A 1,153,433-nucleotide genomic window follows, 5' to 3' on the forward strand; every position below is an offset into this window, starting at 1 on the left:
TTTTAGTGAGCTAATGAAAGAACAAACAAAAGAACATCTGAAAGTCTGGCTTGTGAGAGGCCAGTGTTTAGTGCACGCACTGGGCAACAAGTGAGTCCCAGCACCCATCGTAGACAGTTTTTGTGGAAGTGGGTGGATGATATCAATCACCTCAGTTGGCAAGTAAAAGCATTGAATTGCTGCAGCTGAATATGTAGGCACAGAGGTGTAGGGGTTGTGGAGATTCAGATGTGGGACCCTGACCTTTTGCTGAGTCAGGAGGTTGGCCCAAAGTGGCATCCACATGTGACTTGCAAGAAGATGTTTGCTAAGCTCGTATGCTCTGGCATTCAGGGACCCTACTTGGTGATTGTCTCCATGAACATATCCTGCTAGACCAGCCGTTTCCTGGCAAGCACCTAACTCCCTCATGGTGTTCCAGCACTACATGGCTTTCGTGTTGTGCTGGAGGACCTGCACAAGCCTTCTTTCAATGTGAGGCAGGAAGGCTTAAAGGGCCAGAGGAAGGTCCAGGAGATTGATATCTAGCAGGTTTTCCACCAGAGCCCTTTGATCGTCACCTCTCCCAGGTGAACACCCATCTAACCCAGCAGTGACCAATTGTCACAACTGCACTATTGCAGATCTTGACCCACCTCCTGCAAGAAGTTGATGGAGTCAGGCAGGCAGCCTTGATACCGGGCCCACTGAAACCTGAGGTTTCACTGCAGAGTCCTTATATACCATCTGGCATTGAGGACAAAGAGGATGCACAAGGCTGTGAGTCCAGGTAGTCTCACAAAGACCAAGGATTGAGCCTGAAACATCAGGATCATGTCATGAATGTCCCAGACTCGTTATGCCAGTGGAAAGGCCTTGAACACCACCAAGTCCAGAAAAGCCCCAATGCAGAGAATTGTCTGCATGGGGCACAGGTGAGACTTTGGCTCATTGATGAAAAATCCCAAAGATGTCCGGAGTTTGACCATTGCCTGGAGGTTGTATACGACTGTGGCAAGGTCACCTTGAGCAGCAAATCACCAAAGCATGGGAACTCATGTATTCCCTGCCTTTGAAGGTGAGTGGCGGCCACTACTATTGTTGTCGTAAACACTCTAGGGGCAGGGGTGTTTCCATCATGAATCACAGATAATGCCTTATGGATTGCAGGACGAGTATATGGAAATAAGCAGGAACACCATCCAATCTCCTGGATCCAGAGCTGAAAAGGTCTGAGCAAAAGTGAGCATTTCAAACTTGCCCTTCCTCAGAAAAGTGTTTAGCTTGTGAAGGTCCAAGCTTGGCCTCAGGCTTCCATGTTTTTTTTGGAACAAGGACGTAGGACGAATAGCACCCTTTCCCCTCTCTGAGTCCAGCACCCCCTCAGTGACACCTTTGGACAATAGAAAAATTACCTCCTGCAGTCGCTTTGGCACAGTAGGAAGGCAGGATAGGAAGAAATGAAAGACATGGTGCAGACTCTTAACAATTTGTAGGACCCACCTGTCTGACGTAATGGATCTCTAGCCAGGGAGGAAATGCTATATTTTACCTTCTACCGACCAGGCATGGGCATGTTAGGGCAAAGTAAAGCGCCTTTTCAGATGATCCCCCAGAGAAAGTCTGCAATCTTTATCCTAATACCCCTGCGCCTGTTCGCTAGACTTTGAGTTGGGGGATGGAGTTGAGTCTCACTTGGTCTTATTGTGTTATGTCTAGACTTTGACTTAATGGAAGAGGACCTTTTGCTGAAGCAGTATTGTGACTGGGTCCATGACTGGGAGCATGATCTGAGTGCTAACTGAGACCTTTTCTTATGTTTCGTGGTATAGGGCTTTCCCTTTTACTCCCAAATCACATTTTGGTATATATGGACACACTTGTCGTATGCCTTTGAGTCCAAGCCAGAACAGAAGCTCCACAAAGGCACCTTGTCTGGGTTCATGAACAACATGTGCTTCCTGCAGTCATGACACTGTTCGAATCCCATTATATTTGAGGGGGGGTATTGTCATAGCCTAGCACAGTGTCACAGAAATTTAGAAGGTGTCAGAAGACATCATCAGAGCTCTGGATGCACATCAAAGGGCATAGACTAAAAGAACTGACATCAGTGCGCAAAGGTGGTGTTCCTGTGCTGCTCTCCTCTGTCACTTTGGAGGGCAGTACAGAGCTACCGTGCATTCACACAACACCACCTACTGGAATAAAATCTTCAAGATCATCAAAGAGTTCTGCCCATCAGCCACTGAAAACACAATCCAACCCAATAAGACCCTCTGCAATTCACTAGCCAACTACTTCCACAACATAATTACAGCCATCTAGAAAAACTTTCACCCCCAACCCACTAGCATCTAACACCTACTGACCCCATGTGAAGACTCCCCCAGCCACCACATCACGGACTGGAAGCCATTATTCATCAAGGAAACAACCAACCTCATGACTTCAAACAACTCCAGCTCCCCCAACGACCCATGACCACATTACATCTTCAGCTTGGGCCAGAAGGAAATCGGCAGCATCCTCTCTCCCATCTTCAACACCTCCGTCAGGACTACCACCATCCCTGAAGTATGGAAACACACAGAGGTCAAGCTGCTCCTGAAGAAACCTTCCACCTCAATCGTGGAAATAAAGCAGCCCTGATCCTCCTAGACCTTTCAGCCACTTCAACACCATCTTCCACTTCACCCTCAATGCCAGACTCCATCACATGAGTATCTGATGGTACGCCCTTAAATGGATCCATGCCTTCATTATAGGCTGCACTCAGAGGATCCCCGCCTTCTACCTTTCACCTCAGAACCTAAGAGCAACATATGTGTCGTCCCCCAAGGATCCTCTCTGAGCCCCACCCTCTTCAACATTTACGTGATGCCACTGACCGAGATTGTACGTTCCCATGGACTCAAAATCGTCTTTTATGCCGACAACACCCAACTAATACTCTCCCTTTCTGAAGACCACCCCACCCCCAGGGACAGCTTCAGCAGCACCATGACACATGTTGCCAATTGGATGAAATCCAACTGCTTGACATTGAACACGGACAAGTCAGAAGTGATCATCTTCGGAAGCAACCATTCCCCTTAGGACGTCTCCTGGTGGCCCTCAACGCTTGACAACCCCAGTCACCGACTGACCACACCAGCAACATTGGCATCATCATCGACAGAAAACTCACCTTCAAACAGCAGATAAGCGCAGTGGCCTCTAGCTTCACAACCTCCGCATGCTATGGAAGATCTTTAAATGGATACCCATCAAAACCAGAAAAACGGTCATCCAAGCCATCATCACCAGCAGACTAGACTATGGAAACGTCCTCTACATCGGACTCCCTGCCCAGCTGCTCCACCGCCTCCACACCGTCCAGGACACACCAGTGAGACTCATCCTAGACATTCCCAGAAGAACCAACATCACCCCCCACCTTAGAGGTCTAAACTGGCTGCTGGTGCCCAAGAGGTGCATATTCAAAGTTCTCACCATAGCCTACAAAGTCCTCCCCAACATCAGACCCAAGCTAATCAACCACAGACTCTCCTTCCACCAGCCAACCAGGGAGCTCCGCTCGACAACTCTTGCCCTCGCACATGTCTGGAGAATCATAGGAAGCTGGATTCTGGCTGTCCTTCCTCAAAGGATGATGCCGACCCCAACACCGCCACCCCCCCACCCGCCCCAGTGCCCATCTGGCAGCAGGAAAGTTAACTATGCAGGAGGCATGTTGCATTTCTGGGCTGGACACACCCCTTGGGTGACCAGCCTGAAATTAACACAGCCTTAGGAATTCCGCCATCTTGTGTGTGGTGGAATTAGGAATATTCTGGGAAAGGGTGATGCCCACTCCCCACAGGAAGAGGTCATCTAGTGGGTGTAGTGGCCTCAAGGGTAAAGAGCCCACCAGCTACTACCTTTCACTCCCTTTAACACTCCCTGGATTGAGTATTAAGGGGACCTCCTGATACCAGGATCTCAGGTCTTTGCTAGACACAAAAGAAGGAGTGAACAAGAAGCCTGCAGAACCTGAGAACCTAGAAGCACAACAGACTTGGCGTCAACCCTGCTGGGCTGCCTGCCGCACCTGATCCTCGAGGAGCAACTGACCTGTTCTGCCGCTGCAGCCTCCAAGTAACCACGAGAGCTGCCAGTGCTTCGCAAATCTCCAAGAAGAACTCCCTTGGAGCAAAGGAGCTACTTCCGTGCATCTACAAGCAACCCAAGAAAGAACTGTGAGGATCGGGACTGCTAAAAACCCGATGGCAGACTTCACCATTGAACCAGAGTCCCCTAGCCTGAACTAAAGTGGGCTAATGGTGTCAATGTGGTTCCCAGGTTTTCCAGAGACGAAGCCCACCTTGAGTTTGCCCACTGTGGTCTTCCAAGCAGCGTCTGCAGCCTGTTTCTGCAGAGCTCCCTTCACTGGGACTGCCTCCGGTGACAGAGACCCGACGGCCCACTGGACCTCTGCACTCAGATGCCCCAGACCGAGGAGAAGAAGACTAGTGGTGTCCCTACATCCCCAAGGCTCGTAAGACCCGAGCCCACTTGTTGGTTTGCCCAGACTGGACCCCCAGTCCATGCTTGAAGCCTGTTTCTGTGGGCCCCCCTCTACTGAGATCTTCCACAGTGACGATAAACTCAATTGTACAAACCACCTCTGCACCCAGCCGCCCCAGACCGAGGAGAACAGGACAAATGGTTGCCCTACGCCCCTGAGCATTGCAAGGCTTGAACCAGCTGGGTGGTTTGCCCGGACTGGACTCTCAGCCCACCCCTACAGCAACTGTGTGACCGGTCCGATCCCCATAGACTTACACGGGGCACCCGATGTTGAACTGCATCCCTGCACCTGGCTGTCCCAGTGCGGCCTGAGGTGACCTGTTGTTGTGATCTCGCCCCATACCTACCTTAAGTCCAGGAGATTGGTCCTGTAAATTGCTGTACAATATCTGTATGCAGTGCTTGTTCTTCCTCCTTAGGATAACATTGCCACATCTGAAAAATGCACTGTTAACTTTTGCAAACTCTAAAAATTCGTAACTCGAAAAGTACTCACCTGATTCTGGTGAACTTAGTATCTAAGTTTATATAAAAGTACATGTAATTTTTATAACTTGGTGTTGGATTTCTTTATTGAATGTCTCACTTACTGCCTATGTGTGTGCTTACATACTTAGCACTACCCCCTGACTGCTGGCCGACACTACCACAAAAGAGAGCATTTGGATTGTCATCTGTGCCTATGTGATACCTTTGGGGTGTGCCTGGACTCTTTGCACAGTATACCTCTTTTTGGTCCACTATATAAAGAGCCAGCTTCCTATAGTGCATGCATGTGTTTTCTTGCTCTGACCCTGTGTGCTTCTTCACCCTCACATCCCTGCACCACTGTTCTCCATGTTGCTTTCCCCCTTACCTGACAACACATCCTTTGCTTTACAATTTTTTTGTTTGGATGACTTGTATCCTTTCACTGTTTACATTCAGAGAAATACTTTTTTCTTTTTTTCAGAACTCCAGGGGGTGCAGGTGTTTTCTTGCTCTGCCCGTTTGCTTCTTTCCACTCACATCCCTGCCCCAGTGCTTCTCCATGTTGCTCTTTCCTCTCCCTGACAACACATTCTTTCCTTCCCTTGCCCTCCCATTTGCAAAAGCTTGTTGCAACCCCATTTAATCCTTTGTTTCCTCGCCCCTCCCTGCTTTATGTGGCTGCTCCATTGAGTTGCTCACCCCCGCCTCCTTCCACTTCTCCATTGGTCCTGTCTTTCCCTTATACTGCTCTTCTACTTAGTTAGGGTACACTTTTGTGATAGGTTAGCAGCCGCAAGTTCCTACTGGGGCTCTTCTTTCTTTATAATGCACTTATGTAACCTTTTCTTGTGTTATATAATCTACTGCTATAGATGGGTGTCTGCCGTCTAGGAATTGTAAATTAAAACTAGCCAAAATGGCTGCTACAAGGTCATAACAAGGGGTTCCAAATGAACGGCGATGCATTTGTGCATAGACATGTTTACGTTGCGGCTAGCATTTTGGCTTTTTTTTTTGTCAATGATTGGCAAGCATCTTGCCAATGCTTGTTTTATAATGCTCATATCTACACAGTGTATGCTTTCAGACAATCTCCTCTCTTAGCCATAAATGTCTGGGTTCCGTACATCACAGTCTTTTTATGAATCCTATTGTACCACTTTTAGCACGTTTTCCCCCCAAAAAACATAATAATTTACCTTCTTAGCAGTGCTGTGCTCCCTACATGACGCCACTCATAAGCTATTAAATATCACAAGTATACAAAAGTCCTTCCTCTTACTGAAATGAAAGGCCCCTTGCCTTCTGTCTTTGAAAATAAACAACGGAATGATGTGTACAGTGAAACATATCTCATCTTGGTAAGGTATGATTACTAAGAATTCACACTGTACAACCTACTGCCATTCAGCGGAAAAGTGCAGCCCCCCGCCAGCAGCAAACCTTTTACAACGAAAGGATAATAAACTAGGTTTATTATCCTTTTTTTGTTAAAGGAGCGGGCCCATGGGGGATGATGGAGACGAGGGGAGTGCACTATGTACTCCCCTCAGTGCGCATGTATGTTTGGCCGGTCAAACACACATGCGCACTGTGCTCTCTCCAGGCCGGCACTGCGTTTCCAGGATGGCGAGAGCAGGCACAGGATCCCAGTCTGCATGGGAGCGCCCTGGCTGGGTCTCCTGTCACTCCAGGGCAGGCTAGGAGCCTGTGCCTGGAGTGATGAGGGAAAGAGGAGGGGCGTGGCAGCAACTGAGCAGGTAAGTTTTTATTAATTTATTTTTTATTAAATGTTCCCCCACCACCCCTCCTGCCCTCCCCGTGCATCGCACCTGCCTCGCCCCTTCAGAGCGCAGCGAGCCACGACTGCACTCACCCACCCAAGAGAAAAAAATGTAAGAGAAGCGAAAATACACTCTTGAGCTATGTACTATTTTCCAGAGCCTTACAAGATATTAATCTAATATCTAATTGTGCGGCAATTTTCTCATTTTGCTGACGCACCTGACCTGCTTCCAGGAGGCACGAATGTAGTGCGTCTAGCTGACTAATCTTGGTAACAGAATACCCAAATTAATGCTCCGTTTAAAATCAAGACGTAAAAGCAGTTCAGAGAACACACAGATTATTATTTTTTATGTTTAATAAGCAGTAAACAAGTCACGATGTAAAACAGACCTACTGTAAAGAGTACATCAGGTCACACTGACCATTTCTTAAAATGCAACGATTGCCATCATAATATTGCCGCGCCCCAAAACATAAATGTACCGCAAGGTGCCAGTAACTTAACAATGCAGTGCTTTTATCTTTTTTTTTTTACAAATAGGGTTTTAATAAATATGAAAAAGACTTAAAAAAATACACCAGCACTTATATTCGTGCACAACTCTCCAAAAACACCTGCTAACAGAGAAGCAAGAAAGGGCGTTTCTGTTGTTAATTTACCGACAGCACAAGCACTTGAACCCGACTTCTGCTGCCCCCTGCTCTGTAACACAGCAAGGTGTGTTTACTTATGTAAGCGATCCGCCATGCTGGTGAAGACAGTGAAAAACGTGCAAGGTCGGCCTGGGAACGCCCAAACGTTTCAAAAGACTACATGTCATGCATCTCAGTTTGGTAAATGAATGAGATATACATTTAAAGGGGTGGCTGCAGTGATAATGCCGTAAATGACTGTATTCAAAAAACGGCTGAGATTCATTTTCATATACTCTCATTCTCTCTCTTTTCCAGATGACAGTAATAAACTGGCCTCTATGAAAAATGCGTATTAATTTCCGACACAGGGTGGAAATTATGGTTTATCGTTATTTTCTGATATGATAATGTACTGTAGAATTCACTGTGTAATTAAAGGTGCCCTCATCTTACAAAAGTGTACTACAATAAAATATTTTACGTAAAATATATTCTATTCCCAGACATCTACAAAAACTGAACGTTCGAACTGGGTGGAGTGGGGGTGGCAGTCTAGTGGGTGTGGGCACAGGAGGTGTTCTAAATGTTTTTTACTTGTGGCTTGGGATTTCACTGATGCCATGTCAAATAGGGAGGCTTCACTATTTGTACACTGCTGCCCATCGAGCAAAATATGATTGTGTTCAATACTCCACTAACAACTGATGTATATTTGATGAAAAATAATATCATGCAGATATAATCAACCAATCTGGGAAACTTAAAGCAAACATACACTGCATCACTTCCAGAAAACTATGACGTGGCCATATACCCTTTAAATCCAGTTGTAACCAGTACCCCCCACCTTGTTTCACAATTTTATATAACCAGGTTTAAAACATTTATTTGTTCATATAATTAGATATCTTAAGCATAACTTCAACACCTACTTATGCAGTTGGAGTATGACAAATCTATTTTGATGTGACACTATAAGCCCTACTATAGAGGGTATTTACAGCCCGATATGGAAATTCGAAGTCCTATTTTACATTGCATCTGTACACTTTTTTTCTCAGTTGCAAAGAAGGCAACAGTTTCATGGATTTCTACATTTTGCAGTCTTTGTGTTGTAAAACTACAGGAGTTCTTTGCTCTACTCCTATTTTCAACCAGAATCCATCGTAAAGAGCTGGATGTCCTGCTGGTTCCAGTGCAGACCTACTCCAAAATTGAACACCAATGACCAGACATAGGGGATGAAGAACTCTTCCGGCTGCTCCTCCTCCACGTACTTAAACTTCAACTCAGGAAATTTCTGAAACGAAAAAATATGTATTGGTCTGATTGCACTTGAAGCTTACACGTTTTTCTGTAGTAAAATGATATTTTAATAGGGTAAGTGCTCTAGTTTCAAGTTTGTTTTATTTAAAGTTTTGGCATAAGTCTTTAAAAAAGATAACGATGCACATCATCTTAAACTTGCACATAAAACAAAATGGAGCAAAGATTATATGTTCGAAAATGTCTTACAAACATATGACCTGTGTAGCACTCTGTAGTCGCTTGCAGCAAAAGTGGTGCCTGTGATGTTGCTGTCCTTCTGGCCTGCATAAAACGTCACCATAACTATCTGGCTCGATCTAATCAGAGCACAGGGCTTATAGAAACATGGATGTTACACAGCTTGCCTCCCTTAGTGGACCCTGGTTACATATTCGTTTTCAAAAGCTATGTTGTGCTATCTGCTTTGCTTGTTAGGTCGAGCGTGCAATCGCTCTGACGTGTTGTAATCTATCTGTGGGCTTATAAGCACGCCCACCGCTATCACTCGTTCATGGACTTGCCTTTCAAAAATCCTTTGTTATCATTGGTAAATGCTTTCCATTTGTCCCTCCTTGGGGCGGTTTTGTTACCGCCTTGGACATCAACCCTGTTACATGCTAATAGCACGTTTGCCAATATGATTGACTGCGAGTGAAGTTGTTTTTCCTTTTGTGTCTCTCCTTTGCACTCATGCTCATGGCGGTCGTGGTGCTTTGAATCAGCTCACTTATGTCAACTGTTTTACTTTTCATTTTCAATTTATATGGCAAGAAAAGTCCAGTTAGGAATTTACAATGCTAATAGCTCTAACTAGAGCAAACGAGAGACCCACTGCATTGCAAATGCTTGTTTTTCAAGGCAGGCATTGAATCTCTACTGATCTTACTTTATAGCGGTTTTCTGATGTGGTTATCCCTGGGCTTCACCATTACAATGCGTGAGCGTGACACAAACAATGCATTTCTATATTACAGGAGTCAGCATGATACCCTTGTAAGTGACTGATAGGACATAGTCGACAGAGGCCAAGAACATGCGATGCATACCGTTGCATAACTTTACTTTTTAAAGATCTTATAAAGTTTAACACAACTCAGTGATGGCATAATTTGTATTCTATTAGAAATGCGGATGAGGAGGAAAGTTTGGCAGTTATCTTTAGAACTATTTTACCTGCATTTACGGCTATAGCCAGATAAACAAATTATCATTATGAGCCAAGTGGACAATTTACCTTAAAACATTGGCATTGGCCGTCTGCTTAAAAAAACATGTCTAGTCAACAACTTGTTAGTCCCGTTTCCCAAAGTTAATGCAACCGCCACTAATATGTTCCTCCACTCTCACCACCTATGCAGGGTTCTGCCTTTGTTACGCCTTCTTGGTAATAAGACTCAATACCTGTAGGGTTGATGACACACCACTAACCAAGGTCTCTCCAAAAATGTTACAAACACCACAAAGCAGAGAATTGTGCCCCGGCTCACTTTTGGTTTGAGATGCTTCAGGAACATCATACCATCCTTAAATGCCTTTCACTGGCTTCTTACTAATGGAATAATGTAGCACATAATAATACTCAGGATGCTCTGTTTGTGTGTCTTCCAGTACAGCTCTACAAGGTTTTTCAGCTCTGCCAGTAACCTGAGGACGAACTAACTCATTTACCAACGCAGATTCCAACGATTTGTAAGAAGGGTGCTTCGCCTACACACGCCTTCTCATTGTAAGAAAACAGTGGTGCTGAGGCACTTAATAGGTATATACCTTGCACTAGAGTGCTGTAAACACCAGGCTCCAACGCTCCCTTACCAGTAGATTACTACTCTCTCACCACAGTGCAATTTTCAGAACAAAAGACAAAGTGCTATTTCTTGGTAGTTCCAGAATGCTGCTTTGCCTCTCAAGTAACATATAACAAAATGATGAAAATATGCCATGAATTATTCTCAGGCACTAGTGACTGCTCGGGACACATACCAGTGCATCGTTTGTCACTCACTGTGCACTCCAAATAGAACCAAGCCCTCCAGACAGGAACACAGGCAACCTCAGATCGATTTGTTGATTGACTTAAGCCTAGAAGTGAGGTATAGCTTAAGTCAGGTGGCACAGGAATGGGCATCCACCTTTTACTTTGGGCACTTACTGTAACAAACAAACTGCTGGAAGGAATGCTTGAATTAATCTTAGCTACTGGAGAACAAGGCGGGGAGGAAGACATTTCAGTCCATCGTTTTTTCAACCACTATGCTGCTCTAGACAGAGACCAGCAGTCTAAAAAACAGTCTTGGTCTTTCCACACAGTAATAGTCCACCCCAAACTACCAAACCAGATCCCTTCCAGACATGAACACAAGTAGCCCCTGACTAGTTTTAGCCTACTTAAGCCTCCTCAATGAGGTACACAGCATATAGCACATGCCATATAGCACAAAAGTGAAGCCGTGGCTCACCCAAATGAATGAAAGGTAACGATAGAAACACCGCCTTAAATGGGCAAGACGGTTGTGAGGTGTACATACAGGTGCCATCAACCCCCAGAATCTGCAAAGATTTCTATAAAATGGCACATGCTGGGCCCTGGCAACTACAATGAAGGCCCCCAAGTGAGGAAGAGATTTTTGACAGGGAGAGAAAACAATTTAAAGAGGTAAGTGGGGAACTGGGAAGAACATCCAGTGCAGTGGCCATCTGGGTAATGTCCTGGGTGCACATGGAGGTTCAGGGGTATATAAACGAGTCATAAAGAGGGGGTCGATACCCTGGGTCAGCATGAATCAGTGAACACTTCCCCAGAGGCGCTGGAGAAGCTGGTGAGCACGCAAAATTGAACACAAGCAGCAATCCAGCAGCCGAGATCATAACACAGTTGTGCAATAATAAAGCCACAAGTTATATAGGAGGGCTGACAACAAAGGCTGTGCAGCAGTAAGCAATATATCTGAATCAGCTGACCAGGCCCTTCCAGTGATCGCTGCACCACTTAAAAATCACAGAGCAAATTGCGTTTTAGGCCCTAGACACAGCAGAGATGCATACTTGAGATTCGGGCAGAGGCCAAAGACGTTTTAAGACATGGGCAAAGTGGGCGTTGGCCCAGGGCCCCAACCTTTCAGGGGGCCCTGATAGAACTAACCCTGTTCTGCAGAGAATGTTGCCCGGATGACCATGAATCATTTTTAAATAGATTGTTTTAAATATAGTTTTCCTTTCATTTATTTTGAATTTGGGTGAAGTGTGAGATTCTACTGCAGACATTCTGTAGAGAAATGTTGTGTCTATTTTCATAGAACATTTATAAAAAAAAGTATCTTTTCAATCAAAACAGGACCTTGAGTATGATAAATTTGAGGGTGTCACGGAGATTAATATCAGTCAGCTGCTGCTCTGTGACAATACTGAAAACACACATCACTGTCCCTGAATATTAGAAGTAAACACATTTAGAATGTGGCCCAGTCTGCCTATGCCTTGCCAGTGACTTGACCAAAGAGGGTTTGCAACAAATTAAAAGCTGATCCGAACAGGGGCCCCCAAAATACGCCTCATCCAGGGCTCCTAAAATCCTTAAGATGTCCGTGCAAGAGCTTTTGTATCAATGCTTCACTTGCAGCAAGAGGAAAACACAAAATGCATAAAAGGAAGGTGGTATCTAAATTTGAAATGGAGCAACCCCTGAAATTAGTTGAGAGTGCACCACAACTTTCAGCAGCTGCATGGAAGTAGAACTCTTACAGAAGAGGTACATTTGGTGGACTACACGACTGAATGTTAAAAAAACAAACTTTCTATATGCTATTGCAAATAGACAAATTTGACAGATAACGTTATATGATTGGTCAGCCTGTGCCCAGGACATTATGAATGAGGTATAAACCCAAAGAAACAATCTGCCCTATGGAATCTCTTGGTCTGGGGACTGCTAAAAAGACTGTTGGGTGTGCCAATGTTAATTGCTATACGAGTAAGTGGCGCAAGTGTAATGATGTGTTTTGACCACTGCCTCCACGTTGCACTTAGCCTATCAGCACACCATCATATTAGTGACCACCAGCTTCATTTTGCCTATTGACTTTATTTTAGCATGAGCCACTGCCACGTTAAAAGCTGCAAGTATTTTTCCATGCCCACGTTATATAATGTGCTTCTTGCTCATGTTTTAATTATGTGTGTTCTTTCTCACCAAGGGCTTAGGCTGATAAAGTACTAGGATGATGTTAATGATATGCAGGGAATGGTTTTGTTTTGAGAGAGGACACCTTAGGATCTTGGCCAATTCCTGACGTGTTCTTTTCAAAACTGACCTGAAGTAGCCAGCATTTTTAAATAATAAACTTACGGAGTGGGAGGAGGTTTCTAGAATTCTCCTCTCCGGTTTGTTTAAAGTATATAAGAGGCCGCGACTGGATGGACCGGGGAGTGACTCAGATCTCGGACATGCTCAGGACGCTGAGGTGTGTCATCCTTCCTGTGAGGATAATTGGTTTCTCTCTCCACAATCGATTCTGGGATCTGGCAGTCTGATGCTGATAAGGAGGGAGATGACGCAGATTTAACCGTGCCTCATGGTGATGCATTTTTAATTCTTGTTATCTGCTTTGCATTGTGACATATATACATACATATATATGTACATTTGCTGTGCATATTGCAGTGGATAATCATTTGTACATGTTTTTATTTCATTGCTGTGACCATTTTTAAACGTGTGCTTTCAGCATGCTAATCTTCCTCTACGAACCTTGCAGCATGATTTAATAAATGTCTTCTTTAGACTAAGAAGTGCATTCCAAAGATTTTTTGTCAGTGCACAAGGGTTTCATCTCGGTCATTAATGAAGCAAAACAGCAGGTTGATAAGGTTATTTAAAATTCAGTTAGTTGATCTAACCCATAGTATTTCAGGGGCGGCTCCTTCGCAGTGGCGAAGGAGCGTCACGCCCTGGCTAAGCTAAGAGCTGTAAAATAAAATTATATATCACTATCCTTTTATTTTTCAGCTCCTGGCTCAGCCAGGAGCATGTGAAGGGAGGGGCTGGGCCATGGGAGGGGCAGGGAGAAGTGGGGAGGGGGAGTGGAGGCTGTGCATTTCTAAGTGTGCATGTATGTTTGGACGGACGGCCAAGAGCACATGCGCACTTAGGTTTCTCCAACCATTGGAAAAACTGCAGAGGCTCCAGTGCACTGTCTGAGATGCAGAAAAAGCTGCTCAAACCAATCCTGATGATGCTCTCAGGCTAGGTTTAGTATGAGAGCAGCACCAGGATTGCTGGCGAGTCTGTGCTGGTGTCCCAGTCAATGCTGGGACACCAGAAGAAGAGCAGAGGAGCGAGGCATCAGGCAACGGCAACAGTTAACATTTTTTTTTAATTCATTTTTTATTCTACCCCCTCGTTCCCGTCCCTCCCCTACCCTTGAGATTTGCGGCAGCCACCACTGTAGTTTATCTCCACTGCAGCTACTCAGGGGTTAAAAACTGCCAAACATGCACTAATATACAGAAGCAAATGATAAACTGAAAGGCATACAACAAACACGGAGTAATCTATGATGGTGACAGCTGAAACTAGTGTTGCCTCTTACCCTTTCCTTGAATGTGTGTTCCAAACTTTATAGAAATATGTTTCAAATACCTTAAGAAGAAGACAAACATCTAATATATTAATGATGTTTGGCAAACTGGAACAAATCTGTAGTTCAGAGACAAAGCAAAACCAACAGAATAGAGACTGTGGATCTAACGTGGCATTCTCAACATATGCCAAGTAATGAAAAATAACAAAATCACGTCTTTTGGAGCATTGCATGTAAGCCATGTGTTGTACACTAGAAGAACATGGACCCACCCCTCCATTGTGGATAATTACTGAAAATGTTTTTGCTACTTACAAATTAGAATGCTGAAATAATTCTATGATTAAGAAACAAAGGGATGAACGATCTATAAACCTACACCAGTTAAGATGTCCAGAAATGTTATCTGCCTTCGCGGGCACCTCTTCCTTTCAAGCCACTCCACTCACTATCTGCATTGTACAAGGGATGTTGCTTGATTTCTTAATGTTCTGCACTGCTTAAGTCATTACAAAAGCCTTTCCATTTGCTCCGAAATGCTGGCTATGTCAACAGTCTGTCACAAGACGCGAATAAAAGCTACATTGCAATAATCGTGGGAGAAGATAAAACATGACGGCTTCCATTATTTATCAGGATGTGGCTGGGACGAAGAATGAACGGCCACAGTGCAACTTGATTAGGGCAGGGATGACAAGAACTGGGAAGCTTCCCTCTCCATTAATAATGAAAAGACGGCCTACCAGCTTCGCGCACTCCACTGAGTCGATGTTTCCTTGTGTTGAGCCAACAGCCGGCTCCTAGTGGAATTATTTATGATATCTGGAGTGAGGTTTACATGTACTTGGACATCCACTTCAACCGCTGCCCTCATGAGCCAACACAAAACCCGCAGGCCACACTCTCTGGATGATCATTGTTGTGACTAGGTCCAGTGTGATACATGTAAACCTCCTGGTCTGTCAAACTACACAAGAATCATATTATAGTTCCACACCAAAGCAAACAAATAAACACACCATGCGCACATGAAACAGAGCACTATTCGAACAAGCGAAACAAATGTGTACTGTAAAAAAAAAAAAAGACTACAGGCCTTCCTAAAAGATACAATTGGCTGCCAATAAGTTATATGTTGTGGGTTTTAGCTACTTAACAATTAATGCAGTGCCTCTTTTGGTTAAAAACAGGAAATCAAATTCTAGCCATCTAAATTGGTCTATTGTCTTGGTGATGAGCCTGCTTGTAACTGATGCTAGGTACATATCCTATTTAATCCCCTGTGTGTTGTTCTTGCATGCAAACCCCTTGTGGTGTATTACTGAATTAAAAGCCCTACAACCATGTATAGCAGACCACCCGAAGTCAATCAGGGAGCAATTACAGACACCTGCACTAGATAAAACTGTATCACAGAAATAGGGAAACCAGTAAACAAATCTTCTAGAAACAAAAAAAATTCTGACAAAAAAACAGCTGCTCTGAAAAGTACTGCTCCCCCCTTCAACATCAACCCTGCTGACAGCATCCACTCAAGGTTTCTGACATGGCAGACTTATATGAAGCCAGAAAGAATCAATATATGGATATATCAAATGACAATTCAAGTTAAGCTGACTGTTTGTTAAAAGAAGGGTGGTTCAATAATGAAGGCTAATTCCAGCATCGATTTTATTACAATATTTTTGTAGCAAATAAATGAGCACCAGAGGTTAGGTGCACTATACCATCAAAGGTTTTTATCTTCGGCTTACTACCAGAAATAAGACTCCTGCAGCTGAGCATGTGGAACACGTGTTCCTAGGTAATCGTTTCTGCTCTGATTTCTGTCTCGTCCAATACTTAGAAGGTGACAGCACCAACCATCTCCTCCAAAGTCTCCTGAATTATTTGTTGGAAAATGGAAGCAGCACTTGTCAGCAAGCAAGACTGACCGCAATTGCCTTATACTGACACATAACTTCTGTGGTCGTAAATGTTCTCAAATGTTTGGGTCCTTCTCCTTTAAAAACACTACTGATGCCTAGATCGGCGAAGAACTCAGTCTAAAACCAACCACACAAGATTAGATTTTGTCCTGGGCACATGTCAAATCCACCAAGTAGGAGTTTGATCAAGCTTCAGGCTGGCTTCAACAGCAATTTCCCTATCAGTCTGCCCAGGTATTATGTCAACTGTTAACATCTAGAAAAGAGGGGTATGTCTTGTAGCCCTGAAAAATACAGTAAATACCCACTGTTAAAAAAATGTATTCTACAACTTTCAATACCAAGTGCTATAGACTTCTCAACGGTCATCCAGTATTACATGCAATTTACATAGATGCAAGATTTTGGATATCAACCAATCAAGTTTCTGCTTCTGCTGTGGAACTAAGACCATCTTCCTGAATGCAGTAGAAAACGTACTGAATACACTGAATGCTATAGAAGAAGGGTATTGCTATATTAGTATTCAACTTTCTATGGCATCTGATACGATGGCAAATGCTTTGTTTTTCCGTCCCCTCACTTCAGTTGATGGTGTATACAATCGTCCCCTCACTTCAGTTGATGGTGTGAACAATCTCTGCACTCATCCACCTCTTTTCTCCACTGCCGTTTAAGACCATTAGAGTATGTGTTATCCTTCCATTACCCAAACATCTCAGCTCTGCAGTACATCATGAATATTCATTATCTCCTCAACATGCAGGTAAAACCCCTACTTGTTGCAAGGAATAAACATGAGCTGTAATGTCAATCATTAGAGGATATCACTGTGATTATGCTGATATTAGAAAGAGCATCTGATCAGCACAACACTATGCGTCATGGATGATCAATAGTTGCCACCAGTTAAATTAGGGCACAATGTACAAAAGCTAAAATCTTTATCATTTCCTAAACTCTTCAGTCAGCAGCTAACACAATTTTCATAAGCCTTGATATGGTCAGGATGAGTACGTCTATCAGGCTCATTTTTGGATCCAATGGAGTTTAGCAAGATACTTTGTGGTGGTCTTTATATATAGTTTGCAGAACGCCAGTCAAGAGGGGACCAAGGAGAGAACCAATATAATATGTTGAGGAGGCATTGGCATAAGGAACCATGTAAACAGTAATAATAGATGGAAAATGCATTCTTGGAGCACCATTGACTGGTGGTGTGAAAAAGAGCTCAGTGTCATACGAGACTCCGACATTTTGTATCTTTGGTACTGGAGTAGGAGGACAGTTCATTATATAGTTGAACCAATTAAAAGGTAACTGTGAGGGATTCAATGGGCCTCACAGTAGGAACTGTGTTGGGGAGAGCCAACAGAACCTCATTGATTCTTTGACACCTTTTAGACAGTGTCACCCTCTGCAAGTGTCATCAGATTCCCTGCTCTAGTATGAGGTAGATGGGGATGTTGTCTGCATAACAGTGACAGCTAATGTGATGCGCTTTCAGAGCGCGAGTTAGTAGGACCATGTAGATACTGGACAGGACAAATGAGAGGGCTAATACCAGCGGTACTGTATGGTCAATGAAACTTTTGTCAAGAGGAAGGAGCCAAGCTTGGCTGCTAGCTGTGGCTGCTTGAGAAGGATGTGAAGCGGACTAGAACAGTTGTGAATTTAAAATAACAGCATGTTAAACTCAAGAGCTGCAGAGAGAACATCACTGGCCATGGTCTTGAGCAACTGAGAGTTCCTCTTTGATACTTAGGAGAATTATATCTAATTCTCTTTGAAGGTGGAAAACTGGTTGTATATCACCAAGGAGGCTGTTGTTCTCAAGATGCAAAGTGACGTGTGAAGTTGCAACTAATTCTAAAGGTTTTGAAAGGCATGGATGGTCGCAGATATGGTGGAAGCTTAAACAATCTCAAAATTGATGTTCAGGTTATATAAAAGTGGCATGATAGAGGCATACCCGAGCATTTTATTTTTTGGTGGGGGAGGAGTTTGGGTGAGGGGGGGTGTATTTGTTGATGGAAAGCGAAATAATATGGGGGTTAGTCATGTTGGAAGCTAAAACAGCAAAACAAAAAATGTATACGTTTTACATTGCAGATGTATGTGGATGGGGAGGTATTTAAAACAATTGAGTATTGGTAATAGCACGTTCTTGTACAAGGGTTAAACTTGTCAGAAGAGGTTGGTAAGGCAGCACTGTTTTAGGAGCCTCAAGGGGTCTTACAGGCAGCGTAATCTGGTCTTTTTTCAAAGAAGAAGATTATGTTTATTTGTGAAGAAAACATTGAAAATTCTTGCTTGAAAAATATATCTTTTTGGTCTGGGGCAATCAGCCTTTTATCCTATGGAGTGAACCTGTGCATTGAGAGTAAGAGTAAGATGTGTTCACTGTCGCTAAGGCGCTATGCTTTCATTTCACCTGCAGAAGACGGAGGTGTTCCTATTGCCATGAATGATTCTGTGAAATTACTGGTTTAGCTCACCATCGGACTTTACACTCTAGATGAGCTAAACCTTTGGAAGAGGTAGGTAACAAGAGGCGGGCCCTCTATACCTTTGAAGATGCTGTTACTTTACCTCAGACAGAGATAATGCAAACATAACAATAATCTTTTAGACTGATGAAATGGACAAAAACTTTAATACACTGAAAAACACTGTGTGACCCAAAAACAGAAGTAGGAGTCTGTGGTTCAGACAGAGGTAGAGGCTTAGACAGAGCAAAAAAAAACTGCCAGACTGTCTGCAGTGTCAGTTACGTGACTTGCTAAGCCACAGAAAGTCATTTAACAGATGTGTAACCCTTAGTGGAAGACTTTCGCACCACGATTTGAATGTGGTTGTCTTTTTTCAATGCATGCAAAATGTACAGGTAACATTACTGGTGATAAATAGGTTGGGGAATTCACAAGCATTTACATCAAAAAGCTAGCCAATGCACTTGCAGCATATTCATGATATGTGGCTTCAAGTGAAGACAGCTTCAGATGTTGGAATAACATAGTTGAATTCCCTTCAGTGGAAGCCATCAGAGTTGATCATTGGAGCTTCGTCTGGAATGAGAGAGTTAATACAAGTTCTGTCTTGGCACTGGTGTTTACCAAATGAACAGAGAAACATCAATAGCAAGGGTATGGCATGCCATCGAAAGGCCAGATAAGATGAATCATTGTTGTATAGTATATTGCATTTTTTGGAAATATTAAAGGAAGGAACATAAAGAAACACCTTTGTCTGTTGTATAGGCACACACTGTAAAATAAGCACTGCCCATACTTTGTAAACATGAGAAAGAGTTTAAACTGGACACCGAGAGCAACTGGGCTTTCCTAGCAAGAGAGCCACGATTTCTCTTTTTTTAATCCATAGTTAGACTTCGGAAGCATGGAGAAGGTCATCACAAATGTTCCACACTCCAAGTGCAAGGGCTGTGTGTACTGTGAGCCTCAAGGCCTTTAGAGCTTTGAAGGTAGTTTTCCTGGTAAAAAGAACTGATAATTATGGAAAATGGTATGTTGGCTAGCTATATGCTGTAATCTATTACAAAGCTCAGAATCTTCAGTTGGTGGTCAAGAAGGGACTTTTCTGACAGGGAGAAATGCAACTAAGTGAAGAGTGACATTCAAGGCCAAAGTAAATCCACTCTGTTCTGGCTTCATTCAGCTAATGCCATCTCATTAGCCTGGGTTTATGATGCAATCTAAGAAGGTCACAGGGAGACAAATGCAGTTGACTCTATTGTCCCTTTGATCCATATATAATTATCACAAAGAGTTAACTTTGATTCAGCAACATAGGAACTCTCAGTTTGTCAAATCTACTTACAAAACCTCAAAGCCTCATTTCAACCCTACACTGAATGGCTGTCCTCTACCATCCACCCTCACCTCTCATAGCACACCAGAACATCCCATGCAGCCACTCTTCTTATGACGTGCTTCACCCTTCTCCTACTGAAACACCCCTAAGCCGTACACACGTGCAGACACCGCTTCCTCCTTCCTACTGTGCCCAACTCATATATTTTTTGTATTAAAAACTTTGTGTTCTGTCAGATCAACTTAACTACCCAAACCATAAGGCTCCTGACACTCCTCCAGAAATGTATTACGCCTTACCACTCTATCAGCCACGCCGCGTGTCTGGTACCTAGCCACACTTTAGTTTAAACACCAGCACTCTCAACAGTAGCCAGGAGGCTTACAGCTGAACTCTCTGCTTTGTAACATATACCCTATCTCTCAAGCCCTACTCTTTCACCAAAAGGCAATGTTACTGCCAGTACTCTATTGCTCTGTCAGTGCATCATGCTTCACTTTGGCTGGTACTTCCTACTGCCCCGCTGACACGCTCTCCTCCCTTTTACTGGTGATTGTGGGAGGGTGCAGCATCCATCATGTCATTTCCTATTCCAAGATTTCCAATCCACAAGACATAATGAAAGAGGGCAGTAGGGTAGTTTTCCACAGTCAAGCATTTACTGAAATCAGGAACCGTCGCATGATTCTATGAAGGTCGAAATTTAAGAGTAATTGGCATAGCACTGGTAATGCTGGAACATTTGACAGTGACTCCCTTAGCTGCTAAGTTTCCCATCTCCCTGAGTGATGTGCTGCTACAGTCCAGGATTTATCATTTAAGTTATGGGGCTTATAATCTTGTGTATTCCATTATAAAACAGAACTACATGTCCCACAATCCAAAGGAAAAAAGCCAGACTGGAGCAGCACATTATGCACGGACCAGGGAAACGTGGCAGCTAAGGATTCTGTATTTTTGAGTGGTAGTGAGTGCTATTGCAGAAAAAGCTGTTGTGTACGCCAGCTCTGGTGGTGTCAGCAATCAAATGTTGGTGAAAGTATAAGTGCCAGGTGAGGAGCAAAAAAGGATAAAGGCCAGGAGCCACAATTTATATACATGCAACCAGATTAAAGTCTTTGTACAGGTAGCACCTGGATTAACTCAGCTTTAGATGGTTACATGAGGAGACCAATTGTTTTATCAGGTTTAACTGGTTTGACCTAACAGTGATTCCTTTACTCCAGGAAATAAAGAATGTAAAGGGGAGCTGGAGAGTTAACCTGCAATGGGCCGTTTATCTTGTATAGATTCCAGGTTTTGTCTCTCTCTCTCTCTATAGATATAAATATATATCTTGAGAGAGAGAGAGAGAGAGAGAGAGAGAGAGAGATAGAAAACCTGGAATCTATACAAGATAAACGTCTCATTGCAGGTTAACTCTCTCACACACTTTTCAAAGAGGCAAGCGGGGCACTACCTAATTATTTTTTAATATTATCAAATTAAGAGACACATTCACATGTATAATTGTTCTGTTTTGTTCAGCGACAACGCCACCGAAAAAGGTTAATTTCCTCTTTGGGAGCCTTAAAGAAAGTGAAATGTCCTGATGTCAGGCGAGAATCACAGTAAGAAAGGGTTTAGCCATATAAAACGCTGTAGGACGTGTTTCGGCCCTGCAGTTTAATCCCCAGATCTCTTGCACACGGATGCGCTAAAATTGTCATCATAGGTTCTACACTTCTTTTGCTCACTAAGGCTTTGCATTTGCACCTCCATTCAGAAGTGTGGAGCCATCAGGCAGCTGCGAAAATTCCTGTATTTGCTTGCTATCACACTGCAAAGAATTAGAGACTAAGCACAGTCTCAAAAAGAGGCAGCTATTCTTTACCTCAGTCTATGCCCCGCACAAGCTTGTGTAAGGAAGCTGTAGGTTTGCTTATTAAGTGCATTTTATTATATCTTACCTTGAATGTACCTTTAACTTTAAATGTTATTAAGAATGTGTAATGCTCTCAAAACCAAAATGCTCGGTGACACATACTTATTATCATAGACCATCAAGGCAGGTAAGACAGGCCAGATCCAAAGAGTCTGGCTGTGTGTGTGTGTTTTTAAGTCTAGGTTTTGACAGTACAGCTGTCAAATAGACCTGTTTCTTAGAATATACATTGAGTGGGCTTTAGCTTGTTCGGTTCAACTATTAGCTTTCTTTCATCAGTCGCTTTTTCAGCCATTGGCTTCAGACTTTTGTCAATCACGCCTTGGCTCAGCCCAGTGGAGTATTCATCTGTCATCTAATACTAACTCTATTTGTGTGTACGTCTGCCTCCGCTCAAGTGTTTGCACTGTACTGTATGAGGGACACATATACATCTGCAGTGCACTCTATCTGGCTCCTGAGGCTCCCTTTCATGTGTACTGCTTTAATGTGCTAACTCTGAATGTGGTACCACATAAAATCCAGACCTATTGACTTTGCCAAAACTTGTTTCCCTATTGAAACAACATTTGAGGCATCTAGACCTCCAACCACTTATCCCATCACAAACGATCCTCTGTATTTATCTCAATGTTATTTCCCACCCACCACCTTTCCTGTGGGTGACTAGCAGTGCTTAATTTGTAAATAAAAATGTGCTGGTGCCCAAAGCCCTCCTCATAAACAAGTGGCTTCTGCAATTAAATCTGAGAACACGGAATACTGAGGTGGCGTAATCCTGAAAAAATCTCGGGGGTGGGGGGGGTTCAATCCATTTACAGCCACACCCCTGCCCCTTCAGCTCACTCTTGCAGTTTTCTACTTTGTCCCTTTTTTACGCTTTTTCGTTTTTCCTTTCCTCTGTCTTTCCCATATGTGTCGTTTGCTCACAGCAAATGCTTGAGGCATAAGAATAAGCCCTGGCCCTCAAAAATAAGGGTCGGTGCTCAGCACCGGAAACAACAAGCACAAATTAAGCACTGGTGACTAGCCATTATGGTAAGAAATATATTCTAAACCCTCTCCTATTTCATCTCATGTTAGAACATCTGTCTTTTGTACTACTTGCTCTACTTCTATGAGGAAGGACATTGTCTGCAATACCACTGCTTATCTCGCTACTCAAATATTTATTTTTTTCTCAAGCTGTTGATCCCTCTTGGTAGATTTGGTAGCAAATCTATATTTTTCAGCTGGCTACACTTCTGTCCATGTAAAATACTTTTTTCCACGGATGCTCAGTCGCATTGCTTATTCACATTTAAGTATATGCTCCTGACTCGACTGTTGGGTGAACCTCACTAATTCTCCCACGATTCTGTTGAATTTTCTTATTTTTAGTACTCATAAGGCACGATTTTATAGTTGCTTGCATATAGCCCCAATGGTCTCTATCCGGACTCCTACTTCATTAAGTGTGCTCTAATCTTGCATGTGTCACTGCTATGCCCACAAGCTGGCACAACTTGGCACTCAGGGCAAACAGATCTAAGCCAAATTCACTGTAGTGTATGAAAAACAATTGACTGCATTGTTCAAATTCTTGTCATTACCTTCAACTCCAAACACAGTACCATTGGTTCAACGTTCCTGCTCAGCAAAATTAACTAACGTTGAAAGCCTGTGGCCCAAGATGCACCGTGTGATTGTTAATACAAAGAAGTAAACAGTGTCAACAGACTAACCAAAATAAAAGTACAATAAATTCATCTATTTCCAACCCTTAATCGGTTTAAAAGTATTTTGTTTCCCATTGACTTTGTGTTTCAGCTCCAAGCTAGCTTGGATTCTGCAGTCAACTTAACGCAGATGGGTATACAATATTTTATAACATTTAATAAGCGCTTCCCTGTTACAGATAACCTAGCTGATGGTTCTGCAGCCACCAGCTACAGCCTTTCTTTAAATTTTGTGATGCGGGAACAAGAGAGATACATGAAACTTCTCCAGGGCCCTGTGGGCAGTGTTGACAAGGCCCACCTGGTTCCTGCACAAAAACAATTCTTGATGCAATGCAGGCACCCTTGCACCATGGTGCAAAGGGGTGCCTACGTTGGCGCTAGGCTGCCAAAATGGCGCCAGCGCATGGGGAAAAGAACAGGAATGCACTGTACTGGATAATTATGGCGCATTCCTGTCCTTTACCTGTGACTTGCTGTGCTGCCCTGTGCTACAAAGCCCAGAAATATGGGGCTTGTTTTGTAAAATCTTTGCCACAAAAAAATTTGCAACAAGGAGAAACAGGACAGTAAATCTGTTCTACTTAATTGGTTGCAAAGGTTGAATTTTAAAATATCTTATGGGGTTACAGCACCTGCTGGAAAGGTGGGTCCCTAATAAATCTGAGGGCATAATAATACTGGTAAGATAACTTTGTTTGCTAGGGTATTTGCTGGAAAGATCTGTGTTTTGTCTAGAGCCTGTTTTGACCCACAGTAACAAAACTGTAACAGTAACATAGAGGGTTAATGTTCTCCTGCAAAGCACATTGTGTAACATACAGATTATAGATTTTTATTTTATGTAGATAGGTGGATGGGTTACTGTTTTTAACACAGAGATACTTTTGTTACTTGCAGTCCATAAATTATATCCTTCCAATTTAGAGCATTGAGCTATGAAGGACCATTTGTGAATCCTACACCTTGTAACCCCCACTGTCTTATGTGACAATTCCTGGACATTTTTCTACAAAGTTGTATGATTTATTGTCAATGTAATAAGTATGTATGATCTAAAGCACTCTGAAGTGCTGAAGAGCGCTATAACAGAAAAAAAAAAATAGCAGTATTTGAATATTTATTTTGTGTAAATACTGGGACAGACCAACATCTGAGATATATATATATATATATATATATATATATATATATATATATATTTTTTTTTTTTGTTTTTGTTTACCAGTGCATGAGTACCTCTCATTTGCAGGTACTGAACAAAGTCAAAAGCATCCCTCTATTAAGTAGTGTGCAGTGCTGACAAGCTGTGTGCCTTTGTTTACCCCGCACTGCACTTGCATCTAGGTCTGAGGGCTCCAGATACCTTCCAGCCAAGGGCCCTCCAACAAAAGGAGGCCTGGTGGCCCCTTAAATGCCGCCTTTTTAAGGGCCCAGCTGCAGTCTTGAATCAGAAAGACGTCCTCCCCGTCTGCACGTTGTCGGCTCGGACTGAAAGCAGATAACGTGCCGACGCTGCTGAATGTGTCTCGGTGTCTGAAAATTACACCGATACAAATTCAGCGTTTTGCAGCGGGGCCAAACTTCCGGGAAGGGTGGACGGCGCCCATCCGCGTCTATCCCCGACTTGTGCCCTGATTACATATCAATACAGTGCGCCTAAACCTAGCACAATGACGATGTGTTCGTAAAACAACCGCAATGCTTCTGACAAAAGATGGCCACATTGTGTTCAGAATCACGTTCACTCTAGGGGAATAATACTGAACTTCTAAGAATTGCCATTCTTTCTCCATATTACCTGTCCTCTCTATTGTATGTTTCCATTTATCGACTGCCATGCTTTCGCTTCCAAGCGCTTTTAGTGACCCAGGTTTACTCCACGTAGAGTGCAGTAATGTCGCTATAAAAAGATGCAAGAGGACAGTCCACAAACAGAACCCGTTTGGCCCCCAAGACGCGCAAAACAACATGTTCTCCCAGGGCACTTCAAGCTACTCCGAACGGAGGAAGAAGCCTTGTTTTCTTGTTGTATTTAGTCCATCCAAACGCTTGCCAGACTTGTAAATAACCCAGAATGATAACAATGACTTGAGAGCAGAGGCAGACTTGCTGTCACCAGCCTTTAACTCTGTGATCAGGGCAGCCTAGGAAGCGGACCCTTATCTGCCTCTCGAGTTCAGGACATGCTGACTAACCCCTATTTAGTCTACAGGCTCTTGGCTCTGCTATCGGCCAGATAACATGCTGGCCTCTTTTCAGTCCCAACAGCGCTAAGGACTCTTCCTGAAAATAGTTAAAGGATCAGCAGGCAAATGTAATGGGCTAGGTTTGTCCTTCCTCAAATGCTTTCATTTCGAAATCTCAAGAAGTATATGGTCTGTTAAACATCTTACCCTTCTCGCTCAACCCTACACATGCTTGTGACTGTGCAGAAGGCAGCATTATGCATCTCTGTGCCTGGAGTATAATTATGCACAGAGAGGGATGTTTATGTGGAACGTGGCTCCTGTCTATACTTTGTAAATGAGAAACTCTCTATTATCATCAAATTGTAAGTAAGCACTACCATTTAAATGCTTCACTGATGCAGTGAGTGGGCCACGGCATCACAAACAAGCATTGGCAAGGCTAATAGGTTTCGCCTTTGAGCAATGTTTTTGTATATATAATAAAAAAAATTAAAAAAAGAAGACACCTGTGGCATTTTTATGGCCCCATGTATGCATATGTCTACATAATTACGTGAGCTGGACAGCCTCAAGCAAATAAAGCTAGTAAACAGAAAGCCTGAAAATGTTAGATACAAACCAGAAAGCCAATGGTAAACAATGGACGGAATGTATTCCTAGGTTAACGTTCTGAATGTCCCTGAGATGTCTTCAGCAAACCAGAAAGATGTGTTGTCTGGTAGGATGTGACCTAAAAAGCGCTAGGCCACTTTTAGAATTGACTACTTCATAGGGCTTTCATATTTTGAAAGTTAAGAAAGTAAAAGAGTTCTGATGCGGCCTTAGCACCTTTTGTGGCAGGGAGGGGCTATGGTGGTTAAAGGATGACTGGAGCGAGGGGAGGCAAGCAACGATGGGGAAAACACATTAAGGATGAACAGCTGAGTTCAAATGAGCCAAACCTGGAAATGATCCAGGTCCATGCTGGAATATTCAGTGGACGATTGCTAATCTGCTAAACTTCCAGGTGTGTAAGAAAAATAAAAGGTGTTGCACAAATATACTCTTTGCCCATAGACCCACCACCCCACCATACCCCAATGAAGCAGGTGGTGCTCCCAAAGATCCAGTTAAAATGTCAATAGTGATATTGCTCCTGAAACTTTTATTGGATTAAGGGCCCAGTCCCAAATTCCAAACAGAAGTTAGGACCCAACTGATTATGATATTTTACTGACTGTGTGGTCAGCACCCACTATGGAGTCATATGGACAACTAAAACATTAATGCATGCTTCTTGGGATCTACAACATTGTCAGGGGCACACACTGGAGTCACTAATTTCACCGGTTCCTACTGAAATTATGCCTTTACGATTTGACGGTGGTGAAAAACGTACAGAATAGAAGGATGGTTCTCAGGGTTTTGGAATTGGGGCAACCTCACCAGGATAATTAAGTTGTTCCCCACACTTGTTGCAATGATGGACAGACTCCTGGCCCCCCTTTGGTGACTCTGAGCCCTCTACAGGTATAGGGTGGGCGATGGTATTGAAGCTCTATGAAGCTTTTCAGATCTTTCTTTTCCTGATCAGTTGGGCAGCAGTAAACTTGTTACTTTTGGGTAACCTCAGACACTTGAGAAGTCCTCAAAACATATCTATTAAATAGTTGGACAGTTGAGGCATTTGGACCTTGTGAATGTCTTCCTGGGATAAGGTTTATGATTTCCGGCAGGTGCAGTGCAACTTCTAGTAAAAGTAAATTCTGCCTTTCTTCTCAGATAATGTTGTTTTCCAAATCTAGGCAAAGACACCAACAGAGAGTGAGAGGGCTCCAGTTTCCTTCCTTTATGAAGAACAATATATGCATTTTAATTACGAATCATCTGCTGGTTTGCTTCATTCTAGTTTTATAGATCAACATTCTCTTATATCATTTTGTCCGCTTTGTTGTTCACTTACACATTAGCAGCAAACATGGTTCAATATTTCTTATTTAGGATGAAATTGAACTATCATGTGAATATACTACTCAGTTTTATTGAAATAAGTGTGCTAATTTAACACTTGAAAAACAACTATGCCCAAAGCATGGTCCTCTCTTGCAAGCCCGGAAACAGGACAACAAAGGCACTGGCTATAGCTGCCTAAGCCCTATGTATGGTATGCCCAGATGTAGGCCCCTTGCTCACTGTGCTACTGGATTCAAGCTAGCCTGGCTGATGAAGGGTGATACCCTGAAACCTGCCCCAGGATGCTTGTTTCCGGTACAGGGAGGACCTGGTCTGGCAGTTAAGGCTAGACTGTTCCCATGGGGTGGCATGGTGAGCAAAAGAACAATGGATTAAACCCAGATCTGTGACTGGGGGTGAGTGTTTCAAACTTTTCAGCACTCCGTCCATCCTCCTTTTGTGTTGCTATCTCTGCTTAACCCTACTTTGTTTAAAGATGGCCGGCTATCCTGTAAGGAATGAATAAAACACCTATGTAATGCAAAACAGGTGAAGTGAAAGCTCAACTATGACTAGAATTTTTAATGCTGAACCGTCTAGAAATGCAGACCAGCTTGTAAACTATACAACGATTAACTAATAGCGGACATGAGACATCCCATCACTTGGGTGATGTAATTGTGCGTAATCACGTCACCTCGATGCACTGATGTAAAAACACAGGTATTGTTATGCATCCATTACCCCCACACAAAAAGCAAATCCACTCTGTTGCTTATGCCAGTCCCAAATACATGGCAGAAAATGAGTGGAGTCTCCATTCTCCGGTATCCCTTGTCCAGGACAGAACCTCTGGGTAAAAGCATGCCCCACCCTCACCTTTCCGGTGCACTATTCCTGCTCACATCCTGTTTCTTGTTTTCCTACTGACTCTCCAGTCGTACAACAAGCCCAAACTTTCCTTTTTTGTAAATGGCTGTTATAAAAGAGAGCCATTCAGGTTGCAAAATCATGAAGAAGGGGTAAGGCTGGTGTCATGGAGCTAGAAGGACATCATCCTCTCCTTTCGGGTTTTCGCTGCCAAAGAACCCACAGCCTCCGAAGAAGTGCATGCACCAAGAACTTGAAAAGGCTGGAGTTTCGAAGGATAAATAGTTTGGTAACTGAACATGTGGGAGTGGTATACAATTACTTAAATTATGCAGACTAAAACATAGAAGGCGGAAAATATGCTTTAGGAACCGAATGGGTGTGTCCACAGCATAGTTTTTGCTTTAATACAATTAAACATGTATGATGTAGCAACAAAGAGGCACATTGTTTACAACGTTTTACAATTAATCTTCATTAACCGTTTAATGACAACTCAGAAAATAAAACTACATATTACTGTTATTACAGAGTTACAAATTAACGTACATTTATTATTTAGGAGAAGCAGAGAATATAGTTCTGCACGTATCTCGGCATCTGACAGAAAATAACTGAAGCATGGGCTATTTTCAATAAATTGTGAAACTCAGATGCAGCTCTCTTAAAGTATTTAATGACTCAGAAGACGCAAAACGGATATAATCTCGACCACTCCTGGGAGTGGTTTTGTGGAAGCCTGACTCAGCATCCTTCAACATGGCAGCCAACATGGCTGCCGCTGTCCTGTGATATATGTGGGGCTTAATGCTGTTGTCTTTCTTATATGTCTACACCTCAGAACCGTTAGGGCCCGGACAACCGGACAGTTTAGAGGTCAAGGGGAAGGTTGAGTTTTTGGGGTGCAAAGTGGGGTGTTTTGTATAAATGCAGGTCCCAGTGATCAATACAGCACCAAAAGGCTGCACCCCCAACTTGCCGTAGTACTATACCCTTCTGATTAGGGAGTACCGCAAGTGGAATGACGTAGGATGCAGCAGCAGACAATCAATAGCAACAGTACCCTGGGTTGTGATAGTTTGGAACACCCTGGACTGGGAGTGAGTGGTCCAGCAGCAGGACAGTCGTGCTAGAAAGCACACTGCAGAGAGTGAGCGTGGCAAAAAAAGGAAAATAAAAGTGTACAATAGTGACACATGAAAGCAGCGCCATGACAAGATTTACAGGCCTGTGTTCAATTGTGCTCGAAATCGAAAGGTAGGGGGACAGCTGTGTGACCAGAGAGTCTTCTCATGCCGCTGTCCAGAAACGAAAGAAAAAAACAGTGTGCAGGAACAAGCCTTACTGCACACAAGTGAAAGGGTACGAGTCCTGGGGGCATGCTCCATGGGAGGGAACAAACAACGAAAAGGAGGGACAAATGGGAACAAATATCCATTTGAAAGCAAGGATTTTCAAAGAGCACTGAAGCAAACAAATAAAAAGCAGTGAGCAGGCTGTAAGCCCCCAAAGAACATACAACATGTTTTGAAGAGATGGCAGAAATACTGTTGAGGCTCAACCTAAAAAGAAAGGCTGTTGTATTCCCCCAGCTTCTACAGGTTTCTCCACATGGTGCAAGTTATTTTAAAGTGTCTTACTTGGAGAATTTCTTCCAGCAGTCAAAACCTCTCAGCAAAATCCTAGTTAGATATATTGGCTAATGAGTGTACTATATAGTTTACATAACTCTGAATTCAGCACTCTGTTTCACAGCAGCTGCAATCAGATCCTTGTAGAAGGCAACTAAGGCATTTTACTGTGCTTCACTTTGCGCTTCTATTTAACAAGCTAGGGATCAACTCATCTCACTATAAATGCATTTAAACAGCATACGAGTGCAGAACATAAATTTGGGATGTTATTTTTTCTTCAGAGTACAACACAGAGTGATTGCACCACGGAATAGCAAGCATAGGAATATTGTGATATCATAACATTATAGACAAAATTTCAACATGTAAGTGCATAAAGAGGAATTACAGCTTTACCATTCTTAACTTTATATTTACGTACCTTGAGGATATATATATTTTGTTAAGGTACATATATGTGGTGTTAAAATCTTTACATACTTATCTTTTGATATTATGTCAACGTTATTAAGGTCTCACAAAATTCCCTACTCAATATTTAGGAAGAACACAACACAAATTAAAGTCAATAACCATTTATGAAGGACAGTCATTTAGCTAGATCAAAGGCTTTTGAATTTGGCCCTCTCTGCTGTTTTTCGTTCACCTCACCCTATTTTTCTGAATTTGTTTTTGTCGACTTTAGGACCCTGTGCTCTTTACCACTGCTAATCAGTGTTAATATGCATGTGCTCTCTCCCGAAAACATGGTAGAACTGACTTACACCTGATTGGGAATATTTAATTCACAAATACCCTTCAAGAGTGGTATACCATATGCCCAGAGCCTGTAAATTAAATGCTACTAGTGGGTCTTCAGCACTTATTCTACTACTCACTTATGTAGCTCCTTAAAACATGTTCAAGGCCTGTCATTGCAGCCTTAATTCAGTTTTAAACTGCCAATTCGACATGGCAATGTAACCCCATTGCCAACCCTTAACCTCCCCTTTAATTGCATATACGACACCCCTAAGACAGGCCCTAGGTAGCACACAGGAAAGGGTGCATTGTAATAAAAAAGCTGGGCATGTACTTTTTAAGTTTTACATGTCCTTGTAATGGAAGCTCCTAAATGTGTTTTTCTCTACTGTGAGACCTCCCTCTCGCATAGGATAATATTGAGTTGCCTTATTACATTTAATAGGTGTTAACGTTTGATTGGGAAAAGGCAAACATTTCATGTGGTATCTGAGAAATTGTAATTTAATATCTTGAATGGTAAAGTTGGATTTCAAGCTACAATTCTGAAAATGCCAAGTTTTGAAAGTTGGCATTTTTCTGCCCTATTTGTTACCTGCAGTCTGTTCCTAAGTCACGCGACTGGGTGTAGTTAATAGTTGGACTTTGTATATTCCTCCCAGACAGCCACACAATGGAGGAATTAGGTGTGACTCGATGGGCCATTAGTGACAGGATTGGGGTGGGGGGTGAGGGGGGTGGAGCTGGGCACAGCCCTACTTGCACCTGAATAGACTGTGCCCTGCCTTAACACAAAGGATTTGTCACCACTGTATTGTTCAAACAGCCAGCTTGGAGCCACAGCAGGGGTGACAGGAAACTTCTCCTACTTCTAAGAAGGCACCAGGTGTAAAAATAGGACCCTCAGACCTACCCCTCGGTTCTCTTTCTGGATCCGCGAAAGGACCCTCAGAGAACTGCCTGCTGTGTACTTCAGAGGAATGCTTTGCTGCACCTAGGACTGATCTGCTGCCTAAAGTCTTCCTTGAACCCTCAGAGGGATGCACTGCAGCTTGAGCCCAGTTCCACTGCTTCAACCCCAGACTACCAGAGTGGCTCCAACGGCTAGTTGGATGGCCTCCTGATCAGAGCCTAAGGGACAGAAAAGGTTTTAATCATCTTGAATCTGTAGCAGGACCCAGCCTTATTGAGTTCTAACACCCCAAGTGGCACCCCTCCAGTCCTGGACTCTTGGTGGCAGTGGTAGTAAAGGTGCCCAGATAGCCAAACTCCAAAAAACTGCTCAGAGAACCGAGAGGGGACCAGGACCAACCTGCTCAGCTATCCACCCAATGTGCATTTCTAGCCTGACTTCACGCCAGCTCCCGCTATGTTCTTCTTTGCAGCAGCAAATCCTGTCCAGCGGTCCTTCGCCAAAGGGATATTCAGCCACCTGGAACTCTCGTCGACTAAATCCTCACCCTGCTGGAGATTTCTGACTTCCAAAAAAAAGAGACTACATCTGAACGTAGAACTCTTTACCACAATTTCGTCCAGTGGCCCGCGATGATGACGCCTTCTCCGAGAATTTTCGCTGAAATTTCTTTTAAGTCCAAAGGCAAACACCGACCAAGCCCAATCCACTTATTGGACCAGACTTGTGCTCCATTGCATCAGCCATATTTTTCGGCATTGACCCGGTCTCGCATGACTAGGTGTCCATGGTTAGTGCTTTGATCTCTTAGGCGCTAGATTTTACCTTTAAGAATTCATAACTCCAGTTCTACTAATTGGATTTTTGTAGTTTTGGTGTCAAATAATATATTAAAATGTACTCTATTGTTCTAAATTGGTGTAGGAATTATCTTGTGTTGTGTTTACTTTATTACTGTTTGTGTGCTGCATAATTACACATTCCCTCTATGTTGAGCCTGACTGCTTTTGTGCCAATCTACCAGAAGAACGAGTTACTTACCTTCGGTAACGACTTTTCTGGTGGATACATTAGCTACCTGTGGATTCCTCACCTCATGAATACTCCCATGGCGCCAGCATTCTACGGAAATCTTCTTACTAGTCTCTGCACGTCGACGAGGACGTCACGGTCTCGCACGCGACGCCGTCTGACGTCATACAGGCAATAAGAGGTCCTCGACGACGTGCGGACGTCAGTACCAATCATTTTTTACGTGCATGAGAACAACCAGGCAATGCAATGAAAGAACAAAGCAACATCCATTATATTGTAAAAATACACCACATTGTATGAATAACTGTAAATCTTTTTATGTACATATATATATATATATATATATATATATATAAAACTCTCTCTTTTAAAATATATACACACACCAAGTATATACATAAAGATATATACACATATACCTATATATATATAAATATATTATATATATACATCTATTGCACCCTCAAAGACCAAGAGGAGCACACTCAAGGATTACTTGGCAAGACCATAAAGGCAACGGGGAGGCGGGTGGGACCGTGAGGAATCCACAGGTAGCTAATGTATCCACCAGAAAAGTCGTTACCGAAGGTAAGTAACTCGTTCTTCTGATGGATACAACTACCTGTGGATTCCTCACCTCATGAATAGAGTCCCAAAGCAGTACCACGCCCGGCGGTGGGTGCCTAAATGGTCAAACCAAGAAATCCTGCAGCACTGACCGTGCAAAATGGCCGTCCCTTCTAACCTCAGAATCTAAACAGTAATGTTTTGCAAAAGTGTGAAGGGACGACCAAGTTGCGGCCTTGCAGATGTCGACCACAGGAACACCTCTGGCTAAGGCCGAAGTGGCCGACTTAGCTCTGGTGGAATGAGCTCTAATGCCCTCAGGAGGATCCTTCTTTGCCAAAGAGTAACATATTTTAATGCAAAGAACAACCCACCTGGATAGTGTTCTCTTGTGGACTGCCTTTCCTCTCCTCTTGCCCACGTATCCAATAAACAGCTGATCCTCCAGCCTGAAATCCTTTGTTCTATCGATAAAGAAGCTCAACGCTCTCTTTGGGTCCAGACGGTGCAGTCTTTCTTCCTCTTTGGAAGGATGAGGCGGAGGATAGAACGTGGACAAAGTAATGGCCTGAGCCAAATGGAAGGGTGAAACAACCTTCGGGAGGAAAGCAGCCTTGGTCCTCAACACCACCTTATCCCCATAAAAAGTTGTATAAGGGGGTTTTACTGATAAGGCCTGCAACTCACTCACTCTCCTTGCTGATGTTATAGCTATCAGGAAGACTGTTTTTTAAAAAACCAAATACCTCAAGGGGCAAGAATGCATAGGTTCAAAAGGGGACCCCATAAGGAAAGTCAGGACTAAGGACAAATCCCATTGCGGCATAACGAATGGCTTTGGAGGATATTGATTTAGAAGACCTTTCAAGAATCTGATAACAATAGGGGATTTAAATAAAGATGGTTGGTCTGGAAGACATATGAAGGCTGACAAGGCCGATAAATAACCTTTAATGGTAGCCACTGCACAACCTTTCTGCGCCAGAGATAGAGCAAAAGACAAAACGTCCGATAGATGAGCATGTAAAGGATCAATCTGCCTCTCTCCACACCACGCAACAAATTTAGACCACCTATTAGCGTAGATAGATTTAGTGGAGTGTCGCCTGGCCGCTAATATAACATCCACTACCTCAGGCGGGAGAGAGAAGGAACTCAGGTTGCCCCGTTCAATCTCCAGGCATGTAGGTGCAGACTCTGGAGGTTGGGGTGTAGAACCTGCCCCTGCGACTGTGAGAGGAGGTCTGCCCTGAAAGGGAGACGGAGCGGCGGGCACGTTGAGAGTTGGAGAAGGTCGGAGTACCACACCCTCCTTGGCCAATCCGGAGCTATTAAGATTACTAGAGCCCGGTCTTGGCGAATCTTCCTCAATACTCGAGGAATCAAGGGTATGGGAGGAAACGCGTAAAGCAACTGGCCGCACCAGGTCATTTGAAACGCGTCCCCCAACGCTTCCTGCATCGGATACTGAAGGCTGCAGAACAACGGACAATGCGCGTTCTCTCGAGTGGCGAACAGATCTACCCGAGGAAACCCCCACTTCTGGAAGATTAAACGGACTTGATCTGGATGGAGACGCCACTGTTGGTCTGCCGAGAAGTGGCGACTGAGACTGTCCGCACGCACGTTCAAGACTCCGGCCAGATGGTTTGCTATCAAGCAAATCCGATGGTCCTTTGCCCAGGACCATAGTCGAAGAGCTTCTCTGCAGAGAAGGTACGACCCCACTCCTCCCTGCTTGTTTATGTACCACATCGTGGTAGTATTGTCCGTTAGGACCTGTACCGACTGACCACGAAGGGAAGGGAGGAAGGCCTTGAGAGCCAGACGTACAGCCCGTAACTCTAACAGATTGATGTGAAAAATCTGTTCCTCTGGAGACCAAAGACCTTTGATCTCCAGATCCCCCAGATGAGCTCCCCACCCTAGAGTGGAAGCATCCGTTATGACTGTGGCCACTGGTGGCGACTGCTGGAACGGCTTTCCTTGTGAAAGATTGTTGCTTGCAATCCACCACTTCAAATCCACAGCAGCATCTCCGGAGATCTTGACAGTACCCTCTAGATCCCCTCTGTGTTGAGACCACTGCCTTCGGAGGCACCACTGAAGAGCCCTCATGTGCCAGCGAGCATGCGTGACCAACAGAATGCAGGAGGCAAAAAGACCGAGCAGACGAAGGACCTTGAGGACTGGAACTACCGCTCCATTTCGAAACATTGGAACCAAATCCTGAATATCTTGAATCCGCTGAGGCGGAGGAAAGGCCCGACCCAATGTTGTATCCAGTACTGCCCCTATGAACAGGAGGCGCTGAGAGGGCTCCAGGTGAGATTTGGGCTCGTTCACCGAAAAGCCCAGGTCGAACAACAACTGGGTTGTTGACTGCAGATGACGCAACACAAGCTCCGGGGACTTGGCTTTGATCAACCAATCGTCCAAGTAAGGGAATACTGCTATCCCCTTCCTTCTGAGCTCTGCCGCAACCACCGACATCACCTTCGTGAAGACTCGAGGTGCTGAAGTAAGACCAAACGGAAGGACCGCAAACTGGTAGTGTTGCGATCCCACCACAAACCGGAGATACTTCCTGTGTGACTTGAGTATCGGGATATGAAAGTAAGCATCCTGCAAGTCGACAGACACCATCCAGTCTTCCATGTTCAACGCCAAAAGCACCTGTGCTAGGGTCAGCATCTTGAACTTTTCCTGCTTGAGGAACCAATTCAAGATCCTCAGGTCCAGAATTGGTCTCAAACGACCATCCTTCTTGGGAATCAGGAAATACCTTGAGTAAACTCCTTGACCCCTTTCCTGCTCCGGGACCAACTCCACCGCGCCCTTTAAAAGGAGGACTTCTACCTCCTGTTCTAGCAACAGGAGGTGTTCTTGTGAACAATACGAAGGGCAGGGCGGGATGAGGGGCGGAAACTCCCGAAAGGGAAGGGTGTAGCCTTTTCCCACAACACTGAGAACCCAAGTGTCCGACGTAACAGTCTCCCATTTGGTGAGAAAATGCTGTAATCTTCCCCCTACAGGAGAGGAGTGAGTGGGAAATGGTGGAAGCCTAAGGCTGCTTCCCCTGCTGCACCCCGCCAGAGGATGAGGAAGAGGCAGAGTGCTGCTGAGAGGCTCCCCTGGTGCGGACCCTACCCCTCCCCCTAAAAGATCTATAGGGGTGGGAAGAGGCAGGTTGCTGATATCTTCCCCGAAAGGAAGAGGAGGAAGAGCCACGCCCAAATCCACGAAACCTCCTGAAGAATCTGGAAGAGGCCGTGGAAGAAGGAGCTTGGAGTCCCAACGACTTAGCCGTGGCCCTGCTCTCCTTAAAACGTTCCAAGGCCGAATCAGCCTTAGCCCCAAACAGTTTGTCCCCATCAAACGGGAGATCCAACAATGTGGACTGTACATCTGCCGAAAAGCCCGAGTTACGGAGCCAGGCCTGTCTCCTTTCCACCACAGTTGTGCCCATTGCTCTGGCTACCGAGTCGGTGGTATCCAGTCCCGTCTGGATAATTTGGGTCGCAGCAGCCTGGGCATCAGAGACAAGATCCAAAAGACCCTGGGGAAGCTCTGTAAACGAAGAGGAGATGTCATCCATCAGAGCATGAATATACCTCCCCAGGATACAGGTCGCATTAGTGGCCTTTAACGCCAGACTGCAGGACGAAAAAATCTTCTTCGACTGCGCCTCTAGCTTTTTTGAGTCTCTGTCCCCAGGCACCGTCGGGAAAGAACCAGGCGCTGACTTGGACGAACAGGAGGCCTGCACTACCAAGCTCTCCGGCGTAGGGTGCCTAGATAGGAAACCAGGATCAGTTGGAGCCGTCCGATACCTCCTGGCCACGGCTCTGTGAACTGCTGGGGAAGATGCCGGCCTCTTCCACACCTCTAAAACCGGATCCAGCAGAGCGTCATTAAAAGGTAACAGAGGCTCCGCCGCGGCTGAGGCCGGATGCAACACCTCCGTCAAAAGGTTTTGTTTTGCCTCCACCACCGGCAAAGGCAGGTCCAAAAAACTAGCTGCCTTCCGTACCACTGTATGAAAGGAAGCAGCTTCCTCAGTATATTCCCCCGGGGACGAAAGGTCCCACTCAGGGGAAGTGTCCAGCCCACTGGCCGACTCCAGTCCACGCAGCCCATCACCCGAGTCCTCTAGCTCTCCTTCCTCTAGGGCTCGTTGGTACTCCTGCTCTTCTAGTACCCGGAGAGCACGCCTCCTTGAATGCAGTCGTTGCTCAATCCGCGGAGTCGACAATGCCTCCGCCGAAGTCGGAGATCGGCGCCGATCTTCCGAAGCCACCGACGCCGCATCCGGCGCCACGGGTAACTTCGGCGCCGACTGAAGAGCAGCTGAAACAGATGGACCCACCGGAGTCACAGGCCGAAATCTCGACGTCGACGGGATGGAAATCCCTGGGGCCAATCCCTCCGAAGCCACCGGAGCGGCCACTGGCGCCGACACTGGCGCCGAGCCCACGTTCCCAAACGGGAGAAAGGGCATAAAGGGTGCCGGCCGAAGAGGCGCAGGATCACCCAAAGAAAAGGCCAAAGGCCCAGCCGGAGCACCCCCTGGAGCCATCTGTTGGAAGATGGCATACATCGCATTCAAGAATGCGGAACTATCGGCTCCAGGGGTGGGAAAAGCCGGATACTGGGGTGCCTGTCTCGGAGGCGACCCCGACTCCGGCCTCGGCGTCTGCGCCGGAGAAAACACTTGAGGCTCCAATACCTCAATCACCGACGCCTGTCCAGGCGAAGTTGGTGACGCCGGAGAGGGCAACGGCGTCGAAGGATGCGGCGTCACCGTGGGGCTGACCTCCCATGTCTTTCGGCGCCGATCCGGAGACCTGGAACGAGCCTCCCTTGAATGACGCCGAGATTCTCTACGGCGCCGGGAGTCTCGATGACGCCGATGTTTTGGAGAAGACTTCTTGTGATGCTTCTCCTTTGACTTGGCCATAAACAGCTTCGCCTCACGTTCTTTAAGGGCCTTCGGATTCATGTGCTGACATGAATCACAAGTCGAGACGTCGTGGTCGGAGCTCAAACACCAAAGGCAATCGGAATGAGGATCCGTCACCGACATCTTGCCTCCACACTCACGACAAGGCTTAAATCCAGACTTTCTCTGCGACATTATTTCCACAGAGAAAGAGTACGCAGCAAGATATACACTGTAACCGCAAGAGTAACAGTTGCTCCCTCGAAGATAACCGTTTCGAATGCACGGAAAAAAGGGAACTGACGTCCGCACGTCGTCGAGGACCTCTTATTGCCTGTATGACGTCAGACGGCGTCGCGTGCGAGACAGTGACGTCCTCGTCGACGTGCAGAGACTAGTAAGAAGATTTCTGTAGAATGCTGGCGCCATGGGAGTATTCATGAGGTGAGGAATCCACAGGTAGTTGTATCCATCAGAATGTTAAGCACAGGTTAATTTAGTGACTTTTGTGGTTCACCCTAGCAGAAATTGTGGTACTTGCATGAGCAGGTTTAACACCCACTCAGCCAACAACCCAATTTCTCACATAAGTAGAATGCCTTCAGCCAGCAAATCAATGAAGAATATGAAGAATATGAAGAGTGGCCTCTTTGGACTTCGGGCTCCAGATATCACTGACCATGCAAAAGAGCAAGATCCCACTATCAAGCTCTACTCCTCTCACACTCAGAAAAAGGTAGTATTTACATTGAGATATAACCATCTTGAAATGACATTTTTAAAGATGTGTTCAGCTCTACCTTTCAGAAGCTCATTTGCACATCCTCACTGAATTCTTGGCTGCACTATAAAATAAGGTAACCCTGTATTACCCCCTAACAAACAAGACTTGGCTGGATCCCAAAGATCCAGGGTCAATGAAAAAATCAGCCATCATGGTTGTTTTGAAAGTCTGCTCCAGGCGCATCTCTGACTGTTGCAGAGGTACCCAGTATATTCATTCAGAATGGGTGAATGATACTCATGCTGCTCATTAATACAAACAACGCCAGCAATTATTTCAAACAAGTACATCGGGTATGGCTTTGTTCCATGTCCTCACAATGACTCTTTAATTCACAAGTCCAAAAACCATCAATATTTAAGGCAATTGGACCTATTCTTGAAATAGCTTTGTTTGCTGTATTAACAGTAAAGACTTTGACAGAGCAAACAGCAACACAAACATTTATTGTATCATTGTCTTTTCTGTGTTACACACACCTATATGTTACTTTTAATTTTCCCACACGGTGTGATCACTTGAACATGAACACAGTCGTACAAGTTACTTACCTTCGTTAACTAAATATCTGGTAGAGACATATTCTATTTGCAGATTCCTAACCTTAGAATATCCCCCAGGCGTCAGACTGGATCCGGAGATTTTTCTTTGAGCAATACCCTTGCGCGTTGGTAGGTGGCGTCGGTCGACACCGCGGGTGTCGTAGTCGCCATGATGACGTCGGGAGTAGTACATAGATGCTGCCTCAGCACAGTGACATCGGTTTTGTTTAACAACTTTACACGCCAAAGCACAGAGCCGCTAAGAACACTGAGATTGGTGAGCCAGAGCTAAGGACCTGAAGGGGGAATCCCTGTCGCTAGAAATCAGTTCGCAAGCATTCGGTAAGGAATCTGCAACTAGAAAATGTCTCTACGAGATATTTAGTTACCAAAGGTAAGTAACTTGTACATCTGATAGAGACTTCTAGTTACAGATTCCTTACCTTAGAATAGATACCCAAACAATTCCATCCTTGGAGGTGGGCTGCGAACCAAGATCATACTAGAAAGTCCTGTAGGACCGAACGACTAAAGTAGCCGTCCCGACGGACCTGACTGTCCATGCAGTAGTGTTTAGCAAACGTGTGCAGGGATGGCCACGTAGATGCCTGGCAGGACAGGACAGGAACTCCGCGTGCTAACGCAGTGGAAGCAGCAGTCGCTCTGGTGGAATGAGCGCGCAAGCCCTCAAGGGGTTGCTTCTTGGCCAAAGCGTAGCACATCTTGATGCAAATAAGCACCCATCGAGAGATGGTACGTTTTTGCACCGCCTTCCCTTTCTTCGCACTCGCATACCCGACAAAGAGTTGATCGTCCACCCGGAAATCTTTAGTACGCTTAAGATAGAACGCCAATGCTCTTTTTGGGTCTAGACAGTGGAGTCTCTCCTCCTCATGGGAAGGATGTAGGGGTGCGTAAAAAGTAGGCAGGGTGATGGACTGGCCTACATGAAAAGGTGTAACCACCTTGGGACGGAAGGAAGCCTTAGTGCGCAACACCACTTTGTCAGGGTGCACAGACAAGAATGGAGGTTTGGACAAAAGGGCCTGAAGCTCACTCACCCTGCGAGCAGAAGTGATGGCAACAAGAAAAACAGTCTTGAAGGTGAGGAGCCGCAAGGGACAATTGTGTATTGGCTCAAAGGGAGTACACATTAAATAAGTAAGGACAAGACTGAGGTCCTACTGAGGCATGATAAATGGAGTGGGAGGAAATAAGTGGGTGAGATCTTTTAGGAAAGTACTCACAATAGGAGATTTAAAGAGTGAGGGCTGATTAGGTAACCTAAGAAAGACTGAAACGGCAGGAAAATACCCTTTAAGGGTGCCCAAAGCAGAGCCCTGCTGGGCCAAAGAAAGAATTAACAAAAGAACCTCAGATAGAGTGGCAGAGAGGGGATCAACAGATTTGTTGGTGCACCATGCCACAAATTTATGCCAACGACAGGCGTATACCGTTTTGGTGGGGGATGCCTGGCTGCCAAGATAACATCACAGACTTCGGTGGAAGGTCAAAAGTCGTCTACTGGCGCTGCTCAATCTCCACGCATGAAGGCGGAGACAAGTTCAGGTGAAGAACTGTCCCCTGCTGCTGCAACAGAAGATCCACCCGAAGAGGCAGTCTGAAATGGAGGCTTGATAGCCATACTCAATAGCTCTGGATACCATACTCTCCGTGCCCAGTCCAGAGTCACCAAGATGACTTGCGCCCGGACGTTCCTGATCTTCTTGAGAACTCTGGGCAGAAGTGGTATAGGTGGAAACACGTAAAGGAGGCCAGAGTTCCACTCGCGACGAAAAGCTTATCCAAGTGAGTGCCACCTTGGAAACTCCAACGCACAAAACAGCTGACATTGCGCGTTCTCTGCAGAGGCAAACAGATCTAGCCAAGGCTCTCCCCACTACTGAAAGAGACCTTGAGCCACCTCTGGATGGAGATACCATTCGTGATCGGCTGTGCATCGACGGCTGAGTTTGTCCGTTCCGCCGTCGAGAGAACCCACCAGATGTTGAACCACCAGGGTAATGCCCTGATGTTCCAGCCTTGTCCAGAGACGTACTGCCTCCTGACAAAGGGTCCAGGACCCTACTCCACCTTGTTTGTTGCAGTACCACATGGCAGTAGTATTATCCGTGAACACCTGCACTACCTTCCCTTTGAGAGAGGGAAGAAATGCTTTCAATGCAAGCCTGACCGCCCTGAGCTCCAAAAGACTGATATGGAGCCCAGACTCCGCCGCAGACCAGAGGCCTCTGATCTCCGCCTCTCCCATGTGGCCGCCTGAACCCAAAAGCGACGCATCTGTCGCTATAGATAGATCTGGTTGGGGAAGGGAGAGGGATCTGCCATGGACCCAATGCGGATTCGAAAGCCACCACTGCAGGTCTTTCGCAGTCCACTCTGAGATCTGGACCATGTCGGAAAGATTCCCCTGATGCTGCACCCACTGGAACATCAAGTCCCACTGCAGAGCCCGCATATGCCATCTGGCATGTGTCACTAGCAAGATGCAGGAGGCCATGAGGCCCAGCAGCCTCAGAATCAGTCTCACCGAAGCCTAAGACGGAGGCTGAAAGATCGTAATCATAGCCTGAATATCTTGGACTTGCTTTTCAGGAGGATAAGCCTGAAACTGCACTGTGTCCAGAACAGCTCCGATGAAAGGGAGCGTCTGAGAGGGAGTCAGGTGTGACTTCAGCACGTTTATAGTGAACCCCAGCGTGTGCAGGTGGCTCGCCGTAGTCTGAAGGTGGGAGACAACTTCCTGGGGCGAGTTCACCTTCAACAGCCAGCCGTCGAGGTAGGAGGCCCCTAACCTGTGCAGATGAGCTGCAACCACCACCATCACTTTCGTGAACACACGAGGGGCGCTGACCTGCTTCACACTGCGACCCTGGTCTCACCGATTCAGTCATCAGACGACTTCACCGAGCCGCATCTCGCAACGCGAACTGTGGGCCCGCACTCCGGTATCACCTGCTCACATTGCAGCCTTGGCCTCCCTGACGACGCGTTGTTTCTGGTGACACCTGCGCCGCTGCTTGCAACATGGCCTGTGGACACCGCTTGTGAGGAGCACGAAGCACTGTCCCGACCCGTCCCGCACCGCAGCCCCGGTCCACCGACGCCAGCATCATCGACTCCAGTGTCGTCACCAGGCATCCCTGCCTGCACCGTGGCTTGTGGACACTGCTCGTGAGGGTCACAGAGGACCGTCCCCTTTTGCACCGCTGGCTTGGGCCTACCGACGACAGCACTTCCGCAACGACGCCGCCGCTGCCTGCACCGTGACCTGTGGACACTGCACATTGCACCGCCCCGCTTCACACTGAAGCCCTGGTCTCACTGATGCCGCTGGACGCAGTCACTGAGCCGCTGCCTGCACCGTGACCTGTGAGCAACGCACGTCGCATCATCCAGCTTCGCACCGCAGCCCCGACGCCACCATCGCCGGTGCACCTGAGTTCTTCAACCCGGAGTTCGATCCGCAAGGTGTGTGATTTCAGGGGCCCGACTCCCACACCGACTCCGGAACAGACACTGCGACACCAGCGACGCCGCTCTCCGGAGCTCACCGCGAGGATCACTGCAAAACCAAGGTACTGTTTGCAGGTCTTCCCGACACCGTAGCTGGCCCGCGATGCCATGACCGGCCTTAACTGATGGTTTTGTTGATCACAACGCCGTGATAGCCCCAGATGGAGCTATCGACTTCAAGGAACTGTATTTTTGAGTAAATCTTGCATAATTCATATTTTTATTACTGTGTGTTGGATTTTCATCGTATTGGGTCATGTTTTACATAGATAAATAATGGCTATTTATTCTAAAACTGGTGTGGTGTCCTTTTGTAGTGTTTTCATTTATTTATTACTGTGTGCTATGTGAAACTGCTTTACACATTGCTTCAGAGATAAGCCTAACTGCTCGTGCCGAGGTACCAAGGGGGTGAGCCGGGATATCTCCCTTATCCTGACTAGAGCGAGGGTCCCTACTTGGGCAGGGTGCAAACCGACTGCCAACTGGAGACCCCATTTCTAACACTGGTTGTTAGCGGTGAGGATAGGACTTGCATTTGCACTTGACCCACAGTGATTGGTGTACACTTCTACCAGATCAACGACCACTAAGTGCCACATACAGATTTTTGTTTTTGATTTTCTTTCCTCTTGACCTATTTTGGATCTCAAGTTCAAGTGAACCCCAACAACACCATGTCTCAGACAAGAGCATCATAAGTTGCATCCCAGGATGTGGTCTTTGAGGTGGATACGGTGGAAACCTATACTTTGAAGGAACTAAAAGCAGTTAGCAAAAACCTCAAAGTTCAGGACATAGGCCTCACCAAGGAGGAGAAACTACAAAAGGCGCTGAGGGACTGGGTAGCAGCCAGAGCTGCCAGTGGGCACTCTGAGAAGCCAATTAAGGAGGCCAGGGAGCTGAGTCCCAGGGAGAATGTGCTGAGGGTACAGGTGTTGCTGTGGTTCAAGATACCCCCTGGGTCAGGCAGCAGTGGTGGTTCTAAGGGCCTGACTCCAGAGGAGCTGGAGGACAGGAGGGAATAACCCTTTCGAACGATCTGCAAAACCCACCTGCTGTAGTGATGGATTCCCAGTGGGGCAGGTGATGGTGAATCCTGCCGCCAACTGGATCGGAGTGAGGGGACAGACTAGGAGGGTTTGGAGGCTGCAGCATGGGCAGAGGTGGACTGGGCAGACCTCTGGTTCCCTGTCCCATGCTCAATTGGGATTCTGCGTCCCCGGCCACGCAGCAGCTGAACTGCATGGGTCGCACGGTGGCTGGGTGGGGGACGCGACAGAGAGCCCATTCTGTGGCCGTGAAAGGGGAGAAAAGCGGACTGCTGGCGGTGAGGGGCAGCAGAAAGACCAAGGGACTGAGCCGTAGCCCGGGAATCCTTGAATCTCTCCAAGGCCGAGTCCGCTTTGTCTCCAAAGAGACGGGAGTCATCAAAGGGTATGTCCATGAGAGACTGTTGGACATCCCCTGAAAAAACAGAAGTACACAACCAGGCGTGGCGTCTCAAGGCCATCGTCGTAGCACCTGATCTGCCCAGAGAGTCGGTCGTGTCCAGCCCACATCGGATTGTGAACTTTGCAGCATCTCTACCATCGTTGATAGCTTGGGAGATGGTAGCATGGGCCTCCTCCGGTATCTGCAGCAGAACTTGCGCAACGTATCCCACAAAGAGTGGGTATAGCGGCCCAACAGGCATGCAGTGGTCACAGACCGCAGTGCGAGACTGGAGGAAGAAATCGTCTTTTTCCAAAATTGTTCCAGCCTTTTTGATTCCCTATCCGGGGGTGAGGAAGGGAAAGTGCCTGAGAAAAAGGAAGCGTGGATGACAAGACTCTGAAGCGTGGGGTGTTGGAACAGGAATGTAGGGCCCTTCGGAGTAGGCCGATGGCGGTGTGCGATAGTCCTATTCACAGGAGCCCCTGTGTTGGGTTTGGACGAAGTAGCCAAAAGGACATCGGTGGGGGCTTCATTGAATGGTAAAAGGGCCTCAGATGTGGAAGTCCCTGGTTTAAGCACCTCTGTCAGGAGGTTGGACGTGACCTCTACAGGTAGCTCAAGGCCAAGGACCACGGGCGTCCTACTGACCACCACAGCATAAGTTGCTCTCTCCGTTGTAGCCACGGTAGGAGGAGACAGCATGCCAGCGTCTCGAGAAGTCTCCAGTCCACTGGCCTCGCCCAATTCCTGTGCCAAGTCCGAAGATGGGTCATCCTGGTATTCATAAGGATCCAGAGACCCCTCCAACCCTTCCCCAAATTTGTACCCATGGGAAAAAGGGTCCAAATCCGACCTGGGTGAGTAGGCCCCATCGAAGACAGAGGCAGCATCGGCCGACGCTGCTCCAACTTGTCAGGGATAAGGATCGGTTCGACGACGATAGTGGGCACAACTGATGTCGGGAGCATCAACAATTGAACCGGCACCAGGAAAGGTCTCAGTGGTGCGACCGGCGTCGGTGCGGATCTGTGAACAGAGGGGACCTCTGTGGCCGGAGCCGAAGCCGCCAGTGCGGAACCCGAAGGCCCCTCAATGGAACACCTTGGGCTCAAAGGCGCCGTATCATGGTCGTTCACCCAAAAATGAGGTGCATGGCCTCATAGAACTCTAAGTTGGGCGGGGGTCGCTCTGGCTCCCGGAAATTCGGGGAAGCGCAGAGTGAACCCAGAAGCAGGCTCCGGGGTCGGAGGCCTTGAGCACTGACACTCCTCCTGCGTTGCATCAGCCGACGCTCCTCCTGCGTTGCATCAGCCGAGCGACGGGGCAAAGTTGAAGTGCGATGGGACCGCTTTGACGACTTCTTTTTCTTACCTGTACCCGAAGAATTGGAGGAAGACGAGTGGTGGTGGCTCCGTGAACGGTCTTGAGACCTTCATCTCGAGCGAGACCGGGACCTAAGCAGAGTCGAGCGCCGGGCCGCCATGAGCTTGAGAGAACGCTCCCTCAAGGACTTCGGGTGCATGGCCCAGCACTCGGGAGAACAAATTTGGGTTGTGGTCACGCTCCAGGCACCACAAACAAACCCGATGCAGATCTGTCACCTACATCATTCAGTGACAGTCTTCACAGGGCTTGAACCCGGTCTTTGGGGACATCTTCGACGCACCAAAAAACTCACACAAAATTCAAAAAAGGGTCGAAATCGGTCAAAAAGAGACCAGGGTAGCTCTCTCCGGATCAGCGCGTGGTGCGGTAAAAATAGAACTGACGTCACTGCGCTGAGGCGGTGACTATGTACTACTGCCGACGTCATCACAGCAACTACGACACCAACGACGCCCGTGGAGTCGACTGACCCCACTTACCGACGTGCAAGGGTTTTGTTCGAAGAAAAATGTCCAGATCCAGTCTGAGGCCTGGGGGAAATTCTAAGGTAAGGAATCTGCAACTAGAAGTCTCTATCAGATAATATGTATTATACATTATGAAAATATTACAAAAAACTATTATGGTTGATGTCTGTCTTCACTCAATTAATTTGTTATACCATAATGAATAATAAGTAATGTTTATTTGCAATTGATTACCCCACAAATGACCACTGTTTCATATGTGCTTATAATTCTGGAAACATTAGGCAAGACAATCATCCTCCGTTGTTTTCTTGAATGTGCAGTTTCTGGGCTGTTAGAGGTACTCTTAGTACAGAGGTCAAGGATTAAATGGTCATAGTCATATCTACACTACTACCTATCCTACACAGTCCTGTTTTGAAAACTGGAATACTCATGGATACTCACAGCAGAGGTGTGTTGATTAACCTTGTGTCGGGCACCAGTACGCTCTGTGCAGGATTCAATATGACAATATTCTAGTATTGATGTCTTTAGAACCCTGCATATGATACAATATCCAGCCATGTGCAGAGCCATCCCCATTCCCAGGAGAAAGGTTTCAGGCAGAGGTATGTATCAGCTCTGGAGATCGTAAGTCTACAAGTAGAAATGGTTCACATCATTTTATCAAAGAGGGGGTGCTTACAGAACGTTTCTTTATGTTGTGATATTGTGGGGTTTTGATCCTTTTTAAAAATATCTGTTACACTAAAGTTTTACTGCAGCGCCCTTATAAGATTGTGTAGGGTGTTGTGTATCATGTGTGCACACCAATATCTTACTTGTGACAGAGTCTACTGGTATTCAACGATTGCTGGCGCCAGTCAAATCTAGTAAGCCAGCTTTTACAGTGCAATGGTGAATTGCAATGGGGGTGAGAAGACATTTAAGTCTAGTTCCTCTCCCCCAGTGAAAGGGGAATGTGATGTTCTCTATGCTCCCTGTTGAGTGGCATAGAGGACTGTTATCCAGAATATAAAGTGAGCTATGAAACTAAATTCCATTGGTGCTCACAGGACATAACGCCATTCCACCATATAGAAAGCCTTTGTAGCATGCATAGGTGCCTGGGTCTGGCCCAGGCCCACATCCTGCTCCTGGGCTCTCTGGGTGACATGTGTTGTATGAGTGGTCTGCTGAACATGTTCAGGCAACGAATCAAATCTGATCTGGATGCATTATTCAAAACATACAGTTTGACTGCTGATAATCGTAAATCCGACGTTCAAAGATGGATTGGATGGTAACTTCAGTTCTTCAGATGGTGTATCATCATAGTCCACAGGATTAGTACAGCAACTAAATCAACAGGTATTAAGGTGCTATGTAGTGAAAACCAAAGGCCAATCAATTCAAACGCAAAGTACAGATTTACAGATCAGGGTGATGCTTGGTCCATAATTAATTAGACAAAATGGTCTATTGAACTATGATGTAAGGGAACTTTCAAACTGTTTGGAAAATTTGTTAACAGAACCATCAGATGCAGGGACCTTTATATTTGTCAAGGATCCGATAGCTCCAGAACTCTCCTTCTCTGTGATTTGCACAGCAACCACAGTAGCACTCTCCCAGTACAGTTTTGGTAGAACCACGTTTTTTAAAATGTTGTAATACTTGCTGTGTTCTCTTTGACATTCTGATTTGTGTAGTTTGCGAAAGTATGCCAGAAATGTCTCTGGGATGAGTATTTGATCAGTAGTATTGTCCAGTCCTCTGATTAACCGCTGCCATGTTTTCCTTGCATCTTTTTTACTAAGTGGATCAAGAGCTGGCTGGTCTGATTTACTTGTCCATAAAAGGTACAATCAACGTTTGAATGGAGAAAGAGATCCCTGGCTGTAAAGCTTCTGTTTTACCTGCTCTTCAGGCAATACATCATCAGCTTGTAATCTCATAGCATTTTGTCTTATTTGAAACTGTTTCTATCTCCTCTTCTCGTTCTGGATTCTCCATATTACCCAGCAGTTCCCACCTTTCAACCTCCCTTTCACAAGCTCCCTCACTACACCTTGCACAGCTTCACGCTCCTGCTGCCTTAGCACTGTAGTCCCTTTCTATGTACTGTGCTCTGCTGCTTTAAAGCTAGGTACATGATCTCTAAATCCACAAAAAGAACTAGAATTCACTGTATGAAACTGAGGCAGTAGTTGCTGTCACATGGCACTATTTCGGGTTATTCAACGAAATATTTACGTAGGGTAAATTTTTTCAGTATACAATAGTTGCTCTGAAGGTTTAAGTAGTTCAAAAATCCAGGCCACTTACATGGGGAAGGGTGGGGATTCAAATATCTTGGCATACATGTGAAGTGAAGCAATGGCATGTTTATGACGGTAACGCAGTTGTGACGCTGTTGTGGCATTGGTAGAATTTAAGATGATGCTCAGCATTGAAGGTGCATACCACTTTAGGTTCTAGGTTGGGCCACTAACCCGTCTGCCCCGGGTGGCTGTGTCCAAGCAAAGTAGGGGATAGTACAAAAGAGGAATCAGACTATCTGATCTCTCAAAATACTTGGTGTCCAAACTGCTAAAAGGGAATAAATGGGTACTTAGTCCTTGGCAGGAGCAGTCTACAAGAATGGATCAACATACCTTGGGTTGTGGGATTATCTGGGGACACTGTACAAAAACTAGGTGCCCCTGACTTGCCCAAATACGTGTAGCAACAATATGGCATGATGTTATGGTTTAACTGGGCGGAAAAAAAAATGAATATGTACACCACCCTGTAGCTAAGTGATGGACTGAGGTACCTAAAAAATCTTTTGGGCTTTGTTATGTGCGGCTTCAAAGAAATACATATGTTGGGGGATGTGTGGGGTTCAACAGGTTTAAAGAGTTTTGAGCACTTGATGAGCGACTTAAGGGAGTTGAAGAATTACAGACCCATCTCTTTGCTCCCTTTCCCAGCCAAGGTAACTGAAAAGGTCATCAACATGCAACTCCTCAAAGCAAACCAGGCCCTAGATCCTTCCTAATCCAGATTCAGGAGCAACCACAGCACCAAAATGGCCCTCCTCACAGCCACCGACAACATCTGCAACATACTGGACTACGGAGACACGGCCGCCCTCATCCTCCTTGACCTCTCCACCGACTTGGACACAGTATCCCACTTCACCTTCTGCACTAGACTCCACGATGCCGACATCCGTGGTAAAGCATTGGAATGGATTTGATCCTTCCTAATAGGAAGAAGCCAGAGGGTCAGACTCCCACCGTTCAGCTCGGCACCCATAGAAGCTTGCTGTGGAGTACCCAAGGGATCCTCACTAAGTCCGACTCTTTTCAACATCTACATGGCTCCGCTGGCTAAAATCGTCAAACAGCACCGCCTAAACATTGTATCCTACGCCGATGACAACCAAATGATCCTCTCCTTGACCAATCACCCATCAACAGCCAAGAGAAATTTCCATGATGGAATGAGAGCAGTTGTTGTGTAGCCATTTTAGATATAGCTCCATGTATGTTATTTTAACACACTAGGCCGCTGTGCACTTTAACCTAGATATATTTTATTCAGCTTCGCTTTATTATTATTACAATAACCATTTTTACGTTCTTGTTTTTTTTCACCTAACTGTTTTTGCCTAGGCCAGCGCTGTTCTTAAACAAGACATTCTTGATCACTCTGTGCTTCATTCAAGGCTGCAGTTCGGCACATTGCCGGTGAACGTGGTAGAAGTTTAGTCTCCAACATTCGTAGAAAATACACATCCTTACGTAGGGACATTTTCTCAAAACATCAGCTGTGTTATTATATAAACACTTCCTTGTCCCTTACACGTTAGAGGGAGATTCCAGCCTGGGAACCACAACTGTATGCTGATTGTTGAATGTTTCGCTACAGATGCTAACGCAGACCACAGGCCTTTGCTCAGGTATGGGGGTTGATGTCTTCCCAGGGGAACCTGAAAGGCAGAATTAGAGCTTAACATGCTGTGCTCAAATTATAACCTAGATAGGAAATAGTCCTTTGATTATAGTGACAATATGATAGCGTTGTTTTTATGTTTCACTCTTCTCGTCACAATTCTAATACTGTCATGTTGTGTCATCCTGGTTATTACAGCTCACGCTTTGCTATCTAAGATGCAGTTGTTTTATTAAACTCATCATTGAAACATATACTGCTTCTGTTTGTCATTTATATATGAGACTAAGTTGTAAATGAGAGAACCGGATGCGACCTGAGTGACCACGACTTCCCTGAGAAGCCTAGTATGTCATGCGCTCGGCTGCCCAATCATCACTATCATGTGAGCACTGCTAGTTAGCCTGAGCAAAAACCCGGATTAGAGCGACAGGTGCCACCTGCAGTGGGTTAGACTCAGTCTCCTACACCGCAGGCGATTCTGCTGCTCAAAATCCAGTAGTCTCATTAGAATAATGACAGCCTGAGCGACACAGTCACAGCGCCTGGATGGAAACCAGCTGTCTGAAACTCAACTCGGACAAGACAGAGATCCTCGTAATCGGCTCTACCCCCTGGGCCTGGGATGACTCCTGATGGCCAACCGCCCTAGGAAACGCCGCCACAGACCAGGGAAGCAACCTGGGCATCATTCTAGACTCCACGCTCTGCATGACACACCAAGTCTACGCCGTCTCATCGTCTTGCTTCCACACCCTGCGCCTAGCTCGGAAGATTTTCAAGTGGATCCCCACCGAGACAAGATGGACAGTCACCCACCCGCTTGTCAGCAACAAACTAGACTAAGGCAACGCCCTCTACACCGGCATCACAAAGAAGCTCCAAACAAGACTACAGAGAATCCAGAATGCAGCAGCCAGACTCATCCTGGACATCACCCGCCACAACTACATCGCCACCCACCTCAGAGACATGCACTGGCTCCCGGTCGACAAAAGCATCACTTACAAGCTACTGACACACACCTACAAGGCACTGCACAACATAGGACCAACCTATCTCAACCACCGCCTGACCTTCTACACCCCCACCAGGCAGCTCCGACCCTTCCAAATCGCCCTAGCCGCCATAATCAGAATCAGGAAGAGGCCAGCTGGAGGCAGATCCTTCTCATACCTTGCAGCCCAGACATGGAACATGCTCCCACTCAACCGCAGACAGGCCATCTCACTTAAGCAGTTCACAAAGGATCTCAAGACCTGGCTTTTTGAGTGAGCAGCATGCCCGCAACAGCTCCTTGAGACCCCATAAGTAATTGTAATTGTAATCGTATTTATATAGCGCTTACTACCCCTGACGAGGCGTCGAATCGCTTTTCGATGAGTAGCACGCTACTCCGGTACCCAACAAGAATTAGTGATGGATTAGTATAATTTAATAAGGAGTACAGTTTTAGTATTATTATGAGTTAATTTGAGTTGCAGATATGAGAGTTTGTTAGTTAGATTGACTGGAGTAATGGAGGGTGGAGGAGGAAAGAAATCCAGAAGTGTTAATTGGGAGTTTATCCTTCATTTACTCAATCCAAAGGCTTGAGATGAATAATAGGGGAGCGGAGGGGAAAGAGGATGTGGATGGGTTAGGGAGAGCATAGAAGTAGGGTGAGAAGAATGCAGGAGAATTTAGTAGGGTTGTTTGGGAGGTCACAGAGGCAGAGTGAGGTTTGGTGAGTTAGATGTGGAGGTGGAGGGGAAGAGCTTAGGCAGAGATATTTAGGAGATGAAAGTGGTCGAAGGGATTTGGGATGAGTCCGAGTGAGAATGGAGGATAGTTTGATAGAGACATGACATAAGAGTGATGGGTAGATAAGTGTGATAAAAAGAGAGCAGAAATTCATAGATATCAGGAGCCATGCAATGATCCACAAACATGCCAGGCACAGAAACAACATATACACATGCATACACATATATATATATATTTATACACACACACACACATGAATAAAACACACATATGCACATACAATACATAATTAGAATCATGGGTAAAAAATACTTAGTCAGACAGGTTTAAAAGAGTGTGCGTGTATTTTATTGTTATTGGTTTAGTTTCTGTAAAATGAGCATCGTGGCCTACCCAACCGGAGTATTTTCTACGAGTATGTCCGTAAGCGTTACCTAGCATGTTTTATACGCCCCGTTTATATTGTACAGTAAGAGTACGTGATGGGCCACGGGGTAAAAAACGTCTCCAGCAAACCTTGTGTGCCATTGGCAATGTGATTGTTACTAGTGCGTCTTTGTGGATATGTCCTCGTGCTTCTGAGCATCAACAATGCACCACCGGAATCGGCGGTAAACGCAGTGGGGTCGTTTGGAAAGCTGTCCATCATCGTGGTAAAAGGCGGGGAATTCCTTTACCTACTTCGAGGGTGGGCGGGGCGTGGCTCAGCGGGCGGAGCTTACAGGTGCTTTATAAAGGGAGAAACCTTCTACTCTGTGTCTCCAGCAGAGGAAGATAGAACCTGCGCGTCACAGTCAGATACAGATTACGCTCTAGTACATCATCAGTTCACCTCCAGGATGGATTCTAGATCTTTTTCTGCTATGGGATCTCTGAGCGCACAGCCTTGCTTTATCTTTGCCAAGCCCAAGAGTTAGGGTGGCTTGTCCTTTCCAGAAGCTGAGCTTCAACTGCGGCACCTGCTACGATTATATTTGTAAGTGCTTCTTTTGAGGTTTAGTTTCTGTAAAATTGAGCATCGTGGCCTACCCAACCGGAGTATTTTCTACGAGTATGTCAGTAAGCGTAACTTAGCATGTTTTATGCGCCCCGTTTATATTGTACACTAAGGTAACGTGATGGGCCACGGGGTAAAACGTCTCCAGCAACCTTGTGTTCCTTTGGCAATATGATTGTTACTAGTGCGTCTTTGTGGAGATGTCCTCGTGCTTCTGAGCATCAACAACGCACCACCGGAATCGGCGGTAAACGCATTGGGGTCGTTTTGGAAAGCTGTCCATCATCCTGGTAAAAAAGGCGGGAGTTCCTTTACCTACTTCGAGGGTGGACGGGGCGTGGCTCAGCGGGTGGAGCTTACAGGTGCTTTATAAAGGGAGAACCTACTACAAAAACGATTTTGTGTTTATATTGTACACTAGGGGTACGTGATGGGCCACGGGGTAAACGTCTCCAGCAACCTTGTGTGCCTTTGGGAATGTTATTGTTACTAGTGCGTCTTTGTGGAGATGTCCTCGTGCTTCTGCGCATCAACAACGCACCACTTGAATCGGCGGTAAAACGCAGTGGGGTCATTTTGGAAAGCTGTCCATCATCCTGGTAAAAAGGTAAAAGGCGGGAATTCCTTTACCTACTTCGAGGGTGGACGGGGCGTGGCTCAGCGGGCGGAGCTTACAGGTGCTTTATAAAGGGAGAACCTTCAACTCTGTTTCTCCAGGAGAGGAAGATAGAAACCGCGCGTCACAGTCAGATACAGATTACGCTCCAGTACATCATCAGTTCACCTCCAGGAAGGATTCTAGATTGTTTTCTGCTTTGGAATCTCTGAGCGCACAGCCTTGCTTTATCTTTGCCAAGCCCAGGAGTTAGGGTGGCTTGTCCTTTCCAGAAGCTGAGCTTCAACTGGGGCACCTGCTACGTTTATATTTGTAAGTGCTTCCTGTTGAGGTTTAGTGTCTGTAAAATGAGCATCGTGGCCTACCCAACCGGATTATTTTCTACGAGTAATTCAGTAAGCGTTACCTAGCATGTTTTATATGCCCCGTTTATGTTGTACACTGAGGCTACGTGATGGACCAAGGGAGAAAGTCTCTAGCAACCTTGTGTGCCTTTGGCAATGTGATTGTTACTAGTGCGTCTTTGTGGATATGTCCTCGTGCTCCTGCGCATCAACAACGCACCACCGGAATCGTCGGTAAAACGCAATGGGGTCGTTTTGGAAAGCTGTCCATCATCCTGGTAAAAGGCGGGAATTCTTTTACCTACTACGAGTGTAGACGGGGCGTGGCTCAGCGGGCGGAGCTTACAGGTGCTTTATAAAGGGAGAACCTTCAACTCTGTGTCTCCAGGAGAGGAAGATAGGACCCGCGCGTCACAGTCAGATACAGATTACGCTCCAGTACATCATTAGTTCACCTCCAGGAAGGATTCTAGATTGTTTTCTGCTTTGGAATCTCTGAGCGCACAGCCTTGCTTTATCTTTGCCAAGCCCAAGACTTAGGTTGGCATGTCCTTTCCAGAAGCTGAGCTTCAACTGGGGCACCTGCTACGTTTATATTTGTAAGTGCTTCCTTTGAGGTTTAGTGTCTGTAAAATGAGCATCGTGGCCTACCCAACCGGATTATTTTCTACAAGTAATTCAGTAAGCGTTACCTAGCATGTTTTATATGCCCCGTTTATGTTGTACACTGAGGCTACGTGATGGACCAAGGGAGAAACGTTTCCAGCAACCTTGTGTGCCTTCGGCAATGTGATTGTTACTAGTGCGTCTTTGTGGATATGTGCTCCTGCGCATCAACCACGCACCACCGGAATCGTCGGTAAACGCAGTGGGGTCGTTTTGGAAAGCTGTCCATCATCCTGGTAAGAGGCGGGAATTCCAATACCTACTACGAGTGTAGACGGGGGCGTGGTTCAGCGGGCGGAGCTTACAGGTGCTTTATAAAGGGAGAACCTTCAACTCTGTGTCTTCAGGAGAGGAAGATAGAAACCGCGCGTCACAGTCAGATACAGATTACGCTCCAGTACATCATCAATTCACCTCCAGGTAGGATTCTAGATTGTTTTCTGCTTTGGAATCTCTGAGCGCACAGCCTTGCTTTATCTTTGCCAAGCCCAAGAGTTAGGGTGGCTTGTCCTTTCCAGAAGCTGAGCTTCAACTGGGGCACCTGCTACGTTTATATTTGTAAGTGCTTCCTTTAAGGTTTAGTGTCTGTACAATGAGCATCGTGGCCTACCCAACCGGAGTATTTTCTACGAGTAATTCAGTAAGCGTTACCTAGCATGTTTTATATGCCCCGTTTATATTGTACACTGAGGCTACGTGATGGACCAAGGGAGAAACGTCTCTAGCAACCTTGTGTGCCTTTGGCAATGTGATTGTTACTAGTGCGTCTTTGTGGATATGTGCTCCTGCGCATCAACAGCGCACCACCTGAAACGGCGGTAAACGCAGTGGGGTCGTTTTGGAAAGTTGTCCATCATCCTGGTAAAAGGTGGGAATTCTTTTACCTACTACGAGTGTAGACGGGCGTGGCTCAGCGGGCGGAGCTTACAGGTGTTTTATAAAGGGAGAAACCTTCAACTCTGTTTCTCCAGGAGAGGAGGATAGAAACCGCGCGTCACAGTCAGATACAGATTACGCTCCAGTACATCATCAATTCACCTCCAGGTAGGATTCTAGATTGTTTTCTGCTTTGGAATCTCTGAGCGCACAGCCTTGCTTTATCTTTGCCAAGCCCAAGAGTTAGGGTGGCTTGTCCTTTCCAGAAGCTGAGCTTCAACTGGGGCACCTGCTACGTTTATATTTGTAAGTGGCTCCTTTAAGGTTTAGTGTCTGTAAAATGAGCATCGTGGCCTACCCAACCGGAGTATTTTCTACGAGTAATTCAGTAAGCGTTACCTAGCATGTTTTATATGCCCCGTTTATATTGTACACTGAGGCTACGTGATGGACCAAGGGAGAAACGTCTCTAGCAACCTTGTGTGCCTTTGGCAATGTGATTGTTACTAGTGCGTCTTTGTGGATATGTGCTCCTGCGCATCAACAGCGCACCACCTGAAACGGCGGTAAACGCAGTGGGGTCGTTTTGGAAAGTTGTCCATCATCCTGGTAAAAGGCGGGAATTCTTTTACCTACTACGAGTGTAGACGGGGCGTGGCTCAGCGGGCGGAGCTTACAGGTGTTTTATAAAGGGAGAAACCTTCAACTCTGTTTCTCCAGGAGAGGAGGATAGAAACCGCGCGTCACAGTCAGATACAGATTACGCTCCAGTACATCATCAATTCACCTCCAGGAAGGATTCTAGATTGTTTTCTGCTTTGGAATCTCTGAGCGCACAGCCTTGCTTTATCTTTGCCAAGCCCAAGAATTAGGGTGGCTTGTCCTTTCCAGCAGCTGGGCTTCAACTGGGGCACCTGCTACGTTTATATTTGTAAGTGCTTCCTGTTGAGGTTTAGTGTCTGGAAAATGAGCATCGTGGCCTACCCAACCGGAGTATTTTCTACGAGTAAGTCAGTAAGCGTTACCGAGCATGTTTTATATGCCCTGTTTATATTGATAAGTGATATATTGATAAGTATTTTCTACGAGTAAGTCAGTAAGCGTTACCGAGCATGTTTTATATGCCCTGTTTATATTGATAAGTGATATATTGATAAGTGATAAGTTGTGCTTTAGAAGTGATTGATTGATATTGAAGACATCACTGAAACCGGTGTGTTTAGATACTTGCAATTTCCAGATGCAGTAAGGAAACACAAAAAAATACCCAAGCAGACACATGATTGTTCCTCTTTTGAAAAACACTTGATTTAGCTATCACAAAACATTACTCAACAGCTCTCCCAAATCACAGGATAGGCTAAAGGCCCAGTGGGATAAACACTTGGAGTCTTTGGATTACTTAGAATAGTAAGAGGACGTACAGTATGAGAAAAAGGTCAGAGTATGAGAGTAATCATTGATGTTTTATTTGCTACTCCAGAGGATGCAGTCATTCCCTGGCTGTATCCACACTTACGAAGATTTTGCAATGTTAGTGGCTGGCTGCTGCTTGTGCGCTGTCAATCACCACAGAAAGTATGATTTTGGGTATCTGGGATGAGCATGCACCTCCGAAATGTACCCGAGTCTTCTATGACATAAATCTTATGCTGGCTTGCAGAAATGTTGCCAGACAATGGGTTTCCCAGTGACCCATGTGACTGTGAAATGGGATTAAAATATGGATTGGTGCATGGCAGTGGAAAGGGCTGTCCATGAGGGCTTGCCAGATGAAATTACAAAAAATTGTGGGGACCCTGTGCAGAACATTGGGATCTTGGCTTCGGGTTGCAGGTGGGAGCAAGGAACACTGTTGCAAAGGTCATTTGAATTAATGATGGTTTGTTGGTTGGTCAAAAATATAAAAAGCAACTCTAGTTATTTATCTACAAAAGTACTGCTATGCTATGGAGTATTTAACATGACTGTGATTAACATTGTCTGTAGCTGTTTGTTTAAACCAGCACTAGCTATATGTTATTTTACTTACGTATGTTAAAAACCAGAACAATCAGAACTATTATTTTTTTTCATCTTGAAAGTAGTTTCCACTGTCTTAACGCCAGCCAAAAACTTTGTTTCGCATTCCCTTCTGGTTATGCCTCTACAATTTGTTTACCACATTTCAGTGTACCCATAAGACGGTATGTCATCGTCATTCAGCTATATGTAGTTTATCTTGGTTAGGCAGCATTCTGGTGTCTTTAATGCTGTGGCACAGGGGAAGCGTTTTATTTCCAAGCCTTCTGCCCCCTTCATATTGAATGTTACTACTGTTTACAGTGATACAGACATGAAATCCGAGATACTTGTATTCGGGGTCTAGAAGTCCATTAGGTATTTCCTCTGAAAGGTGAGGATTATTATACTACCCATGAGGTGGCTTGTCTTCAGTCTTGGAGAATGAAGAGAGTAACCATGGTCTTCAGAGTATAAAAGTCTCTAAGCATCAACCAAGTCGTATTATATTAGCATTTGACGGAGGGATGCCCAGTGACCTCTTTTCAGCCCACAGCTGCTATTATTTAACACTGTCAGTCGTGACAGAATCGCATTTATGTGGCTGAGCCAAAGGCCAACAATAGAACTCTACCACTGTCGCCAATCTTGCCAGATGCCGCCTCTGACCAATTTTCTCAAATATTTACACCTGGAAGTTAATTGAAAGGTGCACAAAGACTGTTTCATCTCTTTTCTCTCTGCCTGTTGCAAACTATGGCCCACTATTGCTTAAAATGTTCACCTTGCTTCTGGTCCCGATGGGTCTTTTGGACAACATCAGTTTTCTCTTTCTAAACTTCTATGCGTTTCATGGAGTTTCGATATGTTGAAATTCTACATGAGAACATTTAACCCTTGGATCCACATGTAGGCTCTTCTGTCAGTGAAATGAATCTCTCTGTATGGTAACTGAAAGGGCCTAAAGTTCGCTGACCCTTTAAGCAGAAGCAATCACCACCAAAAGAACTGTTTAGGTCGAGTGTGCAAACGCTTTGACCTGTTGTAAGTATTGTGGGCTTTTAACCATGGCCATCTCATGCACATCACTTTCATTAGTTCCTGGGCTTGCCTTTAAAAAAATCACTTAGTGTCATTGGTAAATGCTTTACATTTGTCCCGACTTGAGGCTGTTTTTGTCATGCCTTGTAGACTGCCCCTGTTACATGTATTATTGCGCAATTGGCGATATACTTCAGCATGGGTGAACTATTTTTTTCTTTTGTCTCTCCCCATCTTGCTGCATGGCGCTAACAGCGCGAACAGGTACAACAGCGTGAACTCGACCAGCGATATTGGAGTTCTGGTCACACTGTTCACAGCTATCTAATCAGAGTAATTTCTTGTGGCTCTCCCCTTAAAACACTTGAAATTGGTAAATGCTTTATGTAAAACAGAAATCCGCAAAGTGAAAGTGGCTCTCCCAGAACACCAGGAGGGCCGATACTACAATATTCACTGTACTCGAGAAACTCGTCCCATAATGCTTTGCAGTGCATTACTTTCACAAACCATTTTTGCTTATAACTCAGGCTGTGGTGGTCCTAGGACAATGGGACCACCTATAAAACGTTCCGCACGATGTGCTCTTTCTGTCTACATTATCTCTGGGTCCCCATATTAGGTTAGTGGGGAACCTCAAAATAATAACCAAGATGGTGGGGTGGTAAAAGTAGTATTCTATTTAAATTAGGATGCTTAATGGCAACATTTTCATTTTTGGCTGCAGATAGAGGAATAAGGTAAATTGAAGTGCTTCAGTTATATGCACAGCCACTGGAATTATATGGCAGGAAAAAACGAAATTATGAGGCAGAGTTGACCAATTTATGTGGCAAGAAAAGTCCAGTTATGAATTTACAATGCCTACAGCTCTAACTCAAGCAAATGCAAGACCTATTGCATTGAAAATGCTTGTTTTAGAGTTAGAATCTGAACTGGATAACTGTGCATCTGCTCAGACGGAGATGTCATCAAGAAGGTCAAAACGGGGTTCAAATCCTAGTGAGGTACAGCAAACGGAGTGGCAGACAACAGAGTAAACAAACCTTTTTGGAAGATGCAGCACTACATTAAGTAGTGACTTAAACAAGGAAGGGTGATCAAGAAAGCACAAACACAGACAGAGCTTGCTAGGTAACCATCGCTGCACCCAACTGTGCAACACAGAATGCAAACCTGAAGACTTAGGATAGATTAGACTTAAAAAGATTGATATCTTTCAACTCACACCACTGTAAAATCTATTCTAGTAGCCTTGAACGGATGGATCTTACAGCAGGTTTCCAGGATGATGTCTGCAGCTTAATCAAGAAGCAAAAGGATTCTAGTTGGAACTGTTTAATCTTTAAGTGTGCACCTGCAGCATTTGGGGATTTGGGCTGGGGACCTGATCATTATACTGTGAGAGGAGGTTCGCTCTGTGTGGGAGTGGAAGTGGTGGCTATACGCTGAGTGCCAACAGACTAGCATACCAAATTTCTCTCACCCAGTCTGGAGTGATCAGAATCAGCTGTGCTTGATCCACCTCCATCTTCCACAATACTTTGAAAGAAAGTGGGATAGCAAGAAACACTTATAACAGGTCTTGAGAACAAATGAACCTGAAGGAATGGAGGTGTAGGGAACAAACCTGAGGGCACTTCCTGCTCAGGGTTGTGGTGAAAGAGGTTCATGAACAGAAACCACAATCTGGAGATGGTTTATTGGGAAGCTCAACACACTTCATAGAGTTGCCAGCACTCAGCACCAATAATGTTGGCGCGCAGGACAAGACATCAGTGGCGGCCGGCAGCTTTGGGAGGGAGGGGGGCGGGCGTGAAATACACACATGCACACACACACACACACTCAATTCTTTCACACAGACGAGCACATCCATTAACAACACTCATAACATTCAAACATGCACGCACCAAACATTCATTTTAAAACATCACACACACACTCATTCTTTCACACATGCACGTACACCCATTAACAACACTCATAACATTCAAACATGCACGCACCAAACATTCATTTTAAAACATCACACACACTCATTCTTTCACACCCACGCATGCATGCACATCCATGAACAACACTCATAACATTCAAACATGCACACATGCACCAAACATTCATTTTAAAACATACACATACACACACTTACCTTCGGCCTCGGAGGTCCTAGGATGGTTGGGACTGCTGCCTTCCCTCATTGGCCGACCTTGGGTCAGCCAATGAGGGAAGGCAGCAGTCCGAGCCTCGTCACAAAGTGGAATGGGGTCAGTGAGACTGCTGACCCCAACCCCACTCTGTGATGAAGTGTCACTGATTGACACTCACCCTGGGAGCTTCAGGGCTTAAACCAGAAGCGCCCAGGTCGAAGTCAATGGGTGACGCTTTCCTCGTCACCCAGGGGAGGGCCTCAAGGCACCTTTGCTGAGCCGAGGAGGTCACGCCCATAGGAGCTGTGACCTCCTCGGCCTAGCAAAGTTCAGCTCAGGCAGCCAGGAGTCTGCGCAAATCAGGCATGTCCTGGTTGCCTGGCCTGAACATGAAGAGTGTCTGTCAGGCTGCCCTTTGTTCAGCCTGACAGACACTCTTCATGAGGGGAAAAAGGTGTGGCGGGGGTGGCCCTCCGCCCTAAAGGGCGGGCCGCGCCTGCAAGACATATACAGGGAGTGCAGAATTATTAGGCAAGTTGTATTTTTGAGGATTAATTTTATTATTGAACAACAACCATGTTCTCAATGAACCCAAAAAACTCATTAATATCAAAGCTGAATATTTTTGGAAGTAGTTTTTAGTTTGTTTTTAGTTTTAGCTATGTTAGGAGGATATCTGTGTGTGCAGGTGACTATTACTGTGCATAATTATTAGGCAACTTAACAAAAAAATATATATACCCATTTCAATTATTTATTATTACCAGTGAAACCAATATAACATCTCAACATTCACAAATATACATTTCTGACATTCAAAAACAAAACAAAAACAAATCAGTGACCAATATAGCCACCTTTCTTTGCAAGGACACTCAAAAGCCTGCCATCCATGGATTCTGTCAGTGTTTTGATCTGTTCACCATCAACATTGCGTGCAGCAGCAACCACAGCCTCCCAGACACTGTTCAGAGAGGTGTACTGTTTTCCCTCTTTGTACATCTCACATTTGATGATGGACCACAGGTTCTCAATGGGGTTCAGATCAGGTGAACAAGGAGGCCATGTCATTAGATTTCCTTCTTTTATACCCTTTCTTGCCAGCCACGCTGTGGAGTACTTGGATGCGTGTGATGGAGCATTGTCCTGCATGAAAATCATGTTTTTCTTGAAGGATGCAGACTTCTTCCTGTACCACTGCTTGAAGAAGGTGTCTTCCAGCAACTGGCAGTAGGACTGGGAGTTGAGCTTGACTCCATCCTCAACCCAAAAAGGCCCCACAAACTCATCTTTGATGATACCAGCCCAAACCAGTACTCCACCTCCACCTTGCTGGCGTCTGAGTCGGACTGGAGCTCTCTGCCCTTTACCAATCCAGCCACGGGCCCATCCATCTGGCCCATCAAGACTCACTCTCATTTCATCAGTCCATAAAACCTTAGAAAAATCAGTCTTGAGATATTTCTTGGCCCAGTCTTGACGTTTCAGCTTGTGTGTCTTGTTCAGTGGTGGTCGTCTTTCAGCCTTTCTTACCTTGGCCATGTCTCTAAGTATTGCACAACTTGTGCTTTTGGGCACTCCAGTGATGTTGCAGCTCTGAAATATGGCCAAACTGGTGGCAAGTGGCATCGTGGCAGCTGCACGCTTGACTTTTCTCAGTTCATGGGCAGTTATTTTGCGCCTTGGTTTTTCCACACGCTTCTTGCGACCCTGTTGACTATTTTGAATGAAACGCTTGATTGTTCGATGATCACGCTTCAGAAGCTTTGCAATTTTAAGAGTGCTGCATCCCTCTGCAAGATATCTCACTATTTTTGACTTTTCTGAGCCTGTCAAGTCCTTCTTTTGACCCATTTTGCCAAAGGAAAGGAAGTTGCCTAATAATTATGCACACCTGATATAGGGTGTGGATGTCATTAGACCACACCCCTTCTCATTACAGAGATGCACATCACCTAATATGCTTAATTGGTAGTAGGCTTTCGAGCCTATACAGCTTGGAGTAAGACAACATGCATAAAGAGGATGATGTGGTCAAAATACTAATTTGCCTAATAATTCTGCACTCCCTGTATTATGGAGAACGTCACCCATTCTATTCTTCCATCTAAGACTGTAAGGGGAGGAGGCCCTGCCAAAGTTCCAGTGTTTAACACGTCTCCTCCAACAGCAATCGAGCTTCTAGGGAGAGTATGTTAAAAAAAAGTCAGCCTTTGAGTTGGGGACAGATAAAACTTTTGAAAGCCAGGTTATGGAGAAGAGTCACCCACCTCCGGAGATGTACCCAGACCAGCGTTTAAGGAGAAACAGTCCTGCAGGTTGGATAGGAAGAGACGGGTATATTTCTGGCGGGTCACCTAGATGACCCAGTAGTCTTTTGTGATCCCCTTCCAATAGGTAATTAAATTGGAAACCATGCCTCACCCGGAAGTCAGAAGTGCGAGGGGGTGAAGTCAAAGGGTTTAGAGGTGGCAGAGCCCTCAAAGGACAGTGGGGATTGGATCTACTGCTGCTGCCGCCTTTTAGCCCCGAAAGGAGAAATACATCTGGTGAGGAGGTTGGACAGGCTGCAGTGGTTACTGTTGCTGGAACTGCACAGGTATTGAGTAACCAAGGAGAAATTCCAATATTGCTGGCAGATTTGCCATGCAGAGTAGGCCAAGTCCAAGGTGTAAGCCATTGCTGTGCTGTTCTTAAATTGTTATTTCTTTTATTTCTTCTATTAATTTTTTTACACGGACGTACATAATAATTTTATAGTCCGCTTTCTAGCTTTAGTGCTACCACTGAAAACAGGCATTTATACAAGAAGTTAAGTGCGTTTTCTATTTCCTTGACACAGACGCACAAAATTCTGTAGTCAGTTTTCTATTTTCACAAAACAAAAATGTAGTCCGTTTTCTATTTCTACTATTTAATCGGGGCTTTTAAATAGGACGTGAAGAGAGGGACTCGGTTTAGATTGTGGCATGGTGGCGTTCTCACTGAGAGGTCATAACTTCACACAGGTAAGATACAAGACCCAGTATTAGCTATATAGTATATTGGACTTTTTGAGACTTGGGAGATAACTTATTTGGAGTTTATCTCATGGCAGATACCACAGGAGGCAAAGTCGTGGATACAAGATATATGTGATATATGAAATAATCATGTTGAAATAGGTGAGCATTTTGGGAAATCAAAATAACACTATAATATACATCTGTGGAAGAATGTGAGGTATATTAAATAATTACATATTCCCCATTTATTATTTTTTTCGCCACATATGTAGATATATTGTAATTTTCCAAAAAAAAGAAAGAGTTTTCAAGATAATGAAGAAGCGAGCAATATTGAAAATATAAAGGTATATAGCATATATCTGATCTTAATGTACATTATGGTTCAAAGCTTAATGGACATGAGGGGTTTAATTTTGGATATATAGCATCTTTGGGGTGGCTTTTCTAAACTTTTATGAGCATGCTTTACACGAGGGACACCTTAATAATATTATCTTACTGTAATATGTATTGGATCTAATTTCACCTAATATTTTATACTTTAATTAAGCAATTTAATCTTCTTACTCTGCTTCATAATTAATGAGATTGTGTCATAAAGGGACATTATGTACCACTAAAGATTAATAACTTGCATGGTTCCCACTACATGATTGGGGTATGTAGGTACACTATTAACAATAAGACCAAGGGAGTAAAATAGATGTTGAAAAATGATCTATTATGTATAGAAATATTATTTTAGGAGGTCCTGAAGAAATCCTAGGGGCACTCCCCGGATGAAACACGTGTTGACGGACAAGCAGGTTGAAGGTTTTGGTTTTTTGGATATGTATATTGAATGTTGGATAAGCCATTCGAATATGAAGATTTACAAGTGTTTTTGTGAAACTCTGGACGAACTATTGAGTTTGGACTGTTGAAATTAATTTTGAATAAACGCTATTTGAAACGCAAGGAAGGACTTTATATATATGATATCATTATAATCAATGGTTTACTATGTTGTTTGATACATCTATGTACTAGTTCATGGATACTATAATGTTAAATGTGTGCCATTACTTATTATTGTGTTGGATAACCGTTAGGGTTATCGTATAGGGTTTTTGGGGGTTGAAACCTTGGTTTTGGGCACCGTGTATATGTATATACACTTAGGGGGTCATTCTGACCCTGGCGGTAATTACCGCCATGGCCGAGGTTGGCGGTAGCACCGCCAACAGGCTGGCGGTGCACCGCCGGGCATTCTGACCGCGGCGGTACAGCCGCGGCCAGAAGCGGAAAGCCGGCGGGGTACCGCCGACTTTCCGCTGCCCATGGGAATCCGCCATGGCGGCGCAGCTTGCTGCGCCGCCATGGGGATTCTGACACCGCTTACCGCCATCCTGTTCCTGGCGGTTCGCCCGCCAGGGAACAGGATGGCGGTATGGGGTGCCGTGGGGCCCCTGGGGGCCCCTGCAGTGCCCATGCCAATGGCATGGGCACTGCAGGGGCCCCCGTAAGAGGGACCCACAAAGAATTTCAGTGTCTGCTTTGCAGACACTGAAATTCACGACGGGTGCAACTGCACCCATCGCACCTTCCCACTCCGCCGGCTCCATTCGGAGCCGGCTTCCTCGTGGGAAGGGTGTTTCCCGCTGGGCTGGCGGGCGGACTTTCGGCGGTCGCCCGCCAGCCCAGTGGGAAAGCCAGAATGACCGCCGCGGTCTTTTGACCGCGGAGCGGTCTTTCGGCGGGAACCGCTTGGCGGGCGGCGACCGCCGTCCGCCGCGGTCAGAATCACCCCCTTAGTCTGAATTGGGAATAGGAGCGCCATTCACTCACTACATCACCCTCCTTTTCATATTCAACCCCACACCAGTTTCGGTTTCATAAATGAGGTTTTGCTTGATTCCTGCCATACAACGAGCAAAGGACCAATGTTTGGTCATATCCGCTGCACTTAGGGTATCACAATGAAAACCACAAGAAATCTGGAATGACACTGAAGAGCTATAAAGGACATACTCGAATGCGGTCCACCGTGATTACCAGTGTCCAATGTCGGAGTATCGGAGAATAACTGAAGAACACTGCCCATCATATATTTGTGGTCTGTTAGTGAGCAAGCAAGAGTAGGAAAGATGGCTATGATAACACAAGGGCCTAAACAATTCAAGGCTAAGATGCACCCTGGATCGCATGTTCTTCAATTCAATAACAAGGCAGGGTTAAGGCTCTGTACTCCCAGGAATCTGCCTTAGAATCTTGCTGAATGACCACTAGGAGATCAAGTGAGATGGTTTCCATCAGGAATATTACATGGGCTAGGTTCTACATGCATTTTGGGCCTGTGCACCAACATGCTTTACAAATGGCACAGAGAACCTTGAATTCTGGCTTCTACTGAGGGGCAGTAGAACGTTTTCAGGACTGGGTCGATGTTGTCAAGTTTGCATAGATTTCCACACATTTAGGGGTCATGGTTCTGGAGCTGTTGTAACCTAGCAACAAACTTTCTACAGAGGTCAATATATATGATGTTGCAACACTACAGCTGTGACATAACAAGGGATCTTGTCAACCACACCATGGCTGGGTTTGGTGCATTGGGAGGATATTTCAAAATTGGAAAGAACTGAAGAGTGACACCCTTGACCACTGCATTGACTTGTAGAATAAACGAAAGTTCAGAATCATAAAGTACCCCAAGAATACTATCTTTTTAGATGGTTGAAGGAGAGGGTTCCAGTACCTGAGGCCAATTACAGGATAGTAAGTAGGTCATATGTCTCACAATCAAGAATCTCAGTCTTAACTTTATTAATGCAGAGGAATCTCTCATGTGTTGAGTAGAGATTTTGGTCCAAGGACGAGGTAATGTTGGTGTTGTTTGGACAGTTACCAACCCACACATGGGTTTGCTTATCATCTGCATTTATGTGGAAATTTACCTGGTACTGCTTCAGTGCTAGAGGATGAATGCAGATGTTAAACAGGAGGCAGGAGGGGAATGATTGTTGGGGAACAGGATGGTGAGCAAGTGCCTCCATCCATGTGGATGCCTCAACAGGACCAATCCTGATATTTTGGCTTTTATGATGTTGTTAAATAAACCATATAATTGAGTCCGCCACATTTGTGATGAAGTATCTCATCTACTAAATAAGACCACTGCATTGAGTGAATTGTACCTTACCTTGTCTAACCATGCGTGCTACAAACCCAGAACTCTGGGAATCAAAGTAGCTAACTGAGATATCAAGCCTTCATCAGAGCCCTGGCTCCCAGAGTGATATTTGCTGAATGTCAAAACTCAATTGCTATTGTTTAACAACACACTTGTAAAAGCCAGTGTGAATTTCAGAACACTGGTGCATAATATTTGTAAAATAACACTAGCAGTAGCCCAGAAACTATCCCAGACCGTAACGCTTCTTATTGCCCCACTAAATTTGTCCCCTCATCAAATGAAATGTTTCATCATTTGTGGGTTGGAAAAGGTGATATTAAACAAAGCCACTTGATCAGAGCTAATGGAGGACTGATTATAGAAACAAGCGTGGCCAAAGCAAATAGGTTGCGCTTTAATAATGTGAGAGTCAAGCTATTGGCTCTGCCAATTCTTCTTAGTAAAACAATTCCTCTTACTCGTGGAAACGGAAACACATATCTTAAGGTATTTCAAAAGTTAAAAAATGTAAATGTAATATTTTCAATGTTTATAAATTGCAGGTTTTGTTTTTAAAATACTCACTCGCAGTAGCTCAGAGAGCAGATTTATGAGCATTTGGGAGAATAGACATCTCCTTTTCAATCAAGGAGGGGATACAATTTAAAAAAAAAACTTATAGTATGCTCCTTAGTTACAAACTGGCAAAAATATACGTGCGGCCTTTTACCGGCAACCTAGGAAGGGTGAAAAGCAACACAGAGAACGTGGAGAGACTATTTGGGAGGAGAAAAGGGAGAGAGCGAAAAATAGTTTGCACTAATAATGCTGGATAAAAATGAAAAAGTTAGTACTGTAAATGTAAGATGTGGTAGGACTCAAATCATCCAATCAAAAGGATTATAAAGAATCTATTCTCCATGTGAGGGACAAACACTGCAAAAGAAATGAAAACCACTGAATTAGCAAGCTAGCAAACGAGTGACAAGAAAGCCAACCATTCGTAGCCATTGGACTAGCACAAAACCCTCTGCAACTTTTTGCTATGGTACACAGAAGGTCTTTTGACAACAGATTTTGAACAAAACCCCCAATAGAGAATGCCCCAGGATTCAATGTAAAAAAAATCTGTACTAAAATAATACCTTCTCTGATGACAACTCAAAAGCAAAGACATCAGGTTCGCTGAACATAAAAGTAAAATGTCAAAAAAATATGTTTTTGTGCAACACTTATCAAACACGCCTGCTGATTTCACTAAAGTACGAAAGAACATTGAAAGATTCTGTGGAGAATCTGAATTATTAAATGTTTTCATAGAAACAGTTAGGTCATCTACATTTGGCTCATATCATTAGCAGAGAACACCCAAGTAATGGCAGAGCTTATGATAATGTAAATGCTTTGCTCTTACTCCACATATAGGGGATGATTACGACCTTGGAGGAGGGGATTACACCGTCCCAAATGGTACAGATATCATGCCCGCCGTGTCACAAGTTCCATAGGATATAATGGAACTTGCAATACGGTGGGCGGGATATCCGTCACATTTGGGATGGAGTAATCCCGTCAGCCAAGGTCGTAGTCAGGCCCACAGTACTTGTTTCCTAAGCTTAGATTTTCTTCAATGTAACACCATGCTTTCACTCGCACTAGGCAAAATAAAACACCTAAACATGAATAGGGAAAATGCTAAATTTAAACACTTTAATGTTTACATATTTGGAACTATGATTGCCAAAATGTAATTTATTCGCAATCAGAGCATCAAAAAAATTAAATACACTAATCTAAAGTATGACCAATTAGTATTTTTCCTTTTAATACACGTTTAATAGCTTTGGGTAGCATCTAAAATACCTTTCTCCAGTCTGGGCTGCAAGAGATAGCCTTAATGTCAGGGTGAAAATAAGAGAAATTTCTTATGTCTTATAAAAATGTTTTTTTAAGCAACTCCACTTTTGCCCTATAACAACATAAACAGCAGCAAACTAAGTATCAGCAAAAATGTATTTGATAGCAAACCTCCTTCCAGCCATTTAAAGCTGAAACGAGTTGCAATAGTCACACTAGCTTTTGTAGCCCATAACATACATTCAGCTCTTTAAGTTTAATGTGCTTGATTGCCTTCTAATTCTCAACCATTTTTTGACCAGCCCACCAACCTCTTTCCCCCCTTGTTGGTACCAGTCATATGGCATTACTTTCTTGTTTAATATTTGTTTAATTCCTGACCTGTCACGTATATCTGAATTATGAAGGAAGAAAGGGAAGAAGAGAAGATGCCTTAATAAACTATTTGCAACGTAACCCCCAGTTTTAATCATGTTCTGTCCAGTAGGAGTCCTATTGCTGAAGGGACCACTCACTCGCTTCCAGAAACAAAAGTGCATCTCAGAGTTTCCCCCCAGGGAAATGCCCCAAGCAAAAGGACTAACAAAGCGGTGACAAAGATGATGGGGGCATCCACTATACTATGTCTTACCTTCATGAACAGCAACTAAGCCTACCAGACCTTGATGATGTGGAAAAAAACCTTTTGCCCAAGCCAAGGGATCCTTGGGGAAAGCATGTTAATCCCCATGCACACCGAAGAGAAGCTACCACCTCTGCGTTACAGAGAGACAGTACAGACTTCCATAGCATCAGGGGTGACAATATCATGATCTGCAGTCGATAACTATCCAAAAGAGGCAGAGAGATCATTTGAATTCCCACTAAGGGTCAAACCTACACAGTCCATTTAAACCATCCTGCAGAGGACCCAATTGTGAAAAAAATGTTGGCAACTGAGAGAGCTAAGTAGAAGGAAAGCATTCTGGAAAGAATCCCACATTTTCATTCAATTCAAACCTTGTTTCTACATTCCCTCCCTTCTCTGTTTGGAGAAAATACTCCAAAATAAGCAAGTTAAAAGGACGGACAGGAATTAGTCCAGTTGACCGTTAAGATTTGATAGCTGATTCTCGACTCGACATGTATTTAAGCTCTAAACAAGCATGAACTGTCCCCCCATTTAAAAAAATAAAAATAAAATGTTAATTAACTTTTTGGGGTTTGCTCATAACACTGCACAAGTGCATGAGAATTCAGCACAATATTTTACGTTTTTTCTATTGTGTGGCCTCACAAGTTGTCCAACAGGTGCTTACAAGATACAACTGCATGTGACAATACTCTTAGGTCTCCCTACCCATTCCAAAAGTCTCAACGATTTACAATCCAGAAGAGGAAACGGCCTTTACCCCGCAGCGCCTTAAGAACGCAGTCTACTTTTGCGCAGACTGGAACTGGAAGAGTAAATTATACTATTCCAAAACACAGTGCTTCCCTAAAACACATAGTTGAAATGACTTGCTTGGTAATGACGTGTTTGTTGTTTAGACTACGTTATAAAGGCATGTGTGATAAATGCATGCACAGTTTGGTCATACAACCATCTAGAAGTAGCCACTAGGGACAGCATTCAAATATACAGTGTATAAGGATTAGAACACCAAGGGAACTGTTAGCGCAAAAAATAAAGTAAACAATGGGTTCCGAGTGAGGTGGTCTCCACCATCTAAGTCAGGAGTGTAATGGGGTGGGAAGGCGGTTAAGGGGCCCACCTTCCATCGAGCCTCATCTTCCAATAAGCAGGTCACAGCCATAAACCATGCATCATACCGTAAAATGAACCATACACTCATAAACAAAACACAATACAGAAAGTGACCTACCCTTCGAAGGACGTGGGGAAAAGAGACTATTTTGAGCTTAACAGTTACTCAGTAGCACAATGGCATGAACCTCGGGAAAGTCTGCAGGCAAGAGATCCAAGGTAGGATTTTAAACTGGTGAAAACGGTGTCTGGAAAGTGGGCTGTTTTCTTATTGGGTGAAGGTAGGCGAACTCACCAGAGACAGGAGAAGGTGGGAATTGACAAATGTTTTTATCTCACTGCAAATTACAACTGCATTTAGCCCACTTGCTCCTTAGCCGCACTTTATCAGATCATCAAGTAGACATGGCGCTTAGCTTGTAAGAGAGATTCATTTGAAGAAAACGTTTTAGAAAAGCTTAAATTGTACTTTAAACTTAAATTGTTCCCAATAAACTAATTTGCTCCACTAATCTCTTGCCAGACAATGGCTAATCAAGCTCGTAATGCCAATGACATCCTCTATGCTGAAAGGAAGGAATACCTATTAGAACAGCCTCCCCCATATCGTGGCCCGAACCTTGACACAACTTTTAATGATTTCGTATAATTCTTATGCCGTTGCTTTTTTCGCTAGCTACACTGATTTTGTTTGTAAATAGTTTTTATTAATTGTACTGCAAGAAAGGCAATTACAAGAACCATTAATAAAGAAAAGAACAAAACAAAATTACCAAAACGTATTTGTTCAGAATTTATGACCATTTGCTAAAGTTCAATACTGTTGCTTTCTTTAAAAATGTGCATCTTCTTCCACCTAGAGACGCAGTCCGCTGTCAAGCATTCATATATACAACGATCAAATGCAATACTGAAGTTTGCTTACTGAGAAGGCATTCCATTGATCACTGCGGTACTCATTTTACAACCACAAGTCAGCTGTACATTGTATTTCATAACCACTGCATCTTTAGTGTAAACTGAAGCACAGGTTAGACACGAGTCATGGTGGTTGTGAGAAATGACCACATTTTTATAGTCCCCAACTTTTCCCATTTTCCCCCGTCCGATTTTGCTCGCTTTAGGACTTTGAGCGCTTTACCACTGCTAAACAGCAGTCAAATGCCTGTGATTCTGCGCCCCTCCACACACACACACCAAAAAAGCATGTGCTGTACAGACTGGAACTTTTTATTTGGCATATTTAACCAATGACCAATAGGTTAAGCACAATTACAATACAATAAAATACAATGCGAGGGGCTGCAGTGCACCATCCACAAAAATACATGTCTGACAGGAGCACCTCTGTACTTCTTCTGGTCAACAGTTTAAGTGTGCTGCAGTGACACATGGCATGGGAAAGTATATTGGCCATGTCCGAAAAGCATATTTTCTTTACATTTTCTTAAATTAACCCTAAATTGTGCCTTGTACAACAAACAGAGAGGAGTGCTAATATATAAAAATAGGTCCCACTAAATATTGGCCTTAGTGTGCCCTCACAGTGAAATAAGGACCAAACGCAGTGTGTAGGTTTTGCTAAACTTCTCCCTGAACAGATTTAAAGTCTTTGTTTCCGGACTACCGTAGTGACAGTGCTAGAAACATGCTTCAACATTATGTCATACTTGATTTTGAAAATCTGATTAAATAGTTAAATCAGATTTTTGATAACTTAAGTGGAATGTAAAAATGTATTTTAGGTTGCCTGCACCAACTGGTTTAGAACAACTTTTACCATGCATCAAACCTCCAGAGCTAGATAGAATACACATCCTTGGCTGGGAAAGTTAACAACACTGGCTCAGAGAACAATAGCCCGCCTGCTAGCTCAGGAAGGGCAAATGGGTGACGCTTAGCAGGGACCAGCCATCTAGGAGTGGACATGAACAAAGGGCAGCTTTAGCACTACCTCATTTGACTTGGAAATGCCAAGGAGGGCTTCTCCTATTCATTCCCATGGCTCTCCCAGACAGCCAGGCTCCAATCACAGTGCAGGGAAGAGACATTTCTGCCCCTCTGAGATGGGAGTAGAGCCCATCTAAACAGAGTAGTGGCTATGGAGGCTGCCTGGCAGCAGCAGGGGTCTGCCATCTTGAAAGAGTGGGGTCCAGCGTAATTTGACCACAAGGCAAAACTAAAGTGCTGCAGAAGAAAGACTGTGAGAAAATTGGTAGGATTTTGTAGTAAAAGTTCTCCAATCAAAGGCTAGGGCACAAAATAAATCTGACACCTCCAGCAGCTCCAGCAGCTCCTCCTCAGAACATTCCTGGACCACAGAAGATTCTATCTTAAAGAGAAGGCCCTACTGGAAGATAGACCCTGCTGGAAGAGGGCAGCTCACTAAAGGGCTCAAGGACTCCTGCCAACACGCAGGGAATGGAACTTCTCAAAGGGTCAAATGGCTGTCCTCTTGTTTTCCAGCTTCAGGGACTCACAGAGTAAAAGGACTTGCCTATGTCCAAGAGGGAAACACTCATTACAGAGGCCTTGACCCTGCAGGAGACCTGGCTAGGACGAGACATGAGGCCATAAAGGCTGCCCTGAATAACTATGGCTGCAGGACCGACCAGAAGGAACTTCCCCAGCAGCTGGAAACTAAGGGCCTGATTTAGAACTTGACAGATGGAATAGTCCATCACAAACGTGGTGGATATCCTGTCCGCTGTATTACGATCCCCATAGGATATAATGGGATCATTATATAGCGGATGGGATATCCGTCCTGTTTGTGATGGAGTATTTCCCTCCGCCAATTTCTAAATCAAGCCCTACCTCTGAAGGTAAAATCTTTGACTGGGGGAACCTTTTGGTGTATCTGACCTCTGCTCCATTAATGTAAGCCTGAAAACGAAGGCAATGATCCAGTCAACTGCCAACAGTAACATCTGATTGGCGCTTTACTTTTTCTTGGTGTTTATTGCCCTAAAACGTTAAAAACGTATACCTCCAGGTCCCATTATCATATGTTAATGATCTTGATATTGGTTTACTCATTATATTTTCTCTATTTTTTTGGTTAGGAATTTTATTGTGTTGGGTTATTTACTCTGCAATTGTTGGTACTACTTGAACTTAACCCATTTAGGGATTGCCTTCTTCTGTCATGGCTACCACAGAATGAGCAGAGATTTTGTTCAAGTTGTATTTTAACCTAACCAGAGTGGGATTATTGATTTGGGTAGGCTATTCCCCTCCCAAATTAATAACCCCTAATTGGTGTAAACTGGTTGGAATAAGACACTGTCCACCAATTACTATTTAGTTTTATAGGCCAAACATTTTGCATCTCATTTTAGATTAAGAGGCAAAATGTGCTATTTTTTTTTAATTGAGAAGAAGTTTATTTGACTCATTTTTCATTTAGTCCTGTTGAGTGACCCTTTCATTTATGATCAAATTTTTGCACCTTGGTATTTTTCTTTTGGAAACCTTATAAGGGGAGTTATTTACTCTGGTTCTCCTTACTGTAGTGGAGATGAAAGCCAATGTGCGCGAAATTTGCCTTGGAGGAGGCCTGGCAAGTAAGGATCACCTAACAGGTGAATAAGGATGAAGATGAAGGGGTTTGCTTATCATCTGCATTTATGTGGAAATTTACCTGGTACTGCTTCAGTGCTAGAGGATGAATGCAGATGTTAAACAGGAGGCAGGAGGGGAATGATTGTTGGGGAACAGGATGGTGAGCAAGTGCCTCCATCCATGTGGATGCCTCAACAGGACCAATCCTGATATTTTGGCTTTTATGATGTTGTTAAATAAACCATATAATTGAGTCCGCCACATTTGTGATGAAGTATCTCATCTACTAAATAAGACTACTGCATTGAGTGAATTGTACCTTACCTTGTCTAACCATGCGTGCTACAAACCCAGAACTCTGGGAATCAAAGTAGCTAACTGAGATATCAAGCCTTCATCAGAGCCCTGGCTCCCAGAGTGATATTTGCTGAATGTCAAAACTCAATTGCTATTGTTTAACAACACACTTGTAAAAGCCAGTGTGAATTTCAGAACACTGGTGCATAATATTTGTAAAATAACACTAGCAGTAGCCCAGAAACTATCCCAGACCGTAACGCTTCTTATTGCCCCACTAAATTTGTCCCCTCATCAAATGAAATGTTTCATCATTTGTGGGTTGGAAAAGGTGATATTAAACAAAGCCACTTGATCAGAGCTAATGGAGGACTGATTATAGAAACAAGCGTGGCCAAAGCAAAATAGGTTGCGCTTTTATAATGTGAGAGTCAAGCTATTGGCTCTGCCAATTCTTCTTAGTAAAACAATTCCTCTTACTCGTGGAAACGGAAACACATATCTTAAGGTATTTCAAAAGTTTAAAAATTTAAATGTAATATTTTCAATGTTTATAAATTGCAGGTTTTGTTTTTAAAATACTCACTTAGGAAACGCTGAACAGAATTTATAAAGAATAAGATAGTACTAGAATTCACAGAAAAACATTCGCCAATGCCTTATTTAGTTTCTATAGGACTCAGAATTGAAAACAATGCTCTAGCCGCTTGTCCCTCAGCAGTAGCTCAGAGAGCAGATTTATGAGCATTTGGGGGAATAGACATCTCCTTTTCAATCAAGGAGGGGATACAATTTAAAAAAAAACCTTATAGTATGATCCTTAGTTACAAACTGGCAAAAATATACGTGCGGCCTTTTACCGGCAACCTAGGAAGGGTGGAAAGCAACACAGAGAACGTGGAGAGACTATTTGGGAGGAGAAAAGGGAGAGAGCGAAAAATAGTTTGCACTAATAATGCTGGATAAAAATGAAAAAGTTAGTACTGTAAATGTAAGATGTGGTAGGACTCAAATCATCCAATCAAAAGGATTATAAAGAATCTATTCTCCATGTGAGGGACAAACACTGCAACAGAAATGAAAACCACTGAATTAGCAAGCTAGCAAACGAGTGACAAGAAAGCCAACCATTCGTAGCCATTGGACTAGCACAAAACCCTCTGCAACTTTTTGCTATGGTACACAGAAGGTCTTTTGACAACAGATTTTGAACAAAACCCCCAATAGAGAATGCCCCAGGATTCAATGTAAAAAAAATCTGTACTAAAATAATACCTTCTCTGATGACAACTCAAAAGCAAAGACATCAGGTTCGCTGAACATAAAAGTAAAATGTCAAAAAAATATGTTTTTGTGCAACACTTATCAAACACGCCTGCTGATTTCACTAAAGTACGAAAGAACATTGAAAGATTCTGTGGAGAATCTGAATTATTAAATGTTTTCATAGAAACAGTTAGGTCATCTACATTTGGCTCATATCATTAGCAGAGAACACCCAAGTAATGGCAGAGCTTATGATAATGTAAATGCTTTGCTCTTACTCCACATATAGGGGATGATTACGACCTTGGAGGAGGGGATTACACCGTCCCAAATGGTACAGATATCATGCCCGCCGTGTCACAAGTTCCATAGGATATAATGGAACTTGCAATACGGTGGGCGGGATATCCGTCACATTTGGGATGGAGTAATCCCGTCAGCCAAGGTCGTAGTCAGGCCCACAGTACTTGTTTCCTAAGCTTAGATTTTCTTCAATGTAACACCATGCTTTCACTCGCACTAGGCAAAATAAAACACCTAAACATGAATAGGGAAAATGCTAAATTTAAACACTTTAATGTTTACATATTTGGAACTATGATTGCCAAAATGTAATTTATTCGCAATCAGAGCATCAAAAAAATTAAATACACTAATCTAAAGTATGACCAATTAGTATTTTTCCTTTTAATACACGTTTAATAGCTTTGGGTAGCATCTAAAATACCTTTCTCCAGTCTGGGCTGCAAGAGATAGCCTTAATGTCAGGGTGAAAATAAGAGAAATTTCTTATGACTTATAAAAATGTTTTTTTAAGCAACTCCACTTTTGCCCTATAACAACATAAACAGCAGCAAACTAAGTATCAGCAAAAATGTATTTGATAGCAAACCTCCTTCCAGCCATTTAAAGCTGAAACGAGTTGCAATAGTCACACTAGCTTCTGTAGCCCATAACATACATTTAGCTCTTTAAGTTTAATGTGCTTGATTGCCTTCTAATTCTCAACCATTTTTTGACCAGCCCACCAACCTCTTTCCCCCCTTGTTGGTACCAGTCATATGGCATTACTTTCTTGTTTAATATTTGTTTAATTCCTGACCTGTCACGTATATCTGAATTATGAAGGAAGAAAGGGAAGAAGAGAAGATGCCTTAATAAACTATTTGCAACGTAACCCCCAGTTTTAATCATGTTCTGTCCAGTAGGAGTCCTATTGCTGAAGGGACCACTCACTCGCTTCCAGAAACAAAAGTGCATCTCAGAGTTTCCCCCCAGGGAAATGCCCCAAGCAAAAGGACTAACAAAGCGGTGACAAAGATGATGGGGGCATCCACTATACTATGTCTTACCTTCATGAACAGCAACTAAGCCTACCAGACCTTGATGATGTGGAAAAAAACCTTTTGCCCAAGCCAAGGGATCCTTGGGGAAAGCATGTTACTCCCCATGCACACCGAAGAGAAGCTACCACCTCTGCGTTACAGAGAGACAGTACAGACTTCCATAGCATCAGGGGTGACAATATCATGATCTGCAGTCGATAACTATCCAAAAGAGGCAGAGAGATCATTTGAATTCCCACTAAGGGTCAAACCTACACAGTCCATTTAAACCATCCTGCAGAGGACCCAATTGTGAAAAAAATGTTGGCAACTGAGAGAGCTAAGTAGAAGGAAAGCATTCTGGAAAGAATCCCACATTTTCATTCAATTCAAACCTTGTTTCTACATTCCCTCCCTTCTCTGTTTGGAGAAAATACTCCAAAATAAGCAAGTTAAAAGGACGGACAGGAATTAGTCCAGTTGACCGTTAAGATTTGATAGCTGATTCTCGACTCGACATGTATTTAAGCTCTAAACAAGCATGAACTGTCGCCCCATTTAAAAAAATAAAAATAAAATGTTAATTAACTTTTTGGGGTTTGCTCATAACACTGCACAAGTGCATGAGAATTCAGCACAATAGTTTACGTTTTTTCTATTGTGTGGCCTCACAAGTTGTCCAACAGGTGCTTACAAGATACAACTGCATGTGACAATACTCTTAGGTCTCCCTACCCATTCCAAAAGTCTCAACGATTTACAATCCAGAAGAGGAAACGGCCTTTACCCCGCAGCGCCTTAAGAACGCAGTCTACTTTTGCGCAGACTGGAACTGGAAGAGTAAATTATACTATTCCAAAACACAGTGCTTCCCTAAAACACATAGTTGAAATGACTTGCTTGGTAATGACGTGTTTGTTGTTTAGACTACGTTATAAAGGCATGTGTGATAAATGCATGCACAGTTTGGTCATACAACCATCTAGAAGTAGCCACTAGGGACAGCATTCAAATATACAGTGTATAAGGATTAGAACACCAAGGGAACTGTTAGCGCAAAAAATAAAGTAAACAATGGGTTCCGAGTGAGGTGGTCTCCACCATCTCAGTCAGGAGTGTAATGGGGTGGGAAGGCGGTTAAGGGGCCCACCTTCCATCGAGCCTCATCTTCCAATAAGCAGGTCACAGCCATAAACCATGCATCATACCGTAAAATGAACCATACACTCATAAACAAAACACAATACAGAAAGTGACCTACCCTTCGAAGGACGTGGGGAAAAGAGACTATTTTGAGCTTAACAGTTACTCAGTAGCACAATGGCATGAACCTCGGGAAAGTCTGCAGGCAAGAGATCCAAGGTAGGATTTTAAACTGGTGAAAACGGTGTCTGGAAAGTGGGCTGTTTTCTTATTGGGTGAAGGTAGGTGAACTCACCAGAGACAGGAGAAGGTGGGAATTGACAAATGTTTTTATCTCACTGCAAATTACAACTGCATTTAGCCCACTTGCTCCTTAGCCGCACTTTATCAGATCATCAAGTAGACATGGCGCTTAGCTTGTAAGAGAGATTCATTTGAAGAAAACGTTTTAGAAAAGCTTAAATTGTACTTTAAACTTAAATTGTTCCCAATAAACTAATTTGCTCCACTAATCTCTTGCCAGACAATGGCTAATCAAGCTCGTAATGCCAATGACATCCTCTATGCTGAAAGGAAGGAATACCTATTAGAACAGCCTCCCCCATATCGTGGCCCGAACCTTGACACAACTTTTAATGATTTCGTATAATTCTTATGCCGTTGCTTTTTTCGCTAGCTACACTGATTTTGTTTGTAAATAGTTTTTATTAATTGTACTGCAAGAAAGGCAATTACAAGAACCATTAATAAAGAAAAGAACAAAACAAAATTACCAAAACGTATTTGTTCAGAATTTATGACCATTTGCTAAAGTTCAATACTGTTGCTTTCTTTAAAAATGTGCATCTTCTTCCACCTAGAGACGCAGTCCGCTGTCAAGCATTCATATATACAACGATCAAATGCAATACTGAAGTTTGCTTACTGAGAAGGCATTCCATTGATCACTGCGGTACTCATTTTACAACCACAAGTCAGCTGTACATTGTATTTCATAACCACTGCATCTTTAGTGTAAACTGAAGCACAGGTTAGACACGAGTCATGGTGGTTGTGAGAAATGACCACATTTTTATAGTCCCCAACTTTTCCCATTTTCCCCCGTCCGATTTTGCTCGCTTTAGGACTTTGAGCGCTTTACCACTGCTAAACAGCAGTCAAATGCCTGTGATTCTGCGCCCCTCCACACACACACACCAAAAAAGCATGTGCTGTACAGACTGGAACTTTTTATTTGGCATATTTAACCAATGACCAATAGGTTAAGCACAATTACAATACAATAAAATACAATGCGAGGGGCTGCAGTGCACCATCCACAAAAATACATGTCTGACAGGAGCACCTCTGTACTTCTTCTGGTCAACAGTTTAAGTGTGCTGCAGTGACACATGGCATGGGAAAGTATATTGGCCATGTCCGAAAAGCATATTTTCTTTACATTTTCTTAAATTAACCCTAAATTGTGCCTTGTACAACAAACAGAGAGGAGTGCTAATATATAAAAATAGGTCCCACTAAATATTGGCCTTAGTGTGCCCTCACAGTGAAATAAGGACCAAACGCAGTGTGTAGGTTTTGCTAAACTTCTCCCTGAACAGATTTAAAGTCTTTGTTTCCGGACTACCGTAGTGACAGTGCTAGAAACATGCTTCAACATTATGTCATACTTGATTTTGAAAATCTGATTAAATAGTTAAATCAGATTTTTGATAACTTAAGTGGAATGTAAAAATGTATTTTAGGTTGCCTGCACCAACTGGTTTAGAACAACTTTTACCATGCATCAAACCTCCAGAGCTAGATAGAATACACATCCTTGGCTGGGAAAGTTAACAACACTGGCTCAGAGAACAATAGCCCGCCTGCTAGCTCAGGAAGGGCAAATGGGTGACGCTTAGCAGGGACCAGACATCTAGGAGTGGACATGAACAAAGGGCAGCTTTAGCACTACCTCATTTGACTTGGAAATGCCAAGGAGGGCTTCTCCTATTCATTCCCATGGCTCTCCCAGACAGCCAGGCTCCAATCACAGTGCAGGGAAGAGACATTTCTGCCCCTCTGAGATGGGAGTAGAGCCCATCTAAACAGAGTAGTGGCTATGGAGGCTGCCTGGCAGCAGCAGGGGTCTGCCATCTTGAAAGAGTGGGGTCCAGCGTAATTTGACCACAAGGCAAAAATAAAGTGCTGCAGAAGAAAGACTGTGAGAAAATTGGTAGGATTGTGTAGTAAAAGTTCTCCAATCAAAGGCTAGGGCACAAAATAAATCTGACACCTCCAGCAGCTCCAGCAGCTCCTCCTCAGAACATTCCTGGACCACAGAAGATTCTATCTTAAGGAGAAGGCCCTACTGGAAGATAGACCCTGCTGGAAGAGGGCAGCTCACTAAAGGGCTCAAGGACTCCTGCCAACACGCAGGGAATGGAACTTCTCAAAGGGTCAAATGGCTGTCCTCTTGTTTTCCAGCTTCAGGGACTCACAGAGTAAAAGGACTTGCCTATGTCCAAGAGGGAAACACTCATTACAGAGGCCTTGACCCTGCAGGAGACCTGGCTAGGACGAGACATGAGGCCATAAAGGCTGCCCTGAATAACTATGGCTGCAGGACCGACCAGAAGGAACTTCCCCAGCAGCTGGAAACTAAGGGCCTGATTTAGAACTTGACAGATGGAATAGTCCATCACAAACGTGGTGGATATCCTGTCCGCTGTATTACGATCCCCATAGGATATAATGGGATCATTATATAGTGGATGGGATATCCGTCCTGTTTGTGATGGAGTATTTCCCTCCGCCAATTTCTAAATCAAGCCCTACCTCTGAAGGTAAAATCTTTGACTGGGGGAACCTTTTGGTGTATCTGACCTCTGCTCCATTAATGTAAGCCTGAAAATGAAGGCAATGATCCAGTCAACTGCCAACAGTAACATCTGATTGGCGCTTTACTTTTTCTTGGTGTTTATTGCCCTAAAACGTTAAAAACGTATACCTCCAGGTCCCATTATCACATGTTAATGATCTTGATATTGGTTTACTCATTATATTTTCTCTATTTTTTTGGTTAGGAATTTTATTGTGTTGGGTTATTTACTCTGCAATTGTTGGTACTACTTGAACTTAACCCATTTAGGGATTGCCTTCTTCTGTCATGGCTACCACAGAATGAGCAGAGATTTTGTTCAAGTTGTATTTTAACCTAACCAGAGTGGGATTATTGATTTGGGTAGGCTATTCCCCTCCCAAATTAATAACCCCTAATTGGTGTAAACTGGTTGGAATAAGACACTGTCCACCAATTACTATTTAGTTTTATAGGCCAAACATTTTGCATCTCATTTTAGATTAAGAGGCAAAATGTGCTATTTTTTTTTAATTGAGAAGAAGTTTATTTGACTCATTTTTCATTTAGTCCTGTTGAGTGACCCTTTCATTTATGATCAAATTTTTGCACCTTGGTATTTTTCTTTTGGAAACCTTATAAGGGGAGTTATTTACTCTGGTTCTCCTTACTGTAGTGGAGATGAAAGCCAATGTGCGCGAAATTTGCCTTGGAGGAGGCCTGGCAAGTAAGGATCACCTAACAGGTGAATAAGGATGAAGATGAAGGGGCACCAGCGCGCAGGGAGTATTTTCTATGAAGAGCAGCATTGCTTGTGCTGTCCAGGTCTGGAACAAGAGTGCCCTTCTGCATTTGTCTCCATTAGAGCTGCAGGCTTCTAAGGTGGAGGTGGCACACAGAGTGGCTGAGAGGGACCTATAGTTGAAACTGGCCATTCTAACCCAAAGGTGAAAGTCTGCCTAGGCAGCTGAGAAGAAAAATTTTGCTATGGTTGGCAAGTAGTAAAAGACTGCCATGGTTGCTGAGAAGAAAAAGGTTGTCTTGGCAGCTGAGGAGTGAAAGGCAGATACAGCCTTGGCTACTGAGCAGAAACAGGCTGCGAAAGCACTTGCACTGAAAGACAAAAAGTTTGTCTTGGAAGAGAAGGCTGTTACCAGGTCCATGAGAGGAAGCAGCGCAAGATGGACTAGAGGTCCAGGAGGGCCTCAGATTTCAACGATGATGGTGACAGAAATACTGAGGTACACAGGAAGGGTAATTCCAAAGTTCACATTCCTAAAGATCTTGTGCCTAACAAACAAATTACTTACTCAGTAACAAGTTATCTGGTAGAGACTATGGGTCTCATTACGACCCTGGCGGTCATGAGACCGCCAGGGCAGGGGTGGAGGTTGGACCGCCGCCAAAGCAGCGGTCCGGCCTCCACATTACGACAGTGGCTGGGCCACCACAGTTGGACCGCCGACACCGCCAGCCTGGCGGTGCTGGCGATCTCAATCCAGCAGGACAGCACTGCCCTGAGGATTAGGAGTCCCCTTTCCGCCAGCCTTTGCATGGTGGTAGCCCCGCCACGCAAAGGCTGGCAGAAAAGGGATGCCGGGGGCCCCATGGGAGCCCCTGCACTTGGCATGGGCAGTGCAGGGGCCCCCATGGACAGCCCCGTTGCGCTTTCCACTGCCCGAATTACGGTCAGTGGAAAGTGTGGCGGGTGCTGCTGCACCCGCCCTACCGCCACATTGCCGCCGGATCGATTATGAGCCGGCGTCAATGTTAAGGCCCTGTTCACCGCAGGGCCGGCAGGCAGAAACGCTGTTTCCCCCCTCCTGCCCAGGGGTGAACTCGTAATAGAGCCGGTGGTGTTCTGGCTGCTATGGTCCGCTAAATTCGTAATGAAGGCCTATATCTAGCTGCAGATTCTTTCTCTTTGTATTTCACAGGCATCAGACTAAATCTGAAAACCTTTGGTGAGCAGTACCCCTGCGTGCTATTGGGTGGCTTCATTAAGTTATGCACGGCTGTGGTGGCGGAATTGACGTCTGTCACCTATCTAGGCAACACGCAGGCGTATGGACATCAGTTACTTTTCACGGCTTTCCACGCTAGGAGCGCAGAGCCATTAAGTGAAATGATGACTGTGTATCCAAACTAGGGGCCTAAAAAGGGATCAACCCCAACCCTAGAAATCTGTACGCCGAGCAGGGAGGCATGGGTGGGTGAAAGGAATCTGCAGGTAGATGTAGTCTTTACCAGATAATGCGTTACTGAAGGTAAGTAACTTGTTCATCTGATAGAGACTTTCAGCTGCCGATTCCTTACCTTTGAATAGATGCTCAAGCCATATCCTCCTGACGGAAGGCTGCAGATAATTTTCTAAACTAGAAAGTCCTGCGGGATGGAACAGGTAAAATAACCATCCTTGTGGACCTGACTGTCCAGGCAGTAGTGTTTGGCAAACATGTGCAAGGACGCCCACGTTGCTGCCTAGCAGATGCCCAGGACCGGGACTCCACGAGCTAACGCAGAGGTCACAGCTTTCCACCAGTGGAATGGGCCCTTACGCCCCCAGGGGGTTGCATCTTAGAAAGGCGGTAGCAGGTCTTGATACAGAGAACAACCCAGCAGGAAATAGCCCGATTCTGTACTGCCAGACCTGTTTTTAGCTGCGACATACCACACAAAGGGCCGGACATCCACCCGGAGCTCTTTTGTGCAGTCAAGGTAGAACGACAATGCTCTTTTTGGGTCCAGACTGTAGAGTTGCTTCTCTACAGTAGAGGGATGTGGAGGTGCGTAAAAGGTGGGCAGGGTGACAGATTGTTTCAAAATGGAATGGGGTCACCACTTTCGAGAGGAAAGATGCTCGGGTGCAAAGCACCACTTTGTCAGGTAACACAGTAAGAAAGGGAGTGCTGGATGATAAAGCCTGCAGCTCACTCACCTTCCGGGTGGGTGTTATTGCCAGCAGAAAAGCTGTCTTGATGGTAAGCAGCCGGAGGGGACAACTGTGCAGCGGCTTGAAGGGAGCACACATGAGGTAGGTGAGAACTAAACTAAGATCCCACTGAGGCATGATAAAGGGAGTAGGGGGAACTTAAGTACAAGCCCTTCGAGAAACCAATTTTCAATAGGAGACTTAAATAAAAAGGGTTAGTGAGGCAGCCACAGGAAGGCGGACAGAAAATACCTTATCATCTTTAAACCAATGGGCTTATAACGAAATTCATATAGACCCTGGAAGGCAGGATTATGGGTTTGGAGGCACCCTTGAGGAGTGAGATGCTATTCTGCCTTTTGTTTGCCTACAGGGAGGTTGCACAAACCAAAGTGAGCTTCAGTCCCTTTGCGCTTTTGTGTAGGCATCCTGTTTGGGGAACCCTCAGCCTTATGAAAAATAGATAGAGGAAACTTTTCCCAAAAAATCTGCAGAAAATGCGATGGAACATGTACTGGTCTTGAGATACAAGATGGCCAAGTACATAAAGACCCCAGTCAGGGAATGATCAAACAATGGTATTATTAGAAGGCAATTCTGGTAGAGCACTGCCAACATGTTTTGGTCATGTAACATATACACCCTTGGGTACTCTAAGACAGACTGCCCGGGCCTTAAGTGGTGGAAGTGACATACCTTATTGATATGGAGTCCGCAGAAACTCTTTGTAAGTATTGCATGTAAAGCAAATAAAACCCCACTTTGACCGGTCTGAAATTACCATACTCATGATGACTTATGGTGGTGAAGAGGTGAAGAAGAGGATGAGAGTGAGTCCCTCACAGATCACCTGTGACATAATGAGATGGGCTGGTTAGTGGAGGAGGAGTTGTATTGTCTCCCAGCTTGACTGAAGGAACAGTAAAGGGAGTGTCACCAGCTGCTGGGACAGATTGCCTCTGTGTTCTCACTGGTTTCGGGGTTCATCATTTGGAATACCCATGACCGGTCTGAAATTACCATACTCATGATGACTTATGGTGGTGAAGAGGTGGAGAAGAGGATGAGAGTGAGTCCCTCACAGATCACCTGTGACATAATGAGATGGGCTGGTTAGTGGAGGAGGAGTTGTATTGTCTCCCAGCTTGACTGAGGAACAGTAAAGGGAGTGTCACCAGCTGCTGGGACAGATTGCCTCTGTGTTCTCACTGGTTTCGGGGTTCATCATTTGGAATACCCATGGCAGTGACACAGGTGTAGCAGTATGCTTGTCAAGAATACAATCTACCTGCTGTCAGACATGAGGGCAAGCATCAAAGAAGAAGTATTCAATGTGCTGAACCTTACAGTGATTGAACCTTCCAGTAGCCCATGGTGTACTTCAGTGGTTCTTGTGGCGAAGGCCACCCAATAGGGTGGTAACCCAGAGCCGAGGTTCTGTGTGGACTAAAGAGGGCTCAATGCACTCACAAAGACTAATGCATGCTTGATATCAAGAACTAATGAGCTCACTGATCGCAACCTTCAACTTTCTGAGCACAATTTGACTTCAGTGTTCTGGCAGATCACCCTGACAGAGAGTTTAAGGGAGACGTCCTCATCTCCACTCCTGAACCGCACTTTTAGTTCAAAGTGATGCCATTTGGGTTGAAGGATGCCCCTTCCACCTTCAAAAGGTTGGTCAACAGGGTCCTATCTGGGCTAGAGGATTTTAGTACTGCCTATGTGGGTGACTGTGATGTCTTCAGCTGATCTTGAAGATTAAGTATGAATCTTGGTAGCTGCCACTGTGAAAAGAGAACTCCAGTACCAGTGGCACACAATTAGTCTATTTCTTGATTGAATACCTGAAATGATGCCACAAATGGCCATGGAGGGTCTCTGTGGCCCGTTCAGCCACATCCTAAATGGCAGCATGAGGGAGAAGCAATAACCTTGTGGCACTTCCTGGGGGTCCACAGTCTGCACAGCCATAAGGGAAAAGGCAGCACAAAAATGTATAGCAAGCCTACTTCTCATTGGGCATAGCTGATTTTGCAACTCTACAATAAGTACTACAAATTTTTTTTAGTTTCTTCTGTAATATTGAAGAGACCTTGGAGTGCTAAAATTTTAAAAGATGACCATTGTAATCCCGGTGAATTTTTGATGCTACGTCCATTGGAATGTACAGAAACCTCTTATGTCACTTTGTTTAATAGGGAATTTTATAAATGTGTTTAGTACCAGAATTTAAAGACAGATAAGGACTGCCATAGGCCCATTCAGTTTAGTCACTTTCAGGCTGACCTGTGTGCACAGATTACACACAAAGAAAGGCACTGAAGCAAGTTTAGAGATACCCTAGCTACTGGATAACCTCGAATGTAGAACAAACTGTACAAATCATAACTAGTAACTGTGGAGACACAAAGAATGGACATGAGCAATGCAAAAACTGAGATTTAGGACAGAAAGTTTAACAGCGGTGCTCCACTTTGAGAACTCTGTAACTACTGAGAGACACTGAACCTCATTGTGTCACTGGGAGCTGTCAGCTCCAGGAGCTACATCTGTCTCTTCCTTACTACTGAAGTTGAACTGTGTTCAATTGGTTTTGTCACTATATCACTACTGAAATTTAGACCTACAAAAATATTTAATGCACCATAAAGACTACCAATGTATCTTTAAGGTAAGTATAGGGCTGCAGACAAAAGGTGGGTCTGTCGGTGCCAGCAGCCCCATATTAATGCTCACTATCCCATAAAGTAATTGTCAGCAAGTCAGAGAGACTGCTTTCAAAACAAAAGCCTAGCTCCCATTAAAAATAGCCTGAATAAGTTCATCTGGCAGACTAAAATTAAAGACATGCACTGCACTGTGAAATAAACGTCAAACCATTTCTCTAATTTACAATCATTGAATCTACTCCTTCGTAGTCATTGGCAATAATTAGTGTGATGTGAGAGATAATGATAGCATGGCATGAGGCACTGCAAAGGACAGATTAATGAAATGCATGTTTTATTTGACTTCTCTCCCTTGGTAGGTCTTGCCTACCAAACAGGGAATGCACTGTCTGTTGTGAGATGTACTGTAAGGTGACTGCGAGCTTAAGAGTCCACCCATTGCTTATCATTGGTTGGCTTCATTGTCACTCATTTGCTTGCTTCAATTTCGCTACTCTGTGAGGGCTATCCTTCCTCTCTTGTGTTTGTTTCTCACCAGGAGCATGGATGTATTCCTGCTTCCTTACAATGCTCACCTTTTCAGGCGCTATTTTTTTCTTAAGGGATCTACAACAGTGCATGTGTCTTCCACTGACCTCCCCAGTGTGAGTCTCTGCTCCGCTCCGGGTATTGTGTTGAGCTTGCCCTTCTGTGCGCCACCGCCCACGTTTCTTTCTTTCCCGTGTGCTTCAAGACCGCCTAGCTCCAAATGCTTTTTGACTCTCTTTGTTTGCTTCTCTACTTCTCCCTCCAAGCTTGACACTGCTTTTCCTCTTGCCTGCTTGCTCCTCCCTCTGCCTGTGTTGCATTCCCCACTCACTTTAAGAAAGGGAAAAAAATCCATGTTCATGTGTTTCTTTCTTTTTATTTATCAACATAAATTGGATTAATAAATAAAAAGAAAAAAAGCAGCTGAGTCATTTTGTAGGAGTGCACATGCGTGGTGTGCGTGCCTACAAATTGATCCATTTTGCTTTTTTTTTCTAAATTTAGCCATGCTGCACAACATTGGAAATGTTGTACAACAGTGCTAAAAACCATTGACAAAGCCAATATTTCCCAAACACGAGGCCTATTGACTCTACCAATGCGAGTTGTAAGTGGGTCTCGCTCTCGCTAACCAAAATGTTATTTCACAGCGGTTTTTAAATTATCTTTCCTAAAACTAACCTGCACAAACATGGTTCGACTCCTCAAGCCTACCTGACTTTAAACCATTCATAGAAGGCTTAGTAAAATCCTTGCACTTTAAAAAGGATAAATGCATTAATCTATATGTCCACTTTAACATAGTAGCTAAAGATGTCCAATTCTAAATTAGGCTCCACAGAGAGAGGGCTCAAGCTGTTACTTCCTGCAGATGACTTCAAAATTGTAGTTTAATCTATGCTACTCTCTAAATTAGATAACTGAAATTCACTACTAACTTGCATTCACAGAATACCCCTAGTACCTCTAAAGGTGGCCCTCAACTCTGCAGCCCTTTAGGCAAGGAGCACATACCAATTGGCTTGCATAATTCGGACTCTTTACAAGGGCTCAACTAAATATCTAACACACAAGCTAATCATTTCAAGAGGCTCCTGCTCTCTTTAAAGAACTGACTCTGCGACTGGAAACCCCTACTTAAAAAAACCTAACTCTGAAGCAAGCTTCCTATGGGAATGCTCTCAAAACCTGGAATGCCATCCGACCCCATTTTAGGACCATCCCCTACACTAAGGGGGTCATTCCGACCCTGGCGGCCGGCGGTATGTTGGCGGTAACACCGCCAACAGGCTGGCGGTGTTCTGCCAGCAATTCTGACCGTGGCGGAAAAGCCACGGTCATACCGCCGGCCCCTCCACTTTCCCGCCAGGCTTCCGCCTGGCGGGCATAATCCCCAGGGCAGCGGTGCAGGCACCGCTGCCCTGGGGATTATGAGTCCCCGACCGCCAGCCTGTCCGTGGCGGTAAACACCGCCATTGAAAGGCTGGCGGTAAGGGGACTGGGGGCGCCCCTGGGGGCCCCTGCACTGCCCATGCACTTGGCATGGGCAGTGCAGGGGCCCCCAGGCATAGCCCCATCGCGCATTTCACTGCCCGAATTTCGGGCAGTGAAATGCGCGACGGGTGCTACTGCACCCGCTGCACATCAACATTGCCGCCGGCTCTATTACGAGCCGGTGGCAATGTTGATGTGCCATTTCCGCTGGGCCAGCGGATGGTAACGCTGTTACCGTCCGCTGGGCCAGCGGAAATGTCGGAATAGGGAGGCATGAATACTGCCGGCAATGGCGGTATTCTGTCTCCCCCGGCCCCGGCGGTCTGGAGAAAAGACCGCTGAGGTCGGAATGACCACCTATGTCCTCAAAAAGAGACCTAAAATCATTTTTCATTTTCACGTCTTAGGAACTGCTTGTCAGATAATCAGTAACATGTGGACTATCTCTGTGTTTCCCTTAGGGAATCTACACATCTCCTAACTGTACTGTTTTTTTGTTAGTCAGATATAATTTTGTTTGATACCCTTGAGGGTCTGGTTCGCACTTTATAAGACTGCAAATAAATAAATAAATAAATAAAATAAAACATTCATCATCATTAATCCATTTTATAGATCACCAGATATCTCGTCCATCTTTAACCCCCGTGCTCAGGGCTCTTCCATGCCCTTTTTGCGTCCAAAGGGACTTAGAAAGTTATAAATCGTTTACATGAAAACAATTGCGCTGTATAGCTGGTGAAGGCTGGTGCACTGATATAGAGGGTCTCACCAACACTAGGAAGCTGCCACAGCGACAACGACAAAGGGACACCAACACTGGCACAATGCTTCAGGAATAGCACCATTGTCATGGAGGCATTGATCAAGGGGCAAGGACACCACAAAAGGGACATCCAGGCACTACCAAATGGGGATTGTTTTTAGGGTAAAGATACAGGTAATCAACACTGACACAGGGAGCATTAAAATGGAAGAACAAATATTAAAATGGCAGCAGTGACATTGGAATGCTGAAATAGGACACAAACACTAATGAGGGGATATTGGCATGGGGCAATTAATTGAAACATTGACACAGGGACACAATAAAAGACACTGAGAAAACGCCTGGACATTAACTCCGGGATACAACACAAGTTTACTGATATGTGATATACTGACGGAAGAAGCTGACACAAGGACACTGACATGGAGGTATTGCTGCTGGGTCACTGCTACAGAGGCACGAACATGGGAATAATGACAGTGTAAGATTGACATTAGTCCCAAACATGAACACTAGTCACTGACACAGGGGCATTACCGCTAACAGCAGGAAAGAGATAAAGCAGCATCAGCAATCACAGAGTGATACAGAGACAAGGGCACATACACTGGAACACTGAGAAAGGGCCACTAAAAGTAACATGGGGTTATTGACTTAGGGACAGTGATGATGGAACAGTGAAAAACATGGTATAGGGCAATGAGAATGGGAGATACTGGGACACTGATGCTTGGACACAAAACCAGGACAATGGCATGAAAAATGAACGCTGGGGGACACAACATCTGGATGATGGATACTGGGATACCGAGACACTCTCAAGGAAACAATGATCTGGGGGCACTGGTATACAAAATGAAACTGGAACAACAACATGGACACATAGTACTGCAACACAGCAAAGGTTACTGTCTCAGTGACACACCCTTGGTACATATACTCTGACAGCAGGAGAAGAGGTCACTGACACGGCGGCACAGGAACTAAGATGGTGACATTGACATTTGGATGCTTACACTGGCACGTGGACAATGATAAAGAAGAATTATAGGGACAGCAATAGTGGAACACTGACAATGGGGCACTGGCCACTGGACATGGGCAGATGGCGCAATACTAACACTGACAATGAAACTGGAGCACTTACAGGGAGATTAACAGAGAGGCACTGACACATATGGACTGATATTGACATGGGAACACTGACTGAAGAACACTAACAAGTTCATAAACACTGATGCTCAGAGACTGACGCAAGGGCGTCAGCACTGGGACACTGACAGTGAGATACTGGCACTAGACAGCCAACATTGGCACATGAAAGCTACCAAGCTGAGGCGGACGTACACAAATACCGAACAGTAATATCTGCAGATGAATTCTGACTGGGGGCACTTGCACAGGGCTGCGGATACTGGGACACACACATGATCACTGAGAGGGAATTAGTGACACGGGACCCCTGGGATATTAATACTGATATTAAACACTAGCAAAGACATTGGGCAGTCCAGCTCTGCTACTGGGACACAGCCACAGATACTGTGATACGTTCATACTGGAACAGTTACACTTACATGGGAACACTATTATTGGAATGGGTACACTGGGCCAATGACACAGACACTGAGATGGAGAGAAAGGAAGGTCCCCTGCATGGCTTACCCAGCATACATTATTGACCTTTTCTCAGCATAGCCAACTAGATTTTTGAGCCTCACCGTAGCACACGATTATCGTACACGTACCAGACGTATGCGTGTAACACTGATTGAGAGACACAGGGGAGTTCTGTTGTCTGGAGAGGCACACCATATGCACACCTTTATCAAGCATAACTACTGTCAGCTCACTGGATATTGTTAGGGGCGATAACAAATACAGTGGAAGAGAAGGACGTTTTATCTATCTTTGTGAGGAACAATAGCCTAATGGCCTCAAACCGCTTATTTAATTTGTCAGCTAGTTCTCTGCATCATGGTCCTCCACGACCTTTTAAGATACTTTGAAGTGGAGAAGACTTTTGGTTGTGGAGGACAGAAGACAGACAGTGCTTTAGAAGCTTAGGGAGATTCCCCTGCCCTTTCTTGGCTCACTGTTTACTGGAAGGATACCCTCTACAGGCTGTAAGGTAGTTATTGGGTCAGCCTTCCATTCGTTTGTATAATTGTTACTGATTTCTCCTGACAGAAGACTCTCAGCTCCACCCCACCTTCCTGCTAGCAGCTTGTAACAAAGACCTTGATCTGAACAGTCGATGTGAAAAAAGAAAAAGGGACAGAACTGCCCAGAACCATTCTCAGGACTGACTGCTGGAATACATGGATACTGTCTAACACTTTGGTTTAAAGACGGGACAAACACTTCGAGCCAGGGTGCCATGATTTCTTTACTGAAGCTCGAGGTGATATACCAGTAGCAACTGAGGAACTCTTGTTTTCCTTGGTTGGGGTAACCACCACCAACTCCCCTTACCAGATTTAGGATCAGTACCCGAAGAAAGAAGTCTGGCAGCCTGCTAGGAGAAGCTGTCTTGGAGCATGCCTTAAAGTAGACATCTCCAAACGTTTTTGCCCTGAGCATCCCTAAGCAAAATGTTATGAACTCGTGCAGCCTTCCTAAAGCTTCTTGCAAGGATTAAGGGAGCTGGAGGGGCAGTGCGGAGTGCAGGGGCTGTAGCTCACAATCCGCACTAAATGTGAAACCGATAAAAAAGCCAATGCATCAAACAAAATCAATAATCAGCCCATAAGTACTTCTCCCCATAATTACGGTGTAGTGAGTTCCTCACACTCTTCGGTCCCAATGCAACTGCTGCACTAATGAGAACTGTGGCACAAGTAGTAGGCTGCCTCCTCTGTCCTTTTCTTCCCTTTTCCATCACATCTGAACATCACTCGACGACAATGGTCGAGGTCCAGGCGAACTGAGTGCTCCTGCCGCATATGGTGTCCCATGGAAATGGCCGAGATCTAGATGTATTCCTGAAGATCAAGGAAGTGCTAATGAACAAACCCACTACTTGAAGCTAGTGGGTAGAAGCGTGAGGCAATCATTAACTTACGATCTCAGTAAGTGGCAGCACTGGACTGAACTGTGCCAAGGACAAAGACAATGCCTGGTCACAAAAGGGGACATTAATCGTCGCCTGACTCCTCATTGTAACCGGGATGGGGTCCCAGTTTGCTTGTGGAAGGGACTTCTATCTGGGCCCAGAAGAACATGTGGAGCACGACTCGCCTGACCATGGACAGCGTGACCACCTTACAGCTACTGTTCTTCCAGTACTGGTGCTGCCTTCATTTGCCTTGGTGAGCGTATGCCAGCAGATCTACTGGAGAACTCAATAAATGTAGGATGGGCCAGAGAGAAGAGCAGGAATGTGTGGGGTGGTGGGTCATGTGCAGCACACACTGGCAACGAACTGCAGCTCCAGCCTGCATGAATTACAACAAAGGACTGAAAGGTGTCACTGTTACCCTAAAGATTGGGGGTACAAACACTGTATTTGTGGACTGAAATGATAACTCTAGGGATGTTGAACTAGGCTGCCAATGGACTACTCCCCTTAGATTCCCCTAAAGCACCAAAGGCCAACAAACATTATCTGATAGGATCAGTCCACAAGCAATAGTTTAGACTATTTCTCACATTACCGTGGTTAGTAGTTACAATCAGTATATCAACTGCAAAGCCCTCTCTTAATTATGTACAGTAAATATGATAGTGTTAGTAATAAAGAAGTTTCCTTTTACAAACTAAACTGGCTGGAATATGAATTATTACTTGTTATTATTTAGTGAGTTCCGAGTCTGTTACTTCACACTAGATCTGGACATGCCTTCCTGCAAGGCTTGTATGTGGCAGTAGTTGGTGCCCTATGGCCCCTCAGTGACTGTGTCCCAATTGGGATGTGACAGAGTAGAGCCACATATAAGCACCATCCTGCAAGCTGACGTCGGCTTCTCACTCTTTCTCCTTCTGTGCTGTCAGACATGGAGCACTTCAAATAAACTGGCGATGAGAGTGTGTTGGTCTCTAACTTGGGAGCTTACTAAGATGTTAAGAAGACCACTCCACAGAACGGGGAAGAGTTTGGAGAGTAGAAATCAGCAGTTAAATAAAAGTATTCACCCGAAAAAGTGTTACCAAAGTTAATAAACATATTCTTCTGATGTATACATCTAAACACACATTCCTCACTTTGGAATAGATAACCTAGCATCACCTTCCAAAGGTGTGGAGTCTGGACTAAGACGAAAAAGTCCTGCAAAACTGAGCAGGGAAACTGGCCATCCTGCTAGATCTGACTCTCAAGGAAGTAGTGCTTCATGAATATGTGCACTTAAGCCCACATTGAAGCCTGGCAGATGTCCAAAGCCATTATCCCTTGCTCCGAAGCTGTTATAGTGGCCTTGGCTCACAGTTATAGGAGCTTCTGATGCAGAGAACTATTCACCTTGACCGAAATGTCTTCTGCACCACCTTTCCCTTCTTCACTCCAAAAAACATCTACTCCTGGCTTCAGGACAAGGAAACTGCATGTTTACTATTCTCAACTTTACAGCCACTTACATTATCAATGTAGCGGTACTTGGTAAAGTGAATGGGATATTTTTGTGGGTTGATATTTCGACCGTGCTACAGTTTCCATATATGTAATATAATTTATTAAAGTCAGACAGAATAAATATTAAGCCCGCGGTTTGCATGTTGTGTTCAGGATGCAGAAAAGACTAAACCCTGTTAGTGGGTTGTGGCTGACTGCAAAGCATTTTATAGACACACCAGACAGGAAATAAAATGGTAAATGTATGAGCTGTGCTAAAATAATACAAAATATACTTATCTAAAAAACCAAAATGGATATTGTTGATTCATGACCACGAGACGTTCTCATTATTGATGTGGGCTGGGCTGTGGTAGAAGCAATATGACTCAGCGACATGAAAGTCTAGACTGTAGCAGGTCGCAGCCAGGTGGAGACAAGCATGCCTTGCCTCCAGCGGCATAACTGCAAACATCATCAGAGCACATTTCCTCTTCTCAGCATTAGCTACACATTGCCCAACTCTTAGGAGATGAAGGTCAGCACGATGCATCTGACCAGCTACTGATGGAAGCAAAGCAACATGCTTAAATCACCAGAAAAAGATGCATCCCAGCTATCTACTGGGGAAAGCAAAGCAACATGCATCTACTGGTGAAAGCAAAGCAACATGCTTAAATCAATCGAAAACTATGCATCTCAACATCTACTAGTGAAAATAAAGTAACCTGCTTATATCATTAGAAAAGACTGCATCTCAGCAGCTCCCGAAGGAAGCAAACAACAGGCTCAAAATAATCAGAAAACAATGCATCCATGCATTTACTGGTGAAAGTGCCATAGGACTCATTATTAGAACGAGACTGCTGTATTCAGGGCGGCAGCACCATCGCTTATGGATGACTGAGTAAATCCCACACCGTCTTGGCATCTGCCAGCTCAACCCTTTTGGCTATCTAGCAGCACGTCACCCAAACATAGGAAACAAAGGTGATTTGTGATAGCCTGACATTTGACACTCAGTGACTTCTCAAGGAAGTCATGGTCGGCAAATCTCACCCCTTTCTCACATTAGCATAGGTCTTTTACACACACACACACACACAGGCCAAAGAAAAGATGCAGGATTGTTTTCAATAGATTTATTGAAAAGACTGTAATCTATGACAAAATATATAAACTGAAATTACTAGGGCAATGAGACATAACAAGATTAGGATTGTTGCGTTCAGTGAGAAGAAAATGAAAAACCCATGCATGTTGGAATAAACATGTGCATAAGAATCCTACCTAACTCCTAGCGAGAGCATAGCAGCAATAGCCCAATCCGCCTGTACTTGATCAATCAATCAATCAAGGTTATTGTAAAGCACAGCTAATCACCCATTTGGATCTCAATGCGCCGGAGCGTAGGGGGTTACTGCTGCTCAGTTGAAAAGCTAGTTGGCCGGTTCAGTTGAAGAGCCAGGTCTTGAGGTCCTTCCTGAATTGAGGAAGAGAGAGAGAATGCCTGAGATGAAGAGGAAGAGAGTTCCACATCTTCGCTGTGAGGTAGGAGAAGGATCTTCCTCTGGCTGTGATCTTGTGGATCCGTGGGATGGTGCCAGCGCCAGGTGAGCGGAACGGAGTTGTCTGGTGGGAGTGTGGAAGGCGAGGCGTTGGTTGAGGTATGAAGGTCCGATGTTGTGGAGGGCTTTGTAGGCGTGCATGAGGAGCCTGAAGGCGATTCTATTGTTGATCAGGAGTTAGCGTAGGTCGATCAGGTGCCCAGAGATGTGACTGTGGTAAGGGATGTCCAGGATAAGTCTAGAGGCCGTTTTCTGGATTCTTTGCATCCTTTTGGAGCTTCTAGGTGGTACCTACGTAGAGTGCATTTCCATAGTCAAGCAGGCTGGTGACGAGTGCCTGGGTGATTGTTCTTCTTAGTCCATGAGAGGAGCACCCGCTCCGATTACCTGAAAACAGGGGTCTGCTCACTGTCTCCTTGGCTGGTTGTAAAGACAGGGCTGAGGTCAGCTGTGAAATGGCATATAATGTGGATGGGTATCCTGGCCGGAATGACCTACCTCTTTTCCCTTGGCCTGTACAATGTTTCTATAAGAAACATGTTTAGGTTCGGTGAAATAGGCCTGACGTGGGCATGTGCCTAAGTATCAGACCGTTTACGTACTCATGTAGCGACAATACTAGATGGATTATCATGTACTGTTCTGGACAGCCTTAGGCAGAGGTACATGGTGACATACCGGGCACAAAAATAATAACAATGCTTTCAGAGAATCATAGTTACAGATGATTAGAAAAATAAAATATCCTCACTAAAAAGCAGGCTAAGATAAAATGAATACATCAAAATAGAGCGTATATCTGAGTAAAAGGGCACATACCTCAGGCCTAATCTAAGCTAAAATAGATGTGCCCAAATAAGGTGTCAAAACAGAACACATGACAAAAGCAAAGAAACCTAGGTGTAAATCACTAGAAAACGATGCATCTCAGCATCTTCAGGTGAAGACAAAGCAACACGCTTAATTCCCCAGAAACAGGTGCAACTCCGCATCTACTGATGGAAGCAAAGCAACATGATTAACTCATAAGTAGAGCGGTCACAAAGTTGTGGACTGAAAACAACTTCAAACAGCAATCACAGATTGCTTTTAATCGAATGTTGCCAAAAAACACTAACATAAACAGAAAGATCTCACACCTGTAAAGGCCAAATGAGCTGTACAAGCTGGCCTGAGAAGCATAAATGTTACGCCATATTGATTTAATATACGTAATGAATTAATGCCTCTGAACAGTTCACATCAACACCCACTTTGAAGGCCCGGCTACGGCGGCCTCAGCTTTGGGAGTACAACAGTGCGGTACATACAAGAAGAGTGTGTCCGCGGGAGGCTGGCAGGTACCAGACACCGCTACTGCATCACCCTGTGGCACACAAGGGGCCCTCTCATCCTCTCTACATAAGCACGTGCTCAGAAGTCAAGGCGCTCAAACACTCATTTTAAAATTAGGTAAAACCTGAGCGGCCTTTAGTCGCTTTTAAAAAAAAATCAACAGCTTAAGAATGGAAGCACAATTCAGGGGACAAAAGAACCTGGCAGTTCTCGTAGAATTACGCAGCTCCGTAATTAGCAGGCCCATTTATACTCTGCATGCTTACACCCGAGCCCATTTAAGCCCTGCATGACCCCCTTACGATAAGAGAAGAGAAGGGAGCTTTTTCCCCCGAAAGATGCTTCAATGAGTGAGCAACACAAGGCGCTTCCAGAAGAGTGGGTGCTACGAGGACCGAGAACTGCTTTTTCTTGTCGAGGGACGGGGGCGGGTTAAGCCGGGTGCATCTGTGGGTACATCGATGTAATCTGTTACTTGTCTGGGAAAGGTACAGGGCGTATCTTTGAGGGAGGAGATCAGATCGGGAAAGGACCACCCTCCCCCCCCACATATCTGCATTCTTGAGTCAATGGTTGGGTCTGGAGTGCCAGAGTTCAGTGTTGCACTGTCAGTGTTCGGGGCCACCAAAAGGTCAGCGGCACTCCAGGCATACAGATGCTTGTCCCCCAGAAGCTTTAAAATGTTCAGCTTGGAAACTTTCTCATACTTTGGGGAAATCTTTGACAGTTATAACTCATGTTGTCATCATTTAGGTTCACAGAAACACAATGTATATAACAAAATCTCTTCCGTGTTGAGATCGGGCAGAACATGGGGAACAATAAAGTATTCAACATATCTTGGAAATCAAGATCCTATATTTTTATATGGGAGAGTGGAACATTTACTGCAGTCCCCCAACTGCTCTGCTTGAGCATGTTGGTCCTAAAAAATCTAACCTGACAAACGCTTGCCGGTACCTTCTTAGGGTCAAGCCTGCAAGTGCATGCACTATCGCATGCGTCTCACATGCGAGACTCTGTTGTATTCAGTAAAGGGCTTGTTGCCTGCCTGTCGCTCACTCTTTGATGGTTTGCGTGGCACTCTTAATTTCTGCCTCGTAATTCGTCCACTTCAGGCCTGGCATCATTTCCGTTCCTTTCTGTGTGAGACCAAGCACTGATTGATTCAACTTAATCAGTGCCCGTCCGCTGCTCCCGCAGATTGAGGTACTATTTTTTTATTTATTTTTTACTTCTAGTGCCCTGCAAACAGAAGGCTTGTGACTGGTAAAAATGTGCCAAGCAGGGCAAACAAAATTGCAAAGTTTTCTTTTTTTATAGTTAACTTTATTTTATTTTGCCAAGTTGTCTTTTCTCACTTTCCACTCATGTTTTATTTTGTTTTTGCTCATGGGCGCTCTTCTCAAAAGATGACAATCAACTTGTTCAAAATATTGCAATGCAACATTGTTTCTTTATTACAATAATGCTTTAACACATAATCGTGCAGTATACCCCAGTCCACTCCAGTACAGCCCCACTACAATTCACCCCTCTTTACCCCACACCAATCCAAATCACCCACCCTAATCCAGTCCAAACCACTCAGTCCGATCCAATCTGCCCCACTCATTTTCACCTCACTCCAATCTGCCCCACTTTAACCCAAAACTCCAATCCGCCCCACTCCAATCCGAAACAATCTGTCCAACTCCAATCCGCCCCACTCCAATCCAAACTAATATACCTCACTCCAATCCAATCCAATCCAATCCACTTTACCCCAATAAAGTCCACCCAACTCCACCCCAGTTCACCCCACTCCCATCCAATCCACACACACCAACTCAATCCACCCCACTTGCATTCACCCTAATACAACCTGCTACAATCAACTCCAATCCAAGACAATCTTCCCCACTCTAGTCTTCCCACTCCAATTCAAAGCAAACTGTCCTGCTCCAATCCATCCCACTCCAATCTGCCCCATTCCAATCCAAAAAATCTTCCCCACTCCAATCCAAAAAATCTGCCCCACTCCAATCCAAAAAATCTGCCCCACTCCAATCCAAAATAATTTGCCCCACTCCAATCCAAAACAACCTGCCCCACTCCAATCTGCCCCACTCTACCCTGTCCCACTCCAATTCCAAACAAAGCACTCTAATCCAAAATAATCAGCCCACTCCAATTCAATCCACTCCACACTAATCTAATTTAATCCACCGCACTCCACCCCACCCCAATAACCCTACCTCAATGCAATCCACCTGAATCCAATTCAACAAGCTCCACCCAGTCCAATCTACCCTACCCCAATTCAATCCAATCCAATCCACCCCAATCTACCCCACTCACTCCAATCCACCACACTCTACTCCAATCCACCTACTCTATCCCAATCTAATCCACCACAATCCAATCCATCCAGCACACCCTACTCCATTCCACACCACCCACTCCAATTCACACCACCCCAATCCAATCTACCCCACTTCAATACAGTGAATCTAATCCACACCAATCTAATCCACCCCACTCCAATACAGTGAATCCAATCCACACCAATCTAATCCACCCCACTCCAGTCCAATCTAATCCACCCAACCCCAACCCACCCCAGCCGTATCACTTCAATACAAACCAAACCACCCACCACAATCCAATCTAATCCATCTCACTTGAATCGACACCAATACCATCCACCTTATTCCATTTCAATCCACCATACTCCAATCCACCCATCAATCCACCCCACTCAACCCCAATTCAATCCAGCCCACTCTACTCCAATCCACCCCAATACCTCAACCCACTCCAACCCACTCCACCCTATTCAACCCCTCTCCAACTCTACGCCACTGAACTCTACTCCCCTCTACTCAACAACACTCTACTCCTCCTACCCCACTTTACGACATTCAAATAAATCCACTCTACAACACTGTACTCCCCCACTTCACTCTGACACTCCATGGCACTAACATTTAGTCATGCTGAACAGCAGCCACACTGGTGTACAACATTGCAAAACATGCTGCCAAAGCCAATAGCTTTAGTATAGGCGAGGCTTATTGGCTTTTTCAACTTTTGGTGAGTGGACAAGGGGGCCAGGTAGTTTATATCATATATATGCAGAGACTGCTAAATCCTTCTGCCCAGCTTGAGTAATAGCTGCTATTTGTACCATACTAACAGTTGCTCATTTTGTTGATCAAAAAAGGACGAAAAGCTAAGCTGGCCGTGCTTCACCCACAGATTTCTGCAGCAAGCTAAGCTCCTGATATATGTTACTGGGGTAGTTTCTTGTGACCTGGCGGTAGAGAGCAACATAGGGGGCAAGGAAAAAAAGCACACAATGGAGAGAACAACATGGAGCTGGGTGGGGGGGGGGGGGCGAGTTTGTTGGGAGTACAAGCAGACAAGAGAGAGGGAGAGAGAGCAACACAAGGGGCAAGGAAGAAGAAGGGAAATAGCCACATGGGGCACAGGGAGTCTGGGGAAAGGAGCACACAAGATAAAGAGAGCAAGCAACACATGAAAGAAACAACAACACAGAGTGCAGTGGTGGGTCATTGGCAGGGGAGAAGCATATGTGGGAGAGAGCTGGAAAACACACAGTCTCATGGAGTCCTTAACCAAAAAGAAAACAGTAGTTTCCTAATATTGAGCAGTGGAAGGATCCAAGTCTGCCAATCAAAAGGCTAGTAAAGAAGATATGTTCCAGGTGAGAGACAAACACAAGAAGAGAAATATAAGTAATCGAATAAGGAAGAAGCAAATGGGAGTAAGAATAAAGCCAACCAATGATAAGTAATTGTATTTAAATAGAGCTTACTATCCCTGACAAGGCATCAAAGTGCTTTTTGGCAAGTAGCATGCTACTTAGGAACCCAAAAGGATTAGTGGTGGATTTGCATAGGGAATTATGAATATAGTATTAGTATAAGGAAATATAAGTCAATTTGAGGGTGGACATGCAAGTCTGTTAGCTGGACTGAATAGAATAATAGAGGGATAGAAGAGGGAAGAATCCAGAAAGTGTTAATTGAGAGATCACAGTGGTAAGATGGGGTTTGGGATGAGTAAAGGAAAGATGGAGGAGAGGTAAGAGTCTGTAGAAAGGTACTGGGGATATCACAGAGGTAAAAGAGGTTCGGGATGTGTAAGGAAATGCCTCCTTGGCATAGTTACCCCTTGACCTTTTGCCTTTTGCTGATGCCAAGTTATGATTGAAAGTGTGCTGGGACCCCGCTAACCAGGCCTAGCACCAGTGTTTTTTTCCCCAAACTGTACCTTTGTTTCCACAATTGGGACAGCCCTGGCACTCAGATAAGTCCCTTGTAAATGGTACCCCTGGTACCAAGGGCCCTGATGCCAGGGAAGGTCTCCAAGAGCTGCAGCATGTCTTATGCTACCCTAGGGACTCCTCACTCAGCACATGCACACTGCCTCACAGCTTGTGTGTGCTGGTGGGGCGAAAATGACTAAGTCGACATGGCACTCCCCTCGGAGTGCCATGCCAACCTCACACTGCTTATGGCATAGGTAAGTCACCCCTCTAGCAGGCCTTACAGTCCTAAGGCAGGGTGCACTATACCACAGGTGAGGGGATATGTGCATGAGCAGTATGCCCCTACAGTGTCTAAGCAGAACCTTAGACATTGTAAGTGCAGGGTAGCCATAAAGAGTATATGGTCTGGGAGTTTGTCAAACACGAACTCCACCGTTCCATAATGGCTACAATGAAATCTGGGAAGTTTGGTATCAAACTTCTCAGCACAATAAATGCACACTGATGCCAGTGTGGAATGTATTGTAAAATGCACCCAGAGGGCATCTTAGAGATGCCCCCTGAATACCAATCCGACTTCTATTGTTAGGCTGACCATTTCTGCCAGCCTGCCACAACCAAACGAGTTGCTGGCCACATGGGGAGAGTGCCTTTGTCACTCTGTGGCCAGGATCAAAGCCTGTACTGGGTGGAGGTGCTTCTCACCTCCCCCTGCAGGAACTGTAACACCTGGCAGTGAGCCTCACAGGCTCACCCCTTTTGTTACAGCGCCACAGGTCATCCCAGCTAGTGGAGACGCCCACACCTCTGGCCACTGCCCCCACTTTTGGCAGCAAGGCTGGAGGAGATAATTAGAAAAACAAGGAGGAGTCATCCACCAGTCAGGTCAGCCCCTGAGGTGACCCCTGCCTTTAGAAACCCTACATCTTAAGTTTGGAGGATTCCCCCAATAGGATTAGGGATGTGCCCCCTCCCCTCAGGGAGGAGGCACAACAAGGGTGTAGCTACCCTCCAGGACAGTAGCCATTGGCTACTGCCCTCCCAGACCTAAACACACCCCTAACTTTAGTATTTAGGGCACACAAGAACCCATGAAATCATAATCCTGCAACCTGAACAAAGAAGAAGGACTGCTGACTTGAAAGCCCTGCAGAGACGACGGAAGACGACAACTGCTTTGGCCCCAGCCCTACTGGCCTGTCTCCTGACTCAAAAAACTGCAACAGCGACACATCCAACAGGGACCAGCGACCTCTGAAGCCTCAGAGGACTGCCTTGAACCCAAGGACCAAGAAACTCCTGTGAGCAGCGGCTCTGCTCAACAAACAGCAACAATATTGCAACTTCTTGCAACTTTTAAAGGACTTCACTCTTCCCGCTGGAAGCGTGAGACTTCTCCCTCTGCACCAGACGCCCCCGGCTCGAGATCCAGAGAACCAACACCACAGGGAGGACTCCCAGGTAACTGCGACCTCGTGAGTAGCCAGAGACGACCCCTCCTGGGTCCCCACAGCGACGCATGCAGAGGGAATCCAGAGGCTCCCCCTGACAGCGACTGCCTGTAACAGGGCTCCCGACGCCTGGACCAAGCACTGCACCCTCAGCCCCCAGGACCAGAAGGAGCCAAACCTAAGTGCAGGAGTGACCCCAGGCGACCCTCTGCCTAGCCCAGTCAGTGGCTGGCTCGAGAAGCCCCCCTGCACTGCTAGAGTCACCCCTGGGTCCCTATATGGAACCCTATACAAAACCCGACTCCTGCTTTGCACACTGCACCCGGCCGCCCCTTGCCGCTGTGGGTATGTTTTGTGTGCCTTCTAATGTCCCCCCCCAGTGCTCTACAAAACCCCCCTGGTCTGCCCTCCAACGACGCAGGTACATATCTGTAGGCAGACTGGAACCTGAGCACCCCTGTCCTCCATGGGCACCTATGTGTTTTGGGCACCTCTTTGACCTCTGCACCTGACCGGCCCTGAGCTGCTGGTGTGGTAACTTTGGGGTTGCCTTGAACCCCCCAACGGTGGGCTGCCTATGCCCAGGAACTGAGACTTGTAAGTGTCTTACTTACGTCACAATCTAACCAATACTTACCTCCCCCAGGAACTGTTGATTTTTGCACTGTCTACTTTTAAAATAGCTTATTGCCATTTTAACAAAAACTGTATATGTTATTGCTCTAATTCAAAGTTCCTAACTTACCTGTGTAGAGTACCTTGCACTTTATGTATTTACTTCAAATCTTGAACTTATGGTTCTAAAAATAAATTAAGAAAATGTATTTTTCTATATAAAAACTATTGGCCTGGAGTTAAGTCTTTGAGTGTGTGTTCCTCATTTATTGCCTGTGTGTGTACAACAAATGCTTAACACTACCCTCTGATAAGCCTACTGTCGACCAAACTACCACAAAATAGAGCATTAGAATTATCTAATTTTGCCACTATCTTAACTCTAAGGGGAACCCTCGGACTCTGTGCACACTATCTCTCATTTTGAGATAGTATATACAGAGCCAACTTCCTACATTGGTGGATCAGCGGTGGGGTCTAAGACTTAGCATTTGCTGGACTACTCAGCCAATACCTGATCACACGACTAAATTCTGAAAATTGTTCTTAGAAACTGATTTTTGAAATTTGAGCTATTTTTCTAAATTTTAAAAGTCCTGCTAGGGCCTTGTGTAAGTCCCTGTTAACATTTCTTTTAGAGTTTAAAAGTTTGTAAAAGTTTGGATTTAAGTTCTAGAAGTAGTTTTTAGATTCTTCAAAAGTAATCCCAACTTTTAGAGAAATAATGTCTAGCACAAATGAGATGGTGGTGGAACTCAACCTCACCTCTTACCTGCATCTAGGGATGTCAGAGTTAAGGACTTTCTGTAAGCTAAAAAAAATATAAAGACTGGGTCCAACCCTACCAAAGTGAAGCTCCAGGAGCTTTTGGCAGAGTTTGCAAAGGACCACCCCTCTGAGGATAGACCTACAGAGGGAGAAATGAGTGACCAGGAGGATGACTCCCTCCCTCCTGTCCTAATTAGGGAGACCAGGGTCCCTGAAACCCTGACTCCACAAGTGATAGTCAGAGGGGCTGGTTCTTCCACAGGGGAGACCAGTAACTCTGGAAGCATTGAGGGCAGCCTCAATGAAGATGACCTCCTGTTAGCCAGGATGGCCAAAAGATTGGCTTTGGGGAGACAGCTCCTAGCCAAAGAGAGGGAAAGACAAGAGATGGGTTTAGCTCCCATCAATGGTGGCAGCAACATAAATAGGGTCAGAGAGAATACTGACATCCAAAAAAAAAACAAAGGGATTGTAACAAAATATGAAGATGGTGATGATATCACCAAATGGTTCACAGCTTTTGAGAGGGCTTGTGCAACCAGAAAAGTAAACAAATCTCACTGGAGTGCTCTCCTTTCTGAAATGTTCACTGGAAAGTGTAGGGATAGACTCCTCACACTCTCTGGTAAAGATGCAGAATCCTATGACCTCATGAAGGCTACCCTGATTGAGGGCTTTGGATTCACACTGAGGAGTACAGGATTAGGTTCAGGGGGGCTCAAAAATCCTTGAGCCAGACCAGGGTTGATTTTGTTGACCTCTCAGTCAAAACACTAGATGGTTGGATAAATGCAGTGGTGTAAATGATTATCATGGGCTGTATAACTTGTTAATGAAGGACCACCTGTTAAGTAATTGTTTCAATGACAAACTGCATTAGTATCTGGTAGACCTAGGTCCAATTTACCCCCAAGAAGTGGGAAAGAAGGCAGATCATTCGGTCAAGACTAGGGTGACTAAGACTTCCACAGGGGGTGACCAAAAGAAAGGGGTCACAAAGCCTCCCCAGGGGAAGAGTGTTGAGACTTCCAAGGGAAAAGTAAAGCGTCTTCTACATGGCCTCAAAAACCTACTCAGGAGGGTGGGTCCAAAGGCTCTTCACAATCCTCATTTGGGTATAAGGGTAAAAACTTTGATCCCAAAAAGGCCTGGTGTCGCATCAGTACTCAACGTGGACACCAAACTGGAGACAAGGCCTGTCCCAAGAAAAGTCCCACAACTACTATTAGTTAGCACTGGAATAGCCAGTCTCCAAGTGGGATCAACAGTGTGCCCAGAGCAAATCAGGGTTCACAGTAAAGCTACATTAGTCTCAGAGGGTGGGGTGGACCTAGCCACGCTTGCTGCCTGGCCGCCTAACATGCAAAAATACAGGCAGCAGCTCTTAATCAATGGGACTAGAGTAGAAGTCCTGAGGGATACAGGTGCCAGTGTCACTATGGTGACAGACAAACTGGTTTTCCCTGGACAATACCTGGCTGAACAGACATATCCAGTCACCAACGCTGACAATCAGACTAAAGTCCATCCCATGGCAATGGTAACATTAGAATGGGGAAGGGTCACTGGCCTGAAACAGGTGGTAGTCTCTTCTGCCGTACCAGTAGAATGTCTGCTTGGAAATGATCTGGAGTCCTCAGCATGGGCTGAGGTAGAACTCAAAACCCATGCAGCCATGCTGGGTATCCCTGAACTGGTGTGTGTCAAGACAAGGGCACAGTGCAGGGCTCAGGGTGAATAAAGAAGTGTTGGAGTCTGGAATAATGGCCCAACCTTCCAAGAGAAAAGGAAAGAAGACTGGGGAACCAGCTTCAGCACAGCACAAGAAACAGAACCTCTCTTCCCAGGAAGATGGTCTATCCCCTGAGGGAACTGAGTCCATGGAGCTGGTACCTTACCAGGTTGAGCTCTTGGGCCCCGGGGGACCCTCAAGAGAACAGCTGTGTAAAGGGCAAGAAACTTGCCCCTCTCTTGAAGGCCTAAGACAGCAAGCAGCTGAGCAAGAAAAAGGAAATGTCAGTGGAACACACAGGGACTATTGGGAAGATGGACTCCTTTCCACTGAGGCAAGAGATCTCAAACCTGGTGCCACTAGGAGAGTAATAGTGCCTCAAGAGTTTAGGGGGTTCATACTAACCTTAGCCAATGACATTCCCCTTGCTGGGCATTTGGGACAAACCACAACATGGGAGAGGTTAGTCAACCATTTCTATTGGCCCAATATGGCCCAAAAGGTAAAGGAGTTTTGCACCTCCTGTGTCACCCGTCAAGCCAGTGGTAAGACAGGTGGCCATCCAAAGGCCCCCCTCATTCCACTTCCAGTGGTGGGGGTCCCCTTTGAAAGAGTGGGAGTGGATATAGTGGGTCCACGTGAACCTCCCACAGCACCAGGGAAGCAATATATCCTAGTAGTAGTGGATCATGCTACTATGTACCCTGAGGTAATTCCCCTTAGGTCCACTACTGCCCCTGCAGTAGCCAAAGCATTCATTGGTGTTTTTACCAGAGTGGGATTTCCTAAGGAAGTGGTTTCTGACAGAGGTACCAACTTCATGTCAGCTTACCTAAAACATATGTGGAATGAGTGTGTGGTGACTTACAAATTCACCACACCATACCATACCATCCACAAACCAATGGCCTTGTTGAGAGATTCAACACGACATTGAAGGGCATGATCATGGAGCTCCCTGAAAAACTCAAAAGGAGATGGGATGTCCTCTTGCCATGCCTGCTTTCTGCCTACAGAGAGGTGCCTCAGAAGGGAGTAGGGTTTTCCCCCTTTGAACCTCTGTTTGGCCATCCTGTTACGGGACCACTAGCACTTGTAAAAGAAGGCTGGGAGAGACCTCTCCATGAGCGTAAACAAGATGTGGTGGACTATGTACTAGGCCTATGTTCAAGGATGGCAGAGTACATGGAAAAGGCAAGCAAAAGCCTTGAGGCCAGCCAACAGCTCCAGCAGATGTGGTATGACCAAAAGGCTGCTATGGTTGAGTTTCAGCCAGGGCAGAAAGTCTGGGTTCTGGAGCCTGTGGCTCCAAGGGCACTTCAGGACAGATGGAGTGGCCCTTACCCAGTTCTTGAGAAAAAGAGTCAGGTCACCTACCTGGACCTAGGCACTAGCAGGACCCCAAAGTGGGTGATCCATGTGAAGCACCTCAAACTCTTTCATGATAGGGCAGATGTAAACATGTTAATGGTTACATATGAGGACCAGAAAGCTGAGAGTGAACCTCTCCCTGATCTCCTCTCCACTGACCCTAAAGATGGCTCAGTTGATGGAGTGATCTATTCAGGCACCCTCTCTGGCCAACAGCAGGGTGATTGCAGGCAAGTCCTCCAGCAGTTTGCTGAGCTCTTTTCTTTAACCCCTGGTCTAACACACCTGTGTACCCATGATGTGGACACTGGAGACAGCATGCCTGTCAAAAACAAAATATTTAGACAGTCTGACCAAGTTAAGGAAAGCATCAAAGTGGAAGTCCACAAGATGCTGGAGTTGGGAGTGATTGAGCACTCTGGCAGTCCCTGGGCTAGCCCAGAGGTCTTGGTCCCCAAACCTCACACAAAAGATGGCAAGAGAGAGATGAGGTTTTGTGTGGACTACAGAGGGCTTAACTCTGTCACCAAGACAGATGCTCACCCCATTCCAAAGTACCTTTGACTTGCTGGCAAATAAAAATGGCACCTGGAGCAAAAGAGAAAACAGCATTCTCTACACCTGATGGGCACTACCAGTTTACTATGATGCCCTTTAGCTTAAAGAATGCCCCTGTCCCCTTCCAAAGGTTGGTGAATTAAGTCCTTGCTGGCTTGGAGTCCTTTAGTGCAGCTTATCTTGATGATATTGCTGTCTTTAGCTCCAACTGGCAAGATCACCTGGTCCACCTGAAGAAGGTTTTGCAGGCCCCGCAAGCAGCAGGCCTCTCTATCAAGGCATTTAAATGTCAGATAGGGCAGGGTACAATAGGTTGTCTGTAACTAGGCAGTTTGGCTGTCTAGTAGGCAAGACCTAAAACACACAGTTTCATTCTTCGTCACCCAGCGCCCCTGTGAAGAGGCACTTTCACATGACAAGTTGGAAACCATTGCTCAGAATAGGTTTCCTGTTGTGGTGTGAAAGCTCTGCACAGCTGGGATCCATTTAACACTTCCTCAGGGCCTAAGGGGTGCCTATGGGTGATTTTGTTTGTGCTGTGGGGGATGGTAGATGAGTCTTGCTAAGCAGTGCAAGGCTCAGTCTCCAAGATCCTGTTCCCTTCTACATACGTGATCATATGGCGGAAAAGCTTCTACGATTGGCGGGTCTAGAGTTGATGTCCTGATAGATCAAGGTTAAGTTAGTTGAGGAGTAATGAGTGTATGGTAGTTCCTAACAATCCTTTACTATGGTGGTAGCAGATTCAAGGAAGATTTTTTGGGGGGATATCCAGCCTCTAACAGGCATCATAATTAACTACTTGGAGTGCGCACAATCAATTCATGTCTTGTCAAGTTATGTTCATGCGAAAGGGAACCAAGCTTTGAATGGCACTATAATGCTCTAACGAATGATAATGGAATATAGATCACTTTATCTCAGCACCTCTTTCTCTTTATCACTCAACTCTCTACCACTATACAAACCTTACCCTTATTTTTCTATTTGACATATGCCTCTTGACTTTTCCCTTTCTTTTTGCACTACATTTCTCTTTCTACCCTTCTCTTCTTTCTCTACCTTTCTCTCTTAGTTTGCACCATGTCAGAAGTGAGACATAGGGCCTGAGTTAGATCTTTATTGTGTTACCGCCAAGCCAGGTTGGCGGCGAATCTGAAAAGATTGTCAGGGCAACGGTGTTCCACCCGCCGTATTTAGATGTTACAGTCCTGCAAGCAGAGGGCTGGTGACGGATTATTGACAGAGGGAAACGGCGGCGGAACCCACTGGACTTCGAACAATGGCAAGGGCTATCAAATAGAGGTAAGTGACACACACACTGTACCTTTGCCATAGGTGTCCCCCTGCAGTACACACTACACAACACATAACGTGCACACCATCATCCATTACAATTACAACACAACTTGTACATGCGGAGAACACATATTGACATACATCCATGGCACAATACACACACACCATTGACACTACACCCACACACAACACATTCACAACATACACAACTACACACTCAGCTACACAACCAACCTCACACACAACCACAGCTACACACATCACAGCAACGACCGCCACACAACAGCACTACTCACCTGAATGTCACACAGCAACACAACATACACAACATTGATCCCACATGCAAGTGACCCACATACAGACGCAACCACACCACCCACTTCAGCTTGCTCCACCAGCCAATAAAGAGACATATACACACACACACACACTCACATACACGACAGATGGCACACACCTACCAGTAGCGGTCCCCTTGCAATGTTCACACATGGACACCGTTGTCAAGTGTGATTGAACTGCCATTGTGGTGCCAGCATTCAATTGGCAATGAATAATGGCACCACAATGACGTGTGTATGTGTGCAATGTGTTGTTTACCAGTGCGTTCCCATCCGTTTCTGACACACTTGCGTACCAGACATATGCATGTCACAGTGATTTAAAAAAATTACTGTGACATGTATATGCCTGCAGTAGTCCCAACCTCCTGTGCAGTGCCCACCAAGGTACCTGGCAATGCGGCATCCCTACTTTCAAGTCTGGCGACAGGGTGGGCGGAGGGTGGTGGGGACTGACAGTGGGGTCGTATTTTCTCCATGGGTTGGTGGCAGAAGTGAGGGCAGGTGTTGCCAGTCGTAGATGAAGGTGGAATGGGGAAAAAAGGTTAGTTTTCACCCTCCCCAATCCGCCAACTCAGAAGTGAAGGTCAGACCACAACTTTTTGCTTGGCAGTAAAGTACATCCAAATCTGCATGGCAGGAAGGGTAGCTGGGGTCCCGCCAGCATCCACTTTTCCCTCTCTTGCCATTGATGTGGGTGGTGTTTCTTGCCAGAGGCGGTAATTCGAATGAGGGCTTTCAGCTACGTGACCGCCAAGATCTAAATACGGCGGGTGGACCATCACAGCAGCGGACGGGTTTTCAGTCGAAAAGTCGATGGCAGGACTGTTACCGCCAAGATCTAAATCAGGCTCTTAATTTTAATATGATATGTGTGACTTAAGCAAGAGCTTGACAATCTGGGACATGCTATACAGCAATTACAAATGGGAAATAGAAAATTAAGGGTGTAAAGGTCAGCTGTCAACTTTAGAACTCGGAAACCAGGTTTGAGTCTCAGTGTTGGCTCACGATCCTGTGATTCTGGCCAAATCACTTAATCTTCCCATTCCTACAAAAACAAAACAACTAAAGAAAAAAATGAATGTGTCCATCTGTAATATAACTAGTGGTCATTTAAAGTTCGAGTTCGCGCTATATAAAAATACAACAACAAAAATAGTACCAAGTTGCAAAGTGACACAAAGTAAAAAGCCAGGGTTGTCTGGCCACCTCATACGAGTAAGCTGTTACATGAACGGAACTGCACATATAATCTTCACACTAGCTCGCATACAGAAGTCTCACTGCACATCAGACACACATAGAAGATGAGACACAAAGAAGGGGAGACACATAGAATGTGTTCCAATGATCAAAGTGTTGCATGACACAGAGGTTGTTTCACAGTGTGCTGCACCTCCATACGGAAGATTAAAGGATGCAGGCGACGGGAAAGTGCAATTCTGCAATATCCAGCTGAGAACACAGCTATAGCTTTTTCCTCCCCGACTTCATGTTTAGAGAGAAAATGGCCTCACCCTAGATGGAGACAACAAGTTGTTTTTGTCTGGCAGCTCCCAGAGGCTACGGCGGCCTGCTGTTTGTTCACGGCAGACACTCTGTCTTCTCAACTGCTGCGGCGTCATCCTGTATTTTGTTGTGCAAATGCCAGGGTTCTCCTCTCACTCACCCCCACCTCGCTGAAATACAAACATCTAATTTCAAGTTCAAAGAACTACCAAGAAAATGCAACCTACCCCCTTATGCTCAAAATGCCATCTGCCACTGACATTCTTGCCTCTTTTTGATAAGATCCAAATTATGGCACCACATTCCCTTTAGGATTAATACTGATCACTTCTCGGTAGGGGACCAGGCGATCGGCGCAAAGAACTCAAGATCCCATACATTATTCGTGTGGCCATCGGTACCCCTGTCCTAGTTACCTGGAGAACAGTTCTGTCCAATATGCAGATATCAAGGTAAACAAAGTTAACATCACACATGCTGCATGTATGTCGCATGTACATGCCCCAAATGGTGGGATATGCTCCTCTGCCCAGCACACTGCAGACACCAGCAAGAAACCCCAAGGTGAGACTACTTCAGTGAGCATCTGCCCTGCTAGGAAAGCGCAGAGCACCCCGAGTGAGAGGCACACCCACGCGGCAAGGGCCCCTAACCCCCTACAAGGAAGAAGGGGTGAAGAGGAAGTGTAGCTCAAGATTACTGGGTCAGGCTGGCTTTAGGAAGAGTGTCAAAGAGTTCCAGTATGGTTTCGCCTGCAACAGCACCGGCATAAAGGAGGGAATAGCGTAGGGTCTGTGGGATCGGCTTAATGTAGCCAGCAAGCACTAGCATACATGCCTTTTACTTCATTTGCAAAGGTAATGCTCAAAAGCAAATGTAGAAACTCACCTTTTTCAGTGCAGGAGCCGAGCGTGACTGGTGAATACGGCATTGTGTATGAGTCTGCTTTTGGTATAACCAAATTGCTTAGATGCTGCAAAAAGTGACAGTTCGGCCAAAATCTCAGTACTGTTGCCCCATGGCGACTCTATTTATAATACAGGCCCCACACCTATGTTATCTGATGCATCCACGGTAACCTCGGGCACACGCACCTTCTGCAAAGGACCAACGACTCTGTGGTATGATCCTTCTTCCTCTATTGCTGACTACAGGATTCAGAGGGACTTAGAACTCTTTAAGGCAGACCTAAAACCCCAGTCAGATTGGAACACATCACACAAGGGCAGAGCAGATGATTCTAGAAGGCTGCTAGATGCTGAAACAGTGGTAGCAGCCAATCACAAGACTTCACTACAGAAGAATAAAGAAATAAGGTAAAAATGAAACAAATTACGGACAACAGAGTTAGATACATTTTAAAATATAAATGTATTCACTGCGCCTGAGGGACAAGGAAATAAAAGTCGACTGACAAGTTGCAGACCAATTGTGAAAACGTTCAGAAACTTTCTTAGTGGTTATATACTACATTAGAGCATAAAAGTTCAAGCAGAAAAAACTCTTGAAGGAGTCTCCGTGTCGCTGATTCAACAACTTGAAAAGCTCAGTCTAATCCTTAAGGTAGAGAGGAGGGGTGGCTGTCTTGAGAGTCTCCAAAAACAACAAAACGTCTTGAAGTGGTTACATTTTTGGCGGTGCACTCGGGAAAAATACGGGTCCCCACACCACTCTCCTTAGGAGCAGCGCGAAAAGCATTCAGACCACTGACAGTGAAAACACCATTCCAGGATAATGAGGGAAAATAACCCAGTGATGCACATACGTGAAATCTCACAAAACAACCCCACTTTTCTTCCTCCGACACATCCTTCCTGAAGCCATTTTTTATAGAACATGTAATGGTACTAAAACGATGAAACTTAGATCTGTGGTTGGCAGTGATCAACAGCAAAACACAATGATGCTGAGGGAGGGTGGCGTGGCCTGAGGCCACATCGAGTCGGGCATCTGAAGTTTGAGCTATGGCATTTCGGGCCCGTGGAAACAATCATTACCTCCTTGGGGCTGAAAAACTACAGCTCCTCCCGCTGCTCTCGGTGGTGAGACTGGCAGGCTAGGAATGGCAGTGGCATTGTGAGCAGTCACCAGAGCTGTTCCCCACGGTGTTTAGGCGAGGCTCCAAGCTGGGGAATACAAGATGGCGGCTCCAGACCAGCTCTGACACCGCTCACATCGGAGGGGGCAGACATGCAGGTTGTGACCACTTGCTGCACGGAGCCTGGGTGTCCCAGAGAGCGGGTGGGAGTGAGCCCCATGGCGACAGGAATGGTGGGGCAAGGCAGTCCTATGCAGCCAGAGATTGTGAGGAGACATCAGGGCCCGGAGGCTGTGGAATGGAAAGACCTTCCTCCCCTGCCAAACAGAGGCAGCAGCACAGAGAAGCACGTGGGAGCGGAAGTATCCCACCCCCCTGAATGGGAAGAGCAGAGGGCCCAAGACCACCACAATTCACTTGGACCTCGTAGACAGGGCACCCCCTAAGGGGCTGGCAAAGGTGTGACAGGCCTAGACCGGGGACAGAGCCCTGGGGAAGGGAACCGGGTGGAGCTCCACAGGCAACCTCAGTGCCTCTGCCTATAGACTACAAGAGGCGTGCCGCCAGCCTGATACCCTGTGAGGAGCTCCAAGAACTGTCTTGGAACCTAAAGGGCCTCTGGCCCACGAGCAGAGTTTGGGCTCCCTGACCAGAAGTGGAGGTGATTATGCCTGGGGCGTTGCCAGTGGTCTGGGCTTTAAAGGAAAGTAAGTTGACCTACCCAGGATCCCCGCCTGTGGGCTAGTGGATAACGCAAGGGTACGCTCAACTCCTGGGCAGAGGCAATGCTAACTGGGGGCGACCTCCCGCTGTGCTTGGGGGTACATATTTTGGAGTCAGCCCGGGAACAAAGTAGTACTGCAGCTATACTGCAACAAAACCAGCCAAGTCCACCCAGTAGAAATGATGATTAAGATGGAGGACGGAAGAGGGGAAGCCACAGTGGAGGGGGCCGACGGAGGCTTGACAGCGACTGTCCTGGCAGGCATCTGGGATACTTAAGTGGCCCTGGAACTGAAAATAGATACGGTGGCCCAGGCCATCCATCATCTGCAGGTGTACCATAGGAAAATAAAGAACACGGTACTTACGGAGACCATCCTATCCCAGATAGGCCCCACGACTTCCGAACATGCCATGAAACTGAAATTCCTGGAGATGGCAGTGGCCACCCTAACACAGAAGTTAAAGGATGCGGAAGGGAGATTGCGCATTAATAATTTCCAGTTGGTTGGCATTCGTGAGAAGACTGAGAGACAAGTATAGAATTGTTCTTGGAGAAGTGGTTATCCTCTATGGTGCTGTCTGGTAAAACCTTAAAATGGTTTACGGTTAAATATGCTCATAAGGTGGCCAGGAAGCCACTGCTGCCAGGAGCTCCACCGAGGGAAGTGGTGGCTAGACTACTTAACTTCTGGGATCACAACGCAATCCTACATGAAGGCAGGATGAGTGGCCCAAGGAAAATCGAAGGCAGGATGGTCAACATCTACCTGGACTATAGAGCCCTGGGGCAACACCAACTTGAGACCTTTCTCAGGATGAAATGGCATTTACGGACACTGAATCTCTGCTACGCCCTGCTGTTCCCTGCAAAATTGTGCATTATAGAAGATGGCGAATCATATTTCTTCTCAGCAGCAGAAGAGGTGTGGGATTGGCTGGAGGGCCAAGGTGGTGGCGGATATCCATCAACGACAGCGGATTTTGACACAGAATAGATGGACAGTTCTGGTGGAAGACTCTGGGGGCATGGAAAAAGGGATTTCTGACCTGGATGGGAGCCCTGAGGAATCCCCACCACCAAAGGTCACCCCAAGGACAGCAGACAAGATAATCTGATGGGGGAAGCCCTACCCCCAGCCTCGGAGGGGGAGATCGGAAGTTCGTCCTGAATGGAGAAGGACGCTGTCCCCAAAGCGGGTGGGGAGTATGGAAGGGTTGGGTAAGACTGTTCCATTGGTCACAACCCACCCCAGTTAATTATGCATGGTATTCTTTGTTCACCCTATGGTTGTTTGATGTGTAGGGCCGACAGACACCTTGAGATTGGGGGGAAGTAATTTGGATATTGCGGCACAAGTTGTAGGGAGGGGGAACTTGGGTGCGGGGATAGTGGTCTGCACAACACCATTCAAGGAGCATATAATCATGTGGAAAAGGAAATTTTGCCATCATCCAGGGACGTGAATGGCCTGGGCAGAACACTTAAGAAGGGCCTATTGTCCAAATACTTGAATAGACATGACCCAGACATTATACTGCTGCAATAGACACACTTGGCAAGGAATAACTGTGGGTTCTTGGGAAGAGGGAGATATAAGCACTGGTTCACGCAGGCTTTACAACAGGGTCAAGAGGGGCGGGGATACTGGCCAGCAGATCCCTACTGTTATAAATCAGTTGCAGTTAGGTGGATTCACAGGGATGCCATGTGGAGTTAAACATCAGTGGAGTGGGACAGATATAGAGGTGGCTTCCTTGTAAATCTCTCCGGGTCTGCAACTAAAGGGGCTTGAGAGGTTAGGGAAATGGGTCACAGAAGTGCCTGATGGGGTTCCTGGTGGTGGGAGGGGATCTCAACTTCACCCTTAACGTGGACCTGGACAGAGTGACTAGATCCGACATACCACCCAGGCCGGATATACACCTGCACAACTTCTTAGCAGCAACGGGACTGGTGGATATCTGGAGGGGACCTACCCAGTACTCATCCACTTCCAACCTAATAGGCTCCTTTTCCAGACTGGATTATTTGCTCATCCCCATGCACCAGCAGGGATACTTTGGGAAACACGCTACCTCCGGGATATATCGTATCAGTCTCTCATCAGAATGATGCTCAATAGAGTGCCCGCTTAATGACCGCACAAAAGGTTCTCTTAAAACTGAATTAGCAGGTGCAGAGGGCGCACCAATATGTGCATGTTATGGGGTTGACGGGCATGGGGAGACTGGAGTCTTTACACCACTTCAGGAAAATTGACTTGCACTTTGTTCAGAGAAAACAGTGCAAATGGTTAAGTATGTCAGTTTATGCACGCCTATCCTCTGTAATCTGTCTCACACTCTCCAAACTAAGCAAAACAAATGACCTGATAAAGAAAAAGATCACAGTACCTTTTTTGGGTACATGCATTACTATGGGTAATTTCTGTAAATCAACTAGGAGAAGTATTAAGAAGAGAGCCTCTTTTATTAGGAAATAAAAGCAGCTGTGTTACGCATTTTTTCCTATTGAAAATAAACGAAACCTAGGTACAACTTTTTTTTTAACAGAAGTTTAAAAATAGGTCTTCTCTACAGGAATTAAATACATCATGGAAACCAGGAAATGCTTAAAGAAATGCTTTAATGCTTCTTAACCAACTGGAACACATCTTGGCATCTGTCCATTCCATTACTGTTCAGTGCATCTGTAACAATAGAGAAGAGTACTACCCATACTGAAACTAGCCTTGACTCCATGCAGAAGGGAGCAGGCCAACCCCATCTGTTAGAACACTGCCTCCTCTGCACATTAACTCAAGCTATCCTAGCAGAAATAGAATATCAGAGAAATGAAATAGAGTATTTATCAGTGATAATGAGACATCAAAGTTATCATTCATTGGGCCTAAAATGATCATCACCTGGATGAATAAATGTGGCAACTATACAGTCACTCAGGGGGGGGTTGTAAAGCTCTAAAAAGACCACTGACTGAGACACCACAATAATGTTGGATACCTATTTAAAAACAATAAGACAAAGGGGCAAGAAGTAAGAGAATACTGGTGAAAAACGGAGACAGAAAAGTAAAGAAGGGACTGCCAAGACTAACACAGACAGCCGCTTTTAGCTAACCTTTAAAGGACATGCTGTCTCCGATAAAAGATGATTGTATAAAAACAAACTCCTTTGGCAGACATAGCTATTCTGCCTGGTTCATGAGTCTGAAGAGAAAAAAAAAAACTGTTTTTTTGGTCTTTCATTGAAACCTGATCCCAATACATTTCCACAAAATTTAAATCTGTGTCCTTCCCCCATTCTGAGGACTATTTTGCTGATATTTTCCCCTTTCTTTAAGGAGATGGTAAATAACAGTGGACTGCAGGGAGGCGGTGCGGGTGCGGGATGTTGGGCAGGCAGTGGAGCGGGAAGGCTGTGGACCACTGGTGGGAGCACTTTCTTCCCATTGTGGGGCAGGTGGTTTGGGCGGGGTCGCCCCTCTGCCTGCGGCTCCAGCTGCAGTTTCAACAGGTCGAACCCCAAAACATTCAAATCAGGCCCAGTATTTCCAGACCTTGTAAATTCGAGTCTAGAAACACCAGACCACTAACAGTTATTCCCCAGGGATACTGCTCCAAACACCTAGTAATGAGGGCCAGTGTTGACTATCACAGTGCTCATAAATGTTACACACCAACATTACACAGCAACATACAACAGAACAAATTGGACAGAACTCTTAGCATACTTCCTACAAGGCCCAGATATGTCATATACTCAGCTTTTTATTTTTTTACCCAACAGTAATTGTCACTTACACTCAACAGTACTCTCTACACAGCATCTTTCCAATCACACACAAAAGCAAACATTCTTAAACAGAACAGGCTAGACAAACCCACTGGCGCTCTCGTGTGTACAACACAGCAGCACAGTCATTTAGCTGGCAAAAGTTTGCCAAGCTCAACAGGATTTCACCCACACCAAACATAACACATCTTCGACCCAATCTGATAAATTCACATATCTTATCATCATGCTCACAACATCGCATCGTAACTATTGACCTGGTTATGAAGGATGCCTACAAAACAATTTGAATAAGCCGTCAACGGACGAACTAGAGCAACGAAAAACAACCATCTTTTGGCACATCCCTCCATACATACATATTAGTGGCGGTTGGTGACTTACAAAAATGGTGGTGCACTATTAATAAAAATACATACATAAAATTCATCAAAATAAACATTTAATAAATAAAAAATAAAAGATTTGCTTACCTCAGACTTCAGCACGTCCTCAATGTTCTCAAGTCCTCCTCCAAGCGAGAGGTGCCACTGCCAACTACCTTATCCAATCCAGATGCTGCTCTCAGGCTGCTAACCAACATGAGTGAAGAGTCTGGATTGGTTGGAGCAGGATGACTCAGCGCTCCGAAAGGTACTGGAGGCCTGTGTCTGCTCTCCAACCCAGCTGGGTTTAGAGGTTTGAATTGCCATGTTGGTCTGGCCGTAGCAAGATAGCCAGCCAAACCTACATGCACACTTCAAACTGAAATGGCCACTCCTCATTGCTGCCAATCAGCAGCAATGACACACTGGCCGCGCACCCACAGTCCGTTCGGCAGAGTGTACAAAATAAAATGGTACCATTATTTTTCAGGTTTCTGCCGCATTGGGGCGAGGTGGGGGGTCGAGGAAGGGGATGCTCCTTCGCTCACATGGAGGAACTTCCCCTGATACATATAACACATCACAAGTATCTTCAGCAGAATGGAAACCCTCTACAAATTCACATTAAGTGACTCAAATCATTACTAAACTACATATAAAAAAAAATCAACTATTTGACAATAACTAATGCAAGCAATCTCACAAATCCAATCTACGGATGCCCAAATAAGTGTGTAAAGTGCACCTAATTAGAAAAAAAAAGTGTTTCGGCGCTATAGAAAAGTTGATAGAATAACTCCGCCACGATTACTTCGTGATGATGTCTATAATGAAAAACACCTTCCCACGGGTTATATGAAAAGGAAAAACATGTATTAGCTACTAAAGATCATAAAAGGGTATGTTTTTGTTACTTTTAAAGCGACTAGGGAATAAGCGGATTTATTCAGTGTGCTTTGGCGATGTGAGAACCTGTAACCAGGCTCACTTCCGGAGAAATGTCCAGCCCACAGGGGGAAGTCAGCCAGAGGGATCCGGAACGGTCGGGAGCTCAGACATAGCCGGGAGACTGCTGGAAGGAGCCGGGCTGTCTACTGCTTATCAGTGCTGAGCCAAAGAGCACCATGCAAACACTGGGGCTGCCAGCCTCCACTCACAGCTATCCCTCCACCCTGCAGGGCAGCACTTCACAAGCCCAGCTATGCTCACTGCACCGAGATGCCTCAAACAAGGGACTTCTTTAAACCATTCTTTGCCAGCAGGTTGTGGAGAAACCCTAAAGAGGTTGGCACGTCTCCTTTATAGATTTAAACTGGTAAAAACAACCTGTGCAGAAATGTTATCCGTTCATGGGAATGCAGAAAAAAGCAATGAGGCAAAGTTGCACGGATTGCAGGCTAACCCTTAAGCTGGAATCAACAATATTCGCCAATTAAAAGCGCAGCGCAAGGGACGCTTTCCAAGGTCAATGCCGAGCAGTTTACGTCGACAAGACGCAGTTCTAGGACTACACAGATGCAGCACGTTTTCATATTCAAGGGCTACTGTACAGTAGGATATAGTATTGTCACATCTGATGGAGCTTCATACCTCAGAAGAGGACTTAAAGCACAATCTTTGAGCTCACAGAAGTATGATAAAAATAATTTCCAACCCTTCGTTCCTTTTCAGGCCTTTTACTTTATTTTGTGTCACATTTAGTAGTTCCCTTGGACATTATATTTACCTCAGCAGCAGACGAAGATGTGTGGCTACTAACATCCACGCCGGGCCCTTTCATGCTCTACGATTCAGCACTTCTGTAATGCTCTGGGGGCACCATACTGCAAGGTCAATGCAATTGCTTATGCGTTGCGTGGCCTGTTGGATGGCATTTGTCTCTCATGCACTTGAGCACTGCTCATCAAATTTTCCAAAGGACAATTCCTTTCACCCTTTCTCCCAACAAATATTCATCTCAGAATCCATCCTTTCTTACAGACTGTTCACCAATGAATCTGTCTCTTCTAGTCTCCTACTGTCCTCTCCTTGCCCAATCAAAAAGCTCGTTCAACAAAGACAAAGGACCTTCCTGACCCCTCTCAGGGAGCGTTGGGAAATAGATTTGGGAATCTTGGAAGATGATGCATGGGGTGAGGCCTGTCGATTTCCATGTGAGGTGGCGATAAGGACAGGGTACCTTTTGGTCCAACTGAAGCTCCTCCGCGGGGTGTCCTTTATTAGGGAACACCCATAGAAACTGGGACGATGTGTACTTTACAATGAAGTGTCTGTACAAACTGGGACGATGTGACTCAGACCTCTGTCTTCGAGGGTGCAGGTAAAGAGAGACACTGCTCCACACACTGTGGGAATGCTGGCTTATACGGAAATATTGGCACAGGGTGGAGTCGAGAATATCAGAGCTGGTGGAGACCAGTGTTAGACTAACCCCACAACTGATGACACTGGGTATATGGGGGGAGCAGACCCTAGAGAAATATCCTCTTCTTTTATTCAATGTGGTCCTAGTGGTGGCAAGGAGAGACTTGGCCATCATATGGGCCAGTTCAGTCCTGCCAATGCTGCAGAAGTGGGAATCGATTCTCAATTGGTGAATGAGAGTGGAGGAACTGCTTTATAGATCTAGAGGTTGCCCCTGAACATTTGAACAAATCTGGAATGCATGGTGGGAAATGGGGGACCTTGGTTGAGGGGCAACTCCTTCTCACTAGGGGCTCTACGGGCCAGCAAGAGCCCTGGACGGTCCGGAAGGAAGGACTGGACAGTCTCACTGAGATGTCCGGGTCAGGTTACGCTCCAAATCCAAGAAAGTGTTCATACCATCGGATCCCACCACATTATCTATCTACAAAATCCCTGAAAGGACACATGCCCTGTGCCTGGTCAACTGTGCCAGCTCTTACAAGGAAATCTTCCTTATAACTTTTTTTCCCATCTTGTTGACCTGGACACCTTTTTCTAGGGAGTAATCACTGTTGCTCTGGCTATGAGAAATCTATTTGGCATTTACCCACCATGAATACCCTTAGATGTTTCATCGAAGGGTAAATATGCCCATTTCGTTCATCACCACGAGGTGTACAGCCCAGTAATACCCAGATTAAGCGCTGCAGTGCAGGGCTCCCATTGCATTCAAGCAGAAGAGTTTTGAGAAAGCAGTGTTTGGGATGCCATATTAACATTCTCAGTGCGTTCCCCATTGGAGACAAGGCGGCTCTGGGATCCAAAATCACAGCACCTCAAACAGGTCTCTTCTATCTCTTTCCTTCCTGACTCCTTTTCCTCCCTGCCAAGCCTGAAGGATATTTGACAGTGAAATGACATCTTCTGTCACCTTAATTTTGACCACCACCTCTGTGAGCTACTTCTTGTCCAGCATCAGTAAAACATTCCCCACCTCACTTTCTAACTAATTAATATCATTGCACTTGGCAAGATGGACCAGCATGGTCCAATGCTCTATCAAGTCCTGTATAAAAGTACTCCATGTTTCAATTCATGCCATGGAAAACCTTCCCGGAAACCACTCTCCTACCTATATCAAAACTGGCTAATTAACAGAGTACCACAGATTACTGAAAAATGCTATCATTCTAATGATGAAATCTACTCATGTTGTGCTATTTACCTAAGCTCTGATGTATTATCTGATGTAACCGGTACACAATTTCTCTTTGAGATACTAAGTATGTCACATCTACAAACGTAAACAACCCTTTCTGTATAATAGGTGTATTGAGATCCTAATCTAGACCTGTAAACTCTTATTTTCGTGTACTGCACTATTATGTTTGCATTGACTACTTGATAGGCCACTATTGGAGTTTTGAGGCTAGACCTTACAAGACATACACATACACACTGAAAGCTGGCATCCAGTTTTTATACAACCAATTCTAATGTACATCACTCATCTTTTATTTATGTAGCTCTCCTGGTAAGTACATTGCTTCACTGTGCGCCAGGGCCAAACATGTACTCAGCAAAAAAAAAAAAAAGCAAACAAAATCTAATAAAAACACACAAGTGTAAAGCTGATGTAAAAGCCCATCAACTGTGGCTTGTCTGCCTCAATCGTGAGAAAATAATCAGCTCACCTCCCTATGTTTCTTCACTACTATCAGTGATAGCTTACACTAGGGGATATGTCTCATCAGCCTATATGACTTGTTGCCTAGCTCTTTAGCATCTATTGAGGTCACAAAGCTGGGCCACGAGACAATGTTTATATATCAAACACAGTGTCTGCATATGTATTGCTAAACTTTTTTCCAGCCATTAAGTCAAACTTACATCCAGATAAAGTCAGCATACACTATGCCAGAGTCATACAAATGTAACATACACCCATGAATATTGCATAGGTGTGCTTAATGTAATTACAAAAGTGCGCAATGTACATTACGCAAAGATACTAACACAACCAAAAAGTCTGGTCTTGGCAATCTTTCCATGCATTTAATGTTTTTATTTGATTAAACATATGCAATATGCAAATAAATCCGTCAAAACATAAAATGAAAAATAAATGAATGGCCAAGCACACGAGCTGGGGTCCTGAAGTGCACCCCTTCGTCACGCTGCTTTGCACATGTGATCAGGAAAAATGCCATTTTTAACAGTGCAAGTCAACCACAGGATGAACTGGGAGACCCAATGCCCCTGACAGTACTGCAGTGGTGGGCGGAAGCAAAATGGGAATGACACTTGAGCAGTCCAATAGATAAAAGAGGGCTGACCAAAAGCCTCTGTATGTATGTTACGTATGTGTTGTTATTATGATTTTTTGGGAGAACACAAGGCTTCCAAGACAGCTAAAACTGTAACTGGGCCAGTAAAGGTTTGCAGCAGTGGGCATCTCCTTAAGTCTCATCACTGTCCAGACCATCATAATGCAAATTTGGTTTCCACCACCAAGTAGAAATATTTTGCGCTTTCTCTACCACTCAATTATGGACGTTCTTCCCTCGACATCTAATATCGAAAAAGCTGGCTTAATAGTAAAGTGTGGAGTAGTCCTAGTCATTCCAGCAAAACTGGTACACGTGTAAGACGTTTTGACATTTTTGGAAAATATAATAAAAAAAAAAGAAGGAATGGTTTCTTACCTGTAACTCCAGTTCTCTCGTAGGGGTATTTCCATGATAGTCATAAGCACTGAATAGTTCCGCGCGCCTGCGGGGACCCCGGAGCACTGTTGTGTAGTATATTCTTAAGTGCAATCATCAGCTCCTTGACAAAAAAGGTCTGTGAAAAACACTTAAGAATAACAATGTGCAGCCTATGTGAACAGCTACACAGGCCAAATTGTTAGAAGAAAAAAACAGTTGTAGTGTAAATTTCACGTTTAAACCTCTATTTATTCTATAAATACATAAATAAATACATTCTCATATTTTATTTACACCTCTCATGAGAATAAAACAATGTAGGGCAGTGTAGCCCATAGGCTGCCATTATACAGAATGAAAATAGAGCTGTGCCTTTAAGAAAGTAAAGTTTTCCTGTTTCCCATCATGCACAGCAAAAGGCAGTTGCCTCAGTTCTTTTTTGGAGGCTATTAACCTGACATGAAGAAAAAACAAAACATTTGTTGGAGTACCAACCTCCATAATATTCATGTTCTATGTCAACTCCACCGGGGAGGAGGAAGGGTTGCTTATGACTATCATGGAAATACCCCTACGAGAGAATTGGAGTTACAGGTAAGAAACCATTCCTTCTCTCGTAGGGGATTTCCATGTATAGTCATAAGCACTGAATAGAGTAGCAAGCCCATCCCCATAACCGCGGTGGAGTAGATATAAGAATACTGAGAAAAACATGAATCATGCAAACAAATTCTTGAGCAAAGCCTGCCCAACCTGAGCATCTGCCCTAGCGTCTGTATCAAGGCAGTAATGCTTAGTAAAGGTATGGACCGACCTCCAAGTGGCAGCCTTGCATATTTCTGCCAAAGGGACATTTCTCATCAAGGCTACAGTAGCTGCTTTCCCTCTGGTAGAGTGGGCTTTTGGCCTACCACCAAGGGATTTGTTTGCTAACTGATAACATAACATTATACATGAAACAATCCACCTGGATAACGATTGTTTAGATGTGCCCAAACCTGTTCTGATTGGGCCATAGTTAATAAAAAGCTGTTGTGATTTTCGAAAGCTTTTTGTCCTGTCCAGGTAAAATTTCAAGACTCTCTTTACATCCAGAGAGTGGAGAGTTCTCTCAGCAGGGGTAGCTGGATTCTGAAAGAAAGTCGGTAATGAAATTGTTTGGTTCACATGGAAGTCGGAGACTACCTTAGGTAAAAATTTTGGATGAGTTCTCATTACCACTTTCGCAGAATGAAAAACCGTGTAGGGTTCCTGAGCGCAAAGGGCCTGGATTTCGCTGACCCTACGCGCTGAAGTGATTGCCACCAGAAAAGCAGCTTTCCATGTGAGATGCTGCAGCGATGCCTTATGTATCGGCTCGAATGGCGGCAGCATCAGACGTGATAAGACAACGTTCAGTTCCCATGGAGGAGAAGGCTTTCTAATGGGAGGAAAAACCTTCTTTAAACCTTCTAGGAAATCCTTAATAATCGGAATCCGAAAAAAGGAAGTTTGTGAAGGACTCTTTCTGTATGCCGTTATCGCCGCCAAGTGAACTTTTATTGACGACAGTTGTAAGCCCGATTTTGCCAAACTTAACAAGTATGGCAGGATAGATTGTTCCCCACAGGAAACCGGGTCAATGTTGTTGTGTAAACACCAAATGCAGAATCTCTTCCACTTGCTTGCATAGGCTGATCGTGTGGAAGGGCGCTTTGCTTCCTTCAGAATTTCCATACAGTCCTGAGGTAGGTTCAAGTGTCCATATTGCACTAGCTCAGGAGCCATGCTGCCAAACTCAACGATGAGGGGTTGGGATGAGATATCTGCCCTCTGAACTTCGTGAGAAGGTCCGGACGATATGGTAGCCTGATGTGTGGTTTGAGTGACCGGTGAAGAAGGTCTGGGAACCACCACTGGCGTGGCCACTCCGGAGCAATTAGGATCATTTTGGTCTGAACATTGGACAGCTTCTGGAGGACCGCCGGAATCAGGGGAAGCGGTGGAAAGGCGTAAAGAAATGCTCCTGACCAGCTTATCCACAGGGCATTCCCCAGTGTCCCTGGATGGTAATATCTGGAGGCGAAGTTTTGGCATTTTTTGTTTTCTGGGGTTGCGAATAGGTCTGTAGAGGGGGTACCCCAGAGTGCGAAAATGGAATGAACGACGTCGTCGTGTAGTACCCATTCGTGGTTCTCGTCCATTACCCGACTGAGGGCATCCGCTTGAACATTCTGGATGCCGGGCAGGTGAGTTGCCACTAGTGACAGGTTCCTGGCTAGAAGCCAATGCCAGATTGTCTGAGCCTCTCTGGATAAAATTCTGGACCTGGTGCCTCCTTGTTTGTTCACGTAGTACATAGTGGCCACGTTGTCTGTCTGGAGAAGGAGAGTTTCCGTTCTCAGAGAAGGAAGTAAGGCTTTGAGCGCAAGGTGGACTGCGCGAAGTTCCAGCAGGTTGATGTGATAGAGACTCTCTCTCTGTGACCACTCGCCTTGGACTCGAAGATGTTCCATGTGCGCCCCCATCCGATCAGTGACGCATCTGTTACGATGGTTTGAGATGGGGGCCGTTGTTGGAACGGAATCCCCACCAAGAGATTGCTGGGTAAACACCACCACTTGAGGGATTGTAGGGTGTGAGGAGAAAGAAGGACTTTGTTCTCCCAATCGTCCCTCAGTTGACACCACTGATCCTCCAGATTTTCCTGCAATGGTCTCATATGGAGGCGAGCATTGGGAACCAGATGGATACAAGACGCCATCGAGCCCAGTAGAGAAGCTATTATTCTTGCAGTGGCTTGAGGTCTTTCCTGCAGTTGTTTGCACTTCTGGAGAATCGATAACCGTCGTTCCTCCGAAGGAAACACCTTTCCTAGCCTGGTATCTACAATGGCCCCTAAGTAATGCAACCTCTGAACAGGTGTTGCTGTAGATTTCAGGAGATTGACTTGAAGACCAAGTTTTTGCAGCAGTTGTAGAGTCCATTCGAAATGTTGCTGTGTCTCAAGACAACTGGAGGCCTTTATGAGCCAATCGTCTAGATAGGGGTAGACGAATATTCGCTGTTTCCTCAAGTGGGCGGCTACTACCGCCATGCATTTGTAAAAAGTTCTTGGCGCTGATTTTAGGCCGAAAGGTAGAACTGCAAATTGGTAATGGCGTTTTCCGACGGTGAACCTTAGGAATTTTCGATGTTTCTTGGTTACTGGGATATGAAAGTAAGCGTCACAAAGATCTATCGCACATAGCCAGTCGCCCTGACGTAGATGTGGATAAATTTGGTGTAAGGCTAACATCCTGAATTTTTCTTTGCGAATCCATTTGTTTGCTGTCCTCAGATCTAAGATGGGACGAAACTCTTGTTTGTCTTTTTTCGGTACAAGGAAATATCTCGAATAAATCCCCTTCCCTTGTTGGCTGATGGGAACGGGTTCTATGGCTCTTTTTTGCAATAGGATATTGACCTCTAACTGTAGAGCTTCGAGATGGCGGTTGGCTGTTTTGGGTGGAACAGATGGTGGAGAACTGGTGAATCTGAGAGCGTAACCATGTCTCACAATATTCAATACCCAGGCGTCTGTTGTGATGCGTAGCCACTCGTCCAGATGATTTGAGATACTTCCCCCTACCGGAGTGGATAACGGAGGAGGGGGAAGCAAAGATTCAGGGCTTAGACGTGGGAGCCTGTCGAGTTGCCTGAGTTTGAGGTGTTGAACGACCCCTTGTCGACCTTCGCTGAGTAGAGAAACCCCTTTGATACTGCTGTTGTTGCTGCTGCTGGGGGCGCGAAGACATCCAGTGTGGCGACTGATACCGGTGGGTGAAAAGTCGTCGTTGATATGGCCGGAAAACCTTTCTTTGTTCTTTCGGTCTTTCCATGCCTACCGCTTTCAAGGTATCTAGTTCAGCTTTCATTCTAGCCATCTCGTCATCGGCATGAGAACCGAACAAGGTGGAGCCCGAGAAAGGCAGGTTTTGTATTCTCTGCTGCGCTTCAGGTTTGAGTGATGTAAGTCTCAACCATGCATGCCTTCTGAGCGCTATCCCGTGTGCATAATTGTGTGCGGATAGCACCGAAGAGTCAGCTGCAGCACTTATAATTTGGTTAGACACTATGGCTCCCTCACCCACGACCTCCAGGAAATCTTCCCTTTTATCCTTAGGAAGATGTTCCGCAAACTGCATTAAAGAGTCCCAGAGGGCACGATCGTACCGCCCTAATAACGCAGTAGCGCTGGCTGCCTTCATCGTGACGGCTGCAGTAGAGCATACTTTTCGTCCTGCAGCATCTATCTTTCTGCTCTCTTTATCTGGAGGTGAAGAAGAAGATGGTGAGGTTGAATGCAGTTTCTTTGCCGCTACTATGACCACCGAATCAGGAACTGGGTCCGACCTCAAGAATAGAGGATCTTGTTCTGGTGGACGATATTTTTTAATAAGTCTGGAAGGAGCAGACTTTGTTGCGGCCGGTGCAAGGAAAATATCCATTGCTGGTTCAAGGAGACCTGGAACCAGTGGAAGCAAAGGTCTGGAAGATGTCCTGTGATGCAAGGTCTCGAAGATCACTGACGTCGATGGGGCAGGTACCGCCAGCGGGATGTTCAGCTTGGTTGCCCCTCGTACTAAGACCTCCTGGAACGTATTCACATCATCTATGGGGGACACTCTCGGGGACGGTGAGTCCGATAGGGTTGGAGAGTAGTCCCGTGTAGACGAAGAAGAACGCCTGTGATGTGAATGCTGAGATCTCTGTGAGTCATGACGGTGCCGAGAGGAAGAAGAGCGTCTAGAGGAATGTCCCGAACGTCTTACAGACCGCGTTGGAGTCCTCAAAACAGACTCTGAAGGCGGAGCCGGAAGAGGCGCCGTAGGTGTTACCGGCGTCTGTGGCAATGGTGATTGTCGAGGAGAGAGTTGTGGAGACGCTGGAAGGAGGATGAGTGAAGCCGAGGATTCTGAGGTTGTATAAACCCTCCTAGGTCTTTTTGATTGTCTCGACGTCGACACACTCCTCGACGTCGAAGTGCGGTGACGGCGAGTGCCCTTCGCCGTCGATTCTTCTCGCCGTTGAGACTCTCTCGACGACGACCCTCGACGTCGCCGTGATGACGGTGAACGTCTACGACGTCGAGCACCCCTCGACGTTGATCGATCTCGCCGTTTCGACGGCGAACCGGATTCAGATCTCCTCGACGTGGAACGTCCTCGCCGTGTCGACGGTGACCCAGATCTCGACGGCGAAAGTCCACGCCGTCTCGACGGCGAAATCGGCGTTGACGGCGAGCGATGTCTCTTTCTCGCCGGCGAACCACTCCTCGACGGCGAGCATGTTGGCGCCGTTCCTTGCCTCGACGTCGACGGAGACCTGTGCCGTTTTTTGAGCCGGTCTGGTCGGAGTTATAGAGGAACCAGTGTGAGCCCTGGTAGAAGACTGACCTTCTCCTCGCTCTGTGGTAGAATGACCACTTTTCCTCCTGTCCTCTTTCGCCTGGAGTCGGATCTTCTCCCTGTCACGAAGGGTCCTTCTGGAGAAGGTTTTGCAGATGTCACACGACTCCGGTTTGTGGCTGGATGGAAGGCAAATTATGCAGACCCGATGTGGATCTGTTTTGGCCTTTTTTCTGCCACAAGAAGGACATTTGTCAAACAGTGAAGGCATTTCTGAAGTAGAAAAACCTCAAAATTCTGTCAGAATCTAACAGAAAAAAGCAGAAAATTATCACTCAATGTTAAAAACGTCGAGTGAAAATGAAATTCAAAAGATTTTAAATGAATTTCTGTCACAAAAGGATTTTGTGAGGTAGAGCTCAATGCTTCAGGGTCCTGTCAGAAAGGAGCCGGAAAAAAGAACTGAGGCAACTGCCTTTTGCTGTGCATGATGGGAAACAGGAAGACTTTACTTTCTTAAAGGCACAGCTCTATTTTCATTCTGTATAATGGCAGCCTATGGGCTACACTGCCCTACATTGTTTTATTCTCATGAGAGGTGTAAATAAAATATGAGAATGTATTTATTTATGTATTTATAGAATAAATAGAGGTTTAAACGTGAAATTTACACTACAACTGTTTTTTTCTTCTAACAATTTGGCCTGTGTAGCTGTTCACATAGGCTGCACATTGTTATTCTTAAGTGTTTTTCACAGACCTTTTTTGTCAAGGAGCTGATGATTGCACTTAAGAATATACTACACAACAGTGCTCCGGGGTCCCCGCAGGCGCGCGGAACTATTCAGTGCTTATGACTATACATGGAAATCCCCTACGAGAGAAGTACTGTTAACAACTTAATACTGCACAATGTTACTATCTTTACATATGCATAACAGCATATTTCCAAATATCAATACGGAAATTATAGCCAACGAACATGAATATTATATCTATATGCATCCACATTAAGGCATGCATATTTTTCACATGAGCAAAAGGCAACGTGTGTCTATGAACAGTCAAAGAAAGAGTAAACCTAACACATACATTGACGTAAACTGGCATTTACAAGCAATACATGTACACAAAATGAGGCTAAACCCGTGGCTTAGGCTCTTCCGCACAATCAACAGCGGAGCTGCTTCATTATAGAGGTATTATTAGCAATGTGCCACCCAACAAAAGGCTAACATTGCTAGGCAGTCATCGACGGAGGCAATGTGCATGCATCTATCTTTAGTGCTACAGAAGGTTACCTCCGTTATAAAGCGTGCTCTGCCATCAAGGCTTCAGAAAACATTGCTCTAGCCCAAGCTTTTGACCAGCAGCTATGTGAATGGAGAACAGTTTCCAAGCAAACAATAAGATAATTATCCTGTCTCGAAAAAGGGGCATTCTCTGTGCTGGCATAAAGCTGTGGATCCCTTTGGCTGTCTGCATGCACCACTTCAGTTCTACAAAACGACATTACACTATCCTGCTTCTCCTTCTATGATCAATGCTTTGTGTGTGTGGCTGCTAGCCGGCAGGCATGTCTCGAAGCGACGTAATGCAGGCTTGTGACCTGAAGTCTCCTCCAAACCAAATACTTGGCACCTTCTCTGCACCCACGGTGATCAAGCTGTGGTCCTACTCAACGACTCATTCTGGGAACAGCCGTAAGACATTGTGACATCTGAGCCATTTCCTGCCATGCTGCTGATGACAAGTGCACACAAAGACGTGTGTCACTGGCACACAATTGGAAAATGACAATGGGGCTGTGGTTGAGTATGCCAAGGGACCAGATCGTTTCAATGTTAGTAGAGGAGACGTTACAGCCCCCTGGGCGAGTCCTCTTTGACGCCGGCTGAGAACAGAACAATCTTCCATTGTGTGGACATTTTTAATCAACTGTGGTACAGATTAGCACATTGTGTATGGACTATGCCAGATCCACATGAAACTACTGGGAAGACATTAGCTTCATACATAATATATAGGGAGTCCTCAATTTGTCCGCACTCATTCACCTCCTACAAGCTATGTGTATAGTATGTTTAGCTCAGCATGCTAAATAAACCCAGTCATTCTTTTCATTGTCACTTCATGGAAATATGCAAGATAGAGCATCCTTTTACAATACACGTTGACTCAGCACCAAGGACACCAACCCCTTTCCAGGTACCCTGTCACGTGAAAACACAGCGCAAAGTAAACGTATACAGCGGTTTTAAGTTTGTGCAATATGTTGAGAAATACAGGAATGTATTTAATTGTTTTTGGAACTACAATAAACCATGTAAATATTTATATAACCTTAGAAATAGTACATTTCCGTTGGAAAAAACTGTTCCAAGAAGTGCCAGTTATAATCGGGTGCAAAGGATTTGCATTTGTATTATATGTATTTTCCTTTATTAGGTATATTCCAGATCATCAACAGTAACTATGAAACCATGGTCACGCGCAGCACACTGGTACGGGTATCATCCACCACAAACCTTCAAGTGATGTCACGTAAGCGTCTGCGACCAACTGTTGTTCTCTGTAGCTGCAGCTTTCAGTGAGCTGCAGCACGTGTCTTAACTACAACCAAACTATACTTGTGCAATGACAGTCAGTCATTTGTTGCCCTCTCCGTTCCCACAGATTTCTCCTGGCGGCGATTCACAGGGAAAAAAGCCTTAACACCCTCTGTCCTACAGAAGGCTGATGGTGTCGGGTCATCAGGGGAAGTATTCTGTTGAAACAGCCAACGAGGACTTCGACCACGGAAATTTACGATTTGCCTGACTTTAAATGGGGGGTGAGGGGGCGGGTTGGGGATCAACAGTTTGAATATGGCGCATTGGTGCGTGGGAAGTCAGTGCAGCATTCGGAGATGGAAAGATATGTAGGAGTTAGCAAGTCGATTTAGTATAAGGGAGGCCGTGGAATTCTGCACAATTTGGAGCCTATGGATTAGGAAAGTTAGAATGCCACAGTATAAGGCATTTCCATAATCTAGTCTGAAAGTGATCAATTCTAGAATGACAGTTTTCGACGATTTTAGGGGAAGCTACGTGAATGCCTTATGCAGTCTTTTAAACATGGCGAAGTAAGAAAATGAGACAGAGGTGATTCGGGCTGCCACAGTAATCTCTTTATCTAAAATGATTCCCAGATTTCTTGCTGACTTAACTGCTTTGGGGTGACACCGCGCTCCATTGGCCATCAGGCGTTGGCCCATTACGAAGCAGACTTACCATGCATTCATGTGCCTATGGAATGACACAAGTGTCATTTTCATTTTTTTTCTATTTACCTATCTCAACGGCAGGTATCACTTATATCAGTAAATGAAAGACGAAAATGTTATTTCCGCAGAAAATACTTTCAGATAACGGAATGGCTAGCAGAAAAGAACAGCAGGTGGGTCCCCACAAGAAGTTACGTAAGTAAAAAAAAAAAACATTTATTTTAGGCCTGTGAGGGGCAGGGGAGCAACAGAGGAGTGGGTGAAGGGCAGTTGAAAGGGAAGCACCGAGACGTGTGCAAGCATTGAGGTGGGGGATAAAAACCACTTAAGAAAGGTGTAAGAAGCACGAGAGAAACCAAGAAACACACTTGAGCTCTTATAGAGTGCTTAGTGAAAAAGAAAAAAAGTTGTTTCCTAAATATAAGCATTGGAACGACACAAATAAGTTAATCAAAAGGAAGGGAAGACAAAAGAAGATGAAGGTATGCCACTGAATAAGAAGCAAAGTAAGTGACAAAATAGAGCCAACTGATGGTAAGCAATGGTGGGTTCTGAGCCCACTGTAAGTGTTTGGTATGGAAGTTCTGCTACTTGAGACCTAAAAATGGAAAATGAGTAAAAATAAATCCATTATCAACTAGTTCTCTAAAGAATGCTGGCTAATGAAACAAAGCAGTAGTGCACTTCAAAGGTGCTTAAAGAAGATCTGCCGTCCCACATAACAATATGCATTATTCACAACTGTAGTTGCAAAGGCGTGACCTTCAGAGCAGTGAATACAAATATTCAGCTGTTCCCTCTTAAATACTGATAACAGTTAAATAACTCTTCCATGTTTATTAGGAACTAAATACAACTTCTGAATGGTCATAATGTTGTAGGCCCGCGCTTAGTTTCCATTTTAGATTTCAGTTCTAGCTTGACATCTTTTTCCAATGGTGACTTTTTATATATTTTTCCACTAGCACGAGAATGTTGTGAGAAAAGGCCTCTTTTGTCATGGTTAGTCCCCACTTTTTGCCTGGTATTTGATGTAGTGTCAAAATTGTTAATCCCCAGGGCCCCGGCTAACCAGGTTCCCTGGGCCAGATCTCTTTCCCTAATACTGCTGTGATGCATTAGCACAATTGGCAACACCTTTAGCTGCCACTATAAGTCCCTAGTAAATGGTACTTAGGTACCCAGGGAATGGGGTACTAAGGGAAGGCCCATGAGGGCAGCAGCACAGATTGTGCCACCCTCTAGGCCCATGCACCCAGAAGCACCCAGCACTGCCTTTACAGGCTGAGTGTTCTGATGCATTCCTAAAATGCAAACTCGACATGGCACACAGCCTGTGTGCCTTGTCTACTACACACTGCATGCGGTATAGGTAAGTCACCCCTCTGGTAGGCCTTACAGTCCTAAGGCAGGTTGCACTATACTGTATGAATGTGTGGGTAAAAATGCATCAGCAATTTGCCCCTACTGTGTCTCTGCCAAACCTGGGACATAGTAAGTGAACAGAGCAGCCATTTTAATACATGTGCAGGACACTGGTCAGTAGGAGTTTCACACTGCATCATAGCAACTCTGAACCCTGGGTTGTTTGGTATTAAACAACTCAGAATGATAAATCCAAACTGATGCCAGTATTGGATTTATTACAAAATGTACCCAGGGATCACCTTAGAGGTGCCCCTCTGCAAAAGCTTACTACCCTGGCATGGTTGCCGGGCCGGACACAAACAGCCTTCCACCACCAGAAAAGATTCTGGAACCATGGGGAGAGATATCCTTCTGTCTGGGTCTCAGAACAAAGCCTTTTCTGGGCAGAGGTGCTATCACACCTTCACCCCCAGGAATGTGCACTGCCCTGCTAGCGAGCTTCAAAGGGCTTACCGACCTTGAAACTCGACCCCCAAGCCTGCTGCTGGCAGCAGATGGCCATGCCCATTACAAACCCTGACTTTTGGCGGGAGCAACAGCGGGAAAACACCCAAAGGACAGGAGGAGTGGTCAGCCCCAGCTTGCACCATCCCTAAGGTGTTGCATGCGAGGTGACCCCTCCATTTCATCTTCCTCCTTCTTTAATGAAAGGAAAATAGCCAATCAGGTGTAGGGAAGTGACCTCAGGCCACAAGAAGTGGTCACTTAGTGGGTGTAGCCACTCTATGTTAGATGACCCACTGGTCACTACTAGGTACTCCCCTGAATACCCACGAACTACAGTATTTAGTTGGCATCCTTAGACTAGAAAATCAGATTCCAAGGACAAAAGAAGACCCGCAATTAAGAAGACCCAAGGCTTGAGAACTGAAACCCTGCTGCACCAAGAAAAAAGCACCAAACCCAGCCTGCTGCACCCAGGACTCGACAATCGCAGCTGAGGGGTTGCTTGGACATTGGACGGACTCTACAAACCCCCAGAGAACCTCCACACTTCGAAAATTGCCAAAGATCTCACTCCAGAGTAAAGGCATCACTCTCCTGCAACAAAGACCACCAACCCAGAAAAGTTCACTTCACTGACCAGCTGCTCACCAAGGAACCGGGGGCCGCAGCCGGATCAAACTTCACCCAAAGGACTGTGAGGACAAACCCTGCAAGTGTGCCAAGTTGCCAGTGACCAAACTGTGCAATAGCCCCAGGTACTGTTAACCTAACATTATCTAACATTGGACACTCAGAAGAACAGTCCATTACAGACTGTAAAAGAACCAAGAGGAAGCCTCAGTAGAGGGACTTCAGAAACCACCAGGACCTCCCACCAGAGTGTCCCTGCTGACCTGCAGGCGACCCTCAAAGTGACCTATCTTCTGCTTCCAGGGTCACCTTTGTGTGGAGCTCCTGGCTCACTGATTTGCTCTGCACCCGGCCGCCCTGTGCCCTGCACCAAAGAACCAGCTGTGCCTTAAGTGTCCCTCACCCCATCTAAACCTCAACACTACAAGGGCACCCACCATATTTACCTTTAAGTCCTCCGGTGTAGTGCTTTTCCAAGTGGTTCCCTGCAGGGCCCTGGCACTAGTTCCAACGGCTTTCTGCAATATACCTCCCGAAACCAGGAACTGCCTGAACTTCCCCAGCTGATCCATAGTGCCCACCAACGACTTCGACATACCTGCAAAAGGAGACATTGGTAAACGCATTGCCCGATTATATGCATTTTAAAATTATTTCTCTATTGATTCCTATGGAGCGTAATTATGCACAAAAAGACTATTTTTGCTCAAACTTTAAATATTCATAACTTAAAAAGTACTAACCCAATTTTGATGATCTTGGTCTAAAAAATCTTATAACAATCAAGAGTATTTTTGTAAATTGGTCTCGAGTTATTCATTTGAGTGTGTAGTCTCATTTGCTGATACTGTGAGTACAGGAAATTCTTTGCACTTCTCCAAGATTAGCCTAACTGCTCGACCAAGCTACCATAAAAATTAGAGCATTAGGTGGTCTTGTTTTTACCTCTGTAAACCAACATGTGGTTGCCCAAACCCTCTACATAGTGTGCCTGTTCTTGCACACTACATAGAAGGCCAGCCTCCTACATTTGGTTTAACAGAGGTGGGATAAAGCCTTTGCTGATACCACTTTGTCAATTTGTGAGCACACAAATACCTCTCCAAATTGTATTTAGCTTAATTGCATTTTTTTCAATTGGCTAAAAGTTTTTGCAACTTTTTAAAGTAACTGTTAGGGCCCTGGTTAGGTCCCTACAACACCAGCAATGTTTTAAAGTCCTTACTTTAGTTGGCCTTATCCAAAAAGGGGTTCCAAATGTATAAAAAGGTCCCAGCTTTAGTAAATTAAACATGACAGATACAGAAACCCAGAGCCAATAGCTTGAGATGGCCCCTTACCAGGCACGTAGTTATGACCTGTTAAGGAAACTCTGTAGACTGTATCAAATTTGTAATGGAAAAAGCCCCAGTGCAGATAAGCTTAGGCTTCTGGTGGCCCAGCATGAAAAAGATCACCCCACAGATGAAATAGATGATAGAGTCTCTGTGGGAGAAGAGGACCCTGTGGATAATGGGGGTGAGGGTAGCTCCTCTAACCCCAGTACTAGTGCACCCACTGAGGAAGACCTGGTCTTAGCCAGGCTGACCAAAAGACTGGCCCTGGAGGAACCTGAAACAAAGAGAAAAGAGACACATCTCTGGTGGCAGCATCCAAGTACTGAAAGCGAGACCTTTCAGTCTTGAACTTCCAAAAGGAGTTGTCTCTCCCTTCACAGAAGATTATATAGTTAAATGGTTTTATGACTTTGAAAGAGCCTGTATTGGGTGGGAAATTGAGAAAAAACACTGGGGCACACTGTTATGGGAGTTATTCTCAGGAAGGCGCACGGATAGGCGCCTGACGCTGAATGAGGCAGATTCTAAATCCTATGACCTCTTGAAGGGTACTCTGATTGAGGGCTTTGGATTCACAACAGAAGAGTACTGTATAAAGTTCAGGAAGGCTAAAAAATCCCAGAGCCAAACTTGGGTAGAGTTTGTGGACTATTCAGTAAAAATGCTGGGTGGTTGGTTAGCTGGTAGCAAGGTACAAGATTATGATGGGCTGTATAACCTATTCATTAAAGAGCATCTGCTGAGTAATTGTTACATGGGAGAGGCCACATCAATAACTAGTAGACCAAAGTACACTTTCCCCTCAACAGTTGGGGAGGAAGGCAGACCACTGGGTCAAAAAAGGGTAACTAAAACTACCACTGGTGGGGGAGACCAAAAGAGAAAGGCCAAATAGTCCCCCCAAGGGAAAGATGGGAGCCACCACAAAAATAATGAGTCTTCTCATGGTCCCCAAAAACCTGCAAAAGAGGGTGGGCCCAGAGACTCCAAACAGCCTAGGGGTGGGTACAAAGGAAATAACTTTGATCCCAATAACGCTTGGTGCTATGATTGCAAAAATAGAGGGCACTAAACTGGAGTTCCTAGCTGTAAAAACAAAAAGAATGCCTCCAGCCAGCCTGCAGTAAATGCAGTAGCTAGTATCCAGATGGGATCAGAGGTGTAGCCTGACTATGTCAGTGATCCCACGGAGGCAACATTAGTCACTGAGGGAGGAGTAGAATTATCCTGTGCTGCCTGGTCAATTAATATGCAAAAATGCATGCAGTACCCTTTGATTAATGGGGAGAAAGTTGAAGCCTTGAGAGACGCAGGAGCTAGATGTTACCATGATCTAGCCGCAGATTCCTTACTTTAGAGAATTCCCCAGGCGCCATCCTATATCCAGAAACTCTTTTTCCCCATAGCACATCTGTGCATCGTTTGACTCTGTATCAATGTTGTCCACCTGATATCACATCAGCAGAGTTCATATAACCCCCTCGCTGATGTCAGCTTCTTCCGTGACTATTTTCTGCACTCAAAAATGGAGCCTCATATACAAACTGCCTACTGAAACAGTGTGTTAGCACAAAAGATACTCCTTGTTGAATAACCACTGAATTTGTACTTCAAAGTGTTGATTTCCATAATTAAATCTTCTGATACCAAAGAGTACTCAGTTTGCAGAGCAAGGAGGATGGAAGGGTCGTTAAGGAATCTGCGACTAGATCCTGTCCCTACCAGATAATGCGTTACCAAAGGTAAGTAACTTGTTTATCTGATAGAGACATTGTGTCACAGATTCCTTACTTTAGAATCAAATACCACAGTCATAGTAACCCAGAGGAGGGAATGCAAACTGATACCTCCCAAAAAAGTCTTGAAGTATCATAAGAACAAGAGAAAAAGACCAGACAATCATAATAATTAAGGTGAGTAATAATATACTCTTTGACATCAAAACCTGTGGAAGTATCCACAGGTAAATAAAAGCATAAGACATGAAGAACATGGGAATAAGCTCAACGATGGTATTATGTCAAATGTGTGTCAGAAGTGATCCAACTACATTAAAGTCTCTAACCAGACAAAAAATGGTCTAGTGCCAGAGAAATAGACCATCCATTCATAAGAATATCTATGAGGAAAGACATTGTTGTTAGTAAGAGAACTGTGTAAAGAATCACAGTAATAATAAGTCATAAAAACGTTAATGGCATGGAGAGAGCATCACCCATGATCGATGCCATTAAAAATATGTTCCCAGAACAAAACCGGTCTAGAATAATTCAAAAAGCCAGGACATTCAAAATAATGTAGGTGAGCCCTAACATAGTTCACAACATAAAACTTGTGGGAAGAACCAAGTATAAGGAGTTATAATCATGAAAATATATGGAATAAATCCATGTTATTATGACTAATCGGTGTTAGAGGCGAACTAACAAAATTAATAATAAGCTACTTGCTCCCTTAATGGGATGTGAACCCATGCACAAACACCCCATCAATACAATGGAAAGGACCACAGCAGTGTCATCATAAAGACAAAGAAAACATGGGTCAGAGACACTACCCATGACCGTAGGACAGAACTGCCAAATTAGGAAGTGAGGATAATCTATTTATTTTATTTTTTAAAGCTGAATAAAACAGCAAGTATGAAAAAGACCCCTTCGTAGCGTGGCAGAAACCAAGGTGAGTATGCGACTCCTAATTATTAAGACCCATCTGCAGATGAACTACAAAAGGTGTCAAGAATCCAGACGATTTCATATATTCCGTCTTATGACAACACTTCTCAAAGTGTGAACCCAACCTACAACAAGTAGAGTCAGGTAACCGATGAAAACAGTTATACCTAGATGAGGTATTTATAACCTCCTCAAGCAACACAGATATAAATATCTTCATAGAGAAGAAGAAGAAATACCCATGCAGAGGGTAAAACCCTTCCAAAAGGAAGGAAGTCTTAAATGCAAATGTCCAAGTGCAGATCAGCTCCTAAAGAGTCAATAATATCAATTATTCTATACAATACACTGTATAGAATATACATCCCATTGAAGATGCCTGATACATTGACAACAGTCAGGAAAAGAAAAGAAACAATGTTCCAAAGACATGTCAACAGCACAATGATGTCTACACAAAAGTGTAGTAAATCCATCAAACTGTGATCGTTATCTAATAGAAAACCTTTAAGACCAAACAATGAAAGTCTTAAAGGCCCCAAGAAGATACATTCTGACTTCCAAAGTACTAATCTAGTAAAAGTAAAAAACTGATACTATTATATCATTGGTAAAAGCAGAATTAGTGTACACCAACAGCTACCTTATTTGATAGTACAAGAAGGACTTTGTAAACAGACACCCTTAGGGATGTAGAATCCTTATAAAGAAACCTCTTTGAATAAAAGTTAAACAATATACTGATATTCTCAAGGAGCTGTTAATATTTCAAGTTCCCTATGAGGGATACTAGTACAATTCCGTAAGAAAAACAAACTCTCTGCAGAGGGAGCAGCTCTGTACCTTCAAATGAAGGTGTAATAGCCCACAAAGGGGGGGGGGGAAGAGAAGAGAGAGAGAGAGAATATGCTTACCAGCACACAAGCAAATACTCAAATACTCCACATAGAGTATGATAAGTACCATAAAGGTAACCTATCTTATGCACAAGCTTTTTTTTCAGAGTAAAGTAACAATATCACCTTTATAGCAGGTGTATTCAAAAGTGATAACCCTCTAAGAGGCTGTTATTAACAAACTTGAAGTGGAAAGTTACCACTTTACATCAAGCAATGATAATGAAAGTATACTTGAAAATTAGGTATGAACAAAACCATAGGGTTCCAGGGCACTTTACACCTCAATAACAATTTATGGAACAATAGCACCTGCCAAAAGAAGGAACACCCACCGGGTGCACAATGAGGTTGTAACATATATTTAATTGAAAAGCCTCACAGCCCTGTCAAAGCATGGCTCTTCTGTGGAATAAGTAAGAACAAATACTACCTTACTAGACGGTACAAGAGTTATGAACTAGGCTACAAGATACAGGGGAACCAAGCTAATTTGCAGGTCCATCTCTACTGTCACAAAAACGCCTTAAAACTGAGTCAGCCTGTGCACCAAATAAATAGGCACCATCAAATGGTATGTTAAGCAATGTGGCTTGGTCTGGTTCTGAAACCCTTGAGGTACGTAACCAGGCATGGCAAATGAGGAAGCCAGAGCTCAACCCACAGTCAGTGGTATCTGTGCCACGGTGAATGATTAGTTTAGCTGCTTGCTGGACATCTTGAATCATAAGAGTAAGACTGATTTCTTCTGGAAGAAAAGGCAAGATGTTCACTTAAGAGTCCCATAAAGAATGTGAGAAACGTCAAAGAACACAAGCTGTATTCACAGAGCGTAGAGTAGAACCTGTGGAAGAAAAACTATGCCTGCCACAGGAGTCTAGACTCCTGGACTCTCTATAAGATGGGACATGTGGGAGAGACTCAATATCTTGGGAGGCCAAAGCGGCCTGTGTCACTAAACTTCGATGAGTAGGATGTCTTATTAGACATGCTAGATCACCAGGAGCAGGTCATGCCTGTAGGATACAGCCCAGTCAACAGGGGCCCCTGTATCAGGCTTAGCCCAACCTCCTCACAAAACATCATGTAGAGCTTAGCTGTAAGGAAGCACTGCTTCAACCCCTGTTTGACTTTAAAGGAGAACATCAATTAGGGGATCTGAAGCTAATTCCACTGAAGGAAGAGTCAGATCCAACATTTCTGCAACCCTTTCAGCATGTCTGCAAAAGAGGGGCTCGCCTCTGTAGCAAATCCTGGGGGGGGAAGTATGCGTGAGGCTGGAGAAAAATCCAAGCCACTATCCGCAGCTAAGCCAATTAATCAGTGACTTCTCTATGAGGTTCCAAGTCCTCTACCCCTTCTCCACTACCTCCCACCGTGATATAAACATAAGAAAACTTTGGTGGAGGAAGATCAGGGATAATAGGCATGAGTGGCGCAGTTTCTGACGTCGACTGGTGTCGAGAAGGTAATTCCTCAATATCAATTTTGACTTCAGATGAACAGTGATTTGACTTTGATCAGCACCGTCAGTGGCCTTGCAGGAGTTGGCTGATTGGATACCAGCCCCGAAGGGCTGTGCACTAGTGTCGTAATGGCTTCGCCAACTGACGCTGATGGCATAACTGAATCCGACGGCGCACCCGCCAGTGTGGACACAGTCAAGGCACTTTGCACCTCCTTAGGACCCAGAGGTGCTCCAGAGGGAGGTGATTCCCCAAAAACAGCTTGAAAGGGTGTGTAATAAGCATGCATCTGGTCAAGAGCTGCCCCATCCCCTGGAAAGGGAAGGAGACACGGGGTAGACTCCGACCTCGTTTCCTTGACTGAGGAATGGTGGGAAGTCGTATACGGTGAAGTCGGTAACTTGCATGACTTCAACCGCTTGTGTCGAGACCTACCTCCTGGTGTCGATTGAGAATAGTGTCAACAAAAATGACTCCATGAAAGGCCCCACGGGTAGACGTCAGTCGAAGGAGGAGACCTTGGTCGACAGGAGGACCTGGATGACACCGGCATCTGCACCACCAGAAACTTCATATGAAGCTCCCGCAGAACTTTCAGCTGAAGTTGACGACAGGAGTCGCACTCTTCGGCATCATGGTGCTCACCCAGGCACCACATACAAAGAGTGGCTGACATGTGTTGTCCACAGGACCCACAGGGTTTAAAGCCCGGAGACATGGAAAAAGCACACTGTTCCAGTACGACGAAAACATTGACATGAGCTGCAAACGGCCCGACTAACCATTACCAGATTCGCGTTGCAAGCGTGGAAAAGAAGGAACTGATGTTAGCGCGTCGGCAAGAGTGTTACATGGACTCCTCTGACATAACATCAGATCAGATCAGATGGACAATGTTGATACAGCGTCGCGCGGCGCACAGACGTGCTATGGGGGAAAAAAAGATTCCAGAACCAGACTGGCGTCTGGGGGAGATTCTAAAGTAAGGAATCTGCAGCTAGACGTCTCTATCAGAAGGTGACGGATGATATAAAATGCTGGTGAGCCATGATGTAAGTTCTGACTGACCCTCCCGGTACCAGGACCCCATGAATGAAAATATATGATTGGTCCTATCAAATTTAGTACGCTCAAGATGCCTGTATGTAAAGGATTGGCCAATCATATCTGCCCTCTGGTGAGACAGGGGGGAAAAAAAAGGAAGATGCTGGATTAATCTGACTGGATTGAAAGATGGAGCATGGGGGTGGAGTTGTTACAGTTAAGTGAATTGTAATGTTACAAGTTCAGTCTTTTACTATGCAGCTGCTCCAAGTATGACGCAACAAAGTGAACCCATCAATATTGCATCTGCACTCCTATGATCGCATAACAAATTGTAATAGTATTCATGTTTCAATTGCTATTGTACTTTAAGAAATGCCAATAAAAATATATTTTTTAAGTATGGGATGAAGGAACCATGCATTAGTTTGAAGAAACAAGACAGTCATGTATACTGTTAGCTGAAAAATAGCAAGGGAACGATGCTAAAATGAAGTAGTGCCTTCAGGAATCGTAAAGGCCAGGGAAGGACACTCCCCTTCAGTATTTGTCTCCATGTCCTAAAAGGAAGATTATCCAGCCACTGCCTCATATACGTGTAAAATTCTTACTTACTAAGGAATCAAGATAACGCTCTATGTGGCAAATACTAGTTTGGGGAGTAGAAACCGGTGAAATCATAAACCCAGAAGAGTGGCTCCAGTAATGTACCATGCAGTGTGGGAGAAAACAAAGGGGCTCCTGACAGCAGCCTCGAGTTTAGTCAGGTAAGAATCATGTGGAGATAATATTGGTCCTAAGTAAAACTAAATAAATGATGCTTTTAGGCAAATGACTGGATGATGTTTTATTAGAGTTGTGATGTTGGGGGAACGTATTCCGATGTAATGGGAAAATAGTAATAACTTAGATGTTTGTTTGTGGACACAAACGTGCCCTAAATAGGAAATCATGATTTAAAAAATAATAACAGTCAGGAAAGTCTTTGTAGTATGGGATGAGGTTTTAGGTTTGTATGATGCAGTAAAACAAACAAGAAGTTCTATATATTAAAGGGGCTTCCCCTTCTCCCTTCATTTTGTTCTGTTATAGTCAATAGCTAGAATAACTTGTACAGCCACTAGTTTTTTTTAAAGGTTTCACTGGCTTTTAACATTTTGACTCGGATCATAATTACAATTTGTAAAAAGAGGCAGTTTTATTAATAGGAGATTAATAGGAGATGTTACAAATGCATTCTACTTGATGTTATGATAAATGTAATTACCTAACATGAAATTTTAAAAAAAGAAAAAAAAATGTATTTAGAGGTGACTCGAGAACACAGTAGTGTTCCATAGGTATGCACTGCACACTGCAGGTGAGTATCATTAATAGGTGGACATCGAAGGGAGATAAGTTTGTGGGCTCGATGTCAATTGTGATCTAAAAGATTATGTGAACGATGATCATTCGTAGCATTTCATTTACAAATGGGATGTACATACATTATATAAAGGGTGGCAAGAAAATATGTACAATTTAAAAATGGATAACATCATTGCAAAAGGAGGACCTAAGTGGAGATGCTGAGAATAGAGAAAACAAAATGTAAGATGAGGAGAATATGGTCAATGAAGGACGACAAAGGTAGGGAAATATGAGCAGATGAAGGAAGTGTAAAGTTAAGCCTGAAGGCAGAATTAAAAGCGCATGGTAGAAGCAGTGGCGTGAAGAAACTAGAGAGGTCCCCCCTGCACAAAACATGGAGGGGGTACCTCTCCGGACCCACTCAGGCCAGGTGCTGTGCTGAGGGGCCCCATGAAGCTTGAGGGCCTCACTGCACCACGGGGCTGTGGTGGCTTTTGTTTCGCCCCTGGGTAGGGGACATTCACATGTGGAGAAAATGACAATCAAAAAGGCAGAAAAACAGTTAAGGGGGACAGAGAACCAAAGTAAGAATATAAATTACATTAGACGAAAAGTTAGAAGAGGAAGGTTTTTGCAAACAACTGGAATTTATAGCTGCCGGCCGAAGAGGAAAGCCTCAACAAATGACACGTAGTTTAAAAGAGGATGAAAGGAGATAAAAAGAGAAATATGGAAATGAGACGGAGGTCTGGAAAGGACAAGCGCCAGTGATGGATCAGGTAAGAAAATAATTGTAGTCTTGCTAGAAATACAGTAGAGCTAATGTGCAGTCATTCAAAGCAATCAAATCCTTATCAGGACAAACTAAGAGGGAAGAAAATAAATATCTGTGAATCATCAGCACAGAAATGAAAGAATACATACAAAGAGGAGATGAAAGATGCAAAAATAAAATGAAGAAGACCAAGAACCGAACAGAAGGAGAGAAAAAACAAAAACAAGCATTTGAGTAAAATGTAAGAGGATAACCCTGCAGGTGGATAACAAATATACCTAGAGAACAGTGAGCTGGGGAAAGAATAAGGTGATCAACCATGTTCAAAGCAGCTGACATAACAGGGCGAATATGAGGGGAGAAAGGTTTGTGTGAATGGAAGGATGAAGTGGGAGAAGAGAATAGGGGATAAGAGGGCAGGTTTAGCAAGTTTAATGTTTAAAATCAGCTTCCAGAGGGAGACAAAATAGAAATTGATGATGACTGCACTTTCAAGTTTAGAAAAGAAAAGAAGATAGGATGTTGTTATGTTATGTGTTATTTGTAAAGTGCCCTAGTGCCTCAGTGTCTATCACCCGGCAGGGTATCCTGGCACTGAGCAGGTTTGTGTCCTAGCCCTACCTATGGCAGGTTGGTTAAGTGAAAGCCAGGTCTTTGGCTGCTTGTGGATATCAAGAAGAGGGGTGAGTGGCAGTTCTTCTAATGTTGCTTGGGAGCCATTTGAAGATCTACATCTGCATCTTCAGGGTTTGGAAGCTGGATGTGGTGATGGTTTTGACTTGTGTGGTTAGGTCCAGTTTGTTGTCAATGTTTATTCCGAAGTTCCTGCCATGGATTCTGGGTGTGGGTCAGAGTTCGGCCAGCTGCCAGTTAGAGTCCTATGGTGAGGAGATCACTACTTCAGTTGAGCTTGAGACACTTGGCTTTCATTGAGTTTGCAACTTCGTTCATGCAGATGGTGAACTTGTTCTTTGTGTTGGGGGTCTTATTTGAGATGGAGAGTATGAGTTGCATGTCATCTGCATAGGAGGGGCTGTTGATGTGTGCACAGATGGCATTGGCCATAGGGCTAATGTATGGGTTGAAGAGGGTGGGGCTGAGCGGTAAATCTTGAGGCACTCCTCAGAGGAGTTTCCGGACTTTAGTGGAGCTAGGTGCCAGGTTTACAGCTGTGTTCTATCTGTTAAGGAGCAGATCCAGTGTAAAGCGGGTCCTTGGATGCCAATTTAGAGCAGGCGCCTGATGAGCATGGGGTGTGAGACTGTGTCAAATGCTGCAGGAAGGTCCAGGAGAATGAGTGCTGCAATGTTTCCTCAGTGAGGGATCATGCAAATTTTGTCTGTTGCGGCGAAGAGTGCAGTTCCTGTGGTTTGGCCTTAGTCTGGACAACACGATGTTGAGGAGCTGGTGGTTGCTCAGGTGGATCGGTGAGGTATCAGTTAATTAGTTTCCCTAAGAACTTTGCTGGGTGTGGTAGGAGGGAGATGAGCCTATAATTGGAAAGTGTAGCTGGGGCAACAGATGGTTTCTTCAGGAGATGCATAACGGTTGCATGTTTCCAGGAATGTGGCTGAGCAGATGAAGGAGTTGAGGGTGGGTGTTAGTGCTTCTCTGATTGGTAGAAGTCCTTTGGTGAAGGAGAGGTGGAGGCAAGGGTCAGATGGAGCCCCAGAGTGGATGGTCTTCATGGTATCAGCAATTTCAAAGGTGGTGAGGCAAGGCCACAAGGTCAGTTTTCGTTCATCGGTTGTGATGGAAAGTAGGATCAAAATTAGGATCAATGGATGAAAAAAGAATTGGTACCTTGAGAACAGGGAACACCATAGTGTGTCTGAAAAAGGAAAAATGGCTATCTGAGACGGATGAAAAAGAACTGTGAGTAAAGGAGAAAGTAGAAGTCAGGCAAAATTAGTAAGGAACAGAACAAAATCTGACAAAAGAGTAAATGTTGATAGCAAGGAACCTAGGACTAAGGAGGAAGGATACGAGTAGGAGACGGAGCACAATAGGAAGCAAGTAAGGCCAGTTGTACAAAGTAATTTACTGGTTAGAAACATTAAGATTCGTTAAGTGCTACCGAATTGCAAAACAGGTTTAAAAATACATGCGAAATTGCAATTTAGAAGGGTCATATTTAGCATGTTCCTTCCAAATTGCAATTTGGAATGCTATATTATTGATAGTATGAGTCCCCAATTTCAGTTGCAAACCTTTGATAGGCTACTGACTACTCAAATGAGGTGGTAATACATTTGTCAAAGGAAAGGGATCCTATTGGTAATTGTTTCTCTTTGTGAATATTAAAACAAAGAGTTTGGGAGTAAGCCGTGGTCCAGGAGTCCACTGCCAACTCTCAAACAAACTAAAAATTAAATATATATATATATATATATATATATATATATTTTAGATGCAACCCTACTTTCTTCAAGAAAAACGAGCTGCATTAAAAAAAAAGTTTGCTTTGCTTAAATGTGAAGAAAGATGCAAAGTCAGAAGTAGTGCATTAAACAGAATAGGCAGTTTAAGGTTGTCTTGGGAAGTTGCTGTAAAAATTCTGATGTATACGGAGTAATGAAAACAGGCAATACAGATGAGGACAAAGAGAAGAGATGATAAACTGTTGTTCAGGTGCAAGTAGAACCGAGTACGTAAAAGAATGAAGGGGAAAAGATAAATCAGATTAGAAGGAGCTCTATTTAGGTCACAGTCTGCTTTATGCCTCAGACCACGACTAATTCTGATTCTCTCCTTGGCACCCATGCCGTTAACAACCTCGCAGAACCATTTTGCTTGTATGCCTTTTAGAGGGGAGCTATCCTTCCGATACATTTGAGGAAAAAAGATGTAGGTGCTTCCTGGACACTGTTGCAGATTGTGGGAGCAAGACGTGGAGGTCACTGTGGTAGCGATAAGGGACAGACCTGAACCTGGTAGAGAGGCAGGAGGAGAAATCAGCCCTCATCCCAGTCCATGGACAACCACTGTATCTCCTATAATGCATGCAAAACGTCTGCATGAATAAAAAGCCCACATTCGGGTTGGCATATATATATATATATATATATATATGCTCAGTAAAAATGTGTTGTCATATGTCTCCCTTCTGAGGGAATCAAACTGGTAGTTTCATCTACTCCTAATGGATACTCTGCCTCTTTATCTGGCAGGTTCCGGTGTTGTGCACTTTGCAGTCGATTAGGAAACTCGGCACTTGTGATTTCAGGACTGGAAAGTGGATAGAACCATCACATCCGGGTGACTGACTCAGTTTGCCTCAATCACTTTACTCCTTACAACGGATGTTTTGCTGTATTTTGAAAAAACAATGTTGAGAGTGAGCATGTCTGTGGCACTCTGGATACAGGCAGGTTTGTTGTGTACTGCCCTAGTCTGGATCAGAGACTCACCCTTGTTAGACCTACACTTCAACTAGCTTGCAGGAACCTCACCAGTAATGCTAACTTTGCTGTAACTTAAGTTACAACCGGAGGTTTATAGGCCTCTGTGTATATGATAAAATTGAACAATTGTGTTGTTGAAGAGAAAGGAATCAAATGTATTTAAGGCACTGTTCTTGCTTTTAAAAACGTTTGACGTTCTTGTTTTGCTTCAATAAACCACACCCTTCAGTTAAGAGACAGCAAGATAATACTGGTGAGCACTGTCCACTCTAGACCCACAAAAATGTATATTGATGAGCTTCTGTATTGCCCACTATTTTGTTAGTTTTACCTTGATTGGCATGGAGGGCTTGACAGCATTTTAGCTAACATCAGTTTAGTTGATCTGAAACAAAGGCCAGTTTTGGTTAGTAGCCTGACTAATTATATTATATTATATATACGTTTACTTTTAAGCCCCAAGAGCTGATATTGTGAGTTTCTTTCATTGAGAATATTTCATACCTAAACGTTATTTGAACTAATGTGACTGGTGTATGTGTATGCTTTGTTGGCACAGCTTTGACAACGTAAGTGAATTCCTCTACCCACATGGGTGAAGTATGAGTGTTCCCCTTTGCAGCTTGTTCTTTTCAGTCATGTATTATTGCATGCCAGTTAATCAACACTGACAATGAAACTGCAAAGGTCAGGAATATACACATACCCAAGAGGGTTGTGAAGCATCTTCCAGTAGAACTTACTCTCCCCTTGTTGATCAGATCCTTACTTTCGCACCTCTTACAGGAATAAAATGGCTATGCTGTTTTTAGTGCTCCTCATTCCCCTCTCTTAATCCACCGAGCTTCTCCATCAACAGGTTTAATACATAAACGACTTAAGTTTATCCGAAGAATATTTTTCTAATAACACAAGAGAGTTGTGTAGCCATCAGTTAACAACAGGACCTTATACATGGACAGCACTGTTTTGAAATGTTTATCCTTGATTGAAATCAAATGTGAACACAACATGATCTAGTATACAGCTACTGAAATGACATAATAAGTGGTAACATGGATGGCCATTGGTCTATACTGGAAAAACATGCATACTTGCACATCTGACTCACTTTACCAGGCATCAATGTTTAAAGGAAATCTAAGCTCCTTCTCTGGCACAGAATTTCCCTTATTTTTTCCTACCTAATAAAAAAAAGAATCAGAATGAAAACAGGATAAACTGACATCATGAATATGTGTAATGCTTGCTGAATTGCTGAAGCATGTGTGGCAGAACTGTTTAAAATAAAAGCACGATTACTACATGAAAAGGCAAAATTAATAGGTTTTACATGTTTGCATAAGCTATGCTTAGTTTGTAATTACGAATGGAAAAGCCTATCGTTGATTAGTAGGGGCTGAGAAGTTTATAGTGACAAAAAGAAAAAAAGTGTGTACTACACCTTGAAGCAGTGGTCAGTTCTCTAACTTAAAAAAAAAAACAAAGGTGGTGCATACGTGAGTTTCATAATGTAGTATCTGCACTTCCAAAGTGAGGACTCTGTTCTCTATACTTGTAAATCTTTAGACAACCACTGGCAAAGCCAATACATTCCGTCTTTTTGATGGGAGTGCCATAATGTCTTTTTGTAAAACACTGTTAAAAGAAACGTAAAAGAAAAAAAACATTTGAAAATACTGGGGAAAAAGGAAACTCATATCTTAAGGTATCTCGAAAGTGTATGTTGCATACAATCTTTTCAGTATTTATAAATGGTGTGGTTTATTTTTCAAATACTTTTCAAACAGGAAACTCTCAACAGGACTTAAAAATCATAAGAATGTGTCGGAATTTAAAGGAAACTACGTGCCAAGGCCTAATCTGCTTTTGCACAGGACACAGAACTGAAAAGAATGTTCCAGCCATTTGGAGTTCTGCAGCAGCCCAGAGAGCAGATTTATGGGCCCCCAAAAGAAGAAACATTCGCCATTCTAGCCATACTGAGAACACTGACTGCCTCAAAAGCCAAAACTACATGATAAAGGCTGTTCTTTATTAAAGCACTAGCAAGAATATACATGTTGCTCGAGTCTTACGGGTGAGCTAGGATGGGTGGGAACGAACAAGGAGAGCACATGGGGTGGGTTGTGAAGGTAAAGAATATATGGGGAAAGAGAAAGAAAACACATGTACCCTGATGTAGTGCTCAATGAAAAAGAAAAGTATAGTTCCTTGGTGTGAGGCATGGAAAGAAATAGGTTATTTAATCAAAAGGGTGGTAAAGACAATATGCTTCATGAGAGGAACTAAGTAATAAGAAGGAAAACAACTGAATAAAAAGCAAGAAAATTACACTGACAAGAAACCCAACCAAAAATAACCAATGGCCTGAACCCAAAGCCCACTCTATTTACTGGTATTGTACATAATAGGTCTCAACAATAGACAACAAAAAGTTGGTTTTCAATTTATAATGGGACATTTCTGTTCTATGCCTGTATTTTAGGTTGACATTCCAATAGTGTATTTACTGCATTGCCAGACGTCATGGTCTCCAGAGATGACTACTACACGGAGTGGTCACCGTTCAGAGAAAACTCCATATCGGAGAAGAAGAACCAATACAGACAATAGGAACACACACTTTAGGAAATGATCAATTATGGATAATGAAATAAGGGTAGATGCTTTCTGTATCCCACTTACCCTAGAAACAGAAACATAATTTTAAGGAGGATGAGGATTACCTACGCCCATCCAGAATATTCCAGTAACAATCAACATGCAGACATCTGTGGCAACACACGTCTGTGATGGTTTGGCTTCATTTGGCTTTTCTTGTTTATGAAGCTGAACTCAAGTCTGAAAGGAACGCAATTGTGAAGAAAGACGCCCGATTTTGTAAGATGGCAATGTAAAACGTGAAAATAATTCAAAAGCAGGACACTTTCAAGTTAGCTGGGCTTTCTACCGGTGCAGGAGCCGACACAACGGATCTTTCAGAGTAGATCTATGAGCTACTAGGGTCAGAGAATAGAAAGAGGAAGCAAATTGGAAGCAAACTTGAGACCCACCAGAAGGTGAAGGTGGTAGATACAGAGGGGCTTATTCATACCTAGGCCTCAAGTGTTTCAAAGACCCCATGTATTTTTTGAGTTTACAGCAAGCCTGCTTTATTAATGACGACGCAACAAACATGTCTAATGGCACCTGACAGTGAAAGATGCTAGTTATGTCGCATTTCATCCGTACCTGCATAACATGTTGTTTTGAAACTTTGAAGCAGGTCCCCCACCACTTGGGGCCCCACTGCACTTTCTCATCCCTGTTCATAAAACAGCTTCAGACGTGCCTGGCAATGTCTACGATTATGCACACACCAATGCTAAATATAAAAGCTAAAGCTAAACTAGGTAGTTATAGTTAGGACCTAGTTTCTATAGAAAGGGCTGTTTTTTACTTGCCTATATCCTTGGCGCCGCTTGACAAATCTTCACAAAATTTTCCCAAAAAATTAGAAAGTCACGTGAGCTGCTGTCTGGAAAGTTTCAGGGTGATCCTTCAAGCTGGGGCTAAGATAAATGGTGGGTGAAATTTAGAGCGTTTCCAATGTTAATTCCCATAGGAAAAATTTAACAGTGATAGCGCCAAAACCAGTGGACAGAAATACCCAAAATTTGTCAGAAAGGTAGGTCTTGGTCCAGAAAGAGCCCTTTTTTAGGGTCTAGCGCGCGCAAGCACTCTGGCTCCTGTTGTAATCTCTCTGTGGGCTTGACCTCCTCGGTTTGGTTAGTTCGTGGGCTTGCCTTTTAAAATTTGCTTGATTTCATTAGTGACAGGCATGCATATGTCATGAGGGGTTGGGGGGCGGGGTGTAAACAACCCTCGCTCCCCAGGGACCACCACCTCCCCGGCGCTATATTTAAATTGTGTGGGGGAGGCCTGTCGGCACAGCCCCAGGGACCATCACCTTCCTGGGGCTTTAAGCAATATTAATGCTGGAGGGCTCCCCCTCCCCCCCGACAGCCCCGAGGACCACCACCTCCCCAGTGCAATGAATAGATTTGGTGCAAAGGGGCCATGCGGCCCCACCATCGCAGCCCTGGTGACTACTAGCTCCCTTGGGCAAATCCTAAAAAAAAAAAGAAAGGGGGTTCATTTTGGACCCCTGAAGCCCTGGGGACCACCACCTGCCTGGGCTACTTCCACACTGGAGGTGCGCCGTGCGGCCCCTCTCAAGGAGCCACTGATAGCCCTGGGGACCGTCACCCTCCAGGGCTGGATACTATGTCCTGGGGTGCCCACCCCGGGGACATAGCTGTTTGCCGTGGTTGGTGGCAGCTTTACAGTTGCAACCAAGTCACAGCAAACATAACTCTGCTTTCTGACAGGTCCCGCTGTCAGAAAGCAAAGTTTTCATCTGTTTTCCCTGCATGCAAATATGCATGCAGGGACGATATATGAAAACAGTGCTCCAGCAACCAGAGAGCTGCTATTAAAAGCAGCTCCTTGCTTACTGAAGCAAAGGGACCGTGGAGGAGGCCTTGAGGCTCCATCCGCGGTCCCAGATAACCCATAAAAGCAGATTTTTTTTTTTTTTTAAATAGGCTAGGACCTCAGGGTGGGGAGGCCTTGAGGCTCCACACGCGGTCCCAGACAGCCCGTAAAGGGAAAAGAAAATGGTTAAAAAAATAATCAAAAATTATAACATAATATTGAAGGTGGCAGACATGTACCATGAGAGTTGAAGGATTGACTTCAGCTGTAGACATTTCCCTCCTTTAATTTATTTTCAACTGCAAATGTTTAAGGATCATACTGAAAGGTGATCTTACTATTATAAATTGACAAATATTTTCAAATTGTGCAGAAATATCTCATTCTAAGTATATCACACATCAAAGTCTAAAAAACTCTCTCTTTCCCTCTCTTTCAATCTTTCTCCCACTCACACACCCACTCAGACACTCACAGACCCACTGAAACCCTCAAGCACCCACTCTCAGACCAGCACACACACTGACGCACCCACTAAAACACTGATGTACGCACTCTTACCCCCAGATACACACTCTCACACTTATTCTCACACCCAGAGAGGCTGCGGCCAACTCTGGCCATGCACGGCCAAAGAGCCTAATCAGCGGAGGGCTGGGTGGTTAGGGGGGTTGACTGCAGGGTCTGCTGCAGGCCAGGTCTTACGGGCAACCTCTGCTGCACACGGGTGAAGGCCATGCACGGTGCAAGCTTGGGTTCTTATAGCTGGTTGGCTTCGGCCAGATGCAGCAGTGACTGGATTAATGTATAGTAATAAAAATTACTATACATTAAAAAAAACATTAGAAATTCACTTTAAAAAAACCAAACGTTACAGGGACATAAAGTTAGGGAATATAATTTAAAAAACATAGAAATTCACTGAAAAACCAAAGATTACAGGGATGTTACAGTTAGGCTCACATTTTAAACGTACAAAACCATAGAAATTCACTAGTTATAGTTATAGTTATCTCAAGTAATTAAATCGTGCCCTAAAGGTAACTATAACTCGCGCCCTCACAATGCACTGCTAATTACCTCACAAATGATGACACTCATGATATCTTTGATAACATCATTGATAAGATCAATGTAATATTTGCAATAACATTTTTGATTAAAAAACTGTGCACTACAGGGGCGCAAGTTATAGTTACCTTAGGGCTCGAGTTATAGTTACATGAGATAACTCTAACGATAACTGGTGATTTTTTATGGGTCTGTACATTTAAAATGGTCTTCAGTGTGTCTCAATCACTCTTGTACTCCACTTCACACCACTTTCCTCTGTTAGACATGTACACCCTTTTTAGGTCAAGCGTCCAAGCACTCTGACATGTTATAAGTCTTGTGGGCTTTTAACCACACCCACCACTATCACTAGTTCATGGGTTTGCCTTTCGAAAATCCTGTCATCATTGGTAAATGCTTTACGTTTGTCCCTCCTTGAAGCAGTTTTGTTACCAACTTGCAGACTGACCCTGTTACATGGATAATTCTGCGTTTGCAGATACTTTTGACTGCAGGTAAATTTATTTTTGGGTCTTCTTTTTTTTTGTCTTGTGACACCTTCTGTTGTATGATGCAGACTTGTTGGCTGCTCCGTGTATATGCGTTGCTTGTTTGGTCTTGAGTACATTGCTACTGTGGTGGTGGTTTGTACTGCATTACAATTGCATTTATATAGCGCTACGTGCTCCTGACTGGTGTGCTACAGCGCTTTTCGGATGGGTGAACAGGGAGTGATGGAGTGAAAAGTTTACCATGTCTACATGTTGATCCACCAGACAGAAGTGAAACCCAATCTCCTTCCCTTTGAGTTCATGTTCCAAACCCCGACTCATTTACGGAGTTTAAAATACATGTCAGCAGTTTGAGGAAAACAAGCATAACTGAAGTGAAAAGGCACCTGCTTCCCAAACAAATGTCTTAATCTCAGCGCAGAGTCCCAAGTCCAAGAATGCTTTGCCACGAATGCATAAGGCTGGATTTAATTGCGATACGAAATGATCACAGAATACCTTCTGATGTTAAAGTTTGCAATAAAAGCAAGGCAAGGCTGTGCATCAAATTAAGTGGAGAGAATGCAAAAGAAAGAGGAAACTAGTGTGGTTTGGAAACCAGGCATAATGCGATCGTAACAAAAGGGGCCAGTTAGGGAGAAACAATGGCTTGAGGAATTCCTTCACTACCCACATAGGAATTGTGTGTGTGTGGGGGGGGGGGGATGGGGGAACCAGCAGCATCAATTAACAGGTGTCCATAGCAAACTACTAAAAGCATACAGCTCAAAATGCGCGCATTCACAGTCCACTGGTTCCCAAACTGTGCTTGGCGCTTTGTCCTCTTCACGGCGCCCCTGCACAGTTTGGGAACCACGGCATTATGTACATATCATGGCCAAACTCTGTAATGGGTGTGAATTCAATTTTTATCACCGCAAATACTGTATCCTTGGGGGGAAAAAGGCTATGTCTCTTGCTTTGTTCTCGAGTTTTGTAGTCCCAATGTGTGTACCACGGCAAAGTGTATTTTTACCGCCCTCGAATAAATGATTGCTCCGCCTACCACAAACTTCACGACTGTAGCAACTTTATCCACGTTATGCATCTTAAATACCTTATGTGTATAATGTCTATGTACCTGGTTGTGTAAATATAAGAATTTAAAATGTGAAATTTACGTTTTTCCAAGGGTCAAAATAAAACATTTCGGAAAAGCAGCATGCGTGTCCTCTATGAATGAAGCTGGCTGAACAGTTTTGATTCATTCATTGCAGCAGCAGAAAGAAGGTAAAGAAGCAAAGCCAAGAACAATCGCACGCGACCTTTAGACAAGAAGTGAAACAGAAAGTAAAAGAACCTCTGACCAAGGGGAAGGCCCCTTTCTATTACACTCCCTCCGCAAATGGTCTGTGTAGGGACAAGCAATTCAATTTAAACATACTGCTCACGTAGAGCCTTCATACACTTGGCAATGCACAGAGGGTCTAATGCGAACCCTGAATGCGCAGCTAGAAGCAGCCTGGCAGACTGGTCTGCTGCCCTCCCACAGCCGAATGTGGCAGAATTATACACACAACGCACATAAACACACATGGGCGGTGGGGCTTTGTCAATTTGGCTCTCATACTGCAAGGTCTTGCTCTAGCTCTCATGTAAACACAGACAAAAGTTACATTTTCTTTTTTACTAGTCTCGTGGACAGTAATATGAAAGCCTCAAGGGCGGGTGGCCCAGATGGTCTGCAATCTGTGAACTTTAAGAAAGACCCTAGGAAGTTGGGTCTAATTTTGAGTGTGTTCTTTATGTGGGTAACATATACAGGACCTTCACAGATTCATTGAAAGCAGCCATTGTGAAGCCCATTCATAAAAAACGGCAAAATGGACCAGCCTGCTAATTATCAATTGATTTCGTTCCTGATATTACATGTAAGCTGTTTGCTCAAACTCTGTTGAAGCACTTAGCTGCCTGGGCTTTTATCTTGGGGCTGATCCCCTAGAGCAAGGAGGTTAAGACTAAAGCATTCAACAATGGACCACTGTTTCACCCTGTGGGGAGTCGCAAGGAGGTCAATGGAGCGGGCAGGTGGCCTTTGCTGCTACTTCCTTGACTTCAGAGTGGCTTTTGACAGAGTGGACAGAAGTACGCTCTAGTGTGAACTCTAGCAATAGAATATATCTGGGGCACTGTCAGGTCTGCTGATGAACCTTCATAGTGATGACGGGATAGGTGAGGTAGCTTGTCGAAGGAAATACCGGTACAGAAGGGCCTGAGCCAGGGGCGCACTTTAGCCCCCCGTCTATTTAGTCTGTTCACTGCGGACCTTTCCCAGATGTTAAGTGCCACTCACAGTTTTTCTCCGACGATTTGGGCCAGGCATATTAGCTGCCTTATGTATGCGGATGATCCTGTAGTGAAGGATCTTATGCCTATTGGGCTCCAACGAAAACTGAATGCACTTAACGCTTATTGTGTCAAAAATAAATTAACGGTCAATGTCAATAAAACAAAGACATCGTTGTTCTGCACCGTGGTACCAAACAGGGACGCCCTCTTGCCCCTGTGCTAGAGCCACTGGCAGCTTGGATCCGTGCGGATACTTTAATTCGTGGGCTCTGCTGGACCGAAAAGTGGCAAGACAGAATTTCCTTATATGCTGAAGATATCCTGTTGTACGTGGCTGATCCCAAATCCTCCCTAGACAGAATAATGCACATCCTCACTCACTTTGGCCGCTACTCAGGATATGTGATTAATTGGATGAATTCTTCAATACACATTTAAAATGGACCCATACCCGCGCTTCCTCGGGAATGCAAGGTCCATTTAGCCACTAGGGATTCAAATACCGTGGGATATTAGTCACGGTTGCCCCCGTTCTCTTCTATGAAAAAACCCTGCTGACACCATTACCAAGACTAAGGAGTGACATACAACAATGGAGATCCCTACAGCTGTCGTTGCTGGGCAGAGCAGTGCTACTTAAAATGTTGGCTCTGCCCCACTTCCTCTGTGTATTATAGAATGCTCCCTACCCTGTGCCGGAGACCTACTTCAAGGCTGTGGACTCCACACTCCGTACACTGCTCTGAGTATTTGGGGGTGGGGTCAGCACACATAGCACTCAAACCCACGGGGGGTGGTACAATGGCGAAATAGCTTTCCCGGACATTGGAAAGTACTATTGCGCAGCTCAGCTCATGACTATTAGTCATGGGTACACCTACCAACAGATGAGCTGGCACTTCGCATGTACTGGCTAAACTTACAACTGGGAGGGGGGAATGGAGGGTTGGAATGATTACCTGTGGGTCCTGTACTCAACTTCACAACGCCTAACACTGCAAAGCCCTTCGCTGTCACCTTCACACTCTGGTATACTCAATTAGCAATGCTGGGACAGAAGGATAGGATAATTCAGGCCACACCCTTGTGGGATTCTGAGGTGCTGGGTACTCTGGGAACAATGCCGGGGTTTGATAAATGGGTCCTAATTGGACTATCCTAGGTGGGTGATCTCTGGTCACAGGGAGATGTAATCCCCTTCACTGACTTGCAGCGTGATTATAAATTGTCCCACGGAGAAACATACCGTTACTTGCATGTGCGACGTGCTTTCCAGACAGCGCTTCCCTGTGGTGAAGTGCTACCAGACTCCTCCCCATGGAGGATAGACCATTTGATGACCACGACATCTGAGGTGACATCCCTCACATGCCGCAAATTGAGTAACAATTTTCCAGATACCCTTGTACAGTTGCAAGATAAATGGGCCTTAGATCTGGGAGTGGTGGAGGATGACGAATTGCCGGAGGCCTTGTTATCTCAGAGAGAAATAGCGATTAAAGCTGGGTTGTGCTTGGTGCAGCTCAAAATATTGCACAAAACCTATTATGCCTGCACTACGTTAGTAACAACGGGTAGGATGATTGAAGAGAACTGGTACAGAAAATGTGGACAGCGAGGCACCTTTTTTTATATTCTTTGGGAATGCCCCTGGTGTGAAACGTTATTGGGACTCAGTATTACAATACATGAATGCATTAAGCAGCAGTACTATGCCTCTCATAGTGGTCCTCACTCAACATCTGGGATGACACTTAGTTGAACCGCCTGGACTGGACCTGGATGACTCTGGGACTTGCAATTGCCAAGCGCAATATTGTGCGTTACAGGGGAGCGAAGACGGCGCCATGTCTGAGAGGCCAAAAAAAGGACATGGACTGGAGCATGGTGGTGGAAATGGTGGTTTATGAGGTCAGGGGCTATCCTAACAAGTAGGGCAAAATTTGGGGTAAATGGAACGAATACCGAGGAGGCCTGTGTGCTCCCCTTCAGCTGGTGAATCAGCCTGGGACTAATCAGTAAAGGTGAATGGCCGTGTACTAATTTTGGGGACAGACAGTTGGGAGGGGTAAACTGTGTGCAGTACAAAATGTGAATTAACTGATGTTTGTCCATTATGAAAAGTGATCAGAATTGGTGTGCTAACATGTTTACTTCGTTCAATAAAACAAGCTGTTAAAAAAAAAAAAGACATAGGCCCTCATTACAATCCTGGCGGTAAATGCCACCGACCGCCGTGCTGACGGCCGCCAACATTCTGTGACTGCGGCGGTATACCGTTACGGGTATTATGACCCACACAGAGAAACCCGCCACTATACAGACACCCTCACAAGTCTGCCAGACCAAAGGTTAGTGATAAACTGGCGGTACCAAAACCCACACCATTACGCCAACTGAAATACGCCCACAGCATCATGACCCATGAATCACTGCAGCGGACATTCAACCGCGGGAAACCATTGGCGGTACACACTGCTGCGCTCAAAATACACACACACTAACAAAACTACACCACATTGGACAATTCAAAATACACACACCTGACACACATACAAACACCACACCCAAGCCAATATAAAACACACACCCACATTACCCACAACCCCTTACAACGAAAAACAATATTGCCAACTGAGAGAGACAAGCCAGGAGCACCCACTGAATCAGAGCCACATAACACCATCACCTTACACCATCCATGCACCTTACAGCACACACACCAACACATCACCCCACACACCCTCACACATACTACTCACATTACACCCATGGCACCACAAAGACACCCCAGGTTCTCAGAGGAGGAGCTAAGGGTCATGGTGGAGGAAATTATCCGAGTAGAGCCACAGCGATTCGGATCACAGGTGCAGCAGATGTCCATTGCAAGGAAGATGGAGCTACGGCAGAGAGTCGTGGACAGGGTCAACGCCATGGGACAGCACCCCAGAACAAGGGATGACTTCAGGAAGAGGTGGAACGACCTACGGGGGACGGTGCATTTCGTGGTTGCAAGACACCATGTAGCCGTACAGAGGACTGACGGTGGACCCCCACCTCCTCTCCCACAACTAACAACATGGGAGGTGCAAGTCTTGGCGATCATACATTCTGAGGGCCTCGCAGGAGTAGTAGGAGGACTGGACTCTGGTAAGTCAAATCTTTACTACTTCCCCCCACACCTGCATGCCATCACAAACTCCTACCCCCACCCTCACCCCCATCACTCCACCACCTCACATATACCCCACTATCACAACCCACCCATCCCAATACCAAGCCCTGCATGCAACACCAATGCATGGACACCCATCACAGACCTGCATGGACACCCATCACCAAAGCATGCACACTAGTGACAATCACTTAGCTAAACCAATAACACCTCACACAAGCCAAACGTGCCTTGCTAATAACAACCATAGAGGGAAACCTATCCATGCACAAGATGGCACATGCAGATAAAATAACACTGCATTTACATCCCCACAGGACCCCCACTCAACGTCACCGGAGTGAAGGTGCCACCAACATCCAGTCCCCCCACAGAAGAGACCCACAGTGATGACAGCAGCTCTGCACGCCTGGATCACGATGACCAACTTGGCCCATCAGGGACCTCTGGACAGTTGGTTACCCTGCCACAGTCCCAAACCACCACAGAGCCTCCCCCCTCAGGAAACACTAGCACAGCACCCACCCTGCGGGCCCATCCTTCTGTCCCCAGGACACATCAATTAGCAGTGTGTCCACCACTATAGGGACCCGAGGCAACCCCACAAACCCAAGACAATCAGAGACCTGGGGTCAGTGGCAGTGGGCACACCATTCATGGGACTGAGGCACAGGACAACAGGGAAGCTGGGAGGACTGCTGTGCGACAGGGGGAGGACAGGCCCAGGGAACCCACTCTCCACGAGGCACTTGCAGGGATCCTGGGAGCATTCCCAGGAGACCTTGGGCCAGATACCCTACAAGTTGCAGGAGACCCAGTGGATGCAGGAGGGACAGTAACTGGGGATCAGGGAGGACTTCAAACACATCCACACCATCCTGGTCACCATTGCAGGGGTGATGGCTGGCTGGATTCAGTCGCGAGAAGAGGGCCTTAATTTGATATGGAGCCTCAGGTTCCAGTATCTAGCCATTACTACTGGTCAATTGTTGCGTAAAATTATAACATTTTATGCTAGGCTCTCTTCCGTTTAGTGACTTAGACCGAGGATAGGCTTTAGCCCCCCAGGTTAGCAGTGATTTGTCCTTATTAGGTTGGCTGATCTCGATCATGTCAGGAGGTAGATCGAATGGAACCCTAGAGATTGAGATAGCTTGGTCTTGCACACTGCACTTTATAAAGTTTTAGTCTGCAGAATGAGCTGCATGCCCTGGGTAATTTATTACCTTTTCTAAATGTTTTGATAGGTATGTGATAAAGGGCTGCGACTTTCTACTGAGTTTTTATCCCTATCAGATAAGCTGGTGTTGATGATGTCAGGAAGTAGCCTGAATGGAACTCTGGGGACTGTGATTGTTTGGCCTTTTACACTGTACTTTATAATGTTTTAACCAGCAAAATGAGTTGTATGCCCTGGGTAATTTATTATCTTTTTCAAATGTTTTTAAGAGGTATGTGATAATGTGCTGCCACCTCCTGAGTTTTAATTAGAATACGTTCTACATTTTATACTGTCTGTATTTGTAATTGTGTATGTCAATTGGGGTATATGTTTAATTTCTGTAAGAATGTATTTCTTGGAAATAAAGGATTTTGACTTGGCTGCCCAGTGAGATGTTTCTACCTGCAGCCAAGGAAAGGAGGCGGCAGGATCTGGATAGGACAGAGAAGAAAGCAGTCAATCCTTCTTGCATGTTTCCCTTCCGGCATGCTGCCTGCCTTCTCCTGTCATCTGCCACCCACTGCTTGTCCACTAATGTCTCTGTTCGTCCTTGAGGCCCCGGCATGCTACATATACAAGCAAGAGCCCCTCCGAGCTTTGGATGTAGAGAGTTACCATCTGCTGCTTTCTGATCCTACACACCGGAGAGGCCAAGGACTATACGTCCTCTGCCCGGATGCCATCTAGATGTAGGGCGTGAAGCTCGGGCATAGCATAGGGACCACAGCAAAGCCAAAGGCAAAGGCACTACTGCCAAACAGTAGGCCAGTAGTGGGTGAGGGCTGAGAGAGGTGAATGTACCGTTGTGAGTTAGCATACATGAGTAATAGTGCCTGCATGTGGAAGTACTCATGTAAAGAAGTGTGAGTTTGTGTGTGTGTGTCAACATGCTTGTGTGCTTCTGTATTGCCAGAGGGAAGCCAGTGTGGGAGTGGTGATCATGGAAAGCTGAAGAAGCAGCATATTGTGGCCAAATGGCTATCCCCGGCATAATATTAACCAATAGCATATCAACATATTGTGAACATTCTTGAAAATATTTTAGTTATTTCTGACAACATTTTGTGGCAGTGCATTCACATTTTCACTATCCATGACATAACTGTAGCTCGTCTTTGGTGTATTGCAGGCATTCTTGTGAAGAATCTGGCTACCCTTTTAATAAACATGTAGGTGGACAAAACACTAGTGGGCTGTGCCACTCATTACTTGACCATTAACCTATACAGAAAAAGTTTCTGTAGCTTAAAAGGTGCCTAATTCTAGGGCTAGCTGTAATACCCAGTTTAAGGAAAACAAGAGAGGTATATTAGGTACATAAATCACTACTGTCTTGGATAGCAATATCTTCATAAAGAATACAATTCTTCTTAGATGGCAGTAGAACAAATAATTTACTCATACTGAACATATAAAGTCCACTGCAATCCATACATTATAACTTCTCCTATTTTAAGATTTCACTGACAAGTGTTTGGCTTTTTTGCATGTAATGTTGGACTTTGTGAAGGCAAATGAGGTGGAGTAAATAATTGGGACAAATTTTGTAGATATTGTTAAGTAAAACGGCAAGCACTTGAGATGCACGTGTTTAATACTAAAATCACCATTCCATTCCAAAAAAAGAAAATGGTGCACAGAAGCTACATGATAATAAATACACTGCATAAATTTTATTTGTAAAACGTTCAAGAAAGGCATAGTTGATAGTTTACTCAAGACTTAATTTGTTATACGTGGTTCGTACAAGGAAAATTAACATTACTTATAATTTTAATTTTGACAATCACATCTGATATAATCCATAGGAAACCATGGATTTGTCCAGTTCTGCTAACATTGTTAGGGATTTTTCTATCCTGTCCTTTCCTAACAGATGTTTAGTCATAAATCTATTATGAGAATTGTCTAGGAAGAGCAAGGATGTTAAAGAAAGCGGGATGCAAAAATGAAAGAAGATGTCATATACATTTCTAGAAATAAGTCGCAAATGAAATTGCATAAACTGATTCTTAGAACTGGCTGTAATACCAGATACCTCTGCTGCCAATTTGTCGGGAAACCTTGCTGAACAGTTACCTGTTCAGCAAAAAGCTTTCAAAGTCTTCCTAAGGGAGGAGGGCGGGGGGGGCTGGCTCACCATGAAAGCACTGAAATCTTTGATTAGTGCCCATCAGAACCTCTGGATTGTAGCCATTATATGAGGAAACTCTTCCATAAAATGCATTACTTTTTCTCCCTTTTTGTTTTTCAAAATTAGTCCCTATAATACCCTCCTTTCTTTCTCCTCCTCGGACCCCCGAGAGGAAATTAACACACTAGATACAATGCAAAGCAGATGTTTAATCTCCGCCTCCTACATTTCACCAGGCTCCACTGAATCGCCGTCAGGGCCTGACGGAGAACCCAAAGCAGCCCTGGCAACTTTCTCAGACCAGCCCACCGGTGGGGGAGTTTGGGAGGTAGTGTTGGGGTGGAGGGAGGGAAGGGCACTGGAAGGGTGAGTAGGGGGGGGGAGCACTGCCTGGTCCCGGGAGTCTGCAAACGCTTGCTTTCTGCTTTTGTTACTGGGGGACGATATTGCAGCACCGCTGCAAAACCACCACCCAGTAACAAAACCGGCCCCACCGCTGCAGAACCGGCCCCCACCCTTCCAGTCTCCCGGGAAATGCCCGATGCCGCTATGGCCAGTCCGGTCCTGATCCCGGTCTGCACCAGGCACGACCAAGCGAGGTGTGCATAAAAGGGAGCCTTCGTGGATGTGGCATTGGCCCAGCGATGTGCTTACCAGATGGCCTGTCCCCGACTCCAGGCAAAGCATGAACCCTGTGCATAGTGTTCTTGAAGAATTGGGGCTGGTACATTTTGTGCTTTGTTTTGGACTTGCGGGTGCCCAATACACACAAAAGACCAAACACTCTTCGTGAACCAAGCCTTCCGTTTCCTTGACAATAAAAAAAATCATTTTCTTTTTATGATGTGTTGTTTCCATTCGAAGGCACAATTATTATTCTCTGCTGGAACCCTTTCTGGCTGTTTTGCAGTCGAAATCTGATATTTCATGGGAAAATGTTAAGGAGGCAGAAACTTTAGACCATGTTAAGGCATACTTTCCTTTGTTGATGTTGTAGTGATGTTTATACTTCCTTTATAATCCAAGGTGTCAGAAAAACATCAACGTGTGCTGTGACCTTCTGCCAAGGAGACATAGAAAATGCAATTGCCATGTTTCTCAAAGCTGCTTCAAGTCCAGGATAATTCCGTTTTTGTTTTTGTTTTTTTAGAATAAGCAAGTGCCAAACTAACTTCGGAGCGTGGAAGCTCTGTACAAGAGAAGGCTGCGGGAGGCATGCCGCTGCCACAGAAGACACCGACAATAACCCTTTCAGAGAAGGCCTGTAACCTGGCCACCGACGAGCACAGAAGGCATTTTTTGCCTACAAGCCCGCTGTCTAGCTTTGGAAGCACCTCCTGGAACTGTTGAAGTAGTTCTCGTGAAATAACTCACCATTCCTGGAAAAAATAGGTTGGAGCAGCACAAAGGTATTTTAATATCATTAAGACAAGTGGGTGGTTCGCAGGATTTAGCCTCTGTGAAAAACTATCCAATTAGTTATGGAATTAACAGCTTCGCTTTGCTTTTGAAATAGAATCAGAAACTGTCCATTTCTGCTGCTAGACCTTCAAGCTCTTGAACAGTAACTTGAATATAATATTTACACAAGTTATTTTCAACAGAAGCAGTCTATCTATCTAGACACAAGTCAAGTATATATTTATCTATTTATCTTACAAGTACCTATCTAAGACAATTATCTATCTTTAAGACAATTATCTATCACTAAAACGAGTATCTGTCTGTTTGTCTATCTATCGATGGTTAAGATAAGTATCGATCTATCATTAAGATAATGATTTATCTATCATTAAGACATGTCTGTCTACCATTAAGACTCACTGTTCAGGTGGAAAAAACAGCGTTTAGTGGTACAGTAAGCCAGAGATCATGGGCCAACAACAACGATATTGCAAGAGACACATCTAGAAATAATTCTTGACACTTTCCACCACAGAGGGTTGGGTCATGTAAGCAATTACCACAGATTGGGCGTGATGCACTAAGGGAGTGGCAATTCTTGTGAGATAACACTCAGGAGTTGAGAGGCACTGAAAAGGGGAGGTTCGTGACATTAAAGGTGAAAACACAATCAGCAACTCTGATCTCTGCTAGCTTCTATGGCCCTAACAGATGAGACAGAGCCATTCAGGGAGGCATTTTTTAAACTTTCTGCACTACAACTATGCACATGTCAGAGGCGGAAATTTTAATAGCCAGGTATAATTGCCTAAACAGGGCAACATTAAGCTTTAGCTTCGGGCACGGAGAAAAGATCTGCATCAAAAATACACCCCTTTTTTATATAACATATTTTAGTCAGTTTGATAGCATAACAATACAAGTCACGTGACATTCTTATCCACTTATGAAGAATGCACATTAAGTCAATAAAGCTTCACTTTCCTTTATGAGACTATGATGTGACCAGAGAGGCAATGCATAGCTTCATGTACCTCTTCATGCTTTACTCTGTGAATCAACTTGCATTTATGCCATTTCATCGAGTCTACATTTGGAAATCGAATACAATATGGAACTAACCCTTTTGAAACTTCGCAAAACCTATTTCTAAAAAACCTATTCCTTCCCTCCTTAGCCTTTCCTCCTGGGGCGCTTCACAACACCCAAAGAGAAGAAAAAACATGGAGGTTACCACTAAATCCCCTATGCGAGTGCGTACTTTGTTTTCTAATATTTTATAATATGTACAACTTGTTTTGATATTTACTACCCCTAAAGCTTGGATCCTACACAGAATGAAATCAAGGCGAGGCAGTTGTGTCAAATATTCAACCACTTTGGACCAAAGTCTAGCAAGGTGTCAGTACAGAACCAAATCAAGGCGAAGCAGTTGTGTAAAATATTCAACCACCATGGACCAAAGTGTAGCAAGGTGGCAGTATTATGTGGTATGACTGGGGGTCTTACCATGTAGTACAAGCACATTACCCAGAAGTGGACCTCAAATTCACACTAGTAAATCGTAGCTCAGCCCTGGTAGCGTGGCAAAGAGCAGTCAGGCTACTTAGAGGAACAAGTGTTAAGCATTTCACAACATCAACATGGATGATAAGTAACTGTAACAACTTGAAAAAAATTCAACATCAATTTAGAAACATAAAGCACATTTTTATATTAATTTAGACACCAAAACAAAGTTGATACGATGCATATAACCAGAGTTATTGATTTTAGAGTACTAAATAAATCAGTACTTTGCAGAGCTATCAAACTCTATCATTGCGGTCAATGGAAAAAAAACACAGTATGCAACCAGTCACTAGTGGGGTGAGTTCTGTGGAACCCACCAGGGGTTAAAGTCTTATGGGTCTCTCGACCAAGTCTCAATGGACAGTATTTCGTTACCTTGCCCAGAGAGTCTGGGTGCAGAGGTGCCCTGTCTGTCATTGGTACTGACAGAATCCACAAGGAGCTGTCAAAATTGCAGCACTTGATGCAACCACACTTGGAGATGGAGTTACACTCTACCCCCGGAAATGGAGGGTCATCGACAAATCTTGGAATAACTTCAAACGTCCAATAAAGTCGCTCAAATTGTAATGGTAGGGCCCCATCGGGGAACTCTGAGTTCCGGGGATTTACAGCGCTCGTAGGTGGACCAACACTCTCGGTACCACTCCAAACCAAAGTGGATGTTCCAAGCCTGACATGTCCCCGATGGGTCCCTACCATTAAAATTTGGAGGTTTTCTGACTTCCCTAGTAGGGGATTCAACAAAATCTTTTCATAGTAACTTTTTTCATAAGATTAGGTATGTACGAAGGTCCTGACGAATCGCGTAAGATCATTTCTGACTAAAAATAGCGAGAAACATGTTGACCCATTGGCTTGAGTAACACAGGGATCCTGTGTTCTCTCCTTCTGTACTATTTCTCATTACAAGACTTAGTAAGCTGTACATATTTTTGCTTGGGGAGTGTAGACATTACCCTACCATATCCCTATATATTGTTTTTAATCATGTCAGGGGTATTAATATCAGAAGAAATAGTGAAATTTTACCTCTAGTCATTTTGAATTATTCTTATACCAATCCTTTTTTCACTTTTTTGAGCGGTTGCACATCACTTTCAAAAGATCTCCGGCAAAGTGCCCCCTAGTGGGGCCCGTCAGGCATTGCAGCGCCGGCCTGACGAGGAGCATGGCCCTATGATGAAGCATGTCACCGGAAGGTGAGTGAGGGCTCGTGCTTCAAGCATACTGCTTCTTTTGGAAACCTTTGTTCTAAAGAACCCGCTTTTACTTTTTTGGAACCGTGTGTACAGCATTTTGATTTATCAAGTATTGGGAGACCTACACACGGGACCAGGAGTCTTGTTCTCCGAATCTCCCGTATAGCCCCTCTTTTGCTGTTGTTTGTTTATCTAATTATCACGCCTGTCGACTTGGACAGCACAGGAAGGGCTTTGTACTTGAGTGGGGGACAAGAGATTACATATCAAAGTTGGTGAAAAGCTTTTGAGGCTCACTGCCTTGATTACTGTAAACACTAGCCATCTTGGGAGGGAGGAGGTGTGACCTCCTTCCAGCCCAGGTCCTTTGTCTCCGTCCTGGGGAGGTGCTAGCACAACCAGCAGCAGGACAAACATGCAAGGAAGCCCTCCAAGGCAGGTGAAAGCTGGCAACTCGGTGGGCATTCTCTGAGGATGCCACCTGGGTACATGCTAGGTAAATCTGAGCATGAGAATCGTGTTCAGGGTTAAAAAGAACGCTGTTTGACCAAATGTGGGGAAATTCGGTCAGGCGACTATGAGGCTGGACATCTGGGGTTTGTCCAGGTGCCAGCCCACGTTATCTTATAGACCACTGGTCACTTGTGGTAGCATTACGTTTTAAATGCTATCACAGGGCCTTATATGCTTCCACATACTTATCACCACTCATAACACAATGCACCCTGCTTCCTGGGCTATAGGAGGCTTCTCTTAGAGGTGACTGACCTGTGCTATGGGCAGGGAAGGGACTCTTCTTGCACCTGGTGTGGACAGAGTCATATTTGAGCAGGCAAGCTGCTCATGCAGGCTGTCATGGCAGCGCTGCAGGCTTTGCTTTTATTCAGGTTAAGCAGGATGGCACAATCAGTGCTGCAGCCCTGGTGACCGCTTTACCATCCCTGCCCTGGGTACCACTGGTACCATTTACTAGGGCCTTACAGGGGTGGTAAAGTCCTTGCCAATTGTGTTTACCAACCACAGTACAATTTAAGTGAATGAGCACTTATACTGGGGCCTGATTGGCAGGCCTCAGTGCACTTTCAGATAAAAAACGACAGCATAGGACAGCAAAAAAAGTGGAGGTTGACCATCCAAAAAGCGTACTTTACAACAAAAAGTTAAAGTCCTATCAGACATCAAAAGACTATGGGGGTTATTCCAACTTTGGAGGAGGTGGTAATCCGTCCCAAATGTGACGGATTTACCACCAGCCGTATTACGAGTTCCATAGGATATAATGGACTCTTAATACGGCTGCTGGTATATCCGTCACTTTACCGTCACTTTTAGGACGGATTACCACTTCCTCCAAAGTTGGAATAACCCCCTATATGTTTTTTTTTTCTAAAGTAGTTGCGTGCCTTAGGCTCTGCACCCACACACTTTGAGTTGGCTTCTACTCTCTTCCAGTAGTGTGTGATTAGGCACTTGGCAACTCCATGTAAATAAATGAGAAAGAGCATGCAGGAATACCTTACCCCACACCTGCCTCCCCTTCATGTTTAGCAACACTGCGGATGCATTTCTAGTTGTGGTCTTCCCTCTAATATCATCGATGTGGGTGGAAAATTATGTAAGTAAGTGCCCTTCTCGATATCACACCACCAGCATATGTCTGAAGTCTGTGGATAAATGTTTTCCAGTCCTCTGGGGGGGGGCAAGGATTATCTCATGTATTATGCCTCACTCTATTGAACGCTTGTGAATACTTTTTGTAAGCTGAGCCGATTATGGATCAATTAAATATCATTAAGTTCCCTTCCCACCCTTGTCTCCAATTGCAGTAGTTAAGACTATCTTGTGAGTTGGAGGTCATCAACCAGAACTTGGCACAGAAGACTGATCAAGCCTCTGGAGGTATCACATGTGCCGAGGAGCTTCTAAAACGGTGCTAATAGTCCAGAGACTGCTTTTTTAATATGTGGCTGCATAACATCTGATCTGGTTATACTGCATTATGTCTGTCTCTGCCAAGTAGAAACCTTTTTTGCAGTTCATGAAGGACTTGATTTGTCCCTTTTCAAACATGCACCTTACCATATGGCAGACACCTCTCTGCAACTTCTGATCTCGCTGATTCCATCCCCAGTGAGAAAACGGAATTAGAGTGGAAATGAGTATAGGGTGCCAAAGATGTAGTGGTACCATGTTGAATTGCCTGTTGGTCAGAAACCAGTGAAGATGTCTTCGTAACCTCTTAGATGTAACAGGATTTGACCATCCTTCGGGTGCTAATCACAGGATTTTCCAAAAGGAATGGCCTGTCACTAATCTGTCTATAAAGAGCCATTGTGTCTCTGATTCCCTTAAAGTCAATTAGATCAGTATCTTAGCTGTGAGGCACTGTAATGCTGAATGGAATTTGAGCAAGTCAGTAATCCTTTGCTTAGTGGTGCCACCAATAACTACTTGTTTAATATTGTCTTCCCTTTTCCATATAAATCAAATCATCTGATTTTGTAGTCTTCAGCTCCACTAGTGGAATAAGCATAAGCAATCATTGAAATAAGTAAGGGAGGTTATTTATTTACACCACATTGATTCTCCCCGGCCACAAGACATATTGGCCTATCCACCCGTGCAGGTCAGATGTTATCTAGGCTTTACACAGGGGCCACTTCACTATAGCCCATGTCTCTACTGATTTTGTGATATGCACCCACAGGTATTTAATTGAGGATTTCTCCCATTTCATCGGGCAGAGGGTCCTCGAGTGTCTCTCTTTGAGATGATGGCGATTTTCTTTATTAATTTTGGAGCCCAAGGGTCTCTCAAAATTTCCCAAACACAGCATCATCCGAGGTAGAAAGGCCTCAAGCTCTGTTATTCAGAGGAGCGCGTCATCAACAAAAAGTCTGGTTCTCTGCCCATATCTGCTTCAAATCATACCTCTTTAACTGTTGGATGGACTGTTGTAAGAGGTGCTAAGGGTACCCCTCTACACTTAAAATCTATCAGAACTCATGCCATTCATGTTAAATCTAGCCTCTGAACGTGCACAGTTTGTTTATATTCATTTTTTCATGACTGGAACCAAACCCATTCTGTCCAATACTACTTTGTGGAAGTCTCAGCTCACACCAACAAATGCTTTCTTAGCATCTAGAAATAGCAGGAAAGCTGGGACCAGCCTCTGTTTGCATTTTTCCACCACATAAGCCACCTTTTTGACACGGTCAGCCTCATATTGTCCTATTACAAAGTCCAGATGGTCTGGCTCTACTACACCGGAAGACCCTTATTTAGTTGTTCAGTCAAACTTTCAGCAAAAATTTTGATGTCAGTATGGAGAACAGCAATCGGCCTATATGATTTACGGTGGCCTGCTGGTTTGGGAATTAGAGCAACTTCTGCCGCCCTCAGGGTAGATGCAATGTATGTTCCCTCTTTAAAGGAGTTGAATATTTCAGCAAGGCCAGGTATGAGAAGGGGTGCAAAATCTGTCATGAGCTTGTCCAAGCCTGAGGCTTTTTTTGGATGAATCAAACTGAAGAATTGCAGGATTTCATACACTGAGATGGGGTTATCTGTTTTACTCCCCATTCTAGAGGGAAAACTGGCAAGTGGAATTTACTCAAATACCATAGGATATCTTCTTTCCTCTCTTGTCCCAATATGCAGAGGGCTTATAAAAATCTCCAATGAATATAGGGATCTATAAAAAGCAAGAAACTGATCGAACATGTTACTTACCTTCGATAATGAATTATCTGGTAGAGACAAATTCTAGCTGCAGATTCCTTACCTTAGAATTTCCCCAGGAGTCAGACTGGATACGGAGATTTTTCTTTGAGCAGTACCCTTGCACGTCGTCAGTCGACTCCAGGTGCGTCACTGGCATTGTGATCACCGTGATGACGTTGCCACCCCGACGCACTGACGTCAGTTTCTTTTCACGACTTTCCATGCCACTAGCGCGGAGTCATGAAGAACACTGATATCGGTGCACCAGAACTATGGCCCTGAAAAGGGAGTTCCTATCCCTAGAAATCAGTACGCAAGTGAGGATGATGGGTGGGTCGGTAAGGAATCAGCAACTAGAATATGCCTCTGCCAGATAATTTGTTACCAAAGGTAAGTAACTTGTTCATTTGATAAAGACTTCTAGTTGCAGATTCCTTACCTTAGAATAGATAACCCAAGCAGTACCATCCTCAGCAGTGGGCTGCGAAATAAGATCATACTAAAAAGTACTGCAGTACCGAAAGGCCAAAGTAGCCGTCTCTGCAGACCTGACTGTCCAGGCAGTAATGCTTTTTGAACGTGTGGAGAGATGCCCACGTTGCTGTCTGGCAGATGTCCAGGACTGGTACTCCGCATGCTGACACTGTGGTTGCAGCAGTTGCTTTGGTTGAATGAGCAAGCAAACCCACAGGGGGCTGCTTCTTTGCCAAAGCGCAGCACATCTTGATGCAGAGGATAACCCATCGAGAGATGGGCCGTTTCTGCACTGCCCGTCCTTTCTTTGCATCCACATTGCTTACAAAGAGTTGATCGTCAACCGGGAAATCTTTTGCACGACTGAAGTAGAACGCCAGAGTTCTTTTTGGATTCAGATGGTGGAGTCTCTCCTCTTCATGAGAAGGATGTGGGGGGGTGCCTAAAAAGTAGGCAAAGTGAAGGACTGGCCTACATGAAAGGGCGTGACCACTTTAGGAAGGAAAGAGGCCCTGGAACGAAGCACCGCCTTGTCAGGATGGACAGACAGAAATGGTGGCTTCGAAGGAAGAGCTTGGAGCTTGCTGACTGCGAGCGGACGTGATGGCAATAAGAGAAGCAGTTTTCAGACTGAGAAACTGCAGGGAACAATTATGAAGTGGCTCAAAGGGAGCACATATAAGGTATGTAAGCACTTGGTTCAAATCCCACTGCAACATTATGACCGGGGTAGGTGGGAACATGTGAGAGAGTCCCTTAAGAAACCTTCCAACGATGGGAGATTTGAACAAGGATGGATGATCTGACAGTCTGAGGAAGGCAGAGATGGCAGACAGGTAGCCTTTAAGGGTACCCAAAGCAGAGCCTTGTTGGGTAAGAGAGAGGATCAACAGGAGAATCTCAGACAGAGCTGCAGAAAGGAGAACAACAGATTTGTTGGTACACCATGCCACAAATTTGTTACAATGTCAGGCATATACCGTTTTGGTGGAGGGACGCCTGGCTTCCAAGATAATGTAGACTTCGGGCAGAAGGTTGTGTCAACTGCCAATGCTCAGTCTCCACGCAAGGAGGAAGAGACTGGACAGGTTCAGGTGGAGAACCGTCTCCTGCTGCTGCGACAGAAGATCTTCCTGAAGGGGCAGTCTGATCAGAGGATCGATAGCCATGCTAAGAAGCTCGAAATACCATACTGTTTGTGCCCAGTCCAGAGCCACAAGAATGACTTGGGACCGGTCCTTCTTGATCTTCTTCAGAACTCTGGGCAGAAGTGGTATTGGGAAGGCATGAAGGAGGCCCGAGTTTTACTGGTGACAAAAAGCGTTGCCAAGCGAGTGCGCCTTGAAACTCCAACACGCAAAGCAGCTGACATTGCGTGTTCTCTGCAGAGGCGAACAGATGTAACCAAGGATCTCCCCACTGCTGAAAGAGGCCTTGTGCCACCTCCGGATGGAGATGCCATTTGTGACCAACTATACATGGACAGTTGAGTTCCCCTGCTATGGCATTCAGAGAGTCCACCAGATGTTGAACCACCAGGCATATGCCCGGACGTTCCAGCCATGTCCAGAGGCGCACAGCCTCTTGACAAAGGGTCCACGACCCCACTCCACCCTGTTTATTGCAGTACCTCATGGTGGTGGTGTTGTCTGTGAACATCTGCATCACTTTCCCTTGTAGAGAAGGAAGGAATGCTTTCAATGCAAGCCTGATTGCCCTGAGCTCCAACAGACTGATATAGACCCCGGGCTCCTCCGGATACCAGATGCCTCTGATTTCCAACTCCCCCATGTGGCTGCCCCAGCCCAGAAGTGACACATCCGTCCCTACTGTGAGATCTTGCTGGGGATGGGAGAGGGATCTGCCTCTGATCCAATCGCAATTAGAAAGCCACCACTGCAGCTCTTGTGCAGTTCCCTCCAAGATAATATGGAAGAGATTACCCTGATGCTGCGCCCATGAAACTTCAGGACCCACTGCAGAGCTTGCATATTTACCATCTGGCATGTGTCACCTGCAGGATGCAGGAAGCCATGAGACCCAGAAGTCTCAAAGACATTCTCACCGAAACCCAGGGTAGAGGATGAAACATCAGTATAATAATAGTCTGAATATCCTGGACTCACTTTACGGGAGAATAGGCCCGAAACTGCACTGTATCCAGAACAGCTCAGATGAAAGGGAGCATCTGAGAGGGAGTAAGGTGTGGCTTCGGCATGTTTATAGTGAACCCCAGAAAATGCAGGAGGATCGCCATAGTCTGGAGGTCAGAGACGACAGCCTGGGGCGAGCCCGCCATCATCAGCCAGTCATCGAGGTAGGGAAGACTGAAACCCCTAGCCGGCGCAGATGAGCTGCGACCACCTCGATCACTTTTGTGAACACCCAAGGGGCACTGGTAAGGCCGAGGGGGAGGATTGTAAACTGAAAATGCTTGTGACCTACCACGAACTGCAAGTAACGTCTGTGGGCAGGCAGGATGGGCATGTGAAAGTAGGCATCCTGCAAGTCCAACACTACAATCCAGTCTCCAGGGTCCAGGGCAGATAGGACCTGAGCCAGAGTAAGCATTTTGAACTTCTCCTTACTGAGGAAGAATTTGAGGGACCAGCGATCTATGATAGGATGGAGGTCCTTGTCTTTTCTGGGTACCAGAAAGTAGCGGGAATAAGAACCATAACCTACTTCTAGTAAAAGGAACCTCTCTATAGTTCCCTTGGCAACCAGAGCCGTAACTTTCTTGCAGAGAAGCGCGGAGGTGACCCTCCATCATCCGATCGTAGGATGGTGGCATGGCTGGACGGATAGTCTCGAAGGGGAGGGAGTAGCCCCTTCTGACTATTTGCAAAACTCACCTGTTCACTGTGATGGATTCCCAGTGGGGCAGATGATGGCGGATCCTGCACCAACTGGTCCAGGATGGAGCAATGGAATAGGAAGGTTTGGAGGCAGAGGTGGACTGGGTGACAGCTGGCTCCCTGATCCACGAGCACATGGGATCCCGCATCCGCGGCCACGCAGAGGCTGTGCAGCATGCGTGGCTCTGTGGCTGGAGAGGAACGGACGCAGTTGAATGCCCCTACTGTATCCACGAAAGGGGCAAAAAGTGGACTGTGGTGGGAGAGGAGCGGCTGCAAAGCCAAGGGACCGAGCCTTAGCCCAAGGCTCCTTAAAGCGCTTGAGCGCTTAGTCTGCTTTGTCTCCAAAGAGAAGGGTGCCATCAAAGGGCATGTCCATGAGAGATTGTTGGACATCCCCCGAAACCCAGACGTCCTCAACCAGGCATGGCACCATAAGGCCACTGTTGATGCAACCGATCTGCCCAGTGAGTCGGTCGTGTCCAGACCACAACGTACAGTGAACGTGGCTGCATCCCTCCTGCCAGCAACAGCTTGGGAGAGAATGGTCCAGGCCTACTTCGGGACTTGCAGCAGCACCTGCGCGACCGTAGCCCATGGAGAATGGGCATAGCAGCCCAAAAGGCATGCAGTGTTCACAGACCGCAACGCCAGACTGGAGGCAGACTTGGGAAGTTTCTTCCCAAGTTAAACCAGTCTCTTTGATTCCTTATTCGGGGGTGTGGATGGGAATGCGCCAGATGAGGAAGAAGCCCAGATGACAAGACTCTCAGGCATAGGGTGTTGAATCAGGAATTTCGAGTTGTTTGGCGCAGGCCGATGGAGCCGGGCAATTGTCCTGTTCACAGGAGCCCCTGTGCTGAGTCGGGACCAGGCACCCAAAAGGACATCAGTGAGGGCTTCATTAAAAGGTAAAAGGGGTTCCGAGGAGGAAGCCCCAGGCTGAAGCACCTCAGTCAGGAGTTTAGTCCTGACTGCCACAGAAGGTAGCTAAAGGCTGAGGACCTCAGCCGCCCTTCTCACCACCATAGAATATGATGCTCTCTCCTCCATAGCAACGGTAGGGGGAGAAAGCATGCCAGCATCAGGAGATGTATCTAGACAACTAGCTTTGCCCAATTCCTGTGCCCAGTCCAATTCATGGTCTTCCAGCTGGAATACTAAAGGGTCCAGGGACCCCACCACACTTTCCCCGTACCCATAAAAATAAGGGTCAGGATCCAACTTGGGGAACGTAGGCCCCGTCGAAGACGGTAGCAGCTTTGAGCAACGTCGGTCCGGCTCCGCATCGGAGTCAGGTATAAGTATGAGCTCGACGTTGATCATGTGCCCGACTGACGTCAGAAGTGTCAACGTCTTTGCCGATGCCGGGGAAGGTCCCATTGGCAGGACTGGAGCCGGCACAGATCCGACAATGGATCCCGAGGGGCCCTATGGAGCCGGGGCCGAAGCCTCTGGTGTGGAACCCGAGGGGGCCCTCTCCAACCCCATTGAGCCCAAAGGCATTGCAGAGGGGTCAGTCTGCCCAAAAATGAGGCGCATGACCTCAAAGAATTCCTTGAGTTGGGCAGGCGTGGCTCCAGCTCTTGGAAACTCAGGGAGTCATGGAGCCGATCCAGAAACAGGATCCTAAGACAGAGGCCTAGAGTGTTGATGCTCTTCCTGCGTCGCATCGTCCGAATGAGCGCCGGGCCGCCATGAGCTTTAGGGATCACTCCTTCAAAGCCCTATGGTTCATGGCCTGGCACTCAAGAGCACAACTTCGGGTCGTGGTTGTGCTCCAGATACCAGAAACATGAGGTGCGGATACGTACAGACATCATGCAGTGCAAGGAGTCACATGGCTTGAAACCAGCCTTCCGTGACATCCTTGACGCACGAAAAAAGTGAAGAAAAAAAAAACCTCATCAAAATGGTTGAAGTCAGTCAAAAGACGACTGAGGGTAGCTCTCGACTGATCTGTGAGTAGCCTGGAGCAAAAAGAAAAGAACTGATGTCAGCACACCGCGGTGGCGCTTATATGCTACTGCAACATCCTCACAGCTATCACAATGCCAACAATGCAAGTGGAGTCGACCGACGCCACCTGACAGCGCACAAGGGTACTGCTCGAAGAAAAATCTCTGGATACGGTCTGACACCTGGGGAAATTCTAAGGTAATGAATCTGCAACTAAAAGTCTCTATCAGATATTCTTCTTTTCCAGGCTGTTTATCTCACCCCCAACTGTGGACTTTAGTTTTGCTATATATTTTTCTTCTCAATTTATTAGCGAAGAGTGTGTAAGATTTATTGATATTTTCATAGAACGTATGCTTTAGTCTAGATTATTTCCTTTCTGTTTGTTAGTCCTTCTAATCCTCAGCTGCCACTGTAGGTATGTAATTTCCCATTCGCTAACTTTTTTCCGTTTGCATGTGTTCTTGTTCCACTTTCTCCACTTTTTGTACAAGCTTATTCTCACAAAGGTATGCTTCCATGTGTAGTCTAGTCATCAAGGAGATGCCCTTCCCTCTGAAGGCTGCTTTAAAAGTATTCCTGTTGTTCTTGTGAAAGACAAAGGTGCTGGATCATTACTTTTGAAGTATTCCTTTATAGTTCAGCTGAGTTATTCTTTAATAAATGGGTGCCTGGTAAGGTGCAGATGATACTTCCAAGTTTGTCTCTTCTTTATAGGGGATGCAGCCCATGTCCTGAGATAGTGCCACCTTTAATTCCTGTGGCTAGCACTCTACCTAACAGGTCTTTGGAAATTAAAAGCATGTCAATTCTCATATATGATTCTTGCAGATGGGAGAAGAACAAGTAGTACTTCCTGTCTGGGTTGAGGTATCTCAAGATGCCTAACTGCCCCTGTTCTTAAAATTCTGCTTTTAGGTGTTGGCTTTGGTTGGAGGAGCCAGATGTGGTATTCCACCTACCTCTGGCCTCCAGATCATATGAAATTCTCCTTCCTCAGCAGTCCCCACCAAGGAATCTATCATGTCAGAATCAGTGTAAGAGCTGTATTTTTATGTTAGAGCATGGAGAAATATACTTATGGTATAATCATGCTAGAATATTTTAGGGATTTACATGCACCCCCATAGTGATCTGTTTTCAGTAAAAATATGAGTATTTTAAGAGAAAATTTGATGAAGAAAGACAGAAGTTCACCAAGGAATTTGACCATCAGGCACAAAAAGACCTACTTGGGGCTTGTCATTATGATATTGTTGAAATTCTTGAGAAAACACACATATTGACACTCCTGTTAAATAAGGTCTTTACAGTACACCTATCAAACAAATCATGCAAAAGCAGCTTGACTGAAATGCTGAAGGATTATGTTTGTCTCGTAAATTTGTATGTGTATGTAATGCTCTTTGTAGAGCAAAAATGTAGCTAGACAACAGCGGAGCATTAAAAGGGGGTATAAGTCAGAACGCTCAATGATCTTTTACAATGAGAGAGTATTCAGGATAAGGTAGGTGCCTACTGTGTACACGGCATTTTTCTATCAAGAGGTGAGTCTGCATCTAATTTCTGAATAGCAGGAGTGATTGCAGTTCTGATTTTAATGGGGATGCTATTTCAGATTATGGGGGTAAAGATAAAAACTGCCTTTTTTAACTTTATTTTTGCATTTTGTGCATCCGTTCGGTGATGGAGCTGACCATTCATCATAGATGGTCATCTTTTGAATGGGTAGCTAGGGATTACACCTTGTAACCATCACTCTTTTATATAACATATCCTGAACATTGATGTACAAACTTGCATGATTTATTGTCAATGTAATGAGGATTTGTGATGTTAAGTGCTCTGCATTTTTATGAATAACACTATACCAAAAATAAAAAAAATAGTGGTATTTAAATTGTTATTTTGTTTAAATACGGGGACAGACCGACAAACTGACATTCTTACAGTGCATGCATATTTCTCTTATACAGGGGCTGAATAAAGACAAAAGTGTGCCTCTCAAGTAAGTGTAAAGTGTTAACAAGCTGTGTGCCTTTGTTTCCACTGCATTTGCATCTAGGTCTGAGGCTCCAGATAGCTTCCAGCCAAGGATACTCCAATAAAAGGTAGTCTGATTGCGCCTTAAATTTTTCTTTGTTCTGAGCCCAGCTGGAGTCTGAAATTGGAAAGAGCCCCTCTCTGCCTGCACGTTGTTGCCTCGAATCGAAAGCAGACAACGTGCAGACGCTGCTGAATGTGTCCGGTGTCTGAAAATTACACCGGGACAACTTCAGCATTTTACAACTTCAGCATTTTACAGTGAGGCCAAACTTCTTGGCAGGGCGTCCACACAGTGAAAATAGTGGACAGACACCGTCCATCTGCCTGTACCCTCAACTTGTGCCCTGCATGTACGTATTAAGAACGATTTGGGCCTGTCACTAGGTTTATGTTGCTGATTGAAATTGCAGTTTATAACTGCACACACAGGCTGCAATAGCAGGCCTAAGACATGGTCAAAGGGCGACTCATGTGGGCAGAACAAAGAGGGCTTTGCTGTGTTTGCTTACTTTAACTATCAGACATGGATCATCAAGGCAGCTCTAGAGCACATTTTAAAGTGATTTTTGCTTCTATTTGCTATTTTAATTATGTAATTATGTAACAAAAAACAGACTTTAGGTGATTCTCCAACATTTTGACGCAGTCGGGACATTAAAGTACTGGTCATGCAGGTAAAAAGAATGGCCAGGTGATAACCCTAGATGAGTGTTGAAAGGAGAGTTGGAGTAAGAGGAACCATTATAGCACATCAAGTAGCATCCAAAGTGCTAAATGATTGTGATGAAAGATCCACTGCAAGGACAAAGCAAGAACGAGATTGTCTCATTGCACGTAAGTGAATTGATGTCCCCAGGGCCATTATAGGCTCAATGAATGGAGGCCCTTGGCCCCGCTGCAATGTTTAAATTGCCTTGGTGAGGTAGTGGTCCCTGGGGCGGGGGGTCTGTGACAGACCCTCTTCATTATTTAATTTCAGCCCTGGGGAGGTGGCAGTCCCTGGGGCTGCAGGGGGAGGGTTAGCAGGGGGGGACGGGGGGTTGGAGGCACGGACCTCCCGCTTAATTTCACATTTATTCCCGGGGAGGTGGTGGTCCACAGGGCTGTGGAGGAGGCAGTAAGGGCCTTCCCCTTTTAAAATTAATGTTTGCCCCTGGGGTGGGGGGGTGGTCCTCGGAGCGCGGGGAGGGGTAGCCACGTGGCCCCCGACATATTTCTCTGTCATCGCCCCGGTGAGGTGGGAAACCAGCCTTTTGTTTTTGTTTTTTAATGGCGGGAAAGTCCGCAGATCATTTAAAAAAGAGAAATGCTTTTTAGCTCTGGCAGGGTCCGTAAGGGAACCCTAGACCAAGGCTAGCAGCTCAGAGTGATCCTACCCTGGCCCCTTTTCTTTTTTTTCACTTTTTTTCTGGGACTCAGCTGAAGCAAAGTCCCCAGATGGCTGCCAACACACCTTGGTGAAGTGTTTGCAGCCAATCCGATATCAGCACAGGAACAGTTGGATCTGCGCCCCTAGATATCTATATTTTTTTACCTTTAATATCTCTAAAACTACTCAACAGATTTACACCAACTTACAAAAAGCACAATCTGTGCAACAAGATCTACCTGCCATATTTGGTGTAATTCCGTTCCACAGTTAGGGCTATAGACCTTACAGAAAAATGAAAGGGGAAAATGTGTTGTGGGACCGCCCCTTTTTCTCAGCCCCCGCTTGACGAATCACCCCAAAACTTTCCAGACAGCAGCTAAAGTGACCAAAGTACAAGTTGTGAAACTTTCGTGAAGATTTATCAAGTGGGGCCAAAGTTATTGGCAAAACGTAAAATGCTCTTCCAATGGAAACTAGGTCCTAACTAGAACAATCTACTGGCGACAGCCAGTAGGTATTATACGTGTATATATATATATGTATATATATATATATATATATATATATATATATATATACACACACACACACGTCGCCACTTGGTAGTTATAGTAGTTTCTATAGAAAAAGTGTTTAGTTTTTTTACTTGCCTATATCTTTGGCACTAATTGACGAATCTTCACAAAACTTTCCAAACAAATACGACGTTCACAGTAGCTGCTGTCTGGAAACCTTTGGGGTGATCCGTCAAGCGGAGGCTGTGAAAAAGGATGGGTTCCAACAATGCTTTTTCCCCATTTATTTTTCCATAGGGATTTTGAACAGCGATAGCACCCAAACCCCTGGACGGAATTACACCAAATTTGTCTGAAAGCTAGGTCCTGGTCCAGAAAGTGACCTTTTTGTTACTTGGAGTAAATTTGTTAAGTAGTTATTTACTAATTAAAGAAGGACTACATTTGTATATATAGGCACATGAAGGCTTCATGAACCCTTCTGATCTTATGCTGAGATCTGATTGGCTGCCAATACTTCAGCAAGGAAGTGTTGGCAGCTATGTCTGGACTCCAGGAAAAAGTGAAAAAATAAGAAAAGGAGCAAGGGTAGAGTCACCCAGACTCCCCTTAGCTCTGGTGTTGGGGTCCTAGAGGACCCCCCATTTCCCCAGGGCTTAAAAGGTATTTAAAAAAAAACAAATTGGCACGGATCCGCTGAAACTTTTTAAAAAAGAAAAGAAAAAAAGAAAGAAAAGGAGCTACAATAAAAGAGTAAAGGGGGTCTGTTGCAGACCCCCGAATCCCAGGGATCACCAGCTCCCCACGGCCGGCACACGAAGCCCGCTTCCTAACAGCGGCAACTGTCAAACAGCTGCCGCTGGCAGAAAGCAGAGTTTTCATCCGTTTCCCTGCATGCAAATATGCCTGCAGGGAAAAAGATGAAAATTTTGCTCCCACAAGCCAGGGCTGCTTTTTAAAGCAACTCCCTGCTAGTAGAAGCACTGCCGGCTCCCGAAATATGTGGGGAGCCGGCTAGGACTGCGAGGGCCTTGAAGCACCCCCCCAGTCCTGTCACTCTCTCTCTCTCTCTTCTATCCCATAAAAGGATGGAAGAGAGAGAGAGAGGGAGGGAGGAAGAGAGAGCACATCACAGTAAGGATTCACCTATGGCCTAAAAATTAAGGTCACAGAACCTCGCACTGAAAGTTGAGGGTTCTACTCCAAGTGTGTCTATGGTCATTTTCCTTCCTTAATTGATTTTAAACTTCAAATGTTTATGGTTCATACAGAAAGGTGATCTCACTCTTTTTAATTGACAAATACATTATTCTTTTCCATTTGTCCTGAAATATCTTGTTTTAAGTATGTCATTCATCAAAGCCTAAAAAAAACTCTCTCTTTCTCTCTCCCTCTCACTCTTTGTCTCTCTCTAAATTCTTCTTTTTCAATCTTTCTCACACATGCACTCAGTCCCTTACGCACCCACTCACAGACCCACTCAGATCCTTACGCACTCACTCAAAGACCTACTCTGACACTCAGGCACACACTCGCAGACCCACTCAGCCTCTCACACACCCACTCGCAGACCCACTGAAATCCTCACACACTCACTCACAGACCCACTGAAACCCTCACACACCCACTCACAGACCCAAACAGACACTGACACATCCACTCTCACACCCAGACAGACACTCTCACTCCCTGATACACCCTCTCGCACCTATTCTTACAACTAGAGAGACAGGCCATGGCCAACTCCCACTGCGCACCGGCAAAGAGCCCTGCCCTTGCCATGCACTGCTAATTACCCCACAAATTAAAGGATTTATGACATCTTTGATAACATCATTGATAATATCAATGTAATATTTGCAGTACACTTTTTGACATAAAAACTGTGCACGGCAGGGGGGCGAGTTAGAGTTACCTTAGGGCATGAGTTATAGTTAATTGAGATAAATCGAACTATAACAGGTGAATTTCTATGGTTTTGAACATTTAAAATGTGAGCCTAACTATAACATCCCTGTAACCTTTTTTTTTTTTTAAATGAATATATATATATACCGGACCTTCTACAAATACTTTGAAGAAGAAGATTACTACAAGTTGTTGTTGACTCCATGCATCTCAGTCTTAGTACTGGATGTTTTACAGACAATAATGTACTTCGTAACAAAAACTACCACCTTCTGCACCTTCTTCAATACTCCACAAATGAGAATTTGCTTGGGGAAAAACTAATATACAGAATTAAATTATCATTGTGGAACATATAGAACAGCCTCTCTAATTTTTCATACGCTTGCTGCTCAGGCTCTACTTCTGTTAATATATGGCAAAGTGTTATTTGTTTGATACTGTGATTTAGGTATGAACGAAAAGCGTGCTTGTGAGTGTACTTCTACTGCTGAGATTTTTTTGTCAGGTTTGCAACTACCCCAAAGTCTGAGCTGTTTCCACCCTCCCCTCATGGGTTGCTTATGTTAGACGCTGCACTGCTCTCTCTCAGAACTTGCTGTGCTAACACACTCGGGACTGTCCCTACTAACCACTCCCAGGCCATAAATCTAATTACACCCGATATGGATCATAATCCACCCATCTGAGACCTAGAGCTGCAACCTCAATCCATTCTGAGCTGCTCCCACCCCCTTTGGACCCTGCACTTCTCATCTCCATCGACCAACAACTCACCCACTTCCCATCCACCTGGATCTTTCACTCCTCCCCAGACCACATAATGATATGCGTGATCTGCAGAAGTGCCAGGCTGGCTAGCGGAAGTGGGGCCATCAATATTACTCAACAGCTGTGGTTGTAAGAATAAATATTTATTGTAATTTACAGGAATTTTCGTCACTCCTATGAATTAAAACGTTGAACCAATGAAAACCCTAAATTACACTTTTTTTCAGCCAGTAACCGAACCTGTCACAACCACCACTGAAAGTATTATAAAAGAGGGGTGGAGATAAACCAAGGAAAGAAAAAGTGAAGTTGGAGACAGAATGTGTGTGTATAAGACAGAGAACAAATTTAGTTAAAGAACTAGTGGGCAGAGTGTAGTGTGTAAGAGAGAAAGTACATACTCTGACAGGCTGTGTTTGGCAATTTGAGGTCTTTCGCATGGCGAGCTGTTGCATTCCGTTCACCGATTATGCATATGCTGTAAGGCTCTGGGGTACTCTTCAACTGGACATTTTACACGATTAAGGGGACAATTCGTTCTATCTGAGGACATCAATAACGCATGGGCTTCTCATACGTTCTAGGCCCATCACAGAGTTTTGTCATTTTGGTGCTTTCATGATGGAAATGCGTGTTTGAAGTTGTGCATATTCCATATGTTGTGGAATTCAGTTCCATATTCTATCTTTTATGGGCCACTATCCATGGTGATCACCATGAGGTAAAATGTTGCTTGGTGCCCATCTTGACAAGTGGGGAGGATCGGGATGGGCAGGGGTTGAAAGTGGTGGAGGAGATTACAATGATGGGCCTGAGCTTTTTGGACGGACTGGTACCAACTGAAGGAGGAATACAGGTCAGACATTGTTGGGTTTGTGCTGGAGTCTGCACAGGAGGTGGGGTTAGGAGCTATTTGGAGGATGCCCGAGAATGACAGCTGGAGTGTGGGGTAGGTTCGCCAGGGCTGTCTCCTCAGTGGTGGGATAAGGGTCTAGTAGATGTCACTCATATACCTATACTTGTTACACGTGCTTGGAGATTTAACATATTTTTTTAACAATGTTGCAACGTTATTGCCATTCCCCCACCTAAAAAGAATCTCTTGGCTCCATTATAAGTAGAAGCAGATACACGGACACAGACTACAACTGATGACTAAAATAGATTAAAAGGTGCCTCAGACAGAGAGGAGGGAGGGAGTGAGAGGGAGGAGAGGTGGTGGTGCAGTCAAAGAAAATGGTGCTGGAGAGAGAGACGAAAGTGTGGGCAAGTGGGGGTGTGAAAGGAAAGGGTGCTGGAGAGGGAGTGTGCAAGGGTGAAACAGGAGTGAAAGGATGGTGGCAGAGTAGTAAAATGAGTTAGAGTGTCAAGAGTCCAGGATGGGCACTGCCCTTTTTGAAGACCTCAATACATGCATGTAAGTCGTTCTGATGGCCTTTCAACCACCAGCCTCGTACATGTTCCTGTATGGGATGAGGTCCTATGACGCAGCAGTGCCAAGAAACAAGGGTCGTGGGCACCTCTGCCTAGACGGTTGGCCCCACACATCGGGTTTCCCTGCCTCGAGTTTCATCACAGTCAGTATTTATTAATGGCTAAAGTGTGATATGTGTGTGAGTGGGTTCTGTGTTGCTCTTGGGTGGACTAAGCATGGCACTGACTTGGTGGCTCAACAGTGCCTTTGAAAAGCGGACCATCATTCCTGGGTGGATTCCTATAACACTTTAGTTTTAGCAGCGTTTTCAATAGGCGAGTCCTTTATTGCTTATGGATAGACTTCCTGTAATACTTGTTTGGTAGTTTTAATAATGCATTCAAGGAGCTAGTCCCGGTCCTTCATAGGTGGACTCACTGCTGTACTGCTGACGTGGTCAACAGTGCTAGCACTTGGCTCGTCTACTCTGATTCTACTAAACAGACCCTAGTGGAATCCCAAATGATGCACACCAACGAGATCTATATACGATACTGCCCACCCTAAAGGTGAATAGCATTTGCAAGCGCGGCAGCCTCTATTTTCGCAGCAACCTCTAGACTCACTGAGTAGATGCAGCGCCACTGAGCAGAAGGTTGCTCCATCATGCACGTCACCCAAAATGTCTTATTTAGGCCTAACAAACAGCAAGGCTCTTACAACCATGCTCTTCGAATGTTATATCTCACCGGGAGAATGAAGCGATATATATATATAAATACAACCAGAAAATCCAGAAAAGCATTTTAGGCCTTGCATGGGGTATGGATTTATAAATTCCCATTACATATCGTATATAGTGCTCATTGATTGCTTACGTACTTTCATTAGATATATACATACTTACACAAAATTTCCATCCACAAAAACTGTACAACTAAGGTGTTTTTGCCAGTGTAGCAGCCCTTGCACCTCAGAGTGTTGAGCACTTACCTTGAGCCTGTCTTTGGGAAGTGCAACAGCTCCTTGCTTGATGACTTCCAGGACTCGCTCCACTGACAGGTCGGCTCCAGCCTGCTCCAGCTTTGTGGTGAAGAAGCCGATCACCTGGAGAGAAGAATGTGGATGTGTAAACAGCAGCCTGTCTGAGTCTGTGTACACCAACATATTCCACAGACTACTGTGCGATCCTAAGATAACATTAGACTTAACTGATACCGTAGCACCTGGATCACTACCGACAACGCCTGCATAAACCAATTTTCTATTTATATTCAGGCTGGTAACATTTGCCCTTTAAATGAGATCAGGTAATGTAGCTGAAGACGTTATTTAATGGTTATGCCATGTCAGATAGACAAGAATTTAATATTCTTGTCCTAAGAAAAACAGATTATTGGCAGCTAGACCTGGCATCCTTAGGGTGGTCTTACCCCAGACGTTTGTTTTGCCTTTACCTCCCGTTTTGTTGCTAATCTTTTTGTTGCCCTTAGGACTCTGAGCACTTTACCACTGCTAACCAGTGTTAAAGTGAATGCGCCTCTCCTCTAAACATAGTAACACTGGTATAGCCAGAAAGTCATATTTATTTTACATGCATGTCCCTTGTAAAGTGGTACACCATTTACCAAGGGCCTGTAAATTAAATGCTACTAGTGGGTCTGCAGCACCGATTGGGCCAACCACTTAAATTGCTCTGTAAACATGTCTCAGGCCTGCCACTGCAGAGCTTGTGTGTGCAGTATCACTGCCACCCCGACTTGTCATCTAAAACCTCTTGCGAAGACCAAAACTCCCCTTTTTCTTATATATAAGCCACTCCTAAGGTAGCAATTAGGACATGCAAGCTAAAGACAAGTTATGTACTTTTAAGCTTTCCATGTCCTGGTATTGGAAAACTCCAAAAGTCGTTTTTCATATCTGTGAGGCCTGTCCCTCCCATATGCCAGCACTAGGAATTTCTTAAAATACTTATGAGAGGAGTAGCTACATCATGTTTAGTATAATTAGAATGGTAATACGAATTCCTCTTGTAAAGTCTGGCTTCTTGTTACTCTTTTAGAAATACCACTTTTAGAAGATGGGCATTTCTTTGCACTCACTGCCCTTTGCGCCCACAGCCTCTCTCCAACACGTCTGACCTGAGCTAGGTGACAGCTACTCTTGTGCATTCCCTCCTGACACCCACAACACAGGATACTCAACTACATCTGCATTTATCTGCATACTGATGGGTCTTCCTGGGGCAGAGGGTGGTAAGGGCTTGCACTTACACCTCATAGGGTAATGACCAGAGTCCACACAAAAGGGCTGATTACCTCCCACTGATAGTCTGGAGCCGAGGCTGACCTGAAAGGGGGACCTGTGCACTTCACACAAGTTCTTTGTAGTCATCCTCCACATCAGAGGCACTTTTTAGTATAAGTATTGGATCCCTGACCAACTCAAACAGTAAAATTCTGGACTCAAGGAAACGCTGCTAGAGTAAAGACTGCTGTGTGCCAGAATTGCCACTCTGTCAGGATTGACTGTACCAAGGAGCTGCTGCCCTGCTGTGCCGCCCTGCTGTTTCCTGATCTCTTCTTGGTAGCCCAGGACTTATCCACCAATTCCAGAGTGACTCAAAGTGGCTTTTGCTTTACTTTGCTGCTTGTTTTCTTCAAACACCCTGAGCGGCTTCTGCTTTACTTTGCTGTTTGTTTTTCTTCAATCACCCTGAGTGGCTTTCACTTTACTTTGCAGGTTGTTTTCTTCAATCACCCTGCGTTGCTTTGCTGGACTCTGCCCTGCCGCTTTCTACAATCACCCTGAGCGGCTTTGCTAAACTTCGCTGCCTGCTTTCTTCAATCACCCTGAGCGGGCTTGCTGGACTTTACCGCCCATTTTCTTCAACAACCACGAGCAGCTTTTCTGGATACTGGCACCTGCTCGCATCAATCACCCCGAGCAGCTTTGCTAAACTCATCCGGCCGCTTTGATCAACAACCTCGAGTGGCTTTCCTGAACTTGCCCGGCCGCCTTTATCAAAGGTTTGAGCAGCTTCGTACACTAGGATGTTTGCTCATTTCCTGAGGCCCGTGGCAGTGACTTCCCCCTGGTGTCACCGGCGGCCGGCTCATAGTTCCCCTGCGTTCCCTGCCTTCTTTCCGCACCTGGGAACCTCACATTCAGCTGCTCTCCAAGAGGAGCACACCCTGGACATTACCGTAATTTGTGAAGACAACGCGCACTTGTCCCAAGGAGTCCCCGGCACCACCTCTTCTATTCCATCATCATTTATCAACCTTGCTTTACTTAATCCTGCAAAGTGAATAATTAATAATTGACTAATTGGATCTCTGTCATTCTGATCTTGATTTATGAAGATAAACGAGTTCTATTTTTCTGCATTTATGTGGAGTCTTTTTGTGGTGTACCTCCGGTGTTTATTGTGTATGTGTTGCACAAATACTTTACAAATTGCCTTCTAAGTCAAGTCTGCCTGCTCTGCACCAAGCTACCAGAGGGTGAGCACAGGTTAATTTAGCTCTAGCATTTTGACATACCCTGACTAGGATGGTGGTCCCTACTTGGACATGGTTCATACCACTGCAAACTAGAGAACCAATTTCTAACATTGGCTTAACAATAATAAATCATATTTGCATAATCAGGTATCCTCCTAGCAGGATACTTAAGTAGCCTAAACAGCAATAAAACACACATGGCTTCATTACAAGTATGTTGGTAATACTGGTTTAAATTACAGATACAGCAGGTATTCGTAATTTTGAGATGCAGGAATACTATATTATTCAAAGTTTCCCTTCACCCTGGAGACGTCTGAGAAATGGGGAGTTACTGTAGTCATCAGGTTTTAGCCTGAGAATGTCTAGAGTGGGAGGGGCCAACAGCGGAATGCAGAACTCCTGCATCTGATTCTGCGGGAAGTATGTCAGAAATGCACAAACAGTGGAATGGTGACCTAAAGTAATTCTGCTCTAAAGTAAATAATGAAGACTTTCTAGAAGGGATTGTGGAAATGAGAAAGGAGCCCGTGAAATGTATAAATGTAGGCAGATGTCTTCTGTATAATTTGCCATTGTTACTGGGCGGTGTATGGGGAAAGAGCCTCTATGTAGCCATGATGACGCCACTTCTTTAAACAATTTCAACTCACTTCAAGACAGCGTACCAGCACCTTATTGAGAGCAACATACTTTGGGCACCTTGAGGGCCCCCCGGACTCCAACACCCAGCTTGCAAAGTGCCAGAAGGTGCGGTTGTCGTGTGAGCCTCCTGTGGGGGCATGGCCGACCTGCTTCACATGCGGAAAAGCACGTTCTGCATCCCGCAGCGCTGGACAACTCACGAACACCTTATTAGGGGTAACATACTTTAGGTACCATGAGGGCTCCTGGGGCTCCAACCTCAGCTTGCAATGCGCCAGGGGGCACAGTTGCATTGTGAGCCTCCTGGAGGGGGTGTGGCCGACCTGCTTCATGCGTTGAAAGCATTTTCTGCATCCTGCTGCGTGGGACGTGCCCGGGCAAAGCCCAGGCCAAGGGCAGACCTGTCCTGCGCCCATCCGCGCCAGGAAGAAGCAGGGTAGGGCCATCCCCCTTGGTCCCTCAACTGCATATTGTTTGTGGTGCATTGGGCCCTGTGACTGTTGGGGCCATAATCAATTAAGATTTATTCTGTTTTGTACAGGGAAGTCAAGGGAGGCTGGCTGTATATCCCTCCATAAACATAAAGAATCGTATGAACTGGAAGTGGTTGTACCCCAGCGATCTATTTTGCTCCACTTGTGATCTGCAAAGGGAATTGGGTTAGGTGGGGGCCATCTTGGAGATATTGCTGACAGTGTCATTATTATTTTGTGTATTATAGTGCTAAGGTATTAGGCAGGGAGTCTAACTGGATGAGTAAACGTAAGGCCCCCAGAGCAAGCGGAAGAATTTAAGAATAATGAAAAATGCAGGAAATAATTGCACGCTAGCTGAGATTGATGACCTCATAGAACAGGCGGAAATGCTATCGGGGGATAAGCAGAGCGGGAAGCAGAAAACTACCGGTGTCAGACGTTCAAGAATAACTACTTTTTATAAGAAGCATGAAGGTGCACCGGGTACAACCAACACAATATCTGACCCTTCTAATACGCCCACCCCAATTGACACAACTGCATTAAGCTCAAGTGGGGGGAATTGCAAGCCGCCCAGTCTATCCAATAGTGATCTTGCACATGCTGTAAGTGGGTTACCTGGGGTGGAGGCTGTTAGTTTGGGGGCAAGTGGTAAGGCGATGGACAATGTTTTTCCAACTAGAAGATATTGTAATCGTTTTGTCCCCCTCTGACAGACGGGGACATTGGAAACCAATATGATCACATCCCAGTTGGGTGACTTGGGCCCTAGTCAAACAAAGTGTGATGATAAATCTACCCTAGCTGGGGAGGAGGGGATATCCAATGTTGTTGTTGTAAGATAACTGCGTCACAGCTAAAGGGGCAAATTTAAACAATAAAGGATTTGGTGAAAAGCCTCCTGTTAGGGGGTGTAAGCAGTGGATGGGCTTCACGCCCAGATGAGTTGGAGTGCTCCCGCAGACAAGGTGAACACATTCAACCCAAGGTGACGGGGGCCCACTTGGCCAAGCAAGCCTCAGGGAGGAGAGACCCAAAAAACCCTTCGACAGGAATGATTAGCAACAATGTATAAAGGTAAGTTCCATAAGCCCGCAAAGCAGGACTATTCGCCCCATGAACTTTCAAAGTGGACAGACTGATGCCTCAGTCTACGCAAGTAATCCAGCGATAAAGGGAGGCCTCTTACAGCCTGTCTTGCATCATTTGAAAGATTATGATAGGGAAGAGTACTTAGTTTGTAGTGGGAGATCTCGACTATTGTTTAATTTGGATGGGCTGACACAGAATATTAGTGACTGACATCCTTTCAGAAGAGATACCTATAGTCACAAACGCAATAAACTGTTTATGATAAATGTCCCCAAATTGCTGCCAAACACTGCAGAGGATAAAGAGTCACTGAAAATCAAGGTAATCCATTGGATCAGACATAAGAAAGAGTACTTATTGGTTATCCGGTCAGATATGTTATCAGTAGAGCGGTTGTCATTTAAGACCGACAAACTGAATAGGATAGCCTTCACAATGAAAACTTGCTCAATGGTAGATGTACTAATTGCTATGGAGCTGCGAAATACAGAAGCTACAAATCGGGCGATTAGATTAAAATTTAAAAACCTGACTGCTGATGTTCCTCAGGGAGAAGGTACCCCACTGAGCTCTGACAATCTGCTACCTGAAATTCCAACCCTATGAACCCCCCATTTTGTAAATTGACTACCTAGCCCGGTCAAAGAGGGGTGCATGGGTATTCTTACAAGAAGAGTTGATGGCCAGCTACCATATGGGACACTGGACCTTAGTCTAACCAAAGAAAATGAAGCTAATCAGGGGGGCAGGGGAGGGACACGCACTGTACAAATTGAGAAACAGTCTACCTCCATTGCACCTCGTGAAATTTGTCTAATCAAGACTCTTTGATTTCTTGGACTGTAGCAGGCCTAAAAGGCAAAATGATGAACAAGGATTGGCAGGAATATATTGACCAATTCCACCTTTGCCTCTTCCTGGAGACATGGCTACTGGAACCAATGCACAAACTAGGGTATAGAACCTTCCACATTAATGCTATTCCGTCCCTGAAAGGCAGACCTTCAGGGGCATTGCTGATATGGGTTAAAATCACTCTACCGGTCCACGGACATACTAGGAATTCGGGTAAAGATGCAGGTTGGACGGGAAGTTTGTTTACTGTCTAAATTAAGCTGAGAAAGCTCAGTGTGGAATTTCCTACGGTCACTGATCTTGACAGAGCTCTGTGTGCATTGAATCCCAAGGCCACTGTTATTGTTGGAGGAGATTTTGATTGTAGATATGAGCCAATTCTTGGGTTAGAAGTGATATTGGAGGAGGAGGATGGGGCTAGAGGCATCCCTTCCCTTGATGCAGACCCTGTTGTACCATATACTGTAGCCTCTATGCAGATACTCAAGTTGGCAATAGAACACAGCCTCCAAGTGTCCAATGGTAGGATGGAATCGGATTGCCCAAGCGCATTCACATATGTGAAGGGGCTGCATGCTCAAAGATAGACTATGTATTGCTTAGTGTAGGGGAATGGGAATTGGTCAAACATTTTGAAGTAGAAAGCAGACAAGAAAGTGACCATAATTCTCTTTGTTTGTGCCTGAATGAAAGGTCTTCTGATTATGGGCCTCCGGCTGACGGAGCTTTGCAAGTTCAGCCAGTGACCGGGAACAACCATAGTCACTTGGGTGGCCTTCTATACTGACAAAAACAGACATTTTGGCTAGGATTTATACAATTTTTACAGTTATGCTATCTCTTTATGTAGGCTGGCCATCTTCTAGAATCCCGATTATTACTGTACATTCCCTTTTAGCTGAGGAGATAAAGAACAATTTAACAAAAATTACTATGAACAAAAATAAGGTGAACTCATGAGGAAAGATTTTGACTAACCCATGGTATTCAAGAAAGTGCAGAGAGACTAAGAAGAACCTTCTACTATTACTCAAGACCAAGAACAGCATGGGTATTCAAGACGCAAGGGCAGAGTATAAGAGTGCACTGCTGAAAGCGCCAAGACGGAATGAGAGGATTCCAAATGGAAAGATTTAGTTGAAGCAGGGAAAAGGAAAGATAGTACAATGTTTTGGAAGACTATAGCCCACGGTAGAAAAAATGTCTGTGTACATACCAACCAATATACAGATTCCGAAACTTGGACCAGGCATTTCTCCGAATTGTACGCATATACAGATGAACTAATAGTGACCAGTATAGAATAGACGACTGTCTGGTAACAAAAGGAAGCTATCAGGAAGATTGTCTGTCCAACAACAAAGGGGGAGAAACCGAGGTGGCTATTAGGCTTGGCCCCTTTTAATATGGAAGAAACAATGCTGGCAATAGAGGCAATAAAAACTAACAAGGCACCAGGCCTTGATAAGAATCCGGGTGACTTGCTAAGGTACACTAAAGAAGAAGGGGGGCCATACCTTAACCTCCTCTGTAATGCAGTTGCTTCAGGTGCTCCAAATCCTGATATGTGGATAGGAGCTGAAATAGTTCCAATCCACAAAAAAGTAAACAGAGAGGACCCTGCAAATTATAGGCCAATCAGTTTAACAGATGTTTTACTGAAAATATATGCTAATCAAATCCTAAATAGATTGACTATCTGGATGGATGACTATAAAGTACTTACACCTATCAGGCTGGCTTTAGGGTACATGTAGGTATGACTGACCAAGTGTTTAGATGTTTGTGCTTGGTATGGAAGTATGTTAAGTTAAGAAAGAGGCATTTATGTATCGCTTTTATTGATCTTAAAACAGCGTTCAATTTGGTGCCTAGGAGTTGGGTTTATTGTGGTCCTCATTAAAATAACTGAATGTACCAGGGGACCCTTCATTAAAAGTTATTAGGCTACACCAGGGTAATTACGCCAGAGTACGATGGGGAACCCAAGGGGAAGTAACTGATTCCATCACAGTTAGAAGAGGCGTGTGCTAGCCCCCAAGCTATTTTCACTGTATGTGAATGAGGTGGTTGATCATCTTATGAAGTGCACACATTATTCCCCAAGGCTATACGGCTCCCCTGTGCCAGCACTCCTATTTGCTGATGACACTATTCTAATATCACAGATGCCGAAGGGTCTCCATAATCTCTTTAAATCATTCAGCGGTTATTGAGAAAGCAAAGGTCTGACAATTAACATACTGAAAACTAAGCGCATGGCAATTAAACCGCACTGGGGCTTTAAATGGAACCCGACTGTGAATGGCGATAAGTTGGAGTTCGTGGACAACGTTACCTAGGTGCAACCTTGAATTCTCAGATGTCCTGGTCCCCGCAGACAAATAAATTTAAGGCAACACTGGCCCAGAATTCCAGAACCGTTATAAAAATAACCAAACTTCACTGTGTAAGGCACTTTCACCTGCTCTTGAGATATGTAAATGTAAGGCTCAAACAGTAGCCCTATATAGGGCTGTACGGTGGGGGATCAACAGATTGGGCATTCTGAAAAGTGAAGAAAATAAGTGCATGCTGTCCCTGCTCCATCTCCCTAAAGCACCCTACTAATCCCACTTTTTCAAGTTCTGTCAACGGTAGAAGAGCTGGCCTCTCTAAGACCTCTACTTTTTTGGATAAGTATATGGGTGAAGCAAGATCTGGTCCACTACAGGAAGGGTTTGTTGGAAGTGATGAAAATGGACAAATACAACTCCCTGCACAGGCTGTGTTTTGTTAAAAACTGGCTCAGAAATTTAGGCCTAAGTTCATTTTGGGACGAACTAGGCCTGTTGACTTCATTGTAAGATCTTGCTCAAACAGGCTTACTTGACCTATATGTTGTCAAGGCTTAATCAGAACATAGGAGTGGGGGAAATAAACCAATTTTTTTCCATGAAGCACATTGCCCATTTTGAACTTATCTAGATAGGATGCAATCATTAGAGGCCAAAACCTTGTATGTGAGATTTCGCTTTTGCACTTTATTTAATAATGCGTTTACAGCAAAATAGGGAGGTGGGGGGATCTTTAGGTGGATAAAATCACACTGATTGCACTTTATGTTGCCATAATGCAATTGAGAACACTGCACACATTGTTTTTTTGTCCAGCTTATACCGCTCCCAGAGCAAAATGGACACTACCAATTTGCCGCAACTTGGGTTTTAGAATGCATGCAGAAGCACTAAGGGTTCTTCTGGATAATGATCTATCTAAACATCTTGTATATGGAGTTAGTAGATATTTGTACATGATGTGGCTTAGGGAGAAGAAGAAGAAGAGAGATGTGATGTATTAGGAACTGGCTAAATCTATTTTGTGATGAGACAATCTTTTATCTGGAATTTTGCATGATGTTTTATTTTTATCTGTATTATACTGTATGTTTATACGTGTGCTTTTAGGGTGTTTAACCAAAATAAAGCTTGAATTCATATTAAATACCTAACTGGCTTCACATAGTTCTTATGCATTATTGTTAATCAACCAATATATAATGAATTTCTCTCCCTGTCTGCTTTTTAAACCGTTGCCAAATTTACTTTTACTGAATTGAAAAAAGATAAACAGATGCAACCGAAGACAAGGTGAACAAAAGTGGATCGACATTTAACAGGGTATTCTTTTTTTCTCAAGTCACAAATGTGCAACTTTAAATGTTATTATATTGTCTACATTATTGAGAATGTGCATATTGTCACTTGGGAAGAAGCTGTAGGTACATCTCTCTAATGAACACTACATCATGACAAAGTAACAGTCCTCCTCTGAAGGACCTATCTTTCTCTCTAATGACACAGTAAGTGTATCTTGATCCTGATTAGCGGACTGCTGCCTTTCCGCTGGGACCACAGTAGACAGATGCCACATACATACATACATACATTAAAAGGCTTTTTCTTTTAGGTCTTGATCGCTGCCTTGGTCATGTTGGCAGCACCGTGATCTTCCTCAAATTGAATATAACCCTGTTTACCCAAACCAATGTTGGCATCAAGAGTACCTTCTACCAGCACATATTTAGCTTCTCTTGCTTTGGCCATAATATCCACCTCTCTTTTATAAGACTCCCCTTTGGCTTTTATTGTGAAATGTTTTCATTGTTTCCCGATAAAGCAAACAATTAATGCAATGCGTATAAAACTCAGCGCAATGCTTCGACCATACAGTCCGATGCCATACTCAAAAACAAAATAATGCATGATAACAGTGACCACATATGCAACTCTAGTTATCCTCAGGTGTTCCTTTGCGGATGCTAATGATGCCATCCACCAGTATTTTCTAGTAAGTCAACACAGCAGTGGGATCAACAAGTCCCAATGTACATGGAAGAGCACGAATCAGTAAGCAAAGCTTCAGTCATACATACAATGAAGTAAAACATAATGTGGCCGTAATTAGAGTTTGTCCAATATCTACACATCAAAAGTTGTGGTGTGTATATGAAAGATTCGAAAGCGACCATTAGTAACACTGATGTTAGCCAACAGAAACAGAAATAAGATAAATAAAATAGAAAGACAGCACGATCTCCAAATCATGAAGCTAGCCTGGCGGTACAAACCTACCTGCAATACAACAGCTTATATAGCTACGCCATTGTAGGAAGTTGGCTCTGTATGTGCTATTTCAAAGTAAGGAATAGCATGCACAGAGTCCAAGGGTTCCCCTTAGAGGTAAAATAGTGATAAAAAGAGATAATACTAATGCTCTATTTTGTGGTAGTGTGGTCGAGCAGTAGGCTTATCCAAGGAGTAGTGTTAAGCATTTGTTGTACATACACATAGACAATAAATGAGGTACACACACTCAGAGACAAATCCAGCCAATAGGTTTTGTTATAGAAAAATATATTTTCTTAGTTTATTTTAAGAACCACAGGTTCAAATTTTACATGTAATATCTCATTTGAAAGGTATTGCAGGTAAGTACTCTAGGAACTTTGAATCATTACTTTAGCATGTATACTTTTTACATAAAACACAATAAGCTGTTTTAAAAGTGGACACAGTGCAATTTTCACAGTTCCTGGGGGAGGTAAGTTATGGTTAGTTTCAACAGGTAAGTAAGGCACTTACAGGTTTCAGTTTTTGGTCCAAGGTAGCCCACCGTTGGGGGTTCAGAGCAACCCCAAAGTTATCACACCAGCAGCTCAGGGCCGGTCAGGTGCAAAGGTCAAAGAGGTGCCCAAAACACATAGGCTATAATGGAGAGAAGGGGGTGCCCCGGTTCCAGTCTGCCAGCAGGTAAGTACCCGCGTCTTCGGAGGGCAGACCAGGGGGGTTTTGTAGGGCACCGGGGGGGACACGAGTCAGCACAAAAAGTACACCCTCAGCAGCGCGGGGGCGGCCGGGTGCAGTGTGCAAACACGCGTCGGGTTTCCTTCAGTTTTCAATGGGAGACCAAGGGGTCTCTTCAGCGATGCAGGCAGGCAAGGGGGGGGGGGGCTCCTCGGGGTAGCCACCACCTGGGCAAGGGAGAGGGCCTCCTGGGGGTCACTCCTGCACAGAAGTTCCGTTTCTTTAGGGGCTGGGGGCTGCGGGTGCAGGGTCTTTTCCACCCGTCGGGAAATGGAGTTCAGACAGTCGCGGTCAGGGGGAGCCTGGGGATTCCCTCTGCAGGCGTCGCTGTGGGGGCTCAGGGGGGACAACTTTGGTTACTCACAGTCGTAGAGTCGCCGGAGGGTCCTCCCTGAGTTGGTTGTTCTCCACCAGTCGAGTCGGGGTCGCCGGGTGCAGTGTTGCAAGTCTCACGCTTCTTGCGGGGAGTTGCTTGGGGTCTTTAAATCTGCTCCTTGTAACAAAGTTGCAGTTCTTTTGGAGCAGGGCCGCTGTCCTCTGGAGTTTCTTGTCTTTTTCGAAGCAGGGCAGTCCTCAGAGGATTCAGAGGTCGCTGGTCCCTTGGAAAGCGTCGCTGGAGCAGGTTCTTTGGAAGACAGGAGACAGGCCGGTAAGTCTGGGGCCAAGGCAGTTGGTGTCTTCTGTTCTTCCTCTGCAGGGGTTTGTCAGCTCGGCAGTCCTTCTTCTTGTAGTTGCAGGAATCTGTTTTTCTAGGTTCAGGGGAGCCCTTAAATACTAAATTTAAGGGCGTGTTTAGGTCTGGGGGGTTAGTAGCCAATGGCTACTAGCCCTGAGGGTGAGTACACCCTCTTTGTGCCTCCTCCCAAGGGGAGGGGGTCACATCCCTAATCCTATTGGGGGAATCCTCCATCTGCAAGATGGAGGATTTCTAAAAGTTAGAGTCACTTCAGCTCAGGACACCTTAGGGGCTGTCCTGACTGGCCAGTGACTCCTCCTTGTTATTTTCTTTGTTTCCTCCAGCCTTGCCGCCAAAAGTGGGGGCCGTGGCCGGAGGGGGCGGGCAACTCCACTAAGCTGGAGTGCCCTGCTGTGCTGTGACAAAGGGGTGAGCCTTTGAGGCTCACCGCCAGGTGTTACAGCTCCTGCCTGGGGGAGGTGTTAGCATCTCCACCCAGTGCAGGCTTTGTTACTGGCCTCAGAGTGACAAAGGCACTCTCCCCATGGGGCCAGCAACATGTCTCTAGTGTGGCAGGCTGCTGGAACCAGTCAGCCTACACAGATAGTCGGTTAGGTTTCAGGGGGCACCTCTAAGGTGCCCTCTGTGGTGTATTTTACAATAAAATGTACACTGGCATCAGTGTGCATTTATTGTGCTGAGAAGTTTGATACCAAACTTCCCAGTTTTCAGTGTAGCCATTATGGTGCTGTGGAGTTTGTGTAAAACAGACTCCCAGACCATATACTCTTATGGCTACCCTGCACTTACACCGTCTAAGGTTTTGCTTAGACACTGTAGGGGCACAGTGCTCATGCACTGGTACCCTCACCAATGGTATAGTGCACCCTGCCTTAGGGCTGTAAGGCCTGCTAGAGGGGTGTCTTACCTATACTGCATAGGCAGTGAGAGGCTGGCATGGCACCCTGAGGGGAGTGCCATGTCGACTTACTCATTTTGTTCTCACTAGCACACACAAGCTGGTAAGCAGTGTGTCTGTGCTGAGTGAGGGGTCTCTAGGGTGGCATAATACATGCTGCAGCCCTTAGAGACCTTCCCTTGCATCAGGGCCCTTGGTACCAGAGGTACCAGTTACAAGGGACTTATCTGGATGCCAGGGTGTGCCAATTGTGGAATCAAAAGTACAGGTTAGGGAAAGAACACTGGTGCTGGGGCCTGGTTAGCAGGCCTCAGCACACTTTCAATTCAAAACATAGCATCAGCAAAGGCAAAAAGTCAGGGGGTAACCATGCCAAGGAGGCATTTCCTTACAGCCATTCAATAACATGTGCAGGGCTAATTGCCCTCTATAGGTCGAGGGTTCCCACATAATAGGTGTGAGAAGTAAATACTCATGGAGCACGTTTCTCCTTGACCCCTACAGTTAGTGAGAATAGGACTGTTCAGATATGACATTGCCGTCCTCTGTAGAGTTCTCCGAAAAACTTGGGTCAGAGACCCGATTCCTCTATGAGTTTTGGGTGGTGGCCAGGACCCAGGCCAATTCTCTCCTGGTGTTTCATAAATGTGTAAAATGGGGCCTATATTTTTTTAATGTACAAATCGTATCTCCTAGCACCACATTCAGTTTCCCTCTAGACTGGCTTTCAAAGAAACTGATGCCACAGCTTAAGAATGTGTATACAGGATAGCAGGTCCTACAAGATACTCAAATACACTGACTTTGATCCACAATCGTTAACCTTCTCCCCGCCTGTCTACAAAGATACAGAAGGTTTTTTGGTGGGTGACAGTATCTCAACCCCCTTTCTCCAGTCCTGGAGTCAATGAAAACTTTGTGCTTCTGAAAAAGAGGTAGAACATGACTTCAGATTGACCTGGTTCACACTACCTTCATGATTGCCACGGAACACAAATCTACTTCAACATCTCAAAAATCTGCCACAGAGCCTCTAGCCAGTCAAAGGACTGCGACCAACTCAATAACTTGATATATTGAGTATTAGTCAAATGCGGGTGTCTTCCTTTTTCTATCTAAACCCATCTTTTCCATCATGAAGATCATAACACAGTTCCCATAGAATTTGGACCATCAGGACAGTGGCATAACATAAAATAACAGTGGCATAACATAAAATAACAGTGGCATAACATAAAATTAGCGGGCTCCATGCAGGATGTGGTGAGTAAACCTAACAACACGAATATTTCATAGATATTCACAGGACTTCCACTACATGGGGAGCACCCTGAATGGTTAGGCTCCTATATGCTACAGAGAACTGGGGTATGCCCTTGCATCAGAAGAAACCAGACTAGGACACACAGCACACCAGGTCCAGCAGACTTAACTGTGATTCCCACTGTACAACCAAAGCAGCTGGATGGAGGTAGAGTCGTTTTTTAATAATAAAATAAATACAATAAAATAAATACAATGTCTGAGGCCTCCATTCCAAAGGGATTAGCACCATTGTTAACTTCCAATTACACAAACTACAGAAGGTATAGATCAAAGCCACCAAGGTGTCAATAGGGATGAAGAGAAGAGACTATGGGCCTCATTATGACCCTGGCGGGCGGCGGAGGCCGCCCGCCAGGATCCCGCCCTCCAAATTACCGCGCTGCGGTCAAAAGACCGCGGCGGGTATTACGAGTTTTCCCCTGGGCTGGCGTGCGGTTCCAGTTAAACCGCCCGCCAGCCCAGGGGAAAACGACCTTCCCACGAGGATGCCGGCTCGTAATCGAGCCGGCGGAGTGGGAAGGTGCGACGGGTGCTACTGCACCCGTCGCGTATTTCACTGTCTGCAAGGCAGACAGTGAAATACATTTTGGGGCCCTCTTACGGGGGCCCCTGCCGTGCCCATGCCATTGGCATGGGCACGGCAGGGGCCCCCAGGGGCCCCGCGACCCCCCCTACCGCCATCCTGTTCATGGCGGCTTTCCCGCCATGAACTGGATGGCGGTAGGGGGGGTCAGAATCCTCATGGCTGCGGAGCGCGCTCCGCAGCCATGGAGGATTCCAATGAGCAGCGGAAAGTCAGCGGGAGACCGCTGACTTTCCGCTTCTGACCGCGGCTGAACCGCCGCGGTCAGAATGCTCATTGGAGCACCGCCAGCCTGTCGGCGGTACTCCCGTGGTCGGTGGCCCTGGCGGCCACCGGCCGCCAGGGTCAGAATGACCCTCTATATCTCCAACTCTAACCAAGTGAACTGAAGTCCAACAAGAAACAATAAAGCAAGGTTTAGTGTCAAAACTTCTAATACGGCAGTACCAAATACCTGAACATAGCAATTCGGTCCTATAGCGCAAGCAGACAGATCCAGTCCGCTACACTAAACTTACTAACTGAACATCTCTTTGTTTTCGACCAATTTTAATGCTAGCCTTTCTATCAAACAATGAGGCAGAAGCAAACGGAAATGTGTCATTGCATCAAGAAATGATGTCTGAATAGGACAAGAATCTCACCAATGTCCTCTGTATTAAATGAAAAACACCTTAACAAATAAAGAAAACCTGTATCAAAAAAATGTTAACAGGTTGTTTACCAAAACAAAGGGAACCTGCACTCCTCAAAATACACCAATCTTGTGCAAATACGTTTGTTTGTTAAGCCTCATTATATAAATACAATTACGATACAATAAAATGCACAATTTCTTTTACTGGATTTGTGAAATTTGGACAGTAAATTACTTTAATAGAATAAGTAATTGGATTGTTGTATCGAGATATGACAAATACTTAGTATAGTGTGCAAAGCTGGTTTAGTGGCTGTAATAACATAGAACATTTGAAGACTAATTGTAAATCTTTCCACGAACTTTTGAAATCAAGACAAAAGAAAATGCAAATAATGCAGCAGCCACTAGTGGTTCTCCTGCTGTTGCATACCAGATCTATATTCTGCATGATGTCCTGAAAGGAAGGGTGGGATCGAAATTGCTCAAAGAGCTCCCGTTTGTAAAGCAGTGCGTACACCAAGTTTGGATTATGATGGAGCGAATTTGTCAGGCAGGAGTTGATGATCTCCAACATCATCCTTATCACTTCTTCTATCACGTTTAGGTCTTGTGCCTTTAGGAATTAAACAAAACAGAAACGGGGGTTAATACTTACACACAACAAAACTAACAAAAGGTGATTTTCAAAGCATCAGTATCTAAATTACAAACACAGCTGCTATTAACTATGCAAAACTTTCTTGATGTGCAGTCAAGTGTGACATGGTTTAGTGAGAACAAGTCAGTCTGGAGGAGAGCACTACATCTCTAGGTATCAAATTTTAAGTTGCATGAGCCTTCACCTAAACTTTAGATGTTAGACATACTATTTCTGATTCTAGTCTCGTATTTGGTAGCGGAGGGGCTGTGCCTGTACATCACCCTCACACAGTTTTTCCTTGCTCTTAACTAACTGTGTAATGGTATTCAACCATTGTCCTATCTACCCTTCTCATCTTATTCCCCTATCCTCCTTTTCTGCTATAGTTTAGCAGTAAGATTCATATGTTGTGCCCTTATTACGTCTACACTGAAACAAGCTTTGGCAAAACCAATAGGTTTTACCTAAGCAAGAACCACTGGCTTTGCCAATACATTATAGCCATGCTGTACACCAGTGTGGCTGCTGTTCAGCATGGCAAAAAGTTAGTGGGGTAAAGGAGAGTGGCATGGAGTAGAGTGGCACCAGGTGGAGTAAACTAGAGTGTTATGGAGTGGAGTAGAGTGGTGTAGGGTTGAGTGAAGTGGGGCGTTGTTAAGTGTCATGTAGTGGTGTAGAGTGTTGTGGAGGAAGTGGTGATGTAGAATGGCGTAGAACTGAGTGGCAGAGAGTGGAGTAGTGTCAGAGTGGAGTGTCGTAGAGTGGTGTACAGCAGAGTGGAGTAGTGTCAGAGTGGAGTGTTGTAGAGTGTCATAGAATGGAATAGATTGTTGTGGAGTGGCATAGAGTGGAGTAGTGTAATAGAGTAGAGTGGCATATAGTGGAGTAGGGTGTTGCAGAGTCAAATGATGTAGAGTAGAGTGAAGTCGCACAGAGTGGAGTAGCATAGAGAGGAATTGCACAGACTGGCGTAGAGAGGTAGTGTGTCATAGAATGGAGTGGAGTAAAGTTCCATGGCGTGGCAAATAGGCAGTTACATAAAGTAGAGTAATGTAGAGTGGCTTCGAGTGGAGCAGAGTGTTGTAGGGTGGAGTGGCATGAGTGTCAGAGTAGAGTTTAATGAAGTAAAACATCATAGAGTGGAGTATCAGAGTGGGGTGTCACTGAGTGGAGTGTCACTGAGTGGAGTGGCCTGGAGTGGAGTGGCGTAAAGTACAGAGGTGCAGAGTAGATTGGAGTAGAGTGCATTTGTTTTGAGTAAAGTGGTGCAGGGTGCAGTGGCGTAGGGTGCAGTGGCGTAGAGTGCAGTGACGTAGAGTTGTGCAGAGTAGACTGAAGGGGCATAGAGTGCAGTGGCATAGAGTAGATTGTTTCAGAGTAGAGTGAAGTGGCGTAGACTTGAGTGGTGCAGGGTAGAGTACAGAGATGTAGAGAAGAGTGGCGTATAGTGCAGTAGAGTGGCGTATAGAGCAGTGGTGTGGTTTAGAGTGGAGTGGTGTGCAGTGGTGCAGAATACAGTGGCATGGAGTTATGCAGATTGCAGTGGGGGCAGAGTAGAGTGGCACAGAGTAGAGTGGCACAGGGTGCACTGGCGCAGAGTAAAATAGTGGCGTAGAGTGCAGTGACGTACAGCGCATTGGTGTTGAGTGACACAGCATGCAGTGGCACAGAGTAGATTGTTTCAGAAAAAAGTTGTACAGGGCATTGCTTTTGAGTAAGGTGGTGTAGAACACCTTGTCATTGATTGTGATGGGATAGAGGGCAGCAGCGTAGAGTGGTGTGGAGTGGCATAGAGTATATTGTTTCACAGTAGAGTGCAGTGCCAGAGTGCAGTGGTGCATAGTAGATTACACTTGACTTGAGTGGACTGGCGTAAAATGCAGTAGCCTAGAGTGAAGCAATGCAGAGTAAAGTAGCATATAGTGTGGTGGCATACAATTCATTGATGCAAAGTGAATTAGAGTGAGGTAGAGTGCTGCAGAGTAGAGTTCAGTGGCATACAGTGCAGTGCTGCAGACAAGAGGTGCATACAGTTTAGTGGTGGAGAGTCCACTTGTGCAGAGTGATGTAGAGTGAAGTGGAAAGGAGCTGGGTTGTGCACAGTAGACTGGTGCAGGGTAGAGTGCAGTGATGAAGATTGTATTAGCGTACAGTTGTGCACAACAGAATTGTGCACAGTAGAGTTCAGCAGTGTAGAGTAGAGTGGCATAGAGTTCAGTGGCAGACAATGCAGTGTTGCAGAGTAGACTGTCAGAGTGCAGTGGTGTTTATTAGAGTGCACTGGATGCAGTGCAGTGGCAGAGAGCAGTGGCACAGAATATAGTGATACACAGTAGAATAGTGTGGCCTAGAGTACAATGGCATAGAATACAATGGCATATAGTGCAGTGGGTTAAAGTGCTGTAAAGTATAGCAGCGTAGAGTGCTGTGAAGATTGGCGTAGAGCCTAGTGGCATAGAGTACATCGGTTTTGTGTAAAGTGGTGCAGAGTAATTTAGCATAAAGTGCAGTGATGAACGAGTTACTTACCTTCGGTAACGACTTTTCTGGTGGATACATTAGCTACCTGTGGATTCCTCACCTCATGAATACTCCCATGGCGCCAGCATTCGACGGAAATCTTCTTACTAGTCTCTGCACGTCGACGAGGACGTCACTGTCTCGCACGCGACGCCGTCTGACGTCATACAGGCAATAAGAGGTCCTCGACGACGTGCAGACGTCAGTACCAATCATTTTTTACGTGCATGAGAACAACCAGGCAATGCAATGAAAGAGCAAGGCAACATCCATTATATTGTAAAAATACACCACATTGTATGAATAACTGTAAATCTTTTTATGTACATATATATATATATATATATATATAAAACTCTCTTTTAAAATATATACACACACCAAGTATATACATAAAGATATATACACATATACATATATATATACATAAATATATTATATATACATCTATTGCACCCTCAAAGACCAAGAGGAGCGCACTCAAGGATTACTTGGCAAGACCATAAAGGCAACGGGGAGGCGGGTGGGACCGTGAGGAATCCACAGGTAGCTAATGTATCCACCAGAAAAGTCGTTACCGAAGGTAAGTAACTCGTTCTTCTGATGGATACAACTACCTGTGGATTCCTCACCTCATGAATAGAGTCCCAAAGCAGTACCACGCCCGGCGGTGGGTGCCTAAATGGTCAAACCAAGAAATGCTGCAGCACTGACCGTGCAAAATGGCCGTCCCTTCTAACCTCAGAATCTAAACAGTAATGTTTTGCAAAAGTGTGAAGGGACGACCAAGTTGCGGCCTTGCAGATGTCGACCACAGGAACACCTCTGGCTAAGGCCGAAGTGGCCGACTTAGCTCTGGTGGAATGAGCTCTAATGCCCTCAGGAGGATCCTTCTTTGCCAAAGAGTAACATATTTTAATGCAAAGAACAACCCACCTGGATAGTGTTCTCTTGTGGACTGCCTTTCCTCTCCTCTTGCCCACGTATCCAATAAACAGCTGATCCTCCAGCCTGAAATCCTTTGTTCTATCGATAAAGAAGCTCAACGCTCTCTTTGGGTCCAGACGGTGCAGTCTTTCTTCCTCTTTGGAAGGATGAGGCGGAGGATAGAACGTGGACAAAGTAATTGCCTGAGCCAAATGGAAGGGTGAAACAACCTTCGGGAGGAAAGCAGCCTTGGTCCTCAACACCACCTTATCCCCATAAAAAGTTGTATAAGGGGGTTTTACTGATAAGGCCTGCAACTCACTCACTCTCCTTGCTGATGTTATAGCTATCAGGAAGACCGTTTTTAAAACCAAATACCTCAAGGGGCAAGAATGCATAGGTTCAAAAGGGGACCCCATAAGGAAAGTCAGGACTAAGGACAAATCCCATTGCGGCATAACGAATGGCTTTGGAGGATATTGATTTAGAAGACCTTTCAAGAATCTGATAACAATAGGGGATTTAAATAAAGATGGTTGGTCTGGAAGACATATGAAGGCTGACAAGGCCGATAAATAACCTTTAATGGTAGCCACTGCACAACCTTTCTGCGCCAGAGATAGAGCAAAAGACAAAACGTCCGATAGATGAGCATGTAAAGGATCAATCTGCCTCTCTCCACACCACGCAACAAATTTAGACCACCTATTAGCGTAGATAGATTTAGTGGAGTGTCGCCTGGCTGCTAATATAACATCCACTACCTCAGGCGGGAGAGAGAAGGAACTCAGGTTGCCCCGTTCAATCTCCAGGCATGTAGGTGCAGACTCTGGAGGTTGGGGTGTAGAACCTGCCCCTGCGACTGTGAGAGGAGGTCTGCCCTGAAAGGGAGACGGAGCGGCGGGCACGTTGAGAGTTGGAGAAGGTCGGAGTACCACACCCTCCTTGGCCAATCCGGAGCTATTAAGATTACTAGAGCCCGGTCTTGGCGAATCTTCCTCAATACTCGAGGAATCAAGGGTATGGGAGGAAACGCGTAAAGCAACTGGCCGCACCAGGTCATTTGAAACGCGTCCCCCAACGCTTCCTGCATCGGATACTGAAGGCTGCAGAACAACGGACAATGCGCGTTCTCTCGAGTGGCGAACAGATCTACCCGAGGAAACCCCCACTTCTGGAAGATTAAACGGACTTGATCTGGATGGAGACGCCACTCGTGGTCTGCCGAGAAGTGGCGACTGAGACTGTCCGCACGCACGTTCAAAACTCCGGCCAGATGGTTTGCTATCAAGCAAATCCGATGGTCCTTTGCCCAGGACCATAGTCGAAGAGCTTCTCTGCAGAGAAGGTACGACCCCACTCCTCCCTGCTTGTTTATGTACCACATCGTGGTAGTATTGTCCATTAGGACCTGTACCGACTGACCACGAAGGGAAGGGAGGAAGGCCTTGAGAGCCAGACGTACAGCCCGTAACTCTAACAGATTGATGTGAAAAATCTGTTCCTCTGGAGACCAAAGACCTTTGATCTCCAGATCCCCCAGATGAGCTCCCCACCCTAGAGTGGAAGCATCCGTTATGACTGTGGCCACTGGTGGCGACTGCTGGAACGGCTTTCCTTGTGAAAGATTGTTGCTTGCAATCCACCACTTCAAATCCACAGCAGCATCTCTGGAGATCTTGACAGTACCCTCTAGATCCCCTCTGTGTTGAGACCACTGCCTTCGGAGGCACCACTGAAGAGCCCTCATGTGCCAGCGAGCATGCGTGACCAACAGAATGCAGGAGGCAAAAAGACCGAGCAGACGAAGGACCTTGAGGACTGGAACTACCGCTCCATTTCGAAACATTGGAACCAAATCCTGAATATCTTGAATCCGCTGAGGCGGAGGAAAGGCCCGACCCAATGTTGTATCCAGTACTGCCCCTATGAACAGGAGGCGCTGAGAGGGCTTTAGGTGAGATTTGGGCTCGTTCACCGAAAAGCCCAGGTCGAACAACAACTGGGTTGTTGACTGCAGATGACGCAACACAAGCTCCGGGGACTTGGCTTTGATCAACCAATCGTCCAAGTAAGGGAATACTGCTATCCCCTTCCTTCTGAGCTCTGCCGCAACCACCGACATCACCTTCGTGAAGACTCGAGGTGCTGAAGTAAGACCAAACGGAAGGACCGCAAACTGGTAGTGTTGTGATCCCACCACAAACCGGAGATACTTCCTGTGTGACTTGAGTATCGGGATATGAAAGTAAGCATCCTGCAAGTCGACAGACACCATCCAGTCTTCCATGTTCAACGCCAAAAGCACCTGTGCTAGGGTCAGCATCTTGAACTTTTCCTGCTTGAGGAACCAATTCAAGATCCTCAGGTCCAGAATTGGTCTCAAACGACCATCCTTCTTGGGAATCAGGAAATACCTTGAGTAAACTCCTTGACCCCTTTCCTGCTCCGGGACCAACTCCACCGCGCCCTTTAAAAGGAGGACTTCTACCTCCTGTTCTAGCAACAGGAGGTGTTCTTGTGAACAATACGAAGGGCGGGGCGGGATGAGGGGCGGAAACTCCCGAAAGGGAAGGGTGTAGCCTTTTCCCACAACACTGAGAACCCAAGTGTCCGACGTAACAGTCTCCCATTTGGTGAGAAAATGCTGTAATCTTCCCCCTACAGGAGAGGAGTGAGTGGGAAATGGTGGAAGCCTAAGGCTGGTTCCCCTGCTGCACCCCGCCAGAGGATGAGGAAGAGGCAGAGTGCTGCTGAGAAGCTCCCCTGGTGCGGACCCTACCCCTCCCCCTAAAAGATCTATAGGGATGGGAAGAGGCAGGTTGCTGATATCTTCCCCGAAAGGAAGAGGAGGAAGAGCCACGCCCAAATCCACGAAACCTCCTGAAGAATCTGGAAGAGGCCGTGGAAGAAGGAGCTTGGAGTCCCAACGACTTAGCCGTGGCCCTGCTCTCCTTAAACCGTTCCAAGGCCGAATCAGCCTTAGCCCCAAACAGTTTGTCCCCATCAAACGGGAGATCCAACAATGTGGACTGCCGAAAAGCCCGAGTTACGGAGCCAGGCCTGTCTCCTTTCCACCACAGTTGTGCCCATTGCTCTGGCTACCGAGTCGGTGGTATCCAGTCCCGTCTGGATAATTTGGGTCGCAGCAGCCTGGGCATCAGAGACAAGATCCAAAAGACCCTGAGGAAGCTCTGTAAACGAAGAGGAGATGTCATCCATCAGAGCATGAATATACCTCCCCAGGATACAGGTTGCATTGGTGGCTTTTAACGCCAGACTGCAGGACGAAAAAATCTTCTTCGACTGCGCCTCCAGCTTTTTTGAATCTCTGTCCCCAGGCACCGTCGGAAAAGAACCAGGCGCTGACTTGGACGAACAGGAGGCCTGCACAACCAAGCTCTCCGGCGTAGGGTGCCTAGATAGGAAACCAGGATCAGTTGGAGCCGTCCGATACCTCCTGGCCACGGCTCTGTGAACTGCTGGGGAAGATGCCGGCTTCTTCCACACCTCTAAAACCGGATCCAGCAGAGCGTCATTAAAAGGTAATAGAGGCTCCGCCGCGGCTGAGGCCGGATGCAACACCTCTGTCAAAAGGTTTTGTTTCGCCTCCACCACCGGCAAAGGCAGGTCCAAAAAACTAGCTGCCTTCCGTACCACTGTATGAAAGGAAGCAGCTTCCTCGGTATATTCCCCCGGGGACGAAAGGTCCCACTCAGGGGAAGTGTCCAGCCCACTGGCCGACTCCAGTCCACGCAGCCCATCACCCGAGTCCTCTAGCTCTCCTTCCTCTAGGGTTCGTTGGTACTCCTGCTCTTCTAGTACCCGGAGAGCACGCCTCCTTGAATGCAGTTGTTGCTCAATCCGCGGAGTCGACAATACCTCCGCCGAAGTCGGAGATCGGCGCCGATCTTCCGAAGCCACCGACGCCGCATCCGGCGCCACAGGTAACTTCGGCGCCGACTGAAGAGCAGACTGAAGAGCAGTTGAAACGGATGGACCCACCGGAGTCACAGGCCGAAATCTCGACGTCGACGGGATGGAAATCCCTGGGGCCAATCCCTCCGAAGCCACCGGAGCGGCCACCGGCGCCGACACTGGCGCCGAGCCCACGTTCCCAAACGGGAGAAAGGGCATAAAGGGTGCCGGCCGAAGAGGCGCAGGATCACCCAAAGAAAAGGCCAAAGGCCCAGCCGGAGCACCCCCTGGAGCCATCTGTTGGAAGATGGCATACATCGCATTCAAGAATGCGGAACTATCGGCTCCAGGGGTGGGAAAAGCCGGATACTGGGGTGCCTGACTCGGAGGCGACCCCGACGCCGGCCTCGGCGTCTGCGCCGGAGAAAACACTTGAGGCTCCAATACCTCAATCACCGACGCCTGTCCAGGCGAAGTTGGAGACGCCGGAGAGGGCATCGGCGTCGAAGGATGCGGCGTCACCGTGGGGCTGACCTCCCATGTCCTTCGGCGCCGATCCGGAGACCTGGAACGAGCCTCCCTTGAATGACGCCGAGATTCTCTACGGCGCCGGGAGTCTCGATGACGCCGATGTCTTGGAGAAGACTTTTTCTTGTGATGCTTCTCCTTTGACTTGGCCATAAACAGCTTCGCCTCGCGTTCTTTAAGGGCCTTCGGATTCATGTGCTGACATGAATCACAAGTCGAGACGTCGTGGTCGGAGCTCAAACACCAAAGGCAATCGGAATGAGGATCCGTCACCGACATCTTGCCTCCACACTCACGACAAGGCTTAAATCCAGACTTTCTCTGCGACATTATTTCCACAGAGAAAGAGTACGCAGCAAGATATACACTGTAACCGCAAGAGTAACAGTTGCTCCCTCGAAGATAACCGTTTCGAATGCACGGAAAAAAGGGAACTGACGTCTGCACGTCGTCGAGGACCTCTTATTGCCTGTATGACGTCAGACGGCGTCGCGTGCGAGACAGTGACGTCCTCGTCGACGTGCAGAGACTAGTAAGAAGATTTCCGTCGAATGCTGGCGCCATGGGAGTATTCATGAGGTGAGGAATCCACAGGTAGTTGTATCCATCAGAAGCAGAATATACTGCAGTGCTGTAGAGTAGAGTGCAGTGGCACAGAGTTGAGTGGCAAACAGTAGAGCACAGCAGTGCTGAATGTAGTGGCGCTGAGTGCAGTGCTATAGAGTACAGTAGCGTAGAGTGTGGAGTATATTCAAATCACGTAGAATGGATGGCATAGAGTGCACTGGTGTAGAGTGGAGTAGTACAGAGTAGAGTGCACTGGAGTAGAGTGCAATGGCATAGAGTGCACTGGTGTAGAGTGGAGTAGTACAGAGTAGAGTGCACTGGCGTAGAGTGCAGTGTTGCAGAGTAGAGAGGCTAAGTGGAGTGGCGCAGGGTGGAGTAGTGTGGAGTGCCGTAACGAAGAGTGCAGTGTAAATAGTAGAGTAGTATGGGCTAGAGTGCATTGACAGAGTAGACTGGTCTAAAGTAGAAAGGGGTGGAGTGATGTAGAGTGCAATGACAGTATGGCATGGAGTGGAGTGGTATAGTGAGGAGTGGTGCACAGTAAACTGCAGTGGTGTGGAGAGGAGTAGAGGTGAAGTGGGGTAAAGTGAAGTATGCATGGTGTGGAAGCATACTGCATTAGAGAGACAACACATCTTCAGTTGAAATGACCGATACATTTGCACAGACATGCACTGTCACCGATAAATGAATACAGCACACAAACAATGTGTGGAAATGTTATTACCTAATGTATTGATTTGTTCTGATCGTATTAAAATATGTTTCCATCAGACTTCAGAATTACCAAAAAATGTGCTTCATTTTTGTTTTTCTAAATTTGATATATTAGGAAATATTTGCACAGTTCATCTACAGCCATTTAAATTTTGTTGCGTGCTACAAAAAATAACATTTTACAACCTTCCTTAAGCACACCCCCAGTAGCCAGCATGATTGTCACGGAAATCCTCTCACTTTGAAGTCAGGGGAAGAAAAGTAAACATCAAGCTTCCTGGAGGACAGAGCTTGACAATTGCCCCTTGTCTTTGAATGCACAGCAAATGTAACAAGAGAAGAACAATATTTAAAAACCTGTTTACAGAAATCGAGTACTGCTGTGTGTACACAGTAAATATGGTTTTGGGCAAGGGAAGGAACAAACCCTAGCTGGACAGCCTAAAACAAATAGAGACAGCAAGTAGAAAGCAAGAACTTGTGAGTTACAAACCTCAAAGCCAATGGTAAGCAATGGGTGGAATGCATTGCCAGGAAAGCTTTCGGAATGTCACCAAGATGTCATTAGCAAACCAGACAGCTGCATTGTCTGGTACGCTTTGACCTAAAAAGGCAACACTGTTATAGTTGATGTTTTCAAAATATAAATGCTTTAGGTGATCAATATCACATCACCCTTTGGAAGCCATCCGACTGAGTTGGGAAGTTTTGGGTAATCCCAATGTTTACATCACTTCTTGTATCAACTTCTAGAGCCTTCAAACGCAGTTTGCGGCATGCAAAAGGCCGAATGTGAGGCACAACCTCAAATTGCGAGTCAGTACCGACTCGCAATTTGAGGATGCGACTCGCAAATAGGAAGGGGTGTTCCCTTCCTATTTGCGACCGCATCGCCATGCTGAGTTGCTTTGTGACCGCGAATGCAGTCGCAAACCAACTCGCAGTTACCACCCACTTGAAGTGGGTGGTAACTCATTCGCAAAAGGGAAGGGGACCCCTGGACCCCTTCCCTTTGTGAATGCCAAAAAAAATGTTTTTCAGAGCAGGCAGTGGTCCTATGGACCACTGCCTGCTCTGAAAAAAATTAAACCAAATGGTTTTGGAAGTTTTTCTTTTTGCAACTCATTTTCCTTTAAGGAAAACGGGCTGCAAAAAGAAAAAAAAAACTGCTTTATTAAAAAAGCAGTCACAGACATGGAGGTCTGCTGTCTCCAGCAGGCCACCATCCCTGTGAGTGCATGGACTCGCTATGGGGTCGCAAAATGTGACCCACCTCATTAATATTCATGAGGTGGGTCTTTGCGACCCCATAGCGAGTCGCAGAAGGTGTCTGAGACACCTTTCTGCATACAATTTTGCGAGTTGCAAATTGCAAGTCGGTCTGACTCGCAATTTGCAAGTCGCAAAATTGTAGATTGCTACATCTGGCCCTTAATTCTAAGAGATGGTACCTGAGCCAAACGACTGCGTTTGTATGGTCAAATAAAACTTAAGGAAAGTTGCAGTAGTTAGAACTCAGAAAGATTCCCATATATTCCTAAAACGTACCAATGTCTTGCTAAGTGAGAGATAAGTGTACCCCCAAACACTTTATAGTGTCAAAGGCTGCACAGGAAGGGACTTCATCACATGGAAAAATAATGCCACATAAACACTAACTGTCTATGTCACATAGACACTAAAAGTGCATATATTTGCATCGCAGACAACCCAGTGTCACGGGATTAGAGGTTAGGGTGTTTCTATCTGATTTATCAAACTGCTAGTGATTTAAAATTCTGTAAGTGGTTCAAGACCATGCAAGTTCCAGATGAAATCTGATCCCTATCGTACCATTTAAGTTATGGAGATTTAGTTAAGCATTTGGAGAAGGAATCATCGAAACATTGAAGAAAAACAATCTCCACAATATGAAAGTCTGATAGACATTCCATAAATATAAAGAAGAGGTTATATAAAGAAGAGCAACCTTATAACTAAGAAACATCACATAGGTGTCTTTCGGAATAATGGAGTACTTGCTTGCTCTCTTGTCAAGCAAATGTAAGGACAGCTATAACGTCACAGTGTAATACCATAGGATGCTTCGGATTAGAACGACTTGCCAGCTAAAATAGCAAAAACAAACCTTGAGCCCAAACATTAGAAGCCCACCGAACTTGGCAACTGCATTTTGCAACAATAAATAGAGTTTATCAGACTGCAACAGGTGCCAATCATTGCTGGACAGGATGCCAAGCTTCAGATTACAAGAAAAAGGTTAACCTATTTTCTAAAGCACAGTAACCACATTCCAGCCACTTGATTGTATACTAGCTACACCCAGTGCTTTAAATGGGCCGGTACTGTCCGGTACTGAGTACCGGCACTTTTTTATTTTGCGATGGAGAGTACCGGCTCTTCTCAAGAAAAATGTAATACTTTTAATTGGGGAGTACCGGAACTTCTCAGAAACAAGCAGGTACTCTGATACAGAGTACCTGCACTTCTATTTTTCCATTTAAAGCACTGGCTACACCCACCCACCTACGTAACTCAGATGACTATCGTGTACTCAGGCAGATTCGGATAGGGTGGAATACACACGCTCAGAAGCCATATAGTCAAGTACAAGGAATGAGGATGGTCGTACTAGTCTCCTCTCCAATTTCCATTGGCTACGAGCACTCTTACCACATATTGGAAGAAGGAAGTAGGTCTTAGATGATAGGTTCAGAAAGGCCCAATAAATAAACCCTACTGGCCTTGAGAACCAAAAGAACCGCCCACACCACTGCTGCCATGAAACCTGTGGAACGATTAAAGGGTGAAAGTTCTCAGAGAAATACTTGACAACATGCTCTCCTCCCACATGATAAAATTAACACATCATCGCTATAGGGGGATAGTTTCTGGTTCAGGAGGCAAAGGCAATCACTTCGCATTGTTCTTCTATATGAACAGAATCCAATGTCCGTGTGGTGTATGATAGTATGCGGAGTATTCTAGACTACCCCCACAAGGGCAGTGTGACTAGATTTCTTCAAGGAGGCGGAGCACTGCGGTTCAAGAACATGGGTCTTGGCATCACAAATCCTTTATCCGTTCTATTTAAACTCTGTGCTAGAAGTTCAGATAGAGTTTCCTTTAAGGGTTATTGCTGCAGAGTTCACAGCCGCTGTGCCTTGTGCAAATAATCAACTGCAGCTTTCGGGGAATCTTCTGGGTTTTCACATGGACCACCTACACGTAGACCAAACACAGCTCCTGCCAGACGAGCTTAAAATGATAAGAAGTCTGGCCTCTGATAAGCAAGGCCAGAAGTACCGTGACAGGCAGGCAGCACCGTGCGGACTCAACTTTCAGGTTTCTCTGTTAGCCCTGGCTTTGTTTAAATTATGAACACACCACAGAGCAAGATAAGTCTTTGTATGCAAGAAGCAGCATTTCAGATGCTCTGGAAATACCATAAGAAATTAAACTGATTTCTACAAATGTTAACACTCTAATAGGCTCTACCATTTGTAATGGGTAAGGCACACGTGTTGATAAAACACCCTCCAATAAATGGAAATAAAAAAGCTGCTGCTTGCTTGCATATTTTGCCGGATTCATTTTTATGTTTGAAAGGGCAGGAGAGAATGCACTTTTTTAGGTTTCACCTCGACAGCGCATGCGCTGTGTCTTCAAAACCCTTTGTTACCAATCAATGAGCTTACAGGCCACCCATTGCTCACCAGTGGATGGCTTCATTCTCATTTGGCTGCTTCTTATTGATCAATTGGTGTACGTTTCCTTCCTCTCTGTGTTTGTCTCTCTCCTAGAGCACGGATGCATTAGCTGTATCTTTCCACTGCTCATTTGCTACCTTTTCCTTTATGTTTAAGCACTCTGCGAGAGTACTTGTTTTTTTCAGCTGCCTCCCTCACGTACTTTTCCCCTCTACATAATCCGCTCGTCTGTTTGCCCCATCCTCCCTCCTCCCATTGTTCCTTCTGTGTCTTTGCTCCCACCCTGCCTCCTCACTCCCACCCTCCCGTCCGTTGTCCATGTTGCCCCTTTGCTCCACCCTCCGTCACCCTGCTGTCAGTGTAGTGCCTGCTTGTGATTACGAGGTCTATGAAAAAGATGATCACCTCGCGTGCTGTGTTTGTGGATTCTCCCAGCATACTGGATCCTGCGTAGTGTTTTGACATTGCATTATTGCACTGACAGCGGGCCCCCACACATCCTTCGCCTCTGCTATTACCACTGTGTCCAGCCTCACTAACCCCGCTCGCCCCTACTATTACCGCGGTTATTAAGCCTCATCCTAACGTGTCCAGCTTCTGCAATTACTACTATTATAGAATCTCACCCCTGCCATCACCACTATTAAAGAGTCAACCCTAACACCCCTTGCTACTGCGATTACCAGTGCTGTGGCGCCTCGCCCTAACCCTCTCGCCTGTATGGTCACTGATGGGAAGCCTCACCCTAATACCCATCACCCCTGCAATTACCACGGTTACGGAGGTTCAACCTAACTACCACATCTTTGCTATTACCACTATTATTAAGCCTAACCATAACCCTCTGACTCCTGATATTACCTCTGTTCTGGAGTCCTAGCACCAACACTCCTCACCGCTTCTATTACCACTATTATTAAGCTTCACCTTCACAACCCCATCACCCCTGCTTTACCACGGTTATGAAGCCTCACCCCAACGTCCTTTGTCTCTGCTATTACCACAGATAGTAAGGCTTACGCTTGCTATAAGCCTCACCCTCATACTTGCTATTAACCTGTTATGGAGCCTCCCCTGACACCTCTTACTCCCGCTAACTGCACTGTTAAGGAGTCTCACTTTAACACCCCTTGGCCCGCCCATTACCACTGCAATGGAGTCTTACCCAACGCTCCTTACACTACACTGTTATTAACCCTCAGGCTAACACCACTCACCCTCCTATTACCACTGTTGTTAAACCCCAGGCTAACACCACTCACCCCTCCTATTCCCACTGTTATTAAACCTCAGGCTAACACCACTCACCCCTCCTATTACCACTGTTATTAAACCTCAGGCTAACACCACTCACCCCTCCTATTACCACTGTTATTAAACCTCTGGCTAACATCACTCACCCCTCCTATTATCACTGTTGTTAAACCTCGCGCTAACACCACTCACCCCTCCTATTACCACTGTTATTAAACCCCAGGCTAACACCACTCACGCCTCCTATTACCACTGTTATTAAACCTCAGGCTAACACCACTCACCCCTCCTATTACCACTGTTATTAAACCTCAGGCTAACACCACTCATCCCTCCTATTCCCACTGTTATTAAACCTCAGACTAACACCACTCACCCCTCCTATTACCACTGTTATTAAACCTCTGGCTAACATCACTCACCCCTCCTATTATCACTGTTGTTAAACCTCGCGCTAACACCACTCATCCCTCCTATTACCACTGTTATTAAACCTCAGGCTAACACCACTCACCCCTCCTATTACCACTGTTATTAAACCTCGTGCTAACACCACTCACCCCTCCTATTACCACTGTTATTAAACCTCACGCTAACACCACTCATCCCTCCTATTCCCACTGTTATTAAACCTCAGGCTAACACCACTCACCCCTCCTAGTAGCACTGTTATTAAACCTCACGCTAACACCACTCACCCCTCCTATTACCACTGTTATTAAACCTCTGGCTAACACCACTCATCCCTCCTATTCCCACTGTTATTAAACCTCAGGCTAACATCACTCACCTCTCTTATTACCACTATTATTAAACCTCAGGCTAACACCACTCATCCCTCCTATTACCACTGTTATAGGTTATAAATCCACTGTTATTACACCTCAGGCTAACACCACTAACCCCTCCTATCACCACTGTTATTAAACCTCAGGCTAACACCACTCACCCCTCGTATTACCACTTTTATTTACTCTCACGCTAACACCAATCACCCCTCCTATCACTACTGTTATTAAACTTCATGCTAACACCACTCACCCCTCCTATTACCACTGTTATTAACCCTCAGGCTAACACCACACACCCCTCCTATTACCACTGTTATTAAGCCTCATGCTAACACTACTCACCCCTCCTATTACCAGTGTTATTAACCCTCATGCTAACACCACTGACCCCTGCTATTGCCACTGTTATTGGATTCATGCTAAATTCAGCTTCATCTCAGCTAGCTAGAGGAATTACAAGTGTATTGGTACTTGTGAAAACATTTATCAAATGAATCCTATGTGGAGCAAGAGCCTATGTCACCGTCGCCCTAAGATACCTTGTAAACTTGTCAATAAGCTGAAAACAGATGATCAGGAAGCACCAATCAAATTCATAGAGTTCTGATTCATTTAAAGACAAGGTTTCCACTCCATCAATACGACCAAAGATCTGCGATGAGGCCAGTCTCGCACCATCACCAACCGGAAAGTAGACTGCAGTGGGCAAAAGTATAGCTCTAGAATGCCTTACAGCTAAGCCTGTGCTAGAAGTCAATACCACCTAAAACGGGTAACGCCACCCTATGCGACAGGGCCGTGAATCAATACTGCGCTGGACTGAAAAGTATAACTAAGACACACAAGACAGCTCTATCTTCCTACAAAGCTCTACGTGGGGTTCTACTCTGAATTATCCACTTTTCTGGGTATTTCCTATAAGTTAATGTTGTTTTGTTTTTAATGTCGAAAAGCGTTCTGAAGTTTCATAGCAAGTGTTACAACGGTGCTATAAATATCAGACGGTGAATATTAATCAGTCACCACAATTACGTCCACATCAAATGCGTCAATTCCAATGCCAGACTGCATGAAACGTAAAACGCTGCCACAAACCTGGAGTGCTATGAACAATAGTATGCCTTGGAAGGGGTAAAGAGAGGGAAACAAAAGCACCACTAGGCGCAGTGCCAGCTTGTGCCCTCCAGTTTCAGTATTTCTTACTTCTGGGGAGCTGGGTTGAAAGGATGGAGCTGAGCAGCCTGGTGTCTAGTGCTGAAGCACCAATGCTGGAGCACAGAATTGGACGGGTGCCCAGATGCGTGAAAAGCCAACATATAGAGGAACTCACCATTAAAAGGTGGTGGCACAATAGACCATTGAACTGCTAGTCGCATGGCCTCCCTGTGCGCAGAGGAAACATATCTCAGTGCACTGGCTCCTGGATCCCGCTTGGTTTCTGGGGAAAGGTCGGAGATTAACCAGAGCCAGAAGTCATGCTGAGACTGGAGGTTTCGTTTCCCCTGCATCTATGTATTTCATTTTGAACCAGAAAGAAGCCAAAACACTTTTTCAAAGGGTGATGTATTTCTCCCATCTGGTGTCTCTGCCAGTCATGCTGACTTGTAGAAAATACCTGCTTCTGTGTTGATGGCAGAGTCCTGTCAATGAGATGGAATGAAATACCAACGAGTGTGCAGCCACTACAATACAGTGGCTTTTAAAGTGGAAGAAAGTGTCTGTTGATGTTACAGACACAATGTCAGAAGGAGTAAAGGATGTCGGTAGCTGAAACTGCAAATGCCATGTGAAAGACAAGGAGGTGACATTTGCTGAAGAGTCACACTTGGGTGTATCCAACCCAACCGTATCCACCTCGACATCGGCCTTTTTTTTCTGGTCATTGACTAAAGTCAAACCAAACCTGTAGCTGAATCTGATGACATGATGACCCTGGAGAACATACCCACCTTTCAATTTGATTTGGTTTAAATTTATAAAACGCAATTTATACCCAGAGGTGTCATGGTGCTTACCATTGATTAGTCAGCCAATAAAAACTAACGCTGACTAAATAGCTACGTTTTTTGTGCACCAAATTAGGAACTCAGTAGCCAGAGTCAGAGAACTGTATGAGTAACTCATCTCCACCCACCAGGGGAGAGAGGGCTCACTAGGGACCTTCCAAGCAGCAGGAAAGGTCTCCAATGGGAATGCATGAGTGGTAGGAAGGATGCATCAACAGCCAGAGTAACCTCTAGTCTTTTTCTTTGTTTCTTACCTTCTTCTACTTCTAACGACCGTTCCTTTGTGAGTAGAACACGAGTAACACACTGAGGAGTTCTCAGGTAGAATCATTCTCAATCATGGTTGTGTTTATTCTTTGATCTAGACCTGAAACAATGATACCGAATTACACTTCACCACCCAAATCTGAAACTATGAACCCTTTTACAAAAATCTGATCTGAATATATGTTTGGCTCATTTCTCGCTCACTTGATGGGCAACTGCACAGGGGCTGAGACAGGGCTCGCTCCTCATTATATTTTAAACCCATTTGGAAGTAAGATGTGTAGGAAGCTGGCTCCGTATATACTATATCAAAATGAGATATAGTGTGCACAGAGTCCAGGGGTTCCTCAGAGGCTTAACAGAAGCTAAAGTAGATAATACTAATGCTCTCTTTTGTGGAAGTGTGGTCGAGCAGTTAGGCTTATCAGAGGGTAGTGCAATGCATTTGTTGTACACATATACTCAATAGATGAAGCACACACTCAATGGCTAACTCCAGGACAATGGTTTTTATATAGCAAACATATATTTTGTTAATTTATTTCTAGAACTACAAGATTCAACTTGCAGGCAAGTACATGAGTAAGTATCCAACATACATATCAACACCACTTTGTTTAGAATTGGCAAGTTATACAGTTTTCAATGAAATGGCAATAATCTGTTTTAAAAGTTGACACTGCAATTTTCAGAACAGTTCCTGTAGGAAAGTAAAGTTAGCACAGTTTTTAGGTAAGTACAAGACTTACAATTCCAGTCTCTTGGAGTTCAGAAGTCCACTGGTCGGGGTTCAAGTTAACCCCAAACACCCACCACCAGCAACACAGGGGTGCAGAGGTCAAAGTTGAGGTAAATTTAACATGGGCTCCTATGGAGACTGGGGGCACTCGGAATCAGGCCTTCTTGCAAGTAGGTATGTGCGTCTTCAGAGGGCAGACCTGGGGGGGTTTAGATGAGCACCTGGGTGGGCCACAGGTCAGCACCAAACACACACCCTCAGGGGCGCAGGGGCGCCGCGTGCAGGGTGCAAACACAGCATCGGGCTCCCAATGTTCTCCTATTGGGGGGCTCTGAGGGGTTCAGATTCCCTAAGGCCAGGGGGCTGCGGGTGCAGAGTACCTTTTGGCGACAGGTATAATCGTCAGGTGCTGTCGCGGTCAGAGGGTCCTCTGGATTAAGGCTGCAGGCATCGTCATGTTGGACAGGAAGGGTCAATCCAGGGTGGGTACATGCTCGGAATCGCCAGGGGACCAGCTCCAGTCAGTTGGGCCACTTGGACTCGGGCTGTAGGCGTCTGATGCAGAGTGGGCAGGACTCGCGGATCCAGGGCAGTTCTGGAGTCCTTAGATGGTGTTTCTTCTTGGACAGGACCAGCTGTCCACAGGAGTTCTTGGTCCTCTGTGATGCAGGCAGTCCTCTGGGGGCTTTTCAGAGGTCACTGGTCCTGCAGGATGCTTCGCTTTCTTCTTGCAGAGCTTTTGAAGCTGGGGACAGGCTGGTAGGGCTGGGACAAATTCTGGGACAAATACATTTGCGTCTTCAGTCTTCTCTGCGGGGCTTTCAGCTTAGCAGTCCTTCTCATTTCTTCCTGTGAGGTCGCCAGGAATCTGACAAACTGGGTTCAGGGGAGCCCTTAGATCCTGGATTTTGGGGTGCTACAGGGGTCAGAGGGCAGTAGCCAATGGCTACTGTCCCAGAGGGTGGTCCCTACTGGTCCCTGCCCTCCAAACTAGGATGGAGGATTTTGCAAGGAAGGGGTCACCTCAGCTCTGGACACCTTAGGGATGGTCCCAGCTGATGTACTCACTTCTCCCTGCTTTCCCTAATTTTCCCACCAGACTTGCCACCAAAAGTGAGGCTTTGTTCGGGGGTGGGCATTTCCACTGGCTGGAGTACACTGTGGCTCCTGTAACAGGAGGTGTTATAGTTTCTGTACGGGTGAGGTGTGAAGCACCTCCACCGAGGACAGACTGTTTATGGCCACCGAGAGCACAAAGGCTCTCACGCATGTGGTCAGAAATTTGTCTGAAAGTGGCAGGCTGGCACAGACTGGTCAGACCTGCACTAGCAGTTTGGCTAAAATACAGGGGGCATCTCTAAGATGCCCTCTGGGTGCATTTCTCAATAAATCCAACACTGGCATCAGTGTTGGTTTACTGTGCTGAGATGTTTGATACCAAAACTTCTCAGTATTCAGTGAAGCCATTATGGAACTGTGGACTTCGTAATGACAAATTCCCAGACCATATACACAATATGGCCACACTGTAATTACAATGTCTAAGAACGGACTTAGACACTTTAGGGGCACATTGCACATGCAGCTATGCCCTCACCTATGGTATAGTGCACCCTGCCTTGGGACTGTAAGGCGTGCTAGAGGGGTGACTTATCTATGCCACAGGCAGTGGTTTGTGCGCATGGCACTCTGGAAGGGGTGTCATGTCGACTTAGTCTTCTTCTCCCCACCAGCACACACAAGCTGCAATGGCAGTGTGCATGTGCTTGGTGAGCGGTCCCCCAGAGTGGCATAATACATGCTGCAGTCCTAGGGGACCTTCCCTAGCCACAGGGCCCTTGGTACCATGGGTACCTATTACAAGGGACTTAATTGTTTGCTATGGATGTGCCAATTGCGGAAACAATGGTACAGTTTTTGGGAAAGAACACTGGTGCTGGGACCTGGTTAGCAGGATCCCAACACACTCTCAGTCAAGTTGGCATCAATATCAGGCAGAAAGTTGGGGTGTAACCATGCCAAAAAGGGCACTTACTTACAACATGTATTCCATAAAACAAGAAATTCTATGATAAACCACCAGTGATATAGTCATCATTTTTACATCACAAGGAAAAGGATCATACAGACGGTAGTAGGCAGCAACCAGCACCCTGCTTCTTGCAAATTATTCTTCTATGGAAGAGAGGTGCCATCCTTTCTACATTTTATGTATACTGTCTGATTTTTAATATGATGGCTCAACACTCCAAATTCTTAAATGAATGAGCACCCATAAAAACAGTTCACTGTATGTTCGCTCTTTCTGACCTTCCCGGGGAATATTTAAGATCTCACAATATTTATAACAATAAAATAGGAGTTTACACCACACCTTTAAATTTCAGTACATACACAGCAGATATTGCATTCAAGGTTGTGTCATTTAAAATGTTAACTGGAAAATAATATATTATCTCACACAAAAAAAGTTACAGGGACATGGAACACACAAAACCACAGAAATTCAGCATTAATAGTTATACTTATCACAAGAAACTATAACACGTGCCCCAAGGTGACTATTACCTGAGCCCTCACCATCCACTGCTAATTACCCCACATATCACATCAACTATGACATCGTCTATAACATCATTGATAATATCACTGAAACATTGGCAATACAATTATTGAGGAGAAAACTGCATGGCGGGTCATGACTTGTATATCACATCAATCACATTTTACATTTTTTCAGCCGAGTCTTGAATGACAGTGTTTAATGTAGTATGAAGGGAACGTGGTATTTTGTATATATAGAATTATATATACGCACATTTATATCTTTATATGGAAATGCCAACTGTCACTGTCACACTGTACAATACATTGTGTTTCAACAAAGATTTGTTTGACTTGTGCTGTACCTGTTTTATTACAAATATCTTCCCGATCTAAGAGTACCACCGTGTCGGTCACTGTAGGTCAGTCATTTCTAAAAGAACTGTTCAAGAGCATGTGGGGAGCAGTACTGGTGCAGTGCTGGGAATGTCACATGGCAGATTCCTGCACAGCAAGGATCCTGGAACTGGACAGGCTACAGAGTCTCACATTTCTGTACACGGAGTGTTCAGCGTCAAAACGCCCCAATAATGACAAACATGTTTACTTCAAGCCAGAGGACCAGAAACTGCTAAACTGAGATAGCCATGCAAAGAAATCTCTTTACGCAGACTTTCAAAATTAAATTTCACGGATTTGATTTACAGCCTTGCAAGGGTTTGAACGTCACGAACTAACCTTGATTTCAATTTTTCGCCGGCTCACTAAATACAAGCGATCTATTGCTAATAAGTGCACATCCAATAGGCTACTTCACCAAGGTGAATGTAGGTCACAAAATCCTTAAATTTATGGAAAGTGGCACCTTTCTTCATTTACTTTTTTTCTTACCCATTTTGTACCCCCACCACCCCCGTGATCTCAATATCTGGGTCCTCCAAGGGCAATACATGCTTTTGTTTTACTTCATCTGCAGAACTCAAGGCCCTGCCAGACAAAGGGTTGTCCTTAAGCATGCCTCCTCGCTGGTTGTGGCAGATGTTTACTGTGCCGTTACTGTACTACAGAGTGTCTGACTGCAAGGGGTAGCGAATTATGTACTATGGAGGTACAGGGGTTTTACCTACACCCTTGGCAAAGTATCTATGAAATCCCGCAGAGAAAAATCAAGTCCCCATAAAGGATGTCCTTCTCTTTCTTCTAAGTTTATGTTGTAATTTCTTGTGGATGGCATGTTCTGTGTGTAGTTTGAATTGCATGCTTTGACATCTATGTGCTACGTCGAAGGTGTGAGGGCCTTATAACTGCAGCATCAGGGGATTTTAATTTAATAAAATATCTACTTGTCCATGGGACAGGCTGATTCATTAATCTACTTGTCCTTTTAAAAAATCCACTTGTCCCTTTGGTGCCATGAAGCGCGGCAACAAATTGTGGCAGCAATCTCATAATATAAGAATTCTGAGAATAGCTTCTGATTATGCCAGGGCTAACACCATAAAAGGGTTTGAATACCAGCAATTTCCTTATTTTGCCACTTTTCCACTAATCTACATACTGGGCCTGGAGGCAGCAGCAAGCAATAGTTCCAGGGTTGGAATGCCCTTTTGAGTCTGTGAAAACCTACTAACTTGCATATTAAAGGGTTCTTCACCAGCTCTTCTCTAAATAACTGTGCCGCTAATTAGGTCTGGCTTTAACCAGGAGCTTTTCTGTTTTTGTTAAAATTCTATCTCTACCTATTGGCTGGGTTCACTATGAGTGACAGGATTCTGCTCTTTTACGTCGGCACACAAAGTAGTTTTGTTCAGTGCCAGAGACTACTGTGGCAATGTGTGCCTTTTGAGACCAAAAAATATTTTTGCTTTTTACCATCTTTTTTTTTTTTATAATGGTGAGGGCCTGGCAGCCCCCATAACAATGAACTTTTACAAAAACGATGTCAAAATAAGCCACACATTAACAAAACCAAAAGGCCGACCACCGTTGTCCGACCTATTGACTTTGCCAATGCTATTTTTAAAATTATCTTGTTGAAACTGGTTACACTGATTTTCCGTTATGAATATTGTTTTGGAAATATTAGCATGCAACAACATTTTGCTAAATGATGCTTCAAAGAAATGGTTCGTAAAATTTTATTGTGTTTTGAAAGCAAAGAACCATCATTCTTGCTTTCAAGGTTCTGCAAATATTTGCATCTAATCAGAGGGCATTATGGGAGCATTATACGAAGCCTCATATTGTTATATTGTGAACGTATGTACACATTTTTATACTGGAACCACTGTCAGTAGTACAGTCTGACCCTACAACAGTTCCTTACAGTACCCACCCTAATAATAAAGGCTTTCCATTAATGAGTCTTAAATACAAGTTCGAACAGCATTAACATGCAAACCCAAATATTACCTTACCTGCAGACAATGCCCTTCCCCGCTTCCCTGATCCTTAATGCGGAACTGTAAACTTGCAGCTGATGTAAGGGGAGTTGAATCTACTTGTCCGGTATCTCAGTTGTGCGTTGAGTTGCATTTGTGAGAAGCTCACTCAAATACAAATACCTCTGTCAGAGCAACAGCTGGAATCAATTCAAGCATGTGAATCTATAAAAGGTCCACAACTGGCATAATGTACTACAACAAACTTGGCCAAATGATTGATTATTGACTTGCTACAATTAGCAGAGTTGTAAGAATCTGCTTGTTTTTTGTTAGTAGAGCAGTACTACATAATGCTCCATGTCCTGCCATTCCAACAGTAGCCATGTGCCCTAAAAGCGATGTATAGATTAGTCCAACATAGTTGTAGAAATCTGTGAAAATGAGAATCCATCCTGCAAGGTACAAAAATGTTTAACTCTTCAGGATGGTGGACACTTAATTGACCTAGGCTGCACAAGACTGTTCCTGGTGAAATAAGATTCACTGATTTGTCTAGGTTTGCTTGCAGAATTTATATCTGTACGCCTGAATATCGCCTGCACAGACTACAAAAAATCCAGAACATTGCAGTTAAACTGTTTCTGTATCTTCAACCATGAGACCACACTTTCCCTGCAACACATGCTTTTCACTGGCACCATGTAGCCAGAAAACATCTCCTTTTAAGACCATCTGCATCATCCACCATACTGTACATGTAAAATGACCTAACTTTTTTTATAAAAAACTCTGAAACGATGGGCTTTGACACAGACTTTACTCATAGATCCATCTGTAAATACAAATAGATTCTGTGAGGGGTGGTCAACATTCTCTGTTGAAACAACAAATCTCTGGAGCTCTGGTCAATCAATCAGACATTTATAGAGTATGGCGCTGTCACCCCTGGGGGTATCTGGGCACTGGGGTGGGATGTCCCTGACAAAGAGCCAGGTCTGAAGTTTCATCCTGGAATTCTGCCAGTGAGGGTGCGGTTCAGAGAGGGAGGGGAAGCTCGTTCCAGGCTTTGGTGGCAATGTAGGAGAAAAAGCGGTCACCAATGTGGCTGAGACTGATCTTAGGAGTGTGTGGGAGAGCCAGTTCACTTCACAACTGAAACTTACAATGCCAACCTTCTCATATTGGCCTCTTTTCAGGGAGATTTTGTACACTCACTTGTTTCCCCTTTAGTAAGAGGGAAACTAGCATCAGGAGCAGATTAAGTACCAGATGTTCTATACACAAAATATTAGTCGCAATCTACAACCAGTATTTTTGTGACCTGTAAATACTTTTCTGAACGGTCCTGTGTACAAATAGGTCATGAGGGAAATTCAGATTTGGAGTGGGCTACATTCCAACCTACCTCATTAATATTCACAAGGTAGGTATCAGTTTGCGACTCGTTACGAGTGAATGTCATTAAGGGGATGGTGGCTTGTTGGGGTCAGCAGACCACCAGATCTGTGCTTGCCTTTCAATAAAGTAAACTTTTCTTTTTGGAAATGCCAGCCCGTTTTCATTACAGAAAACAGGGCTGATTTTAAACAACACAAGTTTACTTTTTTGTTTGTTTGGGAGTTAGCAGTGGTCCCGTGGACCCCTACTACCTACTCCCCAACAAAGTTTTTTTTTAAATCACAAAGGGTAAGGGAGCAGACTAATGGTCTTCTTTAGGACCCCTTTCCTTTGGGGAGGGGGGAAACAGTAGAATTTCAGTCAGTAAAATTGTAATGTTTTGCAACCTAATTTTGATGGTAAAACATTGATAAATATGATACAGATTCACATCCGATCCAGATACTGAATCAGTATGCATTCGGAATCCCATTTCAGGTGTTGAAAATCTTTCTTCCACTCTTCAGATGGAATTAGTTCTTAGCAGTAAGTATTTTAACGGTCGCACCGGCCGAATTGTAGTATTTGTGACCGCTAGAATGATTTGTGCATCTGGCCCTAAGATATCTCGAGTGGCCAGTCAGGGAGAGGGCCCCTACGCAGGCCTACACATCATAAACCTAAGCTTTGCAGATGTCCTTTGAGCATTTGTTTAGATATTGAGTGGAGATAATGCACAGAAGGGGACGTTCAAAAAACTGTTTCAGCAACTGTTTAACTTTATAACTGCCAATACGAGGAATGTCTGTGCCCAGGGGCACCTCCTCCATTAGGGCAGAGGAGTGTCGCCTCATGCCAGCAGCAGCAAATCTTTTTTCAAAAACGATAATAAACTGTGTTTATTATCGTTTTTTGGTAAAAGGGGCAGGGTCACGGGGGTGACGAGCAGTTACCCCTCAGAGACCATGTATCGAGTCGGCCAAACACACATGCGCAGTAGGCTCTCTCCAGGCTCCCAGTATGCCTGGAAGCGCCCTGGCTGAGCAGCGTCAGCACTAGCCGCAGGGCAGGCTAGGAACCTGAAGCCATGAGGGACAGAGGAGCGGCGGCAACGCAGGAGGTAAGTGTTTTTTTATCATTTTTTATTTAATTTTGATCTATCCCCCCATGCCCTCCACGGCCTGCCCTTTCTGCTTGCCGAGAGCCGCGACTGTCTGCGCCCACAATCAAGTGATCTTAAATAAGCGAGGGTTCGGCCCCAAAGCTTCAAAAAATAAGGTCTGCATTAGCCAGACTGGATTACTGGCCAGACCACTGGCTGGCATCTCAGCTGAGAAAGGTGGAAATACGCGGTGGAGTAGAGAGGAGCCGGGTGCCGGAAGCATGCAGGTAATGATTCAGAGTAGGAGCCACGCAACTTTATTTCCTGGAAGTATGAATTGCAGAGCAGCGCGCGCTATTCAGCCCTTTCAAAGAGCACTTTAAAGGCTACTAGGGCTGCGGACATACTGGAAGTGCAAAGGCCGCCCCCGCAGGGGGCATAAAGGGCCGGCGCCTTAACGGCCGCCTTGGCCCGGAAGGGACCGGTTTAACCGGTTGGGCATAGAGCGCGTCACAGTGCGCCCCCACCCCAAGCACCAGCTGGGGGGGGGAAGGAAGCTACAGCAAAGGCAACCAATGGGGGGGGTTTGCCACATTCAAACCCCCCAATCACGAAGCGATGCTAACCCCAGGGGAGCAAGGTGAGGTGCCCCTTAAGAAGGCGCATCCCGGGGGAACCGGCAAACAGGACCGGGACGTAAGCGCAGGCACCACGGGGACAACAAACAGGAGGAAGAAGGAACTACCGACCAACGGCAGCTTCGGGGACCGCTCCTTCCGAGCGACGCGACCCGAGAGCGGTGCAGGAAGCTACAATACCCAGAAGAAACAACCTCTTTGCGACCGGCACGGGCACCGAGCTGCCCAAGAGACCCAGCACGGGACCGCCCCCTCGGAACGACGCGACCAACAAAGAGTGAGCACACTCTTACCTCCGTACATCCGGTTCGGCCAGAAGCTCTGTGTCGGTCAGAAGGTCCCGGTGCCCAGAAAAACCAACTGCGAGCGGTACGGGGACTGCTCTGAACGACGCGATCATCAAAGAGTGAGCACACTCTTACCTCCGTACACCCGTTTCGGCCAGAAGCTCTGTGTCGGTCAGAAGGTCCCGGTGCCCAGAAAAACCAACTTCGAGCTGTACGGGGACCGCTCTCCTCGAGCGACGTGACCCGACAGCAGAGGGAGGATCGCGGACTCACGACCGAGCCCGCCACCACGACGAAGGACGAACAGACGGAAGCCGCCCTACCTCCGGGGGAAGCGCTGCTCGCGTGCCGGGCAGATAGCGTGGCTGGGCTGACCAGAACTCCCCGCCGGGCTAGTCGCTGGTCGCGCTGTGTTTCCGCTTCGCGGGCTCCGCCCCGTGGCTATCGGGCGGCAAAGGCAGTAGGGGGGCCAGCGACGGACGCCTACTACGAGGCAACAGGCAACGCCGGACGCATCTGCCTGCAGGGAAGCCTCGTTCGAGCCCACGCGCTGCGTGCTGAAAGGCAGCGCTGAACACCAGGCAGATCAGCGGCGCTAATCAAGAAGGTAACAGCGCCTGCACCTAATCGGCTGCTCTCCCTTCGGGGATTTCCCTGGAGCCTTGTCGGCCACATATCGGCAGCCCCCCTCAGCCGGCCCCCACACGTGCGTGCCTGCCCCGGCCCTGATTTACAGACACACCAGTCGTAAGCCTACTTGTGGTAGCAGAACCTTATCGAACATCCGTGTTTCGGGGCATTTAACTTACCCGGCCTGTGGGGGACCGCTTTTTTAAAAGCGACGCGACCCCTCAGGTAAATGCAGCAGCATCTTACACCGGCAGTACAACAAGACATACCAACGCCCCAAAAAACGAAAAGTGGCCATGGAGGAGGACCAGGTGGTCGAGCCGCAGGACGAGTTGGAAGCTATGATTGCACACATGCGTACAGAAGCGCTGAAGCGCGGAAAGGACTGGCTGCGCAGGAAAATGGGGACAGAAGTGAAGAACACGGAGACCAAGAAACCCCAGCAATGGCATTAGCAGCAGACGACATGGCGAGGACAGAGAGGTCCCCTTCACCCGCGCAGAAGGCACGCAAGCGACAAAAGGCAGAAGGAAAACCAATAAGAAAAACGACCAAAAGACCAAGGGGGCCAGCGCAGAGTGCGGAGGAGACCGCAGTGCCGAATCCAGGACCCAGCTTAGCAAGAGCGCTGGCAGAGGGTGAGCATATAAGCGCAATTATTACAGAATGCTTTAAATCGCTTGCGCCATTGCTAATGCGGGCTAACGGGGGGGGGGGGGGGCAGACGAGAGCGCCCCCACAGTCAGGCAGCCAAATACCCAGGTAACAGCCAGGGAACTCCATTCCACTGGAGACCCAGCAGCAGCTTGGGGCACGCTAACGGCAGGGGCTGAGGCACCACGTAGCATGGGGGGCGCGCCCGAATCTTACCCAAGACCATCCCTGGGGGACCCATCCATGACAACTAGGGCAGCAGGTTTGGCGACAGCCATCCCCCTGACAGTAAAAGAGCGTATTTGGAGGAAAGAATTCATAGATATTTTCACGTTATTAGAAATACAGCTAGAAGGCCTAGACCTGACTGTATGCGACAAAAAAGATGACGACAGAAGGGAGAGGAGGAGAGCTAGGAAAGAGAGGAATTTTGAGAACTGGCTAGATGCTTTCAGAATCATGGCCTGCGTCATAGTTGAGAAATTCCCGCGCAGCGCAGCAGATTTATGGTTGTATGAATCTAAAATACACGATGCACACCGCCAATTCTCAGGAGATGCCTGGCTAGAGTACGATAAAAGTTTTAGGCTGAAAATGCAGGCCCACCCAGAAATGGAGTGGAACCAGGAGGATGTCTCCAGCTACATACATAAAATGATGATAGCCAGGGAGGCGAACGCTTGGGCAGGCAAAAGCGAACAGCCCTTTCGGAGCGGTCACAATAAAGGGAGGCAGGACAAATTCAAAACGTCACATAGGCACAAGCCCTGGCACAGCAACAAAACCCAGGGGGACAAGGGGTCACAAGCCATATGCTGGAAGTTTGAGTCAGACGAATGCTCGTGGGGGCAGAGCTGCAAATTCAGACACTCTTGCTCCTCATGTGGGGGCGAACACCCGGCGTCCGCATGTAGGAAACACAAATACAAATCCGACAGAAAAGACAAAAAGAAAAAGCAATAGTTCCCTCCCCCACCCCGGGCCCAATACCAACCAGCTGAAATTCAAATTAGCCAAGTCCCCAATCAATACAAAAACCCTGAGAAAAATAGCAAACGAATATTACAACAAGAAAGAGGCAAACTCATTAGTAAAAGGTTTTGAGGAAGGTTTTGTCATCTCAGTAATGGGGGGCATAACAGGGGGGACCCCCAGGAACCTTAGGTCAGCTAGAGAACAACCACAGGTGGTGGCACAAAAAATTGAGAAAGAACTCAGGCTCGGACGCATAGAGGGTCCTCTCCAGCTCCCCCTACCCCCAGATTTTATCATATCCCCATTGGGGGTGGTGCCCAAGAAGGAGCCTGGCCAATTCAGGCTAATACACCATCTATCTTTCCCAGAGGGCACGTCAGTTAATGACAGCATCCCAGAGGAAGCCTGCGCAGTAGGCTACGCCACCCTGGACGATGCAATTGACATAATTAAAGCAACAGGCAAAGGCGCGCTACTAGCAAAGGCGGACATTGAGACCGCATTCAGATTACTCCCCGTACACCCAGACAGTTTTCACCTGCTAGGTTTCCAACACGAAGGGCAGTTCTTCGTGGACAAAGCCATGCCCATGGGGTGCTCCATCGCATGCGCGTTTTTTGAGCAATTCAATTCATTTTTGGAGTGGGCCCTACACAAGAGACACCCGGCAGGGGGAAAAATGCATTACCTAGATGATTTCCTGTTCATAGGGGGACCCAAAAATGGATCCTGCGCCAGCTTGTTACAATCTTTTCAGTCCTTGGCAAAAGAATTAGGGGTCCCCCTAGCGGGCGACAAGACGGTGGGGCCCACCACAGCATTGGTATTCCTGGGCATAGAACTTGACACGGTAGCCGGAACGTCCAGACTTCCAGGGGAAAAAGTGACAGAACTGAGAACAGACATCGACTCTCTGCTGAAGAAGCAAAAAGCGACCCTGGGGGAGCTACAGAGCATGGTGGGCAAACTCAACTTCGCAACTAGGGTGATCCCAGCTGGCAGAGTCTTTGCCAGGCGGCTCAGCAGACTGACAGCAGGGCTGCGGTCAAAACACCACCACGTGAGGCTTAGCAAGGGGGTCAAAAATGACCTTGCCATGTGGCATTCATTTCTAGAAGACTTTAACGGGCGGCTCATCTGGAGAGAGGGCTGGGTCTCAGCCAGGGAGATCTCACTATACACCGATGCGGCAGGAGGCTGTGGTTTCGGAGCCATCCTGGGGAAGGATTGGTGTGCAGGAAAATGGCCTCCTAGGTGGCATGACCTGAAGATCACCAGGAACATCACCTTCTTGGAGCTATTCCCCATAGTAGTAGCCCTGACAATTTGGAAATCTTGCTTGCAGGATCTAAAAATAACATTATGGTCTGATAATCTAGGAGTGGTAATGGCAATAAACAAAGGGTCTGCTTCTTGTCCCGACACACTGAGGCTTTTAAGGCGCCTGGTGTACATACAGCTCAAGGGTAACTTGGACATTAGGGCCAGACACGTCCAGGGGATTAAGAACTCACGGGCGGATGCCCTTTCTCGTTTCCAGATGGACAAATTCAGGAAGCTCGCCCCAGAAGCAAACACCATCATGACCCCTTTCCCACCAAAGCTGTGGGAGCTGGCAGAACAGACCTGTCCTTATTAATCAACAGCGCCCTCACCCCTGAAACCCAGCAGAGATACGCCAAATATGTCAAGCTATTCATGGAAGTGGGGGGCCTAGAAACATTAACCGACCCGACCGCAACCCGAGCAGCGGTAGAATATTTCATTATGTGGTCATTCAAACAAGGAAAAACGAAGTCCTGGGCACAGGCTCACCTGGCGGGGGTGGCCTACCACACAAAGCTACACACAGGGGCAGATCCTACCGGATCACACTACATCAAGGCAGCATTGAAGGGCTGGAAGCGCCTTGAAGGGAGCAGACAAGATACCAGACATCCTATCGACTTCAACAAATTGACCCTACTGGTAGACCTACTGCAAGCGGTAGCAGAGAATCGGTACGAAGTCCTATTGTTCAGATCAGCATTCACCCTGGCCTTTTTTGGTGCCTTTAGAGTAAGCGAGCTGGTGGCGTCAGCAAGGTGCTCAGGAGGCAAGCATTGCTTGCAAGTAGATGACTGCCTTTTGGAGGCCGACAAGGTGCGCCTAACCCTTAGGCGATCCAAAACGGACCAGCTGGGCAGGGGAACGGACATCATCCTGAGGTGCATAACCCAGACTAAGTATTGCCCGGTCTGCAGCATTAATGATTACTTAACAGTGCGCCCATCGGGACCAGGCCCATTGTTCAAACACGCTAATGGCGACCACCTGAGCCGTTTTCAATTTACCGCGGTCATGCGCAAAACGCTCGAGAAGGGAGGGTTGCCTCCAACAGCCTTTGGTTCTCACTCATTCCGCATCGGGGCAGCCACCTCGGCCGCCAGCTGGGGCCTAGACGCAAGCACAATACAAGGGGTGGGCAGATGGCGATCAAAAGCATACAAGGGCTATGTCCGCCCACACCTATCTTGATGGATAATTTCTCATTGCAGCACCAGGTGCGCCCCCCAGGCTCATCTGGGTGATGGGGCACTCATTCATAACCCGCCTACAAGGCTGGTTGAAGCAAGACAAGAAGTTAAACTTAGGACGAACCATGGCAGATTCAATCAGATGGATGGGTTCGCCAGGCATGAAATGGGCACAACTCCAGCCAACCCTGCACAAGATGCTGGAAGCCGGCCAGAAACACCCAGATATACTAATTATCCACCTGGGGGGGAATGACCTGACATCCCTAGGAAGGAAAGCTCTCCTTAACGACATCAGGGAGACCCTACAGCATCTCACCAAGCATCTTGACAACACTACCATCATCTGGTCCGAAATAATCCCTAGAATCAGTTGGCGGGGAGCAACATCGAGCAAAGCAGTAGACAACTCGAGGAGGAAGCTCAACATAGCGGTTGCCAAACACTGCAAAATCAACGGGATCGAAAGTATCCGCCATGGGTTGATCCACCCCAGGCGCCCAGAACTGTACGGACCCGATGGAGTCCATCTATCATCAGCGGGCATGGAAATATTCCTGTCCAATTTAATGACAGCCATGAGATAAAGTAAAAAAATAAATAAAAAAAAAAGAACATGGAGGAGCTGCCAGGAGACGTCAGCCTCTCTGACAGCGTGGCGGAAAGGAAAAGTTTTACCAAACAAAGGTGCAAAAGACACACCCAGTAAGGGGGTGCGTCAACAAAGCCACACACCTGGGGATGCCTCACAGCAGGGTGTAAGATGGCCAAGCGTGGGGAGTAAGCGGAACACGGCACTCGCAGCCCAGACCCGCCAAATCGGATGGCAGGGCATAGGACACGCCAGGTAGCGAGTTGGGCCTAATATACAAAGAACTTTAAGCTACCCCCGCAATAACAGGGTAAAACAATAACTCTATTTGAGCGAGCCCCTCCAAAGAAGGAAAGTTGGGACTGCCCAAACAGTCGAACGGCAAAAGAGCCGTGACAAACGGAGGCCAGGACTTGAGGGCCCACCAGTCACTCACTGCAATTGGAAATTAATTTTAATGTAGATGTGTTAAAAAAGAATAAGCATAATGTGAAAGGCATGTTTACAAACTTTGATTGACAGTGATATTTGTCTCATGCCCAAGACATGTGATTGGGGCAGTCACACATTGTCCAGGTTAATAAAGCGGCCAAGTAATATCCACTACCTCAGACTTTGTCAATTCCTGTTGTGCATGTTAATACAGTATAACTAAACAAGCAATTAATTATATGAGGATGTTAACCTGCAGTGGGCCATGTGCGGGAGTTAGTGCAAAGGCCGCCCCCGCAGGGGGCATAAAGGGCCGGCGCCTTAACGACCGCCTTGGCCCGGAAGGGACCGGTTTAACCGGTTGGGCATAGAGCGCATCACAGCGCGCCCCCACCCCAAGCACCAGCTGGGGGGGGGGAAGGAAGCTACAGCAAAGGCAACCAATGGGGGGGGTTTGCCACATTCAAACCCCCTAATCACGAAGCGTTGCTAACCCCAGGGGAGCAAGGTGAGGTGCCCCTTAAGAAGGCGCATCCCGGGGGAACCGGCAAACAGGACCGGGACGTAAGCGCAGGCACCACGGGGACAACAAACACCACCCACCCACCCCTACGATACATAATCAGTCGCTACACCAGACGGAGGCGGAAAGGAAAAGTTTTACCAAACAAAGGTGCAAAAGACACACCCAGTAAGGGGGTGCGTCAACAAAGCCACACACCTGGGGATGCCTCACGGCAGGGTGTAAGATGGCCAAGCGTGGGGAGTAAGCGGAACACGGCACTCGCAGCCCAGACCCGCCAAATCGGATGGCAGGGCATAGGACACGCCAGGTAGCGAGTTGGGCCTAATATACAAAGAACTTTAAGCTACCCCCCGCAATAACAGGGTAAAACAATAACTCTATTTGAGCGAGCCCCTCCAAAGAAGGAAAGTTGGGACTGCCCAAACAGTCGAACGGCAAAAGAGCTGTGACAAATGGAGGCCAGGACTTGAGGGCCCACCAGTCACTCACTGCAATTGGAAATTAATTTTAATGTAGATGTGTTAAAAAAGAATAAGCATAATGTGAAAGGCATGTTTACAAACTTTGATTGACAATGATATTTGTCTCATGCCCAAGACATGTGATTGGGGCAGTCACGCATTGTCCAGGTTAATAAAGCGGCCAAGTAATATCCACTACCTCAGACTTTGTCAATTCCTGTTGTGCATGTTAATACAGTATAACTAAACAAGCAATTAATTATATGAGGATGTTAACATGCAGTGTGCCATGTGCGGGAGTTAAGACCAGTAGTAGTAAGTGTGCACTGCACTGATCGTGCAAGGAGCGCTGTGGGTCGACGATATCAAAGCTATTTTATGAATGCGGGTTCTACACACACCCTTTCACCCCGGCCTGCCCTCGCGCCCTGAAGCTCCTTTCAAGCTGGTCGCTGGACTGCAGCACGTGTGATTGCATCTGACAGGCCTCGCTCTCGGCCGGCGCGCGCTCCTTTGCAGCGCTTAAAAACATTTGCAGGAAAAAGGCTGGGCCAGACTTGGATATTAACAACACAGCAGGCTGAGGTGAAAGCCCGGGCTACGGTACTGCTCTTTGAAGTGGTGTCAGGCCCGAAGCGCCGGCAGGTAGCGCGCAGCGTTTTCAACATCTGCCAGGGTTGGCTGTCCTGAGTGTGCAACCTTATTCCTTCTCCCGGCTTGGCCCGCGGTAATTGCCGCTCTCGTCATCGTGCAGTCTAGCCTGTCACGCCACGGAGCTATCTCCTCGGAGGAGCGCAAACAGGAAGAGGCCCGAGACAGACGGGTAAGGACTGATAGCGCAAACACTTAGTGCAAGAGCAGCGACGCACACGCGCCAGATAAAAGCACTCCCTGGCGGTCCCGCGGCATTCCTCCTCGGATCCCGGGCCGCGCTCTCACGTGAAGCATCATTACTGAAGACGACGATGACGCCGGCAACCTTCCTGTCTCGTGCGCGGAGAATACACATCTGTCAGCGTGTTCAAAGATACAGAACACAGCCTCTGGTCAAGAGACTACAGCGGGAAGTCGTTTTTCGAAAGCATTAATGAAACAATGCCCACGCCCTTTTACCCTAAAAGCTCTTTCATAGATAGGGTAGGACAGAGACAAGACACAAGGGTCTCGTGTACACTACGCAGCATAAGTCTCGAGAACAAATCAATCCATGTGCACATATTTTAGGAGCCCCTGAGGGGCTACAAAAGGGCATGTGATGGAAAGCGTTTCAAGGCCTCGGTAGTAAGCGCTTTATAAATGAAATTACAATACAATTTAAATAACTTCAAAGCTGTTCGATTAATCACATCTGTCAAAAATGTATGGTGCACAGACTGGTCAACTGTGGAGGCCAAGCGGTTTCTTGCTGCGCTTTTGCAGGAGTCCAGGGAACAGATCTGCACCACCAACCCCCAAAAATGTAACGAGGCCCTGCATAACACCTGGACCAGGTTGGGGGAACCACTGGAGGTAGCTGGATATTCTGCATACTAGTTTCTCTGTACAGGCCAGAGTTATAAAAAAAAAAAAAAGACACTGCACCATGCTTATTTTTTTTAGCTTCAGGACGGATCCAAATGGCTAAAGGAAAAGAGGCACGCAAGGGGGCACGGGTGCACAAAGAATGGGAATTCTGGGAACCTTTGTTTTAACAAAGTTCCACCAGCCATCAGGGACAAAGAATGCCCCCCCTCCCCACCACCCCAGCCCCCCAGCCGTTAGGGTCGAAACGTTTCTGCAAGTGAGCAGTAAACTGACAGAGCAGTGGCATCACAGGGACACAGCCCGGTTGCCTCTTCTCCAGTCAAAGATGGTCATGCTTCTGGGTTCGGATGAGGTACGCAACTGAACCTGCTGCTTTCCGGCAGAGTGGGCCAACAGGAATTCTGATTCACCAGCATGTAGTGGTGCTCTCTACCAGATAGGCATGGCCATAGTGAAACAAACATTTGCAATGCAATAGATCTCACATTTGCTTGAGGTAGAGCTATTGGCGTTGTAAATGCATAACTGGACTTTTCTTGCCACATAAATTGATCAACCCTGACACATAATTTTGTCCTCTCCCAGGACCACACTCAGAGGAACTCTCATCTACCGACCCCCTGGACCACGCGCCCTCTTCAGCGACTCCATCACTGACTTCATCTCCCCGCACGCCCTTGCCTCGCCAGACTACATCCTCCTCGGTGACCTCAACTTCCACCTGGAACAGAACAACGACCCCAACACCACCGCCCTGCTCGACAACCTCGGCCTCAAGCAACTGGTGAACACCCCCACCCACATCGCCGGACACACGCTAGACCCCATCTTCTCCGCCAGCAACCACATATCCTTCAGCCACTCCTCAGCTATACACTGGACCGACCACAGATGTGTCCACTTCACCTTCCGACGCGAGACTCACCACCTCCGCACACAACCCATCCCACGTCGACAGTGGAACAAAATCCCTGAGGAACAGCTTCTCTCCACTCTCAACGACAACCAACCCACCTTCTCCTCTGACCTCAACGACGCAGCCCTCAGCCTCACGAATTGGATCACCAACTGCGCAGACAACCTCGCTCCCCTCAGACGCCTCCCAAGACAGACCAACACCAAAAAACCTCTCTGGTTCACCGACACCCTTAAGGAATCAAAGAAAACCTGCTGCACCCTTGAGAAAGCCTGGCGCAAGGACCACACCGCAGACAACATGACTGCCCTCAAGAACGCTACCCGCGAACACCACCAACTGATCCGCGCCTCCAAAAGAAATTTCTTCACAGAAAGACTGGACAAAAACAGCCACAACAGCAGAGAACTCTTCAACATTGTCAAAGAGCTCTCCAACCCTAACGCCAACGCCATCACGCCCTCACAAGACCTCTGCAACTCCCTCGCCACCTTCTTCCATCGTAAGATCACCGACCTACACGACAGCTTCGGACACCAGACCCAGCCAACCACCACAGAACCTACAACCCCAGCCATCACCCTCAACGCCTGGACTCACATCAACACGGAAGAGACCAAAGCCACCATGAACTCCATCCACTCCGGTGCCCCCTCGGACCCCTGCCCACACTTTATCTTCAACAAAGCCGACGACATCATCGCCCCGCACCTCCAGACCATCATCAACAGCTCGTTTTCGTCTGCTACCTTCCCCGAGAGCTGGAAACACGCTGAAGTCAACGCCCTACTGAAAAAACCTACGGCGGACCCAAGCAACCTGAAGAACTTCCGCCCCATCTCGCTCCCCCCATTCCCCGCCAAAGTCATAGAGAAGACCGTCAACAAGCAACTTACCAACTTCCTTTAAGACAACAGCCTACTCGAACCCTCTCAGTCCGGATTCCGAGCCAATCACAGCACAGAAACCGCCCTCATCTCAGTCACAGACGACATCAGAACCCTGATGGACAACGGAGTAACAGTCGCCCTCATCCTCCTCGACCTCTCGGCTGCCTTCGACACCGTCTGCCACCGAACCCTAATATCCCGCCTCCGCTCCACCGGGATCCAAGGAGAGGCCCTGGACTGGATCACCTCCTTCCTCTCCAACCGCTCCCAAAGAGTCAACCTCCCACCTTTTCGCTCAGACCCCACAAGATCATCTGCAGCGTCCCACAAGGCTCCTCGCTCAGCCCGACACTCTTCAATGTCTACATGAGCCCCCTCGCCGACATCGTACGCAAACACTGCATCATCATCACCTCCTACGCCGACGACACTCAACTGATACTTTCCCTCACCAAGGACCCCACCAGCGCCAAGACCAACCTGCAAGATGGAATGAAAGACATTGCAGATTGGATGAAACTCAGCCGTCTGAAACTGAACTCAGACAAAACAGAAGTCCTCATCCTCGGAAACACCCCGACCGCCTGGGACGACTCCTGGTGGCCCACGGCCCTTGGCACCGCACCGACCCCCTCAGACCACGCACGCAACCTCGGTTTCATCTTGGACCCACTTCTCACCATGACCAAACAAGTCAACGCCGTATCATCCTCCTACTTCCTCACCCTCCGCATGCTCCGAAAGATCTTCCGTTGGATCCCCGCCAACACCAGAAAGACCGTGACCCACGCCCTCGTCACGAGCCGCCTGGACTACGGCAACACACTATACGCAGGAACGACAGCTAAACTCCAGAAACGTCTGCAACGAATTCAAAACGCCTCAGCTCGCCTCATCCTCAACATACCCCGCAACAGCCACATCTCCGCCCACCTGAGACACCTGCACTGGCTTCCCGTCAACAAAAGGATCACCTTCCGACTCCTCACCCACGCACACTAAGCCCTCCACAACAAGGGACCCGAACTCCTCAACCGCCGCCTCAGCTTCTACACTTTCACCCGTCCTCTTCGCTCCGCCAACCTCGCTCTCGCCGCCGTCCCTCGCATCCGCCGCACCACGGCGGGTGGGAGGTCCTTCTCCTACCTGGCGGCCAAGACATGGAACTCCCTCCCCACCATCCTCAGGACCACCCAGGACCACTCCGCTTTCCGGAGACTACTCAAGACCTGGCTCTTCGAGCAGCAGTAACCCCTTCCCCTTAGCGCCTTGAGACCCGCACGGGTGAGTAGCGCGCTTTATAAATATTTATGATTTGATTTGATTTGATAATTCCAGTGGTCCTGCATATCACTAAAGCACTCCCATCTATCTTCTTCCTCTATCTGCAACAAAAAATGAAAATATTGCCATTATTTACTATATTTATATTATTATTTTTGCCCACCCCACACAAACCAAGTGTGGGGACCCAGAGATGACAGACAGAAAGAGCATGTTGTGCTGAACGTTTTGATAGTGGTCCCATTGTCCTAGGACCACCACACGGTGAGTTATGGGCAAAAATGTTTTGGAAAAGAAATCATTTTGAAGTGAGTTTCCCAGTAAAGCGAATAATATGGGGCGAGTTTTCGAGTGCAGTGAATATTGTAGTAACTTGATTGTAATGCTCAGAACAGCCCTTAGAGGACACCACAATAAAAATAGAATTTGGAAGAAACATGTTCATGTAACCATATTGTCAGCCCATAGAGGGCATAACCACAAATAATTTAGTCCCTAGAGGGCATAGTGCCTTACACATTTTCATGTCTAGCATGCCTACTGCAGTAATATTACAAATAAGGCCCTTAAAAATACAAAGTAGTCCCCAGTGCGAGAGGTTACGATTTTGCCCCTCATCCCCCTTCCCAACCTAGAGTGGGGACCCAGAGATGATCTAGACAGAAAGAGTGAGTCATGCTGAACGGTTTGGTGTTGGTCCCATTGTCGCAGGACCACTACAGGCTAAGTTATGGGTCAAAATGTTTTGTAAAAGAAATGCTCTGCAAAGCATTATGGGGCGAGTTTCCCAGAGTGCACCGAATATTGTAGTATCGGCTCTCCCACTGTGCTGAGCGAGCCACGTTGAGGATTTCTGTGCTTTTTCTGTTTAAAATGCAGCTGTTTGTAAATTTTTCAAGTGCTAAACTTGTACGTAAGTGGTACTCATGTAACACTTTTCAGAGCGAGTTTGCGCTATATAAAACTTCACGTACATAAGTGGTACTCATGTAAAGCGCTCCTCCGAAAAAGTTTGCGCTATATGAAACTTAAATAAATAATTAAAAAAGAACATTGCCCCCCAGCTTGCAGCTTTTTGGCACAGACACTACAAAAAAACAGCAGCATGCCCAAAAACAAGAAAGAGGAAGAAACAACAAATGGAGCACGAAGCGGACAAGCAAAGGAATAAAGTAGTGCACCACACTAAGGCATATGGCTGATCGTGCAAGAATCCATGTAACAGGGTCAGACTCCAAGGCGGTAACAAAGCCGCCTCAAGGAGGTACAAACGTGAAACATTTGCCTACAAAATAAAGGGAATTTTTGAAAGACAGGCCAAGCAAGAATGAAAGTGATGGGCGTGGTGAAAGCACACAGCAGCAGATTACAACGTCAAAAGACAGTGCATGCTCGCTGTCTAGGCTCGACTTAAAAATGACCAATCATGCTGCCACTGACCAATGGCCCAATAGAAAAGCACTGATAAATGGGGAAGGCACAAGGTTGTTCATAAGGGTTGAGAATGGGGAGGAATGTGGAGTGCTGCCATGGTGGGAGAAGGCCATGAGGTGGACCCTGGTAGAACTTTACACATCCACAATAGCCACTTTTCCCCCAGTCAAACAGACATTATGAACTGGCCTCTGGGGAAAGCTCCTGTGTGTCAGAGAACCTTATATGATAGCTGCTTACAGAGAGAGCTGGGAAAAAGACAAGTAATATGGAGGGTTCTAGCAATTGCACCTCACTGTCTTACGCCCCTTGATATTCAGCAGTGAAACACATTAGGACACATGCTTCACACTGCTTCATTCACTGAAGGGGACATCCTGACTAGGTGGCCATTCTGCTCAGACACCGCAGCCTTCCATGCTTCTATGTGTTTAGGTGAGGCTATGCCTCCGTGAGTAGCACAAGGCCTTTCTTACCTTTTTCAGACCTCATTTCGGGGGCCGAGGGACTATTGGGCCTCAAATGTGGGAATTAGGTTATTTGCGTCTGCTGTCCTACAAACTGGGACAAGTATAACCCCTTCAGCACGTGACTCTTAGTGACTCACAGGCTGGCACACAGGTAGGCAGTCTGGGGCTGCTTGAGATCAGGACTCAACAATCACACAGCAGGGCAGTAACTGAATGTCCAACCCAATGCTTATCTTTCAAGTAGGAAAAGTACTTTAAAATAGAGTAGAAAGGAACAGTACATACAGATTTATACGCCAAGCACTATTTAGTGTCCTGGGCACTGCTGGGCAGGGCTGCACCGCTATCTACTATCTCTTCGATGTGGAACAGTCCTTTTGAGCAGCAGCCCAGCTGTGTATAAATGTGCCTGCTCCTTCCCACTTCTGGGAGGAGGTCTCCTTGCTGGCTGCAGGCGCCCGTCCAGCAGATGCGGTTTCAGCATTCTTGCTTCTCCACATTTCCATTGGTCGTTAGCAGCAGCCAAGCAAGCAGGGGCAGCAATCCCCACGGAAGTCTATGTTATTGGCACTGAACAGGTGGGCCCAGAGCAAGAAAGTTTACAGGAATCAGTGCAGACACAGACCGGTCTGTCTCATTTCTGAAATGTGACCACACACTGGCTGATTTCCTTATAGCGGTGCAGTTGGAGCAGACCAATCTCTTTCTGGACAACACAGCCAGACCAATTTGGACCCCGATCAGAGCACTGAGCAGGCTGTGGCTTTCTCAGAGCATGTTGTCACAGTTCCTGCCAGGAACCGTTTCCTGAGAGACTATAGGTTCACTGCCACTGAGGTATGCGGATCACTTCAGTCTTACCTGCACCAGTGACCAAGCTGTATCCCGCTCCTACTGGAGAGTCAATCCTCCTGCAGGGCTGGCAGACTTCTTTGCATCTCTCGACAAGATGGCTGGCTCCAAGGTGCTTCAGGACAGGTAGACAGCTATTCCAACAAGGCTTCAGACTTAGGTGATGTTTCCTCATCTGAGGGAAGCTCTTGGGAGCTGCCTGCCAGGTAGACACCAGCTCTGGGTGCACAGCAGCCCTCTGAGTACTCTGCAGAGCAAACCCTTCCTTTGCCTTAGAGGACTTGTACCTGGAACAACAAGTAGACAACAGAAGATGTTTATCCACTGTCTGCACTTTCACAAACGGTTTGGGGTGGTTCCCCTTTCAAGGGTTCTTTCCAGGCTGCTGTCAAGAAAAAGCCTTTGTGTAGAGTAGTGCTTCTCACAACACACATGTAAGGTTTCGGTAGCTAGAAGTCATCAGATAATTTAAAGTGCAATCAGGGACAGGCAAAAGGCTAGACCTCACCTAAATTGCACCTTTTAACTTGCACAACAGATTTGACGGTCTTACCATCCACCAAATGGCAGTACACAAGTAGGAGTAGCAAAGTCCCCAGCAGCCCTATGGTGCGGGTGAAGGGGGGGGGGGCCGAGGCACCCCTCAGCACAGTACATGTGCAGTGGGCCTCTGACTGGGTCCAGGGGGCCCTCTCAAGGTACTTTGCAGGGGGGCACCCTCAAGTTTCATTATGCCACTACAGTTCACAAAAACTAATCAACAGCTCCATGTTCACCAAAATGTCTAACTGAATTTCTAAAGGAGCCTGTCACTCCTCCATCACTTCAGTGTCTAAGTTTCCTCCTTCCCGCTTCAGAAGCATCAGCAATACGCTTCCCCAGTCTGAGTGAACAACTTCACCTCCATTTTGTGATTCCAAAATGGACCCCATAGGCCTCTATTATGCCGGTTCACTCACAAACCCAATGCAGGCTACAAACACACAACACACACTTGGGGTGTTAGTGCTAGGATTTGGGTAAGCACACAGACGCATAACTCTACACAAGTGGGCCGTCAAGCCTTCAATCTAGTGACAGATAAAAAGATCAGGTAACAACTATGGATTCACAAAACTCTGTGCTTAACCATAGACAGGGACAACAGTTTATCTTCTGTCAGTGAGGGCACGATTGATGCACCCCTCCAAATCAAAGGGGCAGGACCTTAGTCATGCTAAGAGACAGACGTAGGTCTCTGCACACACACTAGATTTCCATAACACCAGGGCCAACATCAAAAACTAAGATAGCAGATACAAGCAGTCAGCACTCAGGACACGGGTACAAAATAGTACACCCTGCAGAGCACATTCCTGTCACAACACCCTCCCTCACCTTTTATGTGTGAGATGCAACCAAGAGAGGAGCTGCAAAAACTCCAGGGAGGAGAAATTCGGCGAACCCTAATTGGTGCATTCACGGAGTTGACATGTCAACTATATGTAAGGAAGGGCAAGATTCAGAAGATTCACAATCCTGGACATCAAGCAGAATAACAAGTCACCGAGATGGAGAGGTTAATTTTAAAAGCGTGGGCTCTACTGCTACGTATATTTATTGTTTTATTCTCGGAGAGAGGTACTGGAGTTGCTTTGTTAAAACTGTGTATTTTGGAAACGGTGTTGTCAAATTATAAATATATTTAGCCTACATTCTGTTTTTGGGGCGCTGTACACTGCAATGTTAAATACGGCCAAAGATGGTATAGAAAAGCAGAATTCAAGAAGTTATTGAAAAGTTGTTTTTTAACTAGACGTTTACGAAAATCATATCACGTGCTAAGGATTGAGGTGTCCTGGAGTGTGTCTTTGGCGAGTGTTGACGCGCTGCATCGTCTTCACTGGCACGCAGCAGCATTAAGGTGTATTTTAAGGTGCTCCGCTGTGCCCCGAGTTATCTGTGTGGCTGCCACATATTTTAAAAGATTACGCTCACTGGATATGTACCCTCTCAGTCACCGCCTTCACTTCACATTTCTGAAAACAGCAAAAGTGGCACTCCAGTGGTGTTCATGCTTCCTACCCCATGGAGCAGTCTAGCGCGCTCTCTCTCTCTATGAGTGCCAAGGAGCTCTCTCATGGAGGAGGCAGAAAACAAGTTTGGTTTTAACCAGTATAAGTTAGTTTGCGATGTTCACCGTCCCATCTGCTTGCACCGGGAAAGTGCTTAGTGTAGGAAGCGTCTGCCCATCAATAGTAACAGCACGAGCTCTGGTATGTGATATCGCTTCTGCACGTGTCCCTGCTTGGAAACAAGCATCACGCGGGGCACGAGCAGCCACTACAGCGAACCATATGAGAGATGGGTGGGAGGAAAGGCCAGCGGACGTCTGACTAACTCCTTACGGTACTCCCGATCCCTTACAGTATTACACTGTTTGTAACACTCCACTTTAAACCGAACCTCAAGAACAAGATTGACCCTGTTAGTGCTCGGTCTTTCAATGTGTGGCTGAAGACTGCTCTCAGATAAAATCACTTTACGAGAGCAGGGAGTCTGGGCAAAGCCATGATAATTATTTTATGATGAAAACGCGGGCCTCGTTTTATTATGGAAAACTCGGCCAAACATTTTCCCAGGGCAGTGTAACACGAGTCTTCTTATTAAGGCCTTTGATGCGGAGCAAGCTGAAAGAGAAGTGTGGGAACGGGAAATACACGATTTCTTAAAAAACGCTGAAAATCGGGGGGCATTGGTGGGTCACCTTTCAATGGTTAGTGCACGACAGCAGGCATATATGTAAAAAAAATAAATTAAAAAAAAACAATTTGGGAGAAACACGACCTCACTTTCGGCCTTCCCTCCCCCCCGCACTCTCATCACTTTACATTCGGAAGTGCCTGGCTCTGCATAAGCACTTAAACGCTGGCTTTAGAGATTAATAGATACATATTAGACTATGGCAATTAAAGTGATATGAAAACACTTCGCAAAAGAGAGGCTCCTGTGCTGTAAAGTTGGGGGGAGGGTGGGCAAACAAGGAACACGCCTTCTTGCAAGGGTGCTTGCTGTCTGAAAGAATGTAAATGTGTGCAGTTGGTTGATCTGGATACCTAAGGTTGTTTGGAAGCCGGACTCACTTCACATATGTTTTCTTTTTGAGAAGTACTGCAAGGATGTTACCAGCTGAGCTGGGGAGGGAGTGTTTTTAATGGACAGTTACAAAAACTGTTGGCACTAGGTTAAGTCTGTACTTTACTAACATTTCTATTTTGGAAGTGTTTTTTTTTTTTTTAAATCTAAATCTTTTTGCAAAATTTGAGGAAGCCTATCTTGTACTGTGTGAAATAGTCCATGTCACACTTAGTTTAATATCCATTTTTCATTTAAGGTGTGCATTATTCTATATGTAGATACCTGAAGGTGAAAGACCAAAAGACCAAAAGAATAAGTTACTTACCTTCGGTAACCCTTTTTCTGGTGGATACAGTAACTACCTGTGGATTCCTCACCTAAAGAATTCTCCCCTCGCGCCAGCCCTCAACGGAAATTTCTTCTAGCTCTGCACGTCGACGATGACGTCACAATCGCCCAACTCCACGCGACGCCACATGACGTCATCCAGGCAATAAGAAGCCCTCGTCGACGTGCAGACGTCAGTTATCACCATTTTTTACTACATGCCATAGAGGCGAACAGGTTAAACCTAAAGAGTACACATTTATCCAGAATAAATGAAAATAAAACATTTATTATAAAACTCAATATAAATAACAGTTATGAATGCTCAATTCGAGAGAGAAATAAATATATGTATGTATAATCCAAGTCCAAAATGTCCTTTTCACTATCTTAATTTGCAAAGGAAAAGTATATACAATCAATACAACTATATGCATGAAACAGCTATATACACACATATACAAGATCAAGGATGCGCACCGAAAGAGATCTTGGCTTGACCAGTCAGGCAACGGGGAGGAGGGTGGGACCATGAGGAATCCAAAGGTAGTTACTGTATCCACCAGAAAAAGCGTTACCGAAGGTAAGTAACTTATTCTTCTGATGGATACACCTACCTGTGGATTCCTCACCTAAAGAATAGAGTCCCCAAGCAGTATAACCTCCGGTGGTGGGTGCCCGAATGGTCAAACCAAGAAATCTTGCAGCACCGAGCGAGCAAAATGGCCATCCCTCCTAACCCCAGAGTCCAAACAGTAATGTTTGGCAAAAGTATGGAGGGACGCCCAAGTCGCTGCCCTGCAGATATCAGCCACCGGAACACCTCTAGCCAAAGTTGATGAAGCTGCTTTGGCTCTGGTGGAATGGGCACGAAGCCCCACAGGTGGATCCCTCTTCGCCAAAGAATAGCAGATCTTAATACATAGAACGACCCACCTGGATAGCGTTCTCTTGTGGACGCTCTACCTTTCCTCTTCCCCACGTATCCAACGAAGAGCTGTTCATCCTTTCTGAACTCTTTCGTCCTGGCGACGTAGAAGCTCAGAGCTCTTCGTGGATCCAGCCGGTGGAGCCTCTCTTCCTCCTTGGATGGGTGAGGTGGAGGGTAAAAGGAAGAGAGAGTAATTGACTGCCCCAGGTGAAAGGGTGTAACAACCTTCGGTAGGAAAGCCGCCTTGGTCCTCAACACCACTTTGTCCTTAAAGAAAGAAAGGTATGGGGTTTCCACAGTGAGAGCCTGAAGCTCGCTAACCCTTCTGGCAGATGTTATGGCCACCAGGAAAACAGTTTTGAATACTAGGAACCGTAAAGAACAAGAGTGCATTGGTTCGAACGGAGCCCCCAATAAGAAAAGTTAAGACTAAGTTAAGGTCCCACTGAGGCATAACGAATGGTGTGGGTGGATACCTATTAGTGAGTCCCTTTAGAAACTTTAAAACAATTGGTGATTTAAAGAAGGATGGTTGATCAGGAAGGCACAGAAAAGCAGATAGTGCAGACAGATAACCTTTAACAGTGGCAATTGCAAAACCTTTCTGTGCCAGATGGAGTGCAAATGACAAAATGTCAGATAAACCAGCTTTTAAAGGATCTAAACTATTCTCTCCACACCAGCTTGTAAATTTAGCCCAACGATTAGCATAGATTGACTTGGTGGAGTGTCGCCTGGCCAATAAAATAACCTCCACCACATCTGGAGGGAGAGAAAAGGAACTCCGATTGCCCCTTTCAATCTCCAGGCATGAAGATGCAGGCTCTGGAGGTGGGGGTGTAGAATCTGCCCTTGCAATTGCGAGAGGAGGTCCACCCTGCAAGGGAGACGGAGCGGAGGGCACTGAGAGAGTTGGAGTAGGTCCGAATACCACACCCTACTCAGCCAATCCGGAGCTATTAGTATGACTTGAGCTCAGTCTTGGCAGATCTTCCTGAGAACTCGAGGAATCAAGGGTATGGGGGGAAACACGTAAAGTAACTGACCCTTCCAGGACATCTGAAACGCGTCCCCCAATGCTCCTTGTCCCGGATACTGGAGGCTGCAGAATAACGGGCAGTGCGAGTTCTCCAGAGTGGCAAACGAACGAGTTACTTACCTTCGGTAACGACTTTTCTGGTGGATACATTAGCTACCTGTGGATTCCTCACCTGATGAATACTCCCATGGCGCCAGCATTTGACGGAAATCTTCTTACTAGTCTCTGCACGTCGACGAGGACGTCACTCTAGCCCACGCGACGCCGTCTGACGTCATACAGGCAATAAGAAGTCCTCGCCGACGTGCCGATGACAGTACCAACATTTTTTACGTGCATGAGAATAATAATAACCCAATGCAATGAAAGAGCAAAGCAACATCTCTTAATATTGTAAATCACACAACATTGCAATAAAATAGCTGTAGATTTAATATAACCTTTTTTTTTTTTTTTTTTTTTAAACAAATAAATATATTTATACATACGAATCATGTATATACCCAATATATATATAGATTTATATATAAATATACACATATATACAAATATCATACATGCAAAATGTATTGCAACTTTGAAGACCAAAAGGAGCACACTCAAGGATTGCTTGGAGAGACCAAAAAGGCAACGGGGAGGCGGGTGGGACCGTGAGGAATCCACAGGTAGCTAATGTATCCACCAGAAAAGTCGTTACCGAAGGTAAGTAACTCGTTCTTCTGATGGATACAACTACCTGTGGATTCCTCACCTGATGAATAGAGTCCCAAAGCAGTACCACGCCCGGCGGTGGGTGCCTAAATGGTCAAACCAAGAAATCCTGCAGCACTGACCGTGCAAAATGACCGTCCCTTCTGACCTCAGAGTCCAAACAGTAATGTTTCACAAAAGTGTGAAGGGACGACCAAGTTGCGGCCTTGCAGATGTCGACCACAGGAACACCCCTGGCCAAGGCCGAAGAGGCCGACTTAGCTCTGGTGGAGTGAGCTCTAATGCCCTCAGGCGGATCCTTCTTTGCCAAAGAGTAACAGATTTTAATGCAAAGAACAACCCACCTGGAGAGTGTTCTCTTGTGGACTGCCTTTCCTCTCCTCTTGCCCACGTATCCGACAAACAGCTGATCCTCCAGCCTGATATCCTTCATTCTGTCGATATAGAAGCTCAACGCCCTTTTTGGGTCCAGGCGATGTAGTCTTTCTTCCTCCTTTGAAGGATGAGGCGGAGGATAAAACGTGGACAAAGTGATTGTCTGAGCCAAATGGAAGGGTGAAACAACCTTCGGAAGGAAAGCAGCCTTGGTCCTCAACACCACCTTATCCCCATAAAACGTTATATAAGGGGGTTTAACCGATAAGGCCTGCAACTCACTCACTCTCCTTGCAGATGTTATAGCTACCAGGAATACTGTTTTAATAACCAAATACCTTAAGGGGCAAGAATGCATAGGCTCAAAAGGGGACCCCATAAGGAAAGTCAGGACCAAGGACAAATCCCATTGAGGCATAACGAATGGTTTTGGAGGATATTGATTCAGAAGACCTTTCAAGAATCTGAGAACAATAGGGGATTTAAATAACGATGGTTGGTCTGGAAGACAAATGAAGGCTGACAAGGCCGACAAATAACCCTTAATGGTAGCTACTGCACAACCTTTCTGCGCTAGAGACAGTGCAAAAGACAAAACATGTGACAGATGAGCATGTAAGGGATCAATCTGTCTCTCTCCACACCACATAACAAATTTAGACCACCTATTAGCGTAGATAGATTTAGTGGAGTGTCGCCTGGCCGCTAAGATAACATCCACTACATCAGGCGGGAGAGAGAAGGAACTCAGGTTGCCCCGTTCAATCTCCAAGCATGTAGGTGCAGACTCTGGAGGTTGGGGTGTAAAACCTGCCCCTGCGACTGCGAGAGGAGGTCTGCCCTGAGAGGGAGACGGAGCGGAGGGCACAGTGAGAGTTGGAGAAGGTCGGAGTACCATACCCTCCTTGGCCAATCCGGAGCTATTAAGATGACTTGGGCCCGGTCTTGGCGAATTTTCCTCAACACTCGAGGAATCAAGGGTATGGGGGGAAACGCGTAAAGCAACTGGTCGCACCAGGTTATCTGAAACGCGTCCCCCAACGCTCCCTGCATCGGATACTGGAGGCTGCAGAATAACGGGCAATGCGCGTTCTCCCGAGTGGCAAACAGATCTATCCGAGGAAACCCCCACATCTGGAAGATTAAACAGACTTGATCTGGATGGAGACGCCACTCGTGGTCTGCCGAGAATTGGCGACTGAGACTGTCCGCACGTACATTCAAGACCCCGGCCAGATGATTTGCCACCAAGCAAATCTGATGGTCCTTTGCCCAGGACCATAGCCGAAGAGCTTCTCTGCAGAGAAGGTACGACCCTACTCCTCCCTGTTTGTTTATGTACCACATCGTGGTAGTATTGTCCGTCAGGACCTGTACCGACTGACCACGAAGGGATGGGAGGAAGGCCTTGAGAGCCAAACGTACAGCCCGTAACTCCAACAGATTGATATGAAACACCTGTTCCTCTGGAGACCAAAGCCCTTTGATCTCCAGATCCCCCAGATGAGCTCCCCATCCTAGGGTGGAGGCATCCGTTATTACCGTGGCCACTGGTGGCGACTGCGCGAACGGCTTCCCCTGTGAAAGATTGTTGCCCGCAATCCACCACTTCAATTCCACAGCAGCATCTCTGGAGATCTTGACAGTACCTTCTAAATCTCCCTTGTGTTGAGACCACTGCCTTCGGAGGCACCACTGAAGAGCCCTCATGTGCCAGCGAGCATGCGTGACCAACAGAATGCAGGAGGCGAACAGACCGAGCAGACGAAGGACCTTGAGGACTGGAACTACCGCTCCATTTCGAAACATTGGAACCAATTCCTGAATATCTTGAATCCGCTGAGGCGGAGGAAAGGCTCGACTCAATGTTGTATCCAGTACTGCCCCTATGAACAGGAGGCGCTGAGAGGGCTCCAGGTGAGATTTGGGCACGTTCACCGAAAAGCCCAGGTCGAACAACAACTGGGTTGTTGACTGCAGATGATGCGACACAAGCTCCGGGGACTTGGCTTTGATCAACCAGTCGTCCAAGTAAGGGAATACTGCTATCCCCTTCCTTCTGAGCTCCGCCGCAACCACTGACATCACCTTTGTGAAGACTCGAGGTGCTGAAGTAAGACCAAACGGGAGAACCGCAAACTGATAGTGCTGCGACCCTACCACAAACCGGAGATACTTCCTGTGCGACTTGAGTATCGGGATATGAAAGTAAGCATCCTGCAAGTCGACAGACACCATCCAATCTTCCTTGTTCAACGCCAAAAGCACCTGTGCTAGGGTCAGCATCTTGAACTTTTCCTGTTTGAGGAACCAATTCAAGATCCTCAGATCCAGGATTGGTCTCAACTGACCATCCTTTTTGGGAATCAGGAAGTATCTTGAGTAACAACCTCGACCCTTTTCCTGCTCTGGGACCAACTCTACCGCGCCCTTTGAAAGGAGGACTTGAACCTCCTGTTCTAGCAACAGGAGGTGTTCTTCTGAACAATAAGATGGGCGGGGCGGGATGAGGGGCGGGAACTCCCGAAAGGGAAGGGCGTAGCCTTTTCCCACAATGCCGAGAACCCAAGTGTCCGTTGTGATAGACTTCCACTTGTGGAGAAAACGCTGTAATCTTCCCCCTACAGGAGAGGAGTGAGTGGGAAAGGTGGAAGCCTAAGGCTGCTTCCCCTGCTGCACCCCTCCAGAGGACGAGGAAGAGGCAGAGTGCTGTTGAGAGGCTCCTCTGGTACGGACCCCACCCCTCCCCCTCCCTCTAAATGACCTATAGGGGAGGGAAGAGGCGGGTTGCTGGAACCTCCCCCGAAAGGAAGAGGAATAAGAGCCACGCCCAAATCCCCGAAACCTCCTGAAAATTCTAGAAGAGGCAGAGGAAGAAGGAGCTTGCAGTCCTAACGATTTGGCTGTGGCTCTGCTCTCCTTAAATCGTTCCAAGGCTGAATCTGCCTTGGCTCCAAACAGTCTGTCCCCATCAAACGGGAGGTCCAGCAGGGTCGACTGCACATCCACAGAGAACCCTGAGTTTCGGAGCCAGGCCTGTCTTCTTGCCACCACAGCCGTGCCCATCGCCCTGGCCACCGAGTCGGTCGTGTCCAGCCCAGACTGGATAATCTGGGTCGCGGCAGCCTGGGCGTCCGAGACCACATCCAAAAGACCCTGGGGAAGCTCCGTGAATGAAGACGAAATATCATCCATCAGCGCATGGATGTACCTCCCCAGAATGCACGTGGCGTTGGTGGCCTTCAACGCCAAACTGCATGACGAAAATATTTTCTTGGACTGCGCATCCAGTTTCTTGGAGTCTCTGTCTCCAGGCACCGTCGGGAAGGAACCAGGCGCTGACTTTGAGGAACAGGAGGCTTGCACCACCAAGCTCTCCGGCGTAGGGTGTCTAGAGAGAAAGCCAGGGTCAGATGGTGCAGCTCGATACCTCCTGGCCACAGCCCTATGAACGGCCGAGGAAGACACCGGCTTCTTCCACACCTCCAACACCGGATCCAGCAAAGCCTCATTAAATGGCAAGAGAGGCTCAGCTGCAGCAGAGGCCGGATGCAATACCTCTGTCAGCAAATTCTGCTTTGCCTCTGCCACCGGCAAAGGCAGGTCCAAAAAGCTCGCTGCCTTCCTCACCACAGCATGAAAGGAAGCAGCCTCCTCCGTATATTCCCCTGGAGATGAAAGGTCCCACTCAGGGGAAGTGTCCAGCCCACTGGCTGTATCCAGACCATGCAGTCCGTCTCCAGAGTCCTCAATCTCTCCCTCCTCTAGGACTCGCTGGTACTCTTGCTCTTCTAAAAGACGGAGAGCACGCCTCCTCGAATGAAGTCTCTCCTCGATACGCGGAGTCGACATGGCCTCCGCCGACGTCGAAGAACGGCGCCGATCTCCAGAAGCATCTGACGCCGCGTCCGGCGCCACAGGCAGCTTCGGCGCCGAGGCAGGAGCCGGAGGACGAGGTCTTGGAGCCGATGGATCAACCGGAGTCACAGGGCAAAATCCTGACTTCGACGGAGGGGCAACCTCCGGGGCCGAAACATCCGAAGCCACCGGAGCGGCCACCGACGCCGGCACCGGCGCCGAGCCCACATTCCCAAAAGGGAGAAAGGGCATAAAGGGTGCCGGCCGAAGAGGCGCAGGATCACCCAACGAAAAGGCCAAGGGCCCCGAAGGACCAGCCGGAGCAGCTCCTGGAGCCATCTGCTGAAAGATGGTATACATCGCATTAAGAAATGCGGTACTATCGGCTCCAGGAGTGGGAAAAGCCGGATACTGGGGTGCCTGGATCGAGGGCGACCCCGACGCCGGCCTCGACGTCTGCGACGCCGGAGAAAACACAAGAGGCTGCACCACCTCAATCACTGACGCCTGACCAGGTGAAGTCGGTGACGCCGGAGAGGGCAACGGCGTCGATGGATGCGGCGTGACCGTGGGGCTGACCTCCCAAGTCCTCCGACGCCGAGCCGAAGGTGACCTCGAACGAGACTCCTTGCTGGAGTGACGTCGTGAGTCTCTACGGCGCCGGGAGTCTCGATGACGCCGGTGAGACCTTGGCGAAGAAGACTTCTTATGATGTTTCTCCTTCTTCTTTGACTTTGCCATGAATAACTTGGCCTCGCGCTCTTTGAGGGCCTTCGGATTCATGTGTTGACATGAATCGCAAGTCGAGACGTCGTGGTCGGAGCTCAAACACCATAGACAGTCGGAGTGAGGATCTGTAACTGACATCTTGCCCCCACACTCTCGACAGGGCTTGAAACCCGACTTCCTCTGAGACATTGTTACCGCAGAGAAGACTACACAGCAGACAATACACTGTAACCACGAAGGTAACAGTAACTCCCTCGAAGATAACCGTTTCGAATGCACGGAAAAAAGGGAACTGTCATCGGCACGTCGGCGAGGACTTCTTATTGCCTGTATGACGTCAGACGGCGTCGCGTGGGCTAGAGTGACGTCCTCGTCGACGTGCAGAGACTAGTAAGAAGATTTCCGTCAAATGCTGGCGCCATGGGAGTATTCATCAGGTGAGGAATCCACAGGTAGTTGTATCCATCAGAAAGATCTATTTGCGGATATCCCCACATCCTGAAGGTACACAGAACTAGATCTGGATGAAGACGCCACTCGTGGTCGACCGATCTGCGTCGACTGAGAATGTCCGCACGTACGTTCAAGACTCCGGCCAGATGATTTGCCACCAAGCAAATGTGATGGTCCTTTGCCCAGGACCATAGCCGAAGAGCTTCTCTGCAGAGAAGGTACGACCCTACCCCTCCCTGTTTGTTTATATACCACATCGCAGTAGTATTGTCCGTCAGGACCTGAACCGACTGACCGCGAGGGGATGGGAGGAAGGCCTTGAGAGCCAGACGTAAAGCCCGTAACTCCAACAGATTTATATGAAACATCTGTTCTACTGGTGACCAAAGACCTTTGATCTCCAGGTCCCCCAGATGAGCTCCCCACCCTAGAGTGGAAGCATCCGTTATTACTGTGGCCACAGGTGGAGGTTGCGAGAACGGCCTTCCTCGGGAAAGATTGCCGTCCGCAATCCACCATTTCAAATCCGTGGCAGCATCTCTGGAGATCCTCACCGAGCCTTTGAGATCTCCTTTGTGTTGAGACCACTGCCTTCGGAGGCACCACTCAAGAGCCCTCATGTGCCAGCGAGCATGTGTGACCAACAGTATGCAAGAAGCAAACAGACCGAGCAGACGTAGGACCTTGAGGACCGGAATAACCGCTCCAAACCAACGCCTGAATGTCCTGAATCCGCTGAGGCGGAGGAAAGGCTCGATTCAATGTTGTATCCAGTACTGCCCCTATGAACAGGAGGCGCTGTGAGGGCTCTAGGTGGGATTTGGGCACTTTCACCGAAAAACCCAGGTCGAACAACAACTGAGTGGTCGACTGAAGATGATGCAACACGAGCTCCGGAGACTTGGCTTTGATCAACCAGTCATCCAGATAAGGAAATACTGCTATCCCCTTCCTTCTGAGCTCCGCTGCAACCACCGACATCACCTTCGTGAAGACTCGAGGTGCCGAAGTAAGATCAAACGGGAGGACCGCAAACTGATAGTGCTGCGACCCCACCACAAACCGGAGATACTTCCTGTGCGACTTGAGTATCGGGATATGAAAGTAAGCATCCTGCAAGTCGACAGACACCATCCAATCTCCATTGTTCAGTGCCAAAAGCACCTGAGCTAGGGTCAGCATCTTGAACTTTTCCTGTTTGAGGAACCAATTCAAGATCCTCAGGTCCAGGATTGGCCTCAACCGACCATCCTTCTTGGGAATCAGGAAGTATCTCGAGTATCAACCTTGACCCCTTTCCTGCTCTGGAACCAACTCCACCGCGCCCTTTGAAAGGAGGACTTGAACCTCTTGTTCTAGTAACAGGAGGTGTTCTTCTGAACAGTTGGAAGGACGGGGCGGGATGGGGGGGCGGAAACTCCCGAAAGGGTAGGGTATAGCCTTTTCCCACAATTCTGGTAACCCAGGAGTCTGATGTTATGACCTCCCACTTGTGGAGAAAATCCAGTAACCTCCCCCCTACAGGAGTGGAGTGAGAAGGAATTGGCGGAAGCCTAAGGCTGCTTCCCATGCTGCACCCCTCCAGAGGATGAGGAAGAGGCAGAGTGCTGCTGAGTGGCTCCCCTGGTACGGACCCTACCCCTCCCTCTAAAGGATCTATAGGAGAGAGCAGAGGTGGGTTGTTGGAATTTTCCTCGAAAGGAGGAGGAGGAACCACAACCAAATCCTCGAAACCTCCTAAAAAATCTGGAGGAAGTAGAAGAAGTGGCTTGCAAGCCCAACGACTTGGCAGTGGCCCTACTGTCCTTGAACCTTTCTAAGGCCGAATCCGCCTTGGCGCCAAAAAGCTTGTCACCATCAAAAGGAAGGTCCAATAATGTTGATTGCACATCCGAGGAAAATCCAGAGCTACGAAGCCAGGCCTGCCTCCTCGTAGCCACAGCAGTGTCCATTGCTCTAGCAACCGAGTCAGATGTATCCAACCCAGATTGAATAACCTGGGTTGCAGCTGCCTTAGCATCAGAGACCAGGCTTAATAATTCCTGAGGAACCTCTGTGTGCGTTGATTTAATCTCGTCCATCAGGGCGTAAATATATCTTCCTAAGATGCAAGTTAGCATTGGTGGACTTCAACGCCATGCTACATGACGAGAAAACTTTCTTGGATGACATGTCCATCTTCTTAGAGTCTCTGTCCGAGGGTACAGTTGGAAATGACCCAGGAGCAGACCGAGCTGAGCATGAAGCCTGGACCACTAGGCTTTCAGGTGTTGGATGCCTGGAAAGAAAGCCTGGATCAGCCGGTGCAACCCGATACCTCGGAGCCACAGATCTATTGACGGCTGAAGAAGACACCGGCTTCTTCCAGACTTCCATAATGGGATCCAGTAGTGCTTCGTTGAAAGGCAAAGTTGGCTCTGCAGATGTAGAGGCAGGGTGTAATACCTCCGTCAAGATGTTCTGCTTGGCTTCAGTCACAGGCAAAGGGAGGTCCAGAAAGTCAGCCGCCTTTCTAAAAGAGGCTGCCTCCTCCGTGTACTCCCTGGGTGATGACAAGTCCCATTCAGGGGAGGTATCTAGACCACTGGCAGTGTCAAGTCCATGGAGACCCTCACGAGAGTCCCCAATCTCCCCTTCCTCCAAAGCTTGTCTCCGGTACTCCTGTTCTTCCAGGAGGCGAAGAGCCAGCCTCCTCGAATGCAGCCTCTCCTCTATCCTCGGCGTCGACATGGCGTCAGCGGACATCGAAGATTGACGCCGATCCTCGGATCCGTCAGACGCCGGGTCTAAAGGCACCATGGTTTTCTTCGGCGCCGAACATGGAGCCGGACGGAGAGAAGACTGAGTCGGAGGAGGTCTAGTCGGCGTCGCTGGCTGAGACGTCGAAGCCGCAGGAGCCGAAGCCACAGGATCCGAAGCTACCGGAGTCGATACCGGCGCCGAGCCCACATTTCCCAGGGGAAGAAAGGGCATAAGGGGTGCCGGTCGAAGTGGAGCCGGAGCACCCATGTTGAAGGCCAAAGGGCCTGAAGGACCAGCCGGTCCACCACCTGGAGCCATCTGTTGGAAGATGGAAAACATTGCATTCAGAAATGCAGTACTATCGGCTCCAGGGGCCGGGAAAGCCGGGTACTGAGGTGCCTGGTTAGAAGGCGAAATCGTAGCCGGTCTCGACGTCTGCATAGACGGAGAAAACACCTGAGGCTGCGGAACCTCAAACACTGAAGGAGGATGAACCGATGACATGGGCGAAGTCGGTGAAGCCGGAGAAGGTAACAGCGTCGTCGGCTGGGGAGAGACCGTGGGACTGACTTCCCAAGTCTTCTGACGTCGAGTAGATGGTGACCTCGACCGAGACCTCTCCCTGCTCAACCGGCGGCGAGATTCTCGACGACGCCGGGAGTCTCGATGACGCCGATGAGACTTCGGTGACGACGATTTTCGGTGACGTCTCTTCTCCTTCTTTTTCGATTTCGCAAGAAAAAGCTTGGCCTCACGTTCTTTCAGGGCCTTAGGATTCATATGTTGACAAGAATCGCACTTATCAACATCATGGTCGGAACTAAGACACTACAAGCAGTCACAATGTGGGTCCGTTACCGACATTTTGCCACCACACTCACGGCAGGGCTGGAATCCTGACTTTCTTTGCGACATTGTAATGTCTCAAAGTAAAAATAGCCAAAAACACACTGTAACTGTTGATACAGCAACAGTAGCTCCCTCGAAGATAACCGTTTCGAATGGCACGGAAAAAAGGGAACTGACGTCGGCGAGGACCTCTTATTGCCTGTATGACGTCAGACGGCGTCGCGTGGGCAATTGTGATGTCCCCGTCGACGTGCAAAAGCTAGGAAGAAGATTTCCGTCGAATGCTGGCGCAATGGGAGTATTCATTAGGTGAGGAATCCACAGGTAGATGTATCCATCAGAACTACAGGAATAGTACAGGGGAAAAGGAGAAGATATAACTGTCCGCACCGTCACAGTCATTGGCATCCCTACCCTTGCCATGACGCACATGCACTCACCGTCGTTTCATGCACGCCTCATTCTACCCCCCCCATCTGTCATCCACACCACTCCAAGCAGCCATTGCCCATACAGCATGCTCACAGTGTACTCACCTGTTTGTCTGGAGGACCGTAGAGTAGCGTGTACTGGGGGAGGACCCCATCCACTAGTTTCTCCAACTACTCCGTGCTGAAGGCAGGGGCCCTTTCTCCAGACACATGAGCCATTGTCTCTTCCAGACTGAGGTCACAGTAGCACTTGCAGTGTAGGTCCTCTCCTGTCGAAGATCAGGTATCAAGTGAGTGAACAGAGAGCAAATGGCGGTGACATCCGTGGCGGTGCGTACCGTCACCGCCGGCGTACATCGTCATAGGGTCCAATGTTAACCAATGCAGGATTGCGCTGCGGTCTTCGACCACCTACCGCGACGGTGTACAACGCTAGTGCAGTTACCTCATATCCCCTTGTCCCACATTACAGGTCAGGCAGCTGCCATTTCAGGGGGCCACATGGCATTAATTTTGACTGCGTCACACATATCTAGGCCTTGCTTAAACACTAATACAGCCATATGTCGATTTGAAAACATTTTACGATTAAGTTGCGTTTACGTACCTCAGAGCTGGTTGACTCTCTGATCGCTGTTCTCCTCCATAGAGCACATCCGCTGGGTCAGGTGAGGAGATGGCGGCATCCTCCGGTGTACAGACCGCTGGTGGACCTGTCGACAATGGAGGAGCAACATGTAATCATCACCTACAGACTTGATCGTACCACAATCCTGGAACGGTGTGCCCAGTTGGAGCCAGACCTGATGTCAGCTATCCTCCATCTCACAGGAATCCCCCCTCAAGTGCAGGTGCTGTCAGTACTCCATTTCCTAGCAAGTGGGTCTTTTCAAACAACAGTGGCCATAGCATCAGGGATGTCCCAGCCTATGTTTTCCAGAGTGTTGTCTGCCCTGCTGAAACACATGCAGAGCTACATCGTTTTCCCTCAGGTGGAGGATTTGCCTACAGTGAAAGGTGACTTCTATGCCCTGGGACATATCCCCAACATCATAGGTGCCATTGATGGGACACATGTGGCCTTGGTCCCCTCCACGCAGGAGTGAACAGGTGTACAGAAACCGGAAGAGTTACCATTCGATGAATGTGCAGATGGTGTGTTTGGCAGACCAGTACATCTCCCATGTGAATGCCAAATTTCCTGGCTCTGTACATGACGCTTACATTCTGAGGAATAACAGCATCCCTTATGTGATGGGGCAACTCCAGAGGCACCGTGTGTGGCTATTAGGTGAGGACATGGACCCAATAAAGTGTGACTAGGTGTCTGGGGATGTCCCTAAGAGTTAGTGTGTGTCTAACAGTTGTCCCTCGCCATTTGCAGGTGACTCTGGTTACCCTAACCTGTCATGGCTACTGACCCCAGTGAGGAATCCCAGGACAAGGGCAGAGGAACACTACAATGAGGCACATGGGCGAACTAGGAGGATTATAGAGAGGACCTTCGGCCTCCTGAAGGCCAGGTTCCGGTGTCTCCATATGACAGGTGGTTCCCTATTCTACTCACCAAAGAAGGTGTGCCAGATCATCGTGGCCTGCTGTATGCTTCACAACTTGGCTTTGCGACGACAGGTGCCTTTTCTGCAGGAGGATGGTCCAGATGGAGGTCTTGTGGCAGCTGTGGAGCCTGTGGACACTGAAGACGAGGAAGCAGAAGAAGCGGACATAGACAACAGGAACACGGTGATCCAGCAATACTTCCAGTGAGACACAGGTAAGAAGACAACACTGCCTGCTACATCTGATTGAATTCTTCTACCTATCATCTGTCTGTCACTTTCACCCAGTGAATGGACCCTGAATTGTCACTTTGCCTTTCCATTTCACAGATGTGGGTCCCACTGTGTGACCTCTGCTATGTTACCTCATCGACTAGAGCTGTGTGACATAGGTATGTTGACAATAAAATGGACATTGCTATTTTCCTCAGTTATTGCAAATACACATTTGTGAAAGCACAGACTGACTCCAGATTGTTTTGTGATTCAAGGGTGTTTATTTAAGTGCTAAATATTGGAGGGGGTTGTAAAATGGTCAGGGGTGATGGTGGAGGAATGTCCATGGCAGAGTCCAGTCTATTAGTCTCACAGGTGCATTGTCCAAAGGGGCGTAGGAAGTGGAGCTGGGACAGTTTAAGTATGGACAGGGTGACAAAGTGGAACAGAAGAATGACAATCAGGGGGGTCTCATTTCTTTGCGGGGGTCTTGGCATTGTTCTCTGTCTTTATCCTGGATCTCAGGGACCGTCTGCGGGGTGGTTCTCCATCTGCAGGGGGTGGGGTGCTGGTGTTGTGGTCCTGTGGCGGTGCCTCCTGTCCACTAGCGCCAGGGGAGGTGGTGGGCAGTTCATCGTCCAGACTAGTGTCAGGGGCCCCTTGTGCCACAGTGTCCCTCCTGGTGTTGACAAGTTCCTTCAGCACCCCTACAATGGTGCCCAGGGTGGAATTGATGGATTTGAGTTCCTCCCTGAACCCCAAATACTGTTCCTCCTGCAGCCGCTGGGTCTCCTGAAACTTGGCCAGTACCGTTGCCATCGTCTCCTGGGAATGGTGGTATGCTCCCATGATGTTGGAGACGGCCTCGTGGAGAGTGGGTTCCCTGGGCCTGTCCTCCCCCTGTCGCACAGCAGCCCTCCCAGTTCCCCTGTTTCACTGGGCCTCTGTCCCCTGAACCGTGTGCCCACTACCACTGCCTCCAGGTCCCTGGTGTTGTTGAGTTGGTGGGTTAGCCTGGGTTCCCTGTAGTGGTGGACACACTGCTGCTTGACGTGTCCTGGGGACAGAGGTATGGGCCCGCTGGGTGGGTGCTGTGGTTGTGTTTCCAGAAGGGGAAGCTCTGTAGTGGCCTGTGCCAGTGTGAGGGGAACAGACTGTCCCGAGGTCCCAGATGGGCGGGGCTGGTCATCTTGATCCAGTTGGACAGAGCTGCTGTCATCACTGTGGGCCTCTTCTGTGGGTGGAGTGGGCATGTCTGGACCCTCCTGTCCGGTGACGTTGGGTAGGGGTCCTGCAGGGGTGTAAAAGCATGCAATCATCTGTGTGTGCCATGGTGTGCAATGGGTGGGTGACCCTGTACCCCAGTGCTTGCATTCTTGACTGGGACCTTTTGTGATAATGGTTTGGGGGTGTATGGGTATGTGCAGTGGACATGCTTTGATGATGGGTGTCCATGCTTTGGTGTTGCATGCAGGGCTTGGGTTTAGGATGTGTGGTTTGTGATATTGGGACATATGTGAGGAGTTGGAGTGAGGGGGTGAGAGCGAGGGTGGGGGTATGTGATAGCATGCAGGTGGGTGGGGGACGAAGTAGTGAAAGATTTGACTTACCAGAGTCCATTCCTCCAGCTACTCCTGCGAGGCCCTCAGGATGCAGTATAGCCAAGACCTGCTCCTACCATGTAGTGAGTTCTGGGGGAGGAGGTGGGGGTCCGCCGCCAGTCCTCTGAACCGCAATCTGGTGTCTTGAGACCACGGAACGCACCTTCCCCCGTAGGTCGTTCCACCTCTTCCTGATGTCATCCCTAGTTCTTGGGTGCTGTCCCACTGTGTTGACCCTGTCAACGATTCTTCGCCATAGCTCCATCTTCCTAGCTATGGTGGTGTGCTGCACCTGTGATCCGAATAGCTGTGCTCTACCCGGATGATTTCCTCCACCATGACCCTGAGCTCCTCCTCAGAAAACCTGGGGTGTCTTTGCGGTGCCATGGGGTGGTGTGGGTGATGTGTGGGGTGGTGTGTGTTGTGATGTGTGAGGTGATAGTTAGAGGTGTATTGTGTGAGGTGCATGGATGTTGTGTGAGTGATGGTGTTGAGTGCCTGTGGATGCTAATGTTCTTTCTGGTGGTGTCTCTCTCTGGCCTTCTGACACCATTTTTGTCGTAAGGGTTTGTGGGTGTGTGTTTTATATTGTATTGGATGTGTGGGAGTGGTGTGTGTATGTGTATCAGGTGTGTGTATTTGGAATTGTCCAATATGGATGTGTTTTGTAAGAGTGTGTGTATTTTGAGCGCAGCGGTGTGTACCGCCAATGGAATCCTGCGGTTGAAAGACCGCTGCGTGGATTCGTGGGTCGTGATAGTGTGGGCGTATTCCTTTTGGCATGACGGTGGAGGTTTTGTTATCGCCAGTTTATCACTGGCCTTTGGTGTGGCAGACTTGTGTGGGTGTCTGGATTTTGGCAGATTCCGAGCTGTGGGTCATAATGGCAGTGGTGGTATTCCGCGGCGGTGTGTTGGCGGTCTTCTGCACAGTGGTAAGTGGCTTTTACCGCCAATGTTGTAATGACCCCCAGTGTGACAATGAAGAGAAACAATGGGACATCTGGCAGTTTACTAAGTGCTGCAAGTCAATACGTCTGGCTTCCATTTCTGACTAAAACAGTCAAAAAGTCTGCTGCAGTCAAAAAACAGACAGAAAAAAATCCTCTTTGTGTACAATGTATCTAATGGGACAAATAATTGAAAGTGTGATGAAACAATACTTCTGAGGGGTAATACAGTTCCTCGTGAATTGTAATACAAGCGCTTTAGAAGAGGCGACTGGATGAACTACCTATCTGTGAGAGAGACGTGGTGCTTTGTGCAAAGTCCAAGCCCTCTATGTCTGTTTAAAGGATTGGTCAAAGTAGGTCTTGAGGACAATTGCACTGCCAAGAAAGAACTAACACTGCGTCCGAGGCTCCAGAACATTCAATCTAATGCAGCATATGAAGATCTTTCAAATCCTGATTCATGTTTGTGAAGTCTTTTTTCCCTTCAGGAGTTTAAACGTTCCAAAAGGCTTGCCTAAAGTGCCTGTTGCTAGTACCAGCCACATATTTCTCAGTGTGTACTAAACACTTCATACAATGTCCTTTGGCGATGAAACGTTATTTTAGACCAGCGGAGCCCCGTCCTTTGTTTATAATCTAATATTAGATTGAAAAGGAATCGATTCTTATGAAAGCTTGGCAGTTTTCCCCACATCTCGGAGAGAAGCGATGAAAGTCAGCAGGGCTACATTGTTGCTGTAGCTGCTTTTGAAATGCTGCTTTAAAGTAACCCTCACAATAAAGATTTTAAGGGACCCCCAAATAAAATCACTCCTCCCACAAAAGATAAACATTGACTTTTGTTCTCCCCTTTGTTTTGCTCCCTACATCATTTCCAGATGAGACTGGAAGGGTCTTAAGGTGTTCAGAATTAGATGCTATAACAGACAGCTGCTTTCTATCCACCATAAAAGACGACTATAAAAAGACCACGCTGAAGGAGGACTTCATGTGTCCATTGTGCAAAGCTGAGGGGAATTGGATCCCGGACTGCAAACCAACCCATCTCTGCTTTCCGGAATGCAGAGGTTAAGAGCATTACATTTATTTAGAGAATACTTAAGACCACACCCTCCCCCCCTCGGAACACTGCACAACACTGGGAATGGACGGAGCTATAGATGCTGCTGGCCGTTCTCACAAGCCCAATAAGTACGGCAACCCGACCTTCTGAACGCTGGACATCTCCTGCTCGGTCTTTTACTGACTGCCCTTTCAATGGACAAGACTCTGCCTCACTGTACTTGTTTTCTGGGCTGTAAAAGTGTAAAAAGAATGTAAACTCTCAGAAGAGCAGGAGCAGAATGAATCACTGAAGCTGTGAAGACATCACAGAGACTGGTTACACCGAACACTGCTCTAAGAGCAGTGATGAGAAGGCACGTCTTGCAGAAGTAGTAAAGAGTGATTAACTGAATGAATGAATGAATGAATGAATGAGAGAAAGAATATAGAGTAGCGGAAACCTGAACAGGCCATCCCTGCATTGTACCAACTATATGCAGCCAAGACAGCAGGGTTATCATGTGAAAGTGGGAAAGAAAAAAAAAGGTTTTATGGCTTTACAGAAGAAGGAATGAGAAATATGCCTCTGGTGGTGAGGAGACGAGAGTTTCAGAATTTTACACCAAGTAACTGCTCCTGAACGAGCACTTTCAATACTTGGATGCCCAAGAGAGTATCAGCTGAGGAGTGAAGAGTGCAAGATGGGACACAGTGACTTAAGGAGTCACTAATGTACACAGGACCAGTGTGGAACATGGCCTTATAGAAAGAATCATGAATGAAGACGCTTATGTACTGGAATCCAATGCACAGACTTCAGATCCGGCCAAGAAGAATCAGGTGGGCAACCATGTACTTATGAACTGAAGATGATTAATCGCATATTGAGAAAGGCCAAAGTAAATATAATTACAAAAATCTATTCTAGAAGAAGTTAAGACCAGGACCAGAGGAAGCAACAAGTCAGAGGAAGACAGGCGAGGATCTTCCTTAAAGTGTGGATAAGGAAAGAAAGAAGAAGAAGCAATTTTAGAGATCTGTGTCTGGAAGGCCATCTGATGGTCAAAAATAATTTCCAAAGTGCGAGCATGAGTAAGCAGGACGGGTAGAGTGCCCATGCAGGATTGCTATTAGGTTAGAGAGGTAGGGGGTGACATTCCAAAGAAGATGATATCTGTAAGTATTTACAGACAGAATGGGAACCAGGTGCTGTGGCAAAAGCAAGAAATGGAGAGCTTTTGGTATATCAAATGGAAAAGGGTTGTAGGAAACAACCATCTTTTGAGTGGTGTACCCCCAGATTCTGGCCCGATCTGCTTTTGCTGGCTATAAAACTCTGTGCACTTTACCCCTGCTAACCAGTGGTAAAGTCCCTGTGCTCCCCGTTTTAAACATGGTCGAATGTAAGCCCCTAGTATATGGTATAAGGTATATCTAGGACCTCTAAGTTAAATGTCACTAGCAGACTGCAGCAAATATAGTGCCATCTACTACAGTGGCAGTGCAAACATTACTTCAGGCCTACCATTGTAGCATGACTGTACCAGTGTAAAAACTGCAATTCACCCTGTAATAATGAACCCTTTTGCTAGGTCAAAGCACTCCTTTTAAATATTATTAAGTTACCACTATGTAGGCCTTGTAGCCCACAAGGCAGGATTGTATGGAGGGGTTTGGAATTCATTGTCTATGTAACAAGTTGCTTCATAAATCTAGTTGCCCTGTAAAAGAAAATGAACTTATCACTTTGCTGCCATTTAGACCAGCAATACATTAAGACAGCAATTCCATTATATAAGAGCTCTGATAATAGCCTTGCTGATTATGCCAGTGCTAGATCTATAGTGGGGCTAGAATACAAGCAATTCCTTTATTTTTTCACCTTTCTACAGATCTACATACTGGGGCTGGAGGTACCGGTAAGCAATAGTGCTAGGGATCGAATGCCCTTTTGACTCTCTACAAAGCTACTAACTTGGTTGTTTTAAGAGGTTTCACCAGCTTTTTTTCTAAAAATGTTCCCATGCTGAGAAAGGTTGGAAATTTACTCCTGACAAGGACAGAAGTAAAGCTTCTATCAGGGTTGGGAAACAGTGGTTAGATGGAAAGTGAACTTGTAAACGCTCAACAGATTTTCGCATGAGCAAACCTAGACATGCATATATACGTTTGCTAAAATAAAGTTCAAAAATATTTTCTAGGAGTACAATGTACTGGTCTACTTCTGTAAATTATTGAGAATTCATGAAATACATAAATCTGCATTAATGCAAGGGTGTCTACGCAGCATGTGCTTTTGTGACTTTCTTTAAGAATTGTGCTCCTAATAAGGTCTGGCATTAACCAAGACCTTTTGTTTTTATTAAAATGTTATTCCTCTCTACCCATGTGTCGACTGGCTTCACTGTGAGTGAGGGCAATCTGCTCATTCACAAGGAGCATATCAGGACACAAAGTAGTTTTGATGAGTGCCAGGAACAACTGTGACAATGTGTACATTTGGGACCTTAAAATATTTTCACTTTTTGACAATGTTTGTTACATTGGTGAGGACCCAGCAGCTCTCACAACAATGTTTTACAAAAGCCATGTCAAATGAAGATACGCATTCAATCAATCACTTGTTAAGCGTGCTACTCACCCGGTAGGGTGTCAAGGCGCTAGGGGAAAGGGGGGGGAGGGTCAGGGGTTTGCTACTGCTCGAATAGCCTGGTCTTGAGACGTTTCCTGAAGGTTTGCATTGACAAAACAAAAAAGGCTGACCACCAATGTCAGATGTATTGGCTTTGCCAATGCTTGTTTATCTTCATGTTTCGCATAATCTTGTTGAAACAAGTTGCACCGATATTTCCATTATGGCTTTTTTTGGGGGAAATACAGCACACATCAAACGCTTTTACAAAATGATGCTTCAAAGATATGGTACCTAAAATTCCAAAGTAATTTAGCAAAACGTTTCTTCCTAGATCCATTTTTGAGTGGACATTTTATTTTGAAAGAAAAGGATCATTAATCTTACTTGCAAGCTTCTGCATATATGTGCAGCTAAACTGAGAGCATTCTGGGACCATTATGCATAGCTTCATATTGTTGAACTTTGCAAACGTAGGCACACATTTTTTACTGGAACCATTCTTAGTAGTGCAGTTCGAGCTTACATTTGTTTAGAGCGCTCACCCTAATAATAACGGCTTTGCATTAATCAACCGTAATTACAAGTTTGAAAAGCATTAACATAAGGTCACAAATACTACCTCAACTGTAGACAATTCCCTTCCCTGCTCCATAATGTGGTACTGTAAACTGACAGCCAAAGTGTTTGTGCTTCTGGGGTTGGGCCTATTTGTCCCAGCGATAAAATAAACATGAAAACTGATTGTCCTTGATCCCAAATAATATATACTGGGCATCAGGCTGTAGGGATTCCACACCCCCAGTGTATGGTGTTTAGAAGTAGGACAACCAGAAATGTAATGCTGACATGTCCTTACAGTGACTTGCACCCAAAAGCTATTTCCACTGTGGTGGGCTGAGCCGTTTTATTTAGAAAACAGGAGTGCAGATTAAAATACAACTACTGTATCTTAGGAACAGGACCAGTTAGACCAGTTAGAAAAATAGTTAAACTATGTGTAATAGTTATTAAAAAAACAATTTAAAGGTTGAGTAGAGTTTAAGTCAATATTAAGGAAAGGTGGTTTTTAGAAAGTTACCTTTTCTATTCCTGAAATTCCAGGAGGCTAATTTGCATTGGCACTCCAATGTCTCCCAGCCAGCAAGCACAGCAGGCATGAAGAACAAGGTGAGGAATCCACAGGTAGTTTGTACCCATCAGAAATGCCTCAGAGGAGCAAACAATAGACTGACCTGAATAGGCAGAGATGACTCCCTGCAACGCTACAAAATATGTAGGGTAGGGCGTGGGGGGCTTCCCTTTTTGCCAGTACTGTGTCAAATCCTGATTGACTGTTAAATACTGCTTGACAGGTCTGCTTGATCCACATATAGCATTTGGGGCACACATGAAAGTGAAGAGAACAGGATGCCAAATCGATTCCTGTGAATCTACTGGTTGCTGAAGGACTCTTCTTTTATCCTACCAGACTTCTGTCTCTGGGTTTATTGTGGGTACAGTGGCTGACTCAATCTGGAATTTAGTGTTAGATATTGGAGGTCACTAGGATTACCATTGTATACTCTTCACACAACCCTCCAGCCCTTAGAGTCCATATTTAGAACGGCCATAGATTTCCATCAACTTGAATATGTCCAAAGTGGGTAGAGGGGCCCACTGGAACATTTACTCAATTGATTAGGGTATACCCAGGACTCCCACTCACTAGCTAGTGCTAGGCATAAATGTGGTACCTCAGATCCCCACTTCAGAACACACCAGAGCTGCGGAAATAAGAACCAAACTAGACCTGCTCTCTGTGACCTAAAAGGAGCCCTGAAGGACTGGACATACTCCCTCCTCTACCCAGGACAAACAAGAGGACCCCAAGGGTCAATTGGCTGACCTCCTGGTCAAGCTACAGGGAAACAAGAAACTACAAAAGGCCTTTTTCTAGGAAGTACCATGTGACCAAGGCAACTGAGTCTCTAAATGCCTGCACTGCCTCTCAAGAGGCCCTAGAGGGCTTTAGACGTCGGTGCATCCCATGAGGCCCAGGAGGACTTTGGAAGTGTAGTCCTCTGGTGCACTGGAACTTAAAGAACTAAATCAGGTTAAATCTTTGGCCAGAGGGGAAGATATACCCCCAGTATTTTCGACATAAGCAACTGTTGATGGCCCATTCCGCAAAGATTGGGCAAAGGGGCTGAAACAAGGGAAAGCATGCTATCCCCCTCCCCGATTTAATCACGAGGTTGGAGTAACATACTCTTTCTTAGAAATGTGGGGTGACTAGTGGGAGGGCGGATACTAGTGGATTCTGGAGATTAGATAATATGTCTTATTTGACAAAGTTGTTATGTATGTCTATTGGTTGTCAGGGTGAACATTATTGCTTATTTCTATCTACTATCACTGTGCCTGAAATTTAATTTAATATATATATATATATATATATATATATATATATATATATATACATATATATCTGTGTTTCTTATATTGTAAATATATACCAAAACTACATAAATGAGAAGTATTATACATATTATACCAACACTGAAATAGTACATGCTACCCTGATTAATACAAGGAAATCACAACATAACAGTGAATGCCTCATGTATGAAATGCACATCAGATGTATAGAGGTACATATGAATCACCACTTGTCATCATAAATGCCTAGAACCTCACAGGACACACTAAATACATAACTCAATGCATGTCACCATAAACAAATAATGCACTACATTAGGGGTACTGCTGCACAATACCGTTACTTTGCAACTCACAGTATGATTCATATGAATAGTGTAGGTGCTGCAGGATAAGAAATAACCTCAGGTGCTGTGCAACAATCATGGCGATGACATCATGGAAAACCATGGGGCACAGGAGCACCTGCGCGCCTATTTGTGGTTATACGGTAATTTCTCTTGGAAACTCCCATAGCCCCTTTCTTCATGCTGGCATCTGACCCCGCCCTCTGCTGACACCAGCAAGGTTGCCCTCGCTGCTGGGAAACCTGCCTTGTGAGGCCAGAGTTCCTTCTGATACGTTGGCGATTCTGTCATACCTGAAAACAGGGTGCAGGGGGAGCAGCAGGCATGCTTGACTCATGCCGCAAGCAAAAATTTAGAGTGCTCAATTCGCACTGGGGAGATAATAACAAGCACTCACCACGCACTATTTTAAAAAGATTAGAGCTGCCAGCCAACAAGACCCTAGAGAACACTAGGTGTGGGGCACAGAGGGAGATAGCTAGCAGCAGGCCTGCACATAAGGCAGGTAGTCCAAATGGTGGTTCTTCCTAGCAAAACTGCAGTCCTCTAGCAGAAAAGAGTCAGGGAGCAGCTGGCAGCAGGGCAACAAACAGAAAAGCAATCCAGTGAATCATTCAGGCCACCCAGCCAGTAGCAGGCAGCAAGACAACAGCAGAAGAGGAGTCCAGATAAGTCCTTTGAGCAGTGCAGCAGTCTTTCTGAAAGAGATTTGGTCCCAGTTCCAAAAGTACTCTGCCAACATGGAGTCAGAGCCCCTGTACTTATACTCTAAAATGTATTTGAGAAAGGGGGTGATTTAAAAGTAACCCTTTCAAGTGTACAACAAACGCCTTTCAACCCATCCCGGGCTCCAGACATCAGTAGAGGGTAAATCAGCCCTTTGTGTGAGAGCAGGACACAACCTATTGACATGTAAGTGTGAACGAACGCTCCCTCTTCCAGCCCAGCAAAGACTATCAGTATGCAGATGAATGTAGATGTGTTCCCTGCCACTTCCAGCCCTTCCTGTTTTGTGGCTGTGTGGAAAGTATGCACAAAGTGCAGTGCGCCTGCACTCAGCTCTAGACGTGGATTGAAGTCAGGCATTTCTCTGTGCTTATAACTCTATAACTCTATAACTCAGGCTGCAAAGCACATAGAGTTATAAGCACAGAGAAATTCCCATTTTCTAAAAGTGGAATTTCCAAAATAGTAATGTAAAACCTAACTACACCAGCAAGCAGGATTTCTCACTACCATTCCGAACATGGCAATGCTACTCTTTTCAGATCAGGAATTACCACTTAAAATACATAAGGGAATTCCCAATGAGAGAAGCAGCCCACACAGTAGTGAAAAACGAAATAGGCTATTTGTCACTACTAGGACTTGAAAACCATACAGGTACATGCCCTACCTTTTACTTACACAGCACTCTGCCCATAGGGCTACCTAGGGCCTACCTTAGGGTGACTTAGGAGTAATAAATGGGGAGATTAGGCCTTGGCAAGTAGTTTGAAATGTCATGTCAAGGTGGCAGTAAACTGCGCATTGTGGCCCTGCTGTGGCAGGCCTGAGACAGGTTTGAAAGTCTTCTTCTGTGGGTGGGGCAGTCAGAGATGCAGGCCCACTAGTACTGTTTAATTTACAGGCCCTAGGTATATGGTATAGCACTTTACAAGGGATTTACAGGTAAATCAAATATGCCAAACAAGTGGAAGCCAATCATACTATGGTTTAGGGGAGAGAGCACATGTACTTTAGCACTAGTTAGCAGTGGTAAAGTGCCCAGAGTACTAGAGCCAACAAAAAGGTGGTCAAAAGAATAGGAGGAGGAAGGCAAAACGTTTGGGGATAACCCTGAAGAAAAAGCCATTTCTAACAAGGTTAATTTAGAGACTTTGAGGGTTCACCTTTCTTACAAGGATGAACTTTGGAACTGAATGGGGGAATGAACACCTATCGCATGCGTCATTACAAAAAAGGAAAACCAATTTGTGAGGATTTGGGTGTACTATATGATATGGCTGGGAGGCCTTACTGTGCAGAACACTCACAAATATCGCCTTAGGTCCCGTCAGGTACATTTACTTAACCTTAAGCTCAACACTGCATAGCTGTGGCTACAAGCAGTAAGGCTTAACAAAGGAACTATGTGTAAAGCACCAAACAACAGAGTATGAAAGTCATATGACATGTAAGAAATAAGACACCTAGTTATAAAAATAGATATTTGTATACATTTTAAGAGACCTTACGCATCAAAATCCACTGGACTGCTCCAGAGATACAGATTTTAGAAGCAATAAATAACTTCTATACCAACTGTAAACAAGCATTGGCCAACAAAAAGAAACATCTAAAAAGTTTATAAAAAATAGTTCAGCAACTCATATCTGAGTTGGGTGACCCAGTCTGGCAGGAGAGAGGTCTAGGGAGCCAGAAAGGATACTTTATACAGTTACCTGGCTACCAGGACATTTTTAAGGCAGGATCCAAACTTTGCAGGACAACCACCATAGACGTCAATTAAGTGATCCTAATGCTGAGGGGTACAGACTAAAAGATGCTCAAAGGATGCTCCGGTTGTGGTATGGTTGATGGGGGTGCCTTTCTGGTGATTCCACGGGTGAAGTGGGACGAACTTGGCCACAGGGTTTGAGGTCCCTCAAAGTCCTCTATCTTGCAGTAGCTGGCCGGCTGATGCCTGGCTAATGGTCAGTCTGCCCCACGGTTAGAGCAAAATCTGTTGGTGGGGGCTAGTGTTCCATGGGTACGGCGAACCCAGTCCTGGATAGCACTTCCCGGTTCAGCAGACACTGGTGGAGGTTTTGTCTATCTTAGGTTTGTCCTCTTGGGTGCCCGGTGACTGGTAGCATCAAAACTTCTGTGGTGGCTACCAACTTTGGACTTGGGTAACTTCAGCTCATGTCCCTGGAGCTGGTACACAGGTCAGCTGACTGATCCTTGGAGTGACTGCTGTAGCTGGATGTTGGCACTCAACTCTTCCCCGAGCCAGGAACCGTAAACACAATCAAAACTTTGCTAGCCCAAAATGCAGCAGGCACAGTACTTCCGAGCGTGTAGCCTCTCTTTCTGCAAGTCCAAGAGCAGCCTGGCAGTCCTTCTTGGGGCCTCTCTCCAATTCCAGTGTGATCTGAGGGTCAGAGTGCCAGGGGTGCCATATTTATCCCAGGAAAGTTCCCTGAGGGGACCACGCGGTCACTAGCCAATGGGCTACTGGGCCCTGCCCTACCTAGTGTCAACGTTACTGTGATGTATGGCATCGGGCTATCCAATAATCCCAGATTCTTGCCCCTTTTAAGATGGCACAACCCTTCCTCAGCCATCAGGAGCTGGTAGACCACCCTAGAGGTGTGGCTACCTGAGGACTCCATACCCACAGTAAAACCAGTTTGGGGGGCAAGATTCCCCTCTATGACCCTGTCTCCATGCTGTCTTACAGGAACAAATGGCATCCTGTTGAGGGGAGTTGTGCTAGGCGGCCCATCAAAGGCACCCCCCGAGTGGCCATCCTGGCAGAGGAGGAGACACCTGGCTGCTGCTGCACTGCCTTTGTTCCTCAGCCTGGGAGACATTCACACATCTCACCAAGTGGTCAGAAAGCTGTCTTTGGGTATATGCCTTTGTGAGGTTCTTGGACAAGTACAGCTCAGAGTGGCAACTTTCTCAAAATTGCCTACCTTTAATAATGATATTCATTTTGATGTGCCCATCAAATCGCATTTAACAGCACAATTAATTTGATAACTTACATGACCCAGTTGGTAGTTCCAGTCTAAAGTTAGCCGGGCTGGGATGCCACCCGGTAACACTGTGTTAGCAAATGGGGTTACCAGCTTTATCCAAAGCAAATAGACTATTTGGAAGGGTTGCTGTTAAGACATATCGAAAAACATATGTCTTACTTAACAAAATACAGCTCCCTGCCATAGGACTCAGTGAAGGCCTTCCTTAGAGAACATTTATATACAATGTTAAGGAATAGGGTGGCTTTGCCATTGGTTTCAATGGCAAAGTCAAACTGGCACTGAAACAGGGACCTTTCGGTCTGCAGTGGCAGGTTGGGATCTATTTTGTAACTTGTCACACGAAGGGTGGCACAACCAGTCTTACATGATCTGGGTACCATATAGTAGGTACTGACGTATTCAGTGCTTAATTTGTAAATAAATAAAAAAAGTGCCTGTGCCCAAAGCCCTCCTCTGAAACATGCGGCTGCTGCATTTAAATGTGTGAGCACAGCATACTGGGGCAGTGTAATCCTGAAGCCATCTCTGGCGTCTTCAATCCATTCAAAGGCACTCCCTGCCCCTTCAGCTCACTCTGGCAGCTTTCTACCTTTGTGATGTTTTTTCGTTTTCCTCAGTCTTTCCCATAAGTGTCTTTTGCTCGCAGCAAATGCTTAAGGCACCGGAAACAAAAAGCACAAATTAAGCACTGTACTTATTAGTTAGTCAGGTTCTGGCAATTGGGTGTATCCAATTCGACATGCGATTTGTATGGGATTAAAACACTGGCACAGAGGTCTGTTTGGAAGGCCTAGGCGTACTCTCAGAGATGAAGAGCCAGCAGCGAATAGTCCAAAATGTGAGCAAAACATAGGGGAAACCTGTAAAAAGCCTGTTTCCTTAAACAAGGCACTGTCTGTCACAACAACCTTCTGAGGGTGAGCAGGGAGGCAGGGATGGGCAACAGGGTTGTATGATACAACCATGCATGCCTAAACCACGCATGCTTCAATAACGGGGTCTGAAGCACGACCACATCTTTACCACACACACCTTTACCATGCATGCCTTTACAACAAATTTACTTGTAAAAGCATGTTTGCTAAAGGAATATGCGTGGCAAATTGCACACCCCTGCCCCGTCCACCCTGCACCATAACACCCGATACCCCAGCCCGGCAAACCACCCAGTCCCAGACCTTAAAACGACTCCATCCCCTTTGCCCCGCCCAGAGCCCTATAACCCTGTCCCCTGCCAATAAGTCCCCCGCCCTGAGCCCTAAAACCGACCCCCACACCTGAAAACTGCTCCCTCCTCCCTGCCCTTAGCCCTCTGACCACACCTTCCCCCGCCTGAGCCCTAAAACCGCCCCTGCCAAAAAACAACCAGACCCGGCCACCCGTAGATCTAAAACAGTCCCCAAAAACTGCCCCTCCCCACCCTGAGCCCTCCTACCACACCCTGCCCTGAAACTACCCTGCCCTCCCCCGCCCTGAGCCTTAAAATAGACCTTGTCCAAAACACAACCCCGACACCCCGCCCTGAGCCCTAAAACCTCTCCTTCCTCCACCGCCCTGAGCCCTCTGACCCCACCCTGCCTTGAAAACTACCCTGACCTAAAACTGACCCCCTGCCAAAAAACAAACCAACCCCCTACCCTGAAATTACCCACCCTCCCCGCCTGAGCCCTAAAACGCCCTGCCAAAAAACAACCAGATCCCCACACCCTGAGCCCTTAAACTGCCCCCCAACCCTTGAAAACTGCCCATTCCCCCAGCCCTGAGCCCTCCGATCCCACTCTGCCCTGAAAGCTTCCCCACCCTCCTGCAATCCTGAGACCTAAAACCGACCCCTGCCAAAAAACAACCCTGACCTCCCAGCCTGAGCACTAAAACTGCCCCAAAACTGCACCTACCCTTCCCACCCTGAGCCCTTTGACCCTGCCCTGACCTTAAAACTACCCCAACCGCCCCCTCAACCCGGCCCCAGCCCCACTTACCCGGCTGCATCTGGGGTTTTCCTTCCTGTTCCTTTCCCCGCTGTTCTTCAGACCGCTGTGTGCCTTATCCACGCATATGTATGGTGCTTTAACCCTACATATACGTGGTTAAGGTACACGCATGGTTCAGGCAAGTGTGGTTCCGCCGGTCGTAAGGTCGTTTCCCGGGAGACAGTATCACACTTCACTGAAAGGCGAGGAGAACCAGCACTCCTGGTTCACTTTAGTCATAAAACCTACGGCGACTGTCAAAAGAGACAAGTAGAAACGATTTGGTTCCTTCACACTGATTTCATTGACAGGTACACGATTCAGGAAAATATATTGGGCCTTTTATACAGGTCCTGGTGAGGCTGGTATCCTTGCGCTGCTTTCAGTGACAGTACATACCTTAGCAACATTTCTTTGTCAGTCCTTGTGTTCTTGGAAGGCTGGTTCTGTACTTATAATACTAGCTCAACTTATTGACTATGCCCTGTGCTTAGTCAGACCACTCCCTTTTCAAATTCATGCTCTCTGTATTGGGCAAAATGTAATCTTATGACAATCAATAGGTTTTGTCTCACTGATGGCACTAAGCTAATAGGGAAGCCGTTAAGAAAGCTAATATGGAAGTCATTATGGACACAAATGAAATCAAGCTACAGACTTTAGGTTCAGTAGGAACCCAAAAATTTGCTTTTTCAAACTGAACAAAGGAGGAGGCAGACTTAAATGCCCCACTGACCACGATATGGATGGCTAAATGAAATAAGTATTCCCCATGGTACGCCTCAAGCTCAAAGCATCTAAAACTAAACTTTGCAAACTAGAGCTTACCTGGTGTAGACATTATGAAGACACTGTGAAAGGTGAATTTAAAATTAGCCTAGCAGCTTACAAATACCTGATCTCTAACACTAAATAAGTATTCTACACCAATAAGACTACTAGTTGTCCAATACATAAAAAGATGTCTTCAGCACTGTAAAAGAACTGACTTGTATAACAAGAAAGTCTCCAAGCTTTGTTCCATCACAACAGTTCTGTGATAACTGAATGCTTTCTTCTCTGACAATATGACACTAATAGCTGCCAGTATTGATTGTGGGATCTGTCTGTCGGTTTCTATAGGCAACTTAGCAAGTGTCACAGAGCGCCACAGAGCTGTTCTCATTCAGTGCAATATCAATGATCTTATAAGGGAAGCATCAAAAATCAACTTCAGATAGCTATTAGATTCACTGCCCTCCTGTTAAAATAAATCAGATACTAAGTATGATGGCTACCCCTCTCATGGCCTTACATAAAGTCCTACCAGAAATAAGTCATTGTGTCTCAATCTTTTAAAGAAAAAACTACATCCGCACTACAGAGAAAAACAGGGAGATGAACTGTTGACAATGAAGAACTGTTGTCCACTTTTGTCCTGAGGGCTCACACTGCTCAAATATTGTGCAAACATCTAAAGGAGAGCAACTTCCTGGATAATCTCCAAGGAGACTCGGGTCCTGGCCACAACAGAGACACAGCCCTGCCAGCAATTATGAATGCTTTGAGGTCAGATTTAGATAATAGCTATACCAGTGCTCATCCTTTTAGGCCTATTGGCATTTAATACACTCATACAATCTTACACATTGTCATAGTCAAGCATACAATCCAGGCCGATGGAGATAATTTCTGGTTAACAGATTTCAAGCTTTCTGGAGAAAAAAAAGAATTAGCCACAAAAAGATCCAAAACCAACACGTAAACGGAAGACTTGCCAATTCTAATCCGCCTTGACAGCAATACCTCCACTCAGGTAGAACTTCAGGAACTAATGCATTTTGTTTGGAACTGAACAGGTAACAACCAATTAATATTGAACACAATAAAACTGAGGTCTTGGTCATAAATGGCAGGTCAGGCCTATGACTTGATGCCTAATGGCTGACGGAAATGAGTTTTCTACCCAAAACATAGTTAAAATTGACACCCATTTGAGTTTAACATCTCAAAGTATCTGAAAATTATCAGGAAGCTATCTGCGTTTTTGATGACTGAGGGAATGAAAACAGCTTTCAAAGTTTTCATAGGCTTCAGATTAGATTAGATTTGTACCTTTGGCTTCCTGATTTTCTACAGAGCAGATTTGTTGTACAAAATATGGCTGGCAGATTGATTTTGAATGCTTCTAAAAGGCCCCCTACTCAGCCCATAAGAAAGAACCTTCCCTGGCGGGGGCCGCAGTTTTTTATACACCTCATTCTGGAATTCTCTCTCTGTAACTGTTCATGGAAAGACTAATTTGATCTCCTTCAGATGCTCCTTCAAACTTGGTTCTTCACACAAGTATATCTGCTCTATCTTAATGGAAGACTAGTCTATCACCATTTAGCACCAAGAACCCACTGGGTGTAAGTGTACATAACTATCATCTATCACTCAAGGTGTCCCAATGTCGACGGCCGGGTCGAACTGGGACAGAAATTAGGAATGGGCACCAAAATAAAGTATCCCACATTGGTGAATTAGATAGCTAGTCCAGGCACAGTATGGTATAATGAAGACACACAAAAGAAATGTCATTTTCCAGAGGAATACAGCTTTACCTACAATGAGAAAAGGTAGGGGCCTGATATGAATTTCAGAACAAAAGCCTCTACTTCTTTAAGCCAGCTCCATGCCCCACCATTCAATGAAGTGAGTGGGAGGAAGAACTTTCTAAGTAAGTACGCCTAGGTTGTTGGATGGGCCCCTCAGCTGCGTAAAATAAACATGGTGCAGGGGCCCCCTGTGCCCCCCTGCACTTGTTCTCCACCAGCCTTTTATGGCAGTTGAACCGCCATGAAAAGGCTGGTGGACACCATGGTTGTAATCAGCACGGCGGCGCTGACTTCAGCGCTGCTGTAGCTGATTACAACCACGACTGCCATCATCCTGTCAGGATCAAAGATCCTGGCGGAGATGGTGGTCTTTTGGCGATCCAACCGCCAGGGTGGTAATGTGGCGGTTGGACTGCCACAGGCACAGCGGTACAACCGACACCGCGAGCCTGGCGGTCTTGTGACGCCATACTCTTAATAGGGCCCAAAACTCTGCTATTTGTTGCTCACAACACTGCCATTTCACACCGGTAGGAGAGTGTGACTTTGGCAGTGCACTTTATATAATAAATAATTCAAATGTGTATTATCATTTGGCATGCCCAGAAGGGGACTACCGGACTTCTGATACCATGTGGTAATAATTCTTCACCTGACTACTGTTTGATTAGATACTGCAACAGGAGATTAGGCTCCTCATCTCTCTGGTCTTGCTGGCATACTATTGACAGGCCCATTTTAAACTTAGGGTAGTAAGTGATCTCTCTACTCCAGAGGACGTGTTAAAAAACTGGAATCCGGTGTAGGTAAGGAAATTTGACAATAACGAAAACCACAATGAGATACATGAAAAACTTCCTACATAAAATGCAGCAAAGGTCAAACCACTAAAATAATTTAAATTAATGATTATAGCAATTTAATCATATTCCTAAAGTATCAGTGGCAGAACTTTTATCCGTCCGAAAGTTTCAACCATGTCTGCAATGGTCTCATCTTTCCTTAAGAGTGAGAGGAACATTTTATACATCACCCCTAACACTTGCTAGTCACACTCAGCACTTACACTTTGCACATTTTGATCTGCAGGGATCAAGGTCTTGTACAGACCTAATTATCCACTTCAGGACATGATACTTCACTGTCATACTACTCCCCAGAGGAACAACATGGTGTAATAGGATTGGCCTAAACCTTTCCCACTGTGAACATAAACTCACCCCCAGGAGTAAAATACTTGTCATACATCACCCCCACCTAACTACTCTCCTCACATTCCATAGCTCGCCATCTTGCATAAACCCATTCCTGGGACTGACTTACAACTTCCACAGGCTTTCCAAACTTATCTGGAAAAAAACCCGGGGAACCCGACCTGGTTTCACAATACTCACAAACTCCTCAACAGCAAACATTTGGGAAACTTGTTTTCCATTTGACATCATACTTGGAGCAGGGGAGGTATAGATTAGTTAATTTTCAGATCTTGGGTGTTGGGGCTTGAAATTAACTACTAGCTTCTGTGTTCTTTGTTATCTGTTTTCTGAGTTCCAAGAATAAGTTGTTTTTAAAGTCGGGTTAGATACTATTTTAGGTGCTTCACCGAGTTTTATTTGCTATTTGTAATTGTGATAACTGCTGGGCTGGACAGACTGAAGGACAGTGGATTAAATTAATGTGAATACAGATGTATTTGGCAACTAAATCAGGGTGTGGCATTCCCAACGGCAAGAATATGTGTAAAAAAAATAAAACGTTTAACAATGGCGAGAAAACATGAGCATTTTTATTACACAACAACATTAATTGGCAGTGTTATTGACAGAAGTTTTATCAAAGTGTGGACTCCCTGCCAAACAGCATCACCTTATCTCAGGGTTCCAGTCTGAAACAGGCACTTTGAAAAGGCGCCGACCATCTAAATTATGAAGTCCATCAGGAACAAATGCGAGTTCAAAAAAACACTAGAGGGTGAAATTGCCTGTTTAAAACCTTAGAATTCTCACTGCCTCGGGTTATATGGGTCTGCTATTATCACGCTATGAAATTTGAAGTGCTCATATTCTAGCCCTGCAATAAGCATTCAGTCAAGTTTAGAGATTGCAGGACAGAGCGATGGTGTTCCTATTCTGGCCACAAAGACACTTCAACCCAAGTTTGGAGAGTTCTCTGTCGAAACAAAATCCTGATTTCCCGCAGGAAAGATAAAGTTGGTCAGAGAGCGAAATGGGAAATATTTTTACTTCTCTATCCAGTTTGTACCACTTATAAGTAAGAGCATAATTTCTTTCCTTTTCAGAATTTCTCAGAAAGATTCTCTTCAAATGTATTAATTTCTACCCTTTTTTAAAAGGATCGATAGTACATTTTGCTGCCAAGTTTCTTATCTAACTCCATAATTATATATTTCGCCTTATTCTTGAAAAATCACATATACATTCCCTATCATATGGAAACTGCAACACCAGTTCTTAAAACAGAGCACCTCCATTCCAATGAGCTGTAATCATGAAACTCAACAACTAAGGTATTTTACGGACTCAGAAAAGGTCAAAGAATTTGCGGAAATTTAACAGATTTTCTATTGTACGTCTGAAATAAAAATCATAAGTTACTTACTGATACAGAACCCTGCTACCCAATGTAGCTTTACAGAGTCTCCTAAATCTTAACTCTGGCATAATGACCTCATGCTACAACGCTAAGCTTAAACAATGAATGGCCTTTTAATCTTATGGACTCTTCAAATGCACCACACAGGGGTGCACTTCATCTAGGCGTTTAACAATATGTTATCAATCAAAGTAAATTCTCCAGTCCTGCAGGATTAGCTGGTGGTTAAGATCTAGCAGTCATGCAAGTGACTTTCTGCTAAGATTAATACATTCCATTCCATATGCAACTTTCCTATGAGATGTTTGTGTTATCCCTATGTTCACCAACAGGTACCTCTTGGACCGGGCCCTTTTTGTAGGGTCATCCCGGCACTGTTTGCTACCTTCCTCCTTTTTTTTCTGACCAGTTTTTGTTGGCTTTAGGACTCTGGGCACTTTACCACTGCTAATTAGTGCTAAAGTGCATATGCTCTCTCTCTGTATAAATTGTGTTGGTGATTGGTTTATCCTTGATTGGCATAGCTGATTTACTAGTACGTCCCTAGTAAATTGCACCAGAGTTGCCCAGGGCCTGTAAATCAAATGCTTTTAGTGGGCCTGCATCACTGACTGTGCCACCCACATGAGTAGCCCTGTAAACATGGCTTAGACTTGCCACTGCAGTGTCTGTGTGTGCAGTTCTAAACTGCCAATTCGACCTGGCAAGTGTACCTACTTCCCAGGTCCAAACCTTCCCTTTTTATTATACATATAAGACACCACTAAGGTAGGCCCTAGGTAGCCCCTTGGGCAGGGAGCAGTGTATGTTAAAGGAGGGACATGTACTAATGTGTTTTACATGTCCCAACAGGGAAATACTGCCACATTCGATTTTCACTGTTGCAAGGCCTATCTCTCTCGTAGGTTAACATAGGGGCTGCCTTTAAATAACTTTTAAGTGCAGTTTCCCTTTGCGAGCAAATAGAGGTTGGGAGTTTGGGGTCTCTGAACTCACAATTGAAAAATACATCTCTTGGTAAAGTTGGTTTTTAAATTGTCTGTTTGAAAATGCCACCTTTAGAAAATTGCCATTTCTTGCTTAAACCATTTTGTGACTCTGCCTGCTTGTGCATACCCTGTCTTGGTCCGACTGACAGTAGGGCTGTTTGTGATTTTTCACTAGACAGTGACTGAAAGGGAGCTGGGGTGTAGCCTGCATAACCTGATGAGCCATCTGGGCTAGAGTGGAGGGAGGAGCGGTCACGTACACCTGAATGGGCTGTGTCTGATCACACAATACAGTCTCCAACCTCCTGGTGTGTGTCTGGGGCCAGCCATGGGCAAAGCAGGATCCTGTGAACAACAGAGACTTTCCTTTGAAGTTTGCCTACTTCAAAGGCAGAAAGGGGTATAAGTAGTGGATCCAAAAACCCAGATTTTCAGATTATTTCTGGAACCTAGAGGAAACTCTGCCAAGGAGAAGAGCTGACTGTGCGTTGCTGGGTTGGCCTGCAGTTGCTGCTTCTGCCTGAAAGAGGACAAAGACTGGACTTTGTGGTATATTCCCGCTTGTGAAGAATTTCCAACGGCTTGGACTGAGTTTGCCTCCTGTTTTGAAGTCTCAGAGCCATCAAAGACTGCCTCTGCCAGCACCTGGACTCTCTGCTGAAACTCCTGCTCTGCCAAGTGGTGCCCTATCCAGTTCCTGGCCCCTTGAAAGGTGAAGCTGGTAGAACAAGGTCTGAAATCCACGCACAGGCGTGTGAGGAAAATTTTGACCCATCACCTGCAACGCGACTGTTAAAAACACCGCGCCACCTGCCTCGCGGCTGAAATCGACACCCCACCTGCATTGCGGCTGGGAAATGAGCGAATCACCTGCATCACGGCTGGAGAAATGACGCAGTACCCGCCTGCGGCTGCTGAAAATGACGCAAACCCAGCATGGTTTTGCAACATTGTGCGGCTAGAATTCTCACACATCCGCTGGACGTCAAAATCATTGTGAACCTGCGCGGATCCAAGGTGCTCTGTCTGGAAATCGATGCATCACTCATTGCGGGAGAGAAAATGACACATGGCCTACCCGACCAGAGAAGAAACGATGCATGGCCTCACTTGTGAGTAAGGAATCAACGCATCATTGACTTTTCCGACGCACACTAGCTCATGCAGCTTTATTTTTGACGCAAACCAGATTCTTTGTGTTACCACATTTTCATTGTTTCCGATGGAGTAAGACTCTTTTTACTTTAAAAATTCATAACTTGGCTCGTGTACGTTGGATTTTTGTTGTTTTGGTCTTGCTGGATTTAGATAAATATTGGCTATTTTTCTAATCTGGTGTGGTGTCCATTTTGTAGTGTTTACTCTGCATTACTGTATGTTTTGGTACAAATCCTTTACACATTGCCTTTGAGATAAGCCTGACTGCTTGTGCCAAGCTACCAAGGGGGTGAGCAGGGATTGTCTTCAGAGTGTAACTCTCTTACCCTGACTAGAGTGAGGGTCCCTGCTTGGACAGAGTGCAAACTGACTGCCAACCAGAGACCCCATTTCTAACAGTACCTAATTAGGCAATTAATCTAAATGAATTTTCATTGAGACTCACACGTAAAAATGCCAAAGATCTCATAACTTCAGTTAGTCAGAATTTGCTCAGCTTAACCATGATTTAGCTCCCTTCCAAATTTCGTACTACAAATGTGTAATGCGAACGGTGGGTGTCTCCATATAGAAAAGATGCACTATTGTATTGTACAGCAATGGGGTCATCTCTAGCTTTAGAATTGACAACGACCTAATTATATTTGCGGATTTCTCGCAGGGTGGAACAGGTGGTGGAAGATCAGAACATGTATTGATTGCTTTGTTTAATAACAAAAGATTTCTTGTTTCTGCAAGAGCTAAGAGTAGATAAATGTTTCTCAATGGTTCTTTCACAGACTTACCCTTTTCATCAAAGTGAAAGAACATCATTAAGAGGGCATGATCATCGGCATATGCATTACACAACATGCAACTAAAGTCACTTACTTCCTCACTTGATCATCTAGATGCACAGCTAGCAGTTTCATTACTAGAATGATGTCTGTAAAACGGTTCACATGGCTGTAAGCTAAGGTGCCTGAATAATGAATTATGGTTTAGCAGCTAACAAGATTATCAGATGCGGCCCTAAAATAAATACACGGAGACCTTTTAAAGATCTTGGCATATTTAAGATGCTAAAATTAGCCAGACGTTTTGTTTTAGGATCATCGAAAGGTGGGAACAGCAAAGATTATTTACCAGATTTATCATGAATGGCTGTACTCACAGAGAAACTCCAGTCTTCCATTTGTTTAGTACCACAGAAAAGAAAGACAGTGAACAATGTGGTCATAAAACAGGTAATGACCCAGAATTCAAATTCACTCAGTGCCAAGCCATGGGGGATGATGTATACGCACCTTTGGCTTCACTAGAATTCATATCTGGCACGTTTTACAGGACTGGCACTAGGTGTCATTTTTATCACAAGTTGCGAAGTGTACAATGAGGCCAGTGCTTAATTTGTGCTTGTTTCCGGTGCAGGGCACTGGCACTTATTTTTGAGGGCCAGCAATTATTTTTCTGCCTCAAGCATTTACTGTGAGCAAAAGACACATATAGGAAAGACGGGGGAAGAGAAGAACGAAAAAGCGTCACAATGAGAGACAGCAGAAAGCTGCTAGAGTGAGCTGAAGGTGCAGGGGGTGACTGTAAACGGATTGAAGAGGCCAGAGATGGCTTCAGGATTACACTGCCTCAGTATTCCGTGTTCGCTCATTTAATTGTAGCAGCTGCGTGTTTAAGAGGAGGGCCTTGTGCACCAGCATGTTTTTATTTACAAATTAAGCACTGAATGAGGCAAATTCTTGTTACTGGAAGCTCCTATTCTACAATGGAGAGTGTGTCCCACAGTGACATTTTAGCAACATATAAATTAACCCTCCAGAACACCTTAAAAGGGGGGTAGCTAAAACTAAGGGCCTGATTAAGATCTTGGCTGACAGGTTACCCTGTCACAAACGGATGGTTATTCCATCCGCCGCATTACAATTTCCATAGGATATAATGGAATCGTAATACGTCAGGCGGGATATCCATCACGTTTGTTACAGAGTAACCCCGTCCGCCAAGATCTAAATCAGGCCCTCAGTTTGCTACATTCACACCTTACTTGATAATATTTAAAATAAGATGCAGATGAACCTGACTGTAGACAGGATGCAAAAAGCACTGCCTCCTTCGTTTAATGTATTTTTTGATAGATGTACTTTGTTGTACATTGGTCAAAAAGATAAACCCTCTCCCACCAGGTATAAAAACCAACGTGCATTGGACCTGAACTGTCCATGAACTTTATACCCATAGCATGCAAAAGTCTGAATTAACACAAACTCGCCGTAGATCTACAAGGGAGAACACATTGGGAAGAAATAATTAAACGTAAGATGAACATAAAAAAAGAAATCACATGTCAAAGAGTAAGAAATAACACATTTTAGAGGGAAATGAATAATTCTGAACCACAAGTAGGACTAGATCACAGAAATGAAGTATGTTTTTGCTTTAAGATAGCTTTGATTCATACAACAGTTAAAATTAATTTAAAACGTTCAAAAAAGTAAATTGGAAACATACAGATAGTAGGAAGAATGCTATATAGGCATGATATACTACATAAAAGAAGGCTGTTATGGAGTTCTACTGTCGTGTTGACGTGCTCATTTTAACGCCAGTTTCTGTTGCTAACCTGGTATGAGTGCCCTTATTTGCTGCCTTGTTTATTAAGGTTAAACTGTGGAGCTGTCAGGCTTCTAAAATGCCATTTACTAGTAGCACATGCCCGAGTTATTTGCTAAATAGAGTTTACTTCTATTAACATCAATAGCTGCTTGAAATCAGACTCTGATTTTAAACACTATAGCTCAGGTGTACGTCACTGAAATAAGGAAACCTGGCCCATCGTGCCACTTGTAGAAATCCAGAAGATACTTTTGGAAGGCAGCTGAACAAACACATCAGAAGACTGCCCGCAAACGTAGTGAGACAATCCACGCTTCACAGGTTGCAGAGCAAGATAACCCATTTTTAATTTGTCAGCTTTCTACTTTATGGGGACCACAATTATAAGTGACCTGCCAGATCCAGGGCGGATTTAAATCTCATTTGCATGGGTTAAAATTATATATTTAACCAAGCAACTTTACAAACAAAATTAAAAGTGGCAGCGCAATTACTAAGTATAGTAAGAGCAACGTAACCTAGTATGCTGTCTGTTGGGCAGGGGCAATTCTCAGATCTAAGTGCTGATTCGCACAGTCAGGCTCTCTGGCAGTTCAGAAAGTCTGTATGGTGAAATATCGACCACAAAAATACTGTTGTCAAAATATCGACAACCAAAATACCAACATATGCATAATGAAAAGTACAAGAAAATAGAATTAAAAAATATAGTGGTCTAAAAATCCACATTGCACAGGTAAGTACCGGCCAATGGACTAAACATTTTAATGGTCACAAACACTTCAGTGTGGCGTTTGTGGTACGTGATTTTTTTTTTCTATGCACTAATCCTATTTTAGAAGTTGGAAATGGATATTTATTCAGTATCTGGAAAGGGCATGCTGTTAGGCATCCCTTCCAAATACGGAACTGGTATGGTATGTGTCACTGTTTTGCGACTGAAATACCCAAATCAACTCTTTTTTAAGACAGCCCATCTACTTTAAGGAAAACAGGCTGTAATAAAAGAAAAAAAAAGTTTGCTTTATTTTAAAGCAATCACAGGTTTGGTGGTCTGCTACTCCAGCAGGTATCCACTGTATTCACTAAGTACATTATAGAGAGTCGCAATTGTGACCAACATCATTAATATTTATAAGGTAGGTCACACTGCTACCCACTACAATTTGAAATTTGAAGAACCAACCAATTACTACATAGGTCGTTTCTTACAATTATTCTTACTGATTGCAAGCTGCAACCAGTATTTTGCGACCAATTTTGACTGGTGTTTTGCAACCAGTGAATAGTAGTACATCTATCCCGATTTATGCATTTAAATCTAATTAACATTATTGTAAATTTAATGTATCATTTAAAAACATTAAACATTTAAACAAATAATTACAAAATATAAAATGAACATATTGGTCAGTTAACTCTCCTATATACGTACACTGAACAGACACAATCCCCCAATTCCCCAATCCAAACTTATAATTTCACACATCATTTACAAAATCATTAACCATAAAAAATAATTTACGTTAATAAAATATCATTCAATTAATATTAATATAGAATTTTAAAAAACACTTTCCAACCAAGCCCTCAATAAACCCCTGCAATCTGTAAAAATATTCAGATCTATAACACATTTTTAAGAAAGATGAAAACAAATATTACAACTACATTCATTAAAAATGAAAACATAATGCAAACCGTCACTATCCGAAATAACAATATTAAAGATGATTATATATTTTAAACTTAAATATTATAGTAAAACAGTAAAAGACAATGTACTTACTGATATTTTGGTATATGGTATTTTTGTAGTCACAAGTTTGACCATGATTTTATGGTCAGATTATTTTTATGCCCATATTTAGGTGGAAACCAGGAGACGATCCAATCAAATCTCACAGCAAACAAAGCCAAGATAAGTAATAAAACATCAGGCCTTCACAGACAGGTGCCCACAATCCTGGAAACCAGCTCTGCATGCAAGACAAGAGAAAGCCACAGGACACCTACAAGTATGTACCTCAAACAACATTGGACCGGAAAACAAAAGCAGTCCTTTCAAGCGCCACACAGACTCATCACCATCAGGAAAACCTCAAAAAGGCATCCTAGGAACCTCGGAGGTCGATGAGAAGGAAAGGAGCAAGAAGAGAAAGGTCTTGTTAACTTTTTCAAGCACAGAACATGGACTGTGTAGGATAAATAAGCAGTGAGAGAGGGCTTCATAAGAAAGATGCAGGAGTGACCTTGCTTCCATGTGCGATTTTTTCCAGGCGAGTACAGGGAACAGACACCTGCCCTTTGAAGGGAGCAGGCTGACTACCAGTGGCGGCTGATGATATTTCAAAGTGGTGGGGCTTAAAAGATGTGAATCAGTCTTAAGTAGTGTCCAGCAAAGCAAAAGAACCCAAGTGACATTTTAAGAAAAAGAGGGACAAACGAGGCCTTTTAAAGCTAAGTTCAATATGGAATTTTGTGGAAGGCAAGATTTATAAAGTAATCCTGAACATGTGGTCTTGAAATATTTAAAACAAATATAGAATGGGCCATATATTGCTACATTAAATATGTTTAACAGTTCCTGCGTCAACCTGTCCGTCTGGGTGAGTTCAGACTGTCAGGGTGTTCATGACAGGGCAGTATTGAGAACTCTGGAGCACATTCAACCCTTGGCGTCTCGGCAGAGCTCCTTGAAAATGGTAACGTGTGCCACTTTTGGAAAAGCAAATAAAGGAGATCACACAGCTGTCGAAATGAGTACAGCAAGAAAGGGAAAGGAAATGCGTGTCCACAGGTGAGTGGAGTGGGTATGCTGTGTGTGCAGGGGAGAGTGAAAACTGTTGCAGAGATATGTACATGCAGGATTCCAAAAACTGGCGCACGCTTCCAACACTGAGAGACTGCAGAGGATAATGGTGTGAAAGGGAGTGACTGAGGCACCCTGAAGACCAGTATCAATTACACTGACCTTTGTAATAATTAACTGGCAGTGCTGTGCTACTTGGAGAACCCCTACCTTTCATTCCACGTAAAGCACCGTGCATACCAGTTACCTTTTTTCCCCCCGTTAAAGGCACCTAGCGAAACTTAACTTGTACTTGAAAAATGCAAACAGAGCTATTGCTGATCCACCAAAATTTCCCAAACAAAGTAATTAACTCTACCTTTCCTACAGTGCTCACGTCTGTGAAACAGCAACAGAGCCTTTCTGTGCCTGTTACCATAAACAAGAGAAGGGAAGAGAAAGAGCATGCCACTCAGACATGTAGGAAAAAGAAAGCCACAGGAAAAGTAACATCAATGATGGGGCACACAAAAAAACACCTACCCACAAGCACGAAGATGCATGAACACACACATGCCTGCACACAGACCTACGAGCACAGACAGGCACAATCACACACATGCCTGCACACACACAGACACAAACGCCCTTGTGCCCAAATGAAGAAACCGACCCTGCTGGCTACTGTGTACAGCCAAACTTGTTTTCGCAGACGTTCAGGAGAAATGCAAGAAATAGATTTATGGTACAAAGAGCCTTAAAGAGGATTCCAACTTGCATTGCTGACCACAGATGTTTCCTAGGAGTAAGGTGATCTCTTTATGAAAGATTGACTGCTACTCAGGCTGCAGCTTTTTGGATTGTCTTGCTTTTGAAAATTTTCTTTTCAGTAATCCACTCAAGAGAGTATATTCTAATAAAGGCTTAGGTGGTAGTATCCTTAGGTGTTTCATCTAGAAATGGACAGGACTCCACAGCATCTAAAGAAACTTCTAAACAATCTATAGCACAGAAGGCTCAAATCTCATTGTCTAAATCATCCTTAACTGGCAGTCACTGTACAATACTTTCTCTGCTCTGCCCTTTCCAATATCCATCTAGGAGCAGGGGAAGCAATAAGGCACCCATGATGGGACTCATCTTTAGGGATGATGAATGAAGGAAGGGGGATAATGTCTGCAGCCCTATTCACCTACATCGTAAAAACAGGTGTGCCATGCCAGTTTTAAGGCACGTTCCATTCCATATGGTTCTCCTATGCTGTTTTTAACTCTATTTAACCCTCACCCGTTCTTACATTTCTTTTCAATTAGTACCACTTTTGCCAAACAAAATGGTGTTACATAGTTACCTGCGGCTCCTACTGTGCTGGATGCACACCACAGATTGCCCTAACTCATCCTAAGACTTTTGTAGATCAGTAAGGCTGCTAACAAAAGTGCAATTTTAGGGCTCTCTCTCAGAATTTTGAAGAAGGGTCATCACACTGCATTATGTCACTGATTTGTTTGATCGTTCTAGTGACAGAGAATTTGCTTTAATTATAAATTCAGTTAATTAATAAGTCAGAACTCTGAGAGAAGCATCGTACTTAGAAGTGCTTTTGAATGGGCTGCGTAACACACTTTTTCTAAGGATGATATGGCATTAAAAGGAGCTGTGCGTTGGGACCTGTAACAACTGACTTCACCTTGTGGAGTATGATCTCTTTGATACATTTTCTAGATTCCTCTCCAGAAAATGGCCAGGAATGAGATTTCTAGATTCTGTGGCACTAATGACTTAACCAATGTACCAATATGAGACTGAAAACCCGTTGACTGCAACTACCCTGTAACTTACTGACCATTACTTGAGTAGGGTCCATTTGAGCTAACAATCCGTTGTGTGAGACTTCACAAGAATGGTTAGTGAGACCCAAACCTTCTTTCATCATGAACAGACACTCTTAAGAACACTAGGAAACTTAAGAATATACTTTCAAGATTTGTTATAATTAAAACCATATCATGTGGCACACAATATGAATAGTTACTATTATAAAAATAAACAAAATAGTGGTAATTACACTTGACGGAAGGCAGAACAACAGAAAATATTTTAACATTGCCTAGCTCAAGTACGAACAGTGAAACCTGATGGGGGCTGCATGGATATTGGATCATACATTTGCCTCTGTACCACATGCAAAAAATCTTTCACTTAGCGTTATATGTTTTTGCTGATGATGGTGCTCTTGCATTCACCAAAACCTCTCTGCAGTCTGCTGGGATTTCCACATGGCCAAATTGTAAGTCATCAAAAATCAAGTTGTCATCCTGTGTGATTACGGATCATGATGTAAAATGTTTCTGCTGTGTCTGGAGAGAAGTCTGGGATCCTTCTTGAATTGTATTGGCCTATTGGTGCAGCTGGTGAAGTGGCCTAAGGCCTGAGGGGGCCCACTGAATCTTGATTATTGTTGCATTTCAGAGTTCATTCAGCAGCCAGAGAGCCCAATACCTTAGTTGCAGTAAGGCGGGCTCAAGACACACTGCTACCTCACTGCTGTATCAATGGTTATGCAAACAATTTCAGCAGGAAGCTGTACCAAAATTGACAAGGCAATGATGGGGCAATTAGGATCAGAGAACAGTGGTATGCTTTGGCTTTACTGAGTACTTTGGGATAGAGGTAGGATGGCTTAAAGACTGTCAACCATGTCAAGAAAAGGCTTTACCATTGTACCCCTGCTACCAGAACCTGCTGGTGCACCACCAGTATTTTTTGTTCTGTTGGGTGGTAAACGATTTAGCGTTGGATAGTCCCACTTCCAAAAAATGTATTGAAGGTGGTCTTCATGGAACTACCACTTGTGTTAGTCTAGGTGCATCTGCATGGTTATTTAGAGCACATATTAAACGCCCCACAGCAATATGCACATTGTTTGCTATAGCTCAATTCCAAAGCATCTGTGCCTCTTCTGACAGAGAATGATACCGTGTTCCTCCCTATTTTTCTATAAATGGAGGTTGAATGGTCTGTCCTGATCAACACAGTGCAGCCTGCTAGCCATAGAAGGAAAGCTTACAGACCTAGCCTGCAACTCCAAGATGTTTATGCAGAGTGTTTTCTATGACCAGAGACCTCTTGGGGGAAGTTCTTGCATGTGGTCCTTTCAACCTTTCCATTATCATTGCTGCTCTGTCCATTGTGGGCCGGAAAGGGAGATCTGTGGTGAGATTTGTTGGGCATCTCCACCATTGTAAGGTTTGCTTGAGCCTCCTGTTCACCTGTACTGTGTTGTTCTACATACTCAGCGCTTTTTTCCATTGCAGATTCAACCCATGCTGTACAGGCCTCATTCAGAATCTGTTAAAAGGGATTAAGTCAATGCAAGATCCCAGCACTGGTTTGGCGATTGTGACAGAAACGTCCTGTTATGAACAAAATACCGTCACCACTGCTTGCAGTTTCTCTCCATTGAGTGAAAGGTTTTTCACAGTGAAATGTATTGATGGATCCTAGGAACTAGTCTTGTGACCAGGTGCATTAATCTCTTCTGGACATTTAGAGTCAGGCCCAGTTGAAGAATAAGTCTATTGCAAGCAGCCAAAAAACAGAGACGAAGGCCTCATCCTCTGATGGGGCCTTGATGAGCCAGTCATCCAGGTATTGGTATACTTGATGCCTCTGTTTGTCAGGAAGGCAGCAGCTGGCACCAGCCACTTCATGAAAATTTGGGTTGCTGATTTCAGTCAGAAAGGGAGCACCCTAACTGCTGCCTCACTGAGAATCGGAGCTACTAATTGTGATTCGGATGTTCTGGGATTTGGAACTATACATCCTTAAGATCAAGGGAGGTAAGATACTCCCATTGTGAAGCTTTATAGGAACTTTTTTCAGGGTAACCATTCAAAAAGGTTGTTTCTTCAGGAACTTGTCAAATCTCAAAGAGCCAGTACTTATCTCCACTGTACTGATGTTTCCTTAATCAGAAAACAAACTGGAGTAAAAACCCATATTTCTCTAGGACTTTCTCTACTGTAATTGTATATTGGGTTTATTAAGCTCCTACCACCCCTGATGAGGTGTTGAAGGAGAAGAATTTCCTGTTGTAAATCCCGTGAGTGCAGGTGATGCTGCTTTCTAGGTAGATGAATGGGATGCGTCTGTATGAATTTTAGAGTGTGAACAGATTACACTATCTGAAGCACTCAATGATCTACAGTTTTCCAAGCGGAAGTGAAAATGGAAATCCTTCCTCCGAGTGGAAGAATTTGGGTCAATTTGGGGCAGACAGAGAGATATCAATCTCTTGTTTGGTTGTCCTGGGAGTGTGATTCAGCAGCCCTCCTTTTGCTTTCCTGGAGATTTGCTGTAGCCTTGACGTTAGCCCCTGCTGGAGGAATGACCCTGATTGTATTCAGTTCAACTACTGACAGCAATATTGTCTGACTATTGTACTGAGCAAATTCTTCTCTTTAGGCATGACAGCATCTAGAGGTAAGAAAAGGATCTGCAGCAAATCACCTGTCCTGCAAAGCTCCAATAATAAGTGTTGTGTAGGTGTCTATTAAATGTTTTGCAATTTATTGTCCACATACTTGCTCAACAATGTCTGACCCTTGCATTGCATGTTCAAGATTTTGGCTGGTATTTCAATTACGAAAGCTGTGGATCAAACACTTTCATTGTCTCCGAAGGACTGCTGCTCGCACGAGCTAGTGGAAACCCGGATTGGATTCTCTTCTTACAATGATGGTGGCTGATGCATTTGCTCCTTTCTTCACAATGGGTCCTGACTTTGTGCATGAGGTTAATAAGGGGCAAGATGTCATGCCAAAAGTTATGGTCATTAGAGCCAAAGATAGCCATAGCATTTACAACGTTACTTGGTGAAGCTGCCATTGAGATGAGGATGCAGCCTAGATTGTTTGGGTTTTTCCATCACTGTCCAGAGAAGCAGAAGCTGAGGTGATGTGATTTTTTTAAATCTTTTTTGCGATGCTGCTGCACTGATAGAATCAAGCTCTGGATGTCCAGTGAGGCATTCAGGTGCTGACTTTGGTGCCCTTTACTTTTTCTTTAGGTGCAGCACCACTCCTTGTACTATATCTGGTACGCACATGAGTTTGAAGCCTCGGAATTAACTTCTAGTGGTTCTATTTCTAGGTTGTTCTTTGAAATTGTACAGAAAGCACTGTTGTTTCACTGATGACATGGGAATGTCAAATTTCTAGCTGCTGGACTTTCTAACAGAAGAATGGTGAGTTTGATAAAGGCAATAAACATTCATCATGTGTATCATCAGTGTAAATCCTATCATGTCCACAATCTGAGCAGGACTTGAAGAGAGTTTGTTTATCCGTTTCAGTCATAGTGGCAGTTATTAATAGGAAAAAGTTCCCCTGGGCTACAAATTTGGAGAACGATCCACAAAACCTCTAGTCTGTTGAAAGCTGAAGTAAGGTCTGACTTAAATCAGAGAATTACGAAGTACAGATCAAGACGTCACCAGATTAAGGTCAAATACAGGTTAGAGCTGAGATCTCCTCGGGCACTCCCTCATACACAACAGTCAATAATTACTAAAAGCTGTAGAGAGAAAACTGGGAGATGTCCGGTATACTGTCAACTTCCAATTAGATAGCAGAAACAACTCGGGCAGCTTTTTGCTGGCAACAAAAGATTAGAATTAACGAGAGACAGATATAAAGTATTGCTTGGTTATTTCCCAAAATCTGCAGACATGTTCCAAATATTGCATAAATGTTAATATCAGCCAAGACATTTCTGCAACATTATACAGTCATGTTCCCGTAATGGCCCTATGGGGAGGAGTATAACTATTCTGACACCTTGTATTTTTTGCATGTTTCCAGACATGAGAATGGTTGTTACGCATCCCCTACAACAGAAAGAAAAAAATTCTTTACATTGAGTGGCATAGTCCAAATATACAACTGGATGTTAAGCTGAAAGTCCCTGATGGACAAGTTATTTACTTTCAGTAACAATTTATCTGGTAGCGACATATTCTAGTTGCAGATTCCTTACCTTAGAATTTCCCTGTGGCGTCAGTCTGGATCCAGAGATTTTTCTTTGAGCAGTACATTTGCGTGTCGTCAAGTGGCATCAGTAGACTCCGCGTCTGTCATTGGCGTCATGGTCGCTGCATATGGCGTCACGGGTCGTACATAAGCGCCACGCTGGCGCGCTGACATCAGTTTCTTTTCACGACGCATGCCAGAAGCATGGAGCAATGAAGAACACTGATACTAGTGCGCCAGAACTAGGGCCCTGAAAGGGAAGTTCATGTCCCTAGAAATCAGTTCATAGAGCGGGGAGGATGGGTGGATCGGTAAGGAATCTACAACTACAATATGTCTGTACCAGATAAATTGTTACCGAAGATAAGTAACTTGTTTATCTGATAGGGACTTCTAGTTGCAGATTCCTTGCCTTAGAATAGATACCCAAGTAATACCACCCCCGGAGGTGGGTCTGTGAACCAAGATCATACTAGGAAGTCAGTAGGACCAAACGGCCAAACTAGTCGTCCCTGCAGACCTGACTGTCTAGGCAGTAGTGTTTAGTGAAAATGTGCAAGAACGCCCACGCTGCTGCCTGGCAGATATCCAGCACTGGAACTCTGCATGCTAACGCAGTGGTTGCTGCAGTTGTTCTGGTAGCGTGAGCCCGCAAACCCTCAGGGAGTTCTTCTTAGACAAAGGGTAGCACATTTTAATGTAGAGAACAACCCATCTCAGGATGGTTATTTTCTGCACTGCCCGACATTTCTTCGCACCCACTTAGCCCACAAAGAGTTGATCATCCACCCAGAACCCTGTTTTTAGGTCCAGGGGGTGGAGTCTCTCCTCTTCCTTAGAGGGTTTTGGGGGCCTGTAAAAACTAGGCACGGTGATGGATTGGCCTACATGAAAGGGCGTGAACACTTTAGGAAGAAAAGAAGCCCTAGTACAAAGCACCACCTTGTCAGCGTGGATGGAGAGGAAAGGTGGCTTAGAAGAAAGAGCCTGCAACTCACTCACACTACGGGATAAAGGCAACAGCCACAAGGAAGGCTGTTTTCCAGAGTAAGCAGGCAAAGTGGACAATTGTGAACTGGCTCACAGGGAGTGCACATCAGATAAGTGAGCACCAAGTTCAAATTTATGAACGTGGAAGGAGGAAAGAGACGGGTAAGACCCTTAAGAAAATCGTCCCACTATGGGAGATTTAAACAAGGAAGGTTGGTCAGGCAAGCGGAGGAAAGCGGAGATGGCAGACAAATAACCCTTGAGGATGCCCAGAGCAGAGCCCTGCTGGGCTAGAGAAAGAACAAACGAAAGAACCTCAGGGAATCAACAGACTTGTATGTGCACCATGCCACAAATTTGTTCCATCGACAGGTGTATACCGTTTGGTTGAGGGATGCCTGGATGCCAAGATAACATTGCAGACTTCGGGCGGAAGGTCAAAAGTGGTCAACTGCAGCCGCTCAATCTCCATGCAAGGAGGAGGAGACTGGACAGGTTTAGGTGGAGAACCATCCCCTGCTGCAACAGAAGATCCTCCTGCAGGGGGTAGTCTGATCGGAGGTTCGATGGCCATGCCCAAGAGCTGGGATAGCATACTCTTCATGCTCAGTCCAGAGCCACAAGAATGACCCGTGCCTGGTTGTTGTTGATCTTCTTGAGAACTCTAGGCATAAGTGGTATTGGTGGAAAGGTGAAAATGAGGCCTGAGTTCCACTCAAGACAAATAGCGTCATTGAGTGCGTGCCGTCTTGGAAACACCAACGCTCCAAACAGCTGACATTGCGCGTTCTCTGTGGAGGCGGACAGATCTAACCAAGGCTCTCCCCACTGCTGAAGGAGACCTTGCGCCACCTCCGGATGGAGATGCCATTCATGATCAAACAGACATTGACAGCTGAGTTTGTCTGCGCTGACGTTCAGAGAGCCTGCCAGATGTTGAACCACCAGGGATATTCCCTTATATTCCAGCCATCTCCAGAGGCAAACAGTATCCTGACAAAGGGTCCACAACCCCACCTCGCCCTGTTTGTTGCAGTACCACATGGCGGTGGTGTTGTCCGTGAACACCTGCACTATCATTCCCGTGACACAGGGAAGAAATGCTTTCAATGCTGGTCGGATTGCATGGAGCTCTAACAAGTTGATGTGGAGTTCGGATTCCGCAAGAGACCAGAGTCCTCTGGTCTCCACTTCTCCCAGATGGCTGCCCCATCCCAGGAGTGACACATCTGTCACCACTGTGAAATCTGGTTGGGTAAGGGAGAGGAGACTGCCTCTGACCCAATAGCAGTTTGTTGGCACCACTGCAGGTCTTCTGCAGTTCCCCCTGAGATGTGAACCATGTCAGAGAGATATCCCTGATACTGCACCCACTGGAGCTTCAGGTCCCACTGCGGAGCCCGCATATGTAATCTGCCATGTGTCACCAGCAGGATACAGAAGGCCATCAAAACCAGCAGCCTCAGAGCCGTTCTCACCGAAATCCAGGATAGAGGCTGAAACATCGGAATCATAGCCTGAATATCATGGACTTGCTTTTACGGGAGGATAGGCCCGAAACTGCACTGTGTCCAGAACAGCACTGATAAAAGGGAGCATCTGAGAAGGAGCCAGGTGTGACTTCAACATGTTTATAGTGAACCCCAGTAAGTGCAGAAGGTTTGCGGTAGTCTGAAGGTGGGAGCCAACTTTCTGGGGCGTGTTCGCCTTCAGTAGCCAGTCGTCGAGGTAGGGGAAGACTGAAACCCCTAACCTGTGCAGATGAGCTGCAACCACTGCCATCACTTTCGTGAACACCTGAAGGGTCCTGATAAGGCCGAAGGGGAGCATGGTAAATTGAAAGTACTCGTGACCTAATATGAATCGCAAGTAGCGCCTGTGGGCAGGCAAGACGGGTATATGGAAGCAAGCGTCCTGCTCTACCATCCAGTCTCCTGGGTCCAAGGCAGACAGGATCTGAGCCAGAGTGAGCATTTTGAACCTCTCCTTCTTGAGGAAGAGATTGAGGGCCCAAAGGTCTAGGATAGGGAGTAGGCCTTTGTCCTTTTTGGGCACCAGAAAGTAGCGGGAATAATAACCATAACCTACTTCTGGCACAGTGACCCTCTCTATGGCTCCCTTGGCCATGCGAACTACGACTTCCTCACAGAGAAGTGTCAGATAATCCTCTGGTAAGTGGCCGTAGGATGAAGACCTGGCCGGAGGGGCACTCTTGAAGGGGAGTGAGTATCCCCTTCGGACTATTTGCAAAACCCACCTGTCCGTCGTGATGGATTCCCAGTGGGGCAGGTGGTGGCGGAGTCTGCCCCCAACTGGTCTGGGATGGTGGAACGGACTAGGAGGGTTTGGAGGCTGTGGCAGGGGTGGGCGTGTACTGGGTAGACCTCTAGTGCCCTGTCCCACAAGCCTGTGGGATTCTGCACCGCCAGCCACGCAATGGCGAAGTAGCATGCGCGGCTCGGTGGCTGGCAGGGAAAGGGCGCAACAGGGAGCCCCTTGTGTGACCACGAAAGAGGCAAAAAGCAGACTATTGGGCAAGAGGCAGCAGCGAGGCCAAGGGACCGAGCCGTAGCCCCGGACTCCTTGAATTTCTCAAGCGCAGAATCCTCTTTGTCTCAAAAGAGACAGGTGCCATCGAAGGGCATGTCCATGAGAGTCTGTTGGATATCCCACGAAAAAAAAGATGTCCTCAACCAGGCGTAGCACCTCAAGTCCACCACTAATGCAACCGATCTGCCCAGTGAGTCAGTCATGTCCAGGCCACAATGAATCGTGAACTTAGCCGCATCCCTCCCATCAGCAACAGCTTGGGAGATGATGGCCCGGGCCTCCTCCGGGACCTGCGACAATACCTGTGCAACCATATCCTACAATGAATGGGTGTAGTGGCCGAAAAGGCATGCGGTGTTCACAGACCGCAATGCCAGACTGAAGGAAGAAAGCTGATCCAGTTAGTTTGATTCCCTATCCGGGGGAGCAGATGGTTTCCGCCATAATGCACCAAAGGCAGAAGAAGCCTGGATGACAAGGTTCTCAGACGTAGGGTGTTGGGACACAAATTTAGGGTTGTTCGGCGCAGGCTGATGGCGTCGGGCGACTGTCCTATTCACAGAAGCACCTGTGCTGGGTCTGGACCAGGTACTCAGAAGGACATCTGTGAGGGCTTCATTGAAGGATAAAAGGGGTTCCGAAGTGGAAGCCCCAGGCTGAAGCACCTCAGTGAGGTGGTTAGTCTTGACCACCACAGAATTAAGCTTGAGGTCGAGGACATCAGCTGCCCTACTGATCACCATAGAATATGACGCTCCCTCCACCATAGCCACGGTAGGGGAAAAAAAGCATGCCAGCGCCTGGAGAAGTATCCAGACCACTAGCCTTGCCCAATTCCTGTGCCCAGTCCAGGTCAGGTTGTCTAGCTGGTATTCTAGAGGGTCTAGCGACCCCTCCAAACCTTCTCCATATTCATACTTACAATAAAACAGGTCAAAATTCAACCTGGGGTGAGAACAGCCCATCGAAGCCGCATCCGGCGTCGAGCTAAGCCGTTCTAGCTCTGGGCCGTCAGGAATGAGGATTGGGCTGAGGTCGATTGTGGGCCTAACCGGCATTGCGAGCATCGACGTGTTTACTGGCGCTGGGGAAGGTCGCGTTGGCATGACCGCATCGGCACAGATCCAACAACGGATCCGGAGGGGCCCTCAGTGGCCTGAGTCAAAGCTGCTGGCACAGAACCTGAGGGGCCCCTATCCAATCCCCCAGGCCTTAAAGGCACCGCAGGGGGGTCCGTCTGTTCAAAGGTGAGGTGCATGGCCTCGTAAAACTCCTTCAGCTGGGCAGTGGTGGCTCCAGCTCCCAGGAAGTCGGGGAGGTGCAGAGCGGACCCAGATGTAGGCTCTACGGATGGAGGCCTAGAGGCGTTGACGCTCTTCCTGCGTCGCATCGGCCGAGTGACGGGGCACAGTCAAAGAACATTTGGCCTTCTTCAACTTCTTCTTATGACCAGAGTGTCCCAAAGATTTAGAATGGGATGACAAAGAGTGGTGATGACTCCGCAAGCAGTCTTGTGACCTTCCTCTCGAACGAGACCGAGAGTGATGCGGAGTCGAGCGCAGGGCCGCCATGAGCTTCAGGGACTGCTCCTCCAAAGCCTTCGGGTTCATGGCCCGGCACTCAGAGCACAACTCCAGGTCGCGAACCAAACACCACAAACACACGAGGCGCGGATCCATCACTGACATAATTCGGTGATAGGAGTCACATGGTTTGAACCTGGTCTTCCATGACATCCTCGATGCACCAAAAAGTCAAAAATAGTGACAAAAAGGTTGAAGCTAGCCAAAAATTGACTAAGTGTAGCTCTTCTCAGGATCTGTGCGTGTCAGAGAAAGAAAAGAGCTGATGTCACCGCACCGGGGTGGTGCTGATATATGACCGCAACATCATCATGGTGACCACGATGCCAATGACGTACGTGGAGTCGACCGACGCCACCTGACGGCACGCAACAGTGCTGCTCAAAGAAAAATCTCCAGATCCAGTCTGACGCCTGGGGGAAATTGTAAGGTAAAGAATCTGAAACTAGCAGTCTCTATCAGATAATGAATTCCATTGTCTCATGTGGAAGACCTTTCGATGTAACTCAGACCAACGGTAGTGAATACAATGAATTCAAGTATCCAAAGAAGAAATATGGAGGATATACAGGCCAGCCACTACAAATAGCTGGAGCCAGAAGTGCAACACTTTAACCTGGAGCACTGCAAGATAGGATCCCTAAGCTGAACGAAAAGAGTAACAGGGAGGAAAACAGCAAGAAAGGAAAAAGAACAAGCATTTTCAATGCAACGGGTCTCGCATTTGCTCAAGTTAGAGCTATTAGCGTTGTAAAGAAAAAAAAAACGCAACGCGATCGCACTATGTATAATGCAGTGCAATTGCGCTGCGTGGAAAATAGACAGATAAAGTAGTCCGGACCCCAGGCTGAAACCATCGAACCTCGCATGTTTTTAGTAGTTCACCGGTGCTGTGTAGGTGGGCTAAACACTGGAAAAGGCATGACGTATGCATGCTGTTCACAAATGAAAGCAAGCGGATTTTAAAAGGCAAGCCCACGAACCAATGTAAGTGGCTGACGTGATATGGGCGTGGTTTGAAGCCCAAAGAGAGATAACAGAATGGACGGAACACTTCGCGCTCGCCCATAAAAAACAGGGCAGCTGCTGAACTGAGAAGTAAGATCTAATCAGTTGAAAAAAACGAAACTGGCAGCACATGATGCATAATTAAATGTGAGGTACTGGGAGTGCAAGACAAATTAACTGCAACTATCTGATACTTCCACAAGGTACAGGGGTCCCCACATATCGAGACAGGATGTAGGATTAAAATAAGGTTTATACTCATCATAGATGCAGCTCCTAAACCATAGAATGTGTCTATATGAAGGGGACTGCTTGTTAGGATCAGTATAAAAGTATCTGGAAATGTTGTGGCTGCTCCCTACAGACAAGACAATTAATTAATTCCTCTACTCCTGATAAGCCACACCTAAGAGGTATGTGGAACACCCCACTTTGCTCTGCTGCATCATGTTCTTCTGAGCAGCTCAGAGATGTCCTAATGACATCGCTGTAACACACGGGTTATTATTGTGTTGCCAGACTCTCACAACAATTTCGCAAGCGCACTTCGTTTACGCGAGATTTTTAGCAACAGTTACACTGTAAGTCAGACAGGGATCAAATGAGGAATAGTATAGTTCCTGGATGCTCATTGTAAATCATTATAACAGCAATAACTTGTTCTATATAACATTTGCTATCACAATACTGCAGCTCTGAAGTGCTCCAAAAACAGATGCTATTATTACCGCAAGGAATGGTTTCAGTTTATATAACTGAGAAGTAATGAAGGCTGGGTTGACCATGCCAGCATTTTACCGTGGGTGAGAGGTCAGCGGTCCCGGCCTAAGCTACTTTCATACCCCAACGGAAGGCAGCGTGGGCTGCGCACAGTCTGCTGTCTAGCGGCCATCTTGAAACGGCCGGTGAATGCGCACATCCGTGGGCTCTATCAGAGCCGGCTCGACTGCTGGAATGGGAGATAGCACCCTGAAGCCTGCAGACGCCGGTACCCACTGGGGCTTGGTACCCAAACGAAAACACGTAACTAATAATATCGCTTTGTGCTTTTAAAAAGAGAGCAAACTATTCAGGGACGGCCCGTCTCACCTCAACCGTACTGGAGCAAAAATAATCATGACATCTACAAAGAGGCATCTCTTTGAAAACCACTTGACGCCACGTGGTGTACTGCCCCGAGGCGGCAGAAGGACGAGCGTCTGCTCCCTGGGAGCGGACGCCTCGCTGTGAGTAAGTGCGGCTCGCTCCGCCGTCTGCGCGCGAGCAGTGTCCGTTAGTGTTTCAGTTACACACACAAGGTCATCTTCGTAGCGGTTCCTTGGTTCTGGGGTGAGTGGTTCCTGGTTGCTATGGGGCTTTGTCAGTCTTTGCAGCGGCAGGACACTGTAGCCGCAGATACTGCGCACTGGCATCTGTCCTGCCCTCCACTTGTGGCCCACCACCTTAGCTGTTGAACACAGAAAAACATACACCACGACCGTTCATTTGTCCACCTACCTTTCACTTCAAAGATTTGTTTTTATGTTGTTTGTGTAAAATGTTTGAATCTGACTTTGTATGTATGTGTAAATAGCTATGCAATCATATACATAGATATATACACATACATGCAAAGTCAGTTTTAGGAAATCACCCCCGGAAGTACATTGGAAGCACATTGCAAGTCACCAAAGAGTTCTCTGACCATATAGAGGAACGAGGGCGAAGGCAGAGTTCCTTTATAAGAGTACGGAACTCCGAGGTGACTCACAATATCCTTATCCTGTATGGTAGGAGGTACCTTATTCCTTATAATATATGGTCACACCACCACCTTTCCCACAACCCACTTAAATTCTTGATGCATAGTGCTTTCATATGAAAGAGAAAACATGTTTGCAAAACTGAATGACACAAATATCTCTAGTGCAAAAGGCAACCCATCAGAAAAAGCGGTTGGAAAGCTATTGTAAAATGTATTAGAGTCAGTTTAATACATCATTTTAAATATGTTAAAACATGCAGAAAGATTCTATTTTTTCTGTAATTACCTGAGGAGTACAACAAATGAGCACATTGCCATAAATACTCCCCTTCTGCTTGTCACTACACAGCTAGGAAAAACAGAGGAAGTAGAAATACACATTCGGTTTTCATGCTTTAATTATGCTGCGTGACCTGACCAGCCTTTCCTCTCGGCCTTACGCCTTCCAGGTAACACATACATGGATGGCTCTGGCAGCAGGCATTGAGACGTCAGAACTCTACTGCAATAAGCTATTACAGTTGAGTTCCGACATCATTTCTTTATAATTAGCAACTGGGAGCATCACAAGTAGCCAATTATAAAGAAATTAGACATGTTGTATACAGGAACTGCAGAATCCTGTGTCATTCATTATTAATATATATGTATAGTGCAAATTCTACAGCATCTGAGGGCTATCAACAACTGAGACAACGCTTACCCTACAGCAAAATATATGTGGGATGTGCACCGGAGCAACATTTCATGCTTACTATGGGATTGATCGAGAACTCACATTGAGGAGAAAAGAATTTCTCTTAATTCTTTCTCTGGGTACCGAACACCCCTGGACTCCCAATCTGGGTGTGTAACTACATGTGCACCTGTGGTTATAATGTGACTGCGATACACGCATATTCCTGCAAGATAAGTGTAATCTTTGTCTCTAAGCCCTTGCTGAAGATCAGGAGCCAACTAACATATTTTACTTTATGTGTAAAAACTGGAAGTACAATATGAATATTGGCTTGATTGGATTATACGTACACACACTCCTGTGAGAGAAGTGCAACCTTTGTCTGCAAGCCCTTGTTGAAGAATAGGAGCCAGGATGGATGTTCCGATGCATTCCACCATGTAAATGATGTTGAATTTTCATACTAGGGGTCAGCTGATTTTAGAATTATGCACTTGCACTTCCTCAAATTCTCTTTCTCATTTTCTATACTGAACAGAATGGGGTTATCAGCTTGAATGGTATATGAAATTGAATAAATTCAAATTAGCGATATGTCGGACAATGTGGTGTGATGATGAAGCAGTGATGTTAAATGAATATGCCGCTAGGCAATTACTACTTGATACTGAATTGCAGATTTTTGCACATTTCCACAGCGCCTTGTTGAAGCAAAAGTGGTCGGAAACACCAGCGGAGTGATGAAATGCATTGCCTGGTCCAAAAATGTGGAAGAGACAGGGATGGAGATCTCAACGGAGATGGTATATTGCAACAAAACCTTTTATTATCAGTTTAAAGCAAATTGTTCACTTTTGAATACAATGCATCTCTGCAGATTGAGTGGTCAACAGGGAACCTGATAACCGAACGACTCTAGCTAGGGTGAATATTACTGCCTCTTCTCTGGCTTAAATGTGAAGGTTTGCATAAAACCTGCACTCATGCATCTCCGCTTTATAGCAGGCTTAAATGTGAAGGTTTGCATAAAACCTGCACTCATGCATCTCACGATTGGCATTTTACTGACTCGGTTTGTAACTTGCACTGTCACCTAACCTGTCTCCTTGTAAACAGAGAGAGAGCAATAAGGAAATCATATTTTGACACCGGGTTGAGAAGGCGCAGAAAGGCACGCAGCCGGTACTCACATAGTCAGGAAGCGGGGTGTCATCAGAGCTCAGGGATCCCCTCAGGGACTGTGTGGCCTGTTCCAGCACTTTGTTGTGTTTTTTCGACAGCAAAGCAAACAAACTGGAGAAAGTGAGAGAACAAAGCAGCGTTTGAACTATTGAATATTCCGGTGGAAAGAAACACATGGTGCACGCATCTGCTGCAAATGCTTAACAATGGCAGCTTATTGTCCACATTCTGGTTCATCTTTCCCCTTTGATGTTTTTGAAGCGTCCATGCGTGAATGGACTGGACTGCAGCCCTCCAATTCTCCAAACCCCCAATCCACCAATTACAAATCATCCTTTTGCATGAACTCACTTACTTGCAATATCATCCAATTCCTTTTTACTTATTAATATAATTAAAGATCATCGTGAAGAAGCTTTGGTAAATGCAAGGACTGGAGCACAACACTAAAGCTAACAACTCATAACTACCCGGTTAACCGCTAACCTTGAGTTTTGGAGCTCGCTACTCACGTTGAAGCGCTTCAACGCCTCGTCAGACGCAGTGAGTGCTACATGGTATTACAATAAAATACAAAAATGGAAGGGGCGTCAAAAGAAACCACCTTTTGTCTACACATAAAAAAAAATAGAAATGTCAATACTACAACTATCAACAGTGCCAGAAGGGCACAAATGGTAGAAATAAAAAAAAAAGTTTTAGAAGTGGAACTCTATGGCTTCTGAATGCCAAGGAGAGCTACCTTTGAATCCCCCTCGTGCCTCTTTATTCCACCACCCTTCACTTTCTATATCTTTCTCTCACTCTTGCAGGTTCTTTTCCATGCCTGCTTTCTCTCTTTGTTACTCCGTTCTTATCTTTCTCTTCAGTCTTTATTCTCCCTCTATACTCATTATGCCCTATCACAATGATTGCACTGTCTCTACAGCAGCTGCAAGTATGTGCCTGCCCAGCAAAGCAGCACATTAGTGAGAGGCAGACCTGATGTTTCCATCTGCCACTTTCATTATGCAGGTGACAAAAAGCCTGCATTTCAAAGTGGGGCTTACTGCAGGCATGTGCAGTGGCTGACTGCACCCGCCTCCAGTAGTATGTCTGGTGCATGGCTATTGGGATCACATTTCTCCTGCTGAAGGGGTGTCCTCAGTCAGAGTCAGTGCACTCCCTGACTGATCCTTTGACTCTGTGCCTTTAATAAAGCTCAGGTGCAGAGTCAGTGCGCTCCCTGACTGGACCTTTGACTCTGTGCCTTTAATACAGCACAGGTGCAAAGGCAAAACATTAATTCATTTGCATGTGGTCACAGTCCCATTAAAATGAGGGACGCCCCCCCCCCCACACATTGAGATCATGCCAAGCCACATTTAGGAACTGCATGATATGTACTGAAGGGGCCACATATTTGTCTGCGGCTCCTGTAATACCACTGTTGCTCAGGGTTTTTAAAGGGAATTGCAAAAATCAAGCTTATTATTTACTAAAGGACCAACCACACCAATTACTGTCTTGTCTTGGAAAGGAGAGACAAAATAGGCTTGAGTTTCTGAATCTGAAAAAAGTTTGATTGCAGGTGGCCCCAGAAATAAATTAGAAACAACAATTTTTTGATTGTGTTAGATAGTGGTAAATCCAATTTGTTGGAGGCAACCCATTCTGGTTGGCTGCGGCAAGGCCCCAGCCTGGCAGAATCTTGCCACTCCTGTCAAGGATGGGTGATTACACTCACTGTATAACTTGCGCTCACCCTTGGGTAGCTTGGCACAGAGCAGTCAGGCTTTTCACAGAGGCAATGTGTAAGGCAATGCCACAGCACTTCCCCACCACAACCAAACTGAGCGGCACAAATTAGACTTCACGCACCTTGTAGGTATATAAAAATCGTATTCAACATACACATTGACAACACAGCATGAGTATCATGGAAATCTTGGCATAAATCACGTTTCACAATAGCATTTACAATATTCGTTCCAACTGTGTGTAACACTAACAGTATGTACAAGTGAAAAAACAATACGTTCCCTCCATGCACCCTCATGTGGTGCCAAATGTTGTCAGCACAAGACCCACTGTATAGTTTACCAACTTTGATGTAAAAATTACATACAGGTTGCACCCTGATCCCAACACTAGCAGCAATATGTAAATTCAGGGGTTGTAACACTGCAACATAGCATTGTGGTGTAGGCCGCACTAGTAAATCATAATTGCCAACCTCAGGAATTCCTTGGCAGAAGAACGTGACCAGCAACACCACAGTGCTGCACTCACATTCACCCACACTCACTCCCGTACCTTCACTCTACACTGCTGAGTGGTGCCACCATTATCAGTCAGCTCGTACATACACTCATACGCATGCACTCCCGGCACCCTAATGTGGTGCCCTAGCATCCGGCTAGTGGATATCACTGTGTTTGCAGGCACCTTGGGTTCCAAACCGCCCTCCACCCGCCAACCAGCTTCAGATATCCTACCCCACCACAAACCATAGATTCCATCAACCTTCCCCCTGGATATTAGGCCGCTTGGGGCCCTAGTCACACTACACAGGATCCCAGGGAGAAGATGGGAGGGGGGAAGGAAAGACAACAGTCGATTCGGCACAATTAGCAAGAAGATGGTTGGGGTCCCAGTAAGTTACCAATTTCAGCCCCTCCAAAACAGTGGTGCACCATGGGGCTGGTTACTTGAGTCGCTCTCGACAATTCTGGTAGCACACAAGTTAGTAGGTCCGCACCCCCTTTACAAGAAGGTGCCGCACCTGGTGCAAGAAAATTTGAGTTGCACCAGACGGTTACGCTCCCATGTGAAAAGTGCTCAGAGCCATACCTCCACAAAGATGAGGCACAACGTCAGGGGCTCGATGACCTGAATCAGCCCCAACCATACGATTACTCCAAAGACAATTCCCAATGTGGTACCTCCTCAGGAGTAGGACCTAGCCTGGTGCGTGATGACTTGAACCACACAAGACACTCCCGGACACTCCCACTAAGAATGTAACTTCCGTACCTCTCTGGAATGAGACAACGTCTAGCGCTCAATAACTTGAGTTGGTCTAGATCCTCCGGTCACGCAAGGAACTTTGTTATTGTATCTCCCTGGAATGAGGCACTATGGTGCACAATGACTTTAGTGACACCAGACTTCCCGGTCACACACATTGACATATGTTCAGCCATACCATACTAGGCAGTGTATAGAAGAACTCCAGTTGCACACCAACCTCCGAGGGTCGCAACCTATGAACAGGGCACAGAATGCAATTCACATGAAGCCGAGGGTCACACAAGAGAAATGCCACTCATTCGACAACAGCGGAGTACTGCAACGGGGATCCAGCTCACACCACAAGACGTCTCGCTGGGACACGGACAATTTAGGTGCACAAGCACGTTGCTGCCTTTTACTCGCTGATACACGGACCAGTCCGTGTCCCAGCGAGTGCACTGGAGCGGCTGGGACACGGACCATTTAGGTGCACAAGCATGTTGCTGCCTTTGGAATAAGTGTGACTACACGGGGCAACCCTCCACCGTTAGATTCTGGACCAGAGACTAAACGCCTTTTTTTCGCAGGGCCTTACTCCTTGAATTTCCCCAGGTAGGCCTTTTTCTTTGAGCACTTATCTTCCTCATGAGCATATAATTTTGCTTCCCACCCCTAGGGATCCCCGACCCTGATGAATGCCCCAGACCTTTTTGGCTCTTAGTGTGGGTAGAAACATGTTGGTCAACAATTTTCAGACCCCGTGAGCCATCATACTCAAAGGAGTCTCCATCCCCGTTTTTACTCTTACCTACGAACACCTACATTAAAATTTCTTAACAAAACAGGTGATTCGTAAGGTAATTTTATTATTCACTACCCTTATTTGGATCCCTTGTATTATCCAGCAAGATTAAATCTCAGCACTCCCTCCGCAGTTCTTTTAACAACGAGGTTGAGTCTGCCCAGGTAGTACCATCTTACCTGGGTGGGGCTAGGTGGTCATATGATGAAGCATGACACTAGAATGTGTGTGAGACTACCGAGTCCGTAAAGGAAACTCCATCAAAGGTCTAGCCACCCATTACACCCATACATCCTCTTTTATTACGCGCTCAACCAGCGCATTCTGAACAGGCTACAAGAGACCTGTTCTCTCCATACCACCCCACACACCTTGTGTGTTTGCAGTCTCTAGCTTAAACAGGAGTTAGTGTGGGGTTGGGTCACTTCCGATACTCTCCCTTCGTGTTATAATAGAAATGAAACCACTTCATTGTTTCTTTCAGTGACCCCAACACGTTAGACACAAGCCGAAAGAAAGCAGAAGTGAGAGTAGACATCAGAGGGTCATCGAAAGAAGTGAAGAGACAGTTCAATGCATGGCTTGAAACCCAGACTGGATGGTCTAAACAAAGTAGAAGGCAGATTAGAAACTTTATCATTTAAGTAAGACTTTTCTTTTTTTAATAAGGTGTAGATATTACTTTTTTCAAACTGCATTCATGTATTTTCTTCATTTAGTCTCCATTTCACTTTTAAGGGTTTTCAGTTGAGGGGTGGTCTGAGAAGCTTTATGCTATTGAACCCACACCAAACGACCCGTGGAATTTTGCTCAATGGAGGAAAATGTGTTTCCAAAAAGGGTGAAGGTCTCATTACATGAAAGCTTACCAGAAACCTGAGATCTAAGAAAATTGGAGAGGGGGACTGTTACTAGTTGCTCCTGGATTAGAGAAAGAGCCTGCCCTAATATTGGGGAGCCAGGGATGCATGATTTTTTAGGTAAGGTGGAAAAGGCTAATATAAAATGTAAGTAATAATGATCCGCCAATACACAAGGATCTCAGAAATCAAAAGCAATTTCTGCCTTTTTGTAAAGACAGAATCATGAATATGTGTGGGGCTGTGAGCTTTTCTGGTGAAGCCTATGTCTGGGAGACCTTAAGTTAGGGTGTCAGTGATAGAATCTAAGAGGCTATCAAACTAAACACTGAAATCACTCTTAATACTAAAGGAATAAGGGTGGAAAAAGGTTTTAATTGTTTAAAAAAAAAGACCAAATTTGTTGTTTATTGCACCTGAAGACGGAAGAGTAATAAGGCCATATCCTTTCTGATATGTTTAAGCTTCGTCGTGTACAATAAGGTTAGCAAAGCAATTCTACTGTAGGTGGCTGGTTATTCCTGGAATGGAGGGGTGGAGTGTGTTGAGTGCTCATTAGTGTGAACAGAGTTCTGTACAAAATCCCCCCCTCCTCTCCTTGCCTATGCACTCCTAACAGGCTTTGGGCTGAATAAGAGTTTGCAAAGTAGTACCTTTTTTGCCAAACTGAAGATCTACCGGACTAGTTTACAGACCGGCGGACATTATGTATGTCAGCGACAGACACTACTACTTCTCTGCCGCTGACATACTCTTCTGGCGGCAAGTTAAAGGTATGGTCCTTCGACCACCTGCCCAATTTAGAATGGAGAGTTGAATGAACAGTTTTTCTCTCCCTTACTGCCATGAAAAATGTAAGGAACAGTAAAAAATGTTAAATTACCCCTGGTGTGGGGTCATTAGTTTTTATTTTTTCAAAAACAAAATCTCACTTTGGAATTTTATTTTGGAAAAAACAAACAATTTACAAGTTTGATGGGTGGTGCCGCCATTTTGATGGTACTGTCCATTAAAATATGTTAATACTTTGACAGGAACTGCCGATATTTAGAACTTTCTTTAAGGCTGGCAGACAACTCTAGATTAGGTGGGTGGGGGACCCTCAGTATGGCGGTAGGTAAGAGGACATGCCTCTGCTTGCCAAACTTTAAATAAGCCTCTTGGTCGAATAGGATAAGCTTGATTGGAAAGTGATGATTGGCATTTCCATCCAGCGACCAAAGTAACTGAAACTTTTCAAGTAAACAAAATCCTGGCTTGAACTCTTGCTTACATGACATTCCACTACACGCATTTGAATAGAAAAATGATATTGTAAACAGTACACTATAGAGAAGTTGACAATATGGATATGCATAATAAAAAATCTGCAAAAATACGAATTACTCACCTGTCAAGTAAGGTGTAGGTTTCTGCATTACTCCCTGATGATTTTATGTGGTAGAAATGAACTAACCCAAATTGCAAAATATCACATACAAGCTAGACGAACTCAGCACCTTTGGTTTCTTAAATTAGGATCTTTTACGAGTTACTTGTAATCTCTGATGGGCCCAGTAATGGGAGCTACCGGACCCGTGAGAACTATGAGTAATGCTGAAACACCGCAGGCCGCACAATTTTCCCTCAGAGTCTCCGGATGCTCATATCAGCTGAATTCTCTGGGTGAAAATCTGGGCAGGAACAAAGAATAACCAGTAGAGTTTGCATTTTAAATCCAATGTCTAATGAACCCTACATATACCATTCCGACCAGGGGTCACATTTACCAACCCAATTAACTGCCACTTGTAATTAAGGCCCTTAATGTACATTAATGAAGACCTTAATGTACCGTACTATAAGTAGCATGCCTGACACCGGTAAACAAAAAATGGGGAAGGGACAAACCCCAATCAGGTTTGTGACTTTCACTCAGATTACATCACATCTCCCAATCCATAGATATCACTGGAAGCTGGTTCCCATGTCCTATTGCAGGTTTCCCTAAATTCGGTCAATCAAAGGACTTGTGATCTAAAAGAAAAATTTGCACGTTTGGCATCTTGTTTCATGATGGAGGGACACGCAGAAAGGAAGTTCTTACATTTGCAGAAGTGGTGCTTTTTATCATTGAATCTTGGCTGTGCACTGCTGCGTCTACCACGTAACAAGTGGGAAAACAAAAATACTACAGTCTTCCCAGGCTTCTCAAGCTTGCCTTGCAACTAGCTTGGGGCAGAACACATTTCTTAATTGTGCTAACTCACGCATATAAACAAGAAGTTGCACTTCAGGTAAGATGGAGCAGCTGTAGGTCATGACCTGGGAAGAAGCTCTGCCTCTCACCCTCTGCAAAGACGGCCCATGACCATGTAGGAAATGGCAAACCAGATGAGGAGTGCAAAAGACATGGGTGGTGCAACAGGGCTGAGCGTAATCCCGGAGAAAGTGTATCGGTGTGTCCTCCGATCCCCTATGGGAAATGTGATGGTTTGAGTGCATAGTCCTATCCCGGCACGAAGAAGTTTAAAGAAAGAGAGGGCCATGTGAGGGGTCACAACCATGGCATGTCAACCTGTATCCACTGGGGTCACTTCACTAAGGCGCAAGGTATTAGCAGCAAAAGTAGGACTCCACCCCAGGAAACAGATCAATTCCATTTACATGGAGGTGAGGATAAAGGAAATTAGCATTGCAGCATTTGAGAGGAGGCTCCAAGGAGAAGCTGAGCTCACCAGGATAAGCAGAAGAGGAATATGGGGAGAGAGCTCCAAGGATAGTTACCGGTAGTATCGACAAGTAGAACTGTTTGATACTGATACTGTGAGCCCATTTACTGGGCCAAGCTACCTGCGCAGATATACCAAACCATGGAGCCCTCAAAGGGAGTCTTCAAAGGGGCTCCTCCACTGGGTGGTCCCCTTGACGCAGCGGGTCCCTGGAAATGGCTGGCAGGGGAGGTGGTGCTCAGAACCTGCGTGACCACTATAGTCACACCAGCACAGAGGCAAGGCCTGCAATATTGGATCAGAACAGCAGTAACCAGCCTATAATTTAGGAAATTGCATCAAAAGTGAGCACTACCCTCATAACAGGATCTCAAACTGTGCCTCATGGGTTTGAAAAAAGACTTTGATAAATCCCTCACTGAGAACCTGCTCAAACTAAGGCTAAACAATGGGAAGGTCTCAGACGCAGATCAAATCGACATCAGTATGATATGTCATCTGAAATCTAAAAGTAAAATCTTCATTGTGAAATGTGAGGAGCTTGATAGCAGATCTAGAGGGGATGACGTAAGTATTCACAAACTAAGAAATGGGGTGGAAGGAGAGAACATCATAAACCAGAAAAAGGAACTTCTTGGAAGGATTGAGAATAAGGCCACAGCCCCATGATAAGTTTCACAAGAGCGTACCGTCCTGACCCTAGCCAGACAGACAAATGCAGGAGAGCAGGATATACAAGGCTTCATTTTTATGTTTGAAGGATAGTACTCCATCCACTGGTGTATGACATAACGTCCGCCGTTGCCATCCTGACGGACTACTGTCTATCAAATGTAGAGATGACAGCTGACACAAAGGATAGTACTCCATCCCACCAGGTTCGTGTATGACATAACGTCCGCCGCTGCCATCCTGACGGACTATTGTCTATCAAATGTAGAGATGACAGCTGACACAGTGGTCATCTCTGCGCATTGAAGGAAACCATTGCTGTCACTGCAGTTCCCTTCAAGGTACAAAATGTTTGGTACACAACCTCTCTTCTGTTCTAATGGCTGTCCACCAAACTTTTTTTTTCCCAAACCAACCTAAAATGAGAATTTGTTTTTGAAAAGCAAAAAACTAACGACCCAAACATCAGCATGAGGGGTCATTATTGTTTTGTTTGTCCCTCACTATTATACCTTAAGGTGGTCTACCCCCAAATGTATTTTCCTACCCCCTCCTGTTTGCTGAAATTCGATTTTGTTGGCTTTAGGACTCTGTACACTTTATCAGAGGCTAACCAGTGCTAAAGTGTTTGTGCTCACTCCTTAAAACATGGTAAAATTGGCCATCACCTGATTGGCACATTTAATTTACATACAAGTCCCTAGTAAAGTGGTACAACATATACTCAGGGTCTGTAAATTAAATGGTACTAGTGGGCCTGCAGCACTTACTGTGGCACCCTCTTCGGTACCCTTTTAAACCATGTGTCAGGCCTGCCACTGCAGCCTGTATGAAGCTTTAAGCTGCCAATTTGGCAAAGCAAATAAATATATATATATCTTTTGCCAGGCCTAAAACTCCATTTTTAATACATATAAGTCATTCATAAGATAGGTCCTAAACAGCACATAGGGGAGGGTGCAGTGTACTTAAAAAGCTGGACATGTACTTTTAAGTTTTATATGTCCAGGTAGTAAAAAAACTAAAATTCCTTTTTATTACTGTGAGGCCTGCCTCTCCCATAGGATAACACTGGGTTACCTTTTTTTACATTTAATAAGTGATACCTTAGGTTGCTAAAGAATTGTAATTTAAATCCTCTTTAACGGTAAAGTCAGATTTTAAGTCACAATTCTGAAAATCCCACTCTTTAAAAGTTGGCATTTTCTTGTCCTAACCATTTGGTGCCTGCAGCCTGTGTCCTTGGTCACATGGCTGTGATTAAAATGACAGTTGGACTTTGTGTATGCCTCCCAGACAGTGAGACAAAGGGGGACTAAGAGACCTTTTACCTGTCCCACTTATATTTCAAAGGAGCAGCCTGGGCACACTCACAAAGACATTCACACCAGTCTTTTGTCAATCCGGACCTCTTGGACCCTGAGCAGGGAGGAAGGAAATTCCACACCATCTGTAGGGCGAATCTCAAAATTTCTTCCACTTCAAAGCTGGTGCCAGGTACAAAGATAGGACCCTCAGATCAACTCTTTAGCTCTCTCTTGGACCTGTGAAGGACACTCAGAAGGCCTGTCCTGTAATTCAGAGGACTGTTCTGCTGCTTAAGGCCAGCCTTGCACTCCAGAGGGCTGCCTTGCTGCTCCTGAAGGACTGTGCTGCTGTTTGAAGCTTGCCTTGAACCTTCAGAGGACTGCTCTGCTGCTGCTTGAGGACTGTCCTGGTTCTTGAACCCAGGACTACGATAGTGATCCAAGGGCTAGTTGGCCTGCCTCCTGTTCTGAGGAACGGTGAGACAAATAGCCCCAAAAACTTTAACCCTGCACCTGGACCCTGCCTGAAGTGAGTGCTACCCTCTGAGTGGTGGCACCCCCAGCCTTCAACCCTTGGAAGTGGTGGTAAAGGTGCCCAACACCCAAAATGTAACACTTAGAACGTAGAAAACTTTACGCCAAAAAAGTGCTTTAAGAACTGACTGAAGATTGGGACCTTCCTGCTTGCAGATCTGCTCAAGATGCATTGATGGATGGCCTGACTTTGCTGTAGCTTCAACTATGTTCTTCGCCGCAACAAATACTGTTGCGCGGCTCATCGCGGAAGGGGTATTGGGTCTCTTGGAGTGCTCGTCGGTTGGAGCCTGCAGCTTTGTCTTGCTGGAGATTTTCGACTTACAAAAATTTACCACGTCCAAATGGAGAAATCTTCACAGCAGCTTTGTCCAGAAGTTCCTGACGAAGATGTCTCCTCATCGGACACTGCTGACTTGCCCTACTGAACTTTACCTTCTCAGACATTTTTCTTCAAAATTTCTTCTGAGTCCAAAGGTAAGCTGAGATCGGTCCCGATAAACTTTGTATGTCCATACCATGTTTCATCGCGGTCTGCCATAACTTTCGACTTTGCACCGGTCTCGCAAACCAGGTTGGCGGTCCGTTCTTTTAGGCACTAGTTTTCACTAAAAAGTTTAAAATTTCATAACTCCAGTCCTACTGATTTTGTTGTTTTGGTAGCAAATAATGTATTACATTTTTCTCTATTTTTCAAAATTGGTGTGGGATTTTTCATATTTTGTGTTTTCACATTATTAACGCTTGAGTGATGCAAAAATACTTAATACATCGCGTGTAAGTTAAGCCTGACTGCTTTTGTAGCAAACAACCAGAGGGTTAAACACAAGATAATTTAGTGACTTTTGTGGTTCACTCTGACAGGGATTGCGGTCTCTGCTTGAGAAGAGTTTTCACCCCCTCCCTATAATAAAAACACAATTTTTAACACTCACAGCTAGGTTTTTCGTGGTCATGATGGACAGATAAAAAACACAATACACTGTCCACCATAAATGGCAGGAATGTGGGTGGGAGGGGAATGGAGTGCCCTACCTCTGACCTCCCCTGCTCCACTGAGTCCTTGATGGAAACCTTATCTTCTGCTAGTCTCTAAATAAGGTGGGGGGAATAAACGGAGTCTGGCAGACAGCGTATTCTGTCGCATTCACAACAGAGTACCTTGTCTGCTAAACTCTAAATCAGGTCCATACTGATCAAACTGTCCAGCTACCCACTCAAAGAAGGCATAATTCCTCAAAGAACAATCATAAAATGATATCATTCAAGGACTTTGAGGTCTCCTGCATTCAGGACCTGTTGGCAGCCACGTTGACAAATACAAAGGTATTTGTCCCAGGGGTGATAGGAGGTTCGAAGATAACTCTAGGACACAGTAGGACTTGGACTAGAGTTTATGACTGTTGGGTTGTTATTTACTTTTCAAATGTTAAAAGGATCAGGATCAAGGGGTGATTTTGCTCAGTACATGCCTACAAGCAACCTCAAAGGGTAAGCAAGGGTTCTAACCATCTGTATAAAGTTGAAAATGTTGTCTCTTAATGAGACAGGCAAAAATTCCCCCAGTAAAATAAACAGGATCTGGGTTTATCTAGGCACGCTGACTCAGCTGTGGTTTTCCTCCAGGTGGCGCATCTTCCTACATGCAGCAATTTAGGATGAAACATAAATGCTTTCCTCCAATTCTGACCATTTTTAGATGCAAAGATATTCATGCCACAGGGACGCCTTCCAGGTAACAGATACAGGAATGATAATAGCAAGAGCAACAATGAATAGGGAATGGAGACTCTTAGAATATGGCTTCACGAAAGAACTTTGAGAGTTTTAACAAGCGCACAAGAACAACTACACTCTCAAAGGGTATTGGAAGGTGGCTCACTTATCCCCATCCTATTTGCCATTATTATGGTGCCCCTTGCAGCTCGAGCCTGGTAGTATGGGGAAGTACTTTGCATTCCATTTAGAGAAGTAAAGTATAAGATCAGCGTATTTGCTGAAGATGTCTTGCTGACCTTCTCTAATTTTGTGTCCTCAAAAAGGTGGTAAAGTTGAACCAGGAAGAGTTGAAACTCTATCTTATCTCAAAGTTGATATAGAGAAGTCTGAAATCCTAAAAAAGTCTCTGATCCCTATGCAATACTGAAAGTGCATGAAGGGAATACTCCATTCGCTTGGGCAAAATCCTCCTTAAGGTATTTGTGGGTTAAACTTATGAGTGTAATTGATGGGCAAAGTACAGTGAACTGCGCTCATCTCGAGGACACGGATTGTGGGTGAACTGGTGAAATGACGACTAATTACATTTCCAGGATTGGATGCATGAATATGGTAAGATTAATGTACTACCTGATTATTGGACCTTTTCAAGGCTGTAGTGACTGCAATATCAAGGACAGGGATCCTGAATCTACAATTACATGTCTTTTGATTGGCAGAGTGCAGGGCTCAGATGAACAGTAGAATACTTATGGCACCCAGAACATAGGTTGGAATAGCATACCCCGGTCTTCTTAAATACTACCAATCATGCCATCTTCACTTTCGAGTGGAATGGTCAGCCATGGAATGTGAGAAAAGATGTCTCTTTATGGAAAAAGTTCTACAGAGCAGGCCTCCTACGGACATACCCTGGCTCCCAAAGAATTAAGGGCCTAGGAATCTATATATTTCTGAGCTCAAGAAGAAGTCAATGGAAATATGGGACTGAAAGTCAGTTGGAGGCAGACTGACATTTCCCTTCCCATATATGCCTTATTGCTCCAACCTACACTTTCCATTGGCCAAAAAGTGTGACATCTTTCTAGCGAGGAAGAAGGGATGCTGCATCATGTTAAGGGACATGTTTGAGAAGGGTTAATTAAGTTGTCTGATTAATGTAAAAAAGCATTTCATGTCTGCAAGACTGACAGACTACAGAATCTTCAGCTCCGACAGCCAGTGCCCCGCTCACCCTTCAAAGAAGCAGCCATGAGGGACCTGACCTGGGAGTCATTCTATTCACTAACAGAGGTTAGGAACTCTCTCGAGGTTCCAGGAACACCATGAGATGGATCTTTGTGGAGCCAACTGGAAAGCAAATACGGAATTCTGGGAAGACATTCACAAATGCAATAAGAATATACTCCACAGGTAATCAGCTTGGAAGCTGTTGTACGACTGGTATCTAAAAATCATACACAACACCAAACCCACTCTTAACCACAAGATGTGTGCCCAGTAAGCGGCCCAAATTTCTCTCCTCGTCTAACTGACAAGTATGCTAATGAAAGCCTAATTTGAAAAAGGATCTAGTTAACTAACGAATGGTAAAAAAAAAAAAAAAGATATCCAAAAAAGGTTTAGTTATGGAAAGAAAGCCCAAGGATATAAAAACATAGACATGGACAAAAAATAAGAAAACTCATCAAATTCCCAGCACGATGCAAACTGGATCACTAGTTAGAAACAATGAGGAAGCAAATATGTAATGTAAATGAAACTGTGATCAAGGTAGAAGAAGGAACTAAAAAGATGGAGAAATGTCATCCAAGAAGAAGAGAAGCTGTGGAGTTGATGAACGGGATGAGGCATCCAGTGAAGAATAAAGAGCACAGAGGGAAACCTAATATAACAAATGGGCAGTTACGAAGAATATTTCAAAAACGGGAAATGTAAGAAATGGCCAAGTCTGGGACCAGTCGGAGCAAGATAATGAGGATAGGAAAGCTGAGGGAATGGGGGCAATGAAAGGAAATGAGGAAGAGGAGATAAGAGAATGCCAAAAGAATAAACATTAAAAATAGGGAATCACTAAAAATGTATGTTTTTAATTAAGGAGTAGAATGACCATGTATTTTCATTAAAAAATGCAGTTGTCATGAAGTATTTAATAATTCCAACTTTATAATGCAAACCAACATTTCAAACAGGTCAGATTCATCAAACTCAACTCATCAACATACAATTATGTTATGTTGCCTGTTGTTAGATTAATATACAACTGGAAAGGCGATGCAACCAGATGTGGTATGTTGGTGGTCACCTAAGGGCATTTCCGGAACATATTTGCTAGGAACAGTGGGTTAAACGTTTTATCTTTTTAATGCTAATCAGCACTAACCATTAAATAGGTGTCAGTGTGATAATACGTAGACAGGAATCTAGATATGCAACCCTTCGACCCAATCAACTTAACTTTTGGTACATAAATTACAGAAGAAATAATTGCACATTTCTTTAAAAAAAAAAACATGGTTTGGTAGACCTGCTAGGCTACCATCTGAAAGTGCTGAGATCATACCAGTAAATTCTAAACTGACCTGCAAGACATTTAGAGGCCATTAACCAACACTGAGAGGTCAAATCCTTTACTCACTCAAGTGTCCTGCTTTCAACAGAAGTCAACCGGCTATGAACACCACAGTAAATATTGTGGAAAAATTGCCAGCCATAAAATATCTAAATGGCATGAAAAGATCAGTGGCTATAATAAATTGCGTCAAGGCCTACTCATTCGAATATATTAACCTCCATGCTGCTGATTGTATTTGAAGATGCAGGCACAGTGGCTGATGGTTCTTCAGCCAGTGTAGAAACCTCCCTACCGAAACAGAATATTAGCAGGGAAATGCTTCGCCACAGCGAATCAACCATGGATCCTCATTGAAAACCTTATTTTTTAAAAAATATTTTACCTTTTCAGTAAAGTGTTCAAACAGTGAAAAACAGGTCACCTCTGAATTCATAAATCTTACAACCCACGTCCCTGAAGTGATACGATTATGTTTATAAAACCACTGTTTCCATCACTTATCAAATGTACTCCGCAGACTACGCAGTCGCCATGCAGCAAGAATAAGTGGGGGGAAAAAAGGTGGAGGAGAATGGAGGACTAGAGACAGGGAAAAATATTCCGTAATCATACCCCATTTCTTGTACGTCAATTTTCAACCCTCTGTCAGAAACCCATCAACAAAGAAAAATCAATACAAGCAGGAACCGTGAGACTAGAACCTCAATAACAATAACCAACAGACACACTATCCTTGCTGAGACCACTAGTGGCACAACTTTTAAATGGAACATTAACTTAGCTGTGACCACCTGGCTGAACATATACATCTAAACTTAAAGAAAATAGGACCCCTCAGCCTAGGGTCTCCTAGGACTACAATTACAGCACCTTCTGGACAGGCATTTCAGCGAGGGCCATCTGTCAGTAGCCTGAGACATTATTACTTCAGTTGTTTGATGTTTCTTCTCCTGTGCAAGAAACTCCACAGGAAATCCATGTTAAAAAAGCCAACAGTACAAAACATCAGATTATCAGACTGGTGCATGGCTGGAAACCCCCAAATTATCTAGCTAGTTGCCTATTCAGTGCAATCATGACCCTCTATTTACTTTTCAAGTAATTAACGTTTTTGAGGAGCACATTATTTGAATTACTTTAACAATTTTTGTTTTTCCATTATCTTTTCTACCCCAGTCTTGGAAGATAAACTCTCAATAGATGTCTCAACACTATAAACTCTGGTAAAGTTTACTTACGTTTTCACATTCACAGAACTTGTAGAGTCAACATCCATTGTTCTCTGTACCAGATCTCAAATGACTGTGTTGTACGTGGTTCAACTAGAGAGACTGGATGAATGCCACATAAGGACCCTTTCTTATGTCCGTGAGGAAGACTAATGAGTAAAATGTTTACAGCCTACCTTCTGCATCTTTCTCTTGGATTTGATTCCCTAGCTGGCTTCGTGTAATTATACTGAACTATCAAGGCAACTACACAAACCATAAGTTGCGCCAACTGCTAAAACCATATTGTGCCAACCAAAATTCCCTGCTCATGACCTCACACGTGATATGACAGATTACATCACAAATTACAGAGATAACATCTCTATTGATATTCCAAATAACCATCCACTGGTATTAAAGAGGCCACGCCTATGGATACAGTACCATTTCTTTGTTCGGATATTTACTGTTATTTATTGATGTTGTGTATTAAGTTTATTATTACAAATGACTGTGAGGTCCTGAGCAATGAATTTGATGGGCAAGTTATGATTTTCAAGCGGGGCTTCTGTAACTATACATTACTGGTCGATTTCAGTCGGTTTTCAGTTTAATTTCAGGCCCATATCTTCATTGTAGTTTTTAAGGAAGTCCTAAGGTGTTCTTAAATATATATGTTAGTGTTTTGAGCAGAAGACACTGTACTCCTAAAAACTGCCTAACCTTCCGTCCATGATCAATCCCAAACTTCCACACAGCTGTAGGGCCATGTCCTTGAAATTGTATGTATTCTGTTCTACTTTTTTTTTTTTACTTTGCTATTTAGATAGATAATAATAAAGAGAAGCCTACTCTGACCCGTTGGTCTGCTGGTTATCATCTCCCAAGGGTCCCAATAATGAATTTAACATTTCCACTTATACTGCCAAAACCTCTGCGATCCCATCATGATATCCGACCTTTTTCATGCTCCGCCCTTGAGCCAAGGCCCATTTCAGTGTATCGCCCTCCCGTGGAGAGACAGTATGGGCTCTTCAGCCATTGTATTGCTATTCTGTGCTTTCCAAACAATAAACACATGTCAGTTAATATGTGTTGTATCTTTCCTCCTCTTAATAGTCTGGCTTGTGAGAGCAGCTGTCGTCAGACAATTACGTGAGCATGACTAGAAATGGGTTTTGGCTCCACCGACATGTTGGAAGCCTGCATACGTTTTGATTGAGCAGATGGTGTGTACTTCCACAAAAAAGTGCTTGCTCTCCAAGCAAGTGTGATCATCCTGTTTCTATATCCAGCTGCTTATGCTTGAACTTTCAGGGGCAACCCATGACCCTGGAATGCTATCAAAGTTCTTAAATAACTAGAAAACTAGATAATTTAGGTGTTTTTTCTCTGTAAGCAGCACAGATGGGAGAAGGGCCGTCATTAACCTGTATAGAATTTAGGTCTGGTGTGACAATACAACTGTCTTCTTACCTTTCAATCTACTTCCAAGTTATTGTACAGTTCTTTGCTTCTACACAAATACATATCTATCCCCATGCTATTTACTTGTGATGCTTCACACTGTCACACAACATTTCTTTAAAGCCAGACCTATTGGTATTGCCAAAGCTTGTTTAGGAATAATGCTGAGCAGACAATGCTTTGTTGTGACATTGATTCAAATGGCTGTCACCCGTTTCAGTTTCACAACTACCTTCCTCCAATTGCCCAATCTAAATTTACACATCCAGGAATATGCCTGAACGTGGCTTTCCCTCCACCATATTTAGGACATTTAGGGGATAATATAGTTTTCAGCCTTACATGAGTGAGGTAAGTGTGATGCAAGAAATTGAAATGTGCCCATTTAAATCTGGCACAACTTGCTACTTCTTGCACCTGGGCTCATGTCAATTTCTAGTTGCTAGGGGCTTGCACAGGTCTTCTTCCCATGGCTGCCAAGCTCTCAAGGGCAGCTGTCTTTCTCAACAGCCTTGTACAGGCTCGATACCAGTTCGCTATTCCTGTCCTGCCTTTATCAGGGCTTCAAGTGTTGCAGACGCTACCACAGCGGCAGGGTAGGAGGTCCATGTCTCTCTGGCAGTGTTAATTAACTTGGCAAATTGTAACTGTCCTGGGCCTAGTCAAAATGTTTTGCCTGCTTTCACAAAGGAGCTAAATGTTTCATCAGGCAATAGAGCCCTTATGACCGGCACCATCTTTCCTCCATCACGTCATAGGCATGATCTGGTTTATTTTGTGGAACGGATGCAACCATCATATCTGTAATGATATGGAAAATGGGTGTCACTTCAAAACCATTTTAATTGCTGTTTGCCATGCAGGCAGCATTTGTCGCACAATCTGAGAGGTCGCCCTCACCCCAGTACGGCCCACTGGTAATAATGTCTCTTACAAGGTTCCCATGCGGAGACCCTTCTTCCAGTTGTCTTCTGTGTTGCATCCGAGTGCGACGTGTTGGAGCAGTATAGCTCCATATCCGGAAGCTCCAGGTATCCCTCATCTCTGTCTTTTTCCAACGCATCCAGCAGGATTCTGCTCCTCTTGTACACCCACACCATTAAAATCAGTACGCTATCCAGTGCTTTAAAAGCTGACCTAGGGATTGGACACATGGGGTTTTGTAGGGTTTATAAGCACCACACGAGGAATACCATAGTCCTGATTGTAACTCTACCCATAATTGAACTGTAGTCTCTTAGGCCCTGAAGTACCCTCCTCATATTATAGGATCACTGTTTTGCTCTGCTGTGAGGGCAACTTGTATACAGAGATATAAAACGTTTCTGTCTCCCTCTCAGGCCTACTTCTACCCACACCTGATATGGTTTGTCTGCTAAGGCCGTGAGTGGAAACAGAACTGTTTTGCTTTTATTTATGAACGGCTAGATATTCTGCCAAACTCCTCCAGTTCGTACAGTAATTTAGGGACTGAGACCTCTAGCTGGCTAAGGATATTAAAGTCATTGGTACATCAACACAAAGTGCATGGTTTCAACTATCTTAATCCCCCAGTCCCACACTGTCTGCCGCAGATTCACTGCCAGAGACTCTACAGCCAAAGAAAACAGCAGGGACAGCGACATCCAAGCCTAGTGCGCCGCTTAATAGACCAGTTACCCTACACTAACCCTCCCTTTTGCCCTAACAATGAGGTCGGAGTACAGCAATTTTACCCAGTGCAGGAAATTAGAACTTAGCCACATTCTCTCCAGAAGAGCATGTGTATTTTTTTATTTTATTTTTTAAAGAAAACTTGGACTCCCTGGCCATGAGCCAGGACCATAGAATGGAGGACATGCCCAACTCCATGAGAAAAATCATGTTCTCCATTTTAAATACCTGGGGCTCCATTTTGGCCCTTGCTGCACTGGCATTAAGGTATACCCCCTAGTACCAAATTATATCCCATTCATTTTTGTCACGCATGACACAGACACTGTGCACCGTTTTGTGTAATGGGGGCCTCAACACAACGACCTGCCAAACAAACAGCTTGGTTTTGCAACCTAGTGTTTGCCTCTGCTAACACCCATTCGACAATGGGAGGAAATCCTCTGTTGCCCAGTGGGATTTATGTTTTAAAAAAATGTAGGGTCTGCAGACAGTTCTGAAACCTGGGATCAAACTATGTCTGCGAATTAATGGTTAAATAATTACAAAAGTCTCTCTGATCAACACTTTGAGGTCCACCTGCACCTTTCTATAAAGTAAATTTCTCAATAACTACTGAACAGAATTGCACCACGTCATGCATAGGCACTCCTTTGTAAATATCACAGTTTCATTCCATGTGTGGTATAATTAATGTAAGTGTTTTTTGATGCAGAGAAGAGCAACGCTTCCTAGGGTGTCAACACTAAAGCTGCAGCTTTTTTGACCATTTATTTTCCCCTCTCACTGGACTAATCTGCACAAAATATGCCATGTCAAAGCTAAGTCACCTACGCTATTTAATTGGCATGTTTGTGCAGGTCTGCCACGGCACTGCAACGTTACAAGCAAAGCATGGCTTTCAATTGAAACGGAGCCTGAACCATTACTACTCTGTCGCTATTGCTTTTTATGTAAAACTTGTTAGTGCGGAATTTTACACATACATGAAATCCCTCTCAGTTCAGGTGGGAGATCACTGATTTCAAGGCAAGTCTCCACCCCACGATCCTTGCATGCAGGAACCAGATTCAGAGTTGTTTTTAAATGGCCCAAAAAAAAAATGCTGATGGCCGTCACACATGCTCTGATCTCCCCCTACAAGAATGACCTCTGACATCAAAGGTTAATGATTTGTCCTTTAATTCTTGGAGGGGGAGATCAGAGCATGTTACAGGCCAGGACATTTTAGTTTGGTAGTTTTGCATAGTGCAAACAAAAACAGAGTTTAGAACTCGGTTTACAAAAGTAGAGTTTAGAACTCGGTTTCTGTTTGCACTATGTTATTAAATTGCCAAAAATGAAATGCTGATTGTCTGTCGCCATACATACCGATTGACCCGATAAAGGCCCTTCTGCTTAAATAGGTCAGTGGGGAAAATTCAGTCTCCCTAATATTTTTTTTAAATCTCCCACTTGCCTGCTCTAAAATGTTGGCATGTATGCTTACAGGAAAGATGGGCATGAGCATACAAACTTTAGAACATATGAAACTTAAAACATTCCATGGCCCCTCGCACTTCCAAGTATCCAGTTCAATGCACTCTGCAGCATGCAAAAGTCTTTCTTGGATAGAGCCGCCGACCCCCTCTTTCAAAGGTAAGAATCTTATACAGACCTTCTGGGAGCCTCATATTTGAATACATCTCAGGTTCAAGTACACCGTCACTGTATGTCAAGACAGAAGGGTGATGGAGTAAGTGCCCTGGGCTGAGTCTATCCAACAAAGTGGATACAGACATGAGATCCCAATCAAGCTAATGCAAGTCCAGGACAGATCAAAATCCATCCTTCACGCGGGTCCATTTGAAGTATACGCCCTATTCAGACCGTGCCGGCAACACACCGTGTGTGTCAAGTAAATGAAGTCCGCAAGTCGGACACGGCTCCTGATTTAGAGGCATCAGTCACACCTGAAATTCACAAGCACCTGTTCTGACCCACCTAAGTGTACACGTAAGTACCACTGAAAAGGCACCATTCCTCTGGAGGAAACACCTGCAGCCGTGGCGGTGGCATTACCAGCTGCCGCTCCGAACCAAGCAGACAGGTTTCTGAGAGGAGAAACTTCACGGAGCTGTCGAAAAATCTGCTCCGGTCTTTCTAAAACGCACTACTGTTATCAAAATCACAGCAATGCCTGCGGCTGAGGGCCTGGGCCTGGGCCTGGAAATAAAGTAGGAGACGGTTTGCGTGAAGGCGCAGAGAGCTACAGGAGAGTGAGGACACTCTCGTGCTCAGTTCTACTGGAGGCAGAGCTCCGGAAGGTAACACATTCACGCACATTTCTGCATCCTGAGTGTGAGAAATAACTGAAGAACATGCACACAAGAAGCTGCCTCTTGTATAGCGCCTATGTGCACGACAGAAGGCTTTTGGTCTCTCACAAATATTTTCTTTTGTAAACATGTCCTGGGAACTACTTAACATTGTGTATCTCAGGAACGTTCAAAAACTCATCACGACAATCCATTTTCTTGTTTCCTTGTTGTGACAGGATAATACACGAAACAGGGAGGCAGCAGGGAAGACAAAACAATCATTCTACAGTACAAGAGCCTTTCATCAAAGGGAGTTTAGTGCATTCTTTTTGTGGTACCAGAGGAACTACGAATTGGCACTCAGCGGTGACCTTGATAAGGTCTCTGCCTTTGAGAGTGAGGTCAGACCAGCAGGAACATCCTGCACACAGACTACCTGATGTCTGGAAGGATAACCTTCCACACAAGAACGTTAACACTGGGAAATTCTAAGGAAAATATGCCTAATATGCATTACACATAATAACCTATGTATTGCAGCTAAGAAGAAAGATGTACACAAATGAAGCAGCCGTCCAGCACAGGAGGACGTGTGCGTTCCATGTCCGATTTTCAGAAATGCTGCAGCGCAATTTACGATTACAAATGTTACATATATAGCGGGTTAGTATTCCAAAACTCCTATTCATATTTTCAGGCAATGAGGAATTTTCCCATTCTTAATCCAATACATAATAGCAGAAAGTCTACAGCTACACTGAATGGACCAAATGAACCCCATACCTTGGAATGCAATCGCAGCACAAAGGTCTATACTTGAATGCCTGCTCCATGATTAATGAGGTGTGAGAACAGGGAGCCAGCCACTAAATCTGAATGAGGAGGCCTCCTCATTGGTCGGTCTCCATAGCTGGGCTAAGACCAATTAGTTTCCGGATATCTGATATAAACAATTCATATCTCGGTAGCTTCTTCACACCTGAGCTGTAACCACTGACAGTCCAATAAACCTCCTTTCTCCAAAGAGCTGCAGTGTGGTGTGCATCTGTATCTGACTGCACCAACCATGGTCTGGTTATTTGATATTAACAATCCTTATGTCTCTAGTACATGACTGACCTCTCCCCATTTGTAGCTCGCTAGTAATGTAGGGTCCACCCATGGCTCACAACTAATCAAATTCGAGCTTTCCAAACCCCTCAATTTCACATTATCATATCAATGTAAAGGGCGTTGCCCTAAAAATGACCTCTCCGGAGCGCCTTCGGCAGACGGACAGAAGGCTGGAGACCCCGTATGCGCGATGCAGCTGAACAGCGAGCCCAGCTTCAGAGGTGGCATCTTTTAGCACACGATCCGCTGTAGAGGCTACGTATGCATGGTTTACTAGGCGCTATTCAACCTGAGGTAAGTGTGAGGCAGAGGGAAGTGTCAGGTTAGCGAGGGGAACTTAAAGGAAAGCAGTCTAGTTGCAGTAAAATTACAGTTACAAAGTAAAATCAATGCCATTGTGGCCTTCTAAATTAACAGATGCGCGGGAAGGGTCCTGAAAGCGTTTAGGGGTGCTCTTGGCCTCTGGCTAGCGGTACCATTCCCTAAAAAGATAAGGAATGCGATAGGACAGAGCCTGCTGATGGCAACTGCTTGATTTGAGAATGTTCTTGGTCACCACAAAATGCACAGACGACCACACTAAATATATTTCCTCAAAACCAATTATCAAGAAATAAAACATTTAAAAAACCACTCCAAGCAACAGGAAGTATGGACATATCCAAGCAATCAGTAGACACAAAAACAGTCAAAGCAGAAATTATGTAATACTAGACATCTTAACAGAGATGCCACACTCATGTCCTGAAAGTCTCACCTTCAAAAATTCGACAAAATGTCAAAATGCTGCTTGCAGACTAACAGATAATGAAAGGAGGCTTGTATGCAAATATAACTGATGCTAGCAGTAACGCTTCCTCCTTCTGCACCGCAGGGGCTGCCTCTGTAGGATGCTGAAGTTATCGGATGAGACTGCGGCGGTCACAAAGCCCAACGAAAGAACTATGATGGGCCGAAAGTACCACTTTACCTTTGTGACGCTGAGTTTCATCCCCACCACCCACATCTTTCTGGGAGATTTACTCATGTGATGAGACACATCTACAAGTATTATTTACTTCTCCTGATGAAGGCTAAACGACAATGAAATCATGAAGAGTTGCACAGATAGGGCAGTAAATTTGCAGTTAGTAAGTAGCCACCTGCTTACTGAATGATGTGTAAAGGGTAAAATAACGAGACAGGGATACAGAGGTCTCTGTGTTCCCATCACCCTTGAATTGTTACAGGCATCCGCGAGTGGACGAGGACAGCCTATGTCATTTCCCGAGCACTGGACTATGAACTCAATTAATGCAGTGCGGATAAAGGCTCCCTTCTCAGGAAACCCCTCTACCATGTGTTCCTCCAGTGTCACCTGAAAGTGGTGACCGCAACTGGCGGGGACTGCTTGGATCCCACTGCAAAAACTGGAGAGGTGGTGGATTCAATCTGGCCGGCCAAGAATGCATCTGATGGGAATGTCCATCAGGCCACATTAACGCAATGTTCAGGCCAAGGAGGCAGAGAATCATTGTTCTGGCTGCACAAGAGACATCCTCGGGGCATGATGAGGGCCTCCATTCTTGCATGCCTTCATGTTTACTAGCGAACAGACATCGGTTAATGAAGTGGTTGATGTTTGCGTGGACAGCCACCTCTCCTACTGGCACTGAAGTGCCTTCCAAGTCCAGATATTATCCTCTGAGTGCCTTACCCAGCCTCATGTGTCTACCACATGCTGCTCTACTGAGCACTGTGCCTCCAGTGCATGCTTCACTGTCCAGCACCATGCCTCTACAGCGTGCTGCTTTACCCAGAACCATGCATCTAGTGCATGCCCCACTGCCCAGAACCATGCTTCTACTGCATGCTTCACTGCCCAGCACATGCCTCTACCGCATGCTTCACTGCCCAGCACATGCCTCTACCACGTGCTGCTCTACCCAGAACCATGCATCTAGTGCATGCCCCACTGCCCAGAACCATGCTTCTGCTGCATGCTTCACTGCCCAGCACATGCCTCTACCGCATGCTTCACTGCCCAGCACATGCCTCTACCGCATGCTGCTCTACCCAGAACATGCCTCTACTGCATGATGGTACACCCAGAACCATGCCTCTACTGCATGATGCCCTACTCAGAACCATGCTTATACTGCATGCTTCACTGCCCAGCACCATGCTTCTGCTGCATGCTTCACTGCCCAGCACATGCCTCTACCGCATGCTGCTCTACCCAGAACCATGCTTCTACTGCACTGTTACAACCACAGACAGACCTCTATAGCATGCTGCTACACCCAGAACCATGCCTCTAGTGCATGATGCCCTACCCAGAACCATGCCTCTGGTGCATGATGCCCCACCCAGAACCATGCCTCTACTGTATGATACCCCACTCAGAACCATGCCTCTACTGCATGGTGCCCTACTCAGAACCATGCCTCTAGTGCATGATACCCCACTCAGAACCATGCCTCTAGTGGATGGTGCCCTACTCAGAACCATGCCTCTAGTGCATGACACCCCACTCAGAACCATGCCTCTAGTGGATGGTGCCCTACTCAGAACCATGCCTCTAGTGCATGATGCCACACCCAGAACCATGCCTCTACTGCATGATGCCCTACTCAGAGCCGTGCTTCTACTGCATGCTTCACTGCCCAGCACATGCCTCTTCAACAAAGCCAGTGACATCATCGCCCCCCATCTCCGCGCCATCATCAACAGCTCCTTCGAGACAGCCACCTTCCCGGAGAGCTGGAAACACGCTGACGTCAACGCCCTGTTGAAGAAACCCAAGGCGGATCCAGATGACCCCAAAAACTACCAGCCCATCTCCCTCCTCCCCTTCCCAGCGAAGGTCATTGAGAAAATCGCCAACTATCCCGCTTCCTGGAAGACAGCAAAGCGCTCAATACCTCCCAATCCGGATTTCGCAAGAACCACAGCACTGAGATCGCACTCATTGCTGCTACAGATGACATCAGGACCATACTCAACAAAGGCGAAACCACAGCGCTCATCCTCCTGGACCTCTCCGCAGCCTTCAACGCCGTTTGTCACCACACCCTTCGAACACGCTTCCACAACGCCGGGATCCACAGCAAGGCCCTCGAATGGATCTCTTCATTCCTCTCCGGCAGAACCCAGAGAGTCCACTTCCACCTTACCTGTCTGAATCCTTCAAAACCATCTGTGGCGTCCCCCAGGGATCCTCCCTCAGCCCAACACTTTTCAACGTTTAAATGGCTCCTCTCGCCAACATCGCAAGATCCCACCACATCAACATAGTATCCTACGCAGACGACACCCAGCTGATCATCTCCCTCACAACAGACCCTACAACAGCAAGAAACAACCTCCACAATGGACTTCACACCATCGCCAAGTGGATGGAATCAAGCCGCCTCAAGTTAAACACAGACAAAACAGAGATCCTCATCTTCGGAAGCAACCCCTCCGCTTGGTACGATTCCTGGTGGCCTACCTCCCTAGGAGCCGCACCCACACCCACCACCCAAGTATGAAACCTGGGAATCATCATGGACTCAGCACTCAGCATGACCCAGCAGGTCAACGCAGTCTCCTCTTCCTGCTACAACACCCTTCGCATGCTCCGCAAGATTTTCAAGTGGATTTGCATCGAAACCAGAAAGACTGTCACCCACGCCCTGGTCAGCAGCCGACTGGACTACGGCAACGCACTCTATGCAGGAACCACGGCCAAACTACAAACGAAAATGCAACATATCCAAAATGCCTCCGCCCAACTCATCCTTGACATCCCACGCCGCGACCACATCTCTGCCCACCTCAGAGACCTACACTGGCTACCCGTACTGAAGAGGATTACCTTCAAACTACTCACCCACGCACACAAAGCCCTCCACAACACAGGCCCGGCCTATCTCAACGACAGACACACCTTACACACTCCAGTCCGCCAGCTCCGCTCCACCAGCCTCACCCTCGCCTCCGTCCGCCAAATTTGCCGCACCACCGCCGGAGGAAAATCCTTCTCTCACCTCGCCGCCAAGACCTGGAACTCCCTCCCGCTCCACCTACGCCAGACCCAGGACCTCCTGACTTTCAGGAAACGCCTAAAAACATGGCTGTTCGACCAGTAGCTCACCCTACCCCCCCAGCGCCTTGAGACCCTGATGGGTGAGTAGCGCACTTTATAAATTACGTGATTGATTGATTGACTGCTGCACGATGCCCCACCCAGAACCATGCCTCTGATGCACGATGCCCCACCCAGAACCATGCCTCTGATGCATGATGCCCCATCCAGAACCATGTCTCTGATGCATGATGCCCTACCCAGAACCATGCCTCTGATGCATGATGCCTCACCCGGAACCATGCCTCTACTGCATGATGCCCCACCCAGAACCATGCCTCTGATGCATGATGCCCCACCCAGAACCATGCCTCTGATGCATGATGCCCCACCCAGAACCATGCCTCTGATGCATGATGCCCCACCCAGAACCATGCCTCTGATGCATGATGCCCCACCCAGAACCATGCCTCTGATGCATGATGCCCCACCCAGAACCATGCCTCTGATGCATGATGCCCCACCCAGAACCATGCCTCTGATGTATGATGCCCCACCCAGAACCATGCCACTGATGGATGATGCCCTACCTAGAACCATGTCTTTCCTGTATGTCTCTCCATCAAGCACCATAACTCCTATGCATAATGTTCTACTTGGAACCATGCCACTTCTGCATCTAGACCAAAGTCTATATTTCACTCTGATCTAGCCAGAACCATGTCCATAATAAATGCTGTTTCTATTGCATGTTCTTCCATTCTGGACCATGCTCTACGGCATGATGGTCCACTACAAACCTCACTTCTCTTTATTTAGATGTTTCTATAGCATCGACATGAGTCATGACAACGTTAACATACTTTACATGGAATACACAGATGTTGGACATTTACTAGTTTATAGTGGTCCAATCAAGGAGACGTTTACATACATATGATATTTCAATAAGCAGAGTACAATAGAGTTCAGGACAAAATGTAAAATGTATTTTCAGTTTTGCAGTCAGAGATCCCTGCATCTAGCCAGCTGATGAATGTCTGAGGACCTGACAGATGTATGTAGTCCTGGTGCCAAGATAAAGCAAAAGATATATTCAGCAGTGCCCAGCAGGTTCAATACTTGGTTTCTCAGACGGTATCTTAAAGAGTGAACATGTCTGATAGTCAACAGGGTTTTATACCAGCTCTGTGATGTAAATCCAGAGAAGGACCAGGTCAGTGTTGAAATTTTGATTAATCTGTTTTTCCATTTGGAGACTGTGGGTACAAAGGTGTCTCCGTCTACCTGACATTTTCAATTTGATTTTAAGGAAGCAACATGATGCCCGACTCAGTGGGGATAAGCAAAATGACGCCCACAGCTGCATGAATGTGGGAAAGGGGCCCCTGAATCTCATATACCTCACAGATATTTATTGGTCTGGGACTAAATGGGTCCCCTCTGAACCCTTCAGGGGTTGGGGTCCCCCTTCAGCGAAGAAGCTTACGTGACATTACTGTCTCCATAACATGCCCCTCTGGTTGTAATTCGGAAGACCATGCAATCAGTGTGATCGTCTTGGTCGATACCTTTCTAAGATCACGCCCAGTGATGGGTCACCCCGTGGAGCATTACAGCCTGGGTGGAACTGCCAGGCATTTGACGTGTTTACTGTCATAACACACTATAGCATAACAGTCTGCATGAATAACGAGGAGCACACATTGGGCCCAGCCACACTCATGTGGCTGTTTAATGCGATACAGCAACACAGCTGGTGCATATGTGTGTGTGGGGTGTATTTGATGGACCATACCCTTTTCTGGCGGAACAAGAAGTTTGACATTGTGTTTTCGGGGAGTGGCAAGTAATTTCAAAATAGGAAAACTCTTCTAAAGGGTCCTCCATATTAGAGACCTGATACATTTACGCATGTAGGTCCGTAAAAATCATAGACCTACTTCGAGATCCAAGACAAACTGCAATTGCATGTTCTAGCTGTTTTTTGTACACAAGGAAAATAATTTCCTCCATGATGAAATTCCTTCTCCAACATTTCCACTGATTGAGTGTCTGTTTCCTCCACATTTTCTCCATGAATAGAGATTTGCTCCAGTCACTGATCGAATGAAAATACCTCCCACATCCAGGATGGAAACAGGCATTGAAAACGTTTGTACCTACCCATACTTGTCGTTGGTGTTTATAAACCGACACACACATACATCTTGTTATTAAGAGTGAATTTGTGTTTGATATGAATCTGCATTTGCAAAACTAGTCACTTGTGCCTCAACGTTCAATTTTTGATGTACAGATAAATGGGTTTGAGACTCAGGCTCTTAGATTATTCCCATTTAACTAACTGGAATATTTATAACAACCCACTCTTTGTTGCAATGAATGCAACAAGATCAAATCTAGATCAACGTTCTTCAACTGCGGTTCCCTATGGGCGTCCCAACGTCTATTCAAGGGATTCGCGAGTGTTTGAAAAATGCAATAATATTAGCAGAATTATAGAAATGTAAAAACTTTGTAGCGTTCTGCAAGTGTGAATGAATTTGAAACTGGAGGTTAAACATTAAGTTGGCATCTTTACCTTGATTCGTGGGAGCAGCGCAGGTATAGGAAACAGAATCTAGCACAGACGACTGGTGCCTTCAATGGAAGCACCAACAAAAAGAGAGCACACATTATGAGCAAAAAAGAAAAAAATGATGTGCTAAACTCTAGCATATCGCTGCATCTTTTAGAATTAAGAATTGAATGTAGAAAAGCTCCAACTTTCCTAATAAAATAAACATTTAGATTTTTCTATCTTTGTGTGGGAGTGAAATATTTCATCATTTGTGTATTTGTTTGATACATATTTGTTTCAATATTTGTGTGTATTGCTTTGATGTCCAAACTTAGATACTGCTTAGGCCAGGATCGCCAGTTCCCAGTAAAGATTCAGAATGGGATGGGGGGGTTGTCAGGTTAAGAATCACTGACCTAGATTACGCTTAAATGGTGATCTACATTTATCCTGGTACAGGGATAGGGTGGAAATAACTATCCCTCACTAAGTATAACTGAACTTGGCAACAGTAGCATTGACATTTGTATTGCTTTGAAATGTCAACAACCTGCTGTAACTAGCACTTTGTCAGGCAAGTTATTTGTCATTAGTAGTGGAGGAATTGTGCTGCAGATGAGTTCATGTGGGTTATGCGTTAGAGAGAATGGTTCTCTGAGTATCCTGAATGCTTTGTGCAGTACTGGTGTCTGCCACTGGCTGTCCTTGGCTGGATCCTTCACTGGCTGCCTCTGAAAGTGAATTGTTTGACAGTTTCTCCTTAGGTTGGCTTCCGTGTTTCTCAGGTCTCTAAGCATCATGTTTACATTATGAACTTCACCACCAAGGAGAAGTAAGCCTGTTTTTAATTTGACAAAAGAAAGACAAATTGCCTTTAAAGGGTCTCACACTGACAGCTTCACTTGTTCTGTTGAACCAGGTTTACAATTTGTTAATGAAGCCATTTAGGTCCGGTCTCCCAAAGATCAAGTGGTTTGACAGCCTTGTAGGAAGGGATCCTCATTGCCTCACGAGGCCCTGAAGGAGGTTCCCAGAGAGCTACACAAAATACATAGATGCAGGATGGAGTACAAGGAGGCTTTAAGAAACTGGAACAAGAACTGCAAGATAAAGCCTGGAGAAATCTAACTAGGGCCTGCAGGCTAAAGGATACTAGGGCTTTTTGGACAGAGGGAAATAAGATCAGATATGTGTGCCCCAAGTCCAATTCTGGTGTCTCGTCCATCAGCCCGGAAACCTGGGTAGGTCATTTCTCAGCTGGATATAGTTTGGGTGCCAACTACTGTTATGAAGAAAAGCAGGTGGCTTTCCCAGTAGCCTTGGAATTCACCGGTACTGAGCTTTTGGAGGCAATCAATTAGAGTCCCCCAAAAAAAGCCCCGGGCTGGATGGCATCCCCACTCATCTTTATAAATCCGCTCCTGATCTTTAGGCTCTTATTCTTTGTAATGCTTTTAATGTCATGTGCAAAGTGGGCCTCCCGCAGAGCTGGCACTTTGCTGTTATTGTACCAATTTCAAGAAGGGTAATCGGCAGTCGCCTGGGTCCTATCTATCCATTTCCCTGCTGGATTAAGCTGTTAAAGTGGTGCACATAGCTGTACTTCAGCGCGTTCTCACCTGGATTAAGGTGTCAGAGGTGCAATATGAGTTCAGTGAGTGCCTTGGCACACAGGAACAATGCTTAATTCTTCATCTGTTGGTCAGTAAATATACTGCTGCAAGGCAGTGCACAGTCTCCTGGTCTTCATGTACCTTTGACAGTGTGGTCAGGTTAAAATTCTGGGAGATGTTAGAGTCGAGACTGACTTAGTGCAGTCTTTGAGGGCCCTTCATTATGATTTGTTAGCATCTGTGAGGTTTGGTTGACTGGTGGGCGCAGGGGGAGTTTCAATATTGGGCGGGGGCATGGCAAAGCTGTGTTTTGGCGTCTATTTTGTTCCTTCTGTACATTAATGGCCCTAGTGCAGCCCTTCTTGACACAGTTTCGGATGCTCTGCTCATTGGTAGGAAAAAGGTCCCCATATTGGTTTACGCAGATAATGCAGTTCTTTTATCCCGAACCCCAAACGGCCTGAACGTGCTGTTCCAAAAATGTGTGTCTTTTATGGGGACCCTTGGACTGGCCGCAAATCAAGCTAAGGCGTTCATTATGGTACGTAAGTCTAGAAACTGTAAGATGTGGAGAATTTATCTTCATGGTCATCCGGTTGTCCAGGTCAAGGACTTATCATATCTGGGCGTTGCTATGAATGACAAGGGGAATTGGGGCCCGTTTAGCCAAAGTGAGGCAAAGATTTCTAGGGGTGGTGGGTTTTATTTTTAACCTGGCTAAGCATATCAGGAAAAACTATTTTCGCCCTCGTGGAAATTTATAAGAGGAAGTGTCTCCTGTCTCTTACTTACAGTTCAGGGATCTGGGGCTATTCCACCATAAGCTCACTTCAGGTGGAACAAAATAGGGTATTTAGGTGACTTCTTGGTGTCCCTCCTTCATTCTCCAATTATATTTTACATCAGGAGCTAGGGATGGATTTCGCCAAAGATATAATTAAACCTGCCCCTTTGACTTTGTGGTGTGGGCAAACACTCTTGCCTCGCTAAATAAAGAGACCATCATCGATTGCTTTAAGTGTGAGAAAGGCATGCATATCCATGGCTTGATTATATAAATACTGAACTCACGAAGTTAGGTAGGGTAGGCTGGTGCTTTTCACCAATCCCTCGTCAATTTGTAAAGTGGATATACTTTGGGTAAAATCTGCCCTTAGAGAGGATACAGAGCTAAAAAACAGTACAACAAAAAGTATATGGAGATTCAAACTTCCCCATTTTTGGAACCATATCTGGAGTGGATTGATGGCTCTTGTGATAGGTTATTACTCACCAGGTTCAGGTTAGGATTTGTAAGGTGGCACCTTGGTTTTCCTCTTGGCCAATTTTAGCCCTCAAAAGTCCTGATATGCCCCTGTGATGTGTCTTCACTGCAAAGTTTGCTGCATTTAGTTTTTTCTGTAAATTCTATAATGACCTTACTAGGAGGGTTTTAATCCCGAGTCTATGGAAATAGGGGCTTAAATCCTTGAGATTAGCAGTAGTCTATTTGCAACAGCTTGATTCCCCATCTAACTGTGTCAGGACATGTTCTTTCCTCAAACATGCAATTACCAGAATAAATTATTTAATGTTTTACGTGTGGTAACACGTTTTATATTGAATTTTAAATTTCATCTATTTTTTAAATGTTCTGCACTTCACATGGTTCATCTGGTCATGCAATGTAATAGTTTGTTTGACACTTTTTAATTGTGCCTTTTATTTCTATGCATGTTTTTGTAACTGTGGGAAATGTTTTGTTGTTTTTTTAGCTGTGTTTAATGTATGCTTTTATTGTCACTTCTCTGTCTGAAATAAAGCTTTATGATGATGATGACAACTTCGGCTAACCTCCATCGCCTGTATAGTATTTCCACTTTTTCTTTTGTATATCTCACTCTCTGCCACCTACTACAAACTGAGATTACCATACCGGCCTAAGTCATAAGTGGGCAGAGACAGCTGGTGGAGTTATTTCTGGTGGGCTTTGAACAGTCCCGAAGCGGTCCTCCATTCTTGGAAAATGCTCACCTCCTGTCGCATCTTCAGTGTTGGCTATTCGGTAAGGGTGCATTTCTAGCAGAACGCGCACCTCTGAGCCACTTTACTTGCGCACAAACACCATTTAAAGTCGAATGTTTTATGACAGCTGGAAGGGATCCCAGCATTACTAGCTCAAGGCAATGAAAGGCGCTTTATAAACGTGAAAAGCCCCTGGCAGCCTAATATACAAGTACCTGATCACATTGATGCAATTCACTGTAAGCAGTCCCCACTGCTTCGTGTATTTCACAGGGTATTTTACACTACTTTTGACAGCTGAATTTATGATTTTTGCAGTGATTCTTGGGACATGAGCACTCAAGATATACAACTGCAGCCTTAGGACTCGCAAGCAGCTCCTGTGACATGGGCCTGACCGGCCCTGTTTTTACAGGCCAGGCAGCCAGCACCGAAAGGAATCAAATACTGAACCAGTGGAGTAAGGCAAGTGGACTCTTACATAGAAAATGCGACTTAATGAAAGGTCTTGCAGCCCAAAAGGCAGCCATCTCTGCCAAACAGCTATAAATATGGGTTTATTGCACATATTTACTATTTTTGTTCTGGCACAAGCTGATTAATTCTGCCCATGTTGAAATATGCATTACGCATGAGGCGTTTGGATTAATAATGGTTTTGATGGCACTCTCCAATTAAGATTTATGAGATAAATTACACTAGATTAATTGCAGTTTAGGATTAATCAGAGTGAATTCATCTCTGCCTTCCTGTTCTATTCACACTGGGAGACCAAGCACGACGTCTGCACTCCACTTGCGCCCTCTGGGGACAGGGCAGTGCCAGGTGGAGCCCAGTATCAAACGTTATCATACAGAGTATGAAGCACAAAACCACAGCAGGAGCCACGGTTTGTTCGCACAGTGGCAGAGCTGTTACCTCTTGCTTAAATGTTCCATGTGGTGTCCCAGTTCAAGCAACGGAAAAATATGTAACCCTTATTGCAGAGGTAACTGGTTTATCAAAGTGGTGAAAAAGGGGTCCGAAAATGTCTTTTGTGCCTGCATCTAACTGCACCATTTTAGAGAGAAATGAATTAACTCCGGATGCATAGCCTGCCAAGTGCTTACAGAGAGGCCACCATCTGTCCATGTTTACATCCAATTGTTATATACAGCTTACTCTCTATTTAAAAGCCTGCGGGAACGAATAAACTGTATGATTAGTTGGGCGGCTGGGATCATACACAGGAGAAATATTACAGAATGGTAAAAGAATATTTAATTCATGTGTTAAATAATGGTAGAAAAAAATCGTGTAAAGATTATGTAGTTCAGCATGCCAGTGCTTCAGAAGATCTTGGCCAATTAACACGTTTTTTTTCTTAAATACCGGGTCCTACAGTAACTCCAAAACCTACGACACTGGTGAGGAACAGTTTGTTTTGAAGGAGAGGCCAATTTTATGCATTGGGCTACGGTCTTACTTTGCCTAAAACCTTTGAAAGAAGAGTTGACAGTTTCCCTAAAAACACAAGTACGTCCAAGGACACAGCCGCTCCGCTGGCTTGTACCTTTCCATTGAATCCTATGCACCTCAACCAAGCCCTCCTTGGTTTAACACTTCTTGTGCTCTTTGTCCCAGAACTGGAGTCCACTGTGTTGAGTTTGGCATTCAGGCTATACTCCGAAGAATCAATCTTTTATTAAATGAGCAAAGTGCTCCACATGTATTCTGGCATGACCCTGTGACCTGGCCCACCGCTTCACAAAGGGGCTGAGTGTGCTAGAAAACAAACAATGTGTTGGTGGTTCGATGTGTAAGGCTGCCTGGAGCAACAATGTTTCTGCCTTCAAATGGATTCAATACTCTCTACTACTACATCCAATGTCATCTAAACCAACTGTGTTTCGATACTCCAGCTCTCAGGTGTTAGAAAAGAAGACAGGAATTTGAAGCCAGCAGCAGGTCTATTTGCCTTTGGCCTGTGAATGTGCAGTGGGTGTTCAGTTCCTCAAAATGCAGCAAGGGGGTTCATTAACAGAAGAAGGCTTTTGCTGGGAACCCTAAGGATTTCAGAATTTTTGTGAAACTATCAGACTTCACTTTCGCAGAGGACAACTAAAAACCAAATGCCTCAGTGGCTATTTTAGTCACAGCAGAAACGCCCACGTGATAGCTTTAAGATGGCAGACACCACACAATGAAGGCATCTCTGGAGATACATCCAATCCACTAGCATTCTTCCACATCTGAGAATAAACCATATCAGTATTCATTCTGGGTAAAAGTGTGAACCTTCTAAATGTAATTCTCATCATGCACAGGAAAAGGCTCTCTGGTTTTTAATGCAATGGAACACATGGTTCAATCTGGCTAATCTCTGAAGAACAGGAATCCATCCTGTCAATTTATTTTAATTTGGTTTATCTGTGTAGTTCAACATTTTTTATCTTTGCTATTTTTAAATTACGTAAATTAGTAGGGTAGAAATGACAGAGTGCACTGTAGGTGCTGTGGCTTCCATAACTCATCTTTGCTCTCTTTAAAAATATGTGAACTAATGTGGCTGGTGGAAGCTGGGCACGAGAGGAAGAGTGACTTTCAAGGAAAATGTCACCTGCAAAGTGCTAAACATGGATCCGGTGTACTCAGGCCCAGTCCCAATACCTCGCTAGGTGAGTGGTGCGCCTTGAAATCCAGGCACTCAAGCTAGAATCCCAGCACTTGCCAACATGCACATATGGTGCAACTTCTGCACACCAAAGCAATGACAAAATCTCTAAAACGTACATTTTAAACCCAAATTATGATGTCCACCGGCTTCCAATTTACGTGGGGTGGGCGGATGTCACCATGTGGATGACGTCTGGTGCATTTAATGGATGAATGCTAACACTTGCAGAGATGATGCTCTAGCAGATCTGCAGACACTGACCCTGCAGCTCCACCTTCAGCACGTTGGGCATAATGCTAGACATTTTTATTACTACAAAGGAGCCATTTTAAATACCTTCCAAAGATGCCAGTTTTTCCTCAAACTGGTCCCTTTATGAAGAATATAAGGACAGCGTGAAACTGAATAGATAGAGCAGGGCAAACTGCAAATGGTCTCCAGGAATTTCCACAAAGGGGAAACCCGTAGCGAGAGAATGACTGCACCATGATAAAGTCAGTGTGGTTTCTGTACCAGGTTATACCACGAGCAAAAGGTTGTTTTTCTTCATAGCGAAACTTCCCTTCCACTATATGAAAAAGCTGTAATCTAGTGCACTAGAGTCAAAACTGTGAAACAGCAATGGCAGGTTTCATCAGTTGCTCAAAAGGAAATACTAATGTCCTGTATGCTTTAATTAGTAACCTTGCTTAGTTTTGTGACACGACAAAAACTGTGGTTTGGGACTCTCCATCACTCTGGTGGGAGAGCGTCGTCAGGTCGCTTCCATCACGCTAATGCAGGCAAGGGCCTGTGAGGATGGCCTCCTATTGTTTCAGTCATGAGAATGGTTTGCCTTTGTGTTCCTCAGTCTGAAACACAAGAGCACATACAACCCTTCGGTGCCTCCGAGCGCCAGTAAACACATTTAATCACAGTTAAAGAAGCGAGGGCGTAGTCTGCTTTTATTACTCTGATGGAGTTTGTATTTAATCTGCAGTAAGGATTAAATTGTGGTGCCATGCAAGCTATTAATGAACCTCACTGTAGAAACACAATAACTCATGGGTAGCGGTGAAGCAGTTTCTGTTTTCATGGCTTCCTCTAATGAAACAAGCATGTGATTTTTATTTGGCTATACTAGGCTTAGCAAACACAAGAGGGATAGCTAAGCAGCAAACATAATGGCATTGTAAAAGTGTGATGTCCTAGTAAATGAGCGCATACTGACTTTAATAGTAAAGTGTTTGCACACAGTGCTTCATAAAATATTTCTGACTTTTTAAGTCCTGCAAATAAGAGATGATATATATATACATATATATTTGTGCACTTTTATACAGCGCAGACAAGGTCCCATGGATGTCAGAACGCTTTACATACAAGTTACTAATTCATAAGCACTTTCATGTCGTTACATTCCATCTTGCTGTGGGCACATTTCAACTTGCAAGTTACTATCAATGAGTGTACATTTATTTGAGGCAGTACATTGGTTAGGAAGCCGCCACCAGTCCTGCCCACATTCACCTGTCGACATCTTTCAGCAAACGAGGAGAACAAAGCAGTTGTCCAGCAGCATCACAAACCGCATCCCTGTAGTTCTAGCCCATGCCCTTAGTAAAAATTATGATATTTATTATGTGCAGATTTGTGGTGCAGTTCTAAGTTAGTTATGAAAAGTATCCAGCAAATTGATTTGAGAGTGATGGACGCAATTGTTCAAGGATAAAATAGACAGGACAGGTGGCCATTTTGTATTGCAACATGGCTGCTGCCACTCAGACTAGATAGCAATGTGCAGGTCAGGGTGATGTCTCGTTGTTTTCAGGCTCACTTAAACATGACCAGCTCTCTGAATATTTAAGGCAGTAGGTGTGCAAAAGTATGCTTGATGGTAGCATCCTCTCTGTACACTGACCCATGCCTGCAGCCCTCTGGTCTGAGGGCCAAACAGCCGCCACATGCCATGACACAGACACCGCAGCGTAAGACCAGGTAGGGTTTCACAAAGTGCCCATCTGAATGGGGCAGCGGCTGCTCAGCTCCATCCTCTCTCCTGTCCAGGCTACCAAAGTGCCTCAGCTCTCACCAGCAGTAACATCATGTGAGAGCAACTTCCAACTTATCCCTGGCATCTTGACGTCTGAGGAGTGATCGAGAAGCCTGGATTAGCCCACAGCACCAGTCTCAGGAGTGGGGATGCTTACTTATAATACATCACATTTGAAGGTGTCCCACTGCTGTTCACATCTCTTCAAACCCTCGCAATTTTTAATATCCAATTTAATGGTTCTCCGTTTACCAACCTTAGAAAGCTGACTTCCATGTCACAGCAGATGTTAGCAGCAAGCATTCAAATCACTTAGCTTTACTGGCGATGGGTCCATTATTCAAGTTACAGTAGATGAGTATTCAGAGTAGTCAACAAGATGGGGATATGGTTATTCATTTCATACGTAATTCTTCCATTGTCTCATATGTTTGGTCTAGGCATTCACAGCACCATTCACAATGATAATAATGCTTGGTAGATTCAGTGATGTAATGCAAAATGATGCCCACCACCCCCGCAAAATGTCACAAGGCCCCCCTCCTGAGTTTCCCACATTTCATAGCTATTCATTGACCTTGGGTTCAAAGGGGACCCATCTGGAAGGTTGGAGGACCCTGGAGTACTGGGGCACCTCACGCCCCACAGGGGCCAGTGTTACACCCCGGGGGTAGATTAAGCACTCAATGCTGAGATCTGTGTTTGAACCAGAGGCGGCTCCTCCATTAAAGCGGAGGAGTGTCACCCCACTGAATCGCCCACAGAAAAGCCCCAGAGATTCAAAATAAAATGGTAATGAAGTTAAATTCATTGGTATCCTATTTTTCGTCAACCCGCCCTGAACTGAGTGTCAGGACGGGCGGTGGCCTACTGACTAGCAGCAGCAGCAAGGAGTGGTGGGCTGCCCGTGCACTAGATTAACAGTGCACGTGTCTTTGGCTGAGTGTCTTGCTACGGCCAGCCAGAGATGCGCATTTTAAACCTCTCTAACCCTGCTGTCTTAGACAGTTGGGTTAGAGGAAGCACTGGCCTCCAGTGCTCTTGAGAGCGCTGAGAGGCCGCTCCCTCCAATCATGGCGCTTCTCTCATGCTTCTTACAGCATGAGAGCAGCGTCAGGATTGGTTAGGGGAATTTACTGGAGGCCGTGGAGCCTGGAGGAGACAGAGCAGAACACGGACCTGAGTGAGGAAATCATGCAGCAAGCAAGGTAAGTGGCTATTTCTTTTTGTTTACAGACACCACTCACCTTGCATGCATTTACCCACCCACCCACCAGCCACTTGCCTGCCTCCCCCCCACTTTAATTACTTGCCAGCCGCCCATTGGATTCGATTCTGACCGCCACCTCTGCCAAATAAACTTCAAGGTCGAATAAATGAGTTCCAGATTACAGTGGGTAATAATAACTACATACAACACTGTACTACATAAAGAGCTTAGCATGAAGGGCAGAGTTTTATTATCAAAGGACTGAAGCTAAGGGGAGAAATGCATACCTTTAAAAAGTCTGTAAACGACAATCAAATGAAAAAGGAAGGGCGATCCCTGTAGGGAGAATTAAGAGGCTGGTTAACAATGACACCGCCCAACTACCCTTTGGTCTCGGCCACCCACCCTTCGTTTCCGCCCTGGGCCACGCTGAATAGTGAAACACGCTTCCATTTCTTAAATGAACATGACGGGCTGAGCCAACTCGAATGTGAAAGAGACGCGTCACCTCTGCAATCTGAGTCAATATGTACAGCACTGTGAGCAAAGTCACGCCTCGCACGAGAAGGAGGGAGGATTACTTCTCAGAGAGCTACAAGTGTGGGTGTTTCCTCAGCCAGGGTTCAAGGGCAGCACTCCCAGCAGAGTGCCCAGAAGTGAGTGCAGGGTCCCACGAACAGGACTACACTGCATACTGATGAGGAGTGTTCTTTTTATTTATTTTTAAATATATTTTATTAACATTTTGTTGTTTTACAGTTGTATGTCTGTTCATGTTAACATCTTGCACTTATTATACATGACCATTTAACAATTCACACTTGTAATATACATTTCTTTTGGTTCGTTGTTTATTACTTTGATGTTGTTAACATTCTTTATGTGTATGTTTGTCCCTAGTTTTAATAAACTGTGCTCCTTGACATACTATAGTGTGTTCCTCGCTTCATTACACTATTGTTTTGGAACTAATAACCAAACAATGAACTTAAATCCATTCTAAGTTATAGCATGGGGGAGAAAAAGGAGAAAGAAAAGGGAGGGAGGGAGGGAAAGGATAAGTAAGCGATGGTAATAGTAGAAAAAGAAAAAGGGAAAAAAGAAAAGGAAACAAAAACCACAAGAGGTCAACTTTACGGCTTTGTGTGGGTGGAACTTGTAGTTGTTGGTATTTAAGGCACGAGAGCATAGCAACTTTGGAGTAGGGGGCCAGTCCAGGGCGTACCAATGTACAGAGGGGATGGCAGACCACTCACACCATTCGCTGTTTCTAGTAGTGGAGTGGGAGTTAGCGGCTCGATTGACTTCATATTGCTACTCTAGGTGTGGTCTATTTATAATTGTGGCCATCTTTGGGAACCTATTGGGGAATTTGCCCCACTTGGTCAACTTCCTAGGGTGTGCTAGTCATCACCTGTCATTACTTCGGGGTTTGCTAATCTCTTGAGTATACCATCCCAGCTCGTCACTAAGTCTTCCCACCCCGGGGCAATGGGAACCTGGCGGATGCCCTTGGCCTCCTCTGCCTTTAGGACCTGTAGTTCATCCCTAGACCATCTTGTAACATCCCCTTTCCAGCCAGCCAGCGCAGGGTGGCCTGAGGCCTTCCAGCCCCTTGAGATTAGTCTCTTGTAAAGGGCCAGGGACAGGTCCAGGAAACGTCCCCCCACCTTCCCGCATAGTGCAACCGGTCTGTGACCCAGTAAGCACAGCTCAGGGGTGAGTTGCAACTCAGTCCAGAGTAGTTCAGATAGAATATGCAGTATCTCCCTCCAACCAGACTGAAGCACCGGGCATCCCCACACCATGTGGTCGAAATCCGCATCTCCCCCCGCACCTCGGGCATGTCCTAGGGACCCCCCGTATATACGGAACAGTCTGTGGGGCGTGAGGTACGTCCTATGTAGATAATTGTATTGGATATATCTTAACCGCGTGTTACGCAAGATCACCCGGGGATAAGCCAGTGTTTTGTTCTACTCTGAGTCAGACAAATCCCGCCCAATCGTGTTCTCCCATCGTTCTCTCAAGGACTGTAAAGGGTCTAAAGCTGCCTCAACCTGGACCCGGTATATTTTGGCGATCAGATGTGGTTCCTCCCCTGATGTCAGCAGTAGGTGCAGGACCCCGTGGGCAGCGGGCTCCGCATTTATTGTGTCCCAGTGAACTTTAAGAGTGTGCACTAGCTTCCCGAAAAGCAAAAATTGACCCCGGGGAACCTCCTGTTAGGTCAGCAAATCCCTTCAGTACACCCCCCTCGAAGAGCCCACCCACTGTCTCTATTCCAGCAGTCGACCAAGGGCCAAGCCCCAGACTTCCCGGTCCCTTCCCCCGGACTCCAGGGCAAGTACTGACAGTGGCAAAGCTGGAGAGTATGGCGGGCCCACTCCCACCCTTTTCGTACACCTTTTCCAGCATGCCATCGCGACATTTATCATTATATTGTTCCCAGGGAGGGCTATTTTCCTGTTTGCCATGCATGCCGCAATCCATGCCGTATCCGTTACCCCTTGGGCAGTACATAAATCCAGGCGTCCCCTGCCCGCCAACCAGCCGGACACCCACTGTAGTTGGGATGCCAAGTAGTATGCCTCAAAGTCAGGGGCTCCCAGTCCTCCCATGTGGGACGGCCTACAGATAGTCGTGAGTACAGTGCGTCTACGTCCATCATCCCATATTAGTTCTCTGAGCAACGCGTTCAAATCGCGGAACCATGCCGGGGGGATCAGCAGTGGTAAATTGGCAAAATAGTAGAGAAGTCGGGGAAGCATGATCATCTTGGACAGTGCCACTCTGGCCATCACTGATAATTTCAGAGAGCGCCAAAACCCCACCGAGGACCGCAAGGATCGGAGCGCTTTGCCAAGGTTACCCTCTCTTAGGTCTCCCAATTCGTGGAATATTTGAATACCCAGGTACTTAAAGGTCCGTGGGGCCCATTTCAAGTCTATCGGACATACTGCTGGGCGCATGTAACCAGACGTCAAGGGAAACACATATGTTTTGCCGCGGTTGAGGCGCAGACCCGATACTTCCCCGAAGTCCTCTAGAACCTCTAGGGCCCAAGGGAGACCGCTCGCTCTGTCTCTGAGATAGATCAGTATGTAATCTGCATACAGAGAGATAATGTGCTCAGTTGGCCCCCATTCAATCCCCTTACCCACACCTTCTCCTCGTAACCAGGCCGCGAGAGGCTCTATCGCCAGGGCAAACAACAACGGGGATAGGGGGCATCCCTGTCTGGTTCCACGGAACACCGGGTATGCAATAGAGATTGTTCTACCCGTCTTCACCCTCGCTAGTGGGGACGAGTATAACAGGTCCACCCATCTAACCCAGCCCTAACCCAGGCCCATTTTTAACATTGCCGCCCTCAGATAGTCCCACCTGATCGAGTCAAAGGCCTTCTCAAAATCCACCGCCAGCAGGGTCCCAGCTGGTGGTTTCGATTCGTCGGGCATGTGTAAGATGGAGAAAATTCATCTAAGATTCAGGGAGGTGCTGCGACCAGGAATGAAGCCGTTCTGGTCATCATGTATCAGTGTGGGCATGTGGGGTAGCAGCCGGTTGGCCATGATCTTGCTGAGGATCTTAAAGTCGCTGTTTAGCATCGATAACAGGCGGAAGTCAGCCACTGATGCCTCCCCATTGGTTGTTTTGGAGAGTGGTACTACCAGCGCTTCATGCAGCGTGCACGGTAGTTCTCCACTCTGTGCCGCCTCCACATACATCTCCACCAATCTGGGGACTAATAAGGACTTATATTTTTTATAAAAATCCATAGGAAGGCCGTCCGTGCCAGGGGTCTTCCCAGGGGCCAGCTGCGCTATTGCATCGCTTATCTCTTCCGTAGTCACCGGCCCCCCTAGACTGTCCCTGTCTTCCAGATTCAGCACCGGCAGGGGGATCTGTGTCAAAAAATTGTCAAGTGTTCCCGTCTCCAGGTTGGTAGGCCTCCTGTACAAGTGCATATAATAATCTCTAAATGCGTCATTAATGGGGCCTGGTCTGAGTCTACGAATTCCCCCTCTGTCCAATACGCTTGTGATGGGTTTGCTGTCTCCATTCGGGCGTACCAGCCATGCCAATAGTTTACCCGATCTCCCCTCTTCTGACTGTAGGGATGCCAGGTATCTTTGCATGCTATGGCATCTGAGTCGTTCTTTAACTTGGGGGTGTTCTCTGCGTGCGCGGTCATACTCTTCATCTACTTGTGCTACAGGGCCCCGTCTCAGTTCCCCCTCGTGTATGACCTTCTCCAGGGCATTTAGTTCCCTCTCTAGTGTGCGCCTCACCCCCACCGATTGCCCAAGACAGTAACCCCTCGTCACCACTTTGAGTGTCTCCCATTCCACGGCCTTATTGGCTTCAATGTGTTCTATCAGGTGGCAGCGCAGCGCCTCTCTGTACGCCTGGTCCTCAAGCGCCGCGGGGGCCAGTCTCCATGACGGTATGGGGGGTCTGTCCTGTGATACCCTCAACGTCAACAGTAGAGGATTATGATCCGATATTGTACAGGCAAGGTATTCAGAGTGGGTCACACCTCGGGCTAGTCCCGCAGTGCAGACCATCCTATCAATTCTGGTGTGCACCTGGTGGAGTCCCGAGTAAAACGAGTAGTCCCTGACGGTCGGGTGCCGCATCCGCCAGACATCCACCAGCCCCCAAGTACCCAGCCACTCAACTAGTCTTTGTGCTGTCTTGGTTGATGTTGCCCCCTGCAGTGGCGGGGTGGACATGTCCATGTTTATGTCTAGTACTGCGTTAAAGTCCCCTCCTATTAGTACTTCCCCTGTGTGTTGACGAGTAAGGTGTCTAGACAGGCCCGTCATAAATGAAATTTGGTCCTGATTAGGGGCGTAAATGCAACTCAAAACCAACGGGAATCCATGTAACTTCCCCTCCAATATGACAAACCTTCCCTCTTTATTTATGTTGGAGGAATCAATCGTCAGGGGGACCCCCGCCCTAATCCAAATCAGAACGCCTCTTGCATAAGCTAAATATTCTGTAGCAAACACCTGCCCCCTCCACCTCCGTCTTAGTTTTTCTCCCTCTCCCGGTGGGTCTCCTGTAACATAGCTACCTGCACCCCCCTTCTCTTTAGGAAGGAAAGAATTCTATGTCTCTTGGCCGGAGTGCCCATCCCCCTGACATTCCAGGTTATGATATTGTGGTCTGCCATCTTATTCTTAAAGACTGATGAATGTGGATCTGGCGCGCCCGGGATCCTGACTGACCCTCCCGCAAGCTCGTACCTTCACGGTGGTCGGTCCACTCCACACATGTAGCCGATTTAACTCGTAACTGCAAACCCCAACTCCCCATCCCCAGGGCGCCTCCGGAACTGTAGGTTGCCCAGAAAATTGTGCAACAGTGCAACTTGTTCAAACACATTACTGCAATACTCGCCAGCCGAATCGGACAGGCGAGAATCAAGTCAGGGGGGGCGGCCAGGTCCGGAGGGGCCACACGTTCACTCAGCTCATCTTGTCGCTTGGCGCCAACGCAGGCCACATCTATCCGAGTTCGTCAGCTGTTTGCGGGGTCACCCTCGGTGCGCAAGCCAAACTTCCGGAGCCACCAGCAGAGGATACCATTGTGTCATCGGACTCTTCTTCAGAACCCTCTTGGGGGGACGCCTCTCCACCCACTCGGGCCGCCGCTTCTAGGGCCGCACTCCTGCCCGTCTCTATCTGTGTCCGCGTTGGCGTCAGTCGTGGGCGATCTCTGGACCTCTTCCCCCTCGGGGCTCGGCGGGTCCCGCCCGCTCCAGGGCTCTCGCGCGCAGGCCGCGCCGTTTGTGACCCATGCCTCTCAAGCCATTCCCGTGCCTCCTCCGGGGTTTGGAAGAACGTGGTCTTCCCCTCCACAATCACTCGTAGTCTTGCTGGGTAAAGCAGCGAGTACTGTATCCCCTCGTCTCTCAGGGCTCTTTTAATCGCAAGGAATGAGGCGCGCTTGTTCTGGACTTCCAGAGTGAAGTCAGGGAATAGTGTCACTTCCCCGTTGGCTACTTTAAACGGGCCCATTTCCCTGGCTTTCTGTAGGAGGATGTCCCTGTCTCTGTAGTGCAGGAGTTTAGCGATTATAGCACGCGGAGGCCTGCCAGGAGCAAGAGGTCTCGATGGCACACGATGTGCTCGCTCCAGTGTATAGAAGGGGGTCAGGCACCCCGGTGCGACAACCGTGCTCAGCCACTTCTCCAAGAATTCCACCATGTTCGTCCCCTCGGTCCCCTCGGGGAGGCCCACCACGCGTACATTGTTCCTCCTGTTTCTTCCCTCCACATCCTCAGCCCGTTGTTCAAGCCTTGCCACTCCGCCAGCCAGGGAGGTTACCTCCGCCGCCACGTCTTTTTGTCTCGGCACGACAACAGACAGTATTGTTTCCGTTTCTTTAACTCTGCCGGCCAGTTTATGGTGATCAGCTCTCAGGAGGCCCACCTCTATCGCCACTTGGTTGATGTTGCATTGCAATGTTGATTTTGTGTCCTCAATAGCTCCCAGTATCTTGTCTAAGGTGTCTTGCATTTTGGCTTGTGACTGGTTCTGCAAGGCCGTCTCGCTGTCCCCAGGCGGTGCCAGGGGGTCCTTGGCTTTGTTCTTATGTCGGCCCTTGGGGGGCATCGGTAAAGCAGGGGGATATGCCCCAGGGGGCCCTGCACGTGGCCCGAGCGTTTGTGCTGTCTGTTTCTAATTCGTCCACTCGCTTCGGTCTCAGCTGCTTTAACCACCCATCACGGGTGGTCTAGGCCGGGCCCCAGGTGTCTCGCCGGCTGTTTCCAGCGCCCAGTCCCAGTGGGGGGGGGGCTACGTTAGCCAACCATGAACGACTGCCACCTGCTTCTGTTCTGGATTATGCGCGCGCTCTTTTCACTAGGCCCCTCTCCGCCGACCGGAGTCCAGCACACGCTACAACCGTAGCTTGGTTGTCTCCCCACGCGGGGCACTCACCCTCTCCTACGTGCTTCTTCCTTGTCCGTGGTGATTCTCTTGGCTGCGCCCGGTATCCACAGTCAGGAGTCGGTGGTGCTCTCAAGCCTCCAGCAGCTCCACAGCTCTATCATGCCAGGTAGCAGGTCGCAATCTCCTCGCTGGGCGCCCCCCGAGGGGTAACTCCTGGGTGTCAGCCCCCCCCCTCAGCGGCTCCCCAGGTGGCCTCCACGGCGCCATCTCGGATCTCCTGCGTGCCGCCGGGACTCCGTTCCATGTGTTCGAGCCAGCCCTGGAGGTGTCAGGGCCGTGCCCGCTCCGCCGGCTCCAAGAGAAGGAAAATATCTATTGGGGCAAGGACCCACCAGGGCCCTCCGCCCCCACCGGGTGCCCCGGGCTCCTCAACCCGGCAGAGAGACCCGGGCGCGGCCACCGCCGAACGCGGGCCGCAAACTCCGCTCACAACGCGGCCCGCGTCTTCACCCGGGGCCGTGGCTCCAAACGAAGGGAGGGGCCGCAGGCCTCCACTCTCGTCGGGCGGCCCGATCCGGCCCGCGGCCAAGGCTTGGCCCCACCGCTCGTCCGTTCGCCGTTCTGCACCCGCACCCCGATGAGGGACGGCCTGGGCTGGCGCGATTTTTAGGAGATTTTCAGCTGGCCCCTCCGGAGCTAGTCATTTAAGTGTGCGCCATGTTCCGGACCATGGCCACGCCCCCATGAGGAGTGTTCTTGTTAGAATAGCTTTGGTGAGCGATTCACAAGAATAATGCACATAATCAGAATCAGAAGGTGGGTGAAGCCTGGCAGGCCTTTCTATTCTGACCACTCCTCTGACCGTGGTATAGTAATTACGGCTACACTTGGCCCCTTATGTGTCACAAACATTCCTATAAACACGGGCCATTAATACATAAAGCCCTTCGTTTCCAGTTTGTCTTCTTTCTTCACTATGCAACTATCCCCTTTAGCTCGAAACACGCCCGAGCTTTCTTTTGCAAAACATACCATTCCCCCTCACATACAAACGTGTGTCTAAGCGCTTCTGTCCCTTTCTAAAGTAGAATTCAATCCAAGAGATATTGACATTTGGAAGGATGATCAGTTCTTACAAAGGAGTAAACTGGTGTTCGGAGGCTCCGGGGGAAACGTTCTCATACTGCACCTGACTCTGTCAAGGTACCTGGGGCATTCATGGTGGCAATGGAGGTGTTTGATTCAAAACTGGGGCCCAGGCCCTGGCCCTTTAACACATCTGGAAGATGGCAGTGCCATGCTGGGCAGTATACCAGATATCCACCACATCCTCCATGCAGCCAGAAGGCTCATCAACGAAGGTAGAAAGTAGTCTCATCACTGCAGACAGTCTATTTCTGCCAATGTGCTCTTGATGTGCTAAACAGTTTCTTATGATGCAGACAAGCTAATGATGTTGTACAACTGCAAACACGTACTTTTTAAAAATCCCATAAAATTTTAAAAAAAAAAGAAAAAGGGAAAAGAACAGAAATTAGACCTTCTCTATTTAACCGCGAAGGATCTTGAACTCCATTTAATTTTATTTTAGGGTTTTTGCAACGCGCTGCTAACAAACGACTGGAAGCCACTGAGCATGCACCAAGAGCGACCAGGGGAAGGTCATAAGTAAACCAAGGGATTTTCAGGCCACTCTGGAATAAGACCCACTAAAGGATCAAAAAGATAATAAAGCCTTGTGTATAGTCAGTACTCAAGTGAAGGGCGGACCAGTCTTAGGCGCCTGACCGGTACACTGAAATGATTTTTACATATACAGACACTATGTGGTGGTATCATCCAAATTATGGGGGTCATTCCTAGATTGGCGAGCGGCGGTCGCCGCCCGCCAAGCGGGAACCGCCAGAAGACCGTACCGCGGTCAAAAGACCGCGGCGGTCATTCTGAGTTTCCCGCTGGGCTGGCGGGCGACCGACAGAAGGCCGCCCGCCCGCCCAGCGGGAAACCCCCTTCCACGAGGATGCCGGCTCCGAATGGAGCCGGCGGAGTGGAAGGGGTGCGACGGGTGCAGTTGCACCCGTCGCGATTTTCAGTGTCTGCCACGCAGACACTGAAAATCTATGTGGGGCCCTGTTAGGGGCCCCTGCAGTGCCCATGCCAGTGGCATGGGCACTGCAGGGGCCCCCAGGGGCCCCACGACACCCGTTCCCGCCAGCCAGGTTCTGGCGGTGAAAACCTCCAGAACCAGGCTGGCGGGAAGGGGGTCGGAATCCCCAAGGCGGCGCTGCTTGCAGCGCCGCCTATGGAGGATTCCCTGGGGCAGCGGGAAGCCGGCGGGAAACCGCTGGCTTCCCTTTTCTGACCGCGGCGTCAGAATGACCCCGGAAGCACCGCCAGCCTGTTGGCGGTGCTTCCTCCGTCACCTACCCTGGCGGTCATAGACCGCCAGGGTAGGAATGACCCCCTATATGTTGAAAAGGTGGGTCTTTCTTGATTCTGAAGTGATCTTTGTCCAATCCTAGGTGTTTGAGAGGGATGCACCTTAAATAAAAGGCTCCAGCTGCCAAACAATTTTTATGTTGGAATTGATGGGAAGTTTTTGTTTGCAGTACTGAGAATCTAGAGTTGTTGATAGGGTATTAAAATACTGGCCATATAGTTAGGAGTGCAGCTGGTTATAGCCTTGTGAACAAGACCGAGGGCCTTGACAGATGGGATACTCTGTCACAAATGTGATGGATATCCATCCGCCGTATTACAATCTAAATATATCATAAGGGATCGTAACATGGCAGACGGGATATCCGTCATGTATGTGATGGAGTATTCCATCCGCCAAGATCTAAATCAAGCCCACAGTTTTAAACTTTATCCTTTCCTACATAGATTTGAGAGCAGGGGTAACATGGCCATGACATCCAATACTGAATACCAGTTGGGCAACATAGCTTTGAACTCTGTGGAGATTATTAAGGTAAGTGATAGGAAGGCCGGTGTAAAGTCCATTACAATAACCCAGATGGGACATAAACTCTGTGTAGATCAAGGGAATTTTCTCTGAGCAAAGTAGCAGAGGTAAGTTCCCCTTCAGTTGACTAAGGTAAAAAAAAAAAAATGCATTTTTGCATGGCCCATTTACCCGTGAAACAAATGTGAGAAGTTTAAGTCATCCAGAAAAGCATTGGGGATCCAAGGGCAGATGGAACCATAAACCAAATGTTCAGCCTTTTCCCCATTATAGCACAACCGATTATTTTCTATACACTTGTCATTATGGGAGAGACCTTGGGAAACTTGGAGGAGTTGTCAGGGTGGTGCTCAAGAGCTGGGTGTTGTCAGCATACATGTGGTATCCAAGCCTGTAAAAATCCATGATTTTCGCCAAAGGGGTCATGTAGGCGTTAAATGGAATGAAAGACAATGAAGAACCTTGAGGACCACTGCAATGGATGTTCAACGTTCTTAAATGGAAAGAACACAGCTTCACTTGATATGTGTGGTTTTGTAGGAAGGATGAGAGCATTACAGTGTACTACCACCTATGCTAGTCTGTTTATGAGGACATTGGGGTCAATGGCGTTGAAAGCGGTAGACAGACTAAGCAATATCTGCGCTCAAGGGAGTTCATGACCGCGAGTTGCTAGGAGTTACTCTCTTATATTTAGCAGAGTTGTTTCAGTCCTGTCTGAAAATTATTCAGGAGGCCGTTGTAGTCTTGTTTAGAGTGAGAGTTGACAAGAGATGACTTTTTCTAGTAATCTGGTCACATAAGGGAGGATGACGATGGGCCTTTAACTAACCAAGACAGTAGGATTTATTGTATGTCTCTTAATGAATGGCTGGGAGATCTATGCACTATCTAAGGAGCAGTTTATGAGATTGGTGATTGCTAGTGCTACTGCTGGAAGGTAAATTTTGGTGACTGTTAGAAATTGAGTCTTTGGTTGGCAGTCAGGTTACCCCCTGTCCAAGCAAGGACCCTCACTCTAGTCAGGGTAAGTCACACCCAATTCAAATTATCCTGTGCCCACCCTCTGGTAGCTTGGCACTGATCAGTCAGGCTTATCTTAGAAGGCAATGTGTAAAGTATTTGTGCAATAAATCATACAATAACACCATATAGCATCACAAAAATACACCACACAGTGTTTATAAAAATATATAATATTTATCTGGATAAATGCAGGTCAAAACTACCAAAGATGCAATAAGTAAATGAAGAGATATCACTGAAAAGTGATATAAAGTGTCTTAAGTCTTTTAAAAGCAAATAAATGTCTCTAAAAAACAATAAAGGTCTCTTGCAAGCACAAAGTAACTGGTTCGCGTGCAAAATCTACGCAAGGGACCGCAGAGGAGGCGATGCGTGAAAACGGGGAGATGTGCGTCGGTTTCGCCCCTTCGCACACTGACTTGCGTCGTTATTTTTCAAGCAGGGGAAGGCTTTGCGTTGTTTTCCAGCATGCGGACTTGGTTCCTCTTCGGGCTGCGGGGGTTTCTGGCGCCCCGGGGACTGTGCATGGAATCCTGGGCTTGCGGAGCGAAGTCACAAACGCTTCGTCGATCCAGTGGGCATTGCGTGGAAATTTCTCCTGCACGGCAGGCACTGCGTCGATTCCTCTCTGGAAATCGGGCTACGTCGTCCCGGGTCAGCTGTGCGTCGATCCGGTGGGCCGTGCGTCGAAGTTTCGGTCGCAACGCAGGCACCGTGTCAGTCTTCTCCTTGTGAAGTCGCACTGCGTCGTTCCGGTTCGGCGTGCAGTGACTTTCTCACCGCGGGGCAGAACGTGCATCGTTCTTAGCAGGCTGTGCGTCTAAGTTTCGCCGTACAAGGAGTCCAGTTGCAGGAGTGAAGTCTTTTTGGTTCTGAGACTTCAGGGAACAGGAGGCAAGCTCTATCCAAGCCCTTGGAGAGCCCTTCTCAGCAAAGCCAGGGAGCAGCAAGGCAGCAGTCCTCGTTAGAAAAGCAGTCCCAGTCAATCCTTTGGGCAGCCAGGCAGTTCCTCTTGGCAGGTCTGGTTTCTTGTCCAGAAGTGTCTGTGAGGTAGAGTCTCTACCCCAAGAAGTGTCTAAACTCTGTGAGTTTGGGTGCTCTTCTTATACCCATTTTGGCCTTTGAAGTAGGCTTACTTTAAAGGAAAGTCTCACTTGATTGTGAAATCCTGCCTTGTCCAGGCAAGGCCTCACACACACACCAAGAGGTTGGAGCCTGCACTGTGTGAGGGCAGGTACAGCCCTTTCAGGTGCGAGTGACCATTCCTCCCCTCCCTCCTAGGATAGATGGCTCACTGAAATATATGCAGGCTACACCCCAGCCCCCTTTGTGTCACTGTCTGGAGAGAGGTGCAAACAGCCCAACGGTCAAAGTAACCCAGACAGGGAATCCACAAACAGACAGAGTCACAGAATGGTTTAAGCAAAAAAATGCCCGCTTTCTAAAAGTGGCATTTTCAAACACACAATCTTAAAACCAACTTTACTAAAATATGTATTTTTAAATTGTGAGTTCAGAGGCCCCAAACTCCACATGTCTATCTGCTCCCAAAGGGAAGTTACGCTTTAATCATGTTTAAAGGTAGCCCCCAGCTTAACCTATGAGAGAGATAGACCTTGCAACAGTGAAAAACGAATTTGGCAGTATTTCACTGTCACGACATATAAAACACAATAGTATATGTCCTACCTTAACCATATACTGCACCCTGCCCATGGGGCTACCTAGGGCCTACCTTAGGGGTGTCTTATATGTAGGAAAAGGGAAGGGTTAGGCCTGGCAAGTGGGGACACTTGCCAAGTCTAATTTACAGTTTAAAACTGCACACACAGACACTGTAGTGGCAGCTCTGAGACATGATTACAGTGATAAGTATGTGGGTGGCACAACCAGTGCTGCAGGCCCACTAGTAGCATTTGAATTACAGACCCTGGGAAAAATAGGAGGAAGGAGGCAAAAAGTTTGGGGATGACCCTGCAAAAAGGGCCAGGTCCAATAGTGACCTTTGTTTTGGCCATGTCCCAGGTAGGAGAGCACCTCTTGAAGCAGGTTAGGATTTTGTCAGTTTCATATTCTGTGGCAGACTCATTTCTTGTGCAGCAGCTTGCGGTGTGAGGAGCAAAGTGAAAATGATCAGGGTGGTGTTTTATTAAATGTGCAATCTTAGATGCCATGGAATATGTTTTTTGGTAAACAAAATGGCAAGAGGTTGTTGCAGAAATCTGACAAAGAGGAAATAATATTTTTATGAGTGCTTCTAGAAACCAATTCCTTAAAGATCCAGAAAACTTCCTTGGTAGAGTTGGAGGATGCAGCAATGCAAGATAGGTAGTATTTCCTTTGCAGACTTCCAATGCCATGAATTCGGCACACAGTATGGTCTGTGGGTGGCAAGGTTTTTTGCCATTGTCTTTCTAGGGCTTCACCTGTTCTTCTTAATTGGTGAAAATTATCAGTGTACTGGTTACTGGGTTTTGATGGATGACAGTTATTGAGTTTGTGGAGGAAACCAGAGAAGCCACAGATAGCTTGGAGTTAAGATGGGCAAGAATGTCTTCCATGTTGTTGAGCAGAGAGTATGGTTTTGCTTTCAGTGCCTGAAAAAAGGTATATGAATGACGTTTGTTCATGTTGGGCCATGGAAAATGAAGAGCCATGTTGCAGCAAGTTTTTGGTCCTGTGTGTGGTGGTTTCTCTATGTTTTATCTTTGTAGGAAACAATCAGACCATGAAACCTGGTGGGTAGGAAAGATTTGGAGCTAGCGCAAGAACCGTTGAGAATAATAGATCTAGGAATTGGGCACTTCCACTGCAACGCAGAGCTGACAGACACCACTACTCCTCAAAAGCACATATCCAGAAGTAAAGACTCCAACTTCTTGGCAGTGAAGGAAACTCTTATTTGAAAGCCTGACCTTACTTGCCCTCACCATGTAAGCAGCATTAAGTGATAGAGAAAGTTTGCACTACATAAATATTCATATGCATAGAGCCAGTGACTCAGGTTACTGAACAAAAACAGATACAGCTTCAGTTATACACAGACGACATCTGACTAGACCTTGGTTGGTTGGCAAAACCAGAAGTCAAACAAACATCATAAACTGCCTGAAAATATGCATCACTGGATGACTTTGAAGGAAGGATGAGATTGTGATATAGAAAATAGAAATATTTAAGATTAGATTAGCAGATCATGAGAAGCTACTGTGTATTAAAAAAGCAAGAAGACGTAGGGGAGAGAAGAGGTAAAGTCCAGAAATGGTGGTGTTGGAAAACTCCAAAAGGTGTTTTCTTTTAAAGTACAAGTTACTTACCTTCAGTAACGATGCAACTGCAACTAGAATATGTCTCTACCAGAATTTTTTTTACCAAAGGTAAGTAACTTGTACATCTGATAGAGACTTCTAGTTGCAGATTCCTTACCTTAGATTAGATACCCAAACAATGCCATCCTCGAAGGTGGGCTGCGAACCAAGATCATACTAGAAAGTCCTTTAGACTTTCTAGTATGATCTAACGACTAAAGTAGCCATCCTGACAGACCTGACTGTCCAGGCAATAATGTTTAGCAAACGTGTGCAGGGATGCCCACATAGCTGCCTGGCAGATATACAGGACAGGAACTCTGCGTGCTAACGCAGTGGAAGCAGCAGCTGCTCTGGTGGAATGAGCACGCAAGCCCTCAGGGGGTTGCTTCTTGGCCAAAGCGTAGCACAGCTTGATGCAAAGAAGTACCCATCGAGAGATGGTACGTTTTTGCTCCGCCTTCCCTTTTTTCGCACCCACATATCCAACAAATAGTTGATCATCCACTCAGAAATCTTCAGTACGATTGAGAAAGAACGCCAATGCTCTTTGTGCGTCCAGACGGTGGAGTCTCTCCTCCTCATGAGAAGGATGGGAGGTGGGGTGCGTACAAAGTAGGCAATTTGACACTGGCATACATGAAAATGCGTAACAACCTTGGGAAAGAAGCCCTACTGCGCAACACCACTTTATCAGGCTGCACAGACAAGTATGGGGGCTTTGAAGAAAGAGCTTGAATCTCACTTACTCTGCGAGCAGAAGTGATGGCAACAAGAAAGGCAGTCTTGAAAGCGAGGAGCTGTAGAGGACAATTGTGCATCGGCTCAAAAGGAGTACACATTATGTAAGTAAGGACAAGATAGAGGTCCCATCGAGGAATGATAAATAGAGTGGGAGGCAATAAATGGATGAGACCTTTAAAGAATCGATTGACAATAGGAGACTTAAAGCGTGAAGGCTGATCAGGTAACCTAAGAAAGGCCAAAATAGCCGATAAATACCCTTTAAGGGGGCCCAAAGCAGAACCCTGCTGGGCTAAAGAAAGAATGAACAAAAGAACCTCAGAAAGAGAAGCAGAGAGGGGATCAACAGATTTGTTGGTACACGTGCCACAAATTTATGCCAACGACAGGCATACATCGTTTTGGTTGAGGGACGTCTGGCTGCCAAGAAAATGTCACAGACTTCAGGCGGAAGGTTAAAAGCCGTCAACTGCCGCTGCTCAATCTCCACGCATGAAGGCGGAGATTGGACAGGTTTGGGTGGAGAACCATCCCCTGCTGCTGGGACAGAAGATCCTCCTGAAGAGGCAGAGTGGAGGATCGGTGCCCATGCTCAATAGCTCTGGATACTATACTCTCCATGCCCAGTCTGGAGCCACCAAGATAATTTGGGCCCGGTCGTTCCTGATCTTCTTGAGAACCCTGGGCAGAAGTGGTATAGGTGGAAAGGCGTAAAAGAGGACGGAGTTCCACTCAAGACGAAAAGCGTCTCCGAGTGAGTGCCGCCTTGGAAACTCCAACGCGCAAAACGGCTGACATTGCGCGTTCTCTGCGGAGGCGAACAGATCTAACGAAGGCTCTCCCCATTGCTGGAAGAGACCTTGCGCCACCGCTGGATGGAGACGACCTTCGTGATCGGCTATGGATCGAAAGCTGAGTTTGTCTGCTCTGGGGTTCACAGAAACCGCCAGATGTTGAACCACCAGGGTAATGTCATGATGTTCCAGCCATGCCCAGAGGCGCAGTGCTTCCTGACAAAGGGTCCTGAATACTTTGCCTGTTGCAGTACCACATGGCAGTAGTGTTGTCCATGAACACTTGCACTACTTTCCCTTAGAAAGAGGGAAGAAATGCTTTCAACCCAAGCCTGATCGCCCGGAACTATGGAAAACTGATATGGAGCCCAGACTCCGCCGGAGACCAGAGGCCTCTGTTCTCTGCCTCTCCCATGTGGCCGCCCCAACCCAGAAGTGACACATCTGTCACTATGGATAGATCTGGCTGGGGAAGAGAGAGGGATCTGCCGTGGACCCAATGCGGATTCGAAAGCCACCACTGCAGGTCTTTCGCAGTCCTTTGCGAGATCTGGACCATGTCGGAGAGATTTCCCTGATGCTGCGCCCACTGGAACTTCAAGTCCTGCTGCAGAGCCTGCATATGCCATCTGGCATGTGTTACTAGCAGGATGCAAGAGGCCAGGAGGCCCAGCAGCCTCAAAGTCAGCCTCACCGAAACCCAAGACAGAGGCTAAAAGATCGGAATCATAGCCCAAATATCTTGGACTCACTTTTTGGGAGGAAAAATCTGATACTGCACTGTGTCCAGAACAGCTCAGATGAAAGGGAGCATCTGAGAGGGAGTCATGTGTGACTTTGGCACGTTGATAATGAACCCCAGCTTGTGCAGGAAGCTCGCCGTAGTCTGAAGGTGTGAGACGACTTTCTGGGACGGGTCCGCCTTCAACAGCCAGTCAGCCCCACTAGCCTGGCTGATGAGGGGTGAAACCCTAAAACCGGTCCCAGGATGCTTGTTTCCGGTCCAGGGAGGACCCGGCCTGGCAGTTCGGGCTGGACTGTTCCCATGAGGAACAGGGTCAAGACTGATTTGCATATGGCTGGGTCCAAACTGGGGTGGCATGGTGAGCAGAAAACAATGGATTAAACCCAGATCTGTGACTGGGGGTGAGTGTTTGCATTGTCAGCACTCCGTCCATCATCCTTTTGTGTTGCTAAAGTTGCCCTAAGTGGGAAGGGTATGCCCAGACGTGGGTCCCTTGCTCGCTGTGCCACTGGAATCAAGCTAACCTGGCTGATGAGGGGTGAAACCCCGAAACCGGTCCCAGGATGCTTGTTTCCGGTCCAGGGAGGACCTGGCCTGGCAGTTCGGGCTGGACTGTTCCCATGAGGAACAGGGTCAAGACTGATTTGCATATGGCTGGGTCCAAACTGGGGTGGCATGGTGAGCAGAAAATGATGGATTAAACCCAGATCTGTGACTGGGGTGAGTGTTTGCATTGTCAGCACTCCGTCCATCATCCTTTTGTGTTGCTAAAATCGAGGTAGGGGAAGACTGAAACCCCTAACCTGCGCAGATGAGCTGCAACCACCGCCATCACTTTCGTGAACACCCGAGGGGCGCTGGTAAGGCTGAAGGGGAGCACAGTAAACTGATAGAGCTCGTGACTTACCACGAATCTCAGGTAACGTCTGTGGGCAGGCAGGATGGTAATGTGGAAATAAGTGTGCTGCAAGTCCAACGCTATCATCCAGTCCCTTGGGTCAAAGCAGACAGGACCTGAGTCAGAGTGAGCATTTTGAATTTCTCCTTCTTGAGGAAGTAATTGAGGTCCGAAGGCCTAGGATAGGACATAAGCCCTTGTCCTTTTTCATCACCAGAAAGTAGCGGGAATAACAACCTCAACCTACTTCTGGCACAGGGACCTTCTCTATGGCTCCCTTGGCCAAGAGAGCCGCGACTTCCTGGCGGAGAAGAGCCAAATGATCCACCGGAAGATGGCTGACTGATGGAGGCATGGCTGGTGGGGCTGATTCGAAGGGGAAGGAATATCCCTTTCGAACTATCTGCAGAACCCAGATGTCCGTAGTGATGGATACCCAGTGGGGCAGGTGAATCCTGCCACCAATTGGATCGGAGTGAGGTGATGGACTACGAGGGTTTGGAGGCTGCAGCAGGGGCAGGGGTGGACTGGGTAAACCTCTGGTTCCCTAGCCCACGCCCACGTGGGATTCCGTGTCGCCCGGCCACGCAGCTGCTGTACAGCATGGGTGGCAAGGTGGCTGGGTTGGGGACGCGACAGGGAGCCCTTTCCGTGGCCAGGAAAACGGCAAAAGGCGGACTGTTGGGGGTGAGGGGCAGTTGAAAGGCCAAGGGACCGAGCCGTAGCCCGGAAGGCCAAGTCCGACTTGTCTCCACAGAGATGGGAACCATCAAAGGGCTTGTCCATAAGAGACTGTTGGACATCCCCCAAAAAAACAGAATTACGCAACCAGACGTGGTGCTTCAAGGCCACAGTCGTCGCAACCGATCTGCTCCGGGGGTCGGTCGTGTCCAGCCCACATCAGATCGTGAACTTCGCCGCATCTCTCCCATCGGTGACAGCTTGGGAGGCGATAGCACGGGCCTCCTACGGTATCTGAGGCAGAACTTGCGCAACTGAATCCAACAAAGAGTGGGTATAGCAGCCCAAAAGGCATGCGGTGTTCATGGACCACAGTGCAAGACTGGAGGAAGAAAACATCTTCTTCCCAAATTGTTCCAGCCTTTTTGATTCCCTATCTGGGGTTGCGGAAGGGAATGCGCCCGAGGAAGGGAAAGCCTGGGTGACAAGACTCTCAGGTGTGAGGTGTAGGGAAAGGAATTTAGGGTCGTTCGGGGCAGGCTGATGGCGGCATGCGATAGTCCTGTTCACAAGAACCCCTGTGTTGGGTTTAGACCAAGTACCCAAGAAGACATCAGTGGGGTCTTCATTGAATGGCAGAAGGGGCTAAGATGTGGAAGCCCCTGGCTGAAGCACCTCTGTCAAGAGATTTGACCTGACCTGTACAGTAGACAGCTCAAGGCCAAGGACCTCAGCTGCCCTACTGACCACCATAGAATAAGTCGCTCCATCCGCAGTAGCCACAGTAGGAGGAGACAGCATGCCAGCGTCTGGAGAAGTGTCCAGGTCACTGGCCTCGCCCAACTCCTGTGCCAAGTCCAAAATACTGTTCTCATGGTATTTATAAGGGTCCAGCGACCCCTCCAATCCTTCCCTGAATTCGTACCCATAAGAAAAAGAATCCAAATCCAACCTGGGGTGAGTAGGCCCCATCGAAGACAGAGGTGGTGTCGGCCGACACCGTTCCAACTCAGAGTCGTCGGGGATGAGGATCGGGTCGACGTCGATGGTGAGCACCAGGGTCGTCGGGAGCGTCGACAATCGAGCAGGGGAAGGTCTCAGTGGTACGACCGGCATTGGTGCGGATCCGGAGGGGACCTCGGTGGCCAGAGCCAAAGCCGCCGGCGCGGAACCCAAAGGCCCCCTGAACGTACCCCTTGGGCCTCATAAAACTCCTTCAATTGGGCAGGGGTCGCTCCGGCTCCCGGAAATTTGGGGAAGCACGGAATGGACCCAGAAGCAGGCTCCGAAGACGGAGGCCCTGAGCCTTGACGCTACTCCTGCATCGCATCAGCCGAGCGACGGGGTGAAGTCGAAGGGTGATGGGACCGCTTCGACGTCTTCTTCTTACCTGTGCCTGAAGACTTGGAGGAAGAAGAATGGTGGTGGCTCTGCGAGCAGTCTTGAGACCTTCCCCTCGAGCGAGACTAAGACCTAAGCGGAGTCAAGTGACGGGCACTCAGAGCAGGACTTTGGGTTGTGGTTGCGCTCCAAGCACCACAAACAGACCTGCTGCGGATCAGTCACCGACATCGTGCGGTGACAGTCCTCGTACGGCTTGAAAACGGTCTTCGGGGACATCTTGACGTACCAAAAACTCATCAAAAAACTCAACAAAACGGTCAAAATCGGTTAAAAAGAGAACAAGGTAGCTCTCTCCAGATCAGCGACGGCGCAGAAAGAAAAGAACCGACGTCACTGCGCTGAGGCAGCGTCTATGTACTACTCCCAACGTCATCACGGAAACTACGACGCCAATGACTCCCACAGAGTCGATCGACGTCACCTACCGATGCGCAAGGGTATTGTTCGAAGAAAAAAATCTCCGGATCCAGTCTGATGCCTCGGGAAAATTCTAAGGTAAGGAATCTGCAACTGGAAGTCTCTATCGGATAGAAAATATGCATAGCTAAAGTAACTTTCAAGAAGGGCAAAACACTAATGTTCACCTGCTTGTCACCAAAGGTACAAAAAAGAAAGAACAATATTATTAAGTGAGCTCTGTTTAACCTACAGCCAAGGCCATCAGTTTGCTTCCCAACCACGGTAAACGTGTAATGTGAGAAAACATATTCTGCACTATACCGCTATAGTGAAACAGATGCAAAAAGGGAGCACCTGAGAATCCGTGTATTATGCAGTTACACCAGCCAAATTCTTTAAAATTTGGCATTGTCTGTGCTTGATGCTTTAAGAATTAACTGATGCTTCTACCACCAGGAGAGTTGGTTTAGGAGACGATCCAAACAGGCATTATAGTAAGCGCCCTTGGCTTGGCCAGACCTCTCTTGGTTTCTGGTGATGGGTGGAAAGGGTTTCTTGGAGTGCTTTGTCCGACTCTTTACCTTGTCATGCAGGATGGGGTCTTCCACATAGGCAATGTCAGCATTAGGGCAGGCGAGCAATGTGTCAGCAGTCCATCAGGCTTAGTCCTGACCTTAAGAAAATATGCTGTATGCAGTTCCACATTTAGAGAGTACCACAGTTCCATTCAGGTCAAAGTCAGTGAAAATCTTGCCTGAGGTGGAGTGGAGATCCACCTAATATTTCCTTGGCAGTAGCCCATTCACAAAGTACATTCTAAAAGTTTGTATGCACAAACCACAAGCCCTGACTGGTTTTCGCTTCAGATGGTTTCATGGGAAGGACATGTTTTATCTCCTCCAAGACTGCACTCTGTGGACTGCAGGCTTCATGGCACGGGGCTTTTACAATTTCCAGAGTCCTCTTCTGGTGAGAGACCTGTGTTTTCTCATCAGACAGGTCCTGGTCCTGCAGCAGAGCCTTTCCCAGACCTTAAAAACAATACTCTTTATTACTTTGGTGAAGCGTAAGGTTTACTAAGTAACGTAATGCCCTGCTAAGTTTCGAAATCTCAGTTCAATTTGAAGAAAGCCTTAGACACTACAGACAAAGAATCTTCTAAGTTCTCAACAGAACCTTTGAAGCGTAAACATGTAGAGACAGGATCAGTAGGGAAGCCTCTAAAAAAGATACAGGTGGTCATTACGACCCTGGCGGTCAGAGACCGCCAAGGGTAATGTGGTCTGTACCGCCAACAGGCTGGCGGTACAGAGGCCCTTATTACGACCGCGGCGGTAGCGCCGCGGTCGCACCGCCGGGGCCGGCGGTTTCCCGCCGTTTTAGCCCCGGCGGTGATAATCCGCCAGGGCAGCGCTGCCCTGCGAATTATGACACCCCTACCGCCAGCCTGTTTCTGGCGGTTTGCACCGCCAGGAAGAGGCTGGCGGTAAGGGGTGTCCTGGGGCCCCTGGGGGCCCCTGGGGGCCCCTGCACTGCCCATGCCACTGGCATGGGCAGTGCAGGGGCCCCCTAACAGGGCCCCGGCCAGCTTTTCACTGTCTGCATAGCAGACAGTGAAAAGCGCGACGGGTGCTACTGCACCCGTCGCACAGCCGCAACACCACCGGCTCAATTAGGAGCCGGCTCCTATGTTGCGGCCTCATCCCCGCTGGGCCGGCGGGGATGTCGTAATGGGGGCTGCGGGAGTGCCGCCGCCCGCCAAGGTCGTAATGACCCCCATAATCCTCTTATGAAAAAACTGCGTTCTCCTGCCATAATAAGGAGTTTTCCTAAATCCCAAAATACTAATCATGATATGCAGGTAAGAAATCACATTCTAGGTGTTTTGAGGGACTGTCGGAGTAAGGGTTATGATCTGTTCAACAACTAGACAGAGGAGAATGGGTTCTCATTAGCCCCAAGGGAAAGTTGTGACCATAGGAAATAATCTTGGGATATGACCTACAAGTTATAAAATCACTGGATTTGTGTTCCCAGTACCAGTAACATGAATAACATTGCATGAAAAGCTGGAAGGCTCTGCGATGAGCATTTGTGACACTAGGCATGAATCTGGAGATTGCATGGAGGTACCTTTCAAGAAAAAAAATGCTCTTGTGCCCCAGATTCAGAAAGAACTGAAATTGGGCACCCATTGCATCGAGGTGAGTGGGGAAATAATGACTTCAAGATCAATATAAATAAGATGGTTGCAAAGTGTCCAAAGAGAAGCAACAGCTGTTCCACGAGAAAAGCAAAACTGAAGCCTGTGATGCCATCCAGCCATAATCATCATACTAATACTTTTTAGAGGTATGGGGGAAACTACTATGGTTCTTGAATATGCTGAGACAACATTTTCTGTATCGTAGTAGCAGTGAAGCAAGAGCCAGGCGTTGGTAGATGCACATTGGAAAAAGAGGGCTGCAACTATTAGCTCAGAAGAATATACACAAAGAACAGAAGTCATAGCACAGGAGCCCAAATCACACATCTTTTAGAACTTTGAGAATGGTATTACTCTCAAAGAATCATCTTAGAGTCACAAACCTACAGCCCTCATAGCTGTGCTCACACATATTATCCCCAATCAAGCCTTATTTTGTTTAACCAGCAATGTGTAGGAAGATTCATCCTGAAAAAAGGATATTGGTTAGAATATTATCAAAACAACAATGCAGATTCTTATTATGATTATTCATTACTATTATTTTTTCAAAAGATCTTTAGAAGATTGCCGAGCCGTTCTGTACTCTGTGGGTGGTGCCTCTTCCTGGACATCAGAAACACACAAATAGAACTTTTTTATTCCCTTGGCAGCACTGAGAGGTGTGGTGATGAGAAGGAGATGCTCCTACTGCTGCATTACATTAGGAGTCCCAGGGGACTGCAAAAGCAGAGGGAAAAGACATACTCTGCATTATCAGGCCTTAAGGCAAGATGGGCTGGTGGAGGTGGCTATGACTGGGATGAAAGGAGTTGACCTTGCCAGTGAAATGGACGGCATGTGAGTCACCACACGTCTGCCTCTTGGAAGAATAATGAAGACCCATATTGAGCCTCTGGATGTGTAGGCTAAACCACTACTGACACTTAGTACTGGTTCTGTCCCTTAACTCAGAAGAGAACGACGTGCTGGGAGACGTTCCCTAAGAAAGAGATGGTGGCTTATGGGGCCAGAGGTGGTCCCTTTTCACAATGCCTCCCTGCAGGCATGTCAGGAAATAGCTCAAAGTCATAGAGGTATAGGGTGATCTCTATTCCGTTAGGAAATATGATTTCACTGGCTATTTCATGATTCGAAAATAATCCACATTAATCATTCCTGTGAGATTTTTTATACATAATTAATCTTTATTTGGAATTATTGTACAGCCAGCCAACACATGTTTCGAGGGATAACCCTCTTCTTCGTGACTAATATTATCAATTGATAATTGTATATATCGACCATACCTTACAAGACAATTTCTTAAATTTGGATCAAGTGTCGCCCCACTCTGATATCATTAATCCTGCTGCATCAGCAAACTTCACTCATTACTACCACTTGCACATCATTTAAGAAATCATGTCCTCACACAAGGTGGAGACACGATCACTGTGGTTTTGTGTGACCTGGTTATTCGCAATCCGATCCTGAGGTGGGAACACAGTTGAAGCAACACTTGGTGAATCCTACTTTTCTCCTGATCTGAGTTCGGTGGCACAGATCCGGAAAGAAAAGCTGGTGATAATCCAGGACCTAGAGGTATGGTGTGTTCTCCTGCCTGGATGAAAGTGGAAGCCCTACGTCTGTGTTCAGGTTGAGGCAGCACAAATTTTCGTTGACTCTCGAAAGACACCCGGTGGCAGGCATACTAATGACTGATTATGCTGGAGTGAAGCAGTGGTATGTGGGTGTCCCAACCCTGAAAACGCTCAAGGCTGTTTGTGGTGAGGCTAGTGGGGGAAGTGATGTTGCTAGTTATTTCCGGATAGTTTCTTCGAGTAGTATATTGATCTACTTTGAGTTGTCTGCTATGTCCCCCTGATTCCCTTCATCTTTCCTCCCTCTTATGTCTTTCCTCTCTTATTCATTTACAGGGCAAAATATTGATGTGAACCACACTGTACATTTTCTAAGTGGCGCATTCTGTGGGGTCATTCAGCTGTGCTTTTGATTTTGTTGCTGATGGAGATGGTTACTGATATTGTTTGGTTCACTGTACAAGTTAATAAAAAATAATTTTAAAGTGCAACATGGAGTGTGATGAGTAGCGGGGCACTGTGTAAAGGCTGAGGCGAGAACGTTGTAGAGAAACGAGCATGTTCAAGAACATTGTGTTCTACCTACTGATACTTGGCATTAAATGATTTAATTAGGCAAGGGTTAACTGTCTCAACAAAGATACTGCATGGTACAGGCAAGATTGGCTAGTATTAAATGGTTTCATGTTTTTAACTGAAAGCTGATTTTTGACTTGCATATTATTATTGGGGATAAGACCAAGTTCCATTGGTGCAAGCCAAGATAACGGAGGTTAGTGCAAAAACAAGGCCACCTACACAACAGTTGTAAAGGTGCATCACAAAATAGCTAGACATCGGTAAAAACAGATGGAAAAGGCATTCTTTAGAGCACCCTATTTGATAGCAGGACGTGACTTAGGAAGATAAAAGACGTGCCAGGAGATAGAACCCATCCACAGACCTTCCAACTCACAAGTTGCCATCGTGTGTCACATGATAGTGGCTCCCATCACACGGTCACCCAGTGAGGAGCCGATATTACACAGTGTGCAAACAATTAGCTGGAAACCCAAGCAGGGTTCCAGCTAATTGTTTTGACGTTCTTCACAGCTGATGTCCCCTACGAGGTGTGAAACCTCCCCCAGTCATTAGCTGCATCCTGAAAAGCTATATTTTGATGTTGTAGGGGTGAAGGCGGGTAAAGGTGGTTGGAAGGCAGGTGGGGGCTTAAAGGCAGTGAATTAAAAAATGCTTCGAGCTGCGCTTGGCACAAGGTCCTGCCCCCTTTAAAGACCGGCCCCTTTCTCAGAAGGTACAAAGTTGCACAGGTTGGTAGGTCTGCGTCCATCAAAACACACTTCTGCCCTCTCGGAGGTTTTAATTGGGGGTGACTACACCTTCGAAATTAAGTATGACCACATGAGTAAATCATCACAGGAAGACAATATCATTACAGAATCCCTGGGACAGACCTCCAGAAAAGCAGACGATGGCAGGTAAAAGAAGCAAGTGCTTTATGATTTATCCTTCTGAACGAAACACGAGAGGATAGAAAATAAAAAGTCATTCCATTCATAAGATTAAAAAAAAGTCTAGAATCAGAAGAGACAGGTCCTCTTTTCATCTTCTGCGGTACTTGGAATGAACTTTTTGCATTCATCAAAGCTAGTCAAAATATGAAGGCCAGATGCATTTAAGCATCTTAATTGCCTTACCCGCATGGGGTTGATCAAGAGCACATCAAGAAACAGGATCGCAGCTGCTTTCTAGCTTAGTGGATACCGAGACCTTCTGTTTATAATGGCTAGCTCTCCTGGCAGTGTATTTAAGTAATTGTCTGCATGTCTACTCAATAAAACCATCAATGACACAGATATTAGTCTAAATGTTATTAAAACATATTGTTTAAGATTATTTTGCGCATTTGGATCTAAGTGCCTGAAGCCTACTCATTAAGTTACTTACGAAGTTTAAAAAAACGCCTTCTATTCTTCATCAGTAACTGTTTTAATGTCCAGACCCAAATGAAAACTTTGAAAGTAATACTTTGGAGAGGTCTGGAGATTGCATTTCACATCTCTCTTACTTTTCAATTTTCTGGCAAGGTGACAAAAATGTTTCTCTGGCCCATCGACTGAGCCAATTTTTGTGTGAGCAAGTTACAAGGGGCATCCGCTTCAGATGATCTACAGGTGTAGACAAAATAATGCATTAAAGGCAGAAACTGATCGATATCTGTCCTAGATTGAAGTTAGGTTACTGAGGTATAACGAGTAAGTGGCCCTGGTTCACACACTAAGTGAGCAACCCAGGAAATCTTTGCAACTAGGGCATTCTCGCCCAGGCAAAGCTGAATTCTCTGTAGCAGGTGTCTGAGAAACAGTACATACAAATGGAAAATGGAAAAACACATGTACACCGTGGGAATAAAAATATCACCCAGGGCTCAACTCTTATTCATGAGCAATATTATTTATGTCAATTAGCGTTAACAACATGCTTTGTGTACCTTCAAAAGGCATCAGACAGCTAGCAGAATTATTACATCTATCAAGCAGGCAACCTGCAAAGAGAAGACCTATGTCTTTATGGCAGTTCTAGGCTGGAGATGGTGTTCCTAATACTGAATACAGACACAAGTCTATATGTTAAAAAGAGTATTTAAAACCATAATGACTGACATGTTGCTGCATTCCATGTACTCTGCTTTGACATCCTAGAAGCCACAGAATGTGGTATATGGCACTTGGTACCAGATAAGATACACATTATAGTAACTGCTTGTTGTACAGCTTAGGAGGCTGCCCAGTACAGTGTAGGCCTACAAAAAGAGATGATCATCTGTAGCGACATCAGAGTGCAACACTTGGTATTCAGAGATCTCTGGATCCAAGAGCCACATCAAAGCCAAAATGAATTAAAAGGTACTCATACGCTTAGAGAATGACTGGACTTCATGAGGCCCTAATTGAGGCTGGCCCCCTTGGGATGCTAACTGGATGCCAGCAGAAGACAGATTAGGAGCACTCCGCATAATTCACCGTACAAGGGGCACTATACTGGCTTGGCACGCTATACCCCAGGCTGACCATAATTTTCTTGTCACCATTGAAAAGGATGCTTGAAAGCCTTCAGTTATTCTCAAGGTAGCATTACCTCTTAGACTATTACTTTCGCCCACTTGCAGCAAAGATGAGAGTTAGAGAAGAACAAAGGATAAATATATGCACAATCAGCTTGAACCAAACCCTCACTTGGAAGTTAGGAATGAATCAATGGCCTAATTTCAATCTCTCTGCTCTGCTGGAAATGGCTGTGTAAGCGTTATTAACAATTGTTTACCCCTCTCGTTAAGGAGGTTTAAGGTCTTTGAATATACTTGTAGTATAACTGACACCTACTTTGTTAATCCTGTGAAACTTTCCATATGTAAAGAAACCTACAGATTTGACAAGTTCTTTTTAAAATGTCTTTGACATTCCCTTCTCTGGGAACATATAGGCTCCTCACTGACGCAAGATACAAAATGGCCTTCTAAAGATCACAGTGAGCCATTGTGTACACAATAAGTGATCCTGATGGGTCACTATAGGAGTTAGATGTAGCAAGAACAGAAAATTAGTGGAAAAAATTACCGCTTGGAGCAGCATTAGCCCATTTTAGGTCGAGCCTAGGCAGCGCAAATGCGCTGTCTCTAAACATGCTGTAATCTACTTCTGTAGGCTTTCACTACGCCCACAAATTCCTTTGGTTTGTTAGGTATATGCTTTCGGTTTGTCCAACCTTGAGGCTGTTTTGTTACTACCTTGGAGACTGACCCTGTTACATGGATTATTGCACGATCAGCCATATACCTTAGTGTCGGGTACACTACTTTTTTCTTTTGCCTCTCGGCTTCACACTCGTGGCGGTATGTTGTTTCTTTCTCTGGCATCTCTCCGTTTGTTTGCGGTGCCTGCACCTGACAAAGGCTGCAAGCTGGAGGGGGATTCTTTTTAGTTTATTTATATAGCGCAAACTCGACCGGAAGATTGGAGCTCTTCACATGAGCACTGGTTAAATTCGCAGCCCCATTACTAAATTCTTCCCAAGTTTAGTAGTTGAAAAAAATAGAAACTGCCTCCTTTTAAATAGTAAAAACCCAAGGGCAACCCTCAATATGGCTCTCCCGGCACACTGGGAAAACCGATAATACAATATTCACTGCACTCAGGAAATGTGCCCCAAAATGCTTTGCCGGGCATTCCATTTACTACTCATTTTTGTTAGTAATTCAGCCTATGGTGCTCTTAGGACAATGGGACCAAAACGTTCAGCACGACGTGCCAGCTCATCGTTAGGTCCCTACACTAGGTTGAGGGGGACCCCAAAATCATAACCTCTTGCACCATTCAATTTTCTTTTTAAGCTTTCTCATGGCTGGAGCGATGCTTTACAGCTGGGAGTAGTTTGTTTTCTAAGGGCCTTGTTTGTAATAATATTCTAGCAGGCCTGGTAGGTCTGAAAATGTATAAAGCACTATGCCCTCTAGGGGCTGAATATATGGTTACACTGCAATGCTCTCTGCCTTTTTCATTTCATACGGTTATGTTCTCTAGGGGCTGACTATATGGTTACATGACCATGTTTCTTCCAAATGCTATTTTTATTGTGGTGCCCTCTAGGTGATGTTCTGACCATTACAGTCTAACGCCAAGTGTATGAAGGAATGCACAAACACAGTTTATTTCTGCTAAAGGTTTAATGAGCTGCATGGCTAAAAGCTTATAAGGTCCCGAAGGTGAGACCTATTGGCTATGCCAATGCTCGTTTTAAAAGCAGGTGCAAAACCTCAGTATTATCAATTTATTATTATTACTGCAATAAGCTGCACTGGCAGGATATGGCCGAGAGGACAATGTCTGTAGTTGAGCTTTGACTGAGCTCTCACACAACCCGCCGGAATGGTGCAGAGACACAAACCAGTATCAAGGAGAGGTACCTGGGCTTCCTGTTTTTAGCTTTTCCTAAGCAACAAAGTAATCCTTTAAGAAATGTGTGTAAAATGTGTGAATAACAAGCAAGCAATTAAAGTGAAAGAAAGAAGGAGCTTTTAGACAACATTAAACTAAGAAAAACAGCAGGATTTTTGGGCCTTATTATGATTTTGGCGGACGGAAACGCCCATCCACCGAAATCCCTATGGGTAGGTTGCATTCAGTGTGGCAGACTCCCCGCCGCACCCATTATGAGTTTCCCACTAAGTCAGTGGGTGGAACCTCAGTTTCCGCCCGCTGGCTTGGCAGGAAACGGCCTACAGCATTGTCTCCGGCTCCTAATAGAGCCAGCAGCAATGCTGTAGTGCGTAGGGTGCAACAGTGAACACTGCAACGGTGCTAGCTAGGGGGGCCCCTGCACTACCCATGCCAAGATCACGGGCCCCCTGTACCTCATCTCTGCCAGCCTTTAAATGGCGACGTTACCGCAATTAAATTGCTAGTGGAGAAGGGGGTCATAATCCAGATAATGCTTGCAGCGCTGCCCTGGCAGATTAGGACGGCCACGACGACTAATCCTGGCAGTGCCACTGCGAGTCTGGTGGTCAGTATACCGCCAGACTCGTAACAAGGCCCTTTGACTAGAAACAAAATTGAAAATATAAAAATCTACACAAGAGTTCCAAAGTTCCCCATACGATATACGACGGGTAAAAAAAATACCAGACTAGCAACAAAGAAAAAAAGAGAGTCTTGCATCAAACATGTCAATGAGAGGACAGCTGCACACCAAGATTACTTAACAGGCAAAATCATACCAAGTTTGTTGACAGATGCTAGTACATCTGGGAGGACATTAAATATCTGAGTGCAAAGTGGTAATCAAAGCCAACTTCCAGATCATTCAATTAAAATTGCTTCACAGAACATATTACACTAGAACACTGCTTCACAGAATGAGGAGGGCCATAGACCCTTATTGTCTAGTGGACAAGAGGGCACATTTATTCACACTTGGTGGCAGTGCCCTGGTAAACAGGTATTCTGGTTTACTGCACAGACCTCCCTGGAAGGGGCCTTGGGAGCACCTATAGCATTAACACCCCAACTGACCCTATTGGAAATCTGGGGGCCCACGGACCTAACAAGAAACCAAAACCTTCTGGTAAAAATTGGTTTCAAGGTAGCAAAAATAGACATCGCCGAACGCTGGGGAGGCGACACCCCCAAATTGACGGGAACATGGATGGAGGGAATGGCACAATGTAAAATAATGAAACGCAAGAACAATTGCTGTGCTTTATGTTTAAAATCCAATTAAAAAAACAACACACACACATATATATACATATATATATGTGTAAAAGGCTACTTGAGCGGGGCTTTTATAAAGGCTCTGATGTGTGTGGCTATCCCGTTAGCTTCATCAGAGTTTCTGCTGGTAATTCCAGACTGTTCTCTGACAGCTGAGTCTTTGGGAGAAGTGATGGCTTGGATGTGGATTTGTAATGGGAAAAACGTAAAAGTCCTCCCAGATGTCAAATCAACTGATTTTTCCAAATGAGCCTGAGGCCTTCCTAGAGTTAGGATTTGCTCAGTATTTCAGTACTTTGTACAACATGTTTACAACAGATTCTAGAGGTATGGCAGACCAATACACCAATACAACTGGTATAATTTGTCACTGTGTTATTAGTTCACTCATTATTGCCAGTGATTCCAGTCAAATGGGAACCATTCACAGGACAGTAGGTCGAGCTTGGATGAACCATTTTCAAGCACAAAGCCTGAATGCTGTTGTAGATTAACTTCCCCTCACAGAGATAGAGAAAAATACTGTCCAAACAGTCCCAGGACTTAATGGGGCCTATTCATAAACTGTATTTTGTACCATGTTTAGTAAAGAGACCAATGGTGCATATACCTGTGTTTGTAAACATGTATAGTTTGATTACTTGTATGTATTCAAATTCAAATTGTACAAATTCATATATTACTTATGATTACAATTATATAGATATTTTTCTATATTCATGCTTAACAAATGTACACATGTATACATTACCTAGGGTTAAAATGTATACACACTCCTTATATTTGTGCTTGACATGTATATGGATTGACTACATGCTTATGGTTCTCCATAATGATCACACATATTATCACAACATTTAAACATGATTATACAGAACATGTGTAAATGTGAACTAGTCAATAAACATATTACTTGAACATATCATAAACACAAATCATAAATAATCAAACATTAAAAACAAAAATGCTAATAAATAAAAAAATAAAACAGTCCAAACAAAATAAATCTACCTATCTACCATACTTACTGGCGGAATGAAAAATAAATAACTTAAATAAATACACTTAAATTTACATAATAAAATAAATAAAATCATATTAAATACATTTCTATAGATATATAACTATCTTTTTAATCCATATATAAGTAGATCAATACATTAATAACATAAGCTGATAAGTGTATGTGTGTGGGTTTATTTTACTTTAATAACACATCTGTCACTATCAATAAATATTGTTCCAGCAATTGTAACTATACATGCTTCACTATTGAAATACTGGGGGACAAATATACATTAAATAAAGAAGAAATTTAAAAAAATATATAAAAAAAAGAAAACAAAAACTTAATTTACAGCAAAATAGAAAGCTTGAGTTTATAAATATTTATCCATGCATGGCCATACTTTCCTAAACCACAAGTCTATGACTTGTCCTATTCCTCCCTCAAAATATTCTCTACCTTACTGTCTGACTCATCCCAAACCTATTTTACTACTATGAACTCCCAAATAGCTCTGTCTAAAATCTTACCTCCTCTATCCATACTTTATCTTAAACATCCAATTGAAAGGCTTTCTGACTTTTCACAAACCTCTTTCACTACTATGAACTCCCAGATAACACTTTCTGAACTCTTCCCTCCTGTATCCTTTATTTTTCTATTCATCAAACTCTACAGGCCCACGTGACCACCACTGCCATCACTCCCAATAGCAATTTACATTTCCCTCTACTAATCTGCCACTAATCCACCTTGAGTTATGGAGTAACGCCCTTCTCATCGAAAAGTGTCTTGAAAGGGGTAGTAAATAGAATCACAATAAAACTACTAATATACTGCAAAATGCATTTCACAATCCTAATGCAGAGGTTCCACCTCTTAGTTCTTTATCTGTGCAGAGATTTCCCTCCCATAGTGAAGCCTCAACATATGTAAATATATGCTAAACAGACAACCCAAGCCTATTCACAAACCTCACTTCAAAGGTTACTAAAGCCAAAATGACCCAAAACAGTCATAAATGTACTCCAGCTCAGAGCAGGAGTACATCCAGCAGAAGACATGGCCTACTGCTTGTGCTGCAATACCCACCCATAGAAAATAATGGAGGCTGGGGTTCAAAATAGAACTCCTTAGGAAAAAAATATTACATGAAATTTAATCATGTAAAATAGTTAAAATATAAGTGCATTTAATTTAATGTTTAAAAAAAAACCATGCATTTAATTTAATGTTTAAAAAAAAACATATCTAAAAATGAAACACTGTTCTTTTTATTGTAACACATTTTAATACCCTTTTTCGGATTCAAACATTAAAATAACTATTTTTATAAGAATAAAATTACATTACTTTAACTGTATACATCACTTTTTATTAATACATACATTGTTTTTTTTTTTACTTTAAGTGGGAGTTCTTTTTAGTTAAAGCTCGAAAAAATAAGTTTAATTTAATTTAATATTCAAAATAATTGACTTTTCAATTAAAATCAATTAATAATGCTGAAATATTTGAATTTTATTCTGTGTTTTAATTACATATAAAACTACGCTTTACAGTAATATTTAACATAAAAATATTTTCAGCATTTTGTTCTACATTAATAACGTTTTTTTTACTTTTGCCTCTACCACAAAAGGATCTCTGCCACCGGTTAAAAGATCTCTCTACGATAATCAATAGGGGAAATGTAAAAAGTGTATTAACCTTGAAAACAAATAGTAAATATATTTTTATGTTAATTACTAATGTAAAATAAGTTTAGATATTTATTTTAAAGGTAAAAGGAAACAGAAAAATGCTACTCCATTAATAATTTAATTTTGAATTAAACATTTAAATAATTTAGATATAATAAATTAACATTCATTTTCAAAGATGTATAAACAAAAAAACAAAACTACAATAGTTGCATTTCTTAAATATTAGAAGATGTACATAATTTAATTGAAATACATGCTATATTTATTTGTTTTACAAACAGAAGTTAGCTATTTTAAAATGAAGAGTTATTAAAATATTTTATTGTCAAATATTTACTTTTCAATTATTTTTACATTTTTTAATTCAAACTAGAAAAAAATATATATGCAAATATTTACATACCATATATATTTTTAATTTATTGGCAGAAGTTAATTTAATGTGTGCGTGTGGAGATATATATATACATATATATATATATATATATACACACATATATATATATATATATATACACACACACACACACACACACACACACACACACACAGACACATTTTCACTAACAAAACAAAGGTTACAGGGTTGTTATAGGTAGGTTCAGATCCTACATGCACAAAACCATATAAATTCAGCAGTTATAGTAAGAGTTATTTCAAGTAACTATAACTTGTACCCTAAGGTAAGTATAACTCGGGCCCTCGCCATGCACTGCTGATTACCCCAGATATTACATTACTCATGACATCTTCTGTGACATAATTGATGATATCACTGTAACATCTGCAGTAAAATTACTGATGAGAAAACTGTGAATGGCGAGGATGCGAGTTATAGTTACCTTAAGGTACGAGTTATAGTTACTTGAAATATCTCCATCAGCTGAATTTATATGGTTTTCTGCTTATAAAACCTGAACCTAACTATAACCCCCATGTAACCTTTGTTTTTTTTTGTAGTGAATTTTAGAATATATATATATATACATATACATACACACATGCTTACAGATATATATATATATATATATATATATATACACACACACACACATGCTTACAGATTCTTGCATTTACAGTATGAGCCGCTATGCCCACGGTCTGGAATTGGTTATCCAATATCTGCATTCAGCTGTCCATTTCGGATCAGAGAACGACCTTTCTGTTGGACCACGCCACCAGCCCCTTTTTTGATTTATTTTCCCAAACATCGATACTTTGAAAGGAGGGCACACATGTAATTTCTTCCTATTATTACCCACAGAAGACAATTGATCACTGGCCACAAACACAGCCTTTGGCCTCGTAACTGAATCACTGACGAGACGGGAGATGCTGGAGGTGGACTCAGGGGAGGAGGAAAGGGACAGGACCGGGGTGATGGGACTTATCCTTTAAAAACCAGAGGGCAGACACAGTGAAAGGATGACCGATGTCACTACCGGCCGAGGTGAAACCCGATTGGTGATACAGACGTGTGCTGCCTCTAGCGTGACCTGCGAGCGCACATGTTTGTGCTCAGAGAATGCAGTGCAGAGCTATGTCTAGGAATCACTGGGGTGCGTGGCACCAAGGGCTGCCCAGCCAGGGACCAGACATGTTTATTGTCCAATGTAGTACGACAAAAAGCAATCTGTCACTCACTTGCAGAGCAGCGCTATCCTAGGAAAATATGGGGAAGGGTAGGTCTGGCACTCATGGATGCCGAGCCAGGGACCAGACACTTTTATTGTCCATTGTAATGCCGAAGAATTCTGTCCCTCACTTTCAAAGAGTGCAGTGCTATGCCTAGGAATCAATTGGGGTCTGGAGGGTGTGTCACCTAACCCAGCCAGTAGGTAGACACTTTTATTTTTCACTGTAATATGACAAAAATCAATCTGTCCCTCACCACTAACTCCCTGGGGCTTATAATTATTATATCGGTGGGCCCGCTGGGCCTGCCCATGCCCCGGGGACCACCACCTCCTCAGGCTTTAATAAAATTGAATGCAGGGGAGGGGGGGCATGACCCCCCTCGCAGCCATGGGGAAAGCCATCTAGCCAGAGCAAATGTCAATTGTGTGTGGGGAGGTCGCAAGGCCGCCCTTGCAAGCCCAGGGACCGCAATCTCCGCGAGGCAAAGTGTCAGTTGTGTGTGAGTGGGCCATGCGGTCCTCCCGCAGCCCTGGGGACCACCTCCTCCCTGGGGCAAAGTGTCAGTTGTGTGCAGCGGGGGTTGCAAGACCTCCCCCTAGCCCCAGGGACCACCACCTCTCTGGGGCAAACAAAGTGTCAATTGTGTGTGGGGGTGTCGCAAGGCCTCCCCGCAGCCCCGGGGACTGTCACCTATTTAGGGCAAAGTGTTAATTGTGTTTGGGGGGGGGGGGGGGGAGTCGCGAGCCCCCCCCCCCCGCAGCCCTGGGAACTGCCACCTTAGGGCTAAGTGTCAACTGTGTGTGTGTGGCGGGGGGGTGATGAGCCCCCACACCCCCCCCCCCCCCCCCCGGCAGCCCCAGGGATCGCCACCTCCTCGGGCTGAAATCAAATAGAATGCGGAGAGCCACGCAGCACCCCCTGCAGCTCTGTGGACCACCACCTCCTCAGGGCTGAAATAAGATGATGAAGGGGGTCCGTTCGGACCCCCGGTGACCACTACCTCCCCAGGGCTACTTTATGTTGGAGTGGGGCCGTGCGGCGTGATTTTTAAGTATATTTTTATATATATATATATATATATATATATATATAATATCCTCTCCTTTTGCTGGCTGCCGCCATGCCAGAAGTCAGCATACTCCACATCAATGTCTACACTTCCCTGCACATTCAAACAAGGAACGACAAGGGGTGTTTCCAAACTCAGTTTACTTTCCAAATACTTGTGTAATGCATTTCGGCAGTCAATGCCGCCTTCCTCACAGACAAAGGCACCACCAGTTTTAAATTGCACCGGCCTTACATCATCGCTACCAAGGAAGATAGACTTAACTCCAGGAGGTATACAGCACTTAAAAGCACAATGATAACAACATGATGAATTCATAATATATTACAAAGTACCTCTGGTTACTAAAATGCTAAATTATGCATAATAAATATTACCATTGTTAAATACAATTTGCAAGTATTTACAGTGTTATTGTACTGCACATCATAATGACAATGCCTGGTGAACTTTCATTTAAACTTAGTTTTAGCAGCTCTTACTGCGAGACATTTGTCAAATATTTACAGCTGACCTTAAAAGATTTCACGACAGAAAGAAAACAGCGGAAATGTGCAAACAATAATCACTCTCAAATATTATGCCTAGTATCCTTACTCATAAATGAACAACTTTGTGCAAGATAAATACCAAAATTGATGAAACAACTTGCAAACATTTAACACATTATCATACTGCATCTAATTGTAACTTTGCCTAACATATTAACATTCATATTAGTATCCAAATTCAACTGTGTGGCAAAAATTCACACGTAAGTGCATATTGCATATTACGGCCCTAGTGGGCATTGTCTTTAACACTGCCTAGATTAATTTAGTACTCCACCCCATGCCTCTGCACACCTGGACTAAGGTAACTAAAACTCGCGCCTGCCATGCACAGTTTCTTCTTTAATAATTAGACTTCTAATGTTTCATTGATATTTTTATTAAAGTTATAAAAGTTGTCATGAATGCTGTAATATATGGGGTAATTAGGAGTGCATGGCGAGGATGCAAGTTATAGTTACTTGAAATAACTAACTATAACTGCTGAATTTCTCAGTTTTTGTGCAAGTAAATTCAGAACCTAACTATAACGTCCCTGAAATCTTTGGCTTTTTAAGTGAATTTCTATGTTTCTTAAAATTTTATTTACTAACTATAATGTCCCTATAACCTTTGTTTTTATCAGTGAATTTCTATGTTTTTTTAACCGTAAAGTAATTTTAATTATTATATGTTAATCCAACCACGTACGGCCTTCAGCCATGCGCAGCAGGGGTTGCCCGCAGGACCAGGCCCTGTGGCCAACCCCTCTAACCCTCCACTGTGTACAGCCTTTGGCTGTGTGCGGAAGGAGTTGGCAGCAGAGCCTGTCTTTCCGGATGTGAGAATAGGTGTGAGAGTGTGTCTCTGGGTGTGTGAGTGTCTGGGTGTGAGAGGGTCTATGTGGATGTGAGAGTAGGTGTGAAAGTGTCTGGTTGTGAGAGTAGGTGTAAGAAGGTTTCTGTGCGTGGGTGTGTGAGTGCCTGAGTGGGTTTGTAAGTGTATGTGTCAGAGTGAGTGGGTCTGTGAGTGGGTGCGTGAATGTCTGAGTGGGTCTCTGAGAGGTTGCATGAGGGTCTCAGTGGGTCTGTAAGGGGTGCTTGAGTCTCTGAGTGGTTCTGTGAGTGGGTGCGTGAGTCTCTGAGTGGGTCTGTGAGTGGCTGCATGAGTGTCTGAGTGGGTGAGTGCGTGTGTCAGTAGTTGTGTGAGTGACTCTGCCACAAAGGAACCTCATCTGCCCTTTTATCAAACAAGCGTCCACAGCTCTGCATGAAATATCTACTCAAGTGGAGTTCTTTCTGCCTCCTTGGGCAAATGGCTAGTATCTATGCTACACTACAGCTCTGTAATGTGGCGCACAAGGAAATGTCACCAGTGACCTTGTGTGAGCTTGGCAATGTGAATGCCTCATGCATCTTTCTCCAGACTTCTGTAATAACGTGAATCCTCCTATAGAGAGCCCGAGACTACAAAGCCAGAGAAATTCAACATTTATAGTTATACTTACAGTTATACTTATGTTAAGAAACTATAAGTCGTTGCCCAAAGTTACTTTCCAGCACAAGTTATAGTTTCTTCAGATAAGTATAACTATAACAGTTGAATTTCTATGGTTTTGTATGGGAAAACGTCAACCTAACTATAACGACCCTGTAACCTTTGTTTTTTTCAGTGAATTTGTAAGGTTTTTTAACACACACATTAATAGTTATGTTAGGCTGTGGCAAGCCAATCGGGTCCTAGCTTTTCCACAGGATCCGAGGAGGATCCAAGGAGCATCCAAGGAAGATTCTCAAATCCATGGATCGGCCGGAAAAAAAAAAAGGGCAACTGCTTGCCCATAAGGGGTCCTCCATGTGTCCTATGAGGATACCTGTATCCTTACCCGTTATATGTTTTTACCCTGCTTTTTTCCCACCCCCCAGGCAATGAGAGAAACAAAATGGCGGCCGCAACTTTTAGGTCAGGTTCCAGCCAGCCAATCAGGGCCATGCTTTTTCTCAGAATCCGTGGAGGATCTGCATCCCTATATATACAAATTTGTTTTTCATTTAATAACTAGAAACCTACTGATGGATGTACACCAAATCACAAAAAGGTCGCTTTCTGGACCAAGAGCTAGCGTTCTGCCAAATTTGGGGTCAATCCGTCCAGTGGTTCAGCCGCTATTCCAGTTCAAAATCCTTATGAAAATGAACATGGAGAAAAAAAAAAAACTTTTTCTCAGCCCCTGCTTGACGGATCACCCCAAAATTTCCAGACAGCAGCTCACGTGAGTGGCGATTTTGGGGGGAAAATCTAGTGAAGATTCGTCAACCGGCGCCAAAGATATAGGCAAGTAAAAAAAAAAACAGTTTAAAAAAACACTTTTTCTATAGAAACTAGGGTCTAACTTTAAAAACCTAGTGGTGACCGCCACTAGGTCTTATATATATACACACACACAACCCCCCCCCCCCCCCAAAAGAAGAAAAAAGTGGCGGTTGCCATTAGGATATATATATATCTATATATATATATATATATAGATATATATATATATACCAACAAAACCGGCTTTCCTTCAAAGCCATAAAGGGGCACTCTCCAGGTTGCAGCTAAGTTCATTTCCCCAGCATGACGCGTTTCAGCTAAATGCCTTTCTCAAAAGCCTGTTCATCTCCGTCTCATGCCCATATTATTTCCATACCTGAAGGCAGCAGTCTCGTGACTAATGCCAATCCATGTAGTCATGTCCTGTAAAATCAGCAAGTATTTCAATATTTCAGGGCTACGGCAGTTCTGGCATTTTGTCATTATGAGTTTCTCCAAATGCCACTGAAAATGCCGAACACTTAACGATGGGTGCCTCCTCCGTGCAAGTGGCATACACGTAAAACATACCAACAAAACCGGCTTTCCTTCAAAGCCATAAAGGGGCACTCTCCAGGTTGCAGCTAAGTTCATTTCCCCAGCATGACGCGTTTCAGCTAAATGCCTTTCTCAAATGCCAGCAAAATAAAAAAATAATATGGGCATGAGACGGAGATGAACAGGCTTAACTAATTTGTTTCATGAAAAGACATTCGCATATTTCCACAACAACATTGAGTTTTCATGCTGAAAGCGCGCCGATTACAATGACAGTATGAATATGCCCAGAATCACTACTGCAACTGGGACTTTTAAACTATAAACAACACATGTTAAAATGGCAGGGCTCTGAGCAGAGTTATTTATGGATGAATTGAAGTCCTTTCTCACTGATGACTAATATCGAAACTAACAATGAAGGGAAACTATTTAAACAGCCAAATACGAGTGTCTTTTTATTTTGCTGGCATTTGAGAAAGGCATTTAGCTGAAACGCGTCATGCTGGGGAAATGAACTTAGCTGCAACCTGGAGAGTGCCCCTTTATGGCTTTGAGGAAAGGCGGTTTTGTTGGTATGTTTTACGTGTATGCCACTTGCACGGAGGAGGCACCCATCGTTAAGTGTTCAGCATTTTCAGTGGCATTTGGAGAAACAGATATATATATATATATATACACACACATACATATATACACACATACACATCCACACCCAAAAAATTAAATAACGGCGTGCCACAAAGTCGGAAGGAATCCAAAAACGTTTTACTGTAAATAAACACAACACATTTTAGCCAAACAGCCTTGACTTCATGTATGTTTGTTTACCATAAAAAAATTTGGACTCCTTCTGACTTTGTGGCATAGAGCTATTTTCTTCTTTTTTGGTGTCAGTATTTACTATTGAGTGTTACTGCCTCAGTTGACATGACACCTCCGACGAGGATGGGGGAACCTGAGTGAGGTATGGCCCGTGGCAAACCCCCTGCATATAGCCAAAGCCCCAGAGGCAGCTGACCCCCATGCTGTGCACGGCCTTGGGTGGTTGGCCTCAAGGCCTGGCCTGTGGTCAGACCCTGTGGCAACTCTACCCCCCCCTCCAAAAAGCAGCCAATTTGCCAGCCCCCTCCCGGGTCACTTTTGCCCCAGGGACACCCATCCCCTAGGGTGAGGCATCATATTTCAGGGGAAGGTGGGTGTGTGGCCCCCTCAGGTCCCCTTCCCCCAGAGCCCAGCACCATATTTAATGGGGAGGGGCACATGGTCCCTCTCCCCAGGCCAATATCTGCCCCAGGGACACTACACCAGTGCTCAGCACATTTGTGGGGCAGAGGGGCATGTGTCCCCCTCCCTGGGCTGATTTTGGCCCCATTTCATGAGTGGTACATGCCCCCCCTCCCCCTTCCCCGGCATTTTTTGGCCCCAGGGACCCCATCCTCTAGGGCCCAGCCATATTCCAAAAGAAAGGCCAATTTCATCCCCATGGACCCCAGCCCCCGGGGCCCAGCCAACAAAATGCTCCAAGGCTTCATTCCTCCCCCCAACCCCCACCCCCCCCAGCGAGAGCTGGCATTGCTCCCGCCTGCAGGGAGCAGCTACAAATGCTGCTCCCTGAGGGTGGGAGGAATCTTTTCATCTGTTTCCCTGCTTGCAGTAAACAGATGAAAAGTCCATTCCCAGCGGACAGGAGAATTTTTTAGGGTATTCCTAACCTGCCACCTTAGAAATTCAGCACTTACAGTTATACTTATAATTATACTTATCTGAAAAACTATAACTTGTGCCGGAAAATATCTTTAGGCTACAAATTATAGTTAAGTATAACAGCTGAATTTCTATGGTTTTGTGTGGGATAAAATGTGAACCTAACTATAAGCTCTCTGTAACCTTTCTTTTTTTCAGCATTTTCTTTTTGTTTTTAATGTTACTCCATCGGTCAGAGGGTACTGGTACTACAGTACGCAGTCAAATATTTCACTTTTGTATGCTACCAAAGTGATTTTGAAGTCTAAGTGGCTTTGAAAAGTGGGTTGAAAAGGTCTATTTGATTTTCATTAGAGAGTAACCATGACCTAACCAATGCCTAATTTCTATGTTCTCTTCTTTTACTTCCCCTTCATTATATTATAATATAATTGCTGTTCTTGTGGTGCACTCAAAACCCCACTTCTTTCACAGAGTCACTAGAGTTAGTTTAATCCATGTCTTCTCCATCATCTTTGCTCAATGTCTTCCAGTTCAGGTCACTAAGCTTCATAATCGTTCAGGCCGAGTCTTGCAATCCTCCTAAATGCCGTAAAGCTTATTATTTATTGCTATTTTACATCTGCCCCTGCCAACTCATACCTTGCCACAGATATGGAGTTAAGATGGGCCTGCATTAGCAAGGCCAGCGCTGGAGAAAGACAAACACCATTAAAACCAAGCAGATGTTTCTTAAGCTTATTAGTTCAGCAACAGAACAAAATCAAAACTAATCCAGGTTAAAGTCTAAAAGAAGGAAAATACACATACATCAGGCGGACTTGCCTATAGCAAGAACCACCATCAGTGCTAGTACCACTGGTGTAAAGCGTAGTAATTCAGTCAATAACAATGTTAGTATCACCAGTGTAAGCCATAGTATCTTAGTTTTTATTGGTCTGTAGTCTAACTCATTTTCTTTTCCAGTGCAAGCTTTAGTAACTCAGCTTGCATTAGTACTAATTTTAGAGTACAGACAGAAAAAGCTGATGATGGCTGAAATGTTTGAATTAATATCAGCCATTGATAATTACTGTGGACTGTAGTACAGTCTTTTATGTTTGTAGCTCATCTGTGCCATTACAGACAGGTACCAGCCATGTGTAAGTAAGTCTTGACTCTGTTTCAAAAAGGATGGTCTAGCCTTAACTGCCTGATAAAAAAACAACCCCCAAATAAGTTAAGCGTTCCTGGGCCTCATTAGTAAGGTTTAGCTCAAGTCACTTGGCACAGCGAGGTCAGGATCTATGTCTGTGGATACCCATAATATTTAAGGAGACTTGCTAAGACAGCATATAAAGCGATAGATGACTTATTTAAATTATCACAGTTTAGACCTCAATAAATCAGTCACTGTCCACAGCACGGCCAACTATACCAGTCACAACCAGTGCTATTTCAACTAGTCCAAAGTTATGAAACATCATAACTATCAGAGCCAGTCCTAGCCATGCAAACTTTAGTAATGCAGTCTTCTTCAATGCAAGTGATTCTGTAGCACCAATGGTTGCTGAATTTCTAAGGTGATTGCTGAGGGTACCTGAGTTACAGAAGATTGGACTGGTAGTAATAGCGTACTAAAGGTAACTTAGTTTCTACAACTATACAACTGTTATACAAGTGCACTAACGGTAATTGAGATTCAAAGCTCTGCACTGCTATTACTAGCATTGAGGGTGACTAAGCTACTAACTCTTCTCACTGAAGGTACTGCCCATGACAGAGTTCCAAAGGCATGCAAAACTAACACTTTTGGTACTGGCACTAAAGAAGACTAAGGGCCTGATTTAGAACTTGGTGGACGGGTTACTCCGTCACAACTGTGACAGATGTCCTGTTCAACGAAATCTAAACCACAGAGTCCACCAAGTTCTAAATCAGGCCCTAAGTTGCTTAGCCATGTACTCATTGAATCAGCACTGATAGTGAATGGGTTACTAAGGCCTGCAATGTAGCTGAGATCACATTCAGCACAAGATCCTTTCAAAATAAAATGTATAGGATGTAACAGACTCATTTTCTTTTCGCTAGAAAGACAGGAAATCAAGTTGATTTAACTGGGGTGTAATGACAATTTCATAGGCAGAGGCTTTAGACCTGAGACACAAAACAAGTAATTAGCAGACACTGTAAATATTAACAATAATACAAACATTTCTTTATGAAGTACTACTTGTATAAAAGGATGATGCTTTCTAGTGACACTGCAACTAACATCTCTATATAAAGTTATATGTGTATACAAATATAAACGTTTGATATACACTCTTTCTAGTGACATTGCAACTATCATCTCTCCAAGAAGTAACATTTGTAAAATTTTTAAAAAGGATGATACACACTCTTTCTAGTGACAATGCAACTAACAGGTCTTTATGCAGTTATGCTTTAAAAAAGAATGATATGCACTCTTTCTAATGTCACTGCAACGAACATCTCTTTATGACGCATCACTTGCACAAATGGGACGGTCTGCACTTTTTCTAGTGAAACTGCAAATAATTTGTTTTTTATACATGTATTAAATATAAAAGATGATCTGTATTTCTAGTGACACTGCATCTAACATCTTTGTCTGAAGTAAGACTTGTATAAAAAGATGACCTGAACTCTTTCTAGTAACAATGGCACTGATATCATTTAATGATAAAATACTTGTCAAAAGAATGATCAGCACTATGTCCAGCGACACTGAAAATGATATTGCTTTATCAGATTGTAGTTGTATGAATTTAAAACGATTATCACCCCTATTTCTAGTGATAGGGCACCATCTTTTTATGAAGTAATACTTATAGGTATATAGGGTTTGCGCTCCTTCTAGTGGCACTGAAACTAATGTTACTTTATGAAGTAATACTTCTACAAAGGTAAGCCCTACATTCTTTGTAGTGACACAGCAACTAGCATCTCATTGTGATGCGATAATTGACTAAAAGGACAATCGTCACTCTTTCAAGTGACACTGGAACCAACATCTATTTATGACATAATAATTATAAAAAGGTGATCTGCACTCTTTCTAGTGACACTACAAAAAACATCGCTTTATGAAGTAATAATTGTAGAGTTAAGACCTTCACTCTTTTTAGTGACACTGCAAAGAACATTGCTTTATAAAGTTATACGTGTATACAAATATAAAATTATGATCTTCACTGTTTGTAGTGACGCTGCAACTAACATCTCTTCATGATGTAACACTTGTACAAAAAGATGACCTGCACATTTTCTAGTGACACCCCAACTAGCAAGTCTTTATGAAGTTATGCTTGTAAAAAGAATAACACACACTCTTTCTGCTGCAACTAACATCTCTTTATGACGCAACACTTATACAAACGGATGATCTGTGATCTTTCTAGTGACTTTTGAATTTGTACCTGTATAAAATATAAAGATGATACATGCTATTTTTAATTAAACTGAAACTAACATCTCTTTATGAAGTAGCACAAGTATATAAGGATGATGTTCACTTTTTCTAGTGACAATATCACTGACATCACTTCATCCGCTTATACTTGTATAAAACATAAAAGGATGATCAACCCTATTTCTACATCTTTTTGTGAAGTATGACTTGTATAAAAGGATGCAGTCTTTCTAGTGACACTACAGCTAACGTCTTTATTATGTAACACTTGTAAAACAAAAAAAAGGTATAATCTACACTATTTCTAGTGACACTGCAACTAACATCACTTTTTTGAAGTAATACCTGTACAAAAGATTGAGCTACACTCTTTCTAGGGACACTGCAACAAAACCCTTCATGACATTAAATTATATATAAAGATGATCTGCAATCTTTCTAGTGATAGCACAACTAACATCTCTTTATGATGTAATAGTTGTACAAAAGGTTGATCTGCACTCTTTCTAGTGACAGTGCAACTAACATTACTTTATGAAGTAATACTTGTACAAAGGTAAGTTATGCACTCTTTCTAGCGGCACTTGGAATACTATCTCTTTATGATATAATTGTACAAAAGGGTGATCTGCATTCTTTCTACTGACACTGCAACTAACACCTCTTTATGAATTAATACTTGTTCAAAAGGACGATCTAAACTCTTTCTAGTGATACTGTAAGTAACATCTCTTTATGAAGTGATACTTGTATAAAATATAAAAGGACAATCTGACCTATTTCTGATGATTGCAACTAACATCTTTTTTATGAAGTAACACTTGTTAGAAAGGATAATCTGTACTCTTTCTAGTGACAATGCAACTAGCATGTTCATGATGTTACACTTGTACAAGATATATAAAGATGCTCTGCATTCTTTCTAGTGGCACTGCAACTAACCTCTCTTTATGATGTAATCATTGTATAAAAGGATGATCTGCACACTTTAAAGTGACACCGTCCTGTTTCTAGTGGAACTTTAACATTTATGAAGTAATACTTTTATAAAAAGACAATCGGCATTCTTTCTAATGACTACAATCAACATCTCTTTGGGTTGTAACACTTCTACAAAAGGACGATCTGCACGATTTCAAGTGACACTTCAACTTATAATACTAAGAAATGCCAACCACACAATATTTATTTAAGTTATTTTCAGCATATTTTATTATATTGAGGCCTACAATTCAGCTACATCTTGTACTTCAACACAATTGTAGCACGCCGAGTGGGATATGTGATATGAATATGGTTGCGAGGAAGGGAGAGAGATTGTCTGTGTATGGACAGTAAAAGACTAGTAAATATAGATCAACCTGTGGAGTAGGGATAGATAATAGCAAGATGATTATTATGTACATGCTCATCAAAGGTAATTGTGTGTCAATGTGGATAAAAGAGATTTGGAGCATCCCATGAGCGAAGGTAGTCATTTGAAAATACCAATGAATAGGAAATAAGGAACATTATAAAAATACATAGAAGATGATAGACAAACTGAAGTAGTTTGAGACTTTTAAAATACTTTTGTATAGGATCAAACTTTTCATTAGCTATAACATAGCATTACCATCCGATTGCTTTTTCAACTACGCATAATCATCACCAGTATCATGAGGCATGCAATGAGAAGATGCACACACACAAAGCATGCAGCATGCGATATGCAGTAAAGGGTGAGCATAGGTTAATAACCTGGAAGCATAGGCTCTGAGAATGTGAGAGCATGTTAGAGAGAGGAGCTCTTCTCCACTGTCACTGAGGGTCGAGAAGCAATGCTGCAGCGTAGAGCAGTGGGAATGGGGAAAATACAGTTTGTCCAAGACATACAAATATCTCCGCAAGTGGCGGCAGGAATAACTGAAAGACAAGGGTAAAAAAGAAGAAAACAGAAGAAAAGAGATGTGCCTTCATGATAGTGAAACACGTTTGAACATCCAGAAAAAGTCTTGTGTCTGCAATCCAAAGGTGAGGTAAAAAAAAAAAGAGGAAAGCACTGTTTATTAGTGAAAGAGGGATATAAAAGTTAACAGAAAAAGTTCCAACAAAGCTGGCAGAAAAATGCAAATGACAACAAAGTACAAAGGTGAGTCAGTCTTATTCCAAATAATCCAAGCTCTTGTATTCAGGCTTTCTTTTAAACAGCAGATTCTTGGCATTCATTTAAAATGGTGAAGTTCCATGCTGATCATTGGTAGTCCTTAAAGAGGTACCTTTTCAAAACTCAGATCGCCTTTGTTTTCTGAACTACCGGCCAACTACATCAATAAGTCTTTTTTAATGGTGAGGGATAATGGCCTTGAAAAATCATCAAAATGTTACTACCCCTGCAGGTCTAGTAACATGAATAATCTACTCAACCTTACTGTAAAGTATCTGACCCGGAAACTGGTCTCAAATTGTGTGATCCCAGGCAAATATTTTGTTTTATAGAGCTGCCTTTTTATTCATTATCAAATACAAGAGCGCCTCCAAATATGAGAGTTCACCATTTCTGCTGTACAATTTTCTTTTTTTTAAGTGTACTTAACAAAACGTTTGCTCCATGTCTAATAAGATCAGAGCCACATATAGGGTACACAAGACCCCTGGCTTGCCTCTTAGTTCACTAATAGCATTGTCATCAGGGCAGGGGCTGAAATATTTTCCAGTTCATGTTTAAAAGTTCACTTTTAATATATATATTACTAAACTATGATGTGGGAGAGCTCTGTCATTTACAGGCAGCACATTTTCCATTTAAATGGCCACAAACTTTCCCACTAACATGCAGTTTTACTGTTAAAACTATACAGCGCATAAATAATGTTTGGACATTGGGTTTCAGCTAAAATATTTAACATTTGCACATCACCAAGTAAAGAGTTCTGATTTGTTTTCACCCTATAAAAATTTTTTTTTTCACCACACAGGATTGCGAAAATATGCCATCATAACTACTGAAAGATAATTGAAATGTTAGTACTATTTGCTTATCTATTTTAATGTTGTGTTAGAAATCTTACAGCCTTTCATTTTATACGCTTTGCACAACACCACTGTCACATAGTTCACTTTGCAAAATCCTCTAACTTCAGTTAGAGAAGAAACATAAATGTAGGAAAACAAACCGGCTTTTGACATTTGTCTGAATGCCCAGCAAATTTACAAGGTAAAAATAAGATTTAAAGACATCTGCATTGCTCAATAATTTTTTGAGTGAACAGAACACCTGGTATTTGTCAACTCCCCAGAAGGGGCGAGTACGCCTTAAAAATAGCTCATTCTGATTAAATCTGACTCGCCATAGTGAGTGGAGGAGTAGGCCTGGGGATGGCACCGATCTTCCTTTGTCTCCTCTTAGGCCAATGGCAATATTGTATTATCACAGTGACAATGTAAATATGTAGACGAATGAAAATCTCAAACAATGCACCTCAGAGTTTGGTAAACATGCTTTCATGTATCTGCGTGTGAGTGGTGTGTTTCCACTGAGCTGAGAAACTATTCCTGTACAAAATAAGCGAAATACACACAAAAACAGGAGAAACTAAATAAATGATTTTTTTTTTAGAATGATGGACATAAAACCTGAATCTCATTATTCTTGTTTTTTATTAAGTGCTACTAAAAGTAGCACTTGCAGTAGTGCACTTTCGATTGTGGAAGGCAGATGGTGAAGAGGATGAGGCAAAGTACATAGCCTAGAATACAGATCATGCCATAATATTTGTCAGAAAATGGCATTAATGTTGTGGAGAATCCCTTTAGTAGGCAAAAAATATAGTCTAACCCACTGCAGAAGCTAAAAGAAAATATGACACACCAATTAAAATTACCCATAGAACTCTTCAACTTAATTTAAGGCCTAAACACACAAAGCACCATCCTAAGGACTAACAAATGGCCAGGCAACATGTTTTCCCACAAACATAATGAACATTAAATTGAAGCTGTGAATAACTCCCTACTGTCACTGATTTTCAAACCCACCAGGCACCTCAACCCACCTAAACACGTGCTCTGCCTCCTTCCCTCCACACAGCTGAGCCTCATATGTGCAGATTAGTGGTTACTGCAAGAGGTTTGTAGTAAGGTAATAAAGACTTATAGTACTTACTTGGTATTACTCTTATGTAAATACAATGAGCGGTAAGTTAAAAAACACCGAAAATCCCAGAGCCAACCACTAGACTGACCACTACCTGAAAATATTTTAACAACTGGCTTATGATATCTGAATAGTGGCACAGGAATTCATATACTAAAATTTTTTTACAGAATATATGGGAAGCAGACAATGTGCTTGCAATAAGGGGTATTTTCTGAAAAGCCATGGGCATAGCTGGGACCCCAACAGCACTACCTGACCGTCTATAGGAGGAATAGATATCTAAATTAATGGAAGATCTTGTATATAAAGTATGACCCAAATGGCAACAGACTGCTTCTCCATCTTTTTTCCAGATTAGAACCATCACAAAAAGGAGAGCTATTCGCCCCTCAAATGTCAAGGGTGGCTGCCTATTTCCAGCAGAATCCAGATGACAGTGATTTGTGCTATGCAGTGTTCATTCTATAAGTTAGGACATCTAGACAATCAGCAAAGCGATAGATGATGTAAACCTACCTTCTTTCTACAACAAGTTCTCTACAAGGGAAGGAACTCTGTGTATTGCTGTGCTCCAAATTCATTTGGAAAGCAAACAAAACCTTAGGAAATGAATGATGGATACACAACACTGACATTTTATCTATCTGAAGTCTTCCTAGTGCTTCCCGCTGAAGGCTGCAGCTGTTACACTGACACAGCTGATCTGTTGTCTATTTTACCACATTATTGTCACTCTTATGTATTATAACAGCCCCGGTAGCATTTGGATTGTACAGTATAAGGGGTTTATGGATAAACAAATATTAAAGGAAATAAAAAAAAAAATTAGCACAAAAACCTTTAAATATTCTTGTGGGCTCAAACCACCATAAAATAGAAGAATCCTAACAGGAAATTCTTAAGAGGACAATTAAGTTAGATGCATCTCTTTTTCTAATAACCAATGAAAAATACATACAGATTCTGCTCCAAGTATCCATGAAGTTAGTTCAAAACTGAGAGTGTTCATTTATTGAATGTGCTGCTGGAAGATCAATCTTTTTCTGTTGCAAGAGATTGTAACTATAACAATTTCACTTTGTTAAGGCCGGTAGATTCAAAGATCACATTTTCTTGGGCCAAGCAGGAGCCAAGAAGATGAAAGTCCAGTCCTACTGGTATTAACAGGGTTGGGTGGAAGGTATACAGAAAGCTGGACCTTATATGTTGGATAAATCCAAGAGACGGTAACATTGATGCTAGGATGAATTTCCTCTGGTTTTTCAAAGAGAACATGACTGTAAAGGCCCATTATATACATCCTCCAATTTAGACTATCAACTCCTCTTGGGATCCCTCACTACCCCCTTTAAAAATAAGACTGCAGGGCGTGGCCAGGATGGCGGTGTGAGCGGACACGTTGGTCCGGGCTCTGCTGCCTAGGCCCGAAATTTGCTGCCTAGCTGAGGGGCAGACCGGCCGGGCGTGCCCTGATTTGAAGCCGGGGTACCCGGGGGCACTGGGGGCTCGTTGCGACCTCGTGAGGTCGCCGCGCCCGAGGAGCGTGGACCCGGGAGTGCCGGACCGGAGGCGGAGGCTGAGGGGCCCGGGGGGTCGCGGGTTCTTCTTTGCCGCGGGCACGGGCCTGATGGACTGCTGACTGGGCGTGGGGTGCGGCGACGCCCTGGAGGGAGCCGCGCCCCAAGGCGAGGAGCGACCGGCGTTTGAGGACCGGTGGGGCCTGTTGTCGGGCCCGGGTGGTAACCGGGCCGTCCATTTTGGCCCTCGTCCAGGAATTCCAAGGTGGAGAGAGGGAGCGGATCGGTGGGTCCTCCTGCCGTTTGGGCCTGGGGCTGTGCTCCCTGAGTGCCGAAGAGGACCAGGACTACGATCCAGTGGAGCGGACGGCGAGTGAGGGCCATACTGGGACCCGGGAGGAGCGGGGCCACAAGGAGGCCCAAGGACTATCTGCAGCTGGAGGGGCGATGTCCTTGAGGGATTGAGGCCTAGAGGAAGTGGCCTGCAGCGACTCTGGGAAGTGTACAGTCAGAGTCTGGCTTACTCGCAGTGAGCAGGCAGAAGAGATGGCGACCTCGAAGCCCAAGCGGGACCGGACGGTCCGGGATATGCTGACCAGTGGGCGCCAGGTGCCGGGAGGGGTGCTGGAGGAGCCGCCGACCACGAGGACCCCAGAGACGGTGAGGGAGGCGATGGAGGACGAGGTGGCTCCAGTCACCAAGGGCTTTCTTATCTCTTTATTCGAATCACTTAGGAGTGACCTCCACGCACTCCGTAAAGACATATCCCATGAGGTGAAGGAGCTGAGAGTTGAGCTTTCCTCCCTGGGTGAGCGGCTGACGCAGGTCGAGGATGGTGAAATTACCCGCGGCGAGGAGGTGGCGGACCTGCAGCAGGAGGTTCTGCGCCTGCGAGAGCAGCAGAATCTCCTACAGATGACGGTGGAGGACCTGGAGAACCGGTCGTGCAGAAATAACATCTGCATCAGAGGAGTGCCGCGCAGGGCGGAGAAGGAGGACATTAGTGCCTTCGTGGTGATGCTGTTTCGCTCGGTCTTAGAACTCGAAGAGAACCGGGAGATCACCCTCGATAGAGTCCATCGCGTGGGCCGACCTGGAGGAGCTGAAGATCGCCCACCAGATATCCTAGCATGCGTTCATAATTTTGGGCTGAAAGAAAGTATACTTCAAAAGGCGCGCAATCTTCCACATGTCCTTTTTAGAGGGCATCAGCTTCAACTTTACCAGGACCTTTCGGTTCGGACTTTGCAAAGACGGCGTGAGTTTAAGCCCATCACAGAGTACCTGCGCGAGCGGGCGGTGTCCTACTCGTGGGGTCATCCGTTCCGCCTTGTGTTTCGATGGGAGGATCAACTGCGCCAGGTTAAGTCAATATCAGAGGCTAACCGGATCCTGGGCTTGGAGGAAGTTGCCCCTGCTTTGGGTTCGGGTTGAGTTCAACTGACGGCGACCGTCCGCGTTGGTGGAGGAAAGAAAGGAGAAAGAAACAGCAACGCCCTAGCGTGTTGGAGCAGATCTCGGAGCGCCAGTCGGCAGTGAGCAGTGTAGCAGCCGGAACGAGTGCTTAAACAAGGAGCGCTGGGGTCCCTCTGGTCGGCTCGGGCCATTGGCCACGGCCCTGTGACTGAGTGAAGGGGCCTGAGCGGCGGAGCCGGTGGACTCGGTGGAGGAACATGAGTGGTTCTACAGCCCAGCTGAGACTTTTACCTCTTTGGAAGTGGGAGAGAGGACTTTGTTGGTATAGGCACCCGTTGTGCATTTTGTTTATTTGTTTGTATGCTTCCCTGCGAGTCTGTTTAGGCATGCTATTGGAGGTTTGGCCATGTGGGCTGGAGTGGCAGGGGTCCGGTTCTGGATCTTGGTTACTCCGTAGACCTTCCTCCCACCTGAATAACTGCTTTCCTGTGCTGTATGACGGTTAGGTGTCTTAGCTTAAACGTCCGTGGGCTGAATAATCCGACTAAGCGATTAGCGATTCTGTCAGGTCTGGAGAAATCTGGGTGTCACATATGCTTACTGCCGGAGACACATTTGTTGCATAAAAATACATATCGCATGCGCTCAAGGTGGTTTCCTAGGCAGATTTGGTCCTCAGCATCTACAAAGCTTGCAGGCGTAGCGATATTGCTTTCCAGGACCTTCTCTGGGGACATAGTGGGGAGGATACATGAAGTACAAGGCAGATTCCTGGTCATTAGAATAAAACTTGGGGGCTTCTCTTTTACTGTCCCCTCTCTTTACGCTCTGAATGCCCAACAAGAGGCATTCCTGAGACAGGTGATCTCCCCAACTCTTAGTTCACCAGATAGTGCCATTTTAGTGGGGGGAGATTTTAATTTGGTAATGGACAATGAGCTTGATTGCTCTGGCCAACGCTTTGGACAAACTGGGGCTTTATCGGAGGGGGGGGCGGCAATGGTTGGCTGATTGTGGGTTGGAAGATATTTGGAGAAAGTTGAACCCTACGCTCTGAGATTATTCCTTTTACTCGGCGGCAACTAAGACTTACGCTAGGCTTGATTTTTTCCTAGTCTCTCAGGAATTTGTCTCCCGGGTCAGGAAGGCTACGATTGAATTCAGAGCTCTGGCTGATCATGCCCCAATTACCTTGGAGGTCACAGTAGAGATGAGACCGGTGGGTACTCCGAGTTGGCGCCTTAGAGATTCCCTGCTTCAGAGTGAGATAACGGTAGAGTCACTTAGATGCGTGATCGCGGACTATCTTAGATTTAATGATGATGCTAGCACCTCAACGGAGATAGTATGGGAGGCTATGAAGGCAGTGGTGCGGGGCGAGGTGTTGGCGTTGTCCGCGAGGGATAACAAGGCAAGGAGAGAGATTAGGGTGGAGCTGGAGCAGAGGGTGGCTGTCCTGGAGCGCGCCCACAAGACTCCTGGTGCGCCGCGAGTCTGGCGGGAGTTGGAGAGGGTGAGGCAACAGCTGAAGAGACAGGACTGGGATAGGGCGGAGTATGCGACTCCAGCACAAATTTTATGTTGGGAGCAATAGGTGCGGGAAGTTACTGGCACATCGGTTACGAGCACAGCGTGCAGCGTCTGCGATAAAACTGATCCGCTCTTCCTCTGGCATAGCGGTGGGCACGAGTGATCAGATTGCAGAGGCTTTTGCAGAGTTTTACCGGGGCCTATACGCGGCTGATGAGGGACAGCCCGAGGCTTTGGATTCATTCTTAGAGGGCATAGCAATCACGCCTCTTGGGGAGAAGGAGGTGCTGCGGTTGGACCAGCCGATAAGGCTGGAAGAGGTTATTTCGGCAAATTCCCGACTAAAAGTTGGGAAGTCCCCCGGCCCAGATGGGTTTACGGCCCTATTCTATAAGACCTTTTGCGTGGAACTTGCTCCGCTGTTGGTGCGTCTGTTTAACTCCTTACGGATGACAGGAGTGCTGACACCTAGCATGTTGGATGCTACTATTGTAGTCATACATAAACCGGATAAGGACCCGGAGGATTGTGCCTCATATAGACTGATCTCGCTCCTGAATATAGATGCTAAGTTGTTTACTGGCATCCTTGCTTCCCGCCTTAATTTTGATCTGCTGGGTCTCATTGACCCGGATCGATCGGGTTTTATACCAAACCGACAATGCGCAGACAATACGAAACGGCTCCTGCACCTGTTGGATAAAACAGACCGCTCCCGTAGGGAGGCGCTCTTCCTCTCTATAGACGCTGAAAAAGCATTTGATAGGGTACATTGGCCCTATCTCTTTAAAGTGCTGGAGAGATTCGGGCTGGGACCCGTTTTCAGGTCCTGGATCAGTTGCGTTTATCGGTCACCCCGGGCGGCGGTTCGAGTTAATGGGGAGCTCTCCCTGCCTTTCCCGATCAGACGCGGGGCCAGGCAGGGATGCCCACTGTCTCCCCTTTTATTTGCGCTAAATATGAAGACCCTTGCGCAGCGATTGCGGGATAGTCCCTTGGTTTCTGGGGTGAGGTTTGGTGGAGACCACCATCTCATCACTCTCTATGCGTATGGTGTGATCCGTACCCTGGCGGAGCCTATGACCTCACTGCCGGCACTTATGGAGATAATACTTGAGTTTGGTCGGGTCTTGGGATTCCAAGTTAATATGCAGAAGTCTCAGGTTCTCGGTTTGTAGGTGGGACCGGATCATGAGGCTGACTTGAGAGCTAGCTACCCCTTTCTCTGGTCGACCTTGAGTCTTCCCTATTTAGGAATTGAGCTAGCGACCTCGGTCGCTAAGACAGCGAGCCGGAACTATGCGACGTTGGTTCGTGAGGTCCAGCAAGATCTGGACTCATGGGGGAGGCATAAGCTGTCTTGGCTGGGTAGGGTGGCGGCGGTGAAGATGACTATCTTTCCGCGCATTCTTTATGTATTTCAGGTGCTTCCGCTAAGTCCTCCCCCGAGAACAATAGCGACTCTTCAATCGGTGATTCTGAGGTTTATATGGGAGGGACGACCGGCGAGGTTATCGTGACGGATGCTGTACCGGACTAAGAGCGGGGGAGGTTTGGCGATCCCTTGTCTCCAGCGCTATTTTCAGGCGACACAGTTGCGCTTTTTTCTGGAGTGGAACCGCCCGCTCACCGAGAAACATTGGTGCTTCATGGACCAGGCTGAAGCGGGCTCGCATAGATGGATGGAGCCATGGCTTCGACGCTGACACAGGGCAGCCGGACTTTATTCCTCTCCGATTACGGGGGTCACATTGCGCACATGGGATGCCGCGGCTAGTCGATCTGGGTTGACGTCTTTCCCATCCCCGATGACTTCCATAGGCGCAAATCCAGACTTTGAGCCCGGGCTTCAGCTGGAAGCCCTGAGACGCTGGCACGAGGGGGGCTGTAAAAGGGTGGGGTGTTTCTTTGACGAACAGGGGGTCTTGTCTTTTGCACAGATGAGGGAAGCGTATGGCTTGACGGAGGCTGATAGATTGATGTATTACCAGATACGGCACTGCAGCCGCCAAACAGAGCGTTGATAGATAGACCCCTTACGCCCTTTGAGAAATGGCTCCTGTTAAAGAAAGATGATAAGGGAGTCATCTCAGAACTTTATCGGCTCTTACAGGGGGACCAGCGCCCACCTAAGACTAAAGGACAGTTGCGATTGGAGAGGGAGTTGGAGAGGGAGCTCTCAGATGAGGAGTGGGACAGTATTTTCTTTAGAATACATCACACAGCCTATAATGCAGCGGGTACAGAGACGTCATATAAGGTGGCCTCATACTGGTACTACACCCCGGCGCGTACACACACATGGGACCCTGCTAAATCTGACCTCTGTTGGAGGAGATGCGGAGGCACGGGTACACTTGTGCATCTGCTTTGGCACTGCCCCAAACTTCACCGCTACTGGGAGGGCATAATAGACAAGATTGATATAGCGTTCCAAACTAAGATACCCAGATTTCCATCATACATTTTGCTGGGGCTGCCTAATCCCCTTACCTTTCCCTTGAAGTCGTTGAGAGGGAGACAGATGGCTCTAGCACTTAACGCATCCCTACAATTGATTCTAACTATGTGGGGCACGGATAGAGTCCCGACACGTAATGCGTGGCTTCAGAAACTCTGGTTTGTTCTTGCCATGGAGAAACTCACACTGGCCTCGCAGCAGCGGACAGGGGAGTTGAGTGAATTATGGAAACCATTTCTGCAGATCCTATCTGCAGAGTTCACTGAGTTGACATGCCCAGCTTACTTGAGAGTCCTGAGGCTGATTTGAACCATGCCTAGAATGCTTGATTTAGAAACGTCGGAGGGCGACGATGCGGTGGGAGGAGGGCTGGAATGATGAAAAGACAGGAAGATGATATGGTCGGGATGGGGGAGCACTGTTAATGTGTTTCGTTTTACATGTATGTTTAATTGGTCTTTATTTGCGGGACTTGCAGTTTTGAAGATTTTAGATGCCTCCGTATGCTAATTCTATTAACAAAGGGTGGTTTGTTTTATGGCGCCTTTAAGCCAAATTTAGAGTTAGCTTAGAAGATTCTGGACAGTGGACTTGGAGCTTCTGAAGCGGTGACATTTACCATATATAGCACTGTGATATACTGTACTTGCATTTTATATTTTGTATGTATATGTTTTTGGTGCCTGCAAAATAATAAACAGATTTGATCCATAAAAATAAGACTGCAGGATCTGAGGCTCACCGTAAGGGATGCAAAGGAGACTGGTACATTCTGCAACTCTTGCACCATGTATTGAACACCATTATTTGCTTTTGTCTCTTCAAACACATCGCTGATTTTGATTTTTGTTATGTATGGTAGTAGACAAGTGAATCCTCACATGAAACTTCTCCCCAGTGTTTGGAGAGTTGTGACCGTCATGCATACTGAGAGAGTTAGCACTGCTGAAGAGGAAACTAAGGGTCAGTCTGCTGAGGACCTGAAGTTGTGGGGAGACCCAGGCCCCTCAAACAACGTACTGTTGTCAGAAGAACTAGCCCTGGCGATATAAACATCTGTTCCGGCAGCTAATTTTTAAACATGAAGATTTGCTAAAACCAGTGAGTAAACTTCGTTTTAAAGGACAGGAATATTTCTAAAAAGGTTATCTTTCAAACAGATTCCCTATAAAAGCACTGGTTTAGCTTAGTCGCAGAAAACAAATGCTCGACCCTAGATGCTGTTTCAGAGTATCACAGCCAGCACACTGCTTTTATTTTATTTTTGCCTTGAAAATAAAAAATTTACTTTAAAAAGCATCCCAAATCCTGATCCGTGTATCAGCGTCACTTAATATTTTGGCAGTTTTAAGTGGACTTCTCTTCCTCCCTGTTAAACTAGAATTCTGAGTACTTTTTAATGGACACCAAATAAAGAATCTGGTTATGGTAATCTCTTGAACATCTCATTTGGGCAAGATGGAACAAAAACAAACGAAAATGGAGGATTTTTTTTCAAGTCAACGCCTCCCCTCTGAATTCCCTAGATGTCTGCCCAAACACTGCAACATCTGCAGGTTTCAAAATTGGAAGAGGACTCTATATCAGATATCCTCAAACTAGGGGGCCTTAACGTATCCCAAGGGAGGTGCCAGACACTGGCCAAGAGAAGCATTATGTTAACAGCGATTTATTTTTTAGTGAAAATAGCGTCAGTCAGCCACTCTGTAATGGGAAATCACTAACGTATTTTATCATTGCTGTCCTGGCTGGGAATAGGTGTCAAAGGGGTAGAGCCTCAAATTTAGTGTGTAAAAAAAAAAAAAATATATATATCACACTGTGGATAGTTTTACACTTTAGAAAGACCTGGCTGACTGGAATAGTATGTTGGCAATCATGTATTTGACTGCACTTTTTGAAAGGATAATTGAACATAACTGTAATGTTTAAATTTGTTTAGACATATTTAAACATTGCCAATTTTATAGAATAAAATGAAAACGGTTAATTGCTGGGTCCCGATTCTATCATTTATTTATTTACAAGAAGGGGGGAATTTGCGTCATTAAACAAATTGGAGACCATTGCTTTATATCAACAAAATAGGCACCCACTGGTTGTCGGACTAGCCACTAAAATCAAGCCTAGATATTTTGGCTGGGATAATGAGTGAAAGGTAAAAAGAAGGCAATGAAGCCACCCTAGACTCTACAGTGGCTAAGCTAGGTGCATCGCCAAACCAGTCTATGGGCCCGCAATGACCACAGCAGGAGAATGAAGTTCATTAACGTTCATACTTTGGGGTGAAGGGGGATAGGGGCGCGGGACGCCCACCCCCTCCCCACCCGCCGGACCATTACATGGAGGCATTAGTGAGGAGGCCCTTACCTGAAGCTGCCCTTTCTACAATGTTTGTGGTGAAGGGAGACCACTGGGCTTTGGGTCCGAAAATACCCAGAAGGTGCAATCCAAAACAGAATGAGACGAAGGTTGCCTGGGTGCTGGGATGCTATTCAACACGGTGCCACGAAAGCTTCCAAAGCTATGATAGATAATCATACAGTCAAGAATGTGCTTCGCCGAAATGGAGTCAAATATGCTAAACTTCAGCCAGCAAAACTAAAAATTATACTGCAAGCCAATGAGAATTATTTTTTTAGCGAGGCGCCTGTCATGACGTTAGTGGAAACATTAACTGAACTGATTTGATGTTCCAATGCAAAGTGAGCCTCTAACTATAACCAATAGCGATATAAAATGATCTTGGTACTTATAGCCGTAAGATGGCGAGTGAACTGGACCTGGTATGTTACAGTGACACAGTGCTAACCTCTAAACTCATACCTGCTTTGATCCTTGTGTAGAGTAGGAGACGCAATATGGAAACAACACAAACATGACATGGCAGGGTGGAGGCAAAACTGTGCCTTAAGCGTGCACTGTTGGTAACTGTTGTCCAGACCACGATCCCAATGTCCACAGTTTCCTCACTGTTGTAGTCCCTATACTGCGAACTGATGCACAAGTGACACTGGCTGGCCAGTGGGAGATCCACACAACAACATGGAGAGAGCTCCGGATAGCTGCAGCACCGGTTTTGGTCCTTCTCCACTAAAGAGTCTCAGTGTGTACAACAGAGGGGATTGTGACTTTTTTGCTTGGGTTTGTACTCCCAGCATTGGAATTCCTGATGAAGATTATAGATAATGGATTTTCTTGGACAGTCACCCTGGCAAACAAGGAATACTGCAAGCCGCGCGGGTATTACACTGAAGGATACACGTTAGAGACCCAGTCACTCACCTGGATAGCTGAGAGGACAGTCTACACAAGACTGGAGTCAAAGGTGGACTATTTTCCTGTGTGTGCTAAATTCTTCACGGTGGCTTCTCCCTGTCTGAATGCTTAATATATTTATGGTATCCAACGCTTCAGATCGGCCAACAGCTTAACTGGCAGCAGGTTCTAATGGTGAAAACATTAAATCTGATTACGTCTTTTGGCTACTGTTCAGTGCTTTCATCTGTTTTGACTATTTGGTATGCACGATGGATAGGCCTGTCTTCTGCAGTTTATCCTTTCACACTAAGAGCAGAACAAGAAATTTGAGATTTCCTAAGAGGATTCCATAGCCCCCGGTGCATGTTACTGTCCTGATATACCGTGAATGGTCTTTATGTTTACTTTGCAACACAACAGCTGCTGATAATAGATGACATTAGGGAGGTAAGGGATACTAATTTGGATAAATGAGGCTGGTACTTAGAGACTTAGGGGGTTATTCTAACTTTGGAGGAGTGTTAATCCGTCCCAAAAGTGACGGTAAAGTGACGGATATACCACCAGCCGTATTACGAGTTCCATAGGATATAATGGACTCGTAATACGGCTGGTGGTAAATCCGTCACTTTTCCGTCACTTTTGGGACGGATTAACACCTCCTCCAAAGTTAGAATAACCCCCTTAATATTCCAGAGGGGAACGGCAGAAAATTAGGAGGCTACAGATGAGCCTCTTAAAATGTTGGAGATCTTAACCACGTTGCACTGTTGAATTCTTTGAAGTATATAAGAACCTCTTAGTCCTTATACCTAGCACGCATTACAGTTACTTTCCAACAACTCAAAACTCTAGACCTTGTTGGCCATACCATCCACTTTTTTACTGAACATGGATAAGATACTGCCTATGGTCTTGTGAAATGGATGATGGGAATGGTGGCAAAACTAGTGCATCCCTACTGGGATTTATTTTGGAGAGACCCACCTCTTGTAATATACAACAACTATTTAGTGAGTGGCGTAAGGTCAGAGGGTATCCTGTTGTTGATAGGCTAAATACGGAGAAGTACTGTGATTCAGTTTCATGGCCATACCTGTGGCAGGTGGTGAGGCGATTTGGTTCTAGATGTTACTAAGGCGATACATAGTTATACACAGACTTGTCAGGGTACATAACACCACTTCCCTATTCATACCACTGCAGTGAGGCACAAGGCAGGGATGGCCTCTATCGCTTCTAATGTTTGAGGTTTCTATTGAAATCCATACCATCAGTTATAGGCATGAGATTGCGGCCACTATGATTACGGACTTCTGGATTGAGTCCCTCATTTTTTTTTATATACTATAATGTTGTACTGTACCTGACAAACCATAAGCCTTTTTCATGCAGAGGTATGTTTATCGAGAAACAAGTTACTCTAAGTATAGGTTTCTCGGTGCCTTGTAACCATTCTTTAATCTGTCCCCCAGGACTGGGCCAACAATCCCCTACTTCATGAATTATTTGCTCAGTGTCTTTGTGGAGGGCACAATTGGCCTCTATACATGCTCCTAGATTTCTTGGCATCATCCAGACACACTGTATCAACCAACCCTCGTTCAGGATAAATCAATATCAAGTGTGGGGTTTCCTTAAAATCTTCTCTAGCTTGTTCCATTTTTGCCTTTTCGCTACAAACAGCTGCAACTCTCTATCGGAGACAGCAATGCATATCATACTCCACAGAGCTAATCCTTGCTCGAGACTGGATGGCTTTTGTTTCCCTATCAGTTGTTATACTCTTATTTGTTCCTTTCCTTCCTTTCTGTGCTCTACCTGCCCACAGGAGGTTTTTGGTTTTGCCATCAGTAGATTCGCCATTCTTCCTGCTTCAAATGCAGCACTGCAGAGCCACATTTAAATAACAACAGTTTGCGGTATTTTACTAACATCTAGTGGTCACTACAAAAACTGCAACAGAAAAGTGGACGATACAGCATCGATCCTGACAGGCTACCGTAACCAAGAACTGCCAATGTGAAACAGCCTTACATGTATGGAAGGGTAAGCGAGACCAATAGGCATCGCCAATTCTTGTTAATCTGGGTATGAGGATAATAAGCGATCTGATCACAAAACATGCCACCTACTTCAACTAATAAGGTGCCAATACTAACCTTCGTCTAGGGACGATTCACCTAGACCTGAAGCAGTACCATAAGGATATAAAAATATTGATAACAAGAAGACCTATTTAAAACATCCTTAAACTAGCAAATTGGTCGGCAAATTTACCACAACAATTCTTAAGGTTTTTACTAGATAACCTTTATTATCATGAACAAATCTCTGGACTTTGTCCTATGCTCCAAAGTGATAATCACACCGAACACACTTGTTAGTGAATGTGTAGTAACCTTTAACTGCACTTTCTAAAAAAAAAAAAAAAACATTAAACCCAGGTGATAAATGCTCTCATGTGACGCTGACCCGTGATTATACTGTACACTGATGTGATCTGCTCCAGTGGATAGCCAAGAGATCAATCGTAATTTTTGTATTCATTATTTATAGTTGTAGTTAGAACAAATCAGATTCTATTAGCAACAAACAGCTTCACAGAATAGTGTAATTGTTTCAACATATTCTGTTGAAACAATTACACTAGACTAGATCATCAAAAATACAGGCAGTGTAAAACCTTCAGAGTATTAGTGAATAGATACATGAATAACCAAAAACTAAAAGAAAATAATATAAAATTCTCAGGAAACCAGTGGTGTAGGAACATAGACAGGAATTATTTACAAAGTTTACAGAAATAAGATTGAGATTACAGAAACATGAGCAAAATACTTGTACACTAACAAAACAATATAAACCCTGATAGCACAACCAATACTAAGTACAATACAAATCAGTGCAGGCGAAGCAATAACGAATCGTGGATAACAGCCTAGAATCCCTGTAATGTGACCAGCTGAACCTCTTCAGTGGGTAACTCAAAGCTTCAAAGCAGAAAGTGGAAATGAGAAGAGCTTGCAGTTGTAAGTGCACACACTCCGAAGTGTCATGGTGCACACAAAAAAAAAACCACAATAACGAGAAAAAACATGTATTTTCTAAACCATGTAGAACAAGCACTGGCCCATAGGTCTCGCCTAATTAGCTTTGTCAAGGTCTTTTAGCCATGCTGTAGAGCAGCCTGGCTGCTGCCCAATCAGGAGGCAGCAAATTAAAGTGGCAATGAAGCCTATGAATGGCGAGCAAAGGTTGGGCTCAAAGCCCCTTGTGTAAACAATATCACTACCAAGCGAGAGCGCATGTGCTAGCGTAAGCACTGATGGACATGAGACCTAAAAGTTGTATTTGTGCTGGGATGCCAGAGAGTACTACTGCTTAAATAAGTATATTTTCATGCCTTTCGAAAAGGGAGCAACTGAGTGATTATCCAAACTTTTCTCCAGGGAGCCTATTCCATTTTCTGGCAGTAATTACAGAGAAAGCTCTGTCCCAGAAGGTGTTCGTCTGAGTTCTTGGGATGGTAAGTGTTCACACCCTCTTGCACTCAGGGCTCTGGGCAAACTGTAAGTTTTTTTAAACTGTATATCTGCACAATGGAAGGCACGAAGTATTAGACATATGGCCTTAAATAAAGCTTACTTGCTTACCAGCATACAATGTAGCTGGCTCGACACAGGTGAAGTTGTTCTTGAAGTTTTTAATTTTTAAAGCAGAGATTAAAATAGAGGAACTTCTCGGGGAAATAGCTGCTTTTTGAGGTTTAACAGGATCATTGTGCAGTATTATATGTAGAACGCATAACAGTTTATAAAGACTGATGCCTCAGAAACCTTTGCATGTTGAGGAGTAGGTGAGACACGATCAAAACATTTGGGCCCTGATTCTGACCTTGGCGGACGGCGGAGGCCGTCCGCCAAGGTACCGCCGCCAAATGACCGCACCACGGTCAGAAGACCGCGGCGGCCATTCAAACATTTCCTCTGGGCCGGCGGGCGCTCTCCAAAAGAGCGCCCGCCGGCCCAGAGGAAATGCCCCTGCAACGAGGACGCCGGCTCAGAATTGAGCCGGCGTAGTTGCAGGGGTGCGACGGGTGCAGTTGCACCCGTCGCGTATTTCAGTGTCTGCAAAGCAGACACTGAAATACTTTGCGGGGCCCTCTTACGGGGGCCCCTGCAGTGCCCATGCCATTGGCATGGGCACTGCAGGGGCCCCGCGGCACCCCCTACCGCCATCCTGTTCATGGCGGGTTTCCCGCCATGAACAGGATGGCGGTAGGGGGTGTCAGAATCCCCATGGCGGCAGAGCGCGCTCCGCCGCCATGGAGGATTCCCCCGAGCAGCGGAAAGTCGGCAGGGGACCGCCGACTTTCCGCTTCTGACCGCGGCTGAACCGCTGCGGTCAGAATGCTCGTGGGAGCACCGCCAGCCTGTTGGCGGTGCTCCCGTGGTCGGTGGCCCTGGCGGCCACCGGCCGCCAGGGTCAGAATGATCCCCTTGGTCTTCATCATCAATGTTGCAACCGAGTGCATGCCTGCTTTTAAGGAGCAATACCCAAGCGTATCAGGTCACATTAAAACTAGCAAATGGACCCAGGAAAGAGACTCCAATGGAACAAGCATTGGCAAAGCCAATAAGTCTTACCTATGCAAGAACTACTAGCTTTGCCAATGGGTTTTAGCCATATTGAACATCTACGTGGTTGCTGTTCAGCATGGCTAAACGTTAGAGGAGAGTGGGGTGGAATGTCGTAGAGTGGAAGAGAGAAGAGTGAAGTAGAGTGTTGTAGAGTGGAGTAGCGGATAGTCTGATGTACTGGAGTGGCATAGGGTGGAGTCACGTAGAGTGGCATACACTAGAGTGGCACAGAGCCGAGTGGACTGGGGGTACATTGCAGCATCGTAGAATGCAGTGGTGTAGATTAGAGTGGTGCATAGCAGAGTGCAGTGGTGCAGGAGTTGTGCAGAGTGGAGTGACGTGGAGTAGCGAAGAGTGGAGTTGTGCAGAGTGGAGTGACGCAGAGTAGAGTGGTGCAGAGTGGAGTAGCAAAGAGTAGAGTGGTGCAGAGTGGCATAGAATAGAGCGGCATAGAGTGGGTTAGAGTGGAGCAGTGTAGAGTTGAGTGATTCAGAGGGCAGTAGCGGAGAGTTGAGTTAAGTGGCATAGAGTGCATTGACGTAGAGTGCAGAGCTGAGTGGCATAGAGTACAGTGGGGTACAGTGGTGCAGAGTACAGTAGCACTGAGTGGTACAGAGTACAGAATAGTGCCGTAGAGTACAGTGGTATAGAGCACAGGGGTGTAGAGTGAAGTAGCGTAGAGTGTCAGAGTGCAGTGGAGTAGAGAGGCACAGAGGGCAGTGGCGTACAGTACAATGATGCAGAAAAGAGTGCAGTGGTATAGAGGGCAGTGACAGAGGGCCTGATTACAACCTTGGCGGATGGGATACTCCATCACAAACGCGACGGATATCCCACCCGCCGTTTTACAGGTTCCATAGGATATAATGGAAGTTGTAATATGGCGGACGGGATATCCATCCCGTTTGTGACGGAGTATAGCATCCGCCAAGGTCGTAATCAGGCCAAGAGTGTCGTCGTGTGGAGTGCAGTGGTTAAGCATAGAGTGCAATTCCACTCCACTTCTACACACAGTAAATATTTAATCAAATCTACCACTATACATCAGTAGGGCGTAAAGGGGAAGTGGATAAAAGAGAGACTGCCTCAGAAAGTCTGACATGTCACCATTGCTGCCTTTTGCTTCTATTTTCAACTCAATCTTCAGGTGTAAAATAATACTGGAGATGGCACCTATAATAAATCACAGCACAACTATCAAACTGTAATATAACCCAACATAAATAATCTTAACATTATTCTTTTAAAAGATATTCTTTTTCTCTGCAACTGTCTTTACCTGTACAGCTCTGAATTGCTTCTCTCTTGAAAGAATGTTATATATCACGTTATCAATTTAGTTACTTGAAAAAAAAAAACTTCAACATTCTCATTGGAAGAAACTGCAATAAACTCTTACATTTATACTCAAAATCTGTCTGTTTCTTCTATTGATATTACAGTCTTTCTTCCATATTAAATCTTCTTTGGAACTAATCAAACACACACACACACACCCACACACATATATATATATATATATATATATATATATATATATATATATATATTCACTGAAAAAAATAAAGGTTAGAGGCACGTTATAGTTAGGAAATAGGAACTAGAATTACAACAAAAAAAAACATAGAAATTCACTGAAAAAAACAAAGATTACAGGGATGTTATAGGTAGGCTCACATTTTAAATGTACAAAACCATAGAAATTCACCTGTTGGAGTTATCGCATGTAAGTACAGTTTGTGCCCTAAGGTAAGTATAACTCGCAACCCTTCCGTGCACAGTTTTTCAGTAAATTTTTACTGTAAATGTTACATTGATATTATCAGTGATGTTATCAAAGATGTCATGAGAACTGTAATTTGAGGGGTAATTAGCAGTGCATGGCGAGGGCGCGAGTTACAGTTACCTTAGGGCACAAGATACAGTTACTTGAGGTAACGCTAACTATAACAGGTGAGTCTCTATGGTTTTGTAAATTTAAAATGTGAGCCTAACTATTACGTCCCTGTACCCTTTGTTTTTTTTCAGTGAATTTCTATGTTTTTTTTTACATATAGTCATTTTCATTACTATACGTTAATCCAACCACTGCCGCGCACGGCGTCGATTGGCCACAGGGCCTGGCTGGAGGCCAACCCCACATAAGCACCCAACATTGCACTGTGCACGGCAGGGGTTGCCAGCAAGGCATAGCCTGCAGCCAAACCCTGCAGCAAACCCCCCTAACCACCCAACCCTATGCTGCCCACGGCCCTTTGGCCGTGTGCAGCGGGAGTTGGCCCCAGCCTGTCTCTCTGGGTGTGAGAATAGGTGTGAGAGGGTGTATCTGGGGTTGAGAGTGTCTGTGAGAATCTCTGGATATGAGAGTGCATGCATCAGTGTCTTAGTGGGTGAATCAGTGTCTGCGCAGGTCTGTGAGTGGGTGCATGAGGGTGTCAGTGGGACTGTGAGTGGGTGTGTGAGATCAGCATTTTGCATAATTCTGTTCAGGACTGGACTGGCAATTCTGCCACTCTAGTATTTCCCTACAGACCTGAGTGCCACATACAGCACAGAATAGGCAGCTATGACCCAATAAAGTACCCAGAGACCAATACCAGCCTCGGCCTCATGTAGTGTGAGCTGTGTGAATCTTTTTTCCCAAGGCTGACTTTGGTTTCCAGTTCAGCCCTGATTTCGTTGCTTCCACAGTAAAGATGTTTTGCCCTGCTGGCGGGTGGGTGCAGTTCTGAACACCTCACAGCTAGGAAACGGAACAGTGTGCAACTTTGCTTTGCATTCCCTGTAAACCCTACAATGCCTGTAATCCACTGTTTCTAGTCACCTAATTCTACCACTACATGCCACCTCGCAGTCAATATTCGGCTGGAGGTCGAAGTTTAGACAGTACCCTCACTCTGAAAACTGAGTAGACACAAGGACTTTACAGCGAAGACTTCACAGAACTCCGTCTCTGCGGCTGGCCACGTCGCGCGAAGCGCGACAATAGAGGGGACAGCACATTAGCGTGCTCCCCTGCCAGGAAGGCATATGGGCATAAGGGGCCACCATAGCGGGGAAGGGTGGTCCACCCGGGTTTATGGCCTCCCGAGGTGTCGGCAGGGAGGAGTGAGGCCAAGAGGCCTCAAAAGGAGTGACCCTGGGGGGCTGGGGGCTGGGGCCTATTAGACGCGCAGTAAACCACGATAAATTAAAGAGCTGTAAGATTCTAAATACGTGGTGCAAAGAACACCAGACAGAACAGCTCGAGCTTTCTCAGGATGGGTGTCGGCCAGCTTTAACAAACTCATCTCCGACACCGGGATCGCCCGTAAGCTAACCCAACCTGTGTAATCAATAAACTTGCGACATATTATACCCACAATTGGTGTCCCAGGTGTCTCATTATGTCGCTTGCAATGTATTGTTGTGATCTCCAGCGCGCGCGCTTCAAGGGCTAGGGGTAGCAGCGCTATGTGGTCTGTGCTTATGAAAAGCTGAAACAAGCCACCCTCTCCCTCAAGGAGATCGATGAGATGGTGTCAGTTTGATGTATGAAAGACCATACCATGCCGAGGATAAGAAAGGTAATGCAGATTTACAAGTGCCTTCAAAGCATGGGAGGATTTAATCCAGGAAATACAATTCAAAAATCCAAAATCATCGATGTTGCTATGCCGCAAAGAAGAAGGCACGGGAGGCCGCATTCTATTTCTGCCGAACCGGTATTTGAGATCATGCTACCATTGTTGATTAAGCTCTGCAGTAACTCCACCTTCGGACATTGTTAAAAACCCTTTCGTTCACGCAATGCACAGTTTTACATTTGTTGTGCATATTTTGTCTGAGTAAAAAGTCCAGAGAAAACTTCCTTTTCAGTACTCTGCTATACAAAACTCAGAGATAACATAAAATAAACATAAAACCAGCAGGAAGTGAAGCAATGCACAGATATGTGCTTTTAAAATTTAACTAGATCCGTGGCTCTAAGAAATATTGGCTTCAAAGGTTAATATTTGAAACTGAGTGGGTAACAAAATCCTGGGAAATCAGCAAGTGTGGTCTGGATAAGTACCACTAAAAACAATTGTTTCTACTTAGCGAAAAAATATTTGCCTTTTTTTTTTTAAGATAATGGAGATCATAAAACTTGTCTGGAGTCTGCCTGCTTCATAAATTTTCGAACTTTATTTGCTACATAACTAGCAGAGCTTTCTTCTTAGGAAAAGGCAAGCTTAGTTTTAATTTGTGAATTCTCGTAAAGTAAAAGAAATCGAGAACCATTATTCTTTTGAAATAAACATTTACGGCCGAACTAAAGAGAAAACCAAACGAGAGGAAAAGGGACTCTATGTACAAGAATACGTTTCTTGACTCCCATCACATACCGCTAAAATGTGGAACTGCTTGCCAAACCTCTCACGCATACGTAACATATAACGCGCACGTCCAAGAGACATCATGGCGACGCTCATTCATGAGGTGTCAATATTTAACAATAGTTGGAATATATGGAGCATAAGTGCACTAGATTCATTCTGAGCACAAATTACTTAAGAAAGGAAAGTGTGACAAAGAGGTGGAGTGACTGACAGCACACACGGAGGGCCGGCTTTAGTGTTGGTGGAGCCCAGTACCACAATATTCGTTGGCATTCCCCCAAACACCACCCTATGAACTTCACGAATTCCCTCACTACCACCCTCCACTGGTGCCCACCATCTCTTCCTAGTCCCTCTCTAACATTTATTTTATAGCACATTGTAAGGAAATGCCTCCTTGGCATGGTTGCCCCCTGACTTTTTGCCTTTGCTGATGCTATGTTTACAATTGAAAGTGTGCTGAGGCCTACTAACCAGGCCCCAGCACCAGTTTTCTTTCCCTAACCTGTACTTTTGTATCCACAATTGGCAGACCCTGGCATCCAGATAAGTCCCTTGTAACTGGTACTTCTAGTACCAAGGGCCCTGATGCCAAGGAAGGTCTCTAAGGGCTGCAGCATGTCTTATGCCACCCTGGGGACCTCTCACTCAGCACAGACACACTGCTTGCCAGTTTGTGTGTGCTAGTGAGGACAAAACGAGTAAGTCGACATGGCACTCCCCTCAGGGTGCCATGCCAGCCTCTCACTGCCTATGCAGTATAGGTAAGACACCCCTCTAGCAGGCCTTACAGCCCTAAGGCAGGGTGCACTATACCATAGGTGAGGGTACCAGTGCATGAGCATGGTACCCCTACAGTGTCTAAACAAAACCTTAGACATTGTAAGTGCAGGGTAGCCATAAGAGTATATGGTCTGGGAGTCTGTCAAACACGAACTCCACAGCACCATAATGGCTACACTGAAAACTGGGAAGTTTGGTATCAAACTTCTCAGCACAATAAATGCACACTGATGCCAGTGTACATTTTATTGCAAAATACACCCCAGAGGGCACCTTAGAGGTGCCCCCTGAAACTTAACCGACTGTCTGTGTAGGCTGACTAGTTCCAGCAGCCTGCCACACTAGAGACATGTTGCTGGCCCCATGGGGAGAGTGCCTTTTGTCACTCTGAGGCCAGTAACAAAGCCTGCACTGGGTGGAGATGCTAACACCTCCCCCAGGCAGGAGCTGTAACACCTGGCGGTGAGCCTCAAAGGCTCACCCCTTTGTCACAGCCCAGCAGGGCACTCCAGCTTAGTGGAGTTGCCCGCCCCCTCCGGCCACGGCCCCCACTTTTGGCGGCAAGGCTGGAGGGAACAAAGAAAGCAACAAGGAGGAGTCACTGGCCAGTCAGGACAGCCCCTAAGGTGTCCTGAGCTGAAGTGACTCTAACTTTTAGAAATCCTCCATCTTGCAGATGGAGGATTCCCCCAATAGGGTTAGGATTGTGACCCCCTCCCCTTGGGAGGAGGCACAAAGAGGGTGTACCCACCCTCAGGGCTAGTAGCCATTGGCTACTAACCCCCCAGACCTAAACACGCCCTTAAATTTAGTATTTAAGGGCTACCCTGAACCCTAGAAAATTAGATTCCTGCAACTACAAGAAGAAGGACTGCCCAGCTGAAAACCCCTGCAGCGGAAGACCAGAAGACGACAACTGCCTTGGCTCCAGAAACTCACCGGCCTGTCTCCTGCCTTCCAAAGATCCTGCTCCAGCGACGCCTTCCAAAGGGACCAGCGACCTCGACATCCTCTGAGGACTGCCCCTGCTTCGAAAAGACAAGAAACTCCCGAGGACAGCGGACCTGCTCCAAGAAAAGCTGCAACTTTGTTTCCAGCAGCTTTAAAGAACCCTGCAAGCTCCCCGCAAGAAGCGTGAGACTTGCAACACTGCACCCGGCGACCCCGACTCGGCTGGTGGAGATCCGACACCTCAGGAGGGACCCCAGGACTACTCTGATACTGTGAGTACCAAAACCTGTCCCCCCTGAGCCCCCACAGCGCCGCCTGCAGAGGGAATCCCGAGGCTTCCCCTGACCGCGACTCTTTGAATCCAAAGTCCCGACGCCTGGGAGAGACCCTGCACCCGCAGCCCCCAGGACCTGAAGGACCGGACTTTCACTGGAGAAGTGACCCCCAGGAGTCCCTCTCCCTTGTCCAAGTGGAGGTTTCCCCGAGGAATCCCCCCCTTGCCTGCCTGCAGCGCTGAAGAGATCCCGAGATCTCTCATAGACTAACATTGCGAACCCGACGCTTGTTTCTACACTGCACCCGGCCGCCCCCGCGCCGCTGAGGGTGAAATTTCTGTGTGGACTTGTGTCCCCCCCCGGTGCCCTACAAAACCCCCCTGGTCTGCCCTCCGAAGACGCGGGTACTTACCTGCAAGCAGACCGGAACCGGGGCACCCCCTTCTCTCCATTCTAGCCTATGTGTTTTGGGCACCACTTTGAACTCTGCACCTGACCGGCCCTGAGCTGCTGGTGTGGTGACTTTGGGGTTGCTCTGAACCCCCAACGGTGGGCTACTTTGGACCAAGAACTAAGCCCTGTAAGTGTCTTACTTACCTGGTTAACCTAACAAATACTTACCTCCCCTAGGAACTGTGAAAATTGCACTAAGTGTCCACTTTTAAAACAGCTATTTGTGAATAACTTGAAAAGTATACATGCAATTTTGATGATTTGAAGTTCCTAAAGTACTTACCTGCAATACCTTTCGAATGAGATATTACATGTAGAATTTGAACCTGTGGTTCTTAAAATAAACTAAGAAAAGATATTTTTCTATACAAAAACCTATTGGCTGGATTTGTCTCTGAGTGTGTGTACCTCATTTATTGTCTATGTGTATGTACAACAAATGCTTAACACTACTCCTTGGATAAGCCTACTGCTCGACCACACTACCACAAAATAGAGCATTAGTATTATCTATTTTTACCACTATTTTACCTCTAAGGGGAACCCTTGGACTCTGTGCATGCTATTCCTTACTTTGAAATAGCACATACAGAGCCAACTTCCTACATTGGTGGATCAGCGGTGGGGTACAAGACTTTGCATTTGCTGGACTACTCAGCCAATACCTGATCACACGACAAATTCCAAAATTGTCATTAGAAATTCATTTTTGCAATTTGAAATTTTTCTAAATTCTTAAAAGTCCTGCTAGGGCCTTGTGTGTTAAGTCCCTGTTTAGCATTGTCTTTTAGAGTTTAAAAGTTTGTTAAAAGTTTGAAATTAGATTCTAGAAACAGTTTTAGATTCTTTAAAAAGTCTTCCAACTTTTAGCAAAATAATGTCTGATACAGAGATGAATGTGGTGGAACTCGACACCACACCTTACCTCCATCTTAAGATGAGGGAGCTAAGGTCTCTCTGTAATATCAAAAAAATAACCATTGGCTCCAGACCTACCAAAATTCAGCTCCAGGAGCTGTTGGCAGAGTTTGAAAAAGCCAACCCCTCTGATGATGACATCACAGAGGAAGAAATTAGTGACTTGGAGGCCAATGTCCCTCCTCCAGTCCTAAATAGGGAGAACAGGACCCCTCAAGTCCTGTCTCCAACTGTGTTAGTCAGAAATGGTGAGTCCCTCACAGGAGGGTCCCACATTTCTGAAATCACTGAGGATGCTCTCAGTGAAGATGACCTCCTGTTAGCCAGGATGGCCAAAAGATTGGCGTTAGAGAGACAGCTCCTAGCCATAGAAAGGGAAAGACAAGAGATGGGCCTAGGACCCATCAATGGTGGCAGCAATATAAATAGGGTCAGAGATTCTCCTGACATGTTAAAAATCCCCAAAGGGATTGTGACAAAATTTGAAGATGGTGATGACATCACCAAGTGGTTCACAGCTTTTGAGAGGGCTTGTGTAACCAGAAAAGTGAACAGATCTCACTGGGGTGCTCTCCTTTGGGAAATGTTCACTGGAAAGTGTAGGGATAGACTCCTCACACTCTCTGGAAAAGATGCAGAATCTTATGACCTCATGAAGGGTACCCTGATTGAGGGCTTTGGATTCTCCACTGAGGAGTACAGGATTAGGTTCAGGGGGGCTCAAAAATCCTCGAGCCAGACCTGGGTTGACTTTGTTGACTACTCAGTGAAAACACTAGATGGTTGGATTCAAGGCAGTGGTGTAAGTAATTATGATGGGCTGTACAATTTATTTGTGAAAGAACACCTGTTAAGTAATTGTTTCAATGATAAACTGCATCAGCATCTGGTAGACCTAGGACCAATTTCTCCCCAAGAATTGGGAAAGAAGGCGGACCATTGGGTCAAGACAAGGGTGTCCAAGACTTCAACAGGGGGTGACCAAAAGAAAGGGGTCACAAAGACTCCCCAGGGGAAGAGTGATGAGACAACCAAAACTAAAAATAGTAAAGAGTCTTCTACAGGCCCCCAAAAACCTGCACAGGAGGGTGGGCCCAGAGCCTCTTCACAAAACAATGGGTACAAGGGTAAAAACTTTGATCCCAAAAAGGCCTGGTGTCATAGCTGTAAACAGCATGGACACCAAACTGGAGACAAGGCCTGTCCCAAGAAAGGTTCCACTCCAAACTCCCATCCAGGTAACACTGGTATGGCTAGTCTCCAAGTGGGATCAACAGTGTGCCCAGAGCAAATCAGGGTCCACACTGAAGCTACTCTAGTTTCTGAGGGTGGGGTGGATTTAGCCACACTAGCTGTCTGGCCGCCTAACATGCAAAAATACAGACAGCAACTCTTAATTAATGGGACTAGAATAGAGGGCCTGAGGGATACAGGTGCCAGTGTCACCATGGTGACAGAGAAACTGGTTTCCCCTGGCCAATACCTGACTGGAAAAACTTACACAGTCACCAACGCTGACAATCAGAAAAAAGTACATCCCATGGCAATGGTTACTTTAGAATGGGGAGGGGTCAATGGCCTGAAACAGGTGGTGGTCTCCTCAAATATCCCAGTGGACTGTCTGCTTGGAAATGACCTGGAGTCCTCAGCATGGGCTGAGGTAGAACTAAAAACCCATGCAGCAATGCTGGGTATCCCTGAACTGGTGTGTGTGAAAACAAGAGCACAATGCAAGGCACAGGGTGAACAAGTAGAGCTGGAGTCTGGAAGAATGGCCCAGCCTACCAAGAGAACAGGAAAGTCAGTTGGGAAACCAACTACAACACAGCAAAAGAAAGGGAACCTCTCTTCTCAGGAAGAAGTTCTGCCCTCTGAGGGAACTGAGCCTTTGGAGCTTGAACCTTATCAGGTTGAGCTCTTAGGCCCAGGGGGACCCTCAAGGGAGGAGCTGTGTAAGGGACAAGAAACCTGTCCCTCTCTTGAAGGCCTTAGGCAGCAAGCTGCTGAAGAGTCCAAAGGCAAGAAAAATGGAACGCATAGGGTCTATTGGGAAGATGGACTCCTGTACACTGAGGCCAGAGACCCCAAACCTGGTGCCACTAGGAGAGTGGTAGTGCCTCAGCTGTTCAGGAAGTTCATCCTAACATTGGCCCATGACATTCCCCTTGCTGGACATTTGGGACAAACCAAGACGTGGGAGAGGTTAGTCAACCACTTCTACTGGCCCAATATGTCCAACATGGTTAAGGAGTTTTGCCTCTCCTGCCCCACCTGTCAAGCTAGTGGTAAGACAGGTGGGCATCCAAAGGCCCCCCTCATTCCACTTCCAGTGGTGGGGGTTCCCTTTGAAAGAGTGGGTGTGGACATAGTTGGTCCACTAGAACCTCCCACAGCCTCAGGAAATATGTATATCCTGGTAGTAGTGGATCATGCTACCAGGTATCCTGAAGCTATTCCCCTTAGGTCGACTACTGCCCCTGCAGTAGCCAAGGCCCTCATTGGTATCTTTACCAGAGTGGGTTTCCCTAAGGAGGTGGTGTCTGACAGAGGTACCAACTTCATGTCAGCATACCTAAAGCACATGTGGAATGAGTGTGGAGTGACTTATAAATTCACTACACCATACCATCCACAAACTAATGGCTTAGTTGAGAGATTCAACAAGACATTAAAAGGCATGATCATGGGGCTCCCAGAAAAGCTCAAAAGGAGATGGGATGTCCTCTTGCCATGTCTGCTTTTTGCTTACAGAGAGGTGCCACAGAAGGGAGTAGGATTCTCACCCTTTGAACTTCTGTTTGGCCACCCTGTAAGGGGACCACTTGCTCTTGTTAAAGAAGGCTGGGAGAGACCTCTTCATGAGCCTAAACAAGACATAGTGGACTATGTACTTGGCCTTCGCTCTAGAATGGCAGAGTACATGGAAAAGGCAACCAAAAACCTTGAGGCCAGCCAACAGCTCCAGAAGTTTTGGTATGACCAAAAGGCTGCACTGGTTGAGTTCCAACCAGGGCAGAAAGTCTGGGTTCTGGAGCCTGTGGCTCCCAGGGCACTCCAGGACAAATGGAGTGGCTAGAAAGGAAGAGTCAGGTCACCTACCTGGTGGACCTGGGCACAAGCAGGAGCCCCAAGAGGGTGATCCATGTGAACCGCCTTAAGCTCTTCCATGACAGGGCTGATGTGAATCTGTTGATGGTAACAGATGAGGATCAGGAGGCCGAGAGTGAACCTCTCCCTGATCTTCTGTCATCAGACCCAAAAGATGGCTCAGTAGATGGAGTGATCTACTCAGACACCCTCTCTGGCCAACAGCAAGCTGATTGTAGGAGAGTCCTACAACAGTTTCCTGAACTCTTCTCCTTAACCCCTGGTCAGACACACCTGTGTACCCATGATGTGGACACAGGAGACAGCATGCCTGTCAAAAACAAAATCTTTAGACAGTCTGACCATGTTAAGGAAAGCATCAAGGTGGAAAGTCCACAAGATGCTGGAATTGGGAGTAATTGAGCGCTCTGACAGCCCCTGGGCTAGCCCAGTGGTCTTAGTCCCCAAACCTCACACCAAAGATGGAAAGAAAGAGATGAGGTTTTGTGTGGACTACAGAGGGCTCAATTCTGTCACCAAGACAGATGCTCATCCAATTCCAAGAGCTGATGAGCTCATAGATAAATTAGGTGCTGCCAAATTCTTAAGTACCTTTGACTTGACAGCAGGGTACTGGCAAATAAAAATGGCACCTGGAGCAAAAGAGAAAACAGCATTCTCCACACCTGATGGGCATTATCAGTTTACTGTTATGCCCTTTGGTTTAAAGAATGCCCCTGCCACCTTCCAAAGGTTGGTGAATCAAGTCCTTGCTGGCTTGGAGTCCTTTAGCACAGCTTATCTTGATGATATTGCTGTCTTTAGCTCCACCTGGCAGGATCACCTGGTCCACCTGAAGAAGGTTTTGAAGGCTCTGCAATCTGCAGGCCTCTCTATCAAGGCATCCAAATGCCAGATAGGGCAGGGAACTGTGGTTTACTTGGGCCACCTTGTAGGTGGAGGCCAAGTTCAGCCACTCCAACCCAAGATCCAGACTATTCTGGACTGGGTAGCTCCAAAAACCCAGACTCAAGTCAGGGCATTCCTTGGCTTGACTGGGTATTACAGGAGGTTTGTGAAGGGATATGGATCCATTGTGACAGCCCTCACTGAACTCACCTCCAAGAAAATGCCCAAGAAAGTGAACTGGACTGTGGAATGCCAACAGGCCTTTGACACCCTGAAACAAGCAATGTGCTCAGCACCAGTTCTAAAAGCTCCAGATTATTCTAAGCAGTTCATTGTGCAGACTGATGCCTCTGAACATGGGATAGGGGCAGTTTTGTCCCAAACAAATGATGATGGCCTTGACCAGCCTGTTGCTTTCATTAGCAGGAGGTTACTCCCCAGGGAGCAGCGTTGGAGTGCCATTGAGAGGGAGGCCTTTGCTGTGGTTTGGTCCCTGAAGAAGCTGAGACCATACCTCTTTGGGACTCACTTCCTAGTTCAAACTGACCACAGACCTCTCAAATGGCTGATGCAAATGAAAGGTGAAAATCCTAAACTGTTGAGGTGGTCCATCTCCCTACAGGGAATGGACTTTATAGTGGAACACAGACCTGGGACTGCCCATGCCAATGCAGATGGCCTTTCCAGGTTCTTCCACTTAGAAAATGAAGACTCTCTTGGGAAAGGTTAGTCTCATCCTCTTTCGTTTGGGGGGGGGTTGTGTAAGGAAATGCCTCCTTGGCATGGTTGCCCCCTGACTTTTTGCCTTTGCTGATGCTATGTTTACAATTGAAAGTGTGCTGAGGCCTACTAACCAGGCCCCAGCACCAGTTTTCTTTCCCTAACCTGTACTTTTGTATCCACAATTGGCAGACCCTGGCATCCAGATAAGTCCCTTGTAACTGGTACTTCTAGTACCAAGGGCCCTGATGCCAAGGAAGGTCTCTAAGGGCTGCAGCATGTCTTATGCCACCCTGGGGACCTCTCACTCAGCACAGACACACTGCTTGCCAGTTTGTGTGTGCTAGTGAGGACAAAACGAGTAAGTCGACATGGCACTCCCCTCAGGGTGCCATGCCAGCCTCTCACTGCCTATGCAGTATAGGTAAGACACCCCTCTAGCAGGCCTTACAGCCCTAAGGCAGGGTGCACTATACCATAGGTGAGGGTACCAGTGCATGAGCATGGTACCCCTACAGTGTCTAAACAAAACCTTAGACATTGTAAGTGCAGGGTAGCCATAAGAGTATATGGTCTGGGAGTCTGTCAAACACGAACTCCACAGCACCATAATGGCTACACTGAAAACTGGGAAGTTTGGTATCAAACTTCTCAGCACAATAAATGCACACTGATGCCAGTGTACATTTTATTGCAAAATACACCCCAGAGGGCACCTTAGAGGTGCCCCCTGAAACTTAACCGACTGTCTGTGTAGGCTGACTAGTTCCAGCAGCCTGCCACACTAGAGACATGTTGCTGGCCCCATGGGGAGAGTGCCTTTTGTCACTCTGAGGCCAGTAACAAAGCCTGCACTGGGTGGAGATGCTAACACCTCCCCCAGGCAGGAGCTGTAACACCTGGCGGTGAGCCTCAAAGGCTCACCCCTTTGTCACAGCCCAGCAGGGCACTCCAGCTTAGTGGAGTTGCCCGCCCCCTCCGGCCACGGCCCCCACTTTTGGCGGCAAGGCTGGAGGGAACAAAGAAAGCAACAAGGAGGAGTCACTGGCCAGTCAGGACAGCCCCTAAGGTGTCCTGAGCTGAAGTGACTCTAACTTTTAGAAATCCTCCATCTTGCAGATGGAGGATTCCCCCAATAGGGTTAGGATTGTGACCCCCTCCCCTTGGGAGGAGGCACAAAGAGGGTGTACCCACCCTCAGGGCTAGTAGCCATTGGCTACTAACCCCCCAGACCTAAACACGCCCTTAAATTTAGTATTTAAGGGCTACCCTGAACCCTAGAAAATTAGATTCCTGCAACTACAAGAAGAAGGACTGCCCAGCTGAAAACCCCTGCAGCGGAAGACCAGAAGACGACAACTGCCTTGGCTCCAGAAACTCACCGGCCTGTCTCCTGCCTTCCAAAGATCCTGCTCCAGCGACGCCTTCCAAAGGGACCAGCGACCTCGACATCCTCTGAGGACTGCCCCTGCTTCGAAAAGACAAGAAACTCCCGAGGACAGCGGACCTGCTCCAAGAAAAGCTGCAACTTTGTTTCCAGCAGCTTTAAAGAACCCTGCAAGCTCCCCGCAAGAAGCGTGAGACTTGCAACACTGCACCCGGCGACCCCGACTCGGCTGGTGGAGATCCGACACCTCAGGAGGGACCCCAGGACTACTCTGATACTGTGAGTACCAAAACCTGTCCCCCCTGAGCCCCCACAGCGCCGCCTGCAGAGGGAATCCCGAGGCTTCCCCTGACCGCGACTCTTTGAATCCAAAGTCCCGACGCCTGGGAGAGACCCTGCACCCGCAGCCCCCAGGACCTGAAGGACCGGACTTTCACTGGAGAAGTGACCCCCAGGAGTCCCTCTCCCTTGTCCAAGTGGAGGTTTCCCCGAGGAATCCCCCCCTTGCCTGCCTGCAGCGCTGAAGAGATCCCGAGATCTCTCATAGACTAACATTGCGAACCCGACGCTTGTTTCTACACTGCACCCGGCCGCCCCCGCGCCGCTGAGGGTGAAATTTCTGTGTGGACTTGTGTCCCCCCCGGTGCCCTACAAAACCCCCCTGGTCTGCCCTCCGAAGACGCGGGTACTTACCTGCAAGCAGACCGGAACCGGGGCACCCCCTTCTCTCCATTCTAGCCTATGTGTTTTGGGCACCACTTTGAACTCTGCACCTGACCGGCCCTGAGCTGCTGGTGTGGTGACTTTGGGGTTGCTCTGAACCCCCAACGGTGGGCTACTTTGGACCAAGAACTAAGCCCTGTAAGTGTCTTACTTACCTGGTTAACCTAACAAATACTTACCTCCCCTAGGAACTGTGAAAATTGCACTAAGTGTCCACTTTTAAAACAGCTATTTGTGAATAACTTGAAAAGTATACATGCAATTTTGATGATTTGAAGTTCCTAAAGTACTTACCTGCAATACCTTTCGAATGAGATATTACATGTAGAATTTGAACCTGTGGTTCTTAAAATAAACTAAGAAAAGATATTTTTCTATACAAAAACCTATTGGCTGGATTTGTCTCTGAGTGTGTGTACCTCATTTATTGTCTATGTGTATGTACAACAAATGCTTAACACTACTCCTTGGATAAGCCTACTGCTCGACCACACTACCACAAAATAGAGCATTAGTATTATCTATTTTTACCACTATTTTACCTCTAAGGGGAACCCTTGGACTCTGTGCATGCTATTCCTTACTTTGAAATAGCACATACAGAGCCAACTTCCTACACACATGCATTCCAGTGCAGTGTCAGTTTTATACCACACACCTATTATACAGACACAATGAGTAACACAAGTGTGTAAATCAATGTATAGAAAATGTTACTGAGGACAATGAGGACAATGAGGACTACAAGGTGTAGGAGTCATATGCGATCTGTACTGGTAGGCCTTGTATGTTAGAAATGCTAGGTCTGAAGAAAGAATTGGTCTAATTTACTAAGTTTCCAAGCAGCGTGGCAACCAAAGCTGCTGTGTGTTGGGTGAAAATGAGAGAGCACAATAGCACTATGGCCCCCATTACAACCCTGGCGGTAAATCCTGCTTTCCGCCGTGCAGAAGACCGCCAACATACCGCTGCGACCGCAGAATTACGCTACAGGTATTAAGACCCACAGCTCGGAATCCGCCACAAAACAGACACCCACACAAGTCCGCCACACGCAAGGTCAGTGATAAACTGGCGATACCAAAACCTACACCGTCACGTCGACAACAAAACGCCCACGCTATCACGACCCACGAATCAATGCGGTGGTCATTCAACTGCAGTAAACCATTGGCGGTACACACCGCCGCGCTCAAAATACACACACACTAACAAAACACAACCACATTGGACAAATCCAAATACACACACCTGATACACATACACACACCACACCCACACACCCAATCCAATATAAAGCACACACCCACATCACCAACAAACCCTTACAACCAAAAATGTGAAAGAAGGCCAGAGAGAGAGAGACTACCTAAAACACCAGCATCCAGACACACAACACCATCACTTACACAACATCCACGCACCTCAAACAACACATACCAACACATCCCCTCACACATCACAACAGACACTACCTCACACATCACCCTCACCACATCATGGCACCTTAAAGACACCCCAGGTTCTCTGAGTGCATGGCGTAGTGCTGAGGGCTGCTCCCTGTATGTTGTGTCCGCCAACGGTAGTGGTGTTGCATGCACTGAACATGTTTTTCTTCTGTCCCCCCCCCCCTTTTTGTTGTCTCCCTGTTCTTGTATGCAATAGCATCATCAGGCGGAGGAGAAGTGGCACCGGAGCAGGAGGGAGCTGCAACCCACTTGGCCCTGGAAGGTGAAGCAACGGAGTCTGAAGCCACCAGTGGGACGGAGGGCGAGGGGAGCTCCACGACAGGGAGCATACACCAGTGGCAGCGACTCCTCCTCTGATGGGAGCTCCCTTGCGGTGGCGGGCACCTCTGTGCCCACCGCATTAACAGGTACAGCCGCCACTCCCCCTACCAGCACCGGCCTCCTAGTAGCTCCTCAGCGTGTGTCCCGTGCCCGCTTACCCAGGAGGTTGGGCATCTCCTTCGCCCCAGGCACCTCAGGCCTTGCCCCAGTCAGCCCTGCTGCCCTCAGTGAGGAAGCTATTGACCTCCTGAGATCCCTCACTGTTGGGCAATCTACCATTTTGAATGCCATCCAGGGTGTTGAGAGGCATTTGCAACAAACAAATGCATACCTGGAGGCATTTGCAACAAACAAATGCACACCTGGAGGGCATTCATTCTGGGCGGCCGGCATTCATTCTGGGCAGGCAGCCCAACAGAGAGCATTTCAGGCTCTGGCGTCAGCACTGATGGCAGCCATTGTCCCTGTGTCCAGCCTACCCCCTCCAACTTCCACTACCCAGACCCAATCCCCCGTACCTCAGCCTATCCCAAGCACACCATCAGACCAGCATGCACACACATCAACACACAAGAGTGGACATGGCAACATAAGAAACATAAGCACCACACATCACACAAGCACTCACACAAGCACCAGCCCCATGCAGACACAGCAACAGCCACTGCCTCCACTGTGTCCCCCTCCTCCACGTCCTTCTCCCACCTCCATCTCGTCTCCACTCACACCTGCATGCACTACATCCTCAGCCACTACCTCCATCTCCAGCATGCCCATCACCACACACCGCTCACGCGCAATCACCACCCCCACTACCATTCACACATCCCCTGTGTCCTCTCCTAGTGTGTCTGTGAGCCCTCCTCCCAAAGTACACAAACGCAGGCACACACACACCCAACAGCCATCCACCTCACAACAGCCTCCGGCCCATGCACCTTCACCCAAATTCAGCAGACGTTCACCTCCTACAACCACTACCTCTTCCTCCACTCCCAAACCCCCTCCATCTTCCCGTCCCAGTGTATCTAAAAAAACGTTTCCTGGCGACCCTTGACCTCTTCCCTTCACCTCCCCCCCTGTCCTTCCCCTAGGGCCAGGCTTTCCAGGTCCCAGCCCAGCACCTCAGCCACCAAATCCCCAGGCACAGTGGTGCCAGCAACTGCGGGGTCATCGAGTGTGCCACCCATCAGGGCTGCCAGTGTGCCACGTAGCGAGGGCAAGGACATTCTGCCACATGCCAAGGTGAAGAAGGTGCCCACATCCCGGAGGGAGAAGCCGCACCTACCAGCCACCAAGGGCTCCACAAAAACAAAAGGGGGTAGTGGCAAGACACCTGCGGCACCATCAAAGGTGGGGAAGGGACAAAAGCAGACGAGCAGGTCAGGACAGGGCACGGTGGCACCGACTGAGGGACCAGTGTCACCCCTTCTGTCCACGACAACACCAACCTGTACGGCGGCGAACACCGCAAGCTGCCCCGCCACCAGCACCGCCACCTGCAGCGCAACCTGCACAGACACCTGCATGTCTACAGCCTCAGCGACAGTCCCCAGCATCTTCCCCAGTGGGCAGCCGTCCGAGGCTGCAGGACACGTCCTGCTGTGTCCCTCAGCAGGTGCTGACCCATGCACCACCGCCAGCACCGCCACCACAGACACCACCGCAAGCACCGCCACCAGCCCCGCGACGTGCTCGGACAGTGGCACCACCGCTGACATGGCTACCATCCCCAGTGGCCAGTCGTCCGAGGCTGGAGGAGAGTTCCTGGACCCTGGCCAGCTTCCATGAGGCATGACTTCCATCACTGTTTGCACCTGCAGGTAGAAGGCGAAGCCGCTGCAGTGTGGGGTATGTTGCTGCCTCCATGGCGTATCATGCTACCTGTTCCTCGGCAATCTCGTGGCACACACACCCAGGTGAGGGAATGGTACCGGCCACACTGCACGTGGAGCACTATGGGCACCAGACCCCCTTCAGAACCAGTGGAGAAATACATCTACTACCTCAGTCCTTGGCAGGATGAAGCACTCTGGGCACCAGGCCCCCTCCAGAACCAGTGGAGAAATACATCCACTACCTCAGTCCTTGGCAGGATGAAGCACTCAGGGCACCAGGCCCCCTCCAGAACCAGTGGAGAAATACATCCACTACCTCAGTCCTTGGCAGGATGAAGAACTCTGGGCACCAGGCCCCCTCCAGAACTAGTGAAGAAATACATCCACTTGAGAGACTGTGGCTTTGCACTCCCCAGGATAAAGCAGTGGGCAAACCACCCACTGGAGAGACTTGAGAGACTGTGTCTTTGCACTCTCCAGGATAAAGCAGTGGGCAAACCACCCACTGGAGAGACTTGAGAGACTGTGGCTTTGCACTCCCCAGGATACAGCAATGGGCATGGAGCCCCCTCATGCAGCAGTGGCGTAGTGCGTTCATCTGGCTGAGGTGGCCCCTTCCCCCTCCCCCCCTGAGGTGCCTGTTTATTTTTTCTATCTGATTCCCCAGCAGTGTTCTCTCTGTTTCCAGTCAGGTATCTTGTGTGGGCTTTGCCCATGCATTTTGGGACCAGTGGTCCACGAACAATGATTGGTACACTATCCGGACTTTTGTAGTTGGTGTACATATTTGTATATACTGAATTTTGAATTTTGACTATCAGATTTTTCATGATTACAATTGTTAAAAGCATTTAATTTTGTCCTTGCGTTCTTCCAGGTGTTGATGAAGTGTATAGGTAATGTTGCTGCATGTATTTGTGTGTATGTTGTTGTGGGTGAGGGTGGGGGTGGGGGTATTGCGTGTGTGTAACTGTCTTTTCCCTCCTCCCCTCCCATGTGTTGTAGGTGCAGTACTCACCGTGGTCGTCAACGGCGTCTGTCCTGCTCCTGATAGAGCAGGAGGAAGAGCAGTATTGGTAACACCTGTAGTTTGGGCTCCATGGCGTCCTAGTTCCTCATTGGGTGTCAAGAGGTGAGTGTTTTCCCTTCTGTGTACTGTTTCTGCCGTGCTTTTGATAGCGTTGGTTCCACCCCAGAAAAGGTGGCGGATAGGCGTGTTGAAATACAGTGGGCGGTACTTTGTCCTCCGCCTGTCTGTTGGCGGTTACCGCTGCGGTGTTTGTTTCTACCGCCGTGGCGGTCGGAGTGTTAAAGTGGCTGTCTATATTGGCGGTTTCTGCCATGGACGTGATTCAATTTTTTTTTCCACCAGCCTGTTGGCGGTATTACCACCGCTTTAACACCGACCGCCAGGGTTGTAATGAGGGCCTATATTTGCTAAGACATGGTGCATTGCTCTCTTCTCTACCTTAGGTTGCCTTGCGCCAATGCATATATACCCAGGTTAGCGCCAAAATCCATGGGTGGGTCCATGGGAACATCCAAGTACCTCCCATGGTAAGCTTTCCTGACACAAAGGAGCACATAGTGGTACCTTGTGGTACTTTAAGGCTCATATACATTACAATTCATGGTTTGTGCTAAAAAGTAAACCTCAAAACAACATTCTGAACCAGTACTTAATTCACAAAAGGAAAGAATTCATTAACATACACTTATTACATGTAAGTCCAATTCAAACTCAAACGTTAACAAATTTGTGATATCCATCCAAAGTTAAATTTAGTTTACTTTTATTATACAACTCCCATATTGCTAAATACATATTTGTTACTCTCTTTTAAACATCAATACTGATCAAAATGCTACAATGTCATGAATTATCCCACAAACAAGTCAAACAGTGAGATCCCTTTAGAAGTTGTTCACAACAAGTTTATCATGACTTGAGCCAAAACGTGTTTCGCGGTACTGCTTCTTCAAGGCTCCTTATTGTAATTTTCTCTTATATGTCAGTCAAATTCATAGTAGTACGCAGTGCGTAAATAAATATGAAATGCTTTTTTCTATTGTTATCTGCATCATTCACCTTTCTTTGCCTTCCAATCACTCAAAAGTGCCAAGATTCAAACTCCATTTCAACATTTTTATCAAATGCACCAATAAACTTAAGATACAACTTCCACAATAATCTGCACCAGTCCTTAACCTTGCAAAATCTCTCATCATTATCTTCTTACCCTGTCCGAAGCAGGCAGGTGCCCGTTGAGGCCTTGCTGCTTCCCGGTCTTTTGTGGTGTAAACCAGGTGCAAAGTGTTAGTAAATCCACCCCATAAACTCACAATTTGAAATGTAACACAATGATTGTATGTGTCATACTAACAATATGGTATCACTACCCAAAGAACCCTTTCTAAAATGGTATCACTACCCAAAGGAACCATTTCTAGCAACATAAAAATAAAACAAATTAACAAAAAATGAAGGGAAAAACAATAAGGTTCTAAACGTCTGCCTTTTAATTTGTACACAGGGCTTTGATGCCAGTTCATAGGTCAATATGCTAGATTACAAGAACTGTAATTTACGAACTCCAAATAACAAAAGGATCTCTCTGACAAAATCAGTAAACCATTGAGCTAGCTTGGGCCTTGTCTTGGATTTTTAAAGGGCATCTGTGGCATGATGGTGGCAGTCTCTGGCATATGGTACCAATGTCTGGTTTAAAGTAGACACTATACGAATATGGTGGGACATCCCATTATATTCGCCACCACTGGCATTTGGTGAGCATCCAAGAAAATTGATAGATTTGGCATTGGGGGGCACCTCTGGCACTTAAAGAACATTTGGGGCATGATTGTTGCCATCTCTGGTGTGATACTTGCTAACCATGGCATCCCTGGCTCTAGGCAGGTATCCATGGCATACAGTGGCCCCTTAGCCACACAGAGGCCCTCCTCAGAATTTGATGCCCAACCCTACTTCCCGACATTTACGTGCTGAATTCAACACAAACTACAAGGTACCCAATCCTGAGGTAAGGTGGACACAGCCCCGTAATAAGAAGACCATGTCTTTCTCAACTAGTACCCAGTATTTGACACTTAATGATAACACTACTAGTGAGAAGAATTTTGAGTGGCAGTCAGCTAATATCTGGTACAATCATGTTAAGCATTCATTGATGAAGAATAATCAGGTAGACAATTGATAGAAAAGCAAGCTCTCTTTTGTTAAACTATGAAACAAGGGTTTGCGGAAGTTTGTCTTATTAGTAGTAGTAGGAATAATATTTAGAAGTGAAGATGGTTACAACATGCCACAAGCAAAGGGCAATAGTGTACTTTAATACAGATGCCGGTCACAGAGCCTTAGGACTTCCAAGTCAATGCTGTTTGTGGTGAATTCTATGTCAGGACCGGAGGCGAGGATTGTGCTTCTTCTCTCTTCACTTTATTCAACAGCAGCTAAGCAGAGATATTCAAAACTACATTTCACATAAGCACTTGGGAAAGTAATAACAGTTAAGTAAACATCATCCACCGATCAACAGTTCTCAGTGCCTTTATAGTCCATCATCGCTGTTGTTGCCTCCTCTTTCTTCGCTGCTACCACATCCGAGCTAAGTGCCTTGGGTCTTCGCACCATTCTTTTTTTTTTACTTATTTGGTACTGCATGATGTTGTGTTTATTTGCTAGTTATTTGTATTTATTGTTGTATTGCTGAGCTGACTGCAAGAACGCTTGTTGCTTCTTCGTGGCCGCTTCCTTGAAGATTCCACGCCTCAACGCGTCTGGGGCTGCTGCAGTGAGGTCCTCCCACCTCTAGAGGGCACCGACTGTGAAGCGCAACAGCAGGCTCCTCTCTGCATTGCCCCTGATCGGCATGCAGTGCAGAGCTGTTTTTGTCACATCAATGCAACTGACCGGGCGCCCAATCTGCACTCGTCTGCCTCCTCATGCCAGGAGCCAGATGCGCCATGCTCTGGGGTCTGTATTTTAGTGTGAAGCACCTGTACAATTCCCTGATAGACACCGTCCCGGGCTGTGAAGTGCCCTGTAAAATAAACAGGCGTACGCAGTGCCACAGGGAGTTTTTCCTGTCTTTGGCCCTGGAAGCCTGAATAACCGGCAGGGGGGACCCCCACCAGAATAAATCCCTCTATACTTACCTGGTACCCCCAGGCCTATCTGCATACACTGGTGCGCCTCCAGTAGGTGTTGCTCCCCTCCGCTGCATACTCTGTTTCCAGTGCCATTATGAGTGACCCTGAGGAGACCTACACGGAGGAGAAGCAGGTAAGTTACCTCCCCGTTGATGAGAATTTTTACAGGATCATGGACGTCTCCATATAGTTGGTGGTCCAGCAGGCGGTGGTCCCACTGGAGCAGAAACTTAAGCAGTACTCGCAAGACTGTGCCAGAACCCTCCTTGCGCGTGGGAAGACTCTTCTGGGTCTACGCCCCCTTACCTACAGGGTCAGCCACTCCACTGATCCCCCCCAACCCTAAGCGTAAGAGGGACCCTGCCTCAGGTGTTGACACAGATGCATTTGCCTGTCTGAAGAGGGCCTTTATGACCCACTCTCTCCTCATGGAGCCTGACACAACAACAGGTCCTTCAGGAACACAACCCCCTCCAGATGCCTCCTGCCAAACTCCCCTTCCTTTGATACAGACTCTCCTTCCTCAGATGTGACCAAGAGATGGGGTCTCGTCTTTGGCACCCTTTCCCCCCCAGGCCCAAACTCCTGAGACCCCAGCAGAAGACCCTCCTCAAGGGGCATCTGACATGTTTGATCCGGACCTCCTGTTGCACCCCTACTCGGCCGAGTGGACCCCAGCGGATAAAGTCACAACATACGTCGTGGGGCGGCTCCGCAAGCCACTTGACAAGGAGGTCCGCAACTGCATAAGTGCGGAATGCCTCCATCCATCCCTAAGTGATGAGGTGGCAAAGACCCCCGAGGTCGATGAACTCATGGCCACCTTCCTTGTATCATTCATGTGTGGCCCAAAAAAAGGGGATCAACAGGTCCTGGTGGGCTTGCCATGAGAAACTCTTGGACGTGTCCAGGCCCCTTACTTGTATCTTAGACATGGCCAAAGATGCCAAAGCCTCCGGCACTCTGATATCCCCAGACGTTCTATCAGGTTGGGCCCAAAAAGCGCTTATCTTCCTGGGGAATGCAAACCGCGCCATCTCCATGGAGAGGCATCCTTCGCTCCTCATAACGACTGACCTCAAACTGGGGGACCTCACCACATCTGAAGCTGGCCCGCTCGCCCAGAGAGGTTTGCTTGGCAACCCTTTTGTTCACTAGTTGGGCAAGTCTGTGCAGACCTTGACATCATTGGACAAGACCCAGACTTCAGTCAAACGGATCTTCATGCCCCAGGGTTTTCCCAGGGACTGGCCAAGGCAGGGAGCGCTCGGTCTGCGGCTCACAACCACATGCCCTAGGGCAGGAGCTCTGCTCCAAGGAGAGGATGGAGGGCGCCTCCAGGTTCAGAGTTTTCTACTCTACCAGACCCTACCCACAGCACAGGAGATCACCAGGAGGCCATAGGGGTAGCAGCAGCTTCAACTCCTCCCAAGGTGAGTGTCCAATTATAATTCCACCACAGGTTGGGGGGGGGGGGAAGGTTACGGATGTTCCTTTCCAATTGGGAATCCCTTACGTCAGAAGCATGGGTGCTCCAAACAGTATAGGGGTTCCACATAGAGTTTTTCAGCTTGTCCATACAACAGAAGCAACCCCCTCCTTTGGTGTTTTTGGCCGTGGACATTGCAATGGTGGACTTCAAGGTTTCAAAACTACAGCACAATGGTGCAATAGTGGAGACTCTGCCACATCCAGTGGGGTTTCTCAGCAACGTCTTTCCGGTGGACAAGCAAGATAGCGGTCAACGGCCGGTGATCAACTTGAAGGAATTCAATGAGTGGCTAATCTTTCGCCACTTCAAGATTAAGGGGATACATTTTCTACGGGACGTCTTTCAGCTTAGCGACCGGATGGAACATCTCGACCTAAAGGACACTTATTTAACAGTCCCAGTCTTAACCCTCCCTATCACCGCTTCCTCCAATTCCAGTGGAGGGGTGGAATTTCGAGTTTACGACCCTTCCGTTTGCCCTCTCACCGCACTTTGGTGATGCGACTTGTGGTGGAGTTTTTCTGGGCTTGCCTCATTGTCTACCTGGATGATCTCGTCCTCATGGGTCAGTGCCCCCAACTCTTGCTGTCACACCTCTGAATGGATGTCTCTCTCCTAGAGTTGCTATTCTTCATCATCAATGGGCAGAAATCTGTCTTTATCCCTACCCAGTCCCTGGTGTTCCAGGGCTTTGTAGTGGACTCTGTTCGGGCCACACTCAGTCTGCCCTCCTGGAAGTTCAACAGGATCAGACACAAGCTGCGCAGGATGGCAGCCAAGCCCTCCACCTCCCTCCGCCAGATCGCCAGGGTTGTAGGCCTGCTGTCCTCCTCCATCCAGGCGATATTCCCGGATCCCCTCCACTATCAGTGCCTCAAAGCGATCCACCTTCCGGAAGGGACTCACATAATCACAAGTGGTCCTTCTGTTGGCGGAAGCACGATCAGAGATACAATAGTGGCTCACCCACATGGAGGCATGGAATGGCCAAGCGATATTCGGTTCTTCCCCAGACCCGATTATAGAATCTTATGCCAGCGGCCTGGGTTGGGGGGCCACCCTGTGAACCTTTTTCCATCGTAGGACTGTGGTCATCTCAAGAAAAATTCATGCACATCCACTGTCTTGAGCTCCTCGTGGGCTCATTCGCGGTCAAATGTTGAACCAAATCTCGGCTGAAGTGCTGTGTCCTTTTAAAGATGGACAATGTTGCAGCAGTGCGATACATAAACCCATTCCAAAGCCCTGTCAGACCTGGCCAGGTTTTTTGTGGGAATAGTGCCTGCGAACAAGATCTCCGTGAAGACGGAACACCTCCCGGGTAAATCCAATCAGGTTACAGACTGCCACTCCGGACATTTGAGGGATAAGATTCTGTGGCAGCTTCATCCACGCCTCTTCCGCACCCTCCAGGCCCTTGGGGCCCGTTCTCCGTGGATCTTTTTGCTTCAAGGCTGGATCATTAGATCCCCAGATGCTGCAGCTTAAGACTGGACACAGGGATGGCCGCCACAAACGGGTTTCTACAGGACTGGTGTCCAGAGCAGGGTTTTGCCTTTCCCTCATTCGCCATGATAACACGCCTCTCGGCACAGATGCGGAGACAGGAAGCTGTCCTGGTGTTGGTAACTCAGACTTGGAGATCGCAAATCTAGTATCCGGTTCTACTGGAACTTTCTTGGGATTTTCCAATCCCTCTGGGATCCCGACAGGAATCCCCACGCTCTAGTGATGCAGGGATCTCTGTTGCTTATGGTCTTGAGGCTTACTGAGAATGCCAGAAAGTCCTGGGCATTTCAAAGCAATCTGCTTCTGTCCTCTCCAAGGCGTGGGTGGACAGTACCATCAAGCGCTACCAGTCAACGTGGTCTCAATGGTTGGGCTGGTCTGACAGCAGACACCTGGATCCCGTGGGGTCGGATGTTGTCCATATCTTGAATTTTCTGGCCTCTTTAGCCTCTGAGGGCCTGGCCTATAGGCCGATAAACACTTTCAGGACCGCAATCTCCGTTGGGCATGCGCCGATGGGCGATCACCCAGTGGGAGAACATCCATTGATGAGGAAACTTATGCAGTGTATTCGCTTATCTCTTCCACCAGACCCCAGGTACTCAGCGCTATAGGACGTCAACAAGGTTCTAAATCTCTTCCTGTTGTGGCAGGCCAACAAATATCTTTCTCGAAAGGAACTTTCATCCAAAGTGGCCACTCTGTTGTGTCTAGTGTATTGCAGAAGGGTCTCGGACATACGAGCTCTGGAGTATTCACCCCTGAAGGGGTAACTTTCCATGTCTCTAGAAGAATGAAATGCAATTCTCGTGGGGTTTCTTATCCTTCATTTCCAGATTCCCCGAAATTGTGTGTGGTTCGCTGAGTTAGGAGGCCATGACGGCAGATCACCCCCATGGGGAGATTCAAGTGCCCTTAGGAAATACTTTTGGGTGGTGTTCTCCCCAACCATCGTAAGATGGGTGACGCATGAGGCTGCCATCAACACCAAGATTTTTGGGGCCCATTCAGTTAGAGGGGCTATGGCCTCTAAGTTGTTCTCCCATGGGGCGCACCTGAAGAAATTCTTAATGCAACAGATTGGCCCTCAGATTCTACCTTCAGGAGTTTTTATTTCATACTGATTCCCCATGTGGCGTTGCTGGAGGTGGGGGAAGCTTTAAACTAGCATAATCCTCGCCGCCAGGCCTGACATAAAATGAAACATTTCCTAGCTATCAAATTGGAAAGTTTCAATTCTATTAAGGACACAGAGGTGGAGGATTAACCCATCAACTAACAGCACACCCATTTTCTTCTCCCTCAGTTTTCTTCATCATAAAGGTGAGCAATTTCAATTGATGGTTTGCAGATATCGCTTGGATGATGCTGCATTTGTTGTTTGGTGCTATTGACTGTTTTATGGATCTAGTGCCCTGTTTTGCGAGCAATGGTTTACAGAGTGATTGGTTGTGTCATCTTTTGTTGCAGGATCTGATGGGTCCAAGCAAGACTGAAGAAGCGCTTAGTCGATCTTGGTCACAGGAAGAAAGAGAAGGTGACAGCGATGATGGACTATAAAGACACTGAGAACTGTTGATTGGTTGATGACGTTTACTTAACTGTTATTGCTTTCCTAAGTGCCTATGGCAAATGTTGTTTTGAATATCTCTGCTTGGCTGCTGTTGAATAACGTGAAGAGAGAAGAGGCATAATCCTCGCCTCCATGTCCTTAATAGAATCAAAGCCTCTTAATGCAGCAGATGCTGTGGTTTTCTGTGTGGTTGCAGGCAGCAGATAGGGTGTAATTTAGTGCAAATTTTTTCATGGGCAACTCTGCAATTCTGTGCATTCACCATGGGTAATTAAGCACCTCAGAGCTTGTCATGTGTAATTGTGAAATTCAGTGAGGACAGTAGTTGTGGTATTTGGATAACTCAGTGTAGATGTTGATTGTGAAATATTGAGACCTCAGTGCATTTGCTGGTTGTGGGATACTGCATACTTCAGTTCAGATGTTAAACACTGGTTTAGTAAGCTCAGAGTTGATCCTTGGTATTTGTGCACTTCCCTGCAGTTGTAAGTGGTGGTTCTGTGCGCTGTTATGCTGATATAGGGAGCAGCTAATTCTGTACAACAATGCAGATGTAAATGGTGGTAACTGAGCTGGATATTTTACTGAAGATGATGGTCTCAATTAACAGCCCACTCTTTGTTTAAAATATTTTTTCTGATTTTATGTGTGTCTCTATTTCATTACATTCTATTTTTCATAATTTTCAACATTACCAATGTTACAGGATCAAATAATGTACTTACATAAAAAATAAAAAAAAACATAACAACTGTTGATCTCCATAAATCACTAGTAGTGGTACTTACTTTCATTACATTGGGCTAAGTGGTCTTAGGAAAGGGGCTCACCTTTTTATCTTGGATGTCATTATTTGCAGGAGAGGGATTCTTGTTAAATGAAACATGCTGCCTGATTAGCTTCTGGCAGTTCATTTCCACTATGGTACTCTATCATTCCTTTTCCTCCTCAAAGCTACTAAATACTCACCCCACACAGTTCCAGTGGCCCCCTGAGCTGGCTGTTGTTATAATGACTAATGTGTCAATCTCGGCCTCTGCCCATTTAGTCAGGTCCTTTAACCACGCTCTCAGCAAGTGTGCATGCTGTGTCTTCCAGGACATGGCGATTGGCCGCTTGGCCATCAGTATCACTAGATCTACGAACCTTACCCCCAATTTTCCACTGTCTGACCTGCACCAAAGCACAAGAATACACATTTCAGGTTTCAAAAACCCGATTTTTCCAGGAAGTTTAGAATTCATATCTGTGACTTCTTTAAGTAGTTTCTTAGTACGGGGCAACACAATGTGCATTAGGTCTGATTCTGCATTAGAGCATCTAGGACATATGTCCTGGACATTTGGGTATATTTTATGCACTCTGTGTGGTATTAAATATGCCCTGTGAACAAACAAATCCCTATGTTAGTTATTCCGGCTCTGAACGAGACGGCTGGATTGGTCAATGCTCCAATCCTGCTAAAAAAATCAAGGCACAACAACAGGAATTTTTAGGGTGAAAGCTGCTGGGCTTTTTGTATGGCCTAGACATTTCCTCCAACCGGGCCTTGCTACTATCAAGAGTTTGGATTGACTATGTTCTTTAGAAACATTGCCTAATGCCACAGACTCTTTAGGTTCGTTTACATCGGGGTCAGTATTCCATCAGCAACTCATTGAAGTTGTGAAGCTATTTGTAGTTCCTCCCTCCCATACGTGCAGACGCAGCTTCCGCAAGCCTGTTTATTTCTTCTGCCTCTCAATGCCAAGTCTAGGAATCATGTATTAAACATTTTGATTATGGGCACGTTTGCAAAGACGTATAGGAGTTGAGGCAAGAGAATGATCTTTTAAAGTGCTATTCTTCCCACAGTGGATAGTAGCAATTTGTTCCAAAATTGTATGCATGAACTTGCGATGGTTGTCCTATATGCTATCTACATCTTCATGGAATACCTGAATACTTGAGTGTTTGAAAGTCCTATCGGCCCATTTCAATGGTAATACAGGCAGTGTGACGGACTGCGCACAGTAGTGAAGGGGAAGTAAGCAAGATTTTTCTGTATGAAGTCGAAGTGTACCACTGATGCAGCATAGAGCAGCTTTATCCATGGGATATCTATGGGTTAATTTCACTCCCAAATCCTATTCTTTGTATTCTAGGGTGTTGAAGGCCTTCTCAACAAATAGGAAGGTCATAACTTAGGGAGTTCCCCTCAGAAGCTGATTGTTCAGTAAGTGGTTTAACCTTCTGATGTTAGGTGCGATGCTCCTGCCAGCTACAGATCATGACTGGTCCAGATGAATCAAGTCAGGCAGAACATTGAATATTTCGACCAGCCATACCTTGGCTGGAATACTATAATCTATGTTCAACATAGATAATGGGCGATAGGAGGTGATTTCCAATGGAACTTGTTTAGTTTTTGAAGCATAATTATTAAAGCCTCTGGGATACCTGGGATAACGATCCCTTTTCTATGGCTGTCAATCTTTTCTTAAGGTACTTGTTTCAGCAGGGACAAAGGCTCAAGACACAACAGGGAATATTTGTATTGTACCGGGAGCATCTTGAAACGTGCATGAGTTGCTATACATACACCATCATGGCGTTTCTGTGATCAGACTGGGGCTGAGACTACAGAAACAAGGGCATGCTGGGGTAGGGAGACAGGAACATGCACAGCTGGCAGTAATAAATAGCAAATTGTGGAATTGGTTTCTACATATTTACAATTTGAGGTGCAGGGAGATAAAGTGATCAGCCTGCAATCACAAATAAATGTTTGGCTCAGTGCTATAGCAGAGATGAGGACCCAGGTCCAAAGCAGGGCTTTATCGCCATAGGTGAAATACAGCACCCCCTCTTCTTCATTTTGTTAGGCACCCCTGCAACCACATCATTATTTAGTAGATTAAAGCAGTGCTTTCTCCTGAGGCTGTCCCTTAGGTAACTTTGGGTAACTGCTTAACTTTGTACAGGTGCTCTCTCTGACAGCCGTGAAGACTCAAACCCAAACGTATAATATAAGCAATCAAAGCTAGTAGCATTAAATCAACACTAACTCTTCCAAAGGCCAAACACAAAACTCTCTTCAAGCACCAGACCTCGCTCCAAGGATAGCAGTGCATACCATGAAACCTAAACTGTTATGGAGGCCTTCCTCACTTAAGGCATTTTCCCAGATGCTCTCAGCACAGGCTGGATCTGGACTCCCGTGAAGAAACCCATGTCAGAATCTCATGACCTTGGCAGCCATCAGGCTATCACTCACCTATCCTTCACCAGCAAGATTGTTGAAAATGCAGTCTGCCACAACTCTAGGATCACGACAATACATCTGAATCCAGCTTCAGAACACAATTCTTCATAGAGATGCTACTCTACAAATCGTCAATAATGCTCTACTGACTCATGCCACATGTTGCTGCTGGACCTGCTGACTGCCTACAACACTACTCACCATCCAAACCTCATCCACACTTTGAAGTATTGAACATGATTCACTGGCAATGTCCTCCTCTTGTTCTCCTTCTTCTCCAATTGAAATGACTTTGTCCACAAGGGATCATCCAAATTCCAGAAGCTACCCATCACTTGCACAAAACCCTAGGGGATTTATCTTTTCCCCCCATCAGGACCATGCACAGCACTCGTGCACTTTTGGGATATGTTTCTGCTATACCACAAATATACTCACAAAAGAAAGAAACTAAAAAAAACATAGGTAAAGAATTGCAGGAATAGTTGTCTCAATGAAAAGCTTGATACCTTGCTGCGATAATAGGCTGAAGTATTACTTGTTTTAAAAAGGATTCTCAGTTTGCTCTGGGTGGAGCTTTGGGGCCAGAATGGAGAGCTCTCAGTGGGACTGACATCTACAGAGAAGTCCTGCCTGCCCACGTTATGATCTCAGACGAGAAAGCAGCTGCTGTTCGGCCGCCAAGGGAGGCAGGTGTAGCCAGGACCAGGTACTGGCTATCTCTTCTACTATATTAATGCAGACCTTTGTGTTCACGTACACCCTGTAGTGTACCACTAGAATACAGCCTGCAGGTACTCCCCATGGTTACTTCAATTATTATGAACAGATCCCTGGAGCCAACATGCACTCTATGGAGAACAAGTACAGAAGGCACGAGCAAAAGAAGCACTTCTTTGCCCCACATTCTGCCCCAGCCTGCCCATCTACCGAGAATGCTGGGGATGAGGTATATTCCCCTCTGGCTACACTGCCTCAGGAGAAATCGGTTATCTATAAGCTGCATTAAGACATGGCGTGCATGAGCACTGAAAAGGTGAAAATGGTAAAGAATATCCTGGAGGAGCTCATGGTGCAAGAGGGCAGGCCGAGCGGGCTCCAGCACTTAAAACGTTTATAAAACAACCACTGGTTGTAAAATATACCGTTTTCTTCTACCAAAGGCTGGAGACATGAAACCTCAAGTATATATATATTTTTTAATGAAACATTATATTAGCATTCGGCAAATAATACAATAGAAGTCGAACATTATTCAAAACATACAGTATACTACCAAGTGTTACGAGAAGACAGTTGCACCCAAGAGAAACAAGGACCCAACCATCCCCACGTTCTCTTTTCTGTCGGATCAGCTGAACCATCATTTCCCTTTGAGCCAGAGAGCACACCAAGTGCAGTCTCCCGATACTCGCCCCAATCCCCCCTTATCTACACGATTGCGTGGATAGCCCGCTTGCCCTATGCACAGGGATTTCCGTGATAATGCAGTGATCCATCCCCAAACTTCCATGGATGGGAGATTTATTTTACACCAGTTCTTGGTGATGTTCCTGTTTGCAACTAGCAAGTCAGTCCATAGCAATGCCAATTCACAGCGGTTTGAATCAATGTCAGTTGTTATGTGTAGGTCATCTGCAATCTTTCGGCCAATACCTCACTTACTAGTTGGTAGACCCACTTCAAAAAAGGCTTAATTTTGCAGTAAGGTCATACTATGTGCATCAAGGTCACCTGTTTGTGGTTTACATTTGAATATAGTGGGGTGGTGATTTGAACACGTTTAAAGCCTAGGATGGATGAGGTATACACAATGCAGCTATTTTAATTGGATCAGTCTAACTTGTACAGCTATAGCTAATTTATGTGATGGCATTCTTGCTTTTGGTCACTCGTCTGCCAAATCTGCGAAGGTTTCCATCCATTCCCGTCTCAGCCTGTCGATGGAATCTGTGGTGTTGGTTTCCAGTGAGAAGTAAGCTTGGAAAATGTTACTTTTTTTTTTACACTTAATTCTCCATTAACAACTTAGCCTCCAGGGGTCTGATATCCTGGAGCGCCGTTAGATTTTGTATATATAATACACAGAGGAAGGTGCCAAACAAAAATGGCTCCTATAGAGCTCATACTCCTACTTGTCCCTAAAAGAGTGTAAAATTGTTCCTGATATCATGTCCACCAATCTATTTATTTCTTCGGTGTCCCACCCATACTGCTGCTGTGACAATGATACATGGCCTAGCCTCTTCCCCTGGACAAAGGGTCATATTAGTTAATTTATTTCTCTAGCCCAAGTGTGAGAGAATCATCCCTTATTTGGGAAACTGGAATCTTTATATCTGAAGAGACCGGTCCACGGAATGGTAAAGTGGGAGGGTCAGTGAGGAATCTGCGGTTAGATAGTCTCTATGAGAAAGGGCGTTACCGAAAATAACTTGTTCTTCTGATAGAGACAACTAACTACAGATTCTTCACCTTTTGAATAGATACACAAGCATCAACTCCTGGGCAGTGGGCCAGTGAAATGATTCAAAACAAAAAGTTGAGAAGGACCAAGCGGGCAAAGTGCCCTTACCGGTGGACTTGATTATTGTCTAGGTAATAGTATCTTATGAACATATGTAGTGACATACATGTAGCAGCCTGACAAAGAACGGGAACGCCGCATGCAAACGAAATGGTAGCAACCTTGGCCCTACTAGAATGAGCATGCAGGCCCTCAGGAGTTGCTTTTTGGCCAGAACGTACCAGATCTTAATATATTGTACAATCTAGTGTGACATGCTGCATTTCTGCACACCCTGGCCTTTCTTTGCTCCAGTGACCCCCTATGTAGAGCTGATCATCTACCCGGTGTACTTTGGTACGATCGATGTGGAAACTAAGAACCCCTTTTTCGTATCCAACCAGTGAAGTCCTTCCTCCTCCTTAAAGGGGAGAGGCGGACCAAAGAACGCCAGAAGAGTGACGCGCTGTCCAAAATGAAAGGGAGTCACTACCTTTGGAGGGAAGGAGACTCGAGTCCATAGAACCAGCTGCTCGGGGAAAACGTGGTGTATGTCGGGTTAACAGAAAGGGTCTGCAACTCACTTACACATTGAGCCATGGAAAATAAGGACAAATTTAAGTCCCATTGGAGCACAACAAATAAGAAGGGGGAAACACATGTTGTAATCCTTTGAGGGAACGCATCATTAACAATTATGGCTGGTCCAGCAACGGCAAAAAGACTGAAAGAGCTGACCGGTACCCTTTAAAAGTTCCCAAAGCGATGCCTTGCTGGGTGAGGAACAATGCAAACAACAGAACTTTATACAGTTTGGATTGGAGTGGGTTCATCTGTTTAGCAGCGCACCAGGTCATAAACATATGCCAACGGCATGCATATACAGATTCAGTTGAGGGAAGCCTGGCTGCAAAGAGGACATTCACGATTTCGGAAGGAGGGTTGAAGGCACTCAACTGTTGTTGTTCAATCTCCTAGCATGGAAGTGGAGATTGTGTAGGTTCAGATGCAGAATTCAGTCCTACTGCTGCAACAGAAGGCTCTCCTGCTGACGTAGCCTTATCGGAGGACAAATACTCATGCCTAGTTGTTTGGGATACTGTACTCTCCGTGCCCAATCCAGGGCCCCTAGGAAGACCTGGGCAGGGTAGGTCCTGATCTTGTTTAGAACCTGGGGCAGGATCAGTATCATCGGGACAGTGTACAGGATTCCTGAGTTGCAATCTACATGGAACGCATCTCTGAGCGAGAGATGCCTTGGAAACTTCAAAGTGTAACAGTGCAGACATTGCATTTTCTTGTCCACAGGGAAAAGATCAAGCCTGGCTCTCCCCATTTGCAGGAAAAAAAAGTGCTCCACCTCTATACATAACTGCCATTTGTGCTCTGTAAGGCATAGGCAGCGTTGTTCATTCCCTCTGGCATTCAGGTAACCTGCCAGGTGGTGTGTCACCAGAAAAGTTTATTGGTGGTCTAGCCATGTCCAAAGACTTTCAAAACAGGGTCCATGATCCCACCCTGCCCAGTGTGATGCAGAACCACATGGTGGTGATGTTGTCCATGAGCACCAGCACCAGCTTCCCTTTGATGGATGTCAAGTGGATGGCTCTCAGCACCAGAAGGTTTATATGGAACTGGGTCTCTGCCGGAGACCACACGCTTCTGATCTCCACCTCTCCCAGATGGCCTTGCCTACCCATAAGTCATGCATCTGTTACCACTGTGATCTCTGGATACGGTAAAGAGAGGGGTGTGCTGCTGACCCAGTCAAGGTCAACCTTGCAGATCTTTTGCAGTCTCCTCTGAAATCTGGACCAGATTGGAAAGATTCCCAGGGTGTTATGTCTACTGGGACTACAGATCCCACTGAAGAGCCTGCATATGCCATTTGGCATGCTTGGCCAGCAAGATGCAAGAAATCATCAGTCCCAGTGGTCTCAGAGTCATGTTCACAGAGCTCATGGACAGAAGTTTAGACTTTGGGATCATAGTCCGAATATCCTAGACTTTCTTTTTGGGGAACAGGCGTGAAACTGCACAGTGTCTAGCATATTGTGAGTGAACCCCAACGATGTTAGGAGGTTCACCGTGCTTGGGACAAGCTTGACTTAAACAGTCCCTTCTACCACCACCATCACTTTTGTGAACACCCAAAGGGTTAGGGTAAGGCAAAAATGGAGCACAGCAAATTGAAAATGCTCGTGGTCTTCCATGAACGGCAGGTGACACCTGTGGGCCTTCATGATGGGGATGTGAGAATTAGCGCCCTGCAAGTCCAATACTAATACCCAGCATCCATAGCTGACAGCAGACATGTCGTGGACCAAGGTAAGCATCTAGAACCTATCCTTCCACAGAAAGGCATTGACGGAGTGAAGTTCTTAATTGGGACAGAGTTCACCATCATTATTTGGCACCAGGAAGTAGTGGGAATAAAAACCACAACCACCTTCTGGCACAGTACGCTCTCTATGGCTCCTTTTGCTAAAAGAACCAGCACTTCCTGCTGCAAGAGCAACTGGTGGTCCTCAGTCACTGATCTGGGGACAGTGTAAGGTGCAACAGGGTCTTGAGAAATGGTAAACCTTAACTGTGCTGAACAATTTGCAGGACCCATCTGTCCAAGGAGATCTTCTACCACCCCAGCAGAACGTGTCGGATACTGCCACTGACTTGGTGGCTGTGTGCCATTAAGTACATGCTAAAGAGGCTTGGGGGAGTAGTGGGTATATCAGAAGACCTGGCTGCATTCTGTCCCTGCTGACCTCTCATTTGGGTACCACAGCCGTGGCCAAGAAAAGACTGAAGTGAATGTTCCTCTCCTGGGGCTGTTGGCAGTAGTGTAAGCCCTTACCATAGTCAAAGATGGGCGGTAATTGCTTGTGCGGGTGGCACAGCGGAGCAGAAAGGCCTATGGAGAGCACTGTGGGCGAGCTATTTTTGAAGCAGTCCAGGCCAGAGTCTGCTTGATCCCAAAAATGTCAGGAGCCATCAGAAGTCGTGCGAATAAGGAAATCGGTGGTATCCAGTCTGCAGCGGATGGTGAACTTGGAAGGATCACGACAATCTTGCATGGCCTGGCAAAGTACGTCCCGGTCTTCTTCCAGGACCATGGGCAATATCTGGGCCACGGAATCCAACAAGGTCTGAGAAGGGTAGTAAAGAGGTTGCAGCTCAAACAAAGGAGTGAAAGGCCTCAGTCGAGTTTGGAGCAGCACTGTCTTGGTGACAGCACTGGAGTTGGTGGACTGCGTTCCGAAAAAGGTCATAGCACCAGGGAGGAAACCAGTACTGAAGTAAGTCTAGAGCCCTGAGCAGATCCAGAGGGCCCAACTGGTGCCAAATGGGTGGATCTGCTGGCGGAAGCCCAGTTAGGAGGCCTCTCACCACCTTGGCACCTGCAGATGCGCTATAGGGAGCTGGTAGTATGCAAAAAGATGCAGCATGGCTTCCTGGAAGTCCTTAATTTGCTACAGCATTGCTAAGGGCCGCGGAAATTCTGGTACCATCAAACATGGGGGAGGGTCGCCTCTGACGTGACCTGGAGGCACAGTGACACCCTTGCGCCTTCTTACAAAAATGAGTGTAGCGTGACAAGGTTGAGTCCCACTTGGACTTCTTGCGCTTCTTCTTGGTTTTGCCCGAGGACTCAGACTGTGAAGACTACCCGTCTCAAGAGAGGGACCTGAACCAAACTGTAGAACTTGGCCGATTCCAGTACAAGATGTTGTAGTGCTTCACTACAAACAGCTTCACTTTCCGGTCTTGAATGGTCTTGGGGCCAGATGTATCAAAGGGTTTTACCCATTCTGTGTCTATGTGAAAATGATTTAGTACATATAGCCCCTGGTGTGTATCAAGGCACAATCACTGCAATCCATGGAATCATGGTCGAACCCTAGGCAAACCACATGTGGGTCAGTCCCAGACATTTGTTCGTAACTTTCCCCACAGGGTTTAAAACTGTAGATTTGGGTGGTGACATACTTCCCTTTCACACTCAATTTAGTAGAAAGTATATTTTTTTTAAGTGCCTCAATGAGACCAGGCGTAGCTCCAGCTCGGTGTCAGTTGACAAGGACAGAAAGGAACTGATGTCAGGTGCATGGGTGGCACCTATGTAGGCCCAAGAATATCACATCTGGTGCGGAACGACGTCAACGCGGAGCTGCCGTCGCCGCCTGCCAGAAAGCAAGGGTACTGTTAAAGATTTTCTGGATCTAGTCTGATGCCTACGGGAGTATCCAAAAAGTGAGGAACCCGAGTTTAGAAGTCACTATCAGAGAATCAGATGACTGCTTATCTTGTGTTCTCGATAATAAAAAGATTTACTTCGAACCAGTAAGACTCGCAAAACACTCATTATAAGTCTCTGTCACCCGCCACTGAGAGAGAACCATGAGTCATTCAGAACAGGGAACTTTCCGCTCTCTGTCTAGACCAACATTCTGATAAATAAACTCAGTGGAAGAAAAAAACCGGAATAAAATTTGCCGAGATAGACTGGACAAAAAGAAATGTTATATTCGAAGCAGAGTGGAAAAAGCAGATGTGAAGTCTAGTGTTCAAAAATATCGCTTCATGTCTTTTGCTCATAAACTTTCTTTTCACTCAAACATAAAAACATTCCCTGACACACACAGCAACACTTCCCACCGACTAACGCGGCACTTCCTGTCGTAGGAATAGCTGATCCACTTATAGGATTCACCAAAGCTGAACTAGGTCAATAAGCCGCTAATGCTACGAGCAGACGTCTGCTTTTATTTCATGCTTTCGAAACTTTTATGGAGTGCCTTTTCCTGCCTCAAACAAAACAGAAATTCAGGTATACCTTGGAACGGCGCTATTCCAAGACCAAACTGCAATTGAAACCCTGCAAAAAAAACCAAATGCGCCCTGCCGGTGATGAACATTTTTCCAATGTAGATTTTTAAGCCCAGCATACAATTAACTCCTTATAAACTGATTCCCTTTAGCTGTAATAAACATATCAAATGATGTTTAAAGTTATTTATATGCACAACTGGATAAATACCCCCTGCCAAACACAAAATCAAAAGCAATGTTCACAACAGCCACAATCACTTTCTCTCTTTCTTTCCATTCTCACTCTGCGTTCCTTCTTCTTCTCTCTTTGATTGCCGTAGGCTCAGAAGATTTGTGAAAAGAGGCAGATGTAATGGGCCCTTAAAAACCGGCCTCGAATGGCTCAAGTACCTAGGGGAGGTCCAGGCCTGCCCTGTAAGTAGCCTTTCACAGACCAGGTGCAGCGGCCAAGGACGCTGCTCAGGTTAGCTACATGTGAGCCTCTTGATTATTCATTGAATTTATCACAAATTAATTCTAGTGAGATGACGTGGTATTTCCATGTGTTACCCGTGAAAAGTAAGAATATCCTTTCCACCCTCAAACTCCCTGGCTGTCTCCTCCGATCGAAAGTCGGATCTGGTCTACAACAGACGACTAAGAGGAGACTGGGCTTCAGGGTTGTAAGTCTCAATCGGAACTTGGGAGGTTTTAGCCTCTCTTTCCAACACCCACAGACTGCCACTCCTGCCTGATTTGGCAAGGTAACAGTAAGCAGTCAGTTCCATTTAGAGTGGTGCTCGGCCCATCCGTCTTCCATTGTACACTTCCTCTGCCAGCTATAAGTCAGGCCAAAAAACACACAGATCTCCGAGGAGCTTTGTTCCTTTCAAGTTCTGCATGCTTCCATATTGTTTTGCACTATGTGTACCCTACTTAATCAAGCTTCCTGTAACAAACAAGAAAGCTTTGGATGTGTGATGTACCAGTGTGTCCCCATCCATGTCTGAACCAATCGTGTCCCTGACGTATGCATGCCACGCAACTCCTCACACCTATCCGGGGGAGTGTAGGTGCTCAGGTAGTCATCTTGAAGCTGGTTATGGAGTTGTTGAGCCTGGAAGAGGGTTGAATAGTAGCCTTGGAAGACCTCAAGTATCTCATCATTCTCTAAACGGAGGTGTCCCTCGTCATCCACTAATTCCCTAATGTGATTGCGAGTGGAGAGGATGCACAGTTTGTGCACTAAGAGTCTATCCGCCTTGTCTCCCTTTTCGTAGTATGTTTGATTAATGTAGAGCCGCTTCTTGGCTGCTGATTTCATTAGGAGGTGTTCAAGCTCACCTCCGCGTTGGTGCAACTCTTTCAGGCTCCAATGGAATCTCCCCATCCCTATGTTGCCTGCCTGTCGTATCTGTCTCTCCAATTCCTGCTGGTGAAATTTGCTTGCCCTTTCAAATGTTGCTGTATGGGAGATAAGATCTCGAAAGACTACTTTTGCAGAGTCCCACAGGGTCACCGGAGAGCCTCACCAGTGTCATTTGCAAAGGAGTAATGGTCTATGGCTTCCTTGATGAGGTCGCGTAGAACAGTCTCTCTAAACGCTACTTCATTAAGGACCCATGGTCTTGGGAATGGGTGCAGCAGGGCCCCTAGGCTTAACGTTAACCACAGTGGGGAATGATCAGAAAAGGTGCTAATGTCAAATTTTGTGTCGAGGAGGGAGGGCAGCAGGGACTGGATGACCAACAAGTAGTTGAGTTGGGAATATGTCTTGTGGAAATTGGAGTAGAATGTACAGTCGTGCATTTGGAGGTGGTGATGACGCCAGGCATCTACCAGGGCCAGGTCTAATATTCACTGAACTAGGGCTGTGGGTGTGCAAGGTTCGTCCTGCTGAGGATGGGAGCGATCAAGGCGAGGATCTAGAGGGATATGAAAGTCACTGCCTATCATTAATTCACCTCGATGGAATTATGAGATCCTCGGGAAAAGATCGGTGCAAAACTCGTCCCTAACACCATTAGGGCTATAGATCGAGGCTATGGTCAGCTGAGTGGAACCAAACTTGCCCCGTATGCCTATTTGTCTTCCTTTGTGGCCTGTAAGTATACTTTTGTCCAGTGTAAAGGAGAGATCAAAGCGGAGCAAAATAGCTACCCTCCGGGATTTACAAGTGTAGCAAGAGTGGAATTGCGTGGGATACCAGTAGGAATGGATCCGTCTGGTGTCAGCTCAGAGAAGAAGCGTCTCTTGTCGAAGTGCCATATCAACCTCCTTGTGGCACAACCAATTTGTTAGTGCTCTACGTATGACCAGTGTATTCAGGCCCTGAATGTTGAGGCCTAGCTCCCGCCCCCCCCAGAGTAGTGCTGAATGTATATGTGTGTCAGTAACAGTGTAGAGTCAACACCAAACCATCAGTAATGGAAACAAAGGGCCAAGCAGCTGAACAGCCGTCGGGGGACCAGGTTTTATGAAAAACAGGTAACAAATCAAAAGGCAAAAGTTTAGGAAGAATCAAACAGTATTCTCTTAAGGACAAAAGAGAATGGGCAAGCTCATGGGTAATCCTATGTGGCCTCCCCCACATACTTGCAATCCAATCAAGGAAGAGAATTCAGGTATTGGCAGGAGAAGAGAAAGATTCCTCACCTTCCCCCCTTCCCCCAGCCCCCTCTCCTCCAAATCAGTCACAGAGCAAGGAAAGGATTCAGGAAATGTCCCATTGGCGGTGATAGGACAGTCAAGGTGGCATGTCATCGTCCAAAGAGGGAGATCGGTGTTCTTTTTCGGTCTGTCGCTGCTGCTTCTGTGCATTTCTCTTTGCCTGTCATGAGGGCTGGAAATGCCAGCCGCCCCCTGTTCACTAGAGCAAGATCTCTCAACTCAGAAGGCTGATCTGTATCTGGTGGTGGTGGTGAGGGGTGCCGAGGGCCTCCCAAGCTTGAGGTGTGTTAGCGGCAATCCTCTTGTCTTTATGTGTAAAAATAATGCAGAGAGAGAAGCCTGATCAACACAGAATTTCGTTGTGTTGCAAATGCTGAGTAACATCCTTGAAATCCTTCTGGCAGGCTGAAGTGTGGGCCGATATGTCCTGAAATAGAGAAATAGAGTCTCCACTGAAGATAATCAGCTCTTGTTGCAGAGTTGCCCACAGGATCTTTTCCTTCTGGTGGAAGTAGTGAACATGATTCAAAAACTCCAGTACCAGGTTCTTTTGTTGTTGGAAGGCAGAATATACCCTGTGAGTGCGATCGAGGAGAACCGGCAAATCATTGGGAAGCTGCAGAAGGTGGGCAAAGGGGGCTTGAACATGAGACTCAAGATCAGTTGCCTGAATGGAAGCAGCTTGGCCCCAGATGCAAATGTTTTCGCACCCTGAGCAGTTTTCCAAGTTGTCAATTTTGTCTTGGATAGCCAGTTGCCCCCGCTCAAGTTTTCCAATGAGAGCCATCCAGTCAACATAGTCGAGGTTATGGTCTGCCACCATCGTCTCCACCATGGCTAGGCGGGCATCTGTCTGACGTAAGGACTGGTGGAGGTCGGTTATAGCACTAGTGAAGTCCCGCTGAAGTGATGTGAGATATTTACAAAATTTGGTAGGGAGGAGCTGGATGTCCTCTTTGGTGGCGTGGGAGTCAGAGCTCCCGCTCTGGGCACCAGGGGCAGAGGCTGAGAATCACTATCCGCTGAACATGGTGGTGGACTGGAAGGGGTGGGGTGTAAAACATGTAAAGCTTATTATGTATTGAGAAGGAACGATGAGGCTTTGATTTATACACCGCCATTGCAAGGCAGGAGGAGCGAAGATCCAATCCACCTATGACAGGTAGCAAAGAGGGTTCAACGTGCCCTGCAAACAATCAAATCTCTGACGTGTGCTTCCACAGGTAGCCACTCGGCAAAGACCAGGCCCAGACTGACACAATATCTTGTTTCAGAAACTGATGAACACCACCTCAGGCCAGGTGGCGCCGTGAGCTGAAGATGGTTGTCACCCATCAAGGAAGTGCAAGTTGTAGCAGGTGAGAAAGTCTTACTTGCGACTGATACCCAGGGGGGGGGGGGGGGGTCCAGATGGTGGCACAGGAGGTCTCCTTTGTTTTTGAGTACATCTGATTCACTAGTGTCACTCCCCCCCACTACCGAGACACAAATGCCTGGCGGCCCCCACACTTAAGCCCACAGGATCTGTATGTAGCAGGATGTCGCTCCCAATATGGCCTCCACCCCTCTGGCCTCACCTCTGGTCTTCACTGTGAGTCCAATGCATCTGGGTCCGGCCGAGCCTGTCCTCCGGTGCAGACCTGGGGGAGTCGTCTCCTTCCACCCCCGGTTTCCCTCCACAAGTGCCTTGCAAGCCCAAATGATCAGCAATTGGCTGTGTGGGGGAGGGTAAAGTCAATCCATAGCCCGCCCCACCATTAGGCAGCCCTTTACTGGTGCCTCAGTTCACAACATGTGGCAGGTCTAGGCCCGATCTAGCCTCCATGCCGCAGCACCCATGCTGAATTTGAGGCTTCTACTGGAAGGCATGTGGCCAGCTGCCAGAGGGATTAGGCAGCCGGCAGTAATCAGGCGAGAGTCAGCCATGGGGTGGGTTTGGGGTCGCAGGTAAAAACTCTAGAGAGGCCTTAACATCGCTAGGTTAGCCCCCAACTGTCACTTGAACTCAGCTTGTGTAGAGCCCCCTCCCCTCTGGCCTCTTCTCCGGTCTTCTCTGTAGTCCTCGGTGCCCCAGTGACCATGCTCGGTGTAGGGCTCCCTGTAGATGGAATGCAACCTGCTGCCTGGAAAATTAGGCAGATAGTAATAAGCAGGCATTATGCAGCAATGCTGGGGGGAGAGGCAAAAACACTTCAGACACTTGAGAGGCCTCAGGCGGCTAGGTCAGCTAACCACTATCGCTTCAAGTCAGTTTGTGGGTGCGGCCTGTGCCTGATCCGGCTGTCACGTCACCTCTGCTGTACTAGTCGGAGTGGCCAGGGTACTGAATTTGTTGCCAGCTACAAAGAGCCTCAGTCCACTAGCCAATACAGGGGTAGTATATAGCCCTGCAAGGGCAGCTCAGGTAGGATGTGTCTTGACGGGCTCCTCCCTGGCCACACCCGTATTCCTTTCTTTCTTAGTAGGATGTAGCACAAAACAACACTGTGTGTATAAAAAGCTGACTTTGGTGTTATTTAGACAATTTTAACACTCAAACATCCTTATTTATTGTGCACAACTGCTAAAAGATTATTGTATATGTTTTAACAAGGATTTGAGCTGCACTATGACTATTGCTGACAGTGTGCAAAGAAGCCATACATACATAAACGCAGTAATTGCATTTGTGCTCACTTTTCTTACAGAAATCTCTAATTCAAAGAGGGCTAATGTAGGGCCAGGGAGGGCAAACCATGCCAGATTGTTTGTGTTAGACTGTTTGTGATTGTAATTATGTCACAATTATTGGTGACCTAAACATCTGGCATGGATCCGTTCTCTTGGACCTATGTTTAACACTATTATTTAACCCACTCCAGAGCTTGTCTTTCAGATTTACTTTGTCTCCTTCTTTGGGAAACAATGCCTCTCAAGGTAGGTGTACCCTATGCAAACAAACCACAGGTAAGAAGAAGGAACACACTTTCAGGAATTAACATTTAAAGAAAATAAATCATAAATGAAACAAGCTTTGGCAATGCCAACAGGTCTGGCTTTTAAGGAATGTCAAAAGATATTGTAAAGTATAACAAGCAAATAACATGGGAATAGCTATGGATTTGTATGAAAGCAAAGAATTGTACAATAATAATGGGGTAGTTTAAAAGGTTAGGTGACAGCTGCACTGTAAAACCAGACATAACACAAGGCCGGCTCTAGGGCTGTGCGAGCGCAGCGGGTGCTGATCTGGATTGGGGGCGCTGTATTTAGCAAAAACGTATGAAACTTGCAATTTAAAAGCACCTACTGAAAAGTTCCTTGTGCGTCCAGCCTTCAGGAAGCAATTAAAATGTCAGGCTATCTCTTGTGATTAAAGTTACTGCTAGGGAGAGAGATGAGAGTTTTGTCTAGCAGCAGCTTTGACCCGCCATAAAGTAGCATAGAGGGTTAATAGCCTTCTGCAAAGAACAGAACTATATTTTATGTGGATAGCTATGTGGATTAGTAAAGCCAGCCTTTACAAGCTCTTTAAAACAAATTAATGTATGTAAAAGGGGGCTATGAAGAGATGAGGGGCCCATTTGCCGTGTGGTAGTGAGGGAATCCGAGGAGGTAGTCATGGGGTGTTGGGGGGTGCCAAAAAAGACTCGCACAGGGCACCTCCAGCGCTAAAGCTGGCCCTGCCTAAACATCCATGTAGGCTAATGACTGCACTCCTCCGGTCTTGTGAAGATGCCAGAGAAAAACACCACAAATGATCTAGTTATCTGAGACACTTCAATAGCATTACAATGTCTTGTGCGTGCCCCTGAACGTTGAAGCTCAGCTTATAACAACGGTGTGGAGAGCAAGCACCTTTTTATGGAAACATAAACTTCTGTCCAATCTAAACATGTACTCATAGCTCCCAATATGTGGGTGGAGACAAAATCCGTGTACAGCGGTACTCACATAAATGTCTGGCGACAGCTGCGCTGTCAAGCTAGACCATAAAAAGCAGGTATGAATGGACAAAGCAGTCCCAGCGAAGCAATTTCAAGCTAATATCACTTTACTTAAAATATCAAGGATGATCTGACTTTTCACTTTCATCAAAGGGTGATGGTATGCGTTTTGGCGCACTAAAAATAAATACATCATTTCTGTGATGCAATGTCCTGTCTTACTCCCAATACTAAGAAAGCAATCCGTGTGTTTTACAAGATTTTCAAATGCATTCAGAGCTGACATTCCTCAGAAGTTACTCCTTGTTTTCCTGAAAGGGGAAACTCGCCGCCAGCCTGCCCCCAAACTCTTAAAAGTAATCAGAAGCAACTGTGACAGACTGAGGACAACAGCTCCCCACATCTGAAGCGCCTTCCATTTTTATTAAAACGTTTCTAGGCATAAAACTCATCCGCAAAAGAACATCCCTTTAATTGGTTTCATAATTCTGACTCCTGACAAAATTTATCGTCATGTTACACTCATTGCTTTTCCCGGAGAACTGCTCTTTATATGATGCATTTAGCTCATAAGATAAGGTTCCCCAGTGGTGACACATTTCAATGTAATGTCCCCGACTTTTTTCAGGGGAAAGAGAAAACTCAGGCAATGCCAGACTAATTTGATATCATCTACTGGTGGGTTCCAGCTTTGGCCGGCCAGCATCTTTTTCATGTGGCGGTCAATAAACAAAGGATCCAATTTCATGAGTAGACAGAGCCACATGACCAGAATGTCAGGGGGAGTGGAGGTGACGTCATGCAGACTTTGACCCGGATGATGACCCAGCATTGAGTCCCTGCCCATCAACTGATGCCCATCTCCTGCGGGGTTGGGGTAAGCAGGGCATACGGATGGAAATGGCAAACTCTAAAGAGCAGTAGTTAGAAATGAACACATTTGAATGCACAAGGCACAGGGATGAAAACTATGAGGGAAACCTGACCTTCATTTGCGGCTGCTGGGACATTACCTGAGAAGGAAACTGTGACCTTCTTGGGTCCAGTCGTTGACATGTCACCTGAACGCTGACTGTCCAAGTGTTTATACTGTGCAACGATCCGCTGTAGCTGCATACCTACCGCTCACTTGCGGATTTTAGGGGAGGCCTGCAATAGGTCGAGAGTTCTAAAATATCACAGTGTATGGGTTAGCCGTTTTGATGACATTTTAAGGGGTAGTTCCAGTTTGGAGTGACTGGTTACTCAGCTTTGCGACACAAATTAGGGTCCATAATAAAATGTCAAACGAAAGAAGCCTAAATATTAAGTACTGAGTCATGCCATTCTGGTTTCATTATAGGTAGACAGAAGGACTATAAGATATTTACTAAAAAAAAAAAAAACATTTGCCAGCTCTGTGTGTTGCAGGACTTTGGATTTAAGATGCTAAATAAAAACAACACTGCATTCTGGGATGGCTGAGACAGCAAACAGAATTAATGGCTTATGACCACTTTTCCTAAGATGTTCTTAGGATGAAACATATTACCTTTTGATCACTGTGCCTTTAGGCTTACGGAAATAATAAAAACCTGGGGCTGGTTCTGAGTACTACCCTGCTATTATGAACCTGAATGAAAGGGTCTTGTGATGCGAGCGTTTGCAATTCGCTAATGCGTCTCAGAGAGAACATTGCAACCAGGAAAGCCACTCTCCAGAAGAGGTACTGGAAAGAGCAGGAGTGGGGGGGGGAGGTATGAAAGGGGGCCAATTAGTCTGGTGAAGATTGTGTTGAGATTCTATGCCAGGGTGCTAGGGGATGAGGGGATTATAGGAACCTTGGGGGAGGGAGGGGCTATAGCCCCTTTTAGACCTGCCATGAAGCCCTAAACCACTGGATGTGGAAGAGGGAGGAATGCTCCCTCTTCTGCATGTAAACTGCTATCGCAGCTAAGTGAAGCCATATGGTATAGGCCTATATTTCCTGTGCTGTGGGTCGTGAGCCAATTTCGGAGTGTCAGGATGACCAAGCAATAAATAAAGATGCCTTTAAATTCTGCAATTATCTTGTCACTTTTGCTGCACTTCAAAGATAAAAGTCAAATGTCAGACTATGTCTTCTGACAAATTGCGGCTTTTTTTTGTAACATGGGGAATGGTGTTTACAAACTTCTCTTAGTTTGGAGTCAGAGAAACAAAAGCAGAGTGAATTATGTGGCAATCTTACGGAGGTACAGGGAGTGTGAAAGGAAAGATTGCTGGATACATTATTTTGTTACACACAACAAAATGTAAAATACCTGTAAATAAACACCACACATTCAGTAGTTAGGAAAGCAAAAATAAAGCACATTTTTTGTAATTATGAAGTGAGGTGGAAACAAAGATTTTAATAGGATCAAAACAAATCAAGACACTTTACTTGGTGATGCACAAATGATATTTGCTGAAACCAGATTTCTACACATTATCGTTTGTGTGCAGTACTCTTTTATCAGTAAAACTGTACACCTGTACAAATTTAGAGACCATTTAAATGGAGAGCTGCCACACAATGCTATAGTTACATTTTAAAAAACACCTACTTCATGTCCATTAACACTAGGTGGGTTGCAATTGAGTTATGGTTCAAAAAAGTTTGGGAAGCACTGGGATAAGTTATATGCCTATGGAATAGGCAATATATGTGTGGAATAGGCTAAGCCTGACTTCTGGAGATGGGGTAAAAACATATGAAATCCTGTACATTAGGTTTTAGGGGGTCCAGGTGATTAGGAATGCAGCAGTGGATAAATCTTTTCCATTTGACCGTATATTATGTGAGTATTTTTTTGCCTACAAGATTATCTCAAGATGTCCTGACATTCTTGTGGGTGGCACAGTAGCTGAACTCTAGGACCTCAGATGCCAGATCGCTAGATTGAGCTGTGGGGTCTGAAGGTCGGATCTGGCCATGGTCCCTATGAACAAATCCAGCCTGTTGGGGAGCTTCTACTAGGGACTCATCAAAATTTCGAATGCTGAATGCCCAGAATCTGTAGTTTCAGATGGGGGCTATGAGGATGAGAGTCTTGGATGCCTGCCGCAACTTCTGCACTAAGAATGGAAGACGTTGGAGAGGAAGGAAAGTATAAGCAAATATCAATGATCAGTTCACCCACACTGCGTTGCCCAGGAACTGTGAGTGTTATTTGCGTATAAGAGGTGAAGCTTGGGCATTTTGTGTTTTTGGGGGGTGGCAAAGAGATCTATTTGTGGGATGCTCCAGTGGTGGAAGCAGCTGTGGAGGACTTGTGGGAGGTTTTTCCACTCGTGGACTTAGTACTTCCTTATGAGCAAGCCTAGAATGTCAATGTCCACTCCTTAAAGAATGTGGTGGCAGACTGCCCAATGCCAAATGGTCTGAGCTATAAATAGAAGGATAGGGAATGAGTCGTACTTTGCTTTTGAAGGTAATACATGTTGGAATTCGATGTAATGGAGACTTGAGGAATGGGGTCTAGTAATGGTCTGTCATGCAACGTGTTGTTCTGTTCCACCACTGCACCAGCACTAGATTCTCCAAGAGACTCTGTGCTTGTGACCATTGTGCAGAAAGCCACTTTTGCAAAGGGTGCATGTGTAACTGAGAGTTGGGCACTATGGCTATGTATGAGGCCATCATTCCAAGGAGGTGCATAACAGTTCTGACTACGAGGTAACAATATGGCAGAAAAAGGGGTACAATATTTTGAAAAACAGAGACTCTTTGTTGGTTGGGGTAAGCCTTGCATGTGACTGAGTTTAGTATTGAACTCCAGGAAGGACTGTATCTGCAAGGGCAGCAAATGGGACTTGGTGGTCAACTAGAGGTGGTAGAGGAGGGGGATGATAGCCTGGATGTGTGATAAGCACTGGGTCTTGCTTGTGGTCTTGATCAACCAGTCGTCCAATTAGTGGAAGACGTGGATGCCTCCCCTTTTTAAATGTGTAACCAGCACAGTCAGGCATTTGGTGAAGACCCTTGGTTTGGTGGTCATGCTAAATGATAAAACCTTGAACTGGTAATGACATCCACTTACCATGAGACACAGGTAGTGTCCATGGACGAGATGGATTGGAATGTGGAGATAAGTATCCTTGAGATTTAACACCCTCATAAAGTTGGCTTGCTGCAGTGGAGGGACTGCAATCTGTAAGGTCACAATGTGGAAGTGCTCTGCCAGGATGCATCGGTTGAAGGGTCTGAGGTCTAGAACAGGTCTGAGGGAACTGTCTTTCTTGGGGGAGAGGAAGTAGAGAGAATAACCCCCTTCACAGTTGTGATGGGAAGAAACTGGTTCTATGAAGAAGCACTTGTATCTGTTCCTCCAGAAGGCTGAGATGTTCTCTGTTGAGGTTGTGTTTGCCTTTGGGTACGATGAGTGGGGTTGTGAGATGTTTTAGGCAGTAGTCATGGCGAACCATTGAAAAGACCCAGTTGTTGGTGTGATTTACTGCCAGGTTGGGAAGAAAAACTGGAATAAATCTCCATTCAACAGGTGTTGTGTGATCAGGGGGGATTGACATCATAGTCGTCCCATGGGTCATCAGTGGGGCATCAGGTCTAATAGAGTCTCCTTGGGGTGAATGAGGCTGCCCTGTCCATATGAGGAGTGAGGGGAACCCTCTGGTGAGTATGAAAGGAGTGAAATGGGAGGGTGGTGAAAAAAGTGGTGTTGAAGGAGGAAGTGGCAGAGGAGGGAAAAGAAATGGGAAAAGGCTAGTGCCCCAATCCTTGCACTTCTTGTGCTTGGGCAGTGGGGAGGCTCCATGAAAAGTTCCTCTTAAAATAGAAGTTCTTGCTTCCAAAATAAAAGTCTGTACCAGAACTGAAGGCAGTCTTGTAGAAATCTTGCTGGTGTGAGGATGAATAAAGAGACAGGTTTGTCTTGCGTACAATTCCACCTGAAGTTGTTTGAGGATAGGCTGCTCTAAATCGTTGGAGCCATGCGCCAATAGCTTGGGTGCTGATGTTTGTCTTGTATCTGATGATGTCTTCAATGCTAATGGCTTGGGCACCGAGGGTTTCTTACGATCCAAAGGTAGTTTGAGCTCTGATTACATTTTTGGTGCAAATGTCCACTTCAAAGTGGTGGCTGGCTTCAGAGCAGAGAAGAACTTTGGCCTCTAAAGTGCACTTGGACCCAAAAGGGTAGCGCTCGTGGACAGAAGAGGCATGGGGTCTGAGGTTTTCGGTTGAAGCTCACCTGATCAAGATGCAGTGAGTCCCCAGGGGGCAGACTCTTTGTCAAAAGGCTCTAAGCCCGACCCCTTAAAGGGTGGTGTCCTGCCTCAACTCATGGCCTTTTGGGAGGCCTGATATTTGATTTAATTTCAGCCATAATCATGCTCCATGCAATGTCTTCATTTGGGGTCCCATAGTCATGAAGTTGCAGGGAGCATGGAGGGCTTCAGGCTCAGAGTCAGAGCTGAAAGAAAAGATAGCCTCTGGACTGCCAGCACCTCTGGTTGGTAGGGTGAAAGGCCAGAGGTGCTGGCAACTTTGCCTTCCTCAACACTGGGGGAAGGCTGTTTCCTGAAGATGTTGGGGGTGTCATCAGGAACCTGCCTCTGCATCTTCTGTGGTGCCCACTGTCCCTCCTGATGATATTAAGGTACTTTCTTTGAACTGAAGGTGAGACAGGCCTGCCATGTGGTGTTGTGTTTAGGAGCAAAGGTTACATACCTGTTGGTGGTCCGTTGAGGGGAACTTCGCATGACCCTGTGGTCAGTTTTGGAAAGGTGCCTGTTTCATCACCCTGTGTACATTCTCCGTTAAACAAGACATCAAACGTTTTCAAGGGCATGGGGCATTAGGCCCAGGCAAGGCCCCACAGTGCATGGAGTTTATGTGGAACGGTCTCCGCAAGGTAAAAGTTGGAAAAGAAGGCAAAGGAAATTGTAATCCAGATATCAGAGTGGAAAAGTCTACTGTTTGGCCCGAACAGAAGCAAAGAAGCATGTCAAACTCAGAGCCCCGGCTGTGAAAGTCTTAACCTGTTGTTGGAAAAAAACACAATCTAGCATGGTGTTGGTGCCCATGCGCACTACCAGATAAGGCAGGAATTACTATGCACCTTGTGACTTAAAAGACTTCCTTGAATAAAAACAATTTGCAAACATCTGAGCCCAAAACTAGATGGCGGGGCTATGCAGAGCATATGTATGTTCAGCATCAGATGCAACTGTCCTTAATGTCAGATTGCTGCAGTTTAGAGGTCATATAGGGATAACAAGGTAGGTTTTAAAGACACAACAGAGAAAACATTCTGGAACTAAGTATGCTAAATTACAATGAGAGAAGGAAGCATTGTAAATCCAAGTCAAATATGAAGAGCGACTGCATGAAGACCTATGCAAATGACGTAATAGACGGCTGTACATGAAATAGTGCCATGGAGGGTTAAGCCTTTTCACTAGAACATGTGAGCAACTTATGAACTGGTAATTGTCCCTTAAAAAGAGCACACCGTCTACTTATTTCAAAGATATACACTTCAAGAACTCACTTCAAAATATCACTATTAGACTAAGAAAGAACATATTTTAAATGATCCCTCCACTTTTTTCAGATTGTTTTTTGTGCTGGCATTTTGACTATGAATTGTGATACTACCACCTAGTCTCACAGTGTGCATTATGTCCCTATAGTAGGAGGTAAAAGTCCACGCCCACCTGGCTTATTTAACTTTTCACTAATGCTTCAGTAAGTTTCCTTACTATGCCGAAATGAAGTATTTGTTCCTGTGGAACCCTCATCGGCTACAACCTTGCCCTGCTACAGATATCTGAGAACCAACACACTGGGAGGACTGAGGACCAGGTGAAAAATGTATCTCACTGCAAAAGTGACCTTGTCATCCACAAAGTTCTGTTTTGCTATGCTCAAACTTTTAAGCACCAAAACTGAAGGAGTCGGGGTGAGCACAAACACAACAGATCAGAATTAGAGGGACCGTTGACAGTCTTGCGGAGTAGTTTGACTTCCATAATAAAAACCGTTTCAAGGTAAACCTTTAGATAAATGGAACTAGCAGGGATTACGTGATCCTGCCTCTATTGTAGGCAGCCTAAAATAATGCCTTGTTCAAAGGTTTTCTTGGTGCTTTGCTCCTTAAAACATAAAAAAGAAACACGTCACAGAGTGGGATGGGGTCAGTGAGACTGCTGACCCCACCCCACTCTGTGACGAAGTGTCACTGATTGACACTCGCCCTGGGCACATCAGGGCTTAAACCTGAAGCGCCCAGGGAGAGTGTTAATTGGTGACGCTTTCCTCGTCACCCAGGGGAGGGCCTCGAGGCACCTTTGCTGAGCCGAGGAGGTCACGCCCATAGGAGCTGTGACCTCCTCAGCCCAGCAAAGTTCAGCTCAGGCAGCCAGGAGTGTGCGCAAACCGCGCATGTCTGCTCCTGGCTGCCTGAGCTGAACATGGAGAGTGTCTGTCAGGCTGACCTTTATTCATCCTGACAGACATTCTTCATGAGGGGCAAAAGGTGGGTGTGTGTGGCCCCTTCGCCCTAAAGGACGGGCCGCCACTGGCCGGGGGCATTTTTCAGAGGATGATGGGGATGGGTGTCAGGAAGCCAAGCTTTGTTCAACATTCTGAGGAAAGGCAATGCTATATACGGTTTACCCAATACTCCTCTGCCCCTGCAAATATGCTGGAAGTACTAGCAGACCACTGGAGGGATGGACATATATAACAAAAAACAATAGATGGCTAGAATGTGAATAATGTTTTTCACTACTGGATTTTTAGGGCACCACGGCCAACTCAAGCTTCACTCTTGACATCTATGTAATGTCACTCAGATCAAAATCCCCATTATTCACAGTTCCCCATTTATAACTTGATATGTCAGTAGCATAAATACCAGATTCTAAAACTATTTAGTCACTGGTAGGAGTAGCAACTGTGGGACTGTTCCTACCTCAAAGTAAATCCCATCTGCTCTTTGAGCGCTTTTGGAGTGCCTGACAGTGTAGTGCAGGCTCTCTACTCTATGAGGAGCAGAGGGCACGGCTTTGGTGGGTGGGAGGAGGAAAGGCACAGAGTGTGTGTGGTGAGGCTGTGTGGAAGGAGGGAAGGTTTTCCCCCCCACTGTGACAGGCAGGAGATGCCAGTAATTGTTTGACTCCCCATTACTCATTTGCCCCTGTGTAGCATTTAATGACACGGCAGATGATTTCAGATGACTGACATAACACATTACAGATGGCTAAAAATTTAATAAACGGATATTTTTCACCTTGGGGTTCTGAGTGGCATCACAGATAACACAAGCTATGTATGCTCTTGTTGTTTATTAGATGTCACTCAGATCCTCTTAGTAAAATAAATCTACAATTCTATATATAAACTGAAGAACACACAGTTTATAGAATCCACAGGAATTTAACAACGTTTTAATGCATGCAGCAGTTACTGTCCAGAAAATCACTTATATCTGTGAAGTGCAGAACTGGATAACTGAAAAATAATGATTTGGATTTCTCAACATTACTTTAGAGCATCATACAATGCAGTTTAGAGGGCATCAAACGTGTAACTGTCTCATTCCTTCCTTTTGCAAGGATCTTAGACGTGTTAAATGATAAATCAATTGGATTTGGTGAAAAAGATTCCAGTATACTCAAAACAATCAGATATATAAAGAAATCATGCATTTATGAGAACATAAGTAATGAAGTTGCAAAGATTTCATTTAATAGAAGTTTAGGACTGTGTCTTGTGCATTCATTCACTTCCATACTCTGGTAGCATGCATTTTACCAAAGATTTGATGAAAAAAGCATTTAATGTCACAGCCTAGTTAAAACGGGAACAAATACACATTCAATTGGAGTAACCAGATTGAAATTATGTGAGCAAAATCAAGTGCAAATATCAATAAACTAGTTCAAAACAAATAAGTCTACAGTGGTTAACATCTGAAGATCAGGCAATCTGCAAACCTATAGGTTTGTTGGGTACTCAAAAACATTTTGAATAGCACCTCGCACCCTAAAAAGCATGCTACATCTTTTTCACGGGTGGGTAGAGATGAATACCACAAAATTTCGCTTTCGAGAAAAATAGGTTTTCAGTGTTAATGCGCAAAGTCGCTTCTTTTACTCATGATGATTTTCCGTCCCAAGGAAAATCCGCATAAATAAATTTAGTGCACGGAAATCTACGATTTAGGTAATTCCCAAGCATAGCCCTAAAGATTTTTGTGAACCCCAAGAACTAAGGAACCTCTGCAAGTCATAGGTGTATATCTGTGAGCGTAGATTTCAGACCTTCAGTTAACATTTGTGAAATGCGCCAACATAGATTTAAAATATTATTGACAACAGTGTTTTTTTCTGTAAAAGCATCCTATTGGCAGTGTTCTTTATTTAAATTTTGCTGTTTTGATTAGTGCTAACAGGGCAAGGGTGCTAGTAACCTTTGGGTTCCATAAAATCATTATCACAACTTGTATAGAGGCCATTATAACAAAAAATGTGGAATAACATATTTACAGAATACTTGCGCAATCAGTAAAAACAGCACACTGAGTTACACAAATATGCAAGGCCCGCAGAAGTTACATAACTACAAGGGAAGTCGCAGAAAAAAATCAAGATATTAAATAAGTATATACATAAACACTGGTATTTATAATGAGGTGCGGGTCAGACCATATTTATTAACAAAAAGACAAACGCAGAAGGAAGGCAGACAAGAACGGAGGGAAAAAATGGTCAGAAAGCATAAAAAAGGTTACTGAGGAAAAGCAGGCAGGATTGATTGCCGAGGTAGATTTGGCCATTTATAACAGCATTATGGGAGAATAACAGTGAAAAAGGGGGTCGAGAACAGTAGTCTTCAAAACTCTTAATGCTATTCCACCTTTGTGTAAAAAAAATTTGCGGGGCCCCAAGAATGAAAAACATACTTTTTACAATTATTCTATCCAATTGGCAGCTCTAAACATATTTATCAATTGAAGCACTACCTTATATTCATTTGGCCCCTATGAAATGAACTAATTTACATGACTGTCAACATCGTCTCCCTAAACTGTGATATTTTATTAGAAATAGGTGGGAGGGAATTTGAGGGTTATTTGGGCCCCGCTCCCGTCCCACTGGCACCTACTCCGAGTCAGGACATGAATGACAAAAGATGATTTTAATGGCCCTTAGAGAAGAGGTTTGTTACCACTCTGTTTTTCCCACTCTCCGCATGATGGTCCTCTTGGTCAGTGCCTACAGCCCCCTCTTAAGGTCACTGCAGGCCCCCGGGGTGCCTGCCTCTCCGTATGAAGACCTCTGGTGTAGATTGTAAGCCTCATTCAAATAGTATGAGTTTTATTCTGGATGTTGGGTGAGATGTACTGCTGCGAGGGACACGGCACAAAATTGTGTATCAAAAACAGCAGCAATGACACATTTTAATAGCCTTTACATAATACCTGCATAGAGACTATTTATTAGGAAAAGGGAACATATGTTTGCCAGATTATATCCGCTTTATGAATAACGTAGGTGTTTTTCCACAAATCCCGATATAATGGCTATATGAACTGGAAGCAGGGCATTTTCAACCATGCTGTACTCAACAAACAAATTTCTATGTACAGAATTCACTACAGTGTCCCTACTACACTGGCAAGTCAGAGAAACGCCAGAGGGCTTTTCTGACCATTGAAACAGATACAGACCTTGGAACCCCATTGGTGAACAATACAACTTAAATCCTCGTTCTCTTAGGAATGGCCTGCAGTGAAGCATCAGCGGCACTGCGATAGGAATGGGACACCCATTGCATATGAGATCAATGGGTCAGGAAAATGGCCAGAGCAATTTGAAATTATATATGCAAAGCTTAATCAACTCCAAAGTATTTCAGAATTTTAGAAGGCCTGCCACCTCCCTAGCATGGAAAGTACCACATTTAGCAGAAATGTACTGATTGTGGGAAAGGTGAAAAGTGCTGTTGGTCTTGATGGTTTTGAAATGAATTGCAGTGTTGAAATAGGCAGATCAATAACCCAGTGTATTAACTATTCAGCAGATGGTATTTCAGCCACAGTAAAAGGCAATTTTTTGATGCTTAACCTAACATAAGACGCTTCCTTCTTAGCCATTATTTGTTGTTGTTGCATCAGATTAAATGCAGAAAATGTATCCCACGTGCTAAAATGTTGCCAGGGAATACAGCCAGATTTCAGTGTCTGTGGTTTCCAACCCAACTGCATAAGGAACTTAGCTGACTCTGTCCATGTTGTAAAAATGACATGTCACTTTGTACAAGGTCTACTGCAGATGAAACAATGCTGTTTAAAGTGTATATGCGGTCGGACAAGGTGTTAATCCCGTTATCTACAACAGCCATAGCTTTCTGTAAGTTTTCCTGATCTACTTGCTTTAACCGGGCAGCAGCTTCTTGTTGAGAAAGTTTCCAAATGTCATTGTAAACTGCATATCAGAAGTGCTTTTTACATTGTCATCGGGGGCCTAACAGGGAATCCTGCCAGACTGTATTATTAGACAGGAGACTGAGGTGGTCTTTAACAAGATCTAGTGAAGAACTTTTTAACCATTGCTAGTATAATTTCCCTACAGTATGTTGTTATAATACCCAAATGTTCCGATGAAAAATAGCGAGGGTCTGGTCTATTCGTTCTAAAACGCCCTGTGGAGTTAACAAAATGCACATGACAACCATTTGTGTCCACTGGCCACAATAACCACCCTCCAGGATGTGAAAGTGGTGTGTTAAACGTAAAATTTTGGACCCACCCATTGAGCTGATCTTCAGTTGCATGAATGTGTTTTTGCCATTTATAAAAATTAGCAGGGACAGGGATACTGGGCACATTCAAATCCTTCATTTTTGCAAAGCCTAAACAACTTGTCTGTTGTACAGTTTCATTTAAAGATATCATTTGAACAGGTATTAGGGATGCTGTAAATAAAGCTTCCTTTCCCCTTAGTGGCCAATTTTTAGTTCCCCATACACTTTTTAAATCAATCAACTTCAACCAATATTCATAGCTTTCTATAGCCAACTGGGAAACAAAGGAATCAGAATAAATCAATTTGTATCAGTTAATAAGATATGTTGCATTTCAATTCTTGGCACTTTAAAGTAATACGACTCAGCATTTTTAACACTGTGCCCAGAAAAATATGCAAACTTTTCAGAGTATGTTTTTGAACTTCCCATTGGCAGAGTTGGACAATGTTCTCATTGTTTGTACTTAAAAATAGTCTTTGGGGTACTTGCTCGGTGAATGTAATGATGTAGATAATAATTATAACAGAACATATCTCCAAAATGTTCTTTCAATTGATAAATATCTTCACTTTCAACTACAGTGAAATATTCTAATTCAGGTAGCAAAGAATCAACTGTTTTTACACCCCAATCATCAGAAACAACTATTATTATATCATTCATTGAAAGTTTAAATACATATGGAATTTGGATAACCTCCGCCAGGCCATGTATTTCAAAAGATACTTTGTCCCAAACAATCCCAACAGGAATTGGTATAGCTGAAATGTTCACTAGGGATACATCTCTGCGGACCTTATGGGAGAAAAAATGTGGTTTTAGAACCTCATCCACCAGTTCAACTGTAGGGCATTCAGGAAGGTAATGACCATGTATGAAGAGAAAAAAAGATGATGACAAACCCAATCCAAAGAAGGAAGGCAAATACAGTTAATATGAGCCACAGATAGTTCCACGGAAGAATGAAATAGTTAATTTTTAGCCAATTTATCAGCTTATGTCCTCTTGACAGTCTTGTTGCAGAAGAGGCAGATGAGTTGGAAAGAGTCATTGACCTCTGCAAAATATCCAGAAGCAGTTTGTGCAAAACTGGAGCAGTGTTTGGAAGAGGAGAGCTAGCAGAAGTGTCCCTTGGTGGTTCATAGTAGACCATTTCATCCGTTTGAGTTGAATCTGAGTAAAGCCTCTCAAGATTATTGACATTGCTTCTCGCAGAAGAGGTTAAAGGGACTAATGAAAGATCACTTTCTGCCCTCCCCAAGTATGAAGATGTGTCAGCTTTGCTGCTCAAAACCTGTAGAGGAACAACCCAGCCTGTGGTGAGAGGGAGATGGGGCCTACCCAGGAGTCCTCTAGGTTTGTTGTGCAGGATCGGCCATATGGTGTAGCTTTTCATTGCTGATGGAGACAAAGTAATTTTCTTTAAAACTTGGCAGCAGTGGTAGAATAATAGTTCTGGTACCATGTTTACCCAGGATTGGAACCGGTGTACGATAAGAAGGACCAAACTCCTTTTTCACAGCAATCTTTTCATGCACTAGATCCCCAACCTTTGGAATCCAGCCATCAGGTGTTATTGGTGCATCCCTTATTTTCAAGGAGGCAGCACTGGCAGATGCATTGTCGCCATGGAACTGTTGTAGCCCGAACTGCCAAGCCAGATCCTCCCTGGACCGGAAACAAGTGCCCTGGGACCGGTTTCAGGGTATCACCCTTCATCAGCCAGGCTGGCTTGAATCCAGTGGCAAAGTGAGCATAGGACCCATGTCTGGGCATACACTTTCCGCTTAGGGCAACTTTAGCAACACAAAAGGGTGATACGCTGAATCCGGTCCCAGGATGCTTGTTTCCTGTCCAGGGAGGACCTGGCCTGGCAGTTTGGGCTGTACTGTTCCCATGGGGAACAGGGATAAGACCGATTTGCATATGGCTGGGTCTAAACTGGGGTGATGTGGCGGGTAAAATAACGATGGATTAAACCCAGATCTGTGACTGGGGGTGAGTGTTTAAAATATTTCAACACCACGTCCACCATTTTATTTTGAGATGTATTTGTATGCACCATCATGTGTCAGGGGACCACAATGGTCTAGGTACAGTCATTGTAGTGGTTTGTTGGAAATTAGGAGGGGTGTCTGCATTGGGCATTTGATGGTGGACCCTTTTATTTAGTGACAGATGTCACAGCAAAGGTCTGTTTGTATAGACCTAGCCACCAATAACTTGCTTGTACCAATGAAATAGTAGCCGCCACACCAGCACGGGCAAACGCAACTCCCTCATGTGCTGCTTTAATCAACTCAGGTCTTTGATCTTTGTTGGGGATCACACGCTTTCCCATCCCTGGTATTGTTACTAGGGCAGTATTGAGGCTAGATATGCAGTAAGAATATTTGGCAGGATATACCTTTGGCATGGACTTGCCTTCAGCCGAAGCCTTCACAGCAGCCAGTGTTTGAAGATCCAATCTCATCTGTGAACGAGTTATTGAAGCAACAGAAGCTGTAGCTACTGCTGACTTGGCTGCTTCATCAGCCAAGGTATTGCTGGTAATGTGTATTGCAACAAGTTGATGTCCCAATGTATGAACTACATGGACATTGGGTAGCATTTTTTTTAGATCAGCTACTTTCCCTCACAGTAGTTTGTGTTTGATGGTGTTGCGTTTTGAATCTCTGAACCCATTCTGGCGCCAGTAATGTAGGTATTTACTGAAGGACTGGACACAGTAATGCGAATCACAGACAATTAATGTTAAAAGTCCTGGATCCGTGTGCTACAGTGCCATCAATAGAGCCTTGAGCTCTGCTAGTTGTGCAGTGTAGTCCCCTAAGATCTGCGTGTAAGTGTGTTGTGGATGGAATTCACCATCCTTCATGCAGCCACTCACAAATGCACAGGCGACGGAGTGTTGATGTTTAGTGCCTGCTGCAGGTTGGGCTGAGCCATCAGTGTACATAATTGTTTGATATTGTTCACTAGGTAATGTGCTTGCTAGAACTGGGTATTCCAGTTTATATTATAGAAATCCTTGAGTTAGTAATTTTGGGTCAAAAACCTAATCAACATCAGTGGCCGTTAAAGACGTTGTCCATTGAATCCAACGTGGATGTAGTGCCTTAGCATTGGGAACGCTGGTTTTAGTGACAGCCTCGAAGGCTGGGATCGGAGATACAACAATAATGTGTTTCCCCTGGGCCAGAGGTCTCTCTTTAATGACAGCCATCTGTAAAGCAGTCGGAATTTTTTCTGTGGGATCAAAGCGTTTTTTCAGCTGTGGAATACAAATGTGATTTGTATGCAATAGGGATAGTATCACCCTCCAATACCACACCATAGGTGAAACCAATGGCACCAGCAAATACTATGATGACAAAATGTGTTTTGTTGTCTCGTGTGTAAGTGTTTAGCTGCAAGCATGTCTTGTTGTAATACTCTGAGAGTGCGTGTGTGTTCGACTGTCCAAAATTTACTTGAAAAGCCAGGACGTATTAAGTCATATAATGGTTTAATGTGTTGTGCATAATCTGGAATGTAGGTTCTGCCAAAGTTTAAAAAGCCCAACAATGACTGGAGCTTTTTGATGGTGTCTGTTGCAGTTGTGCCCATTTTTCAAAAAATTGGGGCATTAGCCTCTTGCCTTCATCTGATAGTTCCTATCCAAAAATAGGACACTAAGGAAGACTATTTTTTGTTTTCTTGAAATTACATTTGTAGCCTAATTCGACAAACCCCACAACAATGTGGCTTACCAGTCTTATTTGTTTAACAAGATCATCGTCTGTAAGGTAGATGTCATCTACATAGGACAATGCCTCAGGGTCGATGTTGTGTAAAATTGGAGTAACACGAGCTGATAACAACCCTGGACTGTTTTTATATCCTTGAGGGAGTCGACAAAATGTTTTTTGTAAGGCTAAGGCACTAAAATTGTTAAATCCCTACTTTCAGACGCTATATTTTGCCAGAAAAAAACATGGAAAATGTTCAAGGTTGTATTGTATTTGTTGCGCACAATATTGTTAACAATTGCAGTGCTGTGTGCATTTTGAATGGCAATATGCATGTGTGACTATTTAAAGACTATTCTATATGAATGGTCCGGTTTAGATACGGAGGAACAACGGGTTGTTCATTGGTGGGACATAGGGTTCAATTAAGCCCTGATACTCTAGCTGTGTGATAATGTTCTTCAAGGGTGCTCTAGCTTCATGCTTTATTGGATATTGTGATTGAGGTTGTGATCTAATTCGTATTATATGGTAGGGAAATTTTTTATCCCACCCTACATGGTTGCAATATAATGTGGATGTCTGCTCCAATGCCCAATCAATCGCGCAAACCTCCCTGAGCTCTCTTGGAACAAGGGGCGAGAAAGAGGTCATTAGTTGCTTTCACCTTCAGATGTTCTTGAAGATTCCAGCGAACTATTGCGACCTCTGCTGCACTGTCTTGCAGGGCCAGTGCCCACTTCCTGTTCTTCACTAAAGCTCTCATCCTGAGTGGCATTTCGTAAAGAAACCGCTGCCATGTTTTTCTTTTTGAATTGAGGTTTTGTTGGGGAAGTTTAACTTTTCTTAAGAAATGTATATGTGGCCAATAAAGGCCAGGTAGGACCATCACTGCTCAGATGACCTAACGTGTAGTATTGTGTGGGGTAGGGAGCCATCAAACCAGTTAATATGGTCTTCATAAGATAGAGGTATCTCTGAGTATGCGTAAGCTATGTATTGTGCACGTATATTAGCAGGTGTGTGATTAAATGTATTAGGGTTCCCATTGACTGCTGGAAAGTTGACCCAAGATAAGAATGTTTCTGTTCTATAGACTGGATGAGCCTTCTACTACAAATGTTACATGACCCCCCTGGGCTGTAAGGCCATTAGCTAGCAAATCAGCAGTGTGGGGAGGTCGCATGTTCACTGTAATTACCACCTGTTGTGGGTTAGCCATGGTAGATATACCTGTTCAGAGATAAGGAGACCAAAGGACAGCTATCTGATGCTGTAGGTTGTTCAAGCTTGAACAACCTACAGCATCAGATAGCTACCTAGCAGAGGAGGAAATCCTCAATACCACGGATGTCTCTGCATATAGTATTGAGGTGCCATTAGCATGTAGTGAGACAGAGATACTCAGGAGGATCTCAAAATCAGTGCTTGACCAAACGTTGGGGGCACCATGGCGCGTTGGTTCTCATTGTACTAATGAGGCTGCTGGATTTGGACGGCAGCATCACTTGAATTGTGGGGAACCGAGTCCAATACCACACCATGTGTCAACTTTCTGCCTAATCCGGTTCCAGCCAGCTAGCAGCGCTTCATCTCCACCCAAGAGCAGAAATGATTTGTGGCAACCAGGTGCATGACATGATGACTTCTCAGGGGAATCGTGGTGGATCATATCTCATCCTTTTCTCTCAGTTACATTAGTCTCACACATGAAAAGACAAACAGAGGCAGGAAACGGTTCAATAATATTTATTGAATCAGCTGCATCTTAGAAAAAATAGCATGAAATGCAATGATTAGAATGATGAAACACACTAGAAGCAAAATGGTGACAAGGAGAGTGGAACTCAGGAAAAGTCCCACCACACTGTCACTTATGCACAATATATGCAATTCCTACCTAAGCTATGTTAGAGCACAGCGGGATAAGCACTAATCCGCCCTTCAGGATTCCCCCATGGGAAGACATCATCCCCATACCTGAATATGACAGAGGTGAAGATGCCTGTTATCTATAGAGGCACCATCCCCATGCGTCCCAGAGGACCAGTGGTCTCAGCGAGCAGCTGTAACTAAGTCAGACAGCATGCAGTTGTGGTCATCTGGCTTGAAGCTCCCTCTAACATGCATGGGACAGGGATGTTTTTTCTAAAATAAAACAACTGATGTTCTGAGAAAATGTCCCCAACTAAAAATACGTGTGTTTCTGTGAATGTTAGAGATGCAATGTACCACTTGTGCTGACAATCCCATCTGGCTACAGCCTTAAGGAAAGCACAGAGTGAAAAAAATATTGTGCTAAGAAATTAAATGCTTTCCTAGGCAAAAGGACAACTAGATAGAGAAAGTAAAACACCACCACAAATGTGGCCGATTCTAAAATAATAATATGAAGCAGAATAAAATGTCACTAGGCTAAAGGGCACAAGCAGCAGTTCTAGTTGCGAAAATAATGTGCCCAGAGACATCACTAAAATTGCTCTACAACAGAGGTAGTGACCAAACCACAACATTGTGGGGACATCCAAACCCTAACGAACAAGGCTGAATGCAAATCAATCTTTAAATGTGAAAGCCTTACTAATAGTCCGAACTCCATGGGAAAATGCTACCTACATTTGCACCATGGCCACTTGCTATAATCTTTACTTCATTTTTTGATCTATGCTTGGGTCAGCCATCTTGGATATAAGAGATGAGCTGCCCGCACGCTCTTCCTAGCTATTGTTCTTCACCATGGTTCCACTGGCAGGCTCTGCGGTCACTGCCTACTTGTTGCAGCCTTACTTTGGCTTCCCTCTGAGCAAAGAGAACAGGTTTCGTACTTTCCATAACGCCTTATCTGGTAGAGAATATCTAGCTGCAGGTTCCTTATTTTAGAATTATCAACCAGGCATCAGACTGGCCCTAAAAATGTTTTCAAGCAGCACCCCTGCGTGCCTGTAGGTGGCATTGTTCGGATCTGTGTGGTTTTTAAAGAAAAGGGGAGAGAGGGCCCCACAAGCTATCACCCCCTAGGGGATAGGGCACCATAACACAGTGAATAACGAAATAAACAATCTTAATAAAGGAAATATCTAAGTTTCTATGTTTTGTCTCCCATTTCATGTGGTGTTTATTGCTGGTTTTTAATATTCATTTTAGTATTTGTATTTTTATGAGGTATATTTTTTTTATGTACTCTAGATGGGATTAATTAGCAATAAATATTTTTCTAGATATTTCCTTTATTAAAATTGATCATTAATGGATGTGCTTGATAGTGCAGTGGATTGAGTGATGGATAGGTTTGTACTCCCTCCAGGGGTTGTTCATTTCCTTTTTCACGGATCTGTGTGGTGCCATCGGCATTGTCAGCGCCGGAAGTTATTTGAGAGGTACCTATATAGGCACCACCTCAGCGCAGGGTTATGTCAGTTACCTTGGCAACTTTCCACCCCTGGAGTGGGAACCCACAATGAGCACTGACCACTGGTATGACAAACTAAGGCCCTTGAAATGGTGTTTCCTACACCACAATAATTTTGAATCTGTGGCTATCAGAGTCTCTACCAGATAAGGTGTTATCAAAGGTAAATAACTGGCTCATCTGATAGAGACTTCTAGAAGCAGACTTCTTACCGTAGAATAGATACCAAAGAAAACTGCTTCCGGGAGGTGGGACTGCGAAACCAAATATATTAGAAAGTCCTGCAGGATTGAACAGTCGAAGTGCCCGCCACAACAGACCTGATTGTACAGGCAGTAGTGCTTCGTGAACATGTGCAGTGAGGCCCGCATTGCTGCCTGACAGATGTCCAATACAAGGTCACACACTAACGCAGTGGTCGCAGCCTTGGCTCTGGTGGAGAAAATGTGCAAGCCCTCAGGGGCTGCTTCGTAGCCACTGCATAGTAAATATTAATGCAAAGGAGAATCCAATGTGCAAGGTTCTCTTCTCTACTGTCCTTCCTTTTTTTGCTCCCACATAGCCCACAAAGAGATGATCGCTCACCTGGAATTTTCGACTGCGGTCAAGGTAGAACAACAACTCTCCTTGTAGGTCCAGATGGTGGAGTCTCTCCTCCTCTTCAGAGGGATGAGGTGGAGCAAAAAAAAGTAGGCTGGGTGATGTTCTGGCTTACATGGAATGCAGTCACAGCCTTCGTAAGGAAGAAGACAGGTGTCTGGTGAATTAGCTTGTCCGCACGAAAAGTGATGTAAGGAGTGTGCGCCGAGAGTGCCTGTAATTTGTTGGCCACTAAGAAGGCAGTTTGTAAAATCAAGAGCGTAAGAGAGCTTCAAATGGTGTACACGTGTGAAAAGTGAAAAACAAATTGAGGTCCCATTGATGCATTATGAATGGTGTAGGGTGAAACATATGTTGTAGGTTTTTAAGGAGCCTAACTACGATCAGTGACTTAAAGAGACAGAAGGTTGGTCCGGCAACCGCAAAAATGCAGAGATGGAAGAAAGGTAACCCTTAACTGTGCCCAAAGCAGAACCAAGGATAATCCAAATAGACTTTGAGAGATGGAGGCAATAATGATGTCAAAGGTGTGGGAAACACACCATGACACAAACTTGTCTCAATGGCAGAAGTATCTCGACTTGGTGGAGGGATGCCTGGCTGGCAGAATAATGTTACAGACTTCAGGAGACAGGTCAAAAGCTGTCAACTGCTGTCACTCAGTCACCACGCTTGACGGTGGAGAGTGTGCAAGTTGTGGGGCAGAACCTCCCCCCCACCACCTTTTACTGAAACAGGATATCCCCTTGAACAAGCAGCCTGACTTGAGGACCAACAGTCATGCTCAACAGCTAGAATACCAGACTTTCCGTGCCCAATCCGGAGCCACAAGAATGGCTTGGGCTTGGTCGTTCCTGATCTTCTTGAGAACTCTGAGCAGAAGTGGTATTGGCGAATCTCACCAGCACTAAGTCCAGTTTCTATAGCAGTAAATATGTAACATCGCAAAGTGTGGGCCTCTCTTCTTTTTTCATTAACTGAATGTTTTCATTAATTGGATACTTATTTGCACTGTTGTTACAATTCAGTGGTTTATCACATTGAATAATTGTTCCTGTGCGTGATTTATGTGACAGCAGAGTCACTCGGTTTGCCTCACTGAAGGTCGAAGTCTTTCACAAACAAAAGAAAAAATAATTTTGTTGGTGATGTAATCCATGCAGTGCTAAAAAAATCTGTGGTTATCATTTGGGGCGGCAAACGATATTCCGATAAGAGATAAGAGCCATATATAGTTTTATTCCCATAAATAACCGCCTTTCTGATATTAGTCCAAAGACATTTCCTCATGGCAAACCTCTTTATAAAACAAAATAGACCAACTTATTAAAGAGTATGACAAATAGCTATTTTGACATACACTGTAAACTAAAATGTCCCTTTTCTCATATTACATCCACTCTACACACAATGGTCACCACTAGGTCATTGGTATGCAATCCACATACCAACTCTGCCTCTAGCAGCATTTGTATCTACTATAGCCTTAGAACCCGCCGTAGCGGGCTCTACCGGCTATTAAAGGCCCGCTCCCGAGTTAAATGCCCGAGCCGAAGGCGAGGGCATTTAACAAGGGAAAGGGCCTTTAATAGCCGGTAGAGCCCGCTACGGCGGGTTCTAAGGCTATTAGAACATTCTGCCACTCAGGGCAGAATGTTCTCTTTAAAAAAACGAATTGCTCACGGAGCCCGAGGGGATTAGAATCCCCTCGGGCTCCGTGAGGCTTTGTTCACAGCTGCTGCTGTGAACAAAGCCCATTGGAATGTTGGTGCTGCGGGCTTTTACCGGCCAGTAAAAGCCCGCAGCACTCCATTGTTTTCAATGGAGCTGCCAACTTCCAATGTTCTAATCAAATTTACAGACTTTCTTCTGCACTGGCTGTCCACACTAATCAGAAAAGACTGATGAGATCCCTTACAATAGAAAAAAACAACATCCAGGGCATCTAACCACCACGAAAGGCCATCATAAATTACACTCGTACAGTAAATCAAATAGGCAAAAGTGTAAGGACAAACACACATTTATTTCCGCCCCTCCTAGGGTAGGAGGTGTTCGAAAGACAAGAAAAGGATTATATTGCATTCTTATCCTTGCCAAGTAAGCCATACAACCAATAGGCAAAATAAAAGAATATTTAAATTAAATATGTCTGATCTGCATGCCTCTTGCAGTCCCTTGGAAACAAATCTGCTACATTTGATCTACAACCCCCAAACTCCTCCCTTCTATGGCGTATACAAGGCATCTTCATGCTAAACTCACGGAATTAAAAAACACACCGGCATCAGTGATTTTATGTTCATTTCACGTTTATGAAGTGCAAGTACTGGTCAAGTTGGGTGAGCTCGACGCCAATTTGACCTGCATAAGAATTCAAGGTAGCCCCATGTCTACAAAGAACACGGCCACGCTTCAGACTGAGACAAACAGGTAGCCTAGAGAGAGAAGTTGCATGATTCCAGTGCTTAGCTCGCGAGTAGCATCAGTCACCTAGTTGGAACAATGGATTGCAGGCAAAGTTAAAAATGCATTAGTAATATGTGCTAAAACCCAGAAGAAAAAAAAAGATTTTGATTTGAGGAAGCCAGTTCTAGAAATAGGAGTGAGCTGAAACAACAGACAGAAAGACCTGAAAAGACCACTTTTGGCAATGGTAAGCCAAATGGGATGGTGGGAGATCTGAGCACGGCATTCAGTACCAAAACTAACAAACGCTGTTTAGGATATACTGGAGCTGATTTAAATGGACGTTTGGCAGGCCCAGGCATAGATTTGCCACAACGCGTCCCATGCCTGCACTAGAAGATGACATCAGATCCCCAACTACTGTTTTCTGACAGAAAGAAGAGTTATTAGGAGGCGAAATCAAGTGACATGCAGTTCATTAAGTGATAACATAATCGTCATCAATATTCGCATCATAACCATAAGAGGTATTCAAATAAAACACAATAAAATGCTAATTCATGACATATGAGAGATTATGAGAAGTTAAATCAACTCCAACACAAGATTTCTCTACCATTCCCACAGCGCAAATTACATATAGTGAAAAGAAACTGTTCTAATGAATTCTACAAGATTTGTATTTGTGAATATTATTTCTCCTTATAAACTACACGAGTATAAGTTAATGCATTTATAAAAAGAGTTACATAGATTTGTTTGTAGTTTTTTGTAGTGCAACACATGCCAAGACTTAATCTATCTTGAAGGCGACGACTATATAAATAAAATAGACGCCAAAAACAGATCAAGCATTCCAGGTGAACACACAACATAGGAAGTTATCCCTGATTAAAATGACATTTCTTTAGCTCTTTTTAAAGCCATTGAAAGTAATTACAGAACAATGCAAACCAGACATCTAATTCCCCAACAAGTATCTTAGTATGGCGCCACCTAGGAACAAAACTTTTGAGGTCTGTTACAGAATGCAAGCATCACTGCTTTAAGTGAACCTGGGCCAATTCAGGCCTGGTAAGATCTTTGAAATATGGTCTGGGGTTTTCAGACGAACACTATGCTACCAGTACTATTTTTAACAGACTGCAACTACATTACGATAAACCAATGTCTCGGCTACACTGCCTGAGAGTAGTTAAGCCCGGAAGAGACAAAGGCTTGAAGAATTGCAGCCCTATGTCAAATAATAAATATACAGCACATTTTGGACTAATTTTACAAGTTATGTGTTTCCCAGACTCAAGAGGTAGGGGGCAAAAACTTACATTTCATCCGAAGAATTTAAATTATTGGACCTATACTGCAGTTTTGCACCCTTAAATCATGAGGTCTATAGCTTATTTTTGTTCCCCTTTCTCTCACCCTGCTCATCCCACCTTTCCAGGCCACACCCTGACCCTCATACCCTTCTGCCCATTTTGGGCCGCCGCCAGGCTATCGGCCTGTGACCATATAAAAATTGGGGGTGGGTGGTAAACTCAGCTTGCGGAGGTTGCAGAGTTTTTACCACTCCGCTTAGAGAGCGGAGCTACAAAAGATTCTGCATTGCAGAGTTTTTTTCCTCATTTGGGCTTGCCAACCTTAGGTTGGTGAGTACAAGTGAGGAAAATCTTAATCAGACCACCTGGCATCGAGATTTATCAATGTGGGTGGTTGCGGATGGTCACTACCGCTCACGTTGACAAATCTCCCGTTCGCACGGAGGAAGGTGCCACATGAGTAGACAATCTACTTGAGTGTCAAAAAAGAAGCAGTGCCCCCTTGTGCTGTGCATGGTGCCGTTCACACTGGTTTTTCAGTGCGGGACAAACACCTGGCGCTAAAAATCAGGGCGAACGGCGTGACCTAACGCACTCTGCCGTTTGGGGAACTCCGCGTAGCACGGCAGAGTTTTTTTGGTCACCTTGCTGTCTGGGAACTCCACCCAGACCTAATTAAAATCGTTTTTCCTATTTCAAGATGGCCACACGTGTGCATGTGCACACATGCACAGTGGGGAACATATGACTGGTTTTGTTTTATTTTAACAAATCCATTTCACGGATGGCCTAAACGGATGCAGAGGCATTCATGATGGCCATCTATAAAAAGGACTTATTAAAAGAAAAAAAATGCTTTCATAGATGGCTGCCACGGTTGCATGCACAGCCACAGTAGATACATTTGAGCGGTATTTGTTAAAACATCACACATGAATTCAAAGATGGCTGTAGTAGATGCAAGCACATATGCATAGCTACCTTACCTTTGAACACATTTTTAATGTTTTAACAAGTGTTGTTTAAAGATATACACAAGCAGCTGCAGCATTCTGTTTTTTTGGTGATCCTGACACCATTTTTGCAAGAAAGGGAGAGTTTTGCAGCCCTATATCAGTCATCAAAAATGCTCAGAAAGCACAGGTTTCTGACCAAGTGAAAAAAGCTACTTACTAATGGCACTGTAAGTAGGAACTGAAATAAAATTTAATTTTATATGACACGAGCCTTTAGGCATATCTTATTTTTCTGGCTGTTTAACCTAAGCTTCAAACATCCAATAATATTGGCTGTATGCACCTCTCAACTGAGAGGATGATCTGAATGTGGGAATAGGTTATACATACTATTTTGATTCATGTTTAGCAAGTTCTAGCACAGACTTCAAGGAGGAGAAATCTAACCCATTCCTCAAAGGCTTTTCATCGTGGGTTGGGCTCAACATTTTCAATACTTCGATTTACCTGATGATTCTCTGAGCAGCATACTGGTGAAGCGATCGGAACTGTGCCGACATGTTTGCTAAGGCCGCCAAGCAGTTTGTGTGAAGGTATTTATCCTGTAGTAAAACAAAAAGATGCCAAACTATGTTTTTATAAGAACCTTTCAACAAATGAGAATGCAGGATGCAGACAATAGTCATTGATATTAACATATTATCAACCAGCAACTTCCCAGTACAGAACAGCCTGTGCAACTATCTCGGTCACCTGGTTTGTGGTGTATGACTGTGTATCACCGTGGCAACAAGCATCTATTTCCATGCTTGAGTTTCACAATGAAGCTCCTCCACCGCTGCATTCCTCGTATTATATTAGTTTGGTCCTGAACTCATTTTATGCATAAAAGCACACAAACAAAATAACATTTTTAGTATCTATTCACGTTTTTGAGACCAGAGAAATGTAATATTTAGCTTTTGTTAGGTTGTCTCCTGCTCTGTTCAATTTACGTGACAAAAGAAGGAAAAATCTGGGTGGTGACAGCCACGGCTTGATTGCTTCCAACACACATCGGGAAGCTGTCATCATCACAGCCCTTTATATAGCTCCCCTCTTCTCTCCTCCATGATTATCTGTAACCAACTAAGTGCTGTAGTTCCAGCCCATTGTGGCACCAGGAGATACTAAAAGGTTCTGGAGATGGGATAGCTTACAGGCCAAAGAAGAAGAAGAAAACAGCCAGAGAGAAGAAGAAAACAGATCCGGAAGAACTCCTTCCTACAGGAAAATCCATCCACTATTTGGAGTTTTTCATGAAGCAGTGTACAATGACCTTAGTAATAATACAGCAAATCTTAGAATCAAAATCAAAAAATCAATTTAGAGAATTTCAAATACAGCATACTGCAGGAAAAAAATATTTCGAAGAGTAACTAGTACTGTGTATTGGGTAAGGAATTCCTATTAGCAGTAAACCAGGTCCACCCTGTGAGAGGTTATGCACAGCATACTTTTTTCGCTACGAACTGGATAAGAGAAGAAGATCCCTACTGCTGCTGAGGAAATTCTGCTTTGCCTGGGAGAGAAAAACTGGAAGATGTGTTCCAGCCTCCAGCCTTAAATCCTGATGCAAGACAAGGTCAAACAACCGAAAGACAATTGCTTGCTTGATCCTGGTGACAGAAGGCTCAGAAATTACCGAGAACGTAGTTTGCCTGGTTTGGGGGAAGGGGTGGGGATGTGGGGGGGCAAAGGGACATGTCTCCAAAATGCCTGAGTACTTGTTCTTGAACAGTCCTGTGTCTGAGTGAGCTGCAGATCAGTTAGGAGGATACTCAGTTAACTGGTGTGTTAGTAAAGAAATATGTACCAGTTGTGTGGAAAGATTTAGTTTACCATGAATCTGAGATGGAACTTTCATGAGCCTGAAAGTGTACCACGCTTACATCAGGTAGACCTGTTTACCTACCATTCGGGCGGAGTGCAAGATGTGCCCCAACTCACATGACATCTGTGGAATATATCTGCTACACACAAATAACCAGATTCTCTGCATCCATTGTGGTTTGAAGACTATCCCAGACCTGACAAGCGATGTCCCAGTCTAGGCAAAAATAGCCATAGGACACTGGACACGCAAGTCCCAAGTTCAAATAAGTCAATAGGATAACAAGTGTTTAAAAGAAAAGAAAACAAAGAAATACTTGAACATCCCAGGACACTTTCGACAGCCATAGCTCTTCATACTGGTCATAAGAGAAAAAGCTATATGACAGCACAGGAGCTGTAGGCTGCCAATAGTTTTTTAGGGTCGAGCACGCAAGCGCCCTGGCCTGTTGTAATCTCTCTGTGGGCTCTTAACCATGTCCACTCTTGCTATTCATTCTTTGTTGTGCTTGTCTTAAATGCTTCATTTTTATTGGTGCATTTTGTGAAATGTCCTTCCTTTGTGTGCTGAGTTCCCTCCCAGGCGATTTTACTAAGTGAACATTTTTGTTGGCCACCACACTACATCACTCTTCCTCCTGTTACAGCGTGCGATGGCCCCTCCTCTGGGTTTCAGTCCGCCTTTCATCCCAGCCGCGATCCTTTCTAGACATTCACGCAGGGAGCCAATAACTCTTGCACTCATGGCGGCGGTGGCGCTTTGAATCAGCTTGCTTCTGTCAACTGTTTTACTTTTCATTTTCAGTTTATGTGGCAAGAAAAGTCTAGTTAGGAATTTACAACACTAATAGCACTAACTCGAGCAAACGCAAGACCCGCTGCATTGCAAATGCTTGTTTCAACTGTAAATGATTCTAGAGGACAGTCAGGTCAGAGTAAAGCACTGGACAAAAGTATTCAAATGATAGGGGATCAGGTATGCAACTAACCTGAAGATTAAAAACATGCACAAAGAAAATAAGTAAAGCAATTAGGTTTGGAGCTAACTGAGCACTTCAAGTCAGAACAGTAAACAAACGGGAAGGGAAGGGTGTAGGCAGAACATGTCCATGTATATACAAAGTAGAATTATCATAGTTACTATACAATTATAGGAGTTTGACAAGTTGTCTCCACACATGCAGTCTATATGGTGTACATCCGGCACATTTGTCGCCAAATTGCAGGGAAAGTCTACTTGTACTGCCCAAAAACCCAAATATGTGGTGCGTTGGATTAAATGCACGCCGTCGCAATCACGCATCGCTTACAGGAGAGGGGTTGGAGTTTATCTGCGCAGACCCCAAGGGAGTAGTAAGGTCCGTTAACATTAGCTCCCATTGTGACGCTAAGGGATACTTGCGTAGCCCCATACCTCCTTGTGCCTAAGAGCTGTGCACTCTGCTCTTGCCAAGACAGTCAGTGATCATACCCATGCTTTGTGTACCGGTGGTTCGGGGGATCGCCATTTACGGGTGATAAGGCGCTTGGCAACTAAGAATTCCAGGTCTAGAAAATGGGATGTTGCTTTCAGTTTTTTGCCCCTGGGGAACAATCCCAGAATGCATGCCTCCCATGTCTGAGGTAAGGGTCAGTCTACACAGCGTGCTAGGTTCGCTAGAATCAAAGACCAGTAGTGCCTCAGAGTGGGGCAAGACCATACCATGTCCAGGAGGTCCGCCCCCTAAGTCTGCCAGCGCAGGCAGGCAGCATCTATAAGGTTAAAGTATCTGCTAATTTTCTCAGGTGTGAGGTAGGCTCTTTGAACAATGTAATATTGTATTAGACGAAATCACATATTGCGCAGTACATACACAGGGGGTTACTAATATGGTCTCTCATTCCTCGTCTGTGAAAGGTTCCCCCGTCCCCCTCTTATCTCTCTCGGAGGGCCACAAGTGGGCCAGATGTACGTGTGCGTAAATGCAGATATTGCAGTTTTTAGTGTATCTAGGGTTCCCTTGTGAGGTCCCCCCTTGCACGCTGCAAGGTATCTCTGAGAGAGCTATACAGTAGAAAGGTGCCTGAATGTAGACCAGTGTCCTCCATCAGTGTGTTGTGAGTGCGGAAGGTACCTTTGGAATAGAGATCCGCTAGAGTACATATTCCTGCTTTGTGCCAGGCGGCCAGTTCCCCAGATGTTGTGGCGCATGTGCCTCATGGTGTCCCCAATAATGGTACAGCCGGCGCATACGGCACGAAGTCCCTGGTCAGGTAACAGCATCTGCAGTAGCAGCGGTAAGCCAGCTTCAGTAACCTAGGAGCACAGGGGTGGAATAACTGGAGCAATTTACTGCGCAACCATGCCGGAATGTCAGTGGGCGTGTCTACCAGGTGTTGCGATGAGAACCAACGAGCTATCCACTGTATCTGTGCTGCTTTGTAGTAATGTTCCAGATTCAGTAACGACAGACCTCCCAAATGCAGTGGGGGGTAAAGTTTAGAGACGGTTAACCTATGTCAGGAGGCGCTCCAGATTAAATTACAGATTTCTCGCTCTACAGATCGGAAAAAGGAGGCCGGGACATATAGTGGTAAATTTAAAAAATATTATAGGAGCCTCTACAGCACTATCATTTTGACAAGGGCTACCCTGCCATGACTGTTAGAGACAGCATCCTCCAGAACGTCATCTGCCGGCGCAAGTTCGACACAGCACATGTCAGATTTCCATCAAACAGATCAGCATCAGTGTGATATACCTGTATGCCAAGGTACCTGAAGGTACTGGGCTGCCAGGCCAGGGGCCATGGATGTCAGGTTCGGATCAGGCACAGCAGTCGATAGCGGAAAAACACAAGACTTGGCCTAGTTCACTCGCAAGCCAGAAAGCTTTGCATGGGCGTTGAATAATGTTATTATATCGCTGGGGAACTCTGCTATATCTCTAATGTACACCAGACGGTCGTCCGCATATAAAGAGACTGCATGATTTCCATCACCAAGTGGTATGCCCCAAGAGCGCCCTGCCCTGAGGAGCGCAACTGCCAGCTATTCCACTGCCAGAGCGAAAAGCAGTGGGGATAAAGGACACCCCTGCTGTGTGCCTCTCCTGATACAGATAGAGGGCGATACGAAGCATCCCAGTTTTGGTTCGAGCCGATAAGCGTGTACAGCAATTTTACTAATTGTATAAAGCGCGGGCCTAAACCATATTTGGGCAAAACTGCAAAGAGGTAAGGGCATTCCAGCAAGTTGAATGCTTTCTCTAGGTCTATCAGTAGGCAGCCTGCTTGTGGTCAAAGGGTGAGAGCATAGCGCATCACCCGAAATAATTTACGCAGATTGAGGGATGGTACAAAGCCATTCTGGTCCTCATGCTCCAATGCAGGCACCAGTGAGGCCAGTTGCATTGCAACAATTTCAGCTAATATTTTATAGTCCGTATTGAGGAGCGCCAGCGGCCTATAGGAATGCAGACTGGTAGGGTCCTTGTGCGGTTTCAGGAGGGAGACCAGTGTGGCCTATCTCAATGTATGGGGCAAGAGCGCCTGTGCCAATGATTCCTTATATAAAGTAAGTAATAATTTAGGTGCTAATTGAGCTGAGTATGTCTTACAGAATTCGGCCGGTAGCCCATCCGGGCCTGGTGCTTTACCATTGGTAAGGGAGCAAATGGCATCCTGCACCTCGGATAATAGAAGAGGGCCATCTAGTTCTGAACACTGCTCAGCAGTGATCCGGGACAGGGGCAACTCCGCAATGAACTGGTCAATCTCATTCAGGGAAGGATGAGAGATTGTGCTGTAGAGGGACTCATAATGTGTGTGAAATGCTGCATGGATTGAATCCTGTGTGCACAGCAAACCATACGTTGATGTCTGGACAGACATTACCCTGTTGTGGGGTTTATTGACGTATCAGTCGGGCAAGTAGTGTTCCAGCTCTATCTGCCCCGCATGTGTATTGGCCGAATGCGCTACATAGTTAAGGCACCTCAAGCGTTCGAGGAGCTCTGAGTGAGTTTTACGGACGGCTTGCAGTTCAGATAGGGTGCCGGGGTTCTGGACCGCTTCTGATTCATGCCGCAACAGTCGGCGCTCCACAGCGGACACTTCAAGGTCCAGCTGACCGCGCATACTACAGCTAAGTCCCATGTAATGACCCCGCAGCATGGCCTTGAACGCGTCCCATTCCATTGAGCGAGACGAGGCCGTGCCTACATGAGTTCAATGTAACTATTTATATGTTGGTCAATCGATTCACGGAATAATGGGTCCTCCAAAGACGCAGGCTGTAGCCTCCATGCGGGGGCAGGGGGACAGGTGGCCCCATCCCAGTCGAGCTGGAGATACTGGGGGGAGTGAGTGCGGCCCAGATAATCGGTCCGTACAACTGCTGGGACCAGAGCGTCATGCAGAGTAGTCTGGCGTGTTGGACATGCAAATCATGAGGGGACGAGTAGAAGGAGTATATTCTAGTTGTTGCATTATAATGACGCCAGACATCTGTCAATTGTCAGTGATGTACCCAGGATACTAAAGTACGGGCATTAGATGTGGCCGTGGTGTGCTGCAATGGTGGAAAGGACCTGTCTAGATGTGTATCTAGTACACAATTAAAGTCCCTGCCGATCAGCCAGGGGACATCATGCCATTGCGTCAGTAATCGATTGAGTGCGTTTAAAAATAGGCTTGGTCTACGTTTGGAGCGTAAATGTTGCCAAGGAGAATGTGGTGACCGCTTAGCCATCCTCGAGCGAACACATGCCGCCCATCTGTATCTGCAACTTGTTCTATAAGATCGAATGGGACATCCCGCTCTAATCCATATTAACACACCCTGCGCATAAGAGGAGTAGTTTGTAGAATATACCTGACATCACCACTTCCGTCTAAACACGTCTACCTCTGGAAATATTGTTCCTACGGTATCTGCCCTCTGCATCCTCCGCCCACTGCTCCAGTATTCTTATTCTTTCAGAGTTCCACGAGTGAGATTTCCAGGCGGGTTGTTCTGGGCTGCAAAGTTGTGACAGTTTGCTCCACCTTGTCTGCTAATTTTCTATGGTCTGCATGGAGGAGACAAATCCAAGGAGACAGAGGGGGTTATTCTAACTTTGGAGGAGGTGTTAATCCGTCCCAAAAGTGACGGAAAAGTGACGGATTTACCACCAGCCGTATTACGAGTCCATTATATCCTATGGAACTCGTAATACGGCTGGTGGGATATCCGTCACTTTACCGTCACTTTTGGGAGGGATTAACACTCCTCCAAAGTTAGAATAACCCCCAGAGTCTATCTCAGACTCTAGTGAGGTCCTACTGCCATCGATAGCCAATAGTACGGAATCCAGTTTGTCCACTAGTGCGACGGGGTGCTCCGTGGCCGTCATAGTAGGTGGTGGGTTCAATGAGGCCCCTGCACTGAGACGCAGGTGGCTGTCCCCCACTTCCGTCTAAGTGCGTTTACCTCTGAGCTTATCAGTGTGACTCCTGTAGCATAGATATATTAGCGTTGCAGCACTTCAGATAGGAGTATATGGCGCAGTGATGCACAGGGTTGTGCATGCCAAGAATATTCCATGTCACCACATTAATGTATGCCATTATATGAAAAATGGACAACCAAGGGCGCCGCACATTATCGCCATACAGTTGGCGGTGTCCTTTGTGCATGTGAGGGAGTAGAGCAGTGTGTGGTAAGTAACTGTGAGTTGTCTAGTGATGGGTAGATTATTGGGCAGGTAACATGAAACAACATATTGTAACAATAACATTTCAAATACCAAAAGACTAGCCCACCAAAACAAGTGGCAGCCCAAAACTGGGTGATAGCAACTAAAACAAAAGACAGTCGGTCTTACAATAGGGGGGACAGGGTGAGGACCCGTAATATGTAACAACTGAGGGACTACATTGGGCACCACTTTATGAGCAGTCCGACATTCACGGCTACATAAGGAGCATTATACATTATCAAGAGCTACGCATAGATGAATAGAAGCATTAATAGGAAAACAGCTGAGCTCAAATAATATCGTCTGATGTCTGTGGGGTTATATCTGGAGGAACATGCGGTCTGTGCACAGATGGCCAGGTGGCGACAGAGCTTTCTCCATCGGAAGATGGGGAGTCCGGAGCATCTGGTCCAGAGCAACGTCCCACACAGGAGAGCGCAGTTGCCCGCTGCAAGGAACTACGCAGCTCCTGAAGTCTCTGCTCCAAATCTGGAACCACTGGGAGATCTCCACACCCACGTGTCTTCATCCGACGTTGCCCCCTGCGATTCCGCCTGATATGGTCTTCCTTTGTTGACGCTGATCGGGCGGGCCGGCCGAGCTGCACCGGCTCCAGGGTCTTCCAACCAGTGTCACGCCTCCTTGCAGGTGGCGAAGAAATGCGCAGTGTGTCAGTGGCCACCACCGAGTGCCTGGCCGGGAAGAGGAGAGAATAAGCAAATCCCATTTCACAGAGATGTCGTTTCACTGCCAGGAGGTTATTACGCTGTGTCTGCACAGAAGCTGTATAGTCCGGGAAGAACACTACAGTAGCGTTGCCCACTTGCATCTCCGTCATGTGTCAGGTTTCCTTTAACACTATGTTTCTATCACAGTAATGAAGGAGTCGTATGACCATCGGCTGCTGGTTGGCACCCTCTGGTGATCGTCGGGCCACCCTATGGAGAAAAACTGGGCGAGGGCATCCGGGGGGAGAACCATGCCCAGCCAGTCCTCAACGTACCGTATGGGGTCAGCCCCCTCAGGTTCCATCTGGCAAGCCCACCAGGCGCATGTTGTTCCTATGGGATCTTCCCTCCGCATCCTCCACCCGCTGCTCCAGTATTTGTATTCTTTCAGAGAGTTCCGTGAGTGAGGTTTCCAGGTGGGTTGTTCTGGGCGGCAAAGTTGTGACAGTTTGCTCCACCAGTGTCACCCGGTCTGCCAATTTTCTATGGTCTGCATGAAGGAGAGAAATCCAAGGAGACCACGTCTATCTTAGACTCTAGTGAGGTCCGACTGCCATCGATAACCAATAGTACGGCATCCAGTTTGTCCGCTAGTGCGCCGGGGTTCTCTGTGGCCGTCATAGTAGATGGTGGGTTCAATGAAGTCCCCCGGCACTGAGACGCAGGTGCTGTCGGCCCATGACCAGCAGGTTAGCGGCATGCGAGGAGAGATCAGAGGCTCATGTTGTGGCATATATCTCCAAAGGGCATGTAAAGAATAGCAGAGCTGGGCTGTTGTCAGTGTGCTCCACCGGACAGATATGGAGGCAATGGAATCACTGACAGGGCACAGCCCCAGTGCCTATCACACAGTCTATTTTAGCCCAACAGGCTCAAGTAGGCGCAACAATGGCAGTTGGCGTGAGTCGCACCCATCCAGTAGGATCTATTTGGAACTGCTGTACCGCGCCCCGCGGCACAGCTCCGCCAGCAACACCCAGCCAGCCCGCAACATCACAAGCCCGAGGAACAGCAGCGCAGTCGGGACACATCAGAAGAACTTCAGCATGCAGAAAGAAAGCGGGGCCTTGCTGCCAGGGAGCCCCCGTGACAACGCCAGTGGCAGGCCCCATTCACGCTTCTCCTCCAGCTCCAGTGCCTGCTGCACGGGGCCCAAGTATGCCAGGGAGTCCCCCGCCTCTCGCCGCTGCAGCAGGGCGACTCCCGCTGTCACAGCACACTTCACAGCCTCGCGCAGTCCCACCCCTTTTCGTTCAGGGATGTGGCTGCCGGCAGACAGTCCCCGTAGCCAGCTCATCATCTTATTCCGGGAAGCCTCCGCCCCACGGCACTGTCAGCATCGCGAGCCCGGCTCCTGTTGCGCTCCTCCATGCCAACTGCCACTGCTACACCAAGGGCCTGTCTAGCCCTCAGCATGCCATTTGGTGCCCAGGTCTCGCCACTGCAGTCGCAGTGCCTCCGGCTATTCACAGTCTCCGGAGTGAGGCGGGAGCCGGTTTCCGTCCCCACAGGTCTGCGATGCTCCGTGCACACCGTCTCTCATCTGCTTTTCTGCTCACGCCGACCAATTGCCACAGGATAACTCTTGTGGCGCCACAGAGCTCCTTTAGTGAGCGTCCGCCATGATGTCTCCTCAAGCCACGCCCCCCAGAAGTACTGATATGTTAATAAAATTCTCATTGATTATGCTGTGACCTGATCATTTTGGAGTATTAAAATGGGATGTAAAAAATCTTGGGGCAAAAATACCAGGAAGAGAAAAATGGTAACAAATCACCCTGGGAAAGGCTAGAGGTTATGAATGTCGATAACAAAAAAAGTTTGTACAGGTATTCCCTTTTTTATGAAATATCAAGTTAAAATACAATAAATTGATTTATTATGTTGCCTTCTCTTTCCTTCTTCGCCCACCCACCAAAACATTTATACACCCATCTGCATATGCTTGCGTCTATTGTCGTTGCTTCGGAATACTGGTTCTGCCTATTCAATCCTGAGATTTAGGGTCTGAGTTCCTTCTTCAGTTTGTGTTTTCTCTCTCTTACTGTACACTCCAACTGTAGGACAAAGTGAGTATGTTCAGAGGAATAGGTCAGGCGATTCGAGATCTGAGCAGAGCTACATAAAAGCCACTCTAAATTGCCCCCAGAAAAAAACTGGAAGTGTAAGTCCCACTGCAGCTCAAAGGTTTGCGTACCCATTAAATTTTTCTGAAAAGGATATTATGTATGGAAGATCGCATGGCATGTACTAGCTGCATTACCTGGGTGTTTCCTGGGGCTGGGTCAAGAGGAGGTAGGGTAGTGGTGGCTTGGTTGATAAATGCGTCTATTGCGACTGCAGCATAGTGATCCTACAAACCAATGGATTCATAGATTGGTGACTGGCTTTTAAATTCGGTCTAAGAGCATGGGTCTGGAATCATGATGCAGCTGTATACTTTTTTTCCTACTAAAACCATGCTTGTCCATTGAAAAAAAGACCATCAGAGAAAGGTAGGGAATGGATAGAATAATAAACTGTGGCTTCAGTAGTCATTTCTGCTATATATGTCATGGTCTGGAGTTCTATGGCGTAGACTTAAAGAAAAGTAATGCTAGATACGGTGCCATGTATTACACTGGGCCTGTTGAATACCCAATCAGTATCTACCAGCAACGTTCTAGGTCCTGCATCATTACCTTTTATTTACAAATACCTGTGAAATGGCTTCCGTAAAGGGTGGAGACTAGTGAGGTTTCAGATGATGTCCTTAGATTATTTGCCATAATATCCTTGTAGCACAATGTCCATGTAATCAGTCAAGCAGTGTTGCTTCACTTCTTGCACATTTCAACCACTCCAAGTCTCTTAGAAGTTTTTACTTAGTTCACACTTAACATGGGATAGCTTGCATTGCTTCTTTCCTCACAGAGCAGATTAAGATATTGTTTGAATGGGCCTCACTATTCTTGCAAGTACCTGCACCCTGAGGCAACTCAGCTCAATAATTGCTTTAAGTTATCTTGCCGTGGAAACTCTTGAGTGTTTGCATAGCACCACTAACCTTCTTTGTGAAGAGCTCAATCGGACTGTAACTAGACTCACCAGGTTTGGAGCAAACTTGTTCAATAACTGAGAAGTAGTGCTGGATGAGAATAGTTTGAGTTTCTCACTCGACTGTTCTTGACTGGGAATACCGTTGCAGACCAGATGGTTTAAGTAAGTTTGGTTCCAAAAACAGGAACCTGAGATTTCAGAATATCACCAAGTCTTCTGAGACTTGAAAGAATTATATGGGACTTTACATTATCAGGCAGGAAATAGACTGAACGCTGGCCAGTCAATGGCCTGTGTTGAAAGTTTCTTCTGAGGATGCTTGAGAATAATTAGGGGTGCTATGTGCACCCATAAATTGCACATGGGGACAAGACGCACACACAGATCTAGGGGCTGAAAACCTGATTGTAAGAAGTGGTTGTATATTGTACCCCGAGTTTTGGCGTCCAGTAACTTATTTTGCGAACCCACCTTTGTACTAATAGGTTGGTCAGCAAAATAGGGATTCGGAGTGGATAGCAAAGAGACCTGCCTAAAGAATATTAATCACGACTCACTGTGATTGCCTGGGCAAAGACAGGGATGGTGGTCTGCAAAGGACAGCAGACCGCCATCCCTGTGTATGCATTTCAAAAGTGAAAACGTTTAAGGCAGCCTGCTTTCCTTAAGAGAAACAGGGGTGCTTAAAAAAAAGAAGATTTCACTTTTGAAAAACTTCTATTATTGTTGGCAGTACGTGCCTAGACCCATGAATACTGCCCTAAAGCTGCCACTCACCAATTTGCAAATGGGATCCAACCAGAGCCATTCCCATTTGCGAATCTGTTACAACCCCAACTTGGAAGTCTGTGACTTATCAATGGTTTGCGACTGGAACTGTGGCCACAGACCATTGATGCATATGGTACTGAATCGCAATTTGGAAGGGATGCTCTGAACAATCCCCATCCACATTAAGATTCTGTATCCATCTCTAAATCCATTTCAGGAGTTGGTAAGAAGTTACTGACTTTTAAAATGGGTTTACTACATGTTAAAAGACTTTTTAGTTTTAGCAGCCACAAACTACATGACGGCTAAAAAGTTTACTACATTTCACCTTGAGTGTCTGGACTGAATGACAATTTGGCCTTCTTGATACAACTTGGCATTTGAGCTGTGCTTGTTAAGTGGAGCGCTGGCAACCTGAGCCAATGACAATATGTCTCTGCAATAAATTAGATGTAGAATGGGAGTTGAGGAAGTTGGAATAGAAAGTCTCTCAATAATGACCTTTACAACTTTGTAATAATAGTTCAGAAGCATCAACAAACACACACACACAAGACGCAAAAAAATGCTCATGCTTAGCAGGCAGAAGCTTTTTGGATAAAACAGAATTTTCGTTTGACTTAGTCATCATCATCATCATCATCATCATTCAACTTTATTTCGGTAAGTAGAAAACATACCATAAAAGTACAATACAAACATCCAAAAAAAATATTTTTGAGATTAATAAAACAATAAAAGTGTAGGCACAATAAAAAAAAAATTAAAAGATAAAAGAGAGTTAAGATCCAAAGAGAATAGTCAAAATGAATATCTCCTAAAAAAATGGGATATTCTACTCAACAATGACCCTATTCCCTGCACCCATAAGTGTTTCAGTAATACAATGGGACAATGACTTTATACTTAAAAATTAAATACTAAAATCAGACATCAAGATCAATAAATATACATACATAGATCTAAAAATTGGCTATCCAGTCTTATTCTTTAAAATTGCTAATCTAAGGCGCCAGATTGATTTGAGGAATTTTGCCACTGGTAAAACTACCTGGACAGATGAATCAGATTTTAAAATTCTCTCGACATGAGGATAAGACCTGGCGCCTATAGATTTGCAAAGCAGAATAATCCACAAAGCTCTTTGTTTATGATATGCATAGCAAAAGAAGAGAACATGTGAAATAGACTCTTCAAGTTGACAACCCATTGGACAAAGCTTGGAACTATTGGTAGAACACAGCCATTTATACGTTAAAGAGCGCAGAGGAAGAGACCCTATTCTGAACCTAACAAAAAGAGCTCGCGCAAGTGGGGATAGTGCTGTATCCATATAAGGCTCAAATTCGTAGTGGCATTTAATTGATAAATAACAATCAGACATAGACAGCGGGGCAATCTTGGTAAATTGCGCAATCTGAACGCTATGCCAAAAAGGATCCTTCAGTAATTGCACAGCATTTTTAGGAATAGAAAGTGGGTCCAACCAATAGGACCCTAGACCTAGATGGATTAAGGACCCTTTGACATAAGCACACCATTTCGTTTTGCTAATAGTGTTACTGCCCACCAGTTTGAGAAGCCCATAGCGAAATGGATAATGGGCATCTGTTGACAAAAGTCGAATTCAATATAGCAAGGGCCTTAAGGCGGCAATCTGCGAAATAGAAAAAAGATTTAAATCCATACGGATGGGCAGCGATGGTGTACTGGAGGGAACCCTTAACAACAGTTTCAAAAATTGGTTTTCCGCCCTTGCCAAATCCACCAAGTTACAATGGCCCCAAAGTTCAGCACCGTATAGGGCCCCCCCCCGGGCTTGAGATTTATATATTTCGAGGGCGGGAGACATTGCAAATTTGGGAGATCTAGAAGCAAATCTTACGATGCCACCCGCTCTTTGCTTCAGGCATAATAAAGATTTCTGGCAGTGTGCATGCCAAAGGTGTGAATCTTCCAATTTAATACCTAAATAGTCAAAAGTGCCCACTCTTTCCAAGAGAACGCCATCTAGATATACCGGCCTCTTCATTTTGCACCTATTGTCCCCAAAGACCATATATTTAGTTTTTGCTGAGTTAATTTCCAACCCATGATCCTTGCAAAACTCCAAAAATCGGGAGAGCAGTCTGGAAAGGCCCATGGCAGTTCGTGAGGGTAGCAGGGTGCATCCGCGAACAAAAGACAGGGGAACCTCTGCCCACCCAAAATCGGGGCATCACCATAACAATCGAAAAGATATGGGATACATGCATTAATAAACAATAAGAATAGGGTGGGCGCAAGGACACACCCCTGCCTCACACCTCGTGTTGTAGAAAAAGCTAGGGTCAGGTCACCAGCCGAACCCCAGCAAACTCTGGCATAGTTATCAGAATAAAGATCTTTAATAATATTGATCAGAGAACACGGAACTCCAATATTGCTCAAGACCTCCCAAAGCTTGACACGCGGTACAAGGTCAAACGCAGATTTCAAATCAACAAAGGCCACAAATAAGTGGCCTTTGTCTGCGTCTACGGTCTTCCACTTGATGGTGATAAATCGGAAGACCTGATCAATAGTACTAACCTTGTCCCGAAATCCAGCCTGGAGATGGCTTAGGGCCTGGTTTTTTGTTATCCAGTATTTTAATCTGGATAACAACTGAAAGGAGAATATTTTTTGCAAGTTGTCTAACAGACTGATCGGTCTATTGTTCCCAGGGGAACTCTTATCTCCTTTTTTGTGAATGGGGACAATAATAGCCACCTTCCACAAGTCTGGGTAAGATCGAGTTGTCAGAACAACATTCGATAACCTATTGATGTACCGTGTCCACACAAATAAGTCTGATTTATACAAGTCCGTTGGAATGCTATCTAAGCCAGGAGCCTTCCCTGTTCTTTGAGCACGAATTGCCAGCTCTGTTTCCTTTAGGGTAAAGGGCGGCACAGGGGGGGGGGACACAATGAGGAATCAATAGGAGTGTTATTCGAGTCGGGGCAGGACCCATAAAGTTCCCGAAAGTGAGAGAGCCAAGTTTCTGCATCAATATGACATTTGGGGATAGTTGAGAGGGCGGGGTCTCTACGCGAGACCAAGGTCCAAAAAAGTTTGGAGTCACGGGCGCTATCCGCCTCCGCCAAACACTTCCATAATTTTTCCTCATATTTGAGTTTGGATGACTTGCAAATGGAAACATAGTTTCTTCTTGCAAATGTAATGGCATCCCGGCTCTTTGACTTTAAGGCTTTAGACAAAAGACTCTTAGCCTCCCGGCACTCCTTATCAAGCCACTTATAATTAGACAAAGGAGAATTGTTTTGGGTTGAGGGAGGTTTAGTAAAAAGCTCCTTGAGGCCCTCAAAAAGAGCCACATGAGAGGACATAACTTCTGAAGGAGATAGGACAATACAGTCATCAAAGAGCTGGTGGCAGGAAACTAAGTCGCGGAGCTTATCATTAAGCAGATTGGATTTAAAAAACGAGGACCATCTCACAACACGCCTATTGCTGGATAATTCCAGGCAGTCATTGGGAGCATCTGGAACATGAGGTAGAGTTGGCCCTAAAAAAAGAGTTGCATTATATTCAATTTGTAGAGGGGCATGGTCGCTAGTACACCGAGAACCCACCTCTACATTGATTATAAAGTACCAGACAGATCAAAAATAACGTAATCCAGGGTACTGCTATAGAGGCCTCTGTAAAAGGTGGGTCTAACAGGGTTATCGTTTGAGAATCGTCCATTTCCAAAACGAAGGCCGTATGTTACTGCAAGATCTGTTATCTGCACCACCCTAGGGGAAGGAGTACATAACACTGGCTGGGTTAAAAGCGGGGGGAGATTCCATACTTCGTCTTCAGCCTGAGTAGACTCAGCGAAAGCTGAATCAAATTCAATTTGGGCGTTAAAATCACCTGCAATAATAACACAGTATTTAAAATGAAGGTCAGATAAAAAATTGTGCAACAGATGAATGGTATCAGACTGATGGCTAGAAGGACCTGGCCTGTTATAAATACTAATACATAACACCGGGTGCCTGAGATAGGCCATATTGCTGTTGCAAGAATGTCGCAAGAGTCAATAGCAATTTCCTTAACTCTGCCCACCCCAGACAGTTTGACCCAAGTGCATAAACCCCCAATCGCCCTTCCCCTAGAGGACTGAGTCGCCTTTTTAGTGTAACAACAATAGCCTTGCTTATACACACAAACCGTAGACCAAGTTTCCTGAAACATACATATGGAAAAAGATTCAACATAAGCCCCCCAGTCCGGATCAGATAGTTTGCTCTTGATACCAGCCACATTCCAAGACAATAATCTCCTTGAAGTAGAGCTGCAAACTGGCATACGAGAGACAACAGGAGCTGAATTTGAAGTCCCGTTAGTAATACAAAATGGAGCCCTAATAGTATTAGCACCCAAACCAAATGACGAACCTGCGGGTGTGGCTACCCAAGCATGTGGAACATTATATTTGCATAGATTAGGATGCCGTAGTCAATCCACATCTGATGTGTCCCCTAAGGTGACGGGGTCCCGTGGGAAAGTGCCTTTGTTATTGCAGACCAAAGCAGCCCCATCGCCAGGAAGAAGCAACGCGCCATGGGGAACAATTGAAACAGAAACAGGAGCATTTCGAAAAATTGGGTTGACTCGAGAAGATGTAATCTTGTGACCTGTAACAAACAAACTTTCTCTAAAGAATATATCAGAGTCTGTTCTTGATAAGTTACGAGCTTCCATCTGCAAAATTCCCTTGACTAAAGCGGGGCTGGCGAGATAAAGTTTGATAATATCCCGCCCACCAGGGTCTCTCACACGAGAAGCAGACACAATGGCGGTCATTCCAACTTTCGCTGGCGGTGGGCGCCGCCAGCCAAACGGGAACCGCCAGAATACCACTGCGCGGTCAAAAGACCGCAGCGGTTATTCTGAGTTTCCCGCTGGGCGGGCGGGCGACCGCCAGAAGGCCACCCACCGGGAAACCCCTTGCCACGAGGATGCCGGCTCCGAATGGAGCCGGCGGAGTGGGAAGGGTGCGACGGGTGCATTTGCACCCGTCGCGATTTTCAGTGTCTGCTAGGCAGACACTGAAATACTTTGTGGGGCCCTCTTACGGGGGCCCCTGCGGCACCCCCTACCGCCATCCTGTTCCTGGCGGGCGAACCGCCAGGAACAGGATGGCGGTAGGGGGTGTCAGAATCCCCCATGGCGGCGCAGCAAGCTGCGCCGCCATGGGGGATTCTAAGGGCAGCGGTAAACCGGCGGGAGACCACCGGTTTACCCTTTCTGGCCGCGGCTGAACCCACCGGGAAACCCCTTGCCACGAGGATGCCGGCTCCGAATGCATTTGCACCCGTCGCGATTTTCAGTGTCTGCTATGCAGACACTGAAAATCTTAGTGGGGCCCTGTTAGGGGGCCCCTGCAGTGCCCATGCCATTGGCATGGGCACTGCAGGGGCCCCCAGGGGCCCCATGACACCCGTTACCACCAGCCAGGTTCTGGCGGTCAAAACCACCAGAACCAGGCTGGCGGTAAGGGGGTCGGAATCCCCATGGCGGCGCTGCCTGCAGCGCCGCCATGGAGGATTCCCCAGGGCGGTGTCCCGCCGGTTTCCCGTTTCTGACCGCGGCTGTACCGCTGCGGTCAGAATGCCCATTGGAGCACCGCCAGCCTGTTGGCGGTGCTCCCGTCATTTTAGCCCTGGCGGTCGTCGACCGCCAGGGTTAGAATGACCCCCAATGTCAGCGTGGATGATAGAGCCACAGCCCCTAGAATGGAGACTCCAGTACGACACCTTGTTGATAAGAGAAGAGGTGTCTTCCCGCGTATGAGGTGAAAGTCGAGGGACATTGCACATGTCGATGCAATTTTGGTTGGGCGCATGAGTAAAATGGGCCGCATAATGACCCGAATTAGAAGGAAAGGATGACGAATTTGCTTGAGCTGAGGTCGGGTAATTTCCATGTTGAGATTTATAACTGGGACTCTTAACCATTTCCCGTGACAGAGGACAGTCTACTGGTGGAGCAACAGGGGCCGAAGGCCGAGAAGCTTGTGGTGGCGCTGGATTCGGGGTACACTGGGGAGTTAAGTCAGATTTTTTTTAAGGAGTTTAAGGACCTCAAATAAGAGACTCTTCAATTCCCCGACTTCACGCCTGAGACTAGATACTAATATTAAAACATCGTCGCTGGATGGATCACAATTGGATTTAGAAGGAGCCAAAGGCGAAGACTGTTTGGCACACGCCAATTCTGGTTGATCCAAAGCAGAGAACCGATTTGTACATGGGATCCCATTAAGAATGGAAACAGTAGGGATTACGTCCAAATTGGAGCCTATACCAGGCAAGAGCGAAGAATTGGCCAAACAAGGCGAGCTGGGAGGGACAGAAACATGGATTAAAGTTTTCTGAGGCTATATATCAGTAGGGTTAGTGGAGCCAAATGTTAAAAATGTAAGTAAAGATCCTGATTTCAGTCTCTTACGGGCATTGCCCTCTTTTTCCTTAAGAATGGATTCCACTTTCTCAATTAAGTTGTCAATTTCTCTGGAGACGCAGTTAGAATAGATTTGCGTTACTCTATTGGATTTGGAGCTTTTAGATTTGACTGTAGCTGGGTCGGGACTAGAGCGAACCTTACGCTTCCCCATACTAAATAAAGAGTAGAATAGTGAAAGGGAGAAGACTTACTCAGCACCACTGGTTACCGCTGGTCAGCACAGCACGAAAACAAAAAATTAAGATGTATGGCCCAGCCCAGCCTCTTCCGGGCGCTGACGGGCGAAGGACGGGCCCGCCCTTGGCCCGGGCCCCGCCCGCGCGCGTCCCGCAACGGCGGGAGCGCGAGATGGGTTTAAAGGGCTCCTGCCCTACCGAGGACTGGCTCCGCCTCCTGCCTTCTGCAACGCGCTACCCGCGACGGCGGGAGCGCGAGATGGGTTTAAAGGGCTCCTGCCCTACCGAAGACTGGCTCCGCCTCCTGCCTTCTGCAACGCGCTACCCCTTTGGCTTAGTCAATATTTGCTTCCTTTATCCTTACAACAGTATATTTAGTGAACATGTGTGCTGGCTCTCCTACAACTGAACAAAGAACTAAATATTACATTATACTATATCGTGAACTAGTGCATACACAAACATACATATTGAAATGGTCAGAGAGATAAATGTTGCTCTTACCCGGGTCCTTGTCATGTTGTACTGAATGGTTCTAATTACCACCAATATAAGAAGGCTTCCCAATGAAATCTCTGTCAACACGCGTTCGGAATACCAGGTAATATTTTTCAGTATCTAAAAAACGAATAGAAAACTTCTTTGACACATTTTAATGTAGAAATACTTCTATACACACACACACATATTCATACGTGTGTGTACATATGTGCACACAAATGTCTCAAAAGAAGAAAATCAAGAAGGTCCTAACAGATGAGTAAAGTAACAAAGATTCAGGACACATCAAAAAGTCTGCACAGGTTGAGAATATTTCAAATTAATAAATAATATGAGTTCATGTGCCCCCGCAGCTGGTTTTCAACTGCTCCAAGGCCATTCTTCGCTGAACACGCAGTAGTCGCAGATTGCTTTTTTCACTATTGACACGTTAATGTAGATGCAAGCTAGTGGCCTCAGGTTGTTAACACATTCCTGGAAATTAGCATTATTTACCGAGTAACACAACTTTGGATACAGTGGTACTAACACCACTGAGTGTCAGGGCGATTTACATTTAACACAAAGGCAGACGAGACCGCTCGACAACGCAAAATGTGAGCTGTAAAAACATATGAGCCATGCACGTGAGGATGTGGGCAGAAAGAGGTCATCAATTAAAAAGAAGCAGTTCTACGACCCCATTGGTCCAAAGCTGGCACCACTCTGACACCTTTGAGCTCTAAGACTGCAGCTCCCATCCTAAGATGTAAGTAGCACAGGAGGGAATCTGATGGTTGATACATTTGGATTTTTGGCGCTAATGTAATATTAAACGAATCCCTAACTGAAATAAAAGCATATACTGCTTTAAAAGAAAACTATGAAGAAAATCTAGAGCTGTCAGATTTAAAAAGCATGTTATGGCTAAAGAGATCGTGAGAAAAATCAATGAAAATAAGGAACCATAATACTGCCCTACATCAGAAGTACTAATTACTTGTGGGCTGCATCCAATAATAGCTGCTCACGGCGGAAATGATCACACCCTCGCTTCCCCTGTGCTGTCAACTAGAGGAAGTTTCTGAAGTAGATTATGAAACTAGATTTCATGCCTCTCTACTGAAACAGGCTCATAACATTAGTGAGATGTGGGTATAGCCTATTTTCTCATCACTGCAACAACAATCAAAAATATAGCCATAAGTATCTCTAATTGAAAAATCTAGCATGTTCTGTACCTTAATTCGATCCAATTCTGACTGGGACCATGAAGGCCACAATGAAGTGGCCTGATGGCCAAGAATGCTAAAGCATTTCGGCTCAGTAAATAAAGCCAAGTGTTGCATTTGTGTTTTAAGAGTATGCTTGCAAGGAATAAAAAGAAGTTGTCACAGAGAGGCTGCCTCCTCAGTAGCAGGAGTTAACCAAAACGCCAGCACTTTCAATGTTGATTGAAAATACGTCTTACTATCCCTTCATCGTTCCTGTAAATGTCAAAATACATGCAAAAAAGGATGGCTTCATGTATAAAGTTTAAACATTTTACATTAACCTACAACCTAATTATCGCAGAAAATTGTATAGATGTTTCTGTGGCTTTCCATGTGACACAGTTACATTACCTATTAAAAATATTTACCGCTCCAGTGCGGACGGATGAGAATGCGGAGCGGGACCTGGAACCCGTGGGGTGAGATTGTGGAACATTTGAGTGGGATGACTGAGGTGGATGATGGTTCCCCGGGACCTGCCCACGTGATGTCCCAGGTACTTCCTTAGTCATGTGAGAATTCAGAATCTGTAACTTGTTACTGTGAGGAAAGAGCAGGTGTGTTCATTATGCGGTGTTCTTGGTGTTTGCGCGGGATCCTCTGTGACCAGTACTTGTATATTATTTGTTGATGACATGGGGAGGTGTACCACCCACACCCCACACCCTTAATCCCACCTAGCGGGGGCTCTGCAAGGCATCCCACGTGCATTAAGGTTTTGAATCAATCTTTGTAACTATCCTGCATTGGTAGTTTAAACGAAAAACTGTAATAAAAACAAGTTCACAAAAATAGTCACCGCCATTAATTAATGGTGGGACTGTACCTATCCGTTCAGATGTTAATATTTTAGCTCATAGTGCAGAGCCATAGGCACTTCAATGTCTTTAATGAGACACAAATTGAACATCAACTGGAGAGTGGAAAAGGACAACAACCTATTGAGATCAAGGCGAAACAGAAGAGAAGACATGAAGATCTGGATCTAGATATGGAGTGGGGAATAACAGAGCAAATAAAGATGTTTTGGAACATGGTCTTTATACAGTTGGAGTGAGCCCAACATCTGGAGACCTGTAATTTGGTATATTCTTCCACAATCAACAAATGGTCAACCATAGGTAGCAGCCTGAAGTTATCAACCAAAAACATATGGTAACCTATTGAAGCCCTCTTACCAGTGGTTTCTAGAAACACCAGAATCTAGAGGAAATATTCTGTCAGACTAAAGGGAAATAGCCTATGGTTTGCTACTGAATGCACCTGAAAGGAGTAAGAGTAACTCATTCTGATTGGACATGGAAAGTCCTTTAATGTCTTAAGGTGCATACAAAATTGGCGCACACCAGTGGTCAAAGCTAAGAAAAACATGTCTCACCAATAAATGGATTTGTACCAGCACAAAATATTAGTCCAAAATAGTTAGTATACAAACAGCAGAACGAATGAGACCGACAGGATGATTTGCTTGAAAAAAAAACAAAATAACGATCCAACGCACGTTGAACAAAGAGGAACATAAAACAATTGTGAATATGATCTTCACTGACAAAAAATTAAACAGGCAAATGGCAGTATCTTACCAGGGAAATCACCAGAACAGAATTAGAATACAATAAGATTTATAAAGCGTGAGGGTACTTCAGAAGAAGCAGTCCCGCTGCCAGCAGCCTAACTGCAGAACAGGCGACTAATCGCACAGAAGTTTGTACGTCCTCAGAAGCTTGTGAAAAACTGCTTCGGAAGGAGCAAAGCCAACAGTCATAGGCAAAGAGTTCCAGAGTTTGGCGGTCAGAAGAGAAAAGGAGCAACCTCCCCTTCTTGCCTTATGGACCCAGGGAAAGCATAAACGTTGTTGTGTGTTGAGCGCAACGATTTCCACTGTTGGTAGGCAGGCACTCTTCTTCTTAATTATAAAGGGTATCTTTGCTCACAGGCTCTACAGGTGAAAATAAGTGCTTTGAAATCAACATGGCTGGCAATGGGCAACCAGTTTAGACTGCGTAAAGAGGCAGAAGCCGATGATTGAGCCGGATCTTCAGAATTAAACATGCTGCTGCCCAGTGGAGATCTTTATATGTCAATACAAGAGGAACGTTTCAGCACCTTTAACTCACAAACCATGCTTCCAGTATCATTAGCTGAGCAAGGCAATACCCCTAGAAGAGATGTTCACTATTATGACTCAATGAACCATGTACTTTCAACATAGTAGTACAGGAGGGCTTTCCATCACATCCATGATTTCCGCTCTCTGGTATTTAGTTCACAAGTAGAGCACACATCAAAAAAAATAATTTGTGCTTAGTCTTCTCGGAATTCTGCTGAACCATCAACCTACTCAATAGCGAGAAGCTGTGTATTAAGCCAACAATGGAAAAAAATATTTTTGCAGACTACATGCCACAATTCTTTTTTGCTGTACATAAATTAATTGCACTAGAAGACCATGAAAGCCTTGGGGAACACAGCTATATGCTGATGATTTGAATAATTCTAAGAAGAACTAAAACTGTTCGCATCTCATCTGGTAGCCACTGAAGCATAATGGGTAAAGAACAATCTGAATAATAGGAAAAACAGAACTAACACGATTTTTTTTTTAGAAGAAATCAATGATTGGATATATAACGTAAATTCACTTTGAAAGGCCATATTTCCTGAATTGGGATTTATGATGTAGATGTTTTATGATGTAGAGAACCCAGTAACCAGACATCCATCTACAGTGTTAACAAAAAGCAAAGCCTGCTACGTCTGTGATGAAGATATTTGTAGAACAGGGAAAGCACACTAAAATGAGTAACATTTGTCAATGAACAGCATAGGTTGGACCACTGCTTCTGGTGATAAAGCATGGGGTCTCAGCTAATCAGCCAGAGACACCTGCAACTTTTGCAAGAAAACATTTGACATTTCACTATTTCTCTCAAATCACTTTTTCACAGTGGCCCTTTTTTTCAATGCTGACTAGATTCATTTTTTTATTTTTTTATTTGTGGGCACAAAGAGGACAACACCTTCAACTGCCCACCTTGAATATCATGGAGCAACGTATCAAAGACACCCTACAATGTGAAGGCTAGGTAACATCTTTGTGAAAACTGATATCTGTAAAAGTAAGCATGGCTTATCACTCTTTTGACTCATACAGAGCTCCAAGTTACAAAGGTAATGTGAATGTAACTGGGGAGGAATGGAAGGAACACTGACAGCTTCTAAAACCTGGACATCACTTGCACATCAGTTGCACCTTTTACACACCGACCAGAGGGACAAAAGCTGTGGTTATATGTCTGTATTTATTAGCATTTAGGCAGAAGACCAGGAGAGATCCTGAAAATAAAAGCCATGCTGGTGACAGGGAAGATTTTCTCTTCGATATGGTTTGAGGATGCAGAATGTTAAAAAAAGAGTTTTCAGATTTTAAGACAGGCAAGGAAAAAAAACAGTTGACTTGAAAAGACAAGGTATTACAGAGAGGCACTACTCGATCCAGTTTAGGGTCCATGTTTTTGACACAAGGGACTTTGTTCTCATTCCTCATTTCTGAGTTCTCATCTCTTGCACACTGCATGTCTGAAGTCGGAGTGCGGCGTTGGATGCTCGTTTTATTTCACTTGCTTAGCATCCTGGTCGTTCATCAGCCACAGTACATACAATTCCACTTTGTATAAACTTTGTCTATTTCTTTCAATACAAGTTCAATACAAGTTCATTTGTTTTATTTTCATGAGCGCAAAAAGCTCCACGGCATCAAAATTGTTAAGAATAACTTTGATCTTTACTAAAATAAGTAAACTGCAAGGACGCCATGGAGCTACCAGCAGAGAGCTCTAACTGAAGGTCATAAGAAAAAAGCTTTGATGAGACTGTTGGAGGTGAAACCAAGAGACGAGTCAAGAATCCAAGAATAATAAAGTCCACACGTCGGTGAATTGTACAACTCGTGCTGAAAGTTCAGACATCATCATGCAACCTCAAGCCAACACGAAGATCGATCAAAACCTGTATCAGCAGGTGCATTATGGGCGACTACTCATGAGACAGTACATAAATGGATATCTACCTCACAAATTAGTGCCAAATAATGTTGTTCTGCTCGTGCATCATGTTGAATGATGTGGCAACTGCTTCAATCAAGTCCAGAATTTTATGAGAAAGAAGCAGAAGTGCCAGTCTTGGAAGCAGAAGCAATATCAAACTGGTAGCACTCTGTGTAGGGTTAGTTCTCAATTAATCGTTGCAAGAATGTATGGAATATCCATGGAATGCGAAAGAAGTCTGGAATTGTTAGTTGTTTCATGATGCACACAGCTTCAAGAAACAACTGGCCAAATTTTATGATGACAAAAGAGGTTTGTGGGATCAGCTCTCTCAGAAGTTGCTGAATAAAATAGAAGCTGTGAAGAGTTGTCTCTGTTTCAGCTAGAAAATAACCGAGGGCAGAGAGGCAGCTGAATCCCAGCTCTAGAGCAAATCATTTTTGCTTGAAGTGTTGCTACAGGTATCCCAACCTGGGTGTCAGTGACATATGTTAGGCTAAAGTGGTGTGTGTATATAATAGTTGGCACATAACCTGCTGAGGCCAAATATTTCAAATTAGTGGCTAGCTCCACTTATTTGAAATATTTCAACCAGAATCAGCATTTACTTCACAGCGCTCATGACATCCTCAAATACTATTTATTTACAACTGAGACCTATCTAATGATGTTTTCTCCAAAAATGTACTTATGAGTGGAGCATGCACATTTATTAGCTATTTATTTTCACCAACTACGTAAAACAGTTGTGTTACTACTTTTCACTTGAGCCACATTTGCTTTCTAAGTTGATCAAGGGTAGGCCTATCATTCTCAGAATATCTTTATTACACTGATAAGACTAGACGTTCTGATTGGCTAGTCCAGAATATCTAAGAACGGGTATTATTTTATTATTTCAGGTAACAAAAAAGCTAGGATCGGCCAATCAGAAACAGATGCGTTTTACTAGGGTAGGTGACATTTGTGAACAGACTGAATGGAAAATTATTTGGTGAGGCGTCCATGTTATGCTTAATTTAGCAAAAAAATAAAAATAAGAGTCGGTTGCCAAAGTTTTTCTTAAAACCCATGACCTTATGTTAGAAATGTGGTTGCCACCACTCTAATCAGGGCAAGTAAGTTACCCAAAAAAGATAATCTGTGCTTACCCCCTGGTAGCTTGGTGCAGAGCAGTCAGACTTATCCCCAGAGGTCATGTGTAAAGCGTTTGCACAGCACACTCAAACCAGTGACACAATAAATACACCACAAAAAAGACTCCACACAGAAATATGTAAAAATAACTATATTGTACATACAAGACCCAAATGACACGAGTCATAAATATTGTGCAAATGAAGCAATCACTGCCATGGAACTCAGTAGGATAGCAATGCAAAGACCAAAACGATCTGTTCCCTGCATTCAAGAAAGGTTGGGGTTCTGAAGTGCACCCATAAAACAGATGAATCACCACACGGCAACATACATAACATATATCATAATTATTGTGCAGATTATGCCAACTCTGAAGTAAGATTAATTATTCTACACATGGAAAGACTAAGATCGCCATCCATCCCTTATATATAATTTGTTGTCCTGAACAATGCAGGGCTGACTGCAACATCCATTGGTAAATACTGTAAAAATGATAAAGGATTAGACCAGCACCTCCGATGCAGTGAATAAACATTTCATAGAGATTACTTTATACGTGGACCATCAGTATGTTCTTAGAGACTGTAGTTTCTCTAGGCCGTTGCCCTGATTGCAGGGAAACATCAAACTCTCCTATGGTTAGACCGGGTTTCCAGAGGCAAAATGTAGAAAGATGTGGCAGTGTTCAAAAGGCGGGTCACTCCAATCCTCCCCTGGAGCCGTAATGGCTTCAGAGGCACAGTACCTGTTTCTGCACACCATGTCCTGGAGCAGGTGGCGCTTCAACAGTTTCCTCTTTAAGGAGGGAGTGGCACGAGAGCAAAGGTGTTGCTCTCTTCCGGGGACAGCAACTAGGAAAAACTCAAGGCGCTGTGCAGGTGCCATAGGTGCAGTTCACGTTGCCCCAGGCAACACATCAGCAGATTCCCTTGCAGGGGAATCTGGCTCCGCCCACCACTCAAACTCAGCGGAGCTCTTCTGCTCTGCCCTGGAGTTTCCTCTCACGCCTGCAGCAACTCCCTCCCGAGGAAGAGGCTGCGAAGAACGTCTTTCTTCTAGAATGGCGGCGCAAGGGGTGGGAGAGGCGCTCAACACACACTTTCTCCTGGGACAGAGCATACACAGGGCTCCCCACTAGCAGGAGAAGAATTTAGCGCTCACTACACGCTAAGTGAAATGATAAAACAAAGATAACTTGGGTAGCTGGACAAAAAGTCCCACATTCAGTTCTGGGCACCACAATCCCAGGAAAACACCTGGAGGGGAACAATAGGCAGGAAGACCAGCACAACCAGACCTGCAGTCTTAGGAGCGATCTCTCCTTGTAGCGCCACAGCGTCCCTGCAGGACAGAGTCAGGGAGCAGCTGGCAACAGGGAAACAAGCAATAAAGCAATCCAGTAAGTCCTTTGTGCCACCCAGCAGACAGCAGGGCAACAGAAGAGCAGTTCAGATGAGTCCTTTTGTGCAGCGCAGCAGTCCTTCTGACAGAGGTTCCATCCCAGTTCCAAAAGTGCTCTAAAAACATGGGTCCAGAGCCCCTGTCCTTATACTCAAAAAAGTCCCTGAAGAAAGGGGTGACTTCAAAGAAGCTCTTTAAAGTGAAACACAACCCCCTTTCAACCCAACACTAACTCCAGACATCAGTAGGGAGTAATCAGCATATTGTGTGAGGGCAAGACACAGCCTATCAATCAATCAGTATTTGTAGAGTACTACTTATCGGGTATCCAGGTGCTGTGCTGTGTAATCAATTGAAGAGCTAGATCTTGAATCTCTTTCTGAAGTGGGTCAGTGAGGTTGAGGTGCAGAGATGGAGGGGTGGCTTTTATCCTTATCTTCCAACTTGCCAACACTGGACTAGAACACCATGTATTGGAATAACTGTCGTTCGAGAGGGCCCATAGTCAACGTTTTGGTCTCACTTGGCCACACGTTCCACAAGACCATCCAGGGATTGAAAGGGTCTGTGAATGAGGAGTTGGCAGTGCCATACTCCCGGACATTCATACTAGTGTATATGTTGAAGACAGTGAAGTGATGACTCACCTATAAAAACGTGTAATTATTTATTATATATATTTTTTGTTTATAGACTTTTGTGTGCATTCAAAACAATACACTATCAATTCATTGTTTTCATTTTTTCTTCTTGATTTCTCCGTCAACACATTATTCTGATATGTTACCAGTTGGATCATTATTTTGACCAATATTGAATACTATGAATGTTTGCATAAGTAATTCCTGCTGGAACACCTTTTTGCTCTACATATTAAACTACCCAGTTCTATTGGGAACATTGGGCTGGCCTTTTCATTGTAATACACTTTCTAAAAGTGGTATTTCTAGAATAGTGATGTAAAATACAACAACAATAAGCAGGATTTCTCAATACCATTCCAACATGCCAAACATGCCCACGCAACTCCTCACAGATCAGAAATGACCACTTAGACATACATAAGTGAATTCCTGATTCGAACGTTTGCGAGGAGCAGCCCTCAAAGTAGTGAAAAACTAAATAGGCTGTTTGACATATAAAACATCAGTACATGTTCTACCCTTTACATACACAGCACCCTGCCCATAAGGCTACCTAGGGCCTACCTTAGGGGTGACTTAGGTGTACTAAAAGGGGAGTTTAGGTCTTGGTAAGTAGTTTGACTTGCCAAGTCAATGTGGCAGTAAACTGTGCATGCAGGCACTGCAGTGACAGGCCTGATACAAGTTGGAAAGGCTACTTCTCTAAGTGGTGAAATCAGCTTGCAGACCCACTAGTAGTATTGAATTTACAGGCCCTGGGTATATGGTATACCACTTTACAAGGGAATTACAGGTAAATTAAATATGCCGAACATGTGTAAGCCAATTACACCAAGTTTTAAGGGAGAGAGCATATGCACTTTAGCACTCATTAGCAGTGATAAAGTGCCCAGGGTCCTAAAGCCAACAAAAAGAGGGTCAGAAAAATAGGAGGCGAAAGTCATACGTTTGGGGATAACCCTGAAAAAAGGGCCATTTGCAACAAATGCACAACAGAATGTCGGGGTGCTGAAGACCAAGGTTGAGTAGTATTGATTCTACCTCAAGCATCTTTATTTACCACTAGATTTCCTTGCCCCTTTAGCTCAATGTGGCAGGTTCTTTTTCATCCCTGCTTTCTTTCCTTGTCACTGTTTTTCAGTCTTTGTCTTCCTTCTTCTTTGCCCCTTTTGTGTTTTTCTCACTCTTGCTGTGGGTGAAAGACTGATGAGACAAATAAGTGTTGGTTCCCAAAAATGGGTGCAAGTGGGCCCCACGTGTATCCACTGGCACAAATTCAGCCAGGTGCTCTTTTGATTCGTTGGAAGCACAGAATTTGTAGTCTTATGTTTATGTATTTATATTATGTTTTTATAGCAGATTTCCATTCCTTGAAACGTAGCCAATACTTTGCCAAATGCCATCTATGATCATCTCTGGTTGAAGGAGTACTCATCTGGAACTCTTTAGGTACTTATGGGGCCATATTATGGAATGTGTTGCACTTGGTGCATACAAATGTGTGCTGTTTCTTCTGCGTTCAGCCCATTTGAAAGTCTGTTCGTGTGATTGTGTTGTTGAGGCACAAAACCTGGAGATTACTTTCTTCAAAGGATGTCTTCGCTAGCGCAGGCACAGAGTAAGCATACTGGCAATAATGAAGAAGGGCGCACACTCTGACGCACAGCCACAACTAACACAGCCATGTGTAATACGGGCCATGGAGTCTGAATGGCATACCATAAAAACCTAATAGGGTCAGTGTGATATAGCTACTCATGCAACAACTTCCCTCCGTAAGAAGCAACACACGGTGCAAATTCCAAATACATCCAATACAATGTAGCCCTCTTGTTTCATGACAAACGAATATCACTTGAACCACAGACAATTCTATTAATTTCTCCATCACTGAGGCCGTTTCCACACTCATTAAATTGCATAGATCTGCTTGACATGAAAAGCTTTTCTAAACAGTCCTGGAGCTGCAACAATATTAAAAAAAGATGACAAACAAATCCAGCTCATTAGACTGAATCACCACTGCTACAATTTTTATCACAAAAATTTTAGCAAAACATTTGGAACTAAAAGTTGCACAATGTTAGCCTACTTTCTAGGAAAGTGCCAGAGTTGCTGAGTAAAAATAGATGGATTCTGAAGACATACTGACAGCAGCAGGCAGCAGGCATCAGAGCAGTCCGCACGTCATCACCAAGCTCCCCAAGCAGTAGGAAGAGTGATTGGCAGGGAAGATGCTGCTGACACCTCAAACTGGGCTGTGACTCAGAGGGATGCTACACTTGCCTGCAGCAAAGCTGGAGGCGGCATAACAAGCTTCTGCAAGATTCTTTAAATAATATATTCAGGGAAAGAAGGACTTTCAGGAAACTGAAAACTGTACCTTCCTACTGCTGAAAATAAATTATAAGACATGAAAGCAACTCGCTAATACTCATTCATTTTATAGGTTATTTAACATTTTAACATATATTACCAGTTAGAAAGAGATCACAGCGCTTGGAGTTATTTGCATATTTTAACTGCTTTTAATGCGCCAACGTTCCACCTCCCTGTCACTACTCAGTCTGAGACAGCTAACAACCTACGAACATAGGTGTCCCATAATATGTGGGTCAACCGGTTACTCATTTTTTTTTTGAGGAAGTCGTTTAAGAGCTTTGACCCACTTTACGGGGAGGAGGGAAATAAAATCAATAGCTGAAAGCTTTTGTGAAGAGGACGTATTTCAAGGGTGTTTGAAAGATGTGTAGGCATTGGAGGGCAGGGGGATAGAGGTTTTTTTGGGGGGGGAGGGTGTGGGGGGAAGGGATCTAGGATAATTCCACTGTGGAAAACAGACATTTTCTGTCCTGAGGGTGTTGGAAATGGCCACTTCTGCAGTCATCCCCAAACTTTTTGCCTTATTCCGCCTGTTTTTCTGACTCATTTTTGCTGACTTTTAGGATTCTGTGCACTTCACCACTCCTGACCGGTGCTAAAGGGCAGGTGCTCTGTACTCTAATTATGGTAACATTAGCTCTTCCACAAATGGCATACTTAATTTACTTGTAAGCCCATAGTAAAGTGTGCTATATGTGCCCAGGGCCTATAAATTCTCCTAGTGGGCCTTCAGCACTGATTGTGCCACCCTCTACAGTAGCCCTTCAAACATGTCTCAGGCCTGCCACTGCAGAGCCTGTGTGTGCAGTTTTATACTGCCATTTCCACTTGGCAAGTGTACCGACTTGCCAGGTCCAAATCTTCCTTTTTATTACATGTACGTCACCCCTAAGGTAGGCCCAATTAGCACAAAGGGCAGGGTGCAGTGAATTGAAAATGTTAGACATGTACTTTTAAGTTTAACATGTCCAGATAGTGGAAAAACTCTTAAATCTGTTTTTCACTATTGCAAGGCCTGTCTCTCCCATAGGATAACTTAGGGATTACCTTAAAACACCTTTTAAGTGTAATTTCAAAATGGTAAAAGATAGAAATATGGAGTTTAGTGTCCATGGACTCACAATTTAAAATCACAACTTATGGTGAAGCCTGAAAGTGCCACTTTTAGAAGTTGACATTTTAACCATTCTGTGCCTATGCCTGTCTCTGAATACACGTCTGGGGCAGATGACAGCTGGGCTTTGTGCATTCCCTATAGACAGTCACACAATGGGAGCTTAGGTGTGACTTAATGGGCCTTAATGGCCCCTTAACTGGCTTGATTGGGAGGAGGGGAGGCAGAGCTTAGCACTTCCTCACTTACCCCTAAACATGGCTGTGCCTCTCTCCACACAAAGGGCGGCATAACCCCCTGTAGAGTGTTGTCATGAGATTATTTTAGCACTTTACATAGGCACATTATTAAGCTCTGGTCCTGAGGCCTGTGCACTTTCACCCGGTCACACTTCACTTTTATTCCCTTTATTATATTAGCAATGCTTTATTTTAGTGGAGATGCTTTTTATTCCTTTTATCAGTTGTTCTTCCTTACAGAAACTGTTATTCATTTCTTTGCACAATGTTTTCATCTTGTGCTCAACCCAAGGCTGCCCACAATGATTACCAGGTATTGCTGGTCCAAAGGGAACACTGTCTACCTTATACGGAAAATAAGTATTTTGACATAAGGACAAGTTCTTAGAATAAAATATATGTTATTATAAAACACCACATTGCCCACAACATTTTAGAGAAATTCCTGCCAGTTTGCCATCCTGTGATGCATGTTGTCGCAGTTTCTGCCGAAACCTTTTGGTTCTTCTTCATCTACATGGGAGGACTCCCAGCAGACTAACAAACCTCTTCAAACCTCAGTGCAGGAATGGGGATTGGGTTTACTTCAAAGGGCCAGGAGGGTGGATTAGGGCTAACACTGCTACTCACTCTTATGTAGGAACTCAGTAGTGTAGATAGGAATACCAGGGGCACCAATATGACAACATGGTGGGGCTTTCTTGTGTTTCACTCTTGTGATTACTGTTGCCATAACATTGCGTTTCTTTATCCTTAAAATCGCCATTCATGCCCTCGTACATAGAACGCAGCTGCTTCTATAAAACCTATTGAACCAAAACTCTGCTTCTGTTCTATCCTTGCATGTGTGAGACTCGTATGTCTGAGATAGGATCTGCTCCACTACAACTTCTCTGAGGGATCTGAGTGTCATGCAATAGGCTGCCACAAATCACTTCTACTTTCTGGTACTTGTGAGGTGCTGGTAGCTAGCTTGAAGGTGTTAGGTGACAGCTGTCGCACAGTGTGGGATTAGACTCAGACCCCCATGCGCTGGAGGGTGCTGCACCAAAAATCTAGCAGTCTTGTAACCAAAGCCAGAGTCTACAACAGTGTCTGGACCCGGGAATGGCAGGACAGAGACCTTGTGGACTTCAAAGGAAGGCCTGGAAGTTTCTCCCACTTTCCAGAACCAGGACACCAAAGAATAAATACTGGACTCAAAACCCCACCAAATCAGATCTCTACTGGAACCAAGGACACTCTGCCAGGAAGAACGACTGCTGCTGCCAGGAAGGCATGCCAGTCTGCAACTGCACTGCTGTGTAGTCCTACTGTTGCTATGTGCTGATCTGCATGAGGGACTGCAACGCTGCTGTTTGCTCTGCTGTGTTGGCCTGCTGCTCCTGTCCTGCAGTGAAAGGGACTGGACTTGCTCTCTACATTCTTGAACCCAAGAGTCCTCAAGGGCTTGGTGGCTTGCTCCCTGCTCTTCTGCAGTCTCAGAGACATCAAAGACTATTTGCAACTCTCCTGGTGCTGCTGTACTCTGTCATCTGTGAGTTTTACCCTTGCCTGATGTGCCCCCCTTCAGCCCTGAGCCACAGAAGTGCGTTCTGCAGCTACAAACTTCAAAAATCGGTGCATCGCCTGAGTGCGGCAGAAATATTGATGCATCGTGTCCTCACCGTTGACACACTGCTCCAACAAAAGTACTGTTCAATGGACCCTGCGTGGGTTCTGTAGCCAGCCTACCCTCCATCACGGTCAGCCTGGATTTTGGATTTGCACTGGTCCCTTGCGACCTGAAGTAACCTTTTGACTGCTATAGACTTCTAAGCACTGTTTTCACATTTGATCTTTAAAAATCTATATCGCAACTTCTACTGATTTGATTTTTGTCATTTTGGTCTTGTTGTAATCAAATAAACATTCTCTATTTTTCTAGCCTGTTGTAGAGTCCTTCTTGTGGTGTCTTTCACTGTGTTACTGTAATTGAGTGTTGTACAAATACGTCACACATTGCTTTCAAAGTTAAGCCTGCTTGCTCTGTGCTAAGCTACCAGAGAGTTAGCACATGTTAATTTAGGTTGTGAATCTGACTTACCCTCACTAGGATTGTGGTCCCTAATTGGACAGGGCAGGTAATTGTGACAACTAGAGACCTAATTCTAACAAGGGGAAAACCCCTTAGAGCCACATTCTACTATCTTAGGGGCTAGGCCCCAGATCTCCAGTGCAGTGTATATGTACTGTGCACAAAATCGGACTCTTTTTTTCAACAAAGCAGAAACAGTCGGCCAAAAAGTATGATGAGCCGGCAAGAGTAGGAGGGTTAGACATATAGGTTCACCACATGTTGCTGCAAACCGAGGACACTCTAGTCACTTAGTAAGTGTGAAGAGTGAATTATCAAATCCTTTTGAAAGGCCCAAATGAGGTATTTAAAAGAACGTTTTCACAAATTGTGATGAATGAAAAGCACAGGCTTACAGGAGTTTGAAAGTAGGATCATCATTATTTCTTCCAGAGAATGCCCCAAATATCCTTTCAGAATGGTTATCTTTATTCCCAAGCGAAAACATCTCTATGCTCAAGACATTTAGATGCCAGTTACGGGCTACAGTAGAAATGCAACTCCATCATAACAAGTGGCAGCTAATATATCCCAATCGAGATGCAAGGTCCAGAAAGCAAAAACAATCTGGGCAGCAGTGTTGGAAGAAAAGGCCCAGAATGAGTAAAACATAGGCAGCAAAGGGGGGAAAGCGACGGACACTATGTAGGGGAGAAAAAGGCAGGAATGTTTTTGAAAAACTGATATAAACACATGAGCCGTAGAAGAGCAGAAATTGGTTAGAAAATGCAGATCAGAATAATTATAATGAAATAAAGTCAATTTCTCCATAGCAAGTGCAGAGAATGGAGATAAAAGGGGACAGACCAATAAGGAAGCTGATCAAAAGACTGTGTGAAGTGATGGACAAAAACAAGCAAGGCAGGACCTGTAATGATGTGGGAGTTGTGTCAGGACACAAGGAAAGACTGCACAAACTATACATAAGCCAGAGAGGGAAGGAGGAAAAATAAACATTTCGATAAATAGAGGCACAACAAACCAAGCGTGATAAAACATGGAAAAAAAAAACTCGCAATTTTTTTAAAGCTACAGTTTGTAACATTCTAAGTATCTAGCAAATTCTTCAGTATTTATATCTTCAGATTATAGCGGGAATTTATATGAATTGAAATAAGAACGTTCGTTAGATTTCGTTTACTGAATTTTTCAAAACAAACTCATTTTACGTTTTCTGATTGAGGATTCTACATGTAGGTGAACAGAAAACTCCTCTGCCTATAAGAAAGAATGTAGGATTTCTAAGGAGACGGCGGTAACTATGGTACCATTTAGCTAACAGGACGCATGCGCCATGAGCCCCCTAGTTACACACCTCAAGCTGTAACCAAGACCAGCTTTGAACATGTGTCAAGTATCTGCATTGCAACTGAAAAGATTCTTGCATTGGGTAACATTCTGTTTGATGGATACATCCTTCTTGAGCTCCGGCATGAGGAAAGAAGACTCTAAGGTAAAGTGAATCACCTAAAGTTCTGTGATGCTGGTGTGGAGTTTGCGCTCTTGATGCTCCCAGAGACCATTCACCACAATCAACAGTATTATGTAGCCTGAACGGTGCCCTCACCACGAGGCTAGAGGGGATGGACCACAGAAGCAGACTCCTGTGAACCTTGATGTCGGTGGAAAAATGACATCTGCCTCAGACCTTGCTGCTGCAAGAGGTACTATTAAAAATACCTCAGTCTTGAGTGAAACAGCACAGTGATACATGAGGTTATCAAATCAAGGAGATTAGAAACTTAATTATGCTAAGACTGGTGCTTTGAGGAAACAGAAGACCACAAGAGAAAGAGGCTGTAAGCTTTCCGAGAACTATACGGACTAATCTTATCTGTTGCTGCAGAATCAGAGCGGACTCCTGAAAATTGACTGAAAATCCTAGGCAATGCACAGGTTTGCTTGTAGTCTGCAGGTGATGTGAAACTGCATCTGGAAAACTAATCTTGATGAGCTATTCATCTAGAGAGTGAAAAATGGGTATCCAGGCTCAAGTGAGCTGAGAAAGACTCTGGGAAAGACGATGAGGGATGAGGAAAGTACGAATGGAAGAGCAGTAATTTAAAAGTAAAGTGCTACACTCCCATTTCATGCCTCTAGTTCGTCCTGTGAAATCATCCTTTAGATATCTAGAAGTATTAGTATTGTTGATTTAAAGAGGCCAAGCAATTCTTTTAATTTCAGCACCTGAACGATCTGACTCGAAGTTACTATTCTGAAACTTTGATTGTGTATGAATTACTTCTGAAGTAAAAAAACGTATAAAGAGAGCAAACGCCTCTCCAATGGCCGTCAAAAAATATCTATAATATAACCTACCCCCTCTGCGAATATGGGAATTCTCTCTATAGTTCTTTTCTTAAGCACATTAAGAAATCTCGCTCTTTAAGTAGGTTGTGTGATTTTAAAGTGAAGGAAAGGGAGGTGGAAAATGGGACGTATGGAGGTTGTCTTAAAAACATAACCCAGTTCAATGTTTTGGAGGACTCTATGGTCGATCATATCAGCAGGAACCTGAACACTCTTTTCCCTTATTGGGGTGATGTGCAGCTGAATCTTTCAGAGAGGTGTCTGTGTTTTTCAGAGTGGACAAGAAAGCACTTTGTTGCATCTACTCCAAATGGTTCCTCTGGCCAAGCACTGGACAAAGTAATGGGTGGCTGTTGATGCTAGACAGTTCATGGAGAATGACAGTTTGTTGCAGCTTTGAAACTAGCAAAGCAGTTTTGTTGGATCTGCCTTGCAAAGAAGCCCACCGCTTTCTTTATGATCATACGGTGGCAGAGACTTGCATACTAAGGTCAAGGAAGCGCTGTACATGCTCCTTACAGTCTCCAGAATTTTGTCTTGGACATCTTCCGAAAAAATCAAATCTCGCTACCAAATAGTTTCTAACCATGAAGCTAGTACCCCGTTGACCTTGGAACAGTGTCAACTAAATCTGAATTCATGCAGAACTGCTAAGACACTTACTTACCAACCTTGCCCAACTTGGTGAAATGCTCCCTCGTGGGCTCAGGGAGCTGGGGTGCAGCCGGCCCCATAACCTCCAGCAGAGAATCTGACAGTCAGGAAATCATGCAAGAGGCATCTGAAGTCCTAGGAGTTAAGCTGCCGGGGGGTGAGCATATTTCTGCCCAGCATAATTCTTTTTGTTTTTTTCCTCTGTCAAAGGCTAGCAATTTAAAGTTCAATAGCCCCAGTCGGTGGTCCTAGCAGATTGTACCAGTGAAGCTGAATGTAGCGTCTCCTAAGCTGACACTAATGGGCCCAGCAGGGCTATTTTACAGCAGTACAGGCTCTAGTGACTGTTAAGTTGTGGTTGGTACTTCCCATGATGTTACCTTTTGTCTCCGTTAATGGTAGAGGTAATGCCAAGACCTGGTCACAGGAGAATCACAGCTACAGAATATGACATTCCATTAAATGAGGCGCATAACAATCAGGAATTTCCTTTCAGGAGAAGTAGTTACCCCAGTGGCATTCTGTAACTCAATCCGTAACCAAGCATCAGAATTCAACGGAGAGAGCAGGATGTACACTTCCGAATCAATGATAACATTGCTGAGGGAAAGCTCAGAAACAACCTGTGCATCAAAAAAATCCTCTCCAAAAATAATACATTTTTCAGGCCCTGGGAATCTTTTGACCTTCGTTTCCTCATCACAATGGAGCTATCTGATTGGGGATTGCTTACCATTTAAATTCTACAAACTGCCAGACTAGATATGGAAATGTTCCTGTAATAGCTCCTACACGCTGGTAGGTGGAGCCCTCGGACTCTTGAAGTGAAGAGAAGGAGCCGCATATCGATGCACCACTGCTCCCTGATGTCAGCTGCCAATGCACCTTTCAAGCAGTTATGACAACCAGTAGTGTGAGAATTACCAATGGTAAGTTGTTCTTCTCATGGATACTTCTAATCACACATTCCTCAACTTTTGAATCAATACCAAAGTAGTAACATCTCGGTGGAGGAGGGTCTGTGGAGCAGACTTTACCCCAGCAAGTATAGCCCTCCCTGAGGACTAGTGCTTAATTTGTAAATTAATAGTGGCAGCACCCAAACGTTTCCTTAGAAGACCACAGCGGACACCACCAAATGTTGGAGTTGCTGAATTCCAAGGCTCTTTAGTTTTGATTCCACCTCATGCCTCTGCCACTCACCACCATACACTTCCTGTCTCCTTGGCTCATTATTGTGGTTCTTTTTCATCATTGTTTTCTCCCTTTGTCATTGTTTTTCATTATTCTCTTCCTATTTGGTGCCCCCTTTTCAGCCTTTCTGTCTCTTGTTTTGGGCCAAAGTTTGATAATGGAAAAATAAGTTTCAGTCTGCAAAAAAAAAGAAGGCTGGGGAGCTTCATCTGCAACCACCAGCTCAAATTAAGCACAACTGAGGCCCTGGGAGCCATAAGAGGAGTGCCTGCTAAAGGTATGGGCGGATGCCCATATGGCAGCTTCGCAGGCAAGGATTTACTGATGTCTACTGGAACGAAGTCATCATCATTGAAGGTTACATTTAAAAAGTCTAGAATGGTAGTCAACAATTGTTAGGGAAGGTTTAAATAAGTGCCAGGATGAGGTACGTGGGGTGAGTTTATGATGTTCTGCAGCATGTGTTGTGGACCTGTCAATGCAGATTCTGATCGGGGTCAAAGCAGTATTTTTCATTTTGAATAATGTCAGCTTTTAATCTGTATGCTTTCCAAAAGGGCATAGACCTGGAGGTAGAAATGTTTTATTTGTGGGTAATGCTTGCTATGTTGAGGTCAGTTAGGAATTTGGATTTGCACCATGTTTTTTTTTTTTTTTAAGTATGCAGCTATTTCTTTTGTTTGGGTTCAGGTTCGTAAGTAGTTCATGGTGAGAGGGTTTAGTTTTGACATTGTATGAGTGTAGAGCCTCATAAGTGTCCACACCAAGCTCAAGAGGGTACTGCTGTGCCAAGGTAAGTGTTTCACGTTAGTAGGGGGAGCGCCTTGAGACCCTCATGGGTGAGTAGCTGCGCTTTATAAATACTGATTGATTGCTTAGTGAGATTGGTTAAGGGTATTGAAAGGGAAATTCATAAATGAGCCAGTGATTATCCAAGATGGTTATGACTGTCAACTGTGTGTCCCATAACAGAAGGAATTGATAAACAGCCTGTCCAGTTTAGAAAAAGTGGGTATTGCCAGGTTAGGTGAGGCAAAACCTAGACAATGTGGTCGTGGTTGTTGTCTTTATCAGTCTGAATAATGCAAGGACGTTGAGAAAGCAATCTCTCATGCCTCTAGCGGTTGCTTTCCTGGGAGACTTCTACTGATAAGGCATTAAAAGTATAAGAAACTGAAGATGAAGAGATGAAATCAGAGACATCAGCAATGAAGTAATATTTGCTGTACCTGGGCAATACAGGGGATGAAGCGAGGCAGAGAAGGGTGGTGTGATAGTAAATCTGGTACAAAGGTGTACAAAAGGGAAGCAAGATAAGGGCAGCTCAGAATCCGGACGGAGATCCTGTGGATAATGGCAAGGCCATTCCCAGTTGAGTATAGGTTGTGGAGGATTGCATAACAGTTAGAAATGAGTTAATCAAAAACAGGGCCGATGTGGGAGCATGCCGGATCTCTTTGATGAAGAGAACGGCTACGTTGTTATAAATGATTGTGACCAGGAACGTGAAACAGATACAAATTCCCAACACCTTGTCACACTAGTGAATCTAAAATCCCTACCTGCAGTACTAAAAAATCGACATGAGAGCGTTAGCCCTAATCTGCCCATACTAGTCTCTGCAAGGAAGTCCCATCCCCATAACTGAATAATAAGCAGGGGTTTACCTCTGGTCTGCTGACAGTCCTCCCAAGTGTGTGGAGCAACAAGGCCAACAGAGGCGCGACGGCATGGCACAGCATGAGATGGATGGCTGGAATGTTCCCTCTAATCTGGTTTGTGGCAGAATGTTGTTTTATTACAGAACGAGTTGCTCTTCTGAGAACTGCCCTGACGTGATAATGCGTCTTTTCTGTGTAAGGTGGACATCATACTCTTGGGCAGGCAATACTCGGTAAATTATCATGTACAGCCTTGGGCAGAGCAGAAGATAAAATGTTGAGTTTTTAAATAAGCGACTATCCAGAGTGGAAGAGCTAGATATGTTGACAAGTCCGATGGCGAAGGGTAAATTGCTCTTGACTATTAGAAGCAGTATGCTGCTGCAGCTCCAGCTTCCTACTCCTGCACCTACACCTCCCAAAATTCGTAGAAGGCAGAGTTTTCCCAGGGCGTTAACACAAAGACTGGTTTTCAACAGAGGGATGATCTGCTCCACTTCACAGATGACACTATTTTCACAAAGCTTCTGAAGGGCAAAGACAATAAGTTGGACTCAGCGATGGAGTTGAAAAACTACACTTGACCTTTGCCGTCTTATACAATATTATGTTAAAGTGCAGAGAGGAAAGAACAAAGTGAGTAATTAAGTAAAGATCGGGATAGAGCTCACACTGCAAACCAGCATGCTACTGCCCTCACTACTATGTTCATTAAGAGAGGACTTAACACATTCATTGCCTCCCATCTCGAGCACTATGATAGTAAGTATATTGCGTGAATGGGCAGACATCAGAGTTCTTCGTGTGCTGTCTCAAGTAGAATGCTTCTGGGGATGAGCTCACTTGCAGCTCCTGCCTTTAGAAAATAATCAAAAAGTTTGCCATCCTATGGTAAAATAATGCCCAACATTAACTCAGTGATGAAAATTATTGGGGTCATTCCGACCCCGGCGGGCGCCGCCCGCCTGGCGGGAACCGCCACTTGGCCACTCTGCGGTCAAAAGACCGCGGAGGCCATTCTGACTTTCCCGCTGGGCCGGTGGGCGCCCGCCAAGGGAGCGCCCGCCGGCCCAGCGGAAAAGGCCCTGCAACACAGAAGCCGGCTCCGAATGGAGCCGGCAGGGGTGCGACGGGTGCAGTTGCACCCGTCGCGATTTCCACTGTCTGCTATGCAGACAGTGAAAATCATGCTGGGGCCCTGTTAGGGGGCCCCACGACACCCGTTCCCGCCATCCTGTTCCTGGCGTAAAAACCGCCAGAAACAGGCTGGCGGGAAGGGGGTCGGAATCCCCATGGAGGCGCTGCTTGCAGCGCCGCCATGGAGTTTCAGCCCAGCCAGGGGAAATCTGGCGGGAAACCGCCGGATCCCCTTTTCTGACCGCGGCTTTACCGCCGCGGTCAGAATGGGCAGGAAAGCACCGCCAGCCTGTTGGCGGTGCTTTCCGTCGTTCACGGCCCTGGCGGGTTTTACCGCCAGGGTCGGAATGACCCCCCATGTCTCTTTCACTTGACAAGGAGTTTAAAAAAGACCATCCAGGACCTCATCCCCAATAGACAATAATGAGGTCATTAATTGTGAATAATCTGTCATTGATGTGCCACTGTGTTGACCCACAGTCATTTTACTTTACTGGTGATTTATCAGACTTTCCTCAGTTTACTCGCAATGATACCTGCTTTGAGTTGAATAGTTATGGAGTTTAGTAGGAAGGAGTATGCAAGGATTTCTGTAAACAGCATGGGATTAAAAGCAAGAAACGGAAGAACTGATTACATTTATTTACCATTATCTGATTATCAATCTGTTTTCTGAATATGTGTATTTGTTTGCTGCACACAGTAGCGTGAATGCTGTACCTAGTGAGTTTTGAAACAGATAGTTTAAAAGACCTGACTATTAGTCATTAGTAGTAGTCGTAGCTGGAAGTGGAGAGGGGAAGTGACAGCTGCAGAAACTGTCACGTGACTCAAACGCCCCTGCAAGATGGAGAATGCTGTTTAATGGATCCTCCGAAGGTGCTCTGGCCCGACGTGGCTCCGAGACTGGCACAGGATGAAGAAGCAGCAGAGCTTCAATCTAGACCTCGTGCAACGAGACGTGGGCGGAAGGAGGCAGTAAACGGACAGTGTAATGTGGGGTCGGGGAGGGATGGCTGATGCAAGAACGAGAAAAAAGGGGCTGCGGGAGGACTTGGAACCAAACCTCTCTGTCAGAACGTGGTTAGAGAGAGGAGAGTATGAATAGTTGATGAACAAAATGAGATGATGAGCAGTATTACAGGTCAAGGCCGGGGAGGGGTTTGTTTTGGCGCAAGGAGGATGTTCACAGTTCCAGGCAAAATGTACTTTTGTAGCTCAAGCACTAGCATAAAGACAGTTATTCTGCTCTTCTCGTACCCCGAGTCCAGTATAATGAGGACGGGTCCAACTGTGAGGGAGTTCATCAGTGGAAAGCACAATATATTCGGATTATGCAGATTCTGGGAATGTGACAGCAGAAGAGGCAGGTTTGTTCCCTAAGTATAATCAAGGTTTCATGCACAGGGGTAGGTTTGAGTTAACACAGGGCAAAAAAATGTTAGAACCCATGTTTATGGGAAGAGTCCACAAACAACAGTACATGGCCTTGGTCATGTTGGGGGTGGGAATCAGCCACCAAGGGCCGGTGACAAAGAGAGACAAGGCAGGCTGAAAAACAGAAAAGGTTTGGATGTCAAGAGCCTAAGTTTGCAATAAAAAAAAAAAAAGGTGAAGCAACAAATTATGTTTATGAGGGAGGCGCTTGTAAAGGGAAAATAGGAGGGTGGCTGGACAATATGTTGAGTGACGCCGATCAGTGGAGAGTTAGGTCATGTGTGGTGTGTGGGCAGAGGCACAGGGTACACCAAGGTGGGAGTTGAAACAAACACGCTGTGACTGTAATGCCCATGTAGGACCAAGGACAACAGAAGGATTATTTTGAGATGGAAGACTCAGTGAAGTGCAGTTTGCAAGAGTTGGACTGCAATTAGGGAGAAGCAAAGGAGTGAAGGCAAAGCAATGGTTGCACGGAGACTGTAGCATTTCAAGATGACTTATGAGAGCACAGCAGGATAGCAGTTATTTAGTGAAGAGGGCATCTCATGTGGGACATATTTCCAAATGCAAGAATCACTTCGAGAGATAATACCTTGTCTTAAGACACCCTTTAGTAATCCTATGAATCAGTCTTAGTTTTCACTATATTTGTGGACTGCAAAGCTCCCTTAGAATGTACATAGTACTCCAATGCATGGATAATCATTTGCAAACCTCAAGTTTCAGATTCAATTTGCAATCGAATGTGTAGCTGCATCTTGTTCTCCTTAGAAAAACAAGTTTATTGTGACTTTGTCTGAGTAAACGTGATTTTTGGTATTCAATACATGGATTCGGATTTAGAAGCATTTTTTAAGAAATAACACACATTTTCTTGAATTTCACAGTTTTGTTCAAGTATGAATTAGCACTCTGATTCAGACTAATATTTACCACTTCATGAATGGACCTGTTAAAGCCATCATCTTCAGTAAGGATCAACAAAATTATAAGAGCCATGTATACATGATGTGAATTTCTTTCTTCAACATGATAGAGAATCTCCAAAATAGGTAACACCTAAAACAGAAGATAAATAATATTGTTGAAAAGTCCATCCTAATAAGTCAATCAGATTGTTCCATCAACATTGAACTATTGTATAAACAGGAGACTGCATATTTCTAAAACGTCACCTTCATTTCTTGCCCAGAGTGGGGTGTTTTCCAAATTTGCAAGGCTCTTAATGTATTTTAACAAACACCTCAAATGCATTAACACAGTTACTTAAAAGGGCAAGGTTCTCTTTAGAGGGGCTCAATGTGTAAGACTTTTAGAAACATTACGGCATTAGTGTTCCAAAAACATATTTTTACCCATGACACTAGTTAAACATTTCATTCACTTCTCTTGAAGGATCAAAGTCAACAGAGATGCTCTAGAAACATGGCAACAAACTGAATGAATACACACCACTCAACGAATACATGTGCACATCGTACATCTAAGAGCAAACATATCCTGGATGTATAAGAATACAGCTGCCTTTGGATGGCACTTTGCTGCAGGCCTTAAGATTAGGTTGAAAATATGATCTACAAATAAGCTACGAGCTAGAACTACTGAAGGACTTTGTTGCACAGGATATAGAGCCAACAACACTAAAGACGTTTTCTTAAATGCTAAGGACGTGGTGTGTCTGTATCCTCCTCATCCACACAAAATGACTGTGCTAACCTAACAGGACATCTGAAGGACAGAAAGCAAACACTTAGGGTGTTAGAGCAAACACACAAAAGTGGATTGAAGGATGCTTACAATAGGTCCAACCACTGGCAATCACTTGGGGTAGCAAAGGTATGCCCAGACGTGGGTCCATTGCTCACTGTGCCACTGGAACCAGGCTACCCCCGACTGGAAAGCCCCAATCATGACGAACCTGTTTTGGATTCCTCGTGTTCTAGTTCGAGTCGGCCTGGCTTGGCAGTTTGCATTTAACTGTTGCTTAAATTGTGCTTGTGGTTTCGGGTGCAGGGCACTGGCACTTATTTTTGAGGGCTGGCACTTATCTGCCCCAAGCATGTACTGAGAGCAAAATACACATATGGGAAAGACTGAGTAAGAAAAAAACGAAAAAGCATCACAATGGGAGAAAACAGAAAGCTGCAAGAGTGAGCTGAAGGGGCAGGAAGTGGTTGTAAATAGATTGAAGAGGCCCCAAATGACTTCAGGATTACGCTGCCTTAGTATTCCCTGTTCGCACATTAAATTGCAGCAGCCACGTGTTTAAGAGGAGGGCTTTGGGCACTGACGTTTTTATATACAAATTAAGCACTGACTAATATTGATTTGCCTATGTCTGGGCCTAATCTGAGGTAGTATGATGAACAAAAGAACAATGGATTGGAATGCTTCCCTGAGCAACTGCCAGTGGTTAGACTTATTGCAAGCATCCTCCCATCACCTTTTGTGTGTTTAACTCACATGGGGCTACATTAAGGTCCATGTGTAACATTTTTCAGAATCCATGCTTCTCCAGCCAATGTATTTCAGAGCTCTCAAAGCTCAACCAGAGACTGAATCTCTAGGTCAACATTTGCTCAGCTCTTGAATAATATTGATAGGGATACTGCCCCAAAATTAGCACGTAAAGAGACTGCTGCAATGCCAGTAATTCAACAGTGAGATTTTTCCCAAATTTACAGGAAGCAGTTTATCTTACGTTACTGGTAAAAGGCGTAAAAACCTTTTGATTTCTATAGAAAGACTGAAAACCATGAATAGAGGAACGTCTATCTTTAATTTGGATTTGGTGCAATATGTTTAGTTACAAGAAGCCTTCAGGGGTTTGTCTTCTCAACACTTTCCATAGAAGGGTGGACATGCTACTGTTTGGTGTTGGTAGATAGATACTATTGTTTGATATTTCATGTGTGATGAACATGGACACAATACACTGGACTGAAGTAAAACAAAATCTTAAGAGATGCTATGCCTGTTATGTCATCTTGGTGGTCTTAAGGGGTAGCACTACAAACTGCCTTAAGTTTGCGTTATTGGCATCTATTTGCCTCTTCAGTAGCATAGTTGATGTGTAACTAATAATAGGTCTGTCACTTGGGTGTAGACAGTGTGGATATGGATTTGTTGAGAGAAAAGGCTGGAATGTTATGCAAGAGGTTAAAAAGAGCACAGCTAGTTAAATGACATAGTAGGATGCAGAACACATCGACAACTGTTTCTCCCCACACAGAATGTCCACTTCCTGAGCCTTTTTCAGGGCTAGCTAGAGATGATTTGTAAGGGCACTGGGATGCTGAAGGTGCTACTCTCTTCTATCGGGACCATAATTTGTTTATTAAAAACAAGGGACTAAACAGATTTTTATTTTTTCAGCCCATTCATCTTATTTCAAGCTTTATAAAACCTTTCATGATCAGGAAAGTGTTATGTCAGTTTCTGGATTAATGACGCTACACATGACATCACACTAATTAACATGAATACAAGTTCTGATTTGTCAGCCACTCACCATGCTGTGAGGAATTCAATAACCGCACTGATGCAGATCATGATGCGTTTCGCCTTCTTACACAGGTGGACTCGACAGGTAAAGCAGCCAGAGCTCACGTACGAAAGCCTGTTTGTATTCTGATCTTGATATGATGCATAGTCATCAGTGATATATTAAATACAACGAGCAATGGAGCGAATGAAAGAGATGGCCAACAGGCAAGGTCTTCTGTCGGAGAAACCAACATAGGCCATTGCCCGGTATCTGTAATGCCAGGATTGAGTGGTCTCTTTAAATACTATCATTGATGGGAACGCTTACCAGGGAAACAATGAAACGTTTTTCTGAGCTTCAGTTTCAACACTGACATTTTATTTTAGCTAAATGCATATATTTTAATAAACCTTCGAATATAGGCATACATTATAATTACCTTTCTGCGAATATAATCTGTTGTTTTGAATAGTGAGACGGGTGCCTTAACTACAGGGTATAAACTACAATATATTATGTCAATCCGACTCTCTGCGTGGTGATCTCATTTTCTATTATCTTAAACTATTCACCTTTTTCCAACGTTGGATTTGTCATTTTTATGCCTTGTGACAGAATGTAGGATTTCTGACATTTTCACTGCCCATGGCAGATGAAGATTTTTAATTTACTCCTTTTTTCATTTTCTTATCGCTGGATGATTCAGGTGTCAAAGAAAAACATTGGCTGACATTCATATATTGATTTTTCTGAGATATCCTAACTCTCAGAAGTGTTAGTGCGTGTGACGGTTAAGTGAACCCTAGGATGATGCCCCAGAGATTGCACACCACCAGAGGCTGTCGACGTAAAGATATACGTGAGAAAACAAGTGGACTATGGTTTACAAGTGACGGGAAAAGTGAAATACTACCTTATGGATTAGGTTCATGGCAGAACCAGTTAACTTGCGTCTTATAAACAATGCCCTGTAAAGAGGAAATCTGCACTGAAGTATCTGGAGAAGGGTAATTATAAAGGACATTCCTAAGTACGTATCCTACCTTCTCAATTTCTGTGTATAATGGGGAATTTTGCGAGTATGGCTTTATAACCTGATGTGATAGCCTATTTGCAAACACTATGTGGCTCCACTGAATAGGAGGGCCGGTCAATCAGCTACATAAACCGTAGGATGTCTACATTTTGAAAAAATGTGGTTGTGTTTTCCTATAATTGAGGGGTGGAGATCTGTAACAAAATGACAGATGCTTCACAGGAGCATGTTGGCTTTACTTGGACAATGACCATTTTAGCACTCGTGTACCCATAACCTTAAGGAAAATTAATGTTTGCACTTACAAGAGTCAAAATGTGGTGCCACTTTCTCAACTGACAAGCTTCTGTGAGAAGAGGTCAATTTCATAATTAAAAAAGGGAAATGAAAACCAAAAACAATGTTCCACGTGCTGTGCTAACCAGCCAATCAGGCAAGGAGAGGGGGTCTGTCTTTCACACTCAAATCCTCAGGTTGTATAGGTTTAAAAAAATATACAAATTTCCTTCCTGTGTAGGCCTAGGTTTGATGCCTGCCAAAATGTACTGCTATGTACTAATAATACATAAGTGTGAGAATGTGGACGGGATACGCAGTGTAGCGGTTTACTTTGATGGCACATGAGTAAGTTATTTTACTTGCTTTACTTTTGACAGGATCCTTAAAAATGATGACGGCGCTTTGCCAGCTCCAGGCTATTATTCTAGCTTGCCCTGATTAGGATTCTTTACATCAACCTTTGATCTCTAAGATGGTCATGTGCATTTACCACATAAGACTAGATGCAGTCTGTGTAACTCCTGCACTTTGTTAATGGGTTGGCTGCCCTTGATAATATTTTGTAGCATTAGGTCACTATAAGATATATACCTTTGATACACTCTTTTTCCTATTCGTTTGGTTTCACGTATGATTTATTTGGCTAGATTCTTTCTTTTTCAATACATTATTATAGATATCCTGACTAATTTTTACCATAAGTCCCATTGGAGGTACTTCTTCTTCTGACTATGGTGGGTAAGCAAATAATAAATTATGCTATTCACAATCTCTTGAGTGTTGCACTTCCAATAATATTTACGTCATTTTTATTTTCTTCCAAGTGACTTATAATTTCCTTGGCATACACATGTGTTTTGTATTGTTTTTGTTTTACAAGTTTCCACCAGTTTTGTGCTAGTATACACATAACTGCATCGAGTAATAATTGCTCCCCTTTTTTATGAACAGTATTGTATTCATATATGCGATGTTCTGGAGAAGGATTATCGTTCTAGTCCTGATGAAGCGCTGTGAGATCCTGTTGGGCAAGTTTTAGGCGTGAAACATGGTGACTTTGTATTAAGGTTGAAGTCATTGTGCTTTACCTGGCAAATGTAAAGAGTGTGGGATCATTATTTCCATGTCACTTTTACTGTGTTTTTAACCTTGACAGGGTCCTCCCTTTTCATTAAATATTTTTTGACACTGAGGAGGTACCCGAGCCAATTTTAATTCTCTTTTTTTCCCTCCCGCAGTTCTCTCAGTAACCTGTAAAAAATATTTTTGTACTGTGACACAAAGAGACCCTCAATGGCTTGATGGTCCCACGTCGGACCCCGTCAGACATTGCAGTGCCAGTCTGGCGTGGAGCAGAGCCCGATGTTGATGCATGAGGGCTATTGCTTCTGAGTGTGTGTGCCTATGTGAGAGGGGTTGAACATTCCCCCGTTGTCTGGAACAGAGCACCTATTGATATTCACTAATATTACATAATTCATTTTGCACACCACAATCCTGTGTTCGTTATAGTCATACTCAGGACATTCGGAATAACACTTACTTGGCTAGTGTTCCAGGATTTAGATTACTCTGTTTAAGAAATACAAAAAAAATACTGAGTAATTTTGCTACAAAAAGAAATCTGCAGATGTTAATTTTAACTTGAGGGTGAAATAAGATAATGATGCGAAGGGTGCACCCATAAACATTTGTGATTGTGCAGCAAGGCAGAAAGATGCATGTGGCTGAAGACTCCAGCGTTGACTTTTTAAAACACACCCTATACAAAATAACTCTGGTACAGGGGTCCACAAGCAGATCATTAGTGAAGGGGCTTAAATCTGGTAGCTTGGTTTGTCCTGCCAATATTCTGGATTGTATCCAGTTGTGTTCAATGTTAACACAGAAGTCAATTTACATTACACGTCACACTGATGATATCACAAGACTGACCAAGTGTCACACACTCTGACCTCCAACTGCTTCCTATTTGCTGTTGGCAGCTAGCAAATGGACAAGCTACAACTCTTAATGTTTAGTTTATCTTTTGTTCCTTCCTTCATGAGAGCAGGAGTAGCAAGGGCCATGCCAAAGGTATCACTCGATAAACAAGAGGTAGCAGCTACTATCCCTGACAGCCACTAAACCGTTTACAGGGCGCACCCTTTGCAGTACCTTCATTTTACTCCCTTTTGCTTATTACCTGTGAGATGTGGTAAGCCTCAGAGGCTTAAAATAAACGAAGCCCCAGCTGAGTTCTCCAAAGCATGTGGTAGTATGCATCTAAGGTGCAATTTAAAATGTTTCAAGCTATATCGAGTCACAATTGATCTTCATTCTGCAACAAACAGAGAATCCAAGAGTTCTGACTTCTGCTTACCAGATTTTCCATATCTGTGCGAGCCAGCATGTACGTCCTGACATTACTGTTCTGATGTAGTAACGTGTACAACAAGAGGGTGGCTTGATCAGACCTCTGCTGTTCATAAAGTGCAGTGTACAAGCTGTTGAAATTTATCTGAAATGCATGAGGATTGGGAGAGGGAAGGGCAGAACTATCTGAAAAACAAAAATCAAAGCAAACACCCATTAGCCACACACAGATTCAAAGAATAGATAGTCACGGCTTCTTATAAATCTCTACAGGTATGGATAACCTTACTGACATATGTCACTATTAAACTTTTAAATAACTCATTATATTGTGAAGATGTGTGCCATATGAGCGCTTCTGGTGCATGCAAAGCACCTACACGCTCCAGCATGATCTAGAAACAACAGGTTACTTACCTGTGACTATGGAGTACTCCGCATTCACTGACCGGTTAGAGCATGTAGTGTAAAATTTACGAAAATAGGGCATTTTTAATCTACTCACACTGGCAGCTCCTTTAGTTTTCGAAGGCAAATTGTGATATGTGCCAACTACAGATTTTTTATTCAAATGTGCCCGATCTGCACTTTATCATATGATGTTTAGTTTAGCCAATTTAACTATAAAATAGAACTCTTACATCGATTCACTACCAGAAAGTCTTATATTTACTGGAAAATATTCCGTTTTCAGAGTAGACAGAAACATGACTAAGAGACTACATTGGCACCAGAAGTCTTAAACCCTAGTCTATTAAATAAATAAAATTAAAAAGAATCTATCAAGAAAACATTTAGTCTAGAACTACTGTACATGGTGTACATATGTAATGAACTTCCAGCTTGACTGAAATTGACAGATCCTATGAAATGATGTAATATCCCTGTTCCTCAGTCCTTAAACAAGAGTCCTGCCTTTTCCGTACTTCAATCAACTCTTCAGGGCATCCCATCATCCGGGCATCCCCATCAAAGGGCAGAGACAGACAAGGGCATTGTCTGTTCATGCCTTTTAGGATCGGGAAGGGCCCTGGGCCAGAACTTCTGGTCCACTAAAAGATTCAGACACTCACATAGCATTTGCACAACACTTACACTCAACCTGCTACACTTCCCACTATCACAAACACTCAAACCATAAAGCACACATTCCTACTCATGCTCATTAATGCTCTATCTGCAAGTCCTCGACACCACAGAAATAACACCTATCACAAGCTCAACACACTCTTCATCAAAGAAACAAGGTTCAAGCCCACATCTTTGCAAATCCTAGAAGTCCATCTTCACATAGGCTATAGCATCCATTGTGTAGACCACACATATAAGACTGGAGGAGGCCCTGCTGTCATCCATCTGGGCTAGCACCACAGGCAAGTAACACTCAAATCCAAGGAATGACTGACCAGTGATTTCCCACTCTCTGCAACTTAGAAAGTCACCTTCCGTCTCATCTACAGGCTTTTCATGCAGAATAAGGACTTCATGAAAATATTCTCAGGTCTCCTCACCACCTGGTCCCTCCGACATGCCCACATCACCCTCTTGGTTAACTTCAACCTCCCAGACAAAACAAGATAAAAAAAGAACACATGGGATACACTCAACATGGTACAGCATGTCACACAATCTAATGCTTGAATTCATCTCTCAGCCTATCAACTCCATGTACGAAACCAACACCATTCTAAACAACTACAACAAGTTTTTGGAAAGCCATATAAACATCCACACACCAATTACAACACAGATGTTGATGTGCAAGTTAAAGCCTTAAGCACCCTGGCAATCTAAAGAACTTGCTGACAATAAACAAAATGGATTTACAACAGAACCGCAGAGGAACCCTTGATATTGAAGTCCTGACACACAACACGCACACAGCTCAACACATCAGCCAAAGCAAATTACTACACCAACACAATAAATGGAGGCACCAACAGTACCAAAATACTGTTCAAGACATCAAGCACTGCATCATCCACTACTGGACCCACCTATTTCTCACTCCATACAAAAGTGCAATACCATCAAACAATTCTTTGGTGAAAAATATAGTAGATCATACAGCACATCAACTACATCAAGCCAGCTAACCCTTCCTGTAACATCCACAATGGTCAGACTTCAAAGCCCTATCCATCCCAGATCTTGCTGACATCGTCCACTCCTTCAAGGCCACTGGTTAACAAGGCGTCAACTTGCTATTGACCTTCATTTCAAATGAAATTTTAAATGTTCTCTTACCCTTAATTAAGGTATCTTTCTAGATGTTCTAAAGACAGGCCAGATCCCCACTCATAAAAGAAACCTACCAACTCTCCATCTCTTGCCTACCATTTATTGAAAAATCTGTTCAGGTCCCCATACTCTTGCATCTGGGTGGTGGTCATGCACTACTGCATGGACTCCAAGGCTCAACTCTGGCACCCATTAGGGTCATCCTGTATACCGTAGCCCGCCTCATCTAGGGGTTAAAGTAATACTATCACATATCTGATAAAACTCCAATGGCTCTCCTTGCTTGCCAGCAAATTCTTCAAAACCAGCTGTATCATTTAAAAAGCCATCACAACCAGTACCCCTGGTTATCTTGCAGACATGTTCACCATCTATGATGGTTCTCAGCATTCCCACAGCCAGGAAACCCATCAGACTGCAGATTAGGAAGTGGAAACAAGAAAAATCAAAGCAGCAGGCCTTTTTCATAGATGTACCCAGGAATCAGGAACAACATCCCTGTTTCCATTAGAACCGCCCAAACCATGCTCCAATTTAGGAAAGAGTTGGAGGCTCACCTCTTTAATGAACACTAATGTGTATTGTGTATTAACCATCCACAGTCCACCTTCCTCTTCTATTACCTGTTGGTTTTATCCTTCTCCAGAGGGAGCCAGAATCCCACAAAAAAATCTGCTGCATGCCAGCTAAAAGCTAGCTGCTGTGGAGTAGACAATAAACCAGGAAACTATGGGTACCCAGTGCCCACTGTGGAAATGGTTTGAATTCCAGGGACTTCAAAGGGATGACATTTTATCCTGACAATCTTGCGCCTGCTCAAAGGATTTTTCGTGCAGCCTCTCAAGGATTTTTGAGTGAAGGAATGGGGTTATGTCCTGCTTCATATGCTTATGGTTGTGCTTCGACTTTGATTTCAACTTACTTGGAGCCTGAGGGTGAAGTAGACTTCATGCAGCAACAACTTTGCCACCAGGACTGAGCCTAGGCACATGACTTTTAGCAGGACCTAAGGTTTGACCACAATTCCATCTTGTGGAGTTTTACCTTATGGTCGAGGGTTGGCTATTGTTGAACGAGGGCAAACCTACCATACGTCAGAATCATGCCCAGAGCCAAAGCACTAAAGACTCACTTTCTGTGGGCAAAATCTGCTTCATGTAGTCGCAGCACAGCTCGAACCGTGTCGTTTTCAGTGGGGATCATCATAATTTTCTAGCATGCAGTACTGAGAAATTAAAAATCACTCGAAGTCTTATAAAATTGAAAATCAAGCTCGAGATCTGCGTCAGAAGGCACAGAAAGAAAGGAAGTGAGGTCAGTGTGCAGCGCAGCAGTGGAACTTATTTGCGACTCTGCTCTTAAACTTCTGGGGTAGTGCAGAGTCACTGCGCAGCCACGTGATGCCACCTCTCTCCAAGCTAAAGCGCTAAGCAAAACCTCTGGATCCACTCAGGTGCCTAAGAATATTCTAAAAGGTGAGGAATCTGCAGTTAGAAGTAACAATCAGAAACATGCATGTATATTCTTTACATTGGAGGGCCCCTTAAGGCAATTACACCCAGAAAAAGGCTCTTAAATGAGAATGATCCGTCCTTCTCAAATTATTGTCCCTGTAGCTTTGACAACAAATCTGCATTACAACATATTTTTTTTAATTTCAATACCTCACATTTTTTAACCTCAACTTTTATTTTATTTTGTTGCAGGTATTTATAAGCACAAACCTAGTTCAAAGTAACACTAGAGAGCTGGCCCTTCATATGTGCTTTGTGTTTAGAGTATAGACATTTCCAGAAAGCTTAGTAGGTGATAAAGGACGAGATCTGAATCTCTCTGCAGGTTGCACCACTCCTTCCTACATTTAATTTCTAAACTGGATGGAGAGTGATATTCCAGAGAGCTGGAAACACAAAGCTTTTGGTTCTTAGGGGTGATACTCACAGCTTCATATACTTCCAGTGACCTGGAACCAATGCCTAGGCAATATTGAAATGATCAGTTTCAATCATTACTGTAAAATAGAAAGACAAACGAGCCCTGCATATCGCTTCCTCTGCAGATTTCCCCTATACAGATCAAACCACAAACCTTTAGCATGGGACCAGAATTCCATCAGCAATTGCGTTCAATGGAGCACAGATAACTTAACAGTAGATATGGAAAGCTGTACTTTTTCTCATAACTGTAGCTACTGTTTAATTATATAACAGAGAACTAGTAAATGCTTTTAAGAAATGTTCAAGTGAACATTAGGCTTGACACCTAACAACATCTGCTTGATTCTTTCAAAACCAGTTTGGATGGAAACGATTGAAAAAGAAAACTTTATTATTGACAGGTAATTTAAGAACTGGACTGCTATAAAAGCACAGCAAGGAGCTGAACATAGTAATTGCTTTGCAGTACAGACATGATATCATTCTGCGCTCATGAATACATTGATACGCTTATGTAATGGTGTAGCCTAAGTGTTTCAAATTTCCTGAGTCTAAGTACAGCAGCTGTATGCTTGGAGTTTTTTGACAGCCTCTACAAACATGTTCAAGGGGGAAGCAGCAAAGTCTGACTGAAAGTGAAGTCAGAAGGCCATTCTCTCATTAGTACAAACTAAAGAAGCAGTTCTCCAAGTGATTACCCATGTGCAGGATATTTAATCATATTTTAGCCACTGTAGGGAAGGCCGGCAGGCGATTAAAAGTTAGGTGTGTGTCCAAGACAAATAAGGAGTCTGCACAATTCTGCAGTCATAGCATACAGACTGCACTTCACTTTTCAAATGTGTCCACCAAACTAGTAAATGCAAGAGACATATTTTAAAAGGTCTGATTTAGGTAAATCATATCTGTACCAAGATTTATATTTTTATCGCTAACCCTGGCATTTTGATTGACATCTCTCTCCCAAAAGGCCAAAGAATAATTTTAAGTGGGACTGCGTGACTGTTACAATGAGCCTTCCAAGAAGGAAAATGACAACTATACCTACAACTTAAATTCAAGTAATACAAACCAAACAGAACACTGTGCTCTAGTCTTTCACCACTTATCATCCTACCATCTTACCATCTTACCATCCAAAATTTGTAGGAGGCCCTGCTTTCTCAATACAACCCTTGGAGCTCTGGCACTCACTACCCGCCATCAACAGAAGTACCCAGAAGCATATACACCTCCTTATACAGTAAAAGAAAATGTGGCTATTTCCTAGATAAGTGCACCACCTGCATCCTGGAAACAGATCCCAGAAAACAGTTGCACCCTAAATTGCAATCCTCAACTTATGACCCAGGAATTAGAAACAACTCAACCAACAAACTGCTTTTGTTATGCAGGTAAGCAAAAAAAGGACTGATCTATGGTTTGCTGAGGCATTATATAGTTATGTATTCCCATATATAACAGTCATGGGCCACAATAATACTAAAACCATGATAGAGTCAGAAACAAAGAGTAACTTATACCTCAAAGTCACACATGACAAGTCTGCTAAGAGGGTCGTCTATCACCAGCAATGTCTAGTCAAACAACCAAACATCACCAAATGAACAGGCAAGGCATAACTGAAGAGATCTGTTATATATTACAGGACAACTTGGATGGCTTTAATTTAGTCCATTCATTGCAGGTCCCAAATATTCTGACCACGTCTTTACATCTCACAAAGACACTCAGCATATGGCTTTTAGCTCACCTATAAGCCTGGATGATATCCTTGCCACCAATATGCCAGTCATCCCTTAAGAGCTTTATATCAAAGGATGTCACTCAACAAAACAGTCTGTGTATCAACTTTGACAAGGTCAAGCTCAGGTCACAAGGGTCTGCGCAACTATATCCTGTTGTGCACATGTATAGGCCAACTACATGTCTCTCTTGATGTTTCGATATACAGAAAAACTATCAAAGCCACACTCGCCGGATCGCGTGTCTGATCTGGTGATCCTAGACCTCCCAACGGACTCTCCAGGGAGATCACAATCTATCCTCCACACCAACAGATCTGAGGAGATTACCCTTGACAGGGGATGAGCTACGACTACTTACTATGATACCTCAGGGTCTCACTGTAAATGAGGCACTCCTGCCAGTTCCAGGATGCAACAGCATTGCATTCACTCCTGAGACCCTAGAGGTTCCCCAATTACACCCTGGCACAGCGGAGGCAACGTTTAGTTTCTAGGAATGATTAGGGCGACAAATGCTTCTGGGTGGGAAGGGGAGTTGGATGGTGTTGATATCTTGGTTGATTCCTTTTGTGTTTTCTACAACCTGGCACACGGCAGCCAGCTTTACCCTGTTTGTCTCAGACATGCACTGAAGGTCCACTTCTTCCCGCACTACAGAGTAAAAAACAAGTTACTTACCTTTGGTAATTAATTATCTGATAGAGACATATTCTAGTTGCAGATTCCTTACCTTAGAATTTTGCCCAGGCATCAGTTTGGATCTGGAGATTTTACTCCGAGCAGTACCCTTGCGTCCGTCAGGTGGCGTCCATCGACTCCACATCCGTCGTTGATGTCATGGTCGCTGGATATGACGTCACTGGTCATATATAGCCACCACCCTGGCGTGCTGAAGTCAGTTTCTTTTTACGACTTTTCACGCCAGAAGCGCGGAGCCATGAAGAACACTGACCTTGGTGCGCCAGAACTAGGGGCCTGAAAGGAAAGTCCCTGTCCCTAGAAATCAGTTCGCAGAGCGGGAAGGATGGGTGGGTCGGTAAGGAATCTGCAACTAGAATATGTCTCTACCAGATCATTTGTCAGAGAAGGAAAGCAACTTTTTCATCTGATAACGAATTCCAGTTGCAGATTCCTTACCTTAGGATAGTTACCCAAGCAATACCATCCCCGAAGGAGGGTCTGCGAACCAAGATCATACCATGAAGTCCTGCAGGACCGAATGGGCAAAGTATTCATCCCTTTGGACCGGACTGTCCAAGCAGTAGTGTTTGATAATCGTGAGCAAGGATGCCCACGTTGTTGCCAGGCCGGTGTCCAGGACTGGAACTCTGCATGCTAAGGCAGTGGTTGCAGCTGTTGCTCTGGCAGAGTGAGCGTGCAAACCCTCAGGGGTTTGCTTTTTAGCCAATGCACAGCACAATTCGACGCAGAGTACAACACATCAAGAAATGGTTCTCTTCAGCACTTCCCAACCTTTCTTTGCACCCACATAACCCACAAAGAGTTGATCATCCACCTGGAACTCTTTGGTAGCTCAAGAAAGAACACTCTTTCTGGGTCCAGGCAGTGGAGTCTCGCCTCTTCCTTAGAAGGATATGGGGGGGGCGTGTAAAAAGTAGGCAAAGTGATGGATTGGCCTACGTGAAAAAGTGTGACTACTTTAGGTAGGGAGGAAGCCCTGGTACAAAGCACCACCTTGTCAGAATGGATGGGGATAAAAGGAGGTTTTGAGAAAAAAGCCTGGGGCTCACTCACTCTGTGGGCAGAGGTAATGGCTACAAGGGAGGCTGCCTTCAGAGTAAGAAGCCAAAGAGGGCAGTTGTGAAGTGGCTCAAAGGGAGCACACATCAGAAAAGTAAGAACTAAGTCAAAATCCCATTAGGGCATTATGAATGAAGAAGGTGGAAACAGATGGGTAAGACCCTTTAGAAATCTTCCAACAATGGGAGATGTGAACAAGGAAGGTCGGTCAGACAATCTGAGGAAAACCGAGATGGCAGACAAATAACCCTTGAGGGTACCCACAGTACAGCCCTACTGGGCCAGAGAAAGAACAAACAAAAGAACCTAAGAGAGGGGGGTCAACAGACTTGTATGTACACCATGCCACAAATGTGTTCCAACAACAGGCATAAACCCAGTGTGGTGGAGGGACGCCTGGCTGTCAAGATAACATTACAGACTTTGGGTGGAAGGTCAAAAGCTGTCAACTACTGCCGCTCAGCACCACAAAAGAAGGCGGAGACTGGGCAGGTTAGGGTAGATTCCCCTGCTGCTGCGACAGAAGATACTCCTGAGAGCCAATCTGAGTGGAGGATCGACGGCCATGCTCAAGAACGTAGGATACCAGACCCTTCGTGCCCAGTCCGGAGCTATAAGAATGATTTGGGTGCGGTTGCTCTTGATCTTCTTGAGAACTCTGGGCAGAAGTGGTATTGGCAGAAAGGAAGCCTGAGTTCCACTTGATACGCAAAGCGTTGCAGAGCAAGTGCTGCCTTGGAAACTCCATTGTGCAAAACAGCTGACATTGTGTGTTCTATGCGGAGGTGAACAGATCTAACCAAGTTTCTCCCCACTGCTGAAAGAGACCTTGTGCCACCTCCGGATGGAGACGTCATTCGTGATTGACCAGACATTGACGGCTGAGTTTGTCTACTCTGGCGTTCAGAAAGCCCACCAGATGAACTACCAGGGATATGCCCTGATGTTACAGCCATGTCCAGAGGCACAGAGCCTCCTGACAAAAGGTTCATGACCCCACCCGCCCTGTTTGTTACAGGACCACATGGCAATGGTGGTGTCTGTAAAAACCTGCACCACTTTCCCTTTGAGAGAGGGAAGGAATGCTTTCAATGCTAGCCTGATCTACTTGAGCTCCAAAAGATTGATATGGAGCTCAGACTCCGCCGGAGACCAGACGCCTATGCTCTCTGCCTCTCCCAGGTGGCCACCCCATCCCAGGAGTGATGCATTTGTCACTACTGTCAGATCTGGTTGGGGAAGGGTCTGCCTTTGACCCAAACGAGGTTTTAAAGGCACCACTGCAGATCTTGCACAGTCCACTCCGAGATCTGAACCATGTCGGAGAGATTCCCCTGATGCTGCGCACACTGAAACTTCAGGTCCAACTGCAGAACCCGCATAAGCCATCTGGCATGTGTCACCAGCAGGATGCAGGAGGCCATGAGGCTCAGCATCCTAAGAGTCATTCTCACCTAAATCCAGGTCAGAAGCTGGGTATCCTAGCCTGAATATCCTGGACTCGCCGCTCGGGAGGATGGGCCCAAAACTGCACTGTGTCCAGAAGAGCTCTGATGAAAGGGAGCATCTGAGAGGGAGTCAGGTGTGACTTCAGCTTTTTATAGTGAACCCCAGTGAATGCAGGAGGTCTGCCGTAGTCTGGAGGTAAGGGAAGACTGCAACTCCTAACCTGCACAGATGAGCTGCGACCACCGCCATAACTTTGGTGAACACCCGAGGGGCACTGGTAAGGCCAAAGGGGAGCATGGTAAATTAAGAATGCTTGTGACCTCCCACGAACCACAAGTAACATCTGTGGGCAGGCAGGACGGGAATATGGAAATATGGTTCCTGCAAGTCCAACACTACCATCCGGTCTTCTGAATCCAGGGCAGAAAGGACCTGAGCTAGAGCGAGCATTTCGAACTTCTCCTTTTTGAGGAAGAGATTGAGTTACCGGAGGTCTAGGATAGGGCGGAGGCCATAGTACTTCCTGAGCACCAGAAAGTAGATGGAATAACAACCACAACTTACTTCTGGGACAGGGACCCTCTATACGGCTCCCTTGGCCAAGAGAGCCGTAACATCCTTGCAAAGGAGTGCCAGGTGATCCTCCATTATCCGATTGTTGGATGGATCGAGGGGTAGTCTCGAAGGGGAGGGAGTAGCTCCTTTGAACTATCTGAAAAACCCACCTGTCTGACGTGATGGTGTGCCAGTAGGGCAGGTGATGGCGAATCCTGCCTTTGACGGGTCTCTGGTGGGGAAGCGTCATACTAGGAAGGTTTGAAGGCTGCAGCTGAGGGAGGGGTGGGGGTCAGTGGAGTGGCTAGACCGCTGGCTCTCTGATTCACGCAGAAGCTGGATCTCACGTCCCCAGCCATGCAAAGGCTGGAAAGCATGCGCAGGACTGTGGCTGGCGGGAATAGACATGGCTGGGTGCCCCTTCCGTAGCCACGAGAGGGGAGAAAAGCAGCCTCACGGGGAAGGGGCATGGGGCTTGGGGGGTGAGGGACTCAAAGCGCTGGAGCCCAGAGTCTGCTTTGTCTCCGAAGAGACAGGTGCCAACAAAGGGTATGTACATCAGAGTGGATTGGACATCCACTGAAAAGTAAGATGTCCTCAACCAGGCGTCGCGACTCAAGGCCACCATTGAAGCAACCCAGAGAGTCGGACGTATCAAGCCCACATCGGATTGTGAACTTCGCTGTATCTCTCCCGTCAGCAACAGCTTGGGAGAGAATTGCCTGGGCCTCTTCCTGGACCTGTGGCAGCACCCGCGCAACCGTGTTCCATAAAGTATGGGTATTACAGCCCAAAAGACATGCGGTGTTCACGGACCGCAAAGTCAGGCTGGAGTAAGAAAACAGCTTCTTCCCAAGGTGATCCAGCTTCTTGGATTCCCTATCCAGGGGTGCGGAAGGGAACATGCCATGGGATGTTGAGGCTTGGTTAACAAAGCTCTCAGGGTTAGGGTGTCAGGTTTGGAGCAGGTCCCAAGAAGGACATTAGTGAGGGCTTCATTGAAGGGCAAAAGGGGTTCTGACGTGGAAGCCCCAAAGCACCTCAGTCAGGTTGTTAGTCCTGACAGCCACTGAAGGCAGCTTGAGGCCCAAGACCTCGGCCGCTCTTTGCACCACCATGGAATAAGATGCCCTCTCCTCCATAGCCATGGTAAGGGAAGAAAGCATGCCAGCATCAGGGGAGGTGTCCAGACTGCTGACTTACCCCATTTCCTGAGGCCAGTCCATAGGGTCTTCAAACTGGTATTCTAAAGGGTCCAGCGACCCCTCCATACTCTCACCGAATTCATACCCATAAGTATAAGGGTCAGGATCTGACCTAGGGAGCAAGGTCCCAGTCAGTCAGAACCGGCGCTGAGTGACAACTGTCCGGCTCCATGTCAGTGTTGGCAATAAGTATGACGTTGACGCTACCCGGGGGCTCGGCAGTGTCAGGGGTGTCGACGCCTGAGCTGTCGTCGGGGAAGGTCGCAATGGTATGACACCACATCATCGGAGCCCCAGGGTGCTCTCCCCTGTGGTACTGAAGCCACCAGCCCCGAACCTGAGGGGGCCCCTAGTGACCCTGCGGGGCCCGAGGGCACTCCAGAAGGGGCAGACTGCCTAAATATGAGGCGCATTGCCTTGTAGAATTCCTTCAATTGAGCAGGAGTGGCTCCGGCTCCCAGAAACTCGGAAAGGCACGGAGCTGACCCTGAAGTAGGCACCGAGGACAGAGGCCAAGAGGGACGATGCTCTTTCTCCCGCATTGAGTCATCCGACCAATGGGTGAAGTCGACGAACACTTGTGCTTCTTCGGCTTCCTGTCTTTGCTTACCCAAGAGTCCCAAAGATTTTGAATTGGACGATGACGAATGGTGAGGGCTCCATGAGATGTCTCGGGACCTTCCTCTCGACAGAGACCAAGAGTGATGCAGAGCTGGCCGCCAGGCCGCAAGTAGCTTTAGGGATCACTCAAAGCCTTCGGGTTCATTGCCCGGCACTTGGAGCATGACTTTGGGTTGTGGTCAAGCTCCAAACACCACAGACACACGAGGTGTGGATCCGTCACGGACATCATCCGGTGACAGCAGTCACAGGGCTTGAAGCCAGTCTTTCATGGCGACATCCTCAATGCACCAAGAAGTCAAAAAAGTTTAAAGTCCAGTCAAAAAGTGACTGTAGGGGTAGCTCTCCTCGGATCAGCGTGTAGGCTAGTGTGGAAAGAAAAGAAATGACGTTAGCGCACCGGGGTGGCGCCTATATACGACTCGCAACATCATATCCAGCGACCACCACACCAACGATGGACGCATAGTCGACCGACGCCACCGGATGGCACGCAGAGGTACTGCTTGAAGAAAAATATCCAGATCCAGACTGACGCCTGGGGGAAATTCTAGGAAAGAAATCTGCAACTAGAAGTCTCTATCAGATAAAACACTTAACAGGTCTCCTTTCCACACACTCTGCCATCAACTAATCCACAATGGTTAACTTTTCCATCATGTCCTGGAATGTCAATGGGCTCCTGGACACGATCAAACAATCTGCTGTCCTTCCCTAAGCCAAAAGGAAACTTCCACCTGTCCTTAGTTTCATGAGACCCACCTACTGGTGGCTACGACCGAGTGTTCTATACTGGATCTTCCAGAAGGTGTTAGAGGCATGGAAATACTCCTTTACAAATCATACCCACTGACCCACACAACAGTCCACTCAGACTCGATAGGCAGAACCTGGTGTAAAGGGAATTCTGGAAGGTGCCTAATACAATCTGCTTAGCGTTTACATCCCGCCCCAATCCCCTAAGGGAGCATTAGTTGACTATCAGGCTCTCATTCTGAAGTTTCTCTCAAGGATTAGATGGGGACATTAATGTAGTTCAAAATCCAGAATAGAAGAGTCATCATAGACCCCACACCACACTGCATTAGCAGTACAAAGTCTTTCATATCCTGGATGGACCCCGTAGGACTCTGTGATGCATGGAGAGTATGGCAACCACAGGATAGGGAATAAACACACACACACACTCGGTGGCCCACAAGACTCTCTCCTGTATTGACTTGGTTCTGCTCCCCATCACTGATATCACTGATATCCTTTACACAACAGCAGCAGAGATCCTCCCAAGAGGCATTTCTGATTACTGCCCAGTTCTTCTCCATGTAGGCAACTGACAGCAGGCCAAATTGGCATTGCAATGCCTAGTTTCAAAATAATGAGCAATATTATGATCTTCTAGGGACGGAGATCAAAGCATATTTTCACACCAACGGGGTTCAATGAGGCTTAATTTCAAATGAACCCAGGGAATATTCCAGGCCCTGATGATTTTCCTGCTGAATTCTACAGCAAATACCGGAAACTCCGCCTGCCCCAGCTACCATAGATATATCAAGAGTAATTCCGGGGGAATTTCCCACCAGAATTAGATCTTGCCACAATAGTGGTACTACAGAAACCAGGATGGCCCCCTGATCAATGCGTCTCTTACCAGCTAATCACCCAAAAATATTTATAAAGGCTCTGGACTGAGAATCACTGCCAACTTCCATGGTACCTGATCCCCCCAACCAATGTGGCTTTATTCCTGGCCGCAGTACGAAACACTGTATCAGGTGCCACCATATGCCCTCCTACTGATCGACTTTCAGAAGGCATTCGACTCTGTTGACTACAGACACATCAAACTGTTGTACTACTCACCCTCTGCACAGGTGAGGGTCACAGGACGCTCTCAGTCCACATCCCCATCCATAGGTTAGGCAGACAGAGTTGCACCCCTCACCCCTACTTTTTGCCCTTGCAATTGAGAGGCTAGCTTGGCTGTGACGCACAAATTTAAGGCTGGCAATGGCATGTGGGGTGAAGAATTCTACTATATGTGGATGATGTGCTCTTCTACCTAGTGAATCCACAAGAGTCAGGCTCCATAGTCTTGCAGATCCTGACCCTCTACAGCAGAGGTCTCCAAACTTTTTAATGCCACGCCCCCCCAGTTGAAAAAGAAAAATTAGTGTCCTCCCCCCTCAGAATTTTTCACAATTATTTTATAAACATGGCAATGTTTAAATATGTGTAAACCTATTTAAACATTGCAGTTAAGTACTGTTACCTTTTTAAAACTGCAATAACATGCTTCTGCTTAAAACAAAGGCCTGTTATCTGTATAATATTTCTTTTGGCCAGAGTCTGGGGCCCCCCCTGGGATCACTTGAGGCCGCCCAAGGGGGGCCCGCCCCCCAGTTTGAAGACCTCTGCTCTACAGTGAAGCCTAAGGACTCCACACCAACGTGTCCAAGTCCCTCCTGATAACGCTGACAAGTTTCGGATGTGACAAACTGGCAAACAAATAGTTTTCTCTATCCGCCCATAGACATCTCTGTGGAACTAGCACTGACGTGGTCCCTTAATATCCCTCCGCTCCTTACTAGAATGAAACAGGACTTTAATTTCTTGGCAAATCTCACTCTCTAAATCCTTGGACGAATGGTGCTATTCAAAATGATTGCCGTGCCCAGCTTTCTCTATGTTCTTCAAAATTTTCCTGTGCATATCCCCCCAACCTGGTTCCACAAACTCACGGCTCCAACCTGCTACTTACTCTGGGCTGACTGCCCCCTGGCATCACCTGGGACAAGTGTTGCCAATCAACATACGACAGCGGCATGGGAATGGGAATGGTGGACATACTTCTCTATTACTGAGCATCCTTAATTACTAAGTATCAACAACTTGCTGAGTTGGGGCTGAGAAGACCCAGCAAGCAAGCTGAAACTATCCCTCCTTGGCTTGGACAATGCCCTTTACATGCTGTATGGGATCCCGCTCTCCAAGCACAACATGGAACCCATTAGAGTAGTGGTTCTGACATGGTGCGTGGCACTAAAATGTTTGGGATGAGATAACCTGCTCACACAACAGACCCCACTGTGGAGGGCGTGACGTTTAGAATAGGTTTCCCCATTGGTGGGCTTTCACAAGTGGGTGTGATTGCAATTCCTACCTAGGAGATGTTTGATAGGGTGCAGTGATGAAATCCTTCCAGGTATTACAAACTGAAATCTAACTTTCCACCACACAATTCCATAAATACCTCAAGTTGAGACACACACTCTCCTCTGATCGGGAGAAACTGAAAACCCAGGCTAGTATAACCAGCTCAAAGCCAGACTACTCTAAGGGACTCTGGGTAAAAGGGGGATGTCCCAACTCTACAAAACCCCAATATTCTCATCTGACAATCTTAACAGTTATGATTTCTTGTTTACCAAGGTTCAGCATGAATCTCAAAACCTCTCTGAATCTGTTTCCCTTACCAATACTGGCTGCGCCAAAGTCAAGAAAATGTCATGATTAAATAACGACATTCTCCACATCCAGACACCATGAATAAGCCTGTCTTTCTCATTCTTAACATGTAACAAGAAATAGAAGGGACAACATCTTGCAACCCTTGTGAGTTTCAATTCCTAGCTACATAGAATCAATGGTATACCAATAACATGAGAGGTAGTCTAGGTAAAAAGAAACACAAATCAAACCTTATTAGCACTCTTTCCAAAAAACTGCCCTCTCTGATCAAGTCTTCGTCATTAGCAAACCAGCGTCTAGCTGTGCATACTTCCTTACATTTTTGGAACCTGCCTTTTTTGGATAAATAACACCTGTTTAGGGTCATCTAGTGAACTTAGTCTTCCGTCCTGTTTCATGAACAGTTAAGCATTAATACTAAAGACTGCTTTCAGTCGGAAACATGGTTTACAACGATGCATTTACCACGAAATGCATTTACAACAATGCCATTACTATGAATATGAATTTACCACGCATGCCTTTACTATGAATATACCTTTCCCACGCATGCCTTTCCAACAAATTTTATTCTAAAGGCATGAATGGTAAAGGTGTATGCGTGGTAAAGGTTTCAAAGGTAAGTATTATTCTTTTTATTTTGTAAAGGCATGAATGTTAAAGGTGTATGCGTGGTAAAGGTTTTGCAGGTAAGTACAGATAAGTATTAAGTGGTTTAGGTGTGTATATATACACATATATGATATATATATATATATATATATATATATATATATAGGGTTTTTTAGGTTTTAGGGCTGGTATGTGTTTTGGGGTGGAAAGGGCATTTTTAGGTTTTAGGGTGGGTATGCGCTTTGGAGTTGGTAAGGGCATTTTTAGGTTTTAGGGTGGGTATCCGATTTAGGGTGGTACGGGTATTTTTAGGGTTGGGCATGGGTTTTGGGGGTAAGAGAATTATTGGGGTATAGGGTGAGTGAGGTTTGTGGGTGGAGACACACACACACACACACATAAGTATTTATGGGTTATACTTACCATTTTATTTTCTACCATCAATATGTCTTTACCAACAATGTCTCTACAACGAAATTTTCGTGGTAAAAGACATGCATGGTAAAAGCATTTTAATGGTAAAAAAAACTTTTCTTGTAAGTGCATTCGTTGTAATGACGGATTTGTTGTAATTACCATATTGTAAAGGCAATCGTGCTAATTGCATTCGTTCCATCGTACAACTCTTTCAGTACATACGATGTAGAATATGGCCTTTTCTAGTTTAAAACTCAAAAAGATTAGGCCTCGCTCATGGTAGGTGTCACTGCTCTCAGTGCTCCAGCGGACTGAAACAGGTTAATGAGAGGGAGCAAAAAAGGCTGCAAGTGTCAAGTCATCCATGAAATAAGAATTCACAGCCACAACTTTATTGACTTTTTAAAGTGGTTATGTCTAGCAAACTTCAGTTTTCTGAACAAGCATCTCTCATACTTTCCAAAGTCTAGCTACATTAATAGAGGATCATGAGGGTGAAATCTATCCAAACCATTCTCCATGATGAGACTAAGCACTCCCCCGCCCCACCCCAGGTATGCTACTCCCACTTGCACAGTCAAAAACCTACTTAGTAATCATTTGAAGAAGTTTACTTGTCTTACGTTTGCACCCTTAACTGAGATTATGTTAATTAGGGTGACTCACGACCAACCTCTGATTAACAATTATCTTCCCTTTTTATTTATCACTGGGTGGAATACTAGATCTTTTGACATAAGTTGGGGAATGCCACAACGCCTTGAATTAACTGAGGCAGAGTGCTTCATACTGGGGGCCGAGGGACAGTGCAGCATCGCAAGTAAGATCTCTTGATTTCTCCTCAGATGGGGCTCCTTCAAAGAGGAAACCAAATACCCTTTTTATGATAGAAATTTTACAAGCTTAATTTATTTAGCATCTTAGGGCTGTTGACCCTTTTTATGTTCAGCTTTACAGTGTGAACCACTAGTAATTTGGCTGACTTCACAGATAAGTTCTCTCGATTAACAATCTGGCACATTGCATATATGAACAATGGGTTTTATATCATTTTCCCATCCCTGTGACCACTTCCATGACTCAACCATCAAATGAGGGACTAACTTGAAAATGTAGTAACTTGAAAATTTGGTAATGTACGAAACATGCTAGCACACACCTTTGGCAAAGCAGAAATTTCAATATTCAAAGTTAAAAGCCATCCATCTATCTGTAGTTAAAAAGAAAAATGGATATCCTATTGTGCGGAGGTGTAAGTCTCAAAACTACTTCTACTAAACATTAACTAGCAGACTAATTCAACAACCCTGTTAACAATTATTTTCACTCCACCCATGAGGAGTTTCTTTTCCACAAACATTTTAGCCTATGAAGAACATTGAAAAACAGACTGGCTTTATGGAAGTGCTCACAGGGGCATTTTGCCTACATTTTGTGCCCAAGAAGCATTTCAAAGCAAAAGCCCAGATGCTTGTAGGACTCCTTGCTCAATACCCAACACATTAGTTCCTGTACTGTGATGAAGGTGCACCCTCATTTGCCTGGGGGTGTGGCCCAATGTAAATGAGAAAAGCTTCAAATCCAAGGATGGCGCATTACTGCCAATGCAAAAACAACAAGGTGATGGATGAAATGCTTGAATTAATATCAACCACTGGCAATCAATCAGGCCCCATCCAAATCTATTGTTTTTTTTTTTTTGTCCACCATGCCACCTCAGTTTGGACCAATCCATACGCACATATGTCTCGACCCTACTCCTTATGAGGACAGACCACTTTGAACTGTGAGGCCAGGTCCTCCCTGACCCGCAATACAAGCAACCTGGGACCTGTTTCGCCCTAGTTAGAGCTCTTCGGCCAGCTATTGCTTGATTCCAATGGCACAGTGAGCCCGGGATCTTCGCCTCGGCATACTTGGTGCATTTACGGGGGCAAGGGCAAAATCAACAAGGTGAAGGATAGAATGCTTGAATTAATTTCAGACACAGACAATCCCTTGGGCCGCTGAGCAATTGCCAGTGGCTGAGATTAATTCAAACAATCCGTCCATCATCTTATTGTGGTTAACGCCGCAGCGGTGTGTGTTCTAGGGCCTGCCCAATGCAAAATGCACAACTCTTCTCCAGGGGTTGCGCTTTGTTCCTGTGGTCCCTGTAACACTAGCAGGTCCCGCTGTGGGAAGAGACATTTTGCAAGCTTCATCCACTGGTGGTTACAATGTCTCATCCAGCTGATGAACAAACATCCTAGGTGCGCCAAACGTGTTGCTCTCCAATGTGCCAATGTTGAAATGCGCTTAGTTTCTCCTTTTTGGGGTTGAGCGAGCAAAGCGCTCTGTCCTGGTGTAATCTCTGTGGGCTTTTAACCACGCCCATCAGTTTGGTTGGTTCGAGGGCTTGCCTTTTAAAATTTGCTTGATTTAATTAGTGAAAGGCATGCATACGTCATGTCTTGTCTGGTGTTTAGCCCGCCTCAAGCGCACTGGCCAACTACTGTAAACATACAAGGCTCCATGTTTTCGGTATGGTTTCTGGACTACGTTTTCTCTTTATTATTATTATTTCTAGGCAGAGCGATCTCGCTGGGCAGTAGTCGAGCGCTTTGCATGATATCAACCCTGTTACATGGATATTTGCACTTCTGCCGGTTACATGGACAATTGCACTTTTGCCGGTTACATGGATAATTGCACATTTACCGATACATTTCACTGCGGGCAAACTTCGGTTTCCTTTTGTGTGTCTGATTTGCGCTCATGGCAGCTGCCGGCTCGCTTATGTGAAACTGTTTTACTTTTAATTTTCAGTTTATGTGGCAAGAAAAGACCGGTTAGGAGTTTACAATGCTAATAGCCTTAATTCTCGCAAACGCGAGACCCATTGCATTGCAAGTGCTTGTTATAGTATGCAGCCCAAGAGCTCCATTTCCCTGCTGCCTCAGAGGGCAGCCATCTTGAGTGTGTCCTGGGTGTGATTCAGCCTAATATAGGCAACCCGCCTGATGGGAGGAGCTTATTATTCTCTGGCTTCTATCAGTGCAGGAGCTCAGATCGTTCCTCGTGAGCCAAGCAGTTCCAGAGCGGCCTTCTTTTGAAGCAGGGCATCGCGCTAAGTGCAAGTTAGGCTGCTGTTGCATTTCTGATTCTTGCTGGCTTCCACAGCAGTTAGTAACATGCAGAGGAGTCTGCAAGTATTTCTCGCATGCAAATCACAAAGCAGGCAGTCCTCTGAGTGGTAAGCCTTGTATCAAAGATGCTCTCTGGTATTTCAAGTTGGCAGCATTTTCAGAACTGCTTGTGATCGTGCACATACAAGATTAAGTTAATGCAAGACACTCTAAGGTTGGGTGCCATTATTTCATAAACGCATCGAGCTTGGGGCTCGCAGACCATATTATCAGTGATACAAATCTACGTGTGTAAGCTGAGAAATAAGGCAATATTGTCTGCGTGAGGAAACCTTTGGGCAGAAGCAAGCAAGAAGTGCAGAATGAGCGTGTGACAGTTTATTACAGTTCCTACAATGGTATGAGTGAGGATGATAATGTGGAATGCCATAATTGGTGATGCTTGTGACGTTTTCAAGGTGTGAGCTTATATCATACCAGGTCCAACAGCGTACATCTTTTTTATAGCGCAGAAGCGTAAACATGTAAAGAGAAATCCCAAGAAGGTGGCAACACAGCCAAGTTATTGTTGAGGGTATATTTCTTGTATGCTAACCTTTTTTCTTTCAGATCTCCTTCCCCGCTGTTCCCTTCCCACACTCTTTCCCTCGCCTGGCCACTCTAATATTCAGCGCTAATGAAAGAATACCCAATGGGGAGTTGCCCAAAAGCAAAGAGAAACATGCACCCTTTTATAAAATATAGCACCATATTGTGAGTCCAGATGTTGAATGAATAAATGAGTTTTAAAAATGCGTCAGCCACTCCAAAATGAGCGTTGGCTCTATGATGTAGCAAGACGCAAAAAGGAAAAGCCTCAGAATATAAAAATCAGGCCCATATTAAGACTCTTTAAAAAGAGGAGTCTTTTGAAGGGTCTTAAAAGTGGCCTCTGTTGTTGTACTCCTAATATGTTCAGGAAGAAGATTCCAATTTTTTGGGACCAAAAAAAAGAAAAGGAACAACTACTTGCTCTTGCTTTATTGATCTTAGGGATGCATAGCAAATTATGGTTGGCCGAACGAAGTACTCTGCAGATATGATATATTTTAATCTTGTCACAAATGTATGCCAGGCCTCTCATCTTAGTAGCCCTAAACGTGATCATGAGAGCTTTAAAATGTATTCTTTGGTTGATAGGAAGCCAGCAGAGCGTTTACAGGTCATTCCGTATTGATTGACTTTTGGGATGTTCAAAACCCATCTGGTTTTTGCTTCTGAACCCGCTGTAATCTGTTAATCAGGAGTTGAGGAGATCAGAGAAGCAGCACATTAGTATAATCAAGTCTTGATGTAATTAGAACATGGGTGATAGTTTTTCAATTTTCGAGTGTGTTCAGGCAGAAATTTAAGTGCCTTTCTTAAAGATTTCAACAGAGAAAAGCAAGCTCCAGAGATGGCTTTAAGGTATGGCTTCAAAGGCAGTGCATTGTCCAGTTTTACCCCCCAGGTTTTCGGCAGTGGTGGAAGGCACCAGAGGCTGAGCCAGTTCTCCAGGCCAAAAGAGGACAAATCCAATCCAGATGATGTAGCATCTATTAGAATCTCAGACTGAGTTCAAACAGAGATAGCTTTTGTGCATCCACTCCGCAACCGCTGATAAGCAGCCCTGAAAGTTAGCTGTGAAAGAGACATCCAAGTGTTTGAAGCCAAACATCAACTGGGTGTTATCGGCATAAGCCACCACATTGAATCCCCAAGATTATACAATGGCAGCTAGGGTGGCCATACAGATGTTAAAGAGACCGGGACTAAGTCCGGAGCCCTGGGGTGCTCCACAGTTGACATTCGGTAACCTGAGGTGAAAAGGGGAAAATGTTCTGCTTGATATGTTGGAAAGGAAAGATTTTAACAATTTCCAGATAGTGCCGTGCAACACCATGTCCAAAGTGACAGATAGGTCAAGCAAGATGACTATGGAGTTAGTGCCCAGGTCAAGTTGGGTTTTAATAAAATCTGTCACTTCTAAGAGTGCCAACTCGGTACTGAAGCCAGCATGGAAACCAGACTGTGAAGGATGCAAGACGTGACTACTCAATGTAACTGGTAATCTGATGATTGACTAGGGACTCCAGCATCCTCCCACAGGCTGGGAGAGGAGAAATGGGTCTATAGTTAACTCGATATGAAGGGTCCAGATAGTTTTTTTTTTTTACTTAAAGAGGAAGGACCAGTGTGCCTCTTTCCAGCAAGCTGGCACTGTGCCTGACTCAAGGGAGAGATTAAAAAAGGAGTTGATCTGTGGGTTCATGTACTGAGCTCCCCATTTACGAATATGCAGTGGGCAGAGGTCCAGAGGGGAACGCGAAAAGGCCTTATGAATCATACTCTCAGATTCCTTCATTGAGTTCTTCACAAATGAAGTGAGTTGAGAGTTCGAAGTCTGGGAAACAGACCGATGTGTCATAGACACAGTCTCTTTATTACTTGTAAATTTGGAATAGATGTTAAAGACTTTGTCATGAAAACATTCTGACAAATTATTAACAAACTCCTGTGATGACAGTGTGGACAGAAGGATTTAGGAAAACATTAATAATTTTGAAAATTATTCAAGGGGCATTTGCTGCCTTGTCACATTGTTTAGTGAACAAACAGGCTTTAGCTTTTTTATATTTTTCCTAAATTGTTTAAAGGAAAGTTTATAACTGAGTTTGTCTTCCTCTAGAAAATCACGCTGCCATTTCCTTTCTACTTTTTTACACTTCAGTTTTGCTGCTTCAAGCACAGCAGAGAATCAGGGAGCTGAAGTGGAAGTCCTTTCTTAAGAGTACTATATTATCAAGATTATCCTTGGGGTCAAAGTTGAAGGAGGAAACTGTTGTATCAGTATCTACTGATTGGTCGATCAGGCCATGTTTAAAGTTGTGTCGGAGGCAGAGTGCCAGGGGAGATATAAAAATGCCTTCATCTTTTCAGGCACCTGTCTGAGAGGTTGCTCTATACAAGAAGTATCTAAGCATTGGTCTGACCAGGCTAAAGGGTGTTAGGATCCAACTTCTAAAGAAGGAATATTAGAAAAAATAACATCAAGCGTATAGCCTCCTTTAAGCATGGGTCCTTCTACCCTTTGAACTAGACTGAGGTCAGACAGGGCTTCAGTGAGCTGTTCTGCAGCCTTGCAGCTGGGGTCATCAACATGTAAGTTGCAGTCGCCCAATGCCAGGAAAGTGTAGGACATGAAGTAGAATATAGGGTTTCGCAAAAATTTGCGTAAGGTTTGGGAGGGCGATAAATAAGTGCTCCGGAAATTAAAAAAATTATTCCAAATTTTATTGGTGAAAGAAACAGCCTTAGCGCTGCTCACTAGAGAAAATAAACTTAGAGTGGTAAATGAGGACTGGCCTCTCCCCTGCTGTGCCTACTCTGTCTATATGAGAGAGAGAGTACCTGTCAGCAATAGCGAGTGTGAGGTCTGGGCCTGAGTTGGAATTAAGCCATGTTTCAGTGAGGAAATTATATCTCAATGATTATCATATAGGATATTCCAGATTTCAATTTTATGTTTGGGTAGGATCTCACATTAATCTGGCACGCATTTAAGGTCCTGTTGCTGGCTGCATTAGAATTTAAAAAAATCTAGGATTGTGGAATGTGGTTCCCATAGCGTAGGGCCTGGATGTGTAGATAAAGTGAAACCACAGACTGAGCAAGAAAACAAACTGCCGGAAACTGTGAATGCATCTAGGCGTCTGCACAGTTGAGAGGGCTTCCTTGCTATGAAATATTCGCCCTACCGAGTCTGGCGGGTGACGGACAGCATAACTACTGCTGGTTGCGTCCTGAGCATAGACAGGGTTGCCTTTGGAGCGCCTTCAGAGCACCAGGAGTACGCCCAAAGTGCGCGTCCACACTCGTGTGAGCACTAAATAGCTGAAGGTGCGAGTTAACCCTGCCCATCCTCAGCAACTAGAGCGGGCAAATCGAAGAAGCAATACTAGGACTGGCTATTAGTCCGACATGAATTGCCTGTGCGTCTTAAAAAAAATTCAAATTCAACAACAATAAAGATTTTAAAAGAATTAGGCAGTTTAAAGCTCTTGAAAAGCCCTTCTACAGTGAATAAAAACAATAACGAAACAGAGGTGAAAAACCATGAAAGAAATCTAAAAGCTTCACACTTACTGACAGATGTTTGCAAAGCATAGAGCTCAGAAAAACAAGCTACTCATTTTATTTGCCGTGTTCTTCCACTGTCTTGATATCATCTACTAGGTTCTGTGCATATCTTTCAGTGATGTCATTCCTGTTTTGAACATCCACAAAATCTGATTTGAATTCAGTCATTTGCTTACTCAATTTAACTGCAAGGAATTCAATTGCTGCTTCAATTTAGTGCACATCACCCAAATTTCTTTCCTTAAGTATCTATTTTTTTCAGAGGAATTAAAAACATGTCAATACGTCACTTTCTAGAAAGGGACAGCAGGTTTCCTGACACCACACCCTCAGTTAGACACAACATGCTTACCAAGGCCATTCCAGTTGTTTCTTCTGAAACTCTCCTGAATGGTGTAACCGATGCCATAGTGATTGTTACATTTAGGAGACATGTGTAATGTCCTGCATACTTACCTCATTGATCTTCATGACCTTAAGTCTAGGCTTCCTTGTTACTCTTATTACACATAATGTGAGTGCTCACCCAGGAAACAGGTTAGTCACTTGCCACTAATATTTTTTTTTGAAGGCCTGCGCCTTTCTTCAGGTACAGTGTCCAACAACATCCTGTAGGTACCAACAATAGACACTAGGAGGAAGATTACAAAGGAAAGCAGGGAAGGAGGTAGGGATGGAATGACAGTGATGAGGAGACCTGGACTGAGAGTAATCAAGATCACAGGTAAGTAATCAGAACATTACCACCTCGCAAATCCTCCTCAACATAGTCCCTATGCATGAGGATGTACTAAGCAATCACACTGGAGAAACAGATTCAGAAAACTCACAAGGTAACAGAGAACTACAGGAGAATGAACATTAGTAGATAAAAACACACTAACTGTAGAACTGGCAGAGAACCCTTTGAAGAGCAAAGGAACTACCTATCACCACAAAAAATATACACTAACCACAAACTGTCAGAGAACCCTCTGAAGAATGAGTGGAGTATCTATCATCACACACTATTGGAAGAAAAGTGAGATGTGGACAAAGTCAGATCAGCAAGGACATGCAAGGACTGAGGAACTAAATAGAATCTCGACCGGATAAAGTGCGACTCAAATGAAAGTATGATCGACAGGGCAAAAAGCAGTACCAGGATAAGGCACCATCACATGTATTGAGAAAAAGAAGAAGGTATATACCACAACAAGCCACAAGCACAACTGCACTCCGGACAGAGGCAGAGGCCCCGCCAAAAAAGACCAAGAAGCAGCACCAAAAGAATCCCCAAGGCAGCTCTGGCAAAGCCCGAAGGATGAAGGAAAACCGAGGAGGATTCAAAGAATGCCCAAAGCAAACACAGAGCCAAAGCCATAGCCACTAGCCAGGAGGCATAAAGGCAAAATAAATCAGTGAGAGAAGAGAAGAACTCAGAGGAGTAATCATGACCAGTGTGGGAGTCACACAGCCACAGGCCACATAAATCTATAATGATGGAGGTAAACGAAATTAAGGCTGTCACCACTCACCCGCCAACCAACAGCATACAAACAGGCAATAAAGATAGCTTGAGATGATGACAACTACTAACAAGCTACTGACAAGTTATCTGCAGAGCCATCAGCAGCAAAAGATCATGGAACTTAATCAAACCTGACCACCTAAAATGTACCACACAAAGGGGGTGGATTCTAACTCTGCCGGGCGGCGGTAGCCGCCATTTGGCCGCCATGCGGCCAAAATAGCACTGCCCCCATTCCAACATTCCCGCTGGGCCGGCGGGCGCTAAGCAAGTTAGCGCCTGCCGGCCCAGCAGGAATGAGGGCTGCAACACAGGAGCCGGCTCCGAATGGAGCCGGCGGTGCGACGGGTGCAGTTGCACCCGTTGCGCTTTTCACTGTCTGCTAAGCAGACAGTGAAAAGCTTCATGGGGCCCTGCAGGGGCCCCAGGACACCCCTTACCGCCAGCCTCTTCCTGGCGGTAAAAACCGCCAGCCTCTTCCTGGCGGTGAAAACCGCCAGAAACAGGCTGGCGGTATGGGGGTCAGAATCCCCAGGGCAGCGCTGCCCTGGCGGATTCTCCCAGCCGGGGCAAAAACGGCGGATGACCGCCGGCCCCGGCAATCCGACCGCGGCTTTACCGCTGCGGTCGGAATGGGGATTGAAGCACCGCCAGCCTGTTGGCGATGCTTCCGTCATTCGCGGCCCTGGCGGGTCAGAATGACCCCCAAAGACTTGTATGGGACTTGAACTCAAGACCATGGTGACAGTAGAATCTGAACCCTTAACAATCTGAATCGGACAGAAACATCTAGTTCTCGCCACAAGTTTAAATGCAGTCAGATGATCCAGGCGTGGCCAAAACTCACAATCTTAGCATTGTGCACTGCAAGTACTACTGTATGAGTACTGCACACCAAGTGGATGCAGCTACAAGACTGTCGAAATTTCACACATAATAAAACACCTATGGGTGCGTACACAGCTCCGAATCCCAAATAGCACCTGGCACACCAGAGTTTAAATGAGATTTATGAAACTGCCCCAGAAAAATAGTGTACAAAAAGTAGAGACAGAGTGGCACAGGCACAAGGTAAGCCTAGCAAGTACAAAATGGACTGGGGTGCAGTAAACACAAGTGAAGCCAGTTATAGTTATAAGATAAAATCATTTGCTTTATATAGTGCTTCTTACTGATTTCTTACTGAATTCTACTGTTCCTAAACTTAAACAATTAAGAGGTGTGCAGCAACCCACCAAAGGCTGCCTACAGCCCACCAACTGGGAAAGCAAGCTGTCCACAATAAAGCTCACAAAAGGGTGCTGCAAATGGCACTAAGAGTATGCAGTTACTTACATCCACTGAAAGTAACCAGATCATCCATCCTAGTTAGGTAACTTATCAACCACTCTTCCAGATGTGCCAGCGAGGCGCCATCACTAGAGATGCAGACTAAAGAAGCAGGTTGCCACAGACCAAAGAGTGCAAGGGGTCACCACTGAAACACGCAGAGGAGGTGAAAACCTACTGGAGGACACACTTGCACACACCAAAAGAATTAAGGACAAAGGAATCATGAGTAACTGGTAATCAGGAGAAATTCTACCACAGTCCGGACCTCCTAGCTATGCTGCAGCAACCCAACCACCAAGCAGTGTGCTCTTCGCACCATGAAAGAACTGCCATAGTGAAGTCAGGCTGGACCAAGAGATCACCACCGAAAGTGCTGCACAACGCAGTTCAGTCCAAACAAACTGCAACAGTCCACCCTGAAATCAGAAACGGACAGAGCAACTATGAGCAGGCAGACCATCAAGGAGAAACCTAGGATAAAGTCTAGTCCAGCATGGTCAGACCACACCCACAAGTGGAGTTAACCACGTGCTGTGGTGTCTGAAACAAGGCACAATGCGTGGCCATGGAAGTTAGAACAGGAGGCAGAATAAAACAGGCAAGCAACACATGCATCCATCAATTTGAAACAGGACATCCTGCAGTCCACAAACAAAGAAAAGAAAGGAAAATGTGGTGCTTTCCTGAGAAGGGCACAACAAGCACTGTCTCTAAAGAAGCGTTAACAGCAGGACGCAGAACAAGTGCTTCTGACCTGGGCCTGGCGTTACAGGGGCAAGGTTCTCCAGTACCCACTTTGCTCCAGCCTTTAAATATAGGTGGTAAGCGCTGGTGTCTGGAGGAAGGATCCCCGTACAAGGAAAATAAAGCCTTAAAGGCATAAACAAAACATCTAGGAGTCGTGATGAAGGCCAAGGTTTTAAGGAAGGATTTTAGGAAGTCCAAGGAAAGACTGAAGCCAAGTTCCAGGGGCAATGGCATGAATAGTGCTGTGGAAATAAAACGGATAGAGCTGAAGGTGCCACCAACTGGAGCTCAGAATGAAAAACAAAAATTAAGACAAAAAAAGAAGACAAGGGGTAATAATGAACCCTATGAAAAATACACTTTAACTTTGATGCAACACTGTGTGTAGAACAGGGGTCTCCAACCTTTCCTGTAACAGCTACTTATGTACAATGAAAACGATCTCAAGCTACTGATATTATTAGAATTTTAATAGTGACCACATCAGATAGGATTACATTAGTGGTTACACAGGGTTACCAGCAGTGATCGCCTAAGTGCAGCAGGAACGATTGTCACCAGTAATGTAAAAAAAAATGCTTTGTCAATGTGGAATGTCTTTACATTGGCACCAAGTTATTAAAACTAGTAATATGCCTCCCCAATGCTGCCTGATTTATCACTGAAACAGATTTAAACGCATTTTTAATTCTCCAAACATCCTCCAAACATCAGCTAATGAGTTCTGAAAGCACACACATTTTTGCCTTGAATAACACACTTTTCAGTTTTGGTATGAATATATTCATTAAAAAAAAGTGAACGCTTCCTAATCAGTAAGCTGGGATGCACAGAGTAGAGCTACTTATAGGTAGCTGGCGAGCTACCACTAGCTCACAAGCTATTGGTTGGAAAAGGCTGGTGTAGAAGGCCTTCGTGTCTTAAGTACCTTCCAACAGGGGCAGAAAATGACAAAAGAGAAATAGGAAAAGAAGCGGTCACGATGATGCGGGAAAAGTACTAAGAGAAGTTGGTAGGCGCTGTCTTAGAATCGAATCGCATAGGAAATTCTAGTTTTAAATAGCCAGAACCTGTCTTAAGGTTCTAAACTTAAGCAGGCAGAGGCTTTAACCCCTTCCCCGCCACGGACGTAATGGTTACGTCCATGGCAGCGCCCGTGTGGCGCCATGGACGTAACCATTACGTCCTGAATGCTTCCCTCGGGAGAAGCGCTAGCGCTCCTCCCGAGGGCCGCCCCCCCACCCCCCTAGGTCAGGACTGGCCGGGGAATCCCTTCCCCTTCCAACCCCGACCCCCCCCTGTGACGTCAGCGCGCGAGCGCACGCTGATTTGTCACAGGGGCCTCCCTAGTCACGCTGGAAGCTCTGCTTCCAGCGCGATTGAAAAAGAAATGCAAAAGCATTTCTTTTTCAATCACTTGGGAGGCCCGGAGGGGCTTCAAAGGGAAGGAAAAGTATTTCCTTCCCTTTGAAGTCCCTCCGAGGGTTTCAAAAGCCGGATTGCTTGCAATCCGGCTTTTGAAACCCCACTAGACACCAGGGATTTTTTTTTTTTTCATTGAAATTGACAAAAGGGAGCGACCCCTTGGGCAAGGGTCGCTCCCAGGGGGGGCATTTTTTTTAAAAGGCCTTTTCTGCCCCCAGGGGGGGCAGAAACCTCTAGGCACCAGGGACCATTTTTTTTTTTTTTTTTTTTTTTTCATTTTTTTTTATTGAGGTGGGGAGCGACCCCTTAGGCAAGGGTCACTCCCCTTGGGGGAAAATTATATTTTGGCCATTTCTGCCCCCCTTGGGGGCAGATTGGCCTATTTTGATGAGGCCAATCTGCCCCCAAGGGGGGTAGAAACCACTAGACACCAGGGAGTTTTTTCTTTGCGTGAATTTCACGCAAAGGGAGCGACCCCTTAGGCAAGGGTCGCTCCCTGGGGGGGAGGGCAATTTATTTTAGGCCATTTCTGCCCCCCCTGGGGGCAGATCGGCCTATTATTAGGCCAATCTGCCCCCAGGGGGGGAAGAAACCTCTAGGCGCCAGGGCAATTTTTTTTTGTGTGTTTTTTTTTTTTGTTCTTTCTTTTTTTTTTAAAGATGGGGAGCGACCCATCAGGCAAGGGTCGCTCCCCTGGGGGGCAAATTGTATTTAGACCATTTCTGCCCCCCTGGGGGCAGATTGGCCGATTTTAGGTCAATCTGCCCCCAAGGGGGCAGAAACCACTAGGCACCGGGGATTTGTTTTTTGGCGCCAATGTCACGCAGGGGGAGCGACCCCGTAGGCAAGGGTCGCTCCCGGGGGGCTGGGGGTGGGGGGGCAAATTTATTTTAAGCCATTTCTGCCCCCCCGGGGGACAGATCGGCCTATTATTAGGCCGAACTGCCCCCGGGGGGGGGGGGGGCAGAACACTCTAGGCGCCAGGGCAATTTTTTTTTTGTGTGTTTTTTTTTTGTTGTTTCTTTTTTTAGAGATGGGGAGTGACCCATCAGGCAAGGGTCGCTCCCCTGGGGGGGCAAATTTATTTTAGGCCATTTCTGCCCCCCCGGGGGACAGATCGGCCTATTATTAGGCCGAACTGCCCCCCGGGGGGGGGCAGAACACTCTAGACGCCAGGGCAATTTTTTTTTTGTGTTTTTTTTTTTTGTTGTTTCTTTTTTTAGAGATGGGGAGCGACCCATCAGGCAAGGGTCGCTCCCCTGGGGGGGCAAATTGTATTTAGACCATTTCTGCCCCCCTGGGGGCAGATTGGCCAATTTTAGGTCAATCTGCCCCCAAGGGGGCAGAAATCACTAGGCACCGGGGATTTGTTTTTTGGCGCCAATGTCACGCAGGGGGAGCGACCCCGTAGGCAAGGGTCGCTCCCGGGGGGGGGGGGTGGGGGTGCAAATTTATTTTAGGCCATTTCTGCCCCCCCGGGGGACAGATCGGCCTATTATTAGGCCGAACTGCCCCCGGGGGGGGGGGGCAGAACACTCTAGGCGCCAGGGCAATTTTTTTTTTGTGTGTTTTTTTTTTGTTGTTTCTTTTTTTAGAGATGGGGAGCGACCCATCAGGCAAGGGTCGCTCCCCTGGGGGGGCAAATTTATTTTAGGCCATTTCTGCCCCCCCGGGGGACAGATCGGCCTATTATTAGGCCGAACTGCCCCCCGGGGGGGGGCAGAACACTCTAGACGCCAGGGCAATTTTTTTTTTGTGTTTTTTTTTTTGTTGTTTCTTTTTTTAGAGATGGGGAGCGACCCATCAGGCAAGGGTCGCTCCCCTGGGGGGGCAAATTGTATTTAGACCATTTCTGCCCCCCTGGGGGCAGATTGGCCAATTTTAGGTCAATCTGCCCCCAAGGGGGCAGAAATCACTAGGCACCGGGGATTTGTTTTTTGGCGCCAATGTCACGCAGGGGGAGCGACCCCGTAGGCAAGGGTCGCTCCCGGGGGGGGGGGTGGGTGCAAATTTATTTTAGGCCATTTCTGCCCCCCCGGGGGGCAGATCGGCCTATTATTAGGCCGATCTGCCCCCGGGGGGGGGGCAGAAACCTCTAGGCGCCAGGGGAATTTTTCTTTTTTTTCTTTGTTTTTTTTTTTTAGAGATGGGGAGCGACCCATCAGGCAAAAGTCGCTCCCCTGGGGGACAAATTATATTTAGGCCATTTCTGCCCCCCTTGGGGGCAGATTGGCTGAGTTTAGGTCAACCTGCCCCCAAGGGGGCAGAAACCACTAGGCACCGGGGATTTGTTTTTTGGTGCCAATGTCACGCAGGGGGAGCGACCCCGTAGGCAAGGGTCGCTCCCGGCGGGGGAGGGTGGGGGTTGGGGGGGCAAATTTATTTTAGGGCATTTCTGCCCCCCCCCCCCTGGGGCCGGCTGAGCTACAGGCCAAACACCACAGGTAGGCACCTTGCAAAAAACACCTCTGTTTTCTGTGAAAAAATATGTTGTGTCCACGTTGTGTTTTGGGCCATTTCCTTTTGTGGGCGCTAGGCCTACCCACAGAAGTGATGTACCATTTTTATCGAGAGACTTAGGGGAACGCTGGGTGGAAGGAAATTTGTGGCTCCTCTCAGATTCCAGAACTTTCTGTCACCGAAATGAGAGGAAAAAGTGTTTTTTGGGCCAAATTTTGATGTTTGCAAAGGATTCTGGGTAACATAACCTGGTCAGAGCCCCGCAAGTCACCCCATCTTGGATTCCCCTGGGTTTCTAGTTTTCAAAAATGCACTGGTTTGCTAGGTTTCCTCAGGTGTCGGCTGAGCTGCAGGCCAAAATCCACAGGTAGGCACTGCTTTTTATAAAAAAATGTGATGTGTCCACGTTGTGTTTTGGGCCCTTTCCTTTCGTGGGCGCTAGTCCTACCCACACAAGTGATGTATCATTTTTATCGGGAGACTTGGGGGAACGCTGGGTAGAAGGAAATTTGTGGCTCCTCTCAGATTCCAGAACTTTCTGCCACAGAAATGTGAGTAACGTGTATTTTTAGCCAAATTTTGAGGTTTGCAAAGGATTCTGGGTAACAGAACCTGGTCCGAGCCCCGCAAGTCACCCCTCCTTGGAGTCCCCTAGGTCTCTAGTTTTCAGAAATGCACAGGTTTGGTAGGTTTCCCTAGGTGCCGGCTGAGCTAGAGGCCAAAATCTACAGGTAGGCACTTCGCAAAAAACACCTCTGTTTTTTTCCAAAATTTAGGATGTGTCCACGTTGCGCTTTGGGGTGTTTCCTGTCGCCGGCGCTAGGCCTACCCACGCAAGTGAGGTATCATTTTTATCGGGAGACTTGGGGGAACGCTGGGTGGAAGGAAATTTGTAGCTCCTCTCAGATTCCAGAACTTTCTGCCACAGAAATGTGAGGGACATGTGTTTTTTTAGCCAAATTTTGAGGTTTGCAAAGGATTCTGGGTAACAGAACCTGGTCCGAGCCCCGCAAGTCACCCCTCCTTGGATCCCCCTAGGTCTCTAGTTTTCAGAAATGCACAGGTTTGGTAGGTTTCCCTAGGTGCCGGCTGAGCTAGAGGCCAAAATCTACAGGTAGGCACTTCGCAAAAAACACCTCTGTTTTTTTCCAAAATTTAGGATGTGTCCACGTTGCGCTTTGGGGTGTTTCCTGTCGCCGGCGCTAGGCCTACCCACGCAAGTGAGGTATCATTTTTATCGGGAGACTTGGGGGAACGCTGGGTGGAAGGAAATTTGTAGCTCCTCTCAGATTCCAGAACTTTCTGCCACAGAAATGTGAGGGACATGTGTTTTTTTAGCCAAATTTTGAGGTTTGCAAAGGATTCTGGGTAACAGAACCTGGTCCGAGCCCCGCAAGTCACCCCTCCTTGGATTCCCCTCGGTCTCTAGATTTCAGAAATGCACAGGTTTGGTAGGTTTCCCTAGGTGGCGGCTGAGCTAGAGGCCAAAATCTACAGGTAGTCACTTTGCTAAAAACAGCTCTGTTTTCTGTGATATGTCCACGTTGTGTTTTGGGGCATATCCTGTCGCGGGCGCTAGGCCTACCCACACAAGTGAGGTATCATTTTTATCGGGAGACGTGGGGGAACGCAGGGTGGAAGGAAATTTGTGGCTCCTCTCAGATTCCAGAACTTTCTGCCACAGAAATGTGAGGAACATGTGTTTTTTTAGCCAAATTTTGAGGTTTGCAAAGGATTCTGGGTAACAGAACCTGGTCCGAGCCCCGCAAGTCACCCCTCCTTGGATCCCCCTAGGTCTCTAGTTTTCAGAAATGCACAGGTTTGGTAGGTTTCCCTAGGTGGCGGCTGAGCTAGAGGCCACAATCTACAGGTAGTCACTTTGCTAAAAACAGCTCTGTTTTCTGTGATATGTCCACGTTGTGTTTTGGGGCATATCCTGTCGCGTGCGCTAGGCCTACCCACACAAGTGAGGTATCATTTTTATCGGGAGACGTGGGGGAACGCTAGGTGGAAGGAAATTTGTGGCTCCTCTCAGATTCCAGAACTTTCTGACACAGAAATGTGAGGAACATGTGTTTTTTTTAGCCAAATTTTGAGGTTTGCAAAGGATTCTGGGTAACCGAACCTGGTCCGAGCCACACAAGTCACCCCTCCTTGGATTCCCCTAGGTCTCTAGTTTTCAGAAATGCACAGGTTTGGTAGGTTTCCCTAGGTGGCGGCTGAGCTAGAGGCCAAAATCTACAGGTAGTCACTTTGCTAAAAACAGCTCTGTTTTCTGTGATGTGTCCACGTTGTGTTTTGGGGCATATCCTGTCGCGGGCGCTAGGCCTACCCAAACAAGTGAGGTATCATTTTTATCGGGAGACTTGGGGGAACATAGAATAGCAAAACAAGTGTTATTGCCCCTTGTCTTTCTCTACATTTATTCCTTCCAAATATAGGGGTGTGTGTAAAAAAGACATCTATTTGAGAAATTCCATGTAATTCACGTGCTACTATGGTCACCCCGGAATTCAGAGATGTGCAAATAACCACTGCTCCTCAACACCTTATCTTGTGCCCTTTTTGGAAATGCAAAGGTTTTCTTGATAGCTATTTTTTACTCCTTATATTTCAGCAAATGAATTACTGTATACCCGGTATAGAATGAAAACGCACTGCAGGGTGCAGCTCATTTATTGGCTCTGGGTTCCTCGGGTTCTTGATGAACCTACAAACCCTATATATCCCCGCAACCAGAGGAGTCCAGCAGACGTAACGGTATATTGCTTTCGATAATCTGACATTGCAGGGAAAAGTTACAGAGTAAAAAGTAGAGAACAATTGATGTTTTTTTCACCTCAATTTCAATATTTTTCTTTTTCAGCTGTTATTTTCTGTAGGAAACCCTTGTAGGATCTACACAAATGACCCCTTGCTGAATTCAGAATTTTGTCTACTTTTCAGAAATGTTTAGGTTTCTGGGATCCAGCATTGGTTTCATGACCATTCCTGTCACTGACTGGAAGGAGGCTGAAAGCACAAAAAATTGCACAAATGGGGTATGCCCCAGTAAAATGCCAAAATTGTGTTGAAAAATTGGGTTTTCGGATTCAAGTCTGCCTGTTCCTGAAAGCTGGGAAGCTGCTGAGTTTAGCACCGCAAACCCTTTGTTGATGCCATTTTCAGGGGAAAAACCACAAGCCTTCTTCTGCAGCCACTTTTTCCAATTTTTTTGAAAAAAACAAAATTTTCCCTGTATTTTGGCCAATTTCTTGGCCTCTTTCAGGGGAACCCACAAAGTCTGGGTACCTCCAGAATCCCTAGGATGTTGGAAAAAAAGGACGCAAATTTGGCTTGGTTAGCTTATGTGGACAAAAAGTTATGCGGGCCTAAGCGCGAACTGCCCCAAATAGGCAAAAAAAGGCCTGGCACAGGAGGGGGAAAAGGCCTGGCAGCGAAGTGGTTAAACAGGTATTACCGCACCGTCTACGGTTTTCAAGAGAGCTTCCAGGCAATCACCACTAGAACTTGCCCTCTATCGTCCACCTTGCAGAGAAACGCTTGCTAAAGGTAGTAAAGAGGTATCCACAATATCCTTCTGCCTAAATAGCATGACTGGGCTTATGTGGGCGCAACAACGAGACAGGATGTCGTTATGCTTGAATAGATGGATTTACAAAAAATAATAATTTTAGTTTTGGAAGTGCATGAATTCCTGAGGTGAGGTCGTGTATGGATTACACGAAGGGGCTGTGACAAGGAAAATAGATGAGATGATAACGAGGCGTGATGGTTTCTACAAAGAGTGTGACCGGTTGTCAGGCAGGTCATAACTAGAGAGTCAGCTGTATAGGTGCACTAACACAGTTTAAAAATTGGCATTTTTTTTTTTACTTCGCAGGCTGATCTTCACTCCAGTTTTGCTGAATTTCTTTTTGACACTTTAAACGTGCTTTTTTTTTTTTTTTTAACTAGGACAGGAGCATGGCAAAAGTCTCTCTGATTTGGATTGCAATGTGTGTATCAGGATGTCTTGCTTACGCATCTCCCAGCAACGATCTGACCGTCGCGCATGAACAGGCCCCGCCTGCTACCACCTACTCTGGAAGTGCCCACAAGCATCTAACGAGCCAGTATCCCCAAACCTGGTTAGAAGGTGTAGACCCTAATTTTGTAGTGGGTGTTTATACCACTTTGTTACTGGGCTTCAGTCCAAGAGATAGTCTGGGCAGGTACAGCAGACTAAGGCATTAACAGGCAGATGGCAAGAGTTGGACACAAAAACGTATGCAGGAGAACACTAATCTAGTGCAACTTGTCTTGCTGCAATCTTGTCCATGCTCCCCACGACATTTTGAGAAAACCCCCAAAAATGTTGCACGTTTATGGCAGAGTCAGTGAGTTGCTAATTTGTAAAGGAATAAAATGTTGACATTTAATAAACCTGCAAACGTCTGAAGCACTGGGTCTGAAGACAGGCACCTTATTAAAAAAGAAAGAACAATCTTTCTGGTGGATACTCTATCTACCAGAAGGACCTGAGACAGGAGCAGCATCTTGGGTTTCCCCTTGTGAAGATAGAACTTCAACACCCTGAGGTCCAGGACCAGACACAAACTGCTATCCTTCGTGGAAATGGCAATGCTCAATTTTCTGCTATGGGACCAACTCCACTGCCCCTTTCTGCAGAAGTGCTGCAAAGTCCTGCTTAGCCTCCCGGTGGGGTGGGTGAGCTTGGGGTACAGGTGTGTTGGAAAGGAATCACATAGCTGCTTTCTTCAATTTGTAAAACCCACTGGTCCATCGCATTGGTCTTTCAGGCCTGTCAGTAGGATGACATACAACCCCCTCTGCCCCTCCTGCCTTCCCTTGCACTTGCTTTACTGTCTGAGAAACTGATTTGGCTGCTGTACGGGCTGGGAAGGTTGGCACCGGCTAAATTGTATCCTTCTGGAGCACTCACAAAACTTCCTGCATTGCCTGTAGAAGTCTTGGGCTAAAAACACCAGACCTAAAGAACGGGCCTTTGCTCGCCCTATCTCGAACATTTTAAGGGTAGAGTCTGCCTTGTCGCTGAAGAGACAAGAACCATCAAATGGCATGTCCGTTAAATTTGGTTGGACATCACCTGCGATGCCCATTGGATGAAGCACAGCATGCTCGCACATGTATATCTTCATTAGTCATTGTAACTTGTTTACCTTTTCTCAAGTTGTGGTGTACCAAGAGCCAGACATTACTGGTCAAACATGGGTTAGTGTAATCCAAATCTTAAATACCCCACCATGATGCAGGGCTTCATTAGGGCAGGCACCATGCTAGAAGACGTTTCCCTAATTATTCTGTATTAAAAACCACTCTTATTCTTGTGATTAACGAGCCAAAAGTCTTTCTTTTATTTATTCATAAATTACTTCAGTTGTATTTAACTCTGCAAAGTTGTCCTTCAGGGGGTCTAGCAGGTTTGGCAAAACCGTGTTCATCATCCCCCACACCACATGAATATATTTGGTCAGTAAGTAGGTGGCATTTATAGTCTGACGTGCCCATCTCCATCTTCCAGCGTCTTGGATTCCCTGTTGGGAGTTGGAGTGGGGAATGATCCTGGGTTGTGTTTGGGACGGTAAGATGCTTGGATCACCAAGCTTCCTAGTGAGGGATGGGTGGACAGGAAAGTCAGGTACCTTGGAGCCAGCCTGTAGCTGAGGGTGATTAGTCTATTCACTGATGGAGCAAACATGGGCTTCTCCTAGGCTGCTTTGAAAGGTCCCATAAGTGTCTTTTCGAAAGGAAGTACTAGCTATAAAGATGCTGAGGCTAGCTGGAAGATCTCGTTCAAAACATGTGACCTACCTTTCAGCATCAAGAAAGGCAATTCTACCACGATGAACAAAGTCACCTCAGGGAATGGTAGCACTGAGGGTCACTCTAACTCTACCTTTGCTGTGTCAGAGTTTGCAGGAGGGAGCATACTGGGCATTTTACTGCTGGCTTCATCATCATGTGCGGTGATTTGAGGCATTAGAATGTGTTCGGAGTTCGACCAGAAGATGCCACGTAGATTCTGCCAGTAATCCTCTCTGGGCACAGGTCTAGGCTGGATACAATTTCAGTAACTAGTCTCTTCTACAATCCATTGTGCTTGATGCTTAGAGTGCATCAGGATGGCCTTATGCTTAACCATAGGTTCAACAGCTAAGTGCACCCTGCCGTGGCGTCTGGGGTCAACTTGTGCCAGGAAAATTCCCATCAAAATGTACCAGTCAGAGGTCTCACTGGATCCACTGGGCCCAGTGGAACACCAGAGGGATACAATGCACTACAAAATACCACCCTGATAGCAAGTGCAAAGCCACTAAATGGGCCAGGAATTCTGGATATAATTGAGATGATGAGGCCATGATCAGGACCAGTTCTTCGGCTGGAGTGATGACCACTAACTTCGCTAAAGCAGGTGAATATTTAGGACATCTAGATCTGGAGTGAGAATGGCGTTTAGGGGTTGAGTCATCTTGCCTGCACCTCTATTTGTGTTTATTCCTCTAGTCCTTGGACGATCTGGAAAGGGCGATGACCACAACTTCAACTGATGAGCGTGACTTAGACATCGATCTAGAGTGTGACCTGAGCCGAGTCTGCCACTTATCGCCACACCTGCCATAAAGAGTTTTACCTCCTTCTTCTTAATGAATATTGAGTGTATGAGGATGTAATACTTGCACAAATTGGAGTTGTTCTTCTGCTTTAAGCACAACAAAGTGACATATTGAGGGGTCTGAGGTGGACATCTGTCATGACATAATAGAAGAGCTTAAACTCTGGCTTTTTTTGAGGGGGCATTTTCCCTAGCATTTAGAATTTTAAGTGAAAAAATTAATGCAGAGAAAGGAAATCTGATACCTGGCACCGGGACGGTGCTACATGGCTCCAGTGACGTCATGTCCAGGAAGTAATTGATGCTGACATTGAGACAACAATGGCACAGGAGAAATACTGCAGTATTTCCCAGATGCAGTCTAGGGCCTGGTGATATTCAAAAGGTGAGGAAGCTGCAGGTAGAAGTATTCATCAGAATCCATCTTGTCATTTTGCTTTCTTCTGGCAGCATTAAGCATGGCTTAGAGTAATAAATACAATGACAAGTTCTGCAGTGTAGCAAATCTGAACATTTTCATATAATAAGGTCATCCTAGTAAAATTGTGGCATTTTAGGTAAAATGGAGGGAAGGGTGGGGCTCTATGATATAGAATAAAAAACAGCTCATACCTTGTGTATTCTTGAAGGATGTAATTGCTTGTCTGTATGGATTTGGTGTATCTGGTGCATCAGTCAAATTAGCTAAAACCAGCAGTAGCAGAAGACTTTGGTTTGCTAATGGTGAAGACTGTTCCTGTTGGGGTGTGGGCTTACTCGCTACTCCTCCCAGCGTGAAGACTGTCCACAGTCCAGCTAGAAGAGAGGAAGAGAAGCACTGTAAACAATTAATGCTTCAAAGAAAATCTTTGATACCTATTATTTTGTAACAATAAAATTGACGTAAAAAAAGAAAATACCAATTAGTCTTTACTTATTTCAAAACACTGAATCACAATAAGCAAATGCGTTATGGTAAAATTAATAAATAACAAATAATAATAGATAAATACTCACCAATTGGTATTTGCTTATTTCATGCCATTACATCACAACAACAAAAAATCCAAAACCAAGAAAAATATTACTAAATTATTGTAATAAAGTAATATAAGAAGACAAGCCAGGAAACAATTTAAAGATGAGCCCCAGTCTACGGACAGTTGTACCTTCAGTTTATGTAAAAACAAGTAATGTATTCAGTTCCTTCGTTAATAAAATATTTTGAATCTACTGCTGTCTAAATGGAGAAAGATTGAGCCAACTTGTTTACAATGTCTTGATCTTAAATATAACTTTATCTTTGGAACACAGCTCCTCTTTACTAACAATCTCTAAATATTTAACCTTTACTCCACCAATCTCCATTGAAACATGGCCGCCTCTCTTACGACAGATAATGGAGTAGTCCAATATGGCGAATGTACCAAATATCATGTACAGGTACTAATCTCTTGACGTGCCTTCTAGACATTCTCACTATATCAGTATCCAGCACCCACTGAATTCAGCTTACTACATCAAATCTCTTGGAACACACAGGGTTGTAATACATTATCTCATTACTTTTATTCTTCTTCTCCAGACACAGTATATTAATCACTTGCTGCACCTAACCACTGCCCCTAATAATTTATTTCCTATGCACAGATCCATCCCGATATGTACTACTTGCAGCCATTATTAATCCTACTGACACAAAACTATTGACTAAAATTAACTTCCCATTTTGTCCAGCACTATATTTCGGTGCGAAGAGCTGCCTTTTGCATTAGTAGGGAACACAAGGAGGTCAGTGCAAGGGGCAGGTATGGCAGTACTGGCCCAAAGAGCCAGTTGTAGCTGAAGCTTTGAATTGGCAGTCGTCGTGGATTGTCGTCAGCGCAAAGGGCAGGTCTCCTTAGAACCTCATGTTGGGGGTTGCTGTGTACAGTTGCTGTCAGTACAAAGTGCAGGTCCCCCAGGGGCTTCACGCTGGCAGTCATCTCGGGTGATCAGTTCTCAGCACAAAGAGGCCACTTCGCTGTCAATCTTGAGGAACCCAAATCTTCTGATCTTCACCTTGTGTTCAGGAGGGGTGATGTCAACAAAGGGTCCAGCAGTTGAGGGCACCTCTTGGGAATCAGGAACACTCCAGCAGTGGCAAGCGAAAGGGCTCCGGCAGGTCTAGGTGGTGCTAGTGAGCTGGGCAGTTGCAGGGAGGCTTCTGGAAGCTTGTCATGCCCCTGTAGCTCAATCAGAAGGGCAGCCCACTGACCCTTGAAGTCAAATCTGGGGAGCCTGGTTTTAAGGTAAGTGGGTCCAGTCATCTTTCTTCAGACAGGAGGGTAGTCCTTCTGAATCTTCCAAACACTCAGGAATGTTCTTACGAGAGTTCTCAAGGTACCAATTTTAAACTTAGTGACACAGCCTTTGTGTGTGGGGAAAACCCTGGCCTACTGGTTATGGTTACTTCCCGTGGCTCGGAGTAGTCTAGGATGACAAAGGCAAGGACAGGCCAGGTGACAGGTTCCTTTGGGTGTGGTGCATGCAGGCCCCTTTAAAGTGTAACTAGGTCAGCTTACCTGTCACCCTCCAGCCATCCTGTTAGGAGCATCTACTCCATTCACACCTAGACCTCTTTTTTTCCCCAATGTCTAGAGAGCCATTCAGTCATGTGACTCTGGATATTGGCAGAAAGGCACATTTTGTTTAGGCAAAAAATGCCAACTTTCTAAAAGTGGCTTTTTCAGAATTGTAACTCAAAATACTTTATTATTAAACAGGATTTTAAATTACAATTTAATTTAGTGGAATCAGCATGTCTCTATCTGTTGCCAAACTGAAGTTATTACTTAAGTGCAATAAGGTAACACAGTGTTATACTATGGGAGAGATAGCCTTATCACACTTATAAGAGCAAAAAAAGAGTTTATCACTGCCAGGACATGTTAAATCTAAAACACATATGCCCTATTTTTCAAATGGCATGCACTTCACTGGAGGTCCTACCTGAACTTATGAGTATTAAAAAGGTAGGTTTAGGCCTACCGAAAGGTTTCTTAGACAGGTCGAAATGGCAGTGTAAAACTGCTCTACAAGCTGCAGAGGCAGGCCTGAGACATGTTTTACAGTGCTGCTTCAGTGGGTGGCACAACTAGTGTTGCAGCCCACTATCAGCCTTTATTTTACAGGCCCTGCGCATGTGTACGAGGGACTTATAAGTAAATTAAATGTGCCAGTTTGGCAAATTTTACCATGTTTAAAGAAGAGAGCACACAAACTTTACTAACGAGTAGCAGGAATAATTTGCACAGAGACCTAATGCTAACAAAAACAAGCTCAGCAAAAAAGGGATGAAGGAAAAATGTCTGAGGAATACCACACCAAGGATGTCAGGTCTAACACCCTTACTCAACCTTGTAATACTGACTTAAAATGTAATCAAGCACATAATCTCTTTGGTACTATCAACTGGAACCACATTATTCGACACTCTGTCTAGGTCACTGCCTATCTTCCCAGACCTTATTTTTGACTGAGCGTGGTGACTGCCTGCATGTTCATTTAGAATACCACGATTGTCTCCAAGCCACCATGTCTCACCTAGTAAGGACCAATTATGACATCTTATTACAAATTCACTGTTATATCTTTCCTTATCTATGTAAATCTTCCTTGTTTGGCACAGAAGACAACGAGAAAACTGCAACCAAATTGCTTCCAGGCTCAAGCTACTTTAGTTGCCCATCCCACCTACTAAGCACCTGTGCTTGACTAGTCATTTACAGAGTATTCATGCTATTTTCCAGTCCTTCAGTTATCCCTTTCTCCTTCTCTTTTTTTCTATTACTAACACACCTTGGGCCAGATGTAGCAAAAAAAGCAAATTGTGACTTGCAATTTGCGAGTTCGTGCGATTTGCTATGCAGAAAGGTGTCTCAGACACCTTCTGCAACTCGCAATGGGGTCGCAAAGACCCACCTCATTAATATTAATGAGGTGGGTCGCAATTTGCGACCCCATTGCGAGTATGGACACTCACGGGGATGGTGGCCTGCTGGAGACAGACTTTTAAATAAAGCAGTTTTTTTTTTTCTATCTGCAGCCCGTTTTCCTTAAAGGAAAACGAGCTGCACTTAGAAAAAAAACGAAACCTTTTGTTTCGGTATTTTTCAGAGCAGGCAGTGGTCCATAGGACCACTACCTGCTCTGAAAAATTATTTTTGTTTCCAATCACAAAGGGGAAGGGGTCCCATGGGGACCACTTCCCGTTTGCGACTGGGTTACCATCCACTTCAAGTGGATGGTAACTGCGATTTCATTGCGAGTCGCAAATAGGAAGGGAACACCCCTTCCTATTTGCGAGTCGGAAATGCATTTTGCGAGTCGGATCCGACTCGCAAAATGCATTTCTGCATACCGGAGAGGCTTTTGCGCCTCGCAAACGGCGTTTTTCGCCGTTTGCGAGTCACAAAACCCTTTTTACATCTGGCCCCTTGATCAGTCTTTCTACTACCACAACATTACGTGGGCCAACACACAAATCTCTCTATACGTTTTAATTACTTCTTTAGAAGGTGTTGCCTGATTTCTATATCTCATTTCAACAGTGCTGCTAGATAACACTGGATGAGAAAATAACATACTCATAAATTCGGGGTTTAAGTCAAAATGAGTAGATATCTGAGTACATTTGAGTGTACAGCCTTGACGAAGTACTTAAGGGAAGAAACGCGGCGGCTGGCTGCTACATTGCTGCTACTCATACGAACACTGCCTGGCTTCTGTTTTGTTGCCATCAATATGAATATTTGGAACATTAGCTATGTGCTTTAACTTCTGAATGGATACACTGACTTTTAATCTGATACGTGGCTAATATACTAGGGTTGTGAACAAAGGTGCACATTTATGGAAGAACCCTTTCAAGTACATTTACCACTGCGTAACTTACGATCTCCAAGTGTGTGCTTCCAGCAACATTACAATAATCACTGTTTGCCTGGCACTACTTGTCCCTCAAGGCAGCAAGTCCAGGAGTTTGCCACACCTGTAGCTCCTTTAACTGGACTGTAAAGAATCTCCCCAAAAGTGGCTGCTTAGTTTATTCCTCGAAAACTTGACAAGTCTGAGGCAGACCAGGGAGAGAGCAGACTTTGGTTTAAATAGTGCACAATGTTGTGAAGAGAAACCAGCAACTTTGAAAAGGAAAGTATGGTCACCTACACACCTCTCAGCCCAAAATAATATACATACATATATATATATATATTCACAACAAACGGTCTTCAGAGTTAGGCACTCTAGCTGCTGGTGCAGCGGAAGGGTGAAGACCATCACCCTTATTTAATTCGAAAACAACAAGGAACGCTGCACTCCCGGAGGTCTCATCTTGTGATTATCTTTTATTGCTTTAAAGCAGCATGAAAACAGACCCCACAACGCGTTTCGACTGTCGTCTTTCTCAAGTGGCTCATAGTCTGTGTTTGCTTAATTCACATAATCGCAGCTTTTATATACAAAGCATTCTGGGATATATTTGTCCATGCTGATGCATCTTGGGATTCATAGTTCTCATATATATTTCACCTGGGGCTTGTTGATTTACTGTGATCTCATAATTTGCATTTTCACATTAAACACGGCTTGGTTCTTTTATGTTTTCAAAGAGGAAACCATAAGTTCTTTTAGTTGTTTCATTTCCTTCATTCTACGTGCACCAGCACGTTTCATACTGGAGCCGATATTTTCAAACCTCTTAGTCACGCATTCACAAGCCAAGTCTATTTTAAATCGTCCCATTGTCACAGGCATTACTGCATTTAGATTTTTCCGCCCGTTTTTCTCGAGAACATAAATCAATATATCCATTCACTTCACATCATCTCCGGGCCCTCATTCAATTAAGGGCATCGGTATTGTGGCAAATAAAGGGGCATATGCTCACCATATTGTACGATGAGATTGTCCCTTGGATTGAAGAGTGGCGCAAGGCACATTGGAAGTATGGCAATCCAGTCCGCAGTCTTCCATTGCAAGTGCAAACGCAGAGGCATAGTGTCCCCTCGCCGCCTCATTCACATTTTGAGATGTTAAAATCAGCCACAGTATCGGGTGCTGACCTCCGGGAGTGCAGCGTTCCTTGTTGTTTTCGAATATATATATATATATATATATATATATATATACACACACATATATATATATATATATATATATATATACACACATATATACACAGACATATATATATATATATACACACACACACACACACACACAAATCCTCCCCCACACCTGGAATATGAACGTTTTCTGCAATCAAAAGTTCCAAGGGGGAGAAAACAACCGTAAACACCGTGTGCTATGCGGTTTAACCTTATATGTATTGCATGTAACATGTTGTAACTACTGCCCAAGATTATGTTCAGTTGCAAAATGGTGCCAGGAGACACAATTAATATCGCTACTGTAATTAGATTAGTAGTCACTGATGCGGGTACATTCTGTTTTCCTGGTATGAGTGTGTAGCATATGCACACTTTCCATTAATTACACCTTCTTCCACGTACTGAGTGAAAGAACACTAAAACATGATGTAACGGTACAGTATGTGCTTGAACAATGCTTGAAGGAAGAAAACAGACACATGCGAGTACTTGAAGCAAGCATCCATCTGTCGTTACCTTTCACTTCGGCGCCTGATGCAAAAACACCGTGAACTTTAGTGAAAATGAAGACTTTGTTCTGCACAATTACTTCAACGCCGAATCAATGCAACAGCGCCCTGATCAATCAGTACAAAAGGTTCAAGGTCTTTCAGTGACAACGGAATAAGTATTTCCTTTGCTTCAAATCAGTGTTTTCAGGCAAGTTGAATCAGGTTTATAATAGGCCACTTTAAGCACCATACTATTAGTACGAAGGCTAATGAACATAGAAACATTTGCCAAGGCTGCTGCGTGTTGATTCTGCATCCATTAATGAGTGGTTAGATGGGACCAGGGCTAGTGGGCTCTGGGATGGGCCTACTCTTCGAATCCGTGGTGTTGTGTCTGAGTCGGGGGTGAGCATCTCCCTGTGCCTGAAGAAGACTTTCAACATGAGTGCCGAAGGGTGCACAATTTGTCAGATGCATGATGGAAACTTCCAATGTTTTACTGAAAAAGCTTCTATTTTCTCTAAGAGAAATTAACCGCTCTAAAAGTCTTCCTTTTTTATGACTGCACGATGTCATGCTTGTTCGTTTCCAGGAGTGGAATGGAGGCAGCAGTGCTCAGCACCTCTGAATGGTTGTAGAAAAGTAGGTGGCCTGACGGCAGCTCTCTCGCCCTCTGCATCAGCGTCATCGGGAAAGCAAGATGGGAGTACGAGCCCTCACGGAGACATGGACAGGAGCCTGCAACTTTGGCAGGAGAGCAGAGGCTTAACAGCAAACACCGGCAGAGAAACTAACCCATGGGCACCGTCCAGTCAGTGGTGTAAAGAAACCTGGGGGGAGGGGCTGCAAGAAACAGTGAGGGGTTCCCTCACAAACCCCAAAACAGTAAGCCTCCATGTGGCATCAGCAGGCGCTTCCGGGATGTGTTAGCGTCAAAGAGAAATCAGTTATTCATGCCATACCTGCATACTCCGCATCCTGCTCTGTACCTGTTTATAATAATCATGGATGTTTACAAAACGGAAATTTAGGGGGTCCCTCACTGATGCTTAACTAAGGGAGTACAAAAAGGTGAGATCTAAAGAGGTCCTTAGTAGCTTAACTCTACCATAAATTGGTGGAACTCCTTTACTGCTAGACTGGCTGTTCCTGCTCCCATTTAAGGCCTCAGAGAGCCCAATCACAGCACATGGTGGGTATGGTAATTCCACCTCCCAAATGTACTGATGCTAATGGTACCAATAACTCTGGATGACTGAGTCAATGGGTGCTACAACTTTGTCCTCTGGCGTATTTGTTCATTCTCATCTCTCACTCCTTAAATCTCTTCAATGCTTATTCCTTTACCCTTTACCCTTTACCCTTTCTCTTTGTTGCTCTACCTACCTCTACAACTCTGTTTTCACCTCCTCTTTCTCAGCTCCTTACTGAACCTGTGTATAACTCAGCTATCTTAATGGAGTTCTTTTCACCCCCCCCATGACCATAACTCGCATCCTCATCCATGAACTCTAGTATCTCAGATGCAAGTGAAAGAGATGTACCTCTGACCCGCGTAGTGACAACAGCGAGGACAGAGGTGCCTAGGGTGACCACCCTTCTTAATTTTCACAGACTGTCTGTAATTTAGCCCTACCGTCCATATTCCGTGATGCATGGGTTAACGGAGTGCATTTGGCTGTAATTTCAGCAGTTCAGCTAAAGGACAAGAGATCATTAGGACAATGCAGATCCCTAAGCTGGGGTGGTAGGCATACACTAGAGTGGCACATAATAGAGTGCATCGGTGTAGAGTGCATTGGGGAAGAGTTTTGCAGTATATAGTGGTGTACAGCGCAGTGGCATTGAGTGCAGCGGCATAGAATTCTGCGGCGTACAATGCAACATAGAATGCAGATGCACAGATTAGAGTGGTGCATAGTAGAGTGCAGTGGTACAGAATAGAGTGGCATAGGGTAGACTGCCGCACAGTAGAGTGGCGTAGAGTGCAGAGGAGTTGAGAGGCATAGACTGCAGTGGCGCAGAATGGTGCAGAATAGCTTAGAGTGGTGCAGGGCAGAGTAGAGCATAGTGCTGTGGAGTGCTGTGGCACAGAGTGGAGCGATGCAGAGTAGAGTGGCACAGAATGCAGTAATAAAGAGTAGTATTGCATAGAGTTCAGTGGCAGAGAGTGCAGTGTTGCTGAGTAGGAAGTCAGAGTGCAGTGTTGTAGAGAGGAGTAAAGTGGCACAGAGAGCGGTGGAATATATAATGGTGCAAAGTAGAGTGCAGTGGCATACAGTGCAGTTGTGTATAGTGTATTGGCATAGAGCGGAGTGGGGATGAGAGGAGAAGATTGGCATAGAGTGCAGTGACGTAGAGTGGAGAGGTGCAGGGCAGAGTGCAGTTGCATAGAGTGTAATGGCAGAGTAAAGTGGTATAAAACGCAGTGGTTTAGAGCTGATCAGAGAGACTTATAGTGGATTGGTGAAGAGCGCAGAGGCATAGAGTTGACTGTTACAGAGTAAAGTGCACTGGCGTAGAGTGTATTAGCACATAGTGCAGTGGAATAGAGTGCAGTGTTGCAGAATGGCGAAGAGTGGAGCTGTGCAGAGTAGACTTGTGTGGCCTAGACTGGAGTGGTGTTGCATGCAGAGCGCAGTGGTGAAGAATGGAGTAGAATGCATTAGCATAGAGTGGCAGAGTAGAGTAGAGGCATAGCGTGAAGTGACATAGTGCAGTGGCGTAGAGTGGAGTGGTTCAGAGTGGAGTAGAGTGCAGAGGCACAGAGTACAGAGGCATGGAGTGGTCTAAAGTGGAGAGGTGCAAAGTAGAGTGCAGTGGTTTGGAGTGGTGCAGAGTAGAGTGGAGTGGCATAGAGTGGAGTGGCATAGAGTGAAGTATGCATGGTGTGGTAGTACACTGCCATTACAGACATGGGCCCTCATCACAACTTCGGCGGTCTTTTCCAAAGACCGGCGAAGCCGCTGGCGCTGAAATATAGCCAGTGCTGGCAGTCTTAAGACCGCCCTAATACGACTGATCTCTGGATTCCGCCCGAAATCAGGTGGAATTTCGAGACCAGTCATGCTGGCGGTCAGCGGAGCAGAGGTGGCACCCCCACGTCAAAAAGATTGTGGATGGGGGGTGAGTGATTGTTTGTGGAAGGGGGGTGAGGGAGTGTGGATGGGGAGTGGGGGTGAGTGTTTGTGGATGGGGTGAGTGTTTGTGGATGGAGTGGGGGTGAGTGTTTGTGGATGGAGTGGGGGTGAGTGAGTGTGGATGGGATGGGGGTGACTGAATGTGGATGGGGTGAGTGAGTGTGTGAGCAATTGAGTGCGTGAGTGCGATTGAGCGGATGGAAGGGGTGAGTGCGAGTATGCATGTGCATGTGTATGTAAGTGGACAGGGAGGGGGGTGAGTGTTTGTGTAGGTGGACGGGGAGGTGGGATGAGTGTTTGTGTGAGTAAACAGGGAGAGATGGTGGGTGCATGTATGCAGTCCAGGGGGAGGGGGTGTGAATGTATGTATGAGCTGGGGGCAGGGGGAAGTGAATGCGTGCATGAGTACGGTGTTTGTGTATGTTTGTCAGTGTGACTGGGGGTGTATGACGCAAGTGCCTGGGTAAGTGGGGGTGCTTTTGTGGTGAGTATGTGGACAAGTGTGCGAGTATATCCTGGCAACAGGAATGCTTATTCCTGTCGCCAGGGTGCATGACTGCCAGCTTTTTCTGGCAGTGCAACTGGCAGAAAAATGCTGGCGGTCTCCTGCGTCGTGATACCACTAGCGGTATCACGCCTTCCTGCGTGCTGGAGATGCTGACCTCCAGCCCAGTGGATCACGGTAATGTGGCTGCATAGGTGGAGGCTCGGCGGTTTGGCTTCGGCCAAACCGCCAATCTCCTAATTTGGCGGTATTCACCGCCGGCCCATCGGCGGTGACACCACCACCGCGGCCCTGGCAGTCTCATGATGAGGCACATGATTTTGACTGAAATGACCATTACATTTGCATTACTAATAAAACTATACAGTGCTCAGGCGATGCGTGGAAATTGCATCATCTAGCGTAATGATTCGCTTTAATCATATTAATCATTTTTTCAACCCAGTTCAGAATTAACAAAAAATTTGCTTCATTTCTGTTCCTAATTCTGATATATTCTGAAATACTTGCACAGTTCATTTCAATGATGTCATGATATAGAAAAAAATCTATTTTCTACCAGCCAGTATCAAGAAAGATTGACACATGAATCCTCTCACTTTGAAATCAGAGAAAGAAAAATAAACACTAAGCTTGGCAGAAGACAGAGCCTGACTTCTGACCTTGATCTCTGAATGCACAACAAATGTGAAGAGATAAGAACAAGATTTAGAGGCCTGTTTACAGAACAGGAGTTCTCTGAAAGATAGTGTAAATAAGTTTTGGGAAAGTGAAGGGACAAACTCAAGCTGGACAGCTTAAAACTAACAGAGCCAGCAAATCGAAAGCTAGAAAATGTGAGGTACAAAGCCAATGGCAAGCAATGGTTGGAATGTATTGCCAGTGAAGCTATTTGAATGTACTTACATTTTGTTTAGGTTTAAAGTCCACTGGAGGTTGAGATGAGCCAGATATTTCTGTTCAACTTATTTAAACTAGCATAAGGTTACTTATCTTAATGTTTCTTAAACTGTTTGCCATGGGTTTTAAAATATTTAGAACCATAATCAAAAATGCTGCTAATGCTTTCCCTCCAATAAACATTGTTTAGATTTGAGTAGGCGTGATGACCTTGACACTGTGCGGAAGGGCATTAATTTACTACTGAGAAAGGACTCAATGTGCCACCTGAATGAAGCATACCAGGAGGGAATCACAAAAAGACCACAGTGAATAAGTAGTGCTATTTAGAAAATAGTTTTAAAAAGCACTGATAAGGTAGTAGGGTATGGACTCTCCTTGGCTGTGTCTGTTAAAATAACGTTCTTTAATTTTTGTCCTGAATTTTGACCCTTCGTTCTGAATTGTTGTCCTGAATTTTTAGCCTTTGTGCTGAATTTTGTATAGTTCTGCCCATAATTTGCCTCCATGCCAGGTGGTCAACCTAGAGGTGCAGTACCCTTGTAAATGGAATCAAAAGGATGCAGCGATTGTGCCCACCATAAAGAGAGACATTTAAGAGGCAGAGTGGGACAAGAGCAAGAGAAAGGCTCTGTGAGTGATGATGCTGGGCTGCACCTAGGGGCTGGAGCTTTGCAGGGGAGCAATCCCCACTGCAGCGGTCATTACAGTAAATATGTTAACTGTGTATTATAAAAGCCCCGCCTTTCAATAAACAATCTAATTGTTCTACTAGATAAGAATATATTATATAACCAGCTTCTTCTCTTCCCTCTGTGGGTCTGCATGAGGGAAGCCGCGTAAATGTTATAGCACTAATAATCTACATGAATGAATCCAGGTAAAGGTGTGAAAACAACACGTTCAATGGATAAATGCTACAAGAAAGTGTGTTGGGAACAACTATGCAAGCTTTCATATCTTAAGGAATACAATGTAGTTAGATGGAGTGAATACGTACGTCAGTATTCTTGTAAAATGAAAATTCTGTATGGTTTCTATTATCCACAGTTTACAATTGAAAGAGTTTTATTACAGACTCCTTGTGAAAAAAGGAAGGAACGCACAGCTGACAATACTAAAGTCAGAATTCTTTATTGCTAAGATGGTTTGAACATTTAGAAACGTAACCATATCCAGAGGCACCACAGAAATATGGAAAAAGAGCAGGAAATAACAGGCAACACTACCAGAGGTACAGGACCAAGGAGAAAAATATCTACCACACGACTTCTGACAACGAATGATTATTGCCATTTACTTCCCTCTTAGGGCATCTATTAGTTCTTTTCAAACAAAAGGCAAAAAAGAAATTATTATTTCATCCTAAATGTACACGGAATAAATGTTAGTGAAAAGCTGAAGCCAATGGTCTCCCTGGTGAGAAGACTGTGGCATCCCCCAGAAGCCAGAACACTGGTTAATAAGCTGAGGCACCTGAAATAAGTATTGCTTCAGGAAACGTCTCCAAGGGAGCGTACATGTGCAGGCAACTCCTAGCTACAGAAACAGTGGGTGCAAACATGAAAACATCAATGTGCACATGGGGATGCCTTCACAGTGACCCTATGATGGTGCATGCACACATCTCAGATCTAGGAGGCCAACTTATTAAACAAAAAATTATGAGTGCATGACCTGGTTAAACTGTTCAAGACAATAAGACAAGGGCTCTGTAGCGGGCAGTCTGTATCACGTGACGCAGAAGCCTCAATGAGCAAAAAAACCTGTGAAACCAGTAATTGCTTTGCTCGAAGGGGTGTGGCTTCTCCTGATTGGTTCACAGTATGAACATTGTTTTATTGTCCCTGGGCTGCACGCACAATCCATCCGTTCATAATCGCCCCATTACTTTACCTTTCTGCTAAGTGCACAAACGGGGGAGTCATGCAAATATTACGCTCACTAAAATTAAGGTTAAATGATCATCAATTGCACGACAAAAAGTTACTCACTGTTTGCATGCTCTTCATAGAGAAAATGCTTAGGTTTTCTGCACAGCATTCAGAAACGTGTAGAGTTAATCAATCAATCAATCAATCAGGATGTGTAATGCGCAGCTATTCACCCTGCAGGGTATCTAGGTGTTTGCATGTCCCAGACAAAGCAGTGAAAACAAGTGAAAAGTTAGGAGAAGGCACATTAAAAAATTGGGAGAATAGCAAAGCGAAAGCAGTGAAAACGAGGGAAAAGCAGGGAGAGCACACAAAAAACAAGGGAAAAGCAAGGAGAAGGCACAAAAAAATGGGGGAAAACCATAGAGAAAGCAGTGAGAATGAGGTAAAAACAAGGAGAAGGCACACAAAAAATGGGGGGAAAGCAGGGAGAAAGCAGGGACAATGAGGGAAAAGCAAGAAGGCACACAAAAAATGGACAAAGGCAAGGAGAAAGCCGTGAGAGAGGGAAAAGTAAGGAGGAGGCACACAAAAAAAAATGGTGGCAAAAGCAAGAAGAAAGAAGTGAAAACGTGGGGAAAGCAAGAAGAGGGCACACAAAAATCAGCAGGAAAAAGCAAGGAGAAAGCAGTGAGAACGGGGGGAAGTTAGGAGAAGGCACTCAAAAACAGGGGAAAAAGCAAGAACGATGCAGCAGCACGATGAGAGCTGGGCCTGGTACATACTTCAAACATGTTCCAATAGTTGCAAGAATGCATGTGAATGGATAGCCATACACACGACTGATATATATTATATATATATATATATATATATATATATATATATATATATGGAAAATGTCACTTACCCAGTGTACATCTGTTCGTGGCATGAGACGCTGCAGATTCACATGCTTTGCACATCCCGCCATCTAGTGTTGGGCTCGGAGTGTTACAAGTTGTTTTTCTTCGAAGAAGTCTTTTCGAGTCACGAGATCGAGGGACTCCTCCCCTTTCGGCTCCATTGCGCATGGGCGTCGACTCCATCTTAGATTGTTTTCCCCGCAGAGGGTGAGGTAGGAGTTGTGTATTATAGTAATAGTGCCCATGCAATGGAGTAAATATGTATGTACATAATGTGGTTTAAAGCAATATATTTACAAATTTACAAATGTTCAAGATCAACTTCAAACGGCTATAGGCTCCCGGGGAGGCGGGCGGGTGCATGTGAATCTGCAGCGTCTCATGCCACGAACAGATGTACACTGGGTAAGTGACATTTTCCGTTCGATGGCATGTGTAGCTGCAGATACACATGCTTTGCATAGACTAGTAAGCAGTTATCTCCCCAAAAGCGGTGGTTCAGCCTGCAGGAGTTGAAGTTGTTTGAAACAAAGTTCGTAGTACTGCTTGTCCTACTGTGGCCTGTTGTGCTGTTAACACATCCACGCAGTAGTGCTTGGTAAATGTATGAGGCGTAGACCATGTGGCTGCCTTACATATTTCAGTAATTGGAATGTTTCCTAGAAAGGCCATGGTAGCACCTTTCTTTCTAGTTGAGTGTGCCCTTGGTGTTATAGGCAGATCTCTTTTTGCTTTGAGATAACAGGTTTGAATGCATTTAACTATCCATCTAGCAATGCCTTGTTTGGATATTGGGTTTCCTGTATGAGGATTTTGGAAAGCAACGAACAATTGTTTTGTTTTTCGAATTTGTTTTGTTCTGTCAATGTAGTACATTAACGCTCTTTTAATGTCTAATGTATGTAGTGCTCTTTCAGCTACAGAATCTGGCTCTGGGAAGAACACTGGTAGTTCTACTGTTTGATTCAAGTGGAATGGTGATATGACTTTTGGTAAGAATTTAGAATTTGTTTGTAAAACTACTTTATGCTTGTGTATCTGAATAAAAGGTTCTTGTATGGTAAATGCTTGTATCTCACTTACTCTTCTTAGAGATGTGATGGCAATTAGAAATGCTACTTTCCATGTTAAGTATTGCATCTCACATGAGTGCGTGGGTTCAAAAGGTGGACCCATGAGTCGTGTTAAGACAATGTTGAGGTTCCACGAAGGAACTGGTGGCGTTCTTGGTGGGATAATTCTCTTTAAGCCCTCTATAAATGCTTTTATGACTGGGATCCTAAATAATGAAGTTGAGTGTGTAAATTGCAGATAAGCTGAAATTGCGGTAAGATGTATTTTAATGGATGAAAAAGCTAGCTTAGATTTTTGCAAATTTAGTAAGTAGCTTACGATGTCTTTAGCAGATGCGTGTAATGGCTGAATTTGATTATTATGGCAATAATAAACAAATCTTTTCCACTTATTTGCACAGCAATGTCGTGTGGTTGGTTTCCTTACTTGTTTTATGACCTCCATACATTCCTGTGTAAGGTCTAGATGTCCGAATTATAAGACTTCAGGAGCCAAATTGCTAGATTCAGTGATGCTGGATTTGGATGTCTGATCTGTTTGTGTTGAGTTAACAGATCTGGTCTGTTTGGAAGCTTGATATGAGGCACTACTGAGAGGTCTAGTAGTGTTGTGTACCAAGGTTGTCTTGCTCAGGTTGGTGCTATTAGTATGAGTTTGAGTTTGTTTTGACTCAATTTGTTTACCAGATACGGAAGGAGTGGGAGAGGGGGAAAAGCATATGCAAATATCCCTGACCAACTCATCCATAACGCATTGCCCTGAGACTGATTTTGTGGGTACCTGGATGCGAAGTTTTGGCATTTTGCGTTTTCTTTTGTTGCAAATAGGTCTATTTGTGGTGTTCCCCATCTTTGGAAGTAAGTGTTTAGTATTTGGGGGTGAATCTCCCATTCGTGGATCTGTTGGTGATCCCGAGAGAGATTGTCTGCTAACTGATTCTGAATCCCTGGAATAAACGGTGCTATTAGGCGAATGTGGTTGTGAATCGCCCAATGCCATATCCTTTGTGCCAGGAGACACAACTGTGTCGAGTGTGTTCCTCCCTATTTGTTCAGATAATACATCGTTGTCATGTTGTCTGTTTTGACAAGAATGTGTTTGTGGCTTATTATGGGTTGAAATGCTTTCAACGCTAGGAATACTGCCAGTAGTTCTAAGTGATTTATGTGAAACTGTCTCTGTTGAGTGTCCCATTGTCCTGGGATGCTGGGTTGGTTAAAGGTGTGCTCCCCACCCTACCATGGAGGCGTCTGTCGTTATTACGTATTGAGGCACTGGGTCTTGGAAAGGCCGCCCTTGGTTTAAATTTATATTGTTCCACCATTGAAGCGAGGTGTATATTTGGCGGTCTATCAACACTAGATCTAGAAGTTGACCCTGTGCCTGTGACCATTGTGATGCTAGGCACTGTTGTAAGGGCCGCATGTGCAATCTTGCGTTTGGGACAATGGCTATGCATGAGGACATCATGCCTACTAGTTTCATCACCATCTTGACTTGTATCTTTTGTTTTGGATACATGGCTTGTATTACATTGTGAAATGCCTGTACCCTTTGTGGACTTGTAGTGGCAATCCCTTTTGTTGTGTTGATTGTCGCCCCTAAGTATTGCTGTGTCTGACATGGCTGAAGGTGTGACTTTGTGTAGTTGAGTGAGAAACCTAGTTTGTGGAGGGTTTCTATAACATACTTTGTGTGTTGTGAACACTGTTCTCGCGTGTTGGTTTCGATTAACCAATCGTCTAGGTACAGGAACACATTTATTTGCTGCCTTCTGATATGAGCAGCTACTACTGTCAGGCATTTTGTAAAAACTCTTGGCGCAGTTGTTATCCCGAATGGCAATACTTTGAATTGGTAATGTACCCCGTGGAATACAAATCTTAAGTACTTTCTGTGTGAAGGATGTATCGGTATATGGAAGTAGGCATCCTTTAGGTCTAGTGTTGTCATGTAGTCTTGTTGTTTGAGCAATGGGATTACGTCCTGTAATGTCACCATGTGAAAGTGATCTGATTTGATGTAGATATTTAATGTTCTGAGATCTAATATAGGTCTTAGAGTTTTGTCCTTTTTGGGTATGAGAAAGTACAGCGAGTAAACTCCTGTTCCTCTCGGATGAATTGGTACCAGTTCTATTGCATCTTTTTGTAACAACGCTTGGACCTCCAGTTGTAGAAGATCCATGTGTTATTTTGACATATTGTGTGTTTTCGGTGGGACATTTGGAGGGAATTTGAGAAATTCTATGCAATAACCATGCTGGATAATTGCTAGGACCCAAGTGTCTGTTGTTATTTCCTCCCATTGTTTGTAGAACTTGGTTAGTCTCCCCCCCACAGGTGTTATGTGTTGGGGATTTGTGACGTCGAAGTCACTGTTTGTTTTGTGGAGTTTTGGGGCTTTGGAACTTCCCTCTACTTTTTTGGAATTGGCCCCCTCTATATTGTCCCCGAAAACTTCCCCGCTGATATTGGCTCTGATAAGTGGGCCTTGTTTGTGAGGTTGTGGGTTCCGTGCTTTGTCCTCGAAACCCCCCTCGAAACTGTGTTTTACGAAATGTGCCTCTGCTCTGTGGGGAGTAGAGTGCGCCCATGGCTTTGGCCGTATCAGTGTCCTTTTTAAGTTTTTCGATAGCAGTGTCCATCTCCGGCCCAAACAACTGCTGTCCGTTAAATGGCATATTCAGCACGGCTTGTTGTATTTCCGGCTTGAATCCTGACGTACGCAGCCATGCGTGTCTCCTTATGGTCACTGCTGTATTTACTGTTCTAGCAGTTGTATCTGCTGCAACCATTGCCGAGCATATCTGATTGTTCGAGATACTCTGTCCTTCCCCCACCACTTGTTGTGCCCTTTTTTTGGAACTCTTTGGGCAAGTGTTCAATGAAATGTTGCATTTTGTCCCAATGAGCCCTATCATATCTTGCCAGCAATGCCTGTGAGTTGGCAATGCGCCATTGGTTGGCCGCTTGTGCTGCAACCCTTTTCCCCGCAGCGTCGAACTTGCGACTCTCCTTGTCTGGAGGTGGTGCGTCTCCTGAGGTGTGTGAGTTCGCTCTCTTGAGAGCTGCCCCTACTACCACAGAGTCTGGTGTTAATTGCTGTGTGATGTATACAGGGTCTGTTGGCGGCGGCTTGTATTTCTTCTCCACCCTTGGAGTTATGGCCCTGCCCTTCACAGGCTCCTGGAACACCTGTTTGGAGTGTTTTAGCATTCCAGGTAGCATAGGGAGACTTTGGTATTGGCTATGTGTGGAGGATAGTGTGTTAAATAAAAAGTCATCCTCAATAGGCTCTGCATGCAGGGTGACATTATGAAACGCCGCAGCTCTTGACACCACATGTGTATAGGTTGTACTGTCCTCAGGTGGTGACGGTCTCGCTGGATAACAGTCTGGGCTGTTATCTGATACTGGCGCATCATAAAGATTCCATGCGTCTGGATCATCCTGACTCATTCCAGTATGAGTTGGGGATTGCATCAGTGGTGGAGTGGCTACCGGTGATGTCTGTGTTGAGCATGGTGGAGATGGTGGCGGGGTTACTTGTCTTGCCACCTTTGCCTGTGGCTGCTTGTCTTTCTCTTGGAAGGCAAGTCTTCTTTTCATCCAAATTGGGGGAAGAGTACTTATCTTCCCTGTGTCTTTTTGGATGTGGAGCCTTCTCTGAGTGTAATCTGGCTCCATTGACTCTAGTTCTTGTCTGAACCTATGTCCTTGCATTTGTGAGGACAGTCCCTGTTCCTCTGTGTAGGGACTTGTTTTCGGTTCCGAGGCCGGATGTTTCGGTATGGAAACTTTTTCGGCAGTCTTTTTCGGCTCCGACTACACTTTTTTAATTTTCGGCGTTCCGGTCTCTCGGTGCCAACTCGTTTCAGTACCGCCCTCTCGGTGCCGAACTTGCTCTGACCCGCTGTCTCGGGGTCGAGTCTGCTCTGTGCCGGTATCTCGACCGGAGTCGGATGCCTTCGACACATGCGTGCCCTTTTTCGGTGCTGATGGTCGGTCACCTATTTTTCGGGTTAAGCCATGGCCTGCTGGCGGTGGCGTCCCTGGGCTTTAGTGGTCTTTCCGTGAGTTTTGTGTGTCGACGTCTTACTCACGGTTTTCGGTGTCTGTTCGGGATAGACCTCGTCCGAGTCCGAATCCTCGATGGAGAAGGTTTCTTCTTCCTCCTCCAAGTGTTTTTGTCCTGTCGGTGCCGACGCCATCTGTAGTCTTCTCGTTCTTCGGTCTCTTAATGTCTTCGTCAACCGAAACGCTCGACAGGCCTCACAAGTATCTTCTTTGTGTTCTAGAGACAAACACAAGTTACAGACCAGATGCTGATCTGTATAAGGATACTTGTTGTGACATTTGGGGCAGAAGCGGAATGGGGTCCGTTCCATTAGCCTTGAAGAGACACGTGGTCGGGCCGACCAGGCCCCGACGGGGGATCGAAAACCCCAAAGGGCCACCGGAGCTCTTCAAAATTCGGTGTCGCTCTGTTGTAACTAACCCGATACCGAACGCAAACAATACCGTCGAATTTTCCGAGATTCTAACTATCTTTCCGAACCGAAACATGGAGCGAAAAGGAACACGTCCGAACCCGAAAACGGAAAGAAAACAATCTAAGATGTAGTAGACGCCCATGCGCAATGGAGCCGAAAGGGGAGGAGTCCCTCGATCTCGTGACTCGAAAAGACTTCTTCGAAGAAAAACAACTTGAAACACTCCGAGCCCCACACTAGATGGCGGGATGTGTAAAGCATGTGTATCTGCAGCTACACATGCCATCGAACATATATATATATATCACACTTTTGTTACAATGAGCTAAATAGTACAGACAACACTAATGACAATAGCAACTATAATGTTTGTGATGCATTTAACAAAACGTGCGCTAATGCTTGTTAAGAATTACTCCCCAACATTCACAAACATTACAATTACTGGAAAAGAAATAGACATGAAAGAACTCTCGTCTGCACCGAGCCTCTGGATTTCTGTTTAAATGGGCAGACTAGTAGGCAACTTCCTTGGTGCACTTAGGTCGTCAGGAACAATGATTTGCTTCAACCAGACAAGACTTGAGCAGATGAGACTAAAGGGAGATACCTGGTGTGACAGTGGGATGAGGAGAGCAGTGATGGCACTCCCCTCTCACTGCCCATCGAAAAGGGGATTCGGACATGCACCGACATGGAATTTGGTAGAATTGTGTCCCTCGTGGTCACCCTGAGGAGCTGTTGCCAAAGCAAACTTGTCAAAATCGAACAAGGTGAACCTCGTGGACAGAGTGACACCATGACGAGATGGCACAGCCGCCTGTCAAGACTTTTCAATCTTTCACTTCTAGGGCTTCTATATTTGTTCACAACACCAATTTACTTGATAATGCACAAATAAATTTCAACCTGACAAAACACACTATCAATCACTGCCTTCCGCTTTAATTTGCAACAGGCAACGCTTCAATCTTTTTGTCAAATCTATAACACTTTATGCCAAGTCATGTATTAGTTTGATCTGTTCCCTGTTAAATGCTTCATAAGAGTAGCTGTTTCTAGTGCTGAAGGAAACCCCTAAGCCAGTTCTGTGCCACTCTACACTTCGATAGTCGGTTCGCTGCAAGCTTCAGTTCACCAGAAGAGAGTCGTTCTGCATGCCCTGTGGTCATCAGGCATGTAGCGCACTCCAACAAAACATACAACAGCAGGGCAGCATTTGTGAAACAAAATCCATTAAGGCCAAGATCTCTTTTAGATGTTGACACGAGTCTTGAGCGCCTTTCGAATTCAGCCCAATAATATGAAGGAGTCTAGCAGTCTTCAGGTAGCTGGTGAAGGAGCCTGGGGGCACAGAAAATGCCAGAAATTCTTCAACACATTAGTTGCACTAGCTTTGTACGATTGTACGACGGGAAGCCGACTGACAAAACAACGGGTGCCTAAACAACAAGGTCGGAACACCGACCTCGTTGTTACTACTAATGCCTTTACCACGAATGCCTTAACAACGATATTTTGTTGTAAAGGCATTCCTGGTAAAGTCATTAGTAACAGGCACCCCTTGATCCTGCATGCCTCACCCCAACCCCACCCCAAAACCTAAAACCCCCGACCCCCCACCCCCTCCCAAAACCAAAAACGCCCCACCCCCCCCAACCCCACCCCAAAACCTAAAAACCCCCTCCCCCAAACCAAAAACGCCCCACCCCCCCAACCCCACCCCAAAACCTAAAACCCCGACCCCCCACCCCCTCCCCAAAACCAAAAATGCCCCACCCCCCAACCCCACCCCAAAACCTAAAACCCCGACCCCCCACCCCCTCCCCAAAACCTAAAAACCCCCACTTACCCGAGTCGTCGCCTCATCTGCGTCGTCCTCCTCAGCCGACTCCCTTGTTTGTACCTTAACCATGCATGTTCGTTGTTCAGGACATGCGTGGTTAAGGCACAAAATAACGAAGTCGTGGTTAAAGAAAGCATTGTTCCGCTTTCGTTAACCAGGACTTCGTTATAAAAAAGTCGGCAAAAAGGATGTTTCCCGCTTTGTACATCAAATGCACCCACCACGCTTATGAAGGGGCATGTGACACTGGTAGGATTGACAACAATCAGGATACACAAGGTTTTACTCAAGAACTAGAGATGGCTTTAACAGGGAGAGAAAAACTCTCAAACATACCCCAGTCAACAAGGGAGGATCGCTCCATCTGCTAGACTGCTGCTCGTGCTGCTACCAGAAGAAATCCACTCAATCTCTAACCTGAGGACCTCTTGACTGGCCCTTAAAACGCATAAGTCAAAATCCTGCCGACTAGACAAATGGTACCAGAGAGGGACCCACTCTACAGGCCTCCATTCCTTCTCCATTTACATCCAAGCTCTCTGCTTATGTTGGAGTTCTTGGTTTCTTGTGTCCTGCAGCTGGAGAATGCACGTCTGTCCTGTATAGATGGGTTTCTAAAGTAATGTGGCACACACCTATGATAAGACTAACACGAGCTTTTGCAGTTATTACAAAAACAAGGAAGGTATTGGAAATCTCATTAGCTATCAAAATATGGGACAACTAATATAAAATGGGATCGAGAGGGCAGTGACTAGTATGGAAATAGAACCTGAAGAACGCGACCAAATATTCAAAGATTGTAAAAATGCACATTATTGTGTGATCACCTCCAGGTAAAGGCAGTAATCTCTGGTGCTGTTGCCATTAAAGAGACATGACAGACCGAGAAACGTGCACAGAGAAACCACTGGAAAAAGAGAGGTAGCAGGTCTCACTACATGAAATACGAAATAGAAGTAGTAGGTAGAAACTTGGTGTCAGGCATGAAATGAGACAAGCATATCAACTGGGGTCCTACAGCCATTGGCAGGGAAATACATTGATAATTTAGCTAAAGCCATGAAAAACGTAGAAAATTAGGATTAGATACTTGCTGCGGGAGAAGCCAATCTACCCAGCACAAACTTGAGAACCCCTAGTTGTTACTATCGCAGGATGAAGAAACAGCATGGACTGTTTCTAACACCGATCAACAATGCGCATGCATGGAGGAAAACTTTTGGATTGGCTACATGCATGGAGGAAAACTTTTGGATTGGCTACTTGTAAATGAAGCAAGCCTGCTAGAAAACAGGTTGAGTGTCCATCTGGTATTTGGGGATAACTTCATTGAGTGGTTTAATCAGATACACTGTGCTTACAAATTCTTTGGAAAGCCAAGTTCTCAGAAATGGCAGTAACACGACTACTGGAAACATTATAGAGAACTATCAAGTGAGTGAGCAATAAATTATTTTTTATGATTCCAGATAGTAGCTAGCCATAAGGGGAGGACTGTTGGGAACGGCAGGAAAAAGACGTCGGTTTTCATATTTTAATGGAAGGCTATGAGATATGGCTGCAAGTGTTTGACAAGAAGTTCCTCATTTGGAGACCTACAAAAGCAAAGCATGTGCCTCGTTTTGAAGGCAAGAGTAAACCGAAGTTCTTAAAGATCTCATTATTGTGCTGTGGTATAGGACCAGAGTACAGAAAACCCTTGTATTTCAGTTGCTGGGAATAGGTGGCTGGTGGTTGTGATTTAATTAATATGCTCTTGAAGCTGGGCTCTCCCTTTTCCAATGACCTTAATCTGTAGTCGGTCATGCTGAATGGGGCAGCCAGATCGGACTGAAGGCAGGTTTGTTGTAGGTACTACTCATATCTTGTACAAGCCACACGTTAAATGCCCGTGTGTTATCCCCAGTCTAAGTTGAGAGGGATTGGGCAAACAGTACTCTGTGGGTAAGGTCAGAAAGTAGATTGGTCCATCTGGGTCAGTTTCTGAAAAAGGATGCATCATGCTGTTTTTGGAATGAACATTGGGTTAATTGAAAAAAGGAGGCCAGGATCTAATTGTTAATCGTAGATACTGTGCATTTTACTCAAATACTGAGGTCCTCATCCACTAAAGGTGCTGTGAGGACATTACAAGGGGGAATAAGAAATACAGAGATAGATTTAATTGCTAAGACGTGAAATTTGCATACAGTGTAAATTACTGACACAGACACAATACTGTGGCCTTAACGGAATAGCTTTTAGGGCTTCAATAAACAGCAAAATTAGATCTGTAGAAAAGATATGGTGTTCAGCCATACTCGCGAATCATCCCCGCTACCTGAAGGTCTACTGAACCTCAAGCAGATTAAATTCATGGGTGGGAGGTTGCAGGAAGAGGAAGTAGAAAAATCTCAGCAACTGTCTCGAAAATGTCCATTAGCATTGGTAAAATGAAACAATTTCTTACTTGACTTATTGAACAATTTTGTGAACCTGTGACCTGGGCGAAAGCTCTACTGTCTTTACACCCTACCTGCAAGACCACTGCGACCTTTGTGATAACTCTGTATCTTTAAACCCTATCTGCAAGACCTCAGTGATCTGATAGATAGCCCTGTGGTCTTTACACTCTACCTGCAAGACCTCTGTGACCTGGAAGGTAGCGCTGATGTCTTTAGACTCTGCCTGCAAGACTTCTGTGAGCTAAGTGACCGCTCTGCTGCTTTAACATCTTATCTGCAAGATCTGTGTGACCTTACCAATAGCTCAGCTAACCATGCCCTCCCCAATGTGTAGCGTGCAGCCAATTTAATTATGTACCTCGTCACCCCACCGGACATCGAAGTATGAAGTGCTATGTAAATGCTACAAAACAATGCTACTACGATTGTGGAAAAAGCTCCTTTCCCCAAGGACAGATGTGAGCTGAAGATCCCAGAGGACGCAACCAACACAGGTACATTGCTAACCTCAGCATTCAGAAAGGCCATATTTGAAGTTGTGTAAAATTGTGGATGACGCTTGGCTACCTTTTTTGGATCAAAGACCTCTTGCTAGAGGTGAAAGCAGAGTTTATAATGGGAGGGTGGTGAGTGGAAAGAGATCAGTCAGGGCAGAATAGAATGAAAGTTAACTGGTGAAAACTATATAAAAGCTGTATTTCGCAAGGCTCAGACATCAGAGAACATCTTGGCTAAGATTAAGCAAGGGAAGAAATACCAATTCTTCATGTCATACTGCTGTCCTAGCTGTAATAATGGCTGCTGGATGGATAGGTTTCACCACCCTGAAATGTCATTGCTTACTAACAACAACAGTGGGAACGGTCTGGGATGAAATTCTAAAAAGTTGAGAGGATGCCTTCTCTCGAAAACTATAAGAGTAAGGGCCTCTGACATCTAAGAAAAAGTACTGAGGTAGCATGGAGGGTTAAATACTGAAGGGCAAAAAGGGGGCAGACACATTCTTATGCTGTTCAGGCCGTGGTTAATGTACGTGGGTCCTTGGCTGTGTAGAGCCTTGTGTGCGTGGGTCAGCAGCTTGAATTGGCCTCTCTTCTGTACGGGGAGCCAATGAACTTGTCTGAGGTGGGGTGGGATGTGGGTTCATCAAGGAAGGCTGAGGATGAATCTGGCTGTGGCGTTTTGTATGGTCTGAAGTCTCTGTAGGAGGTGTGCAGCAATTCCTACGTAGAGGGCATTGCTGTGGTGCAGTAGGCTGGTGATGAGGGCCTATGTCATAGTGCATCTTGTGTGCAGGGGTAGCCACTTGAAGATCTTACCACCATAACGCTTTCCAAATAGGATCACAGCAAACATAACACTTTGCCAGCCACGCACACTCCCCACTGTGTAGCATGCTATCAGTCTGATAATGCACTTCAGCACCCCATAGAATATAAAGTGCAAAAATAATCCTACAATGCAAACTGTGTGGTTTTTTTTTTTAATAAGTGTGAATTCATAACAATACAACACAGATCAGAGAGGGATCTTATGTAACTGTTTTGTATTCCACTTCCATGAAGTAACTGCATTGAGATATCACAGGACATCATGTTGTCTGTGTATTTAAATTATTTATCAATTGAGTATACTACATATCAGGGGAGAATGTAAATAGGTTGAGGCACAAATGACTCTACCATTTAATCTCACTAGGGTCTGCAATGGTACACACAGGTGTCACATCAAGGGGAGGGATCCCAGCTTCTTGATGGGCCAGCGGTACTCCTTTCTCAAGACATTAAACATTGGCAGTAGGTCAGGACCTTATTATTAATGAAGGTGAGTGCCTCAAATAGTAAACTGTCATGAAAGTGTATTTTCATTGAGGGTCCAAGCGTATATGCTTGAGTACTCAAACTCAGGGGCCCTGTCACCTATTCTGCATCAGAGAACCTTGTGTCTGAGTTAACCACTGATGTTACATAGATAGTGGTAGCAGGTAAGACCCTCACCAGATCTGGTCTGCCCATGTCACTACCTCCAGTAATGCCTACTCAAGACATCATTTCCGATGCTGCAGTAGAGTTCCAGCTCAAATACCGATCAATGAAATACCATTTGTGCCCAGTATCTAGTAACTTTTTGTTCAAGATTATAAGGTTTGCAATTTTTAATGGGGAATAAACGGCAGACGTGCTCTTTACCAACTTTTTTGAGAAAGTAATCCTCTTACTGGTGTGTTTTGCCCACGCACTTCACTCCAAGTAGGACATAGGGAAAATGACACAAGCAAAATTCAGGGGTGAGGGGCATTTGCACTTCTCCTGTATAGGATACTAAGTGTAAAACTTAGTATACTAAGTGTAAAACTGGGCGCAGAGCCCACAATACCTGGTCTTAAACTTACACCACTGCGAAGGATGTATTGGGTCTATATGGTGCTCAAGTAGATGGGTAAATTGTGCTCTTTCAGAGATTTGTCGCCAGAATCAAACAGACATTGTGTATGTAAAGACCATGAGAGACTGCTGTTCATTCTGAGTGACACCTACTGCACCAGTAGGACGTTCGCATCAACAGACGTTCGACCATGCTCCACATTAAATCATGGCTCACTTCACTGCAGGAATGGAATGCGCTTGTATAAACTATATAAAATCTCTTTACAGTCAGCCCACCTTTTGGGGGGCGCTGCAGCTGCGTTTTATCTCCTCTGAGTGAGAGGGCATTTGTTTGGATATAATCTCGCTCTCTAGTCGTTTTGCGGCCTCGTTTTCCGTAGCGCCGCAGCTGCGCCTTCACGGGCACAATGTGCACTTGTGTGCGCGAGCGGCCCGTCATGCACTGCCGGCCCAGGCGATCAGCGCGCGACACCGTCATTCACTGCTCTGCTGCTTCCGCTTCCCAGTCAGGCGCTGTGTATAGGAGGCCGCTTTGTTTTCTTAAAAATTTGCATTCTTTCAGCTTTTTGGATCTTAAAAGGCAGCTTTGTCAGGCAACATTACAAAAAGGAGCAGAATGAGGTAAAATACAATATTCTGAATCTCCAGGGGCGAAAAAACTTGGTTAAACCACATGCAACTCGATCATTGTTTAGCACTGCCACGTGATGGCGTCATATGTCAAAAGGAAACTCTTGATTGGTGTGGCGTGTCTCTGACATCCACACGAAGGTGTAAAACATGGGACAGAAAGCAGTCACGTGAAGAGCAAAACCTTATCGGGAGACTTAGTGGTGGGCTGGACTCTCTCCCCCGACTCCCCCATGACATATCTTCTAGTGCTGACCTGGTGCAAAGGAAGCATTCTGGAGGCAGGAAAAAAGGCCCGCTATTACTGCCACCGAGTAAGCACTCCCACACCCCAACAAAATAATCATGATGGACTTCAGATGGAGAATAATGACTAAAGAGGCCTTTATTAGTCTTGAAGCAAAAACTATTGTGTTCCAGTGCAAATTGTGTCATGGTAGATAACTTTGTTAAGTCCTGCGAATTCTTTTAAGTGCAGATTGTATGACTATATGTTTAGGGTACTATGTACTGTGCTATTCTCCTTGCACCTGTATTGTGGGGCACCTGCATTTGCGGGGTACAGGTGAAAGGAGAATGCCACACTATTCCAGAGGTTTTCTAAAACGCATCTCAATACAGACAAGTGCAGGCTTTACGAGGTACACATAGCTCAGCATATATACCAGCCGAATGGAAGGTAGAGGCAAGGCGTTTAAGTCAAGTGATGTCTATTCTGAAACTCGTAAAAAAGTATGGTGCCCTATTTCCTGTATGATACCAACCACACCAGAAACTGCGCTGCAAGTCAGACTGTCAGTAGTTGGTGGGCCACAAATACCAACATTAAATCAATTCTACAGCTGGGAGATGCAGAGAATTAATAGTATGCATGCTGAGCACTTTGCACCCATGTGGCTTACAAATTAAAGTGACCACGCGACCAACAACATCAAAATAGCAGGCAGTTGTTAGCACCACAACTATCGGACTCGAGGTACAAACCTTCCCGACACAAAAGGACAAACCAAGGACTGATATATATCAATGGCAATACTGAAAGGTACCAAACCTACGTTGGAAGTGTATTTTTGTTTTAAGCTGAATTCTGAAAAACACATGGTTAAGCAAGATATCAGTTTCTCTTCTCAAACACAAACATACTTGATTTATTCATCCCACGAGTTCCTATACTTGTTTTCTCAGGGGATGCCGATTCTAAGCACGTACTCCTGCTGGTAACGCCCGCCATCCCGCACACACTAACACTGCCAGGGCAATGGGATTCGTGTCCATTTTAACCATCTCTTCCACCACAACTCAAAAACAAGCTGCATGTCATTAAATGTCGGCGGGTCTCGTGGTGATGTTCCATTTGTTGACTCGAAGTGTTCCCAGTACTGCTTAGTAACTGGAGTGAGGGGGCAGGCAGTAGGTTGGTTTGGCCAGCTTCACGAGTCCCACTCCAAGTATGAGTATTACCAACCCCGGCTGTGTGGCCATGAGGGGACTCAGAAATGATTTATTCATGCACAGCTGCTTTGGAAGCAGAGTGACATGATCGGTCCTCTCGAGAAATGACACGGCCATGTTAACTGTGGGCAGCAGGGGCTTGCAATATGTTTCCTTCTGAAAAAAAGAAGGAAGGGAGAGAGGGTGCTTGTGAGACAGAGGTGGGCACTGTCTGCAAGATAGCTCAGTGGGTCAACATGCTCGTTTCAGAGATCTGAAACAGATTCAAGACTATTTTCGAATGAGTGCTAATATTCTAACGCTGGGTTGTATTTCCTAAAGCCTCAGCAGCACACAGAAATGCCTAAAGTTCATTACATGAGGGCAATACTGGGCTTGTTGCGAGGCAGTAGTGAAATAAAACAAGATACCGAGGTAGAAGCAGAAACGGGCTGAATGCCCCAAGACTTGCGCTACTGATAGTCTCTAGTTTGTATGAGCCAGGCAAAGGCTGGCCCTAGAGAAGACAAGTTAATTGTTAGACTTTTCTTGTTCTGGTTAGTTACCATTGTAGGGCTGGGACAAAATTACTAACAGAAACCACAATAAAAAGCAGTCCATCGGGAGTTGGGGAATGTGTGGCAATTGGTGCAATTTATACCACACTGAGCCAGCAATTTAGACAACCTTAAATACGATTTGAAAGAAAAACTTTAAAGGGACCAATTAAGTTTTGCCGTAAAAGAATTTGGGGTAGAATTTGTTGCAAACATGTTATTTTAAGGCACACGCAGCAGGTTATGTTGTTTAAAACCGAACTAAATTTAAAGGCAGTATGACAGAAGGTGTATTTGGTTTTTCAAAGATACATTTGAAGCTTTGAAGGGCAGTATGTGGAAAATAATCAATCTGATACGCAACTAGATCAGCAATTGGGGGTATTTGAAACCAATGCATCAGGAGGCTATTGGGAGTTCCACCATTTTGGAACATGCTGCATTTCAAGGTATCACTAGTGAGGGTGGTTAATACTGGAGAAGATTTAAAGCCTGGTTTATATGGTGATTTCTCTCAATGAAAAATGTGAAACAAATTGTGCAATTTTAAAGCACAGTAGGGCAGTTACACTGATAAAAAACATATCATGTAAATTCAACACTACATGGAGTTTGGCTCTCCCTCAATTAATCTGTGGGGGCATTAATTTCAAACTGAAGCTCATTTGGCCCCAAAAACAAATCAATTGCAACTAGATAGGAATCTAATGTAATTTTAGATGCAACAGGTCTTTAATGATATGTTGAACTTATAAAGCTCCAAAAATAAAATTAAAAGGATGGAGACCTCAGGCGGACCACAAAAGTAAGCATTAATAAGTGGTAGTGGCCATAGAAGGTCTGGAAGAAGAGGTTACTGTTCCAAGCCTTTCTTTTTATATCCTTTAACTCTAATTCTTGTTTGGATAGGAAAGATGGGAGATTAAGGGTAAGAGGGTCCCACTTGCCCAATCTGATCCTATCAAGAACTACGCTGACCACAAAAAGGAGAAGGGGAGCAAATACCATTATTGGGAACAGCTACAGTAATTTCACTTCCTGTCCTTATCACCAGTCCTTGTGTGTGTGACTGAGGGAAGAAGGGTAGCAGGGGATGTAGAGCCGCACAAACAATTCTTCAAACCTTTCCTCCAACCACCCGCTACAGCCGTGAGGACTGACAGGTGTGTATGGTCAGGGACGGGGGATAGAAGCAACTGCTGTGTTTCTGACCTCTTCTTAGGTTCCCAAACCTTCCTGAATAAATCATGGGTTTGTTCCCCAAAAGGGAACATTTTTCTTTAAAAACTCATCATATGATGTTAAGTCAAAAGGAACATGTTTTTCTTTTACATCCAGATATCACATTATGTCAATATGGCACTCAAGGTTTTGAAAGTGAATGAGAACAGAAACAAACATCAACCTAAGGCCCTTTAAAGTGAGAAGCTTCTAATCAATGGATATATCAAAAGGAGCCAGGTTACGCAGTTTTGAAATAGCCCTGTGTTCTTAAGAGATCTGGGATGGGTACACGTGGTGCCCTGGGGTGGTTTCTAAATGTAATCGAAAGGATATGTAGGAAAGTGCCCCTTTTGGCATGGTTACCCCCCACCATCACCACCACGTTTTGCCTGATATTGATGCTGACTTGACCGAGTGTGTGTTGGGATCCTGCTAACCAGGCCCCAGCACCAGTGTTCTTTCCCCAAAACTGTACCATTGTTTCTACAATTGGCACACAGCTAAGTCCCCTGTAAAAGGTACCAGTGGTACCAAGGGCTCTGTTGCCAGGGAGGGTCCCTAAGGGCTGCAGCATATATTGTGCCGCCCCAAGGGACCCCTCACCAAACACATACACACTGCCATTGCAGACTGGATGTGTTAGTGGGGAGAAAAAGGTAAAATTGGCATGGCATTCCTCACAGGGTGCCATGCCCACAAACCACCACCTGTGGCATAGGTAAGTCACCCCTCTAGCAAGCCTTACAGCCCTAAGGCAGGGTGCACTATATCACAGGTGAGGGCAATATGCATCTACAGTAAGTACTGTGTGGCCATATAAAGTACATGGGCTGGGAGTTTGTCATTACGAAGTTCACAGCTCAATGATGGCTTCACTGAAGTCAGGGGAGGTTGGTATCAAACTTCTCAGCACAATAAACGCACACTGATACCAGTGAGGAATTTATTGTAAAATGCACACAGAGGGCATCTATCTTAGAGATTCCCCATTTATTTTACCCAACCTTTTCGTGCAGGGCTTACCAGTCTGTGCTAGCCTGCCACTAACAGACAAGTTTCTGACCCCATGGGGTGAGAGAGCCTTTGTGCTCTCTGGGGTCAGAAACAAAGCCTAATCCAGATGATGGAGATTCCCAAAGGTACCCCTGCATCCGCAGCTCCCTGACCTTGGGGAATCTGACTGCTGGTCCAGCACCATCCAGCAGGAGGCTCTCCTTCCTGACCAGCCTTTGGTTTTCTGGAACCGACCCCCTGGACGCAGCCTGCAGCCTCTTTGTGACCCCCGGGATTCCCTCATTGAAAACCACCCCTGTGCCGCTGAGGGTGTGTGTTGGTGCTGACCTGTGACCCATTCCCCCTCTCCCACCGGAGCTGACCTAAATGACCCAGGCTTGTATCCTAAGATCACGGGTACTTATCTGCAATATTATTTCTACCAAGTCACTGCAGTCCTCATAGGAATCCACTGAAAACCCACCACCAACCTTGACCTATGCACCCAGCCAGCCTCGTATTGCTGGTGGTGCACTTTGGGGGTCAACTTGAACTTTGACCTGTGGACATCCTAAACACTGAAGACCGGAATCGTAAGTCATGTACTTACCTGTTAAATGTGCTAACACTTGCCCCTGCCCCCCTTACAGGACTCTATTGACTCTTATGAAAAACTGCACTGTGTCAACTATTGAAATTAAAAAGTGTTACTTACTTGTAAACTGCTTTACCTGGAAAACCCAGAGTACATTTGATACATATGCTTCATAATTACTTACAACTGTACTTCCCTGCAACAAAGATCTTTTGGTTCTAATAACAAAATAACAAAGTATATTTTTGCTATACAAAAACAATTGGCCTTGAGTTAGTCGTTGAGTGTGTGCCTAATTTCTTGACTGTGTGTGTACAACAAATGCTTTGCACTACCCTCTGAGAAGCCTAACTGCTCGACCACGCTTCCACAAAAGAGAGCATTAGTATTATCTACTTTAGCCTCTGATAAGAATCTGGGGAACCCCTGGACTCTGTACACACCATACTTCACTTGGGTATAGTATGTACAGAGCCCGCTTCCTACAGGGTAGTGAGTGATATTTCATCCTAGGTTGAGGTAGTCACCAGTTGTATAAATGGGTGTTTAAATGAGGTTGTGTGGAGTGATGGATGGCAGTGTGCAGGTAGGGGCTGCTTCTTTACCCTCCGTTTTGGGCAAAGGTTACTGAAGTAGGGTGAAAACCCTCACACTCCTTACATTGAAACCACTATACAAGTGAAACCTGGCCAACAAATAAGAAAACAATAACCTAAGGGGGCACAAAGCTGCAACAAGGAGAGAGTATAAGGCTCACCAGCTGCTCTGAAATTCTTTTAGCCCCTCTTCCTGATGCAGAAGCTAGAGCAGCAGTAAAGGGGTGTCTGGCAGAGTAGAAGACAGAAAGGTCAGCGTACCGCAAAGGTGAAAAGGGAAATGTATGGCATACATGGATGCATCCTGGATTAAGGTAAATAGAGCGGAAATAGGTTTACAGCATTTTAAACTACTTTTGAAACTTAATTTCAAAAGAGCATGACCACGACATTTCAACAAAATGCAACAGGACTCCAAACACAAAGTGACGAGAGTAAAGATATGAAATCTATGGATTAATATTTTGTCCAGCAACCCAAAAAAAGAAATAGCCCTGGGAGGGGCTCTTTTCGTAGGAGGGATTAATTTCAAAGAGAGGCCCCTGAATAACATTTATACTAACAGTGACACTGTCACTGAGGGGGCTTAAATAAAGAAAATGAGGTCCATGGGAGAGTATCATCAGGGGAAAGAAAACATGCCCTCACTTTCCAGTTATTAGCTGAGTAAACGGGTCCCCAATCGCTACAAGGCTATGGGATTTCCGATTTAGGCCTTAGTTCCAATTGAAGGGTAATTGCAAGCACTTATGTTAGGAAGGGAACCATGAAACAATGAAAGGCTTCTTCCTCATATAATCTTTTGTTTGCTGTTATCAAGGAATGGTGTTAACTACCGAGAAGCTAAAGTAGGCTCAGCTCTTGAAACAGTTTGAACTGTTCCCTATTTTAGTTTTCTCGTTGCCTCCAGATGTTCTTGTGAATGCCGATCAGCTCCTGTTTGGTCCCGATCGGATTTAGACGGACCTTAGATTACACTGGTTGGATGCTCAGGATCGTAATGGCCACCTGGGATCCTGGCTGCGTAGCTATCTGCAACAGTCCCCGACCCAGGCCCTCTGTGGCAGTCACCTTCGATGAGAGACTTCTATTTTCAAGAAACATACAAAACCACAAAAAGAAAACAACTGACATGGTTCTGCTGAAATACCAGATACTGTACATTTGGACAGCCTCCCACTTGTTGAAGGTGAAGGTGCACAACAAGAAAGTAGCAACTTAATGGTAAGACAATGATATCAGACTTATTCTGAGGTTATATTCTGACTATGTGAGTGTGTGTCCTCCATGCGCATACAAAAACATGCTTGCAGAAATCCTCCACCATGAAATCATTCTAAAATGGCACAGACAAACATGTTGCCCAACTCCTCAGACTAACCACTGATAACATTTATATGTAACTTTTCAAGGAAGAGAAGGCTTTAGTAGGTGAGTTGATGGTTTGAAATATCAAATGAAAAATCAACCTGAGACTATTACTCGCACATAGCAGTGTTGCAACAAGTAATCTTGGTTATAGGTTTAAAATCCTAAAGGTGGGAAATTCTAGTTGTGGGAATGGCAGGTGACTACTGAATATTAAATCTGGCAAATTTAGAGAAATAAAGAAATAATGGGCACAAGGAAGTTCAGTGATCAGTAAATGTTGTACACATTATTTGTCTAGAAACATTTTCCAGGAATACAATTGTCTCCCTTCTCCTTAGTGCTCAATTGATTTTAAATAAAGGCTCAACTTTTGATCTGAATTTAATTATTTACACTCTGATGCATATCAGCCAAAAAAGATGCATAAGGGATACTTGCAATACACATAATTAGGATAACGAGAGTCACAATTATGTATACCACATAAAATCAGATTCAAGAGACCATGAATAACTCATATACATTTCATAAGAGGAATTTTCACATAGACTTCAACAATGGATTTTGCAGATTTATTTTTGTAGTATTAACTTTTTTATGCTTTTCAAATAAGATATTTAAGTAACTGGGATAAAGTCCATGACCAATTTTTCAAAGAATCACCAAACCGGCTGTTTCCTACCTTATGAATTTGGCCAATCTTTTCTTGCCAAACATTCTTTTAAATGCCAGAACTGAACGCATTCTCACATTTTGCAATATGTCTCTTTAGAAGTACATCTAATCGAGTACATTTTGGTATTCCATGCAGGGAAATGCCTTGTAATAAAACTTTCCTTTAATCTAGCTGAAGTAAAGACTTTTAAAGGTTGCTGGAAACTACATACCTTTCAAGCTATGACATACGTAATACTGCAGAAGCAGAAAGCACCCTCAGAAGGCAACTACAAATAAAATACATTGAAACAGGACTTAGCTATGTACATTTATCAATGGACTGATAGCATATTTACCTGGGGCTAAATTCACACTTGCTTTTGAATATTAGCTGTGGAAAAGTTTCAAATGATAAATCATGTTTAACAGAATCAGTAAAGGCAGACCGTTATGCACTCAGAAGGCACATACTACTGGGGGAATATATCAGAGTAGTGCATTTTCCACAGTTGTAACTTTTGAATGGGGAAAGAAACGTATGTGGTCCTGGGAGGAAGGGTCGCTGCTGGGAATGTGGCGAGAGCCAGTAAATGTTTAACTTTATGAGCCCTCAGAAACATTCCCAAAGGCTTTCTACCCCGAGAGTGTAAAGTTAACTTCAGTGCTAAAGAAGGATGGCGTAGGTGTACAATTTTTGTATTTTCATCAAAAGTCATGAAGAGGTGGAATGGAAGATCTTATTACTTCTGCAGAAGAATGAGTCATTGTGTGCTCATTAAAAAAAAATAGCAGAGCTCATCAATGATTTATGTATATTTCGGAATTTTTAAGGAGTCACAAAAATTCCCAGCAGCACGCCCAGGAAACTAATATCTATAGTCATAGATTACCAAATGTACATCTGCTTCTCTGCATTTACTCCTGCTGGTTGTCAGAAGTGCAGTCAATGGCCAGGTCTAATTTTCACAAAACTGCAGCATTATACATTTTAGTTTTTCATGTTTTCCCTCCATATGGAAATATCCTTTATCGTATAAAGCCAGTAAATAAAGGGGTGTTCGGAGCACAATTATCAGAACTTTTGCTAAGCTGTGTTTCTAAAGTCAAAGACACAGTACAGATTTTTTTACAGATGTAAGCTTCTTTTAGTTCGCAGCTTCAGACTGAACACTGATTTAATAAGCCAGGCTTGAAAGGAAAGCTGCCAGAGGTTTATGTAATGTGTCCATGCATGCGTTTCCGTTCAGAAAATCTCTTCAAATTTCGGAGGACATTAGTTCCTAAAACTTTTTGCTCGTCCTGTTCAATTACTGCTACATAAACCAGTGCAACTTCACAAAAGTGCTGTGACCGCTTGGGAGTCGAACACTCTCCTCTGAAAGGAGAGGGTTCTTTTGATGCTCTCATAATTCAATGTGCTGTTTTATGTTTGTACATTTATATAGCAAGGCCTGTGTCAGGGTGTCACCGTCGCGCCGTGAGGCATGTCACAAAGAAAAACCCCATTCATGACTGCAAAAACAAGGCATTAATCACATTCCCGGAACAAGGAACAGAAAGATAAGTTGAACTCATAGTCAAAGCAAAGCTTTGAAGAAATACTGCAATGCTGCAAGGGAAGTAAGCATACAGCCCTCAAAGGTTTGCCCCGTTTACTGAGAAAACGCCAAGTAATAATACCGAGAAGGTCAAACCTGTTAATAACTCTGTGAACTCGATGTAAAGTTTCTGAGTGCCTGGACAGGTTCAGTAAGTGCTGAAGGTGCACACCACACTTGTCCACTCACCTCTGATTGCCACATAAATTTATCTCAAACTGCTGAACAGATGTATACCAAACTTGCATTGAAGGAATTAGTCCAGTTAAAATTCCTACCCAGTTGTACCGTGGTCTATCTGTCTGCATTAGGAATTTAAAAATAATGACCTGAAAAGATCTATATGTGGGCACCTCCTAAAATTCGAGAACCTGGGCTCAGTTTAAGAACGTTTCAAATGTTATTGGTAGCCTGAGGAAAACATGATGAATAATATTCTTTTTGGATGCAGAACAAAACTCCTTGCAGCTTACAAGGGGCAATGCAGTTCCTTGGAGCACTGGAGGTATCAACTTACTGTAAATCTTTTTAGATTTTCCCTGCACAGCGCTTGCGCTGTGCTTGTGAAATCAAATGTATTAAAAATATAACTTAAAAGGGACTTACAGCCCACCCCCTTGCTTTCCTTACTTTTCATTGGTTCCTGTGCTTGCCACTTACTTTTCCTCTGTTTCTGTTGGCTGTAGAACTATTTCCTGCACTTACCAATGCTTTTTCTACTGTGTTTACTCTTATCAGTGTCCTAAGGTCCAACTACTGTCTTCATCCACCTTGCTGGAACTCCTTTGAAGCTGCCAGCATCACTGCTATCGCAAGATCCTTGCTTTGAAGCAACAGTACTGCCCGAGTGCCGTGAGCTCAGCATGCTGTGCTGGTCTCTGTGGAGACCTTGTGATCCCAGTTCTGCATGCTTTATGAGAAGCCAAAACTCCCATTGCAACTGCACTCACCAGTTCCTCTGGGGCTGAAGCAGGGAGCCACTCTCATGCTCCCTTTTGTTGCAGAGGCCAGCGCTTGTTGTAAATGTACATATTCGGAGGCAGGGTTTATGTCATTGAAAGCTTGTCGTGATACCTTTTTATCACTGCTCAGTTTACTTTTCTTTCTGTTCCCCTAGGGCACCCAAGGATTCTCGCCGTGACTCACATTACGCTACAGTGTTTCGCATCTTCCGCACAGCCCCAGCCACTCACCTGACTTCTTGGCTCTGACATGTGCAAGATAATGCTGACTCAGCACCCACCTGAGGCGAGGGAGATGTCATAGACCAGGTAAAAATGAAGAATGTCCACAATCCTATGATACAAGCCACCAGCTGAACATTATTATCTGTTCACTTTTGTTTCCTGTTGTGTTGCATGCAAGTTTTTCTTTCTTTTAATTCGGAAGGCAGGACTCTTGGCAGACAACGTTTGATGTTGCTAGGATTTTGACTAGGCCGCCGAACACTGAACTAGCTTTATCGCCAAGCATTGTGCCTTATGTTTTCTAAGTCTCTTCACCAAGGGCTTCAGGAACAACCACGCTACAGCCCCCAACTCACCACGGCTTCCCAGGATTCATACAGACTACCCTGCTCCTTCTATGGGCATGGGTCAGTGCTGGGTGACTTTACTGCTCGTTGCAGGGGTTTTTGAGGCTTCCAGAAATCAGAATGTACTGCTTATCATCGGTGAGTCGCAGACAACGTCCAAGGTTTTTTAAAAAGTTCAAATATTGTGTGGAGTTTGTTGAAATGAGGTACAAACAATTCGAGTACACAGGTACACCGGACAGCCAATGTAATGACGTGTATGCAAGCTAAATCAAAGACGAGAATACTAGCAGGATATTCCGGCAGCCGAGTATAGGATGATGGTATGCACATTTGCACACATGCCACGGAGATTATCCAATGGCTGATTCGCCTTTGGATGATGACATTTTCATAACTGCCAAATTTTCAGCTTGGCCATGTGTGACCTTTTTTTAGGTTTTCACCGCACTTATGAGATTTCAATGCCATATCTGCAACACTATGATTGACACTTTAGGTGAAGGAAAGAAAAAAACAAGTACGTTTCTGTTGTGAGATAAACTACAGAAAATGCACCTTTTCTGCAGTGAAACGTGTTAGAGATGCCCTTAAAACAGCTTAATCGCCTCTACGAAATCTATTGGTTTTGTCAATGTTTTTTTAGACATGTGACAGCAGCGATAGCTGCTGCGATGCAAGTCTTAAATTTAGAAAAAAACAAAACACTATGACGTGGTCACTGCTAAACTTTAATGCAGTCAATGGTGTCCAAGTTATAGCGTGTTATTTTTTAGAGTTTAAGACCTGCTGCACAGTAGCGTTGCTCTGTGACGTGTCTAAAAAACATTGACAAAACCAATAGATTTAGTAGAGGCGAAACCTATTGGCTTTGCCAATGCTAGTTTCCCTTTCTGTGATGTATCCATTCTCTGATGTGTTGGCTCACCCACTGTACAGCTTGGTCTGCATTGCATAGGAACTGCAGAAGTGCTAAAGCAGCATACTAGCTTTGACTTGATGGCTGGAGTTTACATTGGATCAGCAACAATGTGCACATACTTTAGGCTATACCAAAGAGCTTTTTATAGGCTCCATCATCATACCCTCTTTTCCAGTGGTCAACCAAACAATGGTAGTGGCTACTGAGATCTTCCAGTATTAGAACTCGGGAGTAGGCAGACAAGCCCATGGTTACTGCAGTTATCCCTTAATGAAGACAATGCAGCATGTCGAGGCCTGGAGAGGCGGGAGTTTCAATCACTGTAGAATATCCTGGACCCAGAATAACGCCATCAAACACCAAAGAGTCTCCAGTGACCACAAATATATAGCCACACTGACCTAGGACTAGGGTGACCAGATTTTCAGAACCAAAAACTGGGAAGGGCACAAACACAGAAATAGGACTAAATATTGACATGCCACTCAGCGATATACAGATGTGTCTCCATATATATATATATATATATATATATATATATATAAAACAATAAAATTCTTGTTTTAAAGAACAGAAGCAAGCTCACAGACCATCCCAGATGCTGACAAAAGAAGTTAAAAGGCTCCCAACGCGTTTAGTATTTAAATTTAAAAAATGAAAGATAACACCCCTGCTCCCCACCCCAACAGACCCACCACCTCCCTACTGCTGTCAAAAGCTCCAGGGTCTGACTGTTGATGAGCCCGGCCCTGGATTATGGTCTTTGGTGACCTCATTCACCCCTCATCAAATCCTGCTGTGCTGTGAGACAGCACAGCAGGTGATTCTGTAAATGTTAAGTTGAGTCTCTGGTGAGATAAAAGGGCCAGATGAAATGTGAGCCTCCGTAACTCTGTGATTAATGTGCACGTTTATCCGACCCTCTCTCAAAAAACCGGGACATTTCTTTGTTTTAACAAAAAGTGTCATGACAGTCCTTAAGAAAACGGGACTGTCCGGGCAATACTGGGACATCTGGTCACCCTACATAGAACCCTTTGGTGAAAAACACAGCAATAGGCAGGGCAAGAACTGGGCTGAATGTTTCAGAAATAGATCCACTTGGTCGTCCTGTATGCGGCCTGTTTCTCACGCTGATGCACAAAACCGACTCAAGGACAAAAAGTAAGCAACTCACAAGGTCTTTAACTAGGGGACAATGAAACCCCCTCAAAGTGACCTGGAGCAGCTGCAGGCTAGAAAGCTGCATGCCTCAGCTAGGTAATACTAAAATGGACGTAGGTTTCAGACATTAAAGAAATGACAACACTGCTAGAAACAGACAGAGCTCTGGGACTAGAGTAGAGGAAGGAGAGGTACGATGGAAAGGTAGACTCTAAACTATAAATAGGTCTAGGAGGGGGATCATGGCCCTCATAAACACTTTAAACCAGCCGCGGCCTGTCCTTTGTGACTGAAGGGCCACCCCCCGCACCTTTTGCCCCTAAAAAAAGAGTGTATGTCAGGCTGAGCAAAGGTCAGATTACTGACTCTTCATTTTTCAGGTCAGGCAACCAGGAGTTGGACATGCGCTATTTGTGCAGGCTCCCAGCTGCCTGAGCGGAACTTTGCTGGACCGAATAAATCACAGCCATGTGGGCATGACCTCTTCAGTCTAGCAAAGGTGCCTCAAAGCCCTCCCCCTCATGATGAGGGGGAATGTCACTGATTGCTTTAGACCTGGCCGCTTCTGTTTTAAGCCCTGAAGCGCTCAGGGCCGAATGTCAATCAGTAACACCTTGTAAAAGAGTGGGGTGGGGTCAGCAGTCTCACTGATCTCATCCCAATCTGTGACGAGTTGGGACTTCTGCCTTCCCTCGTTGGCTTCCCTTAGGTTAGCCAGTGAGGGAAGGCAGCCGTCCCAAAACTCCAGGGACCTCTAACACAGAGCTGAAGGTAATGTGTGTGTGTGTGTGTTTTAAAAAAAAAAAAATGTTTGGTGCGTGCGCGTGTGAATATTTGCTAATGAGCGTCGTGAATGGATGTGTCCAAGTGCATGTATGAATACATGTGCGCATGTGTAACTGTGTGTCCCGCCCGCCCCGTCCCTCCCTCCTAAAATTACCGCCCGCCACTGCTTAAAACACTGTAAGTGACAAGTGACCCACAGATGACCTTCTGCTAAAGGACCATGCAGCACAACAACGAATGAGGGAGTAGAACAGCAATACCAATCAATCGCACACCATACCCGTCACATGTTCACAACACGCACAGATATACAGGGAGTGCAGAATTATTAGGCAAATGAGTATTTTGACCACATCATCCTCTTTATGCATGTTGTCTTACTCCAAGCTGTATAGGCTCGAAAGCCTACTACCAATTAAGCATATTAGGTGATGTGCATCTCTGTATTGAGAAGGGGTGTGGTCTAATGACATCAACACCCTATATCAGGTGTGCATAATTATTAGGCAACTTCCTTTCCTTTGGCAAAATGGGTCAAAAGAAGGACTTGACAGGCTCAGAAAAGTCAAAAATAGTGAGATATCTTGCAGAGGGATGCAGCACTCTTAAAATTGCAAAGCTTCTGAAGCGTGATCATCGAACAATCAAGCGTTTCATTCAAAATAGTCAACAGGGTCGCAAGAAGCGTGTGGAAAAACCAAGGCGCAAAATAACTGCCCATGAACTGAGAAAAGTCAAGCGTGCAGCTGCCACGATGCCACTTGCCACCAGTTTGGCCATATTTCAGAGCTGCAACATCACTGGAGTGCCCAAAAGCACAAGGTGTGCAATACTCAGAGACATGGCCAAGGTAAGAAAGACTGAAAGACGACCACCACTGAACAAGACACACAAGCTGAAACGTCAAGACTGGGCCAAGAAATATCTCAAGACTGATTTTTCTAAGGTTTTATGGACTGATGAAATGAGAGTGAGTCTTGATGGGCCAGATGGATGGGCCCGTGGCTGGATTGGTAAAGGGCAGAGAGCTCCAGTCCGACTCAGACGCCAGCAAGGTGGAGGTGGAGTACTGGTTTGGGCTGGTATCATCAAAGATGAGCTTGTGGGGCCTTTTCGGGTTGAGGATGGAGTCAAGCTCAACTCCCAGTCCTACTGCCAGTTCCTGGAAGACACCTTCTTCAAGCAGTGGTACAGGAAGAAGTCTGCATCCTTCAAGAAAAACATGGTTTTCATGCAGGACAATGCTCCATCACACGCGTCCAAGTACTCCACAGCGTGGCTGGTAAGAAAGGGTATAAAAGAAGGAAATCTAATGACATGGCCTCCTTGTTCACCTGATCTGAACCCCATTAAGAACCTGTGGTCCATCATCAAATGTGAGATTTACAAGGAGGGAAAACAGTACACCTCTCTGAACAGTGTCTGGGAGGCTGTGGTTGCTGCTGCACGCAATGTTGATGGTGAACAGATCAAAACACTGACAGAATCCATGGATGGTAGGCTTTTGAGTGTCCTTGCAAAGAAAGGTGGCTATATTGGTCACTGATTTGTTTTTGTTTTGTTTTTGAATGTCAGAAATGTATATTTGTGAATGTTGAGATGTTATATTGGTTTCACTGGTAATAATAAATAATTGAAATGGGTATATATTTTTTTTTGTTAAGTTGCCTAATAATTATGCACAGTAATAGTCACCTGCACACACAGATATCCCCCTAACATAGCTAAAACTAAAAACAAACTAAAAACTACTTCCAAAAATATTCAGCTTTGATATTAATGAGTTTTTTGGGTTCATTGAGAACATGGTTGTTGTTCAATAATAAAATTAATCCTCAAAAATACAACTTGCCTAATAATTCTGCACTCCCTGTAATGCCTGGCCATGTGAACTGGTGAACATTATAAATGCGTGTATATATATATATATATATATATATATATATATATATATATATTCACACACACACACACAGTCACACTTTTGATGACTGTTTCTCTTCAGACAATGTGCTCAACAGCAGGTACAGTCCATACTTGTAGGTCCTCTGCCATGAAGACCCATCAGTCCCAGGCACCTGCAAGCACAGTGCCAGGAATGTGAAGTTACAGACCCACAAGGCCAGACATTTGCCAGGAGTCTCCTATAATATTAGAAGGAGGCCCGCGCTTGCTTGGCTTTCGTGATCAGAGAGGCTGGCAAGGCTGAAAGGGGTGTGCATGCAATGCAGCCCCATCACAATCACCAGCAGCTGAGGAAAAAATAAGGAAGTTGGTAATTTCCTGCATTAGTTGTATAAGCGATTGTAGCAAAAACTTTCACACTGTAAAATCCGAAGTAACACAAAACTGCATTTAAGTATCAATCTGGACTAAGGAGAGAGTATAAAGCTCTGTCCAGTCCAAACAGTCGCATCATAAGTGAGCCAGAGTCAGACAACAGTAATTAAATATATCCAAGAACTCTAATGTACAGCTAGTTGTTAGTACACCAACCAAACAGTATGCAAACTTCCGATGGATTCATCTTAAAGTAAATGTACATTCTGCACCTTTAGAAAATTCCCAAGGTGCCAGACTGGATGTAGTAATGTTTCATAGTAGTACTCCTGTGTCTAAAAGTGACGCCATGTGCTTCCACAGTAGCCTTCATCCCACCCTTGAAGTGATGGAGCGGAGCTGCTTATAAGTGCCACCCCTGCAATCAGACATCAGTTCTGTTAAAATGCGGATACAGGTTAGATTTAACCACAGCTTTATTCCAGTACCACCAACCCAGGACAGAGCGGCTACACTCGACGCTCACTCTGTCCAACTCCAAAGAACCTCCTTTGCTCATCACTCGCACAAGGAACCCTGATGAAGTGAGGGTTCTAATATGTGCCTTACATTGACAGAATCATAACCAGGTAACTATAACACACCCCCCTTACCCCAAATCAAACACTAAAGAAAAGATAGGGAACATGTTTTAAAAGGAAAGAAAAATAATATTTACATACTAGGAAGGAAATATAACTTACTACATATTGCTAACAGGTTTCCACTATGATGTAAAAATATGCAAACCTACATGTTACTATACAGATTATACTATGTTGCGATTATAAGCAAGGCACCATGTGTTAAGAAGAGTACCAATAAATTCTAATGCACAAAATCTTTTAACCATTTTGGTTCAGAGCGTAACCTGGAAGAAACCTTGGTCTGAACCCCGCCCTCGGACTCATGACTATTTTTCATTCCTTGGTTCTCTGGAGAAGTGGAATCTTTCACAATCCTGGACATACTCCACACATCTCCATTATCCAAAACAACAACATTTTTTCTTACTTCCTTAATACTGTAAGGACCCTTGAATCTCGATCTTCCCTTTGTTAAAAAAAGTAGGATCCTTTACCAGCACCATGTCACCAATCTTCCATTTAACATTAGAAACGCCCCATTTTGAGTCATAACACAATTTGTATTTCCCTTGATAGTTCCTCTTACGGTCATACGCCTTATCGACCCTCTTAAAGTCAAAATGATCAAAATCCTCCAGCTCCAATCTGTTTTTCATCCAAGCTGGAAACATTTTGGTGCACCCTGACCTGCCTCTCATATACTCAAAAGGAGCAATGTTGGTAATACTATTAGGGGTATTCCGATGTGCCCACCACAAGTCTCTGAGCAAACCAGCCAATGGAGCTCTGGTCACAACAGCCTCTTGTACACATGATTTAACCATTCTATTCATATGCTCTGCAAGACCGTTAGCCTGAGGTAAATAGAGAGCTGTCCTTAAATGTACCACAGCCAAAGATTCCAAGAAAAGTTTCATTTCTTGAGATGTCAGCTGTACCCCATTGTCCGTGACCAAATGACTTGGCACACCTTCCCGAGAAAATTCTTCCCTCAGAAACTCAATAACCGTTCTGGTGTCTATCGAACACACACACTTCGTTACCACCCATTTCGATGCATAATCAACCAACAACAATACATACCGTTCATTGGCAGGCAAAAGATGAAAAGGTCCCATGAAATCAAGACCCAATTTCAACCAAGGCTTCTCGGGTGTTTCTACAGGGTACAGTGGAGCTTTCCTCATAACCTTACTTTTGTCACTGCATGCGCAAGATACACAATCCTTCACAACAGCCTCTGCATCTCGGTCAAGCCCAGGCCACCAGTACACAGCTCTCAGTCTAGATTTGGTTAAACTTCTGCCCAGGTGTCCTTCATGAGCCAAGTTAATTATTTTACTTCTCAAAGCAACTGGAGGTATGGACTTAGAACCCCTAAATAATCCACCTTCACTCAAACTCAGCTCATCTCTTACATTCCAATATTTCCTCAACGAATCAGAGATATCTTTATACTCTGGCCAACCTTTCACAATGAACTCTGCAAGAGATTTCCTGTCAGGATCCTGCTCTACTGCCACCTTCCACTCGTCTTGAGTTATAGCCATTTCTTTCACCCAATTGATCACCATCGATACATCAGAAGAATCATCAATGGAATCATCCTTACAGCTGACAGAAGCACGGGACAAGAAATCCGCTACCACATTCTTCGGACCAGGTATATATTCCACCAAAAAATTATATTCCATCAGCCCTTCCACCCATCTTCTTATGAGGTCATCTCCTTTTTTTGCAGAAAAAATTTGGACAAGGGGTCTATGATCTGATCTGACCACAAAAGGTAAACCCCATAAGTAAAACCTAAAATGTTTGATTGCCCACATACACGCTAGTGCCTCTCTCTCTATAACTGAATAGTGTTGTTCAGCTTCTTTAAGAGAGCGAGACGCAAAGGCAATGACTTTTTCTTCATGGTCTATCCTTTGAATCAAAACAGCTCCTAAACCCTTGACACTTGCATCTGTGTACAAGAAAGTTTTTGCGAAGGCATTAAAATGCCCCAAAGTGGGCATTTTACTGATACTATCTTTGACAGACGTGAAAGCAGAAATGCAATCAGCAGTCCAATTAAACTCACACCCTTTCTTCAGGAGAGATCTTAGGGGTTGAGTTACACTAGAAAAGTTAGCAATGAACTTGGAGTAATATTCTGCCAATCCCAAAAAGGATCTGACGCCATCTTTATCCCTGGGCTCAGGTGCTCGGATGATGGAATCAACTAATTCTATCTTGGGCTTAATTCCATCACCTGATATGGTGTGACCAAGGTAAGCTACTGAAGTAACCCTGAATTTGCACTTCTCTTTCTTAACAGTGAGACCTGACTGGGCAAGCTTCCTCAACACTTTCCTGAGAATTCCATCATGGTCACTTACAATCTTACCATGGTTCAAAATGTCGTCTTGGAAAAATAAAATCCCAGAGATACCTTCAAGAGTCTTCTTCATAACCCTTTGAAAACATGCAGCTGCTGAAGCCAATCCAAATGGCATTCTTAAGAATTGATATGCTCCCACTGGTGTTACAAAGGAGGTGAGATGCCTAGATTCAGGATGTAAGACAATCTGATGGTAAGCAGAGGATAAGTCTAACACACTGAAGATTCTCGACCCTCCCAACCGCGATAATTCCTCAGATATGTTCGGAAGAGGTTGGCGATCTACCCAAATATGCCTGTTTAGATCTCTAAGATCCACGCACATGCGAATCTGTTTTCCATTATCCTTGGGAGCCAAAACCACAGGGGCAAGCCATTCTGAAGATTCTATCTCCTCAATTATTCCAGCATCCAACAACTTATTCAATTTTCAACCTTGAGAGGCTCCATCATCAGTCTCGGAACCCTCCTTGCCTTGTGCACGGATGGGACTGCACCCCTTTTTAGTATTATTCTGTGCTCGAAATTGGTTAAACACCCTAACAAGTCACAGAAAACTTCAGGAAATTCTTTGAAAATCTCTAGGTCAGCATTATCATCACTCACCACTGAAACCTGAGAATCAGAGTTGGGATCCAATCTAATTCCCATGTCACGCTGGTGACGCCAACCCAGAAGATTATTCCCTCGCTTGGCTACATAGACTTTACCTATAGTGGATTTATTCTGAAACTGGATTTCCATAACCCTATAACCAATTACATCTATTTTCGTACCACCATAACGGACGGGGTTAATGTCCGGTTCAATTAAGGAATTACAGTTCTCACCAAATACTGCTTCCCAATTCTTGTCGCCTACCATGGTGTACGGGGAACCTGAGTCTGCTAAAACTTTAACAACCTTGCCATCAAGACGAATTGTGCATTCAGGCAAAATAATGGGCCCATCATCAACCATACCCATGCTAATTCCTACATGATTAATATTTGGCTCAACGCATAGAACCATCTTATTAATATTATCAGTAACAGCATCTACTGTACTCTGTTTGTCACTATTGCAAATTCTCGCATAATGGCCTTTTTTCCCACATTTCCTACATGTTGAATTGCGTGCAAAACAGTTTGGGCTATTCGCTGAGTGCCCAGTATTGCCACAACGATAACACTGTAGTCCTGAATGTTTCTTCTTCTCCTGGGATGATACATCAAAACCAACTCTTGAAATCTCTTCCTCAACTCGTGACGCTTATGCTAAGCACAAATTATCTCCTTCATGATTGTTTATTTCTTTGATCCAGCTATTGGTGCTCTCCATACCTTCTACGATCGCAATAGCCTCTCTCAAATTGGGATTCTTTGTTAAAAGCTTCTCCTGAACCCGCTTGCTGTTAGTACAGCAAACTAATTGGTCGCGGATAAGAGAATCAGAGATGTTTCCAAAGTCACAGGTACGTGCTAGAGTACGTAAGGCAGCAACAAAGTTCCCAACACTCTCCAATTTACCTTGAGATCTCGCAAAGAATTTGTGTCTCTCTAACACCACATTAAGTTTGGATTCAAAATGAGCTGCCAACATAGTTATAGACATGTCATAAATATCTCTTGGTTCACCTTCCGCTCCTCCAAAGGGTAATGTTTCAAGACTGTCATAGATGTTCCTCCCTTCAATGCCCAAATTGTGTAAAAGAACAGCTTGTTTCCTAGCTGGGGAACATTTTTCCCCACCTATTGCTATTAAATATGAGTCAAAAAGATTTTTCCAACGCTTCCAGGGTAAAATGGGCTCACCTTTATCAGAGAGAAAAGGAGGAGGTTGAGACATCGTGGTTGCAGACATCATTGTAACAGTCAGTAAAATCCCTAACAAATTCCAATAATAAAGAAGCTCACAGAGGTCAGCAGTCTAGTTTCTTTTTCCAGTCCCTTTGGTAACAGGAATACAGTATCAAGCAGTTGAATGCAGAGACTCTGCAGTGCTTCTAGGTGGTTGCTAGGCAACACAAGTGCATCGGAAGAAAACAGACAACCGTGTCACGAGACAGGATTGTGCGCAGTTGCCTCACGCGCAACAATCAACAGATGGCCAAAAAAACTTAAATGTTTATGAAATGTCGGAAGGAGACGCCAACGCCACCACGGACGAACATATGGCCACAGGGAGAACTGCTTCAACTCGCGGCGGACGCACAGAAAGTCTTACCGTGAGCCGCGGCGGCAAACCGCAGCAGCGTCTCTTCTCAGGCAGCAGGCAAGAAATGGATGATCCCACAGGGACAATCACGGACCGGAACGATGGCCCAACAGGAACGGCCCTACAGGACCCACTCACATGCGGCCGCAAATACCGGAATGAAGCAAGGCAATTCCAACGGTGGGTCCAGGGTTGGTGGCAGCGCCTGTGACAATCAGGCCCTCGCCGCCAGTGTTAAAATGCGGATACAGGTTAGATTTAACCACAGCTTTATTCCAGTACCACCAACCCAGGACAGAGCGGCTACACTCGACGCTCACTCTGTCCAACTCCAAAGAACCTCCTTTGCTCATCACTCGCACAAGGAACCCTGATGAAGTGAGGGTTCTAATATGTGCCTTACATTGACAGAATCATAACCAGGTAACTATAACAAGTTCCTTACCTTCTGCGCCTTGCGAATGCAGACCTGGAGCTCCGCTCCCACTTTCACCAGTCTTTCGACGCCTCCCAAAACCAAAATCCAGTGTTCAAGGGAAAGATGGCTCTTCCTAAAACTACAGGCTCCAAATCATGCCATGACTGTCAGTCTCAGACCAGCACAAGGGTATGTCTTTGGTGTTTGCGTCTGGAGCTCGACTTCAAGTCGTGTTACTAACACATTCTCATGCGCTAGACAGCCATCTAGGTGTTGAGTCACTCCAGAGGTCACTCTTTCAGAAAGTTTTTCGTGGTCGAAGTCTAAGTGGAACATAAGAATGCTAAGTGGTACTCGACCCCATCCTGCCACTCTCTATCATAAGAAAAGTTGTGAGGGCATAAAGGTGTCAGACCTCTGCCTCTGAATCCCTCCTCAGTCCCTTCTTCATGATGCTAGTGCAGATGTTGCATATGCTGGAGGAGAATCCCGTACTGCTCTGATGTCTGACCTTGAACCAGTGTCGACTGGACCCCAATTGAGTTTGCAGTCAGAAAACACGTGGCCCCCATGCAACCTGAATCTGACTGTATGCTTCCACTACCACAGAGGAGACCACAGAAGCTTTATTATCTTTTTGGCTTTGACTGAGCTTGCTACCACCCAGAGATGATGATGGTGGAGATATGGCTGATTTAAACTCCCGCCGACCAACCTATTATGATAACAGTCTATACACAGACCTACAGGAGGCCAGTGGGCTTGATACTTCCCATGACATAGGGTTAAATTTGCCTCTTGGCTCCCCAATGAGTGGTTCCCTTGATGTGGTAATTTGAAGAGCGGCTAAGGACATGGACCTTCAACTGCCTTCAGTTGAAGTGAAACAAAAAAAAACGTCCTCACATAACTTTTATAACCTCGGCCAGCCTCATCTAAACCCTTGCTTCCATTCAATTCAGTGCTTAATTTGTGCTTATTGTTTCCGGTGCTGAGCACCGGCACTTATTTATGAGGGCCGGCGCTTATTTTTCTGCCTCAAGCATTTACTGCGAGCAAAAGACACATATGGGAAAGACGGAGGAAGAAGAAACGAAAAACCTTTACAATGGGAGACAGCAGAAAGCTGAAAGAGTGTGCGGAAGGGGCAGGGAGTGGCTTTAAATGGATCGAAGAGGCCCGAGATGGCCTCAGGATTACTCTGCCTCAGTATTCAGAGTTCGCACATTTAATTGAAGCAGCCGCGTGTTTAAGAAGAGGGCTTTGAGCACCGGCACTTCTTTATTTACAAATTAAGCACTGATTCAATCAAACTCTTGTTGACACCTTAAAGGGGGGTACTTAGTCTTGGCCCTGTTCTTGCCCGCTGGGGAACAGAGAGGTGGTCAGATGCCATAGATCCACAGGTTTCTCAGGGGATGTACAGGAATACATATCAACATGCCTTTTCATGACTCCCATCTATTTAGCGGAAAATAGAATCTGCCCTAGAATGCTTTAAGAAAAGTAAGGCTTGCTCACCAAGTCTCTGGATCCCCACTAGACAGTTTCCTCATCAGCTCAGGAAATTTCAAGGCTACTCCAGGGTCTGTGTGTATATGTATATATATATATATATATATATATATATATATGTATGTATATATATATATATATATATAAATATAAAAAAAGACTGGGGTGACTGCAGAAGAGACTTGGGCGGCTGGTGCTGTGTGTATATATATATACCGTCACCTTGGGAGCCTTCCACATGGTGGTTGTGCACCGCTAATGGCAAGCCAAGATACTGCAGCAGATGGGGACTGGGAGAACCCATGCCCAGGATGACCAGCATACTATCTGCCAGAGCCACGTCCCTGGCCACAAAAAGACTTGGGTGACTGCAGAAGAGACTTGGGCGGCTGGTACTGTGTGTATATATACATGGCTCTGGCAGATAGTATGCTGGTCATCCTGGGCATGGGTTCTCCCAGTCCCCATCTGCTGCAGTATCTTGGCTTGCCATTAGCGGTGCACAACCACCATGTGGAAGGCTCCCAAGGTGACGGTCCTTCACATTCGGCAGATCGGTCTTCCAGATCGTTCAGCATGATTATGTCCTACAGCTACTTTCTGCCCCACCACACTTTCCTCCCACACCAGAACTGCACTCTGAGGAGCACCTGTCCACTGTAATGCAGGAGGTGCAAGCACTAGTTTAGAAACTTGGATATAGGGATGGGATGTTTCTCTTGTTATTGCCTTGGACTGAAAATTAAGAGCATCACCTGTCTTATATCTTTGCCCTATAAATACCTTCCTACAGAAAAACATTCAAATTCTCACGCTGACCCAGGTTCTGTCTGCCCTGCATTCAGGTGACTGGATGGTGGCCTTGGGCCTGCAGGACATATATTTTCATATACTCTTCCTCCAGTCCAGCAGAATTTACCTGCAGTTGAAGTAGGCCAGAAGAATTTTTAGTTTGCCAAGCTTGCCTTTAGTTTCAATAATGCCCCACGAGTGTTCATAAAGTGATGGTGGTTGGCCTCAAAGACGAAGGCGAGTTCAGCACAGTCAGTCATAGAGCACTGCCAGATGATGGCAACCTCCTCACACTGTTGGGTTTCACGATCAATGACCAAAAGTCGGACTTGATTACTTCTTAGAGGCTTTGTTTTATAGGACATGGTCTTCGACATGGTGCAAGGCCTTCTCTCTGTTGCAACAAGTCCATGACATTTGGGCTACGATGCCGATGTTTCAATTTCAGAAGTAGATCTCTGTGAGCTCTGACACTTCTTGGCCTCCTTCATTCTGGTTGCTAACTACACTAGTTCACATATGTGGACTCTCTACTGGAATTTGAGGTTCTAGTGGGCCCAGTCGCAAGGCAATCTGTTGGATGCCATTCAGGTTTCGTTTTCAGTGAGGTGACTGCACGTGATCTAAAGTGGTGGCCGCTCTCCCGTCCCCACTGAGAACCGACAGTGGTGACAGCTGCATTACCTTGGTTGGGGAGGTCATCTGGACAAGGTAGAGATTATAGGACTGTGGTCTTCAGGGGAAACTTAGCTCTTTACCAATCTGCTGGAGTTTTGGGCCATTCATCTGGCGCTGAAGGCCTTCCTGCCACCCATCAAAAAGAGGGTGGTACAGGTTCTCATGGATGACACCACGCCATGTGGTTCTGCAAAAAGAAGGGAGGGATTGAGTCCTGTGCAAAGGGCCAAGCACCCTACACCAAAGTTTTTTTTTTTCAGCCAAACTGGTGCTGAAGACTCGGACGACCTTCTTGCCAAAAGTTGTGACTCCTTCCCATGTTCGATCGCTCTCCGAGTGTTCTGGGCCTCGCTTCACCCCTCAAAAGAGGAGGAGATGCTCAATCCGTTGGACCTAAAAATAGCTTGAAGGTTTCAGGCACGAAAAAAGCAAAGGCTATGCAGAAAAGGACTATCAAGGTAGATAGCTCTCTGATTAAGATCTGCTAGACATTGGCCACAAAGCAGACTCAAAAGGTCTTAGAGCCCATTTCATCAGGGTAAGGCTGCCACCAGTGCGTTGACAAGTAGCGTGTATGTCTTCAACATCTGTCAGACTGCTAAGTGGCTGTCGTTACACACATTCACAAAGTACTACTGCCTTGACACCTAGGTCTGACTGGAAGAACATTCCACCCATTTGGTCCTGCAAGAGTTTCTGATCTAAACCCATTCCACAGTCCTCCACGTTCAGAAGGTAAAGCTCTGGAATCTATTCTAAAGGTGAAGAATCTGTTGTTAGAACTATCCATCAAAAGGAGAACAAGCTACTTACCTTCTGTAATGCTCTCTCTGATGGATATTCTATCTGACTGCAGATTCCTCACTGCCCTCCCACCTCCCTGTAGTGGTTTCTTTGTACCATCTAAAAAGGTCCCAATACAGTAGCATGTACAATATTAGAATGAAACAAATGATAGCTAGAATATCGAGCATATATACATATCTAAAAATATTAAGAACCTAAACCCAGTATCAGCACTTGTTCCCAACCATGACATAACTGGACTTCAAATAAGTTAACTAAGCACTACAATAGTCTGGAAGTGATTTAGAACTGAATACAGGCCAGCCTGTGTTTTCACTTTCACCGTTACACTACACTGCACTACACTGCAATGATCATGGCATAAACATTTCTGAGCCTTAAGGACAGGGCACCACAGTACTGACAGAAGATCCACAGTGCAATCATTGAAGGGGATCAAAGAGTGAAATGCATAAAGATACTAACAAATAAAATACCCTCACACATCCCAACACTAAAAGATGTTCAAGAGGCAGAATAAACTTTCATGTAAAAATAACTCTGTCCCAGTCTTGCTAAGATGGGAAAAATAATTAAGAGGATTGCAACACAGTGTCTATGAATCTGCCAAGTTTTAGTTCAAGATGACTACTGCCACTGGCAGACATAGGATCCTGTATTCTTTCAAACAATACTTCATCTTCCAAACAAGGGAACTGATCAAGGCAAGTGGCTAAGTGGGGTCACCATCAAGCCACTGTTCTACTTAAACATTCAAGTCTATGCAACTCAATAACTGTGAAAACTCAAGCAAGAGCCCTCCTAAGCAGTTCTCTAACATAAAGCACATACTTCCCCTAACGCCAAGATCTCCTTTCTCAGTGCCCTCATCCAGCAGTTTAGACCAGATCTCAACTGCTCTCAGAAGGTCAGTCTTAGGAAAACTGATTGAATCCGGCCAGTCAAGTATGTTTTTTACATGCCATATTTATTTTGAGGTACTTACATTGCAAAGGTATGTTTTAAACAGGGAAATGCTCACTCGCTAAGGCTTACTTATATGACATGTTTAGACACCTTGAACAGGATGCTTTTTTAAATAGAGAAATGTTACTGAAAATATGAATTGGACAATACTGTTTGGTTCTATTAAGCAAACAGAAGGGAATACTTAAATAAGTAGTTAAGTATGCAGACTTTTAGAGAAAAACATATTTGGCCTTGTAAAAAAACACATTCTGCATGCAGAAGGCACAGTGTCCCTCGCTAAGCCACTCAGCAGATATGTCCCAGGGTGCGGACAAAAAAGCCTGTGTTTGCTCTCGCTCGATAGGAGCATTTTTAAATCTTCTGCCAAGGGGGAGCAAACACCAAGTCCACTACCAGTGTGTGTGTGTGTGGAAGGGGGGGGGCTTTAAAAATGCTCCCACCCACTGGGAGTGGACTTTAGATCTGTTTCGCTGCCTGCATCAACAGATCTAAATATTTCTCCCAGCCGGAGGAAGGAGCATTATTCTACTGGATGCGGGGAGCAGGCTGGGGCCTTGGGGGTCCCCCGCAACCTACAATGTTACTGTGCTGGGCCCTGGGAAATGAAGTCCCCGGGGTCGAAATCAGCCAGGGGAGGGAGTCTGTGTGCCCCCTCCCCTTAATTTCAGCTCCAAGACCTGGGGGAGGGGAGGGGGTCCTTGAGACCAAAATCAGCCAGGGAGGGGTGGGGGGGGCTGGGGGTTTATGGGGGGGTGGGGCTGCGTACCCCATCTTCCCCTTGTTATGGAGCCTGGCCACAAGGGATGTGGTTCCCGGGGATGAAATCAGCCTGGGGAGCAGACCTTGTTCCCCAGTCCCCCTTAAAATATGGCTGGGCCCCAGGGAATGGGGTGCCCAGGGCCAATATTGGTCTGTGGAGGGGGGTGCGTGTGTCCCCCCTCTGCATAATTTTAATGCGTGGCCCTGAGGGATGGGGTCCTAAGGGCCTATCAAGGCTCCCAGAGGGGGCAATGCCAACCCCTTCCCTTTAATACAAAAAAGGCCTGGGGGATGGGGACTCTAGTGCCTAATAAAGCTTGGCGAGGGGCATCGCGCAGCCCTCCCTCCCCACAATTTTAACAAGTGGCCCTGGGAGATTGGGTCCTCAGGGCCAGACTCTATGGCCAACCCCCACTGCGCATGGCCAAAGGCTGTGCAGTGTGGTCGGCTGTATAGGGGTGTTGGCTGTCCTGCAGCCAACCCCCCCGGTGCACACGACTAAAGCGCATGTGTGGTGGGGGATTGCATTTACGTATGGTAATTAATTATCACTTCATGATAATAAAAAAAAACTAGAAATTCACTGAAAACACCAAAAGTTAAAATCACATTATAGTTAGGTGAATTTGTCAGTGTCAACATTAAGATTTTGAACTAAAAAACACACAGAAATTCACCAGTCATAGTTAGCAGCGCTAACTATAACTTGTGCCCCCTGCCATGCACTGCTTATGACTTCAAATATGACATTGCTCATGACTTGTTCTATGACATCTCAAATGACATCACTGATGGCATCTCAAATGATCCAAGCTATGTTTTCCAGCATATTGCTGTATAAATTACTATGGCATTATACGTAGCATAGTTCACATTAACAATCAACCACAGATATATGAGAAACTATCATTGAATATGGTGTTCAATCTGTACACAACTGTGCAGAGTAAGCCAAAATGGTGAATGCCAGTTCCAACACAAATGCCCTGCTACAGACAGCTCTTGTTTGCACTTGATAATTTTAGTTGAGAGGCGAGTCCAGTATATGAAAAACGAGAATCTTGAGATGGTTGAGCTTTTATAAGATATGGCCTATATGAATCCCTGCATTGACCTTGAAGGCTCTATCCAACCAATCAGTGCCCTGAATACTGTGTCAAGTTACAACCCTAGTGCTGATATCTCTGGTCGGGGATTCTCCGATATTCACAAACCAAAGACATCGAATGAGTAGCTTAAAATGAGCATTAGGAACGGCTCGCTACATTCCCGAAACTCACACACTCATTTTCAGATTTATCTCCAACGAAAAGTATTCTGCTGCAGCAAAAAGGATCGCACCGTCTACATCACGTTTCACATTTCGCTGCATTATTTCTAGCAGAGCGCCTTACACCTAAATTAACCAAACATCCAGTATGTTTTCGATCGTTTCTTTGACTTAAATGAGTTTGTTAAGGTTAGGACTTCTCTGCAGCGAGGGGCATGCACTCAAAAATACTGATTCCCAGAGTATTTTGTTACAAATCAGTTTTACATCTGCCGCAGTTTTCAGAAGCCTACAATTTTGGGTAAGAGACAGAGACTGGAAATCAGGGCCAGGTTATTGTAGTCTGCAGATGTCTGGCAATGGTTGTCCTCTTCTTATGTGCTTTCAAAATACATGGAAGTGTGGTTTCTCCACGGTCAACCGTGGGTTTGAATGAGGAATAGGCCACCAGGGAAGCTGCTTGGAATTTAGGAGCTGAATTTCCAAAATGGTTCCACGACTAATAATGTAAGCACTCGTTAAGTCCTTATTAGTTTAGAAATGTACGCATTTATCAGAAACAGAATTACTTAAAAAGCAGATAAAACAATGAATGAGTAAATACACAATTCTTAACCTTCTAAATGGTGGGACAAGCTCAGCAAGTAAATATATGCGCATACTCTAGTTTGACATAGAAATAACGTTTTAAAAATGAATAGCGCATAGCACTAACTGTTGGCGTCAATGTGGGTGGGCATCTAGTAATCAAGTTCAAAAGTGTGGATATTCTGGAAGGGAGTCTTGTCAGCAATTAAGAAGATGCTTAGGTTCCCTGTTACCCAGCCCTGGTGATACTGACAAAAGCAGGAGATGGGGGAGGGAGGGAATTTGAAGAGTTGGAAGTTAATTTATCAACTGGGAACCTTTTTAAGAGTCCAAGAGTAGACAGGGCTATTTGACCGAGTTTGTGACACATCCTTATTCTACTGGTGACCTGGGTTTGAACTTACTGTTGAACCCAAAACAAAACATTAAAGTTACCCCATACTTAGAAAGATTGTTTGAGGGTAAAGACTCGGGACCCATTAGACATCAGATTACAAGTAATAAATTACTGTCCAGCCACTACTTTATTTTATTAAAGGAGAGTATTATATTGCTGATCTTTACACTGGACACTCTTGTACAAAACCAACAGAGGGCATTCAGCAACACCACTCATCTGAAACAGTACCCATAGTAACATGGGGCGGAGAGACAGTCTTCACTGGTAACATATGATAGCCCCTGGACCTCTTTTGAGGGAAGATTCGGTGGAGTTACTGGGGAAAAAGGAAGCACCCTGGTGACACTGTTCACTTTAGTTGCAGATGTACCCTCCACTACTGTTGGGACTCCATTCCCTCTCGAGGTGCAATCACACAGTACCTTTTCTGTTCTGAACGTCCAAGAGACTGTGATCCTGACCAAGTTTGACAGGAAAGTCTGCAAGCGGCGTTTGTGGCACTGACGTGAGATGAGTGGATGCACCATAAGCATTAAATGAGGAGGCTGTGGTGATGTCACAGTGCTGGCAGACTCTCATCCGCCACTCTTGATTCTTTCAGTGTGGACCGCAGATGGCAGTCTGATCTTCTTTCAGACCTGCTTGTTTTTTGCACTTTTTATTTGGGGAACACGGCTAGCAACAAGTTCACCTGTACCCTTGATCCATGGAGGTACGCAGTTCAATTCCAGTGAAGAATCATTTTGGCATCCCTGGGCCTCACCATTGCAGATCAGAGCCGGTCCTTTCCAGAGGCATCAGAGGATGTCTTCAGTTCTCCCCACTGCAACTCTTTCATGCCCCTTCTCCTTTTCTCCACCTCATGCAAGGTCTCCTCCAACGCAATTCCCCAGCTTTCTCTCGGAAATAAGGGTACAGGCAACTTCTCCTGGCAGGCTCTGGCTGATGTGTCTTCAGGTTGGTGGTCCTGAGTCTGATCAGTGGCAGCTCCTCCGCTAGGGCGGAGGAGCGTCGCCCCCCCACCCGCCAGCAGCAACCGCTGCAATTCCTTTCCCAAGAAAAGGATAATAAACCATGTTTACTATCCTTTCCTTGCAAAAGGGGCAGGGCATTGGGGTCACGAGCAGTGAGGGGAGTGCACAGTGCACTCCCCTCAGAGCGCATGTGTGTTTGGCCGGCCCTCTTCGGCCGGCCAAACACGCATGCGCAATAGGCTGTCTCCAGCCCAGCAACTATGTTACTGGGCTGGCGAGAGCCTGCCCAGGCTCCCAGTCTGCCTGGGAGAGCCCTGGCTGCGCGCTCCCAGCCTAACCCTACGCTGAGTGCCTGCGGTGACGACGAGGGAGAGGAGCGTCCCTGCGCGACGGAGGAGGTAGGTGTAATTTTTTAAAAAATATATATTTTATTAATCCCCCCTACCCTGTGCTTCCCACCTCCCGTGCGCTGCCACACCCCCGTTACACCCGCGACTGGATCTGATAAGGGAAGATCTCAGTAGTTACTCCAGTCTTGCAGTTCAAAGAGTTTATTTGTTACTATTGTTGTAGGTACCCTGAATACACAAAAAAACTCTTGAAACACCACCATAAAGTTTGCTTCTGTCCCAAATTTGGCACAAAGTTACAAACCGGTATATTCCAGCTGTCTTCTGGGTCCTATTTCATGCAGTTCTTCCCTTTGCCGTATTCTACTTAGAATGATTCAGCCAGTCTTTGCCATGACGTGTTTGCAGGAAGGTGAGCTGGAGCGTGGACTTTCCAATCAATATAAATCCACACATAACTATCCATTAACCTGTGGGGAGAGGGTAGCCATTTCAAGGGGACCAGGAAATGGCAGAGGAAAACACTCGTTTCTAAGGGACCCTCTGTCTCCGCTCCTTAAAAATACTCACCTGACTTGACAATAAAGGGTCTCTGGAATGTCCTGATGGGAAGAATGGCAGTTCACATATGATGTCTGGGCTCGCTCTCTGTAACCCTTCATGTTATGTATACCTTGAATATACTAAGCACAAAATAGAACTCAGTGTGGTCACAGCCACATGTGTCAGATGCATTGCATATGCATCCTTTTAACACACAAGTCAGGTAAACACACATGGATAGGCAAAGGATCTGGTTGCAGGAGACTGGCAAACCAATTTGGATATATGGTGGAGAGGCAGGAAGGTGGCTGTCCCTAGTAGGCTACAGGTAGCAAGGCCTGCCATGTTATTATAATTATTTCTGAGACATCACTCACTATTCTACAGCCCGATGAGTTGACCGGAATCACAGTCCGCAAAAAAGGGTGCATATGATGCGCACAGCAGAACACAGAACCTTACTCTCCTTGCGATAAAAATGCCTACAGTGCACATATGAGTGTTATGTGAAGTGATGAAACTGCCAAAAACTGCAGCTTTCTTATGGTGGTTTAGAGGCAGAAGACCTTTCTCCGTCAATTATTTGTCAGAGTGAAAATGGTGGTAGTCAGGCACTGGAACAAAAAGTTGTCCCCTTCTCTAACTATGGCATAGATGAAACTGGTACACTGACCAGGGAAAGGCTGCAGCTCCCTTGAATGAACGAGAAAATAAGTTGCTAAAGGCATGCCAGCCTTTTCTCCTTTACATTGCCGAGGATAATATGGAACTGACACGTCGGCGATCGAAGGCCTTGCTGTAAATATAGGGATTTGGACCTGGGAGAGGGTGGATCAGAACTGCTATTCGCGACTTGTCCCAAACACACGCAGAATGACATACCACTGGTTTGTGTCCTCCGCTTCTGGGTGGATATAGGGGGTTGGAGGTGGAGGCGTATTTCTGTTTGCAGAAGATGACGGGTGAGAAGAGTACAGCAGATAATAATGGAGTAGAGGCATGGCGGCACATGAACCACATCTGAGAAAGAACGATGGATTTAACCCAGATCTGTGTCGGGGCACGAGTCTTTGAAAAGTTTCAGCACTCCGTTCATCATCCTTTTGTGTTGCATACATATGAAAGGCCAGCAGCCGTGCTGTTTTTTCTGTTTTTACACTTCTTTGTGTGCAGTCTGATGGTGTCCTGGCTGCGTGTGTTCCGGGAACCACCAGAGATGGTGAGCTTCTCTACAAGATAAGTGTGGGTTCTGTCAGGGATCAGAGTGTGGGTTGTGCCCAGGTAGAAGAGCCTAAGGCCTCACACTTCTGTTCTGAGGTCAGTTCCAGAGAAGATGGGTTTCACTTTCTTCAAGCAGAAGACCTGGTACCATGTTGTCTTCTGGATGCGCGTGATTTTGCGTTGGGTGTCATGTTGGGAGGGGGTTTAATGTTGCAGTGACTTCTCTACGGTATGAGGATTACACACTCATGAACTCAGAACTACAGTAAAAGAAAGGGTTCCACTGTAACCCACTTACAGGGATCAGCCTTCCATCTGAACAGAGACTAATTATGTGACTGCAAGGTCTGCTTGATTAACTTCCTTCCCTAAGTGAACAGCGCCCTCTGGCAGGTTCAGCTGGAAGGTCAGAGCGCAGAATACTGAACTTGAAAGCCAGTGGCACTGAACAGCCAGACGCTTGGCTGGAAGCCCGCAAGACAAATTTATTATATTTATTTCTCATCTTAGATGCTTGAACTTTACTGTTTATGGAAGAAATACTTTCTGTAGAAAGAAAACATTTTCTTCATAAATATTTGCCTTTTCTCCCTTCATAGAGTAGAATTAGCAAAACAGAAAAAAATCCACCGATGAGTTTGGACGGATTTTCGGGGGAGTGTAAAAACATGCTGTGATAACAAGAAAGGGCCGGGAGACGCACAAGTCCCACGGGCTCCATGTTATTTTCCCGGCCCTGCTCGCGTTGCGCTGGGCTGAAAGGCAGAGATAGGGTGTCCCTTCTGGGCACCTGTACACGCGGGCTGCCACTAACTGCACGTGTTTTTAAAAGCCCAAACCAGAAGGTGCTTATCCAAAGGCAGCAAGGGACGGTGGCGATGTGTTTACCCTTTAAAGGGTACACCGCTGTCAGGGTGCCGCAAGCAAAAACAGAGACCACAGAAACACTGGAAAAGTCTGCTTAGTAAGGTGGAAAAGCTGGAGACCATGTGGTCTCTGAGCGCAGAACAGGTAGGGAATGGGAACAGTGGCCAATCAGACTTTATCGTTAACAAGCTCTGGGTTTGGATTTTGGGAGGCTAAGACACTACTGGGATCCACCAAAAGCACTCCAGTCCTCAGCTGTGGTAACAATGCTGTTGAATCAGAGTGGCAAGACACACAGCTCTGCCAATTCACAGCCACAGGGCCCAGGTCACCTCAGTCCATTATTGGCAAGAAATCTGATTTGTACCAACGCCCATCAACATCTGCTGCACCCGCTATTCTAGCAGTGGCAAGACCCCTCAGCTCCCTCCTAATTCACTATACAGAGGCACAGTTCACTGAATGCACCAAATCTAACTCTGAAGCTCTTTGTTATTCCAGTAAGCAGGTGAGCCAATGCACCTCAATTTAGACTTGTAGAAGTCAATAGACATCCACATAACGGAGCCAAAGTTCCTCAATCCTATCCGCCAGCACCCACTGTTTTTAGGTCGAGCGCGCAATTGCTCTGACGTGTTGTAATCTATCTGTGGGCGTTTAACCACGTCCACCACTATCACTCGTTCATAGGCTTGCCTTTCAAAAATCCTTTGTTATCACTGGTAAATGCTTTACGTTTGTCCCTCATTGGGGCAGTTTTGTTACCGCCTTAGCCATCGACCCTGTTACATGGACAATTGCATGATTGCCAATGCTTTTGACTGAGAGCTAACTTCTTTTTCCTTTTGTGTCTCTCCTTCGCAGTCATGGCAGCCGTGGCGCTTTGAATCGGCTCACTTATGTCATCGTTTTTACTTTTCTTTTTCAATTTATGTGAAAAGTAAAGTCCAGTTAGGAATTCACACTGCTAATAGCTCTAAATCGAGCAAACGCGACACCCATTGCATTGCAAATGTTCGTTTCAGTTCTGAGCTGTGTTTGTGCATCTCAGTCATGACAATCACTTTTTATTCCCATCAAGTTCTTCCTTGTGGTCGATTACGCGCTGGCTTTATGTTTATTACTGTAATATCAGTTTCATTCAGTGCTACACACAAGTTTAAGCAACTTCTAATAGCCACATCTGGGAGATCAAGCTGAAACTGTAAAAGGGCTTAGCAAACTATTTTGCTGTGGGGCTGGAAGTTGCAGTCAAATATCACTCCACCCTGCAGTGGGGCTGGAAGTTGCAGTCAAATATTACTCCACCCTGCAGTGGGACTGGAAGCTGCAGTCAAATATCACTCCACCCTGCAGTGGGGCTGGAAGTTGCAGTCCGGTGTCATTCGATCTTGCTGTGGAGATGGAAGCGGCAGCCCAGTGTTACTTGCCCATGCTGTGGGGCAGGAAGCTGAACCCTGTTATCACTTAAGCCTGCTGGTGGGCTGGATGCGTCAGTCTGGTGTCACTGGGTCTGCTGTGGGTGGGAAGTTGCAGCCCGGTGTCCACAGTGAGCTCATGGAAAGGAAGATAAAGAGAGCTATGTGGGTCAAGCCTCACAGCCCCATTTTTAGGTCGAGCGCACAAGTGCTCTGACGTGTTGTAATCTGTCTGTGGTCTTTTAACCACACCCACCGCACGTCCATCACTAGCACTCGTTCATGGGCTTGCCTTTCAAAAATCCTTTGTTATCACTGGTAAATGCTTTACGTTTGTCCTTCCTTGGGGCAGTTGTGTTACCGCCTTGGCCCTGTTACATGGATAATTGCACTTTTGCTGATACGTTTGCGAGCAAACTTTTTTTTCCTTTTGTGTCTTTCCTTCGCACTCATGCTCATAGTGGCCATGGCGCTTTGAATTGGCTTGCTTATGTCAACTGTTTTAGTTTTTATTTTCAATTTATCTGGCAAGAAAAGGCCAGTTAGGAGTTTTGTTAACCAACTAGGGCTTGGAGCCTGCCCATTACTTATTATTTGTTGGCTTCATTGTCACTCTTATTTTCTGGTTCCTGATTGGACAGCATATGCCGATTTCATTTTCAGTTTATCTCTCCCATCCATGGAGCATGGGCCAAGTATTTATTGTTTTGGATTAATTAGTGTCCTTCCGCTGCTTGCACTGGGATTGGGGTAACTTTTTTTCTCCTTCCCCCTGTCATCATTGTTGTAGCTTGTCCCTGTCATACTAGTCGTGGGCTTGACCCCAGCTCCGTTATTGCTTGCCCGATGTTGTTGCTTCCCCTTCCTGACGCAGCCAGCATTTATTGTGTCGTAGCTCCTTTTTTCCCCACTTTCAGCAATGCTGCACAGCAAACGCACTGCTGTACAACTTGCCAAAAATAAAATTGGCGTAGCCAATAGATAGTGTATAGGCAAGACCTATTGGCTTTTCCAATATTTGTTAGGTAAACAGAGAACACATTCCTTGAAACTTGGCTGCATTGGCTCCTAAGGCACCCACCTGCAGGCTCTGGTACATCCTTGTTATCTTTCTCTATACTGTTCTTCTGCATACTGGCCAACAGCTTCCGCCACTTCTGATGATGCAACCATGTGAGCCATCCAAAAGAGGCTCTCAGCGGAGGCCGAGGAAAAGCAGCCACTCAATGAGGAACAGCTAAGTGCCACAGGCCTCCCACAATTATGGTGTTCGGCAGTAAAACAAAGTGCTCACATCACCAGTCTGGATCCTCATAGGGATGGAGGCAGACACTGAAAATTGTAGAACCCAGCATGGGCGTAACAAGATGGAGACAAGGTCCAAGTAGGACGGGGAATGGGGAAGAGAGTCAGAATGGGAATGGGGAAGAGGATCTTAATGGGAATGAGGAGATGGATGAATGTAAAAGGGAGGGGAGGGTCAGAATGAGAATCGGGGAAAAGTGTCAGAATAGGAATGTAGGAAAAGGTTAGAATAGGAGTGGGGAGAGGGATGAAAGGGAAAGGAGCAGAGGGCCAGAATGGGAAAGGGGGACAGGGCCAGCATGGGAATGGTGTGGGAGAAAGGGCCAGCAGGGGAATTGGATAGCGTAAGAAAGGGAATGGGATAAGAAACAGGCGTGACTGTTAGAGTGGGAATGTTGGGAGAAAAGGATCAGACAAGGATGGGGGGTCAGAATGGGAATGGGGAGAAGGTCAGAATGGGAATATTGGGGACAAGAGAATCAGAATTGGACAGTGGCAAGGGAGTACGAAAGAGGAGACTGAATACAAGCAAGCTCCACTTCCTGCCATAGCACCAGTAAAGGAACAGGAACAACACTGTCATCTCTCTTTGTACCAATGGAGCAAATGTCATCCCAAGATTAAAGAGCAGTATTTTGCATAAAAAAAGATCCAAATGCAGACTTCATAAGGAATGGATGTTTCCCCATCCATTCCACAGATCAAGCTACTACAAGGTACTGCATTTTCTATCCCTCAGGCTCTTTCTTTTTGTGTGTGTCCGATTACTGCTGAATGAAAACCAGATGCAAGATCTCACTCTTTTTGTGCTTATGCTGTAGGTGCTCCAGATTGGAGACAACACTAGTGCTACTTGCCCTGAGAAGCATTATTTTACACAAATTCATTAAAACGGACTCTGTTCTCGTTGACATTGAAAATACAACATTCCTATATTTTCCTCCCATCGGATTTAATAGGGTAATGAAATCATATTTTTTAATGGTATGTACCCATGGATTGGGATGGTGTATGTGCACGCTGGGTTCTCATGCAGATAGTGGTTCAGTAACACATGTCAAATATGCTGTTTTCCGTCTATAGTTTTGCATGCAATCTCAAAAAGCTTCCACAATATTCCTAAAAACGCAGCACAAAAACTAGCCTTGACTTAAAATTTCTGATTGTCAACTCGCTTTTTTCTTTTGATTGATGCTTCAGATTGTCGACTCGCCTTTTTCTTTCAACTGAAACTCTCTTTCCACACCATCCTATATATGCCTCCGTTCTCTGAGCATTACTCTAAGTCGCATGCATTTTTGCTTTTATCCCTATTATTGTATTTCTGTACATTTACCACCCGCCATCTAAGAGATCACAACCTCTCCTTTAAAAGTAATTTCGCTACAACATAACAATACTTAATCTCCTGTAGCTCATCTCTCAATACCGCCATCCAATGCATAAATGCACATTTGCCCCACCCACTAAAGATCACACCTAACTCTTATTAATTTTATTTACCACATAGACACTGGAGTTACCTTTAGAGTGCAAGACTAGTCTCAATAGTCAAAAATAACCAGAACAAAAACCACTAACCCTGGGTTCCAGAGCAGCATGCTGCCCAGTGTAAAGCACTACAACGCCTCACCATGGGTAGTAAGTAGTACATAAATGCGCAAATACAATATAATACACTATATAACAATCACTAAAGCTAATTTGTAACACTCAGCTGTCAGACGACTGTAGTTCATACATGCTGCATCATACTCCTCTTATACTGCTTGACACTCTTACACTCACAAAAGGCAAAACGGCTAAGGGTTATGTCCATCACACAGTATTGTACCAATCCACAGCAATGAACCAACCATTCCCTTTGGGCCAGGCATGGAACAACTGAAGGGATCTGCAACATGCTGCTGACCAACAGAGGACTTTTAGTTCATCACTGCAGATCCCAATTAGATATGTACAATGCCATTTCTCGACAATTCACAATGACAATCAGATACAGGATGATATTAACAAAGTTCATCCCAGCAGGTCTCTCCACCATTTCTTCCTTTAACTTATGTCTGCTCACGACCAAAAACACACAAATATCTCAGAACGGGCAACCCAGTGCAGCTATCAGTTGATTATGAACATAAGACATTATAAAAGGGATGGCAGAGCTGCTGAAAGCTTACTGACAACCAAAAACTGCTTATCCTGTCTCACATTTCTTTATCCATCACACTGCTAAGCACTGTGTCCCACAACACGATAACTGCACCTTGGTGGTCCTCCACATGACAGAAACACTTTCTACAGAGGATCAAAAGAAGGACAAAACACTTCCAGCAAACACCCTACATGGTGCAACATGCTACCCAGGTATGCCAGCGTTTCAGAGTCCCACATAGGAGTAATAAACACTATATAAATGTTGCAATCCAATATAAATACAATAGCTGCAGTGTTGTACAGTTCTTGAAATCTACAAGTCCAACAGAATTCCCTAGTGGTGCTAAAGCACCTCTATGACAACATCTAAGGGGTGCAGCACCAAAAAGCCACAGTTTTCATGCTGCCATGCCACATACCTTGCTACTTAAGAATGCTCAGAGTGTGGTCTGTCAGTGCTGAACCCTTCCCATTCTAGGGCTCCATTTTATGAGGCCAATGAGAGAGCAAAGTCACTTGCGCTCCCTGCTGTGATCAGTGCACCTATAACCTACTGGTTAGACCCACGTCCTACATACTTGCGAGGTTTATAAAACACTTTAGGCTATAGTAATACCTCTTATTTACAGGACTGGGAAACAGTAAAATTCTGGTAGAAAGTGATACATTTGTATATATACAGATATGTGTGTTCGTATATATATATATATATATATATATATATTATATATATATCATAACTAGTCAGCCTTCTTAAGGTAGCTGACACTGTATGGGGGGCGGGGGAATCACAAACTCTGAATGGAATCTGTACGCAATAAATAATGATCATTTCTTGCGCTACGCCGTCATTTTAATTATTACGTGGGGGGGGGGGGGGGGGGTTAAAAACTGTGAATTGAATCTGAATGGAGTTTATAAGAACGTTTCTTGCGCTATACTGTTTTTTTCATTACTGTTGATGTTTTCTTTTTGAAACATGTTGCTTGCGTCGCCTAAATCACCTTCTGAAAATAGAGATACGCGCATTAAGCGGCGGCGTGACATACACTTACCGGCACTCCGGTTAGCACCACTACACGCGTTTTGCGGAGTGGTGAGGTCAAATCAGGGGGCCTGGCACTGAACACGGAGACAGCGCTCTAGTGTTTCAGGCGCCCGCACTAATTAGTGGCATTTAATCATGGCTGCAGCTCGAGCGTGTCAGAGGCGCACCACAGGCAAGACCGACGGTGCCCATCTGCATCCTAACAGCGGTCAGGGCCAGCCGCCATGCCAGTGCCATCTTAGAGGTAAGACCCTTAACCACCTAGTCTGTGGCCGAATTACGCTGGTTAAATCCCCGCTCTAAGATGGGTAACAGCCTCCTATTCACAGACTGCAAGGGTCCTAATCTGCTGTCGCTCCTGCAGACTCCCTCTGCATCCATTAAATCTAGGAGTTAGTGACAAAAGAGTCATCGGAGCTCCACCGGAAGTTAAAATGTGCACTAATAAATGCTCGATCACTTCCAAAGCATGCCTTAGGCATATATAGTTTAATTGAAGGAGCACAATTAGATGTTCTCCTAATGACTGAAACATGGTTAAATGAGGACTCTTGCTCGGATTTAAATGTGGCTCTCCCCCCACAACACAGCTGCCTACACCGGGACCATGAGGGCAAAAGGGGTGGGGGATTGCTATAGCCTTTAGGAAATCATTAAAATGTACAAAATGTATAGTTGACGACCTGGTGGGTGAGGAAGCTTGGGGTTCGTCATCTCACCCTCCTCTCAATGGAGTTCTGCTGCACCACCCCTTGCTGGTGATCGCCTTAATTTCATCTCTCAAGCACTGGGTCACAATGCTTTTAAGCATGCAAGCTTCACTGTCCTGGGTGATTTAAACATTCTCTTGGATAATTCATCCGACAGCCTAGCATTTAAACTGTCTGATTAATTCACAGACATTGATCTTTTAACAACCCTATTGTGTCCCACACATAAAGCAGGTCATATTATAGATGCAATCTTCTCTAACATTACGCTAGAGCTTGGAAGGCTAAACAAAGTTCTTTGGTCAGACTACTTCATGTTACCTTTCTCCTGGCCCTGGTCCCCCCCAAAAATCCAGGAAGAATTCCTTAAGAACCACACCTTGAAAAAGGTGGCTATTTCCATACTGAAGGATAGACTAGACGCCACCAAGCCTACCCTAATAAGCGACGTAAAACTAGATGAGGACAGAGTAAATTAATAGCTTACCAAGGCCGCTTCTACAGCTGTTCCAGAGGTCACTGAAAGGACCCTTAGACATAAACAGTCCCGCCTGCTGGTTCACAAGGGGATTAGCAGACTAAAGCAAGCACTGTAGAAAGTTGTAATGCCTATGGAGAAGGCGATATGATGAAACTGACAAAAGCAAGTACAAAACAGAATTAAGCATATCACACTAATTTTAAACTGGCCCGTACTTTTTAATCTAGCTCAACTGAAAAAGCAAACAATAACGCAAAACAAATCTTTAAAATCGTATCAAATTTTACAGATCCCAAAGGCACTGCACCCCCCTTGAAATAAGTGCCTCCCTATGCTCTCAACTGAGAACATTCTTTGAAGATAAAATCGCCAAAATTAAGGACAACCTTGCAAATATGTAATATAACATACCCATGAGCAATGTTAGTCAACAGCTAGGGCCCAGGAGAAACTGTTGCATTGTACTCCTCCAAAGACTAGTAATCTGGAAAGTTTCTTCACCAAATGTAAACCTGGCTCCCCTTTGGATTTTCAACCCTATCAAATTATAAAGATGATACGTAATAATTTAGGCCCCATCTACCAAGATATCTTTAACACCTCCCTATATTCTGGGATAGTAACCCCAGCGTGGAAAAGGGCAAATGTAATTCCCCTATTAAAAAAACCTGATGCTGACCCTAAGATTCTCTCAAACTTCAGACCCATCTTTTTGCTCCCAGGAGTTTCCAAAATTATTGAAAACGTTGTAAACATCCAGCAAATGTCGTTCTTGGAAACCTTCGGACCACTCCACCCCTCCCAATTAGATTTTAGAGCCCTCCACAGCACAGAGACAGCACTTATGGAGAATTCAGACTCCATCAGATTTACACTGGATGCTGCCCACAATACCACACTAATTTTGTTAGACCTCTCAGCGGCATTTGCCACAATCTCACGTGATATCCTGTTACAACGCCTTGTCCACATTGAGGTGGAGGGGAAGCACAGGACAAGGCAGTATGGCTCAAGCCTTTTAATTTCTGAAGACAAGAGCATCAAGTATGGAGTGCCACAGGGCTCAGCACTGAGCCCTACACTTTTTAATATATAGATTTATCTGACGGCACTGGCATATTTGATCAAACCCTTTGGCATCCAGGTGGTCTCCTATGTAGACGATACGTAACTTCTGCTGACCTATAATAACAATGAGCCAAAAGCTAAACGCAAATTTGCAGCCTGTATGGTAGTAGTGACAGGACAACTCAAAACCAACTCATTGCAATGCAACCCTCAAAAAAACTTAGTTTTGCTATTCGGTGTTGATCCTCTTCCTGGATGGTCAGGGGCATGGCCTATTAGCTGTAGCGCTCCACACACCCTACGACGGTGGCCAGGAACCTAGGGGGCTCTTGTTGATACACACTTATCCTTTATACTCCAGATCTCAGCTATGGTCAGATCAGCATGCCGGATCCTTAGGATGCGGAGGAAATTCCTCAAATGTCTGCTGTGAAAAGCTCAGAAAGCAGTGGTACAGGCACTGATCCTGTCCAGGCTGGATTATGCCAATGCTCTGTACATAGGACTACCACACTCTCTTATTCACAGACTGCAAAAGATACAAAACACAGCAGTTTGCCTTCTATTTAACTTCCCTAAACACACCTCACTCAGTAACACAACCAGTTGCATTGACTACCAGTAAAGCAAAGGGTCACTTTTAAGGCTTTGACAGTGACCCATTTGCTTTCTATAAGACTGAACCCAAATACTTACAGGAAAGGCAGACCACATACTGCCTTCAAAGATCCCTGCAGTTAGTCTGTTTACTGACCATCCCCTTCACCAAAAGAAAACATTGGGGTGGATTGTGTGGTCCTGGTTGCTAAACATTGGAATGAACTTCGCTGCCCCCTCACATGTATTTCAGATAAAAAAACTATTTTGTAAACAATTAAAAACCTATCTGTTTAAAGAATAATGTAATGGTGACACTTTCGATGACCGTTTATCTTAGCGCCAGGACACTCTTCCAGTAGCTGTGCGCTTTACAAACCCTTTCATTCATTCATTCATTCATTCATTGATAATACACTGTCAGGCTTAGAGTGGCGCATACATTCTGCAAAAAGGGGAAGCAGGGAACTCTTGGTAGGTCCCACATTTAGATAGAGAGTAGCTCCTTTCTATAGAGCACCCTATAACACCAATGACAATGACATCTCAAATGTCTGTTTTTCTAGCAAAGGTTTTAAGCTTAGGATCAGTACAGTGCCATCCACGCCGAGCTAGAAAGTCTTTAGCCATGGTTACTGGAAAGCCCGTTTACTGTAAAAAGGGTGATGAATAGAAATGAGCTGATCTCCACCTGAACTTGGGAATTACCTAGAGTTCCCAGCTTCCTTTTTTTTGTATATATATATATATATATATATATATATATATATATATATATATATATATATATATATATATATATATATATATATATATATATATATATATATATATACCTAGTGGTGATCACACCTGATACTTATAGTTAGGACCTAGTTTCTATAGAAAAAGTGTTTTTGTTTTGCTAATAACTTTTGCAGTTTGATGAATCTTCACAAAATTTTCCAAGAAATTACGACACACAGCGTCTGGAAAGTTTCAGGATAATCTATCAAATGGAGGTGGAGAAAAATGGGGAGGGTCCTAAAATGCTTTTTCCCCAATGCATTTTTCCATACGAATTTTGAAAAAGAATAGCGACTGAACTACTGGGTGGAATCGCACTAAATTTGGCAGAAAGGTAGCTCTTGGTCCAGAAAGTGACATTTTTGCTATTTGGTGTAAAGCTGTTCAGTAGTTTTGGAGAAATTAAAGAAAATTCAAATGTGTATATACAGGGATGCGAAGGCTCTGCAAACCCCCCCCGATATCCTGCTGAGATCTGACTAGCTGCCAGCACTTCAACAAGGAAGTGCTGGTAGCCATGTTGGGACTCGGTTTCCGCTGAGTCCCTAAACAAAGACCTCCCTGGAGCAGATATTTAGTTCTGTGAGGGAGCATGCCCCTCCCCCACCCCCGAGGACCACCACCTCCTGGGAGAAAGCGGAATTTTCATCTGTTTCCCTGCACGCATAATTGCATGCAGGGAAAAAGATGAAAACATTGCTCCCGCAGGCAGGGAGCTGCTATTTGAAGGAGCTTCCTGCTTGTGGGAGTAATGCCGGCTCCCCCAGGATGCAGGAAACAGACTAGGACCGGGGGCCTTGTAGCTCCCACCAAAGTACTGTCACTCTTACTCTTTCTCTTCCATCCCATAGAGGGATGGAGGAGAGAGAGAAATATGGTCATTGCAATGGTCTCTCCATACAATAACTTAAAAGATTAGGAATAGCAAGATGTTTGGTACAAATGTTATAGTTACGTTTGGATGCAGAGCAGAACAGTGTCACTTCTGGCCTAATGGTCAAGGTCTTGTGCTGTCCCTCAGTAGTCTGAAGGTTCAAATCCTAGTATCGCCCAGCAGTGTGTTTGTTTATTTACTAAGTGTTTTGACTGTTAAACCTTCCTAGTGATGGAACATTCACATTTCCTTCCAATCACATGCGTGGGTTGACTGTCATAGGTATGTCTGGAAGCATCACAGTAAGGAGTCACCTATGGCCTAAAGGTTAAGGTCACTGACCCTCGCACTAAAAGTTAAGGGTTCTACTCCAGGTGTTTCCTTGGTCGTTTTCCTTCTTTAATTTCTTTTAAACTTCGTAAGTTCAAGGTTCATACTGAAAGGTGATCTGACTCTTTTTAATTGGCAAATACATCTCATTCTAAGTAAATCATTCATCAAAGTCTAATAAACTCTCTATCTCTCTCCCTCTCATTCTCTGTCTCTCTCAGTTTCTCTTTTTCAATCTCTCACTCACACACCCACTCAGACCTTCACACATCCACTCACAGACCCACTCAGACACTTGAGAACCCACTCATAGCACCACTGAGACCCTCACAGACCTTCTCACTCACACACCCACTCACAGACCCACTAAGACACTGATGCACCCACTCTCGCACCCAGATAGACACTCACAGCCACTCTCACACCCAGATACACCATCTCACAACCAGACATTCCGCAGTCAACTACCATCATGCATGGCCAAACGCCGTGCGGAGCATGGGGTTAGGGGGTTGGTTGCAGGGTCTGGCCGCAGGCCAGGTCCTGTGGCCAACCCCCGCCGCACACGGCCAATGGCTGTGCACAGCGGCGGTTGGATTAACGTATATTAATAAAAATTACTTTATGTAAAAAAAAAAAAAAAAAACATAGAAATTCACTGAAAAAAACACAGGTTACGGGGATGTTATAGTTAGGAAATAGAATAAATAAAAAACATAGAAATAAACTTTAAAAAACCAAAGGTTAAAGCGACGTTATAGTTAGGCTCACATATTAAACGTACAAAATCATAGAAATAGTTAGTGTTATCTCAGATAACTATAACTTGTCTCCTAAGGTAACTACAACTAGTGCCCTCACAATGCAGTGCTAATTACCCCACAAATTACAGCACTCATGAAATCTTTAATAACATCACTGATAATATCAATGTAATATCTGCAGTAAAAACAATTACGAAAAAACTGTGCATCGCATGATACGATTATATATATATATATATATATGAGAGAGAGATACACAGATGCCAAATAATACATTGCTATTATGAATAATACTAATAACAGCTTAAAAATAGCAACAAAAAATACTATACATACAATATTAACAATATTAATTAATACGATAACAACAAGAATAATAAGAACACTAGGAGTGTAAGCAGGCAACCAAACCCTAGTAGCGCTGTGAGGCCCAGGTCCAGTCCCTCAAGAAGGAAGAGGTCATGGTTTAAGCGCCTGAGACACGCCATGACGAGACTGGCAGAATGTTCCAATCATGGGCACCTAACATAGCCTTTGTCAACAACACGTCTTAAAATAGCATCCGCTGGCACAGAATCACTGGGCATTTTTGTACCTTACTTGGCAAGTATGACTACTACAAACCCAGCATGAAATAAATTACAAGTTTATTCAGAAGTGTCTTTAAGAGTCATTTTAATCAAAAGCACTTAAACGCCCAGCCTTGTGGTTAGAATAACAAAACTGCTCACAGTGCAGGCTATTTAATGCCTAGGTAAAGCTTGTATTTATGTGTGAGACAACGTTTGTGTTAGCCCAATCAGCTCTCAACAGAGCCTGGCAAGATGAGGGGCAGTGCTGGTGGGTGACCAAAGGAAACACAGATTTATTATTAGGAGACTTTCTAACAGGAATAGTCACTGTGGCTTTCAGGCTCCACTATTTGATAAATAAAAGTCTCCTCACTTCTCTCGGACTGCTGTTCTACACTTTGGCCACTAAGTTTGGCAGTTGCCCACTGCGTGACAGAGGAGCACATTATGGGAGGATTATAGGCAATGCAAAGTTGATAATATTGATATCAGTGTGGGTGTGGTGTAACGTTTGTTTATTTCTACAATTATAAAGATTTAGCAGGGCGACAGCCCATATTATCGGAAAGTAAGTACATCGAGATGCCCTAAGCTCGTACGAATCTATCATGAACGGCAACTCGAGAGTGCTTCCTGGCTCTCTCGATTGAAAAGTTTTGAATTCAGCGTAATCTGTATACATGTGAAGTGTCCCAGTCTGGAAAAAGTTGCGCAATGTGACAAATTAACACCATCAGCAGCACGGTCCCTCACTGAACACGTATCGCTGCTGCCCCTAACAAGAGTGCACTAAGACACTGAGGGCGTGATTTTGAGTTTGGCGGACTGAAAACTCTGTCCACCAAACTACTGACATGGTGGCCGCCGCCTACGTGGTGACCTCTCCGCAGGAGTTGATAAGAGTTTCCCACTTGGTCAGCAGACGGAAACCTAATTGCGGTGTTGCTGGCCATGAGGGCACTCTTCAACAGTTCACTGCCAGCATTTTCATGGCGGTAGTACCACCATGAAACCGCTGGCAGAGAAGGGGGTCATAATCCCCAGGGCAGCGCTGCCCTGGCTGATTAGGACCGCCACCACCTCCAGACTGGCGGGATCTCCAATTCTGGCAGAGCTGGCGGTTTCTGGCAGCCCGACCACCAGGGTTGTAATGTGGCACTCGGACCACCGCCTTTGCCATGGTCTGACCACCACCATCGAGTCTGGCAATCTAGTGACCACCAGACTCGTAATGACCCCCTGAATGTTACATGTGAATGAGAGGAAGTGTGTCTAGTGAGGTATGGTGACAACACATTTGCCACCAAACCATGCATTTCATGATGTCAACAGCATTTATACTACATGCAAAAGAATAGGTCACACGTTAATTACAATATACATGTCAAGAACCCGAACCATGCTTCTTTCCATATTGAGTCTGTTCCTTGCATCTATAATTGTCCTCACTACCAAGGCTTGGGACTCGTCTTCCTTTCATCCAACAATTCACATGTGCCATGCCTGACACTCTAAGTCACTCATGATTACAGTGCTTGGCTTGCATCCATATAAGAAGTTATTCCAACCAGCCCAAATAAAATTGATACATTTAGTCCCATTGGCTTCACCCACAACAATTTCTGCTACACGGAGACCAGCTTCAGTCTCTCGGGGAGACACCCTGCTGTCCTGCTTCCCTGCACTTCTGGTGGGACTGCGGTGGTAGCATTTTAGTAGGCACTATCGTGCTGTGTCTTCACTTCCTGCATTGCCGTTTCTGCCTTATTTTCCCCTTTCCTCTTGCAGTCTATTGAGATATTTTGCATGGGAAGAGCTGCCTGATCTCATCCACTTGATTACGCAACATCAGATTATTCTCGTAGTGATGTACTACTAATCTTTCTAGTTCACACATGTTTTAGAGCATAGGTCAAACAACATTACCACTATCACGTCCCTGTACTCAGCCATATCCGAAGACAATAAACTTACAACGATGAGTACCTCTAATGCTGACAAGAATGTTTTACAAGCTCCACCAAGTTACTTAAAGTACTCTTGTTCTACAAAAACGAACTGGAGTGTCTTTTCATCTATCTAGGCTCCAAAACATAACAACATTATTACAATTTGTCCTTTATTCAAAGCAGTGTTGAACCGCCAGTGGTCCCGTTTACAGAGCTGTTAGGAGCTCAGCTGCACCACTAGAGTCTTGAAAGGTCTTCGCTGCCCAGTTTTTGTTTTCATTTGCGCAACGTATATATTGGGTTCAGACGCAGACCTGCCAGGTGGGTGGTAGGGAAGGAAGAATGTGGAATGATGGTGGGATGAACCAGACCAATTTAAGCTCAGCAGCACAACCACTTCAGCATCATTCTGGCACTCTATGCACCTCTTCTTCAGGTTTGGCAGAAAGTAACTAAACCTTTTCCTAACAGATATTTTTGGACTTGGATGCTTAGATTCTAAACTGAACAAATGTTATAGCTCAAGGATTAGGAGATGTGAGGCTTGTGTTTCATCTATCGCCCAGGGGCATGCTTAAAGTTGTTGAGTACTGCCTACTTTATGGTAATCTATGCTTCTCTCTTACAAGGACAATAGCTATCCTCTATCTAAACTGGGCAACTTACCACTAGCACGACCCCTTGGTAGTTCCAGCACCTCAATCCCGTTTTAAACTCCTGTTTCTCTACAAACTGATCAAGAATGCTGTAGCACACCCAAAGAAAGTTTTACATGGCTAAATATAATCTGGTCAGCTCCTACCAATCTGGCATGAGCCCTAAATGCGACACAGAGTTGGCAACATTCCAGCTAGTGAAGTATGCTAAGCGGGTTCTGGAGAATAAAGGTCCAATTCTTCTAACTCACGTCCTTGTGGCCCGGACCGCAGTACATGGCGACGTCATGCTCACCATTTTTAGGTCCAGTGTGACATGCAGTGGGGCCATTCTGGTAATTTCCTTACTTGCTTAGTAAATATCTCAGTTTTTGAAACTGAAACTTCCATATCTGCTATGCTTTCTGACTCCTGTGGAGCACCACAACAGATGATCCTATTGGTAAAGTTAATTACCATTCACAGAATTTACAGAAGGACTGCTGGGATCATTTCAGCTTAACCAGAACACCGCTGTGCACCAATATGGAGCTAACCGAAGGTGTTGTCTCATGACTGCTGATTGTCAGGCAGAAAATCTTTTACCATATTTTAGAGGGCTAGATGGATCAACTTAGTTTCTGAAATTAAATACTCTGAAAACTGTATTCCTCCTCATACAAGATGGTGCTCCCAAATAAAATGTTTAAGACTTGCGCAAAAAAGTAACAAATGCAATAGATTTGTAGACAACTTTACAGGGAGGTTTGAGTTTCTCCCTAGGGGTTCCTTGGCCAAGCCTGCATAGGATTTAAAAAAAAACAGCAAAGAAACATACATCACACTCTGGTTAATTAGTACTGATCCAAAATGTGTGAAATGCAGCGTTTTACATTAGGTTTCTTATATCCTTCAAAGTTACTGTTAATTGACCCAGTTTTACCCAACTCTGCACATCCCATACGGTTCAACATGCAGACAATCGCAACTAATTTGCACAATTTCTTGTTTGTGAACCACCGTAGGTGGGTTGTAGAGGGTGAAGAGAGGGCTGCTGGGTGGGGCCCACTTGAAGCTTTTGACCAAGGTCTGTAGGTGGTTTCTTTTGGCCAATAGGCCCAGTTACATCAGGGGTAGCCGGAGAAAGAGGAACCATTGCGCCTCATGGGTTTCCCTGAAACACAGGGAGGGGTGGCTGCCAGTGAATACTACCACCATCCTTCATCCCCGCCTGGCCATGTAAAATCGGGCTTTGAATAATGTAACCCAATTCTTACAGGTTAACAGTGTAGCAGGCTGGTAATGAAGGCAGAGATAACACCGTCTCACTGGCAGTATGCCCACAGCACGTCCCGGCTTTTGATTGGCAGTTGAGCAGCAAGTAACAGTACCCTGGTGGAAGGAGGTACGGCTCGCTCCGCCGAGACCTAAACAGGCACAAAATAGCCAAAGGGAAATGGAGAAAATCTGGTGTAGGTTCATTGAACAACAAAAAGTTATTTATGTACAAAACCCGCCAGTTCCTGTGTAAAGATAGGCTCAATCATACCTGAGTGGCTGACCCGGGGGCGAGGAGGGGAAGGTGGGGGTCGGACACACACGTTGTGCAATATCGAACTGACACACATAGATCTCCAGTGTGGTAAGGGCTTATATATGTTTATATTGGGTCTGACAGCAACCGATTGACAAGAAATACAACATTTCTCGACTTTGCCCAGTATTATGACACAATGCAGTGTTTTTTTCCTAAACTACATATCAGAAAAAGGCTGACACACAACGGTATCAGCGCCAGCCACAAAACAAATGGATTTGCTGTTTAAGCCATATTCATCGGCACTGTAGCGAAATGACAGGCTGAGTTAAGATAGCAAGGTCTTGTGACTGACCCCTGTACATCACTGGCACCAGAGAGGCTAGACCAAGGCTCCAGGCTCCCAGCCTTGGCATGGCTGCTTCCTGGCTGACTGGACACATTCCCAGGGCTCCACCCTCTCCTTTCAGTCTCGCTTCTGCTTCACTAGTCCATTACACGGCGTGGAATCACATCTGCTGGAGTCCGTCCTTTATTAGTCACGTTTATTAATACATTCACAGGCTCGACAAACATATATTTAATGCTGCATTAACAGGGCTCTCTTGTGTGCACAGTCTCCTGATATCATTCACGTTGAACTGGTTGGGGGGAGCAAATATATCACCTCCTATGATAAATTTAAGTAATAATATACATTTTAAATCACACTTGTGCGATAGAACTCTATGCAGAAACAAATCAGAGACCTACCACAATAAGCCTCCTTACATTCCAGGGTGAACAGTTTTCCATATGGGCTGTAGTAAATAAGTTATCATATTCCTCCAAAAAGCATGTAATGGGCTGTCTGTCGGACAGCACGGAGACTGTACGTGCCTTGCACAGAGGTGTCTAAAGGCGCGCTCAAACAGCCCATAAATTATATGATTTATAGATCATCTGCATTTATTAGTGTCTCCTTGGTTTAATATAACTTTTGTTGGTTCTACTGCCAACTGGTGTACTTAACTTTCATGAAAAACCTCAGATTACGATAACAAACTTGAGTCAAATTAGATCACAAGAGTACTCTACTGATGGCAGTATCAATTCCTCCAAAAGATAAATAGGCTGGTTCTACTTCGGGAGAACACTCCCAGTCTCGATAGTGGGAAGAGTAGCCATTCTAAAGATGATAGTCCTCCAATGCCTGAGAACTGGATACGCTATGACATTCATTTGGAGGTCAGGCCAGAGGAGGGTGGCCCTTTCCAAGCTGCAGCGCCGGTCGACTGACAGCAGAATGGTGGTACCCGAATTCAAATCCTACAATCTAGCCGCGCAGCTCCAGTGGTATATACAATGGCTGGCGAGCAGACGGACCCTAGACAGGACTGTGAGACCCTTCACCCCACCAATGACGAGACTGACAGAAACACTGTCGGAAGTAGGCCGGACAAAGGAGGGGGACACACATGCACTCAGAGTTATGCGCAACTGCTGGGCGTGATGTCTGCAGAAAACGAAGATACGCATCCTGCATTCTCATGAATTTCCCATGATTGTGTTGAATGCATTACCCCACGGTGGCAGCTGGGAGGGGATGGCCGATTGGTTAACAGCAGAGAGTAGTGGGCTTGTTCAATGCGGGCAAACTCTTACAATTTGGGGACTTCCAGGCAGAATTCAATCACTGGCCAATATTTAGTCCTATCGTTAACTACGTGTAAGGCAGTTATATGCCTCTATGCGGTGATATGGGGGATATGCTTCAACCACTGGATGCTTTGAGGGGGAGGAGATGTGAAGAAGATTTAGATACTCCTACACCCGCCAAAGACTGTCCACACATACTGACAGAATTTCGAAGGCATCCCGGCATTACCCGCTTTAAACTAATTAACTATTTTATCCTACACAGGTCCTAACAACCCCTCAGGCAGATCACTAGACATTTTCACACGACAGGAGCGACCTGCCCACAGTGTGGGACAGAAGGGGCTGAGCTTAAACCCATGTTATGGGACTGCCCCCACCTGGGGTCGTACTGGGAGGAAGTGACACAAGTAGTAGCTGACATCATGGACAAAGAGATCCCAGGCACACCAGGACACTGGTGGGATCGTACCCCCACACATCCAAGACAAAGGTCACCAGCCAATTCCAAGACTTGGCATGTGTCCTGGTCAAAGGAGAAATCATCTGAAACTGGAAGGCACCGTGGGGCCCCGGCATAGCGAACTGGCACAGGAAACTTGAAAGGTGGGCTGGCTACGATGGTGAAGTGATACTCTGAAAAGCCACAAAAGGCTTGCGCCCCTTGGAAGTAGCGAGTGCCTGGGAAAACTCTGGTAGTCTGCTTAAAGGAGCTAGAGGTGCAATTGCAGGGGCTCCTCGCTGGACCAGTCACTGACCCCTACTCCTTAAGAACCCTAAGGGGGGATAATGGGATTAGATGATTACCGGGGGTGGACAGTTTGCATTCGTACCGATGTCCTGATTTATCCCCTCCCCCCATTACTAGATTCGCTTTTGCATTTTTTTAGATGTAACTACAGCGCCCAGACAGAAGCAAAACTAACCTAAAGATATAGTTGAAATGGCTCAGGAAGAATGGTGAGGCGAGGTGGAGGGGAGGAAGCTGTGGGGATAAGTTGAAGCATATGCAATTGTTCTGTGGTTGACTGTAATTGTGAAACAAGTGATAAGTCTAATAGATGATCGATTTTTTGTCGAACTTGATGTGTCCATGTCATAAAAAATAAAAATATATGTTTACAGAAAAATAAAAAAATAAACATGTTCTATTAACATGTTCTATTGTGAGGTCGAATTATAGTACAAAACAGGGAGATACTACACAACATTACTCTATTTGAAAAAAAAAACACCAAACTACATTACTGGGTGGATGATGCAGAGAGATGTATAGTGGACATAGTCTCATTTAATGTTAACTGTTGCATTAGAACCATTTGTCATATCCACTGGACTCAGTGGCCTACTGTAGGCTAGGAAAGTGAATGAAGACAGAAGGATAATCACTTCACCTTCCTCTAATAAGATCCCATTACGCATGATTGACAGCGCAGCTGTATACAAGACATATTGTTACCAATTCTTTAAAATAAACCTATAGTGGACTTTTGTTCCACCCAGAGGAGGATACCCTCCCAACTCTTTCTATTAGCTGTTTGGTTTAGTATTATGCCTTCCATGAACTGCTTCCAGTGGAACATATCAGGGACTATTTACATCTGTAAAGTACACTCATTAACCACGTCAATTGTCACAATAAATTCCTAATTGCTACATGCAGTCCATACTAAAAGCATTCATCTTTTCACAGTTTTGTTTTTAACATTTCCAAAGCCGGTAGGGCAAGCTTTAATGTAATAATAATAAACAACAGTACGTGTAAACAGCATTTGTGAATGTATCCGTTTACATGCCCTAGCTCATTAAAGTAAGAACTACTGGCAATGGCATTACTTGTTTATTAAGATTGCAAGAAATGTACATCACTTCCTCAGCTTCAAAGTCTCTTCATTGCTAGGGATTTTCTCTGGCCTACATCTTGCCTTTGATGCTAGGGTCTGGCGATCTCTCAAGATCTCCAACCTACTTCTCAATTGAAGAGACATGAGATTAATTACATCTCCCTAATAAGTATACCATTCTTTGTTTAGCTATAGGTTTGAGTATCACAGCAGTATCATGTCATTCTTCTCCATCTTTACTTATAATTTGCACCCCTCTTTCTCTAGGCAATGCTCTCCCCATACAGAAGATGTTTATACAATGAACCATCTTTCCGGTTCCTCCCACATTTTCATAACTTCCGGTCTTGCCATACAGCCCTTACCCTTCCTGAGCCCTGGAATGCTCTGGGATGGAAGAAAACTATGCTGCATATGTCATGATGGAGTTACTGGAAGACATGCGGAAAGGAGAAAGATGGGTAAACATAGAGGCATGAGAAGGAGGCCATGTCTTAGGCCCTGGAAGGGCAGTAACAGAAGAATAACCGGAGAAACGTGGCGTTAGATCAGGAGATGGAGCTATGCTGCAGGGAACTGTGGCACAGGATTCTGATAATGGCAAGACCAGCTAGGGGGACAGTAGAAGTAACTGGGTCACAATTACCTGTGCTGCAGGAGCCTGATATCTTTAAGCAAATATGGGTCAACTGGCAGGCATAAGGGTGTGACCGGCCTACAAAAGAAGGATCTCCTGCAAGTCGCAGGGATAATGGCATAGCTCAGACTATAGATTTAGCGGTACGTATACAAAACTTTGCTGCATATTTCTTAAAATCAATTCAGCAAAAATGCCTGAATCCATTGTCCTTGTCACTGCTTTTCACAGTAGGGCAGGGGTTGAATAAATGTTTAAAGTGGGAGTATTTTACTCCCTACACTACGTAACTCTAAAGGTAAAAGGATGCAATTCTCATCCCACATAGGAATGTTTTATATGGGGTGAAAACATTCTTATTTCAAAATAAGGATATTTTGTATGGTCTTCCATTATCTCCTCGTAGCTGACAATTCAAGTAAATGAAAATATCTAATTTCACCTTGATTCCCCACATCAAACGGCATCACAGGTAACATTTTTGTGGTATATCACTGCTCATGACTGATCTGAACCTATTACAGGCATGTGTGGGTAGTGCTTAGGTAAACCACTGTCTATTTCTTGCTCTTTATTTTTTCAGTTAAGTGTATAGCTGTATTGTAGTTAATGAAACTGGCTAGTACACTGCTTTAGGGATGGGCTAATCTGAGAAACCCATTTTCTTACATATTCAATATCCACCTATTTATTAATTACTATCATGCACCTCCCAGACTACAAAAATAACTTTTGAGAGTCTCTCCTTAGAGAGTTGATCATCAACTCTTCATCAATTTAAAAATACTTTATGTCCATCATGGAAGCCCGGACCATAAACTTTAGTGGAGTGTCTTACTAATGAACTGTAATATGGTATCACAGTGTTTCCTGCATATGTCAGTACTTCCTCTGGCATCCTCTGGTCTCTAAATATCATAGTCATTTCTAGTTCATTGCATATGATCACCTTCAGGTAATCTTTTCTCCATTCTCTATGGGCTACTCTCAGCTTTAGTTTGTGACATGCATGCACAACTTGCACTCCTACGAAATAACTATTAGTAGCCAAAGTCGAACATTTTGAAACCTTTGTTTAGGTACTCAGTTGTCTGATTTCCAATAGTGGTCCAGCCTTCTTGTTAAGACCAACCACAAATGTGTACAAGCCAAAGCAATGAGGCAGAATTGTTTTTTCAAAGATATTGGAAAACAGTTGACCAAAAATAGCCATCACCTTAGCAAAACAATTTCCCTTAAACTTGGCTCAGTTCTACCCACCTTTGATTTTGGTTTCCCATATGTTACTGATACTATGATCCAAAAAAGACCTACCTCAAAATGTACTATTTGATGTAAAGGTTTTTTTGTTTTTTTTTAATCTAAAACTTCAGTTGACACCTTTATTGGCTAAACGTTTAATGATACACTGCAAAAAACAACAATACCTTCAACCCTAGTAAGTAGCATTTTCAATCATTTGTTTTGCATTTGGCTACGTGGACGCTTTTTAGGAAACATTCCAGACAGTGAAATTGTGAATTATTTTTGGGTCCGCATTTGAGCCCTCATGGTCGATGCCCTCTTCCAATGCCCAATTTCACTTTGCCCACTCTCCACTTGCTGAGGTTTTGTCACCTTTCTCTCTGAAAATGATTATTTTCATCTCTATGTCCTCCACCGTTTCTCCTTAGCTATTCTGTCTTAGCTTCATGACTCCTCCCTTTTTATGCTGCTCTGCTTCTCACATCAGATTTCGGGCTCTAGGGCTTTGACACCTCTGTGGATTCCACACCCACATGGAGATGCGTTCTGCCCCGATCAACATTTTGCACAAACCCCTTCCCTCGTCATCTGGGACCTCCCCTACTCCACTGTGTCTTGATAGTACTGCCTAAAGAATGGTGAAATGCTGAAAAATGCTCATGCTGTCAACACTATAACAATGTACTGATCTGTCCGTATAGCCTTTGCCTTGCATTGCCTTTGATTTGGGTTTGTCAACAGCTGTCATTACATTTGACATCTTCTCTAATCAGTATGTAGATGTTAGCTTACCTTTATCCCTTAACGTCCCCAGGGTCAGACCTTAAATGCTCAAACAGTTTAGAACCCTAGCTTTCTCTGGCCAGTGATTTAACAGGTTTGCTAGTACTGTCCGGCCCAAAACTCAATTAATGTTGGATGTCATCGGGACTCTGGCTTGCCTTTATAATCTCTTCCAAATTTTCTCTTTTGCAGATATGCTGGTTTTGGAATAGCTGCTCCGTACGCTACTGTCACTTATCACTATTACAAATTCTATCTACTATATTTGAAGAGCAAGGAGCACTCACTTGCTGGGTATTCTCCACAGACGCTATCCAAAATGCTGGGACTCAGTGTTCTCCACTAGCCTTTTTCACTTTGTCTCCTGGTTTTCATAACTTAGCTGTGTTCTCCTTTGATTTCACTTTTTATGGCATTTTTTGTTTCTCCTTCAGTTTTGCTTTTTTGGTAGCACTTTTCAAATCGCATTATTTTGCAATTGTCTGTCAAAGGCTATCTGATCAGGTAATGAGGACAAGTGGTTATTTATAGCACTTAAATAACCTTAAAACTGTGATTCAACACTTTATAAAATGGAAAAAATTAAAATGTAGGTGTCTTTTCAGAAGTACCTTAGCTCAGCTATACATTAAGGAAGCATTTATTTCTACTAAACAACAACATGTGCAATAACTAATGTCCTTCCAGTATTACAAATTCATGCAGGTACGCACCTAAGAGTCACTTATAGGTCAAGTTAACAAACTGTGACAGAAAACCATGAAAAATAGGATAACATTTATTCAAAAGAGATTTGCGGTTGGTAATTTAAGCGCGATGCTACAATGCAACACTACTACTGTTTGCGTAGAACCACAAAACTTTCAGAGTGCAATAGAAAGGAGGCGGCTTCAATACATTAATCATATCCGAAGCTCTTAATGCCTCCCACACTTCTCGCTCCAGACATTAGTTTAATGATGAGACGCCTACATGCATGCATGACTGAAGTTTATGGATGATGGACCATGTTAAACTCATTTGGCAATGCAGCAGATTATTAAACCCCTACCTACGCTCGTGAGGACTCCACTGATGATTTATATCTTAGACAACACTGCTCAGAAGTGATCCTGGCTTGTACTTCCACCCACACAACCACAGAGAACTAGGCTTTTCAGCACATTTCATAATGTTTCCTACTTTTCTCAAAGTCCTCTCTGGAGTGACAGAAAACAATGGACTCTCTATATTTTGAAAATGCGCTCAGCTGAATCTTTTTAAGAGTTTAATGTAATTTTGTCCACCAGGGAATGATAGAGAAGTGGGGAAGCCGGTTTTATTCTGGCACGTTCTTAAAAGACTGGAGCAGGCACCTTGTGGGCACTTAAATGTACCAAAGTCTATAGTATCAAACACAGTGGGCACCTTTATTCAACCAGACCAAATACAGAATGGAGGCCACAGGAATCAGAGCACATTTACAATCCAATTCACTAATGCCTGTGAAGAATGTAACTTCAAACTGCAGAAAGTGGCAAACCAGGCAATGAAAGCATTTCTACTTAGAAGAGTACCAACTCTCTCTCTCTCTCTCTCTAAAAAGCAGAATCAACTTAAGAGTCACCGCAATACGCTTACTGAGTGAAGGGGTGTGACAGGCAACTTCTACTGCCAGACCATTGAATGAGCTTCCTCAGATTCCTCTCGGCCACACTGGGTTCAGTGCGGCCGCAAGGGATCGAGTGTTTGGTCGTACCAGAGGAAGCTCATTCAACTTTTATTGTGAAAGGCTCTCCACCCCTAATATTGATTTATTCCTTGTGCTTGCCCCATCCACATTCTTGAGGAAGGGTAGTGCTTCTTGATACACCCAAGGTCATTCTGATCCTACTTGGGACAGTGAGGATATATTCGCTGTAGACTAAAAGCTCTTGCACCCTCATCTTTACACATTTGTCTGCCTTACTATAGGGTGTTTTTTTGTGCTACCTTAGGTTGCCCTTCATTTTCTGTTCTGAGGAAGACCCCCGTTTTAAGGTTTTGAATGACTGATTATATTGGGTCGAAACATTGACAAACTCATTACTCATGCTTGGACTACACCATTCTCCTCAAAGTGGGAAACAATTGATAAAAACTTGACCCTCTATTATAAGGATATTGGAGAAGTCATTCATTATTGTGATAGGCAGGCTATATGCAGTTGCCTGCGTGCACTGTGATTCATATTCCATCTTTTTATTTGTAAATATCATGTCATAGGCCACTACTGAATGAGCAATTTTTTGAGCAATTTATCACATGAGGGAGCCACTGCTGTATTCTGAAATTTGTGTATTTATTGCAAAACTTTAATGTACGTAATTTATCGCGCATTCTATGGCTCTGGTGTTGTTGTTATCCCTTGTCTCCCCCCTTCTTCTTTTCTCTGATGCTTTATAGGGTCTTAATGTGTTAGTGTTTTCATGTGTTCTGTGGGATTTTCTTTCCTGTTGCCAATCATTTTTGGTAGTCCCCATTCGGACCTTTTTGTTGTTTGTACTATGTTAGGTGAGCTGGCAGATAAGTGCCAAATTGAACAAATGACAGAGAAATTAATGAAATATCGGTTAATCATGCAATGTGCTAGCACTAGCAAAAAATGCAGGAATGTGTTTGGGCTGCCAGCAATCCCTCACTTTAGGAAGCCATAAATAAAGCCTTGGTGGTGGAGGAAAGTGAAAAGTGCATGAAGGAAATGCACAGTTGGACCTCAAAAATCTGCACAAGGTGGCAGAAGCACACAACACTAGGGATCACGATAATGCTGTGGGGAGGAAGAAAATGTATACTTCTCAAGGCAATAACAACAGAGGAGGAAGTTTGAAAACGAGTATGTCAAACTACAAAGGGAAACACGTTAGGAGGTCATGTTTTAGGTGTGGCAGCAATCTTCACCAGGGAGCTTCAAGGGAATGCTTTGTCCTAGGCAAACACTGTCCTAATGGATGGAAAAAGGAGCTTTTCGCCAGGATGGTGAACAGCTGTGAAGCAGCTGGACCTGGCAGCGAGGTGAAAAGGAAAATACGCCCCAAAGCCCTATTCAAAATTAATGGAAAGCGGCAAGCATTATTTTTCAAAGATGGATTTCGAATATATTGTCTGAAGTTAAAAATGTTCTTTTTTCCAAGACAATGTGATTTTTTGGAATAGTATTGTCGCTCACAGTGAACCTTTGAGAGAAGTTGTGAGACGCATTGCCAATGCAGGGTTAACATTACGTAAGGAAAAGTGCAGGTTTTCGCTACAGGAAGTCGAGTATTTTGGATACTTCATTTCTGGAGAGGGGGTTAAGCCAAAATTGAATTTGGTGAGTGCGACTGTGAATGCTGAAGTATTGAATGACATGGCAGAGACAAATTGCGATCATTTATGGGCCTAGTGGAATATTCCATATTTGTTCAGGACTTAGGTAACAAAAAGGAGGCCTTAAGGGAACTGTTGTGTAAAGGGAAACGATTTGTGTGTGGGGGAAGCTCAACTACTAGTGTTTCTTGAGATAAAGAACAATATTGCCAACGCTGAGGCTTTGGTGCCATTTCAAATGGGTTTAAAGCCTGCATGTACGGCAGACGCCAGTGATGTTGACATTGGAGCAATGTCCTTTCAGATGCATGGGGGTTCAGAGAAGATAGTGGTGTGTGCATCTCGCTCACTGAACAGTGGTGAGAGAAACTATTCCGTCATTGAGCAGGGAGGCATTTGATGCAGATTCAGCCAAAATTGACTTCTGAACATGTATTTGGGGGAGTAGAGAGATATTAAGAATCTATCACAAACGTTACTCAAGGTGCTTGGCATCCGGGTACGAGGAATGGTTCTGGACGTTTTTGCAAGGCTGGTTGTGAGTTTACAAGGGTATGACTATAGTCTGGAATATGTTCCAGGGTGGAAAAACAAGGTGGCTGATTATCTGTCACGATTACCAGACAAGGCAGCGGAGGGGAGTGACTTGGAAACTGAAGAAGTGGTAGCATGTGTCAAGGATGCCACAGAAGGCTTGGAGAGCACAGTTTCCAAAGAAGATTGGATGTTGGTAATGAAGGAGGACGACAATTTGAAGGTAGTGGTGGTTCTTATCAAAGGAGATGTGAAAGTGTGCTTTCTGATAATGAAAGACCATTTTTAAGGTGGTTGAAAAACTATTGTTGAGTGGGGATAAGGCTGTGATGAGAGGCGAAAAGTCTTTACCGCTCACTGGGGTAAGATACAAATTGGTTCCCTTGGCACATGAAGGTCACTTGGGTCAATCGATGACTCTTAAGAGATTGAAGGAGGAAATGATCTGAGCAATGTGAAGTTTGCAAGAATTCAGAGAAGCATGTAGAACAATGTGTATGTGAGGCTGATTTAGTGTGGGAGAAAGGTATGCTTTGACTTTATTGAACCCAGAGCATGGCAGATAAGCTGCTGTTATGTTTGATGCTAGGTCCAAGTGCCAAATCCAGGTTGATTGAGGTTGTATTTATGAGACATGTTACTACCAGAGCTACTATAGCACTGTTAAGTGAGGTTTTCAGGGGATAAGGCATATCGTCGATACTGGTAATTGAAATCCACACACAGCTGACTTCTAGTGAGATGGATGATTTTTTTTTAGTAGTATTGGATTTAAGTGTGCATGTACATCCTTGTACGACCCTCAAGGAAATGGTCAAATAGAAATGGTCAATAGATTGGTGAAGGGAACTTTGGAGTTGGTTTGAAATGCCTGATTGACTGTCCTGAACTCTATTAAGAACATGTTGTGGACTCAACACATTACTGTGAATGTCATCATGGGGAAATTACCTTTTGAATTGATGAGGGGTAGACAACCGGGGACAAAATGGGCTCTTTTGGATACCTGAAATGAGTATGTGTTTGAAAAAGTAAAGGGGCATCAGATGCACCAGTGAAGAGTTTCATTAATGAGGGAGATTTGATGAAGGTAAGGCCTGGGGGATTAGTACGTGGGTTGTCAAAGTTAAGGGGCCCACTTAATGTGAAGAATGTAGGGGGTAACTGGGTCAAATTGGAAAATGGACAGACTTGGAATTTGAGATGGGTTCCTTTATTTCAAAGGGAAGGTAATTGTCAGATTCATGTCTCTAAGGGGAATAAGGGTGTAATGGGTGGTTGTTGAAAAGAGACAGTGAATTCCACAATCATGGGGCATCTGGTCCCAGCAGAAGAAGTGGTAGTAGTGAAGCATAGCTGAAGTTTCACACCCTGCTCTGAGCGGATGGTGATTCTGATCCTAAAGTGACAAGAGTTTGCAGACCTTCAGGATGGTTGGGGGGATTTTGTTCTCAGTTGAGCCTGTGCTGTGTGCAGTTTTGTGTCTTGGGTGTCTTCACAGTGGATGCAATGGTTATGTTACTCTTGTTGGTATTGTTTGGTTATTGGAGGGGTGTATGGTCGAGTGGTGTCTTTGTCTTCTGTGTCTGTTAGTGTTGTGTGTACTTACTCTGTAGGTTTGCTGGGTCAACATTACAGTTGTTTTTTTGTGTGCTGTTTCCGCGGGAAGGAAGGGGTGTCTGTGTGTAGTAATGTCAATTCAAAGTGTAGGTTCTAGCCGACGATTCTTAGAAATGCTTACCACGTCCTGCCTATTGTGAGGAGGGTTCGTAGTTTATCGCCTTTTGAATGTGAGAGGCAGTTACTCTGTTGGGCCTGGCCAGTATGGTCACAACGTTTTCTGCAGCAATAAACTTAACCTACAAGCAAGACTGACTGGTGTCTATCAAGACCTCATTCACAACATCTCCATCCTCCCAATAACGTTTTACCTTCAACAGAGAACCTCTTTCTCAGCCTGACAACACGCACTTAGCACTAGGATACTGCTGTTACATGTCCAGTTTATATATATTCCTTGTATGTTTTTTTTTTTAATTGTAAAGCATACTAATGCTATGAGGTGCACTCCTGCTATATAAAAACGATTATTAATAAGTCAGTGCTAAACGTTTCAAACCATGAAATTAGTTTTGTTTTATCCACTAAGGTTCCACTATCCATTCTGCCTGTATTACTGGAAATAACTATGACACATTTAATAAAGGACACACATAAAATAATTTTGCAAAAGCATTCTCTAATATCTGGCATTTTGTCTTCCTCCCTATGGGTCTTGTTTCCTCTTACATCGTAAATCTGTTGCTTACTTCACACGTCATGCATTGTTGATGAAAGCACCTTGTCCAATATTTACGTCAACCACTTTATCCTGCTATAGGGCAAAATTTATAATAGAAATTTAACCAGTCCTTGACATGGGATGGGAAAGTAAATGGAAATAATATTGTATTACATTCAGGCATATATAGCCACCAGCTGTTATGGATTTACCAATTCAACATCAGCATTCATTGAACAACATTACCTAGTATGTTGTGTGTGGTATTGAATTGGATGTGGAGTTTTCCCTGTTGTTTTGTTCCAAATACGGGATAATCCTGTGAACTGAAGGCCAAACCTGTGATGAAGTGGCACCTGTTGTGTTCTTTGGGCAGAGTGCTTCGCAGTGGGGAGCACAGGTTTTCTGACCCTGTGTCAAATCTTTTGCCAGCTGCGTGGTGTTATCTGCCAGCCTGGTTGAGCTTTTTTAACAATGTATGGGTATATTTTTAGATGGAACTCATAACTCCTAAGTGGTGTGGAATATCTGATAGAGATTTCTATTTGCAGATTCCTTACCTTAGAATTTCCCCCAGGCGTCCGACTGGATCTGGAGATTTTTCTTCGAGCGGTACCCTTGCGCGCCGTCAGGTGGCGTTGTCGACTCAGTGTCCATCGCTGGGGATCGTGGTCGCCTTGATTATGTCTGTGCCGTACATAGGTGCAGCCTCAGCGCAGTGACATCAGTTCTTTTCATGCCACGCGCTGATCTGGAGAGAGCTACCCTGGTCGTTTTTTGACCAAGTTTCAGCACTGTGTCATTTTTTTTTTTTTGGGTGACTTTTGGTGCATCGAGGATGTCCCCAAAGACCAGTTTCAAACCATGCAACGACTCTCACCGCATGATGTTGGTGACGGATCCGTACAGGGTCTGTTTGAGGTGTTTGGAGCGCGGCCATAACCCGAAGTTGTGCTCTGAGTGCCGGGCCATGCACCGAAGGTTTTGAGGGATCAGTCCCTAAAGCTCATGGTGGCCAGGCACTCGACTCCGCATCGCTCCCGGTCTCGCTTGAGAGGAAGGTCTCAAGGCTGCTTGCGGAGTCAACACCACTCGTAATCCTCCAAGTCTTCAAGTCACTCGGGTAAGAACAAGAAGTCGAAGAAGGCTAGGTATTCTTCGACTTCACCCCCTAACTCATTTGATGTGACGCAGGACAGGAGTCGGCGCTCAATGCCTCCGCTTACGGGCCTTACTTTTGGGTCCACTCCACGCCTCCGAGAGTTTCCAGGTGCCACAGTGACCCCTGCCCAATTAAATGAGTTTTATGAGGCCATGCGTCTCATATTTAGGCAGTACGACCCCCCTGAGTTGCCTTTGGGTTAGGGGGTTCGGCTGGGGGCCCTTCAGGTGCTGCGCCGGCAGCTTCGGCCTCTGAGGGCTCTCCGGATCCGCTACCGGATCTGTGCCGACACCGGTCGTACCATCGTGACCTTCCCTTTCGCCGGCTAAGTTGTCGATGCTCCAGACGTCGGTTGGTTCCACGATCGACGTAAACCCACTCCTGTTCCCCCGACGACCTGGAGCCGGAAGGGCGTCGGCCAACGCTGCTTCCAACTTCAATGGGGCCTACTCACCCCAGGTCGGATTCAGATGGGCGTGAATAAGAGGAAGGGTTGGAGGGGTCGCTGGACCCTTATGAATACCAGATGGATGACACTAACATGAACTGGGCACAGGAATTCGATGAGGCCAGTGGTCTGGATACTTCTCCAGACGCTGGCATGCCTTCTCCTCCTACCATGGCTACTGCGGGGGGAGCCTCCTAGTCAGTAGAGTGGCTGAGGTGCTTGGCTTCAAGCTTCCCACTGTGGCAGTTAGGACTAACCTCCTAAAAGAGGTGCTTCAGCCTAGGGCTTCCACTTCGGAGCCCCTACTCCCAATCAATGAAGCCCTCACTGCTGTCCTTCTGGGTACTTGGTCCAGACCGAGCACAGGGACAATCGCCCGCCGCCATCGGCCTGCCCCGACCGACCCTAAATTCCTGTCCCAAAACCCCACGCCTGATAGCCTTGTCATTCAGGCTTCCTCTTCTTCCGGCGCATTCCCTCCTCTCCCCGGATCGGGAATTAAAGAGACTGGACCACCTTGGAAAGAAGCTATTTTCTTCCTCCAGTCTGGTGTTGCAGTCAGTGAAGACTGCATGCCTTTTGGGCCGCTACACCCATTTACTGTGGGATACGGTTGCGCAGGTCTTGCTCCAGATCACGGAGGAGGCCCGGGCTATCATCTCTCAAGCTGTTGCTTGTGGGAGAGACGCGGCAAAGTTCACTATTCGCTGTGGGCTGGACACAACCGACTCTCTGGGTAGAGCGTTTGCGCAGAGGGTGGACTTGAGGCGGCAAGCCTAGTTGAGGACATCTGGTTTTTCGGGGGATGTCCAACAAACCTTAATGGACATGCCCTTTGATGGCACTCGTCTCTTCGGAGACAAGGCAGACTCTGCACTTGAAAGGCTCAAGGAGTCCCGGGCTACGGTTCGGTCCCTTGGCCTTTCAGCTGCTCCTCACCCTCAACAGTCCGCCTTTCACTCCTTTTGTGGCCACAGAAGAGGCTCCCTGTCGCAACCCTTTCCCAGCCACAGTGCTACCCGTGCTACTCAGCCCTGCGTGGCCAGGGACAAGGAATCCCACAGGCTCATGGCACAGGGAACCAGAGGTCTGCTCAGTCCACCCCTGCCGCAGCCTTCAAACCTTCCTAGTCTGTTCCCCCATAGCACATTTTGATGATACTCTTTAGCACCGCCTTCCCTTTCTTCGCACCCACATATCCAACAAAGATTTGATCGTCCACCTGGAAATCTTTGGTATGATTGAGACAGAACGCCAACGCTGTTTTTGGATTCAGACGGTGAAGTCTCTCTTCATGAGAAGGATGTGGGGATGCGTAAAAAGTAGATAAAGTGATGGACTGGCCAACATGAAAAGGTGTAACTACTTTGGGAAGGCCCTTGTACGAAGCACCACTTTGTCAGGGTGAACAAACAAAAATGGAGGTTCTGAAGAAAGAGCCTGAAGCTCACTCACTCTGCTAGCAGAGGTGATGGCAACAAGAAATGTAGTTTTGAGAGTAAGGAGCCGCAAGGGACAATTAAGTAACAGCTCAAAAGGAGCACGCATTAAGTGAGGACAAGACTGAGATCCCTCTGGGGCACGCTAAATGGAGTGGGAGGAAACAAATGGGTGAGTCACCTAAGAAATCTACCAACAATAGGAGACTTAAAAAGGGAAAGTTGGTCTGGCAAGCTAAGAAAGGCTGAGATAGTCAATAACTAACCCATCCTTTCAGCGTTGCTGTACTTGAAGCTAACTTATTTGTGTATTTGAATACATATTTTTATACTCACCAACTACTCCAATCTCTTCCCACACTGGAAAAGTTGGTGGACATGAACTAATCTCAAGGACAGGAGTAAAACTTTTTCCAGGGTGGAAAAACGGAAGTTTAAAGAATCTGAATTTGTAACCACTCAGCAGATTTTCGCATGAGCAAATATACACATGTATATTTGCTCACTGCTCATGTGAAAATGTATATCACAAAGGTTTTCTAGGAGTATGGTCTCCTGGCCTGCACCTGTGAACCCTTGTGAATTCCTGTAAGTTGTAAAGCTGTACCAATGCATGGGCATATGCCTGCAAGTACTCTATTGTGACTCTTTTTTGAGGATTGGGCTGCTCATTTTTTTTTGATGTTGCCTGTAATGATCTTAAATGATTCTCCATTATTCATCTTTTTTAAAAATATTGACCTACATCAAGCCCACCTGACTAAATGGCACCTCAGAGAAATGGTATTTCAGGTTGCACACTAATTTACCAAAACGTTTTTTTAAGTTTAATTTTTTGCCACATTTTATTTTGAAAGCACAAATGAATCAGATATTACACACTTTAATGTCTTATACATGTAAACACACACATTCATACTGTGATACTGTAAATTGCCAGCCAAGTACTTTGACCTACAGAGGTATGGTACATCTTGTCCGGTTGGCAATATAAATATGAAAACATGTTGTTCTTGACCCCAAACAATGTGTCCTGGGTATTGCATGGAACGACTATGATACTAAATGGTGCTCTTTAGACATTCAACAACAAGTTAAAGAAACTGAAAACAGAATTCTGCACTTTGATATCAAGGAGGGAAAATCACATAAGATAAATGATAAGATACACCCAGAACACCTCATCATGACATACAAATCAATAATCAAAACTACTACTTTACGTGAACAATGTAGAATACACATCAGAAGAACTACACTGGGTTCTTGCAGGATTTGCATCAAGAATAAAGTACTTCTGTGATATCACATTCTCAAGCATCCTGAAATGCAGTCACCAACAAGCCACTATCTATAAAACAGGGAAACAAGAAGACCACAACGGAAACTGAGCATAAAACAATCTAGGTATACTGCAGAATCAGCAGAAAGAAATACCTAAATATTCAGCAATCTTTAATTTCATTTTAATTGGGGACAGAATTTATTAACAAAAGTGTAGCATAGTCACTGAGATTCAAATGGTGTGAATCTCAAATTTCCCAACTTCAAAGTTGTAGGCCACAGTGTGGATGGGTGATATGACCAAGGTTTGGGATGGACTGTTCCCATGAGGAGTACCACGTGGGCCTCTCTGTATAGTGGCACAGAGGGCTAAAAATGATGCGTTGGAATGATACCCAGAGCAATTGCCACTGGTTAGGTTTTCAAGGATTCACCTCAAACCCTTTTGTGTGTTTGATCGCCAGTGGTATGCCTGGAAAACTGATATTGGTGGAGCTTTCCACACCTACTGCTGCAATATTTGTGAATTGTAAAAAATTACAAAATTTGCACCCATTCTAGTAATACATATGTGGGTACAGATTTACTTCACTTTTGGTAAAGTAGTCACTATATGTATTTAAGTTTTCACTTCTACAAATGAATAGGTTTAGAGCTCTTAGTCAAATGAGAATGATGAGAAAAAACAGTGCCATTAGAACAGACCAGAATCAGGGCCCCCAGATCCAACTACCAAGCCAAGAATGCATTTGGGGTGTGTCACACCCCAAACACCCCCACTGAAGCTACACCACTGCCCACCCTGCCTTGGCCTGGTACTTCTCTCAGTCACGTAAAACACAATGGCCTGGAATCCTTGCTCTGGGATCACTTATTTTAAATGTGTTTTCACAACACACACTTTTTGTCTGCTCTGCTACAAGAATCCTTGATTGTAGGTTCTTAAATTGGTGCACATAGGCAGGGCTCCATGTTTCCAGTCCTTGCCTTTTACAAATCAAGTAACTAACAGCCCTATGTACTAAGTTTGAGTTGCAAATAGAGGCGGATGTGCCAGCAAATTAATAAGCCAAGGGACCAGAACCGAACCAAGGGTTCTAAGAGTCCAAGCACAAGCCCAGCCATAAAAACCTTTGAAATGTATATCCAGCAACAAACACATTGTAAAAATTCGATGAAGTCTCTTAAAATAAAATTTAAGTGTATTTCTTTAAGATGCAGAAGTGCTTCACCTTCTTCTATCAGAATATATCACTGCATCAACAGCCATTTCATAAAAGTGATCATTTTTAAACATGAACTTAAAAAACATTAATGGATTGCCCCTCTCCCAGTGACAATGCCATTAGTGAACTAAGAGGCAAGTCAGCAGTCATGTGAAGCGTAAATGTAGCCTATATTCTTACTATAGATGGAGCACCATTATACACCGGTATTTCTTAACCTGTGGTCTGTGGACCCTTGGGGGCCCACAATGCAGATTCATGGGGCCAGCGACTGTTTACAGAATTAAATATTATTAAGATTGATAAAGTATACCTATAAATAGAAGAAGCAAAACTGAAAAGTTTAAAATATTCTGTAAATGTCAAGGGATTTGAAATCAGATGCTAAAAATTAAGTTGGTATTCTTACCCTGAGTTGTTAGCACACAGCAAACAGAATATAGTATGGACAATGGGTAGCCTCAGTAGAATTGCAGAGAAAATGGGAGCATGCATTAGAAGCAAAAAAGACAAATGCTGCAGTTTAGCATAGCTCTTCATTTTCAAATTAAAAAAAAAAGAATTTGTAAAAGTTGCAAACATCCCATTAAAATATTGATTTTCGTATATTTGATTTTGAATGAAATAATATATTTCAGTATTTGTGTATTGTTTGATGTACACTTCGTTCTTTATGTATATATATTTGTTTGAGGTCCAAATTGTAGAATTGTTTAGGTGGGAGTGCCTGGCTTCCAATAATGAAGCAGCTGGGGTGCTCGTCTACAGTAATGATTCAGTGGGGGGGGGGGGGGAGGTGCCTACAGAAGCTAAAAGGTTAAGAAATGCTCTTACACATTATTATACCAAACAAAAGAGCTGCTTGTACAGTGCACATCCTGAACTCAAGTATTCAAAAGTGCTCTCATATGTGATAATAAAGAAAAAGGAGGCTCTGTGAAATAATATGTTTTCCTAGGAACACAATTTGGACATGCATGGAAACTAGTATTGATTCCAGGATATCTGGTTTCACATTTTGAAATTTAGCCACCAGATGTACAACTCTGTTGCTTTGTCTCTCTTGTTTTACATCAAAGGTCACTGCTTTGGCTCTTATTCTTTGACCAGACAAGAAAATCCGACATAGACATAGCAGACCCGACTCAGAGCCCCCACACTCCACTACCAATGTATTTATTTGAGGGGGTGTCACACCCCAAACACCCACCCCTAACGGTATGCCCCCGTTAATCAAAGCTAGCAATGTAACATCCACAGACTCCGCTTCCGCCAAATTTTAGCTTCAAAAGCATCCTATAAATTACACATGCTGGGGCTATGGCAAGAGATAGCCTGGATAATTCCTGAGCTCAGGGATTCTTCCCATTCGAGTTGATGACCTGCAACATAAGACCACCTGTCAAGAAAAAGAACTTTGAGTTCCCCAAACTCGAAAAAACAAATGGATCTCTAACTGCCCATATCTCTATCCGCCCAGATCTCTTACTCAGTGCTAACTCTCATGAGGAGTACAATATACTTCCAGATCAACAATCAAAGTTCCACAATGCAAAAGAAAAAGAGTTCACACCATTATACATGTAGGATGACCAAAAGCTAACATGGGCAAAAATGGTGTAGCAACACTATTATGCCTGGCTCCATCAGCAGCCTTCAACACTACCCATCAACAGACACTGCTACCTAGACCTGAAAAACACATCTGTGGAAAACCTCGAACATACTAAACACTAAAATCCCACTTTGAGGACAAAAGAAACCTAGTAACCATGGCACTGCTCACCGCTGTCCCTTATACTGCTCATTGTGGCATACCACAAGGTTTTATCATCTCCATGCTCCTACCTTATCCCTTCCCCAGATCTGATCTTTCAACCTCCGATGAAACAATTTTGCAGATAACACAGATCACCCCATGGAAAACTGTATGAACATTAACACATCTCGACTTAATGAATGCCTAAGTGTAATGAACAGATGATGAACAGATGACGAGAAACAATCTTAAAACACTCACCATAAAAATAGATATCAATACCTGAGACAATAGTACAAAAACCATCCCTCAACATTATGGTCCAAATAACTAGAGGCCCCAGACAAGTAAGAATCCATAGACTGATCGTGGACTAAAACCTATCATTGATATGGACATTACAAGGAGCACTTTCTGCACAGTGCAAATCCTGAGATGCACTGTCTCTTATCTTGGGCGCCAATAAAAATGACAGGCTGTTTTTTCCCTTGTGATATCAAGGGTGGGTTATGCAAATGCTTCCCACTACGTAAATTACAAAGACCTCTAAACACTGTAGCAAGAATAACCGTCCACACCTGCCCAAGCGAGCAAAAGACATCAATGGATTGAGCTCTACTGTGGCTACCAAAAGCTAAATACTCTTCACTTAAGGCACTATGGAAAAGGTCAATAGTACCTATAATTAAAATGTCAACAATATTCTCAAAACAGGACAATAAGCTCAAGATTGACACCTCGGCTCACTGTTCCTTCCTGTAACAGATTTGTCTTTTACTGCACAGTCAACCCCAAATTTTTTCAGGGCTTTATTTTTTCTGTTCTTTAACTCTGTGCATGTTATCACTGCTAACTATTTGTAAAGTGCCTTTGCTTTCCCTCTAAAACATGTGCTGTACTTGAGGCTTCCATATCTGGCCCATTTAATTTCTCTATAAGTCCACTGTAAATGGTGCCTAAGGCATGAAAAGTTAAATGTTCTAAGGCATGAAATGTTAAAGGTCCTATGTGGGAAGCGTTGTATATATACATCACCTACATATGTGGCAAAAGCATATCTTTGTTAGAAACACAAGTGTGCTCTGGCTAGACTGCAGTTCAAATGCAGTACAGAAACACATGCCACGTAGAAAAACCTATCTTTATATATTCATAAGTCACCCTTAAAGTGTGCTGTATAAGCCCACAGGGCAGGGTGTTCACAAACAAAAATAGAAGTATACAAAAAAGTGATGGACGGAATGCTTGAAATAATCTCAGTCATTTGTAATTATGCAAACCGTTTGCTACTCTATCCATATTTTGCACAAGATACCAGTTCAGTTTGGACCAAACCATATGCAAATTAGTCTTGACCGTGCTCCAAAAGGAAGAGTCCAGCCCAAACGTCCAGGCAAGGTTCTCTGTGAACAGGAACACAAGCAACCAAGACATGATCAAGCCTTATTAAGGCTTATCAGTCAAGTATAGCTTGGTTCCAGTGGGAGAGTGTGCACGGGATCCATGTCTGGGCAGACCAATCCCACTTAGGGTGTAACACCGAAGTATACAAAATAGCAATGGATAGAAAGCTCAAATTAATCTCAGCCACTGGTAATTACTTGCAGTGCATCCCAGTCCATTATTAAGCACACAATGCCACCTACGTTTGGACCCAGGCATATGTAAATCAGTCTTGACCGTGTTCCAAGGAACAGTCCAACCAGAAATGGGGGCCAGTTCTTCACTAATCCAGAACTTTCATATGGCTCACCTAGTCAGGTATGGTTTGGTTCCAGTGGCACAGTGTGTACGGGACCCACATGTGGGCACACAGTTATATTTTGTGAACTTTTAATGAATATTGTGTCCATATTTTACAATGAAAACAAGTACATCTTTGAGTTGGGTGTTGAAGCTAAAGCAAATATACATGACCTTTTACATCTCTATTTTTGGTCATCTTAGAGTGTTTTAGGTGTTGCAAACCGACAGATTATAGCTATTTGTAAAAGTCCTCTTGTGGACCACACCAAAAATTTACACTGAGCTTAGTGCCCGCCCACTGCTTACCATTGGTTGGCCTTTTGGAACTCTTATTTTCTTGCTTCTTATTCAATGGCTTGCCTACCTTTTATTTTGCCTGCCTCTCGAACATCCATATGATTAGAAGACTTGTATCTTTCCACTGCCCTCATTTATGTGACTACTTTTTTCTTTAAGCACTCCATGAGAGGGCATGTGTTTTCCTCTCTCGTGTGCTCCTCTCTTGTTTGTTGCTTCTCACCAAATAGCTCTGTGTTACTCATTCCTTTCCGTTCTTACCCTTACCCTATTTGTTCTCTGTTTCTTGTTGTCAATGAAGCAATTTCCATTTTGGCATTACTGCACAGCAATGTCAAAAAGACATTGGCCAGATCAACAAAGCTAGCCGTATTGGCTTTTCCTAATGCTTGTTTTGATTTACCATTGATGGGCCATGAGCAAATAAGTATAATGTGATATAAATCCATATAATTCAGGTGCTGCAAATATCGGTAATCCAAACATTGCCTTTTCTCCATTTACATACTATTTTTTGTATCTGATACCAAACAGACTCAAACCCGAAACGTCATAGTGATCCATGTACAACTAATGTTTGAAATACATCAGCTACCTAAAAAATATCCTAAGTAAAGCAAATTATTGCTTGTGGAAGCTAGGTTCATCCTCTAGCAAATACTTAAATGAAAAATAAGGGTCAACTATATACATTTAGTCTGGCTCCCTTTTGTACTTCAATCCAGATACTGTAAATCAACAAGAATAAAAATGGTTAATGTGTTTTGTTAGTTGTGAATTATATATTCTGTGAATGCTGCACGCTAAATAATTTTGAGTTATCATTACTAGTCAGTGAACACAGCGGGGGGCAATGTGAACTAGCAGATCTGCTCTTCTTGCTTATCTTCTGGACGCCCATATGATTATATATGTGCAACTTATGTTAGAAGTGCTTTTTGTATTCTCTCCACCACATGCAGAACCACTCCACAAATCCAGCTCTCAAATGATTCTAAAATACAGTTTTTAAGCCTTAAATTAATCCAACTTTTTATGTACAGTGGACTTAAATGGATAACTGGAGGCTTAAGGTTTACAATTATAGCACTCCAGCACCACAATCTACTCACAAGATCATACTCTATACAATACGATCACATTAACCTGCCTTTTTCACGGGTATACAGATTCTTTTAAAATAGGCCTCATGTGAAAAAAATGGAACCAGGCATTTCGGACAGTGGACAACTCACAGGTAGATAACCTGTTGTACATACTCAAGCTTTCAGATACCATTCACATCAATTATTCCATATTGGGCTGTGTATCCTTTATTGGTCCTCTGACCAATTGTGATTCAGACTAGTGCCACCAATTTGAATGGGTCATTTACCTACTCTTCGTAGTTCATTCAAGAACTAGACCTCAAATAGCTGAATTGTATTATTCTTTTCAACTGTAAAGCTTAGTCTATTCAAGCACCCATTCCAGGTGCCAACCAGAGATATCTGAGCTATACCATTTTTCTGTGGGCTTGACGTTTGCAATTGATCTGGATTCATTCCTCTATTTGAGTCTTAAATGGTTTTGTCATGCTGCTTTACAGATACTACATTTGTTTATTCGTTTGCACATTTGATCGCTTTTCACTGTTTTAATATTGTAGGAGGAAACTGAAGATATTATTGCTCATGGCTTTTGGAAATGGTCACAAGTTGAGAATTATCTTGCGACTTCTGTTCTTGGACTGTATGTAGGAGCGCACCACTGCTGTCTGCTCTTTGAAGTGATGGGTATAGTCGCTTATTCATATTGTTAAACTTCTCCTTGTCAGGAGGAGACACTAAACCATGGTGAGTGTTGTTTTCCATCCTAGTTATAAACTGCATTGAGCTGCCTCACACAAGATCCTAGACGAAGCCACAAGCTAGAGACTGCCGCACTCCACTCCTTTTTTCTTAGCACCACGTAAGGCTCCATGATAGGAAGCTGGTCAATGCGTAATATTACGTGCATTGTAATACACATATTCATAAATATGAAATAATTGAATAGTTGTTAGCATACCTCTCTGGGGGTAGATGGCATCACCCAACCCTATATATTTTCAAGTACACTGTACACTGCAGAAGACATCTCTGTGGAGTTACAGTGTCGAAGGATACTAACCGCGTCCTTTTAAGCTAGAGGGAGGGAGAGACTGATTCAGAAAAGCAAAAGGTTGACACATCCACTCACCTCACACCAAAGCAAAAGATGGGATGACATGTCTGAGCAAGGAACGACTTTCCACCAAACCTAATGACTAATGTCACCCAAGCTCTGGGTACAGAAATACCACAAAAGAGGACAGGGCATGGAGCCGGCTGGTACTTAATGCTCCCACTGCCCCTGACATCTACACCGGAAAAGGCTTTGACAGTAGGTGTTTGGGTTTGCCCCAAACCCCGCTGCACTGCTAACTCCCCCACAAAGTTGAGGAAGAAGGGATGCGAAATGCAGCACCAAGTCCATGCCTGCCAAAATGTCTCGGCTGCACACAATGCAAACAGCCGCAGTCCACGGGAAGGAATAATACAAATAGAGCAATAAGGCTATCCTCAAGACAAACAGGAACCAGTTAGCATAAACTAATCTAAATTATTATATTCCGTTGTCCTCATTGATTAAATAAATTATCTAGAAACTGTATGAGCCAACTCTAATAATGTACACATGAAAAATGGGAAAAGCTGAGGGTTTGAAATAACTCTCTGCACAATGGACCAATTCATTCTTTGGCATCAAAAGTTCTACCTATCACACTCCTCTGACATGGGGAACAAATTACAGAAATGTTGTACCAGGGATACTGTGCGGGGTTCAAGACGTTAAGGGACCATTAAGGAATTGAAAGGTTGCCAGCTGGATACATCCTTTTTTGTGAACAGGGAATTAGCCTTGTAGATTTGTCTCTGAGAAGTTGATCTCACAAAAGTCGGAAATCTCCCTGAAATGTACATTTGTTTATCTACAGGGAGACATTTTCTCTGTGACGAAATCTCTTTTACTAAACAACCCTGAAATGTGGCAGGTATTTCTTTTCATATACATTCTGGATGAAGTCCGACTATAGTCTTCTGCCTCAACAGTTTTTTGTATTTTTTTAAGGGTGGTTACTATATAAAACGTTTGTGAATACTCATACATTTCTGTATGCATATGTAAGTATGTCTGCATGTGTATAGTATTTCTATAGCTCAAAACCTAGCTAAAAGGCAGCAGAGAGCACTACATGGTCAGACTCTGAAGGTGTGAATCAAAAGTCTACTCATGAATGACAAATAAGTTACAGCCCACCAATCATACTCATTTGTTCAGCACGAGTAAGTGTATTTGTATTTGCGATATCAACCATTTATATGTACAAAAATCTTAATGATCTGGGCCCGAAGCATCCATTTTTTAGTTAAAATCTTGAAAAGGACATTTTTTTTATTTACCTCTAACTTTTATCCCTCTCAATGGATCTGCACCAAATTTAGCACTTGCTTAGCTTATGCACCTAAGGTCCGTAACAGCAATTTTCATCCAATTCCATATAGAAAGAAAAAAGTTAAAGGAGGGTGTTAGAAATGGGGTTTTTGGTTGGCAGTCAGGTTACCCTCTGTCCAAGCAAGAACCCTCACTCTAGTCAGGGTAAGTCACACACAATCCAAAATTAGCCTGTGCCCACCCTCTGGTAGCTTGGCACGAGCATTCAGGCTTAACTTAGAAGGCAATGTGTAAAGTATTTGTGCAATAAATCATACAATTCCACCATATAGCACCACAAAAATACACCACACAGCGTTTAGAAAAATATGTAATATTTATCAGGATAATTGTAGGTCAAAACGAATAAAGTTGCAATGTGAATTGGTAAAGATATCACTGAAAAGTGATATAAAGGGGGTCATTTTGACCCTGGCGGCCGGTGGCCGCCAGGGCCACCGACCACGGGAGCTCCGCCAACAGGCTGGCGGTGCTCCCACGAGCATTCTGACCGCGGCGGTTCAGCCGCGGTCAGAAGCGGAAAGTCGGCGGTCTCCCGCCGACTTTCCGCTGCTCGGGGGAATCCTCCATGGCGGCGGAGCGCGCTCCGCCGCCATGGGGATTCTGACACCCCCTACCGCCATCCTGTTCCTGGCGGGTCTGCCGCCAGGAACAGGATGGCGGTAGGGGGTGCCGCGGGGCCCCTAGGGGCCCCTGCAGTGCCCATGCCAATGGCATGGGCACTGCAGGGGCCCCCGTAAGAGGGCCCCACTGTGTATTTCAGTGTCTGCAATGCAGACACTGAAATACGCGACGGGTGCAAACTGCACCCGTCGCACATACCCACTCCGCCGGCTCCATTCGGAGCCGGCTTCCTCGTGGGTTGGGGTTTCCCGCTGGGCTGGCGGGCGGCCTCCTGGCGGTCGCCCGCCAGCCCAGCGGGAAAGCCTGAATGGCCTCCGCGGTCTTTCGACCGCGGAGCGGCCATATGGCGGTTCCCGCGAGGCGGGCGGCGGTATCAGGCCCAAAGTGTCTTAAGTCTTTAAAAAGTAAACAAAGTCTCTTTCAAGCCCAAAGTACCTGGTTTGGAGTGGAAAATCTCTGCAGAGGGCAGCAGAAGAAGAGATATGTGAAAAATGGTGTGTGCGTCGATTTCTCCCTAGCACACACGGACTTGCGTCGTTATTTTTCATGCAGGGAAGTCATGAGTCGTTTTCCGGCGCGCGGACAGTCTCTTTCTGTGGATCGCGGGGATTACCAGATGTCCCGGGTCTGTGCGTGGATTCTCCTGCTTCACGGCAGGCATCGCGTCGATTTCTCCTCTGGAGGTCGGGCGGCGTTATCCTTGCGAGGCCGTGCGTCGAAGTTCCGGTCGTCCCGAAGGCGTCGCGTCGATCATCGTCTGCGTGCAGCGTTTTTCTCGCCGTGGAACAAGCTGAGCGGCGAAAATTTCGGCACACGAATCGTCCAAGTGAAAAAGAGAAGTCTTTTTGGTCCTGAGACTTCAGGGAACAGGAGGCAAGCTCTATCCAAGCCCTTGGAGAGCACTTTCACAGCCAGACAAGAGTTAAGCAAGGCAGCAGGCCAACAGCAAGGCAGCAGTCCTTTGTAGAAAGCAGACAGGTGAGTCCTTTGAGCAGTCAGGCAGTTCTTCTTGGCAGGATGTAGTTTCTGGTTCAGGTTTCTTCTCCAGCAAGTGTCTGATGAGGTAGGGCAGAGGCCCTGTTTTATACCCAAATGTGCCTTTGAAGTGGGGGAGACTTCAAAGAGTGGCTAAGAAGTGCACCAGGTCCCCTTTCAGTTCAATCCTGTCTGCCAGGGTCCCAGTAGGGGGTGTGGCAGTCCTTTGTGTGAGGGCAGGCCCTCCACCCTCCCAGCCCAGGAAGACCCATTCAAAATGCAGATGTATGCAAGTGAGGCTGAGTACCCTGCATTTGGGGTGTGTCTGAGTGAATGCACAAGGAGCTGTCAACCAAGCCCAGCCAGACGTGAATTGTAAGGCACAGAAAGATTTAAGTGCAAAGAAATGCTCACTTTCTAAAAGTGGCATTTCTAGAATAGTAATAATAAATCCGACTTCACCAGTCAGCAGGATTTTGTATTACCATTCTGGCCATACTAAATATGACCTTCCTGCTCCTTTCAGAGCAGCAGCTGCCACTTCAACAATGTATGAGGGCAGCCCCAATGTTAGCCTATGAAGGGAGCAGGCCTCGCCGTAGTGTAAAAACGAATTTAGGAGTTTTACACTACTAGGACATATAACTACACAGGTACATGTCCTGCCTTTTACCCACACAGCACCCTGCTCTAGGGGTTACCTAGGGCACACATTAGGGGTGACTTATATGTAGAAAAAGGGGAGTTCTAGGCTTGGAAAGTATTTTTAAATGCCAAATCGAAGTGGCAGTGAAACTGCACACACAGGCCTTGCAATGGCAAGCCTGAGACAAGGTTAAGGGGGCTACTTAAGTGGGTGGCACAACCAGTGCTGCAGGCCCACTAGTAGCATTTAATTTACAGGCCCTAGGCACATATAGTGCACATTACTAGGGACTTATAAGTAAATTAAATAGTCCATATGCACTTTAGCACTGGTTAGCAGTGGTAAAGTGCGCAGAGTCTAAAAGCCAGCAAAACAGGGTCCACAAAGTGGAGGGAGGCAGGCAAAAAGTTAGGGGTGACCACCCTAAGGCATGTCAGGTCTAACAGAGGGGTTTCAAAAATATATGGTTTCACATTCTAGCCCCAACAGGGAATTTTGCTCGTAGCCACAACTCTTAGCACACACTTACTTGTGCAGAGGCTACAACTTTGCAGAAAACACACTGCTCACAGAAAAGTTCCGCAAAATGTTAACTTGCCGAGGAAACATTTGAAAGCATTTTTAGGCATCAGATGGACGACTCACTTCTATTGATGTAAATTATTTCTCTACATGAAGAAACAAGCATTTGCAACGCAAAGGTTCTCACGTTTGCTCGAGTTAGAGCTACTGGCGTTGTAAATTCCTAACTAGACGTTTTTTGCCACATAAATTGAAAATGGTAAGTGACATAAGTGAGCCGATTCAAAGCGCCATGGCTGCCATGGGCATGAGCGTGAAGGAGACACACAAAAGTAAAAAGAAGTTCGCTCGGAGTCAAACATATCGGCAAATGTGCAATTATCCATGTAACAGGGTCAGTGTCCAAGGCGGTAACAAAACCACCTCAAGGAGGGACAAAAGTAAAACATTTACCAATGATAACAAACAAATTTTGAAAGGCAAGCCCAATAACGAGTGAAAGTGATGGGCACGCGGGGGGTGTGGTTAAAAGCTCAAGACTTATAACAGGTCAAAGCGCTTGCGCACCAGACCCCAAAAATCAGCATAGGCAAGGGAAATCAGGAACGTTTGCAAACTACATGAGGGCTGAAAATCAAAGTCTCAAACATTCTCTGATGCCAAACACTGTGTACTCCCAAGGTTCCTAACTAAAGGTAGAAGCTTCTCTGTTGTCGGATGCAGCAAGAGCTACCAGCCATATAGAGAAGACAAATCACAGACGAACTGTTGCCTGTTTTTTGCAGGACCTTAATCCAAAAGACAATATTAACATTCTAATTACATTTCCATTTCAATTGAATGTTCAATACTCCACAGAAGGGATACCATATAAAATGATTTCAAGCCAGGATGTATCATTTGCCTGTTATTACAGAAAAGAAAAACAATACCACTTTCAGATACATAAATTTCGCCTACTGCTTCAAATGTATTCTAAAATGAAAACAAGCAAGGTAAAAAACATATTCTGGACTTTGGTGTGCACTTCACTATCCAAATCACCCTTGTATGTGCTATGGCCTTCCCCGCCTACCCTCTCCATTCTTTCAAGTCAGCAGGTCCCCTACAGCTACTCTCTTCTACCGCCCACAGGCAATAATACATGTTTATTTTAATCTACCATTCAAAGAGAACTTCCTGCTGCACTTCTGAGGAACTAAGCACTAGCAGGAAAACTCTCAATGGGAAGACCACCAAGCAACTCATCAGAGGACTACAAACGTTCCAGAGTTCGGCAGTCAGGCTCACCCTCAACCATCCACACAAAACTCATGTCACACCACAACTCAGGGAGCTCTACTGCTCCTGAGGCACAAACATGCTAATTTCAAACTCCTCACACACATTCTAGGTACCACACAACAGAGGCCCTACCTAACTGAACAGTCACCTATTCTTCTGCCAACCGCGTCGACGGCGCCACTCTCTGCAGGACTTCTACTGGTACACATCCAGCGCATACACAGAGCCAGATCAGGACTGGTGTTCTCTTAAATTGCTCCTAAAGCGTGGAACAACCTCCCACTCCACATCAGAGCCTACTACTCTCCTCTTTAATTCCACAAGATGCTGAAGACCTGGCTTTTTAACTAATCCAACCTCCCATAGGCAGGGCTTGGCGCATACACACCCGCTCAGTGGCAACATAGCCTCTTAGGTGATAGTGCGCTTTACAAATACATGTATTTTTTTGTACCAATTTACAAATGTGTATGCGTATACAAGCACACAACTGTATACACATTTACTGCTATTAACTGAAACGTACATTAATATTCACAATTTTGTTTCTAGCTCGTGGGATGGAGCTTGTGAATGTATACACTGTCCGCAGCATCAATGGGCCAGGAAAAAAAACAAAATAAACAAAAGCCTGCCTCAGATGCAAAAAAGCATTCGTTTTAGGGACTCAAATGAAATGGACTATATTACAACAAACACGTTCAGTGCACGAATATGTCAGGTGGGCACACCTTCCCTCAAATTCTCACGTTTACAGAACTCAGCTATCGGCCCCTCACTCATGTAGTCTCAGGCATAGAAGAGGCATTGGTCGCTGCTAAATTTCTGGAAATTACAAAAATAATGTTTTTAAGAGTAAGAACTGTAAACTTCACAGATGAAACGGTTTCTCTTCCTCGGGTGAGTCACGCCGAAATGGGCCAACAACAAGAAGCGAATCACAAACAAGCCCGCCATGACAGAAAGAATGCTCAGTGCTGAAACAAAGATTACAAATCAGGCCGGAGTCTGCTCCAGACATGCATGCGCCACAGCCATGTTTAACTTGATTTAGGTTCTTGGAAACGGTCTTGGCAGGAAACTCTCGAGTCCACTAAGCAGTCTGGCGCGAGGCTGCGCCTGAGGAACACTGTTACTGGAGGCCAGTCAAGAGACAGTACAGAGGCGCAGGTCAGGGGTCACCGATAGCTCTCACGAGACAATCTTCAGATGATGTCCCCCTTGGCACAGAGTATGACTCTTCACTGGAGAGCAAGAACTGAGGCCAGGAAGTGCTAGCACAGCAGCCACCCCTGCACTGAATGCCAGGCAAACACGATGTGATCATGTGCACTGGTACAGCACTTCCGCTCAACCAACCGTCCTCCTCGCCATCGTGTAAATAAAAAAAAAACATCTAGACAAACCTGTGTTGCTTAAAGGAGAACTATAGAGGGTCATATGCTCTTTAAGCCTGAGACACTCACTGCATGACTGGACATGTACTGAGGTGATGCTATTAATAGGTGATGCTCATTAGGATGTAACATACTGGTACCTTCAACCATGTAAGCAGAACTGAATGCAGAACAGAATTACTTGTTCGATTTACTAGGGACTTTTCCATCTATGCACTAAGGAACTGCAACCATATACCAATGCTGCTCCTGTTTAACTAACAGTTGAAGACTCACCTCTTTAAAAAAAAAAAACGATCACAATGCAGTAACAATTCAATAACCAGATACTCTTCTAACACACGCTGACTGTACGCTTGCCTTTGACCATGTACAGTGCTCCACTGCCTTCTCAGCTAGGCTCACGCTATGAAAATACTAGTCATACATACATTTGTTTAGAATAGTGACAGAACAGCCCCATTCAAAAAGCTGGGGCTTTAAAAGTCGCTAATTTACTTACGCAGGATTACTCAATGACAGCCGGTCCAGGATTGTATGGGGCTTTGCCACACCTGCAATCCTTGCTACTACTGTGAAGGCTACAGCATGGCAACTGGTCATGTTGCAGGTATGCAGGTCATTCACAGTGTGCCTTAGGCCAGGGCCAGTTATGCGAGCGCTGATCCAGAGAAAGAATGAGTGTGAATGCGCCTCACACCTGTGGTGTCACTCAGACCGACAGACTCGCCATTGATTCCGTGCACTGGATGTCTAACGTTTAGGGCATTTGGAGGCTGCGTCCCAACCGTATAGGTGCTTCTTGGCACAAGGCTATTGGTACAACAAGTTTAAACCTATAATGTATCAGTTATGTACATGGTAATCTGGTCTCATAAGCTTGCCTTGTAAGGTCCATCTATCTATCTAGTAGGTGAAAACCTAGTAGGAAGTGCACGAAAGTAAAATTAAAGATAGTGCAATGTAGAAGTGAAGAAGACGCAATAACCATTTTAAAACATAACAGGACACGTGAAATCAGACTTGGAGACTTAACTGGCAGTAAGTAATAGCTATTGCTTTTTAGTCAACTTCTTTGGAAATTGAGCAAAAAAAATGTACCATTAATGCCAACCTTGTTTCAAAGCTTTCCTGCAGTGTCTACCCCTAACACCAAAGTGCCCCTTTAAAACCTAAGGAGTTTTAGCCAAGTAAGCGAAAATGTTGCTGTACAATGCACCGTTTGGCCTTGCTGCTTAGAAGAAAATTTAGGGGAAAAAACTCGGCAGCCCTCTCCAGTGAAACACAAAATCTAGCAATGCCATCCTAGGTGGAGGCATTTTGGGGAGCTCTTACTAGCAATCCTGCACTCTCATTAGGCATGTGTGCTTTCTCCTCATGCGAGTGCAAGTCCTATGGATCCCCATGGTAGACATTATCCAGTTTTGTTGTTACTTTCTTCACCTGCAACATCACACTGTGGGCCAGTTCCAGGACGGAGATCCAGGGATATGTGTTAGAGGACCAGGGTCAGCAACAGTAGCCGTATGTAGGAGTGACAGGCTTCCTTTTGGTACTTGTGATTCTAAAGAAGTCAGCAGGTATTGTGGGGGGAAAGGAGTCATGTAGGTAAAGATAATCACACTGACTCTAGTGATAGGCGTGCTGACAGTAAGAATCTCCATAAACTTCTAACAAGCCTGACCTCTTTTACTGAATCATCATCAGGAGAGAAATTAATGTGAAGTGGGTGGCACATCACCATTCAGTTAAAGAAAGTCTAGGTGGCCGGGGTGCAACGAGTCTGTGTCCTCTACGGCTTGTATACCCTCATCCGGCGTCAGTAACGGGATCTCAATCAGTTATAGTTCAGGACGTGGCACTGTAAGCATGGCTGGATCTCAATCAGTTATAGTTCAGGACGTGGCACTGTAAGCATGGCTGGGCGTTGAGTGGACTGGGACAAGACCACTGATGTTAACGGAGGCATCAACAACAAGGTAGTCTTTTTGGTGTACAAAGTTTTCTTTGTCTCTGATAAGGTTGCGAAATATTTCAGAACTGAGTCTTTCTTAACATGACTGTGGCCAATCAGGTTCTTGTTTTGAGGGATGGCAGAAGAGGACCTCTTTGACCAGGGAATCACAGGTGCCATGGATGGAGTAATTGTTAAGAAGAGGTTTTGAATGACTGCACTCTTTCACACTAAGATTTCTAAGAAGGGGCGATCGTCAAGCAGGAGAAGAGATTATATTAACCATGTTCATGTGTGTCATCAGCTACCAAATCATTAACCAGTTCCATGGGTCTGACGGACAGGAGGCGCCTGACACCACAGTGGTCCATGTGTCGGATGGCTCCCAGCCGGCCGTGCACACAGCACTGGAAATCTCTGTGGAGCAGGTACCAGAGATTTCCTTTACAAAGAAACAGACTTGTGAGCTGGGGGGGAAGGAGCTTCCTAAGCTCCCAGCGCGTTTTTTTTGTTTTCAGTGAAATGACGACGCACGCTGATCGTCATTTCACTGAAAACAAAAGTGAAATGAGCCGATCAGCTCACATCACTTTCTCTGCCTTGGTGCCTGTGGGGCTATCTCAGCCCCCCCTCCCAGCACCAAGGCAGACGGGAGAAGTATCATTGGAAAGGGGAGAGCGGCCCCTTGGGCAAGGGCTTTTGCTCCCCCCTGATTTGTTTTGGCCATATTCAGTCTTTCTGCCCCCCCTGGAATCCAGATGGGGGCAAAAGCCCCTGATCTCCCTCTCCATGTACGCAGAAAGAGAACTTGGTACTAAGGATTTTTTTTTTAGCTATTGTGAAGGGGTGGGGGCTGCCCAAAATAAGAACGCCAATGCCCCCATGCCACTTTATTCAATTGGCAGATGGGTATTATTACCCCCTATCTGCCACCTCCCAGGTGTGGGGGGCAGAAAGCACACTAGGGATTGTTTCATTTTTTTTTTATGAAACAAGGAGTGGGGGCTGCCCTCAGTGGGTATGGCCATGCCCCCACCCAAAACAAATGGGGTTAAAGTCTTTCTGCTCACAGCCCCAGAACTGCCCTCCGCCCCAGGGGGGAAGAAAGCCCAACAGGCACCAGGCATGATTGCTAGTATGTTATTTTAGAGGCACAATAATATATTTAACTGACACCTTTTACATGATGTTCCAATAACCATGATATGGGAGTCATTTAAGAGCAAGCATGACAAAGCCACGTTCTCACCTAGGCAAGAGTTATTGGCTTTGCCAATGTTTTTTTGCATTGTTGTACACCAGAGTGGCTGCTGTTCAGCAAGGCTATAAGTGAGTGACGTAGAGGAGAATGACGTGGAGTGTCAGAGTGGAGTGGCATAGAGTGTCATGTAATGGAGTGACATGGAGTGGAGTTTTGTAGAGTAGAGTGGACTGGTGTACAGTACATGGGTGTAGACTGTTGCAGAATAAAGTGGCGCAGAGTGCAGCAGCAGAGTGCAGTGGTGTACAATGCAGCATCGTACAATGCAATGGTGTAGAATTAGAGTTTGCATAGTAGAGTACAGTGGACTGGAGTAGTGCAGAGTAGAGTGGCATAGAGTAGAGTGGTGCAGAGTAAAGTACAGTAGCATACAGAGGTGCAAAGCAGAGTGGCGCTGTGTGGTGCAGAGTAGAGTATAATGCCACAGAATGGAGTGATGTAGTGTGTAGTGGCTTAGAGTAGAGTGATGTCGCGTAGAGTGCATTAGCATAGAATACAGTAGTGCAGAGTAGAGTGGCACAGAGTTCAGTAGTGTTGAGTACAGTGATGCAGAGTAGAGTGTTGAAGAGAGCAGTGGTGTAGAGTGGAGTGGCGCAGACTGGAGTGCACAAAGAATGCAGTGGTGTAAAGTGAGTTGGAGTAGAGTGCAGTGGAGTAAAGTGGTGTAGAGTTCAGTAGCGTTGAGTACACTGGTGCAAAGTAGAGTGCAATGGCATAAAGTGGGGCAGAGTTGAGTAGAGTGCAGTGGCACAGAGTGGCGTACAGTGAAGTGGCTTAGAGTAGAGTGGAGTGGACTGGTGTAGAGTGCACTGGCATAGAGTATAATGGAGTACACTGTAGCCGCAAAGAATTCAGCTGCGTACAATGCAGCATAATTTAATGTAGGGGCACAGCTTAGAGTGGTGCATGGAAATGTGCAGCACTGGCATGGAGTACAGGGGTGCAGAGTAGAGTGGTGCAGAAAAGAGTAGTGTAGTGGCATAGAATTCTGCAGAGTAGAGTATAGTGGCATAGAGTCGAATGGTATAGAGTAGAGTGGAGTGGAGTGCTACAGAGTGCAGTGGCACAGAGTGCAGTAGTGCAGAGTACAGGGACGTAGAGTGCATTGGTACTGAGAGCAGTGGTGTAGTGTAGAGCGGCTTAGGGTGCAGTGGAGTAGGCTACAGTGGTGCGGAGTAGAGTGCAGTGACAAAGTGGAGTTGCTTAGAGTGCAGTGGCGCAGAGTGTAGTCGTTTAGAGTAGAGTGGCCTAGACTCCAGTGGCACAGAGCGGAGTAACAAAGAGCGGAGTAACAAAATGTGGAGTATAGTGGTGTAGATTGTTTCAGAGTAGAGTGAAGTGGCGTAGGGTGGAGTGGTGCAGGGTGGTGTTAAGTGGCACAGAATTGAGTGTTGCAGGGTAGAATGCAATGGCGTAGAAAGTAGAGTATTGCCATAAAGTGGTGTAGAGTGCAGTGGCATAGACTGCAGTGGTGCAGAGTAGATTAGAGTGGTGTACAGTTGACTGGCATAGAGTGCAGGGGTGTAGAGTGACACATAGTAGAGTTCACTGGTGCAGACTCTAGTGAGGTAGAGTGTAGTAGCATAGAGTGCAGTGTTGCTGAATGGAGATGTGCAGAGTGGATTGGCCTAGACTGTAAGTGGTGTAGAGTGCAGTGGTATAGAGTGCAATGGCATTGAGTGCATTGTTTGGCGTAGTGTAGAGTAGAGGGGCGTAGACTGAGCTGCTGTAGAATGCAGTGGTGTAGAGTCAAGTGGTGCAGAGTAGAGTGCAGTGGCATGGAGTGGTGCAGAGTAGAGTGGTGTGCCATAGAGTGGAGTATGCATGGTGCAGTAGCACACTACCGGTACAGGAAACACATTTTCAATTGAAATTACCATTACATTTGCACAGACATACAGTTGTACTAATAAAACTATACAGTGCACAAATAATAATGTGTGGGAATTGCATCACCTACTGTACTGATTAGTTTTGATCATATAAAGTATGTTTCAAACACACCTTAGAATTAACAAAAAATGTGCTTCATTTGCACTTTGCTAATTCTGCTATATTCTAAAATACTCGCAAAGTTAATTTAAATGTTGCTGTATGCTAGAAAAAAAAACTATTCAATCTATCCACAGTATCCTGCAAGATTGTCACATAAATAACACCAAGCTCCCTCTGAAAACAGACCCTGACATTTGACCTCTGTCTCCGAATGCACAGAAAATGTGACAAGATAAGAACAAGATTTACAGGCCTGTTTACAGAAAGGAGCACTTGTGGAAGAATAGAAGGAGAGGTAGTGTGAAAAGGCTTTGCTCCTTGGGAGGGACGAACTGAATCTGGACAGCCTAAAACAAATAAAGCTAGCAAATAGGAAGCCAGAAAACGTGAGTTACAAACCACAAAGCCAATGGTAAGCAACGGGCGGAATGCATTCCCAAGGAAGGTTTCTGAATGTTCCCAAGATGTCTTTAGCCAAACCGACAACTGTGCTGTGTAGGAGGCTTCTACCTAAAAATTACTAACCCACTAACTATTAACCTCTTGCATTGGGTTCCGAAGAAGAGAGCTACTTGATGCAAAGCACTTCAACCACTCGTCTGGAGTAGTATAAATACAATTTACAAGATCATGATTAGGAGCTTTAATATCAAATGCTAAAGAGGTAGAGGCCTCCCAATTTTTTCAACTCTAACCCCCGCCCATATTGAGGAAGCTTCATTGGCTTCCAAATGGGGAGTGATGGCAGATATGCACAATTAGTAAGATACATTTCTCTGTGGGTAACTGTTGAAGAAAAATGTGTTTGAAAAAAAGCAAGACTTGCCTCAAACTTGCTCTTAGTGTGTGCAACTCCATTTCGACTGATTTAAGAAAAATACCAAATCTGATGGTATTTCGAAAGAGACTGAAAACTAATTTGTGGATGTTCTCTTTTGTTTTCTTTTTTAGCAATCGTTTTACAGCAGAAGCATCAGCTATAACCCCTTGAGCCCATTGAAAATCATGGGGCATAAACATGTGCTTAATAAAAACTGAATTAAATAAATTTCCACAAAACTGAGCTTTTTTTGTTTTTAGAAACTTACTCTCAAACATCATATTGTGAGCATAAGCACCTTTCCCAGTGGGGTTAAGTCGGAGTTTGAGGTTGAGCTTGTTAACAAATACCCCCTCCAGGCTTGGTAGAAAAGGAAGTCTTAACATAGGCACAAAGATTAGCAAACTTTAAAGCAACTCCAAAATCACTTCCAAGTCGAGATAGGAGACACCAGATAAAGCATCTTCTACAGGTCCAATGCTTTTATGAAGATAACAGAAGCATCTAAAATTCGTTCAATAGGTTTATTGGTCTTTCTTTATTTCCTTCCAGAAATAATAACAGGATTTACCAAGGAAGGTTATATACCTAAGGCTCGAACTCTGGAGTGGGGCACTTGGAATGCATACACAATCATATATCTATGAAGACTCCCGATTGTGTTACGGTTTCTACCCAATATTCTTAAGTTCCGTAGACTTCTTAAAACCCATCTAGTTACTCGATGATCTTCTCTACCGCCATTATGAATGTACCCTCCTGCTCTAGCACCAGGACACCTATGGGCATTGACATGTCTATAAATATTAAATCAAATCACGACAGAACAGCACATCCAGTGTTGGATATGCTCTCCGATATGAAGAGAGAGAAACCACTCCAAAAACAAGGTGCATCTGGTGGAGAGAGGGTCAAATGTTTGTGGGCACGTCTGGTCCACTAGATTGGCTCCATGGGGGGATGTTTCTCCCTCAAAAGATGCCTGTGATAACATTAGTGGCAATTTCTACGGTCTCTCTACATAGGGTGATGTATGAGGAGCTGATGTTCCGCTACCCTTCCTAAGAGCCCTCTGCATGCACAGTCGCCTAAGCATGAGAATCAGTGCCCTCCTCCCTGATGTCCTCTGGTTGGCTGACAGCATCTGAACATTTTTGCTCTGCCCGTCATTAAATAATGCAACAGTATGTGAGTCATGAATAGGATTCTGGGTCCGTGATGCAGAAAACAATTGCAGGGTTCCATGTGGGGTACAGGAGGTGGATGTTCACTGGTGCACGACTGCATCTCTGAACTTGTGAGGAAGAAATATGGAGGCACGAAAACGTAGCCTGATTGCTTTTGTGAAAGACTGATTTAACATTGGCAAAACCGGGTGAAAATGGAATTAAGAACTACCTCAATGAGTTCAGCTGATTTGTAGTGGTTTACGTTGAAGTATTGAATGCATATCAGCAGAACATTGGTTATGACATCACTTAAGTGCTCGTTACAAAAACTACTCATCACTATTCTTTTATACAGAGAATGCAAAAACACATCTTTGCTGGTGCCGTACAACAAAATAGCCACTGCACTCCGCCAAACATCCGTTGCCAGTTTTGCGAAATAGACCTTCGTTGTGCAACAATACGGCACATAACACAAAAGACATTCTCATCACAAGGACACGGTGTGGACGCAAATCTGTAGGTAACCTATAAAAATGTGTATAGAGGATCTGTGGTGTCTTCCTGCTGCAGCTTCTCTTTGAAACGAGTTTTGAAGGGCGAGGACCAAAAGCATGAACAAAATGTTACTCCAATGTCATGTAAGAGAAGGGGATCCGTGAGGGCACCCTTCATCCTTTAGAACTGTGAGGACCAGGGTGACCCATCTAACTTCAAAGTCATCTACGAGAGCCGGGTGGAAACATCGAGGAGTCTGCTTAAGAAACAGCCTGTCCCACAAAAGGAATGCCTCGTGCAGCAGTGACTGATGCCAGTTTCCAAGAGTTACATGCACTTCATGAGAACCTTTTGTTTTTACGTCTCAGTTTCATTAATTTGCTTTCAAAGGAGAGCGGAGACAGAAAAATTAAGGCCACTAGAGAATGGCCATGAAAGACACGCCACATACCAAACACAATTCAAAGCAGCTCGCATTAAAAAACACACAGAAAAAAACACAAAACCACAGGCTATGAGGCGAACAACACACAAAAACAGGGGAGAACAATAACTTGGCTTTTCGTCCATGCAATGAAGTTAAATAAATCCCTTATGTGATGTGGTAAGGATTTTAAATGTAAATCGTAAGGTATGATGCCTAGCTTGAATTTCAAAATAGTTCAAACTCGTCGAGGTTAAACAAAATACATAAGCATACGCCATTCCTACAGTAACCCATGACCAGGGAGCCATATATAAATAGAAATACGGTGGGGCATTTTCCACCATTTTGTTTTTAATGTAAACGTAGAAGATACAAGCTTTTTACGCCTACGATTTCCACTGGTTTGGACAGTACACAGCTTTCACAAAAATACCAATGACTGCGACTGGAGACCTATGGAAGGGATTTCCAAGACTACAGCAGATTGCTCCCTCAAACGCAGAAATAATGGAATATGGCCAAATGCAATTAGACCAATCTTCCCGCCCTCCCATCCCCAATCCCAGGACATTTCTTAACATCAGGGATTATCTTTCCATGAAGAGAAATCCTTTCACCTACATCACAAAAAATAGTGGTGTTTGTGGAGCTTTCCCACCTTGATCGCATAATTAGCCCGCCCCATCTATGTGTTCTCACTTCTATTCTGAATGCACAACAGAGTGAATTTCTAATATTACTTTCTACAGCTGCACATGAATTTTAACACCCAAAATGTCCACAGGTCCACAATTCTGTTTATCAATCACCGCGAATTACAAGCCGAGCAAAAATCCTCTTTTTAATGCCACAGGCGACACTTGTGGTGGAAAAGATTTTTTCTTAATCAGTCCTTGAAATAATATTTTAGGATGGACTGCCAACATATTTTGAATGTAGTATATCATACTAGAAGAAAGGAAAGTTTTGCGACAATGCTAAAATAAAAATACCTCTATCCTGTGTTATTTTCCCTGCAGCAAACGGAGACTGGTTGTAGTACGATTACTGCTTTGTGCAAGGACATTTTGCATGTATCATGAGATGGTTGTTCCCGACACACAATAAGGTGATTCTTGTTTGCCTTTAGCTGGCAACCATGGTGTTGTTGCACCTCAGGATGTAATCACAACAAAGTTTCTGTCTACGATATACATTTCAAGATCCAAGCGCTCTATTGGATCAGAAAATACCACAATTAGGTAACTGTGGCCACTCCTCTTTTACTCTGCTGAGGACTGTGGGGATATTGTGGGACCTAACTTAGGTGGTCTGCAATGTAACCGTAGGAATTCACCGTCCTTGACAAGGTGGTGCCTGCCCTTCCCGCTTTTGTGAAAGTACGGGAAAGAAATCGTCAAAGATGCTATTGACTTTTGATTGGCTGGAATCTTGAATACTCAGCATGGTACTCTAACCTGATTGGCAGTTCCAACTCTCCGCTGGTCCAGTTTTATATACTGGTAGGTTGAGCTAGCGATTTGTACTCCTCTGAACTTAAAAAAAAAAATCTGTTACACAGAACGACATCTGATCATCAGGACTCTAAAAGTCGCTGTTTTCCACCACAGTTGAGAGCAATCGTCGGAGAGTGGAGAAAGCAGAAACTGTATCTGCTTGTTGAGCTGGGCCCTCACTAGATGGCAAACATCAAGTTTAAGGGCACTAAAGCCTGTCTGGAGGAAGCGAGTTGCCCAGGGGTCCCAAGTGACTGTCAGTCCAACTGGAAATATCTGAACCTAAGGATTCTGCTTTGCACATGATGGAGGACTATCTAAACACCTTCCATGAACGTAAGGGTGTGAGCCTGCATCACACTAAGAAAACCAGGAGCATTAATGCACCTGAGTGGGAATTTTTCTGGACTGTTTGGGATCGATTGAGGCTTTCTACAGCGAGTGAGTGAGTGAGCGAGAGATAGAAGGAGGGAGAGAGAGTGTGTGTGTTTTGTGAGTGATTTGGGGTGGTTGGTAATTGTGTTTGTTTGCCTCTTCTCTTTGTGTTTGAGTGTGTGGGAGTTGGTAAGCATTGGATCTTTCTTCCGTACGTTTGTGTTCGCCTGTCCCTGTGTGTACTTGCAAGCGTGTTCACATGTGAAGCTATACATGTCAGCTATGGTCATTCTTTCTAATGCCTATGGGAAAGTCAGTATCGCTCATTAATGTCTAATATGCTAACCCTACGCATGTGCTTTTTAAAAAATTTCCAAGGTACAAAAACGTAACTACATGGAGGTGGTCCATCCAAGGGAAGGGGCGGAGGAGATATGAGGGCAGGGAACTTAAGTGTCAGATAAATGGGTCAACAAAATCAACTTTTGTCAAGGGATACAAAAACAATGGCTCCCGGTCCACAGAGGGAGAGCTCTTGGGGAATTGCAAATTCCTGACAAATGAGAAGATAACACTACAGTTGGTAATTGAGGTATTAAAATGCTACCCCGCTTACAAGCAAGTGTGGTATTAATCTATATAACAAATCACAGTTCTACAGAGATTTGACCCCTTTCAAATGCTAGAGAGTCAAACCAGGGCAAAGCAAAGGGGACTCAAGTCTGTGGTAATTATGGAACTTGAGGACCACTCTAAGCTGAGGCTTAGACAGGAGCTAGAAATGGGTCATAGGGACAGGAGCTAGAAATGGGTCATAGGAAAGGCTGTTAAAATGCTTGTCATCAACGCAGTCCTCAACAAAGTATTCCGAATAGTGACCTGATGCAATGTCACTCCTGTGAAACTCTGGAAGATGTTTCTGGAAACAATGATTTTTTTGTTGCCGGGGGTGCAGGAAGAAGGAAGTGTGAGAGCTTCAGTGGTGGTCCCCAAAAACAGGCTCATGACGGAATAAAGAGAGGACTGTAGCCTCTATACACAGACCACTCTTGCCATTTTTAAGCCCATTCACTGTACTCCGAGCAATAAATAATAATAGTACTAAAACCTCATCTTTTTACAAAGTTTCCTACTATCGAATTTCGGGTTCACAGTACTGTCATAAACACATTTACTATTATTGCCTATTCTCTAACTCAGTGGTTGTCGCCTGTATTAAACCTCGGGAAGATAAAAAGACGAGTTGCTCCTATCAGGAACCTCTGACTGTGGACTCATCTCAGCAGCCTCTACTCCACACATCACTGTATGAATGCTACACAACACTTTCATCTCTGATTTTCATTAATCCTTCTCCAATATTTTTCTAAATTTATGAAAGGGGATTTGTTTGCTCGCTCTTCCACCCTTTCTTGGTCCTTTACCTGCTTGACTTCAGTCAAGGATTGTGACATAAGAATATGGAGGAAATTCTGGTGCATAGGAACAATGAGGTAAGAGCAGATGCAGGAGGCTGGGAATTATAAAAAGGAAATTGTAGACATTATGCAAATATTTATTTAATTTCAGTTTTTACATATCCCATGCAGGTCTAGAGCTGCTTCAAAGCAAATTAACCTTTTATTTGACCTCGGTACAATTTTGCAGTCAGATTGATAAAATAAAATGTTATAGTTCAAAATGATTGTGTTTCCCAAAGTAATATTTAACCCTTTAGCTGCTGAGGCTTTTCCACCTCCAGGGCTGAGCCATCTTTTTTTAATTTGTGGGGCACCTTGTGCTTCAGAACATTTGTTTCCACAAATGGTATCCTGAGGGAAATTTGCATCGTTTCCCCCCCCCACAAGCTGGGCATTTTAAACGTACCAATTGTTTGAGGATTCCCCTGCAGGGAACAGAGAATATAGCCAAAATATAGCAAAATGTTGGACTTTCTCAGAAAAATGTGATGTGTTGTGCAAGAAAGCCTATATTTTCTAAAAATAATATCCGCAAAGTTTTGCTAAGATTACCATCCTCCTAGCTGTCAGGAACAGGCGGCGTTGTATGTGTTTTTTTTTTTTGTTTGTTTTTGTTTTTTTACAGTTTTTGCATTTTTCTAAATGGTAATCATGTTTTCTGTTTTGTGTTGTTTCCACCTCCATTTTTTTGGTGGAAACAGGTGTGAAATAATGGATTAATCCGGAATGACATACATTTTGGAAAACTAGACAAAATTCCAAACTCAGCAAAGGGTAATTTACATAGTTCACTCATGGTTTTATCAAATAAACAAATCATTCAAATAGAATTTAAAAAACATAATTAGGAAAATATAGCAATAGGAGACATTTTCATCTGTAATGTTTTTGTCCCAATAGATGATTTAAAAAAGTAATATACCTTACTGGTGAGACCCTTCTGATCATGGGGACATAGGGGGTGATTCCAACCCTGGCGGTCCGAGACCGCCAGGATTGGGGACCGCGGGAGCACCGCCAACAGGCTGGCGGTGCTCCCAAGGGCATTCTGACCACGGCGGTATGGCCGCGGTCAGAAACGGAAAACCGGCAGTTTCCCGCCGGTTTTCCGCTGCCCTGAGGAATCCTCCATGGCGGCGCAGCTTGCTGCGCCACCATGGGGATTCCGACCCCCTCACCGCCATCCTGTTCCTGGCGGTTTTGACCGCCAGGAACAGGATGGCGGTGAGGGGTGTCGTGGGGCCCCTGGGGGCCCCTGCAGTGCCCATGCCAATGGCATGGGCACTGCAGGGGCCCCCGGAAGAGGGCTCCTAAAAGATTTTCAGTGTCTGCCATGCAGACACTGAAAATCGTGACGGGTGCTACTGCACCCGTCCCACCCTTCCCACTCTGCCGGCTCCATTCGGAGCCGGCTTCCTCGTGGGAAGGGGTTTCCCGCTGGGCTGGCGGGCGGCCTTCTGGCGGTCACCCGCCAGCCCAGCGGGAAACACAGAATAACCGCGGCGGTCTTCTGACCGCGTAGCGGTATTCTGTTGGGGGAACTTTGGCGGGCGGCCTCCGCCGCCCGCCAAAGTTGTAATCACCCCCATAGACAGTGTTTGTTGGTTGGCCAAAAAAATGCAATACCCAGAGGTTACACGCGATGGGCAGCTGATGATTTTTATTGAATAAAAACTACACTTCATAAGAGTAGTAACAACAGTTCCCAAGAACCTTAGTTATATTCTCACTCATCCATGTACCAAATAAACATTAATGTGCAGCTCAGAGGGTGTATAGATCAGTGCTTAATTTGTAAATACAAAGGTGCCGGTGCCCAAAGCCCTCCTCTTAAACATGCGGCTGCTGCAATTAAATGTTTGAACATGGGATACTGAGGCAGCATAATCCTGAAGCCATCTCGAGCCTTTTCAATCCTTATAAAGCCACTCGCTGCCCCTTCAGCTCACTCTTGCAGCTTTTTACTTTCTCCCTATGTGACGCTTTTTCGTTTTTCCCTTCATCCGTCCTTCATATGTGTGTCCTTTGCTCGCAGCACATGCTTGAGGCAGAAGCATAAGCCCCGGCCCTCAAAAATAAGTGCTGGTGCTCAGCACCGGAAACAACAAGCACAAATTAAGCACTGGTATAGATACATTCGTCTCTTTATTACAATATTTAGTCATAATTCTATAGCCATGCTAAAAAATGTGTGTCATGTTTTACAACTGCATATTCGATAGTACACAACATTCAAAACAGTACAACGTCCTCTGGTGACCCATCCTGGGTTCAGTGGGAAATTAAAAACACGTGATCTGTAGCGTGACATGGCTCAGAAGATGCATACATTAGAACTATTTTATATTAAGTCGGTTGTGTATGGCTCTATTCCTAATCATCTATTCATATCATCAGTTTCGTCTTGAATTGGCATGCTGCATTTGAGGGTGGAGTTTCCTGGTGTTCTAGCATGATCTAACCCCACTCTGCAAACAGGCATTTGTTAAATGAAGTAGTTGGTCAGTTAAAGTGCTTTCCGGCGCTTTTTAGGGTGCAGTTTCCTCGTGACTTTGTGAAAGACCGCTCAGCGCTGATGATCAGTCTGCTCTGGGTGTGTCTAGACTTCGAAGGGCTAAGTAGGGTGGGTGTACTCCGTCATCACTGACATCCAGTGCTTGAAGTGGAAAAATTAAAGTGCAGGTACTCTGTGACAGAGTACCTGCTTGTTTCTGAGAACTGCCGGTACTCTCCAATTAAAAAAATTACGTTTTTCTTGAGAAGAGCCGGTACTCTCCCTCTCAAAATAAAAAAGTGCCGGTACTCAGTACCGGACAGTACCGGACCATTTAAAGCACTGCTGACATCACCCATGTTACTGTCAATTAAAGCGTAAATAAGTAAATGTATCATCTAGTATAACTGATTCTTTATGAAGTCAATGCTCACCCCGAAACGGGTCTCTTGACACCCAACATTCATAGGTGGAAGAAGGCTCTGCCCATATCTTGTTTTACTGTGGTAGCTACTGGGCATTTGAATGCCTGATTGTGGGTTTCAGATGCTATGTGGGTTGCGCATGTGGGTTGGCAGTGAAATATGTGTGTGAGAATTAGGTGGTATTTGTTTTCCACCTCCTAGTGCAGATGCTTGGGTTGGGGGGGGGCGGTACAAGAGACAGAAGATAGCATAGGGGTAAAAGGCATTAGGAACAGGAATGGCGCCTGGGTGTGAGGTGACCTGCCTTGTTTTGTGTGGGCCCTGTGTCCGGTTTGACTGCGTGCGTGGTGAAGAGATCTTCTGTTTTCATTTAACTGCGTTTGCCGAGTCTTGCTGAGGAATAGGGGTCTGGGGATGAACAGAACAGTGGAGGGCGAGCGTGTCCCAAAGTGCAGCGGCAAGGACATGATCACAGGAGCCTCCTTTCCTCTTCTTCGCCCATGCTGGCTAGTGAGCAGGAGGAGCATTGGATTCGAGAGAGCAAAGATGGTTCATAGCAGCTGGAACTGAGCTGGACGGATGCCGCTCGGTGATACAGTCGGCTCTACGAGTGATGCAAAGGGTCGGAGTTTGATTGTGTGATGAGGAGCTCTGAGGGGGGTGGGAGGGTGAGTTCTCTGGGACTGAGGTGAAGAAGGAACCTCAGTGCTGCACTGTGCACTCTTTAGAGGCTTCCAGTGACATATACTGGGGGAGGGGTGCAACACGAGCCCCTAGAGCCCCTGTGGAGCGAGGGGGGGGGGGGCTCCCATTCTTCAGCCCCGAGTGTGTGTGAGATACGGGTGCCTCTGCAGCCTCTCAGAGCCGCATCATCACATTCTTCAGGGGGGCTCCATCACTTGCCATTACACCACAAGGGGAGGCCCTGGAAAAGAGTGGATGAGTAGAGTAGTCACCAGACAAAGGGTGAGATTACAGTTTGACGTTTTTGAGGGTACTTTAGGGAAGGAAACATGCAAAGGTGTGTTTGGGGGAGATTAAAACAGGTTTGTACTACTTTTTTAACATAGTTGTAGTAGAGTTCCTAACTTAATTATTTAACATGAGTCCCTAATCAATAATTGCCCATAGGCTTTTCACTTTCTTGGAGGGGGCAATGCATGGACCCAGGCTGAGCGGCGGAGAGACGGTTGTCACGGCTCTGGTCACGCCACGCAGATGCAGGGAGCCACTTGAGCGTGGGACCTTAAGAAGGCGAGCACAGCTTTGGAGAAGCTAACGCACAGCGCCTGTGGTGCAGGCGTCCCTGGCCAGGTGCCAGGAAGCGACCCCTGATGCTGGGCTCAGCGCTACATGAAAGTCACCCGATGCTATGACTACCGCTGTTGCTATAATCCAACAACCTGCCCAGCTACTCTTCACTTTAAATGTGACATTTGCATTTTCGATGTTTAGTCTCTGCCTGCTCAGCTGATGGAATAAAGATACCGCAGACTTTAGAAGGATGGCTTAGACTGTGCAAAACCATTTGCGCACAGCACAAGAGGAGAGACGTATACAGTGTATAACCGAGAGGTCTCTGCGTTGCATTATGAAATGACACATTTAAATAAACGAACCTTGTAGTTCCACACACTACACAATCGCTGAGACCTGGCCTGCCTGCACGCTTGAAGGCGATGTTTCCACTGTATATATCTGCCGTGGGAGACTTTTCATTTGCATATGTTTAAAATGCAGACTTTTTCGTCGATGAACTGGGGACAAAGGGCCATTCAAAAAGGCTCACAAACACAGTTTAACCACAAGAAGGGGGCCCGGGCATTAACTGTGCTCTCACCAGCTTTTCCAGCATAATATTCTCAAAAGAAAAATAACGAAGGGCAATTTATTTCAGTTAAATGCCTCAATGGCGAATGTCGGGCGTTAAAGACGGTAAAGGAATGTTAAAATGTTGTCTTAAGGATTTTCGAAATGGCCTTACTCAAACAACGAAAGCGGTTTCAAATGGGTGGAATGAAATATGGCCACTTACAGATGGCTTATGTGAAAAGGAAGCAGCTCAGAGGGGGTTTCTGTAGTCGGCTGGCCTAACTAGAGCAGTAAATTGTCGGTATTGGAAGGACAGATAAACGCGTCTCTGCTGCCCCCAAGAGGAGATTAGGAAACATTGTCCAGAGTACATTTTGTAACGGAGCAGAAGATGCCCTAAAACATAGCAGATATGGGGACCCCGTTAGAAAACCTTCAGAGCGGCGGTGCCTTAACTGGGCCAGACTATATGGGAGCATACTCGATGTTCTTTCATTTACAAAAACAGGCCTTGACCATTAGTTATGTTCGACAGGTCTCTTGTTATGTATATAACTTTACAGATTTTTGGGGTTTTTTTTGTTGGCGCATCAAAGATTTACCTACAAAAATAGTCTTTTGTTTTATGCCTTCGGTTTTATACTGCACGTGCTTTTTTTCGTACAAGCACAACGCACCTTTCGCTTTTCCTGAACATGCTCACTTACGGCGGGCTCGCAAGCAGCGCCGGGAACTGACCTAGTCTGGCAATTTATCAAACCACCAGAGAAAATGAGGAAAGTAGTGATGAATAGAGCGTCTCCAAGAACACCTGTATTGAAATGCAGATGTAGAAAGCCACAGGGTTTACATGAAGTTACAAACGTGAATGAAAGGGTGCTTGTTTGTTTTCAATATACGTGTATATCGGAGGGCTGCGCAATTTTTCCAGGAAACGGCCCATTAGAGTGCGGTTCAAGCATCAAAAGTTGCAGCTAATAACGTGATGCTCACTGTGCCATCTAGAGGCGTTTTAAGGCATGGGAATAGTGGGCTCTGGCCCAGTACCCCACCCTTCTAGGGAGCCACGTCATTAAGCTTCAGGACAGTTCCAGAGATTGTTATAACGCAAAAATGATGGGGCCCCCGGCACAACAGGAAAAGAGGCTCCCAGGTCTCCAATATCTTGTAAATATTCAAAAACTTTGCACTGAATGGAGGCCCGCATAGGGATTGAGGTCCCCTTAAATGTTTGGAGGCCAACGAAGAGGAATGTCAGGGATCAGACCACAGTTGCTGAGGGTCTGAATGAGCTGAAAATGAAATGGCTAATACATCCAGAGTTCTTCCAGGCAGGGAGGACCCAAATGATGCTTGGCCCGGGGCCCCAGAATCCTTAAGATGTTCCTGGTGCCATCTGCCTGGAATGCAGAACTACTCCTCAATGTGCCAAACTGACATGGCTGATCACTGATGCTGCAGGAGACCACCAGGGGGTGCCAGGGGTGCCAGGGGGTGGCTCACTGCCATACCTGGCAGCTCAGAGTACCAAGGCTTGTGCACATTACCCATTACTCTTGAGGACTATATGAGCAGGGCTCAGGCGGTAATTATCTAATATGGCGCAGGTGCCATCATGATGCCAATTATTGTCCGCCTCCCAAGGGCCACGCTGACTGTCCTGGTGCGCCCATTTAATAGCAGCCTCTAAACTGAGTGTTCACAACAGCCACACAAGAACACTTTACATCTACCTAAATGAATGAATACATTAATGTAGAGCTGTGAAGCACAAGGCAATCACCCACAGGCGATGAAGCAAGAAGCAAGCATCAGAAGCAAGACTACAACTGTAAATAAAATCATTGTTTCAACACCCAGCTTTCCACGCCTTCCAACGTGTCCGAAGACTTCTCCAGAATAGGACAGGAACTAAAATCACCAGATTTAGTAAACTCTTGACCTCTACCCAACAATGAACTCTGAGGATGTATGCACACAGGATGCTGTCATAGCCATGAACGAACGCAGCACTGCACAAGAGATGAGCTGCTATACAACTTCACTGGGACACAGGTACATGCGCCGATCTTCGTGTGACGACCCAGTGATGGGAATGTAACCCCCATATTCATAAACTCATCTCCGACACCTGGATCGCCCGTAAGATAACCCTACCTGTGTAATCAATAAACTTGCGACATATTATACCCACAAACATTGTCCTGGCATTTTATTATGTTGCATGTATAAGATTGTGATCAAACCCCAGGAGTATGCAACCAAAGGGCTGGGGGTAGCAGCGCTATGTGGATGGCCGCGACGCACGTAGGGCGTCTTTAAGGCGGACAGCATCCTAGCGTCGCTCCCCCGCCTGGTAGAGATGAGCCCGAGGGGCCTCTGTACTGGGAGGGTGGGCCACCTCGCGTTTATGGCCCCCAAAGGTGTGATGGAGGCGGAGTGAGGCCACAAGGCCTCTTAAGGGGCAACTGGACTGGGCTGGGGCCTCTTTGGCTGAACTACGCGCAAGCCCTCCCACCCACCCCGACAACAAAGGGATATAGAAGGGTTTAAGGGCAGAAAGGGAGCGTAGGCTTAACATTACTTTCTTTACAGGAAACGTAAAAGTCGTCGCAAAGCGGAGTTACAGGGCGATCCTAAAGCTTTAAGGGTGACTAAAAGGCCTCCAGATGGTGATTCCTGGAGCAAAGGCTATTCCTCGGGCCACTGGGAGCCTTTACGGCGGGGCCCGGGATGATGTGACGGCGCTCCTCAACCCCGCAAAGGGGGGCAGTTGGAATCCTGAGCAACTGTGGAGACTGGCCGGGGTCTCGCTCTGACTTGTCAGGAGCATGACTAAAATATCAAAGTGGTAAACCACGAGAAAGGAACGAGCTGTAAGATGCGGAGTACGCAGGTGCAGAGAGCACCAGAAGGGACAGCTCTAGCTTTCTCAGGATGGGTGTCGGCCATATTCATAAACTCATCTCCGACACCTGGATCGCCCGTAAGATAACCCTACCTGTGTAATCAATAAACTTGCGACATATCATACCCACAAACATTGTCCTGGCATTTTATTATGTTGCATGTATAAGATTGTGATCAAACACCAGGAGTATGCAACCAAAGGGCTGGGGGTAGCAGCGCTATGTAGGAGACGAGAGGCCTCTCTCCACCTTGAGCTACTTTCTGAGGAAGAGGTTGACACACGTTGCCTTCCAGCCATTGCCTTGCTTATCTTTGAGCTTCCCCTGCCATCCTGTCTACACAGAGATCAGCACCTTAAGCCTTTGAAGGAATCAACAGTGCATACATAAAATAATTATTCCTTCATCCAGGATATGGCCTTGCAGGGTCTGAAATTTGCAATGGCTTCTCTACTCCTTACAAATGCTTCTTCGGACCACAATGTTCCTCTATTTTAGGCTCAGCTCGCATACCCAGCTAAATTGTTGGAGCAAGTGATAACCTCCAAGAAGCGCTGATTCCCACCCCCACACACACACACAATCTTCGCTCTTCTCAGGGTCGAGCCAGGAATGGAATGAGATGGGAAACATTAGTAACCTCTTGCACAAATGACATGTTTGGAGTTGCTTTGTTACTAGTTTTGAGTCACGTGAAATCAGATATAAACTTGCAGTGTCAGGTCAGTGATCCTACTGCATTTCTCACACACGGTGGACACCATTAACCACACGTTGTTGTCCATCAGCTGGAGGAGAACAGCATTAACAAGGCCGCTCTGGTGGGGGTGGGCACTGGCACTTATTTGTGGGGTCCGGGACTCATTTTTCATCAACAAACTTTGACCCAGAGTATGAGAAAAGGTAGAAAGAATGAGGAGAAAATAGGAAAACACTGTTAGAGGCAGAGAGCAGGGATGAATATTAATCTGTTGGGTGAGTTAAAGAGACAGGAAGAGAAGGGCGATGGATAAGAGAGACACTCCGTGAAATCAAGACTATACAGCTTTGGTGTTCAGCAAACCTTGCATTCAGCAGTGGGCTCCTAAGAATAAAGTTGAGGCCTATGCACTTTTATTTTTTTATGGGCGAGTGCAAAGCACTCAGTCCCATTCTGTAATTTCTCTTTGGGCTTCCAACCACGCCCATGTTACGTCAGTCACTTACATTGGTTCGTGGGCTTGCCTTTTAAAATCCTCTTGCTTTCATTTGTGAAAGGCATGCATACATCATGCCTTTTCCGGTGTTTAGCCCACCTACACAGCACCGGCAAACTACTATAAACATACGAGGCTCGATGTTTTCAGCATGGTGTCCGGACTACTTTATCTCTTCATTTTCCACGCAGCGCGATTGCGCTGCATTTTACATAGTGCGATCGCGCTGCATTTTCTTTTCTTTACTACGCTAATAGCTCTAATTCGAGCAAATGCAAGACCTGTTGCATTGAAAATGCTTGTTTTAATTTACAGATTAAACTCTGGTATCATCCTTAAGTGGAGAGCACAGCTTCTTACTTTGCCAAAAGGCAACAAGGGATTTCACTCTTGCCATTTGAATCCTCTGTTAAATCCAGAGGCTGTGCCATTCCACAGGGCTCTGCCTTATCTCCACTTTTGTTTAATCACTACCATCAACCAGTGACATCACTCTGGCAAGAGATCCAGCTCCTTCAAAGTCTCAAGTTAAGTCAAAATCCACCAAGTGTTAAATATGTGTAGGTGGTGGAAGCCTTCCATCTTCTTGAAATGAGACCCCCCTAATCCAGAAGTCATTCTGGCCAATTATTGAGACTATGCACAAAACTAATTTAGATTTATGTATAAATTACACATGTAAGCTTACTCTTACACCTTTGAGTAACTTTACTACTTTTGGCTATTCACCATTTACAAATGTAAAGTTACTCAAGAGTGTAGACGTACATGTCTCCAGCCCCCTGAAGTAGAACCAAATTTACGAGCTTAAGTTAATACTGACAAAAAGGAGCAGTAGTAAGTCCAGCACCACGCATGGCTCACCACTGTCACTGCAACACCCTCCTATAGCAAATAATGGAGGTAGGGACATAAAATAGAACCAGTAGGAAATAATATGAAATTACAATAATTTATTTAGACCTTTTAAGTATTTAATGTTAAAACATTTAAACATAAATAAAAAGTATTATTTTATGATGAAATATTTTAATAACCATTTTTTAATTTAAAAATAAATGCTACTTCATTTTCTACATGATTAAAAATTAAGTTAATAGTATTATGGCATTTCTCATTTTGTTTTACTTTAAAATAAATATATAACATTAATTGACATAAAAGAATTTTATTTTTACAAATTTTTGTCAAGTTTTTAAAAACTATTTTACTTTTTTCTATGATTTACCAGAGGGAGATCTCTGCCCAAATGGCTCACATAATCTCCCAGTAGTGACAATCTGTGGTCCAAATCAGGTTCAAGAGGGGGGTCTTCCGGCTGACAGAACTGCCCTCTAGCCCCTACTAGTGGGAGATGATTGGAACCTGATCCGTGATGGGGTAAAGGGCTGCTCAGCTTAAAAAGAGGGAGACACTCCTAGTCCGTTCAGCGCCAAGGTGCTCTTGGTTGACTGAGCTGGGCCTTGTAGACATTTAGCATCGTCTACACGGAGGACAGAGGCGCTACTCTCATTACTCAACATTTGACAGATCATAGGCTGGAACAGGTTTCATGCTCTGTGACCGCGTGATATTACACATTGTTTGGGGGACCGAGACTGGGGTTCTGACCATATCCTGTTTGCTCTTGAACTGTCAAGGGGAAGGGACAAATCACGGCGGACCCCTCAGAGATGGCAATTCAATGAATACCTACTCCAGGATAATGTAGCTAAAGAAGCAATGCAGACCAAGATTCAAAACTTCTTAATCTAAAATGACACAGAGGACTGCACTGTGGTAATTCTCTGGAGTTCTATGAAAGCCGTCCTTCAGGAGACATGCAAGCAGAAAGTGCTAAGCTAACTGAGCTCCGCAGGCTGATTCCGCAAGACCTGCAAGTCAACTTAAGAAAACTAGAAGAGAACCATAAATATTACTCTTTCAAAACCCACATCGGGGGCAAACTTAGACTTTTAGATAGCAACAAAGCTTAATACGTTCTAGCTAAACTCCAACAAAAATGTTATGACAGGGGAAACAAGGCAGGGAAACTGCTAGCAGTCAAACTGCAATAAAAATGCATCCAATTTCAAATTCTAGCCATGGGAACCCCAGACGGCACTCTTAGAATGGTTGAGCGAAGTGAGCGAGAAGAGTTTGCAGATTTCTTCAGGCCCTGTATACAGCCGAGCCAACAAACAAGATGTATATTAGATGATATCTGCAGGGTTTCAAACTTAGCAAATTACAGCAAGAACAAGTTGCCTCTCTAGAAACCCCTATAGAAGTAGAGGAAATTACTTCACCCAGTAAAGGCCTTAAACCATCCACAGCACCTGGTCGTGACGAGGTCGCCCCAGCCTCCATCAGGAGCCGCCGGCTGAGGCTGCCACCACTAACGACCAAGGTACTGAACAGCATATCTTTAAGAGTGGCAGTCATGCCATCTATGACCGAAGCAAGACTATTGGCTATAACTAAAAGGGGGAAAGGACCCAGAACAATGTGGTTCATAACACCAATCTCCTTATTAAACAGACTGCAGCAAAACCTGCAGGATCTGAATCATTCAGACCAAGATGGATTTATCCCTAAGGGAAGGGTTGGGGATAATACGACAAAAGCCCTACATCTGATCAATATGGCGAATAAGCGACAAGAAGCTGTGCAACAACGCCAAGAAGGCTTTTGATAGTGTGGAATGGCCTTTTCTGAATGCAGTGCTGGGGGACAGAAGAGTTGCACATAGTTTCATCAAAATGAAACTGGCAGAGTACACTAAGCCCACAGAAAAAAAAATCAGAGGACATGGTCAAGACGCACACATAGTGAGGATAGGATGGGGACAAGACAAAGATCCCACTTATCACCATTGCTCTTTGCCCTCTATATAGAGCCACCACCCCAGAAGATTCTTGGGGCGGCTCTGTGAGCGATTCACAACAGCAACTTCCCACAGCTAGAAGGAAATGTTGAGGAATTTGCCAAGCTGACACGACGTCTCGCTCTCATGGCACGGACGTATACTCCTCATTAAGAGGAACATATTGCCGAGAGCTCTATTTGCTGACCAGGCCACACCCACTACAGCTCAACCAAAATATCCAGATGCAGCTACAACAGGCCTGCACAGTCTACATAGAGAGGCTTTCAAGCAATGAAGAGAAGTAAAGTGAATTAAAATAGGTTATATGTTTCAGTACAGTGAGGTGATTTTTTTTTTTAACAGATAAAAAGACTCTTTGCCCTGGGAGAAAATGAATGCTACATGTACACTCAGATTAGGCACTGGGTCCTACAGAAAGACATTAAAGAGGCAGCTACATGTCTGTTCAAACCAAGTTTGAAAAGCTATTAATAAAAGTAACAGAGGACACCCACGTGATTTCACGAATAAAGAAACTAGTGGCAAAGGGCCTAAGTAACAAATTGTGGAACCCAATCTAGCTAGGAGATGGATCTGTAGGTGGAATCCTCGCAGTACATTGGAACAGTATTTACAATAATGCCTACATAGGATTCACATATGTACAAGGCAGAGAAGCAACTAGTAATATTCTACTTCAATGGCATCTTACCTCACATAGATTCCATCTAATAAATGCATACATATCAAATCTATGCAGGAGGGCATTTAACCAAATTTGCTGGAAGCAACACATAGTGTGGAACTTCTCGAAGTGAGAACATTTTAGGAAAATGTGCTGAACAACATAGACAAGATAAATGATACTAAAATATCAAGGTCATTGGGCTAGATGCCAACTCTGAAATGAAGTATAACAGGAATTGCACAGATGCTTAGTTAATTCGCTACAATTAGCAGCAATACAATGCATCTTGGTCATGTGTGGTAAACTGTGTGTCCCCTCCGTAAACGACTGATACAACAGACTATGGAAGATACTGGGCTAGAAAAGATAATCTCAGCACTACATGGTGAGGACTGGAAGCTTATGAAAATCTGAAGCCCACTATTACAGTTCTTCACCAAATACAACAGAGCTTTGATATGACCCCTTTCTCTTCATGCCCTACAGATAATGGTGCTCCGAGTGGAATCCAGCTGGAAGGAGTGATATATGTGGGTTGTCTTGGCATGCACCTGCTGTAGAACTGCCAGGAGGGTAAGGGATACAAAGGACAAGTGGCTGGTATTATGTTACTTGTGCTCCTTATTTATCTATTAGTTTTTTTCCTCAAAAAGCAATAAATAAACAAATCTAAACCTAAAATTGGGGTGCCTATGTTAGTTATGCTGGCACAGTCAGTGCCCTCAGGTATAGTTTGTTTGAATAGTTCAAGCAAGACCCAAAGAAGGTAGTAGTAGCCTTGAGCTTTAGACAGTCACCTAGATGAGGGAAAATGCATTGGAAAATTGGCATAATGTAGTCTAGGCTGACTTTGCAGACTAGAAATAAGCTGGAGTCTATGCTCACCTACAGGTTTTCACTTTTGCCAGTTTCCTGTGGCCAGGTTATAGGCTGGTCGTTTTTCCATTTTCCACAGGTTAAAATCTTTCATTTGGACAAGTTATGTTTAACACAATTCTTTAGCATCATTTGGTCAACAGGTTTGGAGAATTTTGTCCAGTTCAGTAAAGTCTAGATCCTCTGGGGGTTTCCAGCTTTAGGATGATCTGAGTTGTGTCAGTTTGATTGTAATATGTAACGTGGTAGGTTGAGGGCACTGATGAAATCTGGTAGAACCGGGCCGCTTGTGACAAGAAAAAAGCATTTTGGTATGTACAGATCCTATTTTGCGATTCAGTAATGTATTTACTGAATCGCAAAGGGCGTCCCCTTCCTAATTGCGAGTCCCAGTGCGATGTAGGATTGTTTTGTGACCGTGAATGCGGTCACAAAACAATCATAGTTAGCACCAGTTTCAAATTGGTGCTAATCCAGGGGTCCCAATGGGACCCCTTCCCCTATGTGAATGGTAACTAAATATTTTTTCAGAGCAGGCAGTGGTCCCACGGACTAGTGCCTGCTCTGAAAAAATGAAAAGAAAACTTTTCATTTTTGTTTTTGAAATGCATCCCATTTTCCTTTAAGGAAAACGGGCTGCATTAAAAAAAAAAACTGCTTTATTTAAAAGCAGTCACAGACATGGTGGTCTGCTGTCTCCAGCAGGCCACCATCCCTGTGAGGGCGGCCATTCCCAATGGGGTCGCAAATTGCGACCTACCTTATGAATATTCATGAGGTAGGTCATTTGCGACCCCATTGGGAATCGCAAACAGTGTCACTGACTCAGTTGTACATCAGGTTTCGTGACTCACGAATTGTAAGTCGCTAAGACTCGCGATGTGCAGGTCGCAAAACCTAATATTCGTACATGTGGCCCAATACCATTCACAGGTCTCCTCAAATCTAGCATTTTGCCGCTAAACATATTGCTGATCCCAACAGAAAGCCTAAGTTCTAATACAAAAAAGACTGAACACGTTGCCTCTTCTGAAATAAAAAAAAACTATTTATGATAGACAATGAGGCATTCTTAGAATTGCATGCTCTTCCCAAATGTCTTATACCATACCTCTAACATACTGAGCACAGAAAATCTATAACAGAAATTTTACATAAAGACAGAAATTCAAGGAGAAAGGAGGCACTCAAATTCCAAAACTCAATAAACAAAAAACCGATGTTAGTCCTTCTCTCATGTGGTAGCAACAATCTGTAATAGCATTCCACCAACCACTTAATTTGTCTTGAAGAAAGCAATGAAAAAAATCCTAAGTGCACTCGCCTCACTTAGGAACAGCGCTAGTACTAACTCACCTTGACTAAATTCAACCAGAACGATATTAGCTGAAGCAGAGGTGAAAAAACCTTTCCTCCTACGATATTAATTATGTTAGGAAACATGATGAAGAAGCTAGATATTCAAATGTAACTAGGATACATGTGTTCTCTATACGAACACAGTGTTAATTATTTTTCCAACTTTATAGAGCACGCTGGTCTCAACTATGACGAGCCTTGAGCTTTATTGAACTACAAATAAATAAATACACCTGAACTAGTTCTGTGTCTCACCCATCGCAGACCCCATGTCAAGGTTTGAAAGTGGGGTTTTCTTCTTCTAGGAAGTTGCCAGTTTGATTCAATGCCACTCTTTGAATCAGTGTTTTTCAAACAAACAATGGCACACTAAAGTATGGTCTGCAGCTGACTGCATCTACAAGAGTTTTGTTATTCAAGAGTGGTTATGTGAAGGAGATATTGAGGATCTGGGGAGCGGGTGCCTGATGTTGGGGAACAGCTGACAGTGACACATGCATAGGTGGGGGCATATGCTGGCAGTAGGATGGTCTTATAGGATTGTGCCAGGCGGTTGTCCAGCAGTGAGCATGCAGGGCTGCAAGATCCCAGTGAGAGGAGCATTGATTCTTGTGAGGGTGAGTATGTCCCACTTGCTATAGCTGTAGCTGCTACATGAGTCACTTCAAAAGGAAGGAAATAATCTGGATGCATGGGAGAAAAGGAAGGGAAATTATTGTGAAGAGAGGGGGATGGGCTTGTGTGGCAAATGGGAAGCCATAGAGCATGGGTAGCACTACCACCTGCCCTATGTAAAGCTAGTTAAGGCAGATTAGTGTGCATGTTATGGGCTAAGGCGGGCTGAAGGTGACTGAAGTGTCTGAAAGCAGTTGATGGATGTGATACATTAGGAGCATGCTTGTGAGTTGGGGTTATAAGAGGGGGTAGAAAAAGTAGGCTAGAGAGGAGGCATGTGGAAGATGGGGGATGTTTGTACTGACAGCAGGCTACAAGAAGGCCAAGTGACTATGGGGGAGGCTGGGTGTGCTGAGGTACAACACCAGCACATTACAAGATCAAAGATGAGATAGGAGGTAATAGAGAAAGCTAAGTTACTGAAAGGAGGAGGGTGGAGGAAATTAAGAATCAGGTCGAGGGTGAATGGAGGGGGGAAGGTTATATGAGAAGGCAGGGAAAAGGAGGCGGTAATAGGGGAAAGGACGGAAGAAGCAATTCAGAAGTAAGGACAGTAAGAGTAGGCAGAATCTTTACAGAAAAGGAGGAAAATTATGAGTTTAGGGTAAAGCAGAATTGAAAAGGAGGGTCAGGTTAAGGAGGAGGTCAGAAGGGGAGAAGACAAAGTAACATAAGGTGATGAAGTGGAGCGAGTGGAAAGTGAGATATTGCTGGAGAGCACAGGAAAGACGAGAGGGGACAGAGCGATTAGGGTGTAGGGTGAAGGAAGGATATTGAGTAGGGTGAGTGAGGTGGCAATGGAGGCTGTGGGAGTAGAAGAAGTCTGAAAAGTGCATAACAGAAGCTGTGAGTGAGTGGGCAAAGGTTTAGAGCAAAGTGGTGCATATGCTTTGTGTGGAGGAGGTTAAGAGGGAGGCAGAGAGCTTAGGGTGTAGTGGGAGGTTACCAGAAGAAATGGGAGGGAGTACCCTAGCAACAGGTGGGAAGGGTAAGGTGTCAGGAAAGTTAGGGTGAAACAGAAGGTAAAAAGTAGATGGGACAAAATAGGAGGCCACGGGTAGGGCAAGAGAGAGGCAGAAAGGACAGCGTACAGTTGGGATTTACTTGCTTGGGAGATAGGACATGAGGAGATTGGTAATGTAGATGAGGTTAGAAAGGTGGAGAGGAAGTAAACATCTCTGTGGAGGAGCAAGAGTGTTTGGATGACATGCACTGCTTTTGTCCAGCAAGGGGCATCCTGGAGCTGGGCCTGAGCAGGATATGTAGAATACAACTTTCCATCCAGCAGAAGATTAGAATCAAAGGATAACAACCTGGTAAATAGATGTCCATTGGTCCACCTGCAGCAACTCACATGAAAACGCAGTTTGCCAAATCGCAAGGTAATTTAGGATCATGGAAATCCCTATGTAGGTAAGATATTATGGTAAGGCCGTAGGTAATAGCCATCCATGGATTCCTTGAAGGTGTCAAAGTGTTAACTCCAAAAAGACATTGCCATTAACTATCTGCAATTCAGAGTCTAGAACTTCTTGTATTCTTCTTTTGGGGGAGGGGGGGGTGCAAAGGTGCATCCCTCCAGGAGTTACAGCTACTAACCAAACATTTATGAGTCTGTGGTTATCAAAGGGCAAATTCAGAGTCTATGGAGTGCACCTAAAAGTGTTATAGGTGCATCCCCCTGAAGAAAAAAAAACGGCTTAGTAAAACCACCAGATCATTAAACATCCACATAGTGAATTAAGTAGTGGCACAGGATCAAGAAAAAGCCACAAAGATGCAGCTTCTAGAACCTGATAACTAACAGGCTATGAGGGTCACTTAGAAGTGGCAAAGGTGTAACCCATTGGAAGAATCAGCTTCAAAACCTCCAAGTAATAAATAATCTATGTAACTCAAGGGTTTCCCTGTAGAGGCTGAAGATGCCCAGTGACAAGTTGGATTACACAGCAGTGTAGAGTGGGGTTGGAGTGGATTGAGTTAGTGGGGTGAATTGAATTGGAGTGAAGTGGGGTGGATTGGAGTGAAGTGGGGTGGAATGATTGGAATGTGGTAGATTGGAGTGGGGTGATTTGGAGTGGGGTGATTAGAATGGATTTGGGTGGGTGGATTGGATTTAAGTGATAGGACTAGGGTTAGGTGGATTGGATTGGACTATGTTGGTTTGAGTGGGGTTAACTGAAGTGGGGTGGAATAGACAGGACTAGAGTGAGTTGGATCGAAGGATTGGATTAATTGGAGCGGGGTGGGGTGGGTTTGACTGGATTCATTGGAGCGGGGTGGGGTAGGTTTGACTGGATTCATTGGATTGGAGTGGAGTAGATTGGACTGGGGTGGGGTGGACTGGAGTAGAGTGGGGTGGGGTGGACTGGAGTGGTGTTAATTGGGGTGGGGTTGATTGGGTGGGGTGCACTGGAGTGGGGAGGGTGGACTGGACTGGAGTTGGGCGATTTGCATTGAGATGAGGGGACTGCAGTGGGGTGAATTGGAGTGGGTGGATTGGGCTAGAGAGGGGTGGACTCGAGTGGTGTTGACTGGGTTGGGGTGGAGTGGACTGGACTGGAGTGGGTGGACTGGATTGGAGTGGGGAGGAATGGAGTGGGGTGAACTGAATGGAGAGGGGTGGATTGGATGAAGTGGGATGGTTTGGATAAAGTGGGATGGGTTGGATAAAGTGGGGTGGATTGGATAAAGTGGGGTGGATTGGATAAAGTGGGGTGGATTGGATAAAGTGGGGTGGATTGGATACAGTGGGGACTGGATTGGATTTAGGTGGCTTGGAGTGGAGTGGAGTGGAATGGATTGGAGTGGGGTGGAATGGATTAGAGTGGTGTGGTCTGAACTGGGGTGGCGTGCATTGAATTAGGGTAGAGTGGAATGGATTGGGGTAGAGTGGGGTGGACTGGGGTAGAGTAGGGTGAATTTGGGTGGAGTGGGGTGGATTGGGGTACAGTAGGTAGGTTCAGAGCAGAGTGTGGTGGACTGGAGCAGAGTGGGGTGGACTGGAGTACAGTGGGATGGACTGGAGTAGAGTGGGTTGCGTTGGAGTAGAGTGGGTTGCGCTGGATTGGAATGGAATGGGTGGAGTGAGGTGGATTGGAGTGGGTGCAATGGATAGGGTGGGCTGCATTGAAATGGAGTGGAGTGAGCTGGATTGAGTGAGGTGAATTGGATTGGAGTGGAATGGGCTGGAGTGGGGTGGACTGGAGTGGTGCGGACTGGAATGGAGTGAGGTGAATTGGATCGAGTCAGGCAGACTGGATTGGGGTAACATGAATTGGGGTGGGGTGGTTTGGATTGGAGTAGGGAGGGTGGCTTGGACTGGAGTGGGTTGATTTTGATTTGAGTGGGGTGGATTGAATTGGTGTGCTGTGGTGTGGATTGCATTGATGTGGAGTCGGGTGGATGGGATTGTGGTAGGGTGGCGTAGGGTGAACTGGAGTGGATGAAGGTAGATTGGAGTGGGGTGGATTGGGTTGCAGTGGATTGGATTGAAGTCGGGTCGAATGGAATGGATATGAGTGGGTAGACTGGGTTAGACTGGAATGGTTGTGGTGGACTGGAGTGGGGTGGGTCAGACTGGAATGGTATGGATTGGATTAGAGTGGGCGGGTTGGACTGGAATGTAGTTGATTGGAGTGGGATGTCTTGGACTGAAGTGGGGTGGACTGGAGTGGAGTGGGTTGGACTGGAGTGGGGTGCATTGTGGTGGATTGGATTGGGGGGAGGGGTGGATTGCATTGGGGTAGGGTGGATTGGATTTGAGTTGGATAGACTGGATTTGAGTAAATTGGATTGGGGTGGATTGGACTGAGTTGGAATGGGGTGGGCTAGGCTGGTGTGGGGTAGATTTGGTGGATTGGAGTGGGATGAATTGGGATGAACTGTGATGGAGTGAGGTGGGTTGGAGTGGGGTGGGTCAGACTGGAGTGGGGCAAATTGTTTTGTATTGGAATGGGGCAGATTGCATTGGACTGGAGTGAGGCAGATTGCTCTGGATTGGAGTAGGGCAGATAGGAGTGGGGAAGATTGTTTTGGATCAGAGGGGGCAGACTGTTTTGGGTTGGAGAGGGACAGATTGTTTTGGATTAGGGTGGGGCAGATTGTACCGGTCGGAGTGGGGCAGATTGTTTTGGGTTGCTGTATTGGAGTAGATTGTTTTGGACTGCAGTGGTGTGGGTTGGGAGGATTGCACTGTGGTGGATTGGGGTGAGTGGTTTGGACTGGAGATCAACGGATTTGATTGGAGTGGGACGGACTGGATTTGAGTGGGGTGGATTGGAGGGTACTGCACAAATATGTCTTAAAGCATAATTCTGAAAATGACACATAAGTAAAAACCAAAAACAAGATAATAGTTATCTTCTGAGAAAAGCGCCCACGAGCAAAAACAAAACAAGTGTGCAAAGTGAGAAAAGAAGACTTGGTGAAATAAAAAAAAGTTAACTACAAAATAAAACTTTGCAATTTTGTTTTTCCTGCTGGGCATGTTTATGCCAGTCATACACCGTCTGTTTGCTGGGCACCAGAAGTTAAAAAGAAAATAGTACCTCAATCACGTCTGGAGCAGCAGACGGGCACTGATTAAATTGAATGAATCAGTGCTTGGTCTCTGCTCTACAGACAGGGACGGAAATGATGCTAGAGCTGCAGTGACCAATTACAAGGCTGTCAAGAAAAGTGCGACGCAAGCCAACAAATGGTAAGCCCTTTTCTATACACAACAGTATCATGCAAGCTTGACACATCGACTAGCGCATACTATTGCAGACTCGACCCTACCTGCTATAACATACCTACACCTACTATAACATAAGGAAGATGCGACAATTATATTGCCTCAGACAGGCACACTCACTTGCTACTCCAGATGCTAATCCATACAGAAGTCCTCCTCCATCAGGTTGCTGCTGGAAGATGTGAGAGCCAGGAGGAGGGCTCTTCTCCTGTCTGATGAAGTTATACAGCAAAGTCTTCACAAGTCGACTGGTGTAAGGAAGACTGCAATTAAGAGAGATAGATTACACATACAGACCAGCAACAGTAGTGCTATTTGCATCCATATGTCTAAAACATGTTCTATCAATTTAGGCACACAACCAACGGACCATGCTTATCATACAAAATAACCCGTTGCATTAAACACATCAGGTATGATGTAGCTAAAGAATATGAATTCACTTATTCTCAGTAACAGCAAAACATCAACACAAGAACTAAAAAGAATGTCTACAAACATATTACACTGAAACTAAAGAGAACTTTAAATACTGATGTTTTTAACAAGGAGATGGACCGATGCTATACGAGAGTAGATGTATACTCAATTTTCAGGTAGACTCTGAATACTTCACTTATGGCCTGATTATGAAGGGAGACATATGAAGAGACAGAAGCAACACTCAAACGTAAAGAAGAATGGAGAATACACCTCCCAAACCAAGATCCAAACAGCAGTACTAAATGCAATACTGTTGGCAGTGCACTGCAAACCAAGAATGTCGCATGGGAGGAGACACAAAAGCGGTATGACCACTAGGAGGATGATCCATAAGTCTAACTCAAACCACTGTGCATAAATTACACCCTCACTCTACCATCAATACTCCTAAACCTACTGTTGAAAATGTCCCTTTCTACAGGGTCATCCCCAAACCTTTTGCCTTTCTCCTCCTACTTTTTGCTGGATTTTTCCTTGTTGGCCTAAAACATGGTTTATTGGCATATACCTGATTGGCGTATTTAATTTACACACAATTCCCTTGTAGATTAGTATACCATATACCCACCCAGGGCCTGTATATTAAATGCTACCAGTGGGCCTGCAGCACTTATTGAACCAATCACTTAAGTAGCACCTTAAAACTTGCCCCAGGCCACTGATTGTAGCCTTAAGGCAATGTCCCACTGCCATGTCGTCCTGGTATTTAAAACCCATTGCCAAGCCTTAAACTCCCCTTTTATTACATTTAAGTCACCCCTAACGTATGCCCTATATAGCCCATAGGATAGGATGCTGTGTAATTAAAAGGTAGGACATGTACTTTTAAATTGCTGTCATGTATACAAGGTTGTCCATCTAAAAAAGCCGTATTATTTAGAAATCTGTTTGCGATATCCAGTAGACAACGATGCATAGGGAGCCAGAATTCACTCCAACTACACAAATTCTGAACTTCTTAAGCTGCAGATTAAGACACTCAAAAGTGCTGAAACAATTCTCTTAAGCTCAACGCTGTTCAAACAAGAACTAAATCCAGTGGTCTCCCTCATACGAAATTGATGAGCAGTGTGCTAACGCCATGTGCGGAAGCCAAGAGTCATGGTTTTGGTTGAATCCAGTTCTGAACCCAACCACGCTCCTTCAGCCATACCCCAGATATTGGCCTTCATAACAATCCGTACCCACAGAGTGAAATGCTGTGAGCACAGATTGTGAAAACATGGAGTAATAAAAAAGGGCCTACTGAATTCCACCTTCAACAGCAAATGAACTACCATATAATTTTGGGCCCATTCAAGATGCTAGTCTAAATATTGAGTTCACAATGTTTTAACGTTGGTTAGTTAGTTATTGGTTGATCACTTGTTTTGGTCACTAGTACAGTGGTCATCTAGAGACAGTGAACAATCTATGATTGGGGCGAAGTGGCCACAATTGTTATGATATGGGCGCAGCTTACCTGAAACAGATATTAAGGAGACTATGCACACTTAAATACTAGCATATTATGCTATTGGAGCTTATCACTACAGTCATTCTTCTCCATCCTCATTTGAGAATTATAAAGATGTGTAAATTAAGCATTTCTTTGCTTGGCTACAATAATTTGTTTCCCTGGCTATTGTATGTAGTCCATAGCCTTGTTGTCTTTATCTTGCTGCAAACCATCCAACAAATATTCAGGTGTATATCGACTGACATGGGTCAACAAATATGAGAGAAGTTATAGATACATTCTAAACAGAACAGTCCTTGATTTGTAGTCTAGCAGTTTAGGATATAGGAGGTACATCTAAGTAAACAATTTAAAGCTCCTCCTGGACTGATCTGTGACTTTGGAAGACAGAGAAGAGCTGCGCTCTCCTATTCCTAAATGGCATGGTCTAGATACCTATAAATACTACCCTGAGAATGGATCTTTATTGCATGCCACAAATTATAATTTAATCAGACTGAACCTGAACTTTTCTGCTACACTCAACTATAAAGCTGTACCAAATCCAGGGAACAAAAACCTATGCAAGAGAACCATGACCCTACAAGAATATTTTTTTGGACCAAAACATATGGAAAGTCATTATACACATTTATACCTCATGGATACCCCCAGGAAATAGGTTTCTGTACTGTGGTTGGGCCCGACTTCAGACTACTTGGCAGTGAGGAGTTGGTGGCTGCTGAGGTGGTTGGTGATGTCTTAGTTGATTAGTTTCTCTAAGACATTGGCCGGATACGGTAGGAGGGTAATGGGTCCACAGTTGAGATAGCACAGCTGGGTCAGTGGATGGTTTCTTGAACAGCAACGTGATGGTTGGGTGTTCCCAGGTGTTGTGGAATGTGACTGAGTTGATGGAGTCATTGAGGATAGGTGTTGGTGCTTCACTGATTGGTTAGAGTCCTTTGGTGAGAGTGTGGTGGGGGAAAGGCTGAGATGGCGACCCCGCAAGGGACGGCTTTTATGGTATCGCCAGTTTCAAGGGTGGTGATGACGTTACACGAGGTCAGCGTTCGTTGTCTGGCTGGGACAGGAAGTTGAGATGAGAAGGTGACATGGTCTGGTTGAAGGTCAAAGTTGCTGCATATGGAGGTAAATTTGTTACAGAAGAATTCTGCGAGCTTGTTGCAAAGGTCTTGCGAGGAGGTGATGTAGCTGGAGATGGCAGGAGTTGTGAAATCTTTGATGATGGTGAAGATTTCCTTGCTGCTCTTTTTGCCAGTGTTGATGCGATCTGCAAGAGCTATTTGCCTGGTGTTACGTATATATTGGTGATAGCGTCTTAGGGCAGACTTATAGAAGTCTTTATCAGTGATATCTAGACTTGTTTTCCATTTGCGCTTCACTTGCTTGCAGTGGCGTTTCGTCAGTCTGAGTTCCTCTGTGTACCAGCTGGCCTGTGGTCGGGCTCTTGCTGTTAAGTTATACTTGAGCAGCAGAGTCAGGGTGTCAGCACATGCAGTATTCCAGCTGTTGATGTTCTCAATGGCTTTCTGCAAGTTGCTGGTGTGTCCAGGCCAGTGCGTGGAGTAGGTGGAATTCCCTTCCCCTTCTTGTGATGCTTTTCCTGCTGCAGCAGGCAGGTCAGGTTCTGGATGCTAAAACGGACGAGGGCATGGTCCGCTCAGGTCATATTTGCTGGCTCATCAACTGTGGTGTTGCTGACTGAGGAGAAAATCAGGTCCCATAGGTGTCCAGCAGTGCTAGTGGAGTTAGTAATTGGCTGGTTGAGGGCAAGGTTTCTGAGGTTTCCCTAAAGGGCTGTAGAATTTAGGTTGATCTGATCTTCTAGGTGAAAGTTTGGGTCTCCGAGGGCAATGAAGGTGCCAGAGATAATGATGATGAGGGGTGCAACAAAGTACATGAACTCACTGGTGAAACTAGTATGGGATCCTGGTGGTCTGTGTACAAGGGTTTTGCTCACAAAGAAGTTGCCTGTGTGTGTATCTTGAAAACAAGGCGCTTCGTGAAAATGGGGTATCTGTGTAGGTGGTGCAGCTGTTGATGTCTTTGTATATGATGGTGTTTTTGCTTCTGTCATACAGTAGGTCATGTATATCTCCTTGGCTTGTCTAGCGAGTGATCAGGTATTCAGAAGCATGCATTCAGGAGTGGTGTGCTGCATGGGTGGTGGTTGGTCTGTTTGAGTATGTGTGAGTGGGGTGCTGTTGGTGCGGGAATGGTGGGTGTAGGGTGCAGGAGAGTGCATGAGAACTGGCTCCCTCCATATTGTGTGCTACGGTGTGGTAGCAGTGCAGCCAAGTTTGAGAATGCAGAGAAGCACTGCAGTGTAGAGGTGGGTACAGGGTGGACTGGGATTACAGGCATTGGGAGTGGTCCAGACAATTGAGGGTGGCAGGTGGGGACGCAGATGGGCTAGCCTTTGGTGTGCCTCAGCACACCCGCTGCACATCTGAACTGCAGCTCCCATTAACTAGGTCCTCGGAGGGGGAGGAGTTCAGTGCGGTGGTGTGCAAATGGATTATGGGAAATGAAGTCCTCTTGCTTGGCTCCTTCTTTTAAAGATGGTTTTGGCTGGAAATCAGTGATCTCTCTTCCTGTGCAGCTTTATGACGGCAAATGCAGTGATGTCACTTTCTGTGCAGATGGATGATGAGAATAAAGTCCTCTTGCTTGGCTTCTTTTAAAGACAGTTTTGGCTGGAAACCAGAGGCATCAATTCCCATGCAGTGTTGCCACCCCCTGTGCAGATGGATGATGGGAAAATGGGTGAAGACTTTAATCCACAAATAATGTAGGGAATATTAGCAGCCATAATTAACAGTAGAAACTTTCTCTTCATTTGCTCTACAAATAGACACATCTTCAGTCCAAAAAACAGACATCAGTTTCTTAATGTGAAAGTAGACCTTACCTAAGTCTGCCAGTTTAGACCAGGAGAGGTTTTAGTATATGAATTTCTGAGTTTACAAACAACAGATCTAGTTAGCTAGGATGCAACTAAAAATTGCCAAAATTCTTGGGAGGTGCCAACCAACTCTCTGTAGCTAAAGTTAAGTCACTTAACTGGGTTCTTTCCGCCTTTATTATGGCTGTCATATGTGCACTGAGAGCTAGTGTGTTCAATGTGTGAGGTTCGATTGACAAACCACTGGGTTTAATGCAAACCGGCCTAGTACCTGTTCTGCTGTACATTCAGGCTCCCATGTGCTCCTTCCGAGTCCTTGCCCAAGATTTGTGGGTTTGGGAAGGAACCGGCTGTTGGGTGATGATTAGAGCTTCCTGTTCTTGAGCTAGTAACGTTTCTCTCTCTCTCTCTGGGGATAGCACACACAGAAACAAAGAGACAGGGGACCAGAGTAGCATGCTCTCCCTATGATGTGATCATAAAACAAACATGCAGGAAATATGACCCCAGGAGTGAAGGGGGCACTCAGGATTCAAAAGTAGCAAACCCCCTACTTGGATGAGCCTGTCTATTACAGAATGATAACAATCTAACACTTGTTTACAGATAAGCAACACATCAACGTGGCTGAGTAAGCAGAGATCCAGGAGCACAATCCAGGAGCTGGACTGCCAACACCTGCCACACCTGGCAACAATGTCTGAACTTGAGAAAGGGTTTCTGTGGTGGATTGCATGTGGAAAAGAGTGAGTCTGGCAGAGGGAGATGGCGTTCATCTCACCAGGCAGAGAGCTTCGCAGCACACAGTAAAGAACCAGCTATCTGCGAAGAGGACTGTAGCAAGGAGCCAACTCTGTAGCACACTGAAACTCCAGGCAGCTGCTCAAGCTAAGGAGATTTGCTGCACATCAACAACAAGGGAAACAGGGGAAGCTCATTACTGTCAATGAAGCTGATACTGCTTCGTCCATGAATGCTCCCCTGGAGGAGCCTGTGGGTGTCACCCTGGGACTTGCATAGACTCCAACTTTACCCTTGCTTGTCCTGCACCAGTAGCATGGAGCACAATCCCTATGGGTCACCTGCTATTAGAACTGTAGGCGTTGACCAGTGGACTCTGAGGCACAGAACCCCAACACTTTGTGTCATGCAAGGTATCTGGGGTAAGTTTGCATTGGCACATTGATCAATTACTACCTCCTACAGCTACCTAGTAGGACTCCGGTAACTGTATCTAGGCACCAGGCACCCCTAATCAGAACCCTGACACCACCGGAGAGGTATCCTCTCCAAGAAAGATTGAACACTTCTACTCCTTTGAGTGGTGGGACAGTGGGCAGACCAGGAACATTTGACTCCATCTCATCCACTGAAGCCAAATCACTACAATACAATTATTGGTGCCATTGTTACAGCTTTGAAGAGTAACCCTGTACAACATGGTCTGTATATTCAAATATTCTTAGCATCTAGGTGCTTTAATACTGTTTTAGGTCAGAGATCTGGCCCAGAGGGTTATATATACTACTCTATTTTTCCAGTGTAACTTCGTTTTAAGACTAGCATATTTTATTATGTGTATTAAAGTGCTCTTCTTCTACAATGTACTAGCTGGGATTCATATGTAACCAGTATTCTGAGGGTCTAACCCACCTTACATCCCTACCCTGAGAGAGTCAAGTGCTGGGGAGGAGTACGTGGTTATCCAGTTAGGGGTCCAGTTGGACAGTGGCCCCAGGGCACTAGCTGTGAGCAGCTCTAAATGACGCAGCTGGAGCCCAGTAACCCCTGACCACCCTGGTGGCCCAGGAACTCAGTCGTCACAGAACACATCTTCTAACAGGTGGTTGCTAGGTGCAATACGACCAACTGCCTCCTATCCTGGAGCAGAGCACACTGACAGAGATATGCATACAGAGGTAGCAGGTACTTTGCACCTATTTCATTCTATGTGGAATGAAATGTTCTTATACCCCAGAGAAGACTTGACCCAATGGCGCAGGTCCTACCGACATCTGGACATATTTCCCTGCCACACGTATTGTGGAAATATTCACCACTATACAAGAAAAAAATAGTCTCCAGAAAGGAAATAGTTAATTAACCGCAGATCAAACACAATTAATACGAAGTCATCAACTATCTATGCGTTCTTTATTCTCAATAAGCAATTGTGAAGAGAAACAAAATAGTAAAAATATTTTTAAAAGATAGCAAAAAGTTTGATGCAGGGAAACACTTCTCTGGATGAAATAATACAATGAATGCGGTTCGATATGCTTAGGAAAACGCTCAGACTACAGAATGTTTGGGAGTATTACTTCTAAACAGCTTGAACTCGGTGTAAACAGAACTTGTTATTAAACTATTTGAATGATGTTAGTTTTGACATTTTCATCTGGCAAGAAGCATATCTACTTCGCAAAAATATACATTACTCTGGTATAGTTAAAATAGCCTAATTTCAGCTAAAACATGGCAGATAGATTCTGCTTTGATGCTCTCTGTAGAACATAGGAAAGCAGAACTGTTGCCTAAATTATTGAAGTTGAATAAAGTATGTCAAGTTCTGTGTGGAGCAATATTAAGGGATAAGGAGTCAGTCACATTAGTAATGGAATGTTAGGCAAATGAAAGTAGTATAGTGCATGCCCACTAACTTTCTGGGATGCACTGAAACACAGGTACAGACATGAATTTACTTCAAATATTCACGACGAGAGTACGATCAACAGAATGAAAAAAAACCTTTCGGAAAAAAACTTGTAGATGAAATCCAGAATGCACAAAGCATGCCCTGAAACTATATTACAAAATTAAATAACAAATGGAATCTACAAACAAAATAAAGTCTATAATTGGTCCAAAACAAGGCTTGGAAAAAACAGAATTTCATATAGATATGCACAGATAGAAAGAAGCTCAGTAACTATAACTAAAGTGTTCGATGTTAGACACCACACGGCTAAAAAAAAGGGGGGGCTTTAAAAAAACATGAACGCTGCCATACAGCAGCCCCCATTGATATGAGTTGGCCCAGGCGAGTTACGTAATAAGGTCTGTGAAGAGTTCAAAAGAGGTCGAAAACTGCTTCTGAGGATGATTTTTAGTGAAAATCAAGAAGGTTACCAAGCACCGCAAACAGAAAGCTTAGCAAACATTTGTGTTTTTCCTAAGAAGGATATGAATCATAAATATCATCCAATATCAAATTCAGATATAGAGTGAGAAATGCTTGGTCGCCAGGAGCTGGCCTGTAGAGCTTAGCAACAGGCTGACTGACTGGAGGTCAGCATGGCTTTATCTTGTAGGCTATTTAAGTGTCTGTAAGAGCCTTATCAAAGGGCTGTTCCGCAGAAAACTCCTGACGAACAAGTTACTTACCTTCTATAACACCTTACCTGATAGAGATATATTTTAGTTGCAGATTTCTTACCTGTGAATTTCCCCCAGGCGTCAGCCTGATCCTGTGCGCCATTAGGTGGAGTCCGTCAGTGGTGTCGCCTGCGCAGGATATGGCTTCACAGGTCCTATATAGACACTACCCAGGCACGCTGATGTCAGTTTCTTTCCACAACATTCCATCCCAGAAGTGCAGAGCAGATGATGGCAAATCCTGCCTCCGACTGGCCTTTTGTGGGGAGTCAGACTAAGAAGGCTTAGAGGCTGCTGCTAAGGAGTGGCAGTGGACTGGCCTGACCACTGGCTCCCTGATACACGAGATTGGTGGATGCCACACCCTCCGCCACGCGGAGGCTAGGCAGCATGCGCCACATGGTGGCTGGCCGGGAAGGTAAGCAGTTGGAGGCCCTTTCCGTGGCCACAAAGGGGGCAAAAGACAGACTGGGGTGGACCAGGGGCCACTGCGAGGCTCAAGGACTTGTCTGTAGCATGAGAATCCTTAAAGCGATCGAACGCCAAATCTATCATGTCTCCAAAGAGATGCGTGCCACAAAAGGGCATGTTCATCAAAGTAACTTGGACATCCCCCAAAACGCCAGACGTCCTCAACCAGGCGTGGCGCCTCAGGGCCACTATCGACCAAACCGCTCTGCCCATTGAGTTGGTCATGTCCAGTCCACAACGGATAGTGAACTTTGCTGCATCCCTCCCATCGGCAACTGCCTGAGAGAGTACAGCCCCGGCCACTTGCCCAACCGTATCCCACAGCCTGTAGAAATAAAGGCCCAAAAGGCATGCAGTGTTCACAGACTGCAAAGCTAAGCTGGAGGAAGAAAAAATCTTCACAAGTGTATCCAACCTTTTGTATTCCGTATCCGGGGATGCGGAAGGGAACGCACCCTGGAAAGTGGAGGCTTGAATGACCAAGCTCTGAGGGGTGGGGTGTTGCGTCAGAAAGCGTGGGTTCCACAGAGCGGGGCGATGGTGGCAGACAATTATCCCGTTCACAGGAGCCCTTGTGCTGGGTTTGGACCAGGTACCCAGTAGGACATCCGTGAGGGCTTCATTAAAGTTGAGCATGAGTTCTGAGGTGGAAGCTCCAGGCTGAAGCACCTCTGTCAGGAGGTGAGTCCTGACTGCCACCAAAGACAACTCAAGGTCCAAGACCTCACTGCTCTTTTCACCACCATGGAATAGGAAGCTCACTCCTCTGTAGCCATGGTAGTGGGAGAAAGCATGCCAGTTTCTGGAAAAGTAACCAGTCCACTGGCCTCACCCAAGTGTGTACATCAGTCCATAGGGTAGTGGAGCTGGTAATCTAAAGGGTGCAGCGACCCCTCCCATTCCTCACCGTAACCTAGTCCATAAAAAAAGATGTTCAAGATCCAACATAAGAGGCAATGCTCCTGCTGGCACTGGGGTTGGCGTCGTACAACACCCATCCAGCTCCATGTCGGACGTGCAATGAGAATGTGGATGGCACCAGAAGCACTGATGTCAGGGAAGGTCGGGTGGTACGCACAATGCCTGTTTGGATCCAGGGCTGAATCCTTGGGTGCCCCTCAGCACAGAGATTGAAGCTGGTGGCACAGAACCCGAAGGGGCCCCTTCTGACTCCACGGAACCAGAGGGCACTCCAGTGGAGTCAGGCTGCACAATAAATGAGATGGATGACCTCACAGAACTCATGAAGTTGGGCTGTGGTTGATCCGGTTCCCGGAAACTCAGGGAGGATCGGAGTCGGCCCCGGCTCCTCGGAACAAGGCATAGAGCGCCGACAAACAAGAAGTCAAAGACGCTTCGACTTCTTGCTCTTCATCTTGTGCCTTGACTTACCCAATTGTACAGAGGACTTGGAGTGGGGGGACGACAATGGAGGACTCCACTCCTGGGACCATCCTCTCGACTGGAAACTTGACTTGCCCGGATTTGAGCGTCGAGCCACCATCAGCTTCAGGGGGCTGCTCTCTCAAAGCCTTCGGATGCATGGCCCAACACTCGTACCACGACTTCAGGTCGTGGTCGCACTCCACGCACCAAAGGCACATGACATGCGGATCCGTTGCTGACATTGACCAACGACACAACCCGCAGGTCTTAAACCTGGCCTTCCTTGATGACATCCTCGACGCACCAGGAGGAAAAACTTGAAAGAATCTTTGACAAAAGTTGAAAAAAGGCCAGTCAAAAAGTGACTGAGGGGTAGCTCTCTTCAGATTGTCACTAGCTGGCACGGAAAGAAAAGAACCGACGTCACAGTGCCGGGTGGCGCTTATATAGGACCTGTGATATATCCGGCACAGAAGAGGCAGACAACGGACGTGGAGCAGATCAACGCCACCCAATGGCACATAGGGGTACCGATCAGAAAATTCTCTGGATTAAGCTGAAGCCTGGGGGGAACTCACAGGTGAGGAATATGCAACTAGAAGTCTCAATCAGATTGGAGAATTTCAGTAAATAAACTGGATTCTAGAATGGGAAGTTGTAGGTTTAGGATGTCTGCTGTCCTACACACTACTGGTGCAAAAGAGCCACTTACTTCAGTTGACCAGCTAGGGATTCCAACTCTGTTTCAGGAGAGGTGTCCAACTCATTAACATTTTGGAGGTCTAGTTAGAGTTCTGCAGTAGTGTAACGAGGGAGATTAAGTTATCTGCCTCCTATCATCATCGTGGGGATCACTCTGCAGTTCTTGGATTGAATAGGAGTTTGAGTTGAACAGGGCCTTCAGCCTGAGGCAGTAATGGAGTCACAGATCAGATAGGAGTTGAATTCTATTATGGCTGGTTGTACCTTAGTTATTTCATAGTGCGATATAGATCTTGCAAATGCTGCTGGTGGCTTTGGGTCGAAGATCGGCATCAGGATCGGATCTGGCATAATAGCCAGGTGACCTGAGATCTTGAAGCTAGGGTAGAAGTCTGGACTTGTATCGGCTTGGGGATGGGAGCAGGTTCTATGGAGTCAGTCAGTGCCAGGAAGGGACTTGAAGGTGGAAGTATGACTGCTCGCCTCTGCAGTTTTATGGGCCTAAAAGCTCCCCAGAGGGAGCCGACAGTCATGAAAATTTGCAGTATGGCCACTGCATGCTGAGTGGTCGACAATGGCCTGGAAAATTCATGGTGAGTCAAAAGAAGCTTTTGAATGGAATATGAGTTGGGGGACTCTGGCAAATAAGGGCCCTTAAAGAGCAAAATGTATGGCTTCTCGTCACATTTAGAGTAGCAAGAGGGGGTCGAATCTGATTTGGCCTTCTTGCGATTGTAACGCGCCTTATACTTTGATATACAAGATGACTTTGAATCAGACTGGGATTTGGCATGAGAACGGCCCCGCGATCTAGTGAGGTAGCAGGTCTACTACTTCAAACATGATCTCTTCTTGTGGTCAGCTACTTACAACTTCGTCCCCTACTCTGTGATCACCTTCATATAGCCAGAGTGCAAGCTCCAGAGAAACATGCTGTGTGAGTCTGTGATCAACAGCTACTTCCTCCAGTAATGGCATAGCTTGAATCCTACGATTTTGGGTGGGGGGAAAATTCTTCTTCCGTAGTACACTGTCTTGTGATTTTGGAATTATCAGAAGACCAACAAAGTTAGGAGTAGAGCTTCTGATTCTTGTTGAAGGGCATGGAAAAAAGGAACTGATTTTAACACCAACGGGTTGTGCATATTTGCAGCTCTGCTCGGTCACGTCTGAGATGGCACAAAGGCCAATAGCGAGTTAGATAGCGCCACCTAGCAGCACATTGGAGATTTTATTTTAAAGATCCACATCCAGTCTGACACCTAACAATACTCTGCAGGTGTGGGATGTGTATTTAAAACTATTTATCAGAAAGCAGCTACACACATTAGTCACACAAGTGCACCAATCACAACAAAAACGAAGGGCACACGTATGGCAAATGTTCAGATGGAATAGGAAAAAACCCAGGTAACAACAAAGTCTATGCAATTTTCAGGCAAATAAATTCAAGCTTTGCAGGGCAGTTCCCTGTAAATAATTCAATTATTACTAGGTAGAGGATCTAGTGGGAAAGTCCTAAGCAGTTTCCATTACATGTATATTGTTAGGATGTGATTTGTGTTTCTTGGTTAGTTCTTACTAAGTGGCAGATATGAGAAGGAAGAGGAATGGGAGGTGGTTAGAAGGAATAAAGAGAGACAACGAAATAGGCAAAGGACACAAAATGTTCTGGTAAAAGTACAGTTAGATGAGTCCTGGGTCCATAATGAATTAATGGAGCAAAATGCAATAAGGAGCCAAATACAATAAAGAGCCAGTGAGTTTTCAAATCATACCCACATTTCTGAAGGACCTGTGTAAGTCTGAAGTGGAGTGGATTAGAGTTGTAGAGCAGAGCACTGAAAGTGCTGAGATCTTCCACAAAACTGCATATATTTGGTAGACTGGATAGTAAATAGGATCAACTTTATGAGAGTCCGGTCCACTAGTGATGTTTGAAGACCTTGTGAAGGTGGATTGGGATCCTACAAGAACGTCCTGGTGAATGACATGCTTCAAATTTAAAATCCATAATAGTTGGATGTAGGAAACTCTCCGGGGGTTGCTTTTTAGCCAATGTGTAGCACATTTCAATGCAGAGAAAAACCAGACTAGAGATGGTTCGCTTCTGCACTGTCCAACCTTTCTTCGCACCCACATACCCAACAAAGCGTTGATCATCCACCTGGAACTCTTTAGTACGATCAAGGTAGAATGACAACGCTCTTTCTGGGTCCAGGCGGTAGAGTCTCTCCTCTTCCTTAGAAGGATGAGGAGGTGCGTAAAAAGTAGACAAGGAGATGGACTGGCCTACATGAAAGAGCATGAACACTTTTGGTAAAAAAAGGAAGCCCTGGTGCGAAGCACCACTTTGTAAGGATATAAGGAAAGGTAGGGTGGCTTAGATGACAATTCCTGCAACTCAATCACCCTATGGGCAGATGTGATATCCACAAGGAAGGCTGTTTTTAATGTCAGAAGTCTGAAAGGACAGTTATGAAGCGGCTCAAAGGGAGCACACAAAGAAAGTAAGACCCAGATTCAAATCCCATTGGGGTATTTTGAATGGTAAGGGAGGAAACATATGAGTAAGACCCTTAAGGAATTTACTAACAATAGGATATTTAAACAAAGAGGGTTGGTCAGGTTATCTCAGCAAAGCAGAGATGGCAGGCAAATTGCCTTTGAGGGTGTCCAAAGCAGAGCACTGCTGGGCTAAATAAAGTAGAAACAAAAGGACCTTGGAACGAGAGGAAGAGAGGGGGGGTCAACAGACTTGTCTGTTCTCCATGACACAAATTTGTTCCATCGACAAGCGTATACAGTTTTAGTGGAGGGATGCCTGGCTGTCAAGATAACATTACAGGCTTTGTTGGGGGGGAGCTCAAAAGCTGTCAACTGCCACCGCTCAATCTCCATGAAAGAAGATGGAGACTGGACAGGTTAGGGTGGAGAACCCTCCCCTTCTGTGGCGACAGGAGATCCTCCCGAAGGGTCAGTCTGATAAGAGGATTGATGGCCATGCTCAACAACTTGGGATACAAGTGACAAGTCCGGTGCCATAAGGATCACTTAGGCCCGATCATTCTGGATCTTCTTGAGAACTCTGGGCAGAAGTGGTATGGGTGGAAAAGCGTACAGCAGGCCTGATCTCCACTCGAGATGAAAAGCATCGCAGAATGAGTGCTGCCTTAGAAACTCCAATACGCAAAATTGCTGACACTGCGTGTTCTCTGCAGAGGTGAACAGATCTAACCAAGTCACTCCCCACTGCTGAAAGAAACCTTGCATCAAGCAGACCTTCCGCCACCTCCAAATGGAGACGGCATTCATGATCGACCAGGCATTGACAGCTGAGTTTGTCTGCTCTGGCTTTCACAGAGCCTGCCAGGTGTTGAACCACCAGGGAAGTGCCATGATGTTCCAGCCATGCCCAGAGGTGCAGAGCCTCCTGATAAAAAGTCCACAACCCCACCCCACCCTCCTTGTTATACCACATGGCGGTGGTGTTGTCTCTGAACATCTGCACTACTTTCCCTTTGAGAGAGGGAAGAAATGCTTTCAATACCAGTCTGATGACCCTGAGCTCCAAAAGACTGATGTGGAGCCCGGACTCCAAAGTGACTGGGGATAGCTTTTCTTCGGATCTGTGCTTGGCTGGCGCAGAAACAAAAGAACTGACGTCAGCACATCAGAGGCACCTATATATGTCCTGTGATGTCATATCGAGCGTGCACAATGCAGAGGATGGACGTGGAGCCGACCGACACCACCAAACAACGAGTAGTGGTACTGCTTACGAAAAATCTCTGGATCCAGACTGACACCTGGGGGAAATTCAAAGGTAAGGAATATGCAACTAGAAGACTATCAGATATAACGTTCACCAGCTCCCCTCTATTTCAAGCCCATAGCAGTTTGTAGGTCTGCTGCCCTTGTGTTTAGAGTCTGAGGTGACAGCAGGATGCTTTCTACCAGATGAGAACACAGGCCACATTCCAGCTTGATCAGTTCCTGCCTCCTGCTAATGCTGTAAATTCCTTTACAACAGCACTGGCAAGAGAACAGATTGCATCCATTTGAAACTGCTCTGAATTGTTATTCTCTTTTCACTATACGTGCAGTATACCAACCAAAACCTTCAATATTATGTATGTGAATTCATAAGCAGACAATTCTTCAGAACACCTTTATTATGGATTCAATTTTACCAACGGTTCTTTAATAAACTTTGCTCAGGAAGAAAATAAACCTCTATTTGCAGTACTTGTAACATTTGTTTTTAAATTTATGTCCTGCTTTCTTGTTTTATATCTCTCTTGCCTTCTTTCCTTTCTTTTTATTTCTTCATTCCTTTGTTCTTTCCATCTTTCCTTTCTGCTGTTTTCATCTTACCATCTTTCCTGCTCTCTGCCTTTCATTCCTACCTTCCTGCTGTTCTTCTGTCTTTTATTTTTTCTTTCTTTTCATCTTGCCTTCTTTCTATCTTTCTTGGCTTCTCCCCTTCCATCTTTCTTGTCGTTTTAACTTTTCTTTCTTGTTTGCTTTCTTTCTTCTAGTTTATTTCCTTTCTTTTTTCTTTCTCTTTCCATCTTTCTTTCCCTCTTTCTTTTCTTTTTTGCTTACGTGCTTTCCTTCTTGCTTTTCTTTTTCTTTCCCTACTAATTTCTTTCCTCTTCACTTTCCTTCTTTTTTCCTTCTAGCCTTTTTCATTTCCATCTTTCCTTTTTTCTTCCCTCTCCTCTTACTTTCCATTGCTCCATTTCTTTCCTTTTGTTTTCTGATTTCGTCCTTTCTTTTTCTTTCTTTCCATCTTTCCAACTTGCTTTGTTTCCTTCCCATCTTTCCTTTCCTTCCTTCTTTCCATCTTCATTTCTTCCTCTTTTCTTTGTCTTCTTTCTTTCTTGCCTTCTTTCTTGCTTTCTTTTCTTTCTCAAAGGCAAGAGGCTGGCTGCCAATAGCAAAATGATTGGCTTTTTTAGGTCTGTGTTAATCAAGACATATTGATTTGACTAAAATTATGTATATGAAATAATTACTCATAGGGGTTTTCAGCCACACTTAATCCATTCATCTGTGGTTGTGTCATTCACATGTTTTTCCAATCCACTCAAGCATGCATCAAGGGGCGATGCGTCAGCCTACTTCTAATGCCGACAAGGAACACTTCCACACACAAAGTAGTTTCCTTCAGTGCCAGACTACCATGGTAATGTGTGTTTTTTTCCAGACCCAAAAAAACACATTTTTGCCTTAAGTCAATAGTTTGTATTTTTTTGATTGACGAACACCTGAGTTTCCTTAACAATAAAGTTTTGCAAAAACCATGACAAAACAAGAATTGCCAAAATGCTGGCAGACAGCTCCAGACCTATTTGCTTTGCAAAAGCCTGTTCTCACATATGAAATAAAGCAAATTCTGACTGGATGTGTGGATCATAAATGAGCTAGCATACAGAAAAGAATTATGGGCTCTGGGAAAACCTCCCTCTTACACTAGCTTCATGGAGGCAAACTTCAACCTTACACATTACTACTTGAAAGGTCATGCATTCGTATTGCCCTTCTTAGTCAACCTCTGGGTAGGTTTAAATGTTCAAGCACCATGCAGTAACACCTCTTGCTGTCTGCCAAGTGAAGCAGCAAACTGTTAGTTTTAGCCTTATACTGAGGACGGAAATGAAGACTTGCTTGAGTGTTGTTTAAAAGTTGTACATTCTTCCAAATGATTGCAAAAACTGGGCTCACTGTACCTCACAATAAACACAGTAGGCCTTTTAATTCACAACTTTTGGAGCATATATTTCCAGTTTATCTCACCTCACATAGATGTATTCACTAAAAAAAGCTTTTGTTAAGGGAAATTACTGTTATTTAACAAAAGCAGTTTTTCGTTGATGCTATAAAAAGAAAGCAATCAACCCTCACACAACTTCAGCTGGAGATGTTACAGTTAAGATACAAATTCTAAACAAATGCAACATAGGATTTAAGGTACAAATGCAACATAGGATTTATGGTGAGATACTTAAGCATATCTCCCCTTGGGACATGCTCAAGACCTCACAAGTGACATAATCAATGCACCCCCCCCCCACACCACTGGTGGCATCACCAATGACATTATATATGACATCCGTATTTAAATGTGGTAGTAGTTGTGGAATGCTAATGTCAGCAAACTCAGGAAATAGATTTGCTTTTAAAGAATGCAGGGGGGCTGCACAAGACTATATCATGGATAATATTGGTCTACTATTGTACTGAATCCAGTACATCACCTACCACTGAATCGTAATGGTACGTAGATTATTATTATTATTACTGCCACATCATCTTAACTTGTGTTTTAGATTTTAGGGTGAAGTAGTTGATGCAATATTAACATCATGCAATATAAATCACGTGATATAGTGGGGGCGTGGCGTGTAGAGAAAGTAGGCCCCACTTCACAGTACAGCTTGGAAACAAGCATACACTTCCAAGTTCAGTGGGCAGATACACAAATAGGCAATTATCTATAGCTTCATTGTATGTATGTATGTATCCTCACCAGAGATGTCATTTGTGATGTAAATTCTGATGTGCTCAAAATAATAGAAAACGAAGATGTCTTCTAGTCCAATAACGAGAAATGCATTTCTTCAGAGACACTAAGTGCATTTAGAAGGCTGGATTACACAGCGTTAACGATAGGCAAGATTCACAGCAGTCCGTTTCTGGCTTTATACGTAGGGCCATATGTGCAAAGCACTTTTACAGTCAAAACGGCCCGATTCACAGAACAGGCCGTTTGCGACCATAAAAATGCTTTTTTAAATGCAGAAAGGCAAAAAATGTGATTTGTGTTGGCGATTTGGTATTTGTAAAGGGTGTGGTTAGGGCGTCCCGTCCAAATGCCGAATTCCAGTTCTAGGTATGAATGTTTTGCGACCGAATAACGAACCACTCCTTACTCTTAAAAAATGAAACTTCCAAGTTTCATTTTTTTCTTTTTTAACACATACCATTTTTATTTAGGGAAAATGGGGTGCATTTGAAAAAAAGTTTGCTCTAATTAAAAAAAAAATCACAGACATGGTGGTCTGCGGACCTCAGCAAGCCTAATTCTGCAGCTGGAATGCACCCTTTGGCTAAAAAAATTTGCTCCTACTGATGGAAAATGGATAGATGGTCCTCCAAGAGCCACTCTGATGAAAGTTGCAGGATATAGCCCAGTTGGACAATTTGGAGGACCCACCTGCCGGATGTAATGTTCTGCCACCTCAGCAGAGAGTGGGTGACCCTGCCTCCTATTCGATGGCTTTGTGCCACTAAGGGTGAACTAAAAAGGTTTGGAGGTTGTCGCTAGTGGTGTGGGGGCTTAGGATGTATGTTGCCCCTAATGGTCTGGTCAATGTCTGCTGGGCCCACTGCTCTGACCATAAAAAGACTGGGAGGATTGTTGTGCGGGTGGCACGGCCTCAAGCTCTTGATATGCCAAGATCCTGGCATATGCCTAAAAAGGGTGAAACTGCTAGGGGGATTGTCGGACTGGTGGCGAAAGGCGCAAGTAGCATGCCATAGATCGTCTCACCTTAAAACGCACAATGGCCAGGTCCGACTTTTCACCAAAAAGTGGCTACAGTTGAAGGGCTTGTCCATTAAGGGCACCTGAACGTCCCATAAGAAGCCTGTGGATCTCATCTATTACAGGAGCACTACCCTTGTCATCTATCACAGGAGCACCAGGCTTGTTTCATACATAGCACTGGAATTCGGCATTTGGACGAGACGCCCTAACCACAGAGTGGCCCTTCATAAACAAGCAGTTGAGTCTAGGAATGAGTAGTTGACAAACTTGGCCACATTCTAGCCTTCGCGGATGATTTGGGCCAAGGATGCCCATATATATTCTGGGACTAACAGTAAAATCTCACCAACCATGTCCCAATGTGTGTATTTGTAACATTCAAAAAGGTAGCTGGCACTGACCTCAAGGCAAGGCTGGCCTATGAGAACACACATTTATCAAATGTTTCCCTGCACTTGGACTCTGCCAGCAGGAGTCATTGGAAAGATGTCCTAGTTGACCCTGCTGGGGGACCCCTGCACCACCAAGCTCTCAGGGGTTGGATGCAGAGTTAAAAAGTCAGGGTCACCTAGAGCTGGTCTCTGGTGACTGTTGACCTGTCGAATGATAGGAGGGCCACAGCATAGTTTTGCCCAAGTGCCCAATGGTGGGTCCATGAGGGCCTCATTGAAAGGCAGGAGAGATTTGGATTGTGCCTGACCAGGGCAGAGGACACAGTGAGGACATTTCTTTTCACCTCCATAGTAGGATAGTGGGAAAGTGGAGGTCAAGGATCTCAGCAACCCTCTGAATCACAGTTGCAAAAGATGTACTCTCTTCTGTAGCTGGTCCATGGGGACAAAAACCCAGTACCAGATGAGGTATCCAACCCACTGGCATCCTGTATGTTCATGTAAAAATTGTCTTCATCATAAGGTGTGGCAAACTCTCTTCCATACTCTTCACTGTCAATTACAAATGGGAAGCTCTGCTTGGAGTCTGAGCAAAAAAGTTGGTGTATTGTTTGTGTGCGGCTCGGAGTCTAAGACCTCAGAAAGTTACGGTTCTTCCTTTGGCACTGGTAGTGGCGTCCATGTTTGCAGAACTGACGGTCGCAGGACCGGTACTAAGTGCGGTGCCAAACTTGAACTCTGTACTGACACCAGTGCAGAATCCAAAGCAGATTTAAGCGGCACAGATGGTGCTGCTGGCAGTAGCCCGACTGTAGCACCCTTCAGATCCTTGGGGCTTGGAGGTGCAACAGAGGTAGCCAGTAGTGTGCCAAAGATGAGCTGCATGACTTCTCTAAAGGATTCAACTTGCTGAAATCAAAGACAGAATCAGCTCCTGAGTTTAAGGCAAGCTAGATTTGGAGGCACAGTGACGCTCTCATGCCTTTTCTGAAGTGTGGTGAGAAGGGGCTGGACAGCAAATGTTTTTTTTTTTTTTTAAACTTACCCAAAGACTTAGACTGTGAAGATCATCTGCCGTAAGAACAACTCTGGGAGCGGCAAAGGTTTGGCACTCTTGACTTCGACCTGGGGCAGGACCTAAATGAAATTGTGTGATGCTTCACCACATAAAGCTTCTCCTCACATTCACAAATGACCTTTTGGTTCATCTGGGCACAGTTGTTGCAGGCCCTGGAGTCATGCGTCAAACCCAAATACCAGAGGTACACCTTGTGGGGATCTGTCACGGACAACTGTTTGTGACAGTTCCTACAGAGCTTTCACCCTGTAGTTTTAGGGGCTGACATGTTCCCTTGACATCGGAAAACATTTGAAGGAACTAATGCTAGTGGGTAGCTTTGTAGGCAATGAATCATTACCACAAACCATATTTCAGGCTCTCTATTGCACCTTCTTCCAACATAAAAGCACCTGATTTCTATACATGAACAACTGAAATTTTACAACAGTAATGAATAACTCCCAATAGACAAGACACAAATATAAGTAGTGATGAAAGGTACAGTAGTATATCATCCATCTGCAGATATGAAGAAAAGATTGTGGCACACCTTGAAGACTGAACTTAGCCTCTCACAAGGAAAGGCAAAGGTGGCAGAGATTTTTATAGGCTTCCAAGGCACACCCTGTGGAGCCCTATAGACATCGTATTTGGGGCATCCGTGCTGCAAATATCTTGAAATACTGCTGTACAGAAAATTGAATATCAGGGTCAATGAAGGGGCCCCATGCCCAGCTTACTACCCAGAGTTGCAGAGGATGCATTTCGCCATGGGTGCTCACAAACAGAAGCTGAAAGCAAAGAACGTGCACGTTGGGGTTGGAGAAGATGGACTGGCAAAGCAGCTTCCCTTGAGGTAGGTTAGAAGAGGAGAGGCAGAAAGTGAAATATAGTGCAGAAACTTGCATCCCCAGAAGCAGAGAACATTTGAGAACTGGGAGCTGCTATGCAAATCATCTCAAATAAACTAGAGAAGAAACATAGTGAAAATGCCATCTGGAAACATGATTCTTTAATTGCCTTCCTCAAATCAACCAGCATTACTTCAAAGTGATTTCACTGGCCAACTCCACATTAAAGGGGAAGCATGAAACTGGCTCTTGGCTGAAAGAAAAAAAAATCCAATAGAGCTACTGGCTCAAGTCAGTAGAACGCGAAAGCACATGAAGTCTGTAGGACTCAAGGGAGCCACAACCTGTCTCAACCACTTTGCGTCACAAAAGAATCAAAAGTACCAGAGAAGAATAAAGAAGGACATTTCTATACAAGGCCCAGTTTGCAAAATTATCCAACACAGCTGAACCTGAGGAGGGATGCCTCTTTACAAAGCCCAGGCCAAACATGCTGAAGCTGGAAACACAAGATCTGGATTTGGAAAAGCTACCTCCTCATGATGTGTCTGTGACAAAGAGGAAAAGGAAGGAAAAATCCGTAAAGGAAATTTGAACATAAGAAGAAGGGTTCGAGAAAATAATCATACATACAGATACATAACAGATTCAGAAAAACTGCCACAAACAGCATATTTCCTAAACACAGGGCATTGATCTTAAGCTAACAGTACATTTGTAAATAAAATGACCTACCATCGACCATGCATCAGGTATTTGTGCAATATGCTTTCACGAATTATCTCTTTCTGGAATATTTGATAGGAAAGCAAGACAATAAATGTTGTCACAGCTTCTAGTAATATGCTGTAAGTCATGTCCCTGCACAAAACAAGATAAAAGAAAGGCAGGAAAATGTTATGAAGTAATATTAAAGCAGTTCCATTTGAGCTGACATTCTATTTTTCAGGCTAATATTTCACATAACATTACAGTAGTGTAGAGGACTTACACTTCATGGGCATGGATCATGTACCATGAATATACATATCAATGTATACGAATAATGACTGAAAAATGCAAAATGAAAGTAAATAAAGAGACTGATTGATACATGCTAAACTGCAAGCACCATTTTGCAACAAAATGATTTAAGCATAAGAGATATTCACTCAAAATCCCCCCAAAAAGCAAAAAGAATTGCATCATATTGATTAAAATGTGTGTCGGCAATACATATAATCTATGGCTTTATCTTGAATACGGCGACACCATACATGTAAAAGTTGTACTCTAAAGTAAATTGTAAATCAGACGGGTGAACAATCCCAAAATGGTGCTTTTTCATCAAATTGAAGGCTGTCACTTCCTACCTCGGAGAGTGACAGCCAGAAATGGGACAGGTCTTATTTCCTTCACAAACTATATATTGCTACACCTTGTTTCCATAACTTCTACCCAGGAAGACAACAGGGTTGTAGGAACAAGAATGCTAACATACCTCAAATAATGTGCAACCCCTGGTCGGCATGCTGCTACACAAAACAACTAGAGAATGCTGCACTTCACTTTAATGTTCAGGAGGTGAGCACCTAGATTTCAGATATCTAGGGCCTCCTCTCTGCTACTGCAAGTTCTTGAACAGCAGGAGGTCTGAAACTTTGTTTTTTTATTTTTCCATGTGTTCATTCTCTATATTGAAATTGTTTGCGGGCTGCGCAAATTGTTCCAAGCTTTGAAATCTATCCAGTTTTCACAATGTCTTACGGTTCCCTTGTTGTTCAAATAAGCACTTACTACAAGAGTTTGTTGTAAAGTTTATACTGATTGTTGAATTAATTGGTATTTCTATTTGCTGATGTAAACCTGCTGCGAACTGGGGAAAATAATGGTATATACACTGATAACCAAGTACTTGCTATGTTTTTAATCCAGAAACATCCTTAGTATTTAACAGTCACACAAACCACAATATCTATTGATTGGGTTTGTGCAGTCAAGTATGTTCTTAACAGCGTATTGTCAAGTACAAAAAAATATCATGGCATGAGCTAGATTAAAAATTCAAGTGTAACAAAGAGTGTTGCACAGGTACAGTACACCATAGAAACAACAAGAGGAAGGAGGGGCTTCCCTTCTTTGGCCTTATAAACTATGAGAGTTATTGATTAGCAAGGTACCTGGAATTTTACTATCAAATGTTATGGCTATTTTTTCTGTGACCCAGTCATACCCAAAATGTTTGGGAGATGATTAAACCAATGAATGATTAAACAATCCTGTTTGAACAGGAGTATTGCTTATTTTAAAATGCATTGCAATTAAATAACTTTGAAATTAGTTAATCACAAAGGATAATTAAAGGCCAGATTTAATAGGCAATATATATATATATATATATATATATATATATATATATATATATATATATATTTTCTTATATGTGTTAATATTACCTCCTTACATTTTACTCTTTAAAAAAACTACTTTTATGACAGGACATAGTCATGTAGGAAGATGCAAAAGAAAAAAAGCCACTAAAAAAGAAAACTGCTTATGCAAAAAACAGAAATGTCATACTGGCAACTCATTTAGAGGAGTAGGACACATATTTAAGTACAAAAGAATTCATTTCAAACAAGGGACCTCGCTCAAAATAGCCCCCTGTCTTTTTAAAAACAAAATAATCCTATGCACACCACGCAGATATCAAAACCTTTTCTTTGTTTGCCAATTTGTTCCCGTTTTCAAGTTTTACAATTTAGGCCATGTTAAGCGACAGGATAAATGTATAGCCTGAAGAAAAAGATGTGGAATAGAGGAGCTGGGTATTGGAAGGGGCCTCTTTCACTAATATCCTTTAAAACTATATTATGCCATATATGACTAAAACCCGTAGTCCCCCTCATACCTTTAAACTGTTTGTTTCTAAACTGCACTAATACTAAACAGTACAATTAAACGCCTTGTGTAGAGTGACAGCTTTCCAGCATGCGTTCCAGTAATGTGAGAAGCAATAGTACAGCTCTGGAGGATCAAGTGACCAACTGCTGCTGGTAACATTTTGTACTGAACTCAGACTTTCATTTGAGAACGACAATTAAAATATTTAAAAAGGTACATAAAATGGGTCCTTACGCCAGCTCTATGGAGCAACAATTTTCATGAATAGAACCACAATAGAAAAGTGTTTCCTCTCAAAAATGGCGCATCAACACCCATGAAAGGACCAATATTCTTTAGAGGCGAAATCACCTTAACATTAACCAACATTAATAAATTATTGTGGAATCATCACTACATGATTTAAACTGTGACTAAAAGATCACAGACACTTCAACAATAGGCATTCTGTCAATGCATTTCAACATAAAGCTCATGTGGCTACAGGGGACAAAATGGAGAAAAATTGTTTCACATAACCCTCCCACCTACACAGTGTCAGGAAAAAACATCCTATCAAACAATTTCAAGTATTTGATTTATAACATCAATGTTATCAAAGGAGAGGGAACACCCCAAGTAGTTGTTGAACAGGGTGTAGTAGGGATATATCTTTGATTTGCCTGATGACCCTCTGACCCCGTCCAGGTCAATAACCACCTGGGGGTGCCCTTCCCTTGGAAAACTATTGGTTAGCTAAGTTGATACTTTTTCTTCCACTATGGCAACTGCCTGAAGCAAGCTAGCCATATCTACAATGACATCTAACAGTCTTCTCTTTACCAAGACAGACAAATGGATTACGACTATTCAACACAGAAACTATGGACTACAATAAATGAGCGCTAGGAGGTGAGCTGTAAGACAGGCAGCGATTTAAGAAGTCGAAGACAACACCTGCAATATTACAAATACAGTTTAAAACTAACAATGATTATTAGTTATTACCAGTCTCAAGGTTCTGCAAATATTATGTTAACTTAATGTGATTCAAGACTGATAGACTGATTCATACTGTTCAATGATTGCTGTCTGTTTAGTAAGAGATCTGTTCTTACAGAAACCTACCTTGAGACAACATTGCTTTTTGCTTGATATTACATAGCTTTGATAAAGCCTTTAAACTAACGAGACAATTATCAGCTACTGTGATAAAACACAGATAATACATAAAATTAGTAAACACACAACCTTTGGTCGAAATCCTCTACTTAAATGATAAAATCTCAAACAACTTTGTCTGACTTGACAATCTACACCCTGCTGCAGGCACTAGCAGAATATTAGAGGCAAGATGTCCCCATAACAATGGCAAAGTCAAAAACAGATTCTGGGTATTTTTTTATCAGTCATGGATACAGTTAGATGTGATGCTTTTAGAGGTAAAGACATTTGCAATATTTTAGAAATTAGAAAGGCACATAGTAACTTTAGTTGTAGTTCATTTGACTCTGATGCAAGATCAGCTGGTGCAAATGCTGCAAACTCTTGTTTTCACCTACTACTAAGTTCTTATGTTCAGGTTGAAGTAACCCCATCCAGGTTTTCTGGATGAGATGGGCACACAGATAAATCAACAGGATACATGAATATTCTGTGCTGCTCGTTTATACTACCATACACAAGCCAAGAAAGTGTGAAAATGTATCTGCTCTGATTCTGCCACAGTTCAAATTTCATTACAACTAGGGCAATAGGTCTCACAAAGTTTTAAAACTTTGTAAACTTCATAAAGTTAACAACTGAAAAATCAGGTATATAAATGTAACAACTTAGATGTTTTTGTGCAAAAAAAGCCTGCAAAATCCAATTTTCATTTCTGAATGACAGTGCAGCTATGCCCAGACCTTATTTGATCAACTAAAAAAAAAAAGAATTTAGGAGTACTACAGACAGGGGCTTTGGCTCCGCCCACGTTGGTAAACAGGAGTACATTTTTGATTGTGCGCTTCCACAGAATAAATGCTTACCCTCAAAAAGCTGTGATCTTTTGTTTATCAACTACGTGAACCAGAACTCTTTGTCAAGTCTAGCGAGTTTTTAGGTCAAACACAGGGTACTGCAATGCTGTAGGTTTCCTAGATAATTATGGTGTTTGTTCTTCTCTGGCAGCAGCACAAATGGGAGGAGGGCACTTGTTGCTGTATTGCGGGCCTAGCCATGTCTTCTCTTCACTTTCCATTATCAAGATGCCTTAACAATGCACTCCTTGAAAGAATGGTGTATTTTCTTTTTAATTTCTAGTTTTAAGATTTACAGGCTGGAGAGACTTTTTCAGCTTCCAAAACATAATAATTATTAATTTGAATTTGATTTAAAAAAAATATTACAACAAATATTATATTTGATTTCCTTGAAATGTAATATTTTTATACATTAAGCAAAAGTAATTTACTTATTTAAAATACAGTAATCTTAAATTATCCTTCCCTGAATCCTTAAAATCCCTTACTGCCCCTTAGCACTACCATTCACTGAACTCTACAAAACCCTTACTACCCCTTAATGCTACCTGTCCATGACCCTTAAAAATCTATTAATATCCCTTAAACCCACCCTTCCCTGAACCCTCAAAACCTGTGAATACCCCTTACAGCTACCCTTTCCTGACTCTTAAACATCCCATACTTAGCCTTTAAGGCTACCCTTCCCTGAACTGGAAAATCGTACTATCCCTTAGCAATACCCATCCCAGAACCATAAAACATCCTCACTACCCCTTAGTACAAACTTTCACAAAATCCTAAAAAACATTTTACTGCCCTTTTAACATTATCCTTCCCTGTACCTTAAAATGTACTTATTACTATGTAATGCTACCATACCTGAACTCTAAAAACTACTACCTCTTAATGCTACTCTTCCCCAAACTTTAAAACACATTACTACCACTTAACAGTAACATTCACTGAAACATACAAACCCCTTAATGCTACCTTCCCTGAACTCTACAAGTCCCTTATAATCCTTTAATGCAACCCATCCCTGAAAACTAACTACCCCATAACTCTATCCTTCCTTGATCCCCAAACACTATTCCTTATTACCTCTTACTCTTACCCATCCCTGAACCCTAAAAATGCTACTACCCCTTAATGCTATCCTTTTCTGAACCAGAAAACCTTACTGTGCCCAATACCCCTAAAAGCCCTTACTACTCTTTAACACTGCCCTTTCCTGAACCCTAAAAACCCTTTACTAGCCCGTACCATTACCCTTCCCTTAATCCTACCAATCCTTTAATATTATGTTTCTCTGAATCCTACGAACCTTTTAATGCTGTCTATCCTTGAACTATGAAAATCCTAACTATCCCTTAAAGCAACCTCTCTTGAACACTAAAAATCCTTAACACCCTCCCTTAATGCTGTGCATCAGTGAAGCCTACATACTTTTAGTACCACTTATTGCTACCGTTCCGTGAACACTAAAAACCCCAAACTACTCTCTAATCCTACCCTTCCCTGAACCAGAAAACCTTAGACCCCTTACCCTTTTTAACCTGTAACACTACCTTTCCCTTAACACTTGAAATACTTTACATCAACCCATCCCTGAACTGTAAAAATCCCTTACTACCCCTTAGCAGTATTTTTCCCTGAACTTACAAACCCTTTCCTACCCCTTAACGCTACCCCATTCCTGAACCATAAAAACTCCTAACTACTGCTTAATGCAACCCTCTCATGAACTCTAAAAACAACATATTACCCCTTAACAGTACCCATCAATGAACCTTACAAAGCCTTTCACTGCACCTTACTGCTACCCTTCCTTCACAACCTTACAATCGTACAAACCCATATTACACCTTAACGCTACCGTTAATGTTATTGTTCCCAGGGCCCTTAAAAACCCTTAATGCCCTTTAATGCTACCGAACCATGGCACCTAAAAAATCTTTAATGCTCCTTAATTTAACCCTTCATTCAACACTAAAAATTCCTGATTACCTCTTAACACTACAGTTCTCAGAACCTTAAAACCTTTTACCTCACCTTAACAATACCTTTCACTGAATCCTAAAAAACCTTACTACCTTTAAATGATACCCTTCCCTGAATTCTACAAACCCCATAAAGCCACCCTTAACTGAACACTGCAAACCCATACTGTCTTTCAATGCTACCCATCACTGAACTGCAAAAACTGAACAACCCCTGGCAGTACCCATCTCTGAACCCTTAAAACCTTTATAACCCCTTAACGCTACCCTCCATTGAACCCTAAAATGACTTACTACCCTTTCATGCTACCCTTCCATGAACCCTAGACCCCCCTTACTATTAAAGCTATCCTTGCATGAAACCTGCAAACTCCTTACTAAACTCTACCGCTCACTCAGAGACTCTGCCTGCTGAAAGCATGAGGAGCAAATGGGTGAAATACTGGGAATAAATGGGAATCAAATTACTGATTCCCTTACTAGGGCAAGTGGGGGTCACACTTGTGATCCCTGTTATTTCTATTGTTGTCTCCCTCCCCAGAGTACTCAATGCCCACACTATCTAGAACTCTGCTGAGGAGTTACCAGGTAGCATAACGGAAATTGTTATAAGGCCCTTAGTAACGTTGAGCAGCAGTGAGTCAGGGCATCAGTTGAAGCACTTTCAGTAGTAAATTCTGTTTACAGTATGTACAGTGGAGCTGTGCTGCATTTCCATTTTTGAGACATAAGCACCACCCTAATAAAGTAATTTACAGAATGTCGGCTGTTTTGCTGTTACAGGGCAATCTGCAATACCTTTACCACAACCAGTTATCACATCACTGCAAATTTAGAGATAAACGTGCAAGCATTGTTTTTTTTTATTTTCCTACAATTATTAGTGTAATATTAGCTCTCTTTTTTGTCTTGTGCTCTGGTACTAATAGGCACGGAATGCAGCACTTTTCTCTTCATGTAAAAATAGTGTTTAAAACCACTTTCCACACATTTCACTGGAATTTATTTTTACAAATTACCATATATTCTAAATGACTCCCACAGTAGTATGACCTTAAATGACAAAATACACCAAATACTACTGCATGAATATATGTTTTGTAATAATGACCTTCCAAGGTAAGGTAAACTATTTATTTTAGGTTTGGCTTGACAGTGCAGCTGTCGGAAGGAAATATTTTTAGCAATTCTTTATAATATGACATTTCTATGTGGTCAACCCAGAGTCTTCATCTTTGCCAGGAGCCCATATTTTTGCTGCCTTTAAGACTCTGTGCACTCTACCCCGCTAACCAGTAGTAAAGGGCCTGGACATACCTTTTAAACATATTACATTGGTATATTTAACCTACTTATATACGAGTCTCTAGTATGTGGTACAAAATGTATCCAAAGTCTAGACGTTAAATACCACTATTGGAGTGCAGCACTTTTTGTGGCATCCTCTACAGTGACAGTGCAACCGTGGCTTAAGGACATTTCAGCCTGACTGTAGATTGCAAAAATTGCTATTCGACATGTCAAAATAAACCCTCTGGACAGGTAAAAGTCCTCTGTCACCCCATGTGGGCCTCGTAGCCAGCAAGGTAGGGTGGATGGTACTTAAAAGTAGGATAAGTAGAAATGTAATGCTAAAATGTCCTAGCACTCAAAAGCTATTTTTAAAGTTAGGATGGCTAGATGGACCATAGAGAAACATTGAGGAGTAATATTAAATACTAATACAGCATCTCTGAAATGGGACCAGGTAGAAACATAAATAAACAACTATTTTAAATGAGAAGTTGGATTTATAATAAATATTAAGGTGAAATAAGTTTTAGAAATGTAACTTTTCACTGACTGATTCTCCTGGAATTCTGAAATTTCCAATGGCTATATAGCTTCTTTCAGACAGTAATTAGTCTTGAATAGGTGTGATTGGGTTTGAAATGCCTCACAGAAGCAAGCAATAGGCTGACCTAAATCGGTAGAAAAGACTCCTCTGAAGCCCCCAAAAATATGGGGGCTGGGGCAGTGGGTATTCATTTTGACACTACAGTGTCAAATCCTGCTTGGCAGGTATGCTGGGCTCACATCAATCAATCAATCAATCAATCAAGTATTTGTAGAGCGCACTACCACCCGTGAGGGTCTCAAGCCGCTGGGTGAGAGAGGGTGCTACTACTGCTCGAATAGCCAGGTTTTGAGCTGCCTCCTGAAGGTCAGTAGGTCTTCGGTCTGACGTAGGGGCAGAGGAAGGGTGTTCCAGGTCTTGGCGGAGAGGTGGGAGAAGGATCTGCCTCCGGTTGTCGCTCTTCGGATGCGGTGGCGAGAGCGAGGTCGGCAGAGCGGAGTTGGCGGGATGGGGTGTAGAAGGTGATTCGTCTGTTGAGGTAGGCTGGACCGGTGTTGTGGAGCGCCTTGTGTGCGTGGGTGAGGCATTTGAAGGTTATCCTTTTGCTGATGGGGAGCCAGTGTAGGTCTCTCAGGAGGGGGGGTGATGTGGCTGTGGGCATCAAGGATCAGGCAAGGGGAGGCGTTTTGTATGCGTTGCCATCACATATAATACACGAGGAACACTTAAAAGGGAAGAGAACCGGATGCCAAGACAATTCTTGTGGATCCCCTGTGGGTTGCTGAAGGACTCTCCTTTTGTCCTACCAGATGTCTGTCTCTTGCGGGTATATTGGCTAAAACTGGATTTTGGTGTTAGAAGTGAAAGGACACTAGAATTACCAATGTACACTCCAACACACACATCATATGACCTCAGAGCCCAGGTTTACTGTGGCTGAAGAGGGTAGTGTTGGCCCCGGAAACTTTTACTCTGTTGGTTAAGGCGTGCCCAGAAGTCATTCACACTCACTAGTTGGTGCCAGGCATAAAAGTGGAACCTCCGGACACCTGTGTCAGACATGTTAAAATTCATGCCCCCTTATTGGATTATTGTAATTTTGGAGTAATTTGGTTGATAAATTACACTTTATTTTTCTAATTCAGTTTAGGATTTTTATTGTTGTGCATTTTTACTTTATTATTATTATTGTTTTGGCACTGCATAAATACCTTTACACAACCCCCTAAATTAAATCTGTCTGCTCTGTGCCAGAGCTACCAGGGGACTGCGGTCAGGGGGAAGTGGTTGTGATTATTCTTCGAGGTGGGTAGTCACCCACCCCAAATAATAATCTGAGTTCTTACAGTGGGCTCAGGCTTGGCTCCAACCAGAAGAATATAACTTTCTCATCTCATGTTATCAGCTAGTCATGTATCATTACACCTTTCAAGAACGCCCTATGGATTATTCCAAATGGGAAAAATAAATTCACCTGCGCTGTCTGTAGCATTCATTTCATTTTCTCTTCTACGCGTGCTACACAGAAAGCAATATTTTTGGTACATTCTCCCAGCAAAGCTTCTAGGACAGGCTTAAATGTTATAAAACGACAGCTATGCATACAATGAATGCAAGGAGCATTTAGGAATGCCTGGGTTTACATTTGTTGCTACATTCAAGCCAGACCTATTGTCTTCACCGGTGCTTGTCCAATGAGGATTTTCCTTAAAACAAACAAAAAAAAAAAAAAAAGAGTTCTCGAGGGAAAATGCTACATCATAAACTTTTTTTTCTTTGACAAATCTACCTCGAATTACGAATACAGCTCAGCGACGATTTGCCCACTCTAATACAAAACTGCCTCATAAATGCACTGTTATTAATTAAAACATCCTGTATTGTTTTTCTTCACACAAAGAACAGTACAATGAAATCAGAAGGTTGCATCTTGTGGTGTGCACAATCAGCTAAGTCGAGCAGTCCTGGCATTCTGGGAGTCTCACCGAATATTATTTCCTGCAACATCTAATTGTAAAGTGTATTTATATAGCGCTTACTACCGCTGACAAGGCGTTGAAGCGCTTTGCAGACACTAGCACGCTACTTTGGAACTCAAAATTAGAGTTAGTTGGTAGATTACTAATACGTGCTTTCTTTTTCCTTGTGGATTGGTTATGGTACATTTGTGCTCTTGAGCTCCTGTGTGTTTGGTAGCGCGTTGAGTAGGGATAGAATGGTGGGAATTGATTAGAAGAGGGGATGTAGTAAACTGTTGTTGGCAGTAGTGGATATGTGCGCCTGTTGGGTGATTTGGCTAAAAATGAACCAATAATGGTGACAGAACAAAACTTTTTTCAAACATAAGTCCAACGCGAAATAAACGCCACAGGTTACCTAACAGACACAGAAATTATGATTTATAACTGAACAATAACGACCTCCGGAAAAAAAGAATTTCCTGCAGGTTAATGGGTTGACACGTTGTTTACTTTAGTGCCTTATCGGAGGCATCATTAATGTCCAGGAAATGGCCTGTCCAGCAAACTCTGAGAGCTTTCTTCACGTATGGGCAGGTCATTATGGCGTGAACCACAAATACCCTCTATAATCAGCGCTGACGTCTAAAAAAAAATGCCTTCACAAATGCACCGATGAGGCTCTTTTTCCAGAGTCACCCTTCGTGAGAAGGATATTATGGAGTATTTTATATATTCAGAATAAATTCAGTGGAAAAAGAAGTGAGGCGAACAGTTTACTGCTAATTATAACACAAAACGAAGGATTAGATACAGAAGCATAATATTCATCAATAAAATAAAAATCAGCTATACTCATCTTATGTCTTTTAGACACACAAACACACAGCTACAGCCAGAGCATTGCAGGCAGCGATCTTGTAGCGCCAGCACAAATGGCCACAAGCTCCATAGTGCAATAAATGTAAGGAGTATCCAAACAGCAAAATACCATTTTGCCTGGAGCTTCGGAATTTCTTAAACTGGATTTACATCCAGGGGTTTCTACGGTAAATCCTGATCCACGTCTGAATTTCAGGTCTGCTACAAAAGCTACACTCTAAATTGAATTAATTACCACAGTCAGTGGTTATCTTGAAAATCATGCATGGATCTAGGCCTCCCAGGGCCTACACAGGACACCTGCAGACCTGAGGCACACGTTTTGGGAGGCTGGGGAGTGCCTCAATTAATGCTAATACTGTAAAAGTAGCCTCTGTGTGGGCAGAAAGGGGGGGGCTTTCCCATATAATCTTAGGTCTGGCGTTAGGCAAGACCTTTTGATTTTACTAAATATATACATATATAATACTTAAAGAGCCTTTCATCCGGCCATCTTCATCCATGCCCACTTCAGCCACTGGCTAACTTCAAAATGAGTGACGGCATTCTGCCCCCACAAGAAACATGAACACTGATAAGGTAGTTCCTTTAAGTACCAGGGACTTCTATGGCAATGCGTACTTTTTGAGACCAAAACATATTTTTGCTTTTATCCAAATTGTTTGGACACGGAAGCTTTCCTAACAATAATGTTGTCAAAAACCATGACACAAAAAATTGCAAACAGTGATTCAAAAGTCTGGTGGATGCCGTCAGGTCTACTGGCTTTGGAAATACAGGGGTGTGGAATTCCTATTGCCCTACACCCAGGGCATATTGTTTGGGGTCAAGGACAACAAGTTTTCATTTTTATTTTGTCCATGGGACAAGTAGGCCCAACAGCCTGCAGCACAAACCCTTTGGCTGCCAGATTAAAGGGAAGGGAACTGTCTGCAGTTGAGGTAATATTTGCGTCCTTATGTTAATGCTGTTTGAACTTGTATTTATGGTTCATTAATGCAAAGCCTTTTTTTTTTATTAGGGTGAGTGCTCTAAATAAATATTATAAGGTCATACTGAAATATTGACAGGAGTAAATTTCTAACCTTTCTCAGTATGGGAAAAAATTTGAGAAGAGCTGGTGAAAATCCTTAAAATATGCAAGTTAGTGGGTTTGGCAGCATACCGTGTAGTGAGCAGTAGTAGTTAACAGTCCTTTTTACCCTGTCACTGGAGTGAGGCCTACAGGCTCGCTCCCCTTTCTAAACGTTACGCTGTTGAGTGCTTAATTCACATCTGGCTTACATCAGTTTGATGTGGATGTGAAAATGTGTGTGTGGAGGAAATATGTGCAGTCTCAAGAAATACACTACAGAATTGCGAAGAGTATACACTAAGCACATGGTAAATGTGTGTTTTTAAGGTAACACACTCTGGTACAGTACAGAATGACGCAGTGAACAGTGTGCGCAGACCGAGTGCGTGTGCTGCATGTGGGTTTGCTGGTGGAGGCCTAACACATGAAGGTAACAGTGCTGGGCAGTGAATGTGTTGTGAATGTACACTGAGTGCAGAAGTAACTGCACTGGTACATCATATGGAGGATCTTGGGTTCCATTTTGGGAAACCCAGGCCTACCTGGTGGAGTAGAGGAATCTCCCCAGACAGATTTGTGTATTGCTGCATTACGGTAAGCTGGGTGGGACAAGCACTGGATGTGGGGAGGCGAGGCTCTCCCTCTGCATTTCAAAGGGCTATTTGATTCAGTGACAAATCACAAGTAAGGGGCCTGGACACATCTCAGAAGAGGGAGATTGGACTTATAAAGGAATCAAAAAGTGTAGGTTTGAGGGCCCAGGGTTAACCTTTTGATGTACATATCACTGCGGCTGACATCTAGCTGTGAACTCTGGTCCCTGCCATGAATCTTGTTATTGGTTAATCAGCATTGGAGTCGGAGTTCTGCCTGCTGTGACAGATATCCTTCAGGAGGAAGAAGAAAAAGGAAAGATGTCTGTTTAAAAAAAAGCAGAACTCAAACATAAAACTTCAAAGACCCAGACACTAAATTACATTTTGTGTCTGGAAAAGGACTATAAGTAGGGAAGTCTGAGACCCCAAAACTTTGTCATCTGCTGAGCAGCAAGACAGGCTGTGCGAGAAGGAGAAGCTTTGCAAGACTTCTGCCTTTGAGTGACCAGGACTAAATGCCTCAGCCTGCTAGTCTCTCTGCTGGGTGAGGGGACATGACCCAGGAAGCCAAGATCACGGGCCCTGGAGCATGGAGCACCAGCGCCTGCCTGCTCGCCAAAAACAGTGTGCCCGTGACAAAGAGGAAATCGTTGGAGGGAGCAAGCGCCAGAGGAGAGCTCTGGTGTGAGAACTCCCTGTGTGAGGTATGAGGAAACCATCGCAGCACTGGTCGGGCCGAAGACCGTACGCTCGACTGAACTGGCAGCCTGGCATGACAGGAGGGGCTGCCGTGAACTGAACAGAAGAGCATGGTGGGAGAAACCTGTTCCCTGCACTGACTAGGTCATAGCCTGTGTGCCAGCCTGAACTGAAGACTCCTGTATGGCAGAAGGGGTCGCCATTAACTGAACCGAACTAAGGAGCATGGTGGGAGAAACCCGCTTCCTGCATCTGAACAGGCCCTAGCCCATGTGCCAGACTGAACTGGCAACCATATATGCCCAAATGGGCCACCGTGAACTGAACTGAGGAGTGCAGGGGAAGAAATCCCCTCCCTGCACCAATCGGGCCGAATCCCGTGTACTGGATTGAATTGGCGACCCCGTATGCCAGGAGGGGCCGCCATGAACTGAGTTTGAGCACAGTGGAAAAAACTCGCTCTCTGCACCAATCAAGCCGTCGCCTATCTGCCGAAGTGACTTGGCATCCCTGTGTGCCAATAAGGGCTACCACTGAGTGAATCGAGAAGTGTGGAGGGAGAAACCTGTCCCTGACTCAATCGGGCCATAGCCCGTGTGCTGGATTGCCGACCCCATAAGCCAGGTAGGGCCGCCTTGGACAACAACCTCAGGCCAGCGTGATCAGAGTGGGAAAACCAGAGTGGCAACCCAACATGCCAGGAGGGGCCCTCGGAGACGCTGAAGCCAATAGAGCCGGCTCGTCGTCTGGTACAAGAAACTGCTGTGACCAAGGTGGGATCCAACCGCATTGTGTGAACTGAATCAACAGAGCGCTGTCTGAGCAAGGAGACCCACCCCCCTCCATTCCCGCCACATCAGAAGTGACTCATCACATGTCTGCTAGAGCCAGAGCACCTTGCTCGTCTGAATCCCCGGTAGCATGGCTTGTGGAAGAGAGCCAGCACCTGCCAGGTGCGTCCATGTGTGACCACGCGCAGCCCAACTCAGCCAATCAGAACCAGGCCACACTGCTGCAGGGTTCTCTACTGCCGGAGCTGGTAAGCCGAGAATTGGGCCTTTGGGGCTTCAGGGTACATGCTACCATTGGTAAAGCTAACTCCTAGATGAAAATAACTGAACTTACTTGCAGAGTCTGAGGGAAGGACTCCTGACCATGGCCCATTAGTGTACATTCCCTGGATGCAGCCATGAGTGAATGAGGAGTAACATCAAACTCATTGCACTAGAGTTGGGAGCACAGGGAGTGGCCTGATAACTACTAAAGCCTTGATCTCAAAGAAATAGTGTTATTGCTTTTTGAATGTTGTTTACCTTGTATATGTAAAGTTAGAATTAGAATACTTTTTTTAATACAAAAACAAGTATTTGACTTGACATTGATTTATTGTTGTGTTGTCCGCACATTAAGTTATGAGTCATGTTCACTGATCTGTATCCGAGCTTCCCCTGAAGGAGCACTGACTGCTCCAGCTACGCTACCCAGCTGAATCAGGTGCAGAAAGGGGTGCTTGACCCAATTGAGCAGAATCCACAGTAGGGTGGGCCCCAGGACATCCTGAGTAAAAGGCCTCAACCACCTCGGTTGGGCCCAGTAGCCCTGCATGCCTTGTGGCCCCCTGGACGGGGCTCTGACATATTGCATTATTCTACCTTACAACTATCTTGTAAATCAGAAATACATGTTGCAGTTTTAAATCCAGTGGGCCAGAAAAAGTGGTCAAATCCTGCTATGTGGGTGCTCTCTCCTGATTCTGGGAAATTTGACCAAGTCAGGTATCTTGAGGTAACATTAGTGAACAAGGCAGTCATTCCGTTAAAGGACAGTATTGAACACTTTTTTAGTGGGACTTTAATGCATTTCCTGCAGAGTGCCAACATTTCAGGGCTGCCAGACCTTTAATGTGACACTGTCTATTTTCTCAGAAGGGCTGTTATGCTTTAATTACCCAGCATCAACACCTCTGAGAAGGCTAATATGTTTTTCATGGAAATTTCCCACACTACTCAGCCTTACTGTACTGTATTAACTCAGAATGTGTTCATGTCTCACACCATGATAGAAAGCCATAGAATCCCATACTGCCCTCAACTTATGATGTGTCTTTTTAATGGTAGGTTGGTAAGAAACCGCAACAAGCTAAGTTTGCTGATTAAGACTGTGTATGATCTACAGCGCACACATTCAAATTCTGGCAAAGTCAACTCAGACTTTCATTGTTTTGAGGTTGGAAATTTTAGTAGCAATTTTGAATGGGTGTTAATAACTGTATAAAACAAGCACCGGAGACACAATAGTCTCACTTTTCAAAGATGATAGCCTACCTCTTGGTTTGACCATTGCTTTTTTGCTGTGGCGATGCATATCAGCAATGACAAAAAAAGCAGCAATATCTGCCACGGCGTGATGTTGTTGGCGAAAGTATGCATCAGCACACATGCATGGGCACAAGTAATGGTACTGCGGCAGACATTTCAGCTTTTTTCAATTTACAGTTTGTAGGTGGTGGACACCCATCTTGGAAACGTAAATTGAGAAACAGCATAAAATGTGCAAACTTGCATAATAAATAAAGGAGTAGAACAGTAGCAAATTGCTTCTTCCTGGCCCTTCTAAAAAGTAAAGAGACAAAAAGGACATAAGCAAGAAAAAGCAGAGGGGGCTGGAGAGAATGGGTCACAACTAATCACTGCTAAGTGGCAGAGAGCAAGGGAATAACAATGCCAAACAGTGGGGGGCATTGGAGGAGCTTGAGAGTGGCTGCTGATTTTTGTTCTTTAAAAGGAATAAAAAAGCTGAGCTGGGGGGGGGTGGAGGAAGCAACAAATGAGTTGCTGGTAAGGCTAGGGATGTGAGGGGGAAGCAGCACAAAGAGCACAGAGCACGAAAACTCATGCACTGCCCTGGAGTCCCAAAAACGTAGGTTCCGGATACAAGTTATCCAATCAAAAGGATGGTAAAGAAGCTATGCTCCAGGGGAGGGACAAATGCAAGAAGAAGAAGGAATATCACTGAGTCAGAAGCAAACAAATGAGGTAGATGAGATGAGAACGCTTGTTAATAATAATCAAAGGGCAGACTCAAAGGCCACTATAAGTATTGGTATTGTAAACAATAAGGCCCTCATTATGACTTTGGCGGTAACTGCCGCCTACCGCCACGGTGACGGCCGCCAACATGCCGCCGATGTGGCTACCAGCCGTCTACGCGTATTATGACCGCCGATGGTATACTGCCAGAATGCTGGCGGAATACCGCTGACGGTCATGGCGGCGGACGGGGGTAAGGTGGCGCTGCTGACAGCAGCACCGCCACGCCAGCAAAACACCGCCAACCGTATCATGACCAATGATACTACCTGGTGGTGTTTTGCTGGCAGACGCTGCTGCTGACAGCAGCGCCGCGGACCGACTCCATCCTGAGGACCCCCTGAAAAGCAGGTAAGTCAGGTTCTCCGACAGGAGAGGGGGGCGTTGTGTGTATGTGGGGGGTGCTGTGTGTATGTGGGGGGTGCTGTGTGTATATGGGGGTGTTGTGTGTATGTTTTGGAATGCATGCATGTGGGTGGGAGTCGCTTTGAATGCGTGCGTGAATGACTGAATGTGAGTGTATGTTGTGAATGCATGTGTGCGACAAGGTATGTTGGTGTGCGTTGCAGTGTGTGGGTATGTATGTGTGCATGCGTGGGTGGTGGGTATGCGTGTGTGCATGTGTGTATATGGGAGCACGTGTGAGTGTGTACGTGGGCAGGAGAGGGAGGGGAAAGGTGGGGGGAGGACTCTGGGGAGGGGGTGGGGGCGGGGGAGACCCCCATCAGTGCCAGGGAAGGGATTCCCTGGCACTGATAGTGCCTACTGCCATGGTTTTCGTGGCGGTAAGTTTGGCACGAAAACCATGGCGGTAGGCCGGGTCGTAATCCCGAGGGTCGGATTGTGGCGGCTGCCGGGCTGGAGACTGAAGTCTCCAGCCCGGCAGCCGTTACCACCCTGGCGGTCGGAGATTTAAAGTGGCTGTCTGTGATGGCAGTTACCGCCAGGGTCAAAATCCCTTTTTTTTTTTTTTTACTGCCAGCCTGTTGGCGGTATTAATGCCGATTTAACACTGACCGCCAGGGTCGTAATGAGGGCCTAAGTCTTTGCTGACAAAAAGTTAAAAGCTCGGTGTACCACTGTCCCGTTGTAGTGTCACTGTTTCCATGTCAGTGGCAGTGTTCCAGTGCCTCCCTCTTAACAATGCTTATACCAACACAGGACCACTTTAAACAGGGGAAAAAGAAAGGGAAAATAGGAGATGCTAGAGGGGCAGAAGGCCCTGAGGGTAAGAACTGAAGAGATTTGGTGGTCCTAAAAGGGGAAAAGAGGGTGAAGATTTTTTTTAAGATAGATGAATGCACATTTGTGAAATACCATTTTTGACTAAGGAAAGATGACTCAGTTAAAAAAGAGAGAGTTTGCAAAAGACAGTATTCACCAGTGTAGAGTACTGCAGCACTGGTACAGAATTACTATCTTCAAATTCCCACTTCACTCTTATTTGGGTAAGTAGCAGTGCAAGGGATGTTTTACTGAACATTTAGCCATGCATAAAGAAAAGAGAAAGTTTACTTTTTGAAGGAAATATTTTATACTACAGATCGTTCACTTTAACTTGCATGCTTCATTCTTCTAAAAGTAAAAGATGTTTGAAGACGGGGTTCTTCAATGGCCGCTCATCACACAAAGACACCTGGAGCTCAGGACCGGTGAAGAGGCGGCAGACATAATCAGGTACGGCCAAGCTATTCACTGGTAACCGGAGAAGGAATAGACAGCTACAAATACAGTAATTTGTTTAAGAATCTCTGTGTGTTTTAGTTAGTGCTGGCTTGCGACTTGAAGCAACTCTGTAGGGCTATTGATTAGTGAAATACTGTCTGAGACAAATGGTGTTGCGAAGGCCTCTCTCTTCAGAAAGGGTATGGAATTTAAGTTAATGGATGCAGCTTAAAGTAGTTACCAGTGGATGCAATTAATTCAGCCGGTCCACACATCACAATTTTGTTTCTGTCAGTGTGACAGCCCCTAAGGTCAACATGTATGCCCAGATGTGGGTTCTGTAAACCACTGGCTATAGGATCAACCTGCATCTTACTGATAAGGCTCTGCAAGGCTTAAACCGCTCTTGCACTGCTTGTATTGCTGATCCAACAGGACATGACGTTATGACCTGTATTTTCAGGCTGGGCTGCTCCTCTTGGGACAGGCTAATTTGCATACGGTTGCTCTATTTCAGGAGTGGCACAGTGAGAGAAATAAAAAGATGGATTGGATTGCAGCCCAAGCCACTAAGATTGTCAATCCTTTCGTAAAGCATACATCTTTCTTAATGTGATAGCGAAAGTGCAACATGTAGGTCCACACACGGGGCCTGCACTTTAGTGTGGCACAGGGTTCACGCTGCGGCTCCCCGATGAGATCCAGCTGGGCTGAAACTGACCAAGAGCTGTGTGTGTTCTGGCTCAGAGAGGATGGTCCAGGCTGGAATGTGTCTCATGGGGAAGCACCAGTCTGAGCTGCAAACGGCTTCTCCACGTCTGAAGTGGTACAGTACGTAAGAAACAAAGGTTGACTGGAATGCGGCACAAGTAATCACCAGTAGCAGAGATCAAGTCAAGAATTCCACACATCCCTTTTTTGTTTTTCTGTTTTAAGTCTAACAGGTATGCCACGACGTGGATCCCACAGATCATTGTTCCACAGACTCAAGATGTACCTTGCTGGTGAGGCTCAGAGAGGCTGGAAGTGGTTTACAGTTGCCTGTGCTCCTGTTCAGAGGGAATATGGTCTGTGGTTCTGGCTGGACTTGCCTATTCTTGCAGGACTAAGGTTGATTTGCATGTGGTGGTTTCTTGTCTGTAGTGGCAGAATAAGCAAAAAAAACAAAGTGCTGGAATGCAACCACTGTTCTGTGGTACACTGTATTACACAGAAACAGTTATGTTGCACATTTAGTTATTCCTGAATGGAGGACATTTCAGAGGAAAGAGAGTATAAGAAGTTTGTCAGTGGGAAAATGGTCAATCTAGAGGACAGTTGTGAGTTAGCATATTGTAACTGAATTCATGAGTTGAGAAGTGTACGGTAATAAGACACCAATATGATTTGCTCTTTTACAGTGAGGCACACAACTCTGCTTGTGTTTAGCAAACTTTTTTCTGAAGTCAAATTATGAATGCAGAGAAAATATAAGCCCGACTCCTCTTATTTAAGGTTTTTGGTCTTTATCACATTTGTGGAGGCTATCACTCAGGTAAGTAAGTTGCTAAATATGCCATTTAACAATGACGTTCATCAGCATATGTTCACTGTACATAATTTATGGTCAAGTGAGGCCTAATGAGTGGTTTCAAGACAAAACAATTGCATTACCTCGGAAAGGAATCATATGCATCTAGCTGTCAGACAGCAGGAGAGAAGATTAATTTGTAATCAATAGCTAGTAGAGGGAAATAGGAACGAAAGAGAATCAATAAGAATGTCTGATGAGATCCTGGGAACTTCACCGACTAGAATTTTAGAATGATTTCTAAATGGGCCTCTCCCAGTGTAACTGTCCGCCGTTGCCTTCACCATAAATCGGGGCCAGAGAAGTGTAGTGCAGAGACATACCTGAACTCTTCGGGTCATGATCTAGGCCTTACAACCTGTAAAACAGAAACTAAGATGTGATTTGACCTCTTTGCACGAGTAAAGAAATCCTGCCATCCAAATGTTGCTCACTACGAAAATACAACAGAAGTAGTGTTGAAATATATGTCTATTGTGTACCCGTGTTCTGCTGGACAGAAGTTGCTTCCCGTTAGCGTGTGGTTTACCTCCACAGAAAAGACACTCGCAAGTAACTCAGTTCCAGAGGCAGACCCTTTTGTATAATATTTAATGTTTATATCTGTTTATTAGCATAGTTATATAACATAGCAGAGATGAACAGGACCAAGTTTGATATTGTGCTCGGATATGTACAGCAATACACATCATCATGCCTAAGAGATCAAAAAATAAAGAAAAGATTTTAGTGTAAAACATTTCTCTGCTACTAAATCTAAATATTAAGCTCCCAAATTTCAAACGGGGGTGTAACATAACATGACTTCAACATAGCAAAGAGACAAGAGACAACAGTATAATATTAGATCAAGCTCCTTTTCCTCAGGTCCATGCCCAAGGAGATATTAGCTAGGTCTGCAACAACCGGGGGCTACAGACATTCCTTCCCACCCTCGCCTCCCTTCCCCAACCCATATCAGAGGACCCTCAATAAAATATCAGTCAGTCATCCAGAATCATTTACCAGGCTCTGCAAAAAAAAAAAAAAAAGCCCCTCGCCAAGTCAACCTAAGAAAATTGGTATTCTACTGGAAAACCCACTGAGGCTTGACACTCCTTCAACTGTAGCCATTACTTTATTCCCCGTAGCACATATTACCTATCCAAGGTGGCAGGATTTAAACCTGGAAACTACAGCAGACATTATTTACCCCATCAATCTTTTTCTTTACAACTGCACACTGAATTCGGTCTGCCCATTCCGCTCAACAAACCTCTACTATTTCCATGCTACCAGAGTGCTGCTGAATTAGGAGAGAGTCTATTTAAGTACAGTCAGCTCTTGGTCACCATCTCTGGTCAAGTAGCTCAGCTAATACCGCCATGATGTGGCCAAGAAGAACCTCTGTAGTGTATCTGTGCTGAATCACCAAGAGCTCTAAGTTGAGGCTCCTCCTCAGATTGCCCAATGGTCCATGCCTGCCCTCCATTTTTACTAAGGTGTCTGCTGCCAACCTTCTGAAAGATGCCACCTCCAGTCCCGGCAGCATAGGTCCAGTCTCTTCTTGCACCTTATCTAGCATCAATATCCTGTTGAATGAGGATCTTTAATTAATGTTCAGTGCCATGCATTGCCTTTTCAACTATCCCACTCCTTTCATGTAGGTGAAAACTCAAATCTTTTTTGATCGCAAGAGAGATATCTCAGCAGGAGACAGTCCAATCCTGAATGACCAGCCATGACTCTTCTAGGATTTCCTTTGGACTGTGCTCTCTGTGGAGTGAAGAAATTCTTAATTCCTTTCTTCTTCACTGCAGTATTGGCAAAAAACAAGTTTGCAACAGGAACAACTATTAAGCATCTAGGAATCATGTTGCCAACCCATACAAAGGCATTATAAGACTGTAATATTCCACCACTAATCACTGCCCTATTTAAGGATCTCTACCAATGGGGCAAAGTCAAGATGTCTTGGATGGTCAGATTAAACTGCCTAAAAATAAACTTCATGCCCTGGCTGCTCTAGACATTACAAACACTCCCCCACCTAATACCAGGTCCAATGCTTAAGCAGGTCCAACAAAAGATGCTGGGTTTTATATAGCAAGGCAATTCCCCTAGAGTGGCCTTTACAACTCATGTGCGCCCTACATTGGAGGGAGGCCTGGGCTTCCCTGACATTATATTCTATACTTACACACCACTGTTACGACCCGCCCTAGATTGGGATTATGACAACGACCACAAACCATGGACACAGGCTGAACAGTCCTTCTCCCCAATTCCACTTAAGCACTTAACATGTCCTGAAGGGGATCTGTGAACCTCCTTCTCGTGACAGTGAAACTAATGGACTATTGGCGACCAATACTCCAGTAAAAGGCATTCCCATCCTACCTCTTCCCCTTTCCCAAATGATTAATATTTTGGATATTCCTCCTAGGGTGACAGACTTTGGGTGTTGAGCGTGGAATGAAGGGAACCCGCCCCTCTTGAAAGACTTCTTCCATGAAGGCGAGCTTCAATCGAGGGACGTCCTAGCTAGAACATTCAAGTTGGGCAGAGGTGATGCTTATAGATTAACACAAGCACATTAGGTGGGGGGCAGGTGTTTCCGAGATGACCTCTGCAGGGAGCTGATGCATATCTCTCTTTAGAAACAATATGAAACAAAAAGGAATTACCTTGCTCTATAGTTACCTCTAAGAACTCCCACACTATAAAAAATTGACAGTTCTTGTACGAGGTCATAAACCTCACCCAACAACTAGAATAAACTAATTTGTTAGACAGTTGTTGGGTTATCAGGATGATGTCAACCACTTCAGTGGACAAAGATGCCTTGAACCACCTTAGGGTGCAGATGGCTTCAAGGTCACCAGAAGACATCTGCTGAGTACGTTTGGACTGGTATTGAGCAAGCCTGAAAAATCCTTGACCTTCACAGAGATCCCTTGTAGATCAAGCCACTCCCAGAGCCTGAGCTCCTTCTGGCACAATGCTCACAACCCACAATGCCCTGCTTGTTGCAATACCACATGGTGGTTGTTTGTCCATCAGCACCTGTACAGGTTTTACCCTGAAGAAAGACATGTAGTTCCAGAAGAATGTTATGGTATCTCCACTTGTACTGAAATCAAGGGGGCTCTGATTGCCCCACCTCGGAAATTATGCATCTGTCGCTACTTTGAACTCTAGGTGGGGTAGGAAGAACAGCTCTTACAGGCTAGGTTGGCATCTGTAATCTACCAGAGAAGATCCCTGACTTGGTTATCTGCAATACGGATGCTGTTTTCAGAGACAACCACAGTCCTGACCTGAGCTGCAAGTGGAGGTTCAATTGCACAGTCCTCAGATGCCACAGAGCATAGGGCCTCCGCGTCAGAACTCAGGATTGTGCCTGAAACATTGGGATCATAACCTGAAAGTTACAGACAACCTATGGGGGTGCCAAGATCTTGAAGGCCACTGTATCCAGGAAGGCCACTATGAAGAGAATCCTCTGTGTCAGCTGCAGATGGGATTTCAGTTTGTTGTTTGAGATCCCCAGGGAGGACAGTAGGGAGATGGCTGTCCACAGGTGGGCCTGCAACTGACTGTGGCCAGCCCACTGTTAACAGCCAGTCATCGACACACAGAAATACCCATATCCACAGCCTACACAGAAAGGCTCCCCATCACCTTTGTAAACACCTGGGGGGCCAAGGTGAGGCTGATGGGCAGGATGGCAAGCTGGAAGTATCCAACCACACCAAAAACCAAATGAAGCATATGTAGCACTGCAGGACAGGCACACAAACGTATGTGTCCTGCAAGTCGAAGAACTCATTTCAGTGTCCTGGATCCAAGGCGGAGAGGACCTAGGCAGGAGAGAAAATTTAGAACTCAAGATTAGAAGGTCTAATATCTGACTGAGCTCTGTTTTATATTTGGGCACCAAAATATATCAGGTCTAATATCCTCTGCCTTTCACACATGTAGCCAGTAAGCACCTTGAACAGTCACATGAACATTCACCCCACTGATAGCCAGCCAATCATTGCCCCCTCATTGGATTCCTACTAGTCGGTTTGACTCACAGTTAGAAAATCAGTGCATCGCCACAAAAAAGCACCACTGAAAGCACCATGAGCTGGTTACATAAGTTCCCCGTCTGTGCTCCACTCAATTAGTGCCCCTCACCAAATGCTTGATAACTATCCCAACTCAAATGCAGCCTATCAGTGCATCATAGCACATACGCACCTCACAGCAAGCACCTTAAGCAGGTCATGTGACTCCCTCCTGCTGCTCTAGCCAACCAGTGGTCCCTCACCAGAATCTTGTCACCTAGAGTAAGTCAAAAGCATGTGAGGATGCAACCAGTAAGTCCACCACACAAGCCCCACAAGCATAGTGGACAGGTCATATAACTCCATCCCATCACTACTGGAGGGCCAGTCAAGCAGCATCACTTAATTAGATTCCCAGCACCCACTCTGATTCAAAAGAAGTCAAATCAAATCGTATGGATAGGCAAAGCGATTCTTTCCCCACGTCCCTGATGGGACTGGACCTAATCAGTGGCCCGTCACGGGATTCCTGCCTTCCAGCTCACCAGCATGCCACAGCCCTTAAGCACCCAAACAAGTAGTCCAATGCAGGTCAACTGACTCCTTCTGCTAGTGCACCAACCAATCAGACACCCCACACCAGATTTCTGCCACCCAGTACGTCTCAAAATCAGTCAACTAGTGGATCACTGCACTCAAGTCCACCACCAACCACCGCAAACAAGTGATCCCATTAGTACACCAGCTAGTCAGCTGCACCACTACATATTCCTGGCACCCTGCCTCTCTCAAAAGCAGACAATTTGCACAGTGTCCAGTAAGTACTGCTGGGTGATTAATTTGACCCCCTACTGGTGTTAAGGCAAAACAGCGGCCTGCATCAAACAGCCACCATCTGCCGCAACTCAAAAGCAGCCAAACAGAGTATTACAGCACATAAGCACCTAAGCAAGCACCAAGGACAAGTCACTAAACCCCCTTTGAACTTGTTACTCAGCCATTCAGCTGCCACTCACTAGAGTCCCACTATTTGGCCAAACTCAAAAGCAGACAATCAGTGCATCATCCAACATAAGCGCCCCAGCATGCACTGTGGATAGAGCAAGTTGCATCATCGCTGGTGCTCCAGTCAAACAGTGGCTCCTCATCACAATCCTGTTTTGATCAGCAGCTGATCAGAACATCACACAAGTGCTCCAGTCAGCACCAATGCTTCAGCAAATCAATGCTCCCTAACAATATCCTCGCCAATCAGATGAATTATACTGCAGGAAATCAGTGCATCACTTCTCATAAGCATGCAGCACGTACTTCAGGTAGGTCATGTGAACCCCCCCTCTCTCCCCCCCCCCCCCCCCACACACACACACCCATCCAGTACTCCAGCTAATCAGCGCTTTCAAATTAACTCATTCCACACAACCACACCGACAACGCTCCAGGGCATACATTGACCAGGCAAGGAGAGCAAAGGGTGAACAGAGATAATAGGATTAACTGTTTGAGCATGTTCGAATTAGGCCTCCTTGGTAAGCCATCAGCATCATGTGTCTCGAACACATTTCATGATACAACACAACCACTCACATACATCACATAAACAATGATACCACTGCTACTCATCCAACACCTACAATCTCACCCACATACTATTCCCAAACACAGATTCCGCCCCTTCACAAACCCTCCAGCTCACGTTCATCAGTGCATACTCACTGGATGCTCTCGTTAAAACAGAAGACTTCTACAGCAGGACTTTCAGCTTCACATGCTGCCTCCTTACATCAGATATACAGACCCCTCCATACCCACCAAGTACTCATAGGAGAAATCACAGCCTCATTGTCTGTGCCTGCATACAACACATCCTTCCTACATTCCTCAGAGACCTCATCCTCCCATAAACTCTATCACAAAGACCATCCAGCTACAAGAGCAGATCAACAATCAGTCTTCTAGAGGACACTACTTCAAACCATGATGTAGTACAGAGACAGCAAAACTTCAAGTAGTTAACAAACCTCTTCTGATTAATGACAGAAACTATATTTGCCTGACCTCTATCTCCCCTTTGCCACAGTCAACCACCACATGCTGATAAATATCCAAGATGAACGCATGGGCTTTTCAGTCAGTGTCTTGCCATAGTTCATTTTATTTCCTCAGAAACTACCATCGAGATAGCAGAAGCAAGATCCCAGAAACTTTCCTTAGCCTCTTATCTCCCATCCTCTTTAATCACTACATGGAAACCTTCAGTTCAATTCTCAATAAAAACATCAAGATCCATCAATACACTGAGGACAACCAACTGTGCTACAACATGTCATCCACTAACAATCAACTGAAATTCTGCCTCCAGCTAATCCATAACTGGATGCCATGTGCCGACCTTGAACATAACCCAATAAAGACTGAATTCATCTTCGTCAGCAACAGCTTAAAAAAAAAACACATTCAAGCTATAAAGTGAATTGATATGCTTTCACTCCCCCGGAATGATAAACAATGCAAAGTCACTTTGATTCAGCCAAGACTCAGACCTCACATTCCAACAACATATCACTTATGTAATAAAGACAGCACAGTACTAACTCACCCTTCTAAGGAATGCAAAACCTTTTCTTTTGGAACCGACTTCAGAACAAGAGCGCAATCCCTGGTCCTTTCTCCATCCTGTTAAAGATAACAGCTTCCCAGATGTCAGTCCGACACCCTAGAAATACATCGTACGCACTGCAATTCCTCCTATCGAGGGGCTTAAAAAATCCATCTACATCACGCCAGTGTTCAAGGAATTTCAGGAACAAATTAGCTCTAAAGGCCAGTTGCATCACCTACAAGGGCATTACAAATGAGACCTCAATCAACTTGGCCAAGGTGTTAACTACCCCAGGCAGATAATGCCATGCCATGAGCTAGTATGTAACGAGAGTAGAAACAAAAAAAGTGCCAGGAGGGAAAAACAGAAAACAGATCTTCTATATCAGAACCTCGACCCAGCATCAAAAATGCTTACAACAGCTAGACAAGGAGCACTGCCCCAGCCATTATTAATTACTCATTGACAACCTCAGTGTAAGCATCTTAGTTGTATAATTATGTATCAACCTCAATTCAGCACTATAGTTCTTCCCAGCTGGGTTTGCACTTATCAAGTGCAATCTCCTACACAAGTACTATATTGTGTTGTCAAAGCTGGGATACTTGCATTAATAGAAAGTTTGGTGAGAAACTGGGGATGCAAGTAATACTTCTTAAAAAGATATTTGGAAAACTGTGCTGTGAAATGCAGCATTGAGCAATTATTGTGGGTGGGAGCGAGAAGTAATAGCAAAACCTAGTAAATGGAAAGTCTGGGTCGATGGCTGTTTTCCGAGCCTGGTATTAACACATGTGCTAAGCCCCACAAGTCTCGAAGTTCAACAGCAACTACTATGGTGGTATGACGAGAGGCACAAACTGAGATCCAGAAGGTGGGCACAAACTCAGATCCAGACAAAGAAGCTGCATCATAGAGGGGTGTCTACCATGCTATGGCCCACCTGATTAAAACAGCTGAAATTATGATAAAATAATGCCCATCCTCAGAAAACTGCACAGATTCTCCCTGCCAGACCACATCACTTTCGAGACCTACTGAGTGGTCTTATAAAAAAGGCAACACAAGTACTCCACTGTAACTGGCAGCAGAGATTAAGAAATCCTGTGGATTGCGCACTACCCCACCAGAAGCAATGCAAGACTTGCAATCAGGAGGTGAAGGTGGCAGCCAAGGCATCAAGCCTCCTCAATACTCAATTCAGAGTAAATCATGACCTCCAACCATTCTTCAATTAGGAAAGAGCTTAACATCAGACTGAATTGAGACAGGTCAGTTATTGGACCACATGAAGAGAACTCCCACCATCTGCCATCAGCCTTCACTCAGCTACCGCAGAGCCTCTGCATTCCACCTTCCCTATGCTGCCTCCTTATTCCCATAAAAGCAGAGTACTGCCACAGCTGCAATTATTTTCTTCCTAACTCCTGTTAATTTGTACATCCCGCCTTCGTGTGCCCAGTGCTCCTCTGAAGACTCCAAAGATGCCCAGGATATAAGTGAACTGATAAACCAGAAAAACTTTGTCGACCAGGATAAGGAACAGCTTCACTGATGAGGAAGGAAAGAGATCCAGGACAAAGGGACAGTTCCTTCATCTGCAGAAGAAAGGTTGCAGCTGTGCAAGAATTTAGAGGAATGCATTCGTTAAAGTTACTTCTCTATATTGAGCAGCATTTTAGAGTGCCAAAGTTGTGAAATGTTGAAAAGTTAGTTGGTCGACCAAGTAATATATTGACTACACAGATGTACCACAAATGTCTGAATTACCCCAGTAGAACAGACTATTTGGTGTTTTGGTCCTGAACGTATTGATTGATGTTAAACTATAAAAAGGAATCGTAAGCTAGAACGAAAAAATAATCAGTTTATTTCATTTTTGGCACCCCTCAAGTAAAAAATAGCATTTCAACTGCAAAAGCCTAGATCTCTTTCATCAAAATCATTCCCTTCTTGGATCAAGGAATACATAGTTTCATAAAAAGCAATTCATTGTAATTCAAGTCCCATGCCAAGGCTGCTCTCCGCTGCAGAAAGTTCCAAGTCATACAGGAACCTGGGTCTTTGAGCACGCTTCCTGCGGGCCTATCGGGGAGGTGAGCGCGGGGGCAGCGCACACAACCGGATCCGTTCTGCGCACTGAAGGCCCGTGTGTGGTTGTCAGTCTCAGGATACACGGAGAGCAGCCCGGCAGAGCAGGATCCCTCCCTTTGGAAGGGCTCCCGAGCTTACACCCACGGATGGCAAACATGCCTGCTGGCAGCCACACAGGACGCCAGTTATGAATGGCGAGAAGCGTTTGGGAAGCCAACCAAATATGTACTCAAGAAACATTAATTGAAAGCAAAGCGCACTTCTGAACTCCTCTGGCACCTCGCCTTCCAAAGGGAAAGAAAGGCAAGTTCTCCCCCACGCCCTCCATCTTGCTGATCGGCACTGATGCCATTTATGAATTTAACACAACAACAGCCCGAGCACAGCAGTGCGGGCCAAGCACCAGGGCAGAGGGGCCGCAAAGGCTCCGAGTTCAAGCCAAGCACCGACCCGTGACTTTCTTACGAAAAGCAGAAGCTGGCGCATTTCACATGTCTCACGCCCTATTTCCTTCCATGGACGTATCAATAAAAGTGGGGGTCTTTTTTCACATCTGCGTTTGTGGAACTCTTCAGAAAGCACATAGGCAGAGACTGAACACAATTAAAATTGAAACATTACAGTGTTAAAAAGAGGAACAATGTGATAGTGTTGTTAAAAAAACAGTTTGCCAAACAAAAGAATTAAAAAAACTGCCCAAGTCGGATTCTTGAAAGCGTTGAGCGCTTCCTGGAGGATCTTGAGATATTAAATGGATACCGCATGGCAAAAAAATATAAAACTACATCTTTCCTGAGGTTTAGGACGGCCACCCAGTTCAACGAGGGCACTGAAAGAAGCGGTGACTTACCTATGCCCCTCTTTACTCAAATCTTGAATATTATTATATCTTAAACTAAAGTCTACAAACAAGGCAGATGGGAGATGACTGAGGCAGGAACAGGGTGAGAGGGAGGGTGCTAGTGCTGCCCCTTATTTTTTTTATTAGATTTGTGATGGTTTGGGGGAGCTCTGCGTCAATGCATGGCTCGTTTGGTTAGGGCTGGACAAGAATGGCCAGGCTTCCCCGCACGGCCAGGATGCTATCAGCGGATGCCAACCTCATACCCCCATTCAGATGATGCTACTCTAGGATGGATTTGAGGCAGCACCCTGGCAGGTGTTGGCCGTGTAAGCACTGGTCTGTGCACGCAGTATTTTGGAGGCATTTCACAAATGCTGAAAACTCTCACTAAAAACAGAAATCACGTAAAACTCATTAAAACGCATAAAACAACTACAACACACCAGCACATATTTTCTGGTCGCAAAATACGAATGCCCTAGTCTACTCTCATTGTAATCCGGCTGTCTTGTCTCCTCACACCCCCCAGTCCCTTTCACTAGAAGCTCAAGTGTGATGGGTGGAGAAGGCTTGAAAGGGACAGACCGAGTTTCTCCGCCATGTCCCTCTTTCCAGTTCCAGAGACTGACCACAACAAACGCCTAGTTTATGACTACCACAAAAAGAGCCTGCGCGGCCCTATAGACAGAACAGCAGGTAATCAGGAATATTGAAGAAAATGGTCATCAAAACATAGGAATGGAAGAGGAAAGGGCTGGCATGAAGCTGGGGAGGTAAGTAGTGGAGTAAACGAGAGGGGAAGGGAAGTGTTTAAGAGGGAGGAAGACTGCAGTCAGAGCTGCTGGTAGGAAGGGTAGAGTGTTATCAGGGGCTGCAGCGAGAGAGGAAGGGTTAAATGTGGAAATTGCACTTGGTTGAGATGAAAACTGGTACATGTCGCGCAGCTGATAATTATGAGTTGTTCCTGGAGACGCTTCTGCAGTGCAGTCTCTCGTGCTTTGCAAATGGTGACCGAAAGGCAAAATAAACTCCTCCTACCCTTGCTTCAGGATCTTTAGCACCCTCGTCACATTACTTAAAAAAAAAAGTGCTCCCTCAGTCCTAGTGTTGCAACGCATTACCACCCAGTCTCCAATGTCCATTTCTACCTTCTAACTCTTGCAACCTGTTGTGACCCTCCAGCTTAAACTCTACTTCAAGGACAACAACCTGCTTAATGATAGACAGGAATACTTTCCACCACTGGTAAGGCACTCAGTCAGTGATTATTTCTACTGTTGATGATGTACACTTCTCACTGATTGCTCCCAGAGGTGGCGTCCTGCATCTTCTGGGCTGGTCTAAAGCCATAATTTCCTCTCTCGTCTTCCAGTGACGTGTTCAGGGCACTTATTTATTATGAATCATCTCCTTCATCTCCAAATAAAGCAACTGTTTTCTGCCCTTCTGACCCACATCTAAAAACCCTGCATGCAGCATTTCATTAAGGTCCTAACCACGAAGCCCCATTTTCGTTAATATATACAAAGACCTCCCACCTCACTGGTGCACTTATGCAGCGTCACATTCTTTTGATGCCAGCAATATCCATGTACTGTTTAGAATGGAAAACATCTGCAACTTCTTCTTGAAGAATCTCTGTCAGTACATGATTGCATTCCATTGCTGGATCCCTGATGGCTGACTGAAGCCAAAGAGATGCAAAATTAGGCTAAATCACCAACATCCCAAGGAATAACCTTCCTCCAGCTAGCTGCCAATGATCAGCCATCACCCAAACTTTACACTCCCAGTCAAAAACCTTGCCATCGGCCTGGAGTCACTGATCCAAAAATGAATTTAGCTGTGAGCTCTTGCTTTTTTCACAAAAAAACATAAAAAGAGTCCTCACTATTTAACGTTCCCAAACAAAGTGACTGCTGTAAACACTCATCTTGTCTAAATACAAACTTCTGCATATTCCTGCGTGCAGAAAGAACAATGTGGCCCGCCACCTACTTAATTACAGGAGACATACCCAGATCACATCAGTAATAGAATGAGTGTAACATGGGCATGCAGTCCATCGTCGCCGAGGGCTAGACAGTCAATAGTTTAGTCTACGAAGGACCTTCAGCTCTCATGTGCTTTATAACCTTACCAAGGACAGCTGACCTCAGCTCACCAATCTCCTGCAGAAAAGGTACTCAGGACTATGGCTCTGCATTCACTTCCTGACAGTCAGCACCCCTTTTAGAGGGACACGGGCAATTTAGGGGTTACTGGGCTCAACCTTGGTGGTTTAGGCCTTTTACTCCTGATGTCCGTGGAACTGACCTAAGGACCCTCAGCAACTGGGCCAAGTACCCCTTTCTGCACTTGACTCTCAGTAGTAGCTGTAATTTAGCAGTCAAGGCTCCCTCAGTGGGGGGGATATAGATACAATCAATGAACACGACTCATAACTCAAAGTGCAAACAGTACAAACAATAAATCAATGTCCAGTCAAGTTTTACTTTTATAAGAAAAGTAGTATTTTATTACTAACTACATATGCAAAGGAATACAAAATTGAGAAGAAACAGCACAATACCCTTAAGGTCGAGGCTCTAGCAATTGTCAGGCTAATCCCTGTCCCATCCTCCTTTGTGTAATATGTTTACAGTTATTCCCCATCACTGGTGGCTGCACCCAGGGAATGCTCAAAAGCACCCCCTCTTACTCTTCAGGTTTTAGTCAAAATTCCCCCTGGCCCATTTCACATCTTACCAGCTCTCAAAGGACAGGGGAGTTTAGCGGTTCAGAGGGTGCCCTGAGTGCGAACACTTGGAAATCCTGCTCTGCTCGGAGAAGTCGGACTGCGCGAGGCCCACCCGGTGGTGAAGACTCTCTCTCTCGCGAGCAGCACTGCCAGAGTTGTTGGAGCAGGCCCCAGCTCACAAAGATGCAGTAAGCTGGCTTTACCCAGCCAGTGGATGGGGTCGAAATAGAGGATGATTATGGGGGGTGTGAAGGAAGCTCATCCTCAGCTCTCGACTGAAGCCAGCAAAGGTGCAACGTCGTGCACTGCGTCTATGTCTTTGGCAGTCCTCAATAGTGAGTCAATCGAAGTCAGTTCACTCGTAGTGATGGTCCAGCCCAACAAACGTAGCCTCAGTCTCTCCTTTGGGCGACAGCCGGAATCCTTTGGCACCAGCAGCCCATCCTGACATACCGGGTGTCTGCGGTAAGAGATAATAAGCTCCTCCAGCACAAGCACCCCTGCCAAGGCGATTTCAGGTCTCAGCACTTCTCACTGTAGCAACTTTACCAGTTCCCCCTCTGGCACACATGGCCCCTGAAACACAGTGATACAGACATAGCAAGATGCGCATGGTGCTCAACCCACAGCTCATTCCATGATGGCCCTCTCCTGGCATACAGGGGTCGCCGAGCTGACACTGCACACGGGCAACGACCCAATGGGAGCACAGCCGAATTATCACACCTTGAAAATGGAGTCCCACAATGTAGGGCTCCCCAATGGGCCTCACTCCCGCTAACGTTCTCTTCTTCCTCACTGGGCGCATAGGTCTTGGCAATCAGGCAGACTCTAGTACTCTAGGCTCCAGGGCAGGTGGTCTTGGTTTTCTTGGGTGATGTGTCATCCAGCAGAGAGACTAACAGAGCTTCCCCTTTTCACACACTCCATCTGGCTGCTTGGCAGATGACAAAGTTTGGGGTGACCCTTACTTATAGTCAATTTCCAGACACCAAAATGTAACTTAGAGTCTGAGTCATTGACGTTTTATGTTAGGGTTCTGTTTCTTTTCAAGTGCACACTTCTCTTTTTCTTCTTACCTCATGGAAGATTGTCTGTCACAGCAGGCAAGTCTACTAAACAGATTGTTCCTCAATACAATTCATGGGAGTTAATACCACGCTCCCAGCATTACCAATTATGATTCCCTTATCAGCCCCATCTCCTTTCCTGAGATAGTCCGGGCCCCTTCCTTGTGATCTATCACTGAATCAAAGAGCAGTTTCTTTAAATGTAAATGAAGTCTCTTCCTTTTCTCCTCCAGTGTGTGTCCCACCCAGCTCAAAGGAATGCAACAATACACAAATCTGTCTGGAGGGAGATTCCTCTCCTCCTCAGGTCTTCACCAAGTGCACTTACTCAGTGTACATTCACAGCACACTGTTGCAGGGCAAATACAAATGGAAAAATGGAAAAAAGGCAAACTCTTCTTTAGCAATGAAAAGACAGCCCTTTACTGTCGCAACAGGGAGATCGACCCCCCCTCACAAAGGCAGGCAAGCTGGTCTCTCATTTCTGTGGCACAGACAGCCTCTTATGTACAAAAATCACACAATGCTTTATTACATAACAGTAAATAATTATTGACTGGCCAGTCATAGATTGAAACAGAAAAACATTTGAACATCTGTGACCCTGTAATGTTTTTTAACTCTAAACTAATCATCTACACATTCTTCACTTGTGGCTTTAACAACGCTTGACAAACTAACCATGCTTCACTCTTGAATACATACAATTTTAATACCATATGGCCTTATCATTGTAACCCTAAATAAGACCTCCACGTAGTCTGAGTTGATTAGAATTCCTGCACTCATTATCTAATCAGGTTTACAATCTATTTGGAAACAAGAAGTACATGCCTAAAGTAATGCCTAGAATTGTAAATACCTACATGTTTGCTAAACACGAGTTAGCTGTTAACTGTGACCCTTTCAAGCTACTCATTACAGTGTCCTCAAGTGAACTCTTCACCTTATTCTAGTCAGCATTGGATTTAGGCCTGCAGTGTTCTTTTATTTCATACACCTAATGTCTGCTGTTGCGTTATATTTTTGCATATATTTTCTACATTTCCTGTAACATTTCCTCTCTAGTTGTCACTTCAGCTATTGAATCTAAACCTTGAGCTTCATTTGGAACTAAATAATACTCATTACCTTGAGATTCAATCACACGTGGAAAAATCCCTCCTGCCTTAGTACCTACTCTTTTACAACATGCTAGAATCAACTATTTGACACAATATATTAATAACAAGACTACAATAGATGGAATCACAGCTCCCAAAAAGATGGCAGTAATGTCAACCACCCTCAAAACCAATTATCTGGGGCACCTCCTTCACCTATAAATTTCTTTTGTAGATTATGCAGTGTCTGTATAGGTTCTGATAAAGTTTTATTATCTGCATAATTCGCTGGAATAAAGGTACAACACGCTGTTAAAATTAATCTGCATATTCCCCCTTGCATGGCCATCATAAGGTCAAGTACATAGCGGTGCTGCATAACCATCATTCTCATAGCATGCATCTCTTCCTTAACCACGTCAAATACATCCTTTGTAGTGTTGATAGCCTTAAGAAATTCCCATTGAGTTATCTGTAACTATCAAGCTATTGCTTTGGCCTGGGCAAACAGCAGAATACTTCAAAAAAATAACTGTGCATCACTGAACAAACGGTACTCCTGACGAATGTAACTGCAAGTACTTGTACCAGAATACTCAGTATTTCTTTTTCTTCTATTATAAAGAAGCAAGGTCATTGGACGGCTCATGGAGTATTCATGCAAAGCTGTCAGATTAATTCAGGGGATTATCAAAATCGGAGCATGCAAAGTCACAATGGAGCAGAGTCCATCCCGGTTTGGTGGCAACTGGGCATACAGTAGTTCTCCACATTGCCAATAATAGTCCATGAGATTGAGGTGCTCCCGTGTGTGTCAGCGTTATCAATTGTAGTCTTACAACCAATATTTTGGCCAACATCTACAGTGATATTACCCTACAATAAATTTGATAACAGAATACCATTGATCATGGGCAAAAACTGATCCGGTGACTCTAAATCCTGGTCTACGGACACAATCTGGGGGTAAAGGATTTACTATATAACTGTTACACTCAGTGGGCGGGCGTGCTACTCCTAGAAAACCTACATCTAGGACTAATCTGCATAAGCAGGGCACCCTGAATTCTTCATGCATGTAATCTCTTCTATGATGTCCTGTCTGTCTGTGGGAATGTACAACACTTCTGCTAAAGAATCATAGTTTGTGGTGCAAATAGTAGATCCAGCGGGTATAGCACATAGCATAATAACTCAAGATAAGACTATGTATACAGGCAAAGTAACTAACACATACACTAAGATGGACGCCCCCATAATATGAGGATGACCGGATAAAAACAATCTAAGTCTGTCCTCGCTGTTTATTTTCCCCAGCTACACGCCGGAAAGGATTTACACAAGAGAAAGCGTCCACGGCTGAGTATACGCTGATAGAGACACACGGCTGCAAGTTCGAGCAGAACTAGACGTGACAGCTAGACCCTAGAAGATCCTCTTACCACTATGCGTAATGTAAGTAGTATTGCGCATGGTAAACAGCTTTGCGAAATCAATAGATATGATTGATCGGCAGTGTTTAAACAGAATATTCATGTTCACAGTGCTTTCAAATTGAGTGCAAGTAACGAAGATAACGCAGAAATAGAAAGAATATCTCTTGATATCCCAAAAGATAAGGTCAGTTCTAATGGCACCAGTTTCTTATGACACCATCGAGGTGTTGATCATAAAAATAACAATACACTTTTTCAAGTTTGTCTGTAATTAACATCAACACAATATAAGTGTCTCAACAAAATATCTAATCATGCATGCGTTGAGGTTTATTAATACAAAGAAATCTTTTCTTTTACGGCACATCGATTAATTTAATAAATATGAGAAAGGAGCCATTATTAACATCAAAACACACATTCACGGTGTATATATAACGGTGAACAGTGTTACTTTTAACACTGGTTGTTCACAACCATGTATAGGAGATGCTTAGGGTTAACGATATGTTTATTTAAAAAAAAAAATTTAAATCACATCTATGGTGTATAGATAAGGGTGAACAGTGCAATTTTTAGCACTAGTGGTTCAAAAACCATATGTATATATGACACCCATTGTTAATGATACAACGCTAATTTATACACAGGCACTGAGTTTAACGTCCTGAGGAGGCCAGATAATTATTAAAGGCCGAAACGGGTCGACAACACAGATTTTGGAGGAATGTTTCTGGAATTTTCAAATTAATAACTAGAAAAGACATGGTATCAAAAATATATATAGGATGAACACCTAACCTAAAAGGATGATACCTGACGACATTACCTGATTCTCAGCGGACTGCTAGCCAGAAAAGAGCAGCAGCTTGTATAGGACAAAAGACTCTAGTGCGAAAAAGTATCTTCTGTGATTATTGTGATTATGTTATGATTTTTAGCCACATTTTGCTATATGTCATGTACGTTAATTATGAGTTTTGTACTTTAGTGTTGTGCTAAAATATACACAAAATTATTTTGACTGGTGGCAGAGAAAAGCCACAAAAGAACAGATGAATATTTATAAAAATAATAAATAGACAAAAAGTGTTGTTTGGTGAGTAATTTATCTTCTCACCTAGGATTCATATTATTAGACACGTTTATCTCGCCTGTATATTTTATTTGCAAGCTTAACTTCAGGCCAGATACAGTGGAGTTACAGGGCTTCCCCTGCAGGTTTATAGGAGTATAAGTAGTTGTCACATAAGCTGAGTCTGAATGAATTGTAGTAATGTCTCCTGTCCCTTTGCTTAAAAGGGAAGCTATTAATAATATTAATTATGCTGCTTGTGCAGAAGAATGTGCTGGTAATTTCAACTGTTCCACTAAATGGGGTGTATCAGAAGAGTCATGTTGTTGTGCCCTGACTACTGCTGTACCTGTGAATCTAATTCCTGTATCTTGGTCAGTGGTAGAAGATCCATCAACAAAATAGACTATGCTGCCTGACCAGACTTATTAGAAATGTAAGTTGCACAATCATGCACATCATCCTCAGAATATAATACTGGATGGGCAAAGAATATTGCAGGGTTCACCGTATGACACTTCACTACCTTCAAAGATGGTAGTCACAGAATCACTAAGAATAATAAAAAAGTCACCTCAGAAACTGTGTAGTGAGAGTAGTCTTAGCTTTCTGAATGATAGCAAATACTGAATGTTCTACATAAAGCGTCAAAGATGCCCCATAACAATGGAGGTGCTCTTCTGCACTGCAAAAGCAGCAGTAGCGAGAGCCTGTTCACAGGGATAATAATATCTAACAGTCCACTGAAATATGAAATGGCCTTATTCACTAAAGGTTATTGCTGTGTAAGGACGGCTATCGTCACCTGACAATTGCAAAGTCAAAATAAACAAACAAAATTGCTTGGTATAGTCAGGGGTCCTCAAAACTGGAAAATATGTTATTTCGGTCTTTAATTTCTGAAAAGTCTCTCTCATCTTTGATATCCATGTTATCCTGTCATTTCTATCTTTGGCCCATTTGATAGAAGCTAACAAATGCACAATCAAGGCACTATTATCAAAATCCATTGTCCAATATAGTTACAGAACCAAGAAACATCTGAAGTCCTTTAACAGTTTCCTGTTCTGTAATTTGATGAATGGATGCTGCTCTTTCAGGGGTTACTCGTCGACGAGAAGCTAACAACAACTGTCCTAAGTAATGAACTTCCTCCTAACAATACTGTATTTTGTCTTTCTATACTTTGTATCCTCTTTGTGAAAGAGTAACTAAGAGAGATATAGGGTCCTTTCTACACTGCTGCTTGATGGGACTACAAATCACTATGTTGTCTACATAGTGCAACAAAGTGCTGTCACAGTGAAACTTTGACAAATAGTTTCTTCCCATTCTGTTAAAAGTACTTGGAGACTCACATTATCCTTGGGGCAAACGAGAATACAGATACTGAGTCCTACAATAAGAGAAAGCTGACAAACAGTCTGCCTTGATGAAGAGGGGTGCTAAAGAAAGCATCTTCAGCTCAATAATGGAAAAAATACTTAGCATATTGAGGAATATTTGTCAGAATGATATATGGATCAGAAACAACTGGACATTCTGGTAAAACTACATTGCTCAGGGGGTGCAAGTCTTGAACCATGAGCCAAGAAAGTACTGTCCTTACACGTCTTAACAGGGTAAATCAGGGTGTTGAATGGAGACACTCCAGGGTAAATTACTCCTTGCTCAACAAGGCGTGTATAGTAGGGGCAGTGCCCTCGTCTGCTTCCTTAAAAAGAGAATACTCTCTCACTCGGGGTAAGATTGCACCTTCCTTCATTGTAATTAAGAATGGTGTAGCAGTATCAGTAAGGCCTACATCATGAGGACCTTTAGTCCATAAAATGTCTGGTAGTTGGAACAGATCGGCTTCCCTGACAGAATTGAAAGCGCTTCATGGTGGGGGTGTCCTCACTCCAACACTGTCCTCAATGGTCTGTCACTTTGAAAAACCACAACTGTTTTCTTAGATCTGTCATCACAAAACAGTTGGTCATCCAATATTTCTCTAACCATTTTTCCTGGTTCCATAAAAATAATACATGCCCTGAAGACACAATTTCAGTTGCTCGCTACCAGAGCGCCATGGATTGGTGTTATTTCTAAGGCCTCTACTTGTAGTATTAGTTCAGTATCAGGCATCCAACAATCTTGCCACTGCCACTGAAAAGAAAATCTTTAGGTAATTGAACTTCATTTCACAATAACTCTGATGTCTCTGGTATGATTGTACATACTGTTGTTGGAAATGGCCCCACCATCAACAGGTCATGCTCTAATTCGATCTCCAGCTGAGAAATCTACTGCTACTGCTATCACTCTGGAAGGTGAAACTCAAGGGTTAGAACAAATCATGGTACCATCAGATTCAAAACGAACAGTGATATTTAATTTGGCCATAAGATCTGTTCCTAATACGTAAGCTGGGGCAGCTGGAGAGCATAATAAACAGCCATCAATGTACCCCCTCCTACTTCCATCTCCACCGGTTTAGTGAAAGGAACCCTCATTACTTCCCCAGAGAATCCCTGTGTGTCTAATGATCTGTTAGAAATCAGTAGCCCCCTCTATAATAAAGGATCTAGTTTCTCCTGTATCTATGAGGAATGCATACTTTTTGTCACTGATAGCTACCGTCACAGGGGGTTCATCATCTGGCCTGTGTGTTACTGACAATACTGGACACAAAGAAATGCTCTGTTGGCACCTTCATTGTGGATATCCTTCCCCAGAATTCATCTGAAAAAGATTCCCTCTTCTCACAACTACAACTCCCTGCCCACTCTGAGGTAGATTCACCGCTGGGGGTGTCTGAAGATTTTGTGGAGGTGGCATCTGTTCTTTTTAAGGTATTACTGGTGGCTGCATATTTTGTGATGGCGCCTGAGGTACAAGTATGATTTGCGGATTAGGTTGTGACTGTACCGCTGTATTCCCTGGATAATTATAAACTTCTAGTCTTCCATTTCGCTCATCCCATCTCTTAGTTCTACAATCTCTAATAAAATGTCTATACCTCTGACAATAATGACATACCTGATCCAATCTTTGAGGACCCATCCTACCTCTTTCTATTCCTCCACGTCCTCCTCTACTACTTCCCTGTATCCTTACATTATCCTGTTACTGTGGGCATTGTTGTTGAGTGGTCCCTGGGATGGATCCCACAGATATTGCAGTCATCTGAGTGGCAGCTGCTGGTACAGTTCCTTTCTCTGCTCCTTTCTTTGCCAACTTCTGCTGCACTAATTAGACTGCTGCATTATCTATCACTCCTTATTTGTTCCTCTCTTTCCAGTTTCTTCTTACAAAAATGAGTTGTATGTGCTTGTATCTCGGGCCAGGGCTTGGCTTCTAATGCAACTATATTATCTAGGCTATCCTGTACATTAGAGGATAACCCCTTTTTTCACCACATTATACAATTATACAGTGTTTCCTCCTGTTACCTCCCAACTCTGATCTTGGATCCATTTCTATTTCATTCTTTCAAGGAACTGAGCTGGATCATCATTTTGCTGCATTGACAGTCATAAGAGAGGCAATATCTGGCCTATCAGGATACATCTTCCTCAACTGATCCCAAATCTCTGTTCTTATTACATTAAATGGAGACCCTTTATATCTAGTTTCGGTGAAGGTAATCGTTCTCACTTCAGCCTTTTGAAAAAAATGCCATTTACATCTCCTATAAGAGAACTAAGCAAACTCTTTTGCCCCCTTCTTCTAAGGTAATACCTGTAGTTTGTTTTTCAAAAGCTCTAATCTAGTTCTCAGCTCCCTCTGTAAGCAGCAGAAACAATTTTCTAAGATTTTCCTTGTTCATTCTGTGGCCAGGGAACATAATGAGGTGCCCCAGGTCCCTTACGTATCAGGGGCATCTGGGGTAAGGGAGTGGTAAAATGCTGGGGGTTACGCTGTATACGTATTTCTGGCATACATACAAACACTTTTGCATGCAGGGATAATCCCATTCTGGATCTCCGTACCCATAAAAAATTTAATCTTCTGCATTCTCTATGTCGTGTGGATCAAACGACTCTTGTTGTGGCCAGGGACTCATCTGTGATGCTAGTAGTTTAGTCCAATCAATTAAATTCTCTACATATGGCACAACACTGTACCAGCTCTTCTCTCCTTTTGCAACTATCTCACTAGGGCTGAGATCTATACTGTGAAAACTGACTGAATACTCATTTGCTGCACAGATCTATCCTGTAGTATCAGTCCTCTCACAGCTTCACAAGATCCCATCTTTGGGTCTGGCTGGTCATGCATTCCCTAAAATAGCAATCTCTCAAGCTCTGTCGCTCGAGCTTTCCTAACTATGGAAAACTTCTCCTGTTCTCCCTCGCTAATACGAACACAATCAAATAATCCCCTTGAACTTTTTGTATGATTCAGATCAATAAATGGGTATTCCTTGAATATCAATATCATAGATAGAGTGCCTTACTCTTGAGGGTCGAAGAAGCTCACCCATACTATTCGCACACTTATATATTGCCTCTATCTTATTTGTTACTTCTCAGAAACTCCCCTACTCTCACTTTGTGATAACCACTCAAACACTTTCTGGAGAAACTATTACGCTCCCTTTCTCCTTCTGCGAAAGTGGTACACTACCTTTAGTCCTATCTATTTTTTGGGATGCTGGCCATCATGCCATACTAGCAGTTCTGTCCACATAATCACTACATCTAACATCATCTGCATTTCTTCACTCTGAGGTAGACATTTGTTCCCAAACTATCCTTCCTGGTGTGTGTCTCCTCTGCAACAAATGCAATGTTGCTTATGAATCGTGTGACTGGTTCATCACTTCTGTCCTCCTCTGGAGAAGCTGGGTCTAAATGTGGGGTGCACTGTACTTCTAATTGCCCTGAAAACTGAGATTCATTTATCTTTACTTGCTGCCTAGGTGTGCTCACATATTTTGGCTTTGGCATTTGTGAAGCAACATTAGAGGTAGCTTTTGGCAATTGTGAAGGGGTCTCAATTTCGGGGTTCTCAAATCCCACTGCAGCTTCTTTCAGCTGCACCACTGTGTAAATATTGGATACCTTGGAAGAGGTACTCATAGAATCGTATGGGGGTGGGGAAAAGGATGAGGCATTAGGGGAATTCATTTTTTAGAGGCCTTAGATTTTTCATAAAATAGTTTCTCTTTTTTGTAATTTGGTTCCCTCATACTCACTCCTGAGGAAGGTAACAATATGCTCAATTATTGAATCATTGCATGTCCCTTCTTTTGCCCAGGGATACGTAAGTTTTTGGGTGGATGATTATGGGAAAAAACCTTCTGTGTATGTGGTAAGGGAGTCTCCATAATTACTCGTCTTCCCAATATGTTTAACCTTTTATCTCTCTGGCCAAATATCATTCTTCTTTTAAAACTTACACAAATATTTTTAAAAGCAGAAAAATGTAACAATGTTTGTCTTTGTCATTTATACAATACATATTAAAAGAACATTATGCTACATTACACACAAAGTCACACAGTGGCCACTTCATTCATACACATACACACTCACCATCGGCATAAAAAAATTAACACATCAACTATTTCCTAAATATGAATCACCATGTTTCTAAATCTAAATGGTAAATACAACCGGCAACCCACTGCGCCTAAAGAGAATAACCTTTTCAAACTATGCGTCCCTGAGACCACAGACTGGCTTCTAAATATTAGATCCAGAGTAGTATTTTAAGTGCCCAGCTTGTGCTTGGGGGTACACTATCCCTCTATTACAAATAATTAGACATGCATTGGCAATCTCCAATTACGAATTACTCAAACTGACTACGTTTAACTCGTCCTTAGGAAGAAGAAGTTAATTGGTTATGCAGTCCCCAATTAATCAACAATATTCTACTCTAAACAGTGAATGCAACCGGGCACCCCTGGTCACTTTTCTCAGCGCTCAGAGAAGATAACCTTTTCAAACCATGAGTCTCTCAGACCACGGAATGACTTCGACATTAGGTCCAGGTCAGTAATTGGAGTGTTTAGGTCTTTTCTGGAGGTAAAGTGTAGCAACATCAGCTTTTCAGCTGCCCCTCTAAGTCAACAAGAAACATATATTCGGCTCCATATGAATTTCAAATTCCCCACATTAACCAGTTCTAGTCCGTTGCTAGGAACAGCAATTGAACCACGAGACCCTTAGTTTCTCTTATAACCTTATATGTCAACATATGTGTTTATTACTGCCAAGAAAATTGAGACAAATAGCAAATAAAGAGCATTAAACATCAGATCTCACTTTCCCTCATGTTTAAAAGACAGCAGTCCCCCGAATCCTTCTTAGCCCCCGTGCACAGGCAGAAGCCATGGCAGCTACTTACCAGTCAAAGATGCGCAATAACCTATGCAGCAGGAGACCTTTTATTTGGCTTGACAACTATTGCAGGGTAAATAAAAACTTAAAAATGGAAGAAAAAAGATAAACACTTCTGTGGCAATGAAAAGACAGTCCTTTACTGTCGCAACAGGGAGATCGACCCTCCTCACACACGCAGGCAGCTGGTCTCTTGTTGATTTGGCACAGACAGCCTCTTGTATACAAAATCACACAATGCTTTATTACAAAACAGTAAATAATGATTGGCCAGTCAGTCACAGATTGAAACTGAAAAACACCTGTGACCCCGTAACGCCTAACTCCAAACTAATCTTCTACACATTCTTCACTTGTGGCTTTAACAATGCTCGATAAACTAACCATTCTTCACTCTTGAATACATTCTTTTTTGTAGCAATTACAATTTTAATACCATGTGTGCCTTATCATTGTAACCCTAAAATCTCTGTGTAGTCTGAGTTGATTAGATTTTCTGCACTCATTGTCTAATCAGGTTTAAGATCTTTTTGGAAACACAAAGTATGTGTCAGTGAGCCTGCATGACTAAAATCGTAAGAACCTACATGTTTGCTAAGCAAAATTTAGCTTTTAACTGCAACTCTTTCAAGTTATTTATTTCAGTGTCCTTAAATGAACTCTTTACCTTATTTTGGTCTGCACTGGATTTGGGCCTGCAGTATTCTTTTATTTCATATACCTGCGTAGCACTTTCTGCCAATGTCTGTTGTTGCATTATATTTTTGCATATATATTCTACATTTCTTGTAACAACACTTACTGTCCATGTCCAGCATTGTTGCCTCAACGCATTTTACCACAACAAGTACACATGCTTTCAGCACTCACTTTCTCTCTCTATCTATCTCTCTCAGGGCCTCATTACGAGTCTTTAGGTCGGAAGACCGCCAGTTCGGTCTTTACCCCGCTGGCCCTGTTATGAGTTTCCACCCGCTGGCCCAGCGAGAAACTATCCACAAACATTGACGCCGGCTCATAATCAAGCCGGCGGCAATGTTGCTGTGCGTCAGGTGCGATAGCACCTGTCGCTTTTCACTGCCTGTAATTCAAGCAGTGAAAAGCGTGACTGGGCTTCCCATGGGGGCTCTGCCACTGCCCATGCCAAGTGTATGGGCAGTGCAGGGGACCCCATGGGGCCCCTGGAACTCCGTCTCTGCCAACTTTTGCATGGCGGTGGAACCGCCATGCAAAAGCTAGCAGACACGGGAGTCGTAATTCCCTGGGCAGCACTGCCCTGGCGGATTACGACTGGACGTCAGCCAGCAAAAAAGTGGTGGTGGCATTGGAGGTGGTCCAAACGCTACCCCGAGTCTGGCGGTCTTAAGACCGCCAGACTCGTAATGAGGGCCTCAGTCTGTGTGCACTGTTCAGCACTGAAAATGTTTACATTTAACCATGTGCTATTTACAAACACACTGCCAGCACAAACGTTCACCATGTGCGCTGCACAATACTTCACCCTACATGTACTGTACTTCATACAAGCACACATACACCCAGTACATGGTTTCATTGCACACACACTGCACAGCACTACATCTCTTATGTAATGTATTCCTCACAGGTATACATACACCCAGTACATGCACTGCACAGTACTGTTCTATTCCTGCTCTACATCTTTCCCAAGCACACATACATCCAGCCCTCAGCAACTACTACTGCACTGTGCATCACTCCACATCTACTTGATGTAGGCCAAGGGGTGAGTTTCGCACACAGCAGCTGAACTTTTAAAAAGGTGATTTGGCATGCAGGTTTCACCCCAGTGACACGGTAAAAAGGTCCTATTCACTACTATTGATCACTATACAGTATGTTGCTACCACCACGCCGGTGCTGATTAACTCCTGGTGGAGGTGGTAGCCTTCCACCATTATGTGTGTAGCGCTTTGGGGACCCCTCCGTGTCCAAAAGGACCTCAATCCATGAGACAGGCCTAGGTCATGGTGGGCACGCATGATCCGTGACTGACTACAACAAAAACAAGCATTTGCGATGCAATGGGTTTCGTGTTTGCTCGAGTTAGAGCTATTAGTGTTGTGAATTCCTAACTGGACTTTTCTTGCCATATAAATTAAAAATTAAAAGTAAAACCATTGACATGAGCGAGCACATTTAAAGCGCCACAGCTGCCATGAACGTGAAGGAGAGACACAAAAGGAAAAAGAAGTTTGCTTGCAATCAAACGTATTGGCAAACGTGCAATTATCCATGTAACAGGGTCAATGGCCAAGGCGGTAAGAAAATCTGCCCCAAGGAGGGACAAACGTAAAGCATTTACCAATGATGACTAAAGGATTTTTGAAAGGCAAGCCCATGAACGAGTGATTGTGATGGGCATGTGGTGGGCATGGTTAAAAGCCCACAGATAGATTACAACAGGCCGGAGCGCTTGACCTAAAAATCAGTACTAGGGATCCATACAACAGTACCATTGAACACTTAAGGCAGGGGTACACATCTCTTACCATGCAGAGGACTTTTCTGTCCCAGCACTGACTCTTTTTTTCGTGTGATGAAATCCAACATCCCCTGTGGAATCTGTGCAGTGTTATATGCTACATATAAGCCAGACATTTTCTTGAGACAATCACCATTTCCTGCTCCCACTGTGTGCATGTGTATGGAATGGGCAGCATGAATTTTGGCAGCATTTTTTTTGCTATCACTGTGCACATGTGTGCACTAGACAGCATGAATTCCGGCAGCCCTTGCCTGCTGTCACTGTGTACGTTTTTAAGAGCAGCAGGGAATGTTGCAGCCCTCTTAAACTCTCATTGAGTGCAATAGTATAAGCTAGCATGGTATTGGAAAGGCTTTCTTTCATGGAGAGACATAATGAATTCTGCCAGCCATTTTGTGCTCTCACTGTGAACATTTGGAAGAACAATGATAGCCCTTTGCTGCACTCACTACATGCATTCCGAGCGACAGAGTTAACTCTGGCAGCCGTTTTTAATCTAACTGTGTGAATTTGTAGAGCGTGACATAAGTTGTGGCAGCCCTTTTCTGTACTCAGGCATAATGAATCCTGGCAGCCCGTGTCTACTCTCAACTGTGCAATTGTACAGGAAAGCTCAAACACTCTGCAGCCTATCATCAAGTTCAGCCAGTGCTTCAGAGATTAGTGGCAAAATAATACATACTTTTGATCAGCTACAAGGCAAACGTATGGTTGATTTCTATTTATCTTGCATGCATTTGGATTCACATATTCAGATGACTTTTGCTGACTTTTTTTTCTTTGATTGGTTTCTAGTGGGCTCCTACACAGCCCTTTAAACAATTTGCACAATTTTTGAACTCCATACCTACTTGCCAACCAACAGGACGGACAAACTCTTCAGAGACTTTTCAGAAGTATTCTTGAGCATTTTATCATCCAGGTGAACAATGTAGTAGATGAGGGAATCACTAGTTTGGTCCGTTTGGGCCAAAACCATCAGCATCCAACTGGAGGCACCACAACATTTCCCATACCCTGCCCATCACACAGGTCATCCCCACATTCACACTCACACAACACAAACATGTGTAAAGCATGTAGTTCCAAGTTCATTCCATGTCCCATACTCACCCACAAAAAAACACAAAACAGATCCTCCACCTCACGCTTATAGATGCATGTTCTGTAGTACTCCATTCTCCAGGCATCACAGACCTCATCATACATCACACATCCTTGATGCACACTTCATTGCAGAAACATGGCTGGCCTTTAAATACCTAGGCATCCTTGATGGCTTTATGACAACAGGTTGCAGAGGGCATCACACAGATTAAACCCACAAGTTGAGGAAGGCCATGCAGTCGTTCAATAGCCCTCCTGGCCCTGCACCAGAGGCAAACACAGAATACACACCACTATCCTCTAGGACGTCAACCTCAGTGAAACCTCGCTCTCCTTCAACCTGGGCAAACTATATCTTCAATCCAACCCATGCCAAAGGTCACAATCACGACCTAGTCCACTCCTCTACAATCACTGCAAACCACCTATTTTCTTGAACTATACTCGCCCAACAACCACCCTCACCACCCTACTTCATAACCAAGTGACTAACAAACACCAGATGCTCCATCAAGGATTTCTCCATTGACAACCTGCAATACAAACTTAGCTCTCTCCTGAACACAGCCTCCTCCACATCCAATGTCAGTACCCTTCTCAAAGTCTTCAGCACTTTCCTGAAAACTCCTGAAGACATCCATGCTCAAGCCCCACAAAAAAACAAGACAGTACCCTAAAACCTCTGGTACCTTAGAACTACAAAAACCTCTCCTTCCAAAAAAATCATCATTCTCAAACAAAAAAGGAAATGGTAGAAAATTAGAACCTCTTTCTCTGGTCAACAAAGAGACAACGCATTATGTCAGCCAAATCCAAATATTACACCAATTCCATCAATGAATCATCCAAAAGAAGTAGACATGTCTTCAAGACAATTAACCATGTGCCATTCACCTCTAAGTCTCCAATTCCCAACTTCACCAGCAATTGCAATGCCATCATCCATTTTATCAGCAAACAGATATACAAAATCTGACAACCTACCAACAGAATTATTTCTAAAACCCTTCCGTCACTCATTCTACTGAATTCTGAGCAATTGTCTTCCATCAGCATTTTCTTAATTGCAGAATCACCACTTATGAAGACTTTCTCTTACTCGCATACTTCATCAAGGCCCTCTCTGGACAAGAACATCCAAATTCCCCAATACAGCAATCATCCCAACTTTACATGAAGAAATCCAAAGCTTTCAACATTCAGCATTACAGGCACTGCCTCCTCTTTCCCCAGACCTGGAAGTCCAGTATACTTGAAACTTAACTGAGGCAGAATTCCTCTTATTTCTTAACAACAACAGCTCCAAACTTGTCATAGTGACATGCACCTGGATGACTATCATTAACAAAATATCAATCAATGGCAAATCACTTTATTTCACGTTGGATACTGACCTGTCCCTCAGAGAGCATGTAGAGAAGGCTAATGGGTAATGTTAACAGCTCTTCATCAAAAAAGTGATACTGTTGCTCCCCGAAAAGGAGTTCAGAAATGCCATCCAGGTTCTTGTACTCTCATATTTGGAGGGAGGCAAAACCTTACAAGAATAACTCTTTGATTCGACAACGGACACCGAAAATGCATTATAAAAGGTGCACCACACATCATCAGAAGCCTTAAGAAATTGGACCATATGAACCTGATGGAACTCCACTGAAACACACTCCCTCGCAGAGCTGCATTATCTTCTATGCTACTGTAGGTTATTAACTATGCAGGTGTTAAATTCGAGCAGCACTAACAATTTGTAAAGAACAGAACACATACCATTCACAAACCAATTTAGAAATACAGGGAACATCTTAATGAGCAAAAAAGCAACAGGATTATTAGAACAGGATAATGGGATCCTGGAGACGTGACTTTTTAAAAATGTAAGACATAAAAACAACCAAAACAAATAACGCACCAATGAAAAATAGCAGCTCGTGGCTGGCCTGGACAGGTGCACGGTTTTAGGCCAACAGACAGGGTAGGTTAGATACATCAAGAGGGTCCATCATGGTCAAAGTTTTGACCTTTAGAAATAGGGCCTGATTCCGGCGGACAGATTACTCCATCACAATGATGACAGACAGCCCATCCACCAAAATATAAATCCAGTAGGATATAATAAGATTTATATTTCGGGGGCGCTCTATCCGTCACCGTTGTGGCGGAATAACACATCCGCCGAAATCTAAATCAGGCCGTAAGTCTCTGAAAGTCAAAAAAACATTGGCTGAGCAAGGTCCAGGGCTGAAGCAGGCTGGGATCCCTTTAGGCTGGATGCCTCATCATCGCATTCCATGTGAAGCCATTGGTTTTGGCACCAAAAGCTCCAGGTGGGACCAAGCTGGAGTTCGTAGGTACTGACGTCACTTTGTTGCTCGGATGGATTTGTCACCTCGTCCTGGCCCTAGGATTTACCTTTAGACTTAGTCCAAGGGCTCTATAGGATGCCTCTAGCGTTAAGGCTGTCCTTTGTTCTGATACCTGTATCTGCCTTGTCCCGACAGATAATCCCTGCTTCATGGTGAGCTGTTTATAATTCCTCTGCCTTCCATAGTCCAAAGGCCAGGCAACTGCCCTATAGCAGGCAGGATGGTAACTTCAGCTAGGAATGCGTACTGACCTCTGGAGGTATGAGTGGAAGAGCTGATTTTAAGCTATTGCAGGCAGCCAAATGTATATTTTTAGAAAATTAATTTTTCCCAAAAAATTGACCACCTTTAAATCAGATTTTCAAAATAGTGTTTAGGCCTTCAGTCATTGTTAGGGCAACTATTTCAAATATGAAGTGTGACTTTTTTAAATTTTATATACTAGGCACACTGTCCTTTACGTTTACAAGCCACATTTTAGGTGTGACTTATTAATATATAAAAGTAGGTTTTATTACCTGGTGAAGGCATTTTTCTTTGACGTGTTAGTGTACTGCTTTTAAACTGCAGCTCAGAAGAAAACAAAAGTGACGGATAGAAAGCTTGAATTAATTTCAGCTTCTTAATTACTCAAGTCTGTATTCTAGTCCTTGGTTAGATTGCAGGTCTAGTTTCTTATCCAGCAACAACTCTAGGGATATGGCTCAGTCAATGGGGGCTGGATACCATTTTAGGATGTCAGGTGCCTGGTTGTGCAGTTAGGGAGAGGAAAGAGAAGAAAATCCCAAGTTTAAAGGCTTTAGCTTGCTCTGGTGGAGTCATCTATGATTGTTTTTTGTGAAACACTGAGTCAGCAGGACTATGGTAGGCCAAAAACAGCACTGGGTTGTTTGTGTTCATGCCTGGAGGGTACCTGGTTTGGCAGTTCAGATTGGACTTTTCCTATAGGAGCAGAACCAAGGCTGATTTGCATATGGCAGATATATGTCAAGAGTGCTGGAGAAGGCAAAGCATTGAATTGTGGCCCAAGAGACCATCAGTGCCTGAGTCTTATTTAAGCATTCCTCCCATCACTTTCCCATATGTTACAGTAGACGTGCGACAGATATGACCAGAAAGGGGTCCCTTGCTCACTGTGCCAGATGATTCAAGCCATACCTTACTGATGTGGCTGTTTGGACTGTTCTATTCCTATTGGGACAGAGACAAGATTAATTTGCTAACAAGTGTCTGTCTAGCATGAACTAGAAAAGCGATCGCCAGTGGCTGAGATTCATACAAGCATCCCTTCTATCACTTTGTTCTTTGTAGTGTTAAACTGCAGGCAGGCCAGAGCACAGTGGTGCTCCTGAGGCCAATTTATTTTTAGTAACGTATGGGGTGGTGTACATGCATATTGCAGCCCACATATGACACTTAACCTTGATACAACTGGTGCGCTTTCTGTACCTTTAAATCAGTGCTTAATTTGTAAATAAAGACGTGCCAGTGCTCAAAGCCCTCCTTTTAAACACCCGGTTGCTGCAATTAAATGTGCGAACATGGAATCCTGAGGCAGCGTAATTCTGAAGCCATCTCGGGCCTCTTCAATCCATTTAAAGCCACTCCCTGCCCCTTCAGCTCACTCTTGCAGCTTTTTGCTGTCTCCCATTGTGAAGCGTTCTCGTTTTTCTCTTCCTCCGTCTTTCCCATATGTGTCTTTTGCTTGCAGTAAATGCTTGAGGCAGAAAAATAAGCGCGTGCCCTCAAAAATAAGTGCCGGTGCTCAGCACCGGAAACAACAAGCACAAATTAAGCACTGCTTTAAACAGGTGAATTGTATGAAACCATTTCACCAATACCAATTTAGGGCCAGAGTTGAAACATCGTGGCACTGAATAGCACATTCATAGTGCACAATAGCAGCCCAAAAAGTCCAAAAAAGGCAAAAAAAATCTAGAGTGGCAAAGCAGAAAAGGCAGATTTCCTTCCTTTTGCTACAGCCTCCTACCTATCTGGCTGACAAGGTAACCATCTCAACCAGATCACGCTAAACCAACAAATAGGGTTCCAATCAGTATCAGAAAGGATGTGAGAAAATATAAGACATTAAAGGCCTGGAAATAGGCCTTGTACATCAAAAGCACCAATTTCTGGGTACTGCCACCACCCTAACCATCAGAACTGCCCCACCCTCCTGCAGTTCTTAAAGAAGATTAGATCTCAGCACATTACATAGCCACATATACTCCGCAGACTGCCATGTCTGCCCCTCCCATCACTGCCCTCTGACCCCCCCTATGTGTCATAATCTCGGCCTGGGCCTTGCACAGCGCTCTACTGCCTCTGATTAGGTTAGCGCTCTATAAGTACGCGCAAACATACATGCAGTTTGAAATTCCCATACTTGTTGATTAATAGGTAGACATCACTAGGTCGTGAAAGAAATTCAATTTATGTTTTCCAGATGGCGTTCAACTGAAACCTTTACCCACACATTTTTAGCTATTTTATTAATACATGTTCTGAAATAAAGTCCAATTAAATCCTGACACTTACAAAAGAGGAACTTCAACAATGAGGTGTATGAGGCAGCATAACAACTCCTCAACCAGATCTTCAGATTCTGTGCTTGTTTCTATTGGGAAAAATAGAAATGTGAGATTCAGCATTACAAGCCAACATCCTACATTTCAAACATATTTGTCTCGACAAATATAATTATATATGAGAAACCAGACTCAAATTATGTTGCTTATTCTATTTGGACCTAACTAAATTGCCTTCCCAGAAATATACACTGTTAGCAATACAAGTATTTTTTCTTTTTTTACATTTTAATAGTTTGTTTTTCATTTCTGCTCATTCATGGCTTGTGACACTTTCTCTCATTTTGTTTGGCTCACTCTGTCCATCACTGCACGGCTTACTATGCTGCCTCATGTGAGCCTCTTTCGCATCTCTTTTGTTTCGTCCATCTTCTATAACAGCTTTATTTCAAATGTTTGTGGCGCGCGTTCCCTTTCCATTTGTGGTTCTACAAAGTGAACTTGTTGAGGTCTAACAGTATGGATTTTACTACTACTCATCTAATTTGTCTCAGAGAAAAAAGGCTAATTCAGGCCTGTCAGACACAGGAGCCTTGGCTTGTAAACTACACAGCATTCAATGCAAGCAATACACACACAAACCCACTTGATTATTCTATACTATGATGCCACCTTCTCTTGCCTGTCACTTAAAACCCCTCCTCCTAGGGTACTAGATAATCCTGTTGCCCTAAACACAACATGTCAAAATCCAAACCCACTTTGAGGTCACACAATATAGGAGCTCCAAGAATGCTCTATGTCCTTGAAGGCATCAACATCCTCCTGTACTTCCCAAACTCTCTGTACTACAGAGTTGTGTCTTAAATCAAAGGTGCCACCCCAAGACTAGGGCTCTGATTTAGAGTTTGGTGGAAGGGCTACTCCATCACAAAAGTATCTCAGTCATGTATTTTCTAAAATGAAGAAGCTTATTTTCCCTCAGAGCTTAGGGTATAGGTCTATGGTCGCTTTACAAAACGAAGTTATTTAGAGCAACTCTGAGACCTCTTTCTATTACAAACTGTTTGTTTCTTGTTTATTTTCTCTGTTTCTGAAAACAACAAATAAACTAAGAATCTAGAAACAAAAATTAAAAAACGAAAATCTATTGATATTTTCATCCTAACAAGCCAGGTGAGCTTTGTATGATAGGCTGGCTTTGGAAAGACAGTTGCCTAAACGTTTCAGCTCCTGCCTAGCAACTGAATTCTACATGTTGGTTCCAGGGATGAAAGTTCCTCTAGAGGACTGTAGCCATATGATGAGCATCCCTATGGGGAACGCAGTAACAGTTAGCATCTGTACATTGATGTGCACGTCTCAGATGCGTGTCTGATCTGATCATAACTGAGGCGTGGTACTGCTCTCCATTTCGGAGAACTGCAAACGAGTCAGATTTCCTCATTTTGGCTGACGTGACGCTCAAAGAGACAGCTGCAAACAGCGTTCTCGTCTGGTCCAGGAGAAGTATTTGATAATGGGTTTTAGCTGGGTGCTATGGCCACATTCTATATTCTCAAGTGCACCTTACCTTTCCTGTCTCTGTTCCACCCCCTCAGGGCCAAAATTTGGAGAATAATGGCAGCTTGTCTTTCTCAGGGTACACGTATTGCCTGTAAGGGCTGTCTCCAACCTGTCCTAGTCGTGCATGGTTCCCTAACAAGGAGTCTGTGAAGTCCTTCTCACTGTCCTCAACTTTCACCTCTCTCACCTCCACTGTCACTAACCCATTCCCAATCCATCCTGGAAGCCACACTTCCTGGAGGCAATTTCTTGTTCTGCCCTATTTAAAGATTTCCAGCCCGCAGTATAGGTGCTAAAAACGTTTCTGTACCTCTTTATCAAGGTGTTTATTGTCCGGGAAGTTACTTAATTTGACCCTGTTTTTGCCTGTTTATTTTCTGGTCCCTCTACTACCGGTTTCATTTCTTTCTGAATCCTGTTCCACTCAGCCTGTTGGGAGTGCAGTCTAAATGGCTGGCTCTTCAGCCCCATCTCTAGGTTTGTTTCTCCAATTTTGTGGCCCTTTTTGGAGAGGCCTGTTGCTTTCACGTGGTGATCATTAGAATGAAGTGCACCATGACTACAGGAATGAGTCACCCTTCCTATCTAGCATGTGGGGTGTGGCAAAGATGTATGATCATTGCCCCAGCCCCTAAAACAGGTTCAAACAATATTTTTCTTCATATAGAAAAACATTTCACCAGAGTGCCAAATGCTGCAAAGGCATATCTTTTGTGAAAATGTAAGCAGTGGGTCTCTAAAGGTAAGCTAGCGTCCTTGGCTCCGTGACCACAATGCCTCTTATGGCTGGCAGATGCCTATTAGTGGAGGAGCACTTGACAGTGATTTAAAGAAGACCAGATGTAGGCTGCCATCCCAAGTCACACACCTGGTGTCACATAGGGACAGATGTGGGAAGAGCTAACAAGTGACACAGCTCTTGTGTGTAGTTTGATGCTTGCAGAGGAGCTATGGTGCCAAAAGACCTGATTCAGGCGGGAGACGCCCAGATTTTAAAGCCGAAAAAGGCTTATTTTTGGCTTCCGTCTAAAATTGCCTTTGCTTCAATAGTAGTCAATGGGGAAAATCCATGCCCCCGATTTTTTTTTCGAAATCTCACAATTTTCTGCTCTAAAATGCTGGCATGTTGTTTGCTACCTTTGCTTGCCTGTGGGACTTACAAATGAGGACGGAGTGTTGAACGTCCTAGAAGGTCGCACAAACCTTGTGCCTCCACTGAAGTATACTTTCCTTCATACTTATTTTGATCCAGAGACTTGGATCGCACTTGCTATATAAATGCATTTTAACATAACATTAGCATCACTTAGATGAAATACTCCGCCATGTAAATCTTATGATTGGTGGACAAATTGAGATGTCACATTTACCAAATAGGCAAGAAATGAAAAGCGCCTAGTAAAATACGGCGCTTACAAGAAATCTTGTAAAAGTTGCTGAGAAGGTGACCAACACCGCCATTTAAAGGGACTCTCCACATTCCCACAGTGTGTTGCAAACATGCAGAGCTCCTAAAAGCCAGGGGGTAGAATAGTCACTCTCTCAGAGAATTATCAATACTGAAACCCCACAAGGCCCAGAGCATCAGTGTCAGCAGTTCCACTTCTCTGTGGTCTGCGTCACTCAACCTTTCTTTAATACATATAGAGTTAATTAAAAAATGATAACTATTTCAATTCAGCTTCGGAAATAGGCTGTGTTGATTATGCCACCCGACTTCCAGGCTATAAAACAGGTTTAACAAAAACACTTCGCCTGCCCTGGTAGTTGGCAGGTTACAAAAAGCCTAATAATGTAATGTAGCTAGGATCGAAACGAGCCCTCCACTCCCCACTGGTACAAAACATTGCTTTCACTTATGTTTTTTTTTAAGGCAATGAGCGCTTGATTTCCGACTGTGTTCTTACCATAGGATCCTGGTGAACTCTCTTGATAGGTAAAGTGAAGCTGCAGTTCCTCTTCGGACATGTGGCAGATAAATACTTTGAGTAGACAGCAAATGATAAACAAGGCATTGTGCGCCTGCCAGATGAAGAGTTGGCTGAAAAGAAAAAGACAACAAGAACACGGTGTTAAAGGGCTGTCAGAGCACCGGATAAGCGAAGGAAAAGGTCTACACGGGCACTGTACTTGCATCAAGGCTAAACAAAGCCATTCCCTCTGCAAAGGCTGATCTGAGTGTGTGGTCTCGGGATATGTGGGCCGCCATGGGCCCTCCCAGGACATCTCTAGCCCAAGGCCTTTCAGGTCTCTACGCGCGCCAGTTGGCTTCTCCGCTCCCCACCCCGCAGCCCGTTCTTGTGGTCATCAAGTCACCTGGGAGCACATATCCAGTATCGCCAGAGTGGGCGGTCTGGACACTCCACCATTGCTGCTCCTTCACAAAAAAAAACAATCATCTCATATATTTAGGGTGTAACCGGGCTAAAAAGGCAGATCTACCCACACAGTCACGTGGTCTTCGCATCCGGAATGTTTGTGTTTATATGCTTATCCAATTGAAAAGTGTCCAAAATCCACAAAGAACTTGATTGCACAGCTAATTTAAAGGCTCCACAAAATAAGGGCAAAATATCTGCTTTTATTTTGTGAGAACCTGCATTCGCCAAATCCAGATCATGACCACTTTCCTGGAGTAGGGAAGAGCGATAGGGATTTTCTTCTGTTCCATCACTAAGCGGAGGGAGTGCACCTACCTACTTGAAAGCAACCGACAGTTGCCTTATAGATAGGCTGCCTTACCCATCAAGGATCCACTTATCAGGTAACACTGTGCAGGCAGGTGATAAGTGGGATCTATCCGTTGATCAGCATCAACGTAATGTGATCAGCTGTACAGGTACCTTTCGGCAACTGTTCGTAGGAGTTTATCGACCCTTGAACCCCCAACTTGTATAGGTCTAGTTCTCAAATTCACAGACTGGCCATAATGTGACATGTTATGTCTTGCACAAAATAAATACATAAATGTCTGTGATACCAAATACATTTTTCTTAAATATGAATATATGAATGAATTCAATTCCATTATATACCTGTGTAAAAATATATATTTCTTTCTCATATATATATATATATATATATATATATATATATATATATAGGTAGATAGATAGATACACACTTTGAGTAGACAGCAAACGATAGATATATATATACACACACACACATATATATATATATATATATGTATATATAAAATCAAAGAATGATTGCCAGTCTTCCTCTTGGTTCTACAGTCCTTTCTCTATCAACTCTATTTATACTACTTTCTTTACAAACCATTAGAATGCATTCTGGTCACAGTAGTTCTTTATACAATACGTAGATTTAACTAAGTATATACCAAATTTAATTAAAAATAATACATTCAAAAATTAACCTCATGAAATAATGTCAGTAATAAAAATTTGTAACTCAAAAATCTAATTATTTTAAGTTAGAGAAGGACACAAATAATCATAAATAATAGTTCGACAATAATCAGCCTTTTCATTTGGTTCATAATTAGATAATCCTCAAAGTTCACCTCAATATATGTTCCCTCACAATTCTTTTATACTAAATTATATACAAAAATCGAATTTATTAATTTGATACTTCAATTCAGTGTTCACTCATAGGTTTGATAATGTTCTGAATAAATTTTCAAAATACATATGTTCAGAGATGGACATAAAGCTCCTCATCATAATATATATATATATATATATATATATATATATATATATATATATATATATATATATATATATATATATATACACACATATATACGTATATACACATATATACGTATATAGGTACCGGACTCACAGTTACTGTGCGTGGTAAAGGCATACGTGCTAAAGGCATGCACTGTAAAGGCAAGCATGGAAATGAATGTTTACCTTCAAGGGGAGCAGTAATGATCTGAGCTCCTCTGTGATATGTTTAGTGAGAGCACAGAGACAGTTTGATCCAATAATATTATGCTACACTACTTCTAGGCGTTCATGAAGTGTGTAATGTCACTTGCCAAGATACATAATAACAGTGTAACCAATATAAAAGTGCCGTTTTAAAAAGCAATCATTTCTGCAAGAGGAATTCACATAATCGGATGTCATCTGTCTTCCAGACTCGCACACCTAACTGAAAACAACTTCATTTTTAACCTAGGTTGGACTGTCAGAGGGACCTACAACTCGCCATAACAGACACCCCGTGGCAATATCGTTGTTCGGTCACACAGACAGTATCCCTTAACAGTAAGCACAGACTAATCTACTTTGAGAATATAAAGCGGGTATACTACACTCCGGTCAGACTCGCTGGATATGGGTTGCGAGAAAGCGCTCAGTGTATGCGATGGAGGGCAGATGACGTCGGCTTTGGACATCTTGCGTAGTATTGGCCAGGAGTTCAGGAATTCTGGGAGGAGTTTTTTCTAGCACTGGAGGCTATTAAGGGGCTTACTCTGGCTAGAGATCCACTACTGGCCTTGCTGGGATACGACAGATGTCCCGAAGTCAGACAACTGGCTGCTATGGGAACGCTGCTAGCAAAGCGAAGAGTTGCTATTCAAGGGGCGCGCGGCCCATTACCGCAGCTCAGTGAATGGTACACTGATGGCGTACAGCAGGACGCACTCCGATGTGTACAGGGACCGGCTTACTTCTTGTGACAGACCACACAACATATGGGGATCATATGGAACATATCTGTCTAGTTTCAACGGCACAGACGCTAGTGACGGGAGGGAAGAGGTAGACACATCCTGCAGCATATAATTCACCGTCAAGAGACAGGTGTGGGATTTACGATTTACTTGGGGCGGTGAGTATCTTCAATGGTTCCAACTACCCGTGTCTGGATTTCTGCTCCTTGGCCTCTATCAATCGCTTATGGTCACTGTTGAGCCTATTGCCCTCACCATTGTTGTTGCTGCAGTACATGACAGGTGATGTTCCTCCTCTACATTACTGATTGGCTGTCTACAGTTTGTGCTTCCAGATAACTCTGTAATAACTGCTACAATGAATGTTTTCACTTACCCTGGCTGTCCATATGACTGTATGTAATCGTTGAATATCAATAAAATCGAATAAATATAAAAAAAAACTTCATTGTAGGCCTTACCTACTAGATAGTAAGTGTGCTGTCTATTGTGACATGTTGTCAGCTTACAGTGGGCTTAAATCCCGCCCACTGCTTACCATTGGTTGGCTTCATTGTCACTCATTTTTTGGCTTCTTTTTCTTTAGTATGTGTTGTCTTTCCTGCCTCTTTTGTTTGTCCCTCCCTTGGAGCATGAATGCATTACTATTTCCTACACCCCCTGCTTTTTCAGGTGCTACTTCTTTCTTTCTTGTTTCGGCGCTCACCGATAGTGCATGTTTTCCAGTTGTCTCCCCAGTTTGCTTTGCTTCCCCACTCTGCGCTGCTTTCTCTCACCTGTGTGGTCCTCTCCCAGCCTGTAATGTGCTTGCTCTTGTGTGCTGCCCCTGCCAACATAGGTCTCATGCCATTGTGCTTCTTTTACCCACCCCACCAGCTCCAAGTTGCGCCCTCTCTCTCTCTCACTCACTCTCTCTCACTTTCTCTGTGTTGGTCTTCCCCCTTCCCCCAAAAAGATGACGCGGATCGTCAAATAAAAAAAAATAATAATAATAATTTTGTAGGTTCACACGTGTCGTGCACACACCTAGAAACTGACACAATAGGCTTCTTTCATATTAGCCATACCGCACAGCATTTGGGATGCTGTACAGCAAGGCTAAAATGTACTGGCAAAGCCAATATGGCTCAAATACGAGACCTATTGGCTTTGCTAATGCTACTTCAGGTCTTTATAGCAGGATTTATACATATGATATATTGTTGAACTATCAGGATGATGGTTTGAAAGAGAACATTGTTTGCCACAAACATTCAATTATATTTGTAACATTTTGAAAATGGGTTTATTTTTCTGTGTTTATTTTCATTGTGTTACTTTTTTCAACTTGGATGTAATAAAAATTACCCTGCAGCTCTACCTGTCCTCTTCTTGCTCCAACGCTCCATGTAAGATTTATCCCTTGAGCAGATTCCTTCTTCACTATGAAGATCAGCTTCAATGTCATATACCAGCACCCTCCTTTCCCTCCTGCTTCTTCTGTACTGTCCAATGTAATCTGACCAAAGGTATTGTAAGAGTGCCACTAATGCATGTAAGGAAGCATTTTTAAAAAAGTGACTCCTTTCTCTGCTACTTGGTGGGGTGCAAAAGGGAAGCCAAAAGTGGATTTACTGCCCCTCTCACAACCCTGTGCGTCACTGGACCTACTGCACTAATGATAGCTATGCCCCTAGCACTCACAAGAGATATATATATATATATATATATATATATCCTTTTTATATTTTGTAGGTAAGTTTGTGCTGTGGACGGCACAAACAAGCCTATATGCATAGTTAAAACAATTCAGAGCTGGTTAAAGAACAAAGGGCCATATGTACAAACACTTTTTCCCATAGACACAGCATGGGGAAAAACCTTTGCTACATCTGGCTCAAAGATCCTTGGTTCTGTCATGGTAGAGTGTAAAAGCAAGACTAAAGTCAACACTGTGTAGCACCCCCTCAGCCAACAAAGTTTTAGATGATGAGGAGAATGGAAAATAGATCTCCTTATTTAGGCAAATTTTAGTTGTCCGCTTGTCCAGGTCATCTACTTTAGAATGACTCCCGTAGGGCTTTCATTACCATGGGAATGTCCGAGATCTTCACATCCATGGACCCAAGCTGTGCCCCCCACTGCCAAAATTTGTTGGGCGGCTTCACCACTAGCCATGGCCGTCAGTTTGCCTCACAGCAGGGGTGCAATACAAAACAGGGCGAGGAAGATTCCCAGGAAGGCACACACAGTAAAGGGATGGGGGCGGGAGGAAGGCCAGGACCCAGGGCATGATCAAGGGGATTATTATACGCAGGCAGCTAGGGTTGAGGTAGCAACCGAGGAGATGATGAAACAATAGTGGCCCCCTAACAACCAGCAGGACGCATAAGTGTCAGGTGTGGGCCAAATCCCCAGGAGGTGAGGGACCATCAGTGCTGGCAAATGGTGAGCCCCCTCCCTCAACATCAGGCTGCAGAAAACAGACTGTTGGGAGACTGTGTAAGCGGAGGGTCCAGCTTAGTAAGCATCAGGGTCAGTGGGGTGTGGACATGATGGTGACCCTCGCCATAGTCAATGGCCCAAGAAGGAAGGGAAAAAGGGGCAAAGCAGCATGGTCCTCCGTACAGGATGTTGCAGCTCAAACTAAGCAGCCCAGGTGGGGCTCTGTGTCCCCAACACTTTCCCTCTCTCTCCATGGGGGAATCACAACCCTAAGTGGGGCTCGCCTGTGGGAGGGGAGCGCAGAAATAAGTGAAGTCGCAGTGGGGGCACTGCCAAGAAGGCTGCTCCAGTTTCACTCGTCAATGTGGATTGGCCGTAGGGCGTTGCAGATCCAGGTGGGGCAGAGGAATTAGGCAGGAGCAGGAGTGGGTCTGACCCTGTTCTCTGAGCCGACCTTTCTCTTCTCACAGAAGCCAGGCACCAGCGCCCAGTAGTAGCAAAGGCCGCAAGAGAATCAGGTGAGTCTATGCTGGGATGGGAGGCACTGCATGCAACCTCCCACATGCAAGCATCTGGTTTCAAGTACCGGAACAGGGCACAGCAATGAGCAGGAAAAAAACAAGCTCCTCAGGTTGGTCCTCAGGGCATCTCTGGGTCTGGTGTAGCCTCCTCCCCCACTAGCGGGGTCCCTCAATCAGGATGGCAGGGCACGCGGAGGGAGGTGGTCGGGCAGCCTTTTTTCCCCCTGGGCCTGAAGGACTTAACACGGACGCAGCCATGACAGTTTGTGCCAAACTCCGCTCTCTGACTGGAATGTTTCTTGAGATATGTCACTCTCAATTTCGCTATACAAATGATTCAACAGACCTCATCCTGATTTTGACTGTGGTAGGTGAGAACCTATTGCATTCATGAGATAAACGATCCACTTATGCTTAAGCACTGCTCCCATCCTTTGTTTCGGAATGGGGTGATGGACAGTGTTGTAAGTCACAGAAAAGTTGATGTGTGTAAAAGCTGTTTTTTTCAATCTTTATTCATTGACAAAGGCAGCTCATTCTTATGTTAAATAAGGCTGATTCTGCCCCCTTGCAGGTCTGAATCATGAACAGGTATTCAAGTTCCAAGTACTGATGAAGCTCTCCTCCAGTGCCATGATGTGCCAAAGGAAAGGATGTTAGGCAAGGTTTTAGGATCTCCAGATTGATTTTTCAGAAGAGGGGTGATGGCATGCTTCAGAGGTTCTAGAAAACTTCCGAATAGAAGTGTGAATTAACCACATTTGATGCCATCTACCATGATAGAGGGGAAGATTTGTGTGAGGCATGAGCCTGAGCAGGCTGAGCAGAGAGGCACTGCGCGCTTTCATTATGTGATCCAGGCTCAAGAGCTGACCAGTCTTGTTGGGTTAGAATGGGATGAAATTCAAGTGAACCCACGGTGAAGGGACTGGACGGTAGGAAGATTTTCACTCCAAATAAATAACGGAGGTCTTCATAATATTTCTTGGTTGTGCACGTGTTACTTTTCAGGGACTCCAGATTTATAACTGCATAGTAAATGTTAAAGAGTTCCTTGATTTGATTTTGTGTCTCAAGGAAGCTATTGGACTAAAAAGCTTTTTTGGCACTTTTGTTTGCTTTATGGTACCTTTTCCTGTCCATTCTGTATTGGATTCCAGCTTCAGCCAGCTGGAATTTGCATTTTAACCATTCTGTATTGTGGCTGGCAAGTTTTCCCAATTTTTGGTTTTATAGGTTTTGCTAGACTACAATATCAAGAGTGGATGCTAATTTTCTAGTCAACAAGGGGAGGTTGATTTTGTTCCTCTTGAAAGGTCATTTGAACTCCTCCTTGCTTAAGTTACTGATGTGCCTGAACTGAATAGGAGTGCTAGTGCTGCTGATGCAAAGAACAGGTTTGGATCACGGCTGGTGTATTTGATAGAAATGTAACATGCACTGGATTTGTCATCTACCATTAGCACCATGGACTCAGCAACAGTGAAGGGAAGGTCTTTTAGGCTAAGAAGTAAATATGTTTTTTTTTTTACTGATGTTTTTGATATAAACCATAATGTACTGTAGTGTTAGTATCTTTGTTCTGGTCCTCAAAAAGACAAAGGTGCGACAGGAGACCACTCAATGATTCAATCAACAGTGTCTTTGCGGTCACAGGATACGAGAAGTATTTGCTCAGCAGTCTCCTTTCCAAGATTTTCATTACTATAAGTTAATCCAACTACCGCCGCGCACAGCCGAAGGGGCCTGAGGCAACCCCCCTATAAGCACCCAATCCTGCACCGTGCACGGCCTTTGCCCTTGGGCAGCAGGGGTTGTCCGCAAGGGCTGGCCTGCAGCCAGTCTGGGGCAGCAAAAAATACAAAATATCTATGGCTGAAATTAACAACATATTAAAACTCAGTTGCAGTATTGAAGGAATACATCACAAAAATGGGTTGTGTCTCTTTGAAATGTAAGTATTCTACCAAACCCACTGAAAGTGAGCCAACGCTACCTGTATACGTTTAAACAGCACATGAATAAAGTAAACAACGTACAAGATCAGTACTAACTGTGATGTTACCAAATCTGTGCACGTTTATTGACTGTTGTGGTCAGCTGAGTTTGGTGGGATTCCTGTCACACACATAGGATGGTGAGAATGTGAAGAGAGTGTTACCAAGTGGGTACCAAGAACAGCACAGACGATTGCAGGATATACAGACTATCTTTTCAGTGACACTAAAGCACCAACGGTAACAAGAGTTTATTTCTCTCACGTTAAGGATTAAGCGCTACTTTAAATTGTCAATTACAATAAAATAAACATTTCTGGACGTGACATTATTTTACTTCAGGACTGAATCGAATAACCAACAAGATGCAGAACAAGTTAGTTACCAAGGAGTTTCATGAAATTTGGTATGGCAAGGATCCTGATGTCTTTATGTTTAGTAATGGTGACTTAATACTTACAATACTTCCTTAAGTAAGAGCCTGATTCTATCATTATCAAAGGAATACCAAAAAGCTGATGTTTTTATGTATAGAAAATGCGATTATTCCCTTGCTTTAAGTACATTTGCAATGATAAATCTTGGCTTTTGTAAACGTCATGTTAAAAATCTCAAACAAATTAGCAAAGGCAATTTATTTTTCCAGTTTGTGCGCCACAAGCTCATTAATATAAGTTGTCTTGCGGACATTTAAGCCTCCCTTGGCTTTCTGGGTTCATACTGTGCTCCTTCACAGTCAGCTCACGGTTCTATAACTGTTCCAGGGTCTCCCGGGAAAAGCCTGCACGCGCAGTGCAAGTCCCTGAAGAGATCAAAATGTGCTCAGACAAAGTAGTACTATTTTTAAAGGCTTATTGCACGCAATGCTAAGCCACACATCAATAAACAACTTACTACCCAACAGGCACATAGGCAAATTGAGTTCTTTCAGTAAAGCTGGTTTCTTTAGACTGTGAAATCTTATCTGATGAACAAAAAAGCTTCCACTTGAAAACTTGATTTTAAAACTTACTCTTGACATTCTGCTGAAATCTTCAGCTCTTTGGTTCGACCGAGGAAGACTCTGATTAAAGATCCAAGGTTCCCAGTTCGAGGATTGTTTTCAACTACATGGAGAAAAGAAAACGAGAAATTTACAACAATATTTTTGTACTAATTTGAAATACATAGAGCGAATGATTTGCAAATGGCGATTATTAACAAGCATCACTTTTCACGTCAACCTATAAAATATAAAAATGAAGAATCACACACCAAAGGCAGAGATGATCAGCCATTCTGCCCTAATTCTAGATATAGGTCTTGCGAGTAGATGAGGCTTTGCAGATGGCCTACATGCAACAGATACAACTCACTGGCATCAAACATTGTAAGTAAATCATACTGATCAAGCCATCACCTCCACTCCTCCTGAACCAGCAGTAAACACTTCAGGATAAAGCTTAGGTCTCCTCGCTGAAGTTCCCATGATGAAGAAGAGACACCTCCTCTTCCCATATAAGCAGCTGAGGGTAGAGCGGCAAGCATTTTTGTTCAAATAAGAAGCTTCTTCCTCTGCGTTGCAGTTGCTGTACTAAGTTACTAGTTACCTAGTGGTCCAACAGTACTAGTAGCATGTGTTTCTTCTTCTTGTTGTTATTTGGAGTTTGCACCTAAGTTCCTTACTGTGATTCTGGGTTCCTTGTTTGTCACCAATGCAAATATTTCCTCAGTAGCTCTCTAGTATACACACCACACATGGAGCCAATATTCTCTCTAGCTCAGCCAGTGTCCTACTGAGCCCTTCCTTTTGTCTTCTAGTCAGTCCTCAAACTGAGAACACCCTCATATTCCACATTTTTAAAAGCCTAATACCTTATACTGAAGTGGGAGGTGATGATGCAACATGGTAATGATGCCTGATAAATAAGTTATCAGATGTTTGGTTCTGATTCCCACCATTACAAACATATCATAAATTACCAGGAGGCTGGTATTATGGTAATTTACGTGATGTCTCTGGCAGCCTTTTGTTGACTGAGGAAACATGCTGTAAGCACCAGAGGAGCCAATGTTTCTGAAAGCAGTTCTCCCAAATTACTGGGCAGCCTTCTAAGTACAGTGCACTGTGTGCTGGTAATCTTACAGGCTCAGTATTTCCCTTCCAATCTGCTGCCTGTTCCTAAGCAGAACCTAGACACAGACATCTAAAGACAAGTACACAAGTTGTGAAACAAAGTCACAGGGCCCAACTTAGCTATGAACTACTTAAATGAGTATTTACATTGCCATACAGCCAACAGGGAAAAGGTTTGTGTTTTGAAAACAGAAGTAAAGAGACGAAAAAGCAAGTAAAGTGCAAATATTAGGCAAAGCAAATACCTGGACACCCTGCCCTTTTTATTTAGGATAAGGCATCAAAGTTTAACCAGTTCACTTGCATCATTAATTAAGTAGTGACTCTACTAAGAGTACCATATTAGAGGTTTATTATAGTTGTAAGTTTTTCGTAACTTATCATATACTTTTTAATGCACAGGCTATGTTTACATTATAGGCCATGACCCAGTATGATCTGCACTATCTAGTATAAACATGTTTTGAGGTTATAAAAGAAAAAAAACATGATATTAACTTGCATATTCACCACCTACATAAAAGTAGAAGAATTAATATCCAATCGCCAGGGGTAGGGGGGGGGGGTGAGTAAAGCAGGCTGTCTGCCTGTGCTTCACCTTTTTTAAGTGATTGCACATAAATGTATTTGTTTATGTCTATGACATATGTAGCATAAGCCTGCTTACAATGCAGTGCTGCACAGAGGCATAGGTTAACAATGGAGAATGGTGAAATAGGATGGACACGTTTGATGGCAGTGATTAGTCGGTGTGATCAAGTGATCCAGAAAGGTTGTCAAACATTTAGATGTTGATCCATCAAGAGTGGGCATTTTAAAAGTTCAGATTCTACAATACTCAGACAAAACTCAGACAGTTCTGCAAAAAGTATTGGACATCTCAATACATACTGCAAGCACAGCCACCTGGTAATCAATTTAGACAAAACAATAGCAATGATCAATGGCAGGAAAATATAAAAAAAAAAAGATTAAAACCGTGCAAGCATACAAATATCTTTGGGATCATTTTTAACCATTGTAGAAACTTTCAAGAACAGACCCATGCCCTAGGACCAAAGACTACCTCATTAGGTCAGGCTCTTACGTTATTATAGTAGAATCCTGAATGTCCATCACTTACACCTTTGCTTAAGGCTATGAAAGCAACATTTAATAGACTTTATCCTAAGGTTTAGCTGCCCTGTCCGAGGACCACACTTCCGGGATAGATACTCTTATCTGTATAATTTACAGTCCATTATTGAGTCTTCCATCAAACGCTTCTCAAAATCAAATATGGCTTGAATTCAACCTATGCAACCAGAACATAAAAAGGCATTTGAGTTATATAAAACTCATGCATAAAATCATGACCAGCCATGAAAACTCTTTGGGTTATTTCTTTCGGTAGAACATAACCTCCAAGACAATTATATCCAGCAACATTCACTGAATCTCCTAATGTCCTCCTTTGAAGACGCTTGGCCATATCAACAAGTCACTCCTTTTTCCTGAAATTAGTAAATAAACCTGCAAGTACTGTCTCAACTGAAATGGACAAAAGTAAGTTCAGACACGGGTCTCGTGCTTGTTCTGTAATGCCTTCATTCTCCATCGGCATGGAGCAAGAATACATCGGTCAGAAATTCTCTCTAAAACTAAAGTTAAAACCGATCCACTATTGACTTAGCATCTATCCATGCAAGGCCCAAGCACCTCCTTGGGACCTGAAAGATACGAACAGCTCTTTAGGCCATGTGGCTACCACAAACTCTATTTTACATAAGTTAAGTGCATGTCCTTTTTTCCATAGAGGCTCGGACACTCTTTTAAAGACCCCGTTTCCTAGCTTTGAGAACACAAACTTGTCCCCAACTGAAAATTACATTCCTAGATGGGGCACACACTCAAATTAACTGTAAATGTGTACACTTTATGTGTATTGTGGAGGTGTCCCTCAATCTACAGAGTTAACCTTTTAGCACTGTTTTTACTAATTGCCTTTTACAATTGCATGTGTATTCACCTACACAAAAGTGTCCATTCATTAATTCAAAATGTGATCCAAAGAAGCTCAAATGATATTTGAGAAGAACAGAAAGATATCCCTGCAAAAATGTCTTTTCCTGGCCACACATAAAAAACAACTTGGTTGATATTAGATTTAAATGAACTATTAAATGAGAGAAAAGGTCTGCAAAAGAACAGCGAGAAGTGAAGAGTAATGTGGTATTATCCTGGAAAAAGGAGAGGCTATGTGATGTAGAGAAAAATATCTGGATGAAAATAGTGGGCAACCCTTTTCAACATCATAGAAGCCAAGAAGGTGAGATGGGACTGTCAGGCTTTCATTGAGGCAAGACACTACTCTTTGTAAGAAAACAGCTATCACTGAAAGGAGTCAAATAACTGAGACAGAAATTAAAACTACTACCGCTACATATGCTGTTGGAGGAAAATAGAATGAAGTAAACAAACAACATGCTGAAAACCAAAGTCTACCTCTTGAAGACCCTATTAGAACAAGCCAATAAAAGGTCAAAAAACGTTCCAAACTCATTATCAGATTAAATACAAAGTAATATTACATTGATCTGTCTGAATCCTACATGACTGGCCCATTTTAATTCCTAACTCTTTAGTCTTACCTTGAGCCAGGAGGCAAACAGTTGTGCATGCTGGACATCACCTACTATCCTACCATCAATACGCAAATGAAACTAAAGAGCAGCTACACATAAAATGTTAGGTTAAAAAGTTTTCTCTTGGCAGTGGTTTCTTTATTAAGCTCTTAGCTGAGAAGCTCTTAAGATGAGTTAAGATAAGACAGAGATCCTTAACCAGGGTGGGATGGAGTGGTGGTGGGTGTGTTCTTAGGACTGGTGATCCAATAGTTGGTGGTCAGCAGACCTAGGCTCCTCCCAGAGTTCTGTCACGATGGCAAGGAATCTAAGAGTGATCATCAACATATTTTTATATCTTAAACAACAAGTCAATACAATATCAGCTTGTTTTGCATACTTAAAGAAGCTTAGAACACCCTATCTCTATTTGCCAATTCATTGTCAAAAGGCAGTCTCCCAAGGCATGATTTTATTGAGTATGGCGTACTGTAATGTGTTGTAGTTGATGCAGAACCTGGTGGCAATGCTGGATCAATTCAAACATACTCATAACTCTAGTCTTAGCTGAATTACATTGGATGCTTAGTAACAAAATAATTCTGTTTAAGAGTCTTTGAACCATCCATTGTGCCCTTGAGAAACTTGGGCCAATACTCGTTCAACATACATTTCAAGATAAATTTCAACCTAGTATTACAAACAGAACCCTAAGATCGTCTTAGGCTGCCATGCTCCATCACTCGGGCTACAGTAAAGGAAAATGCGGGTAACAGTCCTTCACAGTACTAACAGCTAACAAATGGAATGCACTCTTTCTTTCCTAGAGGTAGCAGACCAATCATCTTAAGTTCAGAAAAAAACACAAATTAAGACCTTGCAGTTTGTTGAGTAGAGACCTTAACCTATGTAAAGACGTGCTTTTTTGGTTCTCATTTACAAATCTCCAGAGTGCTAGGACATTCTTTGGGTAGTTGCACTTTATAAACAATTAAAAATAACATATATTCAGATGAGTCAAGAAAATATTTCAGACAATGCCAAACTAATAAAAAACCTGGATAACATAGAGGAACCAAACCTAACTCAAAGAAAACTAAATTTAATCATTATCAGGCGTGACTCTATAAGAAGTGTAACTCACGAAAGGCAGCTTAACTTCCAAATGTTCTGCATTAGGTCTAAACTCATCACCAATACTAAAATGCTATATACCAAACAGCCGACTTAACTAACATGGATGCCCACATAAAAATGGCAAAAAAGCTTATCATTTAGTGATATTAATAAGATCCACTAAACCTGCCACAGCAAAATAAGGTGTGGAGACAGGTTATCAACATGCCTAGGTTAACAGTATTCTCTGATCACAGGTTTCACAATGATTCAGCTAGCATTCGTTGAGGCTGTCCTACAAACTGAAGCAAAACTGATATCAACAGAAAAAAATTAACTCTTCACTCTGGGACTTATAGCACTCAAACGGCTACTTGTTGAGGAATACAGTGCATTCAAAACAGCTTCGATTAGCTAAAGATTTTTAAATACATGCAGCTGCTTGAAGAACAAGCCATCTCTGGAGGCAAGAGAATGCTTTGAAGCAAACCACACACCTTATAAAAAAAATCAGCTTTGCCCCCCCCTACTTCTCTAGAAGCCCCCCATCCCCCCAAACAAAGATTACAATTGATAGCTGGAGAGAAACATTTTTCTGTCCATTAAAAACAATCTGAATAAAAACATATTAAATAACTGCATTCTACATAATACTGAATACATTTCACATAAAACTTCTCTTTGGTCACTCACTCATCTATGTCCTGTTCTAGCCATCAAGTAAATGCTCACTAATCCTTTACCTCTGAGGTTTCCATATGGCTATGACTCATCTACATTACTGGGATATGTAAAGGGATCTAAAATAGATCAATGCCAAGCCCCCTTTCCAGCTCTAGATTTATTATACCTCTCAGTATATAATTATTACATTTCTCATTACACATATGACTACAGTTGCATTGTCTTCACTTGAAAAGTCTGATGCAATATACTTGTCTGGCCTAACTCTGTAAGTGTTCCGCCGGTCCTCTGATAATAAATCCAGACTTAACAAAAACAATAAAATCCAAAAGAGTCTGAAAACAGAAGGTGTAAAAGCATATGTATCTGTTGATATTTCTATATCCAGTGTCAGAGAGTCAGGCTTACGCTGGTAAATTATCTTCAACCAAAGTGCAACAAGATATAAAGATTATGGTCATGTAAAAATTCTGTATGGTTTCCAGACTCTCTATACAGAACAAAACGATTTATATTTCATAGCAGACTTCTGTATTTATCAATAAAGTTTATTGAAATGTTTTCAACAAAATAGGATGTACCACAGATCTGGAGTGGGTGATTGCTACAGCGCAAGCTGGGCTTCAGATGAGGTAGGTACTCTGAGAGCTACAGTGACAACATTGCAGCAGTGAGTTTATTTCTTATTTTGAAACTGAGGAAAACCAAATCAATGCAGAAGCTAAAATCTATGGCTAGGAAACAAACAACAGAGACAGAAAAATGCTGTAGAGTGGCCTTTTCCCTAACACAGAGGACGAAATTACAATTCTTTCTAAGACTTGGCGTTTTCACCAAGAATTAGTAAAAATGAGTGCAGGCATGACTATAGCACATTAGGATGAAGACCAAGTCGTATGGAGAGATAAGGGGAACTACACCACCAATATAGCAATGTCACTGAGAGGTAGCTTTGATAGATACCATAAGGGACTGAGTGATCACATCATACACAAGCAGATAGGATCACAGAAATGAAGTACTGAAGGAATCAGCGTTTGCATCACAGAGGGCACCAGAGTGGGAAAATGAGACTACAGTGAACAACTTTAGAAAAAAACACCCTGTTCAAGAGTGTTCACCAAGTTATGACTGTGCAGTGGGATATCGCCCCAGAACCGAAAGATCCTTGACTTCTCCAAGCTACTACAAAATTTAGACTGGGACGCATGGCAGAAACGCCAAACTCCTTAAGTTCAGAGTTGCTCAAAGTAGCAGACATGGGCATAGTTAAAAAGTGTATAGTCCAAAGATGAGCTAAGAGTCTTGGTCCACTGGCAGCCAGAAGCATTCTGTTCACTCACATGGACTTTCCCCATAGGAAGTTCCCTAGCCTTAAAAAGGAAATTAAATCTTGAGAGAGAAATCTAATCATAACAGTGTTCAACCACAAGGAAATGCCACAAACTGGACAGTAATAGGGGTACAGATGCCAGCAGAGAGAAACAATCTAAGATGAACCAACAGATTACAGAAGCTGAACCTCGTAATGATTCTTGAATGGAAATTTGAGAAAAGCATCATGAGGCAGATGGAAGAGAGCCCAATTCAGGTGACAGCTGAGATTTATCCAAAGTGACGCATAATCATAACCAAGGTATTGGTTTCAAGGCCTTAGGATGCACTTTTTCTATTTCTACACAATGCATGCCTTAGAGCATCTTGTTGTTGGCCTGTGGCTGGAAGTGACATTATAGAGGCGAGCATCCATCAATGGAGTACTCTTCCCTTTCTTTCTCCCAACACAGTGTTTCTCACCACTGCTGCTTTACATATTTGGTAGTAGAAGTGAAGGAATTTGTTTTATTATGTGTAACAAACTGTGTTTTAACAAAAGTGTTCTTTTCTTTGGTGAGTAATCAGCAGGAAGAGGCATTAAAACCATGATTTTTACAGTTTTACAGCGTTCCCCATGAGGATTTCATAAAAAGAAAAAGTTCACAGCCTTGTTAATTACAAAAACAGTACAAAAATGTCCGGCTTACAGCACCCACCGATCCATCTCCTTTTTTACTTATATGCTGTCTACTTTTGTCAGCCTGTTTTGACTCCGGGATTTTTCCATCTTCTGTTAAACACACCACTACCCCACACATCATAAAAGAACCTTTCTCTGAAACATTATGCTCCCTCTAATTTCTACTCAAGCTCCCTGCAGCTTTTTCTCTCTAAAAGTATTGAATGGGTTGTCTTTAATCAAGTCCCATTTTCTAATTATAAAAACGTTCTCCTCTCTCCTTTCTCTTCTCTCCACCCTCCAATCTGGATTTCATCTCTGCCAATCTACTTAAATAGCTATTCTTTCAGGTAACTCACTTTCATTGTTCTGAAGGTTTTGGGGGAGTTTAAGTGTAGAGGATCAACACCTCACACTTAAACTCCCCCAAAACTAAAATGGCATTCTTTTCTAAACTGTCTTTTTCCTCCTATTTCTAATGCTCTCTCTCTCTCACCTCAATTCTTCTGCTGACCAAAATCTTGTCATTAATTTCATCCATGTATGTCCACTTTCTTACACAGATTATGTGTCACACAATACTGTTGCTTTCAATTTACAGCAACACAAAAGGATGATGGACGGAGTGCTGAACAATGCAAACACTCACCCCCAGTCACAGATCTGGGTTTAATCCATCGTTCTTTTGCTCACCATGCCACCCCAGTTTAGACCCAGCCATACGCAAATCAGTCTTGACCCTGTTCCTCATGGGAACAGTCCATCCCGAACTGCCAGGCCAGGTCCTCCCTGGACCGGAAACAAGCATCCTGGGACCGGTTTCAGGGTATCACCCTTCATCAGCCAAGCTAGCTTAAATCCAGTGGTACAGTGAGCAGGGGACCCACGTCTGGGAAAACCCTTCCCACTTAGGGCAACTTTAGCAACACAAAAGGATGATGGATGGAGTGCTGAACAATGCAAACACTCACCCCCAGTCACAGATCTGGGTTTAATCCATTGTTCTTTTGCTCAGCATGCCACCCCAGTTTGGACCCAGCCATATGCAAATCAGTCTTGACCCTGTTCCTCATGGGAACAGTCCAGCCCGAACTGCCAAGCCAGTGGGGGTGAGTGTTTGCATTGTTTAACACTCCGTCCATCACCCTTTTGTGTCAATGGCGTAAATGTCTTCCAGTCCTGCTATATGGGGCTCCACTTTGGGGGTACACAGATAATAGGACCCCCGTAGTTGAGGAAAATCGATTTTGCAGAAGGCTGCTAGGAGTTGGTCAAAATACCTCTGGCTTCTGTCTACATACCGAATTAGATCTTGAGTTTGTACAAGATACCATCCAGCTTGCTCCCTTCTTGCTATGGATCTCTATTTGGACTAATGAATGAGCTTCTTTTAATAGAGAGATCATGCGGGACTGTTTGGCCTATGATCATGCAAAGTATATTCCATGGCTGATGTATATTAGGAAGGTAGCCTACACATTGGGGCGGCTGGGTATGTTTGAGGCTCCTGAGGGTCTGACCAGCCGTGATAAACTCTGGGCAAAAGAAAATTTCCTAAAAATCTTGGGGGCTAAAATGAAGGAGGAGGTTCTAAGGAAAGAATCCGTAAGGGATTTTATAATGTCAAAGATGGGGGTGGGTTCTGAGCCCTATCTCTTGGAGATAAGAAATGCGAGGGAAAGGACTCTCTCATCTCCCAATTCCATCTAGGGGTTATCAGAAGTAACTTATGCTTTCCGTTTGGACAGTATGATGGAAAAGCAATAAAACTTTGCACCTGTGATAGAGTGTCTCCGCAGACTCTGATGCACTTTACTTTGTTCTGCGATTTTTATGCGCCTCTCAGGTGTCGGTTTTTATTCCCCCTGTTGAGGCCTAGGGGTTTTGTGCAATATCGCCCAGCTTTTTTGTGGCTGCGCATGGCACCTGATGCGTTGGTGTGGCGAGAGCTGGGATCTTTTCTTAAGGGAGCTATAACCTCGCAGAGTAATCTAGAGTATTTTTAAATGATTTTATATTTTTAACTTGATTGATTTACTTATTTTTAATGAATTTTGGACTGTAATTTTTTACTTGTGTATATTTGTTTAGTAGGATATGAGGGGACATATATACTGTCCTAATGATTTATGTTTTTATGTGATGTATGTTTATTTATTTATTTGGTTGATTATTTTTATACCGAATAAAGCGTTTTGATGATGATGTTTGTAATAGATGTATAATCTGTGATGCACTATGAGCTACCTGTGGAGCATAATATTCATCTTCAGAATTTAGACTTTTATCTTGCTGTAGTATTAGTGAGAAAAGGTCTGACGTACTCGCAGTGCATAACCTTTACGGGTGAAGCAAAAGTGGGAATCTAATGGTAGCTAGCCCCTATGGAGGCGCGAAACGGCCGAGCCATTTTCAGATCTTAGTGCTCTATCTTGCTTTAGTATTAGTGAGACTATAATAGCTAGTTTGCATTTAAGAACTTATTAGTATTTGGTCAGCAGAGCAAGATAGTTTGGTAATGAGAACAATTCATATTCACAACATTCAAGCCGCTCATTCATATTAAATATATTAATGCACAATTTCCTTAAATAACATAGTTTTTGCAAATATAACCAAGTATGAACCATTATTCATAATTCTATAAGGACCAAGAGTTAGGATTATGCTTTCTTTTCTACACTTTAAATAACAGCAGCCATGTCAAAACATAAAGTAGACCACAGCTCCCATGAACACTTGGGATAGAATGTTCATCACAGGTCCACTAAGCAGGCTGCTCATTACTCTATTATAATCACATGTCCATATCATCTCCGCCTCTTTCTTCACTGCTCCTTGCAGCCGTCAGTTAAGTGCCAGGTCTGCTGGCCACTCTTTCAGTCACATTTGTTGTTGTTGGTACATATTTCGTTATTATTGTGCGCAACATAATTATTGCCTTTCAGGTATTTATTATTCTTTCCGCAGAAGCTCGCTTGCTACTATGGGGCTGAGGCTCGCAAGGTAGTCAGGCAGTCTGAGGCATGTCAGAGCTGTGCTGCGCGGTTCTCCGACCACTAGGGGCGCCTGCACACCTCTTCGGAGAATCTCTTTTAGAGCACGCAAGCCTGCTTTCTGATTACGTTCCACGGATATTGATCGGATCAGTGCTCACGGCCGGCCACTGCTCTAGTTTGCCCCGGGGGCCTGGAGTGTTACACCCTGATAAAGAGTCTATACTTTCGCCTGCAGATGACTTTGATCTCTCGTATGAGTCGGGGTTTGTATTTAAGGTCTTGGACTTCGCACATTTCAGAGGGCATGGAGCACTTGTCAAATCTGCACACCAGCCATCTACCGGGCATTGGATACACTGCTCCCAGGCGGATCTTACCTGCAATTACAGATTTGCTGTCATATTCATACCCAACCTCTATTATTCATTAGCACTGTGAATAAAGGGCAGTATACCGTACTTGCATTTCTCGTTCGACCTGTGAATAAAAGGGAAGTTAGTGTCCCCCCCCACCTAACAGTGCCTACTCAGGGCCTCATTCTCTATCTGGTTTGTTCAGCCCATATAATGCCTCTACTATGTAGGAAAAACAAGACTCCTACATGGAGGAGGAGGCGATTACCCACCTTCCCATTGACTATGACTTCTGTGAGGTCATGGACACCTCCACACGCAGGGTGGTCTCGGAAGCCATGGAACCACTGGAACAAGAAATACTTAACTTGGCAGCGCGGTGCCTCTGACCCCTCGATCCGAGGACAGAATCTAGAGGGTCATTCCCCACTAAACTTCCCGGCATTCCCAAGACACTTCAACCTTCTGGCAAGAAGCACGCAGGTGCAGACTTAGACACCCTTGCCCACCTGAAACATGCATTCCTTGATCTCAACTCCCTCAAGCCTCCTCTAAATCCCGGCTTAAGCCTGCCTTCACCTGCCCCCCACTAACCAGATGGTGATGATTCTCTTGCCTCCATGACATGGAACCAGATAGACCCTGGCATCCCAACTCTGACCTTCAGCCGTCTAACGGCAGTAAGTCAGCACCGGGGCCAGACTCAGATATGCTCGACTCAGACAAACTTGTACACCCCCAGTTATCCTACTGGAGCCCCGCTGATAAAGTGGCTACGTGCGTAGTGGAGAGACTGAGGAAGTCCCTAGATAAGGAGGTCCGCATCCCTCTCAAGGCGGAATGTCCCCACCCATCCTTGAGGTAAAAGAGGCTTCTGCCCCAGAGACAGACCCGCACATGGCGACCTTCCTTACCAATAACATATGTGACCCTAAAAAGGGTACTGATCAGACCTGGCGGTCTTGTGAGGACAAACGCCTACACGTAGCGGCAACAATATTAGACATGACGGAGGATGCCAAGGCCTCCGGTTCCCTGATATCACCTGAGATCCTGTCAGGAACGGTGCAGAGGGCCAAAACATTTCTTGGTAATGCCAACTCCGCCCTATCAACAGATAGGAGGAGATCTTTGTTGATCAAGATTGGACATAAACTAGGGGATGTGGCCACCTCCGAGGTCGACCCGGTGGCGCAGGGTGGCTTGTTCGGCGAGCCCCTTATTAAAGAACTTAGCAAGTTCGTAGCCACGTTCAATTTGTTGGACAACATGCAGTTGTCCATAACAGAGATATTCATTCCCCCGGTTTTTATTGGGGTCAGCCGTGGAAGGGGGCGCTCGGACGATCAGGGGCAACAACAGGCTTGTTTCTAGGGACAACCCTCTAGACAGGAACACTACCATGACAACTCCAGATCTGGGGGGTTTCACCACCTGTGGAAATCCTAGACATCAAGGCTCCAGAGGAGGAACCACAGGTGGAAATCAACAAGTCACTTCTCACGTGGAGTGTGATCCCTTTTTCCCTCGTAAGGTTAGGGTGCAGGTTGCCAGATTTTGCACATAATTGGAAATCCCTGACATTTGAGGCTTGGGTTTTGCAGATCATTCGAGGTTCCAGATAGAATTCTACAGCCCCCCAGCTCAATCCTGGGCCCTGCCTCCTCTATACCTCTCCGAAGAGGAGTCCTGATTGGTCGGTACGGAGGTACAGGACCTCCTGTCCAAAGGGGCTACAGTATAGACACACCTGCATCTATACGGTTTTCTCAGCAACTGGTTTGTGGTGGACAAACGCAATTTCAGGAAGCACCAGTTCAACAACCTCAAACAGTTCACCAAATGGCTAGTCTATCGCCACTTCAAAACAGGGGGTATTCATCTTCTTCGAGATCATCATCTTCCCAACGACTGGCTGGCGCATCCGGATCTAAAAGACGTCCATCTAACTGTCCCAATATTTCTGCCTCACTGATGCTTCCTCCAATCCCAGTGGTTCCAAGGCCCATACACGTTCATAATGCTCCTGCTTAAATTGTCTTTGTACCTTTGGTGATTCCACGCCGTTGTGCCTCACCAAGATCCTTCGACCCGTGGTGAAACACCTCAGGGCCAAAGGCGTCTGACTAATTGTGTACTTAGATGATCTCTTGCTGATGAACCAGAGCCCAACGACCCTGTGGATCCACCATCAGTGGACAATTTCTCTTCTGCAGCAACTGGGTTTTCTCATCAATGAGAAGTCATTTTCATCCCCAATTCAATCCATTGTGTTCCTAGGGTTTGTAGTGTACTTGATTCTTGCCACCCTAACCCTTCCCTCCAGGAAGGTGGCCAAGATCAGACATGAGCTGATCCGCACTTTAGTCAGACCAGTCACATCCCTTCAACGGAATGCAAGGTTGGTAGAACTTCTCTCATCGTCCACTCAAACCATCTTTCCTGGTCCCTAACACTACAGAGCCATTCAACGGCTCACGATCTCACAACTCCGGAAAGGCCTGACGTACTTGCAGTGCATACCCTCAACAGGCAAAGTGTAAGCTGAAATCCAATGGTGGCTAGCACATATGGAGACGTGGAACGGCCAAGCCATGTTCAGGTCTCAACCTGACTTGGTGATCGAATCTGATGCCACCGGAGTGGACTGGGGAGCATGATGTGAAGAATTCTCCACAGGAGGAAAATGGTCAGAACAAGAGAATTCCCTTCACATCATAGTCTAGAACTGCTGGACAGCTCATTTACCGTCAAATGTTGGGCGAAGGTGCGGATACAATCCAATGTCCTTCAAGATGGACAACGTGGCGGCAGATAGGTACATCAACCATCATTGGGTCCAAACTTCTATCAGATGTGGGCAGGAGCCGAGAACCAGATTTCAGTCACGACGGAACATCTTCTGGGCTCAGTCAATCAAGTGGCGGACTGGCAATCTTGGTACCTTCAGGATCTCAGTCTCTGGAAACTGGACTCGTCCGTGTTCCTGGCACTGAATCCCAGATGGGGTCCCTTCTCAGTGCATCGACCATCAACTGGCTAAATACTTCAGTTGGAAACAGACCTCTCAGCTCATGCGACAGATGCCTTCCAACAACACTAGGGAGACGGAGAAGGGCTACGCGTTCCTGACGTTCTTGATAGTAATGCCACTTTCCACCCAAGTTCGGCAACAACGGGCGAACATGGTGGTGATCACTCCCCTCTGGAGGTCTTAAGTGTGGTTTCCAGTTCTGATGGAACTTTCTTGGGATTCTCCAATCCGTCTACCCCTATTCCCAGCTCTCATCTGGAAATACCCACCATCTGGTTCTGGGGGGTTCCCTGCAACTCATGGCATGGAGGATTACCGGAAACTATGGCATGTCCTGGGCCTTTCGCTCCAAGCTGCAGACCTTCTTTCTAAGGCATGGGCAGGTAAGAAAGTTAAGAGATATTGATAAACTTGGTCCAGATGGATGGGTTGATGTTGTCAAAGACATTTGGATACCATGGGAACCAGCATTTTCCATGTCCTGAATTTTCTAGCCTACCTGGCATTGGACATCATGGCTAATAGGAAGATCAATACTTTTCAATCAGCGCTATCTGTGGGGCATCCCCCGATCGATGGACATCCTATGGGTAAAAGCCCTTTAGCCCTGAAACTCCGGAGAGGGCTACAGCTATCCATTCCTCCAGAGCCACAGCACTTGGTACATTGGGACATGAATGTGATTCTTAATCTGTTTCTCTCTTGGTCAAGTAATAAATACCTCTCTCGGAAACAATAGTCAGCTAATCTGGCCTCTCTCCTATGCTTTGTCTCCTGTAGATAAATGTCCATTGTCAGAGCTTTAGATATCCCAGGATGAGTGTTTACTCCAGAAGGTGTTACTTTACACATTTCAAGGAGAACACAAACAAACTTTAGGGTGGTTTCCAATCCAGCCTTTCCTGATACTCCAAAATGTGGTATAGTGAAATGCATTAAGTCCTATTAATCCATGACAGAGGAACTCTGTCCCCTGGGGGAATGAAAACTACTTACTGCTCTTGCAAAGCCACACAGAGCGATGTCCTCCCCTTTCATTGCTAGATGGGCTAGGTGGGCCATGCAGGAAGCAGGCATAAACACAAAGACATTCGGGGCTCACTCTATCGGAGGGGCTATGGTCTCTAAGGCATTCTCTTTGGGAGCTCGCTCGGAGGATATCTTGAAGGCAGCGGACTGGTCATCAGACTCTCCTCTGACTAGCATAATCCTCGCCTCTGGTCCTGACATAGAATATAACATTTCCTAGCTTTCGTAATGGAAAGTTTCAATTCTATTGAGGACACGGAGGATAGGATTGCTGGGTTCCATGCAAAAGCGGACGGGCCCAGTTCTCCATGCTCACATTGAATTGTGTAAAAGGGAGGTGTCTCTGGAAAGCTAAGAGAGTCAGTATTGGACCTGGCACCCTTGGTGTGGTCCCCCCTCATTTGTTGCTTTCAAACATCCTATTTTTGATGACTTCGTCTTTTGCTGGCGTTAGGACTCTGTGCACTTTATCATTGCTAGCCATGGCTAAAATGCTATTGCTCTCTCCCGAAAACATGGTAACATTGGGTTCCACAAACTGGCACATTCAATTTACTTGTAAGCCCCCCATAAAGTGGTACTACATGCACCCAGGGCCTGCTAATTAAATGCTAGTAGTGGGCCTGCAGCACTCATTGTGCTACCCACTTACATAGCATTCAAAACATGTCTGAAGCATGCCATTGCAGCCTGTGTGTGCAGTTTTAAACTGCCATTTCAACTTGGCAAAATAAAGCTTTGCCAGGCCTAAACTTTCCATCCTTCCTTTCTCATACATACAAGTCATCCCTAAAGTAAGCCCTAAACAGGCCATAGGGAAGAGAGCAGTGTATTTAGTAAGTTGGACATGTACTTTTAAGTTTTACATGTCTTGGTAGTGAAAAACACATCTGTTTTTCACTACTGCAAGGCCTACCTATCCCACAGCAACACTGGGTTACCTTATTACATTTAATAAGTGATAACTATAAATTGAGAGCTTGTCAAAATATTGAGTGTGGTGTCTAAAGAATTGTAATTTAACACCCCCTTCAATGGTAAAGTCAGATTTTAAAACAATCTTGAAAATGCCACTTTTAAAAAATTGGCATTTTCTTCTTCCAACCACTCAGTGCCTGAAGCCTGTGTCCTGGGTCACATGAATAGCTGAAGATGGCAGTTGGTCTTTGTGTATTACTCCCAGACAGTGCCATAAAGGAGGACTAGGTCTTGGCAGGATAAGCCATCGCTGATGGGGGGTGAAGGGGGTGGGGGGCTAGAAGCTACCACACTTGCACATCACAAAGACTCTGCCTCAGCAAATTCACAAAGGGTTTCACGCTGGTCTTTGTGTCCCAAAACAAGCTGAGGCCAAGGCAGGGAGGAAGGAAGTTCCAAACACCTCTGTGGATGGAACCCTCTATGTTTCTCGTACTTCCAAGCTAGCACCAAGGATAAATAATGGACCCTCAGACTCAACTGTTCAGCACACATCCTAACCCGTGGAAGGTTCAGAAGAAGGACTGCTGTGCTGCTCTGCTACAAGAAGGACGGTCACTATGCTGCCCTGCTCTGCTCCCCTTCTGCCTGTGTGGGAAGGCATCTTGAACAGAGGACAACCAGAGTGACTCCAAGAGCTAGTTGGCCTTACTCTTGATCACAGCCTCAGTGAGAGAAAAGGCTCCATCTCTCTTCAACTGTGCATCTTGACTCTGCCTGCTATGAGTCCTAATCCCCCCCCAAGTGGTGCCACTCCAGTCCTTGACCTTTGGAAGTGGGGATGGAGGTGCCTTACCTGACCAGCTGTGGTCTTCACCAAAATCAGTCAGAAAGCCCTGCCAAGCCTCACATCGCAGCTGTCAGCTTCAACTGAACAGACACGACTCGACATGAAGCCTCGCCACAGCTTCAATGGAACCAATGCTCACAACCCGAAGAAGGGCCTTGCATCGCGGCTCTTCAAGCTCTTTGGAACCGACGGCGGACAATGTGAAGCCTCGCACAGCAACGATGTGCAGTCCGCGCACCAAGGATCTAAGGTACTGTGTTCAGGGGGCATAACTGTGTCCTTGAAGCCGGCCAGCTCTACATCACGGTCGGTCTGACCTTCTGTCCAGCGCAGCCAGATAACCAAAATTGGCTTTTAGGCCCCTGTTTTCACTTAAATCTGTAAAATTCCATATCTCCAGTTCTACTTATTGGATTTTTGTTGTTTTGGGCTACAATAATTTATTAAATATTACTATGTGAGCGTTTTTTCTTGTGTTGCGTTTACTGTCCGATATCCTGCTTAAATACTTTACAAGTTGCCTCTAAGTTGGGCCTGACTGCTTTTATGCCAAGCTACCAGAGGGATGAGCACAAGTTAATTTGGGGGTTGCTTGTGTTTCACCCTGAAAAAATTGTGGTTGTTGCTTGAGTAGAGTCCCCCCCCCAACCAGTAACCCAAATTACTACACCCAACTTTCCAGCAATACATCTCCTACACTGTCAAGCACCAGGCGATTCCAGTGGTCTGTGATCACCTTGTGAGTCCACTATACAAAAGGATTTGTTTATAAGGGGAGCCGCACCTTAGGCAAGAGACTGTGCTCTCTCCTGTACCCCACAGTCTCAGTATTTTCAGTCTTTCTTCCCTTTCCCCCACCCCCTCTCCCTCCCAGAGGAGATTGGGGTGTTTACTCCTTATCTGCCCCCCTGTGGGTGAAAGGGGCCGATAGCTGACTAGACACCAGGGAAAGTCTTAAAAAACACAAATGGGTGAGGGCAGCCCAGCATGCATAATGCCTTGTACCCACCCAACAGGGGGGATTACAGTCTTTCTGTCCACCCATGGGGAGCACATTATGGGGTTCGACTCCAATCTGCTCCACAGCGGTGACAGAAATCCCACTAGAGTGTAGATTTACAAAAGAAGAAAAAAAAAAAAGAAAAAGGGGGTTGAGTGGTCCACCCTGGCATAGGGCCAGGCCCCAATCAAAATGGGAGCAATATGTATTTCTGCCCCCACCCAGGAGGTAGAATTGGACAGTTTGCCTCCAATCTGCCTCCAGGTGTGTAGAAAGCATACCTAGCATGTCTGACCCTAAAATTGCATTAATCTGGACCGTTTGAGCTTGCAGCACAACAACACTACATGGCAATGAGTTATATTCAATTATATTGGACATCAGCCCTTGATTGGTGAGTCATTTGTTACTCCCACAAATGTTTGGCCATCCTGGGTCAATGGCGGATGGTACTTATGCTGACCATAGGGATGACACGGTATACATTTCCTTGTGTAATCGTCACACACTACCTCCTTTGTTGAGTCCTGAGGAGGACTGAAACCAATTGCCAAAAAACATGCTGTCCATTTTAGTGATGTGTTCCAAACAAAATCATAAAGCATGAAGTGAAAAGAGGTTGCTATGGGGTCCTTGAATGATTAGCATCTGCAACGCTGACCAGCGAATGAGTGTGGGACTACCCTGAGGCGTACCACAAACACTTCAAAAATATTGATGCTTTGGTGATTTAAAGGCTAAGCTCACAGGGAGATTTTATGATCCTGTTTTTTTCATGTAAATAAATGTTACAAAATTTGAGCATGGGATTTAGTTGAATGTTGGATTGATACATGGATATATCTCACATGATGATATTGATTTGACAATTGTGAAATTCAGAAGATTGCAGTTTGATAACAAAGGATTCAGTCCTAAAGGCAAATTGAGTTGTATGCCCAATAATAAATAACTTTATTATTGTAGACCAAGTACTTGTAGGTTAATGTACCCTTTCAGAGACTCCTTTCTTCGTATATTTGTTGGCCAGATTCTGTAGGGTAAGGTGGGCTTCCTCTAGTTATTTTCGCTCATCCAAAAAGGGGCAATACAGTCTTTCTCGCCGCCTGGGAGACAGACTGGGGATTTGCCCTCAAGCTGCAGCCTCTCACCGCCCCAACTCCTGGGGGAAGGTGGTGTCACAAGGCCCATTAGACACCAGGAAAACCATAAAATAAACAAAAGGATGGGAGGCCCATCCTGGAATAGAGCCATAACCCCATCCCAAACAATGCAACACCTTCTTTCTGCCTCTCCTCTTGGAGGGATAGAAAGCTCGCTTCCCCAAGAGGGGAAGAAAGCCGACCAGTCACTAGGGATTTCAAAACGGCACCAAAACAAACAAAAGGTTGGATGCGGCCCACCATGGCATCAGGTCATACCTCCCACCCCAAAAGAACTGACTGGGGGTTTGCCGGTAATTTGCCCGAGGAGGGGGGTAAGAAAGCCCACTGAACGCAAGAGATTTTACAGTGGGGCTAAAAGAAAGTAGAAGGAATATCCCACCTTGGCATTAGACCGTACGCTCCCAAAAGTGGCAACATAATCTTTCTGCGCCTCCCCTCACCCCCTGTGAGGCAGAAGGAGGATTTTCCCCCTCCTCCCCTACCCTGAGGGGAAGAAAGCCCACTAGACACAAGAGATTTAGAAAAAGTGCCAAAGCAAAGAAAATGATGGGGGCGGCCCAGCTTGCCATCAGGCCGTACCCCTATCTTGGAAAGGTCAGTAGAGTTTTTTTGGCCTCCTTGGGGGCAGGTTGGAGATTTGACCAGATTAGGGGCTTGTCCATAGTCTGCCCACATGAATGAGAAAAGCCACAAGACATCAGGAATTATACGTTTGGGAAAAATAAATGAATGGAAGTGTCCCATCCTGGCACTGAGCCATACCCTCACCTCAAAAAGGGCTTCCCAATCTCTCTGCTCCCCAATGGGGAAGAGAAGGAGTTTGTCTCAATATGCCTCAAAGGGGAAGAACAGCAGAAGAAAGTCACTGAAAGCCAGGAATATTTTTATAAAATCATGGGGTGCGATCTGGCCCTTTCTGACACAGGCCCCATGCACACCACTAACCTTCAACTGGTGGTGGGCCTTGCATAAATCCCACAATGTTCTCTTAAACACAATGTCCTGAAAGCCTCAAATTTTGACTAGAATCACAAATGTATCTTGCATTTCTGTGACAACAACTACAAGGATCCACAAAATACCTACAACCAATCTTTCCCCTTGTCCGCTAAAAATACAACCCACAGGGTCACTTAGACAAGTGGGGGAGACATGATTAAGAGTGTGGATAGGCTCAGCAAGGCCACAACCTGCCTGTGAGGACGTGAGTGGGAGAATATACTAGCCGGCTTCTGTGCCAGCAGCACTCATCGCTCTCAACCCAGGACACGACAGCAACTGTAAGCAGGCATCACCAAGCAACACCAAGAGACCCTTCACCTGTCGCCACTGCAAATTCACCAGCCTCCGTCACTCAAGCCCACCCGAGGACCCACAAAGCAGAACCCAGCCTCAGATGTATCCTGATCAACACTCGCTCCATCCACAGACACACTACAGAACTCTGGAACCTCATCAACACCACATTCCTGGACGTCGCCTTCCTCACAGAAACATGGCTTAACCCCATCTCAGCCTCAGACATCCCCATCGTCATCCCAGACGGCTACAATATCATCCACAAAGACCGCACAAACCGCCCTGGAGGAGGCATCGCCATTGTCTGCAAAGAGTCCCTATGCCTCTCCACCAGCACCGAAGAATCCACAACCAACATGGAACTCCTCCACTTCAAGATTGGAACCAACCCTAACACCAATCTGTGGGGCACCCTCATCTACAGGCCGCCGAGGCCCCGCCCCCTTTCTGCGACACCATCGCTGACCTAGCCACCACCCACACTCTTACATCCAAGGACTACTTCCTCCTAGGGGACCTCAACTTCCACCTGGAAAACTCAAACATCATCAACTCCACCACCATGATCGAAAACTTTGCCAACCTCGGACTCAAGCAACTCGTCACCGCACCCACTCACTCGGTCGGTCACACACTGGACCCTATTTTCTCCGCCAGCAACTACGTCTTCGTCAGCCACACCACCAAACTCCAAAGGACCGACCACCGGTGCATTCACTTCACCTTCAACAAACCCATCAGTCACCACCACGCTCCCCAACTTCCTCGCAGAAATTGAAACAAGGTCCCTGAGGCCCAGCTCACCACCAGCCTCAACGCGACACCCCCCAAGCCGCCATCAACACTGCCGCACACAACCTCCACAAGTGGATCACCAACTGCGCCAACACCCTTGCACCCCTCAAGACACCCCACCACAGATGCACAGCTGAGAAAGCAAACTGGTTCACCCCGGTACTCAAAAAATCAAAGCAGGGCTGCAGACATCTAGAGAGGAAATGGCGCACCAACAAGACCCCCGTGAATCACAAAACTTTAAATAATGCTGTCAAATATCAACACCGGCTCATTAGGACCACCAAAAAACTCGCCCTGCAACAACTCATGAACAAAAACGCCCACAACAGCAAGGAACTCCACCGACATCCCTCCGTCGCAAGAACTCTACGATAACCTTGCTACCTATTTCCACCGCAAGTTCGCAGACATTTACGACAGTTCACCACCCAGGGCCCCCCATGACTCTCACCACCAGCCCGTCGACCGAAGCATCACCACGCCCCCGCGCTCCTCCGCTGGAACAACATCACTGACAATAAGATCCGCAACATCAAGGCAACCATCCACTCAGGAGCACCCACCGACCCCTGCCCTCACCACATCCTCAACAAAGCCAGCGACGCCATCGCACCTAAACTCCAGCATACCATCAACCGCTCCTTTGAAACTGCCACCTTCCCAGAGAGTTGAAAACATGCAGAGTTCAAACCCCTTCTGAAGAAACCCACAGCCGATCTGACAGACCTCAAAAACTACCAGCCCATCTCTCTGTTCCCCTTTCCGGCCACAGTCATCAAGAAAGCAGTCAACAAACAACTCACCGCCTTCCTGGAGGCCAACGACATCCTGGACCCCTCTCAGTCAGGATTCTGAAGCAACCATAGCTCTGAGACAGCCCTTGTTGCCACCACAGAGGACATCCGCACCCTCTGCAACCGAGTCAAGACCGTCGTCCTCATCCTCCTGGACCTTTCTGCCGTCTTCGACACAGTCTCACACGACACGCTACGCACCCATCTCCACAATGTCGGCATTTGAGACTCGGCTCTGCAATGGCTCTCCTCGTTCCTCACCAGCAGAACACAGAAGGTCCGACTCCCCCCACTTTCTCTCGGAAGCCACCAAGATCAGCTGCGGCATCCCCCATGGATCCTCGCTGAGTCCCACCCTCTTCAACCTTTACATGACCAAAGCTGGCCACCATCGTCAGAAGCCACGCACTCAACATCGTCTCCTACACTGACACCCAACTGATAGTCTTCCTCACCAACAACCCGACCACCGCCAAGAACAATCTCCACGAAGGAATAAAAGCAGTCGCCGCCTGGCAGTTGCCTCAAACTGAAATCGGACAAAACAGAAGTCCTTATCCTCGGCTCCACATCCTCTGCCTGGAACTATTCATGGTGGCCCTTTGCCCTCGGAAATGCCCCCTCCGACCACGCCCGCCACCTTGGCATCATCTTAGACTCATCGCTCTCAATGGACCAACAGGTGAGCACCGTCTCATCGGGTTGCCTCCACACTCTGCGCATGCTTCAAAAAAATCTACAAGTGGATCCCCACCGAAACCAGAAGGACCATCACCCAGGCCCTCATCAGCAGCCGCCTCGACTACGGCAATGCACTCTACGCCAGAACCACCGCCAAGACCCGAAAAAGACTACAACGCATCCAGAACGCCTCCACCCTTCTCATCAAGAACGTCCCACGACACAGCCACACCTCCACCCTTCTGAGAGAACTACACTGGCTGCCTATTGACAAGAGAATCACCTTCAAGCTCCTGACTCACACCTACAAGGCCCTACACAACGCTGGACCAGCCTACCTCAACCACAGACTCTCCTCCTACACTCCTGCCAGACAACTCTCCTCCGCCGACCAGGCGCACGCCAACGTCCCCCGCATCCGGAAAACCACAGCCAGAGGAAGATCCTTCTCCCACATCGCTACCAGGGCCTGTAACTCCCTCCCCATGTATCTCAGACAATCCCCCACCCTGTCACAGTTCAGGAAGGACCTCAAGACCTGGCTCTTCGACTGATCCTCAGCACCCCCTCTCCTCCCTCCCTCAAGCACCTTGTGACCCTCACGGGTGACTAGCCAGGCTTTACAAATCCCTGCCTGATTGGTTGATTGATTTAGCAGTTGCCCAGCTCCCCGAGTTGTCCCAATGTTATATGAGGCTGGATGGGACCATAGCACCCAAAATACAAAAAGGAAAAGGAAAAATGCAAGTGGTATGGTCCTGCACCTGAGAAAATAAAGCAGCAGAGACACTCATACTCTATGCATGAAGTCGAGTGAGGAGCACCCCATAATGCCTTGTGAGTGGGTTTAATTTTCAAAACCCTTGACTTGTGGTGTCCTACGGGTGTACAAGGGTACCACCAACATGATTATTAAGTGTTGTGGGGGTTTCTGCAGTAGGCTCCCAGAAAGGTTTTATGAACTTGCCTGGGTTTCAGGAGGCAATTAATTTATGACAACCAGGCAAGGTGGCCTAATGAATCAAATACTCTAAGAGCTAGAGCTTCTGCTCTTTGGCTCTGAGGCACTGGGACACCATGTGGTTGGGCCTATGGCTATTTTACGTGACATGAAGCAAAGAAACGTATTATCTTACTAATAACAATGGTGACTGAACAATGAATGTTTGTTGTTACAATAAATGCCTCTGACTAGTAGTACTGGCTCCACTGATGTCAACAGTGATGCAACATTGAGTTATGGCATACGACTAATTTTATTATTGTGGTGGCACCCTCCCAAATCCAGCAGGCTTGCCTTTTATAAATTGATACCCCTTATTTTAATGTGTTACCTTGACCAAGTATAACATTGGGTTATTTATTATTAGAGTGGTGACCCCTTGACAAAGATGGCAGACTGACCTAATTTAAAATGACACCCGTTATACTGTGATGTTGTATTTGGTATAGGTGGGAGTGCTGTGATTATCGGGTTTTGGGTTCGCTAGATGTGAAAAATGATATGAGGGTGTCACCAAAGCTATTCCTATCTACCTGATGTATACATTTTTAATTTAATATGTAGTATCTTTTCAAGGGGGTGTGGGGGTGAGTGTTTGTTTCTTTGTTTTAAAAGTACCATTTCGTTTTAATAGAAAGGCACTGACTGGACAACTATTTACTGAGCACACCACCTCCCCTGAGAGGGCCTTAGATCACTCGACTTCATTATCTTGAGAGAGGAAAGTGCTACAATGGGGGTAAATGGTTCCCAGTAATAAGACAATTGTGGGCCCATTATTAATAACCCAATTTCCTACACTCTCAGACTCCAGAACTTTCCCTCACAGAAATGTACGTAAAATGTGTTTTAGCCAAAGTTTGAGGTTTGCAAGGGCACCTGGTTAATTAAAAACCTTGTGAGAATAATGCAAGTCACACCACCATGGATTTCCCGGGCTGTTGAAATGTCTGAATCTGGCAGTTTGCCTGATTGCAGAACGACTAGAGTCCAAATTCCGCACCTATCCACACTGAAAGAAAAAAAAAAGTGTTGATTTTACAGGCTGAAATGTAATATGCCTCCAGGTCGTGCTTTTGGATGTTTTGTGTCACCGAAGATAGGCCAAGCCACTCAAGTGTAGTACCGTTTTTATGAGGATATGTGTGGGAACACAAAATAGTAGAACAATTGTTATTACCAATTGGATTTCTCTGCATTTGTGGCTTCCAAAATGTAAGCTAATTTGCAAGAACCAAGACATTTTGCAAAATGAACCTTGAGTCACATGATAGCGTGAGTAACACACAAATTCAGAGGTGTACAAATAACTACTGTTCCTAAACTATCTTGTGCACAATTCAGAAATTCATAGGTTTCCTTCATATCCATTTTTGATTCTTCATATTTTACTACATGAACTGCTAAATCGTCGGTACACAATGAAAAATCATTATCCGATGCAGCTTAATTGTTGGCTCTGGGTATCGCGCGTTTTACAAACACTATAAATCCGCATGACCAGAAGGGTCTAGCAGAGATAACAGTATTCTGAATTTGTAAAATAGCAAACATGAGGTAAAATTTCAGATTCAAATGTCACAAATGGCTGTTTTTGCTGCGCATTATCATTTTTAAAAATGTATTAACGATTAGTTTCTTGGGAAAACCTCTGTGGGGTTTACACACACAAAGGATTCAGAATTTTGTCCATTTTTTGGAGATGTATAGCTTTCTGGGATCAGCCATGGGTTATGCACTTGTTTCCACCATAACCTGCAAGGCATGGCACAGAGGTTAAAACCACAAAAATGTGGAAAAATGAACCACCTCTTGAAAAAAGAAGAAACGGTGGGAAAAATTGTTTTGATACAAGTTTGCTTGTTCCTGAAAACTGGAAAGATGGTAATCCTGACACAGTAAACCTTATGTTGATAAAGTATTTAGCAAAAAAATATATATGCTTTCCTGCGCAGTAGTTTTCTTCCCAAAACACAAACTTAAGCCATTTTTTAGCTATTTTATCAGTTGCCTGCAGATAAATATCCAAATCCTGTGTTCTTTTTCAACCCATAGGTTGTTGAACAAAAGGACACAAATTTGGTGTGGATACCTTTTGTGGAAAAAACGTCATGAAGTTTGGGGGGAGAAGGGTGTGGGGAGTAGAGAGTTTCTCAGCAGCCACGAGGTTAACACCCTACTCCACTTTCAGTTTGGAAAGTGTTGGTATTTCTATTAAGAAATATTAGGAATTAACAATTCTCTAATATCTGCAAAACCAAAGTACGCTGTCTGTTCAACTGTGTCATTCAGAAAAGTAAAATCTTAGGGATACTAACATACTGAAAAAAAGAGTATCTATTTGATGAATGTGTCATGCCTCAGGCTTTCTAAATGCCTGTTAAGTAATTGTTCTATTTTACAGTACAAAACCTTGTTTGGTATATTGACTCAGAAAGAAGACTAAATCATTTTGCGTCTAGAAAGAAACACGAGTATAGATTTTGTAAATTTGGTTGTAGAAATAAATGTGCCAAACTGATACTTTAATGGTAGTCTAAAATAAAGGAATTTGCAACAAATTTACTTTCCAACATCAGGAGGGCTCATTGTTCCAACTGATTGTTCAGAGACATCACCTAAGCAGTATTTCAAACAGGTAAAAACCAATCTGCATATTGATTGTAATAGCACACGCGCCTGTAGTTATCCGTAGTGCTAATTCCAGTGTGAGTTCTTCATGACATTCATTTTCAATTTTTAGTTTTGTTCCTCAGAGACCGATTCAGACAGTTCAGTTCTGGTGCTTTTATTTAAAATGTTTTCAGGGCAATCAGAGACATGGATGGTGGTGTGGTTGGTGTTCTAAGTACATTTCTAAGCATCATAGTGTTTACTGCTTGTTCATCTGTGCTTGTATCTAGTTGCTTGTCATCTGGAGGTTATTTCAACTGCAGCACAATGTGCAACGCTGCTCGGTTGCATAGTTTGTGGTATATCCTGACAGTTGCATTGGTTGACTTTATAGGATGGGCTACATGGTATGGCTTTACGATGTCAGTGGACAGCTGTCTCTTCTTTCCAGGCTGGGCTGCTCACACTACCTTTCATTTTCTTTTTGTTGCTATGACTGGTATCGGTTCTCAATAGGCAGGATCAAACTTCTGTCTTTCTCCTTACTTGACAACCACTGGTTCTCTTACTTTCAGTAGCCAGCCAATTACATCAAACGATGTTGACAGGGCTGCAGCTTCTTGTGCGTCGCCCAAACTTTGTCAGGTAAGCTGCATAACCTGTACTAGATCAAGGCAGATTAATCATAAGAATTAATTCCTCCTTGAAGATCTGCTATTTATAACTTCATGCTGAAGAGCAACTCATAAAGCATATAGTACATTAAAACATGTCCTAGCAGACTAGTTTAAGCGCTTTTTGAGGTATTTAGTTTGTTTAGTTAGAGAGCTCCCTTACTTAAACTCCTTGCAGTGAAGGTATGTTTAAGCATACTGTTGGCTCAATGGACTGACCTGTTAGAACCAGGTCTTGAAGGGATGTGAGAACTGAAGGTGTACTTCCACCTCAGTAAACACTTTTGTCAATGCCTTAGGTATAAAAGATGACCCCCAATCCGAGTAAAAGATACGCACTCTACCCATCATTACTACAAGATTTTTTGAGACTGTAGGAGCTGCGATTTGGCGCTGTGGTCACAGGCTTATAAAATGACTACAGGAATAGATTAAATGGACCAATGTGACTGAGATATACAGTTTGGAATGGTTTCTTTCACAAGGGAGGCTTGTAGCTTCACTACAGCGGAAGGTGTTGTTCTTTGACAAACATTTGCACTGCAGTATATACGGCCTAGTTGATTTGGATGTTAATGGCCACCAATTCTGCTCCTGCAACAAATGCAGAATAGCTGAGCCTCCCGCATGTGCCATACAAATCCACTCATGAGCCAAACTAATTCATTTGTGTGCTGTACTGATTAAATTTAACCTGGCTGATTAATTCAGGATATCTTGATTACCTACTCTTGGCACTGTGACTTTAAAGAGTCTATCTTGGCCCAAGAAGAAGTAGTACTTCTAAGGCAAGCCTGGCGGTGGTGCTGTGTTCGTCTGTGATAATTATATTACTAAGTGTTTTTCAGGCTCGACTTTAGTTTGCAACCAGTTTACTGCTATTACTTTGCACATGTCTGCTCTTGATTTTGCATCTTGAGCAGTAGCTGAACTGCCTTTCAAGTCAATTTGGTCACTCTAGCAGGCAAGCGTGTGCTGAAGATTCACTAACGAAAGGTCCCTTATGAAGTCAGGAAGGCATGCCCATATCGGCTTCTTCTTTCCTCAGGAGTCTTAGTAGCAACAGATTCCCACTGCATCAAATCTACACGGTTACCCTCGTAGACAAAATGAAGAGTCAGAAACAATCAACTGTGGGACAAACTTTTTAATGCTAAGAGAAGTGCATTTAATTCATTTATTTGCACAGCTGAATCACCTTAGGGCTTCACGCTTAAGCTTTATACTGAATTCAGAATCCTCATACACTCCCTGTACTGGAACATAGGCAGCAGAATATCACTGTTACCTACTTATTGCAGACTGTGACAACCAGTCTTTATAAAAGGAAGCATGATAATCATTCGATGCTCTTACTGATGGGATGTCTGCAACTGCTTGCTGATATTGAACGAAGTCCTGTGTTTTTAGTGATGCGTCGCACTCAAACTGAACATTCAAAATGGCCTGGCTATCAACACAATACACCCGGTGAATATGTAAGGCTCAAGTTATTAGTATGTTTGATTTGGTACTCAAGTATTCCTGAATCCTGTTGCAACCCAGCGATCGTAGCTTCTCTCGAATGGTCAATTGGTTGGCTGCTTGGTGCTGACTCAAGGACTCAAAAGGACTTCTAACTCTAAGAAGGGCCAAGTGGGGTCACCAGAGTGCCGGTCTATAAGAAGTTTGCTCTCCTAGTAGGTCCCTTGGGTTGGGAAATCATCCAGCAATATCCGAGATTGGTGGCCACCACAGACATAACAGTGATTTTATGTTATACACTACTTGTGCAGGAAGAAAATTCTTAACAGCGATACTGTAAGTGAAACCCTGCTTGGCCCTACATACAAACTTGCTTGCGGAATGGACAGCATGCGGGAGTCAGCCACACAGGTACTGAAAGACCGGAGCTACAGATACAGCTGAAAAGCTGCCCCGGCCCCTGGGAAAAACCACAGCAGGGGATGCTAGAGGCACTGCTACTGCACGGTTCTGGGGACTATGACACCACCACTGATTTAACACTGGGATTGATGAGGTATGTACTGCCTCAGGCCAGCTGGCCTCCTGAGGATGCCACTGCTTGGGAGGCAGCCCCCAAGATGTTGGCAAGACCCTCTGACCGAACTGAGGGCCAACAACCACAGTGCCAACAACACCAAGGAACTTTTCAACATTGTTAAGGAATTCTTCAATGCGGCTGCCCACGAAAACAACATCACACCCTCACAGGAGCTATGTGACAACCTTGCCCGACATCTTCCATGACAAGATCGCAACCATATACAGAAACTTCGAACCCCAACCCACACCTACTGACTTCCTCGACAGATACGCAACCACCGTAATCAACATGAACCACATACTGACCACATGGAACATCCTCTCCACCCAGGATATCACCTCCATCATGAAATCCACCTACTTGGGAGCTCCCACAGACCCATGCCCGCACTATATCTTCAACCTTGGAAACCAAAGAATGGGCCAGGAACTCACCACCCTGTTCAACACCTCTATCAACACTGCAACATTTCCCAACGCCTAGAAACACGCCGAAGTCAGACCACTACTCAAAAAACCCTCTGCCGACCCCAGCGAACCCCAAAACTACCGGCCAATCTCCCTGCTCCCATTCCCAACGAAGGTATTGGAAAAGGTCATTAACAAGCAACTCTTGACATACCTGGATCAGAACCAGCTACTAAATGCCTCCCAATCCGGCTTCCGCAGCAATCACAGCACTGAAACTGCACTGATCGCAGCCATCAACATCCGAACCCTCCTCGACCAAGGACAAAAGGCACCTTTGATCCTCCTCGACCTCTCAGCAGGCTTCGACACCGGATCCCAACACATGCTGATTGAAAGACTCCACCACTTCAGCATCCAAGAGGACGCGCTCAGATGGACTACCTCCTTCCTTAACGGAAGAACCTAGAAGATCTACCTCCCACCTTTTATCTCTGAACCCAAGGAGATCACCTACGGTGTCCCCCAGGGCTCATCCTTCGGCCCCACGTTCTTCCACGCATATATGACCCCGCTGGGCAACATCATCAGGTCCCACAGTCTCAACATAATTTCCTATGCAGGTGATACCCAACTCATCCTCTTACTCACCGACAACCCCTCCACCACCAGAACCAGCTTCCACAGATGCATTGCAAGCGTCGCTGATTGAATAAAGAAAAACTGCCTGCAGCTGAACACAGACAAGATGGAAGTACTGATCTTTGGCAACAGCTGCAACACATGGAACGACTCCTGATGGCCATCAGACCTAGGACCCACACCCACTCCCTCAAGCTGCTGGCCCATGCACACAAGGCTCTACACAACCAAGGACACTCTGACATTAACCACTGCCTGAACTTCCACCAACAGTCGAGAAGACTACACTCTGCCTCCCTTTCACTTGCCCAAACTCCCTACATCTACCGAAGCATAAGTGGAGGACGCTCCTTCTCTCATGCTGCAGCAAAAACCTGGAACAGCCTCCCCACACACCTGGGGCCATCACCTCACTTCCGGAATTCCAAAGGGTTCTCAAGACCTGGCTGTTCGAATAAGCCTCTGGGACCTGCGAGCGTCTGGATACCCTATTGGGTGAATAACAACGCTTTATAAATCCTGATTGATAGATTGACTGATTGAGGGGGAGAATGATCCACCACACACACAGTGCCCCCTGTGTGGAGGGCGGCCACTGATCTGCATACTTCTGGTTACTTCTGGGGAGCAAACCAATGCGGCCTAACTAGATAGTGCTGCAGCAAACAATAAAAAATCAGGGCAGTGTCTGGTGATTGCACTGTGGGCTTTGTTGGGATCTGGAGAGATGGAGCAGATGGCTGTTCCTTTATGGAATGCTACTCCACTGTGTTCCCTTTGAAAGTAAGCCACATTGATACAGACCTGCTATGCTGAAGTTGAGTCTGCTAGTGCTGGGTTCAAAAACAGATCACAAAAGGTAGGAATACATTTGCTGGACATCATTCCACACCACACCACCTTTTCAAAGCCAGAGCCTTATTCAACTAACTCCACCGTGCAACCACAGTAGACTGTAACTCACTATCCAGAAGGCACCTTGAACCAACTGGGCAGAGGCCTGCCTAGTGCGCTGGTGCATTAAGTTAAGAAAACAACCAAAGAATTCCATGGGTCTCATTTATGTAACCCCATGAAGATTTAATCAAATAATACAATAAAATCTTCCTCTAGACCAACAATGACTCCTTGAATTTAAACAGGTGTTACATTAGTGCAGACAGTGCAGTGCTCAAAGCTGCAGTGAAGTGAACAATAAAATATGATACATATATTTACACAACAACAAGGATGTTGATCAATTTCTAGGAACTGTAGAGTATTTGTAACATGCTTGACTTCTGTGTTACATGTTATACCTATACCCCTTCATAGGTGTAAATGTTTAGATCCACTTCTAATTCTTGTGGTTTTCTTCAGTACAAAACCTGACATCTAGCACACCTCAAAGCTGTGTAACTCTTTCACATGCTAGAGTTTTTTACAACAAGAAGCCCTAAAAGTAATTTCATCTGCATTAGCTATAGAAAGCACAGGCACAGACTTTTCCTCTAGGTCACTCTGCTGGATGCAAATAGGTCCACATAACCACATGTCTTGATGGGGCTCTCAGGGCTCATTTGCGTCTGTGAGCCCTTACCGAGACATCTGGAGGCGAGGATCTATTAGCAACTGCTGCCAGGGATATATCTGCTTTTGGATATATTTGCATTCAGTGCGACAGTGGAACACTGAAGAAACTAGTCCATATTAACCTTTACACTTGATACAATCAACAGGATGCCAGTACTGAGAAACAGACCTGGTAATCAGGGGAGGGGGCCTAATAGGGCCAAAGGAGTGAAAGATAGAAGAATTGAGCAGCCCAATAGCTCATTTGTTAAGGTCGGACCCACTAGCCCAGATGCTTCAATCCTCATAAGTGCACCTGCATGTGGGGAATTGGTGGACAACGCACAAGATATACAAGATGTTTCAGCTTTTACCTAAATAATAAGAGAATTTGTGGAGTGGGACTCCTTTGTGGGGTCCCCCGAGTCAACCTCAGACAGGCTCAATCCTGGCTGAGGATCTTTTAAACTGAAAGAACAGTTTTGCAGTGAACCTTTCCAGTGGGTTTATAGACAAAACCCTAAAGCCACAGCCTCTCTTCATCCCCCAGAATATTTGACATTGTTCATTAGAGAACCGCCCAGACAGATTGGGCCAAAGGAAGAGGGTAGGATGGATATAATAAATTTGGAAGAGCTCCAAAAGGAAAAAGGTGGGCAAGGGATAATGGAAATAGTCGATCAAGAACTTCATTCTTTACAAGCCACATTCCAGACTGCTGACACCTCCACCATGTCACCATCTTCTATGAAGGGAGTAAAGAGAAAACTGTGTGAATCCAGACATTTGGGGGGGGGGACGGGTAAAGTTTGATCTAGACTCTGCAATGTTATGCTTCAATCTGATCAGCTAAGGGGAGAAACATAGGAAATGGATGCTCTTAAATAGATACCATCTTCCGCAGGTATTCCATATCGTAGCTGTCCCCAACTATGTTTTATAATATTTAAAATAGGTTAAAACAAGTGGTGTTTGTTCGAAACACGGAAGGAACACAGGTTCCTAAAGTTTTTATTCCACACTGGTGAAAAGTGCAATCCTGAAGGAAGAAAAAGATTTAAATCAACTAAGTTTGAGGATTGTGTACCCCGAAGAATTGGAGACAAGAGTGAAAAGAACTTTACTTAACAACCATGAAGGTTTAGGTGAAAGCCAATCCACTTTGGCTTCAGGTCAAAGTCTGAGGGAGGCTCTAAAATTTGTAGTGAAGTTTAGTGCGGGAGACTTGAGAATATCCTTCCAACATAAAAGGAATAGTAAATTCAGCCAAGTAAGAAGTAACAACTATTATGCTCCCCTCAGTAAATGCTAGGAAGAGAAGGTTTTAGACTAAGCGATATTGATTAGGGATTGATTCACCCAGACTGCTGATCATGTATTCCAGGAATGTCCATGGTCATAATAGGCTTTCTAAACTGGAGAGTTTTTTATAGAAATATATTGTTGATTTTACATGCCAAACAGCAGCAGCATTCACTGTGTTCCACCCAAGAACACATTCTGAGTAGATCCATCACATCGATACATTTCCATAACCAGTTGTTGCTCACATTCCTCATTATCTCACAAACATAACAATGAGGGATAGATATCCCATCAATCCATGATAGTCCCACCATTTTCTCCATACTTTCTGGAATTTCGTAGGACATCCTCTTACTCTGTCAATGATTTCCTCATGTTTTCCACACTAGTCCATGCCCCTCCTCCATGCCCCTAGGGGAGGTGCTATGGTGGATGTCCAATGTTGGGAAAAGTCTGGTTTTGCAATTAAAGTGCCCAACCCAACCAGTGAGCTATCTCCTCGGGGTCCGCTCATGTCTTCTTTAGTGCCCAATAGAACAATCCGGGGCTGCAACTCGATGGGGAACCCTGTAACTGCAGAAAGAGTCCCTATGAGAGCTGCCTCAATAGGCTTGTATGACAGGACAACACCAAACTACATAAAAGAAATCCCCTAGTGAAGCATTGCACCTGGAGCATGAGGGGGAATCACAAAGGCCTACCCACCAGAGTCCAGCAGGTGTCATGTATACCTGATGCAGAAACTTGAAATGCACCAAGCGAAGCCTAGCGAACTCTGCTAGTATGCTGGGTGCCATACAAGCATCCCTCAAGTCAGCCTCATCTAACTCACCAACCCAGCCCTCCCACTTCTTTCTCAGAGCATCTTGTGTTGTAGGGGAGTGTACCACCAGCGAGCTATAAATAAGAGCACACCCCTAGGGGGCTATATTCTGGAACATCACTTAGTGCAGCGTGGTAGGTGGAGAGGGCTAAGAATGCTAAGCGTGTTTTAACAGGTTCTGCAATAATCTATCTAAAAAAACATGGCTGGCTGGGGAAACACTGGTATTTGAAGGATTTTTGCAAATTATCACTGCAGCGTGCCAAACTGGTCCCGGGCACCCAACAGGGGGATTATTAACCCTTGTTTCTACAAAACTTGCAAAAAAGATTAAGCACTTAAGAACTGAATGTGTTTCGCTCCATGCTTGTTTAATTACCTTTTATGAAAACGTTGCCTGTATAAATAGTATAATTGTGGTAAGCATCTGAGAGAACCAATACAACTTAACAAAGCTGAAACTGCTAAGCAATTACTTAAGGATTCTTAGTGAATGATGTAAAATAAAAATTCCTGTGATAATTATGGGGGATTTTAACTTGCGCCTTAACACACTTAGGGAAGATGGGTTGCTGGAGATATTCTCTTGGAATATAACATACCAATTACAAAAACCTGGCGATAAGGGTACAGGAAAAAACTGTGCAGCTAAACATTAACTATTCGAAAAGAATGGTAACGCAAATTGATGATGATCTGCTTGCATTATTAGCTCAACTACAGTTTTCTACAGAATTAGATAGGGGTGTCCAAAGATTTCTGGATACACTAAAATAGTATTCATTAGTATTCAGCTTGACAGCAGAACTAAAGAGAAATGAACCAAAGCAGTCTAAAGTGCTTGGTAGAGGTCCAAGGAATACCAGTTGGTTTAACGTCCAGTGTCAGGATCTAAAAAGAAAACTGAGAAGGATAAAGCAAAAAAAAAAAAAGGATAGATGTGTAGCAAAAGTTGAAACAAAATATATAGGAAAAATAAGGCAGACTAGACTGTTTTAATTAGAAAAAATAAAAAGCTCCTATGCAATTGAAATTGGGATGAAATGTTGGCAGTGTATGGAACAAACTACATGAAGGTGCCCTGGCAATTATTGCAGGAAGTGAGAAATGCCCCAGTTTTGATGATACTAGAAGAAGATTGGATTAATTATCTCTCAAAGACATATATGAGTGAAAAAGAAAAGCCTAGTAGGAAAGGCTTTATTTTGAACGAGGAACTTTTTTCTTACTTATCCAAAAAGTCTATAATTGGAAAATTGAATTGGCCAAGAGTGGCAAGGCCAGATAACTTGCCAGCAATAATGGTAAAAACCAACCATGACTGGTGGACAAGATTTTTGTGTTACAACTACGAGTGTGGGGGATTTTCCTGATAGTTGAACGGGTAACAATAAGACCAAATCCTGAAACAGGATGATCCTGCAGACCCTAAAAACTATTGCATCATTAGCCTGTAAGATGTAGGAGTAACACATTTCTCAAAAGCTACCTTGGAATACCTGAAAGCTTGGCTTGAGGAGAAAGATGTAATACTAATTCAACAAGGAGGGCTTAAAGAAATCAATCAAAGATTGTTCACTGTTTCGGACACTCAGTGATGGCTAAAAAATCTACAGAAATCAGAGGTGGCTTGTTTTGCTGTTTTGTGGATTTCCGTCAGGTCTTTGATTTAGTTGATTGGGCCCCTCTTTGGGTAAAAATGACATGGTATTAAACTTTCAAGCACCTTGCTGGCATGAGCTACATCAGGGAAACTGGGCCTAGGGTAGTGTTAGATAATAGGGACTCACATACCCAGAAAATACCAATTAACCATGGGTTAAGCCAGGGCTGTATGCTGGCCTCCACCCACTCTGCACTGTACTTTACACACCTTCAAGCAACATTATAGGTTACTCACTCATTCTCCCATTGCACGGGAGGGCAACATACATCATATCTACTATATGCAGATGATTTAGCCATCCTAGAAGTAACTAAGATAGGCTTACAAACAAAATTAAATGCTTTCAACGAATATTGTTTGAAGAATAAACTAACCATACATATAGAAAAAATGAATATGTCAGTGTTTGGTTAATAAATAAACCAAACAGGTGATCGATCAGAGAAATTATTGTGAAGGACACGCCCTTGTATGTATGAATACATGGCTTTTAATAACAAGTTGGAATGGAAGTTCTACTGTTGTAGTTGGACTCTCGCCCCTAGGCGAGACTTCAGGTTTAGGGATGACAGCACTTTTGTTTGTAGGCGACTAGGCCAATCCTACAACAAGTCGCAACTGTCAGCCTAACCCTCCTGGCTCACAAGCAGTACCTCACCAAAAACCCAAACAGTAAAAGATTATTTCTGGCAGGCTTACGCATTCACTCTAGAGTGCAACATCTCAGGGGAGTCGTGGTAGAATGGAGATTACCCTTTTCTCACATTAGCAATAAGTAAGTCTCAGTCGCACACAGGTAACAAAGGAGATGCAGGAAAGTTTTTAACAGGTTTATTAAAAAGACTGTAATCCACGATAAAATGCATGAGCTGCAATGGTCAGGATAATGAAAAATGCAAGAAGGAGAATTGTAAAGATGAGGGTCGTGAATACTAAGACCCCCGCCATCTTGCAATAAACATGATATGTAAAATCCCTAGACTAGAGAACCTAATCCCTAACCTAACAAGAACTAGGTGTGGTAAACCTAACCTGCCAGTACCATGTCTATGAGAAGTGCCCCCAACCCCTGTTACCTTGGAATGAGGTCTAGGACAAACTTCATGGTGACACAAAGGCTGAGTCTGCATCAAGGTGACATGCAGCATAGATGGAGGAGATAGCATCTGGTAGGAATCCCTCTGATAACCTTGCGTGTGTGAGATGTATTTATACAGATTTTGTAGGGCCCCTGACACAGTTATATTCCCAAAACAATAGCTAAGGGGCAGGCTTGTGGTGGCAATTATGTAAACAATTCCCTCCAAAAATACAGTATGCTCCTGTCACACTTAAGTGGGAAAGGAACATGATGTGAAAATCTACGTACATCACTTGACTTTGACGCTGATAGCGACACCTTCACAGGGTTGCACTGATAATGTAAAATCAAAACATCTCTCTACCTATAAACATGGCAGCCATTTTAAAATAACTCATAAAATAAATAGGCTAACAGGCCTGCAAGCTAGAAGGCTAAGCTAAACTCCTGAGACCCATTAAAACCAAACAGGATCCACTAAACCCTCCCCATTGCCAGAACAAGGATGACACCATAAATGATGACGCCATAGAAGGTGTATGGTTCCGAGCTAAAAATGCTGAGCTAAAACATCTAAAAAGATGTATAAAATCTTATTTAAAAACTAGCTTAATACATAAAAAGAGATAAAATGTCAACCATGACAAGCACAGCAGGCCAAAGTTAATTTGGCATAATTTTAAACTTTAGAATAAAGCCCATGGTCAAATTAGTTAACAATGATCATGGTCTTGCAGAATGTCTCTGAAGTCATTGAACGGGAGCGCATCCAGGAATGACTCCACATTGTCAGATCAGTCCACGGAGCAGAACTGTGCAAAAACCTCATCACAGGATCACCCACAAAGGCAGTCCCACCAAAGTGCCTGAACGAGCCAAGTACTTCACCAGGGGTGGGCTCATCTGTGGCCTTGCAAATCAGCCTCAGTCTCATGGGGCACAACTGTGAATGAACCCTCATTGGGAACATTAGCAATTCTCTATCCACAGGAGGTACTGGCGTACAGCAAGGCACACTGATGGTAGACACCTGAAGAGGCACCAGGTGTAATGAAAGACAGGTTGCACACACCACAAGATAGTCAGAATGACAGTGACCAATCATGCTCCAATTCCTTCAGCAAAGGAGCACCAAAGAACTGTACCATGCGATCACGGTACAGCTGGGCTGGTGGTCGTAATTCCATCACTCTGCTTAGCAGGGTAGGCACAACCACTGCATATTAGGAACAGCAACAGCAATATCCCACCAACCAATGCCAAAGTCACCCTAAAGCCACCAAACACACTTGAAAAGAGTGAATGGATAGCCGATGGGATGACTCCAAAGACAGTCTGGAAGATGGAAATTAATCCAGACCCAACTGCCTTAAAGAAGTACACAATCCCAGTAGTGCTCAAAGCGTTGAATATTCTGCAAACCAGCTCTCTAAAGTGCTTGGGGACGTTGGTATTTAATTGGGATTGTAACTCAGCTGAAGATCTCGCTATCTGAAGAGCATACATCTCTCTAGCCGATGTCAACACAACTTGTTTCTGAAACAGTAGCACCTTTAGTCTGTTCAACTTGTCATAAATTACATTGGTAGTATCAATGTGAGGCCACATTTCTGCTACTGGTGTGTATGTGTTGGGGGGGTAATAGTACATGTCCGCAACAAGTTACAATTTGAGAGACTGAAATTGTGTAGGCAATTCCTGGTCTCATACCGCAACAGCTCTGCTCATTTAGGATCACGTTATTTCCATTCAAAAGTATATGAAATGTTGGCTGAATCAAAGGGACGGGAGTACCCTTCAGCAAGCATGCCATGTTTGCGACCCCGGCATTGCAAAAGCTGTGAAGTGACACCTGTGTGCACATCATTAAATAACTAAAAGTAGTCTCGCATTCGTTTCCGCTCAAAATGACCCCTGTTTAGCCATTCAGACATTTGTACTCAAAAGGCAACTCCCACTCTTCCTTAATAAGGCTATCTCCTAGCTGCTCGTATCTGCCTACAGCAAAATCTTTGAAACAATTTGTGAAACAAAAGGTGGAAATGGGCAATTTATAATGCCATGTACGAGCCATACCGTTGAAGGACTTTCTGCTACTGTGAAAGGCAGTTTTTCTAACTTTTCTATATTGAGCATTGTGTAACTCCCTTCTTTTTTTAGCCATTATCTGTTTCTCCCTGGATAACTTAAAAGCAGAGAACAAGGCACTACTGTTAATGTATTTCCATGGAACGTGGCCAATTTTCAGAATCTGTTATGTCCAACCTAACTGCATGATGGAGTGCAGCTGACTTTTTTCATGGTGTAAAAGGGACACATCATTCTGAATGATGGCATGGACTTTGACGCCTTCAAAAGAGGTGCACTGATAACGTAAAATCAAAACATCTGCCTTACTATAAACATGACAACCATTTTAAAAGAATTAATAAAATAATAGGCTAAGACAGAGCAAGCTAAGTAGGTTAAAAGTCACTAGGTGACGGGGGCACAGGCCTGCAAACCAGAAAGCCAAGCTAAAGTCCAGAGACCCATTAAAACTAAACAGGATCTACTATAGTGCCTAGATCATTTAAAAACCTGAGGATTATCAACAATGGGTGGGCTCAAGAAACTCAAAGGAGTCTTCGGAGGCCCTTCAATCAAACTCAGCCTTTCGGCCTTCAAACCCATGGCACTGTGCACTACTGTTGCTATATGGGGCTGAGATGTTAAGCCTTGAGCCAGGTAATGATTGGTGAAATTTGGAGGGTAGATGTCTCATACACCTGTTGGTACCCCCCCACAAAAAAAATACTATAGTTCATGCCATAAGAACGAAACCAAGCTGAATTCACGAAACGCAATTGCATCTGTTTAAAGTCTTCACTTTTGGCATACATTTATAACATCTTGTCTGTAAAAATTCTCAATGCTGTGTGTAGAAGAAATTTATAATAATGAGAGAGTATGAACAGGTCAGAGAGAACAGCTGCTCACATTTGTGCAATATTGTTTCATATATTATATATATGTATATATATATAATATGCCCCTCTTTCAATATTGAAAAGGGAATTGAAAGAGGTGTTTCAGTCAATGAGGAGAAATTCGGATTACTTGAATGCTAAGTACGCCGCCTGAGAGACTCCTGGAATAAATGCCAGTTCATTTCTCTATTTGACTAATACACCAAATCCCACAATGAGGCTGGCAATTTCAAAAACTTCTGTGTGGGACAGAACCCAGCTTTTGAACTGGCAGGGTGAAAGCTAAACTTTAGAGAAGCAAAAGCGAACTTTAAGTGGAGTGCGTTATTCTCAAGTACATGTATTAATGAATTATTTATATATTTTTTTTATCTTTTAGACTTTTTTTTAAAAACAATTTGTAATAAATATTGAATTGAGTCAAGGCCAGAAGCAGTACACCTTGTATACAGTATACAGTTCTTTGAAGTAACCTGTGCTGTGGGAGGGTTTTTATTGGCTTTAAATAGAGTAGAAGGGTTTCAAAGGAACTTTTAATATTGTTCATGACATAAGTATGTATAATAAACTCATGAGATATTTATAACAAAATGCATATATTGTAAAGCTTAACACACCACGTGGCTTACATAAACTTAACTATTACTACTACTATATAAAATAACTAGGTACTAATAGGACCCAAGAAGAACAAATGTATGTTCCACTCTGATGTAAACTTCATGTGACTCACACTTAATAGATGAATGGAAACAGCCAATATGAACCTGCTACTACTGCTCCTCTACCCGTTTCTCCTGCCAACTTGCGTCTCTGGCAGAGTAAAACTATGTGTTACTAGAAACAAATACAGTCCATAATTCACATGGTGACCATAAGTGGCATGAGAGCCATAAGAAAGTTGCAGTTACCGGTCACCATTAGCTCAAATAAAAGGTGGTATTAGTGTGTTAGTAGACCTGATTGGGATGGCCAAGTGCCTTGATCCCCATTTGTGGCCCCTCCTCTTACAAAACCAAACTAAATCCCTCCACTTGGCATTTTACTTGTTCAAGAGCATGCATTTTCTACACCTACCAAAAGATCACAGACACAACCTGTGTATCAATTGTTCTTTATTTCCATGGGAGAGTTGCCACTGTGGGTGCAAGATGCAATCTCAACAAGGGACACAAGGAAAGAGGTCCTTCTCTGGGGAACAGGGTCAACCTAACAATGAGACTGCAGACTTGTAAACAAAATTTAAAACAAGACAGCAGACTTGTTTCATATATACGCCCAGGGTCTGGAACAACAAGCCCCACCACTGATTCAGTTTATGAATGAATTGAAGACACCTGTGTCAAGAACACTACACAACAATGTATTACCCATATACATCCCGACTTCCACTCCTCTTACTGGTTTACTTTATGCTTGTCTTTGACCATGCACAGTGCTCCACTGACCTTTAGCTAGCTTCACACCATAGAAATACAATATACATACATAACTTATCCTTGGCTCAAGCATACACTCAACTCAGTGATCATGACCCCATGTATACATGCATTTTACGCTGATGGCCTCAGCAAACATTGGGCAGAAGGAAAAGGACACTACCTTCTCCCTTAGCTTCTCTTGTGCAAGGGCCTGTATGCAACCCCTGCCGAGGTAACTGTGGCTTCCTTATGCTACAAGTTCGCCTTGTAACTATGGCAAGCAAACAGTCCCATAAAGAGGCAATGGAGCCCCTTGGGTAGCTGGAAAGAAATCTAGAAACAGTTCAACCATTCACTGCTCAACACATTTTGGCCCAGTTTCTCATGAGGGAAAGAAAACCTTACAGCACACCAAATATCAAGAAATGGAAGGGGATGTTTGGGCAATGTACCAGAGACAGAAGAAGCTGTGAATCACTTTTGACCAAACATAAATGACGTGACATGGTGGAAGGAAATGAAAAATTCAAATAGCAGGGGTTAACTCAAGAAATGATGCACATGTGTCAGCTACAACTAATATATGGGATATTTTAAAAGTGGGCATGGCTTTTTGCGGGTGAACTAACGGGGCTGAAATGATGACAATAGAAGGAATGCATTGTTAAGAGGGCAATGTAGCAACACAAAAGGATGATGGACGGAGTGCTGAACAATGCAAACACTCACCCCCAGTCACAGATCTGGGTTTAATTAATTGTTCTTTTGCTCACCATGCCACCCCAGTTTGGACCCAGCCATATGCAAATCAGTCTTGACCCTGTGCCTCATGGGAACAGTCCAGCCCGAACTGCCAAGCCAGGTCCTCACTGGACCGGAAACAAGCATCCTGGGACCGGTTTCAGGGTTTCACCCTTCATCAGCCAGGCTAGCTTGAATCCAGTGGCACAGTGAGCAAGGGAACCACGTCTGGGCATACCCTTCCCACTTGGGGCAACTTTAGCAACACAAAAGGATGATGGACGGAGTGCTGAACAATGCAAACACTCACCCCCAGTCACAGATCTGGGTTTAATCCATCGTTCTTTTGCTCACCATGCCACCCCAGTTTGGACCCAGCCATATGCAAAGCAGTCTTGACCCTGTGCCTCATGGGAACAGTCCAGCCCGAACTGCCAAGCCAGGTCCTCACTGGACCGGAAACAAGCATCCTGGGACCGGTTTCAGGGTTTCACCCTTCATCAGCCAGGCTAGCTTGAATCCAGTGGCACAGTGAGCAAGGAACCCACGTCTGGGCATACCCTTCCCACTTGGGGCAACTTTAGCAACACAAAAGGATAATGGACTGTTCCCATGGGGAACAGGGTCAAGACTGATTTGCATATGGCTGGGTCCAAACTGGAATGGCATGGGCAGCAAAAAAACGATGGATTTAGTCCCAGATCACTGTACTGGGGGTGAATGTTTGACAATGTTCAGCATTCCGTCCATCACTTGTTGTTTTTGTTGTTTTTGAAGAGGGCAATGTAGACAAATGCTCTGTTCTAATATATCTTACATATCCACATCCAATGTCTCCAGCGTGAGTGCTTGTTTTGCATTAAAAATAAGGCACTATATCCTCTGTTCTTAAGTTTTTAACAAGGAAAGGCTTTGATTGCATTCATGCCAGTAAAACAAGCAGTAATAAGAAACACATTTGAGGCTGTCTTGCCAGCATAACGTTTCAGTAACATGGCAACAAAGGCAGTTATGAATGATTCTTACTTAATGACTTGCAGATTGAGATCGTTGCTTCCTCTAAGACCTTCGATTCAGCACTAAAAGAAAAAAAGAGCTCTAATCAAATATGCAACAATTATCCACTGTGAAACTTACAAGCAGGATACAAGAAAAGAATATAAGTGAGCTCTGCCACAGATATAGTGAGCAATGGTTATACATTTACTTTTAAGCATGAGCGACATACACACACACATATATACAGAGATGATTTTATAACTTAAGGCCTAGAATAATGAAACTGCTTAAAGAATTCACTGTGAGTTGCTGGTTTTGCTTTTTCTTCCCGTTTATATAACCTGTTGGGAGTGCGCTTTCACATGAGGACAACTTCGTTTTTGATATTTAACCGGCCTGTCCAGTCGGGAAAGCAGCACCACTGCACATCGTAGCAGGTCTGTGTGACTAAAAATGGATTGTCACATAAGAGCAGTCAGGTTGGGATATTCACAGCAAATCTGACAATTTTACTTTGGATTCGCCTACAAAGGTTTTGCACTTTGGTTCATTATTTCGTTTGGCTCCAGCAACCCACTTGGGGCAAAATGAAAAAATTGCAGGACCACCACAACCAGAATGCACTGCTCACTTGAGAGGCCCACTGGGGCGGACTGGTATTTAAAGAGACTAATCAGGTGCCTGTAATTAGACAAGCTGAAGCCATGCCGGTCTTTTCAGTAAGAAAGAAATGCCTGGAACACTTCCAGCACTGGCTGCACCTATGAGGGTGAAACACTTTTATATTTTTCTCTGCTGAAGAAAGGATTGACCTAGAAACACGTGTCCAGAGATGATTTTATAACTTAAGGCCTAGAATAATGAAACTGCTTAAAGAATTCACTGTGAGTTGCTGGCTTTGCTTTTTCTTCCCGTTTATATAACCTGTTGGGAGTGCGCTTTCACATGAGGACAACTTCGTTTTTGATATATTGCTATTTCCATGTTATAACCTTGTTTAAAAAAAAAATAATAATTAAAAAAAATATATATATATATATTATTATTTTTTTTAATTATTATTATTTTTTTAAACAAGGTTATAACATGGAAATAGCTTTCTTCTAGGCCAGTGGTTCTTAACCTGTGGTCCAGGGATCCTGGGGGAGAGGGGGTATGAAGCCTACTCAGGGGTCCCTGACTGCTTCGAAAATAAAATAATAACAGATTAACAAAGAGTATATGTTATGTTACTTCTATTTGTAGAGTACTAGTACACCAAATGGTTTCTTGGTGCTAAGGTAGCTGAACTAACATGGCTCAGAAGATGTATTGATAAGCTTGCTTGAAGAGCCAGGTCTTCAACAGCTATAGAAATAAATAAGCAAAATTTAACATTAACATTTTAAAGTGGTCTTTACATTTAAAGCAATTTGAAATTGGAGGCTAAAAAATAAGTTAGTATCCTCAGATTGATTCGTGAGATTCAAATGCAAGTACATCAAACAGAATAGAGTTTGGAAGATGAGGGGCCTCAACTGAACTTCGAAAAGTTCCAACCGAAATTAAAATGTTTATTTTTTCTGTTTGTTTTTTTGTTAATTAAATAAAATCTTTTGCCATTTGTGTATTCGATGAATTCTTGTTTCTATATTTTTTTGTGTATTGTTTACCGGTTCAAATAAACAAAAATGATTGTGGGGGGGGGGGGGGGGGGGTGTCACTGGCTTACAGTAATGACTCAGTAGCGGTCCCTGGATTCCTATAATGACTCAGTGGGGATACCCGGGTTCTTGTAATAATTAGGTGGGGGAATCTAAAGAAGTCAAAAGGTTAAGAACCGTTGCTCTAGGCAGTTTACTAAATCAAAAAGAAAAAAGAAAAAACAGTGTAGTTTTGTCCATTATTCGTTTTTATTTACTTTATTAGCCACAGTTGGGGTTGAAAGGTGGAAGAGAAGAAAAATAACTTGTGGCAAAGTATACATCATGTGCCTAACAAGCCCAGAACACGTGGAGTTTCTATCTGTAAATCCTGAGTCACGTGCTTGGTGGCAAGTGACAAAAAATTGATTTACATTCTACTGTGATTGGTTACTGTATTTTACCATACCATTAGTGCACTTGGCTGTGAAGGTGTGAGGAACACCCCGTAGCAGGCTAGTGGCTTTACCTTCTATTTTGGCTAGTTAGTGTGGTTTTATTTTTAAAAAATACCATTATTTGTGACTATGAGGGATATAAAAGTTATCCCACGCCAGAAAGGATAGGAGGTGCGTGCACTAAGCTCATCTCCAACAAAGTCAGGGTCTTTTTTTGTGTAAATCCATTTAGCAAATGCCGGCTTCCTTCACTGCTGGTCTTCCTGGGCTTCCCCATCTCAGCTGCCCCGTCTTCTCTTTGCCAGCTCTCTTGCCATCTTCCATAGCACTGTTTTCTACACCTTTATATCTCTTTGATCTTCTTTTTTGTACTGCGTTTAGAAATACTGTCACCTTCCGGGTGAGGTCTTTGTCTTGATCTGCATGAAGGTATTCCATCATGGAATCTAGACTGGATCTACTCTCAGAGGATTTTGCTTCGTGTCCAATCCTATCAGAAGCTGATTTGGATAAAACATCTCAGAATCTCTATTATAGAGACCCCGGCTTTCATTTCTTTTGTTAGCATCTATCAGGTTGGCTCTTGCCATCAATATTACCTTCTGAGTTTTGGTTCATCGAAGATTCCTTTTGATAGGATGCTCGACAGCATCTCTTTTTTCATCCCATCAGCTGGTTTGATGATAAGCTTTATGCAGCAGATTTTTTGTGCCTGTCAGTGGGTATCAGTTTACCTGCCCAGAATGCTTCAACTGGTAATCTCTAAGGGGCAGACTCTGCTGTTATACATGATTCCAGTGGTCCTGGGGTTTCATCTTTCACCATCTCCCTTCAGCAGAGATCAAATTCTGTGTCGATTAAATAGTACTTTTAGCACAGTACCAGAAAGTTGCCTTCCACGTCTGACAGTCCATACAACAATATATGATTAGTTTCCTGGACTGCACTGGAGAATGCTTTAGGTCTCTGAAGCCATATTTTCTATGCCTTTCACCGGGCTTCAAGCTTCCCCATCCTTGCATCTCAGCTCCATAAAAGATGCTGGATTCCAATGTTGCTTCTGCTACCTCTAGGAAACAGATGAGAAGACCCACCCTAAAGGACTGCAGAAGTGTTACAAGGCTTCCTACGGTTCTTTCTGTCTTCATTGCCAACTGTAAATTATGAGTTTTTAAACATAAGAATTGATGAAAAGTGATGCTATTTCAGTCGGCGGTGCTGTAGCAGCCAGGGCTTAGTCTTCCGCACACAGCAGGACTGGCAATATTTGGCAGAGCCACTGATGCATTTGCATGACAGGCAGGAAGATCATTCATACACACGCTGAAGATGAGGGGTGAAAAGGTGCATGTGCTTTGCTCCTCTTCTGGGAGCAATATTAATTGTCAAGAGTTCATTGTGGCCCATAGCCTACTTGCATTCTGCTTTTAGTTTAGAGTTTGCAAATACATGCTATCACATGCGAGTCCACTAACAACTACGGTTAGTACCCGCTCTGTAAACTAGGGAATAGTGCACTCCTCTGAAGCCCTGTTTAAGTAGAATAATGGTAGTCGAAATTCATACGGTCTCAAAGTTGTAAGGAAAGTGCATTGCAGTTCACTCTCAAGTAATCGTCCAGTTTCTGTGCCCCTTAACATTTATGAAGAAATATTGACAGTCGTCGGAAAACTTGTACCAAGGCCAGACAGAGGAAAGCAGTAAACTCTGCGAGCTATGTACAGGCCAAGAACCAGGATGCACACGAGCCTTCACTTGCGTAATAAAAACTTCCCATACCCCCACCGAACTTTGAAGCAGTCAATTAGTATGAAAAGGAATCATGAGAGTACTGGAAGTAGCCAAGTGTTTCACTTCGATTAAAAATACTCTAGACCGTGTTAAGTGCGACCGAGCCAACACGTGCTCGGAGGTGGCTGTGTTTTACAGCACTGTTCCTTATATATTTTACTTATTACCGGTGCGTCAACCAGCTTGAACATAACGCGAGGCCACTTCCTGACACTCTGCACACAGAAACTCAGCTCCTCGAGTACTTTGCTCTAAGAGATCGAAAGCTGAGGTCTACAAAAAAGGCAGTAAGAATCACGCTGCGTCCGAAAAAGGCCTCAGTAAAATAGCTGCATTAAAGAAATACAGCTGCTCTACTGTAGAAGCGAAGACACGTTTACAACACGTGCATCTCAAGTGCACCACAACCGAGGTGCTCGAGGCGGCCCAGGAGCAGCTCCATGGCCCCGGCGCTGAGACTCCGCCACCGTCCCTGGAGGTGAATCAGGCTCACCGACGAGGCGGGAAGGAATGAGCAAACGACTGTAACGATGGAAATAAACATTAATGCTCTCTCATTAATGTGCTCTCGGGCACACCGTGGACCTGTCGGGCGGCAGCGGCGCGAGGCCCTCTGCGCAGGCGCGCGAGCCGCCACTCGTCGGATGGTCGGTGATTACAAAACATACCTATACTGCCAGAGTACTAAACATGAAAATGTCAGGGAGCCGTGGAGAGGGCAGGCTGGGTCAATGTGGATGCGCAGAGCCTCCCTTTAGTACCGCTCACCAAGAAACCAAGTCCCAATACAACCCAGGTCTGCAGACGGACAGCCAGAATGCAATCTTCACTATCTGTGCCTTCCCTTATTTTTAAAAGGCAACATTTACTACGGGGAGGGACACTCTTCCTATTCACCTTTAATGCACGCACTTCACCTAATGACCTGATCCGCAAGTGTTTCTGGGAGCCCAAGTGTCACGCACGGGCCTGGGTAGTTCGCAGCGGAGCACCACCTGGAGGATCGGACTAGAAAGGTGGTAGGAAGCAAGTCCTTGAGGCTCCATCAGAGGGGCACACCACTGGTGGTGAACAGACCCTCGGGCACTCCATCAATGAGTTACACACACATTTAGGGGACAAGAATACAATTGTGACCTCATCTTTGGAGATTGTGTGTGGGTGGAGATCAAAAATTTAGCAAACAACTGGAAAGAGCATGCGGGTCAGAGAGAGTAAAGAGTGGCTGCTTGAGGGGCATGCAAACGAGGTTTCTTCCTCACTGCCAGAGTTGCAGTTATTTAAAGGTGAACTCGGTGGAGGCCAAGGTTAGGCTTGATAAGCATTTGGAGTTGCATGACAACTTGCATGAAGAGTCTCAAATGTGAGTAATGGGGTTCCAGTCAGGGATTCTTATGGATGCCCTTTAGGGACAAAATGGCTTCAGACCATAACTTATGAACTGTGTCACGTTCCTGGGCTTCCACATTCATGCCAACTTCTGCTCAAACTGTACATATCACGCACAAGACCAATATACCCAGAATCAATTGTCTCTGCTCCGCAAAGTAAATCCATCCCTTGCAGGGAATGACTTTAAAATGACCATCATCCCCAGCGGCAATGCATGACAGAGGGGCATCCCTGTGACCTATCAAACGCCGATCAAGAGCATTCTTTGTGTTGTGGCGTGCCTCAGCAAAGATATTCAAATAGTTAGTAGGACAGCTCCAACCCTTAGGTCCTCAGTGGCTGGTTATGCCCACCTACATAATCTTCATAATGTGCTGCATCAACAAGCCTGTAAACAATACAACTCTAGCTTATCTGGTGGACAAGATCTAGACATCCGTAGGGCTACGCAAGAACCATAACTGGAGCAACCCCAGAATAGAGACTCGGAGATACTGCAAGAAGATTAGACACCAGGCCTTTTCCTGCGACAGGCTGATGGTGTGTCGCTGCATCCTAGGCAAAATCCACTAAGCACCTTCCCTTCTTCACTTCTGTTCAAGCAACACCTCTTCACCGCATGGCATCTTTACCAGACGTTCCTCTCTGCCCTAGCCACGGTAACAACCAGTACTACTATGATCGCCTTGCAACCACCTACCTTGTTTCCAGTATTCAGCTACTACCCCAGCCCGGTCCATGCTGCTAACCTTGTTCCCCTCTCCTGTATGCTCCAATGGAGTGAAACCCCTGTCAAAATAAGCGAAGGAGCAATTCTTTGTCAACTTCAGAAAACAGATCAAAATCTACCTACTCAAATAGCACCTCATCACTGTGGAACCTCTTCCTGACTTGACATTATGAAATGCCCCCTCAGTTTCTCTGCCGCTCCTCCCCATCTTAGTTCTCACCCCCCTAACCTGCCAATCTGTATGTCCCATGTGCCTCGTCTACCTTTCCCACTATTCTGGGTAATTACCATAGTTATCAGTCCAACCTTCCTTCCCACTGACAGAGCATTATTCAGCAAGCCACCCCTCCATTACCTGTTATACCACCCGGTGTGTATTTGTCTTCTACTCTTTTCCCTCCCTGTATCTGGCAGTATGTGGAATCCAGTGTCCACCAACACCACACCCAACAGCGGCATCCCTGTCAGTGTGGACTTCATTTCCCCCTTTTGGATTCCATTGGGTTGTGCAGTATGTTCTGTTAGTTCAGTTGTTGAGAACGGCAGGCAGCACCTTCGTTTTTCTAGAGTAACAGGAAAGGCGGCCTGCTGTACGTAGTGTGCGCAGCATGGACCACGAGCAGAGAGCACTGGGAGCCCTGGCTAGGTAAAACTGAAGCAGAGTCCAGGCAGCCTCTCTTGGCAGTCTAGGATGAAGATCTCAGTTTCCTTGCCCGAGGCCAGCAAGAGGAATTGCCACTAAATCCTCCAACTTTGGAACAAAGAGTGTTTCTTACTGCCACTGGTGTGGAAAACCGGGTTTCCAGTAGAGAAACCTTGGTACACTGTCTGGAAGTTTCTGACCCATCTTCATACTAATCTTGCAGACAGTTGTTGTGTATTGTGTATTCCAACAGTCAGCTCTAGGATCAGTTCTGCCCTTTTTTCGTTTTCTACTAACAATGCTTCAGCCAAGGTCTTTGTTACAAGGTGCTAGCATAAAGGTGAGGACAGAGCTGGCAATCTCCAGTCAGGAGAGACTGAAACTAAGGGTATAAAAGAAAAGGAAGGCTACCCCATCGGCAACCTGCAAGTATCCTAGGAATGAGGGGTGTAGTCCTGCTACTGTATAATAAGCCAGGAAAGGCCAGGAGGAAACTCCATAGCTTCAAAGAGGCGCTCAGTCTCATCCACACCACATCCAAATATCTGACCTACTACAATTCATTCCTAGAATGTTCCGGAGTAACCATACAATACACATAAGCTGTAGGGGCTCTCCCTACCCCTCCTCCTCAGATATCACTTGGCTGTAGCAAATTCAAAATGTATTTCTGTTTGTTCATGGCATATACATCAAGAAGAGCTGGATACTAGATATACATGTCCCACATGGAAGGGCAATGTACCCATTTGTTGGGAACTAGCCGACTAATTTAAAACAAATGGAAGAGCCCATTAGGCGACTACCTGGCAGGGAGGGGTAAAAAGGTCTGCCTCTCCACTATAACCATTATCAGTGCCTCCTCTGACAGTCCTCTAAAGCCCGGTGCACTGATAGCAGTCATGCTTTATGGGAAGTTGTATATGGTGTGTCCCTCCAGAGAGCATACTCAAGGTCTCAATCCATGTCACAAATGCCTCCAATGCATACACAAGATCATGGTACGTGCTGAGTTTTGGCGGGGGGTGGGGGGAGTTTAAAAAAATCTACAGCCTGCTATTATGGATTCGAGGCACGAACACTTTCCTACGAGCCGAGCAGGGGCACTTTTTTCTGTCCCAACAAGAACTATTTTATATACAAATATGGCTACATCTGAAGAATCTAAGCAAAAACCTGGTCAGTCCCAAACACATTTTCTATTTCAAAATCGGAGCTGATTGTTGCATTGGGGAATCCTGCGGCAATTTCAAAGAGGCCTTTTTCATTTCGAGTCTGAAAGGAACAGTTGCTGTCAGCTACTTAAACTGAAGGATAGAACTGCGCCAAAAACTGCTAACTATATATATATATTTTTATCATGGAAATAAATGACCAAGCAACCTGGTTAGTTCAGTACTACCGCACAGCCCTTGGGCTATATAAACCAATCTTCTATCTTGAAATGAATATGTTCAAATTTGTATTCTTGGTATTTATATAAATGTGTATTTATTCAACCATCCATTCGATTTTCAAATGAACAGATAAGAGGCATCACTGGTGCAAACCTATCATGGCCAATGCATTTTTTGGACATTATCCTTTGTAAGGGGGTGCAATGACTGCATACCATCTTGTTCTGATATGCTCCAGTGGAGACTCTAACTAGCTCCGTTAACCTCTGGCCACAGGAGGTTCTTTGCTGTGCTAGGTGTCTCTTGCATGCTGATCATGTTGAAGAACTGTACAATTTACAGTAAGAGGTGCCTTATTTTGGTTTAGTGCTAACCCGTTCTCTAGTTTTTGAGATACTAGTGTAACCAAAAGGTGCCAGATGGGATTCACACCCTAATAATTAATTAAATACTGCACTTATTAATAATTCATAATTAAATTCATAATTAAATACTGCACTTAATTCACCATTGTGTGCCATAAAGCCAATGAATATCATTAAAAAAGATTCTGTGGACATGGGGAAGGTGCTGTAAGGCAAATTAATATCATTAAATATAGATCCCATGGACATGGGGAAGGCATGATAGGCACACCCAATCCCTAGGACAGGCGTGGTCCCTAAGGTGTGGAAAATACCCCCACCAAAGAATAAGGGGCTATATTTAGCCAAAGAGGTTGCACAGTATGTATTTCCTCTCTTGAAGCACACTTCAAATAATACGGCATGATTTACCCGATAACCCTAACTCTATCACAAATGTACTCAGATACCAAATAAGTGCTCAGCACATGATCATGCTGTGTCTCTAGTAACAGATGCTAATGGTCAATAATGGTATTGCAAGAAGCCATAGAAAAACATTTTTTGATTACCTGTAAAGTTGGCCTTGTATGACCAATGTGAAAGAAACCACACGAAAACAAAATATGTCAGCTTAAGTTTCATCTTGTAAAGCAGATTGGAACTTGTCAGAGAAGTTTCCAAAGTTCTTTTCATTGAAATTAGCACAAAAAAATAGTTTAAAGTGTGAACTAATAAATGGTTGTCTAAGAACTATGCCTAGTTGGCACTGGTGTGGGCCGGGGATTACCATAGGGTGTTGAATGAACAAAGGCTGTGGCTAAGGAGTAGTGGAGACTGGGCAACTTGGGTGTTGTTGATGGCCGAGGGGCACATCCTAAACCTATACCCGCAAAACAAAGCCAGGGTATAAGACACTGCTGAAGGCCAGGCGCTGCATACATAGTCCACTCTGCACTGTTGAAGATTGTCCCTGGCTGGCCATATGGGTGAACACTATATGGAAAACAATGCAAGATGAGGCCAAATGTCAAGTCTTTTGCTGACTGAACTCCAAGCATGGGGGTTGCCATGTGACCTGCGCCAATTAATACCTTGAACAGGAAGTAAAGTATACCATAATAAAACAGAACAAGTATTGTCTAAGCCAATAGATCTGGACATGGCAAGCATGATTTTATTTATTTTTCTTTTGCAAACATATACAAATAAAATCAGCAAACATCTAAAAAGTTTACAAATAAAGGAATCGCTAAGCAGCCGAGGCACTGAAGTGAATTTCTTTTCAGGTGACTGCGTACAGGTGAGCTGGTAAAATGATGTCATTAATAGTGCAAGACTGCCAAAGGATGAAGGGGTGACCTACTGCTCTCATTCTGTATGTTGTGCTGGGCGGAAGCAACATGTGGACCACACTTGACCAGACCAATGGATAAAGAGGGCTCACCATTGGTAGGTAAATATGTATTTATTTCTTTATGAAAATATGAGGCTGGAGAAACCCCTACTGGAGTGTCTAGGCCGGACCTAAAACATCTTTGTTAAACGGAAGGCATTTTTTTTACTCAATAGCAAAATAACATTATTAAAGAACCACTGCCAATCCAATAGGTTATACCATTGACTGCCAGCCTTTTGGCTTTATCAATCAATGCCTGTTTTGCCCTTTTTTTGTAAAAAAACATTACTGTTGAGGAACCTGCTAGGGTCTTCGCCAGTATAAAGAGAAAAAATGGAAGCAAAAATATTTTTTTTTTGGTCTCAAAAAGCACACATTGCCAGAATAATCTCTGGTAGTGAAGGGAACTACTCTGTGTGTGGATGTGCTCTTGTGAAAGAACATAGTGTAGTTAACCAATGGCTGATGTGGACTGACCCATTGCCCCATGCTGTATTGGCCACTGACTATAGAAATTCAGCCGTTATAGTTAGAGTTCTTTCAAGTAACTGTAACTCACTCCCTAAGGTAAATATAACTCACACCTTCGCAATGCACAGCTAATTACTCTACATATAATATTACTGATGAGATCTTCTATGACATCTTTGATATCACTGTAATATTTGCAATAACATTATTGATAAGAAAACTGTGCATGGCAAGGGCGCGAGTTTTGTTTACTTTAGGGCACGAGATATAGTTACTTGAAAGAACTCTAACAATAACTGCTAAATTTCGATGGTTTTGTACGAGTAAATTCAGAACCTAACTATATGTGGAAAAAAGACAATAATCTAGTAATAAAATAAGCTCACTTAGTACACTGACGCATTGCCAGAAAATCTAAATGTACAACAACTCCTCCAAATACATTTTCTGAAGCAAGACATGTTCAACGTCAAGCATACAAAATGGGTAAACAATTGCTAGAAGCTCGCCACATGGCTTTACCCTTTGTAACAGCACCATCTAGTGTTTAATGGTATTAGTACAGCCTCTTTGGAAACAGCAAGTGCAGTTTGTATAATCTCCACCTAAATATTAAACGGTGGTAAATGACAAAACTTTACTGGATAGGTAAAAAACATAATGAGCGAAACGCTTTTGAACGGCATATTTTATTTAAGTTAGCATACGCATGAACGCACTACTAATTGTTAATTTTCAAATCGTATTTCTATCTCTAAATATTTACGTGCGCGCGCGTGCTCTCTCGCACTTGATTTTTCTAAAACCGCTGTCTGGGAAATTATGGGAAGTAGAGACCGGTTTAGTACATCATTCCGGGTAGTATGTAGTCATCTGCCTTTAACAAGGCCTGCAAATTTGTGAACCATCATAAGTAACTTTCCTGTAACCCTGGGTATCCACACACGTCTTTCGCTTCAGAAGGCTAACAGGTGAAGAAGGCTCTGCAAATGCCCTCTCCCTCCTCATGGGGAGGTTGGTTTCAGTGTCCCCTCTCTCTCAGCCTGAAATCTATGCTCCTCACCTATATCTACCGCTTATATTTGCCCCACTTATTTCAATTTTACATGTAAAACCTCACCTCTCTCTTTCCAGCTCTGGGCGTACAGCCTCATCTCTTTCTCAAGTGTCTCTCCACCTTGCCACGCCTCTCTACCTCATACCTCTGTGCACCTCGGGCGCTATTTTCATCTCATCTCCCGCTATTTCTTCTACATCTGCTTTACTTCACTCTGAACCTCTTCCCTTTCCTTGCATCACCTTTCAGTCTCTCTATTATTCACCGCTTTCTACCTCATAGGTCCCTACCGCTTCGCTCTACCTCATTTATTACTCTAACTCTCTCCTTACCTCGCCTCTATACCCTACAGCCCTTAGTTCCCAATATCAATTTATCCCATTATTCACTTGCTACCTCACCTTTCCATCTCCTCTTTCTTTGTAGCTTCTTTCCCTCTACCTCACACCTGTTACTAACTTAGCCCTTTCCGCCTGCACTGATTTCTCTATCCCCCCCCCACCTTTTTATCTACTGGCTCCTCTCTCATCTGTGCACCTCCTCCTCTAGTTCAACTCACCTGTGGTCCTCACCTCTCTTCATATACATCTCTAACTCACCTCTCTCACGTACCCCCCTCCCCACCTACTGAACACACAACTAAAACACCGTGGGAGGCAGACCTGGGGATCAGACACGTAGCCAGCAGTATATTTTTAGAGGGGCATGGCCCTCAGCTACGACCAAACATTAAAACTGTACTCTAAAGGTGCATTATTTCCCAAATACTGGTTGTACTACTAAGTAACAACCACCCCCCACAGAATATTGTGGTGCAAGTACGGTGACAGAATACTGAAAGGTAAGTGCATATGGAAGTATAATTCGTATAGTTCTACTATTCCTAATTCCATATCTACATACATAGGTACATGTACGTGGAGTGAGGAATAGAAAAACTATACTTACTTATCAATATTTTGGATTTGATGTTCTGTCCTCGATATTCTGTATAATCAATATTCAGGTTGCACATAGTGTGAGTCTATCTGAAGGATAAATGTGGAATTTTAAAGGTACATATTAAAGCACACTCAATCAACTTTTCTCAATCCAACTTTAAAACCTATTCATTAGATGGGAGTTAAAGTAGAAGGATGTAATGTTGTAAAGTAATAGCCCAGAGCCCTCCCTGCTAGACCTCTTACCCAAGGTGGTGGGTGTACAGACTTTTGCTGCTTTGTTTGCTGGAGGATGACCTACATGGAACATTCTAAATTAAGAAGCCATCACACCCGGAAGGCTCACAATGTATTTCACTCTAACTGTGACAAAAGATGGATAGTTCAATTACATTTTTATCAACAGCACCAATCAAAACTACATGGACAGGCCCTCACATTGGCATACAACCCTTATAGTTACAAGCAGGTTGTGCAAAAGGTGTTGTACAAAAGGTGACATTCATTAGACAGCGACCAGCAAGACAGGTAGGTACGGTAAATTATAGTTGATTGTGTGAGCTCAGGATGGGTCCATTTGAGACCTATGGCCTGGCTGAGGTCAATAGCAGCTGCACTGCCTCTACTGCTCAGAGTAATGGTTTCACTGTTTGCATCTAGGATCCTGCTCTTTGAGCACCTCTCTCTTTGATGGTGCTTGCATGATATGTCCTATTTGGATGCTACAGGGCCCTCGAATTTCAGAATTATTGGCAGTCTCTACCTTTTCAGATGCAGTAGGCTCCTTGCATAGGATCCTGAAGGCGGCACCCTATGTGTGTAACATTGCAAGGACGAGCATGCACATTTCTGAGTGATGAATGTAGAAAACATGGCTGCGTGCCACGTATTCGAGAAATGAAAAACATTTACTCCCAGATGGATTATTTGGCCTTACTACTAGTGCAGATAAAAGTCAAGGTTCAAGTTACGAAACAGGAAATTGTCATATTTAAATGCACACTGGAAAGCCAAATCCCTTCCTTAATAGAACTTTAACTTCTCACCAATAGTCTGTACTTTCCAGAAAATGTAGACATGGCTGATATGCAATAAATAAGAAGGCATCAACACTTCTCACCAAGAGCATATAGCAACTAATATCAAGGGGATAGTACTGTTAAGCAATTTGCAAAAATCAATGTGTATCGTGTAACTATTGTTAGACATTATTAGTATTTTAAAGACCATGAGGCAAAGTGATTATTTGATCTTACACTAAGATCCCTTTTAGAAAATAAAGTTCAAAATAATGCTTTGAAATCACATTGGGCTGGTGTATTGATTAAAACATGACACAATATAAATTGTACTTAAAATTTCCAGTCACCATTTCTCTACATGTACCGAAGCTCTCATTCTGCTCCTTTAGGCTCTCTCATACTTTCTCTATTCAATTCCAGCCTCCAATCTCTGCAGCTACAGCCTCTCTCTACCTGTTCCTTACCATCCTTTCTGTTTGCTGCTGTATCTGGCTTCCCATTCCTGTCTCTCCTGCTCTAGTTTGCTTTTAATATTTACTTTCCATTCTTTCTCATACTCTTGTCTCTTTTTCTACACCCTTTTTATCCTACTATCTTCCTTGTACTTTTCAATATTATTATCCTCTCTCCAGGCCTTTTCTTCATATGCAATTTATGACCACTAAAACTTTCTCTGTGCTTTTCACTGTTCCTCAGTCCCAGAAGCCTATCATCCTGGGGACCTCCGGGAACTGGAGTGGTCCCCTACAATCATGGAATAAAGAAGTAAATGCAATGTGGCCATCTTACCCCTGCAGCTTGTTGTCAATTCTTGCTGGACAAGATATGACTGCATGGATTTAGTGGGTTTTAATTGTTTTAGAGCAGAGGATTGACCGATTGATGTCCACCACACTTCTTTTACAATGTGATAGACTTCAACAGGTCATCTACAGTACTGAAAAAAAAATATTTCTGGTAAAAACATCAGGAACATTTTCTTTCGCAAAATCGAAGTTGTTAGGCGAGGGAAATGCTTCTCAATAGTCTGAAGTTTGATTATTATTATTTTTTTTTGCTGTATTGTGCAACACGCTGTGCACACTGATGTTACACAGCAGAACAAAGTCAAAGCAGATTACACAAATGAATCTGCAGGAAATCACAAGTATTTACACTTCTCTCAATCACAGTAGTATGCCACTTGTGTGACTGGGCTATCACCCATGATAGGAAAGGCTCCCTAAGGTCCATATGACACAAAGAAAGATCAAGATTTTGCTCTACAAATGAACTAATCCTGGCAATGTGGGTAGCTGAGGTATTTAGGCCAGGGTTTGGTCAGCACACAGGGAAATCTTACAGGCCAACATCACAGATACGGAGGGGTGAATCTAAACAGTGGAAGACAAGATGGTTGACTGCAAGACCAAAGTGAACCACCTGTTCACACATACACATGAACTCCGATGACATGCAGAGAATAGTGAAAATCACTCACCGCAAAATAATCTACACCTCATTGGCTTCCCAGAGGCTGTGGAAGAAACTCAACCCATGGAATTCCTAGAGGATTGGCTCAAATCCTAGATACCGAAGGACAAGTTGTCTTCTTGGTTCGCTGTGGAGCGCGCCCACAGGGAACATACGCCCAAACTCCCGCCAGGAGCATCACCCAAGCCTATAACTGCATCACCCAGGCCTATAACTGCATATCTGTTTAACTTCAGGGATCGAGACTGCATCCTGGGAGAGGGCCGAACTCACATAAACCTCTGCTTTCAGAACTCACGAATCGTGATCTTTACTGATTACACCTGAGGTCCAAGCTCCTATGACTGTTAAACAGAAATTATGTGCTTTAAATCTATCCCACATGCTCCTGTTCCCGGCACAACCTAAAATGAAACATGCAGGCAAGACACATTTTTGCAACACCCCTGAGATGACATGGGAATGGCTAACAGAGGAGAGGCGGCTTTGCAGCACGGATTGCCATTCCCCTTCTCCCTCCACGACCAGTGCTCACATGCCCACTGCTGCAGCTGTGAGGGATGGTCTGAAACATTCCCGCCCTAGATCCGCCAGCGAAAGGGTAAAGCACAACTAACTTCACAGTCACCGAGTTCAGGCTCATCTGTCCCACCGGTCCTGCAGGGACGGCTGCGCTTCCTGGATCCAGGCAAAGGCAAACAACTGACTACTCAAGAAGAAGACATACTAAGTCAAACACCCTTGGACCTTTAAAACCCCAGCAACCATTCTGAGAACCGCCTGATTCTGATGAACTACATTTTTTCTAGACAATAACTCCCATCTGGCATGAAGGCTGACACAGGCGTTGTTGTATTCATCCTACACCTTGGAGGGGTCCACCACTCCACACAACTCATTTTGATTTTTTGTTGGGGTGATGGATATGGGGCGACAGATGCTTCTAGGGGGTAGGAGGAAGTATGGGGTGCGGGGGAGGTTTGGGGAATTACAATGTTCATATATTCACTACCACAGGAAATGTTTGAATATGTTTTCTTTCAGGTTGTCACACAGACCTATTACAACAATGCCCACAGCAACCACTACACACTTGTTTATTTGTGTGCCAGGTCAGATGCTTAGACTCCTTTAAGTTGCTGACTTACTTCTATTCCGATCATACCTCTTATGGCCTGGTACACTGTGATATCATGGAATGTAAATGGCCTACTGGACCGAGTTAAACATTCGGCAGTACTACGATATGCCAAGCAGCTACTTCCAAACATTCTTATTGCTACAAAAGATCCATCTTCTGGGCACAGCCTGTCCATTCCTTGCGCGCTACAGTTTTGACAGTGTATATCACGCTGGCTTTACATGAGGGGTCCGTGAAGTAGCAATAATTTTATGTCGCTCCTTCCCCCTAGTGGTGACTTGATCCTGGATTGTTCCTCTAAGCCGTTTCCTCACCTTAGCAGGTATGTCAGAGGGCCGCCCCTGAATCTTCTCTGCATTTATGCACCTCCCAGGGTGCTGGACTCCTTCACTACATTGACATGTATATCGGCCCACCTTCCCCCTGATCTCACAATTGTGGGTGGTGATATGAACGCAATCCAACAAACAGAAATGGATTCCACAGGTCCCCCTTCTGCTACCCGGCGTCAAAGGTCAGCCTCCCTCCGGAAATTAATTACCCACTTAGGCTTATGCGATGTATAGAGGACCTGGCATCCCAGGGACCGACAATACACCCATACTTCAGCTGCACACCATACACATGTGCATATTGATTTGTTTCTCATGCCAGCTACTGATATGCTGTCAGGTACGCAGATCCAGATACTTCCTTGAGGAATTGCAGATTACGCTCCATTGCTCCTCTGGATTGGTCCCCCGCACCCTACCAGACGTCCCATGTGGCGACTAACCGTGTGGTACCTCCAGAGAGAGGCATATACCTGCGATCTCCAACAAGAGATTGAGATATATTTTCACAATAATTTGAGAATGGTCCAGTTCCCCGGAAACCTGTGGGTGGCATGTAGGGCTACCATCCAAGGGCATGCCAAAGCTCTTCTTAGACGGAAAGAGAAGGTTCAACAAGACTGCATTACTCAACTGGAGGCTCGGGCACTCCATCTTAAAACACAGTTGACCCGTGATAGTCAGAGTGAAGCCACTAGAATCTTGACTTTGGTGAAAGAAGAAGTCAGAGCCCACTCCCTAGAGACTGCAAAACAGATTTGGCGTGGCTTGCAGGCACGGATCTACGTATCCGTCGAATGGTTCACCTGCTCTGTACCAAGACGACAGCTTGTGTGCAAATCAATGGGATGCTGTCATAGGCATTCAGCATAAGCCGCAGACCCCCAGCACGGCTGCCCTCTTTCCCCCCTTTGTTTTGCGTTGGCCATAGAGCCTTTAGATCACCTTATACGCAGCGACCCATTGCTCCCAGGCTGGAGGTGGGATACAGGCCATGAACACCGCGTTGCATTTTATGCAGGCGGCAGTGGACCTCGCTATCTTCAACTCTCACAACTATTCGCTGACGCCTCTGGCCTGATTGTTAACCGGACCAAGTCACTCCTGGTGCCCATGAGCAATAATCAGGAGGATGTGGACTGACAGTCGAACATATCCATCAGGCACCTTAGTTTCCGATATCGAGGTATCAAAGTGGCCCTGGAGCTGTTCTTCACTTGGTCCCTCAACATAACTCAGATCATCCGTAAAGTCAGAGCGGATCTCAAGAAATGGCAATCACTCCCTTTAAACATCATGGGACGAATCAGACGCTATAAAATGTTGATACTTCCTCAGTTTCTCTACCTTTTCCAAAATTGTCCTATCAGCATCCCCTGTCATTGGTTCAGAGAAATGGAGTCCCTGGTCAATGCATTCCTCTGGCACGACACCAGACAGCATCTGGCATGGACCATTTGTCAAAGCCCCCCATATGAAGGAGGGCTCGCCATTTCCAACCGTCATTATTACTACTTAGTGTCTCAAATCCTAGTCACAAATGTTTGGTTACGGGGGGCTGATCTGAGAAAGACTACAGACTAGAACTCACCTTGTTGGGCTTTCCACATATTATGGAGCTGCTCTATGGCAACCCACTTTCCCTAAACATTCCAGAATTCACCAGAGTAGTGGTTTTTGTAGCTGGAGAATAGCTCAGCTGCACACGGGATGGTGGCTAGAAATTACCCAACACACCTGTGGCATGGAACGTGGCTGAGTGATGTCACTGCCTAGAGCGATTTTCCGGATGGGACATCATAGGCATCACCCTGGGTGGCGATATCTGGTCAGATACGAATATGGTCTCCTTCTCAGACTTCCAACAGACTTATGCACTATCCAGCATGCAATTTCCATAAATCTTTGCAACCACACCATGCGTTGAGGGTGCACATTCCCCCAAAACCCCCTGTGCTGGAATTTAGTCCTATGGAAGCAAAGGTAATGATGGGGCCATAGGTAAGGGTGGGGTATCTCAGATATACCGTTCCTTGATACTGAATGCCTCGGAGACCCTTGAACCTCTTAGGTCTTGCTGAGAAACATGGATTAGTCCCCATAGAGGATGAAGACGATGGGAAGCGCAGGTGGCACTTAGAACATTTGTAATCGCCGCCAGACTAAGATTGCGGCGGATACATTACCTACACAGTGCTCATCTTAGACCCACAAGACTACACCGCTCAGGCCTCTGGGCCACCTCACAATGTAATCACTGCTCCCATTCGCTGGCTGACTTTTTCCATGTGGCCTGGCATGTCCCGTCATAGCATGCAATTGGAGGACGATATAAGGCAAGCTTTCTGGGGTGCTGAGTCAACCCCTGGACCTCTCCCCACATACAGTTTTGTTGTGGTAGGATAAGGGAACTGGGTGTTCACGGGTGGATACGATCTTTCTAGGTACTGCTTTAATGGTTACAAAAAGGGACATAGTGGCACGCTGGAAAGCACTGGACCCTCCTGCGATATCGAGATGAAGGCGAGGGGTTGACTGGTGCGCCAAGATGGAACGTCGAGCGTATATGGCACGAGAATGCCACCAAAAACATACTAAGATCAGGTCTAAATGGTTAGAAGATGCAGGACTGGACAATGAAATGTGATATTGCAGGAATGACTTGTCAGACTATGGAGATACTACCTAGGCATTGCATGAGACGTTTGTATTATGAGGTGCGTGTATGGACTGGGACGGACGAGGCTCGTTCATGCTAGTTTTGTAACTGTGACATGTTACCATTTATACAAACCAATAAAAAAAATCCGACCTTGAATTTGGGACAAACAAGATTAAAAATCAAATTCTTTCAAGGGATAAAACATTCTGTGTCTTCAACAGCAAATAGAACATTTCCAAAGCGAACCACATCTATATACAAAGCACAGGTGGAAAAAATGTATGGGAACACACTTACACAGTGCCTTAGGCCTACAAGGGGAGGGCAGATTCAATGTGGTCAAGAGCCAATGAAATGCTGGACCCAACCCCCAAAAATGAGACAGACCCGCCACCATTCACATGAAGCAGAAAATCCAAACCTAATTGGCTACTGAAAGACAGAGATATGATGGGTACAATAATCCATAACAATGCGTGGTGTAACTGTACCTTATGTACCATGCCTGGAAGATATCACTACTAAAGAGCAGAAGAGGTGACATACCATCCCACAAACGCAATATGGTACCCTTTTAAGTGTCTTATCAAGTAAGCCCACGTGCTTTATCTTTAAAAGCTGGAGAATGGAGTTCAAAGAAGAATGGAGCCCCAAATTGCTAGGAGTAAAGGTGAAGAATGCATCTCCATCAACAGTCCTTTAACCGCTTTAGTGCGGGCGTCGGCCACTGGCTGACGCCCCCAATACTTCCCTGGTGCGGGTCACGACCAGTGGCCGACACCAGGGAGGGGGATAATAAATCCTCGGGTGCTTCAAACCCGAGGTTTTTTTTTTTTTTTTTTGTCTGTCCCTGGGAGACACGGAAGCTCTGATGTTACAATGTTCATTTCCCCATAGGAGCAGGAAGCAGCCTTGCGGCCGCTTCCTGCTCCGATGGGGAAAACGGCCACAAACGGCCTTCCCCACGTTCGGGAAGGCCTCGTAAGAAAGGGGAGAGTCTCCCCTTTCTTACGAGGCCTTCCTGAAAGTGTTTCCTGACCCCCGATCGAAGCACAGCTGCCAGGGGGCCAGGAAACACCACTAGACGCCAGGGATTTCACTTGGGGGGGTCGGCCCCCTCGGAAAACAGGCCCCCACCCCCGGGGCATATATTTTTTTTTTTAAAAAGGTAGGTGCCTCCCAGGGGCATTTTTTTTATTTATTGTCGATATATCTATCTACATGGATATATCTATATATATATAGATCTATCTATAGATAAATCTATGTAGATAGATATATATAGAGATAGATAGATCTATATATATATATATATATATATATATATATATATATATATATATATATATATCACTTTTGTCAATACGTGTGTGGTTTCCCTGGGGGCTGCAATCGGCCCCCAGGAAAACCAGACCCACATATAAAAGTGATATATATATATATATATATACCTATATATAGATTTGCCACCAGTTGTCTTGCAGTTGCAGCTTGGGTCTTCAAAGCAATGCACATACTTCAACTGACGCTTTTCAACTGTAGCTTTTAGGCAGCAATAAAAAAAAGTCAAGTAAGTATTGTGATTATGTTTCTGCTACAAAAGGGTCAGACTTGTCTAGTGGCAGTTTTAGTGCCATAAAGAAGCGCAGAAGGTTTATATGCCTACTGCAAAGAGCAAATCTGTATTTTATGTAAATAGCTGAGTACATTAGTAAAGTCAGCCATTACCTGCGCTATAATACAAATGAAATGTATGTGCGGGGTGGAGGGCGGCTATGGAGAGATGAAGGGCACTTTTGCTGGGTGGTAATGAGGGAATCCGAGGAGGAGGGAGTGGGAGCACCAATAATGATTGTTGGACTGGGCGCAGGAGGTGCTAAAAGACTGTTACGAATGGTATGTGACAAGGTGTTTTTTGAGTGTCTTGAAAGAACGTGCTGATTGAGGGAAGAAGCGCAGGTAAGGTGGCCTCTACTGTTGCACGTATCTCACACACACCATCGATTTTGTGACTGTCTACGTAGGCTAGTGTTTTAGAGCAACAGTTTAGCCAATAGCAGAGATGGCATCTTGATGGATGACTGCTGCCGTCACTCGGGTTATAGAGGACAGCTCTGACATAGGATCAGAGACTGAGACATCAGATACTGAGACAGCATCTGAGGGATAGGACAATGGCGCAGACTCTGGGAGTGATTTTTCAGTCGGAGGAGTCCCGTTCGATAACTCCTCTTCCAGTACATTATGAGGGAGGTGATGAGGACAGTCCTGCTGTCCCTTCGCAAGCAGTCTGTGCAACTGGGTAATAGTGGGTTAGCCCAACCCAGAGAGCAGGTGAATGCGGCGGCAAGCAGAGAGAGAGAGAGAGAGAGTGCTCTCTTGGGAGCTCCCCAATTTAGTTCAGCCCCAAATTCCACCACCCAAATCGTATTGTGGAGACATCAAAATTATCTATCGCAAAACAAACTGGTTTTGTAAGGCAGGCACCTGTGTTTTTGGTCCTGGGTTCAGAGGCCATATAGAGAAACACACTAAACCCAAACATTTCTGGAAATTAGACATTCGGGGGAGTCCACAGAGGTGTGACTTGTGTGGATTCCCCAAAGTTTTCTTACCCAGAATACCCTGCAAAGCTGAAATGTTGAATAAAAACTCTATTTTTCTCGCATTTCTGTCACACAAACTACAGGAATATGCTGGGATCCACAAAATTCCTACCACCCAGTGATTCCTCACCTGTCCTGATAAAAACACTACCCCACTTGAGTGCCTACACCTAGTGCCTGTGTCAGGAATGGATCACCCCAGGGTCAACAGCTACCTCATGTAAGGACCAACATTGACCGTTGTGTGATCTATTCCTGTCGCGGGCACCAGGCCTACCCACACAAGTGAGGTACCATTTTTATCGGGAGACTTGGGGGAATGCTGGGTGGAAGGAAATTTGTGGCTTCTCTCAGATTCCAGAACTTTCTGTCACCGAAATGAGAGGAAAAAGTGTTTTTTTGGCCAAATTTTGATGTTTGCAAAGGATTCTGGGTAACAGAACCTGGTCAGAGCCCCACAAGTCACCCCATATTGGATTCCCCTGGGTTTCTAGTTTTCAAAAATGCGCTGGTTTGCTAGGTTTCCCCAGGTGCCGGCTGAGCTAGAGGCCAAAATCCACAGGTAGGCACTGTTTTCTATTAAAAAATATGATGTGTCCACGTTGTGTTTTGGGGCATATCCTGTCGCGGGCGCTAGGCCTACCCACACAAGTGAGGTATCATTTTTATCGGGAGACTTGGGGGAACGCTGGGTGGAAGGAAATTTGTGGCTCCTCTCAGATTCCAGAACTTTCTGTCACCGAAATGTGAGAAAAAAGTGTTTTTTTAGCCACATTGTGAGGTTTGCAAAGGATTCTGGGTAACAGAACCTGGTCAGAGCCCCACAAGTCACCCCATCTTGGATTCCCTTAGGTCTCTAGTTTTCAAAAATGCACAGGTTTGGTAGGTTTCCCTAGGTGCCGGTTGAGCTAGAGGCCAAAATCTACAGGTAGGCACTTTGCAAAAAACAGCTCTGTTTTCTGTCAAAAAATGGGATGTGTCCACGTTGTGTTTTGGGGCATTTCCTGTCGCGGGCGCTAGGCCTACCCACACAAGTGAGGTATCATTTTTATCGGGAGACATGGGGGAACGCTGGGTGGAAGGACATTTGTGGCTCCTCTCAGATTCCAGAACTTTCTGTCACCGAAATGTGAGGAAAATGTGTTATTTTAGCTACATTTTGAGGTTTGCAAAGGATTCTGGGTAACAGAACCTGGTCAGAGCCCCACAAGTCACCCATCTTGGATTCCCCTAGGTCTCTAGTTTAAAAAAATGCACAGGTTTGGTAGGTTTCCCTATGTGCCGGCTGAGCTAGAGGGCAAAATCTACAGGTAGGCACTTTGCAAAAAACAGCTTTGTTTTCTGTCAAAAAATGGGATGTGTCCATGTTGTGTTTTGGGGCCTTTCCTGTCGCGGGTGCTAGGCCTACCCACACAAGTGAGGTATCATTTTTATCGGGAGACTTGGGGGAACGCTGGGTGGAAGGAAATTTGTGGCTCCTTTCAGATTCCAGAACTTTCTGTCTCCGAAATGTGAGGAAAACGTGTTTTTTTAGCCACATTTTGAGGTTTGCAAAGGATTCTGGGTAACAGAACCTGGTCAGAGCCCTACAAGTCACCCCATCTTGGATTCCCCTAGGTCTCTAGTTTTCAAAAATGCACAGGGTTGGTAGGTTTCCCTAGGTGCCGGCTGAGCTAGAGGCCAAAATCTACAGGTAGGCACTTTGCAAAAAACAGCTCTGTTTTCTGTCAAAAAATGGGATGTGTCCACGTTGTGTTTTGGGGCATTTCCTGTCGAGGGCGCTAGGCCTACCCACACAAGTGAGGTATCATTTGTATCGGGAGACTTGGGGAAACATAGAATAGCAAAACAAGTGTTATTGCCCCTTATCTTTCTCTACATTTTTTCCTTCCAAATATAAGAGAGTGTGTAAAAAAGACATCTATTTGAGAAATGCCCTGCAATTCACATGCTAGTATGGGCACTCCGGAATTCAGAGATGTGCAAATAACCACTGCTCCTCAAAACCTTATCTTGAGCCCATTTTGGAAATGCAAAGGTTTTCTTGATACCTATTTTTCACTCTTCATATTTCAGCAAATTAATTGCTGTATACCCAGTATAGAATGAAAACCAACTGCAGGGTGCAGCTCATGTATTGGCTCTGGGTACCTAGGGTTCTTGATGAACCTACAAGCCCTTTATATCCCCGCAACCAGAAGAGTCCAGCAGACATAACGGTATATTGCTTTCAATAATCTGACATCGCAGGAAAAAGTTACAGAGTAAAACATAAAGAAAAATGGCTGTTGTTTTCAGCTCAATTTCAATATTTCTTTTATTTCAGCTGTTATTTTCTGTAGGAAAACCTTGTAGGATCTACACAAATGACCCCTCGCTGAATTCAGAATTTTGTCTAGTTTTCAGAAATGTTTAGCTTTCCGGGATCCAGCATTGGTTTCACACCCATTCCTGTCACTAACTGGAAGGAGGCGGAAAGCACCAAAAATAGTAAAAATGGGGTATGTCCCAGTAAAATGCCAAAATTGTGTTGAAAAATGTGGTTTTCTGATTCAAGTCTGCCTGTTCCTGAAAGGTGGGAAGATGGTGATTTTAGCACCAGAAACCCTTTGTTGATGCCATTTTCAGGGAAAAAAACACAAGCCTTCTTCGGCAGCCCTTTTTTCCCATTTTTTTGGAAAAAACTAAATTTTCACTGTATTTTGGCTAATTTCTTGGTCTCCTCCAGGGGAAACCACAAACTCTGGCTACCATTAGAATCCCTAGGATGTTGGAAAAAAAGGACGCAAATTTGGCGTGGATAGCTTATGTGGACAAAAAGTTATGAAGGCCTAAGCGTGAACTACCCCAAATAGCCAAAAAAGGGCTCATCACTGGGGGGTGGGGGGGGAACGGCCCAGCAGCTAAGGGGTTAAATAAACCTGCCCTACATTTAAGACTAAAGCTCTGCAGCCACCCATCCAGTTCAATTCCAGACTTAATAACTGTAATATGCTTAAGAAAAACCAAGGCGGCCTGTGAGTCAAACAGGGCAGAGAGCTACCCCAACCCCTTGGCCAAACAATCTGTTTCTCAGCCACACCTGCTCCTTGGTGACTCAGGTGAAAAGTTGCAGTGACCCAAGTAGAAAGGTGAATAGGAAAAGATGCAGTGGGAACCTTAATGGCCTCAATAATGACATTCAAATTAAATCATTGATTGTATATGGGCTGAATAATAAGGTAAAACAATCTGGATGACGGCCACTGCAGAAGAGAATGAATTGCAATCAGGCCTTTATACAATAAATTCACTTGCCAATCTGAATACAGAGAAATAAATGATTGATAGGTAAATACATGCAGCACTGGGCAAGTTAGGCAATTCAAGAGACGTAACAATCCTATCCATAGAAAACTTGACTTCATGGAGCAATTTATACAAGATATGAGGCTTAAGTTTTTAACCTTTGGCAACACGCAATCGCAGAAAAGCAAAGATACCGTACAAATATGCATCCAACTGAAATAAACCATTTTCTTTATTTTATTAACTACCCACTTCATATTTTTTTTGTTTACTCACAACGCAGCATCGGGCAGTCCTCAACCCAGAGGAAGATGAATGAGATCAGAGGAAGTCTTTAGCCTCAGCATACTTACATTACTTAAGCTTTGAGAATAGCTACTGTGGAATTTACGTGATCAGGCAGTAATCATACCAGCAGCAAATGTACCAGATCATGCCCTGTCTCAGTACTCTAAGGGCGAAACCCCCAGCTAAAGATCCCATGTGGAAGTTCAACAACAGTTTTATTATTCCCCTATAATAACCAGAAAAAAATTAAACTGGCTAAACACCACTAATGAAGTAAAGGCTTTATTATTATGGGACACTCTGAAAGAAGTATAGACAAAATTTCAATAGTCAACCCTTTATATAGACATAGGGCTATGGAGCAAAAGGAGGCAACAAAGTAGTTTATGAAATACTTGAGTTTAAACACAAACAATGCGCCTCTCAGAAAGTGAGTAGAGTACAACCTATGATCAGAAAAAGACTGAAAGAAACAGACTTGATACAAATAGAGAGACACTTGCTTCATCTCAAACAAAAGGTACTAAGAAGGGGGCAAAAGAGCCAAAACACTGCTACTGAAGCAACTCACATGTAAATAAACTCCTGCACGGTCTGCATACAGGTGCGCAAACAGGGGGACACCACGTTGGTCCCTACTCACAGAGAAGAGACTTTCAGAGAGAATTTTACTCTGGGGAAGAAAAAGAAACTCCACTTCTGAGAGACGAAACACTTCTGAAAGGTTTGCATGCTGGGGCGGGGGATTTTAAAGGACATAAATCATAAATAACATTTTTACTTTAGAGGAATTAGTGGTCATTTTTAAAAAGCTTTTTACATGGAAGGTATCAGTTCTGGACGGGTATACTTTAATTCCCATGAAAAACACACCAGAGCCCACCCTCGTCCTCTGAAAGGCCCTCAATGATATGTAAATGTACAACATTAGCATTCCACAATCCTTGGTTAAGGAGGAAGCGTTACAGAACAATTAAACAAGGCAATTTGGGGACTGATCAACCAAAAAATCACCCAGGTGAAAACTTAAATTAGTCACTGTAGGAGGCTGGCCTGGCTTGTAGTGGGTACCAAGGGGTACTTACACCTTGCACCAGGTCCAGTTATCCCTTATTAGTGTAGAGGGGTGTCTAGCAGCTTAGGCTGATAGAAAATGGTATCTTAGCAGAGCAGCTTAGGCTGAACTAGGAGACGAGTGAAGCTCCTACAGTACCACTAGTGTCACATGCACAATATCATAAGAAAACACAATACACAGATATACTAAAAATAAAGGTACTTTATTTTTATGACAATATGCCAAAGTATCTCAGTGAGTACCCTCAGTATGAGGATAGCAAATATACACAAGATATATGTACACAATACCAAAATATGCAGTAATAGCAATAGAAAACAGTGCAAACAATGTATAGTCACAATAGAATGCAATGGGAGCACATAGGTATAGGGACAACACAAACCATATACTCCAAAAGTGGAATGCGAATAACGTATGGACCCCAAACCTATGTGAGCTTGTAGAGGGTCGCTGGGACTGTAATAAAACAGTGAGGGTTAGAAAAATAGCCCACCCCAAGACCCTGAAAAGTGGGTGGAAAGTGCACCTAAGTTCCCCAGAGAGCACAGAAGTCATGATAGGGGAATTCTGCAAGAAAGACCAACACCAGCAATGCAACAACGATGGATTTCCAGACGAGGGTACCTGTGGAACAAGGGGACAAAGTCCAAGAGTCATGATCAAGTCGGGAGTGGGCAGATGCCCAGAAAATGCCAGCTGTGGGTGCAAAGAAGCTGCCACCGGATGGTAGAAGCTGTGGATTCTGCAAGAACGACAAGGGCTAGAAACTTCCCCTTTGGAGGATGGATGTCCCACGTCGTGAAGAGTCGTGCAGAGGTGTTTTCGTGCAGAAAGACCGCAAATAAGCCTTGCTAGCTGCAAGGGTCGCGGTTAGGGTTTTTGGATGCTGCTGTGGCCCAGGAGGGACCAGGATGTCGCCAATTGCGTGAGGAGACAGAGGGGGCGTCCAACAAGACAAAGAGCCCACTCTGAAGAAAGCAGCACCCACAGAAGTACCGGTACAGGCACTACGAAGTGGAGTGAACCGGAGCTCACCCGAAGTCACAAAGGAAGGTCCCACGACGCCGGAGGACAACTCAGGTGGTAGTGCACTGCAGGTTAGAGTGCCGGGGACCCAGGCTTGGTTGTGCAAAAAGGACATCCTGGAAGAGTGCACAGGAGCCGGAGCAGCTGCAAAACACGCGGTTCCCAGCAATGCAGTCTAGCGTGGGGAGGCAAGGACTTACCTCCACCAAACTTGGACTGAAGAGTCACTGGACTGTGGGAGTCACTTGGACAGAGTTGCTGAGTTCAAGGGACCTCGCTCGTCGTGCTGAGAGGAGACCCAGAGGACCGGTGATGCAGTTCTTTGGTGCCTGCGGTTGCAGGGGGAAGATTCCGTCGACCCACGGGAAATTTCTTTGGAGCTTCTAGTGCAGAGAGGAGGCAGACTACCCCCACAGCATGCACCACCAGGAAAACAGTCAAGAAGGCGGCAGGATCAGCATTACAAGGTCGCAGTAGTCGTCTTTGCTACTTTGTTGCAGTTTTGCAGGCTTCCAGCGCGGTCAGCAGTCGATTCCTTGGCAGAAGGTGAAGAGAGAGATGCAGAGGAACTCTGATGAGCTCTTGCATTCGTTATCTAAAGAATTCCCCAAAGCAGAGACCCTAAATAGCCGAAAAAGGAGGTTTGGCTACCTAGGAGAGAGGATAGGCTAGCAACACCTGGAGGAGCCTATCAGAAGGAGTCTCGGACGTCACCTGCTGGCCCTGGCCACTCAGAGCAGTCCAGTGTGCCAGCAGCACCTCTGTTTCCAAGATGGCAGAGGTCTGGAGCACACTGGAGGAGCTCTGGGCACCTCCCAGGGGAGGTGCAGGTCAGGGGAGTGGTCACTCCCCTTTCCTTTGTCCAGTTTCGCACCAGAGCAGGGCTGGGGGATCCCTGAACCGGTGTAGACTGGCTTATGCAGAGATGGGCACCATCTGTACCCATGAAAGCATTTCCAGAGGCTGGGGGAGGCTACTCCTCCCCAGCCCTAACACCTTTTTCCAAAGGGAGAGGGTGTAACACCCTCTCTCTGAGGAAGTCCTTTGTTCTGCCTTCCTGGGCCAAGCCTGGCTGGACCCCAGGAGGGCAGAAATCTGTCTGAGGGTTGGCAGCAGCAGCAGCTGCAGTGAAACCCCGGGAAAGGCAGTTTGGCAGTACCAGGTTCTGTTCTAGAGACCCGGGGGATTATGGGATTGTCTCACCAATGCCAGGATGGCATTGGGGGGCAATTCCATGATCTTAGACATGTTACATGGCCATATTCGGAGTTACCATTGTGAAGTTATACATAGGTAGTGACCTATGTATAGTGCACGCGTGTAATGGTGTCCCCACACTCACAAAGTCCGGGGAATTTGCCCTGAACGATGTGGGGGCACCTTGGCTAGTGCCAGGGTGCCCACACACTAAGTAACTTAGCACCCAACCTTTACCAGGTAAAGGTTAGACATATAGGTGACTTATAAGTTACTTAAGTGCAGTGGTAAATGGCTGTGAAATAACGTGGACGTTATTTCACTCAGGCTGCAGTGGCAGGCCTGTGTAAGAATTGTCAGAGCTCCCTATGGGTGGCAAAAGAAATGCTGCAGCCCATAGGGATCTCCTGGAACCCCAATACCCTTGGTACCTCAGTACCATATACTAGGGAATTATAAGGGTGTTCCAGTATGCCAATGTAAATTGGTAAAATTGGTCACTAGCCTGTTAGTGACAATTTGGAAAGAAATGAGAGAGCATAACCACTGAGGTTCTGGTTAGCAGAGCCTCAGTGAGACAGTTAGGCATCACACAGGGAACACATACATATAGGTCACAAACTTATGAGCACTGGGGTCCTGACTAGCAGGGTCCCAGTGACACATAACAAACATACTGAAAACATAGGGTTTTCACTATGAGCACTGGGCCCTGGCTAGCAGGATCCCAGTGAAACAGTGAAAACACCTGACATATACTCACAAACAGGCCAAAAGTGGGGGTAACAAGGCTAGAAAGAGGCTACTTTCTCACAGTCACTAGTATAATGAAGTTGTAAATCATTAAGCAAATTCATCCACACTAGCAGGACACTACAAGTGCAATAACTGCATGGCCCAGCTTAGGAAGCCCTCCAGTTTTGCCACCTGTCCCAGCCAAGTCCCGTGCCATTGCGGCATCATATCAGTAAGGCAGCGATCCCAACGTATAAGGCGGAGGGCCGCCCTCCAGCAGAGCAATGACACTCGGGTGCAACATGGTACTGTTGAGGGAATGGGATTCCCGTATAAGAAACCAAGTAGTCCGATAAGTCCTTTGTGATGGAGTTCCAGTTTGTATGTGGGGTCACCCAGCCCCCTACAAAACATTTGTTTACCGCTGCAAGATAGTAACTGTGGAGGTCTGGAGCAGCAAGGCCGCCCTCATACATCGATTTGCGGGCAGAAGCAGTCTGATTTGGTGGGCAGAAACAGTCTGATTTGGTTGGCACAATTGGTGACTATGTTAATTTGTCACTCTGACTTGCCAGGACATACGATGGTTCGTGTCTCCCTCTCTCTTTTTTTCACAATCTATTCACTTTTGGTGAGTTTGAGACATGCTGGCCCCCGGTCTTGTGGGTAGTAATAGTTTTGTGTCTGACACTGGTTGGTAAGATGGGTGCCGTTGCGAATATTTCTCACAAGCTTTGTCAGCACGATACATAAATGTTATGTGATGTAATGCACTCCCGGAACGTGCAATCAGTTTATTTAAAAACATTTGTATTTTATTAGGCATTCGTTTCTCTTCCTTGGTCCTGAGGACGCCCATAGTCAAGAGGGCCTAAACGCGTCGACTTCCTTTGGAGGAGTCTACACAAAGCTCAAAAAAATATTGGAAACCGTTAAAGTACACCAAGTAATGAAGTTGAAGTCCAGGGGCTTTCCAATTGTGTGCTGTAATTCAGACTACCTCCAACTATGGACTTTATCTTAAAAGATTGTCCATGTCACATATACACAAAAAAATGGAAGACAGCAGATATGTCTTTTTATTTATTTGGTTATATATGTCTTGAATCATGTTGTTTTGTCTATGTAATTTTGTTTTTTTATGTCAATTTATAGTGAAAACGCATAGTGTCTCCAGTGATGAGTAACTATAGTACCAGGTTCAGAGCTTGTGTACAGAAACTTGCTTGATGATTTACAACTTCATTATACCGGTGAATAATTTAGGTTTTCACTGGGGTGATTTTTTGTTGATCAGTCCGCACACTGCCTCCTTTAATTGTTCTGTAGTAGTTGGTGCCCAGGTTATGTGGGGTGAGATAGGCAAACCCTATGTATGGTTTCCCAAGGAGGTAGCAGTAGTCACATGAAAGTACTTTTGAAACAAGGGTATGATCAGTCACCTGTCGCATCATATTGACCTACAAGATCACTAATATATAGATAACAAAATAATGACTATGTTAACTTCGAACAGCATTGAAAAAACAATGTTCTATTTAAGACACACTGATGTCACCTGAGGAAAAAAGGATGGGCCAATATAAGAAAACAAATGACATTGCAGAACCTGCATGATGACAAGCTAAGAGGGGCAGCCACGAGGGCACTTGACAGAGAAAATATCTTTGACCATGCTGAGCTGTAGATCATCAGAGAAGTCACAGAGAAAATGAATTTGCCCAAGAAGCTTAGTAACTTCATAAAGAAGCAGCCTCCCTTACCAAAGATCCTCAATATTAGGCAGCAGGCACCATCAGATAAGATAGATGATTGAAAAAGATAGAAAATATCGGACCTTAGACCCACATATCCCTGACTGCAGACAGTGATGTATGCACATTGAGGGACTTTTGGTATGTATGGTTTATGTCTTAAGATAAAAAAAATCAACACAAGGAAAATGGAGTGAATTTGGTTCGGACCTAAGAAGAAAGTAGACCAGGAGGACAGGTTCATGCAAGGCAGGCCCAGGGGGAGGAGGATCCTCATGCAAATACAGATTTAGATATCCTGGCATAATCACAGATAATGGGTGAAGCTCTTTCTATGAAGCCAGTAACACTCTCCACTGCCACTTTCTCCGAAAGCGAGAAGTGACATGATAAAAACAAACCTCTTTCCAAGAACACTGTATATATTTGAACCCTTCTGCACGACTTTAAATTGTGAGGACTTGTCAGCACTAGTAAAACCCATAATGAATAACATTTAGGGAGGAAAACACTTTAGAATAAGTACGCAAATCATTTAAATAGAGGTAGATTTAGCAAACTACCCAATCTCCAAAGGTATTGGGAAGGAGCCCAATTTCATTACATAGGCAAACGCGTCCAAGTTCATGCTTACTAAGCGTATGCCCAAATTTATCAGACACAAAATGTGCCTACAACGTATGAAACAGCATTAGCTACATAAAAGTGTCCCTACACAAACTTGGCAGCCCATCACTTCTCACACACACCATAAGGGAGGACCACCAATCAATTAAAGGTAATGCTCTTGTTACTAACTGGAAAAATGTAGAACACCGCATAGCCTCCGTTCATACAACACAGACTTTGCTCCAATCAAAGCTAATGCACAAACAGACCTTTAGGAATTGGGGAACCTCAACTACTTTTAAAAATAGCAAGATACTCAAATTTTAAGATCTTCATATATATTTAAATTATCAGACAGATTAAACACTAAGCACAAAGGGAAAAAATGAAAAGTGCTTACCAAATTTAATAGGTGACCCTTCTAACCATTTCACAGACAAGCTCTAGCCATCAAGTGTTGATGTTTTACGTTTGCAACAAATAAATAGCATACATTTTATTCACTGAAAAAGATGTCCACATTTATTGCTTTATAGTGCTGTGGCTCTGGGCCCATTAAAACCTTGGTTGAACCATTTGCAAGTCCATTGTATTGTTTTCATTCTCCTCAACCGTCCCCTTCTCACTGAGCTCCTCTCCCTTCCTTGTCTACTACTTCTCCTAACTGGTTCGTTGGTGTGTACAAGTCAAATACAATGCATGCCACGGAGATATGACAAAGGTATTACAAAATTATATTTCAAAAAATGAAAACAGATGTTGAGCAGGAAGTCAGACATAAATGGGAGGGGAAAAAAGGCAGAAACGCATCTAAGAGAAAAATAGAATCAGATGTTTAGATCAGTTCATATGACCAAAAGTTCCCTGTCATGGTGCATATTTCCATTGGAGTCCCCATCCTAACAAAGTACTGGGACGGATCACAGGAAATGCAGAAGGAAATGTGGGTACATAGGAACCCATTGGAAGAGTTTGTGATCTTGGTCCAAACTAGTGATGTTTACAGCATACACAGGTCAGGTTTACATGAAAGAATATGAAAAATGACCAGTTTCCTAGCGTGTTTTGTCCCAAATTATCATAAAAACTAATCAATAGGAAGACATACCACCTTCAGACAATAATAGCAGGTGTTAAAAAATGCAAATAACAATTAATTGGAGATGAGAAGAGATTCACCTCCCTTCAAAATAGTACAATCCAGACGTATGGTAGGCAGAGCTTAATATGTACAGGTGGTTGGCATCGGAACTCATTTTTGAGACTTTGGATTACATTTTAATTAACAGACTTTGACCAAAAGGCCAAGGTTGAAAGTATTCACCCTACACAAGAAAGACAATCTGGGACTTTGTAAATATCCAATAGCGACCAGCTGGGAAGTCATCTTGAAAGACCTTAGGCGGCCACACAACCCTCTCCTGGCACACCTACTTGATTAAGAGGAGAGGGGAAAGGGCGGTAGACACTTCAGGATCCAACTAACTGCACGATCTTTGTCAGATGTGTGGCCTTTCCCTAAGCACCTCATTCCTGTTATGAGAGTTATCAGCACATCCTGCTCACTCTTATGAGTTCTTATCCAAAAATGATACAGATTACTGTGTGGGGGAGAGTGGTGAACCATACAGTATTTTGTTCTTCTTTATTTGACTTAGCTGCTGTTTTTTTATTAAACTGGAAATGTTCACTTCTGTTTACAAAACATCCCATTGTTTCTGTCAATACCATATTGCCTGTGCTTTGCACTTCATCTCTACTGAACTCACTCATATCCTAGCGACCACTTCTTTATCACTGTGCAAACCTCTCTGCTAGGCATTGTACTTGTTGTTATACGCGTTTACCTGTAATGCCTTACAAGGTATCTAACGGACACTGTGTGGAATTTCTTAAGGCAATGTGAGATTTGTCTGCAGGTGCTATGCTTTTTAATTTGTAATTTGAAGCCCAATAAACAGATTTAAAAAAAAAAAAAAAAAAAGTCAAGCCTTGACCAAATGCAAGAGAGAAAAGAGCAGACATGGAAAACAAGCATTTGCAATGCAATGGGTCTCCCATTTGCTCGAATTAGAGCTATTAGTGTTGTAAATTCCTAACTGGACTTTTCTTGCCACATAAATTGAAAATAAAAAGTTACAGTTGACATACGGGAGCCGATTCAAAGCACCACTGTGAGCGCGAAGAGAGAGGCAAAAGGAAAAAGAAGTTTGCCTGCAGTCAAAGTTATCAGCAAAAGTGCAATTAGCCATGTAACAGGGTCGATGATCAAGGCATTAACAAAACCACTCTAAGGAGGGACAAACGTAAAGGAGTTACCAACGAAAGCAAAGGATTTTTGGAAAGGCAAGTCTGTGAACGAGTGATGGTGATGGGCGTGCAGTGGGCATGGTTAAAAGCCCAGATACATACCAACACGTTAGAAATGCAGCGCTTGCGCACTGCCATGCTCAGCCTAAAAAAGGAGACACAGAAGGATAACGAAACTAGTGACAAACGAAGATACAAGAGAAGAAAAATCTTAAAGCTCAATGAGCTTTTCAAAAGCCCATTTTCTGGCTAGGCCTGTGACTTGATTTCTGTACCAACTGAAAAGGCAGGAGAACTAAGTAATATGGTTCTGGTAATATGATTATAGTAATATGGTTTCTTATGCTTGATTATATTACTGCTGTTATTTTACTCGAATAGGTGAGGAATATAAATATATTATGCAAAAACTATCTCAGATGGGCATTTATTTATTTAAGGATTATATTCTTTCAGTGCCTGTGAAAGACCCCAGTAGTGATGAGGAAGCCAAGAAGAGAAATGGAGCTAAGTAAATAATTTGTATGAACTCCAACTCTTTAAGAGTGCAAATATCAGGATGTGAGTCCAAAGCTAGTTGAAAGCCATCTGTTTAATCTTAATCCCACGATACACTGTCTGGTAAAGGTGCAGAACAGCCTTCGAGTACCACAAACTGCAAAATGTTTCTCTTTGGCTTTTTTTTCTCTATAATACATTCACTGTATAAAGACACATAATGATATGCATTTTTTCTTAAAGAACTTCTTAAACGACCCATTAATTCAGAGCAACATTAAGCCTCTAAATACACAAAAGGGGTTTGTAAGTTATTTTCCCTGCAAAACCTCTTTTGCTGGCAGAATTCATACAAACTTTTTTTCCTAGATTTTGAATGTGTTTGTTTGTTTAATTTCAGCAACTTCGCCAAGACCCTGAAGCTGGACAAGTCTAATAAATCCTTCCTGAGAGCGATTCATAAACTTTGCAATCCCTTGTTATAAACATAGCTTTCTGCATCTGTTCTTTCTCTTCTTACACAGCTGACTACTCTCTATCTTCTATTCTATTAAACTCTTACTTACCAACCCTCTATATGAGCCTTGGGATATTGAAGAGAATGCTCAAAGGTTCTACATTGTATCGAGGTCAATTTGTAATTTAACTCTGCATGAAGAGTTTAATTGTCTTGCTTCCTATAATAAAGAGGCTGGACACAGAGGACATAGAGGGAAGACATAGAGGGAAGACAAAATTGTGGGTGTACGTAGTGGAAAGTTAAAGTAAGGAGTAAAGAAAATGGTGAGAAGTGAAAGAGGAAGGAACTAGAGCATAGTAGAACATCTCAATCCCATAGCCCATCAAGAATGAAAATAATGAAGAGTTTTAGCAACATTTTCCTTTTTGCTACTTTAAGAACTTTGAACTTCCGTTTCTATCATGATAATTTAGATACCAATAATCATATGTTCACAATACATCTGGCAATAAATCAGGGAGGAGGTAACTGCTGGTTTAATAAGAGCACTATCCAAAACAAGCATTTGCAATGCAATGGGACTCACGTTTGTTCGAGGTAGAGCTATTAGCATTGTAAATTCCTAACTGGACTTTTCTTGCCACATAAATTGAAAATGAAAAATAAAACAGTTGACATAAGCAAGCCAATTCAACGTGTCAACGCCACCATGAGTGTGAGCGCGAAGGAGAGACACAAAGAGAAAAATAAGTTTGCTCGCAGTCAAACCTATCGGCAAACGTGCAATTATCCATATAACAGGGTCGATGGCCAAGGCGGTAACAAAACTGCCCCAAGGAGGGACAAACAAAGCATTTACCAATGATAACAAAGGATTTTCAGAGCGCTTGCGTGCTCAACCTAAAAAGGCAGTGTGCATACAAAAACTGTGAAACAAGCTCTGGCAAACTAAAGCAACTATGCATTAACAATGTAAGTAATGGAAGGTGGACTGACGGGATAAGGGACCATTCCATGATCACACCTGGAGAGGGAGGACCGCACATCAGGCGGACACAGGAAGACATAAACCAGAAATGTTAATACCACGATGCTGGGTCAATGTAATGTATTGGGCTATGTTGTTCAAAAATGAGCAATAATACTTTGTGTGGGTGCACACAGAGAAGGCTGTATTGTTGTTATATTTCTAAAAACGTTAAATAAAGATGATGAAAAAAACAATGTCAGTAACAGCATAGCGTTCCAAGATAGTCGCCGTATTACATCACTCTGCATACAGAGGAAAGGTTACACCTAGTTTCCAGTGGTATAACTATAATAAAGAATTTTTAAAAATCAAAATTCAAAGATAGCTGTCATGTTGTATGTAGACACTATCTTGGAATTCTATTCTTGCTATTGTTTATTGTAGAATTCCAAGTAGTCCATCATATTACGTGCGGACATTCCAAGACGAGCATCACAATGCATGCAAACTCAATGTGATGCAATTTGTCAGACATCTTCTATATCAAATTTGGAAGTAATGATGCACCTATACTCAACATGGTTGTCATCTTGGAACAATATAACTGTAATAAAAAAGTACAAAAACACATAGTCCCAAAATGGTCACCCGATGGTACTGACTTAGCAATGAGAGTTCCCCATATGTACAAGCATTGGCAATACCAATAGTAGTAGCACCCAGAGTCCACACAGGTGGAGAGTACAAAGGAGATGGGAAAGACAAAGAACAAAGGGAGTGGCAACAATGGGGGGGGGGAAGGAGGTGGAGTCGGGATGAGACAGGGAAACGAGCGACAAAGAGTGAGGTGGCATGGATGAGACAGAAGAATGATCAAGTGAAGAGAGTGGTTATCCGTGGCTTGGGAGAGATAGCAATGCTGACACAAGGGAAAGAGGGAGGGAGGGAGGAAGCAACCACCTGTGAAGAGGGGAAAGTTAAAGTGCCATGCACTCTCATGCTGTGCTAAAAGTCTAATGCTACAGTGTATGCAAAGAGAAAAAACGTTCCCTGATATCAGCAATTGAAGGATAACACTGATCAGATCAAACCCACAGTAAGACAGCAGGGCTCGGGGAGGGGATAGTAAGAGAAGAATAGGGAGGAATCCCTTGAATCAAGAGCAGGGAATTAAAATGGACAAGAAAAACATCCAATCAGGAATAAGGGGCTGACCAAAAACAGAGTCTCAATGTACATAAAAGTATTGTATGCAATGCTGTCTGCGAGAAACAGCTAAAGCTGCCGCAGCAAGACCGTAAAAGGAAAGCAATGTTTAAGTGGACCACAACAAGAACACGCATTGGCAAAACCAATAAGTGTTGCGCTGGCTGCTGACTTTTGACTTATATCTGTTCTATTTGTGATTTTTTTTTGTAAAATCATATAATGGGACTACTTTTTGTGTGCAAGTGCATGTTCTACAAGAGCAGAATGCTGTCAAAACCAGAGGTAAGCCATAGGCTGCAGAGAGCTGAACCTGTGCTGCTTACTGTATGTTGTGGTGGGCGGGACTAAAATGTAAATGATACACTACGAGCCAATGAATGAAGAGAACTGGCGGACATATTAATAAGTATTATATTTTAAATGAAAGATGCAGTAATTTAACTAAACGCGACAATACAAAATTACGACTACCCTTTTTTCATATTTCGATTCCTCTTTAGTACGCTGGGGGGCAGTATTGAAAAACAAATCTGGAAACTGAGTTAGCTCAGCTGTTTAACGTTCTCATATTCCCCACACATAATCTGCAACGTGAATATGAGCCCTTCTCGAGTTACTGCATTGTATTAGATTTACAACAAATATTTAAGATTTCTGCGTTGGAAGGGTTTGCCTTTTGTGAAGCTCTAATGCCCCTTGAATTGGCACGTGGCCCCAGAGAGGGTCCTTCATTTTGCCTTCTCTATGGCTTCTTTCCTTTTCTTTGGCCTGTCTCTAAAACATTTCTCTTGTTCTTTTATTTAAAACTTTCTGATGGGCAGACCTTGTACACACCTTGCACGCGCTCCACAAACTTTACAAATAAAATAAAATGAACACAATCTAATTGTTGTGGGTCACAGTTTATTGGCATGCACTTGATTCCGGAGGAGAGGGGGCTAGCAGAAATAGTTGGGTCGGCTACATTGAGGGTCGGATCATCCATAGACAACACACGACCGATACACACCAGAAACCAGCTACCAGCTGTGTTCGAGATTACTCACTGTATAATTGGCTAATGTTGTGACGAGGAGTTAATGATGGGAATAGATGTTTCAATATATCATGTACCCTAATATACTGCAGTACACTACCATCCCAGACACACATTTGAGGCAAATCTGAAAATACCCGGGTCTTTTACCTGACTGGGCTGACCTTTGACACCAGGTGAACAAGGAAGCCAAAAAAAAGTAAATACCTAGCCAGTGGTTCCCAACCTGTGGTCCGGGGACCCCTGAGGGTCCGCGACTGCTTAGAAAATTAAATAATAGTAACAGAATAATAAAGTGTATGTTAATAAAGTGGCTTAATGTACAACTGACATTTTTAAAATATACTGTAAATGTCAAGGAATTTGAAATTGGAGGCTAAAAATAAAATTAGCATCCTCAGATTGAACCGTGGGAGAAACATATTTGCTTGCACATTAAATAGAATGTGTTATCATTTCTGTATGCGTTTGATAAATGATTGTCTGTGTATTTTTGTGTATTGTTTTGCCTTTCAAATCATTGACAATACTGAGGTCGGGGTCCCCGGCTTCCAGTAATGACTCAGTGGGGGTCCCCGGGCTCCAGTAGTGATAAAGTGGGGGTCCACATAAGTCAAAAGATTGTGACCTCAAGCGGTCCAGCGAGGGGACGATCTAGGCGCACAGCGAGCGCCTCCGTTGGAGTTTGTGTGACGATAAGGGGACACTCCTCCTCCTGGAATCCTGGGGCTAGTAGACTTCAGGTATAGGGCCTCCACAAGGTAATTCCTTGTTTAACTCCTAGTGTGCCCAGGACGAGGTGATCTCGTCCAAGGCGCTGGTGTGCCTTGGACGAGATCACCACGTCCTGCTAGGGGCCCCCGGGGGGAGCGCTAACGCTCCCCCCAATGGCCAGGCACACCCCTCCCCTAGGCAGGGATGGAAGGGGAATCGCTTCCCCTTCCACCCCACCCCCGTGGCGTCTGATGACGTCAGCGCGAGACCTCTTCAGAGGCCGTCCCTCCGGCACTGGAGAAATGCTTTGCATTTCTCCTCCGATCACGTGGAGGGGGTCAGAGAAGCCTGGAAGGAGAAGAAAGGCCTTTCCTCTCCTTTCAGGCTTCTCTGAGCATTTCTGCTGCCTGATCACGATGCGATCAGGCAGCAGAAATGCCACTAGACACCAGGGAATTATTGTTAATTTTATTTACTAAATAAGGAGAGCGGGCCCTTGGGCAAGGGCCGCTCTCCAGGAGGGGCAATTTATTTTTTGGCTGTTTCTGCCCCCCTGGGGTCAGAAACCCCCCTAGACACCAGGGATTGTTTTTTTATTTTTTTTTTATTTGTGGGGAGCGACCCCTTAGGCAAGGGTCGCTCCCCTGGGGGCAAACATTTTTCTAGGTCATTTCTGCGCCCCTTTGGGGGCAGATCGGGCTATTTTTATTAGGCCAATCAACCACTAGACACCAGGGATTTTTTTAATTTTTTTATGTACACATAAGGGGAGCGGCCCCTTGGGCAAGGGCCGCTCGCCAGGGGGGCAAATAATTTTACAGCTGTTTCTGCCCCCGGGGGTGGGGGCAGAAATTCACTAGACTCCAGGGAAAATGTTCTCTATTGTTTTTTTTTATGTCTGGGGAGCGACCCCTTGGGCAAGGGTCGCTCCAGGGTGGGGCAAATTATTATTAGGCCATATTTTTTTTATACTAACGCATATGGGGAGCGGCCCCTTTAGCAAGGGCCACTACCTGGGTGGGGGGGGGGGGCAAAATATTTTTAGGCCTTTTCTGCCCCCCCAGAGGCAGATCGGCCTAATATAATTAGGCGGATCTGCCACCGGGGGGGGGCAGAAACCTCTTGACACCAGGGATATATATATTTTTTTATTTACTTTATGTTTTTATGTATGGGGAGTGACTCCTTAGGCAAGGGTCGCTCCCCTGGGGGGTAAATTGTATTTAGGTCATTTCTGCCCCCCTTGGGGGCAGATCAGCCTATTTTTGTTAGGCCAATCTGCCCCCAAAGGGGGCAGAAACCTCTAGACACCATGGATTGGTGTGTGTGTATGTGTGTGTTTTGTTTGGAGGGGGCAGCCCCTTGGGCAAGGGTCTCTCCCCATGAGGGCACATTACTGTTGGCCATAACTGCCTCCCTTAGGGGCAGACTGGCCTATTTTGGAAGGCCCATCTGCCTCCAAGGGGGGCAGAAAGCCCACCAGAGACCAGGGAAGATTTTTTTTCAAAATAAGAGGTTGACGGTATGGCCATACCCCCACCCCAAATAAATGGGGCCAAAGTTGTTCTGCCCACCAGTGGGCAGATTGGGCAATTACCCCCGATCCACACCACGGGGGACAGAAAGTCTACTAGATGCCAGGGAATACAAAAAATAAAAGAAAATAGTGGGGTGGTGGCTACCAACCAGTATGGGCCTGGTTATGCCCCACCCGAACTGAAGGGGCTAATAGTCTTTCAACTCTACCCCACACACAATTTTTTTTTTTAATCCCATGGCAAGCAAGAGGATATTTGATTATTTTTGGTTTTTATTTTACATTTGGGCCATGAGAGCTTGGTAACTTTCAAAATCGTCCCACTTGGAATGGTGAGGGCTGCACCTTTTTTTTAAACTTTGGGACGCTGCCATGTACAAAAATCCACAAGACCTAGACACATCTGAAAACTAAACATCTAGTTAATTCCAGGGTGGTGTGCTTCACATGCACCCCGCACCATTTCCTTACCCACAATGCCCTGCAAACCTGCAACTTTGCTGGAAAGCACACATTTCCCCCACATTTTTGTGATGGAACCTTCCGGAATCTGCAGTAACCAACAAAATTCCTACCACCCAGCATTGTCTCATCTATACCGATAAAATTTCTGCAGCACTTGTCAGCCTAAAAAAGTTTTTTTCCCAAACTGCCCTTTTGGACCCACTTTGGTTCCCCCTCAATTTCGACGTGTTTTTGGCTCTTCCCTGTCGCAAACACTTGGCCCACCTACACAAGACTGAGGGGAACGTTGGGTGGTAGGAAATGTGTCCCGGTGCAGTGATCCCACACAGAAATGTGGGAAAAATTAGATTTTTTAGCTAGATTTGCGGTTTGCTGAGGATTCTGGGTAAGAAAACATTGGGGGATCCACGCAAGTCACACCTCCCTGACTCCCTCGGGTGTCCAGTTTTCAGACATGTCTGGGTTTGGTAGGTTTCCCTAGATGGCTGCTGAGCCCAGGACCAAAAACGCAGGTGCCCCCGCAAAAACAGGTAGTTTTCTATTTGCTAATTTCGATGTGTCCAGATAGTGTTTTGGGGCACTTCCTGTTGCGAGCACAAGGCCTACCCACACAAGTGAGGTACCATTTTTATCGGGAGACTTGAGGGAACGCTGGGTAGAAGGAAATTTGTGGCTCTTCTCAGATTCCAGAATTTTCTGTCACCGAACTGTGAGGAAAACGTGTTTTTTAGCCACATTTTCAGGTTTGCAAAGGATTCTGGGTAACAAAACTTGGTGAGAGCCCGCCAAGTCACCCCGTCTTGGATTCCCCTAGGTCTCTAGTTTTCAAAAATGCACAGGTTTGGTAGGTTTCCCTAGGTGGCGGCTGAGCTAGAGGCCAAAATCCACAGGTAGGCACTTTGCAAAAAACACCTCTGTGTTCTGCAGAAAAATGTGATGTGTCAACGTTGTGTTTTGGAGCATTTCCTGTCGCGGGCACTATGCCTACCCACACAAGTGAGGTACCATTTGTATCGGGAGACTTGGGGGAACGCTGGGTGGAAGGAAATTTGTGGCTCCTCTCAGATTCCAGAACTTTCTGTCACCGAAATGTGGGGAAAAAGTATTTTTTTAGCCACATTTTGAGGTTTGGAAAGGATTCTGGGTAACAGAACCTGGTGAGAGCCCCACAAGTCACCCCGTCCTGGATTCCCCTAGGTCTCTAGTTTCCAAAAACGCACAGGTTTGGTAGGTTTCCCTAAGTGCCGGCTGAGCTAGAGGCCAAAATCCACAGGTAGGCACTTTGCAAAAAACACCTCTGTTTTCTGTGGAAAAATGTGATGTGTCCACGTTGTGTTTTGGGGCATTTCATGTCGCGGGCACTAGGCCTACCCACACAAGTGAGGTACCATTTTTATCGGGAGACTTGGAGGAACATAGAATAGCAAAACAAGTGTTATTGCCCCTTGTCTTTCTCTACATTTTTTCCTTCCAAATATAAGACTGTGTGTAAAAAAGACGTCTATTTGAGAAAGGCCCTGCAATTCACATGCTAGTATGGGCACCCCAGAATTCAGAGATGTGCAAATAACCACTGCTCCTCAACACCTTATCTTGTGCCTATTTTGGAAATACAAAGGTTTTGATACCTATTTTTGACTCTTTATATTTCAGCAAATGAATTGCTGTATACCCGGTATAGAATGAAAACCCACTGCAAGGTGCAGCTCATTTATTGGCTCTGGGTGCCTAGGGTTCTTGAGAGTCCAGCGGACGTAACCGTATATTGCTTTCAAAAATCTAACATTGCAGAAAAAGTTACAGAGTAAAACGTAGAGAAAAATTGCTGGTTTTTTTCACTTCAATTTCAATATTCTTTTTATTTCCGTTGTTATTTTCTGCAGGAAACCCTTGTAGGATCTACACAAATTACCCATTGCTGAATTCAGAATTTTGTCTACTTTTCAGAAATGTTTAGCTTTCTGGGAAAGGAGTCTGAACGCACAAAAAAATAATAAAAATAAGGTATGTCCCAGTAAAATGCCAAAATCGTGTTGAAAAATACGATTTTCTGATTCAAGTCTGCCTGTTCCTGAAAGCTGGGAAGCTGGTGCTTTTAGCACCACAAACTCTTTGTTGATGCCATTTTCAGCGAAAAAAAACACAAGCCTCCTTCTGCAGCCATTTTTTCCCATTTAAAAATAAAAAAAAAATTAAAAAATCACTGTATTTTGGCTAATTTCTTGGTCTCCTTCAGGGGAACCCACAAAGTCTGGGTACCTCTAGAATCCCTAAAAGGACGCAAATTTGGCGTGGGCAGCATATGTGGACAAAACGTTATGAGGGCCTAAGCGCGAACTGCCACAAATAGCCAAAAAAAGGCATGGCACCTGAGGGGAAAAGGCCTGGCAGCGAAGGGGTTAAAGAGGGGATAGAGCTCCCTCTGCAAGCGGGCACAGCAAGAGACTACAAAGACTGCCACCTGCAAAGGGAAATTTGGGGGGTGGGGGGGGGTGTCTATGAGAATCCCTTACTGATCTTGCAGGGCTTTCACTCAGGGGGTGCAGTGACTGTGCTCCACCTTTTGTGATACACTGTCAGTAAGCCTCCTAAGGGCATGTTTGCTTCTGTGCTGGGTCCATAAATGGGGGCATCTCAGAGGCAAAGTGATTCCATCATTTGCATGGGGCCACGACTCCAAGGAAAAGAGGGAACACCTTCTCAAGATAGAGCCATGGGTACACGTGTGCCAGCACCATAAGTATTACAGGTGGGTTTGCACAATCGTCTACTGCCCCTTCTGTAATACCAGAGTGCCCAAGGGTGCACATGCCAGTTTCTCTCATGAGTACGACGCATAATATGGCCCCTGGTACATACATTCTAACTAAATCAGTAGTACTGTCAGTCCATGTCCAACATATCCACCATGGCCATGCCACTTTATCTGGAGCTGCTAGATTACACCTCTATTGAAGCCTCCAGCATAACATATAGTGTGGAGAATCGTCTTCCTACAACCTACCTGCGTGTGGCTGTGTCAAAGGGAAAGGGAAGGTGTCCCACTGGTAAAGAATAAAAAAAAACAGATTGGTCGTAAGTAGTCTGACTTTTTAATACCTGAATATTTGCAGTACATTCTGCTCCCTTCCGTCTTTAACCTGTTTAAGGCTCAGAAACACATTGTCAGAGGTTTGTGCACCTAATTTTAACAGCAACTCTAGCCTTTAGCCTTATTCTGCAGTAATCGGGAAAGAACAGCCGGTCTGTGCAATGGAGGAGGGCAGAGTATGACAACTGAAGCACTGCTTTTCTTCCGCGGTCTTTCCTAGACCCACCATCAAAAACACACTAATGATTTAGGCTGCGGGCTGCTGCTCTTTAGTGATTCCTACTGCCTATGACTTTACATCATCTCCCTACAGCTTTTATAAGGGGTTCTGCCGATCTCTGATCACACTAATTCCACTGTCAATTATACATCACTAAAGATGAAAGATTTCTTGTGGAATCCCCAAAAAGCATAGAGCAATATGAAAATGGATTTATAAGGAGAGATGTGAAACAAATGGATATAGAAAACTGGAATTGAATTACAAAGAAAAGACACTGATGATCAATGAATAAAGATATATCATTTTTGGAAGACCTTCAAAACGAGACTTAAATGATGCTGTTAACCACTGTTACACGGGCCCCTTTGCTGAGCCATATGCTTAACAGATGTACTCTTAATTCACAGTTCTGCATAGTTCTTTACATCACCACTGATGAGCCCTAGTAATATCCTAAACAATCAGGCCAAAGCCTGTGGTTTATAAAAATCACAAGGTCCCTGTGGTGGCACTAGGGAACTGCACTACATAGTTTACTCATATTGTATTTTTTATATTACATCTTTATTTAAGGACTGTTAGTATTTCAACACTGTTTTGTTTTCAAAAAGGGAAATGTTAATTCAGAACAGTAAGTCAAATACTGTACTGCACAGTTTGGTTGTCTGTTCTATGTCGTTTGATTGTCCGCGGTGAAAAAAGAGGAGACTTGCTAATAATGCAGTTTGCGTAGCTGACGAACACAGTTTACTTCTAGGAGGGAAACATTATAGAAGCTGTTCTCTGTGAGGTGCAGATAATAATGGGCACTGACTGGAACTAGAATGTTGAGGCTTTGTTTACCTTTCTAAAAGAGGATGTTGAATGAACAATGGACAAATGTAAAGCTTGACAGAGTAGTTTAGGGCTGTCATGATAATACTGAAACATTATATGGATCCCTGTGAAAAATGACTACTCATATCACTGTATTTTATACAACAAAACACCCAAATATGCAATTTATGTCGAATTAAACGAGGAAAGTGAAATTAAATGTGGAGAAAGAAAACAGGTTATTTACAAAAATGTCCTACAAAAACTCACATTCACCAATCTATGACTACAGTTCATAATATTCAGGAAGCCTCTTTCTGGGTATTGCCCCCTTTAGACTGTCCATGGAGGCTTTAATGACTGGTATAAGCACGGAGGAGTTTGAAAGGATCTGTCTTGAGATGCAGTAATGCATGAAGGTTTCCCACTTAGCAGCATAACAGACACAAGTAGTGTTTTTTTTGCTTCTCTCAGGATAATCATCAATTCCGCCGGCAGACTGCAGTAACCAAACTCTGGACTTCAGGTGACAGATTGCTAGTTTGAGCTGTTTGCGATCAGAGTGAGAAGGTCTGGTGTGAGCAGGAGCTTCTCGTGAGGATTACACATCTTTAGGAGCACACAAAACTAGGACCATCTCGCCCAGGATGGTGTGACTAGGATGAGGATCATGGACAGCTGACTGATCTTTCTCACCACATAGAGGACGAGGAGAAAGGTGGAAAAGAGTAGGCAAATATCCCTGACAAATGTTTCCATTTTGCGTTTTCAGGAGTGACAAACAGTTCAATTCGCCACACACCTTTGAAAGTTTCTGTGAAGGACTTGTGGGGGGAGTTTCCTCTTGTGAACTTGTTGATGTGTCCTGCTGAGCAGGTCTGCAAAGTCGTTCTCCACTCCAAGCAAGTACCCTGCCAACAGGTGATTGTTTTTGAGTTATGTCCAGTGCCAATTTTCCTGAGACAGCGCAAGAATCTGGAGAAAGTGAGTCCTGCCCCACCTCTGGATGCATAACCTGGTTGTCATGTTGGTTGTCTTGCTTAGTACTGTTTTCCCCGTAAAAGAAGGTGGAATTCTTTCAGTGATAGCCTAATGGCTTGAAGCTCCAAGTAGTGTATGTGGTGACCCTAGTGCATCAGGATCCAGGTGCCTTGGACAGGCATGTTGCGGTTGTGAGCTCCCCACCCAATGACCCACCCAATGAGACAGGCATCTGTAAGTATACTCACCTGCGGAAGTGGGGGTCTAGAAAGGGACTGTTTAGAAACAGATTCCACTAAAGCAGGGTGCTCTGGGTCCTGGATCTTAAATGTCACCAACACTAGATCCTCCCAGTGCCCTCCCACTTGTGCCCAGTGGCTTGAGAGGAATTGGCACCTGGTACGAATGTATGCATGAAGCCATCATCCTCAACAGTTACAGGACATATCAAATAGTACTAGGATAGCAAGTCTTACAAAGAGACAGCAGCTTTTGTGAATGCCACCAACCTTTTTTGGTTGGGGTATCCTCTGCCTGTTACAGAATTCAGGACTGAACAAAGAAAGGGCTGAATCTGCTGTAGTTGAAGGTGTAATTTATTTTGCATTCATGGTTAAACATAGGCTCTGAAGGAGAGAAACTGCTGCTGGAGTACCTGCTATGCATTGCAGTTTGCTGCTGCCTTTGATCAGCCATTCATCTAAGTATAGAAAGACATGCATGGCTTTTCGGTACAGATGTGCTACCATCACCACTAGGCACTTTATAAAAGCCCTTATAGCTGTGATGACTCCGAAGAGTAACACCTGGAACTGGTAATGTTGCCCACTCACCACAGCTCAAAAGTACTGGTGATGCGATGGACGGATGGATGGAGATATGAAAGGATGTTGCCTTCTTGTAGCAGCTGGATGACATCTTGTGGAGGGATTATATGAAGGTGTTTGGAGAGGATGAACCTGTTCAACTGCCTAAGGTGAAGGATCATCCTGATAGAGACATCCTTTTTAGGAATTAAAAAGTACAGATAATAGACTCAGGGCAGAGTTAGTATATAGGAATTTTCTCCAGAAGGTGAAGGTAGTCTGAACTCAGTATGTGGTGAGATGTTGGGAGAGGTTGTGTGAAATTCGAGCTCTAACCTTCCTGCACAATGGAGGGCCCACTGATCTGAGATGATGGTGTAATATTGCGTTTGGATGTGCCTCAGTCTTCACTGAACAGGTGTGATGTGGCTGGGGTGAAGGGAGACAGAGTCAATGCTTTGCAAAATAGAAGCTCTTTGTGGAGCCACTTCTGCCTTTCCAGCACCCATTTCCCTTATAGGCTTCCCTCCAGAAGTCCGTCAGCAGCTTGGGGTCCTGAAAGGACTGTTGGAATGGGGGTTTCTGACTTGAGCCCCAGGGTTTGGTACCTCCAGTGCCTTGATGCTCTGGAAAAGCAGATTTGGGACTGGAGGACTGGAGGACCTCTACGGGCTTGGTGATGTCAGCGTCCATTTTGATTTTGTCGAGCATTTGCTTGATTGGGTGCCGAACAGATGCTCAACAACAAAAGGGACATTCATGAGGTGGTGTTGCACCTCAGGCTTAAGCACGTTCCTCCATCTCCTCCCCGTAGAGAGGGCCCATCAAACTGGCAATTTCCCAGTGTGTGGCTACCCTCTTTCCTTTTAAATCAATCTGCTTAGACTTCTTGTCAGGCATAGAGGTGTGTCCAGTGGCCTGTACAGAATCCCTTTCACAGGCAGTGTGCACAACTAAGGAGTCAGGGTCAATATGTTCACAAATGTAAGCTGGGACATCTCAGGCAGGATTAGCCACACTGGCTTTCACTGGCTCCTTAAAGGTCTTGGAAGCTGACCTGAACATGCTCTTAAGCACTGGAAGGTAGGGGACCACAATCTCCATCTTAGTGTTTTGATTAGAAAGTAATCATTATCCTCAGCTGTGTGGAGCTTTACTTGATGATGTTGTACAGTCCTTTGTATTACTGCATGATAGGATTTGCAGTAATAGTAATATTGTCAGGTGGGGACAGCTCGGCAGGATAAGACTTTAGATGTTGGTAGTCATGGGGGTCTATCACATAGTTTCCCAGGAATCCTGCCTCATAGGAGTCTGACATCAGAGTATTCATATGTTACTCTCACTGCTAAAAGCACACAAGTTAAACCAATACGTTTTGATAAATAACTAGTCTTGGTCACTAAGAAACAGTCTTAGCATGATTATCAGGGGTTTGTTGCCATATGGGTCTTTTACGCACAAAGGTCATGTGAGTAGAATTATCAGATATCTTTATAGTTTTCCCAGTCATTTACCTTTTTCTAGATTACATTTAATAACCATGTGGCCACAGGCTCAACAGATGGCCAAATACAGGAAGAAAGTAGAATAGAACTGATTAAGCATGTCAGATAGCCCTGAATGAAAGTGGGACAACCACTGACAACAGACAAGGGTACTATTGAGCCTTTATTATAGATGATTTCCTGAATTTTAGTTGAATGGACCTGCAAGAGAAAAATCGCCAAGAAGTGTCGGAAAGTGCAACAGTTTGCTCTCTATTATTTGTAGGACTCACCTCCAGACTAATTTTAGTGGATCTATTGTATGCAATACAAATAATTAGAGCAGATCATTGCTTTTCATTGGTAGACTTTCTTGTAAATCTCTTTTCCTTGACGTTTATCAGATGGCTTTCTTTCCTCTTTTTATGTCTGTTCCTCTCTAGACCATAGTTTTTTTAACCACCCTTTTTATTGGATGACTTACATCCTCCCAAAGCTATCAACATTGGAACTACTTTTTTCTTTTTCTTTTAGTACTCCATGGGAATGCGCACATTTTCTTGCTCTCTCCTCCATATGGTGCTTGTCCCCTCAAATGCCCACCCCTTGCACTCTACGTGTTGCTCCCCACTTGCCCCGATAGGCATTTTTGCATTATGTTTTAAAGTCCTTCACCGCTCCTCCGTTGCCTCCTTAAAACCCCTGCTCATGACTAACTGGCTTTTCTGGAGGTCCCAGCAACTGCAATTTGATACTGGGATGCTACTTTTCTTGATAATACACAGTATTTTCTTTTTAATTTACGGTTCTAAGATTGTCGTCCACCATCTTGGAGCAGTAAAATAAAACAATCAAAATGGCTGCGCGCACATATGTGGTGATGCATGCGCATGCAAACACCAAGACTCAGCAGTCATTTTGCCTTTTTTCGACAAGGTTGTTCAGCATCTGCAACAAGCATTTTTTTCCTACTGCCAATGTTGTTCTGCAACATAAACTGGCACAGCTATACAGTCAGCTTACATGTAGCTAAAGAAAGACCTATTGACTTTAACAGTGCTTGTTATTAGTATGTGGCTATTATTCTTTCGGCACAACCCCAGCCACGTACCAATCATATCCAGTTCAGACATTTAGGATAAGATATCACTGCTTAAACAATCAGCAAAGCAAAATTCTAACGCCAGTCAATTTAAAAAATAAAACCATCAATTACGACCCGGAGAGAAGTCCTCTTGTCTGATTAGGATAAGGCAAAGAAAGCCATTGACAGCATGCCATAAAGAATGCCGATTCTCATAGTTTTAATGTTTAGAGAATCGTGATTTTATTAAAGACAAAGAGGCTAGTATTATGCATTAATCCTTTTATTCACTAATTCCGAGCAGCCTCTTGAAAGCTCTATATTACAATCAATTATGACAACATAAGCAAAAAGAATTTTCAGTCCACAAAACTCCCAACTACCCCACACTCTTCCTCTTTTGGTGCTGTTCTGAAACTCCAAACAATCTTCTGTAACTTCCCCAAACATATTCTCAATTATCGAAAAGTAGTGTTATTGATAGAAATTTAAGATTACATGTGCTGTAATAATAAGATATATTTAACATTTATTAACATTTGCCTTAATAAGTACAATAATCTAAATATCCATTTACAAAGTGACCGCAATCAATAAAAATAATAATTTAAGCCTTTCCTTTTTACTTTTTTTAATCCCTCCAAAGAGAAGGGAGGGAGGGATAATGTTTGCCTCCTTGTCTCTTATGGCTTGTTTATGGCTAAACAGGAGGCTAGCATTAAGCATGTTCAAAGCTTCTCAACACAGAGCTAGAGACATGCTCTACAGGTTTGAAGTAACACATTCTGAATACTTCTGCATTTGACCAGTCTGCTGCTTTCAATATCTCTGCCAATCTTCCTGCTGCACAATAAACCTGTGAGCACATAGCCCCTCTTAAGGAGTGTTTTTTAAACCTTTCCACATCCACACCTGCTTTCGTCTTAACATTCTTCACCCATTGAGCAATCGTTGCTACTGAAAGAACTTTAAATGTTTTCATGTACGAAATCAACAACTGAGTGACACCATCTGCTCTAAACTCCTCCATCCTTTTTTTTATGTTCTCTTATACATTCAGCCACACAAAATTTCGGTTTCTCCTCAAAATATGGGTAAGACAGGAAAGCTAGTTTTGCACCATTATTTAACGCCTGGGTCAGACCAGGCGTTAGGGGACCTGTGGACCCATTTCCATGGTTAAACACCATGGAATGGGTCCACAGGTGCCCTCCAGCCCCGGGAACACCCCCACCCCCACTCCCACCCGACCAGAGAGACACCAGAGGATAGGGGACCCCATCCCAGGTAAGTAGGGTTAGTATTGGTAAGTATTTTTTAATATTCGTTTTAAGTGCCATCGGGGTTCCTAACTTAGGCCCCCTGCATGGCACAGGGTGCAATGGCCATGCCCAGGGGACACTGGTCCCCTGTGCTGGCCACTGGGTTGGTGGGCATTACTTCTGTCTTTTATTAGACAGGAGTCATGTGATATGGATGGTTGTGCGTCAGGAAATGACGCTAGGCTGGTTAGAGGCATTTATTTGCCTCTAACCAGGCTAGCGTCATTTTTAGACGCACAACCCCCTCCTACTCCACCGCCATCCACACCCAGCTAACGCCTTCTTTTAATAAGCTAGCCCAAGTTTAGCGCCGACTTGCGCCATTCCTTTAATATGGTGCCCACATGGCACTGTGGAATTGCGCAAGCCAGCGCTATACTTTTTGCCACAAAACTGCGTTTGCGCAGTTTTGTGGAAAAAAGTATAAATCTGGCACTAAGTGTTTCTTTTTCAGTAAACACTTACTACATGGACCTTTATTCGAAGAACTGTCTTCCTCAGACATGGTCCAATACTCCCTCTCATCAGCTAGTCCCTTTCTCTTCTTACTTTTTAAGATATTACATCACATCTCTTTTACGCTCTCCTTCAATTGTTGTATAATTATTTCTCATATTCTCTCTTTCTGAATATCCTTTTCCTTATTTAAATCAGCCAGATTCCCAAAATTATTGATTAATGTGTCTTAAAAACTTCAAATAACCCCCAAAAGCACTGTAAACTGAACTGACCGTGAACCAAAATCCCTCCGGAATAGCCAGATTGGAAAACATTTGTGCATTCTATTCAGCCTCAAAAAATACCCAAACTCACATAAAGAGACTGATATATTACATAGTGCACCGTAGTGCACTTTCTGTCATTGCAGCTGCTTCCTCTCATTTTGATAAAAACGAAATCTGTATGTCTGATTGATTTGTAAGTAGTGTTATCACATTGTCTTTTCCTAATATGCAAAGGTTAATCTCAATTAGACGTTTCTATTCTCTGCTCGCAAGCGTGCAAGCCGCACGACTTCTGAACAGAAAATTCCTTTTCTTTATAAAAGACGCGTTGATTCAACTGTAGCGTCTTCAGTTTTGCCAAAAGAAACTTTTAATGCACGCTTGTTTCCTAAGCTGCATACAAGTAAATAAACACATCCAGTTAACCTCAGAACAAGTAAATAAACAGGCTAACTTACAAGTCCGCTCGCAAGAACATTTCAAACTGCTCAAGTTTCAAAGAAACTGGACGCTTAGCTGTAACAAAATATAAACACTCATGCGTTATGTAAAATAATTAAAGTACATTTCTAGAACACGAATTCCGCCATATTCTTATACATTACCTACCTGACCCAATTAAAAGTACGTTTATTACTAATATCAGTCAAATAAACATTAAGATTTTTCTATTTAAGTAAAACATGAGTTTAAGTCTAACACAGATCCCATAAATTGGGTTCTGATAACTCTCCTCTAACAATGCTTTCCAAGTAAACTAGCCACTATAAGTTATCAAATAAATATATACTAAACATTTTGTAAATGGCAAGATATGGAAGGAAGATATACTTATCTGCTCAGAAGCAGCAAACATAAGAGGAAAAGGGGGGAGTATTGGGGAGTTTCATAGACTGAACGTTGTCATAGTTGATTTTAACATGGAGCTTTAAAGAGGCTGCTTGGAAGTAGTGAATAGAAAGGATTAATGAATAATGCTAGCCTCCTTCTCTTTAATAAAATTGTCTCTGGCTTTTTGCCACTATTCAACCAGCTCAGGATTCAGCTCACAAACCACTGGCCAATGCAAGTAACATTTAAAGACAACGAAGACCAACAACAGAACTCTGTCTTACCTGTTTGTTGGAGTTGTGAATGTGAAGGACAGAAGCTGGTTCCAAAATGGATCATTCTCAGAGATGGACTCAGTACCCGATAATTTCTTTAGGTACTCATTTTCTGAAAGATCCGTAGTAGTGCTGCTATTTGCTCCCATTTTCTTTGTTAACCAAGATATCTTCTTTAGAACTTCATCATATCAATCTGACCCTGAAATAAACAACCACAAAGTAAAACAATTGAGTATGTACAGAAAGTTATCTAATTATTCCTTGCAGAATTGACAAAACACAGAGCTAGGTGGCTTGGTGGCAGAAAAGAACAGCCTACTTTTAAGGATATTACGTTAAACAAAGAGGCAAACCCAGTTACCCTTGGACCTGGGCGAGTAAGTCAAAAATCCAAAACAGTCCCTGCAGGGGAAGTGTAAGCCTCAAATTCCATGGCAGTAGTATAAACAGACCCTCCTTAAGGTGGGATTATGTAAATTGACTTTCTTAAATATTTACTCTTTTATTCTGTTTTCTTTTTTCCTTAATGCAAAACAAAGTCTTATAGTGCCTTGTTTGTCATCTGTCTGTCCGATATCACATCAAAATTAGAAACATTATTAAAAATATACATATGTAAGTACATATAGAAGTATAAATAGGTAACTATAACTCACAATCTTGCCATGCACAGTTTTCTTATCACTATTTTTATTGCAAATGTTGAAGTGATAACATCAAAGATGCCATAGAAGATCTCACCAATGATATAATATGTGGAGTAATTAGCTGTGCATGGCGAAGGCGTGAGTTATAGTTACCTTAGGGCGCGAGTTATGGTTACTTAAAAGAACTCTAACTATAACTGCTGAATTTATATTGTTTTGTAAAAGTAAATTGAGAACCTAACTATAACGTTCCTGTGACCTTTATTTTTTTCAGTGAATTTTTATGGTCTTTTAATGTAAAGCAATTTTAATTATTTAGTAAACGTTATTCCAACTTGCATTGCTTTGTAGCCAAACCCTTATAACCACCCAACCCAGCGCCATGCACATCCTTTGGCCGTGGGCAGCACAGGTTGGCCACAGGGCCTGTCTCTGTCAGTGAATCTGTGGGTAGGTGCGTGAGTGTTTGTGTAGGTCTGAAAGTGGGTGTGAGAGTCTGAGTGGGTGTGTGAGTGGGTGCATGAGTCTCTGAGTGAATGAATGAGTGTATGAATGAGTGTATGAATGAGTGTATGAATGAGTGTATGAATGAGTGTGTGGTTTTTCTTTCAATTTTTTCCATATTTGCGAATAAATCAGAAAATTCACGAATTTTTCGCAAATATCACAAAATTATTTTAAACCTATAATTTCTCCCTAAAACACACTTATATCACATCCCTGGTACCTTCACCCTGACCCCTTATTCCAATTTCACCCCAGTGGGCCGTGTCCCATGAAATAAAATGGTGGCTGCAACTATCTAGCTAGGTTGCAGTCAGCCAATTGCAAAACTTCTTTTCGCATGCGTATTTGCGAAACATTCGAGAATTTCACAAATTATGTGTGAAATACTCACAAAGTCATCACGGCCAGAGATATACAAAATGTATTTACCCTTTAATATCTCAAAAACTTACTGAACGGATTTACACCAAATAAGTGAGAGCGTGATCTGCGTACCCAAAGCTACCTTTCTGCCAAATATGGTCTAATTCCGTCCAGTGGTTCGGGCTGTAGAAGTATGTAAAGGTCCTATGGGAATTAACATGGGAAACACAACTTTTTTCACACTCCCCCTTTTACTCTGCCCCCACTTAACGGATTACTTTGAAACTTTCTGTGCGCAACAAGAATCACTGCAACACTATTTTCGGAAAATTTACTGAAAATTCATCAAACGATGCCAAAGATATAGGCAAGTCAAAAAACACTTTTTCTATGGAAACATGGTCCCAACGATAACTACCTAGTGGCGACTGCCACTAGGAGATATATATATATATATATATGGAAAATGTCACTTACCCAGTGTACATCTGTTCGTGGCATTAGTCGCTGCAGATTCACATGCTGTGCACATCCCGCCATCTGGTGTTGGGCTCGGAGTGTTACAAGTTGTTTTTCTTCGAAGAAGTCTTTTCGAGTCACGAGACCGAGGGACTCCTCCCATTTCGACTCCATTGTGCATGGGCGTCGACTCCATCTTAGATTGTTTTCCCCGCAGAGGGTGAGGTAGGAGTTGTGTATGCTAGTAATAGTGCCCATACAATGGAGTGAATGCGTATGTACATAATGAAGTTTCAAGTAATATATTTACAAATGTACAAATGTTTAAGATCTACTTCTAAACGGCTACAGGCTCCCGGGGAGGCGGGTGGGCGCATGTGAATCTGCAGCGACTAATGCCACGAACAGATGTACACTGGGTAAGTGACATTTTCCGTTCGATGGCATGTGTAGCTGCAGATACACATGCTGTGCATAGACTAGTAAGCAGTTATCTCCCCAAAAGCGGTGGTTCAGCCTGTAGGAGTTGAAGTAGTTTGAAATAATGTTCTTAGTACAGCTTGACCTACTGTTGCTTGTTGTGCAGTTAACACATCTACACAGTAGTGCTTGGTAAATGTATGAGGCGTAGACCATGTTGCTGCCTTACATATTTCGTTCATTGGAATATTTCCTAGAAAGGCCATGGTAGCACCCTTCTTTCTGGTTGAGTGTGCCTTTGGTGTAATAGGCAGTTCTCTTTTAGCTTTAAGATAGCAGGTTTGAATGCACTTAACTATCCATCTAGCAATGCCTTGTTTTGAAATTGGATTTCCTGTATGAGGTTTTTGAAAGGCGATAAATAGTTGTTTTGTCTTTCGAATTAGTTTTGTTCTGTCAATGTAGTACATTAGTGCTCTTTTGATGTCTAATGTATGTAGTGCTCTTTCAGCTACAGAATCTGGCTGTGGGAAGAACACTGGTAATTCTACCGTTTGATTCAAGTGGAACGGTGAGATTACTTTTGGTAAAAATTTAGGATTGGTCCGTAGAACAACTTTATTCTTGTGTATTTGAATAAATGGTTCTTGAATGGTAAATGCTTGAATTTCACTCACTCTTCTTAGAGATGTGATGGCAATTAAAAATGCTACTTTCCACGTTAAGTATTGCATTTCACAAGAGTGCATGGGCTCAAAAGGTGGACCCATGAGTCGTGTTAAGACAATGTTGAGGTTCCATGAAGGAACTGGTGGTGTTCTTGGTGGTATAATTCTCTTTAGGCCTTCCATAAACGCTTTTATGACTGGTATCCTAAACAATGAAGTTGAGTGCGTAATTTGCAGGTAAGCTGAAATTGCCGTAAGATGTATTTTAATGGAAGAGAAAGCTAGTTTAGATTTTGCAAATGTAGTAAGTATCCTACTATCTCTTTTGCAGATGCGTGTAAAGGTTGAATTTGATTATTATGGCAGTAATAAACAAATCTTTTCCATTTATTTGCATAGCAGTGTCTAGTGGTAGGTTTTCTAGCTTGTTTTATGACCTCCATACATTCCTGTGTGAGGTCTAAGTGCCCGAATTCTAGGATTTCAGGAGCCAAATTGCTAGATTCAGCGATGCTGGATTTGGATGTCTGATCTGTTGTTTGTGTTGTGTTAACAGATCTGGTCTGTTTGGCAGTTTGACATGAGGTACTACTGATAGGTCTAGTAGTGTTGTGTACCAAGGTTGCCTTGCCCATGTTGGTGCTATTAGTATGAGTTTGAGTTTGTTTTGACTCAACTTGTTTACTAGATATGGAAGAAGTGGGAGAGGGGGAAAAGTGTACGCAAATATCCCTGACCAGTTCATCCATAGTGCATTGCCCTGAGACTGATGTTGTGGGTACCTGGATGCGAAGTTTTGGCATTTTGAGTTTTCTTTTGTTGCAAATAGATCCATTCTGAAGTAAGTGTTCAGTATTTGGGGGTGAATTTCCCATTCGTGGATCTGTTGGTGATCCCGAGAGAGATTGTCTGCTAACTGATTCTGAATCCCTGGAATAAATTGTGCTATTAGGCGAATGTGGTTGTGAATCGCCCAATGCCATATTTTTTGTGTTAGGAGACACAACTGTGTCGAGTGTGTTCCTCCCTGTTTGTTTAGATAATACATTGTTGTCATGTTGTCTGTTTTGACAAGAGTGTATTTGTGGGTTATTATGGGTTGAAATGCTTTGAGCGCTAGAAACACAGCTAACAGTTCTAAGTGGTTTATATGAAACTGTCTTTGCTGAATGTCCCATTGTCCTTGGATGCTGTGCTGATTGAGGTGTGCTCCCCACCCTGTCATGGATGCATCTGTCGTTATTACGTATTGTGGCACTGGGTCCTGAAAAGGCCGCCCTTGGTTTAAATGTATACTGTTCCACCATTGAAGCGAGATGTATGTTTGGCGGTCTATCAACACCAGATCTAGAAGTTGACCCTGTGCCTGTGACCACTGTGATGCTAGGCACTGTTGTAAGGGCCGCATGTGCAACCTTGCGTTTGGGACAATGGCTATGCATGAGGACATCATGCCTAGGAGTTTCATTACTAATTTGACCTGTATCTTTTGGTTTGGATACATGGCTTGTATTACATTGTGGAATGTTTGGACTCTTTGTGGACTTGGAGTGGCAATTCCTTTTACTGTGTTGATTGTTGCTCCTAGGTATTGCTGTGTTTGACACGGCAGAAGGTGTGACTTTGACTAATTGATTGAGAAACCTAGTTTGTGTAGGGTTTCTATGACATAATTTGTGTGTTGTGAACACAGTATTTGCGTGTTGGTTTTGATTAACCAATCGTCTAGGTACGGGAACACATGTATTTGCTGCCTTCTGATATGTGCAGCTACTACTGCTAGACATTTTGTAAAAACTCTTGGCGCAGTCGTTATTCCGAATGGCAACACTTTGAATTGGTAATGTATCCCCTGGAATACAAACCTTAGATACTTTCTGTGTGAAGGATGTATTGGTATATGGAAATATGCATCCTTTAGATCCAGTGTTGTCATGTAGTCTTGTTGTTTGAGCAGTGGGATTACTTCTTGTAATGTAACCATGTGAAAGTGGTCTGATTTGATGTATGTATTTAATATTCTGAGATCTAGTATAGGTCTTAGAGTTTTGTCTTTTTTGGGTATCAGAAAGTACAGTGAGTAAACTCCTGTGTTTAGTTCTTGTTTTGGTACTAATTCTATTGCCTCTTTTTGGAGCAATGCTTGAACTTCTAATCCTAGAAGATTTATATGTTGTTTTGACATACTGTGTGTTTTCGGTGGGACTGTTGGAGGGAATTCGAGAAATTCTATGCAATAACCATGCTGGATAATTGCTAGTACCCAAGTATCTGTTATTATCTCCTCCCAATGTTTGTAAAATTGGCTTAGTCTTCCACCCACAGGTGTTATGTGATGGGGATGTGTGACTTGTAAGTCACTGCTTATTTTGAGGACTTTTGGGGCTTTGGAATTTTCCTCTATTTTTTTGGAATTGTCCCCCTCTATATTGCCCCCAAAAACTTCCCCGCTGATATTGGCTTTGGTAAGTGGGCCTTGTTTGTGATGTTGTGGTTTTTGTAGGTTGTCCTCGAAACCCTCCCCTAAAAGGTGTTTTGCGAAATGTGCCTCTGCTCTGCGGGGAGTAGAGTGCGCCCATGGCTTTTGCTGTATCAGTGTCTTTCTTGAGTTTATCAATAGCAGTGTCGACTTCCGGCCCAAACAACTGCTGTTCATTAAATGGCATATTTAGCACGGCTTGTTGAATTTCCGGCTTGAAACCTGACGTGCGCAGCCATGCGTGCCTTCTTATTGTTATTGCAGTATTTACTGTCCCTGCAGCCGTATCTGCTGCATCCATTGAAGACCGTATCTGATTATTAGAGATACTTTGTCCTTCTTCCACCACTTGTTGTGCTCTTTTTTGGAACTCCTTGGGTAAGTGTTCTATCAAATGTTGCATCTCATCCCAGTGAGCTCTATCATATCTTGCCAAAAGTGCTTGTGAATTGGCAATGCGCCATTGGTTTGCTGCTTGTGCTGCAACCCTTTTGCCCGCAGCATCAAATTTGCGACTCTCTTTGTCTGGAGGTGGTGCGTCCCCCGAGGTATGAGAGTTCGCTCTCTTACGAGCTGCCCCGACAACTACTGAGTCCGGTGTTAATTGGGTTGAAATATAAACAGGATCTGTTGGCGGTGGCTTGTACTTTTTCTCCACCCTTGGAGTTATGGCTCGGCCTTTAACAGGATCCTGAAAGATTTGTTTTGAATGTTTTAGCATTCCTGGGAGCATAGGTAGTCTTTGGTATTGGCTATGAGTGGAGGATAGCGTGTTAAAGAAAAAGTCATCCTCAATTGGTTCGGAATGCAAGGTGACGTTATGGAAAGCAGCTGCCCTTGCGATCACCTGTGTGTAAGATGTACTGTCCTCAGGAGGTGACGGCCTGGCAGGGTACGAGTCTGGGCTGTTGTCCGATACTGGAGCATCGTAAAGGTCCCATGCATCGGGATCATCTTGACTCATGGCAGTATGAGTCGGGGAGTGCATCAGTGGAGGAGTTGCTACTGGTGATGTGTGCACTGATGGTGGTGGAGACGGTGGTGGAGTTGTTTTCTTTGCCACCTTTGCCTGTGGCTCCTTGTCCTTTTTTTGAAAGGCACGTTTTCTTTTTATTTTAATTGGGGGAAGAGTGGTTATCTTCCCTGTGTCTTGATGAATGTGGAGCCTCCTTTGAGTGTAGTCTGGCTCTACAGCTTGAAGTTCCTCTCCAAATCTATGTTTTTGCATTTGGGAGGACAATCCTTGTTCCTCTGTGTAGGAACCTGTTTTCGGCTCCAAGGCTGGATGTTTCAGAACCGAAACTTTTTCGGACGTCTTTTTAGGCTCTGAAGAGACCTTTGTAATTTTCGGCGTGGTGGTTTCTCGGTGCCGAATTTGTTCAGTGCCGCTGTCACGGTGCCGAAAATTCTCGGAGCCGATGTCTCGGGTCCGAGATTGCTGTGTGGCAGTATCTCGACCGGAGTCGGATGACTTCGACACCAGCGTGCCCTTTTTCGGTGCCTTGGTTGGGTCACCTATTTTTTGGGTTAAGCCATGGCCTGTTGGCGGTGGCGTCCCCTGGGCTTTTGTTGACTTCTCGTGAGTCTTATGTTTCGACGTCTTACTCACGGTTTTCGGCATTTCTTCGGCCTCGAGCTCTTCCGAGTCCGACTCTTGGATAGAGAAAGCTTCCTCTTCCTCCTCGAAAATCTCTTGTCCTGTCGGCGTCGACGCCATCTGCAGTCTTCTGGCTCTTCGGTCTCTTAACGTCTTTCTGGACCGAACCGCTCGACAGGCCTCACAAGTATCTTCCTTGTGCTCTGGGGACAAGCACAAGTTACAGACCAGATGCTGATCCGTATACGGATACTTGTTATGGCATTTTGGACAGAAGCGGAATGGGGTCCGTTCCATCAGCCTTGAAGTCGCACGTGGCCGGGCCGACCAGGCCCCGACGGGGGAATCGAAAAAACCCCGAAGGGCCACCGGAGCTCTTCAAAATTCAGTGTCGATCTGTTATAACTAACCCGATACCGAACGCAAACAATACTGACGTTTTTTCCGAGATTCTAACTAACTTTCCGACCCGAAACACGGAGCGAAAAGGAACACGTCCAAACCCGATGGCGGAAAAAAAACAATCTAAGATGGAGTCGACGCCCATGCGCAATGGAGTCGAAATGGGAGGAGTCCCTCGGTCTCGTGACTCGAAAAGACTTCTTCGAAGAAAAACAACTTGTAACACTCCGAGCCCAACACCAGATGGCGGGATGTGCACAGCATGTGTATCTGCAGCTACACATACCATCGAACATATATATATATATAGTGCTCCTGAAACAAGTGACAGCACAGTGAAAGTGAATGAGTGAACAAAGTGCATCAGTGATATTTACACACACGTATATATATATATGAATACAATGTGGTCAAAAGGTTGCTGGGTGGCGCACTCCACTGCCGGTGCACAGTGACGGAGGAGACCAATCTCGGAATTATTTAGTAAACTAAGAATTTCACCGCACTCCATTTAATTGCAGTCAACAACCACCTACACGTTTTGACTCGCAAAGGAGTTTTGATCACGATAAATTACCAAAGGGTCATCATCAGGACCGAGAAAATGTATAGGAGACACCTTGTATAGGAGGTGCCTTGAGACCACTCAGGGACCAAAGTACCCTCAGATGCTGTGCCAATAACTCAGACCAGAATAAGCATAACTTCCATATCACTGTGTGCCTCTATGTCCCATTAATTGGACATCCAAAGAGGGAGTTTCAACTAAAGAAAACCATATTGAAATGACAGATGAAAAACCAGGCACTATGAGACTTTGTTTTGCATAAAGGAAAAAAGAAAACAGAATAAAAGAGTAAATATTTCATAATGTCAATTTACATTACCCTACTTTTAAGCATAGACTGGTCTCAATCTAATTTTAAATTATTAAGTCTAATAGTGCTGACCATATCCCAGTGGTGCAGAGTATATGCTAGTACAGGGTTACAATTTTGCACTCACACAGATAATTAGTTTTAAAAAATCTAACTGCGGTGACAAAATATTAACAGATTTACAATACACATGTAAACCTAGCTTCCCACAGGGAACAGAGTTGTAGACACTATTTGAGAATAATTCTAAAGTTGCTCTTTGCTTTTTTAACACAGGTTTTTAAAGAAGGGTGTAAGAACTCCATACTGAGCTAAGACTCCTCGAGAGGGTCAAATATTCTGCCAGGTTTGTCAGGACCTCGACGTGGAGAGTTTGTGCAATATACAACATACAAGCTTCAGCCCGTAGTCAATGAAGTGTGGTACGAACAGGAGTGCTATGTTCAAGGAGTTTTGCTCTTGACACCAGCTAGGCTGCAGCATTTAAGAATGTTTTTACGGACAAAACTGATCTGCGACATAATACAAATGGGCCAATCCTAGAGAGGGCTATGAATTACGCTTACATTTAAATAGGTCTGGCTCGAATATATATGGATGCATCTCCCTGCAGAAGGGCTCTCTCAAGATCTCCACAAGTTCCAAAAAGTGTCTCTCCAAACCTGAAAGCTGTGGTTTAGTGGCACATGCCACTTTGCTACCACACAGAATAACCTGACCCCCATTTAAAATACCACAGCTCGGTAGTAATGTTAAACCAATGAATGCCAATCCACATTTACTATTACCATCCAACTATAAACATTTCTATTCACATGGGCTCCTTTACTTTCAGTGAAAAGTGTTTTAGAAAACTGCAGGTGGTTTTAATGTGCAATGTTAATGCTACATAACAGACCTGTTTGCGCCAAACGTCTAAGGATACAGTATCTGTATTGAAAAGCCTTACATATTTCTCAACTTCAGTTCTATTAATTAGGCTGTTTCTTCGAAGTAAATGAGAAAGAATTTAAAATGTTGACCAGATGAAAGGCCTGAACCTCTTTAATGTGGCAGGAGTCCTGAACCTCCACATTCTGGCAGGAGTCTGAAAGCTCCTCACTCTGGTAGGAGTTTCTGAAGTCTTGAACCTCCCCACTGTGGCAGGAGGCCTGAGCTGCCTATATGCGTTAGGAGTCTTCCACCTCCTCACTCTGGCAGGAGTCTCAAACCTCCTCACTCTAGCAGGAGGCTTTAACCTCCTCACTCTGGCAGGAGGCTTGAATCTCTTTACTCTGGCAGGAGTCTTCAACCTCCTCATTATGACAGGAGTCCTGAACCTCTGTGCTGCAACAACAGGCTTGAACTTCTGTTTGCACTGCTTGGAGTGTTCATGAGGAGTTGGGATGCAGGTCTACCCAAGAGATTAAGCAGAGATCATTGAACGGTAATCTCAAAATGATGGGAGATGGTGTAAGAGGCATGTGTTGCAACTATAGCTGGATGATTTGGGAACTTCCATACATTGGGTGTATGCATTAGCTGTAAGAGGATGTGTAGGTGAGGTGTGAGAAGTGGGCAGAACATATTTGGCACTAATTTGATAATGTAAAAAAGCATGCCACAAAAGGTCTGTAGGACTGCATGCGCAAAAGTTAGTAATATGAGTCCTGGTAGTGCCCTTGATAGTCATGTAGCTTGTAGTCTGTATTTTAGTGCTAATCTTGCTAGTCTCTAGAATTACTGGGAGAGGGTGACAGCTGCTAAAACTAATTATTTGGAGCGAGAGGGATTAACTCACAGAAGGTTTATTTTGTTTTAATGTAGCACTGCAATATTTATGTGAGCAACATCTACTCTCAACAGGTCCGATAGTTTGTCTCACGAGATTACACTGTGGACTGGAGGCAGATCGTTTTTGATGCTACAGTCTAGATGTTAGGTTGGGGAGTTAACTTGTGGTTATGGACACGTTCACCACCATCTTCAACTTAGGTGCTGCGCGTTATACAAACCTTACATCACTTTTATTTGCCACAGCTCTTAAAGAAGTCTGCGTTTACAGTTTCCATGATGGGGTTAGAAAGTGATAATTCTTTGTGTGCATAAAAGAGTGGCGCTAACAAAAAGAAACAAGACATTTATGCACAGTGATTTAAAAGTTATTATTCTTGCATAGATTTTTTTTTTTATGTGGAAGCGTTCATGTAAGTAGAGAAATGAGCAAATGAGGAAAGGCCATGTTTGAGGCAAGAATTTATACCTTTCAAAATTTGCTATGTCATCCACAGTATTGCAAAACAGACTGCAGAAAAAAGGTAATAAAGCACGAACTAGAAAACCTCTGCACAGCACCAAAATGAAGCTGAATTCTCAACTTCATAAACACAACTGTTTCCATAGAAAATGGCGCATGCTTAACAGTGTGTTCATGTTACAGAAATTCATAACAGAAAAGCCAAGGTTTGAATGGGCATGAAAAGTGCCGTGCATAATTACAAACAGGCGATCAGGTCTGAAACGGCTTAACTGAAAGGGGTATGTAGACCGAAATTTTTAGTCACCCATTAGATTGAATCCCTCTTTAGAAGGCAAGGATATATTAAAAACTGACTCTCTCAAACACGTCCCGACTCGGTTCTGTATTCGTGTCCTCAACTTTACAAGCAAAATTACAGTTTGATTGCTCCAAAATGATGGTAAATTACTGTTAAGGAGATACAAGTCAGCAATGTAAACCCTGCTTACATTTTAAATGTGCTGGGAAGGGGAAAAGTCCACTGTATGGTGTACACTTGTGCAACGTGCCCTGCGTGCCCAACTGCGAGCATCTGGTATACCAGTATGTGGATTTCTGGCCCAAGCCTAAAGCTAACCTAGCCTGTGTGCAAAGGTCTAGACCTGCCTTTGACATGAGACAAGTTCTGGAGCTGGAGGGTTGCACCAAGTGTTCCTGTCACTGATACATGTGCGTAGCATAGTGGTGGCAGCATAGAGTGTTTTGAATTGATCCGAGTGTGACCAGGTTACTAACCTGTGTTACAAGAGTGGGAGCATGCTGGTGCCCTGGAATGCATGTTTATTCTGTTTTTAATTGTGAACCTGGAATCATAATGGCATCAAGATCCCTAGTGCATGAATGAATATGTGCTGTGTGTGAGAAGCGCAATAAACAATAAACCGGAGTGACAACAGCCACGAGTTTCATTTTAGAATCCTCTGGCCTGTTCATGTGCACAAGATGGAAGTTAGGTTACTTCCCAGACAGTGGAAGTGTATTACTGACATTACTGAGACTGGTGGGTGGGAAGCCAAACACTGAAGTGCAGAAAGAGGAAACAGGCTTCTCTTCACAAATTAGATTAGGTTCTTTCTAATACAGAGACCTGCTGCTGCCATTTGGTAGATGGGAGAGGTGAAGGTTGGGATTACGGTTCCTGTTGTCACACTGTGAATGGTCCTTTAGAAGGGGTCAGCCTTTTGTCTCTCTTCCTCATCACTGCCAGGAACGGTTGTTGATAGATGCAGGTTGCTCACACCTCTTTGCGTCTCTTTCGAGAGTGCTTCAACCTGGGGATGATCCTACTGTAAAGAGCATTATTCAGGACAAGGACTGAGAAGAACACATATAAATAGAACTGGCCAAACCTGTTTCTGAGAGGACTGACAGAGAATTCACATTCCCTGTCTGCCACCTCTGTATAGCAGTGGGACCCGTTCACCCACTTGTGGTTCCAGTTCCAAGTTCTCTGTGCCCAAGGAGGGACTGCTCCACAGAGTACCCAGGAGACTACTGCTCAAACAGATTTGGAAGCACAACTGCAAGGAAGTAAATGCAGAACAACCGACTGAAGAGAAAGTGGAAAGATGACATGAGATATGCAGATGAAGTGTTCATACAAAATGTGGGAAGAACATTTTTAAGTGCCTAACAAAGTGATATACTTCTGAGGATAGTGGTGTGAATGGGAACAAGTAAGACTCTGAAGACCACTACCTCGTCCACAGTGATTAGTAATGTTTAATTTGCAGGCTCATCTTTTCAGATTTAAAACATTTTCAATTCTAATTAATCACACCGAAATCGGTGCATTACTTAAATGATTGTGTATCCCTGAATACCAAATATATGTAACTGTAACCCTCTCTTCAATTACAACACAGTTTCATATCTATATAACCTAGTGGTTCCAAATTATTTGTAGGGTACATACTCCTACAATAACACATATACATATCATATAACTACTCATCCCACACTAAGTATTGATACATATTAATTGTATAATCATTTATATTTATAATTATTTTCTTCCAGTGTTCCTGTTCCTATTGGTATGTGGGCTCTTACGTAGTTTAGATAGAACTATAGAAAATACGAAGTGAAAATGTGTATTGGTTGACATTTCAACATGGCGGCTGACTTACATTGTAATTTGTTTGTATTGTAATGTTAGTCCATCTTTTATGTTGGTGAATTTTGCTATTTATTATGTTAATGTTATGACTACCCCATCTGTAATCAAGGCTACGGCTGAAACACGTTGGAAGGTGTTATCTACCCCCATACCTTTTCCTTTTATTCTGCAAGGATACGCTACTGTTATATTTGGACTTCCCGGTTCCACGGTCGAATCGCCACTGGGGATGCTTAGGTATTCCGGGACTTGTGTATTTTGATATATTTTAAATACCGAGGCTCCCACAAGACGATTATCTTTTGAATTGGGATATATGACCTGAAGAATCTGGCTTCACGACCTGCAAGAGTCTCAGATGTGATATAGAGGCACGATGCGGCCGTCATGTTTGGAGAAAAGTGAACCGCAACACTGCTGGCAGTTACAGCTGGCTTACAATATAGTAAGGTTCACGACGAGTCATTACGTTGTCTGCCAGGCTGGAAATGACATCTGAGGATTTGATGTAATCGGTAAGCAGTTTGGAACAGTTTTTTGGAACAGCTTTGTGATGTTTAATACGGGGTTAGGACATGGCGGGTAAAGTCAGAAGCAAGGTGCAGGAGGGTGATGCTTTGTACCTGCCGATAATTCACAGCGAAGGTCAAGGGCAACAAGTTTTCATGTTTATTTTGTCCTTGGGACAAGGAGGCCCAACCCCCTGCATCACAAACCCTTTGGCTGAGAAGGGAGTTGTCTGCAGTTGAGGTAATATGCGTCCAAAAGTTATTGCTGTTTGAACTTGTATTTATGGTTCATTAATTAAAAGCCATCATTATTAGGGTGAGCGCTGTATATAAACGTTTTAATTAACATAATTGACAGTGGCTCCAGTTAAATAAAAAAAAGTGTACACACTTGTTTGAAAGGTTTAACAATATGAGGCTAAGTATAATGCTCCCAGAATGCTTTCTTATTAGATGCAAATGTTTGCAGCAGCTCGTAAGAAAGAGTGAGGATTCTTTGCTTTCAAAATTCAATGTTCAGAAAAAAAATGCAAGTAAGAAAAAAACTTTACGCTACTATGAAATTTTAGATGCTATTTCTTTGAAGCGTCATGTAGTCAAATGTATTGATGCATGCTAGTATTTCCAAAAAATATTCCTAACGGAAAGTCGGTGTAACCATTTTCAACAAGTCTATAAGAAGCATAAAAATAAACAAGAACTGGCAAAGCCAACTGATGTTTTTGGTCTCAAAAAGCACATATTGCCACCAGTTGCGTAACAAAGGCCCGCAGTCCCCCTCCTGGGGCCCCCCACAGCACAGCACCTGCCTTGAGTGAGTCTGGAGGGAGGGGCCCTCCATGCGCTTTGCAGAGAGGCATCCTCCAGTTTCCTTATGCCACTGATTGCCACAGTGGTTCCTGGCACTGAACAAAACTACTTTGTGTGCCAATATGCTCCTTGTGGAAGAGCAGAATGCAGCCACTCTCAGTAAAGCCAGCCAATAGGTAGAGAAATAGAAGTTTAATAAAAACAAAAGCCCAAATTTAAAGATGGCCTTGCGCCATCTAATGCCACTTTAGCATAATTTTTCTGATGCTAGTGTGGCATTAGATTGCCAAAAACGCTGCACCATATCTACAAAGTGGGACAATGCATGCACTGCGCCACTTTGCGCCACATTATGCATGTGCCATGCACAATGTATGCAAAGGGGGCATTCCGGCACAAGGAGGCCTGCAAAAATGGCGCAATGAAATCGACAAGATTTAATTGCGCCATTTTTGGCATAATTTTCAACGCCTGCTTAAAGCAGACATTAAAAGGACGCACCCATTGGAATCAATGGGCCTCCTTGCACTTTGCTCCACTAACGTAAGAATTTTTGACGCTAGTGGAGCAAAGCGCCACAATAGCATAAAAAAGTTTTACGCTATTGTACCTAATACCGCCACAGCGCGCCGTATCTTAAATACAGTGCACACATGGTGGCGTTAGGTGGGGCGCAAGAAAAGTGGCGCTTCACAATGTGAAGCGCCACTTTTCTTGAATCTGGGCCAAAATGTCATTGTTAACCATAATTAGGGACCCAGTTCTTAAAGATAGTCACTAAAGTGCACCCATGGTATAGGTCTTTGAATTAGTGGCGTTCATGAATTCACAAGAACTTACAGAAGTAGGCCAGGAAATTGTACTCCTACAAAATATTTGTGAACGGTATTTTAGCACAAGCAAATATGCATGTGTAGATTTGCTCATGTGAAAATCTATTGAGTGGTTACAAGTTCACTTTCCCTCCAACTTCTTTTTTCCCAACCCTGGAAAAACTTCTACTTCTTCTCTTGTCAGGAGTAAATTTCCAACCTTTCTCATTATGGGAAAAGATTAGAGAAGAGCTGTTGAAAATCCTTAAAATATGCAAGTTTGTAGGTTTGCAGACTCAAAGGCATTCCAGCCCTGGAACTATTGCTTACTGCTTCCTCCAGCCATAGTATGTAGATCTGCAGAAAGGTAGCAAAAAAAGGAAATTGCTATAACAGGGATTGAAATTGCAAGTATTCACTACTATACTGTAGTAGTAGCCCGAACATAATCAGAGAGGCTATTATCAGACCTCTTACATAATGAGATTGGTGCCATGTAGTGAGGCGACAAATTATGGCAGCAAAGGGGCAAGTAGATTTTTTTTACAAGACAAGTAGATTTAAGAAGTAACCTGTCCCATCGACAAGTAGATATTTTATTAAATTCCACACCCCTGAAACATGCTCAAAGTAGCTCATCTCCATATTTCTGAGGATCGGTCTGCTGATACTAAAAAAAATGCAGCAAGTCCACAAATAAAACAAGTCTTTCAATCCAAATATCATTTTTACTTGCCTCAAACACGTGATGTTATCAAATGAGGGGCAATCTAAAATGATATCTTTGTTGAAGGTCGCTTCATCCCCATTCCAAACTTTATGTCACAACAACAATAGACTTAGGTGAATCATGTCTTCAATAAAACTCAAGGCAACTTCACTTTGAGATAAATGAGGAAGCTGATTGGGGACTGAAAGAAGTCCTCTCTTCACAAAATTATTCTCAGTTATCTGGATACAGGGGAACTTAGTGTAGCCCTACACACCTCACCCAAATGTGCACATACTGATGCATTTAGCTTTATAAGCTTGTACCATATATTTGATGGACTTTTCCCCATCTTTGTAGCAAAGCTGATGACTCCAGTCAAAGATTTTTCGAGCTTTATGTGTCTAGTCTGTACAAGATTTTTCCAAGTCCCTTTCACATTGAACTGGACACCTAAATACACAAATGAGAGAATTACACTTAAATCCATGCCAATTTCAATGAAAGGATCAACACCTTCTCCTAAGTGGACCAAATGCAGAAAATAGGATTTGGAGAAGTTGACCTGTAGGCCCAGGTTTGTCATAAAATCACCAAAGCCATCCAGGGCCTGCCATAGGGCAATGGGAGTCCGGGCCATCAGCACAGCGTCATTCGCATACCCGTAAGAACCTTCTTGAGAAATTATAACAAAAACATCCTTGGTGCATTCAGCTTTGGCCTTTTCATCTAAACAACCCAGCCAGGGGCCCCTATAACCCCTTGTTAGACTTCAATAAGAAATCCTTTGGGTTAATATTAGACCATTTCACTATTAGGCCATAAGGCCTGCACACCTCGATATCCTTTAAATAATGTACTAGGCGGAAGACCCCCAATGGCTGAGCCTGTATCTAACCTTAAAATAAGTGGCAGATGGTAACTCACGCCAATAACATGGGCTTTTCAGTTCAACATCTAAGCCCACATATTCTCTGATATCAGGATTAAATCAATCTCTTTCCCAGCTCACTAGCCAATGAAAGTGGGTAGATATTCCATAACAAGATCAACCACCTCACTGGCACAGACCAAACTGAGACTCATGCAGTACTTGTTTAATTCTTTGCCACACTCATTGTTAAAAGAAATGTGTTTGCTCCCCGTTCCTAGAATCTAAATATCCAAAGACTAACTTAGCTGGCAGTAGGCACAAATGGACATTAAAGTTGCCGCTCCATAAGATACCAGGCTCAAATTTCAGTTTTGTTTTACAAAACAACTTCAGTCCCTTGATCAGTTCAGCTACATTACATCTAATTTTTTGATTGAAATTTAAAGCATCATTGAACCTACAAACAATTGTTCTTTTACATTTCTGGTGACTGGCAGTTGAAAAACAGTCTTTTTTTAGGTCCCAACGGAGGCAGCGCATTCACTGTCCCTGGTTAGCTATGTTGTTTACAAACGGGGATTACAGCCCATTGCTTACCTTTAATTGACTTCATTGTCAGTCTTATTTGCTGACTCCTGTTTGGTCAGCACATGCTGGCTTCACTTTGTTGGTCTGTTTTCTCTATCCCTGGAGCCAGGGCCAAGTACTATTTCCTTCTTTTGGGAGTGCCTTTATGCTGCTTCAGCTTTCAGTCTCAGCCTTTTTTCTTCTATATAAAGCACTTTGTAAAAGTTTATGTGTTTTTAGTTTCTTTTTCTCCTGATGCTGCCTTGTGATGTTACTTTCACAGGTCATGTCCTGTGTATGTTTGATTTTACTTTTAATCCTCCCTCCTTTTCTCTTTGGTGCAGAATATGACCGCCAACAGGCAACAGGTTGTTAGGGTCACTTTTAAAAATGTTTTTTAAATACATTAATGGCTTTGAGCTATCGCTATTAAGAAATCAATTGTTTAGTTTGTCACAAAGTGCTCTTTTGATACGTGTTTCATGATTTATAGGATACCTTGGGCATGATTAAAATGTTTGTGTGAAAGACAGGTTGTGTTTTAAGCTGGTTTATGTTTGCACTACTAAGGTGAAAAGAACATCATATTGTAAAATGCTTTTTGCTTCTCTGGCTGTTCCTGTTGCACAACCTCTAGTGGCCTAATGTGCATTTTTGTAACAAAGATTACCATCACATCCCATCCCAAGACAGACCAGGCCATCCCATTCCATAGCACAACATCCCACACCATCCCATGACATCACATCCTACAACATCCCATATCATACCACAGCATTCCATACCATACCACAACATCACACGCCATAACAAGACATCCATGCGGCAAACATGCCCAGTTCACTCTCTGTCCCCACACAGTTGTTCAAAATGAGACCTTCAAATTAGCCCAGTTACATAACTCTGTCAATATGTGCATTGTGTTTCTTAATGATTGATTACCTGATTAGCACCTCTCTGTATAGCTATGCCTCTGGTTGCTGGATGTGGCCTGGCCGTGGACAGGCACAGAGGGGCTTGCCTGTGACGCACTGCCAGTACAGACATGAAAGCAGCATTCTAAAATAGCCGCCTTGCTTTCAAATGGAAGTTACAAGCTAGACAGTCACCCAAGACGGCAGCAATCAGGAAGTGAGAAGCAGGCAAAATGAAATCCAGGAGAGAAATTGGAGACTTTCTTACAACTTCTGTTTCAAACAATTAAAAGCCACTTCACTACAAATCAAGACAATGCAAACAGATATTTCTTTATTAAAAGCAATTAAATTAGAAGCATTAAAATGTTGTAAAATATTCTCCCCCTCCAAGAAAATTACAGTTATCATGGGCCCACTCAAATGAATAAATCCAGACCAACTAAAGATGCTGTCAGGTTTATTACCTTTCATGTGGAGAAGACTGAGCTGTATTTTTTCTTTGACCCTTCTCATGACCCATCTTACACTGTGATTTAATAAATCTGCCATTATCTTGCAGCATGTTTAATGGTTTTTGAGTCAGAGAGTGTGTTTTACTGTCAGATTTGCTAGAGCTATAACCATCTCCACCATCACTTCACTGAATTGAAACCTGTTTACATATCTCGTACTCTGGTTTGCTTCCAGTCAAGCCTAGTTCAGACCACTGATTTCTAGTGATCACAGTGAGTCTGCACAAGTGTTTTGGGCCGAGGCTAAGTAGGAGGGTACTGTTCTGCCCTGTCCAGGTCACCATTCTAAGGGCTACAACTAACAAAACATGGGACTAAAGGCCAAGCCTGATGTGCCAAACGAGTCCAACAGTTTCACAAAACCCATCACAGATCATGCAGCAGAAGGGCCAGGGATTTTTGGATGGTGCAGTCTCCCTTTCAAACCATTGTAGCCTCTGGAAAATGTTCCCCCTTATACTTTTTCTCCTTTGATAGGCATTAATGAAGAGCACTCAGGAGCTGGGAATATTATTAAGTAGAGTAAACTGGGAAAGAAGGACACCTGGATGCACCAGATGATTTCTGCCTCTCCAAATCCTCAAAAATCTCCTTACCTAATGTGGTCCTCTGTGACAGTGACAGATTTTATATATTTCAAGTAGCAAATCAGAACACAGCATCTGTGAAGGACCAACGAGTTGGAGGTTTGTCTTTGGGAGAGAATAGTGATTTCTTTAGAGTTCCCTATAGCACTAGCTGAGATTTCTAGCGTCTCCCAAAGTTACAGGCCCCCGAACCAACACCCACAGAACTGCTTGCTCCGGGTCAATCCCTATTAAAAAATGTATCCAATTGAAACAAGGCAGCTGTAAGGTCAAGAGCCTCCTAAGACTAAAGCAATCAGTTTCCTCTCAGCAAGCACTGAAGCCACAGCCCCTTAGAAGAAAGACTGAACTCGGGGGACTTGGGTAGAACAAAATAATAATGGCATTTTTTCTTTTCTAAATGCAGCCAGTTTTCCGTTGCAAAACATTTGAACATACCTTTCGGATTCAGTATTAGGACGCAACGCCCTGAACACGCCCCTTCCTAATACCGGATCGCAAAACCAAATTGCAATTCAGGTCAAGTTACTGAATCGCAATTTGGGCTTTGTACTTTCCAAAAACCATTTTTCTAGTTGCAAACAGGACAATCCACAGAATTGGACCATTTGCGACTAGAAAAATGCTTTGTACATGTTGCCCCTAGTGGCAAATTTCCAAGAATCTGAGGCAGCTGATTTGACTCATAGAAACCTGATCAGAGACAATAGGATGTGAGCGCTGATTGGCATCACCAAAAGTATCAATTTCAGCAATATACCATACGAGAGACTAGGGAGTCCCAGGATGAATTATTGTGCAAACGCCTGTATTGGCCAAGCAAGGAGGTGAGCCGTACCTATGTGTGGGCCCGGGGCTTAAAACATATAATGACAACTAATATCCCGGAATTAGATAGGACCAGTCACTGTATCATGGGATGGCAGTGGAAGTAGCAATTTCACAGACCTCTTCAGAATATTTTAGTCATCTATATTTGAGGGTGCAGCCCACTAATGATCTAAAATCTCAAACACACAAAGGATAGTGAACAACGTATTGATATTTTACACACTGTTATATCCCTTTCATCTTTGATTTTCATTTTACTGAACATCTTCCTAGTTCTTACTTGTCACAACTTTATTTGTCACATTTGTACGCAAAGGTCAGAAATTGGACAAATGACAAAAGTAATTCTAGGAGTCAAATCGGACTACAGTATTATGGTACATATGAATCTGTTAAAAGCAGCTGTTAAGTAGAAGTCAAAATACTGTGTAAGTATTTTCACTGACATTTTTAGGCATAAATACAATTCAAATCTGTAACCACTAAATATGAAATTTAGTTTCAAAAGCGTTTAGGTACCAGCAAAAAAAAGCATTGTTAACTAAGTATATTAGATTTTTGCTCATCCAAGGATTAAACAAGCATTCAGAATGTCAGTAGCTCAGACCTTTGAAAGCTGGTGCAATGGTTATTTTTTATTAATTTGTTAATCCACAAAAAAATAAAAAAAGAACAATAAATGGAGCAATGTCAATGTGGTCATCCTATGCTTGCAATAACATGTATTTATAACTAAATTCTATTGTTTAATTGAAAAACATAATAATAAGTACAGTGCTATCACAATAATAAAATTCATCCAAGAAATTTACTTCAAAGCCCTTCGCATCATTCACTCGCTAAACTATAATATTCACACCAACTGCCTGAGATCCTATGGCGTTTGTGAAGACAGTCCCTAGGTTTGTAGACAGGCTCCTTCTATTCCTTCACCAGTTCACTGCAGCTTGCTATTCAGCGAACGGAGGGAGGCTTGAAGAATTTCAGTGCTGTGCAATGTCCCTTGTAGCAATCATCGTACCAATGCCAACTAAGGTACGGTACTATCAACACCCTCCCAGGTCTTCCAAGATACTCAGAATGATGATTCCTGGTGAAAGGTCTAAAGACCTCCCTACTAGCCGAGATATTACAGACAAGCATTTTGCTTTAACAAAATACCTTCAGACCATATGAAAGAAATTACTGTTATCTGGACACCCTGGCTGACTTCACGAGTGAGCGGGAATGAGCAATCCATAGATCAACCCTATTATATTTTCTCAGCTGTCTAAAGAAACTTTGAAATGTGGGGTCTTCCCACCAACCATTCAGCTAGTCAATCAACACCAGGAATTGTAATGTCCGCTAGTACAAGCACAAATCAACCATGCTCTTCCCGCTATCGTAGGGAGACTGCATACACTTATGGACTGCAATGTGTGTGGTGCGATTACACATACGAAAAAGGCAACCTGGCCATGAACTCTCCAAACCACCCTTGTGTAATTACTGGTGGAAAGCTTTGTAAGGCTGAGAGAAATCATGGCAGGACCATTATTTTGAAATAAAAACACTTTGCCAAGGATGTTAAGCACACACGTAGGCCTTCTGTTGAGATCTCCCTTTGCCCCTGGCCAACAGTGAGGTAAGATTAATATTCCAGGTGAGGCTAGGCAATGGGCACATCTAAACACCGAAAGCTAAGTCTACGTACCAGATGATTGCCAATCTATATGTTTCCTATCGCCTTTAAGCAAGAGTAGAAGAGATCTGGACGAGTTAACTTTAAGGCTTTGGGCTGCACCACAGAGGTCAATCATCTGTCAGGGACCTGCAAACTGAGGGAGGGTCAAAGATAGGAGTACATAATTTGAGTAAAGCACAATACGGTCCTCCATGTCGTCGCCCCATTGGAGCTCCACTCTGCCAGTTGTTCTACTGCAAGGACAAAAAGCTAGGTGGGCAAGGGGCACCCTGTCTGGTTCCTCTATAAATCGGAAATGGGGGTGATAAAATAGCATTCACTGTCGCCTGTGTTTGCAGCTGTGTGAAAAAAGCCTTAAAGCAAGTCATTAAGTGAGGTCCAAATCCCATACTTGTTAGCACCTCATTTAGAAACGACCAATCAAGACAGTCAAATGTTGCAATAAAAATGATCCTAAGTGGGGCAAAGAAAATGTACTATTGCTTTTAAAATACTGTAAAATGAAGACATAATTTTAACCCATAACGATGAATAAAAAATAAAGGATAAAGACTAGAAATAAAACTATTTTCACAGTGAAAGAGAGCAAATGGTTGGCGCGGGTGACGAAATGCCCCATGCTGTATGCTGTTTTGAGTGAAAGCAAAATGTGAATGACATTTGAACAGAACACTGGATGAAGAAGGTAGACCCAAAGCACACCTTTTAATATGCATGTATTTTTTTGTTTTAGATTGTTCCTTTGAAACTCACCTACTGATTGTTTTTTCCCCCAAAAAAATACCCATAAATTACATAGAAAGGGTCTACTTCACCTATTGGCTCCTTTCACTTTCAGTGGCTGCACAAAGCCAGTTAACATCGTTCAGATCCACCTAAAATGGTTACTTTCTCTTTAGCCACAAAGCCTGTTCAAAGTGTTATATTAGCTTTAAATACCAACTATTTCTTTTGTCAGCACTCCTTCATAATGTTATGTAGCAAATTTTTCATTGACCGTGTAACATTGCAGCTGTCTGCGGTTTTAGTACATGGTTAGGTGGCGATGTATTCTTGTCTCCTTCACCAATAACAATAAAATGCATGTTGCAAATAAAAGCCTTGTTGATTAAAAACACTGCTCGGATACTTTCCCTCACCAAGGACCCCACCAGCGCCAAGACCAACCTGCAAGATGGAATGAAAGATGTCGCAGATTGGATTAAACTCAGCCGTCTGAAACTGAACTCAGACAAAACGGAAGTCCTCATCCTCGGAAACACCCCGACCGCCTGGGACGACTCCTGGTGGCCCACGGCCCTTGGCACTGCACCAACCCCCTCAGACCACGCACGCAACCTCGGTTTCATCCTGGACCCACTTCTCACCATGACCAAACAAGTCAACGCCGTATCATCCTCCTGCTTCCTCACCCTCCGCATGCTCCGAAAGATCTTCCGTTGGATCCCCGCCGACACCAAAAAGACCGTGACCCACGCCCTCGTCACGAGCCGCCTGGACTACGGCAACACCCTATACGCAGGAACCACTGCTAAACTACAGAAACATCTGCAACGAATTCAAAACGCCTCCGCCCGCCCGCCTCATCTTCGACATACCCCGCAACAGCCACATCTCCGCCCACCTGAGACACCTACACTGGCTTCCCGTCAACAAAAGGATCACCTTCGACTCCTCACCCACGCACACAAAGCCCTCCACAACAAGGGACCCGAATACCTCAACCGTCGCCTCAGTTTCTACACACCCACCCGTCAACTTCGCTCCGCCAACCTCGCTCTCGCCGCCATCCCTCGCATCCGCCGCACCACGGCAGGTGGGAAATCCTTCTCCTACCTGGTGGCAAAAACATGGAATTCCCTCCCCACCAACCTCAGGACCAGCCAGGACCACTCCGCATTCCGGAGGCAACTCAAGACCTGGCTCTTCGAGCAGCAGTAACCCCTTCCCCCTAGCGCCTTGAGACCCGCACGGGTGAGTAGCGCGCTTTATAAATGTTTATGATTTGATTTGCTCTTGAAACTTAAAGTTGTTAGAACAAGCAAACGTCGGCCACTCTTAGGTGCACTCATTTTGTTTCTCCTTTTTTGTTATTATGGCATTTGCCTACAATAATACTTAAAACAATGAGCCACCAGATCAGGTTGCCAAGGCCAGACCTCCTGGGTTTGATAATGCTCATTGTCACTGCGAGAGGCCGGAGAACAGGATAAATGTGTTTCTGGGCAAGACCTAAGAATCACCGCTAAAAACCATAGATTGCAGGAAATTCATCAACATTTTAATTTTGCAAAAGACTTCACAGCGTCACATGATATGCCTTTTGTGTCTTAATACTACATTTTGACTTCTAAATGAAAGGTTTTAGAAGATTTAGAATTTTCTATGGGTTCTAATTTGAAAATGGGATACGTTTTGCAAAAGCACACACGTTTAAAATAAATCTTTTGATGCTCAAAATAGTACAAAGAGACCAAATGAAGGTGTGTTTGGGGCTGTGACCTCACAGCACAGTAAGACCCTATGCTTCACACTTGTTATTCTTTTATTCAGTTTACCTTACATTTGCTTCAAACTGGGTAGCTGACAAGTTCAGAACGTCGTAAAACATATGTATCACAATGTTCATATTCGGTTACATTACAACGTCCGGGTCAACACGCCTTTGGACTTCGTTGCTGAAGTTTGTTGACTTGTCAGACACTGATTAACTTCTACCACACCCTTAACTGAAAACCACACAATGGAATTACCAAGGTTTTTAAGTTACAGGTTGTATGCTTATATGGTTTATGTGCTATGGATTGTATTTGCCTTCCACCCGACATTTTAAGAATGAAAATACAGAAACATTTTATTATAATTAAAGTATCTCTTTCCCTTTTTGCAGAACAGCAGCCAGATTAAAGAGTATGTATTCTTTTGTACATTCAAGTCACTGGCTTATTTGGATCAGTCCCCTTTGGACATTGCTTTGAACCAGCATCAATTGCATCTCGGATCATCACAGAGCATACATTCCTCTTCACATGCTACTGGCTGTTTTGTTTATCGTTCCATCACTTAGGAAGCGCTTCCAATGCAATGCATGAGCCTGATTCAGCAGCATTAAATTAAACAAATAGGAAACATTTAAATGGCCTCATTAACAAAATGAGCAGTTTGCCCAAAGTAATACAAATGTGTCCATGTCCTCCTGGGTGTATATGGAGAGACTCTCTTTCAGTCATATGTAATCTCTTGGTAGCCAAGGTTAACAGTAAGTCTAACAAAGATAAATCTGGACGGCTCAGTCTTGGCAAGTGGTCTATTGGGAGATCCCCAATACCATAGTAAAGAAGGGGAAACAAATTTGCATTCACAGACCATGCCTCTCCTGAAGGATCATCGGTCTTGATTTAAGCATCAGCGCCCTGATTCCTAGAGTTATTAGGCTTGTCCTGTCTTTTTGCATAATTACTCATGCTGCTGCTTAGCCAGCAAGGGCTTTAATCTTCTTCTATTATGGATCTTGTGGCTACTATTTATTCCTGGTAATACAGTATGTCAGAAAAGGAGACAGTGACGTAGCCCAACTATTGAGCAGTTCCCCTTTCCTTGTCATTTCCTCTGCTTCCCATTAGTTCAACTTCCAAAATAAATAGGATAAGCGGAAAAAAACACATACTTATAAGAAAAATTACATGGACATCTAATGACTGGTTACTTTAAATGTAACGTCATTCATTTGAAACTACAGATTATAAATGCTCCTATAATGATCACTGGCATCCTAAATATTGCAGCAATTTCAGTTCTACCTCTAACCAGTACTCAAGACACTAAGTTATTTTGAGGAAAGGCACTGCCTTATGATATGTGGAAAAACGCACCAACTACTGACTTTTAGAAAGAACTTGAATGATCAACATCTGACCAATGCCATGGAGGCACCTAAACTGGAACAATCAATCACAGAACTCACACTGATTAACCTTAGTCGTAAATTAAATTACAAATAAAGACATCTCATCCCATGGCAAACATTATACCAAATAACTTCTGGCATGCTTTATATGCAAACTTTTATAAGCTGTCATACTTAGGATTCACGTGTGGTGTTACTATTTTTCCTCTTTATGAACAAGATACCCTTGGTACCACGCAAATCCATGCATGGTGCTTAGTATTACCTTTATAATGCAAGGCACGTTTGATTTGCACGGTGTGCTGGCATGTTCATATATCTTTGACTATTTTTTCTTATAAGTACCTGTATCTATTAGTTGCAGCCTTGAAAAAGTCACTGTCTGACGAAACACGTGTTGATTGTTGGTTATTGGACGTCATACAAGCTGTTACTGTATGTACATTTTTGGATGCAAATAAACCAAGACGATTACAAGGAAAAAGAATTGATATTGCGCTGCAGTTTCTACTGTGTACTTAAGAATGTGTTTTTAAATACTATCATATATTTAGTGATTTACCTAACCGGCTACATAATTTTTTTATTCAGTGCTGTGGTTCGTATTTACTTATGAACATGTTGTGTATCCATGTGATACTACCAAAAGACAAAATATGTATGTAAGACAATTGGGCCACATTGCACCACCATATAATGATCTACGTTTACTTTCAGACACTTGTGGGAAGTACATTGTTGTTACCATGACTACCATTTCTTATTGATGTTCAAACATTATACCTGTCCAGCTCTTCTGGATGAATTTTATCAATAACTGACACAAAGTCAAAAGATGCAATTTGGTACCAAAAATTCAAGAAGAATCAGTACTTTATTCTGATTTCACTCACCACAGTGACTCCGACCCTGAATTGGACCCACAAACAGAGATGAGTACGACTTTCCTTCCACCAGAACCTTCTGATATTTGGAGTGACAACCATCTTTTTTAGGCAACTGAATGGACAAGACCCGAGAGAGAAGCCACGGACAACAACAATACACATTACCAATCAGGGGAATACGAGGCCAAAAAAGTCACGTTTACAGACTGTAACATCATAGAACACTGACAGGAGGCCTGTAGTGAAATGTGTGCTTTGACCACTGACTTTGTGTTGCATCACTTTGCACTTGGCTTAGCTGCCCACGATCAAATCAGTGTTCACACATTTTGTATTCAATTTAGCCTTAGAATAGTTCTGCCTAATGACTTTATCGTAAGCATTAGACACTGCCATGTTAAAGGCAGCCAGCGATTTTCTACATTAGAAACTGTGCATTCTGTCTTGTTTTCGGGATTTGGTTGATAAAGATGTACTCAGACGGCAGGGAATGGCCTTGTTTTGACTTGACATCTTGGGATTGTGGCCAAACCCCAAGGTGTTATTTTCAAAGCATACCTAAACTAGCCAACGTGTTTGAATCGCAAAAGGAGGGTTTTTTCCAGAAAGCTCCTTAGGTTTTTAAAGATATAAAAAGACCCAGTGCGACAGTGAGGGATGAAGTGGCCTCAATCAGGATTCAGACATCAGATGCCTGATATAGATCTCCCGTGAGGGCGGAGAACTCTCTTTCTCTAAGTCAAACAGGGTCATCTTCTTGCTGGCATGAGAAAGATGACGCACCTGACAGGCCCTACGTGATGCATTTTTAATTCATTACTTGCTTTGCATTATAATATAGGTATATATATTTGCTTTGTATATTGCAGTGAAGAATCATTTTTGTATATTTTTGTTTCTGGGTTGTGACTATTTTTAAACGTGTGCTTTCAACATGCTAATCTCCTTTTAGGATCCTCGCGTAGTGAAATAATAAATGTCTTCTTTGGACTAAGAAGTGCATTCCAGAGATTTTTGTCAGCTCGGTCATTAGTGAAAAGCAAAAAAGATGCCCATATTCACTCTCTCTCTCAACATCACCCTTGTCGCACACAGATTACAGTCCTCGGCAGAGGTCTCATATTTGTACCTGCCACTAGAACTATTTTTTTAATATAAAGCTTGAATTACACATTTTTTCAGAAAATATTTATTCTATTCTTTTAAAGGGACAGACTATGACCCCCTGCACCAAAAAAGGAAACTGCATCCTACTTCTACTCTTCTCCCTTCTTCTCCCTCCTGCAGGTTCAATACACTCTGAAGTCTTTACAATTGTAAACACGGTTTTAAAAGTATTGGATATCTTGGGACAAGAGAAACTACACATTCACTTCAATATGAGCAAGGCTGAAAATAATGTCCTTTGACACCCAAAAGACTCAGCAGATCACAATAAAACTTGCTCATAAAGGTTGTGCCATTGTACTAATAAATACTTGTGACTACAATGACACTTTTTTATTTCAGCTCTCAAGATCTGACCACTATCTTACACTTAACCGGGATTTAAGCCTCAAGATCATATACCTTATTACAACTCTTACAGATTCAGGCAGGGATATGATTTTTCTTAGTGTCAAATAATTCCACTTTCTAAACAAAACTACAGGTCATACACTAGTAAAATAAATACTACTGAATAGTCACAAGACCAGTAAACATCCCCTTAGCCACTCTACAATTTGGGGTCCAGCTCTATACTGGAATCACTTTGCAATTTTATGTCTTCTTCGTCAAGTCTCCTGTACCTCACACTCAGGCCTACATTAAGGATAGAACTGATTTCATCAATACTATTAAAAAACAGTCCTTTGAAGAAATCCTCACAATTATTGGTCATATTAGATACCCAGGAGTTATTCTGCAAGAAGAGGACATTAATGTACTTACTCAGTTGCTAGATACCAGACTCAAACGCATGGAGGTTCCTACTAAATTAATTATTGGCTTGTTGACTTTTGCACTTAAAATGTTTTTTACGTTTTTTGATGACTCCTATCTCCAGAGTAAAAGTGTTGCATTAAGCATTAGTTTTGTGCCTACTCTAACAATCCTTTTCATGCATTAATTTAAGAGGAAACATCTTTTTGGCTACATTACCTTTTGTCACCAATATGACCCTATGGAGACAATATATTGATGATGTCTTCATGGTTTGGCTGGCTCACTACAGGATCTCCAGTCATTTAAGATTTGGCTTAACCAACAAATTGATAATCAATTTGATATGACATATGATTGCAAAAAATATCAGTTTCCCTGAGCTTATTGTAATAGGTAGGGAAGGTAACCTGTGTGCTTTACTATATATATATATATATATATATATATATATATATATAGTGAAGCATATATCAATAGATTGGCACTCTGCACTTACATACTCCAGCTTTCATACATATAGTTTATATAAGAGAATTCCCTTTGGACAATTCGTCCCTTGCCATGTACTGCTTATGACCTCACATATTACATCACACTGGACATGTTGTATGGCATCACTGATAACATCTGAATTACATTACTGATGTCAGCACTGTGCATGGCGTGGGCACTTGAAATTACTATAACTGGTGAATTTCTGTGTTTTTGTTTTTGAGTTTAAAATGGTATATTTAAACTGACGGTTTCAACTAACTATAACATCAGTTTAACCTTTTTTAGTGAATATATATATATATATATATATATACTTGTATACATACACAGACACACACACCTCACGTCTTTAAAAAATACACTGTGACATTTTATTGAATTTTTTTATGCTACTAATTTGAATATATACTGCATCTCAATAAGATATGACATTTATATTAAGGTGCATTCTGGAAGCTGTAGGAAGGGAACCGGAGTAGTCACATGGCTACTGTGTCTTTAAAAGCACATGGGCACTTTGAATTGGAATTCTTTGCACCTGTGATCAAGGCTACTTTGCAAGCCAAAACGTGTAAGGAAAGAGATGTGCTGCCCTCCTTTTATTAAGATATTGAACCACTTGGTATATCCTGGAGTTGGGCTTTGGCGCTTTCTTTGTGTGCTGGATTGATTTATGGGATGCTTCGTTCCCATTTGCTGAAGCAGCCCTGCAGGGTTGGGGGGTTCCATTCATTCACGAAGACAGTTTTGTGTGGCATTATTTGGTGGAGAATGATCAACTCGTCGTCACACAATGAAAGGAATTATTCAGATATTATTGCGTGTGGGGCTTGAGTAAGGGAGTGCAAGAGGAGTACTGCACTGCCTTTTGGTGATTCCAGACCCTTGGGATTTCAAAGATATGCATGACATTGGGGCAGCACTGTGCAGATTTAAATTCAGCACACTGGAAGAACATAAGATCTACGATGTGGACTGCAACACTGCAGGTTTGGAATTAAAGTGCATTATACTTCCTTTGAGCTGGAGGTACGAGGCAATTTCATGTCTTTTAAAAATACACCGTGACATCTTATTGAATATATTATGGAAGCTGCACTGGATATGATAAGACTGACTGTGCTTGCACTAATTTGATGCCATTTATGCCCTTATTTTGAATATTTACTGCAGCTCGATGAGATATGCCATTTATATTAAGTGCATTCTGGGAACTGTAGGAAGGGAACTGGAGTAGGCTACTGTGCCTTTAAAAGTACGTGGGCACTTTGAATTGAATCTTTTTCACCTGTGATCAAGGCTACTTTGCAAGCCGAAATGCGACAGGAAAGCGATCTGCTTTTATTAAGATATTAACTCGCTTGGTACCTCCTGGAGTTGGGCTTCAGCGCTTTCTTTGTGGGATATATATAAAATAAACCTATTGAGAAAAGAAGTCAATGTCCATCACAGTTGATCCATAGGTCATCAGATAAGGAGATTTATTCAAATTTTCAACCAAATTATAAAGCCTTCAGTCTGTTTTATCACAGAATCAAAGAATATGAAGAACAATTACAACAAACACGTGTTTCGCGACACAGTCGCTTCTTTCAAGGCTACTGAAAAACAGATGAAATCCTTAAGCAAACAATCCCGATCATAATTCTAACCCTGTTAAAATTTATCTTGGACATACACTGGTATTCACATATGAAAATCATGTGATTTGCTGCATGATGTCCTATTGGAGACAGAGTGACAAAATACTACTAATAAATCCATTTCTACACCCTACTGCCCCCATATGGAGCAATGTCGCTGTTGCAGCAGATATGCTAATATGATAATATTCTAATGATTTGCGTATACATACAAATGAAAAAAATGGCATTTGAAAACTAATAATTGAAAATAACGTGTAATATGCAAAATGTGCCCACAGGTAGTGGGCACCATCTGTGTTAACAGTACTAAATAATGTGAAATTTGTAAAGTTTTGTATTAATATGCCATAACTGATGATATAACCTACGTTTATGATGCTTCGTATCCTTAACTTAGCCGAACTAGAGGCCTGGGTGGCACTGGGCTTTGTTTGCTTAAACGTGGAGACGTGATGAGCCGCAGAGGACTGGAACTGGAGAAAAGGACCTTGAACTGTACAGAGTTCAAAATTAGCTCTGCTAGAAATTCGGCAAACTCACCAGCGGACGGGAGACGATCAGAACAAATAGATACAATTATGTGTAGAGTAGGCTAAATGTACTTTCCCAGGACTTGAACAATGGAACCACTGACTAAGAGCAGTGGGCAACAATTTTGTTACCTGAAAAGCCGGATGATGTTCTCATCTACAAAAGGACCAATCATGTTAATTGACCTTGATGCTCAAACTGATGTGAATAAGTGGTAAACAAAAACTATAGGTTAGAGTCATAACCCCTGATGAGGTTGACCAATTCGCGATTTGTGGGACGGACTAAGAGACCCTACTAAAAAGTCAGGACACGAAAAGGGAAATCAGAGTGGAGAGGAGAATTTTGATGACGTCAGGAGACGCTGTCCGAAGTGCTGAAATTTGGGCTTGCTCTCTGTGAGCCCGAGCCTTGCTGATGACTGATGACCTGAAGACGAAGACTGACTTGTTGCTGATCTATCTTGGATAGGGAGCTATAAATGAAGACTGACTAATGTGCGTTTTCCTTCTAGTTACCAACTGCGCTGCTTAGAATGCTTTCTCTCTTAAGTTAGATTATTTTCCAAATTATTGATTTTTGACTAAATTGTTTTTCGCCTGAAGACCCACATGCCAATGCTAATTTGAAATAGGTAGGGTGACAGAGGGTGACTTAAAGGTGACTGACTCGCATTGCTGAATTAATCAATGTATGAATTTGCTATTTCAGTTTAATGTTGTTTTCGCGCATTATTAAAATCTTGATGAACTATTGCTAATGATGCTAATAAAGTTTGATTAACTATGGATACATTGAAATAAAGGTTTTGATTAGTATTGTAATTAATAGGGAATAAAACAAACTAATCTTTGTGAGAATGATGGTATTTTCTGATTAGACTAGGTTTTTGGTGTTATATGAACTGGTTGGGATTGTTGTTGATTTTTTCCTCTGGTCACCACTTAACTAGGTTACTCTATGCGATCCAAAAGATGAATTGACCTTTAGGCGTCCCCTTGTAAGATTACTTACTAAGGACAAGGCGCTACCAGTTTTTGGTAGCAGCTTGATGGTTGGTTTCCTTAGGGAACTAGTTGTGTGGTGAGTAGAGGTTATGGTGGTAGTTTAAAAGTTGAGTATAGTTGCTCGAATTTTTATGAGGTTTGAATTTAGTATTTTTTTTAAATGACGATGGTAGCAAAGATAATGTTCCCTTAAACCTAGAAATGACTTCCCCAGATCCTAGATCCCATGGGTAAGTTGAGTATGTTCCCGGCGTGTTTCAAAATAGTGTGAGGGTAGTAAATGGCGCTTGCACAGGCTTAAGCAAATCGCAGGTGAATTGTAATGTATGTGAGGTAAAGTAGGGAGTCTGCGTACTCCAGTTTAGGGTTAGTAGGAGTGTGAGAGCAGGCAAGTCGTCGAACTTCATATGTGTGTGGCGCTTTGTGCTCAAAAATTGTCCATGTGGTTGTTGGTGATGTACGGACCCTGCGTGGTCTAAGACTCCGGAGTATATTGACAAGTGTAGGAGACACTTGGGTATATGTTGTAATCTGTCTGGTATAGTAGGTTGATCGGGCGTGGTCAACAAGTCAGAGAGAGAATGTTAGATTAATAAAAGAAACTTCGACAGATGTTTGGTGAGTCCTATGTGCACCAGGACAGACCCAGAGATCAATTGAGAGTAAAGTTTGCGAATCGAATTTTACTTGCGAACGTGGGGGACTGAGAAAGAGGAATAGCTAAGGTCCCAGAGAGTGCCTTTTAGTGAAAATCCGTAAGGTCCCTGAAGCAATTGTGTCCCTTTCCTGCAGTAAACCAGCAGGTTTGTTTTAGTTATGATTTGGTGAAGACGCTTGCAATATAATTGCATTCGTTGAATTAAATTTTGAGTTGAGGGGGCGAAGCCGCAAGACTTTGTTAGCCGCTGTCTGTCAGTGTGACGTCAGTGTGTGCCGCGCTGGGATAGGTTGGTTACTGAGAAGAGCTGCAACCGGATTGGCAGCCGTTCGCAAGAGGCAATTGGTTGTGTAAATGGGTGGAGGGAATGTTGGGAGTAAAAGTCTTTTCATTTATTGAATTTATAGTTCACAAAAACATGCAAAATTAAGTTTTTAAGGCATTAAAGAGTGTGGTGAGAGGTGACTCTTACATTAAGGTATCAGCGGGGGAACCAACCCCCTTCCCCCCGGAGGATTCTCCGGCACATCTTGTGTTGACAGAAAAGGGCATAGCTTTGTGTCTTTGGTTGAAGCATTGGAGTAAACTGACTAAGAATCAAGGGACACTAGCATTTCCAGAACATGGAACATTCAATTTGAGAGTTTTGGATCAGTTGCGATTATCACTGTATGATATGAGATCTCTACCAAGACCAGCACAGTTCGAGGCTTTAGCCGTATGGGAGTCAGTGGCCAGACAGAACATGAGTTGAAAACCAACAGAAGGATAAAGAAGACAGAAAAGTCACTAGCCGAAGCTAGGTGGGATTGGGAACAGCAAAGATGGAGAATGGCAACTATGAAAGAGATGAAGATGTTTCCCGCAATCACAGAAAGTGATGATTCAGACAAGGGGGATAGTGGCAAGGAAAGGGAGAGCGAGGAAAATAAGAAAAGAAAAAAATCCTATGTGGATGATGATTCCGATGTTGAGGATCTTATTACACAGTTGTTGAGAGATAGACCTCCACCTATGACAACTTATGCAGGGGGTCCAGGGACTAGTGCTACAGCCCCTCCGGCTACTCCTGGGACATCCCAGGGAGTCACGGGCGCTGTACAAGCAGAAGGAGGACAGTTACAGGGGGCAGTACAGAGCACACCAGTTGCAGGAACAAGTGCGGTAGCTCAGGCGCAGGTACATACACCATTGGTAACAGGAATCTACCCGGGTGTGCCTGTTCTTGAGACTGTTTCAAATATTGTGGTGCTGAGGGAGCAGGGGCTCCCGCAGCCAACGTTGGTACAGACTGATCCAACTCCAATGCTATTGCCACCAGCACAGACTCGGAGTATGTTGAGGTTTAATTAGTTGACAGGAACTTCAGAAAGATCTTGCACCAGTTATGAATCAGGCAATGGGAGTACCACTCACACAGGGTACGGGTGCTAGAGTAGCCCCAGATGCAATATCGCTACAGATTACTGTTGCTCCAGCGCTACCTTTGTATGCCCAGAAGAAAACAGAAGTAGGGGGGCAGGCAGAGATGTCACAGAGTTTGGTGAGAAGGGGAATGGGAGACTCAGTGCATTCAACCTCTTCTTCCGGAACTTGTCCGGGTGAGTTTAAATCTCCTGCAGGATTTAGTCCTCTTGTGACATTACCAGATGCATCGAATGTCTCTAATCCAAATCAGAGTTTGGGACTTTTGACATCACAAGTTTTGGGAACAGGGGCACAGCAGCTACCAGTGACTAATGCGAGTAACATCTCATTACAAGGGTTAACAGCTCAGCAGTTAAGTAGTTGGCTGGATAGTCTAAATTCGTCGCAAGGTGCACAAAAAGGGGAAGAACAGCTGAATTGAGTGGGACTAAATATTGAAGCAAATGAATTGGTTGAGGGGACAATGGGATTGCATAGGTTACAATCCTGCACTGAAGAAGAGTTGAGGTACTTGTGCCCAAGGAATACAAAAGAAATAGGGAAAATACACCAGAAGCTAGCGGAAGTAGCAGAGAAGCATGACATTGATCTTAAGATGACGAAACATTTGAGACAAAGTTACAGACTGGATAGTGAGGCAAAAGATTTTGAATACATGAGATCAGCAGGAATGAAAGCACATTTGAGGGACTTGCTGAAGAGTGTGCAGATTTGGGGAACATTAGAAAAGTGGGAAGGCAGATGGGCAAGGAAAAAAGAGAAACGCAAAAGAGATTCTCAAGACGAAATGGAAGGAGCAGAGAAAGGGGAAGCTGTTAAAATGCTACCGATGAGAGAGATCCCAGTGGGGCAATTTGTTCATGTCCCGTGGCACCGAAGTGACATACTGTTTTTTTACAAATGATTATCCTAGATTGAGAGAAAAAACAGTTGAATGGTATCAGCAGACAGAGAGGTTTGTGAAACTCTCTAAATGTTTATGGGAAGACTTGAATACTCTGTTTGAGATAGTTGTGCCATCTGACTTGTGGGTCGAATGTAAGAGGGCAGTAGATTGGCCAACAAGTGAACCTGAAAGGAACAAGGTTACAGGCGCACCATTACCTGAGGTACTGAAAAATTATTACAAGGTAATTGAGTTTTTGCAAACGAGAATTTCCCCGAAAAACATTGATTGGCAGAGGATTGACAGGAGAGTCCAGGAAACTAAAGAGTCAATACATACTTATTAATATAAGATTGCTAAAGGCTTTCACGGAGTACAGTAGTAAGGATGTGGTCGAACCGAAAGACATGTTGCATTTTGTGTTCAGATTTGTTGAAGGGTTGAGACCTGAAGTAGGGCAGATGATTAAGAACCATTTGATTTGCTGCCAGGCAAAGCCGATTGAAGAGGTGTTGCAGTATGCTAAATATTGCAGCAATAAAATTGAGTTGAAGCAAAAGAAGTTGAAGGGAAAAGCAATGGTAATGCAGATTAAGGCAGCACAATCAGGAGTGCAAGGAGCTTTAGTGCCGCCAATGCCACCGCAGCAAAAGGCTGTCATGTTTCAGCCTCAAGTGAGGGGAAGAGGATGAGGTATGAATGTGATGCGTGGACCACATCTAAGTAGTGTGGTTGTTCAGAATGACATGCAGGGCATCAAAAGTATGGTGCCATGTCATTTGTGCGGAAACGTGGGACACTGGAAGCAGGAGTGCCCATTGATGGTGCAGGAAGGAATGGTTCAGCAAAGCGACGTTGGTACAATTCAAACCATGAGAGTCGCCCAGAATGAGGAGCCAAGTCCCAAATGTTCAGAATCAAGGTCAGAATTTCTTGCCTGTACAACAGATGCAGGTGCCTCGAGCACAATTTACTTCTTTAACACCAGTGCAGCAGCAGATTCCTATGGTGCCTAGACAGCAAATGCACATACCCAAAGCCCCGATGGAGCAGCAACAGGCTATGCTTACTCAACAGGTCACAGGTCAGAGACCAGATAACAGTAACAATACAGTACACCAAATCCCATTTCACAGTGAGGATGAAATAAAGATGAATGGATGAGTGACAGTTCAGATGAGGAAGCTTGTATTCTTGCTGCATCCCTAGAGGTAGATCATAGAGGGCCTTTTGTGAAGGGGAAGGTGATGGGACATAAGATTTCATTTTTGGTCGACACTGGAGCCACGCGCTCCACAGTGAGGAGTGTGGAAGTACCAGATTTACCTCTGTCCGGAAGGACAGTTCAGGTTGTGGGAGTGGAGAATAGGCAGTTAACTAACCCCATTACAGAACCAGTGCAAATTGAAATCGGAAATTATTTGGGACTGCACAGGTATGTGGTATGCGATTCAAGTCCCGTGTCTTTGCTAGACAGAGACTTACTGTGCAAGACCAAATGTTCCATAAATTGTACCGATGCAGGGATAGAAGTCCAGACAAACAGTGATGATGAGGAGGAGCAGGTGTCAGCCATGGTTCTTAATGACGCATTTGAAGAGTACCCTTTGATTGAGATTTTCCCCATGTTCACACTGAAGGAATTGCACACGGATTTGCAGGGAACAGTGAAGGAGAAAGTCTGGGATTTGACAGGGAAAGAAGTGGGAATGATCAAAGGAGTAGAACCTATTAAAATCACTTTTAAGCCGAATGTTGAGTTCCCGAAACTTCCACAGTATAATATGGAGCAGGATGTGCCGATGAAAGTGGCGCAGATAATTGGAGATTTCCTGAAGCAAGGGGTTCTAAGGGAAGTGTTGAGCAGCCTATGTAATTCACCGATAATGGGATTGTAAAAGCCGTGTGGGAAATTGTGAGTTGTACAGGATTTGCGAAAACTGAATGACATGGTGGTTAAGTGTTGTCCGATTGTGCCCAATCCAGCAGTGATACTGTTTCAGATTCCATACGAGGCAGAGTGGTTCACTGTAGTCGATCTGTCACAAGCTTCCTTTTCAGTGCCACTTCATGAGGATAGTCAGTTTTTTTTCAGTTTCAAATTCCTAGATAAAGTCTACAGTTGGTGTAGGCTTCCACAAGGGTATCCAGAGTCACCATCCTTGTTCAATCAGATTTTGAAAAAGAATCTGAAATAATTGGAATTACCCTGTCAATAGACTCTAGTGCAGTACATTGATGATTTGTTGATTGCATCCAGAACAAGGGACGAGTGTAAGCATGGCTCGACTGCACTGTTAAATCATTTGGGAGAATTTGGACACAAGGTTTCGCCAGCAAAGTTGCAGTACTGTCAGAAGTCTGTTAAATACCTGGGTCACCAAATTGAGAAAGGGCTGAGAAGAATCTCCCAAGAAAGAATTACAATGATTCTACAGAGAAATCCCCTAACTTCCCAGAAAGATGTGCGCACGTTTTTGGGAATGGTAGGGTATTGTAGACAATGGATTCTGAATTTTGCTGAGATTGGAAAACCCCGACAGCAGTTGACACACAAAGGAGTTCCCAATCCCATTAGTTTAGATGAGATGAAGGCTTTCACTGAGTTGAGAGAGAGTTTGTGCAAAGCTCCAGCGTTGGGAATGCCTGATTACACAAAACCTTTCACATTGTTTTGTCATGAACGTGATGCTTGTTCTTTGTCTGTCTTAACACAAGTCCATGGTGGTGCTTATCGCCCAGTAGCTTATTTTTCAGCTACCTTGGACCCAGTTGCAGCAGCTTTACCAGGTTGCCTGCGAACAGTAGCCGCAGTTGGTCAAAGTCTTTCCCAATGTGAAGGGGTAGCCACGGGATACCCAGTGATTGTAATGGTACCACATTCAGTTGAAATCTGACTGACAAGAACGAAAACCCAACATTTGACGGTGGCCAGACTGACAAGGTATGAGACGAGCAAATTGGGAGCTCCAAATGTTACTTTGAAAAGATGAACCATGTTGAATCTAGCAACGTTGTTGCCAAGTGATACTGTTGAAGTTGAAAAAGAGGAAGACATAGAGCATGATTGTCTTGAAGTGACAGACCTTTGCACAAAGCCTAGACCTGATATCAGAGATACTCGATTAGAAGAAAGTGACCAAATTGTTTTTGTTGATAGTTCATGCCTCAGAGATGGAACACGCACATTGAGAGCAGGATATGCTATATGTACAATTACAGGAACCCTAGAAGCATCTTGGCTTCCCGGTGTATATTCAGCACAAGTGGCAGAATTGGTAGCTCTTACTAGAGCATGCTATGTTTCTACCAGGCTGCAAATGACAATATACACGGATAGTCAATATGGATTTGGAATCATCCATGATTCTGGTCAATTGTGGTCGCAAAGAGGGTTTATGAACTCAAGTGGAACTCCAGTGCGAAATGGCGACAGGATAAAAGAATTTCTGTATGCAATACAGTTACCCGAAGAGATTGCTGTAGTGAAATGCAGTGCACACCAGAAAACACCAGACTACATTTCCTTGGGAAATGGGTATGCAGATCAGGTAGCAAGGTTTTGCGCCTTGAATGTATATCGTTTAAGGATAAATGGGAACTAATGCAAGAAGTAGAGACCAGTTGTGCCAATTTTGCATTAAAAGTAATTGACACCCTAGAGGAATTGAAAACATTACAAGAAAATGCAGACAATGCAGAGTAAAAGCTGTGGGCACAGCTGAAGTGTATACAGAGACCAGATGAGATCTGGGTATCTGAGGAGGGTCAGATGGTATTGACGAATTGTCTGCTGTCTCAGATGGCTCGGTAGCACCATGGTCAAGCACACATTGGAAGGGATACCATGATTAGGTTATTCAAAGTTGATTGGTTCAATCCACAATTTAGACAAGCAGCTGAAGTAGTGTGTCACAGATGTGTAATCTGTCAGCAACTAAACGTGGGAAAAGGGACAGTTGTAAATTTGAGCCACATTGGAAGAGCAGGACGACCATTCAGCAGAATGCAATTGGATTTCATTGAAATGCCTGCATGTGGTGGACTGAGGTACGTGTTGGTGATTGTGTGTGTGTTTAGTCATTGGATTGAAGCATACCCCACATGTAGAAATGACAGTCTCACAGTTGCAAAGCTACTCATTAGAGAACTGATACCAAGGTTTGGATTCCCGATCTCTTTAGAATCAGACAGGGGAACACACTTCAATAACGAAGTGATTAAGCTCTTATGTGCAGCATTAAACATCGAGCAGAAACTTCACTTCTTTTATCGTCCAGTAGCATCAGGACTCATAGAGCAAATGAACGGTACTCTGAAGTCGAGAATTACCAAAATGTGTGCAGCTACAAATCTGAAATGGCCAGATGCATTGCCTCTAGTGTTGATTTCAATGAGAAATGTACCTGACAAGAAGACAAGATTGTCCCCACACGAGATTCTTATGGGGAGAGCAATGAGACTGCCAGCAATACTAGCCAATGCTCTTGTCAATATTACAGATGATATGGTGTTGGACTACTGCATGGGTCTAGCTGATGTGGTTCGATCTTTTTCTCAGCAGGTTCAAGCCGTTACCCTGCCACCTATCCACGACCCAGGCCACACTAAGAGCGGGAGATTGGGTTGTGATTTGTGATAAAAAATCATCATGTGCGCAAGACTTGCCTAGAGCCACGTTGGAGAGGTCCATACCAAGTGGTGCTGACAACTACAACAGCTGTGAAGTGTGCAGGATTGCCTAACTGGATACATGCAAGCCACATAGAGAAAGTGGTGAGTCCTCAGGATCATGAAGAAGTGTTGCGGAGAACGCCAGCAGCAGCAAAACGAATGGTTCCACCTGAACCAGAGCCAGAACAGGCTGAGCCGGAAGTAGACCCAGAATTGGCGGAGGAAGGATCAATCACCCCAGTAAGAGACGAGAGTATGGAAAATCCGGAAAGAAATCGAGAAACCGATGCAGCAGAAGTATCAAGAGATCCATGCACAGGAGAGGTTCTCACAAAAACAAGGAGTGCTAAAACGCAAGAATATAAAGTGCCAGAACCTAAAAGGGGAAAGGTTGAGTGATTTGACTACTCCTGAGCCTGTTGCAGGTCCATCAAGAGAAGGCACGTCGGACAAGGTAAAAGAGAAAATTCTGATCTTGAAGAGATTGTTGACAGGAGTAAGAAAAGGAGATCATTGGCCTGAGTCTCAAATAGGCAAGAAAAAGGACTTGGTAATAAATGAAACAATAGAGGAAGAACTAGACACCACAAAGAAAGATGAATTGAGCGATTCTGAACTAACAGGAGAAAGGAGGTTGAAAAGAAAGAGAGTGGCAAGTCGAAAATACTCGGGACCAGAGTGGGCATATGCCACAACATGTGATTGGCAAAACGAGTTCATGTCCTTTTGTTTTGACAGAGAAGTCCCAAATCAGTATTTTGATGCAACATGAAGAAAAATCAATCAAATATACTGAGTTGTTGAGTTTAAACAAAAGAAATTGAGATTATTGATTTATCGGAAGAGACATTGATAGCCTGATTTGACATTTAAAATCCTGAAAATGACCAGCTGCTAACCGATTTTGACAAAGGAAGTAAAGGGGTCCTGTCGTGTGAAGTTGAAGCGTGGAGAAAAGAAGTATATTTTTGGGTTTTTTCTGTGTTGCACATTAATTAAGAGCTAAAATCTGCTTTCTGATTCTTTACAGATCATGGCTAGTCTAGATAATAACGTTAGGCATATTAAGTATTGTAGATATTTGAGTGTAGGAATGGCGATTGTGTGTGGAATATTGTTTATAATAATGATTGTGGGAATGTCAATTCATGAGGTGTGAGAAGCAAAGGTTACATCTGTTCATGAAACTAATACACCAACAGCTATAGAGAGGTTTAAATTAGATGAGCAATATTTGCATGATTATACTAACGCAAAGGGAGAGTTGTCTTCTAACGTCTTTTATCGTTTATTGAGCGAGTATGAAGAAACAATGGATGCAAAGGATTGTCTTGTGTGTACGCAAATACCTTCCTATGTGGAAGAAGGGGTTACTTATCATAGTCTACCTCTGACTTATGGAATAACATGCAGTTTGATACTAACTCGATTCTATAACCAAGAATATATTCAGTATTTCTATTCAAATTATGATTTAGTATTTTCCTTTGTTCCTATAATTAGATATTTTTAAGATAGCTAAGGATCATGATATAGTATTAGTTAGAGGATTCTTTGAGCCTACTCTAACTTTTGGCACAGCATATGTGCATCACAACAATTTAACTTGTTTATTAACGCCTATGGAAAAGAGCTTTATTGGACATACTAACGACAGGAGAAAAGCATTGAAAGAAAAATTGGAAAAAGGCTTAGAAAAGAGAACTTACCAGAATGATTATGCTTACACTGCTATTAAAACACAAGGGAAATTGGCCCAAGACGTATTACATGTAGGGAAGCTTTGCATATATAGGCCAAAATCACGCACTGACACTTTATATGTGGGAACAAGTGCATGTAGGCATGTGTTTTTGTTTCAGAGTAAATGGACATTCATTATGAATGGTGCGGACCCTGTGATTCCTGGAATGTATTATATTTGTGGACTCAATGCTTATTACCGACTCCCTAAAGGGTGGTATGGGACATGTTACTTGGGAATAGTTTTTCCTAAGATTTATCAAATAGATGATTTGAAAAAGATACCAAAAATGGCTGAGTTACACCAGAAGAGACAAAGGAGAGAATCAGCCTCTGCAATAGCGGGGGATATCTTTGGAGCAGTAATTCCTTCTGTAGGAGTTATATTGAATGCAAATAAGATTTGAAAGCTTTCAACTATAGTAGATAATAATATGTTAACTAATTTTACAGGAGCTATACTCTTATTAAACACAGCATTAGCTGCTGATAGAGCTATGACGCTTCAAAATAGACTTGCTTTAGACATAATATTTGCAAAAGACAGAGGAGTCTGCAAAATGCTTAATGAGAGGTACTGTTGTTTATACATACCAGCAAATGAGAAATAAGTAAAAGAATTGCTTACTAATTTAACTAATGCAAGTAATGATTTGAAAGAGCTGAAGGAACCCGGAGTTTGGGAAAAGGTTGGAAATGGATTTATCACAATAGGTAATTGGTTTAGTCAAATCTGGGGTGGGATATTGTGGAAAATTGTTCAGGGAATACGGATTGTGATTGTTGTTATATTAGGATTATGGGGGGGCATGTAAATTATGGCACAAAATTCAATTAAGAAGGGCTCAAAATGATCAGAGGAGGGAAGAACAACCCAGAAGAAGAATCTATAGGGAAAATGTAAACAAAAGGGATCAAAATGTAGCTGAAAGTAAATTGTAATGAGTGACAAAAGGAAGGTGTGATGACATATTTAGTCATCAGAGGAAGGCTTGTTGCAGCAGATATGCTAATATGAGAATATTCTAATGATTTGCGTATACATACTAATGAGAAAAATGGCATTTGAAAACTAATAATTGCAAATAACGTGTAATGTGCAAAATGTGCCCACGGGGAGTGGTCACCATCTGTGTTAACAGTACTAAATAATGTGAAAGTTTTAAAGTTTTGTATTGATATGCCATAACTGATGATAACCTATGCTTATGATGCTTTGTATCCATAACTTAGCCGAACTAGAGGCCTGGGCGGCGCTGGGCCTTGCTTGCTTAAACGTGGAGACACGATGAGCCGCAGAGGGCTGGAACTGGAGAAAAGGACCTTGAACTGTACAGAGTTCAAAATGAGCTCTGCTAGAAATTCTGCAAACTCACCAGTGGACAGGAGACGATCAGAACAAATTGATACAATTATGTGTAGAGTAGGCTAAATGTACTTTCCCAGGACTTGAACAATGGAACCACTAACTAAGAGCAGTGGGCAACAATTTTGTTACCTGAAAAGCCGGATGATGTTCTCATCGACAAAAAGACCAATCATGTTAATGGAACTTGATGCTCGAACTGATGCGAATAAGTGGCAAACAAAAACTATAGGTTAGAGTCGTAACCCCTGATAAGGATGACCAATTAGCGATTTGTGGGACAGACTAAGAGACCCTAATAAAAAGTCATGACACGAGAAGGGAAATCAGAGTGGAGAGGAGAATTTTGATGACGTCAGGAGATGCTGTCTGAAGTGCTGCAATTTGGGCTTGCTCTCTGTGAGCCCTTGCCTTGCTGATGACTGATGACCTGGAGACGAAGACTGACTTGTTGCTGATCTATCTTGGATAGGTAGCTATAAATGAAAACTGACTAATGTGCGTTTTCCTTCTAGGTACCCAACTGCGCTGCTTAGAATGCTTTCTCTCTTAAATTAGATTATTTTCCAAATTATTGATTTTTGACTAAATTGTTTTTCACATGAAGACCCACATGCTAATGCTAATTTGAAATAGGTAGGGTGACAGGGGGTGACTTAATGGTGACTTTGAGGTGACTGACTCGCATTGCTGAATTAATCAATGTATGAATTTGCAATTTCAGTTTAATGTTGTTTTCGCACATTATTAAAATCTTGATTAACTATTGTTAATGATGCTAATAAAGTTTGATTAACTATGGATACATTGAAATAAAGGTTTTGATTAGTATTGTAATTAATAGGGAATAAAACGAACTAATCTTTGTGAGAGTGATGGTATTTTCTTATTAAACTAGGTTTTTGGTGTTATATGAACTGGTTGGGATTGTTGTTGATTTTTTCTCTGGTCACCACTTAACTAGGATACTCTATGTGATCCAAAAGATTCATCGACCTATACGCGTCCCCTTGTAAGTTTACTAAGGACAAGGCGCGCTAGCATCACTATCCTAAATGATAAATACAAATCCTTGATATGACACAACACAGGAATACCTAACCCTAGACAGTCCACTATCAAATGTGAGGTTTAAAAATGTCAGATCATATCTCAAAATAATGGCCTAGCAGAACAATGATTCTGGCACTACTGACTCCTACTTAGCCCACCTGAAAGATGCCGTTCCACCTGTCCCTCATAACCTCCTCACATCTATTTGTCAATACCTGAACACATTACGCCGGCTGGGAGGCCACGTTTCACTGCTCTAAGGGTCACTTGTAAATCTACTATACTATAAACCAGTGGAACACGAGACTAGACACCACTGGCAGAATGTATTTCAGAAAGTATACTTTGAGGAAGACTGGAGAGATCCAAAGAGCACTCATAACAGGGTAATACGAACAGAAGGCTGAAGTTCCTATAAATCAACATTTTACACTTGTAGTATTGTTCTCCACTGAGGATTCATACAGCTACATAAATATGGTGTACTGCTCAGTGATGCCTGATGGAGATGCAAAATGCAGCATTTGTTATTTATCTCACTTCCCACATCACTGCACTATTTTAAAAGCTCTTTGGAAGGCAGATTGATTGGACTTATCTAGAGCAAACAACTTCTAAGGGTCACCCTGTTGGATCACCTTGCGTTGCTACTCAGTGTAGGCAATTTACTGTAACTGACTTCCCACTTATATAAGATGGCTAGCAAACACATTGGAAGAAGCTTAAATCTGCATTCTCCATCACTGGAGACAATCAATAGCACCCACCCGCAAAATACACATTTCTCACAGAAGAGATAAAAAGTGCCCACTGCAAATGTGTTCCATATAAAATCAATGACAAGATGCCAATATTGGACTAGATATGGGGTCATTTTCTCAGCAGAGCAGAACAAGACTTGTCTAGAGTACACAATAAAACTCACAAAATAAATTGTTCAGTTGGAAAAGAAATTGAGAAAGCAGAAGTGCCAACACATTGTCACTAATGATCTTATAATGCATTGATCCTAACATCCCAACGAATTAAAACCCCATCCGACTACACTAGGACACTAATACTAACTATACTACCCTCCTTGTATGAAAGCGGATTCTCTGCTCACTAGGACTTTCTAAGGAGTAGGACTACCCTTGTGACTTGTACTTCAGAAAGTAACATTCCTGCTATGTAGCCAGGGATTGGAGATATTAATAACAGAAATACCTTAGATCAACCTAGAACAGGCATAGGTTTGAAATCACTACATACCTACTAATGGGAATACTCTTCATGCTCCTCACTCTAGTTGTATGCCTATCCCCCGAATATATTTAACTGTGTGCTAGGATCTCCAATGTCAGACACTACCAAAAGCAGAGTACTGAGTGACTGGGACCAAATTACACCTGCAAAAAGGGACAACATGATGCATATACCATTATTTCTATGTATTTTATGTTATTTCAAAAGTTGTGCATATTAGTTTGGCATACTCCTACCCACTTTTCCATCCCTCCCCCATCAAACTGCATTTAGCTATACATGACTTTACATGATCAATGGCACCCTACGAGGGAGTAGTGAAAAGCAGGAGGAGGAAGAAACATGCACACTCCTCCATGCCCCATCAGCAAAACAGGGGATTCAATCTTGTACCCTGAGCAAGGCATGACCTGTGTGTACTTTAAGCCCTACTCTCCCTATTCTGAGAAGTCCACGTAAAGTCCTTTTTAGTTTGGTCTTGCCAATAAATTGTAATACATATATTTTTTCGCTGAAATTACTACAGTTAAAATTAAGTTATGAAGAGGATTGGTATAGCACATTAACATGTTCTTAAAGCACTGAAATTCACTTAAAATCACAGTTAAAGTTATGCATTGTTCTGAGCTATCATGCAAGTGGGCTGCGCAGGGTTCTGAAGAGAACAATTAGCTTACTATTTGAGAGTGGCCCTAAATCAAGCCATACAAGGTTTTCATGATATCCCATTTCCACTTTAACTTCAACGTATGCAGTATCTGTGTGTATGAGCAGTAACTGACTCTGCTAAAAAATCCAAAATTAAACAAAATAACTATGAAGCTAAGGAGTTTGTCTGTTTTTAACACTTCCACTCCTTGTCATCCAATTCAGCCTACTCCCTTTCAAAGGACTTCCAGTCCCAGACAACTTGTCTTGGCAGCTGTAGAACCTGCCTACAATAGGTATGTTCTTAACAAGAATTAAGTGGGAGTAGTTCTTCTCAGTGGGAGTAATTGTCCTCACCACCAAGGGTCTCAGTACAAATATTTAGCAGCAGTATTCAGAGAGCGGGGGGATCCTGCTCCACCACACTACGAGCTCTCTGATGCTTCCAGACCCTGAACTGTACATACATGTGTTATTATAATGTAATACTAAGAAAGAAAGGCTAAACATAAGGTTTGAAAACACTGACCTAGGTGCATATTGCACCTAGTACAAATGGCTGAGCGAGGGTAGAGGGAAGGGGGCACATGCATATCCTACCTAATCCTATTTAGCACCATAGAGGAGCAGACAATGCTCTCCCAAAACCGACCAAAGCTGGCCATGGACCAAGATGCCTTTCCCGCAGTGCTTTTACACAAGAGAAGAGAGACTCTCTTTAGCAAACTCTAAATGTTATAAGTTTCCATATCACTGGTCTCAGTATGTACCACCATGGAAAGGGATCTGCACCCAGGTAAAAAGGGGTGACCCTTACATCACACGGCTATATTAGTAGGATCCTCACCCACTAGTACCAACAGTGGCATGCTTCATCATTGGATCCTCACCCACTGCACCTAGTGTGAGTGGGCTGACTCAACGCAGTTTGTAAGCGGAGCTCTTGCTGAAACCTAAGTGCAAGTTAAGAAAGCCTTCAGGATCCTACTCCTTGTTTATAAATAAGGATAAAAACAGTGTGATGTACAATAGGTGCAATGACCCCTAACATCTATAATTCTTCAGGACCAACTACATCCGTAGAAATTCTACAGATTATAGTATGTACCAGTTCCTATTGCTAGTCTACACAGTGCGCTAAACAGGAAGCATGCAATCATACCGACCATATAGGACCTTTTCCAATTAATGGTCTCTTAAACAGAAAAGCACAAAAACATATTGTTAAGGGGTAATTACAGCCCCCATTCTTGTAGTAGTCTCATGCTTATGCACACTGCAATTCTTGTGTGCAAACCAAAGCATGCAGTCACATGATTTTCCCCAGACGATGGACTCAACTTATATATGCACATCAACACACACATGAAAAAATAGCACACATGAAAAAATAATAGATAGCCAATAATGCAAAGCATGCACACGGTAGTGTAAATCAAACCATATGTCATGTCTATGACACCTACATAACTCTTAAGAATTCAGGCTCCATGAGGCAGTGGGGGTGGGGCGATCCCTGTAGTCACACTCTATAGAGGTAGAAAACATAATGTTTACCAAATCACTCCAAGAGGAAGAACCTTGAATGTCATGGTACCCCCCACACTTACTAAACCAAGATCAGTAATTTGGAAACTTATCAAATTTAGAGCTTGCTAACTGCGAGGCTCCCCTCTCTTGTGTAAAGGATGGTAATACTAGAGGGAAGCTGAGTGTGGTCCCTTTTTTGACTGCTTCTCTCCCTCCTATGTTCTTATATTGCCCGCAACTCTGCAAGACCCGCACAAGCACCCTGCTAAAAGTCGGTGGCAAATATTTGACAGTAAACAGCACTTGTTCTCAATAAAGCCAGCCTTTTCCCCATCAAAACCATTACTTTTTATTTGACATTTATCATTTAATAATTTTCCTATTATTACTTTTCAACAGTTTTGAAGTCTCTATTTATTGCTATTGGTGTTTGATTTAGTAAGATCAGGTTTTGCAGCGTATGAAATGATGGGCCAGACTTAATAACAAAGACTTGGGGAACATTACTGTTTCTTAAGATGGACATATTTGTTATAGTATAAGTTTCAGTTACTTCGATAATTCTTTCCTTTCGATTTACTATATACAACGTGCCTTTATAGGTATACCATGTATTGTTGCAGTGTGCGCATTAAGGGGGGGGGGGCTAAATGATTTCATTTGGGCAATATTTGTTACTTGCTTCTTCTCTAATACTCGTTATAACTTATGTTCATAATCCAATTAGAGAAGCAATCTACCACACCTCCAACTTCTATGCAGTTTTTGGACAGTAACACATCGACATATAATACCCTCATTGTTATATGCAATTAACAAAGATGTCCCTCTCGTATTTTCTGCCATGTTAAATATGCACACATGTGGGAATTGCCAATGATATTACTGCTCTTTATGTATTGTTGTCTGGGCTAATATTTTAGGGGTCTGAGCATTAACATCACAAAAACAATATGTAGTTTTCAGACCACATTTTGGCATATGTAATCAGCAATTCCAAAAATGTCCTCTTCTAATTTCTGATGTATATGACACATTAAAAATATAGAATTCATGCCTAGCTTTCTCCTTCCCCAATATTATTCCTACTCTTTGTAGGTACAGATTATCAATTTTCAAAGTGACACGATAACATTCAAAGCATTGAGTAGAATTACTAAATTGCCCTTACGAACCTCTAAAAAATGAACATGAAAAGATGACGTTATCAGCTCCTCCACCCATTCCAACTTTCTAGCAAGGAAAAGTGCATCTGCCTTCAGCAATTGTCCTGCCTCAATTCGGGGTCGTTTATATATGAATATGGCAATATTATTATTATTATAACAATAGGTGAAAATAATGACGCTGAACGTCTTTTAGCCTTATAATAGCAGATTGATTTGAATAAAATAGAGAAGGCAGCCAGTTCCACTTTTTAAATTGCTCTACATCCTTTGGGTATTTCTATACATTCTCCTGTGGATACATGAATCTACAGTTATTTCTAATGTATGTGTTTGCTTCTAAAATATGTGGCTCTCGCACTTACTTAAACTCCAGGTAACTGCTGTTACCCCATATGCATTTCTTTACTACAGCACACACGTTTACTCCCTATACACCCAGACAATCCTTGTATTGCCGTCAAAGAAATATGTTCTAACACATGCTTTAACAATGAGCAACTGATGTGTTAATCCACATGCATTCGTCTAATACAGCACATACTCTTTACATGCATTTGCATATACCAAGCTTTAAAACAGAAGTGCGTCATTGGGACTGGGAGGGTTATTTTACAATTAAATCTAACTCAAACGTATATTTTCCATCTGCATGCTTAGCATGGTTAAATGCAACATTCGTTTAGACAGCCTGCCATAGGCAGACTAGAAACGGAAAGTAAGATCAGAGCCAGCAGACGTCCAGGGTAGCATACCCCATTATTGATGCCACTAAACACACGTTCCAAATGGTTAATCCCACTTCCACACCACACGTTAAATGTCATTATGCTGCACCCGCCCCTCTCACCAGCATAAAGGGTATATTTTCATATATAGTACTAATAAGGTCTGACAGGTCCATCAGTTTCCCCAAACTACACGCACTATGGTCATCTGCGCATTATTATAGATAGCCTTGGGCGTTCCTTAGATCCTTGCACCACTCCTACACATAACTTTGCTACAAAACATACTATTACGGAGTCTACCGGTGCAGCAGCAGCACACGTTCGATAAGTGAACTAACCACTAACCTTGGGGTCCAGAATAGCGTGTTAGTGCCACAAAGAGCTTAAACACCTCGTCAAGGGAAGTAAGCGGTATATAAATACAAATAAAGTGCAATGCAGTGCGTATCCCTCAGCTGTAACACACACTTCCATGCCTCCTCTAATTCACCACCACTCAAACTAGGCACATAGATGCACTATTGGTTCATCATACACAGTCTGAGCCATCATCCTGTGCCTGAGAGCAGCTAGTTAGTGATATATGCACCCTCTCTCACCTCTCTCTTCCTGGCTTCACCCGTGGGTTGCTCCTCGCCCAGAGCCTGTCACGGTCTGTTGTCCTCAGCGCCTAGTCCTTCTCTCCGGTTTACACCTATATCCCAATGCCCGGCTGCTGTCACTGCGTTCACTGGGACGCCATGTTTCCACGTCGAAGCTCCGCCCCCTTCAACCCGGACGTGCAGCCGCCACCCCCTCACCTGTCAGACTGAAGGGAGGGGCGTGAGCGTCCACTAATCCACGCCTCCGGGTCATGACGTCTCTGCAACTGTTCTGCGATTGGGTATTATCTCACTGGAGACGCGTCACCCCCGGAAGTTGTCGGCACACTTCCGGAGTGTGACAGTTCCTGACTGGTTTGTTGACGTCTGGATAGTCAGGCGGAGTGAAGGATCCAGCAAGTAAGAGTTGGATTCAAGGGAGCAAGAAACTAAGGTACGTGCGGTACTGGCAGAAAGTAATGTGAGAGAAGTGCGGGTATTTTTTTTGACTTGTCAGCAATACAGATGGCATACACCATTTTTTTTTAATTCAACAGAAGATTATATTGAATCCAGTCTGTAACGGAGCACGTTTCGGGGTCCGGCTTTCTGTGACAGTCGCAATTATTTAAAATGTACAGTAGTAGCCCCCTCCCCCAAAATGTGCACTGCCTTTATCTCAACGCAACATACACGTTGGCCACGCGTTTACCATATCAGAGAACCGTGAGACAATGTGATAGGTAATTTAAAAGAAGCTGTGCCAAAGTTGTTAATTCCAGTATTACTTGTTACATAGGTATTTATAAAATGTTCAGAGATTTCAGGTCTAAGTATCACAGGAGTTAAATATTCCATTGGTCATCTACTTATTCCTCCTGTTCCTGCCCACCAACCTCTGGACACCCACCCCTTCTTAAGTCAGCCAAGTATGATCTACCAGTAGTGATATATTAGTGCGCCTCGGTGCCATCTTTCACAGAACACTCTCTTAACAGGGCCGACATGAGCCCTAATGCAAACAAGCAAAATAGGCCCACTGCTTTTTAGCATAGCTGCCAAGTTTTCTATATCTACGTGTCACTAATTAGTCCAGTCTCATTTTTTTTTCTTAGATTTCTGGGATTTGTCCTGGTCTTACAATGGGATAAACAAGACTGCAAGTTCCAGAATTCAAAGAAAACAATCGTGATTGGCCTAACTAGTCACGCATGGACAAGATAAACTTGGCAGCTATGGTCTAGGTAGTAAAGAAAAACACGCATAACTGGGGTGATGTGGGCCCCTCAACCATGGAACACTGCACCACCAACACTGTTGTTAGCAACATCTCTGGTGAACACCATGAGCCCGGGCTGTGCAAAGGTGGCTGTGGTGGGCAATGTTTGTTAGCAAGGCGACGAGGTAATTTGGATCCAGGAGCTGCAGCACAGAAGACATGCTGCTGAATGCAGCTTTAGTAAATACCTTTACCGTTAGGAATGTTAATAATGCAGATACATGGATTGCTCAGAATAGTTAGCAGGGAGTGGTTCCAAAGTGACATTACCCAGATTATATTATTGGTCAGTTTACCGTACATCAAAGCCTGTCATACAGGTTCTGTTTGTTTGTTTTGTAGTTGCCTTTCTCATCATCATTATTATTATGAGCAAAGTCAACAAAAGGGGACCATGTTTTCTCCAGTGCAAGTGCTCAGACTTGGCAGGACCGGGTCGATTTAAAGCCCAGAGTGACTCCATTCCTGAACTTGGAACCACGAGACCTCTGTTCTGATTTCAATTTTTTTCACTTGTATGAACAGCTTTGTGTTTTTGGGTAAAACTTTTTAACCCCTTTTACATTTTTAATCCCTTCGATGCCAGGCCTCTTTTGGCCTTTTTGGGGCAGTTCGCGCTTAGGCCCTCCTAACGTTTTGTCCACATTAGCTAACCATGCAAAATTTGCGTCCTTTTTGCCCAACATCCTAGGGATTCTAGAGCTACTCAGAGTTTGTGGCTTCCCCTGGGGGAGACCGATAAATTAGCCAAAATACAGCTAAAATTTAGTTTTTTTTTAAAAAAAGGAAAAGGGCTGCAGAAGAATGCTTGTGTTTTTTTCCCTGCAAATGACATCGACAAAGAGTTTGCGGTGCTAAAATCATCATCCTCCTTTCAGGAACAGGCAGACTTGAATCAGAAAACCCAATTTTTCAACACAATTTTGGCATTTTACTGGAACCTACCCCATTTTTAATATTTTTTGTGCTTTTAGCCTCCTTCCAGTTAGTGACAGAAATGGGTGTGAAACCAATGCTGGATCCCGGACAGTTAAGCATTTCTGAATATTAGACAAAGTTCTGAATCCAGCAAGGGGCCAATTGTGTAGATCCTACAAGGTTTTCCTACAGAAAATAACAGCTGAAAATAAAATATTGAAATTGAGGTGAAAAAAACAGCCATTTTCCTCCACGTTTTACTCTGTAACTTTTTTCTGCGATGTCAGATTTTCAAAATCAATATACTGTTACATCTGCTTGACTCTTCTGGTTGAGGGGATATATAGGGCTTGTAGGTTCAAAAAGAACACTAGGTACCAAGAGCCAATAAACAAGCTGAGCCTTGCAATGGGTTTTCATTGTATAACGGGTATACAGCAATACATTTGGTGAAAAATAGGTATCAAGAAAACCTTTGATTTCCAAAGTGGGCACAAGATAAGGTGTTGAGAAGCAGTGGTTATTTGCACATCTCTGAATTCCGGGGTGCCCATACTAGCATGTGAATTACAGGGCATTTCTCAAATAGACGTCTTTTTTACACACTGTCTTACATTTGGAAGGAAAAAATGTAGAGAAACACGAGGGGCATTAACACTTGTTCAGCTATTCTGCGTTCCCCCAAGTCTCCAGATAAAAATGGTACCTCACTTGTGTGGGTAAGCCTGATGCCCGCAATAGGAAACGCAACATGGACACATCACATTTTTACATTGAAATCTGATGTATTTTTTGGAAAGAGCCTAGCTGTGGATCTTGGCCTCTAGCTCAGCCGGCACCTAGGGAAACCTACCAAACCTGTGCATTTTTGAAAACTAGACACCTAGGGAGATCCAGGATGGGGTGACTTGTTGGGCTCTCACCAGGTTCTGTTACCCAGAATCCTTTGCAAACCTTACAATATGGCCAAAAAACACATTTTCCTCACATTTCGGTGATAGAAAGGTCTGGAATCAGAGAGGAGCCACTCAACATTTCCCCAAGAATCCTGATAAAAATGGTACCTCACTTTTGTGGGTAGGCCTAGTGCCCGCGACAGGAAATGCCCCAAAACACAACGTGGACACATCACATTTCTCCAAAGAAAACAGACCTGTTTTTTGCAAAGTGCCTAGCTGTGGATTTTTGCCTCTAGCTCAGCAGACACCTAGGGAAACCTACCAAACCTGTGCATTTTTTAAAACTAAAAACGTAGGGGAATCCAAGATGGGGTGACTTGTGGGGCTCTTCTTTGTAAACCTCAAAATTTGGCAAAAAACACTTTTCCCACGCATTTTGGTGACAGAAAGTTCTGGAATCTGAGAGGAGCCACAAATTTCCTTCGACCCAGTGTTTTCCCCCCAAGTCTCCTGATTAAAAATGGTACCTCACTTGTGTGGGTAGGCCTAGTGCCCGCAAAAGAAAATGCCCCAAAACACTATGTGGACACATTAAAATTATAAAATACAAAACTACCTGTTTTTGCGGGTAGGGGGGCACCTGCATTTTTGGTCCTGGGCTCACCCAAACATTTCTGAAAACTAGACATACGGGGGAGTCCAGGGGGGTGTGACTTGCTGCTATACCCCAGTGTTTTCTTACCCAGAAACCTCAAATTTAGCTAAAAAATAAATCACATTTTCCCCACATTTGTGTGTGGGATCACCACACCGGCACAAATTTCCCACCACCGAATGTTCCCCTCAGTCTCCCAGTAAAAATGATACCTCTCTTGTGTAGGTAGGCCAAGTGCCTGTGACAGGGAAGAGCCCCCCCCAATCCCCTCTGCTGGGAGTGGATCAGGGGTAATTGCCCCATCTGCCCACCGGTGGGCAGAACAACTTTGTCCCTGGTGTCTAGTGGCTTCTGCCCCGGGGGGGGGGTAGAGGAGGGCAGAAAAGGCCTAATTAAAAAATTGTCCCCTGGGGAGCGACCCTTGCCTTAGGGTTCGCTCCCAATATAATGGTAAACAAAAAAACAAAATCCCTGGTGTCTAGTGGGCATTCCTGCAGCACGATCGCTATACCTTTCCTTCCCTTTTCATGTGTCCTGTGCCATGCTTCCAGTTCGATGGGAGGTGACCTCTGATGAGGTCAGCGTAGTAATTTGCCTCGGATCACACAATTTGATAAAGTCGTAAAACCAGGATTTGAGTCAAGATTGAGCCTACTTTGTGCAATTCAGCCTGTGGATTTTTTCTGCCACGTTTTGTTCTCTAATTCATAGGGTTAGTGAGTACCCTGTGTTGAATGTTTAAACCAGTTTGATACAATGTGTGCAATGTATTTCTAGTAAAAGTGCAAAGTGTTAGAGGAGGGAGGTGACTGGAATTCGACTATAGACACTTAGTAGATATGCATATTTTTGGATTTCAGACACTCACCTGACACTCCCTTGAGCAATATTTGTGTTTTAAAACTACCTTCAGGAATCATGGAACAATATTCGTTGGTAGACTCGCATATAAAGTTGAATGCTCATGAGTGGCCACGTAGTTTCTCACTTCTCAACAGAGACTTAAATGCAGATGTGTTGGGTCATGTCTTGTTCACTCCATCAGTCGCTGCTGATCCATTTGCACTTCTCTCCTCTAGCCCTAAAAGAGGTTACATTCCTCGCCTTTTCAAATGCCCATCTCAGCACTACCTTTCATCATTATACCATTGGCATCAATAGACAGACATGTATTAGCTTTCAGGAATCTAAAATAGTTATCATACAACCTATTGAGAGACAGTTGTATACGGAATGTTATTGAACAGCTACTCGAAAGTTTTAAGAATATCATAATATACAAAAACAGTGGTAAATATTAACCAAAAGATTATTAGTGGCCACAGACTTGAAAAAGAGACTGATCTATAGAGAGGTCCTACCAAACAAAAATAATAACTTGGTTAGTTAAAAGTAACGACTCAGCTAGTCACTAGGATTCTTAATTACTCTGAGTTCTCCTTGTACCAGTCCTAGGTTCTCTCCCTCCTTGAGGATTGGGAACAGTTTTCAATATTTGTTCATGTCTTAGTATTTCTTTTGTTGTCATGTTACTTTCAGGACATTCCAAGCTAGGCCTCTCATATCTGAGGCACAGTAGGTAGTCTTCCTGTGGAACTGTATTGCAATTGGTACACAGCAGAAGTTTTTAAGATGGGTGAATTCTGTCCACTAAGGTGACATTGATGCATAAGTGAGGACTGGGACGAGGAAGATTATGACAGAGAGTATTGAATATTACCTTTCTCCTCCTGCTTCCCCATCCCAGTCCTCACCTATGGAGCAAATACCAAACCACAACATAAAAATTGTAAAAAAAATTCAATCAAAGGAGTACACGGAAAGTGGTATACAAAACCAAGTGTTCTTTATTCAGAAATACACTGCATTAACATATTAATGAACCACAGAAAGTACCTGTGAACTTAAGAAAGAAGTATATACCTCCCCTTCATTGTTAATTAATAATGTGCAATGAAAGTGTGAAGTTTTGCCCATGTGGTGGCAGCATAAATGTCTCTCAGTGGAGAACCCCTGAAGGCCGCCAAAGATGAAGCCAGACCCCTTATATAAGATTCCTGGACACCTTGAAGAAGGGAAGGTCCAGACATTTGGTAGGCTAAATAAATAAAGGTCTCGCCGCATTAACGGAAACCCCAGCTGGGAGAGGCCCTGTGTGTCCCAGAGTTGAGGCCTACCCTGGGCTGCTGGAGTGGTGGTCGATGGAGGCTTCACTTTGCTTTGTGTTATGGTTGCACCTAAAACCCGGGAAGGAATGCGAGGAGGAGGGAGCAGATGGTTTTACACCCATGGAGGTGTTCCTCCTGGCAGGGCCCCTCTGGCAGATCCAAGCCGCCCCTGGTGACACCGCGCCCCTGGCTGAGTGCGGGTGCACAGTAGGAGAAGCTGTGTTCCTCCCAGGTGCTCATCGATCCCGGACAGACCCGGGTGAGGCTGTGTCAGGTTTCGTGCAAAACAAGACGCCCGAGCCTGGAGGCTCTCTCAGGACCCCAAATTTCCCCTAGTGATAGGGAACCGGGAGCGGCCACAAGTGGCCCATGATTATTCCACATACGGGGGACCTAATGAGGTCTTCCTGCCGATGTGGGATGTTTGTGCCCACCTTGGGACCCCTGTGTCCTACCCTCTTGGGGATGAATCCTCTGGGAGGTATCCTTAGATCGACACAGGATTGCTGTACCAGTGGAGCCCCTCACATTGCCATTTATTAGGTAGTAGGAGTGCAGGTGGTCTTGCATTCTATGTTGGGTAGTTGAGGCTACTGTAAAGTACCTTGTAGGAGGGCGGGAGCGCCGCAACCTTCATGGGGTAGGTGTTGAGAAGTGGTTGCGGTATGTTGTGCATTTCACAAATGATAGGTTATGCCCTCATCATTTATGCTGCATTCTCCTGGCTGGGTGTGATTTATGATGTCGCAGTTGCCTTTCACCATGATATTCCTTCCCTCATGGTGTACGTTTTTTTATGAGCTGATTATGTTATTTGTTGTGCTTGCCATGTTGGGGTGACAAACATTTTCAGGGTCTATCTGTTATACAGTGAGAGGATACGTAATGTTTTATGACATATGCAATACAGAAATGTTTCTCCTTATTTTGCATTCATAATGATGATGCTCTGACAGCTGCTTTCTTAGCAGATTATTACAGATTTATGTTGTTTTTGGTCTAGTGATATTTTACGCAATACAGTTTATTTTTATATAAATTGTTGTGGAGTTTTCTTTGTGGTGTAGTTATTGTGTCACTATATTGCATGTGTTATGTAAACGCTTTACACATTGCCTATTGGATAAGCCTGACTGCTCTGGCCAAAGCTACCAAGGGGGTGAACAGGGGATATTACAGGTGTGTAGCTCCCTTGCCCTGACTAGAGTGATGGTTACCGCCTGGCTTAGGTGCCTACCCTAGCTAACCCGTTTTTAATACTGACCATTCTCTGGACAATAAGCCCTTAATAGCCTTATAAACTTACAATGATTCTGGCTTCTTCCTTGATATTGAAGGAAGACATCATCCTCTTTAAGCTGATCGGGAGTGTCCAGAAATAAGAGATTCTGCTTGAGTGAGAGAGGCCAGTAATTAATTCAGATCTCTGAATGTATCTTCCTACACTGACCATTCATCATCCTCTGAATGGTCAGTGTCCACATCTGCCACTGCCATCCTAGATGTCTTTGGCCAGGGTAGAGTCTCTCTAGCAACAAAAGCTGCTTCTACAGATTTGTTGACCTTCTGTTGAAGTATTTCAATATCAGCAGAGGAGTCTGCATTAACATAGGGTACTGGCTTCTCCTCTGAAGCAGAGGAATCAGACACCATGTCTTGTCTCCTCTTACTAGCACGCTTTCCCTCCATGATTACTGCTATGCACAGATACACACACACACACACACACACACAGGGGAATACGCACTAGAAATACACTTCTCACTTCCTCTAGTTGCCAGGCAACAAGTCTCAAGATCATGCCCATTCTCACTGGACCACTGGCACTTTTATTCTGGCAGGCAGTGGTCCTACAATGCAAAAATGATAGGTGATTCCTCAATAGTAGCCCCATGGAGACTCAAGCCCAGAAACAGTGAGGTTTTACTTGCAGAGGCTACCTTCTAATTGCCACCCGGTCCCGTCCTGACAATAAAATAATTCTGCTGCTGCAGCAGGTAACACAACAAGAAACCTAAAAGAAAAGAACCATAGATACTTCCAGGAATCTACCAGGTGAATTTCCTGACAATTGAAGACAGACTGAAAAAAAAATAGGAAGTTCCAGACAAGGCCCCTCCTATTTGAAGCACAGAGGGTTCTCTTCCTGCGGAACCATATTGAGAAGAGCACTAGCTGGAAAATTTTTAAGCTAGGTGAATTATGTCCTATTGGAAATTGCCCTTTTTCCAGGGTGATACCCAGACCTTTTGCCTTCTTCCTCCTATTTTTTTCTGATCTGTTTTTGCTCACTTTAGGATTCTGGGCACTTTACCACTGCTCATCAGTGCTAACGTGCAAGTGCCCTCTGTCTAAATTGTATTGGTAATTGGCCTATCCATGATTGGCATATTTGATTTACTGGTAATTCCCTAGTAAAGTGCACTATGTGTGCCCAGGGCCTGTAAATCAAATGCTTCTAGTGGGCTTCCAGCACTGATTGTGTCATCCGCACGGGTAGCCCTGTAAACATGTCTCAGTTCTGCCACTGCAGTGTCTGTGTGTGCAGGTTTTACTGCCAGTTCAACCGGGCAAGTGCACCCACTTGCCGGCTCAAACCTTTTACTACATGTAAGTCACCCCTAAGGTATGCCCAAGGCAGCCCCATTGGAAGGGTTTAGTGTATTTAAAAGGTAGGACATGTACTGGTATGTTTTACATGTCCTGATAGTGAAATACTGCTAAATTTGTTTTTGCTAGTGCAAGATCTATCTTGTCCTGTAGGATAACTTGATGGTTGCCTAGAAATATCTTTTAAGTGCAGTTTCCCATTGGAAGCAGCTAGAGATATGGAGTTTTGTGTCTCTGAACTCACAATTTCAAAATACATCTTTTGGTAGGATTGGTTTTTAGATTGTAATTTTGAAAATGCCACTTTTTAGAAAGTGGGCATTTTCTTGCTTAACCATTCTGTGTCTCTGCCTGGTTGCTGAAAACCTGTCTGGGTCAGACTGGCGGTTGGGCTATTTGTGAATTCACTCTAGACAGTCACACAAAGGGAGCTGAGGTGTGTACGGCATATACTGATGGGTCTTCCTGGGCTTCCTGGCTAGAGTGGAGGGAGGACTCTGTCTCTCCTTACCCAAAGTAGTCTCCACCCCCTAGAGTGTGTCTTGGGCCAGGACAGGGAGAGGCAGGGTCTTTTGCACGACAAAGACTTTCCTTTGAAGTTTGCCTACTTCAAAGGCAGACATGAGTATAAGTATTGGACTGCTGACCCCACAACTTCAGTACACTTCTGTACTGAGGACATTCTGCCAGGAAGGAGAGCTGGGTGCTGTAGGAGGAACTGCCACTGTGCTTGTTGCTTTGCTGTGCTTGCCTGCTGCTTATTGCCTCTGTCCTAGGAGTAAAAGAACTGGAGTTGGGTTTCTACATCTGCTTTCCAAGGTTCTGCAAGGGCTTGAACTGAGCTTGCCTCCTGTTGTGAAGTCTCAGTGACATCAAAGACTTCATCTGCCAGTGTCTGGGTTCTTCTGCTGAGAGTCGTGACTTGCTAAGTGGTGCCAAATCCAGTCCCTGGGCCCTTAGAAGTGAAAGCTGGTAACCTGAGTGAAAATTCATGCACTAGGGCCGTCGCAGAAGATAAATCGATGCACTGCAGCTGAAAAATTGACGCAGCACATGTGAAATCAACGCATCACCTGCTTCAGTGAGGATCCATCATTGCAGTGCGTCTAGATTTTCCATGCAGCATCCCTGGGTGTCATTTCTCTTCATCGGTGCTGCTTTGCAACTAGGAATTGACGCATCTCTAGCCTGGCGGGAAAAGAATCCACGCATCACCAACTGGGCAGGTAAAGAATCCACGCATCACCAACTGGGTGGTAAAATAACCCACGCATCGCCTGTCCAGCATGAAAATAATCAGTGCATCACTTGCTTTTCTGATGCATCACCTCCTTTGCGGCCAGCATCATCTTTGTTTTTGACCCATCCAAGGCACTGTATGTTATAAGGATACAACCACTGATTTTTCAGGATTACGACTTTTAAACCTTTAAAAAGTGATAACTTTATTTGTGTATGTTGGATTGTTGTTGTTCTGGTCTTGTTTTACTCAGATGAATATTGGCTATTTATATAAACTAGTGTTGAGTACTTTTCCAGTGTATTCACTGTGTGTGTGTGTGTACACATACCTACGTACAAATATTGTATACATTGCCTCTAAGATAAGCCTGACTGCTTGTCCCAAACTACCAAGGGGGTGAGCAGGGTTATCTTAGGGGTATGGCTCCCTTACCCTAACTAGAGTGAGGGTCCCTGCTTGGAGAGGGTGTAAACTGACTACCAACTGGAGGCCCCTTTTCTAACATGTCCTTTAACAAGACATCGCTCCGTAATTGAGGCCTGGGACACAGAAAGTGATGAGTTATGATATATTCATGCAAAAATGTTTTTTTTTTTTTTAAATGCCTTGATATGCAAAATCAGTATGAGAGTGTTCAAAACTCCTGAATCTCCATTCAATCCATGGAAGTTTTGGCCCTTGAGTTCAGTGTTATTAATTGCTAAGTATATAATTTTTTAAAATCAAAGAATAATTCAGTGTAGGTTTGTGGTTGCAGCCCGTATTGTTTCAGTTTTTGCCATCAAATGGCTTGTTACACAGTAATTGCTTCTTAAGGTAGCTGCGTTGACAATGTTTCACCTTTAAACATATATGCACTTTGGGCTTTCTCAAGACAGAAAGATTTCTTGATATTGGACATTTGTACAAACATACTGTTCTGTACATGTATAATCTTTGAAAAAGTAAAACAACAAAGCGTAATTCTGAAATCCACCTTTTAGATGATTAGTTTGCCTAAAATAGAACACAACCAGTCATTTGAATTTAGCATGTTTAAATTGTACTTCTTATTAAACTCACAGGTATATGATTCCCGTGTTTTTTGTTCATAGTTTATTTTGTTCTGTTTTGTTCTTCTTGGTTGAATGTGTTGCTGCCAACCCTGGCGGGTGGTTGAACAAATGGATGTATACTTACAGCCAGGCTCAGTTGTTCATTTCAGATGAAGGAAAAAAAACAAGCATTGACCGGAGCATCTACTTGAACCTGGATGGTGAGCCTGCATTTAAAAAGGACACGTGATCTACACCTTTGTTAACAGGATGGGCTGCGCACCTGTATTAATGTCTTACACCCTCTGGTATATTTTAAAGCAAACAGTCATCAGCTATATGTCTGATTTTACCATTACTCCTATTATTCTCCATCTAGTTGGTCACCTAGGCCATGATTGTTTAAGTAGAAGAACAATACTTCACCCCTTGCATCTCTTCAACGCCGCCCACCCAGAGGCATGCTGGCGTAGATGTAGCGGCATTGGCACCCTTATGCATATGCTTTGGTCATGCCCCTACCCAGAGGACTCTTTCTCAGATCCAGGGCCAATATTTAGACAAACTCCATTAATTTGCGATGCTTGGCATTCCTGCTGAGGCATTTCACCCACTCTTGGCTTCCAAACACAGTACTCTGGGAGGCAACCCACCATCCCTATGTAGGAGCATTGGCTTTATAAATTGTGGCCCCTGCTGAGCAACGAAAACATTACTTATGTCATGGTGGACAAATCACATCTCTTCCACAAAGTATGGGGTCTAGTTCTTGTCTGCTTGACACGAACTTTCGGAGAAGAACTCGTCTGCAGAGACACTGCACCTTGTGCCTGCTCAATACAGTTCTTTTGCCTCGTTACTGTAGAGCTAACACTTTCATTTCCGATGTGTAGGTCATGACGTTCCTCTACATGCTTTGCTTGGCGTGGGGTTGAGGTGTGGCGTGTGGGTAGTGCTTGTTAAGTTGGGAAGTTGTTTTGAAGGTACTATCTCTGTGCCAGCATACGTAAATCTTAATAAAAAAAGATTGAAATATAAAGAGTGGAATAATGATGCAGCATAAATGTCACAGCTTCGTTCGTCCTTCACACTTAACCTACATATCTTCAAAGCCCCTTCTATTCCTGTTTTCTCAGTTCATGTTGGCTCTGCCTCATTATTAACTATGATTCTCTGTCTCCAGTCGCTCACACACCCCACTACTTCCAACTTTCCTTTCAAGTCCCAAGTCTTGGAGTTATACTTCTAAATGTAAAATAATATTCCAAACAAATTGTGCATATGTTGTTTACAATGTATCTGTTATTTCTAAGGAATCAAGTCACTTATAAGCCTTTACCTCTTCTTTGAGGCTTAGAGCTACTTTGTGAAATAAATGGTTTGTATATTTTTAACCATTAAGGAAGAACTAAACATCAACATTTTAGGTTTATTAGATATCCTTGATTGTCCAGCAAGAATAATCACAGCGTAGAAATGACATAGTTTGGTTATGTTGGGCACTGCCTGAGATACTCCACCAGCACAATTTTGCTACGGTTAATATACGATTTATATTTGTACCACAACCTATAATATTATACTGTTTTGTGTGGTGATTTACTTTGTATATGTTTGTAATTACAGGTTTGAACTTTCATTATGGTGTGCATTCCATGTATCGTGGTACCAGTTCTCCTTTGGGTGTACAAGAAGTTCCTGGAGCCATATATCTATCCATACATTGCTCCGTTAATAAATCGCATATGGCCAAAGAAGGCTGTTGCTGAAGCAGGCCCACAGAGTAAAACTACCCAAGGAGCGTGCAAGGGAGAATCTCAGGTGAGGACGGTCTGTGACTGAGATAGTAATTTCTTTTCTCTCAAAGTGGATGTACCCAGTCTCCAAAATCTGGTAAAGCAGTCTCCTGAGGAAGCTGGGTGCCCACCCAAAGCAGAGTTTCCCTGGTCAGTTTTCCTTGCCGCTCTATTTGTTTCTTCTGGGGGACTTCCACCATATTGGAATTGTAATAGCAAAGTTTCCTCTGTACTTAGTGTTCAGTCCTATAGGTTGGATCACCACCAGTGCCATGCATCCATTCATTCACCACTATGAGGTATGCTGCTCTCTGATAGGAAAGGACATCTGCCATACCAAACCTTCCATCATTTGGTGGTTTGCATCACTTCACCATGGCTCTTATCTTGCCCAAGCACACCAAGGAAGTCAACCATTTAAAGAAAGGAAGAGGGAAACTAAAAAGGTAATTCTACAAAATGTAAAAAAGGCCATGAGCAATGTCACCATCTTCATATACATTATTCTGCCTGTCAGGGAAAGAGGAAGTGGATTTCGTTGCTGGAAGCCTATTTTTAGACCATCCTTCTTAGGAGCAATGTTATTCACCCCTCATGTATATTCCCCTCAGGATATATATACCCTAATTCATCCTAAGCCCAGAGTATATTCCAAACTTGTTCTGGACTCATTCCATTTGTGGTTCAGAATGGCTTAGTTGTGTCAGATACACCAAAACGTCATCAGTGTTAGAGTAATACTTGGGCCCTCATTACGACTTTGGCAGTGTTTTGCACAGACCGCCCAAGCCGTGTGCACCGGAAGACCGCCTTATCACGAGTACTGAGGGATTTCCACCACAATTTAGGCAGAAATCCACCAGAAGTCGGGCTGGTGGTCGGAGGTGCAAGGGCGGTTCCACCTCAGGCCCACCAAAGGGACTCCACCAGCCATATTAGGAGCAGTAATACGGCCTGGTGGTGTCCTGATGGCGGGGCGCTTCCAGCGGTGGAAGCACCCGTTCCCTGCCAGACGACCTCACCGTACAAGGTAAGTCGATCGTCCGACAGGGAAGGGGGGGGTGTTGTATATGCGTGTGTATGGGTGTTTGTAAGCATGTTTGAATGCATGAGTGTGTGCATGTGTGAATGCGTGTGCAGGGCTCAAAAATCCACTCGCTTTGGCGAGTCTTATTTGATCAGGTCGAGCTATTTTTAATACTTACTTGTCTCTTCTGCCAGTTGACACTGAACAGGTGTTCTGTTCAGTTGAAAAATGGAGGGGCAATAAAAGATGCCTTTAAATCTTGTTCTTATGTCACATTTGCTCTGTGTTCACAGACAGAGGTCAAAAGTCAGTTTTTCTTACAATTAATTTTCCTTTTGACTGCAGAGTTCCAGGACTTTGTAAGGTGAACTGTGTGATCTGCTGCTTAGAATGTAAAATAAAAGGATATAGGGTGTCAGGTTTTTCCTAACACACAACATTTAGATGACTAAGTCAACTGTGCAAACATTTCAAATATATTTCAGTAGTTGTAAAAAAAAACCTTTTTATATTTCTGTGAGATGCAAAAATATTTTAATAGGATGAAAACAAATCAGAATACTGTACATGTTGATGTGCAAAGCAAATGTTTTCTGAAGCCCACTTTTCACAGATTGTTAATACACTGTATAGTTTTATTAGTAAAGGTGCAAGTTAGTAGAGAGGTTTTTGGACATCTTTTGGAAAGTTACTGTGTGTAAATGGCAATATGTTACCACATCATTGTTTAGTAATATATTTATTAAAATTGTGTGTTAAAAAAAACTGAGAAACACTCCTGCCCTGATGGCAATGTTGTTAATAAACTAAAAGAAGTCCTAGGTTATGTGGGCTAGACCTCATGGGTATGTGGGCTAGATTCTTGTGATGCATGCAGCAAACTTTAGTCTACTTAATCAATCAAAAGAGGGTTTTTTGTACTGAAGAAATGCTGAGCTCACATATTTGAAGGTGCAATCATATGTGAGAATTAAGAAAAAGGCAACTCTGTAAACTATTTGCATAGGATTACTCAATTTGAGACCCGTTTACGGGTAAAGTACATTACAGTTAGGTCAAGTAGATTATTCAAGTTACTCGACCTGCAGGTGTAGTAACATTTTTATGATTTGTCGAGCCCTGGTGTTTGAATACGTGTGTGTGTGTATGTATGCGTGTTTGTAAGCATGTTTGAATGCATGTATGGATGCTTGTGAGTGAATGTGTGTATGTAAGTGTTGGTGAATGAGTGTATGCGGGGTGCGTGTGGGTGTCTGGTTGCGTGGAGGAGGGCGCTGTACTGGTAGGGGGAGAGGTGTGCTGTACTGGTGGAGGGGAAGGGGGTGCTGTTCTGTTAGGAGGGATGGGGGTGGTGGGTTCTGCTACGGTAAGGGTGGGTGGAGGGGTATTGGGTTTTCTTGGGGGGGGGGAGGGTGAGTCTTCTGCCAGTGACAGGAAAGAAATTTCCTGTCACCAGTATAAAGCTGACTCCTAATACCTCCGGCGGTCTTCATTGGACTGCCGAGTTGGAGATGTTAATCTCCGGCCCAGCGGGTCCAACCGCCCTGGCGGTAGGAATTGGTAAGTGGCGGTTTGGCACAGGCAAACCCGCCATACTCATAATCTGGCAGTCTTCATCCCCGGCCTGTCGTTGGTGGGACAGCCACCGCGAGTCTGGCAGTCAGTGATGAGATTCGTAATGAGGGCCTTTGTCTTAAGCTCCAAAGTCCATCAGTAGCCCTCCATTTTCTCATCCTGTTGGAGCCACTCCACTAGGGATTCAGTTGGTAGGGCAAACAGTAGTGGTGGTAGAGGGCATCCATGGTGATTGCCCCTACTTATTGAAAACATATTGGACAAAATTCTGTTCACTTGTACTCTGGCTTTTGGATTAGTGTGCAGCAGACATATATGAGAAATAAAGTAGGAGAGCAAATTACTATCTCCAGTCGAGGTTATAGAATGCCATCCCAAAGGTGAAGAAAAGCAGTGCCAAAAGCCAAAGCCTGTGACCTAGATAACCTGTTGTCCAATCATTTTACTATCTATTATAAGCTCTTTTTAGGGTAGTGGTCTGAAAATACACATGCCTGTATCCAGCATTCGGTGCCAAGCTTAACTTAAGTGGCAGGGACAAAGAAGTAGTCTAGCAAACAAAAAGATCTGTGTGCCACAGGAAAGAAGGCACATTGTTGCAGTGTTCGGTGGTAATGGCCCCATGTGTCACAAAGGGCTTATAAGAATACAAATATCTCTAGTGGGATTGGAGTTTCCATTGACTAAGTAGGGTGGCCCTGTCTATCCAAGGACCTGTCCATGATCCCATTGAAATCTCCCCCAATTAGTGCAGACGTACAAAAGTTAAGGCCTTATAAGATGGAGCTTATCCATACAGGAGTGTAATTTTCTTCCCACATAGTGCAACTGATATCATAAAATAACAACCTAAAACATCTAGCCAAGTATGTGACATTCGCATGGCAAATAGTGTTTTAACACTACAGCTATTTCCCCTTGAGCCCCAGTTGTTATATACTACATGATATCCTAGCCTGGACATTCTTTTTTTTTTTTTTCCCAAGCAGACGTGTGTCCCAGAGCATCAAAGCCTTTGTGTTGTATAGTAGACATTCTCAGTACTGCTGTACATTTACTTTTGTCCAGGAGGAAATCAACATCAAATCAGAGGTACCTATAGTGTATTGTCTTCCATGGTGATGTCTCTTGCCTGCCCAATGAAGGGCCTGGGCTCGATGAAGGGCAACACATTTTTCCATTCAAATCATTTGTCTCCAACCATCTTTCTGGCACTCGGCCAGAACTATGAAGCATTGCACCTGTCTATCATCTGGTACCACTTCAGCCAGTTTTCCAGGAAGATTTTTGGGCACAGACCCTCTGCCTGCCATGAACCTATTGACCGTATGCTATTGGTCTTGATGCAGCAGGGGGACATCCATGCTTATTTTGCTATTTTATTTTATTATTTTGCTTACTTGGATTATTTCCAGTGGTGTTCTAGATGCTGGGAGGATCACTTCGGGGTTGTTTGGGAGCCCCTGTGTGAGGGTGCAAGTGCTGGGTGGTGTAGGAACTGATTCTATAGCAATTGTTGAGTGCTTGGAGTTGTATGCCTAATTATCTAACCTTCCTTAGTTACGGATGTTATTTGCTTTGACTTTCACCTTAAAGATACCTTCCTTGCATCTTTATACTTCGGTTTCTGGGCTTCCGGTCTAGCTTTATAGGTAGTTTGTGAACATCGTCTCAATCCACTAGTGTAGGTATAAATAATAACACCTTTTCAGACTGAGGTCCTTGTTAGCCTGGCCAAGAGCCAGTAATTTCCTTATCCTCCTGCAGACAGTGTCAACTGAGAGAATATACAGGGGCCTTGTGTGATTTTGGAAGTTTTCAGTGTGGGTTCAAAAGTGTCATTTCTCAACTGTGTGGATTTGTATTTTATCCTCCATGGTCATGTTGAAACCCCTCTGCCAGGGCTCCAGCCAAAGGTCCATGTAGGCCAGGTATCAGTGGAAAAGTGGTATTCTTACTGTTCTCTGGTCTAGTGACATATTGTGTACTGGGGTATAGGGCCGCCCACCAAACCAGACCCAAAGAACCATGCGAAAAAATGAGAACAGAGAGTTCTCCCTCCTCCTCACAGACACCCCCCGGATTTGCAGAGGAGGCTCCTTCTCACACCTGGTGGCCAAAGCTTGGAACAAACCTTCCCCTGCACCTCAGGACAGCCTCAACGCTTCAGCAATTCATTGAAGGACTCAAGACCTGGCTGTTTGAATGAACAGATCACCACAAAGTAGTTAGCAACTCCAGCGCCTTGAAACACTCCCAGGTGATTTGCCGCGCTTTATAAACCCTTGATTGATTGATTGATTGATTGATTTACCCATCTAACCCAGCGTCACCTGTGCATTACAATGCAGCTACACAAAAGTGCTATACAGATGAATTCAAGAGCAATATCACGAATCAACAAACTATCAATTTTCATTGAACAAAGAACTTAATCATATGAAAATTAAAATGTTAAGCCTGCCTGTGCATACAGCTACACTCTGTATAAACATTTAAAGTCTCTAATGCACAACATCAATACATCCAATTGACAAATACATATACAGAACACCTTTTTTACTTTATGCAATTATTTTTTTTATACCCAAAAATTGACCTAGTTTTTTCACATACATGAAAATTATCTTTTCATTTCTTGTAAATCCACAATCCTGTCGTTCCTTCCTGTTTCCAAATGACTTGCAATAAGGTGGTTACAGCAAAGACCTCAGAGTCTTAGAATTCCTGGGCCTTTTGCACAGTCTCCTATAGCTCAGTTTTTTGTTTCACAGTCTGTTTGAAAGGGCTCCTCCACAAACAAAAGTTGATGTTTTTTGTCCTCAAATACTTAAAGGCCTCTTCAGTACAGCGGAAATCGCAAGGAACAAAAAGAGCTAAAAGCAATTACAAATAGGTATACTTAACACTCCTGTTTCAAAATAACTAAAAGGTATTAGAGTCAGGAAGGTGCCAATAAAATCCAGTCACTGCAGAGAATGGTATGCTTCCAGATAACTGTTTCCCGAGTTAAAATATGTGAGCATGCCAGTGTCCAGGGCTATAACTCATTCCATGTGGATTCACCTATAAGAGGATATTGCCCCAAACGAAAAATGTGTTTTTATGAACTACTAGAACCATAACCATCAATCAATCAATGCATTTATAGAGCGAGCTACTCACCCGAGAGGGTCTCAAGGCGCTGGGGGGGGTGGGAGGGGGAGTTACTGCTGCTCGAAAAGCCATGTCTTGAGGAGCTTCCTGAAGGCGAGATGGTCTCGGGTAGTTCTTAGGTGTGCGAGGAGGGAGATCCATGCTTTGGCTACCAGGTAGGTAAATGATCTTCCTCCAGCGGTGGTTCTGCAGATCCGTGGGACAGTGGCGAGGGCGAGGCTGGCTGAGCGGAGCTGACGGGTGGGCGCGTAGAACGAGAGGAGGCTGTTGAGGTATTCGGGGCCCATGTTGTGGAGTGCTTTGTGTGCGTGGGTGAGGAGCCTGAAGGTGATCCTCTTGTTGACGGGGAGCCAGTGAAGGTGTCTCAGGTGGGCTGATATGTGGCTGTGGCTGTGGCGAGGGATGTCGAGGATGAGGCGTGTGGAGGCGTTCTGTATGCGTTGTAGATGTTTCTGAAGCTTTGTGGTGGTACCTGCGTATAGGGTTGTGACAAGGGCATGGGTAACTGTCTTTCTGGTTTCGGCGGGGATCCATCGGAATTTTTTTCGGAGCATGCGTAGGGTGTTGAAGCATGATGACGAGACGGCGTTGATTTGCTTGGTCATAGTGAGGAGGGGGTCCAGGATGAATCCGAGGTTGCGTGCGTGCTCCGAGGGGGTTGGTGCGGTGCCCAGCGCCGTTGGCCACCAGGAGTCGTCCCAGGCGGATGGGGATTATCCGAGGATGAAGACCTCCATCTTGTCTGAGTTCAGTTTTAGGCGGCTGAGCTTCATCCAATCCGCGACGTCTTTCATTCCTTCCTGTAGGTTGGTTTTGGCGGTGGTTGGGTCTTTGGTGAGGGAGCGTATCAGCTGGGTGTCGTCGGCGTAGGAGATGATGTTGATGTTGTGTTTGCGTGCGATGGCGGCGAGGGGGCTCATGTAGATATTGAAGAGGGTTGGGCTGAGCGAGGATCCTTGGGGTACGCCGCAGATGATCTCGGTGGGTTCTGAGCGAAAGGGAGGGAGGTGGACTCTCTCGGTTCTGTCGGAAAGGAATGAGATGATCCAGTCTAGGGCCTGTCCTAGGATTCCCGTGGTGAAAGGGTTATTAGGGTGCGATAGCACACGGTGTCGAAGGCAGCCGAGAGGTCCAGGAGGATGAGGGCGGTTGTTTCTCCGTTGTCCATCAGAGTCCTGATGTCGTCGGTGACTGCGATGAGGGCGGTTTCAGTGCTGTGGTTGGCTCGAAATCCAGATTGAGAAGGGTCGAGCGAGTTGTTAGCCTCGAGGAAGGCGGTCAGCTGTTTATTGACGGTCTTCTCGATGACCTTGGCCGGGAATGGGAGAAGAGAGATGGGGCGGAAGTTCTTCAGGTCTTTGTGATCAGCCGTGGGTTTTTTCAGGAGGGCGTTGACTTCCGCGTGTTTCCAGCTCTCGGGGAAAGTGGCTGATGCGAACGAGCTGTTGATGATGTTCCGGAGATGGGGAGCGATGACGGAGTCGGCTTTGTTGAAGATGTGATGGGGGCAAGGGTCCGAGGGGGAGCCGGAGTGGATGGTATTCATGATGCTTTTGGTCTCTTCTGAACTGATAGGGGTCCAGTAGCTGAGTGTAGTGGTGGGGGCTGCTGGTTCGGTAGTAGGGGGCGGGGTCTGAAGCTGTCGTGTAGATCTGCGATCTTTCGGTGGAAGAACGTAGTGAGGGAGTTGCAGAGTTCTTGTGAGGGTGTGATGTCGTTGGAGCTGGCGCTGGGGTTGGAGAGCTCTTTGACGATGTTGAAGAGTTCCTTGCTGTTGTGGGTGTTGTTGTCTAGTCGCTCTTTGAATGAAGTCCTTTTGGTGGAGCGGATCAGCTGGTGGTGTTTACGGGTGGCGATCTTAAGGGCTGTCATGTTTTCTGTGGTTCGTTCCCTGCGCCAGGTTTTTTCGAGGGTTCGGCAGGATTTCTTGGATTCCTTGAGGGCGTCCGTGAACCATGGGGGTTTCCTGATGCTGGTCCAGCTTGGGGGGCTTTTAAGTGGAACGAGGTTTTCGGCACAGTTGGTGATCCACTGTGTGAGGCTGTGGGCTGCGTTGTTGGCGTCAGTGATGTTGGCTGGTGGGTTTTGGCTCAGTGTTGAGAGGAGCTGCTCTGTGGAGATCTTGCTCCAGCATCTGCGGGGGATTTGTTGTGTGCGATGGTGGTGAGTCTCCCGTTTGAAGGTGAAGTAAACGCATCTGTGGTCGGTCCAGTGTAGCTCGGAGGAGTGGCTGAATGAGATGTGCTTGCTGGCGGAGAAGATGGGGTCGAGTGTGTGGCCAGCGGTGTGGGTGGGGGTGTTCACCAGTTGCTTGAGTCCGAGGTTGTCGAGCAGGGTGGTGGCGGTGTTGTTGTTTTTCTCCAGGTGGAAGTTCAGGTCCCCGAGGAGGATGTAGTCTGGTGAGGCTAGTGCGTGCGGGCTGATGAAATCTGTGATGGTTTCTCTGAATTGGGCACGTGGGCCCGGGGGTCTGTAGACGAGGGTTCCTCTGAGGGTGGTTCTGGGGTTGGTGTGGATCTGGAAGTGTACGTGTTCGGCGGCGAGGGGGGTGTCTCCGATGGTGATCGTGATGTTGATGGTGTTCGTGTAGATGATGGCGATTCCTCCTCCGGTTTGGTTGATGCGGTCCTTCCAGGCGATCTTGTAGCCGTCGGGGATGGCTATGGCGATGTCCGGAGCCGAGGAGGCGTTCATCCAGGTTTCGGTGATGAAGGCGACGTCTGGTGCTGTTGTGTCCAGGAGGTCCCATAGTTCGATGGCATGCTTGTGGACGGAGCGTGTGTTGAGGAGGATGCACTTGAGGTGGTTGTTGTTGCAAGGGCCGGTGGGTGGAATGTGTGCTTGCAAGCTTGGCAGGTGAAGGGTCCATGGGTTCGTTTAGGGCTGGCTTGGTAGCAGGTGGCCGTTCGTCCGGTGTTGAGGGCGTAGAGGGAGGCGGCGTCGTATATTAGTCGGGTGTTTTGAGTGCAGTGGGGGCCAGGGGTTCTGGTGCTGGGTGCGGTCCGGGCTTGCCTTTGGCGCGGCCGTCATAAGAAGAAAGAGGGGGAGGAGGGGTCAGCTGGGAGGGAGGGAGAGCCAATGGGAGCAGGGGGGGGCGGGACCGCAAGGGTGGCAGCGGCGGGAAACTAGCAAAGCGCTAGGACAGGAGGAGAATGGAGGAAATGGAAGAAAAAGAAACAAGAAAGAAGAAAACGGAAGAAAAAGAGACAAGAAAGGTGTGAATGGAAGAAAAAAGAAACAAGAAAGAAGAAAAAGAAACAAGAAAGGAGAAAATGGAAGAAAAGAAACAAGAAAGGAACGACAAAGGAGGAAAAACAGGAATCTACCTGGCAGGGGCCTGGGCAGGCGGAGCTGCAGCGCCGGGGAAGCGACCTACCCGAGGGTCGCCATAAAGGGCTTAAGCCTCTATTTATACATGCACACATCATGCCCATACAGATGATAACACTTAAGTCACCATGCCATTACCTCCGCGTATTGCCCGTACAGTGAAGAAGCACATGCATATATGTGACCAAATGCAAGAAAGACATTACTTGTTGTCCAACACAGCAAAATTTCAGTCACGAGGTAAAACAGGAGCCAAGTATGAATCAACAATATCTCCTGCCAAGAACAAAACTGGGGTATGGAAATCACAGTAAGCAGAAAATCCTGCCAACTAGTCCTCTTTAAGATGCAGATACAGGCACTAAGAGAAGCAGCAAAAAAGGAAACTATGGTATTCAATCCCATCCCAGTGCATAAGACTAACCTATACCGGTTGGGATAGCAACCTCTGCAAATCCTTTCACAAGGATAGGATTTTTATCCTTTCCTTGTGACGAGCAGAGGGGAGTGTAATGTGCACTCCCCTCAAAGCACATGTGTGTTTGCCCGGCCGTCACTGGCCGGCCAAACACACGTGCACAGGGCTCTCTCTCCAGCCCAGCAACTGTGTTGCTGGGCTGGAGAGAGCCTGCACAGGTTTCCAGTCTGCCTTAGAGCGCCCTGGCTGGGCGCTCCCAGCCAATTATTACGCTGCTTTAAGCAGCGTCAGGATTGGCCGCAGGGCAGGCTGGGAGCCTTTGCCTGTGACTGTGTGCAGCAGAGGAGCAGCACAGGAGTGGAGGTACTTTTTAAAATCTGATTTTAATTTTTTTTTTTATTAATTCCTGCACGCCGCCTCGCCCCCAGTAATCCCTGCGAGCCGCAACTGCTATTTGCCACTTTGTAGCATGCCCCAAGTTACTTTTGTGTCATTGGCGGACGCCCAGAATGATGGATAGTCAGGCCATTTAGGTAGTTCAAAAAGATCTGGAGAAGGGCCAATGCTTGTTCAGCTCTGTCGAGGTGGAGAAAAAGTTTACATAGCTGCCAGTATAGCTCCAGGGACAGAGAGCCCAGTTTTTTTTTAATTACCTTCCTCCTTTGAACAAAGTATCCTGCAGTCAAGCTGTGTGGCAGGGAAAATACCACAGTAGTATTTATGCATTTCATCATGTAACTCCTCAAACCTGCATGCATAATGAACCACTTCAGTACTGTTTACTTCTGGACACCTGACAAGATAGATATAGTCTTAGAAGGACTCCTTCATTCTTCCCTGTGCATCTGGAATCTGCAAGCTGTATGAAACATACATACTCAGTTGGATCCCAGAAGCGAGGCATACTTAAGGCGTGCTCACCAATGGCAATGTGATACAATTTGTGGGTAACCAAAAACTGAAAAAGGCACAGTTCAAAGTATGTGACGTTCAAAAAAAGTTGTCTGTGGACAGTACCTATTACAAGATTTGGGCAAGAGTACTGGACACACTGTTCCTGTCTGCAAGATCACTAGGTTCTTATAGTCCATAACTATGCATCCCTGAATCCTTATTACTGCAAATCTCTGCTTTGAGCACAAAACTGTCCCTGCAAACCACATTATGGAAGAAGCTATAGCACACTGAAATTGGTGCGAGAAGTTCTCGGGAAGGATAGATACCAACTTGTTATCCTGGTGTATTTTTCAGAGTAGAAAGAACCAGTCTAGAACAAGCTGGCCAGTTGGGCTGAATGACGCAAGGCCTTCAATCAGCACATAATTATCTAGAGTACTAAAACACTTCTGATGGGTTCTTTGGAATATTTGCTTGGTTGTGATCAAGAGCAGGGTCGTTTCTCTATGATGTTAAGTAACATGCCTTTGGATCAACAACACAGTTAAAAACCTGACTGAATGCTATTGAGATATTGATGTGGAGATGCAAAAGGCAGTCCACCTGGAAAAGGAGGAGGTTTCCCAAGACTCCTGATAAACAGCATCAATAGCGTATTATGCCAAACTGGAAAATGTAGTAGATTTCCCATGCTGAACAGCAACAAACTAAAACCTACATCTCACACAAAAGCGCCAAAAGATCCAGAGGAGGTCAGCAGCCATTGGCTTCTCTGGGAAAAAGTCTGAGCAGCAACTTGCTTATGACTGCTAAACTGTAGCTCCAACTTTAAGCACCATGATGGACAGAAAGAAAACCCTTTTCTTCCATCATGGTACAGCATTAGGAATGGGTGCTAGATATTGTAACAGAAGGGTTACAAGTTCAACTTGTGGAGTCCTACGCCAACTGTCCTACCCAGGGCACAAAGACTGCCTCTTTTACTCACTCTGATGTGGTTAGACTAGTTACTATATGAAAAAGGAATGTGTTCTTGCTGTTCTTTGTGAAAAAGAAGGGCCACACTAGACCCGAAGACAGCTGGCAAGTGGCTGAACCTGGAGCGGTTCAGAATGCAGGTATCAAGTCTACCCACAGCTCCAGCAAGGCAATTGTATGGTTGCCATTTGTTTGCTACATCTTACGCAAATGCCTTAGTCTGACTCCTGATCATCATTACTCCATACGTACATAATATACTTGCTTGCTACACAGTCACTCTTATCCATTGTAATCTGGACTGCCCATCTTGCCCACAGTGTTTTAACAGCTCTCACTGCTGATTCTTTTTTTGCTTCTTTGCCATCCCCATTGGCCTTGTTACCTACAGTTTGTTTTGCACCCTAGTCGTCAAGTACATTTATTACATTTGATCCTCATTGTCTGTGAGGACAGGAATGACCCAAGTGGAAATTAATCTGGTATCCCGATTTTATTTGACCTCTGCACCCACAGAATTCTGTGCGCTTCCTGTAGATCATGACCTAAAATTGACATTGAAGTCCAGAGCCTTGCTTTGAATGGATGAAGGGATATCAAAGGCATACCATTGGCTGGAAACAAGACTACAGTCTGTGACCTTGGCCAATTACAGTGAGTGGTGGCGGTGGCAGTGATCAGTAGCTGAATAGACCTTTTTACCTCTTTGTGGATAGGAGCATGATTTCAACAGGCCTGTTTAAGTAAAGTTCCATTTGCCTTCATGACTATATCTCCTGCTGGTATCTCGGTGTGAATGTCTAGTGGTGCATGTATGATGTATAGTAACAGGACCTTATTTTGTTTGTCTGCATGTATATTTGCTTTTATTAATGGATCCAGTTTTGGATTGCCCCATGTCTGACCTGGCACAAAATGGAGGTAGTGAAACAGTCCCAGAAAGTGGACGTAAATTGCCAGCACTCCTGAGAAGGAGAGTGTAACTCTAGAAACAGAAGTGTAACAGGATGGAGGTAGGACTACCTTCACAACTTCTGTGTGCCCTTTTTAACAAGGAATTGCTGATTAGTTCTTCCTCACCATGGCCAGCATTATAGCTTCCTGCGTGAGATGTTACTACCTGCTGAAGGTGTCATCGGGGCAGCATTGGGAGGTCAGTCAGCTGACCGCAGAGAGGAGAGGAGTTGCTTGAAAGCACTCAATCAGTGCAACAGCGCCCAATAGGACTCTTGTGCTTGATAATCCTCAGTGCACACCACATCAAGTAATTCCGTGGGCCGACATTGCAATATATTGAGTCTGAAGCTGAGCTTTAATTGTGATTTCTTCCATGTTTTCATTCTGTGAAAACCCCTCTAAGCCCCTTAGTGCATTGCTGTAGAGTTATTTACTCCATGTGTACCACATTAAGTTGTATAGTGATTAGAATTCTTAATGTTTTTTTCTATAAAGACAAGCATTGGGTTGATGTTACATAAATGTATCTGTTGTAGTCAGGTTTGGCCACTAAGTGGATCATTTCATTCTCAGATGATGTCTCGTCAAATATTCTTAGATTGCCCAGTTTTAATATATTTGATGATTTTAATATTCGCCTGGCTCATAGACCTAGTACTATAACTTCCCATCTTCTGATTTTTAGGACTAGATCAATTAGTGAATGGCCCTACGCATTTTGTGGGCCATACTCTTGATCCTACTTTTTCTCATCTTAAGGTTGAACCATTGTCCTGTTGCCGTGGACAGATCACTTTGCCATCCTGAAGAAGTTAGTGATTAAGAGCGCACTACTACACAGAAGAACAAGGGCACCCATAGCGATATTGAACGTCACTCGATCCTTCTGTGTTTAACCACTACCTCTCTAATAACATCCCAAGTTTGGAGGGTTCTATTGACTGCAGGATGCTGTAAGTCAATAGCTGAGTGGAATCTACAATGACCCTCTCCTTTCCGAAAACCATTGTTATTAAAGGTAGATCTTGTGTACCTCCCAGCTTCTTGCATGTAACTCCCAGCTTCTTGCACGTAAGAAAACCTGTAAGCATGCAAAGCGTACCTGGTACAGAAACTAGAACAGCTGACAAGTTAAAGTACCTGAAGCTCTGCAGCTCATCCATAAGGCATGCTGAAAAGCGTGTGCGCTTACTTCACTAATAAAACGAGCTGTGCCAAGAATCTGGCCAAAGAGTTATTTCAGATGGTCAAAGCCCTATCAAAGTCCTATCATATCCAGCTTGTATTGCTCCTTTAATGCCCCTATCCTCTGATAGATGTAATGAACTGGCTGATTTCTTTTTCAGCAAAGTAGCTAACATCTGTGCCTCATTTGATGCCCCTTTGGATGAGAGGTTCTTTTTGATGGGTGTGGAAGATATAGAAGTGGTAGAAGATGCATGTGTCTGTCCCATACTTGCAGTCATTGCCATTTATTGAACCTCAGAGTTTTGAGCCATTGTTGAATTCCATAAAATCAGGGTCACCATCTGACCTTGCTCCTTTGCAGATTCTTGGCCACAATTCACTGTCTCCTACCTAAGATCTTCTCAACATGACCTATTGAGATCTTCCATGACCCAAGCTTTGATCCCTGCCTTTTGGAAGTATGCTATAGTTGTGCCACTATTAAAAAAAAAAAAAAAAAAAACAACAACTTATCTCGATGCATCCAAGCCTGAAAACATTTATCCCATCTCACTCCATCCGGCCTTAACTAAGCTATTATTAAAGCATATTAATTCACACGTTTTGTCTCACTTGGAACTTCACAACTTTCTCCATGGCTTGCAATTTGGTTTTCGATCTTGCCATAGTGCTGAGACCGCATTGTTAGAAGTCACTGAACCTCTTAGAGTGACACTTGACTCTGTAGGCACAGCTGCTCTGATTCTTCTGGACCTCAGTGCAGCGTTTGGCACCATGTGCCACACCATCCTTCTCCATCTGCTGGTTGGCTGCAGTTTAGGGCCTTTTTTTTTTTTTTTTAACAGGATAGTACCTTTCAAGCGACCTCCAACTCCTTTTTCTCATTGCGCAAGATGCCTTTTGGTGTCCCTCCAGTGATCCTCCCTGAGTCCTGTGCTTTTCAGTGCTTATGTTCGACCCCTGGTAGACATTGTAGAAGCATTTGGCATTACTCTATTTTCCTATGCTGACAACACCAAATAATTTTTTCTTTGTCTTCTACAGAGGACGAAATAAGTACTGAGCTGAGGCCATGTCTAACTAGAGCGGCCCTTTGGATGAAAGACAATTGTTTAAAGCTGAATGACATTAAAACTGAGGTTCTGGTAGTAGGTAACCAACCTCTGCTCTGGGAAGCTGTCAGACTGTAGTCCCCAACCCTAAGCAGGATGTAAACGATCTGGGCTTCTGCTTGAACAGCAGACTCAGTATGGATTCCCAGATTAACAAGGTGTCTGGCACGTGTTTTGGGTTCCTTAAATTCCCGCATAAAATTCGGAGGATTCTCCCTGCTTCTGCTCAAAGAACAGCGATGCATACTTTAATAACTTTGTGTCTGGACTATGTAAACATGTTGTATTTGGGAATTTCAAAGTTCCTTTTGAATGGACTGCCAATTGTGCAGAACATCGTCAGACTTATTTGCCATGTTTCTCAGCATATTTCAGTTTCTGACCATTTGTGTGAGCATCATGGGCTGACCATTGAGAAATGGGTCAAGTTCAGAGCACTGTGTTTTATGCATAAGGCTATGGCTCAGAAGGCTATTTATTAACTAAACAGTCTGGTCACCCTTTATGTCCCTAAGCACCTGTTATATTCATGCAGCTTGGGCCTCCGTGCCATCACTTGGGTGAAATTGGCGAGGCAGGGGAGACCATTCTTTCTAATACCAAGGTGCCAAACTCTGGAATTCACTTCCCTGTGTAGTCCGAAGATGCAACCTCCCTTGAGATCTTTCGTAAGAAAGTGAACACCTGACTCTTTTACTCAGTTCTTGGTGTCTACTCTAACCTTTCTGTGTTAGTGCTGGGATGCCATCTGAGCAGCTATGCACTCTATAAATGTATTATATAAGAATTGTGGGAGCAGTGCCCTGGAGATCAATAAATTGTCTCTACTTGATTCAGTGTTATGGACATAGGAGAAAAACGTACATTGTTTTTCTATAGGATTGAGCAATCTCCATGTGAGGGTTCTACTCTGATGTAAGAAGAAATGGGTTTATCTGTGATTGGGACATAAATGGAGCATATCACTACTTGTGACTGTTGGATATTTATTTTGATGAAAACAAAGTCTTGCTTTGTATTAGACCATGTTTTATAATCCAGACTGGAAGACTTTTTGCTCCTTCTTTCCTCGCTGCTGGGCCAGATGCTTATTTCACACTACTTTTCCAGTCTCTTCTCAACTCAGCAACTTAAAATGGCAGTAGATGAGTTTCCGAAATTAAAGCTATGTCTAGCTTTTAGTGGTGAGATATGAGAGAACTCTCTTCTGCTTTAGAAAGCTGGTCGTACTGTCTACGTTCAGTGAGTTAATTCATTAATCCATTCTGTGGACTATCTCCCTTGCCATTCTCCCGCAACAGAAGAGGCAGCCTTTATGAATAAGAGTAGGGGGGACTTGCACCAGTCGAGTGATCCGTACAGTGTTGATCCTCAAATGTTGCAGTCTCAGCACTTATTCTAGGGATGTGAATATTAATGGAAAATGGAATTAAGGGGATAAAGAAGGAAAAATATCAAAAAACAAAACGCAACTATAATAACAGTAATGTTATTACCATTAAGTGTATCTGAAAACTTTAACAGGCGAGCTCTATCTGTAATCACCATCCCTATACCTGTGTTCTTGAAATAGCGCGAGAAGGAACCACTATGATGCTCGCTGTTATACTTTTGGAGTTGATCTGGATCAGTCTTGTTTAGAATGTCTGCGGTTCAGATCATCTCCATGTCATGCATTCAAAAAGATTTGGCCCCCATGTTAATGAAGTCATCAGTGTGAGGTTTCACTTCCAGTCGAATATTCCTGCTTGTTGTACGAGTTTGAGGTCAAAAGTTCTGATTCCATTTTTGTAGGTTCCTTTGAAGCTACAAAGCATTCCAGTTCCTTTGGTTCATGATAGTCTCAGGTATGACACTTAATTGTAATGAGCATCATAGCCGGTTCCAGAAGGCAAAATGTAATATCCCAATTACAGATATCTGCAGCTTGATAGGATTGTAAGAAATGTTACTACTGCTAGAAGTTAATGGTGTTTGTGGGCATCCTGCAAGTGAGATGTCTGGTATCTACAACCATCATTTAAGGTAAACAGAATGACGCATCTTCTTGGATTTCTAGAAAATATGAAACTCTGTTGACAGACGGGGGCATTAGTAGGTACCACGCCATAATTTAGCGTCTTACCTGGGGTATCCAATGATATCGGATTTGAAAAACATGATTACTTTTATACTGCTGTATTGAAGGCAACTTTCACCAATTGTCCTGCTTTAAATCCTTCTAAATATGATATTGGTAATGGTGGTGTTTGAGTATACAGTGAGGTTTTCATACTGCATCTGTATTGATGTCCTTGTTTTACCCCAATAAGAAATGAGTGAGTCCCATACAGATTGGGAAATCTATAATGCAGATTCGGAAATTAAATTATTTACTTTTCTCTTTATCATGAGTCTTGTGGTGAATCATTAGTGTCGTATTGCTATACTTGTAAATGTTTTCTGAATTACTAACATACTGGAAAATGCCTACATCATGTACCCTGTAATATCCATGCATTAGTTTTTATCACAGTAATGTATAGATTCTTGGTTAAAAAGTAGTGATGCACATATCGGTAAGCCAAGTAGGGCCTCCAACAACAAACAGAGTCAGTACATTATAGAATATGTTTTACTGTCTCGTTTCCTTAATTGCAGCTTAGAAATTGTTGATTTTCCCAGGTCTCCGAGTCTGTTGACTGAATCGTATTTAAAATGTTTAGTGTTCTGTATGTACTTCAGTGGAAGTGTTCGTCATCATCCATGCTCCTCCTCCATTATGACCAATAAGATTTTGTTGTGTTTTTCAGCCTTTAACAAATGGAACGAGCAATGGAATCATTACAACGGGACCAGAAGAAACATCTGACAAAAAGACTGATTAACCTATTTTGTGAACAATTTGATCACCACCCAAATAGGAAGAATGCCAGTTATGTTAGCGGTGCCCCTACATAAGATAACAAGGAGCTCACTCATGAATAGAGATTGGAGAAGATAATGACGAGAATTTATTTATTGTACAGTTGAAACTCATTCCATGTCTGTTTATTTCCTCTAATTCCTCTAATAAATTATTGCAGAGAATTTTACCAAAATACTAATGGCGGGCATGCTGATCTTCTACTTATTAATTCTTGAATATTATTTTTTTTTAAAGTATTGTAAAAAGGTAAATATATTGCTTGTTTGTTAAATTTGAAATAGAGATGTTGTAATGATAGGCTTCAAATTTTGATTGATTTGGATATACCAATGAAGAATATTATGCATACTTCTACCTTTTTTTTTCTTTCTGGGATTGGTTAGGTTCTACTCAAAACCAACATGTATATTCCTGAGCACCCAAGGACTACCTAGTATAGGGGGCTAGTGACTAATTAAACTTAAATGATCAGAGTTTAAATGATCAGAGATTTAGTCACGAAGTGCTTCTGGAGGGACAGCCTACCAACCTTTATTAGCACGTTGTCGGCCTATGCATTTCAATGCTGCAGCTAATAAATGATACACAAACTCAGTAAAATGAATTAACTTTTTCAAAATTTTGTCTTGTTTCATTGTAGGCAAATTCATGTAAAAGCAAACTGCGCTCCTAGATCAAATTGCACTTGTCCAACAATCATCGCTCACTAGCCTAAAATACATTATACAACTTGGCACAGTTTTCCCCTATGCTACAAACATATTTAAGGAACCAGAATTCATGAGGCCCTTAATCAGTGCTTTCAGATTAACTTTGCAACATACAACCTTGAAATGGGGAAAACATGCTGCTTTATAAGAAATCACTTTTTATCATGCTTGTTTTTTAGCATTGTTTAACCAGTCGAATTCTTTTGTTGCAGCCGAGATTCAAAATATCAACAGGTTTGTGAGTTGTCAGCCTTTGACACATCTTTCTTTTTACCTGCCAGCACTTAGAAATAACTCACACACTTGTACGCACTGGGCCTGATTATGAGTTTAATTGTCTGCCCTCCGTATTACGATGCAGGCGGTTGCATAAGCCACAAGACTGCTGCAGTCCTGTTGGCATCGCAAGCCTGTTGCAAACCGTCATGTTGGTTGGGAAATTTTAGCTACCATAGGGTTTCGCAGGCATGGGGACCACCGTCTAGATTACAAAGTGCCTTCCCGTCGACCCTACTGTGGCAGTGGGCACCACCAGCCTTGAGCTGGTAGAATAGGGGGAAATGGGATGTTTGCACCCCCCAGTCCCTTCTTTTCACTTCGATCCCGGATGTGGACCCCTTCTTCCAGGGCTCCCCTATCACATTATGAAGTCGACCCCCGAAAACGGACAGGTAAAACAGTGTACGTACCAGTTGCATTTCCTGCCATTAACTAGAATGGACATGTATGGTCCATTCTTAAACAGTGGCATTGGAGCATGTTTAAAATATTTTTCCACGTGTCATGCATATGTGTATTCTTTTACACATTTACACACCTGCATCGACACCTATGTAATAAAACTATACATTGTTTACCTGTCCATATCCTCCACCGGGCCACCACCCTCATCAACACTGCCACTGAGTATGCGGTAACATCATAATACGGCGGCTATTGGAACGCCACCGCGGCAGACCTTCTGAGCCCGCCACTTCAGCGGTCCGGCAGTCCGGCAGCACCTAAATCACTATAAAAATATGTAGTGACACCTCAGGATCACCTGCTCTCTGAACTGCAGGAAAGTTCTTCACAAGGTATTTGCTAATGTGTGTGCCTTATACTTATAGGATAATTTTCTGTATGTTCTCTATGTGAAGAACTTCATATTTATATAGTTTGAGAATAGAAGTTGCTGGCCATTATGTTCTTCCCTCTTCTCCCCTTTTAAAACAACCTCCTTGTAGACAACATACTGCAATCCTAAAGAAACATATTAAGGGAAAATAATTTTTTCCATTTTGGTTTAAGTTATATTTACCCCTGAGGCTGTAGGAATATATTCTCTCTGCTCTGCCACTCAGGCTGACCCACGCCTATGGAAAGGTCTAAGAAATGGCTTCTGTCCGGGGAATTCAGGAACCAGCACTTCTGTCAGCCTACAACTCTCAGTACACTCCAATGCCAGCTGCCTGTCTCCTGAACTGACTCTTGCCAACTGACGTCTCTTGTCTGGTGGCCACCTATAGCCTCCTTACTATGCTGAACAAAGGTCTAGACGTGACAGTGTTGTTTCCAAAATCAAAACAGGCAGTTGTCCTGGATCCATTTGTTTTAAGCGGTAATGCACTTATTCTACTTAATGTTATAATGTACAAAAGCATCAATTTATGTACCAAAAAAGTAAATAATTTAACTTGGTCATAGTGCATTTTTTATATTTGCTGAATATTGGAACCAGAACGCAGGAGCTGTCAGGACACAAATTGTGTTGATGTGGAAGCAAATGATCGATGAGCCTATAAAGAAATAAGTCGTATGTATCCTACACTCGCTCTCAACACATATTAAACTAATTAAATGGTAAGCTGTTGCTCATTTCTACCTAACATAGGTCCAATATGCCTCACCGATTTGTATAACCTGGGTATAGTTAAATGTATTTTTTTTTTTTCACCAAAAGAAAATATTTGGGGGGGGGGGGGGGTCTTACCCCGTTCTTGCTCTCGGGTGGGTTGGTCTTCCTGGAATTGGTAGAGGTCACCCTGGCTCCATTTCCTGGCCCACTGCCAACACCAGCGCCAGTCCTGGCTTCAATTCCTCCATCTTACCTGGCTGATCTGGTGCAGGTTATGGTGTTCACCCAGGCCATGTTGGTGCTGTGTTTTGCTCCCTTCTTTTCCCAGGTACACCTTTGGAGCCCATGAAACCTTTGGGCCTCCCGACTGGACAACCATGGCAGTCTCTTCAGTAAGCTGACCAGAGGCAACTCTCCACCTCTTCGTGTATTCAGAAATGCAAATAGAGGTTGATGAGGATAGCCAGGTATAAAGGAGTGACTAAGTGTCATCCTTTGTCTAAGGACACATATTACCAATTTGTGGAATACATCTTTGGTACAGATTCTGAACATCCAGATGTCGGACATCATTGACCATGATGTTGATGACAGTAGTGAGGCAGCCATTTATGCTGCAGATTCAGAATGCCAGCGTGCGTAATACGTCCTAGGAGTTAGTTTAATTCCTCTCTGAGGCCACAGAGATGAAGATAAAATAGAAGTGTATATGAAATTCCCTTATGTCAACAAATAATACATTTCATTACATTTGTTAAACTAACATATATTATATATATTATGGGCAAAACGAAGCCTACCAACATACATACCTTTTGGCAAATCACTTGGTTTCATCATTGACACCAATTTCTCGCTCAATCAACACACTGCCATAAAAGCAAAGATTGCCTGGTTCCTGCTCTCTCATCTAAAGAAAGTCAAATAATTTCTTCGAGAAAACAACTTCAGAACTGGTATCTGTTGAAGCCTTTATGCTCTCGCATCTGAATGGTGGTAATGCCCTACTTGGTGGACTCCCATTTTCCACTAATGCGCCCAATAGAGGCATCCTACACATGCAGCACTTCTCATCCAGGGTCTGAAGAAATGTGATCACTTAACCCCACCCAAAGGGAATTCCACTTCCTCCTTTTTCTAGCCTGCAGCATCTCAAAACTAGCTGCATCATTTACATGGCCATCACCACCAACGCCTCCACATATCTTGCAGACAACTTCACCATGTCTGGTACTTCTCTGCAATTCCAATGCTGCTCCAATTTAGGGAAGAGTTGAAGACTTACCTATTTAAAGAACACTACATTACAATATATTAACTGTCCTCAACTCAGCTTCTTCTGTTACTCACAACTTGATTTGCCTTTGATCGTGTCAAGCACTTTGTTGCCTTTTGGCTAAGTTCAGGCTATAGATATACCATGCACATCCATACGCTAAATTCATTTGCATTTGCTAGTTGTATTATTATAATCTAGCTTTATTCTACAGGAATTTGGGGTATAATAAATCCCCCATTATCATGTGTTTCTGTGTTGTGTGTACTGATCAGGAAGTCTGAAATGGATAGGTTCCTAATATTCAATGGAAGAGATCTGGCAGGACTGGTGAGCTTCAAACACTTTGGCCCTTATTAAGAACATGGCGGTCTGGACCGCCACGCCGGTGGTCATTACGGTTATATTCTGAACGTGGCTGAAACACCACAGTGGAAACACCGCCACCGTCAGTCTCCCGCCACCAGGCAGCCTGGTGGTGGTGGGGTTTCCGATCCGCCAGGGCAGTGCTGCAGGCAGCGCTGCCCTCTGGATAATGAGTCACATTCCACCACCCTTTCCCTGGCTGTTTACATCACCAGGGAAAGGCTGGTGGAATGAGTGAATCGGGCCCCCCTGGGGGCCCCTGCACTTCCCAGGCACTTGGTATGGGCAGTGCACCCGCCGCATTGCCACATTGGCGCTGGCTCAATTTGGAGCTGGCGTCAATGTTCAGGCCCTGTTTCCAGCTGGGCCGGCGTGAAGATCATTATGTGGCCGGTGTGGGGTTCTTTACGCTGGCGGTCTTCTGTCGACCGTCAGCACAGATCTCGGCGGGTTACCCCGCCAAGATCATAATGAGCACCTTTGTTTCCCAAAGTATGTAGCCCAATGTGAGAGACAGAGCCAAGGCTATTCCCAAATCTCAGGTGACTAAGGAAATCTAGCGGAGTGTACTCATACTAAACAGGACAGCATCTGTGGAAGTATCTCTCTTAAATCACAAACTTGGCAATTACTTCTGCTAACCTGACATATCCTCTCAAACAATACTTTCCCAAGATGAAGTTGTGTTGTGAAAGAAATATAATCAGGGACACTGTTTTTCTGTTAACTATTAATTTCCAGCATGATCCATCATCATCTGTATAATTATGTAAAACTGCCAAAATATGTGTCACATTGCATTGTATAACTTGTCTTTTCTTGATGCTTAAATTAGTCATCTGTGTCCCATAATCTAGTATACTATAGATCCAGTGCTCTTAATACTATTTAACTGAACTCTCAATGTCAGGGTGGTGCTGGGAGTAGGTGAGCAAAGGGGCAGATGAGGTCTGTCTGAGGGAGCAGCAAATGCTCCCTCCTGCTTGTAAAAAAAATCAGGAAACAAGGCTTGGCTGCTGCTGCAAATAAAACCCCATGGTCGATACTCAGGATCAATGAGAGAAAAATTAGACTAAAAAATTCCACCAAGAATTCTACCAAAGGCACTCACTCAATCTTTCCAAAGTATTACATTTATTCAGTAAATACAGTTAATATTACAGTAGTAATGTAAATACCTCCTGTCATCAGTGAAATAGTATGCTCACAGCACATAAATTGCCTAAAGAAATAATGCGTAAGCCATTCAATAGAGCATAGCCAAACCTTTAGACTGAGCTACAGATTGCTCCATACAACAAGACTAAAGTGTGAGTGTTGCCAATAAATTTGATCTTCTTGTAGGGTTATGAACAATTCATGTAGACAGAACTAAAAATATTTGTGACACATTCAGTACATAACATTCTGTCAGCAACAGGAACCAGCATCAATAATATTACGTGAACCTGAAAACATTTTCGTTGTTTTCCGTCCGGGCACTTTCATCTTTCTAAAATACAAGTATATGACACTATGATTCTCTGTGTGGGCATTCTTTACATTCACATACATTTTCACAAGATAGAAATTAACAACTTTGAAATATATTTTATTTAAACATTTCTTGCACATACTTCAGGCTGCAATGAAGCACAGCATGAAATATAACAATATGAGATTATTTGCATTTCTGCTTAAACAAGCTGCAGACTTTGTCCTTGTAAATGTTGCATCTGTTAGCCAAAGAAAGATGCAACAGACCTGCAAACCAAGCAGTTTCAAATAATTCACAATATTTTTCAATTTTACTGAGAAAACAAACTTGGGCGCATTTATTTGTTGTGCACATTTAAGGACTACTGAGATAGCAACTACAAAATAATGTCATACTGTTTTAATTTTTTAATTATCTTTCTCATTAGCGCCAACTTAAATCATGTCTGGTGTTCCATCCAGGAAAATCTTGGGAACACAGGCCCATTTATGGTCAGACAGAAGAGAATCCTGCACTGTAATTCGTGCTTGATGGATTCCTAGTCATGCCCATGTGACCCATGTAGTCCATATGGTTAACCAATATCAGGCTGCTGCATGCTGCAACAGAGCCCGCCCACAGGCTCACAGAAATAGAAAAGCACAGTGAGTGGAGCTGTATTGGGATGTTTTTAGCCAAACAACAAATATATGGCTCGAGAAAGTGAGATTGTGAACCTGCTGGTAAGTCCTGCATCCTGAGAGGAGTGTATCTCAGGGGGTCGTGGCTTCTGTGTGTTTGCTGACTTCCCGATCCGAACGGATGTAGCTTGATGGAGTACAGGCTCTTGTCAGATCCTTTCCAAAATAAAAAGGAATTGTGCTGTGGGCTCTCTGACCCAATTTTGTGAAGCCCATCCTGCAAGTAGAACTCCTGTAGCGTTTGTGGATCTACCCCCCCTTTAAATGGTTTTCCATTTACATCACAAGTTGTGTGTAAAATGGTCTGCTCTCGTGTGGTGCCTCAAAATAAGTGAGTTTCTGATGGAGACTTCTAACTGCACCTTCTTTAATGTGTAATTTCCCCAGGCATCAGACTGGATCTAGAAACGTCTAGCAATTACTTTGCATTTGAGCAGGTGGCGTTGTGAGGCTCCATGTTGGAATCATCCCAATCCAGATGTGACTTCAGGGCATGTTGACATTGGTTGCTTTCTTCCTTGCTTACTAACGTGGGATCCAAAGCTTCTCAAATTCTCCCATTGTCAAATAATTTTCTCTCTCAAATGTCTATGTGTAGATATGCCTCCCTCTAAGATTACAGGATTTAAGCATGTTGTGATAGTATTAGTAGTGAGAAACATCAGTTGCTGTCCTTCACAGAACTCATTGAATATTATTCAAAATTTGTTGATAAATAGGCTGATAAAACTGAATGTTTGAGAATTCTTATGAGGAAAGGGTGTAATTTTGTGTGGGGAGAAGAACAACAGAAATAGTTTGAAAATATCAAAAATGAAATTCATGATGCTTGCTGTTAGCACTCTTTCATCCCTATTTAAAGCCTGTGCTTATACTGTTGATACAATTGTTACAGGTATTGGTGCAATTCTCCTGCAGTTTCTTGGCATAAGGAAAGAAGAGTAGCTGTTGCCCCAAGGATGCTAACCAACTCTGTACAGAACTGTTTGGTTATTGAATGAGAACCCTAGCAGCTGCCTGGGGTGCAGAGTATTTTAGAACCTATTATTGTTGGGAACTAAATTTGTGCTGCAACCAGACTATAAACCCTTGGTAAGGATTTTACTCCCTGTAGTGCTGCTGAAGGGTCAGCCAGGTTAACAAGGTTAGCAGCTAGATTACAAGAGTATTGTTACGTTAATGAACATATTTAATGATGGAGAAATTGTTAAGCATTGTTTCAGTCGATTGGCATTTGGTGAATGGCCCGCTGTGTTTGCAAAAGAGAGAGTTTGCGCTGTGGTGTTGGTGAATGATGCTGTGACCTGGGGTGCTAGTGCTATCAGGCTGCGAAGTGGGAAAAGGAGATGCAAGCAGATTCTACATTACAGGAGATGAAGCACTTTATTCAGTCTACAGTGAGGCCTTATGTTACGATTTTGGATGAAATGATGGTGAACAGTGAGATGTTGGTGATGAGGGGTAAAAAATGTGTTCCACCTATCAGTTTACGTTCCTAGTTAATTGGATTGGCTCATGAAGGGCATTTAGGACAGACTAGAACTAAGAAAAGACTAATGTTAGAGCTATGGTGGTCCGGCATGGATGATCAAGTCACAGTGTGGGTTGAGAAAATCAGGGTCTATAGAGAGGGTGAGAAGACGCTGAGAGTAGGGGGTACAATCTGAAATGGGACACCTTAGTGATCCAAGTAAACAATGACACACTTTGTGTTTGGATTTTATTGGGCCTATGAATGGACTCAGGAATAATTTGAGATTTGCTTTGATGGTCATGGATGTCCGGACTAATTGGCTGATTGTGAAGTTTGTGCAGGAGGTTCCCACTCGCTCAACTATTGATCTACTAAAAACACTTTTATTCAAGAAGGTGCTTCCTCTATGATCATACTAGACAATGGTACTCAGTTGACATCCTATGAGATGCAGGTCATTTTAGGGTCTTGTGGGATTAAGCATATTCACACCTCTTTATACAATCCACAGGTAATGCAATTGGAGGGAAGGCCAATAGATTAGTCAAGGGTATATTTCAGATGGCTGTTGTAGATTGTCAAGATGTTGAGAAAATGATGTTGGATATGATGTGGGCGAATCGTACCACAGAGCATGATGATAGTCAAAAACCTGCATTTGGGATGATGAGAGGTAGGATTCTGGGTACAAAGTTTGTTTTGGCATAGGTGAAGGAGTGGGTGATGCATGGTAGGAGAAGAGAGAGGTTGATGGAAGAAGATCCGGGTTGCATCAGGAAAAGTGATTGGATTAAGGTTGAGTCAGGTCGAATTAGAAGCGGTCTTACTAATTTTAAAGGACTTTGCAGGGTTTAAAGATTTGCTTCATTATTTTGTTGTTCTTGAGAATGGTGAGAATTGGAATCACAGAAGAGGGGCACTTTACCTAAGGGATGGTGAGTGTCGAGTTGGAAATGAGAAACAGGTGGGGTTGAAGATGCAGTTTCCCTGGGTGGTAGAGATTCTGGCTACTCGCTACAACATCTGAAATGACATAGTTTATGACAGCATTTGGTATGGTGGGGACTCACATGTGTTGGCCAATCCTTTTGCATGGGCACCAGCAATTAAGGAGCACACTGAGTCTTGAAGGACTAGTATATTTATGTTTGATGGCATGTGTAGCTGCAGATACACATGCTGTCCATATGTCGCCATCTAGTGTTGGGCTAGGAGTGTTACAAGTTGTTTTTCTATGAAGAAGCTTTTTTCGAGTCATGAGATCAAGTGACTCCACCTCTCTGTGATAGTGCACATGGGCATTGAGTCCTTTGTTAGATTGTTTTCTTTCCCCTATCGGGTTCGGACGTGTTCCCTCTCACTCCGGTTAGTTTTCGGTTCGGTACTAGCTGAACTTCTCTTTCCTTTTCCTCAACGACTGTATCGTTTTCGAACATGTTTCTGACTACACTTGATCCGATTGTAGCATTGGGATCGATTAAACACCCTTTCGGGCGCCTGCACCCTTATCGGGCCTACTGTGTCACTGGCTCATGGATCGGACTCCATTTCGATTATGTCCTCAGTGCCATGCTAAGTTCCCCTATGCCGATCAACATTTGGTGTGCAACCTCTGCCTTTCTTCTGATCACAAAGAAGGGACCTGCGAGGTGTGTTGGTTCTTTTGATCAAAGAAGACCTTGTGGGATCGAAGAGCAAGGCGGTTAGAGATGGCGTAGAAGTCCATGGAACAAACGCCCAACATCTTTCGTGAGGAACAGGCACAGACTGCAGTCTCCATCCAAGACTCTGACTCCGTCTGAAATTCAGATGAGGACAGCCACATACTCCCTGTGGCACAGTACGTGAGTACGCCAGCCCCTTCCCATCAGAAACAAACTAAAACATCACAGAAGGCCTTGGGTCTACCACTGCTTGCTGGCCATGGTTCGACCCAAAAACAACAGATCATCGACCGACCCTCAGGTTCGGTGCCGAAAAAGGCCAAGACTCACTCCCACGAACAGACTGTCACACCTGTTTCGGCATCCAGTTGAAAGATGGAGGCTTCCACTCCGGAACCGAGAGGGCTTCATACCACATCGGAGCCAAAACATTCACGCTCCTCTTCGGAGTCGAAACATCAAGGCCCTTCTTTGGAGCCGAAAAAACGTTCCCCTACCGATCAGACCACTTTTTCAGCCCCTACAAATGCATGCTGCCACCAAGTTTTCAGACAATTCATTAGTGGGCAGCAAACAGGCTTTATCTTCACAACAGGAAGCAGATGAAACAGCCAATAGACCCATTCTTGAGGTCATGGACCAAAAACAAAGGAGGATTCAAATGCAGAAAGGCACTGGAAAGATTATTGCCTCTCCTCCTCCAATTACAAAGAGGAAACTAGCATTCCAAGAAAGCTTGGAAACTGGCCCTTCACCGGCTAAGATCTTTAAACACAAAGAGAAGCCAAAGACTGTATAGCTTTCTCCACTGCATTTGCCTTATTTTCCCTCTTCTCTACCACCTCATACTCCACCTCCACCAACTTCACCCACACAATCTCATGCTTCTTCACATGGGGACTATATGGGTGATAGTATTTACAACATGGATCCATGGGATATGTATGACTCTGACCCAGTCCCATCCAATGATCCTGATTTGTATCCCACAAGACCGTCTCAACCTGAGGATACCACAGCCTATAATCAGGTCATTTCCAGAGCAGCCACCTATCACAATGTGCAGATGCACTCTGAGCCAATAGAAGAGGATTTACTATTTAACACCCTTTCCTCAAATCACAAACAATATCATTGTTTGCCAATGTTACCGGGTATGTGAAAACATGCCAATGACATTTACAAAGAACCATTAAAGGCTAGGGTATTAACACCTACTGTAGACAAAAATTATAAAGTGGCACCAACTGATCTAGTCTTTATTTCACCACAATTGGCACCAGATTCCATCATGGTCAGTGCAGCTAGGAAACAGGGAAATAGCCAGTCCACAGGGAATGCTCCTCCCCCTGATAAAGAGAGCTGCAAATTCGATGCAGCAGGCAAAAGAGTAGCAACTCAGGCTGCAAATCAGTGGAGAATTGCTAACTCCCAAGCTCTTTTAGCCAGGTATGATAGGGCACATTGGGACGAGATGCAGGAGTTTCTTCAATACCTCCCAAAGGAACACCAGAAAAGAGCACTACAAGTAGTGGAAGAAGGACAAGCCATTGCTAATAATCAGATCCGATCAGCACTAGACGCGGCTGATACGGCAGCTAGGGGAATAAATACTAGCATCACCATTAGAAGACATGCTTGGTTGAGGTCCTCAGGCTTTAAGCTTGAAATACAATAAGCCATCCTTAACATGACTTTTAATAAACTGCCACATTTGGACCTGAGGTGGTAACAACCATTGACAAATTAAAAAAGGACTGTGAAACAGCAAAGGCCATGGGAGCCCTTTACACAACACCTTTTCGGGGCTCATTACGTGAACCTCAATTTAGAGGAGGGTTTAAGCCACAAACTTCAGAGGCCTCTACGTCCCAACAAAAACAGGGAGAAAAATACTATCCCAGGGGATCTTTCAGGGGCTCTTATAGAGGACACACTTTCAGTTCTAGAGGCAAATCTGCTGCCCCAGGACGTGCCTCCACCTCATCAAAGCATTGACTTTCCCTGCATCCCCACACAGCGTATATCTCTGGGAGGAAGACTGCAATAGTTCCACCCTCACTGGCAACAAATTACAACAGATCAATGGGTACTGTCAATTATCCGCAATGGTTTTTGCCTAGAACTTATCTCCACCCTACCAAACATTCCTCCCTGTTCACACAGGCTTTCTCTCGAACACATTGCTCTGTTAAAACAAGAGGTCGAATCTCTTCTACTCAAAGGTGCAATAGAGATGGTTCCCATCAGTCAACAGGGGACAGGGGTATATTCTCTTTACTTCCTCTTACCAAAAAAGGATGGCACTCTCAGACCAATTCTCGATCTCAGACCTCTAAATCAATATATCCTGTCAGAGCATTTCCACGTGGTTACTCTACAGGATGTCATTACCTTGTTACAAAAACAAGACTACATGACAGCATTAGATCTAAAGATGCTTATTTCCACATTTCTATACATCCAGCACACCGCGAGTACTTAAGGTTTGTGATAGCAGGTAAGCACTATCAATTCAAAGTACTACCATTTGGAGTAACAACAGCACTAAGCGTATTCACAAAAAGTCTAGCAGTAGTTGCAGCATACCTCAGAAGACAGTACATACATGTCTTCTAATATCTGGACGACTGGCTAATAAAAGCCAGCACCATTCGAAACTGTCAACAGCACACAAAATACACAATAGATACCCTACACAAATTAGGGTTCACAGTCAATTACCAGAAATCCTACCTTCAGCCAGCACAACTTCAACCATATGTAGGAGCAATTCTGAACACTCAGTCAGCATTAGCCAACCCAAATCCACAACAAATCGAAGCATTTCACACTCTCATATCACAATTACAAGTCAATTAAACCTACACAGTAAGGTTTGTCATGAGGCTATTGGGAATGATGGCATCATGCATAGCAATAGTGCCCAATCTCTAAACATGAGACCACTGCAACAGTGTCTCTCACAACAATGGTCTCAGAAACAGGGGCAACTACAGGATCTAGTGTTGTTGGACCGCTAAACCTACAAACCCCTGCAATGGTGGAATCAAACCAACTTATCAAAAGGGTGGCCATTTCAAGACCCTGTGAACAGACCATAATCACCACAGATGCATCAATGACAGGTTGGTGAGCCCATCTCAACAAACCTACAATACAGGGGGAATGTGACTCAATCCAGCAAATTTACCACATAAACCACTTGGAATTGCTGGCAGTGTTCTTAGCAATCAAAGCATTCCAACCACAAATCATACACAAAAGAGTCTTAATATTGACAGACAACATGACAATGATGTATTAGCTGCAAAAACAGGGGGGACGCACTCATCCCAATTCACAATTACATTCACCTGCTTGCGGAATACATCCCAGGGATACACAACCAGCTAGCTGACCTCTTAAGCAGTACGCAGCAACAAATACACGAATGGGAGATTTATCTACAAGTCATTCAATATTACTTTCACATGTGGGGAACACCAAACATAGACCTTTTCGCAACAAACGAAAACGCAAAATGCCAAAACTTTACATCCAGATACCCACACCCTCAATCCAAGGGTAATGCTCTATGGATCAATTGGTCAGGGATATTTCCTTATGCTTTTCCCCCTCTCCCGTTAATTCCATTTCTGGTCAACAAAATCCGTCACACTTCCTTCACTATGATATAGCTCCCACCTGGGCCCATCAACACTGGTACACAACACTATTGGATCTGTCTGTACTACCACATCACAAGCTCCCAAACAGACCAGACCTATTGACTCAAAACAAGGGTCAGATCAGGCATCCTATTCTCAGTATACTCCACTTGGCGATTTGGCTCCTGAGGTCATAGAATTTGGATACCTACAGCTTCCATCAGAATGTATGGACATTCTAAAACAAGCACGTAAACCTACAATCCGGGAGTGCTACGCAAATAAATGGAAACGTTTTGTATATTACTGCCAACCTAAAAACATTGATCCACTTAAAGCATCAGAACAGGATATTGTATGTTATTCACTTCATTTACAGAAAACAAATCTTGCATATTCATCTATTAAAATGTATTTAACAGCAATACCAGTCTACCTTCAAAACAGACAACATACCTCTCTGTTTAGAATTCCTGTCATAAAAGCTTTTATGGAAGACCTTAAAAGAGTTATTCCACCTACAGCTCTACCAGCTCCAGCATTGAATCTTAACATTGTACTCACAAGGCTTATGGGTCCACCATTTGAACCCATGCACTCTTGCGCTTTTCAATTTCTCTCATGGAAGGTTGCTTTTCTGGTAGCAATTACTTCTTTAAGAAGAGTAAGTGAAATCCAAGCATTCACTTTAGAAGAACCCTTCTTCCAAGTACACAAACACAAAATAGTACTTAGGACAAATTTTTACCCAAAGTGGTTTCACCATTTCACATTAATCAGTTAGTGGAATCGCCAGTCTTCTTTCCACAGCCAGATTCAGTTGCTGAAAGAGCTCTCCACACTCTTGTATAGACCGAATGAAAGACTTTAGTAAATCTAATAACATTTTGTTGCTTTCCAACAGCCTCATAAGGGTAATCCGATTTCCAAACAAGGACTGGCCAGATGGACAGTAATGTGTATTCAAACTTGCTATCTTAAAGCTAAAAGGGCCAAAGCCCCTGCGTCATATTCACAAAGTGGCACAATGCATGCATTGCACCACTTTGTAACTCTTTGCGCTACATTATGCCTGCGCTGGGCATAATGTATGCAAAGGGGGTGTTTCCCTATTAGGGGGCCAAAAAAATGGTGCAAAGAAAACTAACAGATTTCTTTGCGTCATTTTTCTTTGCCACTTTTAATTCCTGCTCAGAGCAGGCTTTGAAAGGAGGCACACCATTGATTACAAAGGGCCTCAATGAGCTTTGCAGGATTAGCGACAACATTTTTGATGCTAATCCTGCAAAACTCCAGACTAACTAACATTCTGAGGCTAGACCCCTAACTACTGCCATGGTGCGCCATATTTTAAATACGGTGCACACATGGGGGCATTAGGTGGGATGCTAAGGGGCGCAAGAAAAGTGGTGCTGCACTGTGTGCAGCGCCACTTTTCCTAAATATGCCCTTTACATTTTTTGGGCGCATATTGTCTGAGGGGGGAATGGCTCCAGATCCAGATAAGATGCAAACCCTGTCACCCAGTCCCCCACACTCCCAAAGATGTTACATTGCTGTGATCCTTACTAGGCATGGCCAGCTACTGCTCAAGATACATTTGCAATTTTGCCATAGTGAGTGCCCCATTGTGAAACTTGACAAAGCAGAATGTCCCTTTTAAGTAGTCTCCTTAATGCAATCAGAGTTTCAAAGCAATAAAACATGCAGTTGAGAATGCATCTGAAATGCCCTACTTCAACCCCAAGCTGCATGCTGAGGTTATAGTAGTTGCGACCCCGGTGTGGCTGCAGCAGTCCTTGCTCAACACAATGGCCATCTGAATGCTCAGAGACACATTGTAGCCTATGCTAGTTGAAGCCTGTCTGAAACAGAACATGCCTGCTTTCAGCCAGAGAAGGAGAGTCTGGCTGTGGGCTTGCAAATGTTTTCATGCATTCTTCTATGGTAAACGATTGACTGTCATCACGGACCGCAAGGCGATCCTCGCTATTTTTGGAAACCTGAAGGCTAAGAGGCCTCCTTGAAGCAAAAGGTGGGGGTTGAGGCTGCAGGATAATGGCTATGAGATTGTACACAAACTGGGAAAGGACCAGAACCCAACAGATTACTTTTCACGAACACCGCTACATTGTCCTAGTTCAACATCCAGAACGACTGAAGAGTGTCTCAATTTTATTGTGCGGTCTAGCACACCAGCGGCTCTGTCTGTGGACCAAATATGTGCTGCCACAAACACAGACCAAGACATGACTATTTTCAAAGAACTCATTGAGACACAATCATGGAGATTATGCACACAGCCTTTGCCTGGTGATGCTGAATTCCAAAAGCTCAAAAACGTACTGGATAAGTTAGCTATCACACAAGAAGGCATAATACTGAGAGGCTCAAGAATCGTCATACCTGAGAGCCTAAGACAACAGGTCATTGAGTTGGCTCATGAAGGACATCGTGGCACTGTAGCCACCAAAAGAGCTTTGAGAGACAGACAGTGTGATTCTGCTGACTAAATGAAAGAGTAGAAATGGAACTGAAAGCATGCGACCGCTGTAATTTTCTGTCCCCCAAGGTGACGCAGCATGCAGTGACTATGCCTCACCTTACAGCCCAAGCCTGGGAGAGAGTTGCAGTTGACTTCTTCGGACCATTAGGGGATGGATGGCATCTCAGGGTAGTCATGCTCAAATTGTCCTGTTTTCCTTTGGAAGAAACACTGACCTCAACAACTTATAATAATGTCATAGAAAGGCTTGATGAGATCTTTGCAATTTGGGGCATCCCCAAGATCCTCAATCCGATAATGTCCCAGCCTTCAACCACAAAGAGTTCAAAGAGTTTCTTGTATGACTCAACGTATAACACCAAAAGAGTACACCCCTCTGGCTGTAGTATGTTATTAGCATTGTTCTGTGCACTGTATGTCATGGGTAATAATCTTATGTTACTTGTTATGCTTTGACTGTACAGTTGATTCCATGTTCTGGAACGGAATGGGGGCATCGAGGCTTGATAGAGGCAATTGCTGTTTGCTTTTTGATGGGGCCAGGCCAATTCCCTGTCGTGGGTGTATCTGAAATAATGAACTTGACTTTGAATTATATTCATGTCTCCTTGTGAACCTACCATAGTGGCTCCAAAGTCACCAGATCTATTTGTAATGATACACATAACAAAAGCTTTATTTCTTAGAAAACATACACTGCGAGTGCCTGCTTTGCCTTAAAGCTGCATGCGTACCCTGGATTATGTTAATTACATTGCCCCTTTACTTCACAGTGACAATTTCCTTTATTTAGTTTTTCAACATACTTTTCTTTAAATATCTGTACAACCTTTTGGTGTCACTTGGGAAAATGTATGCATTGAATGTCTCAATCGCACATGGCTTAAATTTGTGCATGTATTGATAACAATTGCCTTCATGTTCTTGTTCTTTATGTCGAGTGTAAGTATACAACCTTGTGTATTCTTTAGTATACATCTCTTGTGGGCTTAAAGCCATTTCATGTGTTAGTTGCAGTGTCCTTTAAAAATCCTTGCTTGATAGTGGTCAGTCCTGCCTCTTTGCTCCTCCCTTTTTCTTTGTTTCCTGCCACAGGAGTAGGGACCAAGTACTGTATGTTTACGCCTTGGTTGTTCATCTGTTGTTTGTCGGTCTTTTTTTTTTTTCTCCCCTGCTGGTGTTACACTGTGAGCGTATGTTCAGCTTCTGCCCATATTTTACTGGATCTTGCTTTTCTCTTTCTGCAGTAGCACTCCACACGAGCAAGTGCTCTGACTGCAGTTTCTGTAAATATGGCTATAAATGTGGTGGAACTTGGACCCCTCTTAATTTTAGCACTTCATCTGCAGTTTTGCCGGTCTCTACATCACCGCCTGTGGCCCATCGCTCAGACCCTCTGCCCCGTTGCTCCGCACCACTGCTGCTCCCCACCCTGTGCCACCACAGACTGCCCTTTGTTCACTTTGACGCTGTATAGAGCCTGTAACAAATCACTGGCCAAACATATATGGCGTAACTAAATGTTTGAATTGGAATCTAGGATCGGAGAGTTGCCGCAGGTAATTGGATATTGATGTACGCTCTTGCAGTGCGGTGTTTTGACATACAATAAACTTGTTTTGGAAAGGCAACTCTGTGTCATTACGGCATCCAGGTTCGAGTGTCCGCTAAATATTTTGTGATTCGTGCAAATCATTTAATCTCCTGTGGCTAAAAATCAATAAATGTGTTCTCTTGTAATGGAACTTTGTACCCGTGTAAAGCACTCCAATACCTATCCGTCGAGTTTGCGCTATGTAAAACTGCAAACAAAAACAAGCATTTGCAATGCAATGGGTCTCATGTTTGTTCGAGTTAAAGCTATTAGCTTTGTAAACTCCTAACCAGACTTTTCTTGCCACATAAAATGAAAAGTAAAACCGTTTCACATAAACAAACCAATGGCTGCCGAATGCAAAGCAAACACACAAAAGGAAACAGAAGTTCCTTGCAGTGAAATCTGTCGGCAAAAGTGCAATTATCCATGTAACTGGCAAAAGTGCAATTATCCATATAACCGGCAAAAGTGCAAATATCCATGTAACAGGGTTGATGTCATGCAAAGCGCTCTACTACTGCCCAGCAAGATTGCGCTGCCAACGAAATTAAGAGAAAAAGTAGTGTAGAAACCATACAAAAAACATGGACCCTTGTATGTTTTCAGTAGTTGGCCGGTGCACTCAAGACTGGCTATACACTGGAAAAGGCATGACATATGCATGCCTTTCACTAATTAAACCATGCTAATTTTAAAAGGCAAGCCCCGATCCAACCAAACTGGTGGTCTCAACGTGGGCGTGGTTAAAAGCCCACAAGGCCATTACACCAGGGATGGAGTGCTTTGCTCTCGACCCTAACAAACTGATGGACTTGACTTGGGTGTCTTTAAAAGCCCACAAAGGCACTTTGCGCTCGACCCTAATAAAAGCAGCCCGATGTCATGTATTCAGTGCTGCATTTAGAAAAGCGTCCTTTGCATCCTGGGGCGTGTATTTTAGTTTTTGTCACTACCGTGTGAGCTTAAAAAGGCAAACTAAGTGTGGGCAATATAAGCCCAGGGTGACTGCTGGTACTCTTGACACCTAAGTTCTCCACAGCTACAGTCTGCCATAGAACGTGCTGCACCTCAGAACTGAGGAGAACTGACACTATGATCCTATTTGATGAGGTGTGGCTGGCACCGCCTGCACACTGGGAGTTGTAGTCTTTGGTTCCTCTTATGCATGTGGGGGCACAGAATTCTTCAGGGGAGGGGTTTCTCTCAGTCCTGCCAATTAAATCCCTGGAAGCATGGCGAGCATACATTATTATTTCACTTTCACTATTACTGCAGAAAGATAGATCATTGCCTGTGTTTTTGTTCTCCGCTTTCAAAGGCTGTCAGTGACGATGGAAGGTAAGAATACAGGGATTTTCCAGGGCAGTGTTAGTCTTCCGGCACTAGTGAGTAGGTCACAGAGTTGGCGAGCTGTTTACCTCCCAGTAAGGTCACAGTGGCCAGCAACGGTGAGCAGCAGAGGTGGTGCTACTGTTTACTCGATGATTGCTCAGGCAGCCACTGAATCGGCCTAATAGAAATAGGCCGATCTGCCCCCAAGGGGAGCAGAAATGGCCTAAAATAAATTTGCCCCCCCCCCAGGGGAGCGACCCTTGCCTAAGGGGTCACTCCCCTTACATGAAATTGGTGCAAAAAAAAATCCCTGGTGCCTAGTGGTTTCTGGCCCCCTTAGGGACAGATCGGCCTAGTAAAAATAGGCCGATCTGCCCCCAAGGGAGGCAGAAATGGCCTAAAATAAATTGGCCCCCAGGGGAACGACCCTTGCATAAGGGGTCGCCCCCCTTGCGTGAAATTGAAGCAAAGATATAAAAATCCCTGGTGTCTGGTGGTTTCTGCCCCCCCCTGTGTCAAATTGGCCTAACAACAATAGGCCGATCTGCCCCCAAGGGGGTGGAAATGGCCTAAAGACAATTTGCCCCCAGGGGAGCGACCCTTGCCTAAGGGGTAGCTCCCCATATATATATAAAAAAAAGTAAACATAAAAAAATATGTCAATTGTGTCTAGGGGTTTCTGCCCCTCTCCCCCCACCAGGGGCAGAAAAGGGCTAAAAAATAGAAAGTGCCCCCCTGGGGAGCAGCCCTTGCCCAAGGGGCCGCTCCTCTTATGTATAAACGTAAATAAAAAAACAAACTTGCTGGTGTGTAGTGGTTTCTGCCCCCCTTGTGGCCTGATAAAAAATCAGCTGATCTACCCCCAAAGGGGGCAGAAAAGGCGTAAAAGTTAATTTGCCCCCAACGGAGCGACCCTTGCCTAAGGGGTTGCTCACCACATACATAAAAAAAAAATATGAAAAAAAAGATCCCTGGTTTCTAGCGGTTTCTGCCCCCCCCCTGGGGGAAGATCGGCCTAATTATAATAGGCCGATCTGCCCCCAGGGTGGGCAGAAATTGCCTAAAAATAAATTGCCCGCCTGGGGAGCGGCACTTGCCCAAGGAGCCGCTCCCCTTATGCCATAAACAAAAAAAAAAACAATTCCCTGGTGTCTAGTGGCATTTCTGCTGCCCGATCCCATTGCGATCAAGCAGCAGAAATGCTGAGAGAGACATGAAAGGAGAGGAAAGGCCTTTCCTCTCCTTTCATGCCTCTCTCGCCCCCTCCACGTGATCGGAGGAGAAATGCTTTTGCATTTTTCACCGATCCGTGCTGGAAGCTGAGCTTCCAGCGCATTGTGGGCAGCCTCTGATGAGGTCAGCACACAGTGCTTCCCAGGACGTAACCATTACTTCCACGGCACCCGAGGGGTTAAATGTTATGTAAGAGGTCAAATTGATGTTTTAGCCAAGGGAAAACTAAGGGCCTGATTTAGATCTTGGCGGATGAGTTACTCCTCACAACGGTGACTGATATTCTATCCGCTGAAATATAAATCCAATTGTATCCAATTTGTAAGCAAACGTTTAGGCCCTAGCACTTATTCTTTTCCACTGGAAATGCCTGTGATTGGAGTCTGGATTGTCTGTAATTGAATGAGCACTGTCTATTTGTGGAGTAAGCAGTGACAGTGTTATACATCAGTAATACATGTTTGAATAAGTAGTGCCTGTAACTGGAGCCAGCAGTGCATAGTTCAAATCAGCAGCATTTGTGTTTGAATTAGTAGCACATGTGCATGGAGTCAGAAGTGCCTGTGTCTAGAAATAGGAGTGTCTGTAACAGGAGTCAATAGGGAGGATTATTTTTTTACGCAAAAGCAGTGCAAATGTACAAAATACAATTGTATTTTGTAAGTTTGCACCGCTTTTGTGTCAAAAAGCGGCGCAAACGCAGCGCAAAAAAAGTATAAATATGGGCATTAGTTTGTAATCCACCCCTACATAGTCCAACAAAGCAGGGAGTATAAAGAAAAAACCTCTGTTCATTTACTTGCTCCTCGCACTCAAAATGAATCTGCCGAAAGCCTGTTTTAAGCCAATAGGTTCCTCAGAATGATAAAGGTCGACGTGGCCATATTAAATGTAAAAATGTATAAATATGGGCCTAAATAAGTAAACAAACACCCATACCATTAAAGATGTACAACGAGAGACAAGGATAAGCAAATTTGGTTTGTAATTTTTTTTATGTGTACATTGTTTATATATGCATATGTGAAGGAAATGTATGTCAAGTGTCTAGAAAATGTAATATGTAACTTTGTGTTGGGCATCACAATTAAATGACGCTTGACCTGGTGGCAATCCTGAAGTTCTCAGGCAGACACTGATAAATGATACTTTCATTATTAAGGAATACCAGAAGTGTTGATCTATCCCCATCATTTCTGTTTTCTTCTCATTGCAGGTGACTTGAGCCAACAGTGTCTGCGTTTGGAGTTAGGAGTGCTTAGGGTGAGACATGCCTGTGCTTAGATTGGAGTCTGATTTATTTGTAATTGAGTGAGCAGTGCCTGGATGTGGATTCAATAGTGTTGGACAACAGTAGAGAATATGTGTGGAGTCAGCAGTGCTTGTGCTTGGAGTCTATGGGGGTCATTATGAACACGGCGGTAACAACCGCCGTGTTCATGCTGGCGGTCAAAACACTGACCGCCAGCGACCCCGGAACCCGGCCGGCCAGCCACATTATGAACATTTCTGTGGGCTGTCGGGCAGAAACATTGTTTCCGCCCGCCGGCTCACAGAAAGACCCGTCCGGGATATTGACAGCGGCTCCACATGGAGCCGCCGTCAATGCCTCTATGCGGAAGGTGCAGTTGCACCTGTCGCGCAGATGCGCGACGGGGCTCTGCACTGGGGCCCCTGCACTGCCCATGCAAAGTGCATGGGCAGTGCAGGGGACCCCCTCCGCCAGCCTTTCCCTGGCGGGATATCCCGCCAGGAATATGCTGGCAAAAATTCAACATTATCCGCAGGGTAGCGCAGCTACCCTGGCGGGTAGTGTTTCAACTCACCGCCAGGCTGCCTGACGGCGGGAGCCTGGAGTTGGGTGAGGGTTGCCGATGATGGTCCTCACCATGTTCAGAATATGGGGTTTTGGCCCGCCATGCCGGCTGGCGGCTTCGGCCGCCAATGCCGGCATGGTGGGCCAAACCGCCATGTTCGTAATGAGGGCCCATGTGAGCTGTAATGGAGTCCGCTGTGACTGGAATCAGTAGTGCCTGTTCTGAATCAGCAGTAATGTTTTGAATCAGTGGAGCCTGTGCTTCGAGTCTGCGGTGCCTGTGTCTGAAGTCAGGAGTAGCTGTTCTTGGATTCAGCTGTGCTTGGAATTAGTGGTGCATGTGGTTGAAGTCAGGAGTGCCTGACGCCATGTGTCAGTAGCACTTATGACTGAAGGCAGGATTGTCTGTAACTGAGTGAGCAGTTCATGGAGTAAGCAGTGACAGTGTTTTACATCACTAGTGCCTGGGCTTCGAGTTGGGAACCCCTGCCTTGAAGTCAGGATTCCCTGTAATTTAGGTAGCAGTGCCCGGACTGGCAGTGAGCATTAAGTGTAACAGAGTCAGGGGTGTCTGTGCTTGGAGTAAAGATTATCTATAATTGAGGGAGCTTGTGCTTAACTTAGAAATTTCTGTGTATTAAGTCAACAGTACATATGTTTTGAATCAGCAGTGCCTGTGTTTGAAGTCAGGATTGCCTGGAATCAACAGCTCCTGTTTTGAGTGAGCAGTGCCTGTGACTAGAGACTATAGTACCTGTGTTTTGAATCTGTAATTCAGTGATAGGAGTCAGCAGTGGCTGTGGTTGGAGTCAGCATTCCCATAAGTGGTCAAGGAGTGTCTGTACTTGGATTTAGGAGTGCTTGGGATGAAATGTTTCTGTGCATGGAGGCAGCGGTGCCTGTGCTCGGATTCAGGAGTGCCTGGTACTGGAGTCTGGTCATGAATTAAAAAGTGGCAATGTTTTACATGAGTACTGCTCATGCAGGAGTGCCTATGTTTGGAGTCAGGAATGCTTGTGACTGGAGTTATGACTAAATGTGTTTGGACTCTGTGCCATCTGTAAGTGGGTGAGCAGTGCATTTCTGTGGAGTAAGTGAAAGTGTTTTACATCAGTAGGGTCCTTCTTCGGAGCCAGGTGCCCCTGGCCTTGGAGTCAGCATTATCTGTAAATAGTCAGGGGTGATTATCCTTGGAGTTAGCAGGGCCTGTGTTTTGAACCAGAAGTTCCTGGGATTAGAAGGAGGAGTGCATTTGGAATCAGGTTAATCTGAGATAGTTACTAGTGCCTGCATTTTGAACCATATGCTTGAAGTTAGGAGTGCCTGGAGTCATCCTGCGTGTGCCTGTGTTTTGAACCAAAGCCCCTTTGACTGGAGTCAGCAGTGCGTGTATTTAGAGTCAGAATTACCTGCAATAAAGTCAGAAGTGCCTTTGATTGGACTCAAGTTATTTGTAATTGAGTCACAGTGCCTATTCTTGGAATTAGCATTAGATGCACTGGAGACAGGAGTGTTCTGTGCTTGGTGTCAGCATTATCTGTAACTGAATGAACTGTGCCTATGCTTGGAGTCAGGAGCACCTGTATCTGGAGTTAACATTATCTTTTATGAGTCAGGAGTACCTGTGACTAGACTCAGGAGTGCCTGTGACTAGAGTGAGCAGTGCCTGGGACAGGCATCAGCAGTGCCTGTAATTAGAGGCACAGGTATTTTAAATTGAGTCACCATTGTCTCTGTTTGGAGTCAAATGGCTGTGATTTGATTCAGCAGTGCCTGGGCATGAAGTCAGGAGTGGCTGAATCAGCGGTGCATATATTGAATGAGCAGTGCCCGTGACAGGAGACAGTAGGTCCTATGTTTTGAATCAGCAGCATTTGTGTTTTGAACACACTGTGCCTGTGCTTGGAGTCAGCAGAGCCTGTGATTGGAGTCTAGGGTATCTGTAATTGAGTAAGAAGTGCCTGTTTGTGAAGTAGACAGTGACAGTGTTTTACATCAGTAGGGCATGTACTTGGATTCAGCAATGCCCATATGCTTGTTAGCTGTAATGGAGTCATTGTATGGAATCAAAAGCAATTGTGTTTTGAATCAGCAGTGCCTGTAATTAATGTCAGCAGTGCCTGGAGACAACAGTTTTTGTGCTTGGATTCAGAAGTGTTTGGAGTTAACAGTGCATGTGGTTGTAGTCAGGAGTGCCTGTGACAGAACTCTGTAGTGTCTGTGCCTGAAATCAGGGTTAGGTGTAATTGAGTGAGCAGTGCCTGTTTATGGAAGAAGCAGGGACAGTGTTTTACATCAGTAGTGCATGCTTTTAGAGTTAGGAGCAAATGAGTTGAAGTCAGCATCATCTGTAATGAGCCACACATGCCTGGGCTTGGAGTCAAGTGTCTTTGTCTGGAATCAGCAGTGCCTGTATTGGAGTCAGTGTTATCTCTAATGGAGTGGGTAGTGCCTATGCTTGAATCAGGTTATCTGTAAGTCGGTCAGCGGTGCCTAGGCTTGGAATATGCATTAGCTGCAATGGACACAGGAGTGTTCGGTGCTTAGTGTTGGGATTATCTTCAATTTAGTGAACAGTGCCCGTGCTTGGAGTACTGTCCGCCGCATTACGAAACCATAATATCCTGTGGAAATCGTAATACAGCGGATGGGATATCGGTCACGTTTGTGATGGAGTAACCCGTCTGCCAAACTCTAAATCAGGCCCTATGTTTTGATTCAGCAGTGCCAGTGCTTGGAGACAGGAGTGTCTTTGACTAGAATCAGTAGTGCCAGAGACTGGAATTGGTAGTGCCTGCATTCGTAGCTGCCAAGTTTTCAGATTGCTTATGTGTGACATTTTCATGGTTCAAGTGCACTTATGAGTGACATTCAACTGCCAAATGTGTGACACTCAGGGTGACACTTTCCTGCGAGTAACGCCAAGCAATGAAGTGCATGGAAAAAGATGAATACTAGAAATTACAACTTGCAGCAATGGGCATCTCTAAAAGTATTTTGAAACTGCTGCAAAATGTCTAAAACTGAATGTTAACACTTACTTTGTAGTGGACACTTAATGTCACTGTAAACGGCCGTCTACCACACCCGATGAGTCCATGATGGCCGCCGCCACATTTCCCTGAGTAGAGCACTGTAGCGCACCAGTCCTTCAAAATGATGTCATGTGGTCCTCAAAGCCGGCAGTGCTAACACGCATTTGCAATGCAACAGGTCTTGCATGTGTTAGAGTTAGAGCTATTGGCATTGTATATGATGTTTTTTAGTTATGTGTTTTGTTTTGTAGTGTAGCATATGTACATGGTGTGTCATATAGTCATGGGTGTACTATTGGAATAGTTCGTTGTTTATTTGTGTTTTGTGGCATTGTGTGTTGTTTAGTGTATTTGTGTAATAGAATTGTGTGTTTTGGTGAACAGATAGTGGTGATAGTTGTAGAGAATAGAGTGAAAGGAAGCATGAAAGGGATGGGTAGTGTTATGATATAGTTATTGATATTGAGAAAGAGGAGCAGTAATAGTGTGTGAGAAGAGAGAAATAAGGTGAGAGGATGTTATAGGTGTTTAAAGAGGGACCTTTTGTGTATGTTGAAGAATTGCTTGAAAGAGGAGGATAGCGTGTGTTTGAGGGAAGGAAAGTTTAAAAAATGACATCCATAAATTGTGTGTGAAGATTTGAAGTTAATTATATGAGTGACGTGGGAGTAGTGTATGAGAGAGGGAGATAGATGAGGGAGATAGAGCAGAAAAGAGAGTGATAGGTGATAAGTGAAGGGGTATTTGGAGGTATTGGGGGATGGGAGAGCTGGAATAGTGTAAAGTGTTAGAATGTAGTACAGAGAGGAGATATGTAATGTGAGGGAGGGATGGTAGGGCCTATGGAACAGACCTATTGAACTCTTGGTCCTCAGTGAGAGCAGGTAGAAAGAGGGGCTAGCACCATCTCTTTGAGAGGGAGCCAGTGTGTAGTTTAAACACATCCCTGCAGTGCATGAACCAATGCCCACTTACATAACCGTGAACGAAACCCCAGTAAGGGCTTCTGTGCGCTTTTGCAGGCCTCTAGCTTGCTTCTGTTGTTGTACAGAAATGTGTACAACCTGCAGGTCACAACTGGCCAGAAAGATAACTCACAGGGATAATGTGCCTGCTGCAGGGTATATGAGCAAGAGAGAGCGGGGTGATATACCAACCGCGGGTCAAAGTTGTAAATATCAGTATATTGAGGGTGCAGTGCCTCCAACGCTTAGGAGTGAAGGGCGGCGTGTGTGTGAGCATCGCAATATATATATCGGGGCAGGTCACATTTATGAATTTCAGTAATGTACGGCATACTGGCATTTTGAAGGCACTGTTGGAAGGCAAACTACAAAGGCCAGAATACAACCAGATAGTAACATTAACAAAATGATGGCAAAAGTGTTTAACTGCGGCAAATTACAAAGATGGGAGTGTGCAGCATACCTGCTATGCTTTTTAGGTCGACCGCACAAGCGCTTTGACCTGTTGTAATTTATCTGTGGGCTTTTAACCACTCCCACCGCACGCCAATCACTATCACTCGTTCATGGGCTTGCCTTTCAAAAATCCTTTGAAGGCGTCTTCAAACTATTTTGGGCCAGAAGACGGAATATATATTTAAATTAGTGCATGCTAGCCAATGGTTTTAATAGCTATGTTATGTGTGCTACAAATTAGCAGCGCTTTCGTTTCAGGTTGCCTTCACTACTAGAATAGATATATTAAGCTGCCAAGTGTTTTATTAAAGTATTAAAGAACGGCAAGAACATAGTAATGCAGTGCTACATTGTTGTGCATAGAAAATAAGTAATAAAAGTATGTGTCCATATGGTCTGTTTCCACTGGAAATTAAACCTTCAGAACCAAAAGCATACCTACAATAAAGAACACGCAGCATTTTAAGTGGCAGTAAAGCATTTCACCAAAATGTTAGAGCTACATAAAATACGGAAAAGAAATCCACACAGCTTTCGCTATAGCAGTGAAGTGTTTTGCAATCTGCAAATTAATAAATTGAAAATAATGCTGCATTTAATTTCCACAAAAGTAATTTGCCACATAACTGAAAAAAAGGTACATAAATTGTATGCACGTACGCGAATCCCGCCCCCCCCCAAATAATAAAGCAACACCAGTTTGTCAAAAGAAGCGTTTTAACAAAAATAATGCTGGCTTTAGGCTGCTTTTCAATCAGTCAATCAATCAGGGATTTGTAAAGCGCAGCTACTCACCCGTGAGGGTCTCAAGGCGCTGGGGAAGGTAGGGGGGGCTGAGGATCAGTCGAAGAGCCAGGTCTTGAGTTCCTTCCTGAACTGTGACAGGGTGGGAGACTGCCTAAAATATAAGCTAATTGTAAGGTGTTCACACTTGTTTAAAAAACAGGGAAGAGTGCTCCTAAAAGTCTGGAGTAGTGTGAAACATTAGAATTTTACTCAAGACAGGATACTCAAGCGCAAATGAGGCTTGTAGTAAAGATCGGTATCTTTGTGTCTGCGGCATATGTGGAAAATACATTAACTCAGTTGCCAAAAACAAAAGGATGTCAAACGTCCCACACAGACTGTAAGTCACTGCTGAAGCTGCCAAGCCATATAGAGAGAACATTACACATACTAGAGTCAATGAAAAAATAAACACATAAAGTAAACTGAAATTTTAACAAACAAATTTACAGAAAAAAAGCACATTAGTAAGCAAGAATGTTTAAATCGGGTATTACAATGGTTACAGCCAATAAACATTGCTCTGAAGACTCAATTTATATCCAAAATAGGGCATAGGTGCTATTTGTTTAACGAATTATTGTATTTATGCTACAATATCGTAGTGCTTTCTTTTCAGGTTGGCATCACAACCAAAATCAATATATAAATAAAGCGCTGTACATGGTAGCACATTTAAAATAAACTGGTAAAAATTAAATGCCCACACGCTCCGTTCTAATAATAACTGAACTCTTCAAACCAAAAAAATGGAAGGGAGGGAAAACTACTGTTAAGTATCAATCCGGCGTCTCCTATAATTTCAACATTACATTAAAATTAAGAAAGAAAGCTACAAACTAACTGACGGGAACATAAGAAAATTCAATTAACTCATAAATTACTAAGAAGTTGGCCAAAAAAAAACCTTTAGTTGCTTCTATTAAGGAACTAAACATATCAATAAATCGGCAAAAATTAACCAACACTCTCCGTTTCCACATAAAAAAACAGTAACCTCACATAGTTCAATCGCAGAAATGGAACAAAAAAACAATGTCGGAAAACATATAAATAATTCCAGGGAGCAAAATATTAAAGTAGATTTAACCACCATACTCCGTAATAAATGCAAAAAAAGGACTTCCATTACGCACCAATTCATCAAAATACAAACATGTTCCTTTCACCTGAAAAATATCAGCAACGCACAAACAAATGTTCAATTACAGACACAAGCCAAAATAAAATACATGCACATTTAACACATTTTTGAAAATACGCTACAAGATAAGGGCACTTTCTTTTAAAGTTCCCTTTAATGTATCTAAACTTTACCATCCTGTCCATTTTGCAAATACAATTACCAACCGAGCATCTCTTATACTTTCCACAATAGAGTAAAATTAGGAAATAAAACTACAGATTAAATAAGCAAAAAAAGCTGATTATAGGTTTAACAAATTATTATAAATATGCTACAATATAAAAGCCCTTTCTTTTAAAGTTCCCTTTAACGTATGTACTTCTCCACCACACTCCGTAATAGTAAAAAGGGGCCTTTCATTATGCACCAATTTATCAAAATACAAACACGTTCCTTCCACCAAAAAACATATTGGCAACGCACAAACACATTTTGAATTACAAACCAAACCAAAATAAAAGCTGCAAGCACGTTCAACATAAGCAAACGAAAAGAAAAAAAAATACAAATACATTCCTTTTACCAAAAAAATATCGACAACACACAAAAATATTTTCAATTACAAATCCAACCAAAATAAAAGCTGCATACACGTTCAACATAAACGAATGAAATGAAAAAAAAATACAAACACGTTCCTTCCACCAAAAAAATATCGGCAACAAACAAAAACATTTTCAATTACAAACCCAACCAAAACAAAAGGTGTGTGCACATTCAACATAAGCAAACAAAGAGATAAAATAGTTCCAAACCAAATACTTCAACCCAATGGGGGAAAGTTTAGTGTAGGCCTTATCAAACAACTATAAAAGGAAGGACTAAAGCCAAATTAACCACTACAAAGGAAGAATTTTTATAAGACAATCAAATAAACCAATGAAAAGCCAGTGGGCAGACTGTCAGTCCACATATCGATTACTAAATGTCTCGGAGAGACAGCGCATGCACTGCCTAGGCTCGACCTAAATATGGAAATCAACAGATGGAGAGGTGCATGCGATGAGTCAGGGTTGCAGAGCCGAGAGGAAGAGAGCAGCCAGGATGAGACACCTCGGGCAGAGCTGGCCTCAGCAAGAAGAAGGAAGAGGCTGACGGTGATGGAGACAGAGGTGGAGAAAAGCCGCTGGGCCGAGATCACAAGCATAGGGCCAGGACTAAGAACAGCCAGACAACTGCTACCCTGCTGTTGAACCGAGCAATCCCAAGGAGCAGGAGGATGCTGTGGTTCACACCGTCACAACCCTGGAGGGCTGTGGCCTGCGGCAAGTACTGGAGGCCTGTGGAGTAGTCTCGAGGTGGTGGACAGCAAGGTGGCCATGTCATGAATGTGGTTCGGGGGGTATAAAAAGCACAGAGTGTATTAGAGTACATCACAGCACTGAGCACTGATATGGTGATGGGCACCCATAGGAAAGGATAGTGTTAGTATATATCTGCATCCCTCTGATCCCATGGTATTATTTGTTTGAGGGCCGCGTTACTCCTGACTCCTGCCCATAGAGAGAAAAAGAACAAAGAGGACGGGGAAGGAGTAGAGGGAGCCTGCTGAGGAGGAGAGGACATGGACCTGGAGGAACAGAATGACTTCCTTTGAGTGGAGAAAAAAAGGAAGACCAAGAGACTGAACTCTGACAAATAGCTTTGCACAAACTAATATCAATAAATCACTATAACGTGAAAAATGACTAAGGGCCTGAGTTAGATATTGGCAGACGGGTTACTGTGTCACTACGGTAACAGATATCCCGCCTGCCAAAATCTAAATCCTATTATATCCTATGGGATTTTGATTTCGGCAGACGGGATATCCGTTAGCGTTGTGACGGAGTAACCCGTCCGTCAATATCTAAATCAGGCCCTGAGCGTCTCTCTGACTAGCTGGGTTTGACCACAGTCACCCTTTCTTGTATTGTGTGCAATACAATTTTAAAGCAATGTGCTTATTACCAGTGCTTTGAGTCACAGGCTGCATCATCACTGCACTATGATAAAGAAGTCACTATTCCCCACTGCAGCAATCATCCCTCATTTCTGTTTCTCTCTGATTACACAAAAAACCTCTGTAGTAATTGCATCAACCAAATGAGGTATCATAACTTAGTGTACACAATTCATTTTCGATCAATTTCTTTAACTTTCTGTGATTTATCATCTTTCATTTAAGTGTGTGGTTTAAGACCAATTGGAATTGTTATAGATTAGTTTGTCCTTGTTTCTATTTTGTTGTGAGACCTTGGTTGCTAAAGCCCATTGATGCCTTAGGACCACTGCAGTTTGAAATTTCACCAGATATGTAAGACAGGCTTCAGTGTAGGGCATGCAACATTTGATGTTAAGGTAAATAGGGATATATGGGTAGGTTACTATTACTCTGCAATAAAGCCCGCAAGGAATCTGATAGACTACCATAGTACACTCATATTCACATTAGTAATCTGTTTTTGTAATCGTAATGGGCACAATGAAACAGGCTGTAATTGGTTTGGGATTATGTAAACCAGTTGTTATTACAGGATTTATGATGACAGACACCTGCAATTAGAGTTACATAGGTGTCCAAAACAGAAATATGTGATTAATAATGCTATAAATATATTGTAAGGATTAATAAAATTTCGTAATATCTGTGTTACGCTTGGTTTAATTGAGCTACTGTATTAACTCACAATTGCCATGTGTAGCACGAACAGAACTGGTCCTTTTAATTAGGCTTGGGTGGAGTTCAGTTCCACAAGCGGCGGAGTGCGTTAGGTCGCACTGTTTGTGCTGATTTTTAGCCCCACACACCTCAAAAGGGCACTTCTTCTTTTTTGCCATTTGAGTAGGTTTTCTACTCGAGCGGTAGCTTCCTCAACACAAACAGGTTTCTCAACGCAAGTGGTAGCGACCATCTGTAACCGCCCGCTTTGAGAAATCAAACCGGGAGGTGATCTGGAGTAAGATTTTCCTCACTCGCAGTCGCCAACTTAATGGCGGTGAGTGCAAATGAGGAAAAAAACTCTGCTCCGGTGCGTGGAGTTTTTCGCAACTCCGCGCTAGAAGCGGAGTGGGAAAAACTCTGCAAACTCCACGAGCAGAGTTAATCCCCACCCCTACTTTTACTGTGAACTGGCAAACTGAAAAGATGAGTTATACGTCTGTGTCCACATGTCCTTATCCACATATATGGGCTTCTAGGAGTGGAATGGAAAGCCAAGGACAACAGAAGCCCTCACTGTGCCAGTATCTACAGTGTGTTTATAATCTACAAAAGCATGGATTTAAAAACACCAATTAACAGCAAGGCAGAGGTCACCTCACCAGAGGAACAATGCCATTAAAGTCCAGTCAGCACAGGTTCCCCAAACAGAAAACTTTAATGTCTCAAAGGAATGTTTGATTAGAATTAAGAGTGTGACATACATAACACAGTAATGTGTTCAAGAAATGAGAGCAGCATTAAGCATGCAGCACTGAAGATTTGTGTATCTAAGTAAAAAAAGTATTAGAAAGCGCCCACCCCCCATGCCATTACACTTTATTGTGGCCTAAGATGCAACACACGCTGCACAGATCAGTTTAACACAGGGCAGAGTCACTGTAGACCAAGAGCTGTGTGTGACTCACTCGGTTGCTGCCAGACGAGGAGTCCTAGGGAGTGCATCTGAAAGGTTGACCGCTTCACCAGCTTGCATTTTCTTCAGCTGCGAAGCTTTGGGGCTCAAATTCTTTGGCCGGGCTGGGGAGTGGAGAGTGGGGAGGAGGATGAGTGTGATGAATGCCTGAATAGAATTTGGACGGGCAGTCACAGGCAGGTCTCTGCTCCTCCTGGAAGAGCTTCCTAATGTGGCTGGCCAGCCGGAGTGACACTAATTCGTTGAATAATTCCTGTGTGAAGAAGTCACATCTCATTTTGATGTTGGAGGATCCTGCTCCTTTGTTCACACATGTTGGAGGATGCTTGGGGGTGGAAATCTGCTCCTGTGTTTGCTGTGCAAGAGGTCACCTGTGCCAGCCAGAGACCCTCACTTTCATGACTCTCACAGCTTAGCTGCTCTGCCTGTGCCGGATGAGGGCCCAGGCAGAGAGAGCACAATTTGTTTTTGGTGGTGAATGTGAAGCAATATATCCAAGTGTTCGTGGCCGATGTTACTGTAACAACGAGTCAGAGAACCTGCGCTGCGGGCAGGGTAAATTGCTTCACAGGCAGATCAACAGTGCATAGATTAAGCTCTGTGCAATAGTCAGGTTTTTAGAGCACTACATGATCCCCAAATCTTGTCTAGGTGCTCTCTATTCGTGAATAATGCATTTCAGTGGGGTGATGCGGACAAAAGCATTAAAATGCGTTAGTCTAACCCCTGATGCGTGCTACTTGGCAGGGCTGTATATTTGGAGGAGTGCTTAATAGGAGCCAGTGCTTGCCGGTGCGGGGCATCTGCACTTATTTTTGGGGACCTGAGCTTATTTTTCTGTGTTAGACATTTAGAGTTAGCAAGGGAAAGATAAACACAATCAACGAAAGATGGAGGAACACAAATACAAAAAAAAAGTTACACAGGGAGAAAGGAGGAATATACAAGGGTGAAATAAAAGGGGAGAGAGTGGATTAAAGAGGCCCGAGGTGAAATGAAGTCTACACAGCTTTGCTATTCGGGCGCTGATATTTCACTGTACCGCTGTGGGCTTCTGAGCAGAGCTTTGGGCACTGGTACTCTTCCATTTATAAGTTTAGCATTGATTTGGAGTTAGGTCTATCTGTAATGGAGTCAGCAGTGCCTATGCTTGGAGTCAGCATTATCTGTAACTAAGTGAGCAATGCCCCTGTTTGGAGTCAGAACTGCCATATTTTCCTTGACTCAGGAGTGACTGGACTCAGCAGTTCATGTATGTGGAGTTAGGTGTGCTGTGACTGATTACAGCTAAATAGTAATTAAATGACAAATCAGGGAAAGAAAGGTGTTAAATCTGTGCTTGAAAATGAAATGTCACAGCCCCTCCGCCAGGAGCCTTCAGGGGTGGGAGAGTGGGAGCTTGAATGCAAGGTATGGGGAAAGGTGTAGTGTGTCGTGTGACACCCTCAATGACGACACATGACACAACATGAATGCACGCATCCGGACACCGGGCGCAGAGTTGGAGAAAAGTTCATTAAAGATTTGGACAGCAGTGTGCATGGACAGTGACTGAACTTGTCTTCATAACTTGTGTCGGCCTGGTCATTGCTGCACCATCCGCCCGGTCCTGCATTGAGACAACAACAGAATGGAGGGGGTTTCAGCTCCTAAAGCAACAACGGCTGCCCCGTGGGGTGCTGCAGCTCCTACCTCAGTCTCAGCTCTGCTCCTGGGAGAGCAGCAGTGCCTACACCACCCTCTGCTCTGCTGTTGGAGGGTAGAGCTACAGAGCCCACACCACCCTCAGCTCTGCTATCCTACACCAGTCTCATCTCTCCTCCCCCGACACAGAAGATCGGGAAGAGTCTCTCTTTGAAGGGGGAAATGGGGTAAGTATAGAGATGTTCCATGGAGTTTGCATTGTACAGGGACAGCCGCCCCCCCTCATAGTCCAGATACACCCCCAGCTTCAGAGGCCTCTCACGAGGGAACAGAGGAGTGTGAGGGGAGGTGAGAGCCCTGTACTGGCCACACTGCAACTCCACACCCCAGACTCCCCCCTCAGGTGACTCTATGATCTGTTTCTTCCTGTTTATGGACTGTGCTGCCACCCCCACAGTCCATCCTCTACCTTCCTGCAGCAGCTGCACCTCCCAGTAATGTCTGCCTGAGGTGAACCCCTTGCTCCCCAGCACACAGGTATAGAAGGTGAATCTCTCAGGGGTGTCCCGCAGAGTCTGTGGCTTGTTTGTCCCTATCAGATGTCTTAGCCCCTCAGACAGGCGAAGAAGAGGGCTTGCTGTGTCTGGATCCAGAGTCACCATCACTGTAGAGAGAAGAGCCATAATTAGTAAATTAATGCATACAAATAAATAATATAATTTATATTTTTGGTTTCATTCAGGCAAATTCCATGAGTCAGACCCATCCTAAAGGTGCCTGATGCACTGTACTGAACATTGCAATAGACCACACCTATTTGTAAGGAACAGACTGTATTGTACACTGCAATTCACAGCACCTACCTCAAAGGAGCACACTTCTATACATTGCATTAGACAACAAGTATCCAGAAGGAGTACACTATACTGTACAATATACTGCACTATACAGCACCTACCAGGAAGAAGCGTGCTTTTGTGTTCTGTAGACTAAACTATGCAGTAACTTCCTAAAAGGAGCACACTGCTGTACAACATGCTGCACTATACAGCACCTACCTGAATGGAGTGTTCCGTACTGTACAAAATACTGTATTTTCCTACAAGGAGCGCACTTCAGTGTATTATACAATGCACTAGACAGTACCTATCTAGAAGGTGTAAACTGTACTGTACTGTACTGTACACTGCACTAAACAACACCTAACTGGACGGAGTGCACTGTACAATGCACTAGACAGCATCTATTACAAAGGACTCCACTGTACTTTACACTGCACTTGGCATCACCTCTATGAAAGAAGCACATTTTACTGTACCAAATACTACAGAAAACAGAACCTATCTGGAAAAAGGGCACTGTACTATACAGTATACTGCACTATACAGCACCTACCTCGAAGGAGCACACTGTATGGTACTGCTTTAGACAGCACCTATCTCGAAGGACTATACTTTGTTGTACTGTACACTGCATTAGACAGCGCGTATCTGGAAGGACAAGAATGTACACAGTAGCAGAGAGCAACTATCTAGAAGGAGTGCAGAATACTGCACTTAACTAGCAGAACCTAAATGGAGGAAGCACACTGTATTGCACTAGACAGCACCTATCTGGAAGGAGCATATTTTAGTGTAATGTACAGTGCAGTAGACAGCACTTTTCAGTAAGGAACAAACTGCACACTACACTAGGCATCACGTATTGGGAAAGAGCACCTACCTGGATGGAGCACACTGTACTGCACTAGACAGCATCTATCTGTGAGGAGCTCACTGTACTGTACACTACACACCTATCTGGGGGAGTGCACTGTACTGTACACTGCAAGAGACAGCAGCACCTACCTCAAAGGAATACCGTGTACTTTACACTGCACATACAGCCACTATCTGAAAGGTGCACACTGCACTGTACAATATACTGAGCTATGCAGCACCTACCTTGAAGGAATTTAATATACTTTACAATATACTGCATTATACAGCAGCTCCCTGGAAGCAGCACACTGTTCTGTACCGTACATTAGGAAGCACCTATTTGGAAGAAGATCATGATAACACACACTGCACCAAACAGCACCTTTCTGGAAGGAGCACACTGTACTGTTCACTGCACTACACATCATCTATATCAAAGGAACACACTGCACCTTGCAGCAGCTATCTGAAAGGAGTGCACTGCACTAGGCAGCACCTATGTGGAAGGAGTGCACTGGAATTCCCAATGCATTAGACAACACCTAACTAGAAGCAGCACACTGTACTGTACACTGTACTACCCTATACTGCACCTACCTTAAAGGAGAGTACTGTACAATATACTGCACTATATAGTACCCACCTGGAAGGACCGCACTGTACTTATCCCTACTCTAGACAACACCTATTTGGAAGGAGGGCACAGTATTGTACACTCCACTGATATTGCATCACATAGCAGGTATCTGGTGAGCATACCAGTCTGCACTAGAAGCATCTAAATGGAAGTTGTGCGCTCTTTTGTACACTGCACTAAACAACACCTATCCAAAAGGAACACACTGTACTGTACAATATACTGTACAATACAGCATCTTCCTTACGTTAACGTGATGACTGTACAATATACTGCTTTATACATCACCTACCTGGAAGGAGCACACTGTACTGTACCCTACACTAGGCAATATCTACCTGGATGGAGCACACACTGCACACTCCACCAGACAGCACCTTTCAGGAAGGAGCACACTATAATGTACACTGCACTAGACATGGCCCTTTACAAAGGCCCACACTGTACTTTATACCAGGACCACTGGGGGCTCGCAAAACCTCCTCACGGGGTCTGCGGCTGCTTAGAAAATTAAATAATATTAACAGATTATTAAAGTTTATATAAATAAAGTGGCTACATGTACGACTACAAATATTTAAACGTACTGTAAATGTCAAGGAATTTGAAATCATAGGCTAACAATTAAATTAGTATCCTCGGATTGATTTGTGGGGGCCGTGCAGGTGCATCAAACAGAATATAGTATGGACGATGTCTGGCTTCACTTGAATTTAGAAAAGCTCCAACCTTCCTATTAAAATATTTTTTTTATTTATATTTGTTTGCAAATTAAATTAAATGTGTTATCACTTGTGTATGTGTTTGAATAATGCTTGTCTGCGTTTTTTGTATATTGTTTTGTGTTTCAAATCATTGAAAATGTTTAGGTGGGCGTCTCCGGCTTCCAGTGATGACTGAGAGGGGGGTCCCTGGATTCCAATAATGATTCAGTGGGGGTCTGTGGGTTCCAGTAATTATAAAGTGGGGTTCCACAAAATGTTGGGAACCACTGCTTTACACTGTATAAGCCGCACCTATCTTAAAGGGGCACAATGTACAGTAAACTGCAATATACAGCACCTATATGGAAGGAGCACACTGTATTGTACTGCACTAGGGAGCACCTACCTGGAAGGAACGCAGTGTACTTTACATTGCCCCAGACAGCACTAATCTCAAAGGACAGCACTGTACTTTATACTGCACTACACAGTACCCAGCTGAAAGAATATACTGCCTTATACAGCACTTATCTGGAAGGAGCACATTTTACTGTACTATACTATAAAGGACCTACCTCAAAGGACTACACTTTACAATGCACTAGACAGTGCCAGTGTAAAACAAGCACACTACTGTACAGTATACTACACTATACAGCACCTACATGGTACAAGCTCACTGCACTGTACAGCACTAGGTAGCACCTATCTTGAAGAAGAACACTTTAGGGAACTGTAAACTTCATTAGATAGTGCTAATCTGGATAGAGGCGCACTGTACTGTACACTGCACTAGGCAACACCTATCTGGAATGAGTGCACTGTTCTTGCACTGTACTTTAGACTGCCCTATACAGTAGCCATCTGAAAGGAGTACACTAAACTGTACAAAATTCTACACTGGGCAGCATCTATCTTGAAGGAGTACATTTTGGTGTGCTGTGCACTGTTTTCAATAGCATCTATCTGGGAAGAGCCCAGTGCATTGTGCAATATACTGCAATGTATCCGGAAGGACCAGTGGCGGCCGGTGACATTTGAAAGTGGTGGGGCGTAAAAGTTGGGTATGACTTATGTAGCGAGTGAAGCGAGCAAGCTTAATGGACAAACATAGGGTCCAATGTGGGGCCTCCTCCCAAGAACAAATTGAAAAAAGATTGACAAATGGTGCATTTGAATGCAAACTAATTTAGTGAGAAAGCAAGGTTTATAAAGCAGTGGGAATGTATAGTCTTGAAATATTAAAACATTAAAAACTGCCCCATATCTTTCTGCATTAATACGTTCAACAGTTACTTTAATGTGCAAATTGTACAGCATGACAACTTCAGGCCCTTTAAAGTGTATGCTTTCCCAATGTCTTGCACTGCATGCAGCATCAACTTTAGAAGAAAATGCTCTAACCAGGCATCAGGAAACACTCACAGCTGCTGGCTGCAATCAATCATACAGAAATATGTGCAGACAGACCTTTAAGTGGGATGCAAAAAGTGGGGGCTCTCTAAAAGGGAACACATAAAATACATTTCTGTGATTCCCATAGTGTGCCACCCGGCCTGTATTTTGATTTCTCTCTGAGATGGTAATCCCAGAAATATAACACAACTGACATACACCCAAGACCTGTCAGTACTATTGGCTTTGTCAATGATTGTGAGCTGTTTTAGATAAATGAGTAACAACAATGATTAGTTATAAATAATTAACATTGGAAATGGTTCAACTCTGAAATTACGAGACTGTAAATTAAATATTATTGAGGCCTATGGAAGGAGTATGGCCTTCAGTTATGTGTGCTTTATGTTAGATATGTATGCCCTTTTTCTCTTCACATCTCCTTTCTGCATGTTTTCAACCTCCTTTCTTTCCTCTTCAGCACCCTATTTTAACTCTCCCCTGAATGCCCTCCCTCGCATCACCCTCTTTTTACCACCCCAAACGTACATTGCACTCATTCACATTCAACCACTTTATTTAATTTTTCTTTTGCCTTATAAATATTTTGACCCCTGCGCACCCCTTCACACACCTTTACATTGAATTTCATTGTAACTGGAATACATGACCATTGTTCTGTGTGCTCTGCAGAGAGACCAACCCACTGACAGGCACTTTTCTTTGCCTTCAGCCTCAGCACCAGTGCTCTCAATCAAAGCCCCTCATAAACACCTTGCACGAGTCAAAGTATGTACTTTGCAAGAGTAACACAATGCCCAGAAACACAGCATGATGAAACAGCTAACTCTCTTGGGGAATGCAATATTAACAAAAATGTGAAATAAGAGGAATTAAATGGCTGACACACATTACACATATTGAAGATAGGGCCAGTTTTAATGCCATACAGCAGATAACTGCCTTTTCTGGAAGCACATATTTCTCTCCTTCCTCTTGACTCTGATATTTGGTTAAATTTCTAAAGGGAACAAGAACTCTGTTCGCCTTTTGGAACAATTTTGTGAGGAACAGATACAGCTGCTCCACTTCTAAAGGAGCCAGCGATCTGCAGCCAGGGCCTGGGGTGTCACATGGGGAAGGTTAGCGTGACAAGGGATATCACTACAATAAAAATAACACAAGATTAGTATTATAACACCGAAGACAAGGCACTAAATCACACATGCTTGCATCCACTTCTTCTGTGTGACGAATGGGGAAAGGGTGAGATCTATGCCTGTGAATGACAGATGGCTGCCCTCAATCAGGGGTGAATACTCCAACACCCAAAATCATGATGCTAAAAGCATTACTGGTCTATAGTGGCTACTGCCATAGACTACAATGGAAATTACGGGCTTTAGAGTAGTCAGCCATGCATTGTGTGTCACAGTGTAGAAAGTTGATTTCCTGCCAGGCTTCCGGCTCGTGCTTGAAAGTGAGGCGGGGCAGGAAGCCTGGGACAGACAGTTCAGTATTAAATGCATTGATTTGTTTAGAGATATGACCCTTTTTTAATATAAATGTGTAGGAATTTCAGAGCGGTGCATCCCCTCAACCCTAAAAGAGAAACCGCCCCTGGGAAAGACCATACTGCGCAATATACTGCATTATACACTATATACCTAGAAAGAACACTTCGTACTGTGTGCTGCCCTTGGCAGCACCTATCTGGAAAGAGGTCATTGTACCGTGCACTGCACTAAACAGCACCTGTCTCGAAAGAGCGCTAAATACTGTACACTACACTAGACAGTACCTATCTGCAAAATGTGGAAATTACTGTACACTGCACTAGACAGCATCTATTTGGAATGGAGACTTTACTGTGCACTGCACTAGGCAGCACTTATCCAGAAAGAACCAAAGATACTGCACTAAACAACATTTGCCTGGAAGGAGTGCATTGTGCTATGCAATATGCTGCATTACTTGCCACCTACCTGGAAGGAACATACTATACAGTACAGCAGTAGACAGCGCCTATCTCAAAGGACCACATTGGAGTTTACATTGCCATACACAGCACATATATCAAAGGACCACACTGTAGAATATACTGCACTATACACCACCTTCCTGGAAGAAGTGCACTGTACTGTACTCGAGGCACCTATATGGAAGGAGCACACTGTACTACATTACACAGAATCTAACTGGAAGGAGAACACTTTAATGTACTTAACAGATGGAAACACACTGTACTGCACAATATACTACACTGTAAAGCACATACTTGGAAGGGGCACAGTGTACGGTACTGCATTACCAGCATATAAACTGCCACAAAAGCTCTGGTTTTGTCAGACTGGAGTACGGGAATGCCACCCCACAGGCACCCCAAAATCATACTTCATCCCAGTGAGAGCCACTCAAAATGCAGCAGCAAAGATGGTCGTCTACAATCACATTTCCCCCTCACTGAAAAATCTAAAGTGGCTGCATGTCCCACCCCCAAAGTACTACACACTTGTAAACCAATCTATCTCACGTCCAAACTAACAAGGGCAGTCCAAACGAGAAATCTAGGAAGCTCCAACACTATACAGCACTTACCCTGAAGGAGCACACTGTACAGTACTGCACTAGACATCACTGATCTGGAAGGAGCTAGCTTTACTGTGCCGTACACATCACTAGACAGTACCTAGCTGTGAGGATGACACTGTACTGTACAGTGCACTAGACAGCACCTATCTGGAAGAGCGCACTATACAGTGTGGTACTCTAGCGAGCACCTATCTTGAAGAACTGCTCTGCACACTGCTCTAGCAGATCATATCTGGGAGGAGCCCACTGTAATGTACTGCACTAGACAGCACCTGTCTATAAGAAGTGCACTTTAGTGGATACTGTACTGGACCGCACCTGTTAGTAAGAAGCACACTGTATTAGACAGCACCTATCTATAAGGACTGCACAGTACTGTAGACTGCACTAGGCAGCACCCATCTGGAAGGAGTGCATTGTACTTTACGATATACAGCAATATAAAGCACCTATCTAGAAGGAGCGCACTGTACTGTACTGCACTATACAGCACCTATCTGAATGAGCATAGAAGTGCTTTTCACAAAGGTTTATTGTAGAAGAAGCATTGCAAACATGAGTAATATGGAACATAAAGTGTATGGAATCTAGTTGAAACAAGATCACGTCAGTGCATTACAGTACAGAGTACAGTGCAGGCAGTGCAGTGTGCTAGAGAACTTACCATATTAAACAGACCATTGTACTGGAATGCCTGCTGTACTAAAAACTGTGCAACATGATAGACTGCAATATACAGCTCACTTTACACCAGAGAACACTGCAGACAGTGCACTTTACTAAATGGGAGAGTGCACTAGACAGCTCAGTGTACTGTAGATAACATTGCTATCAGCACACTGTGCTGGGTGCCCACTGTACTAAGCAGATCACTGCAATAGATGGTAGACTGCAATAAAAAGGTCACTGTACCACAGAACACACTGCAGACTTTACACGCTGTGCTAGGAGGCCACTGTACTACAGAGGACACTGTGTAGTATACAACCCATTGCATTACACAGGACACTGTGCAAAGAGCTAGAACATCTACTATACCAGCTAGTAGACTGTACCAGGTGATAGACTGCACTACACAGCTCACTGTACTACAGAAGACACTACAGACAGTACACTATACTAAATGGTAGCGTGCACTAGACAGCTCATTGTACTGCAGATCACGTTACTACCAGTACACTGCTAGGTGCCCACTGTACTGCGATTGTTGAAGTATATGGTGCTAAAATGATGACAGTTCTGCGGGTGCTGAAGAGAAGCCAGTTGAATATCTTCTTCAGCATCATAAGTGTGTGGAAACAGGTAGTGGAGACTGTGTGTACTTGGTCTATCACAGAGAGTTTGTTGTCAACTAGTATTCCATGGTTCTTTGCATCAGTGGTTGTGTTGTGTGTAGATCCGAGACCACCAGGCCACCATGTGGAGTCCCATTGGGCGTGTCTTTATCGAAGATGGCTACTTCCATGTTGTCTGTGTTGAGCTTGAGGTAGTTGTTTTTTCATCTATCTGGCGCCTTCGAACATGCAGGAGGAGATGTTGGCTTAGGTGTTCGATGCTTTGTTAGTGAGGAAAAGGATGTGCTGGATGGCGTCTGTGAGGATTTGGGTGCACTATATGGCATGGCTGGAATCCAGTCAGGTATGTTTACTTAACCTTAAACTCAACCCAGGGTAGCTGTGAGCAGTAAGTCTTAGCAAAGGAACAATGAGTAAAGCATTTAATAGCAATAAACAACAGAATAAGAAAGTCACACGACAGGGAAGAAATAAGACACCAAGTTATAAAAATAGAGAAGATTTTAAAACATTTTAGAGACCTTAACCATCAAAATCCACCAGAGGGTTCCAGAGATACAGATTTTAAAAATAATAAATAACTTTCATATCAACAGCAAACAAGCATTTGCCAACAAAAAGTTTGGAAACTTTTGAAAAGGTTGTAAAAGTTAGTTTGACAACTCCAGCCTTGATTGGGGAACATTATAGGCTGCACTACACAGCTCACTGTACACCAGAGGCCTCGTTGACATCCAGAGGGCCATAAAGAACACTTTGGACAGTTACCTGGCCGCCAGAGCGGTTTTAGACCAAGATCCAAACTTTACAGGATGACGGCCATAGACGACAATGGAGTGGTCTTGATTCTGAGGGATGCAGGCTAAAGATATTCAAGGATGCTGGTGTGCAGTCGATTGGGGTGAAGTATGGACGAGTCTTTGGTCCACAGGTGAGTGAGGGGAACTGTTCGGATCTCGGGGTCCAACGAAGTCCTCTTTGCAGGGTTCTACGGGCTGCTGATGCAGACCTTGCATCTTTGCAACACAGTGGTCACAGTGCAAAACGTTGGTGGGGGCTAGTGTCCCTCTTGGTTGACAAATCCAGTCACAACCAAAACCCACAGGTCCAGCAGATATAGGTGCACCTTTTGGCTATCTCCAAATTGTCCTTTGGGGTACCCGACATCCAGCAGTGGCAAAACATCTGCAGTGGCTACCAGAGATGCGACTTGGGCTCTTTCAGCTTCTATGTCCTCAGTGTCAATCTGGATAGTCAGCCAACTGACCCTTGGAGTGTCTGCTTCGGACTGGGGCCGGGAATCAGCATTTCCCCAAGCCAGGCATACATAACAGGGTCCAAACTCCACTAGCCCAAAGTGCAGCAGGTGCAGTTATTCCGGCATCATAGCCTCTATTTGTGCTCTTCTTTTCATCTTCCTTCCAAGTCCAGCGAATGCTGAGGGTCAATGTGCCAGGGGTGCCATATTTGACCACGAGGTCACTACCCAATGGGCTACTGGGTCACCAACTACTTAAAATGAAGTTACTGTGATGTGTGGCATCTGGCTATCCCAGAAGATCACATTCTTGCTCCCCTTCAAGATGGCATGACCCTTCCTCAGTCGTCAGAAGCAAGGCAGTCAATCCTAGAGGAAAGACTATCTGAGGGCAACAAACTTACAGTAAAACTGATTTGGGGGTGAGTTTCTTCTCTTTGGCCCTGTCTTCAGGCTGTCTACAGGAAATAAAAGGCATCCTATTCAGGGGTGTTCGGCCAGGCAGCCCATCAAAGGGCTTCTCCCTTGAAGCATGGCTCTGGACTAACCCCCAAAGAGGCCATCCTTGCAGAGGAGGTGACAGCTTGCTGCTGTGGCACTGCCTTTGTTCCTGAGCCTGGGAGGAATTCATACATCTTCCCAAGCTGTCAGAAAGCTGTCTGTGTCTATATCTTTGTGAGGCTACTGAGGAAAGAGAGCATAGAGCAGCAACTTTCTAAAAGGTACATACCTTTAATAGCGACATTATGTTCGACCTGGGCATCAGGTTGCATTTAATGCCACAAATAATTTGATACCTTACATGACCCAGTTTGCTTGCCCCAGTCAAACGTTAGCCGGGTTGGGATGCCACCCAGTAATTATGTATTAGCTAATGGGGCTACCAACATCACCCACAGCAAAACAACAATTTGGAAGTGTTGCTGTTAAGACATATTGTAAAATATATGTCTTACTTAACAAAATATAGCTCCCTGCCACAGGACTCTAAAGGCCTTCCATAGGGGACACTTATTTTAAGGGGTAGGGTGGCTTTGCCATTGGTTTAAATGGCAAAATTGAACTGGCAGTGAAAACACCGTCATTTCAGTCTGCAGTGGCAGGCTTGGAGCCATTTTATACCTTGTCACACAAAGGGTGGCACAAACAGTGCTGCAGCCTTGAGTGGACAATCTGTCTTACATGCCCTGGGTCCCATATACTAGGGACTTCTAAGTAAGTCAGGCCTTGCCAATTATGTGTATCCAATTTGACATGCAATTTGTATAGGGTTAAAACACTGGCACTGAGTTCTGGTTAGCAGGCATCAGTGCACCTTCAGAGTGAAAAAAGACAGCAGCTAATAGTCCAAGTGTTGGAAAAAGTGGGGTGAAATCTGCAAAAAGCCTGTTTCCTTACGCTGCCTGTATAAGATATAAGGTTGATTCTGTAAGCGTACGTTATGCTGGCGAATGCGGCCATGTAGGCATTGAACAGCTTAGGACTGAATGAGGATCCTTGCGGTATACCACAGATGAGATTGGCAGCGGCTGAGATGACAGGAGACACATTGACCGATTGTGTGTGGCAATGAACAGATCCTGCGGAGCATTGGTCCTTGAATTTCAGCATGGTGTAGGCAATGGATGAGGATGGTGTGGGAGACAGTATCAAGGGGGGCGGATAAGTTCGGAAGGATGAGGGCAGCAGTGTCTCCTCGGACTGAGTGGTGTTGAGGAGGCTGTTGATGCGAGAGGCTAGACGGTTTTTCATGATCTTCTCCATGACTTTTGCCAAGAAAGGTAGCATGTAGATGAGCCAGTACTACACTAGACATTGCTCTCTACTAGGTGGTGGACTGCACTAGATTACTCATGGTACTAAACTGCACACTGCACTATGGCACTCTTTGTATTAGAGAGAACAGTGCACTAAATGGTACACTGCACTAGACAGCACACTGTATTGGAGGCCCCACTTTACTACACAATGGGGTAGCTACTACAATGAGCAGTACAGTAAACAGCACCCTGTACTGAAGATCCCACTGTATTAGAGAGCATGCGGCATTTGAGAGAGCATGCTGTACTAAACTGCACAACTGCACTAGAGTGCACTGTTGGCTATACAGCACACTGCTTAGATGATACTCAATAATACACTGTGCACCTTAGTATACAGCTCAATGTACATTGCATTAGATAGCATACCGTACAAGATGGTCCACAGCTCAAGACAGCACACTGCAAAGAACCACTGTACTTGATGTTCAGCTGCACAACATATCACAAAGAAAAGACAGCACACTGCAGTAAATGGCACCAAGTAGATCATTGTGCGGTTCAGTAGAAGGAACACTGTGCAAAGCAGCACTCTGCTCTTCACTCTGAGGTCTTGCACCTTGGAAGCTCTGAGCTCCTGCACTTTGAAGTCTTTGAGCTCCTGCACCGTGGCGTCTCCACACAAAGCACAATGGTAGGCAGCATACTGCACTGGGTTTTATGCTGCACTAAACTCTCCCAAGAGAACAGGCGCTGTAGGCCACATACACTGACCTGGGGCTATTTTTAATTAGCAGTTCACGCTCTGGAGAGAGGCAGGTATACTGCAGCACATGCAGGCTCCAGGATCAGATACACTTTAATTTAACCGTGTTCCTGACTGAGCTCTGCCCTGAAGGGACTCATTTGAATTGTCAGTCGTTTTGGCTGACTTCTGTTCTGGGCCGCGGTAAGGGGATCTGTACTTAGAAGGGGTCTAATCACAGATCTGTGTGGGGTGAAATTAGCACCTGTCGACCCCAGGTGCAGGCGGCTGAGGCTGGCCGCAGGTCTTAGTGTGGGTTAAAAAATATAATTATATTCAGCTCAAGACCATTTACCTTTATATTTCTTCATCTCCTCTCCAGGGCCCTGGAACTTCACCTTTTTACACCTGGAAGCACATACAAATCATTTTAAGGTTACAGAAAAATAAGAGGTTCTAGGGCCTGGAAAAGAACCGCACACAAACTTCAGGATCGTGGTGGTAATACCCAAAAACTCAGATACCAACAAACACGGCCATTCCCTCTCACCATCTCTCCTTCTATCTCAATCTAGCTCCATGTGTGTCTCTTCCATCTCTCCCAAAGCTCTTGGTATCTGAAGGGTAACTGTCAACATTCCCTGTTACTACAAACGTACACACATGCACACACACACACTATGGGGCTTATTTACAAGCCCTGTGGGCTGCCTGTGCGTCACTTTTTTTGATGCACAGGAGTTGCAGAGTGCTGGCCCATATCTACAAGGCCATGCAAAGTCACTTTGCATGGCTTTTCATGTCCTTGTAGATATGGTGTAAGGCAATGCAGTGCAAGTCGCTGTGTTGCCTTACAGTGCGTCAGGGAAGCGTTGCATGGACATTCCATGGGCGTTAGGTTTTCTCACGCAACACCCATGGGTTTTGGGGCATTCGCAGATTTACAAAGCATTGCAAACCTGGGAATGCATCAAAATCGTACCCCTCCACAGGGGTGGCACATCGAGGAGAAATATCTTTATTTCTCCTCGTTTTTCTCTCTATGTGTGCCATATTCTGCAGAGTTAGGCTGCCCATTGTGCACCAGAGCAGTGGGAGAGGACAGAAATGCACTGTAACTTGTAGACACAGCGCATTTCTGCCCTTTCTCTGTGGCACAGGGCAGCGCAGCAAGGTCAAAGCCTCCCAGTCTCACAACCTCTTTCACTCTCTATATATAGTTGCCTCCCAATTTTACCTGTTCAAAAGATGCAAAAATTACCTGTTATTCCACGCAGTAGGATCTCAAGGTAGGAGAAGGGCCAATTTGCAGTCTCTCTCTCTCTCTCTCTCTCGCTCTCTCTCTCCTCACCCCCTTCCCCTTCCCCATCTCCTCTCCCTCACCTATAAGATGACCCATAGCTCCTACAGTGGCATAGGCATACACAGTCTAGGCTGCTGTAAAATGGCCCGTAGCTCCTAGCATATATAGGCCTAAGCAGTCCAGGCTGTTTTCAGCTGACCTGTAGCTCGTAGTGTGGTGTAGGCATAAGCAGTCTAAACTTCTTTAAATGTCTCATAGCTCCTAGTGTGGTATAAGCATACACAGCCTAGGCTTCTGTAACAGGACCCGTAGCTCCTAGCATGTATAAGCATAAGCAGTGTTTGCTCTTGTAAGATGACCCCTGAACTCTGGGATGCTGCAGGTGTATGATGCATCTGCTTTGTTTGTAAGTTCTTGTATCCAAGATGCCGAAGATGGTGCAGCCACTTAGAATGGGCTTCTACGGTCTCTTATTGAATATCACTTTGATATGTGAAAGCTGTATCATACACAAGGGGGGGGTAACCCTCGTACAGAGGTCCATTCATGACCTAGTAATATATACACAGGTGATAAGAGGAGTGCCCTGTAGGTATCTGGACCCATCCTGAATACACAACCTCTGCACTCAACTCACCTCAGAAGCTGTGAGGCCATCGAGTTCTCTGTGATTGGTTCCCACAAGCCACAACAGAAGGCTGCCAGAAACGTCAGCAGAGGGCCAAGGGTTGAAAGATTCCCTTGAATGAACCCCCTGCAGAAATAATGGTACAACGCGATCCCAGGGTGAGAGTAGTGGAGTGCGCTGGAGACACCCTGAAGTGTGAACTACTCAGGACCTGATACACAGTTAAGGATAAGCATGCTTCTACGCTAGCTGCCGTTAGTGTGTGGCACAATGGTTAAAGCGGCAGACCCTGATGCAGAGATCTGGCCCAGGACCAGGGTTCAATTCCCACCTCGGCGGGTCTTGGGCTCAATTCCCTTGGACCAGATAATTCTCGCCTTGGTGCCTAATCTAATTAATGGGTCCCACTCTGTAACTCTGGGCAATAGCTTGCTTAATCTCCACAACGGCCCTCACAGTGCTTGGATGCCTGGCTTCACCCTGGGGCTGTCCAGGAGTGGGCGCCTCACAGGGAAAAGCCAGGAGGGGTTCCACAGCGGTATGCGTACAGCACCTTGAGACCCTAATGGGTGAGTAGTGCGCTATACAAGTGTGAAGTTTACAGAGGGGGCAGGCTATTATGGCAAGATGTGCAGCCCATGGGGTGGTCAGTGGTCATCCCATGCATAGCATGGTGGGCGCAAAGATAGAGGGAAGAGCCAGGTATGTTGGGTCATAAGGAGAAGTGTCTTCCTCCTAAAGTCTGAGTCCTGGCGTCGGCCAAGCACTTGAAGGGTGTTGCTGGGAATGGCGGCGAGCAGACGCAAAGGAGTGACAGGCTCCTTGTGATGTGTAGCTGATTGTAGTGCGCTCTGCTAAGAAGCCCAACACTGACTCGACTCTGAGGCTCTTAAAATAAGTATCTTAAGCATCCTGCATGTGAAAATCTCAGTAGTGCTAAAAACAAGTGTCGGTGAAATCCTACACTGTGAAATCTCTGTTTCCCTGCCACTTATCATTTCTAGATGTCCTGCACTTTCAAATCCCAAGAGCTCTTGTATTTAGAAATCCTTGAACCCTTACACCTTGAAGTCTCCTGATGCATGATCCTGCTAATTTCTGCAGTTTTGGCACTTTGGAATACCTGGATCCCTGTATCTTAGAATCTGTGGATTCCTTTGCTTTGGATTCTCTGGATCCCTGTACCTTGAAATAAGTGGATGCCTGTACCTTGAAGTCCCTAAAGACCTGCACTCACTTACATCTTGCATCTTGGAGTCCCTAGTATTCTGCACCTTGAGTCCCTGAATCTCAGCACACTGGACTCACTGAAGTTCTGCACCTTGGACTGTTGGACTCTTTGAGGTGCTGTAGTGTGCAGGCTCTGAGGTCCTGCACTTGTAGTCTTTAAGCTCCTGCACCTTGTAGTCTTTAAGGTCTTGCACCTTGGAAGCTCTGAGGTCCTGCACTTCGGAGTATTTGAGGCCCCGCACATTGGAGACTGTGCACCTTCACCTTGGAGTCTCTAAGGCAATGCACCCTGGAGTCTTTCAGGTCCTCCACCTTGCAGACTTTGAGGTCCAGCATCTTGAAGTGCCTAAGGTCCTGCGCCCTGCAGGCTCTGAGGTCCTCCGTTTTGGACCCTACTTCAGATTCTGCTTGTGAATATCTCATTACAAGGTTAGTACCTGGTCTTTAAATTGACTACTTCTTGGCTGCTGCTTCTAACACCCCTCTATGTGATTCCTCAACTTTCTTTTTAGTTCTTCTTGTTAACAAGGATTTTCACGTTCAGCAGTGAACTGCTTCCAGGTGCCATTAAAGTAAAGTATTAGATCATAGGTCCGTCAGTTAGGACCCAAACTGTTTTCACATTATACTAAAGCATGTGCTCTAAAAGTAAAATGGTGCCACTAGCCACCAGAACCACCCCTCCAATTCCTGCTGTGTCTCTTTTGCTCATCTCGTTTCCACCACCTCCCTCTATCTCTACCTTCTTCTGATTCCAGTCCAGTTCAACTGCCTTTGTCTCTTCTACCTCTCTTTCTCTTTTCATCTCCTCTCTCTAGGAATATGTTAAGCTCTATCCCTCTCTCCCTTCTCTGTTGCCAAAGGCGAGGTTTATGGAGCACTTTCAAAGTTTAGAGGATTGATTTGATGCTGACAGCTGAGCATGCTGTGAATTGAAAGGAAGTCATCGAGGGACGAAGTAAGGTTTCTTAGGGCTAGGAGTAGATCTGAGGGACAGAGTTGGGTTTTTGGGAACTGGAGGAGCTCTTTGAGGACTGGAGCGATGTTACTAAAGAATGAGTAAAAATAAAAGAAGGCACAAAGTGAAACAAGTATTTGAAATAAACCTTTTTAGAATTACCTTCTTTATACCTGCATTTTGTACATTGTGACTCAGAGAAAGCTATGAGCCCCTTTCTTTGCTGAGTATTCTAGTACATGCAGGACATCTTAATTGAACTGCTACTTTCACTAGCCCTGAGCAATGTCTTAAAGGGCCATTCTTTCTTCTACATTTCTGACACTGAATGATACTGATACCATCCATGCCCATTTGATCTTGTCTGTTTTTTCAACAAGTGCTGCACTCCACTTACTTCTCATGTTTATAAACTTCTTTCTTTTGAAGCTCTCAATAGGGATGGAAACTGATGGCTTGATGTGCAGGGCATATCACTATAATGGTAGAGGTGTGTTTTAAATTTTAATAACTCCTGGAAATCTTTTCCCTTGGGAAAGCCCTAGTGTTAATATTACAATCAGGTGAGATGTTACTTTCCGCAAAGTATTCTCAACATATAGCATCTGTGTGGAATGTATTATTATGCATAAAACCTTTGAACATGAAATAGTAAGCCTGAATAACAAATGTATTATAATATTGTAACTCAGCAAACGCATAACGTTGCCTCAGTTTGTACAAGTGGGGTAAGTCTCTCTTCCATACATGCCATTGTCTCTGAATTAGTAGCTTTCATATAGCTGCTAATCCCCAGGAATACTTTTGAAAACCGTGCCCACTTTCATTTTTATTAGAAATCTAGCTTTGGATCCTTGGGCCTTTCCCAGTCAGAGATGGACAAGTAATACATATGTATACTCCTTAAAGTAGGGTAAAGACTAGGGTTGTTAACCTCTATGGCCCTACACAGTCTCCTTACGAAAGGATGAGATAGGTTTCGGAGTGGGTGTGGTTTTCAGGCAATTCCAATGATGTTTCTAAGGATTTGAGTGACTTTTGAGGATTGGTGCGACCTTCAGAAAGTATTGAAGAAGGCTTTGAGTGCTTTGGGTTTGTGGAAAGTTTGGGGTAGTTTATATCAACAATACACAGCAGAGAGCAGCAGGGAGTTTCCCCGGGCCCAGTGGGTATTTCCAAAAGACTTTGAGTTCACTAAAGTCTCAAGTTCGTTTTTGAGAACTCAACTAATGTTTCTTAAAATGAATACAGTTTTTAAAGACTGTGGTTGTTTTGAGAATAAGTCGAGGACTTCAACACTGTTTAGAGCATTTGAAGACAAGAGCGTACCTACGAGGTGATCTACATATAATAATAGAATGAGGGAGTATTGCTTTGGCAGCAAGGGTGGATTTGTGTGAGTTCAGAACTGACATTTCCACACTGCAGCCAGACCTGCTTCTTACACACTGAGAGGAGGACAATAAACCAACCTTACCTGTCCAGGGTGCTTCTAACATCCTGCAAAACAGAAGAACAGGCAAAAGGACATCAGTTTCCTTATTAGATTTCAAATATCTGGCAGCAGTTTAAGTGTATTATAAGTTGTGAAATTCAAGTTAAGTTACACATACACACAACTATCTCACCGAAGGAGACACTAAGGACACAATCTCACACCTTAACACATACTTTGTGGTATTCATATAGGGTCACATGACATAGCACAGTTTGTGATATCCCAAATGGGCCCACAGGACAACAGAGCTTTTAAATTCTGAATGAGGGCAGATGGCAGTACTGTCTGTGGTTTTCTGAATGTGTCACGTGACAAAGTCTGTGATACTCTGAATGGAGTCACATGACAGAACAATCTGTGATGTTTTGAAAGGCATCACATCACAGTAAAATCTGTGATTTTATGAATGGGGTAACATCACACAGCACAGTCTGTGATACTCGGAATTCACATATTCTGAAGTGGATCACTTCACGTAGCCTGTGATGTTCTGAATATCGTGACCCAACACCGTCTGTGATATTCTGCATGACGTCACATGTTACAGCACAGTGTGCCGAGTATATTGAGAGTACATTACAGTGTGTGGTATTCTAAATGCGGTCACATGACAGCTTATTCTGTGATGGAGGACATATGACAGTCTGTGATATTTTGAAGGTGGCACAGTCTGTGATATTCTGCATTCAGTCTGTGGACACAGCAATGTGACATTCTGAATATGATCATATGACAGTTGGTGATATTCTGACTGTGGTCACATGACGGTGTGTGATACTCTGAATGGGATCACCTGAGGGTCTGCAATGTTCTGAATACAGTGACATAGAACAGTCCATGTGCATTCTTAACCAGTGTCCTCTCTCCTTGTCTTTAGTTGTATGTAATACAATGCAAGCCTTTAAGACGCATGCCTTTTACATATATACATATTTATACATATACATATTTATACATATATATATATATATATATATATATTATTTTTTTTAAATCTTGAAAATTGACTTAAAAAACAAAGGTTACTGGAATAGTTAGGTTCTGAATTTACTCAGAAAAAAACAGAGAAATTCAGTACTTATAGTTATTTCAATTAACTATAACGTGCGCCCCTTCCATGCACAATTCTTTTTTCAATAATTTGAACTCTAATGTTTCATTGATATTTTTATTAACGTTATAAAAGTTGTAATGAGTGCTGTAATATCTGGGGCAATTAGCAGTCCATGGCAAGGGAGCGAGTTATAGTTACCTTAGATGCGAGTTATAGTTACTTGAAGTAACTCTAACCATAACTGCAGAATTGGGAGGGTTTTAATAATAAAAGGAATCTATAACCACATTCTGAATAAGGTTACGCGACACAGCACAGTGTAATATTCTGGGTGGGGTCATGTGACTCAGTACAGTTTATGATTTTCAGAATGGGGTTACACAGCCTGTAATATTCTGAGTGGTATCACAGGATGCACGGTAATTGCTTCAATGATGCAGCCTAGTCTGCAATATTTCAAATGGGTCATGTGACCAGAGGTCCAAGTGGTGAGATCTGAGGGACACAACGTGCGTGCCCATACCTCTTTAATTTGTGAAAAACAGTTCCTCTGCTTTATGTTAAAGGACAACGGTCTTGGGGCGGTTCTAACATTGGAGATGCCTCAGCTTCGCCAGGGGGCAGAAAGCTATACAAGAAACAAGCCTTCTCACCTGGGTACCTGTGTCCTGGAAGAAATGCAAATGTGTACAGTTGGTTAATATGCAAATGTAAAGATTGCTTGTAGCTGGTACTGACTTTAACTGATGGAGACGCTTGAAGGCTCATGACAACAAGATTTAGGCCCTGATTTATACTTTTACACGCAAAACTGTGTTATCGCAGTTTTGCGTGTAAAAGTATAGCGCCGGCTAGCGCCATTCCTGGACACCAGCCGGGCGCCATATTTAAGGAATGGTGCTAGCCGGAGGTAATGCGTAGTTAGCGTCATTTACAGTGACGCTAACCAGGTGGGGGAGGCGTAGGGGAAACCGGAGGTTGTGCGCAGAATAATGGCGCTACACTGTTTAGAGTCAAAAAAATTGCCTCTAGTTAGAGTAATGCCATTACCTGGTGCACATCCCCCATGGACATGGCTAGTGGGGCCAGTGCCATGCAGGGGGCCCCAGGTTAGGGCCCTCGAAGGGGAAAAAAATATATATGTATACCTACCGAGACCTACCTGGGATGGGTCCCCCATCCTACGATGTCCCTCTGGTGTGGGTGGGGGTGAGTGGGGGTGTCCCTGGGGCCAGGGAAGGGCACCTGTGGGCTCTTTCCCTGGTCTCGGACCCAGGCATTAAATAATGGTGCAAAGCAGGCTTTGCACCATTATTTGACCCCTCCTTCCCCCGTGCGTGATTTTAGCACAGGGGGATAAATATGGCGCTTAGGCCATAGAGTCAAAATGACGGGAACTCCTACCTTGCATCTCATTGACGCAAGGTAGATTTCCACGTCCCAAAAATGACTTTAACTCCATAACTTTGGCGCTAGATGGGTCTAGCGGCAAAGTATAAATATGGCGTTAGTTTTGCACCGAATTTGCGTACAAAAATGATGCAAATTCGACGTAAAACATGTATAAGTATGCCCCCTATTGTTTTTGAGCGGTCTTGAAAGGGTGTATTTAGCTGAGTTGTGGACTGCATGCCTTTAATGGACGTTTGCACTAGATGCAGTCTGCATATTACTAAGATCTATATTTTAAAAAACACTTTTTTTATCTTAAACCTAAATCTTTTGGCACATTTTGTGGCAGTCTAATTTATAATATGTGTAATGAAAGATTATTATATTGTCTGAAGTATTCACAGTACTTATGTGCTGGAAGACGGGGACCTTGGTGCACTAAACATACACAAGTCACTCTTTCTCACTGCACCAACCAAGATTCAATTTTGTGGCTCCCTCTGGTCACCACAGATACCTGCAGTAATTGCATTAACCAACAAAGGTTTCATAACGTAAATTCGGACATCTCTTGCTGATTAGTTTAACTTGCATGCTGTTACCTGAAGACAAAAGATCATCAAAATAGTTGGAATATTTTGTTCTTTTTAGCCATATCTTTGATGCCGCCCCCAAGCTCACTGATTACATCCCCGTTGCACTGAAGATGTCACAGCATCATTTGTGACATTTTGAATGAGGCCACATAATACGGCACAGAGTCTGAAATCTATTCAACTGGGTCAAATGGCAGCTGTAAATAAATGCCCATTTCTGCATGATCACTCGCAAAGTTTTGGACTGATGCTGCTGGTTTTTCAACTCTGAGTGTGGACCGAGTCCTGCCAACCAGGCCTCAGGCCAGTGCTCTGACCCTTAAAAAAGTGCATGTCTGATTGGTTCACCCACAGTTGGCCTACGTTAATTTACTTATAGTCCTTAGTACATGCAACCAGGGGTACTCAGGGCCTATACGTTAAAGTGGCCCATGTGGATTGCAGCACATATTGTTCCACCACAAGTCTGACACAGTTAGAGCATGACTCCCAGCCCACCACTGCTGTCTGGCAGAGCAGTTTTCAAACTGATAACGCAACTTGCCATTTTAAATAATTACAAAGTCCAGACTTTCCTTTCTAATATATATAAGTCACTTATAAGTTAGGCTTATTGACCTGCAAGGCTGAGTGATGCCCATCAAAAAGTAGAATATGTAACTGCTGCTGGCATTACTAGGGTCCAACAGAGAGATACAGAGCTCTGTTAAGTGACTGGATGCCATAACCTTACTACTTGTGAAACGCAGGATGGCAATACAATGGTCTCTACCAACTTTACAAGAATGGCACAAAGATATAGCATATTGTAACACACAGACAGACATATACAATGAATTACTCCCAAGGTGTAGCCTCCCACAAGATATATGGGGCCATATCAGGCTTATTTGGCTGGAGTTGACACTGGAACAATATCTGGGGAGGAGGGTGAGGATGCACCAGTAACATAGATGACACCATACAGGTACAGGTTGGGTTTAAACATTGTACTTCATAACTGTGCCAGATGCATTTATTTCCTGCAGGGGATGGGAACAATGTAGACTGGATCTGCTTCTTATTGCTGCAGGAACGCCCACAGGCGCTACACCAATGAGGGTGAGACTGTTGCAGTTTCTGTATTCATACTGTTTTATGTGGGAAGACCCTGCTTCTTCCGTGTGCCAATATAATATGCTTTATGATTAGCTGCACGCTGCATGTCTGTGTTTTTACATGTTCTAACAGCTAAAACTCCAAATTGTCATGAAAGGTTAAAGTTGGTACTTCAAGGTATGAAAAGAATAATATTAAACCCAACTTAATGCCCAAGTCGAATTTAATGTGCTTTACCCGGTATTCGAGGAACATTGACTCCTTTGGTCATAGTCACCCCATTGTACTTGTGGGAGAAGGGAGTAGCTTCAGAAAGACCCCTTTCACTGGATCAGCATTCTTGAGTACCTTCAGCATCCTATATCCCTTGCATCAGGAGGACTACTCCATTAAAGCCTATGGCGGTTCTTGAAATAAAACCTGAACTGCACTGGAGACTGTCCTGCCAATCCTTATTTGTCCCTGTGACTTGCTCCTTGCTAAAGTTGGTCACACAAAGCCGGCCAGAGTAGTCAAACACAAGTTCACAAAAGTTGTGAAAGCAACAGCTAACTATGGTAGTTGCCAATGCTTGTTTGTGATTTCGGTGAAAAGCTGTGATTTACTGTTTGCTTAATAACTTGTATTTTCAGAGCCCTATGGTGGATTTTGTTTGTTTTGGTGACTACAAATTCATAAAAATAAAATCTATTTTTATAAATTAGGCCGCCCGCCAAACTCGTAAGGCCATCAGTCCACCTGCGTGGCAAGAACAGCGTTTCCGCCTTCCGGCCCTGCAATGAACAGGGCCTTAACATTGATGCTGGATCGTAATCGAGCCGGTGCCAATGTGACGGTGTGGCGGATGCAGCAGCACCCATCGCGATTTCCACTGCCCGTATTTCGGGCAGTGGAAAGTGTGACGGGGTTGTCCATGGGAGACCTTGCACTGCCCATGCCAAGTGCATGGGCAGTGCAGGGGCCCCATGGGGCCCCCGGTGCCCCCTTTCTGCCAGCGTTTGCATGGTAGGGCTTCCACCATGCAATGGCTGACAGAAAGGGGGCTCGTAATCCAGAGGCAGCGCTGCCCTGGTGGATTACAACCGCAAAAACCACCAGGCTGTCGACTGGCGCCAACCTGGTGGTGCCAGCGGTCTGACCGTGGAGCTTTCGCCACGGTCGGACCACCACTTCGGCTGCAGTCCGACCGCGACCTTGGCGGTCTGGTGACCGCCATGGTCATAATGAGGCCCTTGGTGTCAGATTTGCTTGGAATCATGTTTCTTTCTTGTTCAGCTATTTTGGTACTTCTAAATGCTTTGCACATGTTAGAAGCTGACTGCTCAAAGCCACAGCTATCCGGTGTTGAGGTAAGGTTTTTCACACAAGCCTGATTGTACCCAAGATGGGTTAGTGAGTTTATTACATGGTGAGGTCACCCAACCACACAGTATAATGAACCAGTTTCATCACATCAGCACAGTTTGTAATATTTGATATTCTGAAAAGGATGAAATTGCACAGCAGAGAAAGTGACATTCTCAATAGCATATCCTGACACCCAAAAATGTATTTTCTGAATATGGTGACAGGATGGCATAGTCTGATATTCTGAATGGGATCACATGACACAGACATGTGATATTTTTAAAGGGGTCACATGATACAGAACAGTCTGATATTCTGGAGCCACATGATCCAGCCTACAGTATTCTTTATAACGTGTAGAACTTTTATGGCCCGATTTACAAGGCCCTAGCACCTCCTTGCGCCACATTAGCGTAATTTTTTATGCTAATGTGGCTCAACAAGGCAAAAAAATAGCTGCGTCATAATTACAAAGTGGCGCAATGCACGCATTGCGCCACTTTGCAAGCTTTTGCGCCACATTATGCTTGCACCAAGGCATAATGAATGCAAGGGGGCGCTTTGGTGTTAGGAGGCCCGCAAAAATGGCGCAATTAATTCTACATGATTTCATTGCATCATTTTTGGCGTCATTTTTAATGCCTGCTCCAAGCAGGTGTTAAAAGGATGCACTCATTGTAATCAATGGGCTTCCTTGCAATTTGCTCCACTAGCGTCAAGATTTTTGATGCTAGAGGAGCAAAGCACCACAATAGTATAAACAATGTTGACACTGTTGGCCTAACGTGCGCCATGGTGTGCCGTATTGTAAATACGGTGCACCCGTTGTGCCGTTAGGTGGGGGGCCCAAGATATCTGGCGCATCAGCAAAGCAAAGCAAGAAAAATCTTGTAAATCTGGGCCTTAGTGTATAAGAAGGGGGGACAGCCTTTACAATGAAAGTTTTACCAATGCAATTAGAACGCATTTCTTACATCGCAATTACTTTTACTATGCAAGTCTTTACCCACGCAAGGCTTTACAACGCATATATGTTTGTACTGGTGAGTATGTGATGAGTAGTTTATATATTTTTACGGGTAATTAAAAATAAAGGGGGTTGGGAGGTCTCCCCTTAAAAATATAGTAGCAAACCTGTAATTGCAGGGGTGTGGAATTCAATAAAATATCTACTTGTGCATGGGACAGGTTGCTTCTTAAATCTACTTGTCCTGTTAAAAAATCTACTTGTCCCTTTGGGGCCAGGTAGTGCGGTGACAAATTATGGCAACAAGCTCATTGTGTAAGAGCCCTGATAACAGCCTCTCTGATTATGCCAGGGCTACTACTATAGTAGGGCTTGAATACTTACTATAGCAATTTCCTTATTTTGCCACCTTTCCACAGATGTACATTCACCAGCTGGAGGAAGCAGTAAGCAATAGTTCCAGGGCTGGAATGCCTTTGAGTCTGCAAACTTGCATGTTTTAACGGATTTTCACTAGCTCTTAGCTAATCTTTTCCCATAATGAGAAAGGTTGGAAATTTACTGCTGACAATGGCAGAAGTAGAAGTTCTTCCAGGGCTGGGAAAAAAATTGTTGGAGGGAAAGTGAACTTGTAAACCCTCAATAGATTTTCACATGAGCAAATCTACAGAAGCATATTTGTTCGTGCTAAAATACAGTTCACAAATATTTTCTAGGAGTACGATTTCCTGGTCTACTTCTGTAAGTTCTTATGAATTCATGAAAGCCGCTAATTCAAAGACATATACTATGGGTGCACTTTTGTGACTTTATTTGAGAATTGGGTACCTAATTAGGCCTGGTGTTAACAAAAAAAAAATTCTCTATCTATCGGCTGGCTTTACAGCGAGTGATCACATTCTGCTCTTCCACAAGGAGCATAGTGGCACACAAAGTAGTTTTCTTCAGTGACAGAAACTACTGTGACAATCAGTGGCATAACTAAACTGGAGGGGACACCCTGCAAAGAAAATGGCACCTCCCCCACCTTCCAAACTCACTCAGGGCAGGTGCTGTGCTGAGGGAGCCCCCAGCAGGGGGGCTGTGGGGCCTTTGTTACGCCACTGGTGGCAATGAGTGCTTTTTGAGACCAAAAACTTTTTTCTTTTTGCCAATGTTTGTTACAATGGTGAGGGCCTGACAGCTCCCACGACAATAAAATATCACAAAAGCCATGTCAAAACAAGGCATACGTTGACAAAACCAAAAGACTCACAAAAAATATTAGATCGTTGGCTTTGGCAGTGCTTATTTATTTTCATGCTTCCCATAATCTTGTTGAAAATGGTAACACTGATTTTCCATTAGGAATATTTTTGGGAAATACTAGCATGCATTAACACATTTTACTAAATAACGCTTCAAAGAAATAGCACCTCAAATTTCTTAGTAGCAAAACATTTTTTTTCTTGCTTGAATTTTTTTCTGAACATTTTATTTTGAAAGCGAAGAATCATCACTCTTGCTTCCAAGCTTCTTCAAACATTTGCATCTAATCAGAGATCATTCTGGGAGCATTATACTCAGCCTCATATAGTTAAACTTTTCAAACGTGTGTTCACTTTTTTTTTTTTTTTTTTTACTGGAACCACTGCCAGTAGTGCAGTGTGACCTTAAAACGTCTTATTTACAAATACACATAACACCTCAACTACAGACATTTCCCTTCTCTGTAAACTGGCAGCCAAAGGGTTTGTGCTGCAGGGGACTGGGCCTGCTGGTCCCAAGGACAAAATAAACATGAAAACCTGTTGCCCTTTACCCCAAACAATATGTCCCAGGCATCGAGCGTCCACATCCCTGAATCGACATAAATGTATTTTTTTTTACATTAATATGTACATTTTGTGAACAATAACATACTAAGAATTCATGTATACATTTTGAACAGTAGATGGCAATGTTGGACTGTGACTGGATGTTTCTGGAACAGTAAGCGTGGTGAAAGTGTGCCTGCTAGTGGATTGCGTGGTGAAGGTATTTCACATGTGAATGAATTTGAATGTGTGGTAGTGGTGTGCACTGTAAAGTCTGTGACGTAAAATTGTGTGTGGTGAAGGAACGTGTGGTCATGTCACACAACCATAAGAAGGGTGGTCTATACTGAACCTGCCTGTACATTGCGCTTGGCTGTCAAAACACAAGGATTTGAAGGTAGTTGAATCTGTCTGTTTATGCAACTGGATTGTGATAATACATGAGGCCATGATGAATTAACCCTGTTTGTTCATCATGCATGTTCCACTCTTACTTTAAACTCCTCTCACACCACATGAATGCAGCACTCCTGTATTGTCTTGTATTTGCCAAGCAGTGTCTCACCTTCAGGAGGTCCAAAGCTGATTCCGTGCATTTCTTCTCTAAATCTGTTACCAGAGCATTGAGAGAGGTGATTTGATTGGATAGTTTGGAGATATTTGCATTTTGGGCCATGTTAATTCTCTTCTCCATCTCGTCCAGTCTTCCATACAATGTCTGCTCTTCGTATCTCAGGAGCTGGCGCAGCTGTTCAATCACAGACGCAATGTTCTCCTTCTCAGCTCTCACCTTGTTCTATCAACACAGAAAATGATGGTTAGATTCTATGAAGCTTTCTAACACAGACCACCCACACTGGGCTGAGTAATGCACACGCACACAGATCCCCAATTGAGCTGTGCACTTTCCACCCACACAGACCCCATAACCCTGAAAGGAACTGTGCACTGTCACCCATACAGACCCCTACTCAGTTGTGCAGTGCACACTGGCCTTCAATGCACTGTGCACTATACACCCACAGAGACCCATCTGAGCTATGCCCTGCTCATCCACCTGACTCCTGAGCTGTGCACTGCCCTCTCACATTGACCCCCAGAGTTGTGTGCTACACACAGCTCCCTCACTGAGCTGTGAACTACCGATCCACCTCCTACCACTAAGCCGTGCACTATGTACTCACACAGACCTCCATGGAGCTGTGCACTGGTCCGCCACTCTGCCCTCCACTGAGCTGGGCACTGCTCCCCCACACAGCCCTCCACTGATCTGTGTACTACCCACCCACATTGCCCCAGGCTGAAATGCAAATTCACCGCTACACAGCCTCTGCTAAACTGTGCACTGCCTTCCCCCACTGAGCTGTACACTGCTCACCCACAAAGCCCTATACACAATCCACACAGTGAGCTCTGCACTGCCCACGCAACCAGAATCGTAGTGAGCTCTGCACTACCCACCCACTGAGCCCTCCACAGAGCTGTGCACTACCAACCTACATCCCCAATGAGCAGCACACTGCCCACCCACACAGCCTCCCGCTAGCCTTTACATTGCCCACCCAGATGACACTAAACAGCATCTGCTGCATTGAGTTGAACACTGCCTACACATAGCCCTTCCCACTCAGCTCTATACTTTCCACCCACAACACCTCCACACTGAGCTATGTTCTGATGACCCAAACATCCCCCACTGATCTGTGCACTGCTCAACCACTCAGCTCCCCAGTCAATCTGCCCACTGAGGTGTGCACTGCCCATCCACACGATCAGGACTGAGCTGTGCACTGCCCACTCACACAGCCCTCTACTGAGCTGTGCTATGCTAACCCACAGCCCCACTGAGCAGTGCATTTCTTCCCCATAAAGGCCTCAACAATTAGCTCCCCCCACCGAGTTAATTGGAAATGACTGATCAGATATGTAATAGTGTACAGGAATTAGATAAACTTAATGGCAGTTTTTACATTGATGGATGGAGCATCACGTTTTGGATGAAAAGCACACTGAAATAGTGCAGGCAGTGCTCCTGTCTGAATTATTTCCAGGCAGTAGTTCTGCCTTGTCTTGTATTGCTTTATATCCTTAACAAACTCGGAATACATTTTATTGAAGACACAGAGCCTACCCTTCCTTCTCAAGATATTCAAGAAAAGTGATGATTTTAATAAGACATCTGATTTCAGATAATTTCATCTAATGATAATGATGTGTGTTAGGAAGGTAATAGTAGGGAGGGATGAAGTATTCTGCTCCACCGGCAGAGCTTGCGGAGTTTTGCCCACTCCGCGTGGAGCGCAGCATTTAAAAAAACTCAGCAAAGTGACGCGTAGCGGAGTTTTTTCTGTTCCGCAGCTTGCCAACGTTAAGTTGGTGAACTTGAGAAATCGGTGAGTTGGCGAGTATGAGCGCGATATCTGAACGCGGGCAGTTACGGCAGGTCACTACCGCTCACTTTGAGAAAGCTGCCACTCGCGTTGGAGAAGCTGTCGCTCGAGTTGAAAATCTACTCGAGCGGCATAAAGACGTTAGCGTCTTCTGGCCTCCACGTGATGCTGTTGGCTCTGATTTTACAGCGTGGTACTAAATTCCTGGCACTGAAAATCAGTGCGAACAGCGTGACTTACCCAAACTCAGCCACTCGCGGAACTCCGAGTAGTGTGGGGGTCTTTTTTCACCACTTCCTGGAGTTCTGCACAGCAGAACTCCGGGACCTCAGCCCAGGTCTAGTTAATAAAAGTGAATCGACTAATGATAACTGATTTGTACTCTCAGGACTACGACTAATTTGAACATCCAGTCTGCTACCTTTTTCACCTACTAAATGATCGTGAGCAGGACAACACAGAGTTATAAAACATCTGGCAAATTAAACTCGACTGCACATGATGGTGACTTTCACGGAATAGAACTATCATAGAAATTTACAGTGTCTCTTTTATGTACAGTGTATGAACAGTGCCAGACTCGATGTGCATATTCCTTTACTCACTACGTCTTCTTCACTACTTATATCCATAGGTCCAAGAACACACCTGCTGATGCATTGTCACAAACATATCCAATCACCTTTGATCAAGCAATGATTCAACCCCATCGAATAACCTGTCAGTACAAATATCTTTACAAAGAATATGTTATGCTCATTCTAAATCAGATCCTTAGGTTCTTGAAGATCTAACCATATCATAGACCCAACATAAAGATGCTATTTCCAACAACAGGCTATATTCATTCACATAATGGATCTTCAGAAAAAGGTTTTGAGGATGTGTAATGAAAATGTCACTGCCTGCCTTAGAGTAAGCCAGAGCTGCTCTATTGCCAAACAATTTCCAACATATATATATTGATTAGAAGAGCTTTGGCTGACCAGTCTTTGTGGAAAAATGCAAAATTGCAGAACTGCCCAAACCAGTTGCAGAACTAAGCCGCAGGAATACACTGGGTTTGAGATTGGGGCTGAAAAGAACCCAAGCTCGTGGTCAAGACCCCTTGACCAAAAGCGCAATCCTGTCATAACCTACTCTTGAATGATGCTGACACTGCCACAGTTTCCTTAAAGTTATGAGCATCAGTACCCTCATCATGGACCATGACTCCCATCGACTGGGCAGGGGCAAGAATTGCAGCATCACTGCCCGGTGAGTCAAGCAGGGTGTACAGCATCTACAGCAGCACGGAGCCCGCTGAGTAGAGACACCTTCAGGCACTGCCTACAAGAAAGAACTTCACAAACTTTTCCACCAAGGACAGAGATAAGTTCATCCCAGAGGTGAGGAAAGAGTGCATGGCTGTTTGAGGACTGAAGCAGAATATTCAAAGTTAGCTGTACTAAAAGAATGGCCTCAAAAGTCCCTCAAAGAATCTCTATGGCAGAGTCAGGGCAATGTGTTGAATCGCTTGCCAGATCCTGCTTGAGGAGCCACAGAAGGGGAAGAAGCTAGAGAACCTCAGCCCTGGGGTGTTGAAGTCATTTGATAATAATGGCCCAGGCCCTTCATAAAATGGTCTGCAAGGTCATGAAAAATCCCTTCCGCACTTGACTCAGGGTAGCGAGCAGTCACAGGCTTCACAGGACGGCAGTGTGGGGGTGCTCGGCCTCAGAACTCGGCAATCAAATTACAGACACAACAATCTTAATGTCCAGCCAAGTGTTTTTCTTTACAAGAAAGAAAGTACTTTAATCACACAGCTGTACTAAATAGTACACATTGCAATGAGCACACAAGATAGTTTCCCTGGGAGCAATCCCTTGAAGGCTCTAGCATCGCCCCTCTCTACTCCTCCCCAGTGATGTCCTGGTTCAGGCTTCCTCTCCCTTCCGGTGAGTCAAGAGTAGCGTGAATCAAGCTCAGGTGCAGTTTGTATGAGCCCAAAGTTCAAATGCTCTCCGTCTTTACTTTGTCTTACCTTTCCTTGGTAGAGGTGATACTTTTGAGTTTCTTCTGGTGCTACCTTGTTGAGATGGTGGTCCTCCTCAGCACCTAGCAGGAGAAGCAGGGAACTGGCAAGTCTTGTGATGGGAGCCGAAGCCAGATGCAGGCCATGTCTGACAGTGACCCACCCACCCCCAGCTGGATAGGTTGTAGTGCAGGGTCCTGTGCAGGAGCATGTGTTGGCCTGGCCATAGCAGTCTTGCTGGATAAAGACCCTTTGTAACAGGCACAGCTTTTGAGCAGGCCTTCAAAAGGCTTGAGTTTGCAGTCGGGAATAGCCCTAAGGAAGGCACAGACCTGGCTAGGCCGACGGTAATCCCTCAGTTGTAGCCTTTATGAAGGTCTATGGCAATCAGGCAGTTACTGCCCTCATCTGGCCCTATAGCACTCATGGAGCTGCAGCCCTCGCCTGGGACTATGGCAGCCACACAGTTGCAGCCCTATCTGGGACATCGAGAAGCACAACCCACCAGGAACTAAGACGGGAGACTGGGGGCCCTAAGGTCCTTGGTAGTCTGCTTCTTTGTGGATGCGCTGGACCTCCCTACTCCTGGAAAGTATCGTGATCTGCAGACTCAGGCAGATTACTTCTCTCCCTCATCCGGCAGCCAAGCTTGTAGGCGCTTCAGAGCAGGTCTGCAGTAGATAGGCCAGAAGTCAGGTTATGCCCCCTCATCTCTGGGAGACTGGCTGTCAAGCAAACACCATTTCTGATTGCACAGCAGTCCTTTAAGTCATTTATGGAGCATTGCCTTGCTTGGTCATAACGGAATTTCAACTTGACCAAACTGGGGTGTTTTCAAAACCAATTTACACAACGTCTAGGCTGAGGATGTGGATCCACTTTCTCAAACTGCTGATTCGGTTCGGGGTGGTTCTCCTTTCTATATAAGACAACATTTTTATCTGTAAAGCACACAGTCAATCTTGAGTCTCTCGGTACTGAAATAACAGATGTATATTGTTATCCAACTCAATGTCACTCGCTTTATCAACCTCAGAAGGATTAAAGGCTGAGTGGACCCACGGGAATTCCAGCTTGTGACCATGAGATCAAATACTGTTTCCTAAAGTGGATGCCAGTGGCGGCTTGTGGGAGGGAAAAGGGGCGGCGCGGTGCGTGGGAAGGGGGAGAAATATATATATATATTTTTTTTTTTTAAACTTTACTCATTTCCGTGCCTCGCTGCTCCGCTCCTCCGTTCTCAAGTCGACTGCAGGCACAGGCTCCCAAGCCTGCCCTGTGGCTAATCCTGACGCTGCTTAGAGCAGCATTCGGATTGGCTGGGAGTGCCCAGCCAGGGCATTCCCAGGCAGACTGGGAGCCTGTGCATTCTCTATCCAGCGAGCACACTGCGCATGTGTGTTTAGCCAGTCTGAGATGGTGCATGGTGCACTCCCCTCAGAGCTCGCCACAGACCATGGCCCCATCCCTTTTAATACAAAACTATTGTTTTGTATTAAAGGATTTGCAGCTGCTGCTGCTGGCGGGAGATCGATGCTCCTCCGCGCTAGCCTAGGAGCCGCCCCTGGTGGATGCATTATTTCTCAATGTACTATACCTAGTGAGCTCTCTCTTCCAGCTGTTTCAAGAGGTCTCTTCGGGGTGCTTTACAGAAACAATCTGTGTGTAGGGTGATGGTTTTCATAACAGGTAGCACTAGGCAAGCTTGACGCCTGGAAGGATTTACACCATATACAACTCACCTCACTCTTTGCTGGGCACACACACGCTGATAGAAAGATGAAGGGGTGGGCCAAGTGATGGGAGCAGCAAAACCTGACCAATCACTATGTGGCTTCAAAACAAAGACCCTGAGTGATTGGTGCTCTTGTTGTACCTCCTGCCTCTGGATGAGTCTGTCAATCGCATGACAGAGTGATGCCAGGCGGTCCGCCCTAAATTGTGAAAGTGGTTGGTGGGTTGCATATGCTTGGATTGGCTGCCAGCCTGCTACCTCGCAAGCTCGGATTGGCTGCCAGCCTGCTGTCTCACATGCTCGGATTGGCTTAAAATGTGAGTAGCACAGTTTCTGAAAAGCACCTATCTGTTGTCTCACTGGGCAACAAAGCTAAACCTGGACAAGTTACAGGAGGGATGCCAGGATGACCCTAGGGAACTAGTTATCCCTTCCCGGTTAGTCCTGATCCAGCTTACATTCCTCCACACATCCTATTACTCCCGGTAACAGATGTGGAGAATGGGTACCTTCCCTATACCGACGTGTCCTAGATTCACAGCCATAGAGGGTAAGGTTTTCCACACGGTATGGGCCTGCCTCATCATTGCCAAAAACTGGTCTGCTATCTTCATAACCATGTCAGAGATTCTGGGGAGGTCATTGAGTGTTCCCCTAGAGTGGCCTTACTGGGTATCCTGGATCATGTTGGAGGGCTGCGGGGGAGCATACGCTAATAGGCATTGGCACTGTCGTGGACAAATGTGATATTGCCCACAGCTGGATGTCCCCCATGCCACTAACGGTTGCAGAATGGTGTTCAAAGATGGGGTGCAAGGGTTGAATAACCAATTTATATAGCCCAGGGCTGCCCCCAGTAGGCATAGGATGGTCTAGGGGAGGTGGTGAACAGACTACGGCCTTGATGGCAACTGATACGCACACTTCGGCTTCTTCTATTGTCTGATGTCACAATTATGAATTCACTATGTTGATATTGTGCGTTGTATTACAGTTGCACCTTTGTTGTAAAAACAATAAAATTTGGTTCATAAAAAAATTCCTGGCAAGAAGAGGCATGCGAGAAATAAAGAACATAAATCATGAAACAAAAAAGGAAATAAAGCGGAGGTATTGGGTCAAACAAGTCTTGAGAAACAAAGGGAAATTGCACTGGTGGTAAATATATAAGCAAAACAATACAACAAACACAAAGTGAGGAAAATTAAATATGCAACTAAAGGCAGAGAGGTGAAAAGAAGTTGAAAGATAGTACATAAATTAAACAGGGTATAACGAAGAGAAGAAAATGAAAGGACATAATTGTAATTGTATTTATATAGCGCTTACTACCTCTGACAAGGTGCCAAAGTGCTTTTTGGCGAGTAGCTTGCTACTCTGCTGCCCAAAACGGTTTAGTGGTGGATTAGTATAGGCAAATATGAGTTACCTGAGCAGTGGACATGCAAGTCTGTTAGCTGGATTGAATAAGATAATGGAGGGATGGGAGAGGGAAGAGTCTTGAAAGTATTACTTGGCAGATCATAGTAGTAAGATGAGGTTTGAGATGAGTAAATGGAGAGAAGAGGCTCTAGAAAGGGATTAGGTAGATCATAATGGTAAAATGAGGTGTGGGATGAGGCAAAGGAGGATACATGAAGGATGAATTTAGAGGCTGTTTGGGAGATCGTAGTAGTAAAATGGGGTTTGGTGAGAGACTGAAGAAAGTGAAGAGGGGAAGGAAAAAGAAAGCCGGAACGGGAAAGAGCACAAACAAGGGGTGGGCAAAAAGTAAAGATTGAGGGAAAGAAAAGAACATGAGAAATAAATCATCCTGGCTTTTTTGTAAGGAAAAGTTAATAGATATTGCACAGATATAGCACAGATCACAACAGTGCAAGCCTCCCTTAAAGGCAGATAATAAGAACAGATAGCTGCCAAGAGGCTTTTTCTGTTGCATGCCCCCTTCTGTCAGACTTTCATTTTTAACCTGTCGCGTGGGCTTTCATTATCCTAAATGAGACTACTGGATTTCTAGGTAGCAGGGTTGTTCCTGGTGTGGGGGACTAAGTCTTACCCACTCGGAAGGACCACTGTCACCCCAAATCTGGTTTTGCTCCGGCTAACTAGCAGTGCCTCATCTCTCCCAAGGGGAAGAGATGATTGGGCAGCCGAGCGCATGACATCTTTGGAACTTCTCAGGGAAGTCGTGGTCACTCAGATCCAAACCAGCTCTCTCATTTACAGTATGATCTCATATACAAATGACAAAGGCAGTTTGAGTTTTATAGATTGTTTTAATAAAACAACTGCATTTTAGATATTAAGGCGTGAGCCGCAATAACCAGAACCATACAACACAGTAGGATTGAAATAGTCACGAGGAGAGTGAAACATAAGAATAACGCTATCATGGTGTTAATAAATTCTACTCTCTCTCAGTTAGTTCTATTTCGAGCACAGCATGTTAAGCTTCTAACTTGCCTTTTAGATTCCTTGGGAAGCCATCAACCCTCATACCTGAGCAAAGGCCTGTGATCTGGTTCAGCATCTGCAATGAGGCAGTCAGCGTCTAGTTGTGGTTCTCTGGTCGGAATCTCCCTCTTGCGTGTATTAGGACAAGGAAGTGTTTTTATAACTAACATGTCAGTGTGATCACAAAATATCCCTACACAAGAATGCCAAAGACTAAACTCCTACCACGTCTATAGGCAATGTACCAGACTGTATCCTTGACTGAAGCACAGAGTGAACAAGAATGTGTTATTGAAAACTCCAGCGCTGAAGTAGGCTAAACAGTGTGATATAAGAAATAAAACAAGACCGTAGAACTGGCTATTTGAAAAATAACAGTACAAAGCTGAATAAAAAGCATTTAGAGCAAAGTGCACAGAGGCTCTAAGCTGCGAGCAAACGAATAAAATACATCCAGGGCAAAGTGCACAAAGGCCTAACGCCTGAAGCTAACGCGCAAAGGATATATAAAACTGACCACACTACACCCTCCCCTTGTCGGTAGCAAGTGGTTCTAATAATATAAAAATATGCCCCAGATACAAAAAATATACCAAATATATTTCGACAAGTCCAGAGGACATCAAAGCAGAAACTAATTTAAATTTGTAAGCATGTGACGGTAAAGCAAAATTCGATACAATGTCAATTACAAAAAAATCCAATTCTTAGACGGAAGCCACGGAAAGCAGGAGATCCTCCACTTCGAAAGATGTCAACACTGGAAAATCCACGCCAAAAACTATCTTGAAGCAGGTGTGTTCCAAAGCCCCAGAACCATCCAGAGCGGCACCCCGTGCAGGGCCTATGAATGAGACAATACCAACTTCCTCCAAGAAGGGAATCTCATAAACTGCCTCACGAAGCAAACGCAACCGTAGTGCACAAGTCTGGGAATGAGCCCTAATCGGGAACATCAACAGATTAGTATCAACCACCGGGGGGCGCTGCAGTGAGAGACAGAGAGACAGTGCATGGTCAAACGAGCACCAAAGGCACCGAAACACGGGTTGCACACAATCCAAAACCGGTCGAAATGACAGAGACCAGTCGCACTCCAACTGTCCTAGAAGTGTTGTTCCAAAATGCTGCATCATGCGTTCATGACACAGCTGCGCTGACGGGAGCGCCAATATGGGATCTCGTTGCGGTGGGACAGCCATTGCGGAAGAACAACAGCAACAGCAAAACACCAGCCAAAAAAGCCAAAGTAATCGGAAATCCCCCAAAAATGCTTCCGAAAATAGAATGAATAGCAGAAGGTATCAAACCGAATATGGAAGAGAAGGTATGAGCAAAACCAACACCAACGGCTTTGAAAAAATGTGCAATTCCAGCAGTGCTGGACGCATTAAATATACGTCCCACGAGTTCACTAAAGTGGCTAGGAAAGTTAGTATTTAGTAGGGACTGTATTTCTGCTGTTGACCTCGCCACCTGAAGTGCGTAGGTCTCGCGTGCAGATGTAAGGGCCACATGCTTTTGAAAAAATAGAGCCTTCAGTCGACTCAACTTGTCGAAATTCACCTTGGAAGTAGCAATGTGAGGCCAGATGTCCACTACCTCCTTAAATTGAGTGGGGGGAAACAACACATTCCCGTAGCACGTAACGGCCTTGGTGACAACGACTACGTAAACTATTCCGGCACGCATGCCACAACAGGCTTCACTGTTGAGAAGGACGTAGCTGCCGTTTGAAAGCACCTGGAAAGTGTTTTTAATTACTGGGACTGGAACTCCCTTAAGATAGCAAGCAATCGAGGCATTACATGCCCCATGCAAAGACAGCTGCTTACAAACCATCGAATGGCTGACAGAAGTTTCGCATTCGCTACTGCTGAGAAAAACCTCCCTCATACCATTAAGACATCTGTATAGAAAGGGAAGCTCCCACACCTCATGTATGTAACTGTCTCCCAACTTCTCATATCTGCCCACTGGAATATGCTTCAAACAAGAAGTTGATTGCAGAGTGGAGATAGACAAATTGATAACCCCGTGAATCAACCACTCAGCTGACGGAATCTCAGCCACAGTAAAAGGCAACTTCTCCAACTTTTCAATATTTAACATAACATATGTTGCTTCCTTTTTAGTCATGAGCTGTTGTTGACTTGTCAAATTAAAGGAAATAAATATCTCCCTGGCTCGGATGTGCTGCCACGGAACGCGACCTGCCTTCAATGTCTGTAGAGTCCAACCCAACTGCATGATGGACCGCGTTTGACTCTGCCCATGATATAAAGAAGACATATCTGATTTAATAATGTCTATAGCAGAGGAGACAATGTTGCCAATCGTATATACACGGTCAGATAGGGTATGCATTCCATTATCCACAACAGACAATGCTTGTTTTAAATTCTCTTGATCTATCTGCCTTAACCGGGCCGCCGCCTCTTGTTGTGAAAGTTTCCAAATCTCATTGTATACTTCATACAAAAAACATTTCTTCCGGGGTACTCTTGGACCTGACAAAAAATCCTGCAAGTCAGTATTATTAGACAGTAACGTGAGATGTGACTTAACTGCATCTAGCGTGGATGACTTTAACCATTGTTGACAAAGTTTCCCCACACTATATGTAGTAATGATATCAGCATGCTCCGGTGATATGTAGCAAGGGTCTGCCCTAATAGTCCCGAACCCCCCGAAGAGGTGACAAAACGTTGATGATACCCATTAGTGTCTATAGGCCACAATAACCACCCGCCCGGACATGTCAATGAAGTGTTAAGCGTACCATTCCGGACCCAGTCTGTAAGCTCAGTAAACGTGGCATTAATATATTGCTGCCAATTTCTCAACTTGGAAGGGACAGGTGTGCTCGGCAAATTCAAGTCTCTAATTGTTGCTATGCCCAAACAGCTATTCTGTTGTACAGTGTCATTTAAGAAAATCATTTGGACAGGAATAATACACGTCCTAAACAAAGTGTCCCTACCCCGCATTTGCCAATTTTTCGTTCCCCAGACACTTTTCAAATCAACAGTTTTGGACCAGTATTCATACCCCTCAACTGAAGGTTTGGATACAAACAAATTTGAATACAGTAATTTAGTATCAGTCAATAACATTTGCTTATTAGCATGTGGAGTAACCTTATAATATTAAGACTTAGCACTCTGTTGATTATGCCCAGAAAAATATGCAAATTTATCAGAATAAGTTTTAGAACTCCCCTGTGGAGGAGTCGGGCAATGTTCCCATTGCACATACTCAAATATTGATTTAGGGCTACTAGCTTTGTGAATAAAGTGGTGTCCATAATAATTGTAGCAAAACATGTCACCATAATTATCTCTAAACTGGTAAGCATCTTCATTTTCATAGACAGTATAATATTGCAATTCTGTCAACATAGAATCTACCGTCTTTACATCCCAATCATCAGAAACAATGCCTGGTATAACAATATAATTCATTGATAATTTGAGAACATATGGTATTTGAATTATTTCAGTGGGACCATATCTATCAAACATTACTCTATCCCACACAATCCCATCTGGAATCGGTACAGCAGAAATGTTCACAAAGGACAAGTCTCTTCGAACCATATGTGATGAAAAATGCGGTTTCAACACCTTATCCACGTGCTCAATCTCAGATCGTTCAGGAAGAAAATGACCATGTATCACCAGAAAAAAGGTAACTACAAACCCCAGCCATAGAAAAAAAGTCATCACAGTCATAAAAAGCCACAGATAGTTCCAAGGAACGACAAAATATGTATCTTTGAGCCAACACAGCAGCTTACGTGGACCCAGGGCTGGTGTTGAAGAGGACAAGGAGTCCGACACATCATTATCAGTGGTGTTAAAGCAGCCGGAGGTAGTTCTTGCAAAAGGTGCAACCGTAAACAAAGAAGCAGATGGTGGCTCTCGTCTTGGCACGCTGTAGACCACATGTTCAGCAATATCAGTAGAACTTACAGCAACTTGATCAAAAGATTCCAAATTATTCGCCGTCAGTGGAACAATCGCAAGATCAGCTTCCACCCTCCCCAAGCTCGGAGAGGAAATAGCGTTGGTGCAAATCACCTGCAGCGAAACATCATCCCCAGTAGTGAGAGGGATTCCGGAACTACTGGGCGTCCCTCTTGGTCTGCTGTGCAGAATCGGCCACATGTTGTAACTTGACATTGTCAATGGAAACAAAGCGGTTGCCTTTGGCCCCTTGCAGCTGTGGCAAAATCACAGTTCTCGTGCAGTGGACCCCTAGCACAGGGACTGGCACCCGATATGAAGGGCCAAATTATTTTTTCACTGCGACCTTTTCACGCACAAGATCCCCAATTCTGGGAATCCAACCAGTAGGCGTTACCGGTTCTTCCTTAATTCCTGTGGAGGCAGCACTGGCAGAAGAGTTATCTTCACGGAATTGTTGTAAATCCTGTAAAACAGTGACACGATCATTTATGTCAAAGGGCGTATCTGCCGTCTCCACACCAGGACCATCTAGATCAGGAACATACATTTGTGTTCCAAACAGGCACTCATATGAAGTACAACCCCCCAGGGTCCTTCTAGGCAAGTTATTAAGTGCTCTCTGTACTCCATACAGGTGAGCTAGCCAACTACGACCCGTACCTATAACTCTGGCTGTTAAGGATTGCTTTAAATTGCGATTTAAATGCTCCACAACAGAATTTCCCTCGGGATGAAATGGAGACGAGAACTGGAGCTGGACCCCCAACGAAGCCATGGTGTCCCTGAATGCCATAGAGGCAAAAGCAGGACCCTGGTCTGAATGAAAAGCCGCAACTGCATATGTATCGACAAAGATGCGCAAATCTTTAATAACAGTTCGAGCGTCAGCCGAGCGCTGTGGCCAGACCCACACAAATCTGGAGCACGAATCTACAGCAACCAATATATATTTGTATGCACTATCTGGTGACAGCGGAGCACAATGGTCCAAGTACACACAATGTAAAGGTTTATTCGATATCAGAAGGGGCGTCTGCTGCGGGCGTCTAGTCGTGGAAACTTTAATTTGTTGGCAGATGTCACAACAAAGGACATACTGCTTTGTCTCCTTATAGAGACCAGGCCACCAATAACGAGCCTGTAAGAGTAAAATGGTGGCAGCCACGCCTGCATGTGCAGATGCCGCCCCCTCATGTGCTGCAGTAATTAATCGAGGTCGCTCAATTTTATTGGGCATCTCACGTACACCAACGCCTGGGATCTTAACTACAGCGTTCCGCATACCACCCATGCAGTAACTATATTTAGAAGGGAATCCTTTAGGAAATGGCGTGCCATCAGCCGTAGCCTTTATGGCAGCCAAAATCTCTGTGTCTGGTTTGGAACTCGAGCGAGTTACTGCGGCCACAGTGGCAACTGCCACTGCTGATTTCGCGGCTTCATCAGCCAAAGTATTCCCAGCAACGTGTATTCCAACGCGCTGGTGTCCAAGTGTATGCACAACATGGACTTTAGGAAGCTTTTCCTTCAGATCCGCAACCTTCCCCCACAGCAATTTGTGCTTAATGGTGTTACCCTTGGAATCTCTGAACCCATTCAACCTCCAGTAATGTAAATATTCATTGAAAGACTGAACACAGTAGTAGGAATCACAAACCAGCAGTGTAACTATTGCCGGCTCCGCATGTTCCAATGCTAACAACAGAGCTTTCAGCTCAGCCAACTGTGCCGTACAGTCTCCCAAGGTCTGTGTATAAGTATGTTGGGGGCATAACTTTTCCCCCTCCACATAGCCGCTCACCACTGCACATGCAGCAGAATACTGTTGTTTAGTCTCTACCGCTGGTTGCGCAGAGCCATCGGTGTACATGACCACCTGATATTGATCAATAGGCAATGTGCCAGCGGGAACTGGGTACTCCATTTCATATTGGAGAAATTCTTGAGTCTGCAGTTTAGGGTCAAATATGTAATCTACATCAGTGGCTGTCAAAGACGTTGCCCATTGTATCCATCGCAGGTGTAAAGCTTTCGAATTATCAACACTCGCTTTTGTTACAGCCTCTAAGGCTGGAACCAGGGAAACGACAACAATGCGTTGGCCCTGGGCAAGAGGTCGTTCTTTAATCACAGCCATCTGTACAGCAGTGAGAATTTTCTCAGTCTGTGCAAAACGTTGTTCTGCAGCAGAGTACAAGTGGGACTTGTATGCTATCGGGACTGTCTCACCCTCATTAAAGGTGACATATGTAAACCCAATGGCCCCAGGTATTACCCTGATGACTAGATGCATTGTATTGTCCCGTGTGTGTAAATGTTTTACTGCTAAGAGATTAGTTTATAAATCGCGAAGAATATGTATGTGCTCATCCGTCCAAAATCTACTCGAAAAATTTGGCCGAATCAACACGTATAATGGTTTTATATGTGTAGCGTAATCAGGAATGTAAGTTCTGCCAAAATTTAGAAACCCCAATAACGACTGGAGTTTCTGAATCGTATTAGGAGGTTGCAACTGTGCACATTTTTCCAAAAAGTGTGGCGCTAAGCTCTTGCCCTCATTCGACAACTCATATCCCAGGAAAATGACGCGGAGGAAGGCAATTTTTGATTTTTTTAAATTAAACTTGTAGCCAATTTCAGCTAATCCCACAACAATGTGCGCTACCCGCCTTAAATGTTGCAGTAACTCATCGTCTGTCAGATATATATCATCAACATATGACAAAGCTTCAGGGTCCAAACCGTGCAGAATTTCAGATATACGAGCCGAAAATAGTCCTGGGCTATTCTTATACCCCTGAGGCAAACGACAAAACTTTTTCTGACAGCCAAACGCACTAAAGCTCGTATAGTCCCTACTTTCAGGCGCTATATTCTGGCAGAAGAATCCATTCGAGATATCTAAAGTCGTTTTGTATTTCTTACGCACAATATTATTCATGAGCGCTGCGCTGTGTGACTTTTGTATTGCATATGTGCGTGTATGTCCATTTAAATGTCTGTAATCCACCACTATCCTATAAGAATGGTCCGGTTTAGCTACAGGAAATAAGGGATTATTCATCAGCAAGACACAGGGTGCAATAACGCCCTGGTACTCCAATTGTGTAAGTATTTTCCTTACCAATGCCCTTGCCTCAAATTTTATAGGATATTGCGGTTGCGGCTGAGATTCGCCCTTTATTGGAATTACATGAGAAGGTGAATCCCTATCCCACCCCACATGATTTCTATATAAGGCGGGTGCTTGTGCCAGAGCCCATGTATTACTATAGGACTCTGCTAGTTCTCCCGGAACAAGTGGTGAGAATGAAGGTGTAATAACCTCCTCCCCAACTGGACAGTCACAAACAAAGTCTGGGGGCCAATCCTGTTCGCCCAGCAGAATGTCATACAATTTGACCACACGGTCCCAAAAGATGGCGTTTATAGTGCGCTCAATGTCCCCTTCTAATTGTAAAGTTACTGTATAAACTCTATTGGGATCAGAGACACGCATTTCTGCTGTTTCGACTTGTATGAAGTCATCAGTTGCTTTCACCTCCAGATGCTCTAGAAGATTCCGGCGAACTATTGTGACCTCTGCCGCGCTGTCTAACAGTGCTAACGCCCACGTCTTGTTCTTCAAGAGAACTCTCTTCTTGTGCGGCATGTCTAACTGAGACTGCCGCCACCTTCTTCTTTTTAAATTGTTGTTTTTGTTGGATCGGTTTCTCTTCTTTCTTGACAGAAAGCTCCGTTGAGCGTTGTGATTCCTGTCTCGGTTTCACATACTCTGTCCTCCGCTCTGACCGCCCACCTCTCTCATTTCTCTTTTCCGATGAGTCCTGAAAGGAACGAGATTGGCGTGTATCAGTGTATTGATATCTATCAGGCGTCTTCAAATTATCCCTATTCCTGAGATTATACCTAGTCTGTGGGGTCTCCGGTCGCGGAGATTCTCCCCTTTCTTTTTTAGGTGTTTGCTGTTTTTTCTCCCAGCACTTTTTCGTACCCTCAGGTTGCTGTTGTTTAGGGGTATCCTTACTACTCTTACCCTGTAACTGTGGTTTTTGCGGTCTAGCCCCTAAGCTATCACGACCGATACTCGAATATGTTTCTGCTATTATTCTCGGCAGCTCCCGCTCTTGATTAAGTTGCGGGACGTCTCGAAAACGCATACGCACCGCTAGTGCTACTGCCTCTCCTTTGAGATTACTCAAAATAATAGAAGAAACTGCGGCAAAATTGCCCATCAGCTGCATTCCTAAATCTAAGGCTGGGGCAGCCCCATATTCATCTTGAATTTGTTTTAGCACTTCCTGTAGATTAGCCAATGTCGGTGTACCGTGTGCTGTAGTGTAGAGCGCGGCAAACACCGTGCCCCAGGTATTACAATGATCCACAGTAGGAACCATTCCATACGGCAAACACATCGTCAATATCCTATGTTTATCCTGAGGTCCCGTATGGGTAAATACTGCTTCCAGCATATACATTTTTTGCGCCAGCCAAAATGGAGTTTCCTCTTGTTTAGCCGGTACTTTACCCATAACTGAGTGTACAGTGGCCGGATTGATACCTGGAACCACCGCATGTGGTTGCGCCGGAGCAGCACGCGCTGCGTTAGTATTTAATGTCTGCATTACAAACTGGATCAGTCTTCTGTATGTAGTAGCTAAGTCTAGATATAAACGACGAACTTCAGCCACCGCCAAGTTAGCAACCGCAGGATATACTGTATATGTAGCCAATAAAGGCCAGGTAGGACCATCATTACTCAGTGGACCTAACCTAACTTGTGCTACTGTGTGTGGGAGGGCGCCATCAAGCCAATTATGGTGTTCTTGATAAGATAAAGGTATCTCTAGGTGTGCATATGCCCTGTATTGTCCAGGGACATTCGCAATAGTGTAATCATGAAAAGTGTGTGTACCCCCATCAACTGCTGGAAATACGACCCAAGAATAAAAAAGCTCTGTTCTATAAGCTGCATGGGCATCCACCACAAAGGTGACCGGACCCCCCTGGTTCGTCAGACCATGTGCTATCAGATGTCCTGTGAGCGGTTGTCGCATATTAAGCGCTATATTCACTACATTAGGATTCGCCATTTTAAAAACAGCACTAGGTCAGAGAAGGCACACCAATATCGGGGTTTTCCTTTCAAAGTTCAAGCTTGAACAACCGACCACAAAACAATAGGACGTACCTATAATGTGGTGGCGGAAATCCTCAGCGCCACGGACGTCTCAGTTAACGGAACCGAGGAGTCAATATATATATGAGACCGAGAGAGTCAGCCGGACCTGAAAATTAGAGCCTGACCAATCGTTGGCGGCGCCATGTCGCATGGGCTCTCATTATCCTAAATGAGACTACTGGATTTCTAGGTTGCAGGGTTGTTCCTGGTGTAGGGGACTAAGTCTTACCCACTTGGAAGGACCACTATCACCCCAAATCCGGTTTTGCTCTGGCTAACTAGCAGTGCCTCATCTCTCCCAAGGGGAAGAGATGATTGGGCAGCCGAGCGCATGACATCTTTGTAACTTCTCAGGGAAGTCGTGGTCACTCAGATCCAAACCAGCTCTCTCATTTACAGTATGATCTCATATACAAATGACAAAGGCAGTTTGAGTTTTATAGATTGTTTTAATAAAACAACTGCATTTTAGATATTAAGGCGTGAGCCGCAATAACCAGAACCATACAACACAGTAGGATTGAAATAGTCACGAGGAGAGTGAAACATAAGAATAACGCTATCATGGTGTTAATAAATTCTACTCTCTCTCAGTTAATTCTACTCTCTCTCAGTTAGTTCTATTTCGAGCACAGCATGTTAAGCTTCTAACTTGCCTTTTAGATTCCCTGGGAAGCCATCAACCCTCATACCTGAGCAAAGGCCTGTGATCTGGTTCAGCATCTGCAACAAGGCAGTCAGCGTCTAGTTGTGGTTCCCTGGTCGGAATCTCCCTCTTGCGTGTATTAGGACAAGGAAGTGTTTTTATAACTAACATGTCAGTGTGATCACAAAATGTCCCTACGCAAGAATGCCAAAGACTAAACTCCTACCACGTCTATCGGCAATGTACCAGACTGTATCCTTGACTGAAGCACAGAGTGAACAAGAATGTGTTATTGAAAACTCCAGTGCTGAAGTAGGCTAAACAGTGTGATATAAAAAATAAAACAAGACCGTAGAACTGGCTATTTGAAAAATAACAGTACAAAGCTGAATAAAAAGCATTTAGAGCAAAGTGCACAGAGGCTCTAAGCTGCGAGAAAACGAATAAAATACATCCAGGGCAAAGTGCAAAAGGCCTAACGCCTGAAGCTAACGCACAAAGGATATATAAAACTGACCACACTACAAACCTACAGCACATTCTATTCCGGGTCTTGTAATCTTTATGTTAATATTGAAATTGTGGGCTAAAAATCACAGCAAATAAAGAGCTACTGGACAAAATGTGTATTGTAAATTTCACCCAGGCCTAATCTTCACCTTTATACGGGGCTATTGTTCCAAATCCTGATGCATAGATGGAAAAAAATTGTTGTCTTGCTTTTTAAGTCTCGCCTATTGGACAAGACCAATTGTGGGCCTAACAAGAACGTATAGTGAGCTTACAGCCTGCCCGTTGTTTACGATTAGAGGGCCTTATTGTCATACTCATTTGCTTTCCTCTTATTTGATGGTTTGCCCTGTCCATCCTGTGCTTGTTCTTCACCTTCAGCATAGCCTCTTTACTGTCCTTGGCTTGGTTGACTTGTATCCTTCCACTGCTTACATTTTAGGGAACTACTTTTTTACTTAAGCACTTCATTAAGCTGCATTCCCTCCCTACATTTGGAAAAGCATGCTGTAAAACAAGCCACCTGGAATTATAGACTGTGCTTGGGATTCTTGTACTCATATCTATCTTCTCACTTTAGATACGGAAAAGCCATTTATCTTACTGTTCTTAATTTTATGCATTTAAAGCACTATTCTCAAGACTCATCTGAATCAATCCAGTTGTGCAGGCAAAAGGGTGCCCGGCTGCTGTGTTTTGCAACTCTTAGGTGGCTATACTGCCTCCCTCCAGACAGGAAACACCGTCCTCCCTAAGGACTCCAGGTTCTCTTAGTCCTCGTCCCATTCACTGCCTCCCTCCAGACAGGTAACACCCTCCTCTCTACGGATTCCAAGCTCTCATACACCTTATCCTATTCACTGGCTACCTTCACACAGAAAAGACCCTCATCCCTAAGGACTCCAGGCTCTTGTATGCCTCATCCCATCCGCTGTCTTCCTCTGCAAAAGGAAACACCCTCCTCCCTAAGGACTCTAGGCTCTCGTATGCCTCATTCCATTCTCTGGCTGCCGCTGCACAGGAAACACTCTCCTCCCCTTCCCCATAAGGACTCCAGGTTCTCTTACTCCTCCTCCCATTTACTGTCTCCCTACACATAGGAAACACCCTCCTCTCTAAGGACTCCAGGCTCTTGTATGCCTCATCCCAGAAGAACTCCAGGCTCTCTTGGTTCTCGTCCTATTTACAGGGGTGGCTGGTAACCTTAGAAAGTGGTGGGGCGAACGAACTGCCCCAACACTTGCCAAAAAAGAAAATAAAACACCCCTCCCTCCAAAAGCTCTTTATAAAACACCTCCTCCCTCAAAATCCCAAATAAAACAATCCTTCCCTCCAAAACCCCATGTTAAATTAAAATAAAAGGTACTTACCAACTGCAGCACCTCCTCCTTGGTATTCTGCAAACTACAGTCTGCTATGGAGCTCTTGTGACCAATCCAGACACTTCTCTCATGCTGTTAACCAGCATGAGATAAGTGCCTGGATTGGATGGAGCAGGCTGGCCGGATAATCCTTCAGGCCCTGAAGGCCTGTGCTTGGTCTCCACCCAGTTGTCTTAAGACAGCTGAGTGGAGAGCTTCAAAGTGTGCATGTCACTTTGGCTGGTGAAAAAAACAGCCGGGCAAAGTGACACACACACTTTGGAGCATCTAGCCTGATACTGCTCCAGTCTTCTGCTGCCAATTGGCAGCTGAGGACATGCCCCAATGCCTTTTGCCTCGAGGCCCACATCGGGTGAAAAGATAAAATGGCAATGAAATCATTTCATTGCCATTTTATATTTGTCACCCGTGGTGTGAAGTGGACGGGGGGCAACCGTCCCCTCCCCTCACGGAAAAAATGTTGATGTCTATTTAGTGGCTGCTATTGCACAGGAAACACTCTCCTCCTTATCACTTGTTGGCTCTATGCTTACCTTTGACCCTGTCCAACACTTGTTGCCTGCTGGCTATTTTTGCACTGTAGAAATACCACACACGCATACATACAACAAGGTGTTCCTTCAGGGTGTGTCCAGGGAGAATCCAAGTGGGTAAAAGTGGTTCTATTGGGTAATGGTTGTGGTTCAAGTTTATTGAGGTCACTGAGGTTTGGACTGGTTTATGCTTCATGCTCTTGGCAAGTAGCAGGAGTGGGGCTGCACTGAAGGCAGGTGCTGGAAAACCAGGTCTGGATGAGGTGCAGGCAGATGCACTGGATGTCAACAGTGGAAAGGCCTTTCAAGTAAAGTTTTTTTCATCATCAGTGCATTGGTAAATTTTGATACTGTTATCGGTAAGTAGAGGCCCATGGCTTCCCATTTTGTGTTGTATCCATTGGATCAGTAGGAGGAAAACTGAAGTTGTCAGTGAATCCCACAGAAGACTTAGGGGCTTATTTACAAGCCCCTTGCGCCGCCTGTAAATATAAAAAGTGATGCACCAGTGGAAGGGGCTTGAAAATAAGAGTGTGGATGAGAATGGGGTAGTCAATAGTGTCTGTCTTAGCACCATTCAGAGGGCCACAGGGCAAGCAGGAATTACTGGGCCCCTACCACAGTCTTTGAGGCCTTTTACTCCTGCCCAGCCTACTATGGGTTTCGAGCAGTTGGGGTAACTATACCTGCAGCACTTTACTCTCAGTGGTTGCACAGGTCGAGCCGTCCAAGGCTTCTGTGGGGTGGAAATGGGTATAAGGTGAGCACAGACCATAGACTCACAACTCAAACACATCCGGCAACCCCAATAAATTAGTGTTTTATGTAAAAAAGGAGTATTTATCTACTAACACAAAGTACAATACAAAACAATGCAAATAACATACACAAGCTTCTTGAGGCAAGCCCCCTAATGTAACTTAGGTCTGCTGTCCAGTTACCCTTCCCCGTTTATGGCTTGTGGCTATTACCCATTCAGAGGTGGCAACATCCAAGCGAGGCCCAACTAATTCATTCAGTTCTTAGAAGTTCTATGGGGGCTCTTGGCAAGATCCTCTTTCCTCGAGCTGGACTGTGTTAGTTCAGAGCTATTTCCTCCAGGGTCCGCCTTTCCAGTCTTACCTGCTCTTGCAGAGTAGCAGTTCAGAGTTCCCGGAAGCCCCCCTGAATCCTGTGGTGTCCAGGTGGCAGCAAGCACAGTGATGGCGACCTCTGTCCTTGGTGCTCCTCCAATGTGGTAAGTCTCTGCTGGAGTCCAGGGTCCAAGGCCTTTGATGCTACCAGAGAAGGGAGTTGCAGTCACTGTTCTCACTCTCCACGTACGCTGATGGGTGGGTGTGCACCACAGAGCCCAAAAAGTTCCCAGGGTGTAATCCTAAGAAAGGGGACCAGGTCTCCCAACAGGGGAATAGGGGGAGCACTAAAAATAAAAAGTTCTCTAAGGGGCCCAACATGTCTGTCAGAGAGGGGGAGTCCCATCACCCATCCATGTACAAGGGGAGGTGATATCAGGAAACAAATTATGGTCTTACAAAGGTTGGGGTGTGCTATGACTGCCAGCAGCCTTGGCACAAGAGCGTGGATCCTATTTGTCCTAGGAAGCCCTCCTGAGGTGGGCAATCCTCAGGGATCGCTAGTGTAGGTATTGGGATAGGCGTTTGTCCAGGGAAAACCAAAGGGTACACTGAAGTCACCTTATTATCCATGGGTGGGGTGGAAGTTGAGACCATGGCTGTCTTACCTGCCAGTATTGTCAAGTACAGGAAAATTCCCAAGCATCAACAGTACTAATGAAGAGGTGCTGATGGATACAGTAGCCAGCATGACCACTGTGGTGGACATGTTGGATTCCCCAGAGCAGTTCATCCAAACGCTGATGATTAGGTAAGGTTTCACCTCATAGCTGTGGTGAACTTTGATGGGGAGAGTTTAGTGGCCCGAAAAAGGTTGTGATTTTTTTTTAAACGTCTGGCTGGTCATATGTAGAGAGGAATATTCATGCAGAAATGCTGAGTCTTAGTGAGTGGGTGTGGCCACCAGGACACAAACAGCAAGTGAGGAGAGTCAAGGGAGGGTGGAGCCAGGAGAAATGTCCCAGGCCTCTAAGAGCAAGAGGAAGGGGAGGAAGTCTGGTAAGCCAGCTTCAGGGAGTTCCAGGGCGCAGAAGGAGTCTGACCCTCAGAGGAAGAACATGGAGCCTTAAAGAGAAATTGCCCCAGGAGAGATCTGCCAGAGCTGCAAGTGGCAGGAGGACCCTTCAGGGATGAAGTCTGCCAAAGACACAAAGACACAGGGCCTGTCTTACTCTTGAGGGCCTATGGTAGCAGGCTGAGGATCAGGAAAAAGTCAATGTCAGTGGACTCACATGGTCTAATGGGAGGATGGTAGTCTGTATAGTGAGGCAAGGGACCTCAGACCTGGAACAGATAGGAGAATGGTGATCCCCCAACAATTTGGTGCAACCCTCATTATTTTGTCCTGTGACATTCCCTTGGCTGACTATCTGGGAGATAGGGGTGGGTGGGGGGGGGTGGGGAGGGAGTCATTCATTTTACTAGCCTCAGATGCCAGAGAAGGTAAAGGAATTCAGTCACTTCTTTTTCTCCTGTGAAACTAGTGGCAAGGCAGGGGTAAAGTCAAAGGATCCCTTAATTTCACTACCTGTGTGTGGGACACTTTTTAAGAGGGTGGGGGTTGATATTGTTGGTTCCCTGGACACACTACACCCACCAACGGCTTCTGGCAATAGGTTCATCCTAGTGGAGGTGAACCATACCACAAGGTATCCGGAGGCAATAATCCCTGTCCACAGTAGCCAGAACCTTACTTGGTGTTTTTCCCAGAGTAGAGATTCCTAAGGAGGTAGTATCTGATAGGGGAACAAATTTCATGTCTGCATACCTGAAGGTTAAGAAGGATGAATGTGGGTAACTTACAAGTTTACCGTCTTTTATCACCCTCTCATAAATGGTTTTGTGAAAGGTTCATCAAAATAAAAGAATGACCATGGGCGTGCCCAATAAACTCAAGAGAAAGTGGGATTTCCTACTCCTACGCCTAATGTTTGCCTACAGGGAGGTTCTGCAAAAGGGCATGGGCCTCAGCCCCCTTGGAGCTTTTGTTTGGGCAACCAGTGAGAGGTCACTTGAGCCTGGTGAGAGAGGGTTGGGAGAAACCTCTCAGAGAACCATATCAGGACATTGTAGAATATGTCCTGGGCCTAAGATCACAGATGGAAGAGTACATAAAGAAGGCAAAAAGAATTTGGAGGCCCACCAGGAGTTTGTGGTGCACTGATATGACCAGAAGGCTGCCTTGGTGGAGTACCAGCCAGGTCAGATGGTGTGGGTGTTGGAACGTGTGGCTCCCAGGGCTCTCCAGGACAACTGCACTGAGCCCTACAAAATCCTGAAAAAGAAAGGAGAGGTCACCCTCTGGTGGACCTAGGCAACTGAGTCACTCCCACAGGGTGATCCATGTGAACAGATTGAACCCCCACCATGAAAGTGCGGACAGGACCATGCTCATGGTGACAGCTGGAGGAGAGGAAGAGGAGTGTAAGCCTCTCCCAGAATTCCCATCACAAAATGCCAGGAATGCTTCAGTGGAAGGAGTTGTGCTGCCCTCCACACTGACAGAACAACACCATAGGAACTGTTGCCATCTGTTAGGACAGTTTGTTAGATATTCACTGCAGCACCAGGTCAGACCCATTGTTATGTATATGCTATAGACACAGATGACAATTTACCTGTCACAAGTAAAATCTACAGGTTGTCTTCTCAGGTAAAGACCAGCATAAAAGGTGAGGTTACAAAGATACTGGAGTTGGGGGTGGTTGAGCCGTCCAGTAGTCCTTGAGCTAACCCAGTGGTGCTGGTACCTAAACCCAACCCATAAGGTGGGAAGACTGAGCTATGATTTTGCGTGGACTACAGGGGACTCAATGCAGTGACCAATATGGGTGCTGACCTAATCCCAAGAGCTGATGAATTCAAAGATAACCTTGGTGCTGCCAAGTATCTGAGCAGACTTGACCATAGTTCAGGGTACTGACAGATTGCCCTAACAGAGGGAGCCAAGAAGAGGTCTGCATTCTCCACCCACAGGGGCACTTTCAGCTTACGGTGATTCCCTTTTGTTTGAGAAATTCCCCTGCAACCTTGCAAGGGTTGGTGAACAGAGTTCTGTCTGGGTCCGAAGCATTTAGTGCAGCCTATATGGATGACATTGTTGGATTCAGCTCCACCTGGCAGGCCTACCTCAATCATGTAACAAAAAAAGATGATGAATGGAATGCTGAACGTTGTCAAACATTCACCTCCAGTCACAGATCTGGATGAATTCCATAGTTTTTTGGCTCACCATGCCACCCCAGTTTGAACCTAACCATATGCAAATCAGTCTTGACCCTGCTCCCCATCGGGACAGTGCAGCCCAAACCGCTAGGCCAGGTCCTCCCTGGACCGGACAAATGCATCATTGGACTGGTTTTGAGGTATCACCCCTCACCAGCCAGGGTAGCTTGAATCTAATGGCACATAAGCACGTGTCCCACATCTGGGCATACTCTTCTCACGTATGGCGACTATAGCAACACAAAAAGATGATGAACAGAATTCTGAACACTGTCAAATATTCAACCTCAGTCACATTTCTGGGTTAAATCCATTGTTTATTTCCTCACCATGCCACTCCAAGTTTGGACCCAGCCATGTGCAAATGAGTCTTAACCCTGCTCCCAATGGGAACAGTCCAGCCCGAACTGCCAGGCCAGGTCCTCTTTGGACCAGAAAGAAGCATCCAGGTCCGGTTTCGGGGTATCACCCCTCATCAGCCAGGCTAGCTTGAATCAAATGGCACAGTGAGTATGAGGCCCACGTCTGGGTATATGGCTGGCTGTTCCCACTTCACCAGCATATTCTAATCAGGCATATTGCTGGTCAGAACCTTGAACAGCTGCACAATCACTGGTACATAATAGAACAGTTCCATGACACAGCAACTTCTCTTAGCTTCTCTTACACTGGTGTAGTTTGCTTGGGCACTCGTTGGGCTAACCACCTGAAGGCCACTGAGGCCCACTATGCAAGTGCCTTGGGCTTGGTGACAGTCTGCCCAGGCACACATGGGTAAATGCTTTGTACAAGCAGCAGGCAGGCTTTATCAGGGTGATTCACTCAGGTACATTTAAGAGTGCTTCAGAACCTCAGCTTCAGCTTTAGTAACAAGGTCCGAACTGGGAGCACACTGGTCATGCTCACTGGAGTCTCTAGTGGGCAAACTCTCAGCTTTGGGATCAACCACTCTTGACCACATTGGCAGTCAGCTCTTCTCTCATGGAGGTCACTTACATTCGTTCCAGGACCGGGAGGCAGTTCTTGCGATTTCAACTCACCTCTGGGAAGCTAGCTGTCTGGCAGACTCTAGCTCTGGTTGTGCAGAAGTCCTCTGGATAATCTGTGAAGCAGCCACTCCTTTGTCACAGAGAACACAATACTGAAACAAGTGGGTCAGCATCCCTGTATTTTCAGAACCGGTTTGGGATGGTTTTCTATTCACCTGTACTTCTCAAGGTGACTTCCAGGTTCATCCTCTGTCTGGAGTAATGCTCTTCACAACAGGGTCACCTTTGGGTTGGAGAAACCAAAACAGAGGCACAAAGAGGTGTGAACATTCTGCAGCTGGATATTAACAGCCACACTGACAGAGTCCAGCAGGAGAGACAAAAGGCTAACCTCTTCTGAACAACAGAGTCTGCCTTCCCATCATCCAGCAAGTGGTTGTAGTAATGAAGAATAACCAGCAGCTCTTTGCAGGAAAAGAAACTTACTGAATTTCCAAGGGGAAGCCTATCTCCCCTTTCCCCACTTCAGTGTCTAGGTCTCCTTCATCCAGCTTTAAGGATGCCAGCAATGTTCTTCCACTGTCGGAGAAAGTAACCTCACCTCCATTTTGTGCACATGTACAGGCCAGAGGTTTCCAAAATGGAATCTACAGGCCTCCTTCATCTGGTTCACTCAGACATCACGGAGACCACCCACACTTACGCAGGCACAAATGTGCTGGGATGTTAGCACAAGGATCTTAGTCTAGGTGTAGCAGCAGAACTTTCCATGAGTGGGTCAGTAGACCATCACTCCAGTGTCACAGATAAAAAGTTCTGGTCATGACAATGTGATCACTAGAACAAGGTATGCTGTCACCACCGCTGTACGTGCTAGTACCCATGACAGTGACAGTAGTCCGCTGTCATTTAAGAGGGGGTGCTTGTTGAGCTCCTCTGGGTCCAGGACAGACAGCCCAGAACCTCTCTCATGTCAAGTGACAGGAATGAGCCCTTTCTGCACATGCTTCATTGGTGTGATGCTTAGGACAAATATCCAAACACAGCATTCCAGATACTCACAGCTGGGCAGTATGGGCAGGGACTTTGACTGTACACCATGCAGTGGGACATTCCTGCCCCAACACCATATCCAAAGTGTTATGTTCAGTGCTGAAGGCCTCATCCGAAGTACTGTGTCAAGCTCTTAAGGGCATTGGGAATATTCTGGAAACAGACCTGAAAGCCCAACTGGAAGCATTGTGTTAAGTGCCTGGTGTGACCTGGAGTACTGTGTACAATTCTTGCTGGCTCATCTGTAGTATTGCTACTATTACAGAAGGAACGTCTCGAATATTGTGTCTCGAGGGCTATATCTGAAGTGCCACATTCATTCCTGCTGTCCTATCAGGAATATTGTGTCAAATCCAGAGCACCTGGGTACCCTCATGGGTGTTTAGCATACTATAAAAACACAAATGTCTAAAACTCAATATGGTGTTAGGTGCTCTGTGCCTGTATGGATTGTGTTTATTCTCCGTTTTAGTTTTCTCACTTTACATCTTTGTTAGCATGTTTTCCATAACATGAGAGAATGCCATAAATGCATTTATTTCAGACATTGTTGTTCTATAGTCTGCACAGTTAAGTTCAGGTACTAATGTCAGAACACAATGTCCTTGCTTTATTATGTGCTCGTAGGAGACAACACTTTCCCTCCAGACTAAGTAAATTGTTATTCTGCGTCTCTGGAAGAAAGCGGTAAGGCCAGTATTTTATTATTTAAATCGTGCCCCTGTTGAAGTCTGAGAGAGGCATTTCACACCGGAGTTATCAGGCATTCTTTAGAGAGCTGTTAAAGAAATGCAGTTCCGCAGGCCCCGATATTCATCCTTAGAAGGAAGATGGCTGCGCAGGCAGAGATGTAGGCAGGCTTGCACACAGATGATGTGCATTTGTTAATGCACTGAGAGTGGATTCCTGGGACAATACACCAAGGTATGGAGTTAGATCATTCCAGCAAAGTCTAGCAGAATGCTCTCACTATTTTAGGACTGTTAGTGTTAGGCAGGAGTAACTTTAGGTATGAAACAATATGGTTGAATTCGTTGTGTTTTTCACCATCCTAGCAATGCTTTTTACTGTAATATGTATCATCTGTCTAATAATCACAGTTCATGTTTTATTTACAAGAATTCGATTTTTTTCAATAAACTTTTGAAAATGTATTATTGCTTTTTCTCTTGTAATACCTTGGGCATGCAAAAGTGACATACGAAAGGGCTGGATCCATTTCCACGAATTCCAAAGTGGTCATGTTCGCGGTTACCGAGAACATGTATAACTCTGGAAGGTTAGGAGTCTAGATGTGGTACTGTGAGCTAGTCAAACCAACATTTACTGATCATATTAGAAGACTGAGGGCCTGATCTAGACCTTGGCGGATGAGTTACTCCGTCACTAAGGTGATGGATATCTTGTCTGCTGAGATCTAAATCCCATTATATCCAAAGGGATTTTGATGTCGGCAGACCGGGTATCAGTCACCAAGTTCTAAATCAGGCCCTGAGCCTCTGTATTATGAAGATTTCTTGATCCTATCAACAGTTCTACTGTATTTGTAGAAATCGTGCAACACACCCTCCCTGGATTGCTGCAACATGTTTTAGGGATCACAGATGGAATATTGTGTCCAGTTCTGAAGACCTATCTCAGGATTTATATGGTGTTATATGGAATTCTGAAGGCCACTTTTGATGTACTTTGACCTTTTCTGGAGGACTCGATGTGGCTAGTTTTTATGACCATGTTTTATGCAGTGCTTCATGTTCCAGAGACCAGCTCTGCCTTATTGTTCTCATTTTGTAAAGTTTCCCCTTGTGTTTCTAATCTAGTTCTGAAGTCCACATTATGAGTTTTGTGTTCATTTCTGCAGTCCCATCTGGAATATTGTTTTTTGCTTCTGGAGAATTTAAACATGTAATATTTAATATTATTAAATTATTCAATACATTTGAAATGCAAGCTGTGAGGAGACAGACAGACAGACAGACAGACAGACAGACAGACAGACAGACAGACAGACAGACAGACAGATAGATAGATAGATAGATAGATAGATAGATAGATAGATAGATAGATAGATAGATAGATAGATAGAACATTCAGAAACAAGTGCACTCATGGAGGTCAATTCAGCCAAATGCAATGTTGCAGAATACTGCCACCTAACGTGTTTCGGAAAATGCCTAGCTGAGGAAAATATTTATAAATATTTATGTATAAATATGTATGTGTATATATATATATATATATATATAGTAGAGTTAAATGGCATAGAATGTATTGGCACAGAGTGCAGTGGAGTAGAGTGCAGTGTTGCAGAGTGGCATAGATTGAAGTTGCGCAGAGTAGAGTGGAGTGCCTAGACTGTAGTAGTGCAGAGTAGAGTTGGAGTGGCATAGCGTGGAGTACGCATTATGTGGCAGCACACTGCAATTACAGACAACGCATTTTCAATTGAAATGGCCAAAACATTTGCACAGACATACAGTTTTACTAACAAAACTACACAGTGTGCAAACAATAAAGAATGGAAATGGCATCACCCAGTATATTGATTTGTTTTAATCATATTAAAGTATTTGTTTTCAACACACTCCAGAATTAACAAAAACTATACTTCATTTGTGCTTTGCTAATTCTAATATATTCTGAAATACCTTAGTTCAGATAAATGTTGTTGTGTGCAGGAAAAAAAACCTTTCCTCTGTCTCTAGTATCCTGCAAGATTGTCAAATAAATCCTCTCATTTTGAAATCAGAGAAAGAAAAGTAAACACCAAGCTCCCTCGAAAGGATGAGCCTGACATTTGACCTCGGTCTTTGAATGCACAGCAAATGCATTCAGTGTCTCTTTGAACTGTTCTACTTAAAGGAAGAACCTTAAAAAGATCTGGGCCTCGAGCCCTCAGGCAGTGACTCTGCATCCAAGATAATTTACCTGGTGGAGGCCGGAGCCAGGTGGGAGGGAGAACCACTGGCTTCTCTGCATCCCTAACCTAGACAGGCACATGCACAGACCTGCACATAAACAATGGTCGGTCTTTTACTGCAGAGGACTCACGGCTGCCACTCACCCTCATGGTGTTACATTGTTCCTCTTTCTTTTGTTTAGACCTCAGAATGTAACTCATCTCTTCCCTCAGAGGAGACTGCCAGTCCTGGAGCTTCACCTGCAGACAGCAAAGAACACAAATGACATCTGTAAAGTGAAGCCATTCATACAATAATCATTATAACAACAACCACACATGCAGATTGAAGGTACCAGCCAATTTACAATTTAATCACCAGTCGCACATATCTAGATTATATTAGCTCCAGTTTTCCAAATTATTAATATCACACTTATCCGAAAGATAAGTACCAAGCCACACATGTCCATATTTTAAATCCTACACACACATATCTAGACGTTAAAGTACCAGGCCACATGTTTCCAGATCATATATTGAGAGTGAGGTTTCCAGGGCACTCTGGTCCATAGTAAATTACCAGAAGAGTCTTACCCAGAGTGTATGCACCAGAAGCAGGCATCCAGTTTAGCCCTGAATAAGTCACAAGCCACTTCCCCTACTCGTCGCCCTTCTCCTTGCAGCCTTTCTGTGCGTGTAAGATGGCCCCAGAGCCTGTATTTTTTATCCCAGTTTCCTTTGAGTGACACCATGAACTTCCTATACAGACCAGGCGCTTCTCTTACTGAAGCTTATGCAGGGCCAAAGGCAGCATGAGAGCAGGCATGAGTCTTGAAAGGGGTCTGAGTCGGGCAGGCTGCAGCCATTTAAGGGTCTGTGAGAGAGAACAGGCACCAGCCATGCAAAGGACAGACACCAGCCTCATAGAGGGTCTGTGCCAGGGAACAGGCAGTCATAAGGAGAGAGAGCAGACACTAGTCCCTTACAGGCAGGCAACAAGAAAACAGGTTACACACCCTCACAGGGTCTGTCTCAGGGAGCAAGCACTCGGGGACAGGAAGCCTAAAGGAGATAGCAGGCACTAATCTCAAACAGGACCAGCAACTGGGCACAGGCAGACAGAGTGAGAGGGCAGGCAAATTACTCATAAAACACGTCTGCCAGGTAATAGACAGTCTTAGCAATAAAGCAAGCACATGCCTCTCAGAGAGTGTTACAGTGAACTGGCAGCCAGAGCAGGCACTAGCCCCAAACAGGGTATTTGGAAGGAACAAGCACTAGCCTCACATAGAGTCTGTACCAGGGAAGACAGAGTTAGACATTACCAGACAGCCTCCACCATCACGCAGGCAGTAACAGCAAGGGAGCAGGCACTGTCCCCTTACAGGGTCTGCCTCAGGGAACAAACACCAGGCGTATACAAGGCAGCACAAAGAACATAGGGACCGTCACATTACACAAGTGTGAGAAAGTAGCCTCTTTTTAGCATAGTTACCCCCATTTTTGGCCTGTTTGTCAGTGTTTGTCAGTGTGTTCTACTGTCTCACTGGGATCCTGCTAGCCAGGACGCCAGTGCTCATAGTTTGAGACCTATATGTGTTGTCAGTATGCTTGACTGTGTCACTGGAGTTCTGATAACAAGAACTTCAGTGCTTATGCTCTCTCTGTTTACCAAATTTGTCACTATAGTTTAGTGACTCCATATACCAATTCTGATTGGCACACTGGACCCCCCTTATAAGTCCCTAGTATATGGTACCTAGGTACCCAGGGCATTGGGGTTCCAAGAGATCCTTATGGGCTGCAGCATTTTTTTTGCCACCCATAAGGAACTCATACAATCACTCCTTCAGGACTGCCACTGTAGCTTGAGTGAAATAGTGCACATACTATTTCACCGCCATTTTCCAGTGCACCAGGTAACTTATAAGTCACCTATATGTCTAACATTCAGTTACTGAAGGCTAGGTGCAAAGTTACTGTGTGTGAGGGCACCCTTGCACTAGCAAAGGTGCCCTCACATTGTCCATGCCCAAATTCCCGGACTTCGTGGGTGCAGGGACACTATTAAAAGCGTGCCCTACAAATATGTCAATACATATATGTAGCTTCACAATGGTAACTCTGAATATGGCCATGTGAGGTGTCTAAGATTGTGAAATTGAACCCCAATCCAAATCTGGTATTGGGGGCCAATTCCATGCACCCTGGGGGCTCCACCATGGACCCCCAGTACTGCCAAACCAGCTCTCTGAGGTTTCCACTGCAGCTCCAGCTGCTGCCACCTCACAGACAGGTTTCTGCCCTCCTGGGGACTGTGCAGCTCAATCCTAGGAAGGCAGAACAATGCATTTCCTTTAGGAGAGGGGTGTTACACCATCTCCCATTGGAAATAGGTGTTACAGGCATGGGAGGGCTATCCTCCCAGAGCCTCTGGAAATGCTTTGAAGGGCACAAATGGTGCCCTCCTTGCATAATCCAATCTACACCGGTTAAGGGATCCCCAGACCCTGCTCCGGCCCGAAACTGGACAAATGAAAGGGGAGTGACCGCTCCACTGTCCATCACCACCCCAGGGGTGGTGCCTAGAGCTCCTCCAGAGTGTCCTTGGCATTAGCCATCTTGGATTCCAAGGTGTGGGGACCCTCTGGGACCATCAGAGTGGCCAGTGCCAGTAGGTGACATCATAGACCCCTCCTGATAGGTGCATACCTGGGTAGGTAGCCAATCCCCCTCTCAGGGCTATTTAGGGACTCTCCTCTGGGTGTTTCCTCAGATTCGGTTTCAAAGATTCCACCAGGACTCCTCTGCTTCAGCATGTGACCATCGGATCAACCGCAGATTGCTCCAGGAACCGCTGTAACTGCAGCAAAGTATCCAGGAAGGCTACTGTGACCTGCAACTTCAGCTCTAGCCAGCAACTGCAACAGTTTCCAGGTTGTGCATGCTCTGAGGACTGCCTGTCTTGACCCTGCACCAGAAGAACCAAAGGAATCTCCCGTGGAGTGAGGGAGCCACTTCCCTACTTCAGCAGGCACCTCTCTGCGACGACGACCGGTACTCTGGGACTCCTTTCCTGTCAATGAGCATAATCCCTGGAACACAGGGAGTGGACCGAGGTGATCCTGACTGTCCAAAGGTCCAGCTGTCCAAATTTGGTGGAGGTAAGGGCTTGCCTCCCCATGCCAGACAGTACCCCTGTGCATCGCAACCTCTGCAACTCCTTGGGCTTCTGTGCACTTCTTCCAAAAGTTCTTCGTGCACAGCGTAGCCCAGGTCCTCAGCACTCTATCTTGCGACGCTCAGCTCCCTGAGTTGTTCTCCGGCGGCATGGGATCGTTCTGTGTAGTGCTGTGATGACCACACTTTGCAATTCCTTTGTCCCTGTGTCCTGGGACTCCCGTGGGTGCTGCCTGGTCTTCTGAGGGCTCTCTGAAGTGCTGAGAGCCTCCTCTGTCTCCTCAGTCTGAGTTGAGACCCCCAGGTCCCTCCTTGGTCCGGGCAGCTCCTCTTTGATGCAAAACACGTTCTTGCATGAACAAAGACTTGTTGGCGGAATCCAGCGACGCAAACAGCTTGCATCCAACGACTCGACATGGGACATCTCCTGCACCAAGCAGGAACCCGCAGCTATCTTCTTTGGTGCATTTCTGTACTTTTCTTCCAACCGGAGAATCCACTTTTGCATCTTCTTCCAGGTTGGCAGGGGCTCCTGTTCTTCCTGGACTCTTCATCGACTTCTGGCCTTGGTCTCCTTTCTCCAGAGGTCTTCAGGTCTAGGAATCCATCATTGGTTTCTTGCAGTCTTGCTTGGTTCTTGCATAATCCTTCACCACAACTTCTAGTGTGTTCTGAGAAAACTTGCTGTACTTTACTCAGGTTTTCCTGGGCTCTGGGGTGGGGTACTTTACTCACCTTTGGTGTTTTCTTACACTCCCAGCACCCCTCTACACACTACATTTGCCTAGGAGGGAATCCGACTTTCGCATTCCACCATTTTAGTATGTGCTTTGTGTTGCCCCTAGGCCCATTACAATCTATTGTGTTTTTCACTGTTTGCACTATTCTATGTTTGTTTACATACCTGATTTTGATTACTAATGTATATATTGTGTATTATACTTACCTCCAGTAGGAGTATTGCCTCTAAGATATTTTTGGCCTTGTGTCACTAAAATAAAGTTATTTTGGGTAACACTGAGTATTGTCTTTTATTGTGTATAAGTACTGTGTGACTATAGTGGTACTGCAAGAGCTTTGCATGTCTCCTAGTTGAGCCTTGGCTGCTCTGCTACAGCTACCCCTGGACAGCCTAAGCTGCTAGTCACTGCCTACATTTCACTAATAAGGGATAACTGGACCTGGTATAAGGTGCAAGTACCTTAGGCACCCACTACAAACCAGGCCAGTCTCCTACAACAAGTCTCTTATAAGGGCGGCCACTGGGAACAGGCAGTGTCTATCAATGTCTGAACTAGGGAACAGGCAGCCTACACGAGACAGCAAACACTGACCTCATACAGGACCTGCAACAGGGAACAGGCAGACAGAGTGTGGGAGGGCAAGCGAAAGCCTCATAAAACATCTGTGTCAGCTAACAGGCAGCCGAAACGAGAAAACAGGCACCAGCCTCCTAGAGTCTGTGACAGTGAAACAGCTACCAGAGGGCAAGAGCAGGCACCAACCCATACCAGGTCTGTGGCAGGGAACAGGCACCAGCCTGAATGAAGGTCACAAATATGAGACTGGCAGCCAGTGCGAGAGTAGACAACAGCCTCATAATAGGAGTCTACAACGGGGAACAGGCACCGCCCTCACGGCCCCACCTCCTACCCCCAGGGAGGCTGAAGGCACATCGAGAAAATTATCAGGGCACCTTCCACATGCAGGGTGTGCGACGGGAATATGGGGTACGGGAAAAAGAGAGAGAGAGAGTTAGAGAGAGGGGGATAAGACAAAAGAATGTAAGGAAAAGGTTGGGCTGAATAAGAGTAACAGAGTGAGTAGAAGGGAAGAGAAGAATTGTCACGAGAGAGGGTTGAGTAGAGAAGAGGAAGAGGATGAGTGTTATAGAGATGATGATGACGACGAGGTGACAGGTGAATGAAAGACGAGTCCGAAGCAGTAGTGTTAGCAGGAAAATGATGAGCCCAGTGGTGGATGGGAGTAGGGTGATGAGTAGGCGTGTACTGAGAGGGGGTGATAAGAGGTGAGTAGAGGGACAGGAGTAGGGCGATGAGTAGGCATGTACTGAGAGGGGATGATAAGCAGTGAGTAGAGGGAGAGTATTGAGGCGATGAGTGGGCGTGTACTAGGAGGGAGTGATGAGAGGTAAGTAGGGTGATGAGTAGGTGTGTACTGAGAGGAAGTGAAAAGAGGTGAGTAGAGGGAGAGTAGTAGGGTGATGAGTAGGAGTGTACTGAGAGGGGGTGATAAGAGGTGAGTAGAGGGAGAGGAGTAGGGTGATGAGTAGGAGTGTACTGAGAGGAAGTGATAAGAGGGGAGTAGGGGGTGAGGAGTAGGGCGATGAGTAGGTATGTACTGAGAGGGAGTGATGAGAGGTAAGTAGGGTGATGAGTAGGTGTGCACTGAGAGAGGGTGATAGGAGCTGAGTAGAGGGATGGGCGTGGGGGAATGAGCAGGCATGAACTGAGAGGAGGTGATAAGAGGTGAGTAGGGGGTGAGGAGTAGGGCGATGAGTAGGCATGTACTGAGAGGGAGTGATGAGAGGTAAGTAGGGTGATGAGTAGGTGTGCACTGAGAGAGGGTGATAGGAGCTGAGTAGAGGGATGGGCGTGGGGGAATGAGCAGGCATGAACTGAGAGGGGGTGATAAGAGGTGAGTAGAGGGATGGGAGTAGGTGATGAGTAGGTGTGTACTGAGAGGGGGGATGAGAGGTGAGTAGAGGGAGAGTAGGTGTGTACTGAGAGGCGGTGAGGAGAGGTGAGTAGAAGGAGAGTAGGTGTGTACTGAGAGGGGGCAATGAGAGGTGAGTAGAGGGATGGGAGTAGGGCGATGAGTAGGTGTGTACTGAGATAGGTGATGAGAGGTGAGTAGAGGGAAAGGAGTAGGGAGATGAGTAGGTGTGTACTGAGAGGAAGTGAAAAGAGGTGAGTAGAGGGAGAGTAGTAGGGTGATGAGTAGGAGTGTACTGAGAGGGGGTGATAAGAGGTGAGTAGAGGGAGAGGAGTAGGGTGATGAGTAGGAGTGTATTGAGAGGAAGTGATAAGAGGGGAGTAGGGGGTGAGGAGTAGGGCGATGAGTAGGTATGTACTGAGAGGGAGTGATGAGAGGTAAGTAGGGTGATGAGTAGGTGTGCACTGAGAGAGGGTGATAGGAGCTGAGTAGAGGGATGGGCGTGGGGGAATGAGCAGGCATGAACTGAGAGGGGGTGATAAGAGGTGAGTAGAGGGATGGGAGTAGGTGATGAGTAGGTGTGTACTGAGAGGGGGGATGAGAGGTGAGTAGAGGGAGAGTAGGTGTGTACTGAGAGGCGGTGAGGAGAGGTGAGTAGAAGGAGAGTAGGTGTGTACTGAGAGGGGGCAATGAGAGGTGAGTAGAGGGATGGGAGTAGGGCGATGAGTAGGTGTGTACTGAGATAGGTGATGAGAGGTGAGTAGAGGGAAAGGAGTAGGGAGATGAGTAGGTGTGTACTGAGAGGGGGGATGAGAGGTGAGTAGAGGGAGAGGAGTTGGGCGATGAGTAGGAGTGTACTGAGAGGGGGTGATAAGAGGTGAGTAGAGGGAGAGGAGTAGGGCGATGAGTAGGTGTGTACTGAGAGGAAGTGATAAGAGGTGTGTACAGGGAGAGGAGTTGGGCGATGAGTAGGTATGTACTGAGAGGGAGTGATGAGAGGTAAGTAGGGTGATGAGTAGGTGTGCACTGAGAGAGGGTGATAGGAGCTGAGTAGAGGGACGGGAGTGGGGGAATGAGCAGGCATGAACTGAGAGGGGGTGATAAGAGGTGAGTAGAGGGATGGGAGTGGGGGAATGAGCAGGCATGAACTGAGAGGGGGTGATAAGAGGTGAGTAGAGGGATGGGAGTAGGTGATGAGTAGGTGTGTACTGAGAGGGGGGATGAGAGGTGAGTAGAGGGAGAGTAGGTGTGTACTGAGAGGCGGTGAGGAGAGGTGAGTAGAAGGAGAGTAGGTGTGTACTGAGAGGGGGTGATAAGAGGGGAGTAGGGGGTGAGGAGTAGGGCGATGAGTAGGCATGTACTGAGAGGGAGTGATGAGAGGTAAGTAGGGTGATGAGTAGGTGTGCACTGAGAGAGGGTGATAGGAGCTGAGTAGAGGGATGGGCGTGGGGGAATGAGCAGGCATGAACTGAGAGGGGGTGATAAGAGGTGAGTAGAGGGATGGGAGTAGGTGATGAGTAGGTGTGTACTGAGAGGGGGGATGAGAGGTGAGTAGAGGGAGAGTAGGTGTGTACTGAGAGGCGGTGAGGAGAGGTGAGTAGAAGGAGAGTAGGTGTGTACTGAGAGGGGGCAATGAGAGGTGAGTAGAGGGATGGGAGTAGGGCGATGAGTAGGTGTGTACTGAGATAGGTGATGAGAGGTGAGTAGAGGGAAAGGAGTAGGGAGATGAGTAGGTGTGTACTGAGAGGGGGGATGAGAGGTGAGTAGAGGGAGAGTAGGTGTGTACTGAGAGGCGGTGAGGAGAGGTGAGTAGAGGGAGAGTAGGTGTGTACTGAGAGGGGGGATGAGAGGTGAGTAGAAGGAGAGTAGGTGTGTACTGAGAGGGGGCAATGAGAGGTGAGTAGAGGGATGGGAGTAGGGCGATGAGTAGGTGTGTACTGAGATAGGTGATGAGGTGAGTAGAGGGAAAGGAGTAGGGAAATGAGTAGGTGTGTACTGAGAGGGGGTAATGAGAGGTGAGTAGAGGGATGGGAGTAGGGAGATGAGTAGGTGTGTACTGAGATAGGTGATGAGAGGTGAGTAGAGGGAAAGGAGTAGGGAGATGAGTAGGTGTGTACTGAGAGGGGGGATGAGAGGCGAGTAGAGGGAGAGTAGGTGTGTACTGAGAGGCGGTGAGGAGAGGTGAGTAGAAGGAGAGTAGGTGTATACTGAGAGGCGGTGAGGAGAGGTGAAGAGAGGGAGAGTAGGTGTGTACTGAGAGGCGGTGAGGAGAAGTGAGTAGAGGGACGGGAGTGGGGGAATGATCAGGCATGAACTGAGAGGGGGTGATAAGAGGTGAGTAGGGGGAGAGGAGTAGGGAAAGGTGAAAACAGAGGGTGAGGCTGGTGAGAACTGACGATGGTGAGAAAGGACGATTGCCAGAGAGGAGGGTGAGGAGCAAATGAGGTGGTGCGAAGGGGCCTGTGAAGGAGTGTGAGGTGACTGTAGGAGAGCAGTAGACCAGAAGGGAGAAGAGACTGATGGGCGGGGAGGGTGATGAAAAAATTTAGTGATGTGAATGAGAGAAGTTAGTGGGAGAGAAGAAGAGAACAGGAAAGAAGAGGGAACATGTCATTATTTAGAAGGGAAGTGTTCAGTTTTGAGGCACTCACATGACTTGTACATATCCTCTTTGTTCCTCTTAAAATCATTCTGCTCAAAGGACTAGCAGCCCAATATGGAGAAACAAGCCACCAAATTACAAGTCACTCGTCAACCTCGGAAGCAGTGTCCTTGGCACAGTAGGCCGCTACAGAGTGAATGAAGCCCACATTTGATGTTTGGTTTGATCTAGTTAGGTTGGCAACTGTGAGTGCTCTTCACTTATTTGGAGTATTTTTGCAGCAGCAGGCACTATCTACAACTATAATAAGTGCACAGCTCATTACTATCTTGTTTTGAAAGATCTAGCTCAAAAAGAAGACTTTTTGGCATATTGAGGACACTTATTTGTGGGAATATTCCCAATCGCCCATTTCAGAATCAGACGCATAGATGGCTGCAGACTGGTAATGTTATAATATATATGAATTATAGGCCCTGGTGAAGCTCCTGTATGGGCGAAACTCGTTGGCTGTCTTGGATGGTTACTGATGAAGAGACAACTAATAAAGAACTGCTTTTAACAACACCAGCTGGACATTTCTGAAACTTTAATATTTGGACTTAAACACATTTTCTTTACATTGTCTTTAAAAAAAGTTGCCTTTCTTTTTTGTGATACTGTTCTATATGTGTAAGTGAAGAATAAACCAATGTGACTCCTGTACTACTGCCTGTGCTGTACCAGTTTTATGTGTGAGGGCCAACTGTACTGATGCCTGTGCTGCACTGTGGGTGTGTGTACTGCTGCCTATGCTGCATGCTTCTGTGTGTGCGGGTCTCCTGCATAAGTGCCTCTATTGCACTAGGTGTGTGTGTGAGGGACATTTGTTCTGCCGCCTTTGCTGCACTAGTTATGTGTGCGGGACTCCTGTACTGCCTTGCATGCAGAAGCAGTACAATGTGCAAGGGACACCTGTACTGCTGCTGACTGGGATGAGGGCCTCTTATACTGCTGCCTGTGCGGTGTCAGTTCTAGGTGTGCGGGACACCTACACTGCTGCACCACTTCTGTGTGTAAGTGACCCGTGTATTGCTGCATGTGCTGTCCCAGTTCTATGTGTGTGGACTCATGTACTGATGCATGTGCTGTTCCGGTTCTATGTATGTGGACTCATGTATTGCTGCCTGTGCTGTTCCGGTTCTATGTGTGTGGACTCATGTACTGCTGCCTGTGCTGTTCCGGTTCTATGTGTGTGGACTCATGTACTGCTGCATGTGCTGTTCTGGTTCTATGTGTGTGGACTCATGTACTCCTGCATGTGCTGTTCCTGTTCTATGTATGTGGACTCATGTACTGCTGCCTGTGCAGTTCCGGTTCGATGTGTGTGGACTCATGTACTGCTGCATGTGCTGTTCATGTTCTATGTGTGTGGACTCATGTACTGCTGCCTGTGCCGTTCCGGTTCTATGTGTGTGGACTCATGTACTGCTGCCTGTGCTCTAACAGCTATGTGTATGGAGGACTGGTGTTGCTGCCTGTGGTGTTCTCTATGTGAAAGAATCTGTACATGTTCTAGATGTAGCAAAATTTGCACTTTCTTCTGAATTATACCGTGTGCATAAGAACCTTTTTGACACATGTACTGTACTCATTCGATGTGTGATGCATTAAATTTAAAGTTCAAAATGTGGCTATATTTCTTGTACTCTATATGTGTGTGCGAAGGCATCATGCACATTTGCTGTTCTGTCTGCATGTGCTGTACCTTTTGTTACCCCTGCTGTTTGCAGCGGTAAGATTGCACTGCAGCTGCATGTGGAATCCTCCATGTAAGGGGAAGATTGCACTGTGACTGCATATGGTGACTAGGTAGATCTATGTAACAGATAAACTGGCTATATGTGCTGTACCAGGTTTGTGTGTAAGGGATGCTTGCATTGTGGCTGCAAGTGCTGCATTCAGGTTCTGTGTGTAATGGAAGCTTGTACAGTACTCTTTGAGTGTGTGCCTGTTTTTGAAGAGTGTTGGTGTGTAAGGAAAGATTGCATATGCTGTACATGGTGTGTTTGAGAAAAGCTTGCATTGTGCTTGCATGTATGGTACTCTGGATGTGTTTGTGGGAAGCTTGCACTGTGGCTGCATATTCTCTACTCAGACTGTGTGCTTGATATGGTAACTACAGCTCCACCTCTTTGAAATGTCTCCATGGCTCCTCTTAGTGACAGATGGCTTATGAGGGTCTCAGCCATGAGGGCTGACACAAGTGAGGGACTTAGTCATGGCAACACTCAGCTGCATGAGGTGTGGCACTCTTGGTACTGATGCTGTGTAGGTGCAATGCTGATGTGTGCTGAAATCCCTGAAATATGTGTTTTGAGAGTTTTCTGGGTGGGAGTGCAAGGAGTGGGGACTTAGATTTATCGGGGTTCTCGCACGTTGACCCAGCCCTAATTCCCTCTAATTCCCCCTCCCTCCATTGGTGCACTCCCATGTGACAATATGCATCCTGTTGGAAATCAAATGTCCCCCGTCTGCTATACAGATGGGCCAATCTAAGTGCATTTACAGACGCTCTAGGCCTGCCCTTGACTATCAAGTCCTGAACCTGTTATGTCAACTTGAAGGACGTATCAATAGTGTCCTTGTAGCTGTCTGAGGAATCCTTTCCCTGTCCTGAGTATAGCTTTTAAAGCAGTGGTGGCAGCACATGTGTTTCTGAAAGTGATAGCATGACCAGAACTTTTTAATCTGTGTTTCTGAGAGTGTGGTCAACAGACCCTTCTTATGTAAAGTTACTCTGTTATGTGTATGCCCAGAACTTTGCACTATCATGCTGCGTGTATTTCAGGTTCATATGTGTGTGCGCACATGTATTGTCTGTGTGTGTGTATTGTGTGTGTAGCAAGTGTGCAGTAGCATTGGTCTGTATGTGAGTGGGCCTGAGTACTGAAGCCAGTGAAATCAATTTTGGATGCCATTGGATTGACATGACACAAGATGGAAGGTGATGAAAATCTTCCCCAGACAGTGGGGGACTGTATTACCTGCATTTCTGTGGCTGGAGGGTGGACATCCAGACACAAGTGAGGAGGCTGGAGATAGGGTGACTTTTACAAATTACATGAAGACCTTTGTTAGCAAGTGGCTGATGATTAGTTCTTCCTGAGCACGGCTATTTGGCTGATATTAGGGTGAGGACAGAACAGGGAAGGGCATGTTGTGATCAGAGTCTTTACCACCAGTACACACCCAGCTGGGCAGCATGGATGGTACATAAAGTGTATGAGGGTCAACAGAAAAGGCCTATCGCTACGCAACAAACTCCACAAGAGATGTTAGCTCAGGATATTATAGTTAACTATGCGCTATACTGATTAAAAATCACCAACCAGTAAATTACATCAAAGGAGAACTCTAAAAAGTCATGTAAACATATGATATTGAGAAATCTTTATATGAATCTGAAATCAAAGTAGAGGACATAGACACATAACATTAACTTAACTTTCATGAATGTACTCAGTGTGGAAAGGGAGCACACAAGGGACAGCGATGACAGATGTAGCCCAAATTGTGATTTGTAAAAAAATTACTGTGATAGACAATATACAAACAAAAATGGTAAACTCTCAGTGTGTGTCAATGATTAAGTTGCTATAGTCCTTGTCTTGCACTTTGTATTTTAACAAATGACACACATCTTTACTGTCAAATGTGTCAGTGGCATTTCGGCCCGGACATAATTAGGAGGGCCTTCATCAGGACAAAGGAGAGTGGACTGAGCACTGGAAAGTTGTATGTTCCAGGTTAAAGGGAGAAGGAGCAAGGAAGCATGATAGACAGAGGATGAGCCTCGCAGTCTACGGAGGAGAACAGAAGGAATCAAACCACCTAGGTCCTAGTCAGAGGCAAGCACCACGGTGTGGTGTGTGTAAGGAAATAAAACTGGTGATAATAGCAGAACGTATGGATCTCAGTCTCGGGATCCAGGAAATAAATCACACTCGGTGAGAACCCCTAACACCGAAGGTGCTTGTGGGCAAAAAAATCAAGCACCTGATGGGGTTAGGCAGTAAATAAGACAGAAACTGCATCGGTTTGGTGGCAGAGAGTCCAGCACCAGCAAGGAATTCATAGAGAGAATCTGGAATCTGGAACACCCAAGGTGTGTTTGGACACAAAATCAAGCACCTTAAAGGGTTAGGAAATAATAATTTAGATGGTCATTGAATCAGCATGTCCTGCGGTGGCAGAGGTCCCAACGCCACTCGTGTTTCAAAACGTTAAAAGTTAAGAAAGGGGCTGGCAGGAATGTCTTCCCTCATGTCGTGCTATGTAATAAATGATTTATAAAGAACATTACATCCCTCTTGGTTTCTTGAACCTAGAGTTAGTTTATCACTGAAATAGACACCATTTCTAAAGATCTCTAGTCCAGATATGTGTTAAGATATTTGCAGCTTTTACGTGAAGCAAAGATGTACACTAATTGGTGTAACACTAAGGCCCATATTTATGAAAAATGGAGCAGAACTGCGCTAACGTAGTTGTGCGTTATTTTTTTTAACGCCAGTTAACACCATTCCTTAAAGCCATCCGTGCGCCATATTTATGAAATGACGCACAATGGTACTAAGGAATGGCTAGCATCACAAAAAAGATGTTAGCCGGTGGGGGATGACTTTAGGGGAAATGGCACTAGTGGGTCAGAGATGATGTTAGGCTGGTTAGCGGCAAAATGTCTACTGCTAATCAGCCTAGCGTCCGTTTGTGACGCACAAGCAGCCAAAAAATGACTCCTGTCTAAGCATAGACAGGAGTCATTACCACCACCCCAATGCCCACCACAGGGGACCAGTGTCCCCTGGGCAAGCCCTACATACAAAGCACCAGACAGGGGGCTCCATGTATGGGACCCCCAATGGCATACCACCCACATACACAAATACTTACCTGCAAATTACCTGGGATGGGCTCACTACTTCTGTAGTGTCCCTGTGGTGTGGGTGGTGGTGTTGGTGGGGTTTGAGGTGGGCATCTTTGTGCCCATTCCATGGTGTTTCCCCATGGAAATGGGCCTACCTGCACTTTAACACCTGGGCTCACCACGCTTTAAATAATGGCGATAAGAGGGCCCACCCGCGAGTTGTTTCTGTTGTATTTAGATGGTATAATGAAGAATGTTGGGAAGCTGCTTAGCAACAGCAAGTGGAATGTAGAATTGTTGTAGTTTGTAAGGCAGAAGGCAGTTGCTGCTGTGATCTGCCAGGGTTGGATGACTTTATCTTCTACTGAGGATAAAACTTGGAACAAGAGATAAAGGAGAGACCTTCTTCTTTTTATTGGCGATGAGGATGGGATCAAGTTGTGTAAGCGCCTTGGCAGAGTACAAATGAAGACCACATGTGTTTTTGGGTAGTGTGCAGATGTGGAGACGTGTGTAACAGCAGCAGTAACAGTCGGATGTTAAGGACAGCGATCTGCAATATTGAAACAGTCTAGTCATTGGAGGACTGGATATTATAATTTTTTTGGGGAGAATCTATGCCTGAAGTCGGAGTGCCAATGCGAGGACGTGCTTACTGCTGATTTGAAAGGCACAAGGAAGAGATATTTCGCTTTCCCTGCGTTGTTGTACTTTGAGAATTGTGAGGATTCCAGGGGTGCCCCGCGTGCTGGTACAGAAGATTACAGAGCTGGGCGGTGCATGCGCGGGTTTACCGAGCGTTACCTTAGCCAGCGTTGTTACATTTTGAAGATCGTAGGAATTCCAGAAGCGCCCTGCGTGCCAGCACGAAAGATTTCCTCTCTCGTAAATAAACACGCACGGAATACGTACCACGCCCGGCAACAAGGAAGTGATGTATGCACGCATCAGCACCATGGCAACGTGCTGGCACTGAAATAACTTGTTGGTGCTAGCGTGACTGTATCCATAGTGACGCTGTAGGGGCCTAAATTTCCCCAGGGTGTCTTCCAGTAGGAGAGAGCACCAACTATTTACTCAATAGAATACGAAGAGTCAGCGTTGGCCATCAGTTTAATCGCTGCAGTGGGTTACAAACACAGGAGCACTCGCGTCTTCTCGTGCAAAGCAGTAGCAACCCCCAACCCATCTCCCTGGTCATCTTTATACTGTAAATTCCACCTCCCTCCAACTGTGTGCATGCTTAGTTAAGTCCATATATGTGCATAACCCTTCCCCAAACAAGTTTAGCAAGATCAGCAAGATGCAGGTTGCCAAATTAACAGAAACGGTTTCATCTGACAACATTTCACAAACTGATTAAGTATAGGACATGTCGCCACTGAGACGCCTTGAGCTAACAAGTCACGGATAACATATCTAGGCCTTGAGTGTGACCAAACAAGAATTCAGAGAAAAGCAAGTCAAAAGGTCAAACAGAAAGAAACTGTCATTGTGAGTAAAAAATGCAGCTCTGCACGTAGTCCATACATTAAAGAGAATTACACGTTGCACAAATGAAGCCCTCATGTCATGTTAAGAATTTTGCGTTTCCACAACGCTTCGGCACCATTTTACTGTATTTGCATAAATTGTACTGTAACACGTTTATACGGTGTTTCATTGACGCTCGAAAACATCGAGCTGACACAATCGTATTCCAGCACTGGAACAGAAGCAATTAGATGACAGTGACTACTTTTTTTGTTTTAATTTGTTAATTGGGGGTACATTTAGAGGGTTAAGTGTAGTATTTGAGGTACTGTAGTATTTAACCATGCAAGCTACAGCGCCCCCAGCCACATTTCTATCTGTTTCTGGTGAACCATGTATGTCTTGGGAGGACTGGTAAGAGGCTTTTGAGACATATTTAGAGGCGTTGGGTGGAGCTATTTTTACGGCAAAAAGGAAATTAGCACTACTGAAACATAATCTGGGGGTTGAAGGGAGGAAGGTTTTGAAAACGCTACCATATAAAAATGGTGTGGTGAATGAGAATGCAGGATCGGATGAAGAAGGTGATGAAGATGATGTGTATACAAATGCAATGTTAGCTTTGCAAAATCATTTTGGAAGCAAATTAAGTATTGTGGTAGAACGTCATAAGTTTTTCTCTAGGGCACAAGCATCTCACGAGTTAATAGATCAATTTGTGAGTGCACTTCGGATGCTAGCGATTACAGGCAGGTTTGGGGATTTGCAAGAAGAAATAATTAGAGACCAATTGATCAACCACACTAAAAGTTTACATATCCAGGAAAAACTATTAAGTTTGAAGGATCCATCTTTAAATGAGGTTATTACAATAACAAAACGTGTAGAAGATACTTCGAGATATGTCAAAGAATTGAGTAATAATGCGGAAGATGTGTTGGAACAATCAGTTAATAGCATGAAATTCAAGCCTAACAATAAGATGGATAGAAAAAAAAGATGTTTTAGATGTGGAAGTATGAAACATTTAGCTTTTTCTACCAGTTGTCCTGCAAGGAAGGCCAAATGTTTGTTGTGCGGTAAAGTGGGTCATTTTTCTATGCTTTGCAATCAAAAAAGGGGGTCATATAAGAAAAAGAATGTAAATTGTTTGTATGGGGATGATGTGCAGGAACAAAATATGTCAGAAAACGTTGAGAATCAAATAGATGTACTCATGATAAATGGCAGTCCAGCGCAGGTACAAGAACAAGGGGGTAAATTTTGTAAACTCGAAAAAAAATCAGTATACCCCTCCTGAGTGTGCAATTTATGTGAATGGAATTGTAGTTAGTATGTGGGCAGATTCATGTTCTCCTTTCACATTGATTGACAAAACGACGTGGAAGAAGATGGAGCAATGTGATTTATCCAATTCCGATGTTGAGTTGGTGGGATATGGTGGAAATAGAATTCCCGTTATGGGTTGTTTCTGGGGAAAGGTAGTTTTAAACAAAGGGAAACTGAATGTTGGGTGTATGTAGTGGAGAAGGGTCGTTGTTTGTTAGGTTGGAGAGAACAAAGAGCGTTAAAAATAGTACTGGATCCAAACAAGGAGGAACAAGTGTTAGCTGTTGAACAAGATGAAGTGGAAAAGTGGAAAAGTGAATTTCCAAATTTGTTTAATAGTGAACTAGGTTGTTTGAAAAAATTTCAACATAGGATAGTGTTGAAGGAAGGAGCGTTGCCAATTGTACATAAAGTCAGAAGTGTACCGATAATTTTGAAGGATGCTTTGAAAGAAGAACTTACAAGATTGTTGGAGTTTGGCGTGATTGAAAAAATAGAGCCATCAGAGTGGTTAAGTCCAGTGGCTTTGGCTCGTAAACCAAATGGTAGGATTCAAATGTGTGTGGACTTAAGAGATGTGAATGACAACATATGGGTGGATTGGCATCCTATCCCCAATATAAATGAGTTATTAGCCGGAGTGAAGGGTGGTAGGGTCTTTTCAACCTTAGATTTGTCAAGCGCATATCACCAGAGCATGCTGCATCCGGAATCTAGGCATTTAACTTCTTTTATTACACCAGAGGGAGCATTTAGATTTGTTTGCATGCTGTTTGGTCTTGCATCTGCATCTGCTTTATTTCAGAGAGTTATGCAGAGCCTATTGGGTCAATTGGAGCATGTTTCCAAGATGATGTACTGGTGTGGGGCAAAAATGTGATGGAACATGATAGTTTGTTGAGGAAGGTGTGTCAGATATTGTAAATGTGGGATTAACAGCTGAAGTGAATAAATGTAAGTTTGCACGCAATTGTGTAGAGTATTTAGGTCACACAATCACATGGGAAGGAATAAAGACCAAGAAGAATTTAATGGATGCCATTGAACAGGCACCCAGATCGGAGAACAAAGATCAGTTAAGGTAATTCCTGGGATTGGTGGAATACTATGCCAAATCTGTCAAAAATATTGGGATATTGGCAGAACCGTTACGTGTATTATTGAAGAGAAATCAACATTATGTACGGTCGGATGAATGTCAGCAAACGTTTCTTAAATTTAAAAAATGTATAGTTGATGCCGTTTAATTGAAACCATTTGTGGTACAAGATCATACTATTGTTTCAACAGATACTAGCATGTATGGATTAGGTGCAGTACTAATGCAGATTCACAAGGGAAGAGAACACGTAATTGCATTTGCATCACGAACGTTGAAGGGGGCGGAAACATCGTTTTGGTGATTGAAAAGGAAGCCCTAGCTTGTTGGTGGGGAATACACTATTTTAGAAATTATGTATGGGGGAGAAGATTTGAGCTGCGTACGGATCATAAACCGTTAGTGGATTTATTCACTACAAGAGGTGCAAGCCGTGCATCTTCAAGAATTACAAGATCGGTGTACAAATTACAGGAATACACATTTAATGTGAAGTATGTGCCGGGTATTGTAAATGTGAATGCTGATTGTTTGTCACGGTTACCGATTGAAATTAAATCTGAGGTAGCAAGTTTGGAGGACAAGGAAGGTATGGCCATAAGTGAAAGTGTGTGGAAATTAGCTGTACAGGAGGATAAAGAGTTGCAAGCTGTAATGAATAATGTGTGTAAAAGGTGGTCAGAAGTAGGAGAAGATTCTGGTTTGATAATGAATTTCAAAAATGTATGGTCAGAGTTGTCAGTACCAAATGATATGTTGTGGAGAGGGGACAAATTGGTTGTACCATTCAAATGAAGACAAGACATTTTGAAAATGTTGCATGATGGACATGGTGGAATGTCTGGCATGAAAAGGAAAGCAAGGGAGGACTTCTGGTGGCCAGGCATGGATAAGGATGTGGAGAGGTTTGTAAGGGATTGTGTGAGTTGTGCACGGAGTGACAAGACGCATGTAAGTGAAAAGGCACTGGTTATTCCTGTTCCTTTTCCACTGAATCCTTGGCAGAGAGTAGGAATGGATATTTGAGGGCCATTTGATTTGGTGGGTAGTGGAGGAGATTTTGTAATTGTTATAGTTGATTACCATTCCAAGTGGCCAGAGGTCAGTGTAGTGAAGGACATTCAATCGTCCATGATTATAGCATTTTGTGAGGAGGTTTGGAAAAGAGAAGGTTATCCCACAGAATTAGTGACGGATAATGGACCACAATTCACATCTAATGAGTTTGAGGTGTATTTAAATGGTTGTGGAGTTAAACATGTAAGGACTGCGGTAGCACATCCCAGTGATAATGGATTGGTGGAAAGATTTAATAGAGTGTTGGGGGATAATATCCAGCTGTCTCTTCAGAACAATCTAGATTGGAAGACAGAGTTAAAGAATTTATTATGGAGTTATCGTACAACTCCTCATTCTGCAACGTTGGAAACACCGTTTATGTTATTGAAGGGCAGAAAACCGTGCACCAACATTGCTCCTGGATGGATGGGAAGAGCAGGTAGAAAATATGTAAATAGTGAGAAGTTTCTTTGTCGTGGGGAAGAAATGCAGGGAAGGTATGATGGAAGGTTGAGGAGTAAGGTAAGGATGTGCAAGATAAAGGTTGGTGATTGGGTACGTACCAGATTGGTGCGTGATGTGAAGAAAGGTTTGTCCAGATGGTCAGATCCTAAACGCAGTGTGGGAGTAAAAAGGTGTAGTGTGGTTGTGGAAGATGGCAAGAGATGGAACATGGGTGATGTGGTGAGGTGTAGTGATCAAGAGATAAGGGTATGGTTGAGAGTGCATCAAGGACAGTCAGGAGATGTAAGTAAGACATTGCCGAGAAGGTGGTGTCTGGAGAAGAGGACTGTTAAAAGGCCAGAATATTTGAAGGATTACTACTCAAAGTAATGTGCTATTAAGATTACTAAAAACTATTTCTGTATATAGTTCTCTATGTAGTGTCTTTTGTGCTTGTGCATTGTATTTAGTTTAATCCATTGTGTCATTTTTTTTTTAGGATGATGTATATCCGTTTTTTTAAATTTCTTTAAATTATAAGAGAGAAGATGTGTTGTATTTAGATGGTATAATGAAGAATGTTAGGAAGCTGCTTAGCAACAGCAAGTGGAATGTAGAATTGTTGTAGTTTGTAAGGCAGTTGCTGATATGATCTGCCAGGGTTGGATGACTTTATCTACTGAGAATAAAACTTCGAACAAGAGATAAAGGAGAGACCTTCTTCTTTTTAGTTTCTGCGCCGGGAGTTAAATATGGCACTGGGGGGGCTAGTGTCATTTTAAGGATGGGAGCGCCTACTTTGCACCTCATTGACATAAGCTAGGTTTGCGCATCCTGAAAATTGAGCTAATTCTAATATTTTGACACTAGATGGGTCAAGCATCATAATATAAAGATGGAGTTAAGTTAGCGCTGCTTTAGCGCCGAAATAAATGGTGCTAAGGCGACGCTAAGCTTCCATAAATAGGGGCCTAAGTGGCAGAGAATTCCACAGGCGCAAAAAACGATAAGGTGCAGCTACCCAGACATGCTTTCCATAATATTTGTATATAGAGAGGAAGTTAGAGGAGCAAAGAGATCTGCTGGGCCTGTAACTATCCATGCAGACAGAGAAAAAACGAGGTGGAAGTCTATAAAAGGAGAGGTGAACAACACATGTCACTCTAAATCATAAAAAACTTGGATAGGCAACCAGAACAGAGATGGAAGCGTCAAAGCCAGGGTACCTAGGCTACCATATGAGCTGGTTGGTTTTGTATGGACCAAAGGCAATGGGTCAAGACGGAGTTTATACCCAGGTAGGCATTGCGGCAGTAATCCAAATCTGATATGATTAATGCTGTAACAAAACCACAGCAACCGTCTTTAGAAAGATAAGAGAAACTAATCAATTTTTCCTCCCAGACTCATCAGAGCTTTAGGTTTCAAAATCTGTGGGACAGAGAGATAGATGTCAAAGGTTGGGGTTTCCACTATTGACCAGTACCTATGCTTTGTCTACATTCAGATTCAGCTAGTGGTGGCCCATACAAGCTCTAACTTCAGAGGCAGATCACCTGCAAGAAGGTCACTCAATCTAAATAATATCGGAGTGTCATCCTCACAGAATATAACTGAAAAATGTGAGAGCAAATGAGCAAAGCAAGTGGTCCGAGATATAGATGAAACAGATAAAGTGACAGCACAGAACCTTTGCGCTTACGATAGGTGATGTCACTGGTCGAAGTGATGAAAGGATGAAGTGATATTCACTGATACCTCTCAAAGAGAAAGTTCAGAAAAACTTCTGCACAGTTTCACCAATGCCAGCTCAGCATGTGCTGGGCAGTATCTAATGCTATCAAAAGATCTAATAAAAGCAGGCTACCTACATGGTTGACATCAACCACTGGACAAGGACCATCTAAAACTGTAATAACAGACTTGTACCTCTGTTAGGCCTAACCCCTGCTTGGGCATCCTAAAGATGGCCATTCATGGAGACTTCTTGGATGCTTAGGGGAAGGGAGATAGTTGAAAGTATTGCAGGGATCCACAGGAGGTTTCTTTAGGAGAGGGGGACCAGAGGGGAGGGCCAGCTGTTGACAGCATTGTAGGGAGATACATGAGGTTTCTTCTGGGGAAGGAGGACGAGGGAGGTGGGCAGAACTTGGGGGTATTGTTGGACGCCACATGAGGTTCCTTTAGTATTAACACTGACAGACATTGGAGCAGAGCTCAATAGGTCTAACAGAGGATGAAACAAAATATTTTTCTTGAGGGGGTAACGCCACCGGGACTGGGTACATTAAGGTGGGCTGATCAGTCACATTACAGCCAGTCCATAAAGGACAGGAAGTGTTTCTGCAAGTGGAGGGGAAGAGGAAATAAGGTGTGTTGAATTTGTTTCTTTTGTTCGGCGTCCTGAAGAATACAATACACTCATGGTGTGAGCACAACCGTGCCGAGAACAGAGTTATTAAGGGTCATTTGTGTGTTGCTTTAACATGAGACGTGGCAAAATCTAGATGGAATCTTCCTGTTGACATGATGTTTTTGGATCTATTCTTACTGCAAAATTGGATTACATTCGCCTAATAGATGATTACCCAAAAGCATTGGTGGTGCAATAGAAGAAAATGGATTACATTTTATGTTAAGAGCCTTGAAAAAGTCCTATAACAGGACAAAACACGGGGGCGTGGCTAACCGCCCAAGAGAAAGCACAATATCAAGAAAGGCCCCAGAGACAAGGAAACAAAGGTGAGGGCCACCTAATTAATATAACTGCAAACGCGGCGGTGGGGGGCACGAGACATTGCTGGTAGGGCTGCGGCCCACAACCCCCCCTAAGAGGAGGCTTTGATGGGACAGGAACATACCCGCTGAAACACGTGCAAAATAAAGGGGCGCTAAGAAGAATAAAAAGACTTTAAAACATTGCTCGGCTGAGATCCGAGCAGAACCCAACTCTCTGTCTCCCGCGTGACAAGCACGAAACAATAAAAAAGCGAGGCTATCATTCATGGACCTTAGCTTAGGAACACAATTATTGTAAACAGTTTATCGACTCTGTGTCGCACCGAAGCCTCATTCGACTCCCTAACGCTGCCGACCTGTAGGCCCGCGAAGGCATACAATGAATACTTGACCCCCCCACTGCCAACCACAAAGTCTGTATACAGACCTAGCATACAATATATGCTGGATCCATAGTGTACACCGACGCTCGAACTCAACACAAATTGCACAACCAGCCATGGGCCGCACCAAAGGCAAACACTCCGAAAATGGAGAAGCTTCTAGACCCAACGACCCTACACCGGAAATACTGGTTAAAAACCATGCGGACAAACTTGATCTTATTCTACGAGAAATCAAAGACTCCCGGCAAGCAATTGAGAACAGTCTAGGATCTATCACAGCAGAACTGAATATCCTAAGAGATGATAAAAAAAAACTATCTGACAGAATACAGAAAACAGAATCCAATGTAACAGAAATACTTCCAACCCATAAGGAAAATAGAACCGCCATTGAACTACTTCAACAACAAGTGCAAGCTCTACAAGAAAGAGCCGAAGATGCAGAAGGGCGGTCAAGGGCGCAATAATATTCGCATACTAGGAATCCCGGAAGGAAAAGAAGGGAAAAACCCAACACACTATGTGGAAGGATGGCTGAAATTAATTGCCGAGGATCGTCTATCAGTCCACTTTGTGGTAGAGAGAGCACACCGTATCCCAAGCAGGAAACCCCCGCCGGGAGCACCAGCCCGTCCCTTAATAGCGCGGATATTGAACTACAGAGACAGGGATACCATACTACAAATAGCAAGAGAACTGGATCCCATCATAGTAGACAATGCCCGAATTTCCTTCTATCCAGACTACACAATGGTAGTTCAGAAACGCAGAACATCTTTGTAGGGAGTAAAGCAAAGAAGGTGTAACATACGCCCTCCTATTCCCGGCCAGAATGCGAGTCTCATATAACCAAAAGACTCACTTTTTTGAGACTCCAGACCTGGTGTGTGCCTGGCTGGATGAGACCTTCCCACAGTCAAAAACTAGAGAACCAGGTGATCCCCCCCCCCCCACGAGACAATATCACCAACCCCGCAAAGACAAGCAAAGCAGACTGCAAACGCAGCGGAAAAAAACTGGCCCGACACTCCAACAAGCGCTGGAAGGCCAAAATGACGCGATACAATCAGCATACTCCCTACAAGAGACAAACTCCCCCCCCCAGATGGGCCCTCGTCGAAGGACAGCACCGTGGCGTCGGACTCAGAAGGGAGCCTGACGCTATTTCCTGCAATTACCCCACAGACAGGCCGAGATCTGTGTTGAGCACTCCCCTCAATGCTAGAAACTATGCTACCCATACTCTACAGGGCCTAAGGCCTTCCTCCAAATGGTGGGCTCGGGGGGTAGAGCTCCGCGGTCTCCCTAATCCACAAAAGAACCCGCTATCTACGGGCAAGAAACATAGACTTCACATCTTGTACTGCCCAATTTCGTAGGCTTCTCACTATTCGTATGCTTTTGTTATAATATGATAGTTATGTACTACAGAAAAGTTAGGCACTCTACCTGGTCTTTCAGTTAAGACGCAGAATTGTTCACTGTTACACACAGTTGTCATCTACAAATAATCTGCATATACTTATACATAGGGGACACCAGACATGGAGAGTCATGGGAGGGATGAAGAGGCTAACACCGCAGAATGGCTGCACAGTATGAATACAACATTGTAACTTGGAATGTAAGGGGAATGGGAGCCATACAAAAAAGACATAGAATACTGGCCCAATTAAACCGCCGAAAAATACACATTGCTTATTTACAAGAGACCCATCTTACCACCCACGAAGTTTCAAAACTCCGCAAGAAATGGAGGGGGCAATTTTTACACACATCATACTCGTCATTCGCGCGAGGAGTGGCTGTATGGATTAGGGCCGGGGTACCCTTTGAAGTACTAGATACTAAAATAGACGTGGAAGGCAGATACACTCTAATTAAGGGCAACCTAGACGGGAAACCCATAGTAGTAGGTAGCATTTACACCCCTAATGTCGGACAAGATGCATTTCTGGAGAGAATATCGAAGACACTGCTACAATGGGCACATATTCCGTGGATAATGGGGGGAGACTTTAACGCAATACTTGATACCAGCTTAGATCGTAGTACCCCACCACTGTCCGGGACGAACATCCAAAAACAAGCGGAAGCGCTAAAAGCTTGGATGCAGGGCTGGTCACTTATAGATATATGGCGGGCCAAAAATGCTAGTATGAGGGAATACTCCTTTTGCTCCCATCCACATAAGTCCACATACGACTAGATCGTATGATTTGCACAACATCGTTACAGACACAAGTGACTAAGACCACATACCTGGGAAAGACGCTCTCTGACCATAATCCCTTAGAACTGACCATATTATGGGGTAGGTCGTCTACACCTATCCCTACGTGGCGATTACAGCCAGTAGTACTGGAGGACACTCCTCTGAGGGAAGAAGTGAGTCAGACGATCACCAATTTTTTTTTTAAAACAATACAGGATCGGCGTCTTCCCCTCTGATAGAACGGGAAGCATTCAAAGTAGTGATAAGAGGTACATTAATGAGTAATGTATCGGGAGTGCGGAAAACACTAATGTGAGAACTGCAACAGGTGGAGAACCGACTGGGAATACTGGAAAAAGAATCAATAGCACAGCCCCACAAAGCCCAACACTTACAGGAAGCAAGAACCGAACACACACACCTTCTCGAGAGATTGAGAAAAATTGGCCATGCTAAATATAGGGAACGAGCACACAGCGAGGGAGACAGGGCGGGTGCACTCTTGGCACGATTGATAAGGGATGATCCACCCTCCACTCCTATAATACATATCAACACCCCACACCAAGGAAATATAACAACACAACTAGAAATCAACAATGCATTCCGAGACTATTACACAGCCCTATACTCCGCCCCACCATTAATGGAGAGAGCAGAAATTAATGCCTTTTTAGCTAACATCGAACTCCCAACACTCCACGAAGAGGCCAGAGAGAAACTAAGCGCCCAAATAACGCAAGGGGAGATACGAGAAACTATTAAGAGCATGGCACAGAACAAGACACCAGGCTTGGATGGACTCCCATCCGAGTTTTACTCCACATACAGCGTGCAGCTGGCCCCACACCTGGAACGACTATATCAAGCCTCACTGACATTGGGACATCTCCCAGATACTACCAAACAAGCAATAGTGACGTCCCTACTAAAACCGGGTAAGGATGCAACTGACATCTCATCCTACAGACCACTATCCTTATTGAATTCGGAGTGCAAGATTTTAGCAAAAATATTAGCGCAGAGACTTCTCGGCTATGTCAGTGGCCTGATCCCCACAGATCAATGTGGTTTCATCCCATCCAGATGCACCTCCCTCAATATTCGCCGCTTGTATCACGTAATGGACGTGGCCAGGAAGGGACTTCCACACGCGGGGTGCCTCTCACTAGATCTGCGGCAGGCTTTCGACTCCCTACATTGGGATTATATGCTGGCAGTGCTGGAAAAATGTGGGATTCCACTGAAATACACAAAATGGGTCCGTCTCTTGTATGCTGAACCAACGGCAAGAGCACGCACAGGACAGAATATATCTGACGCATATCAGGTAAATAGAGGCACTAGGCAGGGACGTCCTTTGTCCCCCTTATTATTTGCCCTGGCAATAGAACCCCGGGATCAACTTCTGAGACAGGACAGCGGAGCATGGGGAATAGACATAGAAAAAAACAAAACATGCAGTCTCGTTATATGCAGATGATATTATATTTTATATTAAGGACCTTCGACAACCCCCGACACAATAGCATTGTTCTTCCAGAAATTCACACCATTGTCAGGACTGGCTAATCATTTTAACAAATCTATGGCATTCACCTTCCATGAATCAAATGATGATAGTACAATACCATTTGGAGAACAACAACTACAAAAGGCCACAAGCACATTCCGCTATCTTGGCATCCATATATATCGCACCTCGACAGACCTACTAGAGGGGAACCTAAAGAAAGCCATGTCCGAACTAAGACCACAGATTCAATTCTGGATCACGCTGCCAATATCGATAGTGGGAAGACTAGCCCTGGCAAAAATGGTAATGCTACCCCGCCTCTTATACTGTTTCACGAATTTACCAGTAAGGGTACCAGAATCCTACTTCAAAACACTCAATTCCATGCTATTAGATCTTATATGGGGAAGAGGTAGACGTCGAATAAGTTTGCTTAACCTGCAGATGTCCGTGGACCAGGGGGGTATGGGTGCGCCGGATTTTAAAGCATACTGCATAGCAAGCCAACTTCAATGGCTAGCATGTTGGCTGGCCAGTCGCAACCTCCAAGAAATAGAATATACCCAATTAATGTTTGACAAGGGCAGCATACATGCTAGGCTGTGCCCAGGAGGCCGATCCCCGGAAACATACCACTTCTTCTAGGGGTGGCCCTGCAGTATTGGAGATTATCACTAAAATATACCTCTGACATACTCCCCTACTCTCCCAATATACCACTGCTGGGACTACCAGTTACAGCAGGTACCTTAACCCACAACACACTACTTAGCTGGGCACAAGAGGGAATAAACATGGTTGGTGCCCTATTCAAAGACCAGCAACTGCTTAACCACACAGACTATATCCATGAACACGGTTTGCCCCCCTCAAGCTTTCTACTATACGCTAGTATTACACACTACGTCAAGAAACACTGGTACACAGACAATAAGGAGCCTCCTACGCATGATCTTGTCCGTGCTATATACACTGTAGGGCAGGGTAAACACTTAATAAAATGGCTAAATAGGGGAGTCAGAACTCACCTGGCATATCCCCTGTTAGCGCTTAAGCTCAAATGGGAAACAGATATAGATAAGGAATTATCCGAAGAAGACTGGTCCACCATACTAAAGTACCCAGGTCAAATATCCCGTAATACGAGATTTAAATGTATTCAATTTGCCATTCTGCATAGGGCATACCTCACAACACACAGACTACATATCCTACATCCGGGGACATCCTCTGCGTGCCCCAGGTGCAGAGTAGAAGATGCTGATTTACTGCATATGCTCTGGAGCTGCCCTGATATAGCGGCATATTGGAAAGGAGTAACTACCATACTAGGCAAAATGACTGGTAATACCATACAATACACAACAGGGACATGTATGCTTGGTATGCTCCCGCACCTAAAGAAAAAGAAAACACTACTCAGACTCATAAATCTGGCACTACTGTTAGCGAAGCGCCTTCTAACAAGGCGATGGAAAGCAACCACAGCCCCCACGACAACACAATGGAAAGCAGAGGTGATGGAATGGGGAAAAGCAGAGGGTGAGGCACTTAGGCAAGTAGATAACTCTGGAATGAGAGAATGCCCGGTAGCCCCAGATTGGGATACACTAATGGAAAATTTTGAGACACTGAGTGAAGAAGAAGATGAGTAGAATAATACACAAAGGAAGAACCCCCAACAGACTAGAAATTACAAAGTTGAAAAACTAGAACAATAGTATAAATTTGTGTCCTGGTAACTAAAAACCCTAGGTATAGTTGGAATAAGATGACCAAGTAGTTGATAAAAGTTAAGTAGCGATGTTAAACGGTTAAAAGTTGAAACAGGCAATAAGGCGATGCAATGCACTGTATGGAAATGTTATAAAATGACGTTAAAACACGACTCTGTACTGCATAACAAATGTTATAGAAAGATTTTTAAAAAACTGCAATGTAAGTACTGGCTGAACAACAATAAAAAATGTGTTTAAAAAAAAAAGAAAAACAGGACAAAACACGTGTCGGCTGAATCCTGTCAACATCAGCAAAGTTTGCTCTTAGTTTGAACTTTTATGAACTGGTCACAGATGTGATTGAATCATTTGAATCTGGTTTTCAAATTATACAATCCATAATGTTATTTTGGGTTTGTTAGGTGATTTGCATTTCTTGGATATAGAATTGTTTCTTATGTTTAATAAAATGTTTGATTTGAATTAACTTACCACATACCCATTATCATTCCTGTGTATAAATTATCTTGTAATTAAAAAATAAGTCTGTATTGATACACATTTTTATTGATACTGCTTTTGGTGAAGTTTAGGAACTGTGATATATGTGTGCTCCACTAGTTGTCTTTTGTCTTGTTTCCAAGGATGCCTTGAACATATAGACCTAAATGCTTGTATAGCAGCTCGTCATGCAGGTCAATGAAGTGATGCTTCCGCTGTCCTGCTGGAAGACTGACTGCTGTACTTACAGATCTCCTCTAGGCTGGCACAGCAGAGCTATCCACGGAGATCTCTGTGGCTTCAGCAGAGCTGCTGCGGCAGTCACTCATCCCAAGGCACTGAAGCTTTGCTGAGCGAGTGCCACGTTTAAAGAGTCCGCTCTGCAAAGTTTGTTGCTTTTGTTTTTTCTTTCTTGAGAGTTTGTAATAAAAATGCGAACATGAAATGCCCCTGAAATGCTGGGTGAGTTTTCTCCAGTGAGTGGTGGTCATTTCCTTATTTTCCTTTGAGAGACAGTCCTGCTTTCCATGGCGATCCGGAGCTGGAAGATTGTCCGATGCAATGGACATTGACTGAGGGCCCACTGATGGATGAACCTACGGTTTCTGCTGGTAGAGGCAGTGGAATCCCCCCCTTTACATACACAGCACTTCCAATGACTCTAAGGTGGTGGCGGGGGGGGGGCTGCAAGCATGGCCACAGGCTATCCACCACTTTTCGGTGGATCCAGCATCTGCCCAACTCTGAATGAAGTCCAATCTCCTTTATTCCTGGGTATTGTTCTCTACAGCTCCACTAGAATTTAATGAATAATTTCTCCTCATCTAAAGCCTCCTCTGCAGGCTCACAGTGTGTGCAGTAATCCCAGCGCTGTGACAGGTGCACCGTGTGCTCTTCTGCCATCATCCAACATGGGGCATCCCTGGTGTGACCTGCGATTCCAAGGCTGTGAGACACCCTCCTGGGTCTTCTGCCTTCACTTCTAAGGTGCCCGCAGTTTGTAACCTGTGATCCCAGAGCTGTAAGATACTTAGCTCAATGGATAAGACCTCAGATTTTAATCCACTGGGAGACATACCTTGTACTGCTGGTCCTCTTTCTGTATGGAGGCCAAAGAACTGCCTGAGATCCCAGAACACATATTGTGTGCTTTTGGACCTCCTCTGCTATAGAGCCCATGGTGCCTGATATCCCTGCACATTCACCGACTCCCTGTGTACTCTTCAAACGTCTCCACTTTGGAGCCCACAGCAAGACTTGAGATTCCGGAACACACCTAGACATACCATGCACCCTTGGACTGCCTTCTTTTTTTAGCTCATTGGGCTTCACATGCTTGAGATCCCTGCAAACCCTCAGATACATTGTGTACTCCTGGGCCTTGCCTGCTTTAAAGCTCGAATTACTCAAGATCCTGTAAACCTCACAGATATACTGTTTATATTTGGCACTGCTTCTTTATAGATGCCAGAGCGCAGGTTGAGATCCTATAACACTCAAAGACAGAAGTCCTGAGCCTTCCTAGGTACCAAGATCAGAATACCTCTTGAGATCCCAGAACATCCACTGATGTTCTGTGTACTCTTAAAACAGACCACCGCTGCATCCACTTCTCCCACCAGAAACCAGTCACTCACCACCACCACACACAACCCCCCCGACGCAACTGGAGCAAAATATCAACGGATCAACTGATCTCCACTCTCGCCTGGGCCCCACCCCCTGGGGCCCTGGACCCCAACACACCACCAACCTGCATTGCTGGATAGAAGATTGCGCCAACACCCTTGCACCACTCAAAAAAAATCCAAACACCTCCCACAGAATCAAGGCCAGCTGGTTCACTCCAGAACTGCAGGAATCCAAACGGCTATGTCACAGAATGGAAAAAAACTGCCACCTTGACCCTACCAATTCCAACCACATCGCTTTCAAGGATGCCCTACGCAAACATCACCAACTGATCCGCACCACCAAAAGGACCCACTTCAAAAATCACATCGACACCAACGCTCACAACAGTAAAGAGCTCTTCTGCATCATCAATGAGCTCTCCACCCCCAGGACCTGCTCCAACGAACCCCCGCCATCACAGGAGTCTTGCAACTGACTGGTAACCCACTTCCGTCGAAAGATAGAAGAAATTGACAATAGCTTCAAACCCCAGACCCATCAGCTGACTACAAACACTCAAGAACCCAACGCTCCAAGCAACACCCACCTCCTCCACACCTGGACCCCCGTCAACATAGAGGACACCGCCACCACCATGGCCTCCATCCACTCTGGATCACCATCTGACCCCTGCCCACACCATATCTTCAATAAGGCAAACATCATCATCGCCCCCCACCTCTGCAAAACCATCAACAGCTCCTTCGAGTCAGCCACCTTCCCAGAAAGATGGAAGCACGCAGAAATCAACGCCCTGCTGAAGAAACCAAAGGCAGACCCAGACGACCTCAAGAACTACCGGCCAATCTCCCTCCTTCCCTACCCATCCAAGGGCATCGAAAAAATCATAAACAGCCAACTATCCCAGTTCCTGGAAGACAGCAAGGTACTCAACACCTCCCAATCCGTATTCCGCAGAAACCACTGCACCGAGACTGCACTCATTGCTGCCACAGACGACATTAGGACCATGCTCGACGAAGGAGAAACAGCAGCACTCATCCTCCTGGACCTATCTGCAGCTTTCGACACGGTATGTCATCACACTCTCCGCACACGCCTCCACAACGCTGGAATCCACGACAAGGCACTCGACTGGATCTTGTCATTTCTCTCAGGCAGAACCCAGAGTCCACCTCCCACCGTTCCTGTCAGAAGCCTCCAGAATCATCTGTGGCGTTCCCCAAAGATCTTCGCTCAGCCCCACGCTCTTCAACGTTTACATGCCTCCCCTCACCAACATCGCACGAACCCACCACATCAACATAGTTTCCTACGCAGACAACACTCAGCTCATCCTCTCCCTCACGAAAGACCCTACAACTGCAAAGAACAACCTCCACAACGGACTTCACGCCATCGCCAGCTAGATGGAATCAAGCCTCCTCACGTTAAACACAGACAAGACAGAAATCCTCATCTTTGGCACCAACCCCTCAACTTGGAATGACTCCTGGTGGCCCACCTCCCTAGGAACCGCGCCTTCACCCACCACCCACGCACGCAACCTAGGCTTCATCTTGGACTCCACACTCAGCATGACTCAGCAGGTCAATGCCATCTCCTCTTCCTGCTACAATACTCTCCGCATACGCCGCAAAATCTTCAAGTGGATTCCCGTCAAAACCAGGAAAACTGTCACCTACGCCCTGGTCAGCAGCCGATTGGACTACGGAAATGCCCTATGTGCAGGAATAACAACCAAACTCCTAACAAAGCTGCAAAGAATCCAGAATGCATCCGCCCGCCTCATTCTGGACATCCCACGCTGCACCCACATTTCCCCCCACCTCAGAGACCTTCACTGGCTACCAGTATCAAAGAGGATCACCTTCAAACTCCTCATCCACGCACACAAGGCCCTCCACGACACAGGCCCAGCCTACCTCAACGACAGACTCACCTTCCACACCCCCACCCACAATCTTCGCTCTGCCAGCCTCGCCCTCGCCTCCATCCCCAGCATCCGCCGCACCACTGCCGGAGGAAGATCCTTCTCTCACCTAGCCGGCAAGACCTGGAACTCCCTACCGCTCCACCTTCGCCAGACCCAAGACCTCTTGACATTCAGGAAACGTCTCAAGACATGGCTCTACGACCAGTAGTCCCCCCCTCCCCCCAGCGCCTTGAGACCCTAACGGGTGATTAGTGCGCTCTATAAATCTTTGATTGATTGATTGAAACATCCTTCAGGCAAACCTATGGGACTCAAGGAGGGGGATATGTGATCCAGCTCTTTAAAAAGACAGTTTGTGCTCTTCTACATCCTCTTCTATGGGGCTCACTCTTCTCTGAGTCTGAGTCCCAGAGAACTTTGAGTCTGGGGTTTGCAACCTGTGGAGACAGAGCTGGGACAGGCACAACTGGGGCACTTTTACAGTCGCTTTTATGGGGCTCGTCATGCGTGACCTGTGATTCCAGGTCTAGGACAATCATACCCTGTGCTCCTCTGCAGCCTGTTCTACGGGGATCACTTTGTTCAACGTGTTAAGCCAAAGATGTGATTGACATTCCTTGTGCAGTCACTCCTAGGGAGCTCACTGTGTGCGCCCAGAGACCCTAGGGCTCTAATGGAATATCTTGTGCTCTTGCCTTTTCTGAGGGACTCATCGTGCGACCTGTGACCCAGGAACTATGGATGACACACCTTGTGCTCTTCTGCAGCTTCTTCTGAAGGACTCTGAGTGCGACCCAGGAACTATGAATGACACACCTTGTGCTCTTCTGCAGCTTCGTCTGAGGAACTCAGAGTGTGACCTGTGACCCGAGGACTATGAATGACGCACCCTGTGCTCTTCTGCAGCTTCTTCTGAGGGACTCACAGAGCGCGACCTGTGACCCAGGAACTATGAATGACACACCGTGTGCTCTTCTGCAGCTTCTTCTGAGGGACTCACAGTGCACGACCTTTGATCCAAGGAACTATAAATGACACACCGTGTGGTCTTCTGCAGCTTCTTCTGAGGGACTCACAGAGCACGACCTTTGACCCAGGAACTATGAATGACACACCTTGTGCTCTTCTGCAGCTTCTTCTGAGGGCCTCACAGTGCGACATGTGACCCAGGAACTATGAATGACACACCTTGTGCTCTTCTGCAGCTTCTTCTGAGGGCCTCACAGTGCGACCTGTGACCCAGGAACTATGAATGACGCACCTTGTGCTCTTCTGCAGCTTTGTCTGAGGGACTCACAGTGCACGACCTGTGACCCAGGAACTATGAATGACGCACCTTGTGCTCTTCTGCAGCTTCTTCTGAGGGACTCACAGAGCACGACCTTTGACCCAGCAACTATGAATGACGCACCTTGTGCTCTTCTGCAGCTTCATCTGAGGGACTCGGAGTGCGACATGTGACCCAGGAACTATGAATGACACTCTGTGTGCTCTTCTGCAGCTTCGTCTGAGGGACTCACAGTGCACGAACTGTGACCCAGGAACTATGAATGACGCACCTTGTGCTCTTCTGCAGCTTCTTCTGAGGGACTCAGAGTGCGACCTGTGACCCGAGGACTATGAATGACACACCTTATGCTCTTCTGCAGCTTCGTCTGAGGGACTCAGGGTGCCACCTGTGACGCGAGGACTATGAATGACGCACCTTGTGCTCTTCTGCAGCTTCGTCTGAGGGACTCAGGGTGCGACATGTGACTCAGGAACTATGACCGACATACCTACAGCATCCATTTTAGGACATCCTCATTCCTCACTCCTCATCCCTACTTCTCATCCCTGCTTCTCATCCATCATCCCTACTTCTCTTCCATCATCCCTACTTCTCATCCATCATCCCTACTTCTCATCCATCATATATTATCCCTACTCCTCATCCATAATCCCTACTTCTCTTCCATCATCCCTACTTCTCATCCCTGTCTCATCCCTGCTTCTTATCCATCATCCCTACTTCTCATCCATCATCCCTACTTCTCATCCATCATCCCTGCTTCTCTTCCATCATCCCTATTTCTCTTCCATCATCCCTACTTCTCGTCCATCATCCCTAATTCTCATCCATCATATATCATCCCTACTTCTCATCCATCATCCCTACTTCTCATCCATCATCCATCATCCCTACTTCTCATCCATCACCCCTACTTCTCATCCATCACCCCTACTTCTCATCCATCATCCCTGCTTCTCTTCCATCATCCCTGCTTCTCTTCCATCATCCCTACTCCTCATCCCGGCTTTTCATACATCATCCCTACTTCTCACTTCTCATCCATCATCCCTACTTCTCAGCCATCATACACCATCCCTACTTCTCATCCATCATCCCTACTTCTCATCCATCATACATCATCCCTACTTCTCATCCATCATCCCTACTTCTCATCCATCATCTCAGCTTCTCTTCCATCATCCTTACTCCTCATCCCTACTCCTCATCCCTACTCCTCATCCCTCATCCCTGCTTCTCATCCATCATCCCTACTTCTCATGCCTCAGCTATCATCCCTACTCCTCATTCCTCACCCCTCAGTCATACCAACACATTTTCAGTTTTGTGAAACACACCTTCAAACTGATTGGTTAGGAACAGCCAATCAGAGTTATGAGAGAGAGAGCTGCATTCTTACAGCTCTGCTGGTTTGGGAAACACAAAGAGCCCACAGCTAGGGCCATAAATCAGCTCTTGGAGAAAGGGTTATGCAGTTCATCTACAGTTCATCGAAAATCTTTCTGGTTTCAGAAAAGAAAAAAAATTGCTCTCAGAGATAAAAGCAGCCTCAGATGTAAACATGTTATTTGTTACAAATAAAAAGCAGGCTCAGATTTAAACATTTTATTTGTTACAAATAAAAATGAAACCAGAAAAGGTTTGGATGAATAGGATTGCACTGTCACCAGAGTTGATTTTAAACATTTTATTTCTACATATGAAACTGAAACCAGAAAGGTTTTTGGTTGAACTGTAGATGACCTGTATAACCCTTTCTCCAAGAGCTGATTTATGGCCCAGGCTGTGCACTCCTTGTATTTCCCAAACCAGCAGAGCTTTCTGGAGAGGCCTGTGCAAACAGAAAAACACTGAGTTAAATAAAATGAAATATTGTGCAGCCTTGAATTCACTGGAAACAAACACACAGTTGCATTTCCTCTCCTCCCTCTTCACCCACCATGTGCAATGAGGAGGCTGTTTTTCACTGAAATAGAATGCAGCTCTCTCTCATAACTCTGACTGGCTGTTCCCAACCAATCAGTGTGAAGGTGTGTTTCACAAAACTGAAAATGTGTTGGTATGACTGAGGGATGAAGAATGAGGAGTAGGGATGATGGATGAGGAGTAGGGATGATGGATGAGGCATGAGAAGTAGGAATGATGGATGAGAAGTAGGGATGAGAAGCAGGCATAAGGGATGAGAAGTAGGGATGATGGAAGAGAAGTAGGGATGAGAAGCAGGGATGAGGAGTAGGGGTGATGGAAGAGAAGCAGGGATGATGGATGAGAAGTAGGGATGATGTATGATGGATGAGAAGCAGGGATGATGGATGAGAAGTAGGGATGATGGATGAGAAGTAGAGATGATGGATGAGAAGTGAGAAGTAGGGATGATGGATGAGAAGCAGGGATGAGGAGTATGGATGATGGATGAGAAGCAGGGATGATGGATGAGAAGTAGGGATGATGGAAGAGAAGCTTGGATGATGGATGAGAAGTAGGGATGATGGATGAGAAGTAGAGATTATATATGATGGATGAGACGTAGGGATGATGGATGAGAAATAGGGATGATGGAAGAGAAATAGGGGTGATGGAAGAGAAGCAGGGATGATGGATGAGAAGTAGGGATGATGGATAAGAAGCAGGGATGAGAAGTAGGGATGATGGAAGAGAAGTAGGGATAATGGATGAGAAGAAGGGATAATATATGATGGATGAGAAGTAGGGATGATGGATGAGAACTAGGGATGATGGATGAGAAGCAGGGATGAGGAGTGAGGAATGAGGATGTCCTAAAATGGATGCTGTACATACCTTGCGCTCTCTGGCAGTCTCTTCTGAGGACCTGAGTTCAAGGGTCTGAGTGACCTGTGACCCCAGGACTATGAATGTCACACCCTTTGTTCTACTGCAGCCGTTTCTATGGGCCTCACAGTGTGGGTCATGTGTCCCAGGCGCTATGGCACACATCACTTTCTGAGTTTCGCTGGCCGCCTCTATACAAATGCACTGGGTGATCCCCTTAACTCCCGCTGGCACACATTTTGTTTATCTGCAGAGTCCTGTATGAACTCACAAAGTGTTTTCAGTTATGAACCCCGATCATCGGCACTCATGCTTTGTGCGAACGTAGCTACCATTAATGCAGCAGGTGCAGTGGCACTGGGGCCCAGAGCCAACGGGGGCCAGTGAATCCTAAAAAATGCTGTATTTTACACCCCACGCCGTTTTCCTTGCTTGCACCAGAGCCGATGGCGTCATTGCTACACTAGTGATACCTTGTGGTCTGTCAGCCCTCTCTATGGAACCTGGCTCGGGGGTGGAGGGCTGGGGTGAAGCAAGCAGGCTACGACAATCTGTCATCCCCGACAATCTGCCATCAAAGCGTGTCACAGCAGCCTGGTCGACACTAGGAGAATGACTGCCGAGGAATGGCCCGACATGCTCTGGTTTGAGAGAAGTCTACCCCGGACTGTTGTTAAATAATCCTCCTCTGGCCTACCTCGCTTTTTCCTCCTTGTCTAACATCCCGGGGACTTACTTTTCATGCTTTAGTGTATTTCCTGCACTAAGGAACATCCAGAGCTATGGTTACAAAATAAATGGACACGTAAAAATGTAAACATGGGCGTGCACCCGATATCTCGTAAATGTGTAACTCCTTAACCTCTTGTTTTCTTTCTCTTTCGGTCTAGTGTATCGCGTGACACCTGCCACCGTCCCCTCCGGCTCCGGCTCCGCCTCCCTCTGAACCCCAGTTTCCAGTCTTCTATTTTCGCTCTCTCTGACCACCTCTGCGTGTCTCCTTTTCTCCTTCTCTCTTGTTTTCCCTCTTGATATTTCCCTCTCCGACTCTCCCTCAGTTCTCTTGACCCCAGCTCACGCTGTAATGAGATGGGAGAGGGTGCAGTGAAAGCCCCGAGCTCAGCAGGGCTTAAGCTTCGAGCCCCTGGGACCACCTGGGGGGCTGCAGAGGGTGACACGTGAGGTGGCACCTAGGCGTGCTGGACCCTGGGCCCAGTCTCGGACAACCAGATGCGCATCTTGAGACAGGCGCTGATGTAACAAAACTTAAAATATCAGAAGCGAGGGGGACGGAGCCCTATCACCCATATGGGTGAAATGTCACAGCAAACAACATCCGATATCACTTGCACACCGAGTGCTAGCTGGGCGGCACAAGGACCCCCTTCTAGTTTTATCTTGCAAAATGTGCAGGTAAGCTGAACACCCACACAATACCTTGTATTCATCTACGGAATGTGACTGGTCGTACAAGCGCTGCCACAAACATACCTTGTGCTCTTGGGCAGCTACATCTATGGGAGTCACAGTGTGAGACCTGTGTTCACTGGGCCCATCACACAGAACACCGGGTGGGGAGGGGGGGTCTGATCCTCTCCAGAGATCAGCAGCAGCGCCTGGTTATGTTACTCACACACACTCTCCTATGGGAGCTTGAACCATTCTGCCGCGTTCCCGATCAGGCCCAATGAGTAACTTCGCTATGATCCTGTGCGTCCACACACCGTTTACTCCTCTGCAATCGTCCCTGTGAGGTGCACTTGGGATCCTTTAATATACACACACACACACCCACCCCCCCACCCCCCTTTGTGGTCTTCTCCAGCCTTACCTGTGAGGCTTAAGGGTGACATAATTTGTAATCTCTGAACACCCTTACACATACCTTGTACTCCTCTGCAGCCTCCTCGATGGGACTCACGGAGTGAGACTTGTGGTCCTTGGATCTGTCACACACAACACAGATGGGGGTCTGATCCTCTTCACAGAACAGCAGCAGCGCCTGGTTATGTTTCTCGCACAGATTCCCTTCTGGGGGCCTCACGGGGGCCAGATGAAGTTGTTTTACCATTCCCACAATGTTTCGGAGTTGCCTGTTGGGGCGGAGGCTTCTCTCTGTTGACATTTCTCTGCACTGCGGACAGGGGAAGTTTTCACCTCTTCCCTCCCAGCACGGAGTGATGCAGGAGCGACAGAAGTTGTGTCCACAATCAATAGTCACAGGATCAGTAAAATACTCCAAGCAGATGGAACAGGTGGCCTCATCTTTGAGACTGGTGACCTGAGCAGCTACAGCCATGGTCCCTGAAATGTCACAGGTTAGAATGAAGTGTAATTTCTCTGCGCGTGCCTGTCTCTCCTCCCCCTGCGCGTGATGGGACTTCCTGGTTGTGTTAAGAGGGAGTGGCTGCTTCAGGGACTTCCTCGGTGCACATTGGACGGAGACACAGAAATGTGTCTCAAGGCTTTCAGCCCTGCCCTACTGCTGTCCACCCCTTCTCCGTGTGGTATCTAGGCACGTTAAGGACCACTGCACCGCCCCGCCATCAGGTTCCCTTTCCATTGAGGTCAAATCGTTCCCAACCTCGCTGGGTTCGCTGCCGAACAGCTCAACATTTAGAATTTTACAACAGAGAGGCGACGTGTTTTTCAAACAATTGTAAAGAAACTTTGTTTAGAGTCCAGGTAGGAAAGTTCCAGAATTTTCCAGCTGGTGTTAAAAGCAGTTCTTCATTAGTTGTCTCTTCATGAGAAGAAATCCATCGTGTTTCACTGATGCAAGACCTTCTTGAGGGCTTATAATTCACACATTAAACCACAAGTCCGCAGTCATCTATGCACCTGATTCAGGATTCGGTATATTTCCACAAAGATCCCCTCGGTATGCTTACGTGCCCTGAAGTGCGGCGGCTGGCCCACGAGTCCGCCTCTTGAAAGATCTCTCCGGCCACTCATTATGCAGGAGGGGGCACAAAACTATGCGGCACTCTGTTGGATAGCAATACCATTTTTTTTAAACACATAGTAATATGTTTGAGCTAAGATTTCACCTCGGGGTCACTTCAACAAGTAAATATAGAAATAAGCAAATTAAAGGTGACCGATTATCCTTTGTGAAGCTCCTTCCAATGCGCTCAAACGCATCGCTGCCTTTTTTTGTAACTTCTGATGTGTTGGAGCAAGAAACACATTTTGTTAAAATTCACTACGCAAGCGCTGGATTTTCGCTTTTCTTGATACGAGTCAGCATTGACAAGTTTCTTATTTTGCTTTGCCGATAAACAAGGACTGGCAAAGCCAGAAGTTAAGCTAACGCCTTTCAAAGGCAGGGCCTATTGACTATGGAAGGGCTCTATTAAGTTGAGCATAGCTGCGCGCATGCGCTGCTTTTCCCAGGACTGGTATGTATTTGGGCTTTTAACAACGCTCACCGCATGTCCATCACTCTCGCTCAATCCTGGGCTTGCCCTTCAAAAATCCTTTGATGACATTGGTAAATGGTTTACGTTTGTCCTTCCTTGGGGCGGTTTTGTTAACCCCCCCCCCCCCCTTGGCCATGCCCCTTACCTGGCTAATTGCACGTTTGCCGGTAAGTTTGACTGCAAGCAAACTTATTTTTCCTTCCATCTGTCTCCTTATCTCTGATGCTCATGGCGGCCATAGCCCTGTGAATAGTCTCCCTATGTGAAACGGTTTTACTTTTGATTTTCAATTTATGGCAAGAAAAGTCTGGTTAGGAGTTTACAACGCTAATAGCTCTAACTCGAACAAGTGCGAGACCCATTGCATGTGCTTGTTTCTTATACTTTCAGTGCCAAGCGCAGACTGGGCTTCAGCCACGGTGGTTGAGGTCGAACACTGGTGTCCGGCACCCATCAAATTTATAGATCCGATCAAATGCATACCCATCCACACTTAACTCATAGAGCAGCAAGCCCAAGTAATATTCTAGCCTGCACTTCAGGGGGCTACTACCAGGGTACCTGTAAAAACGCTCTCGAGGTACACCAGTTCTTCAATTAGAAGCAACATGGCATCCCAAAAACCCTAACATTATGTTCCTAGCTAACTCAACATATAATGGTTAGACCGCACAATCGGGTAGCCAGGACCTACATAAATCGTCAGAGGTTGGAGACCGACCGACCGACCGACGCCGCCGCCCCCCTCCTGTTTACTGCAGAATTCTAAACCTTTTTCGAATCACAAAAATTAATCTCCTATCTTTAATTGTTTAGTACATTGCAGGGATGGAGAAAATCCATGTGAATCGATTGAGTCAACAGATCCCTTACTCAGCACACTGGTCAAAATGCAATAAAAGGTCTAGGATACTTGGGGAAAGAACCACAAATTGACTCATTTTTTCCCCAGAGATGCCTTACTCCTTTTGTGCACAGCACCCGTCTCCTCTGGCTTGTGGCAAATAGGTGCTCCAAGCATACTGTTGCCACAGGGTGTACTAAACACCCTCCCGTCAATAACCCTAATGAATAAAGTTCCATTAAGATGCAAGTGCACAGCAGAAGTGGTGTTGGTACCACTTTGCACATCAACATTATGTTCTCAATCCCCGTATCAGGCTTGTTCAGCTCGTCTTGCCATATGGTTTTATAGATATTTTTATTTTTTTAGGTCAAGCATAGCAGCGCACAATTACTGCTCTTTGACATTTAATCTATTCTGAGGGCTTCAGCCACGCCCATCTGTTTCACTAGCTCCTGGGCCTGCCTTTCAAAAATCCCTTGATGTCTTTAGTAAATGCTTTACGTTTGTCCTACCTTGAGGCGGATTTGTTACCACCTTGGAGGCTGCCCTATTACACGATCAGGCATGTACCTTAGTGTGGCAAACTATTTTTCTCATTTGCCGCACCACTTCGTGCTGCATAGACCTATGTTGTTTCATCCTCTTCCTTATTTTCAGGCACCTTTAAGTTCTATTGAGATGTCTGCATGGTCTTTTTTTTTTTTTTTTAATATTGTATATAAACATATTTTTTTTAACTTTAATGTAGCACAAACTCCACACAAACGGTATTGGAGCAAGTTAATACAGCACTTCACATAAGGACTAGTTACATTATACAATAACACTCATTATTTGGAGCAAAGGGAGATTAAGTGATTTGCCCAGAATCACAGGATGTTGAGCCAGCGCAGAGACTCAAACCAGGTCACCAAGCTACAAAGTTGACAGTTCTGGCCCTCACGGCACATCCTCTCCCCTAGGGTTGCCAGGTGCGTGTTTTTTCAGCACCGAACCCGTAGGTCAGTCAACTAGTCTTTTTTTCGGCCCACACCATGGCCTTCCTGCAGTGGTGTACCAAAGGCCTTCGGTAGTTTTTTGTTTGTTATATATGGGCATAGGGGCAGATGTACTTACCAGTAGTGACAGGTGTATCTTCTTCCAGAGTCGGTATCTCAGATGGACACTGCTGTCTGTGCCGGCTCTTCTTCCATGGCATCGAGATGTTCTGTACCTAGACACAATTTCTAATCTTCGGGCTCTGTCATCTCTTAAGGTCTTTTTAGATCGAAACGATCAACAGGCATCACAATCTTCTTCCCGGTGGTCCGAGAAAGGAACAAATTACAAACCAGTTGGTCTGTATATGGCAACTTTGCACAGCGCCAAGGGCAGAATCAAAGTGGAGTCCGATCCCTCAGGCTTCCACGCAGTAGGCTAAACAGGCCTAAGTAGGGCGCACGCGTTCAAAAGGGCGAAATCTAGGTTCAGACGGTACTATCGGTTTGATGCTAGATGGGAAACTCGATCGAAGCAATACAGACGATTAAATAGGTTTTCTGATTCGAAATCGAGCGAGATGAAACACATCCAAACCAGACAGCAGGAAAAAAGAAAGAAAAAAAAATCTAACAATGGAGTCGATGCCCATGCGCATTGTAACCTAGAGTAGTCACTCGATCCTGTGATTCCAAAAACACTTCTTTGCAGAAAAACAACTTGTAACACTCCGAGCCAACACTAAATGTTAGAAGAGATATGCATAGCATGTGTATCTGCAGCTACACGCCATCAAACACATATATATATATATATATATATATATATACATACACACACATTTTTAAATTTAGTGCTTGGTAATACAGGTTCTAGCATTTCATAGCACTGCAAAGGAGGTGCCACTCCTTACAAAATCATTATAGTTAATTTGCATCGACCATGCAAAGAACAAAAAAAGTCAGATTTGTAATCGGACATTCTCGTTCTGTTAAGGACTCTTCAGTGGGTGCAATAACCAACTGACCTGACTAGAGCTTAACACTGGGCAACAGCACGTTCTCTTGATAACCTCCAGAGTCACAAACCAAGCACACAGGTTACTTCTAGGCAAGAAGATGGCGAATGGAGTGGTCTACAAAATGGTGGAAAAGGAGCTGCAACTCCAGACCAAAGCACTTCATGCCCTCTAGCTTGATAAAATAAGAAAAACACCCACAACAAAAAAAATCTAGCTTTGGATGTAAATTGGCCTTTTTCAAATAAGAATTGTTAGTACAGGTAGCCATTTTCCTAACCCTGTAGCACAAAGAAGCTAACACAAGGGTGCCACAGTGAACGGAGCACCTATCACAGGGTACAAAAGTGGAGCAAACTTCATCCTCTCAGAATTCACTGGTGTGGACCTTGCAGATGCCACTTACGGAAGCGCCGTCTAAAACAATGCTCAAATAGCACTGCTCCCTGTTTGAAGAGGGGAACCCTCCCCCCTGCATTTCAGTCAGTCACAGGCGCAGAGCACTTTCTATTACCCTTAGGACTCCTGTGTATAATAATCCACACATCTGTCAGTCCAGAAAATGTTAAACCTGCTTTCCTCTCTTTCAGCCATGGGCTTCACATAACCACTCCATTAAGTTCCCATACATCATTTGATGCTAACTCTATGCATTAAGATTGCAGTGGGTACCAAGAACATGTGGGTCGGGAATAAAATGAAAAATCTGTGGGTTCGTTTATACGGGTACACACCACAAGGACTACATCTCAAAGTCAATCCTGAACAGTAACAGTAAAGACTCCATGGGCAGGAGACGTTTTAAACAAGAGAACTGATTTCATAAACTGTGGCCACTAGGACCAGCCACTGCTTGTACTCATGTAACCAATGTGCCGTTGGGACTGAAGCCTTTTTTTTTTGGTACAAGACAAAGAAAGAGTACAGACAGACGCTACAATGAGTCCAGATTTGTTGCTGACAACATGGATAGGCTACAATATAGATAGCAAAGGGCCACAGTGGAAATACCCTTGACAACTGAAATAGTGCACAGTAAGTTTTTTTTTTTTTTTTTTTTTTTTTAAACATAATTGCATCACACATTTTCTTCTCATTACAGATATTTGAAATTTGAGGTCCATATAAATTATTTTTACGTAAGAACTCGGACATGGCTCTGGACCTACCTTGGATTCTCAAGAAAACATACATTTGAATCCTTTTTTATAGCCCCAAAAATGCAATTGAACCAGCATTGTAGGATTCTCACCGGGTCCTACTGGTCTAGGCAAAAACAAAAAACAAAAAAACACACCATTGTGCAAACTCAGGCTTCCACTCTACGTGTTTCAGATAGCAAGGACAAGTCTTCAAACTTTGAATTCTCACCTAAAAACCATCTGCCAGGGCACAAATGTATGCACCGAAAAAGAATCCACCAGGGCCCAGGAGATTAAGGTACACGTATCTGTTCTACCAAGTTCGGTCCCGAGCCCAGGGCTGTCATGAGACTATTAACCCAAGGCAGTGCTTTAAATGAATAAGAGTGCCAGCCCTTCTGTATTTTTATTTGAAAACACTGACCCAAGGTCACAGATGTCGCAACTCTGGAACCCCTCTAGTCGGCCTACCTACCAATGAAGCGGTTTCACCAATCTGCACACTTTTGAAGCCATCAGCTCAGTTAAGCTGTTATTCTCCTTGTATACCACCAATGTTTTTAAAAGGCTGGTACTGCCAATGTAGAGGAATAAGTCCTTTAAAAGTAATATATGGCTAAAATTAACAAATATATGGCTGCCCCCTTATGTATGCTCCCAACTCTTAATCAGGTTTCTCTATTGAATGTTTGGTGCAGCGACGATTATGGCATTTTAGATCAATGTGGATTTACAACACTGAATTGTGCTGGGCAGCTTTGGTTGAGATGTGATTAAGGACAACCCTCTTCTCCGATTCAACCAGTTTTGTTAAAAGATGATATATGGGTTAGGGATAGATTCGTAGATACTGGAGAGCCATGTTTCTTTTAGGAACAGATTTTTACAAGTCTAGGAAGATGTGAAGAAGTGCATCTGATGTTTCAGGACCACAAAAGTTGCAAAGACGCAGACTTAGCATCTGTTTGCTGTACAGTTACACAGCTGCACAGTCAGGTGAAGTTATATGATAACTTAAATCATTAACCAATTCTTCCTTCCTCTAAAAGGAAGAGGCGAATGTGTGCTTTAAATCACACACCAAGTGTCATTCAACAAAAGCTTCAGTCCATTCAGCATCACCATTTTGTAGGTAAGGGAAGCGGAGTTGCATGAATAAATAAATCCAGGTTAGTACCATTCTTGTACTTATGGGGCAGATTTACTAACTTTTCACACAACACAAAACAACCTACTGCGCTGTGTGAAAGGGAGAGGGCAGGAATGTGCTATATTTAACAATATACGGCACATTCCTGCTCTCGATGCAATGGCACACTGTTGCCTAGCGACAACGCAGGCACCCTTGTGCAAGGGTGACTGTGTTACAGGCTGAAATGTTTGTGCTTGAAGGGACACCTTTGTGTCCACACAAAAAAAATCCTTAGAGGCTTTTTCCTATGTGTGCCACAATGCAGCACACCAAAGAGAAAAAGATTTCTCTTCGCGCCACTATTGGTAAAGCCTACAATTTTGAGGCATTTCCCCAAGTTTACTACTTTAAGTAAATCTCGGATTAGCCCTAAAAGCATGGGTGGATGTGCTGGAACACCCACTCCTGACCCATATAACATCTTTCCAGCACCGAGTCACAGAAAGCAGCAACTTGCGCTTCCTTGCATCACTCTGGTTTTACCAAGCCACGCAAGGTGGCTTAGTGTGGCTAGGTAAATCTCAATTAAGGACTTGCATTGCCTTGCGGGACGCAATGTTAACGCAAGAGCTTAATAAATCTAACAGTTTTTAAAGCAAGTCTGAAATGTTCTCGGTCACAAACGGATAACAAAACACTTCAAACCGATCTCAAATGCATACTGTAATAAACAAAGAAACTGATATAAATACACAGGACAGAGTTCAACTCTTTATTTACAACCGCTGAGACTTATTCCCGAGCCATTAGCTTCTGCTTTTTTAGTTTCTTTTGAGACACCTGCAAAGTAAAAAGAAATTTGCTTTATAACCAGCAGCAAAGCACATATTGCATAACATTTTTTTTTAAAAAAAAACACAATTCTATAAATATATATATATATAATAAAAAAAACAAGCCTATGCTCAATGTTAGTGGGTGCTCAGAAAGTGATTTTATTTTCAGATACTTCAAAGGTGTCCTAAGAATATCATCACAGCAACCCAAGCACTTCCAATACTGCCTTACCCCAACCCACTCAGGCAAAGCGTTTTTTAAAAGGAGCGTTACCTTTTTCTTTATAGCAACTTCCTCTTCTGGTTTAGGAACAATCTGCTCTTTTTCTGTGAGAATCATCTCAATATGGCAGGGAGAGCTCATGTAGGGGTTGATTCGGCCATGAGCTCGGTATGTACGTCTGCGCATTTTGGGTGCCTTGTTCACTTGGATGTGCTCGATGACCAGTGAATCAACATCCAGACCCTAAAATTTAGTTAAAAAAAAAGAAAAACACATTTGCAGTCAATTACATTAAACTCACTTAACATAATGCCAGACAGGACAACACAGGCATTGGTAGCTGATAAGACTAAATATTTAGTAGAATGGACATCAATTAATTTAAGCCTCATCTTTGTACTATTGCTGCAATATCCATAAACCGTACTAATTGCAGACCTCCATTGCAGTAGAATTCACAATCAAATGTGCACCTTACAGAAATAATTCAAAAACAGCCATAAATCGCAAGTGTCCTATAAAAAGTGGTGAATGAGTATGTTCTGGAGTCGGGATAATAATCTCTTCAGTGCACGAGTTGGCCCCTGGCTGACGCATGCACACCCTTCCCTGACCAGTGGCAGACACCAGGGAGGTTTTCTTTTTTTAATAAACAAAAGAAAATTAAAGCTCCCTCTGGAAACACGAAAGAGCTTCCGTAGCCCCCCCCCCCAACTCTCATCAGTGAGATCAGTAAAAATAGGTTATATCCCATTAAAATGCCAAAACTGTTGAAAAATTGGCTTTCTGATTCAAGTCTGCCTGTTCCTGAAATCTGGGGAGATGGTGATCTCAACACTGCAAACCCTTTGTTGATGCCATTTGAGGGGGGAGGAGAAACCAGATGTTTTTTCTGCCCCCCGCCCCAACAGCTAAGGGGTTAAGAAGATTTTACCTGGCTCAGGTGGGGAACCCATTGGCAAATGGCGCCTTTTGAGACGCACTAATTGTAACACCCGCAATTGCATCTATGATTACCTGTCCTTGGACTTTGCGTTATATTGGCATGACTACAAGACCAGTAAAGGTGAGGATTAACAAACACTATAGTAACATCAGATGCGGACAAGCAACTACTAAGCTCAGTGTCCATTAATTCGACAACCATCACACTCCTAATGATATGTGGTGGGTAGTTCTGGATACACTCAACACATTTAATATGATTATATTCCATTAGATGAGTTTCCTTTCCAACACTTGATGGGCCAATGACTTCCCAGTACCATGGCTTTGGTACCAAGACATTTTATATAAAGTGATGAGCAAGTTTTTGATGTCTTGACTGATCCGTCTACCCTACCTTAGCCATTGTTTGAGAGACAAGAGCACGTGACACAATCCTACACTTATTGTGCCATTTATCTACCCAGATTAGTGTCTTATGAAGCAACTCATTATGTTAATCTTTTTTCACTATGTCAACCTTTGGCAACATTTTGGCTTTGTTAATGAGACAAATGCTCGAACGAGTATTTCTACTTGAATAAAATTTCCTAAAGCCAAACCATCAACACCTGCCCTACTTAAGATGGCCAGAAGTCGCCCTTTTTTTTTTTTTTTTTTTAAACAGAATTCCCCCCCCCCCCCTTTTTTTTTTTTTTTAACACCATGCAAACACAGTGAAGCCCTTGCTTCCATATAACCATGGCCCTTTCTTTGTTTTCGCGAAAGCAAAGTTTCATGGACACGAGTGTTTTGGCAACCGCCACAGTATCAGCAGTCCCATGTCTGTTTTTAACGGGCGTTCAGCAGCGATGACTCCTGCCGTAACCAAAGTGAGGCACGCACGTCATTGGATCCTGTGTCGTGACCTTTCACTTCTTAACCACCGACCGCGATCCCCTTTGCAGTTACAGGAGAACTGCCCTGGGGTAGGTTACCGACAGTGGACCATCACTCCGGATTGCGAGTACAGCAATTTTATGGCTAACCCACGAGCAGCAGATGTGTGTGCACTTTATTGCAGAAGCTCTCCTGACGATATTTGGAGGGAGTATTAGCAGTTCACGCAACTCAGACTCCGGTCTTTAGATTAACTGTGAGATCTCAATAATATACGCTCCTTAAGTTTGAGCCAGGGAAGGGTCTTGTCTCTTGTGTATTTTTGACATAATTAACACCTATAGGACTGGATGTCCAGCGGTAGCGTTTACACCCCACGCTACTCCGACACCAGTCTTTTGAGCATTTGATGTGCTATAATTACACAGGTTTCCAAATTTGCTCTAAGTAGATAACGGGACTGGTTGTGTATGTGTAAGTCACCATGACCATTATGTACATTACAACACTAACTCCTGAATTTGGCCACCTTATCAGCTTGCATTCTATTCTAACTAGGAGTGAAACATGCAAGTGTTTATTTTTGTTTTTTAATTATCACCCCATTAGTGAGACTGTGCTAGCATTATATTTATGTTTAGGGGCATTCCACTGTCCTGTGCATTACCATATAGGACATTTACACCTTGTATTGATGTAGAAGCGAGGATAGTTTATTGGCAAGCACATTCCCATGGAGACCCGCCCCAAATACAGGACGGTAAGCGGATGGTTCATTCAAATTGCTTCAAAACTCAGCATGTCACCACTGAGTGTCACAACACTTAGTGCGTCTATTTTTAATTATACAGACTATCAAAAAAATATTTTGGTTTGTTTATTGTTCCCTCTTTCCACAGGTCCTCATCTATCTAGTAGGTTAGATGCATAGCTCCTACAGTAAGGAATCTTTTTAATTCATGCCACAAATTTCCCAATAAGATTTGGTATTTAGTGTAGCTTAGGAGATTTGTTGTTTTGGTCTTGATGAAACACCAGTTGATCCGTAGGGTCTAATTAGGCGTGAAACAGGTCGACCTATAGTTGTGGTTGAAGGAACACTTTAACCCCTCCATCCCCTTTTTTGTTATAAGAGTGATGGAACATGGTCTCCTCTTCTCTCCCTGTTTTTAACCTTGACCGAGAATCCTTACGATCAATAAAACATAGGGTTTTTGTAGGTTCTCTCTCTCTCCAGCTCCTCTTATTAAGTAGGTTCAAATTGATCCTTATATCTTTTCAGCCTGGCATGTACTTTGATTTAAGATCTCCAGTAAAGAGCCCCCCGTGGGGTCCGCCAGACATTGCAGCGCCAGTCTAGCAAGGAGCAAGCCCTATGATGAAGCATGACATCCAATGGATGTATGAAGGCTCTTGTTTCTACTTTCAGAAGTGCATAGTGGATCTCTTTTTCCTTTGGAACAGTGTACTCATTTGGATTGGTATTTATATTAGGGAGACTGTACACTTGACCACATAATTTCCCGGTCCCTCCAATGGTTAGACGTGATTAGGAATAACCCAATGGGAGGGTTCATTGACCTCAAACTAATCCCAAACTGCAGATTGTCGTGGTTGGGGAGAGGACACAAAAACCTGACTGAAAGCCTGAGAGTGAGCACCACTCTGCCAAATGTGTTAATGGAGCACCTTTGTCCCACTTTAAGTAGAAAAGCCCCTTTGTGTTTCAAGTGTGGTCTATTGTGTAAAGGCCTCTAAATGTTGTTTCTAAATTCCAAAGAGGTTGAGAATTTTATAGTGAGTTTTGCACCACACAGGGCAATAATGAAATGGGAAAACCTTAATAAGCCTGAAAACACCACCCCTGTCTAAATCCGACGAATCAGATAACCAAAAGTACCCATTTCAAATCAAAACTTTGCATCAATGCCATTGTGGTAAATTAACAAAAATCAATGTCACTAATTCCTTAGGAAAGTTCATCACCTATTACATCCTATGGAGAAAAAAAAAAAAAAAAAAAAAACACAATCACGAACGGGTAGAACGGTACGGAAGAGCAACATTTGCAGGACAGCAAACATGCGATCCTGCCACCATTAACAACCATTTTTTGCTTAAATTAAGGAACGTACATAAGTCGCATGAGGGAACCACACAAATAATGACCTTTAACACCATGCGTTCCCCACACAGGAGTTTGCTGCTTTAAAAGCCACCGTATCAAGAAATCCCTGAGCATTCTAATGCTGCTTGACCTTAGGATAAAGTTCCCAGCTTTTTGATATCACTAAATGATTCTCACAGATTGTAAACCACATTCATAGCATGCTGTCTGCAAGCAAATTGACAGCCACCACTAGGGCTGTATCTCTTCCCTGCTCATTGTTTTCAAATCGTACCTAGCCACTAAGACTAATGTACCAACTATACAGTACTAACTATGCATGGCAGACCCAATTCTACAATTACATATGGTATTTCAAAAACAATACTCTAACGTTAAAATAAAGAACAAAAAACGTTTCAGGGAGTAGTTTTTTTTTGTTTTTTAAATTGCTAGCTCCATGAGGAACAAATAAAAACAAACTGGTATGCGAACCTTGAGTTCAGCGTTACTCTCCGCGTTTTTCAGCATATGAAGCAAAAAGTCAGCACTCTTTTTAGGCCAACGTCCCTGGGTCCAACCCCACTGCTTGGCCTGCAAAATAAAAGGAAAGGAAGAATTAGGTTATGTGGAATAGAAGGTCAGCTGCAAGCACTAACTTTAAATCAGCAAAGGTTGCTCAGATAATAAATTGTTTTCATCTTTAATGCAAAGGTGTCCTAAGTAGTCATCACTGCAACCAGATCCAAGATCAAATACTCATCACAACATGGCAAGTGGAAAAAAATGAATAAAGGTCACCTTCGCTACAAAGCTTAAACTACAGCCACACAAGTACAGGTATGGGATTAGAGTAAACCTGGCCATTACGATATTGTCACCTACCCATTCATCATACACCTGATTCTTTAACAGTAAATCACAAAAGCAATGTGGGGTGAAGATTTTCATTCAAATACCTCTTACTACAATATGTAGTGTTTTCAGACATGTAATGGCAAATCTGAATGTTACAGAGTAACTGAAATATCAAAATCAAGACTCTTAGGGAAATCATTTATAAACGTATGTTAAGACTTAACTGGCTTCCTTTTCAGCCGTACCGAGACTACTTTTTAGGTCTTTCTAGAAAGCTCTAGCCCTATCCCATGCAAGCACATACATTCCTACATATGCAAATCAAATCAAATCATTAACATTTATAAAGCGCGCTACTCACCCGTGCGGGTCTCAAGGCGCTAGGGGGGAAAGGGGGGGTTATCGCTGCTCGAACAGCCAAGTCTTTAGGAGTCTCCGGAAAGCGGAGTGGTCCTGGGTGGTCCTGAGGCTGTTGGGGAGGGAGTTCCAGGTCTTGGCCGCCAGGAAGGAGAAAGATCTCCCACCCGCCGTGGAGCTCAATTCTTCCAGGATGTATCTTGCGATTTTTGATGGATTATAGGTTTTTCCGACTCGAACAACCGGAGTGAAGAGGTACAAGTCCGAACCCAACGGCAGAAAGAAAACAATTTAGGATGGAGTCGATGCCCATGTGCAATGGAGCCGAAAAGGAGGAGTCACTCAGCCCGGAGACTCGAAAAGACTTATTTGAAGAACTTGAACTTGTAACAACTCCGAGCCCAACACTAGATGGCAGGACCTGTGCATAGCATGTGTATCTGCAGCTACACATGCCATCTAATACATATATATTTTAGGCAGCTATTGTTCCCACATTCAGAGGGGCTTTGATCTTTACAGGAAATCTGACTAGCCAGAAGTTGTGCCTGCCCACCCAACTACTCCCATTTGTTTTAAAGCCCCCTTTTTGGATGGTCACCCCACACTTTTCGTTGCTAGATGCGGTTGCTTTCGATCGGAAAGTGTACAAGGCCTGCTAAATCAGACCCCAGTACCAGTGCTCTTTCCCTTAAATTGTACTGAGATTTGGCAAACCTAATTGGCAAGGAATTTACCACCCCTGTACAGCTCTAGTAAATGCTACCTGTGGTACCCAAGGCTTGGATGGTTTAAAAAAAAAAAAAAAAAGGGGGGTGGGGGGGAGGTCACCTAGGCTGCAGCACAGATTGTTCCACACTGTGTGACCTAAAAGAAAAAGAAAATCCTGCAGAGCTGCCATATCAACCTGCACGAACAGCTTGTCTGCTTGAGTTCGACTCTGCCCACAACAGGTGCAGGCAGCACTGTGTTAGGAGTGTGAATATATTTGCACAAGCACATATGACCCAGTGATACAATTTAAAACTTAATGCTATCACATGTAACTGGTGGTCCATAGTATAACCTGCACTGCTACCCAGGCAACCCCCAGATGTCCAAGCTCCAGGACGGCCCAGCAGATTACCCCTTGTGTTTGGTATCAAACACCATGCTTTTTAACCCTGAGCATGATGCTCATGCCCAGGATTAGTTAGCATGTACCCTTAAAGGATGTCCAACAAGATACCAGCTCTCTCTCACCTTGGTGGACTCTCCAGTGCCATTTACTGCGAAGACAAGAGTCTGCCCTCCTGCTGGTAGTACTAACACTTCCACTAGGACTGAGACAAAGGACCTGGGCAGGAAGGAGGTCACACCTCCACCCTCACATGATGGATAGTGTTCACAGTAATCAAAGCAGTGCACCTCAGACTTTCACTGCCCTTATTGTGTAATCTCTTGAACCCCACTTGAGAACAAAGTGTTTTCTGCCCTATCCACACGGACAGGTGGGAAAATTAGTTATTCATGAAGCGTACACCTCCAAAAGGCTAACCACACCTTGAGGGTGCGCCAGGAGGGCTATACAGCAGAGTAAGAATCTGCCATTTTGGCAAACCTTAGAAATATTGTATTCTGAGTAGAAAAGTGACATACTCCTACAGGAAGTTGTTACTTAAGAGGCAGACTAGCCGCAGGGACCAGTAGCCCATTGACCACTGTCCCCACACCCTTAACACCCCTAAACCAGGATTTAGGGGCTCCCCTGGCAGAACCTCAGTTTCAATCTTTAATCTGAGAAGAGGCACAAAGTCAACGTCGTCACCGACAGGACTTGGAACTCTCCCGCAATGCAGAGAGAGGTACCCAGACAACAATAAGTAAATCCATCTGCAGTCTCCTAGTTGGAGACAAATCTAACTTTAGCTGTAGGTGCTTACGTAACAAGCAAAAAAAAAAAATGGAGAAAAGGAACTTCGACTCCAAGATCTAAAAGAGACAACCATAAATGCTGAAAGGTGACCTAGCTATGCATTCAACCCATTGCATTTATGATTTGTAATTCTCATTTGCTTGCTCTGTATTTGCTGGCTTTATTTGACTTGGGCTGTCCATCAGCCTTTGTCCCTCCTGAGCATAGCCTATTTACCACCTTTGACCCATACCCTCGTATTCTTTCAGGAATGCTCTCTCTAAGCAGGTCTTTTTTGAGTGTTGTTTTCCGCTGTGCATTCAAGGGGTCAAATGTGAGGCTTTGTCTTTACTTTTCACTCACTTCAAAGTGAGAGGATTTATCCGACAATCTGGGAGAATGAAAGTAAAGTTTTCTAGTACACAACAAAATGTAAATGTCTGTCAATTGTGATGACAAGTGTGCTGCCACACCATGCATAGTCCCACTCAGCTATATGCTACTAGGCCCCCTCCACAACACTCCTCTACGCCACTAACTTTAAACCACGCAGAACGAACACTGGTGTGCAACATGGCTAAAAGACATTGGCAAAACAGACAGCCCTTGCCTTGAAGAGACTTGCTGCCTCTGCCAAGGCTTGTTGTGAAAAGGTGCTATAAGGAGCAAAAACGTGGCAATCGGGACGTGAGAAGTGTTAAAAACGGCTCAGTAGTGACGCCCACAGGTCTAGGTTGCATTTCAAAATGTCTTTTGGCAACCCATCAGGACCAGGGGCTTTACCAGCAGGACGTTCACGTAACGTAATCACTTCGTTTAGTTAAAAAACAAAACAAGTACATCTCTTGAACCCACCCAACTGCGCAAGAGGGCCAATAGATCGCCATGTAACGTTAACTATAGACAGGGCCACTGGAATTATGCGATGTTGCGCCCACGGCCATTTTTGATTAATTATAGATCTGCCGCATTATCTACAGATTAACAAAAAAATGTGTTTCTAGCTCCAACCATTGAAACGTTCCTAAAACTGCAGTGAAAATACTGCTGCGCAATGGAAGGCCCTTTAACCAAAGCTGGACTGGTCAACTTTTTAATGCTTATTGCTATAGTTGGGTGTTAAACTGATACTAATGAGGTGCAGCCAGTATCACCAAGTTAAAAATAAGTAATACCATTACAAAATGTGCAGCATTATGCCACATACTTTGCCTTTTCTTGCGACATAATTTATTCAACCCGGTGGGATATTTTGACCATCTCCTGCTGCATAATTTCAGTGGCCCCGACTACAGATCAACTCGAAATCGAAATGAACACTAATCCAGTGAGCGCGGGTAGTGTGGCCGCAACAACACGGGTCCGTTTTCATGGAATTACTGATCGGGGCATTACAGTTACCTTTATATTAAATACAGTGCGAAGGGGGGCTTGTAAAGTTTGTGATCTATACAGTTTGAGGTGTTAAAATCGCCTGGATTTTATTTCGTTAACTCGTAACATTATGTTTAGTATTTTATTCTGGTTCTACAGCACACAGCGAGTATCTGAGGGCTAAAGGGTCTGTTCACTGGTGCTCAGTAATACACAACTAGCAGCGCACGAGTACACAGCACTATCTCCAGGCTTGGCCTCAGCAAAACAAAGAATAACTATTAAAGCTCTTTTGAGGGAGTAGCAAAACATCTTAGATACAACACGCACGCCACAGACTAGCAGCCTGGAGCTCTCACCCCTCATTAAGTACACGGCGCACTACTGGAAGCATTCAGCAGTTTCTCACTACTGCACCCGTCGCCTTAACTTACACAACTGCAAAAGGAATTATCAGTCGGGCTGAAAAGAAGAGCAATCTCACAACCTTCAGAGTACCAGGCACGCTACTGGAATAATACTCACAATGCCACTAGAGGCCTAGCCCGTAACAGATCGCCTCTTAACTGGCGAGTTTGCGCGTGGTACTGTCGTTGAGTGAATAGTCATTAGCCGGTGGATAAATAGAGCCCAAAGCCAAAACATAAGTGTACGGGTGAGTACATGCAGCGTTGCAAGCCATACCATGCAAGTTTATGCTGAATCTAGATACCTGGACTTGCGGTATCAATTGGTAGCTGCCACCATGTTCGTTGTACATAGAACATTTTTTTAATGCAGAACTACTATAAACAGAAATTAGATCTCATTTTACTTGTTTGACCCCAGAAGGATAAACGGTAAACTTGACTTTTGCACGTTTTGAACCTGCAAGTTCAAACTAGCTTCCGCTCACAAATAAGAGGTAAACGTTCAACTCACTAAGGTCAGCCAAGATATGGTTATAAGACGATATGATTATTACCCAGAAAGAGTGGACAACCCCCAACACCACACACACACCACAAGCAGCAGCAGGAAGAAAAAAAAAACTCAGCTAACAGCAATGCAGTATACAAATGATATTATCCTTTCTAAATATTAATGGAGAACATGGCCACATCAGAGTGTGGGAAATGGTCACTGGAATAGATGGCCATAGTAGATCTGACGATGACCACAACAGACCAGGATACTGACAGCCACATGCATGTAGCAAGGGCAGCCACGGGTCACACTGTCTAGGAACCACCCCATATCATTTCCCTAGCATCCTCGCCTGCAGTACAGCTATAGCCTACACTTTCTATGGCCACCTGAGCCACGGAGGAAACGACCCCAGCAGCCTCTTAACACCTTATTGGAACCATATTCTCAATTACTTTTGGGTGACAAGGCATGCCTCTATATCGCTTTACTGATCAGTTGGGTGGACAAGCATCAACAGCAATAGGGAACTAGATTAGTCGTTTACTACGTCTCTAAGTTTCAAGGTGAACTCTGAAAAGTCCATAAGACGAAACGAGGCTTAGCTGTGAAATGCATTAAAATAAAATGCTGCGTGGAATGAATAATCATTCTATGTTGTGTATATAAAGACTCAAATTATTTGACACAAGGTTAGCCTTGAGTAGCGTCTTGGTGTGCAGCCAAGATTTACAGGTAATGGAACGCGCGTTTGTAAACCACTTAATTCTTAACCATCTAACCTGAGCACATCTTCCAACTCCACCATTGTAGCGACGGAAAGGGACACACTGCTTCTGAAGAGTGACATCCTTCAGGTATTTGGTGGCTTTACGGATGTGCATACCCTTGATGGCTTGAGCAGTCTCCCGGGTGTTCTAGAAAGAAATTGTAGAAAGCCATGTTACCTCTAGAAATAATGAATCGGGAAGAATACTGTACATAAGTCAGAATAAGTAGCTGCTCAGAATGCAAAGCATTTTCATGAAAAACTCAAAGGTGTCCTAAGCAAGTCATCATCACAGCTACACAATGGACACTCAGTAAAGTGACAGCTAAAAGCAATGTTATTTCAAGAAAACAAAGTAGATTACATTAAGTAGGGTTCATTCTTGCTAAAGTCAATTAACAGGACACTAGCTTCATGCAATGCTCAGTTGCGATTTTCAATCTAAGGTCAAAGGTTACACAGGTGAATGGAGAGCCGAATTTCCAAAACGGCCTGTATGCACTTGGCCTGTTCCAGCATCAACTGTGTACCACTCTGAAATCAACGGCACTCCGCCCTTCTCCCCAAGAAACGTAAACTTTCTAGCTAACAACATTCATTTTATAAACCACGTAGGAGGTTTATTAAAAAAAATCAGATCTATTTTGTCTGTCTGGCTCGTGTGCCAGCAGGGCATGTAACCATATGAAGTGTTTACATGTGAAGGGGCCGAGTGCTTCATGAACCTGGAACCTACTTATTCTGAAAAAGAAAAACAAAAGCCCTGCTTGTCTCTTTTGGTCTGTGTTATGATATATGATGGCAGCATTCCCCAATGGAAGCTTTCATAACCTCAGATATGATGCCAGACGTTCATATTGTATCAGAGCAAGGATGTGATTTAGCACGTATCCACAAATCTACATGCAGGAGCCGGCTGAATTGGTCGTTCCAGGGTTGGAATACTATATATATATATATATATATATACACACCCATCCACATCCTTACTGGTTTAAGGGCAAACCACCAACTCCTCTACAATCTCCTTCTATATTGGAAAATGTACCACTGACTTTGGCAGAACCCCCCCCCCCCCCCCCCCCCAACCAACCAATAGTACAAGAGCAATCACAAGCACGTCTATTTGCTGACGTGAAAAGGGAAACAAGTTTGCCAAGAGTAACGTTTTCAGGTTTACTTCTAACTAGTAAATTTCTGAGAAGGATAAAGATGTAGTAATACTAAGTGCCAATACAAGGACGTAGCCATAATGCACTTCTGATTATAATTTATTTTGTTGTGCCCACAAACTTTACACAGGTTCGCCATTACTTTGAATATTGGCAAGTATAGAAAAAAAAATGTTTACTAAATAATGCCCCCGAGAAATTGTGTTTTCAATTGTATAACAGTTTAGCAAAATATTTTCTGAACTGCAAATTTTCACCAATCTTGCGTCAGCATGTATGGGTATATGCTATGGGACTATTATAGGTGGCACCAAGTTGTTGAATTTTACAAATGCAGACACGTTTTTCGATTGGATACCCATTCAGAAGTGCAAGCTGCGCTCACAACATTTCCTTTAGGAGAGCTTGTTGTAACGGAGAAGAATTTTGAGTTATTCATATGCAAGACTGGATGTAGATATATATACACATGCGCACACACACTAATTTTGCTTTAGTGGCAGACAATTTTTACACAGAACCGTAATGGGATATTATAAAGGCAGCCAACAGGTCTGTGCTGCAGATGTTTGTGGAACTGAAACCAATAGCCAAGTGAACAAAATAAAACATGAAGTGTTATTTGACCCAACACCATCCCGCCCTAAACATCTGGCGATAGGAATTCCACAGCCCCGGCTGCTCAGTGTATGTAAAGGCATCCAGTGAATCATGTAGATGTGAGGACTAGCAGGACACGTACCTTGAAATGGACCCGCAGGTTGGAACCCCTTGCCTTGCATGCTGCAAAAGAAAAACCATGCTATTATTAACCCTATGTCAGTAAGGTACTTTAAGATTCGTGTCCTCTCAAAGCACTTATTGGTCTCGAAGTAAAAAGCATCAGTAGACCATCTGAATTAAAACCGGACTCTCAAATCACACACGCGTCTAAGTGACTACGATTGTTCAATCATATACAGATGACAATTCAAATTACGAGACATAAAAACTAATCAGACTTACATTTAGTTGGGTTCTCTGGGTCGAGCGAGTAGCGCACCATTTTCAGAGATTAACTGGGGAATAAAAGAAAAAGTATGAAAAATGTGCTAAGCAAGCATGTGTACCTTTATGCAAGTTTAACTCCAGGCGTTTCGCTGCTCAGAACTTAAATCAAATTTCACAATCAATTCAAAGGTGTCCTAAGATGATCATCATCGCAGCAACGTGCCAGACCATTTTCACATCATAGTAAAAGAACATACACGTGTTCCCTTGTTTATTTTTAACGGGAGATATACTAAAAGCGATGAACAGACTAAGCGACCAAAAACAAATCCGAACGGCGATAACAAACATACATCGCACTAACACAATAGGTATAAAAGTTTCGACACATTAAAATGCAATTTTCATCTTTAATTGGGTCTTACCCGATCTAAACCGTGAGAACAAGAAAGATTTTATATTTTGTTAAGTAGTCCGTGCTCACACACAAACCTAACCGCACAACCAAACTTGTTATAGAGGGGCTATTTTTATTTAATATATATGGAAAGCAAAACTCACATAAAAATGACGGTATTGCATAGAACCAACCGTAGTTTAGAAAGCGCAAAAGGGAACCTGCACTAGAACCCAACATGGATAGGTTTTCCTGATATATGCATATATAAAAATTAAGAGGGACTGGCATCTTGAACTAGGAGATTCGTTACATACAGTAGGGCGCATGTGATATGACGTCAGGAAAGAGTGCCTCAACCAGCAGCCTTTACAATCTCTCAAACCGGCGTGACAAATACAATGAAAGCATTTCCAGGTACAGTTTATTCTGCAATTATTCAAACAAAAACCCGAAGTGAAATGGCAACTTTTTAAAATTGGTGATGGGAGAAAGTGGAGGTGCTCCTACAATGATGGCTTACGATAATCACACAGCTTTCTTTACTGATGCAATTACAAAAGAAAAGCCCACTGGCTAAGACTATGTTAGTTTGTGCTACCAGCTTTCTAGTCACTTCAGACATAAGTATTAAGCAATGCAGACACATTGCACGGAAACATGTACAACGCGCCGCCTTGTATCCTTCTGAGAGCTCATTTCATTCCCTAGCCTTAACATACAAATCAGTGACAATAGGCCATTTCGGGTTAGTTTTGTCAGCAAAGACTAGTCCAATCAGTACACGCACAGGTAGTGAATGCAACTGTTAGGGTCCAATCCTCGAGCCATCTCAGCAGAGAAGGGATAGAAAGGCATTTGCAACCGGTGGCTAGGTGACCTACTAAAATTCCCAGCCTGCGTAAAACAGACAATGTACATACCAGCAGGGACACACGCTGCCGTTCTATCGGTGCCCAGTGTCCCATTACACAGTAGAGTTCGTACACCGAGGCCACCTTAACGGGGACAGCCATAGCCCTGTTAAGTTTCAAACTCCCACAGAATTAAAACCAGGTCAGGTTATTAAACATGGAGGGCCCTGGCTGGGAGAAAGATCCTGCTCTCAGAAAGAAGGTAACCGGACAGTTTCGAGACAGGATGACGAAGATTTCCAACGGATTGAACTTAGACTCCTTCTCTCTGCTCCGGATACCATGTCTCACTCACCTCAGGCCGCGCAGGAAGAGACAGCGGAGCACTCTGGGAGCGGCATGACGATTTCAAAATATCGCGAGATCTCGATCAGCCGCAAGCAATCCATATGTTTACATCATAAGTAAAATAATCAACTGAATTCACTAAGAACAATCGTGTTTTGAAAGCAATCGATCTAAATCAAATATGTGCATTGATTAAAAATTCATTACTGTTAAGTCCACTGGATTTAACGTTCGTACAACAATTTTACTCCGAATTCAAGGTTTCAGTCCCTCTACTAAGATGGCCGCCGCGTTTGTAAAGAACGAGCCCATCTCCGTAGTTCTTTCTCGACATAGTCGCTACTTTTCTTATGAGGCTTCCTTTTTTACAGAACACTTGGAAGACTGGAAATACGGCAGATTTCGTTTGATTTATAAACTTATGAAAATTAATATAAAAAGTACATGCATGTAGTTTTTTCCACCGTTTTCAACACTAGCCGTGTAGAACTATTATAATCCGTGTGTCATACTTGCCAACATCCTACGACCGAAAAGATTACAAAAAGCTAATTAACACAGCGATGACGTGACGAGTAACTTTCCACCTGAAAATCACTTATCACGTAGTCATCATCAGTGTAGCGGCCTGAATGTTATGCTTTTGTGATGTCTCAGTGCAGTATTTGTGTCAGTCAGAAAAACACAGACACTAGTGTGGTTTGGGGCAGAAGCCCTCGGGCGTGCTGTACCCCATTAATTAATACCCTCTGGCCGTGCATGGCCAGGCCTGGCCAGAGGATGTACTCAGGGCACATCCAGGTCAACAACAAGCACATGCCATCTACAAAGGAACTGCTTTATTACATCTCTCCCTAACTTGGTTCAAACATTCAAGTATTTGGACAGCACATAAAACCGTTCAGTCTCTGACTGAGTGGTGGATTGGGTCTCAGGCTGTATGGCTGGTGATGGGATGGGTTTGCCCCCCTTGAGTTACAGGAAGAGAGTCTGCTGTGGGTCCAGACAGGCTTGATCCAGGCCCTGATTCCGTATCTCTCACGTCCCTGGGTTCCTGTTCGTCTCGTGTGGATTCCCAATGGGTGTAGTGGGGTTCCACGAATGTTGCTTTACGGAACCAAGAGATATTCTCGGTCACCTTCTCACCTCCTTTCTGTGCCGTCACCATAGTGTCGGTCACTCCAGTGACTGCCCATATCCCGGGCTCATACGGTGTTACGGATTTCCAGCCAGGCCGTTGGTCATCTGATCACTGATCTGTAGATGCCATGCCGAAACACGTCTCCTCCTGCTAGCCCGATCATTCGTCTCCTGCCGTCTTTCTTGAGTATTTTTTCGAGGCAGTATGGAGGTGGCTGCCACCTAGGATGGGTGGGGGTGGTGTCTCGCCTTTCCCCCTTTAGCATCAGAGACCACATGGCTCATTGCGTAGGACAGCAAGGTGTTCCTCAGTACTCTCTGAGAAAACGATGAAGGCTGAGCTCGGGGTCACCAGCTTATGGGGTGGCGATCTGTAGGGCTTTGTTGAGCGTGCGCATAAAACGATCAACCTCACCATTGGCCTGAGGCCACTGCGGGTGAACTGTCGTGTTGGATAACTCTTGGATTTAGGTTCCCTGAAAAGGGGTCCCCATTGTCCGTTTTGATCTCTTCCAGAGCCCAAACATAGCAAATGACTTCTCAAGTACGGACGCAGCATTGCTGAATGCAGTGGAGTCGATGACTTCTACAACTGGATACTTTGAATAGCCATCCATGAGAACCACTGTGATCCTGTCGTCATCGAAGCTTCCGAAGTCAAGGCTGACTTTGGGACATGGAGTGGTGCATTGTTCCTCCGTCATGACTGGCGCCGGCACCTCAGGGGTGCTAGTTAATTGGCAGGCCAGGCATTGCCTCACAAAGTCATCTGCTTCAGCTTCAAGGCCGGAAAGTACACCTTTTAACTCATGCACGCCTTCATCTTTGCTGTGCCTTGGTGTCCCCCATAAACCAGCATGGTCACTCAGTGTTGCAGGTTTAGGGGAATCACCAGATGGTGTCTACATAGTAGGACATCATCCTGGGTTGAACTGAGTTAATTTCAAACTCTCCAGAGCTTTGTCAGCCTGTCCTTCTCTGTGCTCGTCCAGTTGTTGGCACTTCTGAGAAAGTCTTACCATGAACTGCTATCTAGAGCCTGCTTTGCTCTCATCAGAACGGCATCCTCCGCAATGGCATCTGAAATCTCTTTCATGTGTAGGGCTCTGGGACAGCTACTACAAACTAGTGCTCATACATGTTCCTTGACCACCTCCTCCTCTGTCACGTTTTCTTCAGCCTGTTGTGACGGGTGTCTGGATAGAAAATCGTCTGGATTCCTCGCCCTGTGCTTGTATACCACTTCCTTGCAGTAGTCCTGGAGCTGCATGCCTTGCTGGTGCCTTGGTGTCCCCCATAAACCAGCATGGTCGCTCAGTGTTGCAGGTTTAGGGGAATCACCAGATGGTGTCCACATAGTAGGACATCATCCTGGGTTGAACTGAGTTAATTTCAAACTCTCCAGAGCTTTGTCAGCCTGTCCTTCTCTGTGCTCGTCCAGTTGTTGGCACTTCTGAGAAAGTCTTACCATGAACTGCTATCTAGAGCCTGCTTTGCTCTCATCAGAACGGCATCCTCCGCAATGGCATCTGAAATCTCTTTCATGTGTAGGGCTCTGGGACAGCTACTACAAACTAGTGCTCATACATGTTCCTTGACCACCTCCTCCTCTGTCACGTTTTCTTCAGCCTGTTGTGACGGGTGTCTGGATAGAAAATCGTCTGGATTCCTCGCCCTGTGCTTGTATACCACTTCCTTGCAGTAGTCCTGGAGCTGCATGGCCCACCTCTCTATTCGTGTGGTGAGTGTGGTGCAGTTCCCTTGAATAATGGTACTAAAGGTTGATGGTCCGTGATTACCCCAAACTGCCTGCCACAGAGATATAAGTAAAAGTGTCCACAAGCCTTCTTTATAGTAAGGGCTTCCCTTTCCATCTTGCACAGCACTGTCATTGTCAGTGCCTTGCTGGCATACGTGAGTGGTTCCCATCGTCCAGGTTCATCTTCCTGAGTTAGGACAGTGCCCAGGCTGACTGGACTGGCATCAGCAACCAGCTCAGTTTTTTTCATAGTATGCAATGGTGGTCTTGCACAGTAGCGCCTCTTTAAACAATTGAAATGCCTCTTCTTGCCCCCACCCACACCCAGAGAACGTAAGTCTTTCTGAGGGCTCAGACAGAGTGGCCAGGTTAGGTATGAACCTTCCACAGTAGGTGATCATGCCTAAGAAGCTCCGCACTTCAGTTATGCCGGCTTGATAGCATGGGGCTTCCGCAGGTCTACTTTGATGCCTTTTTGGTTAAAGACATGTTAAAAATGGGGTCTTTGGTTGACACTCAGGTTACCCCCTGTTCAAGCAAGGACCCTCACTCTAGTCAGGGTAAAAGAGAATCACCCTCAGCTAACCCCTGCTTACCCCCTTGGTAGCTTGGCAGAGCAGTAGGCTTAACTTCAGAGTGCTAGGTGTTAAGTATTTGTACCAAAACACACACAGTAACTCAATGAAAACACTACAAAACGACACAACACTGTCACGGTTTACACTGGGCTTACCGTCGAAGTTGATGAGAGGTGGGGAATGACCCCTGTTCCGGCAGGTTCTGCTCTGGCCGAGGTAGGGGCGACCCCATCCGGTAGCCACGGTGCTGTTTGACAATAGCAAGCCACTACAGTCTGCGCCCTCCAGAAGGAGTCCCAGAGGAAAAACCCCAAAAAGGGTAAAAAACCTCCAACAGGAACTCCCTGAAACAGAAGGAGGACACAAGGATATTAGAACTGAAGATCCGAGAGTACAGGAATACTGGAGACGAAAGACAGGTCAAGAATAACTGGCTCCACAAGAGGAAACCAGCCGGAGCGTGACTACCACCAAAAGAGTGTTGCAACGCAATGAGCAAGAAGCTGAATTCCCCTTATATACCCCTAGACAGGAAGTAGAAAACAGGAAGTAGAAACACCACCATCTTGGATTGGGGAAGAGGTTATAACAATGAATAAAGAACATGCGTCTAAACAAAGAGAAACAATACATGCTGGGAAGAGAGGAAGTGAGCAGCATGCTGGGAAAGAGAAGGACATGCATAAAAGAGAATCATGTGCAAAAATCCGTCTTTTGCTTGTATGGCCGGTAAGTGGTGGAAAAAGAGGGTTTCCTAATATGCCTAATATGCCAGAATGTTAAGCGCACTAATGCGCTATGCGTGGCAGGTTCGAGACCCAACTCGGAGTCTCATTTCCTGCCGCGTCTGCCCTTGCAGAGAAAACAAAAGAAGGGGGCGCGGCGAGTGCCGCAACCCCTGGCCTCACTCGTGGCTTCCCCCGCGGCCTGCCTGCAAGCCGCGGCTTCCCCCGTGGCTTGCCTGCGGGCTGCGGTGTTTACCGAATGCCGTGCCGCGGCGGCCCGTGCTTGCGGCCGCGGCGCGACAAACACAGGTTTAGAAAAATCTGAAATATTTATCTAACCAAAACAAGACCAAAACGACAAAAATCCACAATACACAATTCAAGTTATCAATTCAAAATCAAAAAGAGTCTTTAAGTAGTTTTAAACACACGCTAGCGCTGCTTGCGTGAAAATGTACCTGGTGCGCGTCAAAAATAACCCCGCACAGGCAGGTGTGCTTCAAAAAGAGCTTGCGATGCGTTGATATCACTCATGAGCGAGACCTTGTGTCGTTTCCCCCTTCTGTCGAGTTGGCGTGCGTCGGTTCTTCTCTCCGCAGGAGTGCGATGCGTCGATTTGGTACACACACAGGACCTGGCAGGCCTTGCGTTGTTTTTGCACGCACAACGATGGTTCGCGTCAGAAATCCAGTCACACGATGATCCGAAAACCACGCACCGCGGGTTGCGATCTCCCAGCCTCCGTCTGCGATGCTACGCATAGTTTCTTCAGCTCCATGCGTAGTTTCTTTGGTCGCGTTGCAGGCGAGCGTCAGTCTTTTCCCCGCACGGCGTCCTGTGTGTGGATTTCTTCCTCTTAGGCTGCCAGCTTCTCCTTTCAGGGTCCAAGGAACTGGATGGGCACCACAGGTCAAAGTAGGGGCCTCTCCAGAGACTCCAGGTGCTGGCAGAAAGGAGTCTTTGCTGTCCCTGAGACTTCAAATAACAAGAGGCAAGCTCTAAATCAAGCCCTTGGAGATCTTCTTCAAGTAGGAATTTACCACAAAGTCCAGTCTTTGTCCCCTTGCACAGGCAGAAGCAGCAACTGCAGGATAGCTCCACAAAGCACAGTCACAGGCAGGGCAGCTCTTCGTCCTCAGCTCTTCAGGTCTTCTCCAGGCAGGGGTTCCTCTTGGTTTCCAGAAGTGTTCTAAAAACTGTGGTTTTGGGTGCCCTTCTTATACCGAATTTCTCCTTTGAAGTAGGCCTACTTCCAAGTAAAGTCTCTTTTGAATGTGAAACCCTGCCTTGCTCAAGCCAGGCCCCAGACACTCACCATGGGGTTGGAGACGCATTGTGTGAGGGCAGGCACAGACCTTTCAGATGTGAGTGACCAATCCTCCTCTCCCTCCTAGCACAGATGGCTCATCAAGAAATGCAGACTACACCCAGCTCCCTTTGTGTCACTGTCTAGTGTGAGGTGCAACCAGCCCAACTGTCAAACTGACCCAGACAGGGAATCCACAAACAGGCAGAGTCACAGAAATGGTATGAGGAAGAAAATGCTCACTTTCTAAAAGTGGCATTTTCAAACACACAATCTTAAAATCAACTTTACTAAAAGATGTATTTTTAAATTGTGAGCTCAGAGACCCAAAACTCCACATGTCCATCCGCTCTCAAAGGGAATCTACACTTTAATCAGATTTAAAGGTCGACCCAATGTTAACCTATGAGAGGGACAGGCCTTGCAACAGTGAAAAACGAATTTAGCAACATTTCACTGTCAGGACATATAAAACACATTACTATATGTCTGTCCTACCTTAACCATACACTGCACCCTGGCCTTGGGGCTACCTAGGGCCTACCTTATGGGTGTCTGACATGTAAGAAAAGGGAAGGTTTAGGCCTGGCAAGTGGGTACAATTGCCAAGTCGAATTTACAGTTAAACCTGCACACACAGACACTGCAATGGCAGGTCTGAGACATGATTACAGAGCTACTTATGTGGGTGGCACAACCAGTGCTGCAGGCCCACTAGTAGCATTTGATTTACAGGCCCTGGCACCTCTAGTGCACTTTACTAGGGACTTTCTAGTGAATCAAATATGGCAATCATGGATAAGCCAATTACCTACACATTTGTAAAGGAGCACTTGCACTTTAGCACTGGCTAGCAGTGGTAAATTGCCCAGAGTAACCAAAACAGTAAAATCAGAGTCCAGCACACATCAACAACCTGGGTAACAGAGGCAAAAAGTTGAGGGAGACCACGTCAAGGATGAAAGGTCTACCACGTGTCACCCCATCTGAAAGTGGGGAGCAACTACCCAACCTCATGGGAGTTCTCATCACTAAGGCGGTAGAACCTGGACAGACCATCAGCATTGGCGTGCTCTGTACCAGGACAGTGTTCCACCCTAAAATCCATCCCCTGTAGGGAAATGGACCACCTCAACAGTTTTGGATTCTCACCCCTCATCTGCATTAACCATCTGAGGGGCCTGTGGTCGGTCTGAACTCAGAAGTATGTCCCAAACAAGTAGGGTCTTAGCTTCTTCAGTGCCCAGACCACAGCAAACGCTTCAAGTTCTATGGGACTCCACCTACGTTCCCTGGGTAGTAACCTCCTGCTAATGAAGGCTACGGATTGATCTAGGCCCTCTTCATTAAGCTGTGAGAGTACTGCACCAATACCATGCTCTGAGGCGTCTGTTTGCACAACAAACTCCTTGGAGTAGTCAGGTGCCTTCAGCACAGGTGCTGTGCAGATGGTAGCCTTCAGGGCATCAAAAGCGTTCTGACAAGCCTCTGTCCAGATCACTTTCCTGGGTTGCTTCTTTGAAGTCAACTCAGTTAAGAGGGTAACAATGGTACCCTATCCCTTAACAAACCTGTAATATCCTGTGAGACCTAAAAAGGCTCTCACCTCAGTCTGGGTCTTGGGAGGCTCCCAAGCCAGAATTGTGTCAATCTTAGACTGTAGGGTTGCCACCTGGCCACTCCCCACCTGGTGTCCTAAGTACACCACAGAACCCTGCCATATTTGGCACTTGCTCACCTTAATAGTGAGGCCTGCCTTCTGCAGGGCTTCTAACACTCTCCAGAGGTGCTGCAGGTGTTCCTGCCATGTGGAACTGAAAACAGCAATGTCATCCAGGTAGGCGGCACTGAACTCATCCAGCCCAGCCAACACCTGGTTGACCAACCTCTGAAAGGTGGCAGGGACATTCTTCATCCCAAATGGCATCACTTTAAACTGAAAGTGTCCATCTGGGGTAGAGAATGCTGACCTCTCATTGTCCCCCTCAGTTAAGGCAATCTGCCAGTATCCAGATGTTAAATCAAACGTACTGGGGTACTTGGCAGCTCCCAACCAGTCAATGAGCTCATCAGCTCGGGGGATGGGGTGTGCGTCAGTCTTGCTGACCGCATTGAGTCCCCGGTAGTCCACACAGAACCTGAGTTCTGGAGTGGCACCAGGTGCAGCAGCCTTTGGGACCAATACTACTGGTCTGGCCCAAGGACTGCTAGAGTGCTCAATAACCCCTAGGGAAAGCATTTTGGACACCTCATCCTTAATGCATGCCCTGACCCTGTCAGTCACCCTGTAAACCTTCTGTTTAGTAGGTGTACTGTCCCCAGTGTCCACATTGTGTGTGCACTAGTGTTTGACTCCTGGGATCAGGGAAAACAGTGAGGAAAACTGTCCCAACACGTGGCGACAGTCACCTTGCTGCTCCTCAGTCAGGGAGGGGGAGAGGATCACTCTCTCCACTGACCCATCTTTTTCTCCTGCAGACAGGAGGTCAGGAAGGGGCTTGCTCTCCTCCTCTACCCCATCATCTGTTGCAAGGAGCATTGTCAGCTCAGTCCGCTCAAACTGAGGTTTGAGGCGGTTGACATGCAGGACCCTTAAAGGGTTCCTTGGAGACCGCAAGTTCACCAGGTAGGTGACTTCACTCTTGCGCTCCACCACCTCAAATGGCCCAGTTCACTTATCTTGGAGCGCCCTAGGCTCCACTGGTGCCATCACCCACACTTTTTGTCCAGGTTGAAACTCGACTAGAGTGGCCTTCTGGTCATACCAACGTTTCATGTCCTCCTGGCTTGCTTCCAGGTTCTCCTGAGCGAGACTCCTGAAGCGGGCAGTCTGATTTCTCAAAGCCAGCATGTAACTGAATACATCCTGGGGGGGTTTACTAGGAGCTTTCTCCAAAGCTTCCTTAACCAGACTCAAGGGTCCCCTCACAGGGTGGCCATAAATTAGCTCAAAGGGACTAAACCCAAGGCCCTTTTGAGGCACCTCCCTGTAGGCGAACAAAAGGCATGGCAAGAGGACATCCCACTTCTGCCTCAAAGGCTCTGACAGGCCCATGATCATACCTTTTAAGGTGCGGTTGAATCTCTCAACCAGACCATTACTTTGGGGGTGGTAAGGGGTGGTAAAGTTGGAGTTTACCCCACACTCCTTCCACAGAGACTTCATATACGTGGATATGAAGTTGGTACCCTTATCAGATACCACTTCCTTGGGGAACCCCATGCGGGTAAAACCCCCCATCAAAGCACGACCCACCACAGGGGAAGTGGTTGATCTCAAAGGAATGGCTTCTGGGTACCGGGTGGCATGGTCCACCAAGACCAGGACAAACCTGTTGCCCATGGCTGTCTTGTGATCCAGAGGCCCCACAATGTCAATGCCTACCCTCTCAAAGGGAGTACTGACAACAGGCAAAGGCTGGAGGGGAGCCTTACTTTTCCTCCCACTCTTGCCACTTGCCTGACAAGACCTGCAATGTGCATCTGAGTGCCTGCGCATTAGGGGCCAGTAAAAGTGGGTGACAAGCCTCTCAAAGGTTTTGTCCTGCCCCAAATGTCCAGCTAAAGGCACATCATGAGCCAACCCCAGTAGGAAGGCCCTGAAGCACTAGGGTACCACCAGCACACGGGCTGACCCAGGCTCAGGAACCTTAGGCTCACTATACTGGAGGCCATCCTCCCAATAAATCAGGTGTGATCCTGGCTCCTTGCCAGCCGCCTGGTCTGCAGCCTGATGCTGCAAACCCTCCAAAGTAGGGCATATCTTCTGTGCTGCACAGAATGCTTCCCTGGTGGGCCCCCCTCCTGCTGACACTGCGACAGCTCAGGGACCTCCTCAGTTCAGCCACCTGTATCCCTGTAGGCTCCGGGCATCCCCCTCAGGCTCTGCCTCCTCCCAGACCATGGGAACTTCTGGGGCCGGTTTCCCGTGCCCCTTGCCCTTCCTCTTCTTTGCGATCCCCTGGACCACTGCTTCAGGCTCCAGGGGCTCTTGATTACCCTGACGGGCTGCCATTGACCGGATGGATAAGCATACCCACCCAGGCAGACCCAACATCTCCAAGTGAGACCTGTGTTCCACCTCCTTCCAAGGGGAATTCTCCAGGTCATGGCATAGCAAACAATCAACAGGCATTGTTGGACTCACAGCTACCTTCCAGGAACCTGAAACCCCCCCCCCCCATTCAAAGGGAACCTGCGCCACTCTGCACAGGCGCTCTGAGTTGTCTACTGCAACTACTTGGTGAAATACCCAGAGATCAATCTGCTCTTCAGACACCAGGTGACTCCTCACTGTAGTCACACTGGCTCCTGTGTCTCTCAGAGCCTCCACCCTCTGTCCATTAATGGTCACACACTCCCTGTACTTCTTAGTGTTTTCAGGCACCTAGGGTTCTCTGGACCATCTCACTGTCCCCTAGTGAGACAAGGGTCATCTCAGCTGGCTTCCACCCACCTGGAACCAACTCCACCCCAAGCGCTACACTGGCCAAACCCTGGGATGATGCACCAGTGTGTGCCGGTGTACTTTTGGGGCATTTGGGGTCCCCCTTCCCATGACCCACCAGGTCATATGCATGGCACTTACGTGGGGGACCACCTGCCACTGGCTTCACTTTGGAGAACCATGGCTTCTTTTCACTGGGGGGTTGGGAATCCTTACCCTGGGAATCAGTTTGTGGCCCTTTAGAGAACCCCCGCTGTTTACCCTTACCGCTGGGAGAGCACCAGGGTCCAGAAGAGGTATGGGGGAGACCACGCCAAGGGTGGGCAGGGTCTTCTGAGAGGGACCTTGCCCACCCTTGGCGTGGTCTCCCCCATACCTCTTCTGGACCCTGGTGCTCTCCCAGCGGTCCGCTTCCTGCGCAAGCTTCCTGGGGTCAGTCAGCTTGCTGTCAATCAGGTGCTGGCGCAGCTCTGGAAAACATAAACTGTACAAGTGCTCCCAAGCAATCAGATTGTAAAGCCCCTCATACGCAGTTACCTTACTGCCCTTCACCCAACCATCCAGTAACCTGCAATAAGAATCAACACATTCCAACCAGGTTTGGGATTCCTTCTTCTTGTATGACCTAAACGTATCCTTGTACTGCTCAGGGGTAAGACCATACCTTGTAAGAAAAGCATCCTTCATGTTAGAGTAGGTGAGATTGTGAGCATCCCCTAAGGCTGTCAGTGTATTCCTCCCCTCTACCTCAAAGTGCTTCCACAGGCCTGCCCCCCAATGAGCTTCAGGGACCAGATTCATGTGGAGAGCAGTCTCATACCCCTTGAACCACAAGTATATGTCATCCTCCCTCTTGTAATCCTTCACAAGGTCCTTAGGAATGTGCACCCTCCTCTCAGGCTGCACTGTAGGATTGCTGCCACCATCTCTACTGGACTGGCTTCTATGATCCATCTCTCTGAAGCTAAGCTCATGAGCCATTGCTAACTTCCTCTCCTCAAGGGCTAGCCTTCTCTGCTCCAATTGGTACTCCCTTTCTGCCTCTCTGTCCTGTAACTCCTCAGGTGTCAGACCCTTAGATGAGACACTGCTACCTGCCCTGGAGACCTTCTCCCTTGACATAACAGGCCCACCCACAATACCATTGTGTATGGAACAATCTTCCTCCTCCTCTGCGTGCCCTTCAGTGCTCTTGGCTGTCACCCAGGCCCTCAGCGCCTTTTGCAGCTCCTCCTTCCTGGATGAGCTTTTAATAGGACAGTCAAAACTTTTACAGAACTGCTTCAACTGAGCCTTAGTATAACTCTCCAATTTCTCAAGGTCAAAGTTTGCTCCAACTGATGCATCTTCAGCTTGGGACACGATGAAGATTCAAAAACAAGTGCAAAGTTCCAAAGGCAGAAAAACAATTTCTCAAATGAAGTTTCAAAGAAATTCAATCAAGGAATCAGTGAAAAAATGGAAGTAGAACAAAAACAGTCCCAAAGAGAAAAAATCAAAAGATCACCAAACAAGTAGTATGTGGTCATGTAGTGGTCTGCACTCAAAATAGTAGTGTACATTTAATCACTGTATGTCAAGTAAAAATACAAGTACAAATCCCAACCGCTGATCACCAACGTTAGAAACAGGGTCTTTGGTTGACAGTCAGGTTACCCCCTTGCACACATCAACAACCTGGGTAACAGAGGCAAAAAGTTAAGGGAGAACACGCCAAGGATGAAATGTCTAACAAGACATATCTGAAAAATTTGATGGAGGTTTAAAAAAAGGAACACTTTTCCTTATGAAGAGTGAGGCCATGTTCTGCCAGTCGCCTGAGGGTGGCCTTCAGATGCTGATGGTGCTCCTGTGCGGTGGGGGAGTGGATTAGGATGTCATTGCTTACGTTCATAACACCCTGTAGGCCTGACAGGGTCTCCTGGATAGTATCTTGGATCACTTCCACTGCAAATGAAATGCCGAAACTTAAGCGTTTATATCTCTTTAGTCCCAGGTGTGTTGAGAAGGTCTAGTTAATGGTATCCTGCATTTAAGACTAACTTGGAGAATCACTGGGAGCCATTGACATCATCTATGGTGGGCGTTGTGTGTTCCCTTTTGATCTCTTGGTTGGGGTTGACCTCTTCAGGCCTCCGTTTGGCACTGGAGGGGCCTTGTGGGCAGGACCTTCAACTGGCTCTGCCAAGCTGAGGAGAACAGACCCCTGGGGAGGAGTCCATACAAGCCTGGGGCTGGAACGGCATGCCCGCCATCATTGGAGGTCACCCGGTCCCGGTGAGAGACCACAGAAGGCAGGTAGGCTCTGCCGGTCCTGTAGGGATGATATGTAATAGTACACCACGGGGCTGGAGCAGCAACTGGGCTGGTGCAGGCAGCACCTGGCGAGGCAGTCAGGCAGGCAGCAGGGCACATGGGCAAAACCCCTCATCACCAGTGTAGTGGCCCGATTGCTAGGCCTTTGAGATGTTGCCATGCAGTAATTGGGTCAGGCAGAAAAACACACACACAGACACCAGTGTGGTTTGGGGCGGAAGATTGGATAGGTAAAGGTGGTTTTCTGAACTGTTCCTGCCAGAGTCTCACATGCATACCCAAGATAACCCGTCACAAGTGTCAGGCATTGCGAGCTAGTCTAGCGCATTTTAGTGCGGGTCTCCGTATCACCCCACTCAAGTGTATTATCACACATTTTTGGCTGCTCTGCAGGTTTGCTTGAAGTAATTTGCTCTCAGTGCTGCATGTGTAAAGCCAGTGCTCGTTTGATTGATCTTTATATGCCCCAGACAATGTGAGCTGGACACATAAATGAGAAGTCTGTGGTTGCTATGGAAATCGGCTCTTGCATGGCCTATTACAATTTATATGGTGCATTTCAGGGTGTCATCACACAGCTGGCTCTCTCACCAGCATGCAACACTCAGACAGACAGCTTTTAAAGGTTGGTGCTGTACAAGAGACTGGTTTGCAGTCCTCTCCGGATTGTGACTATGGTGTATGTGCAGTTTCTCGTTCCCTTTTTCAAACCCAGAAGACTGCTGCGGGAACCTGTTGCTGTGATTCTGAGTCTTCTTGCAGCTTTGTCTCTTGCTGCTGCTGCTCCTCTCATGCTTGACGGGGTTGTAGAATACATTTCAGGGTGTTGGAAATGGCCCATTCTGCAGCATCATCCTCAGACCTTTTGCATTCCTCCTCCTATTTTTCTGATCTGTGTTTTGTTGGTTTTAGGACTCTGGGCACTTTACCACTGCCAAACAGTGCTAAAGTGCATGTGCTCTTGCCTCTAAACATGGTAACATTGGCTTAACCACAGGTGGCATATTTAATTTACTAGTAAGTCCCTAGTAAAGTGCACTACATGTGCCCAGGGCCTGTAAATTAAATGCTACTAGTGGGCCTGCAGCACTGGTTGTGCCGCCCACTACTGTAGCACTTTAAACATGACTCAGGCCTGCCACTGCAGGGCCTGTGTGTGCAGTTTTAAACTGCCATTTCAACCCACTTGCCAGGCCCAAACCATCCTTCTTATTACATGTATGTCACCCCTAATATAGTTAGCCCCAAGGAGTAGAATACAGTGTATTTAAAAAGTTGGACATGTACTTTTAACTTTAACCTTTCCAGGTAGTGAAACACTGCTAAATTCATTTTTCACTATTGAAAGGCCTCTCTCTCCCATAGGATAACATTGGGATTACATTAAAACATCTTTTAAGGGTAACTTCCAATTTGGGAAATATAGAAACGTGGGAGTCTCTGGATTCCCAATTTAAAGTCAATTTTTAAATTGCATGGCGCTTTAAGAATGGCATTTTCTTACTTTAACCATTCTGTGCCTCCTTCTAAATAAGTCTGGGTTGGGTGACAGCTGGGCTTTGTGCATTCCCTCTTGACAGCCACACACAATGGGAGTTTAGGTGTGACTTGATGGGCCTCAATGGACCTTAATAGGCCAATAACTGTCTTGATGGGGGCACAGCTTAGCACTACCTCACTTACACTTGAATAGACTTGTCCTGTCCACCCACAATAGGGCTTAACAACCCTGTATTGTCACTCCAGCCATCTTGGAGCCAGGACAGGGGAGGCAGGGCATCTGTACATTTCAAAGTAAGGCTTGAAAGTTTCTCCCACCTTCCAGTATCAGGGTGCAAAAGAATAAATACTGGATCCCAAACCCCACCAAGTCAGATTCTACTGAAACCAAAAACACTCTGCCAGGAAGAAGGACTGCTTTGCTGCCTGGAGGGTCTGCCACTCTGCAACTGCATTGCTGTGTTGGCCTACTGCTGCTGTTGTACGAGGGGCTGACACTGTGCTATTTGCTCTGCTGTGTTGGTCTACTGCTTCTGCTGAAGGAGGGACTGCCACTTTGCTGTTTGCTCTGCTGTGTTGGCCTGATGCTCTGTTCTGCAGTGAGAAGGTCTGGACTTGTTCTCTACTTGCTTGCACCCAAGAATCTCCAAGGGTTTTCCCCCTGTTCTTCTGCAGTCTCAAGGACATCATAGACTGCTGCAACTCACCTGTTACAGCACCAGTACTCTGCCATCTGTCAGTCTACCCTGACAAGTGGTGCCACTTCAGTCCTGGACCCTTGGAAGTGGGCCTAAGGTGCTCTGCCTTCTGTCGTTTTCATCAGAATTGCTGCAAAGCAATAAAAGCCTTGCTGTGAAGCTGCCAGCTTCACCAGAATTAATGCTGGGTGACACGAAGCCACGCAAAGCCTTGCTGTGCAGCTGGCAGCTCATTAGAACCGGCACACAGCAGCACCAACCCCTGCAAATCCTCACCGCACAGCTCCTTGGGATTGACACAAAATGATGCCAAGCCCTGCAAAGCCTTGCTGCTCAGCTTCTTGGAACTGACGCCAGACAACGTGAAGCCTGGTAAAGCAACGTCACGTAGTCTGTGCTCCAGGATTTAAGCTACTTTGTTCACCGGGCCCAAGTGGGTCCCTGTAGCTGACCGACACTTCATCATGGTCGGCCTGAACTTGTGACTTTGTCCCAGCCCAGCATGACCAGATAACCACTGTTGGCGCTTTGCTGTCCTATATGCTATTTTCACCTTAATATTTAAAATTGCATGGATCTACTTATTGGATGTTTTGTTGTTTTGGCCTTGTTTCAATCAGATAAATATGACCTATTTTTCTACACTGGTGTTAATTGTTTTTGTGGTGTCTTTTACTGTATTACTGTAATTAAATGTAGCAACAAATACGTTACACATTGCCTCTTGAGTAAAGCTTGAATGCTCTGTGCCAAGGGGATGAGCATAGGTTAATTTAGGGAGTGGTCCCTACTTGGACAGAGTGCAAATCTCTGCCAACTAGAGACCCACTTTCTAATACAGAGGTCTGCCCTACGGGTGCAGGCCGCTCCCTCCATATGAATTTACAGCCAAGTTTTCCTACCTTGACCTGCCCAGGAATGCCTCCCCCCCTCTAGTGAGCTTCTCTGAAGGCATTGGAATCACTCTCCTCAAGTAGCTCGTCCCCCATGGCGCATTTCCTCTTGAAGAGGATGGGTTTTACGAGGAATACCCAGATGATGATTACTCCTATCAGATGAAAGAGCATTTAGGGTAGGCTCTGGATAATTCTGTCCAAGATTCTGTCAATAGAGCCTTGATCTGAGCTTTGTACCCTTTTACTAGAGCATTGAAGCGCTGTGTGCAAATGGATATGGGCACGGAGTTCCCTAAGGTGCTGAGCACATCTGTGTCTCCTCAGGATGCTTGCCTAATGTGCCGAGCACATCTGTGTTTCCTCATGATGTTTCTCCTTCTGATGATGTCTCCTCTTCATCTTTGGAGTCAGAGTCCTCCCAAGATGGTCTCCAATCCCTCCTGGCTAAGCTCCTGAAGGAAGACTAACATCAAAAGACGGATCTTCTCACAACCAAACAGGTTGTTTGGATTTTGAACCTGAAGAAATTGTTCATCGAGGCTCCAAGGAATACTCCCCCTCACCCTCCCACGGACGTGACGAGTTATGTGCAAAAACATCTCATTAAGAGTTTTGAGAGGGAGATGAGGGCCAAGCTGAGGGCAGAACAATTCTCTCCTTGGAAGATGGCAGAGAGGCCTCAAGAGGATCCCAGCATGTCCATTTTCTTTAAAAAAAATTGCCAAGGATCCGAAGAAAGGCATCAACTGCGCTTTGAGCAGTTGCCAGGATTAGCTCCTGGACATCTTGGGACCTCTGACAAAAAATCCTGAAGATGGCTGTTCAGGCCAAAAACTTCAGTTCTCCCATTGACCCAGATATCCTGCTAAGATGGTCTCAAAGGGCCTTATGCCTTCTTGGCAACACTAATTGTGCCATCTTCGCTGACAGGTGCAGGTCCCTCTTCAAGCGTATGGATCCCAAGTTAGTGCAACGTACTATCGGAGGCCAGCCCCCTGCTCATCAGTCTTCTTTTTGGGAACCAGTTTGTCAAAAACCTTAGCAAATATTTGGCAAATCTTTCTGCCTTAGACAAGGCCCCGAAGAAGGTTTTCCAGAGTGGCCTTTTTGGGTGGGCCGGACGCTTCTGGAGCTGGGCATCTGGTTGTGATTCCATTGAGACCTCTTTCAGAGGATACAGCGGCAGAGGCAGAAGTTATGGGGTGGCGGGTATGAAATTGTATCGCTTGGTGGAGATTGCCAAAGACTTTAGGCATTACTGCCTTCAAAATCAGATCTCAGTCACTGCTGAGTACATTCGGGGATGCACAAATGTGATAGCTGACTGGAACGCACGTTTCCTCAGGCACTTAATCCATTTGAAGCTACATCCCAGAGTCTTTCGTTTCCTCAATCACATGTGGGACTCTTGTGTAGTGGATCTTTTTGCGTCTTGGCTGAATGCTCAGCTTCTGGTTTTCTTCAGTTGGAGTCCGGACCCCTAGCAATGAGTTTGGACACTTTCCTGCAGTCTTGGTCTTCATTATGCATTTCTCCCCGTTAAGATGATCCTGAGGGTGCTGGCTCAAGGACGGAGACATTGGGTGGAATCAGTCATGATAGCCATTGGAGATCCCAGTCCAGGTTTACGGTTCACCTGGAAATGGCGTACGACAAACCGATTCACATCTACACCTTCAAGAATATCCTCAAACATGTGCTAGGGTGACCTCATCCTCTGATACTGCCAGGGCAGCTGCATCTGGTGGCTTGGAGAGTTTTAGGAAACAATGGCAGCTTCTAGGCATTTCAGAGGAAGCTTCTTTCTTCCCTGCTCAATCCTGGGCTTTAGGTACCCATAGGAGATACCTTTCCATTTTGAAGCGTTGGGATAGCTGGTGCAGCGAGAGGGATGTGGATCCTGTGGGGCAGACTTCAATTATTGTTATTTTTTTGGCTCAGATAGCTTCCCAGGGCTTTGCTTATATATCGATCAACAATTTCTGGTCAGCTATTTTCGCCGTCCATCTCCCAATTGAAGCTAAATCAGTGGGGGATCACCTCTTGGTTTGCAGATTGCTCAGAGGGGTGCAGCTGACTCATCTCCGAGGCCTAAGTATTGCGATCTATGGAATGTGGACTTGGTGCTTCGTTTTACTTCTTGGGAGCTTGGCTGGAGAATGAGAATCTTTCTTGTAAGCAACTGTCAGCTAAATTGACGACTCTTCTGTGTCTGGTGTCGTGTAGGTGTGTTTCAGGTGTTAAAGCACTGGATGTAACAGATAGAGGTTTTTCTCATTCAGGAGTAACTTTTCGAATTTCAAAAAAATTATTTCTCGTATTATTTGCTATCCTTCTTTTACTGATCGTCATACATTATGGGGGTTATTACAACTTTGGAGGAGGTGTTAATCCGTCCCAAAAGTGACGGTAAAGTGATGGATATACCACCAGCTGTATTATGAGTTCCCTAGGATATAATGGACTCGTAATACGGCTGGTGGTATATCCGTAACTTTACCGTCACTTTTGGGACGGATTAACACCTCCTCCACAGTTGTAATAACCCCCTATGTGTTGTAAAATGTTTGAAGTGTTATGAAGATTGCACACGTGAATTTCGACTAAATCAGGGTGGTCAATTGTTGATTGCGTTGCAGAAGCCTTTTACACCTGTTTCCTCAGCTACCCTGGCTAGGTGGGTTAAATGGCTGTTGTTCGAGGCAAGTATTGATGCTTCCATCTTTGGAGCTCACTCATTTAGGGGAGCCATGACTTCCAAAGCATTCGGTGTGGGCTCTAGGCTGAAAGACATTATGGCTGCGGTGGACTGGTCATCAGATTCCACATTTAATTTGTTAGACCACAAACCTATTGTGGATGTGGCCTCAAGAGTGATGGCACAGCTTGAAACTAGCATACTCTAAAGCCTCTAGTCCTGCAATAGAATATAAAATTTTCAAGCTGTTGCATCAAGAATTTTCAAATCTGTTAAGCACCCGGAGGCAAGGTTTATCCCAACCATTTGAAGGTAGCGCAGAAATGGCATTTAACATGTATGAACTATGACCCTCATTATGACACTTGTGGTAAATCCTGCTTACCGCCACGGTGACGGCCGCCAACATACCGCCGCGGTGGCGGATATCCGTTCACCATATTATGACACACACACACCAAACTGACAGAATATAGTCACATACACAAATCCGAAAGCCGAAAGGTCAGTAGTAAACTGTCAGTACCAACACCCATGCTGTTACGCTAACAAAACAATGTCCACCACATTATGACCCACAAATCACCACGGCGGACATTCAACGGCGGTAAACCATTGGCGGTACACACCGCCGCACTCAGAATGGACACCCAAATACTATACTACACAACATTGGCCAATTAAAAAAACACACACTTGACACCCATACACACACCACACCCACCCATCCAGACCACTATAAAACACACACCCACATTACACACAACCCCTTATAAATACAAATCATTGCCACCAGACAGACATCAAGACCACCGCAACAACTACACACACACTCCACTACGCACACCCAACTACAGTGCCCAACACCCACACACTTACACACCACACAACACCCATGGCCACACAAAGGCACCCCCGTTTCACAGATGAGGAGTTGCGGGTCATGGTGGTGGGAAATAGTCAGGGTAGAGCCACAGGTATTTGGAGCACAGGTCCAGCAGGTATCCATTGCAAGGAAGCGGGAGCTATGGCGGAGAATAGTGGACAGGGTGAACGCCGTGGGACAACATCCTAGAACAAGGGATGACATCAGGAAGCGGTGGAACGACCTATGGGGGAAGGTATGTTCCGTGGCAGCAAGGCACCAGCTTGCCATACAGAGGACTGGCGGTTGACCCCTACCACCTCCCCCACAGCTCACAGCATGGGAGGAGCAAGTCTTGGCAATACTGCATCCAGAGGGACTCAATGGAGTAGCTGGAGGACTGGACACTGGTAAGTCAACATTTACCACTTATCACCCCCAGACCTGCATGCCATCGCACCCCCTCACCCTCACTCCCAACAATCCACTCCATCCCACACACTGCACCAACGCAGATGACTAACCCCACTGCCAAGCCATGCATGCCATACCAATGCATGGACAGCCCTCCCAGCCCTGCATGGACACCTATCGCCAAAGCATGACCAGCATAGGGGAACTAACAATCCCAAAATACATCATCATACACATTCAAAGGTGGCAGGGCAACAGCAACGATAGAGGGGAAGCTAGGGATGTACAATATGTCACAGGCATGAAGCATAATACATCACTTACATCCCCACAGGTGTCCCAGGCAATCTCAGCAGAGAGGAGGTGCCACGACTATCCAGTTCCCAAACAGAAGATGTCCCCAGTGATGACAGTAACCCTGGATTTCTGGATCTGGATGAACTACCTGGCCCATCAGGGACCACTGGCCAGTCGCTCACCCTAGCCCACTCACAGTCCACCACAGAGCCTCCCCCATCAGTATCCAACACCACAGCACCAACCCAGCGTCCCCACACCTCCATCCCCAGGACACGTAAATCAGCAGTGTGCCCACCTGTACAGGGACCCTAGTCCACACCTCGCCCCCAAAACAATAAGGGACCTGGCGTCAGTGGCAGTGGGCATACTGTTCAGGGGACAGGGGCACAGGGCAACAGGGACACTGGGAGGACCGCTGTGTGCCAGGGCGAGGACAGTCCCAGGGAACCGACTCTCCAGGAGGCACTCACTAATGTCCTGGGGGCTTACCAACAATCCCAGAACATGATGGGCCAGATCCTTGACAGCATGCAGGAGAACAAGTGGCTGCAGGCAGAACACCATCAGGAGACCAGGGAGGACTTGCAGGCCCTCAACACCAGCATGACCTCCATAGCAGGGGTTCTTACAGACATGGCCAACATCATGTGCAAATGGATGGCACAGCAGTGGGCCCCTACCACAGGCCAGCCTATTGACCAGCCCACCACTTCCGCTGCAGCTAGTGGACAGGAAGCCCTGCCACAGAACCCATGGGCCACCAGCACCCCTCCCCCTGCAGAAGGTGAACCACCCGCAAAGATACCCTGCAACCCAGACAGAAGACAGAGACACTTGCCAAGACCAAGACCACCGCCAGGAAATGAGACTCTCCTGATTCTCCCCCTCGTGTCCCACCCTGTCACCTTGTCCACTTTGAACTGCCTTTGCTCCCCTTCCTATAGCCCCTTGGACACTGGACCTGTGCTACAAACAGACTGGAACAAAAACATGGACTTTCTTCTACCCTCACCCCATTCTGTTGCACTTTTCAGTCAATTATTAGCACTACAATAAACACCCTTAAACACAATTTGAGTGGAACTGTTTTATGTGTTGAAAATGTGCATTTTTGGGAACAGTCACATCCAGTGCAAATGATCTGAACACTGGGATGGCATACAATTAATGAGCTGTAACTGTCTGTAGTGATCACATCAGGACATTGTTATCATATCACCAACATCTGGAAAATGAGAAGCCATAAGTGACAGTAAGTTGAGATGCACAGGAAGTGAATGCCATCATGCTACAGTCACAGATGAAATCAGTAGTCAGAGTAATGATCAGTTCTACTCTCACCTGTGTGTCATTGGAAGTATTGACGTATAACTGATGTTCTGTTGTGCACATCCTCACCTTCTGCCTCCTCCTCATCACTGTCCTCAGGGTCCACTGCTGCCACAGGGGCATCTCCAGTCTCCTCCTCCTGCAGAAAAGGCACATGTCGTCTGAGGGCCAAGTTGTGCAACATGCAGCATGCCACTACTATCTGGCAGACCTTTCTGGGTGAGAAGCACAGGGATCCACCTGTCAGATGGTGGCAACTGAACCTGGCCTTCAGGAGGCCGAAGGTCCTTTTGATTATTCTTCTGGTTCGCCCATGTGCCTCATTATAACGGTCCTCAGCCCCTGTTCTGGCATTCCTCACAGGGGTCAGGAGCCACGATAGGTTTGGGTAGCCAGAGTCACCTGCAAGTATTGAGGGACAACATTTAGCCTTACACAATGCTATGGGGATAACACCTGAAGGCATACACTGACATACAGTGGGTGGGGACTCTGGCTCACCTATTAGCCACACCCTGTGCCTCTATAGTTGGGCCATCACATTTGGGATGCTGCTATTCCTCAGGACAAATGCATCATGCACCGACCCAAGATACTTGGCAGTGATGTGGGAGATGTACTAGTCTGCCAGGCACACCATTTGCACATTCAGTGAGTGGAAACTCTTATGATTCCTGAACACCTGTTCATTCTGGTGGGGGGGGGGACAAACGCAATATGTGTACCATCAATCGCCCCAATAATATTGGGGTATGCCCCATTGCATAGAATCCTGCCTTCACAGTGGCCAAATCTTCAACCTGGGGGAAAGCAATGTAGTTGCACATGTGTTTCACCAAGGCAGACAAAACCCTTGCCAGCATGATTGGGAAGATTGGCTGTGATATTCCTGCTGCCAAGCCCACTGTCACTTGGAAAGAACCAGTTGCCGTGAAATGGAGCACTGATATCACTTGCACAAGAGTGGGGATCCCAGTGGGATGACGGATAGCTGATATCAGGTCAGGCTCCAATTGGGCACACAGCTCTGTGATTGTGGCCCAGTCTAGTCTATAAGTCAGTATAATGTACCTGTCCTCCAGTGTAGCCAAGTCCACAAGGGGTCTGTACACGGGGTTTGTCTTCTCCTCCCATTCATCCGCAGTGGTAGGTATCTAAGGGACACAAGAGTGAGTAGGCTGTCACAATTTGAACAATGGAACCCCCACCTCAGTGTACATACTGCATTTATGTGATTGGACAGTGGGAATGGCAAGGTATGTGCAAATCTAGGCAGTGACACAGTTAAGCTTAATCTGATCGTTGTCCACCACCATGAAATGGCGACCGCCTGTCCGGTATGTAGGGACAGGTGAAAGTGAGGTAACTCCGCCGATGTTGGGCGTCTTGGCGGAAGGAGGTCTTGCACCGCCGTCCAATTCCTCATTGGATAATATGGGGCTCTATGGAGTACAGTGGCCAATGGGATCAGTGCCAGTGGTGATGGTGTACACCACCGCCGTCATGACCGCCATTTTCTATCTGAATCCTCACTTGTTTCCTGACCTTCAACAGGAGAACACCTACACTGTGTGTGCTGCTGTGACCTGTGTCTGGAACCTACCAGGGCCAGTGTGACTGGGGAAAGGGCCCCTGCCTTCACTGCGGAGGAGGTGGAGCGATTGGTGGATGGGGTCCTACCCCAGTACAGACTGCTGTATGGGCCTCCAGACCAACAGGTGAGTACACACTGGGCACGATGCATGTGGGAAGGATGTATGGAGATGTGTGTGCAAGCATCGTGTCATTGGGGGAATGTCTTGTGGTGGTGTACATGGTGGGTGCTGTGTGTGCTAATGGTGATGGAAACAGGATTGGTGGGCCATATGTGTGACAGGCTAGATTATATGTGTAATGGTGTCCTTCCGTCTATATCTCCTCTGCAGGTCAGCGCCCATCAAAAGAAGGAATTATGGCGTGTCATCGCCAAGGACATGAGGACCCTTGGGGGTCTATGGCAGGGGGAGCAACCACTGTCGGAAACAGTGGGAGGACCTGAGACGCTGGGCACGGAAGACCGCGGAGGCCCAGTGGCCTCCCAATAAGGAAGCGGGGCCCGTTGGAACCTGACCCCCCTGATGGCCTGCATACTGGCGGTGGCCTACCCAGAGCTGGATGGGCACTTAAGGGCATCACAGCAGCCACAAGGGGGTGAGTACAGTGGCCTTTACAATAATAGTTTGTAGGTGGCATGGGATCCGGGTGGTGGGTGTCAGTTAGTGTGTACCCCTTAATGCCAGGCCAGACATTGCAGCGTGATCCAGCTCAAGGGGAATGGTTGAAAGGGAAATCCAGGTAACCTAGCTAGGTTGCATTCCATGTCAGACAGGGCTTTGTGGGTCCCAGGAGGGGTTCAGTTTGTGGTGGTTGGCCCTCAACTTGCTGTGGCATCTAGCCAATTGACTGGCAGTGCAATGCATAGTGCTCAATCCTGATCTCTGTGTGTGACGGTTCTGTGTATGCCTTCTGTGGTGTTGGTGCAGTAATTGACCTAGTGCCTTTCTCTCTCCCCCCTTTTTTCTTCCGTCATCCTGTCCATGTGTGCATTAGCATCATCTGGCGGAGGAGCAGGGACTCCGGCGACAGAGGGAGCTGCATCCCATAGGACCCAGGAGGCAGAGTCCACCGATGCCGAGGGAACCAGTGGGACGGAGGGCGAGGGGAGCACCACGGTGGAGACAGGAGGTGACAACACAGACTCGGATACCTCCTCCGATGGAAGCTCCTTGGTGGTGGTGGACACCTCTGTGACCACCCTAGCTGCAAGTAAAGCCACCACCCCCGTACCAGCACCGCCCTCCCAGTAGCCCCTCAGCGAGTTGTCCGTGCCCGCTCACCCAGGAGGGTGGGCATCTCCTTCGCCCCAGGCACCTCAGGCCCTGCCACAGTGAAGCCTGCTGCCCTGAGTGAGGAGGCTATTGACCTCCTGAGATCCATCTCTGTAGGGCAGTCAGCCATTGTGAATGCCATCCAGGGGCTGGCATCCCAGATGCAGCAATGCAATACATTCCTGAAGGCCATCCACAGTGGGTTGGTGGACTAACAGAGATTGATTCAGGCTCTGGCCTCCTCTCTGATGGCAGCCAATGTCCCTGTTCCTACTGTCCCCCTCTAACTACCACTTCCCAGTCTCCTCAACCCCAACCCATCCCATGCACACATATAGACGAGCATGCATACAAGACATCACACAAGAGTGGCACAGTCAAACAAAGGCACCACACTTCAGCCCACAAGCACCCATGCAAACTCCAGACAGTTGCATACACAACCACATCCACTGCCTCCACTGTCTCCCTCTCCTCCTCCCTCCCAGTCACGTCCACACTCACACCTGCATGCACTGCATCAACATCCACCACCAGCATCACCATACCAAGCAGCACACACCTCACTAGCAGACACCTCCACAACATCCATCCACGGGTCCCTTGTGTCCTCTCCCACTCTGACTGTCCCTCCCCCTAAAGGACACAAACGCAAGCATTCAGACACCCAACAGCCATCCACCTCACACATGCACACTGCCCATGCACCCAAGTGCAGCAGACCTACACCTCCACCAACCACTCCCTCAACCTCCACTCCCATTCCTCCTCCCTCTTCCCGCCCCACCGTCCCTAAGAAGCTTTTCCTTGCCCAACTTGACTTCTTCCCTCCCCCTCCCCCGTCCTGCCCGTAAGAGCATGGTCCCAACGACCCAGCCCAGCACCTCAGCCAAACAGTCCACAGGGACAGTGGAGGCACCTCCTAGCCTTGGAGGCAAGACAGTGAAGGATCCTACTCCACCAGCCAGGAAGGGTAAGGATCCCACACCTCATGGCATGAAGGGGAAGAAGCCCTCACCTCCTGCCATGAGGGGGAAGAAGCCCTCACCTACTTCCATGAAAGGGAAGAAGCCATCAACTCCTGCCATGAAGGGGAAGAAGCCCTCGACTCCTGCCATGAAGGGAAAGAAGCCCTCACCTCCAGCATAGGCTGGCAGGGTACCACCACCACCAGTGGTCACGGAGCCCTCATCTCTAGCTGAGACCGTGCAGCCCTCACCTCCAGCAGAGGCTGCCCAGGAGTCACCTTCCCCATCTGAGGCAGTGCAGCCCTCGCCTCCTACAGAGGCTGCACCTTCACCTGCTCAGACAGTGCAGCCCTGACCTCCAGCAGAGGCTGCCCAGGAGGCACCTTCACCATACTGACACAGTGCAGCCCTCACCTCCAGCAGAAGCTGGCAGGGTAACACCACCACCACCGCCAGTGGTCATGGAGCCCTCACCTCCAGCTGAGACAGTGCAGCCCTCTCTTCCAGCAGAGGGCATGTAGGCCACCCTCCAGGGACTGCTGTACAAGGAGTCCCCTCCAGAACCATTGGGCAAGTCACCCACCTGAGAGACTGTGACTTTGCAATCCCCAGCAAAGATAATGGGCATGGAGCCCCCTCTAGAACCAGTGGGCAAGTTCCCGACTTCGGCTGAGGTGCCGCCCACCCCCATCACCCTGAGGTGCCTGCCCACTTGCAAAATGATGCCCCTGCAGAGTTCTGTGCGGATGATGTCAGGAATCAAGTTGGGCCTTGGACTGTGCCCTGTGGCCACGTGGGCCCTTAATACTTTGGACTGGGCATTGGCCCTTTGTGGACATTTGTACATATCTCTTTGTTATCCAATTGGTTCATTTGATGGCTGTTCCCATTCAATACGTTCTCATTACTGCCTTCTTGTTGTCCTTGCATTATTATGCCGTGTGCCGTCTGCCATTGTTTTTCATCAGCAGCTGGTTGTGTTTATGGTGTGTGTGTGTCTGGTGTGTGTTGTGCATGTATGTTTCACTCTCCTTTTCCTCCCTTCCTCCCTTGTGTGCTAGGCGACTGTACTCACCGTCGTAGTCTTCATTGGCATTGGTGTTCCAGGTGGAACATGGTGTAGAAGAGCATCGGGAAGACTTGCAGTTCCGGTTCCATGGCGGCGTTGTCCTTCTCTGTGTCTCTGATGGCGAGTCTTTCGTCTTCTGTGCAGAGTTTCCGCCAGGCTTTTGATGGCGTTGGTTCCGCCCCGGAAATCTTGGCGGTGTGCTGTATCGTGATGTGGTGGGCAGTACTTTGCCTTCCGCCTGGCTATGGATGGCTACCGCCGTCGGGCCTGGTGTTAACGCCCTGGTGGATGGTGTGGTACATTGGCTGTCTATGGGAGGGATCACCGCCATGGTCATAATTTGGCAGTAATTACCTCGGCCTGTTGGCGATATTTCCGCCTCTTTATGACTCACCGCCAATGTCATAATGACCACCTATATTTTTTGTCTCACCCTTATTGCAAGTTCTGCTTCTTCACAGTGGTTGAAATTTGTATTCTCTTTCAGGTGCAGGCATCAAATAGGCATGGGCTCTCTGGTACCTGGCCGCCTGGAGGTTGATGAGCAACTTTTACAGTTTCTTCTTAAAGGGAGGGAGTTGAAGTTGTTTCTTGTGAGGTTGAACTTACGGTCTTACTGTTGGACTTTGTTGATTTACACATCTTGGAGGACATCACTGATGCACGGGGAGTTACAAAGAAATAGGGCGAGTGATTTCAGCGCTCTTTTTTAAAGACGTGAATGGACCCTGATTGGTAGGTTGGTCTAATGGAAATACCATGTTTAAGGATAATGTAGTCATGTTAAGTGTTGTTCCTGTTTTTGTTTTTACTGGCTGCTGTGTAATAAAGTAGCATGGAAAATTGTGCATAATCCTTGTCTCCTTGTCCTTCAGAAGAACTGAAACTTCTTGATGCGACAGCTTGAAAATGTTATACTCTTTGACTGAGAGTAAACACACAGCAATTGCCTGGCTGGCGCACCCAGACTGTAACATGGACTGGTAGGCAGTGCAGCACAGATTGGTTTCTCAATAATTAAAATCCTGAAAGTAATCCCTGTCAGAGATGCTGCCCTATTTAGGTTTTACATTTTACTTCATCTTGGAGTCCCTAAGAGTATGTATGCTTTTCTAAGATGTGCAACAAGTGACTCTTCAGGGTGCATATACTGTGAACTGAGTCACCTCTAGCTATCTGGGTCACAGCCGGTATAGGTGGGTGTGCATGACGAGGCTTGATTGAGAGATCTGATTTTAGGATCAAATCTGTTTATTGTTTTATAAGAATCTAAACATACAAAACACCGCTCAGCGCAGGGCCGAAATGATATATATCAGCACAATAGCAAAGTTGTAGTTTCATACAAAGGTTTCTCTCATGAATCCCAATACCATGCTAATATGGACCCCCTAAAGGATATTCTCCTTGCTGAACCATGTGTCCACTGGCGATGACCAATAGTCTTCCAGAATATCAGCCCCGCAGTTGAGAACCACATAAACATATATAAAAAAAGGAAAAAACATTTCAACAGTGCTTCCTTAAGAGAGACCGTGTCGTCCATCCATCCTTCCCCTCCTTAACCCCTATATTATCAATCGCACTTCCCCTCTAGCGCCCCCGCACTCCAGTCTATGATTCAAATCAGCCTCAAAACTCTCAGGTAGGTCGGGCATGTCAGCTCAGTAAATTCTGCAGAGAGAAGCCAAACAAATGGCTTCCACAGTGCGCCCAAATCTTCTGCCCGCTGCTGGGTGGCTAACGTAAGTTTCTCCATTGCAAGGATAAACCAGAGCTTCTGGAGCCATGAGACACAAGTCGGAACCCTATCTGTACCCCGGAGGGCTAGAATCAGTTGCAACGCTGCATTGAGTGCCAGGGCTATCTGCCTCCCTTTAAGAGATCTTAAAGGAAAAGTAAGGGGGTTGGGCAGTCCCAGTAGGATATACGATGGGAACCTCGGGATCGTGACCTGGAACGCTACATCTATCTCATCTATAATATTTCCCCAGTAACAATGTAACTTGGGGCAGTGCCAAAGCAAGTGTACCAGTGTGCCTGTTGCTCCACAACCTCTCCAGCAAAGGTCTGTCTTAGCATGATCCCATGCATGCAACCGCGCCGAAGTGTAGTCCCAGTAAGAGGCAACTTTATATGATGTCTCTGTCCCTGCCGCACTATATGCTGTATGATGTGTTCTATGGAATATGCTGTCCCATTCCTCGTCCGAGAGCTCTCTCTCTAGCTCCCTCTCCCATCTCAGCTGACCCTTTGACTTCAGCGGGTGGCTTGCTCCTTAAAGAATGCGATAGAGCTCCGAGATAATTCTCTTATCATCCTTCTTTAGGAACAGCCATTTCTCAAATGGCGTGAGAGGTCTATCCATCAAAGCTCTGTTCGCCAGCAAGAGAGCCCAATGCCGAACCTGGTAATACATCAGCCTATCCGCCTCCACTAGGCCATAGGCCTCTCTCATCTGTTCATCAAAGAGACTTCCCACTCTCCTACAACCCCCCTCATACCATTGTCTAAGGCCTTCCAGACGTAATCCAGGCTCAAAATCAGGGTTCGCACCTATGGGGGTCATCGGGGAGGGAAAAGAAGTCAGCTCTAAACGGCAAGCCACTGCATCCCACACTCGCAGCGTTGTCGCAGTAATCGGGGAAGTATAGAGACCTCCAGCCCTATGTCTATGCCGGAGCCAAGGCTCCTTCCAAATATGAGAGCCAGCCACCGCCTGGTCCATAAAACACCAGTGTTTCTCCGTGAGTGGGCGACTCCACTCTACAAGAAAGCACAGCTGGGCTGCCTGGAAATATCTCAGAAGACACGGGATCGCCAGTCCCCCACTGCTCTTGGGACGGTATAGAACCTGTCTCGATAAACGCGCCGGGCGACCCTCCCATATAAATCTCAAGACCGTGGATTGTAGGGTAGCAATCACCCAGGGGTGGGGTCAACGGGGGCACCTGAAATATATATAAAATTCGCAGCAATACCGTCTCTTAACCGCCGCCACCTTTCCCAACCAAGATAGCTTGTGTTTCCCCCATACCTCCAGATCCCGCTGTATATCGCGTAGAAGTTTCTTGTAATTTAGGTTCACCGTTTTTTGCAGCGGACGTCGCTAACTCAACCCCCAGATAGTAAAGGCGCGAGGACGACCAAATAAAGGGGTACCGAGCTCTCAAATCTTCCTCATGATCTGTGCTCAGAAACAGACTAAGGACCTGGGACCTCTGCATATTCACTTTAAATCCCGAAACCCGGCTAAACTCAACTAATAACTCCATAAATGCAGGCAAAGAGGAGGCAGGCTCCGCAAGTGTAAGAATCACATTGTCTGCGTATAGAGTAATAAGGTGGTGGTCTCCACCAAATTTCACGCCAGAAACCAAGGGGCTGTCTCGTAAGCGCTGTGCAAAGGGCTCCATATATAGCGCAAACAATAGGGGGGGAAGTGGGCATCCCTGTCTAGTCCAGCGCCCAACCGGAAACGACGCAGAGAGCACACCATTGACTCGCACCGCCACCCTAGGAGAGCGATAAGCACATTGGATCCAAGATCGAAAGCCCGGACCCAGGCCGAAACGCTTCAAGACCCGGAAAAGGTATGGCCAATGGACCCTATCGAACACCTTTTCAGCGTCAATTGAAAGAAAGAGTGCCTCTCTTCGAGATCTATCCATTTTGTCTATCATATGCAAAAGCAGCTTCGTAATATCACCGCATTGTCGATTTGGAATGAAACCTGACTGATCTGGATCAATAAGGCCCGGCATATAGGGATTAAGGCGGAAGGCAAGTATCCCCGTGAATAATTTGGCATCTATGTTCAGAAGCGAGAATGGCCTATACGAAGCACAGTCCTCTGGATTCTTATCCGATATATGTATAACAGTAATAGTAGCATCAAGCATGCTAGGCGCCAGGGTCCCCGTCGTCCGGAAGGAATTAAAAAGCCGGGTGAGTAGTGGGGCGAGTTCCACACAAAAGGTCTTATAAAACAACGCCGTGAACCCATCTGGGCCGGGGGACTTCCCATTCTTCAGGCGCGAAATCGCCGATACAACTTCTTCTAGCCTTATCTCCTGTTCCAATGATATCGCCTCCCTCTCCCCAAGAGGAGCGATTGCTACACCCTCCAAATAAGAGTCCAGAGCCACGTCGTCCCAATCAATTTAACTGTCGATGCTGCACGTTGCGCTCGCCACCGAAGCGCTAACAGCTTTCCACATCTATTGCTCCCAATATAATATTTGTGCTTAAGACGTGCTACTGCGTACTCCGCCCTATCCCAGTCTAGTCGCTTCACCTGCTGCCTCGCCTTCTCTAACTCTTGCCAAATTCTGGGCGCGCCAATCGATTTATGGGAACGCTCCAGGACGGCCACTCTCTGCTCTAGCCTTTCTCTCACCTCTCTCCTCGCTCTATTGTCCCTCGCTGACAATGCCATAACCTCACCCCGCACTACTGCCTTCAATGCCTCCCAGACAGTCTCCACGGAGGTGCTGCCATCATCGTTAAAAACAATATAGTCCACAATCGCACGTCGAAGCGACTCCACTGCTGACTCACTCTGAAGCAAGGAGTCCTTAAAGCACCAGCACGGGGTACCGACGCGACCTACCTCCATGGCCAATTCAACAGTAATAGGGGCATGATCAGTCAAGGCCCTGGGCTCAATCGTAGCCTCTCTAACCCGAGACATGAACTCTTGCGAGGCCAAGAAAAGATCAAGCCGGGCATAGGTCTTGGTCGCCGCAGAATAGAAGGAGTAATCTCGCAGTGTAGGATGGGACTTCCTCCACACATCCTCCAGCCCACACTCAACCAACCATTGACGCCCCATCTCCGACACTGCCCTTATTACTCATTTATCTAAAGACACGTTGTAGGATGTTGGCTCTGTATATACAATTTCAAAGTAAGAAATAGTGTGCACGGAGTCCAAGGGTTCCCCTTAGAGCAGAGGTCTTCAATCTGGGGGTCGGGACTCCCAGGGGGGCCGTGGAGACCTGGAAAGGGGGTCGCACATACCCCCAGCTGATCCTTAAAATGTCTCAGCTGAACTTTAATTTGAGTCTCCTGTGCTGCGAAAGCCTCACAGACAGCTAAGGAGACTTTTAGCCCAGGGCTTCTGCTTCCTGAATGAAAAGCAAATGTGCTCTACTAGCTGATCTGCAAATGTAAAGGGTGCTTGGGAGCAGCTTTAAATGATCAAAGCTTTGTGAGGACAAACCTTTTTTTTTTTGAGGGGTAGTGCAAAGAGTTAACAACTGAGCTGTGTTACACAGCGCTTACTTCACCTGGAGGTGTTGAAGGGACAGCTATTAAAAAAAAAGGTATTGCGTATGCTCTGATATTACTTGAATACACATTTTGGAAGCACTGTTTTATAATAAACCTTTTTGTAGTTGCCTATCTAATACTGTGTGCAATGCAAGTATAAAATAATGCCTTTTTATATATTCACAGTGCTTTCTGTCACAGGCTGTGACATCATGGCACTAAAAATACACAAGTCACTATTCTCAACTGTACTAACAAAGATTTAGTTCTGTTGCTCTCCGGTAAAACACAGACCTCTGCAGTGCATTAACTAATAGAGGTTTCATAATGCACTACAGTGCATTTCCCAATGAGTAACAACTTTATTTTATTTATTTTTCATTTCAGCTGGCTATTATTTTATATGTAGCTACCTGGCGGTGAAAGACGTAAAGAAATTTAGAGAATATTTTGGGTTTATTTATGAGAGGCTTGCGCTGCTGGAGCATCACTTTTTTTGATGCTCCAGCATCACAAGCCTCTCAATCGTACCTATGAGCTGACTCAAACCACCCTGAGTGGATTGAATGGCCTTGTAGATATGGAATAAGGCAAGGCAGTGCAAGTCACTGCATTGCCTTACTTTGCATCAAGGAGGCATTCCATGGGCATTGTGGTGGGTGTTCCTGTGCAACACAGATGGATTTTGACGCTGCCCGAGATTTACAAAATCACGTAAACTGGAGCAGTACCAAAACCTTACGCAGGCAGAATGAGGAGAAATGTTTTAATTTCTCCTTGTTTTTTTCTCTTTCCATGTGTGCTGCTATCTGCCACACATGTAGAAAGAGGTACAATGCCTTTCTGGATTGTTTTTGTGCAGGAAGGTGCCCATTCCTGCACAAATACAATCCTGCCTATGTTGGCACTAGGCAGCAATTGTGCGCCAGCGCAGGGGGATAGGACAGAAATGTACTGTATTTCATAAATACGGTTCATTCCTGCCTTTTTGTATTGGGGTGTGGCAGTGTAGGAAGAAGACTTGCAGCTCTGTCCCATGTCAATTCCTAATAAATGAGAAACTTTGTTTTTAGCCACACCCTTGACCACGCCCCGACACTCACTGATCTTTGATTTGCGAAACACTGTTTAATATTATTTCCTCACAGTAAAAATGATTTGCTGTGTGAAATGGGGATGTTTATTATTGTTGATGATGAGGATTACCAGGTTCTAGAAATTTTTATCAGGAGGGGGTCCTTACACCTAAATTTTTTTAAGAGGGGGTCCCGGCATCAAAAAGTTTGAAGACCTCTGCCTTAGAGGTAAGATAGTGGCAAAAAGAGATACTTCTAATGCTCTATTTTGTGGTAGTGTGGTTGAGCAGTAGGCTTATCAGAGGGTAGTGTTAAGCATTTGTTGTACATACACAGGCAATAAATGAGGAACACACACACAAAGACTTACTCCAGGCCAATAGGTTTTTATATAGAAAAATATATTTTCTTAGTTTATTTTAAGAACCACAGGGTCAAGATTTACAAGTAATACTTTAAATGAAAGGTATTTCACTTAGGAACTTTGAATAATCACAATATCATGCACAGTCTTGGCAAAAATGGCAATAAGCTATTTTAAAAGTGGACACAGTGCAAAAATCAACAGTTCCTGGGGGAGGTAAGTAGAGGTTAAGTTCACAGGTAAGTAAAACACTTACAGGGTTCAAAGTTGGGTCCATGGTAGCCCACCATTGGGGGTTCAAGGCAACCCCAAAGTTACCACACCAGCAGCTCAGGGCCGGTCAGTTGCAGAGGTCAAAGAGGTGCCCAAAACACATAGGCTTCAATGGAGAACAGTGGTGCCCCAGTTCCAGTCTGCCAGCAGGTAAGTACCCGCGTCCCCAGGGGCAGACCAAGGGGGTTTTGTAGGGCACCGGGGGGACACAAGCAGGCACAGAAAGTACACCCTCAGCGGCACAGGGGCGGCCGGGTGCAGAGTGCAAACAGGCGTCTGGTTTTGTATAGAAAAGCAATGGGGAGACTCTGGGGTCTCTTCAACGATGCACGCAGGCACTGGTGGCTCTTCAGGTCCTGGGGGCTGTGGGTGCAGAGTTGGTTCCAGGCGTCGGGTACCTTGTTACAGGCAGTTGCGGTCAGGGGGAGCTTCTGGATTTCCTCTGCAGGCATCGCTGTGGGGGATCAGGGGGGTCGTCTCTGGCTACTCACGGGCTTGCAGTCACCGGGGAGTCCTCCCTAAGCTGTTTGTTTTCTGCAGGTCGAGCCGGGGGCGTCGGGTGCAGAGTGGAAAGTCTCACGCTTCCGGAGGGAAACGTGAAGTCTTTAAAGTTGCTTCTTTATTGCAAAGACGTTGCAGGATTTTGAACAGAGCCACTGTTCACGGGAGTTTCTTGGTCCTTGGGTGCAGGGCAGTTCTCTGAGGCTTCAGAGGTCGCTGGTCCCTGTTGGATGCGTCGCTGTTGCAGTTTTCTTCGAAGTTGGGAGACAGGCCGGTAGGGCTGGGGCCAAAGCAGTTGTCATCTCAGTCTTCTCTACAGGTCAGCAGTCCTTCTTCTTGTTAAGGTTGCAGGAATCTAGTTTCCTAAGTTCTGGGGAGCCTCTAAATACTGAATTTAGGGGTGTGTTTAGGTCTGGGAGGGCAGTAGCTACACCCTCTTTGTGCCTCCTCTCTGTGGGGAGGGGGGCACATCCCTAATTTTATTGGGGGAATCCTCCACTCACAAGATGGAGGATTTCTAAAAGTAAGGGTCACCTCAGCTCAGGACACCTTAGGGGCTGTCCTGACTGGTGGGTGACTCCTCCTTTTTTTCTCATTATCTCTCCTGGACTTGCTGCCAAAGGTGGGGGCTGTGTCCAAGGGGGGAGCCGGCATCTCCACTAGCTGGAGTGCCCTGGGGCATTATAACACGAAGCCTGAGCCTTTGAGGCTCCCTGCTAGGTGTTACAGTTCCTGCAGGGGGGAGGTGTTAAGCACCTCCACCCAGAGCAGGCTTTTGTTTCTGTCCTCAGAGAACACAAAGGCTCTCACCCCAGGGGGTCAGAAACTCGTCTCTCAGCAGCAGGCTGGCACAAACCAGTATGTCCTGTACTGAAGGATTGGGTAAAATACTCTGCGTGCATTTTTTAATAAATCCAACACTGGCATCAGTGGGTTTATTATTCTGAGAAGTTTGATACCAAACTTCCCAGTATTCAGTGTAGCCATTATGGAGCTGTGGAGTTTGTTTTTTACAAACTCCCAGACCATATACTTAATATGGCCACACTGTACTTACAATGTCTAAGAATAGACTTAGACACTGTAGGGGCATATTGCTCATGCACCTATGCCCTCACCCGTGGTATAGTGCACCCTGCCTTAGGGCTGTAAGGCCTGCTAGAGGGGTGACTTACCTATGCCACAGGCAGCATTTTGTGTGCATGGCATCCTGAGGGGGATACCATGTCGACTTTGCCTTTTTCTCCCCACCAAGACACACAATCTGCAATGGCAGTGTGCATGTGTTAGGTGAGGGGTCCCTTAGGGTGGCACAACATATGCTGCAGCCCTTAGGGACCTTCCCTGGCCACAGGGCCCTTGGTACCACTGGTACCTTTTACAAGGGACTTATCTGTGTGCCAGGGGTGTGCCAATTGTGGAAACAATGGTACATTTTGGGTGAAAGAACACTGGTGCTGGGGCCTGGTTAGCAGGGTCCCAGCACACTTCTCAGTCAAGTCAGCATCAGTATCAGGCAAAAAGTGGGGGGTAACTGCAACAGGGAGCCATTTCCTTACACACGTCAATAGGTCTGCCTTGTGTTAGCCCTATGTTCATTGTGTGATATGTCTAGCTACAACAACAGAAAACTCACAAAGAAGCACGTGAACACTGGTCATTGTTTGATTTACATGTGAGAAAGTGTCTCTCGGTTAGTCACATGTTTGGTAGTAGAATGTCACTCACGCGCACTTAAAACATAGAAATGTCATACATAAGCAAACTGAAAACTAGATAGCTACGCATAAAACATGATATTTCTTTACTTGCAAACTATGGGCCTAATTTAGATGTTGGCGGTAATGGTCCCGCTGTCGAGTTTTCGGCTGAAAACCAGTTCGCCGCTGTGACTGTCCGCCCGCCCTATTTAGATGTTAGCAGGAGCAAAGGTGAAAGACCGCCGACGGTCCGTCGTCACCTCCAAGAATCACCACCCACATAAATGGCACCATAGGCTAAAGCAGCTGGTGGCGGGACGCCAGGCCCTTTTGCCTCCGGGCCATTCACAATGTGCATTCCCGCCAGTGCAACTGTGGAAGCTAAACCTCCACACCTGTGTTGGCAGATTGGGAGGTATATAAGCATGAACCTCACTTTTTATACGCTTTCCACATTTCCTGTCACCATGAAACTGCTCATACCAGTCCTGCCATTGCTCCTGGGCAGGTCCAAGATAGAAATCAACCCCATTGTTGCCGGAACAGAAGGTAAGTCATGGTCATTCCTGGTATCCTCGTAGTTGCTTCACAGTAGTACTGGATTTGTGCCTGGGTAAATATTTTTTGCAAACAGCACCATAATGATGCACAATACTTTAGTGTGTAATGTTGTAGTTAGAAAAATGTATCAGAACAGACCTCGAGATATAAGTAGCTCCCACCATTCTGGTACGAACTGCCTTCATGGCAAGGGACACCTACAGAAAAAGTCACAGCAATCGTAGAGAGGAATGTGTCCCCACAGGTGTGTGCAGATATTCCCCCAAGATATTGACAACATCAACTGAAACAGTACACCCAATTGGAACCAAACAATCCCATGATAATGTAGCAATTACACTACAACATGCTACAGGTGGGTGTACACAGAATGTACTACCAATCTCACCTCTAAACTGCAAACATGGCAGAGATGTATAAAGGTCACATGTCCCCTTGGTGTGTGCAATGTATCATAAACATTAACTGTAAGGTCAGTTAACTGTAAACTGCCATGTTCTCTGTGTAATGCATATGTGCATAACATTGACACATCACGTCCAAATAAACACACATGCATTCTCCAGACACAAAACCAGAAGAACATTTAATTTTAGTGTGAGTGTCCAGTAACAACATAAATGCTTGCACCCAAATTAATATGTCCAACGCAAATGTACAACACTAATGTATGCAATTGTTTAAAATTAACTACAATCCACAAACTGTGCTGGTTACTGTCACAAATGAGATTAAGTCCATGGCACGCACATTAGCAAGAATGACATTATCAGCAAACAATTAGTAACATTCATCAAATAAGGCTAGGACAAAGGTATTCTCAAAATCAAAATGTTTTATAAACAAATTAAAGAAACAATACATAAGAAAAACAAGTTACTAGGCCTGTAGTCCAGAGTGTGGGTGTATGCCCACAACTTGTCTCCTGATGTCACTCCCAAAATAAACCTCCTGTGGAAGGGGCATCTATGGGGGCAGAAAGCTGGCACCTCAATGACCTCACTGGGAAGGGGAGTCCTTGGGTTTGGGAGGTATGGTTTTGGGAGAGGTGTTTTTGGGTTTGGGAATGGTGATTTGGGGTTTGGTAGGGGTGGGTCGGGATTTGGAAGGGGTGGGTTGGGATTCAGAAAGGGTGGAAATACATTTGGGAGGGGTGGAATTACGTTTGGAAGGGGTTGTATGGGATGTGGACTGGTTGGTTAGGGATGTGGTAAGAGGTAGCTTAAGAGGTGGAAGGGCATGGGAAGACATATGGGAGTGGTGGTTTTGGGTTTGGAAGGGGTCAGGGCCAAGGTAAAAAGTAGGCTCTCCTAAGGAAAATTGGTAGGGTGGTTTTCAGGGAGTTTGGGTTGAGGGTAAAGGGAGTGGCTGTATGTTTAGAGTTGTGTCTTTAACTGATTGTCTGTTGGGTGGGTGAGTGTGGGCATTTGGGTTCAGTATGTGTGTGTTCTGGATTTTGTGTGTGTTGGTGTGGTGTCTGTGTGTGTGTGCTGGTGCATGCATGTGTGGTGGTGGGTGCGCTGACTGAGGGTGTGCTTGTGGCGTGTGTGGGTGTTTGTGTAGTGGCGAGTGTGCTGATCCGGGGTGTGCTTGTGGTGTGTGTGGGTGTCGGTGTAGTGGTGGGTGTTGTGTCTGTGGATGTGCTGGGTGTGTGTGTTTGTGTCAGGGTTGGTGTGCTGTCTCTGGGTATGCTTGTGGTGGTGGTGAGGTGTGTGCTATCTACATATGTGTGTTTTGCTGCGTTGATGGATGTGCTGCCTGTGGTTGTTGTAGTGGGTATGTGCAAATATTTGCATGTACTTGGGATAAGACTGGGTTGAGGGATTTTGAATGGTTAAAGGGGTGGAAGTCAGGGCACTAGGTTGGAGTGGGTGGGAGTCTGCGCCCAAAGAGAAGGCCAGACTCTGGAATGACCACTGCAGGCCAGACAGGGCACCGTGAATGCCATCCAGGTCACCCAGCAGCTGGGTGTTTGGCCAGCCAGCCCATGGAGTGCGGTGTGGCCTACAGTGATAGTCTGTAATAGGTCAACAGCCTCCTGATTGAGTGCAGCTTGGGACACCTGGGCAGGGGTGTTGCCACCCCTTTTATTGCCAACTTGGGGGGTAGCAAGAGGGAGGATGGAGCTTGGAATGTGGGTGCGGACGATGATGTAGGTGTCACAGTCACTCCAGGGTCCACCACCACTAGGGACTGGTCTTCATTGGAGGCCTCCGAAGAGGATGTTGAGTTAGTTGTGGCTTCCGTGCCAGTTCCCTCACCCTCCATGCCACTGGGTCCCTAGGTGTTGGCGGTGTCCACACCCGATTACGAGTTGACTGCTTCCTCCACACCAACGTGGTCTCTGTCACCTTCACCTTGCCCAGATGATGCTGAAAACACAGATACAACAGTTGGAGTATCTGCGCAAATTCAATTGGATATTAATGTTCAACAAACAACATTGGCGCAAAGTTCAGTAACCCCACCAGGCCTGCTCCCATGTAATATATTTGGCACTTATACACTTGTAGGCCTGTAGTGCTTTCCTCTTATCTAGTTTCTAAGCACTAACATAACACAACAGAAATGCACTTCTGAGGTCAAAGAAGACTTTTATTGTTGTTAATTCTTCCCCAACCACAATATTTATGAATGACGAATTAGTAGCTTTCAAGTCCGCGTTAATCAAACAAAATATATCAGTTTGCAATATACACAGCAGGTTATATTTATAAGATATTGAATGCAAAGCAAAACAAATACTTCACCGTGTGGGAACTATCTACAGCTTCATCTTTCTAAGGTCTGCAAGCTGATGACCCCTGTCAGCCGCGAGAAAGAGATTCATCTACCCACACGGGATTGCTGGCAGCTGACGCCAAGCTCCAGCACGAGGTCCGGCAGATTCGAATCTGACTCTCTGCAGCCTGTTACATTCGTTACAAAGGTGTGCCCCCTCCTCTCAGACCTGGGAAACTGAGCAAGCCTTTTGGAGACTGGCCAGGTCTCCAAGACTACTCCTGTTCCCAAGCTCAAGCAGAGAGAACAACACCCATGTACTCTCTCTTATCGTGTCTAGTCTACTGTGAGAAAAACATCTTGGTTCTCTTGTGCAAAAACACAGCTTGGAAAAATACAGCTTGGATTCTCAACTGCAATGTCTAACTCCACGTTAAAGGCAATGGGCAGCTAACCTAAATATCAAATGCAATGTCTAGTGTCATGTCAAAGCCAATAAGCAATGTCTAACTCCACGTTAAAGGCAATAGGCAGCTAACCTAAGTATCAAATGCAATGTCTAGTGTCATGTCAAAGCCAGTAAGCATCTAAGCTGAATACAAAATGCAATGTATAATATCATGTCAAAGCCAATAGGCAGAATATCTAATAGCATGTCAAAGTCAATAGGCAGCTAAATTGAATACATCATGTCAAAGCCAATAGGAATGCAATGTCAAAGCCAATAGGCGGCTAGACTGGATACAGCATGTCAAAGCCAATAGGCAGAATACAGAATGTAATGGCTAATGCAATGTCAAAGCCCATAGGCGGCTAGACTGGATACAGCATGTCAAAGCCAATAGGCAGAATACAGAATGTAATGGCTAATGCAATGTCAAAGCCCATAGGCGGCTCAACTGAATACAGAAAGTAATGGCTAATGCCATGTCAAAGCCAATAGGCGGCTCAACTGAACAAAACAAACCATGTGCTACTGGTGAACATTGAGCAACTAATATGCGCAGTGGTGAAACACAAAGTCATTGGTCAAAACAAACTTTATCAAATGGCAGTACATTCCGCCCTTTGACCAATGAATTTTTGTTTCACATATCTCCTGTTTCAAACAAAAACAAAAAACATCAGCACAAACAAAAAAAACATTATGATCAAAGCAATCCCTGTAAAGCAATAGAAGTGAATTAACACATTGATTTCATAACCTTTCACATCAGATACATCTACATTCTACTCATGTAAAGATGCACGGTCCACCTGAAAGGTTTGCTGGAAGGTAAGCAAAAGTCAGAGTTCCATACGAGAAGGGAAAAAAAAAAAATCACAGCTTAGTTCCAGTGGAAGAATGCAATCAAACAAGTTGAACTTGAACTGAAGGCGCAGTTTGCGCAAAATGGATCCATGGTGCTGGCACTTTACTCAGCCAGGTTCAGGTTGGGGGTTCGGTCCCTTCCCCGACCCCACACGCACACACCGGAAGGGGGACCACACAGCACACTCAGGGACAGTGGCGAAACGTGGTAGGATCTGCAAAAGAAACAAGTTTGACTTTTCTTGCAAATAACATTTTTCATTTAAACTGCACCCTTTCTCTTTCTTTCCCTGTTTTATTATCAGCAGGACGTTTTTGGGGCCCTTTGTTATATTCTCTGCAGGTTCTGGAGGATCACTTGGGGCTTCAGCCCACACATCAGCACTGAGGTTTTTATCTGCTGCGCCACAGCTTCCCTTTTCTTGCACTGTCAGAAGGGCTGGGGCAGACTCCTTCTTTACCAAACCTCCATTCACTGCATTTTTGTCAATTTGGGCCATTCTGTCTCCAATTTGTATGAATGAATCAGATTCTTTTCTAGGTATCAGCATAATTTCGATTTTTCCTTGGTAATCTGCAGCAATCACTTTCCCTAAAACCTGATCAATTTGCCATTTCTGTCCTGGTAACTTTCCTCTCCCCAACTGCTCTGTGACTGCTTGCATGACAGATTGCTTTTGTGCGTGCTGCACAGTTTTTATCAAATCTAGGGGAATGTGCATCTCTCTCATCTCTGCCCACCTGTAAGTGGCTTTTTCTCTCAGCTGTTCACATTTCTGGGGCACCCACTTAGCCATCCCCACTAAGGCAGAATTCTGGGTGAACACTTCTCTCTCTGAATTTTTCTCATTAACATCTGCAAGGTAATTGAACCAGTTAGGTGCTAAAACATTAGCAATGAACCAAAAATCAGCGTAAAAATGACACATCTCACGTAGCTCTTGCTTTAAAATCTGACACACATTATACAACGCTGTTCCTTCTACGGTGCCAGAAAACAACATTTCAGTCAATGAATCATTAGTAAAACAAACATGCTTTTTATCTTCAGTAGACACGAATTCAAATGGTGCACACAATTTCATTGGTAATTCTTTTATCTGTGGTACTCTAGCCCTGTCTTGCAAGTACCAGATCCATTGTATGATTCTAGCTAGGGGCACTATTTTCTTCCCTTGTTCATGATTTAAATGTACATAAGTATTTCCTTCTTGCACTGCGCAAAAACCTAAAGTCTGCATTATTTCATTTGCCAAATCACAAGCGCGCAGCTGCATATAATTTTTCACAGTGACCATATACAAAAGTGTTAGGAATTCACTCAAATGAGGGATATTCTTTTTCCAAAAATCAAACAAGCTAATGAAACTCGGGGTGTCTTGCTCTAAAATCCTTCGTTTTACTTGTGCATTTTGCAACAGTAACTCGTAAATCACATTCCGAGCTCTCTCGTCCGTGTTATCAGTTAAGGAATGCATTTTGTCTGCCAAAAACCCTGGCTCAAACGAAAACTCAGTGCAGCTCGGAGCTGTCTTAACCCCCTCATTACTGGAATGGGACAAGAAAGATTCTTCAAAAACAGCCTTTTTATAACTTTCAGTCGGGCTAATTTGCTCACGTAAATTCCTATTTTCATGTTCCAACTTCCTACATTTCTCCTGCATTTCTCTGTAAGCAGATAAAGGTATCCAGACCTTTCTGTCATCATTACTTCCAAAAGACAATATCATGTCAAACACGTTTTCTACATATGTACAACAGGAATTATTTCTCAAAGCAGTATCAGGCAGTTTAGCTACACATGCATTTTCTTCTGTAATTCCCCAAACAGAAAACAATTCACAGTTTTTCGTAGCACCATCAGGCAGTTTACCAATACATGCATTCCCAGACATGGTCTGCCGTGCTACTGTGATTCTCCAAAAAAAACAATTTCTGTAATTCTCCAAACAACAAAAACAATTACACTTTTAAAGTGTGCACTTAGAAATCTACCAACTCGTCAACACCCTCTTAATCACCTCTTAATGACCGACCCCACGACTCCTGGTACCAATTGTAGTGCTTTCCTCTTATCTAGTTTCTAAGCACTAACATAACACAACAGAAATGCACTTCTGAGGTCAAAGAAGACTTTTATTGTTGTTAATTCTTCCCCAACCACAATATTTATGAATGACGAATTAGTAGCTTTCAAGTCCGCGTTAATCAAACAAAATATATCAGTTTGCAAGATACACAGCAGGTTATATTTATAAGATATTGAATGCAAAGCAAAACAAATACTTCACCGTGTGGGAACTATCTACAGCTTCATCTTTCTAAGGTCTGCAAGCTGATGACCCCTGTCAGCCGCAAGAAAGAGATTCATCTACCCACACGGGATTGCTGGCAGCTGACGCCAAGCTCCAGCACGAGGTCCGGCAGATTCGAATCTGACTCTCTGCAGCCTGTTACATTCGTTACAAAGGTGTGCCCCCTCCTCTCAGACCTGGGAAACTGAGCAAGCCTTTTGGAGACTGGCCAGGTCTCCAAGACTACTCCTGTTCCCAAGCTCAAGCAGAGAGAACAACACCCATGTACTCTCTCTTATCGTGTCTAGTCTACTGTGAGAAAAAAATCTTGGTTCTCTTGTGCAAAAACACAGCTTGGAAAAATACAGCTTGGATTCTCAACTGCAATGTCTAACTCCACGTTAAAGGCAATGGGCAGCTAACCTAAATATCAAATGCAATGTCTAGTGTCATGTCAAAGCCAATAAGCAATGTCTAACTCCACGTTAAAGGCAATAGGCAGCTAACCTAAGTATCAAATGCAATGTCTAGTGTCATGTCAAAGCCAATAAGCATCTAAGCTGAATACAAAATGCAATGTATAATATCATGTCAAAGCCAATAGGCAGAATATCTAATAGCATGTCAAAGTCAATAGGCAGCTAAATTGAATACATCATGTCAAAGCCAATAGGAATGCAATGTCAAAGCCAATAGGCGGCTAGACTGGATACAGCATGTCAAAGCCAATAGGCAGAATACAGAATGTAATGGCTAATGCAATGTCAAAGCCCATAGGCGGCTAGACTGGATACAGCATGTCAAAGCCAATAGGCAGAATACAGAATGTAATGGCTAATGCAATGTCAAAGCCCATAGGCGGCTCAACTGAATACAGAAAGTAATGGCTAATGCCATGTCAAAGCCAATAGGCGGCTCAACTGAACAAAACATACCATGTGCTACTGGTGAACATTGAGCAACTAATATGCGCAGTGGTGAAACACAAAGTCATTGGTCAAAACAAACTTTATCAAATGGCAGTACAAGGCCCCACCATGAAAAAAGGTTCTAGCAACACGCCTGAACCACTGCAATACAGAGCTAAAATGTATTCACATTTCCGAAAAGGCGAGGTTGACTTTTCAAGATGGGACACTATAAAATCTATGTGATGTAACCCATCTGCAAATGTCCATTTAAGCATCACATTGCTCTCCATCATTTGTTTCTCCTCTGGACAGAACTAAGACACCAAAATGTTGTTTGTGGGACATGTGACTCTCTCACCAATGTGGACACATTCCTCTCTGTTCTAATCAATACAGTTTGGCATTCAACCTCATTTTGTTTGACACAGACTGGCTTACATGCACATTTGTAAAGGATGAAGGCCTCAGGTCAACCTGCTACTGTCCACATGAACTGACAAGAAGTTTGCTGTACATACTGGTTACAAACATGTTTCAGATTATGAATGATGCTCCTGTACACAGAATTCCAGTTCATTTGGTGCAGATGCACATTCTCAGATTGTCATAGCACTAACCTACCAATGTAAGGTCTGATATATCAACCGCATCATAATTGTGTAGTTTGCCATAGTCACCAGTAATGGGGCCTACATTACCTACTCACACTTGTGATGGAGCATCCCATCTGACCCAATCATGGAATGGGGCAAGTTTGGTGCAACTGTCCCTCATGACATTGAGGAAATGCATCTTAGTGGATCAGAGTTTCCCTTCATTGAGTACTGTGGTCATTGACATAGGTTAACTTTGCTTGTGCTCAGTATGTGTTACCTCATAATTTGTCATTTGAGTCAGATTTAATTTGTTAAATCATTAATCATCCTTTGTTATTCTGTTTCAGGGTCCTTCACCATGTCATCTTTCTTTGGACATTTCAAAGTTGTGACATTTGCAGTCATATGTCGCTGTTTAAAAGTGCAAAGTAAACATGTGTTGATCTTGGGCCAGACACTCACTTGGGATAAACAGATCTTGTACAGAAACAACTTGCAGTCTAATAGAATGGAAGTTTGGGACATTGTATTACACCTGTTTTCTGTGTGATGGTGCCATCAAAGCAATATGTGCCACTTAACTTGCTAAAACCACATGTGTATGTCAAGCCCTAGCATACCGTTCTTCCTTCACATCGGCTAAATATTAATTTGTGGACAGTGGAGGTAGCTGTTGATGTTTCTCCTCATAGTTGACAGGCCTTTTTGTTAGCACACCACTGAATGGTGAATGTGTCATTGTACCACATACTGCCACAGTGTTGTGTGATGGTCATGTGGCCTCAAATGTTGCCATGGTGTAGACTATTGGATGTAGAATTCCTATTGTGAGGGCAGGATGTATGGCTTCTGTGCAAATGGATGGTTTTTTGGACCTGTTTTTGGGGAGACAACAACATACATTGACAGAAAGCAAGGGGCTGAGCAAATGCAAGGGGTGATCCTTGGGGAACATCACAAAATCTGACTAAACATATTGCACATTGTTAAAAGGAGAGCTACAACCAGGATGCTGATAATTGATATGAAACAAGATATTTTGTGGAGTCGAGTTTACATATATCTGTATTGGTAAGGGTTTTGAAGTATTCTAAACGTCAAACCTAAGGGCAAGACCCCATTTGTGTTTGTTCAGTCATTGTTAAATGTAACTTACCAGACTCCACTTGTCCAGGGATTCCAGTCAAGCCTTCAGGATGTAGGATCTGCAAGACCTTCTCCTCCCAGGGAAAGAGCTGTAATGGGGAGGGGAGAAACACCACTAGTCCTCTTGGACTCAGGTGACGCTTGGAGGCCAGTGAACGGGCGCTCCCCCGCAGGTCGTTCCACATCTTCCTAATCTCTTCCTGTGTGTGCAGATTGTTAGCTACTGCATTCACTATTTTGACTATTCTGTCCCACATTTGCCTTTTCTGAGATATGGTAGTATTTTGTCTTTGTGTTCCAAACAATTGTGTCTACTCTTATGATTTCATCCACCATGACAGACAACTCTCCGTCTGAAACCCAGGCTTTCTCCTCCCTGCCATTGAGAATGTTTACTCAAAAACTATAGTGCCCCAAAAGGAAGGCTTATAAGAGAAAGTAAGATTAACACAAAAACACAAAGGGAGAGGAACACAGAAAAAAAACCTGTCTCCTGTGTTGAAAATCTGCTGGCTGACTGGTTGTCTGAAATGGAGTGTGTTTTATAATGTGTTTTGCATGTGTTCACAACTGTCCAATATACATCAGGTGTGGGTTACTAGCAGCCAACCAATAGTCAAAGACATAGTACTATACTGAACGGGTCCTGTGACCGACTGCGTCATCATGGGACCTCTGCTGAAACACCGCCAGCACAACTGTGTGATCTAAATACGCTCTGCGTGATCCCGCCATGAAGACGGCGATGGAGTGCCAGCTCGTGAGCACTGGAGTCCACATTGTCGGCTGCTGAATGCAGCTTGCACGACGTCGTGGCAGTCTTCAGCTCAGCTGCAATATATCTAAATACAGCGGGCGGGAGACCATCGACTTGATGGTCTTTTTGGGTCTGTTCGGTGCAGCTTGATGGTTCAACTTCCAACATCTAAATCAGGCCCTATGTGTGGCTTTCAATTTTACCCCTGCCTTTTTCCAACCATGTTTCTCCCTTGTATTTGTATTTTTGTATTTGTAAAGTGCATTCTGGCCGTGGCATTGAAGCGCTATGCGGAGACTATTGCAAGTTAGAGTGTAGAAAGATAGGGGTGAAGATGTGACATGCTGGGCAGACAGTTATAATTTGATGGAAAAAAGCCAAGTTTTTAGCAGTTTCTGGAAAGGCATAAAAGTGTCCTCTTTCCTGATATGAAGTGGGAGAATGTTCCAGAGTTTGGCTGCTGCCACACAAAAAGGCTCTGTCCCACACATTAGACATCTGGCTGCAGGGGACTGAGACCAGATGGCGACAAGAAGATCTAAGCAGGCAGCTAGCCACATGCCATCGCAGAGAGGTACAGAGGTATTTGGACCCTTCAGAATGGAGCACCTTATGTGTTAGGCAGAAAGCTTTGAAAATAATGCGCTTCTCTACCAGTAACCAGTGCAGCTGCCTCAAGCTGCCGTTAGCGGAACCTGAGCGCGGAAGATCCAGTACGATTCGGGCTGCGATGTTCTGAGTCAGTTGCAGTTTGCGAAGAGACCCTTTGTTGATGTTCAACATCAAAGCATTGCAATAGTCCAGTTTGGAGATAATTCGACAAAAGATCTCCGGCAAAGAGCCCCCCTTGAGGGGCCCGTCAGGCATTGCAGCGCCGGCCTAACGTGGAGCAAAGCCCGGGGATGAAGCATGTCACCTTTGGTGAGTGAGGGCTCTTGTTCCAAAATAATTAATTTTCCAGGGACCTGGCTTTCTTTCTTCTCTCTTTTTTACGATCTTTTCCTTAGATCAGGACCCAATGTGGTTTTCCTGATTATACTTACGTTGTGGAACTGTGTATACCTTGTTTTTGTACATGTATTGGGAGCTCTATACACAGGACCAGGATTTTTCTATCCAAATCTCCCTTTTTCCAAACCCCTCTTTTAGTTGGTTTTTGATGGAGATAATTCGAGCCAGGATCACCGAAATTCTGAGATCCTTCTGTAGATAGGGAAGAATTTTAAGGAAGGTTTTGATCATCCAGTAATATGTTTAATGGTCTGGTTCACCTGTTGATCAAAAGATAAGGCATTGTCAAAAATGATCCGTAGGTTTCTTGCCATTGGAATGGGTGCTGACAGGTTGCCACAAGATTGCAGCCACCATCAGAAATTCTGTAAAGAGCTGTTTTAGACAAAAAATAGAATTTCCGTTTTTTCTCCTTTCATTTTGAGCCAATTATGGCTCATCCATTTATTAATCTCATTCATGCAGTTGTAAAACCTGTGGGCTACCTCCTCCCAGTTCCTATTGACTGGGATAATAAGTTGGATGTCGTCAGCATAGGAGGCAACCTGGAAGCCAAAGGACGGACCAGCTTGGCCAGCGGGGCCACGTACAGGTTGAACAACGTGGGGCTAAGAGAGGACCCCTGGGGAATCTCACAAGGGAGCTTAAATGGGGTGGCTTCGAAGTCCCCAAAGCTCACAATGGTTGATCTTTCAAACAGAAAGGACTTCAGGATATGCAGGGCACTATCTCTTACCCCAGCTTTGTAAAGGCGCTGCACCATCAACTGCGGGTAGATGGTGTTGAATGCAGCTGAGAGATCTAACAGTACTAGAATGGCACCCTCCCCTTGATCTACCAGTCTATGGATCGAATCTGAGGTGGCAATGAGTGCAGATTCTGTGCTATGTGCTTTATGAAATCCGTACTGACAGGGGTCTAAGCAGCCACTGTCCTGTAAGAAGCGGGCAAGTTCGATTTTTGAGGTGTTTTTCAAGAATTTTGGCCAGGGCAGGTAATAAAGCGATGGGACGAAGATTCTTAAGATCATTAGGGGCACCTTGGGTTTCTTTTTGAGTGGGATAACAATTGCCTCCTTCCAGGAGTGGGGAAAGACCCCGGCGCTCAATATCTCCTGGTAGACTGGTTCTAATGCTGCGGACACCAAGTCCGGAGCGAGCTTCAGTATATTAGGGGGGGGCAGGGATCGTTAGGGACCCGGACTTAACTCCTGACAACAATTCTTTAATCCTATTCGCCAGCAATGGTTCGAATTTGGTAAGTGCTGGACCGTTGTTAGTTACCGAGTCCCCCCTAGGGACATTAAGGTCCAGATCCATGTGGTGTTGATAAAGAAGTCAGTGACCTTACTGCAAAAAGCTTGGGAATTCTCCAATTCCGGGGGGGGGGGGAGGTTGGGGAAGGAAGGGAGCGGACCACTCTAAAGAGTTCCCTAGGTGCATTGTCTGCTTCCCTAATTTTAAGAGTGAAATAGTCTGCTTTGGCTTTTTTAATCGGCAGTTTATAGTCCCCAAGCAGAGACCTGAGCTTGTCTCTTTCCACTAAATTCTGATTAAGTTTCCATTTACGTTCCTGCCGCCTATAAAGCCTTTGCAGATCCTTGAGTTCCTTCGTATACCAAGGAGAGGATTCTTTCTTATAGGCCAAGGGTCTGGATTTCTTAAAGAGGTCAAGTAAATCGAAAGCTGTCCATATCCCCTGATCGTATACTTGTACCGCAGAGCTAAACTGTTCCCTGGCCTACTCCCAGCCTGCCTTCAAGGCCAATGAAGATTTCTGCTCCTCAATTTTGACCCATTGTCTAATTAATTTGGGGGGCGGAGGGATGTGGGTGGGGGCCTTCCTCCCTGCCACACTAAAAGTAAGCAGATGATGATCAGACCAGTCAAGGACCACATTTTCCAGAAAAGTGCAACTATCATGGCTAGAGAAAATACCGTCCAGGGTGTGTCCGGCTCAATGGGATCTGACGTAACATTAAGGTCCCAGACAAAATTCGTCATTAGGTCAAGGAACGAGCATGTCGTGCCATCCTGTTTATCCTCAAGGCGAAAGTTAAAGTCTCTCAACACAGTGCACATAGAGGTAGCAATAAGTGGTTTAATGATGGACGGCCAGTGAAGGAGAAAAGAGTTCTTAGGGCCAGGGGGGTGATGAGTCAGAAGGCCCTTGAAGAACACCATAATCTCCGGGCGAATTTTAAAGAAGGAGCCTTCGCAAATTTCTGGGCTAACATTCATGGATTCTAATGCACAATGAAGTTTAGTCTTGAAGATCACTGCCAGCCTCCCTCCCCTATTACAGGTTCTATCAAGTCTAGAGAAAACATAACCATGTGGAGAGGCTGCCATAAAATCAGGGCTAGAGTGATCGCTGGCCCATGTTTCTGTGAAAAACAGGCAGTCTAGGTCCAAGGATTTGATGTCTTCAATTTCAACACAATGTCTAATCAGAGAGTGTGCGTTAATCAAACCTCATTTTAGGTGGCTCAAATCGTCACCCCCCCTCCCTTAGGCAAAAGAGGTGGGTCCTGCTGGATGGTACAGTATGACTTGTAGAGAAACGACTGTCTAGACTCCCAGGTGCAATCACCACACCTCCAACCCTCCGTCTCATCAGGACAGGCACGCTTGCAGCCCCTGCAAGTATGCCTAGTGGCTAAGTTCATGAGACACTGACGGGTGTATTGGAGGCGCGGGAGATCTTGACTGGTAGGGGCAGAGCCCCCGGTCCTCGGACCAAATCGGGCGCGGACGGGCTTGCCTTTGGCGCACTGCGGCACGCCTGCGACCCGATCAGTTCAAGTACTGATGGTCGCTTCATTCAAGGCTAAAACGTCCAGCAGCTAGTCTGCTGACCTATTCCCTACGCCCTAGATGGCTGTCGCCGAGGAAAGGGGAGGGCTCTAATAGGCCTTTAACCCTGAGGCAGAAAGAAGGTAGGAGAAAAGTGTTTGAGGATACACATTTTTATATTTTTTTATATTTCGATCATATTTAGTGCAAAAACAAGGTAAGACGGCACAACGAGGCAAAGAAAAGATAAGAGCAAGATAAAAGTTAAAAGACACAAAATGGGTTTAAAAACTCGGTAAAAGTCCCACTTTCCAGTCGCCCACACTCACTTCTAAGCAACTGCTTGTGTCTCAGGACAACTTTGTGTACCCTAAATTCTAGCCTGCTCATTTTTCTCACACCTTACATGGTATGCAGCTTTATCCGGGGCAGTAGCACTAACTCTATTTGCATGTGCATTGAAAAGTAAGAAGAAAAGAAAAGGCGTGGGCAAAAAACAGAAACAGCAATAGAAAGGACACAAGAAGAAAGGTAGACTCAAAAGGGCGGATTAGGATGGGTAAGAAAGGAGCTGGAAGAAGGAGGAGAAAGGAAGAGTGTAAAAGCATGTATGAGACAGCAGAAGGATGGAGAGATGATTTCAGACTGTAAGAAATAAGAGAAGGGGAAGTAAGGAAAGCGAGAAAAAGGAGATTGGGTTCGAAGAGGGAGGGAAGTGAGGGGTGCAGGAAAAAGGAGATTGGGTGACAATAGGGAGGAGGAAAGGAAGACAATGCAAGTAAGAACAATAAGGATTGATACATTTATATGTAGGAGGGGAAGAAAGGAGGGTCGAGAAAGGACGCATGGGTCATTGAGCTAAAGTAGTGAGAGAAAGCGTGCAGTATCAAAGGCAAAGATGAGAGAAGAAATCTGAAGAAAGCATGGACTAGGAATTAAGAGTTTGACAAAGCAAGTAAAAGGCTAGGAAGCGTAGGGAGGAAGAAGAGCATTAGAGCTGGCAAGGAGAGAATGGAGTGATGAGGAGAGTGAAAGAATGATGAGAATTGAGGAAGAGAGGCAGCGTTAGAAAAAGTATGATTGTGTTGTGTGAAAGCAAGCCAAATGATAAATCATTTTCATGACTGTCATGTGAGGAACCTCTGAGACTAGAGCTTGTCAAAAAGGCAAAAAAAGGTTTAAATGGGCTGTTGGGCTGGGTGGAATGAAGGAAATGTCAGGCATTCTTGTGTTGCACTAGGTTAAGTTAAAAAAAAGCTGCAAATCTCCCTCATCAGTGTCACTGACAGCCAAACACCACCTCAGTTGTGGGTGCACACACTGTTCAATCACTGAAGTGCTTTTTACTGCTGGACTGATGAGAGGGCAGAGTGGTGTATGCGGGGGTCCTGGTGAGACCCAAATTATGTATCATCTGGGCCAGGTTGTGTTTTGAAAGATGGAGCAGCATGGCACCTGTGCTGGTTCCACAACAAGTGCTGTCATTTATATCTTGTCATATATATGTCTTGAAA

At 44.7% G+C, this 1,153,433-nt stretch overlaps 4 protein-coding genes and 4 non-coding genes across 9 annotated transcripts; 1 reads left to right on the plus strand and 7 right to left on the minus strand.

Moving 5' to 3' along the window:
• Positions 1-7,147: 7,147 nt before the first annotated feature.
• DYM (dymeclin) lies at positions 7,148-924,473 on the minus strand. Of its 2 annotated transcripts, XM_069219183.1 has the most exons (18): positions 924,292-924,473; positions 874,540-874,732; positions 822,259-822,311; positions 779,866-779,959; positions 771,159-771,292; positions 767,696-767,774; positions 716,345-716,470; positions 695,088-695,230; positions 557,374-557,556; positions 519,355-519,533; positions 513,124-513,249; positions 489,460-489,573; positions 470,657-470,751; positions 384,630-384,794; positions 300,997-301,099; positions 199,786-199,968; positions 184,286-184,399; positions 7,148-8,746 (listed from the first exon to the last, which is right to left on the minus strand). In XM_069219183.1, the coding sequence occupies exons 2-18, from the start codon at positions 874,677-874,679 to the stop codon at positions 8,597-8,599; spliced, it is 2,181 nt and encodes a 726-aa protein (XP_069075284.1). In that variant the 5' UTR covers positions 874,680-874,732; positions 924,292-924,473; the 3' UTR covers positions 7,148-8,596. The 2 variants fall into 2 exon arrangements, with proteins under 2 accessions (XP_069075284.1, XP_069075282.1); XM_069219181.1 differs by lacking the exon at positions 384,630-384,794.
• Positions 924,474-924,591: 118 nt separating this feature from the next.
• On the plus strand, positions 924,592-955,040 carry C1_1H18orf32 (chromosome 1_1 C18orf32 homolog). Its single transcript, XM_069219189.1, has 3 exons — positions 924,592-924,727; positions 936,706-936,900; positions 954,306-955,040. The coding sequence occupies exons 2-3, from the start codon at positions 936,721-936,723 to the stop codon at positions 954,378-954,380; spliced, it is 255 nt and encodes an 84-aa protein (XP_069075290.1). The 5' UTR covers positions 924,592-924,727; positions 936,706-936,720; the 3' UTR covers positions 954,381-955,040.
• A 30,767-nt stretch (positions 955,041-985,807) lies between these two features.
• On the minus strand, positions 985,808-1,081,662 carry LOC138276496 (E3 ubiquitin-protein ligase TRIM39-like). Its single transcript, XM_069219201.1, has 6 exons — positions 1,081,190-1,081,662; positions 1,043,969-1,044,064; positions 1,014,247-1,014,477; positions 1,005,411-1,005,433; positions 1,000,170-1,000,222; positions 985,808-988,392 (listed from the first exon to the last, which is right to left on the minus strand). The coding sequence occupies exons 1-6, from the start codon at positions 1,081,601-1,081,603 to the stop codon at positions 987,884-987,886; spliced, it is 1,326 nt and encodes a 441-aa protein (XP_069075302.1). The 5' UTR covers positions 1,081,604-1,081,662; the 3' UTR covers positions 985,808-987,883.
• A 6,939-nt stretch (positions 1,081,663-1,088,601) lies between these two features.
• RPL17 (ribosomal protein L17) lies at positions 1,088,602-1,101,320 on the minus strand. Its single transcript, XM_069219205.1, has 6 exons — positions 1,101,169-1,101,320; positions 1,100,906-1,100,946; positions 1,099,005-1,099,139; positions 1,093,329-1,093,427; positions 1,088,954-1,089,145; positions 1,088,602-1,088,683 (listed from the first exon to the last, which is right to left on the minus strand). The coding sequence occupies exons 1-6, from the start codon at positions 1,101,206-1,101,208 to the stop codon at positions 1,088,636-1,088,638; spliced, it is 555 nt and encodes a 184-aa protein (XP_069075306.1). The 5' UTR covers positions 1,101,209-1,101,320; the 3' UTR covers positions 1,088,602-1,088,635.
• LOC138292143 (small nucleolar RNA SNORD58) lies at positions 1,088,821-1,088,885 on the minus strand. The gene has a single exon (XR_011202598.1). It is a non-coding gene; the product is annotated as a small nucleolar RNA SNORD58 (small nucleolar RNA).
• On the minus strand, positions 1,093,508-1,093,572 carry LOC138292133 (small nucleolar RNA SNORD58). The gene has a single exon (XR_011202596.1). It is a non-coding gene; the product is annotated as a small nucleolar RNA SNORD58 (small nucleolar RNA).
• On the minus strand, positions 1,099,221-1,099,286 carry LOC138292152 (small nucleolar RNA SNORD58). Its single transcript, XR_011202599.1, has one exon. It is a non-coding gene; the product is annotated as a small nucleolar RNA SNORD58 (small nucleolar RNA).
• Positions 1,101,302-1,101,368, minus strand: LOC138292137 (small nucleolar RNA SNORD58). The gene has a single exon (XR_011202597.1). It is a non-coding gene; the product is annotated as a small nucleolar RNA SNORD58 (small nucleolar RNA).
• Positions 1,101,369-1,153,433: the final 52,065 nt, after the last annotated feature.

Source organism: Pleurodeles waltl, chromosome 1_1 (assembly GCF_031143425.1).
Source record: "Pleurodeles waltl isolate 20211129_DDA chromosome 1_1, aPleWal1.hap1.20221129, whole genome shotgun sequence".
Classification (NCBI taxonomy): Eukaryota; Metazoa; Chordata; class Amphibia; order Caudata; family Salamandridae; genus Pleurodeles; species Pleurodeles waltl.

Coding starts and splice junctions, on each gene's coding strand:
- DYM (XM_069219183.1), bottom strand. CDS start 874,679: ATGGGAGCAAATAGCAGCACTACTACGGATCTTTCAGAAAATGAGTAC. Junction 695,231..716,344: donor TACCTGATGCATGGTCGATG/GTAGGTCATTTT, acceptor TCTTAATTGCAG/TCTTCCTTACACCAGTCGAC. Junction 301,100..384,629: donor CTCAGAGCCTATGCTTCCAG/GTTATTAACCTA, acceptor CACTTTCTCCAG/TTTGTTTGCTTTGCTGTCGA.
- C1_1H18orf32 (XM_069219189.1), top strand. CDS start 936,721: ATGGTGTGCATTCCATGTATCGTGGTACCAGTTCTCCTTTGGGTGTAC. Junction 936,901..954,305: donor CGTGCAAGGGAGAATCTCAG/GTGAGGACGGTC, acceptor TGTGTTTTTCAG/CCTTTAACAAATGGAACGAG.
- LOC138276496 (XM_069219201.1), bottom strand. CDS start 1,081,603: ATGGCTGTAGCTGCTCAGGTCACCAGTCTCAAAGATGAGGCCACCTGT. Junction 1,014,478..1,043,968: donor AACAATGTAACACCATGAGG/GTGAGTGGCAGC, acceptor CTGTGTTGATAG/AACAAGGTGAGAGCTGAGAA. Junction 1,000,223..1,005,410: donor GTTAGAAGCACCCTGGACAG/GTAAGGTTGGTT, acceptor ATGTGCTTCCAG/GTGTAAAAAGGTGAAGTTCC.
- RPL17 (XM_069219205.1), bottom strand. CDS start 1,101,208: ATGGTGCGCTACTCGCTCGACCCAGAGAACCCAACTAAAT. Junction 1,099,140..1,100,905: donor ACCTGCGGGTCCATTTCAAG/GTACGTGTCCTG, acceptor ATTTCTTTCTAG/AACACCCGGGAGACTGCTCA. Junction 1,089,146..1,093,328: donor AGAGTAACGCTGAACTCAAG/GTTCGCATACCA, acceptor ACTAAATTTTAG/GGTCTGGATGTTGATTCACT.